We start from the raw sequence: 1,153,433 nt of genomic DNA on the forward strand, positions 1-1,153,433 counted from the left end.
ATCAGTTCTTTTCTGGGTGCTCATCATTATTTGCTGTTAAAATACTATTACTACCGCTTTTGCCCATTGTTCGGTAAAAGTGGTATGGTCCTACTGTTTTAATTTGCTTTTCTTTAATTACAAATAAGGATGAATATTAATTCCATATTTTTGCTCCTTTTAAAAATGTTATCTTGTGAAGTATCACTATTTATTTTTCTTTTATTTAATGATTGGTCTTCTAATATTTTAACAATTTATATCAATTTGTATCAAAAATGTTTCTCCCTATATAAAGATATGAAACAACCCTAGGCTTTTGTATTTGCTATACATATTCTTCTGTCAGATACTTATATTTTTTATCTTTAAGATTTACATATTCAAAGTTTTGAAATTTTATTTAGTTGAATATATTGGTCTTTTAAGTTTTCAATATCTTCTGTCACTTTTGGGTTTAAAATTCAACCCTCCTTTCAAACTTCTAATTTAGAGTTTTTGACTTTTAATTTTGAAATGATTTCTGATTAAAAGTTGTAAATATAGTTAGAGTTCCTATGTACTCTTCAGTTTTCATGTCTTCTTGGCCCTCTCTGCTTCAGTCTCTCCTGTTTTTTCACAATACTGACACTTTGGAGGAGAACTGGTTCGTTATCTGGTACAGTGTCCCTCTATTTGTCTGATGATTTCTCGTGAGCAGATTGAGGTTACGTGTGTTTGGTAAGAACACAGCAGAAGTAGTGTCAGTGCCCTTCTCAGTGCATCATAGACTGAGCTTCATGATGTCGTATGTCATTACTGGTGATAAGGACCAAGATCACTTGGTTAAGGTGGCATCTGCTGGGTTTCTCTTCTGTGAAGTTACTATTTTTCCCTTTGTAACTAATAAATATCTTGAGGGAGATATTTTGAGACCTTGTAAATATCCTGTTTCTCCTCAAATTTTGTCCACTAATTTGGCTTCTGTCTGTGTATGCTTCCTGCAGTAATTATTGTTGTGTTCTAATGGTGAATTTCTTACTGCCTGTGTTTATTCTACTTTTATTAATTAGAATTCTTCTGTAAGAAAGAATTTTTTTTTTCCCTCTTTTTAAAATTCATTTCACTCTGGGCTCATGGATATTTACTTTACTCAGTGGGTTATCATTCAGCAGTACTATTATTTCTTCTGTTGCTCAAACTTTTTTTTTCTTAGTACTATTGACTAATTCCTATGCACCTCCATCCTTTCTAAGCAAAATTTATTTGAGTTCTTTTCCTTCCTCTAATTTTACTATAAAAGTGTGTCTGTTTCAATTTGGGTAGGTGGAGAGAGATGGACGTAGGGTTGGAAAGGTCTCGTGGAAGCTAAAGTGTCTTGTGGGGTCTTGAGGTCTTCCAAGACTTCTTTAGGGTGAGGAATCCTTGGACCTAGAGAAGCTGAGTACCCTGAATCCTATGGTTGTTGCTGTTTAATTCATTTGCTGTGAGCCTAGTCTCAAGTGCTGCGTTGGTTCCAACTACAGCCTAACGTCTGTCATCTCAATGATTCTGCAATTAATACTTGATAGAGGAGCTAGGTGTCCCAACTTCTCATTTCTAGTCCAGTGCTATTTCTATGTTCTGAGAAAGCTTAGGGTTGACTGTGGCACTTCTGAGGATATAAGATTTTGAGACACAAGGAAAGGTGGAAAGAGTGGTAGCTTGCTAGGGGTGTGCAAACTTTATTAAAGTGATAATTTTCATTGGGGAAAGGAGTGATACTGCCAATTAGGGAGTGTGTGACACCTCAGTTTGTGTTTGTGTTGAGTCATGGTGTTGGGTCTCCTTCTCAGCATCCCAGCTCTCAGCTGCCTTCTTCCTGTTGTCACCTGATACACCAGCTGGACAACTCTAATCCCTGGGTTCTTGTCCGTGACTAACCAGCACATCTCTTGCTGGATTAGTCCTCAGGGATCACAGAACAGCTTGGCCTCTTCCTTCCCCAAGCAATGTACTGCTAACGCCAAGCACGGGGAACTTGGTGTAATGCAATACAGATACTTGGAATCGCTGACTCATTTCACAGTGATGTCGGTGCCCATGAATGTGAGTGGGCAGCATGGAAGTAAAACAGTCTTTAAGGACATTACTAGACTTTTTAGACACTCCAGTCTTTCCTACACTTGTGTTAAATGTTTTGCCAAATAATGAATTCCGGTTAAGTTGAGAAGGATTTTCTGATACTAAGGACGGAGAAAAGTAAATGAGATATGACTCATGAGAACTTCTTGGCGGAAGTGGCTTAGATCGAATGAACATAGCACGTTAATCCTTTCTTGCTATGTATGTAGATTCTTTTCTTTATTTTCTGTTTCGGCAGTCTGTCCATAATTTGAAAGACAAATCTTGAGGGAGGGGACTATGGAAGGGATGGAACAGTAGTTTGGAGTTAGCAGATGCAAACTAGTGTATATAGAATGGATAAACAACAAGGTTCTACTGTATAGTGTGGGGAACCATATTCAATATCCTGTGATAAACCATAATGGAAAAAATATACAAAGTTATATATATATATATGTACATGTACAACTGAATCACCTTGCTGTACAGCTGAAATTAACACAATATTGTAAACCAACTATATTTCAATAAAAAAGAAAGAAATCTAATTGTTCATAGTTTTAGATAGATATACAATACCCATTTGAGCCAGTGACAAACTGTCCCCATGTGATAGCTTGTTTTTCTTAAGATGTAATTATTAATTTATTTATTTTTGGCTGTGCTGGGTCTTCATTACTACGTGCTGGCTTTCTCTAGGTTGCAGCGAGTGGGAGCTTCTCTAGTTGCGGTGTGTGAGCTTTCTTATTGCAGTGGCTTCTCTTGTTTTGGAACACAGGCTCTAGGGTACAAGGGCTTCAGTAGTTGTGGCTCCTGGGCTTTAGAGCATTGGCTCAGTAATTGTGGCACATGGGCTTAGTTGCCCTGCAGCATGTGAAATCTTCCAGACCAGGGATTGAACCCATGTCCCCTGCATTGTCAGGCAGATTCTTAATCACTGGACTACCAGCGAAGTCTCCAAACTAACAGTTTGGACTCTAACTTGTGACTAAATGTGCAAGGCTAAAAGAAGCTCTGATGCCCATGGCAGGTGGAGAGCATGCAGTACTGGAGGGGTGAGCAGCTAAATCCCCTTATTTCTAGTGGTTTATCTTCAATTTCTTTATTTTTTGTGTAAAGCATAGTGGGTTTCTCTGGTGCTGCTAGTGGTAAAGAACCTGCTTGGAGATGTCCCTGGTAGTCCAGTGATTAAGAATCTGCTTGACAATGCAGGAGACATAAGAGACACGGGTTCTATCCCTGAGTCTGGAAGATCCCCTGGAGGAGGACATGACAACCCACTCCAGTATTCTTGCCTGGAGAATCCTCATGGACAGAGGAGCCTGGTGGGCTATAGTCATAGGGTCACAAAGAGTGGGACACAACTGAGGCAACTTAGCATGCACACATAAAGAATATTACATTTTTCTAATTATCTAGAAAAATTCATTCTTTCAAAATAAATTTACTAATCTTGTTACTGGGTGCCAGGCACTGTGCTAATATATAACAAGATGGCCTTGACCTCTTGGAGCTTAAGGTCTGCAGCAGCACAGCCCAATAGAAATATAATGTGTGCGCATGTTGTGACTTAAAATTTTCTAGTAGCTACATTTAAAAAGGTTTAAAAAAAATGGTTAAAATAAATTTTTAAAATATACTTTACTTAATTCAATGTATCTAAAATATCATCATGCCAACACATAACCAACATAAAAATTGTTAGTGTGACAGTTTACACTTTTTTATTGTACTAAGTCTTCAAAACTTGCTATATATTTTATGCTGACAGCACATCTCAATTTAGACTCACCATGTGTTAAATGCTCAACTGCCTCACATGGCTGGTGATTACTGAACTGGGCAATACAAGTTTACAGAAACCTGATACATAGTCACACAAGTAAATATTTGGATGACAGTGGTAGTAAACACTTGGGAATGCTAAAGGTGAGACTTGAGGGATGAGCTGCTATGAGCAGGTATGAAGGAAGATAAGAGTGCTCCAGGCAAAGGAAACAGTCTGAGTGACAACTTTGAGTTGGAAAAAGGAGTGAAAAGGAGGCCAGTGAGCTGAAATTTGTGAGTAAGTGGGGAAATGATGACACTAAGAACAGAAAGACAGAAAACAAAGGAAATGTAGTTTTAGAGAAAAGGTAAATGTGACTTTAAGACCCTGACTTTTTTTTAATGGATATCTTTCCATATCACTATTTTATTTTGTTTATTTTTCATTTTTTGCTGCGCTGGATCTTTGTTGCTGTGCACAGGCTTTCTCTAGTTGTGGCAAGCAGGGACTGCTCTTCATTGTGGTACACAGGCTTCTCATTGAGGTGGCTCCTCTTATTGCGGAGCATAGGCTCTAGGGCGCGGGCTTCACTAGTTATGGTGCACAGGCATAGTTATCCTGCAGCATGTGGGATCTTCCTGGACCAGGGATCCACCCTGTGTCCCCTGCATTCATAGATGGATTCTTAACCACTGGATCACCAGGGAAGCCTAAGACACTGACTTTTGGTTGAAAAAGATAGAGATGTGCAATAGGAAGATGGGAGAAAGGAAAGACCAGAGATTTAGACTTTGGAGTTGGTGGAGTTGGCAAGTTCCTTTTTTTGTCAAAGTCCTAGGGTCTGGACTTCTTTTTCTGGCAACACTCCCAGGTGGGCTGGAGACCACAACTGGGAGGGAGTGGATTAAGTTGATGAAATAGATCAGGAGCAGGCAGAGACAGAGTGAGCATAAAGTGCATCTTGGAAAGGGCCAAAGGTCATGAAGGGGAGATTAAATCCAGTGATGAAGTCTTGGGGGCCAACAGGAAAAGGAATAAAAGTTTAAATCAAAGAGATGGAAGCCTGAGAGTGGTGGAATGAAGTGAGGGAGCAGAACCAAGAAGTAGGGGGTCAAGGTCAGCAAATCAAAAGTGATTGGTGGACAGTTGTATTCCTCAGGCCAGCATCTTCATGGGTGGTGGGTAGACCAGGATTAAAACAGAGGCAAAGAGTCCAGTAGATACTCTCAACAACTACCATGTTTCCAGTACTTCTGTACACTGCCAGCTTCAGACACAGTGACCCAGAGTCTGGTCCTGGAACATGAGTTGATCCTTCTCAGGGCTATGGTACATTTCTGTGCCTGCAGAGAAAGCTTACTTGTTTGGGAGCTATGGGAACCTGCCCATACTGTTACCTCCCATGCTCTTACAATCTGGCATGCAAGGTGTCTGCTGCTCTCAGCAAATCTGAAGGAGATGGCGGTGATGAAAACTGGTGTTTATTTTTCAGATGGTGAAGTCTCTCTTCCACCCATCACCAGGAGAAAGCAGGGCATTTCTGCATCACTAAACCTTGGGTCAAAACTCACTACTCCTAATTCCATCATGAGTTGCTTAAAGCTTGCTGTGTCCCTGCTGAGATCATATGAAGAAGCCTGATTCATAGGTTCCTGGAATTTATATTTTCTTCTCACCTGGAAATGCTGAAACAGTAAAGTGTTCTCTTGGCTGAGTAAGAGAATGCAGCAGTTGGTAAGATGGGCAGTGAGCCTGTTTGAAGACCCAGGCCTGAGCTGGGCATAGATTGCAAACACTGTAGTTCAAAACCAAACCAAACCACCCTGCAGACCAGTCTTTTAGCAGGAAAGAAACTGTTTCCTTCAAATAATGTGATGATGCTCTGCCTTGGAGGTGATAACTGGCTTTCAAGGACAAACATTTTGCTCAGTGATGTTTGTGGAAATGTTGCTATCTACTCTCTAGGTCTTAGTTCTGAAGGTATTCTCCCCTCTTAATCTCTGAAAGTTAAAGATGATAGGTGCATGAATAAGAAGGGTAACAATTTATGGGATAGAAATCATTTCTAAGACCAAAAGAGTCATTTTTAATCTAGGCTTGTCAAAATAACTGTCTACATTTATCGATTGTGTTGATTAAATAATGATTAAGAGCCATGTTAAATCATTCCAGAACCATGCAGACTTAAGCAATTTTGAGTAAATTAAAAGAAAATATGTTTAGGTCTTTGATTGTATGCAATGCTCTTGGATGACAGTGCATTCAGGTCTTTTGTGAATGACAAGAGGGAAAGAAAGGAGAGGTGGTCGAGAAGATGGGAAGCTACACAGGGTCACTCAGGGCTCGGAGATCATGACCAGGTGTTTGGGTTTTATTCTAAGAATAATAAGAAGCTAGGGGGATATTCACAGGGGGATATTCACAAGATCTGATTGTCTTTTTAGAAGCACATGCTGGCTACCTTGGGGTGCAGCCATATTGGATCTAGAAGGAGGGTGAAGTTCCCATTCTAGTTCTGGTCATGTTGCTGCTGAAAGGCATGGATTCCCAGATAATGTGGCAACAAATAGAAACAACTCAGAGGAGAGAAAAGAACAGGCCAACTGTTGTAGCAAGAGGTTTCCTCCACCCCGATGTCCTACTGGCTTGCAAATGCAGCCAGAATCAAAGGGTATATAGCATCATCAAGGCTTTGGGGGGAGTTTTGTTTGCAGAGAAGTAATGCTTGGGAACAGGTTTGAAAAACTTAAAAATGTGATGATAAGTCAGGTCTGCCATTCTTCACGGTCAGTACATGTCCGGTGTGCTGAACAGAATTGCCAGGGCAGGCCCCACACAGAAAGTTCCCCTGCAGCCTTCTCAGTACTGCTTCTCTAGGGTGACTCCCACCCTGAAGAGGAGTCGAAGGGGATTTGGCTCCAGAAGGACCATCTGGGATTAGAAGCCCACCCATTTCACTCCTGACAGAGACATATTCTCTGTCCCTCTGCGTTACCCTCCCTTTATCCAGTTGCATAGCATCTCTTCTCCCCTTTGCCAGGCGTCTATGAGGCATAGGGGTACCCTGCCCACAGGCAGTTGACCCTGCAGAGAGGAGACAACAGCACATCTTTTTCAGCGATTTTAGTGAAAATTTCCTTTATTACTGAGAGGAAATTTCAGGGTACAGGTTACATACAGTCCTTCTCATTCTCCTTTGAGTAGAGTCACTTAAGAATTAAGAAGCCCCTTATTTTGCCCCTCTGCTTTGGCTAAAGGAAACCAGCGTTTAGTGTAGCATAGCATGCATGGTCAGTCCTGTCTGACTCTTTGTGACCCCACGGACTATATTCTGCCAGGCTCTTCTGTCCACGGGATTTCCCAGGCAAGAATACTGGAGTAGGTTGCCATCTCCTCTTCCAGGGGATCTTCTCCAACCAGGGATTTAACCTGTCTCCCCAGTGTCTCCTGCATTGCAGGCAGATTTTTTTTTTTTTTTTTAAACCACTGAGCCACTGGGGAAGCCGTTAACTCCTCTGTGTAAGTCTGTGTGATTGAATTCTTCTGTTTCATCCTGACTCTTGCCCCAGAGCTGGACTGGACTGGTTCAACTAATGTCTTTCTCTATCTGCTTCTGAGGTTTCTGAGAAAAAAAGTCCCGTTAGATCTGGGCACAGACTTATTTCTTTCGTTTCAGGCTAGAGTGGTTTTTCTTGAAGCTGCATAAACCCCATGCAGTTAGCAATCTCTGGATTTTGTTCTTGGACCTTGCCAGAATCCCTCACACTTTTTCTTGTATTTGTGTGTCCTAGGCTCCTTCTCCCTGGCTGACTCTGCTCAGCTGAGACTTTGGTCCCTAACCACGTAATTCCTTCTGTAGCAAAGACTTGGCTGACCCAGTCTGCTTCCCTCTGTTGAACCTCATCTCTCTCTACAAGATGTCACCACCTAACCTTTCAGACACAGATTAGCAGGCCCCTTCCCATCATTTTTCACATCTTGAGCCCTGGGACGTGATAAATGTAGAATAACCTGTTCTCATGCCATATCCTAGCCCTGTATGCCATAAATTTTACAATGTTAAGATTTTGAAAATTCAGCTCGGTTATTTTAAAGGTCATCTCTATGGAGTTTTATTAAATTCCTTTTAAAGTTTTTTGTTATATTTTTATTTCAAAAATTTTACCCTCTATATACAATTTTATAAGTATCTGGACCTCCCAAATTTATTAATATATTTCTTTAAACATTTACTGTTTATCTTAAAGAATACTGTGCCATATATATATATATTTATAAAAAAGTGGAATGAAAGTGTTAGTTGCTCAGTCATGTCCGACTCTTGCGATCCCATGGACTGTAGCACCCTAGGCTCCTCTGTTCATGGAATTCTCCAGGCAAGAATACTGGAGTGGGTAGTCATTCCCTTCTACAGGAGATCTTCCTGACCCAGGGATCGACCCTGGGTCTTCTGCATTGCAGGTGGATTCTTTACTGTCTGAGCCACCAGGGAATTGAGAGAGCTCTATGATTAAATGATTTTTTATAAAAAGCATTCAGAATAATTTTAAGTGTACATTTTGAACTTTAAATTGAGATGTGTCAGATACTTTTACTTCAGTAATTACAGTTAAAAGTAATTTTAGCTCTAATATTTAAAGAAGGAGACCCTAATAATTATATCCCTTTGTACATTAGTGAAAGCTGGTATTTCTATTATCAGAACAAAGGTACATTGGAATTGTTGCTTTGTCCAGCACTCTGGCTGAGTTGCAGGTACATGAAGAAGAGTTAAGGTACTGAGATGGAGTCTGTACCTGAAGTGTTTAACAAACACAAGTTTAATGGGCTGGTAGGGGAAGAAACAGCATTTGCCTTGGATATTGTTTGGGTCAAGCTTCAGGAACTGTAATGACTTCTCAGAACTTAGGTTGGGTAACCCACTAATCATTCTTGGATCTTTTGTTTCTCCAGTTATAAATTCTCTTATGGCTTAATTATATATGAAAATGTAAACAGAGAAGGGTCATTAAGCAGTCTATAATGAGGTCAAAGTGCCTGTGGATTCTCTACCTGCCTTTTGCTGGATTACATATTAATATTTCCTGGTAATGGACAATCAACTGGGTATTCATAAACTTTCAGGACTCAGAAAAGTATTTACATAAAACCCAATATTCACTGGCTTCAAAATGGGGTCATATGAACATCTCTCTCCTGTCTTCTCTACTCCTGACTTTGAAAAGCAGGTGCCTTAACAGTGGTCCAAGCCAGAGTCTTTGTGGAATTCCATGTCTGCACTCTTTGTTTCACCGTGACCTATGGTTTTTAGCAATTTATGTCAATGGAGCTTATTATGGGAGTCTTTTCTTCTTGAAAAAAATGAAGAGCAAAGGTGGATACAGTTTAAAGATATAATCCTTTTTTCTCTCTAGTCATATTCCTCCCACTTGTCACTGTTTCCATCAAGATGATTTTTTAAAAATTATATGAGCACTCCATGTTCACGGTGAAAAATTAGAAAATACAGAAGAGCAAAAGGAAAAAAGTTACATCAAATTCTGCCATGCAGAGGTGTCCAATTTGGTTTATAACAAAGTTCTCATTGGAGTGCACAGCAATTTCTATGAATTCTTCACGGGGGTGTTATCTACTGTGGATCTATGTCTAAAAGTTACTATTACTGGAATCAGGAGAGACAAACTGTTCTTGAGACCAAGTATAGCAGGATGAGAACATGGTAACACTACAGTGTCTTGTGCAGCCAAGGAAAGATGGCATCAACTCACTCTTGCCATCCTGTTGGACCACTTGGCTGTGTGTGAGGAGGACAGAAGAGGTTTCTGTCAGGGTTGTGAACAGCTTGGTTCAAACAGACTTCGGACTGACTGTAGAATGACAAACAATAGTATGGGAATACTCTGGGATGACTTACTGCTTTTTTTCTTTAAAAAGTCTTTGAATTCTTTTAACCAGCTGGCTTCACTTATAATTAAAGAAATACTAATTGGAACAACCCTGAGCTCTGCCACTACTTATTAAATTAGCAAAAAATTAGTAACTGGCAAAATCCAATAATAGCGGAAGGGTTGGCATATAGATAACATTTGTATGTTACAAGTGACATTTCAGTTGCTCCAGTGATTCTGGAAAACGTTTTGTTCAATTATAATAAGGACAGTGACACTGATTTTGTGCTCTTTTACTCGGCTATCACCCATGTTTTGGGATATTGCTCGAGGAAATAATAAAGAATAAAATCATTTATATGAAAAAGTTACAATTTAGATTATTAGGAAAAGCACTGTCAAGAGAGTGTCCTTCTAGTTTATCATTTTCAAAATGTGTTTTGTCCACTTAAGAGAGCTTTTCTAAGTATTGTAGCATTTGAGTGGTGACTGAGCCCAAGGCTGTAGGAGAGAAACTTCTCTTGCTTAAGTGGAAGGGCACAACTGACGACTTTCTGCGCAGGAAAAGCTGCCTGTGGATTTTCCTCATTCCTGCCAAATTCCCCCAATATGTACACTAATGTTGATTGATAGTGTAACAGAATACAGAATGAACAGGCCTCTTAGAAGACATCTTGTTTAACTCACTAACTGAGACGAATACTTCCTCTAAGCTTGTGGGCAGATGTCTGGTCACTGCTTCAACTCATAACCTCTTGGAACCATTTGTTGGAAGTTCCATTACTCAGAAAGTTCTTCCTTAGGTTAAAACAAAATCAGAGACTTCCCTGGTGGTCCAGTGGTTAAGACTCTTGAACTCCCAGTGCAGGGGGCATGGGTTTGATCCTTGGTTCTGCTCAGCACGGCCAAAAAAACAAACAAAACAAAATCAGCCTACTTGCAATTTCACCTATTAATTCCACTTCAGTCTTCTAAGGACATGTAGAATAAATCTGGTTTCCCTTTAAGTCTTTCCCCCACCCCCCAGGCTGAAAATAGCTCTTTTAGACTTTGCTCAGATGTTCAACATATGGTTATTTTTCTCTGGAAGCATACCAATTTGTTGATATTCTCCTTAAAACATTGCAGAAGAAAATGACCACAATCCCCTGTATGTAGTCTAAACATTTCAGAGCAGGCCTAGGAAGATTGCTCACTCTTGACACCACATTTTTATGAAAATTAAGACCTTATTAACTTTCATTCCTGCCATTTACCCATATTGTATGTGTGTACAACTAAAAGTTATTAATATCTTCATTTATGTGTTTGTTTGGTTTCTCTATTCTGTAGAAGTGCTTCATTATGTATAAATATATAAATACTCTGATGAGGAATCATTCAGAGATAGTAAAAATCCCTAATCTGAATTTTTGCATATGTAAACGCCCATCTAACCACTACCTAGAACAACATGTAGAGACTTCCCAGCACCTCAGTTAACAGCTCCCCAACTGTAACTTTTATTCTGACCTCTGTAACTGTGGGTTAATTTTGCCTGTTTGAACTTCATGTAAATGAAATTGTGATATTCCAGTTCTCACATTGGTGTCTATGAGCTTTATTCATATTTTTGAATGAAGCTGAAGCTTCATACTCTTCATACTCTTTTCAATGCTATTTTGCTTCTGTCATATTAATTATACCACAATTTATTTATCTATCAGTCGTTAGCCTTTCTTGAATAAAACTCCCATGACAGTTGTAATATATGTCTTTTGGAAGATATAAGTACTCACATCTGTTACATACTTAGCTATAGAATTGATGATGAGTTTGCCTGGTTGCTCAGCAGTGAAGAATCCGTCTTCAATGCAAGAGACAGGGGTTTGATCCCTGGGTGGGGAAGATCCCCTGGAGAAGGAAATGGCAACCCACTCCAGTATTCTTGCCTGGGAAATCCCATGACAGAGGAACCTAGCAGGTTACAGTCCAGTGTTTGTCACTCAGTCATGTCCGACTCTTTGTGACCCCACAAACTGTAGCCCGCCAGGCTCCTCTATCCATGGGATTCTCCAAGCAAGAATACTGGAGTGGATTGCCATTCCCTTCCCTAGAGGTTATAGTCCATGGTGTCACAAAAGAGTCGGACATGACTTAGCAACTAAATAACAAAAGAATTGATGTTTCACTTAGTATATACTGTTTTGTTTGGAATCCACTGCCAAACAATTTCCAAAGTGATTATACTACTTTATATTCTCACTAGCAATGTATGGAGTTTCAATTCTCCATATCTTTTCCAGCACTAATTATTGAAAGTTCTTTTCATTTTAGCCATTTTAAAGAGGTGTATGGTGTTATCTAATTGTTTTATTTTGCATTTTCCTGATGACTGGTTAGCTGTATAATATTCAAGTAAAATTAATTGCATGATTCAGCTCTCTTGAATTAATTTTGAATTGCTACTTTATTATCCTATAAATTTGCTATTCCACTAGCTTCTTATTATCCCCTCATTTTAATTATGCCATTTATCCTCCAAGTCCCCATAATATGTGGATGTGTACGGAATAAGGCATCAAGTCCCTCTAAGTTGATATCATGTTTTGATTGGCATCCTTGGTTAGGCCTTTCAACCAGCTATGAAATCAGCCTGTGTGATTAGCCCATATTTCACCATGCTTTCCATGAAGTTGTCTAGAAATATTGAAATTCAGATCTTCTTATACCCATAATATTCTTCTTACCTATCAGTCTAGTTGGTATTCCTACCAAAAATGAAGTAAGTTGGTATTCTCTGTGAATCCAGAATGGCTCCTATTAATCATGTATTCCCTTTCTAGAGCTTACAAATTATCCTTTTGATTTCCTAATGATATATCTTCCACTTTACAAATGTAAGACAGCATTTTCAACTTCTTACTTAAAACAAAAGTGTGGTTTATGATGGTCTCGTTGCTTCATTCAGTTGCTGTGTTTAAGCTGATTTTCTTTTTTACAAATTGAACTCTTCCTTAAAGAGTTTAAGATAGCTCATTGGTTGACGACTACATAATCAGTACTTTTTTCTTAGAGGATAGGAATTAAGCATTTCACAGTGTAAGTAATCATTTTTAATTTATTTCTAAACTTAAATTTCTAATTATCTGATTTTGTGAATCCCATATATACTAAAATAATGCTTTACTTTTGCAAATGGGCAGAATGATAGAAAAGATGGATAGTGGGAAATATTTTTTAAAAAGAAGATACTTCAAAAGTTAAAATACTGTGGATCATTTAATAAAATTATCTTGGTCTATTAAATAGGATCTCAATGAGATTAAAGAGGTAGTCAGCTTTTAAAGTGAGGATCTGGTCTAGTTATGAGAAATATAGAAGCAGTAACAGATATAACCAATTTATATCTTCGGGCTATTGTTGCTTGTTACATTTCTTTGTGAATTAAGCAAGAAAAGTAAAGATTTCGTGGAATATATTCAGTTAGCTACAGCAGCTGCCTTAAGATTGAAGATTTGGGTTACCCCAGTTAGCCTTGTCTTCTATCCCTTCATTATATTGCAGTAAAATATTTGAATCAAAGAAAAACAAGAAGTTACCTAGTTCAATGTTTAAATTAACCAGTGAGGAAACAAAAATGCAGTGAAACAAAATGATTTGCTTAAATTTTACCACCCAAGTGGTGGTTGAAGAAGCAGATGGACAATATTTCTGCTTTCAGGGAAATCACATTTTAGTTGGAAAGGGACCTGGAAGAAAAAAATACAAACACTAGAACAGAATAGATGGCGGTAAGTTTTAGACAGACTGGGATACATTACATAGAGTGGTCAGAGCTTGTGGAATCCAGTTCTCTTTCTGCTTTACCAAAATGTTTCTTGAATGACTGTTTCAGAGTGGGAAGAGTGGGTGGGATGCAGTGAGAGAGTAGCATTGAAATATCTACATTACAATGTGTAAACCAGATAGCTAGTGGGAAGTTGCAGTGTAACATAGGGAGCTCAGCCTGGTGCCCTGTGACACCTAGAGGGGTGAGATGGGGGATATGGGAGGGAGGCTCAAGAGGGAGGGGACATATGCACACTTCAGGCAGACACATGCTGTTGTACTGCAGAAATCAACACAACATTGTAAAGCAATTAAAATAAAAAATTAAAAAAAGAAAGAGGATATGAAAGACAGTACTTTGCATGTATATTGAATATCAAAATACAAATTTATTTTCTTTTGATTAACATATATCCCCATTTGTGTGGTTTTTCTGGGGGGGGGTATTATTATTGTTATTGAAGCACAGTTTTTTACAATATTGTATTAGTTTCAGAAGTACAGCACAGTGATTCTGTTGGTTTTATTTTTTTGGAGATTATGTTCCATTATAGGTCATCACAAGGTATTAAGTATAATTTCTCATGCTACACAGTAAGTCCTTGCTCTCAGTTGTTTTTTAAGAAATAAAAACTCAGAATATATTTACAGAATGAAGATATGTGTAAATGAAAAAGATACTCGAGGGACTCAGAAAGTCCAGCAGTGTTGCTTAGGGTAAATGAATCTTTGAAACTGTTTTTCCAGATGTATTGATTAAAATCTTCTCAGAGGAGTTTGATGAAATGGTTTGACTAATGACTAATCTAGAAAATATTTCCATAGCTTTTCTAAGGAAGATTGGAAAGATACTCTTAGAGGCCTCCTCAAATCCTAGTTTTGACATTGAAGCTCTACCAGTGTACACTTCGTCTAATTTGGTGGTCCGTCAGCTTTCCTGCCACTGAATAGGGAAAACATTTAATTAACATCAAGAACTACGTTAGACTTCAGGGAGATTTTTAAAAAAATGTCTGAGATAGGATCCTGGCCCTCAGGGATGCCATACTCTAATTAAGGAGATAAGTCCCAGGTTAGTATGTTAAGCAAGTAGACAGACGAGAGTCTTGATGGCTATCCAGAGGAGGGGAAAATGCCTTTCTGTAGGAGGAAGGCTTCCTGGGATAAGTTATGAGGTGGACTGGACTCAGGAGGATACATGTTTTGAAAAGGAGAATGCTGTAACTACAGCAGTACTGGTGGAGGTTTCTCAAATAAAACTTCTACTGGGACTGGGGCAAAGGTTATTGTTGTTCCCCAGTGACATAGACCAAAAAAGTCCATTTGTGATGAACAAGGCTGGGTGACCGGAAGAGGTAAAATGGGCTAGGGTAGAGCAAAGAGGGAACTGAAAGATGACTTTGTAGTCCGTGTCTGGGTGACAGATGGCTTCATTCATACGACTGAGAGATTCTGAAGGGAAAGCAGGTTTGGGGGTAAGGTCATATCTGATGTTAGTAGCAAATCTGATTCGAAATGTCCATCAGATAGTAGGAGTGAAGGCCTGGGCCAAGAGTGCGGTGATGGTAGTATTGAGGACTCACTGATGTGAGCACTGGTCAGCGAGATGGGGAATGTGGGAACTCTAAGTTAGACACTGACTGAGAGCCACTGCTGCTCTCCCCGGGGGCCTTTCTAATTGATCTCCTAGAGTTAAATGACTCCTTGGAAGCTTAAGGGAGCTGACGGTTATTGACCCAATACTCACCTCATTCAATACTCGATGCTAATGACAGTAAATGGGACAGTCTATATTAGTACCTACATAGTCCTACTCTTGCTTATTAATAGGATGAAATGTATATGTTACACACCATGTATCTATCTCATATACTTTGTGATCTAGACCAAGGCATACTTGAGGGTAGAAAGAAGCACAATTCAGTCATTCCAGGACACCATGTGTACACCAAGACTGCCCCAGGCAAAGCAGCATGTATGGCAGACTACCTATTGAGGAATTATAGTTGTAAAAAACGTGGAAGGTAAAAAAAGAGCAATTTTTATTGTTTTATTAGCTAAGTGACCCTGTATAAACCACTCAATCTCTCTAAGCCTTGGTTTTCTCATCTGTAGAATTTAAAGAGAAACTGTCCCTCTACATTTCTTTTCACATCAGAGTGACCCTTCCAATATATATGCTAGTTCTGAGTACCTTGTTGCTCAGTCGCCCAGTTGTGTCTGACTCCTTGCAACCCTATGGACTGCAAGTACATAGGTGAAAGCAGAGAAGTGGTTAGAACCATTAGAAGACTATTGCAATAATCTAGATCAGAGATGATTTTAGTTTGGACTGGGATGGTAGCAATGAAGGTTATGAGACGAGATTAGATTCTGGATATAACTTGAAGGAAGAGTCTACAAGATTTTTTGATGAGAGAATGAGAAACGTTAAGAAAGAATATAATTATTTGGATGTAAGTAACTGAAGGAATAAACTTTCTATTCATGAGGCTGGGTAGACTATGAGTGGAGTAGATTTCAGAGGAAGATGAACTTTAGAAATGTTAAGTTTTAGATGTCAGTTAAGCATCCAAGTAGAGGCGTTGAGTAAGATATTGAAGTCTGTAGTCTGGGAGAGTTTAAGCTGCTGATATATATATTTGGAAGCCCCCAGATGACATCAGTAAGTACGTGATGGTCCAAGAGAAGAGGAGAGGTCCAAGGTCTGAGCCCTGTGCATTCTGACTAAATGAGAAGGTAAAAGAGATGGAAGGAAATAGCAGAGGAAATTGAAAAGGAGCAGCCAGAGTGCTTGGTGGAAAACCAAACAAACATATCTTGGGAGAAGCAGAAGGAGTATTTATTAATGGGAAGGGAATTATCAACTCGCATGAGCGATTGTCTGCTGCTGATACATCAAGTCAGATGGGGACTTAAAATCATTGAATCATTGGATTTAGCGACATGAAGGCCATTGAGGAATGGTGAGGGCAAAAGCCTGAGGTAGAAGGGTTTACAAGAAGAAAGGGGGAAAATTGGAGGCAGCACTTAGACAATTTTTTAAGAAGATTTTCTCTAACAGGGAGAAGTGAAGTGACAGCTGAAAGGGAAAGTGAAGTTGAGTATTTTTTTTCCTGCAAGATGGACAATGATCAAGCAGAAGAGAAGAAATGGAAAATACAGCAATGAGGAATAAAATTTGTAGAGTGATGTCAAGAAGGAACAGAGCTAGTATGAAAGTTAAAGGGGGATGGGCTCTGCTTGTCTAGTAATAAGAGCACATGGCAGCAGATAGAAGTGGGGTTGACATGAAAAGAGGTCAAGTCTGTGGTTTGTTCTGAGTGTGAGCCTGGTCATTCCACAGTGGCTTTCCACTGTGGAAGAGAGTTGTGTGTCCACTGTGGACCTTTGAATAAGGCTCACTGAAGTCTAGTATATTAATATAAAGTTGGTGCTTTCAGTGCGTGAGACATAGGAAGTCTAGGGTTTTAATCTCAGTTCCACGTGAATTTCCCAAAGTGAGGTTATTTCTCTGACCTTCAGTTTCTGGGGGTTGGAGGGGAAGGAGAGGGATGGAGAGAGTTAGGGAGAGATGGGGTGAGAGAGCACTTTTCTTTTTCTCTTTGGTCCGGAGCATTTATTACTTCTTAATTGTATGCTTCCCTCATTCTGTTTCACTAAATTCTTCCACCCTCTCTCTTTAAATTCCCTTGTTCAGAAGGCAAAGTTAAACCACTGTTATACAATTTCCTTTTTGTTCAGAGTCAGTATACTTTTGTTACTGTTCAATGACATGTTGTATTGGAGGACCATTTTTATGGCTCACAAGTATTTTCTTATAATTTATATCATGTTTGTGAGCAAGGAAGTATCTATTTAACATTTAACATATTGGGATTTTGGAAAACAGAGAGGTTAAGTGACTACTACGTGGTAGACCTGGGCCAGAAATTAAGGTATTTTTCTAATAGTACCTCTCTCTAATAATACCTTTCACAGTATTAAATTTCAGTATTAGAATGGAGGCTTATACTTGAATGCAAAATGCAAAGAAACTAAATAAAGAAAATATTCAAAATATATTCTTCCATTTTGTTCTTGTTAAAAATAAATTATATAAGAATATATTCTTTTTTTTAAAGAATTCTGACAGTTCAGACAAAGCAATTCCCCATTTACTCACCCAAGTCTCACTGCCCTTCATAGAGGTGACTACTGTTATCAATCAGCTTGTACATAAAAAGTGGTCTCTGGTGTTGCTTTATCTGGTTTGAAAAGTAGTATGTTGTCATTATAAGAGAAAAAAGAAGAGAAAAAATCACCTACTCATTATCTCACTAAACAGATAAATATTTTAGTGTCTTTCCTACTAGGTTTTTTAAAATTAATTTTTTTGGAGTACAGTTGATTTACAATATTGTGTCAGTTTCTGCTGTAAAGCAAAGTGAATCAGTTATACATATACATGTATCCATCCACTCTTAGATTCTATTCCCATACAGGTCATCACACGTGCTAGGCAGTGGGTTCTTATTAGTCATCTATTTCCTAGTAGTGTGTATATGTCAATTCCAATCTCCCAATTTATCCCTCCTCCCCTCAGCCCTTTGATAACCTTAAGTTTGTTTTCTTTATCTGTGACTCTGTTTATGTTTCGTAAATATTCTACTAGTTTTTATCTATGAGATATTTATAATCATGCATATTTTGTATAATTGTGTTTTTAGTGCATGTACAGTTGCCTAACTTTTAAAAAGTTTTAACACTGTTGGGTAGCTGCCAGTTCTCCAGCCCAGTCACCCACCTAGAAGCTAGTACCACATCACAACCGGCTGTCTGCATGGCATCTTACCCCCAAATGCCAGATATCTATCCTTTGAGAAGTAAATTCTGCTCCTAAGAATATTTCCTACCTCACTAAGGATAAGTGAGGCATTGTGTGCTAACAAAAAACAACAAAGTGCCCTAACCTCAACCAATGGGAGGAAGGTTAAATAAATTATGTTGCATCTATAAGATGGAATGCTGCCATGAAAAATCATGATTTCCCCTTAAAGAAAAATGACATCTTTTCTTCTCAAGCTAGGACGGAAAACGACAACTAACAAAAGGTCAAAAGGGATTTTTGCATGTGAACATGCAGGTTTTGGTTGATTCTGTATCTATTTAATACAAAAAGTATGCTATACCCCAAACATTGTGGTCTATTGTTATTTAATAAGCAAACCTATCTAAAAAAAATCATGATTTTCTAATTACCTGGGAAAATGCTTATAATAAAATAATAGGTATATATATCATACTACTAATATATATATGAGTATGTATAAACTGTGTGTGTATAAAATACATATAATATTATAACTTAAAAATATATCTTTATGTATTTCATGACTTTACATTAGATTATGTTTTTTAAAGTATATTAATTTGTGCTAAATAATTTCATAAGAAATGCATTAAAATATTAACTGCAGTTGTCTCTCAGAAGTGGATGATGGTTGATTATTTCCTTCAACATACTTTTCTGTGCTTTTCTACTTCTTCCAGTAAAGATATATTACTTTTATGAGGAAAACAAATTTTTTAACATTGTGTTATGGGCATTTTCCCATATTGCTAACAATTTTTTTGGAACCCTTGTTTTTAATGACAGCATATTTCTTTAGTTAGGTGTGGTCCCCTAATTTAACTATTTACTATAATATTGGAAGTTTCCAATATTTTTACAATTATAAATAATGTTGAGATAAATTATCTCCTTTATCAGGTGGGAATGTTGTTTTTCTGTCTAATAGAGTACATCTTCATTTATGAACCTCACTAAGTGTTTTTCAGGAAGAGAGAACAGATTCCATGTTAATTATTGAATCTCATTGTCTAGGTGAGTGCCTCACATCTACTGAGCCACTTAATATCAAAAGAATAATGATGGGGACAATAATAATGAACATGCGTCTTTGGTTACTCATTAATGCCATCTGCTCAGTAAACCATTAATGAGCTTACACTTTTGACCTGTGAAAAGTGCTTTTAATTACACTTTTTTCCCCCTCTTTTCGCTGTGTGATTCTACCAGACTGCTGGATCCTTTGAACATGCTGTCACTTGTTTGGAGTGGCAAATAAGCTCTCTGGTTTTATGCTGACTTAAACAATGATTAAAAACAAATCGCCCTCTAGGCTTTGGGTGTTGCAGTCAGTATAGGATGAATATTTTGGAGTTAAGAGTTCCCACAGTCTATTTGATTAATAAACAAATCATGTAACTTTTCAGCAATAGATAATTGCTCAATGATTACAAATAAAACAAAAACATAAAAATTATGAAACTAAATATTAATCAAATAAATTAAAACAACTATTAAAGTTAAATATCTTTTTAAACCTATGAAATTAGCAAAGATTTTTCAACTGAAACATCCAATTTTGTCAGATATAGAGAAAAGCGTTCATGAAAAGCTTATTGGCCAGTGAGATTGTAAATTGATTCCCTTTGGACAATTTGGACATAAATATTAATATCTTAAAATCTACTTTCTCTTTGAGCCAGTGTTTATACTTAGAGAAATGTATCCTCAAGAAATAATTATTACTGTGGGATTCTGGTAAAGATTAGTGACAAAAAATGTTCAGCAATATTTATACTAAGAAATAAAGAACAATCTCAACCTGAATATATTCGGTCAGTATGTATTTATTGAGTCCCATTATATGCCAAATTCCATCATTCCTCAGAATCTTTGTATATAATGATGATAGAATAGGTGATCGAATACCTATAGGCCAGTAGGTACATCCATTCAGTGAAATCCTAGGCACCCATTTAAAAATTATGCTGCAGATATTTGCTTCAGTTAAGATAGAGTAACAGGGTTTAGATTTACCTTACTGTGTTAAGCAACAAAATACAAGAGAAATTCTTTTTACAAAGAAATGATATTCAGGCATTGAACAATGGGCAGTGTGGGACTGTAATTTCTGAGAGAAAGGAAATTTAAAAAAAAAAAACTAAGATTTTGGGGAAGTCAAGGCTGCTAACATTGTTAGAGTGGAATGCTTGGGAGGAAGAACTCCATGAAGAGAGAGCTTCATATATCTCTAGAGGGATCCCCTTGAGTCTTTGAGTGCTGACCTGTACATATGTGAAAAGAAACTTCTGAACCTAAGGAAATAACAGCTAGAAGGAATGGGTAGGAAATAGCAGCATCACACGAAGTTGGGGAGTACTAATGTTTCCTTTGGCCAGAGTACAAAGATTTTATAGAGCGGAATTCTTAGAAGGTAATCACTTTAATAATAGAGATTGATTGGCCTTAGACAAAAGGATGCTTTGGACCTATCCTAACAAAGCTTAAAAGCAAGATACACAAAGATGCAGCTGATTGCTAATAATATCACTGCACACCAGAACAAAATCCAATGCTGTTTAAAGTAATTTAACAAAATTCAACTACCAATGATGTAAAAGTAACTCTCCCTAGCAATCAATCAAAAATTATCAGGTATGCAAAGAGGTAGGAACATCCGACCCATAGTCAGAAGAAAACTCAGTCAATAGAAACAGAAATGACACAGGTACAGAAACTACCTGAAAAAGAACATCAAAGCAGCTTTGTAGTTGTGTGTGTATATATACACACACATATATATGTTCAAAAAGGTAGAGGAAAACCTGATGATGATAGAAATTGAAGATATTAAAAAAGGACCTAAGTGGGACTTTTAGAAATGAATAATAAAATATCAGAAAAAAAAAACATTGGATGAGATTAACAGCAGATTAGATATTGCCAAAGAGATCAGTTTAAAGATATAGCAATAGAGGCGTTCCAAAATGAGGCAAAGATATAATATTTTTTTAAGGAACAGAACATCAGTGATGTGTGAACCAATATAACACATTCTATCACATGTGTTACTAGAAGCAGAAAATTTTTTTTCTGGAAATAATGGGCAAAGTTGGGGAGTTAATTGCTTGCAAAGGGCAAGAAGATAACTTTTTGGATGATGGAAATATTTTATATCAATTAAATATATATATATATAAATTGTGGTAGTTATACAATTTTATTCATATGTCAAAACTCATTAGACTTAAAATTAGTAAATTTTACTGCATATTTATCTCTATAAAAATTATGATCCCCTTCACAAAAATGATGTGGAGTATCATGAAATGATGATGAAAAATGTAGTAAAGTAAAAGAGAGAAGCTTGTAATACATGTTTACATTACATTATATTTTTTGAAAAATGTAGAAAAGACTCTTGAGAGTTCCTTTGAAAGCAAGGCGATCAAACCAGTCAATTTTAAAAGAGATCAACCATGAAGACACACTGGAAGGACTGATGTTGAAGCAGAAGCTCCAATACTTTGTCTGCCTGCTGCAAACAGCTGACTCATTGTGAAAGACCCTGAAGCTGAGAAAGATTGAGGATAGAAAGAGAAGGGGATGACAGACGATATGGTTCGATGGCATCGTGGGTTCAATGACATGAACTTGGGCAACTGCGGGAGATGGTAAAGGACAGGTAAGCCTTGTGTGCTGCAGTCCAAGGGGTCACAAAGAGTTGGACATGACTTAGCGACTGAACAACAACAAAAAAAAGGCTGAAGAGATATATAACAAAATATTAGCCCTACTGATTGCTTTGTAATGGGAAAATTTTTTTTAAGTAAATTAATTTTTCTTCTTTTTACTTAATGTTTAGTTTTAGTTTTCAGTTTTTTCCCAAAGACTGGTTCCACTGTCAAGACTTGAAAGACGTGATAGGAATCACCAGTCCTGTATCTTTCAAGTCTTTGATGATGGAACTAGTCTTTCTGATGGTGGTAAGAGGGGTGTTTCATAATACTCCACAGTTCAAGAGACTAATGAGCAGACTTTGCCCAAGTCTGAGTATACATATTCAGACTATATACTCTGACCTGGGGATACAATCACCTAATAGGTTTATGGTCACCCAGGACCTATGAATAGGTAGGCTGATCTGTACGATAATCTCTTAACTATAAATGGTGTACCTCAGGATGGGTCTCCAAGAATTAGCACATTTTGGAGCCGAAGTCAATAAAGATTCAGAGGACTGGTTATTCCCCTCAGTGCACAGTTTTTTTGTCAAATGGTCATACTTCCCACAATTTTCACAGGAAAAGTTAGAAGAGAGATGTAAAATACCTGCTTTTGTGTGCTGGCAAGTTTCTTCCTTAGCAGTGCCTTGCTTTCCTTCTACGAACTGATTCTGATCAGAGAAGTGGCTATTACAATAGTTCTAATCAGTCCTTTGTTTGCCAGACTTAAAGTTGTTAGTTATATAAATCAAGTAGGACCTTAGTGGGCTCCCCACTATTTCAACCTGAAGGGACCCACAACAAACCAACAAAGAGAATCATTCATTGAATGTCAGACAGTTCTGCCCATTAGGTTATTTTGCATTTGTGTACCTTGCATTTAATCACTAAAAATCAATACTCAGCTTCTGTGACCCCAGAATCCTGGTATTTTTCAATAGAATCAGTGGAGCCCATTTCCAATGCAGTGCCTCCTGCTTATAGGAAATAACTGCGTGCGTGGGTGCTCAGTCGCTCAGTTGTGTCTGACTCTTTTTGACCCCGTTGACTGTAGCCCACCAGGCTCCTCTGTCCATGGAATTTCCCAGGCAAGATACTGGAGTGGGTTGCCATTTCCTTGTGTGGGGGATCTCCCCGAACTGAGGATTGAACTCATGTCTCCTGCATTGCCGGTGGATTCTTTACTGCTGAGCCAGCTGGGAAGCCCATCGGCTATTACTAGGTGAGGTCTTATGAGACCTTCACGCAAGGCAAGGACAGTTTTAATTAAAAGGAGGATTTGAGACTTTTCCCACTCTCAGTAGACAGCTTAGCTCAGTGTAGTCTGTCATCTGAATCTTCCCATATGTCCTTATTTTACATCTTGGGGCTCTAGTCTTTTATTACTGCTGCCCTTGGTTTCACCTAATATATTTGCCTAGGTTGTGAATTACATTTAATGGACATGGCTAAATGTTACAAAATGGGTAACGTCTAAAATCAATCTTTGAGTTTGTTTTGGGGTTGTTACAGGCCTTCAGGAGCAAGAGATTGGAGACTTGTATAGGACCATTATAGGAAACCCCTGATAATTGGTCTGTATTTTTAGCCAGTAATTTTTAACTTTCAAAATATCCTTCTGTTTCCTTAAGCTATCACACGTCCTTGTGCTTTTTCATTCCTTTTATATAGTAGTTATTTGATAGAGGAGTGGTCCCCAACCTTTTCTGCACCAGGGACCAGTTTTGTGGAAGACAGGTTTTCCACAGACCCAGCGTGAGGGGATGGTCTTGGGATGATTCAAGCACATAACATTTATTATGCGCTTTATTTCTATTATTATTACATCAGCTTCACCTCAGATCATCAGGCACTAGATCCTGGAGGTTAGGAAGCCCTGTTATGTACGGGGGTCTCGCCAAACCTGCTTTCAGTGAGGTCTTCATTCCAGCTGATCACCATTTGCCCTTGGCTGCCATGGGCTGCTACAGTTTCATCCGTTGTTACCAGCCAGGCTTATTGTTACATTTGGTTGCAATCAGGTCAGATGATAGATTTATTTATAATGCCTCTGTTTCATTAGGAATCTGTTGCTTGTCCCTGATACCTGATACAGATATCTGCTTATTTAGGTTCTGTGATAGGCAGAACAGTGCCTCTGAAGATGCCCCTCTCCTAATCCCTGGAACCTGTGAATGTGTTAAGTTTACATGGCAAAGAAGAATCAAGGGTGCAGATGAAATTAATGTTGACAATCAACTGGCTTTACAATAGGGAGACTAGCCTGGATTATCCAGGTGGAACCAGTGTAATCACCAGAGTCCTTAAAAATAGAGGAGGGTGTTAGAAAAAGGGAAAGTCAAAGGGAGATGTGTCAAGGGAAGAACAGTCAGAGAGATGCAATGTTGCTGGCTTTAAAAATGGAAGAAAGATGCCTCTGAAAACTGGGGAAACCAAGAAGTGGATTCTTCTCTGGAGTCCCCAGAAAGGAATGCAGACTTGTTGATACCTTGATTTTAGGACTCCTGACTTGTAGAACTATAAGTGAATGATTTTGTGTTGTCTTAAACTACAAAGTTTGTGGTAACACTGCAGTAGCAATAGAAAACTAAGCAGATCCTTAGTTTCAAGCACAAGAAACTACATGGCTTTAAAAACATATATATTTATTTTTATTTATTTATTTGACTGTACCAGTCTTAGATGTGGCATGCAAACTCTTATTTGCTTAGTATGGGGTCTAGTTCCCTGACCAGGGATTGAAGCTGGGCCCCCTGCATTGGGAGTACAGAGTCTTAGCCACTGGCCCACCAGGCAAGTCCCCTAAATGCCTATTATTGAGAGAGTTTTATCAGATAGCACATATACTATCTGGGAGAACCAGAACACAAGCCCTGGAGGCTCTCTGTCCGAAGTCATACCACAATCTTCCTGAGAACGTGGTTCACTGAATTGTCTCAGTCCCCTTGGGGGTATACCAACTGAGCTTGCACTGTTGAGAGCATCGCTGGACACTAGGTCTCAAACACTGTTGCTGGAACTTCAGCCTCTCTCTGGAAACTAAATGTAGGTGCTATTCTGTGTCACCCTCTCCAGACATAGATTTTGTGCAGTCTCCACTTCTTTGGATCATTAACATCTAATCAGAACCTAGAATCTAGACGTATGATTATCTTGGCTTGGCTTGTAGGCTTGCACCGTAGCTGCAAGGGATTTTGAGAAATCTCTGCCATAGCTTACTTTTCTGCTCTGCTTCCAGGGTGGTGTGTTCCTCACTTAAGAAGGTGATTCAGCTGCTAGTTAACCAAAAAGAATGACTAATGTCTACCACAGCATTTATAATCCCAGAAGAGGAGAGATTTTTGTCTCCCAGGGTCTGTTCCAATCTCTGAGAAAGATTCTGACTGGCCTTAGGTCTTTTGCTGACCCCCTGTAACTATTTATTGTTTAATATGAGTAGAGGGTCACTGATTAGCAGGTTTTGGTGGGGGTCCTTGACTTCCCTTTATGGAAAGATATAGGTACCCAAAGGAAAAGTGATTCAGTTAGCAGACAAAGAGGGAAAGGAAAAATCCATATTATGATAAAAAGAGCTTATGACTATAGCTAGACCCATTTGAATTAAATCACTGCTTGCTGGTGTGCAAACTCCAATTTACTAAATTGTACCTGCACTTTACCAGGGGAGTTAAGCAGTCCTAATTCTGGTGCCGAGTTGCCTGTATATGTCCAGGTTCTGTCACTATTAACTGGGTGATTTTTGTGTTTCAATGTTCTCATTTTTAGAATGGGTGTAAGAATAGTACTTCATAGAACAATTGTGATTAATACATGAATTAATAAACTTAGAATAGTGCTTGGAACATAGTAATTGCTGTCATTAATTATTATTTTAATACAACTCAGACACACAAAGACAGGAACTTAATTATTTTTATATAATCTAGTTTTCAAACTGTTATTTCTGCTAATGGTGGTGGAGTGTGGGTGTGGGAGGGCAGCTGAAAATTGCCAGTAAGGGATAATTCAAACATCATCTTTTAGAGACAAAAGCAGTAAGTTTAAAACTCAAACTCCTAAAGAAACTGTCCCCCCTGTCTCGTGGGGTCTCACCCTCCTCTCCGCTCCTTCCCCAGTGTGAACTGCAGAGCAGGAAGAAAATGTAGATGATCGTGGTAGCAGGATGGTACCCAGGCTGTCTCCTGTATCTTCTCAGATGTCCATCTGACTGGTGTGTCTGGTCAGATCTTGTCCCTTTAATCTTGAGCCAGTGGCCACTGGAGTATGACTGGTTTGGGGCATCCCTGAAGAATTTGGGTCCTGCCACAGCCTCCAGAAACAAAGTCCAAGCTCATTGTGACCCTTCCTCCCGACTCCAGGCGGCTTCGCTTTAATTTTCCTGGAATGCCCAGAATTTCCACCTGTTTTATCTCTGCATTTTATGGTATGCATTACCACCCTCCGGGCTTCCCAGGTGGTACAGTTGTAAAGACTCTGCCTACCAATGCAGGAGACACTAGTTCGATCCCTGGGTCAGGAAGATCCCCTGGAGGAAGAAGTGGCTACCTGCTCCAGTATTCTTGCCTGCAGAATCCCATGGACAGAGGAGCCTGGCATTTTACAGTCCATGGGGTCCCAAAGAGGCAGACACAACTGAGCACTCACACATGCATGCACCGCCCTCTACCATTCCTACACTTTTAACCCCGTACCATATTGAAAAGAGCATGTAAATGCTAGTCTTTTTTAAGGAGTTTGCATTTCCTAAGGGCTATTCTTTTGAGAAATGAGAAAGCCTCTGTACTTGGATTCCTCTAGCTTCCTGAACTTCTTCCTTTTTTTCTTACTCTCTCCTGTCATGTCCAGTTCCCCCAGTGACAAAGATTTCTTTTTTTCCTTTCTCTGAGTTGAGGTGTACCATATCCTGAATTCTTTCTGCCTTTGTTTCCCTGCTTTGTCTTCCAGGCTCTGGTTCTTAATATTTCAAGAAAAACCTTTTGAGTTCCAAAATTTCATTCCTTCTCAACAGAACTTGGTGATCAAAACTTAAAAATGGCACTGAAATGTATAATTTGCAAATTAAACCTGGACAATAACTTTATATTTCCTCTGAAAATGTTAAATGCTCTTGATTTTATTGGGTAGGGAGCAGCAAGGCAAGTACATCAGTTTAATATTTAAAAAATGGTGTCCATAAGCAGCAGATACTTGATAACAAGCTATTCTTCTTTTAGGTAAATATACTTGTTCAAAAGATATCAGTAAACAATGCTTAACTTTATGCATAAATGCTGGAGTTGCTCAGCAATATACTGGAGCCCTATGACGTTGGTTCATTCACTCAACAAAGATAAACTGATAGCCTGTTATATGCTAGCACTTGCTTTAAGTGTTCTGTCATTTCCTTTCTAGAGTTTAGGCCAAATAGGTGACATTGCTTTCAACAGTGAAATTTTCTACAAAATAGCCCCAGATTGTTCAGTAAGTTGGGTATGGCCCAAGGTGCACCATGTATATACCAAACCCACCCATTAACAAATAGTAATTTTTCAGTGTAGTGTTCCAGTTCAGTGAGGTTAACGTCTTTTGTCCCCCACTCAGTATTTGCTAAGTAAGGGATGAAAGATCAAGTTGTTGAGAGGGCCTCTGCTGATCTTTCTGTCTGACCAAACCCAGCCCAGCATAATTGCCAGGTTCATAGATCTCCTGTTGGTTTCCTTCTTCTTTCTGCCCGAGGCTGGCCATGAGCTCTGACACTGGCCTTGGCAGCAGAGGAGGCTTAATGACGGTGGTGAGTTATACTGACTCTAAGGAGAAGTCCCCTTGTTGTTCATTCACAATTAGTCACTAAGTTGTGTTCAACTCTTTGTGACCCATTATCTATAGCCCACTAGTCTCCTCTGTCCATGAGATTTCCCAGGCAAGAATACTGGTGTGGGTTGCCATTTCCTTCTCCAGGGGATCTTCCTGACTCAGAGATGGAGCCCACATCTCTTGCATTGGCAGGCAGATTCTTAGCCACTCAGCCACTAGGGAAGCCCAAACTGCCCTTAGCTTACTGATTTTTGGAATGGGAAGCCATTGGTAAAATTGATGTCTCTTACTGAGGAGAAAAGATACTGTTCCAAGTAGCAGAGTTCTGAGTGTGTCTTTTTGACCCTCTGTTTCCTAATTTTATGTAAACATGGTATAATTAGGTTTCAAACTGTGAGAAGCTCATGGAGAAAGCAGGTAATTGGAGACATCTTGGCTATACTATACGTGTCATGTATAGATCCTATTTACTATTCCTAGTTAATAAGACAATAGGTAAAGCTATAGGTTAAGTTTATGATAAAAATAAACTTCTACAACTTAATTTTACCAGTTCTCTGTAATGATAAAAATATAACCAATTTTCCAGAGATCACATGAATTTTTTTGGTATGTGTCAAGGATATTCTAAAGTGTTTTGCTATATATGAAATGGCAATTTTTCATGTGCAAAAGCAGATTTTAGAAAGATAGCAATAGATATGTCAAACTGAAGATGCTTACCCATGCAAGAAAATGTCATATGTAGCCAGATTGGCTTGTAAATGCAAACACTTCTTATAACTCTTGGATCCTCTGAAATGTATGCTTTTTTCCCCTTGTGTGCTAAGAAATCTCACAAAGGTAGCTCATCAGTTGTGACATGCCTACTATGAGGACTATTTCCTTGGAAAATGATCTCACGTTACCCATGCTTCTGTGTGCACGTGCTAAGTCACTTCAGTCATGTCTGACTCTTCGTGACCCTATGGACTGTAGTGTACCAGGCTCCTAAGTCCACGGGATTCTCCAGGCAAGGATACTGGAGTGAGTTGCCATGCCCTCCTCCAGGGGATTGTCCTGACCCAGGGGATCAAATCCACATCTCTTACATCTCTGCATTGGCTGGTGGGTTCTTTACCACTAGTGCCCCCTGGGAAGCCCACCTATACTTCAGTGACTGTCAAATGCCTGAGAAATTCTTTGGAACCAAGACTGAGACATTTTCCAATTTTTAAGCTGATTCTATGTAACATATGTGTTCCTAAACAGCTGTTTTAAACTATGTATTTTTCAACTTAATAATTTCAGTGCAGGAAGGAGAAAAACTCCCAAGCAAGTATCCAAAGCAAAAATCATCTTGTACTCTAATCACAATCTGATTTAGCTATTTTATAATTTTAAAAAATACAGGACATACCTGGTTTATATTTCACATAAAAGAAGGTTTTGAAAATACTAGATTTGTATTTATTAATGTGTAAAGTACACAGATGTTAACTTGATGGGTTTTGACAGATGCATGCCTACGTGACCAACATGTCAGCAAAGATGTAGAACATTTCCACAACTTATAAATTTTCCTAAAGTGCCTTTGCAGTCAATCCCTTTTCTCTCTCCCAGCCATTGTTCTAATCTTTATTACCATAGTTTAGTTTAGCCTCTTCTTGAACTTTCTATAAAGGGAATACTGTCTTGCATCTGGATTCTTCTGTTCAAAATGGTTTTGAGATTCATGTTGTTATGGGTGTTATTAGCTCATTCTTTTTTATTGCTATGAAGCATTCCACTTAGTGATTATGCCACCATTTGTTTAACCATACTTCTATTGATAAATATTTTAGTGTCCAATTTTTGGCTATTATAAGCAAAACTGCTGTGAATATTCTTACAAGGTCTTTATGTAGAAATGCTTTCATTTGAATTAGGTAAATTATTAGGAGTGAAATTACTGGTTCATGGAGTAGGGATGTGTATAATTTACAAAGAACCAATAAATAATTTCCTGAGGTAGTTTCTGCATTTTTGTCTCCCACCAGTAATGTGGGAGTTCCAGTTGTTTCATATCCTTGCAAATATTTATATTGTCTGTTTTTAGCCATTTGAGTGACAATTCTCATTGTGGTGCTAATTTGAATTTCCCTGATGACTAATGATGGACACTTTTTGTGTGATTCTTGGCCATTTTTGTCTTGTGTTTCTTCTTTTTTTTTTTTTTATGAATGGAAAATAGTATTTAATATGTAGCTTTCAGAAAATAGAAACACCTCAGAGAAACTGTGACACCAGTGTGTATATATATGAGGTAATATCTGTATAATTAGCAACTCTCACAGCAATGGGAAACACTGCTTTTTGGATACATTATACATAAACTTTCTATCTCAAGAATTCCACATTGTTGTAAAATAATTTCAGTTCAGTGCTATGGCAATTATGCAAATAGATGTAAACTCCATTCCCAGATGAACATTAAAAAAGCAGAATGCCTACTAATTATGTATTAACACAAATGTCAACAAAAATAATTTAACAGGTGCAGAAACACAATACTGAAAATATAATTATCAATACAGCTGTCTTAAAAGAGTTAACTAGTACCATCAGGCTTAAAAAAAAGCACTTAAGGTCACTGTTTTCATGTTTCACTCTTTCAGCCACCATACACCAGTGTGACTATCAGTATCTAAATAAGGTGTTTAACATGCTTATATTTTATTTAAGAGCTGGAATACAGGCTTTACAATATATCTGAAACATCATCAATACTGTGATAATGCCATTATGATAAGTCTATGTGTGTGGCATTAAAAAAATAATGGCTGGCCATAGTATGTTTTCTGAACTGAATTTTAAACTTCCTGGAGGCTGACGTGATAACACACTTTTCTCCTTGACCTGGTGCATTCACAGTCTTCTTCCATAAAGTTCACCGACATTTCTTGTCTTGCCCTGCACGATCCTGAAGTCCTGCGTGTTCTCTCAGGAGCCGGTCATACTCTTTTGAAAGTCTCTCTGATTGCATCTTCATTATCATCACGTCATTCTGTGCCTTAGAAAGGGCATCTGAAGCCTTCTTTAATTCAATTTTCAGTTTTTCTTTGTCTTCTTATAGTTTTTTATTTTCTGCTTCCAAAACGTGTTCTTCTTCCTTGCCATAGTTTTTCAAGAGCCGTTTCAGTCTTTCATTTTCTTCCATGAATTTTTTGGCAGCCTGGTTAATATTTTCTGCTTGACGTTTAAGTACTCCTTTGTTTGACAGCTCTTTTGCCAGCTGAGTAATAAGGGTAACCAGACGTCTCAACACCAGCCAGAAAAATAATGAAAATCCAGAAATGTAAAGATTTCTTTGAGACCTGAAGAGTTTCATTTGTGTATGTTCATAGGCAGCAGGTCTGTTGGCTGAGCTCTTTTCAATAGTATGAGTCGAGGAATATTTTCTTACTTCTCTCACAGCATCTAGAAACAGAACAATCAATAGGATTATAATAGTAAGAAAAGCCTTGTTCCAGAAACTTGCAATTTTACCCCAAACGCTAAAGGAGAATATCTTCTGCCATCTCTGAGGAGGAATAAAAGGTAGACAGAAGATTAAAATGAGTCCTATTTCAGCGTAAAGAAAAGTTGCAACTGCCGCCCATTGAAGTGTCATTGTTTTTCTTCACACCCCGCCTGCGGCCGCCCGGCTCCCCGCGCTGCTCCGCGGCCGCCGACGCGCGGGACGTCACACGCCGCGGCGGGGGGAGGGGGAGGGAGCGGGCCCTCCCCTCCCCCACCGCCACCCCCGGACCCTCCAGGGCTCCCTCTTCTTTTTTTAAAAAGTATATATTTCAGTTTTGCATATTTTAAAAATTGGGTCACTATTATTAATTTGTGGTAGTTCTTTATATATTTTGGATATAAGTTTTTTATCGGGTACATGTGTCACAAATATTTTCTTCTGTTTCTGGATTTTTTTATTCATCAAAAGAGGAGCAAAAGATTTTAATTTTGATGAAATCCAATTGATTATCTTTATTCATGATTAGAACCTTAAAAAACCTTATCTGCAAAATCTTTGTCCATCCAAGATCATAAAGATAGACTCTTAAATTTTCTTCCAGAAGCTTTATAGTTTTAAGTTTCATGATCAATCTCTAATTTTTATATGGCATGAAATAGAAATTCAGAAGTTGTAAATAGATATATGTTTTCCTAGCACTATTGGTTGAAAAGACGTTCCTTCTGCATTCAGTTGCATTGACTCCTTTTGTCAACAGTTTTTTATTTATCATGGATCTATCTTTGAACTCTCCATTCTACTCCACTGATGTATTTGAATATCTGTATATTGATATTACACCATCTTAGTTACTGTAGCTTACAGTAAATCTTGAAATTGGGTAGTATAAGTACTTCAATTTTGTTTCTCTTTTTAAAGATTATTTTGACTATTTTCAGTCATTCTCATTTTCATGTAAACTTTTAGAAATAGTCTGTTAATTTCTATTTTTAAAAAGCCTTGTAGGGTTTTTAATGGTATCACCTTATGTTACATTTATTTTTTATGTTTTTATTGAGGTATAGTAGATTGACAATGTTGTGTTACTTTTTGCTGTCCAGCAGAAGTGATTCAGTTATACATACCATATATACACATTCTTTTTTTTTTATATTCTTTTCCATTATGGTTTATTATAGGATATTGCATATAGTTCTGTGTTGTACAGTAAGGCCTTGTTATTATCCATTTTATACATAAAAGCTTGCATCTGCTAACCCCAACATCCCACTCCATCCCTTCCTCAGCACCCTCCTCCTTGGCAATCACCAGTTTGTTCTCTATGTTCATGATTCTGTTTCATAGATAGGTTCATTTGTGTCATATTTAGATTTCACATATAAGTTATATCATATGGTATCTGTCTTTCTCTTTTTGACTTACCTTCACTTAGTATGAAAATCTCTAGTTGCATCCATGTTGCTGCAAATGGCATTATTTCATTCACTTTTATGGCTGAATAGCATACCACATCTTCTTTATTGAATGTTACTTTAAATCCAGAGATAAATTCGGGGAGAAAATGCCATATTAACAAACCTGAGTCTTAGAAACTCACGAACATTACATATCTCTATTTATTTAGGTCTTTAAGTTCTGTTAGTAATATTTTAGTTGTCGCTATAGAAGTCTTCTACATTTTTATTAAGTTTATTCCAAAATTCTTTTATGATATTATAAATGTCAATAAAATTTTAAATTTTTAATTATTTGCTTCTAGTTATATAGAAATACCTGATTTTGTTATATGAACCTTGTAACTTGAAATTTTGCAAAACCATCAATTAGTTATATTAGCTTCTCTATAGATTTCTTAGGATTTTCTATGTATAAATCATATCTACAAAGAAAGACAATTAAAAATCTTCTTTTTTGATATTTATGCCTTTTATTTCTTGCCTTATTGCACTGGCTAAGACTTCCAGTTACAAGTTAAATAGAAGAGCCATTATTAGAAGAAATTACTTCTGATCTTAGGACAAGTATGTTAGTCTTTCACCACTGAGTACAATATTAGCTGTGGTTTTTATAGGTGTCCTGCAAAATAAAGATATATTATTATTAGGTTATCTGCCACCAATTCCTTACACAAAACTCTTAAAACCCATGTAATCTCCTGAGTTATGGGGATGATGGGAACATCTAATAACAAATATTCTAATATTTGTTCTTTGACACCAGTTCCTGAAATAACATTCCTAAATCTCTTGGAATTTCCTAGATGATAGGAGATTCTTTTGCTCCTACAAGGTGACTCTTCCTGGGTTCATTATCATCTGGATAATCATCCAGACAACTTCATGATGGGTTACCAGAAAGACCAAGCCATGATAAGAAACTGAACTTTTGGGCCTCCTCTCTAATTCTTTGAGAAGAGTAGAGGAGTTAGAGATTGATTCATAATCCTTACGCCTACATGATGAAGCCTTTACAAAATTATCTAAAGTGTAATGTTTGGAGAGCTTCCACAAGCAAAGAGACTGGTACATCCCAAATGGGGATGTACCTACTCTGAGGAAGCTTCCAGACCTCACGCTATTGAAATGTCATCTGTCTGTTCATCTGTATACTTTAATTATCCTTTATTAGATAAACTGGTAAATGCAAGTGAGTGTTTCTCTGAGTTCCGTGAGTCATTCTAGAAAATCAATCCTGAGGAGGTCTTCGGACCTCAGTCTAGAGTTGGTCAGTTAGAAGTGCAGGAAGTTGCATTTGGAATTTGAAGTGGGTGGAGTCTGTGAGACTGAGACCTTAACTTGTGGAATCTAACACTAACCCCAAGTAGATAGTAGCAGAATTGGATTTTAAGACACCTCACGGGCATCAGAGAGTTGGTCAGTGTGGGGGAAAAACTCCACATATTTGGTGAGAGCAGAGGAAAGAAAATAGTATTTATTTCTATATCGTTTACTAGATTTAGGTTGCTGCCTTTTTATTCCTTGTTTTCCAAATTAATGAATTTGAATTTTGTCATATGTTTGTGCTTTTAATGAGATGATTTTATGGTGAACTAAACAACCTGGTGGGCTGCCGTCTATGGGGTCGCACAGAGTCGAACACGACTGAAGTGACTTAGCAGCAGCAGCAGCAGCAGCAAACAACCTATTGGTCATGATGCATTATACTCTGTATATTATTAGATTTTTTCTTTTTTTGGTAAATATTTTTTTTTTTTTTTTTTTTGCCAAACCACACAGTATGTGGGATCTTAGTTCCCGAACTGGGAGTGTAATATCTTAACCACTGGACCATCAGAGAAGTCCCTATATTACTAGATTTACTAACATTTTGTTAAGAATTTTGGGGGAATTCCCTGGCAGTCCAGTGGTTAGGCCTCAGCAATTTCACTGGCGGGGCTGGGTTCAACCCCATGTGGTGTGGCCAAAAAAAAAAAAAAAACCCAAACAAACAGATAAAAAATATTTATATTTATATTCAGTAGTTATTAGTATGTATCTGTAATATCCTTGTCAGGTTTTAGTATCAGGTTTATCCTAACCTCAGACACATTGGGTTATTTCTTCCTCTTTTATTTTCTGAATATGTATAAAATTGGTTTGTGTGTTCAGTTGCTCAGTAATGTCTGACTCGGTGCAACACCATGGGCTGTAGCCTACCAGGCTCCTCTGTCCATGGAATTTTTCAGGCAAGAATACTGGAGTGTGTTGCCATTTTCTACTCCAGTGGATCTTCCTGACCCAGGGATCATACCCATGATTCTTGTATCTCCTGCGTTGGCAGGCAGATTCTTTACCACTGCACCACTGCTATATATAAAGCCTATATAGGCTTTATAGGAAAGCCTATAAAATAAAATTGGTATTAGTTAAATGTTTGATAGAAATCACCAGTGACATCATCTAAGCCTTGAGGTTTCTTTTTGGAAAGTTTAAATATTCCCACATGCAAAGTTTAATATCTTGAACAGTTATATTCAAATTATTCCTATTATTTTTTTATTAGTTTTCATAATTTGTGTTTTCAATCAATCTCTTTTCCATGTCATTTAAGTTGGATAATTTGTTGGCATAAAGTTTTTCATGATATTCCCTTATTATTATATTAAGATCTAGAAAGTCTGTAATGATGTCCTTATTCCATTCCAATACAGCATTTTGTGGGCTTTATTTCTTCCTTTTTATTTCCTGGTCCAGTCTTGACAGGATTTATCACTTAAAAAAAATCTTTTCAAAAATCTAGCTTTTGACTTTTAAATTTTATCTGTTGCTTATTTATCATTTAATTGTTTTACATTCATTTGTATTTTCATTTTTGCTACTTTGAGATTAGTTACCTTGTTTTTTATAGCTTCTTTAAGTAGAAGCTTAGATCATTATTTCTTAAGTGTTTCTTCTTTTCTGATATAAGCATTCAAAGCCAGAAATATCCCTCTAAGCTCAGTATAGCTACATCCCACAAATTTTGACTTCATTAGCGTTTTGCTTGAGATACTTTCTAATTTGCATTTAAATTGCATCTTTGACTTATGGATTATTTAGAAGTAGGTTTGGTAATTTCCAGATTCTGTGGTTTTTCTATTGATAACTGCCTTCTAATTTAATTCTGTTGCACTTGGAGGAATTCTCTAAGTTCTTTGACTTTGAGATTTGACTTATACCCCCATCATACCGGCCTTCTAGATATTTGTTCCATGTGTATTTGGAAAAAGTATTTTGTGCAGTTGTTGTATTTTATTAAAGTCAAGTAGATCTAGTTGGTTGATAGTGTTGGTAAAATTTTCAGCATCCTTATTGATCTTCTCTATTTGATACATTAACATAATAATGACTGAAAGAAGAATGTATAGTTCAACTCTGTCTATTAGATTTCTTTTTCTCCCTTCATTTCTCTTTTTGTTTCATGTATTTTGCGGTCGTTCATGAATGGACACTGTTATCACTATGAAGTATCCTTCTTTATCTCTGGTAATATCTCTCATCTTGAAGTCTACTTCGTCTGATATTAACATGAGCAGTGAGGAAACGATAGACTTTAAAATGCTTTCTGTTCATCTCTCTCATCTGCCAACCTACTGTCCCTCCTGGTGTCCTTTCCCCATCAATATTAGTTCATTGGTGGGGAGTCGGAGGCAGTTTTGGGTTCTGACACTGCAGTTTTCTTAAGATCGGGCAGCACTGAGACAGTACAGGGCGGGAGTGCGGGTCTTTGTTGGTCTCAGCCTGTATGAATAGGGTGACAGGCTTAGTCTACCTTTGGAAACATTTATGATTTTTGCTTCCACCAAGCTAGTTAGAGGTATTATTTTGCTGAGAAAGATTAAAACTGAAAAAGTATTTTCAGGTGGTATCAGCTTGCTAAGAATTGTAGAGGTTATTTTTCTTCAATTGTCTTTATTTTCAATATTTTACACAGTAGAGGAAACTTATGGCATTTTGATTGAAAAGCCTAAGATTCACTGGTCTGGGATTCCAGCCTGAGAGTCAGAAGAATGGTATTTTTTTTTGGTTTGAAATTCCAAATGTCTGACTTAAGGCGAATTTTTAAAAAGCTATCTGCTGCTGCCATCCACACCCCCTTCCCCAACAAATACTGAAACAAAGGCTGTGATGCTTATCGTAACCTATAACTCATGGACTTTTGTTCTTGAATGTGAGCTTTGAGATTATACACTCCTACTAGGTAATTTTATATGTAAGGAGACTGGGGCTTTGAGAAGCTGAGTGATAATGTCTAAACAACATTCAGCACGCTCACAGCAGAGTGGAATTCGAACCCTAAACTATGATTTTTACTAAAATGTGATGGATTTAGAGAGCATTTAGAAAGACTCCAAGATTCCAAAATAATGAGTCTATACAAAATTTGACTAATAAGATGTCAAATAATTTAAAACATTTAAAAAATGCTGTTACCTGAGTTTGAAAAAGCAGAGCAGTGTTTATTTTCCGTAGCTGAATTTAAATTTAAGCAATCATGTCAGAAGAGCCCCATAAATTCTTGTCAAGTACCAAATAATCTGATTTAAAGATGTCATTTTCTTCTTATTTTTGACATAACAGTATCAATTTGTATAGCTTTTAACGATTACAAATGTTTCATTTGATCCTCACAAATAGCACTATAAAAATAATAGCTAAAAATACCAAGTGCTTGCTGCGTGCCAGGAACTCTTCTAAGAGCTTCATATCTATCAACTTTTTCCTTAAAACAACCTAGTTACTTTGTTGCCCTCATTTTATCCATGAGGAAACCAAAACACAGAGTTAAAGTGACTTTCTCAATGTCACAGAGCCTTGAAGGAGAGCTGGTACTGGCCCTAGAATGGACACCTTTAGTCACGTTCCTAGAGAGCTGCTTAGGTAAGCAGGGTCAAGGTGTAGATTGTTCTTATGAAGTTTTATTTTATTTTTTTCCCCTCCCAGTGCTGCTATATTTACCTGGAACACTTTATCCAGGTACCTTTTTCCAAAGCCATATACTGCATTATATAACTGGGCACTGGCCATGTCTAAGTCATTAGGGAGAGCATTTCTCAAGATATTAAGAAAAATCATGATACATTTTCTTGCAATTAAAATGAAATCTTTAGTTTTTGACTTTGCTATATTTAGGGCTTCAGATTACAGAGATTTTCCTCTGCTATACCATTCAATTTGCCAGAATTTATTTTGGGGGAAAAAATTGGAATTCTGTATAATTCTCTTTCTGTATGCTAAAGAAATTTTTAAAAATATAGAGACTGAGAAGACAAGTCACAGACTATGAGAAAATATTTGCAAAAGGCACTTCTGTTAAAAAGCTGTTATCTAAAAAATACAAAGAAATCTTAAAGCTCAACAATAAGAAACAACTCTATAAAAATGAGTCAAAGACCGCATATGAAAAGATGTTCCATATCATGTGTAATCAGGGATTAAGTCAACAATAAGATGCCACTGCCCACCTATCAGAATGGCCAAAATCTGGAACTCTGATAGCACCCAATCCTGAGTATTGGAGCAATAGGAACTCTTATTCATCACTGGTGAGACTGCAAAATGCTACAGTCACTTTGGAGGAAAATCTGACACTTTCTTACAGAACTAAACATTCTCTTACCATAGAGTACACAAGTTGCATGCCTTGGTATTTACCCAAAGGAGTTGAAAACCTGTCCACACAAAAACCTGCACATGGCCATTTATAGCACCTTTATTCATAATTGATACAACTTGGAAGTAACCAGATGTTCTTCAGTGGGTGAATGGATAAATAAACTGAGGCATATCCAGACCATAGAATATTATTCAGTGCTAAAAAGAAATGTTATTAAGCCATGAAAAGGCAAGGAGGAAACTTAAATGCATGTTACTAGGTGAAAGAAGTCAATCTGTAAAGGCTATACACTGTACAATTTCAACCATATGACATTCTGGAAAAGACAGAATTATGGACACAGTAAAAATATCTGTGGTTCCTAGGAAAAGGGATGAATAGGTGAAGCACAGAGGATTTTTAGGGCAGTGAAAATGCTTTGTATGATACTATAGTTATGGATACATGTTGTCATATGTTTTTCCAGTCACTTAGAATGCATAGCAATAAAGAGAGGTATAAAGTAAACTATGTACTTTGGGTAAGTATGATGTGTCAATATTGACTCATCAATTGAATAAATGTACCTCTCTGGTGGTGGATATTGATGATGAGAGAGGCTGCATGTGTTGGGAGGGGGATGTAGTATATGGGAAATCTCTGTACCTTCCTCTCAATTTTGCTGAAAATCTAAAATGACTCTGCAGAGTCTTTTAAAAAAGCAGATATGAACAGAACTATATGACACATTGGATATAATACAGATGCAAAAAAGTGTGTATAGGAGGATGGGACTAGGTGAAAGATGCAGACTTGCAGGTAGAGATAGTTCAGTTTTGTGTTTTACAATATTTATTTATTGAGTACTTACCCTGAGCCAGGTACTGATTTTTCCCATCCTATAGATGTAAAACTGAAGCTTACAGAAGAATCAGCAACTGAAGTCTTAAACAGAGCAACTGAAGCCAGAAACAGAGCTGGGACTTAAATCCAGATCAGTCTGGCTCTAAGGAGTGTATTCCTTATCATCTGCCATACTGCCTGTGAGATGCTTGTGGGACCATCTGGGAGAGATGTCCACTAGGCAGCAGAAAATAAGTCTGGAATCCAGGATTAGGTATGAATGTGGCCATTGAGTTGAACTGAAGACAAAGGGAATGGCTTGTCACTTTGGATGAATTTAAGTGACAGATACCTCACAACAGAAAAGACAAGGAAGTATGCTACTATAATTGATGTCCAAGTCCAGGAACGTGTTAGTCATCTGTTATGGTTGAGTTGTTACTGTCTCCAATCAGGTGACCCACTCTGAGACAAGTGTGACAGATAAGAAGGCTTTATTTATAGTTTTCCATACATCGTAGCTGCCTTCTACATGTTGAACCCTTTAATAATCCTCCAAACCACCTTCTCTCTTTGGGGGATAATACTGTGTGAAAATACTTGAATCTGGACTAGCACTCACTGTGCACCAGTGCTATATAGAAACAAAAAAAAAATCAACATCAGAGTCCTGGTCTGCTGAAAGCTCAGACCCTATCCAACTGGGATCAGGGCTCTGTACCCTTGATCTTAAGATGAATAAAGTAAAGTGTGAAAATAAAGAATGTATCTTTTATCTGGTTATGTTCTGTTACTTTAAAGTAGTTTAGTCTTGAATGTCAGTGAAGTCCTGTGACTTTTTCAGCCTCCCACCTCCCTTTAAACTAACTCAAAGATAGTTTTCTTTATTTCTCTGGGCTGCTGTCATCTTATACAGAGTTTCAAGACAGCCAAAAGCAGCACCCAGATCATATTTTTCCATCTATTCTATTTTTAAAGAAAATTTTTATACTCAAAAGCCTGTGAATTTTTTTTCCCCAGAAAGAACCTGAAATGATAACTTGAACCTTTTTCCTTTCTGCTTTTCTGCTTGAGAAGAGCTGCCTTGGATCAGAGAGTCCTAGGTTTCGTTGTAATTCTGTCAAGTATTAGCAGTGTAACAATGGACAAGATCCTCAAATACACTGATCCTTAATTTCCTTGCCTATGAAGTGGAGAGAATACCAATGCTTTAGATAGTGAAGATGCAGTGAGATGTATTTCCCATTTAGATACATTCCATGGTTCCTGGTATACAGTAGTCATCTAATACATGCTTGTCTCTCTTGTCTTCTCTCCTTCTCTTTATAACTTATACTTCTCTTTCTTTTCCTCCTGCTGGAAGGGAGAGAACTGAAGACAGTCATTTTGTGTCTGGATGGCCTTCTGTAAGGGCAGAGGGAAATTTTCCTTTGATTCTTCCTCTTATGTGTTTTCTTTGCTCTCCTTTGCAACCTGCCCTGGCCTCCAGCCTCCTTGTTTAAGGTATGCCATTTGCTTATTCTCCTAAATCCTCCTTTCTATTGCTTCCTCTATTTCTTTATTGTTTAAAGCAAGCTCAAGGATTGGTACATCTAACGAAGGAAAGACAATAAATAAGGACAGTTAAAGGAGTGGGATAAAATTGTCCTTTGAAACCCTGTACTGCAATTCTGTATATATCTAGGAGGAACACGGGTGTATAACACAGTCTTTGCCTGGCAAAATAGTTCTATAGGATGGAGGTCTTCAATCTTTCATGTGCTGAGTTAAGCTCTGAATGACATTCTTGTTCTTGACATACTTTCTTGGAGACAGAGGTGAGATGGGTTGTAGGTTATGGACAACTCTAAGAGCCTCTTGTTCTATCTTCTCTGTATTCACCCCAGTTTCTCTCCTAGAGAAGAAATGCAAGTGAATTTGAGATGATTATGGGCATAGACTTTAATTAATTCTTGTGTATAAAAAAGGTGAATCATCCTAACTCCTTAACACTTTGTGTTTGTTAAAGTTTACTGCCTTCTTATTCACAACAGATTGTAGCCTAAGTCTCAAAACTGCATTTGGTTGGTTGCAAATTGCTGCTTTTGAGAGATCTGTTAATCATCCATAAAACCAGAAGGTCTGGATTGGGCTTCCCTGGTGGCTCAGATGATAAAGAATCTGCCTGCAATGCAAGAGACTGGGGTTCAGTCCCTGGGTTGGGAAGATCCTCTGGAGAAGGGGATAGCTACTCACTCCAGTATTCTTGCCTGGAGAATCCCATGGACAGAGGAGCCTAGGGTTGCAAAGAGCTGGGCATGACTTGGTGACTAACACTGCTTTGGTGCTTTCTATGGTTGCTTTGAGATTTAACACATTATGTTTTCCTCACGTTGTGCCGCAAAGTCCCAGATCATACTGGTCATGGATGACCAGATCGCTTCTGAAAGACCTGGTGGTGTGGGTGGAGTTGGGTACCCAAATACATGTTCAAGTCCCCCAGTTCCTGTGAATGTATTCTTACTTAGAAATAGTGTTTATTCCAATGTGGTCAAGTTAAGACGATGTCATCCTGGGTTGGGGTGGAAGCTAATTCAATGACTGCTGTCCTTGTAAGAAAAGGGAGACTTGGACTCGGACACAGACAAGGGAGAAAACTCCATGAGGCAGTTGAGGCAGGGGTCAGAGTGAAGCATCCAAGGATGGCTTCAGTCCAAGCCACACCAAGGATCTCTGGTGGCATCCAGAGGCCAGGAGAGAGCCTTGCACAGATTCCCTCAGGCCCCCCAGAAGGAACCAACCCTCCCGATACCTTAGTTCCAGACTTCTTGGGCCCAGAACTATGAGGCAATACGTCTCTTCTGGTTTCAGCCATCCAGTTTGTGGTCATTTGTTACGGCAGCTCAAGGAAACGGATACGCCTGACAAACTTGAGCTTTAGCTGGTCCTGACCGATGTTTAAAGTTTGGTGTTCTGCCATCCCTTTCACGTGTTCTGAGACAGGATGTGTCTCCAGCGGGCACGTGTACTTGGCCTGTGGGACTGCTTCTCCTGATCTCTCTCCATGGGAAGCTTGTAGGGGACAGTAAGTCCCCTACGGATGAACTTTCAAGTTATGAACTTTCAAAGATGCGAACCTGCATTCACATGTCCAGTCATGTAGGTTAGTTCACGTGTCTCGCACACATGGTCACGTGCGTGCCTCCTCTATAATGGCTGTGGTTTTGTGTACTTTCCTGTATAATACTATGTAGGGTACAGTAGTACGGTACTTTTTATTCCAAGCCCAGGACGGCTGGAGGCAAGTGTAAAAGCAGCAGTGATGTAGTTTGTACTGTATGATGAGATTAAAAATGTTTTACTTTTGTGTTTGTTATGTGTTTGTATGAAAAGTATTGTAAACTTGTTACAGTATAGTACCATATAGCCCACTTTGTCAGTTGGGTACCTAGGCTGACTTTGTTGAACTTATGAACAAATTGGATTTACAAACACGCTCTCAGAATGGAGCTTGTTTGTATGCAGAAGACTTGCTGTCCTTGTTTTTTGGTTTTCCTGGCAGTTGGTTCCCATGGATTCTCTTGACCAGCTCCTGCTATGGTCTTTCTGCATAGTGACTTCAAAGCTAGACTAGAACTGAGAAGAGATTTTAGAAATCACTTCTTGGCTTCCTTTAGCTGATGTAATTTTAATTTATAATTTTCTTGACAGGGTGATCACCAGGAAATTTTTTTTAAAAGACATTATCCAGCAATCTCATGACAGTGTCATTTTATGCTGATGGGTAATTTGTCCCTTTAGAGAGAGCTATTTCTTGAGTAATTATTTTGGGCGCTAAGTGACAGGCTCAGACTATTTTCGGCCTCTGTGGCCTTGTCGCATGACATGCGTTTACCTTAAGGATAACGCGGGTGGCAGGGCTTGCCCGTGACTCATTCCTCTTCCAGCAGCTTACTGCACCATTCCTGTCTTTAGCAGACAGAAGCATGTGACAGGGCAGGCTTGGAAGACTGGCTACCAATGTGATTTTTATGTAAGACTGGCATAAATGATTGTCCTTGTTCCTTACTAAGCATCTTTTCCCACAGACCAGACTTCTTGGTGACAGCCCAGGAAATTCATTAGATGTGAAGAAATACATGATAGCCAAGGGTTCCATTTGATAGTTTTATAAAAGCTTTCCAATTTGAGGCTGCCTCACAAACTAATACAGGTTTATATAAAGTCATCTTCATTTACGTTTCCTAAAATGTAGACTTAACCAGCTATATATTAATTTGTACCAAAAATAGTACTTTGAATATGGACTATTTAAATTTATTTAAAAATATTTGGAGAAACCCTTCAAATGCTTATAACACATTTTCAGGGTAATGACATGTGCATTGAAATAATGTTCAAATCTTCCAACTCCTACCTTGTCCCCACTTTCACCTCAAGTGACAAATATTAATGACTCTGTTGTGTATCCCATTTGTAATTGCAGATTTTCCATAGATTTCTCTGTTTCAAATCCGCAGCTAAAGTACCTGGGTTTTCCAAGGCTTAAGAGATGGAAACGCTATTTTAGTAATACTGCTTTTTGAATATACAAAGCTCTATGGAGATGAGGGTAAAGTGTCATTGCCTGCTGTGCCCAAGAAGAGTGTGAATGTTCAGATTTATGAGATAATTCTTACTATCTATGTTTTATATATGAAGAAATTGCAATTCAGCTAAGTTCACTTACTTGCTCCCAAATATTTAAACCAGCAGCAAAATAGGATGATTGCCCTGTTCTGAAGGCCCAGTGATTTCAGATCAAGAATTTGAGAATCTGCTCTTACAAAAATGTTGGGGCAAAATCATAGAGGGTAATGCAATCCTTCTAATTAATGGATTTAAATGGTTTTGGCCTCTCCATAGTGTAATTGCTTTACTGGCTATTAGCTACAAGCTTTTTTACTCCTCAGTGGTTTTTAAAATATGAAGAAAACCTCAAGCCAAAGAGCTCAAAGCAAAACACACTGTTTTTTCCTGATAATGACATTTTCCAGACGTGATTTTTCCTGCTGTCAGAGTGTGATAAAAAACTTGGGCTTATAACTTGACCTAAGCCTTACCCTGGTCTTGCCCAGCAGAAATGTGTTTCACTAAATGAACAACAGATCCTAATGCAGAAAGGGAAAGTCAAGCGAATCCCCAAGGTCAGTATTTTGTTCCCATAATCTGCAGGTGTTTAAAAACCACAGAAATCAGCTTAACACAATTTCCCCATTTTCCTCTGTTCAGCTTCTGTGATGGCAACTGCTGGTTTCAAACTGTCCAGAGAGTTCATCTTTCAGGGCTGTTGAGAATTTTAGGGCTACAAAGAGAGAAGCCTGAAGATAGAGCTTATTGATTCATTACTGCATTCATATAAAACACTAATGGAATTTTGAAAAGCAGGAAATATAAGAATAATGTTTCTCACATTAAAAAACTGAGAATTTGTGTATGATGAAAAGAATATCTAATCTTAACATGGTACTTTTCAGTTCAAACAGTGCTTTATTTCATTCCTACAGTAATCCTATAAGATAGTTGAACTGTTCAGCTACAATGCCACCCAACACACACACACACACAAACATACATGTTCAGTTTTCTCTCATATATAAATACCCCAACACTACCATCTCCTCAAACTGTTACTTCTTATCTCACACCTTATCAATTTCTTCTTTTAAGTAATTTTTTAAAAATTTATTTTTGGCTGTGCTGGGTCTTCATTGATGCACGCTGGCTTTCTCTGGTTGTGGTGAACAGGAGCTACTCTCTAGTTGCAGGGCGTGGACTTCTCATTGGGGTGGCTTCTCTTGTAAAGCACAGGCTCTAGAGCATGGAATCAATAGTTGGGGCTCACAGGCTTAGCTGCCCCGAGGCATGTGGGGCGGCTCCTGGACCAGGGATTGAACCAGTGTCCCTGCATTGCAAGATGGATTCCTAACCAGTAGATCACCAGGAGAGCCCTTTATTAATTTCTAACATTCTTAAAAATGTAACAAAGATGTTGCCATGATAGCCTTCACCTCCTTACTACCACTCTGTGAAATCTGTTTAGTCTTTATCTTTATAGAAAAGCTCTTAGTTACAAATGACTTTCTCAGTGCTGAATCCAGTGTATTTTTCTGGTACTTATTGTCCAAAGCTCTTTGTCATTTTAGATTCTGTGGGTCAACTTCATCATTTCTCTGTCTTGTCTTTTAAATGTTCCTCACTATGGCTTCTGTGGCAATATTATTTTCTTCCCACTTCTGTGGCAAAGCCTTCTCTATGTCTTTGCTGGTTCCTGCTTCCTTTCTTCTGGAAAATGTGTGCATTCCCTAAGGCTGTGCCTGCGATCCACTTTTTTCCAGCTTCTCCCCTCACAGCCTCAGGCCCCGCTGAGCAATGATTTTACCTGTTTCCTTTCATTGTCCTCCAGCATTTTCTACAACAGCCATCATGGTGCACCCCGACCCCTCCCCTCTCAGCGGATGATTGTGACCCTCCTGTAAGGAGAAAGCAGGGCTGGGAAAGCAGGGTGTGAAGCCTTTTGGCTTTCTGTCCACATTTTGCTGACCTTCACATGCACTCCCTCTCACCTCCTCTCCTCTGGTTTATGAGGAAGAGAATGCCTCTTCCTGCCCAAAACCAATCCTAAATCATGATTCTGCCCACATTGTCCTTTTTAGGAATAGAACCTACTTGTATTGATTATTTCCTCTCTCTCTGACATTTTCAACTGCTTCCTCTTTATGGTTTGGAGCCCATGCACGTGTTCATATGTGTGTGCTAAGTCACTTCAGTCATGTCCAACTCTGCAACCCCATGGAATATAGCCTGCCAGGCTCCTCTGTCTGTAGGATTTCTTTAGGCAAGGATACTGGAGTGGATTGCCATGCCCTCCTCCAGGGGATCTTCCTGACCCAGTTTGATGCCAGGGATCAAACTGGCATCTCCTGCACTGCTGGTGGATTCTTTACTGCTGAGCCACCAGGAAGCCCACACACAAGTTCAGGTCTCTCCAATCCTTAGAAGTGCTGGGCTCTACCCAGGGCCCTACCAACCTATCTTTCTCTTTCCCAGCAGGGTCAAACATCAATAAGTAGCATCTAGATATTCTATTTCCTCTCTTTTTCTTCTGTTCAGGCTTTAATGTTCGTTTTCTGCCCTTACTGAGGCTTTCAGGGACATTTCATTGCCTCACCATCACCAGTAATCTAATTTATCAGCAGCAAATGACACTGCCTATCACACCCCCTTTTTTGAGACTTTGTCCTCTTGATTTCCATGAGGCTGCCCTCCTGTTCTCTGATTATTCTTTGTTTCTTTTGAACTCTACTCCTTCTTTCCTATTCCTCAAATTATTTCTCTTCTCCTTTCCCACTTCCTTTGGTCTTCCTCCTCCTTCTCCTTTTTTTCTTTTTCCCCATTGATTCTCTCTTTTCAACTACAAGTTTAAGTCCCATTTTTGCACCATGCTACAAATGACAGACACTGTTCATAAGCCAGACACCTCCGATGGGAATGCCCATGTCATTGGCCTCAATGTCTTCTTTCTTGCCCATATAGTAACATGGATTAGAAGGCAGGTGACTGAAAGTGGTTGTTATTGAGGTCACCTTGCATCAGTTTTAATTTCTGAAAAAGTGAATAATTTGCAAACTTTAGTACTTTAACCTTTATCAGTGATAGATTGCTGGAAACACACCTCACAGTTCATTGAACATGTTAGTGTATCACGACAACTTGATTAGAAAAGGCTACTATGTTAGGGGTTCAAATGATTTTGAATTAATTTAGATTTAATACTAGTGATCTTAAGAGCTACTTCCTAGAAAGTTTTGAGCCAAAAAAATTATTTTCCCCCAAAGACTTCTGGATTTACCTACCTATTTATCTTGCCAGTAAGTAAAATTCTTGTTCTGTAAGCATACTGGATTAGAGGGGCCCTATTCTCAAATTCTTAGAATTGAGCAGTGAGAAAAATCATTTGGGGGGGCTCTTAACGGCTTTAGGTATTAAAGAGTCCTATATTACCAAGAATAGCTTCTAAGGGAACTAAGATATCATTCAAGTATTAAAGAGATCCCTTCAAGGATAAGGTCTCTGAGAAAGTTTCTGGAACCTGGAAAGAATGGACTGAATGGAATGGCACACATTCCCTTGGGGTGCTCTGGTAAGTTACAGTATCTTGAAACTTTGATAGGAAAAGATTAGAGATTGATGTGAATCAGGGCAGTTTGAGTTCTGAAACATCATATATCTTCTCACAGTGGCTTTTAAGATAACTTTGAATTTCATGACTTCAGTGAACTTATTTGCAGGGCAGAAATAGAGACACTGACATAGAGAACAAACTTAAGGACACAGTGGGGGAAGAAGAGCGTGGGAAAAACTGACAAGAGTAGCGTTGACATACATACACTATCAACTGTAACAGAGAGCAAGTGGGAAGCTGCCGCATGGCACAGGGAGTTCAGCTCGGTGCTCTGTGCTGACCTAGAGGGCTGGGGCTGGGGGTGGGCGTGGGAGGGAGGCTTAAGAGGGAGGCGGCGTATGTATACCTAGAGCTGATTCATACTGCTGGACAGCAGAAACCAACACAACATTGTAAAATGATTTAGTTCAGTTCAGTCACTCAGTCGTGTCCGACTCTGCAACCCCATGGACTGCAGCACGCCAGGCTTCCCTGTCCATCACCAGCTCCCGGAGCTTGCTCAGACTCATGTCTATCGAGTCAGTGATGCCATCCAACCATCTCATTCTCTGTCATCCCCTTCTCCTCCTGCCCTCAATCTTTCCCAGCATCAGAGTCTTTTCTAATGAGTGAGTCCTTCGCATCAAGGTGGCCAAAATATAGGAGCCTCAGCTTCAGCATCAGTCCTTCCAATGAATATTCAGGACTGATTTCCTTTAGGATGGACTGGTTGGATCTCCTTGTAGTCCAAGGCACTCTCAAGAGTCTTCTCCAACACCACAGTTCAAAAGCGTCAGTTCTTTGGCACTCAGTTTTCTTTATGGTCCAACTCTCACATCCATACATGACTATTGGAAAAACCATAGCTTTGGCTAGATGGACCTATGTTGGCAAAGTAATGTCTCTGCTTTTTAATATGCTGACTAGGTTAGCCATAACATTTCTTCCAAGGAACAAGAGTCTTTTAATTTCATGGTTGCAGTCATTATTTGCAGTGATTTTGGAGCCTGAGAAAACAAAGTCTCTCATTGTTTCCATTGTTTCCCCATCTATTTGCTATAAAGTGATGGGACCAGATACCATGACCTTTGTTTTTTGAATATTGAGTTTTAAGCCAGCTTTTTCACTCTCCTCTTTCACTTTGATCAAGAGGCTCTTTGGTTCCTCCGCTTGCAGCCATAAGGGTGGTGTCATCTGCATATCTGAGGTTATTGATATGTCTCCCTGCAATCTTGATTCCAGCTTGTGCTTCATCCAGCCTAGTGTTTCCCATGATGTACTCTGCATTCAAGTTAAATAAGCAGGGTGACAATATACAGCCTTGATGTACTCCTTTTCCTATTTGGAACCAGTCCGTTTTTCCATGTTTGTTTCTAACTGTTTCTTCTTGACCTGCATATGGATTTCTCAGGAGGCAGGTAAGGTGGTCTGGTATTCTCATCTCTTTAAGAATTTTCCACAGTTTATTGTGATCCACACAGTCAAAGGCTTTAGAATTGAATGAAGCAGAAGTAGATGGTTTTCTGGAATTCTCTTGCTTTTTCTATGATCCAATGGATGTTGGCAATTGGATCTGTGGTTTCTCTGCCTTTTCTAAATCCAGCTTGAACATCTGCAAGTTCTTGGTTAACATACTGTTGAAGCCTAGCTTGGAGAATTATGAGTATTACTTTGCTAGCATGTGAGATGAGTGCAATTGTGTGGTAGTTTGAGCATTCTTTGGCATTACCTTTCTTTGAGATTGGAATGAAAACTGACATTTTCCAGTCCTGTGGCCACTGCTGAGTTTTCCAAATTTGCTGGCATATTGAGTGCAGCACTTTCACAGCATCATCTTTTAGGATTTGAAATAGCTCAACTGGAATTCCATCACCTCCACTAGCTTTGTTTGCAGTGATGCTTCCTAAGGCCCACTTGACTTCGCATTTCTGGATGTCTGGCTCTAGGTGAGTGATCACATTATGGTTATCTGGGTCATGAAGATCTTTTTTGTTTAGTTCTTCTGTGTATTGTTGTCACCTCTTCTTAATATATTCTGTTTCTGTTAGGTCCATACCATTTCTGTCCTTTATTGTGCCCATCTTTGCATGAAATATTCCCTTGGTATCTTATCCTCCAATTGAAAATACAATCAGTGGAGAGATAATGTTCTCCAGAGATTTATAGCAAGCACGTACTTTTATTTTTATAATGATTTGAAGTAAATACCTCAGTCACAGTGAACTATTAAATCTGCTTTGCCTTTAATAATTAAGGCTCTGAAGGTCAAAATCTAACTTAAAAATTTACATTGACCCAATTCATATTTATTAATATTACCTTTTTCCCCTATAGCTATCCCTATCTACTTCTATTTTTAGCTTATTTTAGTAGAAAACCCATCAGTTTATCTCAGCAACATTAGATTAACAGCTTTTTAAAAACTTAAGTGTAGTTGATTTACAATGTTGTGCTAATCTGCTGTACAGCAAAGTGACTCTTTTACCCACATCTGCATTCTTTTAAAAAATATTCTCTTCCATGATAGTTTATCCCAGGAGATTGGTTATAGTTCCCTGTGTAATGGGTAGGACCACATTGTTTCTCCAGTAGATTAGAAGCTTTTTCAAAGGTGAGAACCACGCCTTCTACTTTTGTTTGAGTACTTTGTACACAATTGATATGTAGTACATTTTTTAAAGTTTTATTCCATCAGTAAGTAAAACATTTATAAGAAATATAGATTTCTGTGAAAGAAAACTCTTATTATCCTGCTAAGCAGAGATAATTACTATCAGCAGCTTAGTGTGACCCAAAGGGCAGTAAACATTTTCTGTAAACAGACAAATAGTAAATATTCGAGGCATCTTGGGCCTTGTGATCTGTCTCAACTGCTCAACTCTGCTGTTGTGGTGTGAAAGCAACTGTAGGCAATAGAAAATAAGACTATCGTAGAAAATGTGTGTGGCTGTGTTCCAGTCAAACTTTATTTACAGAAACAGGCTGGCTGGGTTTGGCCTGCAGGCTATAGTTTGCTGACTTCTGTATACACCATCCTTTAAGTCCATATGTAATATGTAAGGTAATATATGTGTAACATATATATGTGCTTAATCACTCAGTCGTGTCCGACTCTCTACTCCCCATGAACTGTAGCCCGCCAGGCTCCTCTGTCCATGGAATTTTTCAGGCAAGAATACTAGAGTGGATTGCCATTCCCTTCTCCTGGAACCTTTCTTACTCAGGGATGGATCCTGCCTCTCCTATATCTCCTGCATTGGCAGGTGGATTCTTTATCACTAGGGCCAACTGGGAAGCCCATAACATATATACACTGGTTTTTAAAAATGACATCCTAAAGTGGGAGGGAAATTTGGGGGAGAATGGATACATGTATATGTTTGGCTGAATCTCTTTGCTATTCCCCTGAAACTATCTTAACACTGTTAATCAGATATACCCCAATACAAAAGAAAAAGTAAAAAAAAAAAATGACATCCTAAGGATATTACTAAATATCCTTTCAAATCTTGGTGCCTCTGGGGATTGTCTGTCCTGGATCATGATATTTAATTGCCCCAAAGGGGGCAAATACTGATTCTTTCGGGTGGTAAAAGCAAAAACAAAGCCTCTCAGCTTTTACTATGGTTTGTGACCCTCCAATATTTAGCTCTACAAACAAAATCTTATTCTTCAGCATTTAATTTGGAAGAGATAAGGGTTAGGTAATAAATGTCTTAAGTGTCTTAGGAAAATAATAATGAAAAGTATTGAGAAACACTGCTATATGAACCTTTGTCTTTGATTAGGATATTTTTCAACCCTATAGTTGTCAGATAACTGACAAATTGTTGCAAACACAGCTAATTCTTCTCTGTAGACTCACAAATGATTTCTGTACAATGGAGAAGACCACTCTCACCCCCACTATCCATCACTTTGGAAAAAGCCAGTTTTGTGTCTATTTATAAATTTATTTCTGTGTTCATTCACCCCGTATAAATGTGTGGTTCTCTAATTTCTCCACTGAATTGGTTGAAACACTTGCCTAGTGTCCTTATTCAATAATAATAAGTTAAATAAAAACCTTCGACAAATGTATATTTTATATTATGAGAGTCATAGTGTCACCTTTTCAAAAAGATACAATCAACAATTTCCACTGATTTGTCACAATTGTTTTTCACTTGACAATATATCAAAAATCTTTCCGTGTCATTACATGTATTAAAGATTATAAATATTCCATTAAATGAACATATCTTTTAAATGATCTTGTATTGTTGGAAAACAATGAACAGTCATTTTGTGAACAAGGATAGATTCCTCTCTTGAAAACCCTCGGAATATGGAAAGTCATGAAGTGTGTCAAAAGTCTGTTACTTAATTTTTTTGGCATACAGCTTGTTTGCTTTCAGTTCCACGTTGACTTTTTCGAGGACGTGGGCCAGTGGACATAAAGGCCAAGCTATTTTCACAGCTCTGTTTGTTGACAGAAGGTTGCATGGGTCACTCCTATGAATCTAAGATCATTTGGGGGAAAGTGCTGTGCCCTGGCCTTGCCAGAGGTCCACACAGGGTGCAAGACTCCAAGTACACTGCCATGCTTTACTTGGCTTAAAGTACACGGTCAAGAATCCGGTTTGGCTTGCAATTTATTTCAGGAACATGGAAAGGCCACTGTTTTTCTGAGCCTTACATTGCCAGCTCCTAAACTCTTTACCTTCTTACTGCACAGACCCTAACTTCTAGCTCCTATACAAATGTTCTGTATTCTTTTAAAAGTTCAGTATTTAAGTCAAAATTGTTGAGATGGACCTTTTCCAGTTATTTATCCTGTTTAAGTCTTATTTGAGCTTGCCTTCCTCCAACCCTCCCTCTCTCTCTCTCCTTCATCCTTCCTACCTCTTTACGATTGCCAAGCAAATGGGCAGCAATTCTCAGAATAACAGTTTTAGCTTCCTTTCAGGAAACCAAATAAATGTTCCATACACAGAAGGGAAGGCAAAATATAAAGTCATTTTTATGAAGTAGATACTAGTTATAGGATCCGCGTCGTAAGATGGAAGTCACCTCACCCAATATCCTATAAAACAAGCCACTCTTACACGTCTGCATTGGTGGAATAATTAATCTGTTAATATTGTTTTCTCATTGTTAGGGAAAAAACCCATAAAATGTAGCACTTTCAAGATCAACCAGCACTTTATAAAATGATACCAAATTACAACCAGAGGCAAGAAAGATAATCTCTGATTTTTAAACTGAAGATCTCTGATTTTAGAACTCCTAAATTTTGACTTTTGGTAAAGTCTACTTCACATTTTGGGATGCAATCCTTTGGTAAATGTCTGCAATTTTTTTCAGTAATCTCCGCCTACAATAGCATCTAAATTAAGCACTTACTTTTTAAATATGATAATGCACTTTCTCTTATTATATAATTGCATCTCAAAAATTAATAACAAAATGGCAATTTCAATTAAAAAATAAGCAAAAATCTAACCACCCTAAAGTCAAAATGCATATTACAAGCATACTCAACCTCACTAACAAAACAGTTGGCAATAAAAATGTGTGTGTGTTTTAACATCTTAATCATTTTTAGGTGTACAGTTCAGTGGCATAAAATACCTTCACACTGTTGTGCAGCCATTGACGTGTCCATCTCCAGAAATTTTCATCCTGTCTTCAGCCCCTGGTAATCACCATTCTACCTTCTGTCTCTAAATTTGACTGCTCTAATAATTCATATGAATGAAATCATATAATATTTGCCCTTTTGTGACTGGCAGATTTTAATTGGCACAATGTTCTTAAGGTTCATCTATGTGGTAGCATGTGTCAGAATTTCCCTCCTTTTAAAGACTGGATACTATTCCATTGTATGTATATATGTTCTACATTTTGGTTATTTATTCATCTATTGATGAACAAGAGTTACTTCCACATTTTGGCTATTGTGAATAATACTGCTATGAACATGAGTATACAAAAACCTAGTCAAGTTGCTGGTTTCAATTATTTTGGATATATACTCCAAAGTAGAATTGCTGGATCGTATCAATTCTACTTCTAATTATTTTTGATGAATTGCTCCGCTATTATCTATACTGGTTGCACAATTTTACATTCTCACTAAGATCACAGTGGGTTCCAGTTTCTATACATCCTTTCCAACACTTGTTATTTTCTTTATTTTTGGATAGTAGCCATCTTAGTGGAGGTAAGATGGTATCTCAATGTGGTTTTAATTTTTTTTTCCTTAATAACTAATGATGTTGAGCATCTTTCCATGAACTTATTGGGCATTTGTATGTCTTCTTTCTGGTCAAGTCATTGGCCATACTTAAAGCAGATTGCTTGCCTTTTTTTGTTGTTGTTGAGTTTAAACACTTGTATTTGTATGTACATGTGGAAAACTAAGTTCAAAGAACTGAATTTTTTCCACCCAATATCCAAATAAATCCTTGGGATAGTTTAGAGAATTACCCAGCTGATGATTGGGAAAACTCCCTTGAAAATACAAAAATAATACATGTTGTTTGTTTGAAGATAAGATTCATTTATTTCCAGTGAGATCACCCCTCTATAAAATTCATCTGTCGTCAACCAAAAGATCATCCACTTAAAAATATGTAGGCTAATTTATAACTAACTTTTATGAATATGACTAGGTAATAGTTGACTGAAATAATTCTGTAACACATCAGGGAAGCATTACCAGGTTTCAAAATGAAAGGTTAGTCCTTGAATGGTAGAGTTGAGATCAGATCTTTGTTTCAGTTTAAATGTCAGCGAAGAGTCTTTCTGAGGATGGTTTGTTGGTGCCCCAGTGAAGAATGCTAAAAGTGCCAGCTTCTCCTTAAGTTGTAAAGAAGGTTGAGGATGGGGCCCTAGAAGTCTGAGCAGGCTTCAAGGTGACCCTAGAGGCCAAACAGTTTGGCTTCAAGCACAAAAGCTTAACTCACTGCTTTAAAATCAAAGCTCCTTTCCATCATTCAAAGTCCACTGCCTTCTCTTTTCACCTTGCTCACCCGACCTAATTTCTCATTCTCTTTCCAACTCATTCTCCCCAGTCAGGCTAGCCTGCTCTTCATTCCAAGCATGCATTGTATTCCTATGGCAGGTATTTATCTTGGGACATGAGGCATGCAAATAATGTGACTTTTTCTAACAACTTAACTTCCATTTCAAGCCATTTTTCTGGTGAGTTATCAAACTCATTTTCAGTAAAATCGAGGTTTTCTTATGTAAAAGTCCCAGGGATTTAAGGTGAGCCAAGGTATCAAATAGGGAGTCCATATTTCCTTGAAGTCCTCTGTCCAGTATTTCCTCATCTCTCTCCTTCCTCTGAGCCTGGAAAATAATAATCTAGCATTCTAATTCTTTTCTCCATGGCTTGAGTCCTTTCTCCTCTCCTAAGAGCCCAAACTTTAAAAAAAAAATTAATTTATTTGACTGTGCCAGGTTGCAGTGTGCAGGACCTTGAGTCTTCATTGCGGCACGCAGGACTCTCAGCTGGGGCACGTAGGATCTAGATCCCTGACCAGGGATTGAACCCGCGCCATCAGCACTGGGAGCGCAGGGTCTTAGCCATGGGACCCAGAGAAGAATCTGAACTTTTTAAAGTTAAAAAACGGCAAGAAAATTCCTTTCTGTTTGTCACTGCCTACTTTTTCCAAGGCAAGACACACAGAGCAGCCCTGCTCTCTGAATGAGGGAAAAGGTGAAGGGGACGTGGGTAGAGGAGAATGAAACACTGGGGGAAAAATAATCAGTTCATACGCAAAAATTTATCTCACCAACTTCAACACTTTTACTTTGCTCAGGTTGTTCTTGGCTTGGAACATTCTTCCTCCTCTTTCCTTTATGACTCCTCTTGTAATTTGTCACATAAGTTATCGTTGAATGTCTTATACTTGCTGTAGGACTGAAAGAAAAGTCACCTCATCTGAGTCATCATATCAGGCTAGAATTTCTAAGGTATCCAAGTGTCTATTTAATTCAGTAGTTCTCAGGGTGGTCTCCCACCCAGCAGTATCAAATGGGAAGTTGTTAAAAATGCTAATTCTCAGGTCTCTTTGCTGAATCAAACTCTGAGGTCAGGTCCTGAATCTCCTTAACAAGTCACCCAGGGGATTCTGTTACTCTGGTTTGAGAAGCACTAGTTTAACCAGTGTTAGTCGCTGGAAGGAGATGCTAGCTAATAGAAGTGATTCAATATTTGAATGCCTATTGAACGTGTTTGAATACCTTTAAGTGATGAGGCACTCATAACTTGCAGAGCATATTTGGAAAACTGATTTATATTGGTCTGAAATCTAAATCTGACAACTTCTACTCATCACTCATATTTACCTTCCTGGATTATGGGGACGAAATCGGATTTCCTTTCCACATGACAATCTTTAAAATATCTCAATATTACTATCATTTGCCTCTCTCTGCTCCTCTCTTATCCAGGCTAAAGTGGCTTGACTTTTGAGTCCCTTTACTGTCTTGTTTGAGCTTCCCTGGTGGCTCAGATTTTTAAAGAATCTGTCTGCAATGCAGGGGACCCGAGTTCAATCCCTGGGTTGGGAGGATCCCCTGGAGAAGGGAATGGCTACCCACTCTACTATTCTTGCCTGGAGAATTCCAGGACAGAGGAGCCTGGCGGGCTACAGTCCATGGGGTCACAGAGTCAGGCACAGCTAAGTGACTAACACTACTACTGCTCCTGTCTTGCTTGCACACTGCTGAACACAATCCTATTTATTTATAGTTCTCTTTAATGAGCTCTGCTGTGGTTCAAGGTGAATCAGACTAGAGTTTCTTGCTTCTCGGTACTATATATACTCCCATTAATGCTGGCTAATATGGCCTTAGCTGCTGTTTTGGTGGCCACATTGCTAATTCATACAAAGCATATTATTAACTGAAATTCTTTGCTGTTTTTCATCCCTATCTTGGTTTTTACTTTTTAACAGATGCTAGTACTATATTATATCTCCTCTATTTTATACTTTTAGGCTCAGTTCCTTGGATGTATGTGTGTAACTATGTCTATTATTGTTTCCTGATTAGTTATTTGACTATCTGATTAATGACATAATTCACTCTCTTGGCAATACATATCTCTTGTCCCTTGAAGTAGGTCCCAGATGGCATAATGAGTACTTAACAAATAATTTAGAAATATTTTATTGATGTATTGACAGATGTTTTCAGTGCAAAAATTTTCAATGCAGGATCTACAAGTTGTTACTTAATATAAAGTAAAAACACCACTGTCTTTAGTAGCAAACATTCAGAATTATATATGCTGCTTTTTAAAGTTTTCCCATTGGTTGATTATATCCTCAGTCTATATTCTTTCAAATTATATCCAAGGATCAATTATAACCTCGGTCTATATTCTTTCAAAATAATTTCGTAGTTTCTTCTTTTAGAATTGCTTCCAGACACTACTTTATGAACCACAGAAAAGAAACTCTTTCATTTATAATGGTGGCACCTATTTATTTTTAAAATCAAAGTTGGAACTCTTCATGTTGATACCCCTCTGAACCCATAGGAATATTTTTTTTTAAAATGGCTTTTGGTTGTGTATACATACGCTCTCACAGAAGGACCAAAGGTCATTCTTGGCAGAGATTCCAATAAAGACTTTTTGAAAAGGTTTCCAACAATGGCAATGTCCTTGGGAGCTATAGATAACAGATAATTGGACATAACATGTTTGTGTGCTTGCTTCTTGTGGTGACTTTGCCTCACATATTTGTTGTGTCAAATATCCCCACCCTAATAGAAGGAACCACAAAAAGAGATTTGACCTCATAAAACACAGCCCAAACATTTGTAGATCAAAGTAGTGACACTCCTTAAAATATTAGTAGGTAAACTATATGCAGTGAATAATATAAAATATACTCAAATAGACAAGATTAACAATTCAACCATTAAGTGAGAAAAGCATGAGTTTATTTATTCATCAAAATATATAGAGCTCCTTATATATAATGTGTTGGAAGAATGAATGTATATTAGACTCCTGGAATATGCCAGTCATTTTATGTGGACTCGCCATGAAGTAGAACTGATAATCCCATTTTACAGTAGAAAACATTGACTCTGAGAGGAGAAGTTGTCCTAGGTCACAGTGACAGTCAAGTAAGTAAAAAATTAGATACTTGAACCCAGGCCTTTCAGGCTCCAAATCTTGTTCTCTTTCTTCTATATTATACAAAGAATATTATAAACCAAAAGATATAGTTTCTGTACCCAAGGAGCTCAAGGTACTTCATAGAAAAATAAGTAAATATGGATTTAAAAAATTCTCTGTACAAATCAAAGAAAGCTGAGTTAAAATAAAAATTGAGTTAACTAAATAAAAAATAATTTTAAAATGGCAATGTTTCATTTTGACTAGAGCTGAATAAAATCAAGCCTTTTCCTGCCAATTGGTTAAGTTTTATTTTAAAATAAATTTAACAATACAGATCAAGAACCATAAAATATTTATATCCTCTTTTATTATCCTTTATCATAAATCCGTTTCTGGAACTGTAGTCTAAGACAGTATTATAAATGTTGAAAAGTGGCATAAAGGTATTACTAACTGAGTTGGAAAAAAACACTCCTGTATACAGGTCAGTCCTGCTGCTGAGTGTGGAATATATAACTAGTGAGAGCCCGCTGTGTCGCACAGGGAGCCCTTCTCAGTGCTCTGTGTGACCCAGATGGAAGGAAGTCCAGAGGGAGGGGATACGTGTGTGCTTGTGGCTGATTCACTTCCCTGTAAGCAGCGACTGATGCAGCACTGTGAAGCAGTTCAGTTCAGTTCAGTCGCTCAGTCGTGTCCGACTCTTTGCAACCCCATGAATCACAGCACCCCAGGCCTCCCTGTCCATCACCAACTGCTGGAGTTTACTCAAACTCATGCCCATCGAGTCGGTGATGCCATCCAGCCATCTCATCCTCTGTCGTCCCCTCCTCCTCCTACCCCCAATCCCTCCCAGCATCAGGGTCTTTTCCAATGAGTCAACTCTTCGCATGAGGTGGCCAAAGTATTGGAGTTTCAGCTTCAGCATCAGTCCTTCCAATGAACACCCAGGACTGATCTCCTTCAGGATGGACTGGTTGGATCTCCTTGCAGTCCAAGGGACTGTCAAGAGTCTTCTCCAACACCCCCATTCAAAAGCATCAATTTTTCAGTGCTCAGCTTTCTTCACAGTCCAACACTCACATCCATACATGACCACTGGAAAAACCATAACCTTGACCAGACGGACCTTTGTTGGCAAAGTAATGTCTCCGCTTTTTAATATGCTATCTAGGTTGGTCATAACTTTCCTTCCAAGGAGTAAGCGTCTTTTAATTTCATGGCTGCAGTCACCATCTGCAGTGATTTTGGAGCCCCCAAAAATAAAGTCAGACACTGTTTCCACTGTCTCCCCATCTATTTCCCATGAGGTGATGGGACCAGATGCCATGATCTTAGTTTTCTGAATGTTGAGCTTTAAGCCAACTTTTTCACTCTCCTCTTTCACTTTCATCCAGAGGCTTTTTAGTTCCTCTTCACTTTCTGCCATAAGGGTGGTGTCATCTGCATATCTGAGGTTATTGATATTTCTCCCGGTAATCTTGATTCCAGCTTGTGTTTCCTCCAGCCCAGTGTTTCTCATGATGTACTCTGCATATAAGTTAAATAAGCAGGGTGACAATATACAGCCTTGATGTACTCCTTTCCCGATTTGGAACCAGTCTGTTGTTCCTTGTCCAGTTCTAACTGTTGCTTCCTGACCTGCATACAGGTTTCTCAAGAGGTAGGTCAGGTGGTCTGGTATTCCCATCTCCTTCAGAATTTTCCAGTTTATTCTGATCCACAGGGTCGAAGGCTTTGGCATAGTCAATAAAGCAGAAATAGATGTTTTTCTGGAACTCTCTTGCTTTTTTGATGATCCAGTGGATATTGGCAATTTGATTCCTGGGTCCTCTGCCTTTTCTAAAACCAGCTTGAACATCTGGAATTTCACGGTTCATGTATTGTTGAAGCCTGGCTTGGAGAATTTTGAGCATTACCTTACTAGCGTGTGAGATGAGTGCAATTGTGTAGTAGTTTTAGCATTCTTTGGGATTGCCTTTCTTAGGGGTTGGAATAAAAACTGACCTTTTCCAGTCCTGTGGCCACTGCTGAGTTTTCCAAATTTGCTGGCATATTGGGTGCAGCACTTTAACAGCATCATCTTTCAGGATTTGAAATAGCTCAACTGGAATTCCATCACATCCACTAGCTTTGTTCATAGTGATGCTTTCTAAGGCACACTTGGCTTCACATTCCAGGATGTCTGGCTCTAGGTGAGTGATCACACCATTGTGATTATCTGGGTCGTGAGGATCTTTTTTGTACAGTTCTTCTGTGTATTCTTGCCACCTCTTCTTAATATCTTCTGCTTCTGTTAGGTCCATACCATTTCTGTCCTTTATTGTGCACATCTTTGCATGAAATGTTCCCTTGGTATCTCTAATTTTCTTGAAGGGATCTCTAGTCTTTCCCATTCTGTTGTTTTCCTCTATTTCTTTGCATTGATCGCTGAGGAAGGCTTTCTTATCTCTCCTGGCTATTCTTTGGAACTCTGCATTCAAATGGGAATATCTTTCCTTTTCTCCTTTGCTTTTTGCTTCTCTTTGTTTCACAGCTATTGTAAGGCCTCCTCAGACAGCCATTTTGCCTTTTTGCATTTCTTTTCCATGGGGATGGTCTTGATCCCTGTCTCCTGTACAATGTCACAAACCTCTGTCTATAGTTCATCAGGCTCTCTGTCTATCAGATCTATAGTTTTGAAGCAACTATACTCCAATAAGTTAAAAAAAAAATCCTATTTCCCCTTTACTCTCACACCACTGCCATACTGCCATACTTCTGACAGCCAGTGTGTGGGTTTTCCATCCATCAGGCAGTTCTCCATGACACTAACTGGGTGGCCTACGATTCCATTTAATTCTGACACCATCTACTCAGAGTTAGCATCAGATCCCACAAGCTAAAGGCTCAATCCCACAAGCCTGCCCCAACTTCAGATGCCCATTGCAAGTCCCAGGTTGTCACTTGGACTCTTCACCAATTATCTATAAAACAAGATTCCCATGACCCTCTTCTCTTGAGTTTGATCAGTTGCTAGTATGGCTCACAGAAACACATTTATTGATTTATTTTAAAGGATATAATTCAGGCTCTGAGTGAAACGCCAAATGAAGAGATCTATAGGACAGAACATGGAATGCTGCTGAGGTCAGAAGCCTCTGTCCCCATGGAGTTGAGGTGTGCTACCCTTCCAGCATGTAGATGTATTCACTAACCCAGAAGCTCTCTGAACTCCACACTTTGGAGATTTTCATGGAGGCTTCATCACCTCAGTGTGAAAGATCATTAAGTCCGTCTCCAGCCCCTCTCCATTGTCTGGAGAAGGGGGAGCGGGTGCTGAAAGTTCCGACCTTCTAATCATGACTTGATCTTTTTAATGATCAGCCCCCATTCTGTAGCTACCCAGGAACCCACCAAATGTTGTCTCATTACAACAAAAGACACTCCTGTCACCCAGGAAATTCCAGGCGATTTATGAGCTTTGTGTCAGGAATCAGGGTCAAAGGCCAAATATTAAGAGTACCAAGATTCTTTTAGTGCTCATATCACTTAGGATATTACAAGGATTTGAGAAGTTCTGTGCCAAAAATTGGGGTCAGCAACCATTATAAATATTTTTTTCTGTTTTACATTACCAGCAGTAACTTAAAAAACAGGAAAAAACTGCAACAACTTTATATACCTAATTTATTGCCTAAATGGTTGGGTTAAAATAAACAGTTTGGTCTGTTTGTGTAATATTTTGCAACCATTAAAATATTGGTTATAAAGACCATGTAGCATTATAAAAACAGGTTGTATTAATAAATAACCATATGTGGGTCTACAATATATCGAATACTTATGATTCATGTTATAAGAAAGATATAGGATAAAAATGAAGAAAAAATATGAAATACTATGTATTACAGTGGAATAGTTTAAATTTTTTTTACAAATCTTTTATTAATTTTATGATGAAGGAAAAACAAATCTCCACATTTTCCTGGTATTGTTTGCTGTTACTAGACATATCACATTATTTTTTTTTATTTTAACTTATGCTTTCATTCCAGTAGAACTAAGTTTTTGGAAACCAGCTTTGTTTATTAAATTGGAATCAAATAATTCTAGCTCAGTCTTCTAGTAAGGGGAATATGACACATTTGGCACATTAGTGTAACTCAAGTGTCACAACTTCTCCATTCATTGTGAATCTGTACAATTAAAATTTTGAAGACATTATGGCTCCTAGGATTAGTGGTTGAGATTGGGGATGCAAGGTCAGCCTCTTGGTTTCCAAGGAAAGTACTTCCTTTCATTGTGCCCTGAGTGTGTATGTCTACACTGTGAGATGGAGAACAGGATTAGAGAGTTGCTATTGAGATGTGAATTCTCCTTGGCTCTGGCAAGGCTGTTGGGACTTACTTACATATTTTTGAAAGAAATATTTTAAAAGATGAATGGTTCCTTGGCTCTGCTGGGGCCTCAGCTTGGAACTTGGTGACTCTGACTGTCACAGCAAGGGGGAAGCTGAGCCAGGACAGATAGCTGGACAAGAGTTGGAGCCCACATCACTGTGGGCCGGCATGAGTCCAAGGCCTAGAGAAGGAATAAATGGGATGAGGGGTTAGTGGAGAATTGGGTACTTAGGATAGTATAGGGAGGAACTGGGAACAAAGGCAAGACCAGGATGGAGTTTCATGCAGAGATGGAGCTGGCTCAAAGCAAGAGTTAACGCTCATGGGAACAAAGGGTGGACACAGGCTAGAACATTAAGCCTTGTCAGAGAAAGCAAAGGTAAGAGACAGGAGCCAGGGATGAAGCTGGGCTGAAGCCCGAAGGAAGTTTGGTGTTATAAACGGGAGCAAGGAAAGGCTGGAATTCTGGGGGAGACCTGGGGCTTCCCTTGTGGCTCAGTTGGTAAAGAACCCGCCTGCAATGCAGGAGACCTGTGTTCGATCCCTGCATTGGGAAGATGCCCTGGAGAAGGGAACGGCTACCCAGCATTCTGGCCTGAAGAATTCCATGGACTGTGTAGTCCATGGGGTTGCAAAGAGTCGGACACGACTGAGCGACTTTCACCTTCACCTCTTTCTGACTCCAGCTGCCTGTTGTGATGGCTCACATGTTCCAACTGCAGAGAATTCAGTGTTCAGAGTGCCCCAAAGGAAACTCAACCGCTTATGACCAAATGCCATACAGATTCTGGATAAGGTTTCTCCACCAGCATCTTCCTTAAGACACCAACACTGCTCCAGGGTCTATAGTCTAGATTGAAAAGAACGTTTTGACTGCTGGGAAGCCCTTTCTCTTGAGAACTGTGGCTTCCTGAGAAAAAACAGATCTCCGTCGTAATTACCCAGATAAACAATACAGAGTTCAAGTATTTCTAATGCTATTGGTAAGCATTTGTCATTTCAAACTATCAGGGATAGATTCTCTGATTTTTACAGATGATTTTTAACCTTGGAGGATATGTGTGCACAGACGAACATCTCATTCCTCATTTAGATATTTACCACATGTTTACTGTTGACCTTTGAACAATGTGTTGGTTAGGAATGCCAACCCTCCACACAACTGAAAATTCACGTACAACTTTAATGTCAGCCATCTGTATCTGCGGTCAGCAGCTGCATATTCAACCAACCAGTGATCATGTAGTTCTGTAGTACGTATTATTGAAAAACATCTACATGTAAGTGGACCATGTCATTCAAACCCATGTTGCTGGAGGGTAAATTGTTTGTGTATACATTTGTATAAATACAGATATATTTACGTATCTGTATCTACATATAAATATATACACGCTTAACATGTATATTACCTTTTTTTCAATTTGGAAATATATTTTTATTGAAATATATTTGACAGATAACATTGTGCAAATTTAAGGTATATTGCATGTTGATATGATACCTTGGTATATTCTAACATGATTGCCATTGTAGAGATAGTTAGCTTCTCGATCTAAATTAAAACTAAATTAAAATTTAGTTTCTTAGTGAGTTTGATTATAATTCACCATGCTCTGCATTAGATCTCTGTGACTTACTTATCTACTAGTTGCAAGTTTATACACTTGAACAACATCTCTCCTTTTCCCTCCACCCCCCAGCCCCTGGCAGCAACCATTCTATTCTCTTTTTCTGTAAGTTTGGCTTTTCTACATTCCACATATAAGTGATATCACACAGTTTTTGTCTTTCTCTAACTTTTCTTACTTAGCATAATGTTCTCAAGTTCTGTCTATGTTGTTGCAAACAGTAGGATTTCCTTCTTCCTCATGACAAGGGTCTACCTATCTATCTCAAATCTTCTTTAACCATTTTTCTATCTTTTTTCTTAAAATTTTCTTATAAAATATGGTGGCTTTGAATTGAAGTCACCTTGACAATTTTTTGTAATCCATACATGTCTTTCAACTTTTCAATAGATTTAATATAGACTAGAACATGGTGTATCTTGTGGAAAGTTTTCATGGACTCTGCCCTTCTGTGGTCTCACCGATACTGGACTGAATTGTTTGTGGGAGCACAAAGCAAGGTGTCTTAACAATGCAGGCAGCAAACAGCCCAGTTTCTCCTGTAGCCCATAGACGCTGGCAAGTGTGGCCCATTACACTTGACTTTCTTGACCTTCTGTTCTAAGTCCTCTCTGCCACTAAGCAGTCACTGACTGAGTCTTGATAAAGACTCTCTTTGACCAAACCCTGGTTAGGCTCTTAAGTCCTTGAGACCTTGACCTTGTGGTTTCTGTCTGTTTTGGGCCAGCATCACCCAGCTATAGCAAGAATCTTTCTAAATTGGTTTAAAGAGAACCCTCTACCCTTGATATCTGAGAAAATTCCACATTTCCCAGCATTTCTCAAGTAACATCTGATCACCCTGGCCTGCCATCAGCAAGAATTCTGTCAAGTCACTTTACACAGAAATCTTCCCTTGGGACTTCCCTGTTGGTCCAGTGGCTAAGGCTCTGTGCTCCCGAAGCAGGGGGCCTGGGTTTGATCCCTGGTCGGGGAACTATATCCCACATGCCACAACCTGGCACAGCCAAATAAATAAATAAAAATATATATTAAAAAGAAATCCTCTCTTTCCCCTGTAAATAATCCCCTTGTAATCTTCCATCCACTGACCTCCACCCTTGACTATAAATCCCCACTCGTGCGTGCTGTTTCTGAAACTGAGCCCAGTCCCATACTGAGATCTCTTTTCCTCTGTTGTAACTTTCTGAATGAGATATACTTTTACCACTTCAACTACCATCTAGCTCTGACTTTAACAGTCTCAGCTTTAAAACTTTCTGCCACAGTTGCCTTTTGAGCCATTTGCCATGCATTTCATTGGTGCGGAGTTCTGTAAATTAAGATGATTTAGGCATGAGTTGCAGAATCACATAGACCTGTTTTGAATCCCAGCCCTTTCATCTGCTAGCTGAGTGGCATTTTTAAGGATACTTTATCCATTGTACCTCAATTTTCTTATTTTAAAAATGGGCATAAATAGAAAAACAGACATAGAGAATAAACTTATGGACGTGGAGAGAGGGGAGGAGAGGCTGAGATGTGTGGAGAGAGTAACACAGAAACTTATATTACCATATGTAAAATAGATGGCCAACGGGAATTTGGGAGGGAGGTTCAAAGGGAGGGAATATATGTATACCTATGGCTGATTCATGTTGAGGTTTGACAGAAAACAACAGAATTCTGTAAAGCAATTAACCTTCAATTAAGAAATAAGTTTTTTAAAAAATGGGCATAACCTTACAGATCTACTAAGATTATGAGGAATAAATGAAGTAACACTTGCATAAGTGCTTAGGACAGAATAGTTACATAGTAAATGATATTATTATCATTTTGGTAGGGTTGCACAATGAGAAGAAATGTGGGAATGTTTTATAGTGGGAAAACTGCTATTTAAAAGTATATTTCTTTTTTTACATATTCTTTTTCATTATGGTTTGTTATAGGATATTGAATATAGTTCCCTGTGCTAAACTATAGGGCCTTATTTTTTTATCTAGTCTATATGTAATATTTGCATCTTACAGTCCCCCCAAAAGTATGTTTTTGCTGTTGGAGATATCAAGTTAACTTGGACCGGACCTTCTTTTTCTAGAAAGAACTAGTTAATGGCTTTTCTCAGAATCATGGATGTTTAGCAACAAGCTTACTTGTTTATGGAGCAATATGAAAATATTTAAATCATAATCAAGAAAAATATTATGGCATTGAGTATACAATATGATAAAATACTTATAATTTATATTATAAGAAATGTATAGTATAAAGTTGAAGCAAATACATGAAATGCAGATGTATGATGGTGGTAGAATAGTATTTTATCTGGCCAGACCATTGTCTGGCCAACCCCTCTCTATGCTCTTGGTATATAGGGGTTGCTGGTTGGTGTATGTGGAGTGGAAAGAGGGAAGACATATTTACGTGAGGTGCCAAGGAACTTTTAAAAATCAAAAGAATTGAGATCCTTAACTCTTCTCATTTGAGGTTCAATATTATTAGAACGTCTCTGACCTCATGGACTACGGTGTTTCCAGTTGAAGGCCCTGACCAGGAAAGGAGATCAGGTTTCTCCCACCCAGGAAGGAAGTCACTATGAAGAAGGGAGGGTTTAGGCTGGTGATGCGTGTCCCAAATAAGGTCCTAGATGGTAATGGGGAAGATGGGTTGGTGTCACTCATTCAACCCTCAAAGAAACTCTACAAAGCGGACCTGGTTTTATCCCTGTTTTTCACTACAACGCCTAGGCATACAGAAGTGAAGAAATTTGCCCAAGCTAAGAGTGCCAGGAGGTCGTTCAGAGCCGGAACTTGAACTTGTTTGTCTCTGGGATCCTTGCATCTCACCACTACACTCATTGTCTTATCTAGATCCTTCTGTGGCTCTTCTCCTCCTCAGTTGACAGAATAAAGAAATGCAAATTGGAGTTGAGGATTAAGACATATACTTCAGTGAGAAAGGTACTGGCAATTAAAAAGAACCGCAAAAGGCTTTGAGGTTTCCTGGCCTCCTGCAGGAGGGTAATGATTATGTGATGTAATCCACATTCTTGCCTGACTTTTGGAAATGAAAGAAAACAAGAATTTTCAAGATGATTGCCTAAGATTAAAGGTCATTCTGTGGCCATGTTTAGTTGGTTATTTTTCCTATGAAAACTTGATCTTTCCAGACCTCAATGATCTCATCTATAAGATAAAAGTGTTGTTCTAAGTCATTGTTTAAGGTTCTTTTCATGCCTTAAAGTTTGTGAGTGCAGGAATTTATAAGCTTTTTTTCTGGTATTTAACCTTTGGCCTTAGCCTCTTTAGCACTATGATCAAAACTGATGAACTCAACTGAAAGTTGATGTGACAGGTGAGGAAGCCAGGACAAAGGACTTGAGGAAAGTTATGAAGCAGGGACAGGTTTCACAGCTAGCTATTAAATGGAGTTGAAAGGAAAGAATTCAAGATTTCAGAAACCAGTGGATAAAGCAGAAAAGGTTGCAGCTCAGAAAAGGCTTTCAGAGGGATTACAAAGAGATTGGTTTGGTTGTGCCTTAGACTTTAGCAGGCTGCAAATAGATTGGCCAGTGTGAGTCAGAAGAAAGGGTTAGCCATCACAGGGCTGTGGGTGATGGATGGCTGTCTGGCGTCTTGGCCTTACCATCCCAGCCGCAGTCTCTCAGAAGCTGGCATAGCATTGACACTATTACCGATAATTCTACTCCCAACTACACAAAGCTTTCTTAGTATTAGTTCAGGTAAAAGAATAGATAGTAATTAAGTAAAGGAAGGGTAAAAAAAAATCACAAAAACATAGATGGAAGCAAATTTTACTCTGAATTGTTTGAAAGAATAACTACTTTTTGTTTCCTCTTCCTTCTTTCTTCTCATCTTCCACCTTTTTGCTCATTACCCACTTCTTTTCTCCACCTTTCTCTCTGGTTCCCTTTCCTCACCCCTTCATTCTTTTGTCCCTCACTCCCAGCACTTACAACACTGTGTTTAAAAGTTCTTGCCTACTTGGCTGGTGGTTCAGTTGTTAAAGCTCCATGCTTCCAATGCAGGGGTGCAGGTTTAATCCCTGGTTGGGGAACTTATATCCCATATGCTACAACAGAGAAAAAAAAGAAACACCAAATAGTTTAAAAAAATCCAATTAAACCAAAAAAAAAGTCCATTCTGAGCACTGTGGCCAACACAAAATAAAGGAGACATGTTTCTGTTTTCTCACAGTGTTCTCAAGCAACAAGTTCAGTTCAGTTCAGTTCAGTTGCTCAGTCGTGTCCAACTCTTTGCGACCCCATGAACTGCAGCACGCCAGGCCTCCCTGTCCATCACCAACTGCTGGAGTCTACCCAAACCCATGTCCATTGAGTTGATGATGCCATCCAACCATCTCATCCTCTGTCGTCGCTTTCTCCTCCTGCCCTCAGTCTTTCCCAGCATCAGGGTCTTTTCCAATGAGTCAGCTCTTTGCATGAGGTGGCCAAAGTATTGGAGTTACAGCTTCAGCATCAGTCCTTCCAATGAACACCCAGGACTGATCTCCTTTAGGATGGACTGGTTGGATCTCCTTGCAGTCCAAAGGACTCTCAAGAGTCTTCTCCAACACCCCCATTCAAAAGCATCAATTTTTCAGCACTCAGCTTTCTTTATAGTCCAACTCTCACATCCATACATGACTACTGGAAAAACCATAGTCTTGAGACAGACAAAGAATGTGGTAAAACATTGTAAGGGCTTCCCTGGTGGCTCAGTGGTAAAGAAATCACCTGCCAATGCAGGAGACCAGGGTTCAATCCCTGGATTGGGAAGAATCCCTGGAGAAGGAAATGGTGACCCACTCCAGTATTCTTGCCTGGGAAATCCCATGGACAGAGAAGCCAAAGAGTAAAAATCCTTCATCATATTTTTTTTCTTCACTTCCATCCTGTCTGTGCAGCCCTATCCCAAATCTGCTAACGTTCTTTCCTCTTCCTCCTCTACTCCCCGCCTCCTCCCTTCTAAAGCTTGCTCTGAGGATTAGATGACTAGTGGCTAAAGATTTTCCCTATGTTGGGAGAAAAAAATTCTCCTAAGGTTCACTGTGTCATATGAACCAAGTTTCGGACATAAGATCACTCACTAGTTGGGGTTCCCTTCTCTCTCTCTCTCTTTTTTTTTTATATTGAAACAGATATACAGAGGGTTTTAAAAAAATAAGTTTCATCTTTTTCTTTGTTGAGTAATGATGGTATTTCTAGGACTTTACTGAGTGCTGGCCGTGTGCTAGGTGCTTAGTGTATGATTTCTAAGCCTTGTTTTGTCACGCCACTGCTGCTCTCAATTCATAGATGAGGACACTCAGAGCAGGTAAGTGTAAGTTGCTCAGTGGTGCCTGACTCTTTGTGACCCCATGGACTGTAGCCTTCCAGGCTTCTCTGTCCATGGGATTCTCCAGGCAAGAATACTGGAGTGGGTAGACATTCCCTTCTCCAGGGGATCTTCTCGACCCAGGGGTTGAACCAAGGTCTCCTGCATTGCAGGCAGATTCTTCACTGTCTGAGCCACCAGGGAAAGCCCAGTCTAAGGTAAAACAGCCAGAAGTGGAATTAGAACATAAATCTGTCTAACTCAAAAACTCAAACTCTTTTCACTACCTCTATGCTTCAATGACAAAGGGAATTCCATACAATCTTTTTATTCCTCCTCAGAATAATTCTACTTTCAAGTTCTCTGTTTTTTGTTTTTGTTTTATTTCTTAAACTTATGAAGTGAAGCACATGTTTAAGCTAGGCTGCTAGCTTTGAGATACAGTTAGATTCCTTCTAGGTTGTACAATGAGTATCTGGTCTGTTTTTGTTATCAATTATAAACTCTACTATGAGACTCAATTAAATTTTTAATAATTAGATAAATTAATAATTGGGTGGGATGTTTCAAAAGAACAGCATGTATACTATCTATGGTGAAACAGATCACCAGCCCAGGTGGGATGCATGAGACAAGTGCTCGGGCCTGGTGCACTGGGAAGACCCAGAGGAATCGGGTGGAGAGGAAGGTGGGAGGGGGGATCGGGATGGGGAATACGTGTAAATCTATGGCTGATTCATATCAATGTATGACAAAACCCACTGAAATGTTGTGAAGTAATTAGCCTCCAACTAATAAAAAAATTTAAAAAAAAAAAAAAAAAAAAAAAAAATAAACTCTACTATGAGACTCAATTAAATTTTTAATAATTAGATAAATTAATAATAATAATAAATAATTATTATTTATAAATATAATAATAAATAATTGATTAATAATTAGAAAAAGTCTCAGTGGTATGATTTTTTAAAATTAAGGCTTTTTTCTCTTAAAAACTGATTAATGCTTATTTATAAAAACACATGCAGTTTCATAGAATAATATTCATGGTGCAAAACACAGATGGGCTTATTGGCATTAACAAAAGCAAAAGGAAATTGTAAGTTTTTTACTTCTTGGTATCACATATAGATTTAATAGAAGTTTCCAGAATTAACAATCTCACTTTGATGTTGTACATCTTTAAAATAACATTGTGAATTTTTTAACCAATCTTTAGTTCAAAAGATTGTAAAAGAAACCTAATGGATTGTTAATTTTTTTTAATTTTGACATTGATTATATCATTCTTGGCACATTAATATTAATTTGCAATGAGACTATATGCTAGTATGCTTCTGTTACAATATAATAATCAATAAGGGAAAAGTTAGCATTGAATTGAAATGAGTTGTAATAGACTGTGACATTAATTTGTGCTCTTCCTATCATGAATTTGTATCAAATTGTTGAACTGATGCAGGTCATGTCCATATTGCAACAGGATTTAATGCCATATTTATGTGGTGCCTGTATATTAGAGGCAGAATTTAAACAGCGGTTCCTTTAACCCATCTGGGTATCAACACTTTCATCTGTAAGTACAGATTATATTGCATCAAAAGAGTGTCTGACACATTGCTAGCATTTGGTGTGAGTTTACTATTATAATTTATGACCCCTATTTTAAGAGCAGGAAAACTATTAGTAAGGTTGCCTGTAACAACTGTGCTTGAAGCTAAAACTGCCTGTGGTCAGAGATATTAAATCCGTTTAAATGTGGACCTAATACAGCTTACAGTCCATGAGAGAGGTTTGGAGAGAAGGACTTGGACCATATGTGAGGGGTGGGATCTTTAATAGGGGAGCGCAGGGAACAACATTCTGATGTCAGCCATCAGTTAAGCTCTTAATTTTCTGAGTTTTCCAAAATGTGAGTCCAGGGATGCTCAGGAAGAAATTTCAGTGCTGTATCCAAATAAGCTTTAAAAACATTGTGTAACCCACTCTCTTCTTGGAGACTCACAGTATTCATTTACATAGCAAAGGCTTAGAGATATGTGAAAAAGAATTCTGCTTTAACTTAATTCCACCTCGCTTTTCTCAAACTTATTTGATAATGGAACTCTTTAAAAACACACCACCTTTAAATAGCCTGTATAATGAGTCCTCCTTGGAACACATCTAGAGAAATGCTGATTCAAAGAAAACTCAAAATTCAGCTACTTTTCCCTTTTTAAAATTCATGAGTTCAAGACAAGTTGTGCTGACAAATAGCCTCTCCAGTTTACCTTTCCGTCCATATTTAGGTGTGAATAACTTACCAACCACGTGGTAGGTAGTGAATTCATAAAACCCAGGTAAGGAGATCAGAATCCACGCACATGCCAGATATGTCTCCGTTTGATTTTTTTTTTCGGTCACTTCCTCCCTCCCTGGCTCCCTCTCCCTTCTTTTCTTCCTCGTTTCTTTCTTTCTCTCCTTGTCTCTCTTTCTTTCTCTCTCTCCCTCTTTCTTTCTTTTATTTCTGTTCTTTCAGTTTCTTTGAGCTGTAATTGACATATAGCACTGTATAAGTTTAAAGTGTACAGCATAATGATTTGACTTACATACATCATGAAATGATTATCACAATATATTTAATGGACATCCATCATCTCACACAGATATAAAATTAAAGAAATAGAAATAAAATTTTTCCTTGTGATGAGAACTCTTTTTAGGATTTACTCTCTTTAACAGCTTTCAAACATAACATATAATAGTTTTAATTATATTTGTCATGTTGTACATTATGTCCCTACTACTGATTTATCTTATAACTGGGAGTTTGTACCTTTCGTGCAATTCCCCCTCTCCTGACTTCCTTTCTCTGGTCACCACAAATCTGATTTCTTTTTCTATGAGTTTGTTTGATTTTGAAGTATAATTGACCTCCCACACTGTATTAGTTCCTGTTATGCAACATAGTGATTCACTATTTCTGTACATTACAAAATGATCACTATGATAATTATAGTTAACCATCTGGCACCATACAACATTATTTCATTGTTGACTATATTCTCCATGTTGTACATTTCATACCTGTGGCTTATTTATTTTAAAACTGGAAGTTTGTACCTCTTAATCTCCAACACCTAGTTCTTCCCTTCCCGACTCCCTTCTCTGTTGCATGCATGCTCAGTCGCTCAGTAGTGTCCCACTCTTTGTGACCCCATGGAGTGCAGCCCACCAGGCTCCTCTATCCAAGGCATTTTCCAGGCAAGAATACTAAGGTGGGTTGCCATTTCCTACTCCAGAGATCCTCCCGACCCAGGGATTGAACCCACATCTCCTGCATTGGTAGGTGGATTCTTTACCACTGAGTTGCTGGGGAAGTTCCTCTCTGATAACCACCTGTTTTGTTTTGTTTTTTGTCTATTTCTATAACTCTGTCTTGCTGTTTATTCACTTGTTTTTTTAGACTCCACATATAAATGAAATCATACAGTATTTGTCTTTCTCTGTCTGACATATTTCATTTAACATCATACCCTCTAGGGCTAGCCATGTTGTTGCAAATGGCAAGATTTCATCATTTTTTAAGACTGAGTAATATTCCATTGTACAGATATACCACATTTGTATATATCCACATATATCCCAGCAGTGCACTCTTCTTTGGCCACCAGAGCTATGTGCTCTAGGGATGCTCCGTATGTGGGCTGTGTGGGTCTTTCTCTTGTGGTGGGCTGAGTACTGTGTGTGGTCTGGTAAGCATTGGGCCCTGGTCTTGTTGGTTTCCAGGCCCTGTATTGTGCAGAGGCTGTTGGCCACTTGTGGGTAGGACCAGGTCACTAGGCTGAGGCTGCAGAGATGTGGGGCCCTAAGGATAGTGCTGGCCCACTGGTGGGTAGAGCCAGGTTTCTTGGTAGATAGTTTCAGGCCTGGGATTCCTGGATCTCAGGTCAGCTTACATGGAGGTAGACCCAGTTCCTGACATGACTGGCTGTTTTGTGGTCCAAGGTGTCCACCCACTGGTGATTGTAGCCAGATCCTGAGGCAGCTGACTAAGGGGTCAAGGTGTTTCAGACCTGGTACCAGCCTTCTGGTGGGTGGGCTGGAGTCCTAACATGCAGGCTACAAGGCCCAGGGATTCTGGAGCTGGTGCCTGCCCCTGGTGGCTGAGGCTGCTCTTGGAGTCACGGCTACCCCACTGGGGGCTGAGCTGGATCTTTGGGTTTCTGGATGCGGGGCTTTGGGGTTCCCATGGCTAATGCTGGTGACCTGTTGTACAGGGCCTGATGTTGGGCCCTCTGGTGAACAGAGCTGTATCCTGTGGGCTCAGGGGGTCTAAGTCAGCTAGCCTGCTGGTATGTGTGGCCATGTTCCTGCCTGGCTAGTTGCTTGGCCTGAGGCACACAAGTCCTGGTGTCAACAAACTGGTGGATGGAACCGGATTCAGTGCTAATAAACTAGAGAGGGAATTCCAGAATTGTGCTTGTCAACACCAATGTCCTCTTGGTAAAAACAAGCTCCCCAAAATGGCTACCATCAGTGTCCATGTCCCCAGAGTGAGTTCCAGGTGCCTCCTGCATTTCTGAGAGGCTCTCTAAGATTAGAAGATGGCTCTGACCCTGGCTTCTTTCAAATTACTGCTTCTGCTCCGAGTCCTGGAGTATGTGAGATTTTGTGTGAACCCTTTCAGAGTAGAGTCTCTATCTCCCACATCTCTCTGGTTCTCCAATAAGTAAGCCTTCCTGGCCAAACAAAGCCAAGCATTCTAGGCACTCATCTTCCTCATGCAGGGTCTCTGGGCTGGGAAGCCCGATGTGGGGCTCAGATTCCTCAGTTCTTGCGAGGAATCCTCATCCCGTTTGTTGGTTGCCCACCCAGTGACATAGGTCTTGGCTATATCTCCTCTCTGCCCTTATATTTATCTCATTATGGTTCCTTCTTTATATCTTTAGTTGTAGGAGATCTTTTCTGCTAATCTTGTCTTTCTCACCAGTAGTTGCTCTATAAAGAGCTGTAATTTTGGTGTATCTGTGGGAGGAGGTGATCTCAGGGTCTTTCTACTCTGCCATCTTGGCTACTCCTCACTATTTGATTTTTCAGAAAAGCATTTTAAGACCCTATAACCATGGGGTTATAGTCTCCTTTATAGTATATAGTCTCCTTTCAGTTTCTTGAGGACAACAAAAATGAATCTGGGAAACTACCTTAGGGGAAAAACACACACTATTCCTGGGTAAATTTGCATCCGATGATCTAGGCCTTGGCATTACTAAGTCTTGTTCAATCATTATTTAGCACTTTGTGCCAACAGTGCTAGGTATGCTCTAGAAACACTTAACTGTCATGTACTTTATGATTTTTATCTTAAAGCTATCTTTTTCCATATTTTATTAGTTATCTATTGCTGCATATCAAATTACTCCCAAATTTAACAGCTTAAATAACAACCATTTATTATCCTTACACCTTGGGGGACCAGACTGCAGCCAGGGGGCTGAAGTTGTCTTGAGGTGTGACAAGGGGAGAATGTGCTTTCAGGCTCACGCATGTGGTTGTTGGGAGGATTTAGCTGTTAGACTGATTGCTGGGTAGCAATCAGCTCTGTTACTATTGGTTGTTAGCTGAAGGTCTCCCTCTATCCTTTGCCACATACATCTTGGTACAGGGCAGTTCACAGTATGGCAGCTGGCCTTCATCAGATGGACAAGTGAGAGAACAGGAGAGGATAAGCAAGATAGAAGCCAGAGTCTTTCTGCAACTTCATCTCAGAAGTGACATTCTATCACTTTCGTGACATTTTATTTGTAGGAAGCAAGTCACTAGGTCCTCTCCACACTCGGGGGAGGGAATTATACCAGGGCATGAATACCAGGAAGTGGGGATCATTAACAGCCATTTTAGAAGTTGTCTATCACACACATTAAAAATTTGTGGCATGGGAGTGTTATTCCACTAAATGGGTCTGGTACTTTAGAATATGTTGATATTAGTCTGGTTCAGAGTTTATAAGTTCATGCATTAAACTTTAATAAAATATTGAATGATAAAATAGAGAAATTTGTACTTACCTCAATTCCTTTCCAAATAAATATAGGATACTCTATTTATTTGGAAAGAATGTCTTGGTAATCTCTGGTTAGGTGGAAAAAGAGGTCTAGAAAGCAAGGGTCAGTACTCTGTGTCCAGAATGATGCCACAGAGTGGAGTTCGGAGTCCACAGCTATGGAATTCACAGGGTTCTGAGCAGAGTCAATTAGATCTAGATGTCTGAAAGGCATATGCTAATACTGACATCTGAGTTACACTTGTTTGTGATGTGGAGAGTTAAAAATAGCCTTGGACTTTAGGTTTTTATTTAGACCTGATGATCAGAGTACAAACTTGCATGACTTATCTGCTGATGAGAAACAAATTGCCTCCAAACATAGCAGTTTAAAACAGTAAACATTTTTAGTCCACAGTATCTATGGGTCTGAACATGAAAGTAGCTTAGCTAGATGGTTCTGGCTAAGTGTCTCATGAGGTTTGACTCAAGATGTCAGCAGGAGCTGCAGTCATCTGAAGGTGTGAGTGGGACTGGAGGAGCTTCTTCTAGGATGACATGCTCACACAACTGCTGGCAGGAGTATTCGTCACCAGGTAGATCTCTCCATAGATCTGCTTGAATATCCTCATGACACATCATCTGGCTTCCCCCAGAATGACTGACTCGAGACAAATAAACAATAAGGAAGCTGCAACATCCTTTATGATCTAGTTGAGGAAGACATACACCTTTGCCATATGCTATGCACTAGATATGAGTCATTAAGTCCAGTCCACACTCAAGGGGATGGGAATTAAGCTTCACTTCTTAAAGAGAGGAGCATCAAAGAATTTGTGGGAAGCATTTTGAAACCACTGCAGTACTTTACATGTTTTTCTTAGCAAAATAAACCTTCAAAAGCAAAGCAAAACCAAATGAACTTCCTAAATATAAATAGCCCTTGTTATTCATTAGAAGAATGCATTTAAGAACAAATTTACCTATATATCTCCTTTCATTAACAAATAAATTAGTTCACAAATGTTCAAAATGAATACATACCTGAGAGTCTGAATTTCAGGATATTGTATTTGAAGGTCACTTATCAAAAGAGCAAACGTTAGGTTACTAACTCTAAAACTTGAGGAATGGACATATAAAACTTCTAATTCAGCAGTGTTTATACTAAATAGCTTTTAAGAACTAAGTGAATCAAAGTGGTTTACAATTAGATATTTTAGAGATATAGTTGCTAAAACTTTTTCTTCTCTTCCAAAGCATCACTCTTTTGCTTCAAAGCATGTAAGAATTGCTACAAATAAACAGATTGTACCCAAAAAGCAAATACAAATCCCAAACAGAATTTACACTTAACTATTATTTTTCAGGAGTTCCTAAACTGGAGGTTGGTCTTTTTGCCCTTCCTCTCAATTCCTGAGATGGAGCACAAGGGCAGAATGAATAAGAAACGCTAGGAAATGCTAAATAACTTTGGCAGTAAAACACTTCCTTTCTTTTAAGGTCAACCTCTATTAGGATTGCTTCTGATTTCCTAGGTTGTCTTGAATTTGGGAAACCTTCCCAGATTGGAGAGTTCATATCTTACACAGAAAGCTTCTTTTCTTCATCCAAGCACTTTTGAAGTCATCTCCTACCCCTAGAAAGATTTGGAAATGTGGAGAGATGTTTTTAGTTATCACCATTGACTAGGAGCTGTTCTTGGCATTTAGTAGTGTGTGTGTGCATGCTCACTCCGTCCTATCCCACTCTTTGCAGCCCCATGGACTGTAGTCTGCCAGGCTCCTCTGTCCATGGAATTTTTCAGACAGCTTTTAGTGATAATGTGCTCCTTACCACTAAAGGATAACCTTACAGTACAAATACTAGTCTGGCCTCAAACATCAGTAGTGCCTCCAGTTCAAAAACGTTTCCTTGTCCTCTCTTCAGCCTTGCCTCTTGTTTAGATTGTAAACTCTGGGACAGAAGGGATGTGGTGGACACTCTTCATTGCCCTAACCTCAGTGCCTAAAAGAGCACCTTACATGTAGTAAGTGTGCAGTAAATATTTGTTAAGTGAAGTGTCACCAATGAATGATTGGTGAACAATAAGATAGGTATAACAAAAACCTACTAACCAAACTTCAATTTTCTTAGGCCTTGAATGATCTGATGTTGGGATCCTAGATAAACCTGCTTTTGTCAATAAAGTTTTGATTAAAGCTTTGAGTCTGTCATTTTAGGAGATGGTTATCCTATGTGCCATTGTTTACTGTGATTCTGGGGTGGGAATATACTCCTAGAGGACTGTAAGAAATCATAGATTTAATTTTATTTTGTGAATCTGTATTTAGGGAAAGTCAAAATATGATGTATACTTTTCAGTAACAGTTTAACACCAAATTTATAAAGATATTAACTTGAAAATATCATCCCCTAGATTTTCTGGAAACATTTAGAAATCTTATAACTAAGCTGTTTTGTGACGGAGTCTGTTTTCAGTCTGTAAAGTGTGATATTCAGGGTTAAAAGGGGTAAAACGGGTTGTGAGGCTTTGGGTGAGTATAACACTTCCTCTCAATAAGACTTTCCAGGAGACAAACTGACTGTAAATGTTGGGCTATGTTTCCTAAAAGTAAATAAAAATTTATCAATTATCAGATATCAAATATCAAATATCATTTACATGTAATTTGTATTGTGTAGAAATTACAGGAAAGGATTTTCATCTCGATATTTCATAGAAAAAATTTCCTACTTACTACATTTGTCCTTTCTCTTCTTTTTTCCTCAGTGTTAGCTTTCATATTATATAAAAGCTGCTTGCTTGATTAGCATTTAAAAATCTCTTCTCTGGGAATGTCTTTGCTTTGCATTTCTAGTTATTTATACCACCAAAGAACAACTTTTTAAAAAAGATGCATTAACTTTATCACAAAAGAAATATTTGCAAATTACTTTTCTGGTGGCATTTAGAGTTTGTTTCACCTTCTTGCCTCCTTCTGCATTTATAGTATATTCACACATTGAGCTTTTAACATTCCTTCATAATTCTACAGCAGAACTTCTTTCCCCCCAGACAGCTAATTAGTGTTTTTCATAATCACAATAGCATATATATATATTTTGTGGCTAAAAATTGCATCCTTTTTTTGTACCGAAAGGGATGTTTTAACTGGAGGGGCGGGGGAGTTGAGTAACTCTGTGGACCTGTCTTCAAGGCTGGATTCAGAGCAGCTATTACCATAATGGTCCCTGCTCAATTCTAGCTTCTGATTTCTTTCTAAATGTAATAACAAGACCTTTGGAAAATAATGATAGCCAAATAAAGAAAACCAGTCCACCACAGAAAGTGGTGACACTTTCTTGGGAGTAACTGCCATTATTTATAGGCTGGTGTTTGTCTGGTTAAGTTGCTTTTGCCAGTGCACACAGCAGTGAATCTCATCACAATCTGGTCTCCTAGGCATTTCTTCTGCCTCTTGATATTGTTTCCTTTTAGTACATATTGGGATGTTCTGGAATGAGCTCAATCAACAGTGCTTTATTTCTGAGTTGAAGACAGTTGAGGAGTGTTAATGCATGTGTGTGTTTGGTTGGGTTGTTCTGTCCTTTCCTTCCCTTTGAAACCATTATTTATTTATTTACTTTTTAAATAAACCTTACATGGGGAGAGGATTTAGAGGAGGAAGATATATTCATACTGCCTTTTCTGTCTAAACCAGAAAAAAATTTTCAAGGCAGAAATTCTGATGGGATAACAAAGGATTATCCCAAGAAATGCCCAAGGGAGAGCCCTGAGTTGGAAGGTGTTCTGGTGAGATGGCCATTCGCCTGTCTGAACAAGCATGTGCAGATTGAAGCATAGTTGATTTGGGGTGTCCCTGGTGGCTTAGACAGTAAGGAACCTGCCTGCAATTCAGAAGACCTGGGTTTGATTCCTTGGTGAGGAAAATCCTCTAGAGAAGCGAACGGCTACCCACTCCAGTATTCTTGCCTAGAGAATTCCATGGACAAAGGAGTCTGGCAGGCTATAGTCCATGGGGTTGCAGAGAGTCAGACAAGATTGAGTGACTAACACACACACACACACACACACACGTAGTTGATTCACAATATTGTGTTAGTTTCTGGTGTACAGGAAAGTCATTCAGTTATACATATTTTTTCATTTTCTTTTCCATTGTGGTTTATTCAGTTCAGTTCAGTTGCTCAGTCATGTCTGACTCTTTGCAACCCCATGAACCGGAGCACGCCAGGCCTCCCTGTCCATCACCAACTCACGGAATTTACTCAAACTCATGTCCATCGAGTCGGTGATGCCATCCAGCCATCTCATCCTCTGTCGTCCACTTCTCCTCCTGCCCCCAATCCCTCCCAGCATCAGGGTCTTTTCCAATGAGTCAACTCTTCGCATGAGGTGACCAAATAATTGGAGTTTCAGCTTCGGCATCAGTTCTTCCAATGAACACCCAGGACTGATCTCCTTTAGGATGGACTGGTTGGATCTCCTTGCAGTCCAAGGGACTCTCAAGAGTCTTCTCCAACACCACAGTTCAAAGGCATCAATTTTTCAGCACTCAACTTTCTTCACAGTCCAACTCTCACATCCATACATGACCACTGTAAAAACCATAGCCTTGACCAGACGTACCTTTGTTGGCAAAGTAATGTCTCTGCTTTTTAATATGCTATCTAGGTTGGTATCACTTTACTAATTATGGTCTATTATAAGATATTAAATATAGTTTTCTGTGCTATATAGTAGGACCTTGTTATTTATTTATTTTATATATAGTAGATTGTATCTACTAATCCCAAATTCCTAATTTATTCCCCCCAACCCCTTTTTGGTTTGTTTTCTATGTCTGTCTGTTTCTACTTTGTAAATAAGTTCATTTGTATCATATCTTAGTTTCCACATGTAAGTGATATCTTATTGTGTTAGTCTTTCTCTTTCTGGTTTATTTCACTTAGCATGACAATCTCTAGATCTATCCATGTTGCTGAAAATGGCATTATTTCATTCTTTATGGTTAAATACTATTCCATTGTGTAAATATATCGTATCTTCTTTATACATTCATCTGTTGATGGACATTTAGGTTGCTTTCATGTCCTGGCTATTGTAAATAGTGCTGCTATGAATACTGGGGTATATATATCTTTGAGTTACAGTTTTCTCTGGATATATGCCCAGAAGTGGGTTGCTGGAACATATGACAACTCTATTTTTAATTTGAGGAGCCTCCATTCTGTTCCCCATAGTGCCTGTACCAAATTACATTCCTGCCGAGAGTGTAAGAGAGTTCCCTTTTCTCCACACCCTCTCCAGCATTTATCTGTAGACATTTTAATGATGGTCATCCTGCACATGTGAGGTAATACCTTATTATAGTTTTATTTACATTAATAATTAGCAATGTCAAACATCTTTTCACGTACCTACTGGCCATGCTATGTGTCTTTTTTGGATAAATGTCTGTTTAGGTCTTTTCCCCATTTTTTGATTGTGTTGTTTGTTTTTCATTATTGAATTTTAACACCTGTTTTTATATTTTGGAAATTAAGCCCTTGTTGGTCACATTGTTTGCAAATATTTTCTCCCAGGCTGTAAGTTGTCTTTTCATTTTATTTATGATTTCCTTTGCTATGCAAAAGCTTATAAGTCTGATTAGGTCCCAATTATTTATTTTTGCTTTTACTTATATTACCTTGGGAGACTGAACTAAGAAAACATTGCTATGATTTATGACAGAGAATCTTTTGCCTATGTTCTCCTCTAGGAGTTTTATGGTGTCATGTCTTATATTTAAGTTGTTAAACCATTTTGAGTTTATTTTTGTGTTGGGTATGAGGGTGCATTCTAACTTCATTGATTTGCATGAGGCTGTTCAGCTTTTTCAACACTACTTGCTGAAGAGATGGTCTTTTCTCCACTGTATATTTTTGCCTCCTTTTTTGAAGATTAATTCCCTGTAGATGTATGGGTTTGTTTCTGGGCCCTCTATTCTGTTTCATTGACCCACATGTCTGTTTTTGTGCCAAAACCAAGCTGTTTTTATTACTGTTGCTTTGTAGTATTGTCTGAAATCTGGGAGGATTATTCCTCCAGCATTGTTCTTTTTCCTCAGGATTGCTTTTGCAATTCTGGGCCTTTTATGGTTCCATAGAAATGGTATGAAATTTGCTCTACTTCATGTAAAGTGTCGTGGGTAGTTTGATAGAGATTGCATTAAATCTGTAGATTGCTTTGGATAGTATGGCCATTTTAAACATATTAATTCTTTCAATCCAAGAGCATGGGATATCATTCCATTTCTTTAAACTATTTTCAATTTCCTTTATCAATGTTTTATAGTTCTCAATGTTTAAATCTTTCAGCTCCTTGGTCAGGTTTATTCCTAAGTATTTTTTTAATGAGATTTTAAAGGGAACTGTTTCTTTACTTTCCCTTTCTGATATTTCATTGTTAGTATAAAGAAATATAATAGATTTCTTGTATCCTGCTACCTTTGTACAGTTCTTGGTAAAGGCTTTTTCTGATTTTATAGGGAAAAAAATAACACTAAGCAAAGTTAAACACCTAGATTGCTGTCCCTTCATATCACTGAGGATTGGAAAATGGGGAATATGGGAGTTGTTCTAATTTTTTTCTCAGCTAGAGTTATTTCAGAAACAAAAATTAGAGTGAACTCCTCTCTTCCTCCCTCTCTAACTGAGGGGCTTTGGGTACAAAGTTCCATTTATGCAAGATGAATAAGTCCTGGAGATCTATTGTATGGAACAGTGTCTATAGCTAATAATACTGTATTGTACATATAAATATTTGCTAATAGGGAAGATTTTATATTAATTGTTCTTATCCATATATATTGGAGAAGGAAATGGCAACCCACTCCAGTATTCTTGCCTGGAGAATCCCATGGACAGAGGAACCTTGCAGGCTATTGTCCATGGGGTTGCAAAAGAGTCAGATACATCTGAACAACTAAATGAAACAACAGTCCATACATATAAAACATAACAAATAAGATGTTGGGAGGAAACTTTTAGAGGTGATGGATAGGTTTCTGGCATAGATTGTAGTGATTCTTTTCATGGTTTTATATTTATTTCTAAACTCAACAACATGTATACATTAAATATAGACAGATTTTTGTGTACCAGGAAGATCTCCTGGTGGAGGGCACAGCAACCCACTCTAGTATTCTTGCTAGGAAAATCCCGTGGACAGAGGGGCCTGGCAAGCGACAGTCCATAGGGTCACCAGGACTCAAACACAACTGAAGTGACTTACCAGGCAGGCAGGCAGGCTGTGCCTCAATAAGATGGTTTAAAAAAGTGGGTGTGGAATTTGAAGTTTAATCTTCTCTGAGTTTGCTGGTCTTTTGCTGTCTCCAGCTTCCTGTCTTACTGTGGCTAATTTACTAAGAGTAGTATGGCAGAGAAGGTGTCCCTCTGGTATAGAAATCTTTCAGAAGAAAGAAGTCCTGCTCTACCTTACACCCCCAAGTATGGCAGGTATAGGAGGTGAGTCCTCTGAGATTTATGGAGGTATGCCAGGATGATAATGATTTAGGCTGAGAGGGAATGGAGCCTTGAGTCTCCCACAATACTGCATAAAAAGGGAAGCTATCTTGATCATATTAGTGTGCTCACCAGTTACTAAAAGCCCTCCTGATGTTTTGGCGGCTTTGAATAAGGGTTGTTTTGGTCCTGTACCACAGAAAACATACCTTTCTATAGAAATTTGGATCAAAGTTCTAGTTCTCAAACCATGGCTTCTAGATAGGTGCTTCAGCGGTCCTGTGAACATTTAATTCAAATATTATTTGCATATTTACCTTAACCATTATATTTTAAGAGTAAATAACGCTAGCTGTCATAAAAAGGTTCCAAACCTTTCTTGCCTAACACAGTTAAAGTTTAGTCCTTGCTCTTCCAAATCTAATAAACTGTTCTTGGTCTGCAAGTGGCCTTCTCTACATGGTCCTTGGAGAGCCCAGGCTTCCTCTGTCTTGTGGCCTTATCCTCCTCTCTGGATCCTTGGAGTCCTCTCCAGCCAGCAGGCTGTCGAGGAAAGGGTTGGAGGGTTGCCTGTGACAAGTCTGCAGGTGCAGGGTCTGGGAGTGGTGTGAATCAGCTCTGCTCACATTTCACTAGGTAAATCTCAGACAAATAACTACAAAGAAGGCTGGAAAACATGGCTGAACTGTGTACCCAGGAAGGAAAGGAAAGAGAGATGATTTTTGTGAAGAGTCCAGCTAGCTATCTTTATCACAGTCATTTAAAAAAGATATTTTAACTCTTTGGAGACCACAGCTTCTTAAAACATTGTCAATGTTAACTTGTTTCAGTGAAGATTTCGGAATGAAATTTCATTTGCTTTATTTGATAAAATGCCCTATGGTTGCAGAAAAAAAAAATTGCTGTTACAAAAACATCCTCACCACTGCAGGAATTTCTCTGTGAGAATTGCTGTCATCACCTTCAAAGCAGTTGCAAAGAAAATACCCAAAAAAACCCTTTAAATTCTAAAATTGATATAAGTCTTCAAGTCATCTCTCAAAATCCTGATCACATCCATCCAAAAAACCTCTTTGTTCATGGTGACTAAACTTGCAGCATTGGACAGAAATGTGAACTTATACATTTATGTGAATAAAACATTTCTCTCATCTGTTCTAGGTGTGTTCAGGTTGTATGCAAGATTTATCTCTTTAAAAAGGGGTTGCTTTGCTTAACAAAGTAAAAATGGTGCTATCTAGAGTCTCTTCCAGCTCTGACATTTATGCTTTCTATTTTTATATGCCATTGAAGAGAAGACTAACTCCTGATTGCATATAAATGGTTCAATGCAAATTACTAAAGTTGTTTTCCTTAATAGGAAAGTTAAGTTGCACTAGGGAAACCCTTGTACAATGTGCTTCCCCAACTTATCTTAAATCAACTGTTTCTAGAAAATCCTAGTGGCTTGAAATCTCTAGCAGTACCTATCAGCTAACACTCCATTCTGATAGTTTCCACAATTTATTTGAAGTTTTGCAATTTAGACATGTTTTTGCTTGTTCAGAACCACCCGCACTTCTCTAGCATTGATTGTAGTGTCAGGTCAGGGGTCTGTTTAATTAAATAGCCACAGGCCTGCCAAAACTAGCATTGATTGTGTCTGCCCTTAGATTTCTACTCGATTAGGTTTGGACATCTGCTTTGGGACTTCCTGGCTCTCCCATCACCCTTTTAATGGACTAGCCCCTGCCTACCTCACTCAGGGGCTGCCTTGGGTCTGAAATCTACAGCCAGGCAACTCGGACATAAATTAGACGTTGCCAAGGCTGGAGGTGCTGTGGCTTTTGTTTTTAGGCTTGCAGTTTGAGGCAGAGGTCATAACTCCTGTTCCCATGACTGCTGGCAGCAGCTCAGAGTTGCTAAGGGAGCAGCCACAGACCAGACTGTGATGGGAGAAATGAACTCAGGTGACCCCGCCTGCCTCACACAGATGAAGCCATTTGGAGCTGTGCCTCCACTGGGGAGTCTTTGCAGGGGACCAGGCTCCTAGATTGTTCATTGCCCTTTACTGAATCAGCACAGGCGTCTGGATGCACAAGGGGCAGTTTTGAAGAACAGTGTTAGCTTACAGAACTGAGCTCTGAGGAGGTGGAGACCCCACAACCTATTCCTGACTTCATCTGCCTGCTGTTAGCCAGTGATGATGATTTGCTTGGTTTGACATCTGCTAATACAGAAACTGGCCCCATCTGTAAGATCTGCTAGGTCTGGATTGCACTTGATCTGGTCCACTTGCAAAATGACCATTTGGGGTTTGAAAACAGATGTGTTTAGATCAGAGACAGGAGAAGACAAAATGGTTTCAGAACGCTGAAAAAGGACCTTGGCGACTCTGAAACGGTATTTTCATTCAGGGCTGACTGTGTGTCAAAGCAGATGCTGGAAGGTCTCTTAAATGTTCTCTTAAAAATTGCTATTATTCTAATAAAATTTTTAAAAATAAATGAAATGCAAAAAGTTTACTATTACTTCTCTGACTATTAGTCCTTAAAGAGCATAAGATGCATGGAACTGGTGCAGGAACACTCAGACATCTATTTTCTTTGACCACCAAGTATGTCTTTTATATTTCCCTGTATCACTCCTCATGTTAGCCTTTCTGTAATTTTTTAATTTTCCCTCTTATTTATTTTCAATCTTTTTTGACCCACACCCCTGTTTTGTTTATTTTTTTATCCAAACCATTGCAAAGAATGACAAACTTGAAATGCTACAGGTGAAAGAAAAAAAAAAGTAAAGCTATGAAATACACGTTTTACACACTCATTGGATAAAACATAGAAAATTCAAATTTTAGAAAAAAGAGTGAAGTCATTCTGCTTCTCTAGATTCATCCTTCTTCATGCTACTGAGTGCCTAGGAGCCTGACCGTTTTGCATTCTGACCCGCCTTGGGTTTCGCCAGTGTGAATGAGGCTGGTTATTTATTTCCTCCCTGCAGGGTTACTGCCAGCTGGCTGTGCACCTTGATTGAAGGGCACAGCTCCTACCAAGCAGCCTTCTTTATAGAATTCTCTCTATACATATTCAGGAAACCACTTCCTCCTCCAGCCCCTACCATGTAGGGTGGGAATGGGGTCTGCTCTGGAAGCCTGTACCACTCTGCCCCATGTCTTGCTAATAGTCCCTTAATACACGCTCCACTCTCCTTAAATTATTTAGTTTGAGAATTTCATCTCTTTTCTGCTGAAACCCTGGGTAGTACAATTATAATTATTAACCAGAGATAAGCACTGATAAACATTTTGGTATATTTCTTTAGCTGCCTTTATTTATGACCCCATGTATGGGCAACAGATTTAGTATAATTCTGGGTATGCATCTTTATATCTCAGTTCCCCCTGGGATTATTTATGAGAGTGAGCCCCCATTAGTAAAATGTCCCATACCCTAAATCATGATTTTCATTGGCAGCGTTTTGTTCCACTGTATGGGGGTAACTGGAATTTGTTTTAGAATTCAACAGCAGTTTTATGATCTTTATTTATGATATTGATTTCCTTGAACTTAGTAACTCCCTGTTTCTTACATGTGTTCATTTTACAGCTGGGTCAGAGGGTCATCACTCATTCAGGGACACCCCTTTCAGACACAACCTTAAGCCAAGTTTCCTCACAGACAATTAAACCTATTTACGTCCAGTCTTCACTCTCCTTAGTGGTTAAGGGACTTCTACAAGGTCTCATTCTAGTAAATTGCATAGCTGAACAAATTGAACCCATGACTGCTGTCTCTAAGTCCAGGGCTTACCTACTCCAGTATGTTATGTTTACCAATTTGTAAAATGGAAACTCTTCCTCCAACTATGGAAACCACAGTTCTAAGTTATGGAAGAAAGTCAATTAAAAATACGTGTGGTTCCAAAGAAATGGACTATCAAGCCATGAAAATACATGGAGGAAACTTAAATGCATATGACCAAGTGAAAGAAACCAATCTGAAAAGGCTACATATGGAGGATACATTTTGAAGAAAAGCAACACTGTGGAGACAGTAAAAGGATCATTGGTTGCCAGCAATTGGGAGAGATGAGTGGTTGGAGCACAGAGAAATTTAGGACAGTGACACTATTCGGTGTGATACTACAATAGTGCATACATGTTATACATTTGTCCAAACCTGTTGAATGTACACCACTGTACGTGGTAAACTGTATGTAGTCTATGGACCTGGGTGATGAGGATGTGTTAGTTCAGGTACATCAGTGGCAACATACATTATCACTCTGTTTTGCGGTACTTGTGGGGAAATTGCATATGTGTAGGGGGAAGGGACATTTAGGAGCTCTCTCTCCTCTAAAAACCTAAAAATACTCTAAAAAGTAACATGTGTTTTTAAAAATGTGTAGTTCTTTTAAAATAGGCAAAGTTTTAGGTTTTAATGCCAATGGATTTGCCATATCTGACTTTAGTTTTCCTTTAAGACAAGTAACTTTCCTCTTTCATCACAAATGTCTGTAGTAAATTGGTGCCCCATCTCTGGGGCTTTCTCACTGGCCACCAGTTTTCCTGTTGTTATTTTCAAGCAGCTTCAGCATTGGTCTCCTATATTCAGGTAATGCAGACACATAATTGTTTATAAAATATACCTGGCTCTAAGGATGTTTTCCTGCTGGAGAGTTTCATACTCAAGTCTTGTAGTGAAGATACGAGAGATCATTTTTTACAAAGCCTTGGAGATTTAGTGGAATAAACTAGAAGCTTAACTTGAGACTTTCAAAATCTGAAAATCTGTTCAAGCATCCATCAGACATGACAGAATGGTTTTATTACCTCCAGAATTGGATGCAGAACTGTATGTATGCTTCATCGAGTTACTCTGGCTCTCAATTCTGATGTCCACTAAGTATGTCTTTTCTCCAGTATATCAACAAGCATGGAAACTTAAAAGTCAGAGCTTTGAAATGATTATGCATTAATTTCTTTTTGTTGAAACGGTTAAGGAAATATTCTTCATGGGCTTCCCTGATAGCTCAGTCAGTAAAGAATCTGCCGGCCATGCAAGCAACCCGGGTTTGATTTCTGAGTCAGGAAGATCCTCTGGAGTAGGAAATGGCAACCCAATCCAGTATTCTCGCATGGAGAATCCCACGGACAGAGGAGCCTGGTGTGGGATACAGTCCATAGGGTCACAAGAGTCAGACACGACTTTAGCAACTAAACCAGAAGAACATATGTGGATAGGTTGCCCTGTGGGTTGCTCAAAAATGAACAACTGAGACCATAACATAAACAAGAGTCTTTATGTGCACATTTTCTGAGACTGGGTGAGTTAAGAAATGCATAAAGGATCAGTGACTAATTTGTAATATGTGAGTCCTATTGTGTATATGTACTTCTAGTGTCCCCTTCCTGTTGATGCGTGGTTATGACAATGATGTTTTGGAAATTTGGTCACCTCCTGGTTTGTAAAATCAGGTCTTCCTGGGCACAGAGTTTTGTTTTTCCCTTTGTCTTCTGACATAGATTCATAGGTTGTTCTTGTTACTTCCACAAAAGGGGGAGGAGAGAGATGTAGATGTGATAAAACCGGATTGTCTGAAAATCATTTCTGTTTGGATTTAGAATTCCTTGTTTGTTTTTAGATAGAAGATATACTGTCCTATGTCATTTTCCTTGCATTAGTTTGAAAGTTGTATTACTTGAGCATAGAGTGGTAAAAGGCAGCAGAGGCATTTCTGAAAGGCTGACAGGCGAAGAGAATGAGATTTAAATTTTATAGATATCACTGTCTTGCTCATATCTATTCAGATAACTTAGTTCTGTGATATTTGCTCACAGCGCTGTCTTTTTACAAGTTGTGTACTAGATAAGAAATTAAATAAATAAGTTTCTGTCTCTTCCGTCAGTTTGCTGTGTGCTCACTGTAGACTGGGAATAACCAGCTATCCTGTTTCCCTAGGATTGAGAGGTTTCTGGGATGTGAGGTTTTATGTTTTAACACCAGGAAGAGTTGTTCACTTTAGCTCAAAGGAGTGGAGAAGGCATGGATTCTCCTGGCGGCCTAGGCGAGTTGTGGAACCTTGCAGACAATGAGCAGAACTAGTGGGTTAAAGAAAGACTCAGAGCAGAGTTAAGGAGAGAGGCTGAAGTTAATGGCCAAGTCAGCGTTTGAGAGAGTGAGGGGTGTCCTGGTGTAGAGTCAAATGAAACTAGAACAAGCTACCCCCATTCTGGGTGGATAGTGAGGATTATTTCCCACCGCCCCCAACCAACCCCTGCCCCAGGAATTCCAGAAGAGCTGGCTTCTGTCATGGTCTTCTCATTTGATGCCTTCTACTCCAGGGATGGGCCAGCAGAGGAAGCCGGCACTGTCCTTCAGAGCAGTAGGCTGTCTCCATCCTACCCCAGAAATGAAGGAAACACTTCATCCTAATAATGAACTCTCGTTTCTTGTTTTCGTTTTTTAAAAGTGCTGAGTATTTTATTTTATGATTATACAGGAGAATTGAGTGGTATTACAAGACACTCCAAAATGCATTCCCTGAAAGGTACTCTCCCTGGCTGAGGTGGCCTGGCAGATGACAGCAGCTTGTGATTTTCTTGTACTCTTCTCTATGGGAAGAAGAGAGGCTCGAACTCCTTTCTGAGTCTACATGGGTAGGATTCCTGTCCAATCCCAATGTGGTATGTTTGCCTCTCTCCAAACGTGGGCAGGAATTGTGCTCCCCTAGCCCATGGTATGTTTACTCAGTGTACTATATTGACTAACTCAAAAATGTAAAAGAGTGGAAATACTTGAATGCAGAGAAAATAGGTAAAGAATGATGAATCTAGGAGTGAATCCACAAAATGTATGCTGTGAGGTTCCATATGATGGACAAAGGCCACAAGTCACCTCTGTGCCGAGTGAGAAACAGCGTCTATTCCAAGTCAGTGTCCATGAGAAAAGAAGTACAACATGTCTTTGTATCAAAGCAAGAGGTCATTTTTCCCCCATGGGTCTTCTTTTTCTTAACTTTAATCTTTATTTGTTTGGTCTTAGGCCAGGCTGTGCACAACATGCAGCTCTAGTTCCCTGACCAGGGATTGAACCCGTGCCCTCTGCATTGGGAGAGCAGAGTCTTAACCACTGGACCATCAGGGAAGTTCTCCCAGTGGGTCTTCTTAAGAAGGACACTTTGAAATATAGTGAGTAATATTCTCAACAGTACCTTGATAGGCGTTTCATAGAATGTTTCTCATAATGTTCCTCAGATAAAAAATGTATTGGTCTACAGTTCAACAAAATTCATATTAAAATTTTTATAGAACAAAGTGAACTATAGATGTATACATTTTAAAACCAAAATAAATAAAATTCATCAAAAGGTAGAACTAAATGGGACTGTCTAGATACGAAGATCTCTTGCTTGGATCACTTCAAAGATAGATTTTAGAGTATGCAGAGGAATGTCTGGGTTTTCTATCCTTCAGGCAATTCTCCATAATGATGCTTCCAAAGAAAGCTTTGAGGTATTGAAAGCAATGATTCTGATGAGATTCCACCTGACAAATACCTCCTGGAATGCACATTGCTCTGTGGTTAGTTGTGTCTAGAACCCATCAGATAGAATTCCTCAGGCGAATGTAAATAATTCAAATATGGATGCCACCTGAGTAGAGGCCTTTTATTGGGGTTGGGCCAAGGAGTGGTTGTGGCTCTACCAAAGCTCTCCTCACAGTTCCAACACATGGCTGAATGGAAGGGCTGTAACATTCTGTATCTGTAGGGCAGTGTGGTAAGAGTGTAAGTATAGTATGTAAAAAAGATTAAGCTCTCAGTCGTGGAGAACCGAGGTCCTTTTATGACTAGGCCTTAGATAAATCTCTTTGGCTTCATTTTGACACTATTCTCAAAGTCACCTCAGAATGGAATCTCTGCTTAACTTGCTCGCTGACTTTTCCTTTGATTTTCAGAGCACTGATGAATGTTCAAAACACTGAGTAGCTTGGCCTGTTCCCGCCCCCCCCACCCCACCCCTCTAGAACTTTCTTTCTTTTCTTTTTCTTCCTACTTCCATCCCTCCCTTTTCCCCTTTATCCATCCTTCCTTCCTCCTCCCTCCACCTTCCTGTGTCCCTGCCTGCCTCCCCAACCCCTACTCCTTAATTCATATCTAAATTCACAGACACTCTCAGAGCTTGAAAGTAAATTTCTATTTGTCTTCTTCACTTGCTGTTCAACCTATCTGGGGACCATAGCTCCTATTTCTTAAAGGGTTTCCACTGCTTTTCTTAATTAAATTTTGACCCATATTTCACACAATTGTTTCTTAATATACACATATTAACACAAACATAACTGTTTATATAATTTATTTCAGGCCACTTACTCTGATTCTAGACAGTTTGAAGACATCCCTAAATTAATAATGGTGTGGGGCTGAAGGAAACTGTGTTATTATATTCTCTTTGACAGGCTTCAGAAGGAACATTAAGACAGTATGAGAGTTATAAGCTTTTGTTAGTAATTTTATCCTAAGATCCTAATCACAATTGATTTATGTAATGTTTTTTATAATCCTTACAAGCTGTATGTTTCCATTTTATGTGAAAAACTGATATATAGGAAGATATTTTTAGTTTGAGAGTTTCCCAGAGATAGAGATTTTTTTAATCTTATGAACAATGAGACATTTTCTTTACATTTGCAATTTTTCACTAAGTGTTTTACTGATACTCCCTGTTTTGTGATACTCTAATTTTGTCAAGAGACATACTCTTAGAAGCACTTTTGACCAAATTTCTGGTGTTCCATTGATAACCTTGAAGTGGACCTCTTTCCTATTACAGAATTAGCATTTGGTACCTATTTATGAATTACTAAAGCTGCATTTTCCATGTTAAATGATATCTCATTTTTTGGCATTTCTAACTACTATTGTTTTAAAAATTGTGTCCTTGGGATATTCATATATTTTGAATCTTAAATATCAAGCTTTCCACATTTGTCCTTTTAGAGACTGTGTCACAAGGTTGAACTCTAATACCTGAAAACAGTTTGAGTTAAATACTTTACAGCTGTTTGGATTATTTATCACCTGTTCTACTTCCAGCTTGTTCTATAAATTCAGACATTTAGTACCTGACTCTGAATCAAAATGTTTTGAAATATTTCAGTAACTAAACAAACCGTGCAATGATCAAGAGTTTCAAACAACATGCTTGTGGTTATGGTTATCAAGGAAACCGTTGCCTTACATAACATTTGACAACAGCTCTGTTTTTTGGTGGTTTTTTTTTTAATACTATAAAAACAAAACTTATCTAGTAGCTTGGAGAAGTAAGTGTACAGTGAAATGAGCCACAAGCTAACCGGAAGTAATGAGAATGTACTAGGTGCAAAATGCTTGATATTAATTGATGTGTTGTTTGATAATATAAACATGAAACTCAAGAGGGATAATAGGTTGAAAAGGGTGATAGAATAGGAATAGGAGTAAAATTTCCTTGTTGAAACAAATTTGAAGTCCCACTATGTTCTTAAAATATACTGTGTGCATGTTTAGGGAAATTGTTTCATTTAGCAAACTGACAATCCCATCTTTGGCAAAGGCAAATTCAAAGGATGGGATTTTAAACAGATTTGTTAACAGAATTAGTTGGAGGTTTAAATGCACTGCCCAGTGATGGACTAGACTGCTAGATGCTATAGGCTACAGGACATGATGAGCTTATTTTGGAGGTTTGTCCAGTTTACGCTGGGTTTTGCTTTTAAAGGGAAGTAGCAAGTTGTGGAGCACAGATATGCTAAAACTCCTTATAGGAAAAAAGATCCTAGAATGTTGATAATGGATGAAATATATTTCTTAAGCCTTTTCTCAAGGTCTGTACTTGCAGAACAAGACCTTAAAGAGAAAAAGATGATGTTGGTTTGGACACTGATTCTGAAATTTTGTGTTCCCATATATAAATCTAGAACATAAAGTGTGACAAGATGATAAGAAAGGTGAATTGTAAAGTGAATGACTTTACAGGAAAAAAAAGAGAGAGAGTAAATTGAGCCTCATTTGAAGCTATTCAACCTGTGAAAAGAAGTATTTTATTTAAGAGATACTTGATTTGAAATGTTAGAAGCCAGATGTCAGTCCAATTGGAAGACAATTTTCAAATAGATTCTGATGTCTGGAAGAAATTCTAGTATCTCTTTCTTGGTTGAGCAATGTCTTTCCTTATTTTAAAAGCTATTACACTATGTATGTAAACAAAAAAGCTGAGTTTACACCTCTCTCTGCTTTCACCTTTGATGTGTAAAGGCAGATGCAGCACAGAAATAGTAAAATGCTCACTTTTCCCCCCCTTAAACTTGCTACAAAGGATGTTTGGATGACTTAAGATGTCCAAAGATAGAGCTAGCTCATCATTGCTTGTGGCCTCACATTTAAATTGTTTTATTTCTAAAAGACTATGAAATATTGATACTTATCCTACTGCCCAACACATTATTTTCATAAGTACAGAAGAATGGGAAGAGAAAAACAGAATTAATATAGTTTAAGGGCATGAGAAACCTGTATGCAGGTCAGAAGCAACAGTTAGAACCAGACATGGAACAATAGACTGGTTCCAAATTGGGAAAGGAGTATGTCAAGGCTGTATATTGTCACCCTGCTTATTTAATTTATATGCAGAGTACATCATGCAAAATTGTAAGGTTGCGGTTGCCAGCCATGTGCTACGCTGGGTTTCATGACCTACAGAGGAGAGGATTTCGATCTGGGGCCAGAGACAAGGCTTGCCTACTTGGAGCTTTTTGTGTAGCAGTTTTATTAAAGTGTCATAGAAAGAGGGAAAGGTTCTGACATAGACATCAGAAGGGGACAGAAAGAGTGCCTGCTCGCTAGTTTTTGGCCAGGCGTTTCATGTCTGACAGCCAGCTGCTAGTCAGATAAGAGACACCTCAAGGCTGAGGGAGTCTTACCAGGCCCCTCCCCTATCCCTGGCCATTAAACAATGGACATGAACACTGGTTTCTTGAGCCATTATCAGCCCAAGGTTTGAGAAAAGAAAAAATTTAGTCCTCAGCGGAACCAATTTGAAGAAAGGCAGAATCCAAAGCAAATACATAGTTTCCTTAACATAGTTTAAGAAAAACATTTCCATAAGAAAAGCACATAGGTTAGCTCAAAGTCTGAGAAAAGTTAAGTTCAGGCGGAACCAGGTGTCCTCAACAGAGAAGGGAAAAACTTCTGCCACTTGCAGTTTACTTCCTCCTGATGCTTGAGGACTTCTGGCCTCCATCTAGTCAAAGCTATGGTTTTTCCAGTAGTCATGTATGGATGTGAGAGTTGGACTATAAAGAAAGCTGAGTGGAAGAATTGATGCTTTTGAACTGTGGTGTTGGAGAAGACTCTTGAGAGGCCCTTGGACTGCAAGGAGAGCAAACCAGTCCATCCTAAAGGAGATCAGTCCTGAATATTCAATGGAAGGACTGATGCCGAAGCTGAAACTCCAAAACTTTGGCCACCTGAAGTGAAGAACAGACTCATTTGAAAAGACCCTGTTGCTGGGAAAGATTGAAGGCAGGAGGAGGAGGGGATGACAGAGGATGAGATGGTTGGATGGCATCACCAACTCAATGGACATGAGTTTGAGCAAGTTCTGGAAGATGGTGAAGGACAGGGAAGCCTGGCGTGCTGCAGTCCATGGAGTCTCAAAGAGTTGGATACGATTGAGTGACTGAACAATAATAAGAGCATGATAAGTGACCTAGTAAAAGAAAATAAATGGGAATGAATAGAAGGAGGAGAATAAGGCATCATGGAATTAGCTTCAGATCCCCATAACATTTCAGTTTGTATAAAAAGGTCCTAAACTAGTGTTTACCTGTAGGTAATTTTTTCCTTTTCTATTACCACACCTCCTGGCACTGTCAACCATAACATTTCTTATCTTTCATATTCTCTTCGAGTTTCCATCTTCCAGTTAGTCAATGAGTATGAGGAAAAATGGTGAAATGTATGAAAACAATAAATAAACTTCAGACAAAAGAAAAGGGGGGCATGCATTTAAAGGGTTATCACATAGAAGAATTTAACCTATTCTCCTAGATAGAACTAGGATCAGTGAGCAGAAGATATATCAAAGTAGACATTAAGTTCTCAGAGTTGCTAAAAATGGACTAGGAGCTTTATCATGGAAAGAACTCCCCATCACTGGAAGGATACTTAGCTTATGACCTGCCCTGTCTTTGGGTGTCATTTGGATGATGGAGGAGGCTTTAGGGTTTTCACTACATCAACTATCTCCTTTCTCTCAAATGGTTTTTCCCTTAGACTAGAATCTCTCATGTCTCTCCCTGTAATCCAAACTCTTCTAATTTCCTTACCGTCCATTCATTCCATCCGAGTGAGAATCAGGTATCCAGTGCTGTTGGTTTGGTGTTCCCACTGTCTCTTGAGTCTGCCCTCTTCTTTCTTTTCCACTGCCCTTCCATCATAGGTCTTGCCTTCTGCTTGAGATGTGAGCTCCTTGAGGGCATGTACATTGCCTTTTATTTCTTTTTTATCCCTAGTTAGCATAAGATCTGGGTGCTCAGTAAAATCTACTGAATGAATGTATGACTTTCAACATTTTACTCTGAAGCCTCTTTTACTTTGAGCGGTATGTTGGTCCATTCATTCAGTAAGTATTTTTGAGCATCAACTGTGTGCACTGGGGATATGGGAATGAATATGACATAGTAATTTTCCCTGAAAAGATCAGGGTCTAGTTGAGATGAAAGTGGGTAAACAAAACTTGGTTTTGCTTAGGCAATGTTAATAACAAGAAATATCTACCTGATCAACTTAACTGGATCTCCAGAATATCAAATTCCCCTCACTTTGCAGGAACCCCACAACTAGCTTAGGCAGATATTCTTAGAGAAGCCAAGGTCAGGGTCTGGATTTCATGGGGCTGAAGGTAGTTCCTCCCAGAGGTAATAGAAAACATCAACATTTGAGTGGGTGAACTAAGCAAGTTTAGGCAGACAAGCCATAGTTCCATAGTTTTGATTCTGACTACCAGTCTCTTCTAGCTAGAGACTATCTTCTCCTAGGCTAACAAGGCTCATGTTTTTAGTTTTCTTCTTGGGCCTCATCTGTTTCCACATCAAACTCTGTACCACACTGGTTCACCACCAAACTGGTCACTTCTTAGAGTGCAAATATAGTTACAGAGCTTTTGATTTTTCAGCTCTGCAGTTGTTTAAATTTCAGACTTTCTTCTTGGCTTCATAAGTGTGGCTAGTTGTTTTATGATCCCCTAGTTATTTATTTTCCCATCTTCGGTGCAAATCTAAGTAAATGTACAAAATGTTAGACATGGGAGGCTCCTCCAGTGTTATGTATTCTGTTAACCAGTTCACTGGAATTGCTTGTAAATACCTATTCCTTCCCTCTACCAAAAATGCTCGTCAAAGTTTTTTCTGAAGCTTTAATGAGAGTGGTTTTATAGACCACCCCGAATTTAGGAAGAAAAAGAAAACACGTTCTTGGCTGGTTAAAAGCTGGAAGACTTTCCCTCTCTACTATGATCCCCTTCTGTCTCTATTTATTTCTGGTCTCCAACTTCTAAATGTCCTCAGGCTATGGCTCTTGCAATAAAATGTGATTTGGTTATTTTATCTGTTTCATGCTTCTCCCATATAAACAAAATGGGTATTACTATTTTACTAGCAGAAGAGGAGAAACATAGGAACTGCATATATGTGTGTTTTTATGTAGATAATTATGAATACATATATGTGTATATGTTCATGTGAAACAGAAAATTCAATGGATAAAAATCAGAATTGCGAATAAGACAAATAAGTAGAGAAATAAAACTTGGTCATTTGTGACCTCAAGTTTTACCTTCCTTTCTTTTGGTCTGTTTAATTTCCTCCTGTTTAATCTCTGATCGTCCTGACGTTCGGAATGGCAGATATCTGCAATGAGCTTTGTCTCATGACACTTGATTCCCAGCTCTGCAGTCTGTGACCGACGCTGTGTGTGCAGCTGGTGACCTGTGACACACCTAAGCCATGTGAGGCCATCACACCACAGTCAACTGAGAAACAGGTGAAGTTTGAAGTCTGTGAGTAGAACCATGAAAGATGCCCTCAGGTTACTTTCCAAAAGCACTTGACATTGAAAGAAATGTCTATGTTCTGATTTTATGATCTAGCCAGTTACTCATTCACCAAGAATGTTATATGTCAGTGATGCAAAACTTATTTTATCAAGTTATTCCACTGCTGCCTTGTGATGATTGAGGGTAGAGTGGGGTGGTATGAGAAACCACAAAACAGCATGTGTCCAACGCTCTCCAGCTCATTTAAAAGTTTCAATTATTCTAACAGGCGTTTGTTTTGGTACTTTTCAGCCTTAAAATCTTCTCTCCAAGTGCCTATACTAATTTGATGTTTCTTTCCCATCTTTCCCTTTAAATCAGAATTAAACAATTAAATTCTGCTATTATTCGTTCATCTTCTACATATCAACCTCAGCATCTCTAGTGTTTTCTGGATTCACAGGGATGGATGTGCCCTTGAGGAAATACCACCTTCAAACCTAGTGTTCATGGAAGGCTTAAATCCAAGACTAACTTAGATCTCTCGGGCTTAAGATCGCATAGATTTTTTCCTTAATAAGTAATCCCAGAGTTGGATAGTAAAGAATTACATGGCTTATGTAATGTAATATGGCCAACTCCAGACTATTAAGAAAAAAGATTTTGTCATAGATAATCTCAAACTTAAAATATATCAGCTTGTATGAAAGTTAGGCATTTCATTCTGCCTAATGAAAATTAGGCAGAACATTTAAGTCAGGCACAAACTAATCTGCCTAAGCATATCCAGTGTTCTCTGCCGACTCTTGATTATGTGGGAGTTGCCGATCTATTTCTCAGATTCTCTGGGTGTCCCCTAAAGTCATGTTCTGTTTTAGGATTCAGATTGCTATGCTTCAACACAAGGCCCAATTCCGGCCTGCTGCTTCTAAAGAGGGTAAGGAAGGAATTCCTCTGGTCCCCTGAATCATGAGAACCTGGTGTCAGCTAGTTCTACCTTGGGTCAGGTTAAGTGGCAGCTAAAATACCTGTTCTTGGCAAACCTCCCGGAAAGCACCACCTTCCCTCAGTCTGAAAATCTCCCCTAGTGTTTTCTATGCAAAGTCTATTGTCTCCTGAAGACCTTGGTTAAAACAGGGGAGGAAAGGCCAGGACTCCACATTGATGGATAATATAGACTGAGTTCCTGGCTCAGGGCTTCTCTGTGTTTGTCCAGTGGATGTATATTCCTGTGAGAGGAAAAAAACGTCCTGATGAAGTTTATCTGACCAGCTAATAAATGTGAATAGACAGTGTTTGTGACCAGAGAGAGAAAGACTGGAGGAAGACATTTGTGACACCTAAGCACTTGGTAATGACACAGAGGGACTGTGTCGCAAGTCTGGACACACATGTTGAGAACCCCATCGAAACACTGAATCGGGCTCCTTGGAGGGGAGGGCCCAGAAACATGCACGTCCCCACTCGCTGCCCCCAAACTCCGCAGGATACTTAGCCGCAACCACGGTTGGGAATTATTCCAACAAAAGTAAGTTTCCTAGAACAGGCTTGAGTTTAGTGCTTTCTGGCTATGTGGAGAGACAATGAATGCTGACTGACCGATAGACTGAATGAATGAATTCATCAGGGGCTAGGTAGAACCTGAGTCTTTAATTATAATTATAGCCTTGTGGCCCCACCCACCCCTTTGCATTCAAGCCTCAACTTCTTTACTAGTACCACTAGGTCCTTAGATGCAATCCGGAGCATAAGGAGAGGAAAGGAAGAGCAAGGAGGACACAAGCAGAAGATGACAATTGAAGTAGCATCTAGAGATGATTGAGGTTCAATCTAGCCACCTCTTTTCCCCCCAAAGAGGCAGATCAACATCCCGTCTCCTCCAACCGGCTGATGTCATGTGCATGATCTAAAGTAATTTATGGCTCCTTTCCAGGATCAGCCTCAGTGCAGGAAAGCGGACAATAGAATGGTGCATGTGACAGAAATGTGGCCTTGTGGGACCCCCAGAGGAGCTCCAAATCCGATCAGCTGTCCTTCATTGATCAAAAGTTGGCTGTAGCTCACTCCTCTATTTGGAATGAGTCTAGCTTTCCATCATTACAGCAGAACAGCAGGTTCATGAATAAGGTTGTAGCCCGAAACTGGGTACACACTTGTTATTGTAATTTCAGCCTGCGAAATGAAAAGTCTCAAAGGCCGAATCAAGCTCATGGTCTTCAGTCCCACGCTGAGAGTGTGTTGGCTCTTTCTCCTTTATTCTCTGACTGGTTTCCTCTTTCTTCCAATGCAAATTGTGGGTGGTGTTCAGAGCATGTGTCCTTATGCATTCAGCTGGAATCTTCAGTGATAAGTCAGGACTGGGAGTGGTCTTCAAGGAAGAAGCACTGGCGGAGGGGAGAACTTGAGATCTGTGCCACTTTAATTAAGCACTGGGCATGCACTCTGCAGCACAGAAATTCACTGAGACATACCACTAATCCCATTTTACTGATGAAGAAACTGAGACTCCAAGATGCTGAGAAATTCCTCTAAACTGACATAGGCAATGATGTGGCAGGGTAGTCAGGAGAGGGTGAGAAGTAGAGAAGTGGAGGGAAAGGCACAAAAAGGATATGAGAAGATCAGTCATAAAGCAAGAGGAGCAGAGATGTTGAAAAAGAATGAGGAGAAGAAGGGTTAAGTGAGTGCAGTTTTTTGTTTTTTAATACCCTGTTCACCTGGATTTCAGTTATAAATCATTTGACCTTTTGATCGGTTATCTCTGTACTCACGGCCAGTTTAGAGTCTTGTCTCTCGATAGCACAGCAGAGAAGGCCAGTAGGGGAAATGCTTTGGGCAGAGCTGGCTCAAGTCTGGTGCCAGATCAAACACATGGGGAATTAGAGCCAGCCAGGGGACCAGACCTTCCCTACTGCTGGTATCAAGTCCATGTGTCCCGGTTTGGCTAGAGCCTTTCCCTGACCCAGCACTTCCTTCTCCTGTGGTCACCAGGCGAGGGTCATGCACATTTCAGAGACCACGTGTCTCTGACCTCCTCAGCCTGTCACTGCTCTCTGTCCCTTGTTTCTCTCTGCAGCAAGCTGGACCCTGAATCAAATCACATCACATGATGCAGTCAGAAAAAAAAAGAGAAAAAAATTCTGTTCAACAAACGTTCCTGCCACACTCTGCATGCTCAGCTATAGATAAAATAAAGGTGGCAAGAAAGTACCTAAAATAGTAATGATCTATTTCTTATTGCATTTTCTTGTACATGTTGAACTGTAAAAGTAACTTTAAATTAGCCACATTTCTTATACGAGTGGTCTGAAATTCACTACTTATTTAATAATCTTCAGCCATTGAGAACTTGGTGCTATACCTGTGAAATTTTAAAACTGAAAAGGACTGATAATTGCAGAAGGCTGATAGTTATGCAAACATTAGAGGGGATTAGAGTTTGTTTATGGTATCTTTACAGTTCCCTGGAAAGTAAATATTAAAACTGTGTTTTCAATTAGGGACCTTGTTTTCATTAACCAGGTCCTTGAAGAGAGCGTCAGGAGGTTGACTGAACATTTAATGAAAGTCTGAGAATTGCCATAGCTTGTACTTTTAGAGAAATTTTTGTCACTGGAACCACAATTGTGACAAGAGACTAATACGTGTCATAAGGTCCCAACTCTCAAATTTATAATGACTCCATTATGATTATATTTTTTTCTTTGGCAATAGGGAAGAAAGACTTAGAAATAGCTCTTCTAAGAATGAGAGTTTGTACTGTGCTTCCTTTTTTTTTTTTTTAAATGATGCTTGTATTGTTGATCATAAGATGCTCTCTGCATGTCCTCTCAAGGCTGTCATCAATTCTGGAAACTACCTGCTTTGATGAGCAGCAGTTAAGAGGCAAACTAGGTCAGAATTCTGAGTGGGGATTGTGAAAAGTACAGTAAAAGCTGTGTAACTCAAGACACCCTACATAAAACTGCTGCAGCTGCTGCTAAGTCGCTTCAGTCGTGTCTGACTCTATGCGACCCCATGGACAGCAGCCCACCAGGCTCCCCTGTCCCTGGGATTCTCCAGGAAAGAACAGTGGAGTGGGTTGCCATTTCCTTCTCCATACTTAAAATTAGTCCTCTATAAATAATGGCAGGCAAATATACCTGGTTCTGAATTACTAGGGGCTTCCCAGGTCGTGCAAAATATCCACCTGCCAATGCCAGAGATACAAGAGACGTGGGTCCGATCCTGGGTCAGGAAGATGTCCTGGAGGAGGAAATGCCAACCTGCTCCAGTATTCTTGCCTGGAGAATCCCATGGACAGAGGAGCTTGGCAGGCTAGAGTCCATGGGTTTGCAAAGAGTCAGACATGACTGAGTGACTGAGTGCGGGCACACACACACACACACACACACACACACACACACACACACTGAATTTCTACTGTTGCTATGTGAGAGTCTTTGAAATTGATTTTTTTTAATGTTCCTGGTCTCTAGCCCTTTATCCTTCTGAATTATTGGTTGAAACTTGAAACCTTAGTAGAATGTCTGTCTGTTCTTTGTAGGAATTGGTTCTACAAAGTAATCATGTAAGCCCTCTCAAGTAGAGGAAACTGGCTAGCTATTATATGGATTGGACATTGCAACCAAAATGGGATAGCTCCCCTCTGTCCACCAATGTCTGCCACCAGCCAGCCTCTGCCTTCTGACTATGAGTTCCTATCCATAAGTGGAGCAATCCAGCTGGCTTCATATGGGAGAGTTTGTGTGTTTATTTTGGAGACATTTCCAAGGACTGTGACCTGTCTTTCTGTCTAGCCAGCCAGCCAGCCGGCCAATAAATATCCACTAACCATTTAATATGTACAAGTCATTGGGCATATAATAGAAAGACAGGATGAATAGATAGGGTTTCTGGCTTCAGGAAGCTTATTATAGAACAGTAAAGGAAGACAATTTAAAAAGAAAACATAAGTAATATAAGAAGTCTTTTGGTAGAGGAAGAAAACAAGAGCGTGGGAACACACAGTGTAAACACATAAGCTGTGGTGATGAGGTGGGGAGGGTGTGAGAGAAGCCCTCACAGAGGAAGTAATGCCTGAGCTGAAACCCGAGGCTGAGTGAGAGGAAGTCAATCAAAAAGCAGGCAGAGCCGTGCTCTGGGCAAGAGAATTAGCCGACAGGGAGAGAGTCATGGGCGTTCAGAGAACTGAAATGTTGAAGTTCAGGGAGAGGTAACAAGAAATGGGCTTGCGGAGGTTGGGAGGTGTCTACCTACCTCTTCTGAGGTGTCTTGAAAGAGAGGCTAATGAGACTGGATTTCATCCAAGACAGTTGTAGGTTTGGAGAAGGGAAAGAGCACAATTAGATTTCTGTTTCACAAGAATACCTTGGCTGCAGTGCAGATAACAGAGGCAAGACTGAAGGAAGGGGGGCTACTTGATTTTCCTAGTCTTTTTTTAAAATTCAGCATGTAGGATCTAGTTCCTTGACCAGGGATTGAACCTAGGCCCCCTGCATTAGGGAGCTCAGAGTTTTAGCCACAGGACCACCAGGGAAGTCCCTGATTGTCATAGTCTTTACGAAGAACATAGGTGGCCTGAATGCGGTAGTGGTAGTAGGGAACAGAGAGCCAAATAGCATAAATCATTCCATGTCAAGGACATGATAAATCCTTATGATGCTGAGCCTGGATTCTCAAAGGAAAATATGTGAGAAGCATGAAGTGTGGGGATTTTCTGGAGCTTGGAACCAAGTGTCACTTGGATTCTATGTTTGATCTTTTCTAGACTTGAAACTCTAGAAAAGTTTCAAGAGTTAGAAGGATAGAAATCATGCAGTGTACTTTCTCCCTATCCAGTTGGTATCATGAGAGAAATCACACAACAACTGGGTTTGAGTCATAGCTTTGCAGTTGAGTAAATTTGAGCTATCAGGCAAAATACCTAATGTCTAATCAGAGCCTATGTCAGGCCCCAGGAAGACAACAGGGAACACGAATGAAGTCTTTTACTTTTATGAGCTCTAGCTGAGAAGACATAGAATACGCAAATAAATAGAAAATTAGGTAATGACAAATTGTGACAAGCGCTATGAAGGAAATAAAAATGATTATGAGGTAGAGCTAAAGAGTGAAAATTGGTCAGTCACTAAAGTGCTGGGGGAAAGTCATTACAGGCAGAAGGGATAGCACACACAAAGCCTGCCGGTGGGAAAGAGCTTGGTGGTCAAGTAACAGGCACTCTGGAGGTAGGCCTTGTAGGCTAGCAGGAGGTTACATTTTATTCTAAGAGCAAGAGAAACCATTAACGCATTTTAAACAAGGTAATCTACATGTCCAGATTTACATCTTTATAGTGTCATTCTGGCTGCTAAATGAAGAATGAATTGAGAGGGAGAAAGTGAAGAGATCAGCTATGAACTGTTACAATGGTCCAGGAAAGGTAAAAGTAGCTCAAATAATAAGTAATGTGTCTACAGCACTTACATTCTTTAAACAAATGTTTATTTGGCTGTCAGGTCTTAATTGTGGCAGGCAGGATCTTCACTGCATCATGGCAGGGTCTTTCGTTGCAGTGCACAGACTCTCTAGTTGGGGCACGTGGGCCCTGTAGTTGTGGCTCAGAGGCTTAGTTGCTCTGATGCATGTGGGATCTTAGATGCTGACCAGGGATCCAACCTGTGTCCCCTGCATTGCAAGGCAGATTCTTAACCACAGGACCATGAAGAAAGTCCCTAGAAATTTTTAAATAATTATTCTGTGTAAGATTTGGATAAAAAAGACACTGAAAATGTTTTGCTCAATGTATGTATTTCCATCACTTTATTATAAAAATGCAGAAAACTTAGAAAAAATTACAGTGTTGTACTATATACCTACCTCAAAGATTCTAAAATTAACCTTTTACTATTCTTGCTTTGTCACATATGTGTTCCCCTAATCTTTGCTCTATCAGACCATCTTATTTTTTTGATGCATTTCAAAGTAAGTGCATACACAACTCATAAGCACAGAAGCATGAATAAACTTAACTCAGAATCCATATTTTTTTATGATTCCTTTTTTCTTTTGTGATAAAACATACATATTTGTAATGTATAAATTTAAATGTACTCTTTGATGAATTTGCCAAACACGTATAGTTGTGTATGCCCTTTTCTTTGGGGATCCCAGTCAGACTTTACGAGACTTTTAATATTATTTCATAGGTTCCCAAGGCTTCGTAAACATTTTTCAATCTTTTTTCCCTCTGTTATTCAGGTTGGATAATCTACTGAACTATCTTCAAGTTCACTTTGGTTTGCCATCTTCAATCTGCTATTAAATTTCATTCAGTGATTTTAAAACTTCATAGTTTTTTTTCAGTTTGAAGACTTCTTTTGGTATTCTGTTAGTTTATGTTTCTCTGCCAGATTTTCCTGTTCTTTTATTCATTTGTTGTTGTTCAGTCACTCAGTCATGTCCGACTCTTTGCAACCCCATGGACTGCAGCATGCCAGGCTTCCCTGTCCTTCACTATCTCCCAGAACTTGCTCAAACTCATGTTCATTGAGTCGGAGATGCTATCCAACCATCTCATCCTCTGTCATCCCCTTCTCCTCCTGCCTTCTATCTCCCCCCCCACCGCCCCACCCAGCATCAGGGTCTTTTCCAATGAGTCAGCTCTTTGCATCAGGTGGCCAAAGTACTGGAACTTCAGCATCAGTCCTTCCAATGAATATTCAGGACTGATTTCCTTTAGGATTGACTGGTTTGATCTCCTTGCTGTCCAAGCAACTCTCAAAAGTCTTCTCCAACACCACAGTTCAAAAGTATCAATTCTTCGGTGCTCAGCCTTCTTTATGGTCCAACTCTCACATCCATACATGACTACTGGAAAAACCATAGCTCTGACTATGTTGACAAAGTAATGTCTCTGCTTTTTAATACACTGTCTAGGTTTGTCATAGCTTTTCTTCCAAGGAGCAAGCATCTTTTAATTTCATGGCTGCAGTGATTTTTGGAGCCCAAGAGAATAGTCTCTCACTGTTTCCATTGTTTCTCCATCTATTTGCCATGAAATGATGGGACTGGATGCCATGATCTTAGTTTTCTGAATGTTGAGTTTTAAGCCAACTTTTTCACTCTCCTCTTTCACTTTCATCAAGAGGCTCTTTGGTTCCTCTTTGCTATCTGCATATCTGAGGTTATTGATATTTCTCCTGGCAACCTTGATTCCAGCTTGTACTTCATCCAGCCTCACATTTCTCCTGATGTACTCTGAATATAAGTTAAATGAACAGAGTGACAATATGCAGCCTTGATGCCATCCTTTACCAATTTTGAACCAGTCTGTTGTTCCATGTTTGGTTTGAACTGTTGCTTCTTGACCTGCATACAGATTTCTCAGGAGGCAGGTAAGGTGGTCTGGTATTCCTATCTCTTTAAGAATTTTCCACAGTTTGTTGTGATCCACACATAATACTCATTATGTAGATATTTTTCTTTTTTTTAATTATGTAGATTTTTTCATTGTAATATTATGTGAATTGTAATAGCTGCTTTAAAATCTTGTCTATTAATTTGAGTATCTGGTTCATTTTAGGATTGGTCTCCATTGATTGACTTTCCTTTTGAATTTTGTTTGTATTTTTCTGTTTCTTTGTGTATAAACTAATTTTGGATTGTATCCTGGACATGTGGATAATATTTTGTGTAGACTCTGGATTCTGTTAAGATCTTCAGAATAATGTTAATTTTTTCAGTTTAAGTAAAATAAAAACAAGAGCTACCTGGTCCTAATCTAAATCTTACATTTTTTGTAAGCAGTCTTTGTATATTGACTGATTAATTTACACAACCCTATAAATCCTATAAGATAGATCATTTTATAGATGAGGAAACTAGGCACAGAAAAATTAAATAACTTGCCCACACAGCTAGTAAGTGGAGGAGCTCCAGAGTCTGACCTTCAAATATTTCTTAAAGTGGGGTGCTAGCAGTGGATACAGAAATAGGTGCACAGATCTGAAAATATTAAGAAGTTAGAGTTTCTACAAGACTTGGAGAGATTAGGTATGAGGAAGTGATGAAAAGAGAAGAACCTAAGAGTGCTCTGAACTTTTGTCTTGAGCAATGGATAATTGGTAGTAAAACCTATTGATGTAATGAAAACTGGAGGAATACCTAGATTCTGTTATTGGGAGGGAAGTAGTATTTTAGATTTTTTGAGTTTGAAATTTTATTGGACATTCAAACAGTTGTCTAGTAGGCAGTTGAGAATATGAGTCTGGAGGTTGGGGGTAGGGTGGTTAGGGCTGTAGATACAAGTTTGGGTATCTACACATGGATATCCTTTAAGGTCATTGGACTGAATGAGATAACTAAGGTAAAAGTATAGCTAGAGACGAGCAAATGGCTGGGAAAAAATTCCCAAGATACTTACACACCAAGGAACTGGGAAGTATTTGGCAAAAGAAACTAAGAAAGAGCAGTGAGTAATTCTGAAGAAATTCTAGGAGAACACAGTGTCATGGAAGCCAGGAGAGGAGACAGTTTTCAGAAGAAATAGGTGGTAATATGCATGAAATACCACTGGAATGTTTAGAAAGATAAAGACAGAAAAGTGTCTATTAGAATTAGTAAAATGGATGTCAGTACAGTAATAAGGCTGGACATATTGGAGTAGGTTGAAGAATCAATATTTGAGTGAGGAAGTGGAGACAGGAATTTCTGAATCATAAGTTAATAGGGTTGTAGTGAGTTAGGATCAAAGGAAAAAGCAGAATTTTTTATCTGAGTGGGAGTCATACACTAGAAAGTGATACATTTATCAGCATTAATCATTAACCAAATAGCTGATTTAGCCAACTCATTGGACTGTTTTGAAAATCAAATGATTTCTGCAGAACATGAACTATTTTAGGAATATGTTTTTTTTTCCCCTAGGTTTGTAACTTCTGTGGATTATCCTTTTATCTTATATAGTAAGTGCCTGTTGATCACAGTCCACATTGACTTATCTTCTTTTTCATTGTTACATTAAAAATTGATGCTTAATGAATGCTTTTTCAAAATCATTTCTTTTGAAGCATTGACTAATTGTTTTATTCCTCTAGATTTCAGTTTTCCCATTTTGGAAAATAGATGATAAATGATGAAGAAATATATTTCTTGTCAGAGGTGTCTGAACATGGAATGGGGGTTTTAAAAAATAACATATAGTGTATGATTCCATTATTGAAAAGTAATATACATACATCAATGTATTTATCTATTCAATTAGTTTATTTTATATATCAATATCTGAAAATATTTTTAATAGAATACCAAATAGAATTGTGTTTATCAAAATATAACTATATGAAATAATAAAATGAAGAGAATAAAGAAACAGAACTGTGTAAAATTAGGTGACACTAATTTTTTTCATAAGGTAGGACAAATTTTGTCATTTGCAAAAAAGATAAGTATCAAAATCAAGATGTCTTATATGGAGTGAAATCCAGTTCAGTTTATTTGAGCCTGAGCACATCAAGGACAATGTTAATTCTGAACTTTCTACTGTCCCTCTAGGAGGGGAAAAGGCCAGCCTGAATACCAGGTGTCTTCTGATCCTTCCTTAAACTTTCCCATTTTCTGTATGCCTGTTCTTCAAAAGGACCTGCCTCCATCTACCTTTTGCTAATAGTACCGGCTCCACTTCCTGACCCATTTCTATAAGTGACTTCTTTTGGTTCTGGCTTTGAACGTTTTGTCAGTTGACTCCTACAGGCTTCCTTTTATTCTGTCCTTTATCAAGAGAATGCTGAGTCCTGGCTCAGTGTCAGTTTTGGAACACAGATTTCCTGCCTGGCTCTGTAGGACAAAAGCTACTCTGCTAAGTGTGTGTGTGTGTGTGTGTGTGTGTGAGAGAGAGAGAGAGACTTCCTTCCGCTGTGTCTGTGGTGGGCAGTGATGTCCATCATGTTCTGATGCCCTCCGTGCAGTCTGCCACTTGCTCATCTGCATCTTGGCTTGCATCCCTGTGTTCCAGTGTTCTTTGTCATTGTCCTTTTTGGATTAGAAGTGCTTTATAGGAAACTGGTAACACTGCTTATTTTTGGCTACTGAGAAAAGAGTCAAAAAAGTCTCAATTAAAAAAAAGGACATCTTCTAATTTTTCTAGTGGTTTTCTTTGTTTTTTAAGGTTATCTGAAGGTGAAGGAGTTGAAGAACAGTTTGGGGGGCTGTTTACTCCACCTTAGGGGCCCTTTCTTCTCCCTTCTCCTTATCTGGTGCAGTTCTATCTTCAAAATCCAGTTGAAATCTCCACTACTCTATGAAGACTCCCCACCTCTGCCTTAGGAATCTGCCTTTTCTCTGTGCTCTGATGACACACAATGACTACACTAGTTTTCAAACGTATGTACTGCCTCTCTGTTAAGTAGTTTTGTCTTCCCGGTTAGACTGTTGACTTAAAAATATTCACAACCTGAAAGTTGAGAGTTATGTTTTATTTGGTGGGAAATTTTAGGATTTCAAGCTCAGAAGACAGCATCTCAAGTAACCAACCCTGAGAGAACTGCTCCGAAGAGGCAAAGGGAGGAGCCAGGTTATATAGAAAATTTTCAACAAAGGGCAGGTAGTCTGAACATCAAAAGATTACTGCTAATTTAAGAAAACCAGATGTCCCAAGTTAAGGAATTTAGTGCTTTTCTAAGTATAGGAAGGTGCAAGAGTCAGGGCTTATTGACATCATTCCTTTCATAGTCATCTCAGCTATCTGGGGCCAGTATCCTGTGTTTTTCACAGAATGAACTCTCTTGGGACTCATCGTAGGGAGTGGCTATAGTCTAATGGCTGCTAGATGGCAGCTATTCTTCTCCTTCCTGAGTGCCCTTAGGACTCACCAGCTCATATTGAAGGCCCGGAATTGCTTATTACAGTGACATCCCTGTTTACTGGTATGGAGGAAATATTTCACTTCTTAAGCCTGTCAGCTTTGCCCCTCACTCACTGATTCTAAGTACAGGCTCTGGAGTATCTGGAACCCCGGCTGTATCACTGGTTACTTGTATGACCTTGTTCAAGCCTCTAACCATCCCTATGCCTTAGACTCCTTCATTGTTCAGTGTGACAATAGTATCTATCTTTTAAGGTTGTTGGGTGAGTTAATCGAACTTGTGTATGAAACATGTTTATATATTTGGTACATAGCTTGGCACATAGCTTGTTGTTCAGTCACTAAGTCATGTCTGACTTTTTGTGACCCCATGGACTGCAGCATGTCAGGCTTCCCTGTCCTTCAATGTCTCCTGGAGTTTGCTCAAACTCATGTCCACTGAGTCTGTGATGCCATCCAACCATCTCATCCTCTGTCGCCCCCTTCTCTTTGATATATAACTAGACTTCAATAATTATGTTTGTGTGGTTATTGTTATTTAACTTTTGAGATTAAAAGAACTGGAGAAAGTTATGAAATACTCTACAAAAATGGGGTCTGCCATAGTGGAATTTAAATTCCAAATGCTAATAACTACCCAATTATTTATTTAAATACTACTCTTTAATACATACAGGGTAATCTGAACACCCTGGAGGGTTTGGAAAAGTTCCCCTGAGGAAGTGATAAATGAATTTAGACCTTGCAAAGGAATAGGTATGAACCAGGTGAATGTCAGGAAGAATATTCCAGACAAAAGGAATGGCATGTGTGGCGACTGATCTGGAGGAAAGCATGGGGTATCTGAGGAACTGAAAGAAGGCCAGCATGACTAGAACACAGTGATGAAGTCAGGAACTGGGTTTTATGTGTTGTCATTTTGCTGATATCTTATGTCTGTATATTGAGGAGCTCAATTATTAATAATACTTGCTGGTGGTGGAGTCTTCTTGGGTAAAGCTGGCTCACCTGATTCTTTTAGACATCAAAAAAAAAAAGCAACTTTCTGGCTAAGTGGTGCATCAGTAAGGGTCCAATCAGGAAAACAAACCACATTGAACATATCAGCAGTGAGAATTGGAAGGATGAGTTAGTCCCACAGGGCACTGGAGAAATGAACAACTGGGGAGGGAACACCAGAGGGAGTGACTATGAGAAGCCATTACATCTCCAGACCAGAACCTTATTGCCTCTCTCTCACACACACATTCATTCTCTCACAAAGTCCTGTCTTTAGATAGCCCAGAGGAGCTAGAACTCAGAACCACGTGTATGAGGGCGTGGGGTTGGTGGAAGAGAGGCTCTCTGGGCGCTGCCAGTAGGTGCTAATACCTCAGGAGCTTGGAAAAGCTGGGAAGACTTCTCAGTTGGTGCTGGTACCTATACCGTTAAGAATGAACCATTCACGTTAGTTCCAAGAATGCTGAAATAAAGTAGGAGACTGAGGCCAATTGCCTGTCCCAGGGTGGGACGTCATTGCTAAGACAACAGCGATAGAACCGGAAGAAAGCAGAAAGGAACTTGCCTTCAGGGCTCCCTCTAGCGGCCACTATTGGTAGAACATGATAGGGGGTCAGAAGGCAAAGCAGAAATGTGATTTACAGAATCCTAGTGTCGGAACTTCGAAGGACTGATGTTGAAGCTGAAACTCCAATACTTTGGCTACCTAATGCGAAGCGCTGACTCATTGGAAGAGACCCTGATGCTGGGAAAGATTGAAGGCAGGAGGAGAAGGGGACGACAGAGGATAAGATGGTTGGATGGCATCACTGACTCAATGGACATGAGTTTGAGTAAACTCTGGGAGTTGGTGATGGACAGGGAGGCCTGGCCGTGCTGCAGTCCATGGGGTTGTAAAGAGTCAGACACGACTGAGTGACTGGACTGAACTGAGTGTGGGAACTGGCGTGCTGCCCGTTCAAAGGGTCACAAAGAGCCGGACACGACTGAGTGACTGTACAACAACAAGGCTGGTGAAGCTGAGCAGGTGCCACCGGAGACCATTTTATTACCCCCCTCCCCTCGCCCATGGTGTGGAAGATTTTTGTCACCTAAACCACAAACTATAGGTTATAAGCAATGTCTCAATATTTGTGAATAGCAATATTCTTAAAAGTTAACCACTGTTTGATACTAAGTTGACTGAACTCCAACCACAAGCAAATGGATTTTTAGTCATCCCAGAAAGTTCTAGCAAAGACTAAAATGTGATGTTCATTAGGTACTTTGGATTATTAAAAATAATGACTGGACTACCCAAAACTACTTTTAAGTACCTTAAAATACACAAGTTTAGGTATAGCTAGTTTTTTTCTCATGTGTCCTATAGTGAAAGATATGTTTGTGTGGAACATCTATTTAGTGAAAAGTGACTTTCAATTCATTTCTCTTTGTCAGTGACAATACTTGAATTCAGTACTTTAGTTCCATTATTTCAACTCATTTTCCTCCAGAGAATTAGTGAATTAAGGACATTGATTTGAAAGGAATGAACTTTTTCCTTAAAAAGAGCATTGAGATATTATTTGTCATTCAAATTGACTCATTGGTCTCGAACATTCATTTCCTGAAAATAATCCATTGGTATTATTTGTATGATAATTGAAACCTTATTGTTTTATTTCACATACTTTTCCTGTTCTGATTTTCAGCATTAGAAAGCAATAATAACCTTGGTGAAAGAAAATTCCTGTGTGTCATTATTCCATGGCCAGTCCTAGCTGGCCATTAATCCCTCAGTAATGCCACATACTTTGATTCTGTTGCTTAAATCAACAGGAACTAGAATTACTGGCAGTCACAAACAAAGGTCTGATAATTCAATGTTCGACTGTGAAACAAAATGCAGTTTTTATCAGAAATACAAGATACAATAAATGGATAAATATATTTATTTCTCAAAAATATAGGCATGCTATAGATTCCTGAAAAATTACCCAGATACCAATTTTTTTAAATAAGTTATGCATTATTTATGTGTTTGTTTCTCAACTGGTAATAATATTTATGTGAGAAACAGGAAAAAAACCATGGTGCAAACATAACATAAATCTTTAATGGATTTGGACTTCTTTCTACCTTTAATATGCATGCCCTTGTGGCTGCTTTATGGGATCAACTATGGGTTTGACAGACGGGTCTTCAAAAGTTACTTCATTTACTCTGGATGCTTCACTTTCTGTTAGAATATGTTGCCATAAAGTGCTAGCTAGTATCTTGATTATGTTGTATAGTTGCATACTTTAATATTAATGCATAAAAATGTAACTTATTAGCATAGTAAAGCATAAATGTTGACCTGAATTATGAAACATCATTATTATGTTTACAGTAAATACCAAATTGAAAACAAGATTAAAGTATGTTTAAAAAAAAAAGTAGGTATAATTCTGTACCTTTGTTGATGATCTTAGCTCTTGTCAATCAAACCTCAGCTCTAGTCTAGTTTAAGTTTAGGAAGAAGTTGCTAATACTTAACTTGGCCAAAGACCTTTTTGGCACTTCCACATTTTACTCAGAGTTTTAGTAGCTTCTCTAGCTTCACTTGTATTCCTGCTACAAGATTTAACTTCCTTACAGATGCAGTCTTCTATTTGCCTTTAGCTTCCTCACTTAATACTACTTATTTTTTTTTTGTTCTCTAAGATCCATGTACCCAGTCTCTTACTTTCTCTTTAATGGGGTAGCAGATTGTCCTCCTGATTCACAAGGCCAACGCTGATGGAGAGAAATTACAGATATGATATGATATGCCTCTCCCAGGCAGCAGCACACCTAAGTTGACAATCACATTTTTCCCCCTCAACCACATGAAGACCTACTAGTTTCATTTGCCCTTTCTTAAAGGAAACTACTCTGAGCTTCTTTTCTTTTTTTCTTGACAAATTGCTTAGTTGAGTGTCTGTAGAATGAAATGTACATTAAAACAATTCTATAGGAACCCTCATACTCCCCAAGATCTAATATGTTTTCTTTCTGGTCTTGCTGAGACCATATATTCTAAGTTAACTATCTAAGTAATATGGGAGTGTAACTTTTAAAAAAACATTTTATTTATTTATTTATTTTTGGCTACACTGGGTCTTCTTTGCTGTGCGTGGGCTTCTCGTTGCAGTGGCTTCGCTCTTTTTGGGGCACAGGCTGAAGGGTGCAGAGCTTAAGTAGTTGTGGCATGCAGGCTCAGTAGTTGTGGCACACAGGGCTAGTTGCTCCAAGGCATGTGGACTCGAACCTGTGTCCCCTGCCTTGGCAGGTGAATTCTTTACCACTGGACCACCAGAGAAGTCCCAGAGTGTAGCTTTTAAAACCACACTGAAACTCTTTCAGAGGGCAACCAACAGGTACAAAGTGGTTTTAAGACAAACTCAAACACATTAGGGAAAATAATAACTATGTGTAATGGTAGTTTTGGTGGCTAGATTAAGGCAATTCCTTGCAATAGTCCTTTCATAGGCACAGTTCATCTTTGGGGAGGAGATAGGAAAATTTGCATAGGAGCCAAGGAATTTTCTGGGACTGAAGAATCAAGAACCTGGCCCCATATCTTTTGAGTTTCAATGTCATCAGAACATCTTCAGTCAGTTGATGCTAGCTGAAGTCTGCCATCAGGAAGGACTCCAAACGTTCTAAGAAATGTGCAAAATATTATGGTGTCCCAATTTTAACACCAAGGTTGCATGTTGGCGGCAGATATCCACAGAATGTACAAAATGTGAATATGGTAGAAGCTATTCTTGGCCAAGCCAGAAACATTCTGGGGAGCCATATTTTAGATGCAATGACTGTATATTTGATTATGACCTGAAAGAGCTATAGCAAGGGTCAGTGAAGAAATCATTACCAGTGGACAAGCATCCTATGGGCATTCAGAGCTCAGTAGTTATGTGTTGGGGTTTAGTGAATAATCACGCTAGTGGTTTTGCTATACTTCTTGGCTCTCATCATGTGATATTTGAAAATAGGACCAGCAACTTTGGGGTGAATAAATAAACTGGGTAAGCAAACTTGGATAGTTCAGAGCAAGTAGTGGTTCCTAGGCTTCCCTGGTGGTTCAGGTGGTAAAGAATCCCCCTGCCAATGCAGGAGACACAGGTTCAATCCCTGGGTCGAGAAGATCTTCCAGAGAAGGAAATGGCAACCTATTCCAGTATTCTTGCCTGAGAAATCTCATGGACAAAGGAACCTGGAAGGCTACAGTCCAGGTTCCTCTTTCCAGGGGTTGGAAAGAGTCAGACACAACTTAGTGACTAAACCACCACCATCACCCACCAGTGGTCCCTAAAGGAAAATACTAGGCTTCTTGCTAATGAAATAATTAATTGGTATTATAAAGGAAATATAATTACCTTTGTATTCCAAGCTTGGTAAAGAAGATCATGATTAGTAACGTATATTTGAAAATTTTAAGATAGTCATAATTTATTCTGACTGTGTATGTTAGTCACTCAGTTTTGTCTGACTTTTGCGACCCCATGGGGTGTAGCCCACCAGGCTCCTCTGTCCACAGGATTTTTGCAGGCAAGAATACTGGAGTGGATTGCCATTTCCTTCTCCAGAGGATCTTCCTGACCCAGGGATTGAACCCAGGTCTCCTGCTTTGCAGGCTGACTCTTTACTGTCTGAGTCACCAGGGAAACCTAATTTGTTCTGAACTTCAAAAGAATTTGTCCTACATTATGACATTTATCTGGGTTTCCCAGGTGGCATTTGTGGCAAAGAATCCACCTGCAATGCAGGAACCACAGGAGATGTGAGTTCCATCCCTGGGTGGGGAAGATCCCCTGGAAGAGGGCATGGCAACATCTACTCCAGTATTCATGCCTGGAGAATCCAATGGTCAGAAGAGCCTGGTGGGCTACAGTCCATGGGGTCACAGAGAGTCAGACACAACTAAAGCGATTTTGCATGCATGCAGCACACATGACATTTATCATATTTGTAATATTGAACCTATTTTTTGCAAAGATATGGCCTCTCCCTTCAAAATTCATTTATTAAGTGCCATGATTTATCTTTATCTCAACTCTTGCTTCACCTCCCATGGAGTACAGCAAAGCACCTTATGCAAAATAAATAGTAAATTAGCCAACTCAATATTAAAGTATAGAATGAAAGAAAACATTTGGAACACCCAGAATATTTTAAAATGCTCACACATCTTTATGAGCAATATTTGTTTTATTTAAGATAATTAATTTGTTACAATTAAAGTTTAAAATAATGATTTTAATGTTCCAATATTACAGAAAAGTGTTGTGATTTGAGAAGTTAAGTCTAAGTGAAAAGAAGACTTAGCTCTCAGCTATGCGCCAGAAATTCTCATTGATGTTTGGAACTTGCTGTTGTATGTTTTGGGGAAGTCTTTTGATCTCAGTTCTTTACTTTCCTTGTCAGTTTTATCTGTCTTTATATTTTTTTATGTGTAGTAAGTGTTTCAAGTGGATTTATTCTCAATATCTGATTTTTAAAAGTTTACATGCCACTCTTACAAAGTCCATATCCTGTTTGTAATGACTAATTTGATGTGGCAACTTGGCTAGGCCACGGTACCCAGCTATGTAGTCAAATATTATTTTGGCTGATTCTATGAGGCTGTTTTCGGATGAGATTTAGATCTAAATTGGTGGGATTTGACTGAAGTAGACGGTCTTCCATAATGGCCATCCAGACACTGGAACTTTACAGATATTCTCTGTATCTTGGTTGTTCATGAAGCAGGAATAGCCATTCTGGGAAGCAGGGAGGGAGTTGGAAATATAGAGAAGGATGGTTATTTCATCACAAGCCTACATTTTCCTTTGAGGGAAGAGTCATAGCTTTCATTAAATGAGGGGACAATGAAAGATTTTTAGGTTTGGGAGTGAGCTGATCAGGTCATAAAAACACAACTTCGGTGGCTGTATGGAGGTTGAAATCAAGGAGACAGTATTTCAGAGTATTAATGCTTAGGTGGTGATTACAACAGCCTGGATAAGAGCCAATAATAGTCTAATTTTATACACTAAGCAATGATGATGGAGAGAAAAGAAATCTAAAGAACTATTAAGGGCATATGGATCAAAAGACATAGAGATCATATATATTATGAAGGAGAAAACAAAAAAAAATCTAGAATGACCCTCCACTTTGTGGCTTGAGAAACAACTGTGTGATGGTCCAATCCCTGAAATGGCAGAAAAGATGAACAAGAGTATAGTTTAGAGGAAGACAATAAATTTATCTTGGGATATGCTAGCTTGAGCACCTCTGAGCCATCTAGATGGAAATATCTGGCAGGCATTTGAAAATACAAACCAGCATGTCAAGACCAAAATACCGATGGTGGAAATGGAGTTGAAACCCCCAGCCACTGAAGCCAAGAAAATGGATAAGATCATCAAAGGAGAACATAGGCCCAGAAGAGATGAATTCTTGATCAAAGAATCAAAGAGACTACCAAGTCGTGAAGAAACAGAGGAGAGTCCTGAAAGAAAATATGGGTAAGAGTGGTGAGAAAGGATGGAATCATTAGGAAGGAAAAAAGAGAATTCTGTTTTAATTTACTATCATTTCAAGAAAATAGGTTAAGCAGTTGTGGCAGACACACTGCTCTGTGTTCAAAAGTCTGTTTCCTGCTCACCGCTCTGGGTTCCAGGAACACTATATTTTCCAGTCCCCCACTGCATCCATGTGGGACCAGAAGATTGAAAATTAGCCAATCGGAAGAAGGTAGAAGTGGAAGTAAGGTAGTCTACTTCTGAACCAGGTCCCTAAGATATTGCAGGTGGTTTTTGTGCATCGCTCTCTTTCCCATCCATGTGACCAGATACAACAGAGCTCCCTCATCAGAAATATTTATATCAGACTTTGCCTAAGTGGGAAATAGGCATTTATTGTGTTAACCTGCTAAGATATTGAGGTTATTTATTATAGCAGTCCTGTATCCTTTTATCTATACAACAATTTAAAAACTTTTTTTTAAAGTTTTACTTTTGGTATTGCTGACACACTTTAAAAACATAGCCATTGTGATGATATTTATCTTTCAAGACTAATTTACATCATTTCAGGATGTAAGTTTCAGGGTCATTGGAATGGCATCAAATCTTAAATTTATGTTTAAAAAGACTAATAATAGATGGAGGAACAAGAGGTTAGTACGTGCGTGCACTTCATGATCTTGTCCTGATTATGTTGTAGCCTGTCAAGAACTCAGGCCTTCTCTCAACCACCCTCTGGGGCCATCCAAATCCTTAAAGAGTAGGACCTAAAATCTCTAGTGTCAAGGGTTCGTGATGTTGCATGTGATTTCTCTGAATGGAATGTCTAAGCAGTGATTTACTACCATAACAGAAGCCTCCTGGTCCTCGGATTATGAACAAAATATAATATAAGTGGAGAACGTTACAAGAGCACACAGGGAACCTTTCCCAAGTCAGTCTTCTGGACTCATAGCAGAGACCTCCCAGGAGCCTGACTAGTTACAAGCTCCTCAGGGTGTGTGTTCAAGAAAAGTAATTCAACCACAAAAAACGAATGTGGACAACAAAATTAATAACTTTTGGATTAATTATCCAAAGTATGAAATGCATCCATACTCACATAAATAATAAATAATAGAATAATAAAAATAAATAATTAAGAAATAAGTGGGGAGGAAGAGACAAATCTCCCATAACAAAAATTCCAAATAATTCATGTCGATACTGTCCCTTCGAGGAGGTGGAATAGAACTCTCCACCCCTTAAGGGTGGACTACGCTTAGTGGCTTGCTCCCAAGGAGTACAGGACAGGAAAGTGGAAAATAACTCAACAGTGGAGAAACCTGGCAACCAAATGCCTCCTCCAGGTAATCAACACCATCGACAGTGAGTCATGTCGACAGCACGTACCCTTGATATGATGTGGTAAGGATGGCTTTTCACCTCTGTGGTCTTCCTTCCAAATCGGTAACCCCAGTAAGATCAAGAGAAACACATCAGACAAAACCAAAGTGAGAGATATTCTACAAAATAGCTGAGCAATACTCAAAACTGTCAAGGTCTTCAAAAACAAGAAGAGTCTGGGAAACTGTCACAGCCAAGAGGTGCCTGAGAAGACACGACAACTAAATGCAGTGTACCTTGTGTGGTATCCTGGAAGAGGTGAAGGTCATTGGAGAAAAACTAGTGATGTTTTGATAAAGCGTGGTCTAGTTAATAATAGCGTATACATATTGGCTCATCAGGCTTCCCAGGTGTGGTGCTAAGTGGCAAAGAACCCGCCTGCCAATGCAGGAGATGTAAGAGACATGGGTTTGATCCTTGGGTCGGTAAGATCCCCTGGAGGTGGGCATGGCAATCCACTCCAATATTCTTGCCTGGAGAATCCCCATGAACATAGGAGCCTGGTGGGCTACAGTCCACAGGGTCGGACAGAGTCAGACACGACTGAAGTGACTGAGCATGCACACATTGGCTCATCAGCTGTGAGGAATGGATCACAGCAATCTGAAATCTTAACAGGGGAAACCAGGTGTGGGATACATGCATACTCTCTGTACTATTTTTGTGACTATTCTAAGAAATCTAGAATTATTCTAACATAAAAACTTTGTTTTTTTTAATTTAGAAAAAATCATTTATTTCTTGAAGAAATATAAGCATATAATTCACAGCAAAACTGACCTTTATCTTCTCTAGTTCTCCAGCTTTATGAAACTCACTGGTGGACCATCTCCCCAAATCTATAATCATTCTTCATCTCCATCTGTCTCCCTGGTTACTTTCCTGCCTATATTCCTTTTTTAAGCTCCATCTTCCTTAGTCCAAAATGTTTCCCATCAGATACAGGCCAATGGGAATTTAGTTTTCCCTCTGTTACTAGTTTTCTTGGAAAATTAGGTGACCCAGTTCTTGTCCTCTGCACCCCTTCTCATCTTTGCTTCAGTTCTGGTAAAGGGCTGGGGGAGCTGTGGGCGTGTTGATATTCTCAGTCCTATTATACTGACAGATGACTTTAATAAATTAGCATGTTAAGGGGAGAAAGGCAAATTTCTTTGTTTTAGAAAAGCTACTGCAAAGTTAGTGAAGGAGGAAGTAAAAGTAGACCCTAAACTACCACGCCTTTTATATTTACTGCCCAATATCATATATTTAATAAGAATCAACAACTATTAAATATGAAGTGAAAGTCGCTGTCATGTCCAACTCTTTGTGACCCAGAGGAATCCTCCAGGCCAGAAGGCTGGAGTGGGTAGCCTTTCCTTTCTCCAGGGATCTTCCCAACCCAGGAATCAAACCCAGGTCTCCCCCATTGCAGGTGGATTCTTTACCAGCTGAGCCACAAGAGAAGCCCAAGAATACTGGAGTGGGTAGCCTATCCCTTCTCCAGCAGATCTTCCCAACCCAGGAATCAAACTGGGGTCTCTTGCATTGCAGGCAGATTCTTTACCAACTGAGCTATCAGGGAAGTCCATTAAATTATGGGAAGCGCATTAAATTAAATATGAAGGGAATTTGATAAACATCTAATTCTCAAGTTGCACGTTAGAAAAATAAGGGTCAGATGGCCTCAGTGGCCAGCTCACCACAACGCAGTTAATGACCAGAGGATCCCTGACTATTCATCTCTTCCTTCTTGCTTCTTTTATGTTCTTCAAACACCAAGTTCAAATTTTTGTCATGATGCTGGAGAGCTACAGGCTTTGATATGATAATTCTTTCTTGTCAAGTAAGAAACATGGAAAGAGATGAAACAGCAAATGAATACACTAAAAGGGCCAGACTAACCAAATACTGTTATATTCTCTTTGATTTAAAGACATATCCAGAGATATGTACCCAGTGAGAGTCTGAATAAGCAGCATGTCAACCTTCCTGATCAGCCAGCAGCCACTACCTTCTAGCTCTTGGTGTTCAGATGTGTGGGGTTTCTCAGCCCCATCTCTTAGGTTTCATTCTTCATTAAATACACAGCAACCGCTCTGCTCCTTCAACCTTGGAAAGCTCCAGAGAACTAACATCTTGTTTGATAACCCCTGTCTTTAGCATTTCCTTCAGTAGTCATTCACTCATTTGTTCAGGCATGTGTTCGTTCATCTCCAGTTTGCCAAACACCAGGCAAAGTGCTGAAAATACCAACAGAAAATGCATCACCCCTAAAGTCCAGATTTAACTGTACTAGTCCGGATTTAAATCTACTAACTTAAGTGTTATGAGAGGAGTCTGTATCATTCTCCCAGGTATAAAAATCAAAAGTGTCTCTAGACATTGAGAAATTTCCCATGGGAGGAACAATTGCCCTCTGTTGAGAACCAGTGCTATAGCGTATTTGTAAATCATTCCTTAGTCAAATATTATCTGCAATTAACCAGAGTTCTTGTTCCCTGTAACTCCCTCCTTTCTCAAAATCTGTCCTACAAATTTTAGCTACTTTTGTCTCCCCAGATTCAGATCTCTAGCTCCTCAACTCAGAAAACTCTGGGTCTATTTGACTTCCCTCTGTCTGGAAAGCCACTAAAAGGCAAAAAGAAGTTTTTTTGCAGTCTTGTGGAACAAAAATTAGAGTTTGTAACCGTAAGGAATATACCAGGTACCCAGGTGGAAAAACCTGGGTGGATAATAGTAGAATGAGCCTAAATACAGCTTTGATTTGGCATAATTTCTAGTTGGATGAAGGTCAATACCATCCTGTTAGCCTAGTAGAAAGTGAAATATTTCTGGAGGAAGACAGTAGCATGTGTAACAGTCATAATTTTTACGTGAAAAAGTTCAGTATTCAATCTTAAAATACTAGACACATTGAAAGACAAAACCACATGACTAAAATTCAAAAGAAAAAAATCTAAACAGATATACTTTAAATGACTATAATAATACATAAAATAGAGATTTAATATTAGAGACTTCCCCAATGTGATTGAAATCTATAAAAAGTAGAAATTATGAAATTGAAAGGTATAGTTTCTGAAATTATTAACTAATGTTAATGGTATGAGTTTTAAAGGAACCTATACCTAAGCAGACAAATCGATAGTAAATATTCAAATGAATGACCACAGACAGAATGAAAAACACAGCTCTCCAGCTGCAGTGGGCCTCAATGAAAATGTTTGAAAAGTTATAATCTATGTGTAATTAGAGTCCCAAGAGAAGAGGAGAAAGGGCAAAAATAGTATTTAAGGAGATCATGAATGAGAATGATCTCATATTGTTAAAAGAAATTAAGGCATAGATTAAAATAAGTCAAAATAGGCTTTGAAGAAAGAAACCATTAAGGATAAAGGGGATACTTCCATAAAGACAAAAGGTTTAAGTTAGCACTTGTGAAAATTGTATACACCTAATAAAATGGCCTCAAAATACAGAAAGTGAAAACTGTCAGAACTTAGAGAGAAATCAACAAAATAAATCATTGAGTGAAAGATTTTAACATATCTCTTAGGAAAATCTTCAAGAAAAAAATTTTAAGTTCTTTTAGGAATTCATGAACTGAGAAGACCAAATGATCAGAAATACATACATGTGTAAGATTCAAACAACACAAATAAGTACAATCAAATAACAGAAAAGTGTACCCCAAATTTAGAGAATATATACTTCTCTCAAGCATACAAAAATATTTAGGAAAATTAACCACATACTAGGTTATAAAGCGATTCTTTATTTCCTCTTTCCTTCTTTTTTGAAGTATAACTGATGTACAACACCATTAGTTCCTGGTGTACAACACAGGGATTTGATATTTCTATATGTTACAACTGATCATAATGGTAAGTCTAGTTATCATCTGTCACTATACAAAGTTATTACAATATTGTTGACTGTATTCCCCATGCTCTACAGTTTATTCCCATGATTTATTTATTTTGTAACTGGAAGTTTGTGCCAACTAGTTCCTGTCACCTATTTCACTCATCCTTCTAATCCCTTCTAATCCAGAAACCATTTGTCTGTTCTCTGTATCTATGACTCTATTTCTGTTTTGTTATGTTTGTTCATTGGTTTTGTTTTTTGGTTTTCATATACAAGTGAAATCATAAAAGATATTTATGTTTCTCTAGCTTATTTCACTTAGTGTAATACTCTGTAGGTTCACTCATGTTGTAACAAATAGCACAATCTTATTCTTTTTTATGACTGAATAATATGTCACTGTGTATATAAGACAAAGAATGGACAAGATCTTTATGGAGAATATTTTAAAACTCTATTAAAAGACATAAGAAAATGTTACTAAATGGAATAGATCATGTTCACTTATGGAGAGATACAAGATTTTGAAGATGCCAGCTGCCATCAAATTAGGTTTGTACTTAAGGCACTTTTCATAAATTTTCTGATAGGATTATTTTTGGAGCTTTTGACAAATTGATTTAAAGTTTATATGGAATAAATTTCCATGAAAAGATAAATTTGCAGAGAAAAGAGAGAGATACTTTATCAGATATGAACAATCAATAATAAAAGGAGAGGTCTGTCACAGGAACATTATGCCAATGAAAGAGAAAGGGAACTTAGAACATCTTATTTATGACTGAGAAATTGGCACATGCTAGGGGTGGTCTCTCTGAAACATGGAGAAGGGGATGAATTATTAGATGGTATTGGGAAAAATCATCTTACTGGGTAGAGAAAAATAAATGTGGATCCCTAATTCATACTATATATAAAAAAATTAGAATGGAATGAGTGAGAGCTGATGCTATGAAGTTTGTAAGGAAAATAAAGAAAGGTATCTGTGACTTAAGCTTTAAATATCTTATCTTAACATGAATTTGCCTATAGCACAATTAGGATTTCTGTTCCACAAAATTGAGAACAGACTGACTGGGAACAATTATGATGTCTAAAAGTGAAAAAGTGTTATTATCTAGTGTTTATACAGAGTAACTGTGAACCAGAGAGGGAGAGACAACGCACAGTAGAAAAGGGGAAAAGAATATGAAATAGCAAGTCTCAGAAGAGTAGACCCCAGTGGTTAACATGTTTAAGAGATGTCCATGTCAGTAATAATTAGAGAATAAATAAATGAGAATTTTAAAATTCCTAATTTATATACATCAAATTGGCAAAAAGTAGAGGGTTGGATGATGCCAAATGTTGGTGAGAATAGAAACTCTTAACTCCCCCAAGGAAATGCAGACTGGTGTGGCCATTTGAAAAGCAATCTGGCAGCATGGAGGGAAATTTGATCCATATATACTACTGGAGCCAAAATTTGTGTACTTCTATGTATTTACTCCATAGGAACCTATTCAGTTCAGTTCAGTTCAGTCACTCAGCCGTGTCCGACTCTGCGACCCCATGAATCACAGCACGCCAGGTCTCCCTGTCCATCACCAACTCCCAGAGCTTACTCAAACTCATGTTCATCGAGTGGGTGATGCCATCCAGCCATCTCATCCTCTGTCATTCCCTTCTTCTCCTGCCCCCAATCCCTCCCAGCATCAGGGTCTTTTCCAATGAGTCAACTCTTTGCATGAGGTGGCCAAAGTATTGGAGTTTCAGCTTCAACATCAGTCCTTCCAATGAACACCCAGGACTGATCTCTTTTAGGATGGACTGGTTGGATCTCCTTGCAGTCCAAGGGACTCTCAAGAGTCTTCTCCAACACCACAGTTCAAAAACATCAATTCTTCAGCACTCAGCCTTCTTCACAGTCCAACTCTCACATCCATACATGACCACTGGAAAAACCATAGCCTTGACTAGACGGACCTTTGTTGGCAAAGTGATGTCTCTGCTTTTTAATATGCTATCTAGGTTGGTCATAACTTTCCTTCCAAGGAGTAAATGTCCTTTAATTTCATGGCTGTAGTCACCATCTGCAGTGATTTTGGAGCCCCCAAAAAATAAAGTCTGACACTGTTCCCACTGTTTCCCCATCTATTTCCCATGAGGTGATGGGACCAGATGCCATGATCTTAGTTTTCTGAATGTTGAGCTTTAAGCCAACTTTTTCACTCTCCTCTTTCACTTTCATCAAGAGGCTCTTTAGTTCTTCTTCACTTTCTGCCATAACGGTGGTGTCATCTGCATATCTGAGCTTATTGATGTTTCTCACGGCAATCTTGATTCCAGCTTGTGCTTCTTCCGGTGGAGCGTTTCTCATGATGTACTCTGCCTATAATTTAAATAAGCAGGGTGACAATATACAGCCTTGACATACTCCTTTTCCTATTTGGAACCAGTCTGTTGTTCCATGTCCAGTTCTAACTGTTGCTTCCTGACCTGCATATAGGTTTCTCAAGAGGCAGATTAGGTGGTCTGGTATTCCCATCTCTTTCAGAATTTTCCACAGTTTATTGTGATCCACACAGTCAAAGGCTTCGGCATAGTCAAAAAAGGTATTAGGGGATATATATTAGAATATTCACCTCATCCCTGATAGTGGTAGCATGCTACCAGGGATCTGTTACTAGAACATAGATAAAGGATCCTTTGGAAACATACACTGGAGCACTCCGCTGCAGTCAGTATTAGTGGCTCCAATATACATACAGACACGTGGGTACATCTAGAGACTCAATGTGAAGTGACAAAAAGGAAGAAACAATTTATGCTCTAGCATATTACCATTTATATAAATTAAAACACATAGGGACACAAAATTATATTATGATTATATTAGCCAAGTCTGACTGTCATAACAAAATACCCCTGAATGGGTAGCTTAAACAGTAGAGATATGTTTTCTCACAGTTTTAGAGGCTGCAACTCTAAGATCATAGTAGCAGCATGGTTGGGTTCTAGTGAGAGCTCTCTTCTTGGCTTGGAGATGGCTGCTGTCTCATGTGGGGAGGAGGGAGGGTGGGTGAGAGGAAAGGAAGGAGAGAGAGATAGAGAATATCTTCCTCTTATAAGGCTACAGTCCTATTGGATTAGGGCCTCACCTCCCTTGTAGCTCAGTCAGTGAAGAATCTGCCTGCAGTGCAGGAGACCTGGTTCAATCCCTGGATTGGGAAGATCCTCTGGAGGAGGAAATGACAACCCATTCCAGTATCCTTGCCTGGAAAATCTCATGGACAGAGGAGCCTGGTGGGCTGCAGTCCATGGGGTTGCAAAGAGTCGGGCAAGACTGAGCAACTAACACACTTAATTTATAACTTCATGTATCCTTAATTGGAGAAGTCAATGGCAACCTATTCCAGTACTCTTGCCTGGAAAATCCCATGGACGGAGGAGCCTGCTAGGCTGCAGTCCATGGAGTCGCGAAGAGTCAGACACAGCTGAGCGACTTCACTCTCACTTTTCACTTTCATGCATTGTAGAAGGAAATGGCAACCCACTCCAGTGTTCTTTCCTGGAGAATCCCAGGGACAGCGGAGCTTGGTGGGCTGCCATCTCTGGGGTCGCACAGAGTTGGACACGACTGAAGCGACTTAGCAGCAGCAGCATCCCTAATTACTTCCTAAAGACCCTAGCTCCAGATAGTCACAATGGGGATTAGGTCTTCAACATATGAATTGGGGAGGGCATAATTCAGTCCACAGCATTCCACCCTAAGCCCCCACCCCACATTTGTGTCCTTATCCCACACAATACAGTTATTTCATTCTTTAATAGCTCCCAAAGTCTTAACTCATTCCAGCGTCAACTCTAAACTTGAAAGTTTTATCTAAATATCACAGCAGTTGGGTATGTTTGAGACTTAAAGTATGATTCATCCTGAGGCAAAATTCTTCTCCAGATGTGAACTGTAGAACCGGACGTGTTAACGTGTTTCCAAAATACAATGGTAGGCAGGTATGTGTGATTAGTCACTCAGTTATGTCCAGATCTTTGCAACCCCAGGAAATGTAACCCACCAGGCTCTTCTTTCCATGGGACTCTCTAGGCAAGAATACTGGAGTGGGCAGCCATTCCCTTCTCCAGGGGAATCTTCCCAACCCAGGGATTGAACCAGGGTCTCCTGCATTGCAGGTGGATTCTTTACCCTCTGAGCCAGCAGGGAAGCCCAGGCAGGTATAGCATGGATATTCCTATTCCCAAAGGAAGACATCAGAAGGAAGGAAGGGATGATGGATCTCAAGCAAGTCCAAAACGTAGTAAGGCAAATACTGTTTGATCTTAATTCTCAAATATAATCCTCTTTCCTTTAGTACTTTGCAAGGTCCCCACCTCTGAGGCATGGGTGGGGGTCATGTTGACCCCCTGAAACTGGGGAGATCGTCTCATTTTTTGAAATGGAGGAAAAAGTCTTGCCCATGAACTTGTGGTAGGAGTGACAGTGACATGATTTGATACATAGCCATCAGTTTTTAATTTCACAGCCATGAAATTAAAAGATGCTTGCTCCTTGGAAGAAAAGCTATGACAAACCAAGATAGCATATTAAAAAGCAGAGACATTATTTTGCTGACAAATGTCCATCTAGTCAAAGCTATGGTTTTTCTAGTAGTCATGTATGGATGTGAGAGTTGGACCATAAAGAAAGCTGAAGGCCGAAGAAGTGATGCTTTTGAACTGTGGTGTTGGAGAAGACTCCTGAGAGTCCTCTTGAACTGCAAGGAGGTCAAACTAGTCCATCCTAGAGGAAATCAGTCCTGAATATTCATTGGAAGGAGTGATGCTGAAGCTGAAGCTGAAGCTCCAATACTTTGGCCACCTGATGCGAAGAACTGACTCATTGGAAGAGACCCTGATGCTGGGAGAGATTGAAGGTGGGAGAAGAAGGGGAAGACAGAGGATGAGATGGTTGGATGGCATGAGTTTGAATAAGCTCTGGGAGTTGGTGATGGACAGGGAAGCCTGGCATGCTGCAGTCCATGGGGTATCAAAGAGTCGGACATGACGGAGCAACTGAACTGAACTGAATCATTTTTTAGAGATACATACATAACTGACACGTCCAACAAAGTTGAGTGGGTATCTCTATAGGAGGGAGGAAAATGGGAATATGAATAGGGCATGAAGAGAAAAAAACAATTAAACAAGGATGAGACTTTGCATGAAGCTGGGATCATAGCACAAAATGAACAGAGAGGTAGGATTACCCCATCTTTGTGCACTTGAGATCCAAACAGGAAAAATGAATCTAGCCTCCTCCCTTTTCACCTTGTGCCTGCATAATTAGTTACAGCTCATAAGAATTCTCCTTGTGTGACCTTCTGCCATGGAAATTGAGAAAACAACTCCTGTGAAATGTTGATGACTTGGCTGGATTTTGACTTTTCCAGATGAGCTTCAGAAACAAGTAAATTTATTTATGGTAAGAGAGAACATCTAAATGTTAATTATTCCAAAAGGAAAAAGAGGCAAAGGGGAGAGCATATCAATAACTCATTTCATTATTTGGCAGGAAGTGGGAAAAGCAGTGGGGAAGGGAGAGTTGACTGGCTCATCAGGGTTCTTCTTGCTCTGCATTAAGTTTTGTCAGCGGCATGTTTAGGTTCTAGTCTTCCTCCTGGCCAGGCATGTCTTATCCTGCCTTACAGCCCTGGGCCCTGGACTGTCTCAGTATTGCATTAGGTGCTCAGCAAATGACCTGCCTGGTGGCTCAGACAGTAAAGAATCTGCCTGCAATGGAGGAGACCCGGGTTCAATCCCTGGGTCGGGAAGATTCCCCTGGAGAAGCGAATGGCAACCCAGTCCAGTATTATTGCCTGATGAATGCCATGGACAGAGAAGCCTGGCGGGCTGCAGTCTGTGGAGTCACAAAGAGTCAGACACAGCTGAGTGACTCAACAATAGCGGCACCTGACTAGAGCAATTTTCCAAGAAGCCTCAGCCCTGCCTGGAAACACTTCAGCAGCAGCATCCGAGCCAGTGCGGTTGCCTCCGTGATGCCAGAAGACAAGCTTGAATACTCTATTTTCAAAATAAAGGACCATCTTGGTTGAATTCTAGCCTGGCATCTAGAGCATATAAGTTCTTCTAAAAGTAATGAAAAATATCTGTGCTCTCTTGGCTGGATGAAGTTATATGTGAAAGGGTCTCAGTACAATAAAAAATGTTCATATTCTTTTCTTCAAATGTAGAGTTCCAATCTTTTATTAATGCTTGGACATTTAATTTTTGCATTTTAGACTAAGCTCACCATATTTGGGGATTCAGGCTTTTCAGTGTCTCTCCTATAATTTGAAAATCTCTGTTCGGTCTGAAGAGTAAGTTTTATCTTTATTTCTCATTCTGACATTAAGACATCTTGATTTATTTCTGTGGCTCACAGAGGATTTAGTGTTTATTTCTTTTTTTTTAATTGCCACTAAGAGACTAAGCATAAACTGTTCGTTAACTTCTAGCAAAAACCATAATGAAGAAGCATTAAACAAGAAGTTTAATAGCATGATATTACTTAGCAGCCATACTTGCTTGTGTTTGGGGGTATATAAATGAATGTAAACAGTACTTGCTAAGAAATAAACAGTGATACAGAAAAAGATAATGAACTTTCTCGAGCAGGTTCAGGGCAAGGCATTTTTTTCCCTGAAAACTCAGTTGTAAATTTTCCATGCAGTTTTCTTTGCAGACTGAGAATTATGCGCCAGTCTTTTGGATTTGTGATCTAACTATTTAATCTCCTTGCTCCAGAAGTTAGAAAACTATGTGGCAACTGAACCAAGGTTGGGGATACAACTAGAACTTCTGATTTTTGCTTGGATTTAAGAATTATAGCAAATTTAGAAAATGGAAACAATAGAACCTGTTTTCAGAAAGAATATGATATGTTTGATTTGCGGCATCTTTGTGAAGCCTAAGATGCCCATAGAATCTTTAACCCTAATCCTAACCCTAGCACTAAAACCCTAACCCTAACCCTAACCGCATTATAACTGAGCCAGAGCAATTGGCTGAACAAGATAGAAGTGTGGGTAGAATTTCTATTTTGGGAGTCACTGATATTGAGCTATTATTATATGTCAATATTGAGCTATTATTATATGTCAAACAGTATTAATTCATTTTACAGGTGAGGAAACCAATGTCAGAAGGGTTGAATAAACATCCTGAGGTCCCAGAGCTAAGTAAAAGGCAATCTGGGATTCAAACGCAACATTCATTGAGATGTTGCATGATTATCAATGATCTTGCTGGAAAAAAGAAATCCTAGAGGGACAGGACATGTGGAAAGGAGTGAATGTCTTTTAGAGTCTACTAACCTGTACTTTCTATGGGTATTTTGATTAGTATTTATAAAGGAAGCAGTTAATAAGTTTGGAGTCATGGTATGACACTGTTTTAGTAAGAGCAGTACTTTATTGAGCTACTAAAAGAACAAATCTGATTTAGTAAAGAAGTATAAGAGCTCCAAGATAAATTCCATACAATGGGTAATCTTGAAATGCAGTATTGTAGAAATTTCGTAAATCAGATTGTTGCTATGAAGAAGGTAATGCTGCAACATGTATAATGATGCTTTCTCTGTGCTGTTGACAACATTTGTGAGAAATGAACTTTCAGGGCTTCCCTGGTGGTCTACTGGTTAAAAATCCTCCTGCCAATGCAGGGGACACAGGTTCAATCCCTGGTCCAGGAAGATACCACATGCCATGGAGCCATTCAGCCCATGCACCATAGCTGCTGAGTCTGTGCTCTAGAGCCCATGCTTGGCAACAGGAGAAGCCACTGCGACAAGAGGTCCATGCACTGCAGCAAGGGTGGCCTCGGCTTGCCACAACTAGAGAAAGCCCACGTGTAGCAATGAAGACCAGCACAGCCATAAATGAAGAGATGCACCTTCAACAATCTAACAGGTTCGTCAAATTTCTGGATTTAGGTGAATCAGTGTTGGAGCCTTATCAGCCCTTTACGTGCACCTTGGATAAATGGATCCTCCTGTGACAGGTTGACACATGTCACTTTCCCCATCGCCAGACTTTAGTAGAAATATTTTAAATGCCTTGAAGTCTAATATCTCACTTCTACCTCTAAGTCTTGAAAGCCTCCTTCTGTCCACACTGGGGACAGGAAACAAACCTCTTTGTTCCTCAGACTTTCATTGTTATTTTAGTTTCCCCTTCCTTGGCATCCATGCCAGTGCATTTTATGAGAACTGGCTGTACAGTGTCAGTGAAAAATTGACAACGACCTCTATTTGAACCAAAAAATTTTCAAGAGCACTGAAGTTTAGGATTATCCATGTTGCTTGTTTTCAGATGGAATACAGACCCCTCATAATCTGAATCCTAGGCAGCTGCCTGGGCAATACTGGGCATTTATTTCAGTGCCAGGCTAAATAGACAAAAGATCTACTTAGATATTAAATCTGTTCCAGTTTTGGGAAGAGTTGTTGCCAGTTGCTTACAATGGTTCTTTACATTTCTCTTGCTGGTAATTATTACTTTACTTACAGAAATCTTAATCCATTCTGCCAAAGATTTGGGAATGAATAGATCTTCTTAATAATATTTCTTAATTAAATGACACTTACAAGTAAAAGCCCAGCTTAAATCACTAACATATACAGTAATAGAAACTAAAACTATCGAGACAATAACAGAAATCAAGACACAAAAGCCCCTGACCTATGTAACTGAAAAACCCCAGTTAAGTAGTTTCTAATGGATTCACATTCTTCAGCTTTATGATTTTTTTTACCTCATATCTAATATTTCTACTTCAGCTTTTAATTAAAGTGAAAGAATGCATGCAAAATAAGAAGCATGTTTTAAAAGTAAAATAGGAAGGGGTGATTTCTGAAATGGAATCAATATTTATCAATTAATAGCTTTTGTGGGAAATTCAAGAGCTGGGAATTTAGTAGAGGAATGTATTGTATTCTTGTCAAAATTATGACATAATGATATTGTCTCACTTGCATTCCCTCTAGTTCCTCAAGACAGATAATCATCCATCCATCATTTCCTAAGACACAGTTATTGTGGGCCTAGGATATTCCAGGTACTGTTTGAGTGCTAAAAACACAAAGATACAGCTTCTTCCTTGGAGAGGAAAGGCAACTGAGTTAAAAATAACAGAACAATATTCCTTAGCTACCCAGAGTCCCTTGTTTCAAGGCGAGATCCAGGTCTGACTCCTCAGGATAGTAAACCAGGGACCTGGAGCTTTCCCTTTTGTTCCTATTAACTCCAGTAATAAAAGATAAATAATTTTTTTCTCTCATATGGAACATAGAACTCATTATCTCAAGCGGTATCACAAAAACAAAAGGATCAAGATAAATTCGTGTCTGATGCTCACAGTTGACTCCGAATGGAAACTAGGTCACTCCTAACTTTTGAAAGTGATGACAAGAACAACCATGTTCTACCATGTCCCTTCAGAACCACTGTCACCAGGAGAATATGGGGTAGTACAGACAGGGACAAGAGAAAGAAATAAATGAAAAGTTCTGAATACCATTCAACCTGTTGGGCTTCCATACTGGGAAACTTAACTGATTTTTTTTTTCCAGTGTGATGTGGGGAAACTTAGAAATTACCATGGCCTTTCTCTGGAGAGAAAATTATACCAGAAAGAAAATAATGCTTTTAAGAAAAACTGGAAAATGACCTAGTTGTTATCTGAATGACACACAGACATGAGTAATCTCTTTGTTAGTGTCTCTATTGCTTCAAAGAAGGGAAACAAAATCTGAACCAAAGGATGAAAAAATACATGTATTTTCACTGATAAATCTAAATGCAAGATGATGACAACATCATAACCTTTAAAAGATTGCTTCCTTTTAAGGCCTTGAGTTTAATCCGACCAGTTGAATATGTGTCCTCTGTTGGTATATTGCTTCGCTCATCTTTCCCAGACATACAGACCTCCCAGCACCAATGTGTACATTCCATCTGACTAGATTTAAAGTGCTAATGGATAGAGCTTCTGGATTGGGGGCCTGGCAGGCTGTTTTTCACGTTTCCTGATAAAACATGGAAAAACACCTCCAATGTCTTCCAAAATATAACATGTGGTAGATGCATTCAGTTTTCCACTACGTTGCAACCACACTATAATATGACTAACCATGGCATCGGAGATCAGTTTAATACCATCCCATCCTCTAGCCAGTATTTTAAAAAATAAGTTTTGTATCCAAACAATTGTAAAACTCACAATATGGGACTTATGGATATGATAGAGAGGTCCCAGTGAATCAAGAGTCACTTTGTAATTCTCAAGATTTAAAAAGTAAACTTCCTCCGTGGAGTATAAGAGCACACTCTTTGTGGATGTGGGCAAACTAATGATTTTGGCAGTCCTCTTTTTTTTCTCCTTGTTCAAAAATTACTCAAGTTCTGAGTGCGTTTAAGAGGCCTGAGCAGTCTCGAGTCCTTGGAACACTGCACATAGCCGCTTTAAAACCAGCACAATATCATACGCATAGCACAGTAGCATAAAGGGCTATCCTCGTTTCCAGATTGTAGGAGGGATGCTTAGAATTTGACCCCAAATGTTGTCCTTTTGGCTTTAATTCTTTCTGGACCAGATAATATCAAGGTGAACAGGAGAATCAGAATGAAACAAACTTGCATTTCTCACAAATACTGAACCAGTAATCCTTTGGGAAGAAAGCTTTGAAGTCTATTGATTGTAAGAAAGAGCCAATAGGGGAACAATGATGTCCCTCTCATTATGCAAATATAGTATTTTACCAGGCTCTTAAGAGGGGCTTCTCAACCCAGATTTTTTTCCTTGTAGGCAAGGCCACCATTTGGGCTCCATGGCGCAGTGTTTAATCTCTGTCCGTGAAGTTCACAGATTGACTTGCCCTGTGATTTCCTCGCTGTGACAGCCTCTGGCTGTGTTTTTACCGCCTTAGCAGCTACTGGCAGCCGGCTTGTCTCCCACATTCACTACAGAGTAAACAGGAATTTGGTCCCAGGGTAATTGGCTGCTCTCCAGCCTAAGAATGCAAGTTATTCATGAGCCCAGTGGGCTTGCTTCTGCTTCATGTAGACTGTTTTCACTCCGGAGCACAAGGACAAAAAGAGCTGTGAAGGTTTTGGATCTCGAGGCTTATTCTTTGCAAACATGTGATAACCAGTGTTTCTTCTCCCCAGCTATTTGCTAACCTTCCCCCACCTCTTCTACCACCTTACATTTCATGGTGATTACCAGAAATCTACCAAAGAAACAGCTATGAAATGGCATATTCCTTTCAAAAATATAACCAACTCAATACACACATCTGGGAGCGTTATTATGTTGGAGAAAGAACTGGTTTACAAAACTTTTAAAATTAAATCTTCATGAGAATGTGGGGGTAAGTGCCAAATGAGTTTGTGAGCATGTAGATTAATGATAATTCAAAAAAATTAAGAAAACAATGGAGGGGGAAAAAACAGCTTTAAGGATAGGTGTATATATACTTTGAAATTTGAGTTGGTGAATACTAACTCAAATAGATAGATTTAAAGTCTACCCCAAGTTAAGAGATTTAAACAAAATTTAAAAAGGCAAAAAAAGTTATTAATTTATGACCATTGGGAGAAGGTTAAGATTTCCTGCTCCTCTAAGATAAGGCACTTAAAAGACTGTTATCTGAAAGGTGCATACTTTTACCCTGGATACCATACTTTCTGAATTCTTTCGTGAACCACACTACAAACAGGACTCTAGTATTTGATACTATAGCCCTAATATCTGCTTAACAGAGACACTAAAAGGTGTTTGAGATTTAGGAAAAAGAGAAAATGTTTCATTCCTTCAGTTTACTCAAAGTCATGCAATGAGTGTACAACACACAGAGTATTAAATACATTGCACACCCTGTTTTATTTAGGAGTATTTGCTGAAAACCCAAATGGAGATATTTTTTGTTTTTGGAATGTAATTCATGGTATCAATTCCTTCATATTTCAGTTCCCAATCAGGGTGTGGGCTTCCCCTGTGGCTCAGTTGGTAAAGAATCCACCTGCAATGAGGGAGACCTGGGTTCGATCCCTGGGTTAGGAAGATCCCCTGGAGAAGGGAAGAGTAGGACCCGACTGAGTGACTTTCACACTTTCACTTTCAGTCAGTTTGTGGCAGTTTCTCTCTCTTTCTTGATGATGAGTTTACCTTTTGATCAGCACCTGCCAATTGTGTGGAATCTTTCAAAACAGACCCGTGGAGATTGGCAGAGATCTATTTTTATTAGTGGGTGAAATAGAATATTAGCTAACTTTAACATGTCACCTGTAGCTTTTAAGACCAGTATATTTCATAGTTCAAACATTTGTGTTCCAGGTACTTCCGCTATAAAATTGAATGATGTATGATTTTTGCCCTTAAGGAGATGTCAGTCCAGTGGAGAATATAGAAACACAAACAAACATTAATGATAAAGTGTAAGTGCGATAAAGAGGAATGTAATAAACCGCCATGGTAGTAGTGAGGAAAAAGACATTCTTCCTGAAAGGGAGATTGGTGAAGGCGAGTCTAGCAGATGCGGTGCTGTCTGAGCTTGGCCTTGAGGCCTGTATTGCAGAAGGTGGAGGCAGGGGATGGGGAAGGCACTTCAGGCAGAGGGTTAGTGTGGACAGAGGTGAGCGGCATGAACTTCTGGGCAGTGGGTGAGAGGATCGGTACTAGAGCCAGAGGTCTCCTGTGCGAAGGGCATCTGTGTACACACGACGTGGTTTCAAGGTCCTGTAGATGTCTTCAGAGCAAGCAGCACAATCAGGTCCAGGTGCCATTTGGGGTTTTACATGAGAACAATCTAAGCATTTGTTAAATGCTCATAAAGCATATATCCATCTGATTCGTACATTTGGACGTGGATTATTATCCCATTATTAGCAGTCTTGTTCCTTAAAGATTCAGAAAATTCTTTGTAACTAAAACCCTCTGCCTGGGGATATGTGAAGAGTAGGATAAAACTAAACAGGCTTATAATGTTCTGCACTAATACCAGCTTGAGCAAGATTGAGCACTCTTCAGACTTTCTTACAGGCTCAGACTTTCTCTCTTCAGACCAGCTGCAGGGGCATCAGAAGAGCCAGATATGAGTTCCAGGGTTTCATTGCAGCTGCCAAGCCAACTATGCTCTCTTTGGCAAACCGCTTGACTTCTTTAAGTCTCAGTTGTTTTGTCTGTAAAATGATGGGTTGGAAGAGTGGAGGAAGATGATTGTACCTGCTTTTTCCAGAGCCTTATGAAATTAAATGAAACTAATCAAGTGATCTAATCGAAGCAAAATTTTTTGAAACCATGAAGTATCACAAAAGATACAGGGTTATGGTTATATTACCAAAAACCAGTAATGACAACAATTGTTTATTAAGGATTTGTTTTGTGCCAGCACTGTTCTATGTTCTTTACCTGTGTGATCTCATTTAATCCTCATAACAATCCTATAATGGAGGTTTTTAAAAGAAGGAAGCTGGGCTTGATAAGGTTAAAAATTCATGAGCAATAGAGCCAGAAGTTAGACCCATGCTTTCCTGACTACAAGCCTAGGCTCTTAACCACAACTTCCCCATCAATCTTTGCATAATTTTTACTTCTTCCTTTAAAGTCCAGGCAACTAACAAGAGATCAGCCACAAATGATAATTTCAGAGTTACCCGGCTAAAGTTGATCAGTGTTTCTTCTTATTAATACTATCTGAATTAGGAATCTAGAGATGGAAATTAAAAATGTAATTCCTTGCCCTTTATTCCAGATAGGAACACTAGCTATGGATTCTCCAAAACACACATTGAGGTTTTTCTGTACCATCTTTTGGAAAAATCTGAGTGAAATTTTTGGCCAGCCCATTATTGTTGACTACAAATATACTATGCTATGAATTTTTGTTGTGAAAGTACAACTCAAGGAAAAATATAAAATAGGAGTCAGTTTTTCAGGGAGGCAAAACTACACAATTTTTGAAGTTATTCTTCATTTCTTTTTTTTTCTCTTTAAAGACTACATTGCTAATAATGGAATACACAGAAAACCTTGAGTGCTTGTACCCAGTCCCCTACTGCAATATCTGAAGATCCATCATCCCTTAAACAGTGAGTAAAGATTGTGTTACTTTCAGGTCTGTGAGAAAACTAAAAAAAGGTACAACTGTCTTTCCACAATGTTGCTGAGCATTTGAAGACATTGTACAGGTCCAGGAGTGGTGAAGCTTTAAAAAGCAGTGGAATGAAATGTTATACATTTGATATAGATACATTAGAAACCCTGGCTTGGTTTAATTATCCACAGTGTTGAATTGATCCTAGTGTCTGTTATTTGTTGATGCAAGCCTTGTTGCATATCCTGGGCAGTATCTCAGTGGCTTCTCTCCATCCTTGTCTAAGTGGGTGTTGGTGCTTCAGCAAAGATCCTGGGGACTCAGGTCCCAACATCCCATTGTCTCTGCTCCAGGCAGCAGATGGCAGAATTGAGCTTGGCTTTTATGATTCTTTGTTCTCACAAGTCTTCATTGGTGAAGTTTAAATAGTCTCAAGCTACTCCTTAAAATAACTTTAGTTTTTGATCAAAAGAACTTCATTGTGTCTCTCTTATTCTATTGAATCTCATGTGTTGCATACTGTATAATGCCTTTTCAAAAAGCTTATAATAACTCTGGTGCATCTCTACCTCATTCGGAGGTTATCTACTCTAAAAAGGATACCACCCTCATTTGTATACTTTTTCTTCTGTCCAAGCTCATCAAAATTTTCTATTAACTTCCTATTCATTTAGTAAATCTTAAAAATCGATGCTAGATTATTTTCTTCGTGTCCTTCAAGTCACTCAAACATATCTACCAGTCTTAAGACTATGATGAGAACTCTTGCTTCCGTACTATGTGAGAACTAAAGTATAGTCTGTCAATGGAGGCAGAATTCTCTTTTGATATAAATATGTGTTTTGAGAAAACCAAAGTGTTATCAGTTCAGTTTAGTTCAGTCGTTCAGTTGTGTCCAACTCTTGGCAGCCCCTGCATCACACCAGGCTTCCGTGTCCATCACCAACTCCCAGAGCTTACTCAAACTGATGTCCATCGTGTCGGTGAAGCCATCCAACCATCTCATCTACTCTTGTCCTCTTCTCCTCCTACCTTCAATATCTCCCAGCATCAGAGTCTTTCCCAATGAGTTCTTTGTATCAGGTAGCCAAAAGTATTGGAGCTTCAGCTTCAGCATCAGTCCTTCCAATGAATATTCAGGACTGATTTCCTTTAGGATGGACTCGTTGGATCTCCTTGCAGTCCAAGGGACTCTCAAGAGTCTTCTCCAACACCACAGTTCAAAACCATCAATTCTTTGGCATTCAGCTTTCTTCGTAGTCCAACTCTCACATCCATACATGACTACTGGAAAAACCATAGCTTTGACTAGATGGACCTTTTTTGGTAAAGTAATGTGTCTGCTTCTTAATATGCTGTCTAGGTTGGTCATAGCTTTTCTTCCAAGGAGCAAGCTTCCTTTAAATTTGTGGCTGCAGTCACCATCTGCAGTGATTTTGGAGCCTGCAAAAATAAAGTCTGTCACTATTTCCATTGTTTCTCCAACTATTTGTCATGAAGTGATGGGACCGGATGCCATGATCTTAAGTTTTCTGAATGTTGAGTTTTAAGCCAACTTTTTCATTCTCCTCTTTCACTTTCATCAAGAGGCTCTTTAGCTCTTCTTCGCTTTCTGCCATAAGGGTGATGTCATGCACATATCTGACGTTATTGATATTTCTCCCAGCAATCTTGATTCCAGCTTTTGCTTCACCCAGTCTGACATTTCACATGATGTACTCTGCATATAATTTAAATAAGCAGGGTGACAATACACAGCCTTGATGTACTCCTTCCCCAATTTGGAACCAGTCCATTGTTCCATGTTCGGTTTTAACTGCTGCTTCTTGACCTGCATTCAGATTTCTCAGGAGGCAGGTAAGGTAGTCTGGTATTCGCATCTCTTCAAGAATTTTCCAGTTTGTTGTGATCCACAGAGTCAAAGGCTTTAGTGTAGTCAATGAAACAGAAGTAGATGTGTTTCTGGTATTCTCTTGAAATGCTCTATGATCCAGAGGATGTTGGCAATTTGATCTGTGGTTCCTCTGCCTTTTCTAAATCCAGCTTGAACATCTGCAAGTTCTTGGTTCAAGTATTGTTGAAGCCTGGCTTGGAGAATTTTGAGCATTACTTTGCTAGCGTGTGAGATGAGTGCATTTGTGTGGTGCCGGGATCCAGCCCCAGCAGGATCCAGGGGAACCCTCAGGATGAACGGTGTCGGCGAGAGAGAGACACGTAGGACCGGCCTTGATAGGGCCAAGTCTGCTAGGGAGAGAGAGAGAGAGAGAAAGAAAGAGACCAGACCAGGAATGTGCAGCAGAGTCTGGCAGTTGCTTTATTTTTCACCATCGCCTTTATACCCTAAGTTGGTACATTTCTAAGGGGCAGATAAGCACACAGACTTAGTTTAACATTACATCAGCTTGTCCTTCACGAAACCAGGTGTGCTCTGTATATTTTTTGTTTATGAGAGTCTTTTCCCATAGATTTTTTTGTACATTATCTTCTGGCCTTGAGGTTAGCAGAAAACAGAAGGTTGGCAGTCTCATGGTACAGCAAGTTGTAACATAATAGAAGTACAATCTTGTTAACATAAAAGACAGTCTTTTTGCAGAAATTCTCAGCTAAATTTATCTAAAAAGTTTAACACACAAAGACTCTGTGGCTCTGGAGAGGCAGCCCCTGTTTAGCACTCCTGGTTAAAATTAACAATTATCTTATTGTTTTTACACTAGGGCTAAACTCTTATTTTACTAGATCTCCAACTATATTAACAATAGTTTCCACTGAACAACCTCAGCACATTAACATCAATCGAACGTTGATCTAATAACCACTTTTAAAACAATATTTTTTGTATCCTCTAATAGGGCTTACTCACTCCCCAAAGGGCTCTGTGCCTATTAGGGCCTTTTTTATGGTTAATCTCTATGTATAATATCTTTTGGCTTTCAGGCCTGTTGACAATATATGGCTTGCACCTGGTGCAACTTTAAGCAACTTCAGTAGCCGACTCTGTCTTATTTGTGGTTAATCTATTTTCTTTCTATTAGGTGTCATCTCCAAGGGAACTAGATAGGATTACATTTTTTACAGAACAGAAATGCAAAGGATTTCAAAAACAGCAGATATGGCACAAAACAGGCTCTTAGTCTAAAAGTTAATTACCTGCAAGAAGTCGCCAGCTAATCTCTATCTAAACTATTTTCTATTAGGCGTATTTGTGACTATAATATTTGTGGGGCTTTTCTCACCCCGTGGAGGGACCTATGCTTAATAGTTTCTTTTGTTAGCGTGCTGTACTTAGGATGTTTAGAACAATCATGAGCATTTTGTGCAATGAGAGCACACATTTATCAAACAAGCCAGAATGCCAGCAAAAGGGTTTGAACTGAAGCATTTCCTTCATCTCTGGCCCCTTCATAGGGTACCAGCGTCCAGGAGATTTATTAATTAGGGTTTTAAGTTGGTCTTCATTCAGTGAAAGAGGAGCAGGAGAGCTCTCGGCAGGCAACACAAGAATCCGCAGCAGGGCAAACAAGAACAACAGCAGAAAAGGGGGGAGGATATAGGGTAGGGTAGAGGCCGAGGCCAACCTGGAGGGTCCCTTATCCTAGACGGCCTTGCCTGTCAGGTATTTTCCTCGTGACCTCGTCATGGATGGGGTCCCGGACGGCCTTGCCTGCCCGGTATTTTCTTCATGACCTCGTCACGGGCGGGACCTCCCATAACGGCTCCCGACAGTGTGGTAGTTTGAACATTCTTTGGCATTGCCTTTCTTTGGGATTGGAATGAAAACTGACCTTTTCCAGTCATGCAGCCACTGCTGAGTTTTCCAAATTTGCTGCCGTATTGAGGGCAGCACCTTCACAGCCACCATCTCGCCAGCACAGAGCACCAGACTGAGCTCCTTGTGCAGTGTTACATGTTCCCGCATGAGCACTGTTTTAAACGCCGTTTCTTAGCATCAGTTTCCCATGTTAATTGGCTAGCCAGACTCTGACAGGAGAATAACAGTCATTTTGCTCAACCTAAATTTAAACAATACCTGATAACTCTGTACTTGCCGACCGGAACCAAAGTAAACAAGGGATGCCCTAGCTCTGTTGTTATTTCTACCCTAGTGAATTCGTTACGATATGGAGAAAGAATGTGATGTGATTGGAAAAGAATTTTTTCCTGAAGGAGAGATTAATCTATGTTCTGTGATTTTTCAATCCTCCGGATAAAGCCTTTAAAAATAATTTGGAACTAATAAATGTTACAGAAGTAATAACTTGACCCAAGTTAAGCTTACCCCACCATTTCTTTTAGAGAGAGAGAGCAGTCAGTACAGATGATTTCTAGGAGCCTCCAAACGGAGATTTCAAAAACAATTAGATCGGGTTCTCAATCTTTGCTACACATTGTAATTACCTGGAAAACTTTAAAAAGATATTGATGCAGATTTAATCAGTCCAGGGGAAGGCCCAAGCAGTACATTTTTTAAGAGGTCCAGAGGTGATTCCAAGTTGGGAATCATCCATGGCTGGAATGAAGGATACTTGGTAAAGAATGGCACAAAATGAGATTTGAGAGAAATTTGTACATCTGTTTAAGAAATCTGTATTTATCCTACAGATAATGCACAGTGATTGAGGGTACTCTAGGCAGAGAAGAACCATAATTTTGATAGTTTTGAAGACTATCACCTTTTTGTTGGTGTGGATAATGAATGAATTGGCTTTGGGAGCCCTTGGGAGCAGGCTTCAAGGGTTGCCTTCATATTTTATGATCTTGAGATTACATGTTTGAACTCATTCCAGCAAATGTTTTTCATTTTATTTTATTTTTTTAATAAAATAAAAGTTAAAATTAATAAAAATTTAAAAATTAAATTAAAAATTAGAGTATAGTTGGTTTACAATGTTAGTTTCTGCTGTGCAGCAAAGTGTATCAGTTATACATATACGTATATCCACTTTTTTTTAAGATTCTTTTCCCATAGAGGTCGTTATAGAGTATTGAGAAGAGTTCCCTGTGTCATACAGTAGGTCCTTATTATTTATTTTATATATAATAGTGTGTATAGTATACTTGTCAATCCTACCAGGAGGAAAGGATTTTCCTCCTTCCCCCCTCCCCACTTTCCTCCCAGTATCTATAGGTTTGTTTTCTACATCTGTGACTCTATTTCTGTTTTGTAAATGAGTTCATTTGTACCATTTTTTTTTAGAATCCACATATAAGTGATATCATATTTGTCTTTATCTGTCTGACCTACTTTACTCAGTATGGTCATCTCTAGGTCCATCCATGTTACTGCAAACGGAATTATTTCATTCTTTTTTACGGCTGAGTAATATTCCATTATATATATATATGTATATATATATACACACACACACACACACCACATTTTTTAAAAATTTGTTTTCTATCTTTTTAAAATTCAAGCAGTCTTATTAACATGCCCTCATGTGGTAGCTCCTTTGATGGTTATTTTGTTCTAGTCAAGACTTTCTCCAGATTAAGCCTTTGAAATTATTTCTTACAAATCAACAGCTGTTAGATAATAAACTTACATGCTTAAGTCCCTTTAGTCTCTAAGCCTTTTTAGTTTGGAACATATAGACTTAATTTACTCCTTTGGAAACATGTTTCTCTTTCAAACAAACTGGAATTGTGAATTCCTTTTTGAGGAAAAAAAAAAGACAATGAACAAATTATCAATTTGCTGTTAGGAAGTTTATGGTTCATAAATTGGAGAATCAAATGACGTTGATTTGAAAAAATACAGTTAAAATAAGAATCACCTTTAAAAAATAATTATTTTCCATTTTCTTCATTTAAGCCTCTAGAGACACTTCATTGTCTGGACCAGGGACTTCCTTAAGGATTACTGTCTTGGAACTGGTTTAATGAATATGCCAAAAAATTATAAAAGGCTTTGAAATGGGCAAAAATATTATGAAGTATTTTTTTCAATCGAGTGCTGTACTTTTTTTAGTGTATGCTCTTGAGTTATCTGATTCTATAAGAGTCTATATCTTTCAATGTCTTTGACTTGTTTTATGAATCTGTAGACTGAAGAAAACTGATAGTAATGCAAATTACGATGCAAGCCATTTCCATCTGCCCTGTAAAAGAGTCCTGTTTGAAATCCATAATGTGTTCGACATCCTCCAACCACTCAGGTTTGATGATTCACTTGAAGGACTCACAGGACTCAGGAAAAAAACCCTTATATTAGTGGATATGGTTTGTTAAAGTGAATGGCTACAGATTAGAACCAGCAAAAGGAAAAGGTGGGTAGGACAGAGTCCAGAACACCCTAGGCACAAGCTTCGAGTGCTGCCAACCTGGGAGGCTCATCCAAGCCTTGGAGTCCAGGATTTTTATTAGGGATCAGTTGTGTAGGCATGTAGTATGTGAGTGACTGACATTAGCTACTCAGTCACTATGCCCCGGAGGTCAGACTGATGCAGTGTGACCCAAAGCCTCAGACATGAAATAAACCACTCTTGGCAGGCAGGATATTCCGAGAACTCAGAGGTCTTCTCCCAGGTGTCAGCAGAGGACCAGTCCTTTCTTTGAATGTGCAGGGTCAAGTAACCAAGCTTGCTGAGTCAGTCCTTTCCTGGACACACCCACCCATCTATACTAAAGAAATGGGAGTGTGTTTGTGTGTTCTTTAGAGTTCCCATTGAACTGGCTGTTGTTGATTTTACCTTACTTGTTCCCTCATTAATGGGCTAAATAAAATCTGTGACACATTTGTGTTTACATTAATTGTCATAGTTTAGTTTTACCCTTTAAAAATTAACCCTTTAACAAATGCATGAGTACAAAAATCAGTAATTTGTTTTGTTTCTGTTTGTATGTTTTGTCTTCCTCCTTTCCTTCCTTCCTTCCATCTTTCATTCCTCCCATCCTTTCTTCCTCTTTCTTTCTTTTCCCCCTTCCCTCTTTCTCCATAACTGTGTGTATCCATGCCAATAGGGACATGCGGAAACGCAGAAACTTACTATATGCCCTATTTCACATTTTCCTTACCAGCACGAGGAGTTATGTGTCACTAACCAAGCACTCTGCACATCTGCACTGAATTATAGTTTAGAGGGGCCCTTCACAGATGCTGCTTCATTTGTCTTTCCTCCATCCTCTTGCGGCAGGCAGGTATTGGGTCTCATTTTTCAAATAATGAGACTGAGGCTCAGTGTTTACAAGGTGACTTGTCCAAAGTTTCATGACTGATAGAAGGCTTGACGTGCTTACGGATCTAGACACACATACATAACAGCCCACTGGTGTTTCTGCTTGAACGTGTTGCAGACAATACGGACTTCACATGCAGAACTGAAACTCTCATCTTACTCTGTCTCCTTCTCCAATTTCTTCTGCTCCAGTTTTTTACCATTCAGCAAATCCAAACTGGTGGCATTCCTGACTCCCCCTTTCTTTTCTCTCACCTCTCATATCTAACCTATCACTAAATCCTCTGGATTTTAACTCTAAAACATATCTCCAACCTATCCTTTTCTTTCCACCTGTACTGTGTGCATGATGGTTTGACACCAGGTCCTCTTTCCTTTAAACCTATTTCCTACTTACCTATAATCATATATCCATATGCCCTCCAGAGTGATCTTTCATTAAAAATAAATTTCATTATTGTACTTAAAATCCATTCAATGCCACAGTAACTTACTTTCTAACGTGTCTGCAGTCTCTGTACAATTTGGGCCTGTTTGCTCTTCTAACCTCCATGCTGCTTCTTGCCAACATGTTCTAGCCCTGTGAACCTCTCTGTGGCTCACACATGCCAAACTTGCTCTGCTTTAGAGCCTCTCTATGCTGTTTTCTCCAATAACACCCTCCCCACCCCCCACAAGCTTTTCATTAATCATGTGTTTAACTCAGACATGTCTAACTCAAACACGTCCTTTAAATGTCACATCCTCAAGAAAAGCATTCCCCTAACCGTCCAGTTCAGTGTAAGTCCTCCTGCATTTTCTAATGATACCCTTTCTTTTCCTTCTGGTTTTTATTATAACTTTAATAAATATTTTTGTTCATGCTTCCCTAGTTCACAAAGGCAATGATTATGTCTGTTTTGCAATATTCTGGCAACTGTAGAGTCAGAAAAGGGTTTAGCATACAGTAGACACTTATTAAGTGCCTGACATGTTTTGTGACAGAATGAAAACAAAGCAACCCCCAGAACCAGAGTTTCTAATTTGGGTGGTGGTTTAGTTGCTAAGTTGTGTCTGACTCTTGTGACCCCATGGACTGTAGACCTCCAGGCTCCTCTGTCCGTGGGATTCTCCAGGCAAGAATGCTGAAGTGGGTTGCCATTTCCTTCTCCAGGGGATCTTCCCGACCCAGGAATCAAACCCCGGTCTCCTGCATTGCAGGCAGATTCTTTACCGACTAAGCTATGAGTCAGGGACTTTTTCCTGATGCTACATTGACTCTTTAGGGAGCCCTCTTCCCATTTTTACAATTTAATTTTCAGTTCCACTCTTACAGATTTAATTTTCTATTATCCAAGTAAAACATGATTAACTCTTTTATCATTAGTTTTTTTTCAAGTATTGCATTAAAGGTTCGAAAATGACTGTGCCCTGAGGAGTGGTTAAGTCAGTGAAAGGAATTTGAGGCTCTTATTCCTAAGGCATTAAATCCTAGAGCATACTGGACATTTCTATTCTCCATATCATTCCCTTAGCTCCTTTCATCTACTTATTTTATTGCCTCTATCAAGTCTATAGTTTTCTTTTTTAAATTTAAATTTTTTTTCTTGTGGTAAGTCACATGATATACTATTTTAACCATATTTAACTGTACAGTTCAGTTGGACTGAGCACACTCACATTGATGTACATCACTATTGCCCATCTCCCAAATTTTTCACCTTCCCACACTGAAACTCTGTCCCCATTAAACACTAACTCCTGATTTCTCCTCCCCACTAAGTCTATATTTTTCAAAGACCTGCAAGTCAGCCTTTCCACCAGCACCCACACAGCTCAACTCTCTTCTTTTCAAATTACTTTTGAGGTTGAAGAGAACTAATTTTCCCTCTAATCCACGTTGTGTTACATATTCTAGATATGTAAATGATGCAGAAGGTAGCTCACCATGGAAGGGAGCCGCTAACTAGTAGTCAGAGCTACGTTTCCTGAGGAGAGACTGTGTAACAAATGAGGCACACGCCATTTCTAACCCTCACAACAGCCTTGGAATGGAGGTATTATTATTTCCATTTGTATTAACTGTGTAACAACACCCCCCCCCAAAAAAAAAGCATAGAAGCTTAAAATGATACATGTTTATCTAACCCATAGTTTCTGTGGGTCAGAACAGCAGGCTTGATCCTAAATGGCTTAGCTTGGCCCTCTGCTTTAGGGATGCTCAGAAAGCTGTACTCAAAGAGTTGGCTGATGCTCTACTCATTCAAGGATCGGTTAGAAGACGGTGTACCCCCACACTTCCAGGAAGTTGAACGTCCACCTCACACGACTGTTGTTAGGCCTCAGATCTTCACTGCCTCTTGGTCCTAACAGAGGGAGGGAGGAGAGAGAGAAAGAGAATATGAATACGGGAGGACCTAATCTTGCAAGTGCTATCACATCACTTTTGCTGTATGCTGTTTTCTAGTCATTAGAAGCAATGGACTGGGTTCAACCAAGCCACAAAGGAAGGGGAATACACACACACAAAGGTGTGAATACCAGGAAGCCATCACTGGGAGCTGTCTTAGAGACTGCCTACCATGCCAGTGGACAGAAAAGAAGAAAAGAGAGACAGATAAATTAATTATGAAACTAGGATTCACACCCAAGTCTGTCTGTTTAAGAACTCATATCCTTTCCATCTCATTTTGTAGCCTTTTGATGTTCAACAAATGATGGTTGCTGAAATGACTCTGACATCACAAACTGGTGCACTAAAATAACCAGATATTTTCCACATCCATAGACTAAACTGCTAATCTTGGCCATCCATTTAACAATGACCTACAGTTGTTCTGAAGCAATGTCTGGTTAGATCAGCAATATAGTGGGAAGTCAAGCACAAGAACGCAGAGAGTGCAACCTAAAAGCAGTCAGTTGGGACATGTCTGAAAGACATAGCTCATTACTCCTGTAGAATCATAGGAATGTTGGTGTAGCTTCTGTCTTGATAAATGGGAATTTAATCAAAAAGTTATTGACCCAAGTATTCAAGTAGCAAATGATTCCACAAGTTCCTGCTTGGTGGGAAATAAGTCTACCAGAGACTCAGTCTCCTAGAAGATCATTTCTTTGGTTTCTATTTTCTCCTGTTCAGTTTTTTGGTTTTTTTTCAATCTTTTGGTCACAACACAGCGCATATGGGATCTTAGTTCCTGACCGGAGGTTGAACCCAAGCCCCTGCACAGCCAGCGCAGAGTCCTGACCGCTGGACCACCAGGAAGTGCCTCTTCGGTTCAGTTTCTAGTACTAGTCATTGTACATTTTCTGTACCCCAAATTTGAGATCACTAATAAAGAAAAGTCACTCTTGCATAATTCCTTCTTACTTTAAAAAAAAAAAAAGTCTTTATTAGAGTCACTCAGATAGACCTGAGTGAACTGCCCTTTTAAAAGGTCAATTTTAAAAGGTTTCGGGTGCCGATCACCAGAGGAAACAGGGGATAGCTGGCAGTCTAATCACCACCCCTCCTCTGTCCCTAAGTTTTGTTTCTCTTACCTTCTGTTTTCACATGCCCAGAAGCTCTGGAGGGGGTGAGCTGCAAGAGTTGCCAGCTGCTTCTTCCTAAAATTACATTAAAAGACTTTAAATCCTAACTGTAAAGGTTATTCTTCATGTCATAAAGCTAGTTCATAGCTGCAGATTTATGCCTGGCCATAAGAAGGACTTGCAGAAACGGACACAGAATTGTTTGATGTCAACTACATGGTCACTGGGCTTCCCAGGTGGCACTAGTGATAAAGAACCCCCCTGCCAATGCAGGAGATATAAGCGACGTGGATTTGATCCCTGGGTTGGGAAGATCCCCTAGAGGAGGGCACAGCAACCTACTCCAGTATTCTTGCCTGGAGAATCCCATGGACAGAGGAGCCTGGCGGGCTGTGGTCCATGGGGTCACACAGAGTGAGCCATGATTGAAGTGACTTAGCACGTACATGCACATGGTCAGTACTTGTAAATTTTGGCATTTATAATTTTTTAGGATCTAGGCATGAGAATTTTAATAGATGGATGTTTTGTATTTCACATACTTTCTCCTAACTCTTTTAGAACAAAAATGTAGCTGGGTCCTCCTAATAACCCTTCAAAGGTATCCTCTCAATGTCAAACTGCAAAGCAGCAGCTCTTATAAGATCCACTGAATGACTTTTAGATTACAGGAATGGAAGAAAGGGCAAGGATTCCGTGCTAAGCTCCTAGTCAAATCTCTTCTGGAATAGATAGCTTATGTGTAAGTGAAAGAAGATTAGTGCCTTTTTCTGATAAGTGTCAAAGTACATGAGCTCTTTGTTAGCAACGAAGATCAGGGAAACAAGATAACCATCACCCACGTGATGGCAGGTAACCCACCCTGTGTAATTTGGCTTTCTTTGAATTTTCTTTTCACATAACTGCTTTTAAAAAGCACTCCGGCAATTGTGCGACAGAATTGCCAGGGCCTTTCCTTCTCAGATAAGAATGACTTCGTCTGATTCATGTGACAGGAATGATAAAGAAACACACTCAGCATACTTAATTCCCATGAAGGCACTTTCCCAAATAGCTCTACAGATCATAATTCAGACCAGAGAACATCTTTTCTTTCTCTGCTCAGTGATACTGCCAGTGGTATATGAAATACAGTTGTGGGATGGGCAATGGAGCATGTAGAATTCTCAGGACTGGCCCCAATATAATTTAATCACCCAAGGTCCAGAACTCCCCTACTGACTAGAGTCTTTAAAAGACCCAAGCAATTCTGGAAAAACTGGTGTCTGGTCTATCCATCTAGAAGACACACATACATGTTGATGAATGAGTGAGAAGCATAGGTCTTGGGTTGACATAATGTTTACATCCTTCACTGAAACTGCCCTAATTGGCATCAAAGAATTTTAGAACCAGAAGGGTGGTTAGACATATAATCAGAAATGGTCATGTTTACAAGTGAGCCTGTCAGTTTGCTGATCAGTGGTAGAGTCCAGTTGATTTCAGTAGGAGTCTTCTTATGGGTACTAAAGTGGACTTTGAATGATTCAGGCAGAAAAGAGATTCATCTAGAAGATATTGGGTGGTTCACAGGATCCCCAGAAAGGCTGGAGAACCAGAATCCAAAGGGGCTGGGAGCAGGGCATGCTGCACTCTGTGTGGTATACGATGCTGCTGGCACTGCCCCTCTTGGAAACTGGATTTCAATTGGCTCTTCATCTGCCATCAACATGGTAGAACCTCCAGCATCTCTAGGGCTTCCCTGGTGGCTCAGAGGATAAAATGTCTGTCTGCAGTGTGGGAGACCTGTATTCAATCCCTGGGTTGGGAAGATCCCCTGGAGAAGGAAATGGCAACCCACTCCAGTACTCTTGCCTGGAAAATTCCATGACAGAGGAGCCTGGAGGCTACAGTCCATGGGGTCGCAAAAAGTCGGACACGACTGAGCAAATACACTCCCCAGCATTTCTGCTTGTCAGTGTCATGAAGTTCCAGTTTGAAATGTGATTGGGGGATTGGAGTAACTGGGAACTTGGGAAGTGAGTATCTACCTTTATACAAAGGGACTTGTGTAAAGCTTTAAATATTAGGTTGGCCGAAAAGTTGGTCCGGATTTTCTATACCATCTTACAGAAAAACCTGAATGAACTTTTTAACCAACCTAATATATGAGGGAGGTTTAGATGGTTGGAGATCAAAAAATTGACAGTGTTCACTGTCTCAGGTGTCTCCTGTTACAATTCATTATAGAATACTAAGGTCCACTCCATAGTTTTATAACAGTTCATTCAATGTAATTTTTTGAGCAATTAGAGTATCCTGAGCGTATTACCATGAATTTGGCGATTCCTCTCCTTCAGGGTTTCACAGATAGTCAGACCTGTACAAAGGTAAATTGTAGTAAAATTGGAAGAATGTTTTCATGTCTATTCCAGCTGCTGTAATAGAATATCATAATCCGGGTGACTTTATGCAACAAATATTTATTCTTCAGTTTTTGAGCCTGGGAAATTGGGTCTGCTTCCAAGTTCATAGACAGCAAAGTCTGTGTCCTCACAAGGTGGAAGTGGACTAGGGAACTCTGGAGTCTCTTTTATAAGGGCACTAATCCCATTTATGAATCTCCACTCAGTATCTCCCAAAGGCTCTAGCTCCTAAAATTGTCATATTGGGAGATAGAATTTAACATATGAATTTGGGAGGGGATACAAACATACGGGTGTTAGTAAATGTCTCAAGAAAAGAATTTCTCCCTAATATACTAAATACATGATATTCTTCCTTTAATTTTAAATAATTCTGCAGGTTAAGTAAATTATATAGTTATTTGGCTGCTTGGTGATAGTTCAGAAGTTCTTCTGACCAAAAAAGCCCTCAGAGAGACAGGTTGTATTGTATCCTTATTGAAAATAAATTTTTTATTTTAGTCTCTACATAGAATGAACTTCACTACTTTTTTCATGTCCAATGAACATTTGAAAAATCAAAATACTGGCTTGTACTGAATTTTAATTGGTTTCAGAATGTTATAAATATGACTTAGTTTTTTCTCGTTTTGAAGTTTAATAATAAAGGTCAAAAGTAAATTTTCTTTTTTTTTTTTCTGTACAAAAATGTATACATAATAAAGTTTTCACCAGTTTTGGTTTTTGCTCAGACATTCTTATTAGAAACAGTTTAGAGTAAGACCAGGCATGTTTCTAATATACAGAAAGGAGAAACATTTTATTTACTCAACATAGACACAGGGGAAAATTGTGAGGGGAAGCTGTTTTCAGGGTCACTGCTTCTGCCCCCGCCACCCCCACCCCCTTTATAGGCCTTTTCTCCCACCAGCACCCTTCCTGGGCGCCTGTGTCCTTGACTTGACCTCAAAGGCCAGCCGGTAGTTCAGCTGTTTCTCTCCTACACAGAGTTTGCTGCTGTTACTACTGTTGTTTTTAACCAATTACATATTTTCTGTTCTGAGTTGGGCTTAAAGTATTTTGCTGAGCTGATTAAACATATCGATTTTGTAACAAATGAAAAGGGTTAGGGGAGAACTTCTTAGGTTATGTTCAGTACTCTTTCTTCAGTCTTCTGATAATAACAGTTACCACTTACCGAATGTTTTGACAGACTGCTGAAACCTTAGCAATTCTCACAGCAGCCTCTATGGGTGAATAGCATCGTTGGTGTTCCCATTATATGTATTCGTGAATGTTATATGACTTCTTTAAAATCTGCTGATGTTGCTGGGTTTTCAGTCTAGATCAGTATGACTACAAAGCAATATATTTCCATTAAAGGGTTATTTCATTTCTGAGAACTGTTTTGCTTTTCCTCCAATTTAAGATTAGTTATAGTGAACTAATCTTAAAGTGAAATTAGTTAAAGTGTATGTTCTTTTTTTTTTTTCCTTGAGTTTTAAGTATCCCCTTTTTCTTTCATTTTTTTCCCCCTTTCGGTAGAACTCTATTCACTTGCTTGTCTATGATTCATTCCCTCATTATATGTAATAGTAACTAATGAGCCAAATTTCAATTCGCCATAGGCAAATCAATCTAGTTTTTGTAAATAGGCAGGATGAAAAAAAATGGCAGAACAACAAAAAATCCTGGCCTTTGCAATAAGTACTTGGAAGACAGGCTATGCACCAGTTGCTTAGGGCTGCCATAACAAATTACTACAAGCTGGTGGCTTAGAACAAAAGATGTTAATTCTCTGAGTTCTGGAGGAGAGGTTTAAAATCAAGATGTGGCCAGGGCTGTGCTTCCTCTAAGGACTCTAGGGAAGAATCCTTCCTTGCCTCTTCCTAACCTCTGGTAGGTGTGGGCAGTCCTTGATGTTCCTTCTCTTGTAGATACATCACTGCAATCTCTGTCTCCATTGTCACATGACCCTGTGTGTATCTGTCACTGTCTCTTCTCTTCTTATAAGAACATGAGTTGTGTTGGATTGGGCTTCCCAGGTGGTGTAGTGGTAAAGAATCTGCCTGCCAATGTAGGAGACGAGACGCAAGAGATGCAGGTTTGGGGGAAGATCCTGGGGAGCAGGAAATGGCAATCTGCTCTAGTAGTCTTGACTGGAAAATCCCATGGACAGAGGAGCGTGGCAGGCTATAGTCCATGGTTGCAAAGAGTTGGACACAGTTGAGCAGCAAAGCACGCACGCATGCATACACACACACATATTGGATTAAGGGCCCACTTTGGGCCCTTAAGGATTCTACTCTAGTAGGATCTCATTTTAACTTAACTAATTAAACTTGTAATGATATCTGTTTCCAAATCAATTCTGAGGTTATGGAGATAAGGATTTCCCTGTGTCATTTTGGGGAGAAATATGTCAACCCATAGCAGGCCATAATATTTAAGCTAACATTAATTTCCTCTTGTTTCTTAGGGGTTTCAGTTTGTGCTGCCATTACTTAAAAAATACATGTGAAAAATAGCCATAACATACAATTATGCTTATACTGGGGAAAAAAGGAGTCCTTGAAAAATTATTTCATTAGCATCTGCTTGTGCCTGGAGCTAGGTATTATGGAGGAAGATACAAGAGGGGACAAAACTTTTGCAATATCATCCAGCAACTGGTTAAAAATGCAGATTGTCAGGATCCACCCCAGACCTCAAGAATCAGAATCTGCATTTTAGCAGGTGCCCACAAACTGCAACAAACTAAAACCACCAGAGCAGGGACTCAGGGCAGTGAATCTGAAACTAGGCTGCACATTAGAATCACCTGAGAATCTTCAGAAACATTTCCATGCCCAGGATGTGCCCTATGCAAATGAAATAGTAATTTCTAGAAAGAGATTAGGCAAGAGTAGTGTGAAAGTGTTAGTCACTCAGTCATGTCTGACTCTCTCTGACCCTATGGACTGTAGCCTGCCAGGTTCCTCTGTCATGGGATTCTCCAGACATGAATACTGGAGTGGGTTGTCATGCCCTCCTCCATGGTATCTTCCCATCCCAGGGATTGAATCTGGGTCTCCTGCATTGCAGGAGGATTCTTTACAGTCTCAGCCACTAAGAACAGTTAAAAAAACAAAAGCAAGCCCACGTGATTCCAACTCACAGCCATAACTTTGCTTCTCAAATTCTCAAGCACATACAAATTACGTGGGGCTCTTGCTAAAATGCAGATCCTGATTGATTAAGACTGAGGTGGAGCCTGAGAACCTGTATTTCCAACCAGTTCCCAAGTGAGGTTGATGCAATTTTATGTCTCTTGTATCTTCTGCAATGTGTTGAGCTCCAGGCACAAGCAGATGCTAAAACTAAATTTTTAAGAGGCAAAATGGTCCAATTATAGAATTAGTTATTTCAGATATGAAGGAAGAAATAGTCTTCGCAATGTTTAGTTTGTCAGTACTTCAAACGGATTTTTTCTCCCTCTCAAACTTGAAGAAGGCAGAAACACTTCAAACAAGATGGCTTTTGTTTTCTCAGGATTCTCTACAAGAAAATAGACTCAATAAGAGATAACAGCTAGGGTTGTTTTCCTGTTCCTTTTACATAGTTGCTTCAAGTTTCATTTTAGGTTCCCTGGGTAAGACACACAGAGATCTTTCCCAGAGTGTATTAAGTTCTTGTGGACTGATTATTTCATCACAGCCCATGTACACAGACCAGTGATTTGATAAACAATAGATCACCCAGAACTCTTTATTAAGCTTCATGCCACTAACGCATTGTTTTCTGTTTCAAAGGAAACACATCCCAGTTTTGTCAGAGAGATGCTTTGGGGGATAAAAGCTATACGATTTCTCAGTTCCTGATCAAAGTTTAAAGCATTTGATTTGATTAAAAACAACGGGCTTCCCTTGTGGCTTAGCTGCTAAAGAATCTGTCTGCAATGTGGGAGACCTGGGTTCAGTCCCTGGGTTGGGAAGACCCCCTGGAGAAGGCCAGTATTCTGGCCTGGAGAATTCCATGGACTGCAGAGTCCATGGGGTTGCAAAGAGTTGGACACGACTGAGCGACTTTCACTATACTTCTTTTACACAGACTCCATTGCAAGATGATCTGACTTTGATATGATAAAACTGTTTCTAGGCATTCTAGAATTCAGAATATAAAAATATAAAGCTCTGTATATTTCATTCATTTATTGCTTCCCTCCCTCTCACTGTTTCAAACCTCCAATCTCTTGTGTTTTTTTTTCCTGACCTCTTTTTAAAGGTGCTTGTTTACCTCGGCCTTAAGTCAAGGATTGTGTGATTCATATAATTTCACAGGAGAGTCAAACTACATACAATAATAATCTACTCAGCCCTGTGTGTTCAGATTCAATTCCTGCTTAGCACTCGGTTCAATGCTTCCTCCCGCCCCCGTCCCTCTGCGCCCCTCTTCATCCCTCAGGCGTTCCTCCAAATTATTCTGTTTGTCTAGGTACTGACATCTGCTATTCTGTCTGCTCTAGGTGCCGAGCACAGGGCTAAGTATACTGTGATGAATAAAATACAGCATCCCCTGAAACCTTTCTGAGTTTTTCCTTTTACTGAATTCTCATGTACTTCTATTGAACACAATGTCATTTCGGACTAAATGGCTCTGTAACTTTTTTTTCCTGCGAGTTATTTTTCAGTTATTAAGCAGATCAAAGACTTGTTGAAGATGGTGAGTTGGTAGTATTCAAAGCTGGTAGTACACAAAGAAAATCCATACCTGGAGGGCTGAAGAGGCTCTGGAAAATGGTAAGGGAGACACCCGCTCTAACTTTTAGGGTCATGGAAGGCTCATGGACATTTAAAGCTGAGTAGGATAAGCAGGAAGTAGTTCAACCTGTGTCCTTGTCGTGCAGGGGACAATATACAATTAGTATGATGAAGTATCAGATTGTGCTATAGATGCAAAATTCTATAAAGTAAGATTTTGCTCATCTTCCCAGGGACTTTACAGGACCAACAGAGTGCTGTGAGACAGATGAGAGATGGATGAGAGTTGGAACAGTATCCATAGCAGAGATGGCCTCAAACTGTGGGCTGACTTGGAAAGACAGAGAGGAGGGCAATAACACTTCAGGCTGGGAATACAGGCTGAACAAAGGCCCAGTGGTTGGTAGTCACGTTTTACAGGCCTGCTGAGAACAGAGATTTCTGCTCAAATTTGCACAATGATACTTTGGGTTGGCTGGAGCAGGACCATAAAACCAACTATCTGTTTCCTAGATCACAGAATTATTTATTATGCCCCAATGTCAATTTTTTCAAATCTCTGAATATACTTTCTTCACCTTTTCATTATTTCTCATTGATAATCATACAGCACTGACATCCTTTATATCCAAGTTTGCAGCTCAATAGGCCAGGTAAGTTATACACAGAACAATGAGATCTATACTGAAATAACAATGATCTTTATCTTCATCATCTCAGAAATATTATCATCATTATTTTCTTGTTCACTATCATTCTCTTCTTTCTTTTAGCTACTCTTCTTTAAGTTCTTTCTGCTTTAAGCACGATGGTAAGTTATTTACAAATTGTAAGATATAAGGGATTTCTTAATTTTTAGCATCCCCTCCCTCTTCTTTCAGAAATAATTTTTTTTTTCTGTTTAGAGACTAACCCTTCCTCATTCTAGGTCATTGCATCCATACCACTGCCCATAAGCTTTGCAGTGGTTGGGGTCATGGCCTGGCTGAGTCCACAGGTGGGCACATATCCTGAGGTATATGCCAGGCTTTTGCTGGAGTTTTTAGAGATGAGCTGCTCCCTTCTGGTGGGGTCATTAGGTATAAGAGCCATTTAAACCTGAGACTGCCCAGAAGCACCTGCTCCAATAAGAAGAGTCCCTACCTGACTGAGGCCAGCGCACAGGAAAGCAGTCCAAGAGGTGGACAGGGAACAGCAGCATCCTCAAGACGTGAAATGCTGAAGCTAGGCATTCCCGAAGGGAGCATGCTGCTGGGCCTTTCTGTTAGGTGACCCACGGAATTCCTGTCTGTCCTCATTAAGCTAGTTTGAATTGGGCCTTTGTTCTTGGTCAGTAGAATAGGCACAGACCTTGCTTTTTTTCTTTTTACCAAAAAGCTCCTGTTTTTAAACACCAGTATCTTGAAGGATGTATACTGGTCAAATAATGTGAGTAGTCATGTATGGGTGTGAGCCTTGGATCAAAAAGAAAGCTGAGGAGAAGGCAATGGCACCCCACTCCAGTACTCTTGCCTGGAAAATCCCATGAACGGAGGAGCCTGGTAGGCTGCAGTCCATGGGGTTGCTACAAGTCGGACATGACTGAGTGACTTCACTTTCACTTTTCACTTTCACACATTGGAGAAGGAAATGGCAACCCACTCCAGTGTTCTTGCCTGGAGAATCCCAGAGACGGGAGCCTGGTGGGCTGCTGTCTATGTGGTCGCACAGGGTCGGACACGACTGAAGTGACTTAGCAGCAGCAGCAGCAACAGTAGGTCACCCTAGTACGCAGCCATCCGAGTGTTAATTCCAGGCTGGAAAACATAGACCAAAAGCCATGTAGATAGAGGCCAACCTCAGAGATATTGTGGGCTGGGTTCCAGACCAGGGCAATAAAGTGAATTTCACAATAAAGAGAATCACACAAATTTTTTCATTTCCACTGCACGTAATATTATGTTGACATGGAAGTCTGTTAAGTGTGCAATACCTTTATGTCTAAATAAACGATGTACAGACTTTAAAAAAAAAAAAAAAGAAAGCTGAGCGCAAAAGAATTGATGCTTTCAAACTGTGGTGTCAGAGAAGACTCTTGAGAGTCCCTTGAATGGCAAGATCAAACCAGTCAATTCTAAAGGAAATCAGTCCTGAATAATCATTGGAAAGACTGATGCTGAAGCTGAAGCTCCGAAACTTTGGCCACCTGATGCGAAAAACTGACTCATTAGAAAAGACTCTGATGCTGGGAAAGATTGAAGGCAGGAGGAGAAGGGGACAACAGAGGATGAGATGGTTGGATGGCATCACCGACTTGATGGACATGAGTTTGAGTAAACTCCGGGAGTTGGTGATGGACAGGGAGGCCTGGTGTGCTGCAGTCCGTGGGGTCAGAAAGAGTAAGACACAACTGAGCAACTGGACTAAACTGAATCACAGTCCACCTGCCTCCAAATTTTGAGAGCTTCCCTTTAAAGAACAACATATTTAGTATGGCAGCTTAGCAAAGTGTTAGATTGTCCACAGAAAAGCAAGTCCGTGAGAGTGCTCATTTTCTCTTGGATGAGACCTGTAATAGGGCGGGAACAGCCGCGTGGGTTTTGGGGAGCTGCTCAGGGTGACTGCATTGCTGCCAGTGTTCTCCCAGCCCTCACCGAGGGGATCACAGGCTTCAGGCGCTCTCCCGACCCAAGCTGCAACTGACAAAGGGTCCTGGCTCTTCTCTTTTGCAACTGGTAAACAAACTCCTCACCATCAGTTGATCAGTTGAAAAGCCCACTGTCACAAGAAAACAGTTTTGCTTCAGTATAGTCAGGCTTGAAATTGATCAAATGGCCCCCTCCGGTGGTTAGAGCAGCTGCTGTATTCTCCTTTTTCAAGAAGCTGCCTGCAGATAGGAGACCTAAAACGAACCTTAGAGACTCTTGTAGATTCTGCTGTCCCCTCATATTTACTGTGTTGGAAAACTGCACAAACTAGCCTGCAGTGACCACAGTACTACTTAGATGGCATCGTTCAAGAAATCCCAGTTTGAATGACTTCTAAATACTAGAATGGAGTTCCTTATATTCCGGGAGTGTTAATTCACCTTTATAAGGGGAAGTTCTCATGAAATAAGCTTTTCAGGAATGTATACTAAATAAAATAAAGCAACCCTAACACAGTAGATTAATTTATCTATGTTTAGTCTGTAGAAGGGCAAGATTAAAATGGAAGTACTATATCAGAAAATTTAAAAAAAAAAATTACAGGCTTCTTGATGTCCCTGAACATTTGGTCTAAATTCTTCCTGGCTTGTTTTTAAATCAGCTGATGTGAATGACAAGTTATAAATAATCAGAGAGCCAGAGTGCCCTGCACTAGAAAGAGATGACCTTTGTGTTCCCTGAACATCTGTTCTAGTATTCTCTAGTGAGTCCACCTGAAATTAGAAGAAGTAGAGCTTATGATGATGTTAAGAATAATTCTCCTTCTTTTCTTCTTTATATTTCATGAGACTTAAAGTGATTCTACAGTTATTAAGATGGACCTTTTAAATATTTTCAGAAATATTTTTTCATTTTGCAGTTAGATTGGTAGGCCCAACTCCTATAAAATTACTTATTTAATTGGAAAAATAACTTTGTAGATGCCACTGCGATGTTGAGGTCTTAATCTTTAAATACCTTTCTGATTCTAAAATTTTGATAGACATATTCTTAATGAGAGAGATGACTTACACCAACTAGATACCGTGATTCCTTCTCCTTTTGAAATGTTCCTCTGGCTTTGAGATGCCTTATTTCCTTGTATTTCTGTCCTCTCTCTTTCTGCTGGCCTTAAACATTGTTCACCCCAGTGCCCTCCCTGTCTTTGGTTCTCTTCTTAATATGCACCTTATCCTTGGGCAATTTCATCCAACCTCATGGCTCTACTTAGCTACCCATATATTATGGCTTCCTAAATTAGTGTTGTTATCAAAACTCCAGAACTCAGTCCTAACCTCCAGACATAGACATAACACTGACTGCCAAACATCTACCTGAATGTCCCTTAGGACTCAAATTTAATATACATAGTAATTTAATACAGTAAAAATAAACCTACTCTATTTCCTCCCAGAACTCAGTATGAGTTCATTTCATGGCACCAAAACCCAGGAAACACACCAGAATTTCCATTCCCTCTCTTTGTTCAACCAGTCACTTACATTATGTTAAATCATCTACTCCTTCGATGTCTCTGGTATTTGTCTTCTCCTCACTGTTCCCACTGATGTTACATCATTGAGGCATTTGCCATCTTTTAACTGAACTATTGCAAGAGATTCCACTCTCAACTCAGCCTGCACATTGTAGCTAGAGTTACTTTTCCAAAATGCAAACTAAGTCATGTTTCTTTCCTTTGAATACCCTTCAGGTTTTCCATTTCATAAGCATACATTCAAATTCCTCAGAGTAACAGACAAGATCCTCCATACCTGATAACAACTATCTTTCTGTATCAGATGTGTATTGCCAGGACAATGTTGTATAACAAACAACCACAGAATCTCAGAAACATACTTAGAAAACATTAATGCTCTCTTGTCTGGGCTGGTATGCTGTGTTGGCTCTCTTGATCTTGGCAGAAATTGCTCTTGTTTCAGGCGGTTGGCTGGCCTTGACTGGTCTAGGACAGACTTAGCTAGAAAAACTGGGACAGCTTGACTTGGCCTGTGTGTCCCTCATCTTCTAGCAGGGTAGCCTGGGCATAGTTTATGGGAATGATAGAGATACAAAAGAAAGCATAATCAGAAATATACAAGGTTTTTGAGGCCTAAGCTCATAAACAACACACTGTCATATCTGCTAAATATTTTGGACCAATGGAGGTCATAAGACTACCTCAAATCAGGGTTCAGGAAATAGAATCCTGTCTGTTTAATGAAAGGAATTGCAAAGTCATGTGGCAATGGGCTTGAAACAGGTTTGGGGGAGGGTGAAGAGGGGGAGAATTGGAGGCTTTATTGTACTCTCCATCTTTATCTTCTCTAGCCTATACCTCTACTCTGGCTCTTCTGAACAGAATGGATGGCAGTCTCCTAAATATGTTCAGCTCTTTGTCACTTCTGTTTTGTTTAGCTCTTAGGTATATTTTAAAAAAAGAACAGGGCACAATGAAAAAGGAAAAATTAAAAGAAATACAATTTTTAAAAGGATGGCAAAATAAATCAGTGGGAAGTTTGGAAGATAAAACTGAGGTATATCCTAGAAAGGGAAATAAAAAGGCAGCAAAGTGGAAAGAGGCAATAAGAAAGAAATTATAAGGAAATCAGAGTCAATCTGGCTTCCCCAGTGGCTTAGCGGCAGAGAATCTGCTTGCAATGTAGGGGACACAGGAGACATCAGTTCATTTCCTGGGTTGGGAAGATCACCTGGAGGAGGAAACGGCAACCCACTCCAGTATTCTTGCCTGGAATATTCCATAGATAGAGGAGCCTGGTGTGTTACAGTCCATAGGGTCACAAAGAGTCAGACACAACTGAGTGATTACGTGTACACACACACAGAATCAACCTAGAATATTCAATACCTAATGAACAAGGGATCCAAAGAAGAGAAGGAAATTGTCAAAAATATAGGAAAAAATGCAGATGCCTAGGGTTTATGGCTGGAGAGCTCTCAATTCAGAAGGTTAGTAGGTTGGATTAATGAATTAATTTTATACCTTTCCTCCAGCTTCTTTGAAGCATTCAGTATGAAACATGGAGCAGAATTTTAGAATTGTTGATGCATTATTAAAAGTTGTTTGATTTGAAAATGTGGAGGCTGAATGTGGGAAAATGTCATAAGGATGGGGTAACTATGATTAAAACTTATTTTGAAAGTAGAAAATAGCTACACAATGTTCAGTGATTACAGGAAGTAGAGACAATGCAGTTGCTAAATGAGTCCCTTAAATATTGACATGATTGATTCTGGTGTGACTTGTTTAGTAGGAAGTGGGAGAGGAAGCAAAAATAGACCAAAGCAAACATTTGTTCAGACAAATGAAGAGAAACACATCCTCTCTGTGCTCCTCCACCCCTGTGAAAACATGGCCATACGCTTATGACAGGTTTTTTCCCTTATGTTTCTATTATTATATTTATAACAATATAGTAATTTTTAATACACTAATTATATTATTTCTAAGTCATGATTGTGATGTAGCACATTATAATGACTTATTTGTGCTTATTTGTCTGATCACATGCTAGACAAATATTTTGTGTTTACATTGTCACAACTCTTCAGGGATGAAGGTTACAGCTTTCCTTCATCAGAGACTGGAAAGAAGTATTCAGCACTAGCATCTTTTCTAAGATTATTTTAAAATGCAATTTCAAGGGATCTCATTTTTTTAATCTCATCTACTTAAAAAATTATTGAAGTATTACTTGATTTATAATGTGTTTAATTTGTGGTGTACAGCAAAGTGACTCAGTTATAAATATATATATTCTTATCCATTATGGTTTCCATTATTGCCATTATGGTTTCCATTATTCCAGTATTATCACAGAATATTGAATATAGTTCCCTATGCTGTACAGTAGGATCTCGTTGTTTATCCATCCTATATATAATAGTTTGCACCTGCTATTACCAAGCTCCCAGTCTTCCCTCCCCTGTCCCTCTCCCCCTTAGCAACCACGTCTGTTCTCTATATTTGTGAGTCTGTTTTGTTTTATAGATATGTTCATTTGTGTCATATTTTAGATTCCACATAAATGATATCATATGGTATCTGTCGTTCTCTTTCTGACTTACTTCACTTAGTACGGTAATCTCTAGATGCATCCATGATGTCACAAATGACAGTGAGAGACTTTATTTTCTTGGGCTCCAAAATCACTGCAGATGGTGATTGCAGTCATGAAATTAAAAGATGCTTGCTCCTTGGAAGAAAAGCTATGACAAACCCAGACAGCATACTAAAAAGCAGAGACATTACTTTGTCAACAAAGGTCTGTCTAGTCAAAGCTATGGTTTTTCCAGTAGTCATGTATGGGTGTGAGAGTTGGACTGTGAAGAAAGTTGAGCGCCAAAGAATTGGTGCTTTTGAACTGTGGTGTTGGAGAAGACTCTTAAGAGTCCTTTGGACTGCAAGGAGACCCACCCAGTCAATCCTAAATGAAATTTGTCCTGAATATTCATTGGAAGGACTAATGCTGAAGCTGAAACTCCAATACTTTGGCTATCTGATGAGAAGAACTGACTCATTGGAAAAGACCCTGATGCTGGGAAAGATTGAAGGCGGGAGGAAAAGGGGACGACGGAGGACGAGATGGTTGGATGGCATCACCAACTTGATGGAAATGAGTTTGAGTAAGCTCTGGGAGTTGGTGATGGACAGGGAAGCCTGGCGTGCTGCAGTCCTACAGGGTCACTAAAAGTCAGACACGACTGAGCGACTGAACTGAACTGATGAACATAGGGTTGCATGTGTCTTTTCGAATTATACTTTTGTCTGGGTGTATGCCCAGGAGTGGGATTGCTGGATCAAACGACAACTCTATTTTTAGTTTTTTAAAGAGCCTCTATACTGTTTTCCATAGTGGCTGCACTAATTTACATTCCCACTAACAGTGGAAGACAATTCAAGTGATCCCATTTTAAAGGTTATGGAACTATGTATAGACAGAGTTATTGGAAGAAATTGAGGCAACACTGAAGTAATGCTGAACAGATACTGTTTTACTGAAGTTTCAGTTATAATTGAGGCAAATTCAGTAAGATATGAACACAGTTGGATAATTGCTTAGTTCTCCACTGTGCCTTTTATGTGTGATGTGAGCACTAGAGAGTTTAAATCCCCTGCAGAGAAATCTCAAAACAAAGGAATGGAGAGCACACAAGTCTCTTTTGCCTTTTCTTTGTACTACAACAAGTAACTCACTCAGGCTATATGGAGTGTAAAGCAAAAGATTTTTTATGTAAAGTAAATTAATTCATTATTTCTATCTCTACTGTTTGAGAAAGTATTTCTAGAGACATGTTAAGGTGGAATTAGTGTAAGCACCTTGAGAAATGTCTGTTCTTATTGTACTTGTCTATCTTTACTGTGCTGAATAGATGCATTTAGAATTAGACTGAATTTTTTTAAAAATTAAAGTCATAAAAATCAGAGGCATTTATTGAATAAAATGATAAAAATTCTTATTCTCTGACTTTCTCTTGTATTCTTTATTTAGACTGAGCTTTTCATTTTAAACTATGTACCTAAAAATAAACTATGTGTTGGTGGTGGTGGTGTTAATACTTCTAATACTTAAAAGCTTACAGTGGTAAACAATTATATTCTATAATAAATATGTTATTGTTTTTCAGTTGCTCACTCATGTCTGACGGTTTGCCACCCCGTGGACTACAGCATGCCAGGTTTCCCTGTCCTTCACTATATCCCAGAGTTTGCCTAAACTCATGTCCATTTAGTTGGTGATGCCATCCAACCATCTAGACCATAGCTTTGACTAGATGGAACTTTGTAGGCAATGTCCCCGCTTTTTAATAAAATTTAAATCCAATTGTCTGGATTTGTCATAGCTTTTCTTCCAAGAAGCAAGAGTCTTTTTATTTCATGGCTGTAGTCACCATCTGCAGTGATTTTACAGCCCAAGAAAATAAAGCCTGTCACTGATTCCATTGTTTCCTCATCTATCTGCTATGAAGTGATGGGACGGAATGCTATGATCTTCGTTTTCTGAATGTTGAGTTTTAAGCCAGCTTTTTCACTCTCCTCTTTCACTTTCATCTTTAGTTCCTCCTTGCTTTTTTCTGCAGTAGTAAATTTTGAGAATATATTGCTAGTGCTGTCCTAATATGAAATCCTGAAACTTAAGCACAATTTCTAGCAAGGAATTGCTGTAATAAAACAAAATATTAATTGCCTATGTCATAAAGTCATACTCTAGTCAAACTTCTTCAGGTAGATTTAGCAACATCCTACCAGACCTATTTAAATGTGAAAGATTACTATGCTTTTCCAAAGATTCTCCTCATGTTTATCAACAATAACAGTTGTATGAACTAAGCCTGGATCAATAATAAGCCAATTATAAAAAGAGGCCACCAGTAGAATCCAATAAGAACTCTGCTACCCAAATGTACTTGAACACTTATTTTTTAAGGTCTATCTAATACTGTTTTTAAAGTATTATGAATTCTTATTAACTTTGACAAGTTGTAGCCCCCATATCTTTCTAAATCGATTTAATACAATACTATTGGGGGATAAACTGAAGCAAAGAAATAATAGTTCTTTGAGATGATAGAGACCAATGTATATATATATACACAGGATAATTTCAGAAATCATCAAAGGCAGGTTGATGCTTCTTCCTAATCCTTAACTTCTTTCCCTAGAAGATGTCAAGAAAGTAAGATGAATGATTTTTTATTCTGTATAAATTTTAATAATTGTGCATTTTAAGGACCTATTTTTTCTACCATTGCCACACTTTCTTACCTTTCCCTTCTGCTTTACTATAGTACAAAATTACAGTGAAAAACCTATCTCAATGAAAAATACTGATTCAAAAAATACCAAAATTCCAGTACATGGTATTGGAAGCCCTGTGGTAGAAACAGAAAGGGAGTGAAGTTTACTATCATATTAACAAATATATTATCCACATATGGTTAGGAACTTTAAAAACATTGTCTGATTTCTGCTTTGCAACCAACCTGGGAAGAAATAACGAATTCCTCCATTTTATAGACAAGAAAACTGAGGCTCAAAGAGTTTATATGAATTTCCCAACATTACACTGCAAGTAACCAACAGAATTGTCACTGGTAATCCAGATTGCATGATTCCAAAGTGCATACTCCTTTTACTCCACCACCTAGACCTTAAGATCTAAACAAAATAATGCCAAACCAAGTCAGTTAGAGCAATGTTTCTCATAGCCTGTCTGTATCCACCTGAGGTGAGGTAGGGAGTTTGTGCGCTTCCCTGGTAGCTCAGCTGGTAAAGAATCCACCTGCAATGCAGGAGACCCCAGTTTGATTCCTGAGTCGGGAAGATCTCCTGGAGAAGGGACAGGCTGTTCAGTTCAGTTCAGTCGCTCAGTTGTGTCCGACTCTTTGTGACCCCATGGACTGCAGCACGCCAGGCCGCCCTGTCCATCACCAACTCCCAGAGCTTACTCAAACTCATGTCCATTGAGTCGGTGATGCCATCCAGCCATCTCATCCTCTATCATTCCCTTCTCCTCCTGCCTTCAATCTTTCCCAGCATCAGGGTCTTTTCCAATGAGTCAGTTCTTTGCATCAGGTGGCCAAAGTATTGGAGTTTCAGCTTCAGCATCAGTCGGTTCAATGAATATTCGGGACTGATTTCCCTTAGGATGGATTGGTTGGCCCTCCTTGTTGTCCAAGGAATTCTCAAGAGTCTTCTCCAACACAGGGATAGGCTACCCACTCTAGTATTCATGGGCTTTCCTGGTGGCTCAGATGGTAGAGAATCTGCCTACAATTTAGGAGACCTGGATGCTATCCCCGGATTGGGAAGACCCCTTGGAGGAGGGCATGGCAACCCACTCCAGTATGCTTGCCTGGAGAATCCCATGGACAGAGGAACCGGAGGGCTGCAGTCCATGGGGTTGCAAAGCTTCGGACACAACTGAGCAGCTAAGTTCAGCACATCCCAGCACAGGAGTTTGTACCAGAGCACAAAACTGCACGCTGCTTCCCTCCCTTTGCCTCGAAAGCAAATGTCAGTTCAACTAAATAGTGTGCTTAATGAGGTAGTTGATTTGTTTTCTAGAACAAGCCCTTTATCGTAGATCCATAACAAAGAGTTTGGAAGTGGCAGGACTACATTTTGAGTAGCGCTCAACTCAAAAAAGAAACCATAACTCCTGTGAACTAACCAGGGTCACCACCAAGCCCCCTTTGAGGACAGAATCAATACAATTGCATGCCTTGCACCTGTCTAATTTATTACATTGTTATCCATGTGTGTGTACATGCTCATTTGTGCCTGACTCTTTGCGACCCCATGGAGCCCACCAGGCTCCTCTGTTCATGTAATTTTCCAGGCAAGAATACTGGAGTGGGTTGTCATTTCCTTCTTCAGGTCATCTTCTCGATCCACAGATTGAAAATGAGTCTCCTGCACTGGCCAGCGAATTCTTAACCACTGAGCCACCAGGGAAGTCCATTGTTATTCATAGAGGAAATCAAAGTGTTTACTGTAAAGAAGTCCAACTTTTCCCATACAAGGAGAGGGAAATGATTCTGAAATATGGACAGAATCCTGGCTTAAATCCACTTTCTGGAGCTGTGGTATGAAGGAAAAAGCAGAGTTCGTTTGAATTACTGGAACTTTGGTATTTAGATGGACTGGTGAAAGTGTGTTGTAGTGAGGTTAATAGCATAGGCCTGGAAACTAGACCAATTTAAATAATGAAAGGGTCTTCTTTAAAGGGCTGTTGTGAATAATGCAAAATGCTTAGCACTGCCTGGCATGCAGTGCTCAATAAATGGCACCTCTATTAGATTAGGATCAACTTTACAGGGAAGATACATAAGTGAAGTAATTTGAGCATCTTATTCACAGGACATGAAATGCCATCTTAAATTGTAATTTCTTCACATCTTAAAGCCTTTTAATCTTCCAAAAGCCAATTTTAAAATGCAAATACTCTAGACTCTTCTTATTTTTGGCTAGTATGAATAAGGGGTCAGTTTAATTTTCTACTATGTGTTTGACAAATTTCCAAAATGATCATTCAGAATTGTAAAAAAGTATCTTTCTGGAAAGGAGACATGGTAGGTAAATTCATTAGGAATTAGCTTATGTAACAGTGTTTCCCAAATTGTGTTTTAATTTATTATAGTGCCCGTGACATATACTTTGTTTTAAAAAAAACAACAAAAAACATATTAAATAAAGTTGTAATATGAATATCTGAAGATATTAAAGACCAGGGAAAAGTATACAGAAAAGAAATCTTTGTTTAAGCTAGAATTTCCAAACCTCATTTTATCAGAGACCTCTTTTGTTAGGCAACATCTAATCATATGCCATGGAGCACATTTTGGTTTAAGACCGCATAGTGGCTTAAGAGATTATTTTCCAAACAATAGTTAACTGGAAAACCAGACTTTTTAGGAACAGGACATAGCCTAAGCACTTGGAACAAAGGAACATGGTGGGGTTGGGGGGAATCCTAAAAGGGGATATAGGAGGATGACAGTTACCTCTGTCCTACATACAAAGAACAGAGAAGAGAGATTCATGTGACCTTTTGTCTGTTTCTTGTTTATTTACTAATAGCCACTGACCTGTGCTCACCTCTAAGTCAGTTAACTTATCTGGTTTTTAGGTTTTTCCTCTGTCAAGTGAGGGGTTCAAGGCAAGATGTTTGTAGAGTTTCATCTATTAATAGGTCAGCTGTCTTAATCTTTGCTTATTTTGTTCTGGAAAAAAAAACACAACATATTTTTTTATTTTGCTAGCAGTGGTATAAATTTGTTTTACACTTTTAGAGGTGTTTCATTTTCTTTCAAGAACTCTACAGACTATCCCAAAGGTCAATAAAAATATTGTGTTGTCCAAAAAAATTTGTTCCGGTTTCCCTCGAATGAACTTTTTGGCCAACTCAATATTTGACATAAAGCATTTTAGTAACTTTCCTTAGTTCAAATATTGTTACTTGTTATAGTTCAAAGTCTATAGACAAAGTTTTTTGTCTAGACATGGATTATTAATTCAAAAACTGAATTAATATTAAGTGTTTTTTTAAATAATGATAGATATTTTAGATGGACAGATCAACTCATGATTTCATTGCCTCCTCTATTATGTCCATTCAGCTTACTGACAAATTGAATGAATCTCTAGACAATGGGAGAAGTAGAAGATGCCTCATGCTCAGTGGCTAACTGGAATTATACCATTAAACCAGCAATTGTATTTCACTAATGTGCTTACTGTTGACTCAGGTTATCATGGTCTTAGGGAGGGATTAACGTATTTTCACAAAATACCAATGGATTGTCAGGTGGGACTGGATGTCAGGTGGTCAACTTTTGTTATGAAATGACCTGTAGAGGATTCAGAAGCTTTATGGACTTAATAGCCATAAAGTGAGTTGGCTGACAAAGGAGGAGAATAAAAAGAGAGCTCTAGAGGGCATTACTAACCTCTGAATAATAGGTATGCATATCACTGGATTTTTCAGAAGTAGCAGGTGGTCATGAGTCACTGTGTTTATATCTGCCCACTTTTCTGTTACATAAGGGAAGTGTTTTGGTAAAATATATGGTTTTATTGCAAAATAGTTATTTATCCATTATAGCAATTAATGATACCTCTTTGGATATAAAGTATATCAATTTTGTTTGTAGCCACATTTAACACTTGTACTACAGTGATTATATTTTCACTTAACAACTTGGTTTTTTTCCACTCCTTTTAATTCCTGGGAAAGAAAAGCACTTTCTGTTAAAGTCTTTTCTCTTCCTCAGACAGCATGATTATACAGAACATGAAGTCTCTTTTATACCAAGTAGGAAGTGCTTTGAACTTGTTGGATGATGAGATGTCAGTGGTTATTTTTGATGAACTTCTCAAGAATATTAAATAGATCTGAATTAAAATTCTTAATAATTTTCATCTAATATTTATTCCTTGAAACTGCAGTCAGCCTGGAGAAAGAAAATCTTCACTATAATAATCTTTCATTTTTCTAAATTAATACATAAATGCTATCTTCAGATCTCCAAGAGAATGACCATAGCTTTCCTTGGTAAAATGCCATTACAATTAGATATCTAAATGGTAGAGTTTAGAGAAGGTGGTAGTTATTATTCAGTGCTAACAGGTGTGTGGGGGCTTCTCTGGTGGCTCAGTGGTAAAGACCTGCCTTTGATACTGGAGATGCAGGTTTGATCCCTGGATCGAGACAATCCCCTGTAGAAGGAAATGGCAACCCACTCCAGTATTCTTGCCGGGGAAATCCCATGGAGAGAGGAGCCTGGTGGGCTTACAGTGCATGGGGTCACGAAAAGAGTTGGACGTGACTTAGCGACTAAACACTACCAACAACAGGTGTACAGTTCATAATCAGAGGATTCACATTCCTGATGAGTTTCTAAGAAGTGCTGCACAATTTGGGCTTCCCCAGTGGTAGAGTGGTAAAGAATCCCTCTGCAATGCAGGAAACACAGGTTTGATCCCTTGGTCAGGAAGATCCCCTGGAGGAGGGCACAGCAACCCACTCCAGTATTCTTGCCTGGAGAATACGGACAGAGGAGCCTGGTGGGCTACAGTCCACGGGGTTGCAAAGAGTCAAACACAACTGAAGCGACTGAGCATGCTCCCATTGCTCCATTTAGCAAAATTGTTATAGTTTTTCAATTACACTTATTTCCTTGTTAGGTGTTAAATTGTATTTAGACTTTTATGGCTGAACAAGACTAGGATTTCAAGTGCAAAGAGGTAAGTGATGAACTCATTTAGTTGAATGAAAATAGAGACATTTAAAAAATGAAAAATCCAACTACCTAAGACAAAACAATATCTGAGGAAGCTCTAAGGTCTCAGAAGCAAAGGAAATCTCCATCTTTTAAAATATTCCAAAAGCTTGCTTTTACAGCTAAACTTTTGAGTTGAGAGTAAAGACCAAATGCAAGGTTGAAACAAAAGCATGTTTGGAAATGTTTAAGAAAATATGTGGCAAAATATCCTTTAATCTGCGTACTGACTTGGAATTTTAATATGAAACATATATTTCTAAATATACAATTTGGGAACAGAGGATGTGCAATGGACATTTTCTGGAGCATAGCCTTGGATTTTGAGGAATGGAAGACCTATATTCTTATCCTGGTTTTCTACCCATGAATTTTGTCACTATGAATACATCATGTCATCTGCGTGTCCTTGGCTTCCTCATCTGTAAAGTGACAGGAATGTGTTGACTATTTCATTCATTTCTAGCAGCATTTCACCCTATAATTTTAAAATTCTATGGAAAAATTTTTGACTAGTTTTTCTCTAGATACTATTTTTCTGATCTTAGCTCCTTGGAGGTCTAATATTTTGGCACTTAATATATGGTATCCTTTCAATTGTCTGGAGAAACAGATAAAGGTTTCTGGAGACTTTAGGATGCCTCATTTTTCATAATCCTGAAAACTGGAGGAACTGAATATCAAGACACAGGCTAGGCTGGAACTTTCTAATATTTTGCTCTTTGGAAAAGTCTATCACGAAAGCGTTTGTTTGATGACATTTCAGGCAACATGGTTAAAATCCTTAGAGAATAGCAGAATTGAAAAGGAATAAAATAACTTCAAATCCCACCATCTATCCCAATAAACACCTTATACTTCCAGAGTTTCTCACAAATTCTTTCCTAGATACAGGCCTTGATCTCATCATCATTCCAGGAAAAAACAAACGAAATGTACGTGAAATAACTTTGCGACTTACTCATGACTCCTGAGTTAGTGTCTGCATTAGGGAAACTCAAGTGTGAAAAGACAAGGAGGATTTCCTTCTGTTTACAGAACAGATCAGTTTATAAAGTCAATCCATTGACAAGGAAGAAAAAACAAGCCTCCTTGACCCTGATTGAACTTCCTCAGGCGACTCCCCCTGAGGGGTGAGGAGCATCTAGCAGAGAAATTCCCAGCCACGCTGCCAAGGACGGGGGCGGCAGCTCCAGGAGCCCAGTGGAGCAGCTCCGGGAAGGACCGTGTGTACACACCCACGTTGGCAAGGTGCTGAGTGGGAAGATTATACGTGCTGCCGAGCACCCAGTGGCCTTGCCGTCCCTCTAGGCTTCTTCCTCTGTTACATAACATCCTAACAAGCCTTCAACAAGAACCAAGCAGCATTTATTTAACTGTGTGCCAGAAAACCACTGGAGCGCTTTCTCCTCTGGCAGAAGGACATGATGGTTAGTCAATTTTTACTATGCCTGTGGTACAGAGAGAATTATTACACAGCCAGATGAAAATCACAATTGATTGTTTCTGAATCAAGCCTTTAAAAAAAAATTTTTTTTTTTTCCTGGAGCACAGTTGATTTACAATGTTGTGTTAGTTTCTGGTGTACAGAAGAGTGAATCAGTTACACATATACATATACCCCCTCTTCTTTATTTTTTTAGATTCTTTTCCCATATAGGCCATTATAGAGCATTGAGTAGAGTTCTCTGTGCGACACAGTAGGTTCTTATTAGTTATCTATTTTATATGCATGATATATGTGTCCATCTCAATCTTCCAATTCATTCCTTCCTCCCTTATCTGTTTCCAGGTACTGTTTCTGGGTCCCATGCTATAGATTAAATTGCCCTCTGCTCACAACAAACAGCTTACTTTCTCCACATCCTCTTAGCTCTGAAATTTTAGCTTAACCAAGGCCTTAGTTTCCTCTTACTTAGAAGAGGTGGTCAGAGCTCTGCCCTCCCAATAGTATAAACAGAACTTTTCTGACTCATTGCTTTCACTTAGCTCTGTTAACTAGCTTAATATTCCCCATGCATCAGAATTCTATCCAGTAAAATGTGAGCCTCTGACTACCAATGTTTGTGGCAATCATTCTGGATCCTCTTTCTTTTGTTAACCTACACCCATTTCTGTCCTTTCCCCCATTTTACACAGATCAGCTTCATCTTCAGGTACCATTTTAATCTGACCCCTTGATTCTAGAGCATGTTTCTGATCTCTGATTCCTGATTTATGGCTCCCTCTTGTGAATGTTGGCTTGGGTTTAACCTCATCAGTTTCATCTTGCCAGAACTGGTTCTGATTTATCCCATTCCTGAGAGGAGGAATTCAAATAATGGTAATATTATATAACACATGAATATGCTGTAATAAAAATGTCACTAAAGTATATTAGATATTAGGAAGGCCTAAGTCAGCCTGGGAGAGTCAAATTAGACTACACAGAATTGTAAAGGAAAAGTAGGAGTTCTCCAAGCAGACAAAAGGAAAATATGGTTAGATCATAGGCACAATACACTTTGATAACCAGGTAGATGGGCTTAGGGAAAGGGGAGTGTCCAAGATATAGTATAAGCCCGGTTCCTGGCAGCAGCATCTGGGTGCTGGCCTCCATATTGGAGAATTGGTGGGTGTTTCACTTGGTTTAATAAACTATGTCTTCATATTAATAGATAATGGAAACTGATGCTGAAATTACCATACTGAAATACCATACTAGACTATTTAAAGGTATTATATGTATTTGGATAATTGGTTAAAAGATAATTTTTGTAGGGAATGTGCTATGCACAGGCCAGTCCTATAACTAACAGAGCAGGACTGGCATTACGTCAGAGTGTACAGACTGGGCACTTTGTGCAAGAGCGGCACAGAGATTCTGATGTTCTCTGGTCTCTACCCAGAGACAAACAGATGGGAAATTAGCTGCACAAATGGCTGATTTACAATAGGTTGCCATACGACTAGGTGATGAAGTAAATAGTCTGCAAAAACAGATTCGTCTTAGGTGTGATTGGAACATTACTTCTTTTTGTGTCACTCCTCACAAATATAATGAATCTTCATTTCATTGGGACAAAGTTAAACAACACGTCTGAAATCAAGGTAATCTATCTCTGGATATTAATAACTTACCAGAGATCATGAACACTTTCTCTCAGAAACTACACCTTCTTTCCAGCAGATCTAATCTGCTGGAAGCAGCAGCAGATGGTATTTCTCAATTAAATCCGATTCCTCACTTGAAAACTATCAGAGGATCAATGGCTGGTTTTATGTTAATCTTTATATGTCTTTTTTTTTTTTCTGTTTCTACGTAGTCTGGCAGCGAATCACCAAGAAAGTCGACGGACAACAGCAATTAGCGACTATCGCTTTGGCTTCTATGATCAACAATAATCAACAAAAATAAGCTTCAAAAAATAAAAAAGTGGGATGTGTAGGGAATATGCTATGCACAGGCCTGTACTGTAATTAACAGGGCTTCTTTGAAAACTAAGAATGACTTTCTCATCACCCCCAGGCGAAGGACTGGGAGCAGTAAAAAGTACATCGTGGAAAAACATCTTGAAAACAAGATGTTGAAGTACTGATGTGACTGATGGAAAACCATTAATGACTGTTGTCATAACCGGAGCCTTAAGGGAGTTGCTGAGAAAGTCGTCACGAGCTGAAAGGCTAAACAGTCATGAAAGGCCTGAAGGTTTGACATTGAGGACTGCGCATTGTATATCTTTATCCCCAATCTGGGATTGTAAAAAAACAGATATTTCTAGAGCACATACAAGGAAGTAGATATTAGCAATAAAAAGCATACAAGGATTAAGATCTGGGCTTTTGCCTGCAAGCGGCATCAGTCCCCGATTCCTACCTTATTTCTGAGTCTTATTTTTCCTTATTCTTCTGCAGCACCACTCCTTCAGGTTGGTTCGTTGTTGGGCTTGTCCCAACAATTTTGGCTCTTGTTATCAAAGGAGGTTCTCTAAAGTTTTTTGTCAAGATACAATTTTGGTACATTCTTAGAATAATAACCCTATGTATGTATATTCTTCTATAACACAGGCTTTTAATAACTGACTCTGCATCATTAGTCCAAACTGGTGATATTAATTCACTTACTCATTCAGTAAGAATGCATTCAGCTTCTCCAGGGTGCACGCCTTATGTGATCCTATGATAGTGAAAATCATAATAAGTTGGCTCTACTTAGTACAGGTTATTGGAAAATTTACAACAGTAATCCTGGCTTTTGTTTTGTTATATTCCATGGCTCATTAATGGCTCTTGCAAATATATTTTATTTTAGAATTAACAGAATTAAATGTGTGGAAAAATATCTCTAGCTGTCAGACTGAGCCATCACTGAACAAGGTTTTCGTAGGTTCAGCAATACTGACCCACTTCAAGCACTTAAAGTAAAAGCGTAAATGAAGTTAAGCATATATTTCTAGAGAAGTATGCTTTATATGATGTGAGATTTTCTTGGCAGATGGTGTGATTTTACTCAAATAGAGGCAAGTAATCTCCCAAGAAGAGAGGGATATCTCAAAATTAGAGTGAATTATCCATCTTACCTTATAAAGTTGATTTTATTATTTGTACTTAATGTCGGATTGGAATAGATTGAATAGGGACTCATATCATCTGTTGTTGTTTAGTCACTAAGTTGGGACCTACTCTTTTGTGACCACATGGACTGCAGCCCACCAGGCTCCTCTGTCCATGGGATTCTCCAGGCAAGAATACTGGAGTGGGTTGCCATTTCCTTCTCCATAGGATCTTCCTGACCCAGAGATTCAACCCAAGACTCCTGCGTGGCAGGCGGACTCTTTATCACTGACCCACCAGGGAAGCCACTCATATCATCTACCACTTGTTGAAAACTGTTAGGACTTAGCAAGTTTCATGTTATTAGTAGAATAAATAACATAGAAATGGCTACCCACTCCAGAGTTCTTGCCTGGAGAATCCCATGGACAGAGGAGCCTGGCAGGCTACAGTTCATGGAGCTGCAAAGAGTTGGACACGACTGAGTGACTAACCATGTATATATGTATATATATTGTCTTTTAATTATTTTAGAAAGGAAATGAACTCTGGGGGGAAAGCTAAGTTGTTTTTATCCTTAGCAAACTTAATCCTTATTAAAGAGGACTAGAAACTCTTCTCTATAACAGAGAATCCTATATTATTTATCAATGTGGTACCTACAATGAGCTAACAGAAATGTTAGATAGTGCTATAGGAATACTAACCTTGTTTGTTTGTTTGTTTCAACTAAAGCCTGAAAGGACTAACAATGAGCAATTAACTACATCTGTGTGTGGGAGTATGTATGTGTGCACCTGTGTGCAAATACATGGGCAGCCCTGCATCTTTTCCCAGTCTTTCATGGAGACCCCAAAGGAAAATAATCAATAATAGAGAGTATATTGTCCCCAGAACCGTGTCTCTCATACAATCTGAGGCTCAATAAATAGGTGTTGAGTCAATGGAATCATATCTGCCAGATAACTTTACTTAGGACAAAAGACAGCTATCAAGTTTCTGTTTCCTTGAAACCAATGCCCATGTGCTTTTGAAATGTGATTTCTGTAGACCTTGGGTTTTCATTTGCATAGGTGTCTAGTGTCTGTTTTTCTGTCAGGTACTGTACTTGAAGCTGATGAAAGAATGATTAGAAAGACATAGACAATCCTTGTCCTCAAGTGGCTGACTGTCTCATGGGGTGGTGCAGACAGTCATAAAATGGTGTAATGATGAGGTGAGCTAAGGAGCTAGGAGAGCAAAAGGGGTCCTTGGGTTTTAGAAGTGTAGCTGGAATTGGGAGTCCAGGAAAGGCTTGTTGGAAGGCAGGGAACCCAGTATACACTTAGTTTTTGTCTTTCTTTTAAAAAATATTTGTATTGTGAAAATTTTCAAACATACATAAATGTAAGGAGATAATTTAACCACTATCTACAAATGCTCTGGGAGATGGTGAAGGACAGGAAGCCTGGCATGCTACCCATGGGGTCACAAAGAGTTGGACACGACTGAGTGAATGACAACACAAATGGTCAGTTTTGTTCCATCCATATTCTCTTCACACCCTCCAATCCATTACTGGACTAGTTTGAATCCAGTTTCAGACCTCATATTATTTTAAGTATTTTATTATATATCTTTAAAAGATAAGGATACTTGTTTTATTTAAAAAAACAGTTCAGTTCAGTCACTCAGTTGTGTCTGACTCTTTGTGACCCCATGGACTGTAGCACACCAGGCTTCCCTGTCCATCACCAACTCCTGGAGCTTACTCAAACTCATGTCCATTAAGTCGGTGATGCCATCCAACCATCTCATCCTCTGCCGTCCCCTTCTCCTCCTGCCTTCAATCTTTCCCAGCATCAGGGTCTTTTCAAATGAATCAGTTCTTCACATTAGGAGGCCAAAGTATTGGAGTTTGAACTTCAGCATCAGTCCTTCCAATGAATATTCAGGACTGATATCCTTTAAGATGGACTGGTTGGATCTCCTTGCAATCCAAGGGACTCTCAAGAGTCTTCTCCAGAGAAGCATCTCCAACACAGTTCAAAAGCATCAATTCTTCTGCATTCAGCTTTCTTTGTAGTCCAACTCTCACATCCATACATGACTACTGGAAAAATAGCTTTGATTAGATGGACCTTTGTTGACAAAGTAATGTCTCTGTTTTTTAATATGCTGTCTAGGTTGGTCATAACTTTTCTTCCAAAGAGCAAGAATCTTTTAATTTCATGGCTGCAGTCACCATCTGCAGTGATTTTGGAGCCCCAAAAAATAAAGTCTGTCAGTTTCCATTGTTTCCCCATCTATTTGTCATGAAGTGATGGGACCAGATGCCATGATCTTAGTTTTCTGAAGTTTGAGAAACAATACTATTATCTCACCTAAAGTTAATAATAATTATATTTTCAAATATCCAATCAGTTTCAGATTTCCTTTGTTGTCTCATGATTTTTTTAGATGACATACTTGATGAAACTAAGAGCTGGTCCTTTGAAAAGATAAACAAAATTGATAAACACATTTAACTAGAATGACCAAAACAGAGAAAGAGAGAAAGGATTCAAATAAAATAAAAAACAAAAAAGGTGTTACAACAATACCACAGAAATACAAAGGATCATAAGAGACCACAACTGATAATTAAATGTCAATAAATTTTACAGTCTATAAGAAATGGATAAACTTTTGGAAGCATGCAACCTACCAAGAATGAATCATAATGAAATAGAAAATCTTGAGATTGATTACTAGCAAGGCAATTGAATCAGTAACTTTAAAAAAACTTTCAACAAATCAAAGTTCAGGACTAGAGGACTTTAATAGTGACTTATACTGGACTTTTAAATAAGAATCAATGCCAATCATTTTGAAACTCAAAATATGGAAGGCGGAGGGAGGATTCTTCCAAACACATTTTAGAAGGTCAGCATTACCCTGATACAAATCTAGAGAAGGACACTGCAAGGAAAAAAAATTACAGATCAATATCCTTGATGAACAGAGATGCAAAAATCCTCAGGAAAATATTAACAAACTGAATTCAACAACACATTAAAAGGATTGTACATTGTGATCAAGTGATATTTATTCCAGGGATGCAAGGATGGTTCAATATCCACAAATCAGTCTATGTGATATACCACAATAACAAAATGAAGAATAAAAATAATAACCATCTCAATAGATTCAGAAAAACCTTTTGACAAAATTCAACATTCACTTATGGTAAAAATTCCAAACAAAACACGTATAGAGGCAATGTACTACAGCATAATAAAGACGATAATGACAAGCCCACAGCTAACATCATGCTCAGTGATGGATCTGACATCAAAAGCATAGGCAACTAAAGAAAATTAAACAGGTGGGACTACAGCAAACTAAGAAGCTTCTGCACATAAAGGAACCAACAGAATTGAAAGGAAACTTACTAAATGGGAGAAAATATTTGTAAACCATATATCTGGTAAGGAGCAGATATTCAAAATACAGAAAGAATTCATATAACTCAATAGCTGAAAGACAAGCAATCTGATTAAAAATCATCTGAATAGACATTTTTTCCAAAGAAAACATATAGATAGCATGCTCTAAGTACGGAAGAACATGCTCAACTTGATTAATAATCAGAGAAATGCAAATCAAAACCACTGTGAGATATCACTTCACTCATGTCAGAATGACTATTATCAATAAGACAAGCAATACCAAGAGTTGATGAGAATGTGGAAAGAAGGACACCCTTGTGCATGCTCAGTGAAAATGTAAATTGGTGCATCCACTATGAAAAACAGAGGTTCCTCAAAAAATTAAAAATAGAATTACCATATGATCCAGCAATTCCTCTAATCTGAACTTACGTGAAGAAAACAAAAACACTCACTTGAAAAAATATATGCACCCCCATGTTCACTGCAACATTGTTTACAATAGCCAAAATATGGCGTCTTAAGTGCCCATCAACAAATGAATAAATATATAAAATGTGATACACACACACATACAATGGAATATTATTCAGCCATAAAAAATGAAATCTTGCCATTTCTGACAATATGAATGGGACTTAAGGACATTAAGCTAAGTTAAATAAGTCAGAAGCAGAGGAAGACAAAAGCATATAATTTCTCTTCCATTGTGGCACCTAAAAACAATAACAACAATAGCAATAACATATTAATACCAAGCTCATACACAAAGAGAACAGATTAGTGGTTACCAGAGCCCAGGGAGAAGGGGGTGGAAGAAGGGGATGAACTATTTTTTTTAATATATTGTAAGCAACAGAAAACAAAGATGGCATGCTTGAGACCAGACTCAAATGAGATCCACATATAGTGTTGTGCTCAGTTTAGAGTGTGTTTAAATGGCAGAAAGAATTAGCCAAGATAATATGTGACATATGTAGGGCTTTTCGTCTGTATTTTGTTCACTATTTTGTAATTGTTCTTGTAATTATTATTCACCATTTTGATCACCCCAGTGCTTACACATAATAGGTGCTCAGGAAATATTTATTGTATAAGTGAACGAATGCAAGAATGGGGTACGGAAGCATTTCAAGCCAAGGAAGCAGGCGCAAGTGTGCGATCACAGTGCGTGTGGGGGACGATTCATTTTATTTATGGCTGGAGTACAGCACTGTGGTGAGGATAGGAAATGTGGCCGAACCAAAGTCAGGGCCAGACCATGCAGTGCTAAACAGAGTGGGAAGAAACTTTTGGAGGACTTTCAGGAGTGGAGGGACATGATCCAATTTGCATTGTAGAAAGGTTGTGATTTCCATTTACCCCCGAGGGATCATTAGATCCCTTGCAGACCATGTCATATTCAAGACCACACCAATCAAGCTATGAAACTTAATTAAAGGGAAATGAGTGAATGTTGAACATTAGTCACTCAGTCATCTCCGACTCTGCGACCCTACAGACTGTAGCCCACCAGGTTCCTCTGTCTGTGGAATTCTCCAGGCAAGAATACTGGAATGGGCTATCATTCCCTTCTCCAGGGGATCTTCCTGACACAGGGATCAAACCTGGGTCTCCTGCATTGCAGGCAGATTCTTTACAGTCTGAGCCACCAGGGAAGTCCCAGTTAAAGGGAAACTAAATGTTTATTGCAGTGTCCCAAGGGAAATTTTCTGGGAAGGTTCATCATAGAGAATCTCTTCAAATGTTCTCTCCCAAGTCTGTCTCCTGCTAAAATCTCTCTCATGCCCTCAGTTCATTCAGGCTGTCTTGGATCTTTCATCTCTGATCCTTTCCTCATCTATTTTGCTTTTCTGTCCTCTAATATAAATCCAGGTGGACTTCAGCCTCTCCTGTTGTCCCCGTGCCCAGTAGGTCAGATGGACATATCCTCAGCCCAATGGGAGCAGAGAGGTCATTTTTTAAAAATTAAATTTATATATTTTTAATTGAAGGATAATTGTTTTACAATACTGTGTTGGTTTCTGTCAAACATCAACATGAGTCAGCCATAGGTATACTTATGTCCCCTCCCTCTTGAAAGAAGCGGTTTAACCATATGGTCTGTTCTCTGTTACTCTTACATGATACAAACTTCTCTCAGGTTCTGCAGCACCTGTTTGGATGATGGTGAGACTCTGACTGATGCTCTTTTCCCAAAAGGCTACAAATCCAATTGGTACACTTGAAATTGGCCTCTCTTCTTTCACCAGAACACAGCTCTGCTACACAACAGAAAATTGCATCATCAGTGCCTTAATGGTGTGTACAGTTAACTGGAATGTCACTGTTCCAGTCTTAGAATTTTGAATGCCTCCTGGATGCCCCCACAAGGGGTGAGTAGCACCCTGAGGCTCTTGTATGAACAGCCGTGTTGGAGGTTGATGGACAGGAAGGGAGGCAGTCTGGGGAGGCTTTAGGCTCCCAAGAAGCTGTTTTCTGGCAGGATCCAGATGCTGAAGCTGAAGCTCCAATACTTTGGCCACCTGATGTGAAGAGCTGACTCAGAAAAGACCCTGATGCTGGGAAAGATTAAAGGCAGGAGGAGAAGGGGACGACAAAGGATGAGATGGTTGCATAGCATCACCAACTCCATAGACGTGAGTTTGAGCTAGCTCCAGGAGATGGTGAAGGACAGGAAAACCTGGCATGCTTCAGTCCATGGGGTTGCAAAGTGTTGGACACAACTAAGTGACTGAACAACAACAACAAAAAAGCACATCCTTTTTGGATCCAACTTATTTCTGGGGACTGGCTTGTTTTGAATAAAATTTAGAGTCCATATGTGCCTGCCAAGTCGCTTCAGTCCTGTCTGACACTGCGACCCTACGGACTGTAGCCCACCAGGCTCCTCTGTCCAGGGGATACTGCAGGCAAGAATACTGGAATGGTTGCCATTCCCTCCTCCAGGGGATCTTCCCAACCCAGGGATCTAACTCACATCACTTATGTCTCCTGCATTTTCAGGCAGGTTCTTTACCACTAGCACCGCCCGGGAAGCCCCTAGAGTAATTAGTGACAAAATAGTGATTATTCTGGGCCGTTCACTTTGTATTTTGTGTATTTTGTAGTCTACTAATGTGTATAGTAGGAATGAAACCTGATATTTTACAATTTTATTTAATGCAGCATGGGCTTCCTAAAAGAAATCTTTATAGGTCAATCATGAGGTTTTTTTCCCCCTTTTCTGAGTAGCTGCTGCCATCTTTGCTTTTATTGGATTTCTTTTAACAGCTTGTTTGGAAACATACTTATTTTGAAAAAGCCTTTAGGAGCACTCATGTATTTAAAAAAAAAATCCTAATATCACTGTGAAAGACACCAAAAATATCCTCTGATGAACTGCTATGAGAAAGGTTTCCTTACATTTTGAATCAGCACAAACTTCAGTTGCTTCAATGGGATATATTATCAAAACAACCTCTTTGTAACCCAATTGAAAGGATTTTTCTCAAATGAATGTTCAAAGAAACAGAAGGGTAAAGTACCAAACTTAGAGTTTTAAAAACTTTTGAAAAGTGAAAGAAAGTGTTAGTCACTCAGTCATTTCCTTGCAACCCCATGGACTGTAGCCCACCAGTCTCCTCTGTCTATGGAATTCTTCAGGCATGAATACTTGAATGGGCAGCCATTCCCTTCTCCAGGAGATCTTCCCAACCCAGGGATCAAACCCAGGTCTTCTGTACTGCCGGCAGATTCTTTACCATCTGAGCCACCAGGGTAGAGTTTTAAAAGCTTTTACATTCCAATAAAAGAAAAGAGATCATTAGTTTTAATGCTTGCTTTCCACTACCAAAAAGTCCTTTTTCCACCTTAAAAAGACTCCAATGTTCAAACTATTGTTAGAGACTCCTTCTTAAAACTATGTTAATCTAGGACCAATTCATAAGGAAAGAATAAGATATGAAACAGACCAATCACAAGCCCTGTTGACATGCTTAGCAATTCTGACAATGAAGTAGAAATTCAAGTGCATTAGTAAACTGTTAACCTCATTATTGATTTCAGCTACTGTGTAGTTTTTCTCACAATTTCACAGATGACAAAAGGTAACCTGTACAAAATCAGTGGCAAAATGGACTCTTCCTTCTCTCGGAGCAGTGCTTTTTCTTTCTTTTTTATTTTCCATATACTCTTCTTTGCCTTTGAAATGAGTATTTAAAACATAGATTGGTTTGTTAGTTTTGAAAAGTTCAGATCATGAAGAGACTTGCAAGATGTGTTAAAGGAACTTGTATCCTAATGGTAATCACATTTGAATTTTAGAAAGTTTTATCTTCCAGACCTCACTATTCTTTGCATGTGTAATTTATGCCGTCTCTCAGTCTCTACATATCTTTATTTTTATATTATCTAGTAATACATTTTTATATTATCTAGTAATAAATTATAGGCTTGCTAATTATATCATGTGGCAGTTGGTTCAGAGGTTCCTACACTTGAATTTTAGACATGCTTGTAGCATATGTGTATACTTAAGGCTTTGATGTCCTTCCTTCCACCAAAAAGGAAATAAATTGCAGAATGGTATATAGTTTCTGGCAAGAATGCCATTTCAACTGCATTCTTTTTTTATATGTGTGCAGGGATCTTTTTTCCTAATCTGGTAAAAATTATGATTCTTAATACTGAGATTTATTTTTACAGAAAACTCAATTTATCTTGGAAACTACCGTTAACAGCTATAAAAACTAAAGCCAAACATTTCTTCCCTGATAGCTCGGTTGGTAAAGAATCTGTCTGCAATGCAGGAGACCCTGGTTTGATTCCTGGGTTAGGAAGATCCACTGGAGAATGGAAAGGCTACCCACTCCAGTATTCTGGCCTGGAGAATTCCATGGGCTGTATAGACCATGGGGTTGCAAAGAGTCGGACACAACTGAGAGACTCTCACTTCGCTTCACTTCAAATGTTGATGCACAGTGTTTAAATGGCAAGCCCTCTCTCTTCCCAACCTTTGGCAAAATTCTACATAATCCATTGAATACTTCAATGTTATTACTAAGATGATGGGAAGATGATAGAGAATCATGGTCAAACAGATGCTGGACTTTCACACAGACCTTATTACTTAACAGTAGGTTATATCAACCTTTTTCCATCTCTTCCAATCTGGATTGTGTTACAATTGGGAAGCACTAGGGAAAGAGGATCTTATTAATTAATCCTCAATCACTCATTTGCATTTATCAAAGTAAATCTGAAGCTTCTAGAGCTACCTAGAATAAAACACAAGCACTGTGCTGAGGACTTTATGAACACTCTTTTCAGCAACATAGAAACTATTCAATGCACAGGACGTGTCCTATTCAATGCATAGGACAAAGAGAAGATTCTATAATAAATTTAAACATTGGATCCATGTGCATTATAGGGGCAATCAAAATTGAAGGATTCTTCACCTGTAATATTATTGGTGTTTGAGCAGCACAATTCTTGGTTATGTGGGAGGCCCCCAAAGTCGAGAGATTTCGCATCTCAGACCCCAGACCACAAAATACCCATAGCATCCACAGGTCAACAGTGTGACCTTGCCACCTATATTCCCAAGTGTCCTTTGAGGGATGGTTCCATCCCATACAGGCTTCCCTAGTAGCTTAGCTGGTAAAGAATCCACCTGCAATGCAGGACACCCCAGTTCGATTCCTGGGTCAGGAAGATCCAGTGGAGAAGGGATAGGCTACCCACTACATTATTCTTGGGTTTCTCTGGTGGCTCAGCTGGTAGAGAATCTGACTGCAATGCAGGAGACCTGGGTTCAATCCCTGGGTTGGGAAGATCCCCTGGAGAAGGGGACGGCTACCTACTCCAGTTTTCTGTCCTGGAGAATTCCATGGATTGTGTAAGTCCATAGGGTCACAAAGAGTGGGACACAGCTGAGTGACTTTCACTTTCACTTTGCATCCCATATGGAGACGAGATGATATCCATCTTGCCTGTACTCAAACCTCACTCTAAAAAGAATTTCAGAGGAAAGACTGCAACCTTTTTGTCAGAGGTGAAATTCTTGATCCACCTACTTGATTGACCTCATGAATGGAGCTCTTTAGGATGTTGCATGGGTGAGGAAGGCTGAAAGTTATGTACAATCTACTCCTTCCTCTCCCATTAACTAGAGACTCAGTGGTGCATCCATATAGGTTGGCAACACAGTTGCCATATAGCAGTGGTTCCTAAACTTTAGTGTGCTTAGAAATAACTTGGAGTGTCTTTTACAGTATAGATTTTGATGTAGTGTGTTTGAGCCAGGCTTCAGGGTGTGCATTTTACAAAATCACTCTAGAGAAATGTGATTCAAGTTGCCACCTCTCCACACTTTCTTTTATTTTGTTAGTTTACTTGTTTATTTTTTTCCATTGAAATACAGTTTATGTGCAATCAATGTTGTGTTAGTTTCTAGTGTACAACAAAGTGATTCAGATATATATATATGTATAGTTGTTGTTCAGTTGCCAAGTCAACGTTCGACTCTCTGTGATCCCATGGACTGCAGCACTCCAGGCTTCCCTGTCCCTCACCATCTCCCAGAGTTTGCCCAAGTTCATGTCCATTGAACCTGTGATGCCATCCAACATCTCATCCTGTCGCCCTCTTCTCCTTTTGCCTTTAATCTTTCCTAGCATCAGAAGCTTTTCCAATGAGTCAGCTCTTTGCATCAGGTGGCCAAAGTATTAGAGCTTCAGCTTCAGCATCAGTCCTTCCAATGAATATTCAGGATTGATTCCCTTTAGGATAGACTAGCTTGATCTTATTTGTATCTGCTAATCCCAAACTCACAGTTTATCACTCCCCCACCCTGTTTCCCCTTTGTTAATCACAAAGGGGACTTTGTTTTCTAAGTCTGTGAATCTGTTTCTGCTTTGTAAATAAGTTCATTTGTATCATATTTTAGATTCCACATATGAATAATATCATATATTTGTCTTTCTGTTTCTGGCTAACTTCACTTAATATGATTATCTCTACACTCATCCATATTGCTGCAAATGGCATTATTTCATTATTTTTTTACAACTGAGTAGTAGTCTATCATATATATATATATATACCACATATATGTATACCACATAATATATACCACATCTTCTTTATCCATTATCTCTGCCATTTCTATAGATACTTCCTTAAAGATTTCAACTCCAGGAAGAATCTTACAGAGCAACTGGCAATAAAACCCCCTATGTACACACATGTAGGGGATGAGAAAGGTTCTTAGGATAGGTAGACGGCTATATTAGAGGGAGAGAAAGCAGTAGTCTTCTGTATGTAAGTCTAGTGGGTCAGGATTCAGACTTATTTGAAGAGAGAGGAAATAAACATCTGGTCCCATGGGAGTGGTCAGTCTATGAACCCTCGGTAGCACTCTCACCAGAGAGGAAGGATGTAGAAATTGGTGGGAATGTCTTCAGTATACACGTGGGTGGAAATGGAGAAGCATTGGCTTCCTGAGCTGCGGTGGACAGGGAGACTATGTTCATGGACATACCCCTCCACCTTTACTGGGATCATTTCCAATAATAAAGGCTCTGATTAGAAACGTATTACTGGGGTTCATCTTCACTGTTGGCTGATACTCTACAAGGGGAGCATGTTGTGGGAAACCAGTTTAAGATGGTAGCCTACTATCTGTGGCAACCTCCTGCGGCTCCTCATTTACAAGGCTGGTCCCAGGCAAACCTGAGGAAAGAGGCAAAGTTTGTCCTGAGAGCCCCGTCCCCTCTTCCCCAACCTTCTTCAGCACCCCTTCCTCTTCCACCACCTCAAGGCTACTAAAGCAGACCCTCAGTCCTGTTTTTCCAGAGGCTTGTCCTCAGCTAGCTGCTACCTAATCCTCACTGGTGGCTTAACCAGAAAATGAATTAAAATTGTCCTCCAGGAGCTGTGTATTCAAGTAGCTCCTGAAAACTGTTAAGCCTTTACCACACAAACGATAAAATGCAAATGCTGAGATCAGGCACCAAGGTGATGGGTCTTATGGGTGATCTATTCATTAGTCTTGAAATAAAATGAAATATCACTCAGAAGTCTGGTTATATAACAGTATGAATTAGAAGTTCATCTAAATCATGTTAGAGTATTAGAAGGGATATTGAATGGTCATGTGGCTTTTAGGCACATCAATACTTGGACACCCTGGAGAAATGGCTTTTTTTTTTCCTTTGCACAAATTTCCACTAAAGAAGATTATAGTGAATATTTTATTACCATGAAGTCCGATCTACCACTGGACTCTAACAGTAGTGCCCTCATCACTGACTCTTGCCACAACTACCCCTTTGCCATCTGTTCTTCCTCCTAAGCTCCGTCCCCTCGTACCTGGTAATCTGTTGGCACACTGAAGCCCAAGTGATCTTTTAAATATGCTAATTAGAGCTTGCTAATTCCCTGCTTAAAATCATTTTGTGGCTTCCTGCTGTTTCTAGGATAAAGACCTTCTTGTCCAACAACCTTCGTGATCCTTACTTAGCCTGTCTCTCTCCCTCTCACCTCCAGCCTCTCTGGTCTCCTTTCTTATCTTCAGAGGTAGCCTCACCTCCTGTAAGAAAAACTTCATTTGACCTTACGAGGGTTGTCATAGCTCCTGCAGGCTTTCCTCTCTGCTGCCCCGACCCCACTGTCACTGTGGTGTTTTAGCCCATTCTTTGGTCCATTGCAACTGTCAGTTTCTCTTTGCTAATGTATTGTGTACTCATTTGATTAATGCTTGTTTTCTCATCTAGACCAAAAGCTCCATGGGGTGAGGACTTGGGTCTCTTTTACTCATACCCAGTGTATGCCCATAGATAGAGACTACAGTAAGTTCGCAAGTAACATTTTGCCCAATAGATGAATAAGATGTTCCTTTTGTCTAACAACCATCTCTCATGCTTTGGATTGAGCCCATTTTTAATCATTGGAAGAGGTGGAGAACTGGTTATTTTCCTCAAGTTCTCCTTTGTTTGAGGATGTAATATAGTAATATTTTGGTGGAAATGCACAGATACATCATTAACATGGAAACTAGGGGGTATAAATTAATTTTAATGTCACTAGAGTGAGTTTATTCATACATGTTGTTAATTTTCTTCATTTTCTTCAATTTGTTAAAACTCTGACTTGGTAACTGGAGAGGGTTAACTCCACTATTCAAGAGTTTAAGGCTCCTAGATTTTTCTATATTAAAAAAAAAAGTCTTTTTGGGTGGTGCAAGGAGGTATAAACAGCAGGGGAGAGAAATACAGCAGCAAAGATGAATAAAAAAAAGTAAATGTTAGTATGAGCTTTAAAATGGCAATAAAGAAATGGGAATTAAGGATAGGTTTCAAGAAAGAACCAGGGATCCTATCAGATATTTTATTTCAAAGGAGAAAGATTGCTCTTTAGATTATATCAGTCACTTTTTATTTAATCTGAATCCAAAACAAACACATATGGGATCCTGACCAAAGTTTCTCCTGTGCTTTAGATCTCAGAGATTATTGCCTACAAGTGAACTGTTTGGTTTGTGTCTTCTTACTAATAGTGTCCATAATTTTTAAAATGAAAACAACCATTTACAGAGTTTTATGTGCCAGACACCTTACATACAGTATCTTGTTTGGTTCTCAGAAACAGATATGATTATTAACCCTCATTTTACAGATAAGGAAAGTGTGGATTGGAAGATTAATCAGTTTGCCTAGACTTACAGTTTTGGACAGATTCCTGATTCAAATCCCAACTGTGACTGGTTCTAAACTCGGTGCTCCTGTTTTGCCTCAGTTCCTCTTTAAAATGAGATCTCAACATTTGCTAAGGTTTAAGTTTTCCCCGTTTTCACAAGTAAACTCACTCAGAGCTGTGGTTCTCCAAGTGGGATCCTCAGGTCAGATGCATCAGGGTCACATGGTGACTTGTTAGAAGTGCAAGTTGTCTGACCCCATCCAAGAACTGGGGTGAAAACAGGATGAACACAATAGTTTGCATTTTAACTAGCCCTCCATGCAATTCTGTTGCACTCAATGGTTGAGAACCACTACCTGGAGGAATTAAGAATGAGCACCCCCATATAGCTCACTATGCTCGTAACTGATCATGTTATAGCCCACACATCACACTCCCTTTCCAGACGCCACTCCTGAAGAATATGTCTCACTCTTTTAGGTTCTCCAGGGATGAAGCCAAAGCTGAAAGTCTTCTACAGATTTTGTTTGGGTTTGAAATGATGTCATATAAGTTTACACTGGGTTAAGTAAACAGACAACATTTGAACAACATTTTACTTGGATGTTGTGGTGGATTGCAGAAGGTCAAGTGTTTTTTGGTTAATGTTTTCATGTTTCTCCATTTCTACTTTCCTCCAGAACAGGAAGCGGAAGTTCTAAATACTACTATGAAGCCTGCTCTTGGTATTTCCGGACTGGCTGAGACCAGAAAGTAGCGGAAGAGACAAATATTTCTTGTTAGAGTTCCAATTTGATTTCCAAATCAAGGTGCACAGGATCAAAGTTCTTTTAAGTAGAGATCAGCATCCCAAACTTTGATGCTTATCTAAATAAACAACTTTGGACTCTGTGCTACTAGTTGTAACATAGGCAGGTGACTGAGACAAAGAGATAAATCAACCCTAAGGAATAAGGGGGAAATTCTCACCAGATAGCTGAAAACAACAATCCTTGAGATTGTGGTTGCCTTTCTTATTAATTTTCTAAGTATTGATGATGAAAACCTATAATAAATTGAAGAATGAACATCTTAGAACCTGAGTAAGCTAGGAAGAAAAACAATTTCCACAAATGGATTCTTTCATTATGATAAAAAACTTGCAGAAGACCTTTAAGAAATTACCATTTTGAGAATTTTAGCTACTTTTGAGACTCATTCATTTACTTCTGTTGCATTCTCTCGCTAAGTTTTCCTCAGTTGTGTCCAACTTTTTGCAACCCCGTGGACAGTAGCCCACCAGGCTCCTCTGTTCATGGAATTTTCCAGGCAAGAATACTGGAATGAGCTGCCATTTCCTACTCCAGGGAATCTTCCCAACCCAGGGATCAAACCCACATTTCTTGCATCTCCTGCATTGGCAGGTGGATTCTTTACCACTGTGCCATCTGGGAAATCTGTTCTGTATATAATCACTAAGTTAAGGCATATGAAAGTAGAAGAAACAGAGAGGGTTGAAAGATTGTACTATATTTTCTATTTATTATCTAGCTTAGATTTTTGCTTTCAGTTTCTTTTGGTTTGTTTTTGTAGGGAAGAATAATAGTTCACACTACAAAAAACCAAAGGAAATTTAGATTATTTTTAAAATAATGAAACTTCTAGATGAGTAAACGGGGAAGATAATTTGTGAATCAAGCAAGTACATTTACACTGTCATTTTGGAAACGGATAAAACCCACTTACTTAAAAAGGAGGCGAGGGTTTTCTGCTTTCACTAGGGCTTCGCTTGGTGAGCTGGTCCCACTACTATATGCAAATGAATAAAACTAGAGGGATCTTTTAGTCATACTCTTGGCTTAGAATCTTCAGAATTATTAGTCTAGGACTGCTATCTGTCAAGGTAAAGGGATTTAATTATTCATTATCAGCCATAAAATATCTGTACTGATATAGTCACATTAGCCCCTTGTTAAATGTGCTCATCATCAACTGATAAAACACTGGTGTTCTCTCTCCTTTAGACCTGAACTTGACATTTCTGAACAGTACCTCCACTTTGCCACCTAATAGTGTATTGCTTAGAATTTCCTGAAATACTTTGCATGTCAGGTGTATTTCCAGTCTATACAGAAGAACCCTGATACATGAGCACTGTTTTCGTCTAGCTTAATATAATAAGTCAGTTTCTGGCAAAATCTGAGAACACGCAGCACTCGAATCTTAAATGAGAAATTCTGGATTCTAAACCGGAGCCTGCTGTGGAAACTAATCTTTGCTTTAGATCTCCACCTTGTGGTTGTGCTTAGCTGCTCAGCCATGTCCGACTCTTTGTGACCCCATGGACTGCAGCCCACCAGGCTCCTCTGTCCAAGGGGATTCTCCAGGCAAGAACACTGGGGTGGGTTGCCATGCCCTCCTCCAGGGGATCTTCCCAACCCAGGGTTAGGTGTTTAAAATGTCAATTCCTCTTGATTTTGTGATCCTCATTTATAGATTCTGTTTAGAAGGAGGTCAGGACGTGTATTGTCTGAAAATAACTTAGATGGCCTTGTCTGAAAATAACTGAGGCTGATGATTGGGTATTTAGAAATTTATAATTTGGATTTAGCTTACTCTGGAGTGAATTTTTCCTCTGAAGCACATTTTCATCATTTTTTGTTCAACTACCTTGAGAAATTAATTTTAGATTTCTCAAAAGACATTCAGAGATCACCGTTTGTGATTTCTCATGTAGATGGATCCCATAAGAGAACTCTCATTATTAGTATCTTCCTCTGCCTTCAGTAAACTCCCATGGGTGGAAATTAAGGGGTCCAATGCTCACAACCTCAGAACTCTAGGGAAAGATATCCAAACTACTCAAACATGTGGTTTAACTTGGTCCAAGAAAGCAGGTGACAACTAGGTGGCTACTAGGAATTCTGTGATTTCATTTTCTAAATTTCTTAGTTAACAATATGGAAAAGCTGTATGGCATTCCCCGTGTAGCTTTACAGACCAGGTAGGTCAAACATGAAGTCCGGCTAAAGGTGGGCCTGATGTGCTGAGATCTAGATTAGAGCTCTTTGGACTTACATGAGACTTGATTTACAGGATGTGATTAACAGAACACAGTATTTTATCATTTTGTGTTTGTCATATCCTTGACTTCTATCTCTTTTGTCTGACTCTAATGGAAAATGGCGACTTTACCCAAAAATCACATCCAGAATCTGATAACATTTTATCACTTCCATTGTTCATTGCAACCTGACATGCTATTAGAACAGAAGGCGAATTCCCATCACACTGCTGCTCAGAATGCGTCTATGACTCCCTTTCACTCAGAGGAGAAGCCCAAGTCCTCCCAGCGACCCTCAGGATCCATGCGACCCGGCTGGTGTTACCTCTGCAAACTCACGTCCTCTGACTGCCACCAGCCGTCCTGCTGCAGCCCGGTCACGGTGGCCTCCCCTCTGGTCTCAGCACAGAAAAAGCTTTCATTACCCCTATCTGCCCGGAGTGCCCCCCCTCCAGACACCCACGAGGTGGGCTCCCTCACTCTTCAGGATTGCTCACAATTCATGTTTCTTTCCTGGATGCACGCTGTGTGCATGCTTAGTTGCTTCAGCGTGTCCGACTCTGTGCGACCCCATGGATGGTATCCCGCCGGGCCCCTCTTTCCATGGGATTCTCCAGGCAAGAATACTGGAGAGGGTTGCCATGCCTTTTTCCAGGGGATCATCCCAACTCAGGGATAGAACCCACATCTCTTAAATCTCCTACATTGGCAGTGGGTCCTTTACCACTAGCGCCACCTGGGAAGCCTTCTTTCCTGGCCACTCTGTTTAAAATTGCAACGGTCTCCCTACACCCCCGTTACCACTTCCCTGCTTTATTTCATTAGTTCCACTATGGTGCATGCATGCTCAGTCAGGTCCAACTATTTGTGACCCCATGGACTGTAGCCCGCCAGGCTCCTCTGTGCATGGAATTCTCCAGGCAAGAATACTGGAGTGGGTTGCCATGCCCCTCTTCAGGGGATCTTCCCAACCCATGGATCAAACCCATGTCTCTTGTGTCTTCTGCATTGGCAGGTGGATTCTTTACCACTCTGCCACCTGGGAAGTCCTTAGTCATGCTTTACATTTTACTTATTAATCTCATGTGTTATCCTTCTCCTCCGCTAGAATGTAACTGCCATGAGTAGGGATTCTGCTTGTTTTGTCTGCTTTTGCATGCTTGGTGCTCACCACAGTGCCTGGATCCAGGGGATAACAGTAACTGTTTTCTGAAGGGGTGACTTTGTCACACATTAGTCTTTAAGTTCCTTGGGTCCACATCTCATTTGTTTGTGCCCAGCACAGCACCCAACAATTTGATTTTTAATCTATGTTTGGTGGATAAATGAATGACTGTTGATGTACCTTTCTGAGGGCTCTCAACTTACTGAACATAGAAACATATAATAATTGTATTTTTTTTCCTTATTACTGATTTTAAATGATCTCTGCTACACTGCCCTTAAAAACATCTTGGCAGATTTCATTTTGTTCTTGTCAGTTTGATCACTGAGTCTGTTTTTTTTTGTGTGTGTGTGGATTTTTATTTACTTTTTTTTGTTTTGTTTTTTTTTTTTTAGTTGGAGGCTAATTACTTCACAACATTTCAGTGGGTTTTGTCATACATTGATATGAATCAGCCATAGATTTACACGTATTCCCCATCCCGATCCCCCCTCCCACCTCCCTCTCCACCCGATTCCTCTGGGTCTTCCCAGTGCACCAGGCCCGAGCACTTGTCTCATGCATCCCACCTGGGCTGGTGATCTGTTTCACCATAGATAGTATACATGCTGTTCTTTCAAAACATCCCACCCTCACCTTCTCCCACAGAGTTCAAAAGTCTGTTCTGTATTTCTGTGTCTCTTTTTCTGTTTGGCATATAGGGTTATCGTTACCATCTTTCTAAATTCCATATATATGTGTTAGTATGCTGTAATGTTCTTTATCTTTCTGGCTTACTTCACTCTGTATAAGGGGCTCCAGTTTCATCCATCTCATTAGGACTGGTTCAAATGAATTCTTTTTAACAGCTGAGTAATATTCCATGGTGTATATGTACCACAGCTTCCTTATCCATTCGTCTGCTGATGGGCATCTAGGTTGCTTCCATGTCCTGGCTATTATAAACAGTGCTGCGATGAACATTGGGGTGCACGTGTCTCTTTCAGATCTGGTTTCCTCAGTGTGTATGCCCAGAAGTGGGATTGCTGGGTCATATGGCAGGTCTATTTCCAGTTTTTTAAGAAATCTCCACACTGTTTTCCATAGCGGCTGTTCTAGTTTGCATTCCCACCAACAGTGTAAGAGGGTTCCCTTTTCTCCACACCCTCTCCAGCATTTATTGCTTGTAGACTTTTGGATAGCAGCCATCCTGACTGGCGTGTAATGGTACCTCATTGTGGTTTTGATTTGCATTTCTCTGATAATGAGTGATGTTGAGCATCTTTTCATGTGTTTGTTTTATTTGAGTATCTACAATGGCTCATTTGGAAACTTCATTCTTAAACTCTATCTAAAGCCTCCCCTTTCTCTGACACTGCTGTCTGAAAACTATGTCTACCTGCTGATCTGAAAACTGAGCATATGTGGGCTGTCTTACATACTCTTTCTTCCTTTCTCTTTCCTTTGGAACTTTCTTCTTGACTCTCATCAGGCCCTGGACTCCCACAGGTTCGCAGTGCCTATTGCAGGAACTCAGCAGGAAGGGCGTGGAGGCTCCACTTCCCTGATGGGTGACAGATTCGTGGCTGACAGCGCTTTCACTCAGACTTTCATGTGTAGATTCATCTCCTAGTGGTCTTGATAAAAAAGCAGATTCTGATTCAGGAAGTTGAGGGTGGGGCCTGAGACCCTGCATTGCTAGTAACTCCCTGGTACTAGTAACTTCTACTGCCTATCAGAAGGTCAGGTGTAACAGAACGGCGTAGCACAATCTTCTGCTCCTCTTGACCTAGCCTGTTTTTGTCTAATGTTGGAAGCTGCTGTTGGTATGGTGGTCTCTGCATAGGGGCAATTGGTGGCTTTTGGGGGTCACAGCTTAGCTTCTGTTTGGCCTTTCATTGCTGCCAGGAGGAAAATTGCTGAACTCTTCTCCAGGTTGGGCTGCCCGGGCAGCTCCCAGGGCTTCTGCCCCTCTGTTAATCTATGGGCACTTTCTTTTGGGGGTAAGGAATGAAAGGGGGTGATGACACATATCCTCTAAGGGCCCTGGGGGGGTGGGATTGGGTAGGGCTCACCCCATCCTCCTCTTAAATATGTCCTAGAACTGTCCCATCAGACCTTGCAGATGTAGCCTTCTGGGATTTCTTAACTTGGGAACAGATGGTAGGTGACCCTTCCTTCATCCCCGGACTGGGGAGGAGACTGTGAAGGCTAACGTGCCACAGGCCACTCCTCTGAGAATGCGTTGTCTCCACCCTAAGGATGGTCTCACCAAGCCTGACTCCTGTGCTGAGATGAATGTGGCCCCTGGGTTCTGCAGCCCAGTGTGGATCCAGCTAGAACATGATGTCCTTTTCTGCAGCCACCCTGCTGTCCTCTAGGACTTTTCTCAGGGCTTCCCTCCCTTGCCTTCAGGAAGGAAAACTTCCCCACTAGAAAGTGAGGGCTTAACCCCCTTCTGGCAGACACATGACCTCAAAACCATAGGTGATGACCTCTTCTTTCTTTCTTCTTACAGGACTTGGCAAGACTCCATTCTATGAACTTTACCTCCTTTTGGGGCCCCTCCTTCTCTCCTTGTTTCTCTGTGACTTCAGCCTAGACTCAAAATTTTAGGAGGCAAGGAGCCAGGGATAGGTAGGAATGATGGTTCATCCTCCTTGGTCCCTGCCCCAGGGATGAAACAAAAACTGAGCACCACTCCCCACTCCACCCCCTCACATGTTGAACTTTCCTCTTCTCTCTCCACACCAGAGAGGTGAGTTCTACCCTTCTTTCTCCAACTCAGTCTCAACTGACAAGGACCACCCCTTGTTCTGGCCCATATTCAGATCTAAACCACCACCACCCCCATCCCATATTCATCATCCCTGCATCACCTCTATTCAGGTTCCCATTTAAGTTTAACTCCCTAGATCTTGCATAGGTCAAGGCCAGTTATATCCTATTCTTAAACCTTAGTGAAAGTGAAAGTCACTCAGTCGTGTTCAACTCTGCAACACCATGGACTCTAGCCTACCAGGCTCCACTGTCCATGGGATTCTCCAGGTAAGAAAAGTGGAGTAGGTTGCCATTTCCTTCTCCAGGGGATCTTCCCAACCCAGGGATCAAACCCCGGTCTCCCACATTGCAGGCAGATTCTTTACCATATGAGCCACTTACACCTTACCCCAATCTAAAATCAAGCCTAGAGTTTAAACTTGCTCATAGGGCTACGCACGTCCTAATCCATCTTCTCTCCCTTTGAGGCCTCCATGATACTCCATTGACAGAAGGCTCTGTACACACACAAAAACTGATAATGAATTTTTTAAATTATTATGGGTTTTGGCGGTGGCAGGGCTGACCCTAAATGCCCGAAGTTCTACAAACTTGAAATAAGGAAATATGAAGTGCCATTTACCCTCATCCGGATTTAAGACTTAAATGCAGGTTTGGGGTGATGGGAAAAACCACATTTCATATCCTGGTACCGTTGAATGAATGAACTGCAGCAACCCAAGCCTTACTCTTGTTTCTCCTCCTTTCCTAGGGATGAGTCAGTAGATACAGCTCATATAGGGAGGAAGGTAGGGTAAAAATGAAGATGAGAGGCTTGAAAGTTCAGGGTAATCTGTTAATAAGGTGTGTAATGTGGTAGAGAAAGCACAGATTTTAGGTCAGTAATACTTGCAGCCCTGTCATTTGAAAGCTCTGTAACTGAGGGCAAGTCATGAACTTCCTTGACCTTGTTTACTTAGCTAATAAATGGGGAAAATAATGCTTATTTCTGTGGTGGTTGAATTATATAAATATTAAATTAAATGCTCATGTACTTGATAGTCTCAGACCTATAGTGAATGTTCAGTAAGAGGTAGATATTTGGCTTCCCTGCTGGTCCATTGGTTAAGATTCTACGGGGGAATCTTATTTCTATTGCAGGAGGCGTGGGTTCAACCCCTGGTCAGGAAAGTTCTATGTGCAGTGCAGCCAAAAAAGAAAAGAGGTAGATATTCAATGAACTGTGGTATTACTATCTTCACCTTTGTTTTTATGACTTTGAAAATGTATTTTTCCTCAAAATCTAAATGTCCTTTGGACATAATGCATTGAAGAGGGTTTCCCTCCCCCCTCAAAACAGTAATAAATTCTATAATAGATGGAAAGTGATAAATTGGATAGTGGTATGTTATTAAATGAATATCACTGTTTAGTTAAGTAAAAATGAAATGTTACCTGTGTTAAGCTTAGCATTATTTATTATTTTAGATGATGCTCACAACAAACTCTTATAAATGAACCTGTAAAATTTGTTAGTTAAATAAGGTGAATTTCATGTTTTTTGAGCTCTTAGGCATTATGCTTAAATTTTAAAAACCAAATTGACTTCTAAAAGTTCATACTATCCGTATTTTTTAGAGCCTATGAACAGTATCATACCATTTGAATTAATAGTAGCATTATAAAAACATTTTAGAGGCTATTTCAGATGAAGAGACTTGGCAGTTTGCTAAGGAAACTTCCTTCAACAGCCATAGCTTAATTATAATCCTAATTGTTACCCTGTCTTATTGTTGATGCAATATTTTGACTTTTTTTTTGATACAGTAAAAAGCCTCGGACAGATATGTAGTATTTTCCATTTGCAGGGTAATAAAAGATTACAAGTATTACATTGTTAATCTTTACACACTCATGAGAGAATTATTGTGAAATCCAAAATTAATTTCAATTCTTGACAAGATATCTTGATGTTACAAGTGAGTTGTGCTGAGTCAAAACAAGCATACACAGCTGTGAAGATAAATTTTTTAAAATAACTATGCAAAAATTTTCTTTCAGCTGTGTAGTCTTACGATTTCATGGCCTCAGTAGTAAAAATAATTGCTTTTCATTGAGTGAAACTATATAGTAGTTACTGTATCAAGCATCTTAAATATACTTAGCCATTTAACCAACAAAGGTCCGTCTAGTCAAAGCTATGGTTTTTCCAGTAGTCATGTATGGATGTGAGAGTTGGACTATAAAGAAAGCTGAGCACCAAATAATTGATGCTTTTGAGCTGTGGTGTTGGAGAAGATTCTTGAGAGTTCCTTGGACTGCAAGGAGATTCACCTAGTCCATCGTAAAGGAAATCAGTCCTGAATATTCATTGGAAGGACTGATGTTGAAGCTGAAACTCCAATACTTTGGCCACCTGATGTGAAGAAGTGACTCACTGGAAAAGACCCTGATGCTGGAAAAGATTGAAGGCAGGAGGAGAAGAGGATGACAGAAGATGAGAAAGTTAGATAGCATCACCGACTCAATGGACGTGAGTTTGAGTAAACCCCGGGAGTTGGTGATGGACAGGGAGGCCTGACATGCTGCAGTCTATGGGTTGCAAAGAGTCAGATATGACTGAACAACTGAACTGAACTGAGCCATTTAACCTTCAAAATATATACAGTAAGTAGCATCTCTTTTCCCATTTTACAGATAAGGAAATTGAGGCTTTACAATTTAAATGACTTGACCAAAGTTTCACAACTTGTAAGCATCAAAACCAGGATTCATGCCCCTAAAGGCTATTTCCAGTAAAAATAAATGAAAAATGTAGGTTCTATCTCCAACCCTAGCAACTAAACATTTGTTGCTAAACATCTGTTGCTAAACCCTTGTAACTAAACATCTGTAAATTGGGTAGAGAATGAAAAGCAATGCTAGAAGAAAGATCTGATCTGCACCCTCATTTTACAGTGGCAGAGTGACTTGACCCAACCCAGAGAGCTGCTTGTTGGTAAAGCTCTGATTGGAACCCCTAAACCCTGCTTTGTTTGGCGTTCTTTTCCACTCCGTTTCCTTAGACAAAACAAGTTAGCAGCGTGAGTAGATCCATTACAGGACATAGTCCTCTCTCCTTAAGTGAGCTGAGGCTATGAGAGTTCTCTGGCGATTACTTCCCTCATGTTACTTTAGGAATGTCTTATGTAATGTGTCCTCTTGAAAGTTGTCTGTAAGTCACGAAATGAAGTTGGATGGAGTCTTAAAATTCCATTAGACCCACTCATTCATTCTTGGATAAGGAAATCCTATCCCAGTGAGATGACTAGGTTCCTCTAAGGTCACACACCACCAGTAGTACCAAAATCTCCCTCATTCTACCACATTGCTTTAAGCATTTGTACTGAGATACAGAGAAAAAATAAAAGAGAAATTTAGAGTCCTAGGGAGTTTTGCTCCTAAAAGGTCTTCTTATGAATTGTTTTGTACAGTGGAAAATCCTTCTATGAAGAGAATAATTCTCCCCCTTTATATCTTCTGTATCTTTTCTATTTTTCTTATTTTAAGTTTATTGAATTCTTTGTATCCTTCAACTTTTGTCCACAGAAATGTGGATCATTAGACTCAATTATTCATACAAACTTAAACTTAAATCTAGATTGTCCGTATCTTTCTTTCTTCTAAGTCTTGGGTATATGAACCTGTGATAATTCCCATGGCTTACAGGAGTCATGAATTGAGTGGAAATTTGGCTCCAAGTTTTGCCAAATGGTTTGTGTTGATGAGCATTACATACTACTGAGGTGAAAAGGAGCTTAAACCAACGAGCCCACTCCTTCAGAGTCCAACTTTGTTTGTTCCCCTTTGTTGGCAGGAAAACTAGACAGAAACTGTATTTTGTATGTGCAAAGTGAGCCAGACATTGTGAGCTCGTGGTAACATGAGCCTTATCTCTCAGGCTATTACCAAAGATTGGAATAAGCAAGAAAGGGATGCCAATCACAATCATTACAGTAATTTTGAATTCATTGCAAATACAGTTGTACGAGAACTTAGAACTTCTGCCAACTTATCTGTTGCAGCAAGTGGCAGCTCTTCTTGATCATGCCTGAACACAGGAATGCCCAGCTACAGGAAAATATGGAGAAAAATTCTGAATTGATTTAATAGAAGAACTAGAAAGTGATCATTCACATTGCCAAATCATCTTTCATTTTGTAAAAGATTATGGTAATTACTTTCCTAATAAGCTTTCTCAGGGCTGCTGACATAATTTTTAGAAAATGAAAACCATGACTCACATGCAAATATAAAATGAATGCGTGTCAAGGATTTAATTCACTCATTTATTAATGAGGGAATTGGGAAGATGTCAAGAGTCTTTCAAAAAGCATTTGAGGACTTAGATTCTTACAGGCAATTTAATAAAAGAATATTAGGATAAGATTGCTGAAATAGATACTCCCCAAACTCCCCAAATATCCTATAGGGCAATATATCATAATCTTTGGGATTATCTATTTCACAAGAAAAAAAAACATTGTTTGCATCTCTACTGGACAAAATCTATATGTTTCCTGGTAACATCACTAAGCCTAAGATCTTTAATTAGTAAATAGTAAATTAAACATGACATCCCCTAGATATCCCTGGGTGGACCTTCAACCAATATGATCCTGACAAGATTTACCATCTACTCTTCCCCCCTTTTTCCATGTTTGCTACTTTTCCTTAAAAAGATATTTAATTTTTAAAATTAATTGCATATTTTTAGTAATATTGACATGGGGAAGACTAGAGATCTCTTCAGGAAAATTAGAGATATCAAGGGAATATTTCATGTAAGGATGGGGCACAATAAAGGACAAATGGTAAGGACCTGACTGAAGCAGAAGACATTAAGAAGAGGCAGCAAGAATATATAGAAAAACTATATAAGAAATGACCTAGAACTATTCCTTAATGACCCAGATAACCACGATAGTGTGTTCACTTACAGCCAGAAATCTTAGTGTGAAGTCAAATGGGCCATAGGAAGCATTACTATGAACAAAGCTAATGAATGTGATGGAATTCCAGCTGAACTACTTAATATCCTAAAAGATGATGCTGTGAAAGTGCTGCACTCAATATGCCAACAAATTTGGAAAACTCAGCAGTGGCCTCAGGACTGGAAAAGGTCAGTTTTCATTCCAATTCCAGAGAAGGGCAATGCCAAAGAATGTTCAAACTACCGTACCATTGCACTCATTTTACATGCTAGCGAGGTTATTCTCAAAATCCTTCAAGCTAGACTTCAGCAGTAGATGAACCAAGAACTTCCAGATGTACAGACTGGTTTCAAAAAGGTAGAGGAACCAGAGATCAAATTGCTAACATTTGTTGGATCATGGAGAAAGCAAGGGAGTTCCAGAAAAACATCTACTTCTGTTTCATTGATTACACCAAAGCCTTTGACTGTGTGGGTCACAATAAACTGTGGAAAATTCTTAAAGAAATAGAAGTACCAGACCACCTTACCTGTCTCCTAGGAAACCTGTATGTGGGTAAAGAATCAACAGTTAGAATTGGACAGGGAACAACAGACTGATTCCAAATTGGTAAAGGAATACAACAAGCCTGTATATTGTCCCCCTGCTTATTTAACTTCTATGCAGAGTACATCCTGTGAAACACTGGGCTGAATGAATGACAAGCTGGAATCAAGATTGCTGGGAGAAATGTCAGCAACTTCAGATATTCACATGAGGTACCACTCTAATGGCAGAAAGTGAAGAGGAACTAAAGAGCCTCTTTATGAGAGTTAAAGAGGAGAATGAAAAGGCTCTGAAACTCAACATTCAGAAAACCAAAATCATGGTATCTGGTCCCATCATTTCATGGCAAATAGATGGGGAAAAATTAGAAACCATGACAGACTTTATTTTCTTGGGCTCCCAAATCGCTGTGGACGGTGACTGCAGCCATGAAATTTAAAAGATGCTTGATCCTTGAAAGAAAAGTAATGACAAAACTATAGAGGGGATTAAAAAGCAGAGGCATCACTTTGCCAACAAAGTGATCTATATAGTCAAAGCTATGTTTTTTTCAGTAGTCATGTACGGATGTAAGAATTGGACCATAAGCAAGGCTAAGCATTGAAGAATTGATGCTTTTGAATTGTGGTGCTGGAAGAGACTCTTGCGAGTCCCTTGGACAACAAAGAGATCAAGCCACTCAGTCCTAAAGGAAATCAACCCTGAATATTCATTGGAAGGAAAAGGAATTCAAATTATTACAAAAAATAAAAGTTGTGTGTAGAAGAATGGGAAGTCCTTAGAGGAATCCTTGAGATGGGGCACCATAGGCTGCAAGCCCCCTCTGATCTACTACTGTGCTGTCTCTAGTAGGCTTAGTTGTCCAGTTATGCCTGACTCTGCAACCCCATGGACTGTAATGTAGCCTGCCAGGCCCCTCTGTCCATGGGATTCTCCAGGCAAGAATACTGGAGTGGGTTGCCATGCCCTCCTCCAGGGGGTCTACTTCTACTATTTGTCAAATACCTGCTGTGTGCCAGGTGTGTCACATGAGGTATTTTATTAGCACTGTGTCTAATTCTCAGGTAATGATCCTAAAAATAACTCTATTATGATCCTAGAAACTTACTTGAGATCACACAGCTACTGAGTGTGAGTCAGGGTCTAAATCCTCAGTTAGTGGGCTCCAAAGCTTGTGCTCTGTGGAGGTTACTCTATACTCTGCCACTTCTCACCATGTTATTATGAAGGTAAGGATCTTCAAATTTTACACATTTAATTTTAATCACAAATAGGGACTCTCAATCCTTGCCTCTGTATGAAACCTATAACTGATATTTAATGGAGATTGACTAATTGCTAGCCAGTGTTCAAGTGCTTTGCCCTGGTTGTCTTATTCAATTATCCCAACAGTCCCATGAGGGTGATTATAAAGCACCCTTACTTTACTGTTTAAACACAGTGATATTAAATTAAACCTCATTTGCTCTAATTTTAAAACCTCCAAGTGTCTTGTGGCAGGGTGTAGCTGTAAAATAGAGTCTCTTTCCCTCTCTGAGTGTATTAATCTGGAGATACTGTGTAAATGTAAGAAAATATTGACGTTTGTAAAACGAGGCAAATACTGAGCAGAAACATAGATTAAACAGAGATGTAAATCATGTCCATTAGTAGCTTTCCTAAAGCATTGTGAACATTTCTGAGAAAAATATATCAGTGGTAACTTTTAACTTTTTGAAAATCATGAGCTTGCTTTATTATGATGGTACAAACACTAATTCAGTAATTTGGACTTTCTTACTCCTGGCCCTCAATTTAGAAAGTGGAGTTATATACCCTGACATTCTTTCTTTAAAAAATCTCTAAGCAGGAAATTTCTTGGTAGGACAGAAGACTTGAGAAGAACAAATTTGTCATTATCTGTGCTTTGTTTTATTTTTTTATTTTTATTGTAGCTAATAGTCTCAAATGACTTTCATAGGATTAATTTATTAGAATTCCCTTTTTACATCTAGTCAGAAGAAAATGTTGGAACTGATGGGTAGAGATATGTGGACACATGATATTTTGGGAAGCTGAATACATCTGATTTTAAATGTATGGGGTTTGAATGAGTGCACATGTTAGTTTGTCTGACCTTTCTAACGCATTAACTGCAATTTACATATTTATTGGCATGAGAATTTTGCTGGAAGGATATGTGTACAATCCCAGAGTCAGGAGGGATCTTTTAAGGTCATCATGTCCAAATTCTCATTCAATGAAGATATCTGTTTCACAACATCCTTGCTGTATAATTGTCTCATAGTAGGGAATTGATTATACCTCTTTGGGCTTTTAATGATTCATTGTCTATTAGTTTCCTAGGCTGCCATAACAAATTACCACAAACTTGGTGGCTTAAAACAACAGAAATTTGTTGTCTCATAATTCTGGAGGTTACAAGTCTAGAATCAAGGTATTGGCAAAGCTATACTCCCTCAAAAACCTTTAGGGGAGGATCCTTCTTTGTTTCTGCCAACTTCTGGTCGCCCCAGATGTTTCTTAGTTTGTGGCAGCAGAACTCCAATCTCTGCCTGTCTGTATCTGTCTCTTCACACAACTGTCTTCCTCTCTTATTGTTATTATTCCCCTTCCAGCCATATTGGATCAAGGTCTCACCCTAAATGATCTCATCTTAATTTTGTTACATGTGTGAAGACCTTACTTCCAAATAGCTTTAGGACTTCAATGTATTTTTGGTGGGATACTTGGGTGAGGAGTCATAATTCCATTCACAACACACAGGATACCCGAAAAAGCTGACTGAGTACTCTGGCTATGTCCCATTATTGTGCTTCTGTTCTTGGCTTTTTGGCCACAAATCCTTCATAGCTATTCAGTCCTGAAGTCTCACCTGTCATTGTTTCCTTGTGACCCCCTACCTGCTGACCAGATACTGCAGGGAGATTTCAGACTCAGATCAGACTTACCCCTGAACCAGTCTTAAATCAGTCATTCCAGGAAGCTTATTCTACCTTTGGATAGATTAAGTTGTTTAGAGTTCTTTTTTATATTTGGTATAAAACTCCCACCTTTGGTCCTAATTCTTTTTTTTCTTCCCCCTGTGGTAATGAAAGGCTGATGCTGAGACACAAAAGACACTAGGATTCTTGGCCTCTGGAGGAGAGGAATTCAACCCGGGGCCAGTAATGAGGCTTGATCACTCAGAACTCTTGTGTAATAAAGTTTTATTAAAGTATAAAAGAGATAGAGAAAGCTTCAGACAGAGACATCAGAAGGGGGCAGAAAGAGTGTCCCCCTGCTAGTCTTTAACAGGAAGTTATACACCTACTAGCAGGTTTCTAATTAGAGAAAGGAAATATCAACATCCGTTGGATCATTGAAAAAGCACAAGAGTTCCAAAAAAACATCTACTTATGCTTTATTGACTATGCCAAAGCCTTTGGCTGTATCACAACACACTATGGAAAACTCTTTAAGAGATGGGAATACCAGACCACCTTACCTGCCTCCTGAGAAATCTGTATGCAGGTCAAGAAGCAACAGTTAGAACTGGACATGGAACAACTGACTGGTTCCAAATCAGGAAAGGAGTACGTCAAGGCTGTATATTGTCACCCTGCTTCTTTAACTTATATGCAGAGTACATCATGCAAAATGCTGGACTGGATGAAGCACAAGCTGGAATCAAGATTGCCGGGAGAAATATCAATAACCTCATATATGCTGATGACACCAGCTTTATGGTAGAAAGCAGAGAAGAACTAAACAGCCTCTTGATAAAAGTGAAAGAGGAGAGTGAAAAGGTAGGCTTAACACTCAACATTCAGAAAACTAAGATCATGGCATCTAGTCCCATCACTTCATGACAAATAGATGGGGAAACAATGGAAACATTGAGAGACTTTATTTTGGGGGGCTCCAAAATCACTGCAGATGGTGACTGCAGCCACAAAATTAAAAGACGCTTGCTCCTTGGAAGAAAAGCTATGACCAGCCTAGAGAGCATATTAAAAAGCAGAGACATTACTTTGCCATCAAAGATCTGTCTAGTCAAAGCTATAGTTTTGTTAGGTAGGTAGAATAGGGAAAAGGAGTCCAATGGTGGTGGCTAAAAGACAAGGAAGGGAAAAGCCCACTAAAATAGAACAGAGGAAGGTCAAAGGAAGGTCCGAGGACCAGAGTGAGGACTTCAGGTAGAACAGCGCTCCTGCCTAAGCCCAATTTGCATAGGACAGGCCCAGGGGGAAGAAAACATATAAAAGGAAGAGCCAAGCGCATGCTCTCTCTCTCTCTCCCCAGTGTGCATCCGCTGTTTCTCTCTCCCATGCAATGGGGTGCTCTTCTCTTTGCATCTTTGGATCGATGTGCCCTCATGCCTCGAAGATGAATTTTCCTGCTACCGTCTAAATAAAATAGAGTTGTAACACTGATTTCTCTAAAAGCTATAACATAGTCCGTTCAAGACCTGAGAGCTATAACACGGTCTGTCCAAGACCCGAGAGCCCCCGCCGAGGGGGCTTTAATGTCTGTCACTCCAAATCTTTCTTGTGACGAGACAAAGAACCAAGGAGCATACACTCGCCTGACAGTTTTTCCAGTAGTCATGTATGGATGTGAGAGCTGGACTGTAAAGAAAGCTGAGCGCCAAAGAATAGATGCCCTTGAACTGTGGTGTTGGAGAAGACTCTTGAGAGTTCCTTGGACTGCAAGGAGATCCAACCAGTCCATCTAAAGGAAATCAGTCCTGAATATTCATTGGAAGGACTGATGCTGAAGCTGAAACTCCAATACTCTGGCCACCTGATGCGAAGAACTGACTCATTGGAAAAGACCCTGATGCTGGGAAAGATTGAGGGCAGGAGGAGAAGGGGATGACAGAGGATGAGATGGTTGGATGGCATCACTGACTCAATGGATATGAGTTTGCGTAAGCTCTGGGAGTTGGTGAAGGACAGGGAAGCCGGGCATGCTGCAGTTCATGGGGTCTCAAAAAGTTGGACACGACTGAGCAACTGCACTGAATGTCTCAAAACTCAGAGAGTGGCACCAGGCCCCTCACCCACAACATGCATTTTGGGATAACATTGACACAAAGTGAGTCATCCCGGGCCGGGCCATAAAACGATTGACATGAATCTTGAAGAAAGGCAGGTTTCCAGGCAAATACATAGTCTCATTAACCTAGCTTAAGAGAACATTTGTATGAGTAAAACATACTGGTTTGTCGGTTCTGAGTTTTAGGTAAACCAACTTGAAGAAAGACAGTCTAAGGTAAATACATAGTTCATTAACATAGCTTAAGAAATACATTTCCATAAGAAAAACACATTGGTTAGCTCAAGGTTTGAGAAAAGTTAAATCCAGGTAGAACCAGGTGTCATCATGGCAACACAGAGTTTTAAAAGAAACCTTTTAATTTTGTATAGAGAAGGGGAAAAAACTGACACTTGTAATTTGTTTTCTTCTGCCGTTTAAGAGAAAGATAAAAAATGTCTTGACACTTGCAGCCTATTTCCTCCTTTGGAGACCCCTAGGCTTCCTGCCTGCTACCCTCTCAGTAACACACAAAATAACACATCTATTTGTAAAAATAGTGCCATATTTTACAATGAGAAGTCTGCTTCCTGGAAGAGGGCCCTCACGTGATGATGCTGGCACCCTGATCTCAGACTTTGAGCCTCTGGAACTGTGAATGGTAGATCTCTGTTGTCTATTTTTAAAAATCATATTTCTGTATCACTATAATTTACAGAGGGATTTTATATTTTCACATTAAATCTCAACAACAATTTCTTAGAAATTAACAAAATGAATTGTCCATGGTCACACAACCTTTGAACAGCAAAACCTGGATTCCCTTGAAAGTCATCTGACTCCAGGGCGAGTTCAGTCACTCACTCATGTCCAACTCTTTGTGACCCCGTAGACTGCAGCACGCCAGGCTTCCCTGTTCATCACCAACTCCTGGAGCTTGCTCAAACCCATGTATCGAGTCGGGATGCCATCCAACCATCTCATCCTCTGTTGTTCCCTTCTCCTCCTGCCCTCAATCTTTCCCAGCATCAGGGTCTTTTCTAATGAGTCAGTTCTTCGCATCAGTTGGCCAAAGTATTGGAGCTTCAGCTTCAGCATCAGTCTTTCCAATGAATATTCAGAACTGATTTCCTTTAGGATGGACTGGTTTGCTCTCCTTGAGGTCCAAGGGACTCTCAAGTGTCTTCTCCAACACCACAGTTCAAAAGCATCAGTTCTTTGATGCTCAGCTTCCTTTATAGTCCAACTCCCACATCCATACGTGATTACTGGAAAAGCCATAGCTTAGACTATACGGACCTTTGTTGGCAAAGTAATGTCTCTGTTTTTTAATATACTGTCTACGTTGGTCATAGCTTTTCTTCTAAGGAGCAAACATCTTTTAGTTTCATGGTTGCAGTCGCCTTCTGCATTGATTTTGGAGCCCCCAGAAATAAAGTCTCTCAATGTTTCCATTGTTTTCCCATCTATTTGCCATGGAGTGATGGGACCAGATGCCATGATCTTGGTTTTTTTTTAATGTTGAGTGTTAAGCCAGAGCTTGCACTCTCCTCTTTCACCTTCATCAAGAGGCTCTTCGCTTTCTGCCATAAGGAAGGTGTCATCTGCATATATGAGGTTATTGATATTTCTCCTGGCAATCTTGATTCCACCTTGTGTTTCATCCAGCCTGGCTTTCCTTATATTGTGCTTTAATTATTGTAGTCCTCCTCCTTATGATGCTCCTTTAAATGTTGGACCAAACATTTACATATCCTACTTTCTAGTAATCCCATTCTTACTTATATTCCTAGAATCAACCTTTGTAAAAATACTCCAGGAGACATATAAGAATGTTCTTGGCAAAACTAATCACAATAGCAAAAACCTGAAATAACCTTACAGCCCCATTGACTGTAGAATGGATGATCAACTTTGTATATTCATTCAATGTAATATTATTTAGCAGTATAAATTATTGAACAAAAACAAAAAAGATGGATCCTACAAATGTGAAACATTAAGTGAAACAGTAAGTTCTAAAAGAATACATTCAACATGATATCTTTTTATAAAGTAAAAATCAATTAAAATTAAAACTACACTTTTAAGATGAGATGAGATCTGATTATGTAAGATGAAAGGAAGGGATGCATAAACACAAAGTACAAGATGGTGGTTAGTTTAAGTTGAGGAGAAAGGGATGACAGAGGATGAGATGGTTGGATGGCATCACTGACTCAATGGACATGAGTTTGAGTAAACTCCGGGAGCTGGTGATGGACAGGGAGGCCTGGCGTGCTGCAGTCCATGGGGTCGCAGGGTGTCGGACATGACTGAGTGACTGAACTGAACTGAAAAAAGTGAAAACAAACCTGAAGGCCACTATTTATATCCCTCAACTTGGATGTCCCACGTTTCTTAGTTTCTCATCCGACGTGGCTTTAGAGTGTCTCATCATCTTGGTCATGCCCCCCCCTTTTTTTTCTATTTATTTTTATTCATTGGAGGCTAATTACTTTACAATATTATAGTGGTTTTTGCCATACATTGACATGAATCAGCCATGGATTTACATGTGTTCCCCATCCCGATCCCCCCTCCCGGCTCCCTCTCCATCCCATCCCTCTGGGTTTTCCCAGTGCACCAGCCCTGAGCACCCGTCTCATGCATCCAACCTGGTCGTGCCCTTATCAATGCTCTTCACTTAGCGTTTTCTCTTCAAGTGTCACACTAGAGGGCAAACGTGTGTTCTGCCTAATGCAGGGCCAGTGGACCACTTACTCTTATGATCTGTATAGAAGAGTCTTGTTAATACTAAACTTTACATTAACATTTTAGTCGTCATTTGACATCATTGGCTCATACTGATCTGTGGTCATTTGCAAACTTTGATTATTTTTCATGCTGTAACTCCCATGCCACATTTTCCATCCCACTGAATCCAGATTCTCTCATCTTACATTACATTTAAAAAATTTTCGTGAATCTAAAAAGTGATGTAGGGCTTCCCTGATGTTCCAGTGGTTAAGAATCTAACTGCTAATTCAGGGAACATGGGTTCCATCTCTGGTCCAGGAAGATTCCACATGCCAGGGTGGCAGGGGGCAACTAAGCCCTTGCACCACAACTAATGAAGGCTGAACACACTCTAGAGCCCGCAAGCTACAGCAGCTGAAGCCCAGGCACTCTAGAGCCCATGTTCTGCAACAAGAAAAGCCGCTGCAAGGAGACGCAGCCAGAGAGTAGCCCCTGCTCGCTGCAGCTAGAGAAAGCCCACATGCAGCAATGACGACCCAGCACAGCCAATAGTAAAGAAACTAATAATTAAAATTAAAAATTCATCATGCACAGAGTTACACGTTTTAGAAAATCATTTACATTTATCTTTGTTAAAATTTCAAATAGTCCGTTTTTCAGATCTTCCAGATAAAGTAGAATCTCCATTCTGTTATCGAGTATATTAACTTTCCCCACCAATTTTGTAATGTTCACAGATTTAATTAGTATGCTGATTATGTTTTGATCCAAATTGACCAGGACCTGGCAAAGAATGAAATCCTCTGGGATTTAGCCTGGCATGATTTGTTTTTAATGAGCCTGGACTCTTTCTGAGGGGTCACAATTCATCTACGTATTTCTCACTTCAAGAGAAGATAGATGTTATATTTGCCAGTTTATCTCAGTTTCAGAATCTGAGTTTCTGTCATTCATTCATTCATTCATGTATGTTACAGATGCTTACTAAGTGCTGCCAGTAAAAAAGTATATAAAATATAGCCTTAACTTCAAAGACCATATACTTTGTTTCTCCTGATCTCTATTCCTTTGAAAATCAGGGTTATCCTATCTTTGGTCTTCGGGGACATCTAGTAAATATCCCAGAAAATGATATCCATCATTTCTTTAGAAGTGCTGCCCATGGGATCAGATTTATGAACGTTTTATTAAGACAAGGATAGGATAACAGGGCAGGAAATTGCTATTGAGGCAAGTCTTTGTGGAGGAGGTAGAATTTCAGGAAGTCTTAAAATAGCTGATGAATTTTGTTTGAATATTGACATAATTTTATTAGATTGACATAATACAGAAATATGATTGAACTGAGGACTAATTATTAACTTGTCCTGAACCAGATAGTAAATATGAACATTTTTACTGCTGTTGGAATAAATCTTAAGAGTGTGAGGACTAGCTTGCATCTCACAGGAAAACTGGCTTTCTTAAAAAAAAAAAAATTAACCTTATTAAGTTTCCCACTTAAAGTTTTATTTTGATATTCTGTATGTGCTCATAATACTAGGCTATAAATCTGGAAATAGTACCTCAGGCACTGTGGAAACAAAGTTTACAAATTTAATGTAGAATCAACTTTTTTTTTCCTTCAAAATAGTAACTTTTTACTGCCTGGTTGTACTCCATTACTGTGTTAACAATTCTATGGGGATAAGGAATTGAGATTTTACTAGAAGTAAGCCGAGTAACTTTCCCCTAAAACTACGTGGTAGAATTGTCACTTCATTACTAACATGGACTTCATTTTACCATTCAGTTATTCTATTCAGCCAAAATCTTGCCCATTATGCTGTGTGTGTGTGTATGTGTGTGTGCATTTTGCTTTCTGTCCTTGTCCATTTCTTACATCTGTTTCCTTACTTGTCCATTTCTTTTCTTGTACCTAAGTTTCTTTCTTCTTTCAGAGAGAAAGAGGGGGGGAAAGCAACATTTTCTCAATTCCCTTTCTTTAGTACTATTGTTTCTCTTCTCAAAGTGTCTACTTTTGGCCAGACTGAAGGTGGTGAGGAACAAATTGGCCAGATTGAAGGTGGATTGGGATGGCTTTGTGACTGAGTGGCTTTTCCTTGGGGCTTTTAAAAAGTAGTCAACCACTGAGAGATTCTTAAGAGAAAGGCTACAGAAGTGATTTAAAGAAGGTAGACATGGCGAGGCAGTAGAAATTGTCACATTTGCAAGGCTATTTCTTCAGTTATTATATAAGTCAGTCCTGAGCTGACGGCTCTGACACCAGAGAAAGTCTATTATTAATGTCTTTTCCCCCCCCTCCGTTTTGTGGGGGAAGAGGGTGAAGTGAACAGCAGAACCAGGGCCAGAGAAGAATGTTGAAGAAAGAGAGGGAAAGGATAACAGTGTGGGTGGCATGCCTTATATATTGGTAGGAACTTGGAACTTCTTACTGAATTCTGAGCTTAAATGCAATTTGGGGGAATACAAATTATGATTTTGAGGGAATACAAAAAAGTGATGAGCTTGGCCAATACCATAATATATTTTGGTGTTGGGTATAAAGAGGCAAAATCAGAACTTCTGTGAACTTTTCTACATTAAAGAAAGCAAGAAAGAAGCAAGATGGGCAATGGCTTTGAACCAGCTGCTTCACTTGATTAATGGGAAGGTGAGCAAAGAAAAACAGTGAATATCAGCAAATTGTAATCTGTCGATTTATAAATTATTATTTATTAAAATTGATTATGTACTTTCTTATCAGATACATCATGAGCTTATAAACTTGAAATATGACCTTTGCGTCCCAGAAATCCTCTTCCAGAAGTTTTTACAAATACTTATTGTTAATATGTTGACTAAAAAAGGTAAAATTACGGTAGAAAAGTTTCTATTTTATAACCTACTCTTTACAAGTGATTCATCATCTATTGCCTGTTAATTGATATACTATTTGAACTTAAATTTCCTTTCTCATGTTTTATTCCTACTTTACTTAGTCTTTAACTTAACTCCAGAAGTCTCCTATTGGTGACTGAAGTTTTAAGATGAGAAATAAGTATTATTTTATTTGCACTGAAAATGAATATAGTGGGGTACCTGTCTACAGCCATTTTTCTTTATCCCTGTTCTGAATAATAGATCCACCTGAAAATCTGTTAAAAATATGAGCCTTCTCTTCATCAAAATGTACAAATCTAAATTTGAGTTGGGAGATCAAGTTCCCTTAAAGGTACAGGGATCCCAGCTAAATACACTTTATCTGGGATGTAGGACTGCAAGAATAGATTATATTGTTAAAGCCTAAGCATGGTGATAGATCTGATACAGGAACAGTGGCAGGAAGGCATTACACATCTTTTACACAGAATATTTCTTGATAGTGTGGAAGCTTCTTTAATTAAAATATGATGAGAACAGCTGGCTACCAGCTAGCACTGGCAACACAACAAGAATGTCAATAAATGCGTCGCAGGAGAAAACTGAATGCACAGCTGTTTCAAATGGAGACTCTGAGTCTGTAGCCCTACAGACAAGAGCTTCAACTTTTCCATTCGGTTCACATTTGCTTTAGCATCTTTAATGTTGAAAATAAACTGAGGACCTCCCTAGAATTGTTTAAAAAAATAAATGCCACCAAGAGCATTTATCGTTTGTAAAATGATGAAAGAGTGGTTAATTCTAAACAACTCATCACAAGCCTGATTGTGAGTTACCAAGAACTCAAAAACACACACACACACAAAATGAGCTGCCGGACTCATGACTTCGGTGTCCTTTTTAACTGTGCCTACGTACTCAGTCGCATGGGCCTCTTAGCGACCTCATGGACAGTGGGTTGCCTCATGGGTGGGTTGCCATTGCCTCCTCCAGGGGATCTTCCCGACCCAGGGATCAAACCCGAGCCTCCTGTGGCTCCTGCATTGGCAGGGAGATTCGTTACCACGGAGCCATAGCCCGAAGCCCCACGATGCCATCGGCAGCAGGAAACGCGGGGTTTGGGATGCGGTGCCTAAAGCACGCGGCAGGGAGCGCTAGCGAGCAGGCAATGGTGGCTCCTTGGGAGAACGCATGAAGGAAAGCATCTCAGGTGGGTTAGGAGTGATCCCTGGACAAGTCGGAACACATGGTTTCTGATTTTACTCCCCGTATTTGGCAGCTCCCCCACTCCTTATTTCCCCTGCTGTGTTTCCTTAGCTTTAAAATGGAGGCTATTATGAAACTGAAGTGAGAGGGTACAAAGTGTTTTGAAATCTGCAAATCATTAATGTAATGGAAGGTGTTATAATTTTCTCCACTTTTAGTTAATTGGAAAATGACGGTAAAATAAATTTCCTTAGTGCCTTTCCCAGTGTATGTAATCTCTTTTGAAGTTGGTAGAAACCCTCAAGCAAGCAAAATATGGGAGCTTATATATACATCTTATTCCTGGTGGGGGAAAGAAAAGTTTGTAAATTAAATAAATAATGTAACTACAACACATTTTCTTTCTCCTTTTGTCAAAATGTATCTAAGCTCAATTTGTCCTGTAATACTGATTAGAAAGAATGAAGTTAGCAATTTAACTAAAAAGAAAGAGAACTAAATTTTTGAATGCTTGTTATGTGCCAGATACTTTGCATAGTTTATCTTATCTAATCTCTACAGCAGCATAAGAGAAAGTATTGATATTGTATTTCTTATTTACAGATGAGAAGCCTGTCGCTCACAGAGGTTAGGTGAATTTCCTACCACACAGATGGCTATCAAAGCTAGGATTTAAATCCAAGCCTGTTCAACTCCAAAGCGTGTGTTCTTCCTACACACCATATGCCATTCTACCAGAAGCATTTTATTGAAAAATAAGGCAAATAAGGCTTAATCTATTCAAGAAGACTTCCTTAAATATATATTAATTATAGGACACTGCGAAGTCCTAGAAATACAGAGAGGAAATAAGAGAGCGCTTGCTCACAACCAAAGCTTCTTGTATCCACACGAAAAAAAGGGAAATTCATTGAAGAAAGGTGGAATCAACTTTCAAGTGTGATTCAAATCTTTTCAACAAAAAAGGAGCTTTTTTGTTATAATGCCTCTCAATCTATTAACACAGGATCATCTAAGACTGAGAGTTCCTACAAATATCTTGAGACATTCATGTCCCCAGATCTTGTGCTACAGCTGAAGTTTTAACTGGAGTGAATTCATACATCTCAGTGGTAAAAACTGCAACATTGTCTATCACATGGACTGAAAAGCCTACTCAGATGTCAGAGCTATCTAGTTCACAGGAGCCTAGAGAGTCTTGGATGATCAAATTCAGGTTCAGTGAGATGAAATTAAGATATCCCTGAACTGCTATGCTAGGAGACAATACCTTCACATGATGTGGGTAGAACTGTATTTTTAAAAGTATTTATTTTAGTTGGTGCTGACTATGCTTGCCATTATTGCCTAGACATTTTGGACTTTGTTTCCAAGCCTTACTTATAAGAAGCAAGTCTTACTTATAAGAAGCAAACTCTAATCTCTTAACCTCAAAATGTATCCCCAAAGACTGAGGAATAAGGTAAACGGCAAAACAGACACAATGCTTTTTACTTGAGAAATCTGCCAGTAGAGGGCAATATTAGTTTTCACACTTTGCTAATACCTCTAGTGATCCTTAACCGTTAAGTATAAAATAGCTATTTATCACAGAGTGTCAGGCTGGGCTCCCTGTGTTAGATAGCAACTTTTCACCAGCTATCTGTTTTACACATGATAATGTATATATATGTCAATGCTCTTTTCTGTGATCCTCCCGCTCTCTCCTTCCCCCACTGGGTCCACAAGTCCATTCTCGACGTCTGTGATGGCTTAGAGGGGTGGGACAGGGTTGGGGCAGGGGAGGCGAGGGAGGCTTAAGAGGAAGAGGATATACGGATTATGGCTGATTCGCACTGTTGTATGGCAGAAACCAACACAACACGTAAAGCAATTTTCCTCCAATTAAAAAATAAGTAAGAAAGGAAGTTTAATTAGGAAAAAAAAATAGCTATTTAACAGAAATCTTAGGTGAATAAGACCAGTAACATGTTAGAAGCAAAGATAAAGTGTTAGTTGCTCAGTCGTGTCTGACTCTATTTGACTCCATGGACTGTAGCCCACCAGGCTCCTCTGTCCATAGAATTCGCCAGGCAAGAATGCTGGAGTGGGTTGCCATTACCTTCTCCAGGGATCTTACCAACCCAGGGGTCAAACCCAAGGCTCCTACATTGGCAGGCAGACTCTTTACCATCTGAGCCACCAGGGAAGTCCCGGTAATATCAGGAGTGGGAAGAAGCAAAGATAAGGCAAATGTTAATTATCAAAGACAATTCTACAGTTCTATACACATCATGTGCAGTTATTGTCACAAGACCTTCTAGAAGTAACACCCCAAAAAGATGCCCTTTTCATTATAGGAAACTGAAATGCAAAAGTAGGAGGTCAAGAGATACCTGGAGTAATAGGCAAACTTGGCCTTGGAGTACAAAATGAAGCAGAGCAAAGGCCAACAGTTTTGCCAAGAGAACGCACTGGTCATAGCAAACACCTTCTTCCAACAACACAAGAGATGACTCTACACATGGACATCACCAGATGGTCAAAATTGAAATCACATTGATCATATTCTTTGCAGCCAAAGATGAGAAACTCTATACAGTCAGCAAAACCAAGATAGGGAGCTGACTGTGCCTCAGATCATGAACTTCTTATTGCAAAATTCAGACTTATATTGATTAAAGTAGGGAAAACCACTAGACCATTCAGATATGACCTAAATCAATTCCCTTACAGTTATACAGCAGAAGTGACAAATAGTCTCAAGGGATTAGATCTGATAGATAGAGTGCCTGAAGAATTATGGATGGAGGTTCATGACATTGTACAGGAAGCAGGGATCAAGACCATCCCCAAGAAAAAGAAATGCGAAAAGGCAAAATGGTTATCTGAGGAGGCCTTACAAATAGCTGAGAAAAGAAGAAAAGCTAAAGGCAAAGGAGAAAAGGAAGGATATACCCATTTGAATGCAAAGTTCCAAAGAGTAGCAAGGAGAGATAAGAAAGCCTTTCTCAGTGATCACTGCAAAGAAACAGAGGGAAAAAATAGAACTGGAAAGACTGGAGATCTCTTCAAGAAAATTAGAGATACCAAAGGAACATTTCATGCAAAGATGGGCACAATAAAGGACAGAAATGGTATGGACCTAACAGAAGCAGAAGATATTAAGAAGAGGTGGCAGGAATACACAGAAGAATTATACAAAAAAGATCTTCATGACCCAGATAACCACAGTGGTGTGATCACTCACCTAGAGCCAGACATCCTGGAATGTGAAGTCAAGTAGGCCTTAGGAAGCATCACTACAAACACAGCTAGTGGAGGTGATGGAATTCCAGTTGAGCTATTTCAAATCCTAAAAGATGATGCCGTGAAAGTGCTGCACTCAATATGCCAGCAAATTTGGAAAACAGCAGGGACCACAGGACTGGAAAAGGTCAGTTTTCATTCCAATCTCAAAGAAAGGCAATGCCAAAGAATGCTCACACTACCACACAATTGCACTCATCTCACACACTAGCAAAGTAATGCTCAAAATTCTCCAATCCAGGATTCAACAGTACATGAACTGTGAACTTCCAGATGTTCAAGCTGAATTTAGAAAATCCAGAGGAACCAGGGATCAAATTGCCAACATCCGCTGGATCATGGAAAAATCAAGAGAGTTCCAGAAAAACATTTTCTTTATTGACTACGCCAAAGCCTCTGACTCTGTGGACCACAACAGACTGTGGAAAATTCTTAAGGAGATGGGAGTACCAGACAACCTTACCTGCCTCCTGAGAAACCTGTATGCAGGTCAAGAACCTGGTCAACAGTTAGAACCAGACATGAAACAACAGACTGGTTCAAATCGGGAAAGGAGTACGTCAAGGCTGTATATTGTCACCCTGCTTATTGAACTTATGTGCAGAGTACATCATGCGAAGTGCTGGGCTGGAAGAAGCACAAGCTGGAATCAAGATTGCTGGGAGAAATATCAATAACCTCACATATGCAGATGACACCACCCTTCTGGCAGAAAACGAAGAAGAACTAAAGAGCCTCTTGATGAAAGTGAAAGAGGAGAGTGAAAAAGCTGGCTTAAAACTCAACATTCAGAAAACTAAGATCATGGCATCTGGTCCCATCACTTCATGACAAATAGATGGGGAAACAATGGAAACAGTGACAGACTTTATTTTGGGGGGCTCCAAAATCACTGCAGATGGTGACTGCAGTCATGAAATTAAAAGACGCTTGCTTCTTGGAAGAAAGCTATGACCAACCTAGACAGCATATTAAAAAACAGAGACATTACTTTACCAACAAAGGTCCATCTAGTCAAAGCTATGGTTTTTCCAGTAGTCATATATGGATGTGAGAGTTGGACTACAAAGAAAGCTGAGCTCCGAATAATTGATGCTTTTGAACTGTGGTGTTGGAGAAGACTCTTGAGAGTCCCTTGGACTGCAAGGAGATCCAACCAGTCTATCCTAAAGGAAATCAGTCCTGAGTATTCATTGGGAGGACTGATGCTGAAGCTGAAACTCCAATACTCTGGCGACCTGATGAGAAGAACTGACTCATTGGAAAAGACCCTGATGCTGGGAAAGATTGAGTGCAGGAGGAGAAGGGGATGACAGAGGATGAGATGATTGGATGGCATCATCAACTTGATGGACATGAGTTTGAGTCAGCTCTGGAATTTGGTGATCGGCCTGGAAGCTGGGGGTGATGCAGTTCATGGGGTCGCAAAGAGTTAGAGATGACTGATTGACTGAACTGAACTGAACTATCAAAATATTGAAGTCTCTGATAAGAGTTGTTTATTTATTTATCTTATCATGATAACTCTAGATATTGGCTGATTATAATGTGGCTGGAGGGTTGCTGTCTCTTGTGGTATTTCCCTAGTGTCTAGCATATAAAAGGTTCTCAATGACTATACATTGAATGACCTATGAATAAATAAATGCTGATCAGATATATCCGTGTATAGAGACTGAGGGTAGGACAAAGACTTCCCACACTTCCTTCTTATTTAGAATGTAGTCATTTTGTGCATAATTTCTCTAAATGTTTCCAATAGCACCTTGGAAAGTAGTCTCTGTCCATTCTGAAAATTTTAGGGTAACCTTAAATCAGTGAGCTAATCGTCATAGCTTTTTGTTAGTAGAAGACAAACAAACCTGCTGAATTTTCCTTAGAGAAGTTCCAAGTTTTACTTAGTATTGGTAAAGATATTTGGCTAGACTGATTTTATGAGGAGAAAGCTTTGGGGTATTAACATACTGTTGATCAATTGCTGGTTGAATTAAAGGAGCCACTTGATAAGAACTAGAGTCAGAGAGAGTGGAACTATGACCTTTTTAAAGTATGAATATAGTTGAGAGATATAATACAAATGCATTTGTTGAATATGTCTGTACCTCGTTTTGTCAATTTTGGTGTGCAGTTATTATTATTTTGTTCTTTATATAATTTGATAGTAGTAATATTGGTAGTTTGAATTAGTTGGCATAACCCAAATTTTTTTCCAACATCTCTTAAATATGGTTCTAATTTTATACAAAATTTCAGCATACACCTAAATATATAGCATTAAAGAGTGCTCTTTGGAGATGACTGAATGAATTTCCATGCTTCTAATAATTCATTGTACATTTGTATTTAGAAAAATCAACCCTACGCCATAAACTGTAAGTCCAGTGGGAGGAAACCCTTTTCTGTGCAATCTTGATGTTCAGTTCCTTGGCCAGTCTATATGTCACAGCAAAAGAAATTTGTGGAGATGTTTTAAATGTGGTACAGAAAATCTTCTATCAAGAGATTTGGGATTAGCTGCAGTGTAAGTGGAAGGATTTTGCTGAAATTTGTCCGTCAATCTCAGCAAAGTTCTCCCACTAGAGTCATTTATAGTAGCATTTGCTTTGGTTCTGCTCAGGTTCTTTCCCAGGTCAATGCAGGTCAAGTTCCTTAAGAAAGTAAAATATGTGATCTGTCATCAATATGACATTTTGTTTAAGCAATTTTTAAGGGTTTGGGCTTATGATAATCTAGGCACACTCTTGTCCCACACTGACTAATGACTCTGAGGCAACAAGCTGGTATGAGGCTATAGTTTGTCACCAACTATATTAATAGTCAACCTAAATAACTTACATGCTAATAACTTTGGTTTCATTAGCAAGCTGTTCTGATTGAAGTAGTAGTTGCAATTTGTTATAGATAGGTTTTGTTTTTGAGAAAATAATCATGAATTTCTTCTACCCTCGATGTTTCAGTAACATTGTGTTAGTGCTGCTAACACTCGCATGAGCAGCAATGATTTGCCATATGGCAATCAGTATTTTTGCTGTAGGGTACATTTTTTTAATGCTTATTTGTGCTATATAATGCATTTAGTCTCAATATGCCCAGTAGAATTTCTTTCAGATGTTCTGTATTTTAAGCTTAAGACATTATTCTGCTGATAAAATACACTCATGAATTACCATGAATTATTTAATTCACTTCATTGTATGGATGACAAATGACTAATACAAATCATTTGTATTTTTTGACTCTATCATATTCCTGCCTCGTAAAACATGACTTCAGGGCTCCTTTTGCTATTTATTTTATAAATAACCTTTTTTTATTGTGAAATAGTTTTAGATTTGTAGAAAATTTATAAAGATAGAACAGAAAGTTTCCATATACCCCATATCCCGGGTTTCCCACATTGTTAATATCCTTCATTGATATGGTACATTTGTTGCAACTAGTGAACTAACATTGCTGTTGTTGTTGTTCATTGTTCAGTTGCCAAGCTGTGTCCAAATCTTTGTGATACCATGGACTGTAGCACACCATATTTCCCTGTCCTTCACTATCTCCCAGAGCTTGCTCAAACTCATGCCCATTGAGTCGGTGATGCCATCCAACCATCTCATCCTCTGTTGTTCCCTTCTCCTCCTGCCCTCAGTATTTCCCAGCATCAAGATCTTTTCCAATGAGTTGGCTCTTCACATCAGGTGGCCAAAGTATTGGAGTTTCAGCTTCAACATCAGTCCCTCCAATGAATATTCAGGGTTGATTTATCTTTAGGATTGGCTGGTTTGATCTCCTTGTACTCCAAGGGACTCTCAAGAGTCTTTCTTAAACACCACAATTCAAAAGCATCATTTCTTTGTCCCTCAGTCTTCTTTATGGTCCAACTCTCACATCTGTACATGACTACTGGAAAAACCACCACTTTGACTATACAGACCTTAGTCAGCCAAGTGATGTCTCTGCTTTTTAATGTGCTATCTATGTTTGTCATAGCTTTTTTTCCTAGGAGTAAGCATCTTTTAGTTTTGTGGCTGCAGTCACCATCTGCAGTGACCAGCATTAATTAAATATTAATTAAACTCTACCATACTTCATTCATATTTGCTAGATTTTTACTGAATGCTTCTTGTTTACTTCAGGATCCCATCCAGGATACCAAATTGCACATTAGGTTTCTCTAGTCTATGACAAGAATTCTTGGGGGGATTCTTGGAAGGAAGATGACGAATGCTAATCTCATCTCATTAAGAATACATGCTACCAACATGACTTATCATTGTTGATGTTAATTAACCTTGATCACCTGGTGGATTTAATGTTGACCAGGTTTCTACTCTGTATTTTCCCCCTTTCTTTACTGTATTTTTGAGGAGCAAGTTACTTTGTTTAAGGGATGGGTATTTATCTTCCCTCTCCTTGAGGGTGGTGTTTCTACATACATTATTTGGAATTCTTCTGCATAGTAGAAGGATCCCTTGTTTGTTTGTTTTTATCCAGTTATTTATTTGTATCCTTATGGACTCAAGAATATTTATTTTATACTTTGTGTTGTAATTTAGTATTATGTTTTGCTGCTCAAATTGTTTCAGCTTAGACACTAGGAGTTCTTTCAGTTGGCTTCTGTGTCCCTTTGACATAAACTATTATTGTGTGTGTGTGTGTGTGTGTGTGTACTTTTTTTGCTTTGTTTTGCATTTCCTTCCTTTATGACCCAATAAGATGCTCTAAGCTCATCTTGTATATTTTCTGTTCCAGCCTTATAATTCGCCATTTCTCTGAGGAGCCCTGGTTCCTTTTATTGGAAATTTCCATTAGAAACCAATCTGGGGGACTTCCTTGGTGGTGCAGTGGTTAAAAAATTCCATGCTTCCAAAGCAGGGGACACGGGTTCAATCCCTGATTGGGGAACTAAGATCCCACATGCTTGCTACGTGGCCAAAAAGAAAGAAAGAAACCAAGATTTGGGCACTAAATGTGCTCATTGCTATTGGAGTGTCATTGCTTGTAGGCCCTCTCAGCTGACTGAGCAAGGAAATACATGTGTGTATATTAGCCTGCATATAAATATGTGTGCAGAATTGCTTCAGTAGTGTCTGACTCTTTGCAACCCCATGGACCTGCCAGGCTCCTCTGTCCATGGGATTCTCCAGGCAAAAATACTGGAGTGGGTTGCCATACCCTCCTTCAGGGGATCTTTCCAACCCAGGGATCAAACCCACATCTCTTATGTCTCTTGCATTAACAGGTGGGTCCTTTTTCACTTATGCCACCTGGAAAGCCTGCCTGCACATATACACATCTCTATAAATATTTTCATATGTGTTTATTTGTATCTGTATCAAGTTAAACTGATTCATTTTGATGTCTCTAACTCTAATCTCTCACCACAGTATCACCGTAACCTTCTTTTTAATTAAAAAGAAAAATTTTTAATTTTAAACTGATTGTAGGGTGAAAATTAAAAGGAAAGAAAGAAGAATGATTTTTATCATATATCCCCTTATTTCCTCAAAGGAACCTGGAATTATTTATCATATTTGGATTAATGTGATTTGAATAGGGCTAAAAAAGTGTTTTTGTTTTTTTTTAAAAATAAAGGCAGAAAGCCGAGATCCAAGTGCTTATTATTGAAGCCAATACCCTTCCCTTTTCATGAATTGATAGAGAAAAACAAATATTTGGAGGGATGTGACCAGCTGTAGTTCTTCTGAAAACAGAACAAGAAGAAAAAGGCTTAACATGTTAGAAGAAATGTAAGGAAAACATTCTGATTGAGAGAGTTACTGAATGTTGGAATATAAGATAGGAAGTTAGAATGTCTGCCTCTGTTTGAAGTTAGGACAGATTCCCAGCTGTCTAAAATAGTAGGTGTTTTCTGATTTTCAAAGCTCTTTTCCCTCCCTGAATTCTGGGCCTCTTTATATACATAATCAAAACCTTAGCCTAGAGAAAATCCCTATTTGAAAACACGGAAGGGAGGTCTGCAAAAAGAGAAAAAAAGCTTCATCCCTAAAAACAAATTGTAGTTAGACTAGAAGTGAAAACAGAAAATGGGTTATATCTACCATTAGCTATACTCTAATACCTTTTCTTATTTTTCAGAATCAAATAAATTGATGTTAGAATATTGGTCTTTCTCTTGTCGTTAATAGAAACTGGTCACAGGCATTGATAGATGTTTCTAATAAACAGATGAGTAGCTAAATAAAATATTCACAGCTTCACACTATTCCCTTTTTTTAAGAGCTACTTTTTTTTCCCCAAAAAACTACATCCTGCTAAATTGTCCTCACTTTTACAACTCGTTGACTATCTATCTGGAGTTAAATAAAGATAGCTTCATGTAAGCAAGATGATTTAAATACATAATTTGGCCTTAGAATGAATAATTTTCTTTGCATAACATTTATTTTTCCTAGAAATGTCAGGTTCAGACTTATAATGAAATTATTTTACATGATGGTGATGGAGTATATTGGAAAGAGGCCTAAAAGACTTGGGTGTAACTCCTAGATGTACAATGTACTACCAATGTGATCTTGGGCAGATTGCTTTCCATTCTTAGTTTAGTTTGTTCATCTTTGAAATGGTTATAGAAATATTTATCTTATAAGATCATTGTGAATATTGAATGTTTTTATTTCACTTATGTGACAAGAACATGGTTAAAATATCCCTTAGATGGCAATTGTTATTACTGTTGTCATTATTATTAACCATTATGAATTAAGCAGTTCATTAAAGAAAGATTATTGAATTCCTACTGCATGTTGAGCACAATGTGTTTATGAAGATGACCCCAATATAGCCCTTCAGTTCAGTTCAGTCACTCAGTCATGTCCGACTCTTTGCGACCCCATGGACTGCAGCACACCAGGCCTCCCTGTCCATCACCAGTTCTCAGAGTTTACTCAAACTCATGTCCATTGAGTCAGTGATGCCATCCAACCATCTCATCCTCTGTCATCCCCTTCTCCTCCCGCCTTCAAGCCCTTATTCTCAAGGAATTAATGGAATCATGGGAAAATATAAAATTAGTTTGAATCGATAAATAATGAGGGAGAAACCTCAGAACTAGGCTTAGGGGCAGGAAAAGCTCATTATATACATATAATAATAAGCATCCAAAGACTGCTTCATGGATAATGGACAAAGCAAATGAAATCAGGATTGTAGTATCTTTTTTTTTTCCCTCTGAAAAGGCCAATAAAGTATTTTTTATTATATTACTAATAAAACTTTGAAATATACTATAAGGTAATTACTTCAAAGTGTGATTATTAAAATTTTCAACTTTACTGTAAAATAATAGGGAAAATGTGGACTGAAGGCAAAAGGAGGAGAATAAAAATGAAGAAAAGAATGAGAACAAGATAGAGAACCAGGCCAGATGATCTAACCCCTTTGTGTGAATTTCATCTTTAATTTCCTCTTCTGTGAAATGGGGGTCATTATGTTAACTACCTCATAGCTTTGGAATGAGAACTGAAGGTGGTTAACTGTGTTCATACATAAAAAGTACTTGAAATACTCAATAAATATTAGCTAATATAGCTAGTAAGGCAGAAAAGTGATAATTATGGGTCCAAAATATACTTCCAAGCCCTACTTCAAAATTTTATGAGACCTTGGACAAGTCACTCTCTGAGACTCAGTTTTCTCTCTGTAAAATGAAGACACTGGAGTAGAGAGATACTCTCTAAAATCTTTTCTGGCATTTGAATTGAGATAAAAGAGCAGAAAAGACTGGGTGTGTGAATGTTGCCCTGACTTTATGGGAACAGCAGCTTTCTGTGAGAGGGAATGGAGGTTTGAAAGGACATCTGGAGAGAGGTCACTGAGAATAAATTTTAATTTCTTCCATTTTCTTTTTTTTTTCCCCAGAAAGGGAAGCTGAGACATTCTTGGTTCAAGCCTCTCTCCTTCATTAAGTGTTCAGTTAAGCTTTCAGAAGTTCTCCCCAAGTAGTCTAACTACAGCTTGTAGGTCTCTTGGTCTTTATCCAAGGGGTGGAGGGGGGTGTGGGCAGAGGTGTGGATAGCTGAGGTCCTTATGAAGAGCTCACCATTGACATGCAAACCAAAATCCTGAGTCCTAGAGAACTAGGACAGAGGCTGGGCCAAAAGGGAGGCTCCCTTTGGACAAACTACCAGACACATGTTCCCTCTTCGTTAGGCAGCGTACTTCCCATTTCGTAACAGACAACAGGGGTTTTGGCTTATAAAGGGTAGAAGACTCAGTCCCAGTGCTTTCCCCTCTTCTGGCTGTCCCCCTGGCTGGCCACAAGCTTTGTGGCTTCATTAAAAATGTAAAAGTAGTATGTTCTATTCTGCAAAGCATGCCATGAAAGAGTTATGCTGTTCTTTCTTCTCTTGACATTTGTACCAAAGGAGAATAAGATTGTAAACATCTGTTTTATATAAGCCAATTCCAGGCTTATAACTTGATTAGTATGAGAATATTTGATGTGATTAATTTTCCAGTTACAACACCGATGGCTATCCATCCTTTTATTGCCTTCTTAAGGGGGATGAGAAAAAAATAATCTAACTTTATTATTTTTTTTAAGTTTCATAGTGGTGCCAAGTACAACCATTATGGTCAAAGTACAAATGTACTTATGGTTGCAAACTTACTCTACTTTTAATTCATTGTATTGCAAAGAATAGCCCATTACTTACCCTGTAGAAATGTGCTAAAGTAAACATCAAATAATCCTGGGGCTCCTTACATGGAGAACTAGACATTTGGGGGAAGATCATTGAGGATAATGTCAAACCATCTAGTGAGTTGCAGGAGGCAGTTTACAATAAGTGGTGTATAGACACATTACTTTATAGCAATTGTCTTGAGAACTCAGTCTTTTGAGGCAATGTTTTCCTGAGCTAGGCTTTATTAGGCCTAGTGTGATAAATGCTTCCAATTAGGTGATCTCTTAAAATTCTTAGCCAGTGAGCAGAGTCTGATCTTCTCCAGAATAGGTAAAAGAATTCCAAGGGAGAAAACTGAATTGGAGAGAAGATTTTAGTTGTGATTTTGCTATAAATGTGCTAGGCCACTTTTTAAAACACATTACCTTTTCATATTTCCATCCTAAAATATGGCAAAGATGAGAACCTTCATAAAGAGGATGTTTGAGAGCTAATTTGGTGGTTGTTAGCATGAAACAGGAGATGTTCTGTAATCTACTCCATCTCACTGCAAAATCTGCATTGTTTCTTCATTTCCAGGAGCAGCTACTCCCTTCTGAACTCCCATCCTTTACATCCAAGGATCTTCTAGGACATCTTGGAGGTAATCTAGGATAATATTTAGGGTTGACCAAGAAAGGACAGGTATCACCTACCATGGAACTTGCTTTTTCCTCTCATCCTGGTCTCTGTGAAAACTTTAAAGAATGTTTTTGGCTTGTGCTTGTTTGGAATTACCTCTGCAGATCTTTCATAAAAGGCAATGGGAAATTGCCAAATACTTTTGTTACTTTTTAAAAAAGTAAAACTGTCTTTATTTGCAAATAATGTAATCACATATGTATAAAGTCCTAAGAATCTGTCTGAAAAACCACATCTTGTTAAACTGATAACAAATTACCAAATTCAGCAAGGTTGTGGTATACAAAGTCAATATATTAAAAAGCAGTGGTACTTTTAAAACTTTTATTTTATATATTGGAGTCTAGTTGATTTACAATGTTATGTTAGTTTCAAGCATACAGCAAAGTGATTCCATTATACATACATACATATATATATATACACACATACATATATATATACATACATATATATACATACATATATATTCTTTTGCAGATTTTTTTCCCCCATTTAGGTCGTTATAGAATATTGAGTAGAGTTCTCTGTGCTATGCAGTAGGTCCTTGCTGATTATCTATTTTATATATTGTTATTGTTGTTCAGTCACTAAGTCATGTCTGACTCTTTGTGACCCCGTGGACTGTAGCACACCATACTTCTGTCTTCGACTAATTCCCAGAGTTTGTTCAAATTCATGTTCATTTGAGTAGGTGATGCTGACTAACCATCTCATCATCTGCCAACCCCTTCTCCTTTTGCTTTCAATCTTTCCCAGCATCAGAGTCTTCTCCAGTGAGTCACTCTTTGCATCAGGTGGCCAAAGTATTAGAGCTTCACATCAGTCCTTCCAGTGAATAATCAGGGTTGATTTCCTTTAGATTGACTGGTTTGAAGTTCTTGCAGTCCAAGGGACTTTCACAAGGCTTCTCCAACACCACAGTTCAAAAGCATCAGTTCTTTGGCACTCAGCCTTTTTTATGGTCCAACTATCACATCTGTAAACAACTACTGGAAAACCATAGTTTTGACTATATGGACCTTTGTCAGAAGTGATGTCTCTGCTTTTTAATATGCTGTCCAGTTTTGTCATATCTTTCCTCCCAAGGAGCAAATATCTTTTAGTTTCATGGTTGCAGTCAACGTCCATAGTGATTTTGGAGTTCAAGAATATAAAATCTGTCACTTCTTCCACTTTCCCCCTTCTATTTGCCATGAAATGGTGGGACTGGGTGACATGATCTTTGTTTTTTGAATGTTGAGTTTCAAGCCAGCTTTTTCGCTCTCTTTCACCCTCATCAAGAGGCTCTTTAGTTCCTCTTCACTTTCTGCCATTAGAGTGGTATCATCTCCATATCTGAGGTTGTTGATATTTCTCCCAGCAATATTGATTCCAGCTTGTGATTCATCCAGCCTGGCACTTCCATGATGTACTCTGCACAGAATTTAAATAAGCAGGGTGATAATATATAGTCTTGTAGTACTCCCTTCCCAATTTGAAGCCAGTTTGTTGTTCTGGTTCTATTGCTTCTTGGCCCACATATAGGTTTCTCAGGAGATAGGTAAGGTGGTCTTGTACTCTTATCTTTTTAAGAATTTTCCACAGTTTGTTATGATCTATACAGTCAAAATCTTTAGCATAGTCAATGAAGCAGATGTTTTTTGGAATTCCCTTGCTTTCTCCAGGATCCAACAAATGTTGGCAATTTGACATATGTTTCCTCTGCCTCTTTGAAACCCAGCTTGTACATCTGGGAATTTCTAGGTTCATGTACTGCTGAATCCTAACTTGAAGGATTTTGAGCATAATCTTGCTAGCATGTGAAATGAGTGTGATTATTTGGTAATTTGAATATTCTTTGGCATTGCCTATCTTTGGGATTTGGATGAAAACTGACCTTTTCCAGGCCTGTGGCCACTGCTGGGTTTTCCAAATTTGCTGGCATATTGAGTGCAGCACTTTAACAGCATCATCTTTTATAATTTGAAATAGCTCAGCTGGAATTCCATTCCTTCCACTAGCTATGTTTGTAGTAATTCTTCCTAAAGCCCACTTGACTTCACATTCCACGATATCCAGCTCTAGGTGAGTGACCACACCGTTGTGGTTATCTGAGTCATTTAGACCTTTCTTGTATAATTCTTGTGTATTCTTGCCGCCTCTTCTTAATCTCTTCTGCTTCAGTTAGGTCCCTACCATTTCTGTCCCTTATTGTGTCCATCCTTACATGAAATGCTTCTTTCATATCTCTAGTTTTCTTGAAGAAATCTCTAGTATTTCCCATTCTGTTGCTTTCCTCTATTTCTTTGCATTGTTCATTTAAGAAGGCCTTCTTAACTCTCCTTGCTATTCTCTGGAACTCTGTATTCAGTTGGGTATATCTTTCCCTTTGTCCTTTGCCTTTTGCTTCTCTTCTTTCTTTTGCTATTTGTAAAGCCTCCTCAGACAACCACTTTGCCTTCTTGGATTTCTTCTTCTTCAGGGTGATTTTGGTCGCTGCCTCCTGTACAATGTTATGAACCTCTGTCTATAGTTCTTCAGGCACTCTGTCTACCAGATCTAATTCCTCAAATTTATTTATCATCTCCAATTAGGGAATTGATTTAGGTCATACCTGAATGGTCTAGTAGTTTTTCCTACTTTATTCACTTTAAGCCTGAATTTTTCAATAAGGAGCTCATGAACTGGGCCACAGTCAGCTCTCCGTCTTGTTTTTGCTGACTAGAAAATAGTCAATCTGATTTCAGTATTGACCATCTGGTGATGTCTATGTGCAGAGTCATCCCTTGGGTTGTTGGAAGAGGGGGGTTGCTATGACCAGCATGTTCTCTTGAAGAAACCCCTATAGCTTTTGCCCTGCTTCATTTTGTACTCCAAGGCCAAACTTAGCTGTTACTCCAGGTATCTCTTGACTTCCTAGTTTTACATTTCAACCCCCTATGAAGAAAAGGACATCTTTCTTTTCTTTTTTGATGTCAGTTCTAGAAGGTGTTGTAGGTCTTCATAGAACTAGTCAACTTCATCTTTTTTGGCATAAGTGATGGGGGCATAGACTTGGATTACTATGATGTTGAATGGCTTGCCTTGGAAATGAAGTGAGATCATTCTCTCATGTTTTTTTTTTTTTTTCATTCTCTCATTTTTGAGGCTGCACCTAAGTACTGCATTTCAGAAGTCGACTATGAGGGCTACTCTATTTCTTCTGAGGGAATCTTTCCCACAATAGTAGATATATTTTATACACAGCAGTGTGTATATGTTAATCTCAGACTCCTAATGTATTAACAATTTCCCCTTGTCTTATCCAATGCTGTTATACCAGTTCATAATTTGGAGCCTCATGGCAGCAGTGCAAAGCGGTGAAGAGCAGGAGCGTGGGAATCAGCTTGCCTGCCTCCAAGTCCTGGTTCCGCTCCTCACTAACCATGACCTTAAGGCAAATTGCAGAAACTGGCTGAGTCTCAGTTTTGTTAGATGAAGGATGTTAGTATTATTACTTCAGCCTGGTCCTATTTTTGTCTTTTTCCCAAGTTTACTTTCCTTATCCCATTATTCGCTCATTGTCTGATTTTGCTGAAGTATAACTAATCTTTTTGCTCTTTAGTTTGAATTCCTTCAGTGTCTTTTCATGGCAGCCCACTCCAGTACTCTTGCCTGGAAAATCCCGTGGATGGAGGAGCCTGGTAGGCTGCAGTCCCTGGGGTCACTAAGAGTCAGACACGACTGAGTGACTTCACTCTCACTTTTCACTTTCATGCATTGGAGAAGGAAATGGCAACCCACTCCAGTGTTCTCGCCTGGAGAATCCCAGGGACGGGGGAGCCTGGTGGGCTGCCGTCTATGGGGTCGCACAGAGTCAGACACGACTGAAGCGACTTAGCAGCAGCAGCAGCAGCAGCAGTGTCTTTTCATGCCTTCAGGATATAACACAAGCTCCAACCAACTTCATGCAGGTGTAACCCGATAGCATCTTGTCTCAGGCGTCTCCTGGGCCTCTCTTGTCTCTGTCCTGGGCTTTCCTATTGATGCCTTGGAGCAGGATGCCAAGGAACTCAGATCAGCACACATATTTGTAGGACCCCAAATTGTGGGGTTTTTGGCCTGATGGGATCAGTCTTTGACCAATGAGGATGGTTGCTTGCTGATGGCTAGCTAATTTCCTCTTTTACTTCCTTCACTTCCCTTGCTCCTTCACAATGTTGAGGGGCTAACATAAAGGTTTTCAGTCTGTCCTATGGCCCCAGTAGCCAGTAGCTTAAAGCAGAGGCCGACTTGAGAGTATACTTTTCCACCGGCTCTCCTTCTCTGCTGCGTCATTGCCTCTACCCTTCATGCCTGCACCCTGCCATCACACCCCAGACCTTATTTCAGGCTCTGCTTTCTGGGAACTTCAGCTAAGACCAACAGAGAATGTTACAGCTGGAACAAATTTTAGAAATTGTTCAGTATGACCTGCTTGTGAGTGACAGAACTGAAAACAATTAGTGGTTGAAGTCACTAGATTCATAGGCTAGTATTCCTTCAGCCTTACAGAGAGTGTTTTTAATAACACAAGTGTGAAAAAAGGCTATATATTACTATTTATTATTATTGTTATTTCTGAGAAATACTGTTATTTCCCAGAAATATATATTGTTATTTCTGGGCAATACTCTGACTTAAGCATCGCCGTCTGTTTTGCCCCACCCTTCCTTCTTCCGTCCTGGGCCGTGTCCTCTTCCTGACCCAATCACTTTCTCCCATTTTATATTCCCGGTATGCTTAGCTGACTGCCTGCCAACATCTACTTTCAGGGAGTCATTTATTTTAAAGTGTAAATAACATTTTCGTACAGGGCTACTTGGTCCCTAGAGATCTGCATTTGAAAAAAGAGTTCAAATTTTATTGAAAAGCAGTGGGAGAACCATGTATGTCTCCCCAGTGTTGCAAATCATAGTCATCAATTATACGAGACTAGAGTGGAGAGATGCACTGGGGTTATGGAAGTTAATGTGTATTTACATTAAATATCCCATTTCTTTATCACCTGTTTTCCCCATCATGGTACCTTGTAAACCTTACACCTGTTCTTAAGTGTTACCACCCACTTCAATTTCAGGATGCTAGTGAAGCTACAAAAGACCGTCTATAAATAAACAAGTAAAAATGCCTCCTTAGTTATCCGTCCCTTCCAAAGCATTGTGTCCCCAATGCATATACACATAGCTTCAAACTTGCAATGCTGTAACTTCAAATAAATATAATGGTACTAATACTACTAAACTTTATTGAGTACTTGCTGCATTGCCAGGCATTGGGCTAAGTGCATCATAAGCATACTTTTCATTTTGCTCTCAGGCAAAGAAGGACAATGATCCCAGAGAGATGGGAGATAAATCCTATAACTGTCCCAGTTCACCATCTTCAGAGAGTTTCCAGGCCATGGTGTGTGGAGGTGGAATCAAGATGGAGCGGGGAGGAGAGTCTTCCTTGTACATTCAGCTGTGCTGACCAGCAATGTGCATGTGAGGGAAAACCACTGGCAAGAGTAAGGGTGACTGTGCCCACACTCACACAGGGATGCGGATGGCTCCGTCCCCACCTGCCAGACTAGGAAACCTCATGCTGCAAAGCGCACTGGGGAGAGTATTCAGAAGAGTCTTTCCTCAGCAATGCGGAATAATTCATTCTCCACTGAATAGCGCTTTGGTCTGACATGACAAATTTAAAAAGTGAGTCGCAAAAGGATCAAACTCTTTCCAAATAACTTTAGTCTGTCCCAGAATAGAGTTCAAGAACATTTATAAAAATACAGACATATCTAATATAAATTTATAATATAAAGGTAAAATTCATATGTCTGACATTCAATCAGAAAATAGGAGACCTGAAAGGTATCAAGAAAATACAACCTATACTGAGGAGAAACACTGATGAATTGAAACTGATGTAGAGCTGATACAGATATTAGAATTACCAGTCAAGGACATAAAAAGTTATTAAAACTGCATTCCAGATATTCACACACTTAAAATGAGACATGGAAGACATATATATATATGATCTAAAGAGAGCTTTTAGAAATAACTGCAGCATCTGAGCTGTAAGGTACACTGGATGAGACAACTGGCAGAACAAACAGTAAAGAAAAATAGATTAGTGAACTTTGAGAAAGAGCTTGAAGACTATCAAAAATTGAAACATAACAAGAAAAGAAAATAGTAATTTAAAAAACTGAAGAGACCATCAATGAACTAGGTAACAATTCCATGGCCTCATATATGTTAATTGTTTCATATAAAAGGACAAAATACATATGACAGAAATTTCTCACTGGAAACAGCGCGAGAAAGACGACAGTGGAATAACCTCTTTAAGGTACTAAAAGGAAAACAAAAACCTGCCAACCTCGATTCCTCTATCCAGCTAAATAAGTAAAAACAACCCACGGACCTAAATGAAACAAAACCCCCAAACTATCAAAAACAAAGGTGGAACAAAGAATTTTTTGAACACACAACAGTGAAAGAATTCATCACCAGCAGAACTGCACTACAGGAAACAGAAAAGCAAATCCTTCATGGGGAAGGAAAATGACATCAGATGAAAACCTGGATTTACACAAAGAAATGAACAGCACCAGAAATGGCAACTACATGAGTAAGTATATTCATTTTTAAATTAATTATATCTTTTAAAAAGATAATTGACTACTTTAAAAATTATATTAATATAGTGTGGGGTTTAAAATATTGTAAAATAAAATGGATGAAAACAGCAAAAAAGATTGGGAGGAAATTAATGGGAGTATATTATCCTGAGGTTCTCTTACTGTATGTGAAGTGGTATAGCATTACTTGAAGGAAGATGGTGATGTATAATTTAAACACTGTTGTTATTTAGTTGCTCAGTCCTGCCCGATTCTTTTGCGATTCCATGGACTGTAGCCCCCCACTCCTCTGTCCATGGGATTTCCCACCACCAGGCTTCTTTGTCCATGGGAATTTCCAGGCAAGAATACTGGAGTGGGTTGCCATTTCCTTCTCCAGGGGATCTTCCCAACCCAGGAATTGAACCCGTGTCTTCTGCTTTGCAGGCAGATTCTTTACTACTGAGTCATTGGGGAAGCCCTGTTATAAATGCTATGTGCTTAGTCACTCAGTCCTGTCTGACTCTGCGGCCCCATGGACTGTAGCCCTCCAGGCTCCTCTGTCCATGGGGTTCTCCAGGCAAGAATACTGGAGTGGGTTGCCAAGTCCTCCTCCAGGATAAACACTATAGCAACCACTAAAATAAAATAGTTATAGCTAATAAGCTAGCAATAGAGATAAAATGGAATCATAAAAAACATTCAATCAACCCAAAAGAATGCAGAAAAACGGGAAAAAAGAAACAAAGAACAGAAGAACATATAAAAAACAAATAGCAAGATGTTAGATTTCAACCCAACCATATCCATTACATACTGTATGGAAATAGTCTAAAGAGCTCAATAAAAGGCTGAGATTGTTTGCATAAAAAAAGCGAGACCCAATGTTAAGGTGACTACAGGAAGCACATTTTAATATACACAAATAAGTTAAAAGCAATAGGATGGGAAGTTATATATCATGCTAAAACACTAATCAAAACTGGAGTGCTATATTAATATTAGACAAAGCATATTCCACAGTAAATAATATTACCAGGGATAATGAATGTAACTTCACAATGATAAAAATATCAATTAATCAAGCTGACATAATAATCCTAAGTGTGTATGGATTACAGGCTTCAAAATGCATGAAGCAAAACCTCATAAAAGGACAAGAAGAAATCGACAAATCCATAATTAAGTCAGATTTTGATTCTGATTGTTCTGTTAGGAAGGCAGAAATCAGTAAGAATACAGAAGATTCGAAAAACACTATCAAACTAATTGACATTTATGGAGAATTCCCACCAAACAACATTTTTTTCAAGTGTACATGAAACAATTACCAAGATAGATCACTGAATCCTTATTAGGTCTGTTCTACCATTATTTCCATTTACAGCTGAATCAACGAAGGCATGAAGAGGTAGGTAACTTCTGAAGATACGCCGTAATTAAGGGTCACAGCTGGGCATTGCACTCAGATTATCTGACCCAGAAGTCTTAACAGCAAGCTCTACCACCTGGATCAGCTCAGGTCTCAGTGAAGTCTCAGGACTTAGAATGCAATCCCTTTAAGATAAACAAAGGAGTAGGTTACTCAAATAGCATTTTCTAAATACTACTTAGAGAGGAAATCCTTTCCCCCTTTCTTCTCATATTCTCACTCAGCCCAAATGGCTAGGCTGCTTCCTTTAAATGACATGACTTATAGGTATCATAAACTCAGGTTCCAGAGTCGCTGGGTCTGAAAGGGAAGACAGTTGCAGATTAAAGTCTAAGAGGCTCAGGGGACCCGGCTCTTCCGGAGGCTGCCTCTGTGTTGGATGGGTGGTCTAACACACATTCCAACTGGATCAAGATGCCTGCTGGCCCCTCTTTACATGCCAGGATCTGGACAGCAGCTCCTTTGGCAGGATGTGAATACATTTTTATTAAAAAGAGGCAAAGAACCCTCAGCTTATGGTTGACTTTCTTTGTCCACCTTGTTATCTCTATTACTGGTACCAAAGTGTAGGGTAATAATGACAAGACGGAAAAACGCTGTACTGTTTTTCGGGCGAGGTTTCCTCACTTATCAGCAAGAAAATGCCACAGAGGGGAACACCTTTGTAATGGGTCTTTGGCTGAGGCTGGGCACACGGGTGTTCTATGGGAGGAAATATGAAATGAGGATATTACTACGCCTCACTAAGCTGAGGGGAGGATTTATGTTGCTCGGGAAGCATGAATCTTGACAGGGAAATTTAACAAAAAATCAATTTTCTCCTTCAGACGGTCTCCCCCCCCCCCCCCTTCCTTTGCCGCTCTCCCTCTCCTCCGGCGCACTGAGCCTCCATCCTTTACTCCATCCTCCATCCTGTACTCACACCCAACTGCTTTGACTCCTACCATCTTTCCCACTTACGCTCAGTGACTACCCAGGCCCCGCTGTCTCTCTCTCGTTTCCCTCAACAACCCTTTTCCCTGTCCGCCCGTTTCTGGCCGGTCCAGCTCTCTCCTCCCTCCCTCCCACCAAAGCCCCACCGTCCCCGAGGAGATCAGAGTGATAAAGTGGCTGCAGCCCAGCCGGGAGGACCTTTCCAGCTCCCCCTCCCGGCTGGGTTGAGAGCCGAGGACAGGAAGCTGGGCTGCGCAAGCGGGGGGGGAGGGGGGTGGTCTTGGCTTCTTGGGGGCGGCGGGGGTGTGGGGGGGTGTATTATGAACGAGGTGTCTGAAGCAGCGTTTTGCATCGCAGAACAACAACAACAAAAAAAGGCAATCCCCTTTGTGCACTGGGATAGCGCAGTGTCCCTCGGTTCGGGACCTTGCCACACATTCTTGAAAGCCATTGTTTACCCCGGGGTTTTGGGGGAGGCGCCGCGCGGGTAGGCGCGGAGGGGACCCGGGGAGCGCTTCCCTGGTACTCAATTGACCCGGGACTCGGTGGGGAGAAGTTGCCCTCCAGGAGGCGGGGCCCGGGAGCCAATCAGGAGGCCCTCGACCAATCAGGAGGCGAGGCCGAGCCCGTCTTCCCCTCCCCGGCCCGCTTGCGGGCGGGCGGCGCGCAGTGGAAAGTTGGGAGCCGCGGCGGCTGGTCCGGGCGGAGAGCGGCGGCGGCGGCGGCGAGGGCAGCGGACTCGGCGCGGCGCCGCTGGCTGGGAGCGGTCCCCGGGGCATGGGCCGGGCGCGCCGCCCGCACTCAGCCACACGCCGCCCCGGCCGCGGGCACTCGGCCGTCCCGAAGGAGGCTGCGTCCGGACGAAGGCTGCCGCATCTTTGCCTGCCCGGCCCCGTGCAGGGATTTCGGGTTTGGTGCTCGTCCCCATCTGATTCTCAGCCCCCAACTTTTTGCAAGTTCAAAGAGGTTTCTGAAGTCGAATAAATTGCCCAGAGAGGAAACCCGCTGCCTGTTGAGGAGGGCTCAGCAGAGTGCTTAGGCGCTCCAGGAAAAAAAGAAAAAAGGAAAAAAAGGAAAGAAAGACAAAATGATTTCCTGGGACAAGGTCCACACCATATTCCTGCTCGCTCTTCTTTATCCTTCCCGAGCGCAGGATGCAATCCCCCAGTCCGAGGTCGAGGCAGAAGAAATTCCCGAGGGGGCCTCCACCTTGGCATTTGTGTTTGATGTGACTGGTTCCATGTATGATGATCTAGTTCAGGTGATCGAGGGGGCTTCCAAAATTTTGGAGACGTCTTTGAAAAGACCTAAGAGACCTCTTTTCAACTTTGCTTTGGTGCCTTTCCACGATCCAGGTAAGGGAAATACTTGTTCTTTGTTATTCCTTATGATTACGTTGTTTCTTATGCTACGGAATTGCGTGTCAGTAAGTTTCAGAACCATTTTAAATGTGTAGCTGAATACTGTTGTAACAAAGAATTGCTCGCCTACATCTGGGTTTGCTCTCTGATACCTGCTCAAGTCTCAGTCTTGGAGATGGCTTGTTTGGGGTGCTTGCACAGTGGTACCCAAACCTGGAAAGTGTGGAATTATGAAAACCAGAGCAATGATATCAAAATCAGTTAACTTAAAAATTTTTGAAACTAAATGTTTAAGGCAGAGCGGTACATTGGGTATTCAGCAGCAGTGCTTTAACACCCAACTTGAGAGCATTCTCAAGATAACTCTCAAGTTAGGGGGAGAAAAACCTGTTGTGTGAGACACAGGGAAGCTTGTAAGCAACAATTACTAATAAACTGAAGAGATGAAAATAAGCCATTCATTTGTTAATTGAATCTACTGATCTTCGCACCAGATCATCATTAGTTCGGCTCACAGATGGTAATAAATGTGTCCTCCTCTCATCCAGTAGAAATGCATGTAATTTGGTATGGCGGTGCTCTTTAAAGGTAGTTGAAGTACAATCACTTTATTTTTTGCCCTAAAGCCATGGGTTTCAGCTGCTGCGCGGTAATTTGATCCTCTTTACTTTTTTCAGTTTCTCTTTAAAGTGGCACCTTTCTGTGAGGCTCATAGGAGCTCTCATTGTCAGTGTGAGGGTAGCATTGCCTGGGGAGCCCTGGGGCTGGCTGTCTAGCATCCACCTGAGTTTCATTAGCACAACTCACTGCCCAGTCGAAGAAATAAAGCAGTGGTTTCTTGAAGTTCTCCCCCACTGTTCTCTCACATTTTTATTGAAATTCTCTTTTCACCAGAAGACTTTGACACAGTCACTTCACAATGAAAACTTGATATTGAGAATCTCAAATTCTTTCCTTGTGCTTTTGACAAGCATATGATAGTTCAATTTATTGCTTGGTTTTAAATGTGGCAGGTTTCAGCTGTTAAAGAATTGGCAGGGGGAGGAGTTTAGAGGAGTTTAGAGGGATTTTTGTTTGTTCTTCAAATGATGAAAATAATAACCTGTTCTGCGCTATGCATATAACCTTAGTAATTTCTATGTTATTAAAAATAAAAATTTTAATATTTGAATAAAGAATGATCATTTACTGTGTTAGCTGTCTCAGTGAGACACCTCATATGTTACAATGTTTTAATTTATTAAATGTCAAGATACCAATTGTGATGCAGACCAAGACTTTGTTAGCTTGGAATATGCTAAATATGTTTCTTCTATAGGAATGAATCTAAGGTTGGCAAAAATGTAAAGTAAAAATTCTTTTCTGTGACACCATAGTTTGCTTTCCTCCAAAAAGCTCTTATGAAATGATGCTGCTATAAACAGAACTCAAAAAATTGCCTCAAGTCATAAATGGAAACTAGATCATCATGATATTTATTTTGATATGATATGAACAAAATTATTGGAATAAATTGTATTGTGGTGTGTTCCCTTCCAATTGTTACCAAATAGGAAAATTTGTTGTAGTTGACTTTCCTTTATTTTGGCAATCATGATTCAAAGTAGGGGAAACTTAGTATGCTGATAAAAAATGACTAATAAATTAGTTACTTTGAATTAAATAATAAGAGAAAATAATTAACTTAAATTGGCTCCATAAAATTAATTATATGTATAATTCAGCAAAAGCTGTTCTGATTTCATTGTGATTCAAAGAAAAGTGTGTTTGAACTTAAAGACGAGAATAGAAATTAAAACATACTAATAACCTTTAGTTTACTAACTCACAATAATGGATTGTAATATTATCTCTGCATGTCATTTTCTGTTTGTGTGTGTGTACAGTAGTTAAGAGTTTTTGACTCCCTTGTACTTCTGGTTGGTTATCAACTTGGAATCACCAGTGGACAGAAAGGGCCTTGAATGGAGATTTACTGGCTTACTGAGTGACGTTGGAAAAGTCTGTCTACATTTTTGTATCCATCATCTCAGTTATAAAACGGCAGAATTGGATTTGAGCATCTCTAAGGTCACTTCCAACAGTGACATTTTACGACTATTTTACACATGGTAGTTTTTCACAGTCCCTGATACAACCGACAAGCAAATAAATGATGTGTGTAATTTAATATAGTTATACTAATAACATAGCTTTTCAAAGTGCTGCGGTTGAATTTAGCTAGATGAAGTAATGAATAAGATTTGGGATATAGTCTCAGGCATTTGACAGAGAACTTAAGGCCTTCACAGATGATTGCTTTGGACCTCTGCATAATAATGGGGGCAAGCTGTGTGTTTTGAGGTGGGGGTAAAAATGAAAATACATGGATGTGTAGGTGGCTCAGACAGTAAAGAATCTGCCTGCAATGCAGGTGACCCAATTTCGGTCCCTGGGTTGGGAAGATCCTCTGGAGAAGGGAATGGCAACCCACTCCAGTATTCTTGCCTGGGAAATCCCATGAACTGAGAGGAGCCTGGTAGGCCACAGTCCGTGGGGTTGCAAAGAGTCGGAATGACTGAGTGACTAACACTTTCACATAGACGTACAAGAGATAAGTCAACAAGTTGACAAGGCGGTAATAAAATCACTCAGAAAAATGTAGGAAGCTAGTGTTAGAGGAGTAACAGCATGCATTAGTAGGAGTAACCATGGTAGGAGGAAGTACCACAGAGCGCCAGAGTCATGGCAAGTCAAGACAACTTTTTGATGCTACCTCTGCTTAAGATGGGTTTTCCACTTTCATGATCACATTTAATGTATTAATTTTTAATAGCTTTGTTGACCTTACTATATAATCACTCATTTAAAACATATAATTCTGTGATTTATAGTATATTCAGAGATTGTTATTATTGTTCAGTCACTAGGTTATGTCCAACTTTTTGTGACCTCATGAATTTAAGCATGCCAGGCTTTCCTGTCCTTCACTATCTCCCAGAGTTTGCTCAAATTTATGTCCATTGATTTAGTGATGCTATCTAACCATCTCATCCTCTAATGCCCCCTTCTCCTTTTGCCTTCAATCCTTCCCAGCATCAGGGTGTTTTCCAATGAGTTGGCTCTTCGCATCAAGTGGCCAACATGAAGCTTGAGCTTCAAAATACGTCCTTCCTATGAATACTCAGGGTTGATTTCCTTTAGGATTGACTGGTTTGAAGTTCTTGTAGTGCAGGGAAATCTCAGGAGTCTTCTCTAGCACCACAATTCAAAAGCATCAGTTCTTTTGTTCTCAACCTTCTTTCTGGTCCCAACTCTTACATTCATGACTACTGGAAAAACTGTAGTTTTGACTATATGGACCTTTGTCAGCAAAGTGATGTCTCTGCTCTTTAATATGCTGTCTAGGTTTGTCATAGCTTTCCTTCCAAGGATCAAGCGTCTTTAATTTCATGACTGCAGTCACTGTCAGCAGTGATATAGACATATGCAACCATACCTCAGTCAAGTTTGGAACATCTTCCTCACTTTAAAGAGACACCCTGTGCCTTTTTATTTATCTGTCCTCTTACCTCCACCCCCTCCCCATATTATCCTCCTCCCAAGCCTAAGCAGCTACTAATTTACTTTTTGTCTCTGTGGATTTTCCTATTCTAGACTTTCATATGGATGGAATCATATATTATCTTTTTTTGACTGACTTCTTTCACTTTAGCATAATGTTTTTAAGATTTATCCACATCACAGCATATATCAGTAACTCATTTTTATGGCCAAATAATAATCCATTTTATAGATATACCATAGTTTATTTATCTTTTAATCTATAATGGATATTTGAGTTGTTTCCACATTTTGGCTAGTATGAATAATACGTCTATAATTATTTGTGGGCAATTTCCTGTGTGGACATAGGTGATACTGTGATTTGTAATATGAAATAAATATCTTATCTTTGTCACCTTTTCTAGCATGCAGCTCTTAAAACTCTTGAAATTTCCTAATTGATGAGAACCATAAAGCTATCTTCTGTCATGTTAATGAGGTGACTTTTGGACTTCACTGAAGAATGAGGGCTCATTGCCAGGAGACTCATCCCTGTGATTAGAGGGTTGGGACTTTCAGTCCCACCCCTAACCTCTGGAGAATGTTCCATGTGTACTTGAAAAGAATGTGTATTTTGCTGTTTGGGGATGGAATGTTCTATAATAGTCTGTTATGTCCATCTGGTCTAATGTGTCATTTAAGGCCAACTTTTTCTTACTGATTTTCTGTTTGGATGAGCTAGTTACTGATGCAAATAGTATGTGCAAATAGATGCAAATAGTTATTATTGTATTACTCTCAATTTGTCCCTTTATGTCTGTTAATGTTTTATATTTAGGTTTGTCTGTGTTGGGTGCATATTACAAGCATTATCCTTTTATTGGATTGTTCCCTTTATAATTATGTAACATTCTTCTTTGTTTTAAAGCCTGTTTTGTCTGATATTCTTATTGCTACTCCAACAATTCATTTTGTTTGTTTGTATGGAATATCTTTGTTTCATTCCTTCACTTTTAATCTATGTTTTTACAACTGAAGTGAGTCTTTTGCTGGCAGTGTAGATACAGACTATTAAAAAATCCATTCAGCCACCCGATGTCTTTTGATTGGAGCACTTAGTCAATTTACATTTAGAGTAATTAGTCATAGGTTGTACTTACTGCCATTTTGTTAGTTGTTTTCTGGTTTTTTTCTTAGTTGTCCTCTGTTCCTTCCTTCTCTTGTCCTCTTCCCTTGTGATTTGATGACCTTTTTTTTGTCTGTGTATGTGTTTGTATTTCTTGTATTTTTTGTGTCTCTAGTATCAGTTTTGTGTTTGTGGTTACCATGAAGTTTGTATGTAACAACCTATGTAAATATAACAAGCAGTTAGTCACTTAAGTTCAAGAGCATTCTGAAATCACTAATATTTGTCCATTCTCAACATTTTATAATTTGATGTCATATTCATATATTTTTATGCTGTGTATTGCTTAACTGATTATTTTAAATATCAGTGATTTTTGTTTTGTCTTTTGACCTTCATGCTGGTTTTATAGATGGTTGCTGCTGCTGCTGCTAAGTCGCTTCAGTCGTGTCTGGCTCTGTGCGACCCCATAGACAGCAGCCCACCAGGCTCCCCCATCCCTGGGATTCTCCAGGCAAGAACACTGGAGTGGGTTGCCATTTCCTTCTCCAATGCATGAAAGTGAAAAGTGAAAGTGAAGTCGCTCAGTCGTGTCTGACTCTTAGTGACCCCATGGACTGCAGCCTACCAGGCTTCTCCGTTCATGGGATTTTCCAGGCAAGAGTACTGGAGTGGGGTGCCATTGCCTTCTCCATAGATGGTTGAACCTTTGCTATATGTTTGTTTTTATCAGTGATTTTCTTCCTTTAATAATTTGTTTTATTTTGCTTGGTTTGGTTTTTGTCTTTTCTAGTTAAAGAAGTCCCTTTAATACTTTTTTTAAGGCCAGTTTAGTGGGAATGAACTCCTTTTAGCTTTTGCTTTTCTGGAAACTCTTTATATTTCCTCAATTATGAATAATAACCTTGCCAGGTACAGTATTCTTGATTGTAAGCTGTTTTTCTACAGTGTGTGTGTGTATATATATATATATATATATATATATATATATATATATATATATAGTGCCAGTTTCTTCTGGCTTGTACAGTTTCTGCTGAAAATTAACTGATGGTCTTACAGGGTTCCCATGTATGTAGCTAGGTGTTTATCTATTGCTGCTTTTAAGATTCTCTCTCTTTTTTTTTTTTTTTTTTAACATTTGGCATTTTAAGTGTAATATATCCTTGTAGGGTCCCTCTGGGTTCATCTTGTTTGGGACCCTTGGTGTTTCCTGGACTTAGATGTCTGTTTCCTTTGCCAAGTTAGATAAGTTTTTAGTCATTATTTCTTCAAATTGGTTTCGTATCCTTTCTTTCTCTTCCTCCTTCTGGAACTCCTGTAGTGTAAATGTTACTATGCTTGCTGTTGTCTTAGAGGTATCCTAATCTATATCTTTTTATTATGCTCTTTCTTTTCGCTGTTGGGATTGGGAGATTTCCACTACTCTGTCTTCCAGATCACTGATCTGGTTTCTGTATCCTCCATTCTACTGTTGATTTCTTTTAGTGTATTTTTCATTTCATTGTTTCTTCAGTTTTGACTGGTTCTTTTTAATATTTTCTCTTTGTTGAAGCTCACTGAGTTCATCCATTCTTCTTCCAAGATCATTAAACTTATTTATGACTTGTAACTATTTACCTGGTAAATTGCTGTCACTGTTTTGTTCAGTTCTTTTCTGGGGTTTCTATCTTATTCCCATGTTTGGAAGGTGTTCATTTGTCTCCTGCTTTTGCCTAACTCTTTGTGTTTGTTTCTATATGTAAAGTATATCAATTATGTCTCCTGGTCTTGAAAGAGTGGCCTTAATATAGAAGGTATCTTGTGGGACCCAGTGGCACAGTCCCCCCAGTCATCAGAGCGAGGTGCAAAAGAGGGTCATATATCTTGGGTGAAGTTGGTAGCTGTGAAAATTTTGCGAAATAGTTGGATTCTATGTATATTTTGGAGATGAGACCAAAAGGATTTAGTGATGAACTAGATGTGAGAGAAAACTGATAGAAGACAAGACAGATTCTGAGGATTTGGCCTGAGTGAGTGGAAGCATAGTGTAGTGATTTACTGAGATGAGAGGAGGAAGCATGAGCCGGTTTGAGGAACATTGGGAGACTGAGGTCTTTATTTTTGGTTATTTGGTTAAGTTGGAGATGCCTTTCTTATCCAAGTGGAGATGGTACAAAGGCACTTGGTTATATAACGTTATAATTCAGGGGAGAGGTCTGGGTCAGAAACATAAAATTGGGATCAGAAGGTGTGTATAAGATGATAATCAGGGTGAGGCTAGGTGGGACCACTGAAGGACCTATTAGATGAAGAATCAATGAAGGTCTGAGGACCCAGTTCTGGAATACTGCAATGTTGAGCAGTCAGAGACAAGAATAAAAGAACAAAGCAGCCCAAGAAACTGAAGAAAGAGAGAAGAGTATAACTACAAGTCAAGAGAGGAAAGCTTTTCAAGGAAGAAACAGTAATTGGTTAGTTAATAAGAGGCATGAGGATTGGCTAATCTGTTTAGCAATGTGGATATTATTGATATCTCACCAAGAAATGTTGGAAATGAAAGCCTGTTTGGAGAGAATTTAAAAGTGAAGAGGAATTGGAAATGTTTGGAATTACATTGCCTTTTCCAACTCCTGGAAAGATTGTTTTGTTCTTGAAGCTAAAATTGAAACTAGTTTTGATAAATAATTCACCCAGCATCTTACAAAATGCAAATGCAATGTAGTAGAGTCTTCAATTTGGAAGTGAAGATTTGTGTTCTCTTCCTTGTTCTTGTCATTTAAGCAAATCATTTAACCTTGCCAGACTTCTGTTTCTTTACCTATAAAAACTAGTGCATTGCTAGATTATTACCTAAGTTGATGGTTTTAGTGATCGTAATATAATGAATGATAATGGACTGCAAAGAGACTCAAAGTGGCAAGGACTTGATTCATTGGGAGAATTAACAGCATTACATATCTCTGCACTTGTGTTTCATAGTAATAAAAGTTTTGAACTCTCAATGACTTTGTATGGTTCTGCAGGACCTACACAGTGTTAAAAAAAAAAAAAACACTCTAAGACTTTTGTAATGAAAATATTCTTTTAGAATTTTTTTCTGAACAAAAGAATAGAAAGATTTTTACAAAGAAAATATTGCACATTGAGACCTTGAAAACCTATACAAATTTACATGAACTGAACTTCAAATTGAATGTTTTCAGTTTCAACATATTTAAAAAAAGGAGCCAAGAAGCTATGAGTCTCCCTTTGCCTTTGGCAGATCCTACAGGAAGAAGGGTTTTCATGAGGAAAAGGATTTAAGTCCAACAGAAATCTAAAGGAAATGAACTGAAATTTAGAGTGAGAGATTTTGGTTAGACAATGATAACTTTGTTTCCTAGGATGATAAGACTATTTTAACCTGAGTGTATAGATCCCATATCACTGGTTGTTTTCTGAGGATACGGAGATAGTTTGCACAGTGAAAACTTTGTCTTGAAGTATAGGGACTGAATCTTGATATATTGGATATGTTAAATTTGTTGGAGATGTTTCTATTTTAAAACATCATCTTTGACTCCTGAAGGATGAAAGGTTTTTTTTTATATTAAGTTGAGAAACAGCCCTTGAATTGATTGATAGTAAATCAGAATTTGGTTTTATTTATAGTTTGTCTTTGATCAAACAAACAATAACCATTCTTAGTGAGCTTTATGACTCTGCTTACCTATAATTAGAGGTAATAAAGTTACTATTTGTCAAGGACCATGCTAGGTGCCTTTGATTCAAAGATGAGGCATAACTTACAAGACGTTAACAGTCTTTATGGAGAAGGGCTAGCGAAATAACAATATTATAAACTGTGAAAGATTTTATAGTGGAAAAATAAGCATAGGGAATTGTGTGAGCTGAGAGCAGTGTCCCTGATACCGTATTCAAGAGGGTGGTGGTTAGCAAAGGTTTTCTAGAAGTGTTACCTGGAGAAAGTGCATGAGTAAAAGCAGTTTAACAAAAATATTAAAGCTCTCAGGAGCCTGGAAGGATTATAAGTGAAAAGTGCCATGTTTGGGTTTTCATTTTAAATCCTTATCTTTTGGATAGATTGGAACAAGGCAATCCTGAGAGCTGAGAGAGAAAATCTCAGGCCATCATAGCAATTCAGGGAGGAAAATTGAGGTGACTTGGGCATAGGAAAAAGGCTATGGATTTCAGAGTTATTAATAAAGACCAAAAGAGTGGACTTGGCCTTTAAAACATGGAGAAAAGGGAAATATTGCCTTATGTAGATTAAAATATGAAATTGGCATATGATTAAAGAGAAAAGATATGTAAAGTTAGCTTTAAGAGACACTGTTACTCTCAGGATGGGCGTCTTGCTTATAAGCTCCTTATACATTAATTTGTCCAAAATCAAGTCTCAACCAAAAGTGTCGAGGTCAACAATGAAAAAGTCACAGAAACAGACTTAGACATTGTACAACCAAGTTCTTTTTCTTAAAAAAATTGTGGTATAATTGACATGATATTAATTTCAGTTGCACAGTATGACGATTTGATCTTTGTTTGTGTCATGATATGATCACCACGATAAGTCAGTATTTGTGACCATACATGTTACAAAATGCTTCTTCCTCTGATGAGAACTTTAAAGATTTACTCTCTTAGCAACTTTCACATATAGAATACAGTATTGACTGTAGTCACCATGTTGTACATTACAGCCCCATGACTTACTTATTTTATAACTGCATGTTTGTACCTTTTGACCCCCTTCTCTCATTTTGCCTACCCTCTGCCCCTGACAACCACCAATCTGTTCTCTGTATCAGTGTTTTAAAAAAATTTTTTAGACTCCACATATCAGTGAGAGCATATAGTATTTGTCTTTGTCTGATTTCACTTAGCATAAACCTGTCAAGGTCCATTCATTTGGTTGCAAATGGCAAGATTTCCTTTTTTATGACCAAGTAATAGTCCTTGGAAGGAAAGTTATGACCAACCTAGATAGCATATTAAAAAGCAGGGACATTACTTTGCCAACAAAGGTCCATCTAGTCAAGGCTATGGTTTTTCCAGTGGTCATGTATGGATGTGAGAGTTGGACTGTGAAGAAAGCTGAGTGCCGAAGAATTGATGCTTTTGAACTGTGGTGTTGAAGAAGACTTTTGAGAGTCCCTTGGACTGCAAGGAGATCCACCCAGTCCATCCTAAAGGAGATCAGTCCTGGGTGTTATTGGAAGGACTGATGTTGAAGCTGAAACTCTAATACTTTGGCCACCTGATGCGAAGAACTGACTCATTGGAAAAGACCCTGATGCTGGGAGGGATTAGGGGCAGGAGGAGAAGGGGATGACAGAGGATGAGATGGCTGGATGGCATCACCAACTCGATGGACATGAGTTTGAGTAAACTCCGGGAGTTGGTGACGGACAGGGAGGCCTGGCGTTGCGATTCATGGGGTCGCAATGAGTCGGACACAACTGAGCAACTGAACTGAACTGAACTGAATAGTCCTTTCTCTCTCTCTGTGTGTGTATGTGTATGCATGTCATATTTTCTTTTTCCATTCATCCATAAATGGACACTTCGATTGCTTCCATGTCTTGGCTACTGTAAATAAGGCTGCATTGAACTTGGCAGTTCATGTATCTTTCCATGTTAGTGTTTTTGTTTTCTTTCAATAAATACCCAGAAGTGGCATTGCTGGATCATATGGTAGTTCTGTTTTTAATTTTTTGAGGAACATTCACATTGTTTTCCATAGTGATTGCACCAAGTTATATTCTCACCAATAGTGCAGAAAGGTTCCCTTTTCTCCATATCCTCACCAACACTTTCTTTCTTTGTCTTTTTGATCATAGCCATTCTGACAGGTGTGAAGGGATAACTCATTGTGGGTGTGATTTGCGTTTCCCTGATGATTAATGATGTTGAGTAGTTTTCATTTACCTGTTGACCATCTGTATCCATCTGTATGTCTTTGGAAAAATGTCTCTTCAGATACACTGCCCATTTTTAAAGAAGACTTTTTTTTTTTTTTTTTTTTTGCCAAATTTTATCTAAGGTTCAGAGTGTTCATTCTATGCTTAAATAACTAGTCTGTCATGAGCAGTGTTCCAACTGTGGTGGTAGACTGTTTATCTTTATAAATATGTAATGATGTCATTACATATTTGGATCGTACTATTAGTGCTCCTTGTTTTGGTCCCATGCTCACTAAACAGCCTCCCAGTAATTTTTAACCTCATGAATTTTACTTATGGGAAGAGAATGTTCTGATCACACTGGCATATACATCAGATTCACCAGACAGTTATAGTCCTCATTGGTAACTCACAATTTGGCACACCAGCTTTATACATCTGTCTCTGTTGTTTAAAATAGTCTGACAGTGTCAAGTTAAAAGTTTCTGAGTTTGCAAGTCTGTGAGCCAGACATTGGTTGATGGTGAATTTATGAAAGTAAGTGTCTCCCTGTGTGGATCTGTTTGGGTGGCCTGTCGGTCTCCAGGTATTACCCCTCAGCATTTCCAACTGTCAGTGTTAGTGTGAATAGCGCCAAGTAAGGGTTCTGTCCACTTGAAACTTATGCAGATGACAGCTAAAGCCATTGGAATGAATGAGATCATCTAAAGAGAGCATGTAGATTGAGTAAAGAAGGCAGACAGGCAAGAACTATGGCAAACACAGCATTTAAAAGACAAAAGGGAGGAACTTCCCTGGTGGTCCAGTAGCTAATATTTCTGTGTTTCCAATGCAGGGGGCTTGGGTTTGATCCCTGGTCTGGGAACTAGATCCCATATGCTGCAAGAAGACCACCACCACCACCGCCCCCCTCCCCTGCCCCCAGCCAAATAAATAAATATTTAAAAGACAGAAGGGAACTTTTATAAAAGATTCTGGAAAGGAGAGTCAAGGTAAATAGGAAGAGAAATAAGAATGAGCAATGTTTGGAAATCTGAAAAGTTGTTAGTTTTAAGCAGGAGAAGCTGTCAGCTCTATCTGTTTATAAGGTTATTGAAAGTAAAGGCTAAACCAAGAGGCTACATTAAAATAGACTGTTTTGTAGGAGTTGTGGAGCCAGGAAGCTGAAATGATGGGTAAGAAAATGGAGCTAACGAATACAGTATGTTTTTGTCAAGAAACATAACATCATGGTTTACAGCATAGGCTCTGGAGTCTGATGCCTGGCTTGGAAAATGGGCTCCACCAAGTACTTTTTGTGTGATCTTAACTTCTCTGTGCTTCACTGTCAATAACTGAGGATAGAATTATCTGCTTTGTGAGGTTGATGTGAGAATTGAAATACTAGATGTCCAAAACTTAGTGCAATCCCTTTCACACAGTAAGTTCTCAATAATCATTAGTTATTGGACTTGAGAAAGAACATGTTCTTTTAAGGTGGGAGACAGGAAAGAATATTTAAATACTGCTAGAAGAGAGTCAGCAGAATAGAAGAGATAAAATATTCCAGAGAGAACAGATGCTTTATAAAACCAGTACTTTGAGAAAGCAAGAGGAGATAGGATGCAAAGTAGAAGGATTGGTGGTTCTCCTCCAAAGGAGGAGAAGACCTTTGGCTCAGTGTGATAGGAGCCAAGTGGACCACTGATAGGTACAGTCATGGTCAAGGGGGTAGGTGAAGATGCAGGATGTTGGATGACTTCTTGTCTGATGGACTCTTTATTTTCTCAAAGGAAAAGGCAGGTCATTTGATGAGAGGAGGGAACTGGCAGAAGGGTAAGTACGATTTTAGAAAACTGGTGGAGTTTGAGAGGTACAGGATACTTTTTATGGACACAGAGACAGTTTCAAACCAGGATGAGTTGTGGTTCAAAAGATGAATTTGTAGTGCTTGTATGCTGCCTACCTGGGTGATTTTCTCCAGCAACTCTCAGCAACCTGAGTATAATTGATGAGTTTTATCTCTTGTTTCTTCTAGGACTTGGATTTCATTGAGCAGGTGTGGCTAAAGAAAATAGGGTATGTTTGAGAGGAATCAGTTCAGTTCAGTCACTCAGTTGTGTCCGACTCTTTGCGACTCCGTAGATAGCAGCGCGCCAGGCTTCCCTGTCCACTACCAACTCCTGGAACTTGCTCAGACTCATGTCTATCAAGTCGATGATGCCATCCAACCACCTCATTCTCTGTTGTTCTCTTCTCCTCCTGCCTTCAATCTTTTCCAGCATCAGGGTCTTTTCCAAGGAGTTAGTTCTTTGCATAGGTGGCCAAAGTATTGGAGCTTCAGCATCAGTCTTTCCAATGAATATTCAGGACTGATCTCCTTTAGGATGGACTGGTTGGATCTCCTTGCAGTCCAAGGGACTCTTAAGTGTCTTCTCCAACACCTTGGTTCAAAAGCATCGATTCTTCGGCACTCAGCTTTCTTTATGGTCCAACTCTCACGTCCATACATGACTACTGGAAAAACCATAGCTTTGACTAGACAGGTCTTTGTCGGCCAAGAAATGTCTCTGCTTTTTAATATGCTGTTGTTTAGGTTGGTCATAGGTTTTCTTCCAAGGAGCAATTGTCTTTTAATTTCATGGCTGCAGTCACCATCTGCAGTGATTTTGGAGCCCAAGAAACTAAAGTCTGTCATTGTTTCCATTGTTTCCCCATCTATGTGCAAAGAAGTGATGGAACCGGATGCCATGATCTTAGTTTTTGAATGTTGAGTTTTAAGCCAGCTTTTTATTCTTCTCTTTCCCTTTCATCAAGACGCTCTTTAGTTTCTCTTTGCTTTCTGACATAAGGATGGTGTCATCTGCGTATCTGAGGTTATTGACATTTCTCCCAGCAATCTTGATTCCAACTTGTGCTCCATCCAGTTCAGAATTTTGCATGATCTACTCTGCATGTAAGTTAAACAAGAGAGAGGGGACATATGTATTCCTCTGGCTGATTCATGTTGATATGTGGCAGAAACCAACCCAATATTGTACAGCAATTATCCTCCAATTAAAAATGAATAATTAAGAGAGACTGAAAAGCTGGATCATAGAGTCAAATCTGGATGTATTGACTGATAAGAGTTGAGATTTTGCTTGTGAAGCACAATATATAACAAGGAATTTGGGATAAATTGGTAAGACTAGCCAGAGTGATTGGTCATAGAATTCAGCTTGAGTAGAAGTGAAGATTATGGGCTTGATATCAAGGAACTTGAGTCTATGGAGTTGATTATGGATGTTACCATAACCTGGATAATAACAGGGCTTAAAGTAAGGAAGACAGTGAGTCAGGCATCAAGTTTGTATTTAATAACAATTATTCAGAAGTCTTGTGGCTGCTGACAGTGATGAAGAAGGTTAGAGGGTGTCAGGTGGCATACACCTCAAAATGGAAGGTGTTTTCTCTGAAGGTAGAGGAATGGCATATTGGGTGTGGATACAATGATGACCCTTCTCTCCTGACCTCATGTATCTTGGGTGCTGGAGAATGAGTGGTCTCCGCTGGGGAAGTCTGTGGAGGAGGGGGCACCAATGATGTAAAACCTTATTCCAGCTAACGTGGGAATTAGATGGGGAGTTACTGTGGGAAGGGCTTCCCTGGTGGCTCAGACCACAAAGAATCCACCTGTAAGGCAGGAGACTTGGGTTCAATCCCTGGGGTGGGAAGATCCCCTGGAGAAGGGAATGGCTCCAGTATTCTGGCCTGCAGAATCCTGTGGACAGAGGAGCCTGGCAGGTTACAGTCCATGGGGTTGCAAAGAGTTGGACATGACTGAGTGACTTTCACTGTGCGAAAATGGTTTGGAAGCCACAGAATATGTGAGGAAATAGGATGTGAATGAATGGGTGAGCAGAGAGGAAACGGAATGAGAGGAAGCGGGAAGTAAAATGGTTTGCTTTTGGGGCAGTGACCACAGATAACGGTGATATAAAGCAACGTGGGATACTTTGGTTGCAATGTCTGACTTGTTTAATCCCTAAATCATGTCTGACTCTTTGCAATCCCATGGACCGTAGCCTGCCAGGCTCCTCTGTCCATGGGATTTCCCAGGCAAGAATACTGGAGTGGATTGCCAATTCCTTCTCCAGCGGATCTCCCCAACCCAGGGATTAAACCTGTGTCTCCTGTGTTGGCAGACGGAGTCTATACCTCTGAGCCACCAGAGAAGCCTGCATTGTCTGAAACTTGGATATAAATCTAAGATACCAGCTCAGGCTGGTGATAGTTGGAGCCTGATGAAGTCGTCTGTTGCAGACAGCCTGGTAGGCAGGGACTCCTGAGCAAACACTTAAGTTCACACATCTTAGTGACACAGGCTTAGTGGTATCATTTTTACTTCTAATAGTCACAGCTACTATTTTAGTTTTTGAGTCATTACCATGGACCCAGGCTAGTTCCATTACCATGGAACTAGATACATCATTTTCAAAATTGATGTTAACTTTTATTTTACATATGAGGCAACTGAGGCTTATATGAACTCTTGTGTTATGTAGCAAATTTCCTGAAAAAGAATAACTTTCTACAAGTTATTTTTTGCCACTTTCTTCTGTTTTGAGAAATGTGTAAAATTAAGGAGATGTGCCCAGGAAGGTGTGGCAGAGGGAACACCGTGTGATTTGTGAGGGCTGCCATAATCAAGTACCACACACTGGGTGGCTTGAATAACAGGAATTTGTTGTCTCACAGTTCTGGAGGCTAGAGACCTACAGTTAAGATGTTGGCAGGGTTGTTTCCTGCTGAACGTTGTGGGGAAGAATCTGTTTCATGTGTCTCTGTTGTCTTCCGGTGCTTCGCTGGTGATCATTGGGGTTCTTTGGCTTGTGGAAGTACAGATCTCTGTCTTCATGTTCACAGGGTGGTCTCTGTGTGCTGTGTCAATTTCCCCTTTTTGGTAAGGACATCTGTCATTTTGGATTATTGGCCCACTCTTTCAAACCCTAATAGATGGTGCTGTGAAAGTGCTGCACTCAATATGCCAGCAAATTTGGAAAACTCAGCAGTGACCACAGGACTGGAAAAGGTCAGTTTTCATTCCAATCTCAAAGAAAGGCAATGCCAAAGAATGTTCGAACTACTGCACAATTGCACTCATTTCACATGCTAGCAAAGTAATGCTCAAAATTCTCCAAGCCAGGCTTCAACAGTACTTGAACCAAGAAACTTGCAGATGTTCAAACTGGATTTAGGAAAGGCAGAGGAACCACAGATCAAATTGTCACCATCTGCTGGGTCATTGAAAAAGCAAGAGAGTTCCAGAAAAACATCTACTTCTGCTTTATTGGCTATGCCAAAGCCTTCGACTGTGTGGATCACAACAAACTGTGAAAAATTCTGAAAGAGGTGGGAATAGCAGACCACCTGACCTGCCTCCTGAGAAATCTGTATGCAGGTCAAGAAGCAACAGTTAGAACTGGACATGGAACAACAGACTGGTTCAAATCGGGAAAGGAGTACATTAAGGCTGTATATTGTCACCCTGCTTATTTAGCTTATATGCAGAGTACATCATGCAAAATGCTGGACTGGATGAAGCACAAGCTGGAATCAAGATTGCCAGGAGAAATATCAATAACCTCAGATATGCAGATGACACCACCCTTATGGCAGAAAGTGAAGAAGAACTAAAGAACCTCTTGATGAAAGTGAAAGAGGAGAGTGAAAAAGTTGGCTTAAAACTCAATAGTCAGAAAACTAAAATCATGATATCCGGTCCTATCACTTCATGGCAAATAGATGAGAAACCAGTGGAAACAGTGACAAACTTTATTTTTCTGGGCTCCAAAATCACTGCAGATGGTGATTGCAGCCATGAAATTAAAAGATGCTTACTCCTTGGAAGAAAAGTTACGACCAACCTAGATGGTGTGTTAAAAAGCAGAGACATTACTTTGCCAACAAAGTCTGTCTAATCAAAGCTATGGTTTTTCTAGTAGTCATATATGGATGTGAGAGTTGGACTATAAAGAAAGCTGAGCACCAAAGAATCGATGCTTTTGAACTGTGGTTTTGGAGAAGACATTTAAGAGTCCCTTGGACTCCAAGGAGATCCAACCAGTCCATCCTAAAGGAGATCAGTCCTGAATATTGATTAGAAGGACTGATGTTGAAGCTGAAACTCCAATACTTTGGCCACCTAATGCGATAAACTGACTCATTGGAAAAGACCCTGATGCTGGGAAAGATTCAGGGCAGGAGGAGAAGGGGACGACAGAGAATGAGATGGTTGGATGCCATCAACAACTCAATGGACATGAGTTTGAGTTTGAGTAAACTCCGGGAGTTGGTGATGGACAGGGAGGTCTGGCGTGCTGCAGTCCATGGTCACAAAAGAGTCGGACACGATGCAGTGACTGAACTGAACTCCAGTATGAACCTCATCTTAACTTACTGTATCTGAAACATCCTTTTTATTATTTGTTTTTTAAATAGTCACATTTTGGAGTGCCAGGGGATAGAACTTTACCATATGAATGTTGGTGGGGACACAATTTAACCCATACTGAGACTGTTCAGTAATTATCAACAGTGAATAAAACAAAATGCTTTCACTCTTTTACTAAAGACAGTTCAGTCTATTAATTTCTAATAAAAGATATTTGCATCAGGGAGTATCATGGACTCTAAGCTCTGAACTCTTTTTGGATAGGAACTGGGTTCTCAGAGAGATATTATGGAGAGAGATATTAATATGTTTGGAATTCTATGTAAGTCCTTGAAGTAACTTGAATTTAAAAAAATCTGTGACTTTTACCCAAAGCATTTAATGCTTTAGAGCATCTATTCTTAAAATATTTTATAAAGCTTTATTTGATTTTTTTCCCCCCTTTGGAGACGTTGAGACATTTGCTTTAATTTTGAAATAGGGGGAATTATATAGAAGCCAGGAATGCTGGGAATTATTTGTGTGTTCCAAAGTATTTGGGGTTTGTATACCTGTAGATTTCTTTTCTTTCTTTCTTTCTTTTTTTTTTTTGTAGATTTCTTTTCTTGGGAACTTCAAACACTATTTGGAGCAGTTTTTCCATTAGCACTAAATCTCATAGAGCTTACCTTTAAACATTGTTTTATTCTCAGGTAGGAGGAGTTCCTTGAAGTTCTCAGGCTGGAAGTCACTCTGATTGCCATCGAAAATGCTTCAGGGCAACTCAGTTGCTGTTTTGCCAAGATCTGACTGGAAGAGGCGGGTTAAATAAGACAGATGGGTGATGGGGAAGAGAGAAATCCATGAAATGGATCTTGTTCTTTAATATTCCCTTTTCCTTTTTAAATCAAGTAGAAGGTCCAGAGAATACATTATTTCATTAAGCAGTAGTGAGCAAAATTTGAAAAAGATATTGTACTACCTGGAATATTAATTTTTGAGATTCAAAGTGATAACTGTTTTGCTTTTTAGTCCATAATTTGTACTTCAAAGTCCTTTGTGGGAGTCACAGTAAAGCTCAGTTCTATTGTTTCATATTCCCCAGAGGGTCTTTGCTCTTCTTAAGTGAACATGTTGTCTAGCACCTGGATCAGGTGATCATACTTGTGCCTTGAAGTTTTCTCTGAAGTCACACTCTGTGTTGGAATATCTCTCTGTGTGCCAGACATTTTCTCTCCTGTCATTAAAAGATTTTTCAAAATTTTACCTCTTCCGATAGATATACTCCTAAGTATTTTATTCTTTTTGTTGCAATGGTGAATGGTATTGTTTCCTTAATTTCTCTTTCTGTTTTTTCATTGTTAGTATATAGGAATGCAAGGGATTTCTGTGTGTTAATTTTATATCCTGCAACTTTACTATATTCATTGATTAGCTCTAGTAATTTTCTGGTAGAGTCTTTAGGGTTTTCTATATAGAGGATCATGTCATCTGCAAACAGTGAGAGTTTTACTTCTTCTTTTCCTATCTGGATTCCTTTTACTTCTTTTTCTGCTCTGATTGCTGTGGCCAGAACTTCCAACACTATGTTGAATAGTAGTGGTGAGAGTGGGCACCCTTGTCTTGTTCCTGATTTCAGGGGAAATGCCTTCAATTTTTCACCATTGAGGGTGATGCTTGCTACCTAAAGAAACAAAAGACCTATGCATAGAAAACTATAAAACACTGATGAAAGAAATCAAAGAGGACACAAACAGATGGAGAAACATACTGTGTTCATGGATTGGAAGAATCAATATTGTCAAAATGGTTATACTACCCAAAGCAATCTATAGATTCAATGCAATCCCTATCAAGCTACCAACGGTATTTTTCACAGAACTAGACCAAAGAATTTCACAATTTGTATGGAAATACAAAAAACCTCGAATAGCCAAAGTAATCTTGAGAAAGAAGAATGGAACTGGAGGAATCAACCTGCCTGACTTCAGACTCTACTACAAAGCCACAGTCATCAAGACAGTATGGTACTGGCACAAAGACAGAAATATAGATCAATGGAACAGAATAGAAAGCCCAGAGATAAATCCACGGACCTATGGACACCTTATCTTTGACAAAGGAGGCAAGGATATACAATGGAAAAAAGACAACCTCTTTAACAAGTGGTGCTGGGAAAACTGGTCAACCACTTGTAAAAGAATGAAACTAGAACACTTTCTAACACCATACACAAAAATAAACTCAAAATGGATTAAAGATCTAAATGTAAGACCAGAAACTATAAAACTCCTAGAGGAGAACATAGGCAAAACACTCTCTGACATAAATCACAGCAAGATCCTCTATGACCCACCTCCCAGAATATTGGAAATAAAAGCAAAACTAAACAAATGGGACCTAATGAAACTTAAAAGCTTTTGCACTACAAAGGAAACTATAAGTAAGGTGAAAAGACAGCCCTCAGATTGGGAGAAAATAATAGCAAATGAAGAAACAGACAAAGGATTAATCTCAAAAATATACAAGCAACTCCTGCAGCTCAATTCCAGAAAAATAAATGACCCAATCAAAAAATGGGCCAAAGAACTAAACAGACATTTCTCCAAAGAAGACATACAGATGGCTAACAAACACATGAAAAGATGCTCAACATCACTCATTATTAGAGAAATGCAAATCAAAACCACAATGAGGTACCATTACACGCCAGTCAGGATGGCTGCTATCCAAAAGTCTACAAGCAATAAATGCTGGAGAGGGTGTGGAGAAAAGGGAACCCTCTTACACTGTTGGTGGGAATGCAAACTAGTACAGCCGCTATGGAGAACAGTGTGGAGATTTCTTAAAAAACTGGAAATAGAACTGCCATATGACCCAGCAATCCCACTTCTGGGCATACACACTGAGGAAACCAGATCTGAAAGAGACACGTGCACCCCAATGTTCATCGCAGCACTGTTTATAATAGCCAGGACATGGAAGCAACCTAGATGCCCATCAGCAGATGAATGGATAAGGAAGCTGTGGTACATATACACCATGGAATATTACTCAGCCGTTAAAAAGAATTCATTCGAACCAGTCCTAATGAGATGGATGAAGCTGGAGCCCATTATACAGAGTGAAGTAAGCCAGAAAGATAAAGAACATTACAGCATACTAACACATATATATGGAATTTAGAAAGATGGTAATGATAACCCTATATGCCAAACAGAAAAAGAGACACAGAAATACAGAACAGACTTTTGGACTCTGTGGGAGAAGGTGAGGGTGGGATATTTCAAAAGAACAGCATGTATACTATCTATGGTGAAACAGATCACCAGCCCAGGTGGGATGCATGAGACAAGTGCTCGGGCCTGGTGCACTGGGAAGACCCAGAGGAATCGGGTGGAGAGGGAGGTGGGAGGGGGGATCGGGATTGGGAATACATGTAAATCCATGGCTGATTCATATCAATGTATGAGAAACCCACTGGAAAAAAAAAAAAATTTTACCTCTTCCAAGGAATTTTTCTGCAGTATTGGAAAAGTGTCATTCAGTATTCCATCTGTCTTAAATGAACTTAATTTGTGCCTTTGATAACTTCACTCCTCCCCCCCCACCCCCGCCACCTTGTATCAGATATCAAGGTATTCTTTAATCATTCTTCCTTAAATTATTCACACCCTTTAGTAGTTCCTTCCCCCCCACCTTGGGAATTGTGTATAAAAGTAGGTGTTGATTCACAACCACAGGAGTTTCCCAGGTGAAATTTGAATCCCTTCTCTCAGAGGGTAAGGAGAGACCAAAGAAACAGGCAGACTATTCTGGATTCTTAAGTGGCAGTTTTAATAAGAAAAGAAACTTACACACTAGTCTTGTCTTGGGTAGCTGCAAGATGAGTTGATCTTTGCATCCACCAACCGGAATCTTAAAAGAGTTTATGTGGAGGCCTTAATGGGATTCAGTACAGATGGTCTTAAAAATACATTCCCCTCTGAAGGCTTTGTCCCTGAAGTAGCTCCCAGTGTGGGAACAGGGGTCTGAACAAACTTACATTGTAAGGAGAGAGGAGGAGGTGAGGAGACTCCAGCTCAAGGTCCTGTTCTCTTGGTGGCCTCCTCCAGTGATAGGAAATCCTTTTCATCTTTTTTTAAAGAGTGTATTTATAGAACCTTAATTTTTGATTAGTAGTTTAGTTAGGTATAGAATTCTGTACCTATCTTAGTTTATTGAAGATACTATTTTATTTTCAGTTTGTTATTCCTTTTTAGGCAAGGTGTCTTTCCTTTTTAGTTATTTTAAGATTTATCTGTTTTGCCTTCCTGTTTCTGCAGGTCTTTATTGTTTAAGCTTGGATTTGATTTTGGTTTTCCTGCTTGGAACCTGGTTTGCCTTCCCAGCCTGAGGACTTCAGTTTGTATTCAATGCTGTAATTCAGTGTAATCAATTCAATTCTTATCTTTCAGATATTTCTCCCTCTATTCTGTAGTATCCCCTTCATAAAATCTTAAGTGTGTTTTGGGTCTTTTCATTCTATTATCCAAGCCTCTTTATCTTTCTCTCATAGTTTTCTTTCTCTCTTTATCCTTGCTCCATTCTGGATGTTTTTCTCAAATCTTTTATACAGTTCTCTTCAACTCTTATTGACTCTTTAAAGTCTATCTATTAAGTTTTCAATTTCAATAACCATAGTTTGAAAAAAATTCTAGAAATTTCATTTGGCTCTTTTTCAGATCTGCCTATTTTATGTTGTATGCTCTTCAATATTACAGTCTCTTTAATATTGTATTATTTCTACCTCTTACAGTGGTGCAAATTCTTTCAACTATTTGGCCTGCTGACATTCTCTCATTGTGATTTGTTTCCTTGTGTTGTTGTTGACTGTGAATTCATCCTTAGCAGGGAGCCTGTTATACCCTGGATGGTGCACTTACTAGTGTTTCCACAGAGAGGTTTTGCATTTGATTTTGTTGAGTTCCTAAATAATTTTCTCTGGCTTTGGGATATTGCACCATTCAATTAGTATTAGTACAACTCCTTATCTGTTACTTGCTTAGGGTTTCAATTTATCCTCAGGAGATTTATTCCCCCAATTAGAGACCTGGATAGATGGTAAACTTTCTTGCCAATTTTCTAGGTTAGTGTGAGGAATTTTTCCTGACCCTCGTTTCACTTCTAGGACTTGACTTTTAATAGGGTACTCTATTTTAGTTCTCTGATTCAAAAAGACTGATACCATGAAAACTATACTCATATGGGCATTAAAATTTTAGCAGCCAAGCCCTATATCAGAATCTGACACCCTCTTTTGCTGCCATTGTGACAACTGAAAGTTACTTCTGGTTTGAGTTCTTTTTAATTTAAGTACTTGGGAGATTTCCCCTTTTTATTATTTAAAAGTTTGGCTCTTTATTAAAAAAGAATTGTATTTTTTATCTAGCATTTCTGTTTTGTAGGGGGAGTATCTTATCAGCTTAGCCTGCCATGTTGCTGAAAGGTCACTTCTTATACCTTTGTACTTTTCCTTCTATATGATTTTCCTGAGTCCAAATTTCTCCCATTAAGAAAGTTTTACTCATAGTAAAATATCTGTGTGTTCAGTCGCTAAGTTGTGTCTGACTCTTTGCGACCCCATGGGCTGTAGCCCACCGGGCCTCTCTCTCCTTGGGATTTTCCAGACAAGAATACTGTAATGGGTTGCCATTTCATCCTCCAAGGGATCTTCCTGACCCAGGGATCAAACCTGAGTCTCCTGCGTTGGCAGGCAGCTTCTTTACCACTGAGCCACCAATGAGGCCCCAGTAAAATTTCTGCCTGCAAGTAAAGCTCTAGGTCCAGATGCTTGCTCAGGAAAGCTTTACCCAATATTCAAGGAAAAATAATCACAATTCTAGAAGACTACTACTTGCCAAAAAAAAAAGGCAACATTTTCCATGAGGCTCACATAACTCTTGTGCCTATATCTGATAAGGCTAATACAAGAAAGAAAAATTATAGGTCAACTTCCTTCAGAAATCTAGTTGCAAAAATTCCAAATGAATTTTAGTAAATCCATCCAGAAATTTATTGACTGTAAAGAGGGATATATGTAATGATCAGGTTCTTTTTATACCATAGCTAAGAAGATTAGTTTAACACTAGAAAATAGTAATTTATCATATTAGAAACAGAAAATAATGTCATCTCAATAGATGTATTGAGATGTATCAGTAGATACATTTGATATAATTATATAATTATATTTATTATCAAATAAGGAATCAGACAACTCTCAGAAAACTAGGGATATACAATAACTCCTTTAATCAAAAAGAAAAAAAAACCCGTAAAAAACCTCTTCAAAAAACACTAAAGTGATCATCATGTTTGATGGTTGAATGAAAATTTTTCCCATTGTAATTGCAATTAAGATTGCATAAAGGAGGTTTAACTCTAGTGTATCAATACCAATAACTCAGTTTTTATTTCCAGCATTATTTCATTGTGCCTTCTCTTTCTTTATGATCAGTTTATATCAGCTTGTCTATTTCAGGGAAATGGCCTCTGTTTTTTTGGTCATCTCAGTTTTTTTGTTTTCTACTTTATTAATCTATGGCCCTATTTTTATTGTTTCTTAGCTTCCACTTTCCTTAGTTCTGTTCTCTTGTTCCCTTTTATCTTCTAAATTTATATGTTTATTTTTACCATTCTTATTCATAGTGCAGAGATTTAAGGCTTTTAACTCTAATTCATACTTTTTCTTCTATTAAAAAAATTGACTACTTTTATGAAGAAACAGGTTTTGTCAATTATTATTTTCTAAATATTCTGAGTGTGTTTGAAAAAATCAGTATTTTCTGCTTATTGAATGTGATTTTTCACATATAGTTAGATAAATTTACTGATTATATTAATTAGAGAGGCAGTGTAACACAGTGGTTAAGAACATAGGTTCTGGGGTAGATTGTCTAGGTTTCAAGCTTGGCTCTGCTGCTTACTATCTCTGTGAATTTGGGCATAATCTCTCTATCTTCAGTTTCTTCATCTGTAAAATATAATAATAGTATCCGTTCACAGAGTTATTTTCAGGGTTAATTAATTAAAGTATTTTTTAATAGTGCCTGGTGCATATTAAGTGCTGCAGAATATCTAACGTGCTGTTGTTCAAATCTGTACTTGTGATTACTTTTGCCTATACATTTATAATAGAGATGTGTGGAAATCTCCTGTCATCATCTGTGTTTTTTGCCTTTTACTTTGGTTGGTCTCTCTACTCTCTTTGTTGTAAACCTATACTATTATGTGCGTATAAATTATCACTTTTCTCTGGGGTTGGTGAGTTGCCAGGGAGATGGGAATGGGAATGAAGGGGCTCCCCACGAGTGGAGCAGAGGAGAATCAAATTTCTTATCTCCTGTGTAGCATCCTCAGAAAGCATGAATTCTTCTAGAAAATCCAGTCCATAAGCTGGACAGACAACGTTCCCAAATGAAGGTTTGGCAGTGGAAGTCAGTAAGACAGTGTGAATGGTTGGGGAGGTGGAGCTGGAGAGAGAATTTAAGCCAAGAGTTTTACTGGACATCCGTGATGAAGTTCTGGAAGAAGAGAGAGTTGTTAATGGCTGTAGCCAGTTCAGTTACTTATTCTTCTCCTTGAACACTTTCCAGACACACTGGGAAACATGGAAGTTTCCTGTGCATACTTTTTCTCGCTTTATGTCTTTACTCCTACCTTTTCATAACCCCAGAGAGACACCAAGTCAAATAGGACACAGGTTCGAGTCAGAGGGACCTAGATTTGAAAGTGTTCTCTCGTAGTCATGAGGCCTTGGACAACTTACCTAACATATTTCTCTCTTAATTTTGCCTTAGAAGAAAAAGGAGGGAGTGAGAATAATATCCTCTGCAGTTGTTGTGAGAATTAAGTGAAATAATTGATGTGAAGCACTTAGAGCAGGTGATCGATAAACATGAAATCCTTCCCACTTTTCTTTCTTGCCTTTTTCTCTATCAGTATTCTAAGTGGTGAAGTCAGTCAGTTTTAAATGCACGCGCGTGTTTATTCCACTTGTTCTGCTCTAACTTCAGAATACAGCCTGGACCTGCCCATTTGTCTAAGTCGCCACTACTATCGACCATTACCATCATCTCTCTTAACTGTATAGTAGCTTTCAACTTGGCCTCCATGCTGTGAATCTTGCTTTCACCCACACAAGAGCCATGGCAATCTTTAAAAAATGGAAATAAATCATATTAGAAACCTTTCAGCAGCTTCCTTCAGATTTGAAACTTTGGTTGGTGGAAAAGTTCTTGGGAGGTTTCTGTAAGATGATACAAAAAAACCCAAACTAACTTTTTGGCCAACCCAATAATAAATTCCTTCTGGTTACCTATGTTCGCGACCCCATGGACTGTAGCCCACCAGGCTTCTCTCTCCATGGAATTGTCCAGGCAAGGATACTGGAGTGGGTTGCCGTTCCCTTCTCCAGGGGATCTTCCGGACCCAAGGATTGATCTCGGGTCTCCTGCATCGCAGGCAGATTCTTTACCGTCTGAGCACCAGGGAAGCCCAGTTACCCATGAAGCCGTATGTGATCTGAGTTCCTCTCTGTGTACTTTTCCTCTTTTCAGCTTCTTTCTTAGAAATGCTCTTCCATGCGTAGCCCGTTCTCATTTCAAGACCTTTACACTTCCTGTTCTTTCTGCCAAGAATATTTTCAGTTCTCAAATCAAATGTTAAAACTTCAGAGGTTGTTACTGATTACATTATCTGAAGCTGGGGGCTTCCCTGGTGGCTCAGTTGGTAAAGAATCTGCCTACAAGGCAGGAGACCTGGGTTCAATCCCTGGGTGGGGAATATCCCCTGAAGAAGGAAATGGCAACCCACTCCAGTATTCCTGCTGCCTGGGAAACCCCACAGATGAGGGCTGAGTAGCCTGGCAGGCTACAGTCCACGGGGTCACATGAGTTGGACACAACTTAGCGACTAAACCATTACCATCTGCAATTGCTTCCTCTCTGAAATTGATCTCCGTCAGATTACCTTATTTCAATTTATTAAAAAATAGTTGTCATTGTCTAACTTGTTAATGGTTTCCCAGGTGGCGTAGTGGTAAAGAATCCGCCTGTCAAGCAGGACATGTGGGTTTGATCCCTGGGTTGGGAAGATGCCCTGGAGGAGGGCAGGGCAACCCACTCCAGTATTCTTGCCTGAAAAATCTCATGGACAGAGAAGCCTGGCAGGTTATAGTCCATAGGGTTGCAAAAGAGTCGGACACAACTTAGTGACTAAATAACAGCAACAACAAACTTACTTACATATATGTATATAAATGTTTATTATTTTCTTCTTTGAAAGTTTAAATTTCATCTGTCTTGGTTATGTTTCTTGATTCTTTAAATAGTATCAGGTATCTGGTAAAATGCCAGAATAAATTCAGTTAATGCATAAATGAATGAATAATATTGTTTTCGTCAGGAAGACTTTTCAGAGTACTCCCACCGAAGGTTATTTTTTTGTTGGAGTCTTTATTATATTTCATTTGAATTTCTCACCATTTTTATCACAAAACCTGTATTTTGGCTATTTATGGCTATTATCCTGTATATTCTACTAGACCATAGGATGCTAGAGGGCAAACTTGGAGGGCAAGTATTCAGTAAATATTGGTTGAATTGATGAATCAATTACAACAAGAAAATCATCCTTATTTACAATGCTGATAGAAGAGTCAGTGCTGAAAATGGCTGTAGCCTAGCTCACTGTCACTTCTCAATATTCCTTGACAGTTGTGACATTTGGACTGTAACTAGGATTGTTGGAACATAGTTCACCCTTGAACAAGTATGTGGGTTGTTATATGGGTTAATCCATATATAATTGACAGTTAGCCTTGCCCCCCCCCCCCCATATCTGTATTTCCTCCTCATCCCTGGATTCAGCCAGCCATGGGCAGTGTATCAATGTACAAGTGGACCTGTGCAATTCAAACGAGCATTGTTCAAGGATCAACTGTATCATTGTATGAGGGATGAAGTGTTAAGTTGCTCAGTTGTGTCTGACTCTCTCTGACCCCATGGACTGTAGCCCGCCAGGCTCCTCTGTCTGTGGGATTCTCCAGGCAAGAATACTGGAGTGGGTTGCCATTGCCTTCTCCAGGGGATCTTCCCGACCCAGGGATCAAACCTGGGACTCCCACATAGCAGGCAGATTCTTTACTGTCTGAACTAGCAGGGAAGCTCTAATTATGCCCTTGCCTTTTCTCAGCCCCATTAGATTTGTACAATTCATTCATTCTTTATTCATTTATACACAGCATTTCAAGCAAACAGCCAGCTGATGGCTTATTTCCTTTTATGCTTTTAATTTTATAACTGTTTTGCTTTTGAAGCCAGTGGGTTATGGTTTCCATACTTGATACCATGATTAAAAAAACAAAACAAAACTTCTCCACTGTCTTCCTTCTCTTCCTCCCTTCTTTTTCTCGTCTTCTGTTCCTTCCCCCTCACTTATTCGTTTTCTTCCTCCTGCCTTTGTCCTCTTACTCCTCCTTTCTTAAAAATTAGTTTTTGACGCAATAGTTAGAGAAACAACAATTGTTAGGCGTCTTTATATTTTTAAAAGATTTTTTTATGTGGACCATTTTTAAAGTCTTTAATTTATTGCAATATTGCTTCTGTTTTATGTTTTTTGGCCACGAGGTTTATGGGATCTTGGCTCCCTGACCAGGGATTGAACCCGTACCCCTGCATTGGAAGGCAGAGTCAACCCCTGAACCCCCAGGGAAGTCCCTTCGTATGTCCTGTATTTTTAAAAGTAGTTGTTATATCTACCATTGTGTAGATGAAGATCAGCAAGGTTAAAGAGCTTGATCAAGACCTCCTCAGGTGGTGGAGGGGGAATTCAAATCCAGATATGCCTACTTCCAAAATCATAACTGCAGACTAACCCAGCAATGTCCCTTGAAACTGTATTTATAGACAGAAGAGAACAGAAACATGACTGAAGGCCATGGTTGGAGGTTTAAGAGTCTAAATTACATTAGAAGAAAAATGCATACATTTAAGCAAAACTTGACTAGGGTCTGTTTTTTGTACTGTCTGTGATTATAAACACTTGAGAGTATTGTCCTTTTCCCTTATTTCCTTCTTGCCACATGAACACATTTTCTCTGTTTTAACACGGCAGCAATGTGTACAGATGAGAATTGTGGAGGGAGAGGGTCTTTGCTGTTGAACTTTGATTCCCTTTCTGCCTTTCCCGGGATGTTCCTTGAATATTAACACTAGAACATTATAATGAGTTGGTTATTCTGTTAGATTCTATCCTGACCTAAACATTAGGGCCATACAGAGAGAAAGTCCTTTTGGATCTGTTCTGTATTTAGAAAGATTTAATAGAAATGAAATACTGCAAAAAAGATGATTTTAGCAGCTATCCTTCAAGATCGTGATGGCTCCTTATCGTTTGGTGAAGAGCAAAGTTGGAAGCTGCTTTAACTTCAAACACTTAAGTATTATTTTAACCTAAATTTAAATCCACTAATTTATGAACTTCTTAAGGCATAGAACATGATTCATCTTTACAGCTCTCTTGTTTAATACATCACAGTGTAATAGGAATTCAATACATATTTTTGAATGAACAGATGAAATAACATTGTTTTAGTACCCTTGATATGGACTTGTATATAACCTTGTATTATCATCCCATGATTTTGTTAGTATGAAATGTTTTCTGTTAGATGTCATGGACAATGGGATGGTGTTATGAATATGGAATATTCTTAAACATTACAACTGATAAAACACAGAAGAGTAAATGATACTGAAATGTATTGAGTCAAGTCACTATTAACAATACCAATTGTCATTGTACTGTAATAATAAGAAAGTAACAATGATAATTCTAATTGATATTCAGAACAGATAATTCTTTTCTTTACAGCCAGCTAATTAATGAACAAAGTTATAGTTTGGGGTGTTATAGTGTCAATTTCCTCAACTACTGGTTGGGGATAAGATATAAGTTAAATGGGAGGAAATGCTCATCCAGGTGGTGACCCAGAGCAGGGTATTTCTTATGCGCAGCTAGGGTACCACTTCCTGTAAATAGTTTAAGAAACAAGCCAAGTCCAAACACTCAGCAAGTAGTTTAGTCCAGATTCTAAAATATCAGGTTTAGAGTATTCCAACAGCTGACTCAAGTCCAAAAGCCTCAAAGTAACACACAGTGGAATTTGGTGTGCGAGCGGTTGGACCCCTATTGTTGTGAGTGGGGGCTGTGGACTTCTGGGGGCACAGTGACAGTTTCCTAAAAGCAAGTTTGAACTCATGTCTTGGAGGCAGTCATTGTCTGATAGTAATTCACTTCTTCATTGATTCATTAAATGCTTACTGAGTGCAATTCTATGCCTTATATCGCCAAGGCATATGCCTTGGTGCTTAGAATGCAATGGTTAGTGAGTCAGATAAGGTCCTTTATCTTAGTAGAGTTTATGATATTTGGAAGATCATGTTATAAGACTAAGAATTGTGATAATAATACACATCATATAATAGGATGTGGGAAATCCAGATTTTGTGGCAATGATAGTATCTAATTCTTACAGAATAGGTACTGCACATCTGGTACTGTTGTTGCTTTACATGCTTTAACAGATTTAAAAAAACTATGAAATAACAATATTGTTTATATTTTGTGATTGTCAAAGTAGAGGCCCAGAGAGGTGACATTTTCCTACCCTGGGCCTCATAACTAGTAAATGGTAGATCTGAGATTTGAAATCCAAGATTCATCTCCTGAATCCAAGCATCTAGTCAATGTATCTCCCACCTCCCTGTGGCCTATTGATTTCTCCAGTTCTCAGTAGAAGGTGATGGGACTGGGACACAGAACCAGGAAACATCCCCCAGGCAGGGGCATGGCAGTTATCTGGGTGAAGAGTTGGGGTGGAGTTGGGGCGAAAGGCGCATGGCACAGGGCCAAGGGGAGGAAGGAGAGAGAAAGCATGTTTAAGACTCAAAGGCAAAAAGGAAATGGTGACATTGGAGAGCAGTCAGTCAAGTTGGCAATAGAGCTATTTTTGTTGGCTGATGTATAAGCTTCAACATGAAGTTACTAGGGTCACAGGGAGAGTCTTTTGACTGTAGATATGTAAAAACTGGAGAAGAGCATGACTTCAGGAGAGTAAGATGGGCAGGTAGAGTCTTAGGAGAGAGATACTTGACTATGAACAGGATCGTAAGTCTTAATTAATCTCAAAAATGCTCTATTTAAGTCTTAGCATGAGAGAATTGTGATAAATATGAAAACATGTCTTAAAACAACATTCACCTTTAAAATTGACTGTATACAGAATGATTTCCTGGCCTGCTAACCTATTTTAATAGGCTCACCGCAGCCATTTCAGTTTTACCAATTTTAAGGCACCAGAAGGACTAGTAAAGAACCGGCCTGGCAATGCAGGAGACCTAAGAGATGTGGATTCGATCCCTGGGTTGGGAAGATCCCCTGGAGAAGGGAATGGCAACCCACTCCAGTATTCTTGCCTGGAGAATCTCATGGACAGAGGAACCTGGTCAGCAACAGTCCATGGGGTTGCAAAGAGTCGGACACAACTGAAGCGACAACTGGGAACCTGAAAGGCTTCCGTGTAGAATATTCTGTGCGATTTGTACTGCAGGGAAAAAAGAGGGGAAGAGTATTTTAGAAAAATGATTTCTTTTCGCCAGGGAAAGACTTAATACTCTACCCTGCATTTCAGTTCTGTCTGGGAAGGAATAACTGGCATTATATTTTTGAAGAAGTTTTCCTTGAGAAATTTTATATGTCTCTACACTTTAAAAAAAAGTGCAATAATTTGTTTTAATGAAATTCTAGTTTCATCAGGAAAAGATCTGCCGATGTTATGTAGGTCTTTCATTTACATATGCCTGAGATACATGGTATTTTTGAGTGTACATATTCTGGATACTAGTAACTTGTATTAAGAGGCTAATATTTTGCTTGAACACTGAGGTTATTAAAATGAATGAAGCCTGCGCTTGTGTTTTTTTTTAGTTCCTAGAGTCATGGTTCTTAGTTAACATTAAATAAGAAAACTGGAGAAACTAGAAATTGTATCAATCTGTCAATAACCAATGAGAGGAGAAGCAAATTTTACTACTGTTGGTGATGAAGACAGGCAGAGACGCTAACAGGACAGGATGGATGGAGTTCAGCAGAATCGACCATAACATTTAACACTAGTCCATTTTAACACTAGTTCTGATAACAAGTGTCAGGAATAACTTAAAGGAAAAAACTCCCAAGAACCTGAATTGAAAGCTTTTAGTATAGAAGAGGTTTAGATGTTGGTTCGGACCACAAGATCCCCCTTGTTTTAACACTAGGAATGTTTATGCAAAACTTTTTTTAAGACTTTTATAGAGGTTTTTGTTTTTCCTCTAATGTTATTGTCCTCCTCCTCCTTGTCTTCTTCCAATGATGGAAGTTTCTTCCTTGGTTAACTTATGTATCTATTTATGCTTAAACCATTATGGCCCAAAGATGAAAGAACAGGGCTGTGGGCATGAGAAGACCTGAAGAGATCAGTGCTCTCGGGAAGTTATGTTTAAAAGGGTGGCTTTGAGTCCAGAGGTGCCGAGGCACATAAACCCACGAACACCGGTAAATTTATTGTGCCGGGAGCGATTCCATTTTCTGCAACAAAATGTGAGGGAGAGCTGATACCAGAAGTGGTATCAGAAACCTACTCCCAAGCCCACTAGAAACAGGCTGACAACCACAGAAATGAACTCAGGCCCGAGGGGAAATTCCAAGGGTGAAGTGTGAGGTCAAGAGTTGGCTGGAATTACAGAGATACAAAGGCACATTCCCAAAATGAGGTTTAGTTGCTGGAAGGATTTACTTGATGGAAGATCAGAAAGATCTAACTGAAGGTAGAGACACAGAAAAGATTTTGTCTAAAGTGATATCCTTTGCTGGTGCCCTCTCCTCCCCTGGCTGAAATCTGCCTCTGTGTTAACTAACTTTTGGAACAAGCTGGTGGTGGCACTTTGAGCAACTTTGTAGTTTCTCTTCCTAAATGCATAGTGATAATAAAGAGTAATATCTCATTTTAAGGCAGACTCTGTCTTACATTATATTTTGTAGAAGGAAAGGAAAAGAACGTATATTTTGTAAAAGGACTCTGCCAAGTGCTCACATGCATTATCGCATGTAATTCTCATAATTTTGGCTTGATGTAAGTTCTTTGTATCCCCGTTCTACAGATGAGAAAGTTATGGCTCTGAGAGATTATGTAATTTACCTTGTCACCCACACCATGCATGTTCTTTGTTGTCCAATTACTCATGCTCTAAGTTTTATGTGTTATAATATTTGTAACCTTCCTATTTTATACTTAAATGTTCAAATGATATGACAGTTTCACACAGCTGAGGCATACCCACACAAAAATGTTCATGCAACTTGTTTATTCAGGTCAGGAAGAGAAAATGTATTCTAGGACCCAGGAACTAGATGTTATCCCTATGGGAGTGGGGGCGTCCATGAGGATAGTTCCAGCGAGTTTCCTGAATGGAGAACAAATGTATGTCAAGAATAGCTCGCAAGTCTCAACTTCTTGAATCAGCTGGTGGAATTCCATAAAATGAATTCAAGAAAGAGAAGTACATGCCAGCATATATACTGTGAGTGAAGTCGCTCAGTCATGTCCGACTCTTTGCGACCCCATGGACTGTAGCCCGCCAGGCTCCTTCATCCATGGGATTTTCCAGGCAAGAGTACTGGAGTGGGTTGCCATTTCCTTCTCCAGGGGATCTTCCCAACCCAGGAATCGAACCCTGGTCTCCCACATTGCAGGCAGACGCTTTACCCTCTTGGATATTATGAGAAACCTACATTTTCTGCTTTGCATGGTAAATTGGAGAATGAGGGAGAAAAAAGTATATGTGTTTATCTTCAGTTCAGTTCAGTCGCTCAGTCGTGTCTGACTCTTTGCAATCCCATGGATTGCAGCACGCCAGGCTTCCCTGTCCATCACCAACTCCCGTAGATTACCCAGACTCATGTCCACTGAGTCGGTGATGCCATCCAACCATCTCATCCTCTCATCTCGTCCCCTTCTCCTCCTACCTTCAATCTTTCCCAGCATCAGGGTCTTGTCCAATGAGTCAGGTCTTCGCATCAGGTGGCCAAAGTATTGGAGTTTCAGCTTCAACATCAGTCCTTCCAATGAATATTCAGGACTGATTTCCTTTAGATGGACTGGTTGGATCTCCTTGTAGTTGAAGGGACTCTCAAGAGTCTTCTCCAACACCACAGTTCAAAAGCATCAATTCTTTGGCGCTCAGCTTTCTTTACAGTCCAGCTCTCACATCTGTACATGACCACTGGAAAAACCATAGCCTTGACTAGACAGACCTTTGTTGACACAGTAATGTCTCTGCTTTTTCATATGCTGTCTGGGTTGGTCATAACTTTCCTTTCAAGGTGGAAGTGTCTTTTAATTTCATGGCTGCAGTTGCCATCTGCAGTGATTTTGGAGCCCAAATGTGTGATAAACTCAAAGATGGTGGATCCATAACTGGCATTTCTATAAGAAGTTAGGGCTCTGTGGTTGATATTTCAAGATGGTGTTTTTAAGGCAGCTATCACAGTTTGCATAGAATTTTTGTCTGATGCCATTTCCAGAAAGAGTTGGGAGCATTGTTTTCATTCTTATTAATATTTATTGTGCTCTTCATGTTAGTATTATGGATTTTCTTTTGAACATCACTTTCTCAGGCAGGCTCTATAAATTACCCCTTTTACTGTGCTTCCTGACTGATGGATTCAATAGTAGTATCAAAGCAGGTGATGTACGTATGCACATAGTAGAACCTTTCCTCTGGGACAGGATCAGTTTCTTCCTGTTCCCACTCTGGAAGGTCCTGCTGTACTTACTGCTGACAACCTCCAGTGATCCTAACGTGTGTGAAACACATGATGTCAGCACTCAGATGTATTTGAATAGGTTCTGTATAAAAAGAGAAGTCCTGGGATAGAAGGGAATTTAGTCACAGCATTTCATTTTAATGAGAAAAAACATTGAGCCACAACACTAAATGTTTTTGAGCCTTAATTATATTTAGACATGTCAGTCATGGTATCGGCCTCATTTCCAGGCCTTTCTTAGGACATCTTCCCCATTGGTAGTCACTGCTTGAAGAGCTGCCCTGTGCAACCTCATTTTATTCTACTCATCCTACTTGCACCATGGCTAACAGGACCCGGGAGAGTGACCTGGTCCCAGGGCAATGAATTCACGGATTGTGATGTGACATGGTAGCAAATGAGAATTTGACTAGTCAGATTCTCTCTTGGGAATTTAAACTGGGAAAAACGGACAGCATTCAGTATGTAATTAAGTACCTAGAGTGTGTTAGTCTCTCAGTCATGTCCGACTCTTTGTGACCCCAGGGACTGAAGCCAGCCAGGCTTCTCTGTCCATGGGATTCTCCAGGGAAGGATCCTGGAGTGGATTGCCACTCCCTTTTCCAGGGGATCTTCCCAACCCAGGGATTGAACCAGGGTCTCCAGCATTGCATTGAAAAAGTTGGCTTAAAACTCAACATTCAGAAAACTAAAATCATGGCATCTGGTCCTATCACTTCATGGCAAATAGTAGGGGAAACAATGGAAACAGTGACAGACTTTATTTTTGGGGGCTCCAAAATCACTGCAGATGGTGAGTGCAGCCATGAAATTAAAAGACGCTTGTTCCTTGGAAGAAAAGCAATGACCAACCTAGGCAGCATATTAAAAAGCCGAGACATTACTTTGCCAACAAAAGTCCATCCAGTCAAAGCTTTGGTTTTTCCAGTGGTCATATATGGATGTGAGAGTTGGACTACAAAGAAAGCTGAGTGCTGAAGAGTTGATGCTTTTGAAGAAGGTGTTGAAGAAGACTCTTGAGAGAGACCGTTGGACTGCAAGGAGATCCAACCAGTCTATCCTAAAGGAAATCAGTCCTGAATATTCATTGGAAGGACTGATGCTGAAGCTGAAACTCCAATACTTTGGCCACCTGATGTGAAGAACTGTCTCGAAAGGACCCTGATGCTGGGAAAGATTGAGGGCAGGAGGAAAAGGGGACGACAGAGGACGAGATGATTGGATGGTATCACCGATTCAATGGACATGAGTTTGAGTAAGCTCCAGGAGTTGGTGATGGACAGGGAGGCCTGGCGTGCTGTAGTCCATGGGGTCGCAAAGAGTTGGACATGACTGAGTGACTCAACTGAACTCCATCCAGCATTGCAGGGAGATAACTTTACTGTCTAAGCCACCAGAGAAGCCCTGAGTATACCATAGTCATTAATAAACTCAAAATATTGGAAATAGAGAAGCTATAAAGTAGACAGTCATATATGACATCATGTCCCTCCTGATACAATGTGTTAAGAAAGATGCAATATTGTTTCAGTGGTATTCTTGCCAGAAATGTGTAACTGCAATCTAATCATGAGAAGATAGTAGGTAAATTCAAATGGAGGGACATTGTATAAAACAACTGACCAGGACTCTTCAGAAATGTGAAAGTCATGAAAGATTAGGAAACACTGAGGAGTGGTTATTGTCATTATATAAGATGTTAAGAAGGCAAGCAGTGTAGGGGGTGTGCAGGAATTCTGTGCCATGCTTGCAACATTGATGCAAGCCTAAAATAATTGCAAAATAAAAAGCTTTAAAATTTTTTCATAATTAAAAAGTCATGAAGGGGGATAGTGACTAGTCTGCAAGTGTCATGGTGAGCCAAAATCCCAAGGAAGCTATGCTTGAATATTTTTAAAGGCATTTGTGAGAGGGAGGGAGTTGGGGGCAGAAAAAGCTAGTTAACAGAGGAGAAAATAAAATTGCACATAGGCAAAAGGAGAATAAATGCTGAAATATGATTTAGTTAAATAGATGAGTGATAATGTTATTGCTAAGTAACTGATGTTACCAGGTGCTTGTCATTATAGATACTGGCAGTGTTCTATGCATTTTACATCTTTTGTTTCATTTAATCTTCTCAACACATGCTTTGAGGTAAGTGCTACCAGTTTCTCTGTTTTACAGACAAGGAATCTGAGTCACCCAGACAGGAAACAGGCACAGAGAGGTGGGAAAATGCAGTGTGTCTACGTTCACACGTGCAGTAGAGGGGCAACTAGGATTGGGACCTCAGCAGTGAAACTCTTCCTGTTTGAACATGGATGCAGCAGGGCAGTGGTTCCCCAAGGGTGATCTCTGAGATCATGAGCAGCGTGAGCGTCACCTGGGAATCTAGCTGTTGTTCAGACACTTAGTTGTGTCCGACTCTTTGAGACCCCATGGACTGCAGTACACCAGGCCTCCCTGTCCTTCACCATTTCCCGGAGCTTGCTCAGGGTCGTGTCCATTGAGTCGGTGATGCCGTCCAACCATCTCATCCTCTGTCATCCCCTTCTCCTCCTGCCTTCAATCTTTCCCAGCATCAGGATTTTTTCTAATGAGTTGGCCCTTCACATCAGGTGGCCAAATACTGGAACTTCAGCTTCAGCATCAGTCCTTCCAATGAATTTTCAGGGTTGATTTCTTTTAGGACGGACTGATCTCCTTGCGGTCCAGATATGCACATTCTCAGGCCCTGTTTCAGAAACCCTGCAGGTGGGACCCAGCCACCTGTGTTTTCCCAGCCCTCCAGGCTATTCTGAGTCTTGCTAAAAAAGGCCTAAGGAACTCTGAGAAGGAGTGATGGCCCACAATCGCCTCCTCTTTCCAGTTCTTCTCATCTTTCTTGGCGCACTGTGAAAGGCTCCGTCTCTTCCCAGTTACTCCTGGGATCCTGTGCGCTGCATTCTTGTAACTTGTTGTTTAGTCACTAAGTCGTGTCCAGCTCTTTTGCAACCCCATGGACTGTAGCCCACCAGGCTCCTTTGTCCATGGGATTTCCCAGGCAAGAATACTGGAGTGGGTTGTCATAACCTTCTCCAGATCTGCCTGACCTAGGAATCAAAACTGCATCCCCTGCATTGGCAGGAGAATTCTTTACTACTGAGCTACCTGGGAAGCCAATCCTTGTAACTACCCTCAGTTATTTGAAGTAATTTGAGCCATGTTTGTTCCTTGCATTTAAGAGAGAGAGTTAAAACAAACGCTTCAGACATGTGGCATATGTTTGTTTGAATGGGGTTTATTAACCCTGGGGAAACATCTGTTTCTGGAACGATAGTGGACTAGGACACTCAGGACCAATCCTGCCACTGAAAACAGCTAACAAGTCTGGGATGGATACATATAATTTTAAAAGTATCAGAAAGCTAAAAATAATAAAGGAATTACCTGGCTAAAAGTTTAGAGGAAAATGAGACCCAGAATAGTCAGTGGAACACTGAAGCCACTTCTGCTTGAGGACATATGTTAGTTGCAATGCAGGAGACCCAGGTTTGATCCCTGGTTGGGAAGACCTCCTGGAGCAGGGAATGGCAACCCACTCCAGTATTGATGCCTGGTGAATTCCATGGACAGAGGAGCCTGGTGGGCTACAGTTCATGGGTCACAGAGTGGGACACAACTGAGTAATTAACACTTAAAAGGAAATGAGCAGATAATTAAGGGAGATGATAAATTTGTCAAGTCCTAAGCTTGAGGTTTTCTACATAAAATGTGGGTATATCAGTTTGTTTACAGATTAAGTTATTCTTATTTTCTTTTTCTTAATGGGATTATAAATACCTATGTGCGTGCTAAATTGCTTCAGTTGTGTCCGACTCTTTGCAACCTATGGACTGTAGCCTGCCAGGCTCCCCTATCCATAGAATTCTTCAGGCAAGAGTACTGGAGTAGGTTGCCATTTCCTTCTCCAGGGGAACCTTCCCGACCCAGGGATTGAACCTAGGTCTCCTGCATTGCAGGTGGATTCTTTACCACTGAGCCACCAGGGAAGTTTGAGGACATGGGCAGGTGTTATTTTTGGTTGCAAAACCTAGTCACACTGAACCCAGGACCTACCCATGGTAGGGAGTCTCGGAGGAAATCTCTCTGTGTTAAACTGAGATCCCTAGGCTCCCCCCTGAGCATAAGGATAAGGGTGAACCAGAAGTCAACACTCCTTGCCCTACCCACCTTTAGCGCTGAGTAGTAGAGGGCACAAAACCCAAATCCTAATGAAATAAATCTTTGAGAAGTTACAGCCAAACCTTGATGTTCTCAAGGATGTGGTACTTAAACACACCTCATCTAGACAGTTCAAAGAACGCTGGGTGTGGATTTGGTTTAAGGTGGTCCTGAACTGGTCGTGCCCCTGGGTGTCCCTAGTAAAAGCAAATGAAGGTCCTAGGCTTCCAGGAATTCCCAGAAATAGTTCTATGAGTGTAATGGGAAAATCATAGTAAAATTTAGCCAAGTATTTGTGGAAGCCCGGCACCAAGGATAAGTACAAGCAGAAACAACCAGCTGCCAGAACAGATGCAGAAAAATGTAAGGTTGTAGAATCATCAGAGTACAAGATGCAGTTCTATCTTTAAAGAAATAAGATAAGCTTGAAAATATTTTTAAGGAAACAGGGAAATAAAATCCTATCAAATCTGATGGAAAAAAATAGAATTTCAAGAAGGGAAAAAGTAAAAATATATTAAACCAGAACTGATAATGATTAAAGTAGACTGTTTTACACTCTAAATAACCGTCTGGATTTTTGATGAGTATATTTTGTGAGATCTTATATTTTGTGTGGTTAACTTTTGATTTAAATTTATTTGAAATTAATAAATGACATGTTTAAATTGTAACTTGATATATAAAGACAATTCAAAGTGGTTTAAGCTCACATTAAATCTGTATTTCAGTTTTGGCATCTGACTGTAATACAGATAATGACATGGATGTATGAGTGACTTCTCCAATAAATTAAACAGTGGCCTAAGTTGGTCTTAATTATCTGAATATATCATGAACACTTGTGAATTTTGAGGCCAAATATTTCAGTTAAATATCCTGTCCCATCACTTCATGGCAAATAGATGGGGAAACAATGGAAACAGTGACAGACTTTATTTCCTCAGGCTCCAAAATCACTGCAGATGGTGACTGCAGCCATGAAATTAAAAGATGCTTGCTCCTTGGAAGAAAAGCTATGACAAACCTAGACAACATATTAAAAAGCAGAGACATTACTTTGCCAACAAAGGTCCATCTAGTCAAAGCTATGGTTTTTCCAGTAATCGTGTATGGATGTGAGAGTTGGACCAAAAAGAAAGCTGAGCACTAAAGAACTGATGCTTTTGAACTGTAGTGTTGGAGAAAACTCTTGAGTCCCTTTGACTGCAAGGAAATCCAACCAGTCCATCCTAAAGGAAATCAGTCCTGAATATTCATTGGAAGGACTGATGCTCAAGCTGAAACTCCAGTACTTTGGCTACCTGATGTGAAGAACTGACTCATTTGAAAAGACCCTGATGCTGGGAAAGATTGAAGGCAGGAGGAGAAGGGGACGACAGAGAATGAGATGGCTGGATGGCATCACTGACTCAATGGACATGAGTTTGAGTAAGCTCTGGGAGTTGGTGATGGACAGGGAGGCCTGGCGTGCTGTGGTCCATGGGATTGCAAAGAGTCATGTACTACTGAGCAACTGACCTGAACTGATTTCAGTTAAATGGAGTCAGTCCCCATGTTATTTATCAAATTTAATTAAAGATTTTAAAGAGTATAAATAACTTCGGAAGAAATGCAAAAATATGACAATAGACTGAGTATATAAGCATGTGAGTGGAAAGTTTCTAGGCTCAACTGGCATGTCAGTGATTCAACAGTAACACAATCTGTGTTCCCCAGAGGAAAATGTCAACTTTCAGGACTGGTAAAACTTATGACTGAGGCTTAGTGTATGGAAAGGATAGAACCACCATTTTCTAACTGTGAGTAAACGTATCTGCAAATGTTGGATGTGTAATATTTGATTCATCCCCAGAGATGCTAATTATTCTTTGAGAATGTGGTAATGAGGTGTAACATACTGTGTGCCAGCAGGCGTAATAGATCATGTTTCATATCATTCGTTTAAATCGGGGCATTAATTTTCACTACAAGATAGAGTCAGTGATAGAGGCATACTATAGAGACATAGATAGAGGGAAACTATGGGAAAAATTTTTTTTAGCAAGTATAGACAATCAGCCACACAATTATTGGCTCTTAAAATGCTGATCTCATTTGCTTGCAGCCAGACTTGTTGAAAGATGGCTATCAGAAGAAAAACAAAAGTCCCCTCTGTGGTGCCCTATTAATGTTAATAGCCCTTAGCAAGGAAAAAAACATAAAGTTCAAGTTAAATTCCATAAAAGTTAATTCTTTTTAATGCAACGTGAAGCCACTGAGGCCATAGTGTCCACTTTTGTAAATATTATTCCTCTGCATTGATTTACTGAACATATGCCATGTCAAAATATACAGGAAGAAGTAGACTTTGTCCAGAAAGTTTACAATATGTATAACCAATAGCCTGGGATGCATCTCATAGGTGAGAATAAGTTGGCATCTTATTATATGTTTAATGGATGTTTTCATGTTTTGATTTGTATTCCATCTTTCTCCCCCACTGTCTACCTCAGTCATAGATTAGAAGACAGGCTGGAAAAAGTCAGACCTTTTGGAGTAGATAGCTGATTGGTTTTTAGAGACAGGAAAACACATGTAGAAATGAGTTAGGTGAAAGTGGCTTAGTCCATTGTCATGACCTCCGAGAAGAGAAGAAGCGGGGAGATAGGTAGGTCAGTGCTGAGGATGGTAGGTTCAAGAGTGCACAGACTTAGGCTACATCTGCCACTTGGATGGATGAGTAAGCAAAGTGAAGGATTTTGGTTTGAGTTCTATAAGTTGATGCAACATTTATTATATCTAAGTCTTGTAAGAAATTAAGGCATTAGTCACATACTCTCAAAGTGAAAATAACCAATATGGTTTAATGAAAAAAGCATAGACTTTGGAATCAGAAGGACTTGAAGACATGAATTAGACTATCTTCTCATAGAGAAGATGAAAAGAGATGTAATTTGTAAAATAGCTGGCACATAGCAGGTTATATATAATCCTAAAAGGATTTGTTTCTGTATTATACGACAATTGTAGGAATTTGTATAATCTTAAATATTTGATTGAGGGAAATTTTACATAATACTTCCTGTGATGTCATTGTGGCTGAGAACACCCTGTCCACATACTTTGGGGATGAGGAGAATTTTTGCATTGAATTATAAGAACTTATGTGCTGCTAGGTGAAAGGGTAGTCTAATTGATGAGAAAATTTTAGCCTATCATATGAAAAGAGAAGTAGTAAAGAGGAGGCTTGGTTGTTAAGGAATGTGTAGGGGTGGCTGTATTAGTTAGCTTTTGCTGTGTGACAAGTTATCCCCGAACTTAATGGTTTTAAACAATAATCATTTACTAAAGTTCAGAGAATGAACTTACAGTTGTCACGGGGAAGGATAGGGGGAAGGGATAGTTAGGGAGTTTGGGATGGACATGTATACACTGCTATATTTAAAATGGGTAACCAACCAACCAAGCCTCTTCTTTACATTGAGTGCAGGGAATTCTGCTCAAAGTTATGTGGCAGCCTGGATGGGAGTGGAGTTTGGGGGGGAAATGGATACATGTATATGTATGGCTGAGTTCCTTTTCTGTACACCTGCAGATGGGTCAGAAAATTTCCCTCAGTCAAATATTTAAGATTATATGAATTCCTACAGTTGTCATACAATATAGAAACAAATCCTTTTAGGATTTTATATAACCTGCTAAGAGTCACATATTTTACAAATTACATCCCCTTTTATCTTTTCTATGAGAAAATAGGCTAATTCATGTCTTCAAGTCCTTCTGATTCCAGAGTCTATGCTTTTTTGATTAAAACATTGAGTGCTTTCAGTTTGAGAGTATGTGACTAAAGCCCTCATTTCTTAAAAGACTTAGATATACTAAATTTTGCACCCGAAACTATCACAACATTGTTAATCAGCTATACTCCAATGTAAAATGTTTAAAAAATAAAGTTCACAGTCTTATGGGCCAACAGTTTTGGCTGAGCTCAGTTCTCCTGGTAGTTCTTCTGGTCTTGGCTGGCTTCACTGATGTGTCTTTGATAAACTGCTTAGTCAGCTAGGGCCTGGCTACTCTCAGATGATTTCAGCTGGGATGCCTTGCTCTGCTCCTTGTGGTCTTCCATCATCCAGGATGCTAGCTTAGGGTTCATCCAAGAGATGTGAGGGATCCCAGGAGACTGAGGGTAAGTGTACAAACGCTCTCAGAGTCTTCTCTTGGAACTGGCACACCCTTTCTTTTACCATATTTTATTGGCCCAGGCAAGTATCAAAGTCCAGACTAGATTTGCAGTGGGGGAAGTAGATGCTGCCTCCTGACAGGAGGGCTCATCACATTGCAGAGGGCAGGCATGTATGTAGATAGTTGAGGCCATTTTTGCAAACTACTATAGCCGGGAAGTGAGTTCTGATATTTTTTATGATGAGAACAAAAGATCTTGAGAAGGAACTACAAGAGACTGATTCCAGCAAACCCAGCAGTTTCTCCCCAGGGGTGGTTAGAAAGGCCTGGATGACTGAGGTAGAACTTGGTGGGAACTCTTTTGGGGAAGAATACTGAAAAGAGATGCAAAGGTGATTTAAATTTTTTCAGAGAGAATATATATTTAACGTATTTTATAGATAAAAGAAATTAACTTTGGAGAGAAAATTACTAGTGTTAAACTTTAAGTTAGATAAGTGTTGAAGTCAGCAGTTGGGTCATGGACTGTAGCCCTTCAGGCTCCTCTGTCCATGGGCTTCTCCTGGCAAGAATACTGCAGTGGGTTGCCATGTCCTCTATCGGGGAATCTTCCCGACCCAGGGATAGAACCCAAGTCTCTTATGTCTCTAGCATTGGTAGGTGGATTCTTTACCACTAGCGTCACCTGGGAAGCCCGGAGAAAATCAAGTGGAGTGTATACATGTTAAAAAAGAAGAGAAAGGGAAAACACTATGAAGAAAATCCAGATCCTATCCAAAAATACAAATATGACATACAGCTAACTGTGATTTTTTTTTCCTATAGAAATGTGGTACTTTTGTTTTATGAGGCAGTAAGTTCCATTTTAGGGTACCCAGATGCAACAGGAATTTCTGAGAAATCTGATCTTCCCCTTGTAAATAGAATGAGGGCAGAGGGAAGAGAAGTAATGTCCCTTCAGCCTATAAACTGCCTTTAGTTCTGGCAGTGGGGAAATGTGCCTTACCATTTTTCAGAATTTATACTCTATGTGCCTGTCACTAATATTCAGTTGCTTCTACCACGGAGCAATCATTTAGCAGTGATTCTCACTCTATCCCAGCCAGTTAAGCAGGAAGTGAAAACGCAAGGGACATTTAAGGGCTGCTGCTGCTAAGTCACCTCAGTCGTGTCCGACTCTGGGCAACCCCATAGATGGCAGCTCACCAGGCTTCACTGTCCCTGGGATTCTCCAGGCAAGAATACTGGAGTGGGTTGCCATTTCCTTCTCCATTTAAGGGCAGTGCCTCATTAAAGAAGTGTTTGTGATCACCAGACTGTTAGTTAAAGCAATAGGATCACGCCATAGCCCAGGCCATTTTATTAGCTCTTGTCTTTATCTTCGTGTCTGTAGTAGTTTTATGTTATTATGGATGAGAGCAGGATCTTTGGCTATTTCTGACAAACAGGGTTAAATAGAAATCAAAGGGTCAGAGAGAATAGGTCTACAATATAACATTTTTATACAAATCTCACTTTGGATATAAGATTTCGCGGTGTGTTACTGGGGCACTATTTATCTCTTTAAATAGATTTAAGGAAAAAAAACAGATTTTTATGTATGCACAAAAAGAAGCCCTTAGAACTACAGTAGTTGAGAATTCTGGTCTTCTGGCACTGTGGCCCACAGGCTAACACAGTTAAGGTTGTCTGCAAAGAAGAAAAGTGAGTGAGGGTTGACAAATAATCACAGGTGCATCTTCACCCTGTCCAGGCAAGGTAAGTGTCCAGGCTGGGACTTCCATCAGCCTGACAGAGCAGCTAAGTTTGGATTTTTTTGAGTGACCTCATAAACTTCTGTCAGCTAATTCGTATTCTTTGGGACACTGCTGATGAATCTTATGTCTGCAGTTTAGAGTTGAATTCCAAGCTCCTGGGACTTTCCAAGAAGTGAGATCAGACGGGGCCAGGACCTCCAACAGGACGTGTTCATCTTTCTCTGCGGCATTCCACCCTGACGCCGGCCTTTCTGAAGACAGGGGCTTCTGCTGCCTGTGCTCTGAGGCACATGGGAATGGATGAGATTGATTTCTGGTTCTCTTACTGACTTGAAATTAAACTTTTGAAAGTAACATAACCACAGTATGGAAAGTTTAGAAGATAATGAAAATCCCAAGTGAAGAAATTATTAACACTTAATGGTATAGCCATTATCTTTTTTGATAGATTTAGGTAGAGCTTTTCCACATATGATTTTTTTAACTATATAATCGTGACTGAAATGTAAGTATCAGGTATCTTAAGTACCTCATGTTTTCACATAGACACTGCATAGTTTCCAGAGCTAATTTCTTTGAATGAATGTAAAAAGATGTAATTAGTCTTTTATGGTGGATTTGTAGATCAATTCTATTTTTCTTGTTTATAAAGAGGGCTACAGAGACACAAAGGTGCTTACAGACTTCCTTCTGGGTTTTTGATTATTTGCCCAGCAAAGATTCCCGAAGCAGAACCTCTGTGACAAAGAGAGCTCACATCTTTATGACTCAACATATATTGCCACATTGCTTTTCCCATTTATAGGCCTCTATAAATTCTATCGTTATTTATCTTCTAATCAGGCATCTCGTGTACTAAGAAATATAACAGACCAATAGCACGATGCCTCTGTTGGTCTCCCTAGATGGTCTCTGTTTCCCTCGACTCCTTTCCTTTGTTCTCAGTTTCTACTTTGGTTTGAATTAAAACCAACAACAGCAACCAAAAAACCCCTTTCTTCTTATCCCTTTGGAGATGTGACTTTCTTAATTTCTCTAGTTCAGCATCTCTTGGGGTCCAAGGACACTTGTACTTGAGCTCCTATTCTCAGAGAGCCCACCCAAACCCTGTTCATCATTGAGGGTGAAGTGTGAGAAGGGATTTGGATAGTCTGTGGGAATACACAGGTGTAGCAGACTCTCTGAATCATGCAAATAATTGGAAATTATTATTCCTCTTAATACAAAATGATTTTATAGATGACATTGATGAATTTTTATTTGGCACACTGGTTTTCGCTTTTTGAATTGTTTAATTATTAAACAGGCATTTTGTATGTGTGTTTCAGATAATTTGACTTATTATTAGAGATTAAATACTTAAAAAATTATTTATTATTTTTTTTGGCTATGCTGAGTCTCCTTTGCTGTGTGGGCTCTTTCTAGTTGCTTCTTGTTGCAGTGGCTTCTCTAGTTGCCGAGCACAGGCTCTAGGGCCCGTGGGCTCAGCAGTTCTGGTGTGTGGGCTCAGCTGCCCTGAGGCATGTAGAATTCTCCAGACCAGGGATCGAACCCATATCCCCTGCATTGGCAAGCAGATTCTTAGCCACTGGACCACCAGGGAAGTCCAGAGATTAAATACTTTTAACTGACTGGTTAGACTTAGTCCCTGAGACTTATAATAGTTTTGGGCATTGAAATATATTGAAATGAGTTCAATTCCCTTCTTTTATTTCGGTAGCTCTGCATTTAGGGCTGTTTTGTTATGTTCTAAGCACTGGACCAGAAATTGTTATAAATAGAGATAATACCTTATCTTGAGTAGCCCTGATCTAACTGCCAGATGAATAAAGCTGTAACATGTTGCATTAAGTGCTCAATCACAATTATATGTTTAATAAATATTGTGTGGATACAGCTGCTAGAGTAATTAATTTCCCATGGGGAGAATGTAAGTCACCAAAAAAAGAAATAGTGCATAAGAAGTATGTAGGACTTGAAGCAGGATTAGGAAGTGAGAGTGAAGAGGTCATTCCAGGCAGAAAAAGTGATGCAAGCAAATCATTGATATATCAGATGTCTGGTTTGAAAAGTAGTAATCTTGGGTGGTAAAGAATAAGGTAAGTGGAGGGGCTGGAATTTAGGCTGCAGTAATAAGCAAAGGGCATATCATTGCAGCCTTTGTGTACAATAGGCTGAAAATTTTCAATTTGCTTTTTTGGGTAATGAGGAAGTATCATCAAATATTTTTAAGTTGTGGAGTGATTTGACCAGATTTATCCTTAGATAATAACTGTTAAAACTGTAGGAAAGCCTAGGAGGCTAGAAACATAGTGAGGCGGCAACCACTGAGATACTTAGGTGACAGTGGAAGTGGAGAGAAGAGAAAGATCCACAAGGAGCTTTGGCATCAGTGTCGGCAGGAACTGTTGCTCACTGGGCATGGGAAAGATGACACCGCGGTTCTTAAGTTTGGGCCATTGTTCTTAGTTTGGGTCACTGAGTATCTAGACAGTGATATGTTAATCAATATCAGAAATTCAGGAGGAGAAATATATTTTGAACTTGGGAAGTAGAGAATAAGTTTGGTTTTGGACGTTGCAGTGGCCACTGTTGGTTGTCTAGTTAACTTTAATTTTTTACCTCCTTTCTTAAGATGACCCTTACTTGTGTTCTAAGGCTGTATCATAGCTAGTCTAAGCCAGTGGTGATTGTGCCTCCCAGGGGATATTTGGCAATGTCTGGAGACATTTTTGGTTGTCATAGGTGGCAAATACTATTGGCATGTAGTGGGTAGAGGCCACGATGCTGCTAGACATTCTATAATGCATAGAATAGCTCCCTACAAGAAAGGATGATCTGGCCCTAAATGTTAGTAGTTCCAAGGCTAAGAAACCTTGGTCTAAACTAAGTATGATAGTCTCATTCCATTTGCCAGTGATTGGTTTAGAAATAAGCATGGATCTCTTTCAATGGGACTTCTATAATGTTTTTTCTCTTAGCCCTAAGAGAAACGCTTCATTTATGGATGATGTTGTGTTTGACTATTACATTGTTGCATCCATCTTATCATCATCATTACCATTGAGGATAAAGCCACCATGCAGAGAAGGGCAGAACCAAGAAAAATGCAGAGAAGAGATTCAGAACCTTGATGTACATCTGAACAGTGCCTGTGGCCTGTTCTACCTCTTGTTACGTGGGGCTCTAAGTTTACTTATGGTCTAAGATTGAATGAGTAGAAATTTCTTATTACTTGTAAGCAAAAGCCTCCTGATACTGCCATGTTGAGTTGCTCGTGGATGATTCAGAATGGTAGTGTTAAATGAAGTGTTGAAATGTGATATTAGAGCTTAGGGAGACGTTTAAGCCTGGAGTTAGAGCTGTGGAAGATTCCATATAGAGATGATAGGCATAGTCATGGAGCTGATGATCTAATTCAAGCTGGGTTTGGAGAGTGAGAAGAAAAGGCAATGAAGACAGAAAAGGCAATGACTATCTTACAGTGTGGGTCTGAGAAGAGGAAGATTTAATAAAACACTTGCTGAAAGGAGTCAGGAAAGCTCAGTGTCAAACCTAATGAGAGCTACAGTATATGGGAGACAACTTGCCATCTTCAGTTGTGTTTTTGGTTCCATGCTGTGGAAGAATCACTGGGATGCAGTGGAAAAATCTCTGGGATGTTCAGCCAGAAATTATCTTCCCCAGACCCCTCTAACTTCAAGATAGTCCAGTAGGAGAGAATTTGTTATTTAAAGTTTTGGAGAGTTTTGAGCACATATCCCAAGCAGATGGGAAAAAAAGGCTCTGAAGTGAAAGAATCACTGATTGAATAAATGAAAGTTGTGACTGATAGACAGCTTTGGAAAAGTGAAGAGCTGCATGTGAAATCACTTGAAGTGTGAAAGTCAGTCAGTCAAGTCCAACTCTTTGCGACCGCATGGACTATATAGTCCATGGAATTCTCCAGGCCAGAATACTGGGTAGCCATTCTCTTCTCCAGGGGATCTTCCCAACCCAGGGGTCAAACCCAGGTCTCCTGCATTGCAGGCAGATTCTTTACCAGCTGAGCCACCAGGAAAGCCCAGTTCACTTTGAGGAGGAGGGTATACCTTTGGCAAATAAGCATTCACAGTAGTTTGTCTATTGCAGGAAGGAAAGTAGGAAGAATGGATATACTATAAATCAAGAGGGCAGTTTAGGGGGTTCTTGGCTAAAGTCACCTATTTTTTTCTGACAGTTGTTTACTGAGAGTGAGAAGGGCAGAAGCACGGAGTCTAGTGCTTGAAGCGAGTGATAAACATTTGGAATAACTACTTGTCGGCAATGGAAAAGGGAGCAGAGGAAAAAGAAATTAATGGATTGCTGAACAGCTGAGGTTGAATCTAATAAATTTGTGATGGATCCCATTAACATTTTTATGTGATTCTCCTGGCAATGCTCTGTAACTCTTAAAAGGAAATACAGTTGTATTAATCCAAACTTGGAGATTGGAAGGAGTGGTAGAATGGGGGTAGAATGGACAGTAAACTGGCAAAGTAATAATTCTAAAAGCTGGTAAGAAAGTTGCTGGTATTATTGAGCATCAATCACATTGTCAACGGAAACACATTTAGGTAAATTCTGAAGGGTATTGAAGACCACAGTAGGAATTATGAATTATTAGAACGGATCATTAGTCATCAGTTAATCTTTCAGGGATAAGGCTTATGGGGTGGTGGTAGGGCTTGATCACTTGCTTAAAATGAGAGCAGGATAGAAAGTAATTGAAGGCAAGAGATCACAGATGGATGTCCTGTTTCACAAATTAACTTTGTTTTGTTTTTAAAGCTATTTTTAAAAATTTTATTTACTTATTTGGCTGTGTTGGATCTTAGTTGCCACACATGGCAAAGATCTGTGATCTTTTTTAGTTGGGGCATGTAGACTCTTAGTTGAGCACGTGGGATCTAGTTCTCTGACCAGGGATCGAACCCACACCCTCTGCAGTGGGAGCATGGAGTCTTAGCCACTGGAACACCAGGGAAGTCCCAAATTATTAACATTTTGAAAGAGAAATGGAGTTAACCAAAATTCACCCACTTTGTAAATAAGGAATCTGAGCTTCAGAGATGTCAAGGTCAGGTAGCTTTTAATGACTAAATTGAGATTACAACCTGGACAGCTTTGTTTCCAGCTGAATATTCTCATCCCAGAGCAGTTCTGGAGTAGATGAAAGAAAGATCCTTAACAGAGATGTCAAGCAAAAAACAAGTAAGCTTCTTCAATTGAACAAACATGTGCCTCCGTTGCCGCTGCACAATTGTTTCGAAAACATCTCTCTACCATACTTTTAGAAGTTCTAGAAGGCTAGTCACGTCTTTGGGGGCTGACTCCCGTGGTCTGGGAAGGGCGTGCTTTGCAGGGATTCTGGATGCAAGCCAGGTGAGGCATTTGCTTAGGAGTCAAGTAACAGGGTGGCAGAAAGTCACTGGAGGGAAACAAAAGGGGATTTGATGTAACTAATTGATTGTGAATGTAGCCTGAAGCCTGCTAGTTGGGGGGACCTTCACAGTCCACTGGCCAAGTATGTGCTTTCTAATCAAGAGGTTAGTGTTCCTGTTGAGTCCTGTTTCTCTTTTGAAAGGGGCTTATTCATTGGGGAAGTTATTGGGAACATGTGTTTATTAGGCCAGGCTGGTGAAAGCCTTAACATTGTTGAAAGGGGTCAGCTCTGTTCCTCAACCTCTGCTGTGCCCTACAGTAATTAACAAAGCCGCTCATAGGAGTAGGATGGAGAGAGAAGGTGTGGTTTTCTCTGCAGGTTCTATTGACTGTTCCATATGTTGAAACACAATACTGCCAAGGTTGGTTTGTTTTTTTTTAAGTGATCCAAATCGTGGCTCAGAGCGTATGGTTTACTAAGTGATAAGTCATTGGTATTTCCTGTTTATATTTATTATTAGATCCAGTTTATTGTCTTCATATTTAAATTCTTTGTAAACTCGCTCTGGCTTTCTTTTTAGAGTTGTTTATGAACCTTTAAATGGCCTCTTTTGTGTTATTTAGTAATTGGAGAGCTGAGCTGTCTTTCTGCATTTTAATTAGATAGTTTGTTTCAAGGGGGGTCACAGCTTTCTTCACTCTTTAGGATAGAATGTCCTTTGTTGTCACTGAATTCTCCCACAATTGGGTGAGTGAGGAGCATGCCTTTGAGGAGGTGGTTAACTTTCAGTATCAACAATAATTTTATAGGTCTCTCAATTTCCTCCCTTCCTAGCTTTCTCCCTTGTTACCTCAGCTTCTTCCTTCCTCACTCACTCAAAGAACATAGCCATACTATAATATGGAGTAAATACAAGTAAATGCAAATCTTTTTGAATGATTCCATTCGCATGACTTCCTTTTTCTATGATTTAAAAAAAAGCCTCACTAAGGATGAAACTGACTTCATTAGGTCTCTGCTGGAGGTAAATTGTGAAAAGCTTAGTAAAATAAATAGGATTATTTTAAGAGTGGGAAAAATACATCAGCTTTTAGCATCCACAGATGCTTCACTTGCTCCAGGATAACAAAAATCATGATTACTTCAAAATGTTAATATGAATGGCGTGTCTCCTGGTTGTCTATGTAGGATACTTTTCTTTTATCTTGTTCCTGGTGGAATACTCACTTTTTGTAAGACTTTGCAGATTTTATTTCAGTAATTGCTGTTTTCAGTCGGTGAACTCCACCCTGTTGTGTTACTGGTGATTGTTGAGAACAGAGTCTGCACTGCCTTTGAGTGTGGACTGCTCATGTGAGAGAATGCAGTAGTGCTGCTTGCTTTTCTCTTTCAACTTAGCATCCAAGTGTAAAGCTGAAGTCAGTGGATCAATATAGGAGAGTACTTATTATTATAGTTCTACTTTGCATAATTTTCAGTACTCAGGAGTTTAGGTTCCGGTGCCTTTTCCTGTTCTTCATTTCTGCCTTTCCCCCTTGGCCAGCTGTCTGATAAATAAGGACATGAAGAGGTGGGGATGCAGAGAAGAGTATACATGTAGGTTTCTTGCAGTCTCCTCTCCTCCTGCCTCCGTTCTATGACATCCACTCAGAGCACTTCATCTTCTGATATCTCTTAAGTAGGCATTTATTGGTTGTGTTCAATAACTTACTCTCTGTAATCTTATAGTTGTATTATAAAAGATTCTGCAAATTCAGATGCGTGGCACAATGTGAGATTGGGGTTCCCGTGTACACAGGGAATCTGGTGCACCGTGCCGTTCCTTTAGGTATTATTCATGTCAGATGCGGGCAGCTCCATAAGCCTCTAGTTGATGGTGATATGGCCTTGATGAGTTCTCTTTTGTCGTCACCCTATTTGAGGCTTACTTGTCATGCCCTTAACTGCTCTTCTGGGACTGGATGTACTGAGTCTTCAAAATGCTGTTCTTTGATAGCGTGAGGAGGGAAGATAGTGGAGCTTGGAGAGGACTGTGGCTGACTGTGGTGACGGGTGGACCCTCTCTGCCTAAAGGCTGAGAAAAACACACAGACTGGGGTTTCCTCTACCTGTTTGGGAGACCTTTCTTATTTTGGGGGGTTTCAGACATTTCTCTAGTTTTTGAAGGGACAGCTCTGGTTTTTGGCCATAGCCTGTTACTTCCAAGAAGTGCTGGCACTTCTATAGGGATCTCTGTGTGTTTCTCCCTGAAGGACCTCCCATCCCCTCAGAAAGTCATCTTGTTTTCCCTTTTCTTTTTCTTCCCACTGCATCCCTCTTTATTGCTAGAAATTTAGTGGGTTGGTTTTGATAGTTCTATTTTCTCATCCTAGCTTTCTTTCTAGGCAGGAAAAAAGAGCTGGACCGCTCAGTGGATGTTTCTAAACTTGTAAGATGCTGTGGTAATGGGAAGTCCTTACTCATGTGAAGGGTTTCCTTATCTTTTTCCTGGGTTGTCCACCTGTCCCCATAACAGCTGCTCTTATTCTTTTTGTTTGTTTGTTTGTTTAAAAAATCACATACAGTAAAATGTATGGACTTTGAGATTATGGTTTGAGAGTTTGACAGATGTTTACACTGTGTAACCAACGTATAGACCAGTCAGGGTAGTGAACCTTTCCATTTCCCCAAAATGTTCCCTTATGCCCCTTCTCTGCTGGTCCTCCTACTACGTAGATAACCATTTTTCTAATAACTGTGGTCATGGCTTAGTTTTCCACATGAGTGTTGTCAAAAGAATACATATTCACTTGTGACTGACTTCTTTCACTCAAAGCGTTTGTTTTGCGTGTGTAAATTCCTTTTTCATGACTAAGTAATATTCAGTCATATGATTATACCACAGTTTGTTTATTCAGTCTTGTGTGGATAGACATTTGGGTTGCTTCTAAGTTTTTGACTATTATGAATATTTTTGTTTAAGTCCTTTTGTGGACATTATACAGAATGTTTTCATAGGTTTTCATTTCTCTTAAATGAGTATCTGTAAATACATTGCTTGGTCTTGGATTGCTTAGGCTGCTTCTTTAAATAAATAATTAGAGATATAGTAGAAAACTTGGGAATTTGTCACTGCTTACTGCTCTAGTAGAATGTGGTTTAAGATGACTGAGCTACTTTCTAGAATCTCTTTCTGTCTCCTCTAGCATCATTTCCTTTTAAAAAGCTTATTGAAGTTCAGATGAGTTACAATTTTGTGTTAATTTCTGCTGTATAGCAAAGAGTACACATATATTCTTTTTCATATTCTTTTCCATTATGGTTTAACACAGGATATTGAATATAGTTCCCTGTGCTATATAGCAGGACCTTGTCGTTTATCCATCCTATATATAGTAGTTTGTATCTGCTACTCCCAAACTCTTGATCCTTTCCTTCCCCACCTTCTGCCTCCTTGGCAACTGTAAGGGGGCAGTTGTTCTCTATTTCTGCAAGTCTGTTTCTGTTTCATAGATATTTTCATTTGTGTTGTCTTTCAGATTCCACATGTAAGGTATTTGTCTTTCCCTTTCTGACTTTGCTTAGTATGGTAATTTCTAGGTCCATCCATGTAGCTGCAAATGGCTTCATTTCATTGTTTGCCATGGTTTAGTATTATTCCATTTGTGTGTGTGTGTGTCTGCATAAGTGCACATGTGTAAACGACATCTTCTTTATCCATTCATCTGTCAGTGGACATTACATAGAGGTGCCAGTATCTTTTTGAATTATAGTTTTTTCCCAAGAGTAGGATTGCAGGGTCATATGGCAACTCTATTTTTAGTTTTTTGAGGAACCTCCTCGCTGTTTTCCATAGTGGCTACACCAGTTTACATTCCCACCAGCACACCAATGTTGTAGAAGGATTCCCCTTTCTTCATACCCACTCCAACATTTGTTATTTGCAGACTTACTAATGATGGCCATTCAGACTGGTGTGAGGGGCTACCTCATTGTAGTTTCGGTTTGCATTTCTTTATAATTAGTGGTGATGAGCATCTTTTCATGTGCCTTTTGATCATCCGTATGTCTTCTTTAGAAAAATGTCTACTTAGTCTTCTGCCCATTTTTGTATTGGGTTGTTTGTTTTTTTGTTTTTCAGTTGTATGAGCTGTTTTTATATTTTGGAAGTTAAGCCCTTGCCAGTAACATCCTTTGCAAATATTTTCTCGCAGTCCATAGGTGGTCATTTCATTTTGAGAATAGGTGTCATCTGTTTATTTTTGCTTTTATTTCTATTGCCTTGGGCGACTGACCTAAGAAAATATTGGTTGGCAATGTCTTAAAAAGAAAGTTGCATTAAGGTTTTGCCTCTTGCTTTATTTGATTGCTATGATACATTTTAAATTAGTTTTAGCATTTTTTTTTCTTTCATTTGTTTGTAGGAAGGATGGTTCTGTGATCTGGGTTCAAACAGCTAATATTCATTACAAGTCCAATGCATAGCAGACAAAATATTGAATATTGCTCAACTGATTCAGAGTTCTCCTTGCCACGTATTATATATATTTCTCAGAGCAGATAGATATTTTAAAACCAAATTTGACTTTATTCTGCCCTCTTCCCTCAGAAGTCCAATAAATCTGCTTTTATGGTCAAACAGGGACAATATTTTTGCAGTGCAACAATGTTACATGATTCTGTTTGTGGCTGAAAGTAGACTCTCTTGTCCTTAAAAATCAAACGCTTCATTAACATGAGCAAATCCAAGGACAATTCTGAGATAGAGTCATCTTCCTCTGTGGGATGTTTTAAAACACATGGATCATTCTCTTCACTTGCTGGACTTGAAGTCATTCTATTGTGAGACACTTGACTAAAACAGCATTGCCTACTGAATAGAAGTCTGTTCCATACACTGGATGATCGTGTGTCTAATCCTGTCTCCACCTATTAGCTATTGGCAAGTGCCATTTTTTCCTGTGACTGAAATCCTCAATCAGTAGTGTTTTGTGTGTATCTTAGGGAGTCCCATGCCAGTAAACACAGAGATATCTATAAGACATTTTGAGATATTTTAGAAGAAAAAATGCATTTGTGATGATGTTGTTATTTATCTGGCTCCAAGGAGGCCCCTTCAAGTTTCCAGATTTAAAGCCCAGAAATGGTTTTCCCTAACATGAAGTGTTCCATGGGAATTCAGAAAACAATATTTGGAAATTGTATTTATGGAATTCGTATTCTTCCATGTTCTCTCTGCATGCCCATTGCCTTATATTTAGTCTTCTTTTTTTCTCTATTAACAGTGATTATCCTTTTCTTCCCTGTCATTTATTTCTTTGTAGGGGGCTCACTGTTTGGCTGATAAGAAATAATCCTAATTTTGTTTTAAGATGAAAATGCACATAGGCAAAGGGAGGCTGGGCTTTGTATTAAAAATGGCGTCTTGGCTCTTTTAGCCTCATCTGGGATTCTCTTGCATCTTGGCTTTCTTTGACTTTCTTGGAAATCTGTTCTATGGCTCAGTCTGATTCGAGCAGTTGCGATGTAGCATTGTGCAAATCTTTGCTAGCTGCAGATACCCCCCTGAAAGATGTATGTAACTGCAGATTTCAATCTGCAAATTATTAATGCTAAAACTATTTGAAGATGGACACATTTCCAGATACCAAGCCAACACGAAGCTTTTACATAAATTAAATATGGCAGAACCAAATTAAAACGATAGAGTTTTTCCCAGTCTCTAGGTTTGGGCCATTGTGACGGCCTAGTTTCCCGTTTGTGGTTAGCATCATTATATCCTATACTATGTGTCACGCCAGCGCTGCATCTGCCAGCATTGCACAGGGAGCGCTCTTTCTCTCCAGGCTATTGCAAGCTAAATGTGAGATGAAGGTTCATGCTTTTTGGACTTGTCTCTGGCAACATGAGATGACTGCTGTTTTCAGTGTTTTCTCTTTCTCTTTTAAAATGTAATTTCACAAGTTAAAATATACTTTTTAAAATTTGCACTTAGGAGGTGAATGTGTGCATGTGTGTGTGGGTTTGGGTGTTGTACAAAAGTTTTCTTGATGAAAATTTTGCCTAGAAGGCAGATGGAAATGAGAGACCTGCTGGGATACCTCCTCTACCAATCAGCTATACGAGGGTTTGGTTAAGACCAGGCTCGAAGGTGCTGAGAGGATGCCCATCTCAGAAGCTGTTTTAAATTCCATCTTGGCTTGGTTTCTCACTCTGGGGTGGGAAGGTGGGAATTGACAGGCAGGTGCATGGCACACCGAATTAGAGTCTGAGAGACCGACAGAAGCACATTCGGGGCTCAGCGATGTGATGCCGCCTGACCAAATGCATGGTATGCTAATATTGTAAGATGTTTTCTGAGTGCTCACAGGAAAGTGTGTTGGAAAGGGAATGATCAAGGTAAGAACATGGAAGACAGAAAGCCTTAAAAATCCTGAACACTTCCATTGCCATTTTTCAGCTCTCCTTGGCAAGTCCTTTTTCTCTCTGTGGCTGAAATCCTCAGCAAAATGGAATGTATTTTGTCTGCATATTTCAGGGTGCTGTGCTTAATTGCTCAGTCGTGTCTGACTTTTTGCAGCCTTATGGACTGTAGCCCACCAGGCTCCTCCATCCATGAGGATTCTCCAGGCAAGAATACTGGAGTGGGTTGCCATGTCCTCCTTCAGGGGATTTTCCCAACCCAGGATCGAACCCAGGTCTCCCACACTGCAGGCGGATTCTTTACTGTCTGAGCCACCAGAGAAGCCTAAGAATACTGGAGTGGGTAGCCTATCCCTTCACCAGGGGAACTTCCCGACCCAGGAATCAAACTGGGGTCTCCTGCATTGCAGGCAGATTCTTTGCCAGCTGAGCCTACCTATTTCAGGGTAGAAGGAACAAATTCTGGAGAAGAGATAAAGAAACTAACATTTGCTTATGTGGATTTTCTCTTTTAATCTTGTGAGATTGTGTATACCAAATTATAGGTAATAAGGCAAAGCTCTAAGGAGTCATGTGACTTGGTGAAGGCCAAACAGCAAGTAAATTGTAGCTGAAATTCAGACCCTTTTATTTGGATTCTGAGTTTATGTTTGGACTAATAGATACTAAACCTTTCTCCCACTTGCTTACCCACAAGAATGATACCCAAAGTAACAAGTCTGTCCATAATTAAAAATCAGCTTAGCTTGCTCTCTTCTAAAGGCTATAACCCGGTGAATTAGATTAATTTTAAGCTGAGAGTTTGATGTGTTTGAAATGTATGATATTTCATCTTATCTTAATTTTTGTTCTTGAGAGGTTTTATGGACTATTGCAGAGTTTTGGCATTTCTCTAATGCCAACAAATAGAAATAGGATATAGCTTTATCTCTGCATTTATTTAAATGCCATTACAAAATACCCAATTCAGTACATCTGTACACACATATGTAAGGTACTCTGCCCAGACTTCCCCTCCCCTTACCTTACTCCTTCTCCAAAAAAAGAGAGAGGGAGAGAAAGACAGAGACAGTGTAAATTAATATTACATTAGAATACATGACAGTTTTTTATTTTCATGGAACATGTAAAACATGAAAGATTCAGTATTGACAGGTAAATGCACAAATCAACTTTTAAGGAATAGATGTTTTTAACCTATGCTAGTGGTTTGGTTGGAATTTTGCCATATTGTTTAAATTAGTCCCATAGCCTGGAGGGGGCTTCTGCAGGAAGCCATTGTAATTTTTATCCCTTAGACGCTGGTATTTTCATGAGCTGAAGTTAAGTGTCTCAAGGGGTAATGGAATATCACTAAAACATTTCCTGAGCTCTCCTGAATTGGACATTGGTATGCCCAAGTCTCTTCTCAGAAGAACAGAGCTTTTGTTTCATTTTGTGAAAAGAATGTTGCTGCCCCCAAATGCAATTTTTTAATGGATTTAAAAAAATATATTCAGAAAAAACTAGTTCAAGTAATGTATTCAGTGAAAATGTTCCATACTTAGTTTGAAGAAATCATGTTTTTTTCTTTGCATTTTCATATCTATGTAATAAAGTGGTTTAAAACAAATTCAAAGTGTTTGGTTAATCTAAGGTTTTCTGAAAAATTATGAAATAAAGCTTCCTAGGCCATTTTGAGATAGAGAAAGAAAACACTTTAACAGCACTTGTTTTTATTATAAATTCCTAAAGACTTGTAAGTTATTTTAATAAAAATTAAAATTTACATACAGTATCTGACAAAACTTATCCACCACTGATAATGTATAAAGCAGTAAATAACCATCATAAATAATGGTACCTTACTGGATATTGATGTGAGTTAACTGACATTTATGTTCTCCGCTTTAGCAGCTAGGTAGATATGTTTTCTGTTAAGATAAAGAACAAAGATATGTGAGAAAAGAGTTGGCTGTTTGGTTAGTTTGAGGTAGTTTGTGGGACCCTCACGAGTAATCACAGAGACACTGGCAAATTGTTCCAGGTTTAGCATGATGTGGTATTCAGACTTCATTATGGCTCAGATTGCATTTTGAAATTACCAGATTCTCACTATGACATGATAAATAATGCTTGATTACATCAGTTAGAAAGCAGGTCATGTACATTGATTCTTTGTGATTTTGTGCAACAGGAATGTTGTAAATGTTACAGAACAGAACTATTGTAGATTTTAACTAAATCGTACCATTGATTATGGTAGCAGTCCAGAGAATGACATGTGACACGGCTATTTTCTTCACCATGTTTCTGACTTGATTATGGTCTTGTGATTATACTTGATGTACCTTGTGATGATCTTTCAGTAATTTAAGTGATTCAATCAGCCCTGGCTACTGGCAGAGGCAATTTTATTTTTATATGCTATCTGTTAACTTCTGTGGAATCAGGCACAGTCTGTTCCAGGGTCAAAGATTTACTGTTTACTGGTGTAGTCATTCTGTGCTTTCCTTTTCTTTTCTTTTGGTCCTATCTCTGGGCTATACCTTACCTGCCAAGAACTATAGAATCTGCCCGAGTCTTTATGTTTGAAAGCTCTTTCATACTTGAGTATTTGTTAGATCCATATTTTCTACAAAAATACCTGTTCCAGTTCTGTTCCTTTGAGACTCTGTTCTTTAGTCAATTTCGATGGGCTCTTGCAAACAGCTTCTCATATCATTTGTGAAACACGCATACCCTACACTTTATTTATATCCTGGTGTCCTGATCCAAACAACTACAGAACAAAAATTTCCTCTACAACCCAACAACTCTTTCAAACTGCTACTTCAGTATCATGCATTCCTTCATTGTCACATTTATTGAAAGCACATTTTAAACCTACTTGAAATTTCCACTTCCTAGTCACCCCTTCCTGTGTTCCTTGTAAAAAAAAAAAAAAGCTACTATTCTTCAGTGGTCGCCAACAACAAGCTTGTTGCCAAAGCAAACAGTGTTTGGTCAGTCTCCGTCTTCCCTTTTCTGTAGACTGTGATGCATCAGTCCTTTCTAACTCACTGTCTTTGTGCTTGACTTTCATATCACAGCTGTATCCTGACTTATGAAAGGAGCAGGGCTTTGCAATTGGATAGACTTGGTGGGAACCTTTGACTTGCTGTCATCCCCATTGTGTTAGCCAAAAAATGCCCTGCAAATTCCCAGATATCCTCTGCAGAGATGATTCTGCCCTGGGTTGAGGGGAAATGGGGGGTTTTGATTATGTTTTTTCCTCAGAGTCCTTGACCTTGCATATAAAGCCTTACTCTTTTATTTTGTTTGAGAGACCAGTGTGGTATGTAAGTCCAGCATCGTGTATATTACCTCTGTCACATAGGATACCTTTTATCCTATTCATACTTATCCAGCCTTGTTTCTTCTTCACTTCCAAGCCTCTGTCTTAACTGATGCAAAACTGTTATGCTTGAGAAACTCCTATGCATACTTTGAAATCCATCAAGACCTAACCTCCTTGATGCCCAGATATGGGACCTGCCTCCTATGAGTGCCCTTACCACTTGCAGAGCATTTATTGTTCTGAAATCCAGAGTCTGTTTTCATGTCCATCTCTCTCAATATACTCAAAGACAGAGACTTGATCTTGTTCATGGCTACTGTCCGGCATATAGTAGGCCCTCAGTAAATATTTACTGTTACGTGAATAAAACAAAAAATATAAGATTCAGAAACATTTTAGGTGGAAAGAGCTTATATTAATAGGTTATGAACGTTGTAGAGTGAGATGGGCTATTTTAGAAACTTGGAATGTGGAGGGAAATTTTACTGCTCTTATCCTGACAATGAGAATGAGTTAACAAAGAGTAAATAGACTTTGAAGTAGCACCTGCTCCCATCTGAGTTTAGAAAGAATGTCTTTGTAGTTAACTTAATTTTTATTCAAGTAATTTTCAAAAACCCCAGGGCAAAACTGAAAAAACTATAAAACTGTAAAGTTGAAATCAGAAACATGAAGGATAGTGATTATTCAGAAAGATTTCCAAAGGTCAGAATTGGGAACAAGGAAGAGCTGGAGTCCTGCATAACAAGAGTAAGTGAAAAAAGCAACAAACTTTTTTATGAACTGTATCTGTTTAGTACAGAGATTTAAATACATTTGGAGAATTTTATTTTTCATAGTTTCTGAACCCCTGTCTTTATCATTGAGGATATTAAAAAGAATCTTTATTTTAAAACTTAACTTTTTCTCAGCACTATTTACAGTTGTCAAGACATGGAAGCAGCCTAAATGCCCATCAGCAGAAGAATGTATAAAGGGGCCATCACTGTGGTATATACATACAATGGAATATTACTCAACCATAAAAAAGAATGGAATAATTCCATTTGCAGCTACATGGATGGACCTAGAGATTTTTATACTAAGCAACGTAAGACAAAGAGAAAGACAAATAGCATACGGTATATGTGGAATCTAACATATGATACCAATAAATTTATTTGCAAAATAGAAACAGACTCATAGATGTAGAAAGCAAATTTATGGTTAACAAAGGGAAAGGGGCAGGGAGGAATAAATCAGGAGTTTGGGATTAACAGATACAAACTGTTATATATAAAATAAACAACAAGGTCCTACTATATAGAACAGGGAAATATACTCCATATCTTGTACTTAACTATAATGAAGAATATGAGAAAGCATATATTAATATGTACATATATATGTAGGGCTTCCCTCATAGCTCAGTTGGTAAAGAATCTGCCTGCAATGCAGGAGACTTGGGTTCGATTCCTGGGTCGGGAAGATCCCCTGGAGAAGGAAATGGCAACCCACTCCAGTATTCTTGCCTGGACAATCCCATGGACAGAGGAGCCTGGCGGGCTACAGTCCACGGGGTCGCAAGAGTCGGACACGATTGAGTGACTTTGACTACTACTGCTACTACTAATATATGTAAAAGTGAATCGCTTTGCTGTGCACCAGAAACTAACAACATTGTAACTTTAAAGTCCAAAAACTGTACTTTAATTAAAAACATTTTTTATAGTTGCCAGATTATGTTCTCAAAATTATATTCTGTTTATTCTTATGAGCATGTCTTCACTTCTGTGGCCAATTACTTTGTTCCAAGTATTACTAGTCGGCATAGCTGTTTTGTGTAGAAGTCTTTTCCTTAGCCCATAGATAAATATGAGCTGCTACTCAATGAGCATAAGCACATCTGCTCATATTTATGTGGCTTAATCTTCATTTTTTTTGGTGCTATTTAAGATTTTATGTGGTTCAAGAGATAGGATACTGATTTGGTTTTGTAGTAGTGTTCTGTGTCAATAAAACTGTGCTGTAGCTAATAAACCAAATCATTGGCCAAGGATCCTATGGAATTTGTAGTTTTTTTGTTCTGGTAGTCAGGAAAACTAGAAAAAGATCTTTGCCTTAGGGCATTACAGTTAACTGTTAATATAACCATTTATTTGGAAGCAAAAACTTAGTTAATGCTTAAAACCAGATGAATTAATTTTTTCTAAATACTTTTTTGCTGACTTTATTCAGTGATTTTTGATCCATTAGCTGCCTAGTAGTATATTTGCCTTTGTACAAGAAAAAAGGAGAACTCAGAAGGATTAAATTAGCCAGTTGGTTTGTATATTCCAGTTGAATGATGTCATTTTTAACATGTCATGAATGTTCAGAGCAATCCTAAACAACTTAAGTGAACCCATGTAACTCCTGACGTACAGGTGATTTTGCTGTCTTTTGCTGTGGGAGATGCTTCACCCAGGTGTAGGCCAAAATGAGATTGAGGGCACTAATAGGTAGATGGAATGATTGATGGAATAAACATTGATAAAATGCCTACTATGATACAAGCAGTGAGGGTATAGAGATGAGTAATAGATATGAAAAAATAGCTATAATAAAAACCCCAAAGCCATGCAATGAAAGTATAGAAGTCATTTTAGTAGGACAACTCGAGGTGGTGATAAAAAAAAATTGCTTGGCTCTTTTGCTAAGGAGCCATCACTATGCTAATAAGAGCAATTGTTTTTACTTGCCTGGGCCATTTAGCATTCATCTGTCCTATAACCACAAACCATATCCCAATCATAGTCTTGTGGTAAGCGAGATGTAGCGATAAAACTTGAAGAGACTGACATAAATCCATCACGGTAAGAAAAACCATTCAGAAGTGTTCGGTTAGCTGTTGTTATAGGTGGTTAAGTGCTGTCATCTTTTTGAGTAGAAGATAATTTCTCCAGCGTGTGCATGTTTAGGAGCTATTTGAATTGATGATGTATTTAGTCTTTAAATGTCTTGATGTCAGAATAAAAACTTGACCTATTCAGCTCCTGCATTTTCTTTGTGCATTTTCTTGGTTTTTATTTCTACTGTTATGGTTTAAGTAAAGATACTATATCATTAAATCTCTTAAAGTGGTTTTTACCTGCTAAAACATAGACATGATGGAGAATGGCTTCCACCGGGAGCCACAGATTAGCAATTTATAATTATCACAGATTAGCAATTTATAATTTTTAGCCAGTCAATTCTAGCATGGTTCTGGTAGATTTTACAATTCTTGACATAGTAGTACTGAGTTGGTTTCCTATTGTCGCTGTAACAAATTACCACAAACTTAGTGGCATTAAAAAAACACTGTCTTACAGTCCTGGACTTTAGAAATCAAAATATCAAAGTAACAGCAGGACTGTATTCCTTCTAGAGGTTCTATGGGAGAATCCACTTCCTTGCCTTTTCTATCTTCTAAAGCCACTTGGATTCCTTGTCTTATAGCTCCTTACATTGCTCTAATTTTTCTTTCGTAGTCATAGTTCCTTCTTGGACTCTGATCTACTTGCCTCCCGCTTATAAGCGCTTTTGGGATTACATGGGACCTCCCTGGTGGCTCAGAGGTTAAAGTGTCTGCCTGCAATGCGGGAGACCCGGGTTTGATCCCTGGGTCTGGAAGATCCCCTGGAGAAGGAAATGGCAACCCACTCCAGTATTCTTGCCTGGAGAATCCCATGGATGGAGGAGCCTGGTGGGCTACATTAGTCCATGGGGTCGTAAAGAGCCGGACACGACTGAGCGACTTCACTTTCACTTTCACCTGAATAATCTAGGAAAATCTCTTTATGTCTAGATTCTTAATCACAGCTGCAAAGTCCCTTTGCCATGTAAGGCATCTTACTCTCAGGTACTAGGGATTGGGATATGGACATCTTGAGGGGACCATTATTCTATCACAGATGCTTTAAAAGTGTCTGCATCATTAAGAATTATTTTAACTCATTTACAATGCTGATTAATATCAAAGATGAGTAACATCAAATATTGAAATTATAAATTTCAATTGAAAATTGAAATTATAAATTTTTTAAACAGGGGATGGGGAAGTGTTTTAAGAATCATTTAGGTTTTAGAAGGGCATTTTTCAAATAATGTATGACTCTAAGAAGATTCTTACATACTCCACATTGGGGTTAAATGTTGCATTCCTCTACCCTCCCTTCTGTTGAGAATCATTATATGTAATGAGAGATAATAAGTGGAGTGTCTTTGTGCAGATGAGCTGTATGCTGACTTAAGAAATGGTTCAGAACTAGTGAATTCAATTTTTAGAAACTATCAAAAGATTGAGCCATTAAGTGTATTTAGATATGTAATCATTTATTCCAAATCATAATAATTTCTGACTTTAAGGCATTAATTTACAACCAGTGTTGTTACTTGATTTCTGTAAAACTTCTTGATAAGGAGACAGGCCTGGGAAAGGTTATGATTGCCTTCATTATCCAGAATTTTGGCTTTGATAGGTCTTCTTGAAATTTTTGTTTTCTCCTTCTCAAAGGAGAAAACTTTAAAAAATCTTGTTGAAAATAGTAGGGATGTTTTAACAAGTCTATCATGTAGCTGCAACCTCAAGCCCAAATTATGTATTTAGCTATGTCTTTTTAATGTATGCAGGGCATTCATTTAAAAACGTGTTATAATAACATTGCCCAAATATGACTTTTGTAAGTAACATGAAAGTAATGTCACTATATTTAGAGTAGGGATTCTTAGATTAGAACCTTAACTTTTGGAATGTTAATGTTCAGAAATTGTTTCCATTCTCCATTAAGATCCACTCTGTATTTTATGAAGCAACTACAAATCTTTGCCTACTATTGAAGAAACAATGTGTATGTATGTTGTATTAGGAAGAAGTGAGCGAACCTTAGCCCACACCCGCCTTTACGAGAAGTCCCGTAACTGAGCATCCAATAGTCTTGTCTAGTGTTAGTTGCTCAGTCGTGTCTGACTCTCTGCGACCCCAGGGACCGTAGCCCACCAGGCTTCTCTGTCCGTGGGATTCTCCAGGCAAGATACTGGAGTATGTTGCCATTTCCTTCTCCAGGGGATCTTCCCAACCCAGGGATTGAACCCAGGTCTCCTGCATTGCAGGTAGGCTCTTTACTGTCTGAGACACCAGGGACGCCCCGAGTGTCGAATAGCAGTGTTTTAAAGATAGGAGCAGTCATAGTCAAACTTGTGAAATTTCTTTCCCATAGTAATTTGGCCACCAGCTGACAGAAGCTATAGTGCCTTTGACTCACTTAGAACATTCAGTTGCCAACCCAAATATTTTAGTTTCTTAGCTGTCCAAGAAGTGTACATTTTAATCTTGTTACTTCATATAATCACTGAATTTGAAAACAATAAGTTAAAGAATGATTTCAAAATATTTTCCCAAGAGAAATGCCTTCCCCCCACCCCAAGGAGTTGCATGTTGAGTTGGTTGTGTGACAAATCATCAATTTCTGACTGTTGAAATAACCTCATAGTAACATAGTAAATTGGGTGCCCTCACGCCAAAGATGCAGCTCAAGAAAATCATGGTGAGAGTTTGGGTGCCAGATTCTGCTTTACACTTCTTCACAGGAATGTGTTGATTGTGAGGATCTTGCCTCATTGCTAAGTTCTCAGAAATGAATGTGATCTCGGTTTACATTGGTAAGGTCATGAAGAGGAGCGTGTCCAGCATATGAGAAGAAATTTCTTACCTCTTTAGTCCTAGAAAACAACTCCTTTTGAAGGACCTGAAGAACCAAGGTCTTGGAGTATCCTTTTTAAATTGCAACACTGATTTCTTCCTCTTTAGGTTTTAAAAGTTATACTTATTAGCTTCAGTGAGGGTAAAGGACACTGACTGTCTTGTTGCCTGTCGTATCCTGAAGTCTTGACCAGATAGGTACTCACTCAATATCTGTTGATTGACTAAGAGAATAATGTTAGTTATGCTTCCATAGATATGTCTCCTTCTTTTTAACTCCATGTTAGAAATCATCTCATCATCTGTTTGATCTTTAACATTTTCTTTTTCCTTTTTTTTTTTTGATCTTTAACATTTTCAAGCTTTAATTTCCTTCTCTGTAAGTGTGACATTGTTAAATTAATTTTACAAACTGTTTTGAAGATTAGTGATGAGCACTTGATACATAATAGATACTTACTCGATGGTAGGAAATAGTATTATAAATAATTATAAATGCAATAAATGCAGCTTTGTTTCCTGATAATATTTTGTTGCAAATGAATAAGATCTTCAGTAAAAATTTCCATGCATCAAAATAATTGGATTAACCACATATAATTTATGAATTGTTCTTACTACTTATAATTGTTTATGTTAAAGAGAAAATAAATTCCTGCTATTGGAAATATGTTAGGCTCTGTATGAGATGTGAATATCTGATAATATCTCTTCTATTTTTGTGAAGAATAAAGCATTTAAAAAAATATATAGATTTATATGACATCTAAGAAAATAAACTGCATTACACCAAGTGAAAGATGAACTGGTTTCAGCATATATAAAAATAAAACACAACAACTACATCATAACAAGCACAGTAGCATAGCACATGTGTGATACCAGTTCCACAGGAATCACTTATTGTTTTCAGTTGCACTGAGGGAAACTCCTTCCTGAACAAAAATCGTATACTGCGACAATGAACATCTTGCCTGGTTAGAGTTTGGTCAGTAATTTAGAATGATTCATGGTAGTGATGAGTGCTGAAACAGAAAAAAATCAGTTGGCTAAGATATATCCACTTGTGTGCTAAGAAAAAGAAATATCCTGGAAAAATCACAGCTAAAATGACTGGATATGTTCTTTTCCATTTCTTGCAGAGCTCCGACAACTGCAGGTTATTCTGATGTTTCAGAACTCTGAGGCTCCAGTTTGGTCACTAGTTCCTTTTGTTCTCCATTCATTTTTAGCTGCGCTGGGTCTTCCTTGCTGCTCGCAGGCTTTGTCTGGCTGCCGCAGGCAGGGGCCCTAGTTGGCGTGCCTGGGCTTGTGGCCGCCGCGGCTCCGCATGTGCAGAGCGCGGGCTCTCCGTTGTGGGCTCAGTACCGGCGGCGTCGGCTGGGCTTGGTTGCTCAGTGTCGTGTGGGACCCTCGTGGACCGGGGAAGATTGGCAGGCAGATGCTTCACCGCTGGACCACCAGGGGAGTCCCGGTCATTTGTTCTGTTATTCAGCAAATCCTGTTTGCATGGTGTCCTAGGAACTCACGTGGCGCTGGGATGGTTGAGAAACCAAAAAACCAGATGCAACCCCTTCCTGCTTTGGCTGACAGTCTTGTGGAATGATGGAACTTGATGAAACAGTCAAATTAAAGAGCTGAAAAGGCAATTTAGTGAGTATGAGGCAGTTGGGGGCTTTAGGCAAAGCTTCCTCAAGGTGATGAAGACAGAAATAAATGCCAAGGAAGGACAGGAGTTAATCAGTTAATCATTTAGGGTAAGGACACAGAGGGAAGGTCCTATGGAATAAGAGTGAGTAGGGAAGTAAGAGAAACCGAAAGGGGTGCGGAGGATTAAGGATTGCTGAAGGAATGGGTAGAAGCCAGACCATACAGGGAAAGAGTGCATGTTTAGGGGTTTCAACTTTGTTCTAGGAGCCTAGAAGTCATTGTTGTTCAGCTGCTCAGTCATGTCCGACTCTTTCGAAGTCACTGGGAAGGTTTAATTGGTAGATGATGTAATTAGATGTATGTCTCAGAAAAATCACTGTGGCTTCCTGTGGGCAGTGGATCAGAGAAAAGCTCACAGTGAATGATGGGAGGACCGTTCAGGCCTCTTTCTGTAGTCTAGGTCCTCTAAGAGATAAGAGATGGTGGAGCTAGGACTAAGGTTGTGGTTGATGACATTGGGACAAGGAGAAAGACTCAAGAGCTGTTTAGTAGATAATATGGTTAGGGTTTGGTGATGGTTTAGGTAATGGAGGAGTGAGCCTGGGAGGATGAGTGATGATAAATCCAAAGGTTGTGTATTGTGCAACTGCATGAATGGAAGTACTTTTCAGAGATGGGAGACAGTGTAAGAGGACCGGATGGGAAGGTGGAGATAAAATAAGTTTTTCTTTCATATATTGAATTATATGTAACTTAAAGACATTTTAGTTCAATATACATTCTTGAGTCACTGTTGCCTAGGTTTTAACTGATGTCACTGGATGTATGAGATCAGCTAGGGAAAAGTATCAATGAGATGGCTTAAAGAAAACAACAAAATTCTGTAAAGCAATTATCCTTCAATTAAAAAGTAAATATATATGGGGAAAAAAAAAGAATGAAACTTTAGGAACTGCAAAGTCATTATTGGCCAGGTTAGGCAGAATGAGCGTGCAGCTAAGAAAGCTAGAATCAATGATAAAAGAGGCGGGAGAGTGACTTCCCTGGTGGTCCAGTGGCTAAGACTCTGCACTCCCAATGCGGGGAGTCTGAGTTCGATCCCTAGTCAGGGATTGAGATCTACATGCCATGACTGAAAGATCCTGCATGCTGCAATGAAAACCGAAGGTCTCACATGCCGAAACTAAGACCCGGCACTGCCAATTAAATAAATAATTAATAAAATAAATATTTAAAGAAAGAGGAGGGAGAAAATCAGGACAGTGTGATGTCAGGGACACCAAGGAAAGAGAGTATTTCAAGAAAGAGGGAGTGTTGCCAGATGCCCTTGAGAGATCTTACAAGATGTGGACTGTGTGCTTATTTGATTGAGTGAAAGCAAAGCCACCGGTAACTTCACGCAGAGCTGTTTTGGTGACGTGTTGGAGGAGGAAGCTGGATTTGGTAAAGTTGAGGCTTCAGAAAGAGATGAGGAAATGGTGAGCATAGACAAATATTTTGAAAAATTTGCCTCCAGAAGGGAAGAGAAATAGAGGATGGCAGTGGAGGAGAACAAGGGGAGCAGGAGCTGCCCCCCACTCCTTTTTTGTTTTAATTAGAAAATTTGTAAAGTTCAAAAGCTAATGGGAAATCAGGGTGGTGTAGATGTATATAGTAGAAAATCAAATAATCTAAAAACTGAGGTTCCTACTGCATATTTAGAATTAGTTTTTTTTTCTCTTTGCTTATTAATCAGAATCTGATTAATTTGCACCAACCTATAAGAAGAGGAAGGTCAGAATTTTCTGTGAACTACTCAGCTCCCCACGAAGTAACCATTACACAAGAAACAGTTTGGTTTTATTAAACACCTCCACTAAAGTTAGCAGAACCAAGAAAACAAGACTTTGAGAAGTAAAAATGATGAGACAAGAAAGCAAATGTAACATAAATTCCTCTAACTAGTTCTGTAAACTTAGTTAAGTTCACTCTTCAATTTTATTATCTCTAAAACCAAAGGGTTGGAAGAGATGACCTCCAAGTTTCCCTCCTGATTAAAGATTCCAGAATTCAGGAAACTTTACTCATTGCTTCTTGGCTGTCCTTTGTTCTCCTCAAAATAAGTCTTTCTGGATCCGTTAGCTATCTGTCAACAAAAATAAATTTTTTATTTCTGAAATAGCCCTCCTAGGGCCCCAGATGTGAGAATTGGGGCAGAAAAGGGAAGAGATGTTTATCCATCTCTCACCACACTCCCTAGATGAGCTGGTTTACAGAGCACTTACAGGTCACTGTTTTTTATGTTCATTTGAAAATTGAGAGAAATGGCTAAGGAGGGCATATTGTGTACTCTCTGTTTTCAAGGTTAATTTTTGGTAATCAAAGAATGATTGTGATAATTGCAAAATTGAGTAACAATAATTATACATTGAACATCACAAAAATAGCACTAACACACCCTTATTTGGTATAATGTCTGCTTACTGAGATATTGACTTCTTTGTATATTTTAGCAGTAGTCTTCATGATTTTGGGGTCTATTGAGTTGTTTTCAGTTTGTTTGTTTGAGAGTCTTCTGGAGTGTTTATTACCTAAACTTCAAATGTCTAAATCATTCTCCTCTAAATATTTCAAGAATGCTTCTGAACATCACAAAAATAGCACTAACACACCCTTATTTGGTATAATGTCTGCTTACTGAGATATTGACTTCTTTGTATATTTTAGCAGTAGTCTTCATGATTTTGGGGTCTATTGAGTTGTTTTCAGTTTGTTTGAGAGTCTTCTGGAGTGTTTATTACCTAAACTTCAAATGTCTAAATCATTCTCCTCTAAATATTTCAAGAATGCTTCACTGAATAATTAAAGAAAAAGAAAACCTGATTCTCCTCAAACTCATAGCTTCACCCCCTGCAAGATCTCAGGAGTGACTATGGAACTCCAAACACCCAGAGCCCTGTGGAATTTTGTTGTACTTTGCACTTAAAAATCCACTTTTACGGTGTTCAGCACGAAACTTTTATGTGCTTAAAGATAGCTGCGTTTATCACCAAACAGGTCTCCTACACCCACTTCCACCCATTACATCATTATTTATCTGTTAGTTTCACCTTTAGGACATGTCTTAAATGTGTCCTTACTTTAACCCGATTCTGCGGAAATTCTTATTTATGTCTTAATTGCTTCCTGTCCTGACTATAGCAGTTCCTCTTTTATAGTCTTCCTAAATTCTTGTGCTCTGAACTTCAGCGGGGTCTTAGAATGATGTTATGACGAGATTACAAATTCCTGCTTTTGGAAAGAATGTGCATTGTGTTAAAGTGATGTATGTTGCCCTAGTGTTCTTTTCTTTTTTAAACTATACTATTTTCCTATTGACCTGTTATGATTGTTTGGTTAGGAAATGGGCAAGACTAACATTTGAAAGGGAGAGTACATTTGACAGTTTCTATTGGAAACTGTATCCTGAATCATTTCAGTTAGATTTTTTGTGGAGAAAAATGGTTATAATGGTAGATTATTCCTTAAATTTATGCTAGACTTTTATTCAAATTTTACTTATCTAGCCTTAGCCGGGAGGATGAGAAAAGTGTGCAAAACATACTCACATTTCTCTTATTCTAAAGACATTAAATTTATAGACACAAAAGTTATAATTATAGTAAAGCTTATAGTATTTTGTCTTATATTTTCAAAGTAGTTTTAAAATTAGTAATCCAATTGCCCACATATGCTTATAAAGTGGACAACTAAGAATTTTGTACTCCTCCATTCCACAGTGATCAAGTGGAGAGGCTAAACTTCAAATATTTTACCTCTGGAAATAATAAATTGTTATCTAATAACATTTAGGTAGAAATGTAAATTTTTGTGTATGTGAAATGAAAGTGACTATCAAGTTTGACTAACATTTGCTAACTTTAGCAGGAATTATTAAGTTTTTGACACTCCTCATTATTAATAAAGAACAAAAAAGGAATATGTGTATTTTATCTCTCTCAAAAAAATCTTTAATGAACTTCTTATTTTTGTAAAAAACATAAGCTGTTTGATCTTTTTGTGAATTTATTCTGGGAAAGCAGGATTTTCTTTTGTGGCATATGTGTTATTTGTTTCTCTGTCTCTTTGTTTCAATCTCTGTCTGTTTACCACACATGTCTAACTCTCATCCATGGATGAGAGATGCTTGGTAAATATTGCTGAATGAAATTTGGAGTACAAAAGTACTTCTAAAGATTCAGTGGTAGCACAGTAATTTGCCTTCTTGCTAAAACGCTCCAGTGTTGGTCCAGCCAGGACTTTAGTTGATCCTGGTACAGGCAAAATACACATTTTACTCATTACCACTTGATACCACCTTCATGATTGTGTCATGGCTCATTTTCCATTAAAAAATGATGGCTGAAGAAGTGGAGAGCCACCTGTGAGTGAATCTAAGCATAAACAAACTTAACATAATGATAATAATAATAGGTAAATTTATTGGGGTTTCCTTGATGACTCAACAGTAAAGAACCTGCAGGAGACATGAGTTCAATCCCTGGGTCAAGAAGATCTCATGGAGAAGAAAATGGCAACCTACTCCAGTATTCTTGCTTGGGGAATATCATGGACAGAGGAGCCTGGCCAGCTATAGTCCATGGGGTCGCAAAAGAGTCATACACAACTGTGTGATTAAGCAACAATTTTTATCGAGAGTTTGGCTGTCAGTAATGATAACTTACTAAAATAACTGTCCTAAATGGTTTTATTTATTAAGTCATTTACATGTACAGTGGCTCTACAAAGTAGTTTTATTGTTTGATAGATGAGGAAACTGATACTAAGAGGTTAAATGCTCGGATAGTTAAAAAGACACAGAGATGGGATTCGAACACAGTCTACATTTAGAGTCCACATTCTTAACTGCCTAGCTTTTCTACCTCCACCTCTGATAACTTGGGAGTACTTTTCTCAGATTATAATTCTTTGTTTCTGAGGTCTAACAGAAGTTTCATCCAGCAGTATTTACCAAGCATCTCTCATGTACATTGGCATTGCTTCTTTCTTCATTAACCTGTACAAACTGTCTTACTTCTTAGAAAGAGCTTCCCCCCCCCCCCCGCCCCCAGAGTTTGAAAATTAAATCCAATCCACTAGGGAGGTTTGTATCGATGGTAATATTATGTATAAGTATATAAAATGATCACTGTGTTTTGGTTGTGTTTACTTTGACATGGCTTAATGATGGCAACATGTCAAGAAGTTTGAATTAATTAGTCTTGTTATGAGAGGACTTCCCTTCTCATTTCCTGTCTTGTAAATTTTTTTCATAACATTTCATTTATGAAACAGTTGGGGTTTTTCCTCACTAATTGAGAATACTTAAGATCATGCATTTGACTTTGAAATAACTTTAATTTCACTAGACTTTATAAGTATAATAGTAATTATAAGAGGATGTTTAAGGTTTGAGTTATTTGTATGTTGAAGTTTGTAAAATCAGTATAACAGGTTTTCTGTTAAAAAAAAGCCCTTGTCCCAACTACCTAAGAGTGTTCAAAAACCTTGAATGATATGAAAAATTTTAACACTTTAGTGTGATTGTTTCCTGTGGAAGATTACATAATCCTTGTGAAATAAACAGTGATGTTTTGGTTCCAAAGAGTTAATGTTTGGACTGTTTTCCACCTTGCCAATATTCTATTCCATAGTTGCATGTAATACTAAGGTACTTACACCTTCTGCATGGTTCACAAACAAAACAGATTGCTTCTTAAAATATGAAGAATAAATAAGGTTGAGAAAAGCAAATTAACATTGGTGGTGGTTTAGTCCCTAAGTCGTGTCTGACTCTTGTGACCCCATGGACTGTAGCCTACCAGGCTCCTCTGTGCATGGGATTCTCTAGGCAAGAATACTGGAGTGGCTTGCCAATTCCTTCTTCAGGGGATCTTCCTGGCCCAGGGATCGAACCCAGGTCTCCTGCATTGCAGGCAGATTCTTTACCCACTGAGCTACCAGGGATCTAAAAGATGCACAAACATGTTCATACATACGTACACATGCTCATGTACCCTCACATATTCAAACACAGATTCAAACACGTGCAATGCACATATACAGATATGCACACTAACCAGCAAATACATATGTATGCATGCACACATGCTTGTGCGTGTTCAAGTATACACTCACAAATATACACATGTGCACATAGATACTCACATACACACATATGTACTCATGCTTATACACAAACATGTCTGAAAAACTAGTTTTGGCCAAAAGGCTATTCTTGGATGACTGTGTTTTGATGTAAGGATTTAAAAACTCCTTTAAAATAAGCTTTCCAACCTTATTTAGAATTTATGAAACTGATGCTTGCATTCCTATCTTTTGTATCACTTCTTTCATGTTTATGAATTTTATATCTTTACACTGGATTCTTTCTGGAGAAATTCTTTTATGACAAGAGTACTTTTTTTCTCTTTTAGCTGAAAGATGAGATAACAAATTAGGTGGTATAACTTAACCAGTTTTCTAAAAAGTAAACATCTTAAAACATTATGTTCAGAAGCACAAGTGACAGAAAATTTCTCCTGTAGAAATATTTAAGGCGTGGAATTTTCTGATCTAATTTTTGGACATAGACAGTTCTGGTTTGTATTGAAATTTCCAAATAATTATAAAAATGATGAATGGAAACTGAGGAAACTATCTTTGATTTGCCTCTGTTATTGTTTATGGAGTGGACTACATACTATGTTTTTGAATGGGTTGTGGTGCTTCCTACAAGGTTTTCTTTTTTGTGGGAATAAGCCTAACAGCTGCGTTTTGTGTTACATTTCAATCTTTGCAACTTGATAAACTTTGTGAAATAAGGGAATCCTTCAAAGTGCATTCTACTGTCTCTGCTCCACAGGCATCTGAATGACACAAGAGGTTAACTGTTCCATTTTTCTTGGCAGATCAATATTTCCTTATTTGACTATTAATGATGTGATGGCATCCAGCATGGATCTTTGGGCAACTCTTATAAGAGTCCAAAGTATTCAGAAGGGAAATAGCAACAGGCAGTACGTAATGGATTAGCTCTTTGGAATGGATAGCTATTAATTTATTCCAGACCACTTGTTCAAGGTTACTTTACCCACCCTCCTCTTCTGTGATCCAGAGCCAAAGGATTCAAATGGGTAATTACCTTTTGTCAAATTACATTTTGACTTACCTTATGAGAGCACTTGGTATAGAATTTTTCTCCCAAAGGACATATAAGCACTTTATTAACATCTCTTTCATTCCTAACATATGTCTAAGAAAAAGATTGAGGCCAAGTTTTTTTTTCCTTCACAGTAGTAAAAACCCCATTTTACAGACAGGGCTGGACCATAAGGCCATTTTCTGGAACACAAACTTTGGCAATTTTCTCCAAGAATTTTAATTTTGAAATACTTTCTTTTAATAAGCTTTATTAATAGGAATCTTTGAGATACTCATGATTAATAAAATATGTTCTCTTCTTTACTTCATTGACAATTGAGATGCTCATGATTAATAAAATGTGTTCTCTTCTTTACTTCATTGACAATTGTATATACAAACAATCATATGTATGCACACACATGTGATTAGATATATCACTAGAAATTCCTAGTGTGTGTACACACACACACAGCTTCTTGAAAATAGTAGTCATTCCTGAAATATCTGCTATGCATCTTATACTCAGTTGATGAAGATAGGAAGATAAAATTGATGAAAAGGTGATCCTTGCCCTTGCACAGTTAGCATTTCTGAGACTGTTATCAAGTAGGAACTTGACATACTTCCTGATATGTGGATGTTGGGATCAGCCAGATATGAAGTACTCCAATGGTATTTAGATACTGTAGGAGGAGAAGGGGACGACAGAGGATGAGATGGCTGGATGGCATCACCGACTCGATGGGCATGGGTTTGGGTAGACTCCGGGAGTTGGTGATGGACAGGGAGGCCTGGCGTGCTGCGATTCATGGGGTCGTGAAGAGTCAGACACAACCGAGCGACTGAACTGACTGACAATAAGGAGCACCAAAGGACTTTGCAGTCCAAGGGACTCTCAAGAGTCTTCTCCAACACCACAGTTCAAAAGCATCAATTCTTCGGCGCTCAGCTTTCTTTGTAGTCCAACTCTCACATCCATACATGACCACTGGAAAAACCATAGCCTTGACTAGACGGACCTTTGTTGACAAAGTAATGTGTCTGCTTTTTAATATGCTGTCTAGGTTGGTCATAACTTTCCTTCCAAGGAGTAAAGTCTTACCTAGTAAGGAGATTAAAGGTGAGGAAATAAGTTCTTGGAGAGGCAAGTCAAGCTCATCTTTGAAACTCTGTTTGGGGGTTCTTGGTAATTGCAAAGTAATCTTTTGATGCTATGATTGTAGCACTGCAAAGCATAAGAAACTCGGACTCATTTGAGCTTTCATCACACTGTTAAATGGAATGAAGGGGAAGACGTTTTGCGGTTAACTTATTCAACCTCATTCACTTTCATCTGTCATTTTTTCCTATTGATGAAAAAGTCTTTAATATCTCAATAGGGCAACTGCATTAAAACTGAATTTAGAAAGTTTTCCATAATAATTGGGATAATTTTGCCTGTTGGACAGAGTTTGGAAAGAGATAGAAGTGAAACTTATCTAATATGTTGTTGTTCAGTTGATAAGTCATGTCCAACTCTTTGTGACCCCATGGACCGCAGCATGCCAAACTTTTCTGTCCTCCAGTATCTCCCCAAGTTTGCTCAAATTCATGTCCAATGAGTCGGTAATGCTATCTAACCATCTCATCCTCTGCAGTCGCCGCCGCCTTTTGCCTTCAATCTTCCCCAGCATCAGGATCTTTTCCAATTGGTGGTATCCAATTTAATCAGTGACAATTTTAAGTTTAAAAGGAAAAAAACTATTTGATCTGATAAAAAGATTTAGGGGCATCACAGTAATGACTGAAAGTAAAACTCAGGTGTAAGAAAAGCTGCATCAATGTTTTACTTGTTGAGTATTGTTTTGATTTGACAGTGAACACTTAAATAAAGGTAGTTTCACATGTTATGTAAAAGTGAACCCAAATCTCTGTGTGTAGTAAAATGAAATATTTCATCCAATAATCTGCTAATGGACAGCTTTAAATATGTTCCTGGAGAGTGACATATTTTGAATAAATGCTGACTCAATATGTGTATGTATATGTGTCTGTGTGTACACAACATTGGAAGACCGTGAGTTCTTCTCACAATTAATTAAAATTTATAAAGGACATGCAAAATAAAAGTTGAGCAAACACACTAACAAAAATAAATGAAAAAAAAAGTTGAGCAAAGAAATATTGATCATAAATGATTAAATGTATAATCTCAATGGTAAATTGATAAATTCCATTTTTCAAAGTTTAGCTGGATGGTGGTTTAAGAAAAAAATATTCAGACATTTCAGCATTGTTTGCTTATGGAAAACATTTGAAATTTTGTTAGCAAAGAACACTGTAAAAAATCTAAGCATTTTTCCTTCAACATCTGCATTTGCTTATTAAGAAACACCCCACACCCCCTGTCTCTCAAACAAGTTAAGTTTGTCACAAAATGTTTTCAAATGTCATGAAATTTAGTCTTAATTTGTTTGTGCTTCTCCGAGTTTTAGTTTATTTGCTTATTTCATTTGAGTTCTTGTTGATTTATTTATTTCATTTCAACATACCCTTATATTTAAGACTTAAGATGGGAGTAGTCTTACAGAAACTTGAAAAAAAAATGCTTAAAATTGTTTGGGGTCTCAATTTGAGACATAGTAGATTCTGTTATACTGTCTCCACAAAGAAAGAAATATGTATGTCCCCCTCCAAAGTGCTATCAGGCCATTTCAAACAGGGAAATAGAATTTTGATAGACACGTGTGAGTGTCTGTTGGTGTAACCCATTTTTCTTATGTTTCTGATTTTTAAGTTAGGAGACTAAAAGGAAAGAAAGCAGTGTGGTCTCTTGCTTTACTTGCTCCGAGAAAAAATAAATGTATATTTGAACACATATGCAAATACCTTCATTGAGTCGTGTTAACGAAAAGATTGAAAGAAAATGCTGAATATACTGAAGTAACCTAACTAGGAGACTTTTTTCTTGACATTTTTTCATATTTTTCTTTTTAATACTTGCTCAATATTTTAAGATTGCCTCAGTTAAGGAGATGAAGTAGTTTCTAGGGCATTTCCTTAAGAATTGTGATCTTATAGAAAACTAGAGACACATTTAATAACATTTGTGAAGGTCATTTATTTTCAGTTTAATGCAGATCCTGTCAGAGCTCTAGAATACTCAGTTTTTGATCACCTGTCAACTAATCTCTTGGTAGTATATAGTTGTTTCAGATGGGCAGCTTTAAACACTTTGCATCTGCTTAATAGTATGTTGGTATTTTTAGAGCGAGATGTAAATGATGATAACAAGGAAACAGCATGTGAGTGACAGGTGAATAAGCTAATTGTTTCTGTGTCCTCTCTGAATTATTTGGTTGATTTCTTCTCAATCAGTATCTTCCTACTGAAACATTAATTTTAGTATTATATTTGACTGAAAAACAATACAAAAAACAGTATTATATTTGAAAAACAGAACATAGACTCTGCTGAAATATTAATTTTAGTATTCTATTTGACTGGAAAACAAAATACACATGATAACATCAAACCAATGAAAAACACAAGCAACTGGATCTCTGTAAGAGTTAATTGACATGGACAAATGAGTCTCATTTTGACTTACTGCAAATATTCCTTAAAATAATAAAAAAAAAAAACTGTATGTGTTGCCATATTCAGCTCCAAGAAACATTAAAGTGCTTTCTTATTTGAAATGACTTTGGTTTTTTTCACGTTCTCTGGTTACCTGTTGGTATTAACAATATATAGTATTTGAAATCTAAGAAATAAGAGTTATACTTATGATCTGCTTCCCAGTACAGAGCCCACTTTGTAAATTTTTAAAGGTATATATTTAATGCAGATATTGGGCATTTGAAACAGTTTATGTATTGGTACATAATGTAAGAATAATTGGGTAATTGAGAGAAAGTATTGAAAATATTTTTTGACAGTTTTGTTATTCACTCAATTGTTTCCTAGCTGTTAATTATCCCAATTTAATACTTTCATGTACATGCACACACACACATTCCTTCATTGCGTATCATGCTCAGTGAGATGGGAATGAGTCCTAACTTTTTTAATCTAAGAGAGAAGACATACAGCATGAAATTTATAAAATTTTCAAATTGTCAGTGCTGTACTTCCAAAGAGATACTATTATGAGTTTTCTTGACAAAGTGCATGGGCACACTTTTGATATGCTTTCCTTACGGAAGCTTTTCCTGATGGTTCCCTCACTGCATCTCACTAAAATGATAGCAACGACCTGAATAAGGATTTGTTTAGTTTTTGTTCGTCAATTACCCTATAAAGTTCATGTCTGCCTTGCTCAATTCTGCTTCCCACAGCCTAACATGGAACTTAGCCCATTATATGTAGATGCTCAACTAATATTTGTGAATGAATGAATGAATGAATCAACAGATACTTAGTTATGTAACATTCGTTCATTTATTAAGATTGAAACATGGGTATGTGGAAGCAAGGTAAACTGAGTTTAATGACTGAGGTTTTGACTACCTAGTTAAAATGTGAAAATATAATTGTGCAATAGCAGAGTAATTTCCATTTAATTCTACTTTTGGACACGTTTTAAGCAAATAAAATTCGAATTACTCTTGTGAGAGATACTGCTATAGGAGGGTTTAGGTCAGTTTTGAATAAACGAATTTAGGTAGAAAGGTTTTTAACTTGGGTCTAGAAATACCAGTAGGTGGCTCTGTATTCCAGTGCTGAATAATAACCCTTCTAGAGGGTTGACTCATGGGCTAGGACCAAAATCTTGGCCAATACTTCCATAAGGAATTTTGTATGTCATAGTATGAAGTGCATATCTTAAGTTCTATAGACAATATAACCATAATTTGGAGTTTAATAGAATTTTTTTTTTTTTTTACTCCTTGGCATTATTTTTGGATTTGAACCACAAGTTTACTATCATGAAAAAGTCATAATTTCACTATATTACATTTGATATACCTTGACCAGGAACTGAAACCAGAGTAACTGCAAAGCCAGGTATAGAACCATCATGAAGAAAGAGTGACAGGAAAGCTCTAGTGAAATTTTAGATGTTATTAGTTCATGTAAGCATGTTTGGCTTACATATCACTTTTGCATTTATGGCATTTTATTATTCACTGCTGAAGACACTGCATATTGTTTTCTGAATGATACACTGGAATTCTCAAAAGTAAAACAGGAACAGTAAAGTGTGATATTTAATTGGGAGAGAAATAGATAGAACCTGACAACTTGAGAATGGAAATGGCCTTCCTTCAAATATGAAGGTTGTTTTCTTCCCTTAAACCAATAGTTGTATAAGCTGTTCTTTTGAAGCAGTTCTTAACTCTTTGACTTAGATGTTTATTCTTCTGCCTTTTAAATAGATGATGCTTTTCTGGAACATTTATGTACAATAAAATTGAAAATTAGTGCTGCAAACAAGGATGAGGAAGTATTTCCCAGTATGTACTCGTTTTCACCATACAATAAATTTTAAACTACTCCCAGTTCTATCTGGGTGTAGTTGAAGATAAACATCTGCTTTCATGATTCTTTTAATAATTTAACCTACCCAATAGGAAGCAAATTTGGTGCTTGGTGACATTTAATCTGTTAGCCACTGGGGACTCAGCAACAAAGGAATCTATTTTCTCTTTTCTACTGATTGTTTCTCGAGAGGTTATTTCTTGAGAAATTATATGATCATATAATTTATATAAAATAATATTTAAATATATTATAAAATAATAATTATATTACTATACTTAGTACTTTAAAAAATATTATTGTATAGTTGTCATAATTTAGATGTTGTGAAGAGTACAAAAGAATCTTTTGGAAAAGATCTTCGTTAAAAAGAGAAAAGGGAACAATCTTGGTTTGACAAGAAAAACAGCACTGACACCAATAGCAAATAAAAAGAGCTTTATATCTGAGAAATTTTACATTTATAATGGTAGATGTATCACTCAGAAATGCTGACTAGATGATGCTGAAGCACAAATTCGAAGGATGATCTAATTAACCTTCAAAACATATTGTTTGACATGGACATTAAGGAAAGGGTGAGGCTTCCCTGGTGACTCAGAGGGCAAAGAATCTGCCTGCAATGCAAGAGCCTGCGGTTTGATGCTTGGTTGGAAAGACCTCCTGGAGAAGGGAATGGCAACCCACTCCAGTATTGATGCCTGGAGAATTCCATGGGCAGAGGAGCCTGATGGGCTACAGTACTTGGGTTACAGAGTTGGACATGACTGAGTGACTAACACTTATAAGGAAATGAGCAGATAATTAGGTGGGATGATAAATTTGTCAAGCCGTAAGCTTGAGGTTTTCTGCATAAAATGTGTGTATCAGTTGTTTACAACTTGAGAAAGTTATTCTTATTTTCTTTTTCTTAATGGGATTATAAATATCTATGTGCATGCTAAGTTGCTTCAGTTGTGTCCGACTCTTTGCAACCCCTGGAACTATAGCCCGCCGGCCTCCTTTGTGCATGGAATTCCCCAGACAAGAATATTGAAGTCAGTTGCAGTGCCCTCCTTGAGGGGATCTTCCCTACCCAGGGATTGAACCTGGGTCTTCTGGATTGCAGTTGAATTCTTTACCACTGAGCCACTGGTGAAGCCCATAATACCCGCAGTCATCCAGGATTCTTTTGAAGGGATTTCATGTTTGATCATCTGTTCTGCCAAGAACTGTGCTTATACATGGAAGGTACTCCAGGAAGATAAATAAATGAAAAAATGTGTTTATTCTGAAAAGGAATTTTCAAATCTTTACTTTCATTATTTAGATTATTTGCTGCAGAGGTAATTTTGATGTAGTGTTAGAAGCATCAAGCCAAGCAGTTAGGTATGCACCCTAGGAAGAAAATGAACTATGTTAGTGTGCTCAGTAACAAGTTCGTGACAGTGTTATGCAATTATTTGTTTCCTCTGATTTTCAAAATGTGTGTGCACTAACCCTTTAATGCAAGTATAACTGACAGTAGTGTCATTAGATTTTATCAAGCTGGTTGTCTATGAAAACAACTCTTCAGTTTTGAGACTACTGCTATTTTCACAGGTTGTCATTTCTTACAACTTGGCCACATTAAGACTTGTGGATGACTGGAACTCCTTGCTAAAGTATTTGTACTGCTGAACGCCATTTTGATGCATGTATTTATTATAATGCCAAATAGTGCTGTATACTCCATATCTTGGTGATAATGCTGTTTTTTTTATAAACAGTATTGTACCCATGAGACTGTATAATGAATGTCCCTAGGAGTCAGAGTCCAGGCAAGAATTAATGGACTAAGTTTGGCATAAGGAAAAATTGGGAGCAGGGAAGTCTTTTGCTTTAACCAGAGAAATTCCATTTTATTTCCCTTTTAAGGAAGGGCAATCAGCCTGGTCATCATGGGATATGTCACCATCTGGTCAGACAAGAAGATTAAGGGACCCAAAAGAAGAGGAAATTATAGGCAGTAACTAATGCAGATTCATCAATCCATATGCTAAGGTGACTTTGTAATGCAATCAGTGATAATCTTCTTCTACCACTTTAATGTTTAAAAAGCAGACTTCTATATTGATGGATGCTTATAGTATGGTAAAAGGAGAGGAGGTTCGCAGAATTTTACCACCATAGCTTGATCACAGCTTTTAAATCTCTTAAAACCCTTGCTCATCCCCTTTTGACTTCCCAATATACATTCACTTTTTTGATTATAGGGAAAGAGATGAAAACAATTTATCTCCACTATGCCTGTGACAGAGTAAGTTTTAGATAATGAGGGGTGATGTTTGTATGATAATGTCAGCTGTATCTGATTAGCAATAAAGGCAAATTGGAACATAACATGGAAAACCCTGTGGTCAGTATTGGGTAACATCCTTGCAGCGAGAGTGACTCAGTACCACTGCCCCATCGTGGGGGCCGAGGCATTTCAGTGCATCTTGTCTTAAGACTTCAGGAATGTCAAATGTTGTTAGGGTTAGTGCCAGGAACTGGGTACATCCATGGGTCACCAGGAGGCAGAAATAGAAAGTGGCAAGGGCTTCATTTTTGTTTATCACATGGTTTGATGGCTGACTGCAAGATGCTCTTGATGCTATGGCCTGAACCTCTCTCCAGTCTTCTGCTCAGACCTCCGTCTCCTCACCAGTGGACGCCCCACGAGGGCAGAGGTTGCTGGGGGTTTATCCCCCTCCCACCCCTGCCCAAACAACGTATCTTTGGTGTCTTGAACAGGGCCTGGTACATAGTAGGAGCTCAGTAAATATTTGCAAATAAACTGAATAAGAGAGACTACTCTGTGTAAGGTGATTTCACAGGTGTGAGAGGAGAAATAAAGATGAATGACAAACTCTTTGTTTCTCAGCCAGCCCAGAGCCTAACAGGAAAAACATGTCATGTATATAAGATAGCACAGGATATCACTGAGGGTCTGCAGTGCTGAATGAAGTCTCTGAAACTACAGGATTAGTGCTACAGGGCCCCCCGTGGAGAAAGAGCCATTCAGCTTGGTCTTGAAAGATGGGTTGGCAGCAAGAGGCAGCAGGGGAAGGTGTGCACCCAGGTGATGACACAGACAGGAGCAGAAGACAATGGTGGAGGCGTCAGAGCACGATTGTGGAGCAGGAAACAGAGAGGCTGGGCCAGGGTAGGATTTGTGAGAGGACGAGGTAGAAGAGAAGGTCCAAGGGGAAGGCTGGGGCCGGATGCCGGAGGGCTAGCCAAGCCCTGATAAAACTGTTCACACTTCAGGCAGTGCAGATTTTTACTTAGAGATTTGTGCATGCTTTAAGGGTCAGTTCTCAAATCCTGAAGGTCACTAGCCATAGTTTATATCTCTTAGCATATTGCACAGTTTCAAAATGTAGTTCATTAAATTGTTTCAGATTTTAATTCACCGAAGCCTATGCACTGTATCTAATAGAGCTAATTGTCAAGTGGCTCAAGAAGTAAGTCTGCATTCAGATTTTGATACATGGGAAAGGAAGATTGAGAAAAGCCTTCCCTTTGAGAAAAATCATCCTTCTGTGTGGAGCACAGCAAGCTGCTTTGGCTCATAGACGCTTAGGAGTTAGAAAGCAGTGGAAACAAGCTTAGATGCTTGGTCCCTTGCAGCTACTGTTTTTTCTTTAATATTAGTGGTTTTTACCTGTGTTGTCTTCTTTGGTTTTCCCTCCTATCTGTCCTATCCTGTCTATCTCTTGTATTTGGCTCAACCCAACTCTTTCATCCAAACTTAGATCATTTATTTTTTTCTGTGCTTCTCTCAAAACCTTCCTTCAACTTACCCACATTTATGAGGCAAATAGACCCCCATGTGCACCTAAATATATCCTCTCTTCATATTTCTTTCATTGTACAATCATCATCTTTGATGTCAAGAATGGATCCATTAATCATTCATTCATTCCAAGCCTTAAAGTTGATTATCTAAACTGTCCTTAAACATTTCAGGTGACTGAGTATATGTCATCTTATACCAGTTTTAGTTGTAAGCATACCTCGATGATTTTGTGGGTTCAGGTCCAGATCACCACTATAAAGCAAGTAATCGCACTAAAATGAGTCCTGTAAATTTTTTGATTTCCCAGTGTATATGAAAGTTCTGTTTACACACTCTTATACTCTATTAAATGTGCAATAGCATTATGTCTAACAATGTATATATCTTAACTTAAAAATACTTTATTGCTAAAAAGTGCTCTTCATCATTTGAGCCTTCAATGAATAAATCTTTTTGCTGGTGGAGGGTGTTGATTAGGGTGATAGTTGCTAAACTTGGTGTGGTTGTGGCAAGTTTTAAAAATGACAACAGTAAAATTTGCATCAGTTGACTCTTTCTCTTACTTGAACTCTTAAAGGCCATTGTAGAGTCATTTACTGGCCTAATTTCATTATTTTTGTAGAAATAGGGAAGCCTAGAAAGAGGGAGGGAGACTGGGGAATGGCCAGTCAGAACACACCCAACATTTATGGAGTAAGCTCACTGGGTGTGGTTCGTGGCACCCCCAAGACGGTTACAATAGTAACGTCAGAGGTCACTGATCACAGATCACCATGACAGATATAATAATAATGAAAAAGTTTGAAATATTGTGAGAATTACCAAAATGTGACAGACACAAAATGAGCAAATGCTGTTAGGTAAATGTCATCAATAGACTTACTTGACACAGGGTTCCTACAGACCTCCAATTTGTAAAAAAGGAAAATGGTATGCCTCTGTGAAGTACAATAAAGTGAAGAACAATAAGCCAAGGTATGCTTGAACTAGAAAATTCCTTACTATATTGAGCTAAATCTATTTATCTGTTTATTGTTTTTATTGCTGTTGATTTAAGTTTTTTTCCTTATAAATGACATGGCTACCAGTGTTTGAAGATGATTATCCTGTTATTAAATATACGTATGAAATGATTTCCAGATGACTGTGCCTTGCAACCTTATAGCCCTTCTCTGGATGTATTTTAATGGGTCACTTTCCTCTCTTAAAACATGTACTTGCTTACAGTTCTCCAGATATGAATTGAGTAGAACTGAATGTACTGAATTCTTACCTTCCTTGATGTAAAACAACGTCTTTATTAGCCCTAAGAGTTTTAGCTTTTTTGTTAGTGATTTTGCATTATTGGATGACATAAAGCTTGCAGTTTACTGAAGTCTGAATATATTTTTCATAAGGATTGAAATATGCTGTACCCAATAGCCACAGTTATTTTCTGAAATTGAAAATTTAGCTTACCAGTCCATATATGCTTTCTAAAATTTGTCACTCTTTTCTTCTTTTTTTGAGAGAAGAATTTCCTATTTGTCATTTTCTGTTCCATTTTCTTATTGTCCGTGAATTCTGAGATACTACATATGTCTATTTCCTTGTGTATAATCTTTCAGAAAATAAAATATAGTTTAGTCAGAAATTAGAGAAAAATTTCCTTCTTTAAAATGATTATTTTCTCCTTGTCTTTTCAATGATTTAACATGTGTTTCTCTGATTACCATGGCTTTTAAAAAAATACCTCTACATAATCACTTTTCTTAAATGTTTTATTTAAAAAATATTCTTTTGTTTGGAAAGAATTGAAGAAAGAAGCAGTCTTACAAGAAATTGTCCCAAATATTTAAAAACAAGAGAAATCCAAAATAGGCAGTATATTGAACCAGTGATGTTTTCTTAATGTAAATAGTCAGTAAAACAATCAGTATTATGAACCCTGACCAAGATTCTGAAATGTAGTTTTATTTTCCTTTACTAACAGTGCATCATGCTGTATATCTGTTTGACATAATCTCTTGAAGGTGTAGTAAGGCAGAAGAGAAGAAAATAAAAACTCAGAGAAGGAGCAGGAAGTAGAGAAAAGAAGTAACAGAAAGGAAAAATGCCCAACGAAGTGTGGCAAGGTTAGAAAAGTGTGAGAAGCGCTGCCCGTGGGCTGACACACGTGTGCCTGCTGATGCCTTTGCTTGGAAACTGTCGGCAGGGGAAATGTTGATGTAATCTGTGAGGATACTTTGTTCTCCTCCTCCAAGAGAAAATTCATCTGGGACATGGATCCTAAATGAGATTAGCCTCCTATTTCATTTCACCTGAACCACCTCATCCAAAGACAGTGGCTCCATTTTTGTTACACAGGGATGAATAAAATTATTGAGTCAGAAAAGTAAGTATTGGGGGTTGAATTTTGCTGTAGTCATTTTATAAACCAGGGCTTTCTTTATTCATATCCTTTAAAGTGAAATTTAAAATTATGATACTGAGATAGCCCCAAATAATCTTAGTTGGTGGAATGTGTGCCTGCTAAGCCGCTTGAGTTGTGTCTGACTCTTTGTGACCCCATGGCCTGTAGCCCGCCAGGCTCCTCTGTCCATGGGATTCTCCAGGCAAGTATACTGAAGTGGGTTGCAATGCCTTCCAGGGGATCTTCCCGACCCAGGGATCGAACCCATATCTGTTAAGTTTCTTGCATTGACAGTCGGGTTCTTTACTACTAGTGCCACGGGGGAAGCCCATTTGGTAGAATAGATCATCAATAAATCTAGATCAGATTTGTCAGAAGAGAAAGACTTGGTTCCACATGACTTTTTGTAATGTCTTTCTGTGAAATTAAAAATTGTTTTCTTTGATTCAAAGAAGACTACAAATAATAAATTTTTTTTTTTTAATTTTTTTTTTATTAGTTGGAGGCTAATTACTTCACAACATTTCAGTGGGTTTTGTCATACATTGATATGAATCAGCCATAGATTTACACTTATTCCCCATCCCGATCCCCCCTCCCATCTCCCTCTCCACCCGATTCCTCTGGGTCTTCCCAGTGCACCAGGCCGGAGCACTTGTCTCATGCATCCCACCTGGGCTGGTGATCTGTTTCACCATAGATAGTATACATGCTGTTCTTTTGAAACATCCCACCCTCACCTTCTCCCACAGAGTTCAAAAGTCTGTTCTGTATTTCTGTGTCTCTTTTTCTGTTTTGCATATAGGGTTATCGTTACCATCTTTCTAAATTCCATATATATGTGTTAGTATGCTGTAATGTTCTTTATCTTTCTGGCTTACTTCACTCTGTATAAGGGGCTCCAGTTTCATCCATCTCATTAGGACTGGTTCAAATGAATTCTTTTTGACGGCTGAGTAAAATTCCATGGTGTATATGTCTGAAAAATATATTTAAGCTTGTGGTACATGTTCTTAGTCAGGGAAGCCTTTCTTCTTGGGCTTCTTTGGTGGCTAAGATAGTAAAAAATCTGCCTGCAGTGCAAGAGACCTGGGTTTGATCACTGGGTCAGGAAGATCCCCTGCAGAAGGGAATGGCTACTCAGTATTCTTGCCTGGAGAATTCCATGGACAGAGGAGCCTGGTGGGTTACAGTTCATGGGGTCAGTCAGACATGACTGAGTGATTAACACGTATTCTTTGCAGCTTTGAGATTTAGTGAATTAATATGATTAAGATCAAGTTGAGGACCGCTAACCAAATGTATTTGAGTCATCAAAGAATACTTTGTGGGAAATATTGCTAGAATATATAATATTTCAGTGCCTTATAGCATTATTTTCTGGCTGTGCAGTGCTTGAGATTAACTGTAAGTGAAATGGATTGTCTATTGCCTTGAGCTGGGTAAAGATTTTCACTCAGGTAGAGATTAGCACGCTGATTTTTATATATATAGACTTTTATATAGAAATTTTCCTTTGCTAGTTTTGATGATCAAGTTTCAAACTTCTAAAATCAGTCATGCTTACTGATAAAAATCTTGAGTATATAACTGTAGTAATATACATATTAACTGAAAATCACATGCATGTACTGTTGTTCCTATAAAGTATATTAACTGAAAAACACACCAGAAATAAATTGGTTGAGATAATTAAATATAACCAGAAATTTCTTGCATACTGAAATCCATATGCACCCTTTTAGGATATGTATACTTCACTGTAGAGATCACCAATATAAAGGATTGCATTCTCTGGCATAACTTTACTAAAGGTACATACATTGAGAGGAATTCTGAGGCTAGTGTCAAGTTTTGTTTTCTCTCTCTTTAAATTTATACTAACTGAATGTCATTAGGTATTTGACATACATTTGATCTAAGAGAAATGAATTTTTTATGGGTAGAAAGGTGTTAAGAAACTCATATTCTGTCATGTATTAGTAAAAAGCTAATGTAATAACCAAGTTTAAGGGTAGCATACTATAATCCCTACTGAGTTGCAGACAACTGTGGACAGTTGGTTTCCCCAGAATCGATATATGTAATTTATGCAACCAAAGCAACATTTTAGGATGTATTAATAGTTCATTTATCAGTTTTGTGAGAGTCTGGTGACAGTTATATTCTGTGTGTGTGTGTGTGAGTGACAAGTATGTTTCAGTCTTGGTGTGACTCAGTATTTTCAGCTTTTCTGAGAGCTATGGCTAGCAGCAGGGCTTGTCCATGGTCCCCATCTGCTTGGCCAAATTGGGAGGGGCTCAGGAAGGCCTCAGAGAAGGCTAGGCAACTGGAGAGTAGTTGAGCAAGCAGGCAGAGATGATTCTCTAGGGGTGGGAGAGAGTGTGTCTTGACCTGGCATATGAAACCTGTTGATTGCTTTACTGTATATTAAGTTTTATATGTATATTTTCCCTTCATGCACTAGAACAGCAGAGCTTCAGATATATCAAAACTAGTGTTCTACTTTCTGCTTGCCCGGTCGGCGTTTCCTTATTAACCTGAAAAACTTGATTGTGTTTGGTATAAATTACATCAACCCTTCCCTATACAACTGCTTTCATGTGCTTAAGTCCGCTAGAATATTTACGAGTTTTTTTTTTTTTCAGCTGATAAAGGTTTTAAATTAAAGAGTGAGGTTAAAAAAATCTTAAATTAGCATTAGAAATTAGTCTGTTGTTGAGTCTATCTCAGTGGCGAAAGTTCAATGGCATATTGGTTGCTTGCTGTTGTTCAGTTGCTAAGTCCTGTTCACCTCTTTGTGATCCCATGGACTGCAGTACACCAGGCTACTCTGTTCTCCATTGTTTCCCAGACTTTGCTTCAGTTCATGTCCATTGAGTTGGTGATGCTATCTAACCATTGCATCCTCTGCTGTCCCCTTCTGCTTTTGCCTTCAATCTTTGCTAGAGCATCAGGGGCTTTTCCAGAGAGTCAGTTCTTCACATCAGGTGGTCACTATATTGGAGCTTCAGCATCAGACCTTCCAATGAATATTCAAGGCTGAATTCCTTTAGGATTGACTGGTTTGATCTTGCAGTTCAAGGGACACATTCTCCAGTGCCAAAATTTGAAAGTATCAATTCTTTAGCACTCAGCTTTATTTATGGTCCAGTTCTCACATCCATACTTGACTACTGGGAAAACCACAGCTTTGACGATATGAACCTTTGTTGGCAAAGTGATGTCTCTGCTTTTTTAGTATAGTGACTAGGATTGTAATAGCTTTCCTTCCAGGGAGTAGGCATCTTTTAATTTCATGGCTGCAGTCACCATCCACAGTGATTTTGGAGCCCAGGAAAATAGCATCTGTCACTGCTTCCACTTTTTCCCCTTCTGTTTTCCTGAAGATAGGACCAGGTGCCATGATCTTATCAGTTTTTTGTATGTTGACTGTTAAGCCAACTTTTTCAGTCTTCTCTTTCACCCTCGTCAAGAGGCTCTTTAGTTTCTCTTCACTTTCTGCTGTAATCCGTGAAGGGAATATTGGTTACGTGGTAGGAGTTAATACACCAAAATAAATAATATTTTAGCAAAAATATGGGCTTCCTTACTTATCATTTCTTAATTTTAAAAATTGGTTGTGTTTTTCCTGATGGAAACATCTGTATTATCCCATTTGACAGATAATACTTCAGATACAGGATTTTTCATTTATTTGCTTGTGAAACCAACTTTGCACCTTGTAGAAAATGTGGAGACAGTGTGAAAGTATAGAGAACAACAAAGTCAGCAAAGTTCTAACAATCTCACTGTTAAAATTCGGCATATTTCATTTGTCTCTTGTCTTTCTCTCCCCTCCCTTCACTCTCCTCTCTTTCCTTTTTTTTCAAATGGATAGTACCTGAGATAGTTGTTTTGTATTGTACTCTTTTTCCCTACGCATACATTATGGGTAATTCCAGAAAGAATTAACATTATATCAAAACATTATTTAAAATATTACATGTGGATCATCACTTCATTTCATTATTTTTTAAATGAGCATTAAAATATTTTTCTACCCTTAAAAAAAGAATGTTTGATTATGGTAATTTTTTGGAAACAATATAGTCTTGTGTTGAGACATTTTATGGAAAAGGTAGTTCATTTTCTTTTTTTACATAGTCAACAGCAGAATTAAAAATCTTTGTATTGACATTTTCCCAAGCTCCCTGTCCTGTCTAAGGCAAATATGGAGAGTGTGAAAGAGTGGGTAGCATATAAATATGCTCTTAGGAATTTAAGTTCAAGTGTTAATGATGTTTAATGCTAATTTTGTAGGTCTAAATATTGATAGGTATTTTTGTTGTTGTTCTCTTTGCCTCAGTTCACTACACCTTTGATGTTGCCTCATTTTACTACAGATTTCTGGCACAGATGCTTATTTTTAAGGTTAAAATTAGTCACGAGCTTTCTAGGCGCCATCACTCGACTTTGTGGTTTTGGGGAAATTCAACCCAGGTCTGAATCAGTTCACAGGACTGAATGCCAGAAGATAGAAGCAAAAAAATATCCTACCCTAGAAAAATAAACTACCTGAAAGATCTGTATATGTTTCCTTACGTCTTTTTATTTCTAAATTAAGAACTAAAATTTAAACAGGAAGCAGCATTTTCTGTTTAGAATTATAATAATCCTAACTCCTAGAAGCAAGTGATTAGATTACCTAGTACATAGTACAGTCAAGTGTGTTATTATATCTTTATTGCTTTACTAATATCTTACTACTTCTGTTTTTTTCTTCCAAACATATCTGAGCTAGAGCTAAAGGCAAGTGAGACCTGAGTTTGACCCCAGGGTAGGGAAGATCCCCTTGTAGGAGGGCATGGCAACCCACTCCTATATTCTTGCCTGGAGAATCCCCATGGACAGAGGGGTCTGGTGGGCTACATGTAGTCCATGGGGTTGCAAAGAGTTGGACATGACTGAGTGACTAAGCACTAAGAACCAAAACAAGTAATTAGATTACGTAGTTCATAGTGCAGTCAAGTGTGTTATTATATTTTTATTGCTTTTACTAATACCTTACTACTTCTTTTCTTCCAAACATATCTGAGCTAGGGCTAAAGGCAAGTAGGTTTTTGTTTGCTTGTTTAAATCACCATGAACATCATTTAAGGGGGAACTGACAGCACGTCTTTGCTAGAAATGAGAGTAGATGTAATAGTATTCTGTCCTTAACTGTGTGACTTAGATCCTGATAGTGATATTATTCTTAACTCCTGGGTCCTGAGTGCTGAGACTTATGGTGTGTTAAATCCTCTCTACAACCCTGGGAAGGTCTGTTCTACAGGTGGGAATCTGAAGGTAAAGGAGTTTAAGTAAATTGCCCAAGGCCATACACCAAGTGGTTGGGCAGTAATAGAACACAGGCTGTCTCTCCTTCAAAAGTCCATGTGTCTAACTGCTAGGCTTTTGTCCCAGGTGAATGAGGTACTCTTTCTAAACTCCAGTGGCTTTGTTTGCCCTGAACTTATCTCACATAATCTTATTTGCACTTTTTTTCCCTTCCTACTAAGTTGTAGATTTAGACTAGATATTTTTTCTTCTTACTAAATTCCTTTTTTTCTTCCTACTAAATTGTAGACTTTTTATGATCAGGGTTTGAAAAAGCGGAGAATACTCAAATTGTGTAATCCAATAAAATATGCCCTCTCTGCAGGGTACACAATGCCTTCTGCTAAAATGGCTATTTGATAAGCTGTTTTAATAGGTGTGAGGTGATATCTTGTGTTTTGATATGCATTTCCCTGATGAATAATGATGTTGGGTATCTTTTCCTGTGTCTGTTGGCTCTCTGTATGTCTTCTTTGGAAAATGTCTGTTTAGATATTCTTCCCAGTTTTTAATCAGTTGTTTGTTTGTTTCACTACTGAGTTGTATTGAGTTAGCTTCCTATCAGATATATGATGTGCTGTCATTTCCTCCCATTCAGTAGGTTGTTTTTTTATTTTGTTATTGGGTTATCTGTGTTGTACAGAGGCTTTTTAGTTTGATAGAGTTCTACTTATTTATTTTTATTTTTGTTGCCTTTGCTTTTGCTATAAGAACCAAGAAATCATTGCCAAGAATTATGTCAAGGAGCTTATCATCTTTGCTTTCTTCTAGGTATTTTATGGTTTCAGGTCTTATGTTTAAGTCTTTAATCTATTTTGAATTAGCTTTTGCATATAGTACAAGATAGTGGTCCAGTTTCTTTTTCTTTTCTTCCCCTCAGTGTCACTATTGAAGAGACTCTCCCTTTTCCATTGTATTTTCTTGGCTCCTTTGTCATGAATTAGTGTAGGTTTATTTCTGGGTTCTCTATTCTGTTGTTCCATGTGTCCTTTTTTATACCAATACCATACTGTTTAAGTTAGTATACCTTTGTAATATGACTTGAAGTCAAGGAGTGTGATGCCTCCAGCTTTGTTGTTCTTCAAAATTGCTCTGGCTATTTGTGGTCTTTTTTGTTTCCATACAAATTATAGGACTGTTTGTTCTATTTCAATGAATGCCATTGGAATTTTGGTAGGGATTGTATTGAATCTGTATATTACTCTGGGTAGTATGGACATTTTAACAGTATCAATATTTCTAATCCATGAGTACAGACATCTTTCTGTTTATTTTTGTCATCTTCAATTTCTTTCATTAATACCTTGTAGTTTTCAATGTACAAGTCTTTTATCCCCTTGGTTTAAGTTATGCTTAAGTATTTCATCTCTGATGCAACTGTAAATGAGATGTTAAAAAATTGTCTTTCTGATAGTTTGTTATTAGTATAAGTAAGAAACAACAGATTTTTGCAAATTGATTTTGTATCCTGCAACTTCACTGAATTTGTTTATGAGTTTCAACAAGTTTTTGATGGCATCTTTAAGGTCTTCTGTATATAATATTGATGTCATCTTCAGACAATGACAGCTGTACTTCTTCATTTCCAATTTGGATGCCTTTTATGTCTTTTACTTGCCTAATTGCTCTGACTGGTCCTTTCATTACTGTGTTGAATAAAAGTGGTGGGAGTGGGCATCCTTGTCTTGTTCCTGATTTTAGAGGAAAAGCTTTCAGCTTTTCACCATTAAGTATGATGTTAGTTGTGACCATGGTGTATAATACTTTTAATGTATTGTTTAATTTGGTTTGCTAATATTTTGTTGAGACTTTTGCATCTGTGTTCAACAGAAATACTGGCCTGTAACTTTCTTTTTTGTGTCATTCTTGTTGGTTGGGTGTCAGGGTAATGCTGGTCTTGTATGGAATGTGTTTGGAAGATATCCCCTCCCCCCTTAGACCTTTTGGAAGATTTAGAGAAGCATTGTTATTATTTTTGAATGTTTTGTAGAATTCACTAGTGAGGCTCTCTAGCCCTGGGCTTCTGTTTATTGGGAGGTTTATGATTACTGATTCAATCTCCTTGCTGGTAATCAGTCTGTTAAGATTTTCTTTTTCATCATTCAGTCTCTATAGGTTGTATGTTCCATTTCTTTTAGGTTATCCAGTGTTTCCAGTAACTGTTTGTAATTGTCTTTTATCATCCTTTGTATTTCCATGGTACCAGTAGTAAGTCTCCTCCTTCATCTCTGATTTTAATTCTTTGAGTCCTTTCACTTTTTTCTTAGTTCATCCAAACATTTATCAATTTATTTTTCTGTTCAAAGAACCAACTCTTAGTTTAATTGATCTTTTCTTTGTTCTTTAAGTCTTTATTTCATTTATTTATGCTATAATCTTTATTATTTCCTTCCTTCTACTAACTTTGACCTTTGCTCCTTTTGTAGTACCTTGAGGTGTAAACTTAAGTTGTATATTTGAGGCTTTTCTTGTTTCTTGAAGTAGGCATTTATTACTGTGAACTTCCCTTTTATAACTGCATTTGCTATAATCCATAAATTTTGGTATGCTACATTTTCATTCTCATTCTTCTCAAGATATTTTTTGTTACTCCTTTTATTACTATTTCTTCTTTGACCCATTGGTTGTTCATTAGCATGTTGTTTTATCTTCATCCTTGTCAACCTTGATAGGGGAGGCCTTTCAGGCTCTGTAACTACCAAGACTTGATGGAGGAAGCCAATAAAAATAAGAGGCTAATAAAGAAAATGCAGCTCTTGGCTGTTCTGATTCACTTACCACCCCGAGGGGACGTTGAAGGACTGAGAAGGCTGGACAGACCCCCAAGAAGATGCCTGGGCCTGAATCCATGTGCTCTTGTCAGAAAGGGGGGCACTGAAAGGGGGAATGTCCTGAGCACCCTCCTGAGGGACACCCAAGGGGCAACCCCGACCAGTCCCACTTCTTTGTGAATAAGCTGGATGAGAGAGCCCACACACTGACCGATGGGGCCCGAGTGCCTGCCTGCTTATAGATCCCACTTGATCTTTTCTCATTACCCCAGGGGAGCCTTGGGTCACCATTGATGTAGCAGGTAAAACTGAATTTCCTGTGGACACTGGAACTGTGCTCTGCTGGGCTATGACTTGGCCAGCCAGGGCCCTCTCCACCTGTGGGCTATACTGTGGCAGGAGTTGGTGGACAGCCAAAGGGAGGGCCATTTAATTCTGTCCTTAGCTTCCCAGGTGGCACAGTGGTAAAGAATCTGCCTGCAATGCAGGAGACACAGGAGACTCAGGTTCAGTCTTTGGGTCAGGAAGATTCCCCTGGAGAAGCAAATGGCAACCCACTCCAGTATTCTTGCCTGGAAAATTCTGTGGACAGAGAAACCTGGCTGGCTACAATCCATGGGGTCGCAAAGAGTCAGCTATGACTGAGCAAGTCAGCACATTCATGAATTTTCCAGTTTTCTTCATGTAATTAATTTCTGGTTTCTGGTATGAAACTGATCTATTTCATTACTCTTAAAGTTAATAAGACTGGTTTTGTTTCATAACATGGGATCTATTTTGGAAAGTGTTCCATGTGTTCCACTTGAGAAGAATGTGTATTCTGTTGCTTTTGGATGGTGTATTTTGTAGGTATCTGTTAATTTTATGTGGTCTAATATGTCATTTCAGGCTATGTTTTCTTATTTATTTTTCCGCCTCAGTGATCTACCCACTAATGTAAGAGGGGTATTAAAGTTCTCTACAGTTATTGTGTTTACAAATGTAACAGATTCTTCTTGGATTGGCCCCTTTATCATTATGTAACACTGCCTGTCTGTTAAAACTACAGTCTTTGTTTTAAGGTCTACTTCCTTGGTGGCTCAGATGGTAAAGATCTGCCTACAATGCGGGAGATCAGGGTTCAATTCCTGGGTCGGGAAGATCCCCTGGAGAAGGAAATGGCAACCCACTCCAGTACTCTTGCTTGGAAAATCCCATGGGAAATCCCAGGAGTGTCCACGGGGTCGAAGAGAGTCGGACATGACTGAGCGACTTCACTTCACTTCATCTGATAAAAGTATAGACGTTTGAGCTTTCTTTTGGTTTCCATTTGCATGAAATATCTTTTTTATTCCTTCACTTTTTATCTGTGTAGGTCCTTACATGTAAAGTGTCTCTCTGATAGGCAGCAAATAGATGAGTCATTTGTTTTAATCCATTCAGCCATGGTGTATCTCTTGATTGAAGTACTTAATCCATTTACATTTAAGGTAATTATTAAGAGGTATGCTCTTTTAGTCTTTAGGTTGTTTTAAAGCTATTTTTATAGTTCCTTGCTTCCTTTGTGATTTGATGACTTTATTTAGTGGTATGCTTATATTCTCTTTATCTTTTATGTATTTATGATAGATATTTGCTTTATGGTTACCATGAAGCTTACATGTAGCTAACTTGGGTCTGTAGCAATCTATTTTAAATTGATAGCAAGTTAAGTTTGCTATCACTCATCATAATATCATGATATTATGATATATAAATATACTGTGATTTTCATATTAACTTCGTGCAGCAGGAAGGAGAAATAAGAAATTACTCATGTTTTTCAAGTTCAGTAAATACTTGTGTTAGAAACTACATTAGCCTGTTTACAAAGGTGTTAGCCACACAGAAACACTGAGGAGAGGTATTTCCAAGTCTATTTTATACACAAAGGCAGTGAAGTTTCGAGGTTAAGTAACTTGCCCAGATTCACACCACGAATAATGTAGAACTGGTATAAAAACTCAAGTCTTTATTTGAAATACAGTGCTTTTCTATCGTGTCTTCTTTTAGTGCTGTCTTTAGAGGATATCTATTAAAATTTTAAAATAAAACTTTATTTTGAAAGAAGGGAGGATTTGTGCATTGCTTCCTTCATTTGAATGGCAAGATGAATATGGTAGCAATCACTAATTTCTATCTGTGACTGAAATAGTGATTGTGTCTGAAGTTTTCATACATGTCACAAGTTTAAAACATTCATGAAGTAATTATATCAGTTCTATTCAAAATGAAACATTTGTAATTTACTCTCAAAAATATATATTTTTTCATTTGAATGCTCGCCTATTTATTATTTATGTTTATTAAAAGTTTATTTTTTAGGTAGGGGTGTATCAACATTCTTAATCTTTGTCAAATCCATTGGCAGACACTTTTATAGTAGTGTTTGGTCAGTTGCTTAGGGGATGAAACCAAACAGCATATTGGTTGTGTTATGTTGGACTTTGTGGTTTTTACAGTTTAGGAAGTGTAGTCCTACTGCAATAGCATGCAACCATTTCTGTTCTAAAATTTTTCCTTCTATATGTAACCAGTGTTTAAAAAAATATTTGGAGGAGACTAAAGAAATTTAGATTCCAGAACAAGGAAATAATGCCACCATCTAATCAATCAGGAATTCCTTTGTTTCCACTACAATTAAACATTTAAAAATTATATTTGGAGGAGAGGGACTTATTTGTGTGTGGTTTGGAGTAAAGAATGTGGACCTTAGAGTCAGATAGAGCGAGGTTGAATTCTGGGCTCTGCTGTTCATTTGTAAAATGAAGATAATAATACCTAATTTGCAGGGCTGTTTTAAGGACTACAGAATAAAATAAATATATTTGTATGCAGAGTGCCAGATACAAAGCAGATGGCTATTGTTATTTCTTAGTACTTCCAACTCAATTCCTAAACATGTAAAACATGTGGATTTTGAGAATGTTCATTGTTAAGACTAACAATGAAAGAATTTAGGATCAGACCTCTGATTTGAATGTGGTAGTTTATAGTCAGATTATTCCATCCTCGTCCCAGAAATTATCCAAAACAACAAGGTGAAAGAGAAACCAAAATATGAGCAACCATTTTGGGTGAAACTAGGACACTGATAAAACCCCAGATTCATCCCAAAATGAATTCTATCCAGAGCTATGATACTGTACAGTAGGATGTGGAAATGAAACAGAATGGAGTGAGAGTGTAGTCAATATACTAAAAGAGTATTATTTTTGGAGAAGGGGGATGCATACTTTGGTGCAGTGTCTGACCTCCATTTTTATAACAGGTCAAATGGGGTGAACCAGCAGAGTGCAGGCTCTTTCTCAGACCTAGCTTGGCTCTCAGCAGTAACAATAAGTTAATCGTAATAAAATATAAGCCATAGTTAAGAAATATACCACAGCTACCATGTCCACTGGCTGAGGAAATGTGAAGTGCAAATAAATACATAAACAAAATCCTTTATCATGACAAAAAGTGCTGTTATCCTGGAACATGCCCCTGGATCCTTCCCTACATGAATTTCCAGCAAGCAGCTGGTACAGAAAAAAAAAAAAAAAGTACCAGGGCTACTACTATGATATAAAAAAAGAACCAGCCCAGGATCTTTGTAAAGAAAATCACAAGGAAAATAATGAGGAAATGAAGAAGAATATCAAAAGCTAGGTAAGGGAAAAAAAAAAAAAAGTGAAAGTGTTAGTCAATCATGTCTGACTCTTCGCTACAGTCCACCAGGCTCCTCTGTCCATGGAATTCTCCAGGCAAGAATACTGGAGTGGGTAGCCATTGCTTTTCCAAGGGATCTTCCCAACCCAGGGATTGACCTTGGGTCTCCTGCATTGCAGATGGATTCTTTACTGTCTGAGCCACCATGTAAGGAAAGGTCATGAAAAACAAAACAAAACAATGGAGCCAAGAAAGAGACAAAAATTGTTAGCTAAACCTGGTAAACTTGTCAGAAAAAGAAGAAATAACAATGCTGGAACATAGAAAAGATCTAGAGGATGGATATGAGAAAAGTGAGCAAAATGAAACAAATATAAAGAGTTCAATAAGATTATAGATAAAATTGTAACTACAGAATATAGACAAATGAAGTCAACCATGCATATTACTGGAGTTGCTAATAAATGAAACGGAAATTATGTGACAAAATTAAGTATGTGAACTTCCATAAGCCAAAGACATGGCTTTTACCAAGCCCAGTGAAAGTTGCCACAGAGCCATCAACGTGAAAACATCCATGTTAAATGCTTAACATTGGAAATAGTGAAAGAATCCTTTGGGTGGCCAAGAAAAATGTCACTTTTAAAAGAAAAAGATTAATGTGACCTTAAACTGCCCTGTAACTGTTCGGGGCTAGAAGATAGTGGAGCAACATGTACAAAATCTTAAGAGAAAGAGTGTGACTCAAGAATTTTATAGCCAGCAAAAATGTTGTTCAAGTTCAAAAGTCATAGTAAATGATTTTGAACATGCTTAACTCTGGGAATATTGTGCCTGTCAGATATCTTAAGGAATTTTTAAGAAGATGAAGTATGGACATATAAGAGCTGTCTGAAAAAACCAGTGAAAATACTAACCAGGAGCACAAGATCCATGTAACTCTTTTAGGAGCAGAGCAAATATAGGGATTAGGGCAACAAAATAGACTGTAATGATAGTTGTGCTGACAGTAGAAACAATAAATGTTACAAAAGGGGGACAGTAGAGGGAAAGAGAATGGCAGATAAAGTAAGTACATTTATTTCAATATGGAAAATTCTTGAAGAGGTGGGAATACCAGACCACCTTACCTGCCTCTTGAGAAACCTGTATGTAGTTCAAGAAGCAACAGACATGAACTAGACATGGAACAACAGACTGGTTCCAAATTGGCACAGGAGTACATCAAGGCTATATATTGTCATCCTTGTTATTTAGCTTACATTACAGAGTATATCATGTGAAATGCTGGGCTGGCTGAAGCACAAGCTGGAATCAAGATTGCCAGGAGAAATATCAACTTTAGATGTGCAGATTATATCACTCTAATGGCAGAAAGCAAAGAGGAGCTAAAGAGCCTCTTGATGAAAGTGAAAGAGGAGAGTGAAAAATTGGCTTAAAACTCAACATTTAACTAATAATGAGAAAACAGAAAGAGAAATTAAGGAAATAATACCATTCACCATTGCAACAAAAAGAATAAAATACTTAGGAGTATATCTACCTAAAGAAACAAAAGACCTATACATAGAAAACTGTAAAACACTGATGAAAGAAATCAAAGAGGACACAAACAGATGGAGAAATATACCGCGTTCATAGATTGGAAGAATCAATATTGTCAAAATGGCTATACTACCCAAAGCAATCTATAGATTCAATGCACTCCCTATCAAGCTACCAACGGTATTTTTCACAGAACTAGACCAAAGAATTTCACAATTTGTATGGAAATACAAAAAACCTCGAATAGCTAAAGTAATCTTGAGAAAGAAGAATGGAACTGGAGGAATCAACCTGCCTGACTTCAGACTCTACTACAAAGCCACAGTCATCAAGACAGTATGGTTCTGGCACAAAGACAGAAATATAGATCAATGGAACAGAATAGAAAGCCCAGAGATAAATCCACGAACCTATGGACACCTTATCTTTGACAAAGGAGGCAAGGATATACAATGGAAAAAAGACAACCTCTTTAACAAGTGGTGCTGGAAAACTGGTCAACCACTTGTAAAAGAATGAAACTAGAACACTTTCTAACACCATATACAAAAATAAACTCAAAATGGATTAAAGATCTAAATGTAAGACCAGAAACTATAAAACTCCTAGAGGAAAACATAGGCAAAACACTCTCTGACATAAATCACAGCAGGATCCTCTATGACCCACCTCCCAGAATATTAGAAACAAAAGCAAAACTAAACAAATGGGACCTAATGAAACTTAAAAGCTCTTGCACAATGAAGGAAACTATAAGTAAGGTGAAAAGACAGCCCTCAGATTGGGAGAAAATAATAGCAAATGAAGAAACAGACAAAGGATTAATCTCAAAAAATATACAAGCAACTCCTGAAGCTCAGTTCCAGAAAAATAAATGACCCAATCAAAAAATGGGCCAAAGAACTAAACAGACATTTCTCCAAAGAAGACATACAGATGGCTAACAAACACATAAAAAGATGCTCAACATCACTCATTATCAGAGAAATGCAAATCAAAACCACAATGAGGTACCATTACATGCCAGTCAGGATGGCTGCTATCCAAAAGTCTACAAGCAATCAATGCTGGGGAGGGTGTGGAGAAAAGGGAACCCTCTTACACTGTTGGTGGGAATGCAAACTAGTACAGTCGCTATGGAGAACAGTGTGGAGATTTCTTAAAAAACTGGAAATAGAACTGCCATGTGACCCAGCAATCCCACTTCTGGGCATACACACTGAGGAAACCAGATCTGAAAGAGACACGTGCACCCCAATGTTCATCGCAGCACTGTTTATAATAGCCAGGACATGGAAGCAACCTAGATGCCCATCAGCAGATGAATGGATAAGGAAGCTGTGGTACATATACACCATGGAATATTACTCAGCCATTAAAAAGAATTCATTTGAATCAGTTCTAATGAGATGGATGAAACTGGGGCCAATTATACAGAGTGAAGTAAGCCAGAAAGATAAAGACCATTACAGTATACTAACACATATATATGGAATTTAAAAAGATGGTAATGATAACCCTATATGCAAAACAGAAAAAGAGACACAGATGTACAGAACAGACTTTTGGACTTTGTGGGAGAAGGCGAGGGTGGGATGTTTCAAGAGAACAGCATCGAAACATGTATATTATCTAGGGTGAAACAGATCACTAGCCCAGGTTGGATGCATGAGACAAGTGCTCGGACCTGGTGCATTGGGAAGACCCAGAGGTGGGAGGGGGGATCGGGATGGGGAATACATGTAACTCCATGGCTAATTCATGTCAATGTATGACAAAAACCACTACAATATTGTAAAGTAATTAGCCTCCAACTAATAAAAATAATTTAAAAAAAAACTCAACATTTAGGAAACGAAGATGATGACATCTGGTTCCATCACTTCATGGCAAATAGATGGGAAAACAATGGAAACAGTGACAGACTTTATTTTCTTGGACTCCAAAATCACTGCAAATGGTGACTGCAGTCACAAAATTAAAAGACACTTGTTCTTTGGAAGAAAAGCTATGACCAACCTAGATAGCATATTAAAAAGCAGAGGCATCACTTTGTTGACAAAAGTCTGTATAGTCAAAGCTGTGGTTTTTCCAGTAGTCACGTATGGATATGAGAATTGGACCGTAAAGAAGGCTGAGTGCCGAAGAATTGATACTTTAAAATTACGGTGCTTGAGCAGACTCTTGAGAGTCCCTTGGACAGCAAGGAAATCAAACCAGTCAATCCTAAAGGAAATCAACCCTGAATATTTATTGGAAAGGCTGTTGCTGAAACTGAAACTTCAATACTTTGGCCACCTGATGTGAAGAGTCAACTCATTGGAAAAGACCCTGATGTTGGGAAAGACTGAGGGCAGGAGGAGAAGGGTGTGACAGAGGATAAAATGGTTAGACGGCATCACAGACTCAAAGGATGTAAGTTGGAGTAAACTCCAGGGGATAGTGAAATATAGGGACATCTGGCATGCTGCAGTTTATGGGGTTGCAAGGAGTCGGACACAACTTAGCAACTGAACAACAATTTCAAATGCAAATTAAAAGTAAGCTATAATCATGATCCAGATGATATAAAGCATCTGACTTTAAGTCAAATTAACCTTAAATTAAACAAAAAGAGCAGTTTATAATGTTAAACAAGATAAAATAACACTTTAAAAGGATTGAACCATTCATAGCAAAGGTCTAACAATGAAATATATCTATGTACTATTCATAAAACAAGAAAAAATAAGCAGTTTAGAATGAAGAACTTTAATTTTCTTACATAGTGAATAACAGACTAAGTGGCCAAAAATATGTAAATCTCTAAGACCTAGGTAATATTACTAAAAAGATGAATCTAATTGACGTATAAAACTGTTTCCTTAAAACAGAGAGTACATCTTCTCTAGTGACCATTGAATGTTAATAGAAATGAAACATTTGTAGTATGACAAGGAAAATTGCACTAATCATAATACTGTAAAACTACAAATTATTAAAGGGCATAAAATTGAAAATAACAAATTAAAACATCTTTCTCTCAAAGTCATGTCAAAAAGGAAATCCAAACTAAGATTAATACAGAAAATAAATATAATAATACAAATACAGCCTGTTTCAGTACCTATGATAGTGGATAAATAACTTCCAGAAGAAAAATTATGCATTTACTACTTTGAGTAGTAAGTTAGGAAGCTAGAAGAAAACAACAAAATCCATCTATGCAAAGCAAAATGAAATAACTAAGAAACATAAAGGCAGAAAGAAATCAAATAAATAAGAGATGAATAGTACTTTTCCCTTAGAAAAACTAAAATAAGATTACAAGAAAATGTAGAGAGCAGAAAGAAATACATAATGTAAGAAAGGATAATAGGAAAAATACCTCAAAATGCTGGAAATTTATCTTGTAAGAGAGTTTGCATTCTAAACTCCAGATGAATAATTTGACAAATTGAATAAAATGGTTAAATTTCCAGAGAGAGATAATTTACTATAAGGTTCTCTATATTTTATATAGAGAAAATAAAGACAGACAGATTAAGATGGCATTGGCTAGGAGGGCAGAGAAATATATACTCCCATTGACAAAAACACTAGGTCCTAATGATTTCACAAGAAAATTCTACTAAACCCTTTAAAACCTAATGTCAATGGTATTTAAACTATTTCAGGGAATATGAAAAGGAAGTGTATCAAGTTTTAAAATGATGTGAACATGATGTTAATGTCAAAACTTAATAATGGTTACAATTAAAAAGAAACTTTAGATCATTCATAGTCATATTCATGCAAATAACTACACAAAGTCCTAAATTAAATGTTAACAGAATTTAGCACACATTAAAAGAATAAAATATCCTGATTAAGGGAGTTTATTTCAGGAGTATAGTAATGGTCTATAAAAGGAAATCTGTTAACATTACATTTAAGGAGGAAAAAGCACATGATTGGCAACAAAATTTAATTTAAAGTTCATACTTTAAAACAGAAAAATCTCTAATTGTGACTAGGTAGTTATTTTAACATGATAAAATATATGTATTTTAATCCAAAATCCAGTATCATACTTAATGTGTAAATGCTAGAAGCATTGTTGCTCATTTTAGAACCTGACAATGATGTCCATTGGCTGAGTTTATTTTTGGGGGCTCCAAAATCACTGCAGATGGTGATTGTAGCCATGAAATTAAAAGATGCTTGCTCCTTGGAAGGAAAGTTATGACCAACCTAGATAGCATATTAAAAAGCAGACACATTACTTTGTCAACAAAGGTCTGTCTAGTCAAAGCTATGGTTTTTCCAATAGTCATGTATGGATGTGAGAGTTGGACTGTAAAGAAAGCTGAGTGCCAAAGAATTGATGCTTTTGAACTGTGGTGTTGGAGAAGACTCTTGGGAGTCCCTTGGACTGCAAGGAGATCCAACCAGTCCATTCTAAAGGAGATCAGTCCTGGGTGTTCACTGGAAGAACTGATGTTGAAGCTGAAACTCCAATACTTTGGCCACCTGATGTGAAGAGCTGACTCATTTGAGAAGACCCTGATGTTGGGAAAGATCGAGGGCAGGAGGAGAAGGGGACAACAGAGGATGAGATGGTTGAATGGCATCACTGACTCAATGGACATGGGTTTGGGGAGACTCCAACAGTTGGTGATGGACAGATGCTGCGGTCCATGGGGTTGCAAAGAGTCAGATACGACTGAGCGACTGAACTGAACAGAACTGAATCACAACTCTTTTTTTTTTTTTTCATTTATTTTTATTAGTTGGAAGCTAATTACTTTACAGTATTGTAGTGGTTTTTGCCATACGTTTACATGAGTCAGCCATGGATTTACATGTGTTCCCCATCCCGATCCCCCCTCCCACCTCCCTCCCCATCCCATCCCTCTGGGTCTTCCCAGTGCACCAGCCCTGAGCACTTGTCTCATGCATCCAACCTGGGCTGGTGGTCTGTTTCACCCTTGATAGTATACTTGTTTCAATGCTGTTCTCTCTGAACATCCCACCCTCGCCTTCTCCCACAGAGTCTAAAAGTCTGTTCTGTACGTCTCTATTTCTGTTTTGTGTATAGGGTTATCGTTACCATCTTTTTAAATTCCACATATATGCGTTAGTATACTGTATTGGTCTTTATCTTTCTGGCTTACTTCACTCCGTATAATGGGCTCCAGTTTCATCCATCTCATTAGAACTGATTCAAATGAATTCTTTTTAATGGCTGAGTAATATTCCATGGTGTATATGTACCACAGCTTCCTTATCCATTCATCTGCTGATGGGCATCTAGGTTGCTTCCATGTCCTGGCTATTATAAACAGTGCTGCGATGAACATTGGGGTGCACGTGTCTCTTTCAGATCTGGTTTCCTCGTTGTGTATGCCCAGGAGTGGGATTGCTGGGTCATATGAATCACAACTCTTATTTAACGTTGTTCTGGAGTACTAACCAATTCCATTAGGCATGAGAGAGAAATCAGAGATGTAAAAAACAGAAAATGATTTGCAGCTTTCATGACTGTATACCTGGAAAACCAAAAAAGAGTCAGCTGAAAATTCTTACAAAGAGTAAAAAAAATTCCAAATGGTGGTAAAGATAAATTACTATACAAAATCAATAACTTCTGTATAATACAAAGTTGCAACCACTTAGAAGACATAATGGAAGAAAGACCCCTGATTTTCAACATCAAAAAGTATATCTAAATAGCTATAAACTTAGTAAGAAATATGCGCACTTCTGTTTGGGGGAAAAAAACTATGAAAAACTTCTAATGATCCCGAAAGAATACTTCAATAATTGGAATAATGCATCATGAAAAATCTAAGCATTTTGTCCATTTGTCCTAATTTATTCTATGAATTTGTGTGACATAGACAAAAATGTCCACAGGATTTTTTTGAACTAGATAGACTGATCTTCTATTGTCATTGGAAATAAGCACCAATAGCCAGGAAAATTCAGCCAAAGGAGAGTGATGATGTGGAAATTAGCCCCACCTGAGATTAAAACATATTAAGCCTCAGTTATTAAGACGGTGTGGTTCTGGGCATGAAGGAAAAGATTAATGGAAAAGAATATAGAATACACATGTGAATTGTAGTGCCATGTAATATCAGTAGGGAAAAATAGATTTTTCTGTAAATAATTATGAGCCAGCAGGGTACCCATCTGGAAAAAAAGTGAATCCATACCTCACAGCTTACACCAGCAGAAACTTCAAACAAACCATAGATGTCAATCTAAAACACCAACCTTAAAAGTACTAGAAGACATCAGGGGAGAATTTTATATGACTTCAGCATGAAGAAAGTTTTCCTAACTTACGATAAAAACCAGGAACCATGGGGAAAAGAGTAATAAATTTTACTTACTACATAAAAGAAAACTATTTTTACATGACCAAAATTGCCACAAGAGACATTGAGCTAGAGAATACTTTTTGCAACTCATATCACAGACAAAACCTAATTTACTCAGTGTAAGCAGCTTTCGCAGATTGACACGCAGAGAGTAGCAACCCAGTATAAAATTGGACAAAGATCATGGGCGTTTGTTATTTTACACCAGGGAAATTTAAGAGGTCTTCCCTGAATACTGTACTATTATGCCCACCCCCTATCCATTATTTGTGTCAGTAGCCTGCTTATTTCCATCACAGCACTGATTCCAACAAGTTGCTATTTTCTCTTTGCTCATTTACTTGTTTTATTGTCTTTTTCATCTGCCATATTGTGAAATCCTCAGGGAAGTGATACATATGTCTCCTCCTGCTGTAGGATATGAGGCATTCACAATTCCGCTCTAAGTATGTTCTATTCCATCTTAGAAATATGCCTTCTAAGCTTTCTTCCTTATGATCTGTGCCAAACATGTTCAGCTTTTGTATAGTAAACTCAATAGATGAGTTGAGATTTGCAGAATTAAAACATCACAAATTCACATAGTAACGGTTGCAATGTGAATTATTTTATCAGGCTTCCAATGGTTAGCTTTAAGCATGGGGTATAATTACCTAATAGGGATTGAAAGATGATTTGTTGAATTAAAAAGTGTTAGAGCTTAAATGTTTGTCAGTTTATTCTTTGGCGCAGTGTGTGCTTTATCAATAACTTCTTTAGAGTCTTGAATTCAATTTCAGTTTCTTTTAATTTTCGTAATTCATCCACCTGATTAACTTTATTGATTTAATTATGATGAAATTAATAGTTACGGAGAATGAATGGGCTTCCCTGGTGGCTCAGATGGTAAACAATCTGCCGGCAATGTAGGAGACCTGCATTCTATTCTAGGTTGGGAAGATCCTCTGGAGTAGGAAATGGCTACTTACTCCAGTATTCTTGCCTGGAGAATCCCATGAACAGAAGAGCCTGGTGGGCTACAGTCCATGGGGTTGCAAAGAGTCGTACACAACTGAGCGATTAACACTTTTACACTGTAGAGACCGAATATACAGTGAAATGAACCTGTTGCATGAAAATTTATTCTAAACCTTAGTGTTGAAACATAACAGATGTTTAGTAAATCACACTTTTTGAGAGTCAGGAATCCCGGTACAACTAAACTAGGTCCTCTGGCTCACAAGTCTACAGTCGAGGTACTGACTGGGTCTGTGGTTGTGGCATGGCTTGCCTGAAGAAAGTCCACTTTCTTACTCACGTGGTTGTTGTCAAGATTGAGTTCTTTGTTGGCTGTTGGCAAAAGACTGCCCTCAGCTCCTTGCCATGGGGTCCTCCCTGTAGGATAACAGGGTAACTCACATGGGTAATTTCCATCAGAGAGCGAGAGAGGGCATGCAAGACAGAGGTAAAATTTTTTAAACCTAATCTCAGTGGTAACGTTTCATTAGTTTTGTCCTGTTCTGTTCATTATAGGCAGGTCATTAAGTTCATCCCATTCTTAAGGAGAGGGGATTACAGAAGGGTGTGAATATCAGATGGTGGGGATCGCTGGAGGCCATTTTAGAGGACATCTACCACATTGGGTTATTTACCAAACAGTTAAGATACACGTCATTAGAAGAGTTCAGAGAAGTGACCTCTTAGGATTGAGACACTCAGGAATTTGTTCCAAAAAAATTGACACCTGAATTAAATCTTTAATAAAAGTTTGATAAGGGAGAAAGTGATCTCTTATATAGAAAAAATACAAACAAAGGTGTAGAGGTGGATATTTTTCTTGATTATTTTGGGCAGAGTGAACAGATAATATAGCTTTAGTAGTATTTTCATATAATATATTAATTAGCAACCCGGAATCATATACCTATTTTTTTTTATAAATACTGTTTTTATCTCAGTCTTGTTTGGGTATTAATATTTTTAAGTATCATTGAAGTGGAAAGTAAAGATCAAGCATATCTTTTAAATACTTGCTCGTGTAACTTCAAATTCTGAGATCTGATTTAATGGCAAGTATGAGAAATGTTCTATTATCTTCAAAAGCAAGAAAAAGTTTTAGTCATCTGAAAGTTTGACTTTTTTTTTCTGAAGCAAGGTAGAAATTAAGGCATGACTTGATAAGAATGTGTGTGTCTGTTAGTCACTCATTCCTGTCCAATTCTTTGTGACCCCATGGACTGTAGCCTGCCAGGCTCCTCTATCCCTGAAATTCTCCAAGCAAGAATACTGGAGTGGGTAGCCGTTCCCTTCTCCAGGTGATCTTTCCAACCCAGGGACTGAACCTGGGTCTCTTGCATTCTTTATTGTCTGACCACCAGGGAAGCCCTGATAAGAATGTACTTTACTTTAAAAAAAAAAAGAGAGAGAATGTACTTAACTAATGCCTTTTTGGGTTGGAAATTCAAATTCATTAAATCATCTTAAACAGTGAGAAGCGCAAGAAAAGTATTATGTTTTACTAAACTCCCAGAGTGAATTTATTCCTTATAGTAGATTTTAAAAAAAACCAATCATTGTTGTGTGTGTTCTCTTGTGTCTGACTCTTTGCGACCCTATGGACTATAACCTGCCAGGTTCCTCTGTCCGTGCAATTTTCCAGGCAAGAATACTGGAGTGGGTTGCCATTTCCTACTCCACGGGATCTTTCTCACCCAGGAAATGAACCCATCTGCATTGGCAGGCAGATGCTTTACCACTCCCTGTCCTGGGGAGCCCTTAACCGATGGTAGTACCTACCATAATGTCTTTTACATTGCCGTGAAAGTTATCAACAGTTGCAGCAGTAGCAATAGCAGAGTTAGCGTGTTCAATCCATTCCAAGCACTACGTTTGCTTGCTATCCTCATTAAACAACCTCATTAAACACTTCTCACAACAAACCCAGTGTTTTAGGAATGGTTCAGTTTTCCCATACTAAGATGGGGGAAATAAAGTCATGGAGATTTAGGAACTGGATAAAAGTTAAAAACAAAACAAAAAAATATTATGGCAGAGCCTTGATTGTAACCCAAGTAGCTTTGATTCCAGTCTCTGAGCTCTTAAGCAAGATAGCAGACTGCCTCTTAGGTCAAACATTTAGTAAATGAAGGCCATGTGAGTGGACAATTCCAAATCCAGTGTCACTTTTCATCTAGGTTGTATTGATTTTCTGATGGCATTTGAGTCATTTAAGTGCTGTAAATCAGTTTGGTTGGGAACTGCATTTGGTCAAATTGCCTTCCCAGTGTCCCTTCTAATTTTTATTAGTAGATGCTTATAAAATATGTTAATTATTGCATTTTGGTTTGAGTAATATTGTACAAAAAGTAACAACCCTCACCTTGTGGAGTTCAAGTTTTAAACAGAGGCATATGCTTAGTCGCTTAGTTGTGTCCGACTCTTTGCGGCCCCATGGACTGTAACCTGCCAGGCTCTTCTGTCCATGGATTACTCCAGGCAAGAATACTGGAGTGGGTTGCCATGCCCTCCTCTTGGGGATCTTCCCAACCCAGGGATCTAACCTGGGTCTCCTGCATTGCAGGCAGATTCTTTACCAACGGAGCCGCCAGGGAAGGCTTGATGTAATTGGTTAACAGGAAGGCTGTACAGAGGGAAGAAGAGAAGCATGGGAACTTGGATCTGGGGTATTGAAACCCTGAGATGGAAGACTTCCCTGATAGTCCAGTGGTTAGTATTCCACATTTCCAAATTAGGGGGTGCAGGTTCAGTCACTGGATAGGGAACTAAGATCCCACATGCCGTGCAGTGAGGTTAATCTATCCATCAGGCAGTCACCCTGAGATGCTAAGAAAGGACTGATCACTGTGACATAGGAGAGATGCCACAGTGTCTCTTGTTTTTTATTTGGATGTGTACCACAGCCTTTTGTGCCTGTGGGGACATGCGTGTCTTTGCTTATGCAGTAGTGCGTCGATGAGTTGGGAGGAGAGGAACTGCGTTGGCTCTTATGTGGGAGCTTTCCTCTTACCAAGCATGGGCACAGGGCACAGACTTGTCTTGGGTTGAAAACGCCTTGGGACCTAGTCACAATGGCATAAAGTAATTAACTTCAGTGACCTTAGACTATGGTAACTTCCAAATCTGAGATGCTTTTAGTTACCAACTTAGGTGAATACTCTGAACTTCTTCCCCGTAGGAGAGGTATTTAAATTTAAAATGGAAACTTACATTGATGGAACTTCCCTGTAGCTCAGCTGGTAAAGAATCCACCTGCAATGCAGGAGACCCTGGTTCAATTCCTGGGTTGGGAAGATACAGTGGAGAAGGGATAGGCTACCCACTCCAGTATTCTTGGACTTCCCTGGTGGCTCAATCAGTAAAGAATCTGCCTGCAATGCATGAGACCTGGTTTTGATCCCTGGGTTGGAAAGATTCCCTGAAGGAGGGCAGGGTTTCCCAGGTGGTGCTTGTGGTAAAGAACCTGCCTGCCAATACAGGAGACAGAAGAGACATGTGTTCGATTCCTGGGTAGGGGAGATCCCGTGGAGGAGGAAATGTCAATCCACTCCAGTATTCTTGCATGGAGAAACCAATGGAAGAGGAGCCTGGTGGGCTACTGTCCACAGGGTCACAGAGAGTCAGACACAACTGAAGTGACTTACCTTGCATTCAAGTTAAACCAGTCCAAAACCATACTAAGGTAGAATGCATGAGCACAACCTCAAGCCTGTATGTGATCAAGTGAAATCCTCTCTTTCTCTTTAATATACAAACACAAATAATATTTGTAATTTATAATATTTACAAATACAAATTTACAAATTACAAATTTGTAAGCTTGTAATTTACAAATACAAATATGAGAAATTTGAAGATGAAATAATCATTCCTCCACTTATTCCAAACATCAGTTTTTGCTCTGGTGTGACCTTTCAAAATTTGTCCTTATGCTTATCTGCCTTTGTTCATAATTGCAATCAAAGTACCTACAGGTCTGTTTTTTTTGGTGTGGGTCATGTTTAATGTTTTTATTGAATTTGTTACAGTCTTGTTTCTCTTGTCTGTGTTCTGATTTTTTGGCCATGAGGCGTATGGAATCTTACTTCCAACCAGGGATCAAACCTGCTCCCTTGGATTGGAAGGCAAAGTCTTAACTACTGGACTGCCGGGGAAGTGACTTTACCTATAGTTCTGTGTTTGGCTTTTTTTGTTTAATGGCATGTGATAAACATTTACTTGTTTTTTGACATGGAACAATAGTTTAATTGCTGCCTAATATTATTTAGAGACTCATGTTTTTTAATCATTTCTCTATTTTGATACTATTTGTTGCTGTCCTGGCAATGTCAGTATCTGTTTTCAGTGGATTATAACAGTGAGAAATAACTTTATCACAAGATAACTTTAAAACTTATCATACCTATAATCATATCATACATATAACTACAGTGAATTTCATAAAAGTTGCAACTACTTATGATCTTGAAGAGTACAAATATTCCAGGTTTATTTAGTATGACACTGGTTGCAGTGATAATATTAAACAAAATAATTTTCTTTCTTACAAGTTACTTCAAATTTGCTATAGTTTATGTCTCTATAGCAAAATATGAGCATTCGTTTCTAGTCTTGTTCTTTTGTTATCCTGTTAATGAATTTTCCTTTCTTTTAGTGATGGTACTTTATAGTTTTTTTGGTAAAAATTTGAATGATTTCTTCAGATAACATGGATTTTAATTTAAATCGGAAATAAATGTTCCCAAATCTGGCTTTATAGCCTTTCTAGGTTTTAACTTTTACTTGGTTTTTATATATTTATATCTACCAATATTTCCCCTTGTGATTTCTTCTATTACTTTGAAAAGGAGAATGTTATTTTTTATATATCTGATATATATATTCTCAGTTAGATTCAGTTGAAGTAATTATAATGGTTATACTGAACCTTTAGCCCTTTGGAGGTTATTTGTAATAGAGACTATAAAATTTGAATTAGAGTAAATATTTTTTAACATAAATAACCTTATTTTATATATCTTACCTTCAGATGCTTTTTTGTTTATAATTATTAATTCTTTTCCAGTTTTTACATATTATTTGTGTATCAGTACTTCTGTCCTTTCAGTTAGTTATGCTTAAGTTGTCCTATTTATGCTTTTTTTGGCCAGTTTTCATTGATAAAATCACCCATGTGCTATTTAGAATACATTAAAGAATATTGTTGCTAAGTATTCTAAAACACAAGTGAAAAAATTCTTTTTGAGATTTTTAATGTATTAAATCCACAGATTAACTTGGCAGAATACATATATTTCAATATTTAGCTTTTCTTTATATAACCACGGCCTTTTAATTTAAAAAATCTTTTCTGTTTTTCATAAAAAGTACTACTTAGTTCGATGTCATGATAAACCTGGAGTGTTCATACTGTTGCTGGGATTGTGGCTGAGCGGTTCCTCCTTTAATCTTGCTGGATCTGACTTGTGTGTTTCTTCTGGACAGCTGGAGGCACCATCTGTAACCAGCGATGAAATACAAATTGTATAGTTTGCATAAATCTGCATACTAGTCAAATATTCTGATATTTGCATTTAAAATTGGCATTGCACAAAATGAAGATAGATGGTAAAATTCATGCTAATAGTTTAATCTAGACTTGAGTGGGTTGCAAGGAGGAAGAGAAGATCCTCCCAGCATGGTACCTGCAAAGGGAGCACCCCTGGGTGCCAGAATACCCGGAGATCACATGCAGACCCATGCTGGCCCCTGAGGTCCCTAGGGATACAGGCTGTCAAGTTCCCCCTTGTGCCAATGGGACCCAAGCACTGTGCTCAGGCTGAAAACAGGTGAAGTTGAGACAGACATCTCCTCTGTTCCTGGCCCCACTGCCTCAACCCTTGTCAGACAGGCAGCCCCCAGGGATTTTTAAACCTTGGTGGTAGGTGCTGGGAAATGCTTGGTGCATGAATTAGGAGTGTATGAAAAGGCTTGTCCCGGCTGAGAGGCTAAGACTTGGCCTCTAGCCTTGACCAACTGTCTCATGCCCGCATCCTAACCCTCCCCGTCCTCATATCCAGGTCCTCCCGGGGTAGATGGGGGATGGTGACAGCCCCAGGAGCAGGGATGGGGCTGCTGGTAGGGCCTGGGCTTTATGGGATTAGAACAGGTGCCCTCTTCCCTGAAGGTGGTGGGGGGCAGGACGGTGGAAATGAGGCTCCAGGTTTGGAGTGCCTGTTACATCTGCCCATTGAACTTTGCTTTGCAAAACACAAATTAAGAGAGAAAATTACTGCAGGACAGTGACTGCAAAGCATTAAAGCCCAAGGCAGGGGTCTTTTTAAGATTAGGGCTTTGTACAACGTACTGGTCATAAGTCCATTCAGCCACCTCTTAGTTTGTAAGATACACCCAGATATTTCTGACTTTCTTATACTCAAGACTTCCACTCTTTAAATGTAAATATTTGCTTTCTCTTGACAATTTGAACCAACCTTAAGGATAGAACGCCTGTTGTTGATTGAGTGAATGCAAGTATTCAGGGAATAATACCACATGCATATCATATATACAGATACATAAAAGCATCTATATTTTTGCCATGTCTCTGATTCTCATTGTTTGCAGATAAAGTGTTTACTTCATGAATATGGTTTTGGACCACTGAATTACATTTTCCCTGAAAACATGATCGAAGGATTGCATGCATTTGTTTAGTTGTAGAAACAATCAAGCCTGACATTGTCTATTCTCCTAACATGTTGAAATTTCAACAATATTAATGATTCTTTTCTAAGGACTTGCAAGCATTTTTTTTTTTTCAAAAATACTTTACTGCTCTTTTTATAATTTTTCTTTTCTTTATCCCTCCCTGCTGCCTAAATTTTTTTTTTTTTCCTGCTGCCTAAATTTATTTGGAAGACTGGTAATGCTAAGGAATTGTCAAAGAGAACAATGAAAACTTTGAAATGAATTGGCATATTTTTTTATCTTAAAGTTTAAAACATATTTTTCTGTAAGAATATCATTATTTAAATTTAAAAATATTCTTGAACATAGTATCTATTTTCTTCTTGCTTGTTTTCAGAATAACTTAATCACAATGGGAAGCTTGTTTATTAAATTTGTTAAAATAGCATGACTTAAAATATTATATGTTTTATTATATTTCTGAGTGTAACTTACCAATGCTTGGGTATGTTTTGATGTTTAAATATTTAGGAGTGCAGGCAAAACTGAGAATCTGGATTTTGTTGGGCTATTAAAAATCCCACGGCTGTTTTTGCAAGAGTGCTTGCTGGAGCTCTGGCCAAAATCCAGTCTAAGCAATAACATCCTACTCAGTATACCTCATGATCCTGTGTCAGTTATTAAGGCATTCTTCTTTGCTTCCTGCTCTAAACAGCTATGAAACATTGCTGAATTCATGTTCATGATTTTTTCTATATCCTGTTCAGTCTAAGTGAAATGACCCTTGCATTATACATATATTACCTACAGTTGTGCTAAGTGCATGTGTTTGATTATACAACTCGTTGTTAAATGAATAACCTCTTTGGAAAGTAAAACAGAATGCTATGTATGTAATCAATATTACATACTGTGCATGAATTCATCCTTAACTCATATTTTATAAAACACACTAAGTTACATCACTTCATGTCAAAACAATCATTAAAGGTCTTTAAGTGGTCTTGAAAATTACCTTTTTTAATGTGAGTAGGCATGTACTCAATTAAATGAGTCCTGAAATACCTTTGACATTAGCTCAGCTCAAAGTCAGGAAACAGTTCTTTTTTGTGACTTAGATGCAAATCATTTAAAAATGGTGCTGAGCAGCAACATTATAATTAAGTGAGGAGAGAGAAATCTGGAAAGAGTATCTTATTAAATTGAAAACAATGCTAAGTATAGTTATTAGTCTGATTTTCTATAGCACTGCTAAACAAGAAACATAATTATTAATTTTTATTTAAATAATTTTAATGCTTTAAATATGTGTATATTTATATTACAGTTTTGCACAGAAGACATTATAGTTGATTTGTGTAAAATTAATTGAGAGTAGAATTTTTAGAAAGTGAATGTGTTGAGAGTCAGCTCATAGAAGGCATTCTGAACAGGCCATGTCCCAGCGTCTAGAATTTCTTTGCTCTGATATCACCCTCTGTGAGTTCAGTGTTCCCCTCAAGTCCCAACTCAGACCGCATCTTCTCCCTGATGTCTTCACTGTGTATTTCCCAAGAGCTCAGGGGTGTCTCTCTGGACACTGAAAATATTTGCCCTTCTCTGAGGCTAGATTAATTTTTCATAACTTGCTATTTTAAAAACTTTTCAACTATATTTAAATTTCCTCTATGGCAAGCACTGTGATTTATATATTTATTTTGACCTTTTGTAATGCTTTGAAAATATTGATTAATTTATAGTGCAGCTTAGGGGTTTTCACTTTTCACACATTTATGTACAATTATAAATATAAAACTAAGAGCTACATATTTTTAAAAAGCAAGGAAATTGTAAGCATTGTTATCAAACTATTCACAAGAAGTGTTTGAGACTCCAGCAAGAAGCAGTAAATATACCTCTTATTATTAAGGAACCACTTTGAGTAAAGAAAAACTGTAAGGAGCAAAAATCTGTTAGTGAAAAGGAAAAAGGAAGTGAGGAACTGGATATTGATCTTGCCAAGTGAAGCAGTAAAAGAAAATACTACATTGTGAACTTCTTTCCATTTTTTGCTCAAATTCAATTCAGCAACTCAGATTAGGAGAACAAAGGCTGAGATGTTGGAAATAAATCCAACCCATCTGATAAATCCCTAGGAAACGGGAAATAACACAATTAATGAGAAGAGGAAAGACTTGTTTAGAGTTTCAGACATTTTTTTATTTTTAATCAAAAGTTATCTTCTGATGTGTGACGTACTCCTTGTACTTTTAATAATACATATTTCTTACCTTAATGTTTTTTTTTTTGCTTTTTTAAGTTCAGTGGTATGTGGAAAATTGTATATGTTGATTATCTGCATCAATAACTTGATGAAAGAATAAATACTTTTGCATAAAGAGGAAGTGAACCATTCAGTTGACTAGTCAGTGTCGCCATGCTGATTACGTAGCATGATCTTTAGCTGTAGCCTGGAGGTTCCGTGGTAAAATGAAAGGCACACAAAATGAAGAGTCTGAAGACCTGGCCTTAATCTTTATTCTTTTGTTTCCCTTCTTCTCATCTTCAAATGTTTATTTAGAATCTATTTATAGGTACATCTCCTTAGGCTGATAATCAAGTGAGGGAGACAGAAGGCAATGGCAATCACATATGTGATAGATGCTCTCACGTCACAGGCAGACAGTATCATGGTACCGTTCAAAGGGGCTGGCTGGCTTTGACTTACTATCCAACCTTCAATTATTTGTATAATAATATGGGCTTCCCTCGTGGTTCAGAGGGTAAAGAATCTGCCTGCAATGTGAGAGACCCAGGTTCAATCACTGGGTTGGGAAAATCCCCTGGAGAAGGGGATGGCTACCCACTTCAGTATTCTTGCCTGGAGAATTTCATGGACAGAGGGGCCTGGTGGGCTACAAACCATGGGTTAGCAAAAAGTCAGACATGACTGAAAACCACCACCATACCAAACCATAGGTAATAACAGTAATTTGATGAAATACAGAGTTGTTGTGAAAACTTGATATATAGAATTTTTTTAAAAATTAGCATTAGTAAGAACTTTTTTGTTTTTTCTAATTTGAAATCCTAAATTTTCATTTCCCTCTCGAAATCTCCTTGATTCATTCTGAAAAGTGTTTTTTCTATGTTAGTACTCCCACACTACTTTTTCCATACTTTTCTTTCTGCATTTATTGTGAAAAAGTGAAACTGTTAGTCTCTTCTTGTCCTTGTGTTGGTTACTCAGTTATGTCCAACTTTCTGTGACCCCATGGACTGTAGCCCACCAGGCTCCTCTGTACATGGGATGTTCTAGGCAAGAATACTGGAGTGGGTTGCTAAGCCCTTCTCCAGGGAATTTTCCCAACCCAGGGATTGAACCTGGGTCTCCTGAAATGCAGGTAGATTCTTTACCCTGAGTCACCAGGGAAGCCCCTGTATAGTATGTCATAATAATTATATCTCAGTAAAACTGTAAGAAAAAAGTTGCTTCTTTTAATCTATTTTCAAATATCCAGGCACATGACAATAAAGAATTCTAGATATTGTGTGCATCAGTTTAGGCACTCCAAACATGGTCTGTTTTGCCCATGCTCCAGAGGAAAGAAGAAAGTTCATAGTGATATAATCATTGATAGAATGGAGATCTTGGAAAAGAGGAAATGCTAGTGAGCTATGGAGGTTGCTCAGTGTAGAAAGTGTTTTCAGATGTCTTAACCTCTTTCTTCACTACCAAAGTTTTTCAATTTCATCATCTCTGAACCTCAAGTTTTCTTGTCTGTAGATAAGAAAATTGAAGCAAATGATTTTTAATGCCTCATCAAGCTTGAGGATTCTCTTTGGAGACTGATGGTTGTTTTATATTGGATTGACCAGAAAGTTCATTTGGCTTTTTCTGTAACATGGAAAAAACCAAATGAACTTTTTGACCAACCCAGTATATTTTTTTGGTGTTCTTTTGGTAAGCAACCAGATAAAGTCATTGAATAAAATGGGCTATGATCACTTATTCTGTTAAATGTTGTGCCCCTTCATTCTTCCCATGTCTTTATTATACAAACATCAACCAGCATTAATGTATGCTGAAGAAAAGGCAGAACATCCAAGGAGATAGGACTTGATTCATACTTTCTAGAATGAGAGGTGTATGGGCAGATGAAAGACGTGGGAATGGCCATGAAAGACGTGAAGGAAGAGCAGTGTCTTCATGCTAAGCAGTGTGACGAAGTCTGAAGATTAGAGAAATAGAAGAGAGGACCTGTGGTGCTTTGGAGAGGTCTCATTTGATTGTATAGGCAATAGAGGGCCATGTTCAGTCAGGAAGAGAAGACAGAGTTAGACCTGTTGAATGTTGTGGAAGGCTTGGCAGGGGCTAAAAGCAACACGAAAGAAAAGGAAGAGAAGAGGAAATTGCTCATGACACAGCTGGTGTCAGGCTCTATTAGATGAAGAGAAAGAGTGAAATGGACACAAGTCCTGAAAGGAAGGTTGATTTTGCCAAATAGTTATATCATTGCATTCAAGAGTTGGAAAAGATGCTTACAACTGGAGGGATATGGCAGCCTAGCAAGGCTTTATCTCTCCTGAGTATTTTTTTTTTTTTTTTTTTTTTGGTCTGAGTATTTCTTATAACTGATAAAAGATTTATCTCAAGTGTCCAGTGTGATTTGTATATAAATGGGCTTCAGGAAATATTTCCTGTCTTTGTTGAAAACAGGTGGATATTTGAATCTCTTGATAATTAAATGAAGGCTAATTATCAGTTTTCCTATTTTATAGCATCCGCTAGTCTCCACTATTGAGGAACAGACATGTATCAGGGCTATTTAAAAAAATTGTTATTATAAGGAATGTTCTTGCATGTCTGTACTATTTATTTTCATATAATTGATTTTTCTAGTATTCTTTGTATTCCGTTCTGGTTCTTGAGTTTGAATTCTAGAATTATTTCAGTATTATGCCATGTAGAAGCACAGAAGCTTGATGGTGCTGCTGACAATTTATATGTCAGGGTGTAACTGCCTGGCATATTCTTTGCTGTTTTGCATTCCTCTGCAAAGTATGCCTTTGTTTAGTCTTGGAGTAGTCTTCTCCGATTTTCCATATACTCAGGACATGACGTTTACATAGCTAATGACTGTTCTGCTCTGTATGGAATGCAGATGTTTGCATTTTCACACAGTTTCTCCAATCACCTCTTCATTCCTTTTGCATGGTGCAAGGTGTCTAATCTGTGGTGAAGAATGGAGACATATTTTCATGTAATTTCTAAGAAAAATTACTTGCGCTATGACAAGCATGTCATGCTTCCTATCCAGTTTACCTCATTTATTTCTAAGATTCTGCAATCTGTTTTTGTATCACATTTAGCATATTATAGAAGGCCTGGCTCATTAATTATTATCCTTTGAAGTCATAAGTCCTTTTCTAACAGTATGCGTTTGAAGCTAATGTCTCATAAAAACTAAATGTTAAGTATTTTTATAATCTTCCTTACATAAAATAGAAGAACTTTCATCCACCCTAGGAATTTAAGATGCTTTGTCTGTACGCATGATACTTGGATCAATTTTAAACTATTACTTAAATATATGGATGTTTCTGGGTTTCCCTGGTGGCTCAGACTGTAAAGAATCTGCCTGCAATGCAGCAGACCTGTGTTTGATCCCTGGGTCCCTGGGTCGGAAGGATCCCCTGGAGAAGGGAATGGCTACCCACTCCAGTATTCTTGCCTGGAGAATTCCATGGACAGAGGAGCCTGGTGGGCTACGGTCTGTGGGGTCGCAAAGAGCCGGACACAACTGAGCGACTAACATATGGGTGTTTCCAGGCTTCCCTGGTGGCTCAGATGGTAAAGAACCTGCTTGCAATGCGGGAGACCTGGGTTTGATCCCTGGATTGGGAAGATCCCCTGGAGAACAGCATAGCAACCCACTCCAGTATTCTTGCCTGGAGAATCCTCATGGACAGAGGAGACTGGTGGGCTGCAGTCCATAGGTCACAAAGATTTGGACACGACTGAGCGACTAAGCACACACACATGGATGTTTCCTGGGGGAAGTAATTGATACCTGTAGAGGCCAATTTCAGCTTGTCTATTTTAAAGGTTAATTTTTTTTTTTTAAGAAAATGGTCTTTGCAGATTAAAATGTTTACTATTAAATAAGCATGCTCTATGTGTGTGTATCTATATTTATATCTCTGTCAATTTAACCCTACTGGTATCTGGACTTCTCTTCACCTGGCTTAGGTCTTGGTTTTCACCAGGAAACAGTCCCCCTACTTGTTTCCACTTGAAACAATGGTTTGTACGGTATATTAGGACAGTCGTGAGGGTGGCAGTGACCGCAGAGGTAATTATTTTCATCAAAGGTGTTGAGGAGAATGGTGATAATGAGGGACAGCAGCCCCAGCTGTGGCAAATGAAGTGGTAGCAACTGTGTTTGAACTTTCAATATCCTTGTATCTGTGCTTCTGATCTTCCTATCTGTGGACAAAGAAGGGTCATTTGGCTTTTTTTTTTGGTTTAGTATTAAATGTTTTATTTGCAAACAAGTTTACAATTTGTAGTTGACAGATCAAAATTAAAAGATGAATAAGTGATTAATTTAGAATTCAACAACAAAATAGTTGTTCCATAAATAGTTGCTCTCCACTGACTGGTGGGAGTACAAAGAGACTGAAACTGATGCCTCCTGATTCTTTCCCCTGTGACATTTTAACTCCCTCTTTGCATTTTCCTGATGGCTCAGCTGGTAAAGAATCTGCCTGCAATGTGGGAGACCTGGGTTCGATTCCTGGGTCGGGAAGATCTCCTGGGGAAGGGAAAGGCTACCCATACCAGTATTCTGGCCTGGAGAATTCCATGGACTGTTTAGTCCATGGGTTTGCAAAGAGTCGGACACGACTGGGTGACTTTCACTTTTTGCATTTCCTAAGGCTAAAAATTGACTGTTTTAAGTATGCATCATTTATGACAAATTTTCAAGTAGTCTTTGGTAGCTATAAATTGAGAAATGGTCTTTGTTGTTTTGTTGACTATTTCTACTTGTTCAATTAACTGTACAGTGCATAGTGAAAGGACATTTGCAACGACAGTACGCTAAAGACCTTAATGCTATTGAGCACTATTCTTGACTTACGTCATTTTTATCTCCACAGAAATTGGCCCAGTAACAGTTACCACAGATCCCAAGAAATTTCAGTATGAGCTCAGAGAACTCTATGTTCAGGTGAGTGCTTTCTTTTCATTTTATTTCTTTCAGGGGAAAGGAAAATCATGAACTTTTGGCTGACCATCTTCAGTTTTAAGCCTGAAAGTAATAATTATTAGTTTTTAAATTCCAATACCACTTTTTCTGACTTGAATGATACACATGGAATTGGGACAGATTGGGTTTAAAACACCATCTTCATGTAACAGAACTACAGAATTCTGTAGTTGTGACAGACTGGCCCACAAACCTGAGTGTTTACTGTATGATGCTTCAGAGAAAAGTTCGTTGAATTTTGCTCTAGATGACTTCAGTGATAAAGAATCCACTTGCCAATTAGGAGACACAGGAGATGTGGGTTCAATCCCTGGGTCAGGAAGATACCCTGGAGTAGGAAGTGGCAACCCACCAGTATCCTTGCTTGGAAAATTCCATGGACAGAAGAGCCTGGTGTGCTACAGTCCATGGAGGCTGCAAAAAGTCAGACACAACTGAGCACTAGATGACTCCTTTCACTGACTCCTTTCACTGTTTCATAAGGAACAGTTAATTCTTTTCCTGTAGTCGTTGTGCTATAATTAGGATAATTTAAAAATTCTTTGCTTTAAGTCATCTATATAAATGCTTGTAGGTATAGTTTTGTTAGTAGAGAAGATGAATAGTTGGTTGAAATGTTATTCTGAAAATAGGACTTGGAGATAAGGTTAATAATTACCTTCTCATTCCTTGTTGAGGTCATTTTTCTCAAATCCATTTTTTTTTTTTTTTTAATAACTTGCTTCTCTGAGGCTGTTATACTGTCCTTTCCTCCATAGATGGTCTCTGCTGCAATCACCTATAGGTCTTTTGGGCACTCCCCATTGAGGCTATTGGTGACTGGATCATTGGCTACCTTTCCCCTTTAGGGCGGCCATCATGCCAGGGCACCTCACCGGTTACTGGAATGACCTGTCAGAACCTTCTCCTCTCAGTTCTCTGACCTGGCCTTCAGTGACGTTCCTCTCCTCCATCTCAGCCTTCTCTTCCCACACCCTCTGGACCTTGCGTGTGTGCTTCATTGCTCAGCCGTGTCCAAGTCTTTGTGACCCCTCAGACGGCCACCAGGCTACTCTGTCCATGGGGATTCCCCAGGCAAGACTACCCAATTCATTCTGTCTCTCAGGTCACTCAGGCAAGCTTTTAATCTCCAGCCGCAACCATCTGTCCACCAAGCTTGTTACAGCTTCTTACTACAACTGCTTCTTCACCCTCATCAAACATTCCAGTCCAGTGATCCCTATCCTTTCTCCCAGGCCTTCAGAGCTCTCCTTTTTCACTTTCTTCCAATCTAGCTCAGAGTCTTGTCATTTCAAAAACACTGCTTTTTTTTCTTGTCCATTGCTTTTTTGTTCAAAAGGCAAAACTTCATTCCTGAAGGACCAAAATTATTATGCCAGGTGCCATTGAAGTCTCATGATATGGCAGGTTGATTTCACTATAAATACATAGCCACCTGCTTCTTCTGGACTCTTTTAATAGTCCTATGATCCTATTCTGTTTCTTTGGTCAATTATATCTCCTACGCCTCCCAATGGCAGTTGCAAACTTTAGCTATTCTTCTTAAACCTGTATTCCATTTCTCTTTTACTACTGACCATTTCCAGCTAACGATCCACTCTGAGCAAGCTGTCTCACTTATTGTTTCACACACAGGCACATTTAAATGGAAGCTCTTAGCTTCCTCATACCTTACATGTAATCCACGTGCATCTGATACCCATCCTATCCTCATTCTCTACATACTCACAACTCCTTGGCTTTCTCAGGATCTTAATGCTATCAAGCTGTTTTTTTTTTTTTTTTTTTAACTGCTTTAGGTGCCCATTTACTTAAAAAAAAAGTTGGTGTGTAGTTACCTTACAGTGTTGTATTTCTGCCGTACAAACAACATGAATCAGCTGTACATATACATATATCATCTTTTTTTGTTTTTACTTCCTCTTTAGGTCACCCCAGAGTATTGAGTAGGGTGCTATACAGTAGATTCTCTTTAGTTTATTTATACTATTTTATACATAGTATTAATAGTGTATATATATGTCAATCCCAGTCTCCCAATTCCTCCCACCTCTTCCTCTATTTCCTATAAATATGTTCAAGTCTTCCTCCAAAACAAACCCCTCTCCCAGTGAACCAAACTGTTGAAAACAAAACAAACTAACCAACAAATCACTGTTTTTCTCAAAATTCTCTTACAGATAGCAGCTTTCATTTCTCGGTTCCTTCAATGCCTGCCATCTTTTCCTCTTGTGCCTTCTGCAGTTAACTTCTTAGTCTATTTCAGTCTCGTCCCCACTCCCATGCTGGATGTAGCTCTAGCTGGTGACACATTATCTCTGGTTTTGCTAAATGCAGTGGAAACATTTCATTTGTCAGTATGTTAGTTAAACATCTTTGTAGTTCTTGGCAATACTGGCCTCTCCCTTCATCTTGAGGCATTTTCTTCCTTTACATATTCTTTCACTTTTCTTCCCACTTTTCTTGAGCTTCTTAGGCAGCTCATTTCCCCCCAGTTGGCCATTTAATGTTTAGGATCCTAGCAGGTTTGTAAACTGGCCCCATTTATTTCTCTCATTTTTATTTTTTCTCTTTAGGAAAAATCATCCATACACACATGAATACATTTCTAGCCTAGAACTCTCCTCTGGGAAATAGACCCTTCAGTCAGTCTCTGGGATGTCACAATGGTGCTCCAAAGTGAAACTCACTTTGGATGTTCTCTTTCCACTCCTTCTAATATGGTTCTAAATCCTTGCTCTTTGTCTTCTGTTTATTATCTTTGTGAATTATGCCTGTAGTATCCTGGTTATTCACCAAAATTCTGAATCATCCTTAATATACACGTCTTTTCCCCTCCAAACCATTAATCAAATATTGGTTTTTAACTTTCTAAATAATTTTTATATCAATTGACTTTTATTCATTAATATTACCATGTCATAGTCCCAATTATTGTATCTTTAGGCTGAATTAATGCAAAAAAGCTTCTCAGTGATTTCCCTGCTTTTATTCTTGCTTTGATTTTCTAGGCCTGTCTCTACTCTGACCGGCAGACAAAAGATCTAAAAAAAAAGTCACTCAACATTCCCCTCTAATACCCTGTCCACTCACCTCCTACCCTCACTTCATCCAAGTTTTCCTGAGTGACCTGAGGACTGTCTACCTGTCAACCCTTCCTGGAGCCACTCTCTTTGGGCCCTGAGATCTGCTGTAGGGGTCTTGCATAGCGTCTCCTGTGTCTGGATGCTCACCTGTCTCCCTGTGGGGCCCTTGCATGTGCTGTTCTCTTTGCATATGTGTGTGTGAGTCATTCAGTTGTGTCCGACTTTTTGTGACCCCATGGATGGTAGCACACTAGGCAGGAATACTGGAGTGGGTTGCCATTTCCTTCTCCTCTCCTTGCATAGGAAGTTCTTGTTCTTCATCTTGCCCTCATGTCCATGCTGCTTTAATCGAGTTTAAAATCCTGTTTTCAAAATCTCATCTGGAATACCACTTCCTCAGAGAATCCTGTCCTGTCCTCCAGGATTGGTCATATCTCATGGCCTCTTTCTGTCACAAAAGTAGTTGGGATTTCAGAGTGAGGGATTATGTCTGATTTAGCTAATCAGTGAATCCCTTAGTAAAATGCATGGCATATAGAATGTGCTCATATAGAATGAATGGAAGAATGAATGAAGGAAGGAAGGAACAAACCACCACTGTGTACAAATTAACAGTTCAAATTAGAGTTTGAAGTTTAATACTTCAATTGGTTTCACTGTTGAGTGAATGACTTCATTTGGAACTATATATGGTATGAGCATATTGGGGCATAGGGTGAAAAAACTCAGGAGTTTGGCATTCCAAATATGTATTCCATCACGATTTTTTCGTTGTGCCTGTCTCTATTTTTAAATTGCATACTAAATTGGATTATGTTTCATAAATGTCTAAATAGGTTTTTATAGTTATCCCTTGTCTATTTTTCTCTTTTATTAAATTTCTTCTGATAATTTCTATCATTAATCCTCTATTTCCTTTCTCATATCATTCTTTTTCAGTCATTATCTCAATACTTATTTATAATTGACTTTTCTGTCCCCTGATATAGCAAATTCTTTTCCACTTTGGATGTCCACATTCTTTGAAAGAAAATTTACATAAAAATTTCTATCCTGTATGTGGAACACAGGAATTTAAAATTGTATTACCCTAATTGTTTATATTTTTGTATTCTGGTGTTTTGAACTCCTGAGGGCAAGAGCCTTATAGCTCTCATTGAGCCTCTGGTCTACCATGGGATGAATCAGTGTCTGCAGGAGAGTGGACTTAAATAGCTATTGAATAAATGAATGTCATACGAGCTTAGCTTCTTTTAAAAATGTATATTTAACAGTGAAACTATATCAAATACAATACAAACTTTACCTGATGGTACAAAAGATACTTAAAAATCTTATCATCACTTTTTGTAATATAAAGATTCGGTACGGCCATGTAATGGAGGTTTCTAGCTGAAAGAATGTTTGGAAGAGATTTACTGCATTCATTTCTTTTCCCCTCTGCAAGAATTCAGCTGGGATATATTCTTAGAAAGCTGGCCAGAATGCAAATGCCTACATTCTCACTGAGACCTGGCACTTCCTCATTTCCTGCCTCTCCCCTTCTTTTGTTCTAAGGGATCTTCAGATCCTCCTTGCTCTGTTTGTCTCCAGGGTGGAGAGGGTCATGATCCTTAATCATACTCCATTGATTCCCTTCCCAGAGCCCTCCTCAGCCAACCTCTGGAACTGAACTTGATATAGATACTCTGTAGAGTCATAATGTCTCTGTTCAAGAAAATAATCTTTCTTCCTTCCCTGGAATGAAAGCTGGTGTCCGTTTCTCTGGAGATTTCCTCTGTACTGGCTGCATCTTAAGGATTTATTTTTACATTGTCTTGAGATACAAGAGGATGCTTAATTAGAACTAGCCAGGGAAGGAATCAAATATTTACTTTTTCTCTTCATTCAAAGTTGGACACTGTTATAAGCATCGTGGATATCATGGAAGTATTTTTATTTTCGAAGATTCTGGTGAATTATTCCTTTTTTATCAGTGGCAAAAATTTTCATTAAGTAAGGGTCAAATATGAAGACACTAGGCTACATCATTACTTAACCCTGACCTAAAGAATGTATTTTGTTTTCCCTTCAGTGTTTGTTTAGAGAATATTTTATTTCATAACCCACTCTGAGAAACTAAAATTCACGAATTTCATAAAATTTTAGTATGATACTAAAGTTTGTGTGTGTGTGTGTGTGTTTGTGTGTAATTTCCAGACCCTTTTTTGGTTCCTCTTCTACTATTTTTAGTAACTCTCCCCAAATCACTGATATGAAGAGCAAAAAGGATGGCTGTTTTATTAAAATTAACTTGGATTTTTTTTTAAAAGAAACCTTTAAAAATATTCCTTTCATAATTTAATTGTTTTGAAAACAAGAAAAGGAAATTCAGTTTGAAGTAAATTAAATAATTGCCCATTAACTTTTCACCAGAGTCAGCTACTTTTCTTGTAGGGGTAATTAACTTGAGGAAAAAGCCATTTAAAATTTTACAAGAAAAATGTAAGAGAAATCACTAAACTTAAACCATTAAATGTATAACATTAATTTCATTTTCCTGCATCCTCCTTCATTTGGGGTGTAGAACAGTAACTTGTACAGAAAGCATCTGAGCTTTCTCTCTTGGGAAAAGAAGAGACTATAAATGACAACAATGGTATTCAAATCACACAGAGCTTTGACAGTTAATATCCTTGTGAATATGCAGTGCAAAGTCTTATCTCAGATCCCATTCCTTATAAGATGCTATAAAGCTTGTTGATTTTTAGAAAATGGTATTGACGATGATATGCTTTCTTTTTTTTTTTTCATTATGAAATTTATTTTTTTCTGTATAATTTCTTTTTTCTTTCTTTTTTAAATTTATTTATTTTAATTGGAGACTAATTACTTTATTATAGTGGTTTTTGCCATACATTGACATGAATCACCTATGGGTGTACATGTGCTCCCCATCCTGAACCCCCCTCCCACCTCCCTCCCCATCCCATCCCTCAGGATCATCCCAGTGCACCAGTCCTGAGCACCCTGTCTCATTCATTGAACTTGGACTGGCGATCTAGTTCACATATGATAATATACATGTTTCAATGCTATTCTCTCAAATCATCCCACCCTCACCTTCTCCCACAGAGTCCAAAAGTCTGTTCTTTACATCTGTGTCTCTTTTGCTGTCTCACATATAGGATCATCATCACCATCTTTCTAAATTCCATACATATGTGTTAATATACTGTATTGGTGTTTTTCTTTCTGACTTACTTCACTCTGTATAATAGGCTCCAGTTTCATCTACCTCATTAGAACTGATTCAAATGCATTCTTTTTAATAGCTAAGTAATATTCCATTGTGTATATGTACCACAGCTTTCTTATCCATTCATCTGCTGATGGGCATCTAGGTTGCTTCCATGTCCAAGCTATTGTAAACAGTGCTGCGATGAACATTGGGGTACACATGTCTCTTTCAATTCTGGTTTCCTCGGTGTGTATGCCCAGAAGTGGGATTGCTGGGTCGTATGGCAGTTCTATTTCCAGTTTTTTAAGGAATCTCCACACTGTTCTCCATAGCGGCTGTACTAGTTTGCATTCCCACCAACAGTGTAAGAGGGTTCCCTTTTCTCCACACCCTCCCCAGCATTGATTGCTTGTAGACTTTTGGATAGCAGCCTTTCTGACCGGCGTGAGATGGTACCTCATTGTGGTTTTGATTTGCATTTCTCTGATAATGAGTGATGTTGAACATCTTTTCATGTGTTTGTTAGCCATCTGTATGTCTTCTTTGGAGAAATGTCTGTTTAGTTCTTTGACTCATTTTTTGATTGGGTCATTTATATTTCTGGAATTGAGCTGCATGAGCTGCTTGTATATTTTTGAGATTAACTCTTTGTCAGTTGCTTTGTTTGCTATTATTTTCTCCTATTCTGAAGGCTGTCTTTTCACCTTGCTTATAGTTTCCTTCATTGTGCAAGAGCTTTTAAGTTTCATTAGGTCCCATTTGTTTAGTTTTGCTTTTATTTCCAATATTCTGGGAGGTGGGTCATAGAGGATCCTGCTGTCATTTATGTCAGAGAGTGTTTTGCCTATGTTTTCCTCTAGGAGTTTTATAGTTTCTGGTCTTACATTTAGATCTTTAATCCATCTTGAGTTTATTTTTGTATATGGTGTTAGAAAGTGTTCTCGTTTCATTCTTTTACAAGTGGTTGACCAGTTTTCCCAGCACCACTTGTTAAAGAGGTTGTCTTTTTTCCATTGTATATCCTTGCCTCCTTTGTCAAAGATAAGGTGTCCATAGGTGTGTGGATTTATCTTTGGGCTTTCTATTTTGTTCCATTAACCTATATTTCTTTGTGCCAGTACCATACTGTCATGATGACTGTAGCTTTGTAGTATAGTCTGAAGTCAGGCAAGTTGATTCCTCCAGTTCCATTCTTCTTTCTCAAGATTGCTTTGGCTATTCGAGGTTTTTTGTATTTCCATACAAATTGTCAAATTATTTGTTCTAGTTCTAGTTCGCTGAAAAATACTGTTGGTAGCTTGATAGGGATTGCATTGAATCTATAGGTTGCTTTGGATACTATACTCATTTTCACTATATTGACTCTTCCAATCCATGAACATGGTATTTGTGTCATCTATTTGTGTCATCTTTGATTTCTTTCATCATTGTTTTATAGTTTTCCTTATATAGGTCTTTTGTTTCTTTAGGTAGATTTATTCCAAAGTATTTTATTCTTTTCGTTGCAGTGGTGAATGGAATTGTTTCCTTAATTTCTCTTTCTGTTTTCTCATTGTTAGTGTATAGGAATGCAAGGGATTTCTGTGTGTTAATTTTATATCCTGCAACTTTACTATTTTCATTGATTAGCTCTAGTAATTTTCTGGTGGTATCTTTAGGGTTTTCTATGTAGAGGATCATATCATTTAGAAACAGTGAGAGTTTTACTTCTTCTTTTCCAATCTGGATTCCCTTTATTTCCTTTTCTTCTCTGATTGCTGTGGCTAAAACTCCAAAACTATGTTGAATAGTAGTGGTGAGAGTGGGCACTCTTGTCTTGTTCCTGACTTTAGGGGAAATACTTTCAATTTTTCACCATTGAGGATAATATTTGCTGTGAGTATATCATATATGGATTTTATTATGTTGAGGTATGTTCCTTTTGTGCCTGCTTTCTCGAGGGTTTTTTTTTTTTAATTGTAAATGGATGTTCAATTTTGTCAAAGGTTTTCTGTGCATCTATTGAGATAATCATATGGTTTTTATCTTTCTATTTGTTAATGTATCACATTGGATAATGATATGCTTTCAATGATATTCTTTTATTCAAATATTTTATAGAGCAAAAAGCATATTAGTCAAACACATCTGAAATATTAAAAAAAGTAAAATAGTTCTACTGTTGAGCCCCAGAATTGAAATGCTTCACATAAAATTTAATTTTTATTTGAGAAGTATTTTAATAAAGTTGACCATAAAATTTTTTTGATGTCAAACAAATTTCAGTTTGTTCTTTTTTTTTTTTTTTAAATCACTTGGAAAGCCTATTAAGGTTTACCTTTACTATGTCAACATTTTTAGTGTTAAATATGAGGACTCTTGGACTTCCCATGTGGTGCTAGTGGTTAAGAATCCTCTGTCAGTGCAAGAGATGCAAGAGATGAGGGTTTGAACTGTGGGTTGGGAAGATTCCCTTGAGTAGAAAGTAGCACTCCACTCTAGTATTCTCACTTGGAAAATTCCGTAGGCTGAGGAGCCTGGTGGGGTCCACCTGGGAAATTCCATGGGCCCAGAAAGAGTTGGACATGACTGAGTGACTGAGCACAGCACCATGGAGGCCCCTGTGTTTTCATATTTTTCTCCTTAAGAGAAAAGCAGATTGAATCTACTCACACAATTAATCTGTGCTAAAGACCCATTATAAATGTACTGTATGGATTGTATTAAATGTTCCTACCTCTCAGTTTCTTTCCAAAAAAACAAAGTAAAATTGACCTTAATAAAAGCAAGAATAAGTAAATATGTGGACTAGCATTGTCACATAGTAACAAGATAGAGTTATGAATTAGGGTTTGGTATAATTATTGTCATTCTTTAACTGGAACAGAAGAGTAAATAGACAAACTGAAGTTAAGGGAAAAAATATTTTACTGTAGCATGGGAACAGTTGATGTTAGAATTAACTGCCAACAGAGAATATGAAAAACTGTGGCCAGATAAGCAAAGACTGTTAAAACTGAGGATGAGATAATGCTGATTTATGATGCCAATTCAGTATACATTTTATTTAATCTCAAGTATTCCAAATCATGCTACTATGTAGAAGTGTCCTTTTCATTTCTAAATTTATAGAAGTCTTCTATATGAATTTAAAAAGCAAAAGTGATATATAACCAAAAATTTAAGAAAGTGGAAAGAAAAGAAATTGACTAGAACCAGGAGAGGCAAAGGATCATGTGTTAGCATAGATATAATGTGGGCTTCCTGATGGCTCACTGGGTAAAGAATCCTCCTTCAATTCAGGAGTCTTAGGAGACACGGGTTCAATCCCTGGTCAGAAAGATCCCCTGGAGAAGGGAATGGCAACCCACTCCAGTATGCTTGCCTGCAAAATCCCATGGACAGGGGAGCCTGGCAGACTATAGTCCATGGGGTATCACAAAGAATCAGACATAACTGAGCACGCACACACACACACACGGATATAATGTAGAGTTATAAAAGGTGTGATTTTTATGTTTGGTGTTGGATGTGATTCAGCTGAAGAAAGCAGTTTTTATTTCCATTTAAGTTTTCTTAATATGCATTTCTTATAACTGCATATTTATCAGTGTATATATATGCACTTTTACAGGAGGAATGACGTGTTTAATTTAGGGAGGAAAGTGACAGGAGTCAAATACATGCAACTCATGATATGTGTAAAAGCTACAAGAATAGTAGAACAGCATCTGATTGAAAGTAAGGGCTTGATAAATGTTAGTTATTGTTGCTACTCTTACTACTACTGTCTCTGGTCCTCCAACAGTCTTTTAGAAAAGATAGTCACCAAATAATTCTACTCTAAATGGACAGCAGTTGTCCAAGTAATTCTACCATAAAGGGATAACAGTTATCTAAGTAATTCCACCATGAAGGGTCAATGATTATCCAAGTGATTCCACCACGAAGGGTCAATGATTATCCTAGTGATTCCACCATGAAGGGTCAATGATTATCCAAGTGATTCCACCATGAAGGGACAACAGTTATCCAGGTGATTCCACCATGAAGGGACAACAGTTATTGAACATGTGCCTTGTGAAAGATTTTACATGTGTTTTATTAAAGTCACCTTTTCAATTCAAACCCACACAAATATTAATCTTCCTATTTACAAATTCAGAGACTCAGGCTTTGAGGTATGAGATAACATGTTTTCCTCATGTCATCAAACTGCCAAGTAGCAAGAGCAGTCTCCAAAGTGGAAGTGTTTTACGTCTGAGCCAGTGTCCTTTCTCAATTTGCTACTTTCCTTCTAAATATTGGTTTAAGTAACCTTATTAAGCTAATCAAATTAACATTTATTTATTTAATTTCTCTTTGTGTTTTACTTCAAAGTGGGAAAGTAAAGAATTAAAGACAGATGTAGGTTGTAGGCCTGTCTCATTCTCCATGAAACAGTTTTACTTAAAATTCCTCTTCTGCATCAGTCACTTTAAGTAATTGGCTCACCTAAACTTACTGAGCAGCAAATGACAGTTAATTGTAGATTGAAAATCACTCCCTTTGCTCAGCACGTTTTCTTGCTACTTAGTGTGGTAAGTTTATTTAAGTGGAACCTCACAGTCACCTTGGAGAGACACAAGAGCAGAGTGCATTTTAAGAGATTGAAAGGTAATGTTTATACTGCAGTTGTGTTCATAGCTGATTTTGATTATTTTTATTGTTAGAGTTAGGCTTCTTTGGGCCTGATTGAAGCATCTTTTAAAACTTTAGTTTGCTGCTGGAGTTTTCTGTTAGAGGACTACATTTTCTGAGGGACAAACAATCCTATATCTCTAGGAAGTGAAGAATGGGGGCTAAAGATGGGCATTGAGTGAGAATAATTGGCTCTTTCTAGCCTTCCATCCTAGTACCCTGTCCAGAAGCAAATAGCTGGCTGATTTCTTAATGATCTTTTGCATGAACTTCAAAGGACAGAGAGTATGGAAGAATGTTCTGACTGTTGGATTGCTTTTTCAAAGCAGAATACGCAGATATTTAACATGGGTTGGGGGTGGATTGTAATGGGGCCTTTCTTGATATTCTTTTGGGAGTGGGCATGTTGGGGTACATTCTTAAGTGTAAATGCATGTGTCATTGTGGAGTAAAATATTATAAATTCTTGTGAAAAAATAACACTTTTAAGAAGAGTCTACTGACCTGTGATGCCTGGATTTATTCCATTCATGCTATTAAGCCAACCAAAGGAGTACTTATTCCCCACAATAAGTACTGTAGCTGATCTTATCTGTTTTGAGGTGATGGTAAAGATGGAGGAAAAAGATGTCTTTCTTGGGAGAATGTTTTATTATCTAAAGCCTAGACTCCTAGACAAAAAAAAACCTATAAACCTCACTTTCAACAAAATGGAAAATTAAAGATTTTAAATTAAAAATTAATTTCTTTAATCAATTGAAGAGTTAATCTTCTCAATCCAACTTGATCAGAAGCAGTTCTCAGGAAGCCATCTTTTTTCTTCTTAGGTCTTAAAAAAGTCTCAAGAATTGTGGAATCTTGCTTTTGGTACTGACTTTGAGTATTATTTGCTCAGTTAAACCGTCAGCTGTTTGGAGCCCTTTCAGAAACTTATCAGTACCCCAGGCAGCTCTGACATCAGTTAGAAATTTGATAGCACTGGCCTTTCCTCACCAGACAATACCTGGGGCTTCTTCTTTTTTTTTTTTTTTTACATTTATTTTTATTAGTTGGAGGTTAATTACTTTACAGTATTGTAGTGGTTTTTGTCATACATTGACATGAATCAGCCATGGATTTACATGTATTCCCCATCCCAATCCCCCCCCCACCTCCCTCTCCACCCGATTCCTCTGGGTCTTCCCAGTGCACCAGGCCCGAGCACTTGTCTCATGCATCCAGCCTGGGCTGGTGATCTGTTTCACCCTAGATAATATGCATGTTAATACCTGGGGCTTCTGTGTGCAGTGTCTGGGACCCTCTGTTGGTGTTCGAGGCTGATATGGACTTTCTTAGGCAGGCCTATCCCACTGTCGATTACTGGTCCAGTCACCAGCTAAGTCCCTCAGGTTTCCGTATATAAACTTTAAGTCTTCATTCTTCTATATTCATGTTGATGTAAAGAAAAACAAACTCCCCAGGTAGCTACTGTCTATAGGTATTAGTCTCTTCCTTTGAGATGATCTGGATCTTAGTTCACCAGTCTTGCTTAGTGACTACTTACTAGTTCTAATAATAACAACTTGTCTATCTCAACTTCCATATAAATGCAATATTCATACATTATAATGATTTTATTAATAAAAATATATTGATAATTTTTTGTCGACCTAATATACACAGTATAAATATATTTTTATCACCTTAAGTAAAAAGAATCACAACAGTAAAACTTCCTCAGTTACTCAGAAGCCAAAATAGTGTCAGTTATGCTGGAAACAGAAAATCCATATGTGAGTATTGGAGAAGAAAGGAAGAGAAAGATTTTAGTGGGAAAGTAGAGCCTGAGAAATTCAGAGGAACGGTAGAGAAAAGTGAAAGTGTAGTGGCTCAGTCGTGTCCGACTCTCTGCGACCCCATGGACTGTAGCCTCTGTCCATGGCTCCTCCGTCCATGGAATTTTCAAGGCAAGAGTACTGGAATGGGTTGCCATTTCCTTCTCCAGGGGATCTTCCCAACCCAGGGATTGAACCTGGGTCTCCCACATTGCAGGCAGACGCTCTTACCGTCTGAACCAGCAGGGAAATCCAATGGTAGAGAAGGGTCATAGCAGAGAGAAGCCAGGGAGGAAGAAGGCCTTCCTGAGGAAGTGCAAGTGAGGTGAAAGCCTAGTCCTTAGAGAAGCAAAGATGATTAGCTACAGTGGCCTCTGTGACGGTGCCCCGTCCTCCTCTGGCTCCTTCTCACTGAGCAAACAGGAAAGCCATCTGATAGGAGACCAGAAATCCATTCCAATGAGTGTGTGGGTGCTTAGTCACTCAGTCTTGTCTGACTCTGTCACCTCATGGACTGTAGCCTGCCAGGCTCCTCAGTTCTTGAGATTTTCCAGGCCAAAATACTGGAAAGAGTAGCCTTTCCCTTCTCCAGGGGATCTTCCTGACCCAGGGATGGAACCCATATCTCCTGCAATGACAGGCAGATTCTTTACCACTGAAGCCGCCTGGGAAGTCCTGAACCAGGCGTGTCTTAATTTGATGGGAAAAGAAAAAGGTCCCAATAGAAACATACAGAATCCTTGAAAAGGAGGTAATTCTCTAAGTATCAGGGAAGAGGAGAATTACTGAAGTGTATTCTGAGAATTCCAAGGTATCATTTTTGTAGTTTTCCATTTTTGCCTAGAGTTAACCCTGAACACGTCTATATGTCTTCCGATCACGAGAAGCTCTATGGTGGTCCTTCTGTTGTGCTTGGTTACTTACATGCTGTTTCCCTCTTGAAACGACCATGTGTATCATGCTGAGTGACTTCAGTCATGTGTAACTCTTTGCAACCCCATGGATTATAGCCCACCAGGCTGTCTGTGGGATCTCCAGGCAAGAATACTGGAGTGGGTTGCAGTGTTCTCCTCCACGGGATCTTCCCGATCCAGGGATTGAACTCAGGCCTCTTATGTCTCCTACATTGGCAGGTGGGTTCTTTGCCACTAGTGCTACCTGGGAAGATGTGAAAGGACCATGGTCTATTATAATTCATGTAAATTATGAAGCTTTTGAAATATTTTAAAGCATGAAGACACAGTATTTTCTGATTTATTAATCAAGATATTGAATGCCTGGTATATACATTCTTTTTAAATTTTTTAAAATTTATTTTTAATTGGAGGAGATAAGTGCTTTACAATGTTGTATTATTGATTTCTGCCATACAACAACATGAATCAGCCATTAGTATACATATATCCCCTCCTTCTTGAGCCTCTCCCACCCCACTCCCCTATCCCACCCCTCTAGGTCATCACAGAGCACCAGGCTGAGCTCCCTGTGTTATAGGCTACTTCCTACTGGTTATCTGTTGTACACATGGTGGTGTAAATATTTCAATGCTACTCTGTCAATTCATCCCACCCTCTCCTTCCCCCACTCTGTCCACAAGTCTGTTCTCTACATCTGTGACTGTATCCCTGCCTGCAAATCGGTTCGTCAGTACCATTTTTTAGATTCCATATATATGCATTAATATTGTTTAAATGCAAGTGAACTGAATATCCTCTTAAGGCTCAACATGAAATAAGTTCCAATAAATGGAAAGATCAGTTTCAAAAGAGTTAGACCCTTACTATTGATGAGTGGTAACCTGAAAGCCTGGAAATGGTTGTCGTTGTTAAGCTTCAGTGTTCCTGGAACTGAGATCAGCAGTTCTTTGATGGCTTGGTTTGGATTCCATCTTCTTCAGCCTAGTAAAGGCAGCATGGTGGACTGCCTGGAATGTGGCATCTTCTTTTTTTGATTATGGAGATTTGAAGTCTGGACTCAAATATTCTGTCTCTTAGTACATCCCTGCCATATTTTCTACAAGTGATGAAGACCAAATGTCACTGGTGCATTAGGATTCTACAGTCATTCTGATTTATTTCATACTTGCTTGGAAGCAACTTTAAATTAAATTCGATGTAATTTAATGGTTTCCACGTGTACATTCTGTTTTCTTGGTTATAGAATCACACAACTGTATTTTTAGAAAGTGAACTGAGGGTTGTAAACTTTTGTACAGTTTATAACTGAGTTTCATTCCAAAATTTTATACATAAAGGGATAACTGTGCAAATAAGACATTCAAAACAATGGGTGTTCCATGTGAAAGGAATACAATTGCACTCTGAAACTAGGCTTAGTAAATGGTAGCCATGTTAGAATAAGTGTAAATGTTGTAATGCCAATGGGCAGTCTTTTGGACTCATAAATGAACCTACCAAAAATGTTTCTTTCTTTTTTTTTTTGGTTGCTTAGAGTTAGGCGTAACTGGAAAACAATTGGTACAAACACTAATCCATTGAAAATAGATGATGAGAATAGAATTGAAATGATCTGGAAGAGAAGTAATAAGGTATGGGCAAAGGCACGCTTTGAGATTAATCTTCTTCCTTCTCTGATCCTTTGTTTGATGAGCATTTTCCCATTAGGTTTTGGGCAGAGACTTGATTTTTCTTTAACTCCTGTCAGGGTTTAAAGGTTCAGTTTATTCCAGTATTACTTCCACACAGTTTTGTATTTAAAAAAGACTACATGGTAATTGTTTTATTACTCCCTTGACTGATAGGATTTCTATTCATTTTTATTTAATCTTTTTTGACAATAATTTATTTTCTGAACATAATTATCACTAATTCTGAAGTTAGTTTTCTTTTCCCCTTTAATCTCAAGAGTAGTTTCCTGTGAAATGTCACATGCTTCTGATTTTTTTTTCTCTCTTTGTGCCTTTGGCAACTTGATCAATTGTAACTATCAGTAGAATTATAAAGACAAAATGATGAATGAACCTACTAATACAAATTAGTTATGTTTCAGAGTTTAAATAAAAACACAGCGTTAACAGAGTCAGGCCCTTCTTACATATATTTAGGGAATTATGCAATTCAACACATTATGCAACTTTATATCTATCACAACTTTCATTTTCATGTATGTATACAGGTTTATATGTGATACATAAACATTGCTGTTTGTTTTTACATATAAATGTAAAATTTGACCTTATAATGTTGGGAAGGGGTGGAGGATGTCAGGGAGGGAGGGGGAGAGAGAGAAAATGGGGGAGAAGGGAGATTTAGGGGAGTTAGTTTTACATACTACAATACATATTCATGTATGTATTGCTTAGTTAAAGAGCAGCTTTTGGCTCTTGCATTCTTAGGAGACTTAGCTCTGGAATTTTATTACTTGAATTGAGATGGTCCAGGCTTGGGTAAGCTCAGACTTGAATATAGCAAGTAAGTATGTGTAGGTTGTGTCAAGATTGCTTTGTACAGTCTCATTCACTCATTTACCCACTACTCATTTGTTTATCCACTCATTCATCAAGCAACAATGGAATACTGAGTTCCCCATGAAACAGTGATCTAGTGGGAGGAAGCAGATAGATTACAAATACAAGCCAGCGAATGTAATAGAAGAAAGCACAATATTCTGTGGGCATCAGGAGAACACAAATCTTCTGCTGCTTTTTCAGTTGCTCTGATAAGCTACTTGCAGTCACAGAAGTTGATGAAGGAAATTAAATGCCTCAGTGGAGTCTGTGTAGACTGTCAGGCCAGGCAAAATTGAGTTCAAATCCCTGCTCTTTTAGTTACTGGTTGTGTGATTCTGGGAGAGGGGTTTTTAAGATTTAGTGCTCTATCAATAAATGTGCTAGAAATGATCTCTGCTTCATAAATTGATGTAGAGAGTAAATAGCGTAGTGTGTGAGACACTGCTGTCTCAGTGCTTGGAGCAGAGTTGATATCCACTGAGTTAATACAAGTAGAGTGTCTTATTACCAACAGAAGTATCAGTTAAATTAATGAGACTTTTCATAGGTTTATGTTCATCAGTTCTAAATTTCACCATTGTAAATGTTTTATAGAATATTATTTTAGATTTTTTCTTGTTATGCAGGTAAAAACAGAAAACGTTAAGACTTTTAAAGGACTACCTTTTAAGTTTGGAACTAGAAACTTAAAACAGTTTGATTTTATAGTTCAGTCACAATCCCATTGCCCTAATTTTATAATTTGTACATGAGTTTGACACAAATTAACCTAAGTATATGACTTGTGTGGCTTATTTATAAGCATGGACCTTGGACCTTTTGACAATGGTTCTCTCTAGTCCTGTTCTGACAAATCTGCCTTTTAGCTAAATTTAACGATCAGAAGTTCAGTTAATTATTTGGGAAACAGTATTAGCAATCCTGTGAGTTAAGTTTCGAAGATATTTTATACATTTATATAAATATATACACATTTTATTTATAAAGTTTTTGTGTATGTAACACATATATTTTAAATGAAGCAAATGATTTACAGATTTCTGGAGTAGATTTTAGCTTGATTCCTAAACCTTAGTAAATTAAAGCAGCTTGAATGTTGTTTTTGATAACTTTTTCATAAAGGCAAAGTTCATGGAAGACTTTTTGGTCAAAGCAACAACCTTACAAATAATAGTCTATACAAATAAATAATAGTCTAGAATGCAGCCTACGTAACTAAAGCAAACATATTACTCTGAAGCAGTGCTGTCCAATTAAAATAGCCACATAGATAATTTTAAAAAAAAAGTTGAAAATAATTTTAATAATCTATGTAATCCATTATATTTAAAATGTTATCATTTTACCATGTCATTAGGATAAAGAATTAGTGCTTCTTCAGTTTTTAAATTTAAATTAATTGAAACATTCAGTTCCTTTGTTTCACTAACTATATTTTCAGTGCTCAGTCACATACTGCTGGTTAGTGGTTATGATAGTGAAAAGAAAGTGAAAGTGAAGTTGCTCTGTCATGTCTAACTCTTGCGACCCCATTTACTGTAGCCTGCCAGGTTCCTCCATCCATGGGATTTTCCAGGCAAGAATATTGGAGTGGGTTGCCATTTCCTTCTCCAGGAGATCTTCCTGACCCAGGGATTGAACCTGGGTCTCCTGCAATGTAGGCAGACATCTTACTGTCTGAGTCACCAGGAAAGTTATGATAATAGATAGCACAGAACCAAAGTTTTCCTTTTATAGCTGATTTTAGTGGTTACTTATGATTTAAAACGATCAGAAAATTAGACTCAAGTATCAGTGGCTTTTCTAAAGGTGTAACATTTTAACTTCTTCTGGAAAAGAGACTTATTTTTCTTTTCAGGAACCTGCTTGTACAATGAGATAGGCAAACTTCCAAGCATTCTAGTAATCTCTAGAGTCTACTCCTGGATGATGCTAAGGAATGAACATCCTGAGGTCCTCTTAGGATAAATTTGAATGCAAGTCAGGTGGCTCAGAGATTGTTCTTCACTCAGTAACTGGACAGCATTTTCATCATTCTTGCCATTGCTAGTATGTGTCTCTGGAGATGACTTAGCTATTCTGATTTTTGGCCCACCAACAGATGACTTCTCCTAGGCCCTTGATACTAGATGACAGAAAAAAAAAAAAATTAAATTCATCTCTACTAGAGTTATTTACCATACAGCATTGTTGTGTACTTGGCCACTTAACAAATGCTGTGAAATGGATAATTTATATGGTGATTTACACTCAGGTGCACAATATCAAGTGCAACTGAGAAATGTCTTTTTTTTTTTGCTTAAGCTTGTGAAAATACAGTGAAAGTGAAAGTCATTCAGTCATGTCTGACTCTCTGCGACCACATGGACTATACAGTCCATAGAATTCTCCAGGCCAGAATACTGGAGTGGGTAACCATTCCCTTCTCCAGGGGATCTTCCCAACCCAGGGATCGAACCCAGGTCTCCTGCATTGCAGATGGATTCTTTACCAGTTGAGCCACAGGGGGACACCCAAGAATATTGAAGTGGGTAGCTTATCTCTTTTCCAGCAGATCTTCCCGACCCAGAAATTGAACCGGGCTCTCCTGCATTGCAGGCAGATTCTTTACCTGCTGAGTTATCAGGGAAGCCTGAAAATACAATAGGAATCTAATAACTTTTTGAGTGGTCCACAATATTCATACTGATATGCAAAGTTGGCTACAAGTATAAATTATTCCTAGTCAACATACTAAAGTTGCCAATGTGCTCAGTAGCTATTTCCCACTTTCCTATTACACAAATGCTCATTCAAGGGCATTTGCTATATGCAATATTTCCCCCCCCACCCCCCCAATAACTGTTATGCCATGGAAAGTGTGTTACATTGTTAAAGAAGAGAGCAAATTAGAGTCCATCTGAAGAGTGAGTGAGGAAGTACATCTGAATGGGAAAAAAGAGAACATTTTCAAGAGTGGAAGGCATATTATCTCAAACTTGGAAGGAAAATAGTTCAATCTGACAAATATTTACTCAGCAGTTACTGTATGTCAGCAAATGCTATGATCTGAGAACTCAGGATGTAGCACACCATTACTACCATCAAAGAGCTTATGGAAGATGGGAGATTTTAGACATGCATACATTGGTGAGGAATGTTTGATGGTTGAAGTGGAACCGTAGAAAGAGTATTTAAGTGAAAATACTAAAGGAATTAAGGTGTGAAGCAAGGGGCATAATTAAAGAATAGAAAATAGATTAAAAGAAACAATTTTTTTCCTCCACTTTTATTGAAGTATAATTATTATGACATACAGCACTGTATAGGGGCTTCCCTGGTGACTCAGTGATAAAGAATCTGCCTGCAATGCAGGAGACCTGGGTTCGATCCCTGGAGAAGGGAATGGCAATTCACTCCAGTATTCTCGCGTGGAGAATTCCATGGACAGAAGAGCCTGGCAGGCTGCCCCCCATGGGGTTGCAAAGAGGTGAAAAGAGAGACAAAACCAGAGAGATATCTCTAGTTTTATATTTCTTTGTGCAAAGGTCACAAAGAGATGTAAAAGCAGAGAAATAAAAAAATGTTTTCCCCTTTGATGAGAACTAAGTTTACTCTCAACAACCTTCATATATAACATACAGCACTATTGATTATATTTACCATGTTGTACCTTACATTCCTAGTACTTATTTTACTTAAAACTGCAAGGTGGTACCTTTTGACTACCTTCATTATGTTCCCCCCGTGCCTCTAGTAACCACAATCTGATTTCTTTTTCTATAAGTTCATTTGTTTCTGAAATATAATTGATCTACCACATAATTCCTATTACAAAATATAGTGATTTAATATTTCTCTATATTTCATGATGATTATCATGGTAAGTCTAGTTACCAAGGAAGCAGTTTTTGAAGAGGGAACATCAGGAGATAGCAAGCTAGAGAGAGAATTTGATCCAACACAGTAGTTAATGAAAGATTTTAGTAGGAATGTGATCTAGGCAGCTCTTTACTTCAGGAAATATAAAGTTTGGTGGTCGGAAGAGCAGAAGATTAGATAGGAGGCTATACTTGTAATACAATTAATGATAAGAAGAGTGAATTGTAGGAAGTAAAGGGGAAGGGAGGGGACAAATTCATAATGGATGTAGAAGGAAAATGGTTTGGCCACTGATTAGTCGAAGGAAGGCAGGGGAGGGGTCAGAGGTGACTCAGGATTTGAACTAAACCTCTCGGCAGGCAGTACCCAAAATAGGGATGATATGGTTGAGGAAAATATAATGAGTTCCATAGTAGATGCACTGAATTGTAGATCCCGTAAAACATCTAGAAGTAGATATCTAAAAGGCAATTGTAAACAGAAAATTGAAATTTGGGAGGTAGGTACAGTCTGAGGATACACGTATACAAGTTTTTGAGAACAGTGTCACCTGTTAAACTAGATGCTGTGAAAATGCATTATCAGTAACAGAGGATAGGAAACACTTACTGCAAAAATAGAAGGACCTGCTAACTCAATAAAATTTCTGGGAGTTGATAGCTGTTATCTTCTCGAAAGTCACTACAGTGTCCAGCCCCCTACTATTTAATGACGTGATTTTTGATGTGTGACATTTTAAAGTGTGTCTCCGTTTCAGAAGTAATTTGTAACAGTTGGTGCTTGGTTCCAACTCATTCCATTGATGATGTTTGAAAGCTAAAAGCATAGAGTGGGATCCAGTGTAAGAAAAGATTCTTCAGGTGGTCCAGACTAAACGGTAAACAATTCTAATGCTTGGTTTTGTATGACCCTGATGAGTCCTCTGGTGCTCAGGGTATCTGTATCAAAGTTACAGACTGTTTGGAATCTAGGGAAAGCCACAGTAGGAGAATCAAATAGAATTTCCAGAGTTTAGAATAAAACCTTATAGGTAATTCTTTTCATTTTGAGAAAGAACTCACTGTTATTGGGTTCTGATGGACTGTGGAATCACAAGCCCTCCCACCCCAAAATGTTCCCAAGCTGCCCTGCTGTTTCTTTGATTGCCTTTTGTAGGCGTGAGCTGCTTAAGTACAAGACGCTTTGGCTTCTTCATCTTTGTGTGCCTGAATCCTAGCAGAGTGTTTAAGCACTTACTCATTGCTCAAAACATACTGGTTAAAAGTTCATTTCCTTGGCCCTGTAGTTATTGATATCTGCTAAGGAAACATGAGGAAAATGACTACAATATTTGATATATATTATAGATATAATCATACTATGATAGATTTGTATTTATATCTTTAAAACAGAGCAAGATTTGAAAGAACGTTAATGTTCAACAGTAGAGAAATGCCTGACTAAATTATGGGATGTAGACAGAATATTTCACAGTCATTAAAAGCTGTGATTTTGAAAAAAACATTGATGACATGATAGCGTAAGTAGGATATAGTCCTAAATTTAGAATATAACATCTAACACTGTAAGCACAACATGCGTAGAGTTCTATCTTTAAATTCATATGTGCTTAAAGGAAATATATGTGGCAGGAATTCCTCTTAGGGTGAGGTCTGTTTTTGTTTAGGACGATATATCAAGCCTAGTAGTAGTGTGTGCTCAGTTGAGTCTGAATATTTGCAACCCCATGGACAATAGCCAGTCAGTCTTCTCTGTCTATAGGATTTTCCAGGTAAGAATGCTGGAATAGGTTGCCATGCCCTCCTCATGGGATCTTACCGACCCTGAGTTTGAACCCGCATCTCTTGCATCTCCAGTATTGATAGGTGGATTCTTTACTGCCAGCACCATCTGGGAAGCCTATTTCGAGCTTAATACAATAGCAGATAAAACACAGAGATTATGTGTTAGTAGTAAAAATGAAGCAGTGTGAAAAGAGTTACAAAGGGGCTGTACTTTACATAAGGTGGTCATGGAGGTTTTCTCTGGTTGGTCACATCAGAGCAGAAACTTGGGGTGTAGGAGATAAACCAGTCTGTTTCTTTGCTGGTGAAAATGATCCAGTAAAAAGAAAAATTTTGACAATGGAATGGAGAGAAGGGATGGTCACAGGAACTGTGTCCTTGATTAGGCACAGGTGAGAAGCTAGCCTTAGCTGTGAATGAAATGATTCCTTCACCATGAAGGCAGGGCATGTGGCTACTATTACTGGAGGCTAATAGGTATTGGAGTGGGAGTTTATGAAAGTTCTCTATTGATTGCTTCTGTCTTCCCAGTACAATAGAGGGAAGGTCATCAAATAAGAGTCAGAATAAGAGAAGAGGAGATGTATGAAATAGTTATGTATGAGAATGGGAGTCGATCAATATTTAATTACAAAATATATAACAATTTCTATTATTTTGTGTATCTGGGGTGAATTTTTTATTTATCCATAAGTACAGGTGTTTGGTTTTTTTTTTTTTGTCTCCACATCACTTTATGTCTTTTCCATCTCCTTGTAACCAAAGTAGTTAATCCAGTGGCAAACAGACAGAAAATAGAAATGAAGAGAACTTTCTTGGTTCTTGAGCTTCTAAGGCAATTTATCATAACTCTCTCTTGTCTGCTAGTGAAATAATAGGATTTTTCTCACTGTTTCTCAACAGGGTGGTGGTGACTGTCCAGAAATGAGTATTGGAGCTATAAAAATTGCCTTGGAAATTTCTCTCCCTGGGTCTTTCATCTATGTTTTCACTGATGCGCGATCCAAGGATTATCGACTCGCTCATGAGGTGCTGCAGCTTATCCAACAGAAACAGTCACAGGTGAGTAGGTGTCAACCCCCCACCCCCCAGTTTTCCATCTGAACGCAGCTGTAAGAAATACAGCATGTAAGAGACTGCCTCCGCTGTCACTATGCCATGTGTGGCAAATGTCAATAACTACAATTACGGATCCACATATAACGGCTCCAGTATGTATGTATGTGTCATTTAATGTAAATGGATATGTGATATTTGTACATAGCATGTAAATGCATTGTTTCACAATATGGAAAAGAAATGATTACGGTTTAATTAAGATGTTTGTTATCATCTTATCCATATAACTGACAAAAGCACAGCCCTAACAGAAAAAGCCTGTATTTCCAGTGTCACCTCCTATGTGAAATCTTGTTTGAGTCAATTACTCATTGTATCAGTTAGCTATTGCTGAGTAACAAGCTGTTCTAACTCTCAGTGACTTAAAACAATAGTCATGCATTTCTCACATGTTTGTCGGACTCAGTTGCCCTAGGCTCTGCTTGCTCACTTGTGTTTCTAGGCCTAGTTTGGTTTTGGCTTATCTCAGCTGATCTCTGGGTGACTTGGCTCTTCCTTGCAAGTTTCTCCACCTCTTCCTGAGACCAGTAATCTAGTTTAGGCATAATCTTGTCATGACCAAGGCAGAAACACTAAGAGATCAAGTGGACATACACAAGGCAATGGTACCCCACTCTAGTACTCTTGCCTGGAAAATCCCATGGATGGAGGAGCCTGGTGGGCTGCAGTCCATGGTGTCGCTACGAGTTGGAAACAACTGAGTGACTTCACTTTCATTTTTCACTTTCAAGCATTGGAGGAGGAAATGGCAACCCACTCCAGTATTCTTGCCTGGAGAATCCCAGGGACGGGGGAGCCTGGTGGGCTGCCGTCTATGGGGTCGCACAGAGTCGGACACGACTGAAGTGATTTAGCAGCAGCAGCAGCTTGAGTGTCAGTTTGGAACCAGTAGAGTGTGCATTTTGCCTTGTGCTTATGGCCAAAACAAGTCAGGTTTCCAAGCTTTGATTCAAAGATGACAAAGTAAACTTTACCTCTTTTGTAAGGTTAACTTCAAGATCACCTGTAAATTGCATGAATCAGGAAGATACACATACACACACACACACACATACACATGTCTCCCACTTGCCTGGCAGTATGTTGATATACAGCAAGTGCTCAATAACCGTATGATGATTTCGCCAAATGCTTTAAATTGTCTTCTTTTTTTGAAAAACTGTAGGTGGTATTTGTGCTTACTGGAGATTGTGATGACAGAAGCCATATTGGATACAGAGTCTATGAAGAAATTGCTTCCACAAGTTCTGGTCAAGTGTTCCATCTGGACAAAAAACAAGTTAATGAGGTCAGTTTGATAAAGTGGGTCTACTTTATTACTCACTACCTTATCAACATCACTTGGGCAAACCTAATTGTGTCAGTTTTGATTTCAAGAACAATTCAAACAAAAAAGTTTTTCCCCCTGGGCTACACGGTAATAAAGGCATTAAGCTGATGTTCAGAAGCATAGGTTTATCTGGTATTAATTTCTAGACAGTGTTATGCTATACTGATAAATTATTTACATTTGAGTATACATTTATTTAAAATTCATTTAGTGGAATTTGAAAATTTTTGTAGTTTTTATTGTTTAGTAAGGTTAGTTTGTATTTCTGATGTAAAGCTTTTGGATAACTGGTAAAATGAGGCTTGATTTGACTCTTCCTTGACTCATTTTACATTTGTTCACTAAACTAGAATATAAGAAGTTAGTTGTTGAGTCAAATTCTAATGAAGTTTGATCTCTAAAATAAAAAATAAAAACTGTTGCTCAATAACTATATACTTATCTAAAAATTTTTATGATAGTCTATAGCACATATATTAAGAAAATTTTTGTAGTTTCTAAAAATGTGTTTGAGATATGTTTAATTGTCATGATTCTCTCTTTCGTTCTGTAACCTTACCTTGACCCTACCTGTGATGATAAAATTTTGTTTACGTATTTATTTGGCTCCCAGGTAAGTTTCTAGGAACATGCCAAAACGAAGATAAGATATGACATTTGCATAATTCATGTTTGATTTGATGTGGTCAGGGTATCTATACAAACTTTATATACAAATTTTATTTTTTTGTTTGTCATTACTTCAATTAATATTAAAATTTTTCTTAACAGTTTTCAACTATTGAAGAAAAAAGCATGATTAACTGTATTGTGTGTGTTTATATAAACACACATACATAAATATATATCCACAGGTATATACACACATATTCATATATATATATATATATACATACATACATGTGGATGTGTGTGTGTTATTTTCCTCTTTTTTTGTGATCTAATATGTGGTGAATACTTAAGTTTCTGATATGAGCTAAAAAGATGTTTTTTTTCTTTGTAACACAGGATTTTACATATATATAATATACATATTATATATAAATTTTTATATATTTATATTTTTATAAATATATAAATTTATAATAAATGTAAAATTATATATTTATATATAAATAATCTGGAGCATATTATGCTTATTCAAATAAGACAGAGAAAGACAAATACCATATATTTTCACTTATAGGTGGAATCTAAGAAAAATAATACAAACGGACAGATGTAACAAAACAGAAACGGACCCACAGAGAACAAATTTGTGATTATTGAAGGGGAATGGGTGGGGAGAGGGCAAAATAGGTGAAGGGATTTAAAAGGTACAAACTAATAAGCATAAAATAAATAAGTTTTAAGGATATAATGGACAGCACAGGGAATATAGTTAATAAACAAGTTCTGTTCATTTCATGACAGACTCCCTTGTCTTGAAAGAAATGGTTCACTATGTCCTCTTATGACTAAAGAGTTCCTATTAGATCATGCAGGAACTAACGGCACATTTCAGATTTCTAGAATAAATAATTTAGTTAAAATATTTTTTGCTAATATATGATACACAAACATGGAAGATCACTTTAGTGTAAACAAATTTTCTTGTAAGGAACAGCCTTTTGAGGAAACTATGACATGAGTCCGTATTGTGTCCATTGTGGTGGATTACTCACTAAGTCATGTCTGACTCTGCAACCCCATGGATTGTAGCCTGCTAGGCTCCTCTGTCATGGGATTCTTGAGGCAAGAATATTGGAGTGGGTTGCCATTTCCTTCTCCAGGGCATCTTCCTGACCCAGGAATTGAACCCGGGTCTCCTGTGTTGCATGCAGATTCTTTACTGACTGAGTTATGAGGGAAGCATCCCTGAGCTTTGAGGGAAGCTATGAGGGAAGTGTCCCTCAGTGTCCACTGTAGCAATTCAGAAATGCCTGGGCAGGTCTGACAACTACAGGGGGAGACCTTAACAGTTATTTGAATAAACATCTGCATGAGAGTTTGGGAGCCTGAAGTTGGAGAAGAGTGCAAGGTGTCTGTCTCTGGAACTAGGTTTCTTGTCCCTTGACCTTGTGCTTGACCCTAATGATGGGAAAGTCACCATTTGGAGTTGTTTTTAACCTGGGATTATGTAAGACTCTGGGGTACAGTCAATATCATTAGCATGAAGTAGGGCATAGTGGGGAAGAGCATCATTCTCTCTTATATCAGTGAGGATACCACCCACTTAGGGGGTTCTGAGGCTTTTGGGGGAGTGCTAGTGGTGTTCAGTGCAGATAGATGGGGCATTGATGTCAACAAAGGATACCATGCCCAGAGGACAGGGTGTTTCCCAGCAGAAGGTACTACAGAAGAGAAGAGGTGAGAAGAGTCATGGCTATGGTCAGCAAGCACCTAGTGCATTTGAAAGAGCAGCTGACTGAACCTACAGGTATAACTTGGAGATACTCAAAACAAGTTGGATAAACTTCTAGACCTTTGCCAACAAAGGCCCGTCTAGTCAAGGCTATGATTTTTCCAGTGGTCATGTATGGATGTGAGAGTTGGACTATAAAGAAAGCTGAGCACCAAAGAATTGATGCTTTTGAACTGTGGTGTTGGAGAAGACTCTTGAGAGTCCCTTGGACTGCAAGGAAATCCAATCAGTCCATCCTAAAGGACGTCAGTCCTGAATATTCATTGGAAGGACTGATGTTAAAGCTGAAACTCCAATACTTTGGCCACCTGATGCGAAGAACTGACTCATTAGAAAGGACCCTGATACTGGGAAAGGTTGAAGGCAGGAGGAGAAGGGGACGACAGTGGATGAGACGGTTGGATGGTATCACCGACTCAGTGGACATGAGTTTGAGTAAACTCTGGGAGTTGGTGATGGACAGAGAGGCCTGGCGTGCTGCAGTCCATGGGGTTGCAAAGAGTCGGACACAACTGAGTGACTGAACTGAACTGAAACTTCTAGGGAGAACCTTAGAACTTTATTGTTGGGTTTCCCTTGTGGCTCAGTGGTAAGTATTCACCTGCCAGTGTAGGAGACACAGGTTTGATCCCTGGGTCCACAAGATCCTTTGGAGAAGGAAATGGCAACCCATTCCGGTATCTTCTTGGGAAATCCTATGGACAGAGGAGCCTGGCGAGCTACAATACATGGGGTCATAAAGAGTCGGACACGATTTAGTGATTAAATGATGACAAACATAGGACATTATTAGGTTTGGATCCCAGAGCTAGAATATAACCTTGTCTGTCCCATTAGTGTGACAATTTATATTCATATAATCAGAGAAAATTGATTTATGAAAAATTGAAAATACTATTATCTTAAATTAAGATTATAAGCCCTACAGAGGTACAGACTTTCTTATTAAACAAATGGGATGATGCGTAGTCCTAAGAAAGAGTTCTGTTGTTCAGTCGCTCAGTTGTGTCTGACTCTTCATGACCCCATGGACTGCGGCACACCAGTCTTCCCTGTCCTTCACTATCTCCTGGAGTTTACTCAAACTCATGTCCTTTGAGTTGATGATACCATCCAACCATCTCATCCTCTGTTGCCCTTTTCCCCTTGTGCTTTCAACTTTTCCCAGCATCAGGGTCCTTTCTAATGAGTCAGTTCTTCCCATCAGGTGGCCAAAGTATTGGAGCTTCAGCTTCAGCATCAGTCCTTCCAATGAATATTCAGGGTTGATTTCCTTTAGGATTGACTGGTTTGATCTTGCAGTCCGAAGGACCCTGAAGTGTCTTCTTCAGCACCACAGTTCAAAAGCATCAATACTTCTACACTCAACCTTCTTTATGGTCCAAATTACCAAATAATTTATAGGAATAACAGTTGAAAAGTTTTGGTATAAATTACAGAAAATTGTATGGATGTAGATATATAACAGAAATTTAACCCACTGCTATGTTAATAGTCTTTTTCTCCTAGATTATCAGTTGATACTCAGATCTTTAAGTTCACCTAGGTAGAAAAGGACTAGATAAAAGCATTACTAAAACTGCCCATTTTTGTAAGCTTGAGTTTAATGCCAACAGGGATGGGCTTTAATGTTTATGCCAACCATAGCAATTCCAATCCCCCTTTCAGTTGGTTCATGAAAGGTCCTTAAATCTCAAGAGAGACTTAGCTAAGGGTGTCTTGGAAAAGATATTTTCTGGATATTGTCCTGCATGAATGTAAATTCCACGTCTGGTGTAGGCATCTTCATACAAGTCTGAGCTTGAAAGAAATATGAGGGGGATTAAAGAGCTAAGGAAGTCCAGAGCCTTTGGATTAAGTAAACATTCAGACTATCCTACCTCTAAGCCCAAGAATTAGGGAAGTGATCTTTTTGTTTAAGCCAGTTGGAGTTGAATATTATGGTTCCTTAAAAATAAATGCATCCTTACTTATAAACTGCACTCATCTCACCTGCTAGTAAGGTAATGCTCAAAATTCTCCAAGCCAGGTTTCAGCAATACGTGAACCAAGAATTTCCAGATGTTCAAGTTGGTTTTAGAAAAGGCAGAGGAACCAGAGATCAAATTGCCAATATCCGCTGGATCATCGAAAAAGCAAGAGAGTTCCAGAAAAACATCTATTTCTGCTTTATTGACTACGCCAAAGCCTTTGACTGTGTGGATCACAATAAACTGTGGAAAATTCTGAAGGAGATGGGCATACCAGAGCACCTGACCTGCCTCTTGAGAAACCTGTATGCAGGTCAGGAAGCAACAGTTAGAACTGGACATGGAACAACAGACTGGTTCCAAATAGGAAAAGGAGTACATCAAGGCTGTATATTGTCACCCTGCTTATTTAACTTATATGCAGAGTACATCATGAGAAACGCTGGGCTGGAAGAAATCCAAGCTGGAATCGATTGCCAGGAGAAATATCAATAACTTCAGATATGCAGATGACACCACCCTTATGGCAGAAAGTGAAGAGGAACTAAAAAGCCTCTTGATGAAAGTGGAAGAGGAGAGTGAATAAGTTGGCTTAAAGCTTAACATTCAGAAAACTAAGATCATGGCACCTGGGAAATAGATGGGGAGACAGTGGAAACAGTGTCAGACTTCATTTGTTTGGACTTCAAAATCACTGCAGATGGTGATTGCAGCCATGAAATTAAAAGATGCTTACTCCTTGGAAGGAAAGTTATGACCAACCTAGATAGCATATTAAAAAGCAGAGACATTACTTTGCCAACAAAGGTCTGTCTGGTCAAGGCTATGATTTTTCCAGTGGCCATGTATGGATGTGAGAGTTGGGCTGTGAAGAAAGCTGAGCACCGAAAAATTGATGCTTTTGAACTGTGGTGTTGGAGAAGACTCTTGAGAGTCCTTTGAACTGCAAGGAGATCCAACCAGTCCATCCTGAAGGAGATGAGTCCTGGGTGTTCATTGGAAGGACTGATGCTGAAGCTGAAGCTCCAATACTCTGGCCACTTGATGCGAAGAACTGACTCATTGGAAAAGACCCTGATGCTGGGAGGGACTAGGGGCAGGAGGAGAAGGGGACGACAGAGGATGAGATGGTTGGATGGCATCATTGACTCGATGGGCATGAGTCTGAGTAAACTCCGGGAGTTGGTGATGAACAGGGAGGCCTGGTGTGCTGCAATTCATGGGGTCGCAAAGAGTCGGACATGACTGAGTGACTGAACTGAACTGCACTGAACTTATAAAAGTGAAAGGCATTCAGTCATGTCCAACTCTATGTGACCCCATGGGCTATACAGTCCATGGAATTCTCCAGGCCAGAATACTGGAGTGGATAGCCTATTCCTTCTCCTGCAGATATTCTTGACCCAGGAATTGAACTGAAGTCTCCTGCATTGCAGGCAGATTCTTTACCCACTGAGCTATCAAGGAAGTCCTCCTAACTGTTAAGAATTCTGTATTTTTTTGTGACATGGTCTCTGTAAGTCCCAGTTTCTTTGTAAAAGAAAGGATAAATGGGAATATGTAAATGTAAAATGGGGATAGTAGAATTATATATTTCAGGAAGTTGTTATCATATTAAATGAGATAATGCATATAAAGTGTTCCTCCCAAGTTCCACTATAGGATAAGTGCCCAATAATTGGTAACTAGTATTGTTTTAATCCTTATAATGTTGTTATTTTGCTTTCAAAGTAGGGAAATTGTGCCACTGTGTTTGTCAGAAACCAGATGGCTTCTTGTTGTTGCTGGGAAATAAATTTGAGTGGGACAGTCTGGGAAGAGTCTGGAGAGATGGTTCTTTTTCTTTGATGTGTTCTGAACATCTGAAGATCTGAGAGATGTTCTGAAGGGGTTTCTGGAGCCCCATAAGCCAATATATTCCTTGAAGCCACCAAAGTAAATGATTTTTTTTTTTAAACAAAAAACAGAATGACAGTGTTGAAATTGGATTTGCAAAATTTTTAGCATGTAATAGAGCCATTACTCTTTTCTAATTGTTCCAGATTCTCCTATTTTGTAAATATTATAAACTCTAAGGAACCTAGATGCTATAATGATGTCTGCACATTTAATAGGTGTAAGAACTGTGGTGAAGTCATACACATACTGAGTCCTTTCATTTTAATAGAGTGATTTTTTTCATCTTTTGTTTCCAAAGGAATCTGTTGAGTATTATGCTTTATCCTCCTAACCCAGTTCATCAGTTTCCTAAGCGAGCAGGTTGTATTTTGTGTCAACTCTCTTGAGATTTCTTGAAGTTTTTTTCTTTCTTCTGTTCATTTTTTTTGGATAAGATCTAGGTATCTTTCATCTTTATTTAACATAAAAGAGAAACCAAAGAAAAGGAAGTATTTGGCTGAGCATCAGGGGTATATAAATCATTGTGTGGTATTACTCTTTGGCAATACAAGTTAAGGCACATCTCAAAGATGTACTTAATTCACCTTTGAAGACGGAAAAGGAACTGAATAGTCTAAGTCTTTCATTTCTTTGTAAACTGGGTGATTGTCAGTGATGCAACTGATGCTTCCTAGGTTTAAGTCCAAGTTTGAAATCTCAAAGTTACCCACAGATGTTCTATTCTTGTGTCCAAGAACCTAACACAAAAGATCCATCATCCAGTGGGTAATTCACTTGTTCTGTCTCCCAACCCTTTCTCTCCACCTCTGCCAGCCGATGTCTTCAGATACCTCCGATTACAACCCCCGCCCCCAAACCTCTCCCTCCACATCCCACACTTGTGGATTGCTTTTATTCCCCACTCCTAAGTAATGCTGGCTAGCTGACTATGTTATAGCAGAAAGAAATTTCATTAAATAAAGAAGTAGTTGTCAAGAAATTTACATTTTTGAAAGAGATCAATGATGATATTTAGAAGTCTCATGAGAATATATCTTAATGACTGTCCTATCATATAACTTGCAGGTTGTCGGTGTAGGATGTTTTAATTCCAACATTCCTTTTTAATACCCAGGACTTTCTTCTAGCGTGGGTGCCCTGTGCTACTCTGTTTGGCATGGACATATTCCTCTTGATTTTCTATCAGACATGAAAGACTCCCACAACTCTTTCCTTTCCTTGGTGTGAGTGTAAGAAAATATGCTGTGTGATTAAGAAAATGATACCAGATCAGAATGATTGGGTGCTTGCTATGGCCACTAAGCAAGAGCTGAATTTTATTTTACTTCATTTTACTTAATCCTTACTACTGCCTATAAGAAAGACACCATGAAGCAGGGCCTCTGTATCAACCTAGAGGGGTGGGATGGGGCAGGAGATGGGAGGGAGGTTCAAAAGGGAGGGGATATATGTATACCTGTGGCTGATTCAGGTTGAGGTTTGACAGAAAACAGCAAAATTCTGTAAAGCAATTATCCTTCAATAAAAAAATAAATTAAAAAAAAAGACTCCATGAACATCACCTCTATTTCACAGATGAGGGGAAGAGGCATAGGGAGGCAGACCATCTTGCTCAGGGTTCAACTGCTGCTGGCTGTAAATGTCCGAGTGTAGGGAACATATACATTATTTATCCTGTAACTGCACCCATAATCATGGTGAATCCCACTTCTGATTTCCTCTTTTGTTTTTATCAGATGATGCAGTTTTAACAGTAAATGACACATCAGAGATTACATCCTGATTCATTTGTTCAGCACATGTTTGAGCTACCTTATGCACACTGAACACTGGGATAGCAAGATCTTTGAAGTTTCTTCATTGATAGATAGGATAGAGCCACGTGAGATTAAGCAAATAAGGAAATTTCAATAGTCGTTGTTGTTCAGTAGCTCAGTCGTGTCCAACTCTTTGTGACCCCCATGGACTGCAGCATGTCAGGCTTCCCTGTCCATCACCAACTCCCGGAGTTTGCTCAAACTCATGTCCATTGAGACTGTGATGCCATCCAACCATCTCATCCTCCATCATCCCCTTCTGCCTTCAGTCTTCCCCAGCATCAGGATCTTTTTCCAATACTAGGCTCTTTGCATCAGGTGGCCAAAGTATTGAAACTTCAGCATCAGTCCTTTCAGTGAATATTCAGGACTGATTTTCTTTAGGATTGACTGGTTTGATCTCCTTGCAGTCCAAGGGACTCTCAAGAGTCTTCTCCAACAGCACAGTTCAAAAGATTCAATTCTTCAGTGCACGACCTTCTTTATGGTCCAGCTTTCACATCCTTACATGACTACTGGAAAAATCATAGCTTTGACTATACAGAACTTTGTTGGTAAAGTAATGTCTCTGCTTTTTAATATGCTGCCTAGGTTGGTTATTGCTTTTCTTCCAAGGAGCAAGTATCTTTTACTTTCATGGCTGCAGTCATCATCCACAGTGATTTTGGAGCCCAAGAAAATAAAATCTGTCACTGTTTCCATTGTTTCCCATATATTTGCCATGAAGTGATGGGACCAGATGCCATGATCTTAGTTTTTTGAATGTTGAGTTTTAAGCCAGATTTTTCACTGTCCTCAATAGTACCCAGCACAGTCAACTTGGGCATCTGATCTAAATTGACTACTTTATAAGGGATTGGAAAGGCATTGAAAGTGCTGTCTACTTTTCTTTGAATAAGTGGCAGGGTAGTAAAAGTCCAAGGTTTTAGAAATCTTGGTTCTAAGTTCTCCTCCCTCGTAGGCAAGACTGTCCCAGCCACTGCTGAAGCCAACGTGCTCTGGGAGTTTACCATCAACTTTCTTACAGCAGCAAGGAGAGAGGGATGTCATCCCAGAATTTTTACTCTAAGAATGATTAAAGAAGCACGATATCAGTAATTATCTGAGCAGAAAAGAGATGGCTCACTCAGCGGGGGCAAAAGAAAGTTTAGTGAATAACAGACTACCAAGGTGTGGGTTGGGCTAAGCAGCCAACAGGCAGTGTTAAAGCACTGAGAGTCCAGCAACAATAGAGGAGAGGGTTTGGACCAGCGCCCAGGGAGATCAAGACTGAGATCCTCTGACAGGCAAACTGCAGCCGTGGAGGATATAACCTGGGGAATCTTTCTTCATGCTTTTCATTTCACCCTGTCTAATTGGAAGCTGGGAGACCATGGAGCCCCTAGTGAAGCAGTTCTCAAAGGTCAGTATCCCTGGATGCAGAGCCTAAAGAAGAAGGACAGAGCATTCATCTGGAGGGGCAAAATCAAAGTCTCCAGTACAAGCAGAACTGTGCAGTAAAGACTCCAGGCCCTGGGACTATGACTCGTATCCCAGCCATGGGATGTTACATAAGTTACACAGTCTTTCTCTCTCAGTTTCCACATCTGAAAAAGAGAAGAATGATAGTACCTATTTCAAAGTTATTGTATTTAGAGCATACCAATAAATATTAACTTATTATTTTTATTTAGTGATGTATTTTAGTCAAAATATTCCAGCAACATTTTAAAAATTTTTCCTAAGACAAATATGTATTTAGCGTCCATTTGTATTGAGATAACCAAACACAGATGCTATGATGGGGCTTTAGGATCTGGGAGATCTGGATTTAAATGAGTACTCTGCCTTTAGCTAGTTGGAAACTTTCTGTAACTTCTCTGAGACTTTCTTCATGTGATAACAGGCATACTAATTAACTCACAGGACTGCCGTGAAGCTTAAATAAAATAAGGGATACATGTAAAAAGCCGAATAGAGTCCTAGGAGAATGGAAATCAGCGAGCCTGGAGGTCCTCCTATGCCAGAGAGAACCTATGATTTTGCTTTTATTGTAGGTCCTTGGGATGTCCTTCTCCCGTGGGGTATTTTGGTGAGCTCCACCTTTACAAATAAATACCTAAGGAAGAATGAACCCAGACTAGTAAAGGCTTTTTGAGATTCTCAAATATTTACAATTGCCCTGTATTTGTCATGTTTTCTTATTTTCACATCACAGTAAAACCGCTTAAAGGTAAAGGGTTTAACTGCTTATTGTGGGAATAATAATAGTATCAATTATAGTCGTAATAACATAGGTCACCCCTAGAGAGCACTTATTATATTCCAGGCACTATGCTGAGTGCATTCCTTTAATCATCACAGATCTATGGGCATTAGAAAAATGTTTAAGCAGTAAGTTATGTTATTTTTTGCTCCCCACCCCCAAATGTACCCATGGCCTCATTTAACCATATTTGTAACCTATAAAGCACTAGTGATAATAATAACATCGTAAGCACTCTCAGGAAGCTCCAAAGAGAATAAATCCCACTTGCTCGAGAGTCTACCTGGAGTCAGCCTGGGTAGTTGCCAGCTGCAGAGAAGAGAGGAAAGTAGGAAGAGTCCCTGGATGCCCTGCATGGAAAGAAGCAGGGGGAGGTGATTGGGCGAAGTGTCCTGGAGCTGAGGAACAGACAGGTTCATGGAGTTCTGGAGGAAGACAGAACAGATGATCATTTTTCTGTATGTAACATGTATTGAGACTCTAAAGAAAACATCTTTATTTGTTTCCATTGGGAAGGGAAGAGTTGAACTTACTAGATATTTCAGAGGCAATAACTGAAACCCAGGAAAATGACGTGGCAATTGGCAACTGATCAGGTGAAAAATATGAACAACCTGGCAACCAAGAGCCTCATTGATTAGAAATTACTGGATGTATTTCTCTTGTGAGTTTTATATTCTTTTTCATTGAGGTCAGTATTGATATTAGAAAAGCTGTAAGCTTTTGCTGGAGGATGAATTCAACACAGCCTCTTCCTGCAATATTGCTAAAGGCTACTTGTGATTAGAATTCAGATCAAGAGTTTTCTGTGTATGAGCTAGCTTAATGATGAGACTCTGAAACCCAGGGTTTTGAACAGTTAGTGCTCCAAAATGAGGTGTCTGCCATTTTCTTTTCCTCTGTTTCAGGTTTCACTCCAGTCATTATTTCAAAAACATAACCTTGCTGACCTTGAAAATAAGTAGGAACGGGTGATTCTTCTGAAATTGGAAAATGTATGAGATAGTTATAATATCTAGAAAGCATCTGGAAATGTGTGAAAAGAACACATAAATGTTTCCACTTATCCCTTCTTTGAATTCACCTAATTAAGTGTTGAAAATGAAGTGGAGAGCTCAGAGCTCATATTTTAAAATAAGATGGATATCTCTACATCCACAAAAATACCAAAAAGGGAATACATACCTTAGTTCCAGTGGGATGCTTTCTTCCTTTATTGTTGTGCCGACTGACATGTTTTCATGAGTGTGTGCCGGATACACACACTCCTGTCACTATCTTATCTCTCCAGGGCACCTGGAGTGCTTTACAGGTCACCAAGATGATTACATGAAGCCATGTGTACTTTATGGTTTCAGTTGTTTAGAAAAAAAGCAAAATATAACAATTTATTGTTTAAAAAACTATTTATTGCTCACAGGCCTCTGAGAATGGGAACAGTTTTTCAGGATGGCATTTAAAGTATCCATAAAACATAATATTCCTTGCATGTGGGGGGAAAAAGATGACTGTTCTCAACAGAATCTTATTTAGGCAAAATATACCAAAAGTCAAAAAGAGCCCTTCTCCAGTGTGAAATACTGGGGAATAGGGAGTATTTAAAAGATATGCTCTGTAAGGAAAATGAGAATTCCACCTTTCATTTCATGGTTTCATTTTCCATGCTGGCTCTGGGAGCTGTTTGAAGCACTAGTTACAGACTGTGGCAGTACTTCCTGTAAGGGCCATGGGAGTCAGACCCACGAAAAAAAGCTCCCTGCATGTGAAATGTAAAGACAGTCATGATATTTCATCTCTGGCATTACTTGTCTACGAAACTCAGAAAACGAATGGATACCACTCACTAAATTTTCTTTCTAAAATACCAAAAAAGCAAAGAGAAAGGAGAAAAGAAGCTATTACAAATGCCTGAAAGAACATTCCTTAAAGAAAAAAAAAATATTATTTAAGGGCAGATATTAGCCAATAGATTATATGCATTCAACAGGATGAAAATAAGTAGAAAAAGAAATAAACTTGTTTACTTAACTGATTCTTTTTTTTAATGTGCATTGCACAATTTTTTAAAATGTTTTTCGTTTTTTATTGAGGTATTGCCAGGTAACAGTGTTTTGATAGTTTCAGGTAAACAATGTAGCTGATTCTATTTTGATTTTTGTTTAGTTGCTCAATTGTGTCTGACTTTTTGTGTCCCCATGAACAGTATCTCACCAGGCTCCTCTGTCCATGGGATTTTCCAGGCAACAATATTGGAGTGGGTTGCCATTTTCTTCTCCATTTTGATTAGAAGCTGAAGTAAAATATAGATCTTAACTGAGATGTCATCTTTAATTCAATCAGTTACTTGCATATCTAATTCTAGGTTTGCAGGCATCTTACTTATCAAAAAGTTACAGTGTCAATCTCAGTCTTTGAAAAATTTATTCAAATCTGCACTGACTTGAAAGAAACAATCTGTTTTCTCCATTTAGAAGACTTGATGGAAGTTAAAGACAAGTTGAGAGAAAAAAATGCCCCAAATGCTTGATATTTAAAACTGAAACAACTAATTAGCCTCTGAAATCACTGATCTTGATCTCTTGAAGAGTTTCAACTGGGAACCACAAAGGAACACAAGAAAATATGAAGAAAATTATTGAAGCAGATAAAATTCTACTGAGCCATTTTCATAGAACCTCAACAATTTGGATGTTTCCTTTCATATTTTATCTATTTAAAATTTAAATGTTCCTTTTAAAGTTTTTTGTTTATAGAGAAAGCATACGTCTATGTTAAAATAGTAGGTACACTTTCTCCATCATTGTCTATGTACACACCTAAAATATATATGTCAGAGTATATCTGATCTTATTTCAGAAAGAATAAAAGAAGTAACAGATTTAAGAGGTTATATACCTGTCGTTTCAAAAAATATTGTATTTTATAAAGATTTATATTATTGTTAAGAAAGCAGTTACAAAACAATAAGGATTTACTGTGTAGCACAGGGAACTATAATATCTTGTAATAACCTATAATGGAAAAGAATCTGAAAAAGTGTATATACATACATATATATAAGTATATACACACACATTTATGTATATATACATGTATATACATACATATATGGGACTTCCCTGATGGCTCAGTTGGTAAATAATCTGCCTGCAATATAGGAGACCTGACTTTAATCCCTGGGCTGGGAAGATCCCCTGGAGAAGAGAATGGCAACCCACTCTAGTATTCTTGCCTGGAGAATGCCATGGACAGAGGAGCCTCGTAGGCTTCAGTCCCTGGGGTCACAAAGCGTCAGACACGACTGAGTGGCTAACACTTTCTTTCACTTTCTTTTCATATACGTGTGTGTATATATATATATACACACAAATACACACATATATGTCCCTGGCGAAGGGCCCACTTCAGTATTCTTGACTGGAGAATCCTATGGAGAGAGGAGCCTGGAGCGCTACAGTCCCTGGGGTCACAAAGAGTTGGACATGACTGAGGTGACTTAGTAGGCACACATATACATATACATGTACATACTATGTTTTATACCTTAAACTAACCCAACATTGTAAATCAACTATAGTGAAAAAAAATGGGAAAAAAGAAAGCCAATTACATTTAATTGTCCAATCTAGGAATTATTAAAGACAGCAAGATTTTTTGGGGTGAAAATTTAGTGAGATCATGTGTCTTAATTATTCTGAAAAGGACCTAATTTTGAATCTTGGGAGGAAGAATTTTGGAATCTTAGTCCCTTCTTACCCAAAAAGCTTCTGAATGTCTAGGCCAGTTGCTCCATCTGGCTAAGACGTCTGTATGCCCAGGATACCAAACGTCAGTCTTTTGTCTGTCATAGAAGTGGGGGATGAAAAGATCTGGTTACTACACACTGCCTCCAGATCAAGAGGTACTGTTAGTAGTTATCTTTAATAATTGTAATTAAATAATTTGGCCCGAGGTAATTGGACATCATTAATCTTTAGACATAGAAGAGTTTATATAATTTTCTAATTTTCTTTTGTTAATTGCCTACCCAGAAGTCCTTTTATATAATTACTATTCATTTGAAAAAAAACATAACTTTTATATGAAAAACATGTTTAGATACATATTATTTTAAAGTTGCAAGGAAAGAGTTGGTTAGTACTTTTGGCAGAAATAATTGTTATCAATTAAAAGTAGTTTAATACCTCTGGAGAAAGCATATGAATTTGTTTCCTTAAAAGACAGTTTAAGGGATTTTATGAATTGAATACATGTATTGAATACAAAGAGTGAAGAAAACCCATGATTTTATTTCTAATATTTCTGTACAATGAACCAACAGACAGCATTGAAAACAGTAGGATTATTTAGGGAAGTGACAGGCAATTCCATGAAGATACTAGGTTGCAAATGTAGGTAAATGCCAAATACGTATCATGATTTATCCTTATTTGCATTTGTTTCAGCATAAATTAGAAACATTCATCAGGGACAATCTTAATTTTTGCTTCTATTCCTGCAGTAGAGTTAAGAGTTAAGAGTCAAAGTAAAGGTAGTTTTATATAAGAAATTTCCTTGTGATTTAGAGTAAATAAATGGAAACAGAGTCTATGCTTCATATATTTTCCAGGTTTCCTTATGCATTCCTGGAATGAACCAGCTGTAACAGGGTTATAAAAGCAAAGTATTTTGAGAGATGGTATGAGCTACTTTTGGTAGCTCCCTTGTAACATTTTGTACATGATTTGGCTTTATGACAAATATTACAAATGGCTTTTTTCTTTTTTGCTAAAGACCCCAGAAGGAAAATGTACTTTAAGGTCTTTTACCATATAATTTAAACAACTTTGGTGTGAATGAATGAATGAAGAGAAAGAAAAAGAAGATTTTCAAAATTCTTATTTATAATCTTCAACAGACACAGATCATTTACTTTAAAAATACCATTGTTTGAATATTGTATTAACTTTTAAAATTATGAACTTATGAAAAAACACATGGTCTTGTTAAACCATTTAAAATTTGAATATTAATTTCTTCTGGGAATAGGAAGAAAGTCATCATAATTAGTAACCCATTTGTGAAAATTTGCCCATTATCCATTCAAATAATATTTATTAAATTAATATATTGACCCAATAATTTGATAATGAATTTGAAAATTTAAATACCAAATTAGTAAAAGTAATAATTAAAAATATTGTTCCTTCAAAGGACGTTTATTGAAATTATATATCTGGTAAGACTTCAGTTTTAAAAATACATTAATCATTTACATATATATGCATATTTCTAAAAAAATTGGAAAGGTTGTACCTAAATATGCTGATGTAATTACTGTACAGGTAATTTTAATATTTTTTATTTTATGTACTTTTATAAAATTTTTAAAATGATGAATGTGCATGCATGCTAAGTTGCTTCAGTTGTGTCCGACTCTTTGGAACCCTATGGACTATAGCCTGCCAGCCTCCTAAGTCTCCTGCGTTGGCAAGTGGGTTCTTCACCACTAACACCACGTGGAAAGCCTCACAATAATGAATATATTACTTTTAAAATAAAATAAAAACAATGAAAGCATTTTCAGTTAAAAAAAAATCAAATACACTGCATATACTTAGAGACCAGATTTATTGCAAGGCTCTACACTGCAGTGAAAGGATGAAGCACACATAGACCCAGTGTCTCAAGATACCAGATTCTGGAATCTGGGAGGAGATAGGTCACGTCTCATTCATCCAAAAGCAAAATGAAAAACCAGACTCCACCTTCTACATTTTGCTTCTTTCTTCTTCACCAGACTCGTTGAATGGTAATTACTTTGTCCCCTCATACATATTTATTCTGGCATCTTAATTTTCACTCTCTCCACCCAGTTAGAACTATTCATGTAATCAAAGACTAACCTCAGTCTTCATTCTTAGTAAAAGGTGACACTGTAGACCATTTAGCTTTTTTTTTTTTTGGAAACCCCCTTGCCCTGAGCATCCCTAATATGGTTAATGTTCTTTTGCAGTAGATCTCCATTGCTTCTCTGCCTCCTTTGCTGTTACTTTTTCCTCCTCTTATTCTAAACGTCTGTCTTTCAACCTTGGCTAGCTTCTGAGTGTACCCTTTCTCCTGATATTATAACTTAGGCTTTTCTTCCTTTCTCTGTTGTTTCTCTTCTTTCCTCAGTTCATTTAGATCGTTACTTACATGTCTCTTTCTCCTGGAAGTATTATTTAAAATAGCACTTTTCATTTTCTGTTCTAGTTCCCATTATCCTACTTAATTTCTTATAGCATTTCGCTCTGTCTAGATTTATATTATAAATCCATTGCTTCTGCTGCTGCTGAGTCACTCAGTCATGGCCAGCTCTTCACAGCCTTTGGACTGTACCCTCCAGGCTCCTCTGTGCATTTGACATGCTCATTTTTAGAGCTCCCCTTTGCTCTTGACATTACCACCCTTCTTGTATTCATCCCAGCCCAAATGGCGTGAGTCGTCTTTGCCACCTTCCCTTCCTGACTTGCAGTCAGTTATTAAAATGCTTTCCATTCTGTTTTCACACTAGCTTTCCCAGTCAGCACATCGTCTCTTCACCTGATGTCTCATGTAATCTGTGTCCATAGGGTAGTTTTACTTGTGTCTCTGTCCTTCTCTTATTTCACTTCAGTTCATTTCAGTCGCTCAGTCATGTCTGGCTCTTTGTGACCCCGTGAATCGCAGCACGCCAGGCCTCCCTGTTCATCACCAACTCCCCGAGTCCACCCAAACCCATGTCCATTGTGTCGGTGATGCCATCCAGCCATCTCATCCTCTGTCGTCCCCTTCTCCTCCGGCCCTTGATCTTTCCCAGCATCAGGGTCTTTTCCAATGAGTCAGCTCTCTGCATCAGGTGGCCAAAGTATTGGAGTTTCAGCTTCAACATCAGTCCTTCTAATGAACATCCAGGACTGATCTCCTTTAGGATGGACTGGTTGGATCTCCTTGCAGTCCAAGGGACTCTCAAGAGTCTTCTCCAACACCACAGTTCAAAAGCATCAATTCTTTGGTGCTCAATTCTCTTATTTATTTATATCTTAATTTTTTGCTGTATTCTCTTCACGCATGTACTCATTCAACAATTCCGAAGCCTATCTCCTATATGTTAGTCTTTAAGGATTCAATTTTAAGCAAAAATAGATGTAGTACACATTATCATGGTGCAAAATGGTTTCAGAGAGAGTGGCCATGTATAAAGTCTGGAGGATTTGGAGAATGTGGTGAGAAAGTGAGATATATGGGGCTATCTTTGTTGATAGCCAGTCCCTTGATGTGGCTGTGGGAGTCTGCAGCTGAAATGAAGTGGTGATGTGGTTACAAGAGGCGAGAAAGTCAAGGTATTTGAGAAGCAGGTAACAGATCATCTGTGTGAATGTGGAAATGACTGTGTTGACAAGGCTTGGAATAGAAAGGCAACTGGCCAGGTACCAAAGTCTTCAGTAAATAAGGAACGGCAGCAATAGAACAATAAAGATGGATTGAGAGAGGTTTCAACGTAGCTGGGATTTATTCAAGGTGGGGCAAGCAGTAATGAGGAAAAGAAAGCCACCCCAGGTCTCCAAAATATATGGGGTACAGAACAGTGAACGTCCTTCATTAAAAGAAAGTTATCAGAGAAGAAACTCGCCTAAGTGACATATTTCCTTTGAGGTTAGGAAGTATTTTGAAGTTTTGGTGAAGACTGGGAGTAAGGGAGTCCATCAGTGGAATGGGGTTTTTAGAAATCACAGTGAAAGTTTTGAGCTATAAGGATCAGGGAAAAGTTAAGTTACTGGGAAGAAGGCACAGAGCAGAATGAGGATGGTAGTACAAAAAAGAGACTGATAATTGAAGGGATTTCAGTCCTAGAGGATGTCTAGGTTTAAGGTAGAGTGAGCCATGTGAGTTCAGTTACAATGTACTTCTTCCTGTTTTTAGTTGAAGTATAGTTAATGTACAGTATTATATAGGTGTACAGAATAGTGATTCACAATTTTTAACGGTTACACTGTATTTATAGTTATTATAAAATGTTGACTATATTCTCCGTGTTGTAAATGTATTCTTGTAGCTTATTTTTTACATAATAGTTTGTACCCCTTAATCCCTTCTGACTATCTTGCCCATCCCCCCATGCCCTCGCCCCTCTGGTAACCACTCATTTGTTCTTGACATCTGTGATTCTGCTTTCATTCTGTTATAGTCACTAGATTATTGTCTTTTTAGATTCCATTTATAAGTAATATCATACAGTTTTTGTCTTCCTCTGCCTACTTATTTTATTTAGTCCAACCATATTGCTGCAAATGGCAAGGTTTCATTCTTTTTTATGGCTGGGTAGTATTCCATTGTGTGTGAGATGTATATATATATATCCCCTGCATCCTCTTTATCCAGTCCTCTGTTTTTGGACACTTAACTTGCTTTCATTTCTTAGTAATTGTAAATAATGTAGCTGTGAACATTGGAGAGCATGTATCCTTTTGAATTAGTGTTTTTGCTTTTTTCAGATAAATACCCAGGAGTGGAATTGCTGGGTCATATGGTAGTTTTATTTTTAGTTTTTTGAGAAACCTCCATACTCTTTTTCTATAGTGGCTGCACCAATTTACATTCCCATCAACAGGGTAAGAGTGTTCTTTTTTCTCCACATCCTTGCCAGCATTTGTTTTCTGTGTTCTTTTTGATGATATTTATCCTGAAAAGTGTGAGGTGATGTATCATTGTGGTTTTGATTTGCATTTCTCTGGTGATTAGTAATGTTGAGCATCTTTTCATGTGCTATCAACATTTCATCATTGGAAAAATGTCTATTCAGATCTGCTCATTTTTAAATCAGGCTGTCTACTTATTTATTTTTGATGTTGAGTTGTGTGAGCAGTTCATATATGTTGGATATTGGTCCCTTTTCAGTCATGCCATTTGCAGATATTTTCTCCTATTCAGTAGGTTGTCTTTTTGTTTTGTTGATGGTTTCCATTGTTGTGCAAGAGCTTTTAAGTTTAATTAGGTCCCATTTGTTTATTTTTGCTTTTATTTCCTGTACTTTAGGAGATAGACTCAAAAAAATATTGTTAGGATTTATGTCAAAGAGTGTTCTGCTTGTATTTTCCTCTTGTAGTTCTTTGCTTCCGGTCTTACATTTAATCCATTTTAATTTTATTTTTGAACATGGTGTTAGGAGGATGTTCTGATTTCATTCTTTTACACTTCGCTGTTTGGTTTTCCCAGCACTGCTTCCTGAAGAGGCTCTTTTTTCTCCACTGTATACTCTCGCCTCTTTTGTTGAGATTAATTGACCATATTTCCGTGCTCTCTGATCTGTTCCATTGATCTATATATCTGTTTTTGTGCCAGTACCATACTGTTTTGATTACAAGATATACTTCTTTTAGTTTCTCTGATGCACTTTGTTTTATCATGTGAGACTTTGGATGGGCTATTCCTTTCTTCCAGAAAACTTTCCAGACTCTGTACCAGTAAATCAATCCCTCATCTTCCCTTAACCTGGCTAATTCCCATTAATCCTTTAGTCTCGTGTTAGAAGTGATTTCCGTTTGTGGCCCTCCTTGAATCCCCTGATTTGGGCTAGGTACCTGTCCTTGGTTCGTCTCTTATTGTATCATCATGTTATATAGTGTATCCACTGTTATAGCCTATAAACTTCACATGAGCCAGAACTTTTGATTTTATATTTCTGCTGCTTACCAGAGTGCCAGGCATATAGTAGACTGGTAGAAACTTGCTGTCTGTTGAATGAACAAATGTAGAATTAAAATAGTGGAATTAAGTTGAGATTTCGACTGGAAGAAATCCCCAGCAATTTCTATACTTACATAAAATCTCAGATCTTCTGTTCGGTGTCATGGAAAACTGAAGAAGAAAGGAATTGTCTTGCTAATAGTTTCACCGTGCATAGGGAGACACTGTATCTAAATTTAGCCATATTCCATGTAAGCAGAGATGCTGAGTCTAAGTAAGAGCCTGATGTTGTCAACTACACACTGGCACTTGCCATGGGTGCTTGCCATCTAGCTCTGCAAGGATTAAATCATATGTTGCTGCTGAGCTCCAGTACACCCTGAAGGAGTCTGGGTGGAAAGCAGAAATGAGGCTCTTTATGCTCCGGGAAGACTGGCAGGATAGGTTTGCAGATAGTTAGCTATTCTTAGGAGCTGATTTTATAAGCCCAATTCTTCTATCTCCTCATATCTAGAAAAGCACTAAAATCCTTTATGAACTTCTCAGGAGCACTAGTGGTAAAAACCTGGCCTGCCAGCACAGGAGATGCAAGAGACACGGGTTTGATCCCTGAGTCAGGAAGATCCCCTGGAGTAGGAACTGACAACTTCCTCTGGTATTCTTGTCTAGAAAGTCTGTGGACAGAGGAGACTGGCGGGGCTACAGTCGGTGGGGCCACAAAGAGTCAGACACGAATCAGCGATCGAATAGCAAAACCAAAATCCTTCATGGTGACGATTGTTTCTCATGACTAGCAGAAACTTCATGAGACCGTAGAAACTTTCTACCAAAAAACATGTGCTTGATTGCATGTACTCTCCCTTTCGATTCAGTCGCTCATTCGTGTCCCAGCTCTTTGCGACCCCATGGACTGCAGCACGCCAGGCCTCCCTGTCCATCACCAACTCCCGGAGTTTGCTCAAACTCGTGTCCATTGAGTTGGTGATGCCATCCAACCATCTCATCCTCTGGTGTTCCCTTCTCCTCCCGCCTTCAATTTTGCCCAGCATCAGGGTCTTTTTCAGTGAGTCAGTTCTGCACATCAGGTGGCCAAAGTATTAGAGTTTCAGCTTCAACATCAGTCCTTCCAATGAATATTTAGAACTGATTCCTTTAGGATGGACAGGTTTGATCTCCTTGGAGTCCAAGGGACTCTCAAGAGTCTTCTCCAACACCACAGTTCAAAAGTATCAGTTCTTTGTCACTCAGCCTTTTTTATGACCCAGCTCTCACATCCATACATGACTACTGGAACAACCATAACTTTGGCTAGACGGACCTTTGTTGGCAAAATAATGTCTCTGCTTTTTAATTCGCTGTCTAGTTTTGTCGTTGCTTTTCTTCCAAGGAACAAGTGTCTTTTAATTTCATGGCTGCAGTCACCATCTGCAGTGATTTTGGAGCCCCCCCCAAAATAGTCTGTCATTGTTTTCATTGTTTCCCTATCTATTTGCCGTGAAGTGATGGGACCAGATGCCATGATCTTAGTCTTTTGAATGTTGAGTTTTAAGCCAACTTTTTGACTCTCCTCTTTCACTTTCAACAAGAGGCTCTTCAATTCTTCTTTGCTTTCTGCCATAAGGGTCGTGTCATCTGCATATCTGAGGTTATTGATATTTCTCCTGGCAATCTTGATTCCAGCCTGTGCTTCATCCAGTCCAGCATTTCTCATGATGTACTCTGCATATAAGTTAAATAAGCAGTGTGACAATATACAATCTTGACATAGTCCTTTCCCAATTTGGAACCAGACTGTTGTTCCATGTCCAATTCCATGTCCCCCTTTACCAAAATCATATATACACTGACCCTCCCCCTTGCCTCTTTGGAGAAGTTTCTCAGAGCTAAATGAAGTGCTATCTCCTGGGCTGTAGTCTTTATTTTGTCCCAAATAAAACTTTACTCCCATCTCTCATGTTGTGCATTTTTTATAAGTCTACAATGTTGAACCCAGGTACTCTGACTCAGTGTCCTGGGCTCTCTCTTATTTCTTTCTGTCAAGAGACTGGAACTTACTTTAATGGAGTCTTGGAGATGAGAAAAGGAAAAATATAAATTTTCCCCTACTCTTCTGTGCCTCAGCTGGAAATCTTGTAACAAAAGACAGTTTAAGAAGAGAAAACAAACCAGTTTATTAATATGTATACCTTATGTACACATGGGAAATACCCAGCGGAAAAATTAGTCGCTTTCCAGGATGACTTAGAAACAGGCTCAAATATCACTTCCAGAAATCAAAAGAAGGAAAGGTTGGGGGAGGCAGTTTTGGGGCGGTAACCAGGAAAAGCAAGGTTATCAAAGGTAAGGTTTGTTATGCAGATTTAAGTCAAGCCCTGTCCATTGAAAAGATTCTTTTGTGACTTTCAGTTATTCTTGTCTTCCTGGTATGGAGAGGGAGACACCATTACAAATGGAGATTTCCTTTATAAATGTAACTTTCCTTTATTCAAAGTTACCTTCTCTTCTGTTTTCAGAATGTCTCTTGTGCCTGCTGTTTCTCAAAACAGTTCAGTCGCTCAGTCTTGTGCAGCTCTTTGTGACCCCATGAGGCGCAGCACACCCGGCTTCCCTCTCCATCACTCAAAATAATTCTTGTGCCAAAGAGGCATATGTGGGGATAGCATTCTGTCACTCTTCTGAAGCCCTCAGGAGCCTGCCTTAATTCCTTTGACTCAGCCTGTCCATCAATTGACACTGTTTTGTTTGTACATCCACAGATTCAGATGTTCAGATTATTCTTGTCACTTTTCCTGCAGCTTTGGGATTCCTTATTTTCCTAATGGGGCTTCCCTGGTGGTTAGGACAGTAAAGAATCTACCTGCAGTGCAGGAGACCCAGGTTCAATCACAACACTAAATATTATAGTGTTAACAAACTCAACATTCAGAAAACTAAGATCATGGTATCTGGTCCCATCACTTCATGGCAAATAGATGAGGAAACAGTGGAAACAGTGACAGACTTTATTTTGGGGGGCTCCAGAATCACTGCAGATGGTGACTGCAGCCTTGAAATTAAAAGATGCTTGCTCCTTGGAAGAAAAGTTATGACCAACCTAGACAGCATATTAAAAAGCAGAGACATTACTTTACCAACAAAGGTCTGTCTAGTCAAAGTTATGGTTCTTCCAGTAGTCATGTATGGATGTGAGAGCTGGGCTGTAAAGAAAGCTGAATGCCGAAGAATGGATGCTTTTGAATTGTGGTGTTGGAGAAGACCCTTGAGAGTCCCTTGGACTGCAAAGAGATCCACCCAGTCCATCCTAAAGGAAGTCCTGAATATTCATTGGAAGGACTGATGCTGAAGCTGAAGCTCCAATACTTAGGATGTGAAGAACTGACTCATTGGAAAAGACCCTGATGCTGGGAAATATTGAAGGCATGAGGAGAAGGGGACGACAGAGGATGAGATGGTTGGATGGAATCACCAACTCAAGTTAATGAATTTCATTGTTGTTGTTCAGTCGCTAAGTCATATCGGACTCTTTGCAACCCCATGTACTGTAGCACACCAGGCTTCCCAGTCCATTACCAACTCCTGGAGCTTGCTCAGACTCATGTCCATTTAGTCGGTGGTGCCATCCAACCATCTCATCCTCTGTCGTCCCCTTCTCCTGCTTTCAGTCTTTTGCAGCATCAGTGTCTTTTCCAATGAGTCAGTGCTTCGCATTAGGTAGCCAAAGTATTGGAGCTTCAGCATCAGTCCTCCAATGTATATTCAGGGTAGATTTCCTTTAGGATGGACTGGTTTGATCCTTGCAGTCCAAGGGACTCTCAAGAGTCTTCTCCAGCACCACAGTTCCAAAATATCAGTTCTTTGTCACTCAGCCTTTTTTATGACCCAACTCTAACATCTGTACATGACTACTGGAACAACCATAACTTTGACTAGGCGGACCTTTGTTGGCAAAGTAATGTCTCTGCTTTCTAATCGCTGTCTAGTTTTGTCGTTGCTTTTCTTCCAAGGAGCAAGTGTCTTTTAATTTCATGGCTGCAAGTCACCATCTGCAGTGATTTTGAAGCCCAAGAAAATAAAGTCTGTCACTGTTTCCATTATTTCCCCATGTACTTGCCATGAAGTGATGGGACCAGATGCCATGATCTTCGCTTTTTGAATATTGAGGTTTAAGCCAGCTTTTTCACTCTCCTGTTTCACTTTCATCAAGAGGTTTTTTAATTCCTCTTGGCTTTCTGCCATAAGAGTGGTGTCATCTGCATATCTGAGGTTATTGATATTTCTCCAGGCAGTCTTGATTCCAACTTGTAGTTAAACCAGCCAGCATTTCATATGATGAACTCTGCCAATAAGTTAAATAAGCAAGGTGACAATATACAGCCTTAAAATACTCCTTTTCCATTTTAACCAGTCCATTGTTCCATGTCTGGTTCTAATTGTTGCTTCTTGACAGGTTGTAGGAGACAGGTAAGGTGGCCTGGTATTCCCATCTCTTTAAGAATTTTCCACCGTTTGTTGTGATCCACATAGTCAAAGGCTTTAGCATAGTCAATGAAGCAGAAGTAGATGTTTTTCTGGAATCCCTGCTTTCTCTGTGATCCAGTGGATGTTGGCAGATTGTTCTGTGGTTCCTCTGCCTTTTCTAAATCCAACTTGTACATCTGGAAGTTCTTCGTTCATATGCTGTTTAAGTCTAGCTTGAAGACTTTGAGTATTAGTTTGCTAGCATGTAAAATCAGTGCAATTATGCTGTAGTTTGAATATTCTTTTGCATTGCCCTTCTTTGGAATTGGAATGAAATGTTATCTTTTTCAGTCTAGTGACCACTGCTGAGTTTTCCAAATTTGTTAGTATATTACTGAGTGCAGCACTTTCACAGCATCATCTTTTTGGATTTGAAATAGCTCAGCTGGAATTCCATCACCTCCACTAGTTTTGTTCATAGTGATGCTTCCTAATGCCCACTGGACTTCACACTCCAGGATGTCTGGCTCTAGGTGTTATCACACCACTGTGGTTATCTTGATCATTAAGATCTTTTTTGTATAGTTCTTCTGTGTCTTCTTGCCACATCTTCTTAATCTCTGCCGCTTCTGTTAGGTCCATACCATTTCTGTCCTTTATTGTGCCTATCTTTGCAAGAATATTCCCTTTGTTGTTAAGTTGCTCAGTCATGTCAAGTCTTTGTGATCCCATGGACTGCAACACTCCAGGCTTCTCTGTCCTTCACTGTCTCCTGGAGCTTGCTCATACTCATGTCCTTTGAGTTGGTGATGCTTTCTAACCATCTGGTCCTCTGTCATCCCCTTCTCCTCCTGCCTTTAATCTTTCCCAGCATCAGAGTCTTCTCTAATGCATCAGCTCTTCACATCAGGTGGCTAAAGTATTGGAGTTTCAGCTTCAGCATCAGTCCTTCCAATGAATATTCAGGACTTATTTCCTTTAGGATGGACTGGTTGGATCTCCTTGCAGTTCAAGGGACTCTCAAGAGTCTTCTCCAACACCACAGTTCAAAAGCATCAATTCTTTGATGCTCAGCTTTCTTTGTGGTCCAGCTCTCACATCTATACATGACTACTGGAAAAACCATAGCTTTGACTAGATGGACCTTTGTTTGCAAAGTAATGTGTCTGCTTTTTATTATGCTGTCTAGGTTTGTCAAGCTTTTCTTCCTAGAGCCAGTGTATTTTCATTTCATGACTTTAGTCACCATCTGCTGTGATTTTAGAACCCAAGAAAATAAAGTCTGTCACTGTTTGCGTTGTTTCTCATCTATTTGCCATGAAGTGATGGGACCAGATGTCATGATCCTAGTATTTTGAATGTTGAGTTTTAAGCCAGCTTTTTCCCTCTCCTCTTTCACCTTCATCAAGAGGCTCTTTAGTTCCTCTTTGCTTTCTGTTCCCTTGGTATCTCTAATTTTCTTGAAGAGATCTCTAGTTTTTCTTACTCTGTTGTTTTTCTCTATTTCTTCACATTATTGCCTTTAAAGGCTTTCTTATCTCTCCTTGCTAGTCTTTGGAACTCTGCATTCCAATGGGTATATCATTCCTTTTCTCCTTTGCCTTTTACCTCTCTTCTCAGTTATTTTAAGGGTTCCTGAGACAATCATTTTGCCTTTTTTATTTCTTTACGATGGTTTTGGTTGCTGCCTCATATAGAGTGTTACAAACCTAAGTCCATAGTTCTTTAGGCTCTCTGTCTATTAGGTCTAATCCCTGAATCTACCTCTCACCTCCCAGTGTGTAATCATAGGGGTTTGATTTAGGTCATACCTGAACGGCCTAGTGGTTTTCCCTTGGTTCTTCAATGTAGTGCTCTCCTGTGCATAGGAAGATAGAAGCTTCTGGGTTCAGTGAAATAACTCCTTGCATTTGTGTTTCATCTGTCTAGAGCCAGCATCATGCCTCTCGATTATCCACATCCTTCATTCCTCCTTCACCTCAGGGAGTGGTGGACGTGGTGGATGGCTGCCTCTTTGACTTTCTCGTATCTTCCTGTCCTCACAGCTCCTCAGTGCTTACCTTGAAGAGTGGCTGATGGCTGCTGGGTAGCTGGCATTGTTTTTCCTGGGCTCAGAAATTCAGAAATTTACTTTTGGAAGGCTGGAATCCCTGATGGCTTTGACATCCTTGTCTACAGATCTGGCAGGAAGTGTTCCATTTCACATATTTAAGAAAATTGCAAGTAGGGAAAAATCAGACAAAGAGACCAATTTGATTGTTACTAAATTTAACTCACTTTTCCGTCATTTTTAGGAAATAAATAATTTGTCTTAAAGTATATTATTTTCTAGCAGTGTAATTGTCACAGAATATGAATTCTGATCTTGGCTTCCTGAATTTTTGTTTTTTGCTTTTTTTACTACAATGTTCTTAGTTTTTATTAGAAATGTAGAATAAGACAATACTCAGTACATGGATTTAGAAAAACGTTTCTGAATTCAGGGTGCAATATCAAACAGAATAAAGTTCATTTTCAGGCGAAATTTCCAAAGTAAACACAATAGGATTAGCCAGTTATTATAAAATGAAAACCAATTTATACTTTTTCCAAACTTACCCTGAATACTTTTGCAGCTTCAAAAATATTTGGATAAGTCTTTTAGTATTTGTTCATTTCACTCACTCCCTATACTTCCTCTTTTAGATGGGGCCTGGAAATTGAAGTTCAGGATTTCACAAAAGAACTGTTCTTTCAGAAATGTCTAACCCACACAGATGTCGAAAAGACTAGGACCCTCATGGAAAACCATTCATTACCTATTTAAGGGCTTGTCAGACTAAATCACTTTGAGAGGTTTAAGCTTATTTTTGGTTTAGAATAGAAGTATTTAAGTGCTATTTTTAAAGGCACATAAGCGTGCTTGGCTAGCTGTATTGACCATAGAAGGTTTTCCAAATATACATTGATTTATGCAGTCATGGAGTGAAACAAAGCTCACTCCCTAATGAGACCCTGTACCTCGCTTCATCGTGTATAAGGGAACATCCACAACTTATTATTTCCTACCTGAAAGAATAATAAGCAAATTAATGTATTGTTTTTGTGCCTGTATCAAAGAAATGAATCAGTTGTTTTTTAAGTAGAATTTTATTCTTTGATTATGCACCAAAGTGGTTTTAAAGTGTGCTTCATGGAGCTTGTTTGTAATAGGTCTTGGGGGCTCTGCAGTGGCCTGTGTTCCCGTTTCTACTGGAAGAGTTGTGTTTCTGCCTGTTTTCTATGTTTGTTTCTTTCTGCTTAAAGTTTAAATCGAAAAATTGTACTGTTTAAAAAAAAAAAGTTTGAGGAGCATTGATACTGGTTGTCATTGCAACTGAAAACTGAAATTGTTTCGAATTCATTCATGTAAAACCAACAGTCTGGGGACTTAACTCTTCCCACTGCAGAAATTAATATATAAAGAATGGTAAAAATATTTAGTTTTGCAAGTTGAAATATCAAATGGAATTTTTTTCCCCTTTGTTGAAATATCAAATGGAGTTATGCATTTTTCCCTCTGATGTTAATACTAACATCAGCTTGAGTCTTCAGCCATAAGAAATAGTTACTTATAGTGTCAACTCTTTAGTGGTTTTCCGGAAAAACATTTGTGCTCTTGTTCGGCAAGAATCAAGAGCTAAAAGATGTGTATTTTATAGCTGGTGAATGAGACCATTTATAAAGATGGCCTAAAACTGAGTTCTCTTTCTCCATAGCTGTCTCTTGAATCCTAGGCCCCACTTGAATTAATTTTTTCCTTTCTCTATACACTCCTATTTCTCTCCTTTCTATTATGATGTCAGCTTGTGAGTCCTTGAGGGCAGATGTTTTGTCTTAAACACTTAGAGCATCTTATCCTACTGTGAAGTTCAGTTACATGCTTTCTGAACAAATAATCAAATGAATCATAGAATATACATATATATTTTATTTTATTATTATAGCATAATTGCTTCACAATGTTATGTTAGCTTCTGCTGTACAACAGAGTCAATCATCTGTAAGTATACATATATCCCCTCCCTCTTTAGCCTGCCTCCCACCCCCTCATCCCACCCCTCCAGGTCATCACTGAGCACCAAGCTTAGCTCCTGTTTGTAAGGCAGCTTCCCACTAGCTCTTGTTTTACACATGGTAGTGGATTTATGTCTAGATACTTTATATACATAAATATTTACTACTTTATCCAGCATGAATGCAAAGCATGCTTATAATGTATATCTTTATATTATTATGGCATTAACTGTATTTCCATACATGCTATATATTCACATAATACTTTTCAGCAGATATTACTGAGGTAGAGTTTGCATAAACTAAGTGAAAGTGAAAGTGAAGTCGCTCAGTTGTGTCCGACTCTTAGTGACCCCATGGATGGTAGCCTACCAGGTTCCTCCGTCCATGGGGTTTTCCAGGCAAGAATACTGGAGTGGGTCGGCATTTCCTTCTCCAGGAGATCTTCTCAACCCAGGAATTGAACCCAGGTCTCCCACATTGTGGGCAGACACTTTATGTCTGAGCCATTCTGATGAATTTTGACAAATTTATATACTTGTGTAACCACCTCCACAATTGTGTTATAGAATATTTTCATCACCCTTAAAATTTCTCTTCTGCCCCATCCCAGTCAGCTTTTTTCTTTTCCTTCCTTTTCCTTTCTAGTCAGTCACTGATTTGCTTTCCATCACCTGATTGGCATAGTCTTTTCTAAACTTTCATGTAAATAGGAACTTTTATATCAAGTTTTTTCATTTAATGTTTTTCAGTTCATCCATGCTTTTGTGTATGTCATTAGTTCATCCCTTCATATTTACTGTATTTTATTTCATGAGTATACCACAACTTATCCATTTCCCTGTTGTCAGGCAGTTGGGTGGTTCCAGTGTTTGTTTGGTTAAAGCAGCTTTTGTCTGATCAGTGTGGCTAAAGGGCTATCAAATTTTAAAATTTGTTTTAAGGAAATAGCTTTTAGTTTTATTGTTATCTTTCATCCTTTGTCTTTCATCTGTTCTGTTATTTTCCGTTCTTTATTGTTTTTTTCTAATTTCGGATTTAATTTACTCTTCAAATTTCTGAAGGTCAGACCATCTTAAAAACTTTTTTTATGTATGCATTTAATGCTATAATTTTTCTGAAAGCATTGTTTTAGCAACTCCTCAGGAATTAGAATCTATTGTGTCAACTACAGTTGACATGAATAAGCCTCCTCTCCTATCTCAGAAGATATGGAGAAGGAAATGGCACCCCACTCCAGTACTCTTACCTGGAAAATCCCATGGACAGAGGAGCCTGGTAGCCTACTGTCCATGGGGTCGCAAAGAGTTGGACACGACTGAGAGACTTTACTTACTTACTTACTGTAGTTACTGATTTTGTGCCCATTTGTTCTATCATTTATCACAAGAGAGATACTAAAATCTAACTGTATATTTGTCTCTTTAGTTATGTTAGGTTTTGCTTCATGTATTTTGAGGCTGTTATTGGGTGCATATGTATATAGAATTGTTGTGTGTTCTTGGTTAATTGACCTTGTATCATTTTGAACTCTCTCTTTTATTTTTGGAAATGTTTCTTGTTCTGAAATCTAGTTCTTCTCATTTTAATAAAGCAATTCCAGTTTTCTTATGTTTAATGTTTATATAATAGATCTTTTCTTTTAGTCATTCTTTTGCATTTTGTTTACCAGTGTGTTCATATTTAAAGTGTGTTTCTTATAGATAGCAAATCTTTGGGTCTGCTTTTTGTACGAATAATACTCCCTTTTTAAAAACTGGAGTGTTTAGACCATACATATTTGGTATAATTACCAATATGCATGGGCTTAAATATGCCACTATTCTAGGTGTAGTTTTGTCCTACAAATAAGGAATGGCCCTTCTATAGTGTCTACTAATTTCACCAAGGTCTCTCTGCTCTGTTTGAAAAGAACTCAGTTAATACTGGTCCTTTGTGATCTCTAGGAATTTTTATCTTACTTATCCCAAGAAAATTTTCTTTTGCAGGAAGTCGTTCTATCTTGTCCTCATGAGATTTGCCCAGGCATGCACAGATTGTTACTCAGGCAAGACTCAAGAGGCCTCCTATGCAAATATCTGAATTTTTTTGTCTTCAAAACTCCCTATTCTCTAGAATTCCTTCCTTAAAATTCTGGTTGCTTCAGCCTCTCCAAACGTAGATCTCTGTGTTCTCAATTCAGTTTCATTTCTCGGGTGGAAATTGCCTCCAGCTAGAAATCATAGGCTTTTCTCATTTGTCATCTTTTAAGAATCACAAGCCTTGGTTATTGTTGGTTTTGTTTGAAAAAAAGTTATTTTCTCTATTGTCTCATGGTTTGAATTGTTTTGGGGAGCACAATTTCTAACTTGTTATCCCCTCATGAAGCAAAATTGATTTTAAAGTATCTGAAACAGGTTACTAAGCACGTGAATCCAACACTGTATCAGCTTTGGAAAGCACGTGGTACTTTGCGGAGAATGTTTATAGAGGACTCATGGGCATACATGGAGGAAATGCAAAGACATGAGAACTCAGGATCAGACAGAACTGTTTTACTTTATCAGGTCATATAATAGACTTTTGCAAAAAAAAAAAAAAAAGGCTTAAAGGATGGCCTTTGTTGTTTTAAAGATTCAACAATACTGATTTTGCTGAGACATAGGCAAGCTATTACGTATTAAGTGGTAAAATAGCCTTGTTATAAATGATAAAAAATCTAAAATCTTAAAATATCATAAAGTTCAACAATAATGGTTAAGGAATATTACACCAAGAAATCTTTAGGAATGGTAGCATGACATCCTTGGTTAAGCCATCATTTTGTGTTTTGTCTGGTAGTAGTACTTGTTTGTTATAAGAACTGTTCAAACTTGAGGAATTCAAAAGAAGTAAGAATTAGTGAAGGAGTTATGAATTCAGTGTATTAGAAAGTATTATTCATTATTAAGAATGTAATAACATTTCTAAGTGACATTATAAATATTCAGAAAAGGATAGATAACATCTTAACAAACTCAGATAGGGAGGAATGAGAACAACTTTATTTTACTTATAAAAAGGCATGCGGACATAAAGACCATGATTACACAGTTTTAAAAAATCGTTAAATAACATTTTCCACCATCCCTCTTAAGAGTTTGAGACATAATTGATGCAGACAACTGGATAATGTGATTCCATCCTTTTCTGAAATTATTATGTTCTATAGGTAAATCGTAAGTCTTTCTTTATTAGCTATGTTTAGAACTACCTTTTTACTTTTAGGTTGTGACCAAAAAAAATTTTTTTTCCTAAATTGCCAGCATAATCATACTACATGTCGCTACAGTGAAGGACTATGTTCCTATGTTCAGTCATTTCAATTAGGTCTCCTGAGGTGTAGGCTTAGCTCCTGTTGCTCTGTTATTAAGGTTTATAAACACACATACGTGCAGGATGAATCAGAAGATTTTGAATGAATAGATCTGAAGTTCTACTTTCCCATTCCAGACACATTATTCCCTTTAATTATATCTACTCTGAGTAATGTAGGGATGCCAGCCAGTCTTCTACCTTTCAATCCATAAAACTTCTAAGAGAAACACTGATTCCAGTTGTCTCTCTTGCTGTGTTGGTAATACTGTGCTTTTCATAGAAATGCGACTCAAGTGAATGATTACACTGCATTTGTGACTCAGGTGGTGAAGAACCTGCCTGCAATGCAGGAGACCTGGGTTCGATCCCTGAGTTCAGAAGATCCCCTGGAGAAGGGAATGGCTACCCATTCCAGTATTATTACCTGGAGGATTCCAAGGACAGAAGAGCCTGGCAGGCTAGGTAGTCCATAGGGTCACAAAGAGTCAGACATGACTGAGTGACTTACACTTTCACTTCACTTTCAATCTAAAAGTAGTCACTCAACAGCTTTGTGGTCATTCTATAATGATTCACCAGTTGGAAATCTAACATTTTAGGTTAAAAAAGTGCCCAAATGCTTATTGTTACCTAAGATTCTATCTAAAGATAGATATTATTTGCATAACTCATTGAGGAAGTCTACACAGATTTTGCCTTGTTTCATTAAGCAAAGCACTTTACTAAACATTCTAAGCTTTAATATAAAGATTATAAACACTTTTAAGACCATGTGCTCTGCATGTTATGTTGGAAGGAAAAAAGGAAAAACGGGGATAGAAATACAGACACACACACACAGAGAAATCCAGTTATGGACATATTAAATGGTTTTTAATCATTCATGATTTAAACTAAGTAAACCTGTTAGCTCAGCTGGTAAAGGATTGCCTGCAATGTAGGAGACCCTGGTTCCATCCCTGGGTCGGGAAGATCCGCTGGAGATGGGAAAGGCTACCTACTCCCATATTCTGGCCTGGAGAATTCCGTGGACTGTATAGTCCATGGGGTTGCAGAGTCAGACACAACTGAGTGACTCACTTTCAAACATCCAACAAATAGAGCTAAGTAGGTAAATGCCCAAGAAATTCTTTAGTAAGGTGTTTAGAAACTTTAGGTCTTAAAAAGTTGAAGCTTGAGTGAATCTCCTTTGAAAAGGTTGTAAATATTTATTTCTTATCATTCTTTTTTATTCATCTCCCTTACATAAAATATGTATAGATCAATCTCATGTTCAAGTTTCTAATCATAAGCCAAATATTTTATGAAAAAGAAAAATATGTAGTGTGCTTTTAGGATGTTGAACTTACTTCTGCAACATCACATTTCACTTTACATATGGAATGCACCATAGAGGTATATTGTGGAAATTTTATTTAATGCATTTTCTAATGTCAACACTCTAGTCCCGGTGTTCATCACGTCACACCCATATTACGGCAATCACTTCTTCTTTTCTGCTTCTCGTTTCCCGCATTCAATCCAGTAAGATAAGCCTCCTCAAATATCATTTTAATCACGGCTGGTCCCTGTTTTAAACACCCGCCATTACTGCCAAATGAATGCAGTCCAAATTGTTTTTGTTGGAATTCCAACCCTTCTATTATCTGGCCTCACCTTGCCATCCAAATATATCTCCAGATATTTCCTAACACTCCATTCCCTACTCTAATTAGTCTGTCTATTCTCTAATTAGGCCATCTCTTCTTTATATCCACACAGTGATGAATACTTTGCTGCCTCTGCCCTTCTTCTTCTAAAGCTTCCTTAACCTGGAATGACCTCATCTTCCAGTCCTTAACTTCTTTCCTTTCTACCCTTCAAAGGTCATTTTTTGTCCACTTAATAGATAACTGCTTCCTAGAGGATACCTGCCATGTGGACCCTTTCTTAGTCTGAGTACCAGCAGTTCCTACTGTTTATATATGGCACATTTCTCATCCATTCTAAGAGACACTTACAAAATAATGTATTTCTCATGAAATTTCTTTTATAATCATTCATAGATTGATTAGAAGTGTTTCACCTTTCTAATTGGCACATAAAATAATGGTGCATCTGATCAATTTATGGTATCTTAAGAGTTGAAAAATCAGTGTATATATTTATTGTTTTCTTATGTTTTCCTATGTATCTGATGTGTTACCCTGCATTATTGTACATTTGTACCATGGGAATTTTTTTTAAATCTTCTTTTGAATACTGTATAGTTTTACATGTCTGATTGAATTTCTTGGAATTAATTAGCAAAACTTTATTTTGGTTAAATTAAACAATAAATTAAGGCATAGGTTTGATACAAAAGTGCTTTTGGAATCATTGTAAATTTTTCTTTATTTTAACCTTTCATTGAAGTATTGTACATATGCAGAAAAATGCACATAAACCTACAGCTTAATCCATTTTCACAAACTCAACAGAGTTTAGGTAACCAACACTCAGATTGAGAAGCAATACATTATCAGGATGCCAGAAACCCTCTTTAAACCACCTTTCAATTACATGGGCTATCCTTATATCCTGGTCTGGAAAAACATAGATTGGTTTGCCACATTCTGCCCTGTATGTAAATACAGTCACACAGCACAGGCTTTAATGTCTGAGTTCTTTTGTTCAACCTTGTTATTTGTGAGACTCAGCCACATTGTTACCTATAGTTGTAAATCTTCCATCCGCATTCGTGTGCTGACTTCTGTTTTATGAATATATCACAGTCTATCCATTCTATTGTTGATGTATTTTGGGTAATTTCCAACTTTAACTTTATACTGATAGTACTGCCCTGAATATTCTAGGATGTTCATTTATTGTGTATATGGATTGATTTTTCTTGGTCAGATATCTAAGAGCAAGAATGTTGGGTCACAGAGAATAGAATCACCTTCAGCTGATGCCACTTAACTGTTTTCTGAAAATGGTTCAGTTTGTATTCTCGTAAGTAGTATGCAAGAATCCTGGCTTTTCATTTTCACCAGCACTTGGTGTTTCTGCCTTTTTCAGTTTACCATTATGGTGGATATGTATAGTATCATTGTTATTATATTGGAGAAGGAAATGGCAACCCACTCCAGTGTTCTTGCCTGGAGAATCCCAGGGAAGGGGGAGCCTGGTGGGCTGCCGTCTATGGGGTCGCACAGAGTTGGACACAACTGAAATTACTTAGCAGCATTGTTATTATTTTTTTGTACATGTAAAGAAAAAAGCGCTTCCAGCAAAATTTTTGGATTTTCCTTTAGCAATGTGACAGTTACTGAAAATAATTACTTTAGGTTGAGTTTAAGGTTTACATGAAAACTCCTAAAGCTATTATTTGGATATTTGCTTGACTATGGTTCAGTGCCTTTGAGACTAGTAAACATTGTATTGGGAGCTGTCGCTAGTGATAACTTTCTGGTGTAATGATTAACTGTAATCATTTTTGTCTTTGTTGAAAATTTACTGACCATTTCATGTATCTCCAGAGTTATCTATTTGGCTCTCCTAATTCTCGACTTTATAACTGGGGCTTCCCTGGTGGCTCAGAAGGTCTAGAATCTGCCTGCAATTCAGGAGACCTGGGTTCAATCTGTGGGTCGGGAAGATCCCCTGGAGAAGGGAATGGCTACCCTCTTCAGTATTTTTGCCTGGAGAATCCCATGGACAGAGGATTTGGCTCTTCTTCTAATTCTCGAGTTTATAATTAGTATGCTAGTTCCTGGCAGTTGAGAACAACTTAATTAACATCTTGCTCATTACCTCTTTGGATTAATGTCATTTATTTTTTGTTTATAAATATCTCTGATTAGTACCAGCATTGTTTACTGTGTAGATAAATTTAGAATAAAGCGTTGCTCCCCAGTGACACTATCATCTACTGTGAATATATTTTGCAAGTAAAAGCTGTGGTTTCAAATCTGAGCGTTAAATCTCTAATAAACTAGTATTTCTCATTGATTTTTCATGTGCTTCAAAATATTTTATGTGCTTGAAGTACTAGATAATTAGCCTGTAATTCCATTTCTCTACCCTGTGACTGCTGAGAGAAACACTGTGGTCATTTTTCTTGCCAATATTCTTTCCTACTCATGTTCGGGCCAAGACATTTGATTTCTTACTGAATCATAAAGCTATATTTTTAAAATTATTTTGAAATCAAAGATGCTGACTTCAGTATATTTAACTCCAGAAGTTGGTACAGATTGTGTGACTAATTACCATAAAAATTATGGCTGAGAAATGAGAAAGGTGTAGTCACTCATAATTTTCCATTTACAAAACAAGGTTTTAGAAAATAACCAAAGATGAATGTGGTATTTTTATGAAACCATGGTCTATTTCCAACTATTTCTTTAGTGGTCTGGAAATTCACAATGCTAAGTTCGACCAGGCACATCCCTACATAACTACTGGAAAAACCATAGCTTTGACTATATGGGCCTTTGTCAGCAAAGTGATGCTATGAACTCTGTCTAATTTGTTTTATATTCCCAAATATTTACCTGATGGGTGAGTACAGAACAAGTGTTTATAAATATGTATTTGAATAAGGAAACTAAATGTGTAGTATAATCCTAATTAGGTAAATAAGTGTGTATAAGCACATATGCACAAATGCACAGATATAGAAAGAAATGTAAAAATATTGAAGAGTGATTATTTGTAGGTAGTGCAGAAATGGGTATTACTTTCTCCTTATGTGATTGTCTCTTTTCCATTTTTTTTACATAGCATGTATTACTGTTGTAAAAACTTTTAATATATGATTTGAAAGTAAAAATAAAATATTAAATAGTTTATCTAATTCATATGTTTACCTAAAACAAGTAGACTGCCAGATACTTCTCCAGCAGAGATGAGTTTGAATCAGCAGAGAACTGCAATTTGGGGACCGCAGCCAATGCAAGGCCATAGGCAAGTCCCCCAAAGGAGAACGCTTCTGTAGAGATGAAGAGGAAGGAGGGAGGGCTGTAATAAACGAAGAGTCTGTGGCTTTTCATTGGCTGAGTTCTTGCCGGTAAAGATGCAGTCTTTCTCCTTCCATTGGTCTCTGCAGTCTTCACAGAGTGTGAGGTCACCTCCTTCTTGTCTCTGTTTAATTGAGTTTTCTGTTTATTAACTTATTCCTATGTTAGATATAGACACGGCGGGATCGTTAGGACTGTTTCTTCAAAACTATGGGTCAAACAATTTTGTTGTTATTTAATTGATAGAGAAACCAGGATTCTTCTCATTGTTCAAGTATGTAAATCAGTTTGATAGTCATGAACAGAACAGTTTTATAGTCACTTTGCTGTAGTGTAGGAATCTAAAACTAATGAGTTTACCTACTCATCAGATTTATTTGTTTATTAATGTTAAGTGTCCGTCTCTCAGCCGTGTCCGACTCTTTGTGACCCCATGGACTGTAGCCCACCAGGCTCCTCTCTCCATGGAATTATCTAGGCAGGAATACTAGAGTGGGTCATCATTCCCTTCTCTAGGGGATCTTCCCAACCCAGGGATTGAACCCACGTCTCCTGCACTGCAGGTGGATTCTTCACTGTCTGAGTCACCAGGGATAGGTGCACATAATTTGAATTTTTTCCTCATTCTTTATAATTGGTATAACATCATAGGATGTGTAGGAGATTTGAAATATACGTTCATGTTGTTTTAGTTTTCTCTCTTTTTCTTAGTAGTTTTTGCCTTCCATGTAATGACTCTTGAGTGGCTTCCCAGGTAGCTCAGTGGTAAAGAACCTGCCTGCCAGTGCAGGGGACACGGGTTAGATATCTGGGTCACAAAAATCCCCTGGAGGAGGAAATGACAACTCACTCCAGTATTCTTGCCTGGAAAATCCCGTGGACAGAGGAGCCCAGTGGGTTACAGTTCATGGGGTTGCAAAGAGTGGGCTGTGGTGACTCTTGAACCCTACTTTCCTTTGGTGTTTTCTGGTCATGGTTTAAAAAGATTATCATTCTTCTTATTTCTCAAGCCATAAGTCTGAGAGTCATTCCAGACTTTCCTTCTTTTTCATGTCCACATTAAATTGCCACCAAGGTAACGCTGAATCTAAGGTGTCTTTGGCTTTTGTTTTCTCTTCTTCCTTCCCTCTATCATTGGTGTTCCATTATTTTCATCCTGGTTTATTTTAACTGCCACATTGCTGATCCCATTGAAGAGTGCTACATGTCTTCCTTGTGGATATGTAGCATTAGTTCATTGTAGAGATTTTGTAGAACCTAGTGGCAATTGCTTAAAATGGTCCCTGTCATTTACTTAATAATCAGTCCATGAATGTGATATATTTGCAGTGTATACCCTTTACCAAGCAAGGGCAATAGTGAAACTCACAATTGACTGGTCTTCAAGCAGCTTTAAAAAAAAAAAAATCTGACATTGATGGTTGCCATTTGAATGGTGTCATAAGTGGGCAAGAAAGTTGTAATTAATGTATCCTCCAGAAAAATGGGAATGGAGGCAGAGTGAAAGTTTTGAAAACTTTTGTTACAGTGAAAGTAGCAAAATTTAAGTTTGCGTATGTCCTTTTGTGTGAATCCCTTCCAAGGTACTGGGAAATGAAAGTGTTCACAGAGTTAAAAATTGTGGCTTGGGGGCATTTGCAAAAGTAAGGTATTTAAACTGTGATTGGTTAAGACCATGTCTCCTTCCACTTCAGCTGCCTCCCCCCACCAACACACACACATGTGTCCTGTGTCTCGTGACATTGGGGTGATCTTGGCTATTTTTTTTCTTTGGGCTATAGCTCTAGCAATACTTCAAGTATGCCATGTATGAAGTTGAAATTTTTAAAGTATCTCAGATAATAAAATTTTTTTTGATAACTGATATGAGAGAAAAGACTGTCTTTCTAGTCTCTCTACATAAAATATTACATTTTTTGGTCATGGGAACAGACATGCAAAGAGTATGCAGCCAAAGATGCAAGGGGGGAAATATCATAGCCTCCTGACAGTTAACAATAGCAAATTTTATATTAATGTATTTATTTTGGGGATTTACAGTATTTGTCAGTTTTTAATAATTTGAAAGTTATGTGAACTATTTTTGTTATTGCACATGTATTTTTCTTAAAGAGGGCCCTCAAGTTGTACAAGCGTTCAGCTCACAGAACCTATGTCTTTTACTAAATAGGAGGTCTCTGGGGAAACATTTATGATTTATTATCTTTTGTTGAGGTATCTCTCACTGCTCTATAGTAAAGACCCAGGACTGTCCCCCTGCTCTAAAAGCATGGATTTACTAGTAATGGAACAGAGTGGCTATATTATCCTAGTTTATGATAGCAAATGTCAAATGCCTTTACTCTGGTTATTTGAATCTGATTTTATAAACTATTATAGGCAGGGCAAATACCTTTTTACCCTGTGGATTTAATACAGAACCTAGTTTTTTTTTTAGTGTTTATAAACTTAATATAAAATCTCATTTCAGGTCATTAATCCCTTTCATTTTTTCCTTTAGTGTAATAAACTGTGATAATTAGATTTAAAGTAAATATAATTGTATTTACTCTAAAGACCTTAATAGGTTACTCATTTTTTTCCTCCTCCTTCACTACCCCTGCCCAATATTCAAAATATCCGCCTGCCTCTGTATCACTTATTTTATTTCTTTTTTTTTTCATGTTAAGTTACTTAAAAAAAAAGTTTTATTTTGTATTGGATTGTAGTCAATTAACAAATGTGATGGATTCAGGTGAACAGCGAAGGGACTCAGCCATTCATATACATGAATCCATTCTTCCCCAAACTCCTCTCCCATCCAGGCTACCACATGCCATTGAGCAGAGTTCCGTGTACTATACAGTAGGTCCTTATTGGTTATCTATTTTAAATTCCGCAGTGTGTACATGTCCGTCCTAAACTCCCTAAGTATCCCTTCCCACCCCTCCCCTTCCCCTTCACTTTGCAATCTCTTCTTTTTTAGACATGAAGATTACCTTTTGATATGTGGATGGGCCAGACTTTCTCTGACTTAATCCATTGCTTTCATTTGCTTCCCAAATTTTGATTCTTGATTTACTCTTCTCTTTCCCGCTTGGGAGCTGCTAAGATTTGTACAGTTGATTTCAACCACCATCTCTAGTGATGATTTACTTGCAGGTGCTAATAAAAAGTTTTACTGTAATTTAGAAGGGAGACTGAAGATAACTTGGCAAGTACTGAGTATTCACCTATATTATTTCAAACAGTACCAGTAAAACCCAGGCTGTTATATAAATTTAAGTGTTCTTGCTATAGATTACAGGAAATCTGGAAAGAGTTAGTATTGCTGAGGTTTTTGTGCATGGTGCCAGATGTTGAAAGCTGCATAGTATTGAAGTTTTCCCACTCCTATAAAGCTTTCCCAATAATTTTAGTCCACACAGATGGCTCCTCTTCTTGACTGCCTGAGGCATACATTGTTACTAACATTTATTCCTTATGGGGCCTCTGAAATAGCTGGACCTTTAAAATCTTCCAATTGATCGCCTCATCAAATGCACTTAAAGTTATATTATGTGACATTTGAATATATGCTTTTTCTTAAAGCTTCTTGTTTTTGAGTATGTTATTAGTTCTTAGGAAGCTAATTGGAAACATGGAAAGTATGATGAGATCTAGATAACTTCACTTTAAAATCTACCTATAATCAGAACAGAGATACACAAAAGGTTCCTTTTAGTGACTGAAAGACCCAGGGGACAGAGAAACTTGCCTGTAACTGAATGTGCTAAAATCTCTAGATAATATGTCAACCAGAATGGATGGGTGCAGATCAACGTAGAAACAGGGAGACTGCTAAGCCATTATGAGAAATGTTTGCAGTGCCCATCCAAGTTCTGTCTAAAAATGAGGGAGCCTCCGCTCTCTGAGTTAGGGTTCACTTGGTCCTATATGGTTCTGATTAGTGATGAAAGAGCTGTAGTCTCTAGACTGTGAGATTTTCCCATCTCATTGGTAAGAACACATCAGTTGTGAGATTAACTTGATCAACCAAATGCTATCCCTGTTTAATGTATCTGAATTACTTCCTCTGTCTTATTCCCAAACCCAGCAAACACAGGACAGCACAGTGGAGTTACATATTAAGTATGTGTAGGCGTGCATCTTAGACAAGGACATAATTTGAAATTTGCATATAATAAAAATTATGCTTGAAATCTTTTGAATTAATTTTGAATTAGTAGGATTTAGGCTTAGAAGCCCAAAATTCAGTTCTTTCTTTTTCAGCCTCCTATAGCTCCCTTTCTTCCTCCTTTCCCTCCTTACTTCTCTCCCTCTCTTTTTCCTCTATCTCCCCTCCCCCTCTCCTCCTTCCTGCCTTTTTTCTCTCCTTTTCCTTCACTCCCCTTCTATTTTTTTCTCTCTATTTTTTTTCCCTTGGGCTGGTTAGAATCTGAGGTTTCTTTCAATGGTAGGAATAAGAGGCAATGGGCACCCAAAGAACTTCACCCTCTATGACATTACAGTGGTTGAGAGCATATGATTTTGATTTGTATGCTTTTTTGGAATTATACATACTAGCAACATGTTATATACTATTATATTTAAATACAGAATATAGAGAAATTGAATGAGGTAAAATTTATAAAGTTCTTAGCATGGGGCTTACATGAAAGTGCTATTTAAGTGGCAGCCATCAAAATAACCATTCAGTTATGATTTGGATTCTGGAATCATAAAGTGTATATTGTGATGTGTGTAGCTATTGATTCACTTGTGCATTGTGAAAGGACTCTCCCCATCTAGTTAATTATCACGTCTACTGCGTCCTGTGTTTCTCTCTCTTTTTTCTCTCTCTCTTTTTTTTTTTGGTAAAAACATTTAAGTTCTAGTCTCTTAGTAAATTTCAGTTATGCTATACAATGTTATCAGCACAATATTTATGTGGAATCTACCAAAAAAAATTCCAGCTCATAGAAACACAGAATGGAAAAGTAGTTGCCAGGGGATCGATGGTTAGGAAAAGAGAGCCTGGTAAAAGGGTCCCAGCTTTCAGCTGTAAGATGAATAAGGTCTGAGGATCTGGTGTATAATAGTCAATGCTTTATGTTTTCGTTATTTTAAATAATGCATATTTCTGGCAAGAGAAATTTCCCCAGTCATTTATAGCGTGTTGAGTTTGTGACACACAGGAATTTTATGAAGATAAATTAATGAAATATACTTTGACACTTCAGAACAGCAGGAATGATTTCACCCTTCAAAAATGTATGAAGTGTGCTTTTATTTTTTCAGCTGTTGCACATTAGAGAACTTCCATCATGTTGAAGGTGTGGTAGTTTTATGCACGTTTTAGGTGTTCATAGAGTTGAAGTGGAGGGTCATTTTTGTCATCAACCCTCTGTAGTTCCCCCGTTGAACCCAGATTTTCTAAGGCAATTCCGATTTCTAAGCCTTTTCCCTGTCCCCTCCCTATTGAGCCTTCCCACCCCTGTCCCACCCCTCTAGGTCATCACAGAGCACCAGGCTGAGCTCCGGTGGTATATAGCAACTCCACACTAGCTATCTGTTTGCCATACGGTAGAATCCCAGGCATAGTGGAGCCTGGGGGGCTGCCGTCTCTGGGGTCGCAGAGTCAGACACGACTGAAGTGACTTCGCAGCAGCAGCAGCTTGTATATGTCAGTACTACACTCTCAATTCGTCCCCCCTCAATTCACTCTTCTCCTGCTGTGTTCACGAGTCTGTTCTCTATGTCTGTGTCTCTATTCGTATCTTGCAGATAGTTTGATCAGTACCATTTTTCTACATTCCATATAAGTGTGTTAGTATATGACAGTTGTCTCTTTCTCTCTGACTTATTTCAGTCTGTATAACAGACTCTCTGCTCATCCACCTCAGTTCAACTTATTCGAATTTGTTCCTTTTAATGGCTGAGTAATATTCCATTGTACATAATGTACCACACCTTTCCTTATCTGTTCATCTGTTGATGGACATCTAGGTTGCTGAGCCATTGTGTACTGATGGACATCTAGGTTTCTGGGCCGTTGTGCATTAACATCTAAGTTTATTATGGCAGAATGATGTATTTCCTTGTTCGTGTAAGTCCATGGTTGGGAAAGGGCTTTGAGGGGAGCCTCATGACTTTAAATTCCATTATATCGCCAATCTTGGGTTTCTCCTGTGACTCAGAGGTAAAGAATCTGCCTGCAGTGTAGAAGACGTGGGTTTGTTCCCTGGATTGGGAAGATTCCCCTGGAGGACGGCATAGCAACCCATTGCAGTATTCTTGCCTGGATAATACCATGGATAAAGGAGTCTGATGGGCTACAGTCCATAGGGTTGTAAAGAATCAGACACAACAAATGCAGAGGCAACCTGTTGAATGGGAGAAGTTAGAATAGTTGCATAGCATATGTTTGATGAGGGATTAATATTCAAAACAACTCAATAGCAAAAAACCCCAATCAGTTAAAAGTGAGTAAATATATGAATAACTATTTTTCCAAATAGGACATTCAGATGGCCAACAAGTACATGAAAAGATGCTCAATATCACTAATCATCAGGGAAATGCAAATCAAAATCACAACCTCACACTGGTTAGAATGGCCATTACCAAAAAAACAAGAAATGACAAGTTGTTGGCAAAGAGGTAAAGCAAAACAAACCCTTGTATACTGTTGGTAGGGATGTAAATTGGTACAACTGCTATATAAAAGAGTATGACGCTTCCCCTCCAAGTTAAAAAGGATCTTGAAAAATGGAAGTTAATCACTCAGTTGAGTCTGAACTTTTGTGACCCCATGGACTGTAGCCCATCAGGCTTCTCCATCCATGGACTTTTCCAGGCAAGGATATAGGACGGATTGCCATTCCCTTCTCCACAGAATCTTCCTGACCCAGAAGTCGAACCCGTGTCTCCTGTGTATCCTCCATTGCACGCAGATTCTTTATCGTCTGAGCTACCAGGGAAAACCCCCAAATGATCTCATGATCAAGCAGTTCCACTTCTGGGTGTTTATCTGAATAAAACAAAAGTATTAACTCAAAAAACATATTTACTTCATGTTCATTGCAGCACTGTTTACAATCGCCAATATATGGAGGCAGCCTAAGTGCCCATCTATAAATGAATGATGAAAATGTGGTATATTTACATATACATATTGGGATATTATTCAGCCATAAAAAGAAGGCAATCTTGTCATGTTTGACAACTGGGATGGACCTTGAGGGCATTATGCTAAGTGAAATAAGTCAGACAGAAAAAGACAAATACGGTATGATTTCACTTATGTGTAGAATCTAAAACAAAAACAAAATAAAACTAAACCAGTAATATATAGAGAACAGAAGGTGGGGATTTGGTGGGGTGGGCGAAATGGGTTAAAGGGGTTCAAAAGGTACAGATGTCTAGTTATAAAATCAGTTAAGTCCTGGGAATGTAATGTAGAGCCTATTAGCTATAGTTAATATATTGTATAGTTGGAAGTTCCTAAGAGAGCAACTCCTGAGAGCTCTCATCCCAGGAGAAAAAAATGGCAACTATGTGTGGTGATATATGTTAGTTAGACCTATTGTGAGAATCATTTTGCAATATATTCACATATTGAATCATTATACTGTACACCTGAAATGAATTTAATGTTATATGTCAATCATTCTGATTAAAAAAAGAAAAAAAATTTCTTCCAAAGTTTTTGTCAAATTCTCTCCTTGAAGATGTATGCAAAGTTGATTTCACTTCATTTCTACTTAATGCTATGTATCATGTTTTATAATACTTAATAATGTAGGCTAGTTTTGTGTTTTGCAGTAATATTTGCATTTCCTTCCTGAGTAAAATAGAAATAGGAACTGTTTTTAAGTATTAATTATTATGTAGGATGCAAAATATTTATACTAGCAGAGTGTCTTCAAGGACTCAGGGGCTTTATAAAAAGTAACTACTGCACCAGAATCAGTGTGGTTAGGTGTTTGAAAGGTACAAGAACTCACATATTAGTTTCCCTCATTTGTAAAGTAAAGGAGCTGGGTTAGATGTTCTCAAAGGCCTTTTGAGATTTAAACTGCTAAAAATCATTAGAGACTGTTTTTACGTTAAAACTTAATGCACAGTGCCTCAGTGGTTTGAAACACTAAACCAATGGTTTAGTAAAAATGTACTCATTCAAGGGATCTCACATTATTCTAGTTCACTTCTTTTTATTGTTACTATCTAAGGTCCTTTCCAATCTCATGAGAACATTTCTCATGGTTAGACAAAGTTTTGTTTCTTTTTCCTTATATGTGGCAACATTAGAGGCCAGAAACCTCACTTTTGGTGATTGTGTGGCTTGTAGGAATCTGCTTTTATTCACATGTTGGTGATATCTGTATTTTCTTTTTTTTTTTTAATTTTTATTTATTTATTTATTTTTATTAGTTAGAGGCTAATTACTTCACAACATTTCAGTGGGTTTTGTCATACATTGATATGAATCAGCCATAGATTTACACGTATTCCCCATCCCGATCCCCCCTCCCACCTGTATTTTCTAATAAAGTGGGTTGCATCTGTCTTCAATTTGATTTTTTTCCTATAATTGTATAAAAAAGTGATTTGAGACTTGTGACAGAAGTCTGCACTGTATCTTTCCCAACCAGTAATATCATGATACATGGTAATCTCTTTGTGAAAGCCTCATAAATGTTGATAAATTGGAAACAGTATTAAGAATAAACCAAAAGCCCACTTATATTTCCTACCATTTAAATGCAGTTCCTGTATGAAAAGGCAACTAAATCAGAAAGTTTTCCATTTTCGCAGGAATGCCTAGAACTTAGTCCTTTTCATCCATAACTAACACAATAGTATAATTTTCCAGTGATATATCATAACCTTTTACATTCATTTCAAAGGACAGATGTATTTGAGGAGTCATGCAGAATATACATTTAAAGAAAGGTGTACTATATTAAAAATTGATTTCACTTTTATTTCTGCTCAACACTATTGCATTTCATTGTTGAACTTCAGATACTAAAATATCTTTGTTTTCTAATTCTTTTCTTTCTTATTTTGAGAATTATTTATGACCACATTTTGTGTCTTGTCCTTAAAACAAATGTTCATTCCATTTATCTGATTTCTCTTGTCTTTGCCTTCTTTAGTCTCTAAGTCAGACATTATTCTCAAAGTTATTTATCACCAGTAAAATTTATCAAGTGCTTTCTCAGAGAGTAAATCAGTTCTTTGCATTCCTTTGAGTTAGGCGGCCATGATCCATGTTGAAGACATAAAAATGTCAACACTGACTTTTAAAATATGTGTTCTATTTATGGTCAAATATTAGCAATAATCAGTCTCTGGTTTCTATAGCTACATGGACCAATTTGATTGGCAGAATGATTCATATCTTCCTGTTCATGCATGATAGATCACTCCGAACCCATTTTTCAAAATATGGCATCTGCTTCTTTAGGTAATGATATCGATACATACCTATCTCATATGTAAAATCCCAGGTGCTTTATATGGTTAACATCTGAGGAAATATATCATTTGATTTATGCAGTAATTAACTGTAATAGACTTGTTTTTTTGTGCTCAGTTAGTTGATGATACCACTACAAGCTTTTCTTTGTAAAATACTTCTGTCAAAGTATTACTTTTCTGCTTAAAGCAGGAATTCCTTCGGAAACTTTTCACTTATGTCGTTAGGATAGAATCCGATTGTCATAGCTTGACTTTGTGACCATACATACACTGCCCCTGACATAAGCTTCCAACCTCATCTGCTTCTTGCTTTTCTGAACACTTAACTGTAGCCAGTTAGATGCACTCATGTTCCCAACATATGAGCACTTCTGTCTCTGTATGTTTTTCAGAACTTCTCTTCTACCTGGAATGACTTTGTGTCTGTTTTTCATTTATAGAAATCTTGTCTTTCAGGGATACATTTTTTTCTCACTTTGCCCATGAAGTCATTATTGAAATTTTCAATTAGGGGAAGGGAAGGGAAGGGAATTCAGTTGGAGATGGAGGAAAACATTTGACTATCCAGTATGTGGCAAGTACTATGATGGGCAGTTTACATACGTTATTTCAACAAAGGCTTCCTGTTTTATGAGTTCCTTTCTTTTATTTAAGAAGTTCAGTTTAGTTGCTCAGTCATGTCCAACTCTTTGCAACCCTGTGGACTGAAGCATGCCAGCCTTCCCTGTCCATCACCAACTCCCAGAGCTTGCTCAAACTCATGTCCATCAGGTTGGTGATGACATCCAACCATCTCATCCTCTGGCATTCCCTTCTTCTCATCTCCTGCCTTCAACCTTTCCCAGCATCAGGGTCTTTTCTAGTGAGTCCGTTCTTCACATCAGGTGGTCAAAGTATTGGAACTTCAGCATCAGTCCTTCCAATGAATATTCAGGACTGATTTCCTTTAGGGTTGATTGGTTTGATCTCCTTGAAATCCAAGCGACTCTCACGAGTCTTCTCTAACACCACAGTTCAAAAGCATCAGTTCTTTGGCGCTCAGCTTTCTTTATGGTCTGGCTCTCACATCCATACATGACTACTGGAAAAACCATAGCTTTGACTATGTGGTCCTTTGTTGGCAAAGTAATGTCTCTGCTTTTTAAAATACTGTCTAAGTTGGTCATTGCTTTTCTTCCAGGGAGCAAGCGTCTTTAAATTTCGTGGCTGCAGTCACCAATCTGCAGTGATTTTGGTGCCCAAGAAAATAAAGTCTCTCACTGTTTCCCCATCTATTTGCCGTGAAGTGATGGGACCAGATGCCATGATGTTTGTTTTTGAATATTGAGTTTTAAGCCAGCTTTTTCACTCTCCTCTTTCGCTTTCATCAAGAGGCTCTTAGTTCCTCTTCTCTTTCTGCCACGAGAGTGGTATCTGCATATCTGTGGTTATTGATATTTCTCCTGGAAATCTTGATCCCAGCTTGTGCTTCCTCTAGTCCAGCATTTCCTTCTCTTGTGGTTCAGATGGTAAAGAGTCTGCCTGCAGTGCGGGAGACCTGGGTTCAATCCCTGGGTTGGGATGATCCCCTGGAGAAGGAAATGGCAACCCACTCCAGTATTCTTGTCTGGAAAATTCCATGGATGGAGGAGCCTGGTGGGCTACAGTCCTTGGGGTCACAAAGAGTTGGACATGACTGAGCAACTCCATTTTCATCAATTTCATTCATGTTCATCAATTTCATTCACTTTCATCAGTACTCAGTACCTACAAGAGTTCTTTGAACAATGAACATTTATTTAATGAATAAACACAATTGCCTCACACTGTTAATTTTATGATAATGTCTTAGCCACTTTCCTCATTCTTGGGGACAAAAAAAAGATGGGGATCCTTTTGACAGAGATTGAAATTATTACACAATACTTTTGTTTGATTCATTGATTTGTGACTACCATTATTGAAATTTTAAAAATACTGTTGTTTGAGTAGCTTGGTGTAGCTTAATACCCAGTGCTGTTCAGTGTTTAGTGAGTAATTATGAGGGAAATTATTCATGATGGAATACCGTCTTGAAGGATAAATGAACTAGAGGAAGATCTTAGGTGGATTAAAGCTTAATATGATCTAGGAGTAATGGTAGTAATTTCAGCTAAGCAGTACCTGTCCAGACATGCCCTGTAAAATGAGGAATTGTATTTGCTGTTGCGGAGCATTTCTGTGGACTAGAAGGCTTCCTTCAAGAGCACACCACTTAACTTGGTTCTAACCTGAAGTATTTTTCCACCTTAAAAAACATAATGATTATTTTTCCCATTATTTTTTGTTATTTTTTATTTTATCATAAAAATGAATGTTTTGCTGGCATTGCAATTATTTTTCAATAATTAATATACTATAGTGTACTCTATTACAGTAATTCAGTACTCGATATATTGAAATTGGATTTGATAATTTGCTAATTGTCTTTTATTAATTGAACTTTGAAAAAAAAACTGAGAAAGAAAGAATAGAGGGAAGAAGAATCTCAGTATTGCCATTACCTAGTTTTCTGCAGATTCTTTTCATTTCTGTTGAGAAGTGGAACTGTCTGTAGTACCTATGCATGTAATATCTTGCACAAGTAGTTTTTGGACACTGTAATCTCATTTTGAATATATTACTCCAAGATATAAAATTTGAAATTTTTTTTTTTGGTAAAATTTGAAATTTGAGCATGGGTTAAACTAATGTTTTATTCTGAACCTGCTATAATAAGTGGATACAGGGAGAGTTAGGCTTTAAAAAAAATATAGCAGTGTATACATGTCAGTTCCAAACTCTCATCTGTCCCTTCCCCTTTTCCCGCTGCCCCCAGGTAGCCATAAATTCATTCTCTAAGTATGTAAATATCTTTCTGTTTTATAAATAAATTCATTTTATCATTTTTTTGGAGATTCCACTATAAGTTATATCATATGATATTTGTCTTTCTCTGACTTACTTCACTTAGTATGATAATCTCCATGTCCATCCATGTTGCTGCAAATGGTATTATTTCATTCTTTTTTATGGCTGTGTTTTTACCACATCTTCTGTTGATGGACATTTTCATGTCTTAGCTATTGTAAATAATGGTGCATTTAACATTGGGGTATGTCTATCCTTTCAAACCATGTTTTTCTCTGGATATATACCCAGGAGTGGGATTGTTTTTAAGAAACCTCCATACTGTTCTCCATAGTGGCTGTACCAATTTACATTCCCACCAACAGTGTAGGAGGGTTCGCTTTTCTCCACATCCACTCCAGCATTAATTATTTATAGATTTTTTTGATGATGGCCATTTTGACTGGTGTGAGGTGATATCTCATTGTGGTTTTGATTTGTATTTCTCAAATAGTTAGCATTATTGAGCATGTGCCTCTTTTCATGTGCCTCTCGGCCATCTGTATGTCTTCTTTGCAAAAATGTTTATTCAGGTATTTTGTGCATTTTTCCAATTGGGTTATTTATTTATTTATTTTTATATATTGAGCTGCACGAGCTGTTTGAAACTTTTGGAGACTAATCCCCTGGGGAGTACATTTTTCCTGTTCTGTGGATTGAGAAAGTTTGTCTTGACTGTGATTGAAATAAGCCTCACACAGTACAGAAAGCGACCATGTCATTTCATTAAGCAAATCAGCTACTGCTTCAGCAATTCCAGGTGGTATAAAGCTGTAAATATTTTGATATCACTCATATTTCTCTTTTTCTTATAGGTTTTAAAATGGGTGGAAGAAGCAGTGCAGGCTTCCAAGGTTCACCTCTTATCAACAGATCATTTGGAACAGGCTGTAAATACTTGGAAAATTCCCTTTGATCCCAGTCTAAAAGAGGTTACTGTGTCTCTGAGTGGCCCTTCTCCAATGATTGAAATTCGCAATCCTTTAGGTGAGATATGTGGAATATTCATATTAAAAATATTTAAAAATATAGAATATGAAAAAAAAATAGAAAAACCATGAAAGGTAAAAGATTTTTAACACACTTACTTGTTCAAATTAGTGATAACTTTATGAATAAATTCAACCAACTCAGAAGTGACTGGAGAAGATGTTTAAAAATTAAAACTGAGTATTTTTAGTCATAACTATCATTGAGTTAACATGAGATTCAAAAAACTGAAACTCTTAATAATTTAAACAGATGGCATTTACTAACTTAATTGTAACTGAAGTCTCCAAAAAAATATTTCAGATGAACCTGAAATATTTCTTCATCTTTATATGAGGAAATACTTCACAGTAACTTATTCTGTAAAATCCAGTGTTTTGTCATTTTTACGTGAATCATATGAAAAAAGTCCTTTATTACCAAAACAACTGTCTAATTTTTTATCATAGCATTTTCTTGATAAATTTTAATTTTACAGGTTGTTCTTGTTTAGTCGCTAAGTTGTGTCCGACTTTTTGCAACCCCATGGACTGCAGTTTACCACCAGGCTTTCCTATTCTTCGCTATCTACCAGGGTTTGCTCAAACTCATGTTCATTGCCTCAGTGATACTATCCCAGTGATGCCATCCAACCATCTCATTCTCTGTTGCCCCCTTCTCCTCCTGCTCTCAATCTTTCCCAGCATCAGGGTCTTTTTCCAATGAGTTGGCTCTTCACATCAGGTGGCCAAAGGATAGGAGCTTCAGTGTCAGTCCTTCCAATGAAAATTCAGGGTTGATTTCCTTTAGGATCGACTTATTTGATGGTCTTGCATTCCAGTGGACTCTCAAGAATCTTCTCTAGCACCACAATTTGAAAGCATGAGTTCTTTGGTGCTCAGCCTTCTTTATGGTCCAACTCTCACATCTGTGCATATTTGCTGGAAAACCATAACTTTGTACGTACTTTTATCGTCAATGTAGGTCTCTTCTCTTCAATATGCTGTATAGGTTGTCATAGCTTTCCTTCCAAGGAGCCAACGTCTTTTAATTTCATGGCTGCAGTCACTGTCCACAGTGATTTTGGAGCCCAAGAATATAAAATCTGTCACTACTTCCACTTCTTCCCCCTCTATTTGCCATGAAGTGGACTGGATGCCATGATTTTAGTTTTTTGAATGTGAGCTTAAGCCAGTTTTTTTCATTCTTTCCTCCCACCCTCATCAGGAAACTCTTTAGCTGCTCTTCAGGAGACAGTTTCTCAGGAGACAAGTAAACTCTGCTATTCCCATCTCTTTAAGAATTTTCCAGTTTGTTGTGATCCACACAGTCAAAGGCTTTAGTGTAGTCAATGAAACAGAAGTAGATGTTTTTCTGGAATTCCCTTGCTTTCTCTGTGATCCAGTGAATGTTGGCAATTTGATCTCTGTTTCCTCTGCCTGTTCTAAATCCAGCTTGTATATATGAAAGTTCTCGGTTCACGTACTATGGAAGATTAGCTTGAAAGATTTTGAGCATTACCTCGCTAGCATGTGAAATGAGCACAATTGTGCAGTAGTTTGAACATTCTTTGGCATTGCCCTTCTTTGGGATTGCAATGAAAAGTGACCTTTTCCAGTCCTGTGGCCACTGCTGAGTTTTCCAAATTTTCTGGCATATTGAGTGCAGCACTTTTACAGCATCATCTTTTAGGATTTGCAATAGCTCAGCTGGAATTCCATCATCACCACTAGCTTTGTTTGTGGTAATGCTTCCTGAGGCCCATTTGACTTCACACTCCAGGATGTCTGGCTCTAAGTGAGTGATCACACCATTGTGTTTATCCAGGTCATTAAAACCTTTTTTGTATAATTCTTCTGTGTATTCTTGCCACCTCTTCTTAATCTCTGCTGCTTCTGTTAGGTCCTTACTGTTTCTGTCTTTTATCACGCCCATCCTTGCATCAGATGTTCCCTTGTTATCTTCAGAAGCATATTGCACACCTTCTAATCTGGGAGGCTTGTCTTCCGGTGTCTTTTTGTCTTTTCATACTCTGTTGGGTTCTTGAGGCAAAAATACTGTAATGATTTATGATTCCTTCCTCCAGTGGACCACATTTTGTGAGAACTGTCCACTGTGACCCTTCGTGGATCACAGCCTTGTCGTGGCAAAGGGGCTTGTGTAATTTTACAGGAGACAGTGGTTAAAAAACATTTATATTCTCATTAGAATAATGTTTTAATTTGTTCCTTCAATAATTATATGGTATGATTCTCAGTTTTGGCTTAATTCCATCTCTGGTCGAATTTACAAGACTTAAGGTTGAATTGAATAGTAATCTTAAAAAAGAAACCTAATTTTTCTTAATATTCGTGTTTAAGAAATTTTTTAACCAATGATGTTTGCACAGTATTTTTATTCCTATTGTAGCTGAAGTATATGTTACATTTTTTAAACCTTTGTGAACATTTATAAATTGGGAAGGAGTAACTACCATTTTTACTTTATTTGAATCTTAGAAAATGACATACCTTAGAGAAAATAGCATATGAAATTTACCTCAAAGGCTCCAACCACACTTAACAATCAAATTTAAATTTATGAGCAAGCAAAACCAATCTTTTGAGACTGTTTGGTCTTGAAAATAGATTTGTTTGTAGAAATGGATTTGTCTTTTTAGGTAGCATTCTTCTAGTACCATCTATCCTATCTACACAGGAAAGATTTGTGTTGTTCATTATCTGGATTGAAAGTACCTGTAACCATTGCCTTAAGTTCTGCTACTTTAAAAATTCATTGACATTGATATTTTAAAAGTCTTTTGCAGTGATTATAAAACTTCTGATGCAAACATGGGATTCTTTTAATTGATTTGTTTGCGTAACTGCAGAAATAGTCCACACGAGAGCCAAGACTGAAGTGAATAAGTAAACTGTGGCTTAATTCCAAATTTGCTTTCCTTCCTAAGTTCCAACTGTCAGATACTGTATATTGATCTCAGTTGGAGATGATACTGTGTTACTTCATTATACTGTCTCCTCTAATTATTCCTTTGACAAGTAAAAGCTTTCTCCTGTACTTCATGGAAAACTGAGGTTTTATACTTTCTGCAAAGTTATGCCCAGGGCTCTTAATGTTAGTAATATTTTGAGTCATCTCCAAAAAGATATTTATTCTAGTTTACTGTTTTGCCATCTCTTAAGTCTAAATGTCTCTAGTGACTGTACATAACTTCTTTGTAGCCATAATAATCGTTACCTAGATTAACTTTGGAAATATGATTATCGTTTTCCATGTTACTCTGTTTTTAAGATCACATCAACATAGCAAATAGGAATCTGTTACTTCAATTACAGTGTTCAGAAATGGTAAAGTTGAGTATATTTTAGATATAAAACGATGTTTTGAGCTAGAGGTGTAAATGTCCGCCGGGTAATTTGTACTGGAAATGTACACAGCTGATATACATAGCTGAAATAAAGATCATGCTTGTAACCTCTACGTCTGTCTTTCAGGAAAGCTGATAAAAAAGGGATTTGGCCTGAATGAGCTATTAAATATTCATAACTCTGCCAAGGTGGTAAATGTTAAAGAGCCAGAGGCTGGAATATGGACAGTGAAGGTACTGTTCTTTTACAGAGTATCTGCTGTTTTATTTTGATGTTGGCATGTTTTATAAAATGTATATAATAGTTTATTTATATCTTCTCTAACGATCATGGAGAATGCTTTTGCTAAAAATCAATAGACATGTTGCATTCTTTGGAGTTGTCTTGATCATATGAATTGATAGTGTTTGGTTTTGATGACTATGAAAGGGATCAGTACCACCATAAATAGACTTAAAATGCTCAGGTAGTTTTCCTATCATCGAATCTGTAGATTGATTATATTAGCCACTGTCTGCCTCCAAAATAATCAGAGATGGAACCAGTAGACAATGATGTTTAGGGACATAGGCCCCAGTGTGGAACTGCCCTGGGTTTGAATCTCAACACCACCACTTAAAAGCTGCAATCCCTTAGAACTATAGCTTTTCTTGATTTTCTTTCCACCTCTTTAATATAGGATGGTAATAATAGTCCTTTCCTTCATAGAAGTGTTCTGAGAATTAAATGAAGATGATACAAATGAAGTATTTGACATAGTTCCTGTTACAAAATAAGCACTCAAACATTGCTGGTTATTGGTGTTTAGTAGACCTACATTCATTGTGTGCTTGAACACAAAATGGTATTTGTATCCTAGAGTCACATTAAGTAGTATATGTTCATACTAAGAAAGCATTGTATTTTGGCAATGTGGAAGAAAAAACGTGTTTGCCTTCGAAGTTCAGGATACCATAAATCTGAGATCTAGTCCTGCTGCAAATTATATGTGGGACCTTCCCTAGTAGATGCTGTGCATGGCTTGCCCATATTTCTCAGAAATTTCAGTATGCTCTGGCCTGCTTCCAACCCTAGGATCTGCATTTCTGTGTGTGTGAGAAGGTTTTTTTTTTTTTTTTAAAGATAGAACAGGAGAAGGCTGTTCAGCTAGAGAATTAAATCCCTCTAGAGCAGCTTTCAGCCCCTGCTGGAATAAGTGCCGGTGTCCACAGGGAGAGCAGGCTTAAAGGCACACCCTTCATGTGCTGCGTGTATTACTTTTCCTCTTCCGTTAGAATCCCTTGTAACTCCCAGATAAACAGTTTACTCTGGAATACTGGGACAACTCAAATGAGGATTCCGCTGGCATCGTTTACTCTTTCACTGCCTCAACTTCCCTACATGAAGAAAGAAAAGAAAATGAGATCAGTTGGCTCATTTCAAATTAGATAGCTGCTGTGAAAGTACATGGAGGTGTTATACCATAGAAATTTTGCATTCCAGTTTTTTTTAAGAAATACTTAGCTTTATAAAATTAAAGAATAAAAGTATTCACTGTAACTCCATTTAAGTCCTAGAATATCAGTGTTTCTTTTCCTCACAACTCTCAGTCTTATAAGGAAAATAAAACAGTAATATGGATATTTTAACATGAATAATATGGAATAAGGGTTTAAGTAAAAAGGCTATGTGAAATAAAATTAGTAACTTTTATTGAATGGATCACAAACAGTCCCATCTGCCTGTGTTATCCCCCAGTTCCTTGCACAAAGCAGTTGCTCAGTCCTTCCTGAGTGCATCAGATAGTCAATAATGAAGTGTTTCGCTGTTATATTTTAAATAAATGGCAGCCAAATTTGACATTACAGGTATTTTGACCAACTTGCCTCAAATATAACTAGATTGAGTCTAACTTTCTGTGACCACAGTGGAAAGGAGTATAAGAAGTTCTGAGTCTCTGTATCCTCCAAACATTTTAATTTAAGCATGTTCTAAGTCAGCAGTCTTGGGCTAGCAAGTTCACTAAGGTAATCTGTTCTTGCTCTCTGACGAGTAACATTAAGTTGTCTGTTATTGACTTTGAGATGCGTACAAGTGATACCATTCTTCTGTATAATTAGCAACTGATTGTGAAGTATTTGAACCCATTTTATAGGTGATTTGGATTGCTACCAGTGGTATTTCCTCTAATAAAACTCTTGCCTAGAAGGGGGATATTTTACACATCTGATGTTTTTCCTTGTGCCTGACACACCTATTCATCCAGTCATCCATTCAATAAACCTTTAGTGAGTGCCTGATTCTGGCCGTGTTCCATGATACTTAATGGGCACTGAGTACATCTTAATTGATCATTAGAACAGAGAGTCATTGAGGATTAATCTGTGAGTGAGGAAGGAGATAAGATGATAGGAACACTGTTTAGACAAGTCTCTAAACTTGGTCTCCTGTAATTAAGAAAACAATAAAAAGATACTATCTATTATCACAGTATTTTAAATTCATATCTAATCATCATCAAAGAAGCATCTGGTCCTGATGTTACACAATATCTGATGTACAATTAGTGATATCTAAACAAAGGATGAGAATTACAATGCAAGTAAAGATAATGAACTTATTTTGCTCCTGAATGAAATACTGAAATAATGTGTCAGGTTGGCGTAAAGGCAGTTGAGCTGAATCTACCGACATAAATATTGCTGTTGGCTTTGGATCTCCCTTTTGGATGGCTAATGAAGGATAACATTTTACATGTGTGTTTTCTCAAGAGGAGAAACGTCTGAGATTAGACAGCACATCCCTGGTGCCATCTGTCTTACGCTCTGCTCCCTGGAAAGTGTCTGCTGTATCACTGGAATTACTAACAGCTTTTTTGACTGTTTCCCATAACAGTTTTAATCTCATGTGTAGAACACAGCCCATCTCTTATTTGACCTTAGCATGGTATTCAAGGAGCACCAAATTGAGCCTCAGCCAGTCTTTTTGGTTATCTTCCACCATGTGCCTTTCTGCTCTAATCAAATATACTTCTGCAGTGTCTCTCATCTTCTCTTACCACATTCTCTTGGTCTGTGCTTTCTCTCAAGCTGTTGTTTCTTTCTAGAATATTCTTCTTTTCTTATTTTATGTGTGATTCATAACTCCCAATAAGGCTCAGCTCAAATGGTAACACTTGTATCAAAACTTTTCTCATCCAGAATATACTCTTTTCCCTCTGGCTTTCTATTGCAATTTTTTGGCACCTCCCTTTTGCATAATTTTTCCCCATTATGTCATATTTATTTCTGTACAGGTTTTGGCTTCCAGTTTTGCTGTAGACCAGACTTTGTCACAAGTATATGCCATAGTGCCTGGGAAAGAACTATATAAATATTCCTGAATAAAGATGAATTCATTTATTATGATGATATCCAGGGAAGCAGGCAGAAACTTTGGTTTAGTTTGGATCACAGTTGATGTACTGGCACAGAACACTTTATTATGCTCATGATTTGACTATGAGCGTGGCGATTGCTTTTCTTCTGTGGTTTCCCTATGAAACCCTGGTGATTACTTTTTTGTGATTTATTCAGACACTTTCATTGAACAAAGACAATGAGTCAACTCATCCGTATAATTCATATAAGTAACCTGGATGTTTTAGGTTGCCTCTGATGCAGGTGAAAACTTGCCAAAAAGAAGTAACTGAAATGGACCCCAAGTTATTATTACAAACAAAAGAGACAGTTGTTTGAGGCCCCTAAATTTGTATCTGTAGGGAAGCTAGAAATCCTGGGTCTTATTTCTGAGAAGAAGTGTAAATTTTCCATTCGGACAGCTCAATTATACCTAGGCTATTTGAACATAACCACATAAACTCTCAGGCCAGATTGTGTGCTCTGCTCTTTAAGAGAAACTTTGTTGCAAAGACATTAAATAATTGTCAGTACCCTTTATGCTTAGTGGGTAGACACTGTTGCTATTAGTCTAGGATTATCAGTGTGATCATGGGATGTAGCTCATCCCCTGAGGTGTTTCCATTAAGTAAATTTGGATAAACTGTTCTTAGATCATCTCCCAAGTAGAGAAGGGAGTGTACCCAGCCACATGATTATATTGAGATTCTGAGACTAGCAGAAATATTTCTGGTTGTAGATAGTTACTTTGGTTGCCAGAACCTACTAATGCATTTTCTACAGGATAAGGGTAGTTTTAGAAATGCTCAAATGGCATAAACTTGTTAAGGAATTATAGTAAACCTCAAGTCTAACAAAGGACCACACAAGTAGCATATTACGCTGGCCTCCAGTTATTCCCACCTGGTACCTCTTTTGAATAAGCAGTCAGACAACACCAGGCGTATTATTTAAATGGATTAGCTATGGCATTAATTCAGTGTTTAGGGCCAATGGAATGCTCTATAGTAGATTTTCTTCCTGGACTATTCCCCAGTTATATTTGTCTGCCAAGATCAGATTGTCAATCAAATGGAATATTTCCTTTAAAAATTATATGTACACTTTTATTTATATTTAAATGGGTATGTGTGTGTATGTATGTGTAAATATATACAGGATTTACATTTCTTTCCTTGTATCACATTTTTTAAAACAAACAATGACTAGTAAAATGATAGTATTTAAATCTAGCTGCCTTCATTATATGTTTTTGACTAGCACAACTCCTAGCCCATGTTAGCATCTCAATAAATATTTGATTAATAGTATTCTTTACTTTGTAAAGGATGGTATGTTATATAAGAGCAAATAATTTGAAAATAGATGGACATCTATTTTAATTTAAGATATACTACTTAATATATTTTTGACCTTGAAGACATTACCTAAACCTACCCATGTCTGAGAAAAATAGGGGAAAATAATACCTACTTAATATTGTCATGATTAAATTAGATGTTGGTCAATGTTTAAACAGTTCCTGACACATGAGTGGTAAAATTAAATTAGTTCTTCTCCAGACTGTGTATAAATAGTAAACGGTATCTATATTTTCTATCAATTCTAGATAGACATAAAGGCTTTACTTTATTTACTTTGGCTTATTTATTGTTTCATAAAACATTGAAACTCCTTAGGAGAGAGAAATTAAAGCCAACTCTAGCAATCGTATTTTAATTCATTTATAACATGACAGGCTTCACATTTAGGACCAGGATGTGTTCTCCCTGGCTTAATACAAGTTCATTCCTCACTAGTGTCACATGTTCTGTGAGGGTTGACAGGATGCTCTACTTCATATACTCAGGAGCCCAAGCCGATGGAGACATGGCCATATTTAGAACATTGTTGCTGTTCAATTGCCAAGTTGTGTCTGACTCTTTGCAACCCCAGGGACTGCAGCATGCCAGGCCTCTGTGTCCCTCACCATCTCCCGAAGTTTGCCCAAGTTCATGTCTATTGAATTGGTTCCATCCAACCATCTCATCCTCTGTTGCCGTCTTCTCCTTTTGCCTTTAATCTTTCCCAACATGTGGCCTCTTTTTAGTGGAGGAAAAGACTGGAGAATGTGCATAGAAAAAGGAAGGGATTGTGTCACTTTTAGGATGAGATAGACATTTTTGTGAGTGACAGACACACTTCACTTCCTTTGTAACCCATTGGCCAGAACTGTTATCATGGCCTCATGGTTTTCTGGAGCTGGTTCATAAATGGCTCATGGAAAGTCAGTTATATACTTTCTCCTTCCAACTCAGTGACATCCTGTTGGGAGCTTGAAATCAGCCACTTGGTAGTATTTACATCAAAGAATTTGGCAAATGTCCCAAATTAGGGCTTTTTTTTTTTTTTTTTTTTCAGAGAGAAGTTTACCAACACTCTACTAACCTGACTCCTCCTGAGAGTACATTTAGAAATTTAGAATGGCAAATGAATAGATGGGGATGTTATTGTTTTCTATGCCATAGGGTCCAAATCAACCCAGAGATTATGTCATCCAAAAATGTTAGGCATCGACTTAGAGTATTGAAATTGGAGTAATTGCCATTTAACTTGCTGTCTAAACCTAGGCAAATAATTAGTTCTTTGAGCCCCAGTTTCTTTATGGTGCTTAAAACCAGTTTTGGATGGAACAGGATTTTATGAGCTATCATGTGAACATACTTAGCATAATGTATCTAGAAAAATTCAATGAATTCTTGATGACTCTGGCATCAGTTGGTCCTAGGGAAATGTAAGGGAAACTGGAAAATGTAACTGGAAAATGTTAAGTGTTAGTTGGCCTTATTATTAATGATATTAATAAATCAATTTCATTTATTAAATGTACATGTATTAAGTACCTACTGGATAATATTTTATAGGTGATATATTTGACATAATTCTTGCCTTCAGGGACTTTCTATGTAGAGAAGACCTTCAATATTTAATAGATGTTTAGCTTTAAAAATGGTTTCATCCGCAGTATAGTTGACCAGGAAGATATTGGAAGAGCAACTGATTTTCCCTGGAGCTCTCCATGGTGCTTGCTCACGGTCGTTCAGCCTGCCCTGCTCCTTCCTTTCTCAGACTCTCAGTTCAGAAGCCTGCACTCTGGTCCACTCTGCTGCTGCTGCTTCTCACCCTTGTGTGTGGCTGCCATTTGTAACTAGAGAATGCCAGGAGGTGTCTGGTCTAACATCATTTTTGCCTCAGCTCAGCTTAACACTACAGCAGCCTCTGAATTCCTGACTCAGACCCTTCTGCAACTCGACCAGCTTGACATTCTAACTCAGGGCAGTAATATAACACATTATAAACCTTTATAAATAACATGAATAAGTAGACTGTTTAAAATGCAACTCTTAGAATTTCAGGCCAATACAAACCCAGTTCAGTTTCTGTCTAGAAAATTTCCTGATATGCTTGGAACCACTGTGAGGCTCCTTAATTTCCCTGTTGCTAACTACAAGAGCCATGAGGTGAGGCTGCCTCTGTGCGGAACTGATACTTCTAGATACTCTGTGGTGGAGAGATGCTTTTTGGAGCTAAATTCTCACTTTATTACAGCACATAGTTTGAATCTACATGATATAAAGATCAAATAGAAAAACAGCAAAGCAGTGGTTTTTGTCATACTAATTTAATTATGTATGTAGAAAAATGCTACTAAGATAGCCAAAATAATTCAGAAGGGAAGAAAGGAGTAAGAAATATACAGCTGGACTTCCCCTCTATTTAACTTAGTCATAGATTAGCTAAATTAGCTAAATTTTCCTTGCCCCTCCAGGGCTTTTTTATCTTTTAATTCTCCTCCAACCCCGCTCTGTCCATAACACATTAGAACCCAAAGCCTTTCCCCAATGCTTCTGGGGTTTCCTAAAGGTTAACTTTGTTTTTTGGTCTCCTTGCCTCCGATTATTTGTGTGTCGATTCTAATCTTTTGTGCCTCCATGTTGGGTAAACCTCAGTCCTTTAAAAATGTCAGGGAAATCCAGTAACAAGACCGCCTTGTGAATTTAGTAAGTTTGACTATAGATTTGGGGTTTATCTTGAAGTAACTTGTGTCCTTTTGCTCTCTCCTTGCCCTCCATTCTTCTTTTCTCTATTTTGTTTTACTTCTCTCCTGTGAATAGTCTCAGGAATTCCATATAGATATTCACTCAGCTGTGTCTAACTCTTTGCAACCCCAGGGGCACTAGGTTCTTCTGTCCGTGGAATTTCCCAGGCCTGAATACTGGAGTGGGTTGCTACTCCAGGGGATCTTCCCAACCCAGGGGATCAAACCCAGGTCTCCTGCATTACAGGTGGATTCTTTACTGGCTGAGCCACCAGGGAAGTGAAATTCCATATTACTCTTCTGTTATGTAGAGCAGTTGGGTATATTTCAGCCTTTACCCCCAAACCAGCATAATTCAGTTCATTGAAATGATCATGAGAAGCACGTGGTGTACCTGTGGAGGTCAGTTTCTGGATCCTCACTGAATTCACATCCCAGCTCTGCTACCCACTGTTTATCTGTGACTTTGAGCAAGTGACTCTACCTTTCTGATCTGTGAAATGAAGGTAATAATACTATCATCTCAGATGGGCTTTTGTGGGGATTAAAGATGGTAATTTACATAAAAGATTTAGCCTCCTGTACGGAATGCATTTTGTGTATGTTGGACCTTTTTCCTTTTTCCAGTTACTGATACATTTTACCATTATTATTCCTAAAATCTTTTTGTTTCTATGACAATAATACTTGGAAGAGGGAGGTCAGCTAAGAAACAGTCTAAAATAATGGCTTACTTTAAGACAACAGATTAAAATAATAAATTGTTAGCACTTTCTCATGAAGATATTGAATGTGATATTTTCTGTTCCTAAAATATTGTCAAAAGTATTATTGTAATTCTTTTAAGAGAATGATTCAAGAATAATAAGTGAGTATCAGAGGTCATTTTTAACTAACTTAGTTTAAAATATTTCCTGGTATTATATTTTTAAATGATAATTGTGGTTTATTTGTGATATCTTTTGCTCCCATTACCCTAATTAACCCAGAGTTGGATGTCATTGTGCATAAAAACTAACTCAGTTGGAAATACCTTTTACTTACAAACCCTTTCAAATCCTATGCAGGGATTTCTACTGTTTACAGTATAATATATAAATAAGAAATTACAATCTTCTTTAATTATGTGTCATATTTTTAGCTTTGCTCAGAGTTTGCCTACGTCCTTATCCCCACCCACTTTGTTGATATGTTATTTGGATCAAGATTAATTTACAATAATTTTGTATAGATTGTAAGGGACTCCCTATTCATCACCCCAGCTTTATTTTTAATGTATTATTTAATACTGCTGCTGCTAAGTTGCTTCAGTCGTGTCCGACTCTGTTCAACCCCATAGACCAGGCTCTGCTGTCCCTGGGATTGTCCAGGCAAAAACATTGGAGTGGGTTGCTATTTCCTTCTCCAATGCATGAAAGTGAAAAATGAAAGTGAAGTCGCTCAGTTGTGTCCAACTCTTTGTAACCCCAGGGACTGCAGCCTTCCAGGCTCCTCCGTCCATGGGATTTTCCAGGCAAGAGTACTGGAGTGGGTTGCCATTGCCTTCTCCAATTATTTACCAGCAGGATACCGTATTTTCAAACACTTGGGTAATTTCTAATTTTTCTCAGATATTGAAGTGAAGTGAAGTGAAGTTGCTCAGTCGTGTCCGACTCTTTGCGACCCCATGGACTGTAGCCTACCAGGATCCTCAGTCCGTGAGATTTTCCATGCAAGAGTACTGGAGTGGGTTGCCATTTCCTTCTCCAGGAGATCTTCCTGACCCAGGGATCGAACCCAGGCCTCCCACATTGTAGGCAGATGCTTTATCATCTGAGCTACCAGGGAAGCCCTCTTTAAGTGTCACTTTTAAAAAAACTTTTTATTTTTTATTGGAATAGAGCTGATCAACAATGTCGTGATGGTTTTGGGTGGACAGCAGAGGCACTCAGCCATGCATAATACATGTATCCATTCTCCCCAAACTTCCCTCCCGTTCAGGCTGCCAGTAAACATTGAGCAGAGTTCCCTCTAAGCACCACTTTGGAAATGGGCTTATTATCAGTTGGTTTGTGCACAAAACACTTGGTAGATGGTTAATACTTGATAGCAGTCATTAGGCGAAGTGTGTATCATATTTGTCCTTGATAACCGCTCAATAGCTGTTTTATCATAGGGGACTTTCTGAGCAACAAGGCAACTAACAGCAATAGATGATGTCAATGAAAAAAATCTAAATCGACTCATAATATTGACTATTTTGTTTCTCCTTGACAAGAAACTAGTAAACAATAGTATTTTCAGTAAAGATCTCATTATTAAGGCAGTTGAACGTAGACTTCTCAAGGTATTATATAGCCCTGTAGGAGATCCTCGATTTAAAATTGGATTATGATATATAGTTTCCTTTTATGTCTATTAATTCATAACACAGTTTCCTTTAGAAATAATGGAATAAGTGTACTGAGACTTCTGCACTTAAACATACAGTATTTTGTAAGCCCTATTAAAATGAGCCATGGTAATTAGGAACATCATTTATGCTAAGAATACAACACATTTTTTGAGAAGGTGTAATTTTTTTTCTTTCCCTTACCTTCATTTTTCTTTCCTTTGAGTTTCTGCAGGTTCTGCTCAGTAAGGAATATGATCGGTAGCAACAGGGACATACATATCTCCTCATCTTTTCTGTACTCATTGCCACATGAGTCACAGTGATTTAGGGAAAACTGGGTGGTTTGCAGAGCCTTGTAGCCATATCTAGCCATATATTACCATATATTATATGCATAGTCCTAGACGCCACTGACCAGTAAATTTTGGCTGGAGCTTGGAGTCTGTATTTTTACAAACAACCCAGGTGATTTTGTGTAGGTGTAGATATAGGTGGTCCTCAAATCATAATTAGAGAGATACTTAGGTAGAGGCTCACTCTGACTTACCTTGCCCTTGGAAAACAATCTAGCATAGTGGAAAAGAGTCCAGAGTCTGACCTTTGGGTTAAAACCTGACTTCTGCATTGTTAGGAAAGTTGGGAAACCTTGTGAACTTGGGCAAGGTATTTAATGCTTTGGTGCCTCAATCTGTTTATCTGTGCCATGGGGCTAATGATGGTATCTACCTTATACAGTTGTAATGAAAAATAAATAAGCCAATGTATGCAAGAAGTCTGGGCACAAAGAAAGTGCCAATAAATGTTAGTGTTTTATCCTGTGGCCGTAATCCAAATTATTTATTATTTATGCACATAGAGGTGACGTCAGCTCTCAGCTATTCAATATCTTGTTCATCTCCTTTAGGAGGTTTTAACTGAACTAAACCTAGACTGTGCTCCTTTAATATACATATTTCTTTTCTCTCTACCTTTTCTGTAATTCTATCACTGCATTTACTATATCGTATTGAAGATTTCTCTTCCTCCATCTGACTTCCTCACTGGCCATAAGCTCTTAGAGAGTGAGGATCTTATTTTTTCACTCATGCTTCTTTCTCGTGAACTGAATGCCTTGACTGGACACTGCTGAGTTGAAGATACTGGTCAGCTAAAAGCTAGTTGATAATTGACTCTTGTGCTTGTCCTGACTGTATCTTCCCCGAGCAAAGAGAAAGGAAATATTTTCCATAGTAGAACCTGGATGATGTTTAGGGGAGAAGATTTAGTCACTCATTTATTTCATGAAATGTTTTCCATAATAGAACCTGAATGATGTTTATGGGAGAAGATTTGGTCACTCATTTATTTCATGAATATTCATTTCTTGAACATCTACCATGTGAATCAAGTCCATTCACTATGACTGTGCCTCTATATCTTTTACCACTGAGCATGCAATATAATACTCAATTGTATAGACCTTAGGCCTCTGGATTGCAAAACTTGCATTGAAGATATAGAATCACAATTAAGTTCAAAACACCCAGATAAAGGCCACAATGAACAGTTCAGTCTAACTGAACACTCTGCAGTTTCTTATACTGGTTAGTGTTTAGTGTGACCAGCACCCTGGATTAACTGCTGATGGAATTTGTCATTAAACATTTTTCAGACGTCTAGCACTGGAAGACACTCTGTTCGCATCACTGGCCTCAGTACTATTGATTTTCGAGCTGGTTTTTCCCGAAAGCCCACCCTGGACTTCAAAAAAACAGTCAGCAGACCAGTGCAAGGTTTGTATGTGTGCATTAGTTCAATTGGCATAGTAGATATTGAAGTGCAAAGTAGTCCTCAGACTGTGGTTTTGTAATTTTTTAGTTCTTCAATAAAATTGGGAAACATGGCATCTTTATTTGAAATATTATTACACTTCTGTCATAGTCATTGTTTCTCAAAGTATGGTCTGAAGACTAGTGATATTGAACTCACTTAAGGCGCTTATCAAAAATTAAGATTCCTGGGACCTACCTCAGATCTCCTGAATGAAAATTATAGAAAGTAGGTCCAAGTTTTGTTGTTTAGTCACTAAGGCACATCCAACTCTTTTGCAACTCCATGAACGGTAGACTGTGTCTCCTCTATCCATAAGATTTCCCAGGCAAGAATACTGGAGTGGGTTGCCATTTCCCTCTCCAGGTCCCAGGAATATACACTTTAACAAGCACCTCATTGATTCCTATACTTACACTAAACTTTGCAAACTGCTGACCTAGATCTTGGAACTTTTTCTTACTAGCATCTTACTTGCCTATTGTCAAGGTGAAAATATAGTGTGTGTGTGTGTGTGTGTGTGTGTGTGTGTGTGTGTATAGTTAAAACATTGAAGATATCACATAGCATTGTGTGTTCCAGGATGAAGTTATTATTGATTTGAAAGGTACTTTTTCACCTTATTTTTATTCGTGCAAGATTTGTAGCTCTGTAGCTGAAAAGAAGGCTTAGTCTTACTGTGACTTTAAATTTTTTTTTCTGATTGTTCTTTTATTTTTATTGCTTCAGTTATTAGAAGGTTACAAAATAGTGAATCTTTAAAAATATTCATGTAATCAAATATATTATGCAATATTCATAATTCTAATTTTCTACATATAAACATGATTAGATAACTTAAAAATCATTATCTATGGTTTCCTGTATTTCTCTGGTCATAAATAAACTGTCTTTTATATAGAAAAGATTCCAGAGCTGGGCCACAGTTTTTGGCACAGCCGATAGTATTCATACATATGATCCTGGTTACCTGTTGTTACAGTACAAAACTTAATAAGTAACCTCGGGTGCATGTTACTTATAAATGATAAACTCTTTCTCTTGTAGGAATACCTACCTATGTGCTGCTGAATACTTCTGGAATTTCCATCCCAGCTAGAGTAGATCGTCTTGAACTTCTGAGTATCTCAGGCAGTTCTCTTAAGACTATTCCTGTTAAATATTATCCTGAGAGAAAACCTTATGGCCTATGGAATATTTCTGATTTTATACCACCAAATGAAGCTTTCTTTCTCAAAGTAACAGGCTATGATAAGGATGATTTTCTCTTCCAGAGAGTGTCAAGTGTTTCCTTCTCTAGTATTGTCCCAGGTAAGATGTCACTTTATTCATCACTGGAGTATTGATAGTTTAAGGGGTTTGTGTGGTCCTATAGGTATAAAATGGACTCTAAAGTAAAAAATGATATCCTCACATTATTACTGAGTCACTATGTGGAAAAGCATTTACACATAGGTAACACAACTTTTCTTAACCATAAAATAGACATTCAAAATTTCATGTTTTAAATCGCACCAATTTGTAGATCTGAGAATCTTAGTAGATTCTAAATCTGTAGATCTGAGAATCTTACTTCAATCAGTGTAAGAACTTGAACTGGGAAATTCTGATGCTCTTCAGTTCAGTCGATCAGTCATGTCCGACTCTTTGGGACCCCATGAGCTGCAGCACACCAGGCTTCCCTTTCCATCACCAACTCCCGCAGTTTACTCAAACTCATGTCCATCGAGTTGGTGATGCCATCCAACCACTTCATTCTCTGTCATACCCTTTTCTCCAGCCTTCAATCTTTCCCAGCATCAGGGTTTTTTCAAATGAGTCAGTTCTTCGCATCAGGTGACCAAAGTATTGGAGCTTCAGCTTCAGCATCAGTCCTTCCAGTGAATATTCAGGACTGATTTCCTTTAGGATTGACCAGTTTGATCTCCTTGAAGTCCAAGGGACTCTCAAGAGTCTTCTCCGACACCATAGTTGAGAGGCATCAATTCTTCGGCACTCAGCTTTCTTTATAGTTCAGCTCTCACATCCATACATGACTACTGGAAAAACCATAGCTTTGACTACACGGACCTTTGTTAGCAAAGTAATGTCTTTGCTTTTTAGTATGCTGTCTAGGTTGGTCATAGCTTTTCTTCCAGGGAGCAAGCGTCTTTTAATTTCATGGCTGCAGTCACCATCTGCAGTGATTTTGGAGCCCAAGAAAATAAAGTCTCTCACTGTTTCCATTGTTTCCCTATCTGTTTGCTATGAAGTGATGCTCTTACTCCCCATAAAAAGCCTGGTACTTGTGTTTAATGTTTGATTAAGCTGTCTAATTTGGCTAAAGTTTATATATGATTATCAGAAACCTTCTATATAATAATCAATACTTCATTGTAAATAACATGATGATTTTGCCTTTATTTGGTTAGTTGGTTGGTTAGTTAGTAGGCTAGTTATTTATATATTTGATTTATTTCCAAATGCTGATGACTGAATTTGACAAAAACTTTATGACAAAAACTTTAAAACTGTGTGTAGCTTGAACCATGGTCTGACACAGATATCAGTCAATGCAGCCGGTCAGTTGTGTCCGACTCTTTGCAACCCCATGGACTGCAGCACGCCAGGCTTCCCTGTCTATCAGCAGCTCCTGGAGCTTGCTCAAACTCATGTCCATCAAGTCAGTGATGCCATCCAACCATCTGTATCCAACAGATATAGAAAGATTGATTCTAATATTGTCCTACTGGATGGAGCAGTAACAATTTATCATTTATATAGAAGGTTATCATTTGGGAAATTCAGGAACAACTCTATTGTTTAATGCTGAAAAAAGATCATAGTAGAACCAGCCTCAGTATTTCCTCATAGACAATATTCAGAGTTAGTTGCTTTAGCCCCTGAATTGAATGCTTAAAAAAACTACTGGATTCTTAGGAAATCAATTTTTTCATTCTTTTTCTGGAAATAGTTACACTATGAATTCAATTCTAAGCTCTGTGGGTTCTTACATACCTTTACATTTTCAGAATTAAACTCTCTTCTCCAATTGATGATGCTTGATAACTTATTTGGTAATTTTGTTTTCTGTCTTGTTGGTACAAAAAAAAATTATGCCTTAAAATCAGTGCAGTCATAGATTCAATGAGTCCTTTCTGGAGATAATCCAGAAATTAATAAACTTGGAACAAAGAAAGATAATTAAAGTGATTTTTAGTGATTTAGATTAATTGGAATGCAGAGAATTTACTGGAATAGTTTAAGCATGAAGCTTTTGAATGGATTAATAGGAAGTACCAAATATCATTGTGACCTTCTTGCCCATGTTCTTTTTTTCCCAGATGCTCCAAAAGTTACAATGCCTGAGAAAACCCCAGGGTACTACCTGCAGCCGGGCCAGATTACCTGCACTATTGACAGTCTTTTGCCTTTTACCTTGAGTTTTGTCAGAAATGGAGCTACACTTGGAGTCGACCAGTATTTAAAGTGTGTAAATGCTTCTATTAGTAACATTTTATAGCATGAAACATCCAAAATACAGATAGATACTTATGTTAATGTACATATTCATTATACATTCTTATTTGCTTCATAATCTTGGAGTATAGCACTGAACAAAACAGACATGATTCTGTACCTTTGTGGAGCTTATATTGTAAAGAAGGAAGACAGTAATAGATAATAAGTATTCTATGGTAATATAATAAATGCTAGAATACATTTAAGAGTTGATTCCAGGTTTTATAGAATCTGAATTTTATAATTTGAGGGTCCCTTGATAAGACAAAGCATACAAAATTATAACTACAAAGTTAGGTACAAGAGCCCTTGCAAATGAAAGATCCTGAAGTTTAAACTTCAGTGGCTTGAGGGTAAATATGTCTCTGAATCTGATTTAAAGTGTTATGATAAGTGAATCTGATGTGTTACAGTAAAAAGTAGAGCAGGTTATTTCAGGCACATAATTACTGATTGATGGACTGCATGTGATTTTGGCCAAGTTGCAATTTTAAAATTCATAGTAGAGACATTTGAATAAGGACCTGAACACAGTGAACGAGATGGTCATGCAGATATCCAGGGAAGAGTGTTCACATACCAGGAATAATCAGTGCAAGTGTGCTAAACCAGAGGCCCCCAGGCATGTGGGAAAAAAAGACAGGAAGAAGCCAGTGTAGCTGGAGCCCAGGCATCCAGGAAGAGAAGGGTGAAATGTGTGCTGGGATGCTGTTAGGAGACATAAGAGACTGGGGTTCCATCTTTTGGTGGGTAAGATCCCTTTGAGGAGGGCACATGGCAACCCACTCCAGTATTTTTGCCTGGAGAATCCCATAGACAGAGTAGCCTACAGGGTCACAGAGTCAGACACGACTTAAGCAACTTAGCACACGCACACACACACACACTGCAGCCAAAAATCAATGGAAGTCGGCTAGAGGACACCAACTTTCCTTGAGAAGACTGGTGAATTTTCTAGACAAATTTAAGTCATCTAATGATAAACGTTAAGTAGGCCTTGAAAAACTAGAGGATGATTTCTGAAAAACTTTTTTTCTTTTCCTAACTGTCAAACAAACTACATTTAAGGAGAATAACTCTAAGTATTATTTTATAAAACTTTCAGACTGATAACTCAACATTCACATAAATTAGCTTCTGTAATATGTTAATTTTTGACAAAGTTCATACAATATCCTCATGGGGTCATTTAAAGCAAAAGCTGTGGCAAGAATGTTTATCATAACTTGAAACAATTTTCCATTAGGTAAAGATTGGACTTATTATTTCCTGCTACTTTCTTAACATATGTCTTGATGATTTCCTTAGCTGCATAGTTAATAACCAGCAACATTAGCTGACCAAGATATCAAATGACAAACTTACATACCTAACTGATGAAATCAAACAACTCTGCTTTGGATTTAAATAGTAACATTTCTGAAAGATACTTGAGATGCTTTATAAACATTAATTTATTAATTTCACACAATTCCTCTGAGGTAAACCACAAGGATTCTTTCCTGCATTTTTCCAACTCTGTGGCCCAGAGATGTGACATGCCTTGCTGACATTTGTTAAGTTCTTTAGATGTAAGAGTCTAGAGACAAAATTGGGCATGGGTGATGATGGATTTGATATTCTAATCCCAGTTCACTCGCACATCTCTGCCCTAGACTCCCTAACAACTCCAGATGCATGACTGGATCTTTGCTATGTGAGTCACAATGGTTTCTAGGGGATGTGGGAGAGAATTAGTTTCCATTAACAACAAGACTCATTTCTAACTGACGTGTTCCTTCCCCTGTTCCAAAGGCCGTTCCTTCAAAACTTTTTATTGTGGCCATACAATCTTAGTGAACTTCCTGGGTGGCTCAACTGGTAAAGAATCAGCCTGCAATGCAGGAGACCTGGGTTTGATCCCTGGGTTGGGAAGATCCCCTGGAGAAGGAAATGGCAACCCACTCCAGTATTCTGGCCTGGAGAATTCTATGGAGGCACCTCCTCGCCATGGACAGAGGATAATGCCTACTGATAAGGCTACATGAAAAGGAGAATTGTTTTCATGTAATAATTTCATAAACAAGATAGGAATAAATATAATACTAAAGAATATTCTCTAAGCAACCCATACACTGGTTATGTACCTTTGAATAAATTACTTGTTCTTCTCCCTGGATCTCAAGTTTCTTGTTTTTAAAGAAAGGGCCCTAAGACTAGAAAAATTGCTGCTTTCTATTCTAAAATTTCCATGTGTCTTAAGTTTTTGATGAATCCTATATACTTGGCTCTGAAGTAAGCACTGCAGAAGGCACAAAAAATGTGTGTAATTCAAACTTCTACCTGCCTGGGACTTACCAGTACCTCCTAGATAATGGCATTTGTAAACTTGGGCTTAGCATATTGCTCTAAAGCATTCAAGATGCATCTTAGGTGATCAGTGCAGCAAAAAGTAAGTCATACTCCATTTTCTTCTCACAGTGACAGTAAGGACCACTGACACCTAATGCAGAGATGCATGTGAAAGGAAACAGTATTAACTGAAGTACATATTCTCAGTTACTAAAATTTCCTGATGGCAGGAACCTGTGTCTTGACTTTCTCTTAAAAACTATAGGTTAGTGGTAAATGTACATTAAGAGCTCAATGAATTCTTTATAGTGGTTTGGTGATGAGTACTGTTCATTTGAATTGGGAGGGCTCTGGAGTTATTACTGTGAGGAATATATCTTGTACCATTTTCAGCTTCAGTGGAAGGTGTCTTGACTCTGCAGTGGGTCATTTTATCCATATCTTGAATGTTTAAAAAATGTTGTAAATATCTATGGATGATTATAAGAAAAAATATGAAAATATTTATGACATTGCAATTATATTTTAGAGCAATATAATGCTTATCTTATAGGTTATCAGAATCTTTTCAATAAGCATTAAATGGCTATTACTAAGACATTTCCAGAAGATGAGTAACAGTTTGAAGTGTTAAAGGACATGTGTGCTAAGTTGCTTCAGTTGTGTCTGACTCTTTGTACCCCTTGTTACAAAGCCCACTTTACTGTAGCCCACCAAACTCCTCTCTCCATGGAATTCTCCAGGCAGGAACATTGGAGTGGGTTGCCATTTCCTTCTCCAGTGCACGAAAGTGAAAAGTGAAAGTGAAGTCGCTCAGTCGTGTCCGACTCTTAGCGACCCCATGGATTGCAGCCTATCAGGCTCCTCTGTCCATGGGATTTTCCAGGCAAGAGTACTGGAGTGGGGTGCCATTGCCTTCTCTGATTTATTAAATGAGTGAATATATAACATAGCACAAAGATTTGTTTTACCTAAATGACAACTTTGACTATAAAACTGATCGTTTTCTTTTATTCATTGTATACATATATTGAACCAGATATGGTATATAGTCTTATGTGGAGCTTATACATAAGAAAGTTGAAGATAATTTATCTTTTTGGGAACCAAAAATTCTGTTTTCTACCTTCACACTTGTTAATTATCTGGTTCAGTTGCTTTGGCTAAATCCCACTGAAAATGACCAAAAACTTGAAAAGAGAGGGGAAGGAAAGAAGATTTAAGGAGTGTTTTTCTGCCAGTTTTTAAAAATCTTATTTATTTAATTATTTTGACCTAGTCAGAGAATATTTTCCTAAAGAAATTTATAGTCTCCATAGGCTCAGACTGTATGTCTAAACAGCAAAGGTAGAGGCCTGATCAAAAAATAATAGTAAAAAAAAAATAGACATATGAATATGAAAAAAGTGAAAATTAAAAGTGGTAAAATTATTAGCAGTTTTTTTTAAAATGACCTTTGAGAAAAATTAAAGATGTCTCCCTGATATTTTCTCAGTAAAAAAGGTTCATTCTTCTATCCACAGCCTCTTTAAAGTTATTCTCACATTTGGAAATGATTTCTCTTGTTAGAACCTAGGAAGATCAACAGAAAAAAACAAAACCAGTTACTGTCTTTGTTTTTCTCTCAGATTAGAGAGGCTTAGCTTTCTACTTAAAATATAAAAGGTGTATAGTTTTAAGCTACAAAGAAATCTGCAGTTTAATCAATTTACTTTATTTAAACTGTTTTCTTTATTCATTTGAGTGAATAGACAAGTAGTGGAATCACTGCTTTCAACCTGGTCTTGTTTTTGTAGTAACTAAGCATGGTTCTATTTCCTTACCCCAGAGAATCCGCCAGCGTGACCTGGGATATTGAAGAGGTCGCTCTGTCTGACGAAGGCGCCTATGAGTGCATTGCTGTCAGCACTGCGGGGACTGGGCGGGCACAGACGTTCTTCGATGTGTCAGGTAATTACCACTAATTGCTTGGCAGTTGCCTCAGTATCAATGCAGGTATGGAAATGGGATGTTTGTGAACCAGGCTTTGCTGTGTATTAACTGTGTGACCTGCCTTGGACCAGTTAGGAACTCAGTGCTTTGGTTTTCCCACTGTAAAATTATTATAATAGCAGTAATAGTCTCTTTTTTTCATGGAGAAATTATGAGGATTAAGTGAGAAAGTATATGTTAAGCACTTAGAATAGAATCAGGCACATAGAAACAACTAATAGACATGAGTTTTTAAAAGTATTGTTGTTGTTATTATTGTAGGGGTTTAATAGTTTGAAATCCCCATATGGCATTCTCCTTTGAGAAAACAAGTGAGAGGTCCATTTTTAGAATAGCAAGGTTCAACTTTCCCTTTCTCTTCCCATATTTATAATATGCAAAGTGCTTTTGTGAATGGATTCTGACATCTGAGTTGAAGACAATAAGTATCACATTCAAAAACATAGGACCTCAGTGATTACAATATTGGTATTGAGAGGGACAGAAGTCATGCTAATTAATTCACATTTAAATAGTAAGTTTCCTATAAATGCTTCCCTGGTGGCTCAGAGGGTAAAGCGTCTGCCTGTAATGCGGGAGACCTGTGTTCGATCCCTGAGTCGAGAAGATCCCCTGGAGAAGGAAATGACAACCCACTCCAGTATTCTTGCGTGGAGAATCCCATGGACAGAGGAGCCTGGTAGGCTACAGTTCACGAAGTTGCAAAGAGTTGGACACGACTGAGCGACTTCACTTTCTTTCTTTTCCTATAAATAGACAGGGCTCTGATTATATTATCATTTTTCCTCCAATCTCCCAGAATTCTTGAGAAACCAAAACAACTGCCATGTATTATCAGTGATCAAGATTAAGCCACCTACTCAACATGTATCTAGAATTTATTGGAAATTTTGTTTTGACTCAGTTATTCTCTGCCTGCCTCATAGCCTAGGGCTAATGTGCATTTAATAGTAACCCTATTCTGACCTAAATGTGCCTGTGGAGTTTTCTTATAACAATATCTGAACTGTCAGTTTGTGCATCTGAAATGTCAGATGTGCACTTTCTTAGAAAAATTTAAGACAAAAGAAGCTTCATAACTGTAGGACTGTTTAGAAGCCCAGAGTTTACGTTTATTATCAATAAGTTCAAGCTAAACTTTTAAACTGAGGCATGCAAGCCTGTTCTTCTTGCAGTAAATTATTTGTATTCTCTTATTCTTAGAAAAATAAAGTTTGTCTTCTGAAACAATTCAGCAAGTTGACATGCATCATAAACTATTCATTTTTTCATCTCCAGTAATTATGAAAAGCATTGGAATCATGTCAACATTCCTCAGCTTCTGGGAAAACAAACACTTGAGCACTTGAGTTTTTTCCCAGCAATATTAATTAAGAGAAGGACAACAGGGAAAAGAGATTTCAGTGAGTGGACTCAGGCGTCTCGCATAAATAACTGGGAAGTGCCAGAAAGGCTTGTGAACTGACTGCTAAGAATTTGGCCCTATGGTGTCAGTAACTTCTGAATATACACACTACACATGCCCTTGTAGTGTTAACCTGTGCCAGCCAAGCCATGGTATCACCAGGAAGTTGTACTATGCCAAAGCCAGTTTTTAGGAATTGTGTCCCATTTGCTTAATTATGAAAGAGGAGGCAGAAGTATGAATGATATGGCAATTTTGGAATTGGAAGTGTGGACATTTCTTTCTGAACTCTTTTTTTAACCGTCCAGCCTTAAACTTCTACCCAGGCCCTGGCTCAGCCATCCTACTGTTCCTACTAACTAGCAAAAGAAAACCAGCTGTTTATTCATAGGATAATTAGGTGTTATATTTTGACAGGAGTGTTGGGAAGCACAGCATGATGGGATGGTGATGTTTTACTGGTGTCACTGTGGACATTATTTTATAAAGTCACCCGAGAAATGTTTCAAGGAAAATTGAAGTTCCACCAATATGTTACTTCTATATTTTCAGCATTTTCTTCCAGCCAACAATTTTAAAGATTTTAGGTTCACTGGAAATACTGATCTTGATAACTTTAAATGCCAAATGAGTGTAAAAAGAATTACACTTCTTTTTTATTGCATATAAACATATAGAAACTAATGAACAGAACTGCAGAAGCAGGAAAAACTCTTTACACATGGCATTTGGTACTTTAGTACTAGTACAAAGTTATATTAATTTTCTCTACTGAATTTATTTATTAGCATATTGTCCCTCCCCAACACACACACACACACACACACACACACACACACACACACACACACACACACACACACACACACACACACACACACACACACACACACACACACACACACACACACAACCAAAATTTTGGCCTTAAGTAAAACTGAATCCAGAAAACTTGTCAGGCAATCTTAAATTATAATTACAGGATACTCTTTTAGAACAGGGTAAGACATGGAAATAATATTGTACCACCTCATCACTTTGTAGCTAAAGAAGCTGAAAGATGACGTGGGTCGGTGCTGAGAAGTGGATTCCTGGCCTCCCGACTTTCAGTCCAGTGAGCCTTACTTAATGTCACAGGGCCTACACTTATCATTCTTTCTCAGTTTTGAGATTCCACCTCTGGTCCCCTAATCTTAGCCTCAGCCATTCTTTCACTTAGGAATGACTACCCCTCATCCTATCGGGACCAGGCTGTTTCCAGTAGTTTGTTATCTTAGCCTCTCCTGTAAACTGCCGTCATTCTTCTTCTTCATCTCTCCATCACCACCCAGTTTATTGATGGATGCATAAATATTTCAGTGTGCATAATGTTCATCATCTCCAGATATTTATGTGGCAGTGGTACTGGGTGTCATGTTTAAAAGCTCTTCTACCCCTGGATGTCAGTAGAAAGCTGGCGTTTGACATACTTGTATATATATTTGAAGAGGAAATAGACTCTAAGGCAGATTATGCAAGCAAGAGAGTTATTGGGGAGTTTTCTAGGGAAGAGGACCCGCAAAGGAGTGGAAGAAATTCCATTGTGATGCAGCCACAGCAGGGGCCTCAGCTGATCCCACAGGGAGCTTTGCAGCAGGGATGACCTTGAATTGAGGCAAGAGAGCTGTGTGTTTTTCCTTCATAAAGTGGTCCCCGGAAGTGGGCAGCAGTGGAAAGGGAGCCTGACTGGGCATGTCAGCCCCCATGGCTCTGAGCTCAGTACTCAACAAGCAGAGCAGTTAGGGAAATGAGTGCCTAGGTTCTTGAGAAGGACCAAGGTGAGCACCTGGCACCCCCTGTATGCTGATAATATGGGATTTTACAGTTTCTAAACATCCCTAGTCTAACTGAAGAAGGTTGTTTAAAAAGAACAACAGCAAAAAAGGAAACTACACGATACATTTTGTGGTCTTCAGGAAGATTTTGATAGAGTGTTAACACGTATTCTTAAATGCTCACTTCTGGGTCTTTGGTCCGTATTGTCTTGTATGTTACAGTCATAAAGCCTTGGTGCTAGAAGGGTCTTTTGGATTACCCAATTTAATCATCTCATTTTTCAGGTAGTGAAACATTGTGAATATATTGGCTTTTCTAGGGTCGTCCAGGTAAATTTGGATAACATTAGGCAGCCTATGTTTGCTAGATTCAGCAAGTGAAAATACAGGATGCCCACTTAATGTGACTTTCATATAAATAATATCTCAAAATATTTCATGAGAGATACAAAAATATTATATATTATAATTATATAATATATAAACTATATATTATACAATAATATTTAATACCTGAAATTCAAATTTAGCAAAGCATCCTGCATTTTATTTGTCAAATCTAACTAGAATTCAGTCAAACCTTTCTTACTTTCTCATATAACTCTCTCCAACTGATTCATTAACTTTTCATAAGAGGTTTTAAAAACATAGCAGAATGGTAAAAATTATGGATTTTTTTTTATAATTTAAAATAGCATATATTCCTCTAAAAATGTTTGGAAGACAAAGATAAATGTAAAGGAAAATATGAAAAAATATACATATTTCCTTCTCTCAGAGATAACCACTATGGTTTTGGCATATTTCTTCCAGGTTTTATTTCAGGCTTTAGATATTTATCTGTATGGTTTTGAATAAAGTTGGACCCTGAATATCTGATCCTCTTCCCCATTTCAACTGAAACAGACGCATGGCTTTCCAGCTAGTTTTTTAATGCTGTTATTGCCCAATAATGTGTTGGGATGGCAGGTTATTTTAAAGCTTTTGGGCAGAGTGAGCTTTACAGGGCATTTAGGTTTATCCTCAAACCTAACCAGAGCAATATGTGATTTTCTCTAGAAATGCTGATTAAATATTTAATCGGTAAATGGCTTTTGACCGCATCTGAAATGAGCCTGCCCCACTCAGTGCCTTTTGCGTACGTGGTCCTATGTATATAATTTTATTAAAAGTCAGTCCCTACTGTTAACTTGAATTTCTTAAACATTCTGCTGCTTCTCTGGGGGAATATTCAGTTTACTCTACTGTTGCGCTGTGTCTTAATGAGGTGATAATCTCCTTAAAGCTGATGGCGTTGTATCTTTGCCATATCTCCCATCCTTCATGTGCTGTTTTCTTTAAAACACTAAATCATGGTTTTAAATTTAAAAATCCATAAATGCTACTTTCTTCAAAATTTGACAGACTCTGCAATGCTAAGTCAGCATAGTCATATCCTTTTGCCATGCCTCTTTGATGCTCACAGCTGTAATTTATAGGTTTGGGTTTTAGTGTACTTTGGTATGTAAACATGCATTTAAAGCATTTTTCAACTAGGTGATAGTGAAATTCTCCAGGCCAGAATACTGGAGTGGGTAGCCTTTCCCTTTTCCAGGGGAATCTTCCCAACCCAGTGATCGAATCCAGGTCTCCCGCATTGCACGCAGATTCTTTACCAGCTGAGCCACAAGGGAAGCCCTCTTGATCACCCCATTTGTATTAATGAATAAGTTCTGTTGTACTGCATCTTTCCTACCAGTCTTTCCTACCAGATATTCAATACATTCTTACTAAAATTTTAAGCCACCTCTATGAATGAGTAAAATGACTTCTGGATCTTTCAGCTTGAATCTTCTCGTTTCCCACAGAGCCGCCGCCAGTCATCCGAGTGCCTGATAATGTTACAGTTGCTCCTGGAGAAACCGCAGTTCTGACGTGCCTTGTCATCAGTGCGGTGGATTACAATCTAACCTGGCAGAGGCATGACAGAGATGTCAGGCTGACAGATGCAGCAAGAATGAGGATCTTGGCTAACCTTTCCCTGGAGCTCAGGAGTGTGAAATTCAGCGATGCAGGAGAGTATCGCTGTGTTGTTTGCAATGAAGGAGGATCGTCGACTGAGTCCGTTTTCCTCACAGTGCAAGGTACTGTGCTGACGGTGACTTCTGAGTCATGGTATCTTTCTGTTTTCCTTCTTTGATCTCTATTCCCTTACGTTGTCCATCCAAGGTCCTCTACCCAAACAGTTACAGTTTTGAAGGGTAGAATGCTGTGGATCTTGAGGGCCTGAAGGTGACTAAGCTGGAAACTAAAACATCACTAGCAAGTAGTTAACCTTAAACACAGTTAATCCTAGTAATTGAAGACCTTTATTTTAAGGGAGTAGAAATAGAAATAGTCTCCGGATGATTTAATAGTTTTAAATTTTCTTATCTATTTTGTGAACTTGGAAAAAAAAAAAACTGTTTTAATTGGTAAAAGAAAAAAAAAAGCAAAGTTCCTAATTTGAGTGCATTATTTGGATATTTAATTTACTTTTATGGTTTTAATTAAGTTTTAAGATGTTTCCTATCAAGGTGGAATTTTATTGAAACTTTAACAAAGCTGTTTTTACCTTATTTATCTTAGACACATAGGCAGACACACACACACACAAAGGGCACTCTCTGAAAATAAGCTAATGATAAACCAGTCTTAATTGTATAGACTAAATGAGATGTTCAAATAGCTAAAAGCAAGTGCGTTAACACTGTGGTCTAACTGATACTAAATAGGTTTTTATTCCAGATTAACAAATGAAGATCAGAAGCTATTCCCAAGTATCTCTTTCAGTAGAATCCTATTTGGCTTCTAAACGTCTCTAGAGTCTTAATGTAATGAGCAACTTACCATTGGCAGTTTTACACTATTTAGCTGAAAGGTTCAGTTGCTGCCTTAGGAGAGTATTTTATTTCAAGTCCTTGATGTGGGAGACTGATTGCATCAGAATCAGGTCTGGCTACTTGGTAATGGTACTAGAAACAACTTTATAACATGTCTCACTTGGTTATAATGTTGTTGTTTAAGAAAGTTACCACTGAGTTTTGAGGTTAGCTCTTGGAATGCTATTAATGGCAAAAAAAAAAAAAAAAAAAAAGTGAAACTACCATGAGACTTAATAAAATGGTTGACATCTGATTCTGGGTTTCTCACTGGTATTTGAGATATAATACTGCAACCTGACTATATGACTGTGCATCTTTCGTTAGTTAGTTGATCTGCTAAAACCTCTGGGGAATTTTGCTTTTGTAAATGGTTCACTGCATTTCCACCTAGTAAATGGCCTAGATGTTTGAGTCAATACAAGTAGTAACTTTAGTTACTAGAGTTTTGGAAGTATTTTTTACCAAACTGATTATTTTAGATAGGATACATGCTGATGGACTTCTGAAATATAACCTTGGTTCTTTCCCTTAAGCCTGTTACAATGGGATTTTAAAATAGAATCAGAGCCTTCCTTGTTTCCCCAGGTCAACTGTTAGTCCTTTAGTATTGCTTAGTCAATTTGAACAGTGGTTCTCAAACATTTATGGATGAAGACTTGTCCGAGGAACTTTTTAAAAAGCAAATTTCTTGCTTCATGCCCAGCGATTCTGATTTCACAGGCCTGGGTTAAGGCCTGGAGATCTGCATTTATAACTGACCTCTCAAGTGGTTTCATGGACAACATTTTCCAAAACAGTATTTGAATCTATTCTAAAGTTTGAACCTATGACATAGAAATGCGTATTTTTAAAGGAAACCCTAAAACTTTATCTTCTTTGTGGTAAATAGACTTATTATAGCCTAACAATTTAAGTTCTGAGGTTAGATGTCATAAAATATACAAAATATAAATTAAAAAAACATATGTCGTCATATGATTACTAGTTAGCTTGCATAATCTCTGCCTGCACGTGTGTAAGTCACGTCAGTCATGGCTGACTCTGCAATGCCGTGGATAGTGGCCCACAGGCTGCTGTGTCCTTGGGATTCTCCAGGCAAGAATACTGGAATGGATTGCCAGGCCCTTCTCCGGGAGATCTTCTGTCTCAGGGATCGAACCTGGGTCTTCCACATTGCAAGCAGAATCTTTCCTGTCTGAACTACCAGGGAAGCCCCTTATGTATAATCTCTAGTGGTGTAAATCTGTTTAAGGGCCTTATTTTATGGCCTGTCTAGTTGGTCTTGAATTTGAGTGAACAATTTTCGATGAAAAATTAGGTCTTAAAAATCTAACAGAACTAGATTCTAGAATTTGATGGCACTGTTTACTAAAAATAAGACTCTAGCTATTATTATGCCCTCTGATTATTTTATGCTTGAATACATTATTGAAAAGCAGTGGATAGTTGATGAAATAAAGTGCTGTACCTAGGATTATAATTCATGAGAATATAAGATACTTGCCAACCATTGACATTGAAACATAAATTGTAAATTAATTTCACTTTTATGCAGTTACATGTTTTAAAAAGAATAAATAAAAAATAGTTCAAGAAAGCTTAAAAGATATAACAGATACTTGGATTGAATACACACTTTAGGAATATTTTTCTTGCTTACAGGAGAATCAGTAGCTTAATTTATAACCTCATTTATCTTGCTCTGCCTCCACAGATCTGTTTGGAAACTTTTTCTATCTGTAATACTTTTAAAAGTTAAACATCCAGACTTTACAAGTTTTGGTGGTAGTTTTATGAAATATAATTAGCAAGAATTTTCTGGTTAAAAATAGCACATGTCTAGCTACTGCAGCCTTTTCTCATTAACAGTAAAATATCAAGACCTAAAAAAGACAAAACTGAAGAATACCAAAAACCAGTTTCAGTCTACAGTGGCAAAAATTGGGGGAGGAATTTTATATATTACATATCAAGATTGGTGTTTGTATAAATGAATTGAGTGGAATGAAAATTTCAATCAGCAGTCCATCTTTTTTATGTCCACATGAAAGCAGAGAGCGTGTATCTTTGTTTCTTCATGTCTTAGTTCACTTCAAAAAGAAAATGTTACCCTTTAGGAAGCCAGCATGCTATCTACTTAAACCTATCAATAGCAATAACCAGCTAGTTAAGAAAACAGTAGGACAGAAAGTGGACAGGAAACCTGGCACCATGTAAAAAATTAACCTGAGATATATTTCTCATGAAATGAATATAGAAACATTGATGGGAATGTCAGCAGGGAGTTTAGAGACAAATGGGAGCAGAGGAGAGCTTCCCACCTCATCCAGAAGGGCATCATGGATGAACATCAGGCAAGGAGCTATGCACATCAGACTTTTAGCCACAGAGCTATAGGGGGTTCAATAAGAATATAAGTAGACAGAGAACAAAGCTAGGTCCCTTCAAATACTTTGTTTTCTGACACTGAGTCTGGATAGAAGCCACATCATTTGAGGATTAATAAACAGAAAATTGTCAAATACAGCAAAACAGGAGAAAAATAGAGCATAGAACCTAAGAAAAAATACTGGGGAACAACACAATGGGGGATAGACTTAGAAGAAATAGGTGCTTTGAAAGTAGCAGTTTATTTCTAAAGACCGGAAAAAATGTTTCACGTCACCAGTGTCTTTCGAAATGATCTATCCTCTTTAAGTGGGAGTATATATTTATAAAGGAAGAACTGGCTAATATGAAAGGACAATCACAAGTGTCATGGAGGAAATAAAAAAGGATTTGATTTTTTTGTTTGTTTTTTTTTGGATTTGATTTTTAAAGTGCAATATTATAATGCAATCTGAATCAGAGATACTGAGGAGCAGGATTTCTACTACGTAAGAATAAATTCAGAAATGTGCTGAATAAACTTGAGAAGTCCTTTCAGAATGTTGAGGAAAAGGACTAAGAGTTGAATAATATGACTTAAGTAGAAATAAAAACAGAATGGAACTTTAAGGTTTACAGGTATATAACATATATAGGTGCTCAACAAAAACAAAAGAAATGGGCGAAGATATAATTGAAGAAAACTGTACTAGAGAGGAAAAACAAATTGTCCATAGTGAGCAAATCCAGCAAGATCAGTGACGGGAGAACTTCATCTAAACACATTCTGTATGAAATTTCAAATTACTTGTATAAGGGCATACAGCATACAGACTCAACCAGTATATTGTAAACAGGGAGAAAATCAGACTGGTATCAAACTTCTCAGGAATGCTAAAAGCTGGAAAGGAATTGAAGTGGATGTTTGTCATATTTTGGCACTTAGGGTCTGAACATGTTCCCTAATTTGGAGAGGAATTCTTTACTACTTTTTTTAAAATAGGAGTATACATGCTTTACAGTGTTGTTAGTTTCTGCTTGTACAATGAAGTAAATCAGTTATATGTATACATGTTATCTCCTCCCTCTTGAATCTCCATCCCACCCATCAAAGTCATCACGGAGCACTGAATTCAGCTCCCTGTGGTTTACTGCGGGTTCCCACTAGCTGTCTATTTGGCACATAGCAGTGTATATATGTAAAACCTAGTCTTCGAATTCATCTCACCCTTCCCTTCTCCCCACCCCCAGGTCTACACGTTCATTCTCTACATCTGTGTCTCTATTCATGCTCTGAAACTAGGTCCATCTGTACATTTTCTAGATTCCTCATTTATGTGTTAATTTACAATATTTGTTTTTCTCTTTCTGACCGACTTTACTCTGCGTGGCAGACGCTAGGTTCATCCATGTCTCAACAAATGACCCAATTTCATTCTTTTTTATGGCTCAGTAATATTCTATAGTATATATGTACCACATCTTTATCCATTCATCTGTTGATGAACACTTTGTTTCCATGTCCTGGCTGCTGTTAATAGTGCTTCAATGAACATTGGGATATATCTATCTTTTGGAGTTATGGTTTTCTCAGGGTACACCCTGAGAAATACCCAGTAGTGGAATTGCTGGAAAACAAATTTATGGTTATCAGGGAATAAGGGAGAGGGAAAGATAAATTGGAAGATTGGAATTGACATATACATGCTACTATACATAAAATAGATGACTTGTTAAAGACCTACTGTATAGCATAGGGAATTTTACTCAATACTTTGTAATAACCTACATGAGAAATGATCTAAAAATATAAAAAAAAGAAATATAAATATATGTATAATTGATTCACTTTGCTGTACGCCTGAAACTAATAAACATTGTAAATCAACTATATCCCAATAATTTTTTTTTTTAAAATAAAGTGGAAAACAAAAGAGATCTGATAATTACCTTTCCCTAAACCCTTGCAGGTCACATTACCTAGAGTCAGCCCCTCAGATGCTCCCTGTGGGATTTTTAATTTTTACTGAGACCATGGACATTTAAAAGACTTCAGTTTTGGCAGCATCATAGGATTTTGAGTCCAACAGCAGCAGAAGTAAATGATCCAGTGGCCTTTTTCCATCACTTTAATTTCCCTCACTGACTGTTAGGTTCATTATCAATTTATCAAAAGAGCCTTGAGAGGAAATGCTGATCTCAGAAACTGGCTGTCGAATCAGTTTCACTAATGAGCATGAGGGAATGTGAATGGGTTGATATGCTTATTTCATTGTGTGAATTCCTCACTCGGGAGATAGTAATGTAACTAGACACAGGAAATTTTTTAGAAAACTCTGTTTACCTCAAGCAGGGTTTATCACAAGATTTAGAAATACAGCTGTGCAAGCAAAATAACAAACAAATAGAAGACGTTCATAATTATGCTAGGAGGAAAAAAGTCTGGGTTGATATATACATAAACGTGGTTGTTGGTGTCAGTGGAACTATAAGTGACATTTTTACTTTGCTTTTCTGTACTTGAAAAAAAGTATTTAATAGAGATGAATTGTTTTAAAACTTTGTATAAATAAGATTTTAATAATAAAAGTTTTGAAAATTCTGACATTAATTTTATTAGGGAGATCAAATTATGTGTGAGTAATATGTTTTCTTTGTTTCTTTGCTAAATATTCTATAATTTTGTTTTATAGCTTTTATATTTAAAATAATTAAGATAAAATTTAGAAAGTCAATAGGAGATAATGTAAAAATATGGAATGATTAAAAAATTAAATTAGGAAATAATAATGCTTCTCAGAAAAGTGTTGTTAGAAGTTTTGACAGTATAACAAATCATATTTAAAAGCTTATGGATCTGGAATTTAATAGGATTGTATCACAGAGTCATCTGTTTTAAATCATTTCTGAACCAAAATGAGGGAAAGCAAAAGGAGAAATGCAGAGTATCAATTGATAATTAAATTAGGTTTTCCTATAATGAATAGCCCAGTAAGGGAGTCTTGAAAATCCTCTTGTATTTTCCCTTTGCATGCTTTTCACAGGAGTACATTTTGATTTATAGAAGTCTGAATCCATGTTTGAAAAATAAGAATTGAATTTAATTAGTTCATCTGTTTTCCTAGACATTTTAATACATTGAAGTCTTCCCAGTTAAGCTTTTATTTTTGGAGGTTGACCCTAGACACATATATGTCTGCTTTAAATACCAGTGCCCTAAATCATTCTCTTAAAACTTCTAAATCATTACTGGTTGTCAAAAGTTAATTTTATTCAGTTCCTTTGTTCTTTGATGCCTCAGTGTGAATCAGCACACATGAGTAAGATGCTCTCTTAAAATACTAGGTTTTGCTGATTCCTGTACTAGGGATCTGATAAGGAAGATGTTTCAGGCTTTAAGATTTGAAGGAAAATATTCTAGGGGTATTTTGCATCAAGTATTTCCTGCAATGATATCCAAGGAATATGTAGTTTTCCTATAGAAATATTTGCTTTCCTAATTCTATCTAAACTTTATGAAGAGAAAAGTTTAATATTAACTTCATCTGATGAATGTATTCTACTGACTCCATGGTTAGGGGCAATCTTCTGTTATAATATGATTCAATTCCATACAGTTAAAATGTAAAAAAAAATTAATATTACGCAGTTCATTGTTTTTGTCTTTCATGCAAAGTATCTATATCTTGCATAGATCTTACACCCCTTTTTAAAATTTATTATTTTTTAAACTTTTTAATTTGTCCTGGGGTATAGCCAATTAACAATGTTGTGATAGTTTCAGGTGAATAGCAAAGGGACTCAACCATACATATGCATGTATCCATTCTTCCCCAAACTCCCATCCCTTCCAGGCTGCTATGTAACACTGAACAGAGTTCCATGTGCTATATATGGTCCCTGTTGGTTATCCATTTTCTATATAGCAGTGTGTACATGTCCATCCCAAATTCCCTAAATATCCCTTACCCCATCCTTACCGGCTGGCAACTATAAGTTCATTCTCTATGACTGTTTTTTAAGTAAGTTCCTTTTATCATTTGTTTTTATATTACACATTATAAGGGATGTCATGATAGTTCTCCTCTGGATCTCAGATCACTTTAATTGTAGATAGAAAGAACCCTATTTCTCTAAAACTTAGAAGAAGACAGAAACCTTATTAAAATGTTTTTAAATGGAAGTTACAAGGAAGTTTAAAGAATTAGTTATTTACATTATAAAAGAAAAAGAAAGAGATATGATGACATAACAAATACTTCAAGTATATGAGAAATTACTATAAAGAAGTTTTACACCAAGGACATTATAATTTTGAGCAAAACTAGACCATGAAAAAAATGTATATTAAGCCAGACCTGATGGATTTAAGTGAGCTAGAAAGATGTCCAGATGCCAGGGAGGTTAAATGATGGAACCTGATACCTTTTACAGTGCAGAGACTGCTGGATGAGATAGGACAGATGAATCAGCAAGCACTTCAATCCGCTGAATTATCCAAATGAAACTACAGACATTTAAAAATGTTTGAGAATTTGTGACATATATTAGGTAACTCTCACATGTTGTGTGTATTTGTATTAATCTCTGTACTTTACCCATAAAGACGAAGAGCCTCTGCGGAGTTAGTGGCTTGCCCTAGGTTATAAAGCCAGCAGGTGGCAGAGCCTAGATCTGAACTAGGTCTTCCCATTGTTCTGCATAATATATAGAAATGCCTGCGCATATGCAATTAACAGGCCTAAGGCACAGGTGGGTAGAAGAAAGTTTAAAAAGAGAAAGGATTCTTCAGTATCTGTAGGAGAAGGCAATGGCACCCCACTCCAGTACTCTTGCCTGGAGATCCATGGATGGAGGAGCCTGGTGGGCTGCAGTCCATGGGGTCGCACAGAGTCAGACACGACTGAGCGACTTCACTTTCACTTTTCACTTTCACACATTGGAGAAGGAAATGGCAACCCACTCCAGTGTTCTTGCCTGGAGAATCCCAGGGACGGGGGAGCCTGGTGGGCTGCCGTCTGTGGGGTCGCACAGAGTCAGACACTACTGAAGCGACTTGGCAGCAGCAGCAGGAGTATCTCTCGGAAATTGAGTACTGAAGTAAATTTTTTTAAACAGAAAAGATACAAAGTGTCTGTAAATTCCTGGCACATGAGTCACAAATAGCTGGAAATCTAAATCTAAATTTAAAAAAAAATGAAACAGTTTAGTGGACCTTTGACTTAAGTTCTGATAGAGTGGCCGGTAAGGAACAGCCTAGAGGAGAGAGAGAACTGTCTGGATGCACACAGAGAGCCTGTAAGACGACCAGACTGTAAGCTGCATTAGGGCACGGCCCAATTTTCTCGTTTTGTGTCTTTATGCCTGACATAATGCTTCTTTTTTAATTGATGTATAGCTGCCTTACAGTGTTCGTTTCTGCTGTAGAGCAAAATGGGTCATCCACACGTGTACAAAAATCTCCTCTTCCTTGGATTTCCCTCCCGTTTAGGTTGCCACAGAGCATTCGGTGGAGTCCTCCGTGCCATACAGCCTGTTCTCATCAGCTATCTAGAGCAGTAGGATTGCACACGCCTGAGAAGACTGAACGAGAAGCAGAGTGCTTAGCTAGGCAAAGCAACTATTGCCAACTCTGAAAAATCCTTTTGTCAGAACATGTACTAAAATTTTATTTGATTCAGATTCCCTTGAAACATTGATTAATGTTTCTTTGAGTTATTTTATAAATTAAGAATTCAACTAGGAAAATTGTTTCTAAAGTTTAGATATTTATAATATGGGAAAAACATAATGACTTGCTATTTTTATACATGAGGAAGGAGCTTTGGTATTTGACTATTATAAATAAAAATGGAATTGGAAATAATGCACAAAGTGGGAGCACTTACTGGTGCATCTGCAGAAGGGTGTGATATGTTAGGGGCATTTGATTATTGTGACTACAAAGCTGATCACTGTTGTGTTGATGGGATCCTCATGTATGCTATTAATTTTCCCATAGCACTATCTAAATCATGCTATGTCAGGTATATTTTTTCCCATAATAATGAAATCAATACTGAAACATACGAAGTGCTTTGACTAAAAATAACTTTTTAAAAAGGTATCTCCTTTGTCCATTCATTCATTCTTGCATTCACCAAAAATTTGTGCTAGGCATTCCGCTCCCTGCCAAGAATATAAATGAGAAGAAAATGACATCCTTCCCTTTAGTAAGTTCTAACGAGAAGACATAAGTAGATTTTCAAAATATTTATTACCAAAAAAAAAATATTTATTACCCAAGGGGATAGGAACTTCACCAAGATACTACAGGAGCCTTGCATACTATCTCAGTAATGAGTGGAGTTTGAGAAGGGCTTCATTCAGGAGATGGTGTCTGAAGTATCTACTGGGATATGAGTCAGTATTTGTCAGGTAGAAGTCATGAAATTCTTTCCAGATGGAGAACACTACATGGAAGAATGAGAACACAGAAATATGGGCTTGCTGAGAGTAAAGGCAAGGCTGAATAGGGAGTTGTTTTCCCAAGATAGTGTGATTTTTCTTTTTCCTGCCATCTTCAATCATCTTTTCAATATACACATAGAAGAATCATTTAGGTTTGGGGTTATGTGATGTTGGTTCAGCAAAAGACAAAAGTAACTGAGAAAAGTGTTTGTAGTGATGCTCTGTGGAGTTTAGACCAGATCAAGAAAGAACAGAGGGTTAAAGGCATGGTCTGATAGATTGAAATAAAAAAAGAAGGTTTAAAGGAGTTGAGGCCATGATGAACTTGCTGAAGGGAAACGTGGGAGTCAGGAAGTGACAGCTGGAAGGATGGGAGGTTGTGACTCAAATTGGACCCTGGAGACCAAATGTTCTTCCAATCCCATTGTGAGTTGCTTCCCTGATAAGATAAGTAAGGTAGCAAATGAATTTGTCTAGCAAAATAAATGAATTGCCAGATTTTAAATTTTTTCCCTTCAAGAAAAATGCTATGTAGATCCACTTTCATATGCTTTTGATTTTATGACTGTTGCATGGTAATTTGTAAAATAATGCCTTTTTTGTAAAGTATGTAACCACATTTTTTAAAAGACTTGTTTTTTTCAGAGCAGTTTTAGCTTCACAAAACTGTCAATATATAGTCTTCACCTGTTTAAATTGAATTAAGCTAAATCAGTGTGTTTTACTGCTATTGTACCCACCTACTGATAAGTCATTGAGTTAGTGACCTTCTCTTGAAATTTAATATTTTTTCTCTAGTTCAACAGTGTCCACAAAAACTTTTTATAATGATGGAAATGTTGTGTATCTGTGCTGTCCCACATCATAACTACCAGCTGTATGTGGCAGTTGAATACTTGAACTATGGCTAGTACACGTAAGGAGCCTGTTTGTGAAATTTGATTGAGCTTTAGAATTTTTAAATTTGAATTTAAATCGGCTTGTAGGTAGTGGATACAGCTCTAGTTTTTCTGGAGAAAAAAGGCCGATATAGAAAGAGCAGAAATTTTAGGAAACTTGTTGCTACTGCCATGTAGAATAACCACTATCATAATTCGTTTGAGTCACTGCCATTCAGCAATAATTGTACCATTTTGGAAAAGTTCTAGCCAGGCCTTCATGTTTCCATTGATGAGATTTCATTTGAAAATGTTGCATTTGACTCCATATCTTTGGAATTTCAGTACTCTTGACTCTTTGCCCAGGTAATTATCTCTGTTTTGTTTGTTTGGCTGGTTAGTTTTAAATTTTCATCCTTTTCTTTTTGAAAAGAATCCCTGGCCACTTATGCAAGCTGACTAGTAGTCCTGAAAAAACATAAAAATCTTAGTATATTCCATTGCCATGTCTACTCATTGAAGATTGAGGAAAAGTTAAGTGAACAAGCATATATTATAAATCATTCTTAGTGACACTGTGTTAGTTTCATTATGCAAACTTCACATTTTAAAATTAGTTACTACTAAAACTAGCTAGAGTTATCTTCCTCCTCAGAAACTGAAATAATAATACATTTTCAAACAATATCAATATGTTCCAAATAAATGAGCTTTATCAGTAGATATGCATCTTTTAGAATAGGACACAGCTATTAACTACAGTTCTCAGTACGCTCAGTGAGAGTCATTATGAAAAATCTTTTGAAGCTAGTCTTTTCTGTAGTAAATACCGATTTTTAGAAGGATCATAGATTCTGTAAAATACATTTCAGGCTGCAGGACTCCATGGAAGTGAAGTTCTGTAATTAAATACTAATTATTTTCCAACTTCTCATGTAGCATGGCTTAATGTTAAGTCATGCCAATATTTTAAGGGAATATATTATTCACAAAGAAAAATATATTGGGGAACAGTTGTAAAACAGTTTTATTGTGTGTTCAGAAATGCAAGTCAATTAAGTGGTTGGACTGAATGTAGGTTTTAATTATCTCTAAAATGAGGATCTTTACTTAGCTTTTCTTGTGAGACCTCAAGTAAGAAAAGAAACAATACTAAAAATTAGTTAATGGAGTATCTTTCTTCTCATCAGTCTTAATTCCTCATGACGTAAAGTTATCGTTAGGAACATTTAGAAGTTTCGTAATCTTACATCCCAGAGATCAATTTACAGCCTTGAAATACTTTTTTTTTTTTTAAGAACATAATTTTTATGCCTATTTAAACAATTGATAATCCGTAGTTCTGTTAGATTCATCTGGGGCTTAAATCCTTTTGGAGGAGGGAAGTAAAAGCTTCTAAAACTTTACAATCCTATTTCTTTTGAACATGAAAAGTTATTGAGGTAAAAATCCTTTCATGGTTGGTTCTGTTAATCTAATTTGCTTTGGGGGGTAAGGAAAGCTCTAGACCAGGAAGTAGGGTGCTTGAGATCTATTTTCAGGAATCATGCCTCTCTCTCTCTCTGTCCCCCTCCTCACTCCGCTTTTCCCCAGGCCACACAAACACAATGCATCAGTTTTTAACATTGAATTTCCCATGCCTTTTTTATTTATGGACATCTATATAGGACACATTTTCTACAGCCTGATGATGGAATCAGTGGGTGATTGGCAATGCTAATAGGGATCTGTGTGAATGATCTAATGGGAAGTTTCAAGTTCAAATGGAATTATCCCAGATGTAATGATATTTTTCTACCAATGTGCCTCTCACTTACCCTATGCATGGTTAGTTCAGTTCTTCACTGCCCCTCATATCACTCCCTTTTTTGTTGTCTCCACTGGCATCATCCTTATCCTCCTTGTGATGCACATGCCTAAACTAAATCCATAAAAATTCTCTTTTAATGGACTTCCTTTCTTCTGATTTTGTTGCCCCACTATACTCCATAGTACCATCAGGTGAATTTCCCCTAAATATTAATTTAAATGTCCATCTATTCAAACCCTTTTGGTGGTTTCCTAATTACCTTGGAATAAAGTTTACACTCCGGAGTCTTCCACAAGCTAACTTTCTTTTAATAATACTTTGAGTATTTTATCTTCACCCTTTATTCACATAAAATCATGTATGGTGAAGAAAAAACTAAAAATGTTTCATTTCAATATATGAAAACTATTTACCCTAAAAGAATTAGATATTCATGTGCCTTTTCTTTTATTCACATTTCCTTAATATGGATAGCTGAATACTTGAACTTGCTTTTGAGGGTTCACCTCTAATTATTGATGACAAATAGATAATCTATTAGATTAATTCTTTTATCCATAAAATATTACTGATGCTGCTATATTTCATGTCAGAGTAGTATCAGGCAGATAATTTTTGGTGTTTGTATATGAGATTTGAATTTTTCGTTGTATAGAATTTCTCAAAAAAGATAGATAGGTACTACTCTTATCCTGTCTTCAAGTTTCCAGAACTGAAGTTTTGTTTTTTTCAATTTTTTTAAGTCTGTTGAATTTGTTGCAATATTGGCTTCTGTTGTTTTTATGTTCTGGATTTTTGGCTGCAAGACATGGGATCTTAGCTCCCCAAACCAGGGATCGAACCCTCACTTCCTTACTCATCAGGAAGTGAAGTCTTAACCGCCAAACCACCAGGGAAGTCCCTAGAACTGAGTTTTTATGGTCACTGAATGTTTTCTGTCACGCTCCATGTTCATCGTACCTTCAGTGAATTCCTGTTTCCTTGGTGCATCTGGTGGGCTACAGTGCATAGGGATGTCACAAAGAGTTGGACATAGCTTAGCATGCGCGTGCGTGTGCGCGCGCGCGCGCACACACACACACACACACAGAGCTGAGTGCACACAGACACACACATACACTCAACTCTAGCCCCTGCCCGGTTACTTTCCACCACTATGTGGTTTTCCTCAATTCCACTTCTCATGCTTGAGTCACAGGCATGTCCTGACTGCCTCCAAATTACATCATTTTCCTTCTAGTTCTATGACTTAGCTCCCAGAGCTGTTTGACTTTAATGCTCCCTACCTATATCCTGTTGTTCTTATTGTGGTTCAGTCGCCAAGTCATATCTGACTCTTCGCGACCCCATGGACTGCAGCATGCCAGGCTTCCCTGTCCCTTACCACCTCCTGGAGTTCACCTATATCCTACTTATAATGAAATACTAAGCCCTTCTTTCTGAATATTGTTAATCTCTTTTTAACTGGTATTCTGTAGAACTTTTATTTACTTTTTTGCCACGCAATTCTGCACTTAGTCATGATAAATTTCATGTATCATGAAATTTTATTTGTTTTCCCCTAATCATATTATATGTACTATGAAATACTTACTGCCCTTTAAAAAAAAATCATAATGCCTTATACAGAGAGAAAAACACAATTGTACCCAATAGATGTATACTCCTTAATTGCTGCATGGACTTCAGAATAACAATAGCAGACTCTTAGGAAGATTGAGTTCATCAACTTTATCTTTCTTGTTTCCATATTAACTTCAATGGATTATTTGAATCACATCACCAATTTTAGATTTCATTATATAGGTACTTTTCCTGTTATAGCACATGCCAGCATGTGACTGCTTATAAAACCATATTTTCTAACAAAATCTGATAATGATCTGGTGAAAAAATTTATAGAGATGTTATCATTAAGGTATTGTTTAATCTGGTTCACCCTAATTTAATAATTCTATCTTGTGAGTTTTGCAAAATTTTATGATAGGCTAAAACAATTGATCACTTCTAAGGCCACATAGTGGCCACTAAATTTCCAAATGCTTTTTACTTGTCAGGGTTGGGAATAAAAATTAGAAAAAGTGGAGTGGTATTTATTTATATGTAATGGGTTTTAAATTTTGTTTAAAACAGACTAGGGACTGCCCTGGTGGTCCAGTGGTTAAGACTCCACACTTCCAATGCAAGAGGTGTGGGATCGATCCCTGGTTGGGGAAATAAGATGCCACATACTGCACAGCGTGGCCTAAAAAGTAAAACAAAAAACAAAAACAGACTCTCTTCCTGTTTATCTGGAAAGAGAAAAAAATCTTCTGTTGGCTCCATTGATTGCTCCTTTGTGAGGAAGATTGTTGAAGCTGAACATAGGCATCCTGGTGAAATTTTTGCACAGACACTGTAGAGCTGCCGTTTCCTCCACAATCACGTGCTGCCACATGGAGCTCAGAGGGCCAGACAAAGCCGCCTTCCCTCCTCCTCTGTCTGTATAAACATGAGAAGTATTCGTCTTCTGTGGTGTCAAGAAAGGGCAAATATCTGTCACTAATTAGACCATGTCACTGGAGAGAATTTTGCAATAAAAAAGGAAATATTTCTCAAGCTGATTGATGAAGTAAGTCCCTAATGACCAGAATTACTTCACTAAGATTGAAATTGATATTATCAGAACCATATGCTCATTACATCATCATAGCTCTTTTTTAGCATGTGCCAGGTGGCATAGGTATTAGTCTTTTTTCATCAGTAAAACTAAATTTGTCTATTTTTATTGAAATTTCTAATATATTTTGAATATCTGGAAGCATCTCAAATTTCAGAGGAATCAAGTAACATATGATAAGTATTATCTATTACTGGGATGTGTAACTGAATACTATATGCAAATCTAAGAATTGTGATCAAGTTTCATGTGTAAATGTCTGGATAATACATTTGTACATACATATTTTAAATACTGTGGTACTTATTCTATCATTCTTTGTCATACTTTGCCATATAATGGAATATAAATAATAGCAAAAATTACAGAGAACCTATTATGTGTCAGGAATTCTTAAAGTGTTTTATGTATTCAACGGACTTCCCCTGTGGCTCAGATTGTAAAGAATCTGCCTGCAATGCAGAAGACCTGGGTTCGATTCCTAGGTTGGGAAGATCCCCTGGAGAAGAGAATGGCTACCCACATCAGTTTTCTTGCCTGAAGAATTCCATGGACAGAGGAGTCTGGCGGGCTTCAGTCCATGGGGTTGCAAAGAGTTGGACATGACTGAGCAACAAACACTTTCACTTTTCATGTATTCAATATATTAATTCCACAGTAACCCTATGAGTTAAGATACCTTTATTATCTCCATTAAAGTATACATCGGATGCTGTGGATTCAGTTCAGTTCATTTCATTCACTCAGTTGTGTCTGACTCTTTGAGACCCCATCAACTGCTTCCCTGTCCTTCCCAACTCCCAGAGCTTGCTCAAACTCAGGTCCATTGAGTCAGTGATACTATCCAACCATCCCATCCTCTGTCGTCCCCTTCTCCTCCTGCCTTCAATCTCTCCCAGCATCAGGGTCTTTTCCAATGAGTCAGTTCTTTGCATCAGGTGGTCTAAGTATTGGAGTTTCGGCTTCAGGATCAGTCCTTCCCAATGAATATTCAGGACTGATTTCCTTCAGGATGGACTGGTTTGATCTCCTTGCACTCCAAGGGACTTTGAAGAGTCTTCACCAACACCACAGTTCAAAAGCATCAATTCTTCAGTGCTCAGCTTTCTTTATAGTCCAACTCTCACATCCATGCATGACTACTGGAAAGACCATAGCTTTGACTAGACACCATGTTTCGACTTTGACACCATGGATTATTTAACCATTTTGAGTCGTAGTTATTTTTTTTCTTAACCTGTAAAGTGACAATAACACTTCACAGGGTTATTGAGGAAAACAAATGCTGGGTCTGGAGTTAAATACTGGGCACATAGGTACTCAGTAACTTCTGCCCTCCTTCCTATTTCAATGAACTGACTACTAGAAAGAGATTTAGTCCCTAATTGTATATAATACACTTTTGTGTACAATATTCTGTGAGATCTTTGAGGTCACCAGGTGTCAGAAACATAATAGGTACTCAGTAAATATTTGTTTTGTGAAAGGATGAAAGCAGATTTTCCTAAGTACTCTAAATATACCAGTGGTGAAAAATATGTTATTGGTTTGTTTGTTTGTTTTTTTAGTAATATCCACATGTGAACGTGAAAGTGGCTCAGTTCGTGCCTGACTCTGCGGCCCCATGGACTATACAGTCCATGGAATTCTCTAGGCCAGAATACTGGAGTGGGTAGCCTATGCCTTCTCCAGGGTATGTTATTGTTTAAGTAATTCAAATCATTACCAATGTCTGATTAAACCACCTTGAAGAGAAAGGCTTTAAGTGTTGTCTTTGATAATTTCCTGTCAGAGGCATAACATCAACAAATCAGGCCCAATTACCAATAACAGGAAATTTGCCTCCTGTGTATTAAGATGATGTTGGAGATCTTTAAGAGTTTGTTGAGATTTTATCTTCCTTGGTCTTTGTAGTCGGAGCTGTGGCTGTTTTCATGCTCTTATATAAGATGCATTTTGCCAACTTGAGCAATAATAGTATGTTAAGACACCTAAGTCTTTGAGTAGTAGTTTTCATTCCTAGTATCCTAATCTATGTTTAACATTTTAAAATCATGGGTGGGGAATTATGAAAACTGACGTATTTCTCTTGTGGTTAAAATATAAAGAATGAGTTAATGCCTTGTTACCTAACAGAGTGCCACGTTCCCACCACTTTGGCTGATGAGCAGTAAGTTGTTATTTAGGACGATGGTGCTAATGGCCGGCGGTAGTGGTGGTGATGATAATGGCAATGACTGTGGTATTGAAGTGAGGTTGAAAACCAACTAAGAATGGATTACTTCTCCTCAAAGCCTAAAAGTAGACTCTTGACTTTGATGAAATTGAACTTCTTACTACATGAGAACTATCTTATTAAAACAAGATGAGTTTTTTTCCCCTAGGAATTAAAAAAAAAAAATCTGACAGTTGAAATAATTATGGTGAGAGATGCCAATCTCTCCTAGCAGGAATCCCACTGGTATCTGAATATCTGAATCTGTAGTTCAGATATCAAAGTGAAAATAAGTGTCAATTTCCCAAACCAAGATGTAGAGAGCTATTATCCAATAAAACCTGGATATAGAGTACATCCTTATTTAGCCTGATCAAGTAAAAGCTGGATCATTCTGATCGTTTTTATTCAACAGTTATTTGGTCAAAATGCAGTTATGCGTGCCTATGTTTGTTCATATTCTTTCTGATTTTCTTATTGTCAGCAGAAATATTCTTTCCAGGGCAGTGGTAAATTTCTCACCTTCTGTGGGATGATGTCATCCCATCTGTATGTTGCACACAGACTTACTTCATGACCCTGAACAGCACCCTATATCCAGGCTTTATTGGAGAAATGACCTCTTAGCTCACTACATCCTGGTTTGGGTAACTGACATTTATTTTCACTTTGATATCTGAACTACAGAGCCTACCAGTGGGATTCTTGCTGGGACGGATGCCAAGCCAGTTCTGGCAGAGGCCACTGGAAGGCATCGTGTTTAGCCAGAAATCCCAGGAGCTGCTGAATCTTTGCAGCAATCCTATGTCAAAATGAGGTAGATATGAGAAACCTTTTATTTTGGGAAGGTGGGAGTAAATGTGGGTATTCAAAAAATTCCAAAGAGAAACAAGTGTTCGTTTTCTTCCACTTCTTCCCCTGAAGATTGTCCACAGCTCTCCCACAACATGTGTAGTACTCCGGCATTTCAGAATTGATGGACTCCAGATGGAATCACAGTTTGGACTTACTGGCTATGGCTAGTCTGCCCTTGACCTCACACATTTCTCTAGCCCTCTGTTTACTAAGAGGAAACCATAGGATAGTATTAGCTATCAACCAAGTCCGCTGGCCGGAAAAACCCTTAAACGTTAACTTCAAAGACAAAATTATTTGAAAAAAAAATATAAACAGGAAAAAAAGGGGAGTGAGTGATTAGAAGCCGCTAGCAATTAGGCACTAATTAGGTTTGTTCTGTGGTGTAGCTGCCCAGTGGCACCATTTGTATCTCTTTCAAATGCATAGGAATTCCTCAGGCTAGCGTGTCTTGGTGAAGCCAACCCACAATTTGCAGACTAACTTATTATGAAGATACACCACAAATATATCCAGATCTAATTGATTAACTGAATTCTTCAAATTCATTTGTAGTGAAAACCTGGTTAAGTGGAAAACTGACACCCTGTTTGACTCATCAGTGTATCACTATAAGTTAGCACAGAGCCTGGAATATAATAATTGTGCAATAAAGCACATTATTGAATTAATTTATTTTTGCTAATACCCATGACATCTATTTCAGACATTGTGCAAATGAATTTATTTTTTATCTTTTTGAGTGGGGCATATTTATACAAAGTAAATTATTTAAACTACCAATTATAAAATAAATAAGTCATGGGGATATGATGTATAGCACAGGGAATTTAGTTAGTAATATAACAATTGTGTGTGGTGCCTAACTATAAAAATAATCATGTTATACACCTGAAATTAATATAATATTGTAAGTCAATTACACTTCAGTAAAATTTAAAAAAATAAGCAGGCTTTAAAGAGTAAGGCAGTCATTAAATATTTCTATGATGATACTTTTGTTGATGATTAATTATTACTCTGAAGTAGTGTAGATGTAAAACATGTAATTGATTAGACCAGCCTTAACAGCATCCTAGTTACCCCAGAGAATTCTTGTATCCTTTTAGATAATACATTTCTGATTTAACATTTCATTTTTAAAGGTTTTTTTTTTCTGCCACAGAAGTATAATGCATTTATACTGTATAAGTATAATGCACTTATACTTCTGCCACAGAAGTATAATGCCCTTATAGAATATAATATGCACTTTGAATAATGGATATTTTCTGTTAAGTTGAGCTGTTGTGAATCCATGGGCATGAGGCAGATGATCAATATAGCAGGATCTTGAGAGGTTGGCGGCAGGCTTTACAATTTCCAGAACCAAGTTACAGTTTAGGAATGACCTGTGTTTCCTCAATGGTTTTAGGTCTCTGTTATTTACAAGTCACTGGACAATGTGAAAGGGATGTTAAATATTGTGGAGTATACTGGAATGTGGAATAATATGAAAGACATAGCCTCAACCTCAGCAAAATTTATAAAAAATTTATTAAAAAGGGAAAGAACAATTCAAACAAAGCAGGCTACTGTCAGGGCAAGTTTGGTTCTCAACCTATGTTCTCTATATCAGATCAGTTCAGTTCAGTTCTGTCACTCAGTCAGGTCTGACTCCTTGCGACCCCATGAATCACAGCCACCAGGCCTCCCTGTCCATCACAAACTCCCGGAGTTTACCCAAACCCATGTCCATTGAGTCGGTGATGCCATCCAGCCATCTCATCCTCTGTCGTCCCCTTCTTCTCCTGCCCCCAATCCCTCCCAGCATCAGGATCTTTTCCAATGAGTCAACTCTTCACGTGAGGTGGCCAAAGTATTGGAGTTTCAGCTTCAGCATCAGTCCTTCCAATGAACACCTAGGACTGATCTCCTTTAGGATGAGGCAAAAGGCTCTGTCTGGAGACCTTACCTGAAAACAGGTTTATATTGAAGTTCCAGACAAATAGGTGGAAGCCAGTGGTCAGCTAGTTGGAACAGAGTAGCATGGGGCCCCATGGTAACCAGTGGAAACACTGAAATATTTGGATCAGATTCAGTTTACTCTCAAAATCAATTTACCTGTCATGCTTTCATTGCTTTTGGTGTTTCTCCTGCACTGATGGGGCCAGATCCCTGAAGGAGAGTACCCTAAGAGCTCTTTTCCAGCCAGAGCCCGGAGGGGAAGCCAGTGTCGTCCAGTGTCGTCGAGGCTTCAAGGGTACCCCCACACATGTGTGGTCCCAGCTCCGCCTTGGCCATGGAGCTCTTGCCGTGGCTGACTGCACGCTGCTGCAGCTGCCGCTGCTGTTGCTGCTTGTGAGCCGCGCTGCGTGGGCCGAGTTCTAAGCCAGGATCACCCTCACGCTGCCTGCTCTGCTTCACGGTCATCACTGTGGCCATGGCCGCCTGCCTGCCGCTGGCTCAGCATGGCCAGGTACTAGGGAATGTGAGCATTACCAGGTGATTCATCCAGTCCTTCAAGTATGTATATTCAAGTCTCTGTGTGTGTGTGTATTCAAGTGTATATGATACACTTACTCAAGTATATATATATGTGTATATATATATTCAAGTGTATATTATATATATATACATATATATATATATATATATATTCAAGTATATATTCCCATTCACTTTGAGATAAAGGGCCACCAGAAGCCAGAGGCGGACCACTTCTGTGTCATTGTTTCGAACTGCTAGAGCATCCTGGGCATAGTGGGTCTCAAGGAGGACCTTCCCAAGTATTGCCAAGCAGGAGCTGCTCTTCACAGGGCACATGGGCCTGACCATGTACCTTGGGGCCTCTTCATTGCTGAGGCAGATAATCAGTAAACATTGTATAATAGGAAAAGAAGAGAGTTTTATTCAAGTCAAACTGAGGACCGTCTCCTTGGAGACACAGATGCAAGAAACACTTGAATTGTGTTCTGCCTGACTACAAAATGAGGGAGGCTTATATAGGCAAAAACCACAGTGTTGCATAAGTTGTTTGTCAAAATTAGGATTGGAACTGGCAAGAAGTAAGGATGTTTGTTAAGCAAGGATTGTTTGGGGAGTGAGATGGTTGCATAGTTACAAAGGGAGACCTTGAGACCATAAGGGTGCAGCTGGCAACCGCTAGTAGATGTTTTGAGAACAGCTGTTGGTGTCCTTGAGTCTGATGCAGTTCAGAAGACTCAGGTTCTTGGTGATGCAGGAGCTTGTCTGAAACCACATCCACAGCGGCCACCTGTCTTCGTTTTGAACGCTTGAACCACAGTTACTCCATTTTGATTTTCTAAATACATTCTTTAATGGTTAAAGCAGATGTACAATGCGTGTTTGATAATCCATTGACAGGCTGTTCTCACTAGCCTAGCATAAAGTTCAAGCCAGATCATGTATGAGCCAGAATGACTTCGCCATCCCTCAGTATGTGAACATTGCTTCTGTCATCATCCGGCAGTGCTCCAGGACCTGATGGCCCACGTGGTCCAGTGCGCAGTTAGGGAGAACCTCAAAGTGGGGTGCTGCTCCACCTGTACTCAGGATGACAGTAGGGACCTGCTGCCTTTTGAGAAAGGGGACATCTACCTGGTGATCTAAGTCCGTTTGCCCCTCCCCTCCGTGTTGGACCCCACCTTCTCCTACAACCGCAAGAGGAAACTCTTGGCCTCAGGAACCATTAAGGTGGAGGTGCTGAACGCCACCCCTACCAGCAACCTTCCTGAGGCTGATGTCGCCAAGGTCATGGACACCTACCGCCAGGCCAAGAGGACCACCTGGCTAGAGAATGGACAGAGGAATCCACCCCCCGCCCCAGGACCTCGTATCACTGTCATAATCCTGCTGCTCTTCTCCTTGCATTCAGGGGGCAGGAAAGTGGAGGCCTCTTCCTGTCATTGACCTCAGATCCAGAGTCCTGCTGTGCCCTCAAAGGAGAGTGTGCCAGGTCCTTGCCAAGCTCTGAAGGCAAGGCCTTGCCCTTCCTCATGCCTCCAAGATCTGGGATAGGAGCAGGCCTGCCGTTCAGTGGGCTGACAGGGCTGGGCTGACCTACACGACCTTGGGATGAATGACCGGAGATGAGGCCCTCTGCAGTCCTCCCCAGGTCTGTGGGGTACAGAGTCAAGCTTTGGGGTCCCAGCCCCAGCCTGCATCAGTCTTTCATGGAGAGGAGGGGCTCTGGGGAAGTGAGGAGAGCAGACCCTGGTCTCATACAACTTGGGCTGCTGAAAGCTGGAAAACAGGGTCTGCATTCCTTGCCCGCCTTGGGGAGCATGTCTGCTGAGTAACTGCAGCTCTTTTGTTACTGTATATAAACAAGCTCTTGGAATTGCAGAATAAATAAATATTTACAAAAGAAAGGTGTGGTAGTGATAAGTCTGCAAATTTGTTAATAGAGGAATCTCCTGACATCATTGGCATTTCACCCTCTATGTTTTCTTTTTACCTGCAGAACCACCCAGAGTCACTGTGATGCCCAAGAATCAGTCCTTCACAGGTGGATCTGAGGTCTCCATCATGTGTTCTGCAACAGGTTATCCCAAACCAAAGATCGCCTGGACCTTGAATGATATGTTTATCATGGGTTCACACAGGTACTGGGTTTGTATCATGTTCTTTGTTTTTACTGAGTAAGAGGAGTTGATGAAATTTCTGGTCAGAACTAATCTGACCAAATCTCTGGGGTTAAAGGAGGTTTGACCCAAATCCACAGCTTCAGATTTTCTCAATAGACCAGGAAATGTCTATGAAATAATAAATGATGGATGTTTAGAGTTTGAGGTTCTTGAGTGTTGAATTCAACAGCTGGAACTGAGTGTTTCCTCAGTTTGCTTTGTAAACAGAACACTGTGACAGTTGATTTACCATGAATAATTGTGTGCTAAGTCACTTCAGTTGTGTCTGACTCTCTGTGACCCTATGGATTGTAGCCTGCCAGGATCCTCTGCCCATGGGATTCTTTAGGCAGGAATACTGGAGTGGTTTGCCATGCCTTTCCTCCAGGGGATCCGCTTGACCCGGGAATTGAACCGACATCTCTTATGATTCCTGTATTGGCAGGCATGTTCTTTACCACTAGTACCACCTGGGAAGTCCATGAATAATTGACATGGGGGTAATAAACTTTCTGTGGGTAAATTGATGTGCATTTAACCCATGCACTAAAGGCTTGGTCCTGGGATTTGACAGAAGAGAGAGGCAGAAGCAAAGGATGGGACAGTAGCTCTAATTAAAGTGTGTGCAGACTTTCTTCATAACTCATGTTCACCGTTGCCACTCATACTGCATTTCTCATTGTAGTATGTTATTCTGCTGGATGCTTTTAAAAGAAAATGAAACCTCTCATGCTCAAAGAAAGTACTGAACACGTGGGACATAAACAGTGAAGTTTCCAGCCATCAGGCTCCCATTACTCTGGGTTTGGCATGAGGAGACGAGCTTAGCTGTGAGCCAGATTCTATTCCTGGTCTCTTCAGGGACTCGTTTGAGATGTGAGGCATTGCATCTCTCAGGTTTTCATTTTGAGCAACTGTTTAGCTTAGAAGTTCATACAGAGCAAGATTGCCTGGGTGCAAACTTCGCTTCTCCCCTTTACTGATGCTGACTTGGGGCAAGTTGTATAACCTCTTTGCTCATCTGTATAGCAGACAGAATAGTAGTCTTAACTCATTGGATTGTTAGGAACATTTAAAACATGAATAAATGTAAAGCTGCTAGATCAGCCTTGGCACATGGCAAGTATTAGATATGTGGAACCTATTGTTGTTATTATTCTGGGGAAGGAAATGGCAACCCACTCCAGTATTCTTGCCTGGAGAATCCCATGGAGAGAGGAGCCTGGCTGGGCTACAGTCCATGGGGTCGCAAAGAGTCAGACACGACTGACCCAACTTAACACACACGTGTATATTGTTATTATTACAATGTTTCTTCTTACATACTGTTGCTATTAATCATTTTTGCGATCAGCACCAAAAGCATAACTCTAAAGTATTTGAAGATATTTGAAGGAAGTTGCTATAGTTCCTTGATCCTATTATTATTTTTAATTTTATTTTCTTTTTGTCTTTAGGTATAGAATGACCTCAGAAGGTAACTTACTTATCAAAAATGCAGTTCCCAAAGATGCAGGGATCTATGGTTGCCTGGCAAGTAATTCAGCTGGAATGGATAAACAGACTTCTACCCTCAGATACATTGGCAAGTATAATCAGTTTAAAAGCCAGTTCAAATAGAATGAATATCATATCAAGCAATGTAAGAGTGCTTTTTTAAAAATTAATATTAGGAATGAGTCATATCCAGTTGTATAATTTTTTATTTGTCTCACACACTGATTAAAGCAAATATTTTAACTAATTTAAGTTAAAAGTTCAGGGAATGAATTGCTTCATTAGTCAACAGAAATCAAGGAAGATTCCAGATTATAGAAGAGTTCCTGATTGTCCATAGAGTTCTGTCCTTCTGTAGTTGATCTGTTCTTGGTAATATTTTACTTACAAATCAACAGATTCCATATTTTTCCTAGTTTACCTCAACTTTTGTTTTACATTTTCCACTTACGTCCATATATGTTTGAATTTATATATTCATACATAAATGCATATATATGAAATTGTTTATAACATTTATATTATTATTAAATATTTATAACATTTCTGTCACTTATCTAGATATTATTTTTGCTTTTCATCTTCAGTTTTTCCCCTCTAAACTCAAATTTATTGAAGATAAATATTTTATTTTTCTTATAATAATAATAAATAATATCATGACAACTATTCTATAATATCCCATAATATAGTAGGCTATCATACATTCTAACATGTATAATATAATATAATCTATTATAACACATAATCATATATTCTAATAATAGGTAATATATAATAGAATATTTCTTTAAATTTGACATTTCTTAAAGAAAGGACATGGGCATTACATACTCAGTCTCAGTTTGTAAATTGTAAATAATTAGTGACTAGCAATTTACTCTTTCTTTCATTTTTATTTACCATAATTCATAGTAAGGTAGTGAACTTGGTAGTGGAGAGGAAGGAGTATAAAAGAGTCATAATAAAGACTGAGAATTATAGATGGTATGTATAGATGAGGGAGGGAGGTAACAAAAATGTCACAAACACTCAACCTAAAAGCCTGGGAAGAGCGGTCTCATTTATAGAAATTAGAAAGGCACGTGGTAAATAAGTTTTTGAAGGGAAAATGGGCTTAAATTTGGAGATGACAATGAAAATCAATCACAGAACACCTATGTGGAGAGAGACCAGACAGTTGGGAGTGGGATTTGCATTGCAGAAATGAATTTTGGTTCATTCACAAAGAAACCAAAATATTCCACCTATTTCTTTCTTTCTTTCTTTCTTTTTTCCACCCATTTATTTAACTTATTAAGTATGTAAAATGCTATGCTAGAGATTGTGGAATATAAATTTTTTTTTTAAAAAGTACATTATGAGGCCCTTACTTTTTTCAAGAGTGTGAATAATGAAAGATATACATAAAGAAATATAATAAGGAAGACACATAAGCAGTAATGTGGAAGGCTGGCAGAGGGAAGATTAATAATTCCAGATGGGGAATTTGCAAGCATTTCTCAAAGGAGACAGGATTTAAGCTCAGTCTGGAAGAATGAGTAGGATTTAAAGAGTTGTGACAAAGGGCGTCAGGCAGGAAACAACTTTAGCAAAAGTAGGAAAATGGGAGAGAGTAGGGCATGTTTTGAAACAGTTGTAGCTCCATACCTGTGGCAAGTCAGGAAGTGTGAAGGGGTGAAATTCAAGAAGAAGCCATGCACCAATGTGATTTTCGAAAGCCAGACTAGGAAATTATGAAATGCAATCACTGAAGTTTTCTAACCAGGTAGTAACATGGTCTTTGAGAAGTTAACTCTTGACTTTGTTTAAAACTACCTCAGTTGAAGTTGGAAAGACCTAAAATGTTCAGTTCATTTAAAAGAATGGGTGCATAAAATGAAGCATTAGACAAAGGGGTGAATCAAACAGAGCTAAGGAAAGAAACTTAGAGAATGTCTGTATTTAACATCAAAGGGGGAAACAGAGTCAAAAGTGGGAGACTGCCTTTGATAGGTGTGAAGTTTAGCCTTAAGTAAGTAAGTGTTAGTCACTCAGTCATGTCCTGCTCTCTTTGATCCCATAGACTGTAGCTCCCCAAGCTCTTCTGTCCATGGAATTCTCTAGGCAAGAATACTGGAGTGGGTTGCCATTTCCTTTTCCAGGGGACCTTCCTGACCCAGGGATTGAACCTAGGTCTCCTGCATTGCGGGCAGATATTTTACTATCTGAGCTACAGGGAGGAACCCAAAAAAAGTTTAACCTTAGAGAACAACTATCTCTGTAGATAGACCTGAATATCCTTAAAGTCACATAGAAAATGTGCATCAATTAATTGAAATATATGTCAGTTGTACACATTTCAAAATGTGTATCTCGGAGAAAATGTGCATCAAATAATATCCCAAACTTTTGGACTCTTGTTTTAGCAGACTTATTTTCATCTGATATTCTTTTGGTTTTTATAGATGATCTTTTCATCACACACATCATTGTGCATATACATTAGAAGAGTTTATTTCTATTTATAAAAACTGAGATAGCCACAAGCACATAAATAATGATCATTTTTTTAATTGCTTCATTTAGTAAACATAAACAAGTTGCACGTGGCATTGTGCTAGACTTTAACTGTTTGCATGTTTGTTGTTTTCAGAAGCCCCGAAGTTGACTGTAGTTCAGAGTGAGCTCTTGGTTGCCCTGGGGGATACAACAGTTATGGAATGTAAAACCTCTGGTATTCCTTCACCTCAAGTTAAATGGTTCAAAGGTACATTTCTTAAGCATGTTCATGTCTGATTCACTTAGTATTGCTTTCTCTTTTAGATAAAAATAATTTGTTAAAAATTTGTTTTGGTGTCTGACTTAGCAGCCCCATAAAATGTGTTTATGGTCTCACTAGAGACAGCAGTTCAACATGCTGCACTCTGAATTTCAGCATTTGACATCTGGTGTGGATTATAGAACCGTGAAAATCAAAGCAGGAAAACTTCTCCTCTGCTAATCCAGCTGAACATTCTCTTTGTTAGTTTAGGATTGTTTCCTGTAGAAAATTGTCCAGGAATACTCAGTTCATGTTTAAAATAGCTTCTCTGATTTCAGTTCACTTTACTTAGGCTCTCACAATTAGGAAGTTGCCTAGATTCTGCAGGATACTTTTCTATAAAGTGCTCAAATAAAGACTCATATTAAGCTTACAATTGAATAACATTTGTGATTTAAAGACAAATGTATTTTGTGGTCAGCTTTATCATGCATGGTAGATGTTTATGTCAAGTATAGAAATTATCTGCCCCTATTTGTAACATAAAGGTTCTGCCTCTGTGATTCTGTAATAAAATAATAATAATGTGCTGCTTGTCCTTGGTGAAAATGCCCTTGGGCCCTGATCCAGGCTCAGATGCTGACAGTGGCTATCTCTGCAGAATGTCCCGCTCCTGTTTCTCTCAGTTTTTCCAGTCTATGAGAAAGAAAAATCCCCACAAACACCCTGAGAGGGGAGGTTGCTAGGATTATTGAGATGCTGTTTGCAAAATACTCTTTAATCTTCAGATGAAAAATGCTAAATAGTACAAAGCACTATTGTTATGATTCTGTTTGTTAAATCACAGACATTCCCATAGCAACAGGTTGATCTCATAATCACAAAATTGTGAATTCACCTCGGGTTCAAACTCTTGGGGAACATGAGGTGAAAAAGAACATGAAGCTTTATGCAGAAAGCAAATACTTTCAATAATATAAATCAGAAACAGGGAGGGAAACAAGGAGATAATGTCATTTTTCAGAGTTTTCCTTGTTAAATGATTTTTGAGTCTTGTGTTTTCCCTGATAAGAAAGCATTTGTGAATTTGCTTCTTAATTAGGTTTCAGTTCTGTTTCAGTCAACAAAAATGAATTTTCCTTATTTGAAATGCTTAAATCTTTAACTTTCAAATGAAACAGATAATAGTTTCAAACTCACATCTTAAAGAAATCCAGAAAAAATCTGTTATAGAGATAGTTCTTTTTTTAAATTGTCAATCAGTAGTTTATATTAAAAATGTTTTAAAAACTAATAGAGCCTGCTGATTTTTCTGCTTGTGTAGAGCTGAGTCACAGAAAGAGTCTTTTATGCTCTTAAGTTGGGGCTACCCTCCTGAATAACTTTGTATGTCAGTTTTGGTCCCAGAGATACCTTGGGATCTAAATGAGGAGTTAGGAAACCATGCAGCCGCCACATGGAAGATTCTAGAGTTAACTATGCATTTGTTTCTCTTCTCCACCAGAGACATTGGAGTTTAATGGGCCAGGCAAATCCTCTCTCATTTCTCTGTTCAAATTATGCACCAGCAGAGCTCGCATGTGGGCATTAAACACTGACAGATGATTATGGAGGACCTGCATTTTGTTCAACAGCAACACGCAGAGCTGCCCTGAACCCCAGGGTCACTGGGTCTCCCAGTCACAGGCAGGCAATTTATTCCTTAGGCAGAGTCTGAATCATAAAGAGAAAAGCCAGGAGACAAGCTCTTTTACTTGCAAACGGGCTTGAAAAAAGAAAGGGGTGGGGGGCAGCTGGACCTTCCTTGTCCACCTCTGCTGGGATGAGACACCAGCAAAATTAGGAAAATCCTACATTGGGGAAACTACAGGGTGAAAGACTAGTTCTTTCCCTAACCATAAGAATAACCTTTTGATCATGCCTTTTTTTTCCCCAGGAAGTTCTGATTGAATAAAGTTAACAGTTTTTTAAATAGACGGCAGAGCCTTGTTAACTCTATGCACCGCTATACAGCAGATCTCTAGAACTCATTCATCTTGTGGGACTGAAACTTTATTTTATTTATTTATTTTTTTTTTAGTGGGTTTTGTCATACATTGATTAAACCTGTTGAACAATGACTTCCCATTTCCCCTGCCCTGCAGCCTTTGGAAGCCACCATTCTTTAATAAGTGGTATTTCATCAGACCATTCGAGAAAAGGAATCTCACACATACAAATGCCCACCAAAATTTTAGATATTAGAAATGAGGTGGGTTCAGAGAAAGAATCAAAGACACTATTAAAATATTGTATGAAGAGTATTCCTGGCAAAATAGTAAAGAAATTGGGTTTCTTTAGATTGGTGGTTATTAAAGTATAGTTGGGAATCCCTGGAGGTTCCCACCAACTCTTTTCAGGTCCATGAGATCAAAATTATTTTCCTGATGATACTAAGTTGTTATTTGACTTTTTCACACTCATTGTCTTATGAATGATTCGTGAAGTTTTAGGAGCTATGTAATGTGTGATAGCCAGTAGAGTGAATGCAGAAGCAAAACAGAACACTCATCTGTCTTCTTTTAAGCTAGATAGTCTAGAGATTTGCAAAAATATGAAACAATGCAACTTTTCTCACTAAATTTCTCTAGTTTGGGGAAATATTATTTTTTATAAGATAGATTTATGTTAAAATGTCATGAGTTACTAGAAAATAAGTGCATATGCTTTTAAACTTTTCAGTTTCCTTTCTAAAATGCTAAGTGCAAATAAATATAATCCACATACACAAAAATTCATTAAAGTCCCTGATAACTTTTAAGAGTGTAAAAAGAGTCTTGAGACAAACATTGTTATAACCAATAAAGAGCTTTCAACAGTTTAAAGGATCTTATGTCATGGATAATTATCTATTAGTCTTTATGGGCATAGATGCCAGAATCTAATTTAAACTAAAGTAGAAAGTATCCTCCTTAATGGTAATGATTGTTTTAAATCCTAGAAGGTCAGCAAAGTTTATATACTATAATGTGTGTGAATATTCTTCTAATCTTATCTAATATTAAAACTAAAGAGTTACTCCCCCAATCATCTTCATGTTAAAGTTCTGTATTTCTTTATGGCTTTATAGCAATACTTTGATTGCTAATTGTTCAGTAGAAATCAAGAGAGATTATCAAAATATGATCAGTATGTAAACTTGATATAACTAGTGTTTTCCAATTTATATTTTGTTTCATTACTGCTGTTCTTTAAATACTTTTATTTTTTAAAAAGATGCTAGCATAAAGGTCTTTATTTCATCCTGTTATGTCCTCTGACATATACAGAAAAAGCTAAGGGAGAAGTAAAATGCAAAACTCTAAATGCATTTTAGTCCAAACATTTTAATGCTTGATGAACAGCTTGGTCACATTGCATCCTCCCCTAGTGGGAGGAAGGTTTATGTCAATATCATCTGCTTTCACTTATGAAAATTTCCCAGAGGCACACAGACAAGGCTTAAGCTGCTTCTCTCCTTCTCGCGTGGTATGCAGTAGCCAGCTTAAAAGGATGATTGAGGTTTTAAATGTTGGAATGCTGAAAAATACTTTATTTTTGGCACTCACAGTTGCTAATGTAATTTTTTTTGTTCTGAAATTTATGGCTTCTTTGACCTCATCTCCTCCTCAAATTATAAAAACAAAATCAGAATTTGTTTGTCACCCTCAGTCTGTTGGTTGTTGCTTTGTATAGTGGCCTAGAGAATTACTGGCTCTAGGGTTTTAGCCTGTTAAAAGCTAAGGGACACATTAGAATACAAGCTTATGGTTACCAAGGGGGAAACAGAGGGATGACATAAAGGGAAATTAGGATTGACATATATGTACTATTATTAATATACATATATATTAATAAAATAGATAACTAATAACCTACTGTATAGCACAGGGAGCCCTTCTCAATACTCTGTAATGACCTATGTGGGAAAAGAATTTGAAGAAGAGTGGCTATGTGTATATGTGTACCTGATTCACTTTGCTGTATAGCGGAAACTAACACAACATTGTAAATCAGTTGTACTCCAATCAAAATTAGTTTAAAAAGCTATTTAAGGGAGTTACTTCTGCAGTCCTCAGTCCCAAGACACGTGGCTAAGCCAGTAAATGGCATTTTGGAGAGTACTGCTTCAGACTTGACATCTGGCATGCTGTGAAACCCTAACAGCAATGACCTTTACACCTCCTGGAAATTTTTAGGATCCCCACAAAAAGTTTAACTTCGCCCTTTACAAAAAGAAGCAGAAGAGATAGGAACACTAAGCTGCCATTTAAACATCAGTAAGTAAGTGTTTATCGCTTAGTTGTGCCCAGCTCTTTGCGATCCCAATGATTGTAGCCTGTCAGGCTCCTCTGTCCCCGGAATTCTCCAGGCAAGAATGCTGGAGTGAGTTGCTGTTCCCTTCTCCAGATCTTCCTGACCTGGGGATTGAACCCGGGTCTCCAGTACTAGGTTTTTTTTTTTTTTTTTTATGATACTTGTCATCCTGGTTAATTTCATTCTTAGGTAAGGAGAAACCCTGGAGGAAAGGAAGCCTAAGGATAGGCTAACTCAACTTACAGATTTGTTGAGGCATTGCCTGCTCTCAAATAGAAATGGTTCTTAGAGGACCTCAGGTGTTACAGGGAGAGGCAATCCAGACATAAGTCATTTTTCTTGGGTTATTCTACCCTCACACTGAGGTAAAACTCATTATCTGGTTCCATCTTCCACTCATTTATTCCCTACCTGCTTCTTCCCAAAACCCTGTAACTCTGACTTAAAGAACTTTGATGTCTAATACAGATTTAGTAGAGGTATCCTGGGAGATTAATATAACAGCACTCCTCTCTGGCCATTTCCAGGAGTTCTTCATCCATTCTTTTTCTTTCAACAAGCTCCTTCCTACCCTCTCTAGCCAGCTGTGGTTCCTTAGCCATTCGTAGAATCCCCTCAGGCAGCTTAAACCTCTCACAGGACAAAATCTGACTGAGAACATTAAGCAAACCAGAAACCTGGGCATTTAGCCAAACTAAGAACACCCATAGTCTCCAAAGTATTTCCTGGATAATTGAAATTCATCCTGTTACAAAGATGGTAGAAGTTTTGTTTCGATCTTCATCTTCTTTTCCATTTTCACAGCAACGGTGATAGTAGCTTCCACTCTTTCTTAATCTCCCAACATATCTTCAAAGAGTTTGTTCTCATTTAGGCACACATACAGTGGGGAATATTTGCACATAATTCATTTAGGGCCTGATTTTTGGTTACAGGTTAGCCTGTGGAATTATATAGGCCTAAATCAGCTCATTACCAAGAAACATTTCCTTCTTTCATTGCATAAGCATTGTTTAAGTGTCTGCATCATGCCAGACTCTTGGATTTAAAAACTTTACCATCAGTTTTCTTCAGAAGTTTTGCAGTCAGGTCAACAGTAAACTTTTGAAACCCTTAACTGTATAACGTTCTCCCTGTCGTTCTTACCTAGGGGATCTTGAGCTGAAGCCCTCAGCATTCCTCATTACTGACCCTCTCTTGGGACGTTTGAAGATTCAAGAAACTCAAGATTTGGATGCTGGGGATTATACGTGTGTTGCTGTCAACGATGCTGGAAGAGCAACTGGCAGGGTAACTCTGGATGTTGGCTGTAAGTAAGCGTCCTGGCTCTGGTAGACAAGTTTGTTTAGAAATTGACCTGGGATTTTGTCATGCTCACAGCTTTGAAACAGTTAGTGGAAAAACTTGTCAGAATGACAAAATTAGAGTTAGCATTTCATATTATTAATATAATGTAGTTAACATTTACCAAGGTTTTTTTTTCTATTTACCAAGCACTGTACTAAGAACAGTGTATACATATATATGTATGCATTATATCATTAAACCCTGTTGCTGCTGCTGCTAAGTCACTTCAATCGTGTCCGACTCTGTGTGACCCCATAGACGGCAGCTCACCAGTCTCCCTGTCCCTGGGATTCTCCAGGCAAGAACACTGGAGTGGGTTGCCATTTCCTTCTCCAATGTGTGAAAGTGAAAAGTGACCAAGTTTTTTTTCTATTTACCATGCACTATGCTAAGAACAGTGAATATACATGCGTGTGTGTATATGCATTATATCATTAAACCCTTTTAACAATCTTAAGAGGAATATACTATAATTTTCCCCACTATATAGGTAAGGAAATGTAAACTTAAAAAAGTCTAAGCAAATTGACCAGGTCAAGAGCTATGGAGGGACAGCCTGGTTGTTTGAACCCAGGTCATTTGATTTCAGAGACTATAGGCTTCAGAGTCTCTCGTCTGTTTGCCAAACATTTTCCTATCAGGAGTCATCCATTTGGACAGCAAATTCCTAAGTATTAACATCTGAAGGCCGAAAATTAGACTTTGGCCCTCGATCATAATTTGGAAATGTTGATGACAGAAAAGGTAGCAGATTGTCCTCTTCCTTTTGTTTTTTTTTTTTAAATTCACTAGCAGTGACTCCTTTGTGTATAAGAACAAAGCATGAACTACAAATAAACATCAATCACAGTGGGAATGATACATCATGTGCATGACAACTTTAGTCGGATTACTCAAGGAGTTTGGTCCTCCCTTCTTCGTCTCTCCATCTCATGCTTCTTGAAAAATAAAATTACATGGTTATGGTTAACACATGAAATAAAACAGAGCTTGTTTCATACGAGAAGGAACCCAGCAGCTTAATTTTAACAGATAAGTCATATGGTTGCATCACTTAAATTTATAAAATATGACATTTCATTAAATTGCATTTTCATTTATGCATGATAATTTTCAAGCCAAAGCTGTTTTTTTTTTAAAGGTTAAGAACTATAAAGAAAGTGCATTTTTTATTTTGAATAAAGTCGCAAAGAACATTTGAGTTCTACTGTCTTAGTTCTTTAAATGAAAGTCATGTCCCTCTAAGCTGAGTATTTTGTTTTGTATAAACTAAATGTTTTTCCCCTTGGGATCTTTTATGATCCCCAGGCCTCGGACTTTCTGGTGAACACTCTGAATTCCTGGTGATTATGCCCTTAGGGTAGAATCAACAAAGCTGCATATGGCCACAAAGATCACTGTAGACTCTGTCTGGGGCACAGCAAGATGTGTTTGAACCATGACTAAACCCAGTGGTTACTAAAAGAAGTGCTTTGGAAATAAGATTGGAATCTCTGGGTGGAGGGTCTCTAAATCTATCAGCAGAGTGTAAGATACAAGAAATGCTTTTAGATATACTGGGTCAGCCAACCCATCTACCAGTGTTCAGAAAAACTCAAATGAACTTTTTGACCAACCCAATATAAGGTCCAAATGAAGTGGTCCAAATTCTGTATCTGATACAGATTTCTGTTTTTAAGATACAGAATTCTTGTTTTTAAGAAATATACAAAGTTACAGAGTTTCACTTCTCAACATTTTCTAGTTTTGCTTCTCCCTCTTTCCTGCATGGATATTTTCTGTTAACCAACATTCTTTTCGAGTTATCTAACTCTAGAGGAGTGAAATAGCTCGGCAAAAAGGGAATGATATCCTCAACCCCTCCAAGATTGTAGAAAGTCTCCAAAGAAAAGGGAATGACACCCTCAGCCTTCCAAGATTATAGAAAATCTAAACACCTTACATGCTTACTTGGTGCCTTCTTGATAATTTTTTTAGCTTCTGGACTTTCCAAGTTTCTCTTCTGATGAGCAAAAAGCCATATAGAGGTTAGAGCTGTCTGTGCTGGAGTGACTTGGAGTAGATTAGGAAACATCGTAATAAAAGTTTGGTATTTTATAACCTAGACATCAGTCTGCCTCTCTGTCTTCAGTACATCTCTGATTAGTGCCGTCGGGTCTCTTGCCCTCTTGTATTTACACCCCCTCAGACAGGCTGTAACTTGGAGTCATCTTCACATCCTTTCCTATAATCATGATGCTGACACACCAATGGGAAGGGTGACCTAAACCTTGGGCTGTGATAAATTAACAAAGTCCTTCCTCAGCTCTTGACTCAGAGCTCAGTCCTCCTGTGTATGTGTGTGTAACTTTCTCTCCCATTTCCTATGGACGGTTCACAGCTGAGAACTTTTTCAAGTCTCTTCCTAATCTCTACCACCTTTGCTCTCAGCTGTGGCTTTCCCTTCCACCTCAGCGACGGAAGTGAGATATTTTGGCAGCCAGTCCCTTCGCCTCCTACCTCTGTGTCTGTAGACTAATCCTCACCTCCTTCCCTCTTCTCTCCAAGGTTGTGAAAGAAATGAAGATGGGGAAAAGTTGATAAGATGGTAGTATATGGATCAAAGGACTAAAGGTCGTTAACAGCAAACAGTAAGATTCTGAAAGACTTACCTTAATAAGTCTTTAATTGATGCTTAATAAGTACCAACCATTGTGTGAAGCATTTCACATACATTATTTCATTTGATAATAACTATGAAGTCTGCACTATGAGTATCTTTATTATGAGCTCTAAGAGGTTAGGTAAGTTATCCAACATCATACTGCTAATAAATGATAGACCTAAGAGGACTCAGCCCTCTCATCTGTTATATTACAAGACCACAGGCAAATTGTTGTTGTTCAGTCGCCCAGTCCTGCCCAACTCTCTGCGACCCCACGGACTGCAGCAGGCCGGGCCTCCCTGTCCATCACCAACTCCCGGAATTTACTCAAACTCATGTCCATTGAGTCAGTGATGCCATCTAACCATCTCATCCTCTGAAGCCCTCTTCTCCTTCTGTCCTCAATCTTTCCCAGCATCAGGGACTCTGTTCTCATCAATAACCAAAATACAGGAGATTCACTTCAGCATCAGTCATTCCAGTGAATATTCAGGGTTGATCTCCCTTAAGATTGACTGGTTTAGCAAATAGTTATAGTGAAATTAAAAAACTGTTTTGATTAGAATTAGAAATTTTAGAATCAAAAATTATTTGATTATTATCTATTATTATTTGAATCAACTGTTTTGATTTAATTAGAATTAGAAAACTGTGGTCTGGGCATGAAATTTGATAAAAAGGAGGAATTGCTGGAGGGCTGAAGGTCTCAAAGTTGGTAGCTGGTTGAAATGGGCCTCAGAGGAACATGATTACTAATTTGGAGCAGAGAGGTGGAAATTTGAAATGGCCTTAAAATAAAAGGATGTAAGAAAAAAAGTTATATATTTATCCCTTGTTCCTTGATCTGGATTTTTTTTTTTTCTCTTCACTCATATTCAAAATCTTCACTCTCAGTGACCTTTTCTAAAACAATGGCTTCCTTAATTTTATTCCAGTAATTTTCCTGATGGAGCTACTTACATAAACTCTATTGTTTGCTTACTGTAAACTTGATCATTGTTGGCAATTGCCAAATAACTTAATATTACATCACCATTCATGATTTTGGCATGCCTTAACTATTTCCCTATTCACCATTAGTATTCTGATCATTGTATTAATAGCTCACAGAGTTTGATTAGACCTTTTCTGGCCACCTAAAAGTACTGTTGCATATCCTAGCAAATAGATGATGTAACTGCCACACGCTATGCACATCACAGTTGTGGTTCTGATCACTACAGCTTTACTACAAGTAAGTCACCACCACAACTTACTACAAGTAGGTTTTAGCAGCCCCTGCCCCCCCCCCAAAAAGCCAAGTTTTACCCAGAATTTATATAGTGGTTAAGAGAATGGGCTGTAGAAAAGGACTGGGTTTTCTGCCTAGCTTTTAATAGTATCTACTTGATAGGTTGGGCTTCCCACATGGCTCCATGGTAAAGAATTCACCTGAGAAGCAGGAGATGTGTGTTCAATCCCTGGGTCAGGAAGATCCCCTGGAGATGAAAATGGCAACCCACTGTAGTTTTTTTGCCTGGGAAATCTCATGAACAGAGGAGCCTGCTGGGCTATAGTCAAAGAGGTTGCAAAAGGAATCAGACATGACTTAGCAACTAACCAACCTACCAACCAACAACTTGATAGGTTGGCTATAAAGATGAAATGAGGTATTTTAGCCTATGTATTGGGTTGGCCAAGAAGTTCATTCAGGTTTAAACTTCTTGGCCAACCCAATACATTCAGTATGTGAGCAATTACTGCTTTTCCTTCAAAGCTGCTTAATGGGACATGTATCAAATAGGTGAATATTTACTTTACAACCTGAGTGGTCATTTTGATTCTCCAAGTCTTGAAAAATAATACAAAAAAAGCATTAAAAATAGTGGTATAGCATTTAAGATTAAGCATTTTGCTTTTAATATGATAGTCAGTGTTTCAACTTGATTTTTGAAAAGAGGGCTTGAGATAATTTAAGTGCTACTTTTAGTAGTGCATAAAATTATTCATTTGAGTTCCAGAACTATTGGGCATAAATTTAAGTAGATTATGACTTAAGAAAAACTTGCTTTTATCCATATCATGTAACTAGTTGGACTTTCAGATTGTTTTTGTGGGTCTGTTACTTCACATAAACAATACTAGATCAAAAAATAATCATAAAAAGTCTGTTTCATGTTATTTTTGAGTTCAAGCTTCTTGTTGTGAGTCTCCATTTTCCTATTTCTCATTATCATGACTTTAAGTTGTGGACATTTCAGGTCAGCGTTCAGGGAACATTACCAGTGCTTTTCATCCTTCTTCAAAAGGATGTCATTTGGAAGAGAAAAGGATTGGCGACATCAAACAAAAAGTTGGCCTGGCAGTGACTCTATTTGCCGGATTCCACACCACAGAGGGTGATGTTTTAGACTTAGACCATGGTTTCATGTTTTGTGGTTTGGTAGAACCAAAACAGGGTGTTCAGCCATTTTAGAAAAAAAAATTCTCAGTTGGACTAATGTAATGCAAAAGTTGCCATAGTCAGGAGAGATTTAATTGTCACTGAAGGAACTAGAATAACTTTATAGAATAGGTTTTAGATCATGATGGTAGATCTGTTTGTAAGTTTTATATTTTCAAAATAATGTGTTCATACAACCACATCCACCCGTGACACCAGAGCTGTACTGAGCATTAACCCTGTGTGATCAAGGTGCTTGCACATAAATATTTAGGGGATCATAGAGGACCCAGCATAATAAGTCTATTAGACTATGTGCAGAAGCCAGGGACTTCCCTGGCAGTTCAGTGGCTAAGACTTCACTTCCAGTGCAGAAAGTGAGGGTTCAAACCCTGAATGGGAGTTAAGATCCCACATGCCTCAGGGCCAAAAATCCAAAACATAAAAAAAAAAACCACAGTATATACAGAAACCAAATTTAAAACTAATATTAGATACATTAAACTCTGAACTATAATTTAACAAATTAACTCTACAGCATTTATGATCACTGATAGTCAATACTTGGGTAATTACTACATGCTAAATGACTGATAATGATTCCTTCTTTTACAAACATGAGATAGGATATGTTATTATCCCTCTTTTGTTGATGGGGAGATTTAGACTGGGGGAGGTAAAATAATTTTTCAAGTTTATATACTAAGGAATAGTGAAGCTGCAATTTGATACCACCTGGTGGGCTGTAATTTCCCTAAGCTACTTCTCTAATCTACTAGCTCCTCTGTGTCAGTTGCTCAATTGTGTCTGACTCTCTACGACCCCATGGACTAGGGCCTGCCAGGCTCCCCTGTCCATGGGATTCTCAAGGCAAGAATACTGGAGTGGGTTGCCATTTCCTTCTCCTATTTTTTTTTTTGTTTGTTTTTAACTAAATTAACTTCTGCTTCCTTTCCTACTGGTTTTAATAACCTATTTACTATCCACCCAACGTAATTCCCTTGGAGTCTGAGTTGGCCACACTCAAGAGTAGGAAGTTCTTAAAAGGCCTCTTGAGTTGAGGTAGGAGCTGCTTCATATTGAGGCTTGCTTGTCATTGATGCTGTCCTGGCTGCGCATCTAGTGCCTGGTACATTTGCCTTGTTTTCTGGTACCAGGACGTTTATTCCCTCACCTTGTGCTTGTCTCGTGCCTAACACTGTTCCCAAAGCTTCTTCACCAGAGGTGACTTCTCTCATCTCAACTGAGCTTTATGGGCACAACTTGAGCTTCACTTATCCTTTTTAAATCTGTTTTGTTCTTGGCTTTCTTATGTCTGAAAAGTCTCATTCATCTCTATTTTCACTGATGACTGTGTTCTATTATGTCACTAACCTTGGTTTCCTCCCAAAGAGTTGATTAGTCCCAGGCTTCTGCATGTCTTTTGCTTTTCTGGAGCTTATTTTCGGTCACATCTCTAGATTCACCTGTTCACTCTGAACCTAGCATATTTTGTGACATTTGCACATCTCTTTTTCAGAAAAGCAACTAGCTCTAGAATAAATGACTAATCTCACTCCAGATAGATGTAAGGCCTTACATACCTAGGATAAGCAAACAGTGAGCTGCTTTCTAAACTATTTTTAAGTGCATTTATTTTACCTATTGTTTTTTATTAGTCAAATTCCCATATAGAGGTAAGAGAAATCTGAATAGGTATACAACTTCTTTTTATAAACACATTACTCAATAGTAGTGTTAAATTTTATTTTATGTAGTTTCAATAAACAAATGACAGGACTTTTGAAATTGCCGTGTTTTTTCAAAATACAAATTCAAATGTACTGGACCAGTGTTGTTTTCAACTTATACACTTAATGCACACACACACACATGCTAGATTATTGTTTTAATATTGATTCAGTCATTCACAGATATCTAGCATTCATGTATAATGCACAGAGTAACATGTTAGTTGCCATAGAAGATAAAAACATGGTTGCAAATATAAATTCTCTGGGGAAGGTCAAATGTGTAGTCTAGTAAGAGACTGAATGGAGCCATTGCCATGAGAGTGGTGTAGACTGAGTTCTCTGAAACCTCAGAGAGGGAAAAAATCATATCCATTTAGGATGGTAAGAGTTGTCATTGAGGAAGGGCCTTTTGAACTGCATTCAAGAACTGTTAGTATTTCAATAGCCAGAGATCAACATCAGACATCACATTTGGAAGGAGGGTGTTGGCACAGGCGCTGATTTGAGAAAGGTCAGTCCTTGCCTAGAATAAGTTCTGATTGTCCAGAGAATAAGATTTGTACAGAAAACTAATGGGAAATAGGGCTACAAAGTAAAAGGAGGTCCTTTAGCCCAGGTTAATAAAGCACTAATGCTACTTGGGAGACAGGTGTACACCCAAGTCCCAGAATTACCATTTAGAAGGAGAGAAGTGATCTCCACACCCATTTTTACCAGCTGGATAACCAGCTTGAATTTGGGCAGTTATAGGAACCCATAGAAAAGAGAGGCTGGTAAAATGATAAAGAACTGTGACTCTGGAGTCAGATCAGTCTGATTTTCAATACTAGTTCCATTGTTCAGCTCCATGTGACACTTAGCAAATTAACCATCTCTGTTTCAGCTTCTATAAAATTGGGATAATAACAGTATCTACCTCATAGGGATATTATGAAGATCAAATGAAATAATTAATGAAGAGGGCTTAACCAAGTCTCTGGCTCTATATGCTATCATTTCAGTCGTTTAGTTGTGTCCAACTCTTTGTGACCCTGTGAACCGCAGCATGCCAGGCCTCCCTGTCCATCACCAACTCCTGGAGTCCACCCCAACCCATGTCCATTATGTTGGTGATGCCATCCAACCATCTCATCCTCTGTCGTCCTCTTCTCCTCCTGCCCTTAATCTTTCCCAGCATCAGGGTGTTTTCAAATGAGTCAGCTCTCCACATTAGGTGGCCAGAGTATTGGAGTTTATAGTTGTTGCAATTCATAACCAATGTTTAATCTTGACATTATCAAGGAGACCTTCTTAGGGTACTTCTTCTTAGAGTCCTACATGAACAGGCTTCATCTATTACCTCTAATAGTATCTTATATGTTTCTCCTTGCCTGATGCCTCACACATCATTATTCATGAGTTCTGTGGGATATACTGAGAGCCTCATCTATTTGGGCTTGCTGACAGCATCCTCCCTATCTTGCATTCTTGTGTTTTCCAAGGTAGGCCTGTTAACCTCTCATTTTTCCTTCTGGCTTCTGTGGTTACCTAAATTCTGTAGGTAACTGTAGACTTCTTATCCATAATTTTATAATTTCTGAATCATTTCTTAACTCTAAGATTAATCACTCCCTAGGTTCCATTTATCAAAAGCTATCCTGTAAATTTAAATTATTGATTTTCAAGCTTCAATTTCTTTAACTCAAAAATGCAAAAGAAAATATAGAAAATGTATTGAGAAGCAAGAATGTGATATACACCAAGAATATAATTTAAGATTAAATACTGTCTGCTTGTTATATAGTGATCTATTGAAGCATAAGCCTTGATATGAATTAATTTATTTAAAAATTCCACCAAAAGAAGTAAGTTTTGGAAATTGTCTAAAGTATTCCATTACAAAGCAGACTTATTTATTAGAAAATTTAAATTTTTGAGGTGAGGAGTGTGGCATAAACTAAAAGACAAATTCCAGAAATGAAAGATTCTCTTTAGTTTAGGAAATCCTGATTTAAATTGTCATTGTTTCTATCTTATCATGTTAAGGGAATAGTCAAACTTCCTTGTGCCTCTATTCATTTATTAAGAAAGTGTGTTTTAATAGCAGACAAGAGTATTTAAAACATATATTTATAATAGTATATGAACAATAAGTTGATTCAAATTCAATCTGTTGTTTGGTTATTAAATTCAGTTCAGTTTAGTCATTCAGTTGTGTCCAACTTTTTGCGACCCCATGGACTGTAGCATGCCAAGCTTCCCTGTCCATCACCAACTCCTGGAGTTTGCTCAAACTCATGTCCACTGAGTCGGTGATGCCATCCAGCCATCTCATCCTCTGTCGTCCCCTTCTCCTCCCGCCTTCAATCTTTCCCAGCATTGGGGTCTTTTCCAGTGAGTCAGTTCTTCACATCAGGTGGTCAAAGTATTGTTGTTTCAGCTTCAGCATCAGTCCTTTCACTGAATATTCAGGACTGATTTCCTTTAAGATGGACAGAGTGGATCTCCTTGCATTCCAAGGGTCTCTTGAGAGTCTTTTCCAACACCACAGTTCAAAAGCATCAATTCTTTGGCGCTTAGCTTTCTTCATAGTCCAACTCTCACATCCATACATGACCACTGGAAAAATCATAGCCTTGAGTAGACGGAGCTTTGTTGGCAAAGTAATGTCTCTGCTTTTCAGTATGCCTAGATTTGTCAATCGCTTTTCTTCCAAGGAGCAAGTGTCTTTTAATTTCGTGGCTGCAGTTTATTCATGCTGTTTATTAAATTAGCTATAAATTAATTTATATTTCATGTGCCTGTATACGATACCAATGACCTTTTTTTTTTTTTTTTTTTCATTTTAAATATCTTCCAGCACCTCCAGTTTTTATACAAGAACCTACTGATGTATCTATGGAAATTGGCTCAAATGTGACATTACCTTGCTATGTCCAGGGTTATCCAGAACCAAAGATTAAATGGCGAAGATTAGACAACATGCCCATCTTCTCAAGACCTTTTTCAGTGAGTTCCATCAGCCAACTAAGAACAGGAGATCTCTTTATTTCAAGTAGGTTAAAGGAAATATATTTTATGCAAATATGTACATTGAAAGTATACATTTTTTATACATAGGCATTGATATGTTCAAAATAGTAAATTAATCTTGCCAACACATTTTGTGTTTGTTGAATTTCATTTTAAAATAATACTGAACTCATGCCTGGGATTTATCATAAATGAATAGCATTTTATTCAATTTTATGTTGTTACTATATCATCAGGACTTATGAAGCAGTATGAACTTCCTTATATCTCAGTTTCCTATTACAAATAGAGTCAACCTGGGCCTGTAGGCGGATAAGTAATCATATCTTATTTATTCTTGTACCAACTTTTGTATAGAGAGGTAAAATATTACTAGTAGTTAGTTAATGTTAATTGTTTGGGGCCAAGAATTCATAATCACATGCATAGGGACCCTATTCACTATCAATGTAGACTAAAAACTATCTGTCTGGAGCAAAGCGTTTTTTAAAAAGTCAAATATTCCATCATCTCAAACTTTTATCGATGATCTCTTAAGCATTCAGATATTTGTAAACTCTTAGTAGTTTTTCAAATATTGTTAAGAATGTTTGGATAATGGCATAAGAGGAGTAAAAACAACTCAATGATTAATTGACTTTTAAAAAAAATTGCATTTTAGGGTATTTCGTAGAAAGCCCACCATAAGTGATTTTCATGTTTATTAGCAATGTCAAATGTACATTACCCTCCCGTAAAGTTTCAGTACAAATTAATTACAAGCACTTAAGCGTCCAGCTTTGTTCTGGGCTCTGTGGTGAAGACTGAAGTCAAATATTGGGTTCTTCCCTCAGATATTTTATAATCTACTGTCTGAGTGGGTGGCCATACTAGTACATACAAGAATTACTCAATAGATGGGTCAGATTATGCAGAACCTGAAATGTGCAGGTGAAGAACTGTAGTTGGTAAGGTAGCAAATAGTCCCCCAAGCTTCCTAGGCAGGAAATGGCATGTGAAAGTACTGTTTCAGAACAGCTCCTCTGCAGGATAGAGGAGACATGAGCTAGAAGGAAGAATAGAGAAGCTCACACAGATAGGTTGACACAGTGGTGATGAGAAACAGCCCAGAGGGCAACAAAAAGACTTGAAAACCAATCAGTTGGTGGAAATGAAAGAAAAGAAAAAATAAAGGAGGGCAATGTATTCATCAGTGGTTGCCCAGTTGCTCAAAGTAAATTATCTAAAAGGAAGCTAGCAATTAGAAATTTAGTTCTCAGTGGTATTTTGTATTTCTCTACAAAATAGCCTGAGTTGATAATATGAAAAATATTTTGGTTAGAAATAATCTCCAACTTATTAACCAAGTGGTTTGCTAAAGTTGCCTTGGCAAATGAATGTTTGCTAATTTTGAGAGTACATACCACCAGCATTTACCAGATGCAATTCTATAGTTACACGCATGTGGTTAGCAGAGTAGAAACGTGGTCAGCACTCTCTGAGATAGGATGGAACTATTCATAATGGAAAACTATTATTTTTTTCTCTGTCAGTGTCTTATCAATAGGTTAAAATGTGCTTATTTTAGTTAAGATATTTGCAAAGATGACAATCAGTCCCCTATTTAAAACCTTCTTTTCACTTCTCAGTTGCTCATATTATAAAACTATGCTTTCTAAAAGGCAGCAGTCTACCTCTTCAGGCTCCTGATTATGTCCATATAACCTGTAACCCAGTAATCCTCCCCCTTATCCCCAACACAATCTTTAATTTAAAATATTTCAAAATATGCTTTTTATTATACTGAACATTTTATATATTTGACTGCCCTACATAATAAAAAATTTTAACATGCAAATTTAGTACAAAAGAAAACAAAGTAATCTTTCTTAAAATAATACGTATTTCAGTAGATAAATGGGCTTCCCTGGGGTGGCTCAGTGGTAAAGAATCTGCCTGAAATGCAGGAGACCTGGGTTTGATCCCTGGTTGGAAGATCCCCTGGAGGGGAGGGCACAGCAACCCACTCCAGTACCCTTGCCTAGAGCATCCCATGGACAGAGGAGCCTGGTGGGCTGCAGTCCATAGGGTCATACAGAGTTGGACATGACTGAAGTGACTCAGTAGCAGCAGCAGTAATAGATAAATATCCAGGCAGTGCTCACACAGAATGCATTCATGTTTATTTACATCATCATGAATTTGACAGCTAAAATGTAGAGTGATAAAGGAATATGGATTGATGACCCAGAAACTCTAGGCTGGTTCTAAAATGGTACACACTTTGGGAAAAGTTCTTTCTTTCTTCCACTTATACAGGATTAGGTTGTAGGCTCAAATAACTATAAACAAAGTCATCAAATCCAAAAATTTCCTGTGGGGCCTTCGAAAGTCTTGCTGAACTTGGGATATTATTCCTATTGTGAATCCACCCCCATGCATTGTCTACCTAGGTGTTGCCAGTAGACACCCCTTATTATTTGCTGCTGTTATTTTAAGTTATGTCTGACTCTTTGTGACCCCATGGACACATGGAGTGTCCTGTCAGGCTCCTCTGTCCATGGGATTTTCTGGGCCAGATTACTGGAGTGCCTTGCCATTTTCTCCTCCAGAGGCTCTTCCCGACCCACGGTTCAAACCCGCATCTCCAGGTCTCCTGCATTGCAGTTGTATTCTCTACTGCTGGGTCACCGGTGAAGCCTCCCCTAATCATGGTACCAATGAAAACAGTCTCTCCTGCAAGCCTCCAAAATGAGCCCAGGGAGGTGATACAGCTTTCCATTCTTTGAACAGAGCATGATTTTTCAAGTCATATTCTTGCCTTTGAGCCCATTGGGTTTGGACTGCCCTTCCTCTGTTCTACCTGGTGTTTAAGGTGTTTAAGGTATAGCTCAGGCTTCCGTAGTGGCTCAGAAGTAAAGAACCTGCCTGCAATGCAGAAGAGGCTGGGGATATGGGTTCAATTCCTGGGTTGGAAAAATCCCCTGGAAGAGGAAATGGCAACCCATTCCAGAATTCTTGCTTGGGAAATTCCAAGGAGGAGCCTGGCAGGCTACAGTCCATGGGGTCACAAAGAATCTGACACAACTAAGTGCACGTGCACATGCAGATGTTAGCGCCTATGTGACTCCTTCCCTAACTCCTCCACATGCACATGCAGATATTAGCGCCTATGTGACTCCTTCCCTAACTCCTCCACATGCACATGCAGATATTAGCTCCTATGTGACTCCTTCCCTAACTCCTCCACATGCCGTCAGGCACTTCTGGTCTCTGCTCGCACAGCTCATGGTCTGAAGCTCAAATGAGAGCATGTTCACACTGCGGTAGGATTGTTGTGTTCTCTGTATGACTCCTCTCCTAGAATGGGAACTACGAGGCGGCAGTATCATATTTTCCACCCACAGATCTCAGCACTGTGACTCACACGTGGTTAATGGGTGGTGCTGAGTGAGTGAACAATCTCTTCTTTTTAGACTTATGGGCAAGTGATAAAGGAACATATATTTGTGAAGCGGAAAACCAGTTTGGAAAGATCCAGTCCCAGACAACAGTAACAGTGACAGGACTTGGTAAGATCAATGAAGTACTTAGCACACTTTTTGCAAACATCAGGCTTCTCTTACTACCTCATTTCTTCCTTGTACCATTTAAAAAAAAAAAAAGTAAATATCTAATCGCAACATTAGCTATCCTTCCCTCCTAACCTATTTCATATTTCCTTGATGTTAGAAGTGGAAATAACCTTAGAGATATCTGCTTTAAGCTCCTTACCTTCCACTTGAAGAAGTGAAGGTCAGTTGAATAAATTCATTTAAGTCTAAGTATGAATACACATACACACACACACACACACACACACACACACACCACACACACACACACGGTTGTGGTATTCTTTTCTAGCTCTTTTCTTTACACTTATCATTTTAGTCCACATGGAATTATTTCTCTGTGTGATATGAATTAAGAATACAAAATCCTTTCTTTCCAAGTGATAAGACTTTGTTACAGTATCTTTTATTGAATATTCTCTTCCCACTGATTAAAATACCCATTTGGCCACACACTTAAATTTATATTCTATGTCTGTTCCTTGGAATTCTGTTCATATGCTACTCCTACACTATTTAAATTATTATAGCATGTATTGTGATTTTTAAATCTGTCAGTTCACATTTCTCATTACTACAATATTTTCTACAATAACTTCTAAAATATTTTCTTCATGTATCTCCCTTTGTTCGTCTATATATGCTTACATCCAAGAAGAATCTCTTAGGGCTGTTACTTTGATTTATGTTGAATTTATTCATTGACTTCTAGAAAAGAATATGTTTACAATGTTTCTTTGCCTGAGCTGTTATAACAGCCTCCTCACTAATCTCATCCCTTCTAATTGTCCCTTGTCCAGTAAGTTCCCAGATGAATACTTCCTGATGATTCTACTTTTCTATTTATCAGTGCTTTCAAACACTCCATCTGTCTGTTGAATATTTTGCAAATTTCTTGGCTTGACTTTTCTGGCCTTTAAGCCATAGACCTACTCTATGTAACCTTATTTACTTCTATACTGTTACCTGTCCTCTTGCCAGTCTCTCTTGCTTAGAAAGGTCCTGTATCTCTATCTTCTAATTTGTACATATGTGCAATTAAATATCTTGTTCTTGAAAACTCGGTTTTCTAATAGCTTCCCTAGTAGCCATCTTGGTCTATAAAAGAATTGGCCTTCCTTTTGAGTGAATTAGGGCTGATGGTGGCCGTGTGCTCCCTCCGATTTAGTCGCTCCGCTCATTGGAATCAGCCCCCCGGTGACCAGTGTAATTGAAGGACAGCAGCTTACTTTACCTTGTGCTCTGCTGGCTGGAAATCCCATTCCAGAACGTCGGTGGACTAAAAATTCAGCCATGGTAAGAGCATTTTAAATCCATGCGTTCATATTCCTAATTTTCTTGAGTAAGAGGCAATGTGTTTCAACCACTGAAATTTCAATAAAATAAATATGCAAACATTTATTTTTTAAATGTATCAAAATGTTTTTTCAGTATTAACATGTTTATGCAGTTTATATGATTTTGGGATTAATATGATGGAGAAGTAGTCAATGGTGTAATTTTTATGATTTTGCATTAAATTCGATGTTACTAGAAAATTCCAGAATATGTAAAAAATGAAGCAAGGATAAAGTTTGTTTTCATAGCATTTAAATATTATATATCCTTCTTTGCAGGACCTAATAAAATGTTAATATTCTCATAAAATTATTTCATTTTATATTTTAATCTTTATTATTATCTTCAAACATTCTTTTACAGTGAACTGTTTTACAATGTGGATCAATTTTGTGTCATTGTTTTTCAAGGCATAACTTGTGATTATGAAGGAATTTGAAAAATTTTCATAGTTCTAAGGAATTATTCTGCAAACATACTATCTATGGCAATAAATTTTCATCTAGTTCAGAGCATTTTCCCTTCTATTTTCCAGAGTACTTAGACTTACTCTCCTCTTGAAATGCCAATTAAAAGTGAATTGAGTCCATGAAATAAGATGTAAAAATGTTCATATTTGCATAAAAACCCTAGAAAGATGAGTGCACCTCACTCAATAATAAATGCCCTTATGACATAGGATGATACTGTTTGAGCACTTAAGTACCCTGTGGTTGAACAAAATACATAAATGGTACAGAGTTAGCGGTAATGATTATTAACAAACTCTTGTCACCCTTCGTTCATGTAGTTCCTATATCATACATTGACTTCTGATATTTGTATCTGTCACTGAATAGGGTGGGTGTTGAGATCATTCTCTCAGTTTGAGTGATGCTTGATTACCAAAATAAAAATGTCAAACAGCTTGCAAGTGGTAAGCAAGTCTTCTTGAAAAAGAACAAATTAAGCCAATAGTAAGAGTCAAATTTGGGATCTGCATGATAACCAAAATTACAGAAACAGGGAATAAATGTTGTTTCTATTTCTTTCTCTTTCCAACATGTGCACAATTCCGACAGATGTTAGTGGATAGAATTTTTGGTGGTATATCACAATGACATACAAATGTTACAATGTTTGGTAACATTTTATGCTCATCATTTTTCACTTAAGGATGTTAAAATATTTCGTTATTTTATAAGACATTTAAATTACCCAGTTGGGAAAGAAAGCAGATCTGCTTTTGGCTTAGACACTATTGCCTTTTTAATTAAAAATGGCTTTTTTTCCCTTCAAGTTGGTCCAAAACCCTTACATCACTGTACGCAGTGATGGGAGTCTCCATATTGAAAGAGTCCGCTTGCAGGATGGAGGCGAGTATACTTGTGTGGCCAGTAACGTTGCTGGAACCACTAACAAAACGACCGCGGTGGACGTGCATGGTAAGAGGCGCACCCATCATAATTTTTTTTCCAGTTCAGAACTGGGTCCATGTCTTTAAATCAAATCACTCTGTTCCTCTAATTATAAGAAGTAGATATCTTTCCTAATTGTTATTCTTAACAAAAAGCCTTATTGCTTGAACAATATTTAACATTGTTAAGGCTGTTTCCAGATTTCCCTTTCCTGTGTACACAAAAAGATATTATTGGGAGTCACTAGCTGAGTCTGTCCAAGGGCTTTTGTAAGTGGTTTCTTAATTGATAAAAGTGAACTTAGCTCTCAAAGAGTTATGTTTAAAAATACATTTTAATTTCAGGCGAGCAGAACTTATTATACCATCCAAACTGCCTCTTCTTTTCAGATTGTGTAAGTGGTCCTTACTAATAACCCCTTTGTGTGTTAGCTAGAAATGACCTAAACTTTTCTAAAGGCCATCTCATGTGCTCCAAACAATCTTTTTGCATGTTATAAAGGTCAAAAATAAAAAAATCCAGAAGCTATCTTTTTTCCATTCGTGAGTAACCATTGTCAACTTTTTACAACTCAATAGATGACAGCTACATAGTTTAAGAAATTGTCATAATTTTTTTTTAATATTTCCTTTAAAGACTTTGCAACATTGCTTTTCTAAAGTGTAGTATTAAAAACTAGCTCTGTGTACAGGGATGAAAGTAGAATAGAACATTTATTTTTAGTAGTTGATTCAGTCTTTTTTAGGGCCTGAATTGGACAATCCATTAATTTCCAAATTTTGCTTGTTCTATTGAAGTTTCCAGTGAATGCAGGCCATCTTCTTTTTAATGTCTGCTTTTCGTATAAATAGCCTCTTCCACTACTTTCAGTCTCAGACCAATCTTGTGCCAATCTTCACCAATCTTGTATGAAATATTCTTGAAGAAATAGTCAAGTAACTCTAAGTTATTTATGGTCCAAAAGAGTAAATGCATAATGCCAGGTTGGCTACAGTTGTGTTTCATGTATGGCTAGAACCCATACATTTCCCAGAGGGTGCGTATGGGCTGGTTTGACAATCGACAGTAGAAATGTACTCACGTCATCTTCCTTTGACTTCTAACAAAACTGCCTAGAATATTGCCTTGAGATGGATTCTGATATAAATTTTCACTTGGGTGAAAGAGTGACATGAAGTTGGCCAGACTCAAGGAGTTGGAGAAGACCGACAAACCAATGATATGGTTCATTAAGATAAATGATATGGTTCATTAAGATAAAGGAAATTTAACAATGAAAAGTTAAAGAGGTCATTTGAGAACATTGTTTCATCCATCATAGTCCAAAGTGAATAACTGATTTAGTTAATAAGATTAAGAAAAAATTAACCTAACCATTTGACATAGACTAAACCAACCAGCTATCTAGAGGAAAGATTTGTCTTTGAGTTGGATGTGATGCAGTATTATAGTTTCTCTATACCTCTGTATTTATGTTAATTTCATCACTCTGCCTCTCCACTTTTAAGAATATTTATTCTATCCTGAGTTAAATCATAATGGAAAAGAAAAAAAGAATGTATATATATGTTTAAATGAGTTACTTTTCTATTTATGAGAGATTAACACAACATTGTAAATCAACTATACTTTGGTTTAATCAGTAAAAAAATATAGTAAAGGCTCTCAGTGAATTCTTAAAAGAATTGTATTAACAAATGCACATACAAATGCAAATTAAAATAACAAGCCATTTCATTCTTTACGTTGATTTACATAGATTGACAATCTGGAAAGTAAAAGCTCTTCCATACTCAAATGTGATCAGAGTTGAAAGCTGTTGCCTGCATTTACAGCTGACATTTGCCTTTATACCTGTCAAACTTAATATGCATTTAAGAGAATGGCTTATTCCACATTGCCACAAAATGACAGCAAAGTTGAAAATTGACTATTCCGTGATAATTCTGGAAATTAAATTTCTCGCTTTAAAGAGTAGCCCGACATTCTTGTTTAGGGCTGGGAATTTGCTGCCAATTCTTCAAGAAGATATTATCTAAGGAGTAAGCCTAGTCTTAGGAAAATACAAGTATATAACAAAGCTAATCTAATCTTCCTTTTCTAAAAGGAAGCTTTTGCACTGAGGTCTCTGGTATCTCTTGTCTGGTTAACTTCAACTCCAGGGTAGCTGGGATCATTCTAGGTATATTTGACTTAAAGATAAGAGACACAGTGCTTGAGCCCTAGAGAGCAGCTCCATCTTTCAGGGGAAGGAAAGGAAATGCATGATATATATATATACACATACATATATATATATACACATGCACTTTTATGATGTTCATTATGCTGTGTTAGGAACTTTCATGTATGAGAGCTTCTTTAATCAAATTCATTATTTTGAGAACATCAAATAATGGTAATTTTTTATATTCGGAGAGGTTATGATTGGGCTTCCCTGGTGGCTCAGATGGTACAGGAGACCCAGGTTCAATCCCTGGGTCAGGAAGGCCCACTGGAGAAGGGAATGGCAACTCACCCCAGTATTCTTGCCTGGAGAATCCCATGGACAGAGAAGCCTGGTGGGCTACAGGTCATAGGGTCAGAAGAGTCAGACATGACTGAGAGACTAACACTGGTATGATTAGCAGATTTACACAGAATGGAATGATAAAATCTTCTCTTTCTTATTGCTTCACTCATTAGTGTCAATTCTTTAGTTGCTTTCTAAAATCAAAATGTATGCCATTTTTCCTAGCAAAAAACATCGACTTAGAATCTTGTATTTTAGACTTTTAAATGTAAACTCCTAAGGCCTTTCAAGTATAACTTTTGAGTTCCTTTTGAGGAAACAGATTCTTTTTTCAAGGTTAAATTTAGTAGCTTGCTACGTGATTCTTGTGTATAGACAGATATTTAATGTGTAGTGGTTAAATAGTCCATTTCTCTAGAGTTGAGTTTAAGTCAGCTCACTGCAGCTTAATGTGTAATGCACAATGTTGGAAGATATATATTAAATGTGTAACACTGAGGGTGTAGTTCTATCTTGAATTTCTGGAAAATACAGATTTCCTTCAATCCTCTCATATTTTTGTTAGGAAAATCAACCATATTACACATAATTTACTACTTCATTTTAAGTTTTTATTTAAATTGTTCAGATTGTAACCCTTGTATTTACTTTATTACACTCCCTTACAAATGACCCTACATTTTAACAGAAAGGATTGTCTTTGCTAGTTCTTCTAAATATTTGGTTTATCTTGAAAAAGTTCTGCTTTAAACTTGTCAGGCAAAATGGAAGGGTAGGCACTCAGATTCTGCATATTGCTTCCTTTTCCAGTTCTGCCAACCATTCAGCATGGACAGCAGATCCTTAGTACCATTGAAGGCATTCCAGTAACTTTACCCTGCAAAGCAAGTGGAATTCCCAAACCATCTATTGCCTGGTCCAAGGTAAAGGATGCATTTAGTGGTGCTTGTTAATGACATGTACTGTAACAACAACGTTTGAATGTTTTTAGTCATATGTGGAACTTGTCACTCTCCTATAGGACATTATAGAAAGGAAAAACCATGCAGTTTTACTTCTTGGAAGTGACCTTAAAATGTCCTTAGTGCATTCACCTATTTGATCCTTAAGTAGTGTTCACACAACAGAGAACATTAATATAGCACATTCTGTGGGCTAGGCATTTTTCTGAGCATTTCACATGTTTCAGCAGATCCTTTTTTTATTCCCTATCAGTGGTTGATCCCAAGCCATTTTGACTTCAGTGTAGCTCTGGTGGACAGCTCCATGCTCTCTGCCAGGGTCACCCTTCATGCATGTACCTCTCTGGTTTGGGGACTCAGGGCTTTCTTCAAGCTGCGCAACGTCCCTCAGCCTGCTGAGTGGTCAGGAAGTACAGGAACATTAACTCCTGGGAGGGGGAGATGTCCAATATATATGCCCCATTTCTCATCTATCAGGAGAACCCTTCTGAGTCCATGTGCATAGTGTCTCAGAAGAGCCCCAGCGCCAGAGCACACCGGGGCAGTGAAACCCTTTATTAGCCTGCCTTCCTTCTTGCATTGCTCTCCCACCCTCCTCTTCAAGGCTCTGGGAATCACTTTCCAAGTAAGTTCCCTGAGTCCAAATCTTTGTCTTAGCATCTACTCTTCTCAAAACCAAAACAAGACACATATGTGAACTTGTTTGGACTTTGCTAGTGACTCAGTGGTAAAGAATCCACCAGCCAATGTAGGAGACACGGGTTCAATCCCTGGGTCATGAAGATCCCCTGGAAAAGGAAATGGCAACCCATGGTAGTATTCTTGCCTGGGAAATTCCATGGACAGAGGAGCTTGGCGGGATGCCATCCATGGGGTCACAAAGAGTCAGACATGACCTAACGACTAAACAACAATAACAGTGAACTCGTTTATCCCCCCTTTATATTCCCTGTCATGAAGTTTTATGGTTTTTCATTGCAGTAAGGAAAAACACATTTTCTGGCAAAGTCCTTTCCATAGTTTAATAGCTTTGAAGATGGCATATTTAATTAAATCTGGTAGAAAATAATGTAAAATGATGGCATAATAATGAAATGTGGTGTTTGTAGAATTAGAACACAACCAGAGTGTTGTGCCTTAACATCTAATTTTTTAAACTGTATATTTTATCTTGAAGTATAGCCAATTAACAATGTTGTGATAGTTTCACATGCACAGCAAAGGAACTCAGCCATAGATGTACATGTATCCATTTTCCTCCAAACTGCTCTCCCATCCAGCCTACCACATAACATTGAACAGAGCTCCCTGTGTTAAAAAGTAGGTCCTTGCTGGTTATCCACTTTAAATATGGCAGTGTGTATATGTTCGTCTCAAATTTCATAACTATCCCTTCCCCCAGTACTTCCCTCTTGGTAACCGTAAGTTCATTCTCTCAGTGTGTGAGTCTGTTTCTGTTTTGTAAATAAGTTCATTTGTATCATTTCTTTTTTATATGTATATTCAGCATATGAGGGATATCATGCAATAATTCTCTTTGACTTACTTCACTCAGTATGACAGTTTCTAGGTCCATCCATGTCGTTGCAAATGGCATTAGTTCATTCTTTTTAATGGTGAGTAATATTCCATTTACCACATCATCTTTATCCATCCAAGACATTTGGGTTGCTTTCATGTCTTGGCTATTGTAAACAATGCTACAGTGAATCAGTGAATGTTGGGGTGCGTGTGTCCTTTTGGACTGTGTTTTTGTCCAAATAGCCATAACATCTAATTTTATGCTTCTGAAAGTCTCTGAAATATAGAGAAATTGGGTTTGATATCTGTAAATTAAATCAAAAGTCTCAGATTCCTGCTTCCTGGGCACAAAAGTATGGTGGTGAAGCTGACTCTCCAAACTGCACAGTGTCTGGTACTGAATAGAAGTTTAATGCATTTTTGGGAAATATAAAAACAAAATCTTTCCCGAATGGCCTTTGTTCTGATAATACAACGGAGGTGAAGAGTTTGGCCTCCTGAGCCTGCCTGCCCAGGTTCAATTTCTAGTTCTACCAATGACTGACTCTTTCACCTTGGGCAAGTTATCCTACCAAGCTCCCAGACTTAATACTTTCATCTGTAAAATAGGGATTGTGGTAATTACTACTCATAAGATTGTTGTGAGTACTACCATAGTTAATTCATGCAAAGTGTTCAAAACGGTGCCTGTCTCAGCACAAACACCCATGCCATTTGCTGCTTCCTCATCCTCTCCAATTTTGGTAGTTCTAGAATGAAGGGGACCTGGTTTAGTTGGAAGAAATGTCATCTTGGCATTTTTTGTTTTTCTTACAAAGAACTTGCTTTAAATTAGCATCCTTTCAATCTAATATTTTCTCCCTTAGAGATTTTTTTTCTTCCCTCTCTTCCTCTTCCAGACATTAAGTCACTCCTTTATTGTCTTAAAAAACACTTCTCTGTGTTGTTTTGCAGAAGGGGGAGCTGATTTCCACCAGCAGTGCTAAGTTTTCCGCAGGGGCTGATGGAAGTCTGTACGTGGTGTCCCCCGGCAGTGAGGAGAGTGGGGAGTATGTGTGCACCGCCACCAACGCAGCTGGCTACGCCAAAAGGAAAGTGCAGCTGACTGTCTATGGTGAGAGTCGCCGTGGACGACTGTTCTCTGATGCTGTCTGTCTGAGCCAAAACTCACATTTCTCTCCCAAATAATGTTATCAGAGGCCTGAACCCCTAAAGTGAACTACTCCCCCAAGTTTATAGTTTTTTTTTTTAACAAAAATGTACTTTTCCTGCCAACCGACATCTCCTCTCTTTAGATTCTGATTTAAAGGGAGAGAAATGGTATAGCCTTTTGGGAAAAATTTAATGGTGTTTTTCCAAGGAGTATGCTTATGGCACCCAACCCTCTTTAGAAACACCACATAGTTAAGGCTCCTAGCAAAGCCAAACCTCAGCTATGTCTTGGTTAGCGCTTTGCCTTGAGGGGTTACTTTACATATGGCAGATTCTGAAAGGGCATTTTGGCGGACCTTTTCATTGTGTTCTGAAAGGAAGAGCTGAAAAGGAAAATGTTCTAGTCATTTTCTGTTAAACTCTCACAGTAAATGTTTATGAAAAGCTTTAGATATGTCCACAAACTTTGAAATCAACAGGATCTTTTTGAAAATTGTCTAAGAATATTAGTCGTCCTGATTTTAACTTGAAGTGTGCTTTGTTTTCAATGTACTCTTTCCCTTCCCAAACTTGTGTTTATTTTAGTAAGGCCCAGAGTGTTTGGAGACCAAAGGGGACCATCCCAGGATAAGCCTGTTGAGATCTCAGTCCTTGCAGGAGAAGAGGTGACCCTTCCATGTGAAGTGAAGAGTTTACCCCCACCCATCATTACCTGGGCCAAAGAAACCCAGCTCATCTCTCCATTCTCTCCAAGGTAGGTGACCTGGGAGGAATTGCAACACGTGAAACAATCTCTTGGGACAGATGACTGTATCTGTTCGGCTTTTCACATGTCTCAAAAAATAAACAAAAACTTTTTATTTTTTATTAATTTTTATTGGAGTGTAGTTGCTTTACAATATTGTGTTCATTTCTACTGTACAGCAAAGTGAATCAGTTTTAAGTATACATCTATCCCCTCTTTTTTAGATTTCCTTCCCGTTAGGTCACCACAGAACGTTGAGTAGAATTCTCTGTGCTATGCAGTAGGTTCTCGTTAGTCATCTATTTTATACACAGTATCAGTAATGTACATGTGTCAATATTAATCTCCCAGTTCATCCCATCCCCACTTTTCCCATTGGTGTCCATAAGTTCTCTACATCTGTGTCTCTATTTCTGCTTTGCAAATAGATTCTTCTGTACCATTCTTCTAGATTCCACATATAAGCAGTATTATATGATACTTGATGCTACTTGTTTTTCTCTTTCTTACCTCACTCCATATGATAATCTCTAGGTCTATCCACATCTCGGCAGATGGCACTATTTTGTTCCTTTTTATTGCTGAATAATATTTCATTGTATGTACGTACCACATCTTCTTTATCCATTCCTCTGTCGGTGGACATTTAGGTTGGTTCCATATCCTGACTATTGTAAATAGTGCTACAGTGAACAATGGGGTGCATGTATCTTTTTGAACTATGGTTTTCTCTGAGTGTCTGCCCAGGAAAGGGATTGCTGGGTCATATGGTAATTCCATTTTTAGTTTTTTGAGGAACCTCCATACTGTTCTCCACAGTGGCTGTACCAATTTACATTTCCAGTAACAGTGTAGGAGGATTCACTTTTCTCCAGACTTTCTCCAGCATTTCTTGTTTGTAGATTTTTTTCATGATGGCCGTTCTGACCAGAGTGACGTGATACCTCACTGTAATTTTGATTTGCATTTCTCTAATAATTGGTAATGTTAAGCATCTTTTCATGTGTTTGTTGGCCATTTGTGTGTCATCTTTGGAGAAATATCCATTAGATCTTCCCCTCAGAATGGGAGAAAATATTTTCAAACAAAACAACTGACAAGGATTAATCTCCAAAGTATACAAACAGCTCATGCAGCTCAGTATAAAAAAAACAACCCAATCGAGAAGCCCAATTTTTAAATTTGAGATAATTTATATTATAGTGAGCCTACAGGAAACATGTTAACCTTCTAAATCATTCTTTAAGAACAGAAATGCTAAAACTGAGCTTTGACATAACTTTGCACTGGTGCATTCTACAAGGTAGTTACGGAAATGGTTTGGATGTAGATTTGTATGTAGATTCTTGTTAGCACGAAGTGCGTATTATCTATAAAATTGCATTATTCCCAGAGAAGCACTAAAACACAATAGGTTCTCTAATATCAAGGTTTTGACTTTCATTAGGTAGTTTTGTACAAATCTTCTTGATTAAACTAAAGCCCTTAAACAAACAAAGATTCACTGAAAAAATATTTGATAGGCTAAGAGTCATGGAAAGCAGAATGCCAGAGACTTTCAGAGCACAACTTTTGTTGCCATGCAGGTGTGAGATTAAATTTACCTCCACTACATAAAGCTTCTCTGAAACTTTGGCAGTTTTTTCAGTGGGTCTCTTTGAACCTCGGACTTTTTGTTTATAGAATGAGGATAATTCCTGAAAGGATGATACAATGTGCATTCCATATTTCTCCTCTTGTTCTCAAAGAACGGTATCAATTACTGTTTTAACTCAGTATCATGCCAGAAGTTACTGGCAGAATAAGAACTATAATCTCTAGCTATCGTTTCTTGGACTTGTTGATTTGTATAGTTTTGAAGCTATAAATTCATGCCACTCTAATTTCCCTGCCACTGTTGAGGGAAAAAAGTAAACAATGAAGAACTACTTTATTATTTCTTTGAAAAAAAAAACTTGCCTTGAAATTTTTGAATAGCAGAATACCTTATTTCAGATAATGTTGAAGTTTCATTTTTCCCCTTCTCAGTCTCTTTCTCTCTTCTCAGGGGCAAACACTGCCACAGACTTGATGCGCAGCCTATACATACGTCCTTAGATAGTATAGAATATTTTCTCTGCTTTTAATTTTGTTTCATGTACTTGTTTTCAGTTTACCATTGTAGCATGTTGCCTATTATTCTACTGCTTGCTTTATTGAGTCAACTTTTATCCATTTTTATACATGTAGATTCAATTTATTCATTTTCATTACCATAAACATATTCTACATTTTATTTATACAAATTTCTCTATGCTCTGGTTTATTTTGTGTTTCTACATTTTATTCCTTTTTTTTCCCCTTGGCTTTAGAAACGAAACTTTTCAGGGAATATCTTTTTATGTCTCTCTTTATATGCATATGCATGAGTTTCTTTGAGACTTGTACCTAAAACCACAATTTCTAATTAGGATGAATTCCTATTTTGAGCTTTGTAGACATTGCCTAACTGCCTTCTGAAGGGGCACTCCTGATTTACCTCCCACCAGCAGAATAAAGATGTACCTGTTGCCACATTATCAACAATGCATGGTGTCGACTGACTTAAAGTTTTTTGCCATTCATATAGGTGTGAAATGGTATCTTGCAGCTATCTTACTTTTCCCATAACTGAATTCCAGTGAGCCTGGAATGCTTTCTCTTGTTTGTTGGCCATTTGTGTTGTCTGTGAATTGCATCTTTAAACCTGCTCCAGTGTTCTGGTGACTTGTTTTTCTTTTTATTGTGGAATGTAGAAATTTGGGTTTTGTTCTTAATAACAATCTGTCTCTTGTATGTGTTGAAAATATCTCAGAATACTCCTTGCCTTTCAAGTTAATTTATATATGGTGTCTAGTTCCATCCCTGGGAGGATCCCCTGGAGGAGGAAATGGCAACCCTCTCCAGTATTCTTGACTGGAGAATCCCATGGACTCAGGAGCCTGGTGGGCTACAGTCCACGGGGTTGCTAAGAGTTGAACATGAGCGTTCACATACTGGTTGTACAGAATTTAAAAATTTGCGTGTAGCTCAAAGTGTTTATTTTTCAGATTTGTACCTTAGTAGTTCATAAATAAAACTGCAGTGTTTTATTGCAGTGTTTTAAATTTGTTTTCACAGTTTGAATGTTAATACTTCCGAATTTTTATTTTGTGTATACACTAATTCATGCTCTAATTTTATTTATTTTCCCATGTGGAGAGCCGCTTGCCCGACACTATTTTTGAATAGTCAGTCCTTTCCTGACTTTCTGTAATATCACCTCTGATGTTACATATTACATGTTGAGTTCTCATATATGCTTCAGTCTTTTGGTGGGGATGAGGGGGTCTCCATCTTTAACTGTTTATCCATTTGTCGTTCTCTGGGCCAACAGCACACTTTATTTGTCTTAACTTATAAGAAATCTTGATAGTAGGTAGGTCTGTTTGGCCCCCTCCCTCTTAAAGCTATTTTAATAAAGTATACACAGTAACATTTTATGTGTAGATCTGGTTTACCTAATTACATAAGAGGAGTGTGTGTGTGTATATTCTCAATATATATTTGAGAATTGCATATGTACCTTCTTTTGTCTCTATTTTAGCACTTAAAATTTTTAAATATGAAGCATTGGATAAAAACTATAGTATATTCGAAGTATCTTCAAAGTTTATTAAAACATATTTGCTTTGTAAAGTTATAACTGAATAAAGCAAAGAGATGTACAGTTATGTGACAGTATCATACCCTTAGGTTAAATTTAAATGTGAAAGCAACTTAATTTGGTATTTGTGAGAACATCATACCGAATATGCAAGATAACTATGAAAATTCCTGACTTTTAAGGTGCATAGAAATGACGTTATAGGTTGGAGAATGGTTTCAAAAACTGTTTGCAGAGTCATCATTTCCTAGTGAATTGCAGTTGCTTAGGGGATATTTAAATTCTCATACTTTATGGTCTGCCCTGTGGCTTCCTTCTCTTAGACACACGTTCCTCCCTTCTGGTTCAATGAAGATCACTGAGACCCGTGTTTCAGATAGTGGGATGTATCTTTGCGTCGCCACAAATATTGCTGGGAATGTGACTCAGTCCGTTAAATTAAACGTCCATGGTGAGTTTTGAAATGAAAGTATATGCTATCTGTGGACTAGCCACCAGGAAACCTATTGTCCCAGTTTCTCTGATAGTTATCCTCAAATTGTATACTGAGTAATTATACAAAAATTTTTTAATCTGAGATTCACAACTTTCTTTCATCTCCTATCCATAAACAACTTTCCCCTTCTTCTTCAGGTGAACAGTATTAAAATTTTGGATCTCAATTTTACTAGCTGTCTATCCACAGGTCATTTATAAGTATTGCTGATACACCATAAAAAAAGAAATATGTTTAGGAACTTCCCTGGTGGTCCAGTGGTTAAGAAACCCCTACTAATGCACACGACATGGGTTCAGTCCCTTTTCAGGGAATAAGATTCCACCTGCTGCAGGGCGGTTGAGACCCCCGCTCTAGAGCCCATGCTCTGCAACTAGAGAAAGCCCGCGTGCTGCAGCGAAGACTCGGGATAGCCAAAATAAATAAAAAAATAAAAATAAGTAATTCATTCTAATGCTAAAGCATACTTTAAAAAAAAAAGAAATGCATTTAGGCTGATGGGTTCTTGTGGAAGCAAATGCAAATGGTCAAGGAAGCGTTTAATAGCATTTAAATGGTCAGTTTCAATGTTTATAGAGCTCAACCACTAAAAACATTCTGCTCCTGGGGTTCTTTAACTACTTTAAAATTTTCTAGGTAGTCTACTTTCTTCCCCCAATTTGCCATCTTCTAATTACTCATTCATTCAACGTATGCTTAGTGAGCACATATTCTATGCCATGCATTCAAATAAGAGAAGAAATTTTCTCACATAGTCTTGGCCTGATTTCACTCTCAGATCAATCACTACACTAGTGTCCTCTTGACTGTGGGATATAAAATCCTCTGAGAGTTCTGTCATTCACTAGTTCTAGGGCATTAGGTAAAACCTACCCTCTTTATCTTTAATGTTTTTTTTTCCATAAAATGATGATAATAATACAGGCAAATCTTGGAGGTATTATGGGTTTGGTTCCAGAGCATCTCAGTAAAATGAATATGGCAATCAAGTGAGTCACATAGATTTTTTTGGTGTCCCAGTGCCTATAAAAATTATGTTTACACTATACTATAGATCACTAAATGTGCAATAATAGCATTATGGCTTTAAAAACAATGTACGTGCATTGAGCATAATACATACAATATTAACTTGAAAAATATCTTCTTGCTAAAAATGCTGAATATCATTTGGCAATGTAGGGTTGCCATAAAACTTCCATTTGTTAAAAAAAAAAAAAAACAAAAAACTTCCATTTGTAAAAATTGCATTTTCTGTAAAGTGCAATAAAGCAAAGCACAGTAAAAATAAAATGAAGTACACCTGTATACTATCAACTCAAAAAATTGTTGCAAATGAAACCTTTAGAATATCTTGGTTAAATATTAAGTTTTAACAAAATGACAGAGGAATCAGGTTTTTCAAGGATGTAAAGTACATAAGTTCTAATCTATCCTTAGGAATCAATTTGATTTTATAGTTCACAATGCATGTATGTGGAACCTAACACTATTTTTGATAAATTATCTCATTTACATTTCTGAAGGAAGTGGATAAAGGGAAATAATAGAAGTTTTATCTTGATTTTCTTCTCTGAAATAAGTGAAAGCTATTATGAGAAATAGTTCTTACTGTCTGGTTAAATCTTCCACAAAGAGAACAGAAGCTAAGAGTCCATGGAGAGAAACACTTTTTGTTTTCCTCTATTACAGAAATCAACTGGATTGCCATTTTAGAGGCCTTTAAGCCTTACGTTATTTATGTAAGAAATCTGACATCCTTAAATGCTTAGTATTCCTCGAGTTTGGAATGAGAAGTTTAAATTCATTCTTTCCCATAATCCTTGCAGTGCATTGGTACTGAAGAGGCTATTTTGCCTGGATTAGCAAGGAAACAGGCCTCACACGGTATACTGAATCACCCTCGATCACACAGCTAGTAAGTGGCCTGAGCCTGGGTCCCCATCCTGAGATGATTCTACTTTCCCATGCTGCGTCTTGGTGAGGAGGTCTCATTTAAAGTGAAAAAAGGAAGGAAGTTTTAAAAAATTGAATTATTAATACTCAGTCATTGTTTTCAGTGCCTCCAAAGATACAGCGTGGCCCTAAAGTTATGAAAGTCCAAGTCGGTCAAAGAGTGGACATTCCATGCGGTGCTCAAGGAACACCTCTTCCTGTTATCACCTGGTCTAAAGGTGGAAGCGCTGTGCTGGTTGATGGCCTGCAGCATATTACTCATCCAGATGGGACATTAAGCATCAAAGGAGTGGTGCTGTCAGATGCTGGTGTATATACATGTGTCGCTACTAACATAGCAGGCAGTGATGAGACAGAGATAACACTACATGTTCAAGGTGATTTGGGTCCTAGGAAAATATATGTATAGTAGGGTGGGGAGTGGGGGAAAAACCCTGGTGTCTACGCAGAAGATATAATCTTGCTTAGTCTTGGATCACTTTCCGAAGACTTCTTTATAGCTTTATGACTCTCTAGTTATCTTTGAAAGGAAAATGATTCCAGAAATGAAATGAAACTATATGTTAGTAAATTGTTTACCTTTGAAAATGGAGTTGCCGTGGATGATGCAGATAGTGGAAACAATCCTAGATAAGTACCCCACCCACTGTTTTCGGTTTGGAAGAAATTGTGGGCACAGTTGATTGGAGTAGGATTTAGCTTATAGTAGTAAGGTGCACTCAGGATTAATCCCTAGAAAGTCGAGGTCCACTGTTCCCTCTAATGATGGCCTTATATTGAGGGTTTAAAGATTAATCTTTGGGGAATTCCCTCCTGCTCCAATGATTGGGCTCCACATTTCCACTGTAGGGGCATGAGTTCGCTCCCTAGTTGGGAAACTAAGGTCCCACATGCCACACGGTGCACCCCTCCCCCACCAGATTGATTAATCTTTATTCCTTTAAGCAACAAGTGTTTATCAAGTTCCTGCCAGGTTACTGTTGTGATCTGAGCAGTGAGGAGAAGATTTTGACAGAGGAAAAACACCTGCTCTCATGACTCTGTAAGTAGGCAGAAAGCAAGCAGGCAAATAAGAAATAATAGATTGTGAGACGTGCTTTGTAGAATATTAAAATGGGGTGATGGCTACTGTAGATTGAATTTTCATGAGGACTTCTCTGAGGTGGTGATAAGTGTAGTGAAATCTTACTGACTAGAAGGAGTCGGGCATGTCTAATCAGGAGGAAAGGCATTCCTATCAGGGAGACTACCAGTGCAAAGGCAGGAAAAGAGAAGCAGGTGTCATACGTAGCCTCAGAAGAATTCAATATTGCCCAAGGAAAGCCTGTGATAATGCATTTATTTTTCTAATAGAACCACCTATTCTGGAAGACCTAGAGCCTCCATATAACACTCCATTCCAAGAAAGAGTGGCCAACCAACGCATTGCGTTTCCTTGTCCTGCAAAAGGTGTGTACTACTTGGTTACGTGGGCATTGGCATAATATTGTATTGTTCTAGAATTCTGTATTGAGCCCCAGGCATCATTAAATTCTACTTGTCAGTCCTTGTTATAACATTTGTGCAAAGTGGAAACTAACACTTCTTTCAAATAAAAACTCTTTAAATTAGGTATTCTTCCCTCCAGGTGTTTTATTTCCTTCACTGGAAATACCTTCTGTTCTTTCAGACTTGCCTAATCTGGTATGTTTTCCTTTTCATTCGTGCTCCTTCCTGTTACTTAGTTCATTTTATTTCTGACAAGATTTCTGTTTATAATGTGACAGGGCTGTTCAAAATATCGCATATTTATCTCAGTCAGGGGTATAAATTAGGACCATCCCCTTGTTACTCTTTTCTAAAAACTCCTCTCTAGATTTATCCTCTACTGGTAATTCTGGAGCCAAGTGGTAACTTGGCTCTCTGGTGCTTGTCCAAACTCCTCCTTTCCCTGAATTTCTGGGCTTTCTATCCCATCATGTTTCCTGGCAGGAGATGGTTCTTCTTTCTCCTCCAAAGCCTATAAAAAAGGTCACTATCGCCTTACCCTGGATGCCCAATAGGTGGCCCAAAATATTCTCTCTTTCACATAATGTTTGTATTCAGTGACTCAAATGAGCCTGTACTAATTCTGGCAAAAACCAAGCAGTATCCTTTCCATCATCTCCTGGAGGAATCCATGCTCCCACACGAGCCTCTTAGTCGTTGTTCCTGGAGACAGTGGAAGTTGAAGGACCTTACAGCTCTCTCTGTTTCTACAGCAAGATCTTAACAATATCTCTCTCATCAATGATTATTTTCTACCAGCATTCAAAAAAAGATAACTCTAATAAGCTCTTCAGATATGTAAAGAGTTGTCAGTAACTATTCCTAGGGTCAATGATGGCTTCCCTGGTGGCTCAGGGGTAAAGGATCTGCCTGCAATGCAGGAGACATGGATTCAATCCCTGGGTTGGGAAGATCCCCTGGAGAAGGAAATGGCAATGCCCTCCAGTATTCTTGCCTGGAGAATCCCCATGGACAGAGAGCCTGCCAGACTATAGACCATGGGGTCTCAAGAGTCGGACACAACTTAGCAACTAAACCACCACCACCACTCCTAGGGTCAGTGGGGTGGCAGGCAAGACCTGGAGAAGAATCCTTGAGACAGGCAGGTTCAAATAAGTTCTGTGGGCGCTCACTACCAAGGGAGCCCTGCCAGTGGTACTACTGCTTAGTACTCTCTGCTGAATCCCTGACTTACAAGCTGACTTGAATGTCCCTTTTCCATTTTGATATACTACCTCTTCCTAGTTTCCTATTTCACCTGTGATAGAATTCTTGTGTTAATTTAAAATTGTTGTGTTCAGTGGCTCAGTCATGTCTGACTCTTTGTGACCCCATGGACTGCAACATGCCCAGGCTTCCCTGTCCTTCACCATTTCCTGGAGCTTGCTCAAACTCATGTCCATTGAGTCGGTGATGCCATCCAACCATCTCATCCTCTGTCATCCCCTTCTAGCTTAGTGCTTTTTCATCGTCTTTGCCATGAATTTAATCTTAACCATGGTTGTTTTACCATTGAGAAAGTAAACGTAATACAAGTTGTTTCTTGTGCTTGTTTAATTTGGTTTTTCATTTGTTAGCTTAACAAATATTAGTTGAGAAGTTTGAGAAATCCATGAAGGAATAAGTAGGATGTAAGGAAATGATTATAACCCCCTTTTATCCTTGGCAACATGTGCAATTGTAGTCCATCAGTTTTATACTTTCTTCTTTACCAGTCAGCATCTTATAGTGAGGTCAGTGAAATATGCCACTATTTTTGTTTTATTTTTTTCCCACAAATATAGTTGTTTTTATAATTCAGTCATTAATAATCAGTCATTTTTATGATAGTGTGACTCAATTTGAGTTTAATCTTAATGATACATCCTGTGTATTCCTGCCATTTGTGTACTTGTCTTTGATATATGACCATTCTCCATTCTTCGATGTTTTTATTATGCTTTAAGGTTATTAGCCATGTCTCATACCATATATTGATTTTACTTAATGTGCTTTATTTCTTGTATAAGTTAAGTAAAATGTGAAAGGACTTAGAATAGTGCCTGGCACCTTCTTTGCTGTATAAATAGATTCACATTATAGAGTTAGCGTTCATCTATTTTCATTGTGTCCTTTTGGCTCCATGATGCATGTTAAGATGGTTTTTATCACTTTTATTCATATAACTTCCATTTACTCTGTTGGCCATAAATAAATCCAGGAAAGCCGTTCTGCTCACTGCTTTCTCAACTTTATTATCAGTATAAAAACTCAAGAATCAATCTTTGCCCTCTCTTGAACAGAATGGGATCCTCAGAAGATGTGTGAAGAGTAGATGTTCCTCATCTCTGCTCTATCAGGACTGTTTAAAATGTGAATGATGAAGCGTCATTTCTGTACATCATTCGCTTCCTCTTTGTGTTTGCATAATCTTCACGTTCTGTTCCTCTGAGAGTATCTTATTTTTGCTCTTCCTTTATTATCACCCCAAGGCTCTGCCTATTTCTAGTCTATTTAACTAAAATAGCTTTTTCCCTCATTAATACCATGGTTTCACTCAAGAAAGTGTTTTGCTTACTATCATCTGAATGTCTTGATAAAAACGACTTTGATCAAATTCTACACTGGAGACCTTAGATCTTTTAAAACCAATCAGGAAATAGAGAAATGACATACCATAGTCTCTTCAAAATTCCATATATTGAAAGTACATACGGGCACATAGTATAATCATGAGATATCTTATTTCTCCTCAAGATAGTTGATTTTAATAGTGATTTCTAATTTTGTTGTAAAATATCACAAAGCTTTTATTTCTTTCTTAGGTACCCCCAAACCAACCATCAAATGGTTGCGGAATGGTAGAGAGCTGACAGGCCGAGAGCCTGGTATTTCTATATTAGAAGACGGCACACTGTTGGTTATTGCTTCTGTTACGCCATATGACAATGGGGAGTATATCTGTGTGGCAGTCAATGAGGCTGGAACCACAGAAAGAAGATATAACCTCAAGGTCCATGGTAAATACAGATAAAATCATATAACTGAATATGTAACGTGGTCAAATTCCTTTATATGTTTTTCTTTCAGTGTAGTATCATTTAATATTTACATAAAAAGACATGTTATCAATTTAAAAAGTAGTAGTCTAACTTCATTTATTCATTTGACTTAATATTTCATATAATTTTTTATTGTGATTTTACATCATTGAAAATTCAAATGGTAGAAAAAGATACAAAGTCAAAAGTCTCTTGGTCCTGAGCTAAGCAATCTACTTTATCCTCCCTATGGGCAAGGAAAGTTGTTAGGGGGGTATGTGTGTGTGTGTATCTTCCCAGAGATATTTTATGCAAAAATGAGGAAATATGAATATATATTTCATCCTTTTTTTAACATATAAAAAGAATTTATAGCAGACTATTTTATCCATTACTCCATACCTTGCATGTATCATTGAATACTCTATCTTAGAAATTATTCAATATTCCTAACTCTTATTTATGCCTAACTAGGATCACACTGTACCATGACTTAGCTTTCTATGATATTAATAATGAACATTTAGTTAGGTACCAGTTGTATGCTCTTTTAAGTAATGCTTCAGTGAAAATCATGTACATATGGCACTTTGCATGAGTCAAAGAATATATGCACTTAAAAATTTAATGGATATTGGCTTCCATAAATACTGGGCAATATTCATTCTTATCAGCAAAGTAGTCCCACATAACTTGAGACGAGCAGTTTGCATTTTGAGTGGTATGTGAAAAATAGTCTCTCCCTTAAATTTATCCTTAATACATAACTGAATTATTTTTTAATTTTTAATATTTCATTTTTAGTTTTAATTCATAACTGAATAATTAAAGTAAAACTTTAGTGAGTTACTTATAAATATATTGTCAAGACTCTTCATTTCATAATAAAAGCTTTGCTTAAGTATGACCAATCTTTTCTAGCTACCAAATACTTCAGATTTGCTTTCCAAAGTCCTTTGTAAAGAAACTATATGTAATATTTATTTTAAACTAACTACAGTTCCTCACTTTTTGCAGTTCCTCCAGTAATTAAAGATAAAGAACAAGTAACAAATGTGTCCGTGTTGGTCAACCAGCCAACCAGTCTCTTTTGTGAAGTTGAAGGTACTCCATCTCCCATCATTACGTGGTATAAAGATGATGTTCAGGTAAATGGAGACATCCAAATATGCATACATCTTTGCCTCTGCCTCTGAAATTAATCATTCAGATGTGACTGTCTTATTAATAGCAATATAAAAATTTTGCTTCAAATTTTAATTAGACATTTTTATTAGGATTGGAAATAACATTGACCTTTTTGGCCTTAAAAGGTGACTGAGAGCAGCAGTATTCAGATTGTAAACAATGGGAAGATATTAAAGATCTTCAGAGCCTCTCCAGAGGATGCAGGAAGATATTCCTGTAAAGCAATTAATGTTGCAGGCACTTCTCAAAAGCATTTTAACATTGATGTGCTAGGTAAGGAAAATATTCTTTTCAAAAACTACAATTCAGGTATGTTTTTTATAGCATAGCACTGACTGTAATAAAGAGCTAAAGAGATGAAAATTTGATAGAAATAGAATTCACTTTACTCTTATTATTTTTGTCTTTAATATTGGTTAATCAGAACTATATGATATAGAAAGTTTGTAGATATTTGTTATTTATCATATAGTGATGTCTTTGGGTACATGGTACTTATACATAAAATACTAAATTACTGCTCTTGTCCGTTTCTCTATTGAGGTGGTCAGGGAATTCTTTGGGAGATAACTATAGAGGATAAGAAAGAAAGTGAAGTTGCTCAGTCGCGTCTGACTCTGCGACCCCACGGATTGTAGCCTACCAGGTTTCTCCGTCCATGGGATTTTCCAGGCAAGAGTACTGGAGTGGATTGCCATTTCCTTCTCCAGGCATTGAACCCAGGTCTCCCGCATTGTAGGCAGACGCTTTTACCGTCTGAGCCACCGGGGAAGTCACAATGCAGAGTAAAATTCAGTCATTTGCTGACCTCTCCTGAAGCTCCTGGGTTGTACTTGAACTGATAAATGTAACAAATTCACCCTCCTCTGCATTCTGAATAATTTCTGTAACTAAATTACCTCAGCCCTAATTCTAATTAAGTGGGGAGAATTCTGAGAACAGGCTGAAACTGTAACAAATTGGTGTTTAAAATATTTAAAGTGTTTGAATCCTAATCATAAATTAGAATTTTCATAAGTTTAGCTTGTGAAATTATTTTTGCTGATTAAAGTTCACTTTGTGATAAATTGACTTCCTTCCTGTTCAGTATTTTGGTCATCAAAGGACATATGATTTGTAAGTCTGGAATGGAAATGACATCTGGGAATGATCCTGTGTTAAAGTGATCATTCATAAACTGCTATAACATAAAAATTCTGTCTCATAAGTGTTGTCAAAGCCCGAAGTACTTTGCATCTTCTACCAAAATTGCCATTATTATCTATAAGTATCAACTATAAAAACAAAGTAATCTTTCTGTCATCAGTCTCATTGGCATTATTTCTCTTGGTACTCATTACTCTCATGACTTTTACTACTGTCTGTGTGCTGATGAGTTCCACATTTTTATCTCCAACTCAGACTTCTTCTCTGAGCTCTCAGGCTGTATGTCTAATCTCCTCCCCAGTATCTTGGTTTTTTTTAGCTCATTATCCTTGGCTCAATATCCTAGTTACGTAGAGAACAGAAAGGTCTCAGCAAATGTCTGTTCTGGTCACCTTCAGTGACCCACATCGTAGTGACCTTCACCTGCATACTGCCACTTGCTTCTGCTATGCTGATTCTGGCACTGATTCTTCCTAACTCCCTCTTCCCAACTCTGTGAATTTGTCTACATCCTGTTAAGTCTGCTTCTTAATCCCATGTTAATTATAAACTGAATTAACGTAATAGCCTCCTAACAAGTCCACTTCATCCACTCTTTGCTACTGGAATCTGATGTTCATTTGGAAGCCAGCATGGTCTTAAAACAAATTTGATCACCACCCGCCCCTCCTGGCATATGATACCTTTTAGTGGCTAATCATTCCCTGGTGCCTCAGATGGTAAAACAATCCTCCTGCAGTGTGGGAGACCTGGGTTTAATCCTTGGGTTGGGGAGAACCCCTGGAGGAGTTCTCCAGTATACTTACTCCAGTATTCTTGCCTGGAGAATCCCCATGGACAGAGGAGCCTGGCGAGCTACAGTTCCTCGGGTCCCAAAGAATCAGACATGACTGAGTGGCTAAGCAAAGCACAACATTTGGCTCTGAAGATGCAAGTTAATCACCATAACATGATGTGAAGGGAGAGGATTTGAAGATCAGGGAAGTTTATGGGAGCTCTTTAATATGCTTGGTAATTCTGAGAATAAAAACTAGCACCTTTTCACATGAGATATAATGTGAATCTTTTCACGTTTTATCTGACATGCAATTTTAGCATAGAAGGCCTTTAAAAGAGACAAGGGTGGTATATTTCAAACAGCACTATGGTATAATATGTAGAATTTGAACATTATCAGATTGTTGTTGACTATGTCATTCATTATTTAAAATGTATAGCCATAGCAAATTTCATTATATGAGCTTCACTGCTCATTTATATTCTAAATTCCTTTTGTGCATTGATTTAATGTTGCTTGAAATGAATTCTTTATTACCACAATTCTTCTCAGTAATTGTTCTGCTGTCAGATTTTTCATGAATGTGTTCCTATATTTAAGTTTGATATTTGAGTCCACAGATGTGATATGAAAGGGGATTATTGCATGATATTTTATTTTTGACATTAAGAACTTGTTGAAATATTATAGAAATCATTATCTTCTCTCCCTCCTCTACTCTTCTTGCTAAGTCATAGATTTTCATGATAAAATATCTTTGTTTAAGTCCCACCCACCATAATAGGTGCTGGCTCCCCTGGTGAAGTCTCGGTTGTCCTGAACCAGGATACCACCCTTGAATGCCAGGTGAAAGGCACCCCCTTTCCCGTTATTCACTGGTTCAAAGATGGCAAGTGAGTACTTTTTCTGTATTTGTTGCAAGTCAAACTGTTTGTGAATAGATGTGGATCTTCTCCCTCTTAATTATCTTACCACCTAGAGTGTTAATAAGTGAACATGAAGGAAAAGCAATATTCACAAATGGTCTCAAATTTATGAATTATAAGATGCTTTAAAAATGCTAGGAATTTATTTTAGAGACATGGAGAAATTCAATTTGTTATACACTGAGTATATGCATGGGCTTTCCTGGTAAAGAATTCACCTGCAATGCAGGTTTGATTCCTGGGTCTCGAAGATCCCCTGGAGGAAGGCATGGTAACCCACTCCAGTATTCTTGCCTGGAGAATCCCAATGGACAGAGGAGCCTGGCAGGCTACAGTCCATAGGGTCACAAAGAGTTGAACACAACTGAAGCAACTAAGCACAAATATACGCTAAGAGCAACAAATAAAGAAATGCAAGATCCAAATAAAGAACTAATTTTGTGTTTACATGGAATTTTGTGAATTATTAAAAAATGAAATTTGCTTATGACATCAAGATAAATACTTAAGATAGTTTAATATATGGGCAAAAAGAACACCCCCTAAAGAGCAATTAAATGTTTCCCAGACTTCAAGTTCAAGGGCTGCTGAGGTTTGCCCACATTGATAATAGGTGCAATGATTTGTATTGCTCATGAGAGCTTATTTATTACAGTTTGTGTATTTTTATAATTTCTAAAGTAGGTATCAAGACTTAAGTAGCAAAAAGTAAAGGTTTACAATGTATGAACCAAAGGATTGTATAAAAAGTTTTTATATGTCAAGAAAGACAACATAGGAAAATGTATGGAGGGTATAAACAGGCAATTAGAAAGTTATATAGTTAAGCAATAAATGTTTTAAAAGATGCTCACCTTCAATAATTTGGAGAAAGTGAGCAAAAATAACATGACTATTTTTCATAGATCAGTTTGGAAAAAAAAAATAGTAGAAGTTTGAAAAATATCAGTTGTTGTCTTAAGGTGCAGTAGATTAGGATATGATACTCTGACGGAGCAAGGTATCAATAAATTAGTACTCTGAAAGCCAATTTGTTGATATATATTGAATTTTAAATGCTCATATGCTCTAATACAGCAGTTACACTTCCAGTGTCTAGGAAAGGGAAGTCAATTGTCTGTTCCACAGGAAGGCTTGTATGTTAATTCTCTCTGAAACAGTGATGGCAGCAAAGTGAAAACTGCTTAAAGCTTGACCTTGGGAGAATAGATAGGTGACATACAGTGTTGTCATATTGTGAAACACTGAACAGCAATTAAAAAGAAAATCAAGCTATAGGTACCAAAATTATCTCCATAGCTACTGTCAAATTAAAAGAAAAATAGAACAATAATATAATGCCATTTATGTATAACAACTTGAGATTCCTCTAGCAATACGCTTATGAGTAAAAATGTTTAGAAAAATGTGTGAAAGAACACAAACTGACAATAGTAACAGGAAAGACTCATGTTGTGACAATAAACCAAGAAGACCTTTTCTCATTATAATGCTTTTTTGTTTCAATTTTTATGTTACATGCATAGTGAGCAATCAGTGAAAGTTTTAAAGTAGCTTAAATTTGAGTAGCATTACCAAGTATTCCCACTTCTTTAAACAGAATACATTAAAGTAAGATACTTTATTCTGTCAGTTTTAGGGAACTTCAAACAAAGTGTCATACCAAGGAATAGTAAGGGGTGCTCCCGCAGAAAATTAAATGTGTTTTATTTAATCTTTTAATCTTAGTAGTGACTTTTAATATAGCACTGCATTCATTTATCATGTGGCAAATTCCCTGCAGCTTTTTAAACACAAGATATAGGTCTTCCTGAAAGAATATCAATGGGATTTTAAAGGTATGACTCTTAAGATATCATAGGCTTTAATAACCGTGATGTTTTAAGTATTAAATAAAGCTGCTACCAAAAGAAAGCAGTCACATAATAGTAGTTGGTAAATGACTGAACAGTAGAAAAAGACTCCTTGACAAATATGTATGAACTACCTTTGGGGTAAATATCTTTCAGTATTAATGATTATGAAAGCATTCATATTTATTATAATACCTACTTATCAGGAAAGTTGACATCATTGTCTTTAGTTAGTAATAACTATATATTGTGAATATTTTTCCAGGTATTATAGTATTAGTTTACAATAAATTCCTTGACTTAAAGCTCCTGTACACTTAGTTTTTCTTTTCTGAATGATGGTAGAAAATTTATCTATATAAATTTAAAAAAAGGGGGGCAGTGAATGAATGAAATAAAATGTTTTATTATTACTGTTGAACAATTTAAGAGGAAGAATCTTTTATCTAAAAGTGATAATTAACTTTCATTAATAAAGTAATTTAATAATTCCATTCTTCCGAACAGGACTACTTAATCATATCATTGCATTTTTTAGATTCCTACTAAAAAATACAACTTAATGATTTCTGTTGTGATTAATAAAACAGAAAATGTTTGGGAAAATGAAAATGGATCCATAGAATAAATTTGTATTTTTTCTAGGCCTTTATTTTTGGGAGACTCTAATATTGAAATTCTAGAGAGAGGACAAGTTTTACATTTAAAGAATGCACGAAGAAGTGACAAGGGGCGCTACCAGTGTACTGTGTCTAATGCAGCTGGCAAACAATCCAAGGATATAAAACTGACAATCTATAGTAAGTGTGACTTTCTTATGCTTTTTACTATTATTATCAATTCTCATCATACATTGAAAATCAGGGTTGACTGTTAACTGCTCTTTTATGCAACGCAAAATAATTTTAAATGGTACTTTAAGGGAAAAAGCCTATCTTCTTCTGTTTTAAGCTAGAACATTGCATCTGATTTTAATGCATTTTATCATTGAGTATGTATTTCTTCAGGATCCAGTGATTTTCATATGATCTCACTTAAGAGGTCAGGTATTCCCATATTTGTTAGTGTCACATAAATTAAATGTCTGTATACCTAGAGGGGTTTTTAAAGAGCTCTATAAAGAGTAGAGATGCATGAAATAAAACGAAGTTGATAGTATGCAGTTATTCCATTTTCATTCCATCTTGGCCTTTCTTCAGACCACATGATAATAACTTAAATATTTTAAGCAGTGCTGTTATTTTCTTTCAGTTAAGTCCCCATGAGAGGTATGTAGCCCTTATTTCACTAAAACTTTCAATATCGTCTGAGGAAGATGACCGCTAAAGTCATGTCATTTTTATGCCAGAAGCCGTGGAAGGTATTTGAATATGCTCTTGCAGCCACAAAGAATTACACCATAGAAAGGAGTAGAACTCATTAGGTCAGTCATGCTTATTGGTGGGTCTGCTTCCTGCACTGTCTTTTTATCTGTAGCGTATGATGCTCAGAATAAGTTCAAATACCTCAGGAATGTCACTTCTACAGGATCTTCCCAATGCAGAGGAGTCACCTAATGACTCTCCATTACATTGTCCTAGTTTTCCTTATAGCATGGATCACTGTCTGATAGTTTTAATTGCTTAATTATGGGTATATTTACTTATTTGCTGTTTCTTTCCAAGGAAGGTAAACTTCATAAGAGGAGGACCTCGCTCTGCGTGTCTGATAGCATGCACACAGGCATACAGTAGCTCTCAAGAAATATTTGCTCAGTGAATAAATTGCCTAGTGACAAACTTTTCAGTATGGTAACCATCAGCTATAGTTGACTGCTGAGCACTGGAAATGTGGCTAGTTCAAACTGAGACAAGCTGTAAGTGTAAAATGTTGTGGAGTTACAAAGTTGTGTTTGACTCTTTTGCGACCCCATGGACTATAGCCCGCCAGGCTCCTCTGCCCACGGGATTTCCCAGGCAGGAATACTGGAGTGGGTTGCCATTCCCTTCTCCAGGGGATCTTCCTGACACAGAAATCAAACCCACATCTCCTCCTTTGCAGGCAGATTCTTTACTACTAAGCTACCAGAAAAGATCTCAAAGACAAACTTAATATGAAAATAAAATGGAAGATGCTTAAGTAATAATTTTACCTTGATTACATCTGAAATGATGATATTTTAGATATATTGAACTAAGTAAAATGATTTATTTTCATAGTTTTCAGTGTGACTATTGGAAAATTTTAAATTATATATATGGTCATTGTATTTCTGTTGGACAGTGATTGTTTGGTCGTCAATAAGAACTTGGGCTTCTGAGGTAAGCCAGCTTGCGTTCAGATCCAACTTATGCCACTTACTAGCTTTGCAACTTTGAACAAATTGCCTAACCCCTCTGAGCTTCAGTTCCTCATCTCTAAAATGGGGATAATAATAGCACCTACTTAATAATGAAATTGTAAGGATCAGTTGCTGGATACTTTACATGTATTGCCTGGCTTACAGTGAAACTTCAATAAATATTTATGGTGGTTGTTTAGTTGCTAAGTTGTGTCTGACTTTTATTATTATCTACTTACTATTCTATTGTCTTGCCGCTTGAAGTCTATATATAGAATATAGCTTGGTTTCTATATATCTTCACTGAATTGCAGATCTTCCTCTTTTTAAAATGTTAGTTGTCTTTATATAATGTTTGAATAGCTTTCTTGAATCAAAGAAATTTTACTTAATACAGGCTTTTAAATAATTTCTGTCTATAAATAGAAGCGTGTGGAAGAAATTAGTCTTGAATAGACATGTCCTCCAAAACACAGTAATGTTACTGAAAGATTAGCTATACAGGCATCCAAGTTAAACGAAAGGACTATTGCTACCATTGGCCTCCGACCAGAATCAGGTTTTTAAACAATAGGTGCAATATTTCCCTTAAGCTGTTGAGTAGTCTTCTCTGCATTGTTGTGTTGTTGCCCAAGTCTGTGATGAATACTTGCGGTGATTCAGTGAGCCTCCTACTGCCATAGGACTTGGCTTCTTTCACTTCAGGTCCTCTTGTTCATTCGGTATCATGCCCTCAGGCACACAGGAGACAGGCCCGTAATGAATGATTAAACCTAAGGTTGTCAGAGATGAAAGGCGTTCCAGCACTGAAATTTTAAGTATTATAATTAGGAAATAATACCATTTCTTCTCTGGCAAGCTCGTCTACCCCTCTGAGTGTGTAATCTTAAGCTTATTTTATTTCACTTGTGAAAATGCTTTTATTTATAAGAATAAATGAAACATTGACCATACTTGGATGAACTGTGAGGAATACTAATATAGATCTCAGGTTGAGAATGTGTTTCTCACTGCAGCTGATTCATTCATCTTCTTTATTTATGTGAGGATAAAGCAGCTGGATCTGATGCACCTGAAAGGCAGAAATGCACATTTTGCCTGAATAAGGAAAGAAATGGAGAGAAAATATGAGTGAAAAATAAAAGATATGGAGGGAAAATGAGGGGAAATGAATGAGAAAAGGAAATAAATGAGCATTTAATAACCTATGGGGAGATTGTGCAAATTCATAGCTAGTACTTTGAGGTAAAGATTTTTAACTTAATCATGGATAAGTTTCAGATCTGAGAATTTCCACAAATGGTATAAAAGTTTTTGAGTATATATACATGGTACATTTTAATGTACAGTGGATTCATAGCATTTACCTGTAACACCTTTCCTCAAACAGAAGTATAGGACTCAGAAAAGTATATGTGAAATAAATTGAAGCAGGAAGAAATATTTATCTGGGAAATTTAAACAGTAGATGGTATATTGTTCTTCTGTCAGCTAGAAATGTTTTTTGAGTAATTTTTCTCAATTCATAAATACAAACTTTTTAAACAAACCCTTTTCAGTACAAGTGATATTCCTTTGTAAAACATTCATGGAGGGTAAGGGGTTGTTTGAACCTATGTTCTTGACTTCATTAATTTATCATCCAACTAATTAGGCTAGCCAGTTTATTTAGACAATTTGAGCCATAGAGTTGATATACATTTCCAGATTAATGTCAATAGGCTGAAATCAAAATTAAAACTTAAGTCTGAGTAAATGTTCTTTCTTAAGATTTAAAAATGGTGGCTTGAATTTATATTAACTATTTGTAGCAGAACTTGACAAACCTTTTTATAAAGGGAAAGATGGTAAATAGGTAGATTTACTCATTGATAATTAGATTCAAAGAATTAAATCTGATAGAATGCCTGAAGACCTATGGACAGAGTTTCATAACATTGTACAAGAGGCAGTGACCAAAACCATCCCAAAGAAAAAGAAATGTAAGAAGGCAAAGTGGTTGTCTGAGGAGGCTTTACAAATAGCTGAGGAAATAAGAGAAGCTAAACAGCAAGGGAGAAAGGAAAAGATATATGCAACTCAATGAATGCAGAGTTCCAAAGAATTTCAAGGAAAGATAAGAAGGCCTTCTTCAATAAACAGTGCAAAGGAATAGAGGAAAACAACAGAATGGCAAAGACTAGAGATCTCTTCAAGAAGATTTCATGTAAGAATGTGCACAGTAAATGATAGAAACAGTAGGGACCTAACAGAGGCAGAAGAGATTAAGAAGAGCTGGCAAGAAGGCACAGAAGAGCTATACAAAAAAAGGTCTTAATGACTGGGATAACCATGATGCTATGGTCACTCACCTAGAGCCAGACATCCTGGAGTGTGAAGTCAAGTGGGCCTTAGGAAACATCACTATGAACAAAGCTAGTGGGGGGGTGATGGAATTCCAGCTGAGCTGTTTCAAATCCTAAAATAAGATGCTGTTAAACTTCTGCATTCCATATGTCAGCAAATTTGGAAAACTCAGCAATGGCCACAGGACTGGAAAAGGTCAGGTTTCATCCCAATAGCAAAGAAGAGCCGTGCTAAAGAATGTTCATGCTACCATACAATTGCATTCATTTTCCATGCTAGTAGGATTATGCTCGAAATCCTTCAAGCTGGGCCTAAGCATTACTTGAATTGAGAACATCCAGATGTACAAGCTGGGTTTAGAAAAGGCAGAAAAACTTGAGATCAAATTGCCAACATTCGTTGGATCATAGAGAAAGCAAGGGAATTCCAGAGAAATATCTACATCTGCTTCATCAACGATGCCAAAGCCTTTGACTGTGTGGATCACAGCAAACTGTGGAAAATTCTTAGAGATGGGAATACCAGACCACCTTACCTACCTCGTGAGAAATCTATATGCAGGTCAAGAAGCAACAGTTAAAACCTTATGTGGAACAACTAACTGGTTCAAAATTGGGAAAGGAATATGTCTAGGCTGTAAATTGTCACCCTGTTTATTTAACTTATATGCAAAGTACATCATGTAAAATGCCAAGCCGAATGAGTTACAAGCAAAGACATTACTTTGCCAACAATGGTCCATATAGTCAAAGCTATAGTCTTTCCACTAGTCATGTATGATTGTGAGAGTTGGACCATAAAGAAGGCTGAGCACTGAAGAATTGATGCTTTCAAATTGTGGTGCTAGAGAAGACTCTTAAGAGTTCCTTGGACTGCAGGGAGTTTCAACCAGTCAATCCTAAAGGAAATCGATCAACTCTGGATACTCATTGGAAAGACTGAGCTCCAATACTTTGGCCTCCTGATATGAACAGCTGACTCATTGGAAAAGACCCTGATGCTGGGAAAGATAGAAGGCAAAAGGAGAAGAGGGCAGCAGAAGATGAGATCTTTAGATAGCATCAGTGACTCAACGGACATGAACTTGGGCAAACTCCAGGAGATAGTGAGGGACAAGGAAGCCTGGCGTGCTGCAGTCCATGGGATTGCAAAGAGTCAGACACAACTGAGCAACTGAACAACAACAAAGTTGGAAAATATTTTAGGTTTTTCAGACTGTGAGAAAATCAATGATATTATGTAGGTATTTACATAAAAATAGAAATAAATGTCTACCAATTAATTGTTTGATATTCTGTCTTTCTGGCAATTATAAAAATTGTAAAATATGTTGTAATACAAGTCTACTAAAGAGAATGGAGTTCCTTTGGAAGGGTAACATTTTACTAAGAGTTCAGAGTTAATGATTACTGTCACCAAAGTTGAATTCAGGTGTTCATCTGTTAATACTGATCTGTAATGAGATTTTATGTATTTCGTCTTTGAAAATGTCTTTTCATGAAAATAGATATTCAAATACTGATGTCATTTCACGAACATGATTTTAATTGATTATATTCATTACTTAAAAGGCATTTGTAGTATTCTGTTATATTCTCTTAATATTTGACTTTCACCCTGCCGTTCTACTAACCAGCTAATCAATTACAATTGAGGGTTAGATGGAAGGACCTCATTTTCAGAGATAAATGGACTTTAAATGTGGAAGGTTATTCTGCATTTGCATCAAAATCTGATAAATGTTATTGAAACTGAACGTTGAGTTCAGAAAGTATATTCATTGCAAATTTGTAGGGAAATCAAGATCTAAGTTTTGTTTGACAGAATGGAAAATGCATAGAGCAACTTGTGATTACTTGTGATACAAACAACAGAATGACTGTCAGCAATATAGATTTTTTTTTTCCATTTATTTTTATTAGTTGGAGGCTAATTACTTTACAGTATTGTAGTGGTTTTTGTCATACATTGACATGAATCAGCCATGGATTTACATGTGTTCCCCATCCCGATCCCCCCTCCCACCTCCCTCTCCACCCGATTCCTCTGGGTCTTCCCAGTGCACCAGGCCCGAGCACTTGTCTCATGCATCCAACCTGGGCTGATGATCTGTTTCACCCTAGATGATATACATGTTTTGATGCTGTTCTCTTGAAATATCCCACCCTCGCCTTCTCCCACAGAGTCCAAAAGTCTGTTCTGTACCTCTGTGTCTCTTTTTCTGTTTTGCATATAGGGTTATCATTACCATCTTTCTAAATTCCATATATATGTGTTAGTATACTGTATTGGTCTTTATCTTTCTGGCTTACTTCACTCTGTATAATGGGCTCCAGTTTCATCCATCTCATTAGAATTGATTCAAATGAATTCTTTTTAACAGCTGAGTAATATTCCACTGTGTATATGTACCACAGCTTCCTTATCCATTCGTCTGCTGATGGGCATCTAGGTTGCTTCCATGTCCTGGCTATTATAAACAGTGCTGCGATAAACAGTGAGTAACCAACAAATCATAGAAGAAATCAAAAAAGAAGTCAAAATATGCATAGAAATGAATGAAAATGAAAACACAACAACCCAAAACCTATGGGACACTGTAAAAGCAGTGCTAAGGGGAAGGTTCATAGAATTACAGGCTTACCTCAAGAAACAAGAAAAAAGTCAAATAAATAACTTAACTCTATACCTAAAGCAACTTAGAGAAGGAAGAAATGAAGAACCCCAGGGTTAGTAGAAGGAAAGAAATCTTAAAAATTAGGGCAGAAATAAATGCAAAAGAAACTAAAGAGACAATAGCAAAAAGCAACAAAGCTAAAAGCTGGTTTTTTGAAAAAATAAACAAAATTGACAAACCGTTAGCAAGACTCATTAAGCAATATAGATTTTGCATTTAAAAGCTGATTTTGTCTGATAATTTTAAGTTGAATTTATTAAGAAACATTGTCAAGTTGGTAGTAAAACTAAGTTCCACAGCCATTCAGTAGGCAATAATGGTGTTTGAGAACAATTCTCATTCAAAGAAAATTCAGTCTTAGTATCAAGCGCAATGTAATTTTTCCATCATTAAGACATTAAACGGCTATAAGTTAGGATAATTCATTATATTCACCTTTTAATTCTGACAAAAATTCATGGAACTGATGGTATTTAAGTCCATAAGAGCAAGTAAGATACACCATGGACAGTACTGGCGTAATAACTCATGAATATTTTACACAAGTGCTTGCTGATTAATACTACAAAGAATAAAGATACTTTTAAAACTGTACATTTTAATAAGCCTTGTAAATTTCTCTAATAACCTTAGTAAATTTCTCTAAACCAATGGTATTTTTTATCACCATCAGTTATAGCACATCTTAACAGATTCCACTTCAGACTGTAATCAATTAGTGTTTTTTCAACTTCGTTGAAGTTGCAATTGTTCCATGCAGGCTATTCTTAGTGGCCAATTCTTCAGTATATTCAAACATGGCATTGACTTATCAAATAAAAGACAACTAAGTAGTATCAGCAACATCTGTCAATGTGTTAAGAGCCAAGAATATAGTTCAGAAAAGTCCTTTTAAATAAAATTATTAATGTTGTCAATGTTCTCAACTCTTCAAGCAGTTATTCTTATGGAAAAGCTAATAGTCTTAAACAAACTGATTAGACACAGTTCTTTGCTAATGCAATCATTCTTGGCTTATTATACTTAAATCACTCTTAAATTAAAGGCTTGGCTAACAAATGAGCCACTAAGAAACTTAAACTGTAGGCTTATTTTGACTTTTTATCATTGTGAAGAAATTCTGCTTAAGGAAACATTCCATTTTTTATTCATTTATCTGTTGTCTTTCTTTGAGTGGGAAATATTGTGATGAGTGCTTAGTCTTCTAAAGTTAGTATACACTGATTTTAATAACACTATTTTTTTTAAAACAGCTATACTGTTATTAAAAAAGAAACTGAGTGCTTTGCTATTGAACCTAATAGCAGAATAATCCACAATGTGCTGTGCTTTAAAAATGTTACATTTTAAAGCCCATTTTTCTCTCTTTTATTTTCAATGTTTTGATGTGAGGAGTATGCACTAGTAATAAAGATAAAATAAAATATCATGGTATGGTGATATTTATGGCACTTCAAATGCTATTTGGTTATAACTGTGTCACTGAAATTTATGGTGAGCTGAACAACAGTGAGAAGCAATGAGAACACCATATTTGGTATTTATTGCAACAATTTAACTTGGTCATCGTAGAAGTGAAAGTAGGCATGGACAGTACCCAAACAGATGAACATGATTGTATTCCAGTAAAACTTAATGGGTGTTGAAGTTGGAATTTCATATAATTTTTACATGTCACAAAATATTATTATTTTGCTTTTTTTTCCAATTGTTCAAAAATGTAAAAACTACACTTGATTCAGCATCTCCTTGCTTAGCCTGTGAGCTGCTGTCCTGATCTATAGAGTAAATTACCTTATAGAAAAATTATTCTACCATCAAATTCACCTCACAGTGTAGGTATACATCTGAGATATTGCAGGTTTAGTTCCAGACCACCACAATAAATATTGCAATAAAGTGAGTCAGACACATTTTTTTTTTTAGTTTCCCTATTAGATGTACAAAAGTATTATGTCTTAAAACTTAATTTTAAAAAATACTTTATTGCTAAAAAATGCTATCATCTGAGTCTTTAGCAAGTCATAGTAGTAACATTAAAATCACTGATCAAAGCTCTCCACAACAAATATAATAATAATGAAAAGGCTTGAAACATTGATAGAACCACCAAAATGTGATGGAGATGGCAAGTAAGCAGATGCTTTTGGAAAAATAGTGCCAATACACTTACTCAATGCAGGTTGCCACGGACCTTCAGTTTGTGAAAAATTCAATGTCTGCAAAGCACAGTAAGTCAAAGTGCAATAAAACGAGGTGTGCCTGTAGATCTTGCCTTCATTTATGTGTGAAAAAAAAATGTATGTATGAATGTTTGTCACTATGAACTGGTTCTAAGAACAATTATCAGAAAACATTAAGGAATTTCACTGAAATTCAGATATTGTTTTCTAATGTTCTTTTCCACTAAAAAGAACCAGAGCTTCTAGGAGAAATAGTTACTTCTATTTCTGGGGCAGAACTGGGGCAGGGAATATATAGATGAGCCTGGAGCCTCTAGTAGGAGCAGAAAACAAGAAAGTACAAAAATAATGTGATGTATGTCAAAGGGGTTCGGTTCAGTTCAGTCGCTCAGTCGTGTCCGACCCTTTGCGACCCCGTGAATCGCAGCACGTAAGGCTTCCCTGTCCATCACCAACTCCCGGAGTTTACTCAGACTCATGCCCATCGAGTCGGTGGTGCCATCCAGCCATCTCTTCCTGTCGTCCCCTTCTCCTCCTGCCCCCAATCCCTCCCAGCATCAGGGTCTTTTCCAATGAGTCAACTCTTCGCATGAGGTGGCCAAAGTACTGGAGTTTCAGCTTCAGCATCAGTCCTTCCAATGAACACCCAGGACCGATCTCCTTTAGGATGAACTGGTTGGATCTCCTTGCAGTCCAAGTGACTCTCAAGAGTCTTCTCCAACACCATAGTTCAAAAACATCAATTTTTTGGCGCTCAGCTTTCCTCACAGTCCAAATCTCACATCCATACATGACCACTGGGAAAACCATAGCCTTGACTAGATGGACCTTTGTTGGCAAAGTAATGTCTCCGCTTTTTAATATGCTATCTAGGTGCTTAGGTAGGGTCAATTGGAATTGTTCTTAATGGCCATAACTGGAAAAATTTGAACAATGAAATAATATAGTGTTGGATTATACTCAAAGTATAATAAGTCTCCATGAGTCTATATTGATATAAATAGATAAAGTGGGGATGAGAGACAAATCTCCCATACAGAGAATTCCAAAAAAAATTATGTAGGTAGTTTCCCCCTCTCAAGGAAGTAGAACATAATAGCTCCTCACCTGATACCTGTGGGCTGGGAAGAGTGATTATTTTCAAAAGGGCAAAAGAGAGTAACTTTCCAGTAGAGAAACATAGCAATATCTACCTCAACCAGGTGATGAAGGTCAACATCATCAGTGATATGCCATGTTGATATTGTGTATCCTTGATACAATTGATGAGAATGGCACTCTACCATTGTGATTGTGCTTCCAAAACTTGTAACTCTCGTCCCATAAGAAAAACATTCTCTTCTAAACTAAAAATTGATGTAAAAAAATAAGACACTCAAATTCAGGCACATGCCGTTTGATTTCTTTTAAGCTATTGGAATGATAGCAGAATCTTGGCATGATCGTGTTCAGAGTATACAGCAGGGCTTGAGCCAGTGGCATTGTTTTTCCCGCAGCACCGTCCTCACGTGGTGTGAGAGGCCAGGCATGTGGTTGCTGAATTATGGAAGATACACATGCAACCAATTAGATGAGTATAGTTCAGTGAATGAACTCTCTGTGGTTCCAAAGAAAAAAAAGTAAGCAAAAGTAAGCAAAAGTTAGACTCTACAGTTCTTACCAGTAGCTGGGTTCTAAAAGCACTTCGACCTTTTTTATTTCCTGGGGAAAGGGCATACAGTTTTACCTCATCTGACATTTTTGCTCTCTTGGCCTGATTTCAAACTTACTGTATTTACTCTAAGTGGGATTTAGTTTTGTTTTGCTTTGTTTGTTAAACATGACTTTCTTAGTTACAGTAACATGATCTATTGGACTTAAATGAACCCCTGAAATGAAAACTGAGTTTCTACTTTTACTGAAATCTGACTCCCAAAAGGAGGGTGATGAAGATTGTTTTGACAAGACAGGCAACTGATTGTTGTTATTATCATTTAGTTGCTAAGTTGTATCTGACTCTTTGCAACCTTGTGGACTGTAGCCCGCCAGGCTGCTCTCTCCATGGGATTCTCCAGGCAAGAATACTGGAGTGAGTTGCCATTTCCTACTCCAGGGGATCTTCCAGACTCAGGGATCGATCCTGCATCTCCTGCGTTTGCAGGCAGGTTCTTTACCACTGAGCCACCAGGGAATCCCCAGACAACTAATTATCGGTAGATAAATCACAGACTTCCTAACTGTCTTTAATTCATATTTACTTTACTGCATTATTTAAACATCTGGAGCATTCATTTGAGACTTTTATGCAGATGCTAAAACTTAGAAGCCTTGTTTGTGTTCTGAAATCCTTTGTAGTTCCACCTAGTATTAAAGGAGGGAATGTCACCACAGAAGTGTCAGCTTTGATCAACAGCATAATTAAACTGGAATGTGAAACACGAGGACTTCCAATGCCTGTTATTACTTGGTATAAGGATGGCCAGCCAGTTATATCCAGCTCACAAGCACTTTATGTTGAAAAAGGACAATTTCTTCATATCCCTCGAGCACAGGTCTCTGATTCAGCGACATATAAGTGTCAAGTAACCAATGTTGCTGGAACTGCTGAAAAATCATTCCATGTGGATATCTATGGTAAGGAAAACACATATTTTTTTATTATGTGCTTTCTGCCTATGCTTCCTAATACACCGACATCCAATTTGTTCACTGATAAATCCCTGCTGGGTTGTATTGTCTTCTATATTTATGGATTGAAATTGGAAGAATTTGTCCTCTGATTTGGAAAAAATTTTTGAGAAACTAAGATTCGTAAGAAGTGATCATTCATTCAGTCAGTCATTTGCCTTTGGATCCTAGGAATCTAGACCATTTGATTTTTATGGAGAATGTAAAGTAGTTCTTAGGACTGAGATCCTTCTCTCTAGTTCGTCCTTTGTAGACCAGACATGGTACAGAGTAACCCACAATATTTAGAACAGTTGTAGATAAGCAGAACCAAGAAATTCTTTCCTCAGTAGCTTAGTGGAGGAGGGACATGACTATAGTTTTGATTATAGTTCCTATAGTCAACCTGTATGAGTAAAAAGAAAAATCCCCTTTATTTCATTACGATTCCAAAGCATTGCCTGAAATATGGCTTTTTTCTGCCTCTAGTTCCTCCAATGATCGAAGGTGACTTGGCTGCGCCTCTGAATAAGCAAGTGATTGTTGCTCATTCACTGACACTGGAGTGTAGAGCTGCCGGCCACCCTCCTCCAGTTCTAACCTGGTTGAAAGACGGTGTACCTGTGAAAGCCGGTGGCAACATCCGCATAGAAGCTGGTGGGAAGAAACTAGAAATCACACGTGCCCTAGAAGTCGATCGGGGCCAGTATGTGTGTGTGGCTACGAGTGTGGCAGGAGAAAAGGAAATCAAATACGAAGTTGATGTCTTAGGTAAATGAGAAGGCCACCCCCTGTATTCTCATGTTCATAGCACAACCTGCCTTGTTTATGAAATGCTTTTGTGTTCGTGAAATAATCAATCTTAGAGAAGGTTTATTTATCTGTTCAACTTTGGACTACCTATTACTGAATGGTGGATTGACCACCAGAGTCCCAAGATCTAAAAACCCACCTGAATCTTCCACCTATTCTGATAGGTATACTTTTTAAATAGATAGATGCATTTTTACATCTGTGACAAAATCTGATTACAGTAACAGCATGGTCTCTCACTGTGACCGTGAGTAACATTTTTACATCTGTGACAGTATCTGTGCGTTGAGTGACAACGTGTCATGAACACTGTGGTAAGCAACAAGAAACAGTCTGTGGACCTTGGGAAGTCATCTTGTAGCCTTGAGTCTCTCTTTATGAAATGAAATGAAACTTCCAATGCAGACCCAATTTTTGAGGTTCCCTTGTCATATTCTAATGACAATAAACAACGTAAGATATGAATTGACTATGTTCTCTTAGCATCAGCAGTGCCATTGTGCTCGGTTCGCTGAGAAAAATGCAGTGTGTCAAAAGTATATTTATTGACCCTGGCAAATGCATATTGTAAAACATATCTTAGAGTCCATTTCAAGTATCCTTCATGTACCAAATGACTGTGATACTTATCAGCCTTCTAAAGAACAACTTAGTATTGCTTAATGGATACTGTATTTTCTCTTTTATACATTTCTTTGTATGTTTCATCCCTCTTTTTTGTAGTGCCACCAGCTATAGAAGGAGGAGATGAAACGTCTTACTTCATTGTAACTGTCAATAACTTGCTGGAACTAGATTGTCAAGTGACAGGTTCTCCTCCACCAACTATCATGTAAGGGCTTTGGTATGTCTTCTAAATACCTCCCACTTTTTTATTTGAGAGTTTTAAAGCTATTTTGAAAGAGGTTCTGTGTCATTAAAAAGCGATTGTATAAAGTTATACTGATTATATACCTCTTTTATTAAAAGATGTATTCTGTAATTGGGTTGGCCAAAAATACCATTTGGCAGAAGAAAGCTGAATAAGCTTTTTGGCTAACTCAATGCAAGGCAACTTTTATCTGATACTCACAGGGCCCATAAATCTGCTCCATTAGAGGAATTCATTATATGCTCTTAAAAATTACATTTTCAATTCATAGAAACAGAATATTAAGTATTATCTATCAGATCTTCTTGAAGCACTGAGATGTTTAATGAACAAATACATTTAAAACATTGTACCAGAAATAGAGAAATAGAGGAACTTAACATGAATATATGACTACCAATTCTTTTATTTTCATTCCTTCATTCACAAAGTATTTCTTGATTACTTACCTTTCATTTCCGAGGTGCTATGGGATATGCAAACGAACAGATGCTGAACTAGTTGTTGGAATAAAATAGCTCCACACATGATTATGGACTTCTCTAGTGGCTCAGACAGTAAAGAATCTGCTTGCAATGAGGGAGACCTGGGTTCAATCCCTGGGTTGGGAAGATCCCCTGGAGGAGGGCTTGGCAACCCACTCCAGTATTCTTACCCGGAGAATTGCATGGACAGAGGAGCCTGGTGGACTACAGCCCATGGGGTCGCAAAGAGTCGGACATGACTGAGCGACTAAGCACACACACATGACTATAAACTAAATGGAAAGTGATAACTCATAATAAACTAAAATTTATAAAATACCATATGATTTTAGGGTTTTATTTTACAGATGTTTTAGGATTGTGTGTGTTTTGCTGTTAATGTTATCTAAACATTGGAAGTGAGAGACATGTAGGAGCATTTGCCCCTTTCTGTAGCTCGGCATTAATAAAAAAAATGAAGACCTGTACACATAGTTCTTTGGTTTCCTACAATATGCCAACTTCTTTTTAAACTTTTTCTTTTCCTGATTTCCAATTTATTTCATAGAGTGAGCAAATGGGAAATTAGGCAAGTACATAATTGAAAAAAATATATAAATATATCATGCTCTTCTGTGTTGTGCTAAGTCGCTTCAGTTGTATCTGACTCTTTGCGACCCTATGTACTGTAGCCCGCCAGGCTCCTCTGTTCATAGGATTCTCCAGGCATGAATACTGGAGTGGATTGCCATGCCCTTCTCCAGAGAGTCTTCCCAACTCAGGGATTGAACCCATGTCTCTTATATCTACTACATTAGGCAGGCGGATTCTAAACCACTAGTGCCACCTGGGAAGCCCAAATATATGTGTAAGGAAAGAAAGTGAAGTTGCTCAGTCGTGTCCGACTCTTTGCAGACCCCGTGGACTGTAGCCCACCAGGCTTCTCCATCCATGGGATTCTCCAGGCAAGAATACTGGAGTGGGTTGCCATTTCCTTCTCCAGGGGATCTTCCCGACATATATAAATATATAAGCCCACTATATATTAGTAAATGTAGTTTCTCCAAAATAGATAGAGTGGTTGACTGATGATTTAGGAATGCAGTTATTTAAAATATATCTCCAGACTTCTTTTTGCTCTGTTTCTGTAGGTGGCTGAAGGACGGCCAGCTCATTGATGAAAGAGATGGAGTCAAGATCCTACTAAGTGGACGCAAACTGGTTATTGCCCAGGCTCAGGTGTCAGACACAGGCCTTTACCGGTGTGTAGCAACGAACACTGCTGGAGACCACAAGAAGGAATTTGAAGTAACTGTTCATGGTATGCTGAAGAAGGGACAGGGACATTTCACTGAAAATTCATTTACACATCGTTTCAGTATCTAATTCAGATTGTGACTCATTAATCTGGATGAAACTTGCATTGTGGAAAGTAGTACAAATTTGAATGTGAATTTGGATGAAAATTTGAGTTAAATAATGGAAAATTTTAAGGCACTGTACTAACATGGAAGATTTAACCACGCGATAACCATGTGAATGAATTGAGATGGAATTTAAATGGTAGGAGGTATATTCTACATAGCATGCAAGGGTCTGAGCAATGAGATCAAAGAAGAGATAGGCAGCAAATAAAGAGGGGTTATAAGCATTCAAGCTTTCAGCCAAAACAGAAGGGAGTGTGAATTAAGTCATTTCCAGAAATGGAGGCTGAAGGTATGATGCAGGGGATCCAGGGCACATAAGTGTATTCTTGGAACTGGCATAATAGGGTTAGAACCATTACTCTGGCAACAGCAAACCTCTGCCAGGGTATTATGTATCTCACTTGCTAGTTGTCCTTGGGAAGAGAAGGACTGGAAGAAGAAACTGGAGAGCCTTTGGAAGCTACAAGCAGAGCTTTCTATGAACATCAGTTTCAGTCTTCCCAGGCAGATTGTTTTTTCCCCCCCCCACTTTTTCAATCCCATGATAGAGTATAGGCAATCCCGTTTCTCACTGTCAATTCCAGTTCTTGAGGGAGGAAATCTGGCAAGCCCAGCTTAAATCAGATTACCATTCTGGATTTAATCAGCCCTGCTGGGGACAGATTCATGTGGTATAAATATGGGTACTGGAAATGCACCCTGATTAAATGAGGCAGTTCTGGAGAAATGGAAGGTCATAATACATTAGGAAAACAGACCAAAAGGTTGTAAGCCAAACATACATGTGGATTGCAGTTGCTGTAAACACATTTTACTTATTCTTTGGAGAATTAGAGATCCTACTTAAGAAATATGTAACTCTAAAATTGCTGAAAATGATAAATGAAATGCATTGGTGAATTTATTTTGTTGTTTGTTATTTTGTGATCTTTTCCTTTCTAAATTTTAAACTTTCAAGTTTTGGAATACAGATCTTTAAGTATTGATTCTCCTGATTATGGTTTTTGTTCCCTCTCACCCTCTGTCCCCTCCTCAACTTTCTTTTTTCTTCCTTCTTTCTTTCCTTCCTTCTCTTCTCTTTTCCTTAAATCTAGTTCCTCCAACAATCAAATCCTCAGGTCTTTCTGAGAGAGCTGTATTAAAGTACAAGCCCATCACCTTGCAGTGCATAGCTAATGGCATTCCAAATCCATCTATTACATGGTTGAAAGATGGACAACCTGTCAACACTGCCCAAGGAAACCTCAAAGTAAGTATGAATATTATTATGTCAAAGATGGTAAAGCTATATAAGGAGCTGTCATATTCTCTTTTCTTAACTATAGATTTTCCTGTTGGACAGATTTTGCAGGAAATGCAGTAAAATATTATGTGTTGTCCTTAGGCTTGTTTAGAATTTAGTTTAATATTTTGACTTGAAAAATGGAATTAAAGACTAATAACTTCAGCAATGATGTTGATTTTAACATAGTGGTTGTTATTTGTATTATCTCAACGTATGCCTGTTTTACTTGTTAAAAAAACCAGTGTCCCACAGATGAACAGTTCATCAGTACTAAGTCAAAGTATCCCAAATATGTTCACCTTTGACTAGGATTAAAGTGGAGTTATGACTACATAAGCCTAGGTGAAATATGTCTTGGAAAATATAGTTTAGTTTATAATCTTCAAGATGACAGAGACCAGTCTCTATGAGTAAGTTCATTTCTGTATCTTTCATACTGAGTGTAGTCCCTGGCATATAACTATAGTCAGTACATATTTGTTGAATTAAGAGATGGGTAGATTGTAAACCTGAGTGATTTAAATGATGCATTTAAAATAATAGATTTTTCTTCTAAGATCAGGTTAATTGACTAAAATGGGCTTGCACTTTGCTTGAGGTAAGTTTCAGTAGTGAGGGATATGCAAAGTTCTTTTCCTGGCAGAAGTGATGGTATCTGTTCATTTATTATTCCTATTCCAAATCTAGTGGAATTAATCTCACACATTTTGTGCTAACAAAAGATTTAATACATAGCCTTCTAATATAGTGCAGGTAAACAACTGCTTACCTGTGAGACAGGTATTTATCATATAATCATACAAAAGTATAATTGGAGACAGGAATGAGTAATTTTAAGAGAGAGTTTAGAGAGGTTTAAGAACAGATAATAAGAAATGCTGCCTTTGAGCATGTGTGGTTTGCAACCCCTGGAGCTTCTTGGGTGTAATCTAAAACCACCTTCCTATTCAGAGGGGAGAGAGAGACCTCAGAAGGAGTCACAGCACTCCAGATTGGTAGCAGCAGGTTTAATAAGCAAGGGAACTTACTTTCCAGGCTTGTCTTGAATGTTTGTAAGATGGATACATCTCCTCACCTGCCTACCAAATCTTAAAAGTTTATATAGAGGCCCTAACTAGGTTTAGTCACATATCCATTCAGATGGTCTCAACACCACACTACTATCTCAAGGCTATATCCTTGGGCAGTGTCTGGCACTGGAGAGGCAGATGGAATGCACATTCCAAACACGAGGAGAGGGTCAGGAGCCTCCAAATGCTTGAGTCCAGCTCACAGGTCATGCAGGCGGTCACTTCCTCTCAATGACCTCTTCCAAAAGCATGAGGGTAATTTATGAAGAAAGTCTGTAAGGAGAGATCTGAAGAACACATGGAGTTAATGGAAAAGTTAATAGAAGAGAGCTGAGTAGAATCTTTCAGAGAAGATGTTCATGGGCAAAGAACTTAAAGGGCAGTATGACACCTCTTGAGAACCTGAAAGCAAGCCATTGGCTTAGGGAAGCAAGAGCAAGGGAGAAATGATATTAGAAGAGATCAGAGGATGTTAGAAAGTATTTGAGTCATGTTAATGATTTTATTTTCACTTTAAAGCAATGGGAGGTTTTTGAAGAGTTTTCAGAGAAAAATGACTTGAGCAGGCTTACATTTTCAGTAGTTACCTAGGCCTCTTTAGAGAATGAATTGAAGGAGTCAAGAGTAGATACGTGGAAATCAGTTGAACTTACTTATTTTTGTCTAGGAGAGAAAAGATAGAAATTTGAACTCATCTACTGGCCACAGAGTTGAAATACATGGATATATCTGAGAGTTATTTACTGGTTAAATCATTAGAGCTTGATTATAGATTGTTGATAACAGGTGAGGGAGTGGGGAATATCAAGAAAAACTAGTAGGAATCTAATATACACAAGTGCATAGATAGTGATGCCATCCAGTGAGAAAGGAGATTTTGGAGGCAGACAAGTTTGAGGGGGAAAAACTATGAGTTTTAGACTTTTTAGGGTTAAGATGATCTTGAAATAAACTAGTGGAGATGCCAGGTAGACCATTGAATATATGGTCATGGAGCTCAAAGGATAGCTGTAGATATTGACACATTATGATATTTGAAACTCATGGACAGGGATGACTTAATTCAAGGGCAGCATAAAGAGTGAGAAGAAACAGGAGAGAAAACTGATGTAACGCAGAGTCTTAAGAAATTATGGCACTTTTTAAAGGCCATGTGTGAAAGTCCAAAAGTGAATATAAGTATGTGAATGTGTGCTTGCCATGTTTAGTACAGTATGACTGGAGAAGAAGTTAAGTGGGAGTGTACATGGCAGCATACAGAGAGATCATCTGGGGTCAGAATGTGGTGAGCCTGGAAGGTTTTGCTGAGCTCCAGTTTCGTTCTGGGCAAAGTGGTGAGCCGTGCATGAGCTTTGAAGGGGGGACTGGTAAAAGGATCAAATTTGCGTTTTAGACAAATTATTCTGGCAACAGTATGCAAGGCAGATTAGCAGTTTGGGAGGCTGGAGACACTGGAATATAAATTAAGGAGCTATTATAATCCCACAGTGGCTGTGAGAATGGAGGCAAGGGATCTGAGCATGGCCTGATTACTAGGAGAGTCAAAGTGGCCTCTGAAACCCAGATGACCGGTGCCATTAAACAAGACTGGAAACATGACATGAGAATTAGGTTCAGAAATACACGGAAAACAGTTATAAGCTTTGTTTTGGAGGTGTTGCATGTCATGTGCTGACTTGTCCAGCAGACAGTTGGAAGCTCAGGAGAGAAGTTGAGGCCAGTCCTGTAAATTTAGGAGCCTGCACAGGATTCTTCATCGAAGACATGGGTTTGGATGAAAACTATCAGAGAGCCAAGTTTCCTGTTTATGGGACAGGAGGAAGAAGCAGGTTCTGTAATCTACTAAGAAAGTCAGAGAGTGAAAACTGAGGGAGTACTGTCTCTTCAACTACCAGAGAGAGGAGTGACTGAAGGAGTAGGAAGTCCACAATGCCAAATGCTGCAGTGTTAGCTCACTGCCTAGACTGCTGGGTGCTGGGATTAGAAGTTACTGGTGGGACTTCCCTGGTGGCCCAATGCTTGAGACTTTGCTTTCTAATGCAGGGGGTTCAGTCTCTAGTTGGGGAGCTATGATCCTGCATGCCTCACGGCTGAAAAAAACCAAAACATAAAGCAGAAGCAACCTTGTAACAAATTTAATAAAGACTTTAAAAAATGGTCCACGTCAAAAGAAATCTTAAAAAAAGGAAGTTACTGCTAACCCCTGAATAATCAGTTTCAAAGTATAACCACAGAATCACGAGTTCCAAAATGGTGGAGGCTGGTTGTCGTATGCTTAAGAGGGAAATAAGGGAAACCAGACAGGAGGAAATTTATCTGCATTTCCATTACTCATATTTTATAATTTTTATTGTTTTTCTGGCCCCTGTGACCATTTAATCAAAAAAGATTGTTGTTTTAAAGCTATTTATGAAGTGTTATATAAATATAACCATGTTTTTTTTTCAAATAGCTACATTTTCATCACATACCTCATAGTTGCAGTGCTAAAGCATTTTTATTCAGTGGACTTTTATGACTATACCAGCAGGCTGGCCTTAGGTAACTTGACTTTGTGTTTTCCAATGCATAAGAAAAGCTTTTCACTCAAATAGTCTGCTTTCTTGTGCATGATGAAGCGATCTGGCTCTAATTTGTCAAAAGGTAATTAAGATACCAGCATAAGAATATAATTAGATATTATAAACTTAAATGAGTTTGTCTATGCAGCAAATATTTTCAAGTCCACGTGTAAAGTACAGAACGTTGCCATCCTTTTTGACCCCGATTAGATACAGTCTTCTGGTCGACTTCTACAAATCGCCAAAGCCCTGATGGAAGATGCGGGCAAATACACGTGTGCGGCTACCAATGCAGCTGGAGAGACGCAGCAGCACGTTCAACTGCATGTACATGGTAATGGCGCCTCCATGTCTTAACAGAGGAGTGTTTCTGTGGCCTTTTTGAAAAACATATTGGGCCCATTTTTATTGAATTGTAATATAAAAGAGATGAGTGTTTATTTTAGTCCATATGAGCAAAGTATATCGTTTACATTATTGTCATCACTCATATTGAAGATCTTCAGTTTTCATGTTGTCAAATAGACATGCTAGAGCTCATAAACACACACACCACCTTGGGTTTTAATTATTTCAATTCTGTCAGCTGATAGCTTTATACAGACAACTTTTGTTGAAAAACCAGAAGTTGCAGATTTTTTCCTTCGCATTGTCTATGATTGTCTTGCCTGCCTAAAAGATGAATTTTTAGAAGCTATCTGTTTTTAGAAGCTAGAAGTGAGTAGAAGCTATCTTTGACTGAGGATCTTTTCTCGTATACTTTAATAAAAAGTCTGAGTGGCCATGGAATGCTTCATGAATATTACAGCTTCACAGTAAACTTGAAAGACTCCCTGACTGTCAGTGTGAGACTTCAGATCTGTAGAGGTTCATCAGAAAGGACCAGTAATTGAAGGTTTGGACTTTCCTAATTCAAGCAAGGATATTTGCAGAGAGCTAGCGAAGATCTCCTTGTATACTTTGTTCATTTTCTCTAATTCATGTGATTGCTTGTTAAACCTTTTATTCATTCATTCCATCCATTCATTCATATATTCACCCCATATTTACTGAGTGATCTTAACCTGAAATAACACCCCAGCATTTAGCTTAACTCGAGGTATATAGTAGGAAGTCAATAAATGTTTGACAAATGAAAGAGTAAATAATAAGTGAATGAAAAAATTTTGTGTGGATATTGAATTCTTCTAATCTGTTTCTTTACATGTTTTCTTTTAATTAAATCACTCAGTTAAAAAATTCAAATGATCAATTCGCTAAATGTTTCCAAAAACCCACTTTATTCTTTCCCCAGTTTTTCAGATATGAACATCTGACTTATGTCATATATATAAACCATATTTCTTAGAGGACCTTTAGTTTTTCATTTAATAATTAATTTAGTGATCAATATCTGACTGTAACCATCTTGGAATTGTCTCACCATACTTGAGGGTTGCGGGGCAGATTGACTTGCTCTTCCTTAAGTTGCCTTGAATTTACCTCATTCCTTGTGAGGCCTTCTGTATCTTTCCAGTGTTCTTTGGCAGCTGTCTCCAGCATATACTCAGCCTCAGCTTCCATCTAAGAGTGTGTTGGGGGTGGGCTTGCTCTCCTTCCCCATTTTCCTGCCCTGAGTCTCCTTGTCTCCTTTTCGTACGGATTGCTTATCTTCTCCTTTCCAGTAACTTCAATCCTAATCTGGTCTCCATTGCTGGCTAAGAGAATGCAGGTGAGTAGGATAGCATGATATGTTGCCATCATCTCAGGCACTGGACTCATGCCAACTTTGGTTTCAATTCTTTGTTAACCGTGATCTGTATAACTTTGAGCAAGCCACTTAATTAATCTCTCTGAGTAGCTGACTTGAAGAGTGCTTTCGAGGTTTAAAGGTTTTAGATATAATATTATCTCCCACTTCTACTCTTTTAGAAGCTATCCAGAAAAGAGAATTTATTTGCTCTCTAGACTGCTTTAAATTACTTAAATGAAGACTCTGTAGTGGAGAAGAGAACATGTCTCCAGAACTGGGAAAAACCAGACCTCAGTATTTGGGGCTCCCAGACTTGTATTCATAAAAATCATATATATTGCTTTTTAGAAATACAGCTTTCTGGACCCATTCCCACATCTCATGAAACAGCATCTCTCATGCAAGTAATCTGAGCCTTCACATGGGGAAACATTGGCCCAGACTATAAGACTGTTCTAGAGACTTGCCAGTGTAGTCAAGACTGACTGGAGATTAAAGTCCATGAAAGAACTCAAGTATCCCATCAAACACAGGGCAACAACAGAAAAGAAAAAAGCAGATCCAATATCTGAGATAACACAAGTCTATCAATGTACTATCTAAATATGGTAACAAAATATATGTTAGCAAGAGATTCAATTAGAGTACACAAGTGAAAAATCATCAGAGACAGGGGAAGGAGGCTGGAGGATATCTGGATCAGTGTGAAAAAAGAGAGAAACACAAGATTGGTCACTGTAAGGATTTTTAAAAAACTACCAGACTAGTCGGAAAATATAAAACAGTTTTCTTGATATGAATTACCATAGAATATAAGTAAGATATATTACTAGCTGAAAATGTTTCCTCTAATATGATCTTGACTTGTCTGGATAACATTTCATCAACCTGAAGGAAGAATAAATGATGAAGTGAACTTCTAATCTAATATTGATCATGATAACCTGGAGGAAGTAGTTAACATGACATGTGACAGGAATATGAACAGAAAGTGATGTATCATCTTGGCCTTCATGATGACTGTGTCACATTGGAGGGACATGGTGCCAGACTTGATCCTGTCCTCTTTTGTATTTGTATTCATAATTTCAGGGAGAATTGGAGATGTTAAAAAAGAGGTAGGAATTTCTAAGGGATTAGTTGATGGATTTCACAAAGACCTCAGAGGTTAAAAATGACAAATTAATCTGAGGCCAAAAATTGCATAAGAATAGGGAGAGAGTGGCTTAAAGATACGACACATTGAAGTACTTGAGATACTAATGACTCTAATTATTAATTTGATAATTCAATTTTGTAATAAAGCTAAGAAGTCAGTAATAGACGTTTGCAGTAGCCTTCTTATATTCTTGCTTTCTGAGTGCTTCCAAAGTATTATATCCAAGTCTGGTGCTGTATATTAAGAGGGACATTGAAAAATCTATAGGCAAGCAACTGTCATTTTATTATTTCTTTTATTGTTTAACCAATCCTATGGCTGTTTTTTAAAATAGGATTTGTTTTAATCCCAGGAGTAACACACTCAGCAAGCAAGTCTTTTCTATCCATACAATTGTCATCCAAAAGTATTCAATCCTAAGAAATTCAGCTTTCAAATTGTTTATTATTTTGCTTTTCTATAAAAAATGAGTGTAGATGCTTCCATTTTTCTCAAACATGGAAAAAAGTGTTTCCAAAAGGTGGAGTAAGGGTGCGTGGTCTCCTGGACTGGGAATGAAGTCATGATCATGAGGAGGGGAACATTCTTATGATCCCCTGGGTTTTCCAGGGGAAGTTCTATTATAGAAGGCAGAGGCTCTCCGTAGGTGGTCCTTTTGATGATCAAAGTTTCATAATTCTGGAAGTTCTAATTCTCTAGACCAAACTATGAAATTATATTTAAACCTCAGATACTTGCCAAGTGAGACAGATGTTTCCACAAACAAATGATTCTTTGGGGTCTAATGGCTCAAACATTCATCTGCACGTAATTATTTTCTAGCCAAAATCAACCAAGGTGAAGCAGCCAGAAGTATAATATTGTGGTGAAAAGCTTTGGACTGGGGCTGCTACACTCTCAAGTATTATCTGGAGGAGAGTGGGCTTAGATGCTAACTTTTATAAAGCTTAGTTTTCTCATCTGTAAAATGGAAAGGATGAAGATAATACCACAATCAGGGAAGTTGTTCTGAGGAATCAATATGAGACTAGACATGAAAAATATAGCCTGGTGTCTGGTTCCTAGTCATTATCTGTAAGTAGCAGCTTAATGACTGTTTTGGCCAAACACACATATGGCTTCTGGCCCTTCTCATTACACCAACATTTTAACAAATATATCTAAAGTCCTGCTGTCTTTACTGTTGGCCAGGAACTGTTTTGTGTCTGTATTACTTGTCTGGCTAAAACATTAGTAGAGCACCCTTAATTTTATTATTTGGAAGTATTTGTTTGGCTAAAATATGCTAACACCCACTTAAAATTTTTTTCTACGTTGTTTTTGTGTTTTGTGTAATAGTTCACTTGTGGCCTAGAGGAGACTTGAGAATATTGTAGAGAACTTTTCTCTTTTAAAGGGTAACTTTAGTTCAGGGCTCTACTATGCTCTTTTCTTGGTATTGGTGAACTTATTATTCATTGTATTATAATTTTCATGGTTAGGGAGTATCCAAGGCACATTTGATCAGTTATATATTAATTCAAATTTTACCATGATTTGAAAAAAATGAATTAATATCTCTGAATGATTAAAATAATAGGCAAAATTTAGACCCACAAAACGTTCAGAGGAAGGTGTTTTGATTTTGGCATGATACATGCCTGGAGCTTTTAGAAGAAAGAAAACCAGTAGGTTGAATAGAGTTCAGTCTTCTACTTGGAATACTTAGTATGCAGACATCTTATTGTTATCACAAGATATTATTACCTTATCAATTCCTCTTCTACAACAGTGTTCACCTAAATTCAAAATTCCAAGACCATCTCTTTGTGCTAGAAGGGAATAATAGTATTTATATTTTTATTTAGTTTTTATGTTTAATGAACCAGCACCATTTATTGAAAAGGCTAATCTTTCCCCCACTGAATGGTTTTTGAAGTCATTTGATGGTACATGTAAGGGTTAAATTTCTCTAAAATCAATTCTGTTCCATTGCCTAATTGTGATTCTTATGCCAGTACCACTCTGTCTTTTTTATTCTTTTTTCCCCAGCTTTATCAAGATATAATTGATGAATAAAATTCTATACATTTGAAGTGTACCATGGGATGATTCAATGTATGTATACTTTGTGAAATATTATTAAAATCAAACTAACACATCCACCATTTTCACAGTTACGATTTTTGTGTGTGTAGTGAGAACATTTAAGATCTACTGCCTTAGCAATACAGTATTTAGTAGTAGAATAGTCATCATGGTGTACATTAGATTCCCAGAACTTGATCTTGTAAATGAAGGGTTATACCTTTTGACCAGTATCTCCCCATTTCTCCCACCCCCCAGCCCCTGGTACCACCATTCTATTCTCAGGTTCTATGAGTTCAACTCTTTTTAAATTCCACATAGAAGTGAGATCACATAGTATTTATCTTTCTCTGGCTTATTTCACTCAGTGTAAGGTCCTATAGTTTCAATGCATTAAAGATCTAAATGTAAGACCAGAAACTATAAAACTCCTAGAAGAGAACATAGGCAAAACACTCTCTGACATAAATCACAGCAAGATCCTCTATGACCCACCTCCCAGATTAATGGAAATAAAAGCAAAAATAAACAAATGGGACCTAATGAAACTTAAAAGCTTTTGCACAACAAAGGAAACTATAAGCAAGGTGAAAAAGACAGCCCTCAGATTGGGAGAAAATAATAGCAAATGAAGCAACAGACAAAGGATTAATCTCAAAAATATACAAGCAACTCCTGCAGCTCAATTCCAGAAAAATAAATGACCCAATCAAAAAATGGGCCAAAGAACTAAACAGACATTTCTCCAAAGAAGACATACAGATGGCTAACAAACACATTAAAAGATGCTCAACATCACTCATTATCAGAGAAATGCAAATCATTCAGGTTGTTTCAAGTGACAGAATTTCCTGCTTTCATGTGACTGAGAACTATTCCATCTGTCTGTCTGTCTCTCTCTATATATAGTTACATTATATAATATATACATTAATATTAATTATATTATACATATATAATATATATATAATATGTACATATATAATATATACATATATAATTATACATAATTATTAATGTATATATTATAATATATAACGTACGACTGTGCATGTAATAAACACACAGAATGAGAGAGAGAGAGAGAGAAAGGTAGCATCTTCATTATCCATTCATCTATCTATGGACACTAGATTGTTTCTATGTCTTGGCTGTTGAGAATAATGCTGCAATGAACTTGGGAGTTATAGACATCTCTTTGAGATACTGATTTTATTTCCTTCAGATATATAACCAAATATGGGATTGCTGGACCATATGGTAATTCTGTTTTTAACTTTTTTGAGGAAACTTCATGCTGTTTTCTAGTGGTCATTACCATTGACATTCCTACTGAAAGTGTATGAGTTTCTTTTTTTCCACATTCTCACTAACACTTGTTATTGCTTGTATTTTTTATGATAACCATCCTAACAATTGTGTGGTGATAATTCACTGTGATTTTGATTTACATTTCCCTGATGAGTAGTGATGGTGAGCCCCTTTTCATGTACCTGTTGGCCATTTGTATATCTTCTTTGAAAAACTGTCTATTCAGGTCCTTTGCCCATTATATATTTGTATTATTTATTATTTGTTGGTGGGTTTTTTTTTTGGCTATTGAGTTGTCTAAGTTTCTTGTATATTTTGATTATTCACCTTTTATTATATATATGGATATGACACCAAAAGCACAAACAATAAAAGCAAAATAAACAAGTGGAAGTACATCAAACTGACAAGCTTCTGCAAAGTAGAGGAACCCATCAGAAAAATGAAAAGCAACCTACAAAATGGAAGAAAATATTTGCAAACCACATATATATGTGTGTGTGTGTGTGTGTGTGTGTGTGTGTGTGTGTATATATATATATATATATTTGCATTTATTGTTCATGCTTTTGGTGTCATATCCAAGAAATCATGCCAAGAACACTGTCAGGGAACTTTATTCTTATGTTTTCTTCTAGGAGTTTGTGGTGGAGAAGGCAATGGCACCCCACTCCAGTACTCTTGCCTGGAAAATCCCATGGACAGAGGAGCCTTGTAGGCTGCAGTCCATGGGGTCGCTAAGAGTCAGACACGACTGAGCGACTTCACTTTCATTTTTTCATTTTCATGCATTGCAGACGGAAATGGCAACCCACTCCAGTGTTCTTGCCTGGAGAATCCCAGGGATGGGGGAGCCTGGTGGGCTGCCGTCTATGGGGTCGCACAGTCAGACACGACTGAAGCGACTTAGCAGCAGCAGCAGGAGTTTGTGGTTTCAGGTCTTACACTTAAGTCTTTAATCCATTTTGAGTTAATTCTTTAGTATAATACTGAATTGAGTACAGTACTTGATTTTCGTATGTTAAGCCAACCCTGCCATTCTGGAATAAATTCCTCTTAGTCATGGTGTATATTATGTTTTACGTGTTGCTGGATTCACCTAACTAGTATTTTCTTGATGATTTTTTTGTCTCTTTTCATGAGGGATATTGATCTATAGTGTCCTTTTATTGACTCTGTCTGGTTCTGTTATTGTGTTACACTCACCTCTTAGAATGATTTAAGAAGTGTTTCACTCATTTTCTGCTTTTTTTTGAAAGTTTGTGAAGGACTCAGTTTAATTCTTAAATGTTTGGCAGAATTCACTATTAAAGCCATTCTCCAGTTTTGTGAGTATGTATGTGAAGGACTTTTTTATTATTATTAATGTAATTTGTTTTTATGTGTCTATTCAGATTTTCAGTTTCTTTTTGAGTCTGTCAGTGGTTTGTGTTTTCCCAAGAAATTATCTATTACATCTAGGTTATAACCTAATTGTTGGCACAAAACGGTTTATAATATTACTGTATAGTTATTTGTAATTCTGTAAGGTTGGTAGCAATGACCCTTGTTTCTTTCCTGATCATAGTAATTTGGTCTCCTCTCTTTTATTTTATCTTGGTCAGTTGGGCTAAAATTTTGTCCCTTTTATTGATCTTTCAAAAAAAACAGATTTTAGTTTCATTGATTTTCTCTTTCTTTCTATTGTCTGTTTTTGCTCTATTCTTTATTATTTCCTTTATTCTGCCTGCTTTGGGTTTAGTTTACTCTTCTTTGTTATTCTGGTTTCTTTAGGTGGAATGTTAGGTTACTGATTCGAATTTTTAATATAGTTCTTTACAGCTACGAATTTCACTCTTAAGTGTTGGTTTATGTGCATCCCATAAGTTTTGCTGTGTTGTATTTTTATTTTAATTTATCTCAGGGTATTATGTAATATCTTATATGATTTTTTCTTTGAGAAACATGCTATTTAGGAGTGTGTTATTTCATTTCTACTTACTTGTGAATTTCCCAACTCTTCTCTTACGATTGATTCATAATTTCATTCTGTTGTGGTTTAAAAACACACCTTGTATGATTTAATCCTTTTAAACATCCTGAGACTTCTTTTATAGCCTAATATATTTTATTCTTAAAAATATTACATGTGCACTTGAGAAGGATGTTGATTTTGCTATTCTTGTGTGGACTATTCTATGTGTATCTCTTATTTATAGTGTTGTTCAAGTCTTCTATTTTTGATTTTTGTCTAATTGTTATATCCATTATTGAAAGTGGAATATTGATATCTCCACCTATTACTGTTGAATTGTCTTTCTTCCTTTGATTCTGCAGAATTTTTGTTCCATGTATCTAGAGACTCCATTGTTTTGTGAATGCGTATGTTAGTTACTCAGTTGTTTCTGACTCCTTGCAACCCCATGGACAGCATTACTGGAGTGGCTGGCCATTCATTCCCTTCTCCAGGGGATTTTCCCAACCCAGGGATTGAAACCTGGTCTCCTGCACTGCAGGCAGATTCTTGCCTGGAGAATTCCACGGACAGAGGAGCCTGGCAGGCTACAGTCCATGGGATCGCAAAGAGTCAGGCATGGCTGAGTGCTTAACACTTTTCCTTATGGGCTTCCATGGTGGCCCAAATGGTTAAAAAAAAAAAAAATCTGCCTGTTCTCCAGGAGACCTGGGTTCAATCCATGGGTCAGGAAGATCCCCTGGAGAAGGAATGGCTACCCACTCCAATATTCTTTCTTTGAGAATTCTAAGGATAAAGGAACCTGGTGGCAAGTTCACGGGATTGCCAAGAGTCAGATACCACTGAGTAACTGTTTTTTGAATATGTGATTATAATTGTCACATATTTTGGATAAATTGATAACTTTGTGTCATTTAAAAATATCTTACTTGGTTGCTACTAACAATTTTTCTTTCAAAATCTGTTTTGTTTTTTATATTGGTGTAGCCTCTCCATTTTTATTTGCTTACTGTTTGCATGGTTTATCTTTTCCATCCTTTTACTTTCAACCTATTTGTGTCTTTGAATCTAAAGTGGGTCACTTGTAGACAACATAGTTAGGTCATGTTTTTATTTTTCTTTTGCTTTTTAAATCCACTCTGCTGGTCTCTTCTGCCTTTTGCTTAGAGTGTTTAATATGTTTGCATTTAATGTAATTACTGAGATGCTAGGATTTATGTCTACCATTTATATGTGTGTGTGTATGTGTTGTTTTTGTGTTCTTCCATTACTACCTTTTTGTGTTAAATAGATATTTTCTTGTGTACCATTTTGTTTATCTTATTCCTTCTTTTTCCATATTTTTGAGTTCATTTTTAGTGGTTGCCCTAAGGATTACAATTAGCAACTTAATTAATAATCTTAATACTTTGGATTAATACTAATTTAGTTTCAGTATTATAAAAACTTTGCTCCTATATAGATCCCTTCCCTTTCTCCTCTTTTGTGCTGTTATAGTCATACAAATTACAAATTACATCTTTATTCATCATGTGCCTGTTAATATATGTTTATAATTATTGATTTATGTTATTGTCTTTTAATCAGGAAGGAGAAAACAGTGTTACATGCAAAACGTACAGTTTTCTGTCTTTACTATTAATTACCTCTACCGGTGTTCTTTACTTCTTTATATGTATTAAAGTCACTTTTTATGCAGCCTGAAGGACTTCCTTTAGTATTTTTTTTTTTAGTTCAATTTAATGTTGTCAATCAGTGGACCTTAAAATAGGGAGATTATTGTGGATTATCTAGATGGACCCAGACATGTCATGAAAAGTAGAAAATCAAGGCAGAATTCAGAATGATGGGATGTGAGGTCTTTTGAGCTTCCCTGTTACTAGCTTTGTAGATGGAGGAAGGTGTCCAGAAGTCAAGGAATATGTGTCCTCTCTAAAAGTTGGAATAGGCAAGGAAATAGGTTTTCCTCTAACCCAGCAGAAAGGAAATGAGTCCTTCTGCAACTTTGATTTTAACCCAGTGAAGCCATGTTGATTTCTGACCGACAAATAATACACTTGTGTTGTTTAAACTACCAACTTTGAAATAATTTGTTATGGACGGGAAAGGAAACTAATACGGTAACTTTCCTGGACAATCTCTGTGAAGTCTGTTTTGATAGCCTTTAAAATGCCTCTGGAAAAGGGGCTGATTTCACTGAGCAAACTTTGGGTCTGGCTAGTTAAAGTCCTATGAGTGGAAATTTCCAGAGAAAGGCCAGACAGGTCAAATAGTGAGTTTTCTAGGAACGGGGCTTTTAGGTAGCTCTACTGCCCTCCAATATTTACTGTGCTTTCACTGTGGCTGCAGAGCTGTTTGTTTTCAAGATTACTGCTGAGGTAGGGAAAGAGTAATGGGAAGAAGTGAGATAAAATGCCGTAAAACTCATTCTCCTTAATTAGATTTAGTTGTTCTTCTTGAATAAACACTTCTTGAATTATTGTAAGCATTTGGTAAATCCCCCGAGTTGTAAGAAAGTTGGTTTTGATAATTTTCCAATGTTCTTTCTTTTTTTATGGTGGAGTGGATTTTGCGAGTCCTTATTCTGCCATTCTTGCTGACATCTAATCTTTTTTCTTTAAGTTCTCTAGTGGAATGAAAAATAGCCAATCTGCTTCATGGCTCTTTTCTTTCTTATTCCCACCATATTGTTATATTGCAGCAGTAACATAGCCTGTCAAAGCCGTCAATGATCACTTTAGTCCAGAAGGCTTCAAGTTAGTATTTAAATAACTATTTTGGAGGAATGTGCCATGGACTAATTATTTTTCCTTTCCAGTTGTAGAAGTCAGATAGTCATATTTAAAGGTCTTTTTTTTCTTTTTTTGCTCAAATGCCATATCATAAGTCAGATTGCAGGAGAAAACAGGAACAATATAAACATTTCAAACAGAAAGGGTTAATACATTGAGTTAGATGAATACAGATGAACTACCGGTGTGAGGGCCACGTGGCCTCTAAAGTTTGTCTTCAGGAACAACTTCCAAAAAAATAGAAATCTGATCTATCAGGTCATCAACTTTTGAGGACAGGCTTTATTTTAAACTTGTCAAAAACCAGCTTTGAATTATATTGTTTGTTATTTCTTTTGCTTGTTTGTTTGCTTTGGTGTAGTCTTCTACTTCTATTCTTTCTTTATTCCTGACTTTTTAAGGTTTATTTTGTTGGTCTTTTTCTAGAATCTGAGTTGAATACTTAGAACATTTATTTTTTGCATTTCTTAGTTTTTAATATGTTGATTAGAACTTTAAGATTGCCTTTGGGTAATGTACTGCTTATTGATGGGCCACAGATTTTAGTTTTTAATCAGTCTCATTCTAATTAACTTTTTCCACCCGTATACATTTATCTTGATTTCCTCTTTAATAAGGTTTTTCCCCATGTAGAGAACTTTGTATTTTACTACTGAGTTCTGTGATTTTCTTATTATGATTTTTTAAATTGTGGCATAAATATCTTATTGAGATTTTTTGTGACCTAACATATAGTCTGTTTTGAAAATATTCTGTTGGCATTTGAAAATAATATGTATTTTTGTTAACAATAAATACACAAATAACATGTGTGTATATAAACATATATATGTTTGGGTAATTTTAGCTTTCAAATTCTTTATAACTTTATTTTTTGTTTCACTATGTAGTTAATTTCTAAGAAATACTGAAATATACTACTTTTAGATATTTCAAATTTTCTCTCCGTTTTTATTTACAATTTTACTTTTTTATTCAATGCATAAAGCATTATCATTATAATGGATTCTTTCTGAATTACAACAGTTCAGTCAGTAGAAAGCATTATTTTTGCCTTGTATACCAGTTTGTCAGAAATTGATATCTCCCTTATTGTTGCTATATCTCTGTCCAACTCTTTACTGTCAACATTGTTACAGTTGTTTTGCTTGTACTTTTTAATTAAAAAAAAAACTGTTAACCCTCAGATAGTCTTAACTCTTTCTGTATTGACCAAGAAAATTAACTCATTCACATTTATGCCCTTGATTTACATATTTGATTTTATTTCTACCATCTTGTTTAGTTCTAATCATTTTTCTTATTCCCTTGTCTCCTTTTCCCTTTCTGTTTTTGCTAGGTTAATGGATCAGTTATTTAACTGTATATGGGGTGGAGGTGAGGGGCTCTAGTGCATTGAATAAGTTGAATTTATCAAATCTTTTTTTTTTTTTATAGTTTTTTTTTTTTTCCCCCAGTGGGTTTGTCATACATTGATATGAATCAGCCATGTATCAAATCTTTAAAATGTTTTTTATATAAACCCCAAAGTTAACATATACATAGCATCTTTTCCAAATAAGAGAAACCTCTAGTTTACTTGCAGTTTTGTTTTTCCTCACATCCCTCCTGCATTCCTTAAGATAGGAGATGTAGGGCTTTGCTATTCCAAGTTGTCATTACTTTTACACTGTGCCTCTTAAACTTTTGAATTCCTACTTTATAAATACATGGTTTAGTCACTAGGTCATGTCCAGTTCTTGCGACCCCATGGACTGTAGCCTGCCGGCTCCTCTGTCCATGGAATTTCTCAGGCAAGAGTACTGGAGTGGGTTGCCATTTCTTCAGGGGATCTTCCCAACCCAGGGATCTAACCGATGTCTTTTGCATCGCAGGTGGATTTTTTACCTCTGAGACACCAGGGATGCCCAACTTTAAAGCAGTATTATCTGTGATTATTTAAAGTTGAAAATGTAGTTTTCTGTTTTATTTTACTAACAGTTGTAACTTTTCTATCAAAAAAGACTCTAATAAATAAAAATGATTCTATATTCTTTGAAATGATTTAAGAGAGTACTGTTCTAAGGTAAAGTCAGGCTTCCCTGGTGACTCAGAGGGTAAAGAATCCACCTGCAACACGCGATACTTGGGTTCGATCCCTGGGTTGGGAAGACCCCCTGGAGAAGGGCATGGCAACCCACTCCAGGATTCTTGCCTGGAGAATCCCATGGACCAAGGAACCTGGTGGGCTACAGTCCATGGGGTCGCAAACAGTTGAACATGACTGCGTGACTAAGCACAAGGTAAAGTCAGATATTTTGAGAAATACTGATGTTCTTCACTGAAGAGTTCAAATATATTACATTACTTCTTGGTAACCAGTCCATCCTGAAGATCAGTCCTGGGTGTTCATGGGAAGGGCTGATGCTGAAGCTGAAACTCCAGTACTTTGGCCACCTCATGCGAAGAGTTGACTCATTGGAAAAGACCCTGATGCTGGGAGGGATTGGGGGCAGGAGGAGGAGGGGACAACAGAGGATGAGATGGCATCCAACAGAGGATGGTTGGATGGCATCACTGACTCGATGGGCATGAGTTTGAGTAAACTCGGGGAGTTTGTGATGGACAGGGAGGCCTGGCATGCTGCGATTCATGGGGTTGCAAAGAATCGGACACGACTGAGCAACTGAACTGAACTGAAAGGCAGTTTATCATCAGACTAATCAGATTAATTGAAATTAAAAATACTCCCTTAACTTTCTTTTACTACTCTGCTAATGTATGTATCCAAGGCTTTTCCTTTATGGGCACAAAGTCATGGATGATCCAGAAAACCTTTTAAGATCTTTTATATCCTGTTCTTCAATACTATTTAATAGTATCCCTCTGCCTATGGGGATTCTCCAGGCAAGACTACTGGAGTGGGTTGCCATGCCCTCCTCCAGGGGATCTTCCCAACCCAGGGATTGAACCCAGGTCTCCTGCTTGCAGGCAGATTCTTTACCATCTGAGCCACCAGGGAAGCCCCACTTAATAGTGTACCTTAGTTTTATTCCAAATATATCATTGTATATAAGTGAAAGAAAGGAAGGAAAAAAGAAAGAAATGACAAGTCCCAATGAGGAAACCATTTCAGTTTAATACCCTATTTATGTGTGCTAGTTAGCCTCTTTGGGCTTCTTGCAGAACCACCCAGCCTGGAGGATGCAGGGAAGATGCTGAATGAGACCGTGGTGGTGAACAGCCCCGTACAGCTGGAGTGTAAGGCAGCTGGAAATCCCTCACCTGGTATGTTTGTTTGCGGACTCTGTAATTTACCAACGTTTTAAGATTTCTGTGAATTGCTAAATCTGTCTATAAGGATACTATAGTAATTGCTAATGAAGAAAATATTATAGAATACATTTCAAATGTAAAACACTGATAAGGATATCATTTGGTGGATGATATTTTTGAATTTTCATTGCTTTTAGCTCCATGAAATAACTTACCCATTTAAACAATGTTCAGATATGTGAATAATTGCCTTACTGTGGCCACAAAACCCACAATGTCATTGTATATACATACATTTATGCTGAAAATATACTTTTAATCTAGTCTAAGTTGATTATGAACCATTCATTTGATGAGACTATTATGGTATTGATTTTCATCACTGGTAAGTTATTCATATGAATCGATAATAATATAAATTTTTTGAGGCTAATAGTGTATACTGTGTTAGGTTTTGATTAGAAGCCTAAACAAAATTTTTGTAGATGAGAGGCATATTTCTACGAGAAGAAATAGAATTGATTAAAAGTTTGCTCTCAAACAAATATTGATACATTAGAGAAAATGTAAAGAATATCATTTTTACAAATTCACTTCAAGACACTTATATTGGCCTGACTATTCATATTTTTCTAATGTTTACCTCCTTCCTCCTAAAAATCAACCTTAAAGAAATATTTAAACAGACTAGAGTGACAAGCGTAAGAATAAAGCAGTTGTTACTATTGTAGTTAACCTCTAATTCAGTGTGTATATTGAGTTTTTAATTAATTTTTTATTGAAGGATAATTTTTAAAAGAAACATTTAAATAGATGAACTTCTATTCTCCTTGCAGCTATTACATGGTACAAAGATAATCATCCACTGTCAGATTCCAGTAGTGTGACTTTCTTGAACAGAGGACAGATCATCAATATCGAAAGTGCCCAGATCACAGATGCTGGCATATATAAATGTGTGGCCATCAACTCAGCTGGAGCAACTGAGTTATTTTACAGCCTGCAGGTCCATGGTTAGTGCCACTACTAGATTGATCCAGGGTAAAGAAGCATTCAAAACGATCAAGTGAAAAAAAAAACAAAACGATCAAGTGCCTCTATAAAATTCTAGTGTTGATATTTAACAGAATGTGTTATTGTCATCTTTATTTAAGGATGCAGTGTTCTAATACTGATAAGTGTTTACATTTTTGGATTCCTATTAAATGCTCTATTTTCACATGCTATTGAACTTAAGTTTGCTTTAGATGAATTGTTCAGAATGGTCATCAACTATCTTATCAGCTAATGACAGTATCCCTGTTTGTCAATATAGTCTATCAGAATCATCGGTTCAAGAAAAGTTTTCAAGTTGTTTTCTCTAATAATGCTTTTAAGAGGAATTCATAGTTAACATACTAGAGTGGATACAGTGGAGGGAAACACACATACACACACAAACCTGGAAATCAAGAAATAAAAATGTGAAACATATTATTATGGACAGAACACATAGTTGTTATTATTCTGAGATAAAATATTCTCTGATGTTAACATGCCTTATTTTTATTTACTTTTTTGTTCCTTTCCAGTGCCCCCATCAATTTTTGGCAGCAATAGCATGGTGGCAGTGGTGGTTAATAACCTGGTGAGGTTAGAGTGTGAAGCCAGAGGCATCCCGGCCCCGAGTCTGACCTGGCTGAAAGATGGGAGCCCTGTCACTAGTTTCGCTAATGGGATACAGGTACTCTGTGTCATTTCTTAAGGCAAATCTACCATCTCATATTCAGCCCACAAAGTCGGAACAAATAAAACTGTTAAAGGAACTTGCAGAACAAGGATTCACAAATGTTATCCAAAAATGTATATATATATATACATCTATAAATATGGACACACAACTGGGATTTCTAGACAGTTCATTAAAACCTCAGTATATCTAAGAGTTCCCTTGTCTCATATAGAGTTCTGTATTTTGACTATTGTTTTAGGTACTTCTGCTTCCCTATTCCCACTCTCTGGTATCACCATAAGAGATACCCTACACAAAGAAATGTTCATCAAGAACAGAAGCAGGAATTTCCTGGTAGATACATTTAAATTTCTGAAAATAATAATGGATCAGAGAACCATCTAGAGTATAGTCACTTCTACAAAAACATCATATCAAGAAAAATGAAAAAAGACAACATCATGAGAAATGAAATTTGAGTCTGAGAACAAAATTTAAGTACTTTGAACTGACTCAAAATTTGAAATACAAAGACATATATCCCATTTAAAGTGTACCTTAATCTTGTTTTGCCTTGAAGAAGGCATAGTTATTCCACCATTCTATTTCTTGAAAATCCTTCGCTTGCAGAATTTGGGATCATAGACTATCCAGAGTCAATGTCCGTATTTTTGAGGTACAGCTATGTCAATGGAATAAAAGGGCTGTGAGTTTGACTAATTAATTTGACTGCTATAATGATATTAAACTTCTTAATTGTTCTCCCAAGAATAATTAGGAAGAGGATAAAGGTGGCTTTCTCTCTTTCTGTAGTAAGCATAGATAAAGTTGGATCTTCACTTGATCCTGTATGTGGAGAGTTGTTTTCAGTGATTATTGCCAGCTTTGGTTCTATTCTCTGTCTTCCTCCATGGAGAAAATGAGGAGATTAAATGATGCTTTCCCTCTTTAAAATATCCAGGTAGAAATACTTCTAGAGGCAGATGTTCGATTTATTAATCTCAGAAAATAATTGAAAAAGTATGTTTACGCCTACCCTTCTTAGGAGACACGTGGGTTATTTAGTGTTCTGTTCTTTGATAGGTTCTGTCTGGGGGCCGCATCCTAGCATTGACCAGTGCACAGATCAGTGATACCGGGAGATACACCTGCGTGGCAGTAAATGCTGCCGGGGAGAAACAAAGGGACATTGACCTCAGAGTATATGGTGAGACATTTTCATAATTATTTCTGCTCCAAAATAGCTGTGTTTAAGTCCTAAGATCATTGACACAGTTGAGAGTTTTTGACAATGGAGAGCTATGAACAATAGAAATGAAGTTATAAAATTAACAGAATCAGTTTCACCCTTTCTGCCTCATATCTGACTTTGACTGATTTTCCCTTTTTGAACTTCTGAGAATGAAAATGCATACAAAGATATGATCTTCTCACTAAAGCAAGCTCCTCTTCAAGTAGCTCTCTTGATCGATTCTATTTGAAGCCTAGATTTTCTTACCTTTTAATTATATGTACAGTAATATTTTATAGTTAATACTACGTCTGTGAATTAAAGGATGATTTAGGAAGCAAAAGTTGAATATAAATTAGGCAAAATTCAAGTTTTTTTCCTACCTGTGATGCAGCTGTAATATACCAAAGGAAAGGTCTGGTTCCGTCACACCAAAAAGCCCCCAGGATGAAATTGCGGTCTCATTGGCCTCCATTCATAGATTACACTCGTCATTTCACATTTTAGTATACCTTTGCATTTAGGACTTTTTCAGGTTTGTTTCTTTTTAGTGTCTCATTTGCGTTATACGTTTGCTTCCTGGAATAATGGATTTGTTTCTTCTGTGGCCCTCATAGAGTATCTGTTTAATGCAGGCCTTTCCTTCTAGGTCCTACCTCACCTCCAAAGAATTCACTCCTTTTAAAAATATGTATTAAAAAGTGTATTATTTTTTTAACCTCCAGGCCATGTGAATTGATGTACCTTTTTGAATTCGCCAAAAACAAATATAGTCATCACAAATAACTTTGACTTAATAAGTCTTAATTTTTTAATTAAAAGGCCCCTCGTGACAGCATAGATACCATAGATATCTAATATAGCTAAAAAAAACCCAGTTGGCATCAGTAAACTACCCAAAACTTGTATGCATCCCCCATTTTTGTTGCTTCTGCAGTTGACATGTGTGGGTATCCCTACTCCAGGCTTGTTGGTGCTCTGTGTCTGAGAAAACAGAGTCTAAAATGCCCAATCGCAAGGAATCTAACTCCTTCCCTTAATGGATCACTTTATGCTTTATGAAGAATTGGAATGTTTCCAGTCTAAACTGTTTTTAGAAGATGATTGGTCAGTTTAAGTTTGTGACACAGTAGCTCCTTCAGTCATGAGCAAGCCAAGCCCAGGATTGCCATTGGTATTCACTGGGTTTTAGTCAGCTCTGAAAATCTGGCTCTGGCTTTTTCCATTTCTGCATTGATTAATGTCAAAAGTGGACCTGAGAGGTGATAGAGAGTTGATATTTTCCAGGAGTTATGAAGATGTGCATGACTATTCTTTAAGATTTTGTTAAGATACTCTCATACAAGTCTTTTAGTCCAAAAACCAGAATCTTCCCTCTGTAGTAAAAGTCAAGAGGCCAGCTAACATGTACGTGTGTTTGAAAATGTGTGTGTGTTTAGTAGCTTGCTATGCTTATATATTTCTAATGTTAAAGTGTCAAACCATTTTAATTTGAAATTAGCCTCTAATCTGTCCTCTACTATTTATATTATGCCCCTGCATTATGTTCCTAAGTTTGTGGTATTAACCTTGGCAGTCTTGGGTTGGTTTGTTGCTCATGGCCAAAGACAAGTTCAGATCCACATCATAGAGTGTAGGGGTATAAAAGGAGCACGTCCTGGATAAAATAGCTATCCCTACAGTTACAAGCATCGTTCATTAAACTGTTTCTCCTTGGTATAAATTTGGAGGATGCTTTACTGTATTCTGAAGTGCTGAGACAAGAGAATTGAGTTTTTAAATGATTTAGATTCCTGCAGTATCTTTTCTTTAAACTGAAACTCAGAGAGCTTTCTTAGCGATCACACATTCCCCAGCATCTCCACAAGCATAGCCCCATGGCAGTTCTGACTTGGTTACTTACGTGTCACAGGTATAATGCACAGGATGAGAAACAGGCCCAATATACCCCTTCCTAAGCAACATGGCTGCAAAGCAGAATAGTGATATCATCTAAGAAACCCAGGGTTCTAACAGGTGGAAGATTTTTCTCTTTTCAGACTAAACAAAAAGTTGGAAATGAAAGACAGGGCAGAAAAAAATAGATGGGCTTTGGTAATATATATCCTCAACTATAATTAGATTTGCTTTAATTTATGTTAAGAAACAAATACTCTTCTGTTTTTATATTTTTCCTCTCAATGTGAAAAACTTGGTTTCCTTTGGAGCTTGACTCAGCTTACATAGCTGTAAGAAAAGTAATTAAAGGAAAACTATTTGGAAATTAGCATTCTGCTCTCTTGAATTATTTCTGACATTTACAACTACAAGCAGTCCTAAAGAATCCATGTTCTTTTAAAAAGTCTAAGTAATCTAAGATAAACATGTTTTACATAGTCATGGGGCTTCCCTTGTGGCTCAGCTGGTAAAGAATCCACCTGCAATGTGGGAGACCTGGGTTCAATCCCTGGCTTGGTAAGATCCCCTGGAGAAGGAAAAGGCTGCCCACTACAGTATTCTGGCCTCGAGAATTCCATGTACTATAATGACTCCGGTATTCTGGCCTGGAGAATTCCACGGGGTTGCAAAGAGTCGGACACGACTGAGCGGCTTTCATTCTCATAGTCATAGTACATTTTTATCCAGAGACCAGACTTGACCTGAAATTATTTCCAAGCTATGACATATGCTGTTCTATTTAGGACTCTTTATGCAAAGATTGGTAAAGATATCTTTTTCTTTTTCATAATAGAAGATGGCACTCATTGTGCTCATTTTGCTGAGATTATAGAAGTTTTCATCTCAGACTAGTTGCGTATCTTTTTCTGTTGTCTCACATGTGAAAAATAATCCCACTCTTTTCTGTCACCGTAGATAAATTTAAGCTGATGGAGAGCCAGTATCTGTGTGTGCTATTAAATTTAGCAGAATGGACATCACAGATCTCTGCCCAAATGCTCCACTGGTCTGTTCCAACCATTGAGTGTGAAATTTCTTTTGTTAGCATTAATTCCTTTGGGTTTAGCACAAGTCCTGCATCCAGAAACAGCATAAGAACGTACCCTGTAGTTCGTATGCCTTTTCCTGTGTATCAGAGAAATCTCCTGGTTACAGAAAAACATGTTACTAGCTAAAATTCACAGGAAAAACATGTTGCTAGCTAAAGTCCATTGTCATTTTGCCACACGCAGCAGTGTCAAGCCAGAAGCAATGGCTAATGGGTTGTTAAAATGTTCTGTACCATGAGCACCTTATTTCTCCCAATGCATTTGGAAAAACCCTTTAGGATTCATTCAGTGAAACTTTGCCTTTCTTGTAAAAACAAAAACAAAAAACAAAAACAAAAAACAAAACCAAATATGGTATGTTTCTTACAATCCTAAATAGTTATAGAATTTAGTGAGAAATGGCTGGGGAAATTCCCCTTTGTGCTTTTTTGGAGTCGCCCTTTAATAACAGGCCTGATTTCATTATTAGTTCATGTTTTTGAATTATTATAAATACAGGCCTGAAAGAGTCCTTGAGAGCTTATGAAGCCCACCCTCTCATTCTTGGCAGGACTGTACCTAGACCATCTAAGACAAATGATTGTTTACTCTATTTTTTAATATACCCAAGGGAAGGCGATTCCTTAAACTCCTCCAAGAACATATTTCAGCATCTGACAAGCCTTATAGCCAGGGAATTCTCATTTTAATCTCATTAAAATTTCAACTCATTTCTTCTTTTTATGTAGCTGTGTGTTATACAGCTGGTCACTGATTTAGTTATCCCACATGGTCTTTATTCCATAGAATCAGTTATTTCACATAAGGTCTTATCTGTCACCCATCTTATATTTTGCATGCTGAGAGGTGGGACAGGATGATCCCTTTCAACTCTATTTTTATTTTGCCTCTATGTATATGCAATTTATTTTATTTTGCAAAAAATATATAAGTATCAAAAATGTATTTGCTTTTAATTCATTGTTATTTCCAAAATATTTCATGAGTGATTTAATACTTTGAAAATCTTAAAGGGTGATTTAGAGTTCAAGAAGTTTCTTAAATGGGCACTTGATGAGAACTTCCAGTTCTAAAACTTTTTTGCACGAAAAGTTAGTGAAAAACTATTTTTGTTCAACAGGAACACATTAATCAGTGATTTATGAACACTTGATTCTGAACCAAGTGATGCAAAGAGGGTATGCTAGAATTACTGTGATCCTACATCTTAAAAGGACTAATAAAGTTATACAGTATATGTCCTGATGATTAATAAAGATAAGCAGTGTGCTGGCCTCTTTTATCCTGAGGGAAAACCCATCTTTCACTTAGTTGCACCAAATATTATGGGAGAAGAACAGAACGTCTCTGTCCTCATTAGCCAAGCTGTGGAGTTACTATGTCAAAGTGATGCTGTTCCCCCACCGACTCTGACCTGGTTAAAAGATGGCCGCCCCTTGCTGAAGAGACCAGGTCTCAGTGTTACTGAAAATGGGAGTGTGCTAAAGGTAAGGCTACAGATTCATTTACTTCTTATTTCTAAGATCATGGCTTTAGTGTTACCCCTATCAAAATAGTACACTATTAAACTTTACAAGTATCCTACTAAATTTATCCTCTAAAATTCTAGGAACCCTTCTGAGTTTTGTGATTTTTTTTCTAATTTATGCCTAGTAAGATTTAAATATTTAAATGTCAGTTCATATTTGAAGGCAAAAGCCATTCAAAAAATGCTTCTAGAAAAATATGATAGAAACATTCTAAGGTGTGCATTGTTTCAGTCATCCAAGCAATCAGCGAATACCCATTCTAGGTGCTCTGCATAGGGATGCAAAAAAGAATGACACATTTATGCAAAATTTTCCAATTCTACATAAATATATAAATATATATTCAATATACATACATATAAAATTATTTCCAAAATTATATAATATATGAAAATCTAGCAGCTTAATTGAAAAATGCAGCTAAGTGCTATAAGGCTCTAAGTTACTTATTCAGTGGATGATACAGACAGTACATTTGGAAAAAATAGCAAAAAGTAAGGTTATGGTTGCCTAGAATAGTCTTGGATGGCTATTTGGCTTTTTATGGGTAGATGGGACAAAAGACCTGCTATGAACAGCAAGTAAACTCATGATACTGAAACAATTTAACAAAGTGAATTTTGGAAATAATGTTGACAGGGTTGATTTGAGTGGAATAAGAACTAACATGGAAAGTCAGCCTAAGGAATTAGGATTCAGGAAGCTAACAGGCCACTGGAATGTTTATAAAATTCTCATAATAATAACCCTATGTAGAATTGAGAGAATGGCTAAGTAATCTGCCCATAGTTACTAAGTGGCAGAAATGGGATTAGAACATAGAAGTATAACTTCAGAATCCATGCTGCTAACCACTATGCCACATGGCTTCTTGGTAAAAGAAAATTATCACTGTTAAACAAAGAGAGTCTTGAGAAGTGAATGAAAATTGTCAGCATGAAGGGAAGCTAAGAAGCTTCCGCAAGTAGAAGTATAACGGAGAGAGGGGGAGGGAGCGCGAATGTGTGTTATCAGAGGCAAGAGAATGGAGTCTTTCAAAATAACAATCCTGTAATGATGGAGCTGGTAAGGCTGGAAAAGGTCAGGGTCGCTGATAGAGGAAGTAAGATCCGTCAGTTGAGTTATAGAGCGGGAAAAAGTGCTGCCCTTCTCAGAAGCAGAGCCCAGAGTTCTAGAAAGCAGCTAGAATTCTCAAACCTCAGCACCGACTGAATGATAGGGGGAGATGATTATATTAACACAAGTCCCAGCACTGCTGAGGGAGAGCGGTACATGATTAGAACTGTCTTCGCAATTTCAGTGAGGAGAGGAGTTCATTTCTTCAGAGCACAGATCCCAGTGGAGTTGGGAAGCCAGGAGAGAGGGAATGAAGAAATCCTGGGATCCCCTGAATCTCTACCACCAAGGCCATCCAGGCGCCCTGGAATGTATGGGTCCAGAGGAAGGGATGTAGGGAGAAGACGCCATGGAGATGAGAACTAGTGAAGACTAAATACTTTCGGTGATAACTGCAACTCCAGTGATTCGCCCTCTTTTGACTATTCTAGCAATTGATTTCAAAGTTAGCCATCAATTATGTATTATTTGTTATACCTCTTATAGTATCTTTTATTGTTATTTATACCTTGTTTATTATTAAACTCTCTTATGTTCACATGCTTTATATTATCAGCTAGATTGCAAACTCAAGACAGAAACCATATATTACACTATATTTCTTAGTATCTTCTACCTGTAGTACCTAGTACAAGATTCTTAATAACTGCTGAAAGGTCTCAGAATAAATGATGGATAAGTATTCATGTATGTTGTAGATAAATATATGGAAAATATTTACTGATATTCAATTATCTACCAAGCACCAAACTGGGTACTAGGAGAGTAAGACTAATTGAGTATAATGGTTGACTTGAAGGAGCTTTTAAATGTGATATAGAAGAAAGCAATAAACTAAGAGTAAGGGTATTATTTCACTGAAGATGTCCTGGGCATAAAAAATTGTATATTTAAAGCCATAAATAACTCATTCAAAGGTTAATTGTGGGGGTTTTTTTGGTGCTGTTTTATCTTAATCATATTTAAAAGACCTTTCTAGACCTTCAGCCACTAAAGTTAATGAGATTAAAACAAGGTATGACAAGGTAAGTGATAATTGTTGAATCTTGATAAGTATTGAACGTGGGTAATGAGCATATAGCCATCAATTTTATTGGGTTGGCCAAAAAGTTCATTTGAGTTTTTCATAACATCTTAAGTGAAAAACAGACCAGACTTTTTGGCTAACCCAATACTATTTTCTCTACTTTTTATATGTTTGAAAACCTTTAGTACAAATGAAAAATCAGTGATCACAGCAACATTAATATAAACCCCCAATTAATTACAAAATATAAACTGGTTTCAAAGCATGATTTTGTTTTCAGATTGAAGATGCTCAGGTTCAAGATGGTGGTCGCTACACTTGTGAAGCCACAAATGTTGCAGGAAAAACTGAGAAAAACTATAATGTCAACATCTGGGGTAAGTGAGATCAACCCTTAAATGATTCAGCTTGTGGTTTGACCTTTCATTGTTTGTATCAGTTCTTAAACTGACAACCACATAAATAATACATAGATAGATATTAATTAATATGTTTAAATGATGCAGAGCTGTCCTGAATATCAGCTTATATACTTAATTCAAGGGCAACTAAATGGATTTCTTAAACCTAAATATATAGATCACTGTAACTGTGATGTTCTCCTCTCCTGACTGATTAACATGCCCTCTAGCTTCTATAGCCAAGATCTGCTAATGATTGAGCATTCTCCATGAGCAGAGAGCATGTTGGTTAATTGAAAATGTCAGAAGACCAAATTATGTATGTGAATTTAGTGTGTGAGAAAGACAGAGCAATTGCAGTTGGAGTGGGAGATGAGGTTACCCTGCTGAGGAATGTGAAATGCTATACTCACTTGAAGTTTTAATAAGTTACTAAGATAATTTGTTTGTTACTGAGATAGTTTTTAGGAATAATTACAACTTTTATGTTAGCTGTGGTTTTCTGCCAGTTGTTAAAAAGTGTTACTGTTTCCCAAATAATCAACTTTTAAGTACTTGTTTACATTCATTTATAACATATTAAGCAATATTAATTTTGATTATATTTGTTTAAACATTTTAATTATTGAGATAATGACATGAAATATAACTTTAATTATAAAAGTTAATTAAAAACATTTTAAAATAAAAATAAGCAGAGGAAGTAATCTGATTCCAATGGAGAACAACTATTGTTTAAAAGTATGCATTTACTTAGAGAATAGCTTGTTAATTATAAACTGTTATTATCATTTTAAAAATCTTGAAAATTATGAGAAGTGTTATCATTTATCCTATAAAGGAATACATTTACTTTAAATACTAAAATTTACTATGTAGTAAATTTATATTTATTACATATTAGTTACATATTGGGCTTCCCAGGTGGCTCAGTGCTAAATAATCCACCTGCCAAACAGGAGACACAGGATCAATCCCAGTGTCGGGAAGATCCTCTGGAAGGGAAATGGCAACCCACTCTAGTATTCTTGCCTGGGAAATTCCATAGACGGAGCCTGGCGGACTACAATCCATGGGGCTGCAAAAAGACAACTTAGTGACTAAACAACAAGTTACATATTATTGACTTTTCTTCCTAATTCCTTCCATCCTTTTTCTCCCTCTGTGTTTCCTTTACTTTCCTTCTCTTATTTCTCTCAAGTGGGAAAAATATTCATATACTTCCCAACATGGACAAGACACTGCTAAGTGTTATCAAGTAAAGGTTGAAAAAAGAAGTGAAAAAGAAAAATTCGGAATGATAATCAATTAGAAAGTGAGGTGAAGAATTCGCTTTTAAAAAATTGTACAACAAAATATAATTTTATTTTTAGTTCTTTATATTTTTAAAGTTTACTTTATTGAAATACTGTTGATTTATCAGTCAGTTCAGTTCAGTCACTCAGTCGTGTCCGACTCTTGGCGACCCCATGGACTGCAGCACGCCAGGCCTCCCTGTCCATCACCAACTCTTGGAGTTTACTCAAATTCATGTCCATTGAGTCGGTGATGCCATCTAACCATCTCATCCTCTGTCATCCCCTTCTCCTCCTGCCTTCATTCTTTCCTAGCATCAGGGTCTTTTCCAATGAGTCACTTCTTCACATCAGGTGGCCGAAGTATTGGAGCTTCAGCTTCAGCATCAGTCCTTCCCATGAATATTCAGGACTGATTTCCTTTAAGATTGACTGGTTTGATCTCCTTGCAGTCCAAGGGACTCTCAAGAGTCTTCTCCAACACCACAGTTCAAAAGCATCAATTCTTCAGCTCTCAGCTTTCTTTATGGTCCAACTCTCACATCCATATGTGACTACTGGAAAAACCATAGCTTTGACTAGATGGACCTTTGTCAGCAAAGTAACGTCTCTGCTTTTTAATATGCTGTCTAGGTTGGTCATAGCTTTTCTTCCAAGGTGCAAGCATCTTTTAATTTCATGGCTGAGTGCTTAGAGTAAAAAGAATATGTATAGAAGAGTACTGTGTAGATTGACTCTCACATACCATGTAAGAAGGAAGACAGAAAAAGAAATTCCAGATGGGAAACTGAGTTGAAACATTTGTCAAAAAGGTGGGAGGAAAACTGGGTAAAGCTTCTCTTGTGGAAACTCAGGACAGTGGTGTTCCCAGAAGAAGAACGCAAATAGGAAATAGGTTGGACATGGATATATGAATGGGTGAATGAATGCATAATGGCACACGTTGCAGAGAAGTCAAATGACACATAAACTGTAAAGTGTACTTAACAGATGAGTAGACTTGTGCCTCTTAAAGAGGAAAGCAGTAGATGTAAGAATGAATGATAAAGGAAAGTTGAGGCTTAAAGACTGGATTCACTCAAAAATTATTTATGGTGTGACTCTGTGTTCTAGGCACTATGCCATGAGTAGCATAGGTAGGTTCATAAGAAGGACAATGACACTGGTCACACAGAACTTAGAGCCTGCTGGTGTAGAAATACCTTTCAAAAGATAATTAAAATTGCCTCCTAAGAGTTATCACAGGAGATTTTGTGGGAAGACATAGCAAGGGGCTGGTGACATCTAACTGAGGTTTTAAGGATGAGTAGGTGTTAGCTCTCTGAAGATGAAAGTATAAAGACCTGGAGAACATTGTCTATATTCAATGAATGGACCATCATTCACTATGGAGCCTAGTGTGGCTCAGAAGAGAATAAGAAGATATAAAATTAGGTAGGAAAGAGTAAAAGGGGCATATAGAAAAGGACTTATAAAATCAACTTTAAAAGTATGGATTTGGTTCTAAAGGTGATAGAACACCACTAACAGGATTCAAAGGAGGACTGGGGCATTCAGATTTGTATTTTAGGAAGAAAGCCAGTAAACTCTAGTTTTTTAGTATTAAATTAATTATTTGAGTTTTTAAGAAATTGAATTAATAGAATTGGTTGATTACATTGAGAGGTATAGAAACAGGAAAGGGTAAAAGATGGATGTTGGTTTGGGCTGATCAGCTGGTCTGTGTGGACAGCAGCATCCTCCCCTGGAGAGGGAACAAAGGTTCAGTTTAGGGCAAGTTGAGTTTGAGAATCCCTCTAAGGTACCCACATTGAGATGTTAAGTAGACAGATATAAAGATGGTCAGCATCATTAATTATTAGACAAATGTAGATTAAAACTACAATGAGATATCACCTCACACCAGTCAGAATGGCCATCAAAAAATCTACAAATAATAAATGCTGGAGAGGGTGTGAGGAAAAGGCAACCCTCCTACACTGTTGGTGGGAATGTAAACTGGTGCAGCCACTATGGAAAACAGTATGGAGGTTCCTTAAAAACTAAAAATAGAGCTACCATCTGATCCAGCAATCCTCCACCTGGGCATATAACTGGAGAAAAATGTGGTTCGAAAGGAGACATACATACCAGTGTTCATAGCAGCACTATTTACAATAGCCAAGACATGGAAGCCACTTAAATGTTCATTGACAGATGAATGGATAAAGAAGATGTGGTATGTGTATACAATGGAATATTGCCCAGCCATTAAAAAGAATGAAGTAATGCTATTTGCAGCAACATGGATGGACCTGGACATTATCATACTAAGTAAAGTAAGTCAGAGAGAGAAAGACAAGTATAATGTGATATTGTTTGTATGTGGAATCTAGAAAATGATACAAATGAACTTATTTACAAAACAGAAACAGACTTAGAGAATGAATTTATGGTTACCAGGGGGAAGTGGGGGTGCAAAGGGTAGATTCGGAGTTTGGGATTGACATGTACACACTGCTATGTTTAAAATAGGTAACCAATAAGGATCTATTGATAATTAAATGTAGTCAGATATAAAAGTCCAGATCTCAGGGACTGTGTCTGCATTACAGATACAGGTTTTCAAATATCTGTATTAATGGAAGCCATGGGAGTAGAGTGGAGTTTGGTTTGGAGGTCATGGATTTATAGTTGGTGGCAGTCTGTATAGCTGTCATTTTATTCTGTAGACATTTCATGTGTGGGATAGGTTATGTCAGAGTAATCTATAGAATTTATCCCAAGAAATGATATTGCTGAATAGGAAAAGCAATGGTGTAGGGTAGCTGCGAATATTGGCAGAAGACCAGTTGAAATTATTGAACACGAAATCAAAGCTGGATAGTGAAGTAAGTAAATAAAAAAGTAGATAGCAGATTGAGTGGCTTCTGAAAGGTTTAAGGACTTGACATTCAATTAGGTCATTGAGTTGAGAGTTAGGAATACTTTAGTGAAGGAGCTGTAAGGATAGAAAGTGGCCTACCTTTGTAAATTAACAGAAGAAATGTTCTAGATGGTGAGAAGTGTATGGTTTCTGATGGAGAAAGGGATGAGGATATCAATGAGCTGAGGGAACTGAGTAGTCAGATGTTTAGGCATGGCATTTGAGTTTATATATAATGATGGCAGGTCTTCAATGTGAAGAGAAGGGATGGAAACAAGTACCAAATTGTTCAGTGAAAGGAAAAAGAATGACAGGTTCATAGAGAGTGAAAAGAAAGAGAAAGGGGAGTAAATGGATGATATGAGCCTCAAAGGAATAGAGACTTTCGTGGAGGTGGTTGAACAATGGCTGGAAGCTGCATTTGTGGGTGAGGAGGATTCTCCTACCCCTCAACTCCCAAGAGCTTAGGAGAACAAGCATCTATCATGTGATAATACTGCAGCCAGAAGAGTGTCCAAGGGGAGAATTTGGCCAGCAAATGCAGACTCAGCCTCTTAGAGAAAAGTCTGGGTAGTCGATTCACCTTGAAGGTTCCAAGGAGAAGTTGGAGGCCAGTGGGGAGACAGACTGTGCAATCCAGGATTGGTAACATATCTGTTTCTTAGATCAGATTCCTCACCTGTGTTTTTTATTGTTTAGTTGCTAAGTCATGACCAACTCTTTTGTGACCCTATGGACTGTAGCCCACCAGCCTCCTCTGTCCATAGGATTTCCCAGACAAGAATACTGGGTTGCCATATCCTTTTCCAGGGAATCTCCTCCACCCAGGGATCGAACCCATGTCTCCTGCTTGGCAGGCAGATTCTTTGCCACTGAGCCACCTGGGAAGCCTTGCCTCTGTTCTTTGCTTTATGTTGTATGCCTGATGCTTTTTGATTCTGTCCAGCATCTGAGATATCAAAGCTCACAAGGTGCAAATGGCTGGGTTAAGTTTAAACTTGATAGATGTCTTCATTTTTCAAATTTAGCATGTCTAAATATCCATACTATACTATATCATCTTTTTATGTTGTTCTGAATATTTTGATAATTAAATTTGTCTGTGAAAATGGGAAATCTGCTATTACATACTCATTCTATATCTTACAATTGGCTTTTAATGTGATGTTGATATGTCAGCTTCAAGTGCTAGATTATTTCTTCATTCCATTTGAGTGGGAACCTTTTCTTTTAACATGCAAAGCATTAGGGAAATTTTATAATTGTTCTTAAAACAGTGTTTTTCCTTTTTAAAAAAAATCTTTCAGTACCACCAAATATTTCTGGTTCTGATGAAGTTGCTCAACTTACAGTCATTGAAGGACACCTCATTAGTCTATTGTGTGAATCAAATGGTATTCCACCCCCAAATCTCATTTGGAAGAAAAAAGGTTAGTTTTCATCTTTTGACATTTATATAATTAAGTATAAATATTAAATGAATTTATGTTTTATTTGACAAACATGCCAATTTATTAATAAACTCACTTGAAGTTTGCATACTAAAATATTAGACTTCATTCTTGCTTTATGCTAAATGTGTCACGTGATAATTCTATACTGTCAAGGTGATAATCTTCAGATTTGAGACTACTTCCAAGAAGAAATTAATTTAAAGGGCAGCTATACTGATCATGAATCCACCATTCAATTAACTATTTTTTCTTCTTTAAAATAGGTTTAAAAATTATTTTCTAAAGTAAGCATTTTTTGGTATATGTGACAGTTTTGTAATGTATGTTAAATTGAATTCTGAAGTTCACCAGATTTTCAGTTATTCATCCACAAATATGTGTCCTTTAAGTACCAGATCTTCTAAATTTTTAGCTGATTTAAGAAATAATTTTTGTTTTACTTAGAGATTTTTTTAAAAATTTATTTTATGAAATATGTTTTCTTTAAATGCAATATTGATTGAAAGAAAAGTTTGCAGAAGATAGCCTGCTCTTCCTCCTCCTCCTCTTCTTTCTTCTTCCTCTTCTTCCTTTTTGCATAGATTATTATACAGTACCCTCTGCCTTTTAAGCATGTGAACAGGAAGTAAATAAATATGTATGTGTATTCGTTAGAAGTATATACACAAATGCCTTATATGTTTGTTTCCCATTCTGCCACTTGGTTTTACTTGCAGGCTCTCCAGTGCTGGCTGATTCTGCAGGACGACTCAGAATTTTATCTGGAGGCAGGCAGTTGCAGATTTCAATTGCAGAAAAATCTGATGCAGGGCTCTATTCATGTATGGCATCGAATGTTGCTGGGACTGCAAAGAAAGACTACAGTCTGCAAGTTTACAGTAAGTTATTGATTAGCCAGGCTTTGGCGCAGTTAAAAAAAAAAAAACTTTTCCATCCTTCTCTTTTACTTTTTCTTCATATCTTTAAGATTCAAAGTAGTATAGTTATAATATATAGTTGGCCCTCCTTGACCCTCCTTATCCATAAATTCCACATCCGTGTTTTTTTTTTAATGTTCAAAAAGTTTTTAAAAAAAAGCAAAACTTGAATTTTTCTGGGCATCAGGCAATTATTTGCATATCATTTACATTGTATTTACATCTATTTACATATCATTGTAAGGTATTATAATCTCATGATGATTTAAAGTGTAACAGAGGATGTTCATAGGTTATAGGTAAATGCTGTGCCATTTTCTATATAATGGACTTGCGCATCCCCAGATTTTGGTACCTGAGTCAGATCCTGGAACTAGTCACCTCTGGATACGCAGGGACAGCTATACCTTTCATAAGACCCACACGTTTAAATTGTGTTGACATAACCAGAGAGCAGTTATTTATTTCTAGCTAGTACTTATTCAGTTATACAGCTGTCCATTTCTGCATCAGCTCGCTGATGGCAGACTCACAGTGTCGCTATGATTTGTTGGAGGCAGGGTGGTAGACATGAAATGGGGAGAATGGCATTGTATCATTGGGTGTAGTTACAGTATGTAAAAATATCCATTTTTGTTTGTTTGTCTACCTTAAACCTTTCTTTTGTATTGGGGTATAGCTGATTAACAACGTTATGATAGTTTCAGGTAAACAGTGAAAGGGGCTCAGCCCTACACATACATGTACCGGTTCTCCCCCAGATTCCCTCAAATATCCCATTTTAAAGATTGTTTAATTTATGTAAAATTTTAAAGTATTTAAAATATTTGCATTACCTCATTTAATCTCTACATGAACTATGATATGAGACAAAAATATGGCCTCCCTTTTATATCAGCAAAAACTTAAGCCCAGAGAAGTTTCCATGACTAGCTGAGGTCATATGACTTGTGTATGACAGGATTGGCACTTGAACACAGGATTACTAACACGGGTCCATTTTCTTTCCCACACAGATATATCTTTGAGTTTGTTTAATCTTCTTTCTTGGAATCAGGTTCCATTAGGTGAATTTAGCTATAAGGTTACAGAATCACTGGCCATCGGTGGCTTAAACAAATAGAGATTTATTTTCTGACATAATGAGAAGCTGAGGTTGGCAGTCACTGAAGTTGGTCAGCATCTTACTTTTATCAGGACAGGACAGGAGATCTAGGATCCTCCTGGTCCTCCTTTTGTGATCTCAAGATTCTGGTTTCTGTGTTTGTAGTGTCAAGTCCACATTGAAGGCAAAAAGAAGGGGAAGGGATATTATCTTTCTCTTATAGCAGGAGAGCAAAAAATTTCACAAATCTGCCCCCTCACTTTACCCCTGCCAGCAGACCTTCATTCAGATTTTTTAGATCTACAGTGATTTGTTTCGTCACCACAATTTCTAAAGGCGGAGAAACAGTTTTTCCAACTCCTCTAGTGGGTGAAAGAAAGGAACTGGTAATGGACATTGGGTCATGAACTATACTATTGTATTTATTTAAAATTAGTACTAGAAAGACTTATATAGGTTGGAGCTACAAATGATGATAAGTTCAAAAACTTGTTTAATGTCTCCAAAGCAGGAAGAGTAGCTAATGGAGCTTTCTTTCCTTACTATACTGAGTTTAGGTACGAACCCATTTAGAAACATTAGAGAAGAATTCCACCTCTCAATATGGCAATGCCATGTCTACTAGTCCTAGGTTTTTTCTTTGTAGTTAATTTTTTGACATAAAAAAATGAATTTAACTTTACCTGATGAAAATTCTTACATAAGACTTGGACTTCCCAGGTGGTGCAGCATAAAGAATCTGCCTGCCAATGCAGGAGACACAAGAGAAGTGGGTTCGATCCCTAGATTGGGAAGATCCCCTGGAGAAGGAAATGGCAACCCACTCCAGTATTCTTGCCTGGAAAATTCATGGACGGAGGAGTCCAGCAGGCTACAGTCCATGAGGTCAAAAAGAGTCGGACATGACTGAGCACAGCACAGCACATACGTCTGTACTCTGCCTTATCTGAGGCAGACATTTCCTATTTCTTTTCTTTTTTTTTCTTCCCCAGCTCGACCAACTATATCCAACAGTGGTAGCCACCCTACTGAAATCATTGTAACTCGAGGAAAGAGCATTTCCTTGGAGTGTGAGGTGGAAGGTATTCCTCAACCAACAGTGAGCTGGATGAAAGATGGCCGCCCTTTGACCAAAGGAAGGGGAATGGAAATAATGGATGAAGGTCGTGTTGTTCAGCTGAAGAATGTTCATGTGTCTGACACAGGCCGTTATGTGTGTGTTGCTGTGAATATAGCAGGAATGACTGACAGAAAATATGACTTAAGTGTACATAGTAAGTATAAAGAGGCTCCTTAAGTCTATTAACTGGCTGATATAATCTACAGCCTCCTGGATGGGAGATACAGACCTCAGGTGTTGAGTGTTTTATTTATAGTCTATTATTTTCTACTCATTGGAAAAGACTCCGATGCTGGGAAAGATTGAGGGCAGGAGGACAAAGGGGTGTCAGAGTATGAGATGGCTGGATGACATCATCAACTCAATGTACATGAGTTTGAGCAAATTCCAGGAGATGGTGAATGGACAGGGAAGCCTGGCATGCTGCATTCCATGGGGTCGCAAAGAGCTGGACACAACTTAGTGACTGAACAACAACAATTTTCTATACTTATACCACTTCTTTAGATCAGTCTTATCACTTAGCATTCTATGCCTGACCTCCCTTGTCTTACTTTGCTGAAATAAGCATATATTGGATATTCTTTTAGAAAAGCACATTGTGAAGTCAATAATTATCTTTTTCAAATACTTTTGATCCAGTGACATCCCAAGTAATATTCGTTGATTCTATGTTTTCCACGTTAGCTGACTTGACAAGTGTAAATCTAGATTCCTTACAGCTTACTGACTCAGCTTCAGTTGGGTATAAGTTGTATTGAAATCAGCTTTAAAATTCTAAATAATGAGCATAAATGTCAGTAGGAATTGATCAGACACACATATACTCCTATTTATGTGTGACACCTATTTGTATGCATATGATTTGAGTTGGAGTTTTTAAATCAATGGAACCAACGGTAAATCTAATAGACTTAGTCTTCCAACTTAATTCCAGTTAAAACATGCATAAAGTCCAGTATCGTTTGCAAGCAATGTGTGAATCAAGCTTATGATTGAAAAGGAATCAGTCTTATGTATCTTTTAGTTAAATTGTGGGGGTTTTTTCATTCTTTTTAACAGGTGCTTATTGCATTATTTGAATGTTTCATACTTTATTTGATCAATCCTCTAGGAAAGAACATTTAGGTCAGGTGTATTAACAAGAGAGTCTGTCGTAAAATTTCCTAGGCAAGACTGATGTTGAGAAATCAAGATCTCAGATTATGATAAATTCCAGTTGACTCAGTCCTCTGCTTGCTTCAATTCTGTGAGACCCTGAAAGTAGAGTGTCACTGGCCCTGCTCTGTACAGAAGGAAAACATGATGGAGGGGTATCTTTCCCTGGACTACTGAGGGACATATAGAGACACTCAAGGCCTGTGTGTAGCCTGTTTCCTCTATCTTCTGGTGTTGGCTTAATTGAATTTTAATACCAGTTCTCCTCTAACCCAGCCCTTGCACTTGTCCAAGCCTGTTGGGTCAATTTGACCTGCCATCCCATCCTCAGACTATCCTGATTGTACTCTGCTCTTCGCCCAAACTTGCCTTCTCAGCCTGCTTTGTGTGTTTCACATGTTTTCACCCATAAGGCATACTTGCCCTCTAGGAGCTGGTCACTCCTGTCTTCTCTAGGCTTCTGGGTTCGCCCTCCTCTGCCCCTCTTAGCTGATCTCTGAGTCTCAGGCAGCTCCTTCACATTTTTACTTCCAGGAATGTCAGTCATCATCATCATCATCTCATTGTTGTCATTGTTTATTTTGCTAGTGTTGACCAGAAAATTATTTTTAAGAATAAACTATTTAGAATTTGGCCCTTTGTCTTACAGCCCCTCCAAGCATCATTGGAAACCACAGGACACCCGAAAATATAAGTGTGGTGGAAAAAAGCTCAGTGTCCTTAAATTGTGAAGCTTCAGGAATTCCCCTGCCTTCAATTACGTGGCTTAAAGATGGGTGGCCCATCAACCTTAGCAGCTCCCTGCGAATCCTCTCAGGTATTAAAAATTCTTGTAGCTTGGTAATCTGGTTAGCTTCCTGTGGCCACAGCTTCTCCTTAATTTCTCATATCTCCATGTTTTATTTTTTCCTTTTTTGAGCTAACTGCTTACTATAATATCCACTGATCATATTAAGAAAACACTTTGGAACGACATCAGAAGCTATAGGACAATGGGGAAAATCTCTAAATATCTCTGGATCCTTTTGAAAGAGTAATCTTGGCACTCGATTATTACTTAATTCATGGGGATGTCAGAGCATTCATGCTAGAATGAGTACAAACTGATTTGAAAAGTGAAGAATGAAAAGAAGTACTGGAATTGAAACCAGAGCCTAGAGGATATAATGTTATATAACATAACTCCATATTCAAACAAAGTGTTTGAATTTATTCATGGCTGTTCTAAGTGAGATTTGTATTTCCAAGATGGGATAGTTTCTTTTGAGCTAAGACTTCATCGTTATTATAGAATATACTCTGCTGATTCCTCATCTAATTATGTAGGAAAATCTATTATCTTATTCTTTATAGATCAGTGTAAGTGTGGAGAGAGATGTCTTGGGGCATGCCCCTGGAATCTACACTTGGCTCCTTTCACTAATGACTTGGATACAGACTAAGAAAATAATCTCTCCAAGTTTATGGGTAATAAAAAGCAGGGGTGCTTAGAAGAATACCTAACGTGTTGAGTGAGGATGTCTGAATTCAAACACATCTTACTCTGGAACTTCTGAATTAAACCTAACAAAATGAAAGTTAAGTAGACTCCAGTACTTACATTCAAAAACCAGTGATGAAAATTGGGGTTTTGCTAAGAAATATTGCTTCAAAATTCTTCATATAAAAAGATCTCTGAATTGTGTTAGTGATTGAGTATGCATTAACAGTGTAAGGTGTTTTATTGCGAAAAGCAAATACAGTGTTTTGCCACCTGAATATGTTTTTACCAGTAAGACATGACTGGTTGTATTCTGAACTTATCTTACTCATTAGGAAGATGTAAGAAGTATTTATTGACAATATTTTCATGGAGGATAACCATGATGGCCAATGATTGCAAAATAAGCTATATGCTTGATTCCGTTTAATCTGAAAAAATAAACTTTGTGTAACCTGATGATCTCATAGTGAAAATTACATTTAAATACTTGAAGAGCCATGGGGTAGAAGAGATTATGTTGGTTCTGTGTAGTTCCAGAGGTTAAAAGTAAGGGACAGATTTGGGTCCAAATACGAACAACTTTAAAAAAATATTTGTGTTGTTGAAAGTCAAGATGAACTATTCTAAGAGGTAATGAGCTCCTTGCCCCTAAGTGTATTCAAAGTTTAAATTCCCATTTTTGAAGGATTTTTCAGAAAAGATGTTTTCCTTGTATTTGAATTAGATCTAAATATTCTATTATATATTTCTTCAAGATCTTGGTCTATAAATGATAGGGACTAAATGAGAAACGTACATTGCTGTAGTTATATTTATTGCCTATAATTATATAAATAAAAATAATTATTATCAATATTTATTGCCTGTAATGGGCTTCCCAGTGGTAAAGAATCTGCCTACTGATGCAGGAGACACAGGTTCGATCCCTGACTCAGGAGGATCCCCTGGAGAGCAGAATGGCAATCCACTCCAGGATTCTTGCCAGGATAATCCCATAGACAGAGGAGCCTGGCAGGCCCCAGTCCATGGAGTCACAGAGTTAGACACAGCTGAGCGTGCATGCACACATTACCTACAATACTAGATCTGTGCCCTCAGGCAAGTTACTTCACTTTGCTAACCTCAGTTCTTCACTTGTAAGTGAAGATATTAGTAGTATTTAGGGATTTTTATAAAGATGAGTTAATATGTGTAAAGCAGCTAGCACTGTGCCTGCTTATGTCCTAAGCATCCAGTAACATGTTTCCTTTTATTGTCATAGACAACCAGCTAAAAAGTTTGGGTCTCCCTATCCTGGGAAACTTTCCCATGTCCTACAGTACGTTCATTTTCCATCCTCTGTTGATCTTAGAGAATGCATACTCATGGCAAAGATTTTATAATTTGGTTACCAAAAACCTGAACACTTTATCTTCTTCTCTTAAAAATATCCTTGTATTGTTTTTGTTTTTTTTTTTTTTCCATTCTCAATTGCTGAAAAAGTAGGAAACTTTTTAAATATAACTACATCAGAGCTCCTGGAAGTGAAAAAGTCAAGACAGTGAGGTACTCTGGCCTGTAATAGATTCACAGGAGTAGTGTTTTGGTTTTATCATATAGTTTTGTTTCGCTTGACTAGCAAATGGAGATCCCTGAGCGAACACGTTAGAAGTATTTCACGTTTGTGATGCTGCCAGAGGAGTCATTCAGTTTTACAGTCTGAACATGTGTGTTGTGCACGTGATGACTGAGAATCACCTAATGGCGTATGACTCTCTCGTTCCTTGATCTGCTGCCCCTTTCTGTTTCATTAAGATTAGTTCTCCTGAGACGTTAAGTTTTCCTGAAAGCAGTACATTGTTGAAGGCTCTATCATTGTTATGAAGTTACCTGCCAAGAACAGATAGCTGCTATAAAAATTTAATAGGTACAAGAAATGTCTCCATCTAGGTCTAACTTACTGTCAAATCTTTTTTTTTTTTTTTTGGTCTTTCACTGGAATAAGGGAGAGGACCAGGAAACAAAGAGAAAAGAAAGATCGTGAGATTTATGAGGTTGAGGTTTGCTGAGCCAGCAATGACTCATAAAAGTTGTATTGTTTTAATAATACCTTTCAACTGGCATCATAGTATGGTCTCACGGTCTCACTAATCTGAAGTAGTAGTGAGTGCTTGAATCTTTTCTTAATTAATATAAGTTTTTTGACATGTTTAGAGAATTTTTGTATTCAACTTTGCTTACTTAAATTCAACTGAGGAAAAAGACTAAATTTGGTAATCCGTTTTGTCCAAGTAAGATGCTAGACAAAGTTCATCTTTCGGTGGGTTGAGGATAAGTAGGTTGCTTAAAGGAAAAAAAAAGCTCAATGAGGACTTGCTGTGTTTATAAAAACAGAAAGCAGATGGAAATTCCTGATGAATTCAGATCCAGGTGAATATTTACATGAAAATTTTATGTTTAACCATTTCAATTGTTTTAGTTCAAATTCAGAGTACTAAGCAAAAATATACCAAATGAAAAATTATTACAAAATCTAAGAAGTGATTTACATTTTGTTCTTAGAAATTACTTCTCAAACGATTTCAAGGACTCTGCTCTTTCAATATGTTTCAGTCTCATTTGCTGACTCCTCTTTCCTTGATCCTTAAGAGGAATTTTCCTCCAAATCACACCCTTCAGCATATCAGTTTCATTCCCAGTCTACCAGAATCTTTTCTTCATTATGTAGAAGTTCAGACTATAAGGAGGAAAAAAATCAGAGTCATGCTAATAAAGGGAGGTGACCCTCATAAACATTGATATAAATAGCTCTAGAATTCCATGAAACTCAAATTGAAAACTGGTTGTCAGTCTTCATGGTTTCATCCATCCCTTATATAACTGATGTCATTCCTATCTGGGTTGTTGGTATAGTGTTCTTTCTAATGTTTCCATTTCATATGTTCCATGGAAAACTGGGAATCTTTTCCTAAACATTGTCACAGTTGTTTTTCTAAAGTACGAATCATACCATGACTTTGTTTACATACTTCATAGCCTTTAGTGAACATAATAAAGCCTAAATTCCTTAACATTGCCTTTGAGCACCCACAGAATCCTCAAAATTGGTCATACTCCAACTAGTCTCATCTCTCACTATCTTCTCCCCCTGTTCTGTTTTAGGTGCCACACCTACTTTCTACCTCTATATCCTCATACTCTACCTACAGTGGTATCTCTTGACTCCTTTCTGTGTTAAAGTATGCTTACCTTTCAAGATTATGTTCAAACATCACTTCTGTGAAACTCCATTTCTTGCTTGGTGTCACCTGGGTTTGTATTAACTTTTTTTGTCCATTAAACTGGAAAATTATTCTGAATTATCCATTCTGTTATATACAGCCTTAAAATGTGATATTTATAAAAAAGCTTGACATAAATACATTTTAAAGGACTTTGAAGTGAATTGATTAAATTTTACCAAAATTCAGCACTGCATGGCAAACTTGTAAAGTTACAGATTTCTTGAGTCATCTGGTGGTTTGCTTCTCCAGGAGGTAGGATTCTGCGATTGATACAGATCAGAACAGAAGATGCTGGCCAGTATACATGTGTTGTAAGAAACGCAGCTGGTGAAGAAAGGAAAATCTTTCGGCTTTCAGTATTAGGTATTTATACAGTTTACAATATTGACTCAGTGGACATGAGTTTGAGCAAACTCCAGTAGATGGTGAAGGACAGGGAAGCCTGGCGTGCTGCAGTCTGCAGTCCATGGGGTCACAAAGAGTCAGACACGACTGAGTGACAACAACAACAGAAAAAAATAAAATTATCTTAAACACATTCTGGAAGCAGATTTAACATTTATCTGCAGCTTGATCTTATATTTATGTATTCTTTGGCCCCTGGATTGTGACTCTTGGCAAGAATTCAATGTCAGAATAGTTTGTATGTAATCAGTTAAATTAAAATGGCTGAAATGCCATGTCTTGTCAGTTCACAATTGTTCACCAGTGTTCTAAGAATGTGATAACTTTTTTAATGTGAGTGTGTATCTGAACTGTAGAGAGAGAAATAAGTGTCTAATAGATTTTCTTACTTATTAACTTGTTGACATATTTATCTGGATTTTATGATTTACATATAATAAAATTCATTATAATTGAATTTATGACATGTACCTTTATAGTTTAGAATTGATCAAGCAATATGGTAACATTGTTCTAGTAAACAAATAATAATGAGAATTTGGATTGTTTTAAAGGGTACAGCCTAATAAAAAAATATAAAATAGATGCCTATAAATAACCAAACTGCTTTTACAATTGTTCCTTTTTCTTTCTTTTTTTTTTAAGTACCACCTCACATCGTGGGTGAAAATACATTTGAAGATGTGAAAGTAAAAGAGAAACAGAGTGTTACACTGACTTGTGAAGTGACAGGTAAGGGGCTCATCTCTTAGATTCTTCCTCAGCTCACTGGCTATTTATTGCCTTAACTTACATCACAATTAGTTGAGAAAAATCAAGCATTTGAAATTGAATTCTAGACCAGTATAGATGGTAGAAATATAGGAGGAAATCTTTCAGATTCTATGGAGATAAAAAGGAAATTCTTAACAGTGAAAAAAGGAAGGGAAAGAAGCATGGAACAGAGACAGAGAAAGAAATACATTCTGGTCTTTTCTTTGCATTAGGTAAATTTTTTTTTTTTTAATTCTTCTGTTTGTGGGTAGGAGTTTTCTGTCCCACCTCCTGTTATTTTTTTCCTTCCTTCCCTACATTTGTACCTTCCTTTCCTTTTTACTGTTTTCCTCAAAGAAATAATTTTGGTGAAAGGATAGCATCACTAATAGTTACCCACCATCAATTATGATCAAAATTGTCAACTTTAGTTAACATGTTTGTATATGATAAAGAGAATGGAGATGAATAAAAATGAAAATTCTAAAGCCAATTTTACTGGCTTTCCCCATGAATCATTGTGTTGTATGTAATACAAATAAATCTATGAGAGAACAGTTCTGAGACCATCTGTTTAGTGAAGACATGACCTTGCAGTTTTAATGCAACAACTGGAGCAGCCCATACATTTTACAGAAAGTAAGAGTTTTAAGAAAGATTCAATTAATTTATTGCTTTGTTGTTTAGGTGCCCTATAATACATTTATGAAAGCAAGGAAGTATTTTCATTTTAGAAAGGCAGATATAAAAACTGTCACATATACATTGTGTAACCTGTTTTCTTTTTTTTAGAATGATGTGGTAACAACTATGCAAAGAGACTATCTGCCTAAATTTTATAACATCTTATCTTGAGCCTTCTAGCTTCTTAATGTTGTCATTTGGTTTTTAGAAATTTCTTTTTTATTTTTGTTTCATCAAGATATAATTGATATATAATATTGCATAACTTTAAGGTGAACAACATAATGATCATACACACACACACAGAGACTACCACACTGTTAACATCCATCACCTCACATAGCTGCACACTTTTTTTGTGATTAGAACTTTTAAGATCTACTTTCTTGCAGCTTTCAAATATACAATAAGTATCATTAACTGTAATCATGATTATTATCTTGTTATTAGAATTTTGTGCTTTTTGACCACCTTCACTTATTTATCCCACCTCCAACCCCCTACCTATACAATCACTAATGGGTTCTCGATTTCTGTGAGTTTGATTTTATTAGACTCTGTGTATAAGAGAGATCAGACCATATTTGTCTTTGTCTGACTTATTTCACTTAGCATAATGTTCTCAAGGTTTATCCATGTTGTCACAAATGTTAGGATTTCCTTCTTTTTCATGGCTGGATAATATTAAAATATATATATATATATACACACACACACATATATATATAGTATTTAATATTAGTATTATATATTGTAGAATAATAGTATTTAATAATAACATTAAATTATATGTATAGTTTTTCATAAGTCACATTATCTTTATCCAGTCATGTATCTATGGACACTTAAGTTATTTCCTTGTCTTGGCTATTGTGAAAAATGTTGCAGTGAACATGGAAATGCAGATGTCTCTTTTGAAATAGTGATTTCATTTTCTTCAGATTGTTGGACACATAGTAATTCTATTTTCAGTTTTTTGAGGAACTGTGATACTGTTTTCCATAGGGATTATACCAATTTACATTCCCTCCAAAGGTGTACAAGGATTCCTTTTTTTCGCATCCTCATCAACACTTGTCATTAACTGTAATTTAAAAAAAATTTTTTTTAATCAGACTGTAGTCGATTTACAACGTGTTCATCTTAGGAGTATAGCAAAGTGAATCTGATATACATATATCCACTCTTTTTTATATTCTTTTCCCATATAGGTCGTTAGAGTATTGAGGAGAGTTCTTTGTGCCATCCAGTAGATCCTTATTAGTTATCTGATTTCTTTGTGCCATATAGTAGGTCCTTCCTAGTTACCTATCTGATATATAGTAGTGTGTATATGTCAGTCCCAGCCTTCCAATTTATCCTTCCCCTCTCTTATTCCCTAGTCACCATAAGTTTATTTTCTACATCTGTAACTCCTATGTTTTTGGTAATAGCTATTCTAACGGGTGTAAAGTGTTATCTCGTTGTGTTTTTGATTTTTATTTCCTGGTTGATTAGTGACATTGAACAGCTTTTCTTGTACCTGTCAGACATTTGAATATCTTCTTTGCAAAATTATCTATTCAGGCCCATTGCCAAATTTTTAATTGAATCCTTTGTATCTTTGTGTGTGTGTGTTTTGCTGTTGAGTTATATGAGTTCCTTACATATTTTGAATATTAACCACTTTATCAGATAGTGGCTTGCAAATATTTTTCCTGTTTTATAGTTGCCATTTCATTTTGTTGATGGTTTCTTTGCTGAATAGAGTTTTTTAGTTTGATATAGTCCTGTTTGTTTGTTTTTGCTTTTGTTGCCTATACTTCTGGTGTCATATCTCAGAAATCATTGCCAAGACCAGTGTCAAAGAGCCTTGTCCCTATGTTGTCTTTCAGGAGTTTTAGAGCTTCAGGTCATACATTTAAGTCTTTGATCCATTTCAAGTTAATTTTTATGCATAGTATAAGATATGGATCTAGTTTCATTCTTTTGCATGTGAATATCTGGTTCTTCCACCAGTATTTATTGAAAAGAATGTTTTTTTCCACTGAGTATTCTTGAACCTCCTGATTGTATATGTATCAGTTTATCTTTCCATTTATAATTTTGTTCTATTGGGCTATGTGTCTTTTTTGATGGAATACCTTACTGGTTTGATGACTGGAGCTTTGTAATACAGTTTAAAATGAGGACATGTGATGCTTCTCACTTTGTTCTTCCTTCTCAGGATCACTTTGGCTATTGAGGATGTTTTGTAGTTCCAAACAAATTTTAAGATTTTTTTTTTCTGTATCTGTTTAAAAACAAAATGCCATGGGAATCTTCATAAGGATTGTATTGGACCTATAAATAACTTTGAGTAATATGGACATTTTAACAATATTAATTCTTCCAGTCCATGAATACAAGATATCTCTCCATTTATTTGTGTCTTCTTTTAGTTATATCATCAGTGTCTTATAGTTTTCAATGTAGGGATCTTTCACTTCCTTGGTTATACTTTTTCCTAAGTATTTTTTGGTTTCAATGCTATTTTAAATGAGATTTTAAAAAATTTCTTTTGCAGATAATTTGTTGTTAGTATATAAAATGCTACTGATTTTTATCTTGATTTTGTTTCTGAAGCTTTACTGAATTTGTTAATTAAATCTAACAGGTTTTTTTGGTGGAATCTTTAAGATTTTCTCTATAATCATGCCATCTACAAACAGAGACAACTTCTTCCTTTACAATTGTGATGCCTTTTCTTTTTTGTGTGTGATTATCTGGCTCAGATTTCTAATACTGTGTTGAATAGGAATGATGAGAGTGGGCACTCCCATCTTGTTCTTGGTCTTAAAAAAAAGACTTTTACTCTCACCATTCAGTATGATGTTAGCTGCAGAGGTGTTATAAGGCCTATTTTATATTGAAGAATGTTCCTTCTATATACAACTTCTTGAGTTTTTTTTTTTTTATCATGAACAGATGTTGAATTTGGTTAAAAGCTTCTATGCATCTACTGATATGGATATGTGATTTTTATCTTTCATTCTGTTGATGTGATATATTATATTTTTTGTGTGTCTTGAACCATCCTTGCATCCCAGGTATGAATTCCATTTGATCGTGGTGCATGATCCTTTTAATTTAATGTTGAATTCCATTTTCTAGTATATTTTTTTTTTGAGAATTTTTTTTTGTATTCATCAGGGATATTGGCTTATAGTTTTCTTTCTTATCTGACTTTGGTATCAGGGTAACGCTGGCCTTCTCAAATGAGTTTGGGAATGTCCCCGTGTCAATTTTTTAAAGAGTCTGGGAAGAATTGATATTAATTCCTTTTTAAACATTTGGTAAAATTTATCACTGAAACCATCTGGTTTTAGCTTTTCCCTGTTGGGAGGTTTTAGATTTCTGGTTTAATGTCCTTACTAGTAATTGGTCTGTTTAAAATTTTCTGTGTTCTCATGATTTAGCCTTGGCAGGTTTTATATTTCTAAGAATTTATTCATTTTCTCCTAGATTGTTCAGCTTTTTGGCTATAGTTTTGGAGAGTAGTTGCTTATGGTTCTTGCAGTTCTGTAGTATCAGTTGTAATGTCTCCTCTTTCATTTGTAATCTTATTTTGATCCTCTCTCATCTCTCTCTTTTTTCCTTAGTCTAGCTAAAGGTTTGTAAATTTTATCTTTTCAAAGAACCAGTTCTTAGTTTTATATCTTTTCTGTTGTTTTCTTGTACTCTATTTCATTGATTTCTGCTCTAATATCTAATTTATTTCCATTTAAGAATGCCATTTTTAATTTCTTAGAAGACTGGTCTGGCGGTGGTTTTTGTTTTTGTTTGTTACTCTCAGCTTTTGTTTGCTTGGGAAAATCTCTTATTCATATTTTGTCAGCTTTAGTATTCTTGGTTGACAGGCGCTTTTTTTTTTTTTCTCAATATTTAGAGTATCTTAGGCTATTCTCTCTTAGCCTTCTAAGTTTCTTATGAGAAATCTGCCTACTCTTACGGGAGTTCCCTTGTATGTGATGTGTTGCTTCCCTCTTACTACATTTAAAATTTAGTTATAATGTATTTAAATGTAGCCCTTTTTAGTTCAGCCTATTTGGGATCTTTGGGGACTCATGAATGTAAATGTTTATTTGGGGAAGTTTTCAGACATTATCACTTTAAATATACTTTCTCTTCCTTTCTCATTCTCCTTTCCTTCTGGGATTCCCATAATGTGAATATTGCTTCGGTGATAGTACTTCGTAACTCCTGTAGGCTTTCTTCATGTTTCTTCATTCTTTTTTTCATTTTGATCCTCTGTTTAGATAATTTCAAATCTTCTAGTTCACTGATTATTTCTTTTGCTTGGTCAAGTCCGAAGTTGAGGCTTTCTTTTGAATTCTTTAGTTTGGTCATTGTATTCTTTAGCCCTAGGATTTGTTTGTTTGGTTGTGGGGTTTTTGGGTTTTTTTGTGTGTGTGTGTGGTTTCTATTTCTTTGTTGAACTTCTCATTTTGTTCATGAATTATGTTCTTACTTTTGTTTACTAGTCCTCTTTAAGAGGATTATTCATAGACCTCCACATTTTTAGAGTCAGTTATTTTGTTATTGGAGCTTTATTAGTTTCCAGTGAAGTGTCATGTTTAACCAATCCCTTGCAGTGGTATCTGCACACTTGAGGGTCTCCATTTCCAGACTAAAAGTTTGCTTCAGCAGAGATAGTTCTTCACCATGCAGCTCAACTTGGGATTCTGTCTGGGTCAGCTGGTAGCATGCTTGTACAGATGGGCCTTTCTGTCAGGGTCTCTATTTGGGTGAGGCCCACTGTCCCTTCCTGAGATGTGAGGTCAGGACACGGAGTGCCTGACATGTGTGCTATACTCAGCAGTTAGGTGGACCTGTGAGTTTGCTTTCCTGCCCTGCTAGGGCTATAGAACAGACTTCATGGCCAATACAGTTGAGCCTTAATATATCATCCTTGTCCACTTTCCTAACAGAACTTGTCTTTATAGTTTTACATTTTCAAAAATAAAAAATTTGAGCAATTTAAAACAGTATTTTTAAAAGTCTCTTTAAAAATATGAAAGGTATTTTTTCTAAAGGCTATAAATATTAAAGGAATAATACTATTTATTTCTGTCTTTCTATCTATCTGTATATCTATGCTAGAATCCTGATATAAACACAAAATACCTAGTTGTTGAATTGTTTAATTAAAGGCTTTCCTTATTTGCAGCTTTCCCTCAATAATATGAAATCTTCTTTAGAAATTTAATATGCATATAAGGTATTCATGAGTAACAATTTTAGTAAAAATGCATGCTCCATTCTTTTTTAAATGTATTTTACTATGAAAATATTTAATTGTAATAGCCTAAGGTATGGGGGTGTGTGTATGTGTGTGTGTATGTGTGTGTGTGTGTTAGTCATTCAGATGTGTCTGACTCTTTGCAACCCCATGGACTGTAGCCCACCAGGCTCCTCTGTCCATGGACTTCTCCAGGCAAGAGCAATGGAATGGGTAGTCATAGGGATCTTCCCAACCCAGGGATCAAACTCAGGTCTCCTGCATTGCAGGCAGATTTTTTACCATCTGAGCCACCAGGGAAGCCCAAGGTATGGTATAAATTTAGTTAAACACAAAGACTAATATAACTGTTTCACTTGTATATTTTTAAAATATAAGCCTGATTATTATTGTAAATTTGCTTATGTTTGCAAATTTATTTTTAAATGAATAGCTATTCCATTCTTTTAGAAGTGGAATAATTAAAAAGGGAAATGAATGAAAAATGCATCCTTTTCTTTATTTTTTAAATTTGTATTGGAGTATAATCCAGAGAAAACCGTAATTTGAAAAGATACATGTACCCCAGTGTTCATTGCACCACTATTTAAAATGCATCCTTTTAGTTACCAATTGTAGATGTGATAATTAGCCAACTCTCAGAAATGTCTTTTTGTTACAGGGAATCCAGTACCAGAAATAACATGGCATAAAGATGGTCAGCTTCTCAAAGAAGATGACACTCATCATCTTATGTCTGGTGGCCGTTTTCTTCAAATTACGAATGCCCAAGTGTCACACACTGGAAGATACACATGTTTGGCCTCTAATACAGCTGGTGACAAGAGCAAAAGTTTCAGTCTTAATGTGTTGGGTAGGTGTAAGCATTGCTTCAAATCTTGAAGAATCAGCCATGGCAACAAGTTCAATTCTCTTCTTTTATTGTTTAGTTAATATTTCTACCTGGACCAGAGCTTGTGTACATTTGCTGGTTTCTTACATTAATTAATTTATACATTCATTCATTCCATTTGGCATACCTGCTGTTTCCAGGTGCTGTGTTTTGTACTAAGCACAATTATGAATAAGATATACATTAAATAAACAGTAATAAAGGAAAAACAAATACTGGTCAAAGAAAAGCAGGTCAGCAATGAAAGGGGCTCAACGTGTGAGATATTTTATCATTTCTTTGGGGGATTTTGCCGCTATTGGTAATTGTACATACTGGAATCTCTGTTGGTAACTAAGATGAAGAACAGATGTGGACAAGCTCATCAAACTTTTACGCTTGCTCATGAGTGATAATGAATTAACACAATCCCTTGTGAGGCCGAAGGGTTAAAACAGCATTAAAATGCTTTTATTTTAGAAGTTTGTTTCCTCTGTTTTAAAACATCATCTCTTCTTCCCTTTGCTAACATATAGCAGAACTCAGAGCTGCTCCCACTGGGGTCAGCAACTGCTGTAGATTTTCTTTTCCTTCGTATAACATGCTGCTCCTCTATTTGTATGTGTGTTTATCTATGTCGTTTGCTAACTCACTAATACCTAAAAAGTCTTAGAGGGTACGGCTATGCGGTAAATTATGTTGAAATTGCAAATTTAGGTTTTTAACCATTTGGTTAGTGATTCTTTTTCCCAGCTAAATTCCCTCCCCTTGAGATTACTATGCAATGTGTAAATTCTATATTGAGTCAGTGATGAGCTGTGAAGATTCCTAGGTTAAAGAGTGCACTGAGACCACAAGTGTAGGTTTTAAATCTCAAATGGTTTCCTTCTCATTTAACACAGATCAGTTGTACATTTGAATATCAAGCCCTTTGAACTCAAGAAAAACTATACCATGAAAACAGATGGACTAAGAATGATGAAATAACTGTACATTCATTTTCTATAGCATTAAAGTTATGTCTCAGGAATGACATTAAAATAGAGTCCAGATTTCTGCTCACATTAGAAATTTAAAGTGTACCACCTAAGTATATTGCATTTGATTACTGATATCAAAACATGTTTCATTCCACTAAAAAAAAACTGACTATAATTGAGGATGCAAATTTTTGCAGTTTTTTAATTTCTTTACTTGTATGTTGTGATACTTACTGGCTAGACTAGTGGAATAGCTCGTCTCCTACAAGATACAGTCCTCAAGCAGTTTACAGTCTAGTTGAAAGTAGAAGAGACATGTAGGCCAGAAAAGTTAAGTCAGAATAGTGAATAATGTATAAGTAAGTGTCAGATGAATACCCTATATATAAGTAATAATTATATAAATATAAGCTCCCTAAGGCAAAACAGTTTTTATCTTGAAAAAATATAGCCCCAACACATAATATGTTATGTATGGATCAATAACAATGAGAGTTCATGAACCAGTTGTCCTATAACAAACTCATCTTCCCTGCATGCCCATCAGTGTTTGAAGCCCTGGATTTCCTTCCCTCTGCTGTTACCTGTTGCTTCTCTTAGAGCCCTAAATTCTTCATGACCCCTTCCTCCCACCACTAATTGACCTCCTAGTACAGGCTTATGCCCAAATCCTACCCCTGTCCTCTGGAAACCGGATTTCAAACTCTTTCCAGCTCCTTGCAGTAGTTGAAGTCTGACTCTTCCCAAGAGACATCAGCTCCCTGGGGATTCTCTCCAGTGCAGATCATTTATTCTTTATCACAGGCATCTTAAGTTATATTATCTGACTATATTCTTTCCTCCACTTCCTACTCACTTCCTGGTTATTTATTCCTTACCATTCTCATTCATTCATTGAAGATGAGGGATCTAAATCACAGTCTTCTTTTCACCAACTTCATATAAAGCTAAGGCTGTTTAAGTGTGTATACTTGTAAGTTCCAGTCTACCCAGCCATAAGTCAGTGTTTTCACTCTTTCTTTCCCCAGAGGGTGAATTGTCCTTTTTGTTCAGTTATCGCTTCTGCCCTTCATCCTCTATCTTGCCCCCTTCTTTGGTCTGTCAGTCATATCCACTGTCTGCCTTACTTCCAGCTTCATCTTCTGTTGCCTCCATCACTTCAGATAGTCAACACTCTGTCTATATGTCTTATCCCACTAAAAACAAGCTTCTGCCCACACCATTCTTGATACTACTGTTGTAAGACTACCTGTTGTTAGATCAAACATCGTTCAATTCTTTTGTTAATGTTTGGATCCCCTAACAATGTATCCCTTTCTCCTGGACACTGTCCTTCCCTAGTTATCCTTGCATACCTTTGGTTGCTCTCTTTCTCCCTCCTTTATGAACTCTTACTTAATCCATCTCTTAAACGTTAGGTCCCCTTATGTTTCATCCTTATTTCACTGCTCATTTTACTCTAGTCTCATCAGGTAACAAATTTAATTCCCCAGCGGTTTAATTATCATTTCCTATCAACTGGAGACTTTTTAAAATCCATACCTGCAACCCAGATCTTTCTCCCAAGGATCAGATTTCTATATACAATTACTTGTTGGACATTTCTACCTGGAATTCTCACAAGCACTTAAAATTTAAGATAGTCAGACTGAACAAACCATCTTCCCCTCCTGAATGTGCAGGTCTTTCCATATTTTCTCTTTGTTTTGCCTCAGTGCAATTTACCTAGGTTCATTCCCAAGCAAGAAAATTGGAAGTTACCTTTGACTTTGGTTTCTTAACCCATTAAATTCTATCATCAAGTCCTGACAGCTGGCTTTTCTAAATCCTTCTTTAGTTGTCCCCTCCTCTCTGTTCCTTTCCGCACTGCTCTAGTTCAGGCCCTCATTATTTTTGTTTTACAAAATAATATTTCTGTATATTCTCAGAGTTGGATTAGAAGTTTCAAACCTCATTCAAACTGTTCTTAATCACCAAGATAATAAATTTTTTAGACTTTTAACAGTAATACTAGATGCCAGAACACATGGATCTATATCAAAATTTTGAGTGACTATAAATTAGAAATCTAGCATTCTATTCATGCTAACTCAAACAAATAGAATCAAACTGTCATAAATTTTTTAGGTAGGCAAAATTTCATAAGTTTTCTAAAAAATACATATTATACATACTGTATATGTATATATATATATATATGGGCTTCCCAAGTGGCTCAGCAGTAATAAGTCTGCCTGCCAATGCAGGAGATGTAAAGACATGAGCTAAGTTCTTGGGTTAAGAAGATCTGCTGGAGAAGGAAATGGCAACCCACCCCAGCATTCTTGCCTGGAAATTCTCATTGACAGGGGAATCTGGCGGGCTATAGTTCATGAGGTCACAAAGAGTCAGACATGACTGAGTGCGCATGCATGCACACACACACACACACACACACACGTATATGTATATGAAAGGTTTTTTGAAAAATACAAATGCCTGGGTATTGCTTTTTTTCCTCCAAAGCTCCAGATGTGTTTCTGATGAGCACCCATGTTTAAAAACAACAGGACTATATGGTGATCTTCTACTTTTATGTAGTGTGTTTCACTTTTTCAATTTCACATTCAGTGCTCCCATTTCGTTTAGTTTATGTTTTCCAATTTCTCTCTCTCTCTCTTTTTTTTTCTTTTGATGTTCTTTCTCATGCTTTTCCCAAGTATAGTAGAAAAGCTTTCATTATCTTTTATGGAGCAAGTGTACCTATCTTTCTCTTGCTTCCAAACTAACCCCTTTGAGTCCAAACTCTGTGTATTTCCTATATTCTCTGTATATTTCCTGCTTGCTCCTCATTGTTTACATTCCTCTGCTCCCAATATGCCCCTGCCTCCTACTACTCTCCTTTCTTTCATCTTCTAACCAGTACCAGTTCTTTGACGCTCACTTTGAAATCTCCCCTTTTAGGTGATCTTCTTTGATGAGAGTCCTCCCACAACCCCACACCTTAGATTGGGTTGGATTGGATGCTCTGGTGCTGCTCTGTACTGCGATTTCCATGATTGTCCACACTGCAATGTGTTAGGATTCCCTTTTATGTGTCATCTCCTCCTTCACTCTGTGAGCTTTTGAAGGTTCTCACTGCTATTGTGTAGAATGAGAACAGTAATCAATTGTTTCTATAGTTGTTAGGGAATGGAATTATGCAAATAAGTACTTATAGAAACTTAGAAATGCACAAATAAAGAAGTTTCTGCATCTATTTCTTGGATTAAATTTTAAATCTTTTTCAGTATCTCCTGTAATTGCTGGTGTTGATAGTGACGGCAGCCCTGAAGACGTCACTGTTATCCTTAACAGCCCCACATCTTTGGTCTGCGAAGCTTATTCATATCCCCCAGCCACCATCACCTGGTTTAAGAATGGAACTCCTTTAGAATCCAACCGAAATATCCATATTCTTCCAGGTAACTAGCTTACTTCAGATACCCAAGATGCGTTTGTGCCACCTACTTTTATAAAAAAAACAGAACCATTGGCTATTTTTATATAAACACTTATGTTGTTCGTGGTACTATGGCTATCTTATTTTTTTAATTTTATCTCTATATCTTGTAATCTAGGGTAATAAAATTACTTTTTGAAAGACCAATAAAGTAAATAAAAGGCAAGTAAATAAATACTACAGTGTGATTAATTGCTTAAATATAATATGGAATACCAAAAAGGGTAGAAATTCACTTCTTGTGAAATTGAACCTTGAAGGTTAGTATTTAGATTGACAGTTTGTTATTCCTCATTAATACTTGGAAATATGTATGAAAACAGAAAACATTTAAAAGTATGATCACTGACTTTAAGAAATTTATAGGGATAATACATGTGGAAGGAAGTTCATTAACAGTAGGAATCCATGGATAATCATGGGTTATGAATAGTCATGTTTTTGTGTAGTTGCTAAGTCATGTTTGACTCTTTGCAACCTCGTGGACTGTCGCCCACCCAGCTCCTCTGGCTATGGGACTTCCCAAGTAAGAATACTGGAGTGGGCTTCCATTTCCTTCTCTAGGGGATCTTTCCGTCCCAGGGATTGAACCTACATCTCTTGCATTGGCAGGCATTCACAGGATGATTTTTTTTATTGATAGTCATAGAGTATAATAAATGAGGTAGTGACAAGTTTTATAAGAATGAAAAAGGAAATGGCCACCATAGGCTGAAGTGGTCATGAAATGGTTTGTCATAGCCAGAACTTGAACCAAACCTTCAAGAAAGTTATAGAACTTTGTTGGTTGGAAATGAGTTAGGGGAGATTTCAGATCCATCAGAATGACTAGTATGGGAAAAGTAGAAGGTAAGAATGCCCTGTTTACATGCAGGTAATAAATAATAAAAATACTCCTTACCTCCCTCCTGAGTAGACTGTGTGCACAGGTATATATGTCAGGGAGGAGGGCATGCAGGATATAGATCAGAATGGAATGTTGGAGTCTTGTTTTGAATGCCTAGATTTAAGAGTTTTGACTTTATACTTTAGTCAATTGAAAATCATTTAAGATTTTTTGGAAGAAAGATTATAATGAAAAACTGTGTTTTAGGGACTTCCCTGGTGGTCCAGTTGCTGACTCCACAATCCCAATGCAGGGGGCCCAGGTTCGATTCCTTGTTAGGGAACTAGATCCCGCATGCTGCAACTAAGAGTTCGCATGCAGTAAGTAAGAGCCAGCACAGCAAATAAGTAATTTTTTTTTAAGTTGTTTTAGCAAAATCAGTCTTCACTGATAGGCCAGGTAGATGAAAGGAAGAAGATGACTAAGGCAGAAGAACTGTCTGTAAAGACACATGTACACCCATGGCTGATTCATGTCGATGTATGGCAAAAACCACCACAATATTGTAAAGTAGTTAGCCTCCAATTAAATTAATTAATTTTAAAAATGCTAAAAAATAAAAAAAAATAAAAACCCTAGTTATAGTGTGTGCAAAGAGGCAGGGGAGGGTCAGAATGAGCATGAAGAGTCATTACCACAGCAGACCACTGAGGACTTACCAGTCTATATTGTATTTTGTCCATCTATATTGTAGTTTGTTTTGTCTGTTGTAGAATCAGCATAGAGAAGAATAAATAGGTAAATAGTAAGAACTAAAACTTGTGGTTTGTGCAAACCCCACTGCCACTGTGACTTCAGAGATTCTTTGGTGTTCCGTTGCTTTTCAGGAGGCAGGACTCTGCAGATCCTCAATGCGCAGGAGGACAATGCTGGGAGATACGCTTGTGTAGCCACTAATGAGGCAGGGGAGATGGTAAAGCACTATGAAGTGAAGGTCTACAGTAAGTTCTGAAAGAAAACTATGTTCCAGGTTTTCTCCAGGTTTTCTAACTTGTTCAATTCTGTTTTTCATGCTGGGTTCATAATTATTTATATTCATCATTAAAGTTGATCATTTATGCAACTCTCTTCATTAAGATGGAAGTTGAATTAAACATTGTGCCCATGACCTCAGTTGCTTCAAGATGTGAAAAGCCCACTGAATCTACTCACTGACATTTTGGAGGACTTGTCAGTAGCACTTTCTTAAGTTCCTCTATTTTTTTTCTTGTGAATTACCCTCTTCTCAATTTTGCTGTGTAGAAGTACCTTCATGTTCAAAACTGTTCCTTAACTATACATGCTTTATTCTGCAGCCTCAGATGAGTTTGTCGGTGACTTTGGGCTGATCCACTGTACACTGATTTATTACAAAAAAAAAAAAAAAAAAGAATGGTAGCATTAATAAGGACTACATTTGAAGGTTTTTTTAAAAAAGAAAGGAAAAGCATCTGTTTAATTATCTTTTGTTCATTGACTAATTCCCCTTAGAAACTAATAAAATGCATTTTATGGGTTATACTCAGGCTGTGTTTGGGGACCCAGAACAAACTAAACTAACTGTTCTGTGAAGGATGTTAACCTCACTGGCAGTATTATAGTGATGAGGGGAGAAAGAAAATTTTCTCCACATTCTATGTGTGAACACTGCCGTTTCGTAAAGTGCTCAGTTGGGTCCTTGATGAAAGGAGAGCACAAGTGCCTAAGTTATTTCCTTGTTTTCTTAAGTGGTTCTCATTGTGATTTCCATGGCATTCCATTTAAAGAACTAATGTTTGGGACCTCCCTTTCAGTCCAGTGGTTAAGACTCCACGCTTCCACTGCAGGGGACACAGGTTCAACCCCTGGCCAGGGAACTAAGATCCCACAGGCTATGTGGCATGACCAAAATAAAATAAAATTAGATTGTGCTAATGGTTGCACAACATTATAAAAAAAAATTAAAATAGAAAAAATTTTAAAAAGTAAAAGAACTCATGTTTAATACTTTAATATTTGTGTTTATGCAGTTCCACCCATAATCAATAAAGGGGACCTCCTGGGGCCAGGTCTTTCCCCTAAAGAAGTGAAGATCAAAGTAAACAACACACTGACCTTGGAGTGTGAAGCCTATGCGATTCCTTCTGCGTCTCTCAGCTGGTACAAGGATGGACAGGCCAGTCAAGTTTTTTTCTTTTGTTGATGATCTTTTATAGACTAAAATGGTCAATTAAATTAAAAAATCAAAACACCCAGACACAGGTAACTCAGAGAATCAGTGTGACCTTAAAACTAGAACAATCCCATGCTCCTAGAGTGTAAAATTGCAAAAACACACACACACAAAATTGAACCATATTCAACAATTTTAATATTATTTCATCACTAAAAAGTTTGAAGGACTGTTTTAATATACACTAGCAATTGTCTTTGAAAATCCAGCCACCTTCCCACTGGTGAATGATTTTTGTGCTCTGTGGTTTTTCAAAGTAAACTTTGTGGAGAAGAAATACAAAAACAGTGCTGAGTCAGATTAGAATGATCGGTATGACATAAATACTAAGCTTATTCAGAACTTTCTCTAAACACCTTTAACTCTTCTTCAAAAGGGTAATATTCCTAACATTTTAAGATGAAGAAAAAAGGCTAAATGTGATGACGAAGTGCCCAATACAAGTAACTGGCGCCATGGAAAGATCCAGCCTTCAATTATGTAATCTGACTTTCAGACCACACACTATTTCTCATTCAACTTACTTACTTTTATGCATGTTTTAAAAACATGTGCTAGTGTTTTAAGACCAAAATAGATTTTTTTAGCTGCTGTTAACACTCTGCTTAATACAGATGTGACATAGCTAAGCTGATGTTTGTCCTGTTTTACACATAATCAACCAAATAGTCAAGTTCCAACTGTAGACGTTCAGGTCAGAGTCATAATTTAAGATGCAGAAAGATATTGATTTATTTTTTCATATCACAGATGGATTCTGCGATCCTGGTGGCCAGAAAAAAAAATCATCTCTTACAAAATAAGCAAATTTCATCTGGAAGCCATTGCAAAAGGAAAAATATGGAACTCCCACTATGTTCTGTTTACAGTTTCTTTTCTGACTACAAACACACTTTATGAACAATATCAATTCTATATGACTTTGCTTGGAATCAAATAATTCCTTTCTCCTTTGAAATGTTATTATTTTATTTTTAATTTCACCTCAAATCTTTTCATTCCTTGCATTTCATACACATGCACACATATACATATATACACATAAAAATTTGATAAAAGCTGGCATTTTACTAGGAATAGGGCAGTTTTTCTTAAGTTTCATAATGAGCAGTTAAACTAGTTTCACATCCAGACTGAAACTGATCCTATTATTATGCTTTAGTTAAATTGCTAAATTTTTCAGGATTTGCGATTGGTCCCCTAAAATGTGTACAAAAAATACTGGTTTTGGTTTATCTTCCATATCACTCCTTCCACTAGTTCATTTCTCAGATAAGCAACACTGCTTGAATAAAACAGTGTTTTTGAGAAAAGTCACCAAAAATATCAGCAGCATTAACCACAATAAGTTTTGATAGAGTCTATCCCCTGGAGAAGGAAATGGCAACCCACTCCAGTATGCTTGCCTGGAGAATCCCATGGACAGAGGAGCCTGGTGGGCTACAGTCCATGGGGTCGCAAGAGTCGGACACAACTTAGCGACTTAACTACTATTACTACTACTACTATGTGTTTGTTTACTCATGCTCTGAAATGTTTCTTTGACATGGAAAGTTTAAATTATACTATTTTTATATGTGATGTTAATAATGATTCATTGCACCCCAAATTATTTATTGAGCATATAGTATTTGCCAAACACTATTTTAGATCCAGGTGATACCACTGTGAAGGAAATAGACACACACACACACAAATCTTTGCTTTTGTGGAGTTTAGGGGTAGGGAGGAAACGAAACAAAAAAAATAAAACACACAGTGCTTAGGGGTGAATGTTACAGAGAAAAGAGGAGTATGATCTCCTATTTATCTAGGGAAGACCTCACTGATAAGGTGGTATTTAAGCTGAAACTCAAAGAACGTGAAGGAAGCAGACATAAGATGCCTGAGAGGAAAATATTCTAGAGAGACTAGCAAAAGACAGAGGCCCTGAGGCATTTGGCTGGAGTGCAGGGATCAATGGAAACACGAAGGAAGGTGAGAGCAAAAGATTAACGGAGGGTTGGATCATGCTGAGAGCTAAGGCGGCACAGTGGTAAAGAATCTACCTGTCAATGCAGGAGAGGCAGGTTCAACCCCTGGGTTGGGAAGATCCCTTGGAGAAGGAAATTGCAACCCAACTCCAGTATTCTTGCCTGGAGAAGCCCATGGACAGAGGAGCCTGGCAGGCTACAGTCCATAGGGTTGCAAAGAGGCAGACACGAATGAGTCACTGCACACACACATACAGATTATAATGCGTATAGATCTGTTGGCCTTTTACTGATGGAAAGCCGCTGGAAAATTTTGAACACAGGAGTGAAATGATCTGACTTAAAAGATTTTTAAAAGATTACATTGGCTTCTTTACTGGCTGAAGAAAGAAGAAGTCCAGAAATGAATTTATTAAAATTGTCCAAGAGATAGAAGTTGGTTGCTTGGATGAAGGTGGTAGCAGGATGTGAGGGAAAGAGATAAGTCAAAGGTTTTGCATGAGATCTCTGGGAGAGTGAGATTAGGTGGAAAGAGACGAGGTCCAAGGATTAAGCCCCAGGGAACCTTCTCTGAATCAGGAGGAGAGTGAATGATAGTGAAAAGATTTCAAGTTCAGTGAATTTTGGGTGCTCCTGTGGCAACAGAAAATTATGGGAGTTGGGATGCTAGAGAAAATGAGTTAGAGAGTTAAGAGGTGATGGTCAGAAGGTGAGAACTTGAAACTGAAATTATCAAGAGCTGTGATTATTGATAATTATCAAGTTCTAGGTATAACTCTCCTATTAAGTGACTGAGAGAGGGTTGGGACCAAAAAAATAAAAAAGATTCAAGGAGCTGAGAGCACAAAGCATTAGATGGCTGCCTATGTGGGTTTTGAAACCACCAAGAATTATGAGAAAAATCATTGGAAGGAGTAACAGTGAGCCAAGAACTAAAATTTTCAAGAAATAAGAGGGAACTTAGTATATACAGAATGTTTAAAAGATGAGAAATGTCCTATTAAATGTAGCTAATGTTATCAATAAAACCTCATAATATATATATCTCTAGGTTAAATTTTTTCATTTATTAAGTAAAGATGTTTCTGAATGAGCAATAGTGATTTTTAAATCTAATCAGACTATGCTAATGCCTTCAATCTTTCTTTAAAAAACTCTAGCCTTTGCTACAAAATAATAAGAGATGCTTCACTACAATGTGGGATCAGCTAAAGTCATTTTTTTCCAAACATAAATATGATACCTTAAGAATATTTTTCATCATAAATGATTTATAAATGCACCACCCAGAAATACCTAGCACAGATATAAACTACATGAACTACAATTTTCAGTAAATAAAGACATGATTGCTCAAAAACAATCAGCTTATTCAAAGTAAATTAAGTTATTGTTGTCTTGAGTATTTCTATTTGACCTACATTTTAATTTTTATTAAAGAATCATAAAAACTCTCAACTGCATGGCCCCCTTGGGGATTTATTGGAGTACTTAATGATAACATTATTATAATTGAATCACAGCCCCTTAAATCAGATGATCATGTTACTATTGCTGCCAGTGGACACACACTTCAAATCAAGGAGGCTCAAATATCAGACACTGGACGATACACGTGTGTAGCATCTAATATCGCAGGTGAAGATGAGCTGGATTTTGATGTGAATATACAAGGTAATGCTAATATGCTTATTAAATGTAATTTCATTTATATGCTTTGGCAAAGCAATGACAAAGAAATTTGCCTTGGTTTGCTTTAGTATTTTTTTTTCTATTGACAATAATATAAATTCATTATTGAAAACTTGGACTCGAAAAATTAACAAAGCAGAAAATAATCCTGTCATTCAGGGTTACTTCTGTCATTTTTGTGTGTTTCCTTTTGATGTATTTTTGTAAATGTGTATGTTATTTGTAAATTGGGATCACCCAATACATACTTCTCTGTTACATTAGCTTTCCCCTGATGTTATATCGGAAGTTTATCAGAAAGCCAATGTAACATTATATCAGATTTTAAAGTAGTGAGACTTGGAATCTGATGAACTTAGGCTCCTTCAGGCTTTGTGACTTGGTGAGTTACCTATATATTTTAAGCCTCTTTTTCTTCACTTTTAAAATTAACACCTTGTAGAATTGTAGTGAGTACCAAATAAGATAAATTAGATAAAACTCTTAGCAAAATGCTTAAGAAATGATACTTGTTTTTATTGTTGATATTTTGCTCTCAACATGATTTTTTTTTCAACATGATTTTTAATAACTTACCTGTTTTATCAGTTGAGTATCCAAATATTTATTTAACCAGACTCTTATTGTTGATTGTCTGGGTTGTGTCCAAGCTTTTATTATTCATAAGTAATACTTTATTGAACATCTTTATACTTAAAACTTTTGCACATTTTTTATTTTTCATAAGTTGCTAATGATGGAAATTTTAGGTCAATTGTTTATATACTTTTAAAATTTTGATGTACAGGCAAATTGCCTTCTAGAACGTTCATAGTTCTCACCCAGAAAACTTTAAGAATGTCCCTTTATTTTTGTTAATACACTTTTTAATCTTGGCTAATATCTTCTTTAGATTTCTTAATTAGACAAATCATTGGGAAATACTCTATTGAGCCAATATTTTTTAATGGCTTCTCGAAATTAGTTTTCCCTGCTATGATCATATTCTTTAGCCATGTTTATTATATTAATAGTAGGTCCTTCCTAAGAGCAGGACAATCTATCTTCTAAGTGCTAGATCCTTTAAACATGAATGGAGAGCAGAACATGAGCACAACATTATGAGCTCCAGCCTCTTGCTTTTCCACTGGAGAACCAGCTCTGACTTCTGTCTCCTATCTTTTTTTTTTTAGCTAAGGGCTGAGTTGGTAGGTGTATAAGTACTTGAAAATATTTTCACATTGTCTAATTTATTACATGTACAAATCACTCTTGTACCAGGCAAGATCTTTCTTTCATGGATGACACTGTCATTTACATGAGTCCAGAATTGTATATGTCTTTCCTCTGTAGTTCCTCCAAGTTTTCAGAAGCTCTGGGAAATAGGGAACATGCTGGATACTGGCAGGAGAGGTGAAGCCAAGGATGTGATCATCAACAATCCCATCTCTCTTTATTGTGAGACTAACGCTGCTCCCGCTCCGACACTGACATGGTATAAAGATGGCCGCCCTCTGACCTCAAGTGAGAGAGTACTGATTTTGCCAGGTAAAGACTGCTAGGAACAGGGTGCAAATCTGAATCTCCGTCAGATGTGCTTCTTCTCATTTATTGAAGTGAAGTGAAGTGAAAGTCACTCAGTCGTGTCCGACTCTTTGGGACCCCATGGACTATGCAGTCCATGGAATTCTCCAGGCCAGAATACTGGAGTGGGTAGCCTTTCCCTTCTCTGTTAGACCAGTCGAATTGATTGATTTCATGGCCACTGGTATCTATGTAGCTTCAAGTTAGGAGAGTCTAGGCTGAGAATTTGACATAGGATAGAACACCTTAGTTAATTTTCTATGGAATCATTCTATCAAGTTAAAATCTTTTGGCTCCAGGTGCCTCTCTTTTTCTATATAATGTGATGAAATAATCGGCTCTGTTTCTGTACATTATTAATGATAAATTCTAAAGTATATTTGCAAATAGTTACTACTCAATTATTAAATGCATTTCTCATAAATCAATCGTAAAGATGATTAGTTTCAGATATTTCAGTTATTACATAGTTTATGATGGAAAAAGAGATGTTTAAATTGAGGAATAATATTTTCAAGGCTTCTATTTACTTTTAGAAAATATTCAAATAGGCTTGTCAAAATTTATCAAACTGTACATTTAAAGTCCAGTGCCTTCCATTGTATATAAACTTCATCTCAATTAAATAAAATAATCTTGGAGTTTAAAAAAAGGGACTAAATAGAAATGATCACTAGATATAGTATGTGATCCTATATTGGATCTGAGCTTGGGAAAAAAATAGATATAAAAGACAATATAATAATAATGAAATTTGAATATGGACTCTGGTTCAGTAGTAGTTTTTTCTTGATTCTACATATTGATCATTATACTATCATTATATAGGGATTATCCTTGTTTTATGAAATATAGATTTGTGAGTATTTAGGGGTAAAGGGGCAACATGTTAACAATTTACTCTCAAATTTTATATATATATATATATGTAATCTTTTTCTAAATCATTCTAGAGTATTACATATTTATATATATATAAATAAAAGTTAATATGTACATATATATGACAGAGATCAAACTAATGGATTTAAATATAAATAATTGATATAGATAAAATTTTTATATAAATATTGCAACTTTTCTCTGTTTGAAATTACACCATCATGAAAAGTTTGAAAATATAGCTATTCTTTCAAAATCATATGTATAATGGTATACTTTATACCTTTTATATCCTTGGCTATTATTTGCTCAAATCAGTACTTATCTCCAACAGTGTAAACTTCTTTTGTTGCTATTGTTTGTTATCATTTAGTCAGTATGTCATGTCTGACTCTCTGTGACCTGCTGGGCTCCTGTCACATGTGTTTAGAATTTTATGTAAAAGCAAGAAGTCACCACGTAACAGCATTCCACATGGAACATGAGCAGGGCATAGAGCAACATTCCTCCCTTGAGGAAAATCTACATAAGCTCTTTAGTTCTCAGAAGGTCTCGTTTATATGCTGGGTCACTTTTCAGTAATGCACTGTTTGGTATAAATGTGGTATGTGGGGTTAACACTGGAACACTGGGTGAGGGCCTTAGAAAATGTAAGGAAGTCGTTAGAGCTGAAAAGTTATAGCTCTGTTTATGACCACTTTCACTCTAAGATTTAGAGAAGTAGACATATGTACTGGGATCTGTTTTCAGGAGGGCGAGTGTTACAGATTCCTCGGGCTAAAGTAGAAGATGCTGGGAGATACATGTGTGTGGCTGTGAATGAGGCTGGAGAAGATTCCCTTCAGTATGACATTCGTGTACTCTGTGAGTTTGTTTGGTTTTTGTTTATTATGCATTCTTTCACTCAAAAGGTTTTTGAGGGACTAATGTTTGCATGCTGTTGCACTCAGCAAGTTAGAGACATAAAGATAATCAGAAACTGATAGTTCTCCCAGGGAACTGTCGTATACAAATTGAGAGCACCTTAGTTAGTATGCCTGAACTATCAAATAAGAAACTGGCTTAAATTTAAAAAAAAGAGAGAGAGAGAATCACTGATCCATGAACCTGAAAACTCCTAGGCTGCAATCATGTCTAACTTCTGTGACTCAGAAGAGATCCACTGAACTTTCTCTTTCTCTTGGCTTGCTTTTCTTTCCCAGTATTTACAACTGAAGTCCTAAAATAGGATCTCCGTGGCTTTAATTGGCCAAGCATGAGTCACATATCCATATTTGAACCAAAAACAGAGGCCAAGAGGCCTCACTGATAAGGCATAATTTACATGTCCACCCTGGGACTAGAGACATGTTATGAATGCATGGACTAAGAGTAGAAGTACTGTACCTTTAAGGGAAAAGAGAGGGGATGGTAGTAGAAGCAGGAAAAAAATAGATGTTTTCATTAGAAGGAGCTAAGCTAGAGAAGTAGCAGTGAAAATGTATAGGAATCAGTTGGTATGAAAGTTTTTATAGAGGAAGTGATTAGGTTATATGAAGAGGTAGGCACTTATCTGAGAGTATAAGATGAAACAGATTTTTGTCATGTGTGATTAAGAAAATTATAGAAAGAGTAATAAAAATAAAAGATTTAGGAAAACAACATGACTTGAGAAGAATGAAATCAGTGTTGTTTTGGATATGTTGAATTTAGCATGGTACCAAGATACTCAGGAAGATGTTGAAAGAGACATTGGAAATACGGAACTACAACACAAGAGGGAGAATTGAACTAAGAATATAGGTTTGAAAGTTGTACACAAACAAATGATATTAAGAGGCATGAGATTTTTCAACAGAAAGTGTTATAGATAGAGAGGAATATCAAAAAGATCATTGAGCATCATTTACAAGCAGGAGACAGGACAAAGAAAGTAGATTAGAAGAGGAACAATCTGAGGAGTTCATGTAACCTATGAAGTCATAGAATCCAAGGCATAAAAAAGGTTATCAAGAAGTGGAGCTTGTCCATCAAGTCGGTGATGCCGTTCAACTATCTCATCCTCTGTCGTCCCCTTCTCCTCCTGCCTTCAATCTTTCCTAGCATCAGGTCTTTTCCAATGAGTCAGTTCTTTGCATCAGGTATTGGAGATTCAGCTTCAGCATCAGTCCTTCCAATGAGTATTCAGGACTGATTTCCTTTAGGATGGACTGGTTTGATCTCCTTGCAGTCCAAGGGACTCTCAAGAGTGTTCTCCAACTCCACAGTTCCAAAGCATCAATTCTAAGGCGCTCAGCTTTCTTTATAGCCCAACTCTCACATTCATATATGACTACTGGAAAAACCATAGCTTTGCCTAGACAGACCTTTGTCAGCAAAGTAATATCTCTGCTTTTTAATATGCTGTCTAGGTTGGTCATAGCTTTTCTTTCAAGGAGCAGGTGTCTTTTTATTTCATGGCTACAGCCACCATATGGAGTGATTTTGGAGCCCAAGAAAAGAAAGTCTGTCACTGTTTCCCCATCTATTTGCCATGAAGTGATGGGACTGAATGCCATGATCTTCACTTTTTGAATGTTGAGTTTTAAACCAGCTTTTTCACTCTCCTCTTTCCCTTTCATCAACAGACTCTTTAGTTCCTCTTCACTTTCTGCCATAAGGGTGGTGTCATCTGCATATCTGAGGTTACTGGTATTTCTCCTGGCAATCTTGATTCCAGCTTGTGCTTCATCCGGCCTGTCATTTCTCATGCTGTACTCTGCATGTAAGTTAAATAAACAGGGTGACAGTATACAGCCTTGACATAATCCTTTCCCAATTTGGAAACAGTTCATTGTTCCATGTTGGTTCTAACTGTTGCTTCTTGATCTGCATACAGATTTCTAAAGAGGCAGGTCAGGTGGTCTGGTATTCGCATCTGTTTCTAAGAATTTTCCATAGTTTGTTGTGATCCATACAATCAAAGGCTTTGCTGTAGTAAATAAAGCAGAAATAGATGTTTTTCTGGAATGCTCTTTCTTTTTTGATGATCCACTGGGTGTTGGCAATTTGATTTCTGGCTCCTCTGCCTCTTCTAAATCCAGCTTGAACAACTGGAAGTTCTCGGTTCATATACTGTTGAATCCTAGCTTGGAGAATTTTAAGCATTACTTTGCTAGCATGTGAGTTGAGTTCAATTATGAGGTAGTTTGAACTTTCTTTGGCATTGCCTTTCTTTGGGATTGGAATGAAAACTGACTTTTTCCAGTCCTGTGGCCATTGGTGAGTTTTCCAAATTTGCTGGCATATTGAGTGCAGCACTTTCACAGCATCATCTTTTAAGGTTTGAAATAGCTCAGCTGGAATTCTCAGGAGCTGACTACGGCTCAGATCATGAACTCTTTATTGCAAAATTTGGACTTAAATTGAAGAAAGTAGGGAAAACCACTACACCTTTGATACGGTTCAGTTCAGTTCAATCGCTCAGTCATGTCCGACTCGTGAATCAGAGCACGCCAGGTCTCCCTGTCCATCACCAACTCCCAGAGTTTACCCAAACTTATGTCCATGGAGTCGGTGATAGCATCCAGCCATCTCATCCTCTGTCGTCCCCTTCTCCTCCTGCCCCCAATCCCTCCCATCATCAGGGTCTTTTCCAATGAGTTAGCTCTTATTGGAGTTTCAGCTTCAGCATCAGTCCTTCCAATGAACACCTAGGACTGATCTCTTTAGGATGGACTGGTTGGATCTTTGAGAGTCCAAAGGACTCTCAAAAGTCTTCTCCAACACCACAGTTCAAAAGCATCAATTCATCGGCGCTAGCTTTCTTCACAGTCCAACTCTCACAACCATACATGACCACTGGAAAAACGATAGCCTTGACTACACAGACCTTTGTTGGCAAAGTAATGACTCTGCTTTTTAATATGCTGTCTAGGTTGGTCATAACTTTCCTTCCAAGGAGTAAACATCTTTTAATTTCATGGCTGCAGTCACCATCTGTAGTGATTTTGGAGCCCCCCAGAAATAAAGTCTGACACTGTTTCCACTGTTTCCCCATCTATTCACCATGAAGTGATGGGACTGGATGCCATGATCTTAGTTTTCTGAATGTTGAGCTTTAAGCCAACTTTTTCACTCTTCTCGTTCACTTTCATCAAGAGGCTTTTTAGCGCCTCTTCACTTTCTGCCATAAGCATGGTGTCATCTGCATATCTGAGGTTATTGATATTCCTCCCAGCAATCTTGATTCCAGCTTGTGCTTCTTCCAGCCCAGCATTTCTCATGATGTACTCTGCATATAAGCTAAGTAAGCAGCGTGACAATATATAGCCTTGACATGCTCCTTTACCTATTTGGAACCAGTCAGTTGTTCTACGTCCAGTTCTAACTGTTGCTTCTTGACCTGCATACAGATTTCTCAGGAGGCAGGTCAGGTGGTCTGGTATTCCCATCTCTTGAAGAATTTTCCACAGTTTGTTGTGATCCACACAAAGGCTTTGGCATAGTCAATAAAGCAAAAGTAGATGTTTTTCTGGAACTCTCTTGCTTTTTCGATGATCCAAGGGAAGTTGGCAACTTGATCTCTGGTTCCTCTGCCTTTTTTAAAACCAGCTTGAACATATGGAAGTTCACAGTTCACGTATTGCTGAAGCCTGGCTTGTATAATTTTGAGCATTACTTTACTACCGTGCGAGATGAGTGCAATCATGTGGTAGTTTGAGCATTCTTTGGCATTGCCTTTCTTTGGAATTGGAATGAAAATGGACCTTTTCCAGTCCTGTGGCCACTGCTGAGTTTTCCAAATTTGCTGGCATATTGAGTGCAACACTTTCACAACGTCATCTTTCAGGATTTGAAAAAGCTCAACTGTAATTCCATCAGTTCCACTAGCTTTGTTCATAGTGATGCTTTCTAAGGCCCACTTGACTTCACATTCCAAGATGTCTGGCTCTAGGTGAGTGATCACACCATCGTGATTATCTGGGTCATGAAGGTCTTTTTTGTACAGTTCTTCTGTGTATGCTTGCCACCTCTTCTTAATATCTTCTGCTTCTGTTACGTCCGTTCCATTTCTGTCCTTTATCGAGCCCATCTTTGCATGAAATGTTCCCTTGGTACCTCTAATTTTCTTGAAGAGATCTCTAGTCTTTCCCATTCTGTTGTTTTCCTCTATTTCTTTGCATTGATCACTGAGGAAAGCTTTCTTATCTCTCCTTGCTATTCTTTGGAACTCTGCATTCAAATGGGAATATCTTTCCTTTTCTCCTTTGCTTTTCACTTCTCTTCTTTTCACAACTATTTGTAAGGCCTCCTCAGACAGCCATTTTGCTTTTTTGCATTTCTTTTCCATGGGGATGGTCTTGATCCCTGTCTCCTGTACAATGTTACGAACCTCTGTCCATAGTTCATCAGGCACTCTATCAGATCTAGTCCCTTAAGTCTATTTCTACTTCTACTGTATAATATAAGGGATTTGATTTAGGTCATACCTGAATGGTCTAGTGGTTTTCTCTCCTTGATACAGGTATGACCTAAATCAAATCCCTTACAATTATACAGTGGAAGTGACAATTAGATTCAGGGGATTAGATCTGATAGACAGAGTGCCTGAAGAACTATGGATGGATGTTTGTGACATTGTACAGGAGGCCGGGATCAAGACCATCTGCAAGAAAAAGAAATGCAAAATGGCTGTCTGAGGAGGCCTTACAAATAGCTGAGAAAAGAAGAGAAGTGAAAAGCAAAGGAGAAAAGGAAAGATATACCCATTTGAGTGCAGAGTTTCAAGGAATAACAAGGAGAGATAAGAAAGCCTTCCTCGGGGATCATTGCAAAGAGATAGAGGAAAACAATAGAATGAGAAAGATTAGAGATCTCTTCAAGAAAATTAGAGATACCAAGGGAACATTTCATGCAAAGATGGGCACAATTAAGCACAGAAATGGTATGGACCTATCAGAAGCAGAAGATATTAAGAAGAGGTGGCAAGCATACACAGAAGAACTGTACAAAATAGATCTTCATGACCCAGATAGATAATCACGATGTTGTGATCACTCACCTAGAGCCAGACATCCTGGAATGTGAAGTCAAGTGGGCCTTAGGAAGCATCACTATGAGCAAAGTAAATTTAAAGAAATGAAAACTAAAACAGGTCATTTGGCTTTGAAACTAAAAAATCATTGGTGAAATTCAAAAGATCAATTTATGTTTAGTATGGTGTGGTACTCAACCACAGAACAGAAGAATATATATTGAGCAAATAATCAGATAGAAAAGGAAGCAAATATAGAGTACTCTTAGGAGCTTTTGAAGAGTCAGGAAGAGGTATAATTGAGTTGTAGGATAACAGCTTGTTTGAAATAATATATTTAAGAGAGTTTTGAACTTGCTTATAGATCAAGGAAAGTGCTCCAACAGACAGGGACAAGTTAAAGTTTCTAGTGAGTGTGTGCAGATGGGAGGAAGGTACAAGATTGATGGAGCAAGTCCTAGAATAGGTGAAAAATGCAGTCAAGAAACCAAGGGCGGGTCAAGTAGGGTTCACTACCTTCCATGGTAGTGAATTGCCGTCCCTTAAGATGGTAAGAAAGGATATGTGGGAACACATATCAGATGTATTTAGTCCTTTCCTTAAGTATGAGAATAAGAGAAACAGTGGTCGGGGTGGTATTTTGGTCCCATGGAAAACAGAGAACATTAGACATTTCCACCATGGGGGCAGCGTGTGATAGACAGTCAAACATTGAAGTTGGAGCTACTTGGCTTCATCATTGCTTTCTGCTCCCACCCTCATCAACCTGGGATCAGAGATTAAAAAAAAAAACAACTATAATATGATCTAAGGGTGGGGAGGGGAGTCTGTGAGGGTGGTGCGGAAAGGTAATAATCAGTATTAACCTAAATGGGAAGCAAACTTTGGGAGTCCAAGGTAGGTGAGGAAGGAAAATATAAACCCAAATTCACATAGTCTTTATCACCACCCTAATTTATTAATATAAAATGTTACTTCAGGATCATGGATTCTTCTTCAGCTTTTGCTTCTCTCTTATCCCAAACTTTAAAAAATTGTCATAAAGCTAGAATAATTTCGAAAGGACTTTGCTTCCCATCTTTTCTCTTTATTTCAATCACTTACTAGTGCCGCCGGTTATCAAGGGAGCAGACGGCGATCTCCCTGAAGAAGTCACCGTGCTGGTGAACAAGAGCGTGATGATGGAGTGTTTATCCAGTGGCAGCCCTGCACCGAGGAGTTCCTGGCAGAAAGATGGGCAGCCGTTGCTAGAAGATGAGCATCATAAGTTTCTGTCTAATGGCAGAATTCTTCAGGTAACAGTAAACAGTCTAATTTAAAAATAGCTATTTGACTTTGTATTTTATAATCACTGTCTTTTTGCTTTTAGAAATAATTTGTATTGGTTTATAAATATTTGTGGACTTCCCTGGTAGCTCAGCTGGTAAAGAATCTGTCTTCAGTGCAGGAGACCCCAGTTCGATTCCTGGGTCAGGAAGATCCCCTGGAGAAGGGATAGGCTACCCACTCCAGTATTCTTGCCTGGAGAATCCCATGGACAGAGGAACCTGGTGGGCTTCAGTCCCCATTTATAAAAACAACACAGCATAAAAAGGATATAAAATACAATTATTCTTCCTCATTATTTTCTCATTATCACTGGTGACCACTGTTAACAGTTTTATGTGAATTCTTCCAGAAGTCATCTGTACATTCAAACACACATACACCTAAATTTACTGTAATATGGCCTCTGTGTTAAAAATCAAATTATAAGCAAATTATTATAATCTTTTCATTGCAGATTTCTGATGATAAGATTCTATATGGTATAAGGCTCTGTGTAGATTAAAATTTGTCCTCTGTTGGCAAAGAGTTGATAATAATGGAAATCATATAAATATCCTGAATTATTGTGCACTAATGGGCATGTTTTATTTTTTTCTTTTTAAGTGTCCTAAAAGAAAGATAGGCACTTGTAGAAATAACACCAACTCTTTTGTTAGGACACAACTTAAGAAATTACTTCTCAAATATATTAATGATGTTCTGTAGGCCCAAGAATTTAAGCATCAGGGAATCCAACCCAGAACATATCTCATGGAGTTCTTTATTTTTTTAAAGAAAGTATGAGATTCACTACTTATAAATAATCTTGAACTCTTAAAGTATCTTCTAAACATCATGACTTTTTTTATTTGATGCACATACAACCTCTAGCTAAATGCTTAAATATTTCCGTTGGCTAGCACTAAAAGATATATAGATTGATAGAAATGTCTGCATAATTTTAAAAAAGTAGCTACTACATAGCTATAGCTACTGCATCCCTACAGTAGGGATTTATTCAGCTCACAAGCCTTCTGGTTGACTGGGTGATTTTCTGGTCTTGGCAAGGCTTACTCAATCAAGTGTCTACATACTGTGGGTTGAATTAGTGGCTCTGCTGGTCTTAGCTGGGCTCTTGCACATTTCTGGGGCCTCGGTTGCAATAACTAGGATGACTCTTCCCATGTGATCTCTCACCTTCCAGCGAGCTAATCCTGATTTCCTCAAAGAGTGGTGGCAGGCTTCCAGATGAGTGAGGGGACGCACACAAGGCCTAGGTTTGAAATGGAACACTGTCACATCCATCACACTCTGCTGGTCAAAGCTGGTCATAAGGCCAACACAAATTCTACATCTTTATTCCACTTCCTGATGGGAGGAACTTCCAGTGATGTAGTCACATAGGCAGCGATGTAGATGGGGAAGTGGGAGACAGATTTGGCACTTTCCCTAGTCAATATGCAAGTCAATATGCAATTGCCTTTTCTGATTAGAAATCTTTATAAATGTTTATTTAATTGACCTCATAAAAACCAGCATCAGCTGTGTTACTTACAAAAATTCTTTATTATGTTTATCTGGTATTAACTAGAAAGAATATGGATTGTTTATTCTCAAAATTGACAAGTTGCTTTCTAAAAAGTTTCAGTTGGAATTTCTTCATTTTTCCCATTAGGTTCTAAATAGTCAAATAACAGATATCGGCAGATATGTGTGCATTGCTGAGAACACAGCTGGAAGTGCCAAAAAATATTTTAACCTCAATGTTCATGGTAAGAGCTCAGTTCCAAAAACATCTGTTAGAGTATGCTTGAAAAAGCAGGAAAACTGTGTTTTAGATTATGTAGGCTTATTTCCTATTTTTTAACTTGAACAATGTGTGGAGCCAGCATTCATTCAATCTTTCCCCTTCTTTCTTTCTTACTGCAGCTTGTGGGATTTATAAAGTACAAATCTTTTAGGAAGACTGTTTTTATATTATTTCAGTCCCCTAAGACAAAGTAGTTACTCCTACGTATTTTAAAGTAAAAAAAAAAAAAAAAAATCAAAATTTGAAATCCCAAAGAGTAAAAGTTTATATGACGTAAGAACCAAAAATAGCTCTTCTACTCATGAAAATTTACCCACTGGGCCTGATTGGAACCAGTTTCTGTCCTCAGTTATAGAATTCATGTTTAGTTACACCCTCCAGAATTTAGTACACTCCCCAAGGAAGAAAAAGTCACTTTGTGGAGTTAAATAATTCCTAGGAACCATCCATACATCTAATTCATTTATCAGATTTTAAGTTTTCGATAAATGCTAGACACTCCATAACTAATAGTTTTTTTGTTTTTGCTAAAAGTGCTGTTGGATGTCAACCATAAATAATTTTATTTTCATGACACACAGCTGCTTCCAGAATATTAAATTGGAAATGGTGAACAATTATTATAACAGATTTTCTTTAACTGTTTGATTCACATGGCTCAGCTGGTAAAGAATCTGCCTACAATGTGAGAGACCTGGGTTCAATCCCTGGGTTGGGAAGATCCCCTGGAGAAGGGAAAGGCTACCCACTCCAGTGTTCTGGCTGGAGATTCCATGGACTAATTAGTCCATGAGGTCGCAAAGAGTCAGACACGATCAAGCGACTTTCACTCACTCTCACTCTGTGTGGTTTATATACCAAATTCTGGCTCATTTTGAAAATAGCAGAAATTTGACATTAGTGAAACATTTCCTCTTTCAAAAGGCTTTTATTTAGCACAATGGATATTCTTTTGTGGTGTGATATGTAGGAAGTATTGATGTCGAGCAGTATCTGGTACTGATGCTGTGTAACCGATTTGAGCCACGGCTATCTGTGCAGTCCCAGTGCTTAGCAACTTTTGTTGAGTAAATCTGACCGAAATGGTAAAAATGTGTTACGATTTCCTGGAAAGAATGAATTAAACAGTAATAATCATTGTGAAAGTATACATTCTAATCTATAAAGTACAGTAGAATAAATGTTGAAAAATAAAAGTGTTGATTATTTTTCCTGATTCCCCAAGGCAGGATTCATTTTTCTTCCTTTACGTGGTCAAAAGCATCTCATAAAAACCCCAGTTTTAGCAGTCACAGATGCTACCTTGTTATCTTTATATGTCTGTATCTTCACCTCTATCTTATAACTTTATTATAAATGCTGTAGACAAATGGTGATTTCTTATGGACCTTGGTCTTCCTAGTCTAAAGACATGGTAGTTGCTAAATAAATATTTGTCGTTCCTTGATTATATTTCCTTCATATCCAGTTTCTCAATGTATAGCAGAATCATCTGAATTGGGAACCTTGCATGAATTGAGAGGCAGCTGCCATTAGTGTTTACTGTTAAGAATTGGACAGGAGGGCGTCTCCTCTTTTACCAGTTCATGCTATCTTGATCTCGTGACTGCAGAAGGAATCCATACTTAATATTGGATTAAATACTGGAAAATCCACGTGGGGGAGAAACCATTTAAATTGCTTCCCTAAAACCACACCATTTGTTTGACAACAGTGCTGGTTCGTTTTGGTCTCTAACCTTCATTCTGTTGACCTCCAGTTTTTTTCATACCTCGGTGTCTTTGCTTTCCTTCACATCCAGCTTAGCCTTCATTGACCAACATATCAATTACTGCTCTTAGCCCATGTCTTCTCAGTGCTCTTGCTTAATAAAAGCTCAGCTCCACATATAGCAACACAACATACTGACTGCTTGATACCTACAAGATGATGCATCAGGTCTTTTTATATATGTTATTTTACTTAATTATCTCAACCCAGGTGGTTGGTCCTATTATATATCTCTTTTACGGATGAAAAAGATGAACCTCTGTGAGATAAAGTAACATGGCCAAAGTTACACAGCTGGCAAATACAGAACCAGGATTTTAACTCAGGTAGTCTGATTTCAGAGGCTTTAAACTTAGCTGCTTTTCTGTATTACCTCTCAACTGAATTCCATACGTACACCTAGGTAGGTAACCCTGGCTGGAGAAACTCTTGGCATCAGAAATATTGGAGTATAAATTCACAGGTACTGCTTGGAATGAGCCCTTTATACTGGCTAGGGCACATCCTTATGTCTCTACTTCAGAGTGACTCTCATACCTTCTCGAATGTCACATGGCCCCTGTCTTAGCTCGGGCAGCCATTAACAAAATACCAGAGACTACGTGGTTAAACAATGAGAGTTTATTTTCTCACCAGTCTGGAGGCTGGAAAGTCTAAGATCAAGGTTCCAGCAGGATTCAGCTTTGATGAAGGCTCTTTCTGGCTTGTCGATGACCAGTTTGTCCTCGCAAGGCCCTTCCACGAGCACACATGGACAGAAAAAGCAAGGAAGCTTTCAGGTGTCTTATTTTTATAAAGACAGTAATCTGGTAGGATCAGGTTTATGACCTTTATGACCTCATTTATGTTGCATTTCTTCCTTTCAGTCCCCATCTTCACATACAACCACACTGAGAGTTAGGGTTTTAGTATATGAATTTTGGGGGGACACAAACAATCAGCTAATCACAGCCCTCCTCTCACTTTCAGTCAATACCCTTATCTCCTGTTTTTTACAGGGAAAAGAGAAGGCATATTGCAGAAACCACTTCTAATTCCTACCATCAAATTGACAGTATCAGCTGCATCTGATATTGCCATTTCTTCTTTCCTTCTGTTACAACACAGAATGGAAGAGTTCCTCTGCCTTCCAAAGACTGACTTGGCTCTAGATCCCTACCACTACCCCCTGAGAAATCCCACAGTCTCCTCTCTTCCTCTCCAATATTGAAATTCACACTTTTACTGGCTCTTTCCCAAGAGCACTTAAATTTACTTCTCTCTTCCCTCTTTTTTTTTTTCTCTCTTCCCTCTTAAAAAATAAAAATAAGAAACTCTCCCTTGGACCTAATACTTCTCTTCAGCTGCCTCCCTCTCTTTGCCCCCTATTTCAAAAAACCTTCTCTAAATGCTGTATATATTTACTGTCTCCATCTCCTTACTCCTGCTCACTCCTCCCTCCACTACTCACCAGATTTCACCCCCACAACTCCAATGAAGCTGCTCACTGAATTCAGGAAATGACATCAAAAATCCAGTAGGCATTTTCCAGGCTTTACCTTTCTTACTTTTGAGCATTTGACATTCTTTAGCATTTGACCATCTTTTTCAAAATTTCTCTTCCTTTGGCTTATGTGACACTTACGCCCCTTATTTATATCTTTCCTTTCCAATCTCTCATTCCCAGTTTCCTTTGTTAGTTCCTCCCTTCCTACTTGACTATCACTTCTTATTTTTCTAAGCCCTTGACTTCATTTCTTCGAACTCTTCCTCACGCATCGTATGATCTCATGAATTCCCAAATTTTAGATACCATTTATGTGCAGATAGTTTGCAAAGTTTTATCTCTAGCCAGGCCCCCCTCAGGATCTCTAGACTCTTCTATTCAGATATTTACTTCCTATCAATACAAATGTGTGATAGTCATTCTTAAGACAATGTATATGTAACTGAGCTTATTACCTTTTCCCCAAAATGTGTTCCTCCAGGGATCTCTGTGTCAGTAAAGGGAATCACCATCTTCCCACTGTTCAAGCCAGGAAAAGGAATGTCATCCTTGATTCCTCCTCCTCCTTAAACCTCACACCCAAAGCATCACTTTTCTGTTCTTTGTGACACCATCCTGAGCATAGCACTATAATCTTTTGCACTTATCACAGCAATAGTCACCTAACTGGTCTTTCTGAGTCTGTTTTAGCGTTCTCACCAGTTCCCTCCACTGTGGCCAGAGTGGTATCTTTTAAGTGAATTTTTGAGTAAACCACTCTTCTCTTTCCTTTCCTTAGGCTGTATTTCAGTATCCTTAAGATACCCAGAGGACCTTGTAGGACTTGATCCTGCTTAGTCCTTTAATCCTGTCTACTCTCCAGCCTAACTCCCCAACAACCTTGCTCTTCAAACTCTGGTCAGGTCAGCCTTCGGGTTCATGTTCTTTTCCCCGTTTGGACCATTGTATATGCCTTGCCTTCTTTCTGGAAGATACCCCCATTTTCTGTCTTCTTGGAGAATCCCATGTACAGAGGAGCCTGACAGAGTACAGTCCACGGGCTCACAAAGAGTCGGACATTGACAATTAAGCATGCACACTGGTAATTACAAGGCGGTATCAGATGGCGGCTAAGAACAGGACTCTCAAGCCAGACACCAGTCTCTCCCGGTAACCGTGAAACCTTAGGCAAGATTCTCACCTCTCTCTGTCTCAGCTTTCCTCATCTATAATAAGAGGATAAGAACTGTATCTAACACGCAAGTTTTATGAGCTTTCAATGAAATGGCATTACGAAGTGTTTGGTGCCTGGCACAGCGTAACCACTCAAAAACACGTTATCTGTCACTTTTTTGCTCAATCCCACCACCACCAAATTATTCTTCATAGATATTATCTATTATATTTTTGTACTGCGTCAGCATTTAGCACAGCATCTGAAATAAGTATAAATGAATGGTCATGAAAATCAGTGATCAAAAATTTGACAGTAATATTGTTAAACTAATTTTGTCTTTTTGATCTTTTTTTTGTTTTGATGCTGTTTTAAAAACTCAATCTGAATATAATATGTAGAGAGAATAATATATAGAGTATAATATAATAATAGAGGATTACATTACATTTTTTAAAAAATATGGAACGCTTCACGAATTTGCGTGTCATCCTTGCGCAGGGGCCATGCTAATCTTCTCTGCACCGTTCCAATTTTAGTATATGTGCTGCCGAAGCGAGCACTACATTACATTCCTTATGTCATATCTTACTATCTTCACTAGCCTGAGCAAGACTTATCTCTGCCTTTATTAATCTATTCATTCATTCATGTATTCATTCATTTTTAATGCCCATTCCTCACTCCTATTCCCACCCCATCCCCACTTCGGAAGTCATTTGAATCTGTAATATTATTCCTTCAATATGCATGTGTTCTTATAAAAACATCTATTGTTCCATAAATGTGTGTTTTAATATGCATAATTGTCATTGCATTATTAGCCTTTTTGTGACCCCACTTTTTTCTGTACTGCTTTTGCTTTTGGAATTCTTTTTTGGTTTTGAACAGTAAGATGTTAATTTGTTTATTTGTTAAATTTTTTGCTCATCTTGAAAGTCATTTATTTACATTGTTGAAATTACCTGTATAATTTACAAATAGATACTCTGAAATAAAATGTCTAGTATTACTATAAGCAAGAAAATTAAAACTTTAAGGGTGTAATATTAAAAGCCAGAATATTCAAATATATTTAATGAAAAGCAGTATTAGATCTTTGTACATTGACAAAACCATCTTAAGTACTTCCAACTACATTTTACAAATAAAATGCACAATAATTCTGCCTTTGAAAATTCTAGTATTTTCTTTCAATTGGAAAAAACAAAACTGATATACATGAATTTGATGAAGGCATTAGGGAATTCTAAGAAGAAAGGTAAATAATTAACAGTATCATTAACTCAGTGCTTTAGCAGAGTACAGTGGTTGGGCTTATATTAATAAATTGGAATATGTGTTATTGATAATATCATTTTTCACTTTTAATATGTTTAATATTAACATATTTCACTTTTAATATATTTACTATTATAGTTCCTCCAAGTGTCATTGGTCCTAACCCTGAAAATCTCACTGTTGTGGTGAACAATTTCATCTCTTTGACCTGTGAGGTCTCTGGTTTTCCACCTCCTGATCTCAGCTGGCTCAAGAATGAACAGCCTATCAAACTAAACACAAATGCTTTCATTGTGCCTGGTAAGGAACTTAGTACTCTTTTAAAGTAGGTGACACGTTCTCATTTTTCTTTATTCTTAATACAAATGGAATTTCAACTTAGTCTCTTTCCAGACTTCTGTCTTGCTACATTAATTTGTTCACATTAAATGCCTCTCTCTAGCCATTTGGGGCCGTTAGGATGAAACTGTGTAGACTTTTATGAGTTTAGTGGGAATGTACGGTAACAAGGTCTGCTTCAAAATTATGAAATTTAGGAACAGAACTGTTTACTAATCCCTTGGGGATGATAAGTTTACAAAATAGTTCTTTCATTGGATAAATTCACTGGTTGTTTTTAATCAGTACTAAAGCTCCTGGAGGGTAGATAAATTGACTAACAGATGATAGCCACTTCCGTACTGTGGGAGATTTAAACCAGAAATACTTAACACATACTGACTATAGTACAATTATTATTTACTCTGAAGAATCTGTATGAAACAGTTCTGTTATCCACATTTGGTTACTGGAGATAAATTTTTATTAATTTCTTCTTTTAGAAGGAAGTAGAGTAAGTAATGGGCTTATCTGGTTGCTTAGATGGTAAAGAATCTGCCTGCAGTGTGAGAGACCTGAGTTCAATCCCTGGGTGGGGAAGATCCCCTGGAGAAGGGAATGGCAACCCACTCCAGTATTCTTGCTGGAAAATTCCACGAACAGGGGAGTCTGGTGGGTTATAGTCCATGGGGTCACAAAAAAGAATCGGACATGACTGAGTGCCTAACACTTTCACTTTCAGAAGAAGTAATAAGGAGAGGATCCAAGGAAACTGATTAAATTTTCATTTTGTATATGAAATGCTTCTATTAATATATATAGATTTCTCTCTAAGGGAAAGGATACATTTTGTCATTTATCTTATCGATAAACTAGTTATTACAACAATTTCTATACCACTCTTCAATTTGCATTATATTTGCCCACAGGTGGTCGAACTTTGCAAATTATCCGGGCCAAGGTATCTGATGGTGGTGAATACACTTGTATAGCTATCAACCAAGCTGGGGAAAGCAAGAAAAAAGTTTCCCTGACTGTTTATGGTTTGTTTATACTCTTCTCATAAGAGTCTTTCATTTTTAAACTGGTATTAGCTATTTTCTATCTGAGCATCTTAATGGAAAAAACAAAGCCTCTTTTTTATTTTCTTCCTTCAGTGCCCCCAAGCATTAAAGATCATGGAAGCGAATCTCTTTCTGTAGTTAATGTAAGAGAGGGGACCTCAGTATCACTGGAATGTGAATCGAATGCTGTCCCGCCTCCAGTCGTCACCTGGTATAAGAATGGACGGATGCTAACAGAGTCTGCTCAGCTGGAGATTCTGGCCGATGGACAAATGCTGCATATCACAAAAGCTGAGGTGCATCTTTTATTCTTGTTTGTGTGTTGTGCGTGACTCCTTGGTGGGATTATGAAAGAGACAATTGGAAGTTATATCTTTACTACACTAAAAAATTATTTTCATTAAAAAAAATAACATCATCAATACCATTATCTTCATTTTTTCGTTTAAAAGAAAAAGCAGGATTGTAGAAGGCAATTAGGACTGGGGCATTTGAGCATAAAGATGACTGATGATTTAATCTACACTCGAACAGTGTGATTGGTCATCTGTAACTTAATGGAGCACATACAATAGTATCTTTTTCTTTTAGGTATCTGACACAGGCCAGTATGTATGTAGAGCTATAAATGTAGCAGGACGAGATGATAAAAATTTCCACCTCAATGTATATGGTGAGCATCTGCCTCTAATACAAGTCTTTTTTCCCCCAGATATGCAAATGAAAGAAAGTATCCTGAATTAACTTAATGAGGACACATGATTTTCTTCTGTCTTTTTACAGTGCCACCCAGTATTGAAGGGCCTGAAAACGAAGTCATTGTGGAGACAGTCAGCAATCCTGTGACTTTAACATGTGATGCTACTGGAATCCCACCTCCCTCAATAGCATGGCTGAAGAACCACAAACCCATAGGTAATGTAACTGTGCATTTCTTATGATTGTTTGCTCCTCATTCATTAGGTTAATAAACTAGCACACGTTCAGTATTGTGCACATAGCTATGTTTAGTTCAGAAAGCCTAATGTACTGTAATATAAACTTACAAAAGAGTCTTCATTTTACAGAGATTTTTCTCCTTGTCTTTCTCAAAAAATAAAGCTGTCCTTTAAAATCAAAGCATATGGGAGGACCTTTAAGAAATACATTTATCACATAGAGTCAGACATTTTTATGGTGAATTGTAGAGATGTTAAAATAAAAGCTTTTTTATGATTTGCTTTGTTTCTACCGCTAGAAAATTCTGGCTCACTGGAAGTTCATATTTTGTCTGGGGGAAGCAAACTCCAAATTGCCAGGTCCCAACATTCAGATAGTGGAAACTATACATGCATTGCCTCAAATTTGGAGGGAAAAGCACAGAAAAATTACATTCTTTCAATTCAAGGTATGTGGGGTACACTCTGATCTGTCTTCAGTGTCTTTATTCCATTCTACTTATAGTACAAAATAAGTGTTTATCTAAACAGATCATTTATAATTGGTTCAAAATATCTCTGTGTGTTTTGGATATTGTGGTCTTTTCAGTATATTGAGATTTAAGTGATGTAAAGAACCATATAATTTTAGAGTACACAGCATAATGATTTGACTTACGAAACATCTTTTTTAAAAGATTTTGTTTTATGTGGACCATTTTTTTTTAAAGTCTTTATTGAATTTATTACAGTATTGCTTCTATTGTTTTATGTTCTGGTTTTTTGGTCATGAGGCACAAGGCATTTAAGATCTTAGCTTCCCAGCCAGAGATCAAACCTGTACTTCCTGCATTGGAATATGAAGTCTTAACCACTGGGCCACCAGGGAAGTCCCAAAGTATCTTTAGATAATCAAAAAATACTGTGAGTTTTCTGTCCTACATTTAATAGTAGGTAGTGTTTTCATGAAAATGGACATAAATGTGAAGAAAAGAGTAGTAGAAATTTCAAAATCTATTTTTTCATGTGTCCAGAAATGTGTACCTTCCTATAGTGTATATTCTATTGAATTACTTGTTCACTTAAAGCTGGAATAACTTATTTTGATGCTAAGCTTATAAGTCTCTTTCTATTTATATAGGTAAGTATGATTTATCTCATGAAGAGATTAAATATGTCCTAATTACTGGTCAAGGAATGGGTAAATTTAAATAATCATGAATCTAATTGGAGGTGAAAATAAAGAGCATTGATTTATCCAAGAAATATTTAATTAACATCTATGTTCCAGCATAGAATTGAGCACTACAGGGAGAACTTGCATCCTTTTGATTTTCAGCAAACTTCTGGGTATTATTCTCAGCCTAATTTTTAAATTGAAATGGAAGTCTAACTTGAAACCAAGTTGAAATGCTTGCTTTTTCCAATTTTATTATAGTTATTGTGAAAAGAATTTGTCCTAAGTTTGTCCAGTGCAATTGTGAATATGTATTATCTACTTGCTCTGTGCTCTGCTAAAAATAATCACAGAAAAATTGCAATTTTTTTTCCAGTTTTATTGAAATATAGTTGACATGTAACATTGTATAGGGCTTCCCATTCTGTACTCAGAGGTAAAGAATTCACCTGCCAATGCAGGAGATGTGGATTTAATCCTGGGATGGATGGTTATAATCTTTATAACTAAAATTTCCCCAAATAAATCACCTTCTATAATCTTTGCATTATCACAAGAAAGAGGAAATGGCAACCCACTCCAGTATTCTTGCCTGGGAAATCCCATGGACAGAGGGGCCTGCTGGGCTACAGTCCATGGGGTCGCAGAGTTGGACACAACTTAGTGACTGAACATGCACCAACATTATACAAGTTTAATGTGTACAACATAATGATTTGATATATGTATATACTGCAAAATGATCACCATAGTAAGATTAAAATCCATCACCTAAAAATTGAAATTAAAGAAAAATCAAAATTAGTTTATAAGTATCAGTGGTTTTTTCCTATTAGTGGTGCTGAAGATTTTAGAAGCACAAAAGGAAATATAGCTGTTCAGAGATTCAGTGTCAGAAATTACACGCCTAATTTATGCTTAATGTATTAATAATAATAGATGCCAATCATGGAGTATGTGGTATGATCAAAGATTTTTTACCAGACATTTTGTATATGTTACTATATCTTAAGACTATATAGAGACTGTATATGTACATGAGGCCTAGTCCATGCTTTTCCTTTGTTGTTTTAGTCGCTAAGTCATGTCTGACTCTTTTGCGACCCCGTGGACTGTAGCCTGCCAGGCTCCTCTGTCCGTGGGATTTCCCAGGCAAGAATACTGGAGTGGGTTATTTTCCTTCTTCAGGGAATCTTCCCAACACAGGGACTGAACCCACATCTTCTGCATTGGCAAGTGGGTTCTTTACCACTGAGCTACCCAAGAGCCTGCTTTCCTGTATTAGACACTTGTTATGGGATGTCTCATTAGCATTCTTATTGATTCAACTTCTTTGGTAATTATTACTATCTTCTGGACAACTGAAATGAGATTTGGAGAGATTATGCAGTGGTGTGTTGGTAAACGTCTAACAATTGACTCTGCAAGTAAAATGGTCTTGACTTGGAACCAATCATTTGTCAGTTTCTGTGGTGGGAATATTCCCACCGTGGCCCGTTTCAACCTATCACTTGAAATCATGGCACCGAACACAGCGTTGTAAAGATCTGCAAAACTGGCTCTTGCAAGTTGGTGTGAACTACCTCCACTATATGAACCACACCACTGTAATTATTAAGAAGAGTAGTTCAAATGTGTTTCTAATAGAATTGTCAATATTTTTATTATCCATTATTTCTTAATTGAATCATTAAAGTGAGGAAGAAAGATGCTAGTAAAAACAATAGAGATGATTGAATCTTGAATAATAAGCTATTTGTTGTTCAGAATAAATAGTATTTAAACTGTATCATACAGAAAGAAATACTCAATTCAGATACCTTTCTCAGACTTATGCTAAACTTTTATAAAACAGATTCTCCTGAACTGTATAAATTCTGAGCTATCTTTTGAGGCTTTAATCAGGAGTGATTCTCTCTGGCCAAGAAGGGTGCCCATGAGGTAGATTTGTCACCAACCCCTATGACTAAATAATTATTATCAACTTATAATGTGCCAAGAATATTGAAGTGATTTCTATACTTATTTTTCAAGTAATTTCTGACAATGGCAAGAGTTTGATCTTGAACCACAATCTAGGAAGACTATGACATAAAAATGGCATATTGTTCTATGATTCTGTTGTATTCAGAGAATTTACATTCTTATGCCTTGATAATGAAAGTCTTAATTATTTCTCCAAAGTTCCTCCAAATGTTGCTGGTGCTGAAATTCCAAGTGAAGTCAGTGTCCTTCTTGGGGAAAATGTTGAGCTGGTCTGCAATGCAAATGGCATTCCCACCCCACTTATTCAGTGGCTTAAAGAAGGAAAGCCCGTAGTTAACAGTGAAAGAGAAAGAAATCGGTATGTGTAAAAAGAACCTTTGTGTCATTAATTGTAATGTCTTCTACAATGCTTGATGCTTCAAATTTCACATGAATAATAGTGAATTCAGTCTTTTGGAACTTGGTTATCATTATATTCAGAAAGAAAAAGGATAAGTTTTGGAGAGCTGGACACAAGATATTCTCCTGGGAGAATCATTCAAAAGTATTTGTGTGTGCATGTGTTCTTTATCTTTTAACTCTGTGTTATAAAATCTCCCTACATGTTCATTTCTGCAAATGTTAGTTAGCTGTTGTAGATTTTATTCCTCTAATTCCAGAACATTTATACCAAAGTCTGCATCATAAAAATAATTAGTTCTTCTTTCTTGCTAACATCAAATCAATTTCATCCTACGAAAGATTCATCGATCATCTCTTAGATGTGATTTTGTGTCCTGAAATCACCAAACCACCAGACATGCCATAGTGCTTGGCTCATTTTGAGAAAAGATACTATCATCATAACCTGGTTCATCCCTTATAATGTGTCCAAATCCCGTTTTTAGTTGACTCTTCATGCCACAAACCTCACAGAGATGGAATGATAAATGTTACGGGCTTCCTGATATTTTCAACAAATGCATTTTGAAGGACAATCTATTATTCTGTACTCTGCTAGATTACTTCTTTACAAAGTCCCATAATATATATACACCAGAGTAATTGTAATTACTTGAAGAATTATATGTACCTTGCATGCACGCTTAGTTGCTCAGTCATGTCTGACTCTTTGAGACCCCACAGACTGAGGCCTGCCAGGCTCCTCTGGTCATTGGATTTTTCAGACAAGAATACTGGAATGGGTTGCTATTTCTTTCTCTAGGGGATTTTCCTGACCCAGGTATCAAACCATGTCTCCTACATTGGCAGGTGGATTCTTTACCACTGAACCACCTGGGAATCCCTTAAATATACTTCAGCAGGCATTAATTAAATGTACTGCAAACTTTATTACTTTGAACCAATATTTTAAATTTAAGGGTTTGCAGTATATTTTCTAATCAATGAATTGAATATACACAATTTATGGAAAAATAAATGTTTTTTTCTTTAAGTTTTATGTTAAAATTTAGGTATTAGTCCCCTTTACAAGATTAGGTGAATTGCCAAATAATGTTTTAGTTTAGAGGTACATTTTGCATTTCATTTCTCTGGTTGGACATCCCTCAAAAGTTAACCAATATTTAACTATTTTTATTAAATCAGCTGTGATATCAACCCATTTCCAAACCGAGTACTAGATAGTTGGTGGGACTTTAAGTTATTCTAAAAGGTAATATTTCTACCTAGGAATTTAGGATCTATCACTTCTCATCTTACATTAAGATCTCAAATAGATTTATTCTTATTTTCAATTTTTTGATTATTTGTTCCCAGCTGCACAATATATGTAGGTTTGTGAGTGGGCCAATTTATCCGTCAAATGAAGTAATTTTTCCAAAGTCAACTTACTGTTTTCCTTTAGTCATGGCAGCTTGCTTTTTGTTTATTCATATGGTTAAACTCATGGGATTTTAAAATTTATGTTTTGAAGAAGAAAAAATAAAATAGACCCAGATAATAAAATTGTAACTCTTAATAATTATATTTAATAATATGATATAGTAGAAATGGAGTATTTACTCGACACTAGGAGAATCTAATAAAATGACTATTGTAAGAATAACTGTAGATAGTAATTTAACCTCTTTATAAAACATAGCAAGTTTTATTTGATAATAAATGGTGTGTGAATAGAATCAGTAATGTAATAATCTTAATTTAGATATCATTGATAATGTAATCACATTGTTAGTATTCACTATTATGTCATTCAAAGAGAAAGCTGTAGCAATGTGTGGAAAAAGTTTTGCAAATGACACCCATACATAAATACTAAGCTGTTGTCACTGTTTAAATAAATTATTCCATCTTGCTCCTTCTCATTTAGACTAATACTAAGTTGTTTATAGCTAGATTTTTCACTTTAATTTCTCATTAAAACATTATAAACATTCTTCAGTTTTTATACCAAAATTTTTATAATTTTCATTTAATTCCAATCTTATATTGATAAGTAATGACAAAACATTCTCTTCTGAGAAAAACATGCCTTTGCCTGTGATTTGGATAGAAAAATTCCTGGTGTTGTTCTTTTCCTTTTCCTCAGGAGGCGGCAGCGGGGGTATGACACCCATTACTGCAGAAGTTTAGTCGGTTACCTGAGATCACCTTCAGTTTCACTAGCTCTGATTTCCATGTACTTAATGAAAAAACTTTGAACCATTATATCCAAGATGAAGATGCATTTTAGCGTGACTCTTTTTTTCTTTTTTAAGAATATAATAATCCAAGTGAGTTTTCCAGAAATAGCTAGCTCCATACAAATCATCTCAGTGCATCTGTTATCCTCTTTCCTGCAGGGTGACTGCAGATGGCAGCGCATTAAACATTTACGGAGCTCTCCCATCTGACATGGGGAAGTACACGTGTGTTGCTACTAATCCTGCTGGAGAAGAAGACCGGATTTTTAATTTAAATGTCTATGGTAAATATGAAATTTCATCCTCTTTTGATTATGCTGCCTTAGAATCTAGCAGACGAAATGAAGCCATAGGTGTCTGAAGCATTTAGTTCTAAGATCTGATGTCCTTGTTATTTCCTTTTGGGATACAAAGCAGAAATATGGGTAAATGTAGTTGAATGATTTAAACTAGTAATAAACCCACTCCCTCCTCTCTCATTTTCTGCATGACGTAGTTCCACCTGCAATTAGAGGTAATAAAGAAGAAGCAGAGAAATTAATGGCTTTGGTGGATACCTCAATAAATATTGAATGCAGAGCCACAGGAATGCCTCCTCCACAGATAAACTGGCTAAAGAACGGACTTCCTCTGCCTCTCTCCTCTCATATCCGGTTGGTGTCTGGAGGACAAGTTATCAGGTCAGCTTTTATTGTGTGTGATTTGCTAAACAGTTACTAAAATTGTAAACCTTAACTTAGGTAAAGTTGTACCAAAGTTGGCTCCCTGATAAAGAATCCACGCCTGCAAGAGATGCAAGAGACATGGGTTCAATCCCTGGGCTGGGAAGATCCCCTGGAGGAAGAAATGGCAACCCAATCCAGTATTCTTGCCTGGGAAATCCCATGGACCAAGGAGTCTGGTGGACTACAGTCCATGGGGTAGCAAGAAAGTTGAACACAACTTAGCTAGTAAACAACAACAGTTCATCTAAATAATGTTTTTAAAATGTCTTTTCCTACAGTTTTTTACTTTTTTTTCTTTCAGTTTTTTTTTTTCTTTTTTAAGAAGAGGGACAATGGCAAATATAAATTTGAAATGCTTTATTATTATTTAAATGTTCATGTTTTAGTAAATTTGTATACAATAGGTCTTTCATAGACTTATATCTATCATATATATATTTCCAGGAGCTGCTATTTTAGCTAAAACTTTGTATGGCAAAATGATGGGAAGATGCTTATTAAAATCATGTGGTTTTCATTCTCTATTAATATGTATTTGAAAAATATTCATCTCTCACATTGTGTTACATTTTCAGTGGCTTACTCTGAGTGCCTAATCAGCTTTGTCAAAGAGATTTCACTGGAGGCGTCTTATGTTTTGTGATGGATGGTTAAAATCTTTATCACTAAAATTTCCCCAAACAAATCACCTTCTATAATCTCTGTATTATCACAGGTGTTTTTATTTGTATTTGTTGATCAAATATCAAATTATAAAGTGGGATGAAATTATGAAGTGTTGGGTCAAACTGTCTTTCAGGATTGTGAGAGCCCAGGCATCCGATGTTGCTGTATACACTTGTGTGGCGTCCAACAGAGCCGGGGTGGATAATAAACATTACAGTCTTCAGGTTTTGGGTATGTTACCAGAAACGTCCCTAGTACTTTACTATATGTCCAGTATTAGGCAACAGGCTTAATTTCAATATTGACATATCAGGAAAGATTGGTAAAATAGGATCTTACTAACTAGGGCAGAATGCCTTTTTTCCCAGAGGACACATATATATTGAAGCATACTGTCTGTCAAAATACTTTTGTAACCTGGAATTTAGCATTAAATGAAATGTCAATTTTTTAAAGTAGCATTTCAATCCAGACACAAGACCAGTCTTTTCATACAAGAAGACAGTTAAGACTGTTTTCTAATGTGTTATCGTCTGAGAGTATTTAAAATATGAATGGATATTTGTGTGTATACTGAATATCTGTCTGTGATGTTAGACAGAGATAGAACCCAAAACGTTCCATTTCTCAAGATTTGCTAGACCAGAGACTTCACAATCCCCAAGAACATCTCAGAAAAGTTAAGTAACTATTTACCATAGGCTAAAAATGATTTATGTTGGATTATATAAAATTGACTCTGGAACTTATTATTTTGTTTATTCTGTACAAGGTAGTTGAAAGTATACTTCTGGAATAATATCAGTTCAGTTCAGTCACTCAGTTGTGTCCAACTCTTGGCGACCGTGTCCAACTCTTGGCGACCCCATGGACTGTAGCACCTCCATCCTCCCTGTCCATCACCAACTCCCAGAGTTTACTCAAACTCGTGTCCATTGAGTTGGTGATGTCATCCAACCATCTCATCCTCTATTATCCCCTTCTTCTCCCGCTTTCAATATTGCCCAGCATCTGGGTCTTTTCTAACGAGTCAGTTCTTCGCATTAGGTGGCCCAAGTATTGGAGTTTCAGCTTCAGCATCAGTCCTTCCAATGAATATTCAGGACTAATTTCCTTTAGTATGTGCATCCTAAAGGTTTGATCTCCTTGCACTCCAAAGGACTCTCAAGAGTCTTCTCCAACACCACAGTTCAAAAGCATCAATTCTTTGGTGCTCGACTTTCTTTATAGTCCAGCTCTCACATCCATACGTGACTACTGGAAAACCATAGCTTTGACTAGATGGACCTTTGCTGGCAAAGTAATGTCTCTGCTTTCTAATATGCTGTCTAGGTTGATTGTAACTTTTCATCCAAGGAGCAAGGGTCTTTTAATTTCATGGCTACAGTCACCATCTGCAGATATTTTGGAGCCCCCCAAAATAAAGTCTGTTACTGTTTCCACTGTTTCCCCATCTATTCACCATGAAGTGATGGGATCAAATGCCATAATCTTAGTTTTCTGAATGTTTTAAGCCAACTTTTTCACTCTCCTCTTTCACTTTCAAGAGGCTCTTTAGTTCTTCTTCACTTTCTGCCATAAGGGTGGTGTCAACCTGCGTATCTGTGGTTATTGATATTTCTCCTGGCAATCTTGATTCCAGATTGTGCTTCATCCAGCCCAGCGTTTCTCATGATGTACTCTGCATATAAATTAAATAAGGTGGGTGACAATATACAGCCTTGACATACTGCTTTCCCTATTTGGAAGCAGTCTGTCATTCCATGTCCGGTTCTAACTGTTGTTTCCTGACCTGCATACAGATTTATCAGGAGGCAGGTTAGATGGTCTGGTATGCCCATCTGTTTCAGAATTTTCCAGTTTGTGGTGATACACAGTCAAAGGCTTTGGTATAATCAATAAAGCAGAATTAGATGTTTTTCTGGAACCCTCGTGCTTTTTCCATGATCCAGCGGATGTTGACAATTTGATCTCTGGTTCCTCGCCTTTTCTAAAACCAGCTTGAACATCTCAAAGTTCAAGGTTCATGTACAGTAGAAGCTTGCCTTGGAGTATTTTGAGCATTACTTTACTAGTGTGTGAGATGAGTGCAATTGTTTGGTAGTTTGAGCATTCTTTGGCATTGCCTTTCTTTGGGATTGGAATGAAAAGTGACCTTTTCCAGTCCTGTGGCCACTGCTGAGTTTTCCAAATTGGCTGGCATATTGAGTGCAGCACTTTCACAGCATCATCTTTTAGGATTTGAAATAGCTCAACTGGAGTTCCATCATCTCCTCTAGCTTTGTTCATAGTGATGCTTTCTAAGGCCCACTTGACTTTGCATTCCAGGGTGTCTGGCTCTAGGTGAGTGACCACACCTTCGTGGTTATCTGGGTCATGAAGATCTTTTTTGTACAGTTTTTCTGTGTATTCTTGCCACCTCTTCTTAACATCTTCTGCTTCTGTTAGGTCCATACCATTTCTGTCCTTTATTGAGCCCATCTTTGCATGAAATGTTCCCTTGGTATCTCTGATTTTCTTGAAGAGATCTCTAGTCTTTCCCATCCTATTGTTTTCCTTTATTTCTTTGCACTGATCACTGAAGAAGGCTTTCTTATCTCTCTTTGCTATTCTTTGGAACTCTGCATTCAAATGGGTATATCTTTCCTTTTCTCCTTTGCTTTTGCTTCTCTTCTTTTCTCAGCTATATGTAAGGCCTCCTCAGACAACTGTTTTGCCTCTTTGCATTACTTTATCTTGGGCATGGTCTTGATCCCTGTCTTCTGTACAATGTCACGAACCTCCATCCATAGTTCTTCAGGCACTCAGTCTATCAGACCTAATCCCTTGAATCTGTTTGTCTCTTCCACTGTATAATCACAAGGGATTTGATTTAGGTCATACCTGAATGGTCTACTGGTTTTCCCTACTGTCTTCAATTTAAGTCTGAATTTGGCAATACGGAGTTCATGATCTGAGCCACAGTCAGCTCCCGTTCTTGTGTTTGCTGACTGTATAGAGCTTCTCCATCTTTGGCTGCAAAGAGTATAGTCAATCTGCATTAAATATTGACCATCTGGTGACGTCCATGTGTAGAGTCTTCTCTTGTGTTGCTGGAAGAGGATGTAACATCTGGAATATATTATAATCAATTACAGGTGAAAATCTAAAATGTTAAAAAATGACCAAATTTAAACCACATTTAGTTTTGTATGTTCAACAAGGAAACAATCCTGAGAGTTTATTATTAATATTTTGCAAAGTTAGAAATTAGCTTATAACACATGCTCTTATAGTAAAGTCATTAATTATATGCTATTTTAAATTCTTTAATTTTATAGATCATGGAAACACTATAGAACTAAGTGAACCATTAAAATTTTTAATCTAAATTCATATAAAATAATAATAGATATATAATTTTGTTTTCTATATAGTACCACCAAGTCTGGACAATGGGATGGGAACAGAGGAAATCACAATTGTCAAGGGTAGTTCCACCTCCATGACATGTTTTACTGATGGAACCCCAGCTCCCAGGATGTCCTGGCTTAGAGATGGTCAGCATCTGGGTCTAGATGCTCATCTGTCAATCAGCTCTCAAGGAATGGTCCTTCAGCTCATCAAAGCAGAAACTGAAGATTCAGGACGGTACACCTGCATTGCCTCGAATGAAGCAGGAGAAGTCAGCAAACACTTTATCCTGAAGGTCTTGGGTGAGTAAAATAATTGGGAAATATGTCATAATAAAGACAGTGAGTAAGTGTAATTTTTAGAATCACTGGCCATGGGACAGAATTTTTAAAACTTTCATTGTACTTCATATTTCTGTTCTATAATTCACCTACGTTTACTTTTATCTGAAGCATGTTAAATTATTGTTTCTTCTCTGTATAAAAGGATGAGCCCTACTACTTATAAAACATCATTCACTGACCACGTTATACAACTAGTAGATAAGTAGTTTTTTAACTTTTTCCAAGAATTAAAATCTCCCTTCATGGGTAACAGCCTTGTCAAGGTGAAGGGGCTTGCACAACTCAATGAAGCTATGAGCCATGCCTTGCAGGGCCACCCAAGGTGGATGGGTCATAGTGAAGAGTTTTGGCAAAACATGGTCCATTGGAGGTAGAAATGACAACCCACTCCATTATTCTTGCATTAGAACACAGCAAACAGTATGAAAAGCAAGAAGATATGACACCCCCTCCTTGGAGGGGGAGGCCCCCCGCCAAGTAGAAGGTGCCCAGTATGCTACTGGCAAGGAGTGGAGGGCAGTTACTAATAGCTCCAGAAAGAATTAAGTGGCTGGGCCAAAGCAGAAACAGTGCTCAGATGTGTACGTGTCTGGTGGTAAAAGTAAAGTCTGATGCTGTAAAGAACAATATTGCATAGGAACCTGGAATGTTAGGTCCATGAATCAATGTAAATTAGATGTGGTCAAGCAGGAGATAGCAAGAGTAAACATCAACATCTTAGGAATCAGTGAACTAAGATGGACTGGAATGGGCGAATTTAATTCAGATAACCAATATCTGAATTAGGCAAAAATCCCTTTGAAGAAATGGAATAGCTCTCATAGTCAACAAAAAAGTCCAAAATGCAGTACTGGGACTCTGGCTCAGATCATGAGCTCCGTATTGCTAAATTCGGGCTTAAAGGAAGTAGAGAAAAACCATTAGGCCACTCAGGTATGACCTAAATCAAATCCCTTATGATTATACAGTGGAGGTGACAAATAGATTCAAGGGACTGATCTGGTAGATAGAGTGCCTGAAGAGCTATGGGCAGAAGTTCATAACATTGCACAGGAGGCAGTGACCAAAACAGCCCAAAGAAAAAGAAATATAAGAATGCAGAGTGGTTGTCTGAGAAGGTTGTCTGAGGCTTTACAAATAGCTGAGGGAAAGAAGAAAGGTGAAAGGCAAGGGAGAAAGGAAAAATTACACCCAGCTGAATGCAGAGGTCCACAGAACAGCAAGGAAAGATAAGAAGGCCTTCACAAATGAACAGTGCAAAGAACTCTTCAAGAAAATTGGAGATATCAAGGGAACATTTCATGCAAGGATGGGCTCAATAAAGGGCAGAAATGGTGAGGACCTAACAGAAATAGACGAGATTAAGAAGTGGTAGGAATATACAGAAGACCCATACAACAAAGGTCTTAATAACCCTGATAACCATGATGGTATGATCACTTACCTAGAGCCAGACATCCTAGAGTATGAAGTCAAGTGACCCTTAGGAAGCATTACTACAAACAAAGCTACTGGAGGTGATGAAATTCCAGGTGAGCTACTAAAATCCTAAAGATCATTTTAAAGATGATGCTGTTAAAGTGCTGCACTCAATATGTAAGCAGATGTGGAAAACTCAGCAGTGGCCACAGGACTAGAAAAGGTTTGTTTTCAGTCCAATCCCAAAAAAGGGCATTGCCAAAGAATGTTAAAACTATCATACAGTTGCACTCATTTCACATGATAGCAAAGTTTATGCTCAGAATCCTTCAAGCTAGGCTTTAGCAGTATATGAACCAAGAGCTTCCAGATGTTCAAGCTGGATTTAGAAAAGATAGAAAAACCAGAGATAAATTGTTAACATTTGTTGGATCATGGAGAAAGCAAGGGAGTTCCAGAAAAACATTTGCTTCTGCTTCATTGACCACATGAAAGCTGTTGACTATGTGGATCACAACGAACTGTGGAAAATTCTTCAAGAAATGGGAATACCAGACCACCTTACCTGTCTCATAAGAAACCTACATGCCGGCCAAGAAGCAACAGTTAGAACCTCACATGGAACAACTGACTGGTCAAAACTGGTAAAAGAGTGTGACAAGGCTATTCATTGTCACCCTGTTAATTAAACTTCTATGCAGAGTACATCATGCCAGATGCCAGGCTGGTGAATCACAAGCTGGAATCAAGATTGCTGGGAGAAATATCAACAGCCTCAGATATGCAGATGATACCACTCTAATGGCTGAAATTGAAGAGGAACTAAAGAGCTTCTTGATAAGGGTGAAACAGGAGAGTGAAAAACCTGGCTTGGAACTCAGCATTAAAAAAAACTAAGATCAAGGCATTGGGTCCCATCACTTTGTGGCAAACAGAAGAGGAAAAAGTGGAAGCAGTGACAGATTTTTTTTTCCCCTTGGGCTCCAGAATCACTGTGGATGGTGATTGCAGCCATGAAATTAAAAGAAACCTGCTCCTTGGAAAGGAAGCTATGACAAACCTAGCATGCTGAGTCACTCAGTCGTGTACAACTCTTTGCAACCCAATGGACAGTAGTCCACCAGGCTCCTCTGTCCCTGGGATTCTCTCAGCAAGAATATAGGAGTTGATTGCTGTGTCTTCCTCCAGGGGATTTTCCCAACCCAAGGCTTGAACCCACATCTCTTACATCTCCTATAACGGCAGGTGGTTCTTTACCAATAGTGCCACCTGGGAAGCCCTAGACAGAATATTAAAATGCAGAGACATCACTTTGCCAACAGAGGTCTGTATAGTCAAATTTATGGTTTTTCTAGGATTCATGTACAGATGTTAAGAGTTGGACCATAAAGAAGACTGAGCGCCAGAGAATTGGTGCTTTCAACTCATGGTGCTGGAGAAGACTCTTGAGAGAATAAAGAGAAGAGTCTTTATTCCCTTGGGCTGCAAGGAAATCAAACCAGTCAATCCTAAAGGAAATCAACTCTGAAAACTTATTGGAAGAACTGATGCTTAAACTCCAGTACTACGGCCACCTGATACAAAGAGCCAGCTCATTGGAAAAGACTCTGATGCTGGGAAAGATTAAAGGCAAAAGGAGAAGAGGGCAGCAGAGGATGAGATGTTTAGATAGCACCATCAATTCAGTGGACATGAATTTGAGCAAATGCCAGGAGATAGTGGAGGACGTAGGAGCCTGGCACACTGCAGCCCATGGGATCACAAAAAGTCGGACACCACTTAGTGACTGAACAACAGCAAAGAGAACTAAAAGCTCTTCTGATGATAGTGATTTAATGGAAAAGCATAATTTTATGCTATTGTGTTATTCCAACAGTCTTTACATGATCCAGTCTGTAGATTCTAGTTGTAATGGTCATTTCAAACGATCTAGTTCTATTTATTCTTTTCTACATTAATATATATATATATGTATGGAAGAAAAATTTCACTGTGGAGATATACACGCTTGTATATGGTTTCAAAAAGCCAACCTGGCAAGCTGAATAATTCTGGCCTAGATTTGATTAGGGATTTTTTTTTTTTTTACTGAAGTATAGTTGATTAACAATGTTGTGTTAATTTTTGTTGTACAGCAAAGTGAATCAGTTATACATATATCCACTCTTTTTTGGGATCTTTTTCCATGTAAGTCATTACAAAGTATTGAGTAGAGTTCCCTGTGCTACACAGTAGTTCCTTATTACCTATTTATATATAGTAGTGTGTATATATACCAGTTCCAATCTCCCAATTTATCTCTCCTTCATCTTTCCTCCCTGGTAACAAGTTTATTTTCTGCATATGTGCCTCTATTTCTGTCTTGTAAATAAGTTCATTCGTACCACTCTTCTATATTTCACCTGTAAGTTATATATGATATTTGTCTTTCTCTGACATACTTCACTTAGTGTGACAATCTCTAGATTCACCCATGTTGCTGCAAATGGCATTATTTCACACACAAAAATATTTTAAATGTGTGTTCCAGTGTTCTGCGTGCAAACAAATAGTATAAAGAGAAAACATATGCTTTCCGTGAAGTAAACCATTTTTATTGGGAGGAGAAATGAGCATGAAAGAAATGAACTATTTCAACGATCAATAATTTTTTGGAGTTTTGTTTGTTTTTTCATAATGTTTGAAATAAACCTCAGGCTCGTTAATTTTTTTTTTCAACAAAATATGCCCCACAAGGAAAAATTAAAAATTTTGGTAGCCAAATGTTTTCAGGATGTGCTATAAACTTTCTCATAGTACTTATTACAATTTTAATTTTTTGTATAACCGTAAAAGTCTGTCTTATCCTTAGTTAAACTCTGTGATGAGCAGTACCTTTTTTACATACTGCTATATTCCCAGGGCTTAGCATGGCATTTGACACATAATATTTATCTGTGGGCTTGAACTAAATAGATTTAGCTACTTATCAGCTGGACCAAAGTGAGTTTTAACTGTAGCAGGAAACAGAACAATATCAAATAAGCAAACAGAAATACTGTGGTGTAGACAAGTGTTCCACAGAATGAAAGGTGATCGTGAAGGCCGTACTCCAGAATATTTAGAGACAGAAGGCAGAAGAAGGTGTGTGTTAGTGAAGAAGGGTGGAATAACAAATTCCTATATAGCAATTCACAGAATATGGAGAATACCAGGAGATGACATAAATGTGATCTTGTACGTTAATTATTCACATATTATTAAATATTGACTATTTATTATGTGCCTGGCATGTTTCTAGTATCATGTAGCACATTATCATTGAACACCTGCTATGTGCCATATGGTACTTGAATGCATCATTGAATAAACAGGATGTGGTCTCAGCCCTTAACTTCCTGCATCAGCGGAGAACACAGATATAGAACAAGTGATGACTTTTGAGTGTGATAGGAATGATATGGTGAAAATTCTGTGGGATGGGACGGTTCAGAGAAGATTCCCTGAAGGAGACATCTAAGCCTTAAAAAGTCGAATTGCCCTGATGAATGCAGAGATGCATCCATTTTTCACCTAGGAGTGATAAAGCTTGAGTTTTCTGTTTGTGCTCACTGAAGTTGAGTGCGACAGGAAATATACCTGGACAGAAGCCATACTGTGAAGAGATTCTGAAAATCTGGACCTCATTAGGAAGGCAGAAGCAGGAATATGTTACAATCAGATTTCACTTCCAAAAAAATCCCTCTGACGACAGAGTGAAGAATGACTTGAAGAGTCTGTTATACTCATACAGGCCTAAAAATACAGGGGCATGTGGCAGTGGAGAGAAGGAATACTTCTCCAGGAATTCCAGAACCCAGGAGCAGAATCACAGCCCGGTGCTTTTATGGATGTAGAAAACAAAAAGGAAAGTAAGAAAAATGCTGTTAGAGTCGTATATCAATACAAAGAACAACCTGCCCTCCTGCAAGATTTATAAGGATATTAAAACAGGTTTGAAAACCGCTCAACAGAAAGATGAGCAGCTTTAGCATTTCAGCGTCTGTTGAAGGCTAGTTCCATTAAAACCTGCAAAACTTCAGTCTGTACTCCACTAGGAATGTGAATGTAAATATCCTAATTTGGGGAAATGCTCGTCTCAACTTAACTCCATCCATCTGGTGGGAGATCTCACGTGTGTTAGAAGTTCTGAAAAGTCTGCTGTGGCTAAAATACTAAAAACAAGGGAGAAGATCATGCAGAATAAAGCTCGGTTTGGGGGTGGGGGGCAATTGACAGGGTTCAGACTGGGAAGGGATTGTTGACCACGTTAAGAATCTGGAATTTTGTCCTAGAACAATGGGAAATCTTTAAAAGTTCTAATAAGGGGAATGCCATGAGTAGAGTTGCAGTTTGAGAATATCATTCTGACTGCAAAGTGGAGAGTGGCCTGGAGCAGGACAAGAGTGGACTCTGAGAGACAGTGTATTATTAGGAATGGTGTTTAACTGTGATTAACAGAGTCTAAACATGGTGACTTAAAGAAAGAACTTTTGTTTTTCTCACTGAACAAGATGTCTGGAGCTGGGCCCTACTTGCAGTCATTCAGCAGTTCAAATCTTTACAGTTCTCTTGGCCCTTGGCCTCAACATCATGGTCAGTCTGTGATCGTGTCATCAGCTCACCCCAGCATCACTAGTTGCAACAGTAGAGCAAGAAAAATAGGGAAGGCAAAAAATTGTCCCTTTCAGGATTTTCTTAAAATTCCCACAAAACTACCCCACTTACATCTCCTTGGTTAGATTCTTCACATGCCACTCCATCTACTACCTACTAAAAAGGCTAAACAATGTAATTTTTATCACAATGACAGCCCTAACAAGATTGAGTTCTGTTAACATAAAAGAAACAGGTAAATGATATTGGGTAGGCACCTATAGCCAAGATGTATTAGTCCAAATAAATGGCCTTGTAACTCAGATTAGTGATAGAGGTGAGAGGGAAAGATGTACTCAAAAGATAACTTCAGATAGAAGTATTAAGACTTGATTGTGGATTTGGATGTAGGGAAGTGATGATGATGAAGAAGATATCAAGGATGACACCTAGTTTCTGGCTTTTGTGACTGAACAATTGGCAGTTTTATCACATAAATGCAGGGAATGCTGGAAATGGACCAGGTTTTGAGGAATAAGGTCACAGGTTCAGTCTGAGTATATGTTGAGTTAGAAGTTGTTTTCAAAGAACCCACTGAAGATTCTTATCTGGTAACTGGTTATATGGATCTGGAGCCCAGAAAAGAGATCTAGGCTAGGAATGTAAGTTTTGGAGTCATCAGAGTATGGACAACTCCTATCCTGCTCAAAGTGTAAAACAAATTGGCTTCCCTTATAGCTCAGCTGGTAAAGAATCTGCCTGCAATGTGGGATACCTGGGTTCGATCCCTGGCTTGGGAAGATCCCCTGGAGAAGGGAAAGGCTACCTACTCCAGTATTCTGGCTTGGAGCTTTCCGTGGACTATATAGTCTATGGGGTTGCAAAAAATTGGACAGGACTGAGCAACTTTCACTAGTCACAGGATACAGGGTGAAATGTGTTTGCAATCACCTAACACATGTGAGATCTGATGGCTGGGGTTTGAAACCGTTGGAAACATGCTGTTTCTGTTGCTGCTGCTATTGCTGAGTCTTTAAATCTGGTACTATAATCTTTTTTTTTTTTTTTTTTAATTTTTTTATTAGTTGGAGGCTAATTACTTCACAACATTTCAGTGGGTTTTGTCATACATTGATATGAATCAGCCATAGATTTACACTTATTCCCCATCCCGATCCCCCCTCCCATCTCCCTCTCCACCCGATTCCTCTGGGTCTTCCCAGTGCACCAGGCCGGAGCACTTGTCTCATGCATCCCACCTGGGCTGGTGATCTGTTTCACCATAGATAGTATACATGCTGTTCTTTTGAAACATCCCACCCTCACCTTCTCCCACAGAGTTCAAAAGTCTGTTCTGTATTTCTGTGTCTCTTTTTCTGTTTTGCATATAGGGTTATCGTTACCATCTTTCTAAATTCCATATATATGTGTTAGTATGCTGTAATGTTCTTTATCTTTCTGGCTTACTTCACTCTGTATAAGGGGCTCCAGTTTCATCCATCTCATTAGGACTGGTTCAAATGAATTCTTTTTGACGGCTGAGTAAAATTCCATGGTGTATATGTACCACAGCTTCCTTATCCATTCATCTGCTGATGGGCATCTAGGTTGCTTCCATGTCCTGGCTATTATAAACAGTGCTGCGATGAACATTGGGGTGCATGTGTCTCTTTCAGATCTGGTTTCCTCAGTGTGTATGCCCAGAAGTGGGATTGCTGGGTCATATGGCAGTTCTATTTCCAGATTTTTAAGGAATCTCCACACTGTTTTCCATAGTGGCTGTACTAGTTTGCATTCCCACCAACAGTGTAAGAGGGTTCCCTTTTCTCCACAGCCTCTCCAGCATTTATTGCTTGTAGACTTTTGGATAGCAGCCATCCTGACTGGTGTGTAATGGTACCTCATTGTGGTTTTGATTTGCATTTCTCTAATAATGAGTGATGTTGAGCACCTTTTCATGTGTTTGTTAGCCATCTGTATGTCTTCTTTGGAGAAATGTCTGTTTAGTTCTCTGGCCCATTTTTTGATTGGGTCTAAATCTGGTACTATAATCTTTTGAGGATAAAGGCCATACTTACTTACTCTTTGTATCCACAGTGACTTACCCACAGTAAATAACAAAAAAGTGAGAGGAATAAAGAATTGCCTATAGTCAAATGGAGAATCCGATCAATGCTTTTGAGTGATACAAATAGCATACTATGAATATTGGTGGTCGTGGTTTAGTCACTAAGTCATGTCTGTCTCTTGCGAACCCATGGACAGTAGCCTGCAAGACTCCTCTGTCCATGGGATTCTCCAGGCAAGAATACTGGAGTGGGTTTCTGTTAAAGGGATAGAAATTTTAGAGTTTGTTGTAGAGCAAGAGGCAACTGAACTTGTTGAGGGAGAGTAGTAGTCTAATTTGAAATCTAAGTTACATAAAGTGTATTAAAAATAAATAATATTATAAAGAGAGATTGAAGCTATGTTGTAGAAGTCTTGGAAACCATGATGAGTTTTTATTTAATTCAGTGAGCAACATGGAGACACTAACATCTTTTAAACAGGGAATCTTGGACTGATCTAAACTGCACTTAAGAAAATGTATCTTGACCACAATATATCATAATATGGATAAAACTGAAAAAGAGTGGTCATATGGGACAATAGTTAAGAAACTCTGAGTTCTTAATTAAAATATATTACCTTCTTCCAGAAAGGAAAACAAAGACCATAGGTACAAATTTTAGGAGGCAGTATTTTTAAATTTATTTTTAATTGGAGTATAATTGCTTTACAATGTTGTGTTGGTTTCTGCCGTACATCAATATGAATCAGCCATAAGTACACAAATGTCCCCTCCCTCTTGAAGGTCCTTCCCACCTCCCACCCCATCCCACCCCTCTAGGTTGTCACAGACCACCAGGTTGAGCTCCCTCTGTTATATAGCAGCTTCTCATTGGCTAGCTATTTTATTTGTGATAATGTATATATTTCAGTGCTGCTCTCTCAGTCCGTCCCAGCCTCTCCAACCCCTGCTGTGTCCATAAGTCTGTTCTCTATGTCTGAATCTCTATTCCTGCCCTTCAAATAGGTTCATCAATAGCATTGTTCTAGATTCCATATATATGTGTTAATATGATATTTGGTTTTCTCTTTCTTGTTTACTTAACTCTGTATAACAGACTCTAGGTTCATCCACCTCACTAGAACTGACTCAAATCCATTCTGTTTTATTGCTGAGTAACATTCTACTATGTATATACATCTACATCTATATGTATATATCAGTTCAGTTCAGTCACTCAGTCATGTTCAACTCTTTGCAACCCCATGGACTGCAGGCTGCCAGGCTTCCCTGTCCATCACCAACTCCCAGAGCTTGCACAAACTCATGTCCATAGAGTCAGTGATGCCATCCAACCATCTCATCCTCTGTCATCCCCTTCTCCTCCTGCCTTCAATCTTTCCCAGCATCAGTCTTTTCTAGTGAGTCAGTTCTTTGTATTATGTGGCCAAAGTATTAGAGTTTCAGCTTCAGCATCAGTCCTTCCAATGAATATTCAGGACTGATTTCCTTTAGGATAGACTGGTTGGATCTCCTTGAAGTCCAAGGGACTCTCAAGAGTCTTCTCCCAACACCACAGTTCAAAAGCATCAATTCTTCAGCACTCAGCTTTCTTTATAGTGCAACTCTCACATCCACACATGACTGCTGGAAAAACCATAGCTTTTACTAGACAGACCTTTGTCAGCAAAGTAATGTCTCTGCTTTTCAATATGCTGTCTAGGTTGGTCATAGTTTTCTTCCAAGGAGCAAATGTCTTTTAATTTCATGGCTGCAGTTACTATCTGCAGTGATTTTTGGAGCCCAAGAAAAGAAAGTCTGTCACTGTTTCCATTGTTTCCCCATCTATTTGCCATAAAGTGATGGGACTGGATGCCATGATCTTGGTTTTCTGAATGTTGAGTTTTAAGCCAGCTTTTTCACTCTCCTCTTTCACTTTCATCAGCAGACTCTCTAGTTCCTCTTCAGTTTCTGCCATAAGGGTGGTGTCATCTGCATATCTGAGGTTATTGATATTTCTCCCGGCAATCTTGATTCCAGCCTGTGCTTCATCTGGCCTGGCATTTCTCATGATGTACTCTGCATATAAGTTAAATAAGCAGGGTGACAACATACAGCCTTGACGTACTCCTTTTCCTATTTGGAACCAGTCTGTTGTTCCATGTCCGGTTCTAACTGGTGCTTCCTGACCTGCATACAGGTTTCTCAGGAGGTAGGTCAGGTGGTCTGGTATTCCCATCTCTTGAAGAATTTTCCACAGTTTGTTGTGATCTACACAGTCAAAGGCTTTGGCGTAATCAATAAAGCAGAAGTAGATGTTCTTCTAGAATTTTCTTGCTTTTTCGGTGATCCAACGGATGTTGGCAATTTGATCTCTAGTTCCTCTGTCTTTTCTAAATCCAGCTTGAACATCTGGAATTTCACGGTTCATGTACTGTTAAAGCCTGGCTTGGAGAATTTTGAGCATTACTCTGCTAGCATGTGAGATGAGAGCAACTGGGCGGTAATTTGAGCAGTCTATGGGATTGCCTTTCCTTAGGGTTGAAATGAAAGCTGACCTTTTCCAGTCCTGTGGTCACTGCTGAGTTTTCCAAATTTGCTGGCATATTGAGTGCAGCACTTTAACAGCATCCTCTTTTAGGATTTGAAATAGTTCAAATGGAATTCCATCATATATACCACAACTTCTTTATCATTTATCTGTCAACAGACATCTAGGTTGCTTCCTTATCCTGGCTATTATAAATAGTGTTGCAATGAACATTGGGGTACATGTGTCTTTTTCAATTCTATATGCCCAGTAGTGGGATTGCTTTTTCAATTATGTGTCTTTTTCAATTATGGTTTTTCTCAGGGTATATGCCCAGTAGTGGGATTGCTGGGTCATATGGTAGTTTTATTCCTAGTTTTTTAAGAAATCTAGGAGGCAGTTTTTAATAATAACACCAACAGATGTAGTATACTTAGTAGTAGTTATAACTTTCTTAAGAAAGTTTTTATTATACTAATAAACCTTTAATTACAAAACAGATTCAGAAACACAAAAGAAATATACTTTATAGATTATCTCATTGAATCTTCACAATTCTCTTAGTTAAATAATAGTGTGGTCTTTTTTTTTTTTTAAGATTTGTTCAAATACACTAACCTAATAATTGTTGGAGCCAGGAATGAAAATCAGGCTGTTTGATTCCAGATTCTCTGTCTCCTACTGTGAACCTCTGCTCTAAACTATGTGCCTGATTTAAAACACACACACATGTGCACACACACACACAGAGCTAATCCTTGGAGCTGTCCAACAGCTATTTTTGCTGTCTTGTGAAATAGTAAGCTGGAAAGTTTCATAGAAAATTTGAATGATTAGTGTAAGGGAAATCTGTTTTAAAGTGATTCTTAAACTTAGGAATAGTTGGACTAAGAAACTTTAATGTTTCCTCCAAGTGTTTAGATTCTTTAACATCCTCTTGAGAAAGGTAATTTAGAAGTATAAATAACAAAAGAGGAAATTATTTCTGCCCAGACATAACAAATGTGTTTTATGCAGAAATAGTCTCCAAATGTAACTGTTTTTCTTCTGCTTAGTCATTGTTTCCTCTTAAAGTTCTTCATGGAAAAGATGATTGCAAAATTTCATAGCATTTGCTCATTGCTTTTGCAGAAACAATAGATATTTTAAAGGTGCAAAAACACACTACTATATTTAAGTAACTCTTTAAAAAATAGTACAAGATGGGTTCAGTTTTTATCATTTTCAAATCTTTACAGTTAAGTAAAACTGCTCTAATTATCTGAATCTCAGTTGCTGAGCTTTAATTACCTTTGATGGCTTGCGGCTTACTTCATGATCTATTATAAGAATGATCTGTCTCTTTTAAAATAGTGCCAGTGAAAAGATAATGCACAAAGACTTTATGTAGTGCTGACACTTAATAAATTGTTCCTCAATAAACTACAATAATGGAGAAGGAAATGGCAACCCACTCCAATATTCTTGCCTGGAAAATCCCATGGACAGAGGAGCCTGGCGGGTTCCAATCCATGGGGTCACGAAGAGTTGGACCCAACTGAGCGACTAAAACTAAACTACGGTAAAATAAAATAGTGCCAATGACAAATAACATCTCATTAATAATACCAAAATGAATAAGGAATTATCATTTTGGTATTCTTGTCCAAATCAATTTGTATTGTACAAAGATAAATTTGAGTTGAATTCTTAAAAGTTTTTCTAAACTGCAGTATCTTATCAAACAGCAAGTTTATTTTGTTGTTGTCTTTAATTCCTTTTAAATAGAACCACCTCATATCAATGGATCTGAAGAACCCATAGAAATGTCAGTAATTGTTAATAATCCTCTTGAACTTACCTGCATGGCTTCTGGAATCCCAGCTCCTAAGATTACCTGGATGAAAGATGGTCGACCCCTTCCACAGATGGATCAGATGCAGACTCTTGGAGGAGGAGAGGTTCTTCGAATATCTAGTACTCAGGTTAGTTCAGAGTTCATATGATTATTTTGTCCTAGGTTAAACTTCTTACTTGCTAATCTCTGGGCAGTGTTGGAGAAATTGTCTTGGAGTCTGAGTATATCATAGATCTCTGTGACTTTAGCAAGGGTAGATTTGTTCTATGACATGCATGACTGAATAGACACTTACAAGGTAACATGACTAAAGCGAAGAAGTAAAATTATCAGATTAAATGTAGAAGAAAGCAAGATACATTCATATTAATTTTTTCAAGTTTTCACAGTGCCATAAGTGATAGTATATTTCCTGAAGCTCTTGATTTGTGCCATGTGGCCCTTTATAGAAATGGCAAAAAGCAGTCAAATGTATGTGTATAAGAGGCTTCAAAGGGAACTTTGGATCTTCAGAATGAACTCACAGACATGAAAATCTGAAGAGATGGAATTTTTCCAAAAATGGTCAATTCAATAGAATTGACTGTTCTTTTAGTTTATGTTTAAGGAAATTAATCTGAAGTGTAAATATATTAAAGAAAGGTATGTCTCAGGGTGTCTTATTGTAACAATATACTCTTCTGCAAACAGAGGCAAATCTTATGTTACAAAAATTATCCATATGTTCTCTGATGCCTTCATCTGTTAACTGGGGATGGAAATAGGAACAATGCTGAACTTATGTACTTAGGGCTTTAGAGATAACCTAAAGTGATGTGCTTAGACTGATGCCACAGGCATGGAGAGATGCTGAAATGGAGTTAAAATGATTATTGTTACTGCTGCTCTTATTGTTATTATAATCATCATTGCTTTAAAGGTATTTATATTCAGTCAGTTCAGCTCAGTTCAGTCGCTCAGTCGTGTCCGACTCTTTGCGACCCCATGAATCACAGCACGCCAGGCCTCCCTGTCCATCACCAACTCCCGGAGTTTACCCAAACTCATGTCCATCGAGTTGGTGATGCCATCCAGCCATCTCATCTTCTGTTGTCTTAATCATATTTCATGTATATTTTCACTGAGGAAACAGAAAGGGAGCTAGAAAAGAGAGCTGAGGGTTATGAATTGCCTCAGTCTTATGTTGGGCTATGAGGTCTATCACACCCATGGCTACCATGGCAACTCGGTGAGGCAATGTCTTTATCCCCTTTCTACAAATCCAGAAACAGAGAAGGATTAAGTATTCACCTGTCCAGTACTTATCACTGCTCAGTGATGGAACTGATCTCAATCCTGGGTCTGGTTCAACAGCGTAGCCAGTGGAAGTCTCTTGTTTCTAACATTGAAGAGAACACACCTTCCATTTCCCTCTTCTCTCCATCAACCATTTTAGCAACGCAGAAAAAACTCAGGTCACACTGTCAAACCACTTGCTGAATCAAAATACTTGAATGCTATAATTTCAACTGACCAAAAGGGAAGCAAAATAATTTTGTAACTTAAGGAATAGCATGGAGACAGTGAAGTGTGCACTAGAACCATAAATATAAAGGAATCATGGTAAATAAAGCTCTAAGGAGAGATTGAGGCCACATTACATTAGGTCTTAAATGTGAAAATGAAACATTATGTTAAACAAGACAGAGTTTCCATCAAGGATTAAACGGTGACCCACATAGTCTAGCTATTGTGAAGAACACAAATGTAGTACATAAGACATTTCTCAGCCTTCAAGAAGTTTTCAGTTGTCTAAGAAAAGTAAAACCACACACATGATAAAATTAGGAAAAGGAACAATAGAAAACCATTAAAACCTTATAGAATTAAAAAATTAAATATTATCAAGTCCCAAGACTGCTAGGGGTTCCTCTGCTCCTCTGTGTTTTATTTTCTCTCTGTCAGAGCCCTTATTACTAAATTATACCTTAGTTACCTGAACTTTGTCTTTTTGTGTATGTATCTATTGCACATAATTATGCCTGGTACATAATGGATATTCTGCAAATTCCAAATTGTGTGGTGAAAGACGAGAGTTTGCTAAGACATTTTCCATCAAACTCTTCTTCTGTGACAAAACAGGTTGGAAAAACTCTATATACTGTACCTTTCTCTCCTTTGTGAGCTATAATGCATGTCAATAACTGCAAAATCCTTCTCTAAAAAACCCGATTAATTATAATTTTTCAAACACCCTATTAAGAGAACACACATTAGAAAATGTAGCTACTGATAGTAATTATCAATATTCAGAAGGGTGTACGTTGTCAGGAAATGGTTCTTGGAGGAGGTGAGATCTAAGAACAGTCATGAATGATAGTGCAAGTTTGGCTGAGTCAGGGCCAGTGGAGGGGGCGATGTAATTGGGGAATAGACTGTATTGGTGGAGAAGAGCTGACTTTTAGAGGTTTTCAAGGTATGATGAGCAACTTTGAAATTATTCTCCAGGCAGTAGTGCATCCCTTTCAATTCTTTAATTGAAGGACAATGTGGCTGTCACTCTTCTAAAGTTATATTTAGTAATTTTCCAGATATACTAGTCTTAACATGCTAATCTAAAATTTTTTCAGTGGAGTCTGTGCACCTTACCGAAAAAAAAAGTTTTTCAATAACCCATAAAGTCAGTTTTGAATGTAAGAATTTTAAAATTCTCAATATTCTAGGAGTATTCAAGTAATAGATGAAAACAGGATTTTCTACTTTTTCAAAATATGTTTTTCACAGTAGTAAGATCATATGTTTTTCAGTGTATTTCACTTATTTAAGCATGGGCTGTGTTTACACAATGTCAAATATGAATAAAGTCTAACACTTCAGTGGAAACTATGCATGGGGATTTTTAAAGAAATGTTTCTGGTTTTAGTCAGAAAATAGTAGATTTTTGTGTCAGCCTGAACTATTTACAGCCAAATTACGTAACATAGCTATATTGTTTCACTCTGTATATCAAGGAATATTAAAAATATGGTATTAATGTTCTTTATTAAAATAACCTGATTTTTATTTACTTTGGTTGGTTGGTTGGTTGGTTGGTTAATGTATTTTACTTGCTTCAGGAAGTCTCCAGTAGAATTTTGCAATCTGCAATTTAAATTCATAAATACTTCTTCAAAAAATACTGAGTAGTATTTGTGTCATATATGGTGCTGTGTTCTATATGTATCTGCCTTTTCTGACATCATTAACATATATAACATGCAAACATTTTGAGATCAAATACTGAAACCCTGTTTTCGTGTTTTTTTTTACAAAAAAAGAGATTTTATTGGGAACAGGTGCCCTGAAACCCTCTTCAATCTACGTCAGATACATAGATTTACGTGTAGCAGAGATGCTGAGCCATGCTTAGTATCGGAGTGCTAAATACAAATGTTAAGACATTTATTAAATTTTAATTATTGTGCTGTATTAATGATATCTTGCTTTGTGTGAGTCCTTTACATTTGTTCTAATGGATATTTATTCTCATCATCAAAACCAGCATGTTAACCTTGTGTAATTCACTTATTTGAATTTTATAGGTGGAAGATACAGGAAGATATACATGTCTGGCATCCAGTCCTGCAGGAGACGATGATAAAGAGTATTTAGTGAGAGTGCACGGTAACGTTGGCAAAATGTCCTACAGTCCATCATACACTTATACCTAATTAAAAGGCATAATTTATGGAAAATAGGGCAGCTATCCAACTCACATAAAACTATGTTTATATATTAGGAAATATGTATTTTGCAAATTTGAGTTTATATTTCACTGATCATGTGTTTATGGGAGTGGCTTAATGGATTTTTGAGTTATATGTTTTGTTCCTGCACAAGTAATTCATATTCATTGATTTTAAATCATAGAATAAAAATTAGAGTAAAAATGAAAATAAAAGTATTTATAATCTCATCATACAAGAATAAGACCTTTTTACATATAAATATTGTCACAGAAACGTGATCATGCAGCATATAGTATTTAACTTTTTATCTCAGTGGCATGTTGAACATGTTTTCATGTCAAAAAAATATATATTTTTATAACATTACTTTTTAGCAGTTGCATGATTTATAATTTTATGAACATACCATTACTTATTTAATACATTCCTTATTTTTGGCTCTTTCTGTATTTCCACCAACAGAAGCAGCACTATTATAGATATCCTTGTATAAGTGTGTTGGCCTACTTTTAATTATTTTGTTTTAATAAATTTCCATAAGTCCACTTTCTTGAATATATGTAAGTATATGCATATGCATGTACACACACACACATATTCAAGACCAAATTACCTTCTAGAAAAGTTGGGCCAATTTGTGGCTTGTCCTACTTTGACATAGAGCTGGAAATTACTCTTCAAAGAGAGGAACATTTAAAGAACTTAATAGAAGATCTTTATCTCCTCATAGCCTAAATCACTAAGCAATCCAAACTGTAGGACTGGTGTAATGTAGGAGTGTTCCCCTGCCCCCACCAGTCCTAAACACAAATTAGACCAATTGACAAGTAAATTGTGTATACAGCAGTCACATAAAAAATATACACTTTTAAAATTGTGGTATAGTTGATTTACAATATTATATCAGTTTCAGGTATACACCAGAGTCATTGAAAATTTTTATAAATTATACTCCACTTAAAGTTATTATGAAATATTGACTCTATTCCCTTTACTTTATATACTTGTGGCTTATTTATTTTATATATAGTAGTATATACCTCTTAATTCCTTACCCCTCTTTTGCCCTCCTTTCTGCTTATTAAGAAAAATCTATATATTTCTGTTTGTTATGATGGACAGAACCTAATTTAAAAGTTTTAAAATATGTTCAGAGAAAGTTATTACCAAGTGTAGACCTGGACAAAAAAAAATCCCTTCTTTGGGCCTTAGTTTCTTTACCTATTAAATGGTGATAAACTGTGGTTATATTATCCTATCATTCATGTGGCTATTGGAAGAATTTCATTACTTAAGGTACTTAAGTACTGAGTATGATTTTAAAAATTCACTATTTGTTATCAGGGTACTGTAAATTGAATGAGCAGCATTTTAAATTTATGCTGCTTCTTTCATACAGCAGAAACAACACTGTTGAACACCTAAAATAATCCAGAGCATTTTCCATCTCATTTATTAAAAGCCTTTGGTGTATCTGTTTTCCCACCCAGTACCCCCTAATATTGCTGGAACTGGTGAGCCCCAGGACTTCACTGTGTTACGGAACAGACAAGTGACGCTGGAATGCAAATCAGATGCAGTGCCTCCACCTGTAATCACTTGGCTTAAAAATGGAGAACGGTTACAGGTAAGTCTTGCCACAGATTCATTTTGAGGAAAAAAAAAAATCAGCTATAGAGTCCTTCAACCTCAGGTTACTGGCTATTCAGCATTGCAGGGCTGAGCACAGAGTCCTTTTGTCAGCCTTCTTTTCTCAGCCTTTGCTGGTGTAGGTAGTAGCTAGTTACGAGTCAAAAGACAGGTATTTTGATTCACATACTCCGTAAATTGGCCTAAGTACGTATCCCCTGAAGCTGGTGAATTAAACTTGGATTGAAACACTCGTGTCTTTTCTTGAAAGAAAAGAAACCATCAAAGTCTCAAAAGAACTGACTTGTCTTGCCAAGTCCCTGGGCAAACCTGTTACTGACTTTCCTTGATCTAAACTTGCACCTCATCAGTGACCCCAAGGATCTGTGAATCAGTTCAGTTCAGTTAGTTACTCAGTCGTGTCCGACTCTTTGCGACCCCATGGACTGCAGCACGCCAGCCTTCTCTGTCTTATCACCAACTCCCGGAGCTTACTGAAACTCATGTCCATTAAGTCAGTGATGCCATCCAACCATCTCATCCTCTGTCGTCCCCTTCTCCTCCCGCCTTCAGTCTTTCCCATACCAGGAGTCTAGACTGAAATCTTTGGAAACACAGTTACTGACTCTGTGAGACTCCCATGCTCTGGTGATGCCTGTCTTCTGCCATAGAGTATCATGGCCTAGGATCCTAAGTAGCCTTTTAGGATTGGCTCTAAGCCTTGACTTTGAATGTTCAGATTGTCCTTATCCTAGTAGTTACTTATCCTTCTTTTTCCTCATCCTCTTAGTATAACCAATTGTGATACACTGAGTCTAAATAAAAGGAAATTATGTCTCTAATACCTAAGACAGAGAGACTTTAACCATGATCACATCACACAAACACTAAACACAGACTGGATTCTGAGAGTTATTAACATGTTTAATTATCATGCGTATCACTTAACAGCCCCATGCCTCAGTTTCTGTATTTATTGGAGAAATCAAGCTAATTTCAGATATGACCAAGTGATGTCAGTACTGGGACAGACTGAATTCAACAGTAAATGGAAAAAAAAAAGAGAGAGAGAGATGAGTTCAGTTTTAGATATTTTGCTATTGAGGACCACCAAATCAAATATATTTGATTTGGTGGTCCTCAATAGTATAGCCTGTTGTTGAAGCTGTAGGTTTGTATGAGGTCAACCAGAAAGCGCATGGTGTGAGAAGATTTGTAAATGAGAATAACACCTAAGGCAATATTGACGATTAAAAGCAAAGGAAAAGAGGAGAAAAGTGGGACTGAGAAGGAACACTTGGATAAATTGGTGTACTGAAAGCCAAGAAATAGAGAGTTAACAGAGTTCACTCTGTTAACAGTTAACAGAGTTCATGTCAAGATACAAAGAAAACTGTATTTATTGGCTTTGGGTAATACACAGATGTGATTCAAGATGTAAGCAACCTTCAGTAGAGTGATCGAAGTAGAAGACATGTTACAGTTGTTGGGAGAGTGAAAGAAGAGGAAGTGGAAATGGTTGTGGACTATTATTTAAATACAAAAGAGATTTGTATATTCTTATTTACTAAAAAGAGTTTGAAGATAGAGAACCAAGTGTGTTGAGTGGGGAAAGGATGGGACCCCGGTGACAGATGAAGAGATTAGCCTTGGACTGAAGGGATGACCTTTTTCCACAGAGATGGAAGTGTAGGAAGGAAGGATGCATTCATATGCAAGATGATAGGGAGAAATTGCAGGCTCTTGACTTTGATTTTCTCAGTGGAGTAGGAAACAGGGTCATCTGCTCAGAATAAGGAAAGAAATCAAACTGGAAGAATCACTGGCAGTAAGTGGGAAGAGAACCAGAGAAGGTATAGTGAGACTGAGTAAATTAGCAGAACTTACTGATATTCATGGAAGAAAGACATGAAAATCAACTCAGAACTTTTTAGTAGCATAAAGTCCTGCTATACCCATATTGAACTTAAAAATTAAAATATGTTTTGTAGAACTTACTATGTATGTTGAAAAACTCACCTGTTCTCATTAGAAATAATAAAAATTTACCACTAATGGCCCCTGTAGCAATTAAAGGCCTACAGATAACGTGTGGACTTTAAAGATAAATTGACCTGAACTGTACATCTTAGTGTGAACAACTTTTTTCACTAGAAATATATGTTTATCTGGGACAGAACCCATATGGTAGAAAAATCTCATTTGGACTCTTCCTAAAGTAGATCCACTTTGGCACAACCAGAAAATATCAGCCTTTGTTGCTACCTGGCATTTTTTTAAAAGTTTATGAACAATCCTCAATTGGACATAATAGAGTAGATATCACTATATTTCAGTATTTCCTCTCAATATAGATCTCTATAGTTTCATAATTTTTGGTCCCATGCCTGGACACAAAATATATGCTTAACAAATATTTGTAGACGAAAAATCATTTATTTACTTATTTTTTAAATGTTGAAGGATAATTGTTTCAAGTTAACCAAAGTTAATTTATTATCAGGAAACTTTCAGCTTTAAGTAACAGGCTTCAGACTGTAAACAACTTAATTGGGAGCAGGGGGAAGATATTAGCAATAAAAATCAGTGAACTTAAGTTTTGGGCATTATCCAAAGGCTCTAATTATGTAGTCAAACATCTCTGTCCTTCCTTCTTTATCTCAGTTCTGCTTGTGTCTTAGAGTCACAGCAAGTTGTCCGCACACGGTGGTACAGCTGCCACCAGCCTATGTCATCCTCACTATCAGATTCCAGTAAAAATATGCCTGTTCCAACACTTGGAGAAGTGTCCTGCAGGGAGCTCTCATGGGCCCAACTTGAAACACTCTTCCACCCTTGAGTGGATCACTGCGGCCGTCACTGATTGTGCGCTTGCCTTAACTACACTCATAGAGATAGCTCCCAAGAGTTTTTGATACCAGGATAGTAGTAGGGGGAGCAGACAAAGATACTGGGAGACAGGTATGCTACAGTTCACTGTTTAGTTACTTTTGATGATTCTTATTTCATTTTCCTGACATTTTAATGGTAAATTTTACTTGTTGAATCCAGGCAACACCTCGAGTAAGAATCCTATCTGGAGGGAGATACTTGCAAATTAATAACGCAGATCTAGGTGATACAGCCAATTACACCTGTGTTGCCAGCAACATTGCGGGAAAGACTACAAGAGAGTTTATTCTCACTCTCAATGGTAAGAACGCTTAACCACTGTTTCACAATCAAAAAAATTTAGACAGGACATTCAAAGAGATAACATTTTTGTTTTTTATGAGCATACTAAACGAATTCTTGTGCTTATCTTATTTCTTTTGACATAGACAGCTTGTGACATTTGTGCTATAGCTATATTCAAACTAATTCAACTTCAAAAATATAATTAAAGATACATTTCTCTTAGAGAACAATACATGTCCAATTGTTATCAGCATATTCTGATGTTTTGTATCATTCAGATCAGAGCCACTGGAGAAGTTAATATACTAAATCTCTGGGTGACAAGTAGCCAATTATTTAGTCACTTTTATTGATGTTCAGGTTTGATTATATATGTGCTAGACAGAGACTGCCATGGAACTGTAATTTTCTCAAATATAAAATCTAAACACTAAAATCTGCCAAATTTCAGGAATATGACACCAACTTTCTAAAACCGTTCATCTGATGTTTTAATAGATGCAATTTTACAAGTTGGATGACCCAGGCAGTTAATATCTCTAACACTAAAATTAAAATTCAAGTTTTCTATTCCCATGTGAACTCAGTGATTAGTAAAATACATGCTCTGAGACTTGCATGATTAATCACAGATGTGTTTTTTTAAAACAGCCCACTTTCTAAGCTTTATTTAAAGCGAAGTTGTTCCAGTGTTAACATTCTCTGACCATTATTTGGCCAAAGAGAAATAAGAAATATCATCTTTAATTTGTATCATACCAGAGCTGATTTTTGTTTTTTGTTTTTTTTTTTTACTCTTTCAAGCCTCTTCCTTAGAAAGACAGATTTCACACACCATGAGTGAGTGAGTGAAAGTCGCTCAGTCATGTCCGATTCTTTGCAACCCTATGGACTATACAGCCCATGAAATTCTTTAGGCCAGCATACTGGAGTGGGTAGCCTTTCCCTTCTCCAGAGGATCTTCCCAATCTAGAGATCAAACCCAGGTCTCCCACATTGTAGGCAGATTCTTTACCAGCTGAGCCACAAGGGAAGCCCTTCACACACCATATCAGGGATTTAAAGCCCTGTCTTCTATTAGGGAACAGGATTGGCTCAGAGGTTAAAGTGTCTGCCTGCAATGCAGGAGACCTGGGTTCGATCCTGGGTCGAGAAGATCCCCTGGAGAAGGAAATGGCAACCCATTCCAGTATTCTTGCCTGGAGAATCCCGTGGATGGAGGAGCCTGGTGGGCTCACAGAGGGGTCACAAAGAGTCAAACACGAGTGAGCAACTTAACTTTCACTTTCTTTCCCCACTATTAACTCTTCACTTTTGTGTAAATTTTTAAATAAAATCTTACCTTGAATAAGGTTTTAGGAATTCAACCCCAATTTTATTTATACTAACCTGAATTAGCTGTAGGCAAAGCCATATATTTGACTCAAATCTCAGCTTGTATTATTACCTAGTCAGTCTTAGTTCAGGCTGTGTTACTGATATAAATGAAATTTTCCACATGCATCTCTTTTACAGTTCCTCCGAGCATAAAGAGTGGCCCCCAGAGTCTTGTCATTCACTTAAATAAGTCAACTGTATTGGAATGCTTTGCGGAAGGTGTGCCAGCCCCAAGGATAACATGGAGAAAGGATGGAGCTGTTCTACCAGGGACTCATGCAAGGTAACTAAAAAAGGATGAAAAACACTGTAGGAACTGAAATGTAAGTTTTTAAATAGTTGATCCAATGCATTACTTGAGTCTTTTCATTCTAAAATTAGTCTCTTCATCTTAATATGAGAATCAAAATTCAGTATTTTAAAACCCTAACCCTAATTCCTAAAGGCTTGCATCTAAAATGTAATGGTTATAGTGTATCCAAGATCATAAGTCCATCTGCTATACCTCTTTGCAGAATATCCTTTTTTTCTACCAAGGGTATTACAAATTTCTGAAGCAGGAAAAGGACTAAAAATGGATAACTGAGTCTTTTAAAATGCGCTCAGTTAAAATGTGCATAATCAGAAAGACTCATCCAGAGACCTTCACGTGTGATCTTTCTTGTAGATACTCCATCTTGGAAAATGGATTCCTTCATATCCAGTCGGCACAAGTGACTGATAGTGGGAGATATTTGTGTATGGCTACCAATGCTGCTGGGACAGATCGCAGGCTAATAGACTTACAGGTCCATGGTAAATATACGTTTATGAACAACATCCAGTCTTAGAGTCAAGCGTTCTTTGGTTGCCTAAACCAGTGAGGTCATAGCACAAAGACCTTCAGGTCCAGCGCTCTATTATGAACAATCAAGACTCATGGCGAATAGCATTATCACAGCACTATGTAAGTTCAGAGAACCTTATTGTGTTCACCAATGTAAAGTAAGTTATCAGTGATTAATTTCAGTTTGGCAGAGATACTTCAAATGGCATACTGTTTGCTGAATGTGTTTTCTCTCTCACTTGGTGACTTTGTTTTAGTTCCTCCATCCATTGCTCTGGGTCCTACCAACATAACTGTAACAGTAAATGTTCAAACCACTCTGGCTTGTGAGGCTACCGGCATACCTAAACCGTCAGTCAACTGGAGAAGAAACGGGCATCTTCTGAATGTGGATCAAAATCAGAATTCATACAGGTAAGGAGGAATTTACCTGGAAAATTCCACCAGCAATTTAGAAACATATTTTTCAAAGAATTAACATTTTCACTTTATCAATGGGGACAGAAAATATATAAAGTATGAACTAGCTAGTATGTAAAGAGTGTATTATTTTTTTCTTAGCATTGAATTAGTTTTTCAATCTAAAGTATTTTTTTCTGAATTATAGGTACAACTTCTCTTACCATAAGCCCTGTGGATAACTGTCAGTGAGCTCTGTAGCATTAGATTTCCATTCTGCTGCTGTTTTTAGCACCTTTTGTAATTTTATAATGACAAAGGATAAAACATCATTTGGTATAAGAAAAAAAGTGCTCTTGAAAAATAATACAAGTTTTAGTTGAAGAATAAAAATCAGATTTTATACCTTCAAATACAGTGTATGGATTTGGCAGCACGTATAAGGATGAAGAATAGCAGTTTCTCCAATTTTCTGTACTCTTTCAGCTTTACTATCATTCTTCTTACTATGATATCATATTTTTAAAGGCTGACCTTAAAAATACTGTGGATTTCTGATTCCTTAGATGAGCATCATTTCTTGTATCTCAAGTTAATAGATATCTTGTCAAAAGATTTGCCTTGTCACTAAAAACAAGAGTTTTCATAGACCTATCCTGATAAAAATCGATTCTGTTACACCTGGAAATATGAAATTAGGAGGGTTTCACTTGAAAATCTGTTGTGTCTCTTTCTCATCCTTTTAATCTTTTGGCATTGGGGGTTTAATGACTTGAAAGTATACTCTATGTGGAAAATGCCCATGCCCTTGAGTTAAAAAGCAGGTCAAATATGTTCCCACTGAATCAAATTATTCCCAGTCATCAGTGCACAGTTTGAGGTAAGAAAACAGATATTCTTATTTAGATTACTTTAAATAATGTATATGTATTTACTCAGCCTTTTGTATATTTGAAGTGATTCAGATAACTTAAGTTTGGAGTTTATTTCAAGTTAGATTCTAATTTATGTACTGTGTATCTCCAAGGTATCTACCACATTTAAGGAGACATGTGAAGTAGGGAAAGATGCAAGACAGACTTGTAGTTACCTATTGGTCAGTGGAAATAATCAAATACCAAGCTGCAGCGTTAATGTGAAATTTAGAGATAATCTATGTGAAACATTTGAGATAGCACCAGGAATGTATTCAGTGGTCAGTAAATAGCAGCTATCATCAAATGTGCTCATTTCACTGTATTTCACCCAGGAGAGCATGGTTGGTCATGCTTTCAGCATTCAGAAAATGCAGGATTCCCTCATAAGGCAATCATTCCACACCACTGCTTCCTGCAAATGTTGAGGCTGAGGCCCCGTTAACTCACTGCCATATAAACTTAAAGTTTGATACATAAAATGATGCTCAGTGTAACATTTGAGGAAAGAGTTCCATTTCCCTCAGTTCACAACATGGTACCATGTTGAACCAACTAGAAACATTTGTGAAAACTGATACATAGCACCTCATTGCTTTGAAATCTCTCTTCTAGGCTCCTTTCTTCAGGTTCACTAGTGATTATTTCCCCTTCTGTGGATGACACTGCGGCCTACGAGTGCACGGTGACAAATGACGCTGGAGAGGACAAGAGGACTGTGGATCTCACTGTCCAAGGTAGAACTGGCTTAGTGTGTGGACTGAAAGTTATTACAATGATATCATTTCTTCTTTTCACCACTTCACAAAGGGGCTTCCTGTTCCACTTACCAAACATTCACTTTCAGTGTAGAAAGAGGAAGATACATGAGCAGGCTTTGGAAATCTGTCAGGGTTGGAAACATGTAGTTTTCTTTCTTTTCGTTGTTGCTTTTTAGTTCCACCTTCCATTGCTGATGAGCCTACAGACTTCCTAGTGACCACACACACACCCACAGTGATCACCTGCACCGCTTCAGGAGTTCCGTTTCCCTCAGTTCACTGGATGAAGAATGGTATAAGGCTGCTTCCCAGAGGAGAGGGCTATAGAATTCTGTCCTCAGGTAAGACCCAGCTCAGTGATTACACAGATATTGATTGGGTTAGTTACTAATGGATGGCCTTATGTGGACTTTCGTTGCACTAGAAGAAAAGAAAAAAAATATCGATATTCCTAGGCTTAGGCATTTGGGAAAAAATTCAGTTAGGATGGGGAGGGCAATGAGGGAAAGGGGTAGAAAAAAACCTAAAAACAAAATAATAAATAATATCTAAAACTGATCTACATATATTCAGCATGACCACTTAGATTTTATGTGCATATTTTCTAAACCTAAGGTTTGGAAGGGCTTCCCTGGTGGCTCAGTGGTAAAGAATCCGCCTGTTAATGCAAGAGCTACAGGAGTCGCATGTTCAGTCTTTGGGTCGGGAAGATCCCCTGGAGGAGGAAATGGCAACCCACTCCAGTATTCTAGCCTGGGAAACCCCATGGACAGAGGAGCCTATTGGGCTGCAGCACATGTGTGTGGTAGTCACTCAGTCCGTCACGTCCAATTCTTTGCAATCCATAGACTGCAGCCCACCAGGCTCCTCTGTCCATGGAATTCTTCAGACAAGAATACTGGAGTGGGTTATTTCCTTCTCCAGGGGATCTTCCCAACCCAGGGATCAAACTCGTCTCCTGCACTGTAGACAGACACTTTACTGTCTGGGCCACCCGGGAAGCTCAGTCCATAGGGTCGCAAAAGAGTCGGACACAACTTTGCAACTAAACAACAACATGGTTTAAAATTTTTACTGGTTGCCTTTGGGTGAACCACACCTCTTTGGCCAAGTAGAATGTCCATTCATTTAATAAACATTTAGTACCTAAAATGGGCTATGTACTCCACTAAATTTCTGAGGATCTAAAACTAAGACAGGGTTCCTGCTTTCAAGTTTTCTATAATTTAACAAGTAAGTTTGGGTGGTAAGTGTTATGATGTGGCTGTTTTTTGAGGGTGGTTGTAAACACCATTAATAAAATTTAAGCTCTGCAAATTTTATGTATTAAAAAGAAAAAATAATTCACCTAAATGAAAGTGCAGGTGATTCACATTTGTGTTTCTGAAAATTCATCCTGCATTGAGGAGATACACTGGAAATAAAAAGTAGCAACTAAGATCCTGAACATCCTGGGGCTTTATGAGTATGTCCATCTTATGTTAAGAGAATTTATTTCTTCAAAAGAAGGAAAATAATGAAAGATGAACTTGGCTTTCATAGCAAAGTATGTTAGCTGTCTCAGAATTCTGCATAGATGGGTAGCAAGTAAAATCATAAAATTTAATTAACTACTCTTCACCACAAAGTACTGTGCTAAGAGAACAGTTTAGAACTTTCTCAGAAAGAGTTACCCTATGACCCAGGAACTCCACTCCTAGGTATCTCCCCAGAGAAATAAAAACATATGTCCACGCAAAGATTTGTATGCAAATATTCATGTAGCAGTCTTCTCAAGAGCCAAAAATGAGAAGCAGTGTAAATTTCCATTAACTGGTTAATGGATAAACAATGGGGATCACTTTACACAATGGAATTCTATTTAACAATAAAATGGAACAAAAATACTGACACATGCTACAACAGATATAGCTCAAAAACTATGCTCACAGTAGAAGTCAGACTCAAAAGATTTCAGTATGATCCCATCTAGGTAAAATATCCAGAAGAGGTCAGTATTTAGAGACAGAAAGTAAATTAGTGATCTCTGGGGTTGAGATTGGGCAGGACTATAAATGGGGTGAGATTTCTTTTTGGTATAATGAAAATGTTCTAAAATTAAACTGTGATAATTGCAGGAGTCTGTAATATGTCAGGAGTTATTGAATTGTACATTTAAATGGCTGAATTTTATAGTCTGAAAATTTGCCTAAATCAAGCTGTTAATGGGGTTTTGTTTGTTTGTTTTTAAGTTCTGTGCTAGGGGAAAAAAAAAGTTCTGTGCTAGGTAGGCAGGGAATACAAGTAGGACTACAAGCCAAGTACCCCCACGCAAGGGGGACAGAAACACAAAAATCAGAGAGACATGGTTTATCAAACCAGAAAAAGAGGGATGCCCTATGCATGAAATTCTTCTTTCCTTTTTAGGAGCAATTGAAATTCATGCCACTCAACTAAGCCATGCTGGAAGATATACTTGTGTTGCCAGGAATTCAGCTGGTTCTGCACATCGACATGTGAGCCTTCATGTCCAAGGTGTGAAAGGGTACTTATTCGTTAAAATCTTGCTGTTATCTCTTTAAGTCATGTTTTTTTCTTCAAAGATGGTCCTGTCTAGGGTCATAAACCACAGTAATATTTTGGGGACATGAAAGCTCATAGATATTCTTCAGCAGACTAAAGAAAGCATACAGATAACAAACCACGCTGAACAACCTCTGAATTATTTTCGTTGAATTTTTATGATCTGTTTCTGATTTTAGTCTTTTCTCTGGAGTTCTTCTGAAGGAAACTGGCTATAGTAACAAGACTCAAAAAGCAACGTGATACGGCTGATATGTGCTTTTCCTTGGGGCGATGAAATCACTAATATTTTGGAATTATGAATTCAGACAGGTTTAACCTTATGGCTACAGTAGACATTTATGCCACTAACTAGTGTCCTTGCAACATTTCTGTTGATTGGTTCTTATAGAGCCTCCAGTCATTCAGCCTCAGCCAAGTGAGCTGGACGTCATTCTAAACAATCCCATTTTATTACCCTGTGAAGCAACAGGGACACCCAGTCCTTTCATCACTTGGCAAAAAGAAGGCATCAATGTCATCAGTTCAGGTACTGTTTCTCTCAAGACAATCATGACAACTCAGTTTTATCATTCAGAAGTCAGTATAATTCTTTTAACAAAAGTAAAAATTCTTCTAACCCTGTTCTAATAACCATGACGTAGGTAGAAGCCATGCAGTTCTTCCCCGTGGCGGCTTGCAGATCTCCAGAGCTGTCAGAGAGGATGCTGGCACTTACATGTGTGTGGCTCAGAATCCAGCTGGTACAGCCTTGGGCAAAATCAAGTTGAATGTCCAAGGTACGTAAATATGCTTATAGCAGTGCCTATCAAAATTCATATTATGTCAAATAATGATGCTGTCATAGTCCTTCATAGTCTTAGTTTACATTATTCTATTTGTCTTCTATTCTATTTCTGTTCTCTTACTATTTTGAAGAAAAAAGTTTAGTGCTTGGGTGGTTTGGGGGCATTATTTGTATAAGAAAACCGAGACATCTCCTATTTTAAATTTCTGTGAAATTGGCACTTCTATTGTAGCACATATTTAAGGTGATTTTTAAAACCATTTTCTCCATAATGCTTCTCTGTACACATTACAAAACACTGGATTGTAATATCCACTTAAAAATCATAATTGTTTTAAACTTTACAAAATGATAGTTGTGAAACCAAAAAGTAAATCATATTGCAAGTAAACCAACTTGATGAGAAAAAATATATAAGAGAGTGGGTTTTTTTTTTTTTCATAGGACCTTACATTTTCTTGATGTAATGTTCATATCTTGCATGCATTGCTTTTGTGGATAAAAACCTGACCTAGAAATGGGTTCTGAGCTACTCAGCTCACATTGGCTGGTTTGAATTTCCTTGTAGTGTGATTTTCCTAGGGTGAATGAATAACTGTAGTAAAGCTCACTTACTTATCTGCAGGTGATAAATCTAATTTCCTTATATTTTTCAACAATTTTAATAAACATTTATTGGGATGTTAAGTAGAAATACATTGAACATTACAGACATAATACTTTTATGGTGTGAAGAAGGAAAAAACAAAACCAGTCTTTTCTGGGGGCACCATTAGAGCTGAGATCTGCATGATGAGTGAAGATGAGCCATGTAAAGGTGTCCACGGAAGAGAAGGCAGCATGTACAATGGTCCCGAGGCAGGAAAGGGTAGGAAAAGAATCGTGGCTGACAGTGGTGAACGTGGGAAGGCTGACAAAATGGGAAGGAGATCAGAAAATAAGGTGGGGCCAGTGCATGGAGCACCTGAAAGACCAGAGGGAGGGGTAAGATTTTCTTTTCTGTGCAGCATTGGAAGGCTTTCAAGGATTTAACCAAGACATTTGTTTGGTTTTAAGAAGCTCTCTCTGCTGGTATGTAGGTGATGATTTAGAGAAAGCTCAAGACTATATCTGGAAGAACTAGTAAAGTGCTTAGGCCAGGGGTCCCCAACCCCCAGGATCTAAGACCTGATGTTTGGAGGTGAAACTGATGTAATAATAATAGAAATATAGTGCACAACAAATGTAATGTATTGAATCATCCCGAAACCAGCCCCCCTCCCCAGTTCATGGAAAAATTGTCTTCCAAGAAACTAATCCCTAGTGCCAAAAATGTTGGGGACCGCTGCTCTAGGCATCATGCGATATGGTCTGGCTGGGAGTGTGTGTGTGAGTTATAGGGGTAAATGAAAAAAAAAGTGGTAGAATCAAGAATTTTTTTGGAGATGTAATAGCCAGGATTGCTGATTAATCAGATTGGGAGGTTAGGAAAAGAGAAGAGTTCATGATGTTTCCTGGGCTTGGGCTTGAGCAGAGATAGTGCTATGGGGGCTTCAAGGAAAGGAACTGGTTTTGGAGGAAGGAAAACATGATTTCTGATCATGTTAGATGTGGGAAACTGTTAGAAATCCTAGCAGAGATGTCAAAAAGCATTGATTATTTATGAATTCAGGAATCAAGGGAGAAGGACAGTCTAAGATACAAATTTGGAAGTAATTAGGGTTTTTCAGTCCACAAGACTGGATGAGTATTTGGATAGAAAAGAGCCCAGGACTCTGCATTGTTAAGAGGTCTGAAAAACAGAATGCTAAAAAGAATAACAAAGGAGAGGGAAGAGATGACAGAGGAAAACTAGATGGAGTCTAGGAGAGGACAGTGTTTCAAGAAGGAGTAGACAGATTTTTTTCTTTTTAACCCTAGGGAGAGTCAATTAAGATGATGACCAAGAAATAGTCATTGGTTTTGGCAACATCGTTGTCATTCAGTTGCTCAGCTGTGTCCAACTCTTTGTGACCCCACAGAATGCAGCACGCCAGACTTTCTTGTTCTTCACAATCTCCCAGAGCTTACTCAAACTCATGTCCTTTGAGTCGGTGATGCCATCCAGCCATCTCATCCTCTATCATTCCCTTCTCCTCCTGCCTTCAATCTTTCCCAGCATCAGGGTCTTTTCCAATGAGTCAGCTCTTCCCATCAGGTGGCCAAAGTGTTGGAGCTTCAGCTTCAGCATCAGTCCTTACAGTGAATATTCAGGGTTGATTTCCTTTAGGATGGACTGGTTTGATCTCCTTGCAGTCCAAGGGATTCTCAAGAGTCTTCTCCAACATCACAGTTCAAAAGCATCAATTCCTTGGCACTCAGCCTTTTAAACTGTCCATCTCTCACATCCATACATGACTACTGGAAAAACCAGAGCTTTGACTAGACGGGCCTTTGTAGGCAAAGTAATGTCTCTGCTTTTTAATATGCTGTTTAGGTTAGTCATAGCTTTTCTTCCAAGGAGCAAGCGTCTTTTAATTTCATGGCTGCAGTCACCATCTGCAGTGATTTTGGAGCCCAAGAAAATAAAGTCTGTCACTGATTCCACTGTTTCCCCATCTATTTTCCATGAAGTGATGGGACCAGATGCCATGATCTTTGTTTTTTGAATGTTGAGTTTTAAGTCAGCTTTTTCACTCTATTCTTTCACCTTCATCAAGAGGTTCTTTAATTCCTCTTTGGTGTCATCTGCATATCTGAGGTTATTGCTATTTCCCCCCACAATCTTGATTTCAGCTTGTGCTTCATCCATTGGGATCATATAAAAGAATTAGTGAGGATTTTTTCTTTCACTAATTGATTAAAATTGCATGAGCAATTATGGGACAAAGAAACACATTAAAACAACTAATAGAATTTCAGTATTCCAAAAGCAATCAGAGATAATTGCATACTCTAGAGGCATGAAAAACTCTGAATAGACCCTCCCTTTTCAGATACAATATGTAGGGACTTCTCTGGTGTTCCAGTGGTTAAGACTCTAGCTTCCAATGCAGGAGGCATGGGTTTGATCCCTGATTGGGGAACTAAGATCCCACATGCCATGCATTGGGAACAACAACAAATCTCTAACAGATATAGTATGTAATAGCAAGCAGAAAATCAACCAGATAACTTTGGTTGATACAAATAATTTTAAGTTATTAATATTTTTCACAACTTGTTTATTTACTCATTATGTGCGTGCGTGTGTGTGTGTGTGTGTGTGTGTGTGTGTGCTCGCGTGCATACGCACTCAGTCATGTCTGATTCTGCAACCCCATGAACTGTAGCCCACCAGGCTCATCTGTCCATGAAATTTTCCAGGCAAGAAAACTGGAGTGGGTTGCCATTTTCTCCTCCAAGGGATCTTCCCGACACAGGGATCAAACTCACATCTCTTTTGTCTTCTGCATTGCAGACAGATTCTTTGCCATTGAGCCACTGGGGAAGCCCACTCATCACTATTAGTGTACCCTAAAATTGGCCATTTCTGCCCAGCCTCCTCTAGAGACGCAGCAGATATTTCCAGGTCTCTGGGACTTGCTATCCACAGGGCATAACTTGGATCAGTAGAGTTCTCAGAAGCCCCTTGTTTCTTACAGCATGTGGTAACAAGTAATATTTTGAATGGATTGTAGACATTTCAGACGGTTTTATTCTTTTGGCCTGCACATGTTTAAAAGAGGTAAATTTACCATCATCGTTTTCTGCACCTTGTCAGTGTCTCTGGACTTGCATTGACTGACATTGGGAGGGGGCATCATCCTTACCTTTCTTTCTCCTGTGCTTGTGGTTGGTTGTTCCTCACTTGTGTTTGATTGGTCTCTTGTAATTATGTGATGTGTCTCTAAAGCTTAGTAAAATAGCCTGAGTGGTAATTACTATTGTAAACATTGGGAAGAGAACCAGTTATCATAAGCCTGTCCACAATTTTCTGAAAAAGTAGGAAGAGTTCTGCCTGTACAAAGTCAACCCTTAACCAATACAATTTGAACCGTGCAGATCCACTTCAGTTCAGTTCAGTTCAGTCACTCAGTCGTGTCCGACTCTTTGCGACCCCATGAATCGCAGCACGCCAGGCCTCCCTGTCCATCACCAACTCCCGGAGTTTACTCAGACTCATCATGCCCATTGAGTCAGTGATGCCATCCAGCCATCTCATCTTCTGTCGTCCCCTTCTCCTCCTGCCCCCAATCCCACCCAGCATCAGGGTCTTTTCCAATGAGTCAGCTCTTCGCATCAGGTGGCCAAAGTACTGGAGTTTAAGCTTCAGCATCAGTCCTTCCAGTGAACACCCAGGCCTGGTCTCCTTTAGGATGGACTGGTTGGATCTCCTTGCAGTCCAAAGGGACTCTCAAGAGTCTTCTCCAACACCACAGTTCAAAAGCATCAATTTTTCGGTGCTCAGCTTTCTTCACAGTCCAACTCTCACATCTATACATGACCACTGGAAAAACCATAGCCTTGACCAGACGGACCTTTGTTGGCAAAGTAATGTCTCTGCTTTTTAATATGCTATCTAGGTTGGTCATAACTTTTCTTCCAAGGAGTAAGCGTCTTTTAATTTCATGGCTGCAATCACCATCTGCAGTGATTTTGGAGCCCAAAAAAATAAAGTCTGACACTGTTTCCACTGTTTCCCCATCTATTTCCCATGAGGTGATGGGACCAGATGCCATGATCTTAGTTTTCTGAATGTTGAGCTTTAAGCCAACTTTTTCAGTCTCCTCTTTCACTTTCATCAAGAGGCCTTTTAGTTCCTCTTCAATCTCTGCCATAAGGGTGGTGTCATCTGCATATCTGAGGTTATTGATATCTCTCCCGGCAATCTTGATTCCAGCTTGTTCTTCTTCCAGCCCAGCCTTTCTTATGATGTACTCAGCATATAAGTTAAATAAGGTGGGTGACAATATACAGCCTAGACATACTCCTTTTCCTATTTGGAACCAGTCTGTTGTTCCATGTCCAGTTCTAACTGTTGCTTCCTGACCTGCCTACAGGTTTCTCAAGAGGCAGGTCAGGTGGTCTGGTATGCCCATCTCTTCAGAATTTTACACAGTTTATTGTGATCCAATCAGTCGAAGGCTTTGGCATAATCAATAAAGCAGAAATAGATGTTTTTCTGGAACTCTCTTGCTTTTTCAATGATCCAGCAGATATTGGCAATTTGATCTCTGGTTCCTCTGCCTTTTCTAAAACCAGCTTGAACATCTGGAAGTTCACGGTTCACGTATTGCTGAAGCCTGGCTTGGAGAATTTTGAGCATTACTTTACTAGCATGTGAGATGAGTACAATTGTGTGGTAGTTTGAGAATTCTTGGGGATTGTCTTTCTTAGGGATAGGAATGAAAACTGACCTTTTCCAGTCCTGTGGCCACTGCTGAGTTTTCCAAATTTGCTGGCATATTGAGTGCAGGACTTTCACAGCATCATCTTTCAGGATTTGAAATAGCTCAACTGGAATTCCATCACCTCCACTAGCTTTGTTCGTAGTAATGCTTCCTAAGGCCCACTCGACTTCACATTCCAGGATGTCTGTTTCTAGGTGAGTGATCACACCATCGTGATTATCTGGGTCGTGAAGATCTTTTTGTACAGTTCTTCTGTGTATTCTCGCCACCTCTTCTTAATATCTTCTGCTTCTGTTAGGTCCATACCATTTCTGTCCTTTATCGAACCCATCTTTGCCTGAAATGTTCCCTGAAATGTTGGTATCTCTAATTTTCTTGAAGAGATCTCTAGTCTTTCCCATTCTGTTGTTTTCCTCTATTTCTTTGCAAGTCCACTTATTCAGTAGTAAATACTACATTACTGCATGAGCCAAAGTTGGTTGAATATGAAGATATAAAACCACAGATGCAGAGGGGCCAGGGATACTGAAGGCCAACTATAAGTTAAATTTGGATTTTCTGTAGTGCAGAGAGTCATCACCCCTAACCTCTGTATTGTTCAACGGTTAATTGTAATTCTTTTCGATATTTCACTTCTTCATTCATTAAAATAATACTTTGTTAAATATGATCCCAGTATATGAGATCATATAAACACTGCAGGAAAAGCATGAATAAAGGGGTCTGAGCAGGTGAATAATTTCCAAACCTTGAAGAGATCTATTTTGAAAGTTTAAGGAACTGATGAATGAATCACATAATACATGTATGTTAAAGAAAATACCTCTATCAACACAGTCTTAGTTTTCTAGACATACGATCCCTCATGAGTTCATATTTAAAGCTTAAGATTGATTGTCATTTATATTTGTTAACTATGTAGAGAATGATTTTCTGCAACAGATTCAAAGAATCTTCTTTTCCAACAAAAACAAACTAGCAATCCTTTGGTGATGATATGGTAAAATCAGGGCTTTGTTTCTTAACAACGTGACTTCATTGTGCTAGAATAAGACCACATTGCATAAATAGTACATTCACGCTTTTAAGATGATGTTTAAACTTTGTAACTTTTAGTTCCTCCAGTCATTAGCCCTCATCCTAAGGAATACATCACTGTTGTGGATAAACCCATCATGCTACCGTGTGAGGCAGATGGCCTCCCACCACCTGACATCATGTGGCATAAAGATGGGCATGTAATTACGGAGTCAGTCCGCCAGCGCATCCTCAGCTCCGGCGCTCTGCAGATCGCATTTGCTCAGCCTGGTGATGCTGGCCAGTACACGTGCATGGCAGCCAACGTGGCAGGGTCAAGCAGCACAAGCTCCAAGCTCACCGTCCATGGTAGGTTGTTTAGCAGAAGCTATTTCAGTTTACTACTGTACCACAGCAGAGAGAAAAGACCACCAGCGAAAAATATGATGGAAATAAAAACAATGAAAAACAGCAACCTAGAGTGGAGTGTGGTGTGTGCCTGTGGTGTGTAGGTACACTTGTCCTTCAAATATGTTACTGGTAGGCACAAATATGTTATTTGTGCAAATACCTGTGTGACAGTGATTTTATTAATAAAGCCAGGACAATTAATCTGTTGCCAGTACTTTCATATGGTGACTATTGGAATCTATAAGTTGACTTATGAGGAGTTCATTTGTTTTGTTGCTCTTCTGCTTTACTTTTCAAGTTGCAAGTCCTCTTGGCCCAAAACTAACCAGCATATGACCTACCTTATAACTGTAATGTGAACCTAGTGAGAATTGGAGATCTATTTGATTCATTATTTTATAGTAGCAAAACATTTACAGGTATATTTTTGTAATAGAAAAAAAATACCTGTTTTTCCTTTGTATTCAGACAACTAATAAAATATCTAAAAATCAGCACTGAAATATTTTAGTTATTAATATATATTTTAAGACCAAAGATAGAATAACCATTAATATCAGTGGTAAGAAACAAGAAGTAAATTAAACTGTTTTCAACTAGTATTTTCAGAAGTATCTCTCATTTTAATAACAAGTTTCTGTTTTTCCTTTTTAAAAAATTTGTGAAAGTGTTTTTTTTATCTTTCAGGTGTATTTGAGTTTTCTAAAATTTTATTCTTGCTTTCAGTTAATATAATTGAACATTAGTCTTTTGGTTTCAAATAAATAATAATATTTTTTCACATGTTTATAGAAAGTTTACCAAAAGTAACTGTATACCAAACAACAAAGAGGGGCTTCCCAGGTAGCTAAGTGGTGAAGAGTCTGCCTGCAATTCAGAATCACAGGAGACATGGATTCAATCCCTAGGTCAGGAAGATCCCCTGGAGGAGAAAATGGCAACCCACTCCAGTATTCTTGCCTGGATAACCCCATAGACAGAGGAGCGCGGAGCCAAAGAGTCAGACACAACCGAGCATGTGTGCACACAAAGAACAAAGAAATCATTAATAATAACTTAAAAGTATAGGCCACAATCCCCACCCACAATGCAATAAAGCTTGAAATGAGTAATGAATTTTTAATGCCAAAACCTGAACCCCAAGCAAATTAAAAATGATCATTCTGATTAACAAGTAGGTCAAAGAACATGATTTTATTTTCAAATTATTTAGAAAATCATAAAAATAAGGACACCACATATCAAAATGTATTGTATGTACCCAAAGCTAAAATCAAGTATAGTGGCACAACCTTAAAATTTTCATTTTGAAAAAGAATAAGTAAATGCACTAGTGTTGCAACTTTATAACTGTTAGCAAAGTTGAAATACCAACTCCGGGGAAACCAGGATAAATGAGATAATGAAAATATAGCATAAATTAATGAAAATGAATTGGATATTTATGATATACCATTCAACAAAATAGGTTTTAGGCTTTTTTTAAGTTATCTATCGTTTATACATGCATGTGTGCGTATATGCATGCTAAAGTGGCTTCAGTTGTGTCCGACTCTGTGCAACCCTATGGAATGCAGCCTGCCAAGCTCCTCTGTTCATGGGATTCTCCAGGAAGAAAACTGGAGTGGGTTGCCATGCCCTCCTCCAGGGTATCTTCCCAATCCAGGGATTGAACCCAGGACTCCTGCATTGCAGGTGGATTCTTTACCATCTGAGCCCCCAGGGAAGCTCAAAAATTCTGGAGTGGGTAGCCTATCCCTTCTTTCAGGGAGCTTCCTGACCCAGAAATTGAACCAGGGTCTTTTGCATTGCAGGCAGATTCTTTACCAACTCAGCTACCAAGGAAGCCTGTTTATGCATATAATTATTCATACAGTGTTTGCATATCCATATAATCTTTTTTTTTTTTTTTGCTGAAACCTATTTTTGTTCTGTAAAAAAATTTGTGAAAAAGTTGATCCATTTCTCACTGATGTACTTGAATATTTCTGAAATCTACTGTTTTGAGAGGAGAGTATATTTTTTCTTTTTTAGTCAAGTATTCTTAACATATTTAAACATTTCTGTTAGAAGTAAATATCTTAGCTCTGAATCCTCTAAAGTATTTCTTCGTACCCTGAAATATTCAGTTGATCTTTCCATGTTGCCTAAATTCCATTTCAAAAAATTTGAAGCATAAGCAGTATTTGCATGGAATTATGAAATCACTATAAAACATTTCCTCTGTGATAGTATAAAAACTAAATTAAATGTTTTCACCAGTTTTACTTACATTTGTTGTAATATGTAAAGTACTGCAATAAATTTTTTTCTTTAGCTTTACTATGAGGTATTTTATAGTGCTTTAAACTAGTGAGTTTTATCAGTTTATCCTCACAATATCTCTGTGATACAAATCCAACAGTTATACAACTATAGAAGTGGTTTTGGCTTTAGTTGCTCGTTTGTTTTATTTCATTGCAATAAACAAAAGAAACTCAAGGGAAAGTCAGTAAGTCAAATAAAATCTAAATATTTCTCACCAGTTCAATGTCGTTTTTTCAGAGGCTCATTGTAAATATATCCAACATGTACAAATGCCTTAGAATTCTTGCTGGTGTCAAAAATATTGATTGCTTTCAGAGTAACAAACAAATGACTTGATATATTTTGTTAGTATTTCTACCAAGTTACTCTCAAGAGAATCAATTGTGTGTTCATTTTCAGTGTGAATAATGATTGAACTCAACATCCCGAATGACTTTCTTTTTTAAAACTCTTTATAGTACCACCTACAATCCAAAACACAGAAGTACATTACACGGTCAATGAGAATTCACAAGCCGTTCTTCCATGCGTGGCTGATGGAATCCCCACACCAGCAATTAACTGGAAAAAAGACAATGTTCTTTTGTCTAACTTGTTAGGAAAATATACTGTCGAACCCTATGGAGAGCTTATCCTGGAAAATGTTGTGGTAAGTTTAATAAATATGAAGAGATACATTGAGACAGATTATTAATTCACCATTTTAGTGACCTAGCTTAAAAATGTATATTTTGTTTTGTTTTTGTTTTGTTTGTTTTTGGCTGTGCCACACAGCTTGTGGGATCTTAGTTCCCTAACCAGAGGTCGAACTGTTCCATGGCAGCGAAAGGGCCAAGTCCTAACCACTGAAGCACCAGGGAATTCCCATGTATTATTTAATCATGAAAGAAAAGTACCCATATAAATGCAGGTCAAAAAATTAATTTTATACGTATTTCATTTTATGTTCCCGAGAACAGTATTTGGTACATCATGGGAACTTATAAATGACTTTCTTCTAAAGTTATTTTATTTTTGTGAAAATCTTTGTTTATCAGGAAAATTCTAAGTTCTATTATATTCCATGCTTGTAACAGTGCATGAGAACTGTTCCAAGAAGAGAGATCATAATACGTTTGATGTATTATTAAGCAAATACAAAAAACAGGCTTTTTGCTCTTTTCAGGATTTTAAATAACTCTCAGTCTTAGGAATCTGTGCAAGCTGGGAATTTTGAATATTCTTAGGTGGTATTTCTCCAGTCTGCAGAATGGTAGCTATGGGAAGCATCTGTTTTTTTCAGCATTAGCCTATTTGAAGAAGAATCTATATTTATGCGTACCACATGACTTTTAAAAATTATCATGTGGTTTCAGTGTATCAACAGTTTGTACCAACTACTAAACATGATTAAAACATGAATCACTTTCAGAGCTTTTGTGCCTATCTTAGGAAATGGCACCCACTCCAGTATTCTTGCCTGGAGAACCCCATGGACGGGGGAGCCTGGTGGGCTATAGTCCACGGGGTCGCAAAGAGTTGGACACGACTGAGCGACTTCACTTTCACTTTGGGCTTCCCTGGTGGCACAAACAGTAAAGAATCTGCCTGCAATGCAGGAGACCCAGGTTCTATCCCTGGGTCAGGAAGATCCCATGGAGAAGGGGATGGCTACCCACTCCAGTATTCTTGCCTGGAGAATTCCTTGGACAGAGGAGCCTGGTGGGCTACTGTCCATGGGATCACAAAGAGTCAGACATGACTGAGTGACTAACACTTTCATTATTCCTTTTCACTACCCTTCAGAGTACCTAAATTTCATTATAAAATCTTCATAGAATTAAATTCAAACAGATTAAATGGATAAAATTGATCATATTCACTTCATAATATAATTTCAGCTGTTAGCTAGATTCCTTGATTACCAGAAAAATAGCCCTAGGAATAGGCTAACTTGATCTTATGTGCAAGCAGAAATTGTATTTATTCAAATCTAAGTTTCCATCAATTGTAAGATGCACGTTTATTTTAGGTACCACTAAGAAAGAAAGAAAGAAAAAAAATTCAGTCAAGTAAACTAGAGAAGACCATCAATTTTTACATTGTATCCCAATTTCAGAGCTATTAAAAGTTAAAAATGTGAACTTAAAAATGATAAAACAATGTTAAATTTGTTTGTTTAAACTGGTATACAGTCTCTGGTATACTATCAAATTCAAGAATGTTGAATATGACCTCTCAATCACTCTTACAGACCTGAAGGAATTAAATGAGAAAAGTTTAAACTTTTAGTGGGATAACTGGGATAAATTTTTTAAAATAGCAACAATAAGGTAGCTTATAAATATCAGATGAAAGACACAAGTGATAAGTCTATCTGTGAGTAATATGTATAATCTGGATTTTCCAAAGCTTCAATTCCATAAAATCTTTGATTTTTAAACTTAAGATGTTAAGATCCAGGAATTTAAGAGTAGCTCAGTGGTGTCAGGGTGAGGAGACATTTACATGGAAAATGATTTATTTCTGTTTGCCCTTAAAAAATCATTATGAAACCTACCAGTGTTAGATTGTATCTATAGTAAGTGATTATAATTTTTATGCTGCATTGCCAATTACTTGATGCTTCAATGAAAAGAAAATCTATTCTTAAACTTCTTTTTAAAAAAGAAGGTAAAGTCTGTGCTATGGACCTTAATAGAATCAGAAGCATTCAGTTGTTAATTTAACAAATATTTATTGAGTATTGAGTACCTTCTCTATGATCAGCACAGATTTAGACACTGGGAATAAATACATCGAACAAAACAATCAAAGATCCTTGCCTTCATGGAGTTTATTCCTAAAGGAGGGAGATAGTAAATAACAAATAAAAAAAGTGATGCATACATCTCAAAATAATAATAAAGTAGTAAGAAATAAAAATAAAGAATGTATACAATTCAAAAGAAAACAACTAGTGTGAAAAATAAAACAAGAACCCGTAGAAGGTATCAGAAGTTAGAAGAGTACAAGTTACATTTTAAATAGCATGGTTAGAATAAATGTCCTCTGGGAAACAAACACTTTGAGCAAAATTTGAAGGAAGTGAATTAGCTAAGCAGGTATCTGGGAGAGGGGCACCCTGGTTTTCTTTGCCTGGGAGAGAGGCAGAAAACTGGGACCCCTACCCCAGATTTGGGGGGCAAAGAAATGAAGGTGGGTGGAAAGAATAAAAAAAAAAAAAGTAGGAACATGCCTGATCTATTTGAGAAACAGGAGACCAGTGAAAACAAAGGGAGAGAGAAAGAAGTCAGAGAAAAATGAAGACCAGATACACGCAATGCCTTATTGCTGTTCAGTTGCTCAGTCGTGTCCGACTCCTTGCCGTCCCATGTAACAATTTGCATTTTCCTCTGAGTAAAATCAGAATCCATTAATCAGGCTTTGAGCAGGGGAGCAATGTTGTCCGCCTTATGTTTTTGCAGTATTGCATTGGCTATTGTGATGACGATACATGGTAGGGAGGCAAGGAGAGAAGCCAAAGACCAGTTGGGAAGATGGTGTGGAGGCAGATGAGAGATTATAGGACTCAAAGCAGAATATCAGCCGAGAAGGGGTGGGTGAGAAGTGGTTGGATTTTGTGTATACTTTGAAGCTAGGATTTCCTAGCTAGACTGAAAATAGTGTGAAAAAGAATAAACAAACACTCCAGTGTCTTGAGGGCAAAGTCATGAACAGCTGGAAGAACAAATCAGCCATCAACTGAGATGGCGTGAAGGCTGCAGATAGAGCAGAAAGGGGAAGAGGGGAAGTTGGTTTTGAAAACTTGGGCTTGAGATGTCTTTTAGGCAACCAAGCAGAGCGTTGGAATGAGAAGTTCAGTACAATTGGAGTTTGGAAGAAACACCTGGGCTGGACACACTGGTACTCATCTCAGCATGTCGGTGGTATTTAAAGCCATTAAAACCAAGTTGAGTGTGGACAGAAGAAAAGAGGAACAAGAGACTGAGCCCTCTCATACACCTACATTGACACATTAATGTGGAGGGGAAGCCAGCAAAAGGAGATGGAAGAAAAGCAATCAGTGAGGCAGAAAGGAAACTAGGGGAATGGGGTGTCCTGGAAGCCAAGTGAAGACATGGTTTTAAAAAGAAGGAAGCCAGAATTGTGTCAAATTCTAAAACTTCCTGTAAAATGATTGCCAAGAGCTGGCCATTGGATTTAGCAAGTGAAATCTTGGAATTGCAGCTAATTGCCCTGACTCTTGCCATTTCCTTTGATCATTTTCATGGTCCTATGTACCACATTACCCAGAAAACCAGCTATGCCATCAAGATTCTAACAGCCTTTGGGAGTAAATTTGCTCTTTAGTTGTACATTGCAGTACAGCAGTTGATGTTTAGTAAAACTGTATAATGTCAGGTTTTCTAAGATCTTCTTACTGTAAAATGCTATAGTTCTGTAAGGTATGGACTTTTGTTTAATTTCTTAAACGTTGTAAATTATGCTTTGTAGAAACTAGCCAGATGGTTCAGACTAAAAGATGGAAATTTAAATCATCTTTAGAGTGTTCCTTTGGGGACCAAGCTATGCAGTTTTATGAATTATATGTAATATGATGTAAGAGCGTGTAATTTTATGCACAATGACTTTTCTTTCTTTAAGCCGGAAGATTCTGGCACCTATACCTGCATTGCTAACAATGCCGCAGGTGAAGACAGACACACCATCAGCCTGACTGTTCATGTTCTTCCCACTTTTACTGAACTCCCTGGAGATGTGTCGTTAAATAAGGGAGAACAGCTGCGATTAAACTGTAAAGCAACTGGTATTCCATTGCCCAAGTTAACATGGACCTTCAATAACAATATTATCCCAGGTTGGTACTTTAATTCTTAAGAAGTGAATAAGTACACTGATAGAGAACTCGAAACCCATCTCCATTTTCTTTAACTGTGGGAATTGATTGAAAAGTTAAATGAATCGATGGCTTTAAATTCTGTAAAATGTGTACTTTCGCCTGGATTTTAGCCTATGCCCAGTATATGTGCTCTTTTCATTCTTTAGAAAGGACATGTTGGTCACAGGACCATATATTGAAGGATATAGGTAGGTTTTTTAACCTAAAAGTATCTCCCTTCCCCCTGAGAAGTCATATACACAGACGCCCAAATGTATCCCCCTGACCTCCTCGCTGTTCTTACTCAGTCATGTCTGACTCTTTGTGACCCCACCGACGGCAGCCCACCAGGCTTCTCTGTCCATAGGATTCCCCAGGCAAGAATACTGGAGTGGGTTGTTGCCATTTCCTCCTCCAGGGGTGTTCCCGACCGAGGGATCAAACTCGTGTCTCCTACAGTTCCTGCACTGGCAGGAGAATTCTTTACCACTGGCTACCTGGGATCTCCTTCCTTATTGAAAAATGGATTAAGATGACTGAGAGAGCCCTGAAGATTCACCTGATTTTACAGAGACTGTACTTTTCACTGTATGAATTAACCTCTCTAATCCACTACCAGAGTGTAGATCATTAAGTAATGAGTTTCCAGTCTGTGTGTGCACTTGCATGTTCAGGTAGAGCCACGCATCCTGGGGAAGATGTGTTTCTGTCTGTTAGACTTTTATCACCAGCACAAAAATACTGTTTGTAAAAAGAAATTGTTGCTTCCCAAAATTGAGTTCTGAAGTACTACACTATTAGTATTTAATAAATGCCTTGCTAGAAAGTCAGTCATAAGCTTGAGTTTTCTGTTATAAAGATTTATGATAACTAGAATTCATCAGCTGCGTCACCGTAACAGTAATAGTGTAATATACTTCACTGAAGAAAAATAAACTCTAAAAAACCTAATCAGTACTGTTTTCTGAGGATATAATACTAACTTAGATATTTAAGTGTTTCAAGCTTAATTTTCCACTTACTATTCAGCAGTATGAAAACTTGAAAAGATAATTTGAACCAGCTATATAGCACAGGGAGCTCAACCCCATGCTCTGTGATGACCTAGATGGGTGGGATTGGGGGTTGGGGGTCAGGGGTGGTCCAAGAGGGAGAAGATATATGTTCACATATACCTGATTCACTTTGTTGTACAACAAACGCTAACACAACATTGTAAAGCAATTATACTAAAAAATAATAATAATTTGAATGGGAGAGAACCTGCAAAGTAAACATACTTAATGTAATTAGATATTGGTTGATCTAATCGGAATCTTATTTAGTATCTATTGTTTTAGGATTTGCATATTTATCTTATACTCTATTCCAAGTACTGAAAGTACCTTTGGTAATTTATATCATTACCACTTATGGGCAAGTTCAAATTATTACAAATTTAATTTTGTCATTATTACCTAACTAGCGTAGGTGTTCATGACTTTCCCTCTGAGCTGCCAGGTCAGTTGAATTATAACTGAAAAGGTTTTCATGTTCTTGATGTAAATTGTTTGGGAAAATTGGTGGTGAGAGAAATGAAATGGAAAATGTCATATTTCTGAATGAAAGAGTTTTGAAACCTAGAGAGGGTGCAAGCCAGCTTTAGGCAACTCTTTGAGATGAAAGGTGCAATCGAAAATAATTTTAGAAGATGTTTGTTTTCATTCTCTTTTCCTGTTCCTTCTGCTGTTTTTCATTCTTCAAACAAGTGTCTAGAGACATAGCAAATAGCTCAGAGGAAGAAATTTCTGGAAAGGGCTCTCTCCTCCAGTGTCATAATGAGATCTCTTTGGTTGAATTGCTGACCGACTCAATAAATCTAACCTGCAAAATATTGAGCTGTTGTGATTATTTTCTGAGGTTACTGAGAGGCGTTTGTGTTGTTTTCTACCTTTTTTCCTTCAGCCCACTTTGACAGCATCAATGGACACAGTGAACTTGTTATTGAAAGGATATCAAAAGAGGATTCAGGCACTTATGTGTGCACTGCTGAAAACAGCGTTGGTTTTGTGAAGGCGATTGGGTTTGTTTATGTGAAAGGTGCGTGAAAGTGTTCTGTTTTTAATATTTATGATAAATGGTTTGTATTTTGCATCCCTATTGTATAGTAATATGATGTAACTTCAGTTTATTAATTTAGTCTTATTTCACAGATGTGCAAACTCATGAGATATAAAAAAAATTATGAACGTTCATCTCAAAAGTAGGTAAGCAGTACGTAAAGAGATCACTTGGCACAAAATGGAATCGTCCACTTAGGTTATTGAAGTGGACAAAATTCTCTCGTTGATTAGCATGAGCAGTTGATTCTGGAAGATTCATGGGGCTCAAAAGTGGATTTTCCCCCTCTTCAGACTAAATTATCTTTTAAACAGGTTAGAATCACAAAGACTGATGTACACTCGTCTTTTGTTATTTCCCAGAACCTCCAGTCTTCAAAGGTGATTACCCTTCTAACTGGATTGAACCACTTGGTGGTAATGCAATCCTGAATTGTGAGGTGAAAGGAGATCCCGCCCCAACCATCCAGTGGAGCAGAAGGGGGATCGATATTGAAATTAGCCACAGAATCCGGCAACTTGGCAATGGCTCGTTGGCCATTTATGGCACTGTAGTAAGTCACACTGAATTGTCAGTACACACTTTAAATGTCACAATCAACACCTCTCTGTGGGTACCATAGGAAGTTTCTCTGCATTCCTATTTTAATCATAAAATCTTAATCAATGGGTTCTTTTAAAAAACTGAAAGAATAGTTCAAATTGATTTTTAGCCCTTCGAAGGAGTATGAGCAATAAAAAAAATTTTGCTGCTTTGTTCTCTATCATTGACCTGTTATTCAGCATCAGTAGGTAACTTCCTCAAATCTGTTTTAGAATGAGGAATTTGAAGAATTACAAACACCATTTTAAATACAATGTAGATTTCATCACTAAGTCAACAACTTTATCAGGCTTTCCAAAAGCTTCAGTAATTCAGGCAATATTAGTACTTTAAATTATTCTAATTTGAGGGTCAAGTGAATGAGATATTTTATCTAAAAAATTCTTAACTAAAGGTGAGTTGTTAACCCACTGTTGAATTCATTGAAATCATAATTAGACTATACTATCCAATGGACCCGTTCCGATGGACCACTTTCAGTCTTTTATTCAGCTTGGTTTTATTTCAGCATTAGATGCTGTTGACTGTTCCTTCAATTTTGAGATGATTTCTACCTCTGGCTACACTAATCAGTCTCTGCTTCTTCACTGCTGCTTTCCCCGCTTTCAGTTCAGTTCAGTTCAGTCGCTCAGTCATGTCCGGCTCTTTGCAACCCCATGAACCGCAGCACGCCAGGCCTCCCTGTCCATCCCCAACTCCCGGAGTCCACCCAAACCCATGTCCATTGAGTCGGTGATGCCATCCAACCGTCTCATCCTCTGTCGTCCCCTTCTCCTCCTGCCCTCAATCTCACCCAGCATCAGGGTCTTTTCAAATAAGTCAGCTCTTCGCATCAGGTGGCCAAAGTATTGGAGTTTCCTCTACACAAACATAATTACTTTTGAAGTCCTTGGTACTTCTTCTAATATTAATACTGATTTTCCACCACACAATTTCAGATTCCTAACCCTATACCTTCAACCCTGAAACTCTTTCAAGTTCCATCTACAGTTTCCTACTAGAAATTTCTATCTGGATCATGCATTGATACTTTGATTAAATATCTAAACCAACATCCATCTTTCTTCTCCTACCCTCTTCCACTTCCTGCAATTCATTTCCCCTTAATTGACTTACTCTTTTTATTAACAAGACCAGAATTTCTCTGTTCATAAGACCTTAGCAAAATCTCTAATTAGTCATCAAATCTGAATTCATGTGGTACTTCTTTTCTGTATAGATATGTATAAATTTATCACTTATGTTCTGTGATTTGCGTCACCTGTAAATTAGTTTTTCACTTTCTTTCCTACATTTCAAGCTTCTAAAGTAGAGGCTAAGATTAATGTTTTTTTAATAACCTCTGTAACAAAGAACTAGGTATTTTTTCATTTATTCTGAATATTTAATGCTTTTTAAGATATCTATAAGAATATATTGGCATTTTTCTTTACTAAGGCAATTTTGGATAAATCATTATAAAAAAATGGTATTTCTGCTTTGGTTTCTACCAGTTATTGTTCCCTGAGAGTTCCCTAGGTTTTTTAGGAAAAAAACATTAGGCTAAGAATTTTTTTCTTTTTTTAAAAAAATCTATTTGTATGGTTAAATGTATGTAAGTTCTCCTATTTCTATTAAAATACCTTCTCATAAACATAATTGCATAAACAAGCTCACAGTGAAAAAAAATTTTTTTCTCTGCTCTGTAGGCTCCTATTTTTATAAAACACTGCTTATTTCCGTAGAATGAAGATGCTGGTGATTATACGTGCGTAGCTACCAATGAAGCTGGGGTGGTGGAACGCAGCATGAGTCTGACTTTGCAGAGTAAGCTGCTTAATTACTTAAACACTTGATTGAAGAAATGTCCATATAATTGTTCATTTAACTTTCTAGCAAATACATTAATGGTAGGTTTCAGAGTCTAATTTAGTTTTCTGCTGCTGATAGAGCAATTGTTACCAACCAGAAGACTGATACAACTTTGCACAGGTATTTCTGTCTGTTTTACCTAACATGTGCAGTTCAAATTTGCAGTGGTTTGGTATCAGAGCTTTTGTTGTTGTTTGCAATATATTCAGTCAAATACCCTTTTTATAGCTCCCTACCATTCTTGTAAGGAGGTTACAAAGATGTCATTTTACGGCACTTTAAAGCTAGGTGTTGAAAATGAAGACTAATGTAAATGAATTCAAGAGTTCTCTGGATCCATTGCTGTCAATCTGTTGTGAAGTGTCTGTGTGTTCTGGGCAGGATGAGCGTGCTTGTGATGAGGGTCCTCAGTATAAACAATCAGAAGACAAGTTTTCATAATTTGAAAATCATTAAAGACTCAAGTGGCTCAGTGGACAGTCCCCAGGACCACTTCAGGGGCTGACCCAAGAACAGTGTCATTAAGTTAAGGAAATCAGTTTATTTTGTGAATAGGCTCAGTATTTAATGGAATGAATTTACATTTTTTATTCACTATTAAGAGATGCTGTAGACCAGCATTTACTAACAGCTGTTTACCAAACTACTCTTTAAAGCTTGAATAAATATTTCTCTATTTCTATATATTCTCTGAAATGCTGAATAGATATTGAAGACAGTGGTCCCCCCCTGCAGCCTTAGTGAGGTATAGTTGACAAATAAAACTATGTATATTTAAACCGTACAGTGTAGAACTTCCCTGGTGGTCCAGTGGTTAAGACCCTGCACTTCTACTGCTGGGGGTGCAGGTTCAATACCAAGTCAGGAAACTAAGATCCTACATGCCATGTGGCGTGGTGAAAAAAAGTGAAGTGTACAGTGTGATGATTTGATATACATATATTGAATACACTGTAAAATGATTACCACAGTCAAGTTAATTAACATATTCATCACTTCACACATTGTTTTTTGTGGGATTTTTGGTGAGAATATTTAAGATCTACTCAGCAAATTTCAAGTATACAGTACAGTGTTACTAACTGTAGTCATCATGCTATACATTAGATTCTCAAAAGTTACTCATTTTTGTGATTGAAAGTTTGTATGTTTTGACCAGTATCTCCCCATATCCCCCATCCTTCAGCCCCTGGCAACCACCAGTCTATTCTCTGTTCCTGACTTTTTAAGATTCTACATGTAAGTGACACCACACAACTATTTGCCTCTTGTCTGGCATATTTCATTTAACATAATGCCTTCCATGTTGTCACAAATGGCAGGATTCCCTTCTTTTCGTGGCTCAATAATATTCTATTGTATGTGTGTACATATAGAGATACACATACCATAAGCTTGTTTCTGTGTCTAAGATAGTGTTTTACTTAAATACATACGTACCAAATAATAACTTTATGGATATCATTAGGAGAAAAGTAGAATGCCATCATTGAATAATTATGAGAAAAATAGATTAAACAAAGTTTTCATTTATTAAATATACATATTTATATATATAGTTACATATATAAGAGCACCTACTATATGCCAAGCTTTGCTTAAGTGTACCAGTTTTCTTTACTGCAGATATTTCCAGAAATGTTAGCATGCAGATGTGAATTTAACTCAATTAGAGGAGGATATAATATTCTAAATTTCCCCCCAAAAAATATTATTCTCATGAAACCCTCCTCCCTGCTTTCTTGGGTGAATGTACGTAGGGCACCTCACAATTAATCTCCCATGGAAGAGTGATTCACTGGCCAAGTTTAAGAGAAACTGCATTAGATTAGCTCATCTACATATACTGACAATAAATTCATTGTAATAAATGAGGGATATAAAAAAGTAAAAAATGTAATGTTTAAAATTGAGATTAAAGTACCATAAGGAATGTCTTCTTTTAGATAAAATGCTCATATTTAACAAATTATTGTGTGACTGATAGAATTAATTCAACTTTGAAAGATGTATGTATGGAATTTTTTTACATATGGTATTTATTGTTAATTTATAGACTTACGTGCCATTGGAAATGTTCAAATATGGAATCTAAATTAAGATTCTTAGTTTTATTTAACACTTTTTTGACCATAATAATATGAACAGGCTTATTTATTCAATGTTCTTATTTAGTGTGTTGCATGATTAATCTGAGCCACTTACTTCATTCAACAATAGTTTATTGAATACATAATATAATCTGAAACTGGGGGGGGGGTGTTCTTAGAGCCCAGAAAGTTCTTAAGAGTGATTTTAATATAAACATCAAGCAAGAATGCAATTTGAGGATGATGTGGACATATATATGAATAATACATTAATAACACTGAAAGATTCAAACCTGATGTGAAATAATTACTTTTGTAAAACACAACATGTCAGTGATGCTTTTGCATAAAATACTATCATAGTAGTATTACCATAAAACACATTTTATTTGTTTTTGTTTTGTGTTTTGTCATTCCAGATAGACTTCCTGGTCTGTAATATGCAGCCACCACCCTGAATTATCTTATATGCATTACTGTTTGTTGAACCAATCCTTCCACCATTCAGTTCAGTCTCACTAAAACACTGCTGTCATCCTATCATACTCTGTCAAGAAAAAACACACTCCCCTATTCTCACCTATTCGAATGTAAACCCTTTAGATTATCTTTTAAGATTTTAACGAGATGTTTAAAACCTGCATGCTACTGCTGTCCAGGCTGAATCACCTTTCAGAGCTAACTCTGTCTCTGTACTGTTTCCTTCTCTCCACGGCAGTTCCTTTCTCCTCTATGTAATCTTACTCACTTTTTAAAAAATCCAGTTCAAGCTGCTTCTCCATGAAGTCCTTCATATTCTCTTTCTTAACACTGCAGACCAGAATATAGATAAAAGGAACTAGAAAAAGTTGGTGGCATAATGTTTATCTTTCCAGTAACTTCATTTGAATAGCTGTCATCCACTACAGATACTGTTGACCTCTCAATCCTCCTTGAAACACACTTTGGTTGCTAGGATACCATTTTCTCCTGAGTTTCTTCCTTCCTCAGTGATCAGCTCTGAGTATCATTTACAGGCTCATTTTCTGTCCGTTTCTTACCTAATAATGCTGCCATCATTTCTATCTTGGATCTCTCCCTCTCATTTTAGACTCACTCCTGAAGCAATCTTACTTCCATCTCTATTCTGAGCTTGAGATATGAATATCTAGACATCTCCACTTGACTGTCCTACAGATATCTCAAGCTCAGCATTTCTAAATGGATGTGAATCATCATTCCTTATTCCTTCCTAATAAATCTGTCCTTTCTTGTGTATTCTACTGAATTTACCCAAAGATACACTGTATTCCCCAAATCAAAACCCTGTAGTCATCAGTTCCTCCCTTTATGCCATACTATTGAATGGCTAACTCCTATCACTCCTACTTTCTTAATAATTCTTGAATGTCTTCCTTTACCTCTTCATTTCCAGAGACATGCTTTTGTTTGATGTATTGAGTCACTATTGTTTATGCTCTCATGTTATCATACATTTATCTATTCTTTACTAAATTTTATATGTATATTATAGCTCAATAATTGGTTACTTGTCTGTCTTATAAATGGACTCTGAGTCCCTTGAAACTAGTAACTGTATCTGTGCACAATGCCTGGCAAGAAATAAATTCTCAATATATGTATATATTGAGAATGATGATCAGTGATGAAAGAATAACTTAATAATGACTCTTTACCTCAAAAAATGATGTAAGGAAGAGAATTGAATGTTCACCATGTAAAACACAGACAAAATCAATAACAACAAAAACAATAAGAAGAGTAATACTAATATTGTCTTCTTGTCTATTGTTGAAGATCTGTGCTTACATCATCTTAGTTGAGTCAAACAAGATCCTCTGAACTAGGCACCATTTTTAAGGACACAGTGATTAAAAAAGGTAGTAAAGAGCAGAGGCAGAATGTGAACCCAGAAAAGCACAACTGCAGAGCCCATGCTCTAGGCTAGACTGCTTAGGGATTTAAAATTTTTACCATTTACTAAATAAAACATTCTGTCAATGGCAATTACAACCTCAACCGCTGAGAAGCTACATTGTATTAAAAAAAAATCAGCGTAATTTTTTTCTAAATAATGTTATTATATAGTATGACTCACAATGTTAATGTAATTCCACAAAAACTAAGAAACATGTGCTTTTCTCCATAGGTCCTCCTGTTATCACTCTTGAACCAGTAGAAACTATTATTAATGCTGGCGGCAAAGTCATCTTGAATTGTCAAGCAGCTGGAGAGCCTCGTCCAACCATTACATGGTCCCGTCAAGGGCACTCTATCCTCTGGGATGAGCGAATTAATGTGTTGTCCAACAACTCATTACATATCGCTGCTGCTCAGAAAGAAGATACGTCTGAGTATGAATGCGTTGCTCGAAACTTGATGGGTTCTGTCCTTGTGAGAGTGCCGGTCATAGTCCAGGGTGAGTGTGATATTAGTTTACCCTGAGATATCCTTGTTAAACAGTACCTGGGGCAATCTAAACAATAAAAATCATGAAGCATCTTGGCCCACATCCCTTGTACCCTCAAGATACTTATAGATTATAGGGATAGGACAAAAATCACATTACAAACTGAAGAGATTAAAAACAATACAGATGAGAGCTGCGGAATACCAAGTTAATAATTCAAAATCCCAAACGGAATTTTGTTTTTAAAACTAGGTTAAAATTACTCTCGAAAATCAGTGCATAGTTTTGCTTCAAAGAATGACTTAATTCCAAAAGGTAAACAGCATATAAATGTCTTTGTCGCTCACTCTTTCAACAGCCATGTCCAAAGAAACTCTAGTTAACTGCTCAGTTCTTCTTGGATGCTTCGGTTTTAATTTTACAGTAAAGAAGAGCCTCCATAAACAATTGCTCAGCCTTTCTAGGTTCAGCGCTAGACCCAGTGCATATCTTCCATGAAATCTGACGTACAGTTTTTGTATCTACAATAACAGAGACCAAGTACAGTGTTTCATTTGCAGTGCCCGGTGGCTTTTCCCAGTGGTCGGCCTGGAGACCCTGCAGCGTCACCTGTGGAAGAGGGATCCAGAAGAGGAGCCGTCTGTGCAACAACCCCTCTCCAGCCAACGGTGGGAAGCCTTGCCAGGGATCGGATTCAGAAATGCAAAACTGTCAACAGAAGCCGTGTCCAGGTACACCTCTTTATTCAACAGACAGGCACGTGGTTCAATAGATACCCACGTCTGTCTCCTAACTATGGTTTGTCTCAGTATAAGTTCTTTCGATTGAAATGTCTCTGATGGTGTTAACGTGTCGCCTTTGGATAGTGGATGGGAACTGGTCAGAATGGAGTTCCTGGGAAGAATGCACGAGGAGCTGTGGACGTGGCAACCGAACCAGGACCAGAACTTGCAATAATCCATCAGTTCAGCACGGTGGGCGGCCGTGTGAAGGGACTGCCGTGGAAACCATCATGTGCAACATTCGGCCTTGCCCAGGTAAGAACCCAGAGATAAGCAAAATTTACGTCTTTTTGACCCATACAAAGGTGTTATAATTACCTTTTCTTCTTTATTAGGAAGAGATGTTATGGCCTATGTTCTCACTTCTGTCTCATGGATGAACTTAAGGAGATGTGACATTAAATCAGTGTTAATTCAAGTACCTGATTTAACTGAACATGAGAAAGAGTTCCAAACTGTAATATATTTTTTAATCATTTAAATGTAATTGAATTAATAGAATTTTAGAGATGTTGAAGACCTTAGATAACAGCTAATCCAGTCATTCACTTTCAGACAGGAAAAATGAAGTCTAGAGAGGTTAAAGACCTGCCCAGAAACACACAGCTGGCAAGGAGAAAAATAGCATTAGCTACATTCACTCAATAAATGTCATGTGCTAGGAACCATGCTTAGGACTGTATCTACGTGTCATTTTTGACTTTGTGAAACAATAGGTATTTTAGGGTTCTAGGTATCTTCACTGTAAGAATCTTTGCTGCCAAGCAAGCAGTATTGCCACATAACTAAATAGACCATTAGACCGTAAGACAATTTTGCTGTAAAAGATGAATTAATGAAAATATCTAAAAGGATATAATTAAGATGAAAAATTAAAAACAAAGTTTTTAAACAGTTTGTTGTGAAAAATTAAAATGAAAAAATTTCAGAAAATATTTGAATACATTCCAAACATGTATAAATTCATGTTGTATAGCTTCCCCAGTGGCTCAAGTGGTAAAGAATCTACATGCAATGCAAGAGACACAGGAGACTTGAGTTTGATTCCTGGATCAGGAGGATACCCTTTGAGAAGGAAATGGCAACACACTCCAGTATTCTTGCCAGGAAAATCCCAGGAACAGAGGAGCCTGGGGGGCTACTGTTCATAGGGTTGCAAAGTCAGACATGACTGAGCTTGCATGCACATAGTTGTATTGGGGTATATCTTGGAAAACAAAGGTACTTCCTTTCTCAAAGTTTATCATCAGTGATTCAGGATCTTAGTGTGTTAGCCACTCAGTCATGTCCAAGCAACTCTTTGCGACCCCATGAACTGTAGCCCACCAGGCTCCTCTGTCCATGGGATTTCCCAGGCAAGAATACTGGAGTAGGTTTCCATTTCCTTCTCCAGAGGATCTTCCCAACCCAAGGATTGAAGCCGGGTCTCCCACATTGAAGGCAGATTCTTTACCGTTTGAGCTATTAGGGAAACCTTCAGAATCTTATGTTGGATATAAATTCTTTCTGATGTAAAAAAATCTGCTCTTAAGTCTTTTCAGCTGTCCCCTGAGGGTAAAATGAACAGAGGAGGGATACAGCTATTTCTTATCAATATATATAACATATATAACTGAGCATACATATCTGGACCACATTTAAATGTTCCATCCCATTCTCAGTCCTTATAGTTCACCAAATTCTCTAAGTCAGATTCTGTCTCAAATACCACAATTCTGGCTACATTATGTTACCATTTTCTAGAAACATATTCATGAGGAAACACATAACCTTTTCCTTTTGCAGGGATATAAGAAGAGCTTGATGCGTTTGCAACTTCTAATATTGTGTGATAAATTTGATAAAGACAGCATTAGAAAGCAATCTGTAGTGCCTAAATTAACTAAAAATAATACTGGAATAATTAATGCTCCTAAAGGCTGTTATGAATTACAGTTAGTCACTCAGTCACGTCTGACTGTTTGCAACCCCATGGGCTGTAGCCCATCGGGCTGCTCTGTCCATGGAATTGTCCAGGCAAGAATACTGGAGTGAGTACCCATTCCCTTCTCCAGGGGATCTTCCTGACCCAGGGATTGAACCCAGGGTCTTCTGTATTGCAGGCAGATTCTTTACTGTCTGAGCCACCAGGGGAAGCCCCTATTCTATGAATTATTCATCACCCTTTTATATTCACCATAGCTTGGTAGACCTTTGCTTTTGACAGGTGGGAGGGATGATTGTGCTCACTGAAGGATTTACAAACTGATATGTTATCACTTTAGTATGGTATGCAATCTGACTTTATACTCTTATTTCACACTTCCAGTAAGTTTTCTTATCACTGTATTTTCTATTAAGTCATTATACATAATTATCATTGACTTTTCTAAGACCATCACATCTGCTCATTACTCTATAGATCTTAATGAGACCTAAGATGTATGTAATATAAAAAATGAGAACACTGAGTCAGTGGAGAAATGAAACCACTGCCAACTAGTTGAAACCTGTCAACCAGTTATTTTATCTTTCACAGCAAAATTGCCCCATAGCCAATTAGTTGGAGGAAAACCTCTTTGGGGCAAAGATTCTCAGAGTGACTATACTAGGTGTGGTATATTAGGGCCCTTTCAGATTAAAGTGACAGAAATTAAACTTAAATAAATAGACCATCTGTTTATACCATCTAAATAGACCAAGCTTAAATACTAAGCTTCCATAGAAAATTCTATTTTCAGGTATGATTGAATCCAAGAATTTGGCTAATGTTTGTACCAGAGTGTTTTCCATCTCTCATCTGCTTTCCTTTCTTTGGCTTTATTCTTCATTAGACTCTTTCCATGTGGAAAAAAATGACTGGTGGTACCTGGCCTACAAGGGCCTTAGCATCTAAGGCCTCAAAGCAAAAGAGTTCCTCTCTCTCAAAATTTGTATCAGCCCCTGGGAAGGAACCCTGCTTGATTTTGTGGGTCCCAGGCTCACCTCTGAACTCAGGGAGTCCAGGAGAAGGATACCGCTCTGAGAGCCAGCTTGGGCCACTGACCCACAGTGGATCAAGAGAGGCAGGGCTCCTTGTTTGACAGCCTGAAAGAAATCCTATGGAATAGAAGGGTGGCTGTTGATTCATTAATTCATCCCTTAAATCACTCACTAATCCAACAGCTATTTATTGAGCACCCAGTCTGTGTTCAAGGCACTGTTCTAACTGCTAGAATTAGAATGGTAACAGAGAATATCATTCACATACTGATAAGCATACAGAGCAAACTCAGGAGTTGAAGTGACAGAGCATACCTGGAAGAGATACTTTACCTGAGATGGTCTAAAAAAGGGGTGTTGACAAAAATGAGATAGTCACCCTCTGCATGGGGTATTGCATTCTATTGCATAATTCAGGAAACTATATGATAAAATATTTGATATGAGAAAATATATGATAATTTACTGAGGTTGTATAACTACTAAAAAGTGAATTAAGGATTTGTATGCAAGTTGATCTGATTCCTAAGCCTATTCACTTAGATCTTGGGTGTCTTAATTTGCAGCTCAGAATATCTACTATAAAAATTAAATATTCTTATGAAATCTTAAAAAAAATAAAGCCAAAATTATTTGAATCTTGAAAAATTAGAAAGCTAATTATAATAACATATCAAAGTAAAAAGAACCAGCAATACCTGATTAATCTTTGTACAGTTTATCAGCTATGGTATCTATATAATGAAAAGCTAAATGATTTTTGTACATGTCCTAAAACAAAACTCAAGGGTTTTTTTGTTTGTTTTTATTGAGTAACTATTGGCTTACTGCTGTTTTGCTCACTATTCTGTTGGCTTACTGTTTTTTAGACTTTCTTTGGTTATCTCTCAGCCCCTAAACCAATTGAATTTAGCTGTTACTATGGCATATTGTCAGTGGTGTTCTGGATCCAGCCTCTGAAAGCGTGTGTCTCTTCCCACTGGGAGTTTCATGATATCACATTACTAGGTAGATATTGACCATGGTGGGAGTGTTTTGTACCATAAAAACTATAGATGCTATAAATCAGTTTCCTCCCTACTCCCAGAAAGCTGGCTGTTAAACATTTATCAGTGTATACCACTGCAAAATGGGCAGATAGCCTAAGATGGTCTTTTTCATCCAGGAGGTATGTCAGCATCTTAGGGACAGAAGAGGTTTTCTTTTAATACATTGTTGGAGTCAACTTGATAATATTTGTTGAGACTTTTTACATCTATATTCATGAGAGACATTGGCCTAGACTTTCATTTTCTTATAATGTCTTTGTCTGGTTTTAGTATTAGGGTAATCCTGGCCTCATAGAAAGAGTTAGGAAGTAGTCTCTCTGCTCTGTCCTCTGAAAGAAAAGGTAGAGAATTGGTCTATGGGGTACATTTTTTCCCACAAATGTTTGGTAAAATTCAACAGTAAACCCATCTGGTACTGTGTTTTCTGTTATGGAAGTTTATTAATTAGTGATTACGTTTCTTTAATAGATATAGAACTATTCAAACTTTTTTCTTGTGTGAATTTTGGCAAATCGTATCTTTCAAGGAGTTGATCTATTTCATCTAGGTTGTCAAACTGGCAGACACAGAGTTGTTCAAACTCTATTAATATTCCTTTTAATGTTTTTAATACCCATAGGATCTGTAGAGATGCCTTCTCTTTTATTTTTGATATTTTTATTTTGATATTAATTTTTGATTTGATATTAATTTGATATTTTTATTTTGATATTAATAATTTGTATTCTCTCTTTTTCTCTACATTAGCCTGGCTAGAATCTTACTGATTTTATTGATCTTTTCAAAGAATCAGCTTTGGGTTTCATTGATTATTATCTGTTGATTTCCTATGTTCAGTTTAACTTATCTCTGCTCTAATTCTATTTCTTTTCTTCTTACTTCTTCTTACTTCTTACTTACTTACTAAGTAAGTACTTTTTCTTACTTACTTAGATTTCATTTTCTCTTCTTTTTTAGTTTCCTCAGGTGGAAATGTAGATAATTTATTTTAGATCTTATGCATTCAATACTATGAATTTCCCTCTAAGCACTACTTTTGCTGCATCCTACAAATTTTGATAAGTTGTGTTTTCATTTGTATTTAATTCAAAATATTTTTAATATCTGTTGAGATTTCTTCTTTGAAATTGTATTATTTAGTAGTGTGTTGTTTAATCTCCACGTATTTGGGGATTTTGCATCTACCTATTATTGATTTCTAGCTTGATTTCACTGTGGTCTGAGAGCAGACATTATATAATTTCTATTCTTTTTAATTTGTTGACGTATATTTTATGGCTCAGAATGTGGTCCACCTTGATGAATGTTCCATGTGAGCCTGAGAACAATGTGAATTCTGCTGTTCTCAGATGAACTAGTCTATAGATGTCAACTCTATCTAATTGATTGCTGTTCTTGAGTTCAATCATTTCCTTATTGTTTTTCTGCGTGCTGGATCTGTCATTTCTGATAGAGGAGTATTTGAGTCTCCATCTGTAATGGTAGATTCACCCATTTGTCTCTGCACTTCTGTTAGTTTTTGCCTCACATGGTTTGATGAGATTTTCTTTTAGTAAAAAATTATGTTTAATAGTGTCAAGCTTACAGAAAAGTTGCAAGAATAATACAAAGAATTTCTGTACACCTTTTACCCAGATTCCTCAATTGTGCATATTTCCTAAAACAAGAATAGTCTCTTTTATAAACACAATTATCTAAATCAAGAAATTTAACTTTAATACTATTATAAATCTTATCTAATCCACAGTTCACATTCAAATTCTATTAATCGTCCCAGTCATATATGCTTCATAAACTCTTTTTTCCAGCCCAAGATCTCTTCCAAGATCACATTCGCATTTATGTGTCATGTCTCTTTAGTCCCTTTCAACTGGAACAATTTCTTAGCTACTTTTTATGTTTTATGGCCTTGCTGTTTTTTTTAAGTATATGGGCTAATCATTTTGTAAGAATTTTCCGTTTAGGTGTGTCTGATATTTTTTCACGATTAGATTCAGATTTTGCATTTTGGCAGACATATCATAGAAATGATTTTGTGTCCTCAGTACATCATATCACATGATGTGTCTAACTGGTAATGTTAACTTTGTTCACTTTTTTAACGTGGTGTTTTCCAGTGTGTAGTTACTATATTTACCTTTGTAATTAATAAGCATTTTGTAGGGAAACTTTAAGACTTCATAAACATCTTGTTTCTTATCAGTCTTTTACCTACCAGTTTTAGCATCTATTTATGATTTATTTTTGCTTTAAATCAGTTATTGCTATGATCTTACAAGACATCTATTATTGACTTTCCATTGTAGGAAAGAACTTTTCTTTCTCTTTCTACCTTTTTTTTTGAGTTATATCAGTAAGAACTCAAATACCATTTCCTTCAGTGATTTATAATGCACTACCGTCATCATTTATTGTGATGCACAAATTGTCTTGGTTAGTGGAGATCGCTTGAGACTATCTTCAGTTTCCTCTTGACATGTGCCCATGATTCTGTGAACACTTCTGCTTTCTGGTACAAATTGCTATTTTAGACCTATCTTGTCCTCCCCCAATTAGAGATATTTCTAAACTGACAGCCCTCTCTCTAAAAAAGATTGATATCTTCTGTTGTAGGCCATTCTGCTGCCATTTGAGTCAGTCATGAAAGATATATTGTTGGATTGCTTAAAGACTGAGCTTTTTTTGAAGTGTTATTCTGAAAGCATTGAGAACTTTGAGTGAAGACTAGCAGTACTAGCTCAGAGCTCACACTTAGGTGACATTGTGTGTCTTATACTATTTGAACACTTTTCATCTATCAACTCATTATTTTTCACACCCATCCTAGTAAGGGAGGTTCTTTTCTTATCCACACATGGCAGATGAGGAAACTAGAGGCCCAGAAGCTAAGTAACTTGTCTAGGATCTCACAGGTAGTAAGGGCAGAGTGGTTATTCAGGCACAGGGTATCTGCTCTAGAGTCTCTGCTCTCCTGCCTTTCCAGAATCAGAACTGCAATGCAGTGTAATAGCAAACTCATCTGTTTTACTTTTCATAATCTTCTAATTTCTCCATAGCTGTTTTCTTTTGTATTCTTTAGATACCATGAAATTTTACACCTTCTCTGGTTTATATTGTCATTCTTGCTATCATTCCATTCACATAAAAGAAACATTTCAATTCTTCTACGTTTCATGCCATGAAATTCAATTTTGGTTAGGGTTTTCTGTATTGACTTAAAAAATTAAAAGGATCTTCAGCTGAAAACCTCTATCCATATGTCATAGAAACTATAGCCCACCAGGCTCCGCTACCCATGGAATTCTTCAGGCACGAACACTGGAGTGGGTAGCCATTCCCTTCTCCAGGGGATCTTCCCTACATAGGGATCAAACCCAGGTCTCTTGCACTGCAGGCAGATTCTTTACCATGTGAGTCACCACGGAAGCTCCATAATAGATAGAATCTACACAGATAAGAAATTAATAAATGTCACCCAGTTGTAATCCTCCAAAAAATGCATGTATCATAAGGCTCTTTATAAGAGCGAAATGCTTTCATTAACCAACATCCTTGAAAATAGAACATATTAAAACAGTTGGAATAGCAGAATTTTGAAATGCCATAGTCCTTATGTAATACCTATGAACATCAGTGATCTTAATTAATAAAGTAGTAGTCTTGAGTAGTACTTGCCATTTAATGAAAGGCTTTCTTTCCCTTTTATGTTTCGTCAAATAATTTTTAGTGAAGATTCTTGTCAGCTGAAATAAATTTGTGACTGTGTTTCTTGTGTCTACGAAGTACAAGAATATGTAGTCAGTTCAATTAGACAATAGTTAATTAGAAGGAAATTCAAGATGTGTTTTAAAATATTTTCTAAGCAAAGAAGCCAAATGGTAATTCCATTCCTTGTTTTTCAACTTACAGATTGTGTTAAGAGAATATTTAGACAGGACCTTAAAGCCCTATGGTTCCTATCTTGGTTAAACCTGGTGACCACGGCAAAAAACTTTTTGAGCCCCACATCTAGAAAATACCTTTTGACAAAAACATGACCTGTACTGACTTACACATAAGAGAAACCATGTTTATTCTTAGCCCTACACCTGGAAGGAAACATAAGGTTGTTCCAGGCTTGTGGTCAGATGGTGTAATATGTTAGTTACTAAAAGGAAGGCCTTAATCTTATTTCTTGGAAACTACTGGTCAGTTTTTTCTGTTGTTTAGGAAGCAGGTGAGTGTGTTATTTAGAACTTTTAATTCAAGAACATTATGTAATGGGGAAAAATTTTCAAAGAGTTATAACTGTGCAAATCATCATGCTGCTGAAAGGTCCAAGTACATTTTTAAATGTGAAGCTGAATCAGGTTTGAAGATGTGGCCTTGCAGTGTGGGGTCCAAGTTATCATTATGGAGACCATTGTGTTCGCCATAACTGCATCGAGATTAGTTACACAGCTTAGCTTCTGGTTCCTTCCACATTCCCCAGAAAATACTTAGTTAGGGCTTATAAGCTCAGACTTTATTTACGGGTAGTAGTTTGATTACATTTAATTTTAACAAAAGAGCCCCTTTGGATAATTTTAAGCATTTATTTTGGCATCAGATAGCCTTCTCAATTTTCCTATAGATACTAATTCTCATGAAAATCTCACCAGAGGGAGAAGGGAAGAACATCATTTGTTATGTTTCCTTTGGTTCAATTTCAGTTATTTTAGATTCTGGGCTAACTTAACTCATTGAGTTATTTATTTATATAACAATTTTTTTTAATAACAAATGTGGTTCTGTGACTTAAAACTGTGTCTTGGGATGTTTGTAGTTCATGGAGCATGGAGTACCTGGCAGCCTTGGGGTACATGCAGCGTAAGTTGTGGAAAAGGTACCCAAACAAGAACAAGACTGTGCAATAACCCACCACCGTCATTTTCTGGATCCTACTGTGATGGAGCAGAAACACAGGTGCAAGTTTGCAATGAAAGACACTGTCCAAGTAAGATAAATACAATGTTTGTACCCTCAATAATTTAACCTCTACATCTTATCTAGGGAGTATGTCATTAAGAATCAATGTCAAATGTACACACTGCTATATTTAAAGTGGATAACCAACATGGTCCTCCTCAATAGCACTCTGCTCAATGTTATGTGGCAGCCTGGATGGGTGGGGAGTCTGGATACATGTATATGTATGGCTGAGTCCCTTTGCTGTCCACCTGAAACTCTTACAACATTGTTGGTCGGCTATACGCCAATACAATACAAAATACAATACAATACAAAATAAAAACTTAAAAGAATCAGTATCAATAAGATTATCATTCAACCTATCAATGTGCAGGGTTTAACTTGATCATTTCTAAGTAGTAACAGAGCACATATGTTTTTCTTTAACCCAGTTGATGGCAAGTGGGCCACTTGGACCAGTTGGAGTGCCTGCTCTGTATCCTGTGGAGGCGGCGCCAGGCAGCGAACAAGGGACTGCTCTGATCCTGCCCCTCAGTATGGAGGCAACAAATGCGAAGGGAGTGATGTCCAGAGCGATTTTTGTAATAGTGACTCTTGTCCAAGTGAGTGTTGGAAATAGTGAGTCAACATTATACTTTCTTAAAGTTTCATTATGGACTTAAGTCCTTAAAATTCAACAGTCTGTTACTTAATTTGTCTACCATTGGTCTAGGATATCAAAATGTTGCGTGATTGCTGTTGGGTCTATATAATACCATAGACCCCACTGATTTAGATGGGCAGAGGCTGCATTCTATTCCATGTCCTTTATAGGACCAGCTTCAGAGTGCAAGGACTAGGGCATCCTTCCACACTAACTGGTGATGATGTTGATTCCGTAACGGAAGCAAGCAGGTGCCTCTCTGCCTTAATGTAGTCACCCAAGCTAGAAGTGTGGACCCTAGCAGCATTTCAGTTCACTGTATCCTGAATGTTATAGCTTGACTCCTCAGAGACCTTTTCTTATTCCTATCCTCCAGCTCCTGGAAAACTTTGTTGTGGTTCAGTTGCTGAGTTATGTCTGACTCTGCGACCTCTTGGACTACAGCACGCCAGGCTCCTCTGTCCTCTGCTGTCTCCTGGAGTTTGCTCAGATTCATGTCCATTGAGTCAGTGATGCTATCTAAACATCTTACTCTCTCCCTCCCCCTTCATCTTCACTCTTTCGCAGCATCAGGGTCTTTTCCAGGGAGTCAGCTCTTAGCATTAGGTGACCAAAGTATTAGAGCTTCAGGAGCAGTCCTTGAACATTCAGGCTTGATTTCCTTTAGGATTGACTGGTTTGATCTTGCGGTTCAAGGGTCTCTCCTAAGTTTTCTCCAGCACCACAATTCAAAAGCATCAATGCTTTGGCACTCAGCCTTGTTTATGCAGGTTAAATGGAATTGCACAGTCACTGGAATGTATAGCCAGTTTCCAGTCAAACCACCTGTCTTTGGAAGATGCCTGTTTATCGCTCTGTGTGTTTCTTTTCACTTCCTGGATAGTCTTTCTGTACGCTTTGGATGAGCGTCATTGATGACCGCTTTTCCAATGGTTCTGTGTCGCAGCTCATGGGAACTGGAGTCCTTGGAGTGGCTGGGGAGTGTGCAGCCGGACATGTGGCGGGGGGCAGACGCGGCGGTACCGCACATGTGATAACCCCCGTCCCTCCAGTGGAGGAAGAGCTTGTGGAGGCCCAGACTCCCAGATCCAGAGATGCAACACGGACATGTGTCCTGGTGAGCTTCCCAACCCCTGGTGGCGGAAGAAGTAAAGCCTTTCATTCAGTGCTCCTTGTGGCAGCCCCATCACATCAGGTCTTGAAATGAAAGTTGTACAGGCAGAGTCACCGTGAGGGTAGATTTTATTACCCATTTGTTAATATTGACCATCTTGTTCTTGTTCACAGTGGATGGAAGTTGGGGAAACTGGCATAGCTGGAGCTGGTGTTCCACCTCTTGTGGAGGAGGTGAAAAGATACGAAAACGGCTCTGCAACAATCCAGTACCATCTAAAAGTGGTCGCCCCTGCCCAGGAGATGCTACTCAGGTATCCAGATGTAATATACAAGTATGTCCAGGTAAGCAATTACATTAGACTTTGGCAGGACCACATTTACAGACTTTCTGTGAATTAAAAAAAAAAGAAAAGGTGTCACTCTGAACCCTCAAATTATAAAATAGTGCCAACTCTGGATGAAAGAGGGGCTTCCCAGGTGGCTCAGAGGTAAAGAATTCACCTGTCAAGCAGGAACATAGGTTTGATCCCTGGGTTGGGAAGATCCCCGGGAGAAGGAAATGGCAACCCACTCCAGTATTCTTGCCTGGGAAATCCCATGGAGAGAGGAGCCTCATGGGGTACAGTCCATGGGGTTGAAAAGAGTTGGACACAACGTAGAGACTAAACAATGACAACAACTGGATGGAAGAATTAGGAAAAGGGCACTTTTTCCCCCTCATTGATGCAGCTCTGCACCAAAGCTCATGCTGTATATTAGTCTCTACTTGCCCCCTTATAGGCTCCTTTTATAAAAGGATATAGTCTTCCCCCAGCTGTAAATAGTAGTCCTGAGCTTGAGGAGTAAGAAGGGCAAGGAAGAGTGGGAAAACCAGGCTGAGATTCCAGGCAGAAAAATGAGGGTGGGGCAGAAACTGAATAGTTAATAGAAATACACACTTGGAGGCTGTTCTTTCACAGATGGAAATATAAAAAACATGAGTACAGACAGTAAAATAGGGAAAATCCTGTTTTTAATTAAACAGGAAAAGGAAAAGATTAGGGGGAGATCAACTACTATCATTCAAGTCATGCAATATGCCAAGATATTGTGATACAAAAATTCAGAAGGAACAAAGCTGGACTTCTAGAACTCATGGATCTGAGTTTATTGGAGTCCCAAGAAATGGAAAATATTAAGAGTATTCATCTCAAAGAACTGGACTGCCTAAGGGCTTTCAGAAGACCAAAAAGAACATTTTTACACATTTGAAATATTGGCACCATTGGACATTCCGAAGCTTTAAGGCTGCTTTGGAAATTAATTATCCCTGAAAATCAGCAAGGCCTATTTGAAAGAGTGACAGAAAGGAGTTATATGAACAGATGTATAGGATATAAGCACGCTGAAAGAGCAAGCATCCCTCACTCAGTTGCTTAATATGTCTCCTCCACATGGCGCTGATCACCAATGATGTTGAGACTCTTAACATGTAGGCACAGTGATGGGTCTCATTTCAGGTGAGATATTTTGTAGCTCAGTCTCTCATGGTATCAGGGACCCAGTGACAGAAGGAAGTCCAAATAGGCAAATAATTTGGATTACAGGATCTGATAGAGAGTTTGAAGGATCCCAACTGGGTAGACAGAACTAGGAGACATCTATTGAACACTGGGGTTCAAGTTCCTCTGTGAGACTAGAGAATCAAGGTCAAAATGGGAGGCCACTCGTTAGTGATGACCTGAGAACTAAGGAAATTAGTGACCCTACTATCCTCCTCTGGCCCTGCTTAGGACTCAAGAACAAAAGTAGCCAGCCAGGTCCTACTATGTGCTTTTCCACGTCATCTTGCTGCATGGTTCCCATCACTCTCCAGACTCTCTACTCTTAGCTGCTCAGATGTGACAAGCCGCCATCTCCTAAAAGGGTGACATATGCTGTATCTTCTACCCAGAAAGCCTTTCTCTGCCCTCCTTGACTTGTGTGCATGCTCAGTCCTCGACTTAGCTAAGACTTAAGCAACTAATTTTTCCATCTCTAGTCTATTTTTACCTCTTTCTCAGACTTCCCTGAGTAGTAGATATCTTACACATTAGTGCATTTCACATCTATTTGTAGAGAATTCTAATTTAATTATCTCCCCTGTTTAGATATAAGTGCTATGAAAGCAAGCTTCATGTCTTTTTTATTTTTCTTACCATTGTATTTTCAATACTTGAGTAACAGATGAATATAATCAAGAACATGAAGGGTGAATCAATGTGAAAAAAACTGTTTCTCTCGCTAGTAAAATAATGCAAAATAAAATGATGAAACACTTATTGACTTTTCTCAGATTGAATACAACTGTATTTCTCCCCAGTATATAATTTGTTGTTTAGTTGCTAAGTCATGCCCTGCTCTTTCGCAACCCTAAGGACTGTAGCCTGCCAGGCGCCTCTGTCTGTGGGGTTCTCCAGGCAAGAATACTGGAGTGGGTTGCCATGCCCTTCCTCAGGGGATCTTCCCCACCTGGGATCAAACCCACATCTCCTGCATTGGCAGGCAGAGTCTTTATCCGTGAGCCATCAGAGAAGCCTCAGTGTATAATACATGACAACAACATCTGAAACACCTTATGATTGCTTTAAACTATACTCAAGTGTGTGTGTATTTAGTCGCTCAGTCGTGTCTGACTCTTTCTGACCCCATGGACTGTAGCCCGCCAGGCTCCTTTGTCCATGGGATTCTCCAGGCAAGAATACTGGAGTGGGTTGCCATTTCCTTCTCAGTAAAAGGAATCAAATAATGAATATTTTTAGTTATTAGCTGCTCTGAACCCAGATACCAAGAATATAATTTGCATTTCTATGGGATTATTCTGATTTTTTTTTTAATCTTATCCATTCAGCTGTCATTCATAAAATCCTTTCCTTATATTTCAATTTAAAAAAGAAAGCTATTTAAAACCTGGCAATATTCACTTTGCTAAATATTTCTGAATGGATGCAGAAACATATAATATTGTAAATAAACTATACTTTGATAAAATTAATTTGATGTTTGACAGAAAACAACAAAATTCTGTAAAGCAATTATCCTTCAGTTAAAAATGAATAAATTAAAAAAAAACTGGAAATAGGCAAAAAAACAACTGTTAGTTTCTTCTCAGTGTATTTCCCTCTCTTGTCAAAGCATGGACTCCTTAGCCACTGATTCTGTGTTAGTAACCAATATTTTTGTTGAACAATGGAAAGAAGGCATAAAATTACTGTAAAGCTACTTTTAAAAGATTGTATGATTCTTGCTCAGCATAAATGTCTTGGTATAAACTTTGCAGCAATGTTAAAAGTACAACATTCTTCTCAAATTTTTCTCAAGGTAAACATATTCCAGTATATATATATAATATGAAGAGCTTGGTAAGCCATTGACCTGAAACCCAAGACTGAACAATAACCCTTAAACGCTTCACATTTATGTTGGTAGTGACCTGTCACAAGGCTTTGGAGCTGTTTCATTCCTTCCTTCTGTGTTCTCATGAAGGAGGTAATGGATAAAAGAATATGGGTTTTCTGAACCATTTTTCTAGAGCCCCCATTTACGCATTAATGGATGATAACTTGTTTTTCTCTTTCTGACACACAGGGAGCTCACCTCGGCGCTCTGTGATGACGTAGAAGGGTGGGATGGGGTGGGAGGGAGGCTAAGAGGGAGGAGCTAGATGTATACATGTGACTGATTCCCCTTGTTGAACAGCAGAAACCAACACATTGTAAAGCAACTGTACCCTGATAAATAAATAAAAAAATAAAGAATATGGGTTTTGATGACAAGCAGATCTCTGTTTATAGCCTCATTCTGTTGCTTCCTAATTAAGTAATCATGGGACAACCACTTGAATGCTCTGAACTTTATTTTCCTAGTCTGCAAATTCTATTTATTTTAACTGTGGCTATTTAAACTTACCTTATAGAATTGTTGCTAGAATGAGTTAACACATGTTATGTGCTTCTTGTAGTACATGACATGCTCAATAAACCCTCATTATTATCAACATTTCATCACCGTCACCAAACACATACTTTATTTTGGCTTTGGGACTGGGTGCTGAATGTATTCTTTGGATTGTGAAATAATACTATGATGTACATAGATTGGAAGGATCCTAGATTTATGCGGGATGATGAGTGTTACATGGGAGTAGAATGTTTTGAAAGCTTATTTATTTCACTCTGAAATTCAGATGTCATATGATATTTTAAATGTTTGGGAGAAGATTTGGAGCATCTTTGAATACTGGCTCTCTTTTCTCCAATGTAATGTTGATGAAATTGTTTCCTTTCCAAGAATGTTTTTTCTTCCCACAATAGGTGGGCCCCAGCGAGCCAGAGGAAGTGTTATTGGAAGCATTAATGATGTTGAATTTGGAATTGCTTTCCTTAATGCCACGGTCACAGATAGCCCAAACTCTGATACTAGAATAGTACATGCCAAAATTACCAATGTACCTCGCAGTCTCGGTAAGTCTCTTTGCTGATAAAAGTTGTCAATAAGCCTCTTTTTAAAAACATACATTATTCTTCTTCATCTGTTATTTCCACTAAAAATTTCTAGGGATGCTACTACTAAATGAGCAGTGTAATGGTCCTTAGTTTTATCCCAATGGTAAACTCTTTTTAAAAACTGATATTTTTAGATGCTGATATTTTTGTTGTTATTCAAGTAAACTTAGGATTCATCCCTTTGAATAACTTGCTGTGAGTAACAACAATGGTCTGTAAATGTTTTGCTTTGACATCTTATTTACCCCTTTTTTCTCTAGGTCCAGCAATGAGAAAGATAGTTTCTATTCTAAATCCCATTTATTGGACAACAGCAAAAGAAATAGGAGAAGCAGTCAATGGCTTCACCCTCACCAATGCAGTTTTCAAGAGAGAAACCCAAGTGGAATTTGCAACTGGTTCGTATCAACTGAACTTAATATCCTATTGCTATTTAAAAATATGATCACTATAAAAATTGGCAGTTTAGAAAAATATATGTTCCCACAGAGGATAATTTCAAGGTTTTGTTGCCATCTTATCATAAATGACATAAAAGCAACTTTATATTTTCCTATAAACTTTTACTGACATGGCTCTATAAGAGGCCATATGTTTTCAGATAGTATAGTGATTTTTATAGCCTAAAAGTTCTTTTTTCCTTCATCTTTCCTGTATCTGTTCTCTTTAATTCCTTAGAGAGGGTTTTGAAGGCCAAGCAGAGCAGGAAGCTGAGTCATAGCTATTAATTAAAGGTTTTTGTCTTTGAACTGGAGATTCAGTTATGATATCTGATAGGGATTCTTTAATCAAAAAATTGGAAACATAAGCAAGCAAATCTAAAGACTTTTCACTTTATCCTTAGCTTTAATGCATATGGATTAGCAACTCATTGTCTTTTCCAAGGGCAGACAACTTTTTAAAGACCTTCATATGAAGTATCTTCGAAGGTGGTCTGCCTTTGTAGCAGTGATCTTTAAGGTAGCAGGGCTGAGGAAAACCATAGCTTTAATCAGCCCACGGGACACGTGGGTCTTTGTATGGCAGTCCACTTCCTAAGATGTCCCTTTGCTGTTTCTAAAAGCATCAGCAAGAACAAAGCGCTGGATCCAGACTTGTAGCTGTTGCCAGTCTTCCTGTTCACGCTGTCCGTCTCCTTCTCACAGGCGATTAGTCCATTTCTGTAGAACTGCCTTGCTATTGCTTGTCAATTCAAAGTGTGGATTCCTTCACCTAATTATAGGTGTAATCGGGTGAAAATTTTTGTAAAAAAAAAAAAAGTGAAAAAAGGAATTTTAAAATCACTTTAATTCAGTAAATCTAAGTCTTTAATTTGTGGACTAAGTGCTATTTTAATTCTCTTATGATTAGTATTTAATCAAGCGTGAAGTACAATAACATAGCTGAACTGGTATAAAAAATCTGCAATGTGCTTACACAAACCATGTTTTATAAATACACACACACATATATATGCATGTGTGCATACTTATTCGTATCTGACTCTTTGTGACCCCCATGGACTGTAGCCCGCCAGGTTCCTCTGTCCATGAAGTTTTCCAGGCAAGAATACTAGAGTGGGTTGTCATTTCCTTCTCCAGGGAATCTTCCTGACCCAGGGATCGAACCTGCATTGACAGGTGGATTTTTTTTACCACTGGGAAGTGTCCCACACACAGTATATATGCTGTTGACATGAATCAATTGTAATTCCTAGGAGAAATCTTGCGGATGACTCACGTTGCCCGGGGCTTGGATCCTGATGGTGCTCTGCTGGTAGACATCATTGTGAGTGGCCATGTCCTGCAGCTACAGTCACCTGCGGAAGTCACCGTGAAGGTAAAACATTAGGGTAACTTGCCTTCCCTGTTTACTGGAGTAATGCTAAGAGTAAGAGTCAAAGATCATTAAAGAAGCACAGAAAACTTGTATAGTTTCCCTTGTTCACTTTGGAGATTAAATCTCTAAACCACTAAGGGTAGAAATGGCTATGTGGTCTTTGTCTAAAAATCTTTGAAGAGGAATCTTTATAAGCTTTTAGTAGTTTTATGACCATGCTTATCAGGACTAAGATCAGAGCTATGTTGATTTAAGCCATTTAACTTTCTATAGACAAAGAGAATAGTAAGTCTTACATAAAAGATTTTATAGACCATCCACAAAAGTACTCCAGAAATTAAAGGATGATAGCAATCGCCCTTTCACATTTTTACTTTACTTTTGACCGACAATTCTGAGTCCCTTAAACTCTCATTTATGACACTAAAATTATGAAACTAAGGTAGTTACAATGGTAGGTAGGTTCAAACTTTAAGTTGAGCACTGCTATACAATTATGATTTTTATTTAGAACTGTATATTTTAGACCCTACACCATTTTTATTTTTAGCTCATTCTACATATCGTAGTACCCTCAAGAAGAAGAAAAAAAAAAAATGGGCCATGCTGATCCTCAAATCCATATTGTCCTTCTTAGGATTACACTGAGGACTACATTCAAACAGGTCCTGGGCAGCTGTATGCCTACTCGACCCGGCTGTTCACCATTGATGGCATCAGCGTCCCTTACACATGGAACCACACTGTCTTCTATGATGAGGCACAGGGAAGAATGCCTTTCTTGGTAGAAACACTTCATGCATCCTCTGTGGAATCTGACTACAACCAGTTAGAAGAGACACTGGGTTTTAAAATCCATGCTTCAATTTCCAAAGGTAATTTGGTTAAGGGGAAATCCAGCTCTCCATGCTATGTAGTCCTTTCTAAATGGGTAAAAGAATTGCACTGATGCCATTCAAAATAAGGATGTCAAGGTACAGACTGAACGTAACATGTTTTTCATGTGTGTTGTCTATGTTTTATAAGTAAAGTCCTATGGTAAGTCCAATCCAATTAGCATTCTAGTACATTTGGTTCGCTAATATGCGTCTTCATATATTAATAGCATATTGGAGTTGTTACTGTTCAAACCTATATACACAGAGCAGTTTTAAAAGATATCCTGTGTCAACGATTTTTCTTTGGGTAATAAAGCCCATTTGTTCTTGTTTTGAGTCTTACAAGATTTTTTTTAAATTCCTGAAACATGTAAAGGTGTATCTAAGCCTAGTCAAAAAAAAAAAAAAAAGTTTCTGTATTTTAAAAGCAACTTTTAAAAACTGAGGAGTAATCACCAGAATTCCAGCTGTCATTTATTTTTCTTGGAAATTATAGCTTTCGAACTACTTCCTCTTGGTCTTAGTAGTACCCCTGTGCTGGTGGGTTTTGATGTATCTATATTCTGAGATATCCTTCTTCATTTTTGTTTTATTTAAATATTTATTTTTAAATTTATTTTGGGGTATAATTGCCTTACCTTGTTGTGTTGCTTTCTGCTGTAAACAGTGTCAATCAGCCATCAGTATTCATGTGGCCCCTCACAAGCACTGGGCTCCCTGTTTACACAGCCACTTCCCGTTAGCTCTCTCCTCTACGTATAGTCATGCGTGTGGCTCAGTGCTACTCTCTCAATTTGTCCCCCCTCACCTTCCCCCGTTGTGTTCACAAGTCTATCTTCTATATCTGCCTCTCTATTCCTGCCCTGCATATAGGTTCATGAGTACCATTTCTCAGTTGTAAGAGGCACCATGACAATTAGCATTCCATATCCCGTGGGGTTTTGATGCGTGGAGATACTTCCTTGCATGTGATTATGTTACAGACACTGTTTGGATGACTTTGATACTGACCTTAGGCTCCCATGAGTGTACCTAAAATGATTCAGAGTGGTCTGGTGACTGTGTGTTTTGCTTTGTGCAGGCTTTCCTAAAATAAATCCAAATAGATTTAGCCAGCATCATCTTATCATGCTCAGCACATACACCACAAATTCATTTTCACCGTTTACCCTTGGTCTCATCAGTTGTGCATGTAACTGTTTTCATCTTCAGCATCAGAACGACTTCATCAAATTTGAGATCATAGTAGTGTAAGAATATATTTACATTTTTTTAACTAATCTCAGATTCATGAAGCCTCATAGCCCCACACCTTCTCCACCCACGTCAGTCACCACCACCTTATTTTACTATTGTCATGCATGTTACTTTTTAACTTGGACAAGAGAAAAGAGCCACTGGAACAAAGAGTTATATTTTCTTTTCCCCAGTAACACCTACTTTTCTAATTTAATCTCCACTTCTACTTTTTCCAGTCCTCCATATAATTTTTTAAAAAAACTTTAGCACAAGATTTTGGTTAAAATGAATTTATCTTATCTGGGACTAGAGGAATTAAAATGATTTTTGAAAAGTCATATGTACTTTCTACCCAATCGTGTTAAGTCCTCTAAACTTGAAACTGCTTGATGGTCTTTATGGTTTCTCTCTACTGAGGGATTTGAGTCCCACGGTAGAAGGAAACACTGTGAGACATTAAAACCTCTTACTATTCCTGGATACTATGATTTTATGAATTACATTACAGCTGATGTAGCTGCCCATTGGTTGTTATTGTTCCTGATTGTTGTAAGAATTGTGCACCTGCAGTTTCTTTTTAAGTGACCACCAGGGGGCAAGCCTGCATTCTGAGTTGCTTAACCAGCATGTTCTCTCTCTTTGTTGGGTCTAAGCTAGAACTATGGTTACAATGTAGTTAGACTTGTACAGAGCCTGATGATAGTTCAGATTTCTAGACACAAAGATTTTGGTTTACCTAGTCTAAGGTAGGACCTTGGAGTCTGTATATTTAAAACAGCCCCTGAATGATTCTGCTGTATCTAGCCTTTACTATATGATCCAAACCTAGGTTGCCCACATCATAGTGACTGTAAGGAAACCTTCATACTGCTTAAAAACACAGGTTTCCCAGGCTTCTTCCTTTGCCATTCTGACTGGGGTAGAACCAAAGGATCTATATTTTTAATAAACCCTCCAATAGATTATAGTATCAGTAAAGTTTGGCAGTTATTAGTCTAAAAAGATCCTAACTTAATTTTTTGAAGCATATTCTGATAGTATACTAATATGATAGCATACTGATAGAAGTGACTGCAAGGAAGAGCATCAAAATCTTGGCAGTAGCTTGTCTCAAGTGAAAAGGGTACAGAGAATTTTATACTTGTCAATGTTTTTACAATTATATATTACCATAGCACAAATATTTTGTATTGCCTTCCTACTGTGTCAAAAAAGAAAATCATGATATAATTCAAAGTCACGTTCTTTAACTACAAGAGAAAGAGTAAAAGTAAAATGTGTATTTTATGTACTTTGATATAAAAATCTTTGGACATTATAGATAGAAGTGTTTATATGGCTGAACCAATATTTAGAGCCCAAGTATTATGTTTAAAAACAAAAAAAAAGAAACATTGAGTGATTCTTGGTAACATTCTGACTAAAACAATGTACAATGAACCATCCATTTACATGACAGTTGCATTCCTGGAAAGTTCATTGTATATTTTAATCACACAAAAAATGTTTAATAATTGGAAGATGAGTTCTAGCCATAGATAATTACAAACAGCTTTCTGGATTCCACAAAAATCTTTTGGGGAAAGGGACACATCTTCATCTTGCATCCTTATCCCACACATTGCAATATTTAAAACCTGCCCTGGGGTCCACCCCACTCACGAAATAGGCTTCCTATTAAATCTTGTCATCACCAGGACAACCAAAGTCTCTCCCAGCAAACTTCCCAGATGCCGCCTCATGGAAGCTATCTCCCTGTTTAGAACCAAATTCTAAAGCTTCTATCAGATAATAACTTATATTTATGTGACACATTTTTCCACAACTGTGGCCCCAACACAATGCTGTACGCAACATACTGGCTACATTACGGCATAGGTAAATGAGTGAATAAAAATGAAGCATGAATTATAACCACCTGAATTGTATTCCTTTTAAAACTTTATGTTGGGGTATAGCTGCTTTACCACATCGTGTTAGTTTCTGCCGCAGAGTGAAGTGAATCAGCTGCCTGTATACGTATACCCCTCCCTCCCGCCCGCCCCACACCTCGGTCATCACGGAGCACTGAGCTGAACTCCTGGCACCATACAGTCAGCTCCCCGTCTGTTTACACATGGCAGCGCACACATGGCAGCGCCACTCTCCCAGTTCATCCCACCGACCTCTCCCCCTGCCGTGTCCACACATCCATCCCCTACATCTGTGCCTCTAATCCTGCCCTGCAAATAGGCTCATCTGCACCATTTTTCTAGATTCCATATACATGTATTAATATCAGTATTTTTTTCTTACTTCACTCTATGTGACAGACATTTCTCTAAAGAAGACATACAGATGACCAAGAGACACGTGAAAAGATGATCAAAATTACTAATTATTAGAGAGATACAGATCAAAACTACAATGAAGTATCATCATCTCACACAGGTCAGAATGGCCATCATCAGAAAATCTATAAATAAAAATTGCTGGAGAGGATGTGGAGAAAAAGAGAACTCTCTTACACTTTTTGTGGGAATGTAGATTGATACAGTCACTATGGAGCACAGTATGAAGGTCCTTAAAAAACTAAAAATAGAACTACCATATGACCCAGCATTCCACTACTGAGCATTTGCCCTGAGAAAACCATAATTCAAAAATACATCTGCACCCAGTATTCATCATAGCACTATTCACAATAGCCAGGACTTTGGAAGCAACCTAAATGTCCATTCACAGATGAATGGATAAAGAAGATGTAGTACATATACATAATGGAATATTACTCTGCCATAAAAAGAAAGGAGATTGGGTCATCTGAATTGTTTTCTTGAGTTCAGTGGTTGAAAGTCACACGGACTTGCATCTAAATCCTTGTTCCAGATTATAATTTTATTACCTTTGACTTTAGGTTACTTGCATGACCTCAGTCTCAAATTCTTCACCTAAAAATTGGTTATGATGGGAGGTGGGGAGTTCTGAGATTTAAATGTAATATAGCACATGAAACTCACAGTACTGTGTGACAATCAGCTATCATTTAGCAAACGTTTCTATCGCATCTACCCTGGCCCCATTCCCTTGAAGATGCAGGAAGGCTTGGATACCCTCAGGGTCATTTTTACACTTGGAGAGGAAATGGATCATGAACCTCTGCTTTCTCTTCAAGGTTTTAAACAGTTTGATTACCTAGAAATAGCAAGTAAGGCTTTAGCTTTCTAGTCAAGGAACTATATTCACTGGAGTAGTATTTCTTCCACCCCCCACAAATATAAATGTATGAGAGTTTTGAACAGTGTCATGGTCTCAGCAGGGCTTAAATAACTTTGTAATCAGAGACTCTCCAAAGTAGAATGAATATGAAAAATAAATATGCAGCCTCACTCTATGAAGAACACCTAAAGCAATAAAAGTAAACCATCTCATGTATTTGGAATTGAAGGAAAATCTAAGATAATTTCTAAGAGATTGAATATAAACTCAGTGTATTATATGAATTAAACAAAAATCCCCTTAAGAGAAATCTATTATGTCAATGATTGTCTTTTAAGGTGTGTGTGTGTGTTTATATTACTTTGGTAACTTGAAAATTAGTTTAAGTTTTGCATCTCATTAATGTTTATAATATATTGGTAAAATAACTTACATCCATCAAAACAGTTACATTATAAGAAAAGAGATTCCCTAACCTACCTATTCTTGTTAATATGTTTTCTTCTAATGCTAATCTAACATCTATCCCATAATGATATGCCTGTTTCTTCTTGCTTTGACTACACGGAAAGGAGAACACTTGGTTATACACAGAGGAAGTTTGCCCCAGATGCTTCACTGTGCAAATGGAGATTGACAAAAGGAGAGGTTTTCTTCATTAGAGTTTGTTTTTTACTGGCATAAATTATTTTAAGGGTTTTCAAAATACCATTCCAACTTCGGGAACAGAGAAAGTAAATGGCTGGAAGAATAGGATTTTGCCTGTGGTTATGCCTGGCAGTCACATTGATTCGTATCCTTTTTTGTTATTAAAGAATAATTAATTTTCTTTTGATTCATGTAAACTACTTAAGCAGAAAATCTGCTTCCATTGGCTGCTTGCCAACAGTCTCTACTATGATTCATTTAGTTCTTGGTTGAGAAACAGGAAAGGTTTTCCATTCTGCTTGTTTTCACCTATTGCATTTGCTGTCTCATGTGTTCCACTTTTGGCATATCTTCCCAGGGAGGATGGTTCTGGAAAGAAATAATGTGCTAAAGTTCTAACAAGTCAGTTAATTTTGCTTTTGTCTTTATGGTAGGAGAACGCAGTAATCAGTGTCCCTCTGGGTTTGCCTTAGACTCGGTTGGACCCTTTTGTGCTGGTAAGTACAAGAATAAATGATGCATTTTTGTTTTTCATAATCTGTTCATGCTATCATTAATGGACTTTTACTGTCATTTTGCTAGCTATTTGTTAATCACAATAGTTCTCAGTCTCATTTTACAGGTGAGGAAATTGAGACGTGAAGAAGCTGAGTGCCTCAGTTCACTCAGCTATCAGATGGCAGAGCTAGGTTTGGATTTAAGACAGATACAGAGCCGTGCTGTTTCAGCTAGTTTCACAGTCAAGTATGTCAGGGATCATGATCAAGTGCAGGGGTAGACTGGACACAGAAACCAAACACTGGACCGTGTTTGACCACCTGATTGCCACGCGTGTGAAACAGCAGTAATTCATCTCTAAGCCACCTAACCCTAGAAGTGCCCCGTTGTAGCATAGGGCTGGATTGTGGGTGGAGGACTGATGACTAAACCTGCCTTGTGCCATCCATGTGCCAGTGCAAAAGAGTCACAGAGAAGTAAACAGCTAAATAAATGGGATTCTCCAGGCAAGAATACTGGAGTGGATTGCCATTTCCTTCTCCAGGGGATCTTCCTGACCCAGGAATCGAACCCAGGTCTCCCGCATTGCAGGCAGACACTTTAACCTCTGAGCCACCAGGGAAGCCCAAATAAATGGCTAGAGGAGCTCAAACTGGCATACACAGTGCCTTTCTTTTTGCTGCTAGGCAATGAAACATCATACAGTGATAAAAAGGTCATCTTTAGAAACTGTACTGTCCAGGTTCAAATCCCAGCTCTGCCGATAATGACCTATGTGACCTTCAGCAATTTAGTTAGTTCTCTTTGTTCCTCAGTTTTAGCATGCAAATGAAATAGGAATCCTAGGAATGTTGAGATAACATAGGTATAATAAAAAGCATTTCAATCACAGTACATGGTCATTATGTCTTAGCTTTCATCATTGTTGTTTTAAAATTAATCCAACCACTGTCAGAGATAATGTGAGGCCCCAAAAGCAATTTCATTTTGTGTTTCTATTCTGTGGCACATGGAGCATTTTCTGTTACGTTGGATCCATTCATTGGCCTCTATAGGCAACTCTCTTTCACCCACTTTAATAACTCCTTGAAAGTAGGGCTTCTCCATACTAACTGGGTCTTGTTTCTTCTTCCAGATGAAGATGAGTGTGCCGCAGGGAATCCCTGCTCTCATTTCTGTCACAATGCCATGGGAACCTATTACTGCTCCTGCCCCAAAGGGCTCACCATAGCTGCCGATGGAAGAACTTGTCAAGGTAGTCACACGGCTAAATCTAATCCACACATTTAAGCAATGGGCATGGCAATCTCTGACCTAGGAAAAGCATGGAAGACCAAGACTCTTCTTTACTACCGTTTTCTGCCTCTGCCTTCATGAAGTTGAAAAAGTAAGGCAGAGAGAAGACTGCTCACACACTGCCTTCTTATGGGGCACTCTGGGGGCAGGGATGCCTCTAATGATTCACTCAATCCCCACAATACAATGACAAGAGGCAGGTAGGCCTGTTACCATATGCATTTTACAGGGATAACACCAAGGAAAAATAAGGTTATAAAGAATTTAAGTGAACTGCACAATCCTGGTAGGACTTTAGGAACATTAAAAAAAGAAATCACACATTTCTATCAGATTCTAGGTTCGCTTCACAGTTAGAAATTGTATAGGAGCCTAACTTATAAATAAAAAAATGAAAAGAAGAAAGGATTTCTCCTTCTATGCCCAAGGAGGCCTCTGTCTAAATACAAGAGAGAGAGGGAGTAGGGACATAAGAGGGCACAGGAAGAACTTCTATGGGAATGTTCATATGGATTGGGCACTTTGTATACATTATTTCCTTTAATTTTTAAAGGAGTACTGAGAGACAGATATTATTATCCTCATTTTACAAATGAGAACTCAGATGTTAGAAAGAAGTACCTTTTTTCAGTCACCTAACTTATAAGTGGTCTGATGGATGGCCTGGTCTTTGAAGATACACACTGTCCTGCTAGGAGCTTGTCAGCTCTTCAACCCATCTGAAGGGACCTACCCCAAAAGTTCTTGCTCTTGTGTATTTCAAGTGTCACTCATTGCCTTCCTTATTCTTATTTCACAGCAGGTTCTTAAATTGGTTTTTTTCCCACCCCCCTTTGTTAAATGAATCACTTTGTTGCAGATATTGATGAGTGTGCTTTGGGTGGATACACCTGCCATGCTGGTCAGGCCTGTGATAATACCATTGGATCCTATCGCTGTGTAGTCCGCTGTGGAATTGGCTTTCGAAGAACCAGTGATGGGCTGAGTTGTCAAGGTATACAAATGGAAGCCCTTGCTTTATCTTCATTATATTAAGAGTTAAAAACACTGCCTGTTGGACCATTTAGGGTGAACTCCATTTAATAGATTGAGCTTCACAGTAAAATATTTAAATGTAATATTCTATAGCTATTTTAAGTATTTGTAACAGTGATTTTGAATAAAACTTGCCTATAATACTTGAAAGAGGAGATCATACAGCATGATCTTAATAAAATGTTTCATACTTGAGATTCAACAGATGTACAAGAAAGCCTTCTTAGAGTTCCCCTCACCTGAGTAAAAGCAGAAACTTCTGAGAAATGACCATGACTATCAATTACCTCTTCAGGGTAGAGTCTAGTCCGAGGAGAGAGACATAGAGTAACCCTACCATAAATCTCTTCTGCAGGGTATTTCATGATCCTGAAGAAGATGCAAAAATCACTCATCCTTGTACAGACAAATATTATCATACAATCTCTTTTATCTCATTGTTTTCTAAAGAACCCTGTCTGTTCTTATCATAGAAGTCAATTATCCCCTCTTCATTTCTGCTGTTAGGTCTGGTTTATAAGCCTTTAACTATCACAATGAAACATGTTACTTTTTTGGTTGGCACCTATGTGCACAGAAATAAACCTTTTCTCTTATTAAAAAAAAAAACCCCTCCATTTCATAAGACTGCTATTTATTGCAGGACTTTTGATGTAAAACTTACTTTTTAGAGGAATTTTAGATTCACAGCAAATTTGAGTAGAATGGAAAAGAGATTTTCTAAATTCTCCCTGCCCCAACTCCTTCACAGCCTCCCCCACTATCAAATTCCTTCTAGAGTGGTACATTTTTTACCAAGGATAAACCTACACTGACACATCATAACAACCAAAAGTCCATTGTTTACATTAGAATTTACTCTTGATGTTCTATATTCAAATGTCATGTATCCTCCATTATAGTATCATGCAGGATTGTTTCCCTATCCAAAAAATCTATGTTACACCTAGTCATCCTTCCCTCCCTCAACCTCTGGGAATATTGATGTTTTTATTGTCTCTCTAGCTTTACCTTTTCCATAATGTCATATAGTTAGAATTATGCAGTATGTAGCCTTTTCAGATCAGCTTCTTTCACTTAGTAATACACATGTATGTTTCCTCCATGTCTTTCCATCGGTTGATAGCTCCTTTCTTTTTAGTGCTGAAAAATAATCCATTGGATGACTCTACCACAATTTATTTATCCATTCGCCTACCAATGGACATCTTGGCACTTCAAGTTTTAGCAATTATGAATAAAACTGCTGTCTGGATTTTCCAAGGAAAGGCACAGTGGATACAAAGCTAAATTCTTATCAATAGTAGAAAGAATGAATGAATTATGGCATATCTTTACCATAAACCACTGTGTGGCCATTACAAAGAATGGGATGAAGCTGTACTGTTTGGCTTAGAGGAATTTCCATGAGACATCCGTTAGTGAGAATACTAAGATGTAGGAAAGCATATGTAACTTGTGTAGGAAAGATTATGTGACTGGAAAACAAACAGTAACAAAAGAAAAAAGGAAGTGTATTTATATATTTAGGGAGAGCTACAGGTGTACATAAAAGAAATATGCTATTACCATTTCTATACTAACTACAGATGTTATTTATATTAGATTGTTACTGTAGGTTGGCTTTGGTGAACAAGAAGGGTAAAAAGGATAAAGGCCAAGCAAAAGAAGAAGAAAAACGGCACAAGAGAATCTTTTCAAAGTATATGATCACAGAGCAGGGAGCAGACAAAATGGGGGAGTAGAAGGATTTGAGCTCACCTCCTCTCATGAAATCACCAAACTTACAACGAACCACTGAACAAAAAAGACTTACACCTACCAAAAAAGATATTCTGTACATCCAAAGATGAAGAAGCCGCCACAGTGAAATGATGGAAGGAGCATATTTGTGATATAATCAAATTTCATTCCTACCACAAAGTGAAAAATATTTCTATCACAGAGGTTCTCCCCAGGAGTGAGAGTGCTAAGCTCCATATGTCAGGCTCCCTAGCCTGTGAGTCTGACATTGGGTGGAAGAGCCCCCAGAGCATTTGGCTTTGAAGGCCAGGAGCTCCACAGGACTGGGAGGAAACAGACATTCCACTCTTGGAGGGACACACAAGGTTTTACATGCCCTGGGACATACAGTAAAGCAGTGACCACATAAGAGCCTGAGCCATACCTACCTGTGGGTCTCAGAGGGTCTTTTGGAGAGGAGGGGTCAGCTGAGGCTCTCTATGTGGGCAAGGACACTAGAGGCAGAGGCTCCAGGGAATATTCATTGGCGTGAGCTTTCTCAGAGGTCTCAACAGCAAGACCTGGGCTCACCCAACAGACTGCAGTCTCCTGTGCTTGGACACCTCAGGCCAAAGAACCCACAGGGTGAAAAGGCAGACAGACTGCCTAAAGCCTGAGCTCACAGGCTATGTTTAAACATACCCCTGACATGGACCTGCCTACCAGAGAGACAAGGCCCAGCTCCACCAGTGGGCAGGCATCAATCCCTCCCACTAGGAAGCCTGTACAAGCCTCTGGACCATCATCACCCACCAGAGGCAGATACCAGAAGCAAGCATAATTACATACCTGCCGCCTGAGAAAAGGAGGCCACAAACACATAAAGTTAGACAAAATGAGTCAGCAGAGATGTTCCAACTGAAGGAACAAGATAAAAGCCCAGAAGAACAATGAAGTGAAGTGGAGCAAGGCAATCAGACTGAAAAAGAATTCAGATATGACAGTAAAGATGATCCAAGATTCAGAAAGACAGTGGAGGCACAGACTGAAAAGATACCTGAAATGTGTCACAAAGACCTAAACACTAAAAAAAAAAAAAAAAAACCAGAGTTGAGCAATACAGTAAGTGGAATGAAAAATACGCTCTACGGCATCAGTACCAGAATAAATGAGGTAGAAGAGCAAGTGAACTAGAAGAAGAGATTGGTATTGGTGGAAATCACTGCTGCAGAACAGAATAAGGAAAAAAGAATGAAAAGAAGTGAGAACAGTTTAAGAGACCTCTTAGACATTAAAGCACCAAAATTCACATTAAAGGGGTCGGTCGCGGAAGGAGAAGAGAAAGGTCCTGAGAAAACAGTTGGAAGAAATAGCCAAAAACTTTCCTAACATGGGAAAGCAGACATTCAAGTCCTGGAAGCACAGAGTCCCATACAGGATAAACCCAAGGAGGAAGATGCCAAGACACACATTTATCAAACTGACAAAAATTAAAGACCAACGAGAAAATATTAAAAGCAACAAAGGGAAAGCAGCAAGTAACATACAAGGGAATCTCCATATGGTTATCATCTGACTTTTCAGCAGAAACTCTGCAGCTTGAAAGGACTGGCATGATATATTTAAAGTGATGAAAGGGAAAAACCTATAAACAAGAATACTCTACCCAGCAACGCTCTCATTCAGATTCAACAGAGAAATCAAAGGTTTTATAGACAAGCGAAAGCTAAGAGAATTTAGCACCACCAAACCAGCTTTACAACAAATGCTGAAGAAACTTCTCTAGGTGGAAAAGAAAAGGCCACAACTAAAAAAAAGAAAATTATAAATGGGAAAGTTCATCAGTAAAGTCAAACAAACTGTAAGGATAGAAGATCATTTACAAACAAAAATGGTATCAAACCAGCAATCATCAGGAGAGTGCAAATGCAGGATATTAGAAATGCATTTGAAATTAAGAGGCCAGCAACTTAAAACAATCTTGTATGTTTATAGACTGCTATATCAAAACCTCATGGTATTAATAGCTGCAAACCAAAAATCTACAATAGATGTATACACAAAAAAGAAAGATCAATCCAAGCACAACACCAAAGATAGTTATAAAATCACAGTAGAAGAGAACAAAAGAGGAAGGGACCTACAAAAGCAAATCCTAAAGAATTAACAAAATGGCAATAAGATCATACATACTAATAATTACTTTCATCTATATTGTCTAAGAGACCCATTTCATATCTAGAGACCATACAGACAAAGTGAGGGAATGGAAATAGGTATTCCATGCAAATGGAAATTAAAAGAAAGCCGGAGTAGTGACAGTCATATCAGACAAAATAGACTTCAAAATAAAGACTGTTACAAAAGACAAAGAATACTACATGATCAAGGGATCGATCCAAAAAGAGATGACAGTTGCAAATATACATGTACCCAACATAGGAGCACCTCAATATATAAGACAAATGCTAACAGCCATAGAAGTACAAGTAACACAAGTCAACAATAACAGAAGAATAGTGGGAGACTTTAATGCCCCACTTACCTCAATGAATGGATCAGAGAAAAAAGTCAATAAGGAAGCATAGGCCTCAAAGGACATATTAGCCCTGATGGACTTAATTCATATTCATAGAGCATTTCATCCAAAGGTAGCAGAATACACATTCTTCTCAAGTGCATATGGAACATTTTCCTTGATTGATCACATACTGAGCCACAAAGAAAACCCTGGTATATTAAATTGAAATTTCTTTTGCAGCCACAGCACTATGAAATTAGACATCAACTATTAAAAAAAAACTGCTCAAAATACAAACACATGGAGACTAAATGACAAAAAAAAAAAAATGGATCACTGATGAAATCAAAGAGGAAATCAAAAAGGACTCAAATGAAAACACAACAATCCAAAAATGTTGGGATGCAGCAAAAGCAGTTTAAGAGGGAAGTTTATAGCAATACAGTCTTACCTCAGGAAACAAGAAAAATCTCACATAAACAACTTACCTTACACCTAGAGCAACTAGAGAAAGAAAAACAAAAACAAAACCCAAAATTAGTAGAAGGGAAGAAATAATAAAGATCAGAGCAAAAATAAATGAAATACAGACAAAAAACAATAGAAAAGATCAGTTAAACTAAAAGATGTTCTTTGAAAAAATAAAATTGATAAAGCTTTAGCCAGACTCATCAAAAAAAGGGAGTGGGCTCAAATCAATAAAATTATTGAAATAAAAAAGGAGAAACTACAAATGACACCACAGAAATACAAAGGATTGTAAGAGACTACTACAAACAACTATATGCCAATAAAATGGATAACCTAGAAGAAATGAACAAATTCTTAGGAAAGTACAGTCTCCCAAAACTGTCAGGAATAAATAGACAACATGAACAAACCATAGCTCAGTTTGTAAAGAATCCGCCTGCAATGCAGGAGACCCTGTTTGATTCCTGGGTCAGGAAAATCTACTGGAGAAGGGATAGGCTACCCACTCCAGTATTCTTGGGCTTCCCTTGTGGCTCCGCTGGTAAAGAATCCACCTGCAATGTGGGAGACCTTGGTTCAATCCCTTGGTTGGGAAGATCCCCTGGAGAAGGGAAGGGCTACCCACTTCAGAATTCTGGCCTGGAGAATTCCATGGACTGTATAGTCCATGGAGTCACAAAGAGTCGGATGTGACTGAGTGACTTTCATGAACAGACCAATCACAAGTACTGAAATTGAAACTCATTCAATGGGGACACCATCACTCTGATATGAAAACATGACAAAGACACCACAAGAAAAGGGAAACTTACAGGTGAATATCACTGATGAACACAGATTCAAAAACCCACAACAAAATATTAGCAAACCGAATCCAACAATACATTACAAGAATCATATACCATGATCAAATGAGATTTATCCCAGGGATGCAAGAATTTTTTAATATCTGCAAATCAGTGTGATATACCACAGTAACAAGACTGAAGAATAAAGCCATATGGTCATCTCAATATATGCAGAAAAAGCTTTTTGAGAAAAATCAACATCCCTTTATGAAAAAACTCTCCAGAAAGTGGGGATAAAGGGAACTTAACTCAACATAATAAAAGCCATGTGACATATCCACAGCAAACATCATGCCCAATGGAGAAAAGCTGAAAGCTTTTCTTCGAAGATCAGGAACAAGACAAGGATGTCCACTCTCACCACTTTTATTCAATATAATTTTGCAAGTCCTAGTCATGGAAGCCAGAGAAGAAAGAAAGAAAAGGAATCCAAATTCGAAAAGAAGACGTAAAACTGTCACTCTTTGCAGGTTACATTATACTATACATAGAAAATATGAAAGGTGCTACCAGAAAACTACTAGAGCTCATAAACGAATTGGGGAAAATTTCAGGATACAAAACTAATAGCCAAAAGTCTGTTGCATTTCTATAAGACAGCAAAAGATCAGAAAAAATTATAAGTTACTTAAGAATAAATTAAGGAAACAATCCCATTTACCATCACAGCAAAAAGATTAAAATGCCTAGGAATAAATCTACCTAAGGAGGTAAAAGATTTGTACTCTGAAAACTACAAGATGCTGATGAAAGAAATCAAAGATGATTCAAGTAAATGGAAAGATATACCATGTTCCTGGATTGAAAAAAAATCAACATTGTCAACATGACCATACTACCCAAGGCAATTTACAGATTCCAATGCAGTTAATATCAAAATACCAGTGACATTTTTCACAGAACTAGAACAAAGATTTTTAAATTTGTATGGAAACATAAAAGACTCAAAATAGCCAAAGCAATTCTAAGAAAAATGGAGCTGGGAGAATCAGGCTCCCTAACTTCAGATTATACTACAAAACTGCAGTAATTAAAACAGTATGGTACTGCCACAAAAACAGAAATATAGATCAATGGAACAGGATAGAAAGCCCAGAAATAAACCCCACACACCTATAGCCAATTAATTTATAACAAAAAGGCAAGAATATATAATAGAGAAAAGAAAGGCTCTTCAATAATCGGTTCTGGAAAAACTGAACAGCTACACATAAAAGAATGAAGTTAGAACATTTTCTAACACCAAATACAAAGATAAACTCAATGGATTAAAGGCTAAATGTGAGACTGGACACTGTAAAACTTAGAGGAAAATGTAGGCAGAATACTCCTTGACATGAATCACAGCAATGTATTTTTGGATCCACCTCCTAGAGTAACTGAAATAAAAACAAACAAATGGGACCTAATTAAAGATAAAAGCTTTTGCACAGCAAAGGAACCATAAACAAAACAAAAAGATAATCCACAGAATGGGAGAAAATATTTTCAAACGATGCAGCTGACAAGGGATTGATATGCAAACTGCTCATGTAGCTCAATATGAAAAAGCAAACAACCCAATCAAAAAATGAGCAGAAGATCTAAACAGACATTTTTCAGAGACATACAGATGGCCAAAAAAGCACATGAAAAGATGCTCAACATCACTATTAGAGATAGGCAAATCAAAACTACAGTGAGGTATCACCTCATACCAGTCAGGATGGCCACCATTAAAAGGTCTACAAATAAGTGCTGGAGAGGGTATGGAGAAAAGGGAATACTCCCAACTGTTAGTAGGAATATAAATATGGTATAGCCACTATGGAGAACAGTATGGAGGGTCCCTAAAAAACTAAAAATTGAACTACCATATGATCCACCAATGGGCACTCCTGGGCATATATGTGGAGAAAATAATAATTTGAAAAACCACATGCACCCCAGTGTTCACTGCAGCATTATTTACAGTAGCTAAGACATGGTAGCAACCTAAATGTCCATCTATACATGAATGGATAAAGATGTGGTACATATATACAATGGAATATTACACACTCATAAAAAGAATGAAATAATGTCATTTGCAGCAACATAGGTTATCATACAAAGTAAATAAACTAGAGAAAGACAAATATTATTGACATCACTTACACATTTGATCTAAAAAGATGATACAAGTGAGCTCATTTACAAAGCAGCCAGACCCACAGACACAGAAAACAAATTTATGGTTACCAAAGGGGAAGAGGTGGGAGGAGGAGATAAATGAGGAATTTGGGATAAAGATACACACAGTATTATATAGGCTTCCCATGTGGCACTAGTGGTAAAGAGTCCTCCTGCCAATGCAGGAGACATAAGAGATGCAGGTTTGATCCCTGGGTCAGGAAGATGCCCTGGAGTAGGAAATGGCAATCCTTTCTAGTATTCATACCTGGAGAATACTAGGGACAGAGGAGCCTGACACGCTAAGGTCCATAGGGTCACAAAGAGTTGGACATGACTGAAGTGACTTAGCACACACACACATATATAATAGAGATAATCAACAAAGACCTACTGTATAATACAGGGAGCACTACTCAATATTCTGTAATAAGCTATATGGGAAAATAATGGATATATGTATATATGTAACTGAACCACTTTACTATACACCTGAAACTAACCAACATTGTAAATCAACTATAGCCCAATACAAGATAAAAATTTAATTAAAAAAAAATGTTAACACATTTGTGCATTTATATGACATGTACAGATTTTGAAAGATTAAATTAGAAGATTTGAAATAGAAAATAAGAACAAAATAAGATACTGGAAATCTCAAATTTAGGAATGTAAGATGAGAACACAAAGACCCTAAAATATGTTTTGTTCCTCTAAGGGTTTGGAATAGGACAGTAGGGAAGTGGCAGGAGCTTGAGGTGAGTATAGACCTGAGAGAGGGACTCTGTGGAGAAAGGAAAGATATGATTATGGCTACAGGGTTATGGGAAAGATGGCAGTAAGGACCAAGAGCTTTAGGAACATATGAGAGAAGGAAATGCTTGGTGGACCACAGTTCTCATCTTAGTGAGGAAGGAGAAGACAGACCACAGAGATCAAAAGCTCAAGTAGAGGAACCTTTCTTAAATGGAAGTAGTCGTCTCCCTTTTTCTGGGAACAGAAGGAATGAGAAAAGAGAAAGAACAAAATCCAAGCGCGTACGCCTCAGTTGGGGGAATTCACTGTTGCACTTTTTTTCCATTACACTGTGACCCAGATGATGTTCACAAAGATTAACTTGGCAGTGACTGCAGATGAGGATAAAAGCTAAAGTTGCCGCAGTCATTTGAGCACAACGTGATAAAGACCTGCATTGGGCTAGTAACAGCAAAAATCCTGAAGAAAGTTCAAATTTCAATAGATGTTGCAGAAGACCCTAACTTTACTATTATTTATTTTCAGTACCTTATTCTGTCAGCTATGTTCCAGGGCTGAAAGTTCCTAAAAACAGGAATGGGAGCCATAAAGTAAACAAAATAGTTAAACTACAGAAGTATTACATCAACATAGCTCTGAAGCAATAGCAAATATCAATCTTGGGAGAGTGTTAAAGAGAGAAACCCTCACTAGCAGTTAATTCTATTAATTATCTAGCAGATCTCTTGAGAGCAGTTAGATTGGATTCTTTTTAGGGAAGATCTTAAACATAATGTTGATCAAAGATCACTAAAATATTAGACATTTGGGATAAACCTGTCTTCTCACAGCACATAATGAAAGTTTTGTTTTATTTAACAGATATTAATGAATGTCAAGAATCCAGCCCCTGTCACCACCGATGTTTCAATGCCATAGGAAGTTTTCACTGTGGATGTGAACCTGGGTATCAGCTCAAAGGCAGGAAATGTGTGGGTAAGGACAGGGCTATGAATTCAAAGCAGTGATGTCGTCTTAATGCTGTCTGATTGAATCCGTGTGTGATATAGGGCACCTACCAGGCATCGTTTATGTGATCCGTGCAAAAGCAAAAGGAAACAAATGCTGTACTTTACAGGTTTCATTTTCCAATTTTACAACCATTTTTAACATGTTCTCTATTACCATTTTTCACAAAATCATAACATATGTGTGTATATGGTTATATATGGGCTTCCCTGGTGGCTCAGACAATAAAGAATCTGCCTGCAATGCAGGAAACCCAGATTCCATCCCTAGGTCTGGAAGATCCTCTGGAGAAGGGAATAGCTACCCACTCCAGTATTCTGCCTGGAGAATTCCATGGACAGAGGAGTCTGGCGGGCTATAATTCATGGGGTCAAGAAGAGTGGGACACGACTGAGCAATAACACACACACACATAGTTATATATATAATATACAACTTTCCTGGTGACTAAGTTGGTGAAGAAACTGCCAGCAAGGCAGGAGACACGGGTTCAGTCTCTGAGTCAGGAAGATTCCCTGGAGAAAGAAATAGCTACCCACTTCAGTATTCTTGCTTAGGAATCCCATGGACAGAGGAGCCTGGTGGGCTGCAGTCCATGGGGTTGCAAAGAGTCGGACACAACTTAGCAATTAAATATACATATAATTTTTATTTTTCTCGGAGGGGGAAATGTTTTGGCATGGCTTCCATCTATAATATTTTTAGTTTTTATCATTATGTTCTAAAATAAAGTGTGTTACATACCTTGATGGATTTAAACACTTCAACCTTATACCATGATTATATAATCATCTATATTATTTATCCTTAAAATTCAAAGGCATATTTTTATGAAAAAGTGGAAGAAATCACTTTCTCAATCTGCATTATCTTTGTTCTTTTATCAAGATATAAATGAGTGTAGACAGAATGTGTGCAGACCAGATCAGCATTGCAAGAACACTCGCGGTGGCTATAAATGCATTGATCTCTGTCCAAATGGAATGACCAAGGCAGAAAATGGAACCTGCATTGGTGAGTGTCTGGCTATTTCAGTGACTGAGATCCATTTACTGTGAACAAGCCAAATAAGGCATCCTTGCTTAAAACTAATGATTAGAATAAATTTCATCCAACAAAGAAATATCTTTTTCCATAGGTTTTTTACTACCAACTTCTCGTATGGTTGAGCTCTGAAGTCCTAGCATCATGACCATACCAGGAAATGAAAGCTCACCCAAGAGACTTAGACCATTTTGAGCTCCCATGAATTACACAATTGGTTTATATAGTTTAATATCCACATACATTAATATTATCTCACATAATTTCTAATATGAAATTTAGCATATATGTTAAGAAGTTCATTGGAGGGGTTAAGAAAAACTTGTTTGTAGAGACTTATTGAAAGTTCAAAATATAATTATTTTAAAACTAAATATTCTTTAAATGTTAAATCAATGACCAGACAATGAAGTAAATTATATTTCTCCCTAAGTTTGTTCTTTGTGTGCCTATTCTGTGCTAGTCTGCCATAGTTGGTGGAACTGTGAGCTTCACAATTTACAGAACTGAAGCAGATAGCATTCCTGTGCTCATATACTTACAATCGCCTGGGATAGATCAGCCAACTCCACTTGCCTCACCAAAAGAAAAAAAAAAAAAAGAAAACATTAATATAAGATGAAATGCCATAAAAGAGGTACAAGTAGGACTTCCCTGATGGTCTAAGTGGATAAGAATCCATATTCCAAAGCAGGGGACCCAGGTTCAATCCCTGGTCCAGGAAGATCCCACATACCTTGGGGCAGCTAAGTCCATGTACCACAACTGAGCCCTCGCGCTGCAAGTACTGAAGCTAATGCGCCCTAAAGCCTGTGCTCCACAACAAAAGAAGCCATTGCAATGAGAAGCCTGTGCTCCACAACTCGAGAGTAGCTTACGCTTCCCGCAGTTAGAGAAAGCCCATGCACAGCAACGAAGACCCAGCACAGCCAAAAATTAAAGAAAGCTTATTTACAAAAAAAAAAAAAAAAAGAGGTACAGATAAAATTGTTTAAGAGTACTCAAAAGAGTGCTCATATCTAATAGGAGTGACTAACAGCCATGTCATGGAAGTGATCATATTTAAATTATCCTTGAATGGAATGTTAGTATGTGGAGGTGGTAGTAAAAGGAAAGAAAAATAGCCCTGTATGAAGGGGAAAGAGCTGGAGTTAGGGAGAACATGTTAAAATTCATCCTTCTTAACAGCTATCTGACCTTGAACAAGTCTTAAAATGACACAGAAATTTGAGTTTCTGTAGAGGAACATAGATGTTTCTCATTTTTAAAATGGGACATTTTAAGAATTTAGTACTGAAACATTAATAAAGTTAAAATATGCCTTGGATTTGTTTCAAAATAATGTAAGAGAGAGGGGAGATTGTAGATATAAATGAAGGAGTAGTGACCACTTGTTGATCTTTGTTGAGATACAAGGAGGTTTAGTATACTTTTTTAAAAATGGGAGGGTGGACTATCAGATTGCAAAGACCGTTTTCAGCAATATGGATATAGGTAAATATTTTTCTAAATTCCTATGAATAGTAGCCAATTCATAGCATCATATACAGTTATCTGTAACTGTATTTTAAAGAATATTGACTCTAGTTATATATAAGATTAATTAGAAATAAGATAAGCTGAAAGATCAGAAGATTGTTTAAGAAGATATAGCAAAAATATCACTACATGAAAATGGAAAACGGGGATACATGGCTTTGTTTGAAAGAAGTAGAATTACTCAGTCTTGGAAATTTAGGGAATAAAGATAACTCTGATGTCTACAGTTTGGGAAAACAGAATGCTGTTATCATAAATGAGAGTAATGATAACAGTAATTATACTCTGAACATGCTGAGTTTGAAGTTCTAGTAAAATATGGTGATGGAGATGGCCAGCTAGCAGCTAGAAATCGGAGTCTGTAGATAAGAAGCAGTGTGGTACTACTCTTCTAGACCTACATCAGGAAGCTCATTAGAGTCAATAGTATAAATAAGATGACAAAAGGATGAGGGGTATAGACAAGGGAAGAGAAAGCTGAGAACAAAACTCTATCCATAGTAGGGAGCAGAAAGAGGAAAAGAAGCCAATTAATAAGTGACCTGGAGGAGGGCATGGCAACCCACTCCAGCATTCTTACCTGGAGCATCCCCATGGACAGAGGAGCCTGGCGGGCTACAGACCATGAGCTCACAAAGAGCTGGACACAACTGAGCAACTAAGCTTTCTAATAAGTGACAGAGCTGGGACTTGAACCCAGTTTTTCTGACTCCAGGGTTCAATCACATGGTAAGAAATGCAACATTCTAATCAGTTAAAATGTTCATTTTAAATATAGTGACCTCAGGTTTTAAAAGAGGAAATGTTATTGCTTTTTATTGCCTCCATGTTTATAGACGTTGATGAGTGTAAAGATGGGACCCATCAGTGCAGATACAACCAGATATGTGAGAATACAAGAGGCAGCTATCGTTGTGTGTGTCCAAGAGGGCACCGGTCCCAAGGACTTGGAAGACCCTGTTTGGGTAAGTTAACAGAAACTCTTATTGAGTTAATAAAACTGTTAATGTAATTATCCACCCCTACCATCTTGATTAGGACCACTGTATCTTCAAATGCTTTCTTGCTACATTTAGAAGAGTAAGTTGGTTTAAGTAATCCATTACACAGTTTGAATTACTTCTTAGAGATTTCATATTGAGTGGGACTTACACTGACTTTCAAGTGATAATAACAACTACTTACAGAATGCTTACTATAAACTACACATATCAAAGTGAGGTGTGGTATAATTACCATGACAACTTAATTATGAAGATTATCTCATTGTCTTGCTATGCACATGATATGTTTGTATAGATACACTTTATTTGAATGTGAAGTATATTTGTATGTACTATGAAGGTTTAGTTACAAGGGATTAAAATATGAACACCTTTTAAGTGAATTGGTAATTAGCACTTTAACTACCGTATATTTAGCACATACTATATACCATTCCTGGTGCTAAGAATCTCATTTAATTCTTCCAATTGCCTATTTGTTTTCATCTCAGTTATAATTGAGTGTAAAGTAAGGCAGGTAGATAGAAAATATCTTTAAGAAGGGAACCATATGCTTTTTTAAAATTAACACATTTATAATCAAGAAACTGACCTATAAAATATTCTACCTCAGAATATTTACATTGACATGCAGCAAAAAAATTGTGTTGAGCTTTTAAATACTGGCTTCTGGTTTGCATGCTATTATACTTTTAAAATTGGATGCCTTGGTTATGTATTTAAGAGACAACCTGTCTTTATAGCCACAAAGAGACAAGCCTGTCCTGTCTTTATAGTGAATTTTTCCATAAAAATTTAGTACTGTCTTTATGTAGTTCCTAGCATAGTACTTTGTGCATAGCAAATGTTTATAGTAGTATCATTATTATGAACTCTTTTAAAATAAATACTGTTTAATAGAAATGCATGTCATTTTAGTCTTCTATTTAGGTATTGTAATTTATATATAATTTAACATTTTGATCAGTTATTACAGTGACCTAGCAGAATGAAATATGTTCAGTTTTTCACTTGTTGACTTGAAGCTGAATGTCAGAAATTGGGCTGGGGGATAAATTTGTAAAGAAGGTAGGGCCATTGCCTTAAAGAGATTAAAAATGTTAATTTTAACTTTTGCCTACTGAAATAATTATTAAAGCAAAATTTACTAGTTTGTTCTAGTTATTTATGTTGTTTTCCTTCATGGTACTTTGGTAATGAATTAAAGAAATTGGTTTTGATCTCTGGTATTTATTCACTTTACAAGATGTGTTGTGAGTACATACTCTGTGTTGATCTAGGAAAGAATAGCTTTCATTTTTGAACTTTGTGAGTTTCTTAGGAAGAATGATTTTGTGTCATTTCCTTCTTTTTAATTTTTGTTAAGAAAATGTGCTTAGCATGATTATTCATAAGTAATTCTTGATTCAAAAGAAAAAAGGAAAATAAAACTGATTGTAGTTGTACCAATATTCCTGCATCTGAAACTTGTAATTATATGAAAGATTAGAAGCCCTAAATAATCAAAAATATAATTAAACTCTAACTAGAGATATGATTGCATTCTTCAACAACAAAATTAAGATCTATATTAGCTCTGAACTCTAGTTTTTCTGGATTCAAGATCACATTTTTCATTATAACCCTATTTGTTTCTACTGTAAAGCAGCCTTTAAAGAGAATCATAGAATCTCTATATATATTTATAGCTTAATGATGAAAGCTTTTTCAAAAGTTTACAGCAATTGAAAAATTACTGTATTCCCAGCTTTGGAAGGTAACATAATGTTTTCAGTTTGTTTCACAGACTGATTCTTTATTCCTGTGTTTTCTGTGTGTATATGTGTGTATGTTTTTTTTTTCTTTTTTATGTATCATGGCACACGAGCAGATATTAATGAATGTGAACAAGTGCCTAAGCCTTGTGCATATCAGTGCTTCAACACCCCTGGCAGCTTCAAGTGTATCTGTCCACCAGGACAACATTTGTTAGGGGACGGGAAATCTTGCGCTGGACTGGAGAGGCTGCCAAATTATGGCGGTCAATACAATAGCTATAACCTTGCACGCTTCTCCCCCATGAGAAACAACTATCAACCTCAACAGCATTACAGACAGTACTCACATCTCTACAGCTCCTACTCAGAGTATAGGAACAGCAGAACATCTCTCTCCAGGACTAGAAGGACTATTAGGAAAACTTGCCCCGAAGGCTCTGAGGCGAGCCTTGACTCATGTGTAGGTAAATGTCAGCCATATTCCATTTCCTTTCTGTGGGTTCTCTTATGGACCAAAGTCTGAGCAGATGTACAGCACCCATGAGAGTCTGGGTGCAGTGAACTATGCCTGGTTTCAGATACGGGATGACTCAAAGCTTCAAGACATTTACTCTGGCACCTACACCTACTGCCAGTTTTCTCAGATGAGTGATGTATTAACATGTGTACATTCTGATAATTTATTGTTTTATGTTGGCAATTTCTCTTTTTTTTGATCGCCCCTGAAAGTGTTACTAAATTTAATGCTATATAGAAGCAAAATGCAGTGGCATTCAGAATATGGTTTTTTTAAAAAAAAGAGAATATGCATATTACCACTGTAATACAATACTAGCAGATTATGGTTTTGTCCAATGAATGCCAAAGTAGTGGGTTAAAAGTGAAACTCTCTGCTACTGTGTCAACTGCTTGCTCTGTATGACAACATACAGCACTGCCCTGACTGTAGTTCCACACTCCCCATGGAACTTCTCCCTTTATTTTCTGTATATGCGAGTCACTGAAAAGATAATGTAAGTCAGGACAAAACTTTTGTCAATTGTTCTAAATTGTGTGCTTTCAGTACCTTTAAATTTACAAGTCTGTAACTTAATTTGTTTACAAAAGTGAAGTGTAATTTCCAACTCCAGAATGAAGACCCTGTCCTTCAGTTAAATTGCAAACAATTCCATCTGTCGTTCATATAATTCACTTTTCTGTGAGTATCCACAGTTTGCATGTCATGGAACTATACGCTGAGAGGAATTAGCAAGCACAAATGAGCCCTACAGTTTGGTCAAAGAAATAAGAAAACAAGAACGAAAGGGAGCGGGGAGGAAAGAGGGGAAAGAATGAAATTCTGTTTAAATTTGAAGACCCCTATGCCGACCTCATGTTATTGCATTTTTCTTAGGTACTCTATGCTTCATTTATTCTCTCTCAAATGTGCTCTCTGTTAAACATTTCTTTTAAGTACTTAAAAAATACCATCTGACTTCAATTTTTGTCATTTCTTCTTCTCCAAGTCCTATTCCTGCATCATAGTCTTCTTTGACATGCGTCCTTTGTCACTGTTAGGTGGACTCAGCTTCTCATATCACCTCCACTCTGCTGGACCTCAAACCCTCTAGATCAAACCTTTATTCTTTAGCCCCAGATGTGCCCAGAACTTTTCTATCTGGCTGTCTTGAAGTACTTAAAGCTTAATATGATGTATATGGATTCTTCTACCTGTGATCAGCTTCCCTGAACTGTAGACAGTGCTCGTTTCTTTTACTTCTTGAATGTGAAACATTCATACGTTCATTAACAACTCTCAACATTTTTCCACATATGGTCAAATACTACTTAATTATTAATACTAAGCCTGTGGACTCTACTGTTCTTGGGAGTATATCAAACATTGCTCTCAGTCAACTTCAAACTGTTCTGATTGGGTTTTTTTCATGCGTAATTTCTTAGGCCCACAATTATGACCTATTAGTGAAACTTTTCACTTTGGACAAAATTAACATCTAATGTTTCGTTTTTCAAAGTTTCTTCCAAATAGTCATTCCCACTGACAAGTTTTCACATCCTGTTAACATCTCACTCTCTGCCTTTGCTTCAGACAACTCTTTTCTCTTCTACACCAAAAATCTTTGCTTAAGCTTTGATAAGTGAGGGAAACAATATTCCCCACACCATACACCATCTAGTTGATTTCTAAATCATCTGAAGGTCCAAGTCATTTTAAGCATCCCTAATTGATAACCATGTCTCCTTTTCTCTATCACAATCTATACCCTGTAGTTTCATTGCAGTAAAATCTTACGGACATTTCCTTTGTCTCTGTGTTTATATTATACTAACATATTTATGTGAATTACCTTCCCCAAAACAATCTACTGTGTGAGGCAGTTGCTACTTCAGAGTAAGGATCAGTCTTGGAGAACCTAAAGTTAACTTCTATAACTATATTACTATATATATATTTATATATATATATTAAATATATAATATATATTATATATATTACTATAATATATAACTATATTATATATATATATATAACTATATTACTATATATATAATTATATAACTTATATAACTATAACTTTATTACTGGATATTTAAGTTTTCTTGGGGACCGCTGAATAGGCTTAGAAATATTTCTTAAAATACAGTGAATATTTCATAGTGTTTGTACTAATAAAGAAATTCACACTATGATTGCAGACAGCTTTGGAATTATGTAACAAGCAACTTGCAGTAAACACCAAATGTCTTTCTTTAATTAACCATCTGGGATAGACAGAGTACAAAAGATTCAGATTAACACCATGGCATTTTGTTAGACTTGGGCTAAAAGTTAGCTTTTTAAGGACTTTATTCCAAAGCTTCTTACGGACAATGAATGATACATTGCTTCTGACCATAGAAATCACACTTGGGGCCACTTTAAACTAATTGGAGTTCAACATGATTTACATTTCTGTTCTTATTTTTGTTAAAGCAGATTATAAAGGGAAAATGTAAAAATAACTCAAGTGCTGCAGTGAATGCTTTGGTTAACTAAAATGGGGCAAAAACAATGACAAATATTTGATGAGTATTTGTCATTAACAGATTGAGTCATTGCAGTTATAATCTGAGCACCTGCAGAATGAACAGATTCTTTTGCTCTGAGTCATCTCCAGGTTTTCACTTTCTCTTCCCTTTACTTCCAGCCCACAGCCCTACTGCTCCCATTTCATACCATCTTCTCCTCTTTCTTCTAAGACTGGTTGGCAAATTTTACTATTAGGCAGAACACAGTTGGGTCAGTAAATCTAGGCCTCTCAAATCCCATCCCTGATTCTGAAAGCAAATAGCAATTAATTTTTAACTATCTTTCTGTCCTTTTTATTACTGTTTTCTTAATTTTGTCTAGTGATAGCAGGTAGATTAGCTCTTTATAGTTTATAAAGTGTTTTCCATATTTTATTATGTTTGCACCTTCCAACAAACCTGTGTGAAGTAAGGAGATTGTGTCCATGACTCCTCTTGGCAGAGGAATCAACTGAGACCTTGAGAAGTTAAGTGGCTGGCCCAAAGTAACAGAGCAACTATGTATATGTAGTTGTCATTAGTGGAATACTTTATAATTGTATAAGCTGGATAAATATTCCTATTGCAAAGATAAAACCACCTCCACTAAATGATATCTGCAGATGGGAAAGTTATACATGGCTGTTGGAGAGGGAGAGGCAACTAAAGTTTAAATAAAATAGAAAAGAATATTTCTTTTTCCAGTTAATCTCAATAGAAACTATCTTTTAGGTAAATTCTACTGTTCTGTCAAGAGTTTAGCACCTTAGTGGTTTGGGATCTTGCACAGCTGTTTCATCTGTTGTTCTAATCTTACTTAAGTAACATTGAAATTGGCTAGGTTGGAGTTTCAGCTCAAATACATTTATACACAAAAGAGATGTTCACATTTTATAATACAGGACAGCTTATATTGGACTCCATTAAAAACAGATCCTGATACGAAACCACTTTGAGCATTTTTAAACAGAGTATAAAATCACTAAGTTGTCTACTGTATGTCAAAAGCTTGTTTATAGTTGATTCTGTCACAGTTTCTGCCTTTGTTTTGTGCACTTACATACCCTTTCTTTCTGCACAGATATTGATGAATGTGAAAATACAGACGCCTGCCAGCATGAGTGTAAAAACACCTTTGGGAGCTACCAGTGTGTCTGTCCACCTGGCTATCAGCTCATGCTCAATGGAAAGACATGTCAAGGTAAGAAAACTTCTGGACATTTACTGCTGCAACTTAACTTAAAACCAATATAGCGTAGTGTGAGAAATTTCTTTTTTTCTTTTGAATAATCATTCTTCTAGTTGATTCCTTTCCCTTCACATTGCCATGGGTCAGACTTATCTTTAATCATTGCTTTTGCAAGCAGGAAAAGCAGAAGACAATTAAGCAAAGGAAAATTTGAGAAACATTTTTGGTATGGTCTTAGAAGAAGGCACAGGAATGCCTAAACCAGTTCATATCATATATATTTAAAACTAAAAGGAACTAGACCTCTTCAGACATGTGTTCACAATCCAGCTAAGAAGAAAGGAGAAATGGGATGAATGCTCAGTAAATGTACTTCAGTGTTAAGCATTATTTTATACTTTGTTTTAGTGATCAGTGGGGAGTTGATTAACTCATTCATTCTTTGAATCAACTGATGAATACCAATCATTTTCTAGAAATTCAGGATGCAGTAGGTTAAAACAGGTGAATAAGCTATGCTATTTCCTTTATGATCTTAGAGTCTAGTGGATACAGACATGCAAATAAGTGCTTAATCAACATACAAAGTTCTATTACTAGGTGTTACAACGGAGTTTTAAACAATGTGTAGTGATGGTAGAAAGAAAAAAAAAAATCAATCTCAATTGTACCCTCTTCACACAAAAATGTGAAAGGAGCATTGTATTTTGATGAAATGTAGTATGTTGCAGTGTGTACTTAGAGCAAAAATGTATGAATTTACCTAAATCGTCAAAATCTAAGAAACCAGTTCTATGGACCAAAAAAAAAAAAACTAATATTATTTAGGTCTTTAAAAGCTCTGAATTTTATTCATCTCTGTCCTGTATGAAAGACTTCCCTTTACAAAACACTTACTAGGATGCAGCTCATGGAAATGTGTTCTGGAAGGCAAGAACAGGATGGACAGTGGCTTCACCTGGGTTACTGTGAGCCTCCCCACCCTTACTTACCCCATTCACCCAACATACTCCCTCAGAGCCCCCACTGGTCATGTGAACACAATAATAAACTTTGCACCAGTCATCCTTCACCAAACATTTATGAAAAGCCTGCCCTAGGAAGAACATTTTACTAAGTTTTGAAATACTGGAATAATGTATCTACATTATAGTTTTACATTTTTATGAAACAGTTGTTAGCTCATTTTAATCAGCAGTATAGCTTTGTTAAGAACAATAATTCGGGCCCATTCTAGAGATGATAAAACCAATTCTTAGAGTGATTATGTGAGTCTTAGTGTCCTTAACCATCAAGAACAAGGGTAGGACTTGATCACAGATTTCACAATGTTTAGAATGGCCCTTTGTTTCTCCTATGATGCTGTGAACACCAGCGTCATTGTAGTGTGACAGCGGAGAGATGTAAGAGTGCTCACACTGTCCATATCTTACAACTTTCTCCAGCTCTTCAACCCAAGAATCCTTCTGAAGGGGAGGCAGTGTACAACAATACCATTACTCTCTACAGGTGCACCAGGTACCAAGGAAGGAAAGAAGGGGATAGATACTGAAGCATTTGGAGTAACCTAGTGGACTACAAACTCCTTAGCCAGATTTTCAAGGGTTATATTATGTCATATTCTCATTACAGGGTTTTTCCTCCTTTAAATTTTGCCAGTATGTTTTTTTAGTTGCCCTTGTCACTCATTCAGTTCAAAAGATTTTTCCTCTTTCACTTGTGCTCCAGAGAGTGGAAAATAATGTGCACAAATCAGAAATAGGCATCATCTAAAACGTTTGCAATTTAAGCAAGTTACATATTTTTGTGATTTTAAAAAAGGACATGAGAGAAAACAGTTAGAACCTTTAAAGAAGTCTCCACTCTAAAGAATAACTTGGAGTCTTTTATGGCTTTAGAAAGTGTTTGAGACATTTATGAGGAACAAAAGACTACTTTTCATTCCCAGATGAATTTTTGAAGCTTTATACCTTAGTGTTAGAGACATCAATAATAAAAGGGGTACTAAAGTGAATTTGACATTGAACATTGACAGAAACTAGTCAAAAGTAGAAGTCATCAGATTGCAAAATGAAAAGCAAAAACATGACCAAGCATAATTTTCCCCAAAAGCAGAGAGGAGAAACTGAAAAATGTGTATGCTAATTTTAAGCCCCACTAATTCAATTCCTATCCCAAAGAAGGGCAATGCCAAAAATGTTCAAACGATTGCACAATTGCACTCATTTCACATGCTCTCAAGGTAATGCTAAAAATCCTTCAAGCTAGGCCTCAATAGTACATGAACTGAGAACTTCCAGATATACAAACTGGATTTAGAAAAGGCAGAGAAACCAGGGATCAAACTGCCATTATCTGTTGGATCATAGAAAAAGGAAGAGAATTCCAGAAAAAAAATCTACTTCTGCTTCAGTGACTATGCTAAAGCCTTTGACTGTGTGGATCACAGCAAACTATGGAAAATTCTTAAAGAGATGGGAATACCAGACCACCTTAACCTGCCTCCTGAGAAACCTGTATGCAGGTCAAGCAGCAACAGTTAGAACTGGACATGGAACAATGGACTGGTTCCAAATTGGGAAAGGATTATGTCAAAGCTGAATATTGTCACCCTGCTTATTGAACTTATATGCAGAGTACATCATGTGAAATGCCAGTCTGGATAATCACAGGCTGGAATCAAGATTGTCAGGAGAAATATCAATAAGCTCAGATATGCAGATGATGCCACCCTTATGGCAGAAAGTGAAGAGGAACTAAAGAGCCTCTTGATGTAGGTGAAAAAGGAGAGTGAAAGTGGGCTTAAAACTCGAACAATCAAAAATCTTAAGATCACAGCATCCGCTCCCATCACTTCATGGCAAATAGATGGGAAAGCAAAGGAAACAATGACAGATTTTATTTTCTTGGGCTCCAAAATCACTGTGGACAATGACTGCAGCCATGAAATTAAAAGACACTTGCTCCTTGGAAGAAAAGCTATGACAAACCTAGACAGAGTGTTAAAAACCAGATACCACTTTGTCAACAAAGGTCCATATAGTCAAAGCTATGGTTTTCCAGTAGTCATGTATGGATGTGAGAGTTGGACCATAAAGAAGGCTGAGCACTGAAGAATTGATGCTTTTGAACTGTGGTGCTGGAGACTCTTGAGAGTCCCTTGGACTTGAAGGAGATCCAACCAGTCCATCCTACAGGAAATCAGTCCTGAATATTCTTTGGAAGGACTGAGGCTGAAGCTCCAATACTTTGGCCACCTGATGCAAAGAGCCAGCTCATTGGAAAAGACCCTGATGCTGGGAAAGACTGAAGGCAGGAGAAGAAGGGGACAACAGAGGATGAGATGGTTGGATGGCATCACTGACTCAATGGACATGAATTTGAGCAAGCTCTAGGAGATGGTGAAGGACAGGGAAACCTGGCATGCTGCAGTCCGTGGGGTTGCAAAGAGTAGAACACAACCAAGTGACTGAACAACAATCTAATTCCAAAAGTGTTAAAATACTCTGTCTTGGCATTGCCTTCAAAATGCATAATCTATCCAAGTTTTTAAGAAGCAATTCATGTCTATTGAGAATCTGAATTACTTTACTCTCTATAAGTCAAATGTTTATTCTGAATTACTTTTTTAATACATCCAGAAGCACTTGGTTAAATGCATTCCTATGTTCTAAAGCTATTACTGTGAAAGTTTTTCAACTCATCTTGGTATACTTTTCTTGTAGCAATAATATTGGTATGAGAAGCCTATACTTTAATTTTTTATCACAATAATTTTTGAATAATATTTTGTAATTTTATATAATATTATGTACAATTATTTAAATTAATCTTATGATATTTTATATAATTATATAATATCTTACAAAAAACAGATATTACCACACTGTCAGTTAAAAGAAGAGAGCCTGATTGCTCCACCTTTTCTGGCTACTTTTTTTTAAGACTAGTGACAAAAGTGAGTGAACAAAGTGAGCAGACTGAATGCCTTAAAGATACTTACTCCTAAGGAGATAGTGACAGACAGAAGACAAAGAAAGGTTACCTTCTCAGAAGCTCAAATACTTTGTGAAAGCTCTTCTGTGGGAGGTGTACATTATTATGGAGCTAGGGACAAACACTTGGTATATCAGATTCTGACACTGATATATTCATATTCATCCAATGGAAATAGGTGATAAAGTAGCTGTTCTTACTATGTATAAATGTATATCTAGATTCTGGCCTCCAAGCCACCATTTTCATAGACCCTAACAGTCCACTGGCCCCATGTTTCTGTATGAGTTCACTATAAAAATTTGAGCTAAAATGAAATTTGGAATATGAATGGGAGGGGAATGGGATTTTTTTATGATAGCAAAGATTAGGTTAATTAAATTTCTTTCACATTTTCCTAAAGGTCTTTTCACTTCATTCTGAGACAATTTCATTTTGTCAAGGAGATGGAACACTTCCAACAGATAAAAATCATAATTAGAAGTTGGTTTGCAGAGTCAAAAGGCAAGATTTAACTGAAGTAAAACATGTTTCTGTTTCATTCCTGGAGGAAAACTAATCCTATTGTAAAAGGAGTAACAGAAAGCACATTATGTCATTATCAGGCTCAAGCCCCAGATCTTCCCACCAGAGGGCAGACACCAGAAGCAAAAATAACTACAGTCCAGCAGCCTACAGAACCAAGTCCAGAAATGCAGATCCGAACCTACCCTAGAACCACCTGGTCCCTGGCCCTTTGGTGACAAAAGGGGAGTGTACTGCTGGGACACAGAGGACATCCCCCATAGAGGCCACTTCTCCAAGGTCAAGAAACATAACTAACTTTCCACGTACATAAAAATACAAATAGAAGTCTAGACAAAGACTTCCCTGGTGGTACTGTGGATAGGAATCCGCCTACCAATGCAGGGGACACAGGTTTGATCCCTGGTCCAGAAAGATTCTGCATGCCATGGAGCAACTAAGCCCATGTGCCACAACTACTGAAGCCTGCACATTCTAGGGCCTGTGAGTCACAACTGCTGAGCTCGCATGCTGCAACTCTTGAAGCCCCTGTGCTGTAGAGCCAGTGAGAAACTACTGGGCTCACCACGATGAGAAGCCCTATGCACCACAGCTAGAGAGGAGCCCCCACTCTCTGCAACTTGAGAAAGCCTGCACACACCAATGAAGACTCAGGGCAACCAAAGACTTTTTTAAAAATAAAAAAGAAAGAAATCCAGGTGAAAGAAGATAACAGAGGAGTATGTTCTAGACAAAGAACAAGATAAACCCCCAGAACAATTAAGTGACATGGAGATAAGCAATCTACCTGAGAAAGAGTTCAGAGTAATGATTGTAATAATTATCCAACAACTCAGGTAAAGAATGGATGCACAGTGCAAAAACCTGTAAGAAATTTTTAGCAAAGAGTTAGAAAATATAAAGAACAGCCAAAAAGTTGAAGAATACAATAATTGAAGTGAAAAACACCCTAGAAGGAATCAATAGCTGAATAAATGGGGCAGAAGAATGTATAGGTGAGCTGGAAGACAGAATGGTAGAAGTCAGTACTGCATAAAAGAATAAAGAAAAAAATGAGAAGAAATGAGGGCAGTTTGAGACCTCTGAGACAATGTCAAATGCACCAACATTTGCCTTATAGAGGTCCCATAAGGAAGAGAGGGAGCGAAAGGGCCTGAGAAGATATTTGAAGAGATAGTAACTGAAAACTTTCCTAATGTGCAAAAGGAAGCAGTAACCCAAAGCCCAGGAAGTGCAAAAACTACCATACAGGATCAACTCAAGGAGGAACATGGCCACACACATAGTAATCAAACTGACAGAAAATATTAAAAGCAACAAATAACATACAAGGGACCCCCATAAGGTTGTTGTCTGATTTTTTAGCTGAAACTCTGGCTAGAGGAGAGTGGCACGTTATATTTAAAGTGATGAAAGTGAAAAACCTACAAACAAGATTACTCTACCCAGCAAGACTCATTCAAATTTTGACAGAGAAATCTAAAGCTTTACAGACAAGCGAAAGCCAAAGGAACTCATTACCACCAAACCAGGTTTACAAAAAAATGCTAAAGAAATTGCTCTAGGCAGAAAAGAAAAGTCTACAACTAGAAACAAGCAAATGAGGAAATGGGAAAGCTCATCAGTAAAGGGAAACCTACTGAAAAGGTAGGAAATCATCCACATTCAAATGTGATATTGAAACCAGTAATCAGGTGGAGAGTAAAACTTCAGGATACTTGAAGTGCATTTGAAATTAAGAAATCAGCAACTTAAAACAATTGTGTGTATACCTAGACTGATCAAAACCTCAAGGCAACTGCAAATCAACTCTGTAATAAGTACATACAAAAAAGAAAAAGGAATCCAAACACTGAACATAGTCATCAAATCACAAGAGAACAAGAGGGGGAAAAAATACCTTCAAAGGCAAACCCAAAAGAATTAACAAAATGGCAATAAAAACATACATATATAACTATCTTAAATGTAAATGGATTAAATGCTTGAACCAAAAGACATAGATACAAATGAATGAATGGGTACAAAAACAAGACCCATATATATGCTGCCTAAAAGAGACCCATTTCAGATCTAGAAGCGTGAAGACAAAGTAAGGGAATGGTTTGAGAGATTCCGTGTATATAGAAACCAAAAGAAAGCTGGAGTAGCAACAGTCATGTCAGACAAAATAGACTTTAAAATAAAGACTTCTACAAGAGACAAAGAAGTATACTACATAAATGATCAAAGAATGAATCCAAGAAGAAGAGAGAGCAATTGTAAATATACATGCACCCATAGGATACACAATGGGACACATAGGAACACAATGTAGGAAATCATCCACATTTAAATATGAGATTGAAACCAGTAATCATGAGAGGAGGAGAGTAAAAATTCAGGATACTTGAAGTGCACTTGAAATTAAGAAATTAGCAACTTAAAACAATTGTGTATATACCTAGACTGCTATATCAAAATCTCATATTCAAGGCAGTTAACAGACATAAAAGGAGAAATTAATAGTAACACAATATTTAGGGTGGGCACTTTTAACACTCACCCCACTTACCTCAATGGACAGATGATCCAGGCAGAAAATCAATAAGAAAACAGACCCCTTAAAAGACACATTAGTCCAGATGAACTTAATTGGTATATATAGAGCATTCCATCCGAAAGCAACAGAATACAGATTCCTTTCAAGTGCACATGGAACATTGTCCAGGATTGACATGTGGTACTTGTACAAGTACAATCGAAGTATGTACTTGGCCACAAAGCAAGCCTCAATAAATTTAAGAAAATTGAAATCTTATCAAGCATCTTTTCTGACCACAGCACTATGAAATTAGACATCAGCTACAAGAAAGAACTGCAAAAAACAGAAACACATGGAGGCTTAACATTGTGCTACTAAATAACAAATGGATCACTGAAGAAATCGAAGAGGAAATAAAAAAAATACCTAGAGATAAATGAAAACAGAAACATGATGATCCAAAACATGGAACACAGCAAAAGCAGTTCTAAGAAAAAAGTTAATAGCTATACAAGCTTAGCTCAGGAAACAAGAAAAATCTGAAACTACCTAACTTTACACCTAAAGCAACTAGAGAAAGAACAAAACAAAACCCAAAGTTAATTAAAAGGAAAGAAAGCATAAAGATCAGAAATAAATGAAATACAGAGGAAGAAAAACAATAGTAAAGATCAGCGAAACTAAAAGGTGGTTCTTCAAAAAAGAATGTATGTATGTATATGTATAACTAAATCACTTTGCTATACACCTGAACAGAACATTGCAAGTCAAGTATACAATAAAATTTTTAAAAATAAAAATGTCAAAATATTAAAAGCAATAAATAAAAATAAAAGCTGATTTTTTGTAAAGATAAACAAAATTGATAAACCTTTAGCCAGACTCATCCAGAAAAACAGGGAGACAGCCCAAATCAATAAAATCATGAATAAGAAAGAAGTTACAGTCAACACCACAGAAATACAAAGGCCCATACTAAAAGCAACTATTTGTCAATAAAATCGACAACCTACAAGAAATATGCAAATTCTTAGAAAGGTACAATCTCCCAAGAGTGAAAAATGAAGAAAAAGAAACATGAACAGACCAATTTTAAATACTAAAATTGAATCTGTGATTTTAAAAACTCCCCTAAAAGACACCATATCAGATGACTTCACAAATTCTATAAAGCATTCATAGAAGAGTTAACACCTAAATCTTTTGAAACTATTCCAAAAACTTGCAGAGGAAGGAATACTTCCAAACTCATTCAATGAGGCCACCATCACTCTGATACCAAAACCAAAGATACCACAAAAAAGAAAAATTACATACAGATGTCACTGATTAACATAGATGCAAAAATATTAAACAAACTACTAGCAAACTGAATCCAACATTACATTAAAAGGATCATACACCATGATTAAAATTCCAGGGATGCAAGATTTTTCAGTATCCACAAATCAGTGTGATACACCACAGTCACAAATTGAATTAAAAACTATATGATTATTGCAATAGATGCAGAAAAAGCTTTTGATAAAATTCAATACCCATTTATGATAAAAAGTTCTCCAAAAAGTAGGCATAGGGGGAACTTACCTCAACATCATAAAGCCATTTTGACAACCCCTACTCACAGCTAACATCCAACTCAATGGTGAAAAGTTGAAAGTATTTCCTCTAAGTTCACAAACAAGACCAAGGATGAAGAATATCCACTTGGACTTTTACTCAACAGAATTATGGAAGTCCTAGACATGTTAGAGAAGAAAAGAGAAATGAAAGGAATCCAAATTGGAAAAGGAGTAATAAAACTGTCACTGTTTGCAGATGACATGATACTATACATAGAAAATTCTAAAGATGCTACCAGAAAATTACTAGAGCTCAATAATTTCAGTACAATTGCTGGACACAGTTAATACACTGAAATACTTTATTTTTCTATACACTAACAGTTACCACTGCATCAAAAAGAATAAAATACCTTGGAATAAATCTACCTAAGGAGGCAAAAGACCTGTATTCTAAAAACTATGAGATGCTGATGAAAGAAATCAAAGATAACACAAAGAAGGATATACAATATTCTTGGATTGTAACAATCAATATTGTCAAAATGAGTATACCACCCAAGACAATCTACATATTCAGTGCAATTGCTATCAAATTACCAATGGCATTTTTCACAGAATAACAAATTTTAAAATTTGTATGGAAGCACAAAAGACCCCAAATATCCAAAGAAATCTTGAGAAAGTAAAACAAAGCTGGAGGAAACTGGCTCCCTGACTTCAGACTATACTCAAAGCAGTAGTCATTAAAATAACAGGGTACTGGCACAAAAACAGAAATACTGATCAATGGAACAGGAGTGAAAGCTCAGAAACAAACCAACACACCTATGGTCAATTAATCTACAACAAAGGAGGCAAGAATATACAATAGCAAAAATACAGTTTCTTCAATAAATGGTGTTGGGAAAACTAAAGAAGCGCATGTAAAAGAGTGAATTTAGAACGTCCTCTAACACCAAAACAATAAACTCAAAATGGATTATAACCTAAATGTAAAACCAGATATCATAAAACTTTTGGGGGAAGACATAGGCAGGATACATAAATAGCAGCAATATCTTTTTGGATCTATCTCCTGAGTAATGAAAATAAAAATTTAAACTAAAAAGAAAATCTTTAAAAATGAGACCTAAATAAACTTAGAAACTTTTGCACAGCAAAGGAAATCATAAACAAAATGTAAAAGACTACTTACAGAATGGAAAAAAATCGCTGACAAGGGATTAATCTCCAAAATATATAAACAGCTCATTTTCCAAAAAATGGGCAGAAGATCTAAATAAACATTTTTGCAAAGAAGATATACAGGTGGCCAACAGGCACATGAAAAGATGCTCAATATCATTAATCATTAGAAAAATGCAAATCAAAATTACAATGAGGTATCATTTCACACCACTCAGAATGGCCATTATCCAAAAGTCTACAAATAATAAATGCTGGAGAGGGTGTGGAGAATAAGAAGCCCTCCTGCACTGTTGGTGGGAATGTAAACTGTTATAGCCACTATGGAGAACAACATGCAGGCTCCTTGAAAAGCTAAAAGTAGAGCTATCCTGCTTTTTTTGCTCCTGCAGCTTTACTTCTGGGCATATATCTAGAGAAAACCATATTTGAAAATACACATTCACCCCAGTGTTCATTGCAGTGCTATTTACAACAGCCAAGACATGGAAGCAACCTAAATGTTTATTGACAGATGAATGGATGATGTGGCATATATATACAATGAAATATTAGTCATAAAAAGAATAAAAAAGGATAAAATAATGTCATTCTCAGCAACATGGATGGATCTAGAGATTACCATACTAAGAGAAGTCAGAGAAAGATAAAGTAACATGTGCTATCACTTAAATGTGGAATCTAAAATAAAAAAAGATACAAATAAACTTTCATAAAAAACAGAAATAGACCCACAGAAAGCAAACCAACTTATGATTACCAAAGGGAAAAGGGAGTTGGAGGGAGGGATAAATTGAAAAATTAGGACTGACATACACACTACTATATATAACATAGATAACCAACAAGGATCTACTATATAGCACAGGGAACTATACCCAATATTTTGTAATAAACTAAGAGAAAATAATCTGAAAAAGTATATATATATATATATATACACACACACACACACACATATATAAATAATTGAATCACTTTGCTGTACATTGGATTAACACAGCATTATAAATCAACTATACTTCAATAAGAAAAAAAATTTTTTAATTTGCCTGGAAATTAATTCCCTGAAATAGTTGCCTGCTGTCATAACTGCTGGGAGTTTTCATGTACTACCAGGGGAATACAGATACCACAGTTTGAAACTATTGCTGTAAAATATGATTAACTTGGGGTCTCAACATGCCTTAAATTATGTTGAACTCTACAGGCCCTTTTATCCAGAAAAGTCAGTCAATCTGAGTCTTGCTTCAACTCTCTTGCTAACTCGCACACACATACCTACATATTCAACATACATAAATGGTTTCATTCGCAGATCCCCTAATGCTTAAATATGGACCTCAAGTTTAAAATCATGGCTTAAAAACACTCATTTTCAGGGAACTCAAAAAAACGTTTCTTTTGGCTTTATCTTGATGCTTTTTAATTTTAGTGATTTAAATGTGTTAAAAAAAAAAAACAAAAACTTTGTGTAGAAAACAAAATAAAGAGCATTTCATTTGCATACTTCCCCAATATCCTAGGGAGAGTACCCTACCTGTAACAACTGAGGATGGACTTTACATAGTTTGGATTCGATCAAACTTGAATTATGGTTCTTGGGTCATCCATTTGATCCTGTTTTGTTTTTTGTTTTTTTTTCCTATATTCTGTATGTCTCCACAAGTCTTCCTTGAATGTATAACTTCTTTAAATTTCTACTACTCAACCTCCCAGCCAGTAATTTGACCTTACAAAATATTAGGGAAAGATCAAGGATCATTAATGTTTTAAAGAGATTTTTCACTCCAAGAGAGGTGCACGTGTCTTTTAAATTTTTAGCTTGTTTTTAGTGAATTTAAAGTATTATTGGCTTTACAAAACTCAAATGCATTCTATTTCCCAAGTGTAAAAAAAAATTTTTTTTTCTTCATAGCTTCCCTTCTACTTTCATAGCTCTTATTTTTCAATGTCGTCTCACTTTTTTTTTTTAAAAAAAAAAAAAACCTCAGATCAATCAGTCTGGGAAACAGCACATCCAAGAATCAAGATCCCCACCTGGTGGGTGAAGAAGCTTAGGTGCAGCTACCAAGTTCATTCTTGGGGAAGAGAAAGCTAACCCTCAATATTCCAGGCAAACATCCACAATGCCTGCCCTGATGGCCCTGCCCTGATGGCCTCTTCTGACCCAACTTGCTGATGCTATGTGTTCCTTGTGCTGTTGTAGATATTGATGAGTGTCTGGAACAGAATGTGCGCTGTGGGCCAAATCGCATGTGCTTCAACATGAGAGGAAGCTACCGTTGCATTGAGACACCCTGTCCACCTGACTACCAACGGGATCCTGTGTCAGGGTATGTCTTGCCTTCTCTTCCCAGGCATGCTTTTGAAAATCCTTCTTCCTCTCTCTCCTTGACCAACAAGCCCTGTCTGCGGTCATGTTTCTCACTCATAGGAAGTCAATAATCCCTCAGGGGCTAGGGGTTTACAGTGTGTTCCTTCTTCAGAGAGTGGGCAAAAAAAATGAATTCATCCTGCAGCAGCGATTGCCAGATTTGAGCTGCCAGAGTTTCCTGGAACAAGTCTGTTCAGTGTGTAATGCACCAGGCAACATCTAGAATCCTTCCTCAGCAGGGAGCATTTTATAGGATGATAGAGCCTACCTATCTTTGTCTCTTTTCTCTTGGTGTTGCCTCAGGGTTTTCAGGGCTCTTTGCTTTTAGAGCATTCGCTCTAAGAAGTACCTCAGTTGTTACAGTGATGAGTCATCATGACTCCATGGGAGTGTGGAGGAGACCAAGGATGAGTCAGTAGTCTGTTCATTCACATCTCATCTTGTTTACATATTCTGCTGTCTGAAACACTGTCTTTTCTGGGTTTTGAATAAACTGCTTTGTTTTCTCCCTCCCCTTACAGAAATGTTGCATTCTGTTTAGGCACCAAGTTGGTGGGGTGCTTGGAAAATGAGATAATGGCCATCATGAATAGGCTCCACTAATAAGGAGGTAGTTCCGAAACCAAACGCTGGTTGGATCTCACTTTGTTTTCCTCTCAGTGGTGACTCCCATGTTACTGTAACATGGTCAAGTGTGTGCTGCCCAGGATTCATTCAAAACCTATTTGTAATCTGTCTGAGGGGGTAGGGAAGGGGGAAGATTAAAAAATACAGACTTATCAGACTTTTAGAAATACTAGGAGTGAAGAATCTGTATCTTCAGAACAATGTCCTTTGTGCATTTTTTTGTTTTACTCTCTATTACCAGTGATTTCCAACACACAATTTCAAAGTCATGACGACTCATAAACAACTACTGTGGGCTCTGGAAAAAGAAAATGTACTATTTTAAATCTAAAATGATGTGGAAAGCAAATACCAAAAAGAAAGTTCTGTGTTTTTTTTTTTTTTGGAGTCATAATTGATGTTTTATTACTTTTAGAAAAATAAACCACTATCAATATATTCTATTTCTGCTTTCAAATAGTCTTCAGGTAGATGTTAAAATTTTAAAGTCATTTATAGTCCTCTCTTGAAGAAGTCCTTGTTTCCAATATATATGCAGATGTTTCTCTTTCCAAAACTGACTTTCATTTTAAAGATGTTCTGTGGTACTTTTTTCGGTGGTTCAAAAGCTTCTGATTTTAATGGAGCTGAGAGAGAAATATATGACTCTAGACCAGCACACTCTCATCGGCATCTGGTTTCAGTTAATAACACAGACCATAGGGTGAGCCTTAGTATTTTGCAGTCAGACTGTCTCCTGCCTTTAATGCCCCAAAATTATCATGGATCATGATCACCTGCATCATGCCTTCTCCTGCTTCCAAGCCAAGATAACTTTATATATTTCATGTGATTATTGTCCTTAGGTTCTGCCTCAAGAACTGTCCACCCAATGATTTGGAATGTGCCTTGAGTCCTTATGCCTTGGAATACAAACTTGTCTCCCTCCCATTTGGAATAGCTGCCAATCAAGATTTGATCCGGCTGGTTGCGTACACTCAAGATGGAGTGATGCATCCCAGGACAACTTTCCTCATGATAGATGAGGAACAGACTGTTCCCTTTGCCTTAAGGGATGAAAACCTGAAAGGAGTGGTGTACACAATACGACCACTACGAGAACCAGAGACCTACCGCATGAGGGTCCGAGCCTTATCCTATAGTGCCAATGGGACCATTGAATATCAGACCACATTCATAGTGTATATAGCTGTGTCTGCCTATCCATACTAAGCAGCTCTCCAAAGCGTAAATCCACATAATTAAGCCACATTTACCGTGGGAATTAAGTTCCCTGAACAGCTGCAGTCTTGGCAACTTGAAAATGGTGCTGTTCTCTCTTTTGTGTGCCTTCCTTGGTACAGCTGAGGTATTTTCATGATCCCACCATGGTCATATCTTTTGGTAAGGTCTAGAAAAGTCTCGTAGTATTTTCTTTATTTATTACACTGGAGCAGTTCCTTTGCAAGGATTATTCTGAACATTTAACAGGACCCATCAGCCATGTTTTATAGTAACGTAGTAGCTAAGATAATTTTGTAAAAAAGAAAAAAAAAATTCAAAGCCAAGTGAATTTGAGCATTTAACCATTTTGAGAATAATAAAGCTAGTTGCTGTGTGTTTTGATCAAAGCTTACTAAGTAACTTATGAAGATACTTTTAAGTATTAATACTTTATATTAATAATAGGACTTACATACTTATTTTCACTTTAAAAAGGAAAGAAATACCACTCATTATGGAAGTATAGTACAGCTTCTAGAAAGCTTTTTAATACCAAATGATGTTCACCTTGACTGAGCATCCAAAATAAGGATATTATTTTCAGTAATTTTGTGGAACCAGCTGAACCAGTTATAATAATAGAAAAAAATATATTTGTCCTCAGTGATTATGGCATGGATCTTTGCTCCAACATTTTTGACATGGCTTTCCATTCAGTTAGCACCATAAATTTTACATTTTAGCATTTTTTAAATTTTCCTGTCAATTGGAAACAATTTTTTGAAACATCAATGGGATAGTTTTGTTTTTCTTGAAAATCTTGTATGTTCAAATTAGCATAATGTTAAACGTCAATACACTGTACATTGTGGTAACAGACTCTGGAAGCAACTGCCGAGATGTATTGTATTTTTATGAAGTGTATATATATTACCTTAGTGTGTATTTTCTTTATAATATCTTGATGGACTCTTTTAAAGTTATTTTATAAAAAAATTGTTCCAGTAAAACCTGCCTAAATAAAATTTTCACATCTTAACTTTTTTTAAAACCTAAATTTGATTTCTTATACCCAAAATAAGTATTAAAATTTATAGACATACATACATGTATGTGTCATACATATCATGATTTAATCTTCACAACTCTTGAAATAGTATTATTCACATTTTATATGTCCACATCCTGGGATTCAGATAACCTATGTAACTTCCTTAAGATAACACAGCTAATTAATGGCAAAAATGGCATACCTTCTACATCTCATAACTCCAAGTTAAATGATGTCTCCATTTCATGACAGTTTTCTTACTTAAACAGTTTTATATTGCATCAAGTGATTTCATCTACCTGTGATAGCTAATAAACTAACAAAGGCCTAATCATGGCCTGTGATTGAAGAATTTTTACCTAGATCACATTATTCAAAGAAACCTGGAAAAATCATCTAGTCCACAGCCAGGCAGTCAGACAGGTGGTTATCTAAATCAGTGTTTGCCAAAAAAATTCTATAGAACAATAGCCCAGTTAAGGTATTTTGAGTCAACTGAGTTCCAGTATCAAACAAGTTTGTGAAACACTATATAACATGTCCTCCTACTAAGTATTTACTATGATATTAAGCAAATACTTAACTTAGCAGGGGCCACAGGACTAGAAAAGGTCAGTTTTCATTCCAGCCTCAAAGAAGATCAATGCCAAAGAATGTTCAAACTACTGCATAATTGCACTTATCTTACATACTAGCAAAGTAATGCTCAAACTTCTCCAAGCTAGACTTCAACAGTACATGAACCAAGAACTTCCAGCTGTCCAAGCTGGATTTAGAAAAGGCACAGGAATCAGATCAAATTGCCAGTATCCACTGGACCACACAAAAAGCAAGAGAATTCCAAAAAAACATCTGCTTCATTGACTACGCTAAAGCCTTTGACTGTGTGGAGCACAGCAAACTATGGAAAATTCTTGAGAGATGGGAATATCAGACCACCTTACCTGACTCCTGAGAAACCTGTATGCAGGTCAAGAAGCAACAGTTAAAAGTGGACATGGAACAATGGACTGGTTCCACATATTGGGAAAGGACTACGTCAAAGCTGTAAAATGTCACCCTGCTACTGGAACTTTTATGCACACTGCTGCTGCTGCTAAGTCACTTCAGTCGTGTCCAACTCTGTGCAACCCCACAGACGGCAGCCCACCAGGCTTCGCCATCCCTGGGATTCTCCAGGCAAGAACACTGGAGTGGGTCGCCGTTTCCTTCTCCAATGCATGAAAGTGAAAAGTGAAAGTGAAGTTGCTCAGTCATGTCCGACTCTTCGCAACCCCATGGATTGCAGCCTACCAGGCTCCTCCGTCCATGGGATTTTCCAGGCAAGAGTACTGGAGTGGGTTGCCATTGTCTTCTCCTATATGCACACTACATCCTGAGAAATGCTGGGCTGGATGAAACACAAGCTGGAATGAAGATTGCCAGGAGAAATATCAACAACCTCAGATACGCAGATGACACCACCCTAATGGGAGAAAGTGAAGAGGAACTGAAGGGCCTCTTGATGAAAGTGAAAGAGGAGAGTGAAGAAGCTGGCTTAAACCTCAACATTCAAAAAACTAAGATCACAGCATCCAGTCCCATCACTTCATAACAAATAGACAGGGAAACAATGGAAACAGCAACAGACTTTATTTTCTTGAGCTCCAAAGTCTCTGCAGATGGTGACTGCAACCATAAAATTAAAAGATTCTTGCTTCTTGGAAGAAAAGCTATGACAAACCTAGACAGCATATTAAAAAGCAGAGACATTACTTTGCCAACAAATGTCCATATAGCCGGAGCTACATTTTTCCAGTAGTCATGTATGGATGTGAGAGTTGGACCATAAAGAAGGCTGAGTGCCAAAGAATTGATGCTTTTGAACTGTGGTGCTGGAGAAGACTCTTGCAAGTTCCTTGTATTGCAAGGAAATCAAACCAGTCAATCCTAAAGGAAATCAATCCTGAATATTCGTTGGAAAGACTGATGCTGAAGCTCCAATACTTTGGCCATCTGATGTAAACAGCCAACTCATTGGATAAGACCTTGATGCTGGGAAGAGTTGAAGGCACAAGCGGAAGAGGATGACAGAGGATGAGATGGTTGGATGGCATCACCAACTTGAAGGACATGAGTTTGAGCAAGCTCTGGCAGATGGTGAAGGACAGGGAAGCCTGGCGTGCTCAGTCCATGGGGTCCAAAGAGTTGGACTCAGTTAACTAAGTGACTGAACAACAATGACATTAAGTCCAAATATCAAACAAGTTTGTGAAACACTATATAACATGTCCTTCCATTAAGTATTTACTATGATTACTGATACTTACAATCTTAGAAAATAATCTTAGAAATTCAGTAGTAAATAAAATTTGCTCAAGTTTGAACTGTTACCAAGATATTGAATCACAAACATTTTCCCTCAATATATTGTAATATATATATTGTGGTCTTCCCTGATGGCTCAGAGAGTAAAGAATCCACTTGCAATGCAGGAGGCCCAGGTTCAACCCCTGGATCAGGAAGATCCCCTGGAGAAGGGAATGGCAACCAACTCCAGTATTGTTACCTGGAGAATTCCATGGACAGAGGAGCCTGGTGGTCTACAGAGGAGCCTACAGTTCATAGGGTTGTAAAGACAAGAACATAACTGAGCAACGAACACCTAACACAAGATATTTAATCACAAACATTTTCCTCCAATATATTGCAATAGATCCCTGGACTTTTGGAGAATACTGGTTTAATATAGTCAAGATATCTGCTCGATTACAGCCCTTAGAAAGGACAGTTTATAGCCTACTTTAGTAAACAATCCTAGCACATGATCCTGACCATTGAGCTTCTTTGTAAATTAAACCACATTGACTTCAACATCCTACTCACATCACTGGACAGATCATCCAGACAGAAAATCAAGAAGGAAACACAGGCCATTACATTATCAGATGGACTTAATTGACATTTATAGAACATTCCATCCAAAAGCAGCAGAATACATATTCTTTTCAGATGCACATGTAACATTCTCCAGGATTGATCACATGCTGAACAACAAAGCAAGCCTGAGCACATTTAAAATAAAATCTTATCAGGACTTCCCTGGTGGCTTAGACAGTCAAGAGTCTGCCTGCAGTGCGAGAGACCCAGGTTCGATCTGACAATACTATGAGATTAGACATCAACCATAAGGAAAAATACTACAAAAAACATAAACATATGGAGGATAAACAGTGTGCTACTGAACAAACAATAGATCACTGAAGAAACCAAAGAGAAAATAAAAAAATATCTAGAGACAAATGAAAACAAAAAAACAATGATCCAAAACCTGTGGCACAGGTAAAAGCAGTTTAACAGGGAAGTTTATAGCAATACAACCTTACCTGAGGAAACAAGAAAAAAATATCACAAATCTAACCTTACACCAGAAGCAACTAGAAAAAGAGCAAACAAAATCCAGAGTTAGAAAGAAATCATAAAGATCAGAGCAGAAATAAATAGAAACTAAGACAATAGAAAAGATCAGTGAAACTAAAAACATTCTTTGAAAATCTAAAATTGATAAACCTTTAGCCACACTCATCAAGAAAAAAAAGAGGGTCCAAATCAGTAAAATCAGAAATGAAAAAACTTAGAATGGACATCACAGAAATATAAAGGATAAGAGGCTACTACAGGTAACTATATGCCAATAAAATGGACAACTTAGAAGAAATAGACAATTTCTTAGAAAAGTACAACCTCCCAAGACTGAACCAGAAAGAAATAGAAACTTTGAACAGATCAGTTACAAGTACTGAAATTGAATCTGTGATTAAAAGTTCCCAACAAACAAAAGTACGGAACCAGATGGCTTCGCTGATGAATTCTATCAAACATTTAGAGTAGAGTTAACACCTATCCTTGTGAAGGTATCCCAAGAAATGCAGAGGAAAGAACACTTCCAGACCCTTTCTGTGGGGCCACCATTACCCTGATACCATAACCAAAGGTACCACAAAAAAAAGAAAAATTACAGGTCAACCTCAAGTTGAACATAGACACAAAAATTCTCAACATAATACTAGCAAACCGAATCCAGTGCAAAGGTGTCATACACCATGAACAAGTGGGATTTATCCCAGGGATGCAATTATTTTAATACCCACAAATCAGTGTGGTATACCTCATCAATACATTGAATAAAAGCTATATGATAATCTCAATAGATGCAGAAAAAGTTCACAAATTCAACATCCATTTATGGTTTAAAAAAAAAACAAAACACTTTCCAGAAAGTGGGCATATAGGGAACCTACTTCAACATGAAGGCCTTATATGGCAAACCCACAGCTAACATCATATTCAATGCTGAAAAACTGAAAACATTTTATCTTAAAATTAGGAACAAGACAAGAATGTTTACTCTCACCACTTTTATTCAACATACTTTTGGAAGTCAAAGAAATAAATTCAAACTGGAAAAGAAAAGCTGTCACTGTTTGCAGATGACATGATACTGTACATTGAATATCATAAAGACACTACCAGAAAACTATAATGATAGAACTCAATGAATTCGGTAAAGTTGTAAGATAAAAAATTAGTACACAGAAATCTGTTACATTTCTACACACTAACAACAAAAGTTCAAAAGCAAAATTAAGGAAACATTCTTATTTACCATTACATCAAAGAGAATAAAACATCTAGAAATAAACCTATCTAAAGGGGCAAAAGACCTGTACTCTGAAAACTGCAAGATGCTGATGAAAGAAAACAAAAGATAACACAAAGAAATAGAAGGATACACTGTGTTCTTGGATTGGAACAATCATGTTGTCAAAAGGACAAGGCCATCTATTCAAGGCAATCTACAAATTCACTGCAACCCTTATCAAACTACCAATTGCATTTTTCACAGAACTAGAAAAAAGGATTCTAAAATTTGCATTGAAACACAAAAGAGCCCAAACAGCCAAAGCAACCTTTTTTTTTTTTTTAATCTTTTTTTTTTTCTTTAATTTTTTTATTAGTTGGAGGCTAATTACTTCACAACATTTCAGTGGGTTTTGTCATACATTGATATGAATCAGCCATAGATTTACACTTATTCCCCATCCCGATCCCCCCTCCCACCTCCCTCTCCACCCGATTCCTCTGGGTCTTCCCAGTGTACCAGGCCCGAGCACTTGTCTCATGCATCCCACCTGGGCTGGTGATCTGTTTCACCATAGATAGTATACATGCTGTTCTTTTGAAACATCCCACCCTCACCTTCTCCCACAGAGTTCAAAAGTCTGTTCTGTATTTCTGTGTCTCTTTTTCTGTTTTGCATATAGGGTTATCGTTACCATCTTTCTAAATTCCATATATATGTGTTAGTATGCTGTAAGGTTCTTTATCTTTCTGGCTTACTTCACTCTGTGTAAGGGGCTCCAGTTTCATCCATCTCATTAGGACTGGTTCAAATGAATTCTTTTTGACGGCTGAGTAATATTCCATGGTGTATATGTACCACAGCTTCCTTATCCATTCATCTGCTGATGGGCATCTAGGTTGCTTCCATGTCCTGGCTATTATAAACAGTGCTGCGATGAACATTGGGGTGCACGTGTCTCTTTCAGATCTGGTTTCCTCAGTGTGTATGCCCAGAAGTGGTATTGCTGGGTCATATGGCAGTTCTATTTCCAGTTTTTTAAGGAATCTCCACACTGTTTTCCATAGTGGCTGTACTAGTTTGCCAAAGCAACCTTGAGAAAGAAAACTGGAGCTAGAGGAATCAGGCACTCATTGGCTTTAGACAATACTACAAGGATACAGTCATCAGCTGTATCAACAGTATGCTGCTGCTGCTGCTAATTTGCTTCAGTCGTATCAAACCCTGTGCGACGCCATAGACAACAGCCCACCAGGCTCCCCTGTCCGTGGACTTCTGCAGGCAAGAACACTGGAGTGGGTTGCCATTTCCTTCTCCAATGCATGAAAGTGAAAAGTCAAAGTGAAGTCACTCAATTGCGTCTGACTCAGCGACCCCATGGACTGCAGCCTACCAGGCTCCTCCGTCCATGGGATTCTCCAGACAAGAGTACTGGAATGGGGTGCTATTGCCTTCTCCCAACAGTATGCCACTGGCATGAAAAAAAATACAGATTAATGCAACAGGATAGAAAACCCAGAAATAAATCCACACACCTATAGTTAATCTATGACAAAGAAGGCAAGACTATAAAATGGAGAAGAGACAGCCTCTTCAATAAGGGACACTGGGAATACTGCACAGTCACATGTAAAAGAATAAAATTAAAATATTTTCTAACACTATATACAAAAGTAAACTTAAAATGGATTAAAGACCTAAGTATGAAATTAGATACTATAAAACTCCTAGAGGAAAATATAAAATACATAGACAGAATATTCTGACATAAATCACAGCAGTAACTTTCCGAATTCATCTCCCAGAGTAATGGAAATTTAAAAAATAAACAAGTGGGGCCCAATTAAACTTAAAAACTTTTGCACACCAAAGGAAACACACAAAATGAAAGACAATCCACAGTGCAAACAATGTAACCGACAAGGGTTTAATCTTCAAAATATACAAACAACTCATGCAGCTCAATATGAAAAATAACAACCCAATCAAAAAATTTCATATGCATATGATACCATCCTAATGGCAGAAAGTGAAGAGGAAATAAAGAATCTCTTCAGTTCAGTTCAGTCGCTCAGCCGTGTCTGACTCTTTGTGACCCCATGAATCACAGCACGCCAGGCCTCCCTGTCCATCACCAACTCCCAGAGTTTACTCAAACCCATGTCCATAGAGTCGGTGATGCCATCCAGCCATCTCATCCTCTGTCATCCCCTTCTCCTCCTGCCCCCAATCCCTCTCAGCATCAGGGTCTTTTCCAATGAGTCAACTGTTCGTATGAGGTGGCCAAAGTATTGGAGTTTCAGCTTCGGCATCAGTCCTTCCGATGAACACCCAGGACTGATCTCCTTTAGGATAGACTGGTTGGATCTCCTTGCAGTCCAAGGGACTCTCAAGAGTCTTCTCCAACACCATAGTTCAAAAGCATCAATTCTTCGGTGCTCAGCTTTCTTCACAGTCCAACTCTCACATGCATACATGACCACTGGAAAAACCATAGCCTTGACTGTATGGACCTTTGTTGGCAAAAGAATCTCTTAATAAGGGTGAAAGAGGAGAGTGAGAAAAGTTGGATTAAAACTCAATTCAAAAACTGAAGATCATGGCATCTGTCCCATCACTTCATGGCAAACAGAAGGGGGAAAAGTGAAAACAGTGGCAGATTTTATTTTTTTGGGCTCCAAAATCACTGCAGACCCTGACTGCGCTATAGAATTATAAGATGCTTGCTCCTTGGAAGGAAAGCTATGACAAACCTAGACAGCATATTAAAAAGCAAAGACATTACTTTGCCAACAAAGGTCCATCTGGTCAAAGCTATGGTTCTTCCAGTATTCATGTATGGATGTAAGAGTTGGACCATAAGGAAGGTTGAGCCCTGAAGAACTGATGCCTTCAAACTGTGGTGCTGGAGAAGACTCCTCAGAGTCCCTTGGACAGCAAGGAGATCAACCCGGTCAATCCTAAAGAAAATCAACCCTGAATATTCATTGGAAGCACTAATGCTGAAGTTGAAGCTCCAATACTTTGGCCACCTGATGTGAAGAGCCGACCCACTGAAAAAAGACTGTGATGCTGGGAGAAACTGAGGGCAAGAGAAGGGGGCAACAGAGGACAAGATGGTTGGAAAATATTATGGACACAGTGGACATGAGGTTAAGCAAACTCTAGGAGATGGTGAAGGACAGGGAAGCCTGGCATGCTGCAATCCATGGGGTCACAAAGAACTGGAGACGACTTAGCAACTGCAACAAGAAATCAAAAACTGGGTCTGGTGCACTGGGAAGACCCAGAGGAATCGGGTGGAGAGGGAGGTGGGAGGGGGGATCGGGATGGGGAATACATGTAAATCCATGGCTGATTCATGTCAATGTATGACAAAAACCACTACAATATTGTAAAGTAATTAGCCTCCAACTAATAAAAATAAATGAAAAAAAAAACTGCATAGGAAGATGGCATATAGATGGCCAATAAACACATGAAAGATGCTCAACATCACTAATTATTACAGAAATACAGATCAATACTACAATGAGGTATCACCTCACACCAAGCAGAATGGTCATTGTTAAAAAATCTACAATATATGCTGGAGAGGGTATGGAGAAAGGGAATCTTCTTGTATCATTGATGGGAATGTAAACTGATACAGCCACTATGGAATATTATGGAGTTTCTTCAAAAACCTAAAACTAAAGTTACCATATGCAACAACCCCAATGCTGGGCATATACACCCAGAGAAAAACATAACTGAAAAAGACACATGCATCCCAGTATTCATCACAGCACTATTTACAATGCCGGGACATGGAAGCAACCTAAATATCCATCACCAGAAGCATAGATAAAGAAGATGTGGTACGTAGGTACAATGGAATATTACTCAGTCACAAAAAGGAATGAAAACGGGTCATTTGTAGAGATGTGGATGACCTAGAGACTGTGACAGTGAAGTCAGAAAGAGAATAAATATAAATACTGTATATTAACACATGTATGTGGAAACTAGAAAAATGGTATAGATGATCTTATTTGCAAAGCAGAAATAGAGACAGGCATAGAGGAAGACACCTATGAATACCAAGGGGGACATGGGAGAGTAGGAGGAATTGGGATCCATACATACACCATTGAGACTATGTATAAACCGGATAACTAATGAGAATCCGCTGTACAGTATAGGGAACGCTACTCAGTGCTCTGTGGTGACCTAAATTGGAAGGAGATCCAAAGAAGAGGGAATAAATGTGTATGTATAGTTGGTTCACTTTGCTGTGCAGTAGAAGCTAACATTGTAAAGCAACTATTGCTGTTTAGTCACTCAGTCATTACTGACATGTTTGATCTTTGCAACCCTATGGACTGTAGCTTGCCAGGCTCCTCTGTCCATGGGATTTCCCAGGCAAGAAAACTGGAGTGGGTAGTCATTTCCTCCTCCTGGGGATTTTCTCGACCCAGGGATTGAACCCAAGTCTCCTTCATTGGCAGGTGAGTTCTTTAGCACTGAACCACCAGGGAAGCCCCCAAAGCAACTATACCCCAATAAAAATTTAAATAAATTGACTTTTCTCCAAGGAGACATACATATGGTCAAAAAACACAAGGAAAGGTGCTAAGGATTGCTAATTATTATAGAAATGCAAATCAAAACTACAATGAGGTATCAACTCACACCAGGCAGAATGGCCATCATTAAGTGAAGTCATTCGGTAGTGTCTGACTCTTTGCGACCCCATGGACTGTAGCCCACCAGGCTCCCATCCATGGAATTTTCTAGGCAAGAGTACTGGAGTGGGTTGCCATTTCCTTCTCCAGGGCATCTTCCTGACCCAGGGATCGAATCTGGGTCTCCCGCATTGCAGGTAGATGCTTCACCATCTGAGCCACCAGGGAATCCCATTAAAAAAATCTACAAACAATAAATGCTAGAGAGGATGTGGAGAAAAAGGACCCTCCTACATTGTCGGTGGAAATGTAAATTGGTGCAGCCACTATGGAGAACAGTATGTAAATTCTTTTAAAAACTAAAAATAGAGCTACCATATGATTAGTAATCCTACTCCTGGGCTTATCTCCAGAGAAAACCACAATCTGAAGAAGTACATACACCCCAATGTTCATTACAGCACTATTTACAATAGTTAAGACAGAGCCAACCTAAACATCCATGGACAGATGAATGGATAAAGAAGAATGTGGTATATATGTCCAATAGGAAATTACTCAGTCATAAAAAGAATGAAATAATGCCATGTGCAGTAACATGGATGGACCTAGAGATAATCATACTAAGTAAACCAGAAAGACAAATTTTGATATTGCTTACATGTGGCATCTTAAAACATGACACAAATGGGCTTATATAAAAATATATGCACAGTCATAAAAACAAACTTATGGTTATCAAAAAGGGAAGGGATAATTTAGAAGTTTAGGATTAACATATACACACTACTATATATAAAATATATAATAAGGACCTACTGTATAGCACAGGGAACTCCACTCAATATTCTGTAATTATGAGAAAAGAATCTGTAAAAGAACAGATATACGTACATGTGTGACTGAACCATTTTGCTGTAGACCTGAAATGACACATTGAACATCAGCTATGATTCAATCAATAAATAGTGTAGTGAACCCCCCAAAATAAAACAATATAAAAAAGAGCAGGGAAGTGACTTTGTGTGGCTGTGATAACGGGTTGGCCTCATATTCTTTGTGTTTCTCACTATCGTGCTCTTATTCTACTCTTTTTCAGAACTCCCATCCACTAGTAAACATTTCCCTCTGCTAGAAAAAAAAAATAGTAATATGATGTTTAAAGCCACTGATACTCCTAGCAGGACTTCTGACAACAGTCAAGGCTTGGAGAGAATGGGAAAGTAATGCTTTAGTAAACATCTAAAATGGGCTTTGCAGGTGGCACTAGTGGTAAAGAACCCACCTGCCAATGCAGGAGACATAAGAAATGCAGGTTCAATTCCTGGGTCAGGAAGATCCCCTGGAGAAGGGCATGGCAACCCACTCTAGTATTCTTGCTTGGAGAATCCCATGGACAGAGGAACCTAGCAGGCTATAGTCCAGAGGGGTCACAGAGTCAGACATGACTAAAGCGACTTAGCATGCATGCAAACATCAAAAATAATGCCCTGGGAAGAAAAACTATTGTCAGGTCTGCCATAAATTGCCAGGTCTGCCATAAAAATCCTAGCTTACAACAAAAATCATTACAAGTATAAATAGGTACATACTATATGAGTATTATTAATTCAAACACAGAGAAAATCCCCCCTCCACCAATTTGAGCACAATGGGCAATACCTCTTCACTGTCATGCCCATTATCTTGCCTACATTTGATTCCTTTTAAAAGGGTGACTTATACCTTTTCCATTAATCATGGCTACTTTCATTATTGAAAAACACCACTCATGATTTATATACCACTACACCCATAATGGTTCTTGGGGCTATGGTGAGCCTCTTTGGGGCCATCTCTGGCCACCTGATGCTACAGATATCATCAGTGTTTTAGAACTCAGACGCAAACTGCATTCCCATGAATGCCTCCACTCTATGTGCTTACAATGAAGACCAGACAGGTGCCCATAGGATAGGAATGAAAAGGACTAAAAGTTGGGCTAGAAATCGTCAGGCTCTATGGAAGTGGTGGCTAATGCCCTCTTACTACATCATCTCATCTCAGCCAAAGGCATGGAATACTCCTAGACTTAACGATTTTGAGTGGGCCCTTATCTCTGTATTGTGTGCATAACTTGTCCCTTCCATGGATTCAGATGGCTGCTTTCTTGTTAAATTCTTCTGTTCCCAGATCTCTTGTTGCACCTTCATGATATGTCTGGATACGAGGCACCCACCAGAATGAGAGCCCAAAGACAAGGGCTCCCCAGTAAAAATTTAGCCCCTGTGTAAATGCTTCTTTTTTAATTGATGATGTGTGACACGAGGGACTTTAGATATTAGGAAGTTTGCTCCCATTCACCACAAAACATAGTAGTACTCAACATCATCCCAGGAGGGCCATCAGATTAACACTGGCAGGAATAGGATTGGCAGGGCAGTTGGTAGCTCTATGAGGAAGCTTTGCCTACCATGAGGTAACCCTAGAAAATCTAACTAACACTTTAGAGAGCCTCACCCTAATCACTAAATCTATCACTAAATAGATTTTCAGCTTCTGTAAACTCACTGGCCAATGTGGTTAGGACAGTAGATTGGCCTTGGATTACTTGGTGGCCAAGCAGGGTGATGTTTGTGTAGTCATAAACAAAACCTGCTGTACCTATGTTAATAATTTGGGCCAGACGAAGCTGGACTTCCCAGGTGGTGCTAGTGGTAAAGAATCTGCCTGCTGATGCAGGAGACCCAGGTACAATCCCTGCATAAGATCCCCCGGAGTAGGAAATGGCAACTTGTTCCAGGATTCTTGCCCAGAAAATTCCACGGACAGAGGAGCCTGGCAGGCTATAGTTCATGGGGCTACAAAGAGTCAGACACAACTGAGCACATACAAGATGGGCATCAGGAAGATTTCTGAACAAGCATCATGGTTATACCAATACCACTGGGGGTCAGACCCTAACGCCATCAGGTCCACCATTAAGGGAGCCCTTCCTAGGCTTACTTGGTTCCTGCTCTTTCTGGACCCAATAATACTCATATTCCTCCTCCTCCTCTTTGGACCCTTCATGTTTAACCCCTGGGTAACATTTATGTTTTTCAGGTTACAACAGTTCTGTATGAAAATGATGGCTATTCGAGGAGTCCAGCACCTACCACCCTGACTTAAGACAAGATGCTGTCCTGGCCCTGGGGACCCTAGATCAGGCATCCAGAGATTTTTTAGTCCTCAACAGGCAGGGTCGATGCCTCTGCCCAGCCCTGAAGCAGCCCCAGAAGACAGACCATCAATCCTCTGCACCCCATAAAAATATGGGAGGAAACTCTAAGGAGGGAAATGAGACAGGAGGGAAAAGGGCAGGACACAGATGCTAGATAATGAAGAAGGGGCATAGCTCTTGGGATGCAGTAAAGACCAGCTGAAACCAAGGTGGCTTTGAGAATAGTCTAATAGTTCATTATACCTTCACTGTAATACTAAAAATCACCACTTCTTACACCACAATAGTTCCAAGGAAGGCCAAAAAGTGGGCAGTGACCCAATTCCTGGGTAACCCACACCTATTCTGAAATAGCAAGACTATTCTTCCCATTCGTTAGCCTATGAAATGACTTAGCCCATATAAACCTATGACCCCAAGCCCTGGAGCACTCTCACTTTGAGATGATCTGCATTCTGACTATGGACTATGTATCTCTCTAAATAAACTTGCTTTTCCTTCACTCTGGTTCCCTCTTGAGTTCTTTCCCTGTGTGAAGCCAAGAGCTCACTTGGCAGTCTGTCCTAAGGACTTCTGCAGGTTCCAGGACCTGACATGGGTCTCTCCTGCAACAGCACCTCCCCCATAACGGGTCCTGTTATGACCGTGCTGCGGAACAGCGTTTGAGAACATCTCAAGAGTCAAAACAATTGTGCACTACGTCTCCAGCCTGACCATGTGTGGTCTAAGTCAAACCCCACTCTTTGGCCCTCTCTCTGGGCTTTTCTGAATACACTGGCTGGTATTTTGATAGGGCAATCTGTGGAAGAAGTGATCCTCTTGCATCAGAGGATATAATTTTCAATTAGGTGTCCAGCATCCCTTTTTGATAGGACTTGTATCGGCCATGTATTTTTGGCCTTCCCTGGGAAGCCCTAGCACAGGCTTCTGGTCTTACCTTTCCCTAGACCTCTGGGGGAAGGAGCTCCTTCCTGGGGTTTCCAAGAGTGCCCTCTGTAGGCCTAACGTGTGTTCTGGTGGGACTCGGATGTCAAGCTGTTCCTGTGAAAAACTTCAGGGTGAGGGGTATCAGATTATTCACCAGCTCATCCCTCACTGTCAATTTCACCCAGGGCTCCTGCAGATGATTAAGTGCCTCAAGCCCAAGCCCTTGTCTTTCATCAGAGTGTTCCTCTCTTTCTACCATATGAGAGGCTCTTTTGTCTCATTGTTTTTCTTCCTGTGTTCAGTCTAGGGCAATCTGTTTCCAGGGGGTCTTCCTCCTTACAATAGCACACTGTATCTTCCCCAGTAGCAGCTTCCCTCTCTGCCCCCGCACCCACCATGCCTTCCCCTCTCTCACGGGTTACTTGCCTTCTGAGAATTCAGTGCCACCGCCAAAAAAGTGGTGTTTCATTTTGCATTTTCCTTCTTGTGTAGTTCTCTGTTCAACATTTTAAAAGCAACTCTACCAATTGAGAAGAGTCTATTCCAAATGTACCATCTAATTTTGCAACAGTCTCCTGAAATCTGAGGCATTTTGCCCCTCTAAAAAGTTCAAGTTTACCATTCTACTATTCCCAGGGGCCTCAGGATCTGCATTAGTATAATGTCTGTAGGTCTGATAAGTCTTTTCCAAACATCTTTTCTAAAAATTCATAGGTGTCTACATTTGGTGCTTTTTGTTTGTTTGAGGGTTTTGGGTTGTTTGGCTGGATTTCCTGAGTTTTGTTCAAGCCCTCTTACTTTGGTTCCCCTTTACAAAGCCCTGCCAAGATGCACTAAGGGTGTTCCTCCCTTATTAGGTCCTAATTTGGTTCAGCTGTGGGTGCTGCCAAGTGGACTTTAAGTGTAGAAGATCCTTCTATAAGGATCTTCCCAAGTAAGCAAGTCTGAGAAACCCAGGTGGCTTGTCCTTTGCATTTAGCCCTTCTATAAGATAAGGGCATAAAAGAGGTGGCCTGCCCTGGGCGTGACTCCTGGCGCAAATTGGGTGCCCCGTCAGGTGTTAGAAAGCAACATCAGACCAAGTCACTGTTTCCAGGGGCCTAACACAGGATTTTCTAACTCGTCCCGATAAGGAAGGGTAGTTCTGAGCCCTTGCGTCAGGAACTGGAGCTGAATAGAAACACAGGGTAAGGTAGGAAAAGGAGCAGCTGAGGCAGGTGTTAAGATTCAGAGCAACTTGTCCTCACTCTCCTTCCCTTTCTTTTCTTAATTTTCACAAATGGTAGCACAAATTCTTACACATAAACAATTTTATCATTCTTCCCCTGTTAATCACAGAATAGCCACCATAAAACCATAGATAACAATTGATTATCTCCAACCATTAAAAGGATGCCTTTTTGCCTTGGCATCAACCAACCAGGCTGAACTCTGGGCTGGGGCTTTTTGTGATTTTAGGAACCAAATCAAACATTTTCTCCCTGTAAATATGCCACGGACACATTTTTTTTTTCTATTCCTATTTGACACCAGTAAAAGTTTTAAATATTTATTTGACACCAGTAAAAGTTTTAAATATCACAAAACTAAAAAAAAAATTAAAATAAATTATCACAAAACTGATTTGGCTGTAAATGGAGAAATAGTACCAAACAAAAGGAAACAAAAAATCCAAAGGACAAACAAAATCCTAAATAAACCTTCAAGTTTGGTCTTGGGGCTTTATATATACCAATGACACAGGAGTCCACAAGCGATGTAATTAACACAGCAAGGGTAGCCATATGTGGTACACAGGGTCCCAAGATAACCCTGCCTAAACCCCTTGTGGGGATCCTAACAGGTACTGTAACCACACATTGTTACAATAAAATAGCATCATCTTCTCACTCATAGGTTCATGACTGTAATCAAATCACTTATCCAAAAGAACATTAAGTGACTTTCTTCAGAGCTTGTTGAAACATTCCCCGTTGTTATTGACAGAAATTCAAGACAAAGTACAAAAGCCACACACGAATGCTAGCATACAAAGAAAAAAATGAACCGTTTCGTAAATCAGGTAAAAGTCCAACAGCTTTTTCCTCTCTCCGACAGGGTACCCAACTCAAATACAAAGCGAACTGGCTTATTTCAGGAAAAAAAAATAAGCCTCAAATGGAGAGGAAATAAAGTTTCCAGTTGTACACACCAGAGCAACTTACCCTTCTGTATGGAGCCCGAGGGTCGCAAAGGTTGACTCCTTGATCCCACTGCCAAGTGCTGGGGCAGGCGATGCCACTTTGGGGAATTTTGAAGGACAAATCCTCAAGAGAAGTGGTCCCGGCAGCTGCTGGAGCCTGACCCAAAAATCCTCCAACCGGGTCGGCTGGCCTCAAGCAGCAAGGCTCCTGGCTGACTCCTCACAATTTGTTACGAAGTCCAAGCTCATACTATTCGATGCACGAGAGGCCGGTAAATTAAAAGATGAGCTGCTGGGGCAAGGCATAGTGACTTTATTCAGAAAGTCAGCAGACCAAAAAGTAGACACCTCGTGGAACCATCTTGCCTGAGTTAGACTTCAGGGTTCTTTTATACTTAAAGTGGCAGGAGTAAAGCCAAACACTTCCCGTTTCCGGTCAACCTCCGGAAGGGGATGTGTTTTCGTCCTTCCTGCAGTCATTCACAGGTGGGCCTACTCAGGATGTTTTCTGAGCGTTAAAAAAAGGTATTTTAGCTTAATGCTTATTACCTGGGAGACAAGGTTCCCAGAGGTGGGCCATTATGTGTAATTTAAGCTGACAGGCAGCATCTCTTTAGTGATTAACTTGTAATAAAGTATAAAGTTTCTTCCCTATTACAACTCTACTGGTTGAGCAGAGTTAGGTAATGATACCCAATCAAGCTTAAGGGTTCTCTTAGGATGACAGGACAGGGTGTTGAACCCTCCATGGCATCTAGCAAAGCTGTAAAAAGCAAGCCCACATTCTGTATGTTGCTGTTGTAGTCATAATAACATAAAAGAGAAGGTCTCCAAAGGCAGGTAACCAAGTGGGCAAGTGAGAAATCTTTTAGGCAATAGTAGACTCACCTATTTACAATTTCTTATGTGTCATATAAAGTCTACCTAGAATATAATTAAGTAATCTGATGTTAACATAGAAAGAAGTATGATCTACACCAGTGGTCAGCAAACTTTTTCTGTAAAGACAAAGATAGTAAATATGTTAGGCTCTATGGGCCATATGGTTTCTTTGGCTACTAGTCAACTCTATTTTATAAGAAAAACAGCCACAGACAGTCTGTATACATGTGTTCCAACATTACTTTATTTACAAAATCAGGCTTCTCTGATCTACACCATGAGTATAATTCTTGTAATCCTTCAACTTAATCTAAGCTCAAATACAGGCACTAGACAATGGCTCTGATCAAGTTTTGTAACAGGCGTGTACCTCTGTTTATGTAATCCTGCCACATCTAAGCCAGTCTATTTTTTCTTAAAATCCATTTTATACTCTGATCCCTGATATTTAGGTATCTTTTTTTATTGGAGTATAGTTGCTTTACAATATTGCATAGTTTCTACTATACAGCAAAATCTAAGCCATTCTTATTCTTTAAATTAACCCAGCATACAGACTTAGTTGTTTTTTTGTTTTTTTTTTTTTTTTCAGACTTAGTTGTTAAGTTAGCCTTGCACTCCCTTCAGAAACACAACCTTGCACACAGGAACATGCTTTGCAGAACTGGATTACAGCACACTGAGAAATGGAGTATTTCCTGCCGTATCAATAAACACAAGGATCTCACAGTCGTCATAGATCGAAGCCCTCCAAAGTGAGCTGGTTAAACCCTGAGGGAACTCAAGAAGGACAAGATTACCTGCTATCTAGCAGCCATCAGACTGCAGTCACTCCCTTTGGTGAGCACTGAGAAAATTTGGAATGTAAAGACAGGATGCTGCCCCCAGATAACTGAGGTGTATATCAAAGAAAGGATTACACTGAGCCCAGACTCTTGTCATACATTAAAAAAAAAAAAGTGCTAAATTCCTTAACCTGGGATATCTGGTTTTCTTCAATTAACAGTAACCATTTGACATTCAGATTACCTGTCCTTTGCTGCAAAACCTCTATGTAACCTGGCTGCTTCCCTCACCTCCTCTGAGCAGTTCTTTCAGCATTACTTGAATTGCTGTCTCCGGGCTTGAAGTCCTAAAAATTCCCACCAAATAAAACATAACTCTCAATATTTATGATATGAATATTCTTCAAGTTGACTACAGTCACTAGAACTTATTTGACATTTCAGTCCCTCTGAATGAGCAAAGTAAGGTGGAGATATGACACTCCCTTCCATGCTCAGAGCATGAACAGAGATATTCCAGTCAATTTGGAACAATGAGGCAGCAACCCTGAGGATGTTGATCTACATACTAAGGATGGAGAAAGAAGGAAAGAGCTGAGAACTTATATGACACTGTTGAACCACACTGTGAGCACGGGAATAAATTCTGCTTGTATGAGGGTGATAAACCCCTTGCTTATTCAAACCCTTACCTGTTGCCTTGTCTATATTAACAGGTAAACTTCCATGCCTCAGGCATAGCCCTCCAAACCTTTTCCTTTCCTACACTTTCCCAATTAACCTAGAAAACTTATTATAAAGCTGAGACATTACTTTGCCAACAAAGGCCTGTATAGTCAAAGCTATGGTTTTCCCAGGAGTCATGTATGGATGTGAGAGTTGGACCATAAAGAAGGCTGAACACCGAAGAATTGATGCTTTTGAACTGTGGTGTTGGAGAAGACTCTTGAGAGTCCCTTGGACTGCAAGGAGATCAAACCAGTCAATCCTAAAGGAAAACAATCCTAAAGGAAATCAGTCCTGAATATTCATTGGAAGGACTGATGCTGAAGCTGAAGCTCCAATACTTTGGCCACCTGATGTGAAGAGCCACCTCATTAAAAAAGACCCTGATGCTGGGAAAGATTGAGGGCAGGAGGAGAAGGGGATGACAGAGGACAAGATGGTTGGATGGGATCACTGACTCAATGGACATGAGTTTGAGCAAGTTCCAGGAGATGGTGAAGGACAGGGAAGCTTGGCGTGCTGCAGTCCATGGGGTCGCAAAGAGTCGGACACAACTGAGTGAGTGAACAACAAAAACAACTACTATTCAACCACCTACTCCAGCTGAAACCCTGGGATTCACTCATAATGTCTCACTTACTCATACTCACGAAATTCAGTTTATCTAATACTATCACCTTAGGTGCTATGGTTGGATGTCTCCCCCAAATTCATATGTTGAAGCCTAATCACCAATGTGATGGTATTTGTAGATGGGGCCTTTGGGAGAATAGCTTTTGGGCCTATTCACCTCATGAATAGGATTTATGTCCTTATAAAAGAGACCTGGGCTTCCCACATGGCTCAGTGGTAAAGAATCCACCTGTTAATGCAGGAAATGCAGGGAGATGCAAGCTTGATCCCTGGGTCAGGAAGATCCCCTGGAGGTGGAAATGGCAACCTACTTCAGTATTCTTGCCTGAAGAATCCTATGGACAGAGGAGCCTGGAGGGTTACAGTCCATAGGGTCACAAAGAGTCAGATATGATTGAGTGAGCGTACATGCATGCATGCACACACAAGAGACTCCAGGGAGCTCCCTAGCCCTTCTACCATTTAAGGACACAGCAGTACAACAGCCATCTCTAAACCAGAAAGCAGGTCCCCAGCAGGCACCCAATCTGCCAGTGCCTTGATCTTGGACTTCCCAGAATCCAGACCTGTGAAAAATAAAGTTCTATTGTTTATAAGCCACTTGGGCTATGATAATCTGTTAAAGCAGCCAGAACTGACTAAGACAGTAAGCAAGACCACCATCTTCTCACACAAGTCATTCCTTACTGGGTCCTTCTCCACCTCTCAGCTACACTCTATTTTTTACCAGACTGATCTTTTAAAAACATCAGATCATGTCATTCCATCAATGACATTCCATTCTTCTTTTCTTCCATAGCCTAAAAATCTTATATAATCTAGTGTCTGCCTACTGCATCAGCTTAGATAAGCTGGACTACATACCCCTTATCTGCATAGTTCAAAGTGTGTCCACAAGAGACATTTCTTACAAAACTTGGAAGGCAAAAGTGAAGCTACAGTCAGAGTGCTTTTACCCTTTGAAGGCTGGTGCAGGGGTCCCGGGTACTGTGGCAGCTTGTGTACCTTGTCACCATATTCTGGCTCCCTTTGCTAGTGTAAGATGGTCACAGGTGTGGGTTAGTTATTCCACCTCCCAATGGATCTTCTACAACCCCTGGGTCAGTTAAGTGTTTATCTCTGTGTCAGAGCCAGCTCGTTCTGGAAGAGACCCACACCACTGAAGCTGGAGGATTAAAGATGAGAAACATAGGTTCTAGTCTGTCCTTATGGACTCCAACTCATATTCCTGGATTTCAGTTTTGCCTTGGTCTTCCCTGCACATCCATCTTCCCAATTCCCTGAATGAAATCAAACTCCTACCTAAGAGGCAATGTTTTATAGAGATTTTATAGAGATATTAATTCATACTCCATATTGCAAAAGCTCAAACACACACACACAATTTCCTAATGATTAAGTCTCTGTAATAGAACCTGATGGATACAGACTTTAAATGGATTCTCTGAATTGGTTCTGAATTAATTTTAATTGGTTGCATGATATAAATAGATATAGCAGCATTAATAAGCTGCCTCAAGTGGTAAAGTGGACACTGATAGTTCTTGGGAGGCAGTGCCAAAATAGTACTTAAATTGTCACCAACAGACATTTCTTTAAAAAAAAAAAATATTATCACTGAAGTATTTTCTTGGGCTCCAAAATCACTGCAGATGGTGACTGCAGTCATGAAATTAAAAGACGCTTGCTCCTTGGAAGAAAAGCTATGACAAACCTGGACAGCATATTAAAAAGCAGAGACATGACTTTGCCAACAAAGGTCCGTATAGTCAAAGCCATGGTTTTTCCAGTAGTCATGCATAGATGCGAGAGTTGGACCATAAAGAAGGCTGAACACCAAAGAATTGATGCTTTTGAACTGTGGTGTTGGAGAAAACTCTTGAGAGTCCCTTGGACTGCAAGGAGATCAAACCAGTCAATCCTAAAGGAAAACAATCCTAAAGGAAATCAGTCCTGAATATTCATTGGAAGGACTGATGCTGAAGCTGAAGCTCCAATACTTTGGCCACCTAATGTGAAGAGCCAACTCATTAGAAAAGGCCCTGATGCTGGGAAATATTGAAGGCGGGAGGAGAAGGGGATGACAAAGGATGAAAAGGTTGGATAGCGTCACTGACTCAATGGACATGAGTTTGAGCAAGTTCCAGGAGATGGTGAAGGACAGGGAGGCCTGGCATGCTGCGGTCCATGGGGTCGCAGAGTCGTACACAGCTGAGTGACTGAACAACAGCAACAAATAACTGCTTTACAATATTGAGCTAGTGTCTGCGGCACAGCTAAGCGAATCAGCTCTGTGTGTGTGTATGTGTCTATACATATATCCTTTCCCTCTTAAGCCTCCCTCCCACCCCAGTGTTTAAGGAATCAAGGCTTTGAAGATCATTTTGGTGAAAATGGAGAATCTGTTGATTGCTTGCTTATAAGTGCACTGGAGAATGTGGAGACTGAAAATAATGAGTTCGGGGCTTTAAATTCCCAACTAAAGTTCTGCACTAAGGATGTAAAATTGAGTGAAACCCTTATCTCCTATAACTGCAGAGTCAGTTTCTCCAAAAACCAAAACAAAGATTTAATTCTTAGAGTGGCTAGATTATGACACAAATTTAACTCTCAATCTCTTATGTTAAAGTTAGGGCACTAAAAGAAATGTGTTCCTAAAACCTGGGATAGAGGCATATGAGCAGATTTTGATGAAGCTAGAAAACTTGAACCCCAAATCAGATGTGTCTTCTCTGCCAATAGAGACTTGCTCTGTCTGAGGAAATTATTCCTCTTTGTCTAAAGTGCTCGTAATAGCCTCTCCCAGAATCCTTGCAAGAGACTCTTACCCTCCTCAGATATTTTGATGCAGAGTTAGGGGGTTATAGGATTTGAGGATAGGAGGAGCATTGTCAAACTCAATGAATGTTGGGATGTGTGCAGTGATAGTTATCATCACAAATGGATATATCATTGTCATTAATGATGATAAGAAGTTAAGACTTCATACAAGACAGCCTCTGCTTTTTCTGTTAAAATGCATGCTAAAACAGAGGGACTGGGAGTTTGAGTAGAGTCAAGTTCTGGAATAGCAGCCAAGAAGAGTCAGAATCACAAGAGACCTGCACTAAGATTGGCATATTAAGAGCATAATAGAGATCATCAGAAAGCTTGAATATTTATGAACAACAGTACAAATAATCCTGTGTCAGCAGCTGAAATGGTAAAGAGAAGGCAAATGGTTCAATTCATCCATAATCCAAGCTTTACTGAGTGGGTAAAATGCAGGAAAGTTGAGGCAATGGGGTTGATGGGCTACTGAGAGCGATGTCTAAACAAAGGGATGATGGATAGTAAGCCAGAGAGGAAAAAAAGTGGAACCAGAAAGTGCATAATAAACCAAACAAGTAAGAAAAGTGAAAGGCATGAAGATTTATTAATTTGCTCATTTGAAAACTATTTTATTTTTAGCAACTTTATTGAGAGTATAATTTATAAACCATAAATTTTATCCATTGTAAGTGTAAATTTTAATTATGTTTAATAAATTTACAGAGTTGTGCAACTGTCATGACATTCTAAATTTAGAATGTTTATGTCACTCCAAAAATCGTATACATTTGCAGATATTCTTTAATTTTACCTCCAGCACTAAATAAACATTAATCAATTTTCTGTCTTTATAGATTTGCCTCTTCTAGATATTTTATATGAATGGAATTATACAATAATATGTTGTCTTTTGTATCTGGCTTATTCTACTTAGCAAAAAATTCCTGAGGTTCCTCCATGCTATCCGTATTTCACTCCTTTTTATTGCTGAGTAGTGTTCCATTGTGTGACTATACCACTTTTATTTATCTATGACTCAGTATCCTATTTTTGGTTATTATAAATAATACTGCTATGAAAATTCACACCTAAGTCTTTGTGTGGACATACGTTTTCATTTCTCTTGTACAGATGCCTTGGATACCCAAGAACCTGATAATTTTACTCCTGGCTGGAAATCTATGCAAGCGATGTCCACACAAAGACTTACACATAAATTTATGTTTAAATTTGCAAGAAATTGTCAACTTGTTTTTCAAAGTGACTGCAATGTTTATATTCTGAATAGTAATATATGAGAACTCTAATTTATCCACATCCTCAGCAACACTAATTATTATTCACTGTAGTGGATATAGAGTGGTATCATCAATGAAGTGAAGTGAAAGTCACTCAGTCGTGTCCGACTCTTTGCGACTGACCCCATGGGCCACACAGTCCATGGAATTCTCCAGGCCAGAATACTGGAGTGCGTAGCCTTTCCCTTCTCCAGGGGATTTCCCAATCCAGGGATTGAGCCCAGGTCTCCCACATTGCAGGTGGATTCTTTACCAGCTGAGCCACAAGGGAAGCCCAGCATCTCCAAACAGCCAAGGGTATCATCAATACTGTGATTTACAAGAAATATGTATTTAATCATGCAGATCTTGTGCATTTAATCATTTGGTCTTGCGCACAGTTCCTGGCTCAAAACTCTCCCAATCCTTGGAATTTCCTAAGTATTGAGAGTCATAAAAGTGTCTTTTGTTATGTGAGTGAGCTGACTTTGGGAAGCACCTAAAGATGGGGGCTGGTTGCCAAGAGAATTAACCCTGTGATTTCTTGTTTAGTCGCTGAGTCATGTCCAGGTGGAAATAGTGACAGATTTTCACACTGTTCATGGGGATGGCCGCCTGATGCAAAGAACGGATTCCTTAGATAAGACTCTGGTGCTGGGAAAGATTGAAGGCAGGAGGAGAAGGGGATGACAGAGGACGAGATGGTTGGATGGTATCACTGATTCAATGGACATGAGTTTGAGCAAGATCTGGGAGATGGTGAGGGACAGGAAAGCCTGGCATGCTGCAGTCCATGGGGTCGCAAAGAGTGACTGAGTGACTGAACAACAATAACAACAAATTGATAATCTAGTGAATAGATGAGTTTTTCTGAGTTCTGTGAGCCATTCTAACAAATTAATCAAACCCAAGAATGGAGTCTGATATCCAGTTGGTCAGAAGTACGGGTAACAACTTGGGCCAACAGCTGGCATCTGAAGTGGACATTGGTCTTGTAAGACTGTGCCCTTGAACTTTGGAATCTGGTTTTATCTCTTAGCATACAGAATTGAATTCAATGCTCAAACACCCTGCTGGAGTCCAAGAACTGCTTATTGGTATAGGGAAACTTCCATGCACATACGTTGGAGTTGGGTCCAAAAAACCTTTTCTAATACCTCATTTTAATTTGCTCTTGCATAATTATGAGTATTTCTTGCATGTGATTATTAACTATTGGGACATCTTCTTTGGTAAGATGTCTATTCAAATATTTCACCCATTTAAACTGAGTTATGTCTCATTATAATGTGTTGTAGGAGTTTCTTATATATCTTAGATGTCTGATTTGGAAATATTTTTCCCAGTCTGTGGCTTATCTTTTCATTTTTTTAATAATGTCTTTTGAAGTGCAAAATTTTATTTTCAAGTCAAACATCAATTTTTCTTAATGGATTACACATTTGGTATTGTAGCTAAGACACCTTTTTGTTTTTTCTTGGCCACGCAGCTTGCAGGATCTCAGTTCCGTGATCAGGGACTGACCCTCGGCATGACAGTGAAGGCCCAGAATCCTAGCCAATAGGCCTCAGGAGAGCTCCCAAGAAATCTTTATCTGAACTAAGGTCTCAACTATTTCCTTTGTTTTCTTTTAAAACTTGAGAGTTCTAGCTCTTACAGTTAGGTTTATGATACAGTGATTTAATTTTTGTGTATAATTTGAGATAAAGATCTAAATTCACCTGGTTGCCTAAGGACATCCAGGTGTCCCAGAACCAGTTTTGAATATGCTAACTTTTCTCACTGAATTGAGTATCATTGTCAAAAATCAATTGACAAAAAATTGATTACTGTAGTTTTATATAAGTTTTATAAACAGGAAATGAAAGTCCTCTACTTTTTTCTTTCTTTTCAAGAATATTTTGGCTATATTGAATCCCTTGTATTTCCACATAAATTTTAGGTTCAGCTCACTGATTTCTATAAAATAGCCTGTGATATTTTGATAGAGATTATGCTGAAGCTATAAATCAATTTGGGGGATTAAAACTATTCCCAAATTATAGAGAAATGGCTACAAAATAGATTCTGGAGTCAGATGATCTGAATTCACATTTAGTTCCATTTTCCAGAGAACCAGGGCTTCCATGGTGGCTCAGACAGTAAAGAGTCTGCCTACAATGCAGGTGACCCAGACTGGATTCCTGAGTCAGGAAGATCCCCTAGAGAAAGGAATGGCTACCCACTCTAGTATCCTTGCCTGGAGAATTTCATGGACAAAGAGCCTGGTGGGCTACAGTCCATGGGGTCACAAAGAGTCAGATGCAGCTAACGCTTTTGCTTCTTCCCACAGCATCATCTTGGACAAGATTGAGGTTTATCAGTTTCCTCATCTTTAAAATGAGGATATTAATAATATCTGCTTCTGCTTCCCTGGTGACTCAGATAGTAAAGAATCTGCCTGTAATGCGAGAGACTTGGGTTCGACTCCTGGATCAGGAAGATCCCTTAAAGAAGGAAATAGCATCCCACTCCAGTATTCTTGCCTGGAGAGTTCCACAGACAGAGGAGCCTGGTGGGCTATAGTCCACAGGGTCGCAAAGAGTCGGACTGAGTGACTAACACTTCGCTTCTGCTTATTCAGAATCAAAAGATACATCTCCTATAATACCTATAGCCCAGTGCTTCGTGCTAGCCATTATTAGCGCATTGGCATTTATTAGTACCAGGAGCTGCATAGGCAACTAAAGATAAAAAGAGTTACAAGTTGAAGTAGTCTTTATAAAAGGAAGAAATAGGATTGCCCCAGATACCCTGTGTTAGTTGCTTTTAGTGGGTGGAGGATAAGAACCTAACAGGAAAGATGAAGCCTAGTAGGAAGACATGTGAAAGGGAAAAACGACTGACTTCCCCAGCTACCTATAAGAAGGAAAAAACTTCTCATGATTTTACATTCATTCAACCAACACACAAGCTCCCTCCTCACTATTCTAAAAGAAAAATAGGTCAAGGAGGTTATTCTTTTATCTCCCTCTCCTGTTGAGATTTGTTTTCTCTTCAAGATTTATGACCATTCTTTCTATCAAGTAAGAATAGAATCAAGTAAGAATAGAATAATAATAGAATTACTCTATTATTCGCAGAGTAATAATGTGTCCATAGATGGATGTGTGTGTGTTAGGGGGAAGGGTGTTATTTGACTCAAGCCCAGTGTTTTCACCACTCTAAGAAAGTTCCTGGGCTTCCCTGTGGCTCAGTGTCAAGAATCTGCAGGTTTGATCCCTGGGCTGGGAAGACTCCCCTGGAGAAGGAAATGGCAGCCCACTCTAGTATTCTTGCCTGGGAAATCCCACAGACTGAGGAGTCTGGTGGGCTGCAGTCCATGGCGGGGTCGCAGAAGAGTTGGACATGACTTAGAGACTAAATAACAACAAAGAATCCTAATAATAGTAAGGGACTTGGATCCAATGAGACAAAAGCTGCATGATTTTCTGGTGCTAGAGGAGGCTACCCTGCACCCTGACCCACGTTGTCCTGTTGGTTCTCAGTTCCCAGAGTGCCTGACTCTCAGGCCTTTAATCCACACTGTCTCGATGTTTCCAGGTTCCTCCAGCTCTGAGTCAGAGGCAGGGTGCAGCTCGCCACGCTCTGGCCCAGGCTCCCCAGTAAAGCGGATCCATGTGTGGAAACAATGCCTGACGTGTCCCACTGGCTGAGGTCGTTCCAACTCTGTAGGGACACTGAAAGAATGTATCAGCAGACTTGCCCAGGTATCTAAAACACATTTTCAAAATGTCAAGTGACCCCTGATGAGCAGCCTGCTGATTAACTGCAGCGTCCCAGGGGTCCTGGGAGGGGAGAAAGAAGCTGAAGCCAAGTTTTCAGTGTATAATCACCTCTCACTGAGTCAGAAAGCTCACTGCCAAGCTGGAGCAGCAGTAGAACATGGTCAGAATGATTGTAGTTTCCGTCACCGTCCTCAGCCAACATTCTGCTTCAAGTTCTCTGTTCTCAGAGGGACAGCCTGGGAATTTGGAAGTTCTTCATAGAAGTTCCTGGACGAACTCCCCCCTCCTCATTTCTACCACCTCAACCCTCATGCCAGCTGTGAGACATTGCAGTTGCATCAGCTGACTTCCATCTTTGTTGGTTCTCCCCCTTCTCACATCAGCCTGCCCTTGGTAGCAGACTCATCTTTTACTAGGCTTTGTCTCTCACCTGGGAACCTACAGTAATACTTGTTAGTGATGTAGAGTTGATATTAAGCCAACAACCATATCCTTAATGATTTGCCACCCAATCACAATCAGTTTACAAGGAGAAATATACAAGGTTAAAGTGAATTTTCTTGAACTGGAACACTTGTTTACACTATGAGTAGATCCAAGGACCTTACCAAAATAGACTGAGGAACATTTTGGGCTTCTTTTTCCTGGGCACTTCCAGGAAACAGGTATTTCCCATAGTTGCATAGGCTATAGAATTCAACAGAGATTGTGAATCACAAGGGAGAAAGTTCAAAGAAAGAGAACACACCAAAGAGAATCTAACCCTTCTGTTCCTGCCATTAAATGTGCCACTCCTTAGCTCCAACTTGGAGGTCCAGAATAATCACTGACAATGTGGCTGTTTTTTTGTCATCTGACAAATGATTGTCTTCACAGTAATTTCCAAAGTGATAAATAAAAAAACTGTACAAATGAAACAAATTTAGTAGATATTCTGTAAAAAAATGAAATATTAAAAGTGTGAATGGACATTGGTATCTCTTAACTCATAAATTTTGGTCAGCTTCTCCCCAAGCTTACCTGTTTACATACTTTATACTGTGGCTCAAATGGTAAAGAATCTGCCTGGAATGCAGGAGGCCTGAGTTTAATCCCTAGGTTGGGAAAATTCCCTGGAAAAGGCAATGGCAATCAACTCTGGTACTCTTGCCTGGAGTTTTCCATGAACAGAGAAGCCTGGAGGGCTACAGCCCATGGAGTCTAAAGAGTAGGACATGGCTGAGTGACTAACACTTTCACTTCCTTAAAGTATGCATTTTTAATGTAAAAAAATCATTGATATCCTGACTTCTTTATGTGGTTATCCTGTACACACATGTCCCTGTTGTTTCTGTGTGTCCAAACTGCATCTTATATGGTTTTAAGGACATCAGTCAGGTTGGACTAAGGTCTGCTCTATTGGCCTCATTTTAACTCTATCACCTTTTTCAAAAAGCTCTTTCCAAATACAGTCACACTCTGAGATACTGGGGGTTAAATACTTCAATAAATGAATTATGAGGTGACATGATTCCATCCATAGTAATAGTATATGGTAATTATCTGTTTATTCAGATACCAATGCATTTGTAAATAAATTTATCTCCATTTAGCATTTAGCAGAGCATATAGCTTGATATGTATGTATGGGCGTATGTGTGAATGTATATGTGCCTAACATCATTGTGGTCACTAAGGAAAGTTTATTGATTTGCCTGGTTTTAGGTGGAAGGAAAAACCCCCCATTAAATATTAATTAAAGATATTTGAATGTTGCTCAAAAACCCTTTAGGATGGTGTCTGTGTCTCCAAAATCAAAGATCCTTGAAGTTATGGCTAATGGGATTAAGACTGCCACTTTTCTGCCATGCCATATCCTATTCACTTCATGCTCATTTACATGTGAATTACAGTACCAGAGCTGTTTAAAGAGTTAACAGTTAACGGGAACAGGCAGGAGCTTGGGAGTACAGGGTAAGACCAAATGAAATATTTAGTGGGAGGTGGAGAAGAGTGATTACTAAATGGCTCAGCTGTCCTGATGTCAAGGAGACCAAATGAGATTAAGGAAATTGAAGCAGAACATAGAAACATCTGGATAGCAAATGAAAATTTCAGTCATTTTCCCAGATATTTGGTGGACACAAAACCTCACTCCACAGCATCGGACAGTCTTCAGAAGAGTAGCTGAATGCTTCACCTCTCTCCTGGGTTTCTCTTGTGTGTTGAGACACAGTCAGGCCTCCATCTCTGAACTCCCAGGGAATATGGGGAGGGAAAAGCAGTGATGTTCTAGTGCCAAATGATCACAGCTGCCAGCGGGGCAAGACTTTACGGGTATCCCATGGCATTTCCAGGATATGGACAATGGCCTTGGGAGCAGCAGTAAAAGGTGTGTGATGAGACATACCTGCCTGTCTGTGTGCTGCATACCTCTGAACAGGTATCACCAAGTGTGAGGGAGGACCCACGACAGAGGATGAACTCCACGAAGCAGCCTATCCTTTTGGGATAGGGAAACTTGATAAAAAGAGTGTGTCACATTCCAGGGAAATGAAACAGCTTCCTGGACTCACTGCAGAGAATAAGCTTGTGAAAGAAGTTCTGTGGGCCCAGTAGGAAAGGAACAGGATGTTTCACAGATATGGCTTTCATCTCGTCCTCCTTTGAAAGCAAAACTTTTAATGTGGTGTCTCTGAGGGTGGGTGGTTTGGGAATTCTTTTAAGTGACTTGACTATTGAATACGGGAAAGAGCAAGAAGAGATGAAGTATAACTACTCTGTGGTAGCAGTATAAACACCCACATGGGACTGTGCTACCTCATCTCAGCATCTTTCCCAAAATATAATACTGTTTGGTAGGTCATATGGAAAGGATAAGCACAGGGAACTATGAGAGTACCTGCAGGGTCAATGAACCAGGATGAAGGGGTCCCTGAGGAATGTAATAGCTAGGCAAAAATCTGGATCACAACAATGTTAGCTAACCCATATGAAGCCAGACACGGTTCTACATAAGTTACACATATTATCAAAATTTGTCAATAAATACTTTAACAATCCCTTGAGGTAAGGACTGTAATTTATTCCTAGACTATGGTGAGTCAGTGGATAAAGGCCATTCTCTAAAGAGATCATTGGTTTTGTAGAGGCTCAGTGGTGAGTGAGTAGTTCAGTGTGGCTAAAAGGCTGGAGAATTAAGCAGATGCCAAGATATGAAGGGTCTCATAAATCCTTTTAAGAAGTTTTGACTTTATTTGCAGAGTAACATGAAACAAAATTTGTTTTGAGAGACCCAGGAGGGCTAGACTCAATGAGACCAACCCTGGCAAGTTGGTCCTTGTCCAAAACTGAGGCATATGAGAGGAAATTTAGGAATGGATTTTTTCATACTTGGCTGAAGTTCATTTATTTTCCATAAAGCAAAATGAGTGAACGCCCTTATTCTAGGTGGTGAAGTTGAATGAGTTTTAATCTCATCTCTAAAATGAGATCTACCAGATGCTTAACAAGGCCAGGAGGCCAGAGGTGGAATCACTGGCACCAGAAAACCAGGACTGTGTCTCAGAAATGGAGTTCCCCCCAAAACTTGAGGTTGCCAACCACTGCTTTCCTGGAAAAGCCTGAGTCTGGCCATTAAAAGGCAATCAGTGTCCTTGCTGCTACTGATACATACACATGGGGTGTTTGTCTTCATGATAATTCTCATCCCTGGTGTGAGATCAAAGGTACCAACAACTGTAGAAAATTATAGAAGGAAATAGAGCACTTTAGCAGCATTTGGAAAGCCATTGCAAAAGGCAGGAAAAATTCTTCAGTACTTGTTATCAAGTAAGATTAAAAGCAAGGATAAAATATACTAAATTAGCATTATCAAGCGAAGTGGTGTTCCATCTTTTTTGTGGTTATTAATTGCACTTTGAAACAAACTACAACTCAAAATATCTGATTGTAGTCTAGGAAAATGATTATCCAAAAAGTAGAAACTGTATGTGTGTGTGTGTATATATATATATATATATAGAGAGAGAGAGAGAGAGACAGAGACAGAGAGAGAGACAGAGAAAGAGAGAGAGCTTTATTCCCTGGTAGCACAAAAGTTAGCTTTTATTCAAACCAGATGAGAATGAACAAGAAGTGATGCTTCCATGCATCCACTCAGCTTCCTGCCTTCAGGGTATTAGACAAAAGGTGAAAGATGGAGACACCTTAATCTTTCTCAACCCTCAGGAGCTTGATTTCTATGCACTGGCTTTTGAATACCAATGGCTACATCTGGTTTCTGAACAAAGGAGGCTGAGCTTCCTTAGCCTCCAGTTAGAACAGGCACAGTCATCTGTCCTTAACTGACACACACCCAGCTCAAATGTTGCTGCACTGGCTGGCCTTCTGTCCTTGCTCTCTTGACAGCAAAATCACTATCATCTGGCTCATTTGGATGAAAGGACATGCATTTGATGTAGGGCTGTCCCTTACAGCCTCACACTTCGTTATTATTACCTCTTTGGCATCATGGTAGAGAGATGAAAAATAGGCCTCCTTTGATATGCAACAGAAACAGCTACCCGACCTACAGGCTGAACTTGACTGTTTGTCTGGTAGGCTCTCTGGAACTGCGGCTTCTGCAGTTCCTCTGTTCTGTTAGAGGTGGCTTAAGATGTTGGGTTTCCAGAAACCTTTAAGTGTGAGCCAAAAACAAGAGAGAGATTGTTGATATGAGAAACGAGGATGTTCCAAACGGGGAGGCAGTTTATCTGTCAATCCCAGGACGCCAAACAGTAGGGCTTGTTTTAGTCTGTCCCAATCACTGCCCCTAATCAAAGACCTCTGTTTCAGAAATGTTGGCTGCCCCAGTGGGTTCACACATGCTGTTACTCTGCAAGCTTGCAAGTTGTGAAGTCATTTTATACATGGGGAAGCTGAGGGCAGAAAGGATGACTACTGTGGGTAAGGTCAAGCTGTTCGGGACCTACTCTAAGCTGGATACCACTCAATAGAGCATTTCCCAACCTTCTCGTTTTTGGTTACACTTACAAATCTCAAAATTTACTATAGTCACTGGAGTATGGAAAATGGAAATAATCCTAATGAAAATAAATATGGGAAAGAGTTGGGAGGTGGTAGCATTGTGGATAAGAGAATACACAGACTATAGAATAGCGAACAGAACAAAGGAACAAAATGATAAAGAAAGAATAGGGCACCTGTTATGATTGAATTTTGTCCCTCAAAATGATAATGTTGAAGTCTTAACTCCTCATACCTGTGAAAGGGACCTTACTTGGAAAGAGGGGTTTTGCAGATGCAATCAAGTTATAATGTGGTCATTAGGGTGGACTCTAATATGACTGATGCTTTTACAGGAAGAGGAAAGTGTCATGTGCAGAGACAGACACACAGGGAAAATGCCAAATGATGACAGAGGCAGAGAACTTCAAGAATTGACAACTACCATCAGCTTCCCTGGTGGCTCAGATGATAAAGAATCTGCCTGTAATGCAGGAGACATGGGTTTGACTCCTGGGTTGGGAAGATTCCCCTGGAGAAGGGAATGGCTACCCACTCCAGTATTCTTGCCTGGAGAATCCCATGGACAGAGGGGCCTGGCGGGCTATAGTCCACGGGGTTGCAAAGAGTTGGACACGACTGAGCAATTATCGCTTTCACTGATAGCCAGGAAGAGGCAAGAAAGTGTTTTTCCCTACAGGTTTTAGAGGGAGTGTGCCCTATCAAGACTTGGATCTTGGACTGTAAGCCTCCAGAACTATTAAAGAATGAATTTCTGTTGCTTTGAGCCACCCAGGTTTTGGTTCTTTGTTAAAGCAGCCCTTTAACAAAGCCCTTTAAGGGAGGCTTAAACAGGGCACACGAGGAGAAACCTGCACCTGATGTCATTCAACTCTACCCTGATGTGAAGTAGGATTAAGCAGCTTCAGCATCATTTCAAAAGCCTAACATGGTCAGTGTCTTCTTTACTCTTTGAAAAGTGAAAACAATCTTTGCTTATGCTCAGCTTTCCAGCACCTCTCTACTTCTTCACAGTGGAACAGAGCTCTCTGAAGCCAATTAGATTATTTCGTTTGCCAGTTGTGTTGGTAACCCAGGATTTAATCTTCTAGTTCTAGAGACTTGAACTCATTGAAGGCAGCCAGATGAATCTCAACCCGTCTTTAGATGGTTGTGCCACCCTGACTATGTTCTACCTGAAGTTCAATCTTATCAATAGACAGAACTGAAACCAAATAGATCAGGAGAAGTTCGCTTTACCCATGTTAACCATAATGGACTTGTATCAAGTTTTTGTTTTTGTTTTGCCTAAAACACAACTTTGCCTCTCTGGTGGGGTGCATTGCATTGTGTATATCACTGCTGGTAACACAGGGCATTATTCAGTCCCTCCCCCAAGAGTCAAAGTAAAACGGACTCACATCTTGTCATTCTCCTGTCTGGGACTTTACATAGTTCAAAAGTGAAACAAAGCTATCCAAAGGGGAAGGGATGTTTGGATTTTTTTTAGCCAACTTTGTATTAGGCTTTGTCAACAGCTATATTCTGTCGGCTTTGTTCTGCTAATGCATGATTACTATACCTCTTTCCTGCTTCTGATTTTTCTTCCACATAAGTGTATCTTTGTCACATAAGAATGATTTTTATAGGCAGAATTGCTGAGTCAAAAATTCTGATGACTTCTGAGATTTCTGAGAAAATGTCCAAATTGTTCTTACAACAAATTATACCAAGTTACATTCCCAGATGTGGAAAACATTTTATCTTGTCAACTTCACAATACATTTTTACTCTTATAAAATTATAACCTATATATTTTATGGTACACTTTGTTGCTGTTATTGTTCAGTTGCTAAGCTGTGTCTAACACTTTTTGACTCCATGGACTGCAGCACGCCAGGCTTCCCTGTCCTTCACCATCTCCCAGAGTTTCTCAAATTCACATCCACTGAGTCAGTGATGCCATCCAACCATCTTACACTCTGCTGCCCTCTTCTCCTTTTGCCTTCAGTCTTTCCCAGCATCAGGGTCTTTTCCAATGAGTTGTTTCTTCCCATCAGGTGACCAAATTATTGGAGCTTCAGCTTCAGCATCAGTCCTTCCAGTGAATATTCAGGGTGGATTTCCTTTAGGATGGACTGGTTGAATCTCCTTGCAGTCCAAGGGACTCTCAAGAATCTTCTCCAGCACCACAATTCAAAAGTACCAATTTTTTAGCATTCAGCCTTTTTTATCTTCCAACTCTAACACCCATACATAACTACTGGAAAAACCATAGCTTTGACTATATAGACCTTTGTTGGCAAAATGATGTCTTTGCTTTTTAATACATTGTCTAGGTTTGTCCCAGCTTTCCTTCCAAGGAGCAAGCATCTTTTAATTATTTGTAAATGAACCAGACAAGCATAACTACAGTCAATGTGTTTCTTCAATTCTAATTCTTATCAGAGTTCTTTTAAAAACTTGTGTTTTTCTATTTGCCAGTGTACCCCAGCACCTGACCAACAAGTAACACATAGTTAAGTGCATAATAACAATGTAAATAAGTGAATATGAATTAATGTCTGAATGGGAGACCAGTTTGAAGAACAGAAATCTGTAACATTGCAGAGAACATTATCAGCGTTTTTTTTCCATAACAGAAATGTCCTCAAGTAAGTAATAGGACAAATATTCAAAGAAAAAAGAGAATACTATGAAGATTTTGCCAGATATATCATTCTTTAATCTTTACTTTTGAATGATGTATTAGCATTATTAACAAACTACAAACAAAACTACAAACAACAGATGCAGAAGTGAAAAGTGGATGTTCTTCCCATGTCTATGCCTGAATCTCCTACTTTCCTTCCAAGAGGCAACTATGATTACAGCCAAACCACATTTTTAAATGCTATTAACTCACTCAGAGGCATTCTCCAAATTCCATCCATCAATGGACACCATTCCTATAGATAAAAGCATGTTTGCAAAGCATTCCACAATTTTTCTTTCTAGCCTTGGATGAAGATACAGTGTGGAGGACTCTATAATGATGGGTGACATCTGGACACCAGCAGTACTTCCCACGACCCTGAGGGAAGAAGCAAACATCTGTGGAGTGTCTGCCTTGCCTTACCAGAGGCCTGAGAGCACATTTGTGTGTTCTGAGAGTGACATCCACTGGTGTACAGTCATCACTGCATGTGCAAGGCCTTCAGAGATCTGCACATAGGAAATCCTTAACTTAAACATTTTACCAGGCATGGTGATTCTCAGACATCCATCCATCCAGTTCTCTTGTTTCCAAGCACAGCGGCCATATCTACATTGAATCTTAGAAGAGAAGATATAACAACGAGCAGGTCTAGATGTGCTGCATCAAAAATAAAGATGTGCTGCTGGACATCGTTGCAAATGAATCAACCGACAAAGGATTAATCTCCAAAATACACAAGTAGCTCACGCAACTAAATATCAGAAAAAACATAACTCAATCAAAAAATTGGCAGAAGACATTTTCCAAAGAAGACACACAAATGGCTAGTTAACACATGAAAAAATGTTCAACATCACTTATTATTAGAGAAATGCAAATCAAAACTACAATGAGGTATCACCTCATACTGGTCAGAATGGCCTTCATCAAAAAATCTACAAACAATCGATCTGTAGAGAGAATGTGGAGAAAAGGGAACCCTCTCGCACAGTGGGTAGAAATGTAAATTGATACAGCCTCTATGGAGGACAGTATGAATATTTCTTTAAAAACTAGGAATAAAGCTACCATATGACCTAGCAATCCCACTACTGGGCAAATGCCCTAAGAAAACCACAATTCTAAAAGACATTTGGTATTTGGTACATACCCCAAAGTTCATTAAAGTTCTATTTACAATAGTCAAGACACGGAAGCAACCTAGATGTCCATCAACAGATGAATGGACAGAGAAGATGTGGTACATATATGCAAAGAAATATTACTCAACCATAAGACAGAATGAATTTGAGTCAGTTCTAGTGAGGTAAGTGAACCTAGAGTCTGTTATGTAGAATGAAGTAAGTCAAAAAGAGAAAAAATATCATATTAATGCATACATATGGAATCTAGAAAAATAGTACTGATGAACCTATTTGCAGGGTAGCAATAGAGACACAGACATAAAGAACAGACTTGTGGGCACAGTGGGGAAAGGAGAGGGTGGGTGAATTGAGATATAACATTGAAGCATATACATTATCATATGTAAGATAGATTATGAGAATTTGCTATATGATGCAGGGAACTTAACCTGGTGCTCTGTGACAACCTAGAGGTTGGATGGGTCGTGGAGTGGGGAGAGGAGGGTACATATGTATACCTTTGGCTGATTCATGTTATTGTATGGCAGAAACCAACACAACATTGTTAAGCAATTATCCTCCAATTAAAAATAAACAAATGTTTTAAAAAATAAAAAAAAGAAAGAATATACTTAAAAAAAATATCCTGTGATAAGCCATAATGGAAAAGGATATTGAAAAAGAATGTGTGTGTGTGTATATATATATATATGTATATATATATATATATATGTATAACTGAATCACTTGCTATACAGCAGAAATTGACACATTAGAAATCAACTATACACTTCATTAAGGACTACCCTGTGGCTCAGAGAGTAAAGCGTCTGCCTACAATGCGGGAGACCCAGCTTCAACCCCTGGGTTGGGAAGATCTCCTGGAGAAGGAAATGGCAACTCACTCCAGTAGTCTCGCCTGGAAAATCCCATGGATGGAGGAGCCTGGTAGGCTACAGTCCATGGGGTCGCAAAGAGTTGGACATGACTGAGCGACTTCACTTTCTTTTCTTCTTTCTTTTATACTTCAATAAAATGTTAAAAATCCATACACATTCTGAGAAAAACCAACATCCTTAATCTCAATATCCACTTGAATTCATTCTATGTCATCATCCCCAGGAAGCAAGGGTCATTTTGGTGAAAGCAGCAGGAGTCCCATGTCAGAGACTGAGGCTTTTTTAATACAACCATCGATGACATGAGATTCAGTCTGCTCATGACTTTATGCAGCTGGAATCTGAGACTACACCCTCCAATTATACATAGCGTGATTCTGTATACTCAGCGGCTGCCCACAGAGCTTCCCACCCACCCCCTACTTTGGCATTACTGAAATAACAACCAAAGCTTATGATCCTGGAGGCTTCAGAAGTTCTTCAAGGAGATGCTTCTCAACAGGGTTGCATTTAGGACTGGTTCTAACAGCAGTGGAATGTGTCTCTGATCCTTACAATGCAGTCTTTCCCATTCAACCAATTCCAAAATCTCTTTGGACTTGATGGATCAAATAGCAACTCTTAACTCTTAATCAAAAACAGCTTAATTCTTATAAAGGTAAAGTTAATCCACACACAACGGGTTAATGCAGTTTTAGCATGGAATAAATGCTAGCTACAGTCTTCTACTCTCCCAGTAGGCTTAATTAAAAATCTGAGTTTATTTAATTCTTATTAGATTCAATTTATAACATCAGCTTTCAGAATAAAGCACATGACAGATCAAGAGATACTGTCTCTACTTGCAAATGTGTGACTATTTAAGGTAACTAGATATCATGCTTTTTTAAAATTGAAGTATTTTAAAGGTCATGCCAATCTCTGCTCTATGGCAAAGTGACTGAGTTGTACATATATATACATTCTTTTTCCGATTCTTTTCCAGTATGGGTTTATTACAGGATATTGAATATAGTTCCCTGTGCTATACGTTAGGACCTTGTTTATCCATTCTAAGTGTAACAGTTTGCATTTACCATCTGCTGCTGCTGCTAAGTCGCTTCAGTCATGTCCGAATCTGTGCAACCCCAGAGATGGCAGCTCCTCTGTCCCTGGGATTCTCCAGGCAAGAACACTGGAGTGGGTTGCCATTTCCTTCTGCAATTCATGCATGCATGCTAAGTTGCTTCAGTCATGTCTGACTCTGTGTGACGCTACGGACAGCAGCCCACCAGGCTATCTACCATCTACTAACCCCAAACTTGCAATCTTCTCTCTCCCCCCACTTCCATTTGGCAACCACAAGTCTGTTCTTTATGTCCATGACTCCCTTTCGGTTTTGTAGATAGGCTCATTTGTGCCATATTTTAGATTCCACGTATAAATGATCCAGATATCCTACTTGTTGAGTACTGTACTTAGATGAGTGGGAGATTAAAAATAGCAAAGGAAAGTGAAAGTGAAGTCACTCAGTCGTGTCCGACTCTTTGCTACCCCATGGACAGCAGCCTGCAGCAGCCTCCTCCGTCCATGGGATTTTCTAGGCAAGAGTACTGGAGTGGGTTGCCATTTCCTTCTGCAGGGAATCTTCCCGACACAGGGATCGAACCCAGGTCTCCCGCATTGTAGAGACGCTTTACCGTCTGAGCCACCAGGGAAGTCCAAAGGAAAAATCTCTGCTAAATCTCATCAGATACATTGAAACCTGTCCTATCATGACTTATCGTGACTTATTTAGGCTAATGGCATAATTGTCTTTTGAATACTCCAGATTGAGATACTCTGGATATTTGACCCTTATGGGCTAATTATGATTGCTTTGGAATCTGATCAAAGTACTGAGTTTAAATTATTTTTAGAATATAAGTATGGAGTATGTTTGAGACTAAATAAAAGCAGTATTTTTCTTTCCGTATCGAAAATCATTACCAGGGAAAATAAATTCTTAAAAATAAAACTATTATACAGCATACGAATTTTGGTATCAAGGGATTATTAAATACCGGAATGCTGATCATGAAAATACAAGGCGTTACTGTATTTAGTCTACAAGACATTGCAACAAAAATTTCTTTGTAGCAAGTCTGTGCTTGCATGACAAAAAAAAAGAGCAGTCTTCCAGCTGAAATTATAATAAAAAGAAATCATATTGCATGAATAATGCTACAGCATTGATCAAAACTCATGCCTGCATGTCTAAAAGGCATTAGAAATGTGGGGACTCAGAATAATAAAGACAGAAAATAAATGAGCACCTAATCCAAAACATTTGAAAATCTAAGAGAGGAGCCCAGAAAAATGATACTGTGGGAGATTCCATATCAAGAAGAATCAATGCATATATGTTCTAGGTGTCCTTGTGGATTCATTTAATGGTGGGTGGCTTAGTTTCCCCTTGGGAGGTAAATATAAAATCGTTCACAAATAGCACAGATCTAAGTAGGGCCTAACTTACCTTTGTTGAGAAAGATCTGTACAAACAAGACCTTCTTATGACCTGCTTAATGGGACAAAGTCATATTCACATTTATTTAAACCACACTTTGTGGATTTTTTTTTTTTTGAAAGCAGAAAAAAAAATTATCCCAAAAGGTAGTAGAAATAAGAAATTCATCCTGATAATATACTTTGGTATAATTCTGGTGGGACAAATTTTCCCTCTGAACAAGTTTTCCTACTGACAGACCCCCTGGAGTCTTATTGTCATGTTAACATTTTTAAACACTTCACTGATTCTCATGTTGTGAGCAGGTAGGAGCCATCTTCAAAATCACTGGTTCCAAGGAGAGAGTAACATTATCTCTCAGAAGAACAGCACTTTTGATCTCAGAAGAGTACCTAATCATTTCATTGAGGCAGCACAGTTTAGATTAAGTGGGCACATCACTCATCAAAGTGTAAAAATGGTGATAGGAAAAAATTACTGCACTGTAGAATAAGATGTTCAAATGTGGTGTGAACATTTAAGGCAGCTGATGGCCAAAGGGAGCGAATCAAGGAAGGTGGTCTGGGTATGGAAGTGATTTTGCATCTAGAGGAGCTCTCTTTGTGACCTCAATGACTGATCACAGGCAAGCAAGCCTTCTTCCTCAAGGTCAATGATACTAGAGGTAACAGACAGTTTCATTTTTCAAGTGTGTTCTAAAGAGAGGCCTGATGTGGGCCAGAATTGCAATCAGCCAAAAGAGGAACAAACAGAACAGGTCACCAACATACTGATGGTAACTCCTTGGTTGGGATCCTTAGGGATGAACCAGGGCACCAGGAAGCTGGTGAAGACCCAGAACATGCTCATCACACTAAGAGGCACGGTGAGGCCAGGATAGGCCATGGGGGTCTCACGCTGTGTGATTGTGATAGAGGAAATGAAGCTCATATTTATTAAGTGTCTGGTCTATGCCAGCACCAAGTTATGTATCTCTCTCATAGCTTTCTTATAGCAAAGTTATTTTCTTTTTTAAAAATATCATTATCTTTATTTATTTGTAAAGAAATGGAAGCTCAAAGAGGTGAACTAACAACAACTTAAGTGTCAATTAACAGATGAATGGATAAAGAAGTTTTACCTACATATACATATATGTATATATCTACATATAAGCATACATATGTAAACATATATATATCTACATGCATGCAAGAGGATACCACTCAGCCATAAAAAAGAACTAAATTTTGCCATTTGCAACAACATGGATGGACTTGGAAGGCATTACGCTAAGTGAAATAAGTTATACAGAGAAAGAGAAATACCAAATGATATCATTTATATATGGAATCTAAAAAATACAACAGATGAGTGAATAAAACAAACAAGAAGCAGGCTCATAGAGGACAAACACAGTTACAAGTGGGGAGTGGGAGATGGAATATAGAAGGGTGGGAATGACAGGTACAAACTACTGCATGTAAGATAAGCTTACGGATGTATTGTATAACATGTGGAATATAGCCACTATTCTGTAATAACTGTAAATGGAAAGTAAAGATGCTACCAGAAAACTACTAGAATTCATCCATTAATTTAAAGTTGTAGGATACAAAATTAATACACAGAAATCTCTTGCATATCTATACACTAGCAGTGAAAGATCAGAAAGAAAAATTAAGGAAACAAGCTCATGTGCCATCACAACAAAAAGAATAAAGTACCTAAGAATAAACATACCTAAGAAGACAAAGGACCTGTACTCTGAAAACTATAAGATACTGATGAAAGGAATCGAAGATGACACAAAGAGATGGAAAGATATACCATGTTATTGGATTGGAAGATTCAATATTGTCAAGATGACTATACTACCCAAGACAAATTCAATGCAATCCCTATGAAATTAACAATGGCGCTTTTCACAGAACTAAAGCAAAAACGTTTTAAGTCTGCATAGAAACACAAAAGACGCTGAATAGCCAAAGCAATCCTGAGAAAGGAAAATGGAGCTGGAGAAATGAGGCTCCCTACTTCAGATTATACTACGTGCTGCATGTTCACTCTTGTCTGACTCTTTGTGACCCCCATGGACTGTAGCTCCTCTGTCCATGGGATTCTCCTGGCCAGAATACTGGAGTGGGTTGCCATTTCCTTCTCCAGAATAACAATAATCAAGACAGTATGGTATTGACACAAGAAAACAGAAATATAGACCAATGGAAGAGGATAGAAAGCTCAGAAGTAAACCATGCACCTGTGGTCAATTAATCTACAACAAAGAATGCAAGACTATACAATAAAGACAGTCTCTTCACTAAGTGGTGTTGGGAAAACTTGAAAACTACATGTAAAAAATAAAATTAGAACATCCTCTAACACCTTACACAACAACTCAAATTGGGTTAAAGACTTCAATGGAAGACCAGATGCCCTGAAACTCCTATGAGAAAAACATAGGCAGAACATACTTTGACACAAATCACAACAGTATCTTTTTGGATCCACCTCCTAGACTAGTGGAAATAAAAACAATAATGAACAAGTAGGATCTAATTAAAGTTAAAAGCTAGAAATCAAAACAATACTGTAAAGCAATTATCCTTCAATTAAAAATAAAGAAAAAAAGAACAAACTCATAGTAAAGGTTGCTTATTTTAAAAAAAAAAGTCAAAAGCTTTTGCATAGCAAAGGAAACCATAAACAAAAAGACAACCCACAAAATGGGAGAAAATATTTGTGAATGATGTAACCAACAAGGAATTAATCTTTAAAATATACAAACAGCTCATGCAGCTCACTATCACAAAAATAAACAATCCAGTCAAGAAATGGGCAGAATATCTAAATAGACTTTTCTCCAAAGAAGTCATACAGATGGCCAAAAAACACATGAAAAGATGCTCTACATCACTCATTCTTAGAGAAATGCAAGTCAAAACCACAATGAGGTATCACCTCACATCACTCAGAATGGCCATTATTAAAAAGTCTATACATAATAAATGCTAGAGAGGGTGTGGAGAAAAAGGAACCCTCCTAATGCTGCTGGTGGGAATGTAAATTGGTACACCCATTATGGAAATCCCTTAAAAAACTAAAAACAGAACTACCATATGATTCATTTCTGGTTATGTATGCAAAGAAAACCATAATTTAAAAAGATACATGCACTCCAATGTTCGTAGCAGCACTATTTATGATAGTCAAGACATGCAAACAATCTCAAGGTCCATCGACAGAAAAATAAAGAAAGCATGGTATATATACACAATGGAATGTGTATATATACACATCAAAAAAAAAAAAAGAATGAAATAAGGCTATTTGCAGCAACATGAATGAACCCAGAGATTACCGTACTAAGTGAAGTAAAAGAGAAAGACAAATATCATATGATATCACTTACATGTGGAATCTAAAAAATGATGCAAATTAACTTATTTTACAACGCAGAAACAGACTCGTGGACGTTAAAAACAAATTTATGGTTTCCAAAGGGGAAAGGCTGGGGGAGGAGGGATAAATTAGGAGTCTTGGATTAAGATATACACACTACAACATATAAAACAGATAATCAACAAGGACCTACTGTATAGCACAGGGAACTCTACTAAATATTCTGTAATAATCTATATGGGAAAAGAATCTGAAAAAGAATGGGTATATGTATATGTGTAACTGGGGACTTTCCCAGTGACTCAGTGGTAAAGAATCTGCCGGCAATGCAGGAGACTCAGGTTTGATCCCTGGGCTGAGAAGATCCCCTGGAGGAGGGCATGGCAACCAACCCCAGTATTCTTGCCTGGAGAATCCCATAGACAGAGGAGCCTGGTGGGCTACAGTCTATAGGGGAACAAAGAATCAGACACAACAGAGGCAATTAAGCATATGTGTAAATGAATCACTTTGCAGTACACCTGTACTGCAAAAATTGTAGCTCAATTATATTCTAATATAAAATAAAAACTAAATTTAGAAAACCATGGGGGATATAGTCAATATTCTGTAATAATTAAAAATGGAAGGTAGCATTTTAAATCATATAAAAATTTAAACATTGAAAAAATTTTAATAAAATAAATTAATCCACAGTTATATTAAAAGAGAGGTGAAATAACTTTTAAAGTTGGTTCATGGAAGAGAATAATGGGAATCCAAGTTGTTCTGTCTCCTGTTCCACATGCAGGGGTCCCTGCCTTTCCCTCCATTAAGTCTGCTGTAGGCCCTGAACCAGCCTTACCCACCCGTGGGTAGACACCAGATGCAAGAGAATGATCCAAAACCTATGGGTTGCAGCAAAACACTTATCAGAGGAAGTTTATAGCAATGAAAGCTTACCTCAGAAAACAAGAACAAATCACTAGCAATCTAACCTGACACCTAAAGAAATTAACAGGAAGAACACACAAAACCTGAAGATAGTAGAAGGAAAGAAGTCATAATTCAGTTCAGTTGCTTAGTCGTGTCCAACTCTTTGCAACCCCATCCACTGCAGCACGCCAGGCCTCCCTGTCCATCACCAGCTCCCAGAGTTTACTCAAACTCATGTCCATTGAGTCAGTGATGCCATCCAAACAACTCATCCTCTGTCATCCCCTTCTCCTCATGCCTTCAATCTCTCCCAGCCTCAGGGTCTTTCTCTTCACATCAGGTGGCCAAAGTATTAGAGTTTCAACTTCAGCATCAGTCCTTCCAATGAATATTCAGGACTGATTTCCTTCTGGATGGACTGGTTGGATCTCCTTGCAGTCCAAGGGACTCTCTCAAGAGTCTTCTCCAACACCACAGTTCAAAAGCATCAATTCCTTGGTGCTCAGTTTTCTTTATACTTTGTTATACTTTATACTTTCTTATACTTTGTTAAATAACAAATTCAAACTTATCAAGGAGACTTTTTTTTATGAAAGAGATTATTGCAAGGTGGGAGTGGAAGGGAGTGAGAGTACTGTGACCCCAAGATCTGCAAAAGTCTCAAGAGTTAGGCAAAGTAATAGAGAGTCCTAAACCAGTTGGGAAGAACTGAGTATGGGGAGGCAGGAGAAAAGGGTGACATGATCAGACAGTAAAGAACGTTTCACCCTGAGCCTGGTGCATTCTCAGTAGGGGCTGTGTGCTGACCTGAGTGAGGGGCAAGGTTCAGGCACTTAGGGGAAGGAGAACAAAATCAGAAGTATTTTGTATCCATTGATCAGTGGGGACAAGTAGTTCAGTAACTACTTATGAGACAAAGAATGGAAATTTGAAAGGACTGTATCTGACCTTGTCACAGGTAAACAAGTGGGGAATCCATGAGTCTTATCTATGTTATGTGAAGAAGGGTGATATTTCGCAGTAAATCATTTTCCAGGACGCAAAGGTAGACAGGATTTCTCAACCTTCACCATTTTCTAGGATCAGTTAAAATTCAACATTGTCATCCTTTATGACTCTTAGTGTTGACACAGCTTAGCAGTTAGGTGACGTGTTAAGGGTTAATACCTCTGCTCAAAAATATCAGTTAGAAAAGTTTACATTGCACCTTGATCAGGGAGTCTTAGTTTTCTTTATATACATTGTCTACATTTCTAGTTAAGTTTCTTGTAGAAGTGTTATGTCTTTTGCTATTATTAAAGAAGCTTCAATATTTTAAAATATCTTCTATCTAGTTGTTGTCTCTCCTTATATGTATACACACACACACACACACACATATATATATGAAAACCATAAAAATAAAAGTAGATAGAAAAATTTAATCCCCATTAAATACATCCTTTTATATTTAAAAATACCAATTAGGCACAGGCTCTGAATGCCTGCATTAGACAGTCATTCTACTAGCTTGTGGTTTGATATTGCTTCCTAGACACTTCCTTTTAAATGCACACATTCTTGGAAAACTACTGAACTTAAAACTCTTGACTGTCTTTAATGTGATGCCAGAGGGAAAGAAGCAAAGATTTTCACAAAATCTCCTTGAAGCTGGGCACATTCATTTTATTCAGTTATTTGTTCATTCATGCAGCAATATTTAATGACCCTCTACCACGTTCCAGGTACTTTCCTACACTGCAGGGATTCAGCCATGAAAAACAAAGCAACAAAAAACACCCTACCTTCTTGGAGGCTTCAGTGAGTGGGAGAGCTAGTCAAGTAAGTATGAATATATGAATGATACAATTCTTTTCATGATGAGAGGTATGAATATAACAAAACAGCACTAAATAAATAGATGACCATGGGCAAATGATTCCTTTTGTGTAGAAAAGTCCAAGAGGCTCACTCAGAAGAGAAATTTTAACAGCCATCTGAAGACCTGAACAGTAGGAAAGAGGGAGTGATACAGAAACATGCGGAAGAATTCCTGAACAAAGTGATGCCGAGTCCAAGCTCACATGCTCGCCACACTAGAAGCCGATAAACTGAGAAACTAGTTGTTGGGGCAAGGAATAGCGACTTAATTCAGAAAGCCAACAGACCAATAAGATGGTGGACTCGTGTTCCAAAGAACCATCTTGTCTGAGTTAGAATTCAAGCTCCTTTTATACTAGCAGGGGAGGGAGTAAAGCCAAACATTTCCTGGTTCCAGTCAGCCTCCAGAGGAGAGGTGTTCATTTCATTCTTATGGCAGCCATTCACTTGAAGGCCTGGTCAGGACGCTTCCTGTGTGCTAAAGACAGGTACTGCAGCTGAATGCTCATTACCTGGGAGTCAGGGTTCCCAGAGAAGGGCCATTATGTATTAATATAATTTAAGCTTATAGACAACCCCCTTTAGTGATTAACTTGTAATAGAATACAAATGGGGTAGTACCAAAATAACATACCAGTGAAATGCCAAGATATCTGCATTGACTACTAAAGATAATTCTACTAAAATCACTATTTAGTTTTTACTTACATAATTTTACAAGGAAAGAAAAAACCATATGTTTCCTAACTCCAAAAGAATATGATAGCCTTTTATAAGGTTAAATGTAAGAAAATCAGTTACTATTATGATTCATAAGTAAGTGTAATCTTCTCTAACAAACAAACAATGAATATAATTTAATGAAAATAAGTATCATAGCCTCAATGTTAAGGTTTGTTGTAATTAGGGTAGATGATTCCCATAGAGAACTTCTTATAAACAAACCACAGAAGTTTGTAATGATAAGATACAGCTTAAGTATGGAAGTGGTAAGAAAGTTTCTTCATCCCTTCAGGCCCTGTGTTTATATATTCAAACGACCTAACTGGTGAATAGCCTCATCTTCTTTCTTACAGTTGTAAAAAAGAAGTTAAAACGACTTAGTACTCTGTATCCTGAAAGCATTGTGTTAATAGCTCAGCTGTTCCATCTTAAGCTTCCTTTTGTTGGAGCCTGTGCCCTCTGGGCACATATTAATTTTAATCAAGACAGAAATAGATATTTTGAACCTATGACAATTTATCTTTGTATTTTCTTTTCATAATTAACTTAAATCACACATGTAAAGCATTTAGAATAGCGCCTGACACACAGTAGGTATTTGGTTTCTTGTAGTCCCTATGATAAATTGTGCTACCCTTCTTATGCAGCATCCACTGGCTTTTGCTGGTTCCTATCCTGGATGTCATTTGGCTCTTTTTCTGCAAGTCCAAATATCCTGCTTAAGTCCAACACAATTGCTATGGCTTATAGGAAGCCCTTCCCATTCTTATCCCAAAGCACGTTAGTGAACTTATATTACACATTTTCCCGCTTCTTTATATCACAGGTTTATGTCTTATATTTTTTGCTGAACAGTAAGCAGTGGTGCTTTGAAGGGAGGATCTTTGTCTTACTTTAATTTTCTTCTGGATGCCTGAGTGACTGTTGCATAGAGGAAGCTCAAGGAATGTTGATTCATTGTAATCAAGAGTAAAAAAATGTTAGTGGAGGGCAAGAGAAAACAGGATCAGCATGAGGAAAGCAAGGAAGAGCAAGAGAGAAGTTCAGTGATTACTCCGGAAAGGGAAATGACACTTGGAAAATGAGAAGCTTCCGTGACTTTAGGCATCGTCCTCTTTCCTTCCTTTCCTCCAGAACTGATCAACGTTCAGCTATGTTCCAGGTGCTGAGGAAGAATAGTAGCTATGGCTTATTGAGTGACAGCTTGTGTACGAAGCAATGTACAAAGATCCTCCTGTTAACATCCCCAAAACAGAATTATTAAGTCACAGTTGAGAGAGCTAAAGATGTGAGAAATTTGAACATTTATCTAGGGTGATCCTGTCAGTAGGTAATAGAGCTGGGACTGAAGCCCAGGTCTGCCTCACTTGCCCTTATTGTTCCACGTTAAGAGATGCTTAAGTTCCAACTTGTCCCTCCCTGCCAGCAAAAATTATGCAGCTACTTATAAAAGAAAACTGAAAGTCAGTACAGGGAGCTCAGCCTGGTGCTCTGTGATGACCTAGATAGGTGGGATCAGGGGTGGGAGGGGTGGGGGTGTACATATATGCATAAAGCTGTTTCACTTCATGGTATAGCATAAACTAACACAACGCTGTAAAGGAACCATACCCAAATAAATTTTGTTTTAATTAAAAAAAAGAATGGAAAAGAAATCACTGAGTTCATTTCAAAGCATCCCATGTATTTCTGTTAAGCCATTTACTGCTCAAAAATCCTCACTTTGCCAGATTCAGACAGCTTTGCACCTGGTTCCTTTTCTCTGGATTCTTCAACTGAAACAAATGATTTTGAAACTCTTTGACCCATAAAATGTTCCAAAAGGATTCTGAAACCCCTTGCTTCTTGCTATTCTGTTAAAAGGAAGAGTCGTGTCCCTAAATAGGAGTCTGCTGGGAGTCTAGACTGCGTTTGTTTCTCTGTAACAGTCTGTGATTTGACAAAGCGGATGTCGGGGCGCCGAGATGAACATCTCTGGGATTTGGGTGTGTTCAGAAAAACATATTTGCAGCAGACTGAGATTGTCTCCGTTGATGTCATTGGGTTGGGTCTGACCGTGGTCCGACGCCTCTCACTGGCTCACTAGTCTGTTGGGTTTCCAACCCCTGAATGCTTCAGGACAGTGAAACCCTGGTGGAAAAAAAAGAGAAAGCTCCCTGGAGTTTCACTGTACAAAGAACAAAAGAGGAACATGAAAGACAGCCAGAAATCCATGTCTCCCCCAGAGAAGCCCAAACTGTGCTTCAACATTCAGAATGTATTACCTCAGTGTAATCTCCTCATGAAGCAAATATTGAGCTATGGGGAGAAAGGAAGGGATGGGCTGCAAAGAGAATGGGCAGCTCTTCTAGAAAGGGCCGTGGTTATCCTTGTGAAGTAAATGCTACATGGCTGTTCTCACACAGCTGAGGGATATTTATATGTGACCAACAGGCCTTTCCCCCATGATGGACAAAGAACAATTAATGTGTCCCTGATTGCAGTCTCACTGCTCCTTTTTGTAGCTGTTAAAACAATATATGCCAACATCCCAGAAACATATCACAATGAAAAAAGATGACTTGGGGTAAACACAGACCTGCAAGTAAATCTGGCTCTGATAGTAAGCTCATGGTACCTTGGACAGGCAAGCTAATCTCCCTGATCCTCAATTTCTGCTACTATAAAATGGTGAATATAATATCTAGCTTGAAGGATTAATATGAGAACTGAAGAAAATAATGTAGTAAAATTTTCTGGCCCAGGACCTATGACATAGTAGGTGTTTAATAGAACCTTTATATGGTCCTAAGCAATGATGAAGGAAAAGTGTTAGTTGCTCAGTCATGTCCAACTCTTTGCAACCCCACGGACTATATAACCCACCAGGCTCCTCAGTCCACGGAATTCTCCAGGCAAGAATATTCCAGTGGGTAGCCATTACCTTCTCCAAGGGATCTTTCCAACTGAGGGATTGAATTCAGGTCTCTCACATTGCAGGCTGATTTTTTTTTAACCACCTGAGCCACCAGGGAAATCCAATCAGTGATGAAGTAAAACCAAATAGCTATTTTTTTAACTTTTCTATCTGACATCAAGTAACTGTCCACCAGCTTGAGAAATTGCCTACTTGATTGAAACGATCATGTGCATCACTTGCTTTGGCATCTGACCCAGCTATGGTTTGAATGTTTGTGTTTACCTACCCATCCCCCAAATTTCTATGTTGAAATCTTAATACCCAACATGATGGTATTAGGAGGTGAGGGATTTGAAGGGGGATTTGAAAGGTGGTTAAGTCATAAGAGTGGAGACCTCACTAATGGGATTAGTGCTCTTATAAAAGAGACTCAGAGCCCCCTTGACCCTTCTGCCATGTGAGGATACAGTGAGAGGTCTGAGACCAGGCAGATGATTCTCAGCCAGTCCTGCTGGCACCCTGATCTCAGACTTCCAGCGTCCAGAACAGTGAGAAATCAATTTCTGATGTCTATCAACCATCTATACCTAACACTTTGCTATGCAGCCCAAATGAATTAAGACACTGGCCTTTTAGTTACTTTGTCTGCATTCTCTCTTAGTGCTTTTTTTTTTTTTTTAAGAAAAGCTTAGTTAAAAAAAAAAAGTGGGCTTCTCTTGTGGCTCAGCTTGTAAAGAATCTGCCTGCAATGCAGGAAACCTGGGTTTGATCCCTGGGTTGGGAAGATCCCCTGGAGAAGGGAAAGGCTACCCACTCCAGTACTCTGGCCTGGAGAATTCCATGGAGTAGCAAAGAGTTGGACGTGATTGTAGTCTGGACATGAAAGTAATCGATCACACGACTATCACTTAAGTAAAAATAAAAGAAATATTCTGTAGAATTCCCTCCAGTCATGTCCCCCTGCCTTCTAATATCCATAAGCATTGGCAGCATTCAGGAGGGAGCTTCAGAGCATCTTTAAGATATTGTGTTCTCTATCAGCCTCATCTCCCAGGCCACCCCCTCATAGCCCTGTTATAACTCAACCAACTAGGATATAAGACTGTCTTACATCCTTGTATAGCTGAGCCCAGCAGGATTCAAAGTATGTTGTTGCCATGCTAGTAGACCAACTACCTTACAGAATTCTATCCTGACTGGCAGACAAAACGGATGAAAAATGTCAGAAAATTGGAGGTGACATATCACACAGGATACAAAAACTTTGTCTATTATAGACTTCACATCCATGAGTCTAATGTCTTTGGAGAGTTTCTGTGGTAGGTGGAAAAATGACCCCCAAAGTGCCCAGGTCCTAATCCTCTAGAATTTTTGAATATTTTATCTGATATGTGAATATACCTTATATGAAAACATTACAGATTTGATTAAGAGTAATGAGACAGGGAGATTATCCTGTATTATCTAGGTGGGTCCACTGTAAACACATGATCTTTAAAAGAGGGAGGCAGAAGGGTCAGAAACAGAGATTGAAATATGCAATAATGATGACTTTGAAGATGGAAGAAGAGGCCAAGAGCCAAGCAAAGTAGGAAGCTTCTAGAAACTGGGAAAGTCAAGGGAATGACTTTTCCCCTACAGCCTCCAGAATAAATGCAGGCCTGAGAATGCATGGATTTTAGCCCAGTGAGGTCCATTTCAGAATTTTGACCTCCAAAGCTGCAAGATAATAAATTGGTATAGTTTTAAGTCACTCACTTTATGAAAATTTGTTTTAGAACCCATAGGAAACAAATACAGCTACTAGATTTTATGTTTCCAGCATAAAATGGATGCCTATATAGGCCATTAGAAATTCATTCATTACAAAAGGAATGCCTATATAAGGGTGTCAAATTTAGTACATAAAAAAAAAAAGTACACAGTTAAATTTAAATTTCAGATAAACAACATGTAATTTTTTAGTATAAGTATGTCCACTCAATAGTTGAGACATACTAAAGACATTCATTTTTACCTGAAATTTATTTACCTGAGCATCCTGTATTTTACTTTTTACCTAAGTCTTTAAGTTAACTACCCTCTAGAGAAGGAAGACTTTACTCTTTTCATCTTAACCCTACTTTTTCCAAGTTTTGAGATCTCAATTCACCTAGATTTGATTAAGCCAAAAAATTCGTCTCATCTAGTTTCATCAAAATATTATAGGCTGGGGCTGTGTGTTTTTTCCATAGTTTTATAAAGAAATTCCAATTATATTCACATGGAAAATTCTTGCTGCCTAACACCGGGAATCTAGACCTCAGCAGAAAAACACTCTTGTTTTGGTGTGAGGTGTCTGTTAAAGAGAGCCACTAGAATTAAAATATGCTAGTGTGAAAGTAATGCTCAAAATTCTCCAAGCCAGGCGTCAACAGTACGTGAACCGTGAACGTCCAGATGGTCAAGCTGGATTTAGAAAAGGTAGAGGAACCAGGGATCAAATTGCCAACATCCACTGGATCACAGAAAAAGCAAGAGAGTTCCAGAAAAAGATCTACTACTGTTTTATTGACTATGCCAAAGCCTTTGACTGTGTGGATCACAAAAAACTGTGGAAAATTCTTCAAGAGACGGGAATACCAGGCCACCTGACCTGCCTCTTGAGAAAGCTGTATGAAGTCAAGAAGCAACAGTTAGAACCGGACATGGAACAACAGACTGGTTCCAAATCAGGAAAGGAGTACGTCAAGGCTTATTTAACTTATATGCAGATTACATCATGTGAAATGCCAGGCTGGATGAAACACCAGCTGGAATCAAGATTGCTGGGAGAAATATCAATAACCACAGATATGCAGATGACATCACCCTTATGGCAGAAGAGCCACTTGATGAAAGTGAAAGAGGAGAGTGAAAAAGCCAGCTTAAAACCCAACATTCAAAAAACTAAGATCATGGTATCCAGTCCCATGACTTCATGGCAAATAGATGGGGAAACAATGGAAACAGTAACAGACTTTATTTTCTTGGGCTCAAAAAATCACTGCAGATGGTGACTGCAGTCATGAAATGAAAAGATGCTTGCTCCTTGGAAGAAAAGTTATGACCAACCTAAACAGCATATTAAAAAGCAGAGACATTACTTTGCTGACAAAGGCTCGTCTAGTCAAAGCTATGGTTTTTCCAGTAGTCATGTATGAATGTAAGAGTTGGACTGTAAAGAAAGCTGAGTACTGAAGAATTGATGCTTTTGAACTGTGGTATTGGAGAACACTCTTGAGAGTCCTTTGGACTGCAAGGAGATCAAACCAGTCAATCCTAAAGGAAATCAGTCCTGAATATTCATTGGAAGGACTGATGTTGAAGCTGAAGCTCCAGTACTTTGATTCGAAGAACTGACTCATTGGAAAAGACCCTGGTGCTGGGAAAGATTACAGGCAGGAGGAGAAGGGGATGGCAGAAGATGAGATGGTTGGATGGCATCACTGACTCAATGGACATGAATTTGAGCAAGCTCTGGGAGTTGGTGATGGACAGGGAAGCCTGGCATGCTGCATTCCATGGGGTCGCAAAGAGTCGGACATGACTGAGTGACTGAACTGAAACGACTGAAGTGTGAACTGTGACAGAGAAGAATAATGCCCTCTCTTACGTTGTTATTCCATGTAATGTCTCCTCTAGAAGTTTCATGGACACCTCAAACAGGTCCACAATTAAGCTCATCATCTCTGCTTCCCATCTCTCCCAGATCTACCTCCTTTTCTTTCTCTTTTGAGGGAATGACATCACCATCCACCCATATACCCAAGGTATTCTGGAGCCTTCCCCATCTTTCTACTTCATCATCACATCTATATTCTTAATATTTCTCAAACACGTACTTTCCATTCCACCCCCACCACCACTGCTCTGGGTTAGGCTCTTGTTTATCATTTTCTAACTGGGGTTTTTGCCTCCCGTCTTCCTCTGGGGTGAGGCTGAGTTCTGAGTTACCTTTCTGAAACAGATCTGATCATTTCACTCTGGTGATGTAAAGCTTGAAGTGGCTCCCTGGTGTCTTCATTATAAATTCCAGACCCTAAACATGAGACAAAGATATTTCTTATCCCAACTCTTGTCCTGTTTCTATCTTCCTGCACCATTGCATTCACATCACGAGTTTTGGGTAAATAGAGCTGCTTCACTGAACACACTGCCTTCATCACATCTCTATTCTTTTGCATTTTCTATTACTACTACAGATAGTGTCCTTGCTTCACTTATTTATTTAGGTAACTGCTATTCATACTCAAAATACAACTCAGGTTTTATCTCTTTCCTAGTAGCCTTCCTTGATTCCCCTCTGAAATCTGAGTTTAAATCTTCTTCACTCAAGAATCTAAGATTTCTTCTTTAAAAAAAAAATATATATTGGCTGTGCCAGGTCTTAGTTGCAGCATGCAGGGTCTTTGATTTTGGTTGCAACATGCAGAATCTTTAGTTGCAGCATATGAACATGAGTATGTGGGATCTTGTTCTCTACTCCTGCCTTCCTGAATTCGGAGCAGAGAGTCTTATCCACTGGACCACCAGAGAAGTCCCTTAGATTTCTTCTAAATCACGTTTGGTATCAGTAGTCAGGCATCTAATCAGAGCGTTACTACTTCCATGGTTTGTGTTCATGACCTTTCCTTCAATGGGATATTTAGAGTTGACATTATATATTTGAAGTTTATCAAAGAACACAATTTCATCTGCATTTCCTACTGACTAAATTTCTAATTTTCCCTTTTTAAATGAATTAAATATCATGGGAATTTAAAAGCTTCTATTGAAACTTGGAAGATTTTGACAAAGATGAGCACCTGAATGACAGTTCTTCACTATACATCAGTCTATCACACCAAATCATCCCAATTTTTTATATCTATAATCTATTCTAGAATATTTAGTAGTTCCTACTATCAATAATTAAATATTTTGGCTTGAGTGGGCAACATTCTAGATATACAATATTTTCTCATTTTAATATTTCATCATAGTAAATAGAAACCAGAGACTTTAACTTCATAAAATGTAAAACAATGAATAGTAATATTTTTGGTATTATTGATGAAGTTGAGTATATAGAATAAATTTGAAACTTGTCAGAACATGCTGGATACTACAGTGGAGCTGTATTTTAAAATAATAGCATTTCTTAACATTAAATGGAAATGACACACATTTGAGTATTTAACTTCACATTTTTTCTAAGTAGGAATATTCCCCAGCAATTATTTAATATTCAAAACTCTGAATTAAAAAAAGATTTATTTTTGTGAATGATCAGCATGTTCCTGGCTATAACTCAAACTATGATCTCAAAGATATAAAACCACAAAATGGATTTCAGCAATTAGCCTATTAGTACTAGTATTAAATATTACATTAAAAAGAAGAGGTAGATTACCATAAAAATTTTGACACATTTTTAAAAATTAATTTATTTCAATTGGAGGCTAATTACTTTACAATATTGTGGTGGTTTTTGTCATGCATTTACATACATCAGCCATGGGTGTACATGTGTCCCCATCCCGAAACCCCCTCCCACCTCCCTTCCCATTTCATCCCTCTGGGTTGTCCCAGTGCACTGGCTTTGAGTGCCCTGTTTCATGTATCAAACTTGGACTGGTCATCTATTTCACATATAGTAATATACATGCTTCAATGCTATTCTCTCAAATCATCCCACCCTTGCCTTCTCCCACAGAGTCCAAAAGTCTGTTATTTATATCTGTGTCTCTTTTGCTGTCTCAAATACAAGGTCGTCACTACCGTCTTTCTAAATTCCATATATATGTGTTAATATACAGTATTGGTGTTTTTCTTTGTGACTTACTTCACTCTGTATAATAGGCTCCAGTTCCATCCACCTCATTAGAACTGATTCGAATGTGTTCTTTTTAATAGCTGAGTAATATTCCGTTGTATATATGTACCACAATTTTCTTATCCATTTGTCTGCTGATGGACATCTAGGTTATTTGCATGTCCTAACTGTTGTAAACAGTGCTGCGATGAACTTTGGGGTACATGTGTCTCTTTCAATTCTGGTTTCCTTGGTGTGTACGCCCAGCAGTAGGATTGCTGGGTTGTACGGCAGTTCTATTTCCAGTTTTTGATACTGGACAGTTCAGTTCAGTCACTCAGGCGTGTCTGACTCTTTGCAACACCATGGACTGCAGCATGCCAGGCCTCCCTGTCCATCACCAAATCTCAGAATTTGCTTAAAATCATGTCCATCATGTCGGTGATGCCACTCAACCATCTCATCCTCTGCCACCCCCTTCTCCTCCTACCTTCAATCTTTCCCAGCATCAGGGCCTTTTCCAATGAGTCAGTTCTTCCCATCAGGTGGCCACAGTATTGGGCCTTCAGCTTCAGCATTTGAAGCTTGAGTCCTTCCAATGAATATTCAGAACTGATTTCCCTTAGGATGGACTGGTTTGATCTCCTTGCTGTCCAAGGGACTCTCAAGAGTCTTCTCCAATACCACAGTTCAAAAGCATCAGTTCTTTGGCATTCAGCTTTCTTTACAGTCCAACTCTCACATCCATACATGGCTACTGGAAAAACCATAAATTTGACTAGATGAACCTTTTTTCGGCAAAGTAATGTCTTTGCTTTTTAATATGTTGTCCAGGTTTTTCACAGCTTTTCTTACAAACAGCAAGCATCTTTTAATTTCATGACTGCAGTCACCATCTGCAGTGATTTTGGAAACCCCAAAAATAAAGTCTGTCCCTGTTTCCACTGTTTCCCCATCTATTTGCCATGAAGTGATGGGACCAGATGCCATGATCTTAGTTTTCTGCATGTTGAGTTTTAAGCCAACTTTTTCACTCTCCTCTTCCACTTTCACCAAGAGGCTCTTCAGTTCTTCGCTTTCTCCCATAAGGGTGGTGTCATCTGCATATCTGAGGTTATTAGTATTTCTCCCAGCAATCTTGATTCCAGCTTGTGCTTCATCCAGCCTGGAATTTTGCGTGATGTACTCTGCATATAAGTTAAATAGGCAGAGTGACAATATACAGCCTTGACGTACTCCTTTCCCGATTTGGAACCAGTCTATTGTTCCATATCAACTTCTAACTATTGCTTCTTAACCTGCATACACTTTTCTCAGGAGGCAGGTAAGGTGGTCTGGTATTCCCATCTCTTGAAGAATTTTCCACAGTTTTGGACAAAAACACGTTATTCAGAAAAATATAATTATCCTGATCAAAACTTTTACTTATTTTGCTTTTCTTTCTATACCTCAATAGTACTTTTCCCCAGTTGGAGCTGTCAAATTATTCAATAATTATGTATAATAAATTTAGAATCTTAGAACTATCCAGTATTTATTCTATAAAAATTATGCTCAAGCAGTTATATAGATTAAAATAAAATTATATAGTCCAAAAAATATTGCATCACAGGTTCTTTTTCTCATTTCAAGTAAAAATAAGGATTAAAGTTAAAATTCAAACCAGATTACACTACCAATATGAACAATTTAACCAAGATTAGAATGCAATAAATGATATTTGATTAAAAGCTGTTTGTACATGCACATCTACATCACATACTATTCACTGCCTAATTCCTATAAAGATGTATTGATATCAATAATAAGATACTTTTATATTTTAGAAATATTAAAATATTTTTAAAGATATGTGTTACAGACTCGAGGAGTATTATAGATTCAGGGAATACAGATTTATTTGTATTTCTCTCTCTCCCATAAAACTGTGTTTTCCTATAATACAGATTCTGGGTCTTTTTCTTCATTACCTCAACCATTTGATGAATATTTGAAAAATGAGCAAATGGATGAATAAATGACAATGTTCAGGTAATTCATAACATCTTAATCTCTGCTATGCCCAGTACTTCCCACTGAGGCAATTTTCTATACAGACTGTCTTGTGACCTGCTAACTGGTAGAGTTAGTTATAGGTCCTAATACTCAAAGAAGTTCAGTAAGCCATGAGGCGACGGAAGAGGAGACACAGCCCAACAATGAGTGGCCAGATGTACTGATGACCCAATGAGACCCTTTCTTACAGTGCATTCAGAGAAAGCAGCAGGGATAATAGTAGCTCAGCTGGTAAAGAATCGGCCTGCAATGCAGGAGTGCTTTGGACTTAGTCTCTCAGTCATGTACGACCCCATGGACTGTAGCCCACCAGGCTGTCCATGGAGATTCTCCAGGCAAGAATACTGGAATGGGCTGCTATGCCCTCCTCCATGGGAATCTTCCCAACCCAGGGATCAGACCCAGGTCTCCTATATTGCAGGCAGACGCTTTACCAGCTGAGCTACATGGGAAGCTGCTCCGGTTCAATTCCTCAGCTGGGAAGATCCCCTGGAGAGGGAATGGTCCACCCACTCCAGTATTCTTGGGCTCCCCTGGGGGCTCAGACAGTAAAGAATCTGCCTGCAATGCAGGAGACGTGGGTTCAATCCCTGGGTTGGGAAGATCCCCTGGAGGAGGGCATGGCAACCCACTCCAGTATTCTTGCCTGGAAAATTCCATGACAGAGGAGCCTGGCAGGCTACAAACAGTCCATGGCATTATAAAGAGTGGACCTGACTGACTAAGCGCAGCATAGCAATCAGGGGACCAGAAGATGGCTGGGTCAGTACACAGGCCATTTTATCCTCAATAGTGTTGGACTACGATTCTAGTTCTTTGTGAGCCCGGCTGTATATTCCCTCTTGTCACAGAGACACCAAGACTTTGTGCTATTTCTGAGAGAGTTTCCAGTCTTCCTTACTTGAACTTCTATCTTTAAGAAGTAAACATAATTTCCAACTTCAGGTAATATATAATATTTACTTCATTTTTGTGTGGTGGATTAAATTATTCATAAGCATATGTTCACTTTCTCTCCTCATTTCCATGAGAGGTGCATGCTTGTTTACTCCATGGATATTGGGATTGGTTATAGGATTTGCTTTGACCAATGAAACATGAGAGGAGAAACAATGGGCCAGGTTTGAACCCAAATGTTAAGAAGAAGGGTATGTTTTTGCTCACTTCTTTTGTATTTCTGCCTTTCTCCATGAGAAGAACATGCTGCTGGTCCAAGAAGGATGAGGGACACATTCAACAGACTTGTATCCACCTCACGGAATAGAACCAAGCCCTGTCTGGGTCAGATAAAGCCAGCCCACTCGCCCATAGAGAAACGTAATAGAGAAAAGCTCTTTCTGTTAAGCCACTGACATTTTGTGGTGGTTTGTTGTGAAGCAATAGTTAAAAACATCCTCTGAATCAGCTTTAACTGTCTTTTTTTTTCCTCGAATGGAGAAAATGTCAAACTGAGTCATCACTGATGTCATCTTCACAAAAATCTCAGGGGTCTTACATAAGGTACAGAACATTAACCCACATAAGTCACTGATAATAACATTGTCTATGAAAGCATGGTCCCCAAAGGTGGGTGACTTCACTGCGCCAATGCCGTCTTTATGCACTACAATCTTTATCAGGGCTGAAACCCTGATTCCTGGGGCCAACCTCCTTAGATAGGGTAGAGATTGACTAGCTATTCTCCCTTACCTCCTGGAAACACATATAAGTTATTTTCCTCTAGATTTTGTTAAAACCCCATGTACCCATATGACCAAATTCCAGCCAAGTGGAAGTGATATACCAGGCAGACTTCACTGTACTTTGCTTTATTGCACCTCACAGATACTGCATTTTTATATGTGACTCCCTTGGTAGCTTCCATATTCTTTTACTTTTCTGGCTGGATGGGAATAAATATAGCCTTCAAGGCAATCTTGGAAATTAAATGGTAAAGATGTTGAAGTCATAACGTGGAAGAAACCCAAGTACACTGATCACCCCTTCAAGAAGAGGTGTTTGACCAATAGGGTAACCAACTTGTTCTAGTTTGCCCAGAACATTCCCAGTTTTAACCATGACAATCTCACATCTCTGGATCCCCCTCCACCCTAGGCAAACCAGAACGTTGGTCACTTGACTGACCAAGAGCCTCTCCATCGGTGTGTTACATAAGCTAGGGACAAGCTTTTATTATGATAAGCCACTGAAATGTGGGGAATTATTTGTTTCAGCAGCTAGTGTTACTGAGACCAACATTTCAACATGTGTGATAGTGTTTCATATTTTAGCAGTTTGGAAGAAAGTCAGGACAGAGATGTAAAATCCTTGTAACTGCTTAGCATGTTTGAAGTTTTGCCCAACTTTTAGTTGATTTTTATTAAATCGTGGTTCTGATATTGTATCTACACTGGATGATTCTTAAGTTATTGTCATAACTAATAATTTGAATTTATTAGCAGAACGAACAGACATTCTATTTTTACAGAAAATGAATCAAATCCATACTTTTGAACCTCTGTCTGGTTTCTACTCTGTTTTCCCAGTGATGATATGTTACTATTCAGTTAACTTCTCCTTCTCTTCTCCCTTTATATGCCTAAATATATACACAGCCACATACATACTTATGACTGTAGGCATATGATACGGAGTGTCTATTCACACTGGCTTCTATTTCCAAAATGCAAATGCTTAAGCCTGCTTCCTGCAATGCAGGAGACCCCAGTTCGATTCCTGGGTCAGGATGATCCCCTGGAGAAGGGATAGGCTACTCATTCCAGTATTCTTCCAGTGAGCTTCCTTAGTGGCTCAGATAGTAAAGAATCCACTTGCAATTCAGGAGACCGGGGTCTGATACCTGGGTTGGGAAGATCCCCTGGAGGAGGACACGACAACCCTCTCCAGTATTCTTGCCTAGAGAATCCCCATGGACAGAAGAGCCTGGCAGGCTACAGTCCAGAGGGTTGCAAAGAGTCAGACACGACTGAGTGACTGAGCACACACCTCTGGCAATAGCAGATTGTCGACAAATCAAGACTATCATCCTCCAGGCTCCTACTTCCAGAGATTCTCCTCAAGCTTAAACGAGTCTGGAGAGAGAGACCAGTTCACCTGAGACCTCTATTGATGTACACAATTATGTTAGAGAGTCACTGATTCTAATGATAAATCAGCCTTGGTGAATCATGCCTTGATGTTTATAAAGTAATGCGAAGCCCCAACTCTGATAAAAGCCACAGCCAGCAGGCAGCTACATAGTTCCACACAGAAGCCAATCTCTTTATGGTCGTCTATCCATCCACCAGTGTTATGCTTAGTGGAAGAGCCCCTAGACAGGATGCCCAGGTTCCTAATGATGGAAGTTCTTTTAATTTCTGGTTTCTCTACCGGTGTGAAGTTGTAAAAATTTGGCCTGTGATAGAACAAAGCTGCATGACAGTAGTAGAGTCACTTTGGCGGAAGACACCAGGCAATCCAGAATGAATCTTAGCATGGAAGATGCTGGTAAGAAAAGTATTCTCTCTACCAACAAGGCTATTCATACATGTTGGATCTAAAGCCTAGGGTAAAAATAGAATCCTCAGCTAGAGCTGATCCTGTGGGCACCATGATAGGACCCTTTCCCAACAATGCTTTGGGGAAAGACTATCTCTAGCTCCATGGACCCTGTCTCCATATTGTATCTGAATACTAACACTTGATGTAACCTCTGTCAATAAGTTCACTTAGACAGTTCACCTACACAACCTACTTTCTTGAACCTGAACAAGTCACCCCAAGAAACTTGGTCAGAATGTTTTCTCTCAGAGTTGAACCTCTATTTTTTCCCCCTAGAACTAAGAGGATAATCCTCAACTATCCTCCAAGGTGACTTCTCTCTGGCCCTAGTTTAGTGGTGAAGACCTCTCTGGAACCTACTACATGCCACTACACTTGGTAGTGGTTTTAGTCACTAAGCCATGTCCAACTCTTGCGACTCCATGGACAGTAGCCTGCCAGGGTCCTCTGTCCTTGGGATTCTCCAGGCAAGAATACTGGAGTGGGTTGCCATTTCCTTCTCCAGGGGATCTTCCTGACCCAGGAATTGAACCCAGGTCTCCTGCATTGCAGGCAGATAGTTTATCAACTGAGCTAAGAGGAAAGCCACTACACTTAGAGAAACAGAAACATATACACAGATCTGTGTGGGCTGAAAGAGTATGGTAAGTATATAGATAATCCATGGTGATTATTGGAAGGGCATGGTGATAATTGTATGAAGTATCTCAATATTTCATGCAAATGAATTAAAGAAAAGAAAATTCGAGAGTTAAACTGCTCCATTGGGTCAAGACAGCCACCCACTTTTGAGCAGGATTAAAAGCACAGCAGGGCTGAGTAACTCCAAGTGGAGGAGCAGAGTTGGTGATGTCTAGGGAGAAGCAGGGCAAGAAGATTTCAGGAGGAGAGGGGTGTGTGACTCACTGCGGAGGCATCACACATCTGATCCCTGACACCATCTCACCCTTGGGCTAAGGAAACCATTCCCAATGAGAGATACGCAAGTAACTCCCAGGAGAGCCTCAGTGAAACGACTTCCAAGGTCACAAGTACACACAGGTGCAGCATACGAGTGGCTATTGCCAACAGAAAGCAAGGCCCTCAATAAATGGACCCTGGTGATCTGTACGTGACCTTGAGATTTCCCAAGAAAGGCAGACAGAAGAAAAGGTAGAAACAGACTATTTTCAACTAAGGTGCACAAAATAATGTGTAAATTTTGATACAAATATTCTTTAGTTATTCGAGTAACTATAGGTAAAAGCTGAGTAAAGGTAATGAATTAAAAGATTGAGCACCAGAAACACACAGCCTGGGTTATCTCCAGTGTGGTGCTGGACAGGGTATTTTAGTTCCACAAGTCTCAATTCCTTCATCTGTAAAATGGGAATAATAATAGTTCCCAATCAGCTATCACTATCATCATCATCTACGTGTAATGATGTCTATTTCCCAGGTTTCTAAGTCAGGAAGTCCACATAGCTTAAGAAGAAACAATATAAATGGATTAATATCTGGAAGACAGCTCATACATTCAGACATCTTTAGAATGGGACAATACAATCACAGCCTAACGAAGATGCGGACCCTTAGTTAGCAGCGACAGCATAATATTCATTCCCATTGAAAGGCAAGGGTGAGTAAATATGTGTAATAGATCTGAAGAAAATGAGTGAGTTGCCACACATCTGGAGAAGATGAAAAGGAAGTAGGCAAGAAGTAGAAAATACACACACTTCCCTCATGGCTCAGATGATAAGGAATCTGCCTGCAATGCAGGAGACCCAGGTCGGGAAGATCCCCTGGGGAAGGAAATGGCAACCCACTCCAGTGTTCTTTCCTGAAGAATTCAATGGACAGAGGAGACTGGCAAGCTACAGTCCATGGCATTGCAAAGAGTTGGACATGATTGAGCAGCTAACACTTTCATTTTCTTTCAAGAAATTAGATTATGACTCCTTTCTTGAGGTTTTCATATACTATTTTTTTCAGAAAATAAATTAGACAATAAAAAAAGAAGGAAAATCAGGCTCTTGATTACACTGTGACTTTCCTCTTATAGTTTTGAAGCCTGCATACCTGATTTATAATACTTGTTCTCTCTAGATCCCCTTCCAGGGTCCTATTTTCACAAGAACTACTTTGTTGTGGACTGATTGCAAATAAAAGGCTAGTTAGTAACTCTACTCCTTCCTTGTGCAATGTATGCATTTAAATAGGGGATCCTCTTAAAGGAATAAAGCTCCGTCATGACCCAGGGACTTTCCACAGAACCCCTCACTTACACCACAAAAACTTAACATTCAAAAAACTAAGATCATGGCATCTGGTCCCATCACTTCATGGCAAATAGATGGGGAGACAATGGAAACTATGACAGACTTTATTTTCTTGGGCTCCAAAATCACTGCAGATGGTGACTGCAACCATGAAATTAAAAGACGCTTGCTCCTTGGAAAAAAAGCTGTGACCAACCAAGACAGCATATTGAAAAGCAGAGATATCACTTTGCCTACAAAGGTCCATCTAGTCAAAGCTATGGTTTTTCCAGTAGTCACGTATGGATGTGAGAGTTGGACCATAAAGAATGCTGAGCACTGAAAATTTGATGCTTTTGAATTGTGGTGTTGGAGAAGACTCTTGAGAGTCCATTGAACTGCAAGGAGACCAAACCAGTCAATCCTACAGGAAATCAGTCCTGAATATTCATTGGAAGAACTGATGCTGAAGCTGAAGGACCAATACTTTGGTCACCTGATATGAAGAACTGACTCATTGGAAAAGACCCTGATGCTGGGAAAGATTGAAGGCAGGAGGATAAGGGGACTCCAGAAGATGAGATGGTTGGGTGGCATCATTGACTCGATGAACATAAGTTTGAGCAAGCTCCGGGAGCTGGTGATGAACAGGGTAGGCCTGGCATGCTGCAGTCCATGGGGTCGCAAAGATTTAGACACAACTGAGCAACTCAACTGAACTGTGGAAGTCTTACTGTTTGGCAAAAATCGTCACAGGGTACAAACTCATGGGTAATTTAAAAATTATCTTCCTCATCAGTCATCAAGTACAAAATGTTCCTCAACATGCTGAAAACTGCTTGATGATGCTAGAGATTAGGGAGGGAAGGAAGGAGCTTGGATTTTCACAAAACAAGCCACTAAAATTCAAGTCTTTAAATGAAGGAACCATATATGAATAAAGGAAGCCTTCTTAATCGAAAGCCCTGTTTCAAATATTCAATACATCTTGGCTTTATACAGACCCAGAGAATGGTCTTTCCCTTTACTTGTAGTTCACCTCCATGAATAGGTGGCTATGTGTTTTTTTCATCATCCTTTAAGAAGGTAATTGTATCAATATATACCTCTGAGAGGTTGCTCAAAAAGAAAATATCCTTTAAGTGTAAGGCCAAAGACACTAACAGTTTTCACCACTATCACCAACCCAGCCACTGATTCATTTAATATAGTTAAGGCTTCAATTATCCCATAAGAGCCAAAGAACATTTGCTTTCTCCGAGATGGCCTCTTCTGTGACCTCAAGAGATCCACTGGGCCCCCAAGGAACATGTTTTCTCTCCAGCTCAAATATTTCACCACATGTTTTTGTTATGATTGGCTAAGTATGTGGTGACTACTATTTAATTAGGCAAGATTTAAACTCCTAAAAGAAGATGTGGTTCATGTTTTTAAGATCAGACCATCCTGAGACCGTCCTCCAAAATAAAAACCAGTGAAGCCATAATTCTTCTCGTGAAACAGATTTTCAGTCATATAAGGAGGAAATAATTTTAATATTCTCTAGTGATATATAGGCACAAATAAAAATTTCAAAACCTCAGAACATCTGTTTCCTAAAATAAAGAAAAATGCATCTTTCTCTATTATATGCCTATGTGGTTCCAGATGACAATATTTCATCATGGATATATTTAGCTGTGACTACTAATTCAGGACATTTGATTAAAATATGTCAAATTAAATTATTCACCATAATTTTCAGCCTAATGTGAATTCCCTCCAGGAACATGTTTATAATTGTCTACATTTGTTTCATTTTCTCAGAAATTTTTGCTTTTCTTTGTGCATTCTTTTTTATGCTATTTTACTTTATAATTCTATTTTATACTGCTTCATAAGTGATGGAGGTATATTTTATGCTCTCTTTTGAGTTATATGTAGCAGAATTATGACAATCATATCTTCTCCAGGGGCAATGCTCTTCAAAACTGACACCAGTCAAAGTATTTTTCAATGCCATAAAGGAATAACAGAAATCATTATTATATACTATATAAAATTACAGTATATATTCATAGTACACATTGTTGTTATTCAGTCGCTAAGTCATGTCCAGTTTTTTGTGACCCCATGGACTGCAGCATGCCCAGCTCCTCAGTCCACCACTGTCTCCCAGTTTGCTCAAAGTCACGTCCATTGAGTTGGTGATGTCATCCAACCATTTCATCCTCTGTTGTCCCCTTCTTTTGCCTTTGGTCTTTCCCAGCATTAGGATCTTTTCCAATGAGTTGGCCCTTTGCATCAGGTGGGCAAAATATTGGAGCTTTAGCTTCAGCGTCAGTCCTTCCAATGAATATTCAGTGAATATTGATTTACTTTAGAATTAACTGGTTTGATCTCCTTGCAGTCCAAGGGACTCTCGAGAGTCTTCTCCAACACCACAGTTCAAAAGCATCAATTCTTCGGCGCTCAGCTTTCTTTATGGTCCAACTCTCCCATCCATACTGGAAAATCCATAGCCTTGATCATATGAACCTTTATCGGTAAAATGATGTCTCTGCTTTTTAATATGGATTAAAGTTAACCCATATTAATTTTATGTGTCTGGGTTTGTCCTAGCTTTCCTTCCAAGGAGCAAGCATCTTTTCGTTTCATGGCTGCAGTCACCATCTGCAGTGATTTTTTTGAGCCCAAGAAAATAAAATCTGTCATTGCTTCCACATTTTCCCCTTTTATATGCCACGAAGTGCTTGCTCTGAGGTAGGTACTAGTCTAAGTGCTTAACATTTATTAACTCATTTAATCCTCAAAACATCCCCATGAACAAAGGTTCAACAGCAGTCTCTGACTTATGATGGTTTAACTTACAATTTTTCAACTTTATGATGATGTGAAAACAATATGCATTTAGTGGATATCATATGAATAATGATCTCCACTTTACAGATGAGGGATTTGAAGCAAAGAGTTTAATGACCTGTCCTAACTCATCAGCTAATAACCAGCTGATAGACCCAATTTTCAAGCACCAAAAAGCCTCACATTGAGAGATCCATTTTCTTAACCACTAAGCTGGGTTGCCTCACTGAACTGAGATCACTTTACACCATTGCCACAAATGTATATCAAATACACAAAAATGTTCTTGCCATCCCCTTGTTGACAAAGGTCTGATACCTCCCCACTGATCCAGCTGTCCATGTATTATACATTTCCACACTCAACTCATTATATGGCATTTATGCTTGCGTAACTCTCCACATAAGAACCGTAAATTCTACACAGACAAAAATCATGATTTACTGCTGCCTGTTTGGTTTGAAATTTTTTTTGCCTCAATCTCTAATAACACACTTCCTTAACTCAACAGAACTTGTTAAATGCATATACAGTGAAAAAAAAAGGACTGCACAGAGGACCAGGTGTCTGTTGCTAGCTGAGCCCTACAGAAAGGTGAGCAGCTCAATGTAAACAGTCCTAAGAGTATAAAAAAGCTCAGTTAAGTTTCATGGAAAAGCAAACATATTTATCCCCAAAGGCCAAAGGGATCGTTTGGTTGGAAAAAAAATAGTTAAGAAAATGCAATAATGATATAAGACTGGACGCCTCAATACACTCAACATCATTCGCTCCTCTCCTGCACAACAAACACTGGAAAGAAAGTTTAGAAATTAAATAACCTAAATTCGTCTTTAACAGATGAAGAAACTTACCCACACAGGTAAAGGGACATGTCTAGTTTCACCAAACTGGCTAGAGGTAAAACTAGGTCAAGAATCAAATTCCCCCAATCTCCCTCCAGGGCTCTGTCTGTATTCTATCACACATCTACTTTTCAGTCTGCTCTGTCTTAACTGAAACTGCTCAGTTTCAGCTCCTGGTTTCCTGCTTAACTCAGACATAAAATTTCACTGTGTCAAGGATCTACTGCCACCCCAGATCATCTACTTAAATTGCAGTCTGGGGTGGAATCAAGGCATCGGTGTTTTGTTTTTTGTTTTTTTACAGTAAAAAAACTTCTCATGCATATTCAAAAGTAAAGTTTAATAGCCAAGAATCATCCTGTTTCATCAACTATCAACTCATCAATGATCAATCTTGCTTCATTATAGCTTCTTCCTCCAGATGATTGTCAGTGAATTCCATGTCATGTTATTTCATCTAAAAACATTTTGATGTGTGTGCATGCTCAGTTGCTTCAGTCAGGTCCAACTCTTTGCAACCTTATAGACTGTAGCCCGCCAGGCTCCTTTGTCCATGGGATTCTCCAGGCAAGGATACTGGGGTGGGTTGCTATGCCCTCCTCCAGGGGATCTTCCCAACCTAGAGATTGAACCCTGGTCTCCCAGGGCTCCTGCGTTGCTGACAGATTCTTCACCATCTGAACCACCAGGGAAGCCCCAATACTTTGATATGTGTATCTAAAAAATAAGGACTCTTTAAAAACAACCACAATAGCATTATCGCACCTTAAAAATTAATTCTAACTCCTTCATAATGACAGATATCCAGACAGTATTATCTAATTATTATTATTTCACTGGTGTTTTCAACAGGAACTGGAGATTTATATCTTGCATTCAGAGTACACTTTCTTAGACACTCCTAGCTTATGGGCTATCCCTCCATCCTCTCGCCTTATAATTTTTTTGAAGAAATCAGGTTGTTTTCTGTACAGTGTTCCATAGCCTGTATTTTGCTAATTATATACCTGTACTATAATACCCTTTAATGTGTTTCCCTGCTCCCTGTGTTTCCAATTGATCAAGAATTAGGTAAATAAATTTATTTGGCTTCAATTTTGATTCTTTGCAAGAATACTTCATAGGCAGAGGTGCACATATAATGTTTGGTTGTGCCTTTATGTGATGCTGGCTGCTAATAATCATTGCCTAGATCCACTAATTTCACTTGGGTTGCAAAATGGGAAATGCTAATTTTACTGTTCCTTCCATGATCATTAGCTGGAATATTCTTATGAAGAGGAACTTTCCCTCATTGACTCTGTAGTTACTTTGAGGAATATTTCATATAGGAAAAATAAGAAAATGCTTCTATCTTTTAATTTACCACTTTCAAAATAAAGAGTTATTTTACTAACAACTTCCAAATGTGACCATTAAGAGTTTTTGTTTTAATCTTTTGGTAGCTTTATTAATTTGTGGATGGAAATATCCTTGATGTGCATTAATTGCTGCTAGTATCCTACCAGTAAGACCTTTAGGTTAGTTTACATTCCTTTTTGCTATGACCCCAGCAGTATTTGGTAGCAGTACTATCTTGCTTTCCAGAATAACAAGACATTCCAGTCTCACAGCCACATGTGTATCAATGAAATTAGAACACACCGTCACATCATACACAAACATAAATTCAAAATGGATTAAAGAATTAAATATAAGACATGATAGCATGAAATTCCTAGAAGAAAACATAGGCAAAACATTCTCTGACATAAATCGTACTAATGTTTTCTTAGGTCGGTCTCCCAAGGCAATAGAAATAAAAGCAAAAAGAAACAAATGGGACTTTATCAAACTTACAAGCTTTTGCACAGCAAAGGAAACCATAAACAAATGAAAAGACAACCTATTGAAAAGGAGGAAATATTTGCAAATCATGCAACTGATGAGGGCTTTATCTTTAAAATATACAACCAATTCATACAAACTTAACAATGAAAAAACAAACAACCCAATAGAAAAGCAAGCAGAAGACATAGGCATTCCTCCAAAGCATACAGATGCTCAAAAGGCACATGAAAAGATGCTCCACATCACTAATTATTGATATTAGAGAAATGCAAATCAAACCACAATTAGGCACCACCTCATACCTGTCAGGATGGCCATCATTAAGAAGTCTATAAATAATAAATGTTGAAGAGAGTATGGAGAAAAAGGAATCTTCCTACACTGTTGGTTGGAAAGTAAATTGGTGCAGCCACTATGGAAGACAGTATGGAGTTTCCTCAGGAAACTATCCAACAATCCCACTCCTGGGCATGTATCTGGACAAAAGTTTAATTTAAAAAAATACATGCACTCCTATGTCCATAGCAACACTATTCACAATAGGCAAGACATGCAAATGACCTAAATATCCATGGGTAGTTGAATGGATAAAGAAGATGTGGTACATATATACAATGGAATACCTCTCAATCATAAAAAAAAGAATGAAAGAGTGCTATTTGCAGCAACATGGATGGACCTGGAGATGATCACACTAAGTGAAGTAAGTTGAAAGAGAAAGAAAACTATCATATCATATCCCTTATATGTGGAATCTAAAATATGATGCAAATGAACTCACCTATGAAAGAGAAGAAGACTCACTGACATAGAGAACAGACTGTGGTTGTCAAGGGGGAGGAGTAGGGGAAGGATGGAATGGGAGCTTGGGGTTAGCTGATGCAAACTGTTATATACAAGATAGATACATGACAAGGTTCTACTACATAGCACAGAGAACTATATTCAGTATCCTGTGATAAACCATAATGGAAAAGAATATAAAAAAGAATGTCTGTCTAGTCAAGGCTATGGTTTTTTCAGTGGTCATGTATGGATGTGAGAGTTGGACTATAATGAAAGCTGAGCACTGAAGAATTGATGCTTTTGAACTGTGGTGTTGGAGAAGACTCTTGAGAGTCCCTTGGACTGCAAAGAGACCCAACCAGTCCATCCTAAAGGAGATCAGTCCTGGGTGTTCATTGGAAGGACTGATGTTGAAGCTGAAACTCCAATACTTTGGCCACCTGATGCAAAGAGCTGACTCATCTGAAAAGACCCTGATGCTGGGAAAGATTGAGGGCAGGAGGAGAAGGGGACGACAGAGGATAAGATGGTTGGATGGCATCACTGACTCAATGGACATGTGGACTTGGGGAGGCCAGGTGTGCTGCGGTTCATGGGGTTGCAAAGAGTCGGACACGACTGAGTGACTGAACTGAACTGATATATATGTAATAAGTATAATGTGCATATATGTAATATATATTAATAACTGTACTATACAGTTTACAAATAATTTCTTCTCAGAGAATAAGAGAAGCAAAAGGCAAAGGAGAAAAGGAAAGATAAACCCATTTGAATGCAGAGTTCCAAATAATAGCAAGGAGAAATAAGAAAGCCTTCCTAAGTGACCAATGCAAAAAAATAGAGGAAAAATGATAAAAAGGGAAAGACTAGATATCTCTTTAAGAAAATTAGAGATACCATGGGAACATTTCATGCAGAGATGGGCCCAATAAAGAATAGAAATGGTATGGACCTAACAGAAGAGGAAGATATTAAGAAAAGTTGGCAAGAATACACAGAACTATACAAAAAAGATCTTCATGACTCAGATAACCATGATAGTGTGATCACCCACCTAGAGCCAGACATACTGGAATGCAAAGTCAAGTGGGCCTTAGGAAGCATCACTATGAACAAAGCTAGTGGAGGTGGTGGAATTCCAGTTGAGCTATTTCAAATCCTAAAAGATGATGCTGTTAAAGTGCTGCACTCAATGTGCCAGCAAATTTGGAAAACTCAGCAGTGGCCACAGTTAGTTCGAATAGGTCAGTTTTCACTCTAATCCCAAAGAAAGGCAATGCCAAAGAATGTTCAAACTACCACACAATTGCACTCATCTCACACGCTGGTAAAGTAATGCTCAAAATTCTCTAAGCCAGGCTTCTACAGTATGTGAACTGTGAATTTCCAGATGTTCAAGCTGGATTTAGAAAAAGCAGAGGAACCAGAGATCAAATTGCCAACATCTGTTGAATCATATAAAAAGCAAGAGAGTTTCAGAAAAACATCTACTTCCACTATATTGACGACACCAAACTCTTTGACTGTGTGGATCACAATAAACTGTGTAAAATTCTTCAAGAGATGGGAATACCAGACCACCTTACCTGCCTCCTGAGAAATCTGTATGCAGGTCAAGAAGCAACAGTTAGAACTGGACATGGAACAACAGACTGTTTCCAAATCAGGAAAGGAGTACATCAAGGCTGTATATTGTCACCCTGCTTATTTAACTTATATGCAGAGTATATCATGTGAAATGCTGAGCTGGATGAAGCACAATTTGCAATCAATATTGCCAGGAGAAATATCAATAACCTCAGATACACAGATGACACAACCCTTATGGCAGAAAGTGAAGAAGAACTAAAGTGCCTCTTGATGAAAGTGAAAGAGGAGAGTGAAAAAGTTGGCTTAAAACTCAATATTCAGAAAACTAAGATCATGGCATCTGGTCCCATCACTTCATGGCAAATAGATGGAGAAACAATGGAAATAGTGAGAGACTTTATTTTCTTGGGCTTCAAAATCACTGCAGATGGTGATTGGAGCCATGAAATTAAAAGATGCTTACTCCCTGGAAGAAAAACTATGAGTAACCTAGACAGCATATTAAAAAGCAAAGACATTACTCTGCCAACAAAGGTCTGTCTAGTCAAAGCTATGGTTTTTCCAGTAGTCACGTATGGGTGTGAGAGTTGGACTATAAAGAAAGCTGAGCGTCAAAGAATTGATGCTTTTCAACTGTGGTGCTGGAGAAGACTCTTGAGAGTCCTTTGGACTGCAAGAAGATCAAACCAGTCAATCCTAAAGGAAATGAGTCCTGAGTGTTCATTGGAAGGACTGATGCTAAATCCTAAATACAACCCCCTGTATTCATCCTAAATAAATACATACTCACTTTTTTTCCTATAAAAGAATATACGTATACATTATAAGAGTAAAACTTCATTAATTGAAATAACTAAATAATGACAATAATTCAATTTTCCATCTAAGTTATAGTGAATAAATTATTGGTGAATTATTGCTATGAATGTTATGTAGATCTGAAAAAATAATAGTAGCACAGATTAATCTCCAAAGAGACAATTAGATAATAAAAATATGTGACAGGAGTATACACAGAACATAATCTTGATATTAAATAGTCTTAGAGAGATAAGCCAGGAATTCCCTGGTGGTACAGTGGATAAGAGTCTGCCTGCCAATGCAGGGGACATGGGTCCAATCCCTTGTCCAGGAAGACTCCACATAAGCTACTAAGCCTGTGCACCACAACTATCAAGCCCACATGCTACAGCTCCCGAAACCCACGTGCCTACAGCTTGTGCTCTGCAATAAGAAGTCACCACAGTGAGAAGCCCGTGCATTGCGGCTAAAGAGTAGCCCCCACTCGTCTCAACCAGAGAAAGCCTATGCACACCAACGAAGACCCAGTACAACCAAAATTAATACAATAAATAATTTTTAAAACTCTTTTAAATAGAAAATTAAGCAAAACACTTCTAGGGAAAAATAAAATAAATTCAGGGTAGTGGTTATCTCTGTAGGGAGGAAAGTAGATAGGTTGGGATGGGATATACAGGAGTCTTAAAAGTCTTGGGAGTTCTATTCCATAAACTGAATTATGGCTACATAGGGGTCTAGTTTATTATTACTATCTATGATTATTCTTAAGAGTGCATATTTAAATTATGTATATATTTTTGTGTCGTATGTTTAATAATATTTTAGTTAGATGTACCTGTCAATGAGGAAAAACATTTGAACATTCAGCATAATAATGATCAAATAACCGAATAGTAAAGTAATGAAAAAAGTTTATTGAATTCATAAGCAAGAAATTAAATAGACATATTTTACATATAAGGGCTTCCCTGGTGGCTCAGCTGGTAAAGAATCTACCTGCAATGTGGGAGACCTGGGTTCGATCCCTAGGTTGGGAAGATCCCCTGGAGAAGGGAACAGCTACCATTTCCAGCATTCTGGCCCGGAGAATTCCATAGACTGCATAGTCCATGAGGTCACAAAGAGTCACACACGACTGAGCGATTTTCACTTTGACTTTCATTTTACATATAAAGTAAAGGGACAATAAGTCAGGCACCCATGTTCAACTTATCAGATATAAACCATTATATTTCTAAGAAATAATTTTGTTAATTATTTAGCAGAATGCATCAAGGGTCTTAAAAATGTTTTTATCATTTGGTATAATTCATTTTTCAGTTCTCAAAGAAGCATCTGGGAAGATTATGTAATGATGTTCATCATGATGCTTCTTATAAATTCAAAAAATATAAGCAACTTAATATCATAATTAACTATAAACAAACAGATTAAAGTATACTCATGAAGTGAAATATGCAAACACTAAGAATATATTTTCAAATTTTAATAATGTGAGTAAATGCTTATGTGAAGTTTAAGAGGGGAAAAATCAAGAATCTAAACAGCTTATATAATATCCAGGTGTTCCTAAAAGCCTTAAAATTAATTTTCTTTGATGTTTGAATTCATTTTTTAGGCACCAGTTGCAAAGTACCTAGAAATATTCACTGTTAGATTTTTGGAGGGATATGTTAGAATATTGAAAGTGATTATTTCTGGAGACAAAAATTATAGGGACTCCTGGGATTTTTTTTAACTTTTTTTTTTTTACATTTTTCTTATACTTTACACTTTTCTGCACCTTTCAAAAATCTCACAAGAATGCAAATTTTGTGATGCAAAAAGACATCACTAATATTTTTATTAATTCATTCAACAATTATGCATTTAATACCTGTTCTGTCTAGACACTGAAGATTTGTTTGCGAACAGGAATAACACTAGGTCATCTTCCTCAGACCTTACATTCAAAGGGAGGAGACAAAATAAACAAGGGGAAAAAAATCCTGCTGGTTTGGATGTGGGGTGAGACAGGAAGAAAGGATTCAAGATGGTCTGAGCTACTCAGAGTATGGTGACATTCACAGAGGGAGAGAAAGTGTTTCAAGAGTGTCAAATGTATAGAGAAGTTACTGATCAAATAATGTACATGAAATACACATATAAAGGAGTTGGGATTGACCCTTGGCTGAGTACACTGAAAACTAACTCCCCATTTGTCTTCAAATCATAAAAAAATAAACCTTTCTTTTTAATTATGAAGATTTCAATGTAATAAGTTAAGCACTTCTTATCAAAAGGAAAAAAACTGAAAATTAAAGGATTTCCAGGTTCTATAGCTTTTTGCAACTTCAGGTTTGAATTTCTTAACTTGCCAGAGAGGCTAAGAAAATTAGGTTGGAAGCTTTTGAGAGGCATTTTATAGGGTCCCTTCATCAGATTAATTTCACTATTTTAGCCAAAATTTTTACAAGTGTGCAAGCATTCTCTAATTATAACCATTATCTGTACTTTGACAATGCAGATTAATCAATCTCTTTTTTTGTTTCCATGAAAAAAGATCACTTCAACTTAAGAATTGTGATGTTATCTCCAAGTGTCTTAATGTCACACACAACTAATACTTTTCTTTGACCTTTACTAGTAGATTCATATATTATTCAATGGCAACCTAGGTTACTGTGGCTTATCAAGCATCAAATAGTCAAATAATTTTTACATACAAACACACCTGAGAATGTAACCTGCACTTCTTAAATTTAAAGAGAGAAAAATTTCAATATCGTATTATGTGACCGCTAAAGTCATATGAGGGTCTTTACAATTTCATGCCTACCATCTTCTCCTTCTATTCCAGGATGCCCTTGCCCTTCCCCATCCTCGTCTGGTCTATAGTTGTTATTATTCTTTCTACTGTTACTCCTCCTCTTTCACAGTACACTTTAGGCGATCCCCTCTTCTCACAGCCCTAACTGACACCCCGCTTCACCCCAGCAGTGTTAAGTGCTGCTATAACCATAGGAGATCTCCTCGCACTTTTGTCTTTAGCTGCATGGAACTTGCTTACTCCTCTGCATCAATGATTGATTGCCAAAGTCCAAGACACTGTGCTAGGGACTAGGGACACAGTGGTAAAGAAAATAGTCCCTATCTGAAAACCCCTTGAGTAAACAGAGCTTTTATAGTTTATACTCAATGTTTTGTAATCGCACAAATAAATAATCTGGAAACTAGATAGAGTCACTATTATTACAGAGTTGTGGTGTGCGTAGTCGCTCAGTCCTGTCCGACTCTTTGAGACCCTTTGGACTGTAGCCCACCAGGCTCCTCTGTCCATGGGATTTCCCAGGCAAGAATACTGGAGTGGGTTGCCAAGCCCTCCTCCAGGGGATCTTCCCTACCCATGGGTTGAAGCTGCATCTCCCGCGTCTCCTGCATTGCAGGGGGATTCTTTACCCGCTGATTCACTGGGGAAGCACCACTACCACAGAGTTGGCCATAAAAAAGTAACTCTGGTGGTTATAATATCCTCTGTGATTATGTCAACAAAGCATAAAGTAGATTTTAAAAGTTGAGAACATTTCCTTGTGACTACTAACCTAAAATCTTGAAGAAATTAAAACAGTACTTTTGAGAGAAATGAAAAGCAGTCAGAATACAAGGATATGAATTTTCCATAAAAGTTGAAAATGCTTTTGAAGCCCTGAAGCAGTCGTTTTTTTCAGGCCATAAATTATGCTTTGTTTTGTTTTGCTTAGTTTTCATATTTTGCATGCATGCAATACCTTCAAAATCAGTGTCATATTGTATAAAAAACTTGTAACTAAGAAGTCAGAAACTTAGGTTTTAGGGCAATCACCATAGTTTCATACCTATTGGGGAGGTTCTCAGTATTTCTTAGTTTAAGCTCCCATGTGTACAAATGGGTCAAAGATACTTGTCTTTTGTCTCAAAAGACTTATGAGTTTCAGTTGTGCAATCATAGATTGGAAGTCCATCAAAACTTAAAAATGATAAGAGAGATATACTTTGATGGGAGTGGAGTAGTACTGTCATTGCTATCTACAGTTGGCAGACTAAAACCCCTGACAAGAGAGGTATAATTCCTAAGCCTCAGAACCTGTGAATGTGTTACATTATACGGAAAAAGGAGGGCTTCCATTGTGGCTCAGACAGTAAAGCATCTGCCTGAGATGTGGGAGACCCGGGTTTGATCCCTGGACTGGGAAGATCCCCTGGAGAAGGAAACGGCAACCCACTCCAGTACTCTTGCCTAGAAAATTCCATGGACAGAGGAGACTTGTAGGCTACAGTCCATGGGGTAGCAAAGAGTCGGATATGACTGAGCGACTTCACTTCATATGGCAAAAAAGAACTTTGCATGCAGATGGGATTAAGAAACTTGAGATGGAGAAATAATCTAGGTAGTAACAAAGATTCTCTTCTTGATCAAACTCTGATCAGTCTCCTCTGAGTCCCCTTCTCCACGAGGCCTCAATAATGGCCTATGAAGACTTGGGCAAACACTGAAATAGTTTCTAACAGCTCCAGGGTGCATTCATAGGAAGACCCTAGCCCCTCCTTAAAGTTGCCTGCCAGAGTAAACAAGGCTGCCAAGAGAATTTACTGTTTGTTCCAGCCAACATCTGAAGATAGGGCCCCTGTCTCCCCGTCTCTGTGGGAGAAATGAGGCTAACCATGACAAACACCAGTTAGCAAATCCAGATGGATTTTAAATAGACCAATGCCCACTTCCTTCTTTTTACAGTTTTTCATTTCCCTGATTCTGCTCAAGCCATTGCCACTCCTTAATCCCTCATTCTCCCTTTAAAACACACAAGCGCCTCTGCACAAATTAGAACTGAACTCAGATTTCCCCCTATTTCTAGTAGTCACCGAATAAAATCTGTTTGTATTACTTTGACTGATGCCTGACTTCATTTATCTTCGATAGTGAGACAATATAAAATGACAAGGATCCTTATAAAAAGAAGGCATGACCATTAGAGAGAGGGGAGATGCGACAAAAGAAGCGGAGATAGGGATGTAGCCAAGAGTCAAGAAGTGTGGGCAGCCTCTAAAAACCAGAGAAGGCAAGACAAGATTCTTCTTTAGAACCAAAGAAGCGATGCAATCCTGCTGACACCTTGATTTTAGCCCCCTTCAAAATGATAAGACCTCTGACCTTCAAAACTGTAAGATAATACATTTGTATTATTTTAATCCACTGTTTGTGGTAATGTGTTAAAACAGCAATAGGGAACTCATATATCACCTGTGTTACATGATCAGTCCAACAAAGAATGTTAATATCATCTGACCATATGAGACAGTATACTATCAATCATTTGTACGGACTTTGTTTTCGCCATGGAAGATCAAGAACCTACCAAACTGATAATCAACACAGTTTTAAGGAATATATCTTCAAACAGGTCCATGATTTAAAATCGAGTATTTTGGGGAATTCCCTGACCATCCAAAGGTTAAGACTGTATTTTCACTCCTAAGGACATGGGTTCAATCCCTAGTCAGAGAACTAAGATCCCACAGGCTATGTAGTATGGCCCAAAACAGAACAACAACTCAAATATCTTTCTTTGAGAACATCGATACATGTTAAACACCAGAATTCTCACAAAAGACTGAGTAGAATTTCTTGCCCAACATTTAAGTGTTAAATCATCATCATTTACCTCAACACTTATAACAAGGCTGACTCATCTTTACTGAAACAAATTCATTTCACAATTTCTAAGGGAAACTTTTGACTTATAATAATCTCAGATAGCTCGGCTCACAGGAGCAATATATTAAAAGGATACATGGTTGACCCAATATCAGTTTCTTATAAAACCTTTAAAGGGTTGCTTCTGTTTTCTTGGTATGCTTACTTACAGAAGGGAAAGAATGGTGGACTATATTGCCAGAAACAACATAGAAAGACCAAGCAGGCAATGACCAGCAACTACATGTAGCCTCTTTGCTGAAGATGAGATGTGATTTTTTATTTGGTCATTTATGTTCCCTCTCTTGAGTTTAGAGTGACTAAAGGTGACTAAAGATGACTTAAGATGAGCTTAAGGTGACTAAAGATTTTTGTATTTCAAGGTGTTTTTGTTGTTTTGTTTTCAATTCTGAGGCAAAAACCATCAGATGCCACCACCAGTTCCTTTCATGTTTTCTAACTTACTAATTTGATAAGTTTCCATTGCTGCTGTCTTTCTTAGTTAATATTATTCAGAATAAAGCATCTGGTCCAAGTTTGCCCAGTCATGAGGACAGCTATTAACATTCCCATTTATCTCACATATCTCTTAGATGTACACTTTATAATCTAATACTTCTGGGCTCAATCAATTTCTTCAAGATACATATAACACAAATAATTGTGCCCATTTCTATTTGGCTGCACTTTTGCTTGCCATGTCTGGGGGCAAATAACTGGAAAATGACTTCTTCTCGGGACTCTTTCTGATGTTCATCTAGGTTCAGAGATATTAACAATTCAAACTGGATGAACACTTGCAGCAAGGAAAATGGAAACTATATTTTTCTGGGAACTCCTGTTTTGTCACCGTTAAATCATTCTATGAAAAAGTTTCAGTTTGGAAAGATCTCGTCTCTGCTCCATCAATCCTGTGGCTCCAACTGGGCATCTTCCTTCAAACTATAAACTTTCTTCAGCTTAGTTTAAATTTAAATTAACTTCATCAGGAAAGTAGGTGAAGAAAAATATTATGTTTCAACTGTAAGTTTGGAAGGGATTCTGTTGTTGTGCCCCTTTGCGAATTCTGTAATGGCAAAACTGCCTTGATGCAAACAACCCTTCTTTTAACACATGTGCATGATACACATGGTTTATGAAAAGGAAACCAATTATACGCCGAGATCCATCTGTAATGAAGTAATGTCTCTAAAATTACCATTGACATTCTACCTTCTTTGGTGGCAAGTCTTGCAAAAGCAACAGCTAAATGAATAAATGTGTTACTTCAATTTGTGGAGGATTATAACTGGTACATCTACTCCTGAGGGCCTCAATGTTTCATAAATTGAGAGTTGCCTTCTAAATTAATTAAAGAAGACCCGGTAGGAGAAACACAGATCTAGTCAACTTGATTGTAGAGTCTTGGGATGGAGCAAGTCTCTAGAAGTTAAATGTCATAGAACTGACTCTTCCTTTAAAAAAAAATGCAAACTGACCTTCTAGAGAGTCAATTACTTTGGTTATCTATCATTGTTTGGGTGAGTGAGGCACTGAGTAATATGCCATACTTAACTTGACAATTGTACATAAGAACTTTAAGTATAATAAAATATAATTTATTTTTAAAAATTATATGATATGGATTTGTGCTTCTAGGAATGGTAGATCAAGCCTTCCACTGAAGACAACTAGAAAATCTAGACCAAAAACTTTTGGAACATATACATTACCATATGTAAAATAGATATCCAGTGGGAATTTGCTGTGACTAAGGAGCTCAAACCTGGTGCTCTGTGACAACCTAGAAGAGTGGGATGTGGTGGGAGGTAGAAGGGAGATTCAAGAGGGAGGGGACATATGTATGTTTATGGTTGATTGACATTGTTGTATGGATCAGAAACCAACACTGTAAAGCAACTATATTCCAGTTAAAAAGAAACAAATGTAAACAATAAATATTAAAACATTTTAATGACTTGATGGAATATTAGAGCTAATAAAATACAGGGGAATAACTAAGCCAGGAACCAGTGGAGGACAGAGGCTTGGAAAGAAAGTCTGGAATCTGGGTCACTTCTCCCCTGGGGATGTTTGCCAATCTTGGAGGGCTCCTTTACTAACCCCGAGGAGAACACTGAAGTTGAATGGTGCTTCAACAGCCTCACAAGTCTTGCAAAACAGAGCGTAAGATCCAGAAACTACCGAAAGTGTGTTTGATGAACCATCGTTCCTTTATTTCAGAAAAGGAGAATTGTACTCGAGGATCAGGAATGAATCAGAAGTTGATAGCCCAGAAAATGAAGAAAACGTGTCTCAGCTTCAATTATCTCAATGCCTAAGACTGAAACAATATGAAGCACCCAGGCAGAAGCAAATGTAAATCCACGCTGGAGGAAGATTACATCTTCCTAGGATTCCAGTTCCAATCTGGCATAATAAAAAATAACCAAGCCAGGGCCATAAAGGAAACACATAACATGAACTAAAAACTAGAAAGAAAGAAAGAAAAAGACCTACAGGCGCTTCAGAGAGTGGCATTAATAGACACGGACTCATGATTGTTGAAAAAGAAGAAAAAAAAGTTTGCTGTCTGGCTTATCCTGAAATATCAAATTGCTCTAGCATCTCTTTCCCAGACTAGCCAATCCAGAATGTGTCCCCTCTACCCTAATATCTCTTCAAAACTACTCAACACAAGCCCCCCTACTTCCCCTTGTTGACACAACCTATGGTTTATTCCAAGCACATTCTCCTTGCAGTAGCCAATGAAATTAAAAAAAAAAAAAAAAAAAGACTTTAACTTTTAAGTGTATTTCTTGCAGTCTTTGTTTGGTGGCTTTAATACAATTCAGCCAAAGCGTTAATATCATGTCCCTCCCTGAGGGATAAGAAAGCTCTGATATGACTTTCTAACAATTGTAGACATTAATAACATAACAGTATGAAATATGAATTTTTTGAGTACTGGGAGTCATCTAAACAATGAAAAAAAGCCTTAGACATTTAGTTTCTATTAATCACATATCTGAAGAAGATAATAACATTATAATTCCAGGATTCTTTAAGCTATGATGGCTTTCCCTGGTGGCTCAGAGGTTAAAGCGTCTACCTGCAATGTGGGAGATCAGGGTTGGATCCGTGGGTCAGGAAGATCCCCTGGAGAAGGAAATGGCAACCCACTCCAGTATTCTTGCCTGGAGAATCCCATGGATGGAGGAGCCTGGTGGGCTACAGTCCACGGGGTCACAAAGAGTCGGACACAACCGAGCGACTTCACTTTAAGCTATGATACCAATCATTTCCTTGAAGGAACAAAAAAATTATGACATAGACATCATGGTTTAGAGCACTTAACAACAGGTGATAAAATCCTTTAAGTTTAAATTAATTAATTAATTTCTTTGGCTGTGCCAGGTCTTAATTGCAGCATGCAGGATCTTTAGTTGTGGAATGAGGGATCTAGGTTTCTAAACAGGGACTGAACCTGGACCCTGGCATTGGGAGTGCAGAGTCTTGGCCACTGCATCGCCAGGGAAGTCCAATCCTTCAAGTTGTATATAATTATTTTTTATTTCATATTTTTAATATTCTAATTTAGCAACTTTTGTTTAAGATAAGCTTTGCCTTGGCCACAGGTTCATAATTTACTTATATGAATACTGAAAGGCAATATTATTTCACTTTCTTTGACTTTATTTTTGAGTGCTTGTCCAGTTGAGTGCCAGAGATAACACTTTCATCATTGCCTGAGCCAATGAAATCAGAGTCTCTGGGATGGGACCCAGATACTGGAATATTTCTAAGCTCCAGGTGATCTGAAGTTCATCCAGGATTGAGAATCACAAGTTTACACCTCTTTGTCTTAATACAGATATAAAAAGAAAACCTTGTTTAGGATAATGGACATATTTTCAGGTCACATTATTCTGTTCTGCAAATTAATCATATAATTGAAGCAAGGTTTAAGTCACAATAATAATAAAAGTTCTTTTCATAAACCAAGAGGAAGGTGTCATGCAGATCAGACTTTCCACTACATTTTTTCATTCTACAAAGATTTATTGAGTGCCTACTGGAAGTCAGGCCTTGTGCACTGGAAGGAAGAGTGAACCAAAGACCTCAAGGCCTTCAAGGACCTATGGTTTACAGGAGGAGCCAGACATTAACTAAAGAGTCACATAAATAAGTATTTTAGAATGTGACAAATGCCATGCTATGAAGAAACAGTACAGAGTGCTCTGAGAGAACACACGGAGACTCCTGTCTCAGTGTAAATATTAGGGAAGTTTGAGTTGGGAAATTAATAAGAAAGACAAGAGTACTCTGGGGGAAAAAAAGAAAAAGCATGTGCAACATCCTTAAGTAAAGAAGTGATATAGGGTAATGCTTCTCAAAGTTGAATGTGAAAAAAAATTTATTTGAGGGAGTCTTACTAAAAGGCAATAGACATGAAGTAGAACCTAGCATTTTCATGGATAACAAGGCCCCAAATGATAATTTTGGTCTTTAGATCACAGTTTGACTATTAAGAGAAGAGCAGTCAAGAAACTGAATGACTTTCAATGTGTCTGGACCACAGACAAGGAGAAATGAGGCAGAAGCCACATTATACGGTAGGGTCACAAAGGTCATGGAGTGCTAGCAATTTGCCACTCAATTCACTTGGGTTTTCCAGATTGATGAGCATTATCATCTAAAATTAACAGCTTTTCCTTTTTTTCCCCTCAATCTGTATAACTCATTGCATTTCTGAAAACCTCCAATACAATGTTGAATAGTTGGAAAGAGAGTGCCAATGTTTTTCTTCTCTCTGACTTTAATAGGGAGCTTCTAAAGTTTCACCAAGGAGTATATTTACTTTAGTCTTTCATGTGTATCCTTTTTGCAGTCAAGGAAAATTTCTTTTATTCCTTGTCTGTTAGGCATGAGTGTGTGTCTTTACTTGTGAATAGGTGTTAGATTTTATCAAATGACTTTCAATATCTATTAAGATATCAAGTGATCTTCCCCATTCAATGTAATTCAGTAAATTACAATAATTTTCTAATGTAAACCATCCTAAAATTTCTGAGAAAAATCTAGCATTAAAAAACTAGGACATAAAGTACTGTTCTTTTAACTTACTGCAGTATTCAATTTATTACTGTTTCACTTACATTTGTGTTCATAAATTGGCTTCAAGTTTTTTGTGAAACCTTTATCTAGTTTTGGTACAGTGTTTATCCTACCTCCATAAAATGAATTGAGTAGCTTCCTATCTTTACCCTGTTTCAGGGATATTTGTATAATTGAATATTGTTTCTTGAAGATGAGTAAAGCTTGCCCAAATACTGTAGGAATCTAGAGATTTTTAGAGATACAAAATTTCTTATATGAATCTTGGTCTATTCAAGGTTTTTTAAAAATTATTTGATGAATTGATATTAGTAATTTATATTTTATAAACTGTTGGCATAATGTTGTATGTAGTATTCTCATAATTTTAAAGCATTTCTTCATTATCTGAGGTCAGTCTCCTATTTCTTCCTAGATGTGGCTTATTTGTCGATTCTTCTTTTTATTTGGTTATTTTCACACTCTTTTCTACCTTTTAAACATTAGACTTCATTTTATTGAGGAACTTTTGTTATTTCTTTAGTTCTGATTTCTGTTTCATCAATTTCTTCTTTTTCATTTCTTTGTTTATGCTTTCTTTGGATTTATTCTGTTTTACTTTATCTGGTTCCCTGAAGTAAAAGATCACTTAATTTCAAGCTTCACTGTTTTCAAATAACAATTACTTTGGTTTCATTACACTAAATATTTTCTCTAAATGCTACTTTAGCTGGATTCTACAGGTCTTATTATATAGTGCGTTCTTTTTCACTTATTCACTCAATGAATACTTACTGAGCACATACAGTGCTCCAAAAAACTGTTCTAATTGCTAAGACTACAGCAGTGAATGGATAGTTCATTCACTCGTGAATAGTTCATTTCACCCTCGTGAAAATTACATTCAACTCTTCTTTTAGATGGACTGAACAGAAAACGCATTTCGCAGGTGATAAACTTGAACAAAAATGAGAAGAAAAATCTAAACTAGTATCCAAAAGGAAATCAGAATAAGCATAAAGAACAATAAGTAAATGGCCTTGAGGTTAAAAAAAAAAAAAAGCAGGAGGAAGCAGGTGTGGAAACAGCACAAAGAGTAAAGAGGAGGCTGAAGGACAGGAATACCAGATGGGACCTGGAAGGCCCTGGTTAAAATTTTTAGGTTATATTATAATTGAGAAATGAAGTCAATGCAGTTTTGAGCAGGAAAGTGATGTGATCTGACTCAAGTTTTAAAGTATCTCCCTGGTAGAAAAGACAGTCTCTTCAATAAGTGGTGCTGGGAGAAACTTCCCTCGTGGTCCAGTGGTTAAGAATCTGCCTTGCAGGGGACACCAGTTGGATCCCTGATTCAGAAAGATCCCACATACTTTGAAGCAACTAAGCCTGTGCACCACTACTGAGCCTGTGAGTCTCAACTACTGAAGCCTGTGCCCCCTAAGAGTTTGTGCTCTGCAACAAGAGAGGCCACCACAAAGAGAAGCCCGAGCACTGCAACAAAGAGTAGCCCCTGCTCCCAACAACCAGAGAAAGCCCACACAGAGCAACAGAGGCCCAGTGCAGCCAAAAATAAAATAATAAATACAATCTAATAAGTGGTACTCAACTTTCAGAAAACTAGATCATGGCATCTGGTCCCATCACTTCATAGCACATAGATGGGGAAACAGTGGAAACAGTATCAGACTTTTTTTGGGGGGCTCCAAAATCACTGCAGATGGTGACTGCAGCCATGAAATTAAAAGATGCTTACTCCTTGGAAGGAAAGTTATGACCAGCCTAGATAGCATATTAAAAAGCAGAGACATTATTTTGCCAACAAAGGTCTGTCTAGTCAAGGATATGCTTTTTCCAGTGGTCATGTATGGATGTGAGAGTTGGACTATAAAGAAAGCTAAGTGTGGAAGAATTGATGCTTTTGAACTGTGGTGTTGGAGAAGACTGTTGAGAGTCCCTTGGACTGCAAGGAGATCCAACCAGTCCATCCTAAAGGAGATCAGTCCTGGGTGTTCATTGGAAGGACTGATGCTGAAGCTGAAACTCCAATACTTTGGCCACCTCATGTGAAGAGCTGACTCATTGGAAAAGACCCTGATGCTGGGAGGGATTAGGGGCAGGAAGAGAAGGGGATGACAGAGGATGAGATGGCTAGATGGCATCACTGGCTCAATGGACATGAGTTTGGGTGAACTCCGGGAGTTGGTGATAGACAGGGAGGCCTGGAGTGCTGCGGTTCATGGGGTCGCAAAGAGTCGGACACGACTGAGCGACTGAACCAAACTGGAAAAACTGGAAAGCACATGTAAAAGAATGAAATTAGAACAATCTCTAACACTATACACAAAAATAAACTCAAAATGGATTAAAGACCTAAATGTAAGACTGGATACTATAAATCTCTAGAGGAACACATAGGTGGGACACTCTTCAACTTAAGTGGCAGCAATATCTTTTTGGATCCATCTCCTAGAGTAATGGAAATCAAATAGAAATAAACAGATGGGACCTAGTTAAAATCTTTTACATATCAAAGGAACCCATAAACAAAATAAAGAAAACCCACAGAATGGGAGAATATATTTGCAAACAACAGGACTGACAAGGGATTAATCTCCAAAATATACAAACAATTTATGAGCTCAATATTGAAACAAACAACCCAATCAAAAAATGGGCAGAGGATCTAAATAGATATTTCTCTGAAGAAGACATACAGATTGTCAAAAGGCACATGAAAATACGTTCCACATCACTAAATTATTAGAGAAGTGCAAATCTAAACTACAATGAGGTACCACTTCACACCAGTCAGAATGGCCATCATTAAAAAATCTACAAATAATGTTGGAGAGGGTATTGGGAATGTAAATGGTGCATCCATTCACTACGGAAAACAGTATGGAGGTTCTTCAGAAACCTAAAGATAGAATTACCACATGATCCATCAATCCCACTCCTGGGCTTGTACCTGGACAAAAGTTTAATTCAAAAAGATACATACACTCCTGTGTTCAGAACAGCACTATTCACAATAGCCAAGACATGAAAAAAATCTTAATGTCCATGAACAGATGAATGGATAAAGAAGATGTAGTACCTATATACAGTGGGATACTACTCAGCCATCATGGCATCCGGTCCCACCACTTCATGGCAAATAGATGGGGAAACAGTGGAAACAGTGGCTGACTTTATTTTTGGGGGCTCCAAAATCACTGCAGATGGTGACTGCAGCCATGAAATTAAAAGATGCTTACTCCTTGGAAAGAAAGTTATGACCAACCTAGACAGCATATTAAAAAGCAGAGACATTACTTTGTCAACAAAGGTCCATCTAGTCGAGGCTATGGTTTTTCCAGTAGCCATGTATGGATGTGAGAGGTGGACTATAAAGAAAGCTAAGCATGGAAGAATTGATGCTTTTGAACTGTGGTGTTGGAGAAGACTCTTGAGAGTCCCTTGTACTGCAAGGAGATCCAACCAGTCCATCCTAAAGGAGATCAGTCCTGAATATTCATTAGAAGGACTGATGTTGAAGCTGAAACTCCAATACTTTGGCCATCTGATGCGAAGAGTTGACTCATTTGAAAAGACCCTGATGCTGGGAAAGATTGAGGGCAGGAGGAGAAGGGGATGACAGAGGATGAGATGGTTGGATGATATCACTAACTCAATGGACATGGGTTTGGGTAGACTCCGGGAGTTGGTGATGGACAGGGAGGCCTGGTGTGCTGTGGTTAATGGGGTCGCAAAGAGTCAGATACAACTGAATGACTGAACTGAACTGAACTCAACCATAAAAAGAATTAAATAATGCCATTTGCAGTAACATGAATGGACCTAGAGATTATCATACTAAGTGAAGTAAGTCAGAACGAAAAGATAAATACCATATGATATCACTTAGATGTGGAATATAAAAGACACAAATGAACCTATCTATGAAACCAAAATAGAATCACAGACATAGAGAACAGACTGGTGGTTGCCTAGGGAGAGGATTTAGGGGGAGGGATTAAGTGGGATGTTGGGTTAGCATATATAACCTTTATATATAGAATAGATAAGCAACAAGGTCATACTGTAAATTACAGAGAACTTATATTCAATATCCTATGATTAACAATAATGGAAAAAATATCACAAAAAGAATGAATCATTTTGCTGTACAGCAGAAAAATTAACACATTGTAAATCAACAATACTTCAGTAAAAATACTAAAACTGAAAACAAAACACTAAAAATAGAGTTATCATATGATACTGCAACCTCACTCCTGACATATATCAAGAGAAAACTATAATTCAAAAGGATACATGCACCCCAGTATTCATTATAGCACTATTTACAATAGCCCAGACATGGAAACAACATAAATGTCTATCAACAGACAACTGGTTAAAGAATATGTGGTATATTTTTACAATAAAATACTTCTCAGCCATAAAAAGGAATAAAATAATGCCATTTGCAACAACATAGATGGAGCTAGAGATCATCATACTAAATGAAGTCAGACAAAGACAAATGTCATACAATATCACTTATATGTGGAATCTGAAAAATGATACAGGTGAACTTATTTACAAAACAGAAACATAGTCACAGACATAGAAAATAAACTTATGTTTACCAAAGAGAAAAAGTGTAATAATATATACACACTACTATATATAAAATAGATAACAAGGATATACTATTTGCACAGAGAACTATACTGAATATTTTGTAATACCTATAAGGGAAATATTTCTGAAAAAGAATATATAAAACTATATGTATATAATAACTGAATCACTTTGTTGTTCACTTGAAATAACACAACATTGGCAATCCACTGTACTTCAATAAAATATATTAAAAACAAAAAATTTTAAACAGCAAAAGTAAATGTATATATAATAAATAATTTCCTAGGCTACTCTATAGATAATAAATTATACTGAACTGGAGTCTTTCTGTCCTGAGGTGTTTTAAGCTTACACTTTGGATTTTCAACTTTAAAGACATTTAGCAGTTAGTTTGCATTTTCTAAATATATATTTTTTTGACAAATTTCATTATTACATTTAGAGAAGTGAGTATACCTCATTATTAACAGGTTTCATTTATATTGAGACTGAGACCCAATTCATGATCAAATGGTTTAATCAGACACCATAATCATTCCAATCATAGCATGTTTCATATGCATTCTGCATAACAGCCAAGAAGCAGTATTCACCCAAAAGTCCAGCAACAGAAAATCAAACTGAGATATACACATGCAATGGGATATTATTTAGGAATGAAGTGCTGACATGTGCTACAACATGGATGAACTTCAAAAACAATATGCTGTGTGAAAGAAGCCAGACACAAAAGATCACATGTTGTGTGATTTTATTTATGAGACACACAGAATAGATAACACCATGGAGACAGAATAAAGACTGGTAGTTTCCAAGAGCTGGGGACAGTGGGGAGTAAGGAGGAACTGCTAAGTAGATAAAGGGTTTTATTTTAGACTAATGGAAATTCTTTGGAACTAGACAGAAGTGATGGTTGTACATTTTGAATGCACTTAATGTCACTGAATTGTTCACTTTGAAATAGTTAATTTTATATTATTTTAACTTCAACTCAGTAAATATTTTTTTTATGTGGAGACTGATTTCCACTTTCATTCCTGTACTAAATAGAGTAGACACACTTTCTCTATTCCTCATACTAAATATAAATTCCTCCCCTGAATGTTACATACAAAACAAACATGATGAAACCCTGAAATGTGGAGATTAAAAAGCCAGACTGTCTAGAGATATAGAGATCCAAGAATCTACAAGGTCCAAGAATCTACAAGGCGGTATGCTCCTTGGTTTTTTTTTGTTTATTTGTTTGTTTGATGTATCTGGGTAATGGAGAAGCCAGAAATGGAAATCCCAGTAGTACAAAACAACAACAAAACTCTGAAGGAAAGTTTTCTTTCTCCATTCAAGGGACCAAGAAAGAGATAAGACAAAAGCTTTTCAACAATAATTGCCCTAAGCCAGCCATACAGCCCAGAAAAAAAAAAAAAAAAAACTGTCCCCCATTAACAGAGGCAGAGTGAGGAGCTTAGAGTCCCATCTCAAAAGAGATAAAGAGGGATCTCTCCCTTCCCTGCTAGGTGATATCAGAGAAGGCCTAATGGGGAGTCAAGGATTTCACTGCTAGGTGGTAGTAACAAGGCCACCCCAGGAAGTGTCAGTGGAAGCCACGTGCGGAACACAAATAGGACACACCTGCCGTTCTCAGCCAAGGTGGTATCAGTGGAAGCTTAGTGTGGCTGGAATGTTCTTTCTCACCCAGCTGTGAAGAGGGGCCCTTCCCCCATCCTGCATCTCAATGGACACTGGCCTTCCACTCCACTTAGGAGTAATAAAGCAGTGCCCCTCCTTCCCCACCAGAATGATGTCAAAGTCTGCTAAATAAACCAGTGGTTACCAGGGAGAGAGGAGGTTAAGAGGTACAGACAATTATGGGTAAAATAAGCTACAAGAATGTAATATACAACACAGGGAATATAGCCAATATTTTATAGCTATAAATGGAGTATGACCTTTAAAATTCTGAATCACTATATTATTCACCTGCAATTTATATAATATCATACATCAAGTATAACTTAGTTTAAAAAAAGAAGCCAGCTAAGCAGAACATTTGAGTATGATTCAGAGTCTCATGACAGAATATAAAAATTTCAGGTTCAAACATAAGTCTCTTTTTATACTAAGAGCTAGGAAAATCTCAACTTGAATCAACAGACTCCAAAACCAAGATGATGTAGATAGACGTTAGGATCATCTGACAAAGATTTTAAAGCAGCCAAATGAAGAACCAAATGGAAACTTTAGAACTGAAAAATACAATAACCTCAATAAAAAAACCCAAATGAATAGTAAGCTCAACAACAGAAGGGAGTAGAGGAAAGAATCAGAAAACTTGCAAATAGAGATTCCCCAATCCAAAGAACAGAGAAGACAGATTGACAAAAAATGAACACAGCCTTAGCGATCTGTGGGATTATAAACTATAACAAAAGATTTAATGTTTGTGTAATAAGAATCCAGAGGAAGAGAAAGAAAAGGGTTGAAAGATATTTGAAAAAATAATAACTGAAAATTTCTTAAATTTGGCAAAAGACATAAACATACAGCTTTAAGAAACTAAGTGAACCTCAACTTAGATAAATTCCCCCCAAAAGCCGAACATAGTATAATATTTTCAGGACATAGGGCTTGGTGAAGAGTTACTAGACATGACACCAAAAATATAATCCATAAAAGACATTATTGACAAATTGGATGTCACCAAAAATTTAAATGTTTGCTCTGTGAAAGAATTCTGTTAAGGAGTTAAATAGATAAGCTAAAGACTGGGGGAAAATACCTGCAAATCATTTATACTAGAAATGACTTATGTTTAGAATATACAAAGAGCTCATCAACAACAAAAGATATACAATCCACTAGAAAATAGACCAAAGACATGTATAGATATTTCTTTAAAGAGGATATACATATGCTCAAAATCATTAGGTATTAAATAAATAAAAATTATATAGTGAGATATTGCTTTTTACACATAATTTTGTTATGAAAGCAAAAGAAATTGAAATAGTAACAGTACTAAATGCTAATAAAAATGGAGAAAACCTGGATCACTCATAAATTGCTGTTAGGAATTTAAATGGTACAACTACTCTGGAAAATAGTTTGGCAGGTTTTTTAAAAAACTAAACATATACCCATCATATGACCCATCAATCATGCTTCTGGACATTAAAAAAAAAAAGCAAAAATGCTCACAAAAATCTTTCACACTATTATTCATTGTATCTTTATTTATAATATCCCCAAACTGAAACAACCCAGTTGTACTACAACAGGCAAGTAATTCAACTATAGTACACTGTACAGGGAAAGCTACATGTTCCCTTTTTCAGCAATAAGAAGGAATGGCTATTGCAAGTAGGCCCTTCACTGACTGATTTCTTTCCCTCAAATAATGGATTTCAAAGCTGTGTGTACCTATTTGATTTTTTTCCCTAAAACTTCAAATGAGCTGTTTTCTTCCATGCAGTATTGTATGCTTGCTTGTGTATAGAAGAGGCTGGTGAAAGAGTCCCACTTAAGCAAGTGCAGTGTTTTACATGCAAAATTTTTTTAAAATTAAGTTGTCCTGATTCTATTTTGTAAATGGAGAAACAATCATATCTTTCTAAGCAGTAATGGAAAAAGACTAGTGCTTTGTGCATTTTGATATATTTGAGTTCATCTTTTTCCACAATGTAATATATTTGACACAGTTGGGTTTCTTATATTATCCTAATTCATGTAAATCAGAATTCTAAATAATACTGTACTTAAGTTTTGTGTTGCAAGAACAAATGAGGTAAACTTGTATTGTGCTACCAAAAAAAAAAAAAAAAAGGGAATGGCTATAGATTTAAAAAAACTTCTATGAGTATCCAGGGAATGATGCTGAATGGGGGAAAAAGTCAATCTTAAAAAATCACATGCCACGTGATTTTATTATATAAAATTATAGAGATAAAAAACAGATCAATGCCCACATGATTTTATGATATAAAATTATAGAGATGAAAAACAGATTAGTATTTTTCAGAGGTTAGAGATGGAGGGAAATAGAGACGGGGCAATGGAAGAGAAGCACAAAGGAGACATCTGGGGTGAAGGAATCATTTTGAATCTTGATTGCACTGGTGGTTACAGAATCTACCCATGTGATAAAATGACATAGAACATCCATTGTATCAATATAAATTTCTTGGTTTTGGTACTGTTATATTTAATATTATTATAAATAAGTTTATTTATATATAAATTATTTGTAAATAATTTCAATTTCTGGGTCGGGAATATCTTCTGGAGAAGCTATAGGCTACCCACACCAGTATTCTTGGGCTTCCCTTGTGGCTCAGCTGGTAAAGAATCTACCTGCAATGCAGGAGACATGGGTTTGATCCCTGGGTTGGGAAGATCCCCTGAAGAAGGGAAAGGCAGCTAACTCCAGTATTTTGGCCTGGAGAATTCCATGGACTGTATAGTCCAAGGGGTTGCAAAGAGTAGGACACAACTGAGTGACTTTCACTTTCTTTTCACATTGTAAATAAGTACTATTGTACTATAATTACATAAATTATAACCTATAGGGAAAAGTGGATATAGGGTACATAATCTTCCCTGTATAATCTTTATCACTTCCTTTGATCTATAATTATTTTAAAAGAACTGGTGACTATAATTTGACAGCCATTTAATTTAGAGGAATTTTGCTTTAGTCATATTTTCTAATGATTTAGTATAATGCTCTGGGATGTTTGGTTGAAATTTAAAGGAATTACCACTAGATGACACCATAGATTGCACAACCGAGCCATCAGAATATTCCCTAAGGGTTTGAAATTTACTTAAGCCTCCATTTAAAAAAAAAAAAAATGAGTTTTTATGAGTATAAATGATGGAATTTACAATCAAATAAAACTTTACTTTCTGTTGATCTTAAACTCTCTCATATCTTAAAGCTTACAGATAATTTTTGTTTTTAAAATTTTGGTCCAACAACAAAAAAATGGTTTTATTAAAAAACAAACTTCTAGGTACTTCCTTAGAAGCACTAAAGGTATTTTGTGGCCATGACTGAAGACCAGGAAGGTGGAAATATCACTAAAGAACCCTGAGAGATGTAAATCCTGAGTTAAGTACCAAATCTGTGAGACAAGCTACAAACCAACTTCAAATCAAATGTATATGAAGCCTCAGTCAGTCAGTTCAGTCGCTTAGCCGTGTTCGACTCTTTGCAACCCCATGGACTGCAGCATGCCAGGCCTCCCTATCCATCATCAACTCCTAGAGTTTATTCAAACATATGTTCATTGAGTCAGTGATGCCATCCAACCATCTCATCCTCTGTCGTCCCCTTCTCCTCCTGCCTTCCATCTTTCCCAACATCAGAGTCTTTTCTACTGAGTCAGTTCTTCGCATCAGGTGGCCAAAGTATTGGAGTTTCAGGTTCGACGCCAGTCCTTCTGTGTCCTCCCTATTTGCTCTAAGCACCTAGGAGGACTTTCAGGTTAAGCAACCCCACTCCCATATGTTTTTTTGAAGGTGAACCTGTTTTCCTTGGTCTTGGAGGGCAAGAGGGGTCACATGGAGTGACAAATACATTTCGACTTCAGAACCTCTGTTCTTACTGTTATGTTTGCCTGGAATAACCCTTTGTCAGATGTCTGTTTGGCTCACTCCCTCCCTTTACACAAGTCTCTGTGTGTGCTTGCTCAGATGTGTCCAACTCCTTGTGACCTCGTGGACTGTAGCCGCCAGGCTCCTCTGTCCATGGAATTTTCCATGCAGGAATACTGAAGTGGGTTGCCATTTCCTACTGTAGGGGATCTTCCCAACCCAGGGCTTGAACTTTCATCTCTTGAGTCTCCTGCATTGGCAGGCGAATCCTTTACCACTAATGCCACCTGTTCTCCAAAACATTTACCTACTCAGAGATGTCTTCCCTGAAACACCCTATCACGTTTAGCAAGCTGACCCTGTCACATACACTCTATTTCTTTAGCTATGCCACCCACTTCCTTTTATTCCTCTTAGTACCTATCTGACATTGTGGCATAATTTTCCCTAAGGTAGGAACTTAAGTCCATTTTATTCAGTACTCCTATCTAGTACAAATACATGTTTATGAGATAAATGAACAATTAAGAGAGATATATAGCAGAACTTCTAGAGCATGCACAATAAGAACTGGTTTCTAGGGCTTTTGAATATTCCTCTTTGATAGCCAACCTATTTCTGGTAGCCTCTCCTGACATCTAAAAACCTACAAGCAAAACATGACTGTTTGGAGCTCTTCACAGTTTAGTATTTAAAATCTGATGACTTTCCAATGAATTTTCAAAACTAAGCCATATTTTCTAAAAGCCACATTTTTAAAGGGCAGAAAATATCAAAAAACAGAGTAACTAGTTGTCAGCAATACTTGTAAATTTATTTAAAAGTTGCAACTTTAATTAAATTTTATATTGGTTTTACTTTCTGCCAGTAAAAACCAAAACATGTGGCATTGGTTTGTTCTTATGAAAAACTAACAAGTGTTTCTTAACATAAAATAAGTATAAATCATCAGTAATAGTTTTTCTTCTTATGAAGCTAGCAGTATAAAATGATACTCCATAATACCAACATAAAAAATTAGTACTCAAGTTTAACTATCATCTACTCATCAGTACTTTCTTATTGTATGTTGAGAAAGTTGTATTTTCAGTCGTATGATCTTTTCATCTCCTTTATCAAGGTCATATGTTCACTGAAAAAGTGAATTATCTTTAAAAAAAAATGAGAACATGATTCATATTCAGACAAAACCTATTCACAATTCTACAATTCAAAAATGTTCCAAAAAATTGAAACTCATTTAGTCTATAAAATATGACCTGAGAAGCATATTTTGTTCAGCAGAATAAGAAGCTCTGAAAATCAGCTTCTCCATAAAGGCAATGAGGATACTGGCAAATGGGTCAAATCAACTTTTTCAGAATTCTGAGAAATAGCCAAAAGTCACAATAATACAAGGAACATTTCTGAAGAACTATTACAACTCAATATTTTAAAGACAAATAGCACAACTTAAAAAGGGCAAAGATTTGAATAAATCTCTCTCCAAAGATACAGAAATTACTAATAAGTACATGAAAAAGTATCTGACATAATTAGCCATCAGGGAAATAAAAATCAAGATTGTAATGGAAACCTCTTCACAGTCACTGGGATAGCAATCAAAAATATGGATGATAACAAGCACAGGCAAAATCAAGGGGAAATTGGAACCATAACACATTGCAACCATTTTGGTAAAAAGTTTTTCAGTTTCTCAAAAATTTAAACAGTTACCATATGACCCAGAAATTCCACTCACAGGTAAATACAAGTCCATACAAAAAATTTGTGCCTGATTATTCTTAACAGCATTACTCATTAAAACCAAAAAGTAAAGACCCAAAATATCCATCAAATGATGAATAAACAAAGTGTGATATATTTACACAATGGAATACTATTAAGCAATGAAAAGGAGTGAAGTACTGATATATGCTCTAACGTGGCTAAACCTTAAAAACGTTATACTTGGGACTTCCCTGGTGGTCTAGGGGTTAAGACTCCATGCTTCTAATGCAGGGGGCATGGATTTGATCCCTGGTTTGGGAACTGACACCACCCTCCCCCCACCCCCGGCACAAAAGCAATGTGTTAAGTTAAAGAAGGCAGACACAAAAGGCCACATATTATATAATTCCAATTGCATGAAGTGTCCAAAACAGGCAAGTCCATAGGGACAGAATGTAGATTACTGGTTGCCAGAGAAAGGGAAGGGAGAAACAGGAAGTGATGATATATTCTAGAATTAAGAGTGGTGATGGTTGTACTGCCCTATGAATATATTGGAAACCTCTGAATTGTACACTTTAAAATGATGGATTTTATGGTATGTGAATTATATCTCATAAAATTGTTTTGGGGACTTCACAGGTGACTTAGTGGTATAGAATCCACCTCTGCAAATGCAGGAGACGTGGGTTTGATTCCTGGGTCAGGAAGATCCTCCGGAGAAGGGAATAGCAACCCACTCCAGTGTTCTTGCCTGGGGAATCCCATGGACAGAGGAGCCTGGAGGGCTACAGTCCATGGGGGTCGCAAAGAGTCAGACATGAGTGAGCACAGACAATATTGTTTTAGAAAGTAAAAGTATGACTTGAGCACATCTAATAGCAAAATCTAACTACTATAAAATTGTTTGTTATCTTTCTTTATGCCACTTAATGTAACTATTCATATATTTTCCTTCAGAAATATTACTGCAATTCTTTATCAAGTACTGTCCTGAACCCCACTACATGTGTTGATATTATGAAATGTGTTTTCTCTTTACCATTCTAAAGTGCTATAAATTCTGAATACTTAACAACAGGTTCCAGGGATTTTTGAATAAAAAATATGAACCTAGATTATTATTGATAACCACTTGCATAATGATTAATCCTGAACTCCAATTTTGGTTTCCCTCTTGCACCCCAAGACTAGAATGAATAGATATATATTTAATAAAACAGCTACAACGGGGTTACTTGGTCAGAAAGCACTCCTAGACATTTAGACCAGAAAGGGACTATCTATGATCTATGTAGATACCTCTGATCTAATGTTGGTTTGTAAACTAGGTTTGTTCCTTTATTCACAGAACTCACAGCTCTCAGAAGTTGTTGTTGATATATCTACCATTTCCCTCGCATCTTCAATCACAGCCATAAAGATACTTTAGCACTTCTGAGAAGTGCTTAGTAATTTTTCTTTTTTCTTAACACTTTTTTTTAAATGGGACCAAAAGTTTAAAAAGAAAAACAACAAAGATAAGCAACAAAGCCAAGTAAAACACACATGTACAATGTATACTTCCTGATACAATGATCTCTCCCATCATCTGTAAGACTAACATGTCTCTTGTGAATTGCCCATGGGATGAAACACGAATCAGTGTGATACCATAAGTCAGTTTTTCTTTCATGTTAAAAGCACAGACCATGATTATTAGATACATCAATGCTGTAATAAAACAACCTGTGGGTTCTTGGAGAAGCTCAGTGAATTATTAATAGTTCTTGGTTTATACTTTTGAAAATACTAGATTGTGTTTAACCGACAACAAAACAAAATTTCCAAGGTAAGGCCTAATTTTTAGTTTGCCTCTTGCTGGGAGTTGAAAGATACAAAGGACCTCTAAAAATGTATTTAAACACAAATGGTTTGAGTACCATATATCTAGGCCAGTGATCCCCAAATACTGGACAAGCAGTATCAGCTTCAGCATCATCTGCATACATGTTAGATACACAATCCTTGGGCCCCACCACACACTGACTGAATCAGGAACTCCAGTCAAGGTGGGCAGTACTGGGTACTCACGAGCTGAATATTTATTGGAAGGACTGATGCTCAAGCTGCAGTACTTGGGCCACCTGATGCAAAGAGCCAACTCACTGGAAAAGACCCTGATGCTGGGAAAGACTGAAGGTGGGAGGAAAAGGGGGAGACAGAGGATGAGATGATTTGATGGCATCACTGACTCAATAGACACGAATTTGAACAAGCTTCGGGAGATGGTGAAGGACAGGGAAGCCTGGTGTGCTGCAGTCCATGGGGTTGCAAAGAGTCAGACATGACACAGTGACTGAACAACAACAACAAAAGGTTTCTAGGTGATTCTGACGCATGCTGAAATTGGAAAACTACAAAATGTCCATGTGGAATATGAAATATCTCCATGTATTCCCAAATATTGGGGGAAATGCTTTGTGTAGCATTCCCCTTTAAAATGACATGCTGCACACTAACTGCATATTAAAGCTGAGTAGCCTACAGTAAGGTCTTCCCAGGTAGCTCAGTGGTAATCTACCTGCAACGTAGGAGACCCGGGTTCCATTCCTGGGTTGGACGGATCCCCTGGAGCAAAGCATGGCCACCCACCCCAGGATTCTTGCCTGGAGAACCCCTGGGTGGCTACTGTCCAGAGTGTTGCACAGTTGAAGTGATTAAGCAGCAGCAGCAGCCTCCAGTAAAAGAAACGAGAAAGCCCAGGAACCCATGGGACTAGTGCAGGGCTTCACTGTGCCTTTGGGGGCAGTTTGTTGCTTTTCTGGAGACACAGCTTCAGTGTACAGAGATCAAATCTGTTTTCCCTTTAAGCACTGCAGTAAAAATTATTTTTAATGGTCATATGTGCTCTCTTTTTGTCTTGCTTGGCTGCGATTGGTCTTTATGTAGGGCACATCTGCCTGCCTGTAACAGGCTATGGTAAATTGCTCTGGTTCCCAGAGGGACCCCACATGGCTTGGCAAACTCTCCCTGTAGGAGGGCTGGGTTTTAGACTGTTTTTTTCCATAAAAGAAAAGTAGGGATGCAACTCCAACCAGAGACAAGTTGCAAAGACTCAGAAGCTGGTACAGATGGGGTTCATTAGTAATATTCTAAAAAGGCTGGGGGAAGTCAAGAGTGGAGCAGTCTCTCATTCTTTCTCACTCTTTGTATGATATTCTTTTATTTATTTATTTTTGTCCAAATTCACCTTTTGCCCTTTAAACATCTGTTTAAAATTAAGAAGGCAATTTATTATTGAAGAACCTGATAGCTATACTGCCTTTAAAAAAAAGAGAAAAAAAAAAAACCAACCACATACTTTTTTACCTCTAGGCTTGACACCTCAGTCTCAAACTGATCTGGAAAAAATAAGCAGTTCTCGTTTCATTATTGTCATTACAATTGCACTCTATTAAACAAAAACTTCTACCTTCTCAGCAAACGTATAGATCACGAAGATATACATTTTGTGCATTAGCCTTATTCTTTCTCTTAGTTTTTTCTTTGCATCAACCTTCTCTCTTTATATACATTATGTTTTTATTTTTGCCAGATTGCTTTACATTTTCTAGAAGTAATCTATGAATACAACTGAATTTGTATTTTCTCTTTCATTCTTATATGTAAAGAAATAACCAAGTTTGGTTTTTTCCTTTAGCACTCTTTACACCTTAGCAAATATTTTTTGAGTAATCCACTGTCTGCTCTATGGCAGGAAACATAGATATACAAAATTATACCCTTTTTATCTCTAAAGTACTAGTAAAAACAATTAGGCAGAAAAACCAGGCAATTTATGGAAAAATTCAAGTAACAGTCCCAGACAATGGTGAAGGAAAGAAAGGAATGTGATGAGCAACATTATCAAAAATTACTTGCAACTGGATTGCATAGACAAATTTATAAAGCTGCCTACACTTTGTTTCTTCTCTATTTATGACATAAATTGGAAATAAGATGAAAGATTGAGAAATGTTTTGTTTAAATTTACTATTTTAGGGACTTCCCTGAAGATCCAGGGGTTAAGAATTCACCTTGCAATGCAGGGTACAAAAGTTTGACCCCTGGGGAACTAAGATCCCACATGCCACAGAGCATCTAAGCCCACGGGCCACAGTAGTCTGTGCACTGCAGCAAAAGGTCCTGCCTCAGCGAAGATCCTGCATGCCACAGCTAAGACCCGAGGCAGCCAGATAGATACATTTTTTTAAAGTATAAATTAGTGCCAAATTTAGTGCCATCCAAACAAAGGCCCAATATCTGTACTATAGCTCTTTAAAAATGCAGGAGAAAATAAAAAATCCAACTGAAGGGTTTGTTTGACCTAACTTGCAATTGGGAGAAATGCAACCTAAAACTACACTTAAATGCTTGTCCTCTATGTAATGACAAAACAAAACAAAACAAAAGGCTGACAATGCATGCTGGCGATAAACTGCGGGGAAATAGACACTCTCATAAATCACTGGTGGAATGTTTTAAGGGAAATTTGGACAATTCTAACAAAACAAAATATGCACTCAATTTTTGATCTAGTAATCCAACTCTGGTAATTGACCCTGAAGATGTGCCTCCAATTATACAAAAATGATATGCACAAAGTTATTCACTGCAATTTTGCCCATAATTTGCCCATAAAATACTTAAAGCCCCCTAAATGCTTATATAGAGAAGAGTAGTTGAATAAACTATGGTACATCTATACAATGGAATATACACAATTGTAAAAAAAAAAAAAAAAAGAGTAACTATAATCTCTATAAATTGATACATTTTCCAAAATAACTTAAATAAAAAACTGAAGTACAAATGAGTATCTATAACATTCAGTTCAGTTGCTCAGTCATGTCTGAGTCTTTGCGACCCCATGGACTGTAGCACACCAGGCCTCCCTGTCCATCACCAACTCCCAGAGTTTACTCAAACTCATGTCCATTGAGTCAGTGATGCCATCCAACCATCTCATCCTCTGTCATCCCCTTCTCCTCCCACCTTCAATCTTTCCTAGCATCAGGGTCTTTTCCAATGAGTCAGTTCTTCACAACAGGTGGCCAAAGTATTGGAGTTTCAGCTTCAGCATCAGTCCTTCCAGTGAATATTCAGGACTGGTTTCCTTTAGGATGGACTGGTTGGATCTCCTTGCTGTTCAAGGGACTCTCAAGAGTCTTCTCCCAACACCACAGTTCAAAAGCATCAATTCTTCAGCGCTCAGCTTTCTTTATAGTCCAACTCTCACATCCATACATGACTACTGGAAAAACCACAGCCTTGACTAGATGGACCTTTGTTGGCAAAATAATGTCTCTGCTTTTTAATATGCTATCTAGGTTGGTCATAACTTTTCTTCCAAGGAGTAAGCATCTTTTAATTTCATGGCTGCAGTCACCATCTGCAGTGATTTTGGAGCCCCCCAAAATAAAGTCTGTCATTGTTTCCCCATCTACGTGTATGAAATGATGGGACCAGATGCCATGATCTTAGTTTTCTGAATGTTGAGCTTTAAGCCAACTTTTTCAGTCTCCTCTTTCACTTTCATCAAGAGGCTTTTTAGTTATTTTTTGCTTTCTGCCGTAAGGGTGGTGTCATCTGCGTATCTGAGGTTATTGATATTTCTCCTGGTCATCTTGATTCCAGCTTGGGCTTCATGAGCCCAGCATTTCTCATGATGTACATTGTGCAAAACAAACAACGAACACAAGAGAAATAAATCAGAAAATGATAAGATTGGTTACCTAAGAGGAATGGGGGTAAACATGGTGGGGGAAGTGGGGGAAACGGAAAAGGACGAAGGAAATCACATAGTAATAGAATCCCTATGAAGCTGGATGGGGAAAAACCAAACTAACCTTAGCAACTTTGGATAATATTCTGTTTAAACTATATACTCCAAGGTTAAAGACAAGAACTGTGCACATAAACACTCCTCAGTTAGTAGATTTGTTTTTCATAGGGATATTGTTTAGCATGTGAAACTACTTGCTCTAGGACCAAGCAAATAAGTAAATATATTGTGGATAGTGAAAACTAAGTTTCTTACTGTTGGAATAAGGTGTTACAAGTTAAAAAAAAAAAAAAAGAGTGAATACTGTGGTATTGGATTGAACTCCTGTTTTTACTAAGCATGCAGATGGTTAGATACAAAAATAAATGTGGAGTGTATGAGTGTGTACTTGCTTTTTTATGGCTCTATCCTCCGAGAAGGCCTAGAAGCGAGGCTACAGCAGCACCAAGGAGCACACCTGGTGCTCGGATTTGATTTCTAAACACCCGCCGGTGACCCTGCCTGGGTAGGGGAGGGGCACGGAACCAAGGCTCCCTGGAGAAGCGGCTGATTCCAGCGCTGCATGAAAAGTATAACACTGAAATCTCTCGTAGTGCCAGGAAGCAGGAAGTGCTCTAAGAAATGATGGGGCTACGTCTAATGGACATGGGAACCAACTTGGTTAAGACCCCCAACGGCCAAATCTAGAACAGTTTAAATAATAAATAATGATGTCATAGATTATTACCCATTTAATAAAATACGAATCCATAAGTCCATTCTGAATAAAAATAGGAAAACTATTCCTTTTAGTAGGATTCCAACTAATAAATGTAGAAGGAATGAAGAAACTGAAAATTATTTGCTAACACCACCGTAATAATTGTTCTAGATGCTAACATGAATGGTTGAAAGTATAATGAGAAACAAAACATGTATTCTTAAATTATCTCCTCACAAGATATTTATCAACTACAAAGGTTTAAAAACAAAGTAGCTTTACAATGGAAGGCTGGGTAGATACCACACCTTTGCCAAGTGACCAAATAGGTAAAATCTGCCTCCTAAGATATGTTGAGAGGACAACATTCCTTCTGTAGTATTCTTGATAAAAATGTATAGCCTGAACTTAATCATGAGGGAAAAAATCAAACTAACCCAAATTTAGGGGAATTTGCAAATATTAATTGGCCAGTACTCTTCAAAATTGTCAATGCCACTGAAACAAAGTCCCCCTAAAAACAAATTCCCCAGCCAAGTTTATGATTAACTTCTCCATCTTTTTTTTTTTTTTTTAACTTCTCCATCTTAAACATTATTCTATTTCTTGTTTCACCCCTGTTCCCTTCAGGGTTGAGAGGTGTCAAGAAAAGGGAGGATTGAAACTGTATAGAACCTTGAGGGATCCTCCTGGGTACAAAGGCCCTTCCATGTCCCCTGTTTCTTATTTTTAGAAAAAGACTCTAATCTCTTAGGCCTTCACTGAGTTCCAAAGAGCAGACCCAAGCAATCACCAGCTGGGAAAGTAATAGAATGCAGAAACAAAGGGAGCAGTGCTAATTTTAAGTCTCTTCAGTCTTTGCGACCTTATGGACGGTTGCCCGCCAGGCTACTCTGTCCACAGGATTCTCCAGGCAAGAATATTGAAGTGGGTTGCTGTTTCCTCCTCCAGGGGATCTTCCCGACTCAGGGATCAAACCAACATCTCTTATGTCGCCTGCATTGGCAGGCGGGTTTTTTTTTTTACCACTAGCGCCACCTGGGAAGCCCCTAAGAATATTGAGAGGACAATATTACTTCTGTAGTATTCTTGATAAAAATATATAACCTGAACTTAATCATGAGGAAAAAGAAAGCCAGGCTAACTCAAATTTAGGGGGATTTGAAAAGGAATAAAAGAGAGTCCTAGTTCCTTCCCAAGAGATACACATAATAACATGATGTATACTTTTGAGTTGTTCTGCAGAAACTAAGATCAAGTGGATGATGGTGACTGCATGCTGACCACAGGAGAGGAGACCCCAGACTGGGTGGAACCAGAAGGTTGATGATTAAGATTTCTGAAACATCATCCCGTTACATCACCACAATCAGAAGAAAGTCCATGAGCTGCAATTCTCATCTCAAATGTTGCCTTTAAAAACCCTTCTCTGAAGGTCAGTGGGGAGTTCAGGTCTCTTGAGCGTGAGCTCCTCATTCTTCTTGCTTGGTGCCCTGCAAATTAATGCTGAACTGGGGCTTCCCTGACAGTCTAGTGGTTAAGACTGCACGTTTTCAATGCAGGGGGCCTGCGTTTGAAGCCTGGTCAGGGAGCTAGACCCCGCATACCATGACTAAAGATCCTGAGTGCCAAAATGATGATCCTGCATGCTGCAACTAAGACTTGGTGAAGAAAATATGTTAATTAATTTTTTAAAACTTGCTGAATATCCTTCGCCATGAACCAGTTTCAGTAGATTCGCTTTGCTGCATGGGGGTTGGCAAGTGGACCCAAGTGATGTTCAGTAACATTATTAAAGAAAAAAAAACTGAAATTTCCCAAAGTATAGGAGAATGAGGCTACATGACATTTAAATGCACTATATAATGCTGGATTGGACCCTGGGCCAGAAAAGGACATTAGTGGAATAATGAAATAAAATATGAAAAGTATATAAATTAGATAATAGTATTGTCATATTTCTTGATTTTTAAAATTGTGGTGGTGTAAGATGTTTACAGAAGTCTAGGTGAATATGTGAGAAATCTTTGTCATTTTCCAATTGTTTGTGTCTGAAATTATTTAAAATGAAAAGTTCAAAATAGCAATTCTAAAGTGATAGTCTTCTTATTGATAGTTCTCTTTCAATAATGTTGTTTGAGTTATGTAAATATACTTTTTTCTCAATAGAGCTTTTTATTTCTAATTCAAAAATGCAAAATACAGCTTTTTTTTTCTGAATTCCTTTCATGAAAGAAAGCAAAAAAAAAAAAAAATGCCATTGTTAAATGTCAATAAGTACAGTTGTCCATAAGCCAGAACAGAATTCTGCAGATAAAATACAGTATATATTTCTTTTCCTTATGCATTTTAATACAGCATGTGTACATTTTAAGTTAAAATCAGTGGCAGCCTGAAAAAGAGAAAATAAGTGAAAAATAAAACAACATGTAGCTTGAAGTAGGAGAAGTAGAAAGGTTGGGCCATTTCAGCTATTTATTTTGATGACGGTGGTAGATGCATTCATTTAGTCATTCAACGAATTTCTAGGCACTGAGGTATGAGAGAGAACAGAGATGAACGAAACATGAGCATTGTTCTCGAGAAGCTCACAGTAGGGTGTGTGTGTTGGGGTGCTGGACGAGAGGGTAGAGTGAAGAATAAAGTGCAATCAGCAGACAACATTGGAACAGGGCTATTACAGGGCTCTTCACACTGACATTGGAATACACAGGGCTACACAAGGGGCTATTACAAGGCATAGATGAAGAAACTGATCAAACGTCTTTAAGGGAGCAAAATTCGCCACTCCAAGATGAATCCCTTTTGCACAACGATTAATTTAGGCTGATTATTTTTTTATTAACAGAAGACTCAGGATGTAAGAGCCTGTTTCTGGAATAGAGCTATCATCAGAGAAATTTATAAAGAATATGGACTACATGTGGTGGAGAAAACTCAACAGGGTCTAGAGATCAGAGTCTACTGTGTCCCATTGTCTCTGCATTGCCCAACAAACATTTGTTTTCCAAACATTTGCTTTTCCATCTCTGTTAATTGCCTTCCCCTGCCCCCCAACCTTTGAAGTCCTAAACCACTAACCCCAACATTCTCTTTTTAGCTGAAGATGGTGTTTAAGACGAGGCTTCCAGCCATTTTGGTGAATTACTCAGCTCTCCTGGGTCTCTCCCAGGTATATATGTTATTAAACTTTGACTTTCTCCTTTTAATTTGTCTCAAGTCAATTTAATTCTTAGACCAGCCCCAACATCTTCCAGGTAGAAAAGACGTGTAAGTGAGGAAAAAAACTCAGAATTACTAACCATATTTCTTTAAATCCCCTCAGATTGCCTTTTTTAAAAAATTTCCATTACTACCAATTGCCTCCTTGAATCTCTGTCCAACTCATCAGTCATGGGGAAAGTAGAAGACAGCTTTACTAGCTCTGAGAAGAGGAACAACATTGGTACAAAGAAAAGTAGAACTGAGAAAGAACAAGAGCACGAGAAGAAACTATAAAACATGCAATATGGTCCATGTAGAATGACAGTGGGGATTAAAAAGAGATGGGGCTGCAAGGTAAACAAAAGCCAGCTCATGAAGGACTTGTATTCTACCTGAGCTTTTCAACATTATTCTGAGGGAAAGGGGCATGACTCTTTACAGAGAATTTTATATTTCAGTGTATAAATTTTCAGTAATTTTCAGTTTTGTTTTTTGGACCTGCTGTTGGAGAAACTTCCTCTGTCTCTTCCAAAGATAACAAAGATCTTACTGACTTGCTGGGTCCAATAGAAAACTCTGTTGATTATATGATATATTCAAAGATGGAGACCAAAGGAGATTATCTTTGGGAAAAAAATCCTTCTGCCTAGAATACTAGTGTCTGGACTTCTCTGGTGGTCCAGTGGCTGAGAACCTGCCTGTCAATGCAGGGGACATGAACTTGACCCCTGGTTAGGGAAGATTCCATATGCCGAACAGCAGCTAAGCCCATGTGCCATGACTACTGAAGCCCGCACTTCACAGCAAGAGAAGCCACCGCAATGAGAAGCCCATACACGGCAAATAGAGTAGCCTCTTTTTGCCACAGGTAGAGAAAGCCTGGGTGCAACAACAAAGACCCAGCACAGTCAAAATTAAATCAATCAAAAAATTTTTAAACAAAAGAAAAAAGAACACTAATGTCTAACTCTGTCCCCAGCCTTCTTTCCCTTTCTGAAACTGGCTTTGCTTCTGAATCCAGGAATTTATGGCTAGTAAGTATCCTCTGTATCCTCTCAAGAATAATGGTAACTAATACTTTAAGAAAAAAAAAAAAAAAAACATAATGTAATGGCATTCCTGGTTTCCATTTCTGTGTATGAGCAGCTTGGAGTTACCACTCCACTGTAACAAGTAAAAAGGTCTTTTTTTTTACAAGTAAAAAGACTGAAAAATCAACCACTCTTAGATCCATAAGAGAAGTGAGGCCACAGAGCAAAATGCTACCCCTAAATTTGGAGAACACATAGAATCACAACTTACCAAGCAGAAACCCCAAAATGGAATCCTTCGTGGGAACCAATTCCCTAGTAGGAAAACCAGAGCTGTAACTGATAAATTGCTGGAGGCTCAGACTGGACAAGTCTGAAAGTGAAAAACTCCAGGGGGACCCAGATATAGGGGCCCACTGAGACCAAACAGGGCCTTGTGGGGCTCCCAGGCATGGAGGCCGTTTTGTACCCCATTTCTCGTAGGCAAGAGAAAGGTCTCCATGACCTTTCCTGAGTTCCATAGGGCAGATTTGAATAGTTGCTAATCAAGGGAGGAGCAGTCAAGAAATCACCTCAAACAAGGTTAAATAGACTAGAGAAGCTCATCAAGATTAGGAGACACCTGAGAAAAGGGCTTCCCTGCTGGCTCAGCAGTCAGGAAGGGCAGCTGAGGTGGCTGCCAACATAGGAGACAGGGAGGCGTGGGTTCGGTGCCTGGGTGGGAAGGGTCCCCTGAAGAAGGAAAAGGCAACCCGCTCCAGTATTCTTGCCTGGGGAATCACACGGACAGAAGAGCCTGGCGGACTAGAGTCCAAGGGGTCACAAAAGAGTCTGATACAACTAAACAACACCTGAAATGAGTTTATAAAATGCAGGTTCTACACACACCCTAGTTTTGCCAGAGACCCTACCTTCGAACCCTCATCAAATCCTCCTGGGTTGGGACACACAGTTTTTGAGGGCACAAGGCCACCGTGTCCCCCTTTGCCTAGCAAAGGAATAAAGCTATCCTTTTCTACTTCACCCAAAATTCTGTCTCTAAGACTTGTTTCAGCCCCAGTGTCAAGTTTTCAGTAACATCACCGCCACACTTTTGGGACTCTTACCTCCAGGAGTTTGACCAGAGTCTCAGAGTGAATACTGTAGAAAAAGCTTGTGCTTCCAGCAGTGAGAGGGGGAAAGGAGCCATTTTGAAATACACCAGAACACTCTAGTTCTTTGTAACAAGGCCTGCCCTCAGAAGAAACTAACTGACCATATTTAACCTGCTAGGGTTTTGTCAGAGGCTAACTGACCCTGGGGAAGGGAGATAGCCAACTTTAGCCCACTCTAGCCTTCCTGTTTAAGTATGCGGGAGGGGAAGGTGAAGAACAGTGCAGGAGAGATTAATCAGAAGCACTTGTGAAGTCCAGTCAAGAGGTGTAGGCTCACTGAAAGACGGAGACTTAATCATAGGACTACAGGATGCTTCCCCTGCTGCCCTACCTCGCCATCACATTAGTAAAGGCTTATTTACAGAAGTTTCTTTTACCAATGACATCATGTCTGGCTATAAGCAAAAACTGCAAGATACAGTAAAAGGCAAAAAAACACAGTTTGAAAATACAGGGCAAGCAGAATCAGATATGGTTGGAATACCAGACCAGGAATTAAAAAACAAACAAACTATGATTAATTTATTAAAGGCATAAAGTAGGCAACAGACAAGAACAGATGTGTAATTTAAGCAAAGAAAAGCAAACCCTAAGAAAGGACCAAAATGAAATATTAGAGATTAAAAATACTGTAACAAACATGAAGGTTGCCTGTGATGGTCTGATTGAGAAAAACAGAACAGAATATCCAAGGGCTGTGCAATAACTATAGAAGATGTAACACATGTATGATGGGGATATCAGTGAAACAGGAAGGAAGTGGACAGGGCACAACCTTTAAAAGAATGACATAGTCATAGAAGAGGACAAAAACTGGTCAGAATCAACTAGATCCAAGATGGCAGAAGATTCAGCTCCCAGACCATAAAAACTAACCACTGCATTTTCAGGGCCTCTCACCTTCTGAGACCGCCCACACCCTAAAGAGTGCATTTCTCCTAAGGCTGTTCTCACCTTTTGAGTTGGACTCCATAGTGTCTATGGAGTATATCTTTAAATAAATCCACTTGTTACCTATCACTTTGTCCCTAGCTGAATTCTTTCTGCAATGAGATGTAAAGAACCTGAGCCTCATTAAGTCCTGAGATCAGGAGTGTTGCTGCTGCTGCTAAGTCACTTCAGTCGTGTCTGACTATGTGTGGCCCCATAGACGGCAGCCCACCAGGCTCCTCTGTCCCTGTGGTTCTCCAGGCAAGAATACTGGAGTGGGTTGCCATTTCCTTCTCCAATACATGAAAGCGAAAAGTGAAAGTGAAGTCATTCAGTCATGTCTGACCCGACTCTCAGCGACCCCATGGACTGCAGCCCACCAGGCTCCTCTGTCCATGGGATTTTCCAGGCAAGAGTACTGGAGTGGGGTGCCATTGCCTTCTCCGGATCAGGAGTGCAATCTCAGTTAAAAGATTGTGAATTCCATTTCCAATTTGAATTCTGGCTGGGTTTAAGTACTGGTACATGGGTTTAAGTGCCAGTCTGAGGTGCGCAGTATGACCAGGAGGAGAAGAAAGAGAGAAAGGAGCAGAAGACAAATTTGAAACAGTAGTGACTGAGAATGTTGTTGAACCCAAGTTTGTGTGCCCTACAGGGAAGATAAGCAAACCAAAGCGTCGGAGTCTGGAGCAGAGAAAGGTTAATTGCAAGGGCCAAGCAAGGAGAACGAACATCTCAGTGCTCAAAAAGCCCAAATTTCCCAGTGGCTTTGAGGGAAGAGTTTTTAAAGGCAATTTGGGGGTAGAGCTCTAGGATATGACTTTCTTCTGATTGGTTGCTGGTGAGGTAACAGGGTGGTCCAGAAATCTCAACCATCAGCCTTCTGGTTCCAACCAGCCTGGGATCTATGTGCTTGTGCTCCTGAAGCTTCCACCGTGCATCTGGGTGGAGGCCCCAGCACCTGGAGAAGAATTCAGAGATATGCATCACTGCTCTGCCCCTGACGAGGGGCCAGGGAGCTGCCCCATCATTGCACTGTGGTTTCTGACTGCCTTTCCTCTGTTTCTGCCTTCCCTCACTTCCCCAGGTAGTAATTGTTTGAATCTGCTGTATTTAACTCAGAAAAGGTCTAGGAGAATGAAGCCTTTTTCCTACAAACAAGAAACAGGGACACAGAAAGGCTTTTGTATCTAGAAGGGCTCCACAGGGTCCAGATCAGTTTCAAGAATTTTCCCAAATTCATGTCAGACACCAAACCACAGATTCAGGAAGCTCAGAGAATGCCGAGCAAGATAAGTGCCACCAACCACAAACTACCCCTGCTACTGTTGCTAAGTCACTTCAGTCGTGTCCGACTCTGTGCGACCCCATAGACGGCAGCCCACCAGACTCCCCTGTCCCTGGGATTCTCCAGGCAAGAACACTGGAGTGGGTTGCCATTTCCTTCTCCAATGCAGGAAAGTGAAAAGTGAGAGTGAAGTCGCTCAGTTGTGTCCGACTCTTCAAGACCCCATGGACTGCAGCCTACCAGGCTCCTCCGTCCATGGGATTTTCCAGGCAAGAGTAATGGAGTGGGGTGCCATTGCCTTCTCCAACAAACTACCTGACTATACCCTAGGTATAGTTATATATATATATAACATATATATATATATATATATATTTTCATCCTAAAAGAAGCCAGATGGGAAGGGCAGGGGGAATCCCTTATCTATAGATGAAAAAAAAAAAAAAAAAAAGATACGCATTATAGCTGACTCCTCCTCAGAAACCATCCAAAGAAGATAGTAGAGTGAAAGTGTTTCAAAGTGTCGAGAGGAAAAAATGTAATTCACTGTGGACTGGTGTAATTGAAACGGCTCACCACAATCTTTTGAGGTTCAGAATGGTGACGTTCAGGACTGATTTCAAGTGGCCAAGCGGAAAAGGCTTGACACTACTCACAATTTGATGCAAGGGATTTTCCATTCAGTCTCCTCTTTCCAGTTGCCAGAGGCACTTTGTAAAATTACTCACCAGAGATGGAAATGTTTTTCAGTGTTATCTCAAGGGTGTGTTCGGCTTCATTGGAAGAAAAATCAGTCCACATTTCACCAGTTTTGTAAGATTTCTGTATTAGTCAGACTACGCTAACTGCTCTGTTGTGTGGTCGCTAAGTCATGTCCAACTCTTGCAACTGCATGGACTGTAGCCTGCCAGGCTCCTCTGTCCACGGGACTTCCCAGGCACGAATACTGGAGTGGGTTGCCATTTCCTCCTCTGGGAGATCTTCCCGACCTAGGGATCAAACCCACATCTCCTGCATTGGCAGGTCGGATCTTTACCAGTGAGCCACCAGGAAAGCCTGCTATAAAACAAAACCCCAACCTCTTGAATTTCTTTACACAGAGTTTATTTATTGCTTCCTTAAGGCACAATCTAATGCAGGGTATAGGAGAATGGGGACGTCTCATCCACAGTCATTCAGGGAGTTAGGCTTTCTAGATGATGGTGACCAGCCATCATTTAGCACCTTGGAGTCCTCAGCTTTGGACCAAATGAAAGGGGTTATACATCACTTCAGCCGATGAGCCATTACAGCCGGATATGAAAGTGAAAGTGAAATTGCTCAGCCGTGTACGACTCTTTGCGACCCTATGAACTGTAGACTACCAGGCTTCTCCGTCCATGGGATTTTCCAGGCAAGAATACTGGAGTGGGCTGCCATTTCCTTACAGCTGGGTGGCTCCTCCTAATTGTAAAAGATGCAGATAAATGCAGTCCAGTTCTGTGCTCAGTTTCTCTTCCTTAATTTCTATGTGAAGACTTGAGTTAACTGGCTCCATATTTCTGATTTATTTCAGTAATTTTTTTTGTGACAGCTGTTGCCATCTTCTTCCCTTCCCAGCTCTGGTTGGAGGCTATCATTTGGATATTGACTGGATATTGTCATGCCTTTTGGATTCATATCATCAACAGTTTAATATGCTTGCTTTCTCACAAGTTATTTATTGGTCATATTAATTTAATATGGCAGACAAGAAAATGAGCTGTGTTTACAAAACCTATCTGAACTATCTCCAGTGTCTTTTTAAAAACTTTGTAGCAGAGAATTCATTGAAGCATTTGAAATACATGCAACTTTACAGAAATAATCATGTGACCCAAGAGACTCTTGTTATAGTTAAGCCATAAATTTAGCCTTAAAATTTCTAGCAATTAATATAAATAATTGTTATTTCTTCATATATGGATTCTAATTATTTATCATCTAATCATTTCATAAAATATAATGCTGTAGGGACCTCCTGGGTTCGATCCCTGGGTCGGGAAGACCCCCCTGGAGAAGGGAATGGCCACCCACTCCAGTATTCTTGCCTGGAGAATCCCAAGGACAGAGGGGCCTGGTGGGCTATAGCCCATGTGGTCACAAAGAGTCGGATATAACTGAGCAACTAACACTTTCACTCCACTTTCAGGGACCTCCCTGGCAGTCCAGTGGTTAAGATTCCTCATGCCTCTTGGCCAAAAAACAAAACATAAAACAGAAGCAGTATTGTAACAAATTCAATAAAGACTTAAAAAAATAAAAATATGTTATATATACAGGTTATATTTTTTGTGAATAAAACATTGAAGACTTTTAGACATACAGCCTTTTACAGATATTTTTCAAGGGATTTTTGTGATGTTTTTAAAATTCAAATTCAATGGAGAATTATGAACTTTCATATTAAGGTTTGACTCAGGTGGATGATGGGATGTGGGTTTGAATGGGGTTCAAGAATGGAGAGAATCTAAATGAGATTTCTTTGATAAAATTGTACAATATTGTTATGCCCGATGTCCGAATCCCCGAGCGGGAAGAGAGAAGGCTTCCAAGACAATGCAACTCGCAGGAAGGGAAGTTTATTACTGACTCCAGCCAGGACTCTCCACCCGCAACCAACGCAGTGGTGCGGGTCAGAGAGCCCGGAGCTCAAGCTGTTACACAAATTTATAGGGTGAGAAGCGGATTGGTTACACGTTTGCAAAGCAATTTCATTGGTCAATACTTTCCCGCGCGCGGGACTTTCCTGGGGGTTTCCGCCCGGTTCCTAATTTCCTAATTGGCAAACAGCGGTCAGTATTAAGTGAAAGCTAATTGTCCTAATTGGCTAATTGGTTGTATCCAGGTGGCTTGATAATCTTACCAAGTAGGAAGGCCTACTCCTAATCTAAGCTGCGTTACTTCTGCTCGCCTCACAAATATAACCATTAATTCTTCTGATTCCAACCTATATTTTTCCTTCTCTACTATAAACCCACTTTATATTTGAAAATGCCATACTTTTTCATAGAATAATCTGTTAAATCTCAGAAGACAGCCCTGTGACCATGGATTGTGGTATCACATCAAGTAATTCTTAAAACTCATGAAATAAAAACAACGGTGATATTTAAAGGTAGCTTTCACTGAGTGTTCAACAGCCTTGATTTGAGTTATATTTTGTGCTATTGTTTTATTTACTCTATTTTTGCTAAATATGCCTACATATTAGGTATCATGTGGTATACTTAAATTTATAAAGTTTTCTATTATATCTGGATTTGCCTCCAGACTTTACATTTCTGTGCCTTATTTTATGATTATATAAGTTAACAGCCCTAATAATAACAAACTGACTCAAATGTGCTCCTGGTTCTCTGCCTAATAATCAATTGGCTAGACGCTAACACGGTTCCTTTTCCAAAGTTTAAAAGCAAGATGTGGAGAATTCCCTGGTGGTTTAGTGGTTAGGACTCTACACTTTCACTGCTGAGGGCCAGGGTTCAATCCTTAGCCAGGGAACTAGGATACCACAAGCTGTGGAGAAGTGGTCAAAAAAAAAAAAAAAGATGTGAAGATTTGTTTATTAAGTCTCTCAAAGTAGCTTTGATAAAATTTGCAGTTTGCAATTTGATAAAATTGCAGTTATGAACATTTATGCTTTAAAAATATATATTTAAAAATTTTGTTTATTTATTTATTTGGCTGTACCAGGCCTTAGCTGCAGCATGGGTAGTCTTAGTTGCAGCATGTGGGACCTAATTCCATGACCAGGGATCGAACCCAGACTCCTGCATTTGGACTGAAGAGTCTTAGCCATTGGACCACCAAGGAAGTCCCTCTATGATTTTTTAAAAATAGTTTTCTTTAATTAACATTTGTTAATGTCTATAAAATCAAGTCAGGGAAATGTATGAAAAAATACCCAGGTTACATCTAAGAGAGAAAATAGTCCCAGTCCTGAGCTGGGGCATACTTTTACATCTGATGTAATTAGCTGTTCCATCTGAGAAGAAATTAGAATTCTCCTTGATAGATTTTAATGAGTTTAAAACCACTTCTGTGAACCCCACCTTTCATCTCTCAGCCTTGGGAGAAATTCTCTTAGAGAGTCAAATGATCTTAGACTACAGTCCTTCATTTCCTTATCTAAGAGTGTAAGCTCTAGACTTTACCATTCAGTTCAGTCACTCAGTCGTGTCTGACTCTTTGCGACTCCATGAATCGGAGCACGCCAGGCCTCCCTGTCCATCACCAATTCCCAGTTTACTCAAACTCATGTCCATTGAGTCAGTGATGCCATCCAGCCATCTCATCCTCTGTCATCCCCTTCTCCTCCTGCCCCCAATCCCTCCCAGCATCAGGGTCTTTTCCAATGAGTCAACTCTTTGCATGAGGTGGCCAAAGTATTGGAGTTTCAGCTTCGGCATCAGTCCTTCCAATGAACACCCAGGACTGATCTCCTTTAGGATGGACTGGTTGGATCTCCTTGCAGTCCAAGGGACTCTCAAGAGTCTTCTCCAACACCACAATTCAAAAGCATCAATTCTTCAGCGCTCAGCTTTCTTCACAGTCCAACTCTCACATGCATACATGATCACTGGAAAAACCATAGCCTCGATTAGATGGGCCTTTGCTGGCCAAGTAATGTCTCTGCTTTTTAATATGCTGTCTAGGTTGGTCATAACTTTCCTTCCAAGGAGTAAGCGTCTTTTAATTTCATGGCTGCAGTCACCATCTGCAGTGATTTTGGAGCTCCAAAAAATAAACCTGACACTGTTTGCACTGTTTCCCCATCCATTTGCCATGAAGTGATGGGACCAGATGCCATGATCTTAGTTTTCTGAATGTTGAACTTTAAGCCAACTTTTTCACTCTCCTCTTTCACTTTCATCAAGAGGATTTTTAGTTCCTCTTCACTTTCTGCCATAAGAGTGGTGTCATCTGCATATCTGAGGTTATTGATATATCTCCCAGCAATCTTGATTCCAGCTTGTGCTTCTTCCAGCCCAGCGTTTCTCATGATGTACTCTGTATATAAGTTAAATAAGCAGGGTGACAGTATACAGCCTTGACGTACTCCTTTTCCTATTTGGAACCAGTCTGTTGTTCCATGTCCAGTTCTAACTGTTGCTTCCTGACCTGCACTGGTCATAGCAAACACCCTCTTCCAACAACACAAGAGAAGACTCTACACATGGACATCACCAGATGGTCAACACCAAAATCAGATTGATTATATTCTTTGCAGCCAAAGATGGAGAAGCTCTATACAGTCAGCAAAAACAAGACCAGGAGCTGACTGTGACTCAGATCATGAACTCTGTATTGCCAAATTCAGACTTAAATGGAAGAAAGTAGGGGAAACCACTGGACTATTCAGGTATGACCTAAATCAAATCCCTTATGACTATACAGTAGAAGTGAGAAACAGATTTAAGGGACTAGATCTGATAGACAGAGTGCCTGATGAACTATGGACAGAGGTTCATGACATTGTACAGGAGACAGAGATCAAAACCATCCCCATGGAAAAGAAATGCAAAAAGGCAAAATGGCTGACTGAGGAGGCCCTATAGATAGCTATGAAAAGAAGAGAAGTGAAAAGCAAAGGAGAAAAGGAAAGATATTCCCATTTGAATGCAGAGTTCCAAAGAATAGCAAGGAGAGATACAGACTTCCTCAGTGATCAATGCAAAGAAATAGAGGAAAACAACAGGATGGGCAAGACTAGAGATCTCTTCAAGAAAATTAGAGATACCAAGGGAACATCCATGCAAAGATGGGTTCAATAAAGGACAGAAAGGGTATGGATCTAACAATAGCAGAAGATATTAAGAAGAGGTGGCAAGAATACACAGAACTGTACAAAAAAGATCTTCATGACCCAGATAATCATGATGGTGTGATCACTCACCTAGAGCCAGACATCCTGGAATGTGAAGTCAAGTGGACCTTAGAAAGCATCACTCCGAACAAAGCTAGTGGAGGTGATGGAATTCCAGTTGAGCTATTTCAAATCCTGAAAGATGATGCTGTGAAGGTGCTACCCTCAGTATGCCAGCAAATTTGGAAAACTCAGCAGTGGCCACAGAACTGGAAAAGGTCAGTTTTCATTCCAATCCCAAAGAAAGGCAATCCCAAAGAATGCTCAAACTACCGCACAATTGCACTCATCTCACACGCTAGTAAAGTAATACTCAAAATTCTCCAAGCCAGGCTTCAGCAATATGTGAACCGAGAACTTCCAGATGTTCAAGCTGGATTTAGAAAAGGCAGAGGAACCAGAGATCAAATTGCCAACATCCGCTGGATCATTGAAAAAGCAAGAGAGTTCCAGAAAAACATCTATTTCTGCTTTATTGACTATACCAAAGCCTTTGACTGCATGGATCACAATAAATGGTGGAAAATTCTGAAAGAGATGGGAATACCAGACCACCTGACCTGACTTTACTGTTAAAAATCTCCTTTTTGTTGCTGTTGTTGTTTAGTCACTATGTCATGTCTGACCCCAAGCACAAAGTCACCAGGCTCCTCTGTTCATGGGATTTTCCAGTCAAGAACACTGGATTGGGTTGCCATTTCCTCCTCCAGAGAATCTTCCTGACCCAAGGATGGAATCCTTATCCCCACATTGGCAGACGGATTATTTACCACTGAGCCACCTGGGAATCCCTATATGTCTCTACCGGGAGAAAAATCATGGTTTTTGTGTGAGAAATGATTGTGTCTGAGAAATTTCTTTACAGATATTTTTCAAAGGTTTGTGATTTTTTTAAAATTAAAATTCAACTAAAAAGTAACACAGCTTCATCAGCTTCATTGTTGAATTTATTTCCTTTATTGATTAGTGAATATCCTTTATCCATTATTCAAAGACAATGAATTTCCTTTATTCATATCCTTTCCAAAGGCTTGCTTTTTTTCCCTTTAAACATTAATTTATTTATTTGGCTGTGCTGGGTCTTAGTTGTGGCATGTGGGATCTAGTTCCCTGACCAGGGGTTGAACCCAGGCCCCTTGTATTAGGAGCATGGAGTCTTAGCCAGTGGACCACAGGGAAGTTTCTCCAAAGGCTTGTTTTTGATAGCATGGCTTTGATAGGAGGACATAACCTCAACACTGATGCCTGAGGGGACGAAAGGGGAACATCTCTTTAGGGGAGAAAATATTAGATTCAAAAGTTAGCATAAATTATATTTAAAATGGATAACCAACAAAGACCTACTGCATAGCACAGGAAACTGTTCAATTTCATGTCATAGACTGGATGGGAGGGGAGTTTGAGGGTGAATGGATGCATGTATATGCATGGCTGAATCCCTTCACTGTCCACCTGAAACTATTGAAACATTGTCAATAGGTTACATTCCAATATAAAATTAAAAAGGTTTTTTTTCTTTTGTTAGCATAAAAAGCCAAGAAAGACTCATGACACACTCTGATGTATGGCAGAGAACAGTTTCTCTCCAGCTCTATGACTGTAAACTCTCAAAGTCAGGGATGAGCTAGTGTATTGTCTCTACATTTTATAGAAGATCAGTTATTTAATGCAACTTAACTTTTGAAAAAGAAGTAAAGTTCTCTGTGCATCAGTTATTTCAGAATATTATTTGCTTATTCCCTATGGACCATACAAGGACCGATTAGGAAGAATGATTTCACTCTTAACATCTGCTCTCTAGATGACTGGAATAAACTTGTCTCGGCTATGTTGACATGAACTATAAAATTTACATTTTTGAAAATACATCGATTTTTTAAAAAATAGACGATTATCCACTATGTTATAAAATTTTCTTTCTTTGTATATTTTTCATTAGGTGACTTTTATTAGTACCACTTGGGCTGCCATCATCAAACACTCAACTCCAGCACATCTGGATTTCTGGTGCTGCTGCATTCACCACGCCTACAATAATTCTAACTGCCACTATTGCCATTGCCACTGTGAATAATGGAAAATGTGCTAATTAAAACATAATCTTTTGAGGCACTTGTCTCAAAAAGTACCAAGTGAGAAAAAGATACCACTCTTCCTAGTTCTCCAAACACAGCACGTTCTTTGCTGAGAAGGGCTGTAAGCCCTTATGTGATACGTAATCCAGGGGGTCTGGTTAAGTGCCCACCCGATACACTCCACCTCATCAGGCCTCAGTGTGTCCTCACCCTTTTTCTTTGGTCAGTTCTGTCCTATGCTTATCCCCAGCTTGCTGCTGCTGCTGCTAAGTCGCTTCAGTCGTGTCTGACTCTGTGCGACCCCATAGACGGCAACCCGCCAGGCTCCCCCGTCCCTGGGATTCTGCAGGCAAGAATACTGGAGTGGGTTGCCATTTCCTTCTCCAATGCATGAAAGTGAAAAGTGAAAGTGAAGTCGCTCAGTCGTATCCGACTCTTAGCGACCCCATGGACTGCAGCCCACCAGGCTCCTCCGTCCATGGGATTTTCCAGGCAAGAGTAATGGAGTGGGGTGCCATTGCCTTCTCCACCCCCAGTTTGCTACCAGATCTTAAATACCCGCTGACTACTGTTGTTTCTGGACATTCGAGGGGCTGGGTTGTCCTCCACCTCCAACCTGCCACCCTGGAGACCCATTAACTTCCCAGATCCATGTCTCAAGTAGTGACTCACTCTTTCCTTCATTAAACCCCTTGCTGATCATCACTTTTTATTATGTTTTACAATTCCCTGTTGGTACTTCCTCACTAATGCTAGCAGTTCTGAAACTGGCTGCTTTTAGGCAAAATATACTTTTCTATTGAAATTTCTCTTAAGATTTTTTCCTACATAACTTTTATATTCCCCCTGCCTTTAGTTTTCATGCGATTCAGTCAATAACTCCACATATGCTGGTTAGTCTGTTGGACTACTAGGATGGACCTATTGGTTGTCACAGGAACCTCAGCAAAGGCTGCAAAGAAATGGCATTAGCAGCTTCTAAAGAGAAATCTTCTGAAGGAGTGAATGGTTTTGTGTGTTGCCAGTGGCGGGAAGCCTGGACTAGTGATTAGGTCACTCCCATTGAGTCTTTGATTCATAGGTTTGCTTCCTGTAAAAAGGCTTTTAAAAAAATGTGTTGAACCCAACTTTCCTTGATGCAATGAAACAAGTCAAGGATGTTCAGGTGAAACTCCAAGAGCAAAGGGGAGAGGAGTAGCAGCGGAAACCAGGAGATATAAACTGACCCATTACCCAAAAGTTGCTGTAGTTTGTTGATCCAGTATCCCGACAGTGAGTCACTCTGGCCGGCAGACTTCATTCTGGTTTATGACAGTGCATCACTTATAAGAATTGCCATCAAGGAAGAAGAAACTGGCCACAATCCATGAAGAACAAGGAGCCACTCTTAACTTTTCTGCTCTATGTTTGAAAACTTTCACTTGCTTTTGAGTTGTTTTCTTTATATCATGATTCACTATTGTTTTGTTCAATGATAAAGTATAAACAAAAGAGCCACACTGTTGTCTCTCCCACCCTAGACACCTCAGCCCAGGACTCTGGAATGGCCACACGGAACAGAGTAAGAATTATCCCTGCCAGGACTCTGTGTCTGACAGAGGCCCCAGGAACATGGCAGGGCTCTGCCTGACTGCTCCATATCGTCTTCAGGTCAGAGAGATTCTCTCAAAGCCTCCAATTAGCTCTGCTGCTGCTACTGCTAAATCGCGTCAGTCATGTCCGACTCTGTGCGACCCCATAGACGGCAGCCCACCAGGCTCCTCCAGGCAAGAATACTGGAGTGGGTTGCCATTTCCTTCTCCAATGAATGAAAGTGAAAAGTGAAAGTGAAGTCCCTCAGTCGTGTCTGGCTCTTCACAACCCCATGGACTGTAGCCTACCAGGCTCCTCCGTCCATGGGGTTTTCCAGGCAAGAGTACTGGAGTGGGTGGCCGTTGCCTTCTCAACTAGATCTTCCCTGGTGGCTCAGAGGTTAAAGCATCTGCTTGCAATGCAGGGGACCTGGGTTCGATCCCTGGGTTGGGAAGATTCCCTGAAGAAGGAAATGGCAACCCACTCCAGTATTCTTGCCTGGGAAATCCCATGGACAGAGGAGCCTGGTGGGCCACAGTCCACAGGGTCACAAAGAGTTGGACATGACTGAGCGACTTCACTGTCTCAATCAGCTCTAGCCATTCCTTAATTCATCGGAGCTATTCATGGTGTCAGCCCATACCCCTCCTTGTGACTCTCAGCCTCTGAAAGCAGCTCTGATGAGGCGGCCCCTTTTCCTAATATTTTACATATTAGATGTCATCTCACTCTTCAGTTTTCTTAGAGGTCAAGTACGAGAGTGGTCTACGTGTAGCTTCTGGTTTGACACAGTGCCCACCATGACCATGGTCAACACATCCACTGATATCGAACACTTTTGTCAACATGGTGGGATTTATTCAAGACTGTGTAAAGAGGCCTTCCCTGGTAGTTCAGTGGGTAAGAATCTGTCTTGCAGTTTAGGGGACACCGGTTCGATCTCTGGCCTGGGAAGATCCCACATGCCACAGGACACCGAAGCCCATGTGCCACAACTACGGAGCCTGCGCTCTAAGGCCTGGGAGCCACAACTACTGAGCCACATGCTGCAACTACTGAAGCCCACGCGAGAGAAGCCGTCGCAAGTGCGAAGTCTGAGCACCGTAACCAGAGAGCAGCCCCCGCTCACCACAACTTGAGAAAAGTTCCACGCAGCAACAAAGACCCAACGTGGCCAAAAATAAATAAATAAATATTTTTTAAAAGTTGAAAACAGCCTGTGTAAGGAACAAGGACAGGAAGAGTGACGTTGCACACCACACAGCACATGAGTTAATAAGTCTTCATTAGTCAGCTGCTGTTTATTTCAATTTTCCGTTGGAGATACATTTCTCTCTCCATCTTCTCTCCAACCCAGGGCTCACTCCCTCTGCTTCCTTCTACCTCTCTTTACTATGCAGAATGCCTGAATGCTGGCCAGCTTGTACTTTGCTAAGGGCTTATGAAATTCTTATTTCAACCAAGTGGTCTCTCTCGGGAAGGCAACATGGGGGTGCAAAATGAGTTGTCGCTTAAAAAAATAAAATTTTCCGGATCATTGCATTACACAATCTGTAGTTTCTTGACTTTCCTGTGTCAAACTAATTTTTTAGATTCAAAAACAGAGCCACAAGATAGTCCAACTGGTTTCTCAAAAGTTTTAAACAATCCCAACTTTAGTTTTACTGGCATTCAAATAAATTGCTCTGCCTTTTCCCTCCTCTGGTATTCCTACCTGCCTTGTACTGAATAAAGATAGGTGGTTCTGTGCAAGACTGTGTCAACCACTTACGTCTAGATTTATCTTTTTTGGCCTTTTACTTCTTTTCTCCGTAAGTCCCCCACATTCCTTTTCTACAGGAAGCATGGAAGAGATAAAGGTGCCGGGAAAGATATTAGCTTTTGGCTGCTGGCTTCAGTGTTGCCCTTTAGCATTCATTAGCTAACTTTCTTAACTAGCAATATACTTTAAGATGAGCCATAAAGGAAAAAAGAACCAAAGGAGAGAGCAGTTTCTGTTTTCAACATTATGGAGGGCTGATTGTAAGTTTTCTGAGTTCTGGGGTCTTTCAATGGAAGTTTCCTCCGAGAGTCACTTCTCTTCCCAGCACTGTTCCTTGCCTTACTGGGTTTTTACAACCTGTTTTCCAAGGCCAGATATCACATCCATTAGTTTTCTCATTTCTACAAATGCATGTGGTAAAATGGAAAAATAAACAGGAGTGTATCTAAGTAGCAACTCATTTTGCTTGTTGGGATGGGAAAAAAGAATTTTTAAAAAGGCCTGTCTTACTGATGATAATTCTACAGTTTCACTAAACTCAACTCGATATTTCATGAAACACTTCTTATGTGCAAGTCCTTTTCTAGGTGCGTACATGCGTGCTAAGTCACTTCAGTTGTGTCCAGCTCTTTGCGACCCTATAGACCATAGCCCACCAGGCTCCTCTGTCCATGGGATTTTCCCGACACAACTGGAGTGGGTGGCCATGCTCTCTTCCAGGGGATCTTCTCTGGATCCCACCCAGGGATCGAAACTGCATCTCCTGCACTGCAGGCAGATTTTCTTTACCACTGAACAATTGGCATATGGACAAAATTTTGAAGAGAATATGTAAGTATATAAATAGTTGTATTACAAATGGTAAAATTATACATGAATGTTTTTATTAGTTAAAACATTTTTATAATTAAATAAAAATTAAAAGCTGAGACTTACTTGTCTTATTCTACTGATTCATCACCTATGCTGTCATCTATGATGACAGCCATCTATGAAGGAGCAAGCCACGTCTATCTTTTAAACTGGATCAATGTTTTAAAGATCCAAAGCTTTTTTTGGTTCATACAGTAGTTCAGTGTTAGAATTTGGAATGTAACATTAAAAGAATCTACCTCTATAATTTTTAGACAAGCGTAGGCTGGAATCCTCCTTCCAATCAGAGGAAAAGCTACTGAAATGCTTGTACTCAGTTTCCTTACTTGAAAAGGGAATAATAATAAAACCTACTTCATTACTTGTTTTGTTTTTGTTTAGGTTTGTCTTGTTTTAATAAGAATAAGTGCCTGGTACCTTTTTAGGTTTCCCTGGTGGCTCAGATGGTAATGAATCTGCCTGCAATGCGGGAGACCCCGATCTTCAATCCCTGGGTCAGGAAGATTTCCAAGAGAAGGGAACAGCAACCTACTCTGGTATTCTTTCCTGGAGAATCCTGTGGACAGAGAGCCTGGTGGGCTACAGTTCATGGGGTTGCAAAGAGTCAGATACGACTGAGCGACTAACGTTTTCACACTTTCACCTACTTGGTATTCACTAAACATGGATGGGAGTTGGTGGGAATGTTAGCTGAAGCCTGACCAGACTCTGGGGGACACTGCTGGGACCTTGAATTCACCTCCATAAAGGGTACAGCTCCTCATGATACTACACTTCAAGGAGGACTTGAGGGGACAAAAAGATCTGGCCTATACCAAGCCCCTGCCATGAATGTTTCCTTTGCAGAAAGAGCAGAGTTTAAATAGAGGATAAATAAATAACCATCCTTTTCATCTCCCTCTCCAGTCCCTTCCCTCTTGTGGTTTAATTCTCACATACAAAGAAATAAGGGGCTTGTAAATACCAAGACTGTCCTTCCCTGTCTAAGGGAGAGGAAGGAGAGGGTCTAATATTAGCTGTAACACTGATTCATGAATTCATTCAACCAAGATCAATGGAGCCCCCTGAGATGTAAAGACCTTCTGAAGTCCAGTTTCATAAGGCAACAGCTTAAAGGGTCAAGAGGGGAAAAAACATTGAGTTTTATTTTAAGCTTCTGATTGTTTTCTGTATCAAGGTGAAGAAAATTTTCACTGGAGCAATTCATCATAAATGTCTTGCTTCTTAATTCTTTTGACAGAAACTAGCTACCATGGGCAGACAAAGGGATTTTTACAAAGACTATTAGGCAATGTTGTACTATCAGCCAAAACTGCATTATGCTCAGTGTCTTTGAAGAGCCTGGCATTTCTGCTTTGGAATGACTCAATAAAATGTCCTAGATGGTGTCTCTTGGAAGACTTTCCTCTTGTCCCACCTATGTGTGGTCCTTCAACCACAGCCAAACTTCGCTCCCACTCTCTGAATTTCCCAGTCTCAAGTATTTGTCACACTGAGTTATTAAAACATCCCAATTCACTTTCACTCACTTAACAGTTACGTGAAAATTACTCACGTTGTTGGCTTCTGGGAAATACATTTGTAATGATTTCGTCTGAGCTGTCATACATAATATCCTTCCTTGACATCTGGAATCCAAGTGATGTATATTGGAGAGATTGCAATGCTGTACTGGTAATGGCTGGAAAACAGAGATGTGATGGCAAAGTAGCCCTTAGAAGAAAGACAGTAAACTTGAGTTAAATTCAGCAAACATATAGAGTATCAATTAGGTACAGAAAGAATATACACTACAGAATGAGCCTAATGTAATCACTCTGGATCCTTCAGAAGCTTATGACTTAGTGTGAAAAATGGATATTGATAAGTAAGAAATCCCCTTATAGAATACAAAGAAAGTTATGTAGGAGCACAAAGTAGTTATTAACCTTGGATATGACGCACTGGGTCACAGAATTGGTTAAAATCATGGCTTTGTAGCCGGCAGGCGTGGTTAACATATTCACTTTACCATTTACTGCTTTCTAGTCTTAAGCACATTACTTAATCTTTCTGTGTCTTAACTAGCTCAAAGGTAAAATGGGTTTAATTACAATAGTTATCAGATCACTGGGAGGCACAATTAAGACATGTGCATGCGCCATGTAGCTTTCCATGAGAAGTGGGGAAAGAGGGTGTCCAGGTCAAGTGATTTCCTGTCTGGGAGGCAGAGTGGAGGCTGTACATACTCCATCCACTCACATTTCACTGGAGAAAATGCAGTCACCTTGTCACGCACGACTGAATGGGGAGCTGGGCAGCGGAATCTCTAGCTGGGCATCTGGAAGAGGGTAGAAAAGGCCCACGACCTCCGCAAACAAATGCAGTAATTCTTAGGTAATGGTCAGACTTTTAATCCATGTTGAAAAAAAAAAAAAGCCACAACTCTGTGAAAGTGCTATGAACAGAGCAGACAGACCATGTGTGGTGTCATGCTGTGTCTCAGTCGTGTCTGACTCCCTGTGACCCCACGGACTGTAGCCTCCCAGGCTCCTCTGTCCATGGGATTCTCCAGGCAAGAATGCTGGAGTGGGTTGTCATGCCTTCCTCCACTGGATCTTCCTGACCGAGGGATTGAACCCAAGTCTCCTGCATCTCCTGCATTGGCAGGCGAATTCTTTACCGCTGAGCCACCTAGGAAGCCTGAGGTGGTCCCCAAATCCTCTGCTCTATTCCATAGGAGAGGTCACCAACCTTTTTGGCTACAGACCGGTTTCATAGAAGACAATTTTCCTACAGAGGGTGGGAGGCAGGGATGGTTTTGGTTTTGCCCACCACTCACCTCCAGCTGTGTGGCCAGGTTCCTAACAGACCGGTTGGGGACCCCTGTTCCAGAGTACGTTAATTTGGCATTGTGAGCAACACTGGGGCAATGGAGAGCAAAACTGCCTCTGTGGCTTTCCCTTCCCGGCCTTCAGTTTTTCCTAGGCTGCTTCTGGAAGAAACAAACGCATCCGAAGTGTGGAAAGGTGGAGAGCAGCCGCTCGATGCAGATACACTGGCTACGGGGCAAAGTGACAAGGAAGAGCAGGGATGGGGAAACAGCACAGCAAGTAGAAGGACACATCGGTCTGGGATAATTTAATGCAGAGAAAATATCCCTAAAAACACTTCAGTGTTCTCTGAAGGCATCACTGTGTTGCTGCCAAGCACAGACACTGGTGTTCATGAGGGTGAATCCAGTGAAAAACATCCCTAGAAGATGAGGGTAGGAGCCAATATTATTAACACCCTCTCCCCCTCTCTTTACCCTCCTCCCCATGTCCCTCATACCAAAAACCAGTCCTGAGATAATTTTTATCCCAATTGAGTGAGGTTTAAGTGAACATTAAGAAAAAACGTTTAAATGAGAAAAGAAATCTCAGAGGGGGAACCTATAATCTAATGGAAAGATTTCTGTTTGGTCAGCAAGGAAGGCTGAATGGTCCATTACTCACAGAATGAAGCATTTAGTACAGTTTGTATAGTTAGTAGATAAAATGAAAATACTGCCATACTTTAGAGGCAAACTTTACTTACCCAGATAGCTTCATTACCCAATAGAATTATACAAATCAGGTTAAACTCCATGAGCTTAATATTTAATAAAGTTTCCCATTTTTTCCCTACTGTAATATGCAGAGACAACGTGTTTGATGTCTCAGTGAATATGTTTAAAGTTGTTATTGGTCGCAATTATGTGTGTGTGTTGTCAGTTTCCTAAGCTTAGAAGGTGAATTTAGCAAGAATTACTAGAGAAAATTTTTCAGCCACTTTAAGAACACCGTTTGTGAACTTCCCTGGCAGTCCAGTTTCCACTGCAGGACTGATGCTTCCACTGCAGGGCATATGGGTTTGATCCCCAGTTGGGGCACGAAGATCCCACAGGTCATGTGATGCAGCCAAATAAAAAAGAATATATCTTGCCATCATTCTAATGATTTTCCATCTTTATCCAAAGAAGGAAAACATTAGTACAGATAACTCTAGAAGGCAATAATCAGAACTCAATCTGTTTAAGAATATATGTCTGTGTGTATTTCTGATATTCTTGGTATTCCCAGCATTTCAACCAACTAACAAGAAAACAATGTAAACATCTGACTTGAAAAAGTTACAAAGCTTCTAGCTTCCCCTTCTTGACCTCAGGAAAGCTAAGAATTAATTCAGTTCAGTTCCATCCAACAGGATTGTCTCTACATCTGCTATGTACTGATTAGTGACTTTAAGTAAGACAAATCATAATTTTTAGCCACTTTCATCCCCTAAGGGAGAATCTGCCGTAAAGACCCAGGGTAAGAAGGGAAATGGGTCTCAGGAACAAGGAATAACCAAGACCCAGAAAGCTCTCAGAACACTCTCTGTGTGACTGCTTCCTTCATTTGCATTATCTTTATTCTGAAGGACTTTCTCTACTTCTTTAGACAGTTGTTCACACATTATATGTCTACGTAGACAAACTTGTCATCTCTGGGTTGCAATTCCAAATTTCCAGGACAGGGAAACATATTAACCTAGTTTATTTCAGGTTTCTGTTTCCAATCTTGCTGGCTGAGTCTGATGTGGCAAGATCATGTATATGAAACTGGCTAAAAGGGAAACATCCCTAAAGTCAGGGAGGTAGTTCTCAGAGAAAGGAGATTATTTAGATCAGATAGTCTCTAACTTGTCCTCATACATATAGCCCAGAATAAGAATTGTGGAAACAAAAGAGATGCTTATATTATCATCTCTGGCTTTACAAAGGTCACAATCACATAAACCCACATGTACTCATGGAGGAGTAACATTTAGTACTATGATTAAGTACTGAAGGGGTGACTTTCATCAGAAGGGAGCCAGATAGAGTAGGAACACAGTAGACCTCAAAATAAATAGGTTCAAATTTTGGCTCTTGCTCCTACTCATTTATGTATCCTTAGTAGGGTCACAGATTCTTCATTTGTGTGTCTTCATCTTATTTGTAAAATATGGATGATTATATATAAATTTAAAGGCATTTTTTAATGATAATTAAGTGTAGCACCTACCAAACGCATAGTATACAGCAGACTCCAACTCACAATAGTTTGGTTCAATAAGCTTGTATGGAACACATCCTTGGTGAAGCACTGGACTACATATGAAGACATAGAAGTTAGTTGTCCTGGGGATATTCAGATTGTTCGAGGGGCCTGGGAGGTGGGAATAAGACAGATGAACAGTTAATTCAATAATCATTCCAGTCGTGCTTTATATTGATCTGACAAGATTTCAGGGAGGTGCTAGGACATACACTAGGCCCTATGTAGGTAGAGAGGACTTGAACAGGCACGTGCATGCGTGCTCATTCATTTCAGTGGGGTCCACCTCTTTGTGACCCCAGGGACTGTAGCCCACCAGGCTCCTCTGTCCATGGGATTCTCCAGGCAAGAATACTGGTGTGCGTTGCCATTCCCTTCTCCAAGGGATCTTTCCAATCTAGGGATCAAACCCACGTCTCTTAAGTCTCCTGCATTGGAAGGCGTATTCTTCACCACTAGCGCCACCTGGGAAGCCCTTGAACAGGAACACTTCCTATCAAACCGGGTATAACCTTGAGCTAGCTGACCCAACTCTAGGAAGCTGATGGTTCACATTTTCTCTGTGACAAGGAAGCTACATGAATAAGTAAAATGTTTCCAAATATTGCTGGGCTTAAATAAAGGTGTCAAGGGAGACATCAATGTAGTTTTTAAGCAGGTTTTTACATAGTAAAGGAAGTTATAAAATCCACAGTGAAAATCATCCACCTAATAGGTAACTGAAAGCATATTTTCTGTGCTCAGGGAAAAATGAAAATACTCAAGAAAAGAATTAAACATTTAAATGTATAAGTTCAGAAAACTTATGCCATAAGCTGAAACTAGATAAAGTTTCAAAAACACTCTTTGCTGGGTTAACTGGAAAAATAAAAAAAAGAAATGATACCAGCATTTGACTATTTTAAAGTTGCTGCACTAGTCAAAGCCTGCCAAGCAATTTACCATCTCAGAACAATTTGTTCACTTCACTTAGAAATTAGAAGTGTGTTTGGGCCAATAAATCTAAATTTATTTGTAGTAGTCATTTTATTAATGAAAGTGTTTTCCAGATGTTACTTAAGTCTGGTCGTCTGGGACCTGTTCCAATAAATGAGGAAAGTTTGATTTCATAGGTTGTCACTGTTGATTTTGTCTAACCTTTGGACTAATTGGTTCATCCTAACATATTTGCTCTGATATATAAGACTTACGGGACACTGGAGAAATTCATCTCTCCTTTTACGGGTAAGTGTTACAGTTAACTTGCTTCATGGAATTATATGTTTTCAATTCAATAAGGATATACTTTATTAAAGGTACTTGAAAAGATTTATAAGGATAGTAGTTGGAGAGTTTAGAAAAGAATCACATTTATGCAATACACCTGCTGAAAGCTTATGAATTTATATTGAGAGTTAAGAGAAAGTTGGAATGATAACTCTGTTTGTTAAATCAAATTTTACTAAAGCTGGTTACTTATTTTTTCCCTTCAACATAGGATTTAAACCTTGCACTGTAAGTACTTGCTATAATTTGAATAGAGTTTTAAGATAGGTCTTTTTTTTCTGTTTGGGAGATTCTAAAGTATTAAAATGGCCAGTAACATGATTGAGATGGTGATTTGATGATTAATGGTGAAGTATTTACAATGAATTAAGGCTGGTTACTTTTAAACGTCTTGTTTTAAGAATGGGAAAGTTTTTTTTATCATTAAATTGAATTTTAAAATGATTGAAATGCTGTAATACAAGCATAAATTGGTGGTGAGATCCAAGAGGAGTTTTCTAATACTTTTATTTTCTTTTCAGCGAGGGCTCAGTACCTGAAAGCAGCCATGGAGTGGAAAACGCTTCCCATTTACTTGTTGCTGCTGTTTTCTGTTTTCTCAATTCAGCAAGTTTCTTCTCAAGGTACCTTAACCGTCAGAAATACTTTTATTTGACAGAGATTGCTAATTGTTCAGTTCTGATTTTTATGACAACAAAAGAAATAACTTTCTAAAAATGATATTTGTCTGAGTTTAATGCATAGTAAAACCTTAAAAGTAAGTAAAGAATATGTAGCATATTAATAAGCATTTTGTATTATGAAATCTTTCTAGAAGTTTTGAGCTTTTCAATAGAGTAGTTTTTGTGCTTATTGTTCTATGGTTCTCCCAAAGGTTTAAAAAACACAGACACACAATAAAACTATGTTGGAATGATATATCATCAGATTAACTGAAATGAACAATATTTAAACAGCATATGATTTTTCCTACATGTTTACAAATAAATTCAACTAATCTTTTATATCAAATAAATTATCAATAGCTTATGTTGGCATCATGTTGATATAAATATACTACAGTGAATATTTACATTTCGAAGGGCATTTTAGTAATCTTGAAAGTGTGCTTTCTTCTTTCAAGGACTATTCCTTCAGATAGGAATTTACACAGGTGTGAATGTCATTTTACAATACTGAACCATTCATAGCCCTCCAAAAATAGTCCTGTAAGAACAGTTCTTATTATTCATTTTTAGAAAATGTTAAGGTATGTGCAGTGTAATCACCTTAACAGAAGTCTCTAGCATCATAAAATAGATTACTTAACAATAACACCAAGCTTTGGATTTCTGTTTCCCTTTTTTTTCTTTGATAAGCAAAATATGAGAGAAGAAAAATCAAGGTACATAATTGTTATGGCAAAATTACTCTTGTAAGGTAGACACTTCCAGTGAAGTGATTAAATAAACTGAGCATGTGAGATACCTGCCTGCTTGGACATAGTTTCAGAATCACTTAGGTAAGGTGGAAAAACTCATGAGAACAAATATAAATATTTAATCAGGAATGATGAATACTCTGGTGTCTCCACGCTCTTCTGTTCTCTCAGAATAACGTTACAAGTTTCATAACACAGGTGCATTTCCTGTCACTTCCTCATAATACTATTGGTGGGTCACAAAAATTTTTCCTCTCCTTTAATTAAATGAATTTAAAACTAGTTGTTAAAACCAACATCAATAAAACTGGGACATTCATTAAATCCAAGGAAATAAATTTTTCCTATAAAAATAACTGACGTCCCATTTCAGAAATCTGCTAGTTGTAAAATAATCTTTTGATGTTGTCTTGTCTGCTTTTCTTGCCTTCTCAATTTCTTCCCCTTTTTTCTGTATATATAATATATGTATTTATATACATACACTATATATGATATGCATTTTTATATGCATTGTGCACATATGTATGTAAAAAGTTCTGAAAGTTGTCCTAATGTTCAATGTTTTACTTGCATAGTAAGACTTTAATTTTCCTGGATTCATTATTCTGAGATTTTTTTCAGTGCTTCAACGTCCCTCTGTGGATTTAGAACGCTGCACCTGCCAGTCTCTATTCCACGGATGGGTTCAGTTGTTACATTTCTGTGGTTATTTCTCAGGGAGGTTTTCATGGTGTTTCCAAATGATTTAAAAAATATATGTAAGGATAATTATACTTTTATCTAAAATAATTCTGTTCATGACTTTTATATTCATGCTCAGATGTTTTTCAAGAATTACCTATTTTGTACTCTCTTTAGCAGTGGTTGAAGGCCTCTGACTTCTTCTCACATTTATAGACCCCAGATATTCCCACCAACGAAAGGAGCAGGAGTATGGGAAAATTAGTGCTGGCATAGCCAGCTTGCTATAAATGCATCATCAGGAATGAGAGGCAATGTGATTGGGTGGGGAAAGTTTGGGTTTTGGATTCAGATATATCAGAGTTCAAATTCTAGGTGGGCTGTTTACTTAGGATGACCATACAATTTGTTATACAAATCAGGACATTTCTAAGAGTGAAAGAGGTTGATAAGAATGATTGATAGGTGTTCACTGACCTGTAATACATATATGCTGGAACTACTAACTAACTGGGTGCTCTTGAGCAAGTTCCTAAAATTTCTGAGTTTCAGCTTTTTTATCTCTAAAAAAGAGACTACTGAAACTCTCCTGGCAACGTTTCATAAGCGTTAGAGATAATGTATGACTCAGTGACCAGCACGGAGCTGCTCGGTAAAGGGCAGCATTCGTAGAATTGTAGCTGCCAGCCCTCCCCCAGGAAGAGCACCCTCTTTGTCCAAAGCCATTACTCAGCCTGGTTTTCAAAGGTGTATTTATGTTCTCAGTCTAGTAATGACTAAAGAGGCATGGTCAAGGTCACCTAGGAGGAAGCAAATGTCACTGGGACCCATCGCGAACCATCCTTCCCAGCCTTTTCCAATGGATAAAATTCTCCATCACCGAGAGGCTTAGTCTTACTCCTTAGACCCCTTCTTTTTATAAAGTCATTTGGCCATGTTTACGCTAGTGTTGTATGATTTTAGATGTAGCAAGCTGTGCGGGGAGATGTGGGGAAGGGTATTCTAGAGATGCCATCTGCAACTGTGACTATAACTGTCAACACTACATGGAGTGCTGCCCTGACTTCAAGAAAGTCTGCACCGTGGGTAAGTCCTGAGAGCTGGTGTCTCCTCTGTCAAGCTCATGTCCCGTGAGAGCAGTGCTGTTGTCAACCTGTTCACGTCTTTGTGCTGAAGTGCCTTTCTCCCTTCCCTCGCGTAAATGTTGCAGTGTGCTGTGCCTGACGATGCCGTCCAAGCTGCAACCGTAGCGGGACAGGGAGGGGAACCTGGAAACCTGTCACTCGCACAAGGCTATTGACTAGGGCCCAGTATCAGCTCTTGTTTTAAATAGAGACTTAATACAGTGACTCAGGAGTCATGAAGTAAACAGTAGTAATTCTTTGCTATTAACCAGAGAAGTAATTACTTAGTGATGGAGCCCTTCAATACCTTCATCAAAGAAGTTCATGGAAATAAAATAATTTTGCTTACTGTTTGACTTTTTGATATTAATATGTTTTAGGTTACATGAAAAAAGGCACTTTACAGTGTTTAATAATGAGTATTTAATGATGAATTTCAGTTAAAACCAAAGGGTACAATTTTAAGTTATGATAGTTCACTTAAACATATTTTGGACCATTTTGTTGTTAATGTGCAAAAATTTCACTTTTGTGAAAATTATTAAGGTGGCTCAAAGTTATGTCGGCTTTAGAATTTGCATGTGAAGTTGGTAAATATATTGTTGTACAATTTATTTGTTGTGTAAGGTAATTATTTCAAATATGCCTGTGTATTACTGGCACTGTGGCTTTAACCAAGGCTCTTGGGGAAAACATGCAGATTTCTCTTATATAGTCCATATCAAAGGATTGGGCTGACATCTCTCAGCTCTATACCATGCCAGGTTGTCATAATAAAGGTTTGTGCATTCTGAAAAATTTTTGAGCCTAACTAGTGACCTATTTATTTTAAGTTGACTCTTTAGGATATATTGTTATAGAATATGTATGATCAATTAACAAAAATCAGTTTGGAAAGTAATGGTGTGAGGAGAGGATGGGGGAATTCATATGAAGGATACTTACCTCTTTAGACATTTCTCAATTTTCCACTGTCCATACATGAAATGACTCAGACAGCACTGGGATGTCTCTTGGAGCCTTGAAGGGCAAGAATAGTTTCCCCAAGTCTCCAGATTTCTTTCTTGACTTCAGCTGTCTTCATTTGGGAAACTAACCACTTTCCAAATTCCAGAGAAGACTTAGCTATGCACTTTTGGAGCTCTAGTCAGCTGTAAGGTGGAAAATGGTTAATCAATACATAGGCACCACTGACCACGCAACCAATAATCCATAATGTTTTGCTTTGCTCTCGGTAGAGCTTTCCTGTAAAGGCCGCTGCTTCGAATCCTTTGCAAGAGGGAGGGAGTGTGACTGCGACTCAGACTGTAAGAAGTACGGCAAGTGCTGTTCCGATTACGGCACTTTTTGTGAAGAAGGTAAGCATCCGGTTACCCTCAGCGCTTCCCAGTACAGCCAGATCTGGGCACCTCCCCTAGCGCCACAGATCATGTCTAACACGTGGTCCACCTCGGCTCTTGATTTTACTAACACGTAAGCTTTTTGTTTCACCATGATGAATTAAAGAAAGAACGCGTCTTTCTATCACTCCCTGGCTCAGCCAGGTTCCAGGAGCACAAGAGATCGCAGGTTGAGTAACAGAGATGGGGGCCAAGTATCCATGCTTTTCTCCTCCAGGTGTGGCTCAACTGCAGGTTACGTCGACAGTATCCCGCTCATTTGATGATTTCTTGTCTAATCCCATTGTGCTGACCTCAAAAAGTCAACTGTCCTTTGACCTATCTGTGCTTTTGCTCTCAGTGTTCTTGAGTGTGTGTCTGAGGACAGAATCAACACGTTCAACTTCTCTGAACTAGTAAACTTAGGAGTCAGTCTAAAGCACTAAATTGATAAGCAAACCAAAGTTTACTGTCAAACTGTCTATTGTTTGCAGTTAACTGTCTACTGTGTTCCTCTCCCCTCTCTACAGTCTCCTCAATAGTCTCTATCTAAATGTCTGTATATGAAGGGATCAATAAAAAAGGTAGTTTCGTTTTTTTTTGTTTTTTTTTTTTCCTTTTTTTTCTTTTTTCCTAATTCCAAAAATCCATTTAATATATTGTCCTCGGATAGAGGACGTATCAGATATTAAACTGATAAGAACAGATACTACACTTGATCTTAGCCAAAAGGCCGAGAAGCGATTAGTTTCGTTTTTAAATCCTCTTCTCTGATTATAGGTCCTGAAGGAGTACTCTGACAGCTTAATAAAACCCTCTAAATTTACCAAAAGAAAAAAGATTTACAAAAATGTATTTAAATAGTTGATTCCTTTCTTTTACCAAATGTTTGCTCTTAAATCCTACCGTTAAAACAAGATTATCTGTAAAGTAAAAGTGAAAATGAGTACTGCTTGCATAATCTTATCATTTTATTTAAATAAGATTGCATCTTCTGCTTCTTTCAAACAGTGAAGAAATAGGGTGGAAAACTATTAATCAGCATAGTGGAGGAACATTTCTTAACTCTTCAATGTTTTCATTGGAAAACATTCCAAAAATAATGGCGACAACACCCTTGTAATTAAAATCTCCAAGTGCAGAGTTCCTGCAGCTTTCAGATGGACCTATGAGATGAGTGCTTCTTATTCACTCATCACTGATAGTTGTTTTGGCTGTGAGACAAAAAACTAAGAATTTATTTTGGGCAGAGGATGGATGGGGAGGGAAAACGATTAGAGAATGATCAATCATTGAGAGAACCATATTAATAAAGGCAATAGTTTAGCTACCAAGTGGCGGGTTAGATTACTTGAGGTGTATGTAAAACTCAATGAACAAAAATTGATGAAGGTAGTGCTTCATTCACAGAATTCACAGAGATCGTCAGGGTCCAACTGAAAATAGAGGCATCAATTAGAGCTTCAGCATTTTCTTAAAAAAAAAAACAAAACAAAACACCCGAACTGTCTTGCAACTCACCACTTAGTCATTTTAAGATTGCTATAGATACTGCTTATAGGCATCTATATGTCTAAAAGTCCTAACAGTTCAAGAATTGAAGCAGTCAAGCACCTCTGAATGTGGGTGAGAAAACAGTCCAAGAGGTTAAATAGCTTGGTCAAGATCATTAGAATGTGAAAAAACTTTTCAAGTTGTGGTACCTGGCATTTTTGTGGGGTGGAAGGACAAAGAGGGAACGTTATGGTGGTCAGCTCATGGAAATTACAAAAACAGAGTTTGGAGGAGAAGTTTGGTAAGAGTAGCAGGATTTATCACCACTCTCCTCCACCCAGGGGCCCTTCTCTCTCCCTGTTCTCTTATCTTTCAGATAAGTCCCTCTTCTTTTCTTCTCGTTTCTAATGATCAAACATATTCCATGTCTTCTCTTCTAGGCATGAGAAGGGGCAAAGAGTAGGGGCAATAAAAGGTTAAAAAGGTACATGCCAAACCATTAAGCTATTTTATCTTGGAGACGGGCAATGCATTTTGAGGAAAGCATAATATGAAAGTGTGAAATTCTTCCAGGGGTAAATATTCATGTAGAACTTTTGTAATTGAAAAAAAAAAAAGGAAGGTAAATTGGTGTCATTTGATTTAAATGAATATGACAACAGGAGAATGTAATTTTTATATTTTTCTTCTTGAGAGCACAAATATCTGTCAACCACATGCAGGGATTATTTTTGTATCACAGAAGGCTGGCATAAAGAATGGAGTGCATAGAGTTAAGCATTTTTTAGGCAGGCAAACACCTCAGGAAATCATCTAGGAGAAAACATCTCAGTTTGCAGGCAAGGGGGTTCAAGAGGGTTTGCCCATTTGTCCAAGGTCAACAGCAGAGCCTTGAAGGTCTAGAACTGGAATTCAGGTCTTCTGACTCCTGAGTCTTTGCTCCAAGTCATAATTTACAGTGATTTGAGAATCATTTTTTTTTTTTTAAATAGCAATGCATTCTCAGAATTCATTAGTTTGGAGTAGTTAGTGCTGGGCTGAGAGCTTGCCTGCACCGGTTTTCACCAGCATCTACTCTTGAAGCCAGATGGCATCTGTGCCTTTCACAGTTAGAGTTGCTGATGAATGTGAACAAGATGTTAACCGACCTGTCTTGCTTGGCCTCAGTGCATAACCCCACAACACCTCCACCTCCAAAGACTGCACCTCCACCTCCAGGAGCATCTCAGACCATCAAATCAACAACCAAACGTTCACCCAAATCACCAAACAAGAAGAAGACTAAGAAAGTTATAGAATCAGAGGAAATAACAGAAGGTAGGAAGATGACAGATGTAACAAAAGGTTGTTTCTAAGATGAAACAATCTGTAGGTGGACTACTTCTATGAGCTCTTCATAGAATAAGGTGATCTTCTAAGTCATTAAAGGCTCATCACACTTTTTGTTTAAGTCAAAGTTCAAGCCAAAGTTATTTTTATTTACCAAACTGTACAGGACTAGATTAAACTAATCAGAAGAAACAAGATTTACTGTTTTTTAAAAAAAGAGTTCACGATTTTCTTTGTATAACAACTTGATTCAGTGGGATATAAGAAAGTTGAGTGAAAGTTATATATTGAATAGTTATACTCTAGTATCTGTGACAAGCTCAGGTGCCTTGCTTTTAACTGACATTTACAAGAGCAGTTGCTCATTTTACTGATAAAACAAAAGCAGAATATGACATTTGTAGATCAATAAACAGCATTTCTTGTTGCATTTGGACTGGCAGTTCTTTTTTGCTTTAAATCACAGTTGGTGTGATCAACTTTTTTATTTGATTTATAGAACATTCTGTTTCTGAAAATCAAGAGTCTTCCTCCTCCTCTTCCTCTTCCTCTTCAACTATTCGGAAAATCAAGTCTTCCAAAAATTCAGCTGCTAATAGAGAATTAAAGAAGAAACCCAAAGGTTTGAGCATTGATAAAGATCAATGACTATATCAATGCCATGTTAACAATAATTATCTAAAAGTCATGTGTGTGGGAGAATGATTTGAGGACATTCCAATATTGAGGGGGGTGTAACTTCATAAATATTAAAAGATATCCGTGAAAATTTCCTATAGGAAACTAGTGCCAAGCAGCTAAGACACCACTCTGTAGAGCCAAAGAAGACGAGAACAGCAACTGTAGAACCATAGGATGGCATCAGAGATGATTACTAATGGTTTTCTATTTCAGTTCCTCTCTACCTGATAGCATTTCTCTCTCTTCTATATTGTGGTTTCATTTCTCCTTCCCTATAAAGAACATTTATATTGTTCCTTAAGTATTTTGCAACTTTAATCCATTAAATTATCATACATTCCTGAAAGGCAATATTATTATTCACATTTTACAGATCTTTATTATTTTTCTAATTATGTCATATCTGATTTTGCTGTAGTAAAGGACATACTACAGAATTGGCGATTACCTCCTAAAGAGAAATTTCGTTTGTTCTGCTTTTTAAAAATTGTTTCCTGAATTTCTAAAATATATTCTCATTCTCCAGGAAATGGCAGATTTTGGATATTGAAGTTTTGAAGAATTCTATTTCCTGGGTGGTTATTTCCCCTGAAGCCTTCTTTCTAGCTGAATAGCAAGATATTTAATCTCTGAGCATTAATAGAATTGATAAACAGAACTCATCCAAGTGATGTGCCTCTTGGGCTCTGGGGTTCACCTATGGGGTGGCTGCTCTGGGAAGTCCTGTTAAATAGGGTCCTTTTCCTGCCATGGTATCCTAATCTCCCTCTCTGTATCCCCTGAGACTGCTAAGTTTAGATGGACAGGGAAAAGAAGGCTGTTCAAAGCCATGTGCATGGAAGCAGGGCTAAGCTGGAAGCTTGGGGTTGACTGGAACAGATTCCTTGGATGCAGTTACAGAGGTTTCTGAGGGAATTGGTGCAGTGGGTCTAAAAGATGCTGGAACTAGGTTTCCAGTAAAGGGGCAATGAGCAATAAGGAATAAGAAGAGCTAAGAAAGTGAGGAGCAAAGAACATTGATATGAGAGTTGAATTAGTGTTATTGATCATATTAACAATTTCCAAGTTGCCACTTGCTTCCATGTATTAATTGTATTGAGTTTTGTATTTTTCATCCCTTATCTCATTCATTCACTAAAATAGTCCAGTAAAATAGTGTTTACCATTTTACAGTAAATCAATAGACATGTTAGAGATTAGCAATTTGCCTCGACACACACAGCCAGTCAATGATAAGGATGGCATCTTTATGTCACAAAAATAAAAAGATGTATCTTTTTTTTTTCTCTCTAGTAAAAGATAACAAGAAGAAAAGAACTCCTAAAAAGAAACCTACCCCAGGACCACCAGTTATAGATGAAGGTGGAAGTGGACTGGATAATGGTGATTTCAAGCTCACCCCAACTCCTAACATTCCCACCACTCAACGTAATAAAGTTACCACAACTCCCAAGATTACAACAGTAAAACCAACACTTCCTAAGCCCAGTCTTCCACCTAAATCTGACACAACTAAAGAGACACCTTCGACAGTCCACACAGAGACAACAATTGAAACTAAAGAGACTTCTACAACAAATAAGCAGACTTCCACTAGCGCAAAAGAGAAGACTACTTCAGCTAAAGAGACACGAACTGCAGAGAACACATCTACTAAAGGTCTTGCACCCACACCTGAAGTTCCTGCTACATCTACACCCAAAGCTGAAACTATAACCAAATCCCCTACACCCACCACCCCGAAGGAGCCTGCACCCACCACTCCCAAGGAGCCTGCACCCACCACCCCCAAGGAACCTGCACCCACCACCCCCAAGGAGCCTGCACCCACCACCCCCAAGGAGCCTGCACCCACCACCCCCAAGGAGCCTGCTCCCACCATTCCCGAGAAGCCTGCACCCACCACCCCTGAGGAGCCTGCACCCACCACCCTCGAGGAGCCTGCACCCACCACCCCCGAGGAGCCTGCTCCCACCACCCCCAAGGAGCCTGCTCCCACCACCCCCAAGGAGCCTGCTCCCACCACCCCCAAGGAGCCTGCTCCCACCACCAAGGAGCCTGCACCCACCACCCCCAAGGAGCCTGCTCCCACCACTCCCAAGGAACCTGCACCCACCACCCCCAAGGAACCTGCACCCACCACCCCCAAGGAGCCTGCTCCCACCATTCCCGAGAAGCCTGCACCCACCACCCCCGAGGAGCCTGCATCCACCACCCCTGAGGAGTCTGCACCCACCACCCCCGAGGAGCCTGCTCCCACCACCCCCAAGGAGCCTGCACCCACCACCCCCAAGGAGCCTGCTCCCACCACCAAGGAGCCTGCTCCCACCACCCCCAAGGAGCCTGCTCCCACCACCAAGGAGCCTGCACCCACCACCCCCAAGGAGCCTGCTCCCACCACCCCCGAGGAGCCTGCACCCACCACCCCCGAGGAGCTTGCACCCACCACCCCCGAGGAGCCTGCACCCACCACCCCCGAGGAGCTTGCACCCACCACCCCGAAGAAGCCTGCACCCACCACCCCCAAGGAGCCTGCTTCCACCACCACCCCCAAAGAGCCTGCACCCACCACCAAGGAGCCTACACCCACCACCCCGAAGGAGCCTGCACCCACCACCCCCAAGGAGTCCGCTCCCACCGCCCCCAAGGAGCCTGCACCCACCACAAAGGAGCCCGCTCCCACCACCCCCAAGGAGCCTGCACCCACTCCCAAGGAGCCCGCACCCACCACCCCCAAGGAGCCCGCACCCACCACCCCCAAGGAGCCCGCTCCCACCACCCCCAAGGAGCCCGCTCCCACCGTCCCCAAGGAGCCCGCACCCACCGTCCCCAAGGAGCCCGCACCCACCACCAAGGAGCCTGCTCCCACCGCCCCCAAGGAGCCCGCTCCCACCGCCCCCAAAGAGCCCGCACCCACCACCAAGGAGCCCGCTCCCACCACCCCGAAGGAGCCTGCACCCACCACCCCCAAGGAGCCTGCACCCACCACCCACAAGGAGTCTGCACCCACCACCCACAAGGAGTCTGCACCCACCACCCCCAAGGAGCCTGCACCCACCACCCCCAAGGAGCCTGCTCCTACCGCCCCCAAGGAGCCTGCTCCCACCACCACCCCCAAAGAGCCTGCACCCACCACCACCCCCAAAGAGCCTACACCCACTCCCAAGGAGCCTGCACCCACCACCACCCCCAAGAAGCCTGCTCCCACCATTCCCAAGGAGCCTGTACCCACCACCCCCAAGGAGCCCACTCCAAATTCTCCTGAGACATCTCCTCCAAGTTCTCCTGATATACCTGCTCCAACCACCTCAGAGGCCTCTACTTCAACTACCACCGTGGAGCCTCCCACTACTCCGAAGAGCCCTGCTGAATCAACTCCTCAGCCTCCTATAGAATCCACACCAAAGGCTCTTGAAAACAGTCCCAAGGAGCCTGCAGTACCCACAATCAAGGCTCCTAAAGTGAACAAACCTGAAATGACTACAACAGTTAAAGACAAGTCCACAGAAAAAGACATACATTCTACACCTGAAATTACAACAGCTGCAGCTAAGATTATAACAGAGGCAGCAACTAAAACAGAAAAGACTACTGAAACCAAACTACCAAGTACAACCACAGATGTAACATCTACCACAACCGAAGATACCACAACATCATCCAAAATTACTCCTAAAGCAACTCTTGCACCTAAAGTAATGACTGCAACAAAGAAGACGACCAAGAAGACAAGCAAACCTGAACAGACCACAGCTGTACCAAAAGGCACAGCTACTAATTCTCAAGCGACAACTCCTAAACCTCAGAAACCAACCAGAGCACCCAAAAAGCCCACTTCGACCAAAAAGCCAAGAACACCTAGAGTGAGAAAACCAAAGACTACACCAACTCCCCCAAAGATGACGACATCAGCAATGCCTGGACCGACTCCTACCTCTTTACCAGAAGCCATGCTCCAAACCACCACCAGCCCTACCCCAACCCCCAACTCAGAAATAATTGAGGTAAACCCAAAGAATGAGGATGGAGATGCTGCTGAAGGAGAAAAACCTCATGTGATTTTCAGGCCCCCTGTACTAACTCCTATAGTTATTCCAGGCACTGAAATCATAGTGAGAGGACCCAGTCAAGGCTTCGGTATCAGCCCCATGTTTTCAGGTAACATCAGTTATTTTCACGTTTAAAATTGGCAATGTTAAATCTTTCTGAACCAGAATGCCCTGATTTAGTATTATTCTATTGATATATATTTAAAACCCTGAAACTTAACTCGTGAAGTTTTACATCTTCTCTACAGCTAAGCAAATAAGTTTATTTGGTATTTGGAAAATCAAATAACAACCTAGGGTTATAAGAATGTGCAATATTCTTTGCCAAACCAATTCCACAAGGCAATCAGAACTAAGAAAAAAAATTTCACATTGAGACTGAACATCCAATACCTGGCAAATTTACATGAAGATCAGGCACCCTGACCCATTCCAATTCAAAATGTATGTTTATATATTTTGAGTAATATCACCTTTAAGTACAACTATGAACAGTATTACTTTTCTTTAACCTCTGAAGTACATGTACGTCAAATATGTACTCTTCAAGAGCTTAGGAAAGGGTGAACAGAGGAAAGAGAACCTGATGGGAAGATTTGAAAAGAGCGAAACCTTCTTCTCATTTTTATGTTGGCCTAATTTGTGTTAATTTGTTTCAGATGAAACTAATTTATGCAATGGTAGGCCAGTAGATGGACTGACTACTTTGCGTAATGGGACATTAGTTGCATTTCGAGGTGAGTTTTGTACACATTTCTTTTTCTGCTCCTTGTTTTGTTCCTGGTATTCATGAGAACGCGTCATTGGAGAGTACAAATTTGAATTGAGCTTCCTGGAGGGAAACCTGACTGATAAACTTACCTCACATAATTATTATAAGGACCTGAGGGTAAATACTAAAGCATTGGATTAAAAAAGTTAGAAATAGTTAAAGTATGTTAGTTGCTCAGTCGTTTCTGACTCCACCAACGCCATGGACTGTAGCCTGCCAGGGTCCTCTGTCCATGGGATTTTCCAGGCAAGAATACTGGAGTGGGTTGCCATTCCCTTCCCCAGGGGATCTTCCTGACCCAGGGATCAAACCTGGGTCTCCGACATTGCAGGCAGATTGCTGACCATCTGAGCCACTAGGGAATAAAGTAACAAACACAACTAAGTTATTTAATTGTAACTACTTAATTCTAACAGATAAAGAAATTGAGAGATTAAGTGACTTTCTGTAAATCCAAGCTAGAAGGCCCTTTCTAGAGAAACTGGGAAACTAAAAATTTTGTCATGCTAAATTTCAGACTTGAGAAACATGTATTCTCAGAAATGTTCAAATACAGTCGTCTGCATTTAGTACTTACAATTCTGACTAGCCATCATAGAACGCTTGTCAACACATTCAATCTGTTTATGATAAACTATTTTTAAAAGATTTGATTTTGATTTCTTCTGGGATAGGTTTCAGACTTCATTCAGCTTGTAGGCTGATCATCACTTTCAATTTTAGGTCATTATTTCTGGATGCTAACTCCATTCAGTCCACCATCTCCACCTCGGAGAATTACTGAAGTTTGGGGCATTCCCTCCCCCATTGATACTGTTTTTACGAGATGCAACTGTGAAGGAAAGACTTTCTTCTTTAAGGTAAGAAAAATATCCTTGTGAGAGAAATCAGCAGTTATTTTTTATTATGAAACCATAAATCAGTTTAACTTCCATTTCAGAAAGTCTCCATACATAAACAAACTACCATTAAAATTTGATAAAAAGTTAATATGGTAACCCTGTCAAATTATTCAAATTATTAACTAAGGTAAAACTTTCTCCCAATACTTAAATCTAATAATGAGTTTCTAACCTTCCTCCCACTTGCTTTATAACCTTTTAAAAAGCTGTTCACGTCATTTCCTCTTTTTAATTATCAGGATTCTCAGTACTGGCGTTTCACCAATGATATAAAAGATGCAGGATATCCCAAACTAATTTCCAAAGGATTTGGAGGACTAAATGGAAAAATAGTGGCAGCTCTCTCAATAGCTCAATACAAGAACAGACCTGAATCTGTGTATTTTTTCAAGAGAGGTATGTGTTACATAACTAACAAAATTAAAACTTTTAAGGAGAAATCTGACAGGAAAATTTCATTCAATATTTTCATTTATTACTGGGATTACTGTTAACAAATATCTTTAATGTCTAAAATCAAATATTTTCAATTAAAAAATAAATTAAGGGCAGTAAGAAGTATTTTGCTTTCTTGACATTCAAATCACGATTTCATGAGTTTTCAGGACATTTATATAAAGAATGTTATTTATTTTAAAACAAAGCTAAATATATAACTATGCAGTGCGTTGGCTTTATTCACAAGTACTTCAAGAGTCAGTTATTTTTATAGTACCCTTGACTAGTAACCATTATTAATGTCTGGACCACACTGTATAAAAAACATCCATTGTTTCCTCTACCTTGTAAAAAGCTCTCTTCCACCTCTTTTGGGCATTAGAATTAATTTTCATACTATATGTGATTTTCTAATTCATCATAGGTGGCAGTGTTCAGCAGTACACTTACAAACAGGAACCCACCCAAAAGTGTACTGGAAGAAGGCCTGCTATAAACTATTCCGTGTATGGAGAAACAGCACAGGTCAGGAGACGTCGATTTGAACGTGCTATAGGACCTTCTCAAATACACACCATCAGAATTCAGTACTCACCCATCAGAGTCCCTTATCAAGACAAAGGTAATATTTTTTACTGTGTTAATTTTTACACATGAAGTAGATGTAATATAGTATCAATTATTAAATATAAATTCTGGCCAAATAACCCTAATACTTTAAGCTTATCAATTTGCCTCAATGAATGACCAAAGATCAATACCGTATTTTTCTTTGTGGATAAGAAAGACAATTTATTCAGGTTTATTAATTATAATAAACACCATTAACTAAGAACATTAAGCTCAAACCTATAGCCCTCACAACAGTCCTAAAAGGTAGATATTTGTATCACATGAGAGACAGCAAAAGTTGAGGCACTGAAGTTAACTCACCCAAGGTAACAGAGCTACTAAGTGACCAAACTAAGGTTAAAACCACGTCTGTTTGCCTCAACAACTGCTCTTTCCAACTGCTTACAGAACATCACTGCCTTTCAATCTCACATTTAAAACGTCATCCACAGGTTTCCTCCATAATGAAGTTAAAGTGAGTACACTGTGGAGAGGACTTCCAAACGTGGTTACTTCAGCAATATCACTGCCCAACGTCAGAAAACCCGATGGCTACGATTACTATGCCTTTTCTAAAGGTAAGTTATTATCTTTGAGACATGAATAAAATCAAAGCAAAACCAAGTGTTCAATGGTGACTAAAGGTGAGAAGTTAAATTCTATCACTTATTCTAATTATCCTGAAGAGAAAGCTTAGGTTATTGGTTTAATTAAACTGAATGGATTACAATTCATTTCTGCCCTATCCTTCATGAGATTAAAGCCTAGTATAATAAAACATCCACTAAACTGAGTTAAAACTGCTACTGAAAATAATATTTTCCTTTGTTATCAGTGGCATTTAACAGAGGCCTTACTTACTATGAAGTTATACCTATTTATATCATTATAGTCTGTAAGATCAGAAAGAAGTTCCTAAGAAACTAATTTTATTAATTATATTACCTGGGGTATTTTTCTTTGAAAAAGTCATGAAAATATAAGCTATTCTGCCTATATAAATGACATCAGAATGTATTTTTTTAAAGAATAAAATTCAAACAAATGATCATTTTTTAAACTAACTTGGTTTTCTCAAATTCTTACACTGAAAAAGCAGAATTAAATATAATTTCATTGAAAGATGGTGAAAGGTCAGTCTGCCTAAGCAGCTGGTTTTCTTTTTGTCAGAAAGTTCAAATTAATTAATTAATACATTTTTTGTACTAAAATGATAAATACTCTCTTTGAGCATAAAAATAAATAGAAACTACTTTTAAGTGTTTTATTTTCTTTTTAATTGAAAAGTGATCCTTCCTCTTTTTAGATCAATACTATAACGTCGACGTGCCAAGTAGGACAGCAAGAGCCATTACTACTCGTTCTGGGCAGACCTTATCCAATACCTGGTACAACTGTCCTTAGACTGACGGGCGACGGAAGAATCAACTAATTAAAATGAAGAAGCGAATAATAAATGTTGACACTGAAATACATTTTATTAATAAAGAACGCTGAGATAAGCATACCAATTTAAATACAAAAATGTTTTTAAACTTGACAATCATTACACTAAAACAGATCTGACAATCTTATTCACAGTTATTGTAGTTTACAGAACATTTAATTAATATTTCCTCTATTTATTCCTCCTCTCCCTCCCATTGCATGGCTCACACCTGTAAGAGAAAAAAAGAATAAATCTGAATGCATCTTTCAAAAAGCTAGCTCAAACTAGAGTATTTTAAGAAGTTAGCTTAAAACTAGAGTATTCACTTACCCTAATTCATTATAAAAATTTTCAAGATCAAGTGTCTAAGCGTATAGACACAAAACTGTTAGGTATTTTATATCTTCAATGGAAATCATTACAATTAGATTAATGTTTTATAACATGAATGCAATCTCTAATAGTTAAACTGGAAAACAAAGATATTAAAATTTTACATTTTTCTTTACATTTTTTTTTCTTTTCTTTTGTGACTAGCTAAACAAGTCACAAATCCTTATTTTTCTGTAAAAAAGGTATAACAACAAAAGGCAGAGATGTAACAAATGATTACACAGCAGTATAACATTTTAGCTTTTTCAGATCTTACCCTGAACTCAAGGAAGAAATGAGTAAAAATAAAATATAAGCACATATTCATTATAAACCTATGGTACACAAACCTGTCTACAAGTAGTTTATAGATTAGTAAACATCACAAGCTCAACGTGTAATTATTTAATCAGCCCCTGGAGTATTTTAAAGAACAAACAAAAAATGTCAAATAAATACACACTGGAAGCTTAAGGATTAGAAAACTCATTCCATTTAATATTACTGCACATCCTATCACGTGATCAGCATATTAGAAATTTACCTCTCTGTCTGTTAAACTGGCGACCACGGACACCTTGTCTCAATGTTGTCTGAAGTCTTACCCGTCTGAAAGGCTTCGGCTGACTACTGCTAGTATCTAAGAAAAGCATTAATATACAGGAAAGCAAGTTAATAAATAAGAAAGCAGTTAAAATGACAAAAACTGATACTAAGTGAATGCATGGATAGAATGCAAAGGTGCCCACTGCTTTCTATATTTAAATATTCTTTGTTTTTTAACAAGGGACATTTAACAAACAAAAAGGTAAAAAGTTAAAAAAAAATTTGTTTTTGACTTTTTCATTCATTTCACCCAACTGTTATGATTTAATAATAAATATTTACTTGGCTCCTATCCATGTATCAGACACTGAGCAAGGAGCTGGGGAATACAATGGGGAAACAAACTAGCAACATCCTTCAGGAAACAACAGTCCATTGCAATATACCACCAGTCATATCTGACTCTTCCCTTTTCCAGAAATCCCCAATCCAATCATTAGCAAATCCTGTAAGCTCTAATTTTAATCTATATCCTGAATCTGACTCCTCACAATCTTGACCCCACTATTCTGTCTAAAACATCCACTATCCTGTCTTTACCTTCAATTACCGCAATATTCTCCACACTTTCGCTTTGTTGCTGCCCATTACTCACTTTCAGTCTCTTCTTTACACAGCAGCCAAACTGATACTAAGTTCAGTCAGATCATGTCACCACACTGTCTGAAGCCCTCCAAAAGCCTGCTGCATCCATGAAAGCTGAAGAAATGACAATGGGCTACAAGATCTATCCTCCCCCCACCCGTTATCTCCTGCCATTCTCTCTCTGTCCAGATTATGCTTCAGCCACACGGGCCTCTTTGCTGACCCTGAACGTATCACACTGTTGCCTATGGACTCTGCATCTACTCTTTTTCTCGTCCTGGAACATGGTCCCCTGAAGAGTTGCACAGCTTTGCTTCCTTACCTTCAGGTTTTTCCTTAAATATCAAATTCTTTGGTAACGCCTCTGTAAAACTGCCTGGCACTTGGTAGGCACTTAAATATTTGCTGACCACATGGATGACTGCTCAGATGGGGAGGATTAGTGTTAACACCCTAATTTCATATTATACTGTAAAAGGGAATAAGAACCATATTTTCTTATGCAAGATCTGGTAAGATATAACTCGTGCCCTCCCATGGAGGAAAGATAATTCTCATGGGACATCAGAATACGACTGGGGGCACAGAACTTCAATTATTATATTATCCATAATGCTATCATATTGATAATAATTATGACAGCTACAATTTGAGCCTTACTGTGTGCAAAGCACTGAGTTATATAATTTATATACATTATTTCTAATCCTGATTGCAAGATGAGTTATGAATATCCATATTTCACAATGAAGTGAGCAGAGATTTAAAGTTACTAGCTGTTAAAAGACAGATACAGAATCTGAATCTGGGCATATTAGCTAATGGGTTAATGTGTCACAGAAAAGCAGCAGAAAGGGAGAAGAGGTTTGAGAGAGCCAAGTGCCATGACTGAAAAAAGTAGTAATTGAGAAGGTCTTCCATAAAACCTGAAGGTTCCATGACAGAGTTTGAAGATTACTGCTATAAACAATTTAAAATGAAATAATTAAGAGTGGGTGACTGAGGATATATTTCTTTAATAATAAAAGAAATTGCTTAGCTAAAAACTCTGAGATAAATAAGCTATCTCAGTGTACCATTTAAGAGTGGCATCTCCAGTCAAACTTCTTGAGTTTGCATCCTGGCTTGCCTATTATTGTGTGACTTTGAAGGAAATTATTCAACCTTTTTGCGACTCAGTTTCCATTTCTATGAAATGGAGATATGTGCTTACCACGTTGGGTGGTATGAGAATTAAATGAATAAATACAGGTAAAGGGCTTAGAATACTGTCTGATACAAAGTAAGTGCTCAATAAATATTAACTATTTTTTAAAAAGAACTGCAGAAATAATTTTTATTGCAAGAAAGATCCATGGCCCTTTTCAAAGTTAACTTCAAAAATGTGAAAAACCAAACTTTACTATTTACATCAGTAAATTTCAATTTCTTTTTAAGCAACAGGCCTCCCAACCCTCAACTCTACATACCAAATCTCATGTAGAACTTATCAGTTAGAAGAAATAAGAAAGGAATTGCTCTGGTTTAAATATAGGCAAGAGGCCTGGAGACTACTCTTTAGTGTCCCTCGCAATAATCCATCCCTCCAGCCCCTATGGCACCTTTGATACAACCAATTCCCTTTAATACAAATTAAAAGTTCTTTTTAATAAAGTAAAATTTGCCTTTCAAATGAAGCATTTTAAAAGGCAAGGAAAAAAGAATTATCAATTGTTACTAACAGAACAGTGTCTTTTGCAAACAAGACTGATGTGTAAAAGCTATACTGTAGTCTGGAGCAGGGACTTACCTACAGAAGAACTGGAAGGAGGGTCCTGGCTGGTGGAAGGAAGATCTGACTCATCAGAGGCCTGAACAGGCTCTTCTTCCTGCTGGCTATCAATTTCGAGGCCTGCTTCTGAACTAATACTAAGAAAGGAAAACAAAAATTCATTAGAAAATATAAAACTGATCCTAGCATGTATCCTAAATTGCTCCCAAACTTTTTTTTTTTTTATATAGTCTATCATTTAAATAACCCAGAGGTCCCCTCCAACTCAAACTTTCAGACTCTAACAATAGTAACCATATATTTAAAAGGCAGGGGAAAAGAGAGCTCAAGTTCCGTTTTCCTCACTTCTTTTCTCGCTAGGACATATTCCAATTTTATTTTTTCCTCCTTTTTGCTGTTCTTTTTTTCTTTTTAACAAAAGATGTTCATAGTCGATAACAGTATCTGGGTTTTGATAAATCGCAAAACAACGTTCAACGAAAGCAGATACTAAAATAACCCACAACAGTTCTAACTATTAATAATATACCACTGTTTCACCATGGGCTCTAGCCCAGATGAGGCTAGGGTAGATGAATTCCTAGCTCAAAGCTATAAGTCCATTTCTCTCTCCCATTTGAGAAAGCACATCAAAAAACAAGTGAGGAAGATTAAGAGTACAAGAATAACTTAAATGTGCTCCTGTTTTTATCATCTGCAAACTTCAGTACACTTATTAATAACAATGTACCTGAAAGATCAAGGCTGTACATTGTTACCCTACTTATCTAACTTATATGCAGGTTACATCATTCGAAATGCCGGGCTGGATGAAGTACAAGCTGGAATCAAGACTGCCAGGAGAAATATCAACAACCTCAGATATGCAGACAACACCACCTTATGGCTGCAAGTGAAGAACTAAAGAGCCTCCTGGTGAAAGTGAAAGAGGAGTGTGAAAAAGTTGTCTTCAAATTCAACATTCAAAAAAGGAAGATCATGGCATCCAGTCCCATCACTTCATGGCAAATAGATGGGGAAACAAGGGAAACAGTGACAGACTTTATTTTCTTGGGCTCCAAAATCACTGCAGATGGTGACTGCAGCCATAAAATTAAAAGACGCTTGCTCCTTGGAAGAAATGCTATGATTAACCTAGACAGCACATTAAAAAGCAGAGACATTACTTTGCCAACAAAGGTCTGTCTAGTCAAAGCCATGGTTTTTCTAGTAGTCATGTATGGATGTGAGAGTTAGAAAGCTCAGCGCTAAAGAATAGATAATTTTGAACTGTGGTGTTGGAGAAGACTCTTCAGAGTACCCTGGACAGTTAGGAGATCAAATCAGTCAATCCTAAAGGAAATCAGTCCTGAATATTCATTGGAAGGACTGATGCTGAAACAAAATCCAATACTTTGGCCATCTGATGCGAAGAATGACTCACTGGAAAAGACGCTGATGCTGGGAAAGACTGAAGGCAGGAGGTGAAGGGGACCACAGAAGGTAAGATGGTTGTATGGCATCACTGACTCGATGGACATGAATTTGAGCAAGCTCTGGGAGTTGGTGATGGACAGGGAAGCCTGGCGTGCTGTAGTCCATGGGGTCACAAAGAAGTAGACAAGACTTAGCAACTGAACTGAACTGGACCTGAAAGATACTCTTACGACTCTGCTACAGTTGAAAACTAGAGAAGTACAGTCTAAGCAAGTTGTTTTAACATGTTCAGAATTTGAGCTTTCTTATCTGTCAAATGGGAGCAAAACTTCATAATACTGTGTGGATTAAAAACGACACCCATGAAGTGACTTGCATACATGGCATGGAATTAAAGGCAGCTAGCATTTTCAGCAGGGTCTGTAACTTTCTCAAACTAAGTAGCATTGAGTTAGAGGCGTAATAGTAGACTTCATTTTTTCATATATTTACTAGAGTTGGCCTGTTAATTACACTAACAAAATGTTGCTAAATAAAACAAAACCTGAGCACTACCTAGGAATCTGGATTCTACTTCTAGCTATGCTTTTGACTACGAAGTCGAACATTTTTATTTTATAAAGAATCAGGTTCCACTTTAAAAGTTAAACTTCTCCAAAGCACTGTCCAGTGAGTTCTATTAAATTGTTCCACCTCCTTTAGTTTAAAAAAAATCTGAATGATTTGTTGTGAAATACTTCTTTTTACACTTTATTTATAACTGATGTGTTAAGTCAGGTCTTGAAGATTTCTAATTTTTAAGAAGTCAGTGTTTCAGACCAAGTTCTAAACGCACATAAATAAAAAAATAGGTGAGGTTTGCTTGAGAGCCCACTACTAAATGGAAAACTGAGTCATTTCCTAACATTTCCTAATTTTCGCAGAAAGACTTCTTTCTTGGGGAAAAGTTCAAGCAGCTACATTAATGGAAGAGGACCAGTGATTTTAGAGAATACTTTGTCCTAGAATGCATCATATGCAATTTTCAAGGATATAACCATTTTAAAAGTTATCTGTCTTCTGTAATAATAATGTCTAAGTCTTAAAATATAATATTTTGTGCAAAAATTGGTTTTCCAAAATATATGGCTCGGTTTATTTTTGTAAAAGGATGCCACTGAAAATATAGCTCAAGAGACTGTTTCTTTCTGGCTTAAGGAAAGAACAAAAAAATCTAAAAGTCTGACAAGTATAAGCATGCAAAAATTACCAGGTAAACATTTACCCTTCAGACTCTGCCTCCACAAATACTTCATCTCCATCATCGCCTCCTGCTGTTTCGTTTGCTGTGGATAAAGTGCCAGTGGACGTTGTCACCATTGGAACAGACTGAGAAGCATGCTCTGAGGCATCGGAGGGGGTGCTCTCGGTAAATACGGTCACTTGAAAATGAAAAGACCACAAAAGCAATGAAAACTTTAGCTTTGTGGTTTCCTGAAATTTTTAATCACAGGTTTCCATGTCACCAATAAGACATAATATATTGATCTGCCTTTGATACCTACCTGGGGCTGCTACTTGTAGAGGAGTAGTAGGAACACTTCGGCCGCCCGACTCCTCTTCATGTGCTAGGAAAAGGGGTGTTTCATACATTCCCAAACCTAAAGACAATTTTGAACATTAATGATTGAAAGGACAAAATACTGTCCACATCCTAGATATCCAAAAGAAAGAAAACTAATCAGTGCAGATACTGATTAGTTCAACTCTGCTGAAGCCCACAATTAGCCCATTAAGCAAAAGTCAATCCCTAAAAAATGTAAATACAATTTAAATGTAACCTTAAAGTTAACAATAATTTGTTGTTTTTTAGTTGCTCAGTTGTGTTTGACTCTTTGCAACCCTATGGACTGCAGCCCACCAGACTCCTCTGACCATGGGATTTCCCAGACAAGAATACTAGAGTGGGTTGCCATTTCCTTCTTCAGGGGATCTTCCCAACGCAAGGATCAAACCTGCATCTCCTTTATTGGCAGATGGATTCTTTAATCAATGAGTCACCATGGAAACAACACTAATTTAAGTACCCTAATAAAGACCAGCTGAAGTGCTCTCATAGTTTCATAAAAGCTAACTTTATTGAGTAGCCAACTATGAACTAGGTACCATGTTTGAATTTACTCTTCACCAAAACTGCAAGTTTATTATTAGTCTCCTTTTTTGCTAAAGAAATTGAATTTCAAAGAAGTTAATTAATTTTCCCAAAGTTACTAGTAAAGTGGTAGCATTCCAATCTAAGCTTAAATCTGACTTCCAAGTCTTAGAAGTACTATAATAAAGCCACATCAAAACTTTGAATTTCTCTGAAGTCAACTCACAATTTATATTGGTAGAGGCAAACAGTATTAGACCTAACTAACATCCTAAACCACCCAGGGACTAAGATGAATTTCATGACTTACATAAGGGCTGCAGATTATTCTTCTGTTCTGGTCTTATTATTAGACTAGTATGCATCCCCTATTCACTTACAAAATACCATAACAGCTTCCCAGAAATACAGTGTGTTTTATGAATGCCAACCAATGATTAAAAGGTAATTAATTCCAGAAAGAGCATAATTCATGTCCAAGTAACCAACTGCTATTACTTAATTTAGATGTCATTTTATTCCACATATTTTTAACATTTTTTATTTTTAATGTTAATGGAAAATATCTAACTAGTTTTATAAACTTAACTGGAATGTTAAACATCAAACTAAAAAAATATGCTGCACTCTTTCCAACAACTTTAAAATGGATGGTAGTACCCATGTATATTTATGGGCACAACAAATATTCCTGATACTATACTAGGAGCCAAAAGAGATACAAGTGTAAAAGTTAGTCATTATGCCCAAAGAAGTGAAAATTTTGTTGGGAACACTTATATCTAAGGTAGTGCTTAATAAGTAGTAAATATATTACACCTTTTTTCCATAAATTAGGATAAGAATTATTTAGATATATTTTTTTAAATTAATACTCGCTCACTTAAAAAAAAAAATCATGTCAGAACAGTTTATTACCAAATACATGCAAATCCAGGAGAGCTAAGCTTTTATGTAGCTATTTACCTCCTTGAGAAGCAAGTTGGCCAAGATCAGAGTGACTAGAACTTGTTTGTGGCATATCTTCAGGTGGTCCAAACCGGAATCTAGGAACACCAGCAACCTGTGGGGAACTAAATAGACAAAAATTAATTTAAGATGACCTTTAAAGTTACCTTGCTTAAACTGCAATAATGGAAAGAAAACAGGAAGAAGGAAGAATAAACAAAGTAGGAAAACAGTTTGAAGATAAAGTTGACAAAGAAACTCTTATATATGAAAATATTTTCAAAATAGCAGTTGTCAAGAACTTAGCAAAAATATAAATCATGTGATTCATATTATGGGATTTATATAAACATGACTTACACATAAATAGCTTCCAGCTCTCCTGACCTATGCCTCATATTTCTCAAATCTGCTAGAAATCTCTATGTAGATACATAAAAAGCAACATAAACTGAACATGAGATATAACAAAAAACGAATATAATCATGAAAAAAGTTTTGTCTCAGTTTTCAATGTTGGTCTAGAAAACATTTAATTATTAGTTGGCTAGAAATTTGTTTTCTCCCTGCCCTAATAACACTACCATTCACTTTCTGCCCATAATCCAGGATATATAATAGCATTATCTCACTCTTTGCCCACTCCTTACCCTAACCTTCCCTGGCTAGCCAGCTATTGATGTTTATGGATTATACCCTGGTTTATGGATTGTACTCTTGAATCTATTTCCTGTTTCCATCATTGCTTTAGTTAAGGACAGTCTCTATCAGGTAAGATTTTAAACCTGTCTCCTTCTATGAAAAGGAACTTAAGTTCCTCCACTGCTATGTGAGAATGCTGTTGATTGGCTGGCACTGAGCAGTTTTTTAGATGAGTGTTTCTGATTGGCTGACTTTCAGAAAGGTGGGGCTGATGCTGATCAATTGGCTTGTAAACCTGTGTTACCTGAGGTGAGTTGCAGTTAACGGAGCAAGTTTAAAATCTGTTCTGATGGCCATATATTATCATATACCTTAGAAAATTAATCAGCTCCCATTTCTGTAGAAACATGTTTTTTTCTATTCTTCAAGTACATATCATGCAACAGATATTTCAGCCACAATTAAACATACACACTTCCACGTGAAAAGCCTTCTTATCCTTTAGGAGTGTATAGCACAAGAGCTAAAAATAGGTTCCAGAGCCAGACTGGTTTGAAATAAAAAACTGTCACTTCCTAGCTGTCTGAAATCTAGTCAATGTGTTAACATCTCTGTGTTTCCTTATCAGCAAATGAAATAACAGCATCTATTCTCACAGTTCAGTTCAGTCACTCAGTCGTGTCTGACTCTTTGAGATGCCACGGACTGCAGCATGCCAGGCTTCCCTGTCCACTACCAACTCTGGCAGCTTGCTCAAACTCATGTCCATTGAGTCTGTGATACCATCCAAACATCTCATCCTCAAGTCATCACCTTCTCCTCCTGCCTTCAATCCTTCCCGGCATCAGGGTCTTTTACAGTGAGTCAGTTCTTCACATCAGGTGGCCAAAGTATTGGAATACTGGTAGTACTGGACTATACTTCAATACCAAAGTATTCCAATGAACATTCAGGACTGATTTCCTGTAGGATTGACTGGTTTGATCTTGCTGTCCAAGGGACTCAAGAATCTTTTCCAACACCACAGTTCAAAAACATCAATTCTTCAGCGCTTAGCTTTTTTTTTACCGTCCAACTATCACATCCATACATGACTACCAGAAAAACCATAGCTCTGACTAGACGAACCTTTGTTGGCAAAGTAATGTCTCTGCTTTTTAATATGCTGTCATAGCTTTTCTTCCAAAGAGCAAGCATTCTTTTAATTTCATGGCTGTAGTCACCATCTGCGGTGATTTTGGAGCCCAAGAAAATAAACTCTGTCATGGTTTCCATTGTTTCCCCATCTATTTGCCATAAAGTGATGGGACCAGATGCCATGATCTTAGTTTTCTGAATGTTGAGTTTTAAGCCAGCTTTCGTACTCTCCTCTTCATCTTTATCAAGACTCTTTAGTTCTTCTTCACTTCCTGCCATGAAGGTGGTGTCATCTGCATATCTGAAGTTATTGATATTTCTTCCGGCAATCTTGATTCCAGCTTGTGCTTCTTCCAGACCAGCGTTTCTCATGATGTACTCTGCATATAAGTTAAACAAGCAGGGTGACAATATACAGCCTTGACGTACTCCTTTCCCAATTTGGAACCAGTCTGCTGTTCCATGTCCAGTCTAACTGTTGCTTCTTGACCAGGATACAGATTTCTCAGGAGGCAGGTCAGGTGGTCTGGTATTCCCATCTCTTTAAGAATTTTCTATAGCTTGTTGTGATCCACACAGTCAAAGGCTTTGGCATAGTCAGTAAAGCAGAAATAGATGTTCTTCTGGAACTCTCTTGCTTTTTCTATGATCCAATGGATGTTGGCAATTTGATCTCTGGTTCCTGTCTTTTCTAAATCCAGCTTGAACATCTGGAAGTTCTTGGTTCACATACTGTTGAAGCCTGGTTTGGAGAATTCTGAGCATTACTTTGCAAGCATGTGAGATGAGTGCAATTGTGTGGTAGTTTGAGCATTCTTTGGCATTACCTTTCTTTGGGACTGGAATGAAAACTGTACTTTACCAGTCCTGTGGTGACTGCTGAGTTTTCCAAATTTGTTGGCATACTGAATGCAGCACTTTCACAGCATTATCTTTTAGGATCTAAAATAGCTCTACTGGAATTCCTTCACCTGCACTAGCTTTGTTTGTAGTGATGCTTCCTAAGGCCCACTTGACTTCTCATCCTGGATGTCTGGCTCTAGGTGAGTGATCACAGAAGAAGACACAGAAGGACTATACAAAAGATCTTAAAGACCCAATAACCATGATGGTGTGATCAGTCTCATAGTTATCAAGATTAAAATACTGATTCATGGGAATGCTCAGTAAGCTTCAGGAATTTTTTTTCAAGACTCAATTTAATGCTGTCCCCATTAAGTCCTCTCTCATTCTTTTCCCCTATGTGTTGGTATAAATCACTCCTTCATTTTTATAAACAAAGCTTCTTGCTCATTCCTCTATTCTAGAGTGTTAAGATTATCATTAGTTGTGCATAAGCTTAGCTTACACAACAGTATTATCCATTATGATGACTGTAATTATTAACACTTTCACCAACATATGATATAAAGCATTTACTATGTGTAGGTGATATTATATAAATATGATAACATAAATTCCTTTAATTTTTACAATCTATGAGGTAAGAAATATTGTGTTGTTCTCATTAATAAAATGAAGATACTCAGGTACAGAGAATACACATAACTTGATACAGCAAGCAAGCAGTACAGCTAGGTTTCAAAGCCAGGCATTCTAACTAAAGCCCACACTTTTAACCACCATTATACTGCCTTCAAATTTTAAATTCCTGATGGAAGCAACTGTATTTCATTCATCTTGATGTGATTTTCTCAAACACTATATCCTCAACCCTTCTACTCTCAAGTGCTTAGTACCCATCATAGAACTTAACAAATAATGTATCCATCAAATGTAATCAAGTTAAGAGGGAAAGAGTTTGATTAGTCACAAAGTATGGTTCTATCTCATTAACTTACTGAATTGCTTCAGCAAATCCATCAGTACGATGTGGCACCACGAGAGTTGGGGTACTTGGAACTGTTCTATCTTCGTCATCAAAAAAATGCTGCTGCTAAAAAAGACAGAAATCAAGTACTTCACAGACATGATAGAAGCATCCGTATGGACGAGACAAATAATTGCTGAACAAATGAATCACTTTTACATGAGAGGCAGGCACTTACCATGCCACCTATTCCTGGAGTCAACTGAAGCCCACGTCCTACAGATTGCCTTCGAGTCATCTGAATTCTCTGTGTCAAGAAAGGAATTTCATTTAAGGAATTAGGCAATGAAAGAAACACCAAATGCTAACAGATACAGCTTACCAGACTGGTAATAAAATAACTGAAATGTTAGCAGATTAATATAATCATTGGAACTTTTCTTAAACTGCTACTAATCTTGTTACTAGTATTAAAGAAGTCTATTTTGTAAACAGTGATGTTTTTAATTACACAGACTATAATATTAACCAACAAATATTTTATTAACCAGTAGATAATATTAATCACTATGTAAAACCAAACTCTGATCCTATGTTATTTGTTGATAACTAAGTTAGTTTCTATCTCCTTGATTTAAGTGTTTGGATGTTGAAGCTTAATTATCCTTTAAAGTTCCAACAGCAGTATTGACTACTTGTAAACTGCTTCCCAATTTAGACAATTAAAAATTGATAGAGATGGTATATTTTGCAGGATCCATAAACAATCCTCTAAGACTTTATATTTTCAGAAAATGAGAAAATTTATCTTCACAAGTGGTATTTCAGTAAAATCTACCCTTGACAGTGTTTAGTATACTACAAAGTAAGACTCAAGCTACATGATTAATAGATCCTTTCTACTTTTCCAGCTGTTTCTTCAAGAGCTTCTAATAGATTTGTCCAATCCTACAATAGTGTCTCATGTAAAGGGTTATGCACATTATCATGAACTTGAAAAGTGGGTATTAATATGTCTGATTCCAAAAAATAAGAAAAAAGATCTGTTAAGAACAGAAATTTCTTTTAAAAAGAACTCATGCACCTTGGAGAAAGAAACCTTCAAAACAAATGGGTCAGCTGCTGAATTATCTTTTAATCAAAATCCAAGAAAAATTTCTTTTTTAACCTGTAGAAACAGCAGACCCTTATTTTCTCTGAATATAATCACTTCAACTTATACATGACTTTAGCAAGCCTTGCTTTTTCCAAAGTTCACATCTGCCATATTTCAGGGAAAATAACGGAGATTAGTTCCAGCTCAAAAATTTTATAAAAATGTACCAAAACATTAAAAAGTTCACTTAATTCCTGGGGAAAAACAAAGTAATAGCTAATGGAAAGAAAGGGAGAAAAAGCCAACATTTTTCAAAGTAAAATGTTCAGAATGACTAGTACTTTTCATACCTGAACTGGCGGCCCCAGCTCCTGAGGTGGAGCATGAATGGTCAGTCTTGGGGGAAGCGGGTGTGGTGGGCGTCTTGGTGACTGAGGTGCTCGGGGGGTCTGTCTTTCAGATGCTGATGATGGCTGCTGTTCTCTAGATATCTCCTGGGAAAAAGAGGACTCTGCTGTACCAGTATTTCCTTCACCTACAGGAAAAGAGAAGTTTATTCTGAACTGAAGTTTACAATAAGGTAACTTGGACAATTGCTAGAACTATAAATCTTACTACTATGAATGTTCACCTAACTAATATTTTCATAAAAAAAGTAGTGAGGTGTGGCAGAACCAGAGATAACAGGTATGCAATTAACAGCTGTACAGCCTTAAGCAAGTTCCTTCTATTTCTTTGGTTGGTTCATGAAACCCACAAGAAACATTTACATCCATGTACCCACAAGAAACATTTTTCTGAAGATTTCAAATAATGGACATAAAGCATTTAGCTTAACACAAGATAAACATTTTAACACTTAATAGCTTTTAACACTTACCCTGGTTCTATCACTTTCTGTCTGCTTTTCAGATTCTTCACTGGTACTTAACACCTGATAAGCTTATTGTAAGAATTTCCCCAAAAAGTATTCAATGAGCATCTGTTATATTTTGTATTGAGGAAAAAAGGCTATGAACACTCATGCTCACAAGACTTAGCTTTCAGTGATAATACTAGGCAAAAACTTTCCCTCTATAACCCAATTATGTGACACAAAAAAGGTATTTCTTAAATCCATAAAACGCTTTAAAGATGTAAATTATTACAATTAATCTCCTTAGCTCCTTACCTCCCTTAAAAAGCAACACTATTCTTCATTATATAGTTCAATATTCATTCTCTTAAAAAATTTAAAAGTTGAAAAGACAGCCTGGCTTTCCTTTCCTTAATTCAAATGAGAATACAATTTGCATTTTTATACACAGGCCTACACAAAAACTCAGATATTCTGTTTTCCCACTGGTCTACATATATAAGGTTTTTATTATATTACTACTGATTTTGGCTCAGTATTATCTGTTAAAACCAGAATATCAAAACCAGATGGTCACAGAGTCTTCAAAAAAGATTTAAAAATGATTCTAAAAGAAAATAATTTTCTATGCATTCTATAATTCTTTACTGCCTACAACATTTTAGCTGATTGCCAGGACTCATCTTTTCAAGAATTAGCAAAAGGCACGCTCTATTCATGAAAAAGTCTCTTATACATCGGAAAACTGGACAGTATTTTAAAACTGATACCCACTAATCTTGAAACATGCAGCTTGATTAGACTGACCTCTCCTGGTTGTGAACTGCTATTATTGTTATTAGAAGTCCTTGATTAAGTTTTACACTTAAGACCAGAAGCAACACATGGCATTTATAATACTTTATAGATTTAAAATGTCTGACTCTCACTGTATTCCAATGAAGTAGAAAAAAATAGTATAATGACTACATTTTAGATATAAACACAGTAGATTTTATGAGAATAATAGTGACAAAGCAACAATAAGAGCCAATCTTTTCCTTGCCAGTTTACTAAGTTTTATTACCCATGTGATAATTAAGTGTAATCTTAGTTTAGAAAATGTTAGGTTAAAATATTAAGTAAAATATTAAAAGCATTCAATTAAAAAGAGACAAAAATAACAAAAGAAAAACTAAACAAAATCTCACCACTGTTTTGAGAATCAGCTGCTCTCTGATTACTTTCACCTCCACCCATACTTTCTTCTGTTTCTGTACCTGGATCAGTCCCGTCACCACCCTGAAAACAAAATATGAATGCTAAATGCAAATAAGTCAAGTGATTATCTTCAATAATTTACCAGATGACAGCAGAAACAAAAAACCCAAAGATGTGAAAAGTTGCAGTGTTCTGAGAATACAGCATTTTCATACTCTTGGAAAATACCAAGCAAGTTCCTGAAGAATATGATGTCCAAGTTCTAGCCAGTTACCTCAGCATCATCAGCTTCATATCCGTCATTGCCATCTGCACTACCAGTTCCTTCATTACTATCTTCACCCTCATCTCCCATCCCTGTGTCATCTTCATCATCCTCATCGTCGTCTTCATCTTCTTCATAATCCTTGTAAAAAACCCCAAGTATAAATAAAGATACAGGATATGGTACACACGTTCTACATTATCTTGATACCATGATTAGAAATTTAAGGGACACCTCATTGATCAGGATACAGGAGCTGTCCTGAAAGATACGGAATTCAGATTTCAGTCGCATCAAGAATCAAAACGGTGATGCTTACTTGAATTAGTATTGTTAACGGTCAACTCTGAATTCTAACCGTCCGTATGAGATCAATTCAAAGATAAAAACTTCTAGGAGAAGGAAATGGCAACCCACTCCAGTATTCTTGCCTGGAGAAGCCCATGGACAGAGGAGCCTGGAGGGCTACAGTCCATGGGGTCAGAGAGTCGAATACGGACATGACTGAGAGACTAACACACATCCACGGTTTAGCCCCCTCCCCTGCTGGGTTTTTCTCCACAGCACCTGTCTTTGCTTATCTAATCACCCCGTGGCTTGCTCTATATTGTGCTTAGATGTATTTGTAGAGATTTAGGTTGTAAGTTCCATGAGGGCAGGGGTTTGCTGTCTGTTTTGTTCATTATTGTATCCCCACACCTAAAACCAGCTGGCTCAGGATAGATGTCCAAAAACATGTGTTGAATAAATGCAGACATACAAAAAAAAAAAAAAAGAAAAAAGAAAAACTTCTAGGTGTCAAATGAATGTCAAGTGGTCCACTTTGATTCTAAATTTAAAATGTGGCATTGAATGAGAAAATGGTGAAATTATACTATGAGCTTTTAAATACCTAATTTGATTAATAAAAGAATCAAAAAAGGAGGTGTCAATACTGAACTAACAACCAAAACAAAATGTGAAGTTTCACTTAGAAAATAATTATCTTCACACTTCACTTTCTTTTGAAAAGAACTATGAAGGTTCCACAAAATAAAAAATAATCCTTTTATTTTCAGAAACCATAGTACTTACAATTAAATCTACAGTCACTTATCAGTGAGATTTAACAGTAATTAATCTTAACAAATCCTAAGGACTTAGTAATTATTAAAAAAAAATGAGATTTTCCATCACTTGCTCCATGTAAATTTCACTACCAAAGGTTAAGTTCAGAACTAATTAGGATAAAAGAAAAGCAAAATAATCTACTTAAAGTGACAGGGAATCAGAATTTCGGTTTAAAACAATAAATGATTTCAAATCAAATTCACCTCATGTTCCCCATCATTTTCATCCTCCTCCTCCTCTTCATCATCACTGTCAATTACAATAACATCATCTCCTTTGCCCTGACCATCTTGGGATGAAGCTGTTTGTTGATCTGACTGAAGACCTCCAAGGTCTATTTGTAGAGATTGAGAGGTTTCTTCACTGTCTTCCATTGGCGTATAATCTCCCTGGGTGACTCCCTTTAAAAGTAAAAAAAATAAATAAATAATAGTCAATTATACTTAAAACTATCAGTGACATACTGTAGATATAAGTAAAGGCTAAAGAATACTAATGCGCTATGAGAATTTTATTTTAAAAAATGTGGTTTTCAAAAGCAGAATTAATTCAAAATAAATGTTTTGGGTTTCTTTACTGTCTTCTTATAGAAAAATTATTCTAAACCCCACTCAGTAATACTCCAATAAAAAAGACAGACCACACACACACATACACACACACACATGTATGTGTCAAAGCTACCAGGGTGGTACTGTAGATGAGTGTTGTCCATCAAAAGTATAATGCGAGCCACAATACATTTCACATGTATAATTTAAAATTTTTTAGCAGTCACATAAAAAAAAGTGAAATCAATTTTAATAATAACCTTAATATATCCAAAAATCATTTCAGTGTGGAATCAATATAAGAATTATTCATCCTACCTTTTAATATTTGTAATACGTCTACAAAATCCAATGTATGTTTCATATTTAATATCTCACTTTGGGCTTGTTGCATTTCAAGTGCTCAACAGCCAACACAGTGAGTTAACAGTGCAAATGAAAGTCAGAAAAAAGAATATCCGTGGAACGGCAACATATAATTAAAAAAGACAAAAAATGTTCCCCAAACCAGAAACTGTAAATAAGACAAACTACAATTATTTTTTTACAAAAACACTTCTCTCCCTTTCTAAAAACCCTATCTTAAGTCTTCAAACCACATTAAAGATACACCAGATGTAAAAATAATTATTTCCTTAATCTAACAATTTCATATTTTTAGCTACTGAAATAAACCATAATTTAACTTTATTTTTGATATTTCTTACAAAAAACTGTTCACGTTTTAGTTCGGTACTCAGCAAAATCTGTTCTTTTTTTGGGGGGAAAGGGGGACTGTGCCACGTGGCATGTGGAACCTTAGTTCGTGGCATATGGAACCTTAGTTCCCTGACCAGAGATAGAATCCACACGCTCTGCAGTGGAAGCACAGAGCCCGAACCACTGAATCACCAGGGAGTTCCAAAATCTCTTTCTTGTATACAAGGCAGAAACAATGCCTTACGAACTAAATCATTCATAAAGATTATGTTTACTGTAATGGAAAAAATGAGTAAGTAATGGTATAATTAAAAATGTAACTCAAACTGACATGCTTATTTCAAGAAAAACAACACTTACAAAGAACATCTGCTTCACTGTCAGAAAATTAGAAAAATGAACTGTTACACATTCACACACTGAGTAGACAGTAATAGAAGGCAGAATGCAAAGTCCAATGGCACCTCTGAGTCACAGACAATTTTGTCAATCTCAAGTAAATTCTTTGTACAAAAAATTTTAGTATAATTTAACCAAGTCTGGCAACAATACCAAAATTCACATCTTATTTCAAAATTGTTATGCTCTTCAGGTATGACCCTCTCTGAAAGATACATGAAACTGATGCCATTTAGAGTACTACCTATTCATTTTGGAGGTTTAATTTTCTGTTCACAGTCAAGGAAATCTGAAAAAATTACCTTAGAAAATTAATGCATCTACGAAACTAGTATTGATCTGCAATCTACGGTTACTTGTGATTAGCCTGAAACAATTTCTTTATTTTATACAGATAAAATAATTTTAGAATAAAGTGATCCTAAAACTTTATCGAGAGAGAAAGTATTGTTTCAAGCTTAACAAGACAAATGAAAAACAGACAACCTGAGATTAAATTCTAGCTCCAACGCTATGAGAACTGGGGTACATGACTTAGGCTAGGCATTGATTTCTTCACCTATAAAACAGGGTTGTGACCAGATCTGTTATAAGGATTAAATTATTTAAAAAATGCAAATATTTTAACTACACTTGGCATATAATGATGAATTGTGTTAACTAATGATATAATATTACAAATAAATTACTATAAATTGACTTCCCAGGTGGTACAGTGGTAAAGAATCTGCCTGCTGATGCAGGAGTTGCCAGAGTCACAGGTGTGATCCCTGGTTGGGAAGATCTCCTGCAGAAGGAAATGGTAACCCACTCCAGTATTCTTGCCTGGAAAATTCCATGGACAGAGGAGTGTTGGAGGCTACAGTCCACGGGGTTGAAAAATCGCCGAATACGACTGAGCAACTGAGAACATGCACATACGCGCGCACACAATCAGTTATGAATTCTCTATTTGTGGGCACAGGAATGGAAGGAAAGTATTAATTTGAGTGCCTAATATATGGCAGGTACTATTTTAGGTACTCTGCAAGACTAAAAGTTATTCCAAAAGATGAGAAAATTGAGGCTTAAAGAGAATTAACATCTTGTTTATAGTCATACAGCTTCTAAGTGATAGAGCAATGAACAAAAGCTAGAGCTTTGTACCTTCAGAGTCTATGTATTTCCACTAGTCAGGCTGTTTCTGGAGAAGCCTCAATGAGAGTTCAAAAGATGAAGATGTATACAAATGCATTTCCTTTCAGAGATTATTATTTTTTTTTTTTCTTTTTTTTTTTTAGCAGAGATTATTTTAATTTAGTAAGGGAAGCAATAGAGGGGAGCAACAGAGGACCAACAAATGGGCCTTACGGCTAAGCGCAAGACTCAACCAGCTTGTCCTTCCAAATAAATAAGAGTGGATAATCTTTACTTGTGACACCTCTTAGCTCAGAAAGTTTGTGCCTTCTATAAAGAAACACATTTTTTTAAATAAAATTTAGAAGGCAGGACACTAAACAGAAGTAAAATAAAGCATAAATTGTATTAGCAATTCTAATAATATTTCATTAAATATAAAAGCAGCATATTGAAAATAGAAGTCCAAAGAATATTTCAATTTGGCAAAGCTCATTTCATTCAAGCAATCACTTGTTTACTTTACTTTCAGTAGTTTTACTTACTTCTCCAATGGAATCTTGAGAATCCTGGGTGTATACTTGAGCTTCTACCTCTCCATCAGTACTTTCTTCTGCCATAACTTCTTCCTGAATCAGAACATACAAGTGTGTGAATCAAATCAATTCACTAGATGAAGCAACACTTGTTCAGCTAGGTTTCCCAATAAAACAAAACTCAAATCTGTAATTTTATGAAACAATACATCAGAAATGTTCACTTACATTTACTTATAAAAATATAACCAATTACATTCCTGTTTGGTATATACAAAATAAGGTTAATGAACATGAATTAAATACATGCCAGTGAAACGAATTTAGTAGTTTCAATGCTTGTTAAGAAAACAATTCATTACAACTTATTCTAAACAAAAGAAAATGAAGGAAAACCACTTTGGTCAACCACAGGGCAAAAATGGCAGGTACCAGTTTAAAACACCCATAAGACTATAAACTTCCTTATTCTTTGAATTAAAAAAAAAACAAAAAAAACAAAAAAACAGAAATGGAATTCATTCTATGTTTCTACAACTGTGTTTTTAAAATTGAAATTGGAAATTCAATAAAACATATGCAAAGAATATAAAACAGTATTGGCAATGGTAATAGTACCAGGGCTGTCAGTGGAAACATTGTTACTTAACAGCAGTTTTTTCTGGATTTTGACCCCAAAAGCCTCCATTCACTTAATAATGTTGTAACTGAAAGAGTATCTTGTTTCTATTGGTAGAAGTAAAACAGAAAGACCTTTACATACCTCAGTTCCTACAGGTGTAACACTTTTTAGCTTCTTTGGAAGAGGCATTTCCACTGTATCATCAGAGATCTGGTCTGATGCTTCTATGGTGCTATCTTCTTCCTCTTCACGTGTACGCTTCGGCAAAGAAGAACTTGGGGTAGCTGAAACTGTGAAATTATGTAATTTAAATCTTGAATTATGCATGATAACAGCTCAATTTAAACAAAGTTAATCTGAAAACATCTTGATCATTTAACTAAAAAAACAAAACCACAGTAAACATTTATTTGGACAGAACAATAAAATATGTTCCCGCCAATTTATGTGTAAACAAAGAGGAATTTATGTTCTGAATCAATGGTCTCATACTATCAACTTAACCTTTGGTTAATAAAGCCAATAATCATTTACAGTAATACATCTAACTCACTGTGACTGCATTACTATAGAATTGCTACTCACAAAGGTTACACAGGACCTTCTTATAATTTATAAGCTCAAGACTCCTTGGACAAATAAAAATTTCCTTATATGTTTAAGATTTGAAAATTCTTACATGATCTTTTTTTAAGTATCTTTTAGTTCTCAGGACTTGTATTAAGTTACAGCTCACCCTTGAACAATTCAGGGGAGAGGGGCACTATCCTTCCACATTTGCCATTCTTTTATCTGCAGATCCAAGCAACTAAGGATGTGTAGTTACTGTGGTGTTCACTACTGAAAAAATCCACACTTAAGTGCAGTTCAAATCTGCGTTGTTCAAGGGTCAGCTGTACATATAACATGTTATGGGTTGTACCACCTTTAAAATCAGTGAAAAAATAATTGGAAAGGAAGAAAGATCTTAATGACAAAAATTAGTGACCTAAATTAGGATTCAGCAGTAAACATAAAATAAGATGTTAGGAATACAAACATCTCCTTTAATACCCGATAGAAAACAAGTATGTACAAAGAATATTCAGGTAATACACTCAAGAAAATGTAAATGCACAGGTCTACTCTAACTTCATTTTAAAATTAGTCTTACCAGTGCCAAATACTGCTGTGGAAGTAGAAGGCCGCTCAACTGGCGAACTCTGCACCACCTCCACTATGTTTGGGGATAGTTCTTGATTTGTAGGCTCAATCTGAGGATGACTCTGTTGAGTAGGCTGCACAAAAGCTGTAGCCTGTGATTGTTGTTGAACTGTTAAAATGGGTTGAGGGATAGAAGGCTGGACGTTAGGACTGGTAGAACGAACAGATCCACTTGTGCTTCCGAAAACTGGAACATGTTCCACAGGCCCTTCTGACTGCATAGCTGAAAAACAATTAGAGCATATAATGCATTAAGTTTTCTATTCTTACCAAAGTTGGGATTACCCTTCCCTACTCTGTTACAGGTGACATTGTGCATAGTTATTTGTGTACAGACCTCTCATCAATCATCAGATAGAAACACTGAGGGTAAAAGAAATGTATTATGCATCTTTGTATTGCCTGTGTGACAGATACGGTAGTGTGCAGTAAACTGTTGGTTGAATGAAATAAATAAATACCTGAAACTGTTTTTGCATCCACTGTTCTTTTCAAATGATGACCAAATAAAATGATATAAAGAGACTTAAGTATCATTTTGCTTTCAATTGATATAAAATAACCATTAAGTTTAACTGGTAATATATCTTATAATCATTTTACTGAATGTAGTTCAAATGAAATATTCTGTCCTTTCATAGCATACATAATTTTATATATTTTTAAACACAAATAATTAACTGAATTCTACAATTTGTTAAGCACCTATGGGAATTGTATTTAGTAAAGTTTTACTGACACCTATTTTGAGATTAGGTAAAGGAATTAAAACAATGAAAAAAAAAATTCCTACGTTTGAGAAGCTCAATCAAGTGGAATTAAAAAAAAATATTCAACTGAATAAGATGTTGTTTAATTGTTGTAATGACTAAGAAAGTGACATGGGAACAAAGTGGAGAAATAAATGAAAAGATCAGATAGCTTTAGTGAAGAAATGATATTCAGGATGAATCACTGATTTAATATGGTTTTCCAAAGTGGATTTCATATCATCTTTCTTAGCCAATAGAGGTGAAAAATGTGGTCCTGAAAAAGATGACTTATGTTTGTAAGGGTGTATTTCCCTCTTTCTTTAGCTTGAAAACAAAACAAAGCAAAAATGATGGGAGGGAGGAAATATGCTACGTTAACAAGTAACCCAGGAGGCATGCACCTGAAAATACTAACTGCCCACTTTTACTATGGTGTCTGACGTTAGCTTTAGTGGAAGTCTCATTTATCCTTGAAGTTACACTCATCTTCTCATAACAAATCGAAGAAAACTGTCGGTTCCATCAGATCTGTTGTTATTCTATTTACCTTCCTGTGACTCCACTTGTGTAGTGGGCATCACTGTGGCTGTCGGGGTAGTAGTAGGATTTGTAACAGTTGCAGGTGTAACCATTGGGCGGATACTAGCTCTGGGTGTTGACTTATTCCCAGCCATAGCTGCAGCTGTCACTTTACTTGGTGTAGACACAACAGGGGTTGGCTTGATATTGGCTGTTGGTGGGTCTGACATGCTGGCACTTATGGAAGGAAAAATGTGAAAATAATAATTCACAAAAAGTACTACAAACATTCCTTATAAAGTATAAATACTCCATCAAAAGTAAAGCACATATGCTTACTGAAGTGAATGTCCAGTAATTATTATCATAATATACATTCAAACCTTATTAACTGTTTTCCTAACACTGCTCTGAGTAGATTTTTGGCAGATTAGGAAAAAAATTAAAGACAGTAAATACTGTTGTTGTTCAGTCGCTCAGTTGTGTCCGACTGTCTGCGACTCCATGGACTGTAGAAGTAAGCCGCCAGGCTTACTTAAAGACAGTAAGTACAATTCTATATTTTTTTGTTCACTAAATATTATGAAACTCTTATTGAAGAGGTTCTGAATTTAAGCATTAGAAACTGTGCAAGAAATAATCTACAGTGGTGCATCCTGACAAGGCAGAATGTATTAACTGCATTACTGAACCTCAGTCTCACCTTAGCCTCTTGCTCTTCAACTATGTAATTTTATAATGCAAACTTTTTTTCTCCCTAAAGATCACTAGGTCCTTCCTGTATTTTAAAAGAAAAGCAGGAAACAGACTGTAAACAGAGTGCCAAAAAATAAAACTCACATTCCTCTTTCACCAGAAGCTGGAGTTGTTTTCAACGTGATCTGTCTCTGCTGTTCTGGGACCTATGGAAAGAAAACTATGGATTAGTGTGCCGGTCCTACAAGAGTCCACCCAACAATGCCATCAAAATATTTTACTTGCTAATTCTCTCTGACAGAGGCTCCTAAATCACCAGACATCTTCAAGCAAAATGTACAGAGAAAAAATGATTTGTCATTTAAACAGAACTGGCTGATTACCTTATTGGTAGGTTCCTGAGGCTCGTCTCTCTGTTCAAGGTGTCTCTCTTGATGCTCCCTGAGTTCTCTCTCCAAGCGACTAATTCGACCTTCGTACTGGGACTTAAGAGCAGTCATACGAACATCCAGTTCATCTTTCTGCTGATCTAAGGCTCCATTCCTTTGTTTAAGCTCTTCATTTTCTTTAGTTAGCTGATCTTTTACACCTAAAGAAGTAACCATATCATTCTATTAATATCATAATCAAACACTGGAAACAAAAAATATTTATGTGCTTGGTAAGTATTCAAAGGCTGTACTGGATTCTATTCCTGAACTTTAGCATCTACAATAATTCTGATATACTCTACATTTCAATAAACAAAGTTTTAAACATGTGTTCATTACTCCAATATAAAACATACTCCAAAATAAAAAAAAAAAACTCAGCTTTTCCTAAGATCTCTAAAAAGATAAAGGATCTACCATAAACTAGTCAGCAGAAGCCCTTTCATATGGCCTTTAAATATTTTTAATAGAGACTATAAAATTTTCATTTCATATAATTTACAGCAGATACTCAAGGATAATTAAGTAACTTCATTTTTTTAAAAAATTAAATAAGTTGCCAGGGACATTATCTTAGCAATCCATTTAAAAAACCGTTCATAATAAAATTCAACCTACTTGGCATTTTATTTACCTACTAGCAGACTGGTAAGCAAGGTACAGTAAGGCCCTGAGCGTTGTAGCACTGGGATCCTCATACAGCTAACATGACATTCTCCCTGAAGGGCTAACAGCCCTCTGTGAAGTGAGGCACAGAAAACTCACTGGGCTAAGGTCCAAAGCTGCCTAGAATTTACAGAAGGCCTCGGGACAGTATACTATGGACCCAAAGGGTTACCATCAGAAGGCAGTAACAGTTCCACACTAAAGCAGAAGGACAGCTGTATTCCCTATCTTCTATCAGTTAGCAATTAAGAAAGACATCATAAATTAAGGACATCCTTATTACTTGAAAATTAAAACTGCTGTAATTTGAATCCAATTAAATAAACCTAATATCTAAAGTATGCACACACATACACAGAAGTCACTTACTAGTATTTACTTTTCTTTCCCATTTAATTGTAAGCCTGTATCAAATAACCAACTTTCACCATCAAATTCGAATCATAAAGCATATAGAAACTTACCAGCTAAATGTGCAATTTTTGATTTTGCTGCTACAATGGCCTTTCTTGTTTTTTCTTCCTTTTCAGTTATCTGCTGTCGAAGTTGTTCTTCCTGTGTGGTTCTGTCTTGAAGGTCCTGACGAAGTCGTGCAAGTTCAGATTGAAGCTCCAAAGTCTGTTCCTGGAGACTTCTTGCTTCTACCTCTTTCTCAGACAAAGTCTTTTTTTAAAGGAAGATAAAGTATTAACCGTGCAATTCAGCCAAATCAATATAACTACATACCCTATAGACTTAAAGCATAAAACATTAATTTGTTTAAATGAAAGTATAAATATAAAATGGTAATCAAGTAAGTGGACACTTCCAAGACGACTAGGTATTATCTGCATACATAAGTCATTCAAAGAAAAATTAACGATGTATGTTTCCAGATGATAAGAGAAAGTATCAGTGTTTAACACATTTTTCTTTTTTCAAAATTCCTTTATGACTGAACTATATTCCATTGCATTTTTCCAGCCTTTCAACAAGGAAACAATTAGGAACATACACCTTTCACTTCTCACTTCTCTTCCACTCATACCTTCTGCAGGTTCTCCACTTGATTCTCGAGTGACTTTGACTTGGTTTCTGCTTGGTTTAGGGTCTCTTTTAGCTCCTGCATTTCCTGGACTGAGATGTGCTGTTCCTGATGGTCTCCAGAAGACTGAGCTGAAGTCTCCATGACCTAAGATGACAAACACTAATAATATACTTGCACATTTATATTCAGTAATTCTGCAAATTCATCTAAGAAAATAATAAGTATATAAAGAAACTTACATTTAAGGGTATTCATAAATAAATCTTCTATAAAACAACTTTAATGTTCAAGCTATTAGTTAAATAGGTTAGGGCTTTCCACACTACTGGATATTAACCAGCTAATCAAAACGATGATGCACTGTTTAACATAGAATTATCCAGAAAAACAAATCACTCATATGTAAAGGAAAGCATATTAAAGTATTAACAGTGGCTAACTGAGGGGTAAGAATTTTGAAATTTTTCTTCATAAATTTTCTAGTGTAACAAGTGCTAAATACACAGTCTCAAGTCAATATATAAGTTCTTTACCACTGGTAATCAAAAATAAAAATCAAGTCTAAAATAAAATAAAGATTTAAAAATTCTTTTTGATAGACGGCATTTACTACTATTTCTTTATGAATTTATAGTTCATTTTAGGACATACTGAAGACCTAATCTTAAACTAAATAAAATATCACACATAAGATTAAAAACCAATAACTAAATATTATGAATAAGGTTTTTGTAAGACTCATCCAAATATGCATATCCATATATCTAAGTATATACAAAGCTGTGTATAAATTGTGTAGACCAAAATTGTGTGTATCAAAAAATTATAAAGAATATATAAAAAGAAAACCACTTCAAAAATACCTTATCTTGCTGTGCTTTAAGTTCTTCATACTGAGTCTTGTACCTACGTCCAATTTTCTTGACTTGAGTAATAGTTTTAACCTTTTCTTGAATATCAATTATTTTGGCATCTAACTCCTTCTGGATATTTTCCTTTTCTGTTCTTACTTTATTTAAATCTTCCTTTAGACTCTGGATTAAGTTCTGGTTGTTAGTCAAAGATGCATTTGATCTAAGCAAAAAAGATGGGATAAAGCAGAAAAACTAAATATTTGAGACTTTTCAAATTTTAAAACCTTTTAAGTTATATTTTTATTGTGTTGCTTTAGTGTGTGTTTTATTTAGAAAATTCTAAGAAAAGCACACACACACACTTTTTAACTTGTGAACCCGTGGTACTTTAGGAAAACGTGACTGACTTGTTACATGCCATATACACCCATTCTAGAGGTGAGAAGAACTGAGATGTTAGTGGTTAAGTAACATGCACTTTTACTCTGCATGGTACCCGGAGTTTAATCCACATCTGCCTGATAGCAAAATCTACTAAGTACATGAGGTTTTGTAGGCCACATACAGTGTTTGCTCTGTGTTCCTCTTTTTTTTTACGACACTTAAAAAATGCAAAAATCATCCTTAGCTTCCAGGTTGTGCAAAAAAAGGCCTGTAGGTTATAGTCTGCCAACTCCTGTATTTTTATCATAAACTGAACTTGAAATCATATGACCTGAGTTAAGAGCATGTTGCTAATCATTGCTAACCTTAGAAGTAAGCCTGGGTACCTTTCTGAATCTTAGATTCCTCATCTTTAAAATTAATATCTTTCCCACTTAAAATGCCAGACTACTGTTATGAAAAAAAGAGAATAAACATGACAAAAATCTGTAAGATGTCAAGTATCATATAAATAGGGGCTAAGATAGGGACAAAGGACATTAAAGCTTACAAGAGGTAAGCCAGAAACATTCATTTTAATATTACATTTATCTTTAAAAGGCAGTATACTTCACTATAAGTTCATTTAAGAACTTTCTTTAGGAAATTCCCTGGTGGTCCAGTGGTGAAGAATATGCCTTCTAAAGCAGGGGACATGGGTTTGATCCCTGGTTGGGCAACTAAGCCAAATTAGAGAAGCCTGCAAGACACAGCTACTGAGCTTGTGCTCCACAACAGGCTTCTGCATGCTGAAACAAAGACTCAGTGCAGCGAAAAAAAAAAAAAAAAAAAAAAAGAAAAAGAAAAAACCTTTCTTTATAAAAAACTTTCAAAATAGATTCATGAATATATGTTAACCAAAAAAAAAAAAAAAGGAAAAATCTACTTGCAAATGTTATTTTGACTATTTAAAAAAATGGTCTGCTTTAGATTCATACCAACTACGTAGTTTAAAAAGTAATCAAGTATGGAGAAATAATTCATAAATGAAGGCATAAAACTAAATGACAGCTTGCTTGTTTTTATAAAGCAATAAAAAGAAAGCTACATATAAGAGGTCCAGCACTTTCCATTCTCTTTAAAGTCAGGAAGCACTTAGGGGATCACATAAAGAACAGAAACAAACTTCAAGATTGTCCAAGTGTTGTATACAACTTAAGGTTTGTTCCATATACCTTGCAATTTCAGCTTTAAGTCTTCCAATTTCTTCAGTCAATTGCTGAATACGCTTAGTGTGAACTTCCTTTTCAGAAAGCAGCTTACGATATTCTTCTGTATCTGGATCTTTCTGCTGACTCACTAGATGCTAGAATAGGAACAGTGTATAACATGGTTTTATGAAATTAATGTGCTGTAATAAAATATCAGAGTATCTAATTATGTTTATACTAGATGCTTGCGTACATAGTGATCAGTCATCAAATTATAAGAAAATAAAATCAAAGCTTTAGTTCCTTTGTTTAGATAAGAGGTTTAGCCAAAATGAAAGGGGAAAACAAAGGAAATGTCATTCACTATTCATTATTTTTCACAGTTGCAAAGGAACATTTCAGAATAGTTACAATAGAGTCAAATAAAGGGATCCAAAGAATCTATAAGCTTTTAATATTAAATACCCAATTTCATTAAAGTGACATATATGGGGAAAAAAAGTTCATCATGCATTACAAACAAGAAAATGAAAATAATCCTAAATGCAATAGATTCCATTAACCAGAAAGGAAGGCAACATAATTTAACAGGAATATATCTAAACTTGGGACAGATTATCCTTTCTGGATTTTTCAGACTCTCTGCATGAATAAAAAAAAGCATGAAGGGGCTCTAAAATTTTAAAATCCTATTCAGATATGAGTAGTTCTTTAGAGCATTTTCTAGGTGCTGGGTGAACTGCTTCATTTAATTTTTGTAAAATGAACACAGTGATTCCTCTGTAAATGATACCCTCATTTACAAAATCAAGGAAAATTGTCTGAGGAAGATTAATGTCCTCATTTTCACAAAGCACATAGCTAGTAGGAGGTAAGGCAGATTTCCAACTTCTTCTCTGAATACAGAGCTACAGCTTCTAACCATACTATGTGTGTGTATAGTATGTGAGGTTATATCATATAACCTCAGATATGCAGATGACACCACCCTTATGGCAGAGAGCAAAGAACTCAACAGCCTCTTGATGAAAGTGAAAGAGGAGAGTGAAAAAGTTGGCTTAAAACTGAACATGCAGAAAACTAAGATCACAGCATCCGGTCCCATCACTTCATGGCTAACAGATGAGGAAACAATGGAAACAGTGAGAGACTTCACTTGTGGGGGCTCCAAAATCACTGCAGATGGTGACCGCAGCCATGAAATTAAAAGACACTTGCTCCTTGGAAGAAAAGCTATGGCCAACCTAGACAGCATATTAAAAAGCAGAGACATTACTTTGCCGACAAAGATCTGTCTAGTCAAGGCTGTGGTTTTTCCGGTGGTCGTGTATGGATGTGAGAGTTGGACTGTGAAGAAAGCTGAGTGCCGAAGAATTGATGCTTTTGAACTGTGGTGTCGGAGAAGACTCTTGAGAGTCCCTTGGACAGTAAGGAGGTCTAACCAGTTCATCCTAAAGGAAACCAGTCCTGAATATTCACTGGAAGGACTGATGCTGAAGCTGAAACTCTAATACTCTGGCCACCTGATGAACTGACTCATTGAAAAAGACCCTGATGCTGGGAAAGACTGAAGGTGGGAGGAGAAGGGGACGACAGAGGATGAGATGGTTGGATGGCATCTCCAACATGATGGACAGGAGTTTGGGTACTCCAGGAGTTGGTGATGGACAGGGAAGCCTTGTGTGCTGCAGTCCATTGGATCGCAAAGAATCAGACACGACTGAGTGACTGAACTGAACTGAACTGAATGTGTGTGTGCATTTTGTTGCTCAGTTGTGTCTGACTCATTGTGAACCAATGGCCTGTAGCCTGCCAGGCTTCTCTGTCCAAGGGATTTTTCAGGCAAGAATACTGAAGTGGGTTGCCATTTCTTTCTCCAGGGGATCTTCCCGATCCAGGGATTGAACCCAGGTCTCCTGCATTGTAGGCAAATTCTTTATCGTCTGAGACACCACGGAAGCCAAACACTATGCTATATGGTTTTGTCTTCTCTCCCCCAACCCCCAAAATATTGCAGTGAACGAGTCTTCTTAAAGCACTTCAATGAATTATATAAATCCATTTTTCATGTACAAACACATTTTTAAAGATAAAGCAAAAGCCTAAATTTGGAATACAAATAGACAATTCAGCTTTTTAAAGAATACACACAATATAACCAAAACTTCAAAAATTTAGTTATAAGCTTAATGCCTGACACATAGGTATATGTAACAAACACATTGGACTTTCACTGATGAACATAAAATACTTCCCACTAGCTTATTAAATATTTTTATCCTCTTAAATTTTACCCTGTTATATTAAATCAACATGTTTTTATGTTTTGGAATGGGTTTGACTAAATTTACCTGGTTACGTGCTTTCCAACGTTTTACATCTTCTTCTAATAACTTCTTCTCTGCTTGCAACATACCGCTTTTCTCACTCAGCTCAGCATTTGCTTCTTGTAAGGGTAAAATATCTAACTCCAGTTTCCTGACCTGAAAATAGTTTCAGTATTTTTTTTTAAATACCTGATGTGAAAATTTATTTACAACATTACTAAAAATATGTCTCTACTCTTCATTTGTAAATTACAAACCTTGGCTTGCATCTGCTGTAGATCCTGTTCCAGCCTCTCCTTCTCTTCTCTCAGCATCTTATTGGTCTCCATGACTACGTTCATTGTTTCGGTTTTCTTCATCAGTTCCTCATGCTGGGCCATTGTTTTTGCAGTTACCTAAAGATTTTAAACATATGTGTACAGCAACATATACCAACAGATTAAGGTCTATCTTTTCCCACCAGCTCTCATCTTTCCTATAAAAGTAGAAAGGATTAAATGTCAACTTTTAAAACAAATTTTTAGGAGTCTTACATGTTTATTTTTCTGTGATTCGTGCCAATTACAGGGTTCAAACATGCAAGAAATTAAAAGATGGAAGTAAAAAGATACTATAAATCTCACCAACAAATAGTTATTTACATTAGGTAAAAACATAATCCAGACCTCTATCTTCCCGTTTCTATTCTTTTCCTTGCTACACTGAATTCAGCAACAGTTCTAAAAGGATGTTATTTTGGTCCCCAGTTTTCCCCCTCTTTTTCACAAACTCTTTTTCATTTCACTCGATTGTCTCATCACTTTGATTCTGAGCAATTTTACTGAATACTTGTTCACTCGTGAAGTTTCTGTTCTGAGTATAATTATCCATTTTTTGCATGTATTACTTTATACCTTCACCATTTTTAAAGCTATCATTCATGGTTGCCATGCTACACTCCTTGACTTAGATAGACATATTATTTTTGATATAACTTAGGTTACTTCATGACTCTCTCCCTTTGTATGTAAGACTTGGTTGAGCTGGGTATTTTGTAGTATGATTTGCCTTTATGTAGCCTAAAGGAACAGGAAAGAAAACACAAGAGACTGAAAGAATATACAATCACTAGAAACCCTGATTCTGTTCTTTCCTGCAAGTGTTAGCTCCACTGAATCAGAAGGTCTGTTTATTATTTCCATAGTGAGATATTTGAATTTGAGTTGTTTTCTCAATAGGATGTAATTCTGGAACTTTTCATTTCTGTCTGAAAATGTAAATCCCTTAAGTTTACTTGTTCAATTATCCACTTTCTCCTGTTTCATGGTTTCTCTCTAGTAGCCATTCCAACTAACAGTTAAAAGAAGATAAATGATTCAAGGTCTTAATTTCCTTCTTTCTAGATGTGGAGCTATATTACTGCATCTCCTCAGAATGAGGTTATGCAATAATAAGGTTTTGGTTGCTTGGGTGGACTGAGTTGAGCTTGTGTTGTGATCATACATTCACCAAACACCCTTTTCCCCCGCTTTGGTTGACTGTTTCGACTACATTTTATACCTCTGCTGAGAAAAAGAAAATTCCATAGCAATTTCAACCAACCATTTTTTGTAGATGACTAATTTCTATAATGACAATTATAGTAGTAAATAAAGATAACCGAAATTTATTAAGCACTCAGTGTGTACCAGACATAATTCAAAAGTTTCATGTGCACTAACTAAATTCTCACTGTTTTTATCACCCTCATATTACAGACAAGGAAGTTTAAGAGCAAGGAAGTTAAACAATGTGCCCAAGTAACACATTTGAATGGTATGAACTAGAATTTGAAACCAGGTAGTCTTGGTTATCATTAGGCTCTTATCACTATACTGTGCCAATGTTTAACATCTAATGAACTTACGAGTTTAAGAAGAATGTTTATTTCAAACTAAATTTTATGCTACAAGAAACTGAAATGAGTACCTCTCTTGATTTAACAAGTGCCTTCTTAAAGCTTAGGATACATACCTGAACTTTCTCCCTTTCAGCATTTAGGCTATCCTGCAGTTCCTGCAGCTCTCTTTCTAAAAGTTCAACCCTTTGTCGATATCGCAGGCTCTCAACTTGAGCCACTTCAAATCTAGTTTCAGCAATTTCTTTTTCTCGTCGTATAAATCTATAAAAATATGTAAGATGTTACTTGAATAGAATTAACGCCAGTAACAGAACATTCAAAAACTTGGATAATTTTCAAGATAACAAAATTATTCACTTTAAAAACTATTTTCATTAAAAAATAATAATAGAAGACACACTTTATTACAGACAGTGGTTTCTATCTTTAAAATAAATCTGATGGAGAAGGGCATGGCAACCCACTCCAGTATTCTTGCCTGGAGAATCCCATGGACAGAGGAGCCTGGTGGGCTACAGTCCATGGGGTTGCAAACAAGTCAGACGCAACTGAAGCAACTTAGCACCCAAGCAGTAGGAGTAGCCACATCCAACAAGCACTGACCAAGCACCTCTGATGGTCAGGCACCATTCTGAGTGCTGGGGACATAGCAGTGAACAAGACTATGGCTCCTGCCCTTGGGAACATCAATGTTTTCACTCACTGTTTCGTGGGCTCCATTTACATACTTGAAGCCACAGGGCAAGCTAGAGCCAACAGAGGTAGTATGTGCCAGGCAGTGCAGACTCCTGAGAAAGCTCAGTCTCTGAGGCCATGGGCCTAAGATTTAAGATTCTTTTCATTCATCTTAAATATGGCCGTGGAACAAAATGCTCAGCAAAAATCCCTGCCTTTTCAGGTCAAATTAGGTGCTTGTACCTTTCAAATGCACCAATCTCCCTTAGGCTTAAAAAAAAAGAAGAGGATCATGTGTTTAATTTTATCAGAATTGCCAGATTCTCCATTGTGCGTTTTGTGACATAGAAAAATGCTTTTGATATGTACTATTAAGGATGATACAGAGTCTAGAAAAAGAGTAATCCAACTTGCAAAAAAAATATATATATATATACACAGGTATAAGTATAGATCTGTGCATATGTACATATGAAAACATACAAAGTATGGAGAAATAAATACTAAAATGACAAGGTGTCGAAGGAACCATGGGGGTGCTGTTTTTTATTTTCTTCTCAATTCTTTCTTTACTCTCATGATTTCTAAAGGGAACATACATATACCCAAGACTGTGTATCTTTCCTGAAGACATAGTCAATCAGTGTCAAAAAAAAAAAACCCTTAGGCACTAACTTAAGCAAGGAGGTGACTTGTACACTGAAAACTGAAAAACATTGCTGAAAGAAATGAAAGATGACATAAATAAATGAAAAACGGAAAAAAATAAATAAATAAATCTGAAAGGCATTTACTTTTCCAAGGAATCCATTCAAGTTCTTACTGTCAGATTCAACTTCTACTCACTTATTTAAATCAGCGTATGTCTAAATGTCAAAAGTGACCACTAGGGGGGAGGAGCCAAGATGGCGGAGGAGTAGGACCGGGAGACCACTTTCTCTCCTACAAATTCATCAAAAGAATAACCGAATGCAGAGCAAACTTCACAAAACAACTTCTGATCGCTAGCTGAGGTCATCAGGCGCCCAGAAAAGCAGACCATTGTCTTCGAAAGGAGGTAGGACAAAATATAAAAGATAAAAAGTGAGACAAAAGAGCTAAGGACGGAGACCCGTCCCGGGAAGGGAGTCTTAGGCGGCCTTGCTTGGGCTAGGGTCCGGGCCTGAGTGCCCTGAGGACAATCGGGGGGAGCTTCTGTGAGGTGCCAACTTGAACTGTGGGAGACCAAAGGAGAGAGAGAAAATTGACCGGCCGGAACACACTGCCGGCCGTTCGCAGAACAAAGGGACGGGGAAAGTCCCGAGAAGAGCTCGCAGGCTGCGGACCGGCCCAGCCCCGCCGGAGGCAGGAGGCAGGGGGGAGGGGAAGGTCGCGGCGAGACACAGGGCACAGGCACCCGACCGGCGCGGGGCGGGGACTGGGGCTGGGGACGCGGAGGGCGGAAGGCGCGCGCACCCGCCTGGCGCCAGCGGAAACTGAGACTGGGTCCGCGGAAGGGAGTGGGTGCGCCACACCTGGGGATAGCAAGCCCACCAAGCCCCTGGCTGCCTGGACCGCTCTGACGGGGAAGGCACAGAGAGCAGGCGCAGCTTTTCCTTCCGCGCTTTTGTGTAACACCTGAGGGCTGGAACCTCGCGCAGCGCGGAGCGCGCTCCATATAGAACAGCCGGGAGCCTGAGCAGCGCAGACGGAGAAAGCAGCGTCAGCCCCTTCCGGCAGCGCCAGCCCGCCCCCGCAGGGCCAGCCCCTCCGCGCAGCGTCAGCCCCGCCCCCGCAGGGCCAGCCCCTCCCCGCAGCGTCAGCCCCGCCCCGCAGCGCCAGCCCCGCCCCGCAGCGTCAGCCCCTCCCAGCAGCGCAACGGAACTAGCTACCTGAATAAGAGTCCGCCTCCGGCCGCCTGTGTCAGGGCGGAAATGAGCCTCTGAAGAGACCGGCAAACAGAAGCCAAATAAACAAAGGGAACCGCTTCAGAAGGGACTGGTGCAACAGATTAAAATCCCTGAAGAAAACACCGACTTCACCGGAAGGGCCCTGTAGATATCGAGAAGTGCAAGCTGGAACGAGGAGCTATCTGAAACTGAGCCGAACCCACACTGACCGCAACAGCTCCAGAGAAATTCCTAGACATATTTTTACTTTTTTTTTAATTTTTCTGTTTTTTCTAAGTAAGGAAAAAAAAAAAAATTTTTTTTTCTTTTTATATTTTTCTTTTTTATTTTTTCTCTTTTATTTTCCTTTAAAATTCCCTATTACTCCCCCATTACTCCTTAACTTTCATTTTCATAGATTTTTACGATTTTTTTAATTAGGGGAAAAAAAAATTTTTTTTTTTCTTTCTTTTTTTTTTTTTTTTTTTTCTTTTTCTTTTTTTTTCTTCTCCTTTTTCTTCTTCTTTTTTTTTCTTTCCTTTTCCTCTTCTATTTTCTATTTTTCTTTTTCTCTTATTTCTTTTAAAGTCCTCTAGTACTCCTCTACTACTCTTCATTTTCATCTTCACTACACTATAACCTTACAAAAAAAAAAGAGAAGCCCTATCTTAAAACCGAAGATTATTCCCTCCCAATCTTGACTCTCTGTTTTCTACCTCAGAACACCTCTATTTCCTCTTTTCCCCTTCTCTTCCCCATCCAATTCTGTGCATCCTTGTAGGTGTCTGAGATATGAGAACACTCTGGGAACAGACAGCTGCGTAGATCTGTCTCTCTCCTCTTGAGTCCCCCTTTTTCTCCTCCTACTCATCTCTATCTCCCTCCTCCCTTTTCTCCTGTTCATGTAACTCTGTGAACCTCTCTGGGTGTCCCTAACGGGGGAGAATCTTTTCGCCATTAACCTAGAAGTTTAATTATCAGAGCTGTATAGTTGGAGAAGTCCTGAGACTACAGGAAGAATAAAACTGAAATCCAGAGGCAGGAAACTTAAGCCCAAAACCTGAGAACACCAGAAAACTCCTGACTACATGGAACTTTAAGTGATAAGTGACCGTCCAAAAGCCTCCATACCTACACTGAAACCAACCACCACCCAAGAGCCAATAAGTTTTAGAGCAAGACATACCACGCAAATTCTCCAGCAACACAGGAACATAGCCCTGAATGTCAACATACAGGCTACCCAAGGTCACACCTAACACATAGACCCAACTCAAAACTCATTACTGGGCACTCCATTGCTCTCCAAAGAGAAGAAATCAAGTTCCACGCACCAGTACACTGACGCAAGCTTCCCTAACCAGGAAACCTTGACAAGCCAAACGTCCAGCCCCACCCACTGGGTAAATCCTCCACAATAAAAAGGAACCACAGACCTCCAGAATACAGAAAGTCCACTCCAGACACAGCAATCTAAACAAGATGAAAAGGCAAAGAAATACCCAACAGGTAAAGGAACAAGAAAAATGCCCACCAAGTCAAACAAAAGAGGAGGAGATAGGGAATCTACCTGAAAAAGAATTTAGAATAATGATAATAAAAATGATCCAAAATCTTGAAAACAAAATGGAGTTACAGATAAATAGCTTGGAAACAAAGATTGAAAAGATACAAGAATTGTTTAATAAAGACCTAGAAGAAATAAAAAAGAGTCAATTAAAAATGAATAATGCAATGAATGAGATCAAAAACACTTTGGAGGGAACCAAGAGTAGAATAACGGAGGCAGAAGATAGGATAAGTGAGATAGAAGATAAAATGGTGGAAATAAATGAAGCAGAGAGGAAAAAAGAAAAAAGGATCAAAAGAAATGAGGACAACCTCAGGGACCTCTGGGACAATGTGAAACGCCCCAACATTCGAATCATAGGAGTTCCAGAAGAAGAAGACAAAAAGAAAGGCCATGAGAAAATACTCGAGGAGATAATAGCTGAAAACTTCCCTAAAATGGGGAAGGAAATAGCCACCCAAGTCCAAGAAACCCAGAGAGTTCCAAACAGGATAAACCCAAGGCGAAACACCCCAAGACACATATTAATCAAACTAACAAAGATCAAACACAAAGAACAAATATTAAAAGCAGCAAGGGAAAAACAACAAATAACACACAAAGGGATTCCCATAAGGATAACAGCTGATCTATCAATAGAAACCCTCCAGGCCAGAAGGGAATGGCAGGACGTCCTGAAAGTAATGAAAGAGAATAACCTACAACCTAGATTACTGTATCCAGCAAGGATCTCATTCAGATATGAAGGAGAACTCAAAAGCTTTACAGATAAGCAAAAGCTGAGAGAATTCAGCACTACCAAACCAGCTCTTCAACAAATGCTAAAGGATCTTCTCTAGACAGGAAATGCAGAAAGGTTGTATAAACGTGAACCCAAAACAACAAAGTAAATGGCAACGGGACCACACCTATCAATAATTACCTTAAATGTAAATGGGTTGAATGCCCCAACCAAAAGACAAAGATTGGCTGAATGGATACAAAAACAAGACCCCTATATATGCTGTCTACAAGAGACCCACCTCAAAACAAGAGACACATACAGACTGAAAGTGAAGGGCTGGAAAAAAATATTTCATGCAAACGGAGACCAAAAGAAAGCAGGAGTCGCAATACTCATATCAGATAAAATAGACTTTCAAATAAAAGCTGTGAAAAGAGACAAAGAAGGACACTACATAATGATCAAAGGATCAATCCAAGAAGAAGATATAACAATTATAAATATATATGCACCCAACATAGGAGCACCGCAATATGTACGGCAAACACTAACGAGTATGAAAGAGGAAATTAATAGTAACACAATAATAGTGGGAGACTTTAATACCCCACTCACAACTATGGATAGATCAACTACACAGAAAATTAACAAGGAAACACAAACTTTAAATGACACAATGGACCAGCTAGACCTAATTGATATCTATAGGACATTTCACCCCAAAACAATCAACTTCACCTTTTTCTCAAGTGCACACGGAACCTTCTCCAGAATAGATCACATCCTGGGCCATAAATCTGGTCTTGGAAAATTCAAAAAAATTGAAATCATTCCAGTCATCTTTTCTGACCACAGTGCAGTAAGATTAGATCTCAATTACAGGAAAAAAATTGTTAAAAATTCAAACACATGGAGGCTAAATAACACACTTCTGAATAACCAACAAATCATAGAAGAAATCAAAAAAGAAATCAAAATATGTATAGAAATGAATGAAAATGAAAACACAACAACCCAAAACCTATGGGACACTGTAAAAGCAGTGCTAAGGGGAAAGTTCATAGCATTACAGGCCTACATCAAGAAACAAGAAAAAAGCCAAATAAATAACCTAACTCTACACCTAAAGCAATTAGAGAAGGAAGAAATGAAGAACCCCAGGGTTAGCAGAAGGAAAGAAATCTTAAAAATCAGGGCAGAAATAAATGCAAAAGAAACTAAAGAGACCATAGCAAAAATCAACAAAGCTAAAAGCTGGTTTTTTGAAAAAATAAACAAAATTGACAAACCATTAGCAAGACTCATTAAGAAGCAAAGAGAGAAGAACCAAATTAACAAAATTAGAAATGAAAATGGAGAGATCACAACAGACAACACTGAAATACAAAGGATCATAAGAGACTACTACCAGCAGCTCTATGCCAATAAAATGGACAACTTGGATGAAATGGACAAATTCTTAGAAAAGTATAACTTTCCAAAACTGAACCAGGAAGAAATAGAAGATCTTAACAGACCCATCACAGGCAAGGAAATCGAAAGTGTAATCAAAAATCTTCCAGCAAACAAAAGCCCAGGACCAGATGGCTTCACAGCTGAATTCTACCAAAAATTTAGAGAAGAGCTAACACCTACCTTACTCAAACTCTTCCAGAAAATTGCAGAAGAAGGTAAACTTCCAAACTCATTCTATGAGGCCACCATCACCCTAATTCCAAAACCAGACAAAGATGCCACAAAAAAAGAAAACTACAGGCCAATATCACTGATGAACATAGATGCAAAAATCCTTAACAAAATTCTAGCAAACAGAATCCAACAACATATTAAAAAAATCATACACCACGACCAAGTGGGCTTTATCCCAGGAATGCAAGGATTCTTCAATATCCGCAAATCAATCAACGTAATACACCACATTAACAAATTGAAAGATAAAAACCATATGATTATCTCAATAGATGCAGAGAAAGCCTTTGACAAAATTCAACACTCATTTATGATTAAAACTCTCCAAAAAGCAGGAATAGAAGGAACATACCTCAACATTATAAAAGCCATATATGACAAACCCACAGCAAGCATCACCCTCAATGGTGAAAAATTGAAAGCATTCCCCCTGAAATCAGGAACAAGACAAGGGTGCCCACTGTCACCACTACTGTTCAACATAGTGTTGGAAGTTCTGGCCACAGCAATCAGAGCAGAAAAAGAAGTAAAAGGAATCCAGATAGGAAAAGAAGAAGTGAAACTCTCACTGTTTGCAGATGACATGATCCTCTACATAGAAAACCCTAAAGACTCTACCAGAAAATTACTAGAACTAATCAATGAATATAGTAAAGTTGCAGGATATAAAATTAACACACAGAAATCCCTTGCATTCCTATATACTAACAATGAAAAAACAGAAAGAGAAATTAAGGAAACAATACCATTCACCATTGCAACAAAAAGAATAAAATACTTAGGAGTATATCTACCTAAAGAAACAAAAGACCTATACATAGAAAACTATAAAACACTGATGAAAGAAATCAAAGAGGACACAAACAGATGGAGAAACATACCGTGTTCATGGATTGGAAGAATCAATATTGTCAAAATGGCTATTCTACCCAAAGCAATCTATAGATTCAATGCAATCCCTATCAAGCTACCAACGGTATTTTTCACAGAACTAGACCAAAGAATTTCACAATTTGTATGGAAATACAAAAAACCTCGAATAGCCAAAGTAATCTTGAGAAAGAAGAATGGAACTGGAGGAATCAACCTGCCTGACTTCAGACTCTACTACAAAGCCACAGTCATCAAGACAGTATGGTACTGGCACAAAGACAGAAATATAGATCAATGGAACAGAATAGAAAGCCCAGAGATAAATCCACGAACCTATGGACACCTTATCTTTGACAAAGGAGGCAAGGATATACAATGGAAAAAAGACAACCTCTTTAACAAGTGGTGCTGGGAAAACTGGTCAACCACTTGTAAAAGAATGAAACTAGAACACTTTCTAACACCATACACAAAAATAAACTCAAAATGGATTAAAGATCTAAATGTAAGACCAGAAACTATAAAACTCCTAGAGGAGAACATAGGCAAAACACTCTCTGACATAAATCACAGCAAGATCCTCTATGACCCACCTCCCAGAATATTGGAAATAAAAGCAAAACTAAACAAATGGGATCTAATGAAACTTAAAAGCTTTTGCACTACAAAGGAAACTATAAGTAAGGTGAAAAGACAGCCGTCAGATTGGGAGAAAATAATAGCAAATGAAGAAACAGACAAAGGATTAATCTCAAAAATATACAAGCAACTCCTGAAGCTCAATTCCAGAAAAATAAATGACCCAATCAAAAAATGGGCCAAAGAACTAAACAGACATTTCTCCAAAGAAGACATACAGATGGCTAACAAACACATGAAAAGGTGCTCAACATCACTCATTATTAGAGAAATGCAAATCAAAACCACAATGAGGTACCATTACACGCCAGTCAGGATGGCTGCTATCCAAAAGACTACAAGCAATAAATGCTGGAGAGGGTGTGGAGAAAAGGGAACCCTCTTACACTGTTGGTGGGAATGCAAACTAGTACAGCCACTATGGAAAACAGTGTGGAGATTTCTTAAAAAACTGGAAATAGAACTGCCATATGACCCAGCAATCCCACTTTTGGGCATACACACTGAGGAAACCAGATCTGAAAGAGACACGTGCACCCCAATGTTCATTGCAGCACTGTTTATAATAGCCAGGACATGGAAGCAACCTAGATGCCCATCAGCAGATGAATGGATAAGGAAGCTGTGGTACATATACACCATGGAATATTACTCAGCTGTCAAAAAGAATTCATTTGAATCAGTCCTAATGAGATGGATGAAACTGGAGCCCATTATACAGAGTGAAGTAAGCCAGAAAGATAAAGAACATTACAGCATACTAACACATATATATGGAATTTAGAAAGATGGTAATGATAACCCTATATGCAAAACAGAAAAAGAGACACAGAAATACAGAACAGACTTTTGAACTCTGTGGGAGAATGTGAGGGTGGGATGTTTCAAAAGAACAGCATGTATACTATCTATGGTGAAACAGATCACCAGCCCAGGTGGGATGCATGAGACAAGTGCTCGGGCCTGGTGCACTGGGAAGACCCAGAGGAGTCGGGTGAAGAGGGAGGTGGGAGGGGGGATCGGGATGGGGAATAAGTGTAAATCTATGGCTGATTCATATCAATGTATGACAAAACCCACTGAAATGTTGTGAAGTAATTAGCCTCCAACTAATAAAAAAATTAAAAAAAAAAAAAAAAAAAAAAAAAAATGATGGAAGATGACATAGTGTGACAGAATGGCACTGACAAGAAATAGAAAACACACATGGGGTCCAATTCTCATGTAACTCTAGAGATAAAGAGCTATGATAGATTAAAACAGCATGAAAACTGTGACCCACAGTACATGAAACACATAGCATAAAATAAAAAACTTCAATTGCAAAAAAAAAAAAAAAAAAAAAAAAAAAAAAAAGTGACCACTAATTGGGTAGTAGTGGGTTTGTTGACTCTATGTGACAAAATGAGCTTTATATTTATTTACCTAAATAGCATATAATTTCCACTGGCCTCATTTATACACATACAGTGTAACTTCATAATTGTTGCTCATCATAGAAGTAAATAAAGCATTAAGAATATATTGGATTTACCTGAGAATTTCTAAAATTTGTTCTTGGGATTTTCCTTCTTCACTGAGAGATACATTCAATGGACCTTGTACACCTTCCTTCATTGAGGAAACGACTTTGTCACTTAATTTTTCAATCTGATCATGAAGTAACCTGTTTTGTTTTTCTAGATCTTCACAGCGAGACACACTCTTAGAAACTTCATCCTATAAGCCAAGAGTCTATCATATAATAGCAGATTTTCCAATGTATGTTAAAAAACAATAAAAAAACACCAAACCTTTCAATTTCCCAGAACATTCTATTATGAACAATACCTTTAACATTCTCTCTCTCTCTTCCCAAGATGCTTTACATTCCAACAACTGTGATTCTGCTTTTTGGGCTGTTTCTTCCAAATGCTGACGCACTGATGCCATTTTGGAAACCTGTTCCTTGGCAGCTTGGAGAGCTTCAACATCAGCAGCGTGTAGCATCAATTCTCTCTCATACTTATTCTGAGCTTCCACAGCTATTTTAGCCTGAAAGGAATTATTGCCCCATTGACACAGATTCCATAAGGCCAGTCTTTGAAAAGATGTACACTGTGTTACTTATAGCAATAAACGTGAACACAATCTCAATGTTCCAAAATATTTAAGAGAATAATGAAAAATTATGCTGCACCTATTTGATGAAGTGTTAAACAACTGTTCAAAATGAAACTTAGAAAGATGAGGTAGTAACTTGGAACAGACTTTATGAAATAGACTAAATATAACTCAGTTACATAAAATATATGCATATATACACACAAAATGAAAAAGGGAAATGAAAATAATTTATTTGAATACTGAATCATGGATACATTTATTTTTTACGGATACATTTTTTTATTCTCATTTCCAATATTACAATGGTTGGCAATAAGCCAATGATAATTCATTTTTGTCTAATTTACCTTCAGTGTGAAGTACTTTCCCTTGTACTCCATTTTTAAAATAATCCTGATACATATACATATTATGCATGTTAAATAATATGCTATTAACATACCACCAATCATAAAAATGAGAATGTTACCAATATCCTTACATGTATTCCTTTCCCATTCTACCATTTCAATAATTCTCATTTTCCTAAATTGTTTTATCATCTCTTTTTCATAACTATAAAAAGCAGTATCATGTATATGTGTGTGTGCATGTGTGTATATATACTTAAATAATGTGCTTTTGTACTGTTAAAGCTTATAAACAGTGGTGCATAGAAATCTGTGTAAGCTCAGTAATTCATTAACAATGTTTTCAAAATATCCCTGTTTTGCTGAGGAAAAGTATCTCTATCTTGTCTATACAAGCTTTACAACTAGACTTAGTGTAGCACTGCAATAGTGAAAGAATGCTTGCAAGTGAGATCAAGTACACATTTAATCTTCTACTCCTATTTTTATATATTTTCTCCATTTACCAATGTTGTTTTATTAATGGACATTGCTCTAAAGACATCTCTTTTTTCCTCCAAAATTTGCTATATGCCTGTTTGCTTTTATGGAAGACCTAGGTTAGTATCTGTTTCTGCTAAACAAAAGAAATCCAAAGAGGACTACTGCTTTTACAGAAAAGTGAAAACAGTGTTCAACAATTGTTTAGTAGATGCCATTATTGAGGCAGTGAGCACCCTGAGTAGCAAAAGGGGCACCACCAAGCTCCTTCCCCAGGAATTACACTCAGCATCTCAGCACCAAGCCGTCATAGCTTTGGACTGCGAGCGTCTGTGTTTTATCTCCATTTAATCTGTGTTTCCATCAGGAAGATGTGACCTGAGATAACTGTTTCTTCCCTTTATGCCACTTCAGCTTTCACAGGAGTGTTCTACTTCTGGAGAGCAGGAGAAACCTGGCCTTACTTTTAGCTTTCATCTATACTTTTCAGTTGATCTTATTCCAAGTGTCCCAAGAGTGGAAATAACTTGCATGTTTTATAAAATGCACCAATCTCCCAAATGCATTACTATACTTGAAGAACTGTGCCCTAAGATCAAAGCTCACTTTCCAATAACTGACTGAGTGACACTTACTTGTTCCTGACAGTCCCGTCTGGCTTGCTGTTCATTACTCAAAGCTGTGCTTGCTCTCTGAAGAGCTTCTTGTACTTCATTCTGAACACTATTGAGTGTTTTCTTTAACTCAGATAACTAAATTGAAGAACAAGATTAAAACCAAGAGTTAACTGCAAATTTACTTTAAAATTATCGAAGTTAGGTTTTTTAAAATACAAGTAGTCCAAAGACTTATTAAGTTTAAATAGTTTATCACCTGATATACTGTGCACATTTTGCAGGCTTATATTCACTCCATGTTATTAAAAATGTGTACAGAAGTAAATTTTTAGGCAGAGGCTTCTGAAAAGCAACACTGATATCTAGTACCATAAAGTAGTCTCAAATATCCAAAAGGAAACATGTACAGACCAGAGTAAAATATAAAACTGAAATAGTTATATAAGGTATGTGTTCAATCAGTATCTGCTGGGAATAACTGAATGGTAATTAATGAGCTAGATAAAAGAATCTAAATTCTTACAACAGAAAAAGTGATTGGTATGGTAATAACCTATTTTACCTGTTGTTCCATGCTCTCTATGGCTTTTCTCTTGTCATCCTGAAGTTCCTGTTTTTCCTTCTCTACTTCCATCAACTTCTTTTCCAGCTGTGTCTGAAATTCGGCTGACTCTTTTAAGCGAACTTCAATGTTCTTACGTACTTCTTCTGTCACCTTCACCATCAACCCAACAGTAGGGCACAAAGAATACATACACTTAAAATCATACAATTAGTTTCCCCAAATCAAAGCTAAATTTATTTATTTTTGATAGGTAAGAAGGGGATTTATTTAGAGAGAAACTGTTCATAGACTGTGTGGGCCATCTCAGAAGGCAAGACTAGCCTAAGCTAAATTTAAAACATACTAAAATTCACAAATGGAATACACTGGCCTTCCTATCTCAGCTAATAGTGCCTATTACAAGGAATAACTTCCGACCTTTACTATTCAAACGATGCTTTCCTTCAAGGCAAAAATGCCATCTCCCCTGTGAAGTCATGCATACTCAAAAGACAAACAATCTCACCTACCACCCACTCACATCAGCATTTCATCTGTACTTTTTCTACGGGAATATACTTCCCATGTTCTACAAATTTTGTGTGATTTTTTTGTTCTATCTGGCTTATTAGACTTAAATGCTTGTAAGAGGTAAGTAAGTGCAATGCCAGTTGAACCCTCACTTTGACACAGTGCCTTACACATCCTAACTTCAAAAAAAAGTACATGCAAACTGATTTCAAAATTGTATATACCTGTTTTTCCTTGTTGAGGGATTCTTCCAAACTAGTAACCATTGCACGATACTGTTCCACATTACTAGTGCTTGTTTTGAGTCTTTCCTTCAAGTCATTCACCTGCTCTTCTGCCTGCCTTAGCTGGCTCAGAAGGTCATCCATATCTTCTTTGTTGCTAGGCTGACCTAATAGATATAACGGTTTTCTTAAAATTAACATTTTAAATGATATTAAAGATGACTGCTATTAAAGAATTTGTCAAATTAGAATTAAGGCTGAGATGTAGACGTATTTAACTATCTAGAACTTTTTCAACCTATGCTGAATACCATAATAAAAACAGGTTACTATCAGTAGGTTATTTCTTTAAAAACAAAAATGTTTAAGTATTTGAACTCTACTGTTACAAATATTTGTTTTTAAAAAGTATTTAAAAGATAATATAAAATATTTCCACTAAACTGAAATAACTACTTGTAGAAATTAACATTCTTAATTTATTTAAACCATTGTTTATGCCAAAACCATACAGCTTAAAACATTTAGCATAACTTTCATTCTAAAATTCACAGAAAAGGAAGAAATTACAGATTAAAAGGAATGTTTTCTTACCACATGATAACAATAAGAAAGAAGTACTGGAAAATTATATATACACAATATATATCACATACATACACATGTATATTTATGTTTTAAATTTCTTCTGTATTAAGAAATAAATAAGACCATGTAGAAAGATTACTTGGACTCAATGGGTTTGCATTTGAAATAATGTATTGACAAAGAGTAGCAAAATCTAATGAAACAAACCTTTTCCCTGCAGCTGTCAATGAGCAAAGATTAGGAATACTGCTCTAAAGAGATCAAACAAATCCATGATTTCTGTAAGTTAGCCTTATCATTACAAATTGAGCAAGTAACTTCATCTCAAAAGGGAGAGTTAAAAATTCAAATTATCAACCCTCCACAAGAGAAACATTCTTAAAGCATCAATGAAATGGTTTCAATAACAGGAAAACTAAAAGCATATCTTGGTCAGCTGCCATATGTACAACTATTCTGAATCTTTCATGTCTGTGCATTTATTAATTTAGGTGGGAAACTGGGCTTTACTGTATGAAGAGTAAAGTTTTTGTTTTGTTTAAATCTTTTGTTAGTATCAATGAAAAAAAAGGCTATTTATTTATAGGATATGTTACAAATTGAAAGAGGTACTTTCATCAGCCTACTTAATTATTTACCTTTACCAGTTCTCTGTGAAGACTGAGAAGCAAGTTGGACTTCCATATTACTGAGGTGCTGTTTCAGTGTAGCAATTTCCTTTTGAGCATTTTTTAACAGTTCTTTTGTGTTAAGATGAAGATTTGTCTCAGTATCCAGCTGTCTCTTTGTATCTAAAAGCTGAACCTATAAGAAAAAAATACATTAACCCTACAAACACTATCTTTCAGTTCTTAAGTAACTAGAAGTTCAAGTTAACTTTATGCAGAACTTTTAAACCAGCTAAAACAGAGCAACAGAACTGATATTTAATTAACTCCTGAACTGAAACAACCAAAAAAAAAAAAATCAACAACAAAAACCAGACAAAACGCTTCAAAACAACAGAGACAGGAAACAGAAGAGATGAGCCCTACAGTTTCTCAGCGTATTGATCATTGATTGAAGAGTGTCCAGGCTATGGCACAGGGAAAGGTAAATGAGGCCACAGATTCCATGAACCGGGAACACAGAACTCAGAGAAGAAGGCTAAACCAGCTTGAATTCATCAGACAGACAAATAATCAGAGATGAGAGCTGCCTAGACAGAGTAATGTGGAGACTTGCACAGGATCCCTTCTTGAATATTCAGCAAAAGAGTGATCAGTGCATGCCTGTGAAAATACCCCAGACAGCGTAAAGAATCACACAGGCACTGGAGTGGTCTGAAGACCGAACACTCTCTGGTCCTCAGAGCAAGTCAGGTATAAAGCCTGTTTTCAGCAGCCTGACTGAAAAAGCTCTTAATTCACTGGACTCTGGGTCTAGAACTCAGGAAGATACTGCCTTGGCTCAGTTCAGTCGCTCAGTCGTGTCCGACTCTTTGCAACCCCATGGACTGCAGCACGCCAGGTTTCCTTGTTTATCACCAACTCCCAGAGCTTACTCAAACTCATGCCCATTGAGTCGGTGATGCCATCCAACCAGCTCATCCACTGTCGTCCCCTTCTCCTCTCACCTTCAATCTTTCCCAGCATCAGGGTCTTTTCAAATGAGTCAGTTCCTCACATCAGGTGGCCAAAGTACTGGAGTTTCAGCTTCAACATCAGTCTGTCCAATGAATATTCAGGACTGATTTCCTTTAAGATGGACTGGCTGGATCTCCTTGCAGTCCAAGGTACTCTCAAGAGTCTTCTCCAACACCACAGTTCAAAAGCATCAATTCTTCGGCACTCAGCTTTTTTAATAGTCCCAACTCTCACATCCATACATGACTACTGGATAAACAATAGCTCTGACTAGATGAACCTTTGTTGGCAAAGTAATGTCTCTGCTTTTTAATATGCTGTCTAGGTTGGTCATAGCTTTTCTTCCAAGGAGCAAGCGTCTTTTAATTTCATGGCTGCAGTCACCATCTGCAGTGATTTTGGAGCCCCCACAAGTAAAATCTCTCACTGTTTCCCCAACTATTTGCCATGAAGTGATGGGACCAGATGCTGTGATCTTAGTTTTCTGAATGTTGAGTTTTAAGCCAACTTTTTCACTCTCCTCTTTCACTTTCATCAAGATGCTCTTCAGTGCCTCTTCACTTTCTGCCGTAAGGGTGGTGTCATCTGCATATCTGAGGTTATTGATATATCTCCCAGCAATCTTGATCCCAGCTTGTGCTTCATCCAGCCCAGCATTTCGCATGATGTACTCTGCATATAAGCTAAACAAGCAGGGTGACAATGTACAGCCTTGACGTACTCCTTTCCTGATTTGGAACCAGTGTGCCATTCCATGTCCACTTCTAACTGCTGCTTCTTGACCTGTATACAGATTTCTCAGGAGGCAGGTCAGGGGGTCTGGTATTCCCATCTCTTGAAGAATTTTCTACAGCTTGTTGTGATCCACATAGTCAAAGGCCTTGGCATAGTCAATAAAGCAAAAATAGATGTATCCAACAGATGTTGGCAATTTGATCTCTGGTTCCACTGTCTTTTCTAAATCCAGCTTGAACATCTGGAAGTTCACGGTTCACACACTGTTGAAGCCTGGCTTGGAGAATTTTGAGCATTACTTCGCTAGTGTGTAAGATGAGTGCAATTGTGTGGCAGTTTGGACATTCTTTGGTATTGCCTTTCTTTGGGACTGGAATGAAAATTGACCTTCTCCAGTCCCCTGGCCACTGCTGAGTTTTCCAAATTTTCTGGCATATTGAGTGCAGCACTTTAACAGCGTCATCTTTTAGGATTTGAAATAGCTCAACTGGTATTCCATCACCTCCACTAGCTTTGTTTGTAGTAGTGTTTCCCAAGGCCCACTAGACTTTGCTCTAGGTCAGCGATCACATCATCGTGGTTAACTGGGTCATGAAGATCTTTTTGGTATAGTTCCTCTGGGTATTCTTGCCACCTCTTTTTAATATCTTCTGCTTCTGTTAGGTCCGTAACATTTCTGTCCTTTACTGAGCCCATCTTTGCATGAAATGCTCCCTTGGCATCTCTAATTTTCTTGAAGAGATCTCTAATCTTTCACATTCTATTGTTTGCCTCTACTTCTTTGCATTGATCCCTGAGGAAGGCTTTCTTATCTCTCCTTGCTATTCTTTGTAACTCTGCATTCAAATGGGTATATCTTTCCTTTTCTCCTTTGTCTTTAGCTTCTCTTCTTTTCTCAGCTATTTGTAAGGCCTCCTCAGACAACCATTTTGCCTTTTTGCATTTCTTTTTCTTGGGGATGGTCTTGATCACTGCCTCCTGTACAATGTCACAAACCTCTTTTTTTGTTTGTTTGTTTTTTTTGCTATTTTCTTTTTTTTTTAAATTTTTTTCATTTATTTTTATTAGTTGGAGGCTAATTACTTTACAATATTGTAGTGGTTTTTGACGAACCTCTTTCATAATTCTTCAGGCACTATCAAATCTAAATCCCTTGAATCCATTTGTCTCTATTTTTTACACTTAAAGTTGAGCCTGCCTAATAAATCATAAAAAACAGACTCAAGAGAATCAAACTATTTTCTATTTTCAGCTAACTTAACTGCAGTCCAGGACAAAGCTCAAGATTTAAAGAAAACAAAATATCTGGCACCCCTCAGGATAAAACTCATAATGTTATGGCACTCAATGAAAAATTACTAGTCATACAATAAGGCAAGAAAAACTTAAGAGTTTGTAAGACATCTCTTCAAGACTATGCTTCAACATGAGCTTGATTTTTAAACATAAATATTCTATAGAAACTCAGAACACTGATAAGACTCACATCCAGATTTCTAGTAAGTGTATGTCTCTGTTCCACCTCATTCTCCAACTTCTTCTTTAGATGAGATATTTCATGCTCCAATTTTTCTATCTGGCTACTAAGCCTTTGTTTGGTTTCTGTTTCAGATCGCTCTAATATTCCCTAGGGTTAAAACAAACAAAAAAAAGATTTTGTTTATACTTAATAAAAAAGTAAAAGCAAATGAACAACAACAACAAAAAAGCAAAGGCAACTGGAAATTACAGGAATACAACTCATTTCTACATGAAGCAGTTAAGATCTAAAACATTTACCAAGAAGGTATTTTGACATTTTCCATAGTAAAACATCTATTTAACAGGGAAAATAAGAACTATATTACCATAGCCAGATTTCTTGATGTTTTGAAGAATATAAACCAAAGATTTAATCTTGTAAACAATTAAACTGCATAGGAAGGACTCTGCAAATATAGACCTGAGGATCAAAACTGCCAATTGCCTGGCTTCAGTCAGTTCTCTTTCAATGTTTTATTTAAAATACTGTTTATTTAAAAACTTCAAAATTCAATGATCATCATAATGCATGACAAAAATGACATAAATGCTCTCTTTAGGGAAACTGAGAGAACACAATGTTAAAATTATTCAAATTTAACTTAAAAAATTTTTTCTACTTATCCCTTTTTTATTTGGTTACCTGAATTGTTTGCAGATTAGTAAGCAGTAAGTTTTGCCCTCTTTGCTCGGCCAACAAAGATTCTCTTTGCTGAGAAAGACGGACTTCTGACAATTTAAGCATTTCCTTTTCTTTTTTCAGGTTTTCTGCTCTTACCTTGAGTCAAGAACAAATTAAAGAAAAAATGTTGAAAAACATGTGTCAAGTGTAATAACACAATATAAAAGTTTCATGTACTGAATTATGAAACAAATATTATTGGAAAAACCAATAGATCAAAGGAAAAATTCTTACAATTACCACAAATAGTTATATTATCTTTGGTAGAGCAAATCAAGACTTTTAAAAAAACAACAAAAAATCTAAAATGCCAGAGTATAAGAGGCAAAATTGCAAAACTATGCAATAGTCACACCTGCATACTATTAAACTATGCAAGTTTTAGAAACTAAACTTGGCTTCTAAGTATCTGTTTGAGTGCTGACTTATCTATTTGAACTTTTTTCCCCCATGAAGAGTACCCTCTGAATCTCAGAGGGTACAGAAGGTGTTGCTGACAATCAGTATCCTCAAAGTATTCATACTTACAGGATGAGTCAAAAACTATCAATCATAAAACTTACTCCACCAGTTTGAAACAGTGCTGCTGTCTATTCTCCACAAAGGGGTGGGGACAAGATAGAAATAACAGAGCCAACAGAATTAGAAAAGCTAGATTTTAAGTCGCAACCAATTCGTATCTCATGATGGCCCCTAAACGGGCAAATTACTTAGCTTCTGAGTCCTTTTCGATAAGTAAAATGGGGGAATAACTATACCGAGATCATAAATAATGATTACATAGTTGTGAGAAATGTTTATAAAAAGCAAAACACTGTTATGACAATCTATCATCAAAGATTTTAGAATTTAATTTGAAAGTACTGTCAATTTCTGATTGACATTTACATTTATGTTGCAATTCAGAAATAGAGTTCAATGCTATTGAAATTTTTATACTGTTGTTTTACTAGAAATGAGCAAGAATGGATAAAATATCCATCCATAACCTTTGTTATAACCAAAGAAATCTTAGCCCAGAAAAACAAATTTCTCTCCCTTTCCCCTTTTACTAGAAATGATCACCCAACTGCTCTGATGGACTGGTGGATGCCAGGAAACTATTTGATAAGGATGTATAATCCACAAACCTCAAAAATCTACATTATACCAACCAGTAAAATCAAAGTAATAATTAAAAAACAAGTGTCAAATCCAACTGATAACACAAGACAGATGACAGAAATTGGCCTCACTTCTGCAACAGCTAGCTTTTCGTTAGCTCCTCTCAAATCCTGAGTCATTGTGTTGATGATCTGTTCCTGCTTCTGAGTTGTTGCAGTGAGTTTCTGATTTCTCTCATGTAGGGATGTTATTTCTCGACGGTATCCTTCTACATTATCTTGAAGCATTTCATAACTTATATGAAAGAAAAATAATTCTGTAAGCAAATGAAATACTGTATCCTAGCTCAATTTCTTGAGTTTCACAAGAGCTTAATTTAATGATTGATAATATGAAAAATATGACATGCAATAATGTAAAAATCTTCATTCTTTTTTCTAATCTCCAGGTTTAGCAGTTCAGTTCAAATTCTGAATAAGCACTGTATGTCATGCTGAATTAACTTTTTAATCATACTCGTGTACAAGCATTTTTATCCTATTCAAAATAATGTCAATATAACGTTCATACAGGAAGAAACCCATCACAATGCAGTATGCAATTTAAGGTATTAATGCATGGTTAGTGACGGATTTTTGTCAATCCTTTTTTTCCCATCTATAATTCTTCATCTTATTGCTGTATGTGCTTATGTCTTACGTGCTTAAAAGCTTAGAAAGCTGCTAGCTAGAGATATCAACATGGGGGGAAAATGGTGCTTTTACTGGGATATCAAACTGTTGGAAACTACAGAGGCTGTGGTCATACTTGCAAGAACAGTCTGATCATGTAGTATACAAAGAAATAAGATTTTCCTAACTTGATAAACTGACAACTATTCAAAGGATCTGTTAACTACAGAATGAAATTTACTGTTATTCCTCTGCAAGTGACCAAAAAAGTCAATTTTTCCAAAATTAACTCTAGTGCCTGCTTCTCTTCTACCTAGACTAGAAAAGGCTGAATGAAAATTTCCACACTTCTCTTATCCTCCTTAATTAAAATAATTAAGTCCTATGGAAATAGTATGTCCTTTAATCTCAGGAAGGAAAAACAGACACATTCCTTATATGAACTTACCTGGACCCCTTAGTAACATTCACAGGAACCATTAATCAAAAGTGAAAAATGAACCCCTGTAACTTCTCAACCTGGATCAGAATCCACCAACAAAAGTAATATCACAAACTAACTCTCGAATTTGATTCCACTGAATATCAAGTATTTATATGTTTAGACTTAACTTTTGAAAAGAAAATTTACCGTTTAGAAGCAAAATCTAGCTGGGTAGAGATTTTGGTGTTTTGTGATCGCAAATCTGTGACTTGCTCCTGAAGTTTCTCAAGCTGCTCATTCTGCATTTTTTCATTATCTGCCTTTTCTTTTTTGTAGTTCTCAAAAATTTCCTGCAGCTAAATATTAGAGAAATTATTAGATGACAGTCCATGTTCTCAAAAATGTGACTCAAGATAAAGGTGTCAAGTTAGGGGTATTTTACCTGTTTAAGTGCAGCCTTAGCTTCTATAGCCTCTGCTGGCTCAATTACTGGAGCAGGAGTGGAAGCAGTCTGTGATGTACTTGAACGTTTTGGAGTTGACACAAGAGAAATATCATCCAAGCTTGAAGCTTCAGAAATGTAAAAGAATGATGTAACACCTCTTCACAAAATAACATCATTATCAGAAGTCAATAGGCTGACTTATTTAAATTATACCACAAGATTATAGAAATTATGAAACAAAGAACCCACTAAATAACTTACTAGAATTATTTATGACTTCTAGTTAAATAAAGTAATTTTTGCAGGCTAAATGTTAAAACGTAACAAAAATAAGTAATATAATTCATTGACTCTCAGACACATCCTTTGCAACAATGATCAGCATTTCTCTTACCTAAAATAATGGTGTATTTTAGAACTGATGATGTACAATCACTCATACATGGTAGCCACATTTGAAGTTATCATCATTAGAGTAGACATTGCTTATGTAGCAAAATCCATTCTCTAATATACATTTCAGAAATACTTCCCAGAAATACTTGGAAACTTTTAAGATAACATATAAAAACTCCTACCCTGCAAAGGAATGGCAACTCCCGTTGTCTGTGACAACAAAATTCGGTACATATCACGCTGACGAACTATAGAATCAACAAGCTGCATTTGATGTTGCCGTGATTCACGGAGTTGTTCCAATTCAGTGAGGGCGTTCTCAAGTTTGGCCTGAAGCTCAGAAATTCTGCAGGAAAATAAATCAAGTATATTTAACAGGACTGAGATTGAGAGGCAGTTATAATTTCTACCGTAAACTGACTAAGCATTTTATCACCTGTCATTAAGCATAGTATTTTCATCTCTCTTATCCTTTCCTTCTTTTGTTGCTATTTTAAGAATAGCTTTTAAAACCCCCACTACATAGGACTCAGGTACTCAACAAGGTCATCTGAAAAATTTGTTTGCAGAAATCAAACCAATTCCACTGAGTCCAAATCCCAATCTTCTTGCTTTCATAGCCATTCCTCCTTCTCTAGCAACAAAACCATTATTTGAAAAGATTCTTTCCTTTGAGTTATTCTTAAGTATCTTCTTCATGAAGCCAGGTCTGTTCCCCCAAATCTAGGCTGGGTCTCACACCTCTACACTCTCATGAAAGGCTTTTCTCTATTACTGCACAAATCACACTGAACTAAAATAATCTATTTATTGATCTTATTATCTATCTCACTTACTAACCATCTCATCCAAAAACTGGGGTCCTTGAGAGTAGAATTTTTCAGCAATATGGTTGCTTGATTTTATTTTTTTCTCCTAAATCACTATATTCCCAATATCCAGTACTGTTTAAAGCACACAAAAAGTTTTCAATAAATGTTTGCTGAATAAACCAAAGTAAGTCTATTGCTTACTTGGATGAAGTTGTTTCTTGTTCTTCTCTTTCTCTGGTTTCCCCAAGTTCCCGAAGGGCCACTAAGAGACGCTGGTTTTGCTGTTGAAGCTCTTCAATGTTTCTATAAGATACCAGATGCTGTGATATTACTTCAGATGAACTACTTATATCAGCAGAGCTTACTTCCTCATCACGGATTACATGGTTACCCCTCGCTTCTTCAAGTTCCATCAGAAGCACTCTAATCTAAAAAAAAAAAAAGAGTTTTAATATGTTATCAAATAGCATTGGTTGTGACTTTGGAAATGTTTAGAAGTGAAAATTTTCAAATGACAAGGTTACTTTACGAACACCTTCGACGGAGTATTAAATTATCTTAAAAAAACTAATTTTCAAGCTTATCATTTTAGATATTAAGAACTAAACAAAGAAAATCTTAATTGGAAAAATTATTTCTCATTTCTATGAAAAGTATGTAATGAAAATTGTAATTTTTAAAAAAGAAGTCAAATTATAATTCCAGAGGCATGGTTCCATTTTTGTAAAACAATGACCATATAAAACATTTAGATATATATACCCATTGTCTCTGTACACTTGCACTTGCATGCTTAGATATGTGTTACACAGTGGGGCAGAAGGGGAGCATGGGAAATAGATGCTAACTTCATTCATGTGAAATTTTTATCTATGTTTGTGTTTGTGTATTTGTTGTTGTTCAGTCATTCTACGTACAAAAATTAGGGTAAAATATATGAACAAAACAGATCTACATCTCCAAACTTAATCAGCTAAAAAAAAAAAAAGTGTTAGGGGAATGCACTTACAGATGCATATACAAAATAAGTGATTTTATTTCAGTAAAAACAAAGAATGCTTACGTATGTTCATATATGCTCACATGTATCTGTACACATAAGATGTGAAAGAATACACACCAGTCTGCTAACTCTCAGACTTGAACTGTGGGAAGATAACTCTTTTATCTTTAAATTATTTCATTAATTACAACCAGTTATCTTCAAACTGAAAATTTATCAAACGCTTAAAGAAAAGAAAAAAAGGAGGGGCTAAGAATAAATAATGACTAGACTGCAATTCATTTACAGCAGTTTTCTCAGTTGATGAGAATTTCATATGTACTAGTTCTATCTTACATACTTGGAAACAAACATTACTAGGCAGTCAGTTCAGGAAAAAACAAAATAAAACAGGAAAAGAAACAAAAAACTAACCTGTTGTGAAAGATCTTTTATTTGTACTTCCATTCTTTGATTGTCTCTTTCAAGCACAGATGAATGTTTATTGGCTTTATCTGTGTCCTCCTGCAATCGCTGAATCTCCTTTAAAATGAAGTCAAGTGAAAATTCTGTATTTTCTTCTAAGATGCATACAAATAGCAGTTACACAAATAACAAAAGTACACAGTGCTCAAATATCACAGTAATCAACTTATAATTTTAAAATATTCTATATAATATAGTAGCCTCTAAAGAGAAATTTCTTAAAAATACAAATACATTTCTTAATATTTCAAATAAGCTCAATATTATAATGTTCATCACTGTATGATAATGAAGGGGGTTCCCCCCAAGTTAACTGTGAATCAAAATGTTACAGCCACACCAAATCCATAGTATATTATCAAATGATGTTGGAGATCAAACAAACACTCTCTAAAAACTTTGTTACTAAGACAAAAACAAAGGACTGCATTACAGTGATAATCATTATTATACTATCTAGAAATAAGTATTAAAAGCAAAAAATGTTGGGTAAGACTTGGATTTATTAAAAAATGCATCGGGAACTAATTTTAAAGAATCAGCAACTAATGTCACAAGGCTGTTAAAAAAAAGAAAAATGGTAACATATTGCAGTAACGTTTGCATCACAGTATTATTAGGGATTTAGGGGCTTGATGTAAGCCCCTAAGCTCCGTTTTAAGGAGTCTGATGTAAGCACAAAGTATCTTTGAAATCTTATGTTTTATCTCCAATTCATATAAATTTTGCTTCCTAATGCACTGTTCTCACATAATACGTATTATTTCACAAAGTATGTATTGTTACAGATACTATACAAGTGAAAGATGGCTTATATTTATCCTGGTGTTTCAAGTGCCTCTGAGCACAATGCCTTCAAGGTACAAGGATAAACTAATTTCAGTAGGAACAAGTATGAGACAAAATGAAGCAGACAAATATTCATGAAAAATGGTTATGACACAAACCTACTAAGTTCAAACTGGGATCAATTAGGATGCCAAGGAAGAAAGTAACTTGGTTATAAAATTCTAGAAATCTGAGAAATAAGCACCACAGAATCTAGACTGGACATGATATATGTTATGGACAGAAGATTTGGCTACCAAAAAAAGATACTGAAATTATTTTTAAAGCTTTTGGAAGTTATGAAAAAAGTCTGTATTTATTACTATACCTGCACATTAGTGATGAATTAACAGGTTTTCCCACAGTGAACAGCCACTATTACCTGATTCTTAAGCCCTCCACTATACTACCTCCTCAGACAATAAGCTTCAGGTAAAACGCTCACTTTCAACAATGAGCAAGTCAAGCAGATCCAAAGGACCTCTTTTTAAACCACACCAGAGGGGCTGGGGTGTGTCTTAACGCCCCATATTCTCTCAAGGCAAGACTGCTAGACATGATTTGATTCAGGAAAAAGAGACCATTAGACACAATACACTCTTGATTTAAATTGACATCTAAATTGTAATAACAATAGCAATAAAATTTTAAGTCAAATTAAGGCACATTTGGGCTTCCCTGGTGGCTCAGATGGTAAAGAATCTGCCTGCAATGCAGAAGACTTGGGTTCGATCCCTGGGTCAGGAAGATCCTCTGGAGAAGGTAATGACTACACACTCCAGTATTCTTGCCTGGAGAATTCCATGAACAGAGGAGCCTGGTGGGCTACCATCCATGGGGTCGTAAAGAGTTGGACAGATTGAGTGACTAACACACACACACAAAACAGAGATTCATTTATACTATTCAGCACATACAAATTGATTTAACTGATTTCCTTCAATAAAATTTGTTTAATAACTCTCAAAGATTTCTCAGTAATATTAACAGCTGTATCTTAATAAAACATTGTGCACGTGTGCATGCTAAGTTGTTTCAGTAGCAGAGTAGTGTCCAACTCTTTGTGACTCTATGGACTGTAGCCCGCTAGGCTCCTCTGTCCATGGGATTCTCCAGGCTAGAATACTCGAGTGGGTTGCCATGCTGTTCTCTAGGGAATCTTCCCAATCCAGGGATTGAACCCGCGTCTCTTACATATCCTGCACTGACAGGCAGGTTCTTTACCACTAGCACCACCTGGGAAGCCAGCATACAAACACTCTTCTTAAACCAATATCTATTAAAAAAGAATCTAAAGAAATAAAGAATATTCTCAGACTTCCTTGGTACTTCTAATACACAGAGGAACAGTAACAAAATAGTGTATATGAAGATTTGCCAAATTGTGAAATGATATTTTTATAAAGGAGTTCTTTTTGACAAACAGCATTATCATATCCAGAGAGAATATCAGAACTGCCTGACAAAAAATGATCATTACTAAATTTAGAAAAGTTCTATTACAAAAAGAAATTGTGGCTATTTATCATCCACTAGAGAACCCTACAGAAAACATCCCAAATGTCTTAAAAAAATGCTAAAGGTTTTCAATGTTTGCTGAATAAAGATAAAACATTTTGCAATTAGAGATGTTTAATAATGCAATGACAAGCTTTAAAATATACAATTACCCTACTATTGAAAAAGCAATTAGCTTTAGAGGTAAATTCTTTATTTCTAAGAAAGAACCATCCTACTTAGTAAATTATTTCTCCTATGTATTTTTTCTACAGTTAAAATTTAGGAATGGAACTAACCTTCATAGCTTGTTCAAGCTTAACGGATAAACTTGCCACAGCTTTCTGTGCACGCTCATACTCCTCACGTTGGCGTTTCAAAATTGGTGCTTTGGCTTCAACTTCTTTCACTATTTCATCTAGATACTTATTAATTCTTTTGTTTTCTAGTTTCTCCAAAAGCAGCTGATCCTGAGTTTCCACATAAGCATTATACAGCTGAAAGAAGAGAGATCACTTGAAGCCAGGCATAATATAGCCTGTATAGCTTCTTTACAAACATCCATCAGCAATAACACAAGATGGAAATGTTTACTATGTGTTGCATAGAACCAGGAACCAAGAAAGCCTTCCCTAAAACGATCCATTAATCATTAAACAACAAGAATAAATTTTGGGGGTAGTAAGTGTCACAGAGGTCTGAACACTTTTGCTGATGGAAAACAACAAGATCTGAGACCACTCTCACCTCAGTTAGCTTCATGCCAGGTTTCACTATCTTGGCTACAGCTGCTGCAGTAGGAGACATGGCTGCCAGCTCCTCTTCCGACAAGACGGCCCCTGTGCCGACACGGAAATCTAGTGTACGTCTCGAAGATTTCAAACTAAAGCCACTAATGTTTCTTACAAAACAAGCAAGAAGTGACACCTACTGTACATCATGTATAAATTCCTATGAAGGCTTTAAAATATGACAACAAATAATCATGTAACACAATTCTAAAAACCATGCAGCATTAATAGTTAAAACAAACTCTTCTGGAAACTAACACACAATCATGTGTGATCAAATGGTACTTACACCTGAAAATAAGAGACACTATTAGTGAAGTTCAGCGAGGACTAACGAGGACTATGTAGGAAAGCTCTAGTATTTCTAGCCTTTAATAAGCCGTCTACTAACCCATACCTTTACGTTTTGTGGCAGAAAGCAGGTCATTTGCATTCTCTAATTCCTTCTCTAATTTCCTTATTTTCTCAAGCATTTCTTTTTCCATTCGATCTTTAGATTCTTCCACCTCTATGATATGTTCTTGAAATCCTTTACTGGCTAACAACATTATAGAGACAGAATAACCAAAAACATAATTAAAATCTTTGAGTTTATAAAATGTAATAGAATAGTCATCATTTTTCCCTTCAGCAGACAATATTAAATTCTACAGACGCTGTGGTTGGTAGTTATTACTCAATGGAAGCTCTTAATGTACTTATAATTCCTGAGGTGTGTGGCCTAGTGAATCTATTCCTTCTTTTGCTATCTCTTTTGTAAAAGTGGGGAACTAGGGGAACTCAAACTGTAAAACAGTGGCTCTAAGTATCTTTTTGGCTTAATATGATCTTAGATGTCTAGAACACAAGAAATAACTGGGAAAGATCATACATAAATAATTTTAAAAAAAAGCAAGTATAGAAGAAAAAAAATAGTTTAAAAAAAAGCAAGTATAGAAGAAAACCAAAGACTTTAAAAATAACTTAAAAAGTAAGACTTACTTATGGATTAAGACAGTACCCAAACTATAAACCCATATGTATTAATATTTATCAAAGTAAATGTTTCAAAAATGGAAGAAAAACTTCCTATTAGAAATCAGAATACATATAAGGCTATTAGATGCAAAAAACAGAAAAACATTAGATACCTATATTTTCAAATATACTATTTGCTGAAACAGAATTTAAAATTTGATCTACGAATCTTTCTTATATCAAATTTTGTCCCTAATACAGTTAATCTGACCTCTAAATCTACACAAGGGTAAAGAAAACAGTACCTTCTATCTAAAAACAAAACAATCTTCCCATAATTGAAGTGTCTTACCTTCTCCAGTTGACTTCAAAAGCCTGTGTAGCTGGTCCACTGCTCGGGTCAGTTCATTGCTCTTTGCCTCTGAATCATCAGCAGCACTCTAAAATTTAATCTTAAAGCAGTTACCCAATATCCATTAATGCAACATTAGAGTATGAAAATGTATGGTAGAGTACTTACCTTGTAAAGGTTAGAGAGTTTTATGTGAGCATTTAATTCATTGTGAAATTTCTCTTCCATACTAGCCTGCTGTTCCTTGGCCTGAAAAACAAAAACAAAACACCAAAAAACCAATTACAAGAGTCTCATTTGAACTGAATTTAGAATGCTTACCAAATGTCAAGATAAGAAATTCAGTTTTAAAAGTAAAGAGGTAAAGATTAAAACACCACTAAAATTAAAATCAGTTGTCTTGATAGTGATGAATTACCTTAAGAATAAAATATTTGATATTTTTATCTTAAAGCAGAATAGTTAAATGTCATTAAAATTAACCATACTTAATTTTAGATAGTACTTTAGGTGTGGTATACAACTGATTCTAGTGATTTTAGCCTAACTACAACATATAAAAGTGTTCTAGATATTTTATGGTGTTAGGAACAGTGCAAAACATGCAATCATTTTACAAATTAACAGGTTCTTGAGTGTTACAATATTTTCGTAAAAGAGACATTTTAAAGGGGTCAACTGTACCTCTTTCAGTTTGGTCAACAGATCCTCTACATGCTTTTGAAGATTCTCATTTGATGCTTTCAGGCCATTCATCTGTTCTTCCATTCTAGAAACCTAGAAACAAAAATTCAGAGTTGGGTGGGGGGTGGTGGTGGATACTGTATTAACTGAAATTAATTTGATACAAAGTTTCACTGCCAAGTAAAAGCAAAATAATCCCCACCTACCAAAAAAGCATTTTTTGGACCTCCCTGGTGGTCCAGTGGTAAATAATCTGCCTGCCAATGCAGGTGACATGGGTTTGATCCCTGGTGTAGAAGGACTCCACATGCCATGTGGCTGCTAAGCCTATAGGCCACAACTACTGAACTGACATTCTAGAGCCTGGGAGCGGCAAGCAGAGAGTGGCTCCCAACAAGCTGCAACTAGAGAAAGCTTGTGTGCAACAATGAAAACCCAGCATTCCCCCAAATAAATAATTATTAAAAAAAGCATTTTATATAAAATATGAATGCTTAAGAAAATGAAAAATAATAGTTCATACAAGAACATGTTTGAATTAAGCTCACAGAATCTAACCACCACTTCTTAAACATGTATCTTAGGAAAGATATACTATAAGACAGAAAATAGTAACAAAATTTATCAAAGAATACCTTAAGTTCTTTATTTAAATGCAATTGGTTAATTTTCTAGGCCAATTATTTATGTGTTATATCCTCCACATTTGAATTCCTAATCTTACAAAATATTTAATTAGGTATTCCACTACATAAATTTTTATAAGTTGGCACACAAACATAAGTTATAACCAACAACTTACTTTTTGGTAAGTTTACTAACTTACCTCCTCTTTTTTGTTTTCAAGATTACATTTAAGCTCTAGAATTTCATTTCCTTTTTCTCTACCGAGAGCCAGAAGTTCATCAGTTTTGGTTTTCAACTCTGTATTGAGCCAAGTATTCTGATTATGTAATAATTCCTTTTCTTGCTCCAAGCGCTTTTCTCGATACTAAGGAAATCCGAGAAAAAAAGGTTTATGGTCAAAGATTAATATATGGTTATTCAAAAGATTTTGTGTGTAGCTATGGGACACAAGCAGAATTTTATTTTACCACAGAAATAAGTATTTGCATGTATTCTTAACAGAAAACAGAACCAGATAAGCACTATGTGAAATTTAAATACCCCATAAGCAAAACAGTTCAATCAAAATTGTCTTAAAACTTAATCCCGAAAAAAAAACCAAAACCACCTTAATCCCGATAATAAAAAAATATAACTTTTAATTACTTTACAGATAATTTGCCTATACTTAAAATATAATTTAGGTGAGTTTAAAGCAAATGTTGTATTTTGTGCATGAGAAATTAACTTGTTTCTCACCTTAACAGAAACATCAGAAGCTTGAAGTTCATCCAGTTTTAACTGAAGCTCACCCTTTGTTGCATTGCTTTCCTTAAGTTTTTCATTTAGACGTTTAAAATCCTCTAGAAAGGTCAGAAGAGAAAGGGGAAATGATTAATTAATGTTCAGAGGAACCAAATATCAAAAATACATCTCTAGGAATATAAACATCTAATATAAGTAGTTCTCAACTCTACTATTTTAACTTGTTTCTGCCATGCTTAACCACAAATCTAATTTTAAATGAAGCCAAATTCATGCATCCAACCAAATATGCAAATTATAATGGTTATTTTAAATGTAGTATGTAAAGTTAAATATACAATATTAACACTAATTTCCTCATATTAACCAAAAACCTATTAAAAATTCACAAATTAGCCATTTCTAAGTTAAAAAGCAACTATACATATCAAAAATTTATACTTAAAACCAGCCAGGATATACACGTAATTTTTCTTATATTCCTTACATGAAGGTTTTTATGTGAAAACTTAATTTTATCTACCCACTAGTTGATCAAAAGCAACTTTTTTTTCTGAGACTAGTTGGCTAATTGATTATTATTGTATAGTAACATAAATATTTGAAAATTCTTTCTTTAGCAGAAATAAAATTTCTCAAAACTCTTAGAAAAAGAACCCAAAGTGAACTGGATACCATTAAACTGCTTAAGAGTCACTTAAATACATCAACTATATTATATATTATACTCTATATTCCTGCTTCTTAATTCCTTCAGTCTGCCCTTTCAAATATGGGCTCTCCTTTTAGATTCTTAAATTGAATGCTTATGGACAGCTTTTATCAGTAAGGATGCCTGTATAAAATGAAGGAGTTCAGCCTCTACAACAAAACATCTAAACGAGTTCCCAATTTTGATACTATAAACCATATTGTAGTACATAAACCTTGGTCCAAATTCTTTGAGATGATTTTCATTTGTGTATTTGTCTGTAGCACTCTTTAAGTACTCAGAATGATCCGATACATTACTCTGAAATCTACTCTGAGCTATAACACCAGCCAATAGAAATGGACTGGGCATTAAATCTTACCACTATTAGGAGAGAAAGGAAAGAGTGAAGTTGGAAGTTAAGGGTACTTCTTCATACCTGTTAAATATTCAAGTTCTTGAGACAGTCTCTCATTGGTTCTAATCAAGTCTCTTTTCTCAGCTTCCAATTCTTCCTTTGTCCGTGTAAACTGGCTCTGTCACAAAAAGGAGTAAGCATAATATATTTAAATAAGAAAATCAAACTGATCAATTATAAAGACATGAACATGGAATTGGCACTTTAATTATCATTAGCTGTGGTTTAAATATGCTTGATTTTCTTCCTCATGGCTTATACATCAAAAAGTTTAAAAATTACCCATAATCTCAACGCTTCTGTTCATATTCTAGATTTTTTAAGTTACTTTTCCTAGATTCACAAAAATAATTTCCCAGCCTGGATGGGAGTGGACTTTGGGGAAGAATGGATACATGTGTATGGATGGCCGGATTCCTACACTATTTACCTGAAAATATCACAATATTGTTTGTTAATCGGCTATATTCCAATACAAAATAAAAAGTTTAAAAAAAAATTTCCCATGTCACTTTCTAATCACTTGGAAGTGTCATATAATTATATAATTACTTCAGCAAGCCTTTATAGGAAACTAGGTTTACTTCTCATTTTTCTGTCATAAAATAAAACTTTGATGACTATCACTGCATCTTGGTTCAAATTATTTCTCAAGAAAAAGGCCCAGAAATGAAATTACTTAAAACCCTTAATATATTTTGAAAAATTACTTTGTAGCAAGACAATGGCAATTTATCTCAAGCCACTTATGCCAGTACTGAAGATTATGCTTAAATAAGGAGCAAGAGAAAAAAAGAAAAACCACTGTTAACATGGGGAGGTGAAAAATAATTATATCCTGTTACATCATCTGCATTTTTCCGATTATGAGGGAAGCAGAACAACATATCATATTGTTACTGGCTATTTGTACCGCTTCCTATGTTTTTAAAAACTACTTTGCCCATTTCCCCCCTTGAATGGCTTTCTTATAATTTGAAAGTAGTCATGTATTAAAGATACATATATGTAGTGTCATATTTTTATTGAGAAAATGGTTTTTCGTGATTGTTCTTTGTATGTAGAAAATTTTACATTTCTATTGAATCAAGTCTATCACTCTTTCCTACTATAAATACTTTATGTATTTCTTAACCTCAAATCAAAAGCAAATTTTTTAAAAAGCAATGGCAAGAATCTGAAGGTCTATCTGGTCAAAGAATCACTGGGTATGATCACTTTATTAAACAAACTGGCCTGCAATCCTTGTGATCACCATCAATCTGTTATTGTTAATCACCACTCTAAAGAAATGATGATCACTGTAGATTCACCCATCTCCCCAACTGCACTGAAATACTTGAAATAATGCCTGGGCAACAGTAAGCATTAAATAGGTAATTTCTAAAAGAATGGAAGGTAGGTAGGTAGTTAAGTAGGTGAGTAGATCTATGAATGCGTGGGCTTCCCTGGTGGCTCAGATGGGAAAGAATCTGCCTGCCACGTGGGAGACCTGGATTCAATCCCTGGGTTGGGAAGATCCCCTGGAGGAGGGCATGGCAACCCACTCCAGTATGCTTGCCTGGAGAATCCCCATGGATAGAGGAGTCCAGCGGGTTACAGTCCATGTGATTACAAAGAGTAGGAGACAAGGACTCCTAGGAGCAACTAGGCATATACAACCTGAATGTCTACCCTACTTACAAATTTATGGCATTTTAATTACAACGCAAAAAAAACCCGTTTTAAAATGACTTAAGAGCTACACAGCTAGTAGCAAATGTGTGGTTTTTTTTAATATCAAGTACTCATATTTTCCAATAAGTAAAAGCAATGTCCAATTAATCATTACAACATAAAATCCCACTAAGAAATTTAGGTATACACATTTTTGTTAGTAGCTTCTCCTAATTGAACATATTTCATCTTCCCACTGACTAAATGAACAACAAGCACAATTAGAACAGAAAAATTCCTCAAGTACCATGTTCACAATTAGCTTTATTCACAGGAATAACTATTACCTGAATGGCAATACTGCGATCCTGAGCAACTTCAAGTTCCTTGTTTTTCTCGGTAAGTGCCTTCAGTTGACTGTCTGGATAAAAGGAATTTTATGAATGTCACACACATAAGCTTAAAATCTGCAATGACAGCTTTTATTCAACTGTCACCCATACACACTTTGAAATTAAGAAACTGAATTTCAGAAAGGTTGATTTGTACAAAACTGCATTTCAAATTCCTTTTTTTTTCTTTTTTTGCATTTCAAATTCTTAAGTACAACCCAAATTGACTGCATTTCTAGTACAACTTTTTAAATATGCTATCCTGTTTCCAAAATCATATTTGCAATCATTCTAGCCAACATTCTTAGGAAAAAGTATTTGCAATTACTCATTTCCTTATTTTTCAATGACATCTAAGTCAATCATAATGAACTATATTTACAAATTTAAAAATTAAGTACAAAAAAGACAAAAATCAAGAGACCAAATAATATTTAAACCCATATAAAGTGTGTACAGAATACATCACAAGAATGGATAATTGTAATTCAGCTGGTTTATGTCCCTAAGAAGAGCTATGCTTAATACTGAATTTTCAGTCCTAGGATCTCCACCCATAATGTGTTACCTCCCCTGAGTTTCTCTTTTAAATGCATGTTGATAATTAGGAAGAATGCACTTTCTGAAATTTTCTTCCACTAAAACACATATTATGTACTAGTGATTTAATGAACAATTATTACTATTTCCAAGTTAAACAAATGGCTTGTCAAAAGAAGAAAAATCCTGCTAATTTAGTCTAAATTTTCAATATAGTTTTAATGCTATTTACAGCCTTCTAAACTTACAAATTCAGAATAAACTACAAAAACAAATAAAACAAAACAAAAAAACTGTACACCCCAGGAAAGTGTGTCTATCTAGGTTTATCCCCATCTTCTCCTCCCTCTCCCCTTCCCAGATTTCATATAGGAAGCTGTCATCAGTCATTTTCTTAAAATTTTTTAGCACTACTGCTCTACAAACCTTTTATTTTCCATGCCAAGATAAAACAATGTAGAGGTGATGAGTCATATACAGCTACTCAATAACTATACTCTCATTACAAATGCAAACATACCATCATATGTATATGTCACATTTTAAAAATGAGATGTGCCAAAATTAGCCAAAAAGAATTTCAACTCATACAGCCAGTGGGCATGGACTCAGTTAAGAAGACTAAGGCTTCAAGTTTTCTCTTGATTATTAGCTTTTTGCATTCCCAATCAAATTAAAATACAGCTGTATCTAGTAATATTATGATGTCCCTACTCTATAAGATCTTCCTACATTTGCTTTTTTTCTACTGCAAACAAAGCACATAAAACACATCATCTTCCAGATCTTATGTATTTTCAGGACTTAGTGATGTCAGAAAACTTATCATGAAGAAAACTGGCTGCTCAGCTTTCAAGGAAATTACACCTTAAAGCAGAAATTACATCCTTAGATTTAAAAATATTTATAAAAATTATAATGAGAGCTAAAACACAAATATTATAATGGAACTAATAGGCTTTAATTTTTCAACATAAAAATAATCAAGTCACTTTGTTTTTCAGTTGCACAGTGCTTTAGCCTTTTCAAAATGCTTTCATACATTTGACATATACAACTGTTGGAAGTAGACAGACAAGTGGTCCTAGCCATTTTGTAAACAATAAACACTATCACGATTTATATGATAAAAGAGCTTTTAACAGCAGTCAGAACTAGAACCCACACCTCCTGACCAACAAGCCCTGTACTCTTTCAATATCTTTACCGCTGAATGAAAAAAAATCCTAATATTACCATAAATTAAGAACAATCAACATTTTCATATACAGTAATTAAATATTTTCAAAGCGTCTAAAGGAGTAGCCAACCTCAATACCCCAAGGCTATTAGAAAGACATAATTAAATACTTACTGAGCTTCTCTAGCTCAAGCCGCAAGCTCTGACACTCTCGGGTTTCATTCACAAGTCTCTCCTGACTGTGGGACAGTCTCTTCTCAATCTCAAAGTACTGTTGTTCTACAGATGATTAGAGGAAAAAAAGAAAAAATCAAACACACACATGTACACTGTCAACATTGCTACTTATTTTTAATAACCTTGATTTTAAGATTTAGGACATAATATTGGAACCCACACTCCATATAAGAACGAATCTGAGTAAAGACAAATAGATCCAGTATCGTAAAGGACTTCAACACAACATTTCCAGTTGACTTATACGTATATGACAAAAGAAAATAAAGCCTGAATGGGGTTTCAACAAATAATTTTTATGTTTACTCCACAAGATTATGAAATTCCTCAAGGCTGGCAACATGTCTTATTTATCATGGTATTTCCCCCACACATCAACTGACTTCTTAGCATAAAGCAACCCCCTCCCCCAAAAAAATTAAATGGAGAAAAAAAATCATTTTGGTTAATAACCGCTTTGTTTTAAAGAGGCTTGTATTAAAATAGCCTAAATAACATCTGAACAGACAAAATAACTAAATTTATGTAAAAATATTTGTTAACTTTCCAAGGGAAGCAACTGATAACATACTGCTCAGCAAAGTATCAGTCACACAGAAGACATTCAATATTTATTGTGCAAATTAACAATCAGTGTTGGGATTCAGATAATTTTCAACATCAGTTCTGCTCGACAATTACAACTGTTTTGTTTTTTTAAACAAAAACTTACTTAAGGAGTTTCAATCCACTTAGCAAAACCAGTTACAATCCTCACCCCAACCTACCCCCAAAAAACTGGTAAACCAAGACACACAAACGGTTTAATTTTCAACATCAATTCTGTATCGACATTTTACCACTGGTAATTACTATGACCTTAATCTTTCTTAAACGTTGTTCGTCATTATATCAGCAACTTTCTTATTTGTGGGTTTACTACAGTTATTTGTAAACAGATCTTAATATATTCTCGATCAAACTTCAATTTTTAGAGAGAAGTCAGATATATTAAACATACTGCACGTCTGCTGTGCTTCCAGAGCTGTCTTAGGCACCTACTCGTTTTTTGTGTACATTTAGTTCATCACAGCACCAAAGCGACACAGTCAGAACAAACGCAAGAAGTTATCAATTAGCCATAGGCCTCTGAACATAGACTACTAGAAAACAGAAAAACTACTGTCATTGAACATGCAACAGACAGACAGGCTTAGAAGAGTCAAGAATCGCACACTCTCAGAGACTCAAATCACCACAATGGGTTTGCTGGACAACGTTAGCTTTTCCTAAATGAGACCACTCTAATTACAAAGAAAACGAAACTCCAATGTAGAGTCAGAGTTAAAAAACAAAAAGGCTCTTTCGTATCAAACCGGGAGAGGGGGTAGTTGAGAGAAGGCCTACGGTGCCCACCGAGCCGGGGAAGCGATGCCACCAGGGAAGCTGTGGGCAGAGCGAGCTTGCAAGGGGAGACCAGCCATCGCTGTGGAGTCGGGCCCAGAAAGCAGGGCGGGAAGAGCGCCGCACTTACCGCTCTCCACCTTAAATTTCTCGTGCCGTCCCTTCAGGCCGTCGATCTCGGACTGCTGGTCAGCAAGGAACTTCTCAAGTTTGTTCTGGACGGACTTGGGCAGCTTGTTCAGCTCCGTGCGCTCCAGGACCTGCTGCAACACCGCCGCCATGTCGACTGGGCCGGGGACCGCGGCAGCAGCGGTCGACGCGGCAGAAACGGAAAAGAAAGGCGAAGACCCAGAGGACCCAGAAGCCTGGGCGGCCGCCTCGACCTCCTCACCCGGTGGCTCGCGCGCGCCCGCCCGCCGGAGACTCCCGCGGCGGGACCCTGGGAAATAGAACTCTGTGTTAGCCGCGGCACTAGACGCGCCACAGCGCCCGCGCTCGCAATGCGCGCGCAGCCGCCGGAAGCTGTGCACCCTGGGAATCCGAGTTCTGAGGCAGCCTCTGACCCTGTTCTTGCAGGCCGCAATCCAGCTTTCTCTCACCCTCCTCTCCGCCCAGCTTCAAGCAGCGCAGGCTTCTGGGAAACGTAGTTTTTTCCAATCCCTTCCGTGAGTCCTATGCCGCACCACCCATTTCACTTCCTTCTTTCACCCCCGGCCCCCAACTCTCGCCTGCGCGTGGACCACTCCTCCGCGAGGTGGCGCCACATCGTACTCGTCAACGCACATTCCTCCCCGAAGAGCAAGGCAACCTCACCGTCAAAGCTTCGGGATGCCATGGGTCGTCCTCTTTGGCGGTTTCTAGATACTGAGCCACTAGAGGGCATCGGTCTTGGCAGGGCCAGACAACAGGCACTGGGCTACTGCCACGCTCTCAATGGCGCCCAGAAGGGGGCGGGGTGGCGACCGCAGTAGCTTTGGCTGAGGTGCTGCTTGGGTAAAAGCTGGGGCGGGGGGGGGGGGGGGGGGGGTTGTCAGCTGACGTCATCAATCCGCGTCACCTGACTCCAGAGACCCCGGGTTTGGAGTGGGAAGTGAGGTGAGGGAAGTCCGTCGCTTTCTGATGAATTCACTGACTGTGGAATTGGGACCGGACGGGCACCTGGTCCCTGGAGGCTTACACTTACACACTAACCCCCTCCTCTGTCAGGGGATCTGACAGTTCGTCAGATTTGCCTGCCACGTGTGCACAGTCTGAGTACAGGTGAGTCAGCTTGAGGGTGGAATTCATGTGTGTGTGTGTGTGTAATGTGTGCACTCGGACACAGCTGCCTTTTCAAGGAGGAAAAGAAAGGGACAGACTGTAAGAAACATATGGACGGACACTCCTACACAGCACAGATCCCGTTTGGAGACTTGTCTTACTTAGGTGTTTTTGTTTGTTTGGGGTGGCAGGGGTGGGTAACAGTGATTTAACAGAAACGTAAGGAGTTCCGTTTATTTCCAGGAAGAAACCAAGAGGAGTTTGAGTGTTGCTTTTATTTGTATGTTCTAAGGTAACATTGCGGAAAATGTTGCCTTGTGTTTATATTGTTAAATTGAAAAACTATCGGAACAGAAATTTTTAAACACATTCTTGAAAACCATTTCTCCTGACACCGTAACAGAACAATTTGTTTCCAGATTGTAATTCGATGGCTTCTAAGCTGAATCTGGGAATTGTTGCATGTTTGATTATTCTTGAAAAGAATTTGCTAAATTCTTTATTGAAAATGAAGCATTCCTAATATCGTACTCCCACCTTTGAGAATACCAGTAAGGAGCTTCATTCAGATTTCTTTCCCCTCAGATATTCTGTGTGTGTTAGTCACTCAGTCGTGTCTGACTCTTTGTGACCCAATGAACTGTAGCCCACCAGGCTCCTCTGTCCATGGAATTCTCCAGGCAAGAATACTGGAGGGGGATGCCATTTCTTTCTCCAGGGGATCTTCCCGACCCAGGGATGGAACCCATGTCTCTGGCTTGGCAGGCAGATTCTTTATCACTGAGCCACCTGGGAAGCCCGTATTATATCCTAGGCCCACAATATCATCATTATTGATCTACTATTTGGAAAACACCGATGTTCTATACTTGAACTTAGAGAATTCTAAAATTAGGTTTTCAGACCTGCTATCATCCAAATTCTTTATTTTGAAGACTAGCAAACTAGAGTTCAAGAAAGTTGAATGGTTTCAATCAGCTTTTGAACAACTTCTAAAGCTTCTACTGATATGCAGCATTTCAGGAAAAATTGAACTGTGTAAGAGAAGATCTGCATTTTTAGTATTACCCTTTATTACAGTATGATTGGCAACATTTAAAATATTTGAAGGAGCACTAAAGGAAAAAAAATATCCAGCAGTCAACTAGATTTCATAACCCAAAGATTCTCATCTTCCTATTCCATTCAGTTTCTTACATATTAACATGGCTAGTATATGATACTAGAAAAAGGAAGATGAAAAAATTACATATCATAACCTTGGAGTGACTACCATTGTTATTTCTTGTAAGAATTAAGAATTATTTAGGGCAGAAAGAAAGGAGTAGAATAGCATGAGAAGTAGAAGAGAGTTTAATACACAGAGTTGCATACCTTAAGGTGCTAAAAGTGAAAAGCTCCTTAACTTTATAAAGGCACTAATGATAGATAGTTCTAGATTTAGCAAATATATGTGCACATCTGAGAGCTAGGAAGAAATTTAATGCATTTTGAGACAAAACGACGAAAAAAAAATAGATGATCTAATAGGTCATTTCAAACCAGAACCAATTCTCTGGGCTTTAGTTTTAGAATAATGCAAAATCATTGTGACTGGCAGTTTATTTTACTGGTGTTAGATAAGACACCCCAGCACATCTAGAATTGCCTGGGCTTTGTTGCCCTGAATAAGATTGGAATTTCTTTGCAGGTAATGACTGTACCTATATTCAGAATGTTGCTACTGTTTCTTCAGAGTCTCTATGGCTCTTTTTAGGTTTTTGGAATCATGTCTTTTTTTTTTTTTTTCTGTGTACATGTGTGTGTGTGTGAATATTAAATGTCACCATATGTTAAATACTTAGAACAATGCCTTAGACGAGTGAAAGCTCTGCATGTTTTTGTTATTATTACTTTGCTTTTGTTTACTTCCATCATTCTAGTTGTATTCTGAGTCACTCAAGGGCAGAGACCAAGTATTATCACCTTTGTGCCATCCCACGTTAGTACAGTTTTTAGCACATAGTAGGTCTGGCACCCCACTCCAGTACTCTTGCCTGGAAAATCCCATGGATGGAGGGGCCTGGTAGGCTGCGGTCCATGGGGTTGCTAAGAGTCAGACACGACTGAAGCAACTTAGCAGTAGCAGGTCTCCATAGTGTGCTTCTTGAATGCATACATTTGATTTTCTTTACCTCTCATTGAGCAACTCAGAAATTATCATCTTTTCTATTTTAGAAACTAACACAGAGAGGCTCAGCAGTAAATTACCAAAGATGATACAACCAAGGAGTGGTCGATTTAAATAAGAAATCTGGTGTGTGGCTTAAGCTTAGTGTTCTGTTTATCTGAGATATATGAGTGATAGTCGCTCAGTCATGTCCAACTCTTTGCAACCCCATGGACTATAGCCCACAAGGCTCTTCTGTCCATGGAATTCTTCAGGCAAGAATACTGGAGTGGGTTGCCATTTCCTTCTCCATATCTTCTAAGATAGGAGAGTAGGCTTATTGCTCATGTCAACTGTAGTTGATTGGAAGTCATTTCTTGCAACTCTCTGTTGAGAATTAGAACTTTGCAAGAAAGAGTACCCTATTGAGTAAGCAGTCACTGTAAGGTTTGGGATATTGTCAGGTTAGTACAGTTTCTCTATATTACCCCAATGAGAAAAGTCATTGCAAATTCTTGTTTTTTCCTAAACATGCTGTATAATTTTTTCTTGTAATTTAGGAAGTTGAATTAGTTCTTAATAATGGGAAGAACCTACATTGTAGAAGAGGCTGTTGGCCAGTATCTTTCAAACATCAATCTCCAGGGAAAAGCTTTTGTCTCTGGCCTTTTAATTGGACAGGTATGTATCTTTTCTTCTGCATCTATTGATGAAACTAATTTGTTTACTTTAAAGTTAAAATATTCTGTTTAATAGTAAACCCAATTTAGATGATGGAGGGATATAATGAAGAAGAATGTAACCCAGGTTTGCTCAAGTCAGAACACATTCCCTTTTGATAATGTGAAAGTAACTTATAAGGTAAAAACTCCAAAATTAGGATTTTACTGACCAGGTTATTCATATTTCATTGTCTTTTCAAAGTGATTTTTACTCCCCTCTAATCTTTAATTCCAGGTTGTCCAATTCTTTACAAAGTAGCTTTTGACAGTTTTATTTTGAGTTTGTCTTATCTCAGACCTGAGGTACAGGTCATATATTTTATTACGAACCATGGTACCCATTAACTGAATTTTTTTTTTTTAATATTGATTCAATGGAGAGGGAGAGACGGGATTGGAGAAATTTGGAAAGTAGAAATTTATTTTCCTCTTAGAGTTAAATCTTAAAAAGCAACACAAAGTGGAACAACTGTTTGAAGAATTACTTTAAAAAGCATAAGCACCCACTGATTTTTTATAATTGGTGGGAGGAAGTGTTAATCAGCAGGGAGGACTGTCAGCAGTGCGCAGCAGTGAACAGAGGAGAGTCGCACAGGTCACCAGCTGCTTCCATCTTCACTCTATTTGGGGAGAGTGTACTGTGCTCCAAGGATTGATTTTGAGGCCTAATAACAAATAAAACTCTGTTGGGACGGGTCTCTTCCTGGATATTTTAGCATGATGCTTTAGAACATTCAGGTTGCATAATTAACGTTCCTTGTTCTGACTCTGTGCACATTCCCAAGCTACTTTCTCTTATAATTGGATGTCCTGTGTTGTCTACTCGGAGAAGGCAATGGCACCCACTCCAGTACTCGTGGCTGGAAAATCCCATGGACAGAGGAGCCTGGTAGGCTGCAGTCCATGGGGTCGCTAAGAGTCGGACATGACTGTGCGACTTCACTTTCACTTTTCACTTTCCTGCATTGGAGAAGGAAATGGCAACCCACTCCAGTGTTCTTGCCTGGAGAATCCCAGGGACGGGGAGCCTGGTGGGCTGCCGTCTATGGGGCCACACAGAGTCGGACACGACTGAAGCGGCTTAGCAGCGGCAGCAGCATGTTGTCTACTTAGAAAGAATGCACTCTGCAGAGGATTTATGTGCTCACACCGCTTCACAGTATTCTTGTTTTTCAACATCATTCTGATTGAGTTTAGTTAGTGTCAGTGCAGCCCCGAGAGACAGGTCTCATTGGAAGAATTTTCACAAATCTGATTTCTCATAAGACAGGGCAGACCCAGCACTGTTCACCCAGGTACTACCGACTCATGAGGCTTCTCACCAGACAGCCAGATGACCTCTCTGGCTGAAATTCTTTTAGATTCAGGTTACTTAACATCTATTATGGGATTCTTTTTGTTAGAAACCTTTTATTTAAGGATCTTTACTTCCCTTTATTTTAAAAATTGAAGGAAAGAAAAGTCTTAGAGAAAGATATAATCAGTAAAGGTAAAAGGTCAGGGAGAAATACCTTCTTCCAGACTTGCCTTATTGCAAGTGGGCCATTTCTTAGCAAAACCACCGTCTCACATGTAAGTCGCCCACATTTTAGGGAGAATTCCACTCTCTGTTCATGTAGCTTTTTCATTCCTGCCAGTATTCTACTTGCTTCTTCTTTCTCTTTTTTCCAGGTTCATCACAGTTCTCTCCTTCCCCTCAAGCTTTCAGGCTTGCCTGTTTCCTATTCTCAGAGTCAGTTTCTTTTTCAAAATCATAGATTTTATGAAAGCAAAGAGTTTTCTTAATCAGTGCCTACCTGTTCCCAGTGTTCATTTCAGTGTAACATTCTGAAAATAACTTTTATTGAAATAACATATCTTCAATTTTTTTTCTGTTCCAGGTTAATACTAACAATTAAGATATCAGGTCACGTGTGAGGATAACATCATGCTACCTTGTACTTTTACTCTTTCTTTGTAGGAGATTTTCACTATAATGACATTGAGCTAGTAAATTTCCCCCAGTTTTATCTTTAGATTTCCCACTTTTGGTTAGCATTTAATTGCTGTTAAAACTGAGAAATATCAATCTAATAACACTTTGGTTATCTGTCCTACACCCCCTTTGTTTTTCTGTGGACCACATGAGCAAGTTCCCCACTGCCATTGTTTCAATGAAAGTGAGACGCACAAGGTCATTTCTGACTTTATTTTCCAGGGATTTTCTATTTATTGAACTACCTAATCTGTTGAGATTACTTAGAAAATAAATATAATAGCTAGAAAATTGAGCAAGCATGTCATCTTTTATATGCAGTTTATGGGACTTTCTTGGTGGTCCAGTGGTTAAGAACCTGCCTGCCAATGCCAGGGGCAGGGGTTTGATCCCTGGTCCAGGAAGACCCCACGTGTCACTGAGCAGCTAAGCCCGTGCGCCAAACTGCTGAGCCTGCGCGCCAGAGCTCGTGCTTCGCAGTGAGAGAAGCCGCTGCATTGAGACGCCTGTGCACCGCAACTAGAGAAAGCCACGCACAGCAGGGGAGACCCCGCGCAGCCACAAATAAATAAATGCATTTCTAAAATGCAGTTCTTTCAGTCATCTAGGAAGCCATTTTAAAGGACCACTACATGATTCATATTCATGATGCCAAATAAATAAGGAGCTGGTATTAAATATACTGAAAGATAAGACGTGAGGGAAGTATTCTAGGGCTGTCCATCAAAGTTGGTTTCCCTGTAGATTCACTCCGTTATAATACAGGTATTGACCATTTAAGCTGCTACAAACATTGCTCAATTTTTGCATATCATGAAAACTTTGCATTCCTCGGTGACATTTCCCTCTAGTAAGCTTTTCTAATTTGTTTTTTAAGTGTTCCTCACAAAAGGATTATGTGATTCTTGCCACGAGAACACCACCCAAAGAAGAGCAGAATGAGAGCCCCAAACATTCCAAAGCCAAATTGGATAGCTTGGATGAAGAATGGGCCACAGAACATGCCCACCAGGTCATCATGTTTGTCTCTTTATATAGTTAAGTTTGTGTTTACTAATAAAATAAAAGTACTTTATTCTCAGGTTACTAGACTAAGATTTCAGAGTACTCATTCTTAAGTTTTCAAAACTTGAGTAGTATACCAAAAATTAGGAGTATTTTCTGCTGTGTTTTGTTCACAATTATATTTTTTTGTTTTTCATTACTTGTATCTAGTTTTAAAAAAAGCATTTTCTTACTTGGAGTTAAGTAATTCACCCAAGATTAGTATAACAGGTAGTGAAACTGGGATTTGAACCCAGGCAGCATGACTTGAAAACCTTTGATCTTATTATGCTATGCTTTTCCATTGTTGAATTTTATCTGTTGTGTTTTTTAATTTAGCTTATTTCCAATTTTTCTATACTTTAAAATAATACTAGTTATTGATAACATTGTTGCTGGTCAGATTGTTCTAAAGACTTAAGCTAGGTACTGAGAAAGTAAAATGATGGTTAAAATTTTTTTTAATGTCCTTAGAATTTATATTTTAACTCAAGTGAAAAACATTATTACCAAATGAGATTAAATAGAACAGTATTATAGGAGTATAGAGTAGGGGATGATCAAATATCTATAAATGATTGGATTCAGACAGCTTCACAGAAGACTCTGAACTTTAAAGATGAATAGGACTTTGCTAGTAGAAGTCACGGAGGACATTGAACGCACAAAGATGTGGATAAGTGACCCAAAGGCATGAAATTTAAAGGTGTGTTAGAATAGCAGGCAACTGGGTATAATTGAAGCATGGTGTATATTAAATAATGTGTTTAAACTTAAGCTTGTATGGGGCCACTTTATGGATGGTTTGAAGTGTCAGTCATCCTGGGAAGGGAGGAGTTCATTTGGGAGCCAGTAGCTCTGTGGTAGACTTTCAGAGCTCCCTCTTTGGAGGATTGATCTGCCAATAATTGAGAAAGTAATTTCAGTGCCTTGGTACAGTGTAAGTGGAGAGTAGGGAGACTGGAAAGAGAGCAGAACACATGATTATGGTAATAGTTCAAGAAAAGGTGACATTATCTGGTGACTAGACCCTTCAGCTTCATGAAGACAAGGGTCATGACTCTTTTGTTTATGGCTGTATCCTTAGAGCCAAACATAGTATTCCCATGGTTTATGATGAGAACATCAAAATAAAGGGTAAGTGAATGGATGAATAAACAAACTAATGCAGAGGGCTAAACTTTGTTGCCAAAACATTTCAGAGAAAGAGCTAGCATTAAGATGATTAAGTGACCAACTAGACTGGCGGTAAAGAGATTATGAGAGCAGAAGAAGGTTACTGAGACTTTTCCACGGTGTCCAGGAAAGCGGTTTTGCCGTTACACAAAGAAGAAACAGGTTTGGGGTGGGTGACAGGAAATGATGAGTAAATTCACTTAAAAGTGAGTTGGATTATATCATCCAGTGAACAGTGTTAAAATAAGGTAAAAATAGAATTAGTTCCTTGTCCATTTAGCTTTAAATCTTCAAACACACATACTTATTTGTCTGCATTTATTTTGGGAGGTAGTATATAGGGTTTTTTTTAATCCGTTAAATATTTAATATGATCTAATGAAGTATTAAATATTTAATGGATAAGAAGATCTATATGCATCTATACAAACATAAAATTTATAGGGCAAAGTGTATAGCCTTTTTGCCTCTAGAAAGAAATGGTTAATTTTATTTATTTATTTATGATTTTGAAAAGATATACAGGTTCCCCATGCTAAATATGAAAATTTCATTCCTTTTGTAGGTCAAGCTTGTGTCTCTGTAGTATTCAGAGTTTGTGAAATCAGAGGGAGCTATCAGCAAACGTGCTGTGTGCTTGGTTGTCAGTCATGTCTGACTCTTTGCGACCCCGTGGACTGTAGCCCACCAGGTTCCTCTGTCCATGGAATTCTCCAGGCAAGAATGCTGGAGTGCGTTGCCATGCCCTCCTCCAGGGGATCTTCCCCACCCAGGGATCAAACCCAGCTCTCCCACATCAGCAGACATAATACAAATATATTAGGAGTTAGATTATGGTATCTAATTTCTGAAGACTTTGAGTATACATTAAGTACATAAAAGATAACCAAAGCACTCTGACCTCTGAGTTTAGCTGGTAGAAAGCAATACCTGTGGCATGAGGAACTAGCCACAATCATGTGGAAGGACAATCATATTATAAAGGACAAACTGGTAGTACGTGTCAAAATCCTGAAAAACATGTATAACTTTTCAGCCTTATTATCCACTTTAAGAGATTTATTATAAGCAGATAATCCTGTGGACGCAGAAACTTGCTAGGATTTTTAACCATTTATTATTTAAGAGTACAGAAAGGCTGTAAATAATATAAATACCCAATATCAATAAGATTTTTAAAATTGAGGTAAATCTAAACAATAGGAAACAATGGATTTTCAAATTGTACTCCCTCTCTTCAAATCCCAGACTCTGCTGAATATTATAGGAATACAGAGGTGGTTGAGAGTTAAGTTCTTCTATTAAGGAGCTCCCAGATCAAGAAGTAAGGTACACATAACCGTAGTACAGGTTCATGTGATAAGCTCTATGGGAAAACTGCAGTGAAATCCTGTGTGAGTTTGAAGATCACAGGATCGAGGAATACAGCTTCCTCAAGCTGACTTTGAGGTGTTCAGTAGAGTTCCGACACGTAGATGTACAAGAGAAAGTCCTTCTAGGCTGAGTGAAAGAGATAGAGTTAGAAAACCTAGTCATATGTGTGGAGAACAGTGAGAAGTTTGTGATTGACACTTTAATATTTCATGGGAAGTAGTATCAGATGAGGCTCTGCATATCAGATCTATCAGATTTTAGAGAGTCTAGAATACCAGCCTAAGATAAAATTTGTTTATTTAGCTGATAGTGGAAGTCACTGAAAAATTTAGTACAGATTTCAGTCTTTGATCTTATGAGAAAGAAGTTCATTTATTGCTGTAACTAAAAGGTGTCATTATTAAATGGTTTTATTTATAAGGTAGTTTTAAGGTAGAAAGTTAAGAATACTCTAGGAAGATTGACACCCCATTCATCTTGGTTATCATCCATTTCTCAATATTTTAACCATTTTTTCAAAGCTCTTACCTCAGTGCTGTGCATATAGTTGGTACTAGGCAGGCATTTACTGATCTAATATTTAGCTTCTCAAACACAGGTTGCATATAATGTCAAATGCTTTTGTCAGCTAATGCTTTATTTCTGTTTTTAGGTATCCAGGATGCTACCAGGGGGACTTTTAGTTCTTGGAGTATTTATTATTACAGCTTTAGAAATGGGAAATGAATTTCAAAATACCCTGCGTAGAGTAAGTCTGAAATATCAAAAATTCTTAAAGTTACATCTTAATTGCTTGTATGTGTTTACAGTGAGCCTCGGCACATTTAGATTAATTCTCTATGATGGGATTATGTTAAAACAGCCTTTTCCACCCAGTTGCTTAGTATCTTGAGTGTAATATATGTCAATATATATTTTCAATCAAAGCTATGTATTTTAAAAATATTCCTTATTTTAAAGATAATTTTTTACTATTTTGAAACAATTTATACAGGGTTAACAATTTTTATTGTGCAATAGCAATATTCTGCTAGAACTCCCATTTAGCTCCAAGTGATTGCCTTAATGTGAAATTAATGTTTTGTAATTCTTCATCTCTTCAATTCTCTCAGGATCCTGAGAATAAGACATAAAGTAGCAGCAATCAGATACTTTTTCTTTATTTTTGAACAGAGTATCTATCATGAATCACTTACTTTTTGTTTAATTCCTGTGTCAGTCAATTGGGTAAAGTAGTTTACCAGTAAATACAAGGGTCTACAAACTGTTTTCCCTTAAGCCCAAACCTAAAGCAAGCTCTGGGCAGCCAGCTTGCATCTTTTTTAGTACTCAAGATCCAGATAAGAGGACTTCCCTGAGGTCCAGTGGTTAAGAGTCCATCTTCCAATGCAGAGGATGCAAGTTCAATACCTGGTTGGGAAACTAAGATCCCACAGGCTGCAGGGCAACTAAGACCCAATGCAACCAAATAAATATTTTTTAAAACTCCAGATAAGCCTTCACAAATTTATTTTCCACCTCAAGAAAGAAGGGGCCCTCATTATCTTGAGAAGTGCAAAACCCACAAGAATCCCCAAAACCCTTTCTCTAGTAAAAAGCATACAGCTCAGAATCCAGATGCTTCAGATTCTTCTAGTTTTGTAACTTTCTCTCACGTCAGATATCCCACCTTCTAACCTTTGATATTTGTACCTATGGGATTAAAGGAAGAAGGGGATGATAATCCCTCCCCCTGGCAAATTATTCAACTTTGTACCATTTTTACCATTTTAAATAAGTGTACCTCTTTCACAGTTGTTCATCCTGTTTGGCATTTTAAAATGTAACCTATGTCCACATGTATTTAACAGCATCCGCTGTGCATCATTTTGTGATTTGCGTTGGATTGAATGGCTCAGTGCTACAGAGAAACAGATCCTCCTTCCTCTTGCTTTCTGCATCTCTTATTTCTAAGAAGCATATAAGATTTTAGAAATGCTCTGTTTCATAAACTGTAGCCTTTTAGTTTCTTTCTTTCCATTGGCCTGCATTAAGGATATGATATGAAGTAAGCTTGTAAAACTTGTCACAGTCTCGCATAAGGTCATTGCAGAGAGCTTTGTTCATTGTATTACATAATACTGTCTTTGAAGAAATTTCTTTTGATAGCATTATCAAGAAAGTTGTGCCTATTCTTTTCAACTGTTTAGCTTATGGACCATGTGAATTAGGGAACAGATTAGGTTTCTTTGTGCACAGTATTTTTAGAAAGCTTAGAGCTAAATTTATGAACCCTCTCCACATATCAGGTATGCATTTTTATCTTTCTTACCTATGGCATAGATTTATGTCATTATTTCTGATTTTCTCACTTATAATTTGTATTACTGTATTTTATGTACCCTTGTATATTGCCTTACATCTTTTGTGACATTTAAATAAGAAATGCCAAATGGGTGACATGCTCCATTTTTTAGGCTAAAAATCATTTGTCATTTCTCATTCTAATTAAATAAAATCTTTATACTTCATTTGAATGTTGCGTGGGTACTAAGTCATGTGTACTAAGTCACTTCAATCATGTCTGACTCTTTGTGACCCTATGGACTGTAACCCACCAGGCTCCTCTGTCCAGGGGATTCTCCAGGCAAGAATACTAGAGTGGGTTGCCATGCCCTCCCCCAGGGATCTTCCTGACCCAGGGATCGAACCCATGTCTCTTACATCTTCTGCTTGGTAGGCAGGTTCTTTACCACCACCACCACCTGGGAAGCTCAGTTACCCCAAATTGGGTTCAGTTGATCGTTAATGACAGTGAATTATGTTTTTTTATTTAATACCCAATTTTTATTTATCTCTAAAAATGGAGCTCAAATTATTAATAATCAGTTGCACTCTTTCTTTTGAAAGAAAATTTAATGATAGGATCATGGAATTTTAAAGCTAGATGGGACATTAGGATTATTATAATTGTCTTTTTCTTCACTCTCCTTTTTTCTTTTATTTTGCATTCAATTGTGTTTTCCTCTTTTTCAGCTAGTATTTGCTGTGGAAAAATCTGTGAATAAAAAGAGACTGTGGAATTTCACAGAAGAGGAGGTCTCAGAACGAGTGATACTTCACTTTTGCTCTTCTACAAAAAAGTATCTTTTATTTAGGTGTTCATGTTTTAAAGTATATGATACCAATATAATGTTCCTGCAACTTTTTTACCCGAATGTTTATTTAAATCATTTATAAGTTTTCTGTAAATAACACTTAAATAGGACTGCCAATAAGAATAGTGTTAATGGTTGTTAATCATGTCTCATGTTGTAAGGAGTTTGAGAGAGGAGGCAGGGACTAGGCCTTCTGAAGTTCTTCACCAGCTGCCTAACCCTGTACATTAAAGTACACTAGGTCCCCTACAGAGAGGGATAGCTTAGGCAAAGTAGTGCTTTTATATTGTTTACCTCCAGTTCCTATAGATAAAATGTTCAACTCAAAGCACACTTAGACTGAGCTGGAAATTTTTGTTTCTTTGGCCAAGGTCAGGTGACTCTAGAAGCCAGCTATAGGGCCTTCTTAGCTTCTTTCCTCTACATGTTAGCAGGGCAGGTGCCTCCCAAGCATGAGGCCGTCTTGCCAACGGAGTGAAGCGATGTAAGGGACCGGTAAATTAGGACCTGCCAAAGACAAAATTCAAATAAGTGGTCATTCCTGCAGAAGCTGAGCTCTTAACTCCGTTGCTATTTAACTAGAATGTTTCCTGTACAGACCCTTTGACCCAGTAAACGTTCCCAGGCTTGACTCCATTCAAAACAGCACTCCAATTTGTTAAAAAGGGTGTGTATATGAGGACAATTTTGTAAGAGTTATCATTCTATTCACTGGGATGAGCAGGATTTATAAACAGTAGGAAACAAAGTATCAGAAGTATTATAGTTAAAGGAATTTATATATATATAAAAGTATATATATTTGCACAAACACATGTATGCATATATATGTATTTGCACACACACATGTATGCATATACGTGTGTGTGTATACCTATCTTTAAGTGTCATACCATGAAGTGGTGTGATTTTGTAAAAATTTGGATGCGTATACTTTGTTTTTATTTTTGGATGGGTTTTTTTTTGATTATTAAGAATTGCTTTTTTATTTTTACTTTTTTGGTTATTTCTGTCCTTAATTAGTAAAGAATATTTTGTCGAACTTATGATATTCATGATCCAAAGGTAAGAAAAATTTCTCTTTACAAAGACTTTTCTGTGTTGCAGACTATTTTTAAATGAAAATCAAATTTTCATTTTAATAATTCTCAATGCTGTCTCTTCTTACTGATGTCCACAACCACCTGTAGTTTTTTATTGTGAAATATGCTTAATTTCTTTGCAGACAAGGAAAATTTATGTTTTGTTTTATTGTTAGAATATTTTTGTTAAACTCTCCTTATCTTGTTTATTGGCCCAGTATTATATTTGAGAGGCTTGTAGCAAGAGTGTCTAGGCTTGTGGGAGCCACAGTGCCTAGTAAACAAACTGTCTGTACTCAGAGGAATCCAAACTAATCCTTTGCTAAGGTGTTGAAAAAACAGAGTGAAAAAGTAGCTGCAGTATTTTGTTAGAAGGAATAGGACAGAAGGGAAAACATCTGGCACCTCATAGTTGCCAGTGATCACTGAGTGAATCACCTCAGTGATTATTGATGCCACATCAGAAGCTTCAGAATTGACTGGTGAAGCTACAGATGAAAACTACAGGACCAGAGGACTTGCCAGAATTTTAAACCAGCCTTTCACTGGGGAGGGGAGTTGCCAGGATTGCCTGGGATGTGTTGAAGAATACCGAACTTTTAATGCATGCTTTACTTTTATTTAGTTCTAACCTGTTGCTCTTTGATGAAGGAATTTGGCCAAATATGTTGGATAACAGTTTGTATGAATTAACTAGGCTGTACATTTTATGATGTTTTATTGCTCTGTGTGTTTTATCTTAATCACGTATTTTATGTTTTCTTCCCCTTTGCTAAAGAGTTCTGCAAAACCGGCAGATTGGAAGTATCAAAATGGACTATCAGCTTCATGGCTTTCCTTAGAGTGTACAGTTTATGTTAATATTCATGTCCCGCTGTCTACTACTTCTGTCAGCTATACTCTGGAGAAAAATACAAAGGTATCAGAATAAAATGAATTTTCTTTAGTGATTGCTGAATAGATGATCTACCTTTATTCTGGTTGTCTATGCTGTTCATTATATAATTTTGAAATTGCATTTTAATTATAATATCGTTACAGGTAACTAATTCGTTAGTCCAGCCAGATTAGAAATTTAGACATGGGACAATGTCATCATACTATTGTATTTAGCATAATAATAAGTGCTTCATGAATATTTGTAAATTAACATGTAATATGTACATTGTCTTGGAGAAGGAAATGGCAACCCACTCCAGTATTCTTGCCTAGGAAATTCCATGGACTAAGTCTGAACCTGGTGAGCAGTAGTCCATGGGGTCACAAAGTCGGGCATGACTTAGCAGCTGAGTACATATACATTGTAAAATACAACTTTGTAAGAAGATACACTGTTTGATCTTGTTTGTTTTCATCTTTAGTTTTTTTAAAAAAATTTTTTATTGAAATATAGTTGTGAAGTAATTAGCTTCCAACTAATAAAAAAAATAAAAAAATAAAAAAATAAAAAAGAAATATAGTTGATTTATAGTGTGTTGATTTCTACTGTGGCATCACTGATGCAATGGACATGAATTTGGGCAAACTTTGGGACATGGTATGGAACAGGGAGGCCTGGCGTGCTGCAGTCCATGGGGTTGCAAAGAGTCAGACACGACTATGTGACTGAACAACAATTTCTACTGTACATCAAAGTGATTCAGTTATACATGTATATATATTCTTTTTCACATTCTTTTCCATTATGATCTGTCATAGGATATTGCATGTAGATTAAAAGTTAAGGATTAGCAGATGCAAATTTTTATAAATAGAATGGACAAAAACAAGGGCCTACTGTATAGCACAGGGAACTATCTTCCTCTTTAGTTTTGTTTTCCATATTCCAGTTATGTTTTGTAATTCTGTACCATTCTTTTGTTCATAGCTTTTTTGTCTTCTCTTTTCCTGTTGAAGGAGGTAAATGGAGCTTGCTTATTGTTTCCTCTTTAATACTGTTTTATATATTTGTTTGAGGCTCTTTCTCTTCTCTTACTTTTTTAACAGAAATTACTGAATTTTATTTGACTGTGGCTATTAAGCCACCTAAGTCTGTGATATGTATGTTAGTTGGGGAAAAAGATTAGAAAAACTGTTATTTAATATGGGTAAGGTTCCAAAAATTGGGGATATACTTTTTTGTTGTTCATGGTACTGAATTTAAATGCCACATTATTGAAACTTAGGGATATTTATCATTAATATTTTAGAGTACTAGGTGGGAAAAAGTAGACTCGAGAGAGTTTAACTGAGATGGCATTATAACTGAAAGATGTCCATGTTGTGTTTCTTTTAAGAATGGACTTGCACGGTGGGCCAAGCAGATAGAAGATGGTATTTATTTGATTAATGGGCAAGTTAAAGATGAAGATAGTGACCTTTTAGAAGGACAGGTGAGTCAAGAAAAAATCATCTTATGAAATTATTTGTGCTTAAGGAAAAATAAAAGATGACTTATCTTTGGTTATTTAGGCCTTACCTTCATGAAAACAATTTTTATCTACTTCTTATTTCTAAGGTCTTTGAAACTAAAGGGCAAATGATTATCTGAGAAAATGATAGACGATTATTTCTGAAATCATAGGAATTTTGAAACCTGCAGGAGAGGTTGTCATCTAAATTTTATCTGATTTCTACTTTGCAATCTGCTTACTTAGAACTAAAGTCATATGTTCTGCCCTGATAACGGTTTACATACCAAGTTTGGCCATTTTATAGGGGGTCTGTATGGGGGTTCTTCTAAAATATCTTTGGTCTGAAGAGGAACTTTGGTGATTTCTCCCTTTGGAGCAGGGTTCAGTGAGCTTAATGTAAAAAACCAAGTAGTAAATATTTTAGACTTTGTAGGCCATGTGTTCTCTCTTATAGCTAGCTATTCGGCCCTTCTGTTGTAGCATGAAAGTGACCACAGACAGTATGTACATGAACAATCTTGGTTGTGTTCCAGCAAAACTTTATTTACAAAGACTAGAGGTAGTTTGGATTTGATCCGTAGGCATAGTTTGTGAATCCTTGCTTTAGAGGAATAAAAGTAGGAGATGAATGGTTTTTAAGAGTATGCATTGTATTTGTAGAATATAGAATACACACAATAATGTACCTATAGAAAAGACTAACGTAAAACAGATGGTAAGACTGTTTCCCCCTCTCAGTGTTTGTTGGATAGCTCCTAGATTATGTTCCACTCCAATCTCAACAGTCTAATTTTTTAATTTCTGTGTCATTTCAGAAAAAATCTTCTAGAGGAAATACTCAAGCAGCTAATCATTCATTTGATATTAGAGTGCTAACACAGTTGGTAAATACTTTAAAATACTCCTTATCTAAAATTAAAATGCAGTATTTCTTAGCATAAGCTTAATGAAATTGTTTTTTTTTTAACGTTTATTGATTTTTTGGCTGTGCTGGGTCTTTGTTCTTGCTGCCTGGGCTTTTCTCTAGCTGCGGTGAGTGGGGGCTGCTCTCTAGTTGCATGCACAAAATTCTCGTTGCAGTAGCTTTCCTCGAGTGGGGCACAGGCTCTGGGGCACACAGGTGTCAGTAGTTGCGGCACATGGGCTCTAGAGCACAGACTCAGTAGCTGTGGTCCATGGGCCTAGTTGCCCCTTGGCACATGGCATCTTCCCGGACCAGGGATCCAACCTGTGTCTTATGCACTGGCAGGTAGATCCCTTACCACTGAGCCACCAGGGAAGCCCCGTTTCTCTTTATATGCTCATGATTAGAGTAAAAAAATTTTTGAGATGTAAAAGAGACTGTAAAAAATGTTCCGTTCAAAGAAAGTTATTTCCAAGGATTTATTCCCAAGTTATTTATTGTAATCTGTTCGAGTCTATTGCCTCAAGACTATTAAAATTTTGACATCATGTAGCTAGCAGTTAGGAAAAAAATGTATATATGGGCATGTATATATACATATATATGTGTGTGTAATATTTTGTATGGTAAGTTTTGTGAGCAAAGTTTTAATTTTCTTAACTTAAAAGATGTGTGCAGTGATGTGCGAAGAGTTGTTACATACCTAATTTGAAGTAAATCTATATCTCTGATTTGGTAAAAATCACACAATATTAGCAAGGTTTCTATTTTTATATTGTTGCTTTACTTTACACATGTCTTCTCAGAAATTTAAATTTGGATAATTATTCTTAAAAGTACGTATATGTTTGATTTTAGTCCTGCTTGAAATTATCCTCAAGCAGGATACATGTACAGTACATCCATGATTTTAGAAAACTTTTCATTTCAATATTATACTGAAAATGTTGAAACAGGGAAATGCTACCAGGACTTGTATTTTTTTTTTAACTTAATAAAATAGACTTAAAAGCCGTTTGTCACAGGAGGTGCTTTCATTGCTGCTTTTTTCCTTTGTGTTTAGCAATAGAGCATTACTAAATTGTCAGACTTATGCCACTAAACATTTCTCAATTTCTCTTCTCAGGACCTTAAAAGTATTTTTAGTCTTTAGTTTTCCTCCTCCTTTTTCGTTTTAGAAGTGTTCTTTAAGTTTATTCTGCTACCTGTATGCTTTTTACTAGTTATACTTTCATGACCTCTTTGTTTATTAAACAATTCAGTTAAAATTATTTCAGTTATAAAATTGCAGTTAAAAATGTCTGGAGAGTGGGAATATAGAGAGAAGAGTAGAAGATAATACCATGAGATAATTTATTATATATTACTATAATAAGTAGTCAATAAGTATTTGAGGCCACTTTTCTCCCAGGCACCCTCTATCAAGTTTTGTTGATTCTTTCTTTGCAGCATAGCTCATCTTTTATCTTATGGTCCCATTGCCATTAGCCTTACAACCTAATTGTTTTACCTAATTCATCACAAGGAACTTAGTCTCTCTCTTTCCATTTATTCTTATCCAAAGTGATTCATTCTCTGAATCCCGATACCTTTGTTTGTATATTTCCTGGGATATCTTTCATATTTCTGATCTGTCCTGTGTATTACCTCAGATTATCCTTTCGGAATCACAATTTGCATTCATTCACTGTCCATTTACTTATTAGTTTTTTAATTTTTTCCATTAAATATAGTGTGTGTATAAGGGGCAGACACTGACTGTGTTACTCCCCTTGTGTAAAATTCCTTAATTGCTCTCTACGTGCTAGTTCGAATTCTAATTCAAGGCTTTTTGTGGCCTCAGCATGCCTTTTCATTATTTTCCAACTTAACTATTTTAGGTGTGTGCTTTCCATACCTTTAAAGTTCTGTGTATTTCTCAAGTCATTTGTCTCATCAGTGCCATTTTTTCCTTTATTATCCAGACTGTCAAAGTCCTACCTGTACATTAAGATGTAGCCAAAATGTTACCATTTTCATAAGGTTTCATTTGGTTACCATAACCAGAGGGATCTTTTCTTTTCCAAAATATAATATCAGCATCACAGAAGTTCCTCCACTTATGAATAGGTTAGATTTTCAAAGTCTGCTAGCTGGTTTGTTCTGAAGTCCAAAGAAACCAAGACGGGTTGACATTTATAGAACCCAAATACATTTCTATCAAAAAGGAGTGAATCAAGTCCTTTTATCTTTTAAAAAGTCTTCTCCTTGATATATGTATGTGTAGTCTTTTATATATACAGTCTAATCCATTTTGGAAAATAATGTTCTAATTTATACATATATATATGTTACAATGATGTCAATATAATATGTGCTGTAAATTAGATATTAAATATGTAAAATGGGGTGTTATTCTTCTACAGTAGAGTTATGTTTAGTGGATAAGGGGAGCTCATTACTCTTCCTCCACTCCATTTATTGATATATCAGTGATCTCTACAAGTATCATAGGAGACTTATTCCAAAGAGTATCAGCATTGTCACCCTGTTGCTTCATTTGATAGTTTTGAGTGACCTGGAACCTTCTGAACTGTTTGGCCTGTGACAGATTTTTGACCAAGACCTTGACTGTTTTTAGGCTTAAATTGTTTAAAAAAAAGTTAGCCTTTGCCTGAATTACATTAGAGTCACTGGACATGGTCAGTTAGCACTGGTTAAGTTGCGTGAGTTGTCTTTTTTCTTCAGAATTGACTCTATTGTGGTTTTTTAAAAAAATTACTTATTTACTTGTTTTTGGCCATGCTTGGATCTTCATTGCTGTGCGTGGTCTTTCTCTAGTGGGGCAAGTGGGGGCTAATCCTGCAGTGCATGTGCTTCTCACTGCGGTGGCTTCTCTTGTTGAAGAATAGACTCTAGGTGCAATTTCTTCAGTAGTTATTCCATCTGGACTTAGTAGTTACGGCAGATAGGCACTAGAGCTTGGGCTCAATTGTTGGGGCGGATGGGCTTAGTTGCTCTGTGGCATGTCGGCTCTTCCCAGATCAGGGACTGAACCTGTGTCCCCTGCATTGGCAAGCGAATTCTTAACCACTGGACAACCACGGAAGTCTGTTTTTGAATGGTTTATTTCATGTGCACTTAGAATATGTGTTTGTACCACGTCCTTTTTTCTTTTTAAAATCATGATTTTTGTTTCCAGTATGATTATACAGATCTCTAGTAGTACTTTTGAAGTTTCACTGCTCTCCTTGTCTTGGAACTTGTTGAAATGATTAGGTTAAAAATGTCTGTGAAAAAGCTCAAAGCCAAGCATGAACTAATGCTACTTAGATTAGAAAAGAATGGGTCTATGAGATGAAAGTGATGATCACTGATATCCTCTTCTGGTGACAAACAGTTGACCTGCAGAGTCTGTAACATTACTTTTGATTTATGAAAGTTATGAGTTAAAAGTATAAACAAATGAATGTTTATATGTTGCTTGTAATTTTACTGTATTTATCGCATCCTGCTCTGTATTTCAGTTATTTTCTTTTTTTTTGCAGATCTTGCATTACATACCTTTTGTTACTAGATCATGTTTTCTTTTTACATCTTTTCATCTTGTTAGTACTTATCTGAGTTATCTTCAAATAATATATGTTTAATGAACATATTGAAAGAATATAGGTATTATAGATAGGTATGTTAGTAAGAAAAATTTAGGTGTAGTGTATTTAATTTCAGATTATGTTCAAAATACTCAGAAAATAACATATAATTTATAAGGAGAAATATAAAGGCCTTCTAAAAATTTATGAAGAATGTTTTCGGACACCTGGGTTAGTTAAAAATTTCTTGCTTCATGAAATGACTTATGTAATGTTTAAATGTTTCATATATAGTTAATAATCATTGGCTATTAGAACTTAAACAGATTTTGTCTTTCAGCTTCTGAATTCAGACCACAGATCCACAGCCATGGTCCAGATCTGCAGCGGCTCTGTTAACCTTAAGGGTGCTGTGAAGTGCAGAGCTTATATTCATAGTCATAAGCCCAAGGTTAAAGATGCTGTGCAGGTACAAAAGGGATAACTGGTCTATGTCAGACAGAAGCATGTTAACATAATTACTAAAAAATCCTAGAATTTTATCTTTTTTCAGTCTCAAGTTTCATAATTAATTTGATTTTAACTGATAAAAGCCCAATCTGTTGGGCAGTCCAACTATACCAAATGATTCATCCCAAGATTTTCATATGTATAATGTCTGTTTTTCATATATAGAATATCCTTTATAAAGTGATGATTATACAGGTTTATTAAGTGTTCCAACAGTTAAAACTGTACATGTCAGTACATTTGAAATCATTTCTTCTAAGGGAAATTGAGCTTTTTAATAGCAAGAAAAGTGCTCCTAGGAAGAATTGCTAGGTGGTGTTCTATGATTTATATAATTTAGAAATATTAAAAATGATGACTAGCATTTTTGTCATGGTTATACATTTACTAATTTGAAGTACTAGCATAATCGTTCAGACACAAAATTTCATTCATTTTTATTTGGTTTAAATTTACTGTATAGATGAAGTTTAGGTAAATTTGCTGTTAAACATGATAAGCATGTTAAATAAATGGACATTAAAAAATGAAATGATGTACTAGTTATTTTAGTGGACACGTTTATACATGTGTGCATGTTCAGTCGCTTCAGTGGTGTCCAACTCTTTGTGACTCCATGGACTATAGCCCGCCAGGCTCCTCTGTCCTATGGATTCTCTAGTCAGTTATGTGGGAGAGGGGTTGATGATAAAATAATGTGAATTTAAAGTAATAGATCTTATTTCTCATTGTGGTTTTCTTTGTTTTTCCATAGGCCATGAAAAGAGATATATTGAATACAGTTGCTGATCGTTGTGAAATACTATTTGAGGATCTGCTTTTGAATGAAATTCCAGAAAAAAAAGTTATGAGTATAAAATTAAGTAATTTTTTTGCATGTGTTCAATCTATATACTAGGATGTCAAGATCACCTTTTTAACTGCATATATCTATTAAAATAATGTCATCATTTACTTTTCTTATATAATGAAAAATTGCAGTTGCCACCTAAAGAAAGTTTTGAACACCTTGTAATAGTAAATCTATTAACATTTAATAATTTCAGGGAGGATTAAAAAATATATTCTGTGTGAATTTTTGCCAGAATGGATAAACTGTTACATTTTAAAGCCATTATTTCTTATGAATACCAATGAAGTTTTTTCAAGAACTTATTCATGATCAAAAAATTAATGTATTAGTGTTCAGTGTTATATATAATAGAGTCTTTAATAGGTATATATGCAGTTATATTCTTTTCAGTTTTTTTTTGGTGTGTGTACTATTTTATATACTTTTCATCTGTGTTACTCTACAGACTTCCCTAGATTTGAAAAAGGCTGGTCATGAAGTCTTAACCTTATATAATTCATTTATACTTTTTCAGTAATTTGTATTAGAAATCTTTTATTTTTACTCAAAAGTAAAGTTATTATATTGAGTATGCTTTTGAAGCTACACATTTATCTGCCTTTCTATGTTCAGGTGTGAGTGGATTTGCAGAAGTTGTATATGTACATAGTTGAAACATACATATTAGTTTTTTAAGGGAATGTGTTTATTTTTATAGGAAAAAATGCATAGCTCCTGTGTATAAATAATTTCTTTTAGTTTTAAAAGCCAGTATATCAGTTTTGGTGGACTGCTTATAAGTTTTTTTGTATTCCTAGTATGATAATATCTGGAATTTCCAGATTTAACATACGTCCTTCATGTACTTCACAAATAACTGAAGTTCCATTCACTAATAATATATCATTTTCCTGAGACATGATTTTGAATTATACATGGAGCTGTTGTATTGAGAGTTTTATTTTGGGAAGTAGTTAAAGCCTGGTCACTTAGCCACCCAGTGAGTCTAGCATTTCTGTGGCTTTGTTTTTGCTGCTTGACTTCATGTGTGTGCTAATTCTCATGATATTAAGCATTATTTTACTTTCTGAGTAACACTATATGTTACAACTGAACTGTGAATTTTAGGATTTTCCGGGACATGGGGGTGTATCCACCATTAATGCCAAAGTTCTACTGTATCATACATGTTAGTTAAATATTCCCTTCCATTACAAATGCTTCATAAATAGGGTATCATAATACTGCTCTGGTATTATTTCATATTAAGTGAGTTAGTATTTTGAAATTTTTGCTGATGTCCAATCAGTAAAGTTAACTCTTTCTAATAGCAATTGTTTATAGATTATATTTTAAAAAGAAACCAAGTGTAAATGCACATTTTTGAACTGTAGTAACAGGATAATTATTCCAGTAACGTCAGTATATCTTAGGATATCAAGGTAAAAAATATATTGCAAGTATAATAACACAACATGTAAATTTTATAGTTGAGTATATATGCACTACATTTTAGATCTTAGGTTTAGTTCTCATTTTACTTAGCTTATCTTTCTTATATACTGGTAAGATCTTATAGATTTATAATATGGTAAAATCTAGAATATATACTATGTTAACCTAAACTGGAATATTTTTTGCATGCATAAGGAAATCTGCAAAGGGCATATTAACATTACATTTGTAATCTTTAACATAAACATAGTTTTAAAATTCTGGCTATCCAGATGATAGGGCTTAATATTTAAATGACAGTTAAAGAAAGGCAAAGGACCCCACTTGGTCCTTTTACTTATTGTGGTCTTCCTCTTCTCTTTCCCTTAAGAAGTGTCCCAGACCGTCTTCATTATTCTCTATCAGCCTACATTCAATCATGCCTACTTACTCAGTAGATGACAACTCTCATGAAAACTGAGGTCGTTGATTATGAAATCTCTTACCTTCTTCCGTCCTTCTCTCCACATCTGTCTGTACTACCTGTCCTCTCAGAACGTTTGTATTCCTTTTTGGCTGTAGTCATGGTTACACTTTCTTAAGTGTAAGAAAGTGTACACTTTCTTAACTTTCTTAACTGTACTTCTCATTTAACTGTACAATTTAACTGTACAACTACGCTTTCTTAAGGGAAAGAAAGTTACACTTTCTTAACTTTCTTAACTGTACTTCTCATTCCTTCATGCATTAAGAGTCACCTTAGATATCACCTGTTCTGCAAAATTTTCTGTAATACTCCAGTATGACTTAGGATTCTATACTTAATCAGCAAAAACTCAATTCTTATCATATTGACTTCACTGTAAATGTTTTTATCTGTTTTGAACTTATTTAAGTAATTTTGAACTAAATACTCTGCTATGGGAATATACCTAAAGGATTATTTTTTTAAGTACTTTTTAAGATGTGCTGTTTTAAAAAGGTCTCCCCTCCCATTTTAAGCCTCAGATGAGCTAGAAAGCTTGGTCTTATTTGGATAATAAATGGCTAATCTATCTTTAATTTGAAAATTATATTCTTTTTTAATAATTTACATTTATTGCAACCAATTCTTTAACATTTGATTTATAAGCAAAGATATTTGTCTCTTTTTCAGTCAAACTTAGAATTAATGCAATTTTAAATAGTTTTAAAATTTTGCGTGCCAATTAAACATATACATTAGTGCCACCTTTGAAAGTTTTTAATTTACTCTGTTTCAAGAAATTATGCCCACCTCCCCCAAAATAGATACTGTGGCCCAAAATAATAGTCGTAACGTTAATGTGTGGATGATTCACATACTACAGTACAAATTGCAGTAATGTAATTTTACAGCTAGGAGGCAGTCTGGTCACAGAGTAAAATTGGCCCAGTTCTCATATGAAAGCAATATATTAAGCAAATCTGGCAGGAACACCTAATTTAAGCCGTGGCATTTTCTATGACGCTTAAGGCGTTCTTCAGTGTCATCTGTTACAAAGCTAACACTTGTTTCTTAACAATGAAATGTAAGTTACTGTTAAAGTTAGCCCTGGTTTTCTACTTTGATCTATATATTGGTAGCTTTTAAAATCACGTATCCATTATTGAAAGTCGTTCTTTACACAAAATCTCTATTTTTGTTGATACTTCATCGGTCATGATGTTGTGCCAAACAATAATTATGTGTTTATGTGAATCAGTGACTATGTTAGAAGTTGAGGGAAATGTGATTATTGAAAGAAGAATGAAATGCTCATTATTTACTGATGTCCATGTTACTTTGTCTAAAAATGATTTAAAGCTGTTCACAAAAAGGCATTGCAAGTTAACAAGACTAAGTATTAATAAAGAGAATGAGGCAAAGGGAAAACGAAAGCAAAATGGAGTTGGTGGTGAGATTAGTACAGAAAATGTGTATATCTTGATATCCTCTACGTGCTTGACTGGGGAGCTGCATCATAGATGAAGTCAGTGGTGAGGTTGGTATGGAAATGAACGCTGTCATGATCTATACATTTAATGTAAGTGAGCCATTAAACTTGCATGAAGGGCAAAATTGTTCAGAAATTTCAGTATTTATAAGGTTAAAACAAACGAGGAAAACAACAACTTCTGAGACCAGGTACAAAATTGTTTCCTGAGTATTTTTTCACAGAATAGTGAATAACATAAATATGTGTAATCAACAACATCCTCAGATTGAAGGCAATGGTGAGTTGATATTTTATGGGAGTATCATTTAGGTCCCTTGTGGAGGTCTTGAATATTGAGTTAAAGAATTCAGTAAGAATTTTGTATGAGATGAGTTAGAAAATGAAAAGACCTTTTAGGTTTTATTTCTTTTGGCATATACTTTCATATACTTATATTTATCACTGATACCAGTGACAAACCCATCTAAATATTGTTTCTTCTCCTTTTAGATTCTGAAAAAGAGTTCCACATTCTCCCTCACCGAGTTTTTGTCCCCATTCCGGGATCCACTGTAATGTTATGTGATTATAAATTTGGCGATGAGTCAGCTGAAGAAATAAGAGACCATTTTATAGAGATGTTAGATCGTATGATTCAAATAGAAGATTTGGAAATTGCAGAGGAAATAAACACAGGTAATTATATGAGGTTATTTAAGAACCAGGTTAGACTATGGCTAAGGTTACTTATGGGACATCTAGTTTAAGTATCATGTCTTTAGATTTCTTTCAAGCTAGTCCTGTTTGATATTTTTGAGGCATTTAAAAATGTGTCTGTTTAATTTCTACATAGTATGTAAGCATCAGTCTTTTTTTGGAAAATTGTATCATAATGTAAGATACATTAGATTTTTTTTTGTTCAAGCCTAGCAAGTAGATCTTCATAAAACAAGTTCAGTCTTAAATAGGTAGAAATATATAGCTTTAAGGGATTTCTTTTATTCTAAGTGAAGTTTTCTCAAAATCCATTATCTTAACTAATTATTTGGTTAAGCATCAGGTCACAGATTTTCTTTTTAAACGTCTTCAGACTATTTGCTGTTATTTTCCTATCCCCTTCATTTAATTGGGATGCTAAGCTAAAATGGGCAGGTCCAAAATTTAGATCCAGATTATTTTTACAGAGTGTAGATTTGCCATACTGAGTAATTGTATAACACATTCTCTTTCTCTAACCATCACTTTCACATTTGATCTTGCATTTTAAAAGTCTTTTTTTTTTTTTGTTTTACTTTGCTCTGCTTGCTTTGTTTTTGTTTCTAGTGAGAGCAGGATATGAAAACATATCTATAAATAAATGTATAAGTATATACAGTCTTCCTGAAACATTTTAAAAATATGTGATAAAAGTATTACTTGCAGATATCCATAAATATGTATGTATGTAGCATTTTTTATCAGTCTTGAAATTTCTGTTATCATAGTAGTTATTCTTCTGTTGCTTAACTAATTCCCACCCCCCACAAGAGTCGAGTGATTGAGTCTTGTTGTTTCTTTTGTGAATCAAGTTAAGTGTTTAGTTGATGGATTTCTAATCTGTCAGTAAAGCCTCAGGCTAGTTGGAGATCACCAGACTTGTTTTTTCAACAGCTCCAGGCTCATATTAATCATGTGGAACAGTAAGTTTGTTTTAAAGCAAAACAAAAATAAAAATCTCTAAATTGCTAAGTACCAAATGTTAAAGCTTGCAGGTATGTTTCAGTCCCCTGAAAACTAATATTTTTAAAGGTATAGCTATAGCATATTCTCTAAGTGATAGATTTTTGAGGCAGATTGGTAGAAATGTTTGCTACTTTGTGAAATGTTTTTCTAGATGAGCGACTACACTATTTCTGCAACCAGTCGTAAAGACTCCAGAGATTTTTTTTTTTTTTTTGAGGTTGGAATTGCTTTTATTGGGGCGAGCGCAGCAGGCCCACGTGGTTCCAGAGATTTTTGTTTGCCTTTGTTCTTGATCACCTCTGATGTTGATAACTTGAGTAAGTTAGAGTTGGCCTGGTTCATCCTCTTTCTTATAATACTGAAATCTATAGGTATTTAGACTCTTTTCATCCTTACTTTGAATTCTAGTCTGCTTTCTTGAAATTTCTACTTTGTTCAGTAATCTGGAGCGATTAAATATGAGCACAGTTGACCCTTGGACAGTGCAGGAGGTAGGGGCACTGACTTCCATGTAATCAAAAATCCATGTATGATTTTGCAGTTGGCTTTACATATCTGCAATTCTGAGTTCACAGATTCAACCAACCATGGATTGCCTAGTACTGTAGTATGTATTTATTGAAAACAATCTGCCTATAAGTGGACCTGTGCATTTCAAACCCATGTTGTTCAAATATCAGCTATTCTGCTTCTTTATTGAAGTCTTGCTTTAAGTTTAAACTGAGGGCAGTTGTCATGTTCTAAATATTTCAAAGCTAAATACTCCCAAGTATCTTTAACTGTTCTTATTATTACAGTTTCTAGACCTCATTTTTCTTTACCACTTTGTTTACCTTCCTCTAGATTAGGAATTTTTAACCTGGGGTGTCCAAAACTTTCGGGTCATAACTGGCTGTCAGGAGATCCATAAACTACTTGAACATACCTGTGTAATTTTTTGGATTCTTTACCACTGAGCCTCCAGGGAAGCCGTAATTTCTCACTTGTTGGTTAGAAGCTATTACCTGTTATCATGTATAGTTTTCATATTTTTTTGAATTATTTGTCACACTTTTGGTGCATAACACATTGCTGAATTAAGAATGACTAAAGAGAGCACTATATGCGAAAGTTGATCCATTCACAACTTACTTTGAAAATCAGAATAGGCTGAGAGAAATTTCATTTAGGTTTTTTTAAGACTACTGTCTGTCTGAAATAGTTTTATTTTAATTTCATGTTCTATTTTAAACATAAGCATTTATAGGCTAGTTTGTATTTTATTCAATACTTTCTAAGTTACATTTTAAAAATAATTATAGTTATTAATCTCAATAACAGAGTTCATATCCATTCTTTATAATGCTAAAACAAATTAAAGTAAAAATCCAAGTAGCTTTCACCATTGTAATACATTCTTAAGGAGGCAGATATGGCAGCCTGGCGTAAAGCTTTCCCCAGATAAAATGAAAACCCAATAATTTAAAATCCTAATGAGATAATTTTATATTGCATTTTAGCACTTACTGATTTTTCCATAAGATTCTCAAGGAGAGGGACTTTTCATTTCTTGCTCTCTGCTTTCATTTTTAGCACTTTACTGAAAATCTATCCTTAACACAACATAGGTCCTCAGTAAATATTTGTTGACTGAACAGATTGTGGAATTTGTCAGTCCTACAGTTTGGGGTCCAAAGATCAATAAGATACTGATCCTGTCTTCAAGGAGCTAAATAGCATTTTTTTAACTTGTGTAGATACTTTCATGTGCTCACATAAAAGCTCAGACTGCCTGGATTCCTCCATTATGTTTAATTATAGTTTTTTGCTCCTTTTTTGCATTATTTTCCATTCTTATAATTATTGACGTGTATCAGTTGCATGTTTAATGATGTTAATCTTTCACATAAGACTGTAGGATTCTTGAGAGTAAGTGTTTCTCTGAGTTCCATGCCTAAAGCATGATAGGTATTCATAAATACCTGTTACTAACTGAATGACATAGACTGAATAGGTCAATTTTGAAAACTATAGCACACCTTTTTTCATACTTTATGCTTAAGAAATTGTAAGCATATCCCTAGCTAGATAGAAGGTTTTTAAAGTTTGTGTAGTGTGCTACACTGAACATGATGATTTTAAAAGGATAAATAGTCATAGCTCTATAGCTCAATAGTTTAGAATGTTTTAAGGGATGTAGAACATTAAAACATGACAGCATGTAACACTTAATTGTTGCCCCATAAATGTTAATTTTAGTTTATAGCATTTAGTATGTCTATTTATTAGATATTTATTAAGCATTTGCTCTGTTCAAGGCAGTGTTATAGGTGACAAATCAAAAGTCACATTCCTTCCCTCAACAAGCCTATAATCTGACTTGGAAATAGACTTGTATGCTTTATTAATTATGCAGGGCACGTAGTAAGGTCCTAAGAGTCACTAAGAACTCAAGAACATCAAGATTACTGACAGGAGCTTAGGGTCTCCAGTGATTTGGTTGTAATAATTCAGTCAGAAAAAATACCTGTCATCAGAAAGGTGAGCAGTAACCTGGAATCTATGGTGACAAAGGTTTGACATTAGTGTTTTCAAGTTTTAGTAAATTCTTTTGTTTTTTTTCATTTTTTATTATTATTACTTTTATGTTTTGCTTTAACTAGTGGTTAGTTCTATAATAAGAGAATGAACAGGGAATTATCAGAACATTTAGCACAGCAACTATCCCTATAAGTGGTTCAGAGAAAGCTTCAGAGCAGGTGATTCTTGAGTTCATTTTGAAAGATGAATACATTAAAAGTAACTCTTAAGCTTTTTAGGAATTAAACACTTGGATCAGATGTATTGTGACCAAAAATAAGACTTGTATATTGTTTTTGCTTTATCAGGTATTTGTTGAATTAGAAGGAAATAGTTATTTAGTTATTTAGAAGCAAAATACATTCCAAATTATGGAATAGGGTAAAAACATAAACATTTTAATAGAAAAATTAAGTGCTTTTACATAAACATTCTATTAGTTTAGAATTATCTTCACTTTTGCATTTACTCATTCATTCATTTATTTATTCAAAAATATTGGAAGTGTAATTTTACCAGTTGTACATCTGAGTCCAGGCCTGCCAGTTACAGCTTCAGTTCAGTTCAGTCACTCAGTCATGTCCGACTCTCTGCAACCCCATGGACTGCAGCAAGCCAGGCTTCCTTGTCCATCACCAGCTCCTGGAGTTTGCTAAAATTTATGTCCATCGAGTAGGTGATGCCATACAGCCATCTCATCCTCTGTTGTCCCCTTGTCTTCCTGCCTTCAATCTTTCCTAGGTTGAGGGTCTTTTCTCAGGAGTCAGTTCTTCACATCAGGTGGCCAAAGTATTGAAGTTTCAGCTTCAACATCAGTCCTTCCAGTGAATATTCAGAACTGATTTCCTTTAGGATGGACTGATTGGATCTCCTTGCAGTCCAAGGGACTCTCAAGAGTCTTCTCCAACACCGCAGTTCAAAAGCATCAATTCTTCGGCGCTCAGCTTTCTTTATGGTCCAACTCTCACATCCATACATGACCACTGGAAAAACCATAGCCTTGACTAGACGGACCTTTGTTGACAAAGTAATGTCTCTGCTTTTGAATATGCTGTCTAGGTTGGTCATAGCTTTTCTTCCAAGGAGCAAGCATCTTTTAATTTCATGGCTGCAGTCACCATCTGCAGTGATTTTTGAACCCCCCAAAATAAAGTCTGTCACTGTTTCCACTGTCTCCCCATCTATTTGCCATGAAGTGATGGGACCAGGTGCCGTGATCTTCATGTTTCGAATGTTGAGTTTTAAGCCAGCTTTTTCACTCTCCTCTTCCACTTTCATCAAGAGGCTCTTTAGTTCTTCACTTTCTGCCATAAGGGTGGTGTCTTCTGTGTATCTGAGGTTATTGATATCTTCCCGGCAATCTTGAAGCACACTTACAGCTGTTCCCTTTGAACCCCAGGTTCTCTTGGGGTTGATATTACAATTTACTAAAAATGTTAGGGAAAATATATTCTGAACAGAAAGAGATATATAAATGTAAGGTGATACTTACTAGAATTATTATAAAATTTTTAAATAATGTACCTTCTGAATTATAATGAAAGTCAATAATATTAAAGTATGAGATTAATGCTATATAGCATGAATATATTTTCCTAATTATTTGAAATTAGGGTTTCCATGGAAAATCATAAAAAGTAGAGCTCACGTGTTCAAATTTAGAGATTGAAATCAATGATTGTACATTTACGATTGTTAAACTTGTTATAAGTATCTAGCTTTATTCTCTAAGTATTTTATGTTATTTGCTTATTTAATTATTTCTATTCTATAATATAGTTGCCAAGTAGTTGCTATGTTTAAAATACATATTTTGCCAAGTAAGTATTTTACAATAACTTGAGGGATGAAGAACAATTTGTCAAAATGACTCACTTAAGGTGAGGAATAACTGGCTTTAAAATTTCTTAAATGTATTAGTCATCTCCTAGTAGATATTAACTTAATAATTCATATGTACTTTATTCACAGTATCAGCTAAAAATTTAAAGACACACCTTTAAAATCTGGTGCAACCCATCTTTGCTAATTCTGTCTTGGTATCAGAGGTGAAATTAATTTTTGTTGTTTGGTTAAACATTGATAGTAAAGGAAAACAAGTAATTGTGAAGATGTATTTTCATGGCTAAATCACTGACTAATGAAACCTCATTAACTTAGGAGTCAGGGATCTGGAAGATGAAAGACGATAGCTAAGAGTTTAAGTTCTAATGTTTCATTTTAACTTTCTTCTAAATAGTCCTACCTGTCAGCAGCTCGGAGTGAAATTTAATATATCTACAACTTAGCATGTATTCATCATGCCCTTATTTTCTCTTTTGTTGACAGTTGCTTAAGAAAGATTGCTTTCGTACATGAATAATTTGAATTTGCCTGCAGTTAAAATTACCTGGTTTTAAGAAATGATCTAATTTCCTTTTGAATCACATGTTGTTTGCATTTAAAGTTCAGCTAACACTAAGGTGTTGGTAAAACTACAGTGCCTGAGATTTTAATTAAATTCTATATGCCCTCATAGGGACTTCCCTGGTGGTCCAGTGGTTAAGACTTCATGCTTCCATTGCTGGGGACATGAGTTCAGTCACTGGTCAGGGAACTAAGATTCTGCATGCTGCATAGTACGGCCAAAAAATATAAAGTAAACGTGTATTTAAAAAACCATTCTACATGCCCACACCCAAAACAGACACAAATTGTTATGATAAGGATTTATTCATTCTTGAAAAATGCTCTTTAGTAAAACTATCTCAAATTTGTATCAAATCAATATAATTTTGTATGATAGATTTTAAAATGAAAATAGAGCAATGGAATGTCTTTTTTTAAAGAGATGTAAATTGTTTATACAAAGGATTTGACTCCTTTGAGCATTATGTTCACATATAACTATTCAGCATTAAAGGTGTAAGTAATGTCATGAAAAATAAAGCCATTTTTGTGCTCTTTATAAATACCGAAGTGAAAAAGTAAAAAAATGTCTCTAGCATATAAGTGAAATAAGCGCACTTCATACTTCATCCATTATTTGTGTTTGTATTGGAACTAAAGATTTTAATGGCCTAAAGAAAAGCTTTTAAGCAATGATATTTGCTAATAGAAAAGCCAAAGGTGTGTATGTGTTTTTAAAATAAATAAAATTGTACTTACATTCAACTTTTAGACTTATGGATGCAGTTAGGGAAGGTTTTAAGCTAGTGAGCTAATGTAGTCTAGAAGTAAAGTGTTACAGCGAAAACTGGGAGCTATAGAAATATAGAAGACTGAATAATTCTGGAGACAGTTCATAAGAACAATTTGTTGGTCTTTGTGACTGATCTGATATGGGAGTAGAACAAAAGAGAAAAATGTTTTGTGTTCGTTTTTAAAGTACTTTAGTCATATGCTCAAAGAGGAAAAAAAGAGTGGTTGTACCCTTGATTCTAATGAGGTGTAGCTACTGAGGATTATTTCTCAACTTGACAAACTTTTCTTCATGAGAAATTGATGAGAAGCAAGCAATTTTTTAAATCCATTTTTTTAAATCCAATTTTTAAAAAAATCTAATTTTTAAAATCCATAATATTATTATTATTTCAATAATTTTATGTGTCATCCTTGTAAGCACATTCTCATGGATGTGCACACAGTATTAGTTCAGGTCTGTTGCTCAGTCGTGTCCGACTCTTTGCGACCTCATGAACTGCAGCACGCCAGGCCTCCCTGTCCATCACCAACTCCCAGAGTCCACCCAAACCCATGTCCATTGAGTTGGTGATGCCATCCAACCATCTCATCCTCTGTCGTCCCCTTCTCCTCCTGCCCTGAATCTTTCCCAGCATCAGGGTCTTTTCCAATGAGTCAGCTCTTCGCATCAGGTGGCCAAAGTATTGGAGTTTCAGCTTCAACATCAGTCCTTCCAGTGAACACCCAGGACTGATTTCCTTTAGGATGGACTCGTTGGATCTCCTTGCAGTCCAAGGGACTCTCTAGAGTCTTCTCCAACACCACAGTTCAAAAGCATCAATTCTTTGGTGCTCAGCTTTCTTTATAGTCCAACTCTCACATCCATACATGACCACTGGAAAAACCATAGCCTTGACTAGACAGACCTTTGTTGGCAAAGTAATGTCTCTGCTTTTTAATATGCTGTCTAGGTTGGTCATAACTTTCATTCCAAGGAGTAAGCGTCTTTTAATTTCATGATTACAGTCACCATCTGCAGTGATTTTGGAGCCCAGAAAAATAAAGTCAGTCACTTTTTTCCACTGTTTCCCCATCTATTTGCCACGAAGTGATGGGACCAGATGCCATGATCTTAGTTTTCTGAGTGTTGAGCTTTAAGCCAACTTTTTCACTCTCCTCTTTCACTTTCATCAAGAGGCTCTTTAGTTACTCTTCACTTTCTGCCATAAGGGTGGTGTCATCTGCATATCTGAGGTTATTGATATTTCTCCCAGAAATCTTGATTCCAGTTTGTGCTTCTTCCAGCCCAGCATTTCTGTGATGTACTCTGCATATAAGCACACAGTATATTAGGATACAGAAATGTCTATGAAAGATATTTCAAACCCAAGCAATAAGATATTTTATTTTGAATTTAAACAGTATTTATTGTTTCTCACTCTGCTTTTCTCTTCTCTTTGTAAATATTAATAACGAGATCAATATGAAGTGCAGTTGATCCTTGAGCAACATGGGGATTTAAGGGCACTGACCCTCCCACAGTCAAAAATCGCATATAGCTTCACAGTATGGGCAGTACCGTGAGCTTCCCAGGTGGCGCTAGTGGTAAAGAACCCGCTTGCCAGTACAGGCAGACTTAAGAGACATGGGTTTGATACCTAGGTTGGGAAGATCCCCTTGAGAAGAGGATGGCAACCCACTCCAGTGTTCTTACCTGGAGAAAGAGTCCCACGGACAGAGGAACCTGGTGGGCTATGGTTCATGAGGTCACAAAGAGTCAGACATGTCTGAAGCAACTTAGCACACGTGGCAGTACTGCATCCATGGATTCAACTGACCATGGATCATATAATATATATTTAGTGGGAAAAAAAAAGTTACATGTAATTAAATGGATCCTTGCAGTTCAGACCGTGTTGTTTAAGGATCAACTGCAATTGCTTTCTCTAGAACAGCACCCTGCTATCACCTCTTGAGGCAAAAGAGAGAGAATGCGCTAGGATCCACTTATGCTTCAACCAGAGTAATTCTGCTTTCATCTATTTTACATACTGGGATTTCCTGTCCGATTTTTCAGCACTAGTTTAAAAAAAACCATTTGTCTGTGTGGTCCCTAAGAATGTTTTCAGTTCAAAGACTTTTAGTCAGTTTTAAATAAATTCGCTAGGCTAGCCCTCACAAATTATTGTCAGCATAATGAAGTAGGAAGAAAACTTGTACTTGAATCCTCATTCTGTTGCTTATGATGCTCAAATATTCACTTAATGTCCCAGATTTTATTTTTCAGCTAATAAAAAAAATAAAATAATGTACATACTTTGCTTAACATTGAGTTGTTTTAAGGTCAAACTTATGATCACATTTTGCTTATATATTACGAATTTCAGGTGATCTAATGTTTTCTGTAAATGTTTTAGGTATGTGAGGTCTGTCCTATGGACTGTAGTTTGGCCCATGGGTTAGTTTGCCATTCATTGCTTTTGTATTAATATATGATTGCTTAGAATGATTAATTGCCAGAACCATCAATAAGTACATTATTAATTAACCTAGACAGCATATTAAAAAGCAGAGACATTACTTTGCCGACAAAGTTGTCTAGTTAAGGCTGTGGTTTTTCCAATGGTCATGTATGAATGTGAGAGTTGGACTGTAAAGAAAGCTGAGTGCCGAAGAATTCATGCTTTTGAACTGTGGTGTTGGAGAAGACTCTTGAGAATCCCTTGGACTGCAAGGAGATCCAACGAGTCCATCCTAAAGGAAATCAGTCCTGAGTGTTCATTGGAAGGACTGATGCTGAAGCTGAAACTCCAATACTTTGCCCACCTCATGCGAAGAGTTGACTCATTGGAAAAGACCCTGATGCTGGGAGGGATTGGGGGCAGGAGGAGAAGGGGATGACAGAGGATGAGATGACTGGATGGCATGACCAACTTTATGGACTTGAGTTTAAACGCCGGGAGTTGGTGATGGACAAGGAGGCCTGGCATGCTGCGATTCATGGGGTTGCAAAGAGTCGGACACAACTAAGCGACTGAACTGAAGAGAGAAGGTTACCCTGTCTGTGTAGTTTGATTTTTAGTATCAGTTTATCTCTACTATCATATGGTAATCAGATTATAGTTTGTGGACATCATTCAGAACTAGCTCTGTGGCTCTTTGATATCAATCAGTTATAAAAGTACACAAAGTATTTGAAAAAGTATATCAGTCTGACATATAGTCCAAGAAATTTAGTTCACCTACACTTAATAAAGAGCAAATTGTTATTTTAAAGTCAAGTTGAAAAAAATAAATTTTTTAAAAAGTCAAGCTGAAGGAAAATGGAGCTCATTGTGTGTTTTTTATAGTGTTCTTTAAAGGTTATTTTAAAATGATAATTATTCCCGTCTTACTTAGTATTTATTATCTTCTTGCAGCCTGTATAAGTTCCTCTATAGATACTGAAGCTTCATTGGAAAACACAGATGATGAACAACCAAAACATCCAATTAAAACTACAATAGTGTTGAAAATTCAGCAAAACATAGGTATTACATTTCTTCTATAACATTGAAAAGATGATATTTTGGATTTGCGTTTTCTTGTTACTTTAAATTATTTTCATTTTGTTTTCTTAAAAGAGCTAGATTAAGCTAGTATTTATTGAGTACTATGCAAAGTGGTGGAAAGATTTATAAATAAAGCATTGTCCCAAGTGCTCTCAAAAATGGCACTTCCTATTAAATGTTTTGGTGTTTTTAGAAGAAAATCATGTTGAGATTGGGGGATCAGCAAGTATAGTAGCACCAATGTTTTCCACATTGGTGTTTCTAGGATTGCTATTATGAAAGATTTTGATAGATATTCTATGAAAAGAATCAAATTCAAATCTAAAAATTCCTATGCAGTTTAATTTTAAAGTTTCCAAGAAGTGTGGTGGTCACTTTACCATTTTTCAGACTTATTGATAGAAGAACATATGACCTGTTGCTTAGTTAGTTAAGACTTTCGGCTGACTGAGAGTTAGAAGCGAGAAACTTCAGTTATTTTTCATGTCACTTAACTCACTAGGTAAACTTAATTACCTAAATTTTTTGTACCTGTGTGTGTGTGTGTGTATCTAGACTACTATGGTCAGTTTTGTTTTTGTTTTTTTAACTTAAAATGCTCAGGGAAAAAATTATAAATAAAAGTTGCCAACATAAGCTTAATAATTTTAGATTTTAGTTTCTGTGGTTTTTGATATCTATATAAATGACTTTGCATTGTGATGTCTCTTTGGTTTAAGCTAAGTTGCATGAGATGGCATGGCTGAAATGTCAATATAAATATTTATAGAAGCCTTTTAAAGTATGTGTTCGTTTGTCTCTTAGATTGTCTCTTAGATGTGTATGAGTGCACTTGTGTATAAGAAAAGACACTTTAAAAAAAAGAAAAGACACTTTTATTTTAAGGTGTTACAAGTAGATAGATTACCAGTCCAACCTTTGTAAAATATATTTTGAACTATTGCTATATTTTTCTCTAAGATTTTGCTGGCTTTCAATGTCTATATATGTGTATGTATATGTATTTGTGTTTGTGTATTGTTATTGTTGTTTAGCCCCATCAGTTACTTGCATTTCAAAGCCTAGGAGCAATTAAACCTTTCTTTTGCTCATTCCATTTCCATTTGTTTTGTGTTTGTTTCACTTTTAGGTGTGATTGCAGCGTTTGCAGTTGCAGCCCTTGCTGCGGGTATCTCCTTTCACTACTTCAGTGATTAGGTTGAGGCACAGAGAGCTTCCTGATCATCCAGAGAACAGTGACCAACAATTATGAATCATAAAGATGCAAACAAGCCATCTGCATTTAAGACAACAGCAGCCAGATCTGCTGCCAGAGTCCTGTTAGATGTGTTTCTGACTAAAATGAAATCACCAGCTGCCTTGTTTAGCCTTGCTTCTATAAATTATAGGTGGCTCAGGCTTCCAAGAATAAAGTTATGCATCTAGATGTAAGTTGTATATAACAAATCGTTATTGTCTGTTTTTTAAAATGTTCCGAACAATTGTTTATTTTCATAGATTTTAGTCCTGTTGACCTGAACTACATGTTGATCAGGACACTGAAAATCTGAATAGTCAGGGCTGTCTGAGTATCTTGGTAATAGAATAATAAGAGAAATTTCTACAAGGTGGGGCAACAACTTGTTGGATAAGTTCGTACTTTGTACAGTCAGTTCCAAAATACTGATTGAGTTCTGATTGAGAGGTAGGAAACCTCTCCATACCTCTTTGAATCAGCAAGGATTGTCATAAATCATGAGCTTTCTCAGGTTATCTCAGGTATATCAGGTTAGTATATCATATATTAAATAAGACTCTTGCTTCCAGTAGTACTTTGGTACTGCAGAACAGCTAGATCTTGAATAAAATCTCCTTTAATAGGCTCAAAGAAGGTAGGGGAAATCTCTAAGAACCATACCTCTATTTTCTGTTTCCTGACAAAATGAACACATTTTGATCTGTAAATTGTGACAACTCCGTTAGGCCTAAGTTTGGCAGTGGTTGCCTGGATGACAAATACTAGTTGCAGCTTTGCTATATGCTGTTCTCCTCAGACCAGAAACAAGGAGATAAATCTGAATCTGAGATGCCCCATCCAGGACAGCTGAAGTCGGCCTCAGTTTGCAGTACCCTATAGTTCCTGGTAGAAACAAGATCTAGGCCCAAGATTCCCATAGATTAAGATAAAACGATACTATTTCATGATTGGAGATCAGCAGGTACAATTGGAAACTGCCTATTAATAGCATGAGGAAGAACCCATAGAAATAAACTTTGGACTCACTTTTCCACAGTCTCGTCATCAACGCACATAAAGGATGGAACCACAGGCAGATCTGAAAAAGAAATGAAACTGCTAGATAAAAAATATATTACTTGCAATTAAAAATTAAAAAACAGACATGTTGAATATGATATTAACTCAGCTGAATAGTCAATAAATAAACTGGAAGCTAGATACAAAGAAATTACCCAGTGTGCAGCAAGGAGAAGAAGGTGCTAGAAAATAAATATTAAGGAGAAGGTAAGAGATATGGAAGGAAGAATTTTGAAGGCTAGAAGTACCAGCAGGAGAGAATAGAGAGGATGAAGTGGCAATATTTGAAGAAGTAACAATTTTCCACATTGGTTGGAAAAACACAAATTCATAAATTCAGGAAGCACAATATATCCTAAGTATATATAGATGAAATCTAAGCCTAAACTCAATGTATTATAACTGTGAGATACCAAACAAAAGATTCTTAAAGCAGTCAAAGTGAGGAAAAGATCATCAGTAAAGGCAAGACAGAACTTTAGAAGGCTTATCGATAGCAACAGGGACTCTGAAGATGGTAGAATAGTGGCTGCAAAATTCTGAGAAAAAAAATTATCAACTTGGAATTTGTATGAAGCAAAACTGAAATAAAGCTACCTTCAAATAAAAAACAGATTTTACCATCAGTGGAATTTCATTAAGGAAATTGCAAAAGGATGATCTTCAAGAAGAAAAATGATTTCAAAAGGACAGTCGGAAATTGAAAACTAGTAAGCAAATAAATGAAAAACATGTAAATCAAAAGTGTTTTTTTGTATAAAACAATTGTGATGAAAGAAGTGTTTATAAGAAGCAAAATTGTAATTAAATAAAAACATTTTATGCAATATTAATGTGGACTTTTAAAATAGGATATAATTGAAAAACTGAATAATAACTTATAAGATGGGAGGGGAGTGATTAGAGTTCAAGTGTTCTGAAGTGTTTTCTTATTCAAAAAATGGGTTAAGATACTATTTAACTTTGAAATTATGTTAGATATGTATCATAAAATGTATAACTGTTAAAACAATAGATATGAAATGAACAACAGTTCCAAAGAAAAATTTTAAAATATGGAATAGGAAGATTACAACTCAATACAAAAAGGAAAGAAATTAGGGGTGAGGGACAAAATTAGTAAGATAATAATAGTAACAAGTCAAATAATGAAAATAACTATGAATAGGCTAAACCCAGTTAAAAACATTGATTCCGTTTTTTGAAAATCTGGTATAGGCTGGATTTTTTAAAGGATGAAAAAGATGGGCAAATAGCAAAAGAAAATGTATGTAGCTTCGGTGCTATCAAATCAAAATTAGACTTTATGATAGTATTATTAAAGATGGAGAAGACCTCTAAATAATGGTAAGAGGATAAATTCATTAGAAATATATATATAATTTTAAATTTCTTTATGCTTAATAAAATGGCCTCAAAATGTGTAATGCATGCGTACTAAGTCACTTCAGTCATGTCCAACTTTTTGCTACCTTGGGCGGTGGCCCACCAGTCTCCTCTGTCCTTGGGATCCTCCAGGCAAGAATACTGGAGCGTGTTACCTCCTCCAGCGGATCTCCTGACCCAGAGATCAAACCCACATCTCTTACGTCTCCTGCATTGGCAGGCGGGTTCTTTACCACTAGTGCTACCTGGGAAGCCCAGGGCTAAAGCAGCAAATGGAGCAACAGTCAGAAATTGTAACAGCTCTCAGTTACTAACATGTCAGACCCAAAAATGAAAATGCAGATTTTAACAATGCAGTTAACAGTATTGATTCGATGACCACGTCTAGAATGAGCAACAGAGAACATTCTTCGGAAGCATTGTGTTTTAGCAAGAATTGAGCATTATTAGGCATGAAGTAAGTTACAATAAATTTCATAAAGTTGGTATTAAATGAACAGAGATAAATTAGAAGTTGGTTATTTTAAAAACTAATAAAAGTTATTTTTTAATCATGGTTTTACAAGATTAAAAAAGCTTCATAGATGAAAGAAAAAAACATACTTAGAACCTAATTATGTGTTACATTTGGAAAAATTGGGTGATGCACCAGAAAGTGCACTTAGAGGAAAATGATTTTAAATGCTTAAAGGCAAAGTGTATAACTTAGGAAAAGATTGACAGAATAAACACAACATAAAGCAGGAAGACACAGGAAAAGGGAAGAAATCAATGAGTTAGAAAACATAGAATGACAATGTTGAAGTTGTTTTCATGACAAAACAAATTGGTGTATTTGAGTAAGAAGAAAACAAGTCTAAACAACATAAAGATTGAAAATGGGGTCTTAACCCATAGCAGAGATGAAAATGATAAGACTACCAGGAGCATTTCTAATGTATTTGAAAACTTAGACAAAATAGGCCAAGGTCTAGGAAAGTACCTTTCCCTTAAATTGGCTGAAGAAGAAATAGACAAGCTACATACTACTTACTCAATAGTATTGAATAGAAAATGCTTTTAAAATTTTTGGTAAAGAACATCCAAATGTTTTACTTCCCTTTCAAAGACTGTGCTATTCGAACATTTCATGCAAACTCAATAGATAATGAGGGAATACTCTTCGGCTCAATTTACAAGGCCTGTGTAGTTTTTATTGATACTTGAATCAGACATTTGGTAGGAGAAAAGAAAATTGCAGACTTACAGCACTTATTAACAGATCTGAAAGTCAAAAGCATTATTGATAAACTGAATTCAACATTATTTAAAAAGGATAATGCATCATGATGAAGTTGTATACATTAAAAACCAGGAACATGACAAGGATGCCTATTATCACATAATTTCTATTCATCATTGTCCTGTAAGAAAAAAAAATGAGCAAAAGAGAAATGGCATTTTAAGAGGGTGTGACTAAACATATGAAAAGATGTTTAATTTCAAGAGATCAACTAATTAAAAGGCCACAATGAATACTATTTTACATCCAATAGATGGAGAAATTAAGAAATACGACAGTACCGATGAAGAAGATGCACATCAGGAAGATTTCTAAAGGTGGAGTTGTAAACTGGTACACTTTGGAAAGCAATTGGGCATTATCTTGTATAATTAAGCATTCATGAATTCTAAAACCTAACCATTCTACTCCTGCATGTATACCTTAGATTCGTGCATATGTGCGTAAGAGTACATGTGTGGGAATGTTAAGGCAGCTCTGTTCTTAGCCACCACTGACAAGAAAGTAAGAAGTTGTAGGTTTTGTAATTTTATTTAGCAGTGAGAATGACCTGAGAATGATGGGATGATTAAATAAAGCAAGCCTTAGAAGCCTACATGCAGTTTTTATAAAGCTTAGAAACAAATCTAAGCTGTGTTATTTTGGAATACATATATTTGTGCAAAAGCTTTTTTTTTTTTTTTAAGTAAAAGAGCTCAACATTCAGAAAACAAAGATCATGGCATCTGGTTCCATCACTTCAAGGCAAATAGGTGGAGAAACAGTGGCAGACGACTTTTTTGGGCTCCAAAACCACTGCAGATGGTAACTGCAGCCATGAAATTAAAAGACGCTTACTCCTTGAGAGAAAACTTGTGACCGACCTAGACGGCATATTAAAAAGCAGAGATGTTACTTTGCCAACAAAGATCTGTCTAGTCAAGGCTATCGTTTTTCCAGTAGTCATGTATGGATGTGAGAGTTGGACTATAAAGAAAGCTGAGTGCCAAAGAATTGATGCTTTTGAACTGTGGTGTTGGAGAAGACTCTTGAGAGTCCCTTGGACTGCAAGGAGATCAAACCAGTCAATCCTAAAGGAAATCAGTCCTGAATATTCGTTGGAAGGACTGATGTTGAAGCTGAAACTCTAATACTTTGGACATCCAATACAAAGAGCTGACTCATTTGAAAAGACCCTGATGCTGGGAAAGGTTGAAGGTGGGAGGAAAAGGGGATGATAGAGAATGAGATGGTTGGATGGCATCACTGACTCAACGGATATGAGTTTGAGTAAACTCCGGGAGTTGGTGATGAACAGGGAGGACTGGTGTGCTGCAGTCCATGGGATTGCAAAGAGTCAGACACGACTGAGTGACTGAACTAAACTGAACTGAAAGCAGCATGTAGTAAGAATTCATGGTTACCATTTCAGAGTGAGAGTGAAGCAAAATAGAAAGGTGAGAAGGAACAAATGAACCAATTAGACAATATTGGTGATGTTTTAGTTCTTGGGTTGAAGTGAGCTTTTTTAATTGAAGTATAGTTGATTGATTAGTGTTGTATTAAATTCTGCTGTAAAGCAAAGTGACTCAGTCATACACATGTATACATTCTTTTTAAATATTTTTTTTCCATTATGGCTTATCCCAGGAGATTATATATAGTTTCCTGGGCTATACAGTAGGACCTTATTGTCTATCCATTCTAAGTGTAATAGTTTGCATCTACTAACTCCAAACTCCCAGTCCATCACTCACTCTCCCTTCCTCCCTTGGCAAACACATCTGTTCTCTGTGAGTCTGTTTCTGTTCTGTGAGTCTTGTTTCTGTCTGTAGTCTGTGCCATATTTTAGATTCCACATTTAAGTGATATTATATGGTATTTGTCTTTCTGAATGACTTCACTGAGTATGATCATCTCTAGTTGCATCCATTTTGCTGCAAATAGCATTATCTTTTTTATGGCTGAATAATACTGCATTGTATATAAGCACCACATCTTTATCCATTTATCTGTTGATGAACATTTAACTTGTTTCCATGTCTTGGCTATTGTGAATAGTGCTGCTATGAACATAGGGGTGAATGTATCTTTTTGAATTATTGTTTTGTCTGGGTATATGCCCAGGAGGGGATTGCTGGATCATATCGCAACTCTACTTTTAGTTTTTGAGGAACTTCCATACTGTTTTCCATAGTGGCTAAACCAACTTACATTCTCACCAACACTGTAGGAGCATTCCATTTTCTTCACACCCTCTGCAGCATTTGTTATTTGTAGACTTTTTAATGATGAGCATTCTGATTCGTGTGAGGTGGTACCTTATTGTAGTTTAGATTTGCATTTCTCTAATAATGATGTTGAACATCTTTTCATGTGCCTATTGGCCACCTCTATGTCTTCTTTGGAGAAATATCTGTTCAAGTCTTCTACCCTTTTTTTGATTGGGTTTGTTTGGTTTTTTGTTGAGTTGTGTGAGCTGTTTGCATATATTTGGAGATTAAGCCTTTCTTAGTCATATCATTTGCAATTATTTTCTCCCACTTCTGAAGTTGTCTTTTCATTTTTTTCTTTTTATGGTTTCCTTTGCTGTGCAAAAGCTTGTAAGTTTCATTAGGTCATATATATTTATTTTTTGAAATGAGTTTCTTGATCATTTTATTTCCTTAATGATGTTAACACATGTGTTGCTTTGATTGTTTATTACTAACAAACCATCCATAAACGTAATTGACTTGAAACAACAATCATTTAATTTTTCAAATAATTCTGAGTTGACAGGTATCAGTTGGCTGATTCTGCTCTATATGATGTCTAGAGCTACAATTTTCTGTGCATGGGATTTTCCAGGCAAAAATACTGGAGTGGGTGTCCATTTCCTTCTCCAAGGAACCTTCCTGACCTGGGGATCGAACATACATCTCCTGCATTGGCAGATACGTTCTTTACTATTGAGCCACCAGGGAAACCCCAGTACAGTTGTATAGTATTTGCTTTTATTTACTCACTAAGTTGTGTCTGACTCTTCTATGACCCCATGAACTGTAGCCTGCCAGGCTCCTGTTTTTTGGTACTTCCCAGGAGGCGCAGTGGTGAAGAATCTGTCTGCCAGTGCAGAAGATGCAAGAGATGTGGGGTTAATCCCTGAGCCGGGAAGATCCTCTGGAGTAGGAAATGGCAGCCTGCTCCAGTATTTTGGCTTGGAAAATTCCATGGACAGAGCAGCCTGGCAGGCGACAGTCCATGGTGTCACAGAGAGTCAGACACAACTGGGCATGTGCACGCACACACACACGCACACACACACACACACACACACACAGACACAACTTTCTAGGAGGCTGATCAGGCTTGAAACATCCAAAATAATTTACTCACATGATTGGCTATTGATGCTGGCTGTTTGCTAGGTACTCAACTCTCCCACCTCGATCCTCCATGCAGCTGTAGTTCTTCTGTCATGGTGACTGGACTTCTTCCTATCCTGATGGCTGGACTTCTTCCTATCATGATGGCTGGACTTCTTCCTACCATGATGGCTGGAATCCAAGCAGTAGCATCCGAAGTGAGAGTTCCAAGAGAAGTAGAAGCTGTAGGTTCTCTTGAGGTCTTGGCTCGGAAGTCTCAGAACATCACTTTCTCTACATTGTATTTCTCTATATTATATTGTTCAGAAAACTAATCTATAGGACAAGCCTGGATTAAAGGGGAAAAGGAAGAAGAAATTTTACCTCTCAATGGTTATGTATATGCAAGAAGAAAAAGGCTTGATGGCAGCCATCTTTGGAAATTAGTTACCATAATATACCCCTGGCTATAGCAGTTCATGTTCCTGACATGTGGAAAATGCATTCACCACTTCCTCAAACACCTTAAGGTCCTATTCCATAAGATGCAGGCTCAAGGCTCATAATTTTGTCTTCTAAATCAGTTTCAGGTATACATGAGCAACCATTGCTGCAGTTTCTCTCAATCTAAAGATGCATGATCTAAAGAACCAACTTTTCTGCCCCCTCTCATCCAGCATATAATGGAAAGACAGGCAGTTGACACTCTTGTTCAAAAAGAAGGGAAGTTGGAGGTACAATGCAGTGAATGCTCCATAGTAATTCTGAACTTCAGTTAGGCATATGTCTAATTCATCACGTTCTGTGAGCAGAGAATGTGTGTCAATTAGGACCTAATTCTTCTCCCTGAGAGTGATTTTCAAAATTGTGCCTCTATTCTGAGTCCTTTTTCATGAGACATAGCAAATGTTTGAAGCTGAGAAGCTTTCTCAACTTGCTCCCTATTCTTGAAGGTTTAAGGCTCAGAAGCCTCTTTATTTTGACCTGTCTCTCCCTTTAAGACTAAACTGATGTAATTCCTTTAAAGATATCTTTTATTTAATGTGAAGCAAATTATCCATTCCATTGGATAAAAGGCATGCCCACAAATCTCTTCAAGATGGACATCTCTCTGTCCTCTGAGCTGAGAGTCAGGGCACTGAAGGACAATACCCTTGAAAATCTTAGATACCCATTGTCTAGCTTAGAGGACTACAGTCTGATCATATGATTCTTAGAAGTCTTTTTGTTTGGCTAAGAGATCTATGAGTTACTGGCTTAAATATTTCCAAAGTCTTAAAGATTATTATAGCTCCATGTTTCACTAGCAATTCCCTGTCTTTGATCTTTGCCCACAGGGCATTTCCTTCTTGAGAAACTCTTGCTATCTGGACAAGTGTTCTGGGCCCTTTCTATTTTTTATAAACTTTTCTCCAAAACTGAACAGTTTCTTATTTAGTTCATCTCTCTCTTCTCATATTTGATCATGGCCAGTTATAAGAAATCAGTTGGCATTTTCAGTATTCCACCTGTAAATCTCTTCGGCAAGATCTACAAGTTTATTAGGTTACTTCTTCTCTTTTGCAATTTTCACAAGTTTATTCTACATTTCACATTATTGCAAGTGAAAGTGCTGTCCTTCACGATGAGGGTTGCCATTTAATGACAATTTCCACTAGCCACCAATGTTTCCTGAAGATTCTACAGCCTCCATTTCCTTCTGAGTTTCAAAGTTAAAGATACATGTTTAGTCTTTGGCCACTAGAAACCTTAATGATTTAGTGACTGAACAACAACAACAATAGCTGATTTCCAATGTCGTTTTAGATGTACAGCAAAGTGTTTCTGTTATACTTGTGTGTGTGTGTGTATATATATGAATATAAATACATATTCTTTTTAGGAAAATATTTTTTCACTCAATTTGTTTAGTTTGTTAAGGGGATCTTATGTTTACAGAACTGTAAAGAGAAACTTGATAATGGGGATGAAGGTACTTTAATCAGCTCAGATTCTATTTTAGTCAAATCCAATTTAGTTGTAGATATGCCAGATGCCTGCCCATGATTAAAATTCTGAATGTCAATAAGTTGCTGACTGCAATATCTACATCTACACAAAAATTATGTCATTTAAAAATATTTCTAAGAAAGATTTCTATGCTTTCAAGAAACGTACTACTTTTCTTGAAATACTACTAGTATTTTCTTGAATACTACTAGTATTATTAGTACTACTGATAATAATTTTCTAGATTTTAATTATAAATGAAATAATACCTAATGATAACGGAGAGTAGAGTTGTATCCCTGGATCTTTCAGTTAGGAAACAACAAAACCTCAGGAAGTCACTTAATTGCTTTGATCTTTAGATTGAAACAAATTCTAACAACGTTAAACTCTCTCATTATATATTGCTTTACAGTTTACAACAGAGGAGGAAATGGCAACCCACTCTATTATTCTTGCCTGGGAAATCTCATGGACAGGGGAGACTGATGGGCTATAATCCATAGGGTTGCGAAAAGTCGGACATGACTTAGGGACTAAGCCACCAACCACAGTTTACAGAGTATTTTCATTTTTACCATTTTCATTCCTTTATTATTTCATTTTTATCATATTTAAAAATATTTATTTGGCTGCGTTGGGTCTTAGTTGTGGCATGTGGGATTTTTCACAGTGGCTCATGGACTCTCTAGTTGTAGCATGGGGCTATAGTAGTTGCAGCACACATGGATTTCAGTAGTTGTGGCACGCAGGCTTAGCAACTTCGTGGCGTGTGGAATCTTACTTCCCGGACCAGGGATCAAACTCTCTTCCCCTGAATTGCATGGTGAATTCTTAACTTCTGGACTACAAGAGAAGTTCCTATCCTACTTTTTAAAAACAATTCAGAAGCTGAGGTTCAGGAAAGTATCAATAACTTACTAAACATAGTAGTTGGTAGAGCATATATATGTTAAGGGGAAAGATGCTGATGAAAGAGAGTGATTGAATATGCAGAAGCAAAGAGGGATAACTATACCGAAGAAAACATGAAGGTATGATTCCTGAGAAGGAGGGAGGGGAAATTCTCTAAAGCATAGGCAGCTACTGGCTTTGGGAGAAGGAACATCTATTCTAATATAATAGCTCAGAGAGAGGAGAAAATTGGTGCAGGTGTATGTGGGCTTGTAGATTCAGTAGTGGAAAGTTAATTTCATCTGATGACTTCAGATCTTTATGAAGTTGGCAAGGTCATCTACTGTGAGTGAAGAAAGATGAGCGTGAATAAGATTTCATAGGCTTGTTGCAAAGAATGGGAGATCAACTCAATCAAACAAACACAGCAGGGTTACCAGATACTGGTAAGCCCCATTTGAGGTTAATAATAATAAATAAATGAACTTCTATGATTCCCCCTCCAAGTAGCCTGACTTCTCAGATTTAAGAATAGAAAAAGTAAGTGGCAGGGTTTGAGGGCCTTGTTCAACAGATAAGCTGAAAGCAAAGGCTAAGAAATTTAAGACATTGCCGATAGGGTTGTTTAAAGGATATTATTTAAATAATGAACATAAATCTAAACTGAGTTAAAAAATGAAGAGAGAGAAAGGGGGAAAAACAATGCAATAGAGAAAGAAAGAGAATGTTCTGGTGAATTGTATCAATGCACTGAAGATCGAGAAAAAAATAAAAAACTCAAAATTTTGGTAGTTGAGTAAATACAGAGATATGATTGTGATTGTGATCATAAGCAAGAATGCTTGGAATAGTGATTTGAGAAGAAACTCATAGATGATAGTAAATGAAGTGCATGACTGAGGTAAACTAGGTTACTGGAGATAAAGAAATGAGGCAGTCAAGGAACAGAGTTCAGATTATGGAAGGATGATCTGCTAGAATAATGATAATACTCAACATGATAATAGAACTTGAAGCATAAGAGAAGGCTGTGTGAGTTGAGTATGATATTTTTGATAAATGAAGGAGAATAATTGGAATGACACTAGTTGACAGTTTCAAGGGGGAAGGAAAAGTGATGCAAACAACATGAGTCTTTTGAAGTGGTAATTGTCTATTCTTTCAAAATCCAAATAGCATTGACACTCTTCTTCACTCTAGATCATTGTTCCCACTTGCTTGCAAGTGTGTCAATGCTATTTGAATTTTGAAAGAATAGACAATTACCACTTGAAAGCAATAAAGAGAAAGAGGATCTTCTTTGAAGAACTAGGTTCCACTTATGGCGAAGATGTGGAAGGAATGCTTGGAGAAAAGGTTGAAAATAAAGGGAAGCATACTGCTTTTAGAGGAAACGGAAGTGAATGGTGACAATGGTATAGTAGCATATTATGGCAAACAGCAGGTTGGGAATGGGCAAGCAGTAGTGAGTGGGAAGAGACTGGGAGAGCTTTCACTTTGGATGTCGACTGTGATAATGCAAGGTTAAGAATCATAGCTGATTTAATCTCAGTGTCCTAAAAAGCAGTGATCTGCTTTATAGTGACATAGCTTATTAACCTTTGAAAATATTCTTTGTGTGCTAGATGGGGGAAATTATTAGTTCACTAATTATTCATTGCAATGTTTTATATGTCCCTTAGATCAAACTTCTTAATTATGTGGTTAATAGCTACATTGATAATAATTTTTTATTTGATGTATTAAAGATCAAAAGAACTGAGCTGAAATATCTGATGGTGGATTAATCACTTTCTTCCTGTATTTTATTTAAAAAATTATTTTTAATTTTTTTTTATTTAAAAAGTTTTTTTTTGGCTGCGGCATGCAGGATCTTAGTTCCCTGATGATGGATTGAATCTGTGTCCTCTGCAATGGAAGTGTGGAGTCTTAAAACCCTGGACTGCCAGGGACCTTCACCTGTATTTTATTAATTTGTACTGTGTATATTTTATAGCATTTTATTAGGTATTTGTAAGCTTAATATTGATAGATCTTCCTGTTAAAATGTACCATATTATCATTATGTAATGACCATTTCTATATCTAATAATGCTTTTCTCTTTAAGCTTATTTTGTCTGATATTAATTTAGTGATTCATGCTTTAAAATTATTTTCTTGTTGTAGCTTTCCCATCATTTTACTTCCAACTTTTCTGTGTCCTTATATTTTAAACGTATCTCTTTTGAACAGAAAGTATCTTGATTTTTAAAGTCTAATCCCACTGACAGAAGAACCTGGTGGACGGCAGTCCGTAGGGTCGCAGAGAGTTGGACACAACTGAAGCAATTTAGCATGTATATGCTTTAACGAATAGGTTTAAATAATTTATATTCTTGTTACTATAGTTATGTTTGAAACTGTTTCTACTTTAACTTTTCACTGTGGAACTGAGAAGAGTAGTAAAATAATTCTTATTTCAAATGGGTAGTATTTCACTGCTACTCACCTCAGGAAAAGTCAAAACAAGTTTAAAATTCCTTTCCATTCCCCCACTAAAACAAAAACTACAACAAAAAAAATTTTTAAGTCCTTTTTGTCCTTAAATACTCAAGGTAGGAAAAATGACAGGCAAAGTGTCATCTGTAATTTTAATAAAAAGTAAATATAGCGTAAAGCTATAGTCTTATTCTTCTAAACTTCTTGGCACTTATGTAATTTATTATGTAAGTCTCATAATTCAAGTAGCCCAACAAGTTGAATTTCAAGTGTGATTATTGTTGCCTGTTGAAAGTACATTAATTTGTTAGAACAGGATCAGTATATTAAAGTTAACTATGTGTTGTCGATAAATAAGTGACAACATTTAAAAACAAATTACTATTTTTGAGATAACATATTTAAATTAAGGTAGTATGTGTTCAGGGGCTGGGAGTGGGGATGGACACTGAGAAGTAAAATAGCTTAGGGTGAAATACCTGGTTTTATGGAAACTAATTTTTAGAAGCTCCAAAACTTTGGCCACCTGATGTGAAGAGTCGACTCATTAGAAAAGACCCTGATGCTGGAAAAGATCAAAGGCAGGAGAAGAGGGGGACGACAGAGGATGAGATGGTTGGATGGCATCACTGACTCAACGGTCATGAGTTTGAGCAAGCTCCGGGAATTGGTGAAGGACAGGGAAGCCTGGCATGCTGAGGTCCATGGGGTCGCAGAGTCAGACATGATTGAGTGATGAAGAAGCAGCATTGTCTTATATATTATGGAAAAATAAAAGAGCCATGAAAGATAAAAGGACTTTGATGCTTGTTATAACTGAGAACCTCAAGTAAAGATAAAATGCAATGTTTTCCTTAAATGCTATTGCCCACATAAGGAAAACCCATAATTGAAAACTGAGATTACTGTATACTTAACTTTGTTCTCTCTCCCCAGGGCCATGGCCACTGCATTTGTTGTTGGAGTTGTGAAATATACTGAAGCTTTGTCTGGATTCCAGGTAACTTCTGCTTTGTTTTCTGTAGAATTGAGATATGGACTTGAAATGTGTTAAAACAGATATTCTAATCCCCGAGAATCCCAAATTTGGTTGTTAATGTGTTCTTCATGTTGGTGACTGCTAGATAAAGAATATGATGTAATCTGAAAAGTGTCAGTGCTGGGCATTAAGTTCAAATTCTACCTCTTCTTAGCTGTATAAAGCTGAGCAAGTCAGCTGAGCACAAACACTTCGATCTCTCCATCCTCTATGTTGGTTAACTTGATTGGTGATGGGGATCCTCTCACGATGTATGTGTGTATCAAATCATCTTGTTGTATACTTTATATGTCTTATAGCTCTTTCTATTATACCTCAGTAAAGCTGGAAAAAAATGTCTCCATCCTTGAACAAGACATATTAAAACCATTGTTCTGCTTCTCTTATAGAGGAATTGTGAGAATCAAATAAGATAGTATATGTGAAATCTTTTGATACTATAACACATTATAAAAATGTTAGCTATGTTATTTGGAGTCTCCAAAGCTGCTATTGGATAACATGGCTAGTATTGCCTTCACATGAATTCTTTAGTAATCATGACTTACGTGGTGTTTTTGCCTTTATATTTGTTTCAAGATGAGGATTATAGAGTCTAACGGGTTTAGTGGTTAGATGGTTGTGTTGTGTATTCCCCCATTTGCCTCTTAAGAACCACTTTCTATCCTTCTCCAATCTGCTTTGTGCCCAGGGAAAGTTGACTTAACACACATTGAAATAAGATTCTCCTGCCCTGTGGCCTCTGGTTAGGTTTGGACAATGGGAGGCATGAAGGAAAGATAAGAGAACAGAAGGAAGAGAGCCCCGGTTATTTATTTTGATGTATCTCTCCCTCCTGGGTCATAGATTGGCAGGGGCAGTGTTCTCTCCCAACAGCTACAGCTCCTGTTGGGCAGCACTTTCTTATACTATTGATATGTCTCACTGGTTTCCTCAAGGCTTGAGGGGTAGTAGTCATTTTCATCTGTTGCTGGCCCTGTGGTGCTATACCATTTCTTGTTAATTTCTTGCTCACATCCTTGTATATATACATATAGTACATATGTGTATATGTGTGTGTGTGTGTATGTGTGTGTGTGTGTAGTCTCTTCATTAAACTTCCTTCAGTCATACCTTTCTGTTGTGTTGTTCCTTGCTAGAAACCTTCCTGACACAGAGGTCATTGTCAGAATCACTTTTAGTGGAGTGGTTGAGAAAGAGAGGTGGAGAAGTAAATGGAAAGAAAGAAAGAAAAGATTAATAAGGACATGGATTTTTTTTTCAAGAATATGTCAATGAAGAGAAGGAAAATGTTAGAGAACATCACAGCTAGTGAGAATTCTGAAGACCTAGAGAAAAAAATTTTAATCAGAGATACATACTTGACTTTAGGTTGTGAATAAGAAATTAGTTAGAAGGAGAAGAAAAATTATATAATTTAAGCAAAAAAGTTGTGAAATTTGAATCGTATAATCTGATTAAAATCACAGATGTCAGGATTAGCCTTGTAAAGAGAGACATCTCTGAGAACAATGAAATGGCAAATAGTGGGTTAATATATATGAGGTAAATAATTAGGGAAATTCTTGCTGAGGAGGCTCAATTTCTTCTGCAATGTTGAAATCAAGCTCATTTGTTCAGAGGAGGAAGGATTTGTAAGGGGAGGACTGAGGGAGAATGAGAAAGGTTTGAAATGTTGGTTGTGAGAAATGGAAGAGGTAATTGTTTACTGGACAAGCTATGGACTCTAGTTGAAATGTTCAGAACTTTGGGGACTTAAAAGAGAAGTGCTTTGGAAGAATAAAAGGATAAAATATGGAGTGGGCCAGCAGGAAGGTGGTTGATGTCATCTGCCAAGTGTCTAGGCCACATGGGAAGGATAGAAACCATGAACATGGAGATACTGTTAAAAAGATGAGGTTGAGAAATTGGAGGTCCTAAAGAATATGCGTTGGGAATAGAGGATTGAGAGCGTTGAAGGGGTAGATGGCTATCATCAGAGAATGATTTATTGAAATTGAAGATTCAAAAAGGAAGTTAGTAGTGACAGTAAGAGGAGGAACTATAAGTAGATACAGCAGTGTATTAGCTAATCAGAGGGGCCTGAGTGAATGACAGTTTCTTCACTGAAATTCAATATCAGCTTGGGTTCCAGAAGAGAAGGCCTCGGAATGTGAGAAATAAAAATAAATCCCCATCTTTTAAATTTCAGAAATGTGTGCTCCTAATTGCAAGTATCTTGAGAAGAACAAATAACTATATGTTTCCCATTTTAATCACCACACCTCTATTATCTAACATAATTCCTTGTACATATTAGATACTCAAATATTTGTTGAATATTTGGAAAAAGAGCAAAGAAAAACAGATCAAATTTTTATTGTAAGATAATAGCTTACTAGATTTATTTGAGCAGCTAGATATATGATCATAATTATATTCTGCAATAAATTCAGTATGTGCATGAGTGCTAAGTCACTTCAGTTGTGTCCACTCTTTGCAACCCTATGGACTGTAGCCCATGAGGCTCCTCTGTCCATTAAATTCTCCAGGCAAGAATACTGCAGTGGGTTGCCATGCCCTCCTCCAGAGGATCTTCCCGACCCAGGGATTGAACTCAGGGATTGAACCCACATCTCTTATGAATCCTGCATTGGCAGACGGGTACTTTAACACTAGCATCACCACTATTGTGTAGATTTCTTTCTTATTTGTATGCTAATGTTTATTTGGTACTTCTATTTTCAAAACTGATTTAATTTATATTTTTGTGATGACACAAAATGACAATTTCAAATTGTCAATTTGAAATGACAGCTTTTTATAATCTTTCTCTTTCAGTTCAAATATATAGATTTAAAAAATAAGGTCTTATATAGAGGAATGAGTGGTATGGTTGGGTAAATAATAACATTCCAACTTATTCATAAATGAGCTTCTATTTATGTAAGCATATCTTGAGATCTTATATTTATGTACCATATTACCATTTTGCTTCATATATAATTATATATAACAATATATAATTATCACAATAATAACTAACATTGGGTGACAGGTGCCATTCTAAGTAGTTTACATAATTTACTTATTTTTTTTTCCAAACTGTGCTATTATTTTCCTTATTTTATAGATGAAGAAACAGGTATAAAGAAGTTAACTAACTTGCCTAAGGTCACAAAATTAGTGAGTAGATTCAAACCTAGAAAGTCTGGCACCAGTGCTCAGAATACTAACTGCCACTGCTAATACAGACATAGGCTTATACACAAATGTAGGTGCATTATTCATCTACTGCTTGTTTAAATGTCTCTTTACCTTGATCTCCCTAAGGTCAAGGACACTGCATGGCACACTGCAGCTTATCAATAAATTTTGTAAACTAGTGAATAAGCTTCTCACTTTCCAAGATAATTCTGCTGTTCCCTACAGATTTTCCTATTATTTTCCAACTAACGCTCTTGGCTTTTCTTTCAAGTCTATTCCAGTTCTTATTTGGGTGGTTTGATTTGGGACATGTTATGACATTTGAAATCTTTACATTAGAAACTTTATTCTTTTGCTGAGACAAAAATGTTTCTCTTTCTCTCCTCCTGCCAAATATCATAGCAGATTAAGTGTTTACATGAGGGGAGTTTGTAATCCAGGATTTCTGCCACAGCGGGCTTCAAATATTCTAGTCAAATCCTGCCTTTTGTCTGACTCTTCCTGATGCACTCATCAAAGCTTCACTCTGGCATCTGTTAGTCACTGAGTGCTTATTTGGAGAATGGTTGCTATCATCACTACTGCCTTTACATAGGTACCACCTAGTTACTTTTGTTTTGGCAGTTATGGGTTAAATACATTCCAGGGTCTAGTCCTGCTTAAGCTTGCTAGCTCTCTATTTTAAATTAATGCACAGTGGGTTATTTCTTAAAAGAGCAAAGCTTTCATTGAACAGGAATTTTTTCAAAGCACTCATTTTTCCTTTTTTCCATAGATGAGAGTCTTCTTTCACCATTAAGTGATGCGTTTCTCCCTCTGCCCCACGAAGCTACACTACACTGCAGTTAATAATGACTGATGATTGAAAAGAACTTATACTTTACTCTTAAAATATTGTTTTCTTTTGAGATACATGTTTGACTATTCTTCCTCACTGCCTTGCAATCATCTTTTTAAATATTTACTTCTAGTCCATGGAATTAATATCAACCTAAAAGAGCTGTTTTACTAAGGAGATTTTAAATTATAAATATACATATAAAGATCCTATTTTTGCTATGGTTTTTAAGTCCAATAATTCCCTGACAGAGAACCCTGTAAGAGATTAATAAATTCATTAGCAGTTACTTGATAATAGAAAACATGTGGAACTATTTTTTAAAAGCTCCTCACTTTATATATAATTACCCTTCAGTCTCCCTCCCAGCACTTTTTATCTTTTTGTTATGTCTAGCATTCATTAAGTTAGAAATAGGCCACAGGGTATTTAAAATGCCTTTCCCAATTTATAAAGAGGAATAAAAGATGGAATTTTGGATTCATAAGCAGAAACTACTTATTGTAGCAACTATATGCTAGGGCTGGTCATTGTAAGCTAGTCATAGTTAGGAATTCTGGCTCACCCACGTTTGTATCACCATTATCTAAGGTAATTGCAGATCTTCTTTTTCTTTACCATTCTTCTTTTCCTTTTTTCCTCTTTCCTCTAATTGAGAAATGAGATTTTGGAGTCCAGGAGAGAGGGAGAGCTGGAAATGGGATTTTGAAAGCAGTCTGAATATAAATAGTATTTAAGACTATAGGTGGGAGAGGGCTACCTAGGATGAATGTCTAGAGAAGTTAGAGAAGGAGATTTAGAAGGAATAGTCAGGTGATAGGAATAGACTGTATTTTCAAAGAAGCTAGAAGTGACTTAAGAGGGGAGGTGGTCAGTGCTGACACATGCTTATTGGAGATAGAATAAAATAAGGAATAATGTTACTGAGTCTAAGCTCATACTGCTTGCTGCACAACAGGCCAGTAAATTAAGAGAGGAGTTGTTGGGGCAGGGAATTCTTTATTCAGAAAACCGGCACACTGAGAAGATGGTGGACTGTGTCCCAAAGAATCATCTTATCTGAGTTACGATTCAAGTGTCTTTTATACTAAAAGGAAAGGGATTGTGGCTGATTTTTGCAAACTTTGGTGCTGGAATCCTTTGCTCTTGCATTTATCCATGTAATCCTGGTCACAGTGTTCCTATAAACCTCCAAGACAAATGTTATTCTCAGATGTGCAACTTTTTAATCTCTATACAAATGGAAAGTGTCACATGTTTAATGGTCAGAACCTTGAGAATGGGCTATCCTGTATATTCCAGGTTGTATTCTTTTAGTGACCAACTTATAGCAAAAGCAGTATAACACAAAGGTTAACATAGAAGCAACAGATCCCATATGGAGTCAGATTTATTCTTCCCTGTTACAATAAGACTTGTAAGAAATAAGCTTAAGTTTGACAAATTGACTACAACTGTAATTAGGGTGCTTGGGACAAGGACCTGATTGGAGTTGGATGAAAAAAATTGGAAATGAGGAATAAAGATAATGACTTTAGACCCTTCTTTCAGGAGACATGATTTTAAAGGGAAGCAGAGAAGTGAAGGATAGCTGGAAATTTTAAGGGGCATATTTTAAATAGCGGACAGTTTAAAAACTCATTTACAAGCCAATATGAAGAATACAACATAGAGAAAGTGAGAAATAGATGATGTAAGTAGAAGGGAAATAATTTCAGGAGTAAAATTACTGTGCAGGTGAGCATCGGATCCACAGCATACTTTTCTCCATTGAACTTAGATGGCTGCATAAACTTCTTCCATGTTCACATGAATGGAAACTGTTTACACACAGGTGCACATTTTAGATTGGTGATGGAAAGGTGAAGCAGGGCTCATCTGATAATTTCTGTTTTCTTAATGAAATACGGGCAAGGTAAAGTGTTTGTACTGGGGTAAAAAAGGTTTAAGGAAAGAAGAGAAGCCATAAAATAGTCATCTAGGAGACTGGAGACTAGAACTTTTGACATAGGTCTGGCTTCAACATTGTCTCATCAGGGGAAAATGTGCCAACCTGTTTTAAGCACACTTGTCACTGAGAGCACATTTTTGTTTACTTACCAAGCACCATGCCTTCAACAATAGGACATATTTTGGCTCTCACTCATGGTTATTTTTTGCTCTGATTCAGATACCTAGAAATTTCTTTTATCTTGCTCTTTATCTCATTCGTGCATTTAAAAACATTTTTCAGAATATATTTTATTTTGTATTTCCATGTGTTTGTGTAGCAGGAGAGTTTTCCAAGTGTTTTCCAGGGAAATAGAAGTAGAACTTCTACTTCTCTGAATTTCAATTTCATCATTTATGAAATGGGAGTAATATTTACTTGCAGAATTGTGGTTAAGTATTAGAAATGACATGTATAAAATATTGGCCCTTAAAAGACAATCAATAAATGATAGTTGTAATTATTGTTACCACTAAATATTATTCTTTTGTCTAAAAAAAAAGACCTTGTTTCTACTCGCTTTTTTTCTTAGTTATTTTCTGAAACTGAAACTGTATTTTTAAATAAATCCTTTTAAAAAATAATTTTAATGTGCCACAGTGTTTCTAAGTTTCTTATGTATTAGTTTATTTGGAATATAAAATATCTTACCAAATGAAAATTTATTTGTATTTTGGGTTATATAATGTTTTAGGGCCTTGATAATATAATATTTGAGAGAGAACAGACTTCAAATAGAGACTTGTTTCCTTATGAGACTTTATTCTTATTACACAAGCAAATTTATAATTAACAATATAATTTGAAAAACCTAGTAATAACAATAAGGAAAAGCATGGAATAAAAAAGCCAACATATAACTTGAAAGGGATTTTTGAAAACTTTCAACAGTATTTTTCATATACTCTTTGTCTACTAACATTTTGCTGAAGACTACAATGTTTTGGGGTAAAGTGTTATATCAACTTGAGTAACAAATATTAAGAAATGCTAATCATATAATTGGGGTCACAAAGAGTCAGACATGACTGAGCGACTGAACCGAATCATATAATTTTAGTGTCAGTCTGGAGTTCTTCTTCCCCAAATTAGAAAAGCCAGGGCTATGTTTGGTATTCCCTAAAAGAATGTGAATACTACCAAAATCAATATTCAATGCTTAAAGGAGAAATATGAAATATGAAACATTGACGTAGTGAATCTTTATTCCATATCTTCTTCCATGTTGCTCTGCTCTAGGACGTGCATCTCCTTTTCAGGTAATAACCCATATTCATTTAGGAAAGACTCCACATCCCCGGTAAAAAATTCTTCGGCAAGCTGTTCAGTAACACTAATGAAATTGCTTAGGAGTTCCCCACCTTTGTAGACAAGCAATGTGGGGAGTACGTCTGAGGAAAAGCGGTCCCCAGCGCCTGTATTAGAAGCCTTTATTTTACAAAACTTGACTATAGGGTATTCAGCTGCAAGGCATGTTAAGCTACTGTTTAGAGCATCACAGCCCTTAACACCATCTTCATAAATGTGAACAACGATAGTGGTGATTTTCTGTTCCTTTTCAATGGTTTCCAGGAATTGCTCCCCAGATTCCAGCTCATACACCAACCCATATCTGGGCCCAAAACTCAGCTTCTGGTGCATATCCTGCATACACTGTCTGCGGTATTTACGAAGGCAGTTTTCATCTTCTTTGTCTTTGTGGATTAGTTCATATTCTTGAACGCTCATCTGGAAATAGATGAAAGAAATGAGAGAGATCAATCAGTCAGAAATTTGTATTCCTTATGCATAACAAACCCATTCTCAACTTAAAGAGTTTGCATTTGCTATCTCCTCTACCTCCATGGGGTCGCAGAGTCGGACGTGACTGAGTGATTCACTTTCACTATCTCCTGAGGTGGCCTTTTCTTCCACCTCATTTGATCAAATGTCACCTTCTTTGATTATTCTACTTAAATGTGTCCCTGCCCCACACTTTCTACCCCTTTTGCTTTATTATTTTCCTTCATAGCAATAAATAATACTTGCTATTATTGTATATGTTTATTTGTCTAATGTTAGTTTTCCTAACTTTTGTGTTCTATGGGGGCAGGAATTTTTTGTGTGTCATCCATCACTCTCTAATATCTGTTTTGTGTCTGGCCCATAATAGAGGTTCAGTAGTTATTTCGTGATTCAATGCATACATTAGTATTGCTGAATATAGTTGAGCTATGAGATGGTCATGGAATGTTCCAGTTTGGGTGAAAAACTACCCAACAAGGTCTACTTTAGAGTGACTTTCATAAAACTAAATACACACACATGCACACAAGTGCCTGCATACTCACTTAAATGTGTCCCCAAAAAGTGCCTTTGGACATTATTGTCTCCTCAACAAAAGTTGTTTAAAAGATTTTGTCTAATCACTTACTGATTTTTTTGGAATCTGTAAAAAACAGCTTTTACAAATATTTGAAGTTCACCAGATTAGCCAGAAGACTAGCAGCATCACCGCCAGCTGAAAAGTTCTGGGAAATGCAAATCTGGGGACGCCACCCCAGATCTACTGAATCAGAATCTGGAAGGGTGAGGCTGAGTGAGCCATGTTTAAACAAGCTCTCCAGGTGATTCGTATGCACTGGTTTAGGCTAAAGTGAGAAAAGACCTAACTTCAGTTTGTAAGACAGCTACTTTTCACTGCAGCTGGAATATAAAATTACCTGCAGAGCCTTTCTTAATTGCAATGTCATTATGATTTAGGCAACAGAATGTTAAACACCCTTTCCCTTCACACACACATGTGCACACATGTGATATAAAGGAGTGTTGATGGGATATAGTGTGATTAATTGATGTGGAACAGCCCAGAACCATGGAAATTGGATGACCCCCAAATTTACGGAAAATTTACTATGTCTTAGATAATTTATATAGATTATTTTCTTAATCTTCACAATAAACCTATGAGGTAGGTTTTTTATAGAAGATATCAGGATTAAGTAGAAATATCTGGTGCTTTTGTTGTTTACTTCTCTTGTTTCTTCCTCCTATATTTGTTTTTCTAATGTCCTCATTCTCTCTTTTTTTTAATCTCATTCTTCTTATCATATTATTTTTTCTGCTTTAAGGTTATCTTTCCAAATTATCTTAACCCTAATCATTGTTAAATATTTTGTATAATTTATAAGTTGCTATCATAGTTCTTTGTTAAACAGACTGAACCACAAATAACAATTTACATACACATTATATAATAGACAAATGAGAATTTTTTAAAATGCTCTTTTTAAAAAAAAATATCATGGATATATTGCGGCTTATTCTGCTTACCTTCTTCCTCCTTGTTGGGGTCCTTTAGTGGACCGGAAGCTGGTGGTACGGAGTCGACGATAAGAAAGTAAAAGAGAGAAAGAGGCTGATATTCCCTGGTTTACGCAGAGGACCGATAAAGCCCTTGACACAGGACTTGCATCGCTCACGAAGGCACCAGGCGCCCTCTCGAGGGGGTGAAGGCACAAAGTGCCTTCTTGAGAGGGTCTTAGAAGCCTGGGCAGGAAAGTGAGCACGACGGGTCTCCACGCTTCAGAGAATCAGCCAGAAAAAGAGAGAGAGAGAGAAACAAAAAAGACATGGGGACCTAAGCTCTGATGGAGCAAAGGTGCTTTAATGATTTTTCTATGAGTATATTTAGGCTGTGGTGCAAGAAACTTCTTTTGGGAATGATAGAGATCAGAAAACCAAATGTACAGCAACCGTTACCAGGGGAGCAAGGGGTAATGTTAATCACACGGTCAGGAGACAATCCATATCTCAAGAAAGGGGAGCAAGACTAAACAGTTTTGTCATAAAGAGAATGTTTACAAAAGGAGACCCAAGCCTGCCTCACACAATGACCTCAGTCCCTGGGAACCACGTGCTGTTCCGCGGGAAGAGGGACAAAGGACTCCTGAGAGACAGCACATAGGAATCCTCCCGTCAAACGTTCCCTGACACCTTCTCCTTGGAAGGAGGAAGCTGAGAACTGTCAATAAACCCCACCCTTCCACTTAACCAATATTGTCAGTTTGGTCAGTGTCTTTTCATACTTTTTTACATATGTTCTCATATAATCATTTCAGCATAAATACAAATATAGTGTTTGTTTTCTATTGCTGTAGAAAATGGTATCACATAACTTTTTGTATCTTGCTTTCTCATATTGTGGAACTATCTCTAAGTCAGGTCATGTATTTGTAACTCATTCTTTTAACAGTTGCCTATGCTAACTTTTAGGCAAAGGCATTTACTGCATTCCTTTTTTTTTTTTTTTTGCTAATACAAACAATACTTTAATAAAAACATATTGTAGATTATTAATAATAAGTAATAGATTTTTTTCTTATCTTACCTTTCTGCTGAATCTTTCTTTTGAGTCTTTGTCATCTCTACTCTGAGGAGAAGACATCTGTCTGAGAATCTCCTTCTTGCTAGGTGCAGCTGAATCATTATCTTCACTCTCCAGTTTAAACTTTCTCCAATCATTTATTACTCCTTTGGGTCCTGAAATAAAATTTAAAGCAAATTGTCTCCCTTTTCCATGTTTCTTCCCTCTCTCTCTTCCTTCCTTCTTTTCCTCATTTATATAGCTAAATTTATCAATCTTCCTTTATGATTTCTTGGTTTTGTGTCATACTTAGAAGGTCACTGTCATTATGAAATTAGTTTTCATGGATTTTTGTTTAGTATTCATATGAATTCATTCAAACTCCTGACTAAATCTAAAAATTCTATATGATCATTAAACAGAGAAGGGAGTATTACTTTAATATTCAATAGAGTTAAAAGAAACCTGAATTTAAAAATTTAAACCATGCTATTTGACTTTTAAACTCTTGCTAGTGGTATATAGACTGCCACACACAATTTAACAGATCAAGAAAACAGGCTTTGGATAAAATGAAGTCTTAGTTATTCTGGAAGAATATTGAAATCAATTTTATTTAAGATTTTTAAAAATTAGTGTATTTTTTTAGATTAAAAGAATTAAAATTAAAAACTCAATTTATTTATTTTTCTTTTGGTCTTCTATTATTTACAATTGCAAAGAAAGCCCACAGTGGGGGAGATTAGGAGAGAAGAAAAGTCACTTAATTATAGTGTAGATAGAGAGGCTTTATCTACAAGCAAAAAATTTTATCTATCAGCAAGAAATTCTCAATAATCAGTGTTTTTCTCTTTCTTTGATATCTAAATAAAATTGTTTCAAAAGTATTTGATTTCACATTAATTTATACAGTCAAATATTTTTTAGATGATTCCATCAACCCATTCAAAGTTATTACTTAAGTTTCATACTGAGTAATGATAAGAGATCTCCAAATTTAACTTTAATTTTACAATTGTTTTTTCCTTCTGACTTTGCTTACCTGTGTGTGAGGCCTGTCCTTCAAAGTCTTCCTCCAAACTTTGGCTTTTTGCTTCTTCCATTTTAGAGATTTAGTTTTGATATGATCTATAGGATGAATAAAGAAGTAATGATGACAGATGAATTCTAGGAGAAATAGATGTATATATATTCTGCTGTCAGGTTCCATGTAAGTTAAGGGTTGTCACTAAGTGATATAGTGTTTAGCATTCTTCCTACCTCATAAAAGGACATTAGTTTAATATTTGGGTCATTAAAGATATTTTGACCTAAGAATTTTACATAATTTATAGTTTGTCTTTACTTAAAAAGTCTTCAGTTTAGGTCTATGTACTTAGTGAGTATTATTTATTACTGATTTTCTTTTTTATTACTGTTACCAAATTTCATAAAATTATCACTTTATACAATAATAATGTTTTAATTAATAATAATTACATACTTACTATGAACACTTGTATGTGCCTGGCATTGTATCAATCATTTTATGTGTCAAAAGTCACTTAATTCTCACACAACCATATGTAGCAGGGACATTGTTAACAGCATTTTACAAGCGAGGAATCTAAAGGACAGGGAGTTTAAGTTCTACTAGCTTAAGATCACATAGTAAGTGGTAGAGCAAAGATTTGAACCTACATTTGATTTTAGAGCTGAGTCTTAAAGCATTAACTTTTAAATGGAAGTTAAGATACTGTATCATTTTTTCTCAGTATGGTTTGACAAATCCAGCTTCTAAATTGGCATTAAAGATTTATGATCTTAAGGAACAGTGTAATTTGAAGCCTTATACCATAATTGCTCTCCATACCATAAAGCACGTTTTGGTGATGTCACCCACCAAGCAAATGGAAGCAACCAGTAACTATGCCTATAGATTTTTGAGGAGCTAAAATAAATTGTCACAAAATCCACTGAAAGCTTGTGGAGTTTTATTCTTAGAAAACTCCTTGATGCCCTTGTGTAGAACTTTTTTTTTTTTTTTCCTTGTGTAGAACTTATTTACTCTTAGTTCACATTCAAATCCAACTTATTTGCCTATTTATCTTTCCATTATTTGGAAAACTCTCATAAACATACTAACACATTCCCTAAGAAGGTCTCTATAGTTGTGATTTTCTTGAAATTTTCAAGTCAGGGGAGGGTAAACTAACAGGGGGATATACTCTCTTTTTACTCTTTCTCCCCCTTCTACTCTTTTCCCTTTGTCTTTTTCTTTTGAAGTCAGTTTTAAGCAGTGATATCATCCAGCTTATGTGTTGACCCCTCTTAATTTTTTGTTGATATACAGTGAGCTTGGTCTGTTTGGTGTTTCCCGAAGGCACAGGATGGTAAACCAGAACTCTTTGTCTCAATTCCGTTTTTTGCTGGGACTTCTGCCCCTAACATTTGCACTGCTATCTTAATTTTATTGTTTCCCTCGTTACAATTCCTACTCAGAATCACTGGAGGTCAAAAGTCTTTGCCAGTTTGATTGCCAGTTTGAACAGGAGAAGACTTTTAAGAAAAAGCTGTCAAGGGGATGCCAACCTATTCCACAATATATATGTGACTATAAATATACAACTGACAAAGAATTAATCTCCAAAATATACAAGCAGCTCATGCACCTCAATACCAGAAAAATAAATGACCCAATCAAAAAATGGGCCAAAGAACTAAACAGACATTTCTCCAAAGAAGACATACAGATGGCTAACAAACACATGAAAAGATGCTCAACATCACTCATTATCAGAGAAATGCAAATCAAAATCACAATGAGGCACCATCTCACGCCAATCAGAATGGCTGCCATCAAAAAGTCTACAAACAAATGCTGGAGAGGGTGTGGAGAAAAGGGAACCCCCTTACACTGTTGGTGGGAATACAAACTAGTACAGCCACTATAGAGAACAGAGTGGAGATTCCTTAAAAAACTGGTAATAGAACTGCCATACGACTCAGCAATCCCACTGCTGGGCATACACACTGAGGAAACCAGAACTGAAAGAGACACATGTACCCCAATGTTCATCGCAGCGCTGTTTACAATAGCTAGGAAAGGAAGCAACCTTGATGTTGCTTCTATGAAGACAAGTGGATAAGAAAGTTGTGGTACACAATGGAATATTACTCAGCTATAAAAAATGCATTTGAGTCAGTTCTAATGAGGTGGATGAAACTGGAGCCTATTATACAGAATGAAGTAAGTCAGAAAGAAAAACACCAATACAGTATATTAATGCATATATATATATATATGAAATTTAGAAAGATGGTAATGACGACCCTGTATGCAAGACAGCAAAAGAGAAACAGATGTAAAGAAAAGACTTTTGGACTCTGTGGGAGAAGGCAAGGGTGGGGTGATTTGAGAGAATAGCATTGAAACATGTATATTACAATATGTGAAATAAATGACCAATCCAAGTTCAATGCATGAAACAGGGCACTCAAAGCCAGTGTACTGGGAAAACCCAGGGCATGAGATGGGGAGGGAGTTGGAGGGGGGTTCAGGATGGGGAGACACATGTACCCCTGTGGCTGATTCATGTCAATGTATGGCAAAAACTACCACAATGTTGTAAAGTAATTAGCCTCCAATAATAATAAATAAATAACTAGATAATTTTAATTTTGAATAGCTTTAGTTGTGAAAAAGAATAAAAGAAAATGAAAATAAGAGAAAACAGAAATAAGTGAATGTTGTTGGACAAAAGAATTCACTTAATCACCTACTGGGATTATTTAATAAATTTTGCATCTAAGAAAAATTAATATCAATTTTCTTCAGAAGAACAAAGTAATGGAAAGTGTTTGATAACTTCAATAGCTATTTAGTCCTCAGAAAGCTAGTTTCAAGCTAGTTTCTCCTTTTTTTTAAATTGGTATTTCAAATGAATGACAGTGAAAGGGCTAGTCTCTTTTATTTTGCAAAAGTAAATTGGTAATTTGGGATAGCTGCTATTTACACTAAATGTACATAAGTTTAAGAAAACCTATGTGAAATTTTACTTCACATGGTGAAGAGAAAGAAGCATCCTGCTTCTTAACCTGTTTCTTGCCAACCTAGTTGGCAATCTAGTGGAGAAAAAAGAAATTTCAGTTTTCAAAAAGACTTTCACCAATTTCAAGGAATTCTTTTACTGAAAAGATAATCCAGTTACTTGGGGAAAACCTGATCCATTGATTGTATTAGTCTATGTTAAGAGTAGACTGTGGGGGACTTCCCTGGTGGTCCAGTAGTTAAGAATCCTCATTGCAAAGTGCAAGACCTGAGTTTGATACTGGGGAACTAAGATCCCACGTGCTGCAGGACAGCCAAGCCCACACACCTGCACACCTCAAGTACTGAGGCTGGCTGCCACAATTAAAGAGAAGCCTGTGCGCTGCAGCTGAGACCCGCCGCAGCTAGGAAGAAAAGAATAGACCATGGACCAGCCTTTCCTCTGGACTCTGAGTTACACGAAGAACAAAACTCATCTAGTATGGCATTCAGAAGTTCTAAAACTTAGGTAAGCCAAGTTGCCTGTGTAGTAAAAGATAGAGTCCATTCCTTACCTAGTGCCTCCATTTGAGTTAGAGTACACAGATTGGTAAAATTTACAACAGAGACAGACATTGGAAAAAAATTGGAAGAGGCGTATTTGCTTGCACTGCTTGAAGACACAAGCCTATTAGTTATTGGTAAGTTTGAGCTACACACCTGTTAATATCCCCTTCATCAACTAACTCCAAGGTTTTCTGATTATCTCAAATAGTTTATCTTCGTCAAAATTTGCTTTTGTATCCTAAAATTAATCCAGTTAGTATTTGGAAGGTGCTTAGATGATTGCACATAGTAAGTGCTATGTAAATCTATAAAATAAAATAAAAATATTTCTATATATTTCTATGGATAATAGTCATTTAAAAATATGATTAATGTTTAATTTGCAATGGTATTATTAGTTCCTAAAAAATCCATGTCTACTTTAAGTTAAAAGGATTTAAAATAATAATAAGATAATAATAAGATTATTACAAGACTTTGTGTTATTGTAAACACAATAATATTGTAAATACAATCATATTATTACTGTAAACAATACAATATTACATGGTGACTTATAGATGTCATTGGGAATAACAGATGTGACTGGAAATCGGTGATAAAATCAAGCAAGAAGACAAAAAATCTGCCACCTTCCCCAAGATTTACTGTGGTTCAAGAATTACTCTATTTTCCATATGATATATTATAAAAATCTGTGTTAGTGTTCTTTTTTATTTCAGACAGTTATGATACTGTTTCAATTAATAAAATCTGTGTAAAGTAAAAATTGTGTTTGGATGACCTTTGACAGACTACCACTCAAATGAGTACTACAAAACTCTTAAAAGTGAAACTAAATATTGGTGAGAAATAGAATTTAAAAGTATAATTCTACCAAGTTAGGTTTTATTTTTCTCTTAGCTTAGGATTTAATAGTATGTTAAAATAATAGCTTATATGGGATAAGATTTTTCAAACTATGTCTTCAAAACTCTTAACACCCCCCATCCACGGTTTAGTAGTTACTAAGAAATAAAATGTGACAATTTAAAACAATTTTTCTTTTAGTTCCTGTTTTGCACATAATAGTGATCTGGAATAAAAATGAAGTGAGTAAAATTCTTAAATATTTGCTTTTAAAATCTCTCTTAAAAACCCCAAATCCACCCCTAGAATATTTCATTGTTATCATTATTCCTGTTCACATGAGACTGTGCTGACATTCATTAGTCATTTTATATATGTTGATTTCATCTAATCAAAATGTCTAGTTTCGAACTGACTATAGACTCTCAGTGTTCCTGAAGTAGAGCTTTGCTTTCAATACTAACTGTTGTAATTTACTGGTGAGTTTTCAAATAGTGGTATCATCTCATCACTGAACCTTAAACTGATTTCTGTCCTAGCATCCACAACAATTTCTAGAACTTATCTTACATGCTTCATTACTGTAAGTTCTTCCAGGACAGAGACTAGTCTTTACTTGTCACTGTCTTACTTCTGATAATTGTTTCACATGTTGTAAAAAAAAGTCCATAAATGATGGCAGCAATTTAGAAAGAACCTAAGTGGTATGTCCACGTTATATACACACTATTTTAAATGTTCACAAAATCTTTTCCTTATTTTTCAGATGTGAATTCTCAGGCTCTGAGAGATTCAGTGACTTGCCAAAGCTCACAGAGGTGGTATGGAGTAGATAGAACTCAATTTCAAATCCAGGTTTCTCTGACTTCCAAATTTCTAAAATCCTTGTTTTTTTCACTATTCAATAGCATGCTTAATGAGTGAATGAATTAATGAAACAAATCCACCTAATTCTTGTATAAGCATTAAAACCAAGATGAGAATATGAAAAATAACAATCAATAAGTCACTGTGTCCTTATTCTTTGAGATAATACTTATTCTAATGATATATTTCTTGAGATAGTGTATATTTGAATTATATATTTCTTGAGATAGTATTTATATAAATTATATATTTCTATGCTTTGGATTAAACCTCATTCATTTATACTAAATGTAATAGAAAAGTCTGTTTATTTCAGGTTTTCTGAATAAATTCTAAATGACTGATAATGACTCTGGAAAGTTAATGCAAAAGACAAAATGGCTTTGCTTGCTGTTGGTTCTTGACAGTCATACATATTGCCTGAGAATTTATCATCAATCCTATGTCTCTGGATCACTGATAAAAGCCAGTGTAATAGGCAGTATGCATCAATTTTTTATCAAAATACAACTGCAAAATGCTCTTTATAGAACTACCCTCGCTTGTATAGCAAAATTATGGAAATGTTACACTGATCTTTGTGTTGAGATTTGTGTAGCAAAGTGAGATACTTCACTCAAAGACTCATCTCAATCATTTTAAGATAATTAATTCTACATTCCAAATAATGACATTTGCATTTTTCAATGTGAAAGTGTTAGTCGCTCAGTCATGTCCAACTCTTTGCGACCCCATGGACTGTAGCCTGCCAAGTTCCTCTGCTCATGGAATTCTCCAGGCAAGAATCCTGGAGTGGGTTGCCATTCCCTTCTCCAGGGGATCTTCCCAATCCAGGATTGAACTCAGGTCTCTTGCATTGCAGGCAGATTCTTTACCATCGGACACCAGGGAAGCCTTTTTAAATGTAACTGAAGAAACAGTTCTATGACTTCAGCAATCTTTAAGAGCAAATTAAAAAATTAAGCCTGTTTCTTAGTCCTGTTTTTATGTAGCTCAACTTTTATATAACTTTTATATAGAATCTTCTCAATGTGTGGCATATGTTTTCAAGCTAACACTTTAGTCTTTAAAACTTTATACCACTTTTCTACTTGTCAAAAATCACATATAAACCTAGTTTACTGGTGGCTAGTCTGCTAGGGCTGCTATAACAAAATGTGATGGACTTTGAGGCTTAAACAACAGATATTTATTTTCTTACATTTCTGTAGCCTAGAAGTCTCAGATTAAGATCTGGCAGGATTGATTTCTGGTGAAGCCTCTCTTACTGGTTTGCAGAAAGTCACCTCCCTGTTATTAAATGATACAGAGAGCTGGAGTTCTGACGTCCCATATTGTCAGGACACTAATCCTATGGATCAAGGCCCTACCCTCATAACCTCATGTAACCATTAATTATTTCCTTATTAATTACTTATCTCAAAACGCCATCACATTTGGGATTAGGTCATCAACATATGAATTTGGGGGGATACAGTTGAGTCCATAGCACCTGACTCTTAATTGTAAAGCATTATCTAAATTATATAGATTCTGGCCACTATTTCTGTACTTATATATGGCCTGTCTTTCCCTTACTTTGTAAAGCTTTGGTATTGGGCCTCAGCATTTCTCAGATTTCCCCAGCTATCCTTTAAGAATGGCAGGTAGGGAAATGAGGCATAGTTAGGATTATGTTGCCCATTTTTTAGATTGTTTATTAGTTCTTTCTCTGCCCTGAACCCACATACCTGGGATGCCACAGAAGGTCAGTTAAATATATAGGCCAGGAAACTCCTACATATCAAATAATACAAGTGCCAGTTATTTTCTTGGCCAGTCGTGGAGTTGTTCTGATGTCTGTGGAAAATTATTGATGTTCTATGCTAACTGCCCATTGGGTCTAGCTGGTTAAGAATGGTAAAGGTGGCTCAGTGGTAAAGAATCTCCTGCCAGTGCAGGGGATGCCGATTTGATCCCTGGGTCGGGAAGATCCTCTGGAGTAGGAAATGGCCACCCACTCCAGTATTCTTGCCTAGCAAATTCCATGGACAGAGGAGCCTGCAGGGCTGCAGTCCACATGCTAACTGCAATACAAACTACAATACAATACAGTACAACCTATTGTGTTAAAAAATAGATCAAAAGAGTGATACATAGACTTTGTTCAGAAAGTATGGGTTCACCTTGGTCTAGGTCAGATTAAGTAACTATGGTACGTTTAAGAATACAGTTTATCAGTATTTTCCATACAGAGGGAAAAATTGTTTTAAGCATTTCAATGAGTATTATTTGCTGTTGAGAAGTAAGAGGCCCAAATGCCAGAGCAGGGGGAAGCCTCCGTAGAAATATTCCATTTTATTTACTAGAGCTGAGGCTCAGCTAAATGTGTTTTCGTTCCTTCTCCTCTTTTTAATTGTAGTTTAAGATTTTAGATGCTGTATTCTGACACCAGTTTCTCTAAGTACAAAATCAAGGAGATCCAACAACCAAAGATAAAAATGGTCTTGTTGTGACATACATGGCATCTTTCCATGAACATCAAAAATGTAAAAATCACAGAGTATTAAAGAATCTTCAGTGTGAGATTTTTGAAATAATTTTTTGTTGTTATTATACAATTTAAAACAAATAACCTTCCCCCTCTCTTATACATGAATGCATATGTTCCCTTTGGAAAACACATTGAATAAGAAGCTGTTTCAGTGAAGGTGCTGTACTAACAATGGCATTATTATGTCTAAACTTGACTAGCCACGAGATATAAATAACTGACTGGGAATAAAGTACTGAAGTGCTTGATTAAAATAATTCTTTAACTTATATGAACTGGGATATACCAAATTATCTATCTTTAAGCCATACTTAGAACATACTGTGCCATTAGGTGGATAAAACCAAGCAAAACTTCTTGGTGAAGAAAGTCTATAGATATTCTGCTTCACCTTCACTTTTGATAGAATTCTAGATTCTGTGTCTTGGTCTGTACTCCATAAGGATGATACATCCATGCAGGACTTCATGTTCTACATTTTCCTACCTTTAACCATACGTCTTCTTATATCTTTGCCTTCCTGTGTTTTCCAAGGTGACTGTGAGCTAATCTGATCAACTAAGCCAGACTAATGTTCTCACCAGTGCCAGTATATTAATGTCAGATGTTTTAAGTCCTGCCACAACTGTCTTACCAATGACATATGGGCTCCTGTAGAAAACAGTTCTGCTTTTTCTTTCTTTTTTTTTTTTTTAAAAGTGATTAGTGGTAGGAATTTCACGTCAGAATGGTCTGACGGCACCATATCAGATCATGGAAGTTATTACTGGACTTGTGAAGACATCATTATCTCTCAGATCACAAAAGTAACTGATGATTTCACCCAACCCACAATTTCCTCTTTCTCTACCCCACTCCACTATTTTATGTACTGACTATGAATTAGAGACTTTTAGTAAGAATTAAGTGGTCTTGCTTTAATATTAATATAGAAGGGATTTTATGCCTCACATCAGTTAATTTCTTGAATTACTCTCTAATTGGTTTATTTATATATATCTTCTACCCAGTGAAGAATTAGCTTCTTGTGGGCAAGAACCGTGCATTGCAATGCTTCCAAGTGACAGTATAACATAATGATTAACAACACATAAACTCTTAGGTTCAAATCTAGTTCTGCCTGTTACTGGTTATGTGATGTTGATCAAATCACCAAATTCTCTGTGCTTTTGTTTTCTCTAACTATAAGATTGGAGTGATCAAATAGTGTCTACCTCAAACAACTGTATAAAGATTAAATGATATAAAATGTATAGTATTGGGGGGGAGTAGTAGGAACTTTATAGGTATTGAGTGGGCTTTGCAGGTGGCTCAGATGGTAAAGAATTTGCCTGCAGTATCGGAGACTTGGGTTTGATCCCTGGGTCAGGAAGGTCCCTTGGAGAAGGGAATGGCTACCCACTCCAATATTCTTGCCTGGAGAATTCCATGGAAAGAGGAGCCTCGTAGGGCTACAGTCCATGGGGTCACAAAGAGTCAGACATGACTGGGTGACTAATGCTTTCTTTCTTTTTTCACTTTTCAAAGTGATAATTAGTAAGTAATTAAAAGTTTTAGGTACTAAACCCAAATATTTAAAATTCAGTTCAGTTCAGTTCAGTCGCTCAGTTGTGTCCAACTGTTTGCAACCCCATGGACTGTTGCACGCCAGGCCTCCCTGTCCATCACCAACTCCTGGAGTTTACTCAAACTCGTGTCCATTGAGTTGGTGATGCCATCCAACCATCTCATCCTTTGTCATCCCCGTTTCCTCCTACCTTCAATCTTTCCCGGCATCAGGGTCTTTTCATATGAGCCAGTTCTTCGCATCAGGTGGCCAAAGTATTGGAATTTCAGCTTCAGCATCAGTCCTTCCAATATAGTCATACTAATATAAATTTTATTTTGTGATCAATATGTATATGCACTTCTTATGTCTAATTAGCTCCCTCACCCAAATACATGTGCATATGTATGTGTGTTGTGTGTGTATGTACACAGCCACACACATATTGTATATTTATCTCAAAGCTGTTTTATTCTCTTATTTCATTACTGACTAAGATCCTTTACCATATACTTTGACTTACTTCTAGCAAGGTCTGGTTGCCACAAGGCATTTAAGAATGTGAAACCTGAAAAGGAAGTTAATTTGAGGTCATGAAATATGGGCTAATAAAATGTACATGAAATTGCCTTGAAAACAATAGTAAAGAGATTTTCTAAAGATGCATACATAAATGGAAAATGGGAAGTGATTTTAATTTGAATGTGACACACTTGTTTTCCAGTGAATTACTTCTCTACTTCTAATTTTTTTAACTCATAAGTGATTTTCTCTTTAAATTTCAGCGTTTATGTCACAGTGATTCATATATTTTCTGAATTTCAGTTGTCTAGCGGAGTAGGACTTTGCAAAGACAATAGCAGCTCTCAGGATTTCTGTTATCACTTCTAGTCTGTTTAGTTGTTAATTTGGGGGGAGGTCAACTTTTATATTTTCACATCATAAGGAGATTTTTCTTTAAAAATAAATCCCCAGAAAGATGAGTGGGATATGGGACACACCATCCTCAAAATGGCTGTAACAAATAATGCTGAGCAAATGATTGGCTCTAACTAAGCAAATACTCTTCCTTTCCCTTACATATGAAACTCAAGTATTGACACTATTGAAAACATCCCTTACTTTATTACTTTTTTCCCCTGTCATTTATGAATGTTTATGATAAATTGATAGAAGAACTGTAATAGGAACTTTAATGTAAGACACTGCAGAGCAGGTAGAATGTTTTCTCAGCTTCTACCTTTCTCAAATAGTTTTGATTTTTCAACAGATGAGACAGGGCAAGTGGAAGATGTAGGGAGGCTTTGAACAATTTGTATCTCAGGAAGGTACAACAAATAGCAATCTATTTCTCAACTAGTATCATCAATAAAAAATATTCTTGGAAAATAGGAGTTTTCAAATTATAACTGAATTATTGTTCCTAATAAATGAAGAAGACAGTAACTTATCCAGGTTTTCTCTTACTACATATAGATATTTTCTTATTTGTTCTGAAAAAAAATAGAAATGTCAAAATCCTATGGGAAATTCAGAGCAAATATATCTTGTATCTTGTAAAAGTGCTATACCAGGACATACTATTTGAATTCCATTATAGACATCACAGATGGTTTATATATACTTATATATTTGACAGCAGAGAAAGAAATGGCAACCCACTCCAGTGTTCTTTCCTGCAGAATTCCATGGACAAGAAAGCCTGGTGGACCGCACCCCATGTGGTTGCAAGGAGTCAGACATGACTGAGTGACTAACACACATATTTGACAACAGCTTATGCAACATTAAATCCAGTTTATAAACATAATATTTAGGCAAAAAATTACTGTGGTGAATCAGGTGATGTTTAAAATTTTTTCTAGCTTTAACATTAGGTAATTCTAAGTAGCATAAATAGTGGTCAAATATATATATATTAAATATATATATAATGATATATATAGTGTATATTTAAATATATATTTAAAACCTATATATATATATATATAATGTGTATCTTTGCAGTTAATAAAAGTATTCCATGGAAAAAGAATGGGAAAACCTCACTACATTTATTTTCATGATGTAAGCTGTAAGTTTTATTAGTAGTAATAACCACCTCCACAGGAACAAAATACAAAAAAAAACACCCAAAAAACCCAGAAAACAATTGAAAGGAAAATTTTACCTGATTTAATAAACCTCAACAAACCCCTTTATTTTTTTTAAATATCTCATTAAATTCTTGAAGTAACCTTCTGAAACAGACATTATTATCCTTAAAGATTAAAATAACAACAAGAAAAAAATATAATATCAATAAGAAAACCCAGGAACACACAATTGGTTAAGTATTTGGTTCAGAGATCTGAGAGAGCTTTAGTGCTGAATGCTAATACTCCCTTTCACAGTTTGGGAGTCAACTTCACAAAGTGTAAGGAATCATCACTTCTTCCCTTCAGTTCACCCTTCACTCAAAGGAAGGACTGTAGAATTATAAATTTCAAAGTTAAATCCTCTATTCATGGTTTTAACTTTCTAGAATATCATTTTCAAAATTGTGTGTTTACTCTGAACTTAATGAAGATGACTTGTGCAGATCACTTTAAAAGGGAAAGATATACAGTACTTAGGGTCTTCCCAGGTGGCTCAGTGGTAAAGAATTTGCCCACCAATGCTGGAGACACAGGAGAAGCAGTTTAGATCCCTGGGCAGGGAAGACCGCTTAGAGGAGGAGATGGCCACCCACTCTAGTATTCTTGCCTGGGGAGTCCCGTGGACAGAGGAACCTGGTGAGCTGTTACAGTCCATAGGATCGCAGAGTCAGACACGACTGAGCACACATGCACACACAGTATTTAATTATCTTCATAGTGGATAAATATTACTTAATGTTACTTAGAAATATTTTTAAAGAACTCACAGTAATATATAAACAGTGAAATCATTATTTCCCCCCTAAGGTAAAATTTTTAAAATTATATTATCAAGAAGACTACCTGCAGACTCACAGTTTGGTTTTCTGTGCCTGATGTCCTTGATTGTGTTCAGTGGATAAGAATTACTGTCTGCTAAACTCCTCTTGAAGTGGAACAGGTTTAAGCTCAGATTTAAGATCCCTGGATATTGATGACCCTTACAGAAATAGCTCTGAACAAGTAATAGGATTGAGATAAGAGAATTAACAAAACCTATTCATTAACAGTGAGGAAAAAAATAAACTGAAAAAAGTAGAGCTTCGAGTCCTGTGACAAGTAGAGCCTTTGGTCACCAACGTTACATTATTTGAGAAGAAGATTATTTCTTTTTATCATAGGCTGTTAATAGTTCTCAGAAATTCACATGTCATTTTCTGAAAGAAAAAATCAGTTTTTCTGATCAAATTTTTTTTTTTGATCCAACAGTAATAACTGTCCTTCTCAACAACTTCTTTTGGCATAGACCATCTTTTCCTTTTAAAATGGTCAAACAGCCATTTCTTGTCCCTTTTTAGTGCCCTGAAATGTCTTACGTCTTTAAAACATCTGCTAGTTCTTATTGTTTTGTTTAAATCGTAGAAAAGTTTGAATACAGTTTTTAGTAATGTTTATGACTTTTGCCTTGCATCTTCCATCTGCTTTGGAAGGAAAGCAGAACATCTTTCCTTGTTCTTATTTGTTTCTTTATGGTAGTCATTTCACTTTTCTTCCATGTGCCATTCAAAACAGTGAACTCTAATTCATAAACAATTCACTGACTAGCCCCCTCTTTGCTAGGGGATGCTTTCTAAAATGTTACTGCAGTCTTTGGATATTAGACTTTTACAGTGAGCCTGTTGGTTCAAGGCTACCCCATAGAATGGATATTCTATGATCTAAGAGTAGTCAGCTAATCCTATAGTTTATAAGATACACCAAATGAGTGAGAGACAGCAAGTACATGAGTTTTTATTTATTACAATAAAATGAAAACGAATATGTTTAGTCCCATAAGCATGTGTTGAGCACCTATTTTGTATCAAGCAAGCAGTACCTAGACACTGAGGATACAAAGAAAATTAGGCCCTATTCTCTATATCATGGGACTTAGTCCAGCAAAGGGTATAAGCGAGCAAAAGCATAATCACAATGACATGGTATAATAACCACAAAATCAGGAGTCTGTAAGAGAGATTCTGTGGTATACATCGAGTTCATTTTTGTCTTTTTCTTTTTATCTTTTATCTTTTTCTTGTACAGACTTTTAATAATATTTTTTAGGTTGGCAGAGTCATTTATGGATGTATTTGATTTCTGAACTTTAGTTTTATTGTTTTCTCCTTTGTATTTTTCCTCATTGTTGCTAGTTTTCACCATTAAAAAATTCTTTTCCTGTTTTAAAAAAGATGTAGGGAAGTAGATAGATGTGTTTAATTTGCCATCTTTTTTCTAACACCTTTCATTCTCATGGCCAAATTTCACACCTAACTTTGCCAAAGTAGGAAATTTAACTTACTCTATGCTTAAAACTGGAAACTTGTAATTTGGAAGAGGACAAATATTAATGTATAATATTAATGGCAATTCAAATGAAAAAATCTAAATTCATATGTTATAAGGTTTAACTCATACCATTTTGCTTCAGGTCACTTCAGCCAATGGACTGGCATAATTTGGCAAAGTTCACACCCTTGGTTTAATCAGTTTTAGCCAGAAGGCAAAGATATATGATCTAAAAAGGGTTACCTCTTCAGATAGGGCTGGGGCACTTTTGGTTATAAAGGCCATAGGTGAGTGACATCATTTTTACTAAAATAAATCCTTGCTTGTTTTGAGCTCAGAAACATCTCTCTCACTCTTGAAATAGCAAAATAAAATTTACAGCTGGGAGAAAATGTTGGAAGCTAGACTAAAATGCTGAAGTGACTTACTAGAATGAAATAGTGCTGTAATCTCTTCTGTTTAGTATTTTATTTCCCTTTCCAATATGTGTTCTCTTTCTTATTTAAAATTTATTCTCCTTGATTGAGGAGATGAAAGAAAAGTAAGAATTTCATAGTTCTCTCTTGCAATTTTCTACTGAAGAGAAGACCTACATCTTCCTTCATTGTTTTGCTCTGAATGTAATTCTAAGTCTCCTGTTGTTTTTAGCGTTTTTTAAAATTGGAATATAATTGCTTCTTGGGCTCTAAAATCACTTGCCTTTTCTTGGGCTTCTAAAATCACTGCTGATGATGACTGCAGTCATGAAATCAGAAGACAATTGCTTCTTGACAAGAAAGCTATGACAAACCTAAATGGTGTGTTGAAAAGCAGAAACGTTACTCTGCCAGCAAAGGTCCATATAGTCAAGACTGTGGTCTTCCCAGTGGTCACGTACGGTTGTGAGAGTTGGACTGTAAAGAAGGCAGAGCACCAAAGGATTGATGCCTTCGAACTGTGGTGCTGGAGAAGACTCCTGAAAGTCCCTTGGACTGCAAGGAGATCAAATCAGTCAATCTTAAGGGAAATAAACCCTGAATACTTGTTGGAAGGACTGATGTTGAAGCTTAAGCTCCAGTATTTTGGTCATCTGATGCAAACAGCTGACTCATTGGAAAAGTCCTTGATGCTGGGAAAGACTGAGGACAGAAGGAGAAGAGGGCATTAGAAGATGAGATGGCTGGATGGCATCACTGATGCAGTGGACATGAACTTTGGGTGATGGTGAGGGACAGGGAGCCCTGGCATGTTTAGTTCATGGGGTTGCAGAGTCGGACATGACTGAGCGACTGAACAACAACATAATTGCTTTCCCCAACATTGCATTAGTTTTGGCTGTGCAGCAAAGTAAATCAGTTGCACATATACATATATCCCCTCTTTTTCGCATTTCCTTCTTGTTTAGGTCACAGCAGACCATTGAGTAGAGTTCCGTGTGCTATACAGTCTGTTCTTATTAGTTATCTGTTTTATACATAGTAGTGTTTATATATCAGTCCCAATCTCCCACTTCATCCCACCCACACCCCCCTCTCCCAGTCCCCAGTATTCATATGTTTGTTGTCTATGTCTGTGTTGCTATTTCTGCTTTGCAAATAGGTTCGTCTATACCCTCAGCCACCAGGGGAGCCCTTAATGAAATATTGTTGTTGTTTAGTCACTAAGTTGTGTCCAACTCTTTTGCAACCCCATGAACTGTAGCCTCTGTCTGTGGGATCTTCCAGGCAAGAATACTGGAGTGGGTTACCATTTCCTTCTCCAGGGGATCTTCCTGACACAGGGATCACTTTTGCATCTTCTGCACACATCTCCTGCATTTCAGGCAGATTCTTTACCACTGATCCATCTGGGAAGCCCCTACATGGAACAATACTCAACTGTAGAAAGGGAGAGAATAGTACCGTTGAAAGAGATGTGGATAGACCTAGAGACTGTTCTCAGCATTTTTTTGCGAAACTTAGTCTATTTTGGACTGTAGTATTTCTAAGATTATTTTATCATACTTAATTGCATGCTTTCTTTCCAAAGATACCCTTTAACAAATCTGAATTCATTTGAATACTCCCCGTGATGTTGCCCAATTACCCACTTTATCTTTCACCTTTCCTTGTAATCAGTGGAGAGGGTTATTGTCAGAATTTTATTTTGTCACCTCCAGATTATTTTTCTTTTAGAGTCTTGGGCCATTGAATGATGTCTTACTCTTTTCTGTATATCTGCAATATGTATTCTCTTGCACTCAGTCTTTCCTTTCTTTTCCTTGGTAAGTCCTGAAGTCCCCTAGTTATTTCCTTTTGAAGATTCCCAACACTTCCTTGTTGCTTACTAGTTTTTCTTTACTGGCCAGAATTAACTCTGGGGTAGCAGTTCACTTAGTTTCATCCACTATCTTCTGAAAATTATTGTCAACAAAAGTAGTCAAGACATTTTCGTTTGCACTGAAGGAAGCAACTAAGAAATAGATGCTCCATAACTAGACTATGTTAGTTTTATTATCTCTATATGGAACATTCTAGTCTCTCACTTTATCTGTGCTGTACATGATAATATCACCATCACATTTCTGCTGCTTTTTTGCTTATTCCATAAGATAGTTGCCTTTTCAGGCATATAGATTTCCAAATGCTTCCTTTCTGGGGGGACATGTGGAATGACCTTCTGCACCTTCAAAATAACTTATGTTTTTAAACATGTTTTATTCTTATTTTTTTCCTGAGTTCTGTTACACCAAATGTTGGTAGAAAATGCCAAGATATGTTTACTTGCTTCTATTGAAATTTTAAATTTAACTTATTACCTATATTCCATATAACAGTTTATAGAAACATTACATATGATACAGTGGAGGAGCAGTGGACTTGGAATTAAAGTTAGAATGCTGATTGTCATTTCTTGGTTTTGTGACCATTAATTAGCTGGTAAACCTCTCTAAAATAGCCTTCTCAGTAAAAGGAATAGTTGCTTTCACATATTTTTGTGAGGATTAGATATAATTTAGTGTCACAACTTTTAAAGTCCCATTTAAATATGCTACCATTATTTATAGATTGTTCCCAATTATTTTGAATTTTCTTTGAATTCCCATTAATCTTTACCCCTGCTCCTCTTTCGGCTATATTCCTGAAAGCTTTCAAGAAATTATACTTTACAACTGATTGTATTTTTTTCTACTTTTAAAAACTGTTTAAATTTTCATTGATTTGATTGTGAAGTCTCCAGAAAAAATGCTTTTCCAATCCTGTGGCTATACTCTTGTTGTAGGCCCAGAGTAACCAAACACAGTTTGTAACCAAAACAATCTTGAGAAAGAATAAAGCTGAAGGTATCACACTTTTGATCTAAAAATATATTAAAAAGTTATAGTAATTAAAGTGTATGGTGCTGGCAACAGACAGACATATAGACCAATGGAAAAGGAATGAAAAGCCAACAAATAAACTCATGCAAATACACTCAACTGAACTTCAACAAGGGTGCCATGAATACAAAATAGAGAAAAGATAATCTCTTCAACAAATCATGAATATCTACATGCAAAAGAATGATATTAGATCCTTATACCGTACACAAAAATCAACACAAATTTGATTAAAGACTTAAATTTTAGACCTGAAACTGTTAAACTCCTATTAGAAAACATAAGGGAAAAGTTTCATGACATTGATCTTGGCAGTGATTTCAGGGCTCTAACATCAAAAGCATAGACAGCAAAAGCAAAAATAGACAAGTAGGGCTATATCAAATTAAAACATTTCCATATTATAAAGGAAACAACAGAACTAAAATACAACCTATAGAATGGGGAAAAATAATTGTAATCCATGTATCTGATAAGGGATTGGTATACAAAACATACAAGGAATTCCTTCAACTCAATAGGAAAAAGCAAATGACTGGATTTTAAAATGGGTAAATGACATCAGTAGACATTTCTCTAAAGAAGACATACAAATGGCCAACAGGTGTGTGCTAAGATGCTCAACATCACCAAGCATCAAGGAAATACAAATAAAAATCATGATGAGATATCACACGCACTTATTAGGATGGCTATAATTAAAAAAAAAAGATAACAAGTGTAATTGAGCATGTAGAGAAATTGGAATCCTTGTATCCTTTTGGTGGGAATGTTGAATGGTGCAGCCACTATGAATCAGACACTACTTTAATGGCAACTGGAAAATGTTTCTTTTATCTGATATAACATTCTAAATATTACTTTGTAAAATTTTTCTAAAATGTCTTTTTGGTGGTTCTGAATCATGGTCATACATCAAAATTGTCCTTGGAGACTTTGGAAATACACATTTCTGGCCCCTGGTGATTATAAGTCAGTGAGTTCTGGGTCAGTCCTACATTTAAAAAAAAATTTCCCTGATGTTTCTAATATCCTTCCAAATTTAAGAATCACTATTCTAATATTTGACAGAGGCAATTTTTATATCCCTTCATCCCAAGTATTAGTGAAATAGAAAGTTTGTTTAACTGGTCAACAGAGATTGTTAAAGCAGAAACCAAATGACTGTCTCTTGCCTTGTTCCTGCCCAGACTATATGGAATGTATATTTTCTGCATTATTTTAGCCAAAATGTATCAAAATGAATTTTATTTCCAAAATCTCTTGCCAGAAGGGTTCTAATTTTAAATTTTTTTCTTTATTTTATCAGTTTGATATAATATTAGGCTGTCAGTCTAATCATCTGAATCTACACCTCAGTTCTTCTAATGATGTCCTCTGCTTAACCCCTTGGACCATATTGTAATTTTTACTGAGAGATTATAGCTTTATGGTATCAATAAATCAGTCATTTTCATGTTCAAACATAGGGGACTTCTAAAAAGTTAACTCTTTTTGAAGTGTTGCTTTTGGTCAGAGGATGTGGTTTATATGACAGAATTTGGAAAATATTGAGACCAAGACTTCACTTATGACCTAGTAAACTTTTTCCTATCCTTGAAAGAACTGTTTTCTGTAAATGTTGTGTGCTACATTCTCTATATGACCATGAGATCAAGTTTTCTTGTTTGCTAGTTATTCATATTTCTCATATACTTATTACTTTTGTTAGTTTGATCTGTTACTATCACAATTATGATTAGGAATGTAACATCTTGTCTTTACACTTTTGTCAATATTATTCTGAGGCTTTAATTTTTAGGTGTAGATAGATTTTAAATTGTTAAAGCTTCCCATCTAATTATTGTTAATCATATATATTTACCATCTATATATATAACAATTCTTTTCTGTCTTGGGCTTTCCCAGTGGCTCAGATGGTAAAAAGCCTGCCTGCAATGCAGGAGACCTGGGTTCAATCCTTGGGTCAGGAAGATCCCCTGGAGAAGGAAATGGCAACCCACTCTAATATTTTTCCTGGAAAAATCCCACGGATGGAGGAGCCTGGTGGACTATAGTTCATGGGGTCACAAAGAGTCAGACACAACTGCGTGACTAACACTTTCACTTTCACATTTCTGTCTTAATGCCTGTTGGTAGTTTTCCTCTGCAATGTCTTTTTTTATATTTTTACTTTTAATATCTTTGTTTCATGCTTGACTCTTTTAAGTAGCATATAGGTGTATACTGTCTTATATCCAGTCTATTAATGTTTCTTTTTCAATTAGAGAATTTAGTCCATGTACAGATGTTGTGATTACTGATATATTTAATGTTGATCTTATTTTGTGCTTTCCATGCATTCTGCTTTTTAATAACATTTTCATGACTTTATTTTTACTCTTTTCACTTATTTCCAAATCTTTAAGTTGATTATACTTTCTTTAATCCCTTGTATTCCCAGGTAGTCTTAGTGGTAAAGAATCTGCCTGTCAAGGCAGGAGATGCGAGACATGGGTTTGATCCCAGGGTCGGGAAGATACCCTGCAATAAGAAATGGCAACCCACTCCAGCATTCTTGCCTAGAAAACTCCATGGACAAGAGGAGCTGGCGGGCTACAGTCCATGAGGTTGCAGAGTCAGACATGACTGAGCATGTGTGCACATCTAATCCCTTATAATTGTTTCCTCTAATTTGAAAGGCATATATAAGGCACTCACTCTAAAAAATATCTTCTACTGAAATATATTCAAAAGGTGCACATACCATAAGCTCAGTAAATTTTCACATTTAACTACCAGTCTCCCTCCACTTTTCCTTTTCCAAGAGTAACCATTATCCTAATGCCATAGATTTTATACTTATAACACATAAACATGTATAAAATATATACATACACTATACATACATAAATGGCTCTTAAGTATAAGAAAGGGGTTTCCCAGATGACTAGTGGGTTACAAATCCACCTGCAATGCAGGAGACACAGGAGATGTGGGTTCAATTCCTGGGTTGGGAAGATCCCCTGGAGGAGGGCATGGCAACCCACTCCAGTATTCTTGCCTGGAGAGTCCCATGGTCAGAGGAGCCTAGCAGGCTGCAGTCCATAGGGTTACAAAGAGTCGGACATGACTGACGTGACTTAGCACATATGCACTCAAGCATAAGAAAATATGTTCAACTTTATGCATAATATGAGAAATAATAAATATGAAAAATTAAAATTCCACTAAGATACCGTTTCTCACTTAACAGATAAGGAAAAATTTTAAAGCTCAGCAACATGTTTTGTTGGCAAGATGTGAGTACAAGCTCTTTTATACGTTGTGCTCTGCTTAGTTGCTCAGTCACGTCAGGCTCGTTGCGACACCATGGACTGTAGCCTGATAGCTCCTCTGTCCATGGGGATTCTCCAGGCAAGAATATTGGAATGGGTTGCCACACCTTTCTCCAGGGGATCTTCCCAACCCAGGGATCGAACCTAGGTCTCCCGTATTGCAGGTGGATTCTCTACCATCTTAGCCACCAGGGAAGCCCTGGAATGTAAACTGGTACAAAAGTTACAGAGGGATATTTGATAATACCTAATAAAACTTCATATGCTCTTATCTTTTGACTTAATAATTCCATTTCTAGGCATTTATTCTGAAAATTTACCTCCAGCTATAAGAAAATTAATATGAAGAAAATTATTCAACATTATTAATTGCACAATATTGGAAACAAAAGAAGTGTTCATCTGTAGGAGACTGTTTAAATAAACAGTAGTACATCCATACCATGAAGTACTTTGGAAGTTTAAAAGAGAAAGATCTCTAAGGTTGATATGGAGTGATTTTCAGGATATATTACTTAGTGAGAGAAGCAGAATAAAAATTATAAGCCATCCATAATATGCTATCTTTTGTGTAAAAAAGGAGATATAAGAAAATACACATGCATCTATTTATTTTTCCAAAAAAGAAACACAAGAAGGAAAAGCCAAGAAGCCAATAAAGTTGGATATCTCCTGGACTGAGCAGGAATGAAGGATTGGGGATGAGAGTGACCCCTCTCCAAGTATAAATTTTCATACAGTTTTGACTCTCATAACCACACTAATATTTTACATACTCAAATGAAAACCACAAAGAAAAGTAAAACCAATAAGAATGAGGGGAATCTAAAATGGAAGATAAACAGAAAAAAGGTGAAATTAAGTTGTTTCAGATGAAAAGTTGAACCACATTGAAGGTGAGTGGCAGCGAGGCCAAGTAACTTTTTGATACAGTATTTTGAAAACTTAACCTTAGAATAAATGCCAGAAGAACGGTACACAAATATTGAACTCTATTCAGTAAGATTGTTATTTTGCCATGTTGTTGGTTCTCAATTTGTTACTATGTTATGCTAACAGAATAAAAGAAGTCTGGCTTCCCACAACTGTTGACAGGAGTACAACCATGTAGTGGGGGATGTGATTTTGGACTGGGATTTGAGGTATCAGTATGAATCCATGGTTTGTTGTATATCTGTCTATCTGTCTATTAAATTATGCATCATCTATCTATAATCTATCTATTTTTCATCTTTCTACCTACCTAGCAGTGTGCTTGTATATATACAAACACACATATATACATTTTCTAGCTCTGTTATATTAAATTATCTATCATCTATCTATAATCTGTCTATCTCCCTTTCATCTTTCTACCTACCTAGTAGTGTGCATGTGTATATACAAGTACACATATATATATTTTCTAACTCTGTGTACTGAGGGCATAGAATCAACACTCCTGTATCCGTGCGGACTATGCAAATCTAGGGTTCTAAATAACATTCTGACTAAAGGGAACCAGGGCTCCTTGGGAAAGAAAGAAAAGCTGGATCAGAGAAACCCACAGAGTGAGCCTGGGATATCATCTTATACCAATAATTAATGAATGTTCAAAACTCAGGGAAAAAATGTACAATGTGAGAGTTGCAAGTTAAGTTTTATTTGGGGCAAAATGAGAACTGCAGCCCAGGAGACAGCACCTCAGATAGCTCTGAGAAACTGCTCCAAAGTGGCAGGTGGGAAGGTCAGTATATATGTGATTTTGGTGAAGGCAGAATATGTGCAATCAAGCACATAGTTTTCCAGAAGGTTTCTGCTATTCTGGTGAAGCTTTCTACTAGTCATGAGGAGCAGTTGTCACCATGAAGGATTTTAGTGCTTTTCTAGATAGTAGTACGTACAAGAATTGGGCTCATAAAATTGGCTCTTGAAAATATCTGAGGACCTATCCTGCCAGTTTTCCCCTGAGCACAGAGTGCCTAGTTTCCGCTCTCCACCCTGAACTCCTTTCAGGGGGTGTGAAAGGTCAGCAGCTGCAATAGCATATGATTTAATCCTTGAAGAGATAGATAGCAAGTGCCCATGGCAAGTGCCAGTTTCTAGTTGACAGAATTTAACTTCAGGAGATGCTAGAAGTTAAAAATAATTTTTAAAGAGTTTCAAATGAAATTACTTTTATTTGGAAAAGTCATAACAAATTTGGATTAGAGGTGTTTAAAATAATAACTTTGTCTTCTGTGAGCCTAAATAATGATAATTCTTTGAACTGGTACCTCAACAAATAGCCAACTTACAAGGCTGCTGCTGCTGCTAAGTTGCTTCAGTCGTGTCTGACTCTGTGCGACCCCATAGACGGCAGCCCACCAGGCTCCTCTGTCCATGGGATTCTCTAGGCAAGAATAGTGGAGTGGGTTGCCATTTCCTTCTCTTACAAGGCTAGAGTTTACATATCTTAGGAAGGAAAACAATGCAATTCCTTTTTAGAAGTCACTGAGGATAGCCTAGTGCTCAGGGGTGTAGACTGGAGCAAGGCTGCCTTGGTTCACCACTTGTGTGGTCTTAGTCAAATTGCCATAGTTGTGTTAATCCACTTAACTGAGTAAATCCATGTAAACACATTTACATTTGGTAAGTGGGCAATAAACCTTCAGTTCAGCTCAGTCGCTCAGTCGTGTCCAACTCTGCAACCCCGTGAATCGCAGCACGCCAGGCCTCCCTGTCCATCACCAACTCCCGGAGTTTACTCAAACTCATGCCCATCGAGTTGGTGATGCCATCCAGACATCTCATCCTCTGTCGTCCCCTTCTCCTCCTGCCCCCCAACCCCTCCCAGCATCAGGGTCTTTTTCAATGAGTCAACTCTTCGCATGAGGTGGCCAAAGTATTGGAGTTTCAGCTTCAGCATGTCCTTCCAATGAACACCCAGGACTGATCTACTTCAGGATGGACTGGTTGGATCTCCTTGAAGTCCAAGGGACTCTGTAGAGTCTTCTCCAACACCACAGTTCAAAAGCATCAATTTTTCGGTGCTCAGCTTTCTTCACAGTCCAACTCTCACATCTATACATGACCACTGGAAAAACCATAACCTTGACCAGACGGACCTTTGTTGGCAAAGTAGTGTCTCTGCTTTTTAATATGCTGTCTAGGTTGGTCATAACTTTCCTTCCAAGGAGTAAGCGTCTTTTAATTTCATGGCTGCAATCAACATCTGCAGTGATTTTGGAGCCCAAAAAAATAAAGTCTGACACTGTTTCCACTGTCTCCCCATCTATTTCCCATGAGGTGATGGGACCAGATGCCATGATCTTAGTTTTCTGAATGTTAAGCTTTAAGCCAACTTTTTCACTCTCCTCTTTCACCTTCATCAAGAGGCTTTTTAGTTTCTCTTCACTTTCTGCGATAAGGGTGGTGTCATCTGCATATCTGAGGTTATTGATATTTCTCCCGGCAATCTTGATTCCAGCTTGTGCTTCTTCCAGCCCAGCGTTTCTCATGATGTACTCTGCATATAAGTTAAATAAGCAGGGTGACAATATACAGCCTTGACGTACTCCTTTTCCTATTTGGAACCAGTCTGTTGTTCCATGTCCAGTTCTAACTGTTGCTTCCTGACCTGCATACAGGTTTCTCAACAATAAACCTTAGGCATTGCTATTTCCTCTTAGATTTATGCATTGTGTTATTTAAGGGAACTACCTTTTCTGTGAAGGTGTAGACTCTTTTCCACCATGAGCATCTCTTATTATTACCCTTTGAGTTATAGTTGCCATTTAAGCACCTGTAGTTGCCATTTAAGCAAAGGTGCTTAGAATTTTGTGACGTCTCATTCAAGAAATGGTCTTAAAGTTTGAAATATAAATGGTTCATGATTCTTAGGAATTCTTTTCTCATATTTTGTTTATATTTGATTTCATTCATATAGTTTTATTTAAAAATAATTTACCTTTATATCTGTTATAGAGTAGTTATTGTTTTAATTTTATTGAGTGTTTTGGCTTCATTTCTTCTCTCAACAATTTAAATACTTCACTCCACTTCTTGTTTGCATGGTTTTTGAGAATTTAGATGTAAATCTTACCTTTGCTCCTTTATATGTAGATTCTTCCTCCTCTGGCTTGTTTCAGGATTTTTACTTCAGCTTTGATTTTGTACAGTTTATATACGAATGACCCGGGGTAGCTTTTGGGGCATTTATCCTGCATTTGTCCCAGTGTTTGGGGATAATCTGTTCTGTTTTGTCTTTTCTGCTTTCTCTCTCACTCTTTTTTCTCTTTGCTTTTCAGTTTTGAAAGTTTCTTTTGACATAGACTCAATATCTTGAGGATGTTGAATATCCTCAGATTCTTTTCTCAGCATGTCCAGTCTACTAATGAGACTAGCAAAGGCATTGTTCATTTCTGTTACAGTGTTTTTGATCTCTAGCATATCTTTTTAATTCTTTCTTAGGACTTCCCTCTCTCTACAGACACTATCCATTTATTCTTTTTTCATATATATATTTTATTTAATGTTTTATTTACCGCAAATATTTTTTCTGATATATACGAAAATAAATACATAACTATGAAAAAAAGTCTCCACCCATATATTACCTGATAGCTATAGCACACTTTGGGGAACACTGATCTGACTTCATCCTTTTATAGTTGAAGAAACTGGATCCAGCAAGGCAAGAAATTTGCATAAGGGCTAATCAAAAGTGACAGAAATGGGATGAAAGTCTGGTTCCAGCTTTTCACCTGCTTTTTTAAATTCCCCAAACAACGTGGTATAGTGGCAGTGTCCCCAACCATCTGTGTATCCTTGGACAAGCTACTTAATATCGCTGTGCCTCTGTGTTCCCATCTGTAAAATGGGGATAGTGATTGTATTCGTTCATAGAATTGTTTTGAATATTAAATGAATTAATCTTTATGAACTATTAGGGCACTGCCTGGTACATAGTAAGCATTATATATATTTGTTAATACACAAGATAGGACTTGTAGTCATCTATCCATTCATTCTTGCAAATTATCTACTGTTTTATTAGAGGCTTTAGTGTAATAATCACAGTTGTTTTAAATTTACATTTTGAATCTGGTTCCGATGCTTGCTCTGTCTCTTTAAACTGTGTTTTTTGCCCTTTGTTATTACTTATAATTTTTTGCTGAAAGCCAGACATGATGTACTGGGTGAAAGGAACTCCCAGAAATAGGCCTTTAATACTGTGCTGATAAGGGACGGGGAAGCAGAAGTGTTCTATAGTCCTGTGATAAGGCATTAGCCTTTTAGTGAGCCTGTGTCTGAACTGTGAACTTCACAGGTTCTTCTCAGTCCTCCCCTCCCACATTTTAGGTGGGGCAGATGACTGGAGGGGCTGGAATTGAATATTTTCCTTGTTTCTCATGGAAAGCTATGGGGGGTCAGTTCAGTTCAGTTCAGTTCAATCGCTCAGTTGTGTCTGACTCTTGGCGACCCCATGGACTGCAGCACACCAGGCCTCCCTGTCCATCACCAGCTCCTGGAGCTTGCTCAGACTCATGTCCATCGAGTCGGTGATGCCATCCAACCATCTCATCCTCTGATGTCCCCTTCTCCTCCTGCCTTCAATCTTTCCCAGCATCAGGGTCTTTTCAAATGAGTCAGTTCTTTGCATCAAGTGGCCAAGGTATTGAAGTTTCAGCTTCAGCATCAGTCCTTCCAATGAATATTCAGGGCTGATTTCCTTTAGGATTGACTGAGTTTATCTCCTTGCAGTCAAAGGGATTCTAAAGAGTCTTCTCCAACACCATAGTTCAAAAGCATCAATTTTTCAGCGCTCAGCTTTCTTCACAGTCCAACTCTCACATCCATACATGAGTAGTGGAAAAACCATAACTTTGACCAGGCGGACCTTTGTTGGCAATGTCTCTGCTTTTTAAACATGCTATCTAGGTTGGTCATAACTTTCCTTCCAAGGAGTAAGCGTCTTTTAATTTCATGGCTGCAGTCACCATCTGCAGTGATTTTGGAGCCCCCAAAAATAAAGTCTGACACTGTTTCCACTGTCTCCCCATCTATTTCCCATGAGGTGATGGGACCAGATTCCATGATCTTAGTTTTCTGAATGTTAAGCTTTAAGCCAACTTTTTCACTCTCCTCTTTCACTTTCATCAAGAGGCTTTTTAGTTTCTCTTCACTGTCTGCCATAAGGGTGGTGACATCTGCGTATCTGAGGTTATTGATATTTCTCCTGGCAATCTTGATTCCAGCTTGTGCTTCTTCCAGCCCAGCATTTCTCATGATGTACTCTGCATATGAGCACAGGCCTCGTTAAAAGAACAAAATGCTCTGCATATCCCCAGATAGTTAGTTTTTCCCTTTCCTTGTCAAAAGCCCAAGGAGATTTTTCTTTGATATTTACTGTGAGAACTTGGTTGAGTTCCAGAGGTAAAACTCCCCAAAGTTTTCTTTCTTTTTTTTCTTTTAGGGTGGGTCTTTCAATGCAGTGATTCAAAATTCATGATATAATAATTGAGAATCTGTAGACAGAGAATGATGAGGGTTTTGAAGGTACCCTGATGAATCACTGTTTGATAAGAGAATCATTTCCCTGGTTCAGTGATCCAATGGCCTAGAGTTTTTAACTCTCAGACTTGTCTACATTGTTATTGTTGTTTAGTCTGCTAAGTCCTGTCAGACTCTTTGCAACCCCTTGGGCTGTAGCCCTCCAGGCTCCTCTGTCCGTGGGATTTCCCAGGCAAGAGTGCTGGAGTAGGCTGCCATTTTCTTCTTTATGTCTACATGGAGCCTTCAGCAGCTTATCTATTGCAGTTCAGACTTTTCTACCCTGCTACTAGTTCTGAAAGTTTCTGCTGTTGGGTTTCTGCTCTGATAAGTTGTGATTCTTTCTGCCTGTTTCTCCAGGGTAGGGGGAAATGGTTTGCCTGAGACCTTGCTTCTCTGACAGATCTACGAAGAGTTGTTGATATTTTAGTTTGTTCAGATCTTTACTTGTTGGGACAGAGTGGCAACTTTCAAGGTTCTTACACACTGGACCAGAAACCCCAAGTTCCCTTGGTTTATTTCTTATCTTTGAGAATATTAGTTTTGAAAGGTTAGTAATTTAACTTGAACATATTTAGCCGTAATTTTTCTCTTCATAAAATACTGTCATGTCTGTAGAATGTTGTTTTGTTTCCTATTGCTGCTGTAACAGATTACCTCAAACTTCCTGAGGTAAACTAATCAAAATTTATTCTCTTATGGATGTGGGGACCAGAAGTATGAAATGAGTCTTATGGGGCTAAAATCAAGGTGTCAGCAGAGTTGGTTTCTTCAGAAGGCCAGGGAAGAGTACATTCTTTGCCTCTTCCAGTTTCTAGAGGCTGCTGATGTTCACTCTGGCCACATCGCTCCAATCTCTGCTGCAGTAATCACGTGGCCTTCTTCCTTTCTGTGGTCAAGTCTTCCTCTACCTTTCTCCTAAAAGGATACTTGCAATTGTACATAAGGCCTGCCTGGATAGTTTAGGAAAATCTCTCCATCTCAGAATTCTTAATCATATCTGCAAAATTCTTTTTGCCACATAAGGTAGCATTCACAGGTTACAGGGTTTAGAACCTGGATATCTTTGGGAGTCATTATTCATTCTACCACCAATGTATTTAGAAAAGTACCATTTCCGCTTCTGATTGTTAAATGTACCTTGAGAACTTTTTATGAATTGATGGCACTAGGTTTCATTGCAGGACAGAATAAATAATAATAAATGCTGCATAGGTAGCAGAAGGAAATGCTTTGTCATTTCTCGGCTGACCAAGACAGTGATTTAAGATCTCAATTTTAATAACAACAGCAAAATAAATGGATATGCACAAATTTTTATAGATGTTTGGTTAAGATGAATTTGTATTTCCCTAGCTGATTGAAAAAAAAATGGTGGAGAGCTCCTATACATACAACAAGAATGTAACATGTTGACTGAAAAAAATGCATGACCTAAAAGTTGAGAGTTATGTTTCATTTGGAGGACATTCTTAGGACTTCAAGGCCAGGAAACAACTTCTCAGATAACACTGAGAAAACTGTTCTGAAGAGGAAGAGGGGAAGCCCTAATATATAGGAGTATCTGCAATAGCACCAGGTAGTTGGAAAAAACGGTTACTGTTAGCAAAAGAAAACTAGATATCTCAAGTTAAGGATTTAGTGCTTTTCTATGTAGGGGGAGATGCAAGAGTCTGGGCTCACTGAAATCATTCCTTTGATATTCATCTTCGCTATCTGGGACCAGTATCCTGTGTTTTCTCATCCTGAGTTTCCTCCGACTGCACCATTGTGGGTAACTACACCCTGATGACTAGATGGCAGGCATTCCTTCTTTTCAATCTGAGTTCCCTCAAGGTTCATCGTCAGGGTGGCCAAGATCACTGATGACTGCCACATCCTTTTGTTTTACTGATGTGGCAGGCATTATTTTATTTCCATGTGTGCTGTTTTCAACAAGAGCACTGCCCCTCTTCCCTTCCATATATGCCCCTCAGGACTGTGTTGCCATTTAAATTTTGATTTAAATATTTCATCCAAATAAAGTATTTTAGGACAGAATATGTGAAAAGAGCATGCAAGGTAATTTTCCCAGGATCTTAATTCCCTTCGGAATAACTTTGTAGCTTTAGATCTTAATGACTCTAGGTCTGGTCAAAGAATCAGAAATACAAAGCTGGAAATGATGAGAGGGTAGTGGCACAAAAGCATGACACTTCAAAGTATTTAAGGAAAAAATATCTTTTAGTGGGTATTTGTGGAGTTTCAGGATAATCACTGAGAAGCAACATTTGAGATGTCTGACAAAACAATGAAAATAACTTCAGACTTTATGAATAGTTGAAAGTTAGGTTTAAATGAAAGCTTGTCTGAACTTCAAAACAGTGGATTTGGCGTGAGAAGTCTATAATTATTGTCATCAGATGCGAGGTCCCCCAACCACCATCATGTTAAATTAAACCCTCTGAATGCTGTGTTTATCTTTCTGGTTCTTTATGTGGTGGAGAAAGGAGAGTTCAGAGATAGTTATGGTAGAGCCTGAGTGCTTCCCCTTCATTGTACACATTTTTGTTTTAGTGAGCAGGGCCAATATAAACATTCAAAATGTAAATTCTCCTATAGGGGAAGGAATTTTCAAGTGAATCAGTATATTCAAAGGGCATTTTTTAAAGTGAGAGTCCAGACTTAAAGAAAGCAGTGGTAGGTATCAAGTTGGAAAAAAAAATCACCATGAAAACAGCAATGCAAATATATAGATATAAACACTGGGCAACATTGCTGACTTGGGAAAAGCTGCACTTTTAAAAATACCTTACTTGACATATTACCCATATGACGATTTTAGAAAGCAAGATAAAAACATACCCAGAACACATCACCATACAGTCATATGGTATGAAGTTAGTCTGCCCCCAGTGATGTCATTGCTGGTTTCAGACCATTCTAGGAAAAGACTCTGTGGATAGATAGAGATACATTGTGCCTTCTGGTTTTATGGTGTTGGAATTCAGACTACATAAATTATAATTTGTTTATGTCTGCTCTTTGTGTTAAATTAAAAGAAGTTGGATTGCCTAGACAATGAGTGTTTTGCTTGAATGAGTCTGCTAAAAGAAGCTAGTATTTATAATGTCATGAATCACACTAAAAACTTCCCTTTATGAAAGAAAAAATGCAAAGCAACGGTAGATTACAGATTGAGTGAAAATAGAATGATTAAGAGGTTGTGCTTCAGAGGCAGACAAGACACATGCTTACATTCTGGCTGTGTCGCTTACTGTAGTGTAATTTTAGGCAAATTGCTTAGATTCCTCACACCCTGTATTTTCTCATTTGAGTAATAATAATAACAGCAGCAATAACAATATATAGCAGCACCAACTTCAACAGAGTTTTGCAATAAGTAAAAGTATTGATACATATGAACCCCGTGATTGCTCAGTGAATAGCCTTTGGTACGATTATTGTTGCTGAGTGAACTTCATGGTCCAGACTCCACAGACTCCAGTCAGTACCCTATTCCCAGCAAAGGGGGAGAGGGATGTCAGAATGTGGAAGATGCCATCAGCCTCAAAAGCTTAGTAAATCTCTTTGTGATCTTATCTTTGAGAACATCTTTCATAACTTTTTCCAGATGTTAGTTAATACATTTGCATTTCCTGTATACTGGGAACTGCTTTATAAATTTATGTTTTAATTTAAGACATTTCCTTTTATCTGACATTCCGGCCACTATAAATTTAAAGCATATCTACTTGCCCTAGGATTTTATGATTTAGGAAGTATGAATGTCGTTTCCATTAACTATTCACAACTGAAACAATACAAGCTTGTTTGAACTTTTACTGTGTTCCAGGTACTGTGATAAGCATTTTACGTTCTTTTTGTCATTTAGTCTTCAAAATAGTCTTAATGAGGTAGGCAATATTATTTTTTAAAGAAAGAGTTTAAATCTATGGTGCTTCTAGGCACCGGTGTTCTTGATACTTTTTAGTTAGTATTCCGATGGTAACTTTTTATCTACTATAGTTTTTTCATAGTTAAGCATTTAGAGCTATAATTAAAAGCTGTGTATTGAATTGGTTGTGGACACAAGCGATGAATTATGAAAGACCTTGGTTCCAGCCCTGACTCTAAATGTTCACCTTGGATAAACTGCTTAACTTTGTTGTTTAGCTGCTGAGTCCTGTCTGACTCTTCGTGATGCCAGGCTCCTCTGTCCTCCATCTCTCCTGGAGTTTGCTCAAATGCATGTCCATTGAGTCAGTGATGCTATCTAACCATCTCATCCTCTGCTGTCCCTTCACCTGTTGCCTTCAGTCTTTCCAGTGAGCATCAGGGTCTTTTCCAGTGAGTTGGGTCTTCGCATCAGGTGGCCAAAGTATTGGAGCTTCAGCTTCAGCCACAGTCCTTCCAATGAATATTCTTGGTTGATTTCTCTTAGAATTGATGGCTTACCTTTGGGGAGCAGTTATTCACTTATTGAATGGGGCTAATATTAACTACTTCAAAGATTTATTTCAAGGGTTAAGTGACTCAATTAATATAGTGAGTGTAAGATGTTGGTGATAGAACCTGGCACATAATAAGCACTCATCTAATGGTGGTCATTATTTTTGATAAACATGCAGTGAGTTACTGATAGATAAAACATACACACACAGCTAGAGACCATAGGAAATGCTAAGCTAAAAATAATATGCTGTACAGTATTTGGATTTATAATTTAGTGAGAAAGCAGCATCTGTATATTAAAGAAGTACTTTAAAAAAATACAAGCAAGGGCTTTATAAGGTTGTAGGAGATAGTGATAAATTCTGAGTGTTGGGGTATAGCTCAAATGAGAGGAGACAGAGAAAACAACACTTGAACTGGGCTTTGAAAAATGAAAATATGTTACTATTTGGAGAAGGGAGAAAAGAGCTTTCCTGATGCAGGGAATAGCATGAGTAAACGCCCTGAACTATTGAGTACAGTGCTCAAGGAATAGTAGCTGTTACGGTGTGTGATGTGATTGGAGAATGGAGTTTGTGGAGACATAAATTTAGAAATAAGACTGAAAGACAGGTATAGCCCAGATTGTTAAATGCCTTGCTAAGAACTTTTAATCTTATTGTTTAGAAGACTCTTTGATTAGAAATGTGGAAAATACATTTGGAAAGGTATATAGAATATACCTCGAGGATATAATTTTTTGGATTAAGAATAGGGTGTGGGAGGGTCAGTGATTCTGGAATACACTTCTACAAGTGCTTTGACAGAACCTGTTTTATTAACTCACATAAACCCCACCTGCTGGGGCTTTTGCTTGACTGGCAGTCTGGTAATCCTCTTGTGAGAATTAACTGACAGCTTTATCTATAAATAACATTTATTTTCAAGTGTGAGATACAAAGGTGCAGTTTTGGTGATGAGAGGTTGTCTAGCCTACCACCTTTTTAAATCCAGAGGTAGTCCCTAAATCCAGAGTGTTTTTTTAAGTCCAGTTTGTCAAGCTTTTGCATTCTTGTCACGTTTCTAAGATCTTAAGGCATAGTTCGTGAAGAAACTGACTTTTCTTGGAGGAAATATGAACCTGTTTTAGGATTCAGGCTATTACTAGTATTATTATTATTCTAATGCTTAATAGTGATTCAATAGGTAACAATGAATCACTTTTTTCTTCCAGTTTTATTGAGATATAATTCACATACAGCACTGTATAAGTTTAGATTGTATAGCATAATGATCTGACTTACATACGTCATGAAATTATTGCCACAGTAAGTTTGGTGAACATCCATCATCTCAGATAGATAAAAAATAAAGGAAAAGAAAAATAATTCTGTGATGTGAACTCTTAGGATTTACTCTTTTAACAGCTTTCATATACAATATTCAGTAGTGTTAATTATATTAATCATATTGTGCATTACATTCCTAGTATTTATTTATCTTATAACTGGAAGTCTGTACCTTTTGATCACCTTCATCCAATCTACCCCTCCACTCCCCACCTGTACTACAAATCTAATCTCTTTTTTCTTGAGTTTGTTTATTTTTGAAGTATAATTAACCCAACTGTGTTACCAACATAGTTGAAGAAGGAAATGGTAACCCACTCCAGCATTCTTGCCATGGGAAAATCCCATGGACAGAAGAGCCCGGTGGGTTAGAGTTCATGGGATCACAGAATCAGACATGACTGAGTGACTGTGCGCACATGTTACCAACATAGTGATTTGATATTTCTATACATTTTGAAATGATCACTGCAATAAGTATAGTTATGTATGTCACCATACTAAGATATTACATTATTATTACATTGAATAAATTTAATAATTTATAAAACATTTTCACTGACATGGTTTCATTTTGATCTTCACAACTACTCAAGTGGAGGCAAAGTTGTTACATTTAATAGGTGAAGAAACAGACTGAGAGAGGCTGAGTAACTTGCTCAGGATCCCAGAGCCAGTAAGAGCTGGAACCAGGGCTTGGACTTTAACGTGACTCCAGACGGGCCTTTTTATTCCTATCACACGTCTCCACTTTCTCTAGTCGTATTTCTACATCTGATACTTACTATTCATCCATGTGTAGTCTCTAGTAAGTAAACTATAAATATTCTAGTTTTTCACCTTAAAAATTCTTGATGTATCTTTCAGTATAGTAAATGTGCTATTAAAATATGATCCACACCTTAGAAAGAAATCTGTGTGTTAATTCATCATATTGATGGCGTTAAGGTTGTTGGTTCCTTTTTTTAAAAAAAACTTTTTATGTTGCATTGGGGTAAAGCCGATTAACAAACAATGTGATAGCTTCAGGTGAAGAGTGAAGGGACTCAGCCATACATCTGCACGTATCCATTCTCCCCCAAACTCCCTTCCCATCCAGGCTGCCACATGACATTGAGCAGGGTTCCATGTTGGTCCTTGTTGGTTATCCATGACCTTCCCAAACGCCTTACCTGTCTCTTCAGCCCATCCTTCCTCCTGGTGAGGGTTGTTGATTCTTGTTTGATTTCTTTCGTTCTTTTTTTCTTTCTGTCTTTTCATGTAGCTGTGTGACTATGTTAAGCTTAACTGAGTTATGGTAGATTTTGGCTGTAATTTTAAACAACACTTATTTTGGCTTTATTTTCAAAACTGATGCATTTTATCATGGCAACTGCGTCTCATCAACACTGAAAACTAACACAAATGAAACACGGAACTGAGGTTGAGCAGGAGGTGCAGGACAATAAGGCAGCCAAATACCTGTTTCCATCCAGAATCTGTTCTGCCTTTCCTTTTTTCAAGACAAATGTTTTGAATATCATCCTTCGGGATTGTAGATAAAAAAAATTGATTCTTTACCTAAAGTATATTGTCTTTTAAATGGGGAAAATGGCAGAGACTAAAAGAGAACCCTGCTTAGGACATTGTACCTGCCCCTTATTGGAAGGAGCAGCGCAGCCTGCTCGAGGCTGTCGTCTTTCTCCTGGTTCAGCTGCTAGTTGTTCAAGGAATCTGATGCTATTTCCCCTAGTTTAAGTTTGTATTACTACTACTTCTTGGGGTCTCTCCTGGAAGAGAGTCATGAAAAAGGGTCATGAAAGAGAAGAATTTAGGCAGAAGGGATCTCAGAATGTTGTCTTTGTATGTTAAAGACATATGTATGTATGTATCATAATCACTGAGAGAAAAGCAAGGTTCACTGGGTAAGGAGGAGATTGGTATCAATATTGACTGGTATCAGTATTTCCTTGGAAAGATCTATTATGATGCAAATAAGCGTATAACCTGAAAAAGGACGTCACCAGAAAAGGACCAACTGATAACTGCTTTATCAGATATACATGGGAAAAAAAACATTATCACTTAAATGTCTCACTCTGTAGCGCTCATTTTTCACAGTTTGGGAGGATTTGAGTTAGAGTTTAAAAGAGTAGATATTCCTTATTTGGCAGTATGTTACTTTAGTTAATATTTCCTTTCTTCTTCCCCCTGCCCCACCCTTTTACGTTTATTTAGTTTTTTAGAAACATAAAGTGAATAAAATATTTAGCAACACAATAAGGGCCTTTCCTAATTCTGGCTGAGAAGAGGTGAAACAACCTGTTCCATATTTAGCAGAGAAGTTAGCATTTCAATATCTTTAGGTGCAGAACGTTTTATCTCAAAAAAAAAAAAAAAAGGTGAGAATTTATTTGTAGTAAAGCTGTCAATCTTAAAATTCTTTAAAATAAAAGTCAGTCATCATACTACCCTTTATTTGCTTCAATTAATTTGTAAACTCCGATGAAAATTTCCCTCCTTCGCGGATACTTTCTATATTTTCGCTTTGGTCACCAAAGCCAAGTCCCACATGAAACCCCCCGGTTGCCCGGAGTGTTGTGTTCAGCCTCGGCTCCGTTTCCCTTGGCATGTCTGGCTTCTCTGCTGTAACCCATCTTGCCTTGTTCCCGCTTGCAGAGCGCACACTGGCCGTTCTTCTCGCCTTGCTGTCTGCCGCGTGCCATGCCCCCCGCCTCCTGGGCACTCAGCGCTCCCGGCAGCTTCTCCTCCATTCCTTATTTACTGCCTCCCCCTTGACAGTAAGTATTCTGGATTAATGGAAAAGTATGCTAGATTAATCTAGTCTAAACAGTTTGTGATTTATAGTGTCATATTTCTCCAGATAATGCTGTATTTTGATGTTTCAAAATGAAGCTACCAGAGAAACTCCCGGAAACATCATATTGTAAGTAGGAAAAAATGTATTAGTGGCAAGAATCCTTGGCTGAGGGCAGGCCACTTGGAGGGCAAAATTCGGAGGCCTTTGGTTAGCCTCATATTCACGTTTTCTAGCCTGCATCATCTGGGGTGGAATTTTGATGCTCTGTTTCTGGTTTTTAACTCCACACTCAATGAGACTATCATGTGAAATTATGACCAAAGGGAAATTCTAGCCACTGCCTTTGCAAGCCAACAGACTGTTTATCAAGGAGTAAAGAGGATCTTTTTCAGACCTGCCTTGAGTTTTGTTACAGGGCAAAGTCTCTGCTGTTTTATTTAATAGCACAGGCTATTTCCATAGTTATAAATATGGATAGAGTATTTAAGGTTTTAAATTTCATGTTTCCAAGATTAATATTGAAAAGATTTAAAAATGGCAAGTCTTTTCAGGATGTACAGTCAAATAAGTAAATTATACACACCTCCCGGGAGAGACTTCAAAAATTTCCCAGTTTTTAAAAATATAATTTTCAATATTATATATATATATATTTTTTCTCTATTAGCATATTGCATTCCCAGGGAGAGTATGTCTGATATTTCCTATTACCGAATTGAAAATACTTATGAAACCTGTATACACACAGTACTGTAAATACCTGCGTTAACTGAATAGTCTCCCACTTGTTTTCTTCTGTGAAATAAGTTAACCACTCATGAAAACTACATTGGCTTTACGAAGTCACAGGTAAAAGTGGGTTTGAAAGTGGTCAGTGAACAGTTGAGGGGTAGCTCCACTGAGCTGAGCTTCCTAGTCTCAGCTAAAAAAATTCACCCTTCTTGCAGTTCACAATGTCTGTCACGTGAGGGCAGCATAACCACATATGTGCGGGCCGGCTGTCCGGTTTGCCCTTAAGGAACTGTTACAAAGCAAACCATACCGCCCAAGAACATGAAGATGAGGTCAGTTTTACGCGCGCACACACACACACAGACACACACATACACAGACACACACACACACACACACAGACACACACACACACACACACTGTTTGTTTCAGCTGGTAAAGAATCCGCCTACAATGTGAGAGACCTGGGTTTGATCCCTGGGTTGGGAAGATCCCCTGGAGATGGGAAAGGTTACCCACTTCAGTGTTCTGGCCTGGAGAATTCCATGGACTGTACAGTTAGTCCGTGGGGTCGCAAAGAGTTGGACAGGACTGAGCGACTTTCACTTTCATACACTATTCAACTGACTGAAATACAAAGTGAAAATATTAGTGAGAACAGTTATTTTTCTGTAATTGAAAATCTTTATCTAAAGAATCTATGCTTTGCATTAGAAAATTATTTGTAACTATGAATTTTAAGTTTAGGGTTAAAGTGGGTGGGGATGCGGGAGAATGAATGATGTCTTTCCTGTTTGTGAATGGAATTTTACATGGTAGTTAAGCCATTTAGCACTAGTGTCAAACTACTTTGTCTTAATCTACCAGGATATTTTGGACAAGTTTTTGATATTTAACATTTCTATGCCTAATTTCCTCAAGTACAAAATAGGGAGGATCATAGTATGCATTCATAATTTTATAAAGGATTAAATGAGCAATTTTAATATACATTAGAGTACATGCAAGTGCACTCTAAATGTTAGTTTGGATTATATTCTTAAGGTAAATGCTGATCTTTTCAAGTTAAAAGATCTTAACTAAGTATCAGAGCACAAGAAAGAATTTGAGGGAGCTGCTTACACTGTATTTTATGGTATTTGATGATAATGATCCTGGAAAAATATGTTTGAAGAAGCTGTTTAAGAGGAGAAGGAAAATATTAAAAGGAAGAAGTTTAAGGTTTAGTGTCAATTAGGGAAGAGATCTCACATATGCTTATATGGAAGGAAAATTTTTCTTTTTTTGTCAAAGTCTCGAACCATTACTTTTTAATCAGTAACAGAGCAGTGACTCTTTCCTACTTAGGAACTTATCTGTTACCATGAAAGCAATAGCACAGTAAATAAGACCTTGAAAAGTTGTGGGAAAAAAAAAAGAAGACAATTCAAATTGAGGAAACTCATTCTTGTTAAGTCACAAATCCAAATTCAGTAAGTACTTACCAAGAACTTAGAGAGCTTAAATGAGCTTAAACTTTTTGGAGACAGAAGACAGGTACCCTAGAAGGTGAAGAGTCAGAAGGTGAAGGTACACTGGAAGTACAAGTGTCAGAGTGAATGAGCTCAGAGCAAAAAGAAATTTGAGTTAGAGTGATTAGGTGGTAAAGAACTGAAAGTGGGATTTGAATGTGGCCTTAAATATTGGTTTGGATTTGGAAAGGAGAAGGAGGAAGAAGAAAACTTAGGCGGCTGTTATGGACTGAACTGTGTCCCCCTTAAATTCATATGTTAAAGTCCTAATCCCCAGAACTTCAGAGGTGTGACTGTATTTGGAGATGGGAATTTTAAAGAGGTAAAGTTAAAGCAAGGTCATTAGGGTGGGCCTTAATTCAACAAGACTGCTATCCTTATAAGAAAAGAAGACTCTAACCTCCAGAATTACGAGAAAATACTTCTCTGTTGTTTAGTCACCCATTTCATGGTTCTTTGTTGTGGTGGTGCTAGTAAACTAACACAGCAGGGGAAAGTACGAACCAAGCATGGAAGCAGGAATATGTGTTTTCTTGGAAGAGAATTATTAATAATAAGAAAACACTGGTGTGGTACTGGGAAGTGTTTCATTGGCTTCTTGGAAAAGCAAGCTGATAAGATGCTGTCCTGAAAAAGGTGGGACTTAACCCAGCAGGATCTGGTCAGAGGTTTAGAATAGGGGTGGACCTTGAATGCCCTAGCTTTCAAAGCTGAATCCAGCAGTGGTATGAGGGTTTCCATCAGACAAAGACTGAAAGCAGAAGCCACATATGTGGTGAAAGAGAACCAGCCTTTGTGAATGAAGCCATCAGGTTATATATAAGCTGTAATTTAAAGTAAGATTGGGCAGACAAGGAAAGGAACACCTGAATGCACTAATATGCTTTGGAGCCAAACTAAAGAGTGTGATAAAGGTACCAGTATTAATGCAAATGTGCTGAAACCAACCCTGTTCCACAGGAGGTAATAACATAGGTTGAAATTCAAGGCTAAAAATGTCATGTGGCAATGCTGGAGCCAAAAGAATAGATGGAATCTATGGGAGAGTATTTAAAAGGGCAGAGAATCAAACAGGAGGGTGAAAGGACTTTTAAGAACAAGAGTGTCTTCTATTTAATTTTAGAGCTAGTGCTAAAGACAGAGGAGAAAGAGAACAGCCACAAAATGTTGTAATCAAGGAAGACTGAATAACTCACTGAAAACACAAGCTCTGAGCCAGGGGTAACCAGGAAAAAAATGAATCTTCAATCCCGCCCCCCCCCCAAGAATCCCTGAAGACAGCTGTAGGTGGCACCCTCCAACACATGGGGACCAGAGTTCAAGTCAAATTGCATTTAAATCTCGAAAGACAGGCTATAACTTCTTGGTTATGCTCAGGTGTCAGAACCATAGAGCACTGGCTCCCTGAATTTGTTCTGTCTTTCATTAGGACAGACATTTACATAAAAATGAGTCCATAGAGCGGAGAAGGCAATGGCAACCCACTCCAGTACTCTTGCCTGGAGAATCCCAGGGATGGTGGAGCCTGGTGGGCTGCCATCTATGGGGTCGCACAGAGCCAGACACGACTGAAGTGACTTAGCAGCAGCAGTAGAGTTCAAAGAGAAGACTTGAGATGAATATGGCAGCTGTCTTTAAGTATCTGAAGGAACTTCCTGTGGAAGATAGATTGGTTTGGGTTTCTTCAGGAGAGCAATATGGCAATAACAGGAAGGTAGGTTTCAGTTTAGTTTGAAAACTAAAATCTTCTAACTGACTTCTGCTAGTGACATCATCACATCATTAGCCCCTTCAGTCTTAAGCAAAATTGGGATCTTTCCATCCTGGCCTTTCTTTTCTTAGAAACATACAACCAAGTAACCTACCTATCTAACTAGCTTAAAAAAAATGGGCAAGTCAATTGAGGATAATTATAAGTCTTACTATCACTTTGTATAATAATCTATATCCTTGATGAACTTCCACGGGTACTTATAGGTTCTGTGTTTGTACACAACCAACATATTAAAGGACCCTCAAGATTCAGGGGGAGAAGGAGCAGTATGGCAGTGACTTATTAAAATAGCTTTCTTTTTCAAGAAAATCACGTTTCTTAAGAGTATTGTTCATGAATTCTATTTAACTGATAACTTTAATTCAGAACATTTTTTTTTTTTTCATGTCTCCCATTCCTACCTCTACTGGCTCATGGGGGTGTGAATTCCTGGTATTTGAAATAACACACCAAATCTTCAAGCTTTAAATTGGAAGAGAATTACATGATTGATCAGAAGCCAAAAATCATAGCCCTCTTCTTTGTTTTTATTCTTATTAGAATCACCAAACACTAGACATTAACAATATGAGTTACTAGAAATATTGCCCAAACATTTTCGCTGGAAAAACAATGGGATAATTAGTTATTCTTTCCCAATTTAAAACCTATTATCTCTGAAACCAGTGTTACAGTAAAGATAAATAAACAAAACAGACAATTGGGAAAGAGAAAGTAACATGAAAGCGAGTCTTTTGGTTTATAAACCTCTCTAGTACTATTGTCATTGAACACAGGAAAATTACAGAAAGGAGAGTAAGAAGTATCAGCAGTGAATGTGAACATTTGATTCCTCAAAAACTCTTTGGGGTGGGTTTATCATCAAATGAAACCTAAATGATGGAAAGCCTAACCTATGAAGGTGTCATTGCGGGTTGATCTGAGAAAGCCTCATGACGGGACTGGTAGCTTAGCTGTCTCAAAAGATGGATAGGGTTCTCTGAAAGTTGTATGTGTTCTGTTATTTAGCACAAGGTGTTTTAATCTTAGCACTGTTGTGACATTTTGGAATGGATAATTCTTTGTTGGGGTGAGGCATCCTGTATATTGCAGGATGTTTAGAAAACATCCCTGGCCCTTACCAGCTAGATGCTGGTGGCAGTCCTTTTCACCACCAGAAAGGTTTGATGATCACAGATGTAAATAATGTCTCCAGACATTGCCCATGTCCCTGAGGGACAGGGGGGCAAAACTGCCCTGGTTGAGTACCACTGACTTAGCACGTGAAGGGTAGTAGTGCATAATTAGAGAAATTGTCTAATACTTCATTGTGAAATACTTCATTTCAATATTTTTAGAAGCAAGCAAAAGAATAATGCTGCAATTTTGGCATATTTGAAGAAAAGTGTCAATTTTTTTTGAAGGAGCTGGCTTGGTTTACTCTTCAGATGTGTTCAGTCCTGGAAGAATAACACCATATAATGCTGACACTGGGGGTGTCTCGTGAAAGAAGTGTCATAAAATTTTATACCTGCTTTCCTGACGGCCCAATGATTACTGTGCTTTTCCTGAGGTTCCCTGAATAGTACACACAGACACAATAATTTCTGATGATTCATTAAAATTACAGTTTAGGAAATATGAAGCACATTAAAAACACACTTTAAAGCCTACTCATGTTTTACTTTCCCACTTCAAATACCAACTGAATTTACACTTTTTCCACTCTCACCAGTTTCAATAAACTTGTTAGCCATAGTTTTAGTCATGTCCAGCTTAACAGTAGAGGGTATGACTGTCTTAAATTGACTTGGCAGCTTTGGATAGCTTTTTAAAATATATATTCAAAGAATGATGAAGTGATAAATAGAGACTTGAAAAAAAAGAAAAATACCCTGAGAGAGCTAAAAATAACAAAATAGGAGGAAAGTCTGGACAGTTTAAATATTTGTGGATATGCATGATATGCATAATATATATATATCCACCTTTATATCTGATCACACAGACATTATCAGAATTTCATAAAGGAAATCATTTCTTCACGCTTAGTTTCTTCATATTATAATATTCAAACGGGGTAGATTTTGTCAGTTTTAGCTAGAATAACATGTATAGAAATAGGAAGTCTTTACGAATTCATTTAACAAGCATCTCTTAAGTACTTACCATGAGTCAGGCCCTGGATGGAAGCTAGACACTAAGGAGACTAGAGATTAGTCAAACTGGGTCCCTATGCTCAGATATTTTATAAGCCAAATGGAGGGAGAGTTATACATGAAGAGAGTAAAGTGCAATTAAATGTTATCGGATGTGTACGATGGGGCTGCAAAGGAAGGAAAGATCTGCTATGCCAGGCAGATAGGAAAAATGAGAGTTATGCCGTATTTCTATCAGCACTGTATGCTCCCTCAGTGTATCATTGCCAGCATGGAGTGTTACTTTTTTAGAATATTTTGTTAATTGGTAAGCAAAACGGATAGCTTGTTTTTAGCTTGCGTTTATATTTGGAGAGGTCAGATTTTAAAATATTTGTTTTCATGTTGTGAATAGTATGTTATGCCCTTTATCCTCGTTCATTTTTAAATTTAGTGCCCCCAGCCTCTACATTTCCACTCACACAAGTACACACATGCACACACTCACAGATATGCACTGAACCTGCTTTGGCAAATGTCACTCCAAACAACTGCACTTCTAAATCCTATGAATTAGTTGCATGGCTTCTCTGGTAACTCAGCTGGTAAAGAATCCGGCTGCAATGCAGGAGATCCTGGTTTGATTCCTGGGTCAGAAGAAGGGCATGGCAACCCACTCCAGTATTCTTGCCTGGAGAATTCCATGGACAGAGGAGCCTGGCGGGCTACATGGGGTCGCAAAGAGTCGGACCCAACTGAGTGACTAAGCACACACTCACCTTCCTTACTGTTGACCCCCTTCCTTCTTTAAAAACTCCATCCAGGGCTTTCTCATCAGTTCTGTTTTGTTTTTTATTTTACATCTCTGACCATTTTTTTCAGGCTCTATTTGTGCACCCCTCTTGCTTTTTACCTAAGTCATCATTTTGAGGGCCTAGTCCTTTGTCTGTTTGTGGGTCATAGTCCTGCTTCTTTCTTCATTCTCACTTTTACCAACTTCGTGTGCTCTCGTGGTTTCAACCTGTGTGTTGGCGGCCCTCAAATTCTCATCTCTATTCCAGACCTTTTTTTGATTTCTACTCTCATGTATCCCATTGATAACAGGATAATTCCATAAGGATATATCACATGCATTCTTAACTTGTTGTTTAGTTGCTAAGTTGTGTCTGACTTTTCTGCGATCCCATGGACTTGTAGCCCACCAGGCTCCTCATCCATGGGATTTCCCAGGCAAGAATACTGGAGTAGGTTGCCATTTCCTTCTCCAGGGGATCTTCCTGATCCAGGGATCGAACTCCCATATCCTGCATTAGCAGATGGATTCTTTACTACTGAGCCATCAGGGAAGCCCCAGTCTTAGCTTAGCAGATGTGAAATCAAAGCCATTCTTACTCATATGTCAAAACTCAGGTGATTCACCCCAAATCAAAGAAAAAAATTGATTGCTGTCATCTGTGCCTCTACAGCAGCTTGTATACGCTTTATCAGAATATTCACCATATTTTTTCTTTTGTTCACCTTCCCCCATCCTTTACTAAAATAATGCTGTATATTGGATATACTTTTACATTTCTTTTTCTCTGTAAGTTTTTTAAGGAAGAATCTATATCTCATCTTTGTGTCCGCAGGGCTGGGCCCAGAGTATGTGCTTGATAAATATACAATAAATGTATGTATCTTTGTCTGTCTAAAGAGTGTGTAGATTACAGTAAGTGATCATCCTATTGTACTAAAGCACATGGGGAATATTATGATCAATTCTGGGCTTCAAAAGTCAATACTTAAGATAGTGACCATGATGATAGAATTCCAACCGTGTGTAATACTATCTGTAATGCCCCAAACAGAGAGTACCACTGATATTTTGAGGAATTTCCTTCCAATATTTTTTCCATGCATATGTTTTTTTCACACAATCTATGGTTTTATATATTGCTTTTCAACTTAACATTATAGCTTCACCATTTCTCTATTTTATTTATTATTTTTTGAAAATATAATGTTTAATGACCCCATAATGTCCATAATGTTCCATTATATGGATTTATTTAGAATCCATTTTTTGTTTCTCAGAACTTAGTAAAAATTTATGGTGTATACCTTTATATTTTTTTCTGGAGTTTTCACACCCAGGAATAAATGTGCATGTATAAGTATATACAGATATGCATGTATAATTATTAATATATATTAAAATTTCAAAAATAATAATTCTAGTCCTAAGTGCTACAGTCCAGCTATTATTTTAAAAACCCTAGAAAGCAGATATTGTTTATCTCAATTCACAAAGGAGAAAGCCAAGGCTCAGAGAGATTATGTAACTTGTCCAAAGTGATAAGCTGTCATGTGACTGAGAAGGGTTATGAACAAGGGCTTTCTGCCTGCATGGTTTGTGTGAATTTTGTCATTCATGTTGTACGGCACTTCTTAATAAGTCTCCACCCCATTTTGGTTCTGTGATTATCTGTTATTATGTGTTAAACACATATCTGTGATTATGTGTTAAATCATGTTATATAACCAAAGAAAGCTAGTTATTAGGACCTATTTTAACACATTTCTAATAAAATATATGTATTTTAAAGAATATTTTACTTCACTGGTCCCTCTAAAATGAGGTTTTTTCTGATCTTGTCCGAGCTGGTGGCTCAGATGGTAAAGAATCTGCCTGCAATGCAGGAGGCCTGGGTTCTATCCCTGGGTTGGGAAGATCCCCGGGAGAAGAGAATGGCTACCCACTCCAGTATTCTTGCCTGGAGAGTTCCACGGACAGAGGAGCCTGACAGCCTCAAACCAAAAACTACTCCTTTTCTAGAGTACATGAAGTTTAGCTTTTAGCAGCCAGTTAAAATGTATAATTTGTAAGTTATAAGATGTTTCTAACTTTGGTAAAATGTATTCTTATAAATTGAAGTGATCTTTGCAAATATTTCCCATGGGAAAATTTTATAAAACTTTAAATGTTAACATTATCTTTATGTTAATTTGTACCTAAGGCATATTACAGGAATTACTTTTAGAATGAAAATGTATTTTCTATCTATTTTCTATTTTTACCTCTTAGTCTAATAAAGAAACTATGTCCTTAGAAGATAAATGGAAGCATGAAAGGAAACTAACAATAATTTGACTATTAACATCCAAAAAACAGATTCATAGTATAAATTCAAAACCTTTTATTTGGAATTCATGATAATTTAGACCAGATTTGGACCTGGTATATTTGTATAAAACTTTTGCAAAACTTTAACTAATATTATTAGGCATTTTTTTTTACTTTCATGTACTTAAAAAGGTTATATATGCTCACTATTAGCATTTCATATTTGAAATTTGACATCCTATGTATTAATGAAAATATTTTGTAAAAGCTTTAATGATCAATTTTTAAATTAATTTGACTAACTTTCTCTCAATTAGCCCCACTTAGCCATAGTTTTTACTACTAATTCCTTGTAAAAAAATAGTTAAATCTTTGGCATACAGTTTTAAAAACAGGAATGGAAAAATAGTAGGTAAGATTCTAGGATCTTCAATTTTGCTAATGCCATTATAATCTATAGAACAGATGATAAAGCAGTTATGGTTTGGTAATATAACCAAATAGCAAATTATGTTTACAGTAAAATGGAGACAAGTGAGATAATTCCCTTGGATTCCTTTAATTCATGTTCTGTGGTTTCAGTTGCAAATGTAATCTGAATACTGTGTTCTTTTCCGATATCAAATAGAAAAGAAAAAGGCTAAAATAGATTCGAATCTTGACCAGGCACTGCTGATAACTGAGGCCTTATTCACTCAGTGTTCTTCGGTGAGACAAAGAATTTGGAGAAAGATTACTGTTAGTAATTGTAATGTCCACAAAAATAGAAAATTGTCTCTTGTAAGGAAAAGGTCATGGAAGATTTTATATGCTGTAAGTTTAGTCTCCAAAGGTGGTTGAATGCTTAAATAGTATTTGAGATGTTTGAAAGCTTAACTCACTCCTTAAGGAACAGATGACTATATAACTGCAGTCATAACTGCAAATAGTCTTCTCTGGTCTCCCCTTCCAGCAGGAATGTCAAGGATTAGAGCAGTGGTTCACAAATTATAGTGTTGTATAGTCACTTGGAAAGCTTGTTAATTATGTAGATTTCTGGGATTCACCCCATAAAGATTCTTCTTTTGTAGGTCTGAGGTGCAGCCTAGAAATCTAAAAGTTTAGTAATCATTCCAGCAATGGTGACATAGATGCTTCTAGAGCCAGATTTTGTGAAATGCTAGGAAATGCCATGGATCCGTGGTGATGGTCTTGGGAAGGGCATAGTTATGTAGCTCATTGCTAGAATAAAGTGAAATTTTTACCTCTACTGAAGACTCTGCATGGATAAATTTGATTGCTCATATGGAAATCTCCCAGCTAGAGCCAGGAAATCATGGAATCAAAGTTAGAAAGGCTCTTAAAAATTTGTCTGACTCTTCTAAATGTCTGGCTAGTTCATTTTGGAGCATTTCCAATCATGGAAATGCATTCAGTCCTGTGACTTGCAACCTTACTTTGGGCTGTTCCAAGCATTACAGTGTTCATCCATATAGTGAGACAAAATTTGTGCTCCTCACATAACCGCCTATTTTTTCCTAAAACATATAACACAAGTATTTTTTACATTTTTAAAGTACTATTAAAAATGAAGGGAGAAGAGTAAAAGAATCCAAGAATTCTTCCCAAATTAAGGTTGTGCCTATGCTATAAGGTTAGTGGCATTTATGAGTTTAGACTTAGTAAATGCTGATACTGATGATTTCATTTAAAATCTAGAATTCGTAACCTACTACTCAAAATAAAAAAATCTTCTATAGCTGTATTATTCCTGTTTTCCTTCCCCATTAAATCAAAGAGAATAAATAAACATCCTTCTCCAGGATTTGTTTTATTCTAGAACTGCTATATGCTTTTTAAAACTATAGAAATTATTATTGCCTAAACCTTAATGAAATATTTTCCCATGCTTTCTTTCCCATCCCATTTCCTTTATCTTGAATGCACTTCTCTTCCTTCCGGAAGCTTTCTCTTATTTACTTCACATCATTGTCATCATTCTTTTACCCCCTTTTCCATGACACTTTTTATTCTACACAGAGTTATTTCTTATTCCTCTAATTATCCTGGAGTTCTCTTATATTTACATATAATATAAAGGAATGTCTGTATATGTATTTTTATCCTCTACAGGTTGACTCAAGGATGAAAATTAAATCTTTAGTTTCTTTTGTTCTTTTTATTCAGGGACAACAGTATAGTTTTGTTGACAAGGCATCAGGCCATCTCTGTTTCTTTGCCTCCAGTGTCAAATTTCTAACAATGCATGCTCATTCAAGTAGAATCAGATGCTGTGATGGGAATTTGTGAAATCAAAAGGGAGAGGAAACCTGTAGTAGCACAATCAAGTCCTATTAGCCTCTTATGCTGAAGAGGACTGATTTCCGGGGAGGCAGTGTTAGCTGAGTGATCTAGGATCCAGGATTATGATGACCACAGGAAGGAAAGTTGCAGGAGCAGGTTGGGGTTGGAACACCTACATGTTGGGACAGAGTGGTTCCGAGAACACTCATTTTCACCCCCCCTGAATTCTAGGTGGTTGTTTTCTCAATATTTGCAGTACCCAAGCAGGGGTCCACAAGATTTCTTTGATGGCTACTTCCCTTGTTTCTTTCATAGGTGTGTTCATGTTCCTGGCATAGGTGTTTTAAAAGTAGTCTCAAAAGCCATGAGTTAAGTATGTTGGAATGTCTAGCTTTGTTGGAACTTCTTGAACCAAGCCTTCATAGGGATGCTACTAAATGTGGAATTTTCACTTCCCAGAGAACATTCTGAACTCCTTAAAGCTTTTCTCTCTTATATTAATTTCATTTCTCCAGCATTAGTTGGCATATGTGTGTGCATGCTTAGTCCTGTCCAACTCTTTGCGACCTTTGGGACTGTAACCCGCCAGGCTCCTCTGTCCATGGGATTTTTCAGGCAAGGATACTGGAGTGGGCTGCCATTTTCCTCCTCCAGGGGATCTTCCCCACCCAGGGGATCTTCCCCACCCAGGGATCTCCTGTGTCTCCTGCATTGCAGGCAGATTCTTTACTGGCTGAGCCACTGGTGAAGTCCCAGTTGGTGTGTATTAGATGCTAAATACTTGTTAATTAAAAGAGAAGTTTGCTCTTTTGAGTTTTTTATACCTTGTATTAATTCAAATTCATTTTTGTCAAATATCTCCTAATAGCATGATTGAACTTGGGGTGATTAAGGCAGTAATCAGGCTTATAAGGTGGACATTGTAGTCCAATACTAGTATTATGCATTTTTCTTTGTACTGTTTCCAAAACATTATAGAGTTATCCAGATCAAGGATAGTTAATTGGACTTTGGCCATCCTTTACTTCCCAGAATCTTTCAGTTGCTGAATGATGTTGGCAAAGCTGCAAAGATCTTTGTAAAGTAATAAGCATGGATAATAAGTGCTTTGAGGAAACATATGATACAATTCTTAAGAATTCCTTAGATTCAAACCTTTAGGCTTTATAGAATTAATTATTCTTTTCCAGTTGATTCATCTAATAATTTACATATTACATTTTATTTAAAAGAAATATACCCAACTGAGGAAAATTGAAAGCTGTGTGGCAAACACACACACACAAGTCTGATAAAGCTGGTAAACTAGTAAATCTCATCAGGTTTCATAATGAGGAGGAACCATGGCATCTGTTTCCAGATGTCACCGGCCAAGGGAGCAGATGCAAAACTTGCGAATTAACTGGAACAGGAGCAGCTTCTCCTCTTGGGCAACCAGCATTTTCCCTATGAAAGGTTTTCCCTTCTCTCATACTTCTGGAAAGGAGAGGAAGAAAAGAGAGTGAGGAAATGGCAAGGGGAAGGTGAAAGATTGGAGATGGACTTATTTCAGACATCAGTCTACTTTCCATGTTTCTCATTTCTGCAACTGTCTTGAACATCCAGAGGAGACCTTAGGATGGCACCTAGATCTACAGAAATGAGGTGATGAGCCATAACCTTTGTCTTTGGAATCTCGTTTATATCCTGACTGGGAATGCTTATCTCACATATACCTAGTCAGTACGGTACCTGTCGCTGTTTGTTGTTTAGTCACTCAGTCATGTCCAACTCTTTTGTGACCTCATGGACGATAGCCCGCCAGGCTCCTCTGCCCACTGGATTTCCCAAGCAAGAATACTGGAGTGGGTTGCCGTTTCCTTCTCCAGGGGATCTTCCCAACTCAGAGATCAAATGCAGGCGGATTCTTCACCACTGAGCCACCAGGGAAGCCTAGTACAGCACCTAGACTTATAAGATGATTAGGCCTAGGTTTTCTCTTCTTTGTAATATTGCTAATATCATGACCAAAAATTTTTACTTCACGTATACCTATACCTACACCTACACTTACACACATATATATAGCTACCCATATACATAAGTACTCACATACATAATATACTTACACACATAAAAACACACACTCCGGTACTGACTCTCACACAAACACCTGACAGCTACATATATATGCATAAATATTCTTCTCTCCCAATCCCCAACCCTTGCCCTCAAAGAATCTTGTCTTTATTAGCCAAACCTTTTGTCCTATTTGCAAGAGAGAAAAGATTTTTCCATTGTATAATTGTATATGATACATATTATTCTTTGCACCAGCATCATCTTTAATAGCGTCCTACTGTTCTCAAGGCCCTGATTTTATAATGGTGAATTGTTAGTATTAAAATTCATAGGGAATTCCCTGGTGGTCTGGTGATTAGGACTCCATGCTTCCATTGCAGGGGCCATGGGTTTGATCCCTGGTTTGGGAACTAAGATCCCACAAGCTGTGTGGCATGGCCAAAACAAAGCAAATCACATTCTTCTATCCTTTTCTCAATTCCTTATTTTGGTGGTGGTGTTGACTAGCATCCATTCTTCTCCCTGGTAGAACGTGATTTCTTTGAGGATTTACCTCTCCCCCACTGTATTTAATCATGTGGAAGGGAATTTCAAACCCCTGCCTCTAACAATGAAACTTTGAAAGGTCAGACCATTCCTCTCCCACTGCCTAGAATTGCTAATGAATGAGATTGTGATCTAACAGCTTCTAACTGGAAGGTTTGGAAATCTGAGTGGCTTGTGGTCAGAAAGGACAGCCAGAGAACTTTTATGGCAGCAATGACTATTCTAACGTGAGGGTAGTTATTTCCTCCTGATTCTTCATTCCATGCCTTCTAGAGCTGCCTCACTTTCTTTCCCTTGCCAAGTCTGGTCCTCCAATTTCCTGTCTTCAAAACCCAAATATCCTTCCCATAAACTGCCCGTTTAAAAGTTAGACAGAGTCAATGTCTGCTACTTTCAACCAAAGAATATAAGTGATGACGAGTCTCAGGATATAGATCCTCAGAGAAGGGTGAAATATCAAGTATGGTGACCTTTGATGAAGCAGCTAAGAGAGTTATCACCTGTGTCACCTGGAAAAAAAAATCTCAATAAAAGATAAAGTTTAGGGACTTAGAATAGTTTCCATCATGGAACAATATAAAGAGTGTGCAGAATTCAAGGATGGCAGGGAAAGGAGGCTCCTGATGGCACTGAATGCATGATAACAAAGAAATTACAGACTTAAAATTAAGTATCAGTTTTTTAAAAAAGTGGACATAAATGCAGGGACTTTAGATGAATATATTGAAAGAGTCCTCCGTATCTTGTACATATTGGATTGAGATAGACAAGATTTATATTCAGTGTTTAGCCACTAATTGAATTCAGAGTTGTATCAGAGTAGGCTGCTTGGGTTATGCTGCGGTAACAAAACAAGCCCTAAGGGTTTGTTTCTTACTCATACTGCATAGTCACTGCAGCTTGATTGGCAGTTCTGCTTTGCATAGCCTTCACTCCACAACTCAGGCTGATATAGCCTCTGCTATCTGGACCATTGCTGGTGATTGTGGCATAAGGGAAAGAAGAAAATGTAATGCGTTGTGAACTAACTCTTAAAGTCTTTGAAGGGAAATGAAAAACATCACTTCTCATGTATATCTGGCCAAAGCAAGTTGTATGGCCTTTCATAACTTCAAAGGGACAAGGAGGTACCATTTTGCCCAGCATAAGAACTGGAAGTACTTTTTGGACAGTACTAATGGAAACAGTGTCAGACTTTATTTTTTTGGGCTCCAAAATCACTGCAGATGTTGATTGCAGCCATGAAATTAAAAGACGCTTACTCCTTGGAAGGAAAGTTATGACCAACCTAGATAGCATATTAAAAAGCAGAGACATTCCTTTGCCAACAAAGGTCTGTCTGGTCAAGGCTATGGTTTTTCCAGTGGTCATGTATGGATGTGAGAGTTGGACTGTGAAGAAAGCTGAGCACCGAAAAATGGATGCTTTTGAACTGTGGTGTTGGAGAAGACTCTTGAGAGTCCCTTGGACTTCAAGGAGATCCAACCAGTCCATCCTGAAGGAAATAAGGCCTGGGTGTTCATTGGAAGAACTGATGTTGAAGCTGAAACTCCAATACTTTGGCTACCTCATGCGGAGTTGACTCACTGGAAAAGACCCTGAAGCTTGGAGGGATTGGGGGCAGGAGGAGAAGGGGATGACAGAGGATGAGATGGCTGGATGGCATCACCGACTCTATGGGCATGAGTTTGAGTAAACTCTGGGAGTTTGTGACGGACAGGGAGGCCTGGCGTGCTGCAATTCATGGGGTTGCAAGGAGTCGGACACGACTGAGCCACTGAACTGAACTGAACGACCTCTATGAAAACTTTGCTAGAGTTTGTATGTGAAAGTTCGAATATTCATTTGGAAAATATGAACTGGAGGCATCAGAGTAATTTGAACCTCCAAGCTCCTCTAAATATCCCCTGTCTTGAGAGAAGGGCAACTCTTCTCTGTCTGTCTGAAAAGCTATTTCCTTTCATGCTTGTAGATGCCTGTATACCTTCATCTGAGGGAATTCACATGAAGAAAGTAGTTGATAGCCTTCCTCATGTCCGTATCTTTTAATCTACAGACTATTAATCAGAATTATACCCTGGCATGCCTCAGATCAGTCTTAGAAAGTTAAAATTTCACATAACAAAAGAATAGCAGGCCGGAACATGCCAATGTATATTAACCCTAAAGCAGGAAATATATGTGGGAAATTGATTTTGTGAACGCTTCACTAAACAGAATACAGCAGGATTTTAGTTTTACGAAATTTGTCAGTGTGATTCACATATCAGAGATTCCATATGAACTAGATTAGTTGGGTTGAAAAATCTAACAGTTTTTATTTTTTTATTTTTTGGTTAGCACACGTACAACAAACACACACTTAAAAATGCATTCAGGAAAAAAAATGCATTCAATAGTCAAAGAAAGTTGGATACTAGAATTTTAGAAATATCTTATTTTAGAAAGCATAAAGATAGCCAAATCTAGGGAGGCTTAGATAATAGTCTTTTCAACAAACACCTGAAGTATATATTGAAGGAATCCCCAGTATCTTTATTTTTAAATATTTATTTATTTATTTGGCTGCATCAGGTCTTAGTTGCGACACACAGGATCTTTTGTTGCTGTTCATGGGCCCTCTGGTTACTCCAAGGCATGTGGGATCTTAGTTCCCATATCAGGGATTGAATCCGAGTCCCCTGCATTGCAGGGTAGATACTTAACCTCTGGACCACCAGGGAAGTTGTCCCAGTATCTTTAAAACATCTGTTTTGAAACATCTATTTAAAACATCTGTTCTCTCCAGACCAGAAATGCTGGTATGAAATACTGCCCTGGAAATGAGAAGCAGCATGGGGGTGGCAGAGATGAGGCAAGACCATTATAGGCACTGAGACTGGTACAATCAGACTGGCCTGTCTGGAAGAGCTCTCTGGCTATGCCCACCCGACTGTGAATGAGTTCCTTAGGAAAAAAAAGTAGGAGTGGAGCAACCACATAATACAAAAAGAGTAAAAACTCCAAGTCAAGTAAACAGAGGTATGACTTAAGCCGTGAAAAGAAATCATGATCAAATCTTTAAGCCAATTACTTAACCTAATTGTTTACAATGTCAGATCCCCTTGAATGAAGGAAAGACCAGACAACCTTGATGTCAGATCCTGAGGTAACACTAAAAGTGCCTTTGGGAGATGTCAGGATATCCATGCCAAAGGGGAAGATGACTTGTGTGCTTTTTGGCCCTGCACCACCAAGAAAGAGGCCCTTGCTTGGCACACCTTGGAAGGAACGTATACCCATTTTAGGTATCCTGCTTTAGCCATTTACCAGGTAACCGAAAAAGCTGCCAACTTTGATTCAGGCCCACGGCAAGAAAAAATGCCCTAGGCAAAAAGTGTAAAATGCTTTGAGCTATTACTAATGCTCATGGCTGGAAGACAGCTGTGAGTGGAAGGGGGGAATGAATAGGTTGTAAACTGTGAGACAGTATTAGCAATTACATGTGCATATAATTCTTCTGGGAACATTGGCAGAGCTTCCTTATATTGGAAGCACATGCTCTCTAATTTGGGAATTTATAGTGACTTTCATTTCTGAAATTTCCCTGATGAATGGAGAATTAGAACCATTTGTCTATTTTACAAAATACAAATATCCATTAAAAGCACAGACTGAATATCCTGCTTTGAACTCTGGTAGACCCACAGTTACATGTAACTTTCACATAGAAACTGAGAACACAGAACTATTTTAGCTTGCCATCTAGTCTTTTTCCAGCTACAAAATTTTATTACTAAATGTGAAGTTTCAGGAACAGAAATTCCTCTGCCTTGGGGTGTGATAGTCCTTACATCAGGTTAGATCTTCAGTATGGGTACATATAAATGCCTTTAGCTTAATGTTTCACTATTTTTGACTGTCAATTTTAGTTATCCTTTTAGGTATATTTTATTTTTATTAGGTTTGTTTGTATTTTTTCTGATATGTCATTATTAATTCAGGATTTTTAAAAGTATTGTTTATTGAGTTATAGAATATAGCTTTGGCTTATTAGGCATCTGCTTTCATACCTCTTTTTTGCTTTAAATGCTTTTTAATTGTATTATTCTTTTTACATTTCAAAAAGTTATTTATGATATCCTATCACTGGGATAATTTGAAATATTTTTCTTGCTAAATATTCACTATGCTTACGTTAAAAGAGAAATAATAAAGTTTTTTTTGTTTCAATGCATAATGATGCTTTTTTTTTTTAAACCATATTTTAATAGAAGATAACATGGAATTTTATCAGGCTCTGTAACAGAAATACATCTGGGGAAAAAGTGATAGGATTTCTAAGACATTACTTCAAGGGAAGTTAATCTCAGTTTTTTGTTTTGCTTTTGAGATAATTATTATATATATCTGAGGGAATAATTGTCTGTTGTTGATGTGTGAGTATTTCGTGAACATGCTTCACTTGGATTCTCTCCTCTGTTTCACTTCACTTCTTGGAATTCTTCTGTTCACTTATGAGAAGAATGAATTTCTGAGAGCTATTTTGAGAAGAGCTATGAATGAGTGATATGCATGACATGCTTGACATATAAGTTTATGAAGATAAAACTTTTCATTCTAGACACTTGACCAGATTTGTTATGTGAAATGGGCAGCAGGTAGTATGCTGTTATTGGGCTTTCCAGATGGCTCAGTGGTGAAGAATCTGCCTGCCAATTCAGGAGACACAAGTTCAATTCTTAGATCAGGAGGATCCCCTGGGGGAGAAAATGGCAACCCACTCCAGTATTCTTGCCCGGAGAATCCCATGGACAGAAGAGCCTGGAGGGTTACAGTCCTTGGGGTCCAATAGAGTTGGGTGTGACTGAGTAGGCATAGAGTGTACTATTATCAAATGTTTGTCTGCAATATATAAAATGCTGTGGGTGACACAAGGAGGAACGACTTATGGAATTAAAGTAAGAATATATCTAGGTGGAAAATGAGAAAATTGCTATAAGGGGGGTATAGGGCTTTGAATTCTGAAGGTAGGTGAGGGACAGACATCTTCAGTATGGATTGGCCTTGGATCAAAACATCTAAGACATTCAGTTTTATGTGACTGACTTCTTGTCATTATTTCTTAAGTGCCATTTTTTTTTTTTTTTGCAAAGAGTGTATCTCCTCCAGTCTGAGTGACATTTTAAGTTCTTTACCTTTTATTATCTTAGATTCAGTATTTGTAAGATCTGGGAATGGAGAAGGGGGATTGAGTGGATGAAGGGAGAATCATTACATATCATGTATTTATTCATTCAATCAGTATTTATGGAGCATTGTAGACAGTAGTGAACAAGTTACACTCATCCCTGCCTTCCTGGAACTTAGAGTTTGGGAGGGAAGAGAGACAAATAGTCCTTTACAATAATTTAAGCAATGTCAAATTAATGTAGCAAAGAGTCAGACATGACATAGCAACCTAACAACAACAAGTTAATGTTCTAAAATACAGATACTGAGTTGCTTCATAACAGTCAAATTTATCGTAGGGGTTCACGGGCATTGAGACAAAATGAAATATATATTAAGACCTGATGAGGCAATTAGAGTTATGTAGTTAGAAAGTGAGGGGCAGTTCAAGGGAATGGAGAGATGAGAGCTGATGGGAATGTTTTAAGGAGAGGAAATAACACATGTAAGACAGGAGAGTAGAAAGTGCAAGTGTAAAGACAGAAAGATCAGTATTACTGGCTCATAACATTTAAATGAACAAGTAGCAGAAGCTAAGGATGGATAGGAATGCAGGGCCCCTGTCAAGAAGGGCCTTGAAAGACAATCCAAATGTTTACATCTTATTAATATTTAAAGGCTGTGGGAGACCACCAAAGGGTTCAAGTGGGATTATGGGATAGAAGCAAGACTGGATTGAGGTCACAAAGAATGCTCTGGCTGAGATGTGTAGAACAAGACTGAAGAAAATTAGGCCAGCTCCCAATTCACTTAATTTAAAGGCAGAACAAGGTACGTCCAAGGTAAGAGAAACCCAAGTAAGACGGTAGGCGTTGCGAGAGGGCATCAAAGGGCAGACACACTGAAACCATAATCACAGAAAACTAGCCAATCTGATCACAGGACCACAGTCTTGTCTAACTCAATGAAATTAGGCCATGCCATGTGGGGCCACCCCAGACGGCCGGGTCATGGTGGAGAGGTCTGACAGAATGTGGTCCACTGGAGAAGGGAATGGCAAACCACTTCAGTATTCTTGCCTTGAGAACCCCACGAACAGTATGAAAAGGCAAAATGATAGGATACTGAAAGAAGAACTCCCCAGGTTGGTAGGTGCCCAATATGCGACTGGAGATCAGTGGAGAAATAACTCCAGAAAGAATGAAGGGATGGAGCCAAAGCAAAAACAATACCCAGTTGTGGATGTGACTGATGATAGAAGCAAGGTCTGATGCTGTAAAGAGCAATATTTCATAGGAACCTGGAGTGTTAGGTCCATGAATCAAGGCAAATTGGAAGTGGTCAAACAGGAGATGGCAAGAGTGAACGTCGACATTCTAGGAATCAGTAAACTAAAATGGACTGGAGTGGGTGAATTTAACTCAGATGACCATTATATCTACTACTGTGGGCAGGAATCCCTTAGAAGAAATGGAGTAGCCATCATGGTCAACAAAATAGTCTGAAAGGCAGTACTTGGATGCAATCTCAAAAATGACAGAATGATCTCTGTTCGTTTCCAAGGCAAACCATTCAATATCACGGTAATCCAAGTCTATGCCCCAACCAGTAATGCTGAAGAAGCTGAAGTTGAATGGTTCTATGAAGACCTACAAGACCTTTTAGAACTAACACCCAAAAAAGATGTCCTTTTCATTATAGGGGACTGGAATGCAAATGTAGGAAGTCAAGAAACACCTGGAGTAACAGGCAAATTTGGCCTTGGGGTACGAAATGAAGCAGGGCAAAGGCTAATAGAGTTTTGCCAAGAGAACGCACTGGTCATAGCAAACACCTTCTTCCAACAACACAAGAGAAGACTCTACACATGGACATCACCAGATGGTCAATGCCAAAATCAGACTGATTATATTCTTTGCAGTCAAAGATGGAGAAGCTCTATACAGTCAGCAAAAACAAGACCGGGAGCTGACTGTGGCTCAGATTATGAACTCCTTATTGCCAAATTCAGACTTAAATTAAAGAAAGTAGGGAAAACCACTAGAACATTCAGGTATGACCTACATCAAATCCCTTATGACTATACAGTGGAAGTGAGAAATAGATTTAAGGGACTAGAACTGATAGACAGAGTGCCTGATGAACTATGGACGGAGGTTCGTGACATTGGACAGGAGACAGGGATCAAGACCATCCCCATGGAAAAGAAATGCAAAAAGGCAAAATGGTTGTCTGAGGAGGCCTTACAAATAGCTGTGAAAAGAAGAGAGGTGAAAAGCAAAGGAGAAAAGGAAAGATATTCCGATTTGAATGCAGAGTTCCAAAGAATAGCAAGGAGAGATAAGAAAGCCTTCCTCAGTGATCAATGCAAAGAAATAGAGGAAAACAACAGAATGGGAAAGACTAGAGATCTCTTCAAGAAAATTAGAGATACCAAGGGAACATTTCATGCAAAGATGGGTTCGATTAAGGACAGAAATGGTATGGACCTAACAGAAGCAGAAGATATTAAGAAGAGGTGGCAAGAATACACATAAGAACTATACAAAAAAGATCTTCATGATCCAGATAATCACAATGGTGTGATCACTCACCTAGAGCCAGACATCCTGGAATGTGAAGTCAAGTGGCCTTTAGGAAGCATCACTATGAACAAAGCGAGTGGATGTGATGGAATTCTAGTTGAGCTATTTCAAATCCTGAAAGATGATGCTGTGAAAGTGCTGTACTCAATATGCCAGAAAATTTGGAAAACTCAGCAGTGGCCACAGGACTGGAAAAGATCAGTTTTCATTCCAGTCCCAAAGAAAGGCAATCCCAAGGAATGCTCACACTACCGCACAATTGCACTCATCTCACATGCTAGTAAAGTAATGCTCAAAATTCTCCAAACCAGCCCTCAGCAATACGTGAACCATGAGCTTCCAGATGTTCAAGCTGGTTTTAGAAAAGGTAGAGGAACCAGAGATCAAATTGCCAACATCCACTGGATCATCGAAAAAGCAAGAGAGTTCCAGAAAAACATCTATTTCTGCTTTATTGACTATGCCAAAGCCTTTGACTGTGTGGGTCACAATAAACTGTGGAAAATTCTGAAAGAGATGGGAATACCAGACCACCTGACCTGCCTCTTGAGAAACCTGCATGCAGGTCAGGAAGCAACAGTTAGAACTGGACACGGAACAGCAGACTGGTTCCAAATCAGGAAAGGAATACGTCAAGGCTGTATGTTGTCACCCTGCTTATTTAACTTATATGCAGAGTACCTCATGAGAAATGCTGGGCTAGAATACGCACAAGCTGGAGTTAAGATTGCCAGGAAAAATATCAATAACCTCAGATATGCAGATGACACCACCTTTATGGCAGAAAGTGAAGAACTAAAGAGCCTCATGATGAAAGTAAAAGAGGAGAGTGAAAAAGTTGGCTTAAAGCTCAACATTCAGAAAACTAAGATCATGGCATCTGGTCCCATCACTTCATGGAAAATAGATGGGGAAACAGTGGAAACAGTGTCAGACTTTATTTTTTTGGGCTCCAAAATCACTGCAGATGTTGATTGCAGCCATGAAATTAAAAGACGCTTACTCCTTGGAAGGAAAGTTATGACCAACCTAGATAGCATATTAAAAAGCAGAGACATTCCTTTGCCAACAAAGGTCTGTCTGGTCAAGGCTATGGTTTTTTCAGTGGTCATGTATGGATGTGAGAGTTGGACTGTGAAGAAAGCTCAGCGCCAAAAAATTGATGCTTTTGAACTATGGTGTTGGAGAAGACTCTTGAGAATCCCTTGGACTGCAAGGAGATGGACTGCAACCAGTCCATCCTAAAGGAGATCAGTCCTAGGTGTTCATTGGAAGGACTGATGTTGAAGCTGAAACTCCAGTACTTTGGCCACCTCATGCGAAGAGTTGACTCATTGGAAAAGACCTTGATGCTGGGAGGGATTGAGGGCAGGAGGAGAAGGTGACGACAGAGGATGAGATGGCTGGATGGCATCACCGACTTGATGGGCATGAGTTTGAGTAAACTCCAGGAGTTGGTGATGGACAGGGAGGCCTGGCGTTCTGCGATTCATGGGGTCGCAAAGAGTCACACACTGAGAGACTGAACTGAACTGAACTGAAAGGCAGAACTCACCTGGGAAAGATTCAAATCCCATAGAGAACCCCATAAATTTCCCCAAGTTTGTGGTTGCAGAGTTGAGGGTAGGTTATGAGAAATTTGGAGGCAGCAAAACTCAGTGACTCAAAGGGCTTCAGGAAGTATAGTGCTCAAGGCTCAGAGGAGCAGAAGATTCCAGCGCTTCCTCCTCAGGTACTTCTCAATCTTGCACTCAGGTTAGAATTCCCCAGGGACCTATATGAAAATACTGATGACTGTGTCCTATCCCAGGAACCAATGAATCATAATACTGAAACTTTACGAAAGCTCTCCTTGAGATTCTAATTCATGAAGGATTGAGAACTACTATACTAGGCTAGTCAAAAGAGGGAGCAAGCAAAGTGGGAAGGGAGGAGATATCATCTGCAGAAGACAGAAAGTTTTTGGCCCAGCATGAAGTTCCACTGCTACTCTGATTGTCCCTGATAGCATTTCTTGTTTTACAGCCTATTTTATTTATTCTTTATTAATGTGGTTTTATCAGTTTTCTTGTGATTAGCATTTGCCTGAATGCGTACGTGCTAAGTTGCTTCAGTCATGTCTGACTCTTTGCGACCCTATGGACTGTGGCCCACCAGGCTCCTCTGTCCATAGATGCTCCAGGCAAGAATACTGGAGTGGGTTGTCATTTCCTCCTTCAGGGGATCTTCCCAACCCAGGGATCGAACCCAGATTTCTTATGTCTCCTGCATTGGCAGCTGGGTTCTTTACCCACTGCACCACCTGGGAAGCCCTAGTATTTGCCTACTATAACTTTTTCTACCCTTCTACTTTCACCTTCTTTGTTATATACAGCATACAGCAACATTTGGTTTTTTGTTTTTCTTATTAATCCATTCCTCCCATGTCCATCTTTTAACTGATGATTTCTGTATAAGTTCCTTTATGTTTATTCGATTGCTATATATTTGGACCTAATTCTACCATCTTACTTATTTTTTAAAATTTTATTTGTCCTCTTTTCTCTATACTCATTTTCTTCAGCATTCTTATCTTTCTGTTTTTGTCTGATTACTTTTTGTTTGTTTTTTTCTTAGGACCATTTTTTCCTCTCTCAGCTGACTTGGTATTTTTGCTGTTTATTTCTATTCTGTTATTGATCGTATTCAAAATTTACTATCAACACTTAACAAATTCTAAATTCTACAATATTTTCTTAAAATCAACTTTGAAGTTATGAAGTATAACACATGGGAAAGTATGAAAACTGTAGGTACAGTTTAATATATAGTTACAAACCAAATACCTGGGCACCATTTAGATTAAGAACCATAAGCAGCACCCCCTAGAAACCTCTTGTGTGTTTTATCCCAGTCATAATTTCTTTTCTTTTATTTAGAAGTAAACCTATTCTTAACTTATAATAATAGTTTCATTGTTTTATTAGTTGTATATATATCAAAAACAAGTGAAGTTTAGTTTTACTCTTTTTGAATTTTATACAAGTGCAGTCATACTGCATGATTTTCTTTTATACCTTGCTTCTTTCCCTCAACTTTATTTCTAAAATCCATGCATATTTTTGTATGTAGCTTTACTACATATGAAACTACGTGGTTAGTTGGCTCATTTTCATTCCTTTTACAGTACTCCATGTATGATTACATGACAGTTTATTCACTCAACTATTGATGGCCATTTGTGATAGTTCCAGTTTCTGATAACTCTGAATAATACAACTGAGATCATTATTGCACATCTATCCTGAAACTCCAATACTTTGGCCACCTCATGCGAAGAGTTGACTTATTGGAAAAGACCCAGATCCTGGGAGGGATTGGGGGCAGGAGGAGAAAGGGATGACAGAGGATGGGATGTCTGGATGGCATCACTGATTCAATGGGCATGAGTTTGAGTAAACTCCGGGAGTTGGTGATGGACAGGGAGGCCTGGCATGCTGCGATTCACGGGGTCACAAAGAGTCAAACATGACTGAGTGACTAAACTGAACTGAACTGAAATGATCCTCTAATACACCATACACTTGAATTTCTGAGATTGCAATACTTGTGTCCAAGGCAGTTAAAATGCCAGTTGTAGTGGATAATGCCAACAGTTTCCAAACTGTCAAGTTGATCCAATTTATACTCCTATCCACTGTGTGTTAAGAGTTCCTATGGCTCCATGTCTTCATCATGGCATTGTTAGTGCTGTAAACTTTTTGCCCATCTGGAGACCAGGTAGAAGTGTCTCACTGTGATTTTAAAATGCCAATAAAGATTAGGCATATTTTCATTTGCTTGCTAGCCATTTAAATTTACTCTTTAGACAAGTACTTATTCTATTCTTTTCCCTATTTTATTGTTAGGTTGCCTACCTTGTTCTCACTGGTTTATAGGAGCAGTTTTTATATATCCTGCTATTAAGGCTTCTGATATTTTTAAGTATTTTAATGCTGTTGAAAGTTGTATCTTTTTAAAATTTAGTTTTATAATAGTTGCTTCCTGTTACATGAAAGCTGGAATAATTTTGTGTATAGATTTGTATCCAGTTGCCTTGCTAGTTTCTCTTATTACTTCTCATGATTTTTCTGTAAGTTCTTGTAGATTTTCTACATGAGCAGTAGTAATATCTGTGAATAGTGTTTTTTTTTCCCTTTCCAATCCTTATAACTTCATTTCTTTTTCATGTCTGTTGCCCTGATTATCACTTGCACTATAATGTTGAATAGAAGTAGTGGTAATGGTTATATTTGTCTTGTTTAAGATACAAGAATCACCCTTTAAACTTTTAAAATTTGTTATATTCTCTATTTACCAGTCATTGAACCAAGAATGCTAACACTTAGAAAAGAATAGCTAATTAAACTCTAACATGGTAAAAGTAGGGAAAAATAAATGTCAGAAAAAACTAATAAAATAGAAAACAAATATACAATTATGATTTGTTGTTGTTCAGTCACTAAGTTGTGTCCAACTCTTTGTGACCACATGGACTGCAGCACGATAGTCTTCCCTGTTCTCCACTGTCTCCCAAAATCTGCTCAAGTTCATATCCATTGAGTCAGTGACGTTATCTAACCATCTCATCCTCTCCCACCCTCTTCTCCTTTTGTCTTCAATCTCCCAGCATCAGGGTTTTTCCAATGAGTTGACTCTTTGCATTTATGATTTAACCACAGCAATCATTCTTTGAAAAGACTAATAAAATTGGCAAACATCTCTCAGAATTGCTTTTGTTTATTTATTAAGGCCACATTAAGCAACATGTGGGATCTTAGTTTGCTGATCAGGGATTGAACCCATGCCCTCTGCAGTGGAAGTGTGAAATCTTAACCTCTGGACTGCCAGGGAAGTCATGGAATTGATTTTATAAAAAAGTAATAGCACAAAGAGAAAATTGTTAAAAACTAGAAAGAGGTCATCACTATAAATGTTGCAGGTATCAACAGATAATAAAATTATATTATGAAGAAATTATATCATTAGTTAAAACACTTGACACAAAGGAAATTCTACTTCCAGATTTTTTTTTTTTTTTTGCTTTGAGTTCTTCTACTAAACATTCAAGGAAGAAATAGGGCCAATCTTACACAAGCTCTTCCAGAAAATACAAAAAGTAGATCTATTTTCCAATTCATGTAAGGAGATGTAACAGAAAAATCACACCAAAGCAGTTAAAGAGGCAAAGAAGACTTTATTCAAGACTACTGCAATAGAGTAGAGTGATTCAAAATGACAAGTGGGAGGATTTTTAATGGCTGGGATGAGATAATGGGAAAGTACTGGAGGATGTTGCTGGAGAGGTAGGTCAATGTGACTAGGCTATGTGTTTGCTAATTTCTCGCAAAGCCTGGAGGACAAGGGCCCCATCTTTCTTGATGATTGCATTTCAAAAGGACAACTCCCTGGTTCTAGAGAAAGACATTTCTGGATTGTAGTAGATTTACATCTCTGAATGGCAAAGTAAACATTCACGATTGCAGATTTTCTAAAATAAATGCTTTAAGAAAAGAGAGGTCAGAAAACAGACACATAGATCGGTGGAACAGGATAGACAGCCCAGAAATAAACCCATACACTTATGGTCAATTAATCTACAACAAAGGAGGTAAAAATATACAATGGAGAAAAAACAGCCTCTTAAGTGGTTGGACAGCTACAGATTAAAGAATGAAATTAGAACATTCTCCAACGCCATATTCAAAAATAAATTCAAAATACATTATAGACATAAATGTAAGACCAGATAATGTAAAACTAGTAGAGGAAAACATAGGCAGGTGCTCACTTCAGCAGCACATATACTAAAATTGGAAAACATAGGCAGAACACTCTTTGACATAAATTGCAGCAATAATATTTTAAATCCATCTCCTAAAGTAAATAAAACAAAGAAACAAATGATACCTAATTAAACTTAAAAGCTTTTCCACAGCAAAGAAAGTTGTGTACAAAACAAAAAGCCTATTGAATGGGAGAAAATATTTGCAAAAGATATGACTGATAGGGGATTAATAGCCAACATATATAAATAGCACACATAGCTTAACATCAAAAAACCAAACAACCAGATTAAAAAATAGGGAAAAGAACTAAATAAACATTTTTCCAAAGAGGAAATGCAGGTGGCCAGTAGGCACAAGAAAAGGTGCTTAACGTTGCTATTCATCAGGGAAATGCAAGTCAAAATCATTATTAAATATTACTTGATACCTGCCAGAATGACTGTTATCAAAAAGATCAAAATAGCAATTGTTGATGTGGAGAAAAAGGGAACCTTCATACACTATTGATGGGAATGTAAGTTGGTGCAGCCACTGTGAAAAACAATATCGAGGTTTCTCAAGAAACTAAAACCAGAACGACCATATGATTCAGCATTTACATTTTGGATATTTATCTGGAAAAAACAAAAACGCTAATTTAAAAAAATATATTCATCCAGTGTTCCTAGCAGCATTATTTACAATTGCCAAGATATGGAAGCAGCCTAAGTGTCTATCAACAAATAAATGGATAGAGAAGATGTGGTATATATATATATACTATGGAATACCACTCAGCCATGTTCAAACTAGCACACAATTGCATTCATCTCACACACTAGCAAAGTAATGCTCAAAATTCTCCAAGCCAGGCTTCAGCAGTACATGAACCATGAACTTCCAGATGTTCAAGATGGATTTAGAAAAGGCAGAGTTAAGAGAGTTCAAATTGCCAGCACCCACTGGATCATCAAAAAAGCACGAGAGTTCCAGAAAAATATCTAATTCTGCTTTATTGACTACGCCAAAGGCTTTGACTGTGTGGATCACAACAAACTGTGGAAAATTCTTCAAGAAATGGGAATACCAGACCACCTGACCTCCCTCCTGAGAAATCTATATGCAGGTCAAGAAGCAACAATTAGAACCGAACATGGAACAACAGACTGGTTCCAAATCAGGAAAGGAGTACATCAAGGCTGCATATTGTCACTCTGCTTATTTAACTTATATGCAAAGTATGTCATGAGAAAGGCCGGGTTGGATGAAGCACAGGCTGGAATCAAGATTGCCGGGAGAAATATCAATAACCTCAGATAGGCAGATGACACCACCCTTATGGCAGAAGGCAAAGAAGAACAAAAGAGCCTCTTGATGAAAGTGAAAGAGGAGAGTGAAAAAGCTGGCTTAAAACTCAACATGCAGACAACGAAGATCATGGCATCTGGTCTAATCACTTCAAGGTAAATAGATGGGGAAACAATGGAAACAGTGACAGACTTTATTTTTTGGGCTCCAAAATCACTGCAGACGGTGACTATAGCCATGAAATTAAGAGATGCTTGCTCCTTGGAAGGAAAGCTATGACCAACCTAGACAGCATATTAAAAAGCAGAGACATTACTTTGCCAACAAAGATCTGTCTAGTCAAAGCTGTGGTTTTTCCAGTAGTCATGTATGGATATGAGAGTTGGACTATAAAGAAAGCTGAGTGCTGAAGAATTGATGCTTTTGAACTGTGGTCTTGGAGAAGATTCTTGAGAGTCCCTTGGACTGTAAAGAGATCCAGCCAGTCCATCCTAAAGAAAATCAGTCCTGAATATTCATTGCAAGGACTGATGTGGAAGCTGAAGCTCCAATACTTTGGCCACCTGATGCAAAGAACTGACTCATTAGAAAAGACCCTGATGCTGGGAAAGATTGAAGACAGGAGGAGAAGGGGATGACAGAGGATTAGATGGTTGGATGGCATCACTGACTGGATGGACATGAGTTTGAGCAAGCTCTGGGAGTTGGTGATAGACAGAGAATCCTGGTGTGCTGCAGTCCATGGGGTCACAAAGAGTCACACTCGACTGAGTGACTAAACTGAGCTGACTGACCACTCAGCCATAAAAAAATGAAAATTTGCTATTTGCAGCAACATGGATGGACTTGGAGGGCATTATGCTTTTTAGTGAAATAAGTCAGACCAGAGAAAGACAAATACTATATGGTATCACTTATAGGTGGAATATAAAAATACAAGCTAGTGAATATAGCCAAGAAGCAGGCTTACAGATATAGAGAACAAATTAGTAGTTAACAGAGGGGAGGGTAGGAAGGGCAATATAGGGGTTAGGGGGTGGGAGGCAAAACTATTGTGTGTAAGGTATGGGATATATTGTACAACACAGGGAATATAGCCAATAGTTTATAATAACTGTAAATGGAGTATAATCTTTTAAAATTGTATTAAATATAAGAAATAATAAATTAGTAAAAGAAAAATGAAAACAAAAAAAGAAAAAAGGAAAAGAAGGTCAGAGGTATTTACTTAGGAAGAATCCTGTCTAACGTTTCGTCAAGCTGAGGGGAACATTAAGACCATTTTAGTTAGTGGTTAATATAACATCATTTCTAGAATTTGACAGAAACAGTATTAGAAAGGCAAGGAAGATTATGGACTAAATACACTCATATACATAAAGACAAGAATTCAGAACAAAAATTTTAACAAACCATATTCAGTGGTTTATAGAAGAAATCAAACATCATGGTCAATTGGTTATATTCCAGGAAAGCAATATCTGAAAATGAGTTGCTATAATTCACCACATTAACAGATTAATGGCAAAATATCATGAACTTCACAATATAAGCAGATGAAAAGTTCGTTAAAATTCAACATCAAGTCATGATTAAAATCCGACTAAAGTATAAAGAGGGAAACTTTCTTAATTAAATAAAGGGTATTTATGGAAACATATGGTAAATCTCATAGCTGATAGAGACAGTTTTAAAGACCTGTTTTTGACCCAGGATCAGAAAAGGATATTTGTTTTCACTCTTTCTATTAAACTTTCTAGTAGATATTTTAGTTAGTGTAAATAGACATGAAAACAAACAAAAGGCATACGGATTTGGAAGGATAAATAAAAGTGGTATTATTCATAGAATATGTATTTTGAGACCATAGCATTTAAGCACACAAAATTAGAATTGTCGCACCTTACTTATGAGTTAAACCTTTTTTTTTTTGATCATTTGGGCTTTCTTTTTTTGTACTAATATTTTGACTTAAAGTTATTTCATTTCATATTTATATAGTAGCCAGACTAGCTTTCTTTTAGTTAGAATTTGCATGGTGTATCTCCTTCCATCCTGCAACTTTCAATCTTTCTATGTGTGTTTGTCGCTTAGTCGTGTCCAACTCTGTGACCCTATGGGCTATAGCCTGCCAGGCAACTCTGTCCATGGAGTTCTCCAAGCAAGAATTCTGGAGTGGGTAGCCATTTCCTTTTCCAGAGAATCTTCCCAACCCAGGGATCAAACCCAGGTCTCCCTAATTGTAGGTGGATTCTTTACAGTCTGAGCCACCAGGGAAGCCCTCAATCTTTTTATAAAGGCATATAATTGGATTTCTTATTATCCAATTTTCAAACTTTATTTTAGCTAAGGCATTTAGCTTATGTATATTGAATGTAATTATTGATATAATTTAATTTTTGCCATTATATGTTCTTTTTATTTTTCTCATTTATATTTTTAATTTTTTTAATTTGTCAAATTGATTTGTATACTTTTATTATTTTTCTTTCCACTAGTTTAGAAATGGTTAACATAGAAGTCAAGCTCCTTAATTAATGTTTTAATGCCATTTAGGACCCCTACCTTCCACTTAATACATTACTGTTTGATATTTTAATATTTTTTCAAAAGTTACAATATATTATTATTACCTTTTAAAATACAAATAGATGTTCTTTCCAATTTGCTCATATATTTACCAATTTCTTTGCTCTCCATTACTTCCTGTATCTCAGACTTTCCATCTGGGATCATTTTCTTTGTGTCTGAATTTCATCTTTTAGAATTTCATGTGGTGAAAACCTGCTGGCAACAACTCTATCACTTGTATTTTTCCTATGTAAGACCTGATTGATAATCTTTTCCTCATTACATTGGAGATAAATGATACTATCTTCTTCCTTTCATTACTGTTGGTGATGTCAGAATCAGGGGCCCTGTGGCTTGTTGAAGTTAACTGTTTATTTTTTCCAACTGGTTTATAAACCTTTTTATGGTTTTTGAGTTTTTATGTTTTGTTATGATGCATTGATGGACATGAGTTTGAACAACCTCTGGGAGTTGGTGATAGACAGGGAAGCCTGGCATGTCCATGGGGTCGCAAAGAATCACACACTATTGAGTGACTAAACTAAACTGAATGATGATGCATTTAAGTGTGGGTCTTAAAATAATTATCTTCTGGGATTTATTGGGCTTCTTGAATTTGTGGTATGTTATCATTCTTTAGAGCAGTAAAGTTCTCATTCCTCATCTTTTCAAGTCTTTAATCTGCTGCATTTTTGCTTTCCTCTTCTAGTGATTCTCCAATCAAACATAGGATAGACATCTTCATTGTCTCCTTCACACCTACTACAATATCTTTACTTTTGTTTTATTCTATGTTTCTGTCTCTTCATCCTGTATGCTTGATCTCTTCAAATTTCTCTTTTACTTCACTAGTTGTTTCTTCTATTGTATCCAATCATTGTTAGCTGTGCTTTTTTTCTATATAAAGAAAAGTTTATTCTCTTCTCATCTGTCTCCTTTCTCTAAACCCATGCTCAGGTAACCAACATTGAGAGTTTGGTGTGTATTTTTCATCTCTTTTTCTGTGCCAAGCAAATCTATATAGATGCATAGGGTCTGCTGTCACAGTCACCCAAAGTCTATAGTTTATCTTTGGGTTCACTTTTAGTGTTGTGCAACCTATGGTTTTGGACAAATGTGTAATGGCATATATTCATCATTATAATTTTATGCAGAATATTTTCACTACCCTAAAAATCCTTTCTGCTCTGCTTATTCAGCTCTTCCTCCTCATCTCCTTGGCCACCATTGACCTTAATAATTTTCCGTAATTCCATTGTTCATAATTTCCCCCTTTCCAAAATGTCATATAGTTGGATTCATACAATGTGTAATCAGATTGGCTTCTTTCACCTAGTGCTTCTTTTACCTAGTGTTTAAGTTTCCTCCATGTCTTTTCACAGTGTAATAGCTCATTTCTTTTTAATGCTGAGTAACATTGCATTGTCTGAACGTACCACAGTTTAGTTATCCATTCATCTACTAAAGGACATCTTGATTGCTTCCAAGTTACAGCAATTATGAAAAAAGCTGCTATAAATACCCATGTGCAGGTTTTCATGTGGGCATAAGTTTTCAGTTCCTTTGGGTGAGTACCAAGGAATATGTTTTGCTGACTCATATGGTTAAAATATGTTTAGTTTCATAAGAAACTGACAAACTATCTTGAAAGTTGCTGTGACGTTTTGCATTCCCACTAGCATGAGCGTTCTTGCTGCGTTACATCCTCACCAGCATTTGGTATTGTCAGTGTTTCAGATTTTGGCCATTCTCTTTGGTAGTACTATCTCATTGTTTTAATTTATGCTTCCCTGAAGACATATGGTGTGGAAAAGCTTTTCATATGTTTATTAGCCATCTCCATTGCTTTTAAAAGTTTCTCTTATTTTTCACCCCTAGACACCCTATTTTGTTTTTTCTCACATCTGATATATCACTTTTCATGATTTCCTGATTCCTATAGAAAATTTGTAACTTTGTGAGTTATTTCCTTAAATATGTCAAATGTAATTATTTAAAAATCTGATTATTTCAACATCTGAAGGTTTTGCATATTTGTTGTCTTGTTTCTGCAGATCTAATTTTTGTTTTTTAAACTTCTCTGATTAGAGAATTTCTTCCAGAAATTAGTCACTGTCTTGAAGAAATTCAATGCTTAAAATATGTTGTTTTATTTATAATTTATTGAACAATTTCCATTATTTTTAGCAGGAATTTTATAGGAGTAACCTAGCAAATCGTTATCAGAAATCAGATTTAATCAATATCTTAACCCCTAAAATATAAAAATCCTAGAACATTTTAACTCTATTTCTCCCTGCACTTATATGCTAATTTTTTCCAGGATTTTAATCCTATCCTTTCTTTTGTTTTTATTGTTATTTAGTCACTAAACAGTGTCCAACTCTTTTGCAGTCCCATGGACATGAGCCCACCCACCTTCTCCATCAGTGGGATTTCCCAGGTAAGAATACTGGAGTGGGTTGCCATTTTCTTCTCCAGGGGATCTTCCTGACCCAGGATGCTCTCCTGCATTAGGAGTTGGATTCTTTACCACTGAGTCACCAGGAAGGCACATTCTTTCTTTAGCCCTGTAAATTCAACATTGCTATTTCTATTTTAACATTGCTATTTTTAAATTATATAGTCAATATTTGCTTTGTTTTATACACACACGCATACACACAAACAAACTTACCACTTATTTGCTCATCATTTCTTTTTGCATTTTAGACCATGCTTCTGGGTTAATTTTTCTTATTTTTAAAAGTTAGTATAATGTAGATTTCTTAATAATAAAGCTTCTCAGTTTGAGTTAATCTAAGCATGTCTTTATTTTAGACATTCTTGAAAGATAGTTCTGCTGGATACATAATTCTAGATTGATAGTTTTTTCTCTCAACAATTTAAAGACATTATACCACTCTCCATTAATGCTGTTGTTGGCATTCCAACTGCATTTCTTTCTATGTTATGTCATGTTTCCAGGATTTAAAAAACAATTTAGCCTGCTTAGAACATATTGTTATTCCTGAATCAGTAGAGATTTGTGCTTTTATTAAAATCTCAATAAGTGCCAAAATGTGTCTAAAATTTGTCTTTCCTCCTTTTCTATCTATTCTCTTTTTCTGGAATTCTGTCTAGGTCTATGTTAACCTTTTATAGCCTCCATATCGCTCTCATTTTTCTCATATCCTTGTCTCTTTTTGATGCATTCTGTATAATTTCTCAAGAAATACAGTCATTAATTCTATCTTTAGATATATTTACTGCCCAACCATTGATTGAATTTTTTATTTCAACAGTTATATTTTCATTTTTAGATGTCTCACTCTCCCTTCAAATATATGGATTCATAACCTTTAACTGGTTATCTTTGTAATGGAATCTCTTATTTCTCTAAACATTTCATACATATTTGCCCAAAGTTCTGTATTTTATGAATCTACACAAAAATCTTTGGGAGTGTGAATCTGTTGTTTATTGTTTTTACTGAGTAACTAATGTTAACTGAGTTTTCTTTGTAGTCTTTGATTCTGATTAAATCGCCTAATCTTAACTATGTGACATTCTAGTCAGTCTAAATTAGACAACTATTTTAATGGAGAGGATTTTCTTCTGCTTCTGCTGATACCCAAGGAGTTGCTACAGCTAAGGACCATTTTAATTCCCTTTAACAATCCTGTATCACTGAGAGTTTAGGCTCAACTTGATGTTTCAGTGGTGTCCTAAGGCCTAGTGTTCCAACAGCAGTGCTCCTACCAGCTTCTGCCCTCATATTCTCAGGGGAGTCCAATCCTTCTTGGCTGTCTACTACTCCTAGCTCCCAGCTCTGACCACAGGTAACTCTGTCCACAACCACTCCTCCTCAAAGAAAGAAAGAAAATTCTTAAAAGTCAATGCTTAGGCTTGATTTGTAGGCAGAGAGGTATCTGCATTGCTGACTATCAACATCTTTCTCTACCAAGAACATTTGAATAAAACTCTGAAAATTTGCTTCATTCATTAAGAAAATCAACACATATTTTTGTAGTGCCTACTAAGTGCCAGGCACTGTACTTGTTAAATAATCAATACTTGTTAATTTGACATGACTTTATAAACAACATTTAATTTATTTTCCAGTCTTTCTAGTTCCCTCATTGCCATTTCTAACTTCTCTCCCTCAGATCATGGTTTTACTCTGTATTCTTGTTTGATTGAATAACAAATATGGGGAATTTAGAAGCAGTCATCAGAGATGAAGAGGAGAGATGATTGTGTCAAAACAAATGGACCAAACAGAGCTAAATCCCAAATTATTAACAAATTGTTCCAGAAGTTAATTTGAAAGCTTAACTTTCAAATTGACTGATGGGAACATGGGAACCTATTTAACTCATAATGTAGCAGATTACTCATATGCTCATTTATTCAATAAATGATTACCAAGTACCTATTATTTCCCAGGCACTGTAAAAGATTGCTGGGGACACAGTAATAATCAAAATAAAGTAGTTCCTGTTCTTACATAGCTTACTGTTTAGCCAGATATGCAAACTATCCAAGCTGTAGCAATGAAAATTCAACCAGCCATGAAAACAATGAAGAAATACAGGGAGATGTGGAAGCATGCAAAATGTGAAGAGGTTAGCCTAACTAAGGAGAAGGAACAGTGAGAGGTGTTGGAGAAAATGTGTGTAAATAACAGTAGGCAGGGAAATCTATCACCTTAGTGAGACAAAGAGAAGTTATGACTGATGGAATTGAAGAGAATCCAGGGCCACTTTTGGGAAAGATAATGAAAGATGAATCTGGAATGGTACTAAGGCCTGGTAACTGAAACCAATACTGAAACTTTTAAATTTATCCTCTGAGCAATGGGGAGAGTGAGAAAGCTGGCTTGAAACTCAACATTCAAAAAACTAAGATCATGGCATCTAGTCCCATCACTTCATGACAAATAGATGGGGGAAAAGTGTAAAACAGTGCCAGATTTTATTTTCTTGGGGTCCAAAATCACTCTGGACAGTGACTACAGCCACAAAATTAAAAGACAGTTGCTCCTTGGAAGGAAAGTGATGACAATCCTAGAGAGCATATTAAAAAGCAAAGACATCACTTTGCTGACGAAGTTCCATATAGTCAAAGCTATGGTTTTTCTAATAGTCATGTACAGATGTGAGAGTTGGACCATAAAGAAGGCTGAGCACTAAAGAACTGATGCTTTTGAATTGTGGTGCTGGAGAAGACTCCTGAGAGTCCCTTTTACAGCAAGGAATCAAACCAGTCAATCCTAAAGGAAATGAACCCTGACTATTCATTGGAAGGACTGATGCTGAAGCTCCAATACTGTGGCCACCTGATGCAAACAGCCTACTATTGGAAAAGACCCTGATGCTGGGGAAGACTGAGGACAGGAGGTGAAGGGAGTGACAGAGGATGAGACGGTTGGATGGCATCACTGACTCAATGGACACAAGTTTGAACGAACTCTGGGAGATAGTAAAGGACAGGGAAGCCTGGCACATGGTAGTCCATGGGGTTGCAAAGAGTCGGACACAACTTAGTGGCTCAGCAACAACAGCAAAGAGCAATGGAGAGTCACTGAAGGACTTTATACATGAAAGTAATTTGACTAGGTTTACAATTTGCAAATACTCTTTGGCTAGAATGTGAAAAATGAAAGAGAATGGCAGAGATAGGGGCGTCTGGGAAACTAGGTAATGTATTTTCAGCAATTCAGGTGAGAGAGCATTGAGGAAAATGGATGAATTCAACAGTTTAAAAGTAATTCTTATAAGGAAGTGAGAAGGTTTAGGAAAATAATGAATCAAGAGATGACTTTGGATTTAGCTTAGTCATTTCTTTCTAGAGGGAAGTAAATACTGCTGGAAATTTGATCTTAGGAACACTTGGTCCTAGCTGCTAACCAAACTTCCATAAGATACTTGAATGGTTAATAGGATTTCCTTTTGTTTCTTCTTTGACTCAGGAAAGAAAGAGGATTCTTTATTTGCTCATCCCTAGTTGAAAAAGGAATGCTATCTCCAATATAGGCATTGTGCTGTGTGGGCTAAGTCGCTTCAGTTGTGTCTGACTCTGCGACGCTATGGACTATAGCCCTCCAGGCTCCTCTGTCCATGGGATTCTCCAGGCAAGAATACTGGAGTGGGTTGCCATTTCCTTCTCCAGGGGACCTTCCCCACCGAGGGGTGGAACCTGCATCTCTTATGTATCCTATATTGGCAGGCAGATTCTTTACCACTAGCACCACCTGGGAAGCCCAAAATGGGCATTAAGTAGAAGGGAAAAAATCAAGCTGTCAATCTGCCTTGATGGAGATGAACAGATGACAAAGGTAGATCTGTGGGTTGGTCTTATCCAGGAGGTGGGGAGAGTAGGGATCCCAACTTGAGCATAGGTGGGGGCTACTGCTATCCAGCTATATCTGGTAGGACTTGTGGATTGATAAGATTTGTCCACCAGGAGCATAAAAGCCTCTTATAAAACAGTACATTTAATATAGTATTAAATATTACAGAAGACAGGTTAATCTAAGTGTAATAAAATGTTAATCATGTAGAGGTTGAAAATATGGGTTCTGTGGTGGAAATTCAGGTGAGCTGTTTCAAATCCTAAAAGATGATGCTGTAAAAGTGCTGCACTCAATATGTCAGCAAATTTGGAAAACTCAGCAGCAGTGGCCACAGGACTGGAAAAGGTCAGTTTTCATTCCAGTCCCAAAGAAGGGCAATACCAAAGAATGTTCAAACTACCACACAGTTGCACTCATTTCACATGCTAGCAAAGTAATGTTCAAAATTCTCCAAGCTAGGCTTCAACACTATGTGAATTGAGAACTCCCAGGTGTTCAAGCTGGATTTAGAAAAGGCAGAGGAACCAGAGATCAAATTGCCAACATCTGCTGGATCATAGAAAAAGCAAGAGAATTTGAGAAAAACATCTATTTCTGCTTTAATGACCTCATTAAAACCTTTGACTGTGTGGATCACAACAAACTGTGGAAAATTCTTAAAGTGTTGGGAATACCAGACCACCTGACCTGCCTGCTGAGAAATGTGTATGCAGGTCAAGAAGCAAGAGTTAGAACCGGACTTGGAACAATGGACTGGTTCCAAATTGGGAAAGGAGTACATCAAGGCTGTCTATTGTCACCCTGCTTATTTAACTTATATGCAGAGTATATCATGTGAAATGCTGGGCTGGATGAAGCACAACCTGGACTCAAGATTGCTGGAAGAAATATCAATAATCTCAGATATGCAGATGACACCACCCTTATGGCAGAAAGTGAAGAAGAACTAAAGAGCCTCATGATGAAAGTGAAAGAGGAGAGTGAAAAAACTGGCCTAAAACTCAACATTCCAAAAATGAAGATCATGGCATCTGGTTCCATCATTTCATGGCAAATAGATGAGGAAACAGTGGAAACAGTGGCAGACTTTATTTTCTTGGGCTCCAGAATCACTGCAGGTGGTGATTGCAGCCATGAAATTAAAAGACACTTGCTCCTTGGAAGAAAACCTATGACCAACCTAGACAACATATTAAAAAGCAGAGACTTTACTTTGCTTACAAAGGTCCGTCTAGTTAAAGCTATGGTTTTTCCAGTGGTCATGTATGGATGTGAGAGTTGAACCCAAAAGAAGGCTGAGCACCAAAGAGTTGATGCTTTTGAACTGTGGTGTTGGAGAAGACTCTTGAGAGTCCCTTGGACTGCAAGGAGATCAAATCAGTCAACCCTAAAGGAAATCAGTCCTGAATGTTCATTGGAAGGACTGATGCTGAAGCTGAACCTCCAATATTTTGGCCACCTGATGCTAAAAGCTGACTCAGTAGAAAAGACCCTGATGGGCTGGTGCACTGGGATGACCCTGAGGGGTGGGATGGGGAGGGAGGTGGGAAGGGGGTTCAGGATGGGGGACACATGTACACCCATGACTGATTCATGTCAATGTATGGCAAAAACCACTACAATATTGTAGTTAACCTCCAATTAAAATAAATTAAAATGAAAGAAAAGACCCTGATGCTGATAAAAATGAAGATAGGAGGATAAGGGGATGACAAAGGAAGAGATTGCTGGATGGCATCACTTACTTGATGGACATGAGTTTGAGCAAGCTCCGGAAAATGGTGAAGGACAGGGAAGCCTGGTGTGCTGCAGCCCATGGGGTCACAAAGAGTTGGACACAACTGAGTAACTGAACAACAAAGAGTTATAGCATGATAGTTAATAACAAGAGTTCAAATTCCAGCTTCACCACTGTATGGGTCCAATTTCCTTATTTGTAAAAAGAATAACTTTCCTACATGTCTGAGTTGGTGGTTGTGAGGATAGAATGAAGTAAGCTGTACAAAGCACTTTAAATAATCTCTGACACATGACTCAAGAAATATTAGCTAATATTGTTAGCTCAGCTCTTCATGGACTTCAGACTTGTGCTTTGAGGAGGAGATAGGGGTGGCAAGGAATAGGTGATAAAAAAATAATGAAATAAAAGATTTGATTAGAATCTCATAAATATATTAGGGCAAGACCAAATGCAGGTCAAAGTCATTTCTAGAGAAATGTTCCTTTGGTGTTTTAAACAACTTGCTCTGTTTGTCATGTGATATGTAGTCTTAGAGAGGCATATTACCAATATGAAAAAAAAAACTGACACTTTTAAGAAGCAAATAAGGTAATCCCGGGCAAAACTTCTCAATTGTGTGTCTGCTAACGTACGTGAAGTACATGCTACTTGCTCAGTAGGAAAGACTACTGGCAGGCTGACAAAATGAATCATTGCTGAAATGTATTCAAAGAGAATTAGAGAGCAGAACCAGGGACAGAATCTAACAGGAAATAAGCCCCATGGGTCATTCTGAGTTATAACTTCTTCAGTGTGTCTGTATGAGTTTGTGTTTGTTTGTATAATACTAGGATGTACTGTATTGAGCAAGGGGAATACTTTTCTGTAACATACGGGAAAGTTTTCTTTTATCATTCAAGTTTTATCATCTGGTTTTTCACTTTTTATGCAAGTTTTTCCCCCCTTTCACATTAGAATAATTTTGGTCAATGTTTTTATTTTTATTTTTTTCAAAGTATGACTAACGTTTATTTTTTGTCCTTAGAGAAAGTTAAAAGAGTCATAATGGCTTTCTTTTATCAGAATGGAGCCTCTTCTACACAAAACTTAAAATTCATTCTAGGTTTTCATCTGAAACTGAACAAGCTAAGCCACATTGATACTTTCTAGTCTTCAGCTTTCAAAGTATTTTTTGCAGTCTCCTTTTCACTTTGCATCTAGAAAAATATTTTTAAAACTCAAGTATGAGCGTGTAATTTCCCAGTTTAAGACTTTTCAGTGACTCTTCCATTGATCTAAAAACCTACCAGACTTGCCCCAATTTGGCACATACTTCCCACTCCAGCTGGGATTCCCAATCTGATTCTTTTTTATCTCTGTGTAGCAGCCACACAGGACTTACTTCTGTTCTTCAGTGTATTTCTTTCTTGGTCAGATATTTAAATCCCAAATACAGACCTAAGCAGAATAATGTAAAGTGAAACAAGTCAAGTGTAGAGTGGTGGTATCTGGTGCAAATTGAATCACACATTCACTCATAGAAGCAGCTGCTTCTTGGTTCAGCTGAAAGTTGCCATGTGTTAAATGTAATTTTTCAAGAAATCTGTTTTGTGTGTGTGTGTGTGTGTGTGTGTGTGTGTGTGTGTGTGTGTAATCTCCAAGTTCTTAAATGTTGGCAACTGTTTTTCTAAGCACTCCAAAAGTCAATAAATCATGTTCTGCTTACTGTTATTATTCCTGTAGGGAGCCAGATTGCTCATTCTTCAATACTGTAGTTCTTCTTTTCATTACCCCATCTCCCTCCACCTTAGCCTCTCATCTCTTCAGGAGAGTCCCTATATAGTTAAATTCCATTGCTTTATAGCTCTTAGAGCAGCTCTCACTGTTCCTTTTGTGACATTCATCATACCTTTTTTGACTCATCATGCCCATCAGACTCTTATGAATTCCATGAGGTTGGAGACTATGCACATCTTTTCCATTGTATCTGGAACAATGGTGGGGATATAAAAGACCACTCAAAAATATTTGTGAATCTAGTTGAAGTGGATTACAACATTATTCTCATTACATTGTGCTCATTCACTCAGTCGTGTCCAACTCTTTGTGGGCCCGTGAATGGTGGCCTACCAGTCTCCTCTGTCCATGGAATTTTCCAGGCAAGAATACTAGAGTGGGATAGCATTTCCTCCTCCAAGCGATCTTCTCAATCCAGAGATTGAACCCACATCTCTTGTGTCTCCTGCATTATGTCTCCTCCTCATATTAATGTTAGATACAAATGTTTTTATATATATATATATATATCTACTATATTAACCTCATTTTATAAAGTGAACACTGTGGACTTAAAATGACCTTTCTGTGATCATATAGTTCTTAGTAATCCAGCTTCTGAGTCAGAGGTCATAGATCTTATAACTGGACCATGTTGCTTTTCTTAGTAATCTAAGATCTTCATAATATTGCAAATCTGAAAGCTTTAACCACTATGAATTGTTTAAAACTAATTCTGAATATATGATTTAGTGTTATATAGACAGAGAGAGTGAGATCAAAAGGAAATCTAGGAAAGCAAAACCAAATAATGTCATTAAAAGACATAGATAATGGATTTAATTTAAAACAGTTTTACTTTTTTCTGGATTCAATACTTTCACTTACAGTTAACATTTGATTAGGTTATAGTAACAATTAATTGTCTGATTCATACAATCATTACATTATTCTGAATTTCCATTACAAGAGATAAGAGTAAATCTTGATCACCTAAAAAGTCTATTTTTTTAATCCTCATACTGGTTATGTTGGCACCTATGAAATATGCTAGAGAGATAGAAGAAGGGAAGAAATATAAAAGAAAATGCAGGAAGTAGCTCAGGCTGCCATAATGAAATACCATAGACTTGATGACTTAATATGTAGTAGTTTTCTCACAGTTCGCAGGACTGGGAAGTCTAAAAAGAGGTGCTGGAAAGACAAATTTCATTCAGGGGCCTCTTCTCTTGGCTTGTAGGCAGCCACGATCTCACTGTGTGCCCACAGAACCTATTGTTGGTGGGCACAAAGAGAGGGAGAACAAGTTCTCTAGTGTCTCTTATTAAAAGGGCACTAATCCCATCATGAGGGCCTCACCTTCATGACCTCATTCAACCCAAGTTACCTGCCAAAATCTCTATCTCCAGATATCATAACATTGGGAATTAGGGCTTCAACATATGAAATTTAGTGAACACAGCCCAGTCCATAGCAATTAAATTCAGTGGCTTTGTTTATTGGCAGCAGTATTGCACAGGGTGAAACTATTGTCCTTCACATTTTATCACACCAAGAAAATATGTCTGGGTTTGTTTTTAGTGAGGCTAAGATCAGATAATGTCCACTTGATCTGTCCAGTTTCCCATTTTATCCATTGATAACATCTATTGTTTTATTAGGAGATATTTAATTTGAATAAGTTAAGGATGCAACAACAAAAAAATAAAAATAAAAACACAAAAGCATAATTTTCAAACCAACAGAGGGGGAAAAATGCTCTCAGTAACTCCCCTGACCCAACAAGAAAGGCAAGAAAGAGAATGAAAGAAAAAGAATAGATCAGGTGGTACAAATGAAAGTCACAAAATACTGAGGTAAATTTAAATCTATTATTTATTAGTGGTAAAGTACCTGCCTGCCAATGCAGGAGATGTAAGAGATGTAGGTTTGATCCCTGGGTTGGGAAGATCCGCAGAGGAGGAAATGGCAACCCACTCCAGTATTCTTGCCTGGAGAACCCCATGGACAGAGAAGCCTGGTAAGCTACATGGGATTACAAAGAGTTGGACACGACTGAAGTGACTTAGCACCCACAGTACACACAAATGAACTGAATGTGTCAGTTAACAGATTGATTATCAGACTGTTTAAAAATCCTACCTATAGGTGATTGAAAAGAGACATTTATAAACATAAGAATACACAATTTTAAAAGGGTGGGAAAATCAAGTAGCACACAAAAACCAACCAAAAGAAAACTAATATATTGTATAAAATGCTTATCATTGTTCAGTCACTAAGTTGAGTCCGATTCTTTTGCAACCCATATGGACTGTAGCCCACCAGGTTCCTCTGACCTTGGGATTTCTCAGACAAGTACACTGGAGTGAGTTGCCATTTCCTTCTCCAGGGGCTTCCTGACCCAGAGCCTGCATCTTCTCCACGTCTCCTGCATTGGCAGGTGGATTCTTCACCACTGAGCCACCAGAGAAGCCCAAGAGATAAAATCAGCATTAATAAAATATATATATACAGCAGTTACAATTACTGAAATTATATACAACACCATGTATGGATCATATAGAAATGTTAAACTAAAGGAGCAAAACATGAAAGAATGCATATAGTGTGATCTCATCTTTGGTATGCTAAAAACACAGGCAAAAATATAGTTTTATGTTTTGATTTGGATGATGGTTACATGCTTTTTAACTTTTGATTATTTTTATTGTGCTGTGCTTATTTCTTAATGATTCTTTAACAAATTATTGGAAATACAGTCACTTAAAGTAACACAAATTAATTTTCTTACAGTTCTGTGAATTAGAAATCCAACATAGGTCTCACTGAGCATAAATCAATGAATCAAGAGGGCTTTGTGACTTTTTGGAGACTCTTGGGAAGGATTTCCTCCCATTTTCCAGTTTCTATAGATTACTGGCATTCCTTGACTCCTGGTCACCTTACTCCATCTTCAGTGTTAGGAACAGCTTCTCACATAACACTATTTTTTTTTAGATGTTTATTTATTTATTTGGTCGTGCTGCATCTTAGTTGCAGCACCTGGAATCTTCAGTCTTCACTGTGGCATGTGAATTCTTAGTTGTGTCACGTGGGATCTAGTTCCCTGACCAGGGATCAAACCTGGGCCCCCTGCATTGGGAGTGTGGAGTCTTAGCCTTTGGACCAACAGGAAAGCCCCATCACATAACATCATTCTTACCACCTGTTCTTCTCTCTTTCACTTTAATCACTCTTGTGATTATAATTGGGACAATATTAGATAATCCAATATAACCTTCCCATATCAAGGTTTTTTTTGTTTGTTTGTTTTGTTTTTCTTTTTTTGGCTATGTCACGTAGCTTGCAGGATCTTAGTTTTCCAGCTGGGGACTGAACCCAGGCCCTTGGCAGTGAAAGCACAGAATCCTAAATATTGAACTTCCAGGGAATTCCTCCCATATCAAGATTCTTAAATCACATCTAAAGTCCTTTTTTGCATAGAAAGTAACAACATATTCACAGTTCTTGGTGATTAGCATTGGATGTCTTGGGGTCATCATCTTGCCTACTACAGATATGTGTTTACTTAGGTGTGCATATTATATTTCACAACAAGATATTTTGGGGGAATGAAGAGAGGGAGTGGGAAAGAAGAAGCAGGAGGAGAAGGTGGTGGAGGAGTGGAATATTTTAAAAGTTGAATTAATGAAATATGAATGGTAACTAGTTTAGTAGACCAGAAAAACCCAAGTCTTAACTAGCAGTGAGAAAATCCAAGAAAAATTAAAAAAAAAACATTGTAGATCCCCAAAGTCTCAGAAATTATTGATATCAGGTACCTGTGAAAGTGGGGGTGAAGATAAAGAGCTGAAAACAGGATGACTGGTTGACACTCTGTCTAAGAAGTATCACAGACTTCAGACTGCCTTCCTTTTTTTTTGCATCTGAGCCTTGGAAGAAGGACAGAGACACAGACAGCGTAGAATGAGGGCCTGTGGACTAGTGGACAACAGCTACAACTGATGGCCTGAGGCCCTTACCAAAGTCAGGTTTACATGAATGTTACATACTCAGTGTTGTGACATAGCTTTCTCATACCTAAAATAGGGACAATGAAACTCATTTCATAGCTCTCCTTGGAGGGTAATGAATTTAAATATTTGGCACTATGCCTGAAACATATGGGAGGGCCCCATTAGGTGATTTTAAAAAATAATCAGTATAGCTATGGACTGAGAGAAAATTATTTATTTATGTATTGGTTGTGTCAGGTCTTCATCACTGTGCTTGGGCTTTCTCTAGTTGCTGCGGAGGGGGGCTACTCTCTAGTTGCAGTGCATGGGTTTCCCATTGCAGTGGTTTCTCTGCTTGCAGAGCATGGACTTTAGGTGCTTGGACTTCAGTAGTTGTGGTGTGCGGGCTAAGGAGTTGTGTTGCATGGGCTGAGTTGCTCTGTGGCATGTGACATCTTCCCAGATCAGGCATTGAACTCGTGTTCCCTCCGTTGGCGGGCTTCTGTAGTGGCTCAGATGGTAAAGTGGTCCAGTGGTAAAGAATCTGTCTACAGTGCAGGAGACCCAGGTTCAATCTCTGCATCTGGAAGATCCCTTGAAGTAGGGTATGGCAACCCATTCCAGTATCCTCGCCTAGAGAATTCCATGGGCAGAGGAGCCTGGCTGGCTAGAGTCCATGGGGTTGAAAAGAGTCGGACATGACTGAAGTGACTTAGCATGCACACATGTCCCTGCATTGGTAGGCAGATTCTTTTACTACTGGACCACTAGCAAAGTCCAAGAGAGAATCTTGAGCTAGGCTGGATCCTCTCCATTGGCCAGGCCTTGACCCACCCATGTCCACAGTGAGTGGAAGGTGTACCTAAGGAAATACACTGAAATTGGAGAAAAAGTAGAATAGGAAGTGTGAGAACAAGCAGAATAGACTTGGTGGTGGTGTACTGTTTTGCAAATAAAATAAGGACATGTGTGAGTTTACAGTATCTGTACGTAGTAAATACTGTGTAGATAATATAATTTTATGTTAGCTTAAGCACCTAAAACTATTTGGTAAATTAAGGTTCCAAATAAATTTCTTGATAAAATGGTTTGCTGATAATATAATATTTCAAATAGTATTATAAATACAAATTTTTAAAAATAATGAAACTACATAAGAGAGAGTTTGGGATATAAGGGGAGAAAAATCCTCTCCATCAAATCATAAACTGAGTGAACATTGCTGACATTTTGCAGTCTCTTTCTCAAAGTTCACCAACCAGTCATTTACAGATATTTAATTTTTTACCTATTTGTAATCATAATAAACATACAATTTTATATTCTGCTTTAAAATTTAATTCACACAAGCATTTTTGCATTGCTACAGTCTTTTAAATTCTGTAACATTATATCCAGTCTAATATTTATAAAATGTACTTTATTTTTAGAAATTGAAGTTGTATTGACTTTGTAGCATACACCATGATGTGATAAACAACTTGGCATATTTTTTAATAATTTGGAATTGTTTCCTTAGGATAGATAGCAGTCTTTATTTTTTAGATATTAGATATATAATTGTATAATCAGATACTTTGAATTACAAATGACTGTTTAAAGTTGTTAGATGTCAAGTTATTCTTTCAATTCAGTTCACTTCAGTTGCTCAGTCGTGTCTGACTCTTTGCGACCCCAAGGACTGCAGCACACAAGACTTTCCTGTCCATCACCAACTCCAGGAGTTTCCTCAAACTCATGTCCATAGAGTCAGTGATGCCATCCAACCATCTCATCCTCTGTCTTACCCTTCTCCTCCTGCCTTCAATCTTTACCAGGATCAGGGTCTTTTCAAATCATCAGTTCTTTGCATCAGGTGGCCAAAGTATTGGAGTTTCAGCTTCAACATCAGTCCTTTCAATGAATATTCAGGACTAAGATTTCCTTTAGGATGGACTGGTTGGATCTCCTTGCAGTCCAAGGGACTCTCAAGAGTCTTCTCCAACACCACAGTTCAAAAGCATCAATTCTTCAGCACTCAGCTGTCAGCTCTCTTTAGGGTCCAACTCTCATATCCATACATGACTACTGGAAAAACCATAGCTTTGACTAGACAGACCTTTGTCAGCAGAGTAATGTCTCTGCTTTTTAATATGCTGTCTAGGTTGGTCATAACTTTCCTTCCAAGGAGTAAGCGTCTTTTGATTTCATGGCTGCAGTCACCATCTGCAGTGATTTTGGAGCCCCCAAAAATAAAGTCTGACACTGTTTCCATTGTTTACCCATCTATTTGCCATGAAGTGATGGGACCAGATGCCATGATCTTAGTTTTCTGAATGTTGAGTTTTAAGCTAACTTTTTCACTCTCCTCTTTCACTTTCATCAAGAGGCTCTTTTGTTCTTCTTTGCCTTCTGCCATAAGGGTGGTGTCATCTGCATATCTGAGGTTATTGATATTTCTTCCAGCAATCTTGAGTCCAGCTTGTGCTTCACCCAGCCCAGCGTTTCTCATGATGTACTCTGCATATAAGTTAAATAAGCAGGGTGACAGTATGCAGCCTTGACGTACTCCTTTCCCGATTTGGAACCAGTCTGTTGTTCCATGTCCAGTTCTAACTGTTGCTTCTGACCTGCATACAGATTTCTCAGGAGGCAGGTAAGGAGGTCTGGTGTTCCTATCTCTTGAAGAATTTTCCACAATTTGTTGTGATCCACAGTCAAAGGCTTTGGCGTAGTCTATAAAGCAGAATTAGATGTTTTTCTGGAACTCTTGCTTTTTCTATGATCCAGCGGATGTTGGCAATTTGATCTCTGGTTTCTCTGCCTTTGCTAAATCCATCTTGAACATCTGGAAGTTCATGGTTCATGTACTGTTGAAACCTGGCTTGGAGGATTTTGAGCATTACTTTACTAGCGTGTGAGATGAGTGCAATTGTGTGGTAGTGTGAGCATTCTTTGGCATTGCCTTTCTTTGAGATTGGAATGAAAACTGACCTTTTCCAGTCTTGTGGCCACTGCTGAGTTTTCCAAATTTGCTAGCGTATTGAGTACAGCAGTTTCACAGCATTATCTTTTAGGGTTTGAAATAGCTCAACTGGAATTCCATCACCTCCACTAGTTTTGTTCGCAGTGATGCTTCCTAAGGCACACTGGACTTCACATTCTAGGATGTGTGACTCTAGGTGAGTGATCAAACCATTGTGAGTATCTGAGTTGTGAAGATCTTTTTTGTATAGTTCTTGTGTGTATTCTTGCCACCTCTTCTTAATATCTTCTGCTTCTGTTAGGTCCATACTACTTCTGTGCTTTATTGAGCCCATCTTTGCATGAAATGTTCCCTTGGTATCTCTAATTTTCTTGAAGAGATCTCTAGTCTTTCCCATTCTATTGTTTTCCTCCGTTTCTTTGCATTGACCACTGCAGAAGGCTTTCTTATCTCTCCTTGCTATTCTTTGGAACTCTGCATTCAGATGGGTATATTGTTCCTTTTCTCCTTTGCCTTTCGCTTCTCTTTTCACAGCTATTTGTAAGGGCTCCTCAGAGAACCGTTTTGCCTTTTTGCATTTCTTTTTCTTGGAGATGGTGTTTATCACTGCCTTGTGTACAATGTCCTGAACCTCCGTCCATAGTTCTTCAGCCAAAGTTATTCTTTAGCCAAAGTCAAGCCATCAAAAACTCTAAATTATTGAAAATAACATTTCTCATAGATTTGTATCAAAGAAGTTTTAAAAAATGCTCAAGCCCCATTGGGAGTCATTTTACTTCCAGTGATTATTTTAAAAACAGATTAAAATCTATTAACTTGAGGTAATGTTTGTAGGAGAATAGAATTTATCTGATTTTATATTGTTTAAGAACCAACCAAAAGCATACACAGAGTATTAGGATTTTATTCACGTTTTTAAAATTAGTATAAGTAATGGTGGGCTTTCCTGGTGGCTCAGATGGTAAAGAATCCACCTGCAGTGTGGGAGACCCTGGTTCGATTCCTGGACTAGAAAGGGCACGCAACCCACTCCAATATTCTTGCCTGGAGAATCCCCATGGACAGAGGAGCCTGGCAGGCTACAGTCCATGAGGTCACAAAGAGTCGGACACAACTGAGCAGCTAACCACAGCACAGCATAAATAATGGTAACATTGGAAACTCTAAAATGGTGAGGTTTATTGGCTACCTTTACTGCTTTATTCTTGATTATCGTATCACTAACGAGATTAAAATAACTAATGATATTTCCACTGTACCTTTAAATGAGTGAGTTCAATTTGTTGTGTCAACACTGTGATCTCTCACCCACCACATGTATCATCTTTGTGGAAAAAATTCCCCAAACTATTAACATATTCAAATCACATTCCAAGTAGTCTGAGTAGTGACCACACAACAGATGATGCAAAGTTTTGGTATTTTGGTATTTTTATATGGAAATGATAGAAACTATAATTCAGGAAGTTAAGTCTGTCGTAAAGATAGTTTATTATGATTACCATTTAATTCAGTATGAGTCTTTTGGATGCCTCACCTCTAGGACCTTACTGGCTTCCTATTGGGTAGACTAATATTGCACACTTGAACAGTTTGGGAAAAAAAAAAAAAAGTGAGTATATGACTCCCAACATTAAAGCAATGGTTAAGATTAGTAATTAGCTCTTTTTTGAAGGAGACTATTTATTTAAGAAAAAAGTATTGAACACTCACCGTGAGTCAATATAAAAGTCCAGCTGAATGGATAATGAATAAATCCAAGCTGCTGTCTTCAGTGAACTCACCATCGTTCATAGGACTTAGGATGTCAGGCACTAAGTTTTCCTTTCCCTTTTCCACCCTGTATGACTTGTCTGTCTCTCTCAGAGTGCTTTTCTTATCATTTTGAAGTTAATATTACACAAGTGCTGTGAATAAAGTGCTATGGCTAAGATGGGAGTATGGTTAATTTTTACTGAGGAAGAAAAGTCAAATCACTATAGGAAGGGACATTTATGGTGAAATGGAAGAGTCAGAAGATCGATGTAGAAAAGAGAAGAAGGAGAACAAGTTTCTAGCTTAGGTGCAATGAATAGTCACTGGTAGCTGCCTGTGAAGGAGCACGGCATGTTCAGGGAAGGCTGCATCACAGCTGCTGAGACTGTGATCTGCTTCTTATCCAGGGCTAGGGGTGGAGTCATAGGAAGGTCAAGCTGCTGATGGAAGCCAGTTATGAATTCCAACACCAGTTTATTCTGAAGGCAATAGAGATCCAATGGAGGATTAAAATAAGCAAGTTATCAGATATGACAGTGTAGATGTGGGACAGCAATGGGCACATAATGTTAAGCAGGAGGCTAACTAAAGACCATTTCTGTTATCCTGGTGAGAGGTTTTGAGAGGGCTAACACAAGGCAGTGGGAAAGAGGTTCTGACAGAGGAAATCTTTCCACAATAAAAACAACAGGATAGTCTTTCTTGTTTCTTGCTTGTTGGAAGAATGGAGTGAGAAAGAGGGATTGTTCTAATGTGAGATGTGGCTTGGGGCAGGAAAAAACTTAGTAAATTAAAGCAGACACTGTTCTCTTGAAACATCCCACCTTTGCCTTCTCCCTTAGAGTCCAAAAGTCTGTTCTGTACATCTGTGTCTCTTTTTCTGTTTTGCATGTAGTAGCCTCCAACTAATAAAAATAAATGAAAAAAAAAATAAAGTGGACACACAGGAAAAGAAGAAACACCACTGTTTGTTTTTGTTTTTTTCCTAAACACTGGCTTCAAATTATATTTCAGATTTTATTCAACATTGACAGTATTTTTAAATGGCCAGCTATTCTCATGTTCATATGCTAAATATTAGCCAGTCTCAAATGATGTGTTAAATCAATGTTGCTCTAGAACAGATATTTTAAAATAATCTTGTGACAAACAAAGATGGGAAAATTCTTCCTTAAAAGCATAAACAAAAACATTTTAACAAGATACATTTTAAGGGAAAATTTGTACTGACTAACTAATCACAAATGTTTTCTTAGGAAATGGCCTGTTTAACTTTCCTGACTATTAGCACCAGCATTTCTTGGCTGTGTCTGGGTTTTGGAAGTAAAAACATGCTTTGAGTGAGCTGACTATTTTTAAGATGATTTTGAAACAGAATCTCTGCATTGAGGTACTCTAACTGCTACACTATTTTATATAAACAAGAAATAGTGTTTATGGGCAATGTTCACAAAATTGGATATCCAATGTCATGATTAAGATCCAACGTGGTGCACAGTGAGGCAAAAATAAATAATTTTAAAACCTTGGGGAAAAAAAATAGAGTTAAAGTAGTTTATAAAAATTCTTGATTTTTTTTTAATGTGATATCTTACCTGGAAGTGATAAGAGAAACTCTCTGGGTTTAATAATGGTGAGGAACAACTGGTTGAGAAATATATTAATAACATGTAAGTTGAGAGAATATGTCTAGGATAGTGGAGAACTGTGAAGTGATGATGAACAAAAATTTCTGTTTCTTCTCTCTCTTTCTCTTCTCTGCCCTTTTCTCTCTCTCTCTCTCCCTATCTTTTCTCTCCTCTCTTCCTCCCTTCTTCCCCCCTACCTCTTTCTTTATGTTCAGAGTAAGAAGAATAAGGCAGAGATAGATGTACTATATTGGGATGGGAATTAAATTTAACAGCTCACAGAAAGAAAACAGAACTACTCTATTACTATTTTGCATTCATCTTCTGCTAAGGAAATGATATTTAAACTGACATGCTGACATATATTAACTAGTGATTGTAAAGAGAAAATTAAAATTTGATCAAGGGGACAAAGAGGGACAATGCCAGCATGCAATAATGGCAAAATATAGGGTCTGATGTTAAAGCAAAGTTTGTATATATGTCTTAATAGGTACATGACTAGGCAAGCTAGTTGATCTGTTCAAGCTGAGTGGTATCTAAAATTTCATTTTCTTCATTTTTAATGTGAAAATAATACCTACTAGAAGATAGTAAGGTAGGATCAAATGGAATAATACATGAAGCTTACTGGATGCTTAAATTTTCTCCATTTCCTAACCTAGTAACTAATAACTAACTTGATTTATTTATTTTTTGATAACTAACTTTATACTGTGTTCAAAGTACAGGACAAAGTGAATAATATCCTGGTTTATGAAAGTACTTGAGATGTGACCATAAAGCTCTCTATTGATTGTCTTCAAGAAAATTGTGTAGGAATAGCCAAAATCTAAATTTTTTAAGAGGAAGATGATAGAGTTTGCGAATTTCTGACTAGTCAACTTCACATCAATCCTTGGGAAGAGTTTGTAGAATATATTGTTAAATAGATAGCATAGGAAAACTTAAGTAATATAGTTTCCAGTGAGAATCCAGCATGAGTTCTGAAAGAACAAGTCTTGCTAAACAAATCAATTTTATTTCTGCTAGGGTTTCTAGGTTGATAGAAGAGAGAATTGCCATAGATACCATGTGACCCCTGTGGCCTAAGGCACTTGACAAAGTGATAGTGGTAAGCTGCCCATAACCAATGAGTGTTAAAAGATGGACCATCACCCCAAATCAATCACTTTTTCCTCACTGCTCAATGGATGTCTTCTCGAGGTAACTCTAAACCACTACTTCCATCCTTATACTGGTTTCATCTTGTTGATTTTGGATCTGTTTCTTTAGCTTGCTAAGGTCATTTTAAATTTTATTAGCTTTCACGTCCAATTTTATGTCACCTACAGATTGAGTTGGCTAAAACGTTCCTTTAGTTTTAAAGTAAAAATTAAAAGGTACATTTTTCATTTTCACCAAGAATTTTATTAAACAACTTATTCACCGTTTTGATCCAGTACCTTCTGCCATCTTTCAGGCAACTTCATTATTCCGCCTTCACAAAGCTTTGTATCTTTTTGAGCAAAGAAACTGTTCCAGATGCTTTTTACAGTTTTCCTGAGAAATGAATTTTTTTTTCATTAAGAGAATTTTGTAAAGACCAAAATAGATGGAAATCCGAAGGTACAATGTCTGGTGAATATGGCAGATGAATCAGAACTTCTCAGCCAAGCTGTAACAGTTTTTGCCTGGTCATCAAAGAAACATGCGGTCTTGCATTATCCTGATGGAAGATGATGCATTTTCTGTTAACTAATTCTGGACACTTTTCCATTGTGTGCTGCTTTCAGTTGACCTAACTGGGAACAAGCACTTGTTGAAATTAATTGTTTAGTTTTCCAGAAGGAGCTTGTAATAGAGGACTCCCTTCTAATCCCACAATATATACACATCACTTTTTCTTAAGACTGGCCTTTGCTGGGTTGGTGGTGGTTCATTTTACTTGCCCCACAGTCTGTTCCATTCTGCATAATTGTACAGTATCCTCTTTTCATTACCCATCAACCCAGGCCCAGCAGCAGTAGGCCCAAGGGGTGTGGCTAGGGGGAGGGGCTGCTACGTCCTGTTCCTAGGCCTGAAGCTATGAGGGATAATGGGGTACAGAGCATCTATCAGTCTCAGGGACCCCAGTTGGCCCCAGCCCCAAGGGCAACTCTCTTACCTCCTTCCCTTGAGAACAATCTCAAGAAGACGGGAGAGGCAAGTTCAGATACCAAGCAGTATTTAAACATTTACTTATACATGTACATTTACTTCAGAAAAGAACAGTTCAAGGGACAGGAAGGGAGCAGACCTCAGGCTGCTTCCCTCTGCCTGTTCCACAGAATATTTTGTTACATTTCAGTAGAGAATCACTTGCAGAAATACAGTCAAAATTTTTTTTCTATTTACTTATGTGAAACCCAAACATCAGAGTGATGAACATAACCAAGCTGGTGCACATGATTTTCAATGCTTGATTTGGATATTTTGAGTATGTTGGCTATCACCCATGTGGTATATCATTGATTTCTCTCAATTAATGTCTCAATTTACTTGCTATCAACTTCAACTGGTCTACCCAACCAAGGAGCACCATCCAGCAAGAAATCTCTAGCACTAAACTTCACAAACTACTTTTGATACCATCAGTCACAGCACTTTCTCCATGTATTGCAAAATCATTTGTGCCTTTTAGTTGCATTTTTACCTTTTTAGAAATAATAAAGCATAATATGCCAAAATGTTGCTTTTTTTCCTTTCATCTTCAGTATTAAAATGGCTACACAAAAATACAATTTAGTTAAGTTTTTTTTTTTAAATACCTGCTGATACAACAGCTGTCATAATACAATATAGCAAAATTGTTTCTAATGAAGTTAAAGATAACTAAGAACTACTAGGGGCTTCCCTGATGGCTCAGTGGGTAAAAAATTTGCTTGCAATGCAGGAGACCAACCACTAACTAGAGCCGTCTGATGGAAAAAACCAACTGAAGTTCTGAGCCAACCCAATATTTGATAAGTAAGTCCTCTTTTAGTGGAACACAAGGATTCAGATGATCCCTTTTGGCTTATGACCTATCTGATGGACAAAATATTCGTTGCCTTTCTTTTTTGTTTCTTGTAGGCTCTATGGCTTTGGGCAAGTTATGGACTTCTCCAAACTCAGTTTTCTCATCTGTAAAATAGAAGTAATAGTATAACCTCAGAATTACTTTGCAAGAAAGTAATTGATTGACCTAATATATGTCAATAATTTGACATATATTATGCATCAATCATTTGACATGTATTATGGTTATCACATGACATAATGTATGCTTGGTATATTATAGGTATTTAATAGATGGTTATTTTTAGACAGGATATAAAGCTAGAAAACAGTAACTCCACATGAATCATGATACAGAGCATAATAAAATAGTGAGAAGTTGTTATATTAGTTTATATTTTGGCTCTGTTAACTATTCACGTATTGATATGTTTCTAGGGCAATAAAAAATCTAGATTATACATCTATCCCCAACTAATTCTAGAGAATTTTGTCTTCTACAAAGCAAACCATAAAAATACCACAGTCTTCCATTTCAGGTTCTAGGGAAATTACTTTATAGTTGTGACCTAATTTTTTCCATTGCAAAATCTCTGTTTTACAGAGAGAATTTAGAAGCTCCATCCATGTCTAGATCAATTGCCAAAATTATATTGTTTTCTGGAGTATATGGGGAATGAAGCATACCATACATATATATCATTAATTATATCAGTGACCTTGTTATTAATATTATATATAATTTTTTTGTTTTCATTAGTATCTTTGTGTTTGGAATCAAGACTTTCAATTAAATTCTTATAAACTTTTAAATAAACCTATATATGAAAATCAGTATTCTCTACATCTTCAAATCTACATCTAGGTTCAAAGGCAAATATTTTGTTTGCATCAACCTAAGGGGTAAGGGAAAAGAGAAATCAAAATGTATGTTTATAAATTATACATTTCACCTGCAATAATTAATTTTCATGTTTATCAAAATGATGTATTCAAGTAGAAAATAAATAAATTTGGTAGAAATAAAACTTGCTTTGGACATAAAAATAAGAACTACAGATTACTGTGTCAGATCAGAGTGAGGTGCATTCACTCTGCCCCATCTGTGAATTCTTTATATGTTAGAGAACACTTAATCACTCACATGAGGCTTTTGACTTGGTTCACTCAGTTCTGCAGCTTCCGTTTTCCTCATCCAATTTCAAGGCAGAAGTGTTTGCCCTCAGGCCAAGGAGGTGGCGTGGGCTCAAGTACCTGCGTGTTCACTCTCAGAGAAAACACCTCAGCTCTGAAGGAGTTTATAATTAGTAACAGTGTGAAAGAGCTCACTGTATGTGGGGAGAAACCATTTAGGGATTAGGCTAGGTATGCGTAAGATATGAGGAGGTGATGAAAGAAGTTTGATGCCAAGTTCTGTTATAGGTGCCTAGTATAATATTTCTTATGTTTAAGAAATTTCCTCCTCTTTTTGGTCCTTCCTTTTCCTATGATGAAAGTGACCCATCCTTTTGGAATGAGAAGTTTCTGGAAAGGGATTGGCTTATGAGAAAAGCAGGTTTGGTGTGTGAGATCACATCCTGGCCCAGTAAAGGTGGAGTTTACCCTAGCACTCCTTTATTACATACCAGACCAATAGCTTCACATGGAACCAATATACTTTGCCATGTGTGGGACCCTTCATCCTTCCTTATATTCAATGGTGGATTTAATATGATCCTTTAAGTATTAGCTTCTATAAATTGCCATTGACTTAAAAATCCAAGAGAGGACATTCCCAGCAGTCCACTGGTTAAGACTCTACCTTCCAATGCAGGGGGCACGGGTTCAGTCCCTGGTCAGGGAACTAAGATCCCACATACTGTGTGGCACAGCAAAAATGAAAAAGAAAAAATAAGAAAAAAATAGCAAAACAAAAAGAATGATTGTAATAATATCTAAACTGTTGGTCATTATGTTTGGCCAGTTGTTGCCAACTAGACACAATTTTATCTCCCAGAGGATGACATTTTTTATTGTCACAAATTGAGGGCAGGGGTAATGTTACTGGTCTCTAATGAGTAGAGTCCAGGGATGCTGCTAAATATTGCACAGGATAGCCCTTTACAACCAAGATATATTTGGCCCAAAATAACAATAGTGCTGAGGTTGATAACCTTGCATTAAAAAAGAGTGTTTGGGGGAGGAATGGTGGGCTGTTTCTGAGCACATTGTCTTATAATAAACTGATAGAGCAGCATATAGTATTAGTCACTCAGTTGTGTCCAACTCTACGACCCCATGGACTGTAGCCCACCAGACTCTTTGGTCCAAGGAATTCTCCAGGCAAGAAGACTAGAGTAGATAAGCCATTCCCTTCTACAGGGGATCTTCCCAATCCAGGGATTGAACCTGGGTCTCCTGCATTGCAGGCAGATTTTTTACTGTGTCAGTCACCAGAGCAGCATATAACACAAACTCTTTTACTGAAGGTATTCCGTATCCTGGGGAAGCAGACTAATAATTAAAGCAATGTAGTATAGGCTTTGGTAGAGGCATGCAGAAGGAACTTTCACTGAGGGAAAAATACGTAACTTCACTGAGAAACTACAGATGGCCTATATGATAAAATGTGGTGTAACAGTTAGCTGTTTTCAGTTGCAAGTAGCAGAAAAATCTGTTGATAAAATGATCCACATAACTGAAAAATCAAGAGTCAAAATGAGCTTCAGTGTTGGTTTTTTTCAGCAGCCCAGTGACATCACTAAGGAAGGACCTGATGTAATCCTTCCTGTCCTCTGCCTTCCGAAGTGTCAGGCTTCAGCTTAAGACTCATTCACCCTCAGGCTCATCAGACAGCTACCAACTACACATCAGTTGCAAGAGTCGGGGGGGTGGTGTGGGAATGGCAGTTCCAAGACCACCCCCCCGCCAAGGAGTCGGGAAATATTTTTCACATAAGTCTCATTTTATCTCTCACTGTCTGTTTCTGGTTCATCTGAATGAAGAACTGTAACCAGAATATAAAATCATGTTTGTTAACTAGCGCTGAACCAAGTTTGAACCATATCACAAGGGAAGTGTAGCTATTTAAACAGAAATAGGAGTACTCATAGAAAGAAACAAAACAGATGGTAGTCAGGCAAATGCAATGGCCATTATATGTAGGCAGAACATTCAAGCAGAAGAAACAGCTCAGATAAAGACATAAAGAACACAGCATGTTCAAACTGGATCTCTAAGGTAGTTGATATGGCTGGAATCCAGGTGATGATGTGGTGAGGAATAGTATCAAATGGAATTCTAAAGAAAGGCAGGGGCCAGATCATAAAAGCACCGAAATGTCCTGAGAAGGATATAAGTCTGTAGCCAATTCTGAACCATTAAAGATTTCTGACAAATGTCTATGAGAATATTGAGAAAAAATGGAAAGGAGGAAGTTGGAACTGGGAGCAGAGAACTCTAATTTTGGGCAACTGATGTAATACCCTTGAATTTGATTTAAGAAAGGACAGCAATTATATCTTCTTCTTATAACACTAAGAGACAAAACAGGGAAAATGCTTAACATACAGCAGGTAATCAAATATCAGTTATCATTTTGTTCACATACTTATAAACACTAGTTTAGTGTTTCATCTGTACCACTGAGTGTGGAAACTTGGTCGTTAATTACCTTGAATAAGAGTCCATTTTCTCTATACATCACTTAGTTATTTTGAGGATCATGTTAAATTATATTTATAAAAATTACAGTGTAACTGAATGAGACTATAATACCATAAGTCACTACAGAAGAGATTAGGAGAGGTTGGGAGGGTGAATATACATCTTAGAGAAAGAATAGGTTGGATATAGAGAATATAGATAAGGGAGAAATCACACTTCCTGGAGTTTTTGGTATAAGCAACTAGGTAGATTGCTATTTCTGAGATGGGGAAGCTTTGGGCTGTAGGTGAGAACCAGGTTTTACTTCATATTCTGAACATTTTAAATTTGAAAGGTTGATAAGATGTGCAGGTTGAAATGTCAAGGAGGAAACTGGATATGTAAGTCTGGAACTTAGTGGAGAAATCTTTCTGGAAACACAGATATGAAAGTTGACAACATACTTAGAGAAGCTACACCATGGGAATTATGAGATAAACTAGAAAGAGGAGGGAAAGAGAAGATATTAAGAAGAGTGCAAGATCTGTAGCAGTCTGTCTAGAGGTTTAATAAGAGAGAAGGAATCAGGAAAGGAGATTGTGAAAGAGAAACCAACCATTTAAAGAAAAGAGTCAGGATCATGTGAATTTCAGAGAGGGAAGGAGTGATCAGCTGTGTCAAACTCCGATTAATACTCCACTGAAATTGATGTTATCCAGCCTGTAGTGTCCTCAAAAAAAGTAGCTTCAGTGAACATCTGGAAGTGGAATCCAGATAGAAGAGGGTTGATAAGTGAATGTAAATGAAAACTGGAGGCAAAATAGTTCTTTTTGTTTAATATACACTAATGAGGGAAGAAATTGTCTCTTACTTTTTAAAAAATACAGTAACTTTTTTCATAATCACTCTAATCTGGAAATAATCCGGATGTCCATAACAATGAGAACTGATTAACAAATTGTGATATTAAGTAACACAGTCAGTCAGTTCAATTGCTCAGTCGTGTCTGACTCTTTGCGACCCCATGGACTACAACAAGCCAGGCTTCCCTGTCCATCACCAACTCCTGAAGTTTGCTCAGACTCATGTCTATTGCGTTGATGACACCATCCAACCATCTCATCCTTTGTCGTCCCCTTCTCCTCCTGCCTTCAAACTTTCCCAGCATCAGGGTCTTTTCCAATAAGTCAGTTCTTCACAGCAGGGGACCAAAGTATTAGAGCTTCGCTTCAACATCAGTCCTTTCAATGAATATTCAGGGCTGATTTCCTTTAGGATGGACTGGTTGGATCTCCTTGCAGTCCAAGGGACACTCAAGAGTCTTCTCCAACACCACAGTTCAAAAGCATCAATTCTTTGGTGCATATGGTCCTACTCTAATATCCATACATGACTACTGGAAAAACCATAGCTTTGACTAGATGCACGTTTGTCAGAAAAGTAATGTCTCTGCTTTTTAATATGCTGTCTAGGTTGGTCATAGCTTTTCTTCCAAGGAGCAAGCATCTTTTAATTTCATGGCTGTAGTCACCATCTGCAGTGATTTGGGAGCCCAAGAAAATGAAGTCTGTCACGGTTCCCATTGTTTCCCCAACTACTTGCCATGAAGTGATGGGACTGGATGCCATGATCTTAGTTTTCTGAATGTTGAGTTTCAAGCCAGCTTTTTCATTCACCTCTTTCACTTTCATCAAGAGGCTCTTTTGTTCTTCTTCGCTTTCTGCCATAAGGGTGGTGTCATCTGCATATCTGAGGTTATTTCTCCTGGCAATCTTAATTCTAGCTTGTGCTTCATCCAGCTCAGCATTTCTCATGATGTACTCTGCATATAAGTTAAATAAGCAGGGTGACAATATGCAGCCTTGATGTACTCCTTTCCCGATTTGGAACCAGTCTGTTGTTCAATATTCAGTTCTAACTGTTGCTTCCTGACCTGCATACAGGTTTCTCACGAGTAAGGTAAGATGGTCTGGTCTTCCCATCTCTTGAAGAATTTTCCACAGTTTGTTATGATCCACACAGTCAAAGGCTTTCACGTAATCAATAAAACAGATGCTTTTCTGGAACTCCCTTGCTTTTTCAATGATCCAATGGATGTTGACAATTTGATCTCATTCCTCTGCATTTTCTAAATCCAGCTTGAATATCTGGAAGTTCACACTTCATGTACTGTTGAAGCCTGGCTTGGAGAATTTTGAACATTACTTTGCTAGCATGTGAGATGAGTGCAATTGTGCAGTAGTTTGAGCATTCCTTGGCATTGCCTTTCTTTGGGATTGGAACAAAAACTGACTGTTTCCAGTCCTGTGGCCACTGCTGAGCTTTCCAAATTTGCTGGCATATTGAGTGCAGCACCTTAACAGCATCATCTTTTAGGATTTGAAATAGCTCATCTGGAATTCCATCACCTCCCCTTTTTTTTGCAGTGGTGCTTCCTAAGACCCACTTGACTTAGCATTCCAGGATGTCTGGTTCTAGGTGAGTGATCACACCATTAAGGTTATCTGAGTCTTTAAGGTATTTTTTGTATAGTTCTTCTGTGTATTCTTGCCACCTCTTCTTAATATCTTCTGCTTCTGTTAGGTCCATACCATTTCTGTCCTTTATTGTGCCCATCTTTGCATGAAATGTTCCCTTGATTATCTCTATTTTCTTGAAGAGATCTCTAGTCTTTCCATTCTATTGTTTTCTTCTACTTCTTTGCATTGATCACTGAGGAAGACTTTCTTATCTCTCCTTGCCATTCTTTGGAACTCTGCATTCAGATGGGTATATCTTTCCTATTCTCCTTCGCCTTTTGCTTCTCTTCTTTTCTCACACTGCTCAGCAATAAAACAGAATGAAGTTATACATGTAACAACATGGATAAACCTACAAAACAAGGTAAATGGGGACAAAAGCCTTATACATTTCTACAGCAAAGGAAAGCTCTCAAGGAGAGCTGAAACATGAAGTAGGATATAAAACAGAATGAAATAAGGAGGATTTTGGTTTTTGCTTTATGATAAGAATTCTGAAACATATTTTCCTATTGGTGGAAATAATGTTGCTGGAGGGAGAGGGGCTAAGTGAGGGGGTGAACCTTGAACAAGTGGGAACTCTCTGACCCAAGCAGAAGAGGTTAGGTCTTGAGATGGGGCTGGGTGCATCCTCCTTTCTCACAGGAGGGAAGAAGAGAAAGATGGTGCAGAGGCAGGAGGGTTTACACCATCAGAAGGGAGTACAGGTCTGATCACCTCAGTATGGCTTTTTCTTCATTCACCTTACTTGGTGCATTGGACCTTTTCAAACTGAATCATTGTAGGTTTGTTTGTTTATTTCAGAGCAGTTTAGGTTTACAATAGAATTGAGGAAAGTACAGAGATTTCTCATATATTCATTGCCCACACATGTGTATATCCTCCTCCATTATCAACACCATTCACCAGAATAGTATATGTTTTTACCAAGAATGATCTACACTGACACAGCATAATCACCCAATGTCACTCGTTTCCCGTAGGATTCACTATTGGGGCTGTATATTCTATGGGTTTGGACAAATGTGTATCTATCCACATATCCATCATTTAATATATGTAGAATATTCCCACTACTCTAAAAATCCTCTGTTCTCTGCCCTTTCATCTCTCCCCTGACTGACTCCCCTACTGCTACCCCTAGCAACCACTGATATTTTTATTGTGTCCACAGATTTGCCTTTCCCACAATATCATGTAGTGGGAATCAAGCAGTATGCAGCCTTTTCAGATTGGCTTCTTTCACTTAATAATATGATTTAAGGTTTCTCCCTGTCCTTTCATGTTTTGATAGATCGTTTATTTTCTGCACTGAAGAATTTTTCGTTGTCTGGATGTATCACAGTTTATTTATCCATTCACCTACTGAAAGGACATACTGCTTGCTGGCAAGTTTTGGCAGCTATAAATAAAGCTGCTATAAACATCCCTGTGTAGTATTTTTGTAGACCTAAGTTCTCCGCTCCTTTGGGTAAATACCAAGGAATATGATTGCTAAATCATGTGGTAAAAGTATGGTTTAGCTTTGTAAGAATCTGCTGAACTGTCTCTGAAACTGACTGTACCGTTTTGCATTCTGAGCAGCAATGAATAAGTTCCTGTTGGTTCATATCCTCACCAGCACTGGGTATTGTCAGTCTTCTAGATTTCGGACATTCTAATTCTCCAATTGCTCCTTTACTATAATACTATTTTTGTTTCATGAGTGCAATATTCTCTAATTTCTCTGATTACAATAAACATTCAACAGCTTCCTTCTATTTCTTGCATGATCTTTTCCTTTTGATCCACTATTCTATTAGTTTATAGTGATCTTACTCTTCACTTTGTTTTCTTCAAATGTCTGATGATCAAATTTATGAATAAAAATCTATGTTGAGTAGAATTGCTGGATCACATGATAGTGATCACATTCTATTTTTAATTTTTTGAGGAACATTCATACTATTATATTTTCTATGGTGTCTGTGCCAATTTACATTTCAAACAACAGTGTACAAGAGTTCCCTTTTCTCTGGACTTCCCTGGTGGTCCGGTGGTTAAGAATCCACTGTCCATTGCAGGGGTTTGATCCCTGGTCCAGGAAGATCCCACATGCCTTGGAGCAACTAAGTCCATGTGCCATAACTGCTGACCTCAAGCACCTAGAGCCTGTACTCCACAACAAGAGAAGCCACTGCAAAGAGAAGTCCATGCACTGCGACAAAGAGTAGCTTCCACAGTCAACTGGAGAAAGCCAGACCACAGGAATGAAGACCCAGAGCAAAGGAACAAACAAAAAGAATTTCCTTTTCTTCAGATACTCGCCAATACTTGTTATTTCTTGTCTTTTCAACAGTAGCCATTCTGACTATATGAGATGATATCTCGTGGTTTTGATTTGCGTTTCCTTGGTGATTAGTATCTTGAGCATCTTTTCATGTGCCTATTGGTCAACTCTATGTGTTCTTTGGAAAAATGCCTATTCAGGTGCTCTATGCATTTTGTAACTGGGTTGTTTGCTTTTTTCATATTGAGTTGTATGAGTTCTTTATGTATTTTGGATATTAAACCTCTTGTTGGGCATGTCATTTGCAGATATTTTGTCCCATTCAGTAGATTGCCTTTTCATTACATTGATTGTTTCCTTTGCTCTGGAGAAGCTTGTAAGTTTGATTACATCCCACTTAGGGTTTGATTAAGTTTAACTAGTTTTAAGCCTGATTAGGTTCCACTGGACATGAAACAACAGACTTGTTCCAAACTGGGAAAGGAGTATGTCAAGACTGTATGTTGTCACTCTGCTTACTTAACTTACATGCAGAGTACATCATGTGAAATGCTGGGCTGGATGAAGCACAAGCTGGAATCAAGATTGCTGGGAGAAATATCAATAACCTCAGATATCTAGATGATACCATGTTATGGCAGAAAGCAAAGAGCTAAAGAGCCTCTTGATGAAAGTGAAAGAGTGGAGTGAAAAAGTTGGCTTAAAACTCAACATTCAGAAAACTAAGATCATGGCATCCGGTGCCATCACTTCATGGCAAATAGATGGGGAAACAGTGGCAGACTTTATTTTCTTGGGCTCCCAAATCACTGCAGATGGAGACTGCAGCCTTGAAATTAAAAGATGCTTGCTCCTTGGAAGAAAAGCTATGACCAACCTAGACAGCACATTAAAAAGCAGAGACATTACTTTGCCAACAAAGGTCCCTATAATCAAAGCTATGGTTTTTCCAGTAGTCATGTATGGATGTGAGAGTTGGACTATAAAGAAAGCTGAGTGCCGAAGAATTGATGCTTTTGAACTGTGGTATTGGAGAAGACTCTTGAGAGTCCCTTGGACTGCAAGGAGATCCAGCCAGTCCATCCTAAAGGAGATCAGTCCTGAATATTCATTGGAAGGACTGATGGTGAAGCTGAAACTCCAGTACTTTGGCCACCTGATGAGAAGAACTGACTCATTAGAAAAGACCCTGATGCTGAGAAGGCAGGAAGAGAAGGGCACAACAGAGGATGAGATGATTGGATGGCATCACCAACTCAATGAACATGAGTTGGGGAACATGAGCAAGCTCCGGGAATTGGTTATGGACAGGGTATCATGGCGTGCTGCAATCCATGGGGTTGCAAAGAGTCAGACATGACTGAGTGACTGAACTGAACTGAACTGAGGTCCCAGTTGTTTATTTTTGGTTTTGTTTTCCTTGCCTGAGGAGACAGATACAAAAAAATAAATATTGCTAAGATCAATGTCCAGGAGCATACTGCTTATGTTTTCCTCTAGGAGTTTTATAGTTTCAGGTCTTATATTTAGGTCTTTAAACTATTCTGAATTTATTTTTGTATGTGGTGTGAAGGAATGTTCCAGTTTTATTCTTTTTCATGTATTTTTCTGGTTTTGCCAAAATCACTTATTGAAGAGACTGTCTTCTCCCCACTGTATATTCTTGACTCCTCCACTTATATGTGGAACCTGAAAAATAAAGTAAATGAACAAATACAACAAATCAGAAACAGACTCAGAGATACAGAGATCAAATTAATGGCTACCAGAGGAGAGGGAGAAGGGAGAGGGGCAAAATAGATGAAGGAGATTAAGAGGTACAAACTCCCAGGTGTAAAATAACTTGTGAAGATGTAGTGCATAATAAATAAGTTATGAGGGGATATAGGCAATACTCTCTAATAAATTTGTACAGAGTATAAGCTATAAAGATATCAAATTACTATATTGTACCTGAAAATAATACAATATTATAAGTAAATGATACTTCAAGACTTACCTGGTGTTTCAGTGGTTAAGAATCCACTTGCCAATGCAGTTCAATGCCAATGCCAATGTATTCAATGTGGGTCAATGCAGTTAAATGCCAATGGGTTCAATCCCTGGTCCAAGAAGATTCCACGTGCCTTGGAACACCTTGGCCCAGGCACCACAACTACTGAACCCGCACCCTAGAGCCTGTACTCTGAAACAAGAGATAGCCCCCACTTGCCACAACTAGAGAAAACCCACATACGCAGCAATGAAGACCTAGTGCAACAACAAAAAATAAAGAAAGAAGTAAGTCATTTCCATTTTTAAAACGGTCTGTATTGATTGATACAAGTAACTGGGTTGGCTAAGTTTCTTTTGCAGTTGTGTAGCACTGTTAGAATTTTAAAAATCTCTTTTCAAACGTAAGTCAGACTGTGAGCCTGGTAAGTAGTCAGATCCTATAGACAGGAAGGTTTCTCCTTATGCAGTGTATCTATCTTAACAGCCTAATCCTGACAAGTTCTTACTAGGATATACTCAGTCTTACTTGCTCTTTCTCTCTCTCTGTCTGACATACACACACACACACACACACACACACACACACACATATGCAGGAATTCAGAAGAATGTGCAGGTCTTTATTTCAGACTTAATTTGTTTATTTAAATCTATATGTGGTGCACCTTGTATGGGAAACTGCAAGTGTCTCCTCTGTTCTGTTCAACTTGATCTATCTGTGCTTCCAGGGGCAGGGCAGCCTTTAACTCTTAAAGCTTGAGCACACATATCTCATTCCCCTGCTTTTGTGCAGCCTATAGAATTCTCTTTCTTTATTCACATCCTGCCACATGAGCCTTCCAGATTTTTAAACCCTCTCCCCACACACTAACCCTATCAAACTAGATTTAAATCTTCTGGGATGACCAATCATTCTGTTTCTTTTTTAAAAAAAAATTTAAGTGCTGCTATTTAGGGCTTTGATCCTTGAAGTCCCTCCCCTGTCTCTCAATCTAATTATTACAGGCAGAACTGTTGCATAATATGAAGGAGAGGGAATTACCAGAGCAAACTCAGATTCCGGCATGAGCAATGGTCTCATTTATTTGACAAACAGTATGAAAATGAGACCAGCTTCTTCCTTCACTGATTTTCAAGAAATGATGGTAAAACTTCTTAATATAGTCATTGTGATTATAATTGTATCTTCTTATAACCTTTTTTTGTTTATATTCCATTTTACCTAGAGGAGAATAGAATTTTGTTAATGCTTATTTTTCATCTTTCCTTAAGTATAACTATATTTTCACCTATTGCCCTTACCCAGACTAAACCAGCAGACAATTTAAAGTTTGTATATGTGTGAGGGATTTGGTTCATCTATTTACAATAAAATCTACACTTCATTTAGTCTAGAATCTACTACAGGCATGGACCAGTTCAGTTCAGTTCAGTCACTCAGTTGTGTCTGACTCTTTGTGACCCACCCTGTCCATCACCAACTCCTGGAGCTTGCTCAAACTCATGTCCATCAAGTCGGTGATGCCATCCAACCATCTCATCCTCTGCCATCCCCTTCTTCTCCTGCCTGCGATCTTTCCCAGCATCAGGGTCTTTTCCAATGAAATCAATTCTTCACAGTCCATTTCAGTTCAGTTCAGTCGCTCAGTCGTGTCCAACACTTTGCGACCCCATGAACCACAGCATGCCAGGCCTCCCTGTCCATCACCAACTCCCGGAATCCACCCAAACCCTTGTCCATCGAGTCGATGATGCCATCCAGCCATCTCATCCTCTGTCATCCCCTTCTCCTCCTGCCCTCAATCTTTCCCAGCATCAGGGTCTTTTCCAATGAGTCAGTTCTTCGCATCAGGTGGCCAAAGTTTTGGAGTTTCAGCTCCAGCATCACTCCTTCCAACGAACACTCAGGACTGATCTCCTTTAGGATGGACTGGTTGGATGTCTTTGCAGTCCAAGGGACTCTCAAGAGTCTTCTCCAACACCACAGCTCAAAAGCACCAATTCTTCGGCACTCAGCTTTCTTTATAGTCCAACTCTCACATCCATACATGGTCACTGGAAAAACCATAGCCTTGACCAGATGAACCTTTGTTGGCAAAGTCATGTCTCTGCTTTTTAATATGCTGTCTAGTTTGGTCATAACTTTTCTCCCAAGGAGTAAGCATCTTTTAGTTTCATTGCTGCAATCACCATCTGCAGTGATTTTGGAGCCCAGAAAAATAAAATCTGACACTGTTTCCACTGTTTCCCCATCTATCTGCCTTGAAGTGATGGGACCAGATACCATGAGCTTAGTTTTCTGAATGTTGAGCTTTAAGCTAACTTTTTCACTCTCCTCTTTCACTTTCATCAAGAGGCTCTTTAATTCTTCTTCACTTTCTGCCATAAGGGTGGTGCCATCTGCATATCTGAGGTTATTGATATTTTCCTGGCAATCTTGATTCCAGCTTGTGCTTCCTCCAGTTCAGCGTTTCTCATGATACTCTGCATATAAGTTAAATAAGCAGGGTGACTATATACAGCCTTGACGTACTCCTTTTCCTATTTGGAACCAGTCTGTTGTTCCATGTCCAGTTCTAACTGTTGCTTCACATCAGGTGGCCAAAGTTTTGGAGCTTCAGCTTTAGCATCAGTCCTTCCAATGACTATTCAGGACTGATTTCCCTTAGGATTTGATTTCCCTCAGGATTGGATGAGAACAGCAAACCCAAATTAGATACACGAGTTTAATTATTGATTCTGCCATTACCCAGCTGAAAGGATATAGCATTGTACTTTTTTATAGAAAATGTCTTTTGTTTTGAATTGAATATGACCTTTACTGCTAATAAATCTTGCTTTACATTTTAAGTTGCGCTGCCTTCCATTTCTAGTTCTCTCTTTTCTGACTGAATGACTTATCTCATTGACAATAAGAACTAATATCTCTCTTTTTTTTTTTGCTTTTTATTTTTTATTTTTATTTTTTTTTATTTTTTATTTTTATTATTTTTTTTTTCCAGTGGGTTTTGTCATACATTGATATGAATCAGCCATGGATTTACATGTATTCCCAATCCCGATCCCCCCTCCCACCTCCCTCTCCACCCGATTCCTCTGGGTCTTCCCAGTGCACCAGGCCGGAGCACTTGTCTCATGCATCCCACCTGGGCTGGTGATCTGTTTCACCACAGATAGTATACATGCTGTTCTTTTGAAATATCCCACCCTCACATTCTCCCACAAAGTTCAAAAGTCTGTTCTGTATTTCTGTGTCTCTTTTTCTGTTTTGCATATAGGGTTATCGTTATCACCTTTCTAAATTCCATATATATGTGTTAGTATGCTGTAATGTTCTTTATCTTTCTGGCTTACTTCACTCTGTATAAGGGGCTCCAGTTTCATCCATCTCATTAGGACTGGTTCAAATGAATTCTTTTTAATGGCTGAGTAATATTCCATGGTGTATATGTACCACAGCTTCCTTATCCATTCATCTGCTGATGGGCATCTAGGTTGCTTCCATGTCCTGGCTATTATAAACAGTGCTGCGATGAACATTGGGGTGCACGTGTCTCTTTCAGATCTGGTTTCCTCAGTGTGTATGCCCAGAAGTGGGATTGCTGGGTCATATGGCAGTTCTATTTCCAGTTTTTTAAGAAATCTCCACACTGTTCTCCATAGCGGCTGTACTAGTTTGCATTCCCACCAACAGTGTAAGAGGGTTCCCTTTTCTCCACACCCTCTCCAGCATTTATTGCTTGTAGACTTTTGGATAGCAGCCATCCTGACTGGCGTGTAATGGTACCTCATTGTGGTTTTGATTTGCATTTCTCTAATAATGAGTGATGTTGAGCATCTTTTCATGTGTTTGTTAGCCATCTGTATGTCTTCTTTGGAGAAATGTCTGTTTAGTTCTTTGGCCCATTTTTTGATTGGGTCATTTATTTTTCTGGAATTGAGCTGCAGGAGTTGCTTGTATATTTTTGAGATTAATCCTTTGTCTGTTTCTTCATTTGCTATTATTTTCTCCCAATCTGAGGGCTGTCTTTTCACCTTGCTTATAGTTTCCTTTGTAGTGCAAAAGCTTTTAAGTTTCATTAGGTCCCATTTGTTTAGTTTTGCTTTTATTTCCAATATTCTGGGAGGTGGGTCATAGAGGATCTTGCTGTGATTTATGTTGGAGAGTGTTTTGCCTATGTTCTCCTCTAGGAGTTTTATAGTTTCTGGTCTTACATTTATATAAACTATAAAACACTGATGAAAGAGGACACAAACAGATGGAGAAACATACCGTGTTCATGGATTGGAAGAATCAATATTGTCAAAATGGCTATTCTACCCAACGCAGTCTATAGATTCAATGCAATCCCTATCAAGCTACCAACGGTATTTTTCACAGAACTAGACCAAAGAATTTCACAATTTGTATGGAAATACAAAAAACCTCGAATAGCCAAAATAATCTTGAGAAAGAAGAATGGAACTGGAGGAATCAACCTGCCTGACTTCAGACTCTACTACAAAGCCACAGTCATCAAGACAGTATGGTAGTGGCACAAAGACAGAAATATAGATCAATGGAACAGAATAGAAAGCCCAGAGATAAATCCACGAACCTATGGCCACCTTATCTTTGACAAAGGAGGCAAGGATATACAATGGAAAAAAGACAACCTCTTTAACAAGTGGTGCTGGGAAAACTGGTCAACCACTTGTAAAAGAATGAAACTAGAACACTTTCTAACACCATACACAAAAATAAACTCAAAATGGATTAAAGATCTAATATCTCTTTTAACTGTTGCTTCTGTTTAGAAAATGTTCCTCTTTATCTGGGGATTATTGAAACTAGGTAAGATTTCAAATCTTAAGGAAATGATCGTCAAAAGAATTACTGTGCTGGTACTTCTTGCAAATATTGTTAGTTATATTTTATACAATAACACCCCCTTTGTAGAACGTTTTGTCTTTCCAGAAACATCTATATATCTTTACTAAGAATTCTATTAATTAATAAGCATGTTCTTGAGCATCAGTCTAGCCCCTTGGAAGAAATTTTCTATAATTTTTAAGTGAATTTTCTGCTTTACTCTAACCTGAAATATATGGAATGTAAATGGAACGTCACTATTTTACAGCTATGAAAACACAGTTACCCTGAAAGAAATTGACATTATTAAAACAGAATCAGATAAGTCCTCTAAATGTAAGCAGTATTCATCTGGAAGAGAGAGCCAGAGAGACCAGGGCTGAGTCCTCACTCCATTGCTCACTGTGTGATCTTGCACCGTTCATTTAACCTCTATGAACCTAAAGTATGTTGTCTATAAAGCAAAAATCATAACACATGTCTTGGACAGTAATTTTAAGTATTTGCAATAAATTGGTAAATTCATGATGAACTCAGAATAAATATTATAGTAATTACTACAATAAATATTATAGTAACTATTACAACAGCATTATAGTAATTATTACTAATATTAATGCTACTATAACTACTGCTGCCACGACCACCACTGTTATTACTACTAAACTACTGCAGGTATTACTGCTACTGATACTACTGACAACTACTGTTACTACGACTACTAGTCCTAATACTGCTTCTATTTACTGGCAATTTTGCATAATTGGATTAAAATGTGTACCAAAGCACTTTTAATGTTTGTGATGATCGTAAGCATATTTCTGGGATGCATTTATCCACAATAAAGACTTGTAATTTGGCCTCTCTCTTTCCATTGAGGTACAGTTGATTTGTAATGATGTGTTAGTTTTCAATGTACATCAAGTGCTTCCATTATATATATATATATATATATATTCTTCTTTCAACTATAGTCGGAGACATGGTTTTTCCAGTAGTCATATATGGATGTGAGAGTTGGACCATAAAGTAGGCTGAGCATCAAAGAATTGATGCTTTTGAATTGTGGTCTTGGAGAAGAATCTTGAGTCCCTTGGACTGCAAGGAGAACAAACTAGTAAATCCTAAAGGAAGTCAATTTGAATATTCATTGGAAGGACTAATGTTGAAGCTGAAGCTCCAATACTTTGGCCACCTAAAGCGAAGAGCCGACTCATTAGAAAAGACCCTGATGCTGGAAAAGATTTAAGACAGGAGGAGAAGGGGATGACAAAGAATGAGATGACTGGATGGCATCACTGACTCAATGGACACAATTTTGAGCAAGCTCTGGGAGATGGTGAAGGACAGGGAAGCCATCGGGTTGCAAAGAGTTGGGAATGACTGAATGAGTGAACAATGACAACATCTTCTTTGGGCTTCCCTGATGGTTCAGTGGTAAAGAATCCACCTGCAATGTAGGAGATGTGGGCACCATCCCTGGATGGGGAAGATCCCCTGGAGAAGGAAATGGCAGCCCATTCCAGTATTCTTGCCTGGGAAATCCCATGGATAGAAGAGCCTAGCAGGCTACTGCCCATAGGGTCGCAAAGAGTCAGAGATGACTGAGCATGCATTACACATCTTCTTTACTTACTCATCTGTCAATGAACATTTAGGTTGCTTCCGTGTCTTGGCTATTGTGAATATATCTGCCATGAACTTTGGGGGTGCATGTATCTTTTCAAAGTAGAGTTCTCTCCAGATATGTGTCTAGGAGTGGGCTTGTTGAATCATATGGTAACTCTATTTTCATTTTTTAAAGGAACCTCCATACTGTTTTCCATAAACATTCCCATCAACAGTGGAGGAGAGTTTCCTTTTCTCCACACCCTCTTTCGCATTCATTTTTTGTAGACTTTAATGTTAGCCATTCTGACCACTGTGATATGTTGCCTTATTGTAGTTTTGATATTTATTTCTCTGATAATTAGCAATGTCGAGCATATTTTCATATACCTATTGGCCATTTGTCTATCTTCTTTGTTGAAATGTCTTTTAGGTCCTCTCCTTATTTTTTGATTGGGTTGTTTGGTTTTTTGCTATTGAGTTGTATGAACTGTTTATATATTTTGGAAATTAAACCCCTTGTAGGTCACATCATTTGCAAATATTTTCTCCCAGTCTGCAGATTACCTTTTTGTTTTGTTTATAGTTTCCTTTGCTATATAAAAGCTTTTAAGTTTGATAGGTTTCATTTGTTTATTTTTGTTTGTATTTCTTTTATTGCCTTGGGAGACTGATCTAAGAAAGCATTGCTATGATTTATATCAGAGTATGTTTGCTTATATTCTCTTCAAAGAAGTTTTATGGTTTCCTGTCTTAATATGTAAGTCTAAATAGTTGGCTTCTTTCTAGTTGATAAGCTGTTGGAAAAAAGCTAAAATAACCTATTTTTACTGCTAAAACCATTTTAAAAGCAGTAGGTAAATTGTATTTGTACTTCCTCATTCCCCGCAACTGTTGCCTTATACCCTTAATGACGTATAATACAGTAAGAAGCATGGATCTTTATTCTTTTAAGTGAGGCTCTGGTTCAAACACTTAAAGTAAGAGACCACTGAAAAACCAGTGCTATTTCTTATTTTCTTTTAGTGTTTATATGTCACTGTTTGGAGTCAGTACTGGTTGCCTAGTAAACGACATCACCCTTTAATGTACAAACATCAGTTCAGTTCAGTCGCTCAGTCGTGTCCGACTCTTTGTGACCCCATGAACCGCAGCATGCCAGGCCTCCCTGCCCATCACCACCTCCCGGAGTTCACCCAAACCCATGTCCATCGAGTTGGTGATGCCATACAACCATCTCATCCTCTGTCGTCCCCTTCTCCTCCTGCCCTCAATCTTTCCCAGCTTCAGGGTCTTTTCAAATGAGTCAGCTCTTCTCATCAGGTGGCCAAAGTACTGGAGTTTCAGCTTCAACATCAGTCCCTCCAATGAACACCCAGGACATACATAAAACATGTCTAATAAACTGATTAGGCTCTAGTGAAATCTTAAGTAGTACTTTGAACTAGTTAAAAATCTTCCCTTCCCAAGGTTTGTAATAGTAATGAGTATTCATTTATTGTCTTTCCTATCTGGAAAGTTTTCCTCTGTCCCTGGGTAGCCTCTATTTCTCTTTCAGATCTCAGCTCAGATATCACTTCTTTGGGGAAAGCTCTCCTGATCCTCCAGAGGCTAGGACAGTTCTCTTGTCAGGCTTGTCATACAACTGCCAGTGCTGAGTGTCTTTGCTAAGACACTCTGTAACTGTTTATTGGTATGATTACTTGATTGATACCTGCCTCACCTCTAGAATGAAGTCTCCATCAGGGCAGAGATTACTTTTCTTGGCAAATAGTGGATGATGAATAATATTTATTAAATATATAAATGGCATTTGACCTTTAGACTAAAGACAGACAACTGATGAAAACTCCAGCATTATTTTTTCCCTCCGGAAGTATCTTTTTACTCATGGCAGTTATTTATTTTCAAAATGTGTCCCATTACATTAGCGTACATGGGACTTCCCTAGAAATATAGAACTTCTCTGGTGGCTGGGAATTACACTTTGAATTCAGTCAGTGAATATATAAAGCCCACTTCATTCCACACTAAACTTCTAAAACCACTCTAGGGATGAAATAAGGTGAGAGAACACCCCCAGAAAAAATAGTCTTCTGATATAAACAAATGAAATACATCCCAGTGTTTCAGCCATTAGTATCTTTTTGTTGTCATTGTGAGATTAGGTTATTAGTCACTGTGATGCTTAGTGGTGGTGGTCTGGTCACTTAGTCATGTCCAACTCTTTCGAACCCCTGGACTGTAGCTCACCAGGCTCCTCTGTTCATGGAATTTTCCAGGCAAGAATACTGGAGTGGGCTGCCATTTCCTTCTCCAGGGATCTTCCTGACCCAGGGACTGAACCTCGGGCTCCTGCATTTCAGGCAGATTCTTTTACTACTGAGCCACCAAGGAAGCCCATGAGATGCTTAGTAACATTAACTAAAAGAAATGTATTCCACCACCAAAAAATTCCTATATTTCTGCTTGCCAAGGACTTGGTGCTGTGTCTTTTAACGTAGTAGACAAATCTTAGAATAAAAAAGTGCCGTGAGTAATAGTTTCTCAGAAACTCTTGCTAAGAGGATATAAGAAACCAAAACAGATAGATGAGTAAATTAATCATTTTATAGCCACAAGAAGAATTGTTATGTAAATATTAAGATGGCATTGTCAAAGAATATACATTGACATGAGAGTTACCAAAAACATAATATTAGGTGAAGCTAATTGGGTTGAAAAACTTCATATCCTATAAATTTTCAGTTTTGTCAAATATATGTCACAATGATTAAGAAAGACTAGGAAGTTATTTTATTATGGGTGATTACTATTTTCTTCTTTGTACTTTTAGGTAGTAGCCAAATTCACTGAAAATAGCAACTGCTACATTTTTAATCATATATAAAATAATAAGTATTATTACCTTCTATTTCAGAAAGCCTTTCTTAGTTCATCTCAAAACAATAGAAATGAGTTAACTTCTTAAACCTTTTTACCTCTTTACTCCATGACCACTTCCTCCAGATAGACTGTCCTTTATTCATGATCTATAGTATTAATCATTTCAAAATGTAAACCCTTAATTTTCCAAATGATATCTTTTAAAATAATTGCTATACTTAACTTCATGACTAAGGTCTACTCACATCTTCATCAATGAGGTAAAGTATAGAAGACAAGTGTTACATTTCATGATGAAAATAAATCTTTCACAGAGTTATTCACTATCTCATAATTTAAGTGTAAATTTATGTCTTGAAGTATTAATACTTATGATTTTGTTTTATGATGCTAACCACTGAGCCTAGCCAAGAAGCTCAGTAGTTTACCCCTGCATTTACGGTAAAATACAAACATGCAATAACCTGGGCTCTTCTTTCCTCATCAGGCTCATTTCACACTGGTCTCCATACCCCTGATGCTGAAGTTACCCTGAACTCTCTTCTTTTCTTCAAATAAACTCAAACTCTTGCTTCCTGAGGTCTTAGCATTTCTTGTTTTCTGTAAATGAAACCCTTTCACTGAGACTTTCAAGTGGCTGAAATTGTATTTCAATTCACACCTCACCTCTCAGGGCCATTGTGTACTATTATATTATCCTACTTGTCTCTTTTTTAGGTCTTATCGCAGTTTGGTTAACTTGTCCAACTTTGTTACTTGTTTATTTGTTTAACTGCTTGGTCTCCTTAATAGAAAGGGAGCTCTATGGAAAAAGGGACTCGTCCCTATTGTTCACTTCTATTTCCACAGTGCCAAGAATACTGTCTGATAAAGAGTAATTGACTGGTAGAGACCCAACAAGTATTGGTTTATTCGAATGTAAAAATAAACAGAAATTGCTTCCTCATCCATTTTCCCACCCTCCAACACCCAGATTATAAAGAATATGAATACAAAAGTTGCTAGATTCAGATGTAGATGAAGTTTAAATAATTTCTTAAGTTTAGCCAAATTTTCACTTTCAATAAGAATGCAGCTGGGTTAAAGTTCTCATAAAATAAATACAGATGATGTCTAACCATTTCAATGTATTTCCAAATGCATTAAGAAGGGAGTCATAGGATTCCATTGGAATCTTAATAACTTATTCTGAAATACTTTTCACAATCAATTCTATGGTTTCTTACTCTAGAGTCACATGTATAGATTGCAGCAAAAGAAAAATGCCTTTTTTCTTTATTGATTGCAAATACATTAGTATTTAGAAAGACTTACCTGCCTCCTACCCTTGGATTTCTCTGTCTTACAATGTTTACATGGCTAGGATTTACACCTATGCTGATGATTTACTTGTGACTTCTGTTTGGATATACCCTTCATTTATTTGTTCATGGGATTTTTCCATCACAATGGAAGGTTTTGGGATTTTCCAATTTTTAATCTTCAAATATTTCCTTTAAAATTTCTCATAATTGCATAATTACATTGCGGGATGGCCCCATGACCTTTTTTTAAATGACACATTAGAAAACACCTGGCAGAGAGTGTTTTCAGGGTCACTAAGATCCTCCTCCGTGCGTGGTGACTCACATCTAACATTTTAGACCCAGACACCAACAAAGGAAAAACTACTCAACCTAACTATAAAATTGTCTTGCAGCTGTAGCTGCCTTGGCAAAGTTCCATCTTCCTTTTTATGCAAAAATACATTAATTCTTAATTTCCTGTGACACTACAAGTTTTGTGTCAACATGCTTTATAATATGATGACTCAATATATGTTGAAATACAATGTATCTCTAACTCTTTAACAGATGTCACCTTCTGGGGTAACCAGTAAAAAAAATTTTTTTTTTTTTAAATAAAGCTATATCGAGAGGGTGAAAAGTTAGAAATTCCAATCAAAATTAGGAGTTTAATGAGAAATTCAAAATTTAGGGGGTGATTCTGTTGCCTCTGACTTGACCTATACGAGTAATTTATGCCTTGTTTTTTTCTATATCTTAGAAGAAATGCACATAATGATGATTTAATGAACTTTTAATGTTTGGATAATAAAGGCTTCCCAAAACAAAAGTAAATTTAACAGTCTTACAAACAAATCTGCCTAGATAGATGTTTAACACTTAAGCCTAAAAACTGACTTAAAATTCTTTTGCTAAATCTCACCAAATTTCTCCAAAATCCTAGTTGCTTCATAAATAAAACAAAGATGATAAAGTATCCAAAACTTTAAGTTAGGCAGAATTTGTTAGAGTTTGACAATCAGTTGATTAAAAGTGATGATAGTGACCTTGCCCCATACTCAACTTCTATTAGCTTCCCCAGCTTGCTCTAGACTCTTGGAAATTGTCTAACGAAACCAAGCCCTTACCCATCCTAAATTTGGGTAATATTCAGGGATTTAAGAGCATAAAAGAAGCATTCACAATAATAGCATAAAATGGTAGCTAGAAAAACAGCAACTTCAAAAATCATTAAAAAGGAATAAGTTTAGAATGTGAACAATTTCCTTGTGTTTATAGAGAATTATTTATGTTTTGGAACATAACTATGTATTGTGACTGTCCAGGAGAGGGCTGTAGTAATCCTGCTTTTCAAAGTGTAATTGATGATGAAACAGTTTCATCCTGGACATTTGACTGAATTAGCGTCTCAAAGAATGTCCTGAGTCGCTTCAGTCGTGTCCAGCTCTTTATGACCCTATGGACTGTAGCCCCTCTGTCCATGGGATTCTTCAGGCAAAAACACAGGAGTGGATTGTTGTGCCCTCCAGGGCATCTCCCGACCCAGTGACCAAACCCATGTCTTTTGCATTGGCAGGCACTAGCGCGACCTGGGAAGCCCGTCTCGAAGAATACCGTTAGTAAATTTTTACTTCTTCTACTGTCAATTTTTACTTCTTCAGATATTGACTGACCAACTTTTAAGATATCCTATCTCTTTAATCATCATCTATTTTATAATTATGACAACAAGTCATTTCAACTAAATGATAGGTAAAGAAATAAAATCTAAAGCAGTTTATTTTGCTAATTCTTTGTAATTCTAGCTTTTGATTTGTTTGATTTTCTTTCGGTTTTTGCCTGGTTGTTAAATTTTAGGTAGTCACCTGACCCAAGTTGGGTCAAAAAAGAATGTGGTATTAGACTGTCAGGAAAAGAGAAAACCATTTCTCACTGAATGACTAAACTTCAACCTTAGGCTTCATTGGAAGTTTGGTTTTCTGTTACTTGGGCTTGGAAACAAGAAAAGTAAAGGGGGAAAACAGGGAGGAAAGGTGTGAGAGAGAGAAAGCAAGGCCGAAGTGGGGGAGAAGGGGGGAGGAGCACAGCGGGGCGGGGAGGGGAGAGGAGGTGACCAGTGACCCAGTGTCACAGACAAAGGCAAAGATGAAAGTTGAGCGAGACCCTGGCTGAGTTAAATTCCCACTTCAGCTTTGCTTGAGGCAGCAAGGACAGGTAGCCTGTCCCTGTGTTCAGTCAGAAAACTGATTCTTTATAATAAAATCCCCCTGTTGCCTAAAAAGTCAGAGTCAGTTTCAGTTATTATAACCAAAGTGAATCAGGCAAGAAGGGCTCTTCAGGATGACCTGCAAGAGCGTAATCAGAAGCTAGACACCCTACACCAGCATTTGGGCATCCTGCAGAGAATTTTCCCTTTTCTGTGAAGCAAAAAATATCTTTGTTTGTGGAACATTTCTTCTGGGTTCCTCAGAGGTTTCAGATATATTTGGGTTGCCTCTAAGACTGGGTTGGAAAAACTTACAAGGGTCTATTTGCATAAGAGACCGAAGGACCACCGGGAACAGAACTCATTTACAGAGAAGTTGAGTCAGTCCCTGGTGTGACTCAGATGCTGAAGTGTCTGCCTGCAATGCAGGAGACCCCGGTTCAATTCCTTGTGACAGGAAGATCCCCTGGAGAAGGGCATGGCAACCCACTCCAGTATTCTTGCCTGGAGAATTCCATGGACAGAGGAGCCTGGTGGGTCACAAAGAGCCAGACACAACTGAGCAACTAGCACACTTTCTTTCCTGAGTCAGTCCCAAGGCAGAGGAGCAGTATCATCACAGAAGCGTAGTTCTAGGTACAGCTGGAGATGTGCTGCTGACCTTGGCCCTTTATTTTACTCTTGTCCCCTGACGCTTGTGCCAGAGCCGTACAAGAGGAGATGATGAAAAGAGGTATATCTAATAACTTGAGGGGACAGAGAAACACTTACTTGTATCCTCTGCAACAGAATGTAGCAAAGCTGTTGAATAAGGGGCACTTCTCAACTTGTGGTTGCTTTTGATGCTCATTGAGTTATGACTAGAAAACAATACCTGAAAAAGAAGCAGGAAAATGTGTCATACTCTGAGACAACACTGCAGAAACCAAGGACTAGACGAGAGAAAAGTCTTGTTTCGTGTGTGTGCTATATTTGTGAAGTGCAAATATGATGAACTCGGATGCTTCCAAGCACAAATCGGCAGAAAATAGAGCCCCTCCACTTGTGTCTGAGAGCCAGAGCCAGAGAAGTGCTATCTCGTTACTATTTTTATGGCCTTTTATCTTCTCTGATGGCTCAGATAGTAAAGAATCTCCCTGCAACGCAGGAGACCCCGGTTCAATTCCTGGGTCAGGAAGACCCCCTGGAGAAGGAAATGGCAACCTGCTACAGTTCTCTTGTCTGTAGAATTCCGTGGACAGAGGAGCCTGGTGAGCTACATGGGGTCAGAGTCAGACATGACTGAGTGACTAACACACACACACACACACACATTTTCCTTTAATCTGGAGAAATCCTCCATTTGCTCTGTTTTAAAAATTGAGATATATAATTATCTTCATAGAATCGAGTTAAATAAAAAAATAAAGAGAACCATGCCACTTCCCCTTCATCTAAACCAAGACTTATAATAGTTGATGTATTCTCTAGAAATTCTAAAGGAATTACATTCTGGTTTTAAAAAAAAATTATTTTCTCATTGATGTACTTTATTTCAGTGTTTCATGGCTGGACATTTTATCTTCTCATTTAGGAAGTTCTTCAGTTTTTAGTGTTAAATCATGTTGTTTATTGGGCATCTCTGTGGCCTGGAAAATCCCATGGATGGAGGAGCCTCGTAGGCTGCAGTCCATGGGGGTCGCTAAGAGTCGAACACGACTAAGGGACTTCCCTTTCACTTTTCACTTTCATGCATTGGAGAGGAAAATGGCAACCCACTCCAGTGTTTTGCCTGGAGAATCCCAGGGACGGAGGAGCCTGTTGGGCTTCCGTCTATGGGGTCACACAGAGTCGGACACGACTGAAGCGACTTAGCAGCAGCAGCAGCAGTGGATAGTATGGATTGTGGATAGTGGATTTGAAAACAACCATTAAGTTCATGTTATTACAAAGTTCTTATGTGTCAGTAACATGTACTGTCTTACTAATTCCTTCAACAACTCTGAAGAGAGAGCATTTTTACCTCCATGTTAGACATTGAGGATTAAAAAGTGAAACCTTACTCAGAGCCATGCAGTTAATAAATAGTAGAGAAAGAATTATATGCAGAGTACATCATGAGAAACACTGGGCTGGATGAAGCACAAGCTGGAATCAAGATTGCAGGGAGAAATATCAATAACCTCAGATATGCAGATTACACTACGCTTATGGCAGAAAGTGAAGAGGAACTAAAAAGCCTCTTGATGAAGGTGAAAGAGGAGAGTGAAAAAGTTGGCTTAAAGCTCAACATTCAGAAAACTAAGATCATGGCATCTGGTTTTCATGGCAAATAGATGGGGAAACAGTGGAAACAGTGTCAGACTTTATTTTTGGGGGCTCCAAAATCACTGCAGATGGTGATTGCAGCCATGAAATTAAAAGACACCTACTCCTTGGAAGGAAAGTTATGACCAACCTAGATAGCATATTAAAAAACAGAGACATTCCTTTGCCAACAAAGCTCCGTCTAGTCAAGGCTATGGTTTTTCCAGTGGTCGTGTATGGATGTGAGAGTTGGACTGTGAAGAAAGCTGAACACCGAAGAATTGATGTTTTTGAACTGTGGTGTTGGAGAAGACTCTTGAGGGTCCCTTGGACTGCAAGGAGATCGAGCCAGTCCATCCTGAAGGAAATCAGTCCTGGGTGTTCATTGGAAGGACTGATGTTGAAGCTGAAACTCCAATACTTTGGCCACCTCATGCGAAGAGTTGACTCATTTGAAAAGACCCTGATGCTGGGACGGATTGGGGGCAAGAGGAGAAGGGGACGACAGAGGATGAGATGGCTGGGTGGCATCACTGACTCGATGAACATGAGTTTGAGTAATTTCCGGGAGTTGGTGATGGACAGGGAGGCCTGGCGTGCTGCAATTCATGGGGTCGCAAGGAGTTGGACACGACTGAGTGACTGAACTGAACTGAACTGAATTGAGAGAAAGAATTTAACCCAAGTTTGTATTGTTGTTTGGTCACTAAGTTGTGTCCAACTCTTTTGCAACCCTGTGGAATGTAGCCCATAGGCTCTTCTGTCCAAATTTGTATAACCATTGCTATATAGTCAGACAAAAAGGAGATTACACCTGAGTGTTCATTGGAAGGACTGATGTTGAAGCTGAAACTCCAGTACTTTGGCCACTTGATGCGAAGAGCTGACTCATTTGAAAAGACCTGATGCTGGGAAAGATTGAAGGCAGGAGGAGAAGGGGACGACAGAGGATGAGATGGTTGGGTGGCATCACCGACTCGATGGACATGGGTTTGGGTAAACTCCGGGAATTGGTGCTGCAGTCCATGGGGTTGCAGAGTTGGACACAACTGAGCAACTGAACTGAACTGAACTGATAGACAAGTCATTAATAATTTATCAGGTATATGGGAATGTCAATATTGCTACAGTTTTCTTTCCCACTGTCTGAGATAAGATACTTGATCATTCTGGTTCATTCAAAGTATCAAATTCTCCACATCGTTCAAGGACACAACTTGAAAGGCACTTCCGCCATTAAACTCTGTGTCTCTTTCACTCAGCCCTATGGCTTTATCACCTGAAAGTCAACCTGTAATATCTCTTTCTAAGAATTATTCACTAATAATTGGGAGCTTTTTTCTGAAAAAGTCCTGCACTATGAATATCATATGAGTTTTCTCATTTCCTCTCATGTTGCTTTTCAGCAAGTTAGAGATGACGTTATACTAATCAGTAACTGCAGGGTTTGGATAAATCTCGTGGCTATCATATCAATACCACACAAATGATACATTAAAATAATACATTTTTATTTCTGTAAAAAGAGAAATTTACTCTTCATAATATTCTCTAACATCCCATTTAATGTAGGTCTAGCAAGAGTTTCAAAATAGCAAATTGTTAAACTTGATAGTAAAAACCACTCTTCTTTACGTGACTCAATTAAGGAAATGTTTAGTATTACACCATACCCTGAAGGTTAGTAAACTGAGGCTGGGGAGGAGATAAATTCCAGAGTGAAGCAAGGAAATAGAGAAAGAAAGAATGACATGACAAATCTTATCATCAGGTTACAAAATAATCTCTTCCCTTGCTTTCCAAGGAGGAAAGAGATGAATAGGGAATCAAAAGAGTGTATGAACAGCTGCAACTAGTAGTAACAAAGTTAGGCATGTAGTAGGTAGTATCTCAGAAGCCACAATGCCTCAATTTTGTACCAAATAGAAAAGGAAATCAAGAACTAAGGAAATAGAGAAATCTGGGGGGATCACGGTTTTATATCTCTACTTTATTGATAAAGGTAATTTAATCTCACCAATTCTTTTTTGTTTTTTTTAATGCTACTGGATTTCCTATCATTAGTTACAGGATTTCCTGACTACTCTGAATATAATGAAAACTATGTATTTTTAACATTTTTTTAGACATGGCAAATATCTTGTTCTACTTCTAACAAGAGACTTACTTTTAAGGAGTTAACCTTTTCACCCTTGGATGTAATCTGACTGGACAGTAATCAGCTTTGCCCTCCCTAACCAAAAGTTTAGCACTTTTTGAACATTGAACAGCTGCTTGTTGAGATTTCACTCTGTCTGGGCTGTGTTCTAGGTGCTTAGATTTTCAGCTTAATTATGGTTAGGAGTTTCACACAAATTGTGCCATTTAGATGCTATTACATTGTGATTTGATTTGAACAGGGTGACAAAGAGTTGATTTGAACTTTGTCCATTCCATTAGTGATGCTTTAATGCTCTAACCCAGAAAGTTTGTGGATTTCTTACATTTTAACCCTCAAAGATTTGCTTAGGTTCCTGAGTTTTCCTTAGGCTTTCTTCAGGTTTTGTTGTCTGTCAGTGGCCTTCCAGTATTTTCCTGTTGCTTAAAGACCTGCTAATCAAGCAAGAAATTTTACCTTCTTCCTTATAATTACCCCACACCCTTGCTTCCTCAGTGTTCCTTCAGAGATGGTTTCTGTACTTAGCAATGAAGACCTTCAGCTGATACATACAGTAGATTTTCCAGATGTGATCAAAGGGAAGTCATCTATTTATTTGTTCAACAGAAATGAAATGAGTACTTTCTATGTACTACAGACTATTAGACATTTGGATGGTAAAATAAGCAAAACCTGGCTCTTTTCCTTAAAGAGCTTTCTTCCTGTAGCTAAACAGTGTGTTAACATTCTGGGAAGAATTAGACCAGGAGTGTCAAAAAAGAGTGGTTGGGGGCTGGCAGAGAGGGATCAAGCCTCTGGGGGTATAATAAGAAAAGAGGATAAAGGTTGTATGGCCAGTTAGCAGGGATTTTTTTTTTTAAGTAAAAGGAACTATGTATGTAGATTCTAATAAAAATAATTATGAATTTATATAAGTATTTCCCAGATATGTTCCAACATTGTTTCTGATATCAGTTCCTTAATTCAGGTTTTCATTGCTAAAGTATTAGTTGCTCAGTCATTTCCGACTCTATGTGACCCCATGTACTATAGCCTGCCAGGCTTCTCTGTCCATGAGAGTCTCCAGGCAAGAAAAATGGAGTGGGATGCCATTCCCTTCTCCAGGGATCTTCCCAACCCAGGGATCAAACCCAAGTCTCCTGCACTGGCTGGGGGACTCTCTACCATCTGAGCCACCAGGGAAGCCTGTTTCATTGCTAAATGCATTATGTATTAGCTTCCTCTAGTCCAGTGATATCATTAATCTAGAACCACCCTTATCACCACTATTATGACTCAACTTTCACACCACACTGCTTTCAGCATTGTCTTTCTACTTTTTCTACTTTGCAAACTGTTATCAGTCCCCTGCTCACGATTTTTCAGTAATTCTTCATCGCTTTTCTAATATACATCTGGCATGCAAAGAACTTGAATAATATGACATCCATCTGCTTATTTAAATTTCCTACTTTGACACTTTCCCCAACACACTGGCATTTTAACCCTTAGAAATTAATTGAAGTCACCTAATTTCATCTTGCTTTTAGTAGCCTCCTTACCCCTCTTAACTTTCAATCTATAGGTTGAAAGTGAGATTCAGTTAATCTTGTTATTACTATATTTAGTAACCAAATCATAGACTAACTGTGTATATATATATATATATATATATATATATATATATATATATAGCCACACCATCTGGTTTATGGGATTTTAGTTCCCTGACCAGGGAATGAACCTGTGCCCCCTGCATTAGGATTGCAAAGTCTTAACCACTGGACTATCAGAGAAGTTCCTGTATTTTTTTCTTAAGGATATAGATTCTATTACGTTCAAGAGGTAGCACTCCAAAACAATGTATGTAGACATTGATTTTTCCCTTAATCTATATTCAACATTCAATTCTAAAACCAACCATTGTTATGTTTATTACATGGGGTTATGTTATTAGGTAGGAGAGGGGCAAAGAGGACCCTTCCCTTGGGCCTTGGTTCTTGGCAAGAACACAGAGAAGAATCTGAGGTTTTACCAGTGGCAAAAACAAATTTATTAAGGGAGGAACAGAAAGAATACCTCAAGGGAGAGATGGGCCAAGCCAAGAGGGCACTGGAGCCAGAATGATGAGGTATGGGATTCTTCAAGGCTGGGCTTTTACATATTCATTTAGGCAGCCGGGGACTGACAGCTTTGATTGACAGTTGCAAGTTACATAACAACAGACTCTATTGTGCATGTCTTTCCTATAATTCAGTCTGTTATAATCAGATGTATATATGTATAGAATACTTAAGAACCCTCAGTGGACTCCTGGCTGCCTAGAGTCACTTGAAGACACAGCTGTGCATCAAGGGCCCCTGTGCCTGAATTAGAGCGTCCACTGTGCTCCTAGGGTACATGTACCAGAGTTGGGAAAGTCTCAGTGGTTATTTTGTAGCATATCTATGAGCTCACCTGGGCCACACCAGGGGCCTGTTTAGAGATCAGTTTGCATCTTAATTCAGCTGTTTATGGGCATTTGGGTTACTTCCATGTCTTGGCTATTGTAATAGCACTGTCATGAACATTGGGTTGCCTGTATCTTTTCAAATTAATATTTTCCTTTTTTTCCTGTTTTTTTCCTTAGTGACTGCACCAGTTTACATTCCCACTAATACTCTACAAATGTTCCCTCTCTTCCACATCCTCTCCAACATTTGCTATTTGTAGACTTAATGATAGCCATTCTGACATGTGTGAAATAATATCTCATTGTGGTTTTGATTTGCACTTCTCTAATAATCTGTGATGTTGCAAAACTTTTCATGTGCCTGTTGGTCATCTGTGTGTCTTCCTTTGGAAAATGTCTATTCATGTTCTGACCATTTTTTGTTTGGGTTGTTTGGCTTTTGTTTTTGTTTTGTTTTTATATTGAGTTGTATGAGCTGTTTGTATACTTTGGAAGACTTGGAAGACTTACATTCTGAAACCTACTAAGCATTGATGAAAGAAATTGAAGATGATTCAAGAAATGGAAAAATATCTGATGCTGTTGGTTTGGAAGAACTAATATTGATAAAATGGCCATACAACTGAAAGCAATGTACAGATTCAGTGCAATCATGATCAAAATACCCATGACATTTTTCAGAGAACTAGAAAAAAAATCATAAAATTTATATTGAATCACAAAAGACCTTGAATTGCCAGAGCAATCCTGTGAAAAAAGAATAAAGCTGGAAGTATCACCCTACCTGGCTTGACTATACTGCAAAGCTACAGTAGTCCAAACAATATGGAATTGGCACAAAATAGATGCATAGATCAGTGGAGCAGAATAGAGAACCCAGAAATAAACCCATGTGCCTATGGTCAATTAATCTACAACAAAAGAGGCAAGAATACTCAGTGGAGAAAAGATAGTCTCTTCAACAAGTAATATTGGGAAAAACTTGGCCACCACATGAAAAACAATGACATTAGAACATTCTCTCACATGATATACAAAAAAAAACCTCAAAACGGCTTAAAGACTTAAAAGTAAGACTTGAAATCATAAAATAAAAAGAAGAGAACATTAGTGGAACACTCTTTAACATAACTGTTAGCAATGTATTCTTGGGTCTGTTTCTTAAGGCAAAAGAAGTACAAGTAAAAACAAAGAGAACCTAATTAAACTTAAAAGCTTTTGCACAGTAAAGGAAAAAAAAAAAAACTATAGAATGGGAGAAAATATATGCAAATGATATGACTGACAAGGGCAATCATCTTAAATGACACATTTTAAAAAAACATTGTAATCCTTCTCATTTTCAGCTCATTTCCAGCTTGACTGCATACAAACAAATTCTCTTGTTTAATCTAGCTGAGAATATAAATCAAAAATGTTCCAAACTGCATTTCTTTTACTTACAGTAGGTCCATTTTATTTATTTATTCTTTTTTTTTTTTTTTGACCATTCTAATGGGCTTGTGAGATTTTAATTCCCTGACCAGGGATCAAACCCAGACCCTCAGCAGTGAGAGCATGGTGTCCTAACCACTGGACCACCAGGATATTCCCCAATAGGTCCATTTTAAAAGGTCGCAGTTATCTTGTTCTGCTGAGTGGTCTCTTTCTGAACTGTGGCTTTCACTAGCTCTGTAGTAGCAGTCAGGGCATGGGAAAAAAGTAGCCCTGGGACATGCCCCAGTTTTCCTTTTCTTAGCCTTTTCTAACAAACTGAGTGATTTAACATTTATAAATTCAGAATTTAATAAATGCTAAGTGTTATGTTGGAAAGAAAGCCAAGATTCTTTACTATGTTTTGAGGGCATTTCTGTCATAAGCATTATGCATTTCTACTTATACCTTAATTGAGATAAAGAGAAAAACAGATACTTTTGCTAAACTGCAAAAGAACATTGACAGATTTTATGCTTTTCAAGTTAATTATAGTAAAATCAGAGAAATCATAGTTGGGAAGGTAAGTATCAGAAAGCTCAATACCATGGGTAAATATAATTTTGTTTAAGAAATTAAACAAGTATCTATAGTCTTACTATGAGTAACTAGTACTATCAAAAGAATTTCATATGAATGAACTATTCATTTTTATGATGATAATAAAGATAAGTTTAATCTTGCAAGAAAGGACTTTGCTATACTAACTAAAATGTTTATATTCTTAGACTTTCAAACTATCAATAACATAAATATCCTCTAGCTTTTACTCCTATTTAGAGATGTGAATACCAGACCACCTGACCTGCCTCTTGAGAAACCTGTATGCAGGTCAGGAAGCAGCAGTTAGAACTGGACGTGGAACAACAGACTGGTTCCAAATAGGAAAAGGAGTATGTCAAGGCTGTATATTGTCACCCTGCTTATTTAACTTATATGCAGAGTACATCATGAGAAATGCTGGACTGGAGGAAGCACAAGCTGGAATCAAGATTGCAGGGAGAAATATCAATAACCTCAGATAGGCAGATGACACCACCCTTATGGCAGAAAGTGAAGAAGAACTAAAGATCCTCTTGATGAAGGTGAAAGAGGAGAGTGAAAAAGTTGGCTTAAAGCTCAACATTCAGAAAACTAAGATCATGGCATCTGGTCCCATCACTTCATGGCAAATAGATGGGGAAACAGTGGCTGACTTTATTTTCTTGGGTTCCAAAATCACTGCAGATGGTGACGGCAGTCATGAAATTAAAAGGTGCTTGCTCCTTGGAAGAAAAGCTGTGACCAACCTAGACAGCATATTCAAAAGCAGAGACATTCCTTTGCCAACAAAGGTCTGTCTAGTCAAGGCTATGGTTTTTCCAGTGGTCATGTATGGATGTGAGAGTTGGACAATAAAGAGGGCTGAGCACAGAAGAATTACTGCTTTCGAACTGTGGTGTTGGAGAAGACTCTTGAGGGTCCCTTGGATTGCAAGGAGATCCAACCAGCCCATCCTAAAGGAGATCAGTCCTGGGTGTTCATTGGAAGGACTGATGTTGAAGCTGAAACTCCAATACTTTGGCCACCTGATGCAAAGAGCTGACTCATTTGAAAAGACCCTGATGCTGGGAAAGATTAAGGGCCAGAGGAGAAGGGGACGACAGAGGATGAGATGGTTGGATGGCATCACTGATTCGATGGACATGGGTTTGGGTAGACCCCGGGAGTTGGTGATGGACAGGGAGGTTGGCGTGCTGCGGTTCATGGGGTCGCAAAGAGTCAGACACGACTGAGTGACTGAACTGAACTGATACAGAAAATTGGAGGAAATGGCAACCCACTCCAGTGTTCTTGCCTGGAAAATCTCATGGACAGAGGAGCCTGGAGGGCTCCACTCCATGCGGTTGCAAAGAGTCAGACGTGACTTAGTGACTAACCAGTAACAGCAGCAATACAGAAGAGATCACAGTTAGTTCAGTGCGTTATAATTTTTATTTTTAAGTTTCATAGTCCAGTTTCTCAATCTGACAAAACTCTTATTATTAAAATTTGTGTTCTCCTTTTTTTAGACCAAATGAAAAATTGTGGATTTATCATAATTTTTCCCATTTTAAAGAATTTCTGTGATAAGTCAATAATAATAATATGAGGCTTGGCACAAATGCCGATTCATGATAAGTGTTCAATAAATATTAGTTAATATTATTTTAATTATTCTTATTTTCTTAACTTTGCAGAGGATAACCTTGGTATAAACTAAATGGTTTCTCCTTCCCTGTCAATATGCTTCTGGTTTAGACTAAAAGAGAAGGGACATGGTACATTCACAATAAATAGACATAATTTTAGATGCAAAGCTTTTTAACTTTGTGTGATCATTTGCACTAAGAATAAGCCTTGGTGTCGGCTAGTTTTCTGTTTGTCCCATCCACTCATGGTGTCAGACACATATCTTAATTTCTGAGACCTGCTGATGTGATCCAAAGGCTGATTTAAGGAAGCAAACAAATACAAGAACTAATAGTCTTTCCTTATCTTTGACAAGTTTGGCAACACAAAAAGTATTCTGTGTACGTGATGAAGTTGTGGAACTCTGTCCTTCATATTTGCCATAGGGCTTAAATGATGAATCAGCCTTGATGTGTTATACAACAAATAATGCTCTTAGCTAAATGCATTTGTTAAAACGGAGCCTTTCTCACATTTCAAAAATTTATATTGATTTTGATTAACTATTTATACACAGATTCATATAAGAATTGAATAAAATTTTCAGTAACAGGGTGGATTGTTACATGTGAAAATCTCCCTTTGGGGACATCAAGAAGCAGATGTGTTTTTAAACATTACTTCCTCGGAAGTTTTAGAGAAAGGAACACGTTCCTGTTTGCCCGGGGTTTCCTTTGTGTACTTAATTCTTGAGATTCACATAGACGAGGTATAGTAATGTGTGTGTTTAGCATTCATTTTTGTTTTAAGAGCAACCCTATAAAAGTTGACTGTTGCCTCTCAGGTGCTACACAAACAGCTTAGGGAGATATCAGCTTATTGTTGACTACCTTGGGCCAAAGAGTTCATCCTTTTCCCAAGATAGATATTTAGGAAATTGCGTCAACTATGTGTTTAGCTTTTAAAAAGAAGTTTTTAATTAGTGGTCAAATGGCCGTTATCTTCTTTTACTTCTCACTTCATTAGAAGGTATGAGCCTTTCAAAGTAACATAAAGGATTTATATCTTCCTCTAAATGTTTAATGAGTTACTTATACCTTTCCTTCCATTGATCTCAGTTTTTATACCAGTGCTAAGTTACAAACTTTTCAGTCATTCTGAATCTCTATGTTCTAACCTCAACTTCAGCACTTAAGCAAGTTTCTTATGGCTTTTCAAATTGAAGACATCTATTACCTTCTTATATTTCTATATAATCGTCCTTTTACTCCTCTTTCATATACAGAGAAACTTCTTTCTTTTGTCATTGGTATGAAACATGAGGTTAACCTCCATATTATAAATTCACATAGCATCCTTAACTTTTTCAAAGTGATTATTAAATTGTAATTCATGCATTTCTTTCAACAAATATTCATTGAATGTCCATTGTGTGTCAAGTACTAATCTTGATGTACTCAACAGGGAATAAAACAGACCTTCTGGTGATGAAGGCAGACAATAAACTAGATAAATAGGCCAAGTATAATGTATGTTACCCAGTGAGAAGAAGTAAAGAGAAAATATAAGAAATAGGGATAATTGTAATTAATTATTTGCATAATTATTTGGTGGATTCTTGTCTTCCCCATGAGGTTCAGAGGCTCTGTGGACACATTTAGAGCCATGTCTCCAGGATCTGGTAGGACCTGGCGTGTAGTAGATGCCCAATAAATACAAACTGGACAAAGAGATGCTACTACAAAACTCTTACTTTTAAAAACATAGAGAAAAAAATTTTGAAAATGGTTAGACTCATTAATAACATGATTATGTTTAATATTTTGTCCTAGTCAATCATGAAGAGTGTATTTCGAACTTCCCTGGCAGACCAGTGGTTAAAACTCTGTGTTTCCACTTCAGGGGGCACAGTTTCAATCCTGCATGCCACACAGCATAGGGGGGACAAAAAATGTCCTCCAAGCATCCTTATGGAGGAGGTTCACAAAGAAGGAAAGAAAGGAATTAACCTCAGAGGAGCCAGAACTGCACTGGGTACTTTATATCCACTACCTCATTTAGTCCTTCAATAGCTAGAGCTGGAAGGTATTGCTTCTCTCATTTTAAAGAGGAGGAACTGAAATTATTTTTCAAAGGTTTATTAAAGATTATCCTTTAAGGAGATGAACAATATCATGTCATTTCCATCTTTAGCGTAGTTTCTTGCCAGATAAGTTTTTATCTCTGAACTTTTCAATTAAAGCTCTGAAACTGTTTCCTTGTATTTGGATTCCTCTCATCTTCAACTTTACAAATGTTCCTGTAGCCTCCGCTTTAATTAAAGTAGAAAAGGTAGTAGTTGCAAGTAATAACACAAAGATAATCCTTGCTCTCCAGCATCAGGCAGTTTCTCTTCTGAATAGTAATATTTAATCCATATTTTTGTGACTAAATTTTAAGAATTATAGCCTGAAAACAACTTTTCTGTTTTTCTGATTAAGCTACCCATCTTCATAGCCAGATTAGAAAGCTGTACTATAGTTGAGCGTTATATCATACATTGACTAAAGTAAGAAAAAAAAATTGGCACTATTAAAGTCATCAACCACAGAAAGAATATGGGATTTCCCCCAGTCTCACATCATCTGGCTTCATTACTATAAACAAAGTTCAAGGAGTTGATGTGTGAGGTCATTTTATGAAGTAATAATTTTTTGTGAATTTGATTCTGGAGGAATGAAGAACGTTCAAGGTGATACAGAAGATTCTGCAGTTTTTTTGAAAACAAAATGTTGACATCTGACTTTAACGTGTGAAGAGATTAGAGTTAGTAATCTATATGGGTGGTTTATCATGATGGTGGAAGTGATAAAGCAATACAGGAAGTATGTGTATAAACATGTTTAACTACCTTACATTTACCTGCATACCTGAGAAAGTGCCAGGGTTTTTGTTGGGGTGTTTTGTTTTGTTTTTAATTTTTTTGTTGTTGAGTAAATACTCCCTAAATGGTTTGGAGTTGAAACTTTTTGGCTTACAAAATACTGTTTGGGAAAGAAACTGTCCCCCAAGTGGTCATAGGGCATAGAGCCCTCAAAGGTAGTGTGCTCAGAATTATGTAACAAAGAAAGGGTCATGTTAAATCATTTCTCTGTATCGCTGGCTTACAGAACAAGGGCTGACCTATGGTAACAACTCAATATGTATTTTTTAAATTAGTGAATAATGTTATGTGACCCAGTTATTCTCAAAATGTGTTTTCGGGATCTTTGGGCATTCATGCAGTCAAACTCATGTGGATAAAAAATTGATTCAAAGTACAAACAGACCAATAGATTTTACTATAACAGCATGAGAAGTTCATTGAGATGGTTTCAGGGTCCTCATTGCAGATCACCTTTAAGAAATATTTCTGAAGTTTTAGTGTAATGTCAAAGAAGAATATCTGCAATGATCTGAAAAGGCTATTAAGACAACCCTTCCATTTCTAACTACATATCTATGTGAGGTGAGGGTTTTTTCATGTGATGTAACTAAAACAATGTATCGCAACAGATTGAATGTGTGTGTGTGCGCTCAGTCATGTCTAACTCTTTGCAACCCCATGGACTGTGGCCTGTGAGGCTCCTCTATCCTTGGAATTTTCCAGGCAAGAATACTGGAATAAGGAAGCAGATTTAAGAATACTGTACAATTGTCTTTTATTAAGCCAGACATTAATGAGATTTGGAAAATATAAAACTATGCCTCTCTTCTCACAAAACAGTTTTTGTTCCATAGAATAATTGTCATAGAATATGGTATTTTTCATAAAGAATGCCATTTATGTCCACATGCTATGGATTTATTGTTTTTATTTTAAGTGAATTAATAAATACATATTTAAATATTTTCTGTTTTACTTTTAATATGATAAATATTTATGTATTCCATATAAATGAAAACATTTTAAAAATTCTGTATGCTCAGTTGCTCAGTTTGTCTGACTCTTTGTGACCCTATGCACTGTAACCTGACAGGCTCCTCTGTACATAGCATTTTCTAGGCAAGAATACTGGAGTGGGTTGTCATTTCTTCCTCCAGGAAATCTTTCTGACCCAGTATCGAACATCTCCTACATCTACTGCTTTGGCAGGCAGATTCTTTACCATTGAGCCACCTGGGAGGCCCCATTTTTTTTAATCACTCAATTTTTAAAAGTAAAAAAGGATCCTGGGACTTCCCTGGTGGTCCAGTGATTAAGAATCTGCCTTCCAACTAGAGAGCCTGCATGCTGCAGCTACTGAAAACTGCACTATCTGGTGTCCACACATCACAACTAGAGAGTCTGTGCACTGCAATGAGAGACCCCACATGATGCAACAAAGATCCCATGTGCTGCAACTAAGACCCAATGCAGCCAAATTAATAAGTAATTTTTTTGTTTTTTTTTTTTTTTACAAAAGGGTCCTGAGACCAAGATGTTTGAGAACTGCCAATGTAAAGCCCACTAAATTTCACATATGTTAACCATTTACTCAGGCCTCAATGTGGGAGAAGGAGATGGCAACCTACTCCAGTATTCTTGCCTGGAGAATCCCGTGGACAGTGGAGCCTGGAGGGCTGCTGTCCATAGGGTCGCACAGAGTCGGACACGACTGAAGTGACTTAGCATGCATGCATGCATTGGAGAAGGAAATGGCAACCCACTCGTGTTCTTGCCTGGAGAATCCCAGGGACAGAGGAGTCTGGTGGGCTGCTGTCTATGGGGTCTCATAGAGTCGTACACGACTGAAGTGACTTAGCAGCAGCAGCAGCAGCAAGGTGGGAGTTATCTCTGATCCCTCACTTATTCTCATTCTCCACTAATAATCAGCCAGTAACATCTGTGGGCTCTATCTTACACTTATTCCCCTCCATTGTTTACTGCTACCATTGCTACCATTTCAGTCCATGTCAACAATATCTCTGTGGATGACTATTATAGCCTCCTAACTTGTATCAATTCAGTTTATTTGCTCAGTTGTGTCTGACTCTTCACGACCCCATGGACTAAAGCACGCCAGGCTTCCCTGTCCATCACCAACTTCCGGAGATTACTCAAACTCATGTCCATAGAGTCAGTGATGCCATCCAACCATCTCATCCTCTGTCATCCCCTTCTCCTCCTACCTTCAATCTTTCCCAGCATCAGGGTCTTTTCAAATGAGTCAGTTCTTCACATCAAGTGGCAAAGTATTGGAGTTTCAGCTTCAGCATCAGTCCTTCTAATGAATATTCAGGGCTGATCTCCTTTAGGATGGACTGGTTGGATCTCCTTGCAGTCCAAGGGACTCTCAAGAGTCTTCTCCAACACCACAGTTCAAAAACATCAATTCTTCGGTGCTCAGCTTTCTTTATAGTCCAACTCTCACATCCATACATGACTACTGGAAAAACCATAGCTTTGACTGGATGGACTTTTGTTGGCAAACTAATGTCTTTGATTTTTAATATGCTGTCTAGGTTGGTGAGAGCTTTTCTTCCAAGGAGTAAGCGTCGTTTAATTTCATGGCTGCAGTCACCATTTGCAATGAAGTGATTGGACCAGATGCCATGATCTTAGTCTTCTGAATGTTGAGTTTTAAGCCAACTTTTTCACTCTCCTCTTTCACTTTCATCAAGAGGCTCTTTAGTTCTTCTTTGCTTTCTGCCATAAGAGTGGAGTCATCTGCATATCTGAGGTTATTGATATTTCTCCTGGTAATTTTGATTCCAACTTGTGCTTCATCCAGCCCAGTATTTCTCATGATATACTCTGCATTTGTTAAATAAGCACAGTGACAATAGACAGCCTTGATGTACTTCTTTCCCAATTTGGAACCAGTCTGTTGTTCCATGTCCAGTTCTAACTGTTGCTTCTGACCTGCATACAGATTTCTCAGGAGGCAGATCAGATGGTCTGATTTTCCCATCTCTTGAGGAATTTTCCACAGTTTATTGTGATCCACACAGTCAAAGGCTTTGGTGTAGTCAATAAAGCAGAAGTAGATGTTTTTCTGGAACTCTTGTGCTTTTTCAGTGATCCAACAGAGGTTGGCAATTTGATATCTGGTTCCTCTACCTTTTCTAAATCCAACTTGAATATCTGGAAGTTCATGGTTCACATACTGTTGAAGCCTGTCTTGGAGAATTTTGAACATTACTTTGCTAGCATATGAAATGAGTGCAATTGTGCAGTAGTTTGAGCATTCTTTGGCATTGCCTTTCTTTGGTATTGGAATGAAAACTGACCTTTTCCAGTCCTGTGGCCACTGCTGAGTTTTCCAAATTTGCTGGCATAATGAGTGCAGCACCTTAATAGCATCATCTTTTAGGGTTTGAAATAGCTCAACTGGAATTCCATCACCTCCACTAACTTTGTTCGTAGTGATGCTTCCTAAGGTCCACTTGATTCAGAATTCCAGGCTGTCTGGCTCTAGGTGAGTGATCACACCATCATGGTTATCTGGGTCATGAAGATCTGTTTTGTATAGTTCTTCTGTTGTATACCTATTTCTATTCTTGACTTCAGAGAGTTTATGCTTTATACAACAGTCAAAGGGGTCCTCTAAAACATAAAGTAGATTGTTTTATTCCTGTTTAAAACATTCCAATGGCTTCCCATCATCTTTAGAATAACATCTAAACTTTTCATTGCCTACCTAGTTCCACATTATCTGCTGACTTCTGGCCCCACTTTCTACCTGTCTATTCTTTTTAGACCCTGCTCCAACCACAACGGATGTTTGCTGTTTTGCAAACTGTTCACTCCTTCCCATGATTCAGATCTCTGCTCAAATGTTACCTCCTCAGAGAATTCCTTCTTGATTATGCTACCCCCATCTGCCTGCAATGTGGGAGACCTAGGTTCAGTCCCTAGGCTGAGAAGATCTCCTGGAGGAAGGCATGGCAACCCGCTCCAGTATTCTTGCCTGGAGAATCCCCATGGATAGAGGAACCTGGTGGATTATGATCCATGGGGTCACAAAGTGTCGGATATGACTGAGTGATTAAGCGCAGCACACAGCACGTGGTCTCCTATCCTCTGATTTATTTTTACTCTCTAGTCTCTTAAACATTCATATTTTCTTTATACCCCTGATCACTATCTTGAGTTTTATATTTATTTAATTTTATCACCTGAATCTCCGCCAGAATCTCTCCTAGAATCTCTGCTGAATCTCTAGTAGACTGTAAACTCCATGAATTAAGGACTTTGTACATTATTCCTAATATTTAAACTAATATGTTTAATAATAAACTAATATGCAAATAGTACATAGTTTCTCAATAAATATTTATTTAAATTGAATTTTAAACTCAGACACTCAAGGGCCTTCCCTGGTGGTTCAGTGGTAAGACTCCACACTTCCAGTGCAAGGGGTGACGGTTCGATCCCTGGTTGGGGAACTAAGATCCCACATGTTGCATGGAGCAGCCAAGAAAATTAAAACAAAACAAAACAAAACAAAACGACACTCAAAACCATGAAGTTTGAAGGAATTGGGATGGAATCCAGTCAAAAGAAACCACAAAGATAATGTAAACAGAGACAATTTGATATGAAAAATTGTCAACCCATAAAATGTGGTTAGGTACTAAAAGGGGGAAATAAAGGTCTAAGAAGTACAGAGGTAGTAAATACAGAAAGAAT

The 1,153,433-nt window shown here is 37.7% G+C and overlaps 5 protein-coding genes, 2 non-coding genes and 3 pseudogenes across 17 annotated transcripts; 3 read left to right on the top strand and 7 right to left on the bottom strand.

Moving 5' to 3' along the window:
• Positions 1-30,155: 30,155 nt before the first annotated feature.
• Positions 30,156-31,587, bottom strand: LOC122708045 (annotated as a pseudogene). Its single transcript, XR_006344991.1, has one exon. The product of XR_006344991.1 is annotated as a B-cell receptor-associated protein 29-like (transcript).
• A 57,914-nt stretch (positions 31,588-89,501) lies between these two features.
• TRNAG-CCC lies at positions 89,502-89,574 on the bottom strand. Its single transcript has one exon. It is a non-coding gene; the product is annotated as a tRNA-Gly (tRNA).
• Positions 89,575-232,058: 142,484 nt separating this feature from the next.
• Positions 232,059-748,648, top strand: HMCN1 (hemicentin 1). Of its 5 annotated transcripts, XM_043924342.1 has the most exons (107): positions 232,059-232,357; positions 352,109-352,179; positions 375,015-375,173; positions 376,396-376,518; positions 426,563-426,734; positions 430,211-430,317; positions 441,565-441,685; positions 442,770-443,033; positions 445,046-445,190; positions 449,383-449,504; positions 454,613-454,888; positions 477,368-477,509; positions 478,988-479,115; positions 481,663-481,776; positions 487,256-487,414; positions 497,091-497,285; positions 500,719-500,814; positions 502,025-502,152; positions 503,474-503,618; positions 506,914-507,026; positions 509,541-509,700; positions 510,324-510,492; positions 514,471-514,598; positions 516,704-516,976; positions 517,953-518,048; positions 520,931-521,125; positions 522,164-522,294; positions 522,460-522,607; positions 525,025-525,151; positions 527,683-527,837; positions 538,898-539,176; positions 539,699-539,980; positions 540,746-540,854; positions 542,509-542,678; positions 543,879-544,033; positions 547,911-548,034; positions 561,881-561,982; positions 562,807-562,983; positions 563,542-563,693; positions 564,765-564,888; positions 569,211-569,386; positions 571,852-571,948; positions 577,480-577,602; positions 578,343-578,504; positions 580,641-580,922; positions 582,576-582,743; positions 586,922-587,035; positions 587,723-587,809; positions 594,436-594,627; positions 598,895-599,068; positions 600,820-600,933; positions 601,981-602,126; positions 605,680-605,830; positions 607,181-607,375; positions 609,044-609,157; positions 615,396-615,583; positions 617,272-617,368; positions 623,235-623,396; positions 624,344-624,457; positions 624,572-624,774; positions 625,070-625,151; positions 625,262-625,393; positions 625,716-625,865; positions 628,757-628,916; positions 631,342-631,466; positions 631,679-631,862; positions 632,707-632,804; positions 635,990-636,268; positions 648,691-648,887; positions 652,321-652,402; positions 653,958-654,094; positions 657,148-657,289; positions 658,789-658,933; positions 659,318-659,445; positions 659,734-659,890; positions 661,405-661,526; positions 661,727-661,891; positions 663,957-664,064; positions 664,504-664,641; positions 664,757-664,891; positions 671,367-671,636; positions 674,444-674,634; positions 678,612-678,825; positions 680,791-680,925; positions 681,309-681,499; positions 683,274-683,355; positions 687,640-687,909; positions 688,461-688,631; positions 688,767-688,937; positions 697,497-697,667; positions 698,074-698,244; positions 699,232-699,402; positions 699,573-699,743; positions 703,733-703,882; positions 704,185-704,322; positions 705,621-705,742; positions 706,380-706,617; positions 712,140-712,202; positions 713,339-713,458; positions 714,359-714,493; positions 723,868-723,981; positions 724,903-725,028; positions 727,434-727,562; positions 729,472-729,822; positions 733,488-733,607; positions 745,600-745,726; positions 747,240-748,648. In XM_043924342.1, the coding sequence occupies exons 1-107, from the start codon at positions 232,090-232,092 to the stop codon at positions 747,604-747,606; spliced, it is 16,908 nt and encodes a 5,635-aa protein (XP_043780277.1). In that variant the 5' UTR covers positions 232,059-232,089; the 3' UTR covers positions 747,607-748,648. The 5 variants fall into 5 exon arrangements, with proteins under 5 accessions (XP_043780277.1, XP_043780280.1, XP_043780279.1 ...); XM_043924345.1 differs by lacking the exon at positions 729,472-729,822; XM_043924344.1 differs by lacking the exon at positions 586,922-587,035.
• On the bottom strand, positions 622,272-622,378 carry LOC122708345. The gene has a single exon (XR_006345132.1). It is a non-coding gene; the product is annotated as a U6 spliceosomal RNA (small nuclear RNA).
• Positions 748,649-787,969: 39,321 nt separating the features above from the next.
• LOC122708319 lies at positions 787,970-788,205 on the bottom strand (annotated as a pseudogene).
• An 86,446-nt stretch (positions 788,206-874,651) lies between these two features.
• PRG4 (proteoglycan 4) lies at positions 874,652-891,140 on the top strand. 3 transcript variants are annotated; one of them, XM_043922816.1, is made up of 13 exons: positions 874,652-874,754; positions 875,318-875,419; positions 877,864-877,986; positions 879,263-879,382; positions 882,065-882,214; positions 882,726-882,848; positions 884,201-887,065; positions 887,616-887,693; positions 888,452-888,588; positions 888,870-889,026; positions 889,493-889,690; positions 890,133-890,258; positions 890,987-891,140. In XM_043922816.1, exons 2-13 carry the CDS (start codon positions 875,344-875,346, stop codon positions 891,082-891,084), a joined length of 4,251 nt encoding a protein of 1,416 aa, XP_043778751.1. In that variant the 5' UTR covers positions 874,652-874,754; positions 875,318-875,343; the 3' UTR covers positions 891,085-891,140. The 3 variants fall into 3 exon arrangements, with proteins under 3 accessions (XP_043778751.1, XP_043778749.1, XP_043778750.1); XM_043922814.1 differs by lacking the exons at positions 882,065-882,214; positions 882,726-882,848; XM_043922815.1 differs by lacking the exons at positions 877,864-877,986; positions 882,065-882,214; positions 882,726-882,848 and having other exon boundaries at positions 890,987-891,123.
• Positions 880,022-880,148, bottom strand: LOC122708415 (annotated as a pseudogene).
• Positions 891,139-960,221, bottom strand: TPR (translocated promoter region, nuclear basket protein). 2 transcript variants are annotated; one of them, XM_043922812.1, is made up of 52 exons: positions 960,057-960,221; positions 959,374-959,682; positions 957,798-957,902; positions 955,859-955,932; positions 953,877-953,973; positions 952,741-952,844; positions 952,202-952,366; positions 951,376-951,468; positions 950,860-950,940; positions 950,692-950,779; positions 949,780-949,920; positions 949,339-949,430; positions 948,891-949,088; positions 946,216-946,323; positions 945,000-945,226; positions 944,169-944,332; positions 943,588-943,715; positions 943,353-943,501; positions 942,182-942,344; positions 940,908-941,042; positions 940,230-940,370; positions 937,022-937,187; positions 935,796-935,962; positions 935,059-935,211; positions 934,515-934,631; positions 932,774-932,977; positions 932,478-932,662; positions 923,019-923,166; positions 921,284-921,421; positions 921,051-921,182; positions 918,724-918,854; positions 917,135-917,345; positions 916,272-916,415; positions 915,709-915,907; positions 914,531-914,736; positions 914,292-914,353; positions 913,480-913,688; positions 912,131-912,403; positions 911,119-911,267; positions 910,365-910,448; positions 907,258-907,455; positions 905,954-906,085; positions 905,670-905,760; positions 903,974-904,158; positions 902,766-902,834; positions 902,559-902,650; positions 898,957-899,063; positions 897,404-897,499; positions 897,124-897,280; positions 894,462-894,580; positions 892,026-892,121; positions 891,139-891,338 (listed from the first exon to the last, which is right to left on the bottom strand). In XM_043922812.1, the coding sequence occupies exons 1-52, from the start codon at positions 960,124-960,126 to the stop codon at positions 891,283-891,285; spliced, it is 7,308 nt and encodes a 2,435-aa protein (XP_043778747.1). In that variant the 5' UTR covers positions 960,127-960,221; the 3' UTR covers positions 891,139-891,282. The 2 variants fall into 2 exon arrangements, with proteins under 2 accessions (XP_043778747.1, XP_043778746.1); XM_043922811.1 differs by having other exon boundaries at positions 902,559-902,653.
• Positions 960,222-960,278: 57 nt separating this feature from the next.
• ODR4 (odr-4 GPCR localization factor homolog) lies at positions 960,279-997,184 on the top strand. Of its 3 annotated transcripts, none has more exons than XM_043922819.1 (14): positions 960,279-960,503; positions 963,213-963,333; positions 966,227-966,361; positions 969,596-969,691; positions 971,959-972,065; positions 973,109-973,145; positions 973,941-974,081; positions 975,439-975,534; positions 976,371-976,439; positions 980,372-980,500; positions 981,296-981,404; positions 985,255-985,440; positions 986,684-986,783; positions 995,607-995,719. In XM_043922819.1, exons 2-13 carry the CDS (start codon positions 963,235-963,237, stop codon positions 986,767-986,769), a joined length of 1,290 nt encoding a protein of 429 aa, XP_043778754.1. In that variant the 5' UTR covers positions 960,279-960,503; positions 963,213-963,234; the 3' UTR covers positions 986,770-986,783; positions 995,607-995,719. The 3 variants fall into 3 exon arrangements, with proteins under 3 accessions (XP_043778754.1, XP_043778752.1, XP_043778753.1); XM_043922817.1 differs by lacking the exon at positions 986,684-986,783 and adding an exon at positions 996,868-997,184 and having other exon boundaries at positions 960,282-960,503; positions 995,607-995,717; XM_043922818.1 differs by lacking the exon at positions 986,684-986,783 and adding an exon at positions 996,868-997,184 and having other exon boundaries at positions 960,284-960,503; positions 981,296-981,386; positions 995,607-995,717.
• Positions 997,185-1,017,646: 20,462 nt separating this feature from the next.
• PDC (phosducin) lies at positions 1,017,647-1,021,891 on the bottom strand. Its single transcript, XM_043924238.1, has 3 exons — positions 1,021,831-1,021,891; positions 1,020,813-1,020,964; positions 1,017,647-1,018,171 (listed from the first exon to the last, which is right to left on the bottom strand). Exons 1-3 carry the CDS (start codon positions 1,021,889-1,021,891, stop codon positions 1,017,647-1,017,649), a joined length of 738 nt encoding a protein of 245 aa, XP_043780173.1.
• Between the last annotated feature and the right edge of the window lie 131,542 nt (positions 1,021,892-1,153,433).

This window comes from Cervus elaphus, chromosome 14 (assembly GCF_910594005.1).
Source record: "Cervus elaphus chromosome 14, mCerEla1.1, whole genome shotgun sequence".
NCBI classification, from domain to species: domain Eukaryota; kingdom Metazoa; phylum Chordata; class Mammalia; order Artiodactyla; family Cervidae; genus Cervus; species Cervus elaphus.

What these genes read in the sequence shown, in the direction of transcription:
- HMCN1 (XM_043924342.1), top strand. Translation starts at nt 232,090, where the DNA reads ATGATTTCCTGGGACAAGGTCCACACCATATTCCTGCTCGCTCTTCTT. An exon ending in CATCTATTGCCTGGTCCAAG is followed by an intron (nt 507,027 to 509,540) that starts GTAAAGGATGCA and finishes GTTGTTTTGCAG; the next exon opens with AAGGGGGAGCTGATTTCCAC. An exon ending in TCAACAGAAGCCGTGTCCAG is followed by an intron (nt 688,632 to 688,766) that starts GTACACCTCTTT and finishes GCCTTTGGATAG; the next exon opens with TGGATGGGAACTGGTCAGAA.
- PRG4 (XM_043922816.1), top strand. Translation starts at nt 875,344, where the DNA reads ATGGAGTGGAAAACGCTTCCCATTTACTTGTTGCTGCTGTTTTCTGTT. An exon ending in CGGCACTTTTTGTGAAGAAG is followed by an intron (nt 879,383 to 882,064) that starts GTAAGCATCCGG and finishes GCTTGGCCTCAG; the next exon opens with TGCATAACCCCACAACACCT. An exon ending in TTACTATGCCTTTTCTAAAG is followed by an intron (nt 890,259 to 890,986) that starts GTAAGTTATTAT and finishes TCCTCTTTTTAG; the next exon opens with ATCAATACTATAACGTCGAC.
- TPR (XM_043922811.1), bottom strand. Translation starts at nt 960,126, where the DNA reads ATGCCCTCTAGTGGCTCAGTATCTAGAAACCGCCAAAGAGGACGACCC. An exon ending in TTCACAGAGAACTGGTAAAG is followed by an intron (nt 935,963 to 937,021) that starts GTAAATAATTAA and finishes TATATCTATTAG; the next exon opens with GTCAGCCTAGCAACAAAGAA. An exon ending in TCCTTCCAGTTCTTCTGTAG is followed by an intron (nt 892,122 to 894,461) that starts GTAAGTCCCTGC and finishes TGCTTTTCTTAG; the next exon opens with ATACTAGCAGTAGTCAGCCG.
- ODR4 (XM_043922817.1), top strand. Translation starts at nt 963,235, where the DNA reads ATGGGAAGAACCTACATTGTAGAAGAGGCTGTTGGCCAGTATCTTTCA. An exon ending in CTGGCCTTTTAATTGGACAG is followed by an intron (nt 963,334 to 966,226) that starts GTATGTATCTTT and finishes TTGTTTTTTAAG; the next exon opens with TGTTCCTCACAAAAGGATTA. An exon ending in CCACAGAACATGCCCACCAG is followed by an intron (nt 966,362 to 969,595) that starts GTCATCATGTTT and finishes TTCTGTTTTTAG; the next exon opens with GTATCCAGGATGCTACCAGG.
- PDC (XM_043924238.1), bottom strand. Translation starts at nt 1,021,891, where the DNA reads ATGGAAGAAGCAAAAAGCCAAAGTTTGGAGGAAGACTTTGAAGGACAG. An exon ending in AGGACAGGCCTCACACACAG is followed by an intron (nt 1,020,965 to 1,021,830) that starts GTAAGCAAAGTC and finishes ATTTTATTTCAG; the next exon opens with GACCCAAAGGAGTAATAAAT. An exon ending in AAGAAAGATTCAGCAGAAAG is followed by an intron (nt 1,018,172 to 1,020,812) that starts GTAAGATAAGAA and finishes ATCTATTTCCAG; the next exon opens with ATGAGCGTTCAAGAATATGA.